General features: G+C 43.3%; 3 protein-coding genes and 1 long non-coding RNA gene across 12 annotated transcripts; all 4 read left to right on the forward strand.

Annotated features, from left to right (window-relative positions):
* Positions 1–16,065: 16,065 nt before the first annotated feature.
* Positions 16,066–20,741, forward strand: LOC141054087 (uncharacterized). Its single transcript, XM_073551249.1, has 8 exons — positions 16,066–16,114; positions 17,656–17,723; positions 18,036–18,138; positions 18,648–18,715; positions 19,023–19,125; positions 19,636–19,703; positions 20,011–20,113; positions 20,623–20,741. The coding sequence occupies exons 1-8, from the start codon at positions 16,066–16,068 to the stop codon at positions 20,739–20,741; spliced, it is 681 nt and encodes a 226-aa protein (XP_073407350.1).
* Positions 20,742–21,002: 261 nt separating this feature from the next.
* On the forward strand, positions 21,003–22,099 carry LOC141054084 (uncharacterized). The gene is made up of 3 exons (XR_012221355.1): positions 21,003–21,105; positions 21,616–21,683; positions 21,997–22,099. It is a non-coding gene; the product is annotated as an uncharacterized lncRNA (long non-coding RNA).
* A 470-nt stretch (positions 22,100–22,569) lies between these two features.
* Positions 22,570–34,283, forward strand: LOC141054088 (microtubule-associated serine/threonine-protein kinase 3-like). The gene is made up of 14 exons (XM_073551250.1): positions 22,570–22,677; positions 25,103–25,188; positions 26,653–26,861; positions 28,196–28,334; positions 28,420–28,552; positions 28,744–28,909; positions 29,027–29,125; positions 29,349–29,525; positions 30,985–31,085; positions 31,183–31,274; positions 31,640–31,713; positions 33,238–33,330; positions 33,601–33,693; positions 33,920–34,283. Exons 1-14 carry the CDS (start codon positions 22,570–22,572, stop codon positions 34,015–34,017), a joined length of 1,668 nt encoding a protein of 555 aa, XP_073407351.1. The 3' UTR covers positions 34,018–34,283.
* A 96,637-nt stretch (positions 34,284–130,920) lies between these two features.
* PCLO (piccolo presynaptic cytomatrix protein) lies at positions 130,921–730,058 on the forward strand. Of its 9 annotated transcripts, none has more exons than XM_073551309.1 (27): positions 130,922–131,297; positions 219,416–220,661; positions 298,177–300,402; positions 493,529–494,098; positions 558,996–563,739; positions 564,109–566,108; positions 590,074–592,243; positions 598,829–598,846; positions 603,310–603,443; positions 604,686–604,767; positions 606,805–606,930; positions 625,624–625,732; positions 627,818–627,885; positions 628,215–628,426; positions 635,140–635,190; positions 639,769–639,899; positions 650,471–650,497; positions 661,923–662,016; positions 671,273–671,344; positions 673,914–674,094; positions 674,609–674,803; positions 676,806–676,985; positions 684,693–684,831; positions 688,552–688,610; positions 712,642–712,776; positions 718,688–718,833; positions 726,868–730,058. In XM_073551309.1, exons 1-27 carry the CDS (start codon positions 131,104–131,106, stop codon positions 727,006–727,008), a joined length of 15,450 nt encoding a protein of 5,149 aa, XP_073407410.1. In that variant the 5' UTR covers positions 130,922–131,103; the 3' UTR covers positions 727,009–730,058. The 9 variants fall into 9 exon arrangements, with proteins under 9 accessions (XP_073407416.1, XP_073407410.1, XP_073407414.1 ...); XM_073551313.1 differs by having other exon boundaries at positions 676,914–676,985; XM_073551310.1 differs by having other exon boundaries at positions 219,419–220,661.
* The last annotated feature ends 366,105 nt before the right edge of the window (positions 730,059–1,096,163 follow it).

The following is a 1,096,163-nucleotide window of genomic DNA, read 5'->3' on the forward strand; positions in this document are numbered from 1 at the left end:
GTGATGGACGACCCAGTTCTGGACCCGGATTGGCATCCATTGGGGGAGGAGGGTGGCGCTGGCAATAGTTCAGATAAGGAGAAGGATCCACAGCAGGCATTGACATCGCAGCAGTGGTTATCTAGCAGGCCCGTAGCTGTCCTAAAAGGTGGAACAAAAACTAAAAGAGTTGCAGGACAGCTTGACCAGACGGTCAACTTAGCACAGCGTGCAAGGCCAGAAAATGTTTACCACAGTAGGAAGAGTGCAGTGTGGCACTTCTTTGTCCAAAATCCTACTGATGAGGCAAAGGTTACCTGGAAGAAGTGCGGAAGGACCTTTAGCCGAGGTAAACAACTCAGAAATTTGAATACCAGTTGCATGCTTAGACATTTAATCAACATGCACTTGCAAGCGTGGACGGACTACAAAATCTCAGGTAGCACATGTGCACTTGCTCCGACTGAAGGTAGCCAACAATGCTCCATCGCTACCTCCACTGTAAGACAACCGCCACCATTAAGCACACCAACAGCACTAAATGTGGAGGTGTCGTCACAAGGCCAAAGCACTCAGGGAATCACAATGGTTTTGCAACACAACACTGAATTTAGGCCATCACCACCAATACCATCACCAACCCCCTCTCACTCCATCCGGTCCACCGCTACTTCCCCCATATGCAGCTCTCCAGTCCAGCTCACCCTACCAGACACTCTGAGTAGGACAAGAAAGTACTCATCCTCTCATCCGCGTAAACTGTTTTTGAATGGCTACATTGCCAAACTAATCTCATTTGAGATGATGCCCTACCGTTTGGTTGAAAGCGAAGCTTTACGCAAGCTCATGGCCTATGCTGTCCCACGCTATGACCTACCCAGTCAGCACTTCTTTTCTCAAAAAGCCATCCCTGCCCTCCACCGGCATGTGAAAAACTGCATTGTCCATGCACTAAAACAGTCAGTGAGTGGAAAGGTGCACCTCACAACAGATGCAAGGACCAGTAGGCATGGCCAGGGCTGTTACGTGTCCATCACTCTGATCTGGGTTAATGTGGTGGATGCAGGCTCCACTGGGGACAGCGGCGGTGGAACAGTGCTGCTTAGCCCATGGTATAGGAAACAGTTGGCTGTAGGCTTTCGCTCCTCCTCCTCCTAGTCTATCAGCGAAAGCTCGTCCACAGAGTGCAGTCGCACGAGCACTACATCCGCAGCTGGCAGTGTTGCACACGAGGTGTCCCACTATCGAACAGCTAGTGGTAAGCGTCAGCAGGCTGTGTCAAAGATGATGTCTTTGGGCGACAACAGACACACCGCAGAGGTACTGGCCGACTACTTGCAGTGACAAACAGAGTCATGGCTGGGCAGTCTACATCTTGAGGCAGGCAAGGTAGTCAGTGATAATGGCCGTAATTTTGTGGCAGCCATAGCCTGTGCAAAACTCACACACATACCTTGCTTGGCTCACACTTTGAACCTGGTGATGCAGTGCTTCCTTAATAATTATCCGGAGTCAACATCCCTGCTCCATAAGGTGCAAAGTCTGTGCTCGCACATCCGTTGCTTGGCCGTACACTCCAGTCGTATGCACAAGCTGCAGCGATTGCTCCACCTCCCCAAGCACCGCCTAATCATAGACATTGCCACAAGGTGGAACTCCACCCTGCACATGGTTGAGAGGCTGTGCAAACAGAGGCAGGCTGTAATGCATTTGTGGGAGGATACACGGGCAGGCAGTTTGAGGGAAGACATGGAATTGTCGGGTGTGCAGTGGTCAAAGCTGAAAGACCTCTGTAAAGTCCTTCAGTGTTTTGAGGAATGCACATGGCTGGTAAGCGCAGATGACGCCATCATATGCATGAGCATCCCACTTAAGAGTCTGCTCATGCAAAGTTTGACGCACATTAAGGATCAGGCGTCTGCAGCGGAGGAGGAGGAGGGAATTGCCTTGATGACAGTCAGCCATTGTCTGGTCAGGGAACTGTCCTGGACGAGGTGGAGGAGGAAGAGGAGGAGGATGAGGGGGATGATTATTTTGGGCAGGAGGATGTTTCTCAGGGGCAAGAGAAAATGTTGGCATTCCAAGGTCAGGTACAGTGTTTGTGCGTGACTGTAGGGATGTGGATTTGCCAGAAACTGCTCCTCCACCCACCACGGGCAGTGCATCATTGACACCTGGAACACTGGCCCACATGTGCGATTATGCCTTGCGGATACTAAAATGGGACCCCCGCATTGCCAAAATGATGAGGGATGATGACTACTGGCTGGCCAGCATCCTCGATCCACGCTACAAAGGCAAATTACACAACATCATGCCAAAGGAGAACCTAGAGATAATATTGGCAAACAAACAAGCAACTCTGGTAAACCGTTTGTTTGAGGCTTTCCCAGCACACAGCAGCGGTGCTGGTTCTCCCACGAGCCGTAGTGGTCACAATGGAAGAGGTGTTCATGGTGCACATAGCAGAAGTGGCGTTGGAGACAGGGGTTTAATGACCATATTGTGGAATGATTGCTCAAGTACCGCTCACACGACTGCTAATACTGCATCGATTAAAAGTGACAGGAGGCAGCAGTTGTCAACTATGGTTACAAGCTACTTTTCCTCCCATATCGATGTTCTCCCTCACAGGTCATTCCCCTTTGACTATTGGGCCTCTAAATTGGATGCCTAGCCTGAATTGGCACAATATGCCTTACAGGAGCTCGCTTGCCCTGCTGCTAGTGTGTTATCTGAAAGAGTCTTCAGTGCTGCTGGATCAATCCTGACAGAAAAAAGGACCCATCTGTCGACCCAAAATGTTGATGATCTAACCTTCATTAAAATGAACCATGCATGGGTTTCAAAGGGTTTTGTCCCACCTTCCCCTGATGACACATAGGTTACCAGAAAAGTGCCTTGTTTTTTCCTCCTCTTCCTCGGACTTGCCCAATTACACCCTTTGCAGCAGCTGAATGTCCAGCCAACACATCAACATATGTCAATTTTTAAACCAAGCTAACTGGGCTGCCCACACCTCCCCCAACGGCTGGGGTCAAGACCTGGCGCACCAGGGCAAGTGCCGTTGCTCTGAACAGGTGGATGGGCCCACTGATGGCCGACGGCAATGGCACAGGGCCCCTCATAGTACAATACAGTGTCTCAGACGGTGGGAGGGCCCACTCACTGTCAGACACACCAGCGTACTATGAGGGGCCCTGTGCCAGTACCGTCGATCACAATTGTGCCCCCCTGCTTGATCATGGCCACAGCACTTGCAAGTTGCAATACTTACCTCTCCCTGCTCCACCGCTGTGTAGTCTGGGCAGTTAAATCCTTCACAGGGACGGCCACTAAAACCTTGGTGTATTGATCAATGTTGGTTAAGATGTAGCTATGGCCTGTCCTTCTGGCCTCTACCTTCAGATGATCAATGGCTACCATTTGAAATGGACGTCAACTTACAAGCAGATGCAGTGGTGGTTTATGATCACATTTCACAGTTGTGATAGTCACAAACGTGTGACATTCCTGCCACCATTTTTCAATGTTTCCTCTCATGCCAATCCAATAAAATCACCTACGGCCTGTGGCTTCTGTCTTTTGCAATCCAAAATGACCAGACACACCATGCTAGGCAGTGAGGACCATGGGTACATCTCTCCCTGTGATCACAATTTGATGGAGACAAGTAACAGTGATGTGATCCACGCTACTGCGATAAAACAATCCTTTCTTCACAAAGAACCTTTTTCGCTTTCTCCACAGACTCAGTAATTGAGGGTCTGCATCGCCTCTGCAACATATACCGGGAGGTTTTCCCGTGATGAGTAATTCCAGAATTTCTGCTAACACTCGACTTTGCATCTATACTTGTATCCATGTAGTTTCCAGTAGCGGAGAATCAGGACTGGCTTACTGAGATTGAAATATATATGAAGATTTAAAAGTACCACAACACTGTATACTGGTGTACGCTATGAATACCTTTCCCCTTTTCTTCTTTTTTAATTCTGGTGTAATGCATAGTAAGCCTGTGAGTGTCTGTGTCTGACTCCGGAAGTATAGACGGACATTTAACCCTTGACTTGACACACCTGGTATGTGCTGATACAGTACCTTGTTTCAAAAATTTGTGTTAAGGTATCATCTGTAGGAAAACCAACTGTGGGGGGGACCCTCTTCTTGCCGCAGACATACACGAGACTGAGACAGAGTTTGTATTGAACAGGTCCATTTTTAGTGCCCAACCTTCTGTCGACAACAGCAATTCACCACAGCCGTTTCACATTTCTCTGTACTCAGGCCCCGGTACCTTCACTTCCTTTGTAACTATAATCATGGCGTCCTCTGTGGCTCTTCCACTGTGGCTGGCCTAGGCCCAACCACAACAGCGCTGCACCAGTCTGAGCACACCGTCCGTATGATAGCCCCAGGCCGTCTTCGCCTGTGGCTACCGTCCTCTGGCCCACCCCCATGACAGGCTCAACTGTCAGTCCTCTCTGGAGCCTTTCCACTGTCTCTATTTCCTCAGCAGAACTTCCTCTTTACTGTGCTCCCTTAGCTGACTGACTCTTCCAAAACCTTCCCTCAGCCATTTATACTTCCAGTTCTGGTAACTCCGCCCACCATCACCTAACGGTTTCTCTGACCAATGGCAGTTATTCAGTCCCACTCCTTGCCCTCCAATGGGCAAGCTAAAACACTGCACCCTTTCTCTTTATCTTACCGATTTCACACCTACACTGCGCTACACCTCTGCTTCTCACTACAGGCTGGTTTGTCTGTCAGTCCACTTTCCCTACATCATCCATAGTGAGTGAGCGTGTGTGGGTTACGCCTTCTATATATACGGTGAATCGGAGAAACAAATTTTTACACAATACTCGATACTGTTTGTATCTTGTTATACAGTACCTTTGTTCAACATTTAGCATTACGGTCAAATCCATACTGTGTAAGCATCTGAGAGCGACTGCGGGACTATTTATACGGAGATTTCAATTGTACCCTAAAAAATATATACAGTGGGGCAAAAAAGTATTTAGTCAGTCAGCAATAGTGCAAGTTCCACCACTTAAAAAGATGAGAGGCGTCTGTAATTTACATCATAGGTAGACCTCAACTATGAGACACAAACTGAGGAAAAAAAATCCAGAAAATCACATTGTCTGTTTTTTTTTCATTTTATTTGCATATTATGGTGGAAAATAAGTATTTGGTCAGAAACAAAATTTCATCTCAATACTTTGTGATATATCCTTTGTTGGCAATGACAGAGGTCAAACGTTTTCTGTAAGTCTTCACAAGGTTGCCACACACTGTTGTTGGTATGTTGGCCCATTCCTCCATGCAGATCTCCTCTAGAGCAGTGATGTTTTTGGCTTTTCACTTGGCAACACGGACTTTCAACTCCCTCCAAAGGTTTTCTATAGGGTTGAGATCTGGAGACTGGCTAGGCCACTCCAGGACCTTGAAATGCTTCTTACGAAGCCACTCCTTCGTTGCCCTGGCGGTGTGCTTTGGATCATTGTCATGTTGAAAGACCCAGCCACATTTCATCTTCAATGCCCTTGCTGATGGTAGGAGGTTTGCACTCAAAATCTCACGATACATGGCCCCATTCATTCTTTCATGTACCCGGATCAGTCGTCCTGGCCCCTTTGCAGAGAAACAGCCCCAAAGCATGATGTTTCCACCACCATGCTTTACAGTAGGTATGGTGTTTGATGGATGCAACTCAGTATTCTTTTTCCTCCAAACACGACAAGTTGTGTTTCTACCAAACAGTTCCAGTTTGGTTTCATCAGACCATAGGACATTCTCTCAAAACTCCTCTGGATCATCCAAATGCTCTCTAGGAAACTTCAGACGGGCCCGGACATGTACAGGCTTAAGCAGTGGGACACGTCTGGCACTGCAGGATCTGAGTCCATGGTGGCGTAGTGTGTTACTTATGGTAGGCCTTGTTACATTGGTCCCAGCTCTCTGCAGTTCATTCACTAGGTCCCCCCCCGCGTGGTTCTGGGATTTTTGCTCACCGTTCTTGTGATCATTCTGACCCCACGGGGTGGGATTTTGCGTGGAGCACCAGATCGAGGGAGATTATCAGTGGTCTTGTATGTCTTCCATTTTCTAATTATTGCTCCCACAGTTGATTTCTTCACTCCAATCTGGTTGGCTATTGCAGATTCAGTCTTCCCAGCCTGGTGCAGGGCTACAATTTTGTTTCTGGTGTCCTTTGACAGCTCTTTGGTCTTCACCATAGTGGAGTTTGGAGTCAGACTGTTTGAGGGTGTGCACAGGTGTCTTTTTATACTGATAACAAGTTTAAACAGGTGCCATTACTACAGGTAATGAGTGGAGGAAAGAGGAGACTCTTAAAGAAGAAGTTACAGGTCTGTGAGAGCCAGAAATCTTGATTGCTTGTTTCTGAACAAATACTTATTTTCCACCATAATATGCAAATAAAATGAAAAAAAAAACAGACAATGTGATTTTCTGGATTTTTTTTTCTCAGTTTGTCTCCCATAGTTGAGGTCTACCTATGATGTAAATTACAGACGCCTCTCATCTTTTTAAGTGGTGGAACTTGCACTATTGCTGACTGACTAAATACTTTTTTGCCCCACTGTACTTGCTATCTTGTTATCCAGGATCTTTTTTACAACATTTTTTATTATGGTCAAAACCAAACTGAGTGAGCATCTGAGGGTGACTACGGAAATATATACCGATATTTTCAATTTGGCCAACACTGTATACAGCAGAACGCTTCTGATACAGTAACCTATTTAGCTATTTAGATTCTGGTGTAATCCATAATGGGCCTGTAAACGTCTGTCTGTTATTCCGGCAATATATTTGGAACTTTAAGATTACCCCAACACTGTATACAGCTGTACGCTTGTGTTACATAACGCATTTAGAGCTTTTCATATTCTTGTGTAATCCATACTGGGCCTGAGAGCATTTGTGTCTGCCTCTTGAAATGTATACGGAGAATCAGAATGTTTACACTACACTATATATACCTTGTGTCTGGTGATACTGTACCCTTTTTCAACTTGTTATTTTATTGGGTAATCCATACTGAGCCTGTGAGCCTCTGTGTATGCCTCATGAAATATATACAGAGATTTACTGTTATCCATAGACTGTATAGAGCTGTACGCTTCTGATACAGTACCATATATCTGCTGGTATTTTGGGTCCATTTTCCAAAACATGAGGAAGTATGGTGGAAGAGGATGTGGATGTTGGCATGGAGGGCCACCTGGTACTGATGGTGGTGGTGGTGCATCTGCTGGTAGTGCCAAAAACACAATAGCAGCTAAGGCAGGAGGTGTTGAGCCAGTGTCATGGTGTAGCTCTGGAAGGCCTGTAAGGCTCCCTTTTCTGGGAATATATAGACTGGTTTTAAAGCCGGAATATCAGGAACTGTTTGTGGCTTACATTGCTGAAACAGCCTCCAGCTCTATCGCCTCCTCTTCTGAAGTTGTAAAAAATGCAAGCACTGAGTCGTAACTGCAGGCTTCTGGTCAGGAGCAACCCCTTTCCGTGTGTCCTTCACCCACACCAAAAGTGAAGGATGTGGAAGCACACACCTCAAATTACTCCATGGAGCTCTTTTCACATACCATGCCTGGGTTATTTAAAAATAAGGCTCATCATGTACTGGAGCAATGTAAATGAGGCAGATCAGACACTGGAGCAGCATCTAAGGGGCCCATTATACACTGGAGCATTACAAATGGGGTCCATTATATATGGAGCATTATTAGGGCCCATGATACACTGGAGCATCATCCATGAGGCCCAACATGTACTGGAGCATTGTAAATGGGGCAGATCAGACACTGGAACAGCGTTTAAGGGGCACATTAAACACTGGAGCATTACAAATGTGGCCCATTATATATGGAGCATTATTGGAGCCCATCATACACTGGAGCGTCATCCATGAGACCCATCATGTACTGGAGCAATGTAAATGGGGCAGATCAGACACTGGAGCAGCATCTAAGGGGCACATTACACACTGGAGCATTACAAATGAGGCCCATTATATATGGAGCATTATTAGAGCCCATCATATACTGGAGCATCACCCATGAGGCCCATCATGTACTAGAGCAATGTAAATGGGGCAGATCAGACACTAGAGCAGCATCTAAAGGGCACATTATACACTGGAGCATTACAAATGAGGCCCATTATATATGGAGCATTATTATAGCCATGATACACTGGAGGATCATCCATGAGGCCCATCATGTACTGGAACAATGTAAATGGGGCAGGTCAGACACTGGAGCAGCATCTAAGGGGCCCATTATACACTGGAGCATTGCAAATGGGGCCCATTATATATGGAGCATTATTAGGGCCCATGATACACTGGAGCATCATCCATGAGGCCCATCATGTACTGGAGCAATGTAAATGGGGCAGATCAGACACTGGAGCAGCATCTAAGGGGCACATTATACATTAGAGCATTACAAATGTGGCCCATTATATATGGAGCATTATTAGGGCCGATGATACACTGGAGCATCATCCATGAGGCTCATCATGTACTGGAACAATGTAAATGGGGCAGATCAAACACTGGAGCAGCATCTAAGGGGCACATTATACACTGGAGCATTACAAATGTGGCCCATATTATATGGAGCATTATTAGAGCCCATGATACACTGGAGCATCATCCATGAGGCCCATCATGTACTGGAGCAATGTAAATGGGGCAGATCAGACACTGGAGCAGTATCTAAGGCGCACATTATACACTGGAGCATTACAAATGGGGCCCATTATATATGGTGCCTTATTAGGGCCCATCTTAGACTGGAGCATCATCCATGAGGCTCATCATGTACTGGAGCAATGTAAATGGGGCAGATCAGACACTGGAGCAGTAGCTAAGGCGCACATTCTATACTGGAGCATTACAAATGGGGCCCATTATATATGGAGCATTATTAGGGCCCATCTTAGACTGGACCATCATCCATGAGGCCCATCATGTACTGGAGCATTGTAAATGGGGCAGATCAGACACTGGAGCAGCATCTAAGGGGTCCATTATACACTGGAGCATTACAAATGTGGCCCATTGTATATGGAGCATTATGAGAGCCCATCATACACTGGAGCATCATCCATGAGGCCCATCATGTACTGGAGCATTGTAAATGGGGCAGGTCAGACACTGGAGCAGCATCTAAGGGGCACATTATACACTGGAGCATTACAAATGGGGCTCATTATATATGGAGCATTATTAGGGCCCATCATACACTGGAGCATCATCCATGAGGCCCGTCATGTACTGGAGCATTGTAAATGGGGCAGATCAGACACTGGAGCACCATCTAAGGGGCCCATTATACACTGGTGCATTACAAATGGGGCCCATTATATATGGAGCATTATGTGGAGCTCATCATATACTGTATGGAACACTATATGTGACTAATTATTTGGCATGGAGAAATATATGGGGCTCATTATTCTGTGTGGCGCACAATGTGGTGGCCATAACACTATATGGAGTAATATACTGTCCTGTTTTTGAGCTATTGTACAATTTAAAATAGATCAGTCATATCATGTAAGCAGTGAAGTATGTGTCATTGTACTATACCTATATTTCTGTGGCGTATCGGAGCATCATGAGTTGTGGTATGTGTTAAAGGGGCGCACTGACACTCTTTGGCTCAGGGCACACAAAAACCTGGAGCCAGCCCAACCCCCCCACAACTTTAGCCAAATAACCCCCAGTTTTCAATGCGTAACTATTATTAGGAAGTAAATTAAGGTTGACAAGCTTCAGTTATAAGAATTGATGTTTTTGGCATTGAAATGGGCACTGTAGGTGTGTTTACTGTCTTCCACTCCCTGCCGACTTTGCTTCCCCATTGACTTGTATTGGGTTTCGTGTTTCAGTCGGCCTCCGACTTTTCCCTATAGTCGGCCAATTTCGTTCGACTCGACTTTTGCGACAGTCGGGTTTCATGAAACCCGACTCGACCTCAAGAAAAGGCAAAGTCGCTCATCTCTAGAAACCAGATAAAAAATGGAAAAGTTGACTCAATCTTCTTGTATTGTGTGTCTGTTTCTGCTACATTAAGCATGGAGAACTGAAAGAGATGAAGAGAATTGTTTGAGGACTTGTAAACCAAAATTATTGAATAATATCAACAATCTCAAGGTTATAAGTTCATATCCAGATAACCTGATATAACTTTGTCCACAATGTGTAACATAATAAAGAAGCTTACAACCCTTAGCACTGTAACTAATCTCCCTGGATGTGGACAGCAGAGAAAAATTTATGACGCAGGATAGCTACAGTGCTGTGCAAATTAATTGGGACAAAGCATTTTTTGAAGTAAAATCGTAAGTTCGTTACCAGTCAGTGATGCAAACCAGTTTTAACTGCTTTGAACAGGTGTGAGTGCCTGTTCAAAGCAGTTAAAACTGGTTTGAATCACTGACTGGTAACCAACTTACAATTTTACTTAAAAAATTGCTTTGTCCCAATTAATTTGCACAACACTGTAGGATAGTGGATAAGCTTCCCCAATCAAGTCCCAAAGAAATTCAAGATGTCCTGCAGTATAAGGGTTCATCAGTTTCATCAGAAACTATCTAATGGCATTTGAATGAAATGAAATGCTATGGCAGGAGACCCAGGAGTAGAGATGAGTGAATATTTCAATGTTCAGTTTGGATTACAATTGCCAAATTTGCAATATTCGCCGATTAATTTGTCGAATATTTGCCGAACATAACCGAACGCCATTCAGGTCAATGGGAAGCAAAAACAAACGCATGCACAACATCTTATAACAGCCTCAGTTGCTGCCAAAACACATCAAATGAGGGACAGACACCAGTAAAGTGGCCTCAATTCAACAACAATACAAATTTTAGCATGGCACCTGTCATGATGTCACTGACCTTGCGTGACGTGACCCAACGATCGGTCGGTCACCAAACAACAAGACAAAACAAGGGGACACAATTACGATGGTGGGCCCTGCATTAGGGAACAGGGAAAGGGACACCTCCTGCACTCTCCTAAGGCTGTGTCCTGGACTATCCTGACGTCCCTATATGGCTTCTTTCAAACCATTGCCGACCAGGATACCTCAGCCCTCACTTGCCCTCCACCTATCCCTCACTAAGGAATTGGCTAGTGCGAACACTGGTCCCATCGCTGCACTAATACAAGACCAAGGAAAATATCAGACAGGGAAAAACAAACAACATTTAGTTTTCTCTGCAGTCATGCACAGGACAGCAGAGTAAGGCACCTGAACTCAGGTTTCAGCAGAAACACCACTGCTCCAGAAAGCTCCTCTCTTCCTCAAAGGACCTGAATTACCAACGGTCAGCTGGTGCACCAGGTGACCTTATATACGAAGTTGGGAGTGGTCCCCACCAGCACCAGCAGAGTAACTAAACATGTAGTAACAAAAGCGGCCACCGGGAGGAAAAACTGACATTAGCCCCAGATGGCCAGAGAGGAAAAAAGTTTATATCACAGAAGCCCAAACTGACACAGATCCAAAAATGGATCGTGACAGTTCTCCCCTTACAATGAGTGGCCTCTGGACCCTCAACACCGCACCTCCGGCTAATGAAGACACACATTAGCGCTTATAGAGGAAATACAGGATTTGAGCTATTTTTCTTGCTCTCATGTGTCTACAATTAAAAATGAGATAAAAGGTGATTATTAATATCCTACCAACTTATGTATACAGCTCCTATGCAGACTTATTTGTCTCCATTATAACTGACTAGAAACAGACCTAGTGTACTCTGATCTTTTGGTTGTGATACCTTCTTGTATCTGTGAAGAAGGCAATATACCAGTGGTATAACGAGGAGCTTGTGGGACCCCAGCTATCACAGGTCATTAATAGCATTGGTCTTCTCTTGTATGGACCAAAGAGACTTTTTGGGTCCCCATTCATTCCAGGACCTGAGAGTGACTGCAATCCCTGTACAGACTGTTCATTTTGCCCCTGTAATGTATGTACAATATTACACTATACAGGATTTATGTAATCTGTACCCATGGAGAGACCAAAGCCTGCATAGGCTGTGAAACATGTGAAACCGCTTTTCAGTATATTGGGTCATCTCTAAAATACCTGCACCCCGTAATAAATAGGCAAAACCATATGAATAGCAATGTAACTTATTTTACTGGCCTGGGACAGGGAAGCCACAGAATTTTAGACCATTCATGATGTACGGCACCTTGAAAAAGTATTCATACCCCGTGAACTTTTCCACATTACACTTACAAACTTAAAGGGGTGGTCTGACACACGAAGTAAATTTCCTCATAAATCCCTATCTATTTAATGCCATAATCTAATCTACTTTCAATATGCTTTAATTAAAATGTCCCCGTCCTTCCCTAACGACACGATCTAATTGCCTTCCTTTTTCTTCCCCACTTCCTTTTTGATGATGCTTCGTTTCAGAATCTCAGTGCATCCTGAGATTCTAATAGAGAGGTAATGGGGATTCATATTGTAGAAAGAGAAGATATGTGGGGATCACACTGTACAGAGAGACGACATGGGGGTTCATACTGTGTATTGTACTTCATAATAGTGGTAAAATATGTTCAATATTACTTGCGTTTATTTGTGAAAATATCGGGATGCGGCACTGACACCATGCTAGTTATAAGTATGCCAGCCTGCACTTTTATTTGCATAAATGCCATCTGCAGTAATAGAATCCTAAATAGGATCCTTTTGGAGTCTTATTGTCCTTTACAATAAGGGAATCCCATTATAGCTTAAGGCATGTGGGTGTTCCATATATGATGCTGGACCTAGGCAGCCATTTTCCTACCTCAGCACAGGCACTTTAATGACGTTCTAATCCTACTTCAGGGAGATTATTTATCGGCGGCTGTACCCCTCTTCTTTCACATTTGAGATGCAGTGCCTTGCGAAAGTATTCGGCCCCCTGGAACTTTTCAACCTTTCCCCACATATCATTCTTCAAACATAAAGATACCAAATGTAAATTTTTGGTGAAGAATCAACAACAAGTGGGACACAATTGTGAAGTTGAATGAAATTTATTGGTTATTTTAAATTTTTGTGGTAATACAAAGACTGAAAAGTGGAGCGTGCAATATTATTCGGCCCCTGTAACTTAATACTTTGCTGCGCCACCTTTTGCTGCGATTACAGCTGCAAGTCGCTTGGGGTATGTCTCGTTCAGTTTTGTACATCGAGAGACTGAAATTCTTGCCTATTGTTCTTTGAGATTGTTTGTGAACAGCAGTTTTCAGCTCTTTCCACAGATTCTCGATTGGATTCCTGTCTGGACTTTGACTTGGCCATTCTAACACCTGGATATGTTTATTTGTGAACCATTCCATTGTAGATTTTGCTTTATGTTTGGGATCATTGTCTTGTTGGAAGACAAATCTCCATCTCAGTCTCAGGTCTTTTGCAGACTCCAATAGGTTTTCTACAAGAATGGTCCTGTATTTGGCTCCATCCATCTTCCTATCAATTTTAACCATCTTCCCTGTCCCTGTTGAAGAAAAGCCGGCTCATACCATGTGCTTCAAACAGAGCCCTGAGACTATCACAGAGCAGGTGCATTTATATGGAGACTTGATGACACACAGGTGGATTATATTTGTCATCATTAGTCATTTAGGACAATATTGGATCATTCAGAGATCCACAATGAACTTCTGGAGTGAGTTTGCTGCACTGAAAGTAAAGGGGCCGAATAATATTGCACGCCCCACTTTTCAGTTTTTGCATTTCCACAAAAAAATTAAAGTAACCAATAAATTTTGCTCAACTTCACAATTGTGTCCCACTTGTTGTTGATTCTTCACCAAAAATTTACATTTGGTATCTTTAAGTTTGAAGCATGATATGTGGGAAAAGGTTGAAAAGTTCCAGGGGGCCAAATACTTTCACAAGGCATTGTATTTGTATATCTTCAATTTCAGTATATTAATGCTGGCAAAGTGTGTGTAGAGGTGTCTCTAGCCATTAGCGTCCCTCACATCTGAGGCATTTATTTTGTTGTTGTTTTTTTGTTATCATTACTTGTTTAATTACTATTGTTGTAGATTTAATAAAAATTGCAATGTATTTCATTTTGAAAAAATTTCTACTTTGTGCTTTTTCTGTTCACTTTTCTCACGCAGCTGAGAAACTGGTGAAACGGACGCGATTTATATATTGTGTTTTGCACAAGATATTTTTTGGATCATAATTTTGATATACGGTAACTTTTTTTTCCTTCTGCAAAAAAACCTTGCATTTTACAGTGCCAGCTTAGAGAATGAGATTTCTAAACTCTCAGTCACACGTTGCATTTCTTTTTCTCCATTTTTTTTTATCTGAAGCTTGTCAATTCTTTCAGTTTTGCAATGTTTTTCACCCATTCAAATCAATAAACGAAAAAAACAAACAACTAAAAACGCGGCAAAAACACGAGTATTGTACACAGTGATTTTCCTGCTACCACTCTGGTGTTAGGGGTAGAATAAAATGCTGCAAAAATGCAACATGTGAACGTAGCCTTATCCTGGTTGTGTTCTAGTTGGAAATATAATAGAACGGCAGTAATAACATGGAGACATAATTCATTCTATGGTTTTGCACTTTCAGAATTGCTAGGCAGCATCTATTCTCCCATGAAGATTCTATCCCAAGATTCCATGATGAGTCAGCTATTATGACATCACTCATGATGTTGGCTATTATGACATCACTCATGATGTTGGCTATTATGACATCACTCATGATGTTGGCTATTATGACATCACGGAACACATTCTCTACTTATACAATGCACACAGTGTCACAGGTGCCATTTTATGGTTCTTTAGCTAGTGGACTGTGCGCACTTGCACTTACTCGCTATGGCTGACTATCTTCTAGATAAATCTCAGGTAGACGCACTACGGGGGATTATTTTCAACAATATCCCCAACACTGCGCTTCTACCACCCGATGGAGTCCTCAGCTTCACTCACCGGCTGGTGATACGGCTGGTAAAGGACTGCCTGAACAAACACTACCAAGGTCACCTAACCTCAGAGTATCTGAGCGATTTACCTCAGAACATCAGGATGTTACTACAGCAGGTAAGTGGCAGACGCTCCGCACAAAACTTCTCCATAATAATAGATAATAATGGCGGATGGAAGCTTCTTCATTCCTCCAATATAAAACACGACGAATCCCCAGATATGGAGTCATTGTATCTGCAGACAGAGGAGCAAATGTCACATAAAATGGCCGCATCCATTGTGACCTCTCTCATCTCAGGATTTTCATTTTTATTTTTTTTATTTTTTATAGACTGAAACAAGATTTCAACATGGCGATTTGTCTTTTGTTAAGGAACTCGCCCAAAAAGTCCTGTCTGTACTGGAACGTCTGGCCCGCTCATCGGAACGCCTGGTAAGGAGCCGTCTTCTCTATCGCACATCCTTATTTTCTGACCTTCTCCAGATCACCAGTCAGATATCAGAAGATCTGGTGTTAGATCTTACAGGCCTCCCTGTCAGCTCCTGGCAGGCACAGCATATTTATGGCCTTTAGTCTCTGCTGCTCCCACGCCTATGATGGCAGTCTGGATTCTGCTAATGTAGTCACAGCTCAGTGGCGGGACGTCTGTATTTCCGCCTGGGATCACAGTGCAGAGAAGTCAAAGTTTACACTGAACGTTTGATTTTTGAATCTTAATTTATCTTAATCCTCCTAAATGAGAGAATGAGAAAAGTTATCAACATGGCGCGCTATCAGTATAGTTACAATTGCTGCATCTGTAAATGCAGGTTTAGTGCTTTCCGACATAAGGATTTTATGATTTAGTGAAATCTTCCACATATTAAATCTATATATTATTACTATTAGGAAACAGCAGAAGGCAACACCGAAGATGAGCAAAATCTACTCCCGGGAATGATGCCTGACCCTAATACGAGTCAGCAGGAACTGACCAGCGATCTGATCACAGGTAAGCCGATCACCCAGCCTTCTAGAAGGAATCTCCAGATATTATAGAGAACAGGGGATAATGGTGGAATTACTGTACTCTGTGTACAAAGAACCTGTCAGCACGTTACGTGTGAAGTCCTGGTCCGACTGTCCAGGCCATTACCCTCTCATGAAAGGAAACCATTTGTTTTTAGAAATCCAATATCTCAGTCAGGAGAAATCTAACATAGAAGCCACACACAAACCTGGATGGAAGTGCACTGGGGGCGTGGAAGAAAACGTCTGAGTGCAGTGACCCGCCCCTAGTGCACTTACAAGCTAATTTGCATATGACTTCTCTGCTTGAGCTCTCTCTTCCCATCACTCGCATGTACAGTGAGGGCGATGACTTTGTCATATTTAGAATCCCCATATAATTAGTAATAATCCCATTTTCAGACATCCTGTCATTTCTCCGTTATATTGCTGTACTAACTGAAGAGCCTGGCGCTGCCTGGGCACAGTAACTAACTGTGGTTAGTTATAGCAAATTATAATTATCCTCCATCCCATAGTCCTGTGCCCATATACCCATCATACATATCCATGATCCCATAGGCCCGTGCCCATATACCCATCATACATATCCTCCATCCCATAGTCGAGTGCCCATATACCCATCACACATCCTCCATCCCATAGTCCCATGCCCATATACCCATCATACACATCCTCCATCTCATAGTCCCGTGCCCATATACCCATCATACATATCCATGATCCCATAGGCCCGTGCCCATATACCCATCATACATATCCTCCATCCCATAGTCCCGTGCCCATATACCCATCATACATATCCATGATCCCATAGGCCCGTGCCCATATACCCATCATACATATCCTCCATCCCATAGTCCCGTGCCCATATACCCATCATACATATCCATGATCCCATAGGCCCGTGCCCATATACCCATCAAACATATCCTCCATCCCATAGTCGAGTGCCCATATACCCATCACACATCCTCCATCCCATAGTCCCGTGCCCATATACCCATCACACATCCTCCATCCCATAGTCCCATGCCCATATACCCATCATACATATTCGCCATCACATAGTCGAGTGCCCATATACCCATCACACATCCTTCATCTCAAAGTCCCATGCCCATGTACACATCATACATATCCTCCACCCCATAGTCCCGTGCACATATACCCATCATACATATCCACCATCCCATAGTCCCGTGCCCATATACCCGTCATACATATCCTCCATCCCATAGTCCAGTGCCCATATACCCATCACACATCCTCCATCCCATAGTCAACTGCTATGACATCATAATGAGCGATGGGGCTTGCAACCTATGATGACATCAGTGTTGCCATGGCAACGATTATGACATCATAATGAGGGGCGGGGCTTGATACACACACTTTTTCCCCATTATGTAGATAGGGGCAAAATTTCACCTCACAACATAGCCTAGGACATTCTTGGGGTCCAGACGTGTGACTGTGCCAAATTTTGTGGCTGTAGCTGCGACGGTGCGGATGCAAATCCCAGACATACACACATACATACATACACACACACAATTGAGCTTTATATATTAGATTGTGTATGTAGGATTGATGTTGTCTAATACATTTTATTTCTTCATCATTATTTTAGATCCAACTGTGCTGGCGATCCCTGAGAGTGGAATCTATGAGATCCCGGAGATCCAAGAACCTGTCGCTGTGAGTATCGTAGAGGGGGATGTTTGTATATCACCAGATCATGGGGTGTGAATGACGCATCCAGTATTATCCCGTATATACAGTAACCATGGGACATCTCTAATCTCTATTCTAAATGTAGATGATCCTATTGTGTTAGATAATAGCACTTACACTACACGGAATCTGGCACCAGGATTCTGCTACCCACCTGAGAGCAAAATATATAGTAATGACACACATGAATATGCCCAGGAATAACAGAGTAGGAACTAATTAAGGTAGTACAAAATCATCACTAATCATATTAAATCTATATATTATTACTATTAGGAAACAGCAGAAGGCGACACCGAAGATGAGCAAAATCTACACCCGGGAATGATCCCTGACCCTAATACGAGTCAGAGGGAACTGACCAGCGATCTGATCACAGGTAAGCCGATCATCCGACCTTCCAGAAGGAATCTCCAGATATTATAGAGAACAGGGGACAATGGTGGATTTACTGTACTCTGTGTACAGGGAAGCTGTCAGCACATGTTACATGTGAAGTCCTGGTCCGACTGTCCAGGCCATTACCCTCGAATGACAGGAACCTTTTTGTTTTTAGAAATCCAATATCTCAGTCAGGAGAAATCTAATGTAGAAGTCATACACCAACCTGGATGGAAGTGCACTGGGGGCGTGGTAGAAAACATCTGAGTGCAGTGACCCGGCCCTAGTGCACTTTCAAGCTAATTTGCATATGGCTTCTCTGCTTGAGGTCTCTCTCCCATCACTCACATGTACAGTGAGGGCGATGACTCCCTCATATTTAGAATCCCCATATAATTAGTAATAATCCCATTTACAGACGTTCCGCTATTTCTCCGTTATATTGCTGGGTTGTGTATGTAGGATTGATGTCGTCTAATTCATTTTATATCTTCATCACTATTTTAGATCCAACTGTGCTGGCGATCCCTGAGAGTGGAATCTATGAGATCCCGGATATCCAAGAACCTGTCGCTGTGAGTATCGTAGAGGGGGATGTTTGTATATCACCAGATCATGAGGTGTGAATGACGCTTCCAGTATTATCCCCTATATAACCATGGGACATCTCTAATCTCTATTCTAAATGTAGATGATCCTATTGTGTTAGATAATAGCACTTACACTACACGGAATCTGGCACCAGGATTCTGCTACCCACCTGAGAGCAAAATATATAGTAATGACACACATGAATATGCCCAGGAATAATAGAGTAGGAACCAATTAAGGTAGTACAAAATCGTCAATAATCATATTAAATCTAAATATTATTACTATTAGGAAACAGCAAAAGGCGACACCGAAGATGAGCAAAATCTACTCCCGGGAATGATCCCTGACCCTAATACGAGTCAGAGGGAACTGACCAGCGATCTGATCACAGGTAAGCCGATCATCCGACCTTCTAGAGGGAGTCTCCAGATATTATAGAGAACAGGGGACAATGGTGGATTTACTGTACTCTGTGTACAGGGAAGCTGTCAGCACATGTTACATGTGAAGTCCTGGTCTGACTGTCCAGGCCATTACCCTCGAATGACAGGAACATTTTGGTTTTTAGAAATCCAATATCTCAGTCAGGAGAAATCTAATGTAGAAGTCATACACCACCCTGGATGGAAGTGCACTGGGGGAGTGGAAGAAAATGTCTGAGTGCAGTGACACGCCTCTAGTGCACTTACAAGTTAATTTGCATATGGCTTCTCTGCTTGAGCTCTCTCTTCCCATCACTCACATGTACAGTGAGGGCAATATGCTCCTCATATTTAGAATCCCCATATAATTAGTAATAATCCCATTTTCAGACATCCCGCCATTTCTCCGTTATATTGCTGTATTGTGTATGTAGGACTGATGTCATCTAATACATTTTATTTCTTCATCATTATTTTAGATCCAGCTGTGCTGGCGATCCCTGAGAGTGGAATCTATGAGATCCCTGAGATCCAAGAACCTGTCGCTGTGAGTATCATAGAGGAGGATGTTTGTATATCACCAGATCATGAGGTGTGAATGACACATCCAGTATTATCCCCTATATAACCATGGGACATCTCTAATCTCTATTCTAAGTGTAGATGATCCTATTGTGTTAGATAATAGCACTTACACTACACGGAATCTGGCACCAGGATTCTGCTACCCACCTGAGAGCAAAATATATAGTAATGACACACATGAATATGCCCAGGAATAACAGAGTAGGAACTAATTAAGGTAGTACAAAATCATCACTAATCATATTAAATCTATATATTATTACTATTAGGAAACAGCAGAAGGCGACACCGAAGATGAGCAAAATCTACACCCGGGAATGATCCCTGACCCTAATACGAGTCAGAGGGAACTGACCAGCGATCTGATCACAGGTAAGCCGATCATCCGACCTTCTAAAAGGAATCTCCAGATATTATAGAGAACAGGGGACAATGGTGGATTTACTGTACTCTGTGTACAGGGAAGCTGTCAGCACATGTTACATGTGAAGTCCTGGTCTGACTGTCCAGGCCATTACCCTCGAATGACAGGAACCTTTTTGTTTTTAGAAATCCAATATCTCAGTCAGGAGAAATCTAATGTAGAAGTCATACACCACCCTGGATGGAAGTGCACTGGGGGTGTGGAAGAAAACATCTGAGTGCAGTGACCCGCCTCTAGTGCACTTTCAAGCTAATTTGCATATGGCTTCTCTGCTTGAGGTCTCTCTCCCATCACTCACATGTACAGTGAGGGCGATGACTCCCTCATATTTAGAATCCCCATATAATTAGTAATAATCCCATTTACAGACGTTCCGCTATTTCTCCGTTATATTGCTGGGTTGTGTATGTAGGATTGATGTCGTCTAATTCATTTTATATCTTCATCACTATTTTAGATCCAACTGTGCTGGCGATCCCTGAGAGTGGAATCTATGAGATCCCGGATATCCAAGAACCTGTCGCTGTGAGTATCGTAGAGGAGGATGTTTGTATATCACCAGATCATGGGGTGTGAATGACGCATCCAGTATTATCCCCCATATACAGTAACCATGGGACATCTCTAATCTCTATTCTAAATGTAGATGATCCTATTGTGTTAGATAATAGCACTTACACTACACGGAATCTGGCACCAGGATTCTGCTACCCACCTGAGAGCAAAATATATAGTAATGACACACATGAATATGCCCAGGAATAATAGAGTAGGAATCAATTAAGGTAGTACAAAATCGTCAATAATCATATTAAATCTATATATTATTACTATTAGGAAACAGCAGAAGGCGACACCGAAGATGAGCAAAATCTACACTCGGGAATGATCCCTGACCCTAATACGAGTCAGCGGGAACTGACCAGCGATCTGATCACAGGTAAGCCGATCATCCGACCTTCTAGAGGGAGTCTCCAGATATTATAGAGAACAGGGGACAATGGTGGATTTACTGTACTCTGTGTACAGGGAAGCTGTCAGCACATGTTACATGTGAAGTCCTGGTCTGACTGTCCAGGCCATTACCCTCGAATGACAGGAACCTTTTTGTTTTTAGAAATCCAATATCTCAGTCAGGAGAAATCTAATGTAGAAGTCATACACCAACCTGGATGGAAGTGCACTGGGGGCGTGGAAGAAAACGTCTGAGTGCAGTGACACGCCTCTAGTGCACTTACAAGTTAATTTGCATATGGCTTCTCTGCTTGAGCTCTCTCTTCCCATCACTCACATGTACAGTGAGGGCGATGACTTCCTCATATTTAGAATCCCCATATAATTAGTAATAATCCCATTTTCAGACATCCTGCCATTTCTCCGTTATATTGCTGTATTGTGTATGTAGGACTGATGTCATCTAATACATTTTATTTCTTCATCATTATTTTAGATCCAACTGTGCTGGTGATCCCTGAGAGTGGAATCTATGAGATCCCTGAGATCCAAGAACCTGTCGCTGTGAGTATCATAGAGGAGGATGTTTGTATATCACCAGATCATGGGGTGTGAATGACGCGTCCAGTATTATCCCCTATATAACCATGGGACATCTCTAATCTCTATTCTAAGTGTAGATGATCCTATTGTGTTAGATAATAGCACTTATACTACTCGGAATCTGGCACCAGGATTCTGCTACCCACCTGAGAGAAAATATATAGTAATGACACACATGAATATGCCCAGGAATAATAGAGTAGTAACCAATAAAAGTAGTACAAAATCGCCAATAGTCACTAATCATATTAAATCTATATATTATTACTATTAGGAAACAGCAGAAGGCGACACCGAAAATGAGCAAAATCTACACCCGGGAATGATGCCTGACCCTAATACGAGTCAGCGGGAACTGACCAGCCATCTGATCACAGGTAAGCCGATCATCCGACCTTCTAAAAGGAATCTCCAGATATTATAGAGAGCAGGGGATAATGGTGGATTTACTGTACTCTGTGCATAGGGAACCTGTCAGCACATGTTACATGTGAAGTCCTGATCTGACTGTCCAGGCCATTACCCTCTAAAGAAATGAACCCTTTTGTTTTTAGAAATCCAATATCTCAGTCAGGAGAAATCTAACGTAGAAGTCATACACCAACCTGGATGGAAGTGCACTGGGGATGTGGAAGAAAACGTCTGAGTGCAGTGACCCGCCCCTATTGCACTTACAAGTTAATTTGCATATGGCTTCTCTGCTTGAGCTCTCTCTTCCCATCACTCACATGTACAGTGAGGGCGATGACTTCCTCATATTTAGAATCCCCATATAATTAGTAATAATCCCATTTACAGATGTCCCGCCATTTCTCCGCTATATTGCTGTGTTGTGTATGTAGGATTGATGTCGTCTAATACATTTTATTTCTTCATCACTATTTTAGATCCTTCTGTGCTGGCGATCCCTGAGAGTGGAATCTATGAGATCCCAGAGATCCAAGAACCTGTCGCTGTGAGTATCGTAGAGGGAGATGTTTGTATATCACCAGATCATGGGGTGTGAATGACACATCACGTATTATCCCCTATATAACCTTGGGAAATCTCTATTCTAAATGTAGATGATCCTATTGTGTTAGATAATAGCACTTACACTACACGGAATCTGGCACCAGGATTCTGCTACCCACCTGAGAGCAAAATATATAGTAATGACACACATGAATATGCCCAGGAATAATAGAGTAGTACCTAATATATGGGACTAAATAGGACAGATTGCATTGTAGCTAAGACATAAGGGGGGAGGACAAGCCAAAAGAAATTTACAATCATACAGTCCATCGATGCAAAACAAATACAGTTTTATTGGTCAGAGTTATACAAATACAGGTGGGCAAGATAAAATGTGGGGCGAAAACCACCATACAACGTGGAGGGCAGGTGCGACCAGTGAAAACATCTATTTAGAGATCAAAACATGGTCATCTTAACATCACATATATTATAGAAAAAGTATTAAATACTCTGACTTGCCAGACCCTAAAAATAGTAGAGTATTATACAATAGTATATATTTAACATACCATAGATCATTAGTACTATTAGGCATTATATAATAAATATGGTACATTGCTTCTTTAAATATCACCATACGAAGTTACTGCACTAACCACACATGGTAATTACCTGGCAACGAGTAGGGATGAAAGCATCTGGTTGGCCCGCGCCCCAACGCGCGTTTCGGATAAAACACTCCTTCCTCAGGGGGCATGAAGTGTTGTCTGTGAGTGGGTTTAAAAAGGCACAAGTCCGGAAATCAATGAAGGCCGTAAGCAAGTGGCGGGCATGTCATCATGGCAACCACGGCGTCCGTCCGCCAGCGCACTGTCTGGCAGCCAATGTCAGAAACGTGTGTGGCCCCACATGATCCGACGTCAGGTGCACAGCAGATACAAGGTATCGCAGCGAAATGGCAGCGCATGCGCATTCAATTAAGATGGAACATCGGCCATAAAGTATATTGGCAATACCAGCAGTATATTTTATAGATGCGTGGTAAGAGGAAAAGTGTATCACTAATCTATTGGTACATATAAAGACTATCAATTAGCCATCAGATGTTCATAAATAGTATATAAAGAAAAAAACAAAATAAGACAAAAGAACACAGGGCTGCCAATCAGCCATCAGATAAGTAAATTAACATATTACAATAATCAATATAGGAGGAAACAATATAGTATATAATTAATGATAGGAGGACCACTACACATGTATTTTGCCCCCATGTGACCAAATAATACCATGGATGATATCTATATATATATACATACATATACATTAAAGAATGAAAGAATAATGTATATCAGGTATCAGCAATATATGGAAAGTTGAACAATCATCCATGTATATGGAGTCTATAAATATTACATTCAAATATATTTAGTATAATAAGGAGATCAAGCGGAATTGCCATAGTGTAATATAGCAACATCTAAATATTAGATAATATGCATTTAATCCATAAGAATGAATGATAATAGCTAGTGCAATCATAATAATGGTCCATAATTATGAACTGGATCATATGCATAAACACCAAATAAATAGATTTTAATAAACATCTCATAGAATGTAACAATATGAAAATATATAAAAATCATATATAGTTTTCGATCAGGTGATTTTCTAGAATGAGACATTGTTTAGTCTTGTGATTACTTATGTATTGTTAGGAACCAACTGTGATCTGTTTGGCTAGAGGCATCATTATTATTGAAGTTTTTAACACTGTAATGATTTTTGGGATATTAATAAAATATATATTTTAAACCATACATTCTTTTGCCTGTCCATTTTAGTGGGAGGCTTTTTTCATGCTCTGTATTACAATGGGTTTTGTTAAATGTTAATGGTCTAAAATGTATATCTTTAAATAAAAAAGAACCTAGACATGTTTGGTGTCTATGAACTCGTAATGACCTGGAGAATCATAATGGCAGGTCACTTTTAGCATATAAGCATTTAGTGATCGTGGTAAAAAAAAAATTGTGGAATTGCACTTTTCTGCAATTTCACTGCACTTAGAATTTGTATCCCGTTTTTCAGTTCAGGTTATGGTAAAACCAATGGTGTCTTTCAAAAGTACAAATTGTCCCGCAAAAAACAAGCCCTCACATGGCCATGCTGACTGAAAAATAGCAAAGTTATGGCTCTGGGAAGAGGGGAACAATAAACGGAAACGCAAGAACGGAAATACCCCTGGTCATTAAGGGGTTAAATGACATCTGTATCTGCGGAGTTTTCTGCCTGTATCGTCCCCTACATTCAGTCGCTGTAAATCAGCTGGACATAATATTGAAGGAAGACGTTTTTGTATCTGGAGCTTTTTTCTTGCAGCTTTATCCGAATATCATTTCTTATTTTTTTCATAGGGAGCGATCGAATCATTGATCCCAGCGAGAAAGCCGCATGTAAGCGACTTTAAAACATCCAAACTGATCGGCGCTGGAACTTTTGGGTGAGATTTCTGTTGGTATAGTCCCCATTTCTCAGGGTTCCCTATGACAACACTTCTGCCTCTGTGCTCTGCTATTCAGCGTTATCATAGGGAAATGATCGGAGTCCACATCACTGTCCACATCTAATTCTCACTATTCAGCTCATTTATATACAGTGGAGCATACTGACCTATAACAGGTTACACTGGAAGGACCTGTGCACACATTGCAGACTTGTCGCTTTTTTTGTGTTTTTTCTGCTCAGATTTGTTACAAAACCTGAGGGATTTCATGATGCCAGAAAAGTGAATGAGATTCCTGAAGTCTCATGCACACAATGGTTACCTTTCCATTTAAATCTGCAGCATGTCAATTCTTTCAGCACTTTTTCTGCAGATTTCACATATAATAATGAGTGGGGGAAAATCTGCGACAAAAACACAGGTAAAAACATATCAAAAAACGTCAAAAATGTGCCTATTTTGCGCATCGTTTTTCCTGCTTAGAAATGCAGATATGGGGTAAAAATTTCTGCTGCAAATACTTAATATGGGCACATACCCTTAAGGAAAGGGATTAAATAATAATAATAATAATAATAATAATAAATAATCTTTATTTTTATATAGCGCTAACATATTCCGCAGCGCTTTACAGCTTGCACACATTATCATCACTGTCCCCGATGGGGCTCACAATCTAAATTCCCTATTAGTATGTCTTTAGAATGTGGGAGGAAACCGGCGTACCCGTAGGAAACCCACGCAAACACGGGGAGTACATACAAACTCCTTGCAGATTAAAATAACATATTACACTGACTTGTCTTAGACCCCATCTGTTGTTATGTTGCCGCCTCCACCAGAGCTTCCTCCTCAGTCGACTTTGGTTTTTTGGGGGCGCCATTATGGAACTGATAAGAGTAATTGGCTATACATGGTCACGTGAGGACTGACACAATATTGATGTCAATGACCATGTGAGTCCAATCAATGGCCTCAGCACCAGAAAGGGGCGCCAGAACAACCAAAGACTGGCACAGAGGATAGAGACCTGCAGTGATGGACAGATGGGAGCCTCAGACAGGTGGATAGAATGTGTTCCATTAATTTTTTACTACTTCCATCCCCTCCATTTATTATGCCTTAGGGTGTTGGAGGAGCAGAATAAACTTCTTACAGCAATTGGAGGAATTTCAATTTGGACTAACTTTTACATGGACAGAATCGTATCGTCTGGTCAATTATAGAGAATCTGCCCAAGAAGATTCTCCTCTAATGTGACTTGTGTGAGGGCTCCAACAGACATGGCATTGTGCAGAGCTCCATATCTGATCTATGTAGTGCTATTTTATTAATTTCTAAATATGTATTTCCAGTGATGGATGAACTTCAAGAAAATAGTACAGAAGATCATATAATGACTTCTATAGATAGACTGTTAATAAGGATTGATTATTAACCATGGATTGTCTTTTTCTCCAGTTCTGTCCACTTAGTACACCATAAAGACTTGCCCCAGGTCTTTGCAATGAAGACAATGAACAAGCGGAAACTGCATACTCCAAAAAGGCTGGAATTGGCTTTTCTGGAGAGGGACATCTTAACATTCGTTGATTGTCCATTTGTGGTCTCCATGCTCTGCTCCTTTCCAACTAAATCTCACCTCTGTATGGTCATGGAGTATGTAGAAGGTAGGACATGTGCATTATATTATAGTCAATCCATATCTGTTTAGATCTTATCATATAATTAGGAATTTTCCAGGTGGTCGGTTCTATCACTACAGAGCATTTACGATAGGTTATATATTACATAGATGCCCAGAAATCCATTGATCAGTGAGCAGGGGTACTATGGAGCGCATGAGTCGTAGGATGCCTGGCGCCACTTGGCATTGGGCCACATCACTCCTCCTATCATCACAATTTCAGAGTAGCCGTATCCTCATAATGAGAATACTGATGAACAGAATGGTGCATCAGGAAGCCAAAATCTCTCCGATCCACCATTCAGCCTGTGGTTGTGAGACTGTGGTCTGAGACTCTGTACACTGGAGGTACAAAGTAGTCACAGCATCACGCCTGTAAGGTGGAGTCTCAGTACTCACACTGTACTGACCAGAGCAGCATGCCGTGGGAACGGGGCGAGGTGAATAGTGCTTTTTTAATGTCAGCATTTGTAGGGGTCATAATACTGAATGGGTGGCTGTGGGGGACATAGTACTGTGTGAGAGGCTGTGGGACCCTGCTAATTCCAAGATATTGATTTGCTGGCCGTGAATGCCCCTATACTGGGTGCGGCCTTCATACTGAGTGGTGTGCGGCCTTCATACTGAGTAGTGTGCTGTGGGGGTCCTTATTTTGTGTGGGGGTCCTCATTCTGTGTTAGGGTCCATATTATGTGTGAGGGGCTGTGAGGGGCCATTATACTGAGTGGAGACGTGGGGACCATTATATTGTGTGAGTGTCTATGTGGGATGTTATACTGAGTATAGGCACTGTGGGCACCATTATACTAAGTGGGGGCATAATGCTGACACACTATATGTGGGGTGATACTGTAGGCAGGAGGATTCACTGTGGGGATACCATACGCAGTGTTTTTGGGTGGGGGTATGCTTGAGGGCATCATACTTTTAAATGGCCATAAAAAGTGTATTGCTGGTGAGAACACTAAGTGGCTTCGATAGGTAGATAGATATTATTTTTAGGGGCCTAATTAGAACTTTTTTTTATGGGGCCCTGTGATTTTTATGTATGCCACTGTCTATGTGATCTCCCCTGTATGTCCACACTACGCATGCCAGTATCTCCAGTGTCTTCAGCTGTAGACAAGATGTGATAACACTTTATGCTATTAGTTACATGGAACACATTTCACCACTACTGTAGTCTAATATTATGTGCACTATTCATTATATCTGTATATATTCTTTACTGCCAAATATCTCTGCTCACTTTTCATTATGCATCACTGTGATCTGCTTTATAAACCCCTCACCGGTCATATTTCCTTTTTTCTACAGGTGGAAACTGTCACACCCTATTAAAAACCATGGGTCGTTTACCTGTCCCATTGGCCCGCTTGTACTTTGCAGAAGTGATAGTTGCTGTAGAATACTTGCACAGCTATGGGGTGGTGCACAGAGACCTGAAGCCAGAGAAGTAAGTGCCCCCTGTAGTATAATAATGGAAGTTATCATTTATTATCATATAGTCTCCAAGGTTAAAACCATATTTTCTTTCACAGCCTCCTGATAACATCTTCTGGACACATTAAAGTTGCTGATTTTGGGGTTTCAAAAGTTGGAGTCATGATACCAAAAAACAACATCTACAAGCAATCAGCAGAGGACATCAGCAGAGAGTTCCGGGACCATGAGGTTGGCACCACTTACAGAAATGCAGCTTGTTCTTTATTAATCTCATCACACTGTTGTTTCTTATCTGCATTCTTCATTTCTAGAGAACATTTCCACTCATATTTTATCTTCTGTCATTGTGTTTTTATGGTGAGAACTTGTCATAATAATGGTATCATCAATTATCATCTCCTTCTTCTGTTGGTTTCCAGGTCGCTGGCACCCCATATTATATAGCCCCAGAGGTCATCCTGAAACAACACTATGGAAGACCTGCTGACTGGTGGTCAATGGGGATCATACTATATCAATTTCTTGTGGGACATGTACCATTTAATGGAATATCCCAAAAAGCGATTTATAAAAATATTGTCGATGGTAAGTGGAATAATCCGATCATTTGCTTTGATTGGTTACATTGTTTTACTTATTTCCTTTGCTTTATCTTACAGTCCAATAATGATGTTTTATTTTCTGTATTTTTCTCTATAAAAGGAGACGTACATTGGAATCGTAATCCCGTTCTTCCCTTTGATGCTCAGTGCCTCATCACAGAACTGCTCAGAAAAGATCCTGAACAAAGACTTGGGACAGGTAACTATTTGCTTATTACACATAGGACATACAGTATCTCTCATGTCCTTGAGAATCAGCACTTCTCTATCAGTTCCTCCATTTCTAATTCTTCATATTATGACTTTCAGTAATTTTCTTTCATATTTGCTCACAAATGTCATTAGTTCAGATTAAATTAAACAGTTCAGATATGGAACAGTCTCTGACAATATCCGCAATACTTTTGTTTTGTCTTTTCCAGCAGGAGCATTTGAGATCAAGGGTCATCCATTCCTGAAAGACTTAGACTTTAACAACCTTCTAAGTCAGAAGCCGGTGTATGTTCCTCAGCTTGCGTCAAACGTGGGCACAGAAGATCGCTTTGTATTTCTACAATTTCTTGCTTTTCTTGGAAGTTGCTGTGGAATCCTTAAGACGGGTAATGATATTAATTGAAGGTTTTGGTCTGATTTCGGGATTGAAGTCGTGTGTTTTGCCGATTGATGCAGATGATGATTGTACTGGGGAGGTGGAGGCAGGTACTAAATTAAAGGTAGTTCAGCAATTTAAGTACTTGGGGATCCATATGGTGCTTCCTCTGACGATGTTTGAGGAACTCAACTTGAGCCCGTTACTGCAAAGAATACGTACCAAAGTCTCAGTGTGGAATAAGCTACATCTATCGGTGGTGGGCAGAGTAAACCTCTTCAAGATGATTGTTATGCCACAGTTATTGTATGTGTTACATAATTCCCCAGTCTGGCTTCCAATATGCAAGTTTCTTAGGATAAAATCATTATTTGGTGATCTGGTGTGGGGTGAGAAGAGTCTGAGACTGAAACAGGAAATATTGCAGAGGCCGAAGGAAGAATGGGGGCTTGCATTACCCAATCCCTGGATATATTTTCTATCTGCACAATGCCAGCACCTTAAATGATGGAGGGAGGTGTTAGGGAAGGGTCAGGTACCTGGAAGTTTGAGGTGCCTAAATAATACCTTGCCGTTACGTATGGGTCTGGAGGAGGGACTTTTAAAAAAATTGGGATTTCGGTGCCAGACTATTAGTGTTATCCATAAGGTATGGCAAAAAAACAAACAGATTAGGGGGGTCACTGGGATTACTAGGTTTCTTGGATAACAGTTATTTCTGGGAGTTCAGCAATATTAAGGGATTTGGGGAGAGGAAAGAGGTAGGCATTAGTTTGATAGATCATTTGATTTACCAGGGGAAACTTAAATCATTCGAAGTGCTACGAGAGGAATTTCAGTTCTCAGGGTTAAATCTATATCAGTATAGAGGCGTTCAACACGCGTTTCAGTCTCAGTGAAGGGGAGGGCCCATAGTGATTCAAACAGATCTCACGTTAGATTTTATACTTAAAAATAGTGGAACAAAGCAGGCAATATCGGAAGTATATAGAGACCTTTTACCTGCGGTCTTGGGAGATCACCCTATTAAAGCTAAATGGAAATGGGAGATAGTTGGGAATCTATTCTGGAGTACGTACCTAATATATCTATAAGTGATCCAATTGTGCGTGAACCATAGGGTATATAGAACCCCTGATAGTTTATTCAAGGCTGGGTTGAAGTCTAACCCTGACTGCCCGAGGTGCTCACAATCTCAGGCAGGTATACTGCATATGCTCTGCCACTGTCCTAGACTGTCAGCCTTTTGGATTGTTGTGCTGAACTCTATTGGAGTGGTGTATTGGTGTGCAGTCCCTAGGGACCCACTGATATGTATACTAGGGTATGTGGAGGAGTTAGTAGACTAAGCAGCTGATTGTCTCGTCTACCATAGTTTGAGACAATTGGTTGTCATTAATATTACAGGTAAATGGTTACTGTGTTTTATTGACAGCCTATAAAAATATTTCATTACCTATGTCTTGTAGATCAATCTGATATAAACGAACATCTGGATTCAGAGGATGAGGAGGACAATGAGAGCTTTAACTGCCCAAATTTTACATCTTCTTCTGAATGGCTTTCTAAAGTAAGTATAAGAACAATAGATACAAAAAATGTGAAAAAAAGTCTAAAAGTAAAAAAGTACTTCATATCTTCTTGATCTTCTTGTTGTCTGCATTTAGCTCTGTACCAACGCTACCAGGAGGATGAACAAGGAGGATCCCAAGTCCCCTCCAGAGTTTATCCCAGGATCCAGCACAGACATCTCAGAAATGTGAGTAGATTATAGGGTCATTACTTGGAGCTCCAGGCTGATATATGATATAGGACATAAATACCATAATATCAAATACAGCATCCATCGCCCCATGATTAGTAGTCATTGTGCTTTTGGCTTCAGAAACTGATGATGGTAACATCCCATAATTGCAGCCAGTCATTCACTTTTAGTGCTGCCCACACTGTAGGAGAGATGTACTGCTACATGCCAGCCATTCTTTGTAGCTTTTTTCCGCTCTATTTTCTGCACCATAATTCTCATATGTCCTAATAGGTCTTATAGTTGGTGTTAATCTAGTGAGACAGCCCCTTTTATACTGCATTTACTTGTGATTTACATGCTTTTCTTCTTCCAAACAGGCAGAATGAATCTTTTCCTGCATCTATTAGAGACGATGCTCTTACCGGTTTGCCATCCTCGTCCCCATTGTCAGGTATGTACATGTCTACAGCACAACAAATGAGAAGTCTCCAATATTTCCACATGGTTTTTCTGTATTTGTATCCTATGTTGTCCATGTTTCATGGATCCCAATTATGTTGCCCATAGGCCCGTACATTTGGCTAGTTTTGTATAGTTTACCCTGATTACCAGATCATTCATGTGGAGCAGATGTTATCTGTCAGTGATGGGATCGTCACATGTATGATGGCTGACAATCATCACTGACTTCTGTATGATAAAATTCCTTTGCCATTCGCACACAGTAGTATCATGTAATAAGGCGTCCCGTTATTTACATTGCACTGGTAAACAGTGATTTTGGTGCCAACAATGTCTGATCGGTTTTATATTAAGTTTATGGTGCTGATGAAAAATATTACTTTTGTTTTGCCGGATTGGCTCTAGTTTCGGAAATATTTAATAGTCAATTAATCACAATAGAATTCTGGCCTCAAAAAGTCACTTTTATAGCATTGTAAGCCTACAAACTGAAATACAAAATAATTATATAGGATATTTCATTACCTAAGACGCTGTTAAAGAGTCAAAAGACTGACCATAAGACCAAAAGCTATTGCATTTGTTATCACACACAAGTCGCATTGGGGGAAATCATTATTTTCATGGATGAAACTAATTTCATTTAATATGGGATAAACAAACACATAGGTTAAATGGAAGATTTACGATTCAAAATAAGTAGTGATCTTCTAACCCCCGATATCTCAGGAGGACGTGACACACTTGTGACAATTCCCTCAAAAACTGGAACCAATTCAGCAAAAGTAATGGTGATCAATGGACCTTCAGGACGGGAACACATGGCATTACCCTATTTGCTATATATCCCCGTCCTGAAGGGGTTAAATGGTGGGAAGAAAATCTTTCCCTCTGTTTTTGCCATGGTACATACTCACAAGTGCTTTGCAAGTGGTTGGCTAGCAAACCTGGCCAGTCAGGGGATCGTATCAGGGGATGGATAGGTTTCCTTCCCTGTGAACGGTCCCTGATTGGTGTATGCATTAGTAAATAAAGAAGGAGACGGGAATAAAAAAGGGTGGTGAAAAGCGTTTGTGTCTGACCTCTGGCGTTTTCCTACCAGAAGTGCTGCCCCACCCTTCATTTTGTCTCAGCCTCAGAGTTAGTCATTCAGGTATCTGAATGGACAGGAAGTTGGGATAAGTGGCCTTGAGCCTTTTAGCCAAGCTGCGAGGATTGGTTAAAGTTTTTGAGTATAATAAGTTACAGAATTCAATGGTGACCAATTTTTAACCACTAAGTCAATGCGTCATAGCTGTATTATTTTATGCGCCGTGTAGGGATTGGGAGTAAGTTATATTGTGTAATGCCATGAGATTTATGAATTCAGCACCCTCGAAATGCCATAAACCTATTAAAAAAACCTTGGCACCTGACAGAAACATTTTTTTGTAGACTTGTGTTACAAGCAGATATAAAGCAGATCCTAAATGAATATTCTGTTACTAAGGGTTTTTCTTAACTTTCTGAATAGAAAATCAAACTCACGAGGAAAGAAAATCTTCAATATATTTGAGTAAAGAGCAACAAAACTCAGAAAATGAAGAAAGGGAGGAAAAGAGACAAGGTAGGTGTGAGGATCAGCTCCATGTCGTGTGATGTCGGGCAAGTAGAATAATTCATGCGGAGCAGATGACATCTGTTAGTGATAGGATTGTCACATGTATGATGGCTGACAATGATCCCTGACCTCTGTATAAGATTCCTCTGATGTCCGGCCACTGTGACCGCACAGTAGTATCATGTAACATGGAGTCCCATCACTTACATTATAGATACAAAGCAGATCCTATAAGAATACATTGTTACTAAGGGGTTCTTTTTACTTTCTGATCAGAAACTCCAGCTCAAGAGGAAAAAAAGTCTGAAAAAAATCTGAGTGTAGATCAACAAAACTCAAATGATGAAGAAAAGAAGGGAAAGAGACGACGTAAGTGTGAGAATCAGCTCCATGTTGTCAGTCAGTCAGTGGGAATAATTCATGTGGAGCAGATGCCATCTGTCAGTGACGGGATTGTCACATGCATGATGGCTGACAGTGATCCCTGTCCTCTATATGATAAGATTCATCTGCCATTTGGCCAGAGTGACAGCACAGTAGTATCATGTAATACGGAATGCCATCACTTCCATTATATTTACTTCTCTTTTCATAGGTTCCCGCCTCCGCCGGATCTTATCATCTTGCCGGCGTGGATTATCCAGGGTTGCTCGCACATTTGCTTGTTGTTACTGTTGCCCTAGCACCAACTAAAAGACTGGAAACCTCCACATCTAGCGCCCTGAAGTACAGCAGACCCACCATCACTGCTGGACCGGTATAGAAGGACCTTCACCATCTACCTATGGCCTTCTGATGGTTACATCTTTACCTGGACATGTTTTGCCTCTGTCACCAGGCTCTGCGGTATTAATACTACTTGCCTGACTTGGCTTCTACTGATCAGCTGGTATCTGACCCCGGCTTTCTTCCTAACAATGATTTTGTCTATTGATAATGTTCCTGGTTTTGTTCATCCCTTAACCTTCTATCTTATTATTAATAAAAAAAATTAACTAAAAGCCGTTACTGTTGCTTGGATTTCATTTAATCTTGAACTCACAACTAATTGTAAGTCACTGATTGCTCTTCTTGTCACTAAATGCACACAACAGCCAAATCATCCTTAATCATTGCAGAAAAACTTCACTATAAGCTCCCACAATGAGTATTTGGTTAGTTTTTGATGTGGGGAAGATGCCTGTGCACAGCGTCGGACTAGAGCACCTTGGGCCCACCAGGGGCGCACTATGTAGCTACATAAAAATAAATACAAGATCACCAATTGTGCGGTAAAACATGCTAATATCAAGTATTACACGTCTTAATGATAAAGCAGAGGTTGGGGTAGCCCACCTCATAGAATATAAGGTAGTCCCCTCATAGAATATAATGCTGCCTCACATAGTATAATGTAGCCTCCTCATAGAATATAATGTAGCCCCCTCTTAGAATATAATGAAGCCCTCATATAGTATAATTCAGCCTGCTAATAGAATATAATGTAGCCCCCTTATAGGGTATAATGCAGCCCACTCATAAGGTATAATGCAGCCCCCCATAGAATATAATGTAGTCCCCTCATACGGTATAATGCAATCCTCTTAATATAGTATAAAGCAGTCCCCCCATAGAATAAGATTGTCTCAGCACAGAAATATTGTTTTTTAGGACATTCAATTGTGGAACTTATTTTTATTCCAAGATCTAGTAATTTGAAATAAAGTTTTTTTGTGAGAGAACTCCTTTAATAAGAAACGCTACCCCTTTTCATGTTCCTCAAAGGCCTCTCATCCTGCCAATTTTTTGGCACTGATGAGGGGCAAAAAACAAATCTGCTCCTTACAAATGTAGATTCTGGTTTAGCTTTCTATCCCAAGCTAGTCCCGTAGGAAAGCTCTTTTGAAGGGTTGATAATGATTTGTGCCAGCTGTTGGAAGTAGCAATAATGTAGGCGACTATACTCTCTTCCTCTATGAAAAGGATTTTTGCTTATGGAAAGGATATCTAATGACACAAAACTGCCCCACATGGAATCTACACCAAGTGATAACCTACTGTGCCTCATGTATGATCACCACCTTAACATTGACTTGGTCTTGTTAATTGATCTAAAATATTTGTTAACTTAGTTGAGAGTATAAGATGATGGATGTCTGCCACATGGAACCAATTTGGACAAAGTCTGTGTAATTTCTGAACACCATAGTACCACATTAGCATAGGGGTCAGAGTGACTTGTACAAAGGTACCCAAAGAAAAGCAGACTCCAGTTCTGGGACAACTTTCCAACAGTTGTAATCTTTGAGGGAACCTGGTATTTAATCTCCTTACAGCACACTCACGGAGGAAAGGGAATAATAGATAGTTTCTACTGAAATCAAAGAGTTGTCTGTATAATGCAAGTATGGGCTGGGTCAATGGGGATTGAACTATCCTTTTGGCCCTGCATTTCCCAATAGAGTATTTGAAAAAGTGGTTTCTAAACCAGGCCGTCTTTTCAAATTGAGTCTCACCTGTTAGAAAACCCTGCAATGTCTATTATTCACAATGGAAGGGGGTAATCGCCTTAGTGGTATTAAAAATTAAGTGAGACAGTACCCTTTATATAAATCACGTGAGATTTTTGGTTGTTGAGTAGTCCTCGCTTTATTGAAATGTAATATCAAGCCGAAGTCCAAGAATTCAGCTCTGCTACCACATTTCAGGTATTGATCATGTAGTTGTGTAAATCAGTTGCACACAAAGGTTCAGCAGATAAACTAAACCCCTGTTCAGGAATGGTTTCTCCAGAGAATTAATATACATCCCCAGCCTTGACTCTTTGTTACCATACAACTGGGTGCAGTGCCCACCAATACAGAACCTGTAAGAATTTCATGTTCCCATAAACTGTCAGTGATGGAACCAGTGAGGACGTCAGTCTGTCACCACCTTTGAGGCCTCTTTCACACTTCAGTCTTTTGACGTCAGTCGAAATCCACCCTTTTTTGAAAAAATAACTGATCTGGTTTTTTTTGGCAAACTCCGTTTTTTTTTTCATAGACTTACATTAGCGGCGGATTGTGACGGATGGTCGTCCGTTGCATCTGTTTTTTGACGGATCCGTTTGCATTTAAGCGTCAGCCGTTTAGAGTAGACTGACAAACTAACGTTTTTTTCAGCAGCGGAATCTCTCTCTCTCTTTCCAGAGTTCTGTTCCTTTAAATACACTGGCAGCTGCGGAGGATCCGTCCACAAAACGGATCCGGTGCATCCGTTTTTTGCAAATCTGCAACGGATCCGTTTTTTCACACTTTGATGGTTTGGAACTGACATCAAAAGACTGAAGTGTGAAAAAGGCCTTAGATACATGGATCCCAAATTCACTCTTCCAAATTTAAACAAAGTTGCGTGAATGCAGCTGCCCTCCCTGGCCCCTAAGAATTCATAAATCAGCAATCTAAGAACGATGATGGGGAAGTTTGTTTTAGGAAATGGTTTAACACCTTTTCATCTTTTTATTATATAGGTGCTATTATATAGGTGCATCCCTGAGAACACATGTTCTTTACTCCCCTTTAGCTTCTAGTACTCCAGGTTATTTATGCAAGTTGTGCATCTGACTTTGGAGCCTCGGTGCATTAGAGATTATTTATGACCTACATACGGCATCCAGATGGATAGGCTGTACCAAACATTGTAAAGTGATCATTTCATTGTACTTAGAAGTTAGTAAAGTATGAACATGTGCGATGTATAATCTCACTGATGTCCAGCGTACACTGTGTGTCTGCATTAGTCCATCTGTATTTGGTTGGGGTACCATCAGTGTACCCCATTGTTGATTACAGCACGTGGGCAGCACGGTGGCTCAGTGGATAGCACTGGAGCCTTGCAGCGCTGGAGTCCTGGGTTCAAATCCCACCAAGGACAACATCTGCAAGGAGTTTGTATGTTTTCCCTGTGTTTGTGTGGGTTTCCACCAGGTACAAAGGTTTCCTCCCACATTCCAAAGAAATACTGAGAAGGAATTTAGATTGTGAGCCCCATCTGGGACAGTGATGATAATGTGTGGAAACTGTAAAGCACTGCAGAATATGTTAGCGATATATAAAAATAAACATTATTATTAATACAATGCAGCCCCCTTGTATTGCCAAGTTTTTAACACTAAGGTTCGGATACGGCTTTAAAGAAGGCTACTGCTTGCGATATAACGCAATTTTATTTCAAAGTACAAAATTAAAGGAATGGTATGATTGAATAGTATGATTGCGTACACTTTTGGGTATTTTAAGATGCAAAGGTTAAGTACATATAAAGATTAAATATATATAATGATTAAGTATATATAAAGATTAACTACATACAGTATACTCACATCATCACCAAGAGGCTTTTAAACATTATCCGTTTGGAATATCAGAGAAGCAACACCAAGACAGAGAACCGCTGGGAAATTCACAACACTGTACGGGCATCTCCAATTATGCAGGTATCAATACTGTACACGTACAGGTATCCAAGTTTTTGCTTCTGTCTTAGTCATGTTTCTCTGGTCTTATATAGTAATTCACACTATGTGTAACTCTAGTTTCACCCTGCCCTTGAAGTGGCCAGCTTTCAAGGTCGGATGAAACTGAGATACCATGGAGTCATCAGACAAGGGGCCATAAACCCTTAGAATATAAAAGCCATAAGGATATAGATAAAACCACCACAGACAGAGGTTAAGTAAACCTTAATGTTTTACAATGACAAACAACAAACATATAGAAACTTAGAACTATTTGTGAAGTGAATAAACAAACAGTTCTAAAGACTGTGTCACTGTGTGCATGGTCTGTCTAATTGTAAATGTTTGACCAGAAATGCAGCTATGTAATGGTCTGAATGCATTCTGTATATTTCAATATGGACTCAAAAAGCCATTTTCATATTCGCACTACTCCCCCATAGAGTATAAGGCAGCCACCCTCATAAAATATAATGTAGTCCATTAATAGGGTATACTGTAGCCCCCTCATAGGGTATAATGCAGACCCCCGTAAGGGGGTACACAGACTGTGGAAGACCCCATCCTCGTCACGGTTAATGTCTTAATAAATATATATATATACATATATACATATTATAATGTACGTAATGCTGCTTTGTAAGTACATTGTAAAGATAGGGAAAGTGCATTTATAAGATTAGACACTAGATGGGGCATTGTAGAATAAGAACTTAGTATTACAACTAGTTAAATTAGGAGGGGGCTACTGTGGGTAAGACAGGAGTATCTCCTGAATGTAGTTAGTTGAGCCAAGGAGCCCAAACAGGTCAGACGGGCCTGGGGGCCCAGGCAGAACAGTGGGCCACATAATGTTCTTAAGTATAAGCCCAGACGTCCAGGGCCTTGGGGACAGCAGCTACAGCAGTGGAGGAATGCAGAGCAGCATCAGCATGTGGCAGCTATGTGGACAGATGCCTGTTAGAATTGAGTCACCATAGGAGGCAAAAACAAAAAATGCTAGCTAAGTCCAGAAAACCAGAGAAGTTGGCAGCTATCGGATTGCAGACCCCTGAACCTATCAACACAACTAGCAGTAGCCGTGGGGGGTTCCTACGATGCCCTAGACCCCTCGATCACAGCCGGAGAATTAAATAGGCCTAAAGAAAGAAAGGGGAAATCTAAACTGCCCCAGAGCAGACCCCAAAGCAATAGGCAGCCCCCCACATATAATGACGGTGAAGCAAGATGAAAACACTAACACAGACAGAAAGATAGACTGAGCAAAGACGGGGCCCAAGCTAACTACATAGGAAAGGACAGGAAGGCTGCTGTCTGCAATCCGTGAAAAACCCTATGAAAATAAGAGCCAACAGACTGACAGAGAAAAAGGCCCTGAAGACGCTAGGCTTCAAAAAGCTATGTCAGTACTCAGGAATATTCTGAAGACAGAGCTACAGGCAAAAGGAGATTCAACTCACCCCAGCAGGGAATGGCAGGATACAGAAAAGCAAGGAAAACAAAAACAAAACACAAATGCAACAGGCAAAGCAAAAAACTTAGCTTTAGGGGAGCAGGAATCAGACTGGTGTCCTAGGAGTCCACAGAGAAATCACCCGCAGGGCAGAAGGGCGTCGGCAGCCTTATATCCAGTCCGTGACTCCACTCAGCCAGTCATCCTCATTAGACTCAGGTGCCTGATAATCTGGCTCCTTACTTTCCTTTACCAGAATAGGGAGTTCACCAGACCTCAGTGACGAAGGGGAAAATGAACTCTCAACACAATGCGTCCCTGATTCTCCCACAGGAAGAGTAACTCTTTCTGGGTAGCAGCAGTAGTACCGGCGGAGTCCATGGCCTGATCATACTGTTAGCATGGCTGGTCTGGAGCCGGAATCTGCAGGAGTGGACCCTCTGGGCCGTGGCACCGAGGGGCCCCGGGCGAGCTGCCAGGTGGAACCGACCCCTATACAGGGACCGTCAGGAGCAAGCCCAGGGGTTCGAGTACCACGGTAGCTGGTACCGAGAGGGGCGGCTCAGGATGGACTGGAGTAGGACTGCGGGACTGAAGTGTAGATGACAGGACAGAGCTGGAACACAGGAGACAGGAATGGAGTAAGACTGTAGACTGGAACGTGGAGGGATGGCTGGAGTAGGAACACAGGAGACAGGATTAGAGGGGGATAGAGGAGTACGGAAGGACTGGAGCAGGATGGAACTGGAACACCGGAGGCAGGACTGGAGTAAGACAGAAGGACTGGAGCAGGATGGAATAGGAACACTGGAGGCAGGACTGGAGTAGGATGGCAGGACTGGAGCAGGATGGAACAGGAACACCGGAGGCAGGACTGGAGTAGGACGGCAGGACTGGAGCAGGATGGAACAGGAACACGGGAGGCAGGACTGGAGTAGGATGGCAGGACTGGAGAAGGATGGAACAGGAACACCGGAGGCAGGACTGGAGTAGGACGGCAGGACTGGGGCAGGATGGAACAGGAACACCAGAGGCAGGACTGGAGTAGGACGGCAGGACTGGAGCAGTATGGAACAGGAACACCGGAGGCAGGACTGGAGTACAGCAGGGGACACGGATAGCCAGACTGCGAGGCTGCTGCAGGGAGCACACGAGAACGGGACTGTGAGACTGCAGAGAGCGCACGAAGAAGCGAGGCCCAGTGTGCTAGGAAACACAACGATCAGGCGCCTCCCTCAGGGGGAAGCAGCCTGATATGCCCCTGTCTGGTCTGCCATTTGTCAGGGGGTGCTTCCAGGTCAGGGCATAGCCGGAGCACAAGAAGCAGAAGGGAGGTGCGGTCACGGCCTATGGTGCATGCGCATTGCATGCAAAGACGCCGTCGGCCGCGCGCCTGTCAGAGGTGACCGCCATGGCTGTTGGGCGGCAAGGGGCTGCGGCATGGGAGCAATGGCCGGGTGAGTATTTAGAGACGGCGTGACAGTGCAGAGGACTGTGCGGGGGTATACAGGGGGTATGCGGGTCTGTGCAGGGGGTCTGTGCAGGGGTATTTGGGGCTGTGCGGGGGTCTGTGCAGGGGTCTGTGCGGGGCTCTGTGCAGGGGTCTGTGCGGGGCCCTGTGGGGCTGTGTGGGACTGTGCAGGGGTCTGCGAGGCTGTGCGGGACATGCGGGGGTATGTGGGGCTGTGCAGAGTCTGTGCGGGGCTGTGAGTGTGCGTGTGTGTTTTTGTGCATGCAGGCATCATCCAATGGGACTGCAATGGGGCTTTACTGGATGCAGTAAAGCGAGAGGCTTATCTGCTGGAGGGTTATCTCCGGTCAGTGTGTCATCGGAGGCCTGTAGAGAGGTCACATCTACTGATGTGACAACTCTATAGGGGAGATCATCTTGGGACAATCGTTATTAATGGGATTACTTCGGACAGGGAGTATATTGTTGGTTTGTTGTTTTATTTTTTTTTGCAGGTGATCGATGGCTTCGACTGGATAGGCATGTAATAAAAATTTTGAAAAAATGTGTCATGTTTTATTTCATTAAAATACTTTATTCTTATGTGTTTGTTTGTTTTTAACCCTTTATTAATATAAGATTAATAATGGATAGGTGTCTTATTGATGCCTCTCCATTATTAACTGGGCTTAATGTCACCTTCCAATAGCAAGGTGACATTAACCCTTTATTACCCCATATGCCACCGCTACACGGCAGTGGGAGGAAAGGGTAATTTATACCAATACGTTTCAAACCAGACAGGCCCAAATGCATCTGCACTAATCCAGGGTGCAGCGGACCCAAGTAAAATGGCAGCTGCACAGGTCCATAAATACCAAATGAAACAGCCAGCCTACAATCAGGGATTGGCCGTGTGGTACACCAGTGCAGAAAAAATAATCCGCATGTGGCAGTGTTCACACAGGGAATGCAGGGCTTCTGGCTAACAACCTCTTAGTAACACCATATGCGGATTATTTTTTCTGCACTGCATTTTGGCCTGTCTGGTTTGTAACTGAATTTTTTGGAGGATTTTTTTTTCCTCTTTTTGAGGTTTTCATATTAGAGTAAGGACTGACAAGTGTAAGGAACTTTGACGCAGTTTGTCAGCTTCCGTATTAAGGCCTTAATATCAACCAATACCTTACATATATTGATATGTTTTTTGTGCACTTTTTATATTTTTTCCAGGGTGCAGTTGGGCCCAAATGGTTCTGCAAACTTGTGGCCTCTGTTCACGCGGGATGCATTCTAGTTGGCACTGGGCAGCCCCCCTATATGGTGTTGCTAAGAGGTTGTGAACGAGAAGCCCTGCATTCCCTGTGTGAACACTGCCACATGCGGATTATTTCTTCTGCACTGGTGTACCACACGGCCAATCCCTGATTGTAGGCTGGCTGTTTCATTTGGTATTTATGCACCTGTGCAGCTGCCATTTTACTTGGGTCCGCTGCACCCTGGATTAGTGCAGATGCATTTGGGCCTGTCTGGTTTGTAACTGAATTTTTTGGAGGATTTTTTTTCCTCTTTTTGAGGTTTTCATAATTTATACCATTACGCCCACGTAGGCATCACTGGTCATAATGGCGCAGGTTTTCATGACGCTAATGTAGGCGTCATTGGTTGGGAAGGGGTTAAGCCCGGTTAATAATGGAGAGGCGTCAATATTAATCTTATATTAATAAAGAGTTAAAAAACCACACACATAAGACTAAAGTATTGTAATGAAATTAAACACACTTTTTTAAAAATTTTTCATACACACCTGTTCAGTCGAAGCCATCGATCGTCTGCAAAAAAAATAAAAAAACAAACCAATATACTCCCTATCCGACGTAATCCCATTAATAACGATTGTCCCACGACAATCTCCCCTATTGAGCTGTCACATAAGCAGATGTGACCTCTCTATAGGCCTCCAATGACACACAGACCGGAGATAACCCTCCAGCAGTGTGTCATTGGAGATAAGCCTCTCGCTTTACTGTACTACAGCGTGAGAAAATTCTCCTGCTGTAGTGCCGCAAAGTGACAGATGAACTCAGATTATGTCGGCGGTGGAGTGATACAATGCGGAGGATTATCTCCATAAGGCCGGGGTCACACTAGTGAGAAATACGGACGAGTGTGAGGCGCTAAAAGCACGCTTTAGACACGGACCAATGATTCTCTATGGGGTACCTCGCACCAGCCGTATATTTCTCATCCGTATTCTACGGTCCGTGCCAATCGAAGCATGCTGGGATTGTCAGCGTACTACGGCCGTAGTACGCCAATGCAAGTCTATGGGTGCGCAAAAAATATGGACTACACACGGACCACACGTGTGACCTGCGAGAAATACGAAGGTCTTTTGGCTGGTGACAGGAAATGGGCCAATCCATCATCAGGAAGCCTAGACATGCAAATGAGCTCAAAAAGCGCTCCAGACATCCTGGAAGTACGCCTCCACGGAGTACAGCAGCATCATGGCGTCCACTTACCTTAATGTGGAAATATTAATAGTCCTGGTGCAGGAGCGTCCCGAACTATGGGACCAACGTGATGCCCATTATGCCAACCGGGCAAGAAAGGATGCGTCATGGAGGCGTACATGTAGGCAGATGTTCCATGACTTTGGTGATCGGCCACGTGAGGAGCAGCAGAAAATTAGTAAGTACAAGCCAAAAAATGAGTAAAATTACCGCACAACAAAAAATGAATATAGAATCAGCACCCCCCTTCCTGTGCTTGTACTTTTTTCCTCATGAGGCCGTTAGATTTTGATGTGACACGTGGTTTCACACAGCCATAATTTGGGTTAGGCCACAAGCTCCTCATCCTCCTAGACAAACAAATTATTAAGTGTAGCTACTTGATACATCAACTAAAGAGACCCTGTGTATCTGCCCTGTATGCCCCAATTAGATATGCCACCATGGGAAGAAAGCACACCCTAGAAGGCCCCATGCCTAGACTACTGGTAGCAAATGTGACCTATCAAATATGTGAATTTGACAATATTTCCTGTCACATTGCAGTGGATGATGTGATGAGACGATGGCTAGGCATCCGGGACCAATACCACCAGGAACGCCAGCAGCGGTCCAGGAGTGGGGATGCGGGATACGTAAAAAGAAAATATGTATATTATGACCGCCTCTCCTTCCTCGCCCCAATTCTTGATCTCAGACCGTAAGTAGATACCTCACACCACATTACACAGATACTTTAAAGGGCCAAAAATAGGTATTTATTTTTGGCTCTGTTCTATTTCTTCACAGAACTCAGTCCAACCTGATGGACAGAGGCACTGGCTCGGAAACCGACCCCATCATTGATCCTGGGTCTGCAGGGGAAGAGGTGGCTGGCCCATCTTCTCCCCCTACTAGGAGCAGGGGTGAGGAATCAAGTCAGGATGTTCCATTGCCTGCGCCCCAAAGCCCACCACCAGGACCATCTGGTGCTGCTGCTGCATCAGCAACAGCAGAGGATCAGGGCAATATCAGCAGCAGCCCAACTGGCCACATCCGGGGCTCCCCTCAGCCTGCTGCCACATCCCGGCGAGGAAGAAGCCGAAGATGGCAAATACCTGCCCCTGATACCCGCACTAATGTGGACACTGGGGTCCTCAATTATTTAGCCAGAGTAAACACTGATGATGGGGAGGAGGCATACTCTCGCAGCCTGGCCAATTATCTCCGTTCCCTTTCCCGTGAGGTCAGGCTCCGTATTAGAGGATGCTTTCAGATCCTGCTTGATGCCTGCACATACCCCAATACGCCCTACGAATTATTTGACTATATTGAGAGGTGGCAGCTTTCACCAAGAAATCTAATGTGCCTTAGGCACCCGCACAAATGCAAGCTCAAGCAGGATCTGAGGATCCTCAAATATGTGGGCCTACACCTCACTCCCTTCCTCCCACTACCCAACCTTCAATTCAGCAGCCACAAATGTCAGCCTCTAGCCAACCCCACCAATATGGCCACTTGTTCCCACCCAGTGTTGGAGGCTGGTCCCAACCTGGTTGGGGACGATATGGCTATCTTGGTGGTATGAGCCACGTGCCTACCACAGCCAACAAGATGCCCCTCCCCATTATTACTCTGGCCAGTACCCCCAACATTCCCAGGAGGCAGGACAATTCCCACATCATGGGCATCAGTATGGCTCCACACAGGGCGATGTTAGGTACAGTATCCAGCAGCAACCACAGGCTGCTCTTCCACGTTCTCCTTCCCCAACATATGAGAATTTATAAGTATGTGGCCACAATCAGTCTGATGGCCGGAGATGTCCAGTGCGGTTTAACTGGTGCTCCAAATACAAATCCTAAGGAAAAAACAGGTGGTCTCCATCACCAAACTTTGTTTAACAATTGAACATTCACATTTTTGCCCAATGTTTTCCAATCATATTAATAATCCATCATGACAGGCAAGGCTACCTCACGCCTTTCAGACAGATATTACATGTCTGTACAAAAGAGAAAATGTAACCGCACTATACTGTAAAGTCAAAGGATGAAAATACACTACTCCCTTGCTAATGCCTAGGAAAGGCGTGCTGGCCTTAGTGAAATAGTCACCTTTTTTGCAAGCTATCTATAGTAACAAATCAAGGCGACCAGCCTTCATAATATCATGCTCTCTCTATGTCTTAACAAGTGAGTATTGTATTTTCATCCTTTCACTTGACCAGTATAGCATGGTTAAATTTTCTCTGTTCTACAGACATCTAATTTCTGTCTGAAAGGCGTGAGGTAGCCTTGCTGGTCATGGTGGAATATTAATATGATTGGAAAACATTCAGAAGAAATGTGTCATCTTTTAGCAATAATTTTGGTGCTGGAGACCACATCTTTTTTCCTTTGTATCGAAATATTCTCATGCAGCAATGTTGTTATTGCCTCATGTTTTTTTGTGTTATGTTTGATAATGTTACTTTGCAAAAAAGTATTATTATGCAAAAAGGGCAATTTGGCCCATTGCCAAACGTTTCATATCGCAATATTATGTTTGCCTTTAAGAAAAAAAAAGCAAAAAGGCAAAACTAAAAATTTGTCTACTACAGTTAACGTCTCTGTGTGATTTCCCAAAAACCCTGTCAACATACTAACATACGCTAACCAATGCAATGAAACAGTCATAGAATTAGAAGGGGTAGAGATATATATATTTAGACACACTTAAAAAAAAACAATTATAACATAGACGCAGCATGCTCTTGCCAAGAAGTTTCCCCCTCAGGTGAGATAAAGTAATTAGTGAAAATATCACGCACTTTGAGGCCAGAGAGCGGTCTACACTGAGGGTTGATAGGTGGTCTCACCCTGCGCACATTGTCCGGCCTACGCACAACACCAGCAGAGGAGGAACAATCATGTATCCTGGTGAAGTTATGAAGAACCACACAGGCTTTCAGAACTTCATTCACATTTTGTTCACTCAACTGAATGGCAGACTGGAGTACCCACCATTTGGTACAAAGAATGCCAAAGGAACACTCCACCAGTCGCCAAGCACGTGATAGGCGCAAGTTAAAAATTCTGCGCCTGTGGTCAAGGTTGTGTCGGGGATATGGCCTCATGACATTGCGCGATAACTGAAACGCCTCATCTGCCACAAGGACATAAGGGACTGATTCTTCAGTGGAGCCTGGTAGCTGGCGTGGTGGTGGTAGATCCAACTGGTTGGTGCGTAGCCGCTGAGCCATTATGGAAGTATTGAAGACTCTAGAGTCTCCCGTCCTTCCATAGGCCCCAATGTCAACAATTATAAACTTGTATTGAGGGTCTGCCAGAGCCAACAATACAACAGAAAAGTATTGTTTATAATTGAAGAATTGGGAGCCAGAGTTCGGCGGCTTACACACCCGGATATGTTTGCCATCCAGGGCCCCAATACAATTAGGAAACTGGCATTCCTCCTCAAAGTCCCTTGATATCCTCAACCAGTCTTCCATTCTGGGCTCGGGCATGATGACTTGATGGAGTCTTGTCCAGATTTCACTACATGTTGACCTCACTATGCCAGAAATGGTAGATCTTCCAATGAGAAACTCATGGTGGAGGGCGGCATAAGACAGGCCAGTGGACAGGAAGCTGAAGAACAACAGAAATGGATAATTTTAGAATGCAGAAAGTCCAAAAACATCAGTTACATGCCGACCAAACTTGGTAGGAATTGAGATAGAATAACACACACATATTTGGTTGCACAATGACTAAGTGATATGCAGTACATATTAGACCTAACATTCTGGTGTGTAAGTTGAACCATATTTGGACTAAGATGAGGGCATTAAACTTAGTCCAAGAAGGCAAAAAATCATACTTTAGCCCACACATTATGAACATAGAGAATGTGGTTGTGTAGTACATACCGTATTGTGAGTAGAAGTCGCTCCTCTGCAGATATAGCTTTGCGCATCCTTGTGTCCTGAAAGGTTATCCCAGGGCGCACTGTCTACAAGAGTCGATCAAATGTGGAAATGCTCATGCGACAGTATTGGAAAAATTTCACTGGATGCTCCCGCAGAGAAGAATAAAGGCGGTGAAAATGACCTCATGTGAGTCGTTGCCTCAAAAGTGGATGTACCCACATTCGTCTCCTCCTCCGCGGATCCACTATCACTGGGTATGGTTGCCCAAAGCGCCGTGACAACAGCCAGTTGAAGAGAACTTGCTCAGTTGTATTGAAACTCAGACCCTCTGCCATGTTGCACATACAACACCAACACATCTAGTGAAGGCAAGGTCACAAATGGACAGAATTGAGGCAGCCACCTGTTCCTGAGCCAATAAATAGGGTGCAGGCTAATGATTTAAATAGTTTGCAGGCCTCAAAACCGTTAAATGTCCATTTTGCAAGGCTGCGAGAAAATCTGGAGCCCCTGGAGAGTGGTCGCATCAGCTGATGCAACAGCTCTCCACGGAGATCGTTGTTGGACAATCATATTAATTGGATTTCAGCGGACAGGGAGTATAGTGTTTGTTTATTATTTTAAGTTTTTTTCACGTGATCGATGGCTTTGGGGATTAGGTTTATGAGGTAGGTGTATGTACCTCAGCCACAACCACATTCATTCGCCAAAAACGCAGCCAAATAGGAGCAAGGGGACTCAGAGGATGTCGCCCGACAAGGTACATGGCTGCCGGCTTTGGACACTGTTTGTGAAGGTTAAATGATTACAATCAGTAATATAAGTTATAAGCTGCAGTTACAACTGTTTGTGAAGGTGCTAGGCAGAAGGGCGAAAACCAGTGCAGTGAGATGGCCAGGAGGGAAACACACAGAAGGGAGTCCTGGAAGGGTGTATCCCAAACTATCTGGGAGTTTGCTGGACTCCTCACCTGGAGGACACGGCGCTAAGCGGGCATCTGTGCACAAGTGAACTGTTAGTAAAGCATTGGAAACTGAACTCTGCTGTGTCATCTGAGTCATTCGTGTCTCACTTGCCCTGCATTACACTCACCACAACAGCCACATTCATCTCTTTCAACATCCTAACTGCCCTGGGACACAGCTCTACCCGTGGAGAACTTAACCATCTTTGCTGCCGTAACACCATCCCAGAGGATCTGCATTGCAGCGTCGGCTACCCTTGCCGAATACCACGGGTGGCGTCACAAACTATTTCCCCTACAAACTACCCCATCATCATCATCATTTATTAATTTCACTGTATGCCCAGGGCCTTGGACCCGACAACTCATTAAAATCTGTGACACACAATGCAATAAAGTCTCTAGCACACAGTACCTGGCTATACTGGGCTCTGGATCTGTTCTTGACACCAGTTGGAGCGCCGTGGGGTACTCAGTACCGGGCCAGTCGATTCTTAAAGGGGGATATCACGGCGACAGTGAACTGGCCCATGGCCCTGGGTGTCCAGTAAAATTAATGGAAATGGGAAATAATAGTTTATAAGGGATAATTTGTGACGCCACGTGTGGTATTTGGCAAATAAAGTGTTAGCCGACGCTGCAGATTCAGTCCTCTAGGGCAGCTGTTTGATGCAGCAGGGTTAGCTCAGCTCTCCACAGGCAGAGCTATTCCCCAGGACAGTATTAGAGCTAAAGATGAAGATGATGGTAGTTGTAGTGCAAGGCAGATGGGAAGGAAGGTGAATTTTGAAGTAGGCACCTCAGCTGAAATGCGCGCTGGGGTGGAGGCACTGCAGGTCTCAGGTAATATACTACCATCTATATGATTCATATGCCTCACTTTACCATCAAGTATAGTAGTATTACACGAGTCAGTGATCACTGGTTGGTTTCTTTTCACTTTTGATGTATTAGGTACTTATTGCATTATATATGTGAACTATTAATTTTTTACCCAGCATATTGAACTTACCTTATGCTCTTTTGACTTGCGGTTCCATCTTTTCTGGTAGTTGTTATTAGAGTTGAGCGAAACGGGTCGAAAAAATTCAAAAGTCACCGACTTTTGGCAAAGTCGGGTTTCATGAAACGAAACCCGACCCTAGGATGAGGTCGGCCACGAGGTCGGCGACTTACGCGCCAAAGTCGCGTTTCAAAACTTTGTTTTGCGCTCTTTTTCAGCCAATCAGGATCCACGGACACTGTGGGCAACGTGATGACATAGGCACGGGTCACCACCATCTTTCAGAAGGGCATGCAAGTGATTGGCTTGCTTTGGTGGGCGTCACAGGGGGTATAAAAGGGCGTGCACGCCGACCGCCATCTTACTTCTGCCGATCTTAGTATAGGGAGAGGTTGCTGCTGATTCTGTAGGGAGAGCGTTAGGCAGGGAAGAAGACAAAAAAACTGCTTCTGCTGCTAGCGATTTGGCCTGCACAACACACAAGTCACTGTGTGTGCAGTGCAAGGGGAGGCTATATTGTGGTGTATCAGTGGTGTTGGTTCTTGGGCTGCCTTTTAAGGCTTCCTGACACACTGGCATTGCTGTTTACCCACTGCTCCGCAAACTGCTTTTTTAAAAGCAATCCAATCTCCCTTATCCTCTCGTCACTTTGGTCACAGGCAGCTGTGCCATCGAGCGTGTCACATAGCGCTCAGATATCAGTGGGCCACACACAATCCACAAGTGTACACTGTCCACAAGTGTACGCAGAGATTCAAAATCTCCATTATCCTCTCGTCACTTTGGTCACAGGCAGCTGTGCCATCGAGCGTGTCACATAGCGCTCAGATATCAGTGGGCCGCACACAATCCACAAGTGTCCAGTGTCCAAAAGTGTACGCAGAGATTCAAAATCTCCATTATCCTCTCGTCACTTTGGTCACAGGCAGCTGTGCCATCGAGCGTGTCACATAGCGCTCAGATATCAGTGGGCCGCACACAATCCACAAGTGTCCAGTGTCCAAAAGTGTACGCAGAGATTCAAAATCTCCATTATCCTCTCGTCACTTTGGTCACAGGCAGCTGTGCCATCGAGCGTGTCACATAGCGCTCAGATATCAGTGGGCCGCACACAATCCACAAGTGTCCACTGTCCACAAGTGTACGCAGAGATTCAAAATCTCCATTATCCTCTCGTCACTTTGGTCACAGGCAGCTGTGCCATCGAGCGTGTCACATAGCGCTCAGATATCAGTGGGCCGCACACAATCCACAAGTGTCCACTGTCCAAAAGTGTACGCAGAGATTCAAAATCTCCATTATCCTCTCGTCACTTTGGTCACAGGCAGCTGTGCCATCGAGCGTGTCACATAGCGCTCAGATATCAGTGGGCCGCACACAATCCACAAGTGTCCAGTGTCCAAAAGTGTACGCAGAGATTCAAAATCTCCATTATCCTCTCGTCACTTTGGTCACAGGCAGCTGTGCCATCGAGCGTGTCACATAGCGCTCAGATATCAGTGGGCCGCACACAATCCACAAGTGTCCAGTGTCCAAAAGTGTACGCAGAGATTCAAAATCTCCATTATCCTCTAGTCACTTTGGTCACAGGCAGCTGTGCCATCGAGCGTGTCACATAGCGCTCAGATATCAGTGGGCCGCACACAATCCACAAGTGTCCACTGTCCACAAGTGTACGCAGAGATTCAAAATCTCCATTATCCTCTCGTCACTTTGGTCACAGGCAGCTGTGCCATCGAGCGTGTCACATAGCGCTCAGATATCAGTGGGCCGCACACAATCCACAAGTGTCCACTGTCCAAAAGTGTACGCAGAGATTCAAAATCTCCATTATCCTCTCGTCACTTTGGTCACAGGCAGCTGTGCCATCGAGCGTGTCACATAGCGCTCAGATATCAGTGGGCCGCACACAATCCACAAGTGTCCAGTGTCCAAAAGTGTACGCAGAGATTCAAAATCTCCATTATCCTCTCGTCACTTTGGTCACAGGCAGCTGTGCCATCGAGCGTGTCACATAGCGCTCAGATATCAGTGGGCCGCACACAATCCAAAAGTGTCCACTGTCCACAAGTGTACGCAGAGATTCAAAATCTCCATTATCCTCTCGTCACTTTGGTCACAGGCAGCTGTGCCATCGAGCGTGTCACATAGCGCTCAGATATCAGTGGGCCGCACACAATCCACAAGTGTCCACTGTCCACAAGTGTGTGCAGAAATTCTAAAACTCCCCTGTCCTATAGACACCTTGTACCTTGTTTTACATTACTATATAGTTTGTTGGATTTTGTCTACATTTCTACCAAAAATGAGGAAGGCTGGTGGAAGAGGCCGTGGAATTGGGCGGGGGTTGGCATCTGGTAATGATGGTGTTGGTGGTGGATCTGATGGTAGTGGCAAGAGCAAAATAGGACCGAATGCAGGAGGTGCTGACCCTGCGTCATCGTCTGGCTACATAAGGCCTCGAACGCTTAGTTTTCTAGGAGTTGGCAAACCGCTTTTAAAGGCAGAGCATCAGGAAAAAGTTTTGTCTTACATTGCTGACTCAGCCTCCAGCTCTATCGCCTCCTCTTCTTCAGCTGTAAAAAGTAAAAGCACTGAGTCGTCATTGGAGGCTCATGTTCATGAACCACACCTTTCCTTGTGTCCTTCACCCCAACCAAGATTGAAGGATGACGCAGGCCATACTACTGATTACTCCATGGAGCTGTTTTCACATACCATGCCTGGATTATCAAGTCAAATGGTGAATTACCCAGGCCAAGATGAATCTGACATGGAGTGCACTGATGCACAGCCGCTGATGGATGATTCTGCTGGTACATTCACTCAGAGCACTACATTGTCCTCGCAGTGTACAGAGCCAGATTTTGACCCTGATGAGACTCAGGTGCCCCTTCCCGCACACTATACCACCATACACGGTGACACAGAGAAAGGTGCACATGACATAGAAGAGGAGGTGATGGATGACCCAGTTGTTGACCCAGATTGGCATCCATTGGGGGAAGAGGGTGCTGCTTCCAATAGCTCAGATGAGGAGCATCCACAGCAGACATCGACATCGCAACAGCTGTTATCTGGCAGGCCCGGAGCACTCCAAAGACAGGTTCCAAACATCAAAAGAGTTGCTGGACAGCTTGTCCAGAGGGTCAAAAGATCACAGCGTGCTAGGCCGCAAAATGTCTGCCAAAGTAGGAAGAGTGCAGTGTGGCACTTTTTTGAACAAAATCCTCATGATCAGGCCAAGGTTATCTGTAAGAAGTGCGCAAAGACCTTTAGCCGAGGGAAAAATCTGAAAAATTTGAATACCAGTTGCATGCTTAGACATTTAACCAGCATGCACTTGCAAGCGTGGACACAACACCAAACCTCAAGTGCCACATGTGCAACTGATCACAACGAAGGTAGTCAGCAACGCTACATTGTTTCCCCCACTGTAAGCCCACCGGTTAGCACAGCAGCAAATGTTGAGGTGTCGTTGCAAGGCCACAGCAGTCAGGGAATCCCACTGTTATATCAACGAAAGACTGATTCTAGGCCATCAGAAAGAACACCAACTCCATCACCATCATCAACCCTCTCTCAGTCCGCCCTGTCCACCGCTACTTCCACCATATGCAGCTCTCAAGTCCAGCTCACCCTCCCAGACACTATGAGTAGGTCAAGAAAGTACTCAGTCTCTCATCCGCGTACACTGGGTTTGAACGCCCACATTGCCAAACTAATCTCGTTTGAGATGATGCCCTTTCGGTTGGTGGAAAGCACAGCTTTCCGCGAACTCATGGCCTATGCAGTACCACGCTATGACCTACCCAGTCGCCACTTCTTCTCTCGCAAAGCCATCCCAGCCCTCCACCATCATGTGAAAGACCGCATTGTCCATGCACTCAAGCAGTCAGTGAGCGGAAAGGTGCACCTCACAACTGATGCATGGTCCAGTCGGCATGGCCAGGGCCGTTACGTGTCCATCACTGCGCACTGGGTTAATGTGGTGGATGCAGGGCCACAGGGGACAGCGGTGGTGGGACAGTGCTTCCTAGCCCACGGTATAGGAAACAGTTGGCTGTAGGCGTTCGACCCTCCTCCTCCTCCTCCTCCTCCAGAAGCGACAGCTCGTCCACAGAGCGCAGTCGTACGAGCACCCCATCTGCAGCTGCCACTGTTGCACACGATGTGTCCCCCTATCGAGCAGCTAGTGGAAAGCGTCAGCAGGCTGTGTTGCAGATGATGTGTTTGGGCGACAGACACACCGCCGAGGTGCTGGCCGAGTACTTGAAGCGACAAACTGAGTCATGGCTGGGCAGTGTACATCTTGAGGCAGGCAAGGTAGTTAGTGATAACGGCCGTAATTTTGTGGCAGCCATAGCCCTTTCAAAACTCAGCCACATACCTTGCTTGGCTCACACCTTGAACCTGGTGGTGCAGTGCTTCCTCAAAAATTATCCGGAGTTAACAGCCCTGCTCCAGAAGGTGCGAAGACTGTGCGCGCACATCCGCCGGTCGCCTGTACACTCCGTTCGTATGCAGAAGCTGCAGCGATTGCTCCACCTTCCAAACCACCGCCTCATTATCGACATTGCAACAAGGTGGAACTCCACCCTGCACATGGTGGAGCGGCTGTGCGAGCAGAGGCAGGCCATAATGCATTTGTGGGAGGATACACGGCCAGGCACTTTGAGAGCAGACATGGAGTTGACAGGCGTGCAGTGGTCGAAGCTGAAAGACCTTTGTAAAGTCCTTCAGTGTTTTGAGGAATGCACACGGCTGGTAAGCGCAGACGACGCCATCCTAAGCATGAGCATCCCACTTATGCGTCTGCTCATGCAAACTTTGACGCACCTTAAGGAGCAGGCGTCTGCAGCCAATGTTGATGAGGAGGAAGAGGAGGAGGGAATCCTTGATGACATTCAGCCATTGTCTGCTCAGGGACCTCTCCTGGACGAGGTGGAGGAAGAAGAGGAGGAGGAGGAGGAGGATGATGGGGATGATTACTTAGGGGAGGAGGATGCATCTCGTGGGGCAAGTGAAAATGTTGGCGTGGCAAGGTCTGGTACAGGGTTTGTGCGTGACTGGAGGGATGTGGATTTGCCAGAAAGTGCTCCTCCACCCAGCACTCGCAGTGTATCATTGACACCGGGAACATTGGCCCACATGTCAGATTATGCCTTGCGGATCCTAAAAAGGGACCCCCGCATTGCCAAAATGATGAACGATGACGACTACTGGTTGGCCAGCATCCTGGATCCACGCTATAAAGGCAAATTACAAAACATCATGCCACAGGAGAACCTTGACCTAATATTGGCTAATAAACAAGTAACTCTGGTAAATCGGTTGCTTGAGGCATTCCCAGCACACAGCAGCGGTGATGGTTCTCACACGAGCCGTACGGGCCGGGGGCAGCTTGGCAGAGGTGTTCGTGGTGCACACAGCAGAAGTGGCATTGGAGACAGGGGTTTCATGACAATGTTGTGGACTGATTTTTCAAATACCGCTCACACAACTGGTAATACTGCATCGATGGAAAGTGACAGGAGACAGCAGTTGTCAACTATGGTTACAAACTACTTTTCCGGGGATACGGTACCCTTTCTAACCTTTGTGCAATGACGTGCAATCCATACTGGGCCTAACACCGTCTGAGCCTGCCTCATGCTGTATAGACATATATTTTGAATGTGTACGCTATCCATACATGTTATCCAGGGATACGGTACCCCTTCTAACCTTTGTGCAATGACGTGCAATCCATACTGGGCCTAACACCGTCTGAGCCTGCCTCATGCTGTATAGACATATATTTTGAATGTGTACGCTATCCATACATGTTATCCGGGGATACGGTACCCTTTCTAACCTTTGTGCAATGACGTGCAATCCATACTGGGCCTAACACTGTCTGAGCCTGCCTCATGCTGTATAGACATATATTTTGAATGTGTACGCTATCCATACATGTTATCCGGGGATACGGTACCCTTTCTAAACTTTGTGCAATGACGTGCAATCCATACTGGGCCTAACACGGTCTGAGCCTGCCTCATGCTGTATAGACATATATTTTTAATGTGTACGCTATCCATACATGTTATCCGGGGATACGGTACCCCTTCTAACCTTTGTGCAATGACGTGCAATCCATACTGGGCCTAACATCGTCAGAGCCTGCCTCATGCTGTATAGACATATACAGTGGGGCAAAAAAGTATTTAGTCAGTCAGCAATAGTGCAAGTTCCACCACTTAAAAAGATGAGAGGCGTCTGTAATTTACATCATAGGTAGACCTCAACTATGGGAGACAAACTGAGAAAAAAAAATCCAGAAAATCACATTGTCTGTTTTTTTTTCATTTTATTTGCATATTATGGTGGAAAATAAGTATTTGGTCAGAAACAAGCAATCAAGATTTCTGGCTCTCACAGACCTGTAACTTCTTCTTTAAGAGTCTCCTCTTTCCTCCACTCATTACCTGTAGTAATGGCACCTGTTTAAACTTGTTATCAGTATAAAAAGACACCTGTGCACACCCTCAAACAGTCTGACTCCAAACTCCACTATGGTGAAGACCAAAGAGCTGTCAAAGGACACCAGAAACAAAAGTGTAGCCCTGCACCGGGCTGGGAAGACTGAATCTGCAATAGCCAACAAGCTTGGAGTGAAGAAATCAACTGTGGGAGCAATAATTAGAAAATGGAAGACATACAAGACCACTGATAATCTCCCTCGATCTGGTGCTCCACGCAAAATCCCACCCTGTGGGGTCAGAATGATCACAAGAACGGTGAGCAAAAATCCCAGAACCACGCGGGGGGACCTAGTGAATGAACTGCAGAGAGCTGGGACCAATGTAACAAGGCCTACCATAAGTAACACACTACGCCACCATGGACTCAGATCCTGCAGTGCCAGACGTGTCCCACTGCTTAAGCCTGTACATGTCCGGGCCCGTCTGAAGTTTGCTAGAGAGCATTTGGATGATCCAGAGGAGTTTTGGGAGAATGTCCTATGGTCTGATGAAACCAAACTGGAACTGTTTGGTAGAAACACAACTTGTCGTGTTTGGAGGAAAAAGAATACTGAGTTGCATCCATCAAACACCATACCTACTGTAAAGCATGGTGGTGGAAACATCATGCTTTGGGGCTGTTTCTCTGCAAAGGGGCCAGGACGACTGATCCGGGTACATGAAAGAATGAATGGGGCCATGTATCGTGAGATTTTGAGTGCAAACCTCCTTCCATCAGCAAGGGCATTGAATATGAAACGTGGCTGGGTCTTTCAACATGACAATGATCCAAAGCACACCGCCAGGGCAACGAAGGAGTGGCTTCGTAAGAAGCATTTCAAGGTCCTGGAGTGGCCTAGCCAGTCTCCAGATCTCAACCCTATAGAAAACCTTTGGAGGGAGTTGAAAGTCCGTGTTGCCAAGCGAAAAGCCAAAAACATCACTGCTCTAGAGGAGATCTGCATGGAGGAATGGGCCAACATACCAACAACAGTGTGTGGCAACCTTGTGAAAACTTACAGAAAACGTTTGACCTCTGTCATTGCCAACAAAGGATATATCACAAAGTATTGAGATGAAATTTTGTTTCTGACCAAATACTTATTTTCCACCATAATATGCAAATAAAATGAAAAAAAAACAGACAATGTGATTTTCTGGATTTTTTTTTCTCAGTTTGTCTCCCATAGTTGAGGTCTACCTATGATGTAAATTACAGACGCCTCTCATCTTTTTAAGTGGTGGAACTTGCACTATTGCTGACTGACTAAATACTTTTTTGCCCCACTGTATTTTGAATGCGTACGCTATCCATACATGTTATCCGGGGATACGGTACCCCTTCTAACCTTTGTGCAATGACGTGCAATCCATACTGGGCCTAACACTGTCTGAGCCTGCCTCATGCTGTATAGACATATATTTTGAATGTGTACGCTATCCATACATGTTATCCGGGGATACGGTACCCTTTCTAACCTTTGTGCAATGACGTGCAATCCATACTGGGCCTAACACCGTCTGAGCCTGCCTCATGCTGTATAGACATATATTTTGAATGTGTACGCTATCCATACATGTTATCCGGGGATACGGTACCCCTTCTAACCTTTGTGCAATGACGTGCAATCCATACTGGGCCTAACACCGTCTGAGCCTGCCTCATGCTGTATAGACATATATTTTGAATGTGTACGCTATCCATACATGTTATCCGGGGATACGGTACCCCTTCTAACCTTTGTGCAATGACGTGCAATCCATACTGGGCCTAACACCGTCTGAGCCTGCCTCATGCTGTATAGACATATATTTTGAATGTGTACGCTATCCATACATGTTATCCAGGGATACGGTACCCTTTCTAACCTTTGTGCAATGACGTGCAATCCATACTGGGCCTAACACCGTCTGAGCCTGTCTCATGCTGTATAGACATATATTTTGAATGTGTACGCTATCCATACATGTTATCCGGGGATACGGTACCCCTTCTAACCTTTGTGCAATGACGTGCAATCCATACTGGGCCTAACACCGTCTGAGCCTGCCTCATGCTGTATAGACATATATTTTGAATGTGTACGCTATCCATACATGTTATCCGGGGATACGGTACCCCTTCTAACCTTTGTGCAATGACGTGCAATCCATACTGGGCCTAACACCGTCTGAGCCTGCCTCATGCTGTATAGACATATATTTTGAATGTGTACGCTATCCATACATGTTATCCGGGGATACGGTACCCCTTCTAACCTTTGTGCAATGACGTGCAATCCATACTGGGCCTAACACCGTCTGAGCCTGCCTCATGCTGTATAGACATATATTTTGAATGTGTACGCTATCCATACATGTTATCCGGGGATACGGTACCCCTTCTAACCTTTGTGCAATGACGTGCAATCCATACTGGGCCTAACACCGTCTGAGCCTGCCTCATGCTGTATAGACATATATTTTGAATGTGTACGCTATCCATACATGTTATCCAGGGATACGGTACCCTTTCTAACCTTTGTGCAATGACGTGCAATCCATACTGGGCCTAACACCGTCTGAGCCTGTCTCATGCTGTATAGACATATATTTTGAATGTGTACGCTATCCATACATGTTATCCGGGGATACGGTACCCCTTCTAACCTTTGTGCAATGACGTGCAATCCATACTGGGCCTAACACCGTCTGAGCCTGCCTCATGCTGTATAGACATATATTTTGAATGTGTACGCTATCCATACATGTTATCCGGGGATACGGTACCCCTTCTAACCTTTGTGCAATGACGTGCAATCCATACTGGGCCTAACACCGTCTGAGCCTGCCTCATGCTGTATAGACATATATTTTGAATGTGTACGCTATCCATACATGTTATCCGGGGATACGGTACCCCTTCTAACCTTTGTGCAATGATGTGCAATCCATACTGGGCCTAACACCGTCTGAGCCTGCCTCATGCTGTATAGACATATATTTTGAATGTGAACGCTATCCATACATGTTATCCGGGGATACTGTACCCCTTCTAACCTTTGTGCAATGACGTGCAATCCATACTGGGCCTAACACCGTCTGAGCCTGCCTCATGCTGTATAGACATATATTTTGAATGTGTACGCTATCCATACATGTTATCCGGGGATACGGTACCCCTTCTAACCTTTGTGCAATGACGTGCAATCCATACTGGGCCTAACACCGTCTGAGCCTGCCTCATGCTGTATAGACATATATTTTGAATGTGTACGCTATCCATACATGTTATCCGGGGATACGGTACCCCTTCTAACCTTTGTGCAATGACGTGCAATCCATACTGGGCCTAACACAGTCTGAGCCTGCCTCATGCTGTATAGACATATATTTTGAATGTGTACGCTATCCATACATGTTATCCGGGGATACGGTACCCCTTCTAACCTTTGTGCAATGACGTGCAATCCATACTGGGCCTAACACCGTCTGAGCCTGCCTCATGCTGTATAGACATATATTTTGAATGTGTACGCTATCCATACATGTTATCCAGGGATACGGTACCCTTTCTAACCTTTGTGCAATGACGTGCAATCCATACTGGGCCTAACACCGTCTGAGCCTGCCTCATGCTGTATAGACATATATTTTGAATGTGTACACTATCCATACATGTTATCCGGGGATACGGTACCCCTTCTAACCTTTGTGCAATGACGTGCAATCCATACTGGGCCTAACACCGTCTGAGCCTGCCTCATGCTGTATAGACATATATTTTGAATGTGTACGCTATCCATACATGTTATCCGGGGATACGGTACCCCTTCTAACCTTTGTGCAATGATGTGCAATCCATACTGGGCCTAACACCGTCTGAGCCTGCCTCATGCTGTATAGACATATATTTTGAATGTGTACGCTATCCATACATGTTATCCAGGGATACGGTACCCTTTGTAAACTTTGTGCAATGACGTGCAATCCATACTGGGCCTAACACCGTCTGAGCCTGCCTCATGCTGTATAGACATATATTTTGAATGTGTACGCTATCCATACATGTTATCCGGGGATACGGTACCCCTTCTAACCTTTGTGCAATGACGTGCAATCCATACTGGGCCTAACACCGTCTGAGCCTGCCTCATGCTGTATAGACATATATTTTGAATGTGTACGCTATTCATACATGTTATCCGGGGATACGGTACCCCTTCTAACCTTTGTGCAATGACGTGCAATCCATACTGGGCCTAACACTGCCTGAGCCTGCCTCATGCTGTATAGACATATATTTTGAATGTGTACGCTATCCATACATGTTATCCGGGGATACGGTACCCCTTCTAACCTTTGTGCAATGACGTGCAATCCATACTGGGCCTAACACCGTCTGAGCCTGCCTCATGCTGTATAGACATATATTTTGAATGTGTACGCTATCCATACATGTTATCCGGGGATACGGTACCCCTTCTAACCTTTGTGCAATGACGTGCAATCCATACTGGGCCTAACACCGTCTGAGCCTGCCTCATGCTGTATAGACATATATTTTGAATGTGTACGCTATCCATACATGTTATCCAGGGATACGGTACCCTTTCTAACCTTTGTGCAATGACGTGCAATCCATACTCGGCCTAACACCGTCTGAGCCTGCCTCATGCTGTATAGACATATATTTTGAATGTGTACACTATCCATACATGTTATCCGGGGATACGGTACCCCTTCTAACCTTTGTGCAATGACGTGCAATCCATACTGGGCCTAACACCGTCTGAGCCTGCATGCTGTATAGACATATATTTTGAATGTGTACGCTATCCATACATGTTATCCGGGGATACGGTACCCCTTCTAACCTTTGTGCAATGACGTGCAATCCATACTGGGCCTAACACCGTCTGAGCCTGCCTCATGCTGTATAGACATATATTTTGAATGTGTACGCTATCCATACATGTTATCCAGGGATACGGTACCCTTTCTAACCTTTGTGCAATCACGTGCAATCCATACTGGGCGTGAGAACGGCTGGCGAGCTGTTAAGCAAGCTACAGCACCTGTCCAGACAAGTACAGGGATTCCCTAGCGAGGAGACTTATTTGATTGTTTTCTATGTTGGGACAGCAATTTTTGGGGAGCACTATACTCTGGAGAATGATAGATGGGGCCCACCATACACTGGAACATTCCAAAGGTGGACATCAGACACTGGAGCAGCATTTACAGGGCCCATTATACACTAGAGCAGTAGAAATGGGGCCCATTATGTTTGGAGCATTATTTGGGCCCATAAGACAGTGGAGCTTCATCCATGGGGACCAACATATACTGTAGCATTATGTGGAGCTCATCATATACTGTTTCAAACATTATATGGGACCAATGATTTTGTATGGAGAAATAGATGGGCCTCGTCATGAGATGTAAAAAGTGAGGTGTTTTTCATTGTACTATACCGCTATTTCTCTGCCGTATCGGAGCATGATGAGTTGTGGTATGTGTTAAAGGGGCGCTCTTTCGCCCAGGGCACATGAAAACCTGCAGCCAGCCCTCCCCCCCCACAAATTTAGCCAAATAACCCCCATTTTTCAGTGCGTAACTTGTATTATGAAGTTAATTAAGGTTGACAAGCTTAAGTAAGAAGAATTGATGCTTTTGGCATTCAAATGGGCACTGTAGGTGTGTTTCCTGTCCTTCTCTCACTGCCGACTTTTATTCCCCATTGACTTACATTGGGTTTCGTGTTTCGGGACGACCCCGACTTTTCCCTATAATCGGACAATCTTGCTCGACCCGACTTTTGGAAAAGTCGGGTTTCACGAAACGAAACGCGACCCTAAAAAAGCAAAAGTCGCTCAACTCTAGTTGTTATTGTTCAACACCCTATAAGCTTAGTACAATTTTTCAGTAATCTAAATATGTGTTATTTTTTATTATTACACAATGGTTCCTCTTGTTGCTTTGTTTCTCCATATGCTTCCATATATATATTGCGTCCTCCTGACATATTTTGTTTTCTGTTCTTGCACATATTCACTTGAAATTGAAATTGTTATGTTGTTTTTGGTAATGGTTAAATAATTGGAGATGAAAAGATTGTGAAAAGTTAATTGTAGTGTTGCAGAAAATGTATGGAAAATAAAGAGTGGTAATGGAGATGGAAAGGGTTGTAAAAAAGAAAAAAAAGGAAAAAAATCCCAAATCAATGGTAAGAATGTGGGTGCTGCTAGCAGCAGCCTAAGCACCAAGACTTCCACTAGCACCAGCCATTCAGGAAGTAGCACTTCCAAACTCAGGTCAGAACTGGTGTCCTTTGCATCTGGCAAGTTCATTAGTGAGGAGGAAGTGGAGAAAATTACCATATATACCATTTTTTAAATAAAAAAAGCCATGAAAAGTCTGCACGGTGCTATTAATTGGGCTATTGGTTACTACCAGGTTACCATTCGTTTCTAGGCTGAAGTCACTATGACATTAGCTTGACAAAGGTTGGTTACCATCCTAGTATCCATCAGAGTATTATGCATGTTTTTTCACAGCAATTAAAGACTTTGCAGTATTGAATCAATTAGCTGCAAATAGAATTTTTGAGAAAAATTAATCAATCCTGGAAAATTCGAATTTCAAAGGATTCGATCATCTCTAACGTTAACTATTACAGAAGATAGATTGGTGGATTCAAACGGGCCATTGATGGGCTGAATTAATATATACTGTATGACGGAATACGCTGCAAGCAATTAAAAAATGTTCTTTTTTAAACATTTAGTAAAACGAAAAAAGTGGTTTGGTACCGTGTTAGCCAGTAGAAAAAAATATATAAAGTGCTCTCAGTGAGAGAAACAAAATATAGGAATCTTGTGGGTATGATAACTTTTAATGGCTAACAAATAATAGTGAATGTTGCTACAAAGCAAGCTTTCGGGACTGCTTACATCCCTTCATATCAGCCTGATGAAGCGACGTAAGCAGTCCCGAAAGCTTGCTTTGTCGCAACATTCACTATTATTTGTTAGCCATTAAAAGGTATCATACCCACAAGATTCCTAGTTTGTTTCTCTCACTGAGAGCACTTTATATATTTTTTTTAAACATTTGTTCTTCTACACATACTGCCTCTAATAGATTCATGTATAGACATTTAAGTTGTTGAATTTGGGCTCAAAAACACATTATATCTCTGTGCAAATGAGCATCTAATATTTGACTAGCAATAAATCTCTCATCATCCAACCATTCATCAAGTCCAGGTCTACAACGATTGGGAATCATGCTAAGGAAGATGAGAAAATACTACCGCTACGAAATAGCAGCGCTCCAGATTTGTTATTCCATACTTTTTTTTAAATATAATTTAGAAAAATAATAGAACGCAGAAAGACAGAAAAATGCAGACGTGAAATACCTTGCATTCATCTGCGATTTTGTTAAAGAAATAATAACAATCATGCTGCAACATTCAGAACCTGTCAATTCCATTCTGTAAAATGGTGAAGTTGATAAAGTCAAAAATTGTTTCTTAAAGTGCTGTAGTATTTGTTTTAGAGACCATTCAGTAACGAACTGTCTGAATTGAAAACTGTTGTACAACATGTTTTCTTTCCCATGAGGTTTCTAGCTTTCTATGAACCACGGTCAAAGAACTAAATATTGTGACATCGCTCCAGTGCGTTTTTTTGAAGGAGTATAAGCGGATAGGAAAAACTATTAGACCACTTGTAACAAGATTTCGCGAACATTACCATTCTATTAGTACAGGCAAAGGGTCTTTGCGCTTGATACTACATATGCAAGGAAAACATAACTCCAACCCTGAATTATTACGCTTTGCTGGTTTAGAAATTGTGAAATTTACACCACGAGGTGGTAATCATAATAAAGTCTTGATGAGACATGAATGAAGCCAGATGGATAATTAAATCAAAAGCGCAGGGTCCAATAGGACTGAATGATAGGTTGGATTTTTCTATCTTCTTGTAAGTAATTTTTTACTTATTTTTTTACTCCATTGTAAAAAGATTTTTTTGAAAAGAAAAAGAAAAAAATTTGTTTTGATTCTTTCATTGTTTGTTCAGTCAGCATCAAGATGTAATTATGTTATTTGTTTTTACATTGAAAATGTTGTTCATGATTTTAACTGTTCACTTGATGTTAGTCATATACCTATTTAAGGAAATGACATCACGTAATTACACACCTGGACCTGTTGAAGCGTCTTTGTACGCGAAACGGCTGTCGTCCGTTCATTCTCCCCGCATGCCTCATGTTTTCTGCCTGTCCTATGCTGTATGACCTTTAATGGTTGAATAAAGTAATATCGCACTGCAAATTGGGTGAGTGCAGCATCTTTTTCTCTTTTTCATGCTTCATTGATGTTTTTTCTGATACAGAGCACCTCAGTTATCCCATGCAGAGTGCTGCACATAGTGTGCCTGTGATTGATCCTGGATTGCTTGTTGGTGGATTAGTACCTTGGTGCCGTTCACCTGTGTTTTCTCTGGATTGGATAAGCGGATACAATGTTTAACCCCTTCACTACCAAGGGTGGTTTGCACGTTAACTCACGGGCCAATTTTTACAATTCTGACCATTGTCCCTTTATGAGGTAATAACTCTGAAATGCTTCCATGGATCCCGGTGATTCTGACAATGTTTTCTCATGACATATTGTACTTCATGCTAGTGGTAAAATTTCATTCAAATAACTTGCGTTTATTTGTGAAAAAAACAGAAATTTGGCGAAAATTTTTAAAATTTCGCAATTTTCCAATTTTGAATTTTTATGCCCTTAAATCACAGAGATACAGCACACAAAAAACTTAATAAATAACATTTCACACATGTTTACTTTACATCAGCACAATTTTGGAACCAACATTTTTTGTTAGGAAGTTATAAGGGTTAAAAGTTGACCAGCGATTTCTCATTTTTGCAACACCATTTTATTTTTACGGACCACATCACATTTGAAGTCACTTGAGGGGTCTATGTGATAGAAAATACCCAAAAGTGACACCATTCTAAAAACTGCACCCCTTAAGGTGCTCAAAACCACATTCAAAAAGTTTATTAACCCTTCAGGTGCGTCACAGGAATTATTTTGAATATTTAAAAAAAAAATGAACATTTAACTTTTTTTCACAAAAAAATACTTCAGGTTCAATTTTTTTATTTTACCAAGGGTAACAGGAGAAACTGGACTGCAAAAGTTATTGTGCAGTTTGTCCTGAGTACGCTGTTACCTGATATGTGGGGGGGAACCAATGTTTCGGTGCATGGCAGAGCTCAGAAGGGAAGGAGCGCCGTTTGACTATTTCAATGCAAAATTGGCTGGATTTCAGAACGGACGCCATGTCACGTTTGGAGAGCCCCTGATGTACCTAAACAGTGGAAACCCCCCACAAGTGACCCCATTTTGGAAACTAGACCCGCCAAGGAACTTATCTAGATGTGTGGTGAGAACTTTGAACCCACAAGGGCTTCATAGAAGTTTATAACGTACAGCCGTACAATTAAAAAATCATATTTTTTCCACAAAAATTATCTTTTCACCCTCAATTCTTATTTTTCCAAGGATAACAGGACCCTAAAAGTTATTGTGCAATTTTTCCTGAGTACGCTGATACCCCACATGTGGGGGTAAGCAACTATTTGGGCGCATGGCAGAGCTCGGAAGGGAAGCAGCGCCATTTGACGTTTTTGACTGGAATTGAGATCGGACACCATGTCGCGTTTGGAAAGCCCCTGATGTACCAAAACAGCGAAAACCCCCCACAAATGACACCATTTTGGAAACTAGACCCCGCAAGGAACTTATCTAGATGTGTGGTGAGCACTTTGAAATCCCCAGTGCTTCACAGAAGTTTATAACGACTGGGTGTGAAAATAAAAAAATCGTATTTTTTCAACAAACATGATCTTTTAGTCCCCATTTTTTATTTTCCAAAGGGTAACAGGAGAAATTGGACCCCAAAAGTTGTTGTCCAATTTGTCCTGAGTACGCTGATACCCCATATGTGGGAGAAAACCACTGTATGGGCACACGTCGAGGCTCGGAAGGGAAGTAGTGACGTTTTGGAATGCAGACTTTGATGGAATGGTCTGCGGGAGTCATGTTGCCTTTGGAGAGCCCCTGATGTACCTAAACAGTGGAAACCCCCCACAAGTGACCCCATTTTGGAAACTAGACCCCGCAAGGAACTTATCTAGATGTGTGGTGAGCACTTTGAAATCCCCAGTGCTTCACAAAAGTTTATAATGCCCGGGCGTGAAAATAACAAAAATCGTATTTTTTCCACAAACATGATCTTCTAATCACCAATTTTTTTATTTTCCCAAGGGTACCAGGAGAAATTGGACCCCAAAAGTTGTTGTCCAATTTGTCCTGAGTATGCTGATACCCCATATGTGGGAGAAAACTACTGTATGGGCACACGTCAGGGCTCGGAAGGGAAGTAGTGACGTTTTGGAATGCAGACTTTGATGGAATGGTCTGCGGGTGTCATGTTGCTTTTGGAGAGCCCCTGATGTACCTAAACAGTGGAAACACCCCACAAGTGACCCCATTTTGGAAACTAGACCCGCTAAGGAACTTATATAGATGTGTGGTGAGCACTTTGAACCCCCCCAGTGCTTCACAGAAGTTTATAACGACTGGGTGTGAAAATAAAAAAATCGTATTTTTTCAACAAACATGAACTTTTAGTCCCCATTTTTTATTTTCCAAAGGGTAACAGGAGAAATTGGACCCCAAAAGTTGTTGTCCAATTTGTCCTGAGTACGCTGATACCCCATATGTGGGAGAAAAATACTGTATGGGCACACGTCGGGGCTCAGGAGGGAAGTAGTGACGTTTTGGAATGCAGACTTTGATGGAATGGTCTGCGGGTGTCATGTTGCCTTTGGAGAGCCCCTAATGTACCTAAACAGTGGAAACCCCCCACAAATGACCCCATTTTGGAAACTAGACCCCCTAAGGAACTTATCTAGATGTGTGGTGAGCACTTTGAACCCCCAAGGGCTTCACAGAAGTTTATAATGCCCGGGCATGAAAATAAAAGAACCCGTATTTTTTCCACTAACATGATCATTTAGTCCCCAATTTTTTTATTTTCCCAAGGGTAACAGGAGAAATTGGACAACAAAAGTTGTTGTCCAATTTGTCCTGAGTACGCTGATACCTCATATGTGGGAGAAAAATACTGTATGGGCACACGTCGGGGCTCAGGAGGGAAGTAGTGACGTTTTGGAATGCAGACTTTGATGGAATGGTCTGCGGGTGTCATGTGCCTTTGGAGAGCCCCTGATGTACCTAAACTATTGAAACTCCCCACAGGTGACCCCATTTTGAAAACTAGACCCCCCACGGAACTTATCTAGATGTGTGGTGAGCACTTTGAACCCCCAAGTGCTTCACAGAAGTTTATAATGCCCGGGCGTGAAAATAAAAAATCATTTTTTTCCACAAAAATGATATTTTTGCCCTCAATTTTTTATTTTCCTAAGGGTAACAGGAGAAATTGGACCCCAAAAGTTGCTTTGCTATTTGTCCTGAGTAGGTTGGTACCCCATATGTGGGGGTAAACCACTGTTTGGGCGCATGGCAGAGGTTGGAAGGGAAGGAGCACCATTTGACTTTTTCAATGCAGAATTGGCTGGAAATGAGATCAGACGCCATGTTGCATTTGGAGAGCATCTGATGTGCCCAAACAGTGGAAACCCCCCCAATTATAACTCCAACCCTAACCCCAACACACCCCTAACCCTAATCTCAGCCCTAACCCTAGCCCTAGCCCTAATCCTAGCCCTAGCCCTAACCCTAGCCCTAGCCCTAGCCCTAGCCCTAATGGGAAAATGGAAATAAATACATTTTCTTTTAATAATATTACTATTCCCTAACTAAGGGGGTGATAACAGGGGGGGGGGTTTGATTTACTATTTATGGCGGTTTTTATGTTTGGCAGCTGTCACATGCTAAACGATGCTTTTTATTGTAAAAATAGTTTTTGCATCACCACATATTGAGAGCTATAATTTTTTCATATTATGACCCACCGAGTCATGTGAGGTCTTATTTTTGCGGGACGATTTGACGTTTCTATTGGTATCAATTTTGGGCATGTGACATCTTTTGATCGCTTTTTATTCCAATTTTTGGAACGCAGAATGAACAAAAACCAGCGTTTCATGGGGGGGTGCATTTGCACCGTTCCGCCTGCAGTAAAATTGATAAAGCACTTTTATTTTTTGGGTCAGTACGGTTACAGCGATACCTCATTTAGGTCTTTTTTAATGTTTTGGCGCTTTTATGCAATGAAAACAATTTTATATAAAAAATAATTATTTTTGCATCGCTTTATTCTGTGAGCTATAACTTTATTTTTTTGCTGATGATGCTGTATGGCTTCTCATTTTTTGCGGGACAAGATGTCGTTTTCAGCGGTACCATGGATATTTATATGCGTCTTTTTGATCGCGCGTTATTGCACTTTTTGTTCGGCGGTATGATAATAAATCATTATTTTTTGCTTTGTTTTTTTATTTTTATTTTTAAGGGGTTCGCTAAAGGGGTTAACTAATGGGACAGTTTTATAGGGCAGGTCATTACGGATGCGGCGATACCAAATATGTGTACTTTTATTGTTTTTTTTTTTATTTCCAAAAAATGAATTTATTTGGGAATATATTTTTTTTTTATTTATTTAGCGATTTTTAAAAAATTATTTTTACACTTTTTTTTTTTAAATTTTATTATATTGTCCCAGGGGGGACATAACTGTCATGTGACAGATCGTTGATCTGTCACATCACAGATCACTGTGACAGATCAGCGATCTGTCACAGGCACTGCACTTGGCTTCCTCGTGCCTGCGCTTTGCAGGCACTGAGGAAGCCAGCTCCCTGCAGGCCCCCGAAGGTCTCCGTCGCCATCTTGGATTCAGGGACCTGCGGGGATGGAGCCCCCCGCAGCAGCGCTGCACATTGCGCTTCTGTGGGGAGCTCAGGGAAGCACGGAGGGAGCCCCCTCCCTGCAGATGCTTCCCTTTAACCCCCGGTACACCGCGATCGTGTTTGATTGTGGTGTGCAAGGGATTAAAGTGTCAGGGGTGGTCCGTGACCGCCCCTGACACATTGTGCCGGGTGTCAGCTGTGATAATCAGCTGACACCCGGCCGCAATCAGCGGCGCTCACCACGTGGGCACCGCTGATCGCTATGACGTAATATTCCATCCATGGGAATTAGGTCCATGGTCTCATGGACGGAATATTACGTCCATTGTAGGTAAGGGGTTAAAGAAATGTTTTTTGTCACCTTCATACATTGGTCTTAGTGCAAGATATGGCAATGGCACATGATGTTAAGAATCCTATTAGTAATCTTATGCAGAACTGGAAAATAATTTATGTTTTTGCCACTTATCTCTTAAGGTGTGCCTTCCAGGTTCAGCATCAGGGTGAATTCTTGTTTCCAGAGCAACAATTTCTCCAGAGATTTCTTTATTTTCATCCTCGATAGGGCACAGAACAGTGATAATTTTGCTGATGTACTCTCCCCTCAACCCACTTGTCAGGTAGATGATTGTGCACATAGACAGATGACTGCAAATGACTCTTATACATAACCATAATAAAGTTACAGTCAGAAGGGGAAAAATGCAGCAAACTAGGAATGCTTTCAAAACTAAAAGTGTTAATTGTTTATTTTAGCATTAAAATGTAAAGTAAATGAACAAGAGAAAAATCTAAAATCAAATCAATGTTTAGTGTAACCACCCGTTTTACTCTTTGCATTCAAAACAGCATAAATTCTTACTGGTGCACTTGCATACAATTTTTGAAGGAACAAGGCAGGGAAGTTGTTTCAAACATCTTGAAGAACTAACCACAGATTTGTGGATATAGGCCTGTACAAATCCTTTTGTCTCTTTATGTAACCTCAGATCGACTAAACGATGCTAAGATCTCTAGTCTGTGGGGTCATATTACTTCCAGGACACTTTGCTCTTTCACAAAAAATAGTACAATACTATGGCAGAATAAAGTTTCTTCTTTTTTTATTACTACACCTGGATGGAGTTCTGTTCCTTTATTTTTCATGGTTTGGATTTTCCAAGAGGGTTCCTTGGATCTGAAATGGGCGCCCCAATACTGTGAGTGCTGTCAGCTACTTTTTACATTTAGACTTTGTTCTTTCACATCACAAGTCATAAACCATGGCAAGAATGAGCACAGAAACAAGACACAAGAACACTGCATCAGCAACGTTTCTCATGGCCAAAGAATTCAAACCAGATTCGGGTTTCAAGATGTACTGTTCAAATTCCTTTGAAGATGCACAAGGAAATAACCGTCATTGAGGCTTATATGTGCAGTGGTCCATCAAGAGATTTTGTACAGAATAAAAATGATTAATTCCCCTTAAAAGCAAAAGATGTCAAGAATAGAGATGAGCGAACTTGTTTAGAAAGGGATAGCCAATCTCAAATTCAGCATGAACATAGCACATTCGGATTCGTGTTCGGTTTCCCGAGCATTTTTCCTCAAAGTTGACAAAATTTGGTCATAGATCGGTAAATGATCGCATTTCCACTAATGCTTTTGTTTTGACTGTCTAGGATAGTGGTGTTGTACAATGAGCCGATGGGATGTGTTTTATAAGGGCAGGGAGTGTGTCTAGGTCAGAGGAGTGGCGAAGTGTAAAATTTTTTCTTTTTTTTCTGTAATAACTTAATGTATGTACATTCCGGCAGCCAACCAGGGCACAAAAACCATTCACAACCTCATGACACAAGGTCTTCCGTGATTGGCTGCAGAAGTCACATATCCCTGTCCATATAAAAAGCAGACATCTTGCTTTGTTGACGCCATTTTCTCAGTGTAACAGCATAGAGACGATGCTCCTGCTGCTACTACAAGTGAACTTGTCAGTTAGCTAGGATCCTGTCAATCTTCTAGCATCTAACTATATTATGCTAAAACTGTGCTGCTGTCAGGAGGCCCCATTTGCTAATCCAAATTGTTTGGGTAAAAACTGTTGCAATGAGGAATCAGGAGGCCCCATTTGTTCATCAAAATCATTAGGCCTAACATAGGGGTTCAGCTAGGAGGCCCGATTTGCTAATACAAATCATTTGAGATAAAACTGTTGCAGTGAGGAATCAGGAGGCCCCATTTGCTCTAAAAAATCATTATGCCTAATATAGGGGTTCAGCCAGGAGTCTTTATTTGCTAATTCAAATCGTTTGTGATAAACCTGTGTTCCCGGGAAGAATCAGGAGGCCCCATTTGCTTTTAAAAATTGGTAGTCCTAATATTGGGGTTCAGTCAGGAGGCCCTATTTGTTAATACAAATCGTTTGGGATAAGACTGTGGAGTTGTAGTGAGGAATCAGGAGGCCCCGTTTGCAACTCAATATTGCTAGTGCTAATATAGGGGTTCAGCCAGGAGGCCGTATTTGCTAATACAAATTGTTTGGAATAAAACTGTGTTGCAGAGAGGAATCAGGAGGCCCCATTTGCTCTTAAATACTGTTAGTCCCGATATTGGGTTCAGCCAGAGGTCCTATTTATTAATCTAAAATTATTTGGGATAAAACCATGTTGCAGTGAGGAACCAGGAGGCCCCATTTGCTCATCAAAATCGTTAGGTCTAAGAGTGTTGTTCAGACACACTATCTAAGAAATTAAATAGTGATTGTTCATTTAATGACAGGTGAATGACAGGTGTGGGCCTAAAGTTGTGAAACAGCAGGTTAAGATAGGGGAAGAGTACATACAAAATGAGTGGGAAAATGAGAGTTTGTGGTGGAAGGGGGAATAGGCTTGGTGTTCGACATCCACGTGGTTAGATGCTAATGTTAATGAAAGTTCAAATGAACAAACACCTTCTCTTCCTATCGAAAGACCACTGTCAACATCTGTTACTGGATGGGCTACTCGACTCTCTTTGTTTTGCAGCCGCACAGAGGTACATCTTGTTGATTAGGGTCAGAAAGAGCATGTGCTCCAGAGGATGGCAAGCGCTGCATCAAATGGCATCTCCTCTTCTTCCACCTTAACATCACACACAGTACAATCCTCCAAGGTGGCACTAAAAATCACCCTTGTTTCCCTCCATGTGACAAATTTTCAAATGCCCAACTGACTTTGGGGAACCACAGATGGGCCAATCTGCAAAGCTGTTCACACATTGTATTCCATGGGCATCAGAAGTCCACTCCAAAGATTCACAGAATCCAGAGGAGGAAAGCATATGCACCAATGCCCAAAAATGGACAAAGTAGTGTCATAGCAAAATCCAGACCCTCATCACCAGATGTTAACCACTGGGGATGGACGTGATCTTGATGAGACTCAGATACCAGAGGTGTACGCAGACTGTACTGTGGTGTCAGAGCATGAAGAGGAGGCTGAATCTCAAGACAACGAGTGTGAGATGATAGGGTGATGATGAAGTTGTAAATCCCACTTGGTGTTAACCCAGAGGCACCCAGCTGAGTAGCTTAGAAGAGGAGGGGGAAAACGAGGAGATTACATTGCGGAATGCCACACAGACATGGAGTGATGCAACCATGACAAACATTGCATCCTCAGACAAAACTGTGGTTGTTGCCAGCACTGGTCACAAGTGTGCAGTTTGCAGAGGTGGCAAGGGTTGCTTACCCTGGGCCTTTTTTGAGACCGCAAAGCTTGACCCAACTGATGTTATTTGACAAATTTACAAAAAAGACTCAGTAAGGGCAAAAATTGCAATAATTTGACTACAACATGCATGAAAAGGCACATGCTGTAGACTGGGAATCTCACTGAGCTAAAATGCCAAATAGCGGGCATCTCCAATCACATTATTGTCCCATCAATTGCATCTGCTGCTTCTTCCTCATCTAACAATGTGCCAAGTGTTCTCACACAGGTCTCTGAAACTCCACTTGTTTACCTGTTTGTGAATGAGAGCCTGTCAGCTGTTACATAAGCGGACATGCCTGTGTAATACTATTGTAGGAACTCGAGGATTCTGGTAGCGTTGGGCAATGAACAGACAGAGACAGGTTACTTTGTGCAAACAGTGTATTTTTACACAGTGATAACACCCCAAACGATATACTGATAACACGCAATGAGAACAGTCCTCAACCTATATAGTAAGTCAGCAGAGTTCCCAAAACAGAGTCCTCACAAAAAACTTGATCAAAAGGTGAGTGTGACACTCTGGAGATGAGGCACAGTTCACACTAATGGTGCAGAGAGAGTCAAATCCAGATATGTAGAAAGCGCAGGGAAGTCCAGAACAAGTTCACAAGTTGATCCCAAATGCAGCAAAACACAAGAAGGTCCAAAAGCTGATTCACCAGTTGGTCCCAGAAGCGACGTGAACACAAATGAGTCCAGAAACAAGTTCACATCAAAGTATCAGGTCGATGATAGTTCCCACAGCTATTACCGGGGAGAGTGAAGGATTGAGGCAACACACAGTTCTGAAACACAGTTATTATGAGGGTTAAGTTCCAAAGTCAACAGACTAATGATAGCACGATGAGTGCAGCTTTCCAAAGCAGAGAACAGAGAATGTCCCGAGCACAGTAGAAACACCCTGAGGAAGCAAACAGCACAGCTGATGGAAGCAGAAGTAAAATACTCCAGCAAGGAAGGCAGCACCTGGATTGGGTTTTATACAAATGAACAGGAAGGAGGGCACAGAGAAACAGCAACCTCCATCTTGACAAAGGGCAAAGTCATTTAGAAAAAAACAGGAATACTGACAGCCTGCTGTTTTTACTTCACCAAGCACATCTTTCTCAATCCACCATAATATCTCCACCTGTCCCTCACTCACAGTTCAGCAATTTGTCCTGTTTGCCCTACTTCACCCTCTCTCAGCACAGTAGCAAGCTCTCAGTCTCGTAGTTGTGGTCACGTAAAAGAATGTTTCCTCCTACACATGCCAAAGCTAAGAGCTTGAAATCCACCATCTTCAATCTGTTGGCCACAGAAATGCTGCCTTTCCATCTGGTAGATACAGACTGTTGCCAAAAGTTGATGGTCATTACAGTCCCCAATAACCAGTTGTCCAATCGCCATTACTTCTCTAAGAAAGCTGTGGCTGCACTTCACGAGCATGTCACAGACAATATCACCCGTTCCCTGAAAAAATCTATGTCTGCCAAGGTGCATTTTTCCACTGACACCTGGACAAAAAAACATGGGTAGGGGAATTACATCTTGCTGACTGGTCACTGTGTTATTCTGGTGGTTGAGGGGGCAGGCGGTCAAGGAGTTGTTCCACAAGTCTTGGAATACCCAAAGCTTGCGGGGCAAATCTCTGTATCTAACACTTCCTCAACTGCTTCTGGCTCCTCTGCCTCCTCTGGAATCTGCACCTGTGCCCTAAACCTCTCCCTTACTGAGACACATGTTCCAACAGTGCAGAGCGAATCCCTCCATATCTGTACTGCGCAACAAGGGCTCATCTCAATCAGGCAATGTCTCAAATAATATGCTTTGGAGATCGCAGTCACAGCTCAAAAGTTGTGGACAGGTATCCTGGCTGAGTTAAAGCAATGGCTGTCTCCACTGAAACTAGAGCCAGTGAAGGCCGTGTGTGATAATGGTGCAAACCTGGTCGCAGCCATACACAAGGGCAACATCACACATGTGCCTAGCATAATGTCACGGAGTGACTGACCCAGTGTGACACGACCCAAAGGTTAGTCGGTCACCAAACGGCACAACAAACAAGGGAACACTAGGGAAACTATAACAGTGGGCCCTGCCGGTAGGGGATGGGGGAATGGACACCTCCTGCACTTACCTGAGGATGTGCCCTGATCTCACTATCATCACTATTCGGGTTCTTTCACCTCACTTGCCTTGCTCTTATCCCTAAGCAGGGAACTGGCAGGTGAGAGAACTGGTCCCACCCCACCACTGCACTAATACAACAAAAGGAATGCAAAGACAGACACCAAAAGGGACAATGTAACAAAAATGCAACACTTAGCTTTCTCTACTGCAAAGGACCACACAGCAGAATAAATACACCAGATCCAACATTTAAAGCTGAAGCACTACTGCACCCAGGAAGCTCCTGACTCCAGCCCAGTCACTGCAGATTCCTCTAACACCAACAGTCAGCTGATGTATCAGGTGACATTTTGAAGGATGGTGGGAGTGGTCACCACCCACAACAGCAGACCCAGCAGCAATGCAATTACATCAGTAGGCCAGAGAGGTAAAAACTGACATTAACCCCAGATGTCCTGAAAGAAAAAAAGTTTTAATCTGAGAAGCCAGATCTGCCACAGATCCAAAAATGGATCGGGTCATATGACTCACGTCCTCAACCTGGTGGTACAGCAATTTCTCCGCCACTATCCTGGCCTGTATGTGCTGCTGCAGAAAGCACAGTCGCTGTGTGCTCGTTTATGATGATTGCACTCCACATGTCATCGACTTGCTTTGCTAGAGAGATCTTTCTGCCTACCGATTATCAATTTGATTTGTAATGTTTTGACAATGTGGAATTCCACTCTGCACATGTTGCAGCGACTGTGTCTGTTGTCCGTTGTTGGCAGGAGGGTATAAAGGAAGCAACTTTGTGTGCTACCTTGCCAGCAACACACCACGGACTTGGACCAGATGGAAGTGCCGACACATGAGCACCTTCTTGCTGCATTATCTTCAACATGATGATAGTATTCTTAGGGTTAGAAATAGTGCTGACTAGTGGGCTGCCACTCTGTTAGATCCATGGTACAAGAGTAAATTTTGCCAGATACCTCCCCCCGGAAAGAGATGCCGGCATGCTGGAGTATCAAACAACACTTGTCGACAACCTCCAGAGTGGTTTTCCACAAGAGAGCAGTGAGGCAGACAGTGTGCATCCCAGTTCTAGACTGTGGTGTCAGAGCATGAAGAGGAGGCTGAATCTCAAGACAACGAGTGTGAGATGATAGGGTGATGATGAAGTTGTAAATCCCACTTGGTGTTAACCCAGAGGCACCCAGCAGAGTAGCTTAGAAGAGGAGGGGGAAAACGAGGAGATTACATTGCGGAATGCCACACAGACATGGAGTGATGCAACCATGACAAACATTGCATCCTCAGACAAAACTGTGGTTGTTGCCAGCACTGGTCACAAGTGTGCAGTTTGCAGAGGTGGCAAGGGTTGCTTACCCTGGGCCTTTTTTGAGACCGCAAAGCTTGACCCAACTGATGTTATTTGACAAATTTACAAAAAAGACTCAGTAAAGGCAAAAATTGCAATAATTTGACTACAACATGCATGAAAAGGCACATGCTGTAGTCTGGGAATCTCACTGAGCTAAAATGCCAAATAGCGGGCATCTCCAATCACATTATTGTCCTATCAATTGCATCTGCTGCTTCTTCCTCATCTAACAATGTGCCAAGTGTTCTCACACAGGTCTCTGAAACTCCACTTGTTTACCTGTTTGTGAATGAGAGCCTGTCAGCTGTTACATAAGCGGACATGCCTGTGTAATACTATTGTAGGAACTCGAGGATTCTGGTAGCGTTGGGCAATGAACAGACAGAGACAGGTTACTTTGTGCAAACAGTGTATTTTTACACAGTGATAACACCCCAAACGATATACTGATAACACGCAATGAGAACAGTCCTCAACCTATATAGTAAGTCGGCAGAGTTCCCAAAACAGAGTCCTCACAAAAAACTTGATCAAAAGGTGAGTGTGATACTCTGGAGATGAGGCACAGTTCACACTAATGGTGCAGAGAGAGTCAAATCCAGATATGTAGAAAGCGCAGGGAAGTCCAGAACAAGTTCACAAGTTGATCCCAAACGCAGCAAAACACAAGAAGGTCCAAAAGCTGATTCACCAGTTGGTCCCAGAAGCGACGTGAACACAAATGAGTCCAGAAACAAGTTCACATCAAAGTATCAGGTCGATGATAGTTCCCACAGCTATTACCGGGGAGAGTGAAGGATTGAGGCAACACACAGTTCTGAAACACAGTTATTATGAGGGTTAAGTTCCAAAGTCAACAGACTAATGATAGCACGATGAGTGCAGCTTTCCAAAGCAGAGAACAGAGAATGTCCCGAGCACAGTAGAAACACCCTGAGGAAGCAAACAGCACAGCTGATGGAAGCAGAAGTAAAATACTCCAGCAAGGAAGGCAGCACCTGGATTGGGTTTTATACAAATGAACAGGAAGTAGGGCACAGAGAAACAGCAACCTCCATCTTGACAAAGGGCAAAGTCATTTAGAAAAAAACAGGAATACTGACAGCCTGCTGTTTTTATTTCACCAAGCACATCTTTCTCAATCCACCATAATATCTCCACCTGTCCCTCACTCACAGTTCAGCAATTTGTCCTGTTTGCCCTACTTCACCCTCTCTCAGCACAGTAGCAAGCTCTCAGTCTCGTAGTTGTGGTCACGTAAAAGAATGTTTCCTCCTACACATGCCAAAGCTAAGAGCTTGAAATCCACCATCTTCAATCTGTTGGCCACAGAAATGCTGCCTTTCCATCTGGTAGATACAGACTGTTGCCAAAAGTTGATGGTCATCACAGTCCCCAATAACCAGTTGTCCAATCGCCATTACTTCTCTAAGAAAGCTGTGGCTGCACTTCACGAGCATGTCACAGACAATATCACCCATTCCCTGAAAAAATCTATGTCTGCCAAGGTGCATTTTTCCACTGACACCTGGACAAAAAAACATGGGTAGGGGAATTACATCTTGCTGACTGGTCACTGTGTTATTCTGGTGGTTGAGGGGGCAGGCAGTCAAGGAGTTGTTCCACAAGTCTTGGAATACCCAAAGCTTGCGGGGCAAATCTCTGTATCTAACACTTCCTCAACTGCTTCTGGCTCCTCTGCCTCCTCTGGAATCTGCACCTGTGCCCTAAACCTCTCCCTTACTGAGACACATGTTCCAACAGTGCAGAGCGAATCCCTCCATATCTGTACTGCGCAACAAGGGCTCATCTCAATCAGGCAATGTTTCAATTAATATGCTTTGGAGATCGCAGTCACAGCTCAAAAGTTGTGGACAGGTATCCTGGCTGAGTTAAAGCAATGGCTGTCTCCACTGAAACTAGAGCCAGTGAAGGCCGTGTGTGATAATGGTGCAAACCTGGTCGCAGCCATACACAAGGGCAACATCACACATGTGCCTAGCATAATGTCACGGAGTGACTGACCCAGTGTGACACGACCCAAAGGTTAGTCGGTCACCAAACGGCACAACAAACAAGGGAACACTAGGGAAACTATAACAACAGTGGGCCCTGCCGGTAGGGGATGGGGGAATGGACACCTCCTGCACTCACCTGAGGATGTGCCCTGATCTCACTATCATCACTATTCGGGTTCTTTCACCTCACTTGCCTTGCTCTTATCCCTAAGCAGGGAACTGGCAGGTGAGAGAACTGGTCCCACCCCACCACTGCACTAATACAACAAAAGGAATGCAAAGACAGACACCAAAAGGGACAATGTAACAAAAATGCAACACTTAGCTTTCTCTACTGCAAAGGACCACACAGCAGAATAAATACACCAGATCCAACATTTAAAGCTGAAGCACTACTGCACCCAGGAAGCTCCTGACTCCAGCCCAGTCACTGCAGATTCCTCTAACACCAACAGTCAGCTGATGTATCAGGTGACATTTTGAAGGATGGTGGGAGTGGTCACCACCCACAACAGCAGACCCAGCAGCAATGCAATTACATCAGTAGGCCAGAGAGGTAAAAACTGACATTAACCCCAGATGTCCTGAAAGAAAAAAAGTTTTAATCTGAGAAGCCAGATCTGCCACAGATCCAAAAATGGATCGGGTCATATGACTCACGTCCTCAACCTGGTGGTACAGCAATTTCTCCGCCACTATCTTGGCCTGTATGTGCTGCTGCAGAAAGCACAGTCGCTGTGTGCTCGTTTATGATGATTGCACTCCACATGTCATCGACTTGCTTTGCTAGAGAGATCTTTCTGCCTACCGATTATCAATTTGATTTGTAATGTTTTGACAATGTGGAATTCCACTCTGCACATGTTGCAGCGACTGTGTCTGTTGTCCGTTGTTGGCAGGAGGGTATAAAGGAAGCAACTTTGTGTGCTACCTTGCCAGCAACACACCACGGACTTGGACCAGATGGAAGTGCCGACACATGAGCACCTTCTTGCTGCATTATCTTCAACATGATGATAGTATTCTTAGGGTTAGAAATAGTGCTGACTAGTGGGCTGCCACTCTGTTAGATCCATGGTACAAGAGTAAATTTTGCCAGATACCTCCCCCCGGAAAGAGATGCCGGCATGCTGGAGTATCAAACAACACTTGTCGACAACCTCAAGAGTGGTTTTCCACAAGAGAGCAGTGAGGCACACAGTGTGCATCCCAGTTCTAGACTTCTAATCCTGGGAAGGCATTACCGCAAAAACATTAGCAGCAGCAGTGTAAGTGGCATAAGCAATTTCTGTGAGTCATTTCACACATTTTTTAAACCAGTCTGTGCAGTAGCAGTACAGAGTACAAGTCTGACACGTTATGAATGACTTGAGAGTATGGTGCAGAAGTATGTTGATCTCAATATCAATATCACGGCACGATGGCTCAGTGGATAGCACTGCAGCGCTGGGGTCCTGGGTTCGAATCCCACCAAGGACAACATCTGCCAGGAGTTTGTATGTTCTCCCCGTGTTTGCGTGGGTTTCCTCCGGGTACTCTGGTTTCCTCCCACACTCCAAGAAGATACTGATAGGGAATCTAGATTCTGAGCCCCATCGGGGACAGTGAAGATAATGTGTGAAAATTGTGAAGCGCTGCGGAATATGTTAGCGCTATATAAAAAAAATAGATTATTCAAAACAAAGATTATTATTATTATTTTGGTCTTTGAAAATGGAAGAGCTCACCTGTCACACCTTGGAGTTTTGTCATGCACGGCAGCCAGCATTCTCTCAGAACATGTGTTCAGTGCTGCTGGTGGTGTCCTGACAGATAAGTGCATCTGGATGTCCCCTGAAAGTGTAGACCACCTAACTTTCATCAAAATGAACAAGTCATGGATCTCCAATGACTTTTGCACCCCAGTCGCAGACTGGGCAAGCTAGGCGATGGTGTCATTTGTCATTTGTCAAATGTTCTTCTGTGGGTCAATTGATCAGTCAACTATCTATGTTAATTTCCTTACATTTTTCTACCAATAGTAGCCTATGAAACTTATGTTTGTGCCAGCTGAGTATGGCTGGGAAAAAAAATTGAGCTGTTGCATGAGGTATCACGGCTCCCAGCAAAGAAGGCTTACAGAGCTCCCTTTACCACCAGGTCTTAGTTGAAACTTCAATGTAATGCTATAAGTGCTGGTCCAGACCCTGATACCTCATGCATGGCCCATGGCTGACTGCTTCTGTTCCATTATAAAATGTTCTACTGTGGGTCAATTGATTAGTCAACTACCTGTGTTACTTTCCTTGCATTTTTCTACCAATAGTACTCAATGAAACTGATGTTTGTGTGACCTTAGTGTGGCTGGGGGAAAAATTGAGCTGTTGCATGAGGTATCAGGGCTCTCAGTAAAGAAGGCTTACACTGCTCCCTTAATCACCAGGCATTAATTGAAGCTTCAAATCAAAGCACTAAATGCTGGCCCAGATTCTGATACCTCATGCATGGCCAATGGCTGATTGCTGCTGTGCCATTACCAAATTTCTCCCGTCGGTCAATCAATGCCACTTTTTATTGTGTCTGCCCGTAATTTTAGCTGTTTGGGAAGCTTTTCGTCACCCCTTAAGGTGTTGTGTATACATTTGGTTTTGCCTCGCATTGAATTTAATAGGGCTCAGATACTTTTTTGAACTGTTCAGCGAATCGAAACTAACCTTAAAAGGTTTGCACATCTCTAGTTTAAAGTGTCATCAACTAGAACTTGCAAATGTTGATCAACTAGAACTGGCAGCATTCAGTGGGACCCAGCTACACTCATATACTGTTCAGATAAATCTGTCCAGAAATGGTCTCTATAGAAGAATTATGTTCAAAAAGCATACTTTTGGCATAGAAACAAAACAAAAGTTAAAGTGACTCAACTATGCACAAAAACGTAAGAATTAGGGGGCAGAAGATTGACAGCAGGTGGTCTGGACCAATCAGTTAAAACAGTGGTCCCCAAACTTTTTTGCACCAGGGACCGGTTTCAAGCAAGACCATTCTTCCATGGCCTGGCAGGGCGGGGATGGAGGTGTGGCAGGGGCGGGGCTTTGGTCATAAGGGGGCGGGGCTATGGACACGGTTGTAGTGTAGCAGTGCATACTTATAATTAAATAACATTTATAATGTGACTCAACTCACCATAGGTTTTGAATAAGTGCTCCATCACCCCCTTCTCCCCATCATTGCCTTCACCCCATCAATCCCTTCTCCCCATCATTGCCTTCACCCCATCACTCCCCTCTCCCCATCATTGCCTTCACCCCATCACTCCCTTCTCCCCATCATTGCCTTCACCCCATCACTGCCATCTCTCCATCATTGCCTTCACCCCATCACTCCCTTCTCCCCATCATTGCCTTCACCCCATCACTCCCTTCTCCCCATCATTGCCTTCACCCCATCACTCCCCTCTCCCCATCATTGCCTTCACCCCATCACTCCCTTCTCCCCATCATTGCCTTCACCCCATCACTCCCTTCTCCCCATCATTGCCTTCACCCCATCACTCCCCTCTCCCCATCATTGCCTTCACCCCATCACTCCCTTCTCCCCATCATTGCCTTCACCCCATCACTGCCATCTCTCCATCATTGTCTTCACCCCATCACTCCCTTCTCCCCATCATTGCCTTCACCCCATCACTCCCTTCTCCCCATCATTGCCTTCACCCCATCACTCCCCTCTCCCCATCATTGCCTTCACCCCATCACTCCCTTCTCCCCATCATTGCCTTCACCCCATCACTGCCGTCCCTCCATCATTGCCTTCACCCCATCACTCCCCTCTCCCCATCATTGCCTTCACCCCATCACTCCCTTCTCCCCATCATTGCCTTCACCCCATCACTGCCATCTCTCCATCATTGCCTTCACCCCATCACTCCCTTCTCCCCATCATTGCCTTCACCCCATCACTGCCTTCTCTCCATCATTGCCTTCACCCCATCACTCCCCTCTCCCCATCATTGCCTTCACCCCATCACTCCCTTCTCCCCATCATTGCCTTCACCCCATCACTGCCATCTCTCCATCATTGCCTTCACCCCATCACTCCCTTCTTCCCATCATTGCCTTCACCCCATCACTGCCTTCTCTCCATCACTGCCTTCACCCCATCACTGCTGTCTCCCCATCATTGCCTTCACCCCATCACTCCCTTCTCCCCATCATTGCCTTCACCTCATCACTCCCCTCTCCCCATCATTGCCTTCACCCCATCACTGCCTTCTCTCCATCATTGCCTTCACCCCATCACTGCTGTCTCCCCATCATTGCCTTCACCCCATCACTCCCTTCTCCCCATCATTGCCTTCACCCCATCACTCCCCTCTCCCCATCATTGCCTTCACCCCATCACTCCCCTCTCCCCATCATTGCCTTCACCCCATCACTCCCCTCTCCCCATCATTGCCTTCACCCCATCACTCCCTTCTCTCCATCATTGCCTTCACCCCATCACTCCCTTCTCCCTATCATTGCCTTCACCCCATCACTCCCCTCTCCCCATCATTGCCTTCACCCCATCACTCCCTTCTCCCCATCATTGCCTTCACCCCATCACTCCCCTCTCCCCATCATTGCCTTCACCCCATCACTCCCCTCTCCCCATCATTGCCTTCACCCCATCACTCCCCTCTCCCCATCATTGCCTTCACCCCATCACTGCCTTCTCTCCATCATTGCCTTCACCCCATCACTCCCCTCTCCCCATCATTGCCTTCAACCCATCACTCCCTTCTCCCCATCATTGCCTTCACCCCATCACTGCCATCTCTCCATCATTGCCTTCACCCCATCACTCCCTTCTCCCCATCATTGCCTTCACCCCATCACTGCCTTCTCTCCATCACTGCCTTCACCCCATCACTGCTGTCTCCCCATCATTGCCTTCACCCCATCACTCCCTTCTCCCCATCATTGCCTTCATCCCATCACTCCCCTCTCCCCATCATTGCCTTCACCCCATCACTCCCCTCTCCCCATCATTGCCTTCACCCCATCACTCCCTTCTCCCCATCATTGCCTTCACCCCATCACTGCCCTCTCTCCATCACTCCCCTCATGGCCTTCTCCTCATGTCCCCATCTCCTCCAGGGCCAGGCTACACAAACACAGACCAACACACACACACATTATACATACACACACCTCTCTCCTCTCACCTGTCCGCAGCATCGCCCGCGCTTCCTCGCTCTGACACAGCAGCGGCGCGCTCCTCTCTGTGTCAGTCAGACAGGAAGCGCGGGTGGCGGGCAGGAAGCTGGACGGGTCCTTGCAGCTCCGCTCCTGCTATTCCCTCTTGCAGGCAGCGGACTGCTTGGATCGCTCCCTGGCTGCCACTAAGAACTGTTGCGCGTCGCTCCAGCCCCCGCTACGCCACTGACCGCCCCTGGCTCCCCTTGTGTCCGTGGACCGGCAAGGGCACTGCAGCGGCCCGGTGCTGGGCCGCGGACCGGCGGTTGGGGACCCCTGAGTTAAAAGGCAGTTTGATCATCAAAGGCTGGAGAGTGGCACAATAATGAGTATTTGCAGGAGGAGCATGGTGAAGGTTCCTTGCATTTCCACCAATGGAGTTGAGCATTTGGTCCAGATTAATGGTGTTCTTAATGCTGAGAAAAAAGGCAGATACTTATTTATCATGCAATATGCTCATGGTGGTGTCTGACTCCAATTGTAATCTGCTACAGGAGAAGATCCTAGTTTTTAAGATGTGCACTCTACTGTCCTTTGTGCTTGGAAATCGGATGCCATATTTATAAAGATGATGCTCAGGTTCAGAACATTATTGCCTCGCTTCAGGGTCTGAAGGCACAGTGTGTAAACCACCTGTCCCTTCTCAGCAGCACATTTTTCCTGAAGAAATACCACGCCAGGGAATTCTTTTGAGCTGTCCTTGGGGTGTTTATAGCAGCAGTGTGGTGGGCAGTAGCAGCCAATGTACTGGCTAGGGCCTGCCTGCTGTGCCTTTGCACCCTGATCCCTCTTTTCTGTGCTGCTGTGGCAGCAAGGCCACCTCCTCTTCCTCCAAATTGTGCACAACACTAGCATGGCCTCTGCTTTATGTGGGGTCTAGAATCTCATCATCCTCATCATCATCTTCCTCCGACTCCTTTGCCATGCCCTACTTGCCAGTCTGCATAAAGATGCTGCAGTTGGCAACTGAGTTTCGTCATCATCTGACATGTGCTACAGTGATCCATTGACCATGTGTGCTAACACAAGCACCATGTCCCCTATTTTATGCTCTCCTCATTTTTCGGCACACTATTTTCCCAGAGATAGCAGCAGAGAAGAATTAGTTTTTAGGCACACTACTTGTATAGACACAGCGGTAGAGTAAAATTATTTGCTTGACCTACAAATGGCAAAGAGACAGTTATAGAGTAGATTTATTTTTTAGGCACAATACTTGTATAGACACAGCGGTACTGTAAGTAGATTTGTTTGGTCTACAAATAGCAAATGGACAGCTGCAGTGAGGAATGATTTTCTGGACCAAAAATAGCAAAGACATGGCTACAGAGTAGTTTTATTTTTAAGCACACTACTCGTATAGTCACAGTGGTTCAGTAAAATTATTTGTTTGGCCTAAAAATGGCAAAAAGATGGTTGCAGAGTAGAATTACTTTTTTGGACCAAAAATGGCAAAAACATGGTTGCAGAGCAGAATTATTTTTTGCCATACTTCTCATATTGAAACAGCGGTACATTAAAATTATTTGTTTGACCTATAAATGGCAAAGAGACAGCTGCAGAATAGAATTAGATTTTTGCCACACTACTCGTATAGACACAGCAGTACAGTAAAATTATTTGTTAGCCTACAAATGGCAAAGAGACGGCGGCAGAGTAGAATAAATTTTTTGGACCAAAAATACCACAGCAGATATAATAATCTCTTTATTTATATAGCGCCAACATATTCCGCAGCACTTTACACAAATTATCATCACTGTCCCCGATGGGGCTCGCAATCTAAATTCCCTCTCAGTATGTCTTTGGAGTGTGGGAGGAAACTGGAGGAAACGCACGCAAACACGGGGAGAACATACAAACTCTTGGCAGATGTTGTCCTTGATGGGATTTGAACCCAGGACTCCAGCTAACCACTGAGCGACCACGCTGCCCAGATTCATTTTTTAGGCAAACTACTCATATAAACAGTGGCACAGTAAAATTATTTGTTTGGCCTTCAAATGGCAAAGAAACAACTGAAGAATAAAATTACTTTATTGCCACACTGCTCTTATAGACAAAGTGGTACACGGTAAAATTATATGTTTGGCCTTCAAATGACAAAGAGACAGCTGCAGAATAGAATTACTTTTTTGGACCAAAAATGGCAAAAACACAGCTGCACAGCAGATACATTTTTTTAGGCAAACTACTTGTATAAACAGCGGTAGAGTAAAATTATTTGTTCGGCATACAAAACGCAAAGAGACAGCTGCAGAGTAGAATTACTTTTTGAACCAAAAATGGCAAAAACATGACTTCAGAGTACATTTATTATTTTGCCATGCTATTCACCTAGACACAGCAGTACTGTAAATATTTGTTTGGCCTACAAATGGCAAAGAGACAGCTGCAGAGTCGAATTACTTTTTTGAACCGAAAATGGCAAAAACATGACTTGTATAGATGTAACGAGGTGGCACGGGGTGGTAGTCGCGGGTGAGTCTACTACAGCAGAGTAAGTCCTCACCCCGGCCCTTTGCACATAAAATACAGACAGGACCGATGCAACCCCAAAGGATTTAGTTTTTCTCCTCAGTTGCAGCAGTCCAGACAATCAGGATTCAGAAACACAGTTATTATAATCCAACATGGAAATTATTTCTTTTTTAGGATAAATGAGCTAGAAAAAGGTAAAAAAGATGGCTGCAGTAAATATGGTAAGACTTCCTAGTCTTTCCCTATTCTCTCCACTGCAGTGTCAGCAGCAGTAAAACTTTAGTTGCTTCAGTGGCCAGTATCTGGACGTTTATAGACCCTTTGGCAAAGCACTCACAAAGTCATATTGCCCTCTTCACTGCCCATGGGTCCGGGGCAGCACTCCTCTCCCCTCCAGGGGCGCCTTTCACTCCTGACACGGCTGAACACCTGCCCAGAGCCAAGGTGTCCAGGCGACAGACTTGAAGCAGGAGCTTCTTGCCATCTTTTCTGGCTGCTAGTCCAGCCCACATTTTAACCCTTCCTGTCCCTGCCTCTAACATGTACAGGGCAACACAATACAGTTCAACAGTGATACATTACAGAATAAAAGAGACATCACACGTCCCATCAACACACATGGGAAACATTGCAAACACAGCACACTAGAATACATGTTAATAACAGTGCATAAATGGTACATAACATACAGGTACCACATAAAGTGCAAAGGACCAGCACACGGGAGAGGCAGATGAGGGTACCTGCCACCTCCTTACATAGACACAGCAGTACAGTAAATGTATTTGTTTGGTCTTCAATTGGCAAAGAGACAGCTGCAGTGTAGATTAACTTTTTTGGTCCAAAAATGGCAAAAACAAAGATGAACAATACATACCGTATATACTCGTATATAAGCCGACTCGAGTATAAGCCGACCCCCCTAATTTTGCCAGAAAAAATGGGAAAACGTATTAGCTCGCGTATAAGTCTAGGGTGGAAAATGCAGCAGCTACTGGTAAATTTCAAAAATAAAAATAGATACTAATAAAAGTAAAAGTAATTGAGACATCAGTAGGTTAAATGTTTTTGAATATCCATATTGAATCAGGAGCCCCATATAATGCTCCATACAGTTCATGATGTGCCCTATAAGATGCTCCATCCAAAATACGCCCCGTATAATGCTCCATAAAGTTCATGATGGGCCCCATAAGATTCTCCATAGAATAATATGCCCTATATGCTGCTCCATAACGGTTATGGCCCCATATGATGCTCCATAGAATAATATGCCCCATATGCTGCCCCATAAAATGCTCCATAGATTATGCCTCATAAGATGCCCCATAAGATGCTCCATAGATTATGCCCCCATACGAGGCTCCATACATTATGCCCCCATATGCTGGCCCATAAGATGCTCCATAGATTATGCCCCATAAGATGCTCCATAGATTATGCCCCATAAGCTGCCCCATGAACTGCTCTATACATTATGCCCCCATAAGATGCTCCATACATTAAGCCCTCATAAGATGCTCCATACATTATGCCCCCATATGCTGGCCCATAAGATGCTCCATAAATTATGCCCCATAAGATGCTCCATAGATTATGCCTCATAAGATGCTCCATAGATTATGCCCAGATAAGATGCCCCATAAGATGCTCCATAGTTTATGCCCCCATATGCTGCCCCTTAAGATGCTCCATAGAAAAGGCCCCATATGCTGCAAATAAAAAAAATGACATACTCACCTCTCGTCACTGGCGCGCTATGGGGGACAGGTGCCGGTGTCACCACTGGCTCAGGACCCTGACACTGGCGATATCCACCTGCCCCCGGTCCATCGCTGAGCGGCGCTGTCTTCGAGGTCCCTCTGTCAGTGACATTCAGGCAGCAGAGGGCATGACGCGCACTTACTACATCACCGCACCCTCTGACCTGAACATCACAGCCAGAGGACGTGGAGGACAAAGCGGCTGCGGCAGAGGATGGGGGACAGGTGAACATCGCATATACTTACCCTCTCCTGGCGCATTCTCTGCTGCCCCCCAGCTTCTCCCATGGTCTCAGGCAGCTCCTCCTTCTTTCAGCAGTCACGTGGTACCGCTCTTTAAAGTCTTGAATATGCGCATATTCATGACTTTAATGAGCGGTACCGCGTGACCGCTGAAGGAGGGTGCCTGAGACTGTGGGAGAAGCAGGGGGACTGCAGAGACACTCCAGGGTGGTCAATATGGGCTGAAAATCTTGGCTTATACTCGAGTATATACGGCATAGTTTTAGGCACACTACTCGTATAAACAGCGGTACAGTAAAATTATTTGTTCGACCTACAAATGGTAAAGAGATGGCTGCAGAGTAGAATTACTTTTTTGAACCGAAAATGGCAAAAACATGACTTCAGAATAGGATTATTATTTTGCCATACTACTCGCATAGTGACAGTGGTACAGTAAACACGGCTGCACCGTAGATTTACTTTTTTAGGCACACTACTCATACAGACACAGCGGCTTTTGGCACAGTACTCCCCCAGGCATGGCTACAATGTACACAAGGGCTTTTTGGCACAGGACTCACACTGAGACTCGTGAAAAGTACATGCAGCGTCTTTTTTGAAGAGTGCGCAGTCTAATTCTGTCACTCACTCCAGATGCATCCTATCCCTACACTAATCAGCAGGCTTGGATTGGCAATCTGCCAAGGCGGGCAGATGCCCTGTGGGCCAGCGGCTCTGAACTATAAAATGGGATGCTGGCCCTTTAAAACCTCTGACTAGGCCTTATGTGCATGCTCTCATTGCACGTGCTGACAAGGGCCGCGGCAGCCTGTGTCAGTGCGGCCCCTCATTCCTGATTGCGCACATCAGTGCAGGCAAGGAGGAGAACGCATGCACACAGGACCTAGTCAGAAGTTTGAAAAGGCCGCCGTGGCATGCACAGGACTCCTGCCTCTCTCTGTCTGACGCTGGCAAATACCAGCATCAGAGAACAGTGGTGCAAGGATTCCAGACTTTTCTTTGTGCCTGTTTGCCCTCATCCAAGATGGAGTCTTGTATCTCGCCCTGCCATGGAACTTCCTGTCTGTCCTGATTATTTAAGTCCAGGTCGTGTGCTCCTCTTTGCCTGAGTATTTTGCTGCTGTTGGCTCCTGAGCTCCTGTTGTTCTGCTGGTGGACTCCCTGCTGCTGCTGCTCATTACTCGGTGCTCTGCATCTCCACATTCTGTTGCCTACAGTCCTCTGGGCATCTCCCTGATGCTCTCTGTGCTTAACTACTGTCTGGACTTCTAGTTGGAGCTATTCGCCCATGAAACTGCTGTGGCCTGTAAGGAATCCTGACATCATCTTCTCCTCTAGATTTGTGTTTGTGTGGTCTGCTGTACGGGACTTGAGCGGGACTTACAGCCCAAAAGGTACACATAGTGACCTTCTCTTATTAATGCCACTCCTGTATAAAGCTGGACTTCCACGTTTAAGTGCTAAATGCATTCCCCCCTTTATTCTTGCTGGACTTCTACACTTTATTGCTGTGTGCTTGCTCATTCTTAATATCACTGGACTGCCTCATAATGTGATGGTTCACTCACATTCTTTCTGCTGGACTCCTACGTTTAGTTCCTTGTATACACCTGCGTAAATATTACTGTTGGACTGGTTATATTAGAGGTTGCGTTCCAGTTACTCTGGATATTTCTATATTGTGCTGTATTTTCGTTACAATTGCAGGAAGTGCTCTGTTAGTTTTGCTTTACTTGCACCATTCTATATTGTGCTGTTAGTTTGCTTAAACTTGTTAAATATACTTATTTGCATCAACTTTGGTCTCAGTGTCATATTATCCCACGCAATCAGATTTCGTAGTACCCATATAATTGCTACAAGTGGAGAGAGCCAGCAACACTTAAGATGAAAGGTCAGCATACCTGCCTGTGTGTGCGCATTTCCAGGGAGAGATAAGGAAGCAGCTCCACAGCAGAGAAGGAAAGACTGGCGGAGGTGCCAGAAAAGAGATGCTGTGTGCACGAGAAGCTCAAGAGCTGCACATCAACATCAGCATCCCCTGCACCATAGAGGAGAGTGTGTGATTTGTGTATGAGGTATCTGTTGTGTGTGTTTGATACTTGGGTGTGAGATGTGTGTGTGTGTGGGGGGGTATCTGTATTGTATGAAGCATGATATCTGTAGTGTTTGTATAATACTTGTGCGAGTGTGTGGTTTCTGTAGTGTGTGAGTTATGATATCTGTAGTTTGTGAGGGTGTAATACATGTGTGTGGTATCTGTAGTGTGTGAGTGCGTAATATGTGTGTGTTGTATCTAGTGTGTGAGTGCATAATATGTGTGTGTGGTATATGTAGTGTGTTTGTGTAATGCGAGATGTATTACATTACACATTACATCGTACGTGTGTGTGGTATCTGAAGTGTGTGAGTGTGTAATATTTGTGTGTGAGTGTGTAATAATTGTGTATGTGGGATCTGTAGTGTGTGAGTGTGCAATACGTGTGTGGTATCTGTAGTGTGTGTGTAATACTTGTGTGTGCAGTACCTGTAGTGTGTTTGTGTGTGTGTACGTATAATACTTGTGTGCAATATCTGTAGTGTGTTAGTGTGTAATACATGTGTGTGCGATAGCTGTAGTGTGTGTGTGATACTTGGCCAGCATGCATGTGCTGTGTATGTATACCTACTGAGCATTTTGTTATACAGCATGTGTCTTAAGTACTTGTATGATGTGCATGTAATGTGCCTGTGTTGTCCACATGTGTGCTGTGTACATGCATGATATGTGTGCCTGTGTGACTATATCAGGTGTATGTATTGAGCCTGTGTTGTCTAACATGTGTGCTGCGTACTTGTATATATTGAGTCTGTGTGACATTATGATGTGTATGTAATGAGCCTGTGTTGTCCAGCATGAGTGCTGTGTACATGTATGATGTGTGTGCCTGTGTGACTATATCAGATGTATGTAATGAGCCTGTTGTGTACAGCATGTGTGCTGTGTACATGTATGTAATGTGTGCCTGTGTGAATATATCAGGTGTATGTAATGAGCCTGTATTGTCCAGCATGTGCTGTGTACATGTACAGTATGTAATGTGTGCCGTGTGCCTGTGTGACTATATGAGGTGTCTGTAATGAGCCTGTGTTGTCCAGCATGTGTGTTGTGTACTTGTACATAATGTGTGTAAATTTCTATATTTATACATTACTAGCTGAAGAGCCCAGCATTGACCGAGCATAGTAATTAACTGTGGCTAGTTATAACAAATTATAATGATTATCCCACAGTCTAGTGCCCATATACCCATCACACATCCTCCATCCAATAGTCCCGTGCCCATATACCCATCATACATATCCTCCATCCCATAGTTCCGTGTCCATATACCCATCATACATATCCTCCATCCCATAGTTCCGTGCCCATATACCCATCACACATCCTCCATCCAATAGTCCCGTGCCCATATACCCATCATACATATCCTCCATGCCATAGTCCAGTGCCCATATACCCATCATACATATCCTCCATCCCATAGTTCCGTGCCCATATACCCATTGTGACATCGTCACCAAGGCAACCATTATGACATAACCGTCACCATTGCAACCTATTATGAAATCGTCGCCACGGCAACCATTACGACATCATCTTTGCCATCATAATGAGGAGCTGGGCTTGATTGTCGATACACACATACACTCAGCTTTATATATATATATATATATATATATAGATGTGGTATTGTAAATTGTATGTAATGTAGTGGTGTAGCATATGGCGATGTTCGGGTATAGAGAGACGCATAGGTCCAAATGAATCTGCCTAAAACTGTTTGATAGGTTGAAAAACTTTAAGACGCAGCAGGATTCAATAAGAGGCATAAAGAATCCAGCACTATTTGGACAACCCCTTCTGAATACCTACGTTTCCCCCAGTACAATAATATCACCTATATGTAGTCACCTCCAGTGCCGGTGCCATTCCACCAGTGTCGGCACTGGATCTCCTGGGTATCATGTAACATTATGTCATGCGATCCCTGCAGACAATTAGAGCTGACGTTGCTTTCCTCTCCCATGGACACAATTGACATCTGGAGGAAGTGAAAGGTCAGCCACAGCTCTCACTTCCTCTGGATGTCTGATTTGTCCGCTGGAGAGTAGAGCACAGCCAGCATTGATTGTCCGCAGGGATTATGTGACATATGTAACAATATCACGTGACACCAGGGAGATCCAGTGCCGACACCACTGGAACAGTGAAGCATTGGAGGTGACAATAGGTGATATTATTTATTATATTGGGTGAAACATAGGGATTCAGAAGGGGTTAAACCTTTAAAGGGAATTTGTCATGTCAAAAATGCTATTAACCTGCAGATATGGGCGTAATCTACAGGTTAATAGCATGGTAAAGGTATCCTGCTGCCTGGAGGAAATTAACTTTATTTCTCCCATTTTCAATAACAGAGATGCGCCTTCAGTCACCGCTCAGTACATGGTGAGCAGCAGCTGTAACCGTGTATCATCACTGACTGATAGCTGGCTCAGTACATAGTGAGCAGCGGCTGTAACTGTACACCATCACTGACTGATAGCCGGCTCTGTACTGAAGCACTGCTGAGCCGGCTGTTAGTCAGTTCTGAGGCCTATGTATTGACTGGGGGCTATGTACCGAGTGGTGACTGAAGCCACACTGGCTGCTCCTGTACAACTGAAAACTGGAGGCATCTGGGACGAATAAAGTTCAAATTAACCCCATATCTGTAGGATTAATAGCATTTTGGGATGTGACCGGTTTGCTTTAAAGTGTTTGTGCCCCCAATGTGTTGACTACAATACAAGCGTACCTACTTCAGGATCAACGCATTTGTCATGACATTGTTTATGGCACAAAAGCAGCACGTTATCATCAAGCCATAATACGAAGGCTGCAGATCATCAATATCTTCTGATAGTCTGCAGCATTTATGTCACATAAACAATGAGAGTGCTGGGGGACACAGGACTCAGAGCGGAGGAGTCATCAGTCCAGCTCGTTACAATGTATTTTTTATTTTATTGTGCAAACTAGGAGCATTCAAAATGGGTTGTCTTCTAGTGAACAATCCCTTTACTGTGGATACAAAACGTTTGGTCTGATCAGTGCTGTATTTTTTAGTATAGTCTGCAGTTTGATAATAGTCTGCAGGTCGTCTGTATCAAACTGTTGTCTATTCACGATATGGTCACTTCATGTTTCAAGTTGATTGGTGTAACAAGTAAAGCAAAAGTTGGCACAACCTGCCAGTGTTCTACCATTTGAGTGAGGACATTCATTGTAAATGAGCTGGTGAAGTTTTTTTTGTGCAGTGCTGCTTTTTGGTTCCAGTCCGGCCCTGCTAATCAGAGCATAATGGAGGCGGCAGTCATGATCCAGCATTTATACAGGCCGGGTCACATGGTGCGCCAGCCAATCACAGCCATGCCAATACTTGGCATGGCTGTGATGGCTACGGAAATACCCACAGCCTAATAGCTTGTTGATTGGCTGCACTTCAAACTTTATTAGGCATTCAATCCTGAACAGAAAAACAGACATTCTGTTAAAAGTCTGTGTTCCGGGTTTGGTACCGGACATTAAGAGTCCGGTATGAACCCTGAACTTTACAATTCGGGTTCGCTCATCCCTAGTTATCAGTGGTGAACCTGTCAATTCTGATGTTCACTGCCAGTTAAGCTGCATAGTGCTGGTCTGTGAGCATAGGTATAACTACAGTACAGCAGGTCAAGCCTTGATGCCAAGCTCTTGAAGTTGATTTCTGATAATATGGCCTGACACTTGCATAGCAGTAGCCCACTAGCACTCCTGCTGTTCCTCCTCACAGAATGATGCATATACCAGTTCTGCTATTGAGTTGATGCCCTTCTATTCATAGAGAACACAAGAACATTCAGCCAAATGAGCGCACATGGGTGGGGTTTCAGTTGAGATGACAGCCACCTAATGGGTATGGTGGGCTTTACACACATTACACTAAAATAAGGCAATACACATTAGGAAGGGTTTGCACTTTTTTTGTTACTTTGAGGAAATATGAAAGTGGGGATAAGTGATTAAGAACTAAAGATAAGGTGAGCCTAATAACAAGAAAATATAATCTGAACCATATCTGTGAAAAGATTATAAATAATTTTAGAAACCAAAAAATATTGCATACCTGCTCAAAAATTCTGATTTTCACAAGTTAGATTTCCTACTCCTTATGTCGTATTTTTGCTTCTGACACTTGCATACTGTCTGCTGACGCATAGCTTAAAGGGATTGTCTGGTCCAAATCAATAACTCTAAGTCACTCTGTGAGTTATGAATCTCCACAGCACACACACTGTGCTCTGTGGAGATCTGCCGGTTTTTGAGCCAGGATCGTAGGGTATGTGTCACGATCCAGACTGAGTTTTGAGTCCTGTCTGCCCTTTTTCTCGGTCTGGTCATGTCAGGGGTTAACTTTGCCTTACCTCATTTTGGTTTCAGGTTGGCTATTTCTCCCCGCTACATCCTGCAGGCGATGTCAGTTATATTTTCTGCCTATGGCGTGAGTATCTGATTCTTGTAGTACCCTGACTTGTCCTGCTGTGCTTACTGACTTTGCCCCTGTCTTTTCCTTCCCCTCTGCCCATCCCGTCTTAGTGTTTCCCTTTGTTTTTGGATTTCCCGGTGTTTGTCTCAGCTTTGACTCTGACCTGACTTTGTCACTTGCTTCTGGTACTTCTGCTTTGGACTGGTATTGACCCTCTGGTACTCCACTGACTTTGCGTTTGTTTTTTCCCTTTGTACTGTATGATGGTCTAGGTTTTGACTTGGCTTGTTTGACTACTCTGCTACCACCTGGTGGCAGCCTCACTGCAGTGCTGCAGGTCTGCTCTTGCAGACATGCTGTCCTCCTTCCACTCTATTGCCATCTAGTGGAGCTTGCAGCTACCTGAATAGCTGCAGCGTGACAGTATGTATGACTTATACATACTCCCGGCCAGGGCTCGTCTAGTGGGCATGGTCTCACACTTGTATTAAGCAGACTAGAGTGTGTGGCCCTGCTCAATACAAGTGTATGGAAGTGAGGCCACATCCACTAGCCCGGAGTATGTACAACGCATACATATCCTCCGATCCCAGCTCAGAAACCTGTGATTCCCTACAGCGCAAACTGAGAGCTCTGGGGGGATTCACAAGTCTGTAGTCACATCACCATGTAATCACCCGGGGAAGTCTAATGAAAGTAACGTATCTCTCTATAATGTGTCTACTCTATTGATTTTAATGTGATATCACTTTGGTAACTAACCTAGCAAGACATTTACAAGATTATTCTATACTAAACAAAATACAGATTAGCAGAAACAGCTAATTGCACACCAACAGATTATTAATTTGCATTTAAAGTGTTATGATTATTAATGTTTTATAAGGGTCAGTCCTAATGATAATTACTGCACATCAGTATAGGTAGATATTATAAAGCCAAAGCAGCTCAGTTGTTTCAGCCTTTGTCTTATTTTCACATGTATTAGTTGTTCACATTGGATAGTTGCCTGGATGTTCCTTTCACCTAATCTGGGACGACGTGGTCATTTTGGCTGTGATACCGTACTTAATATCACTCCATGATGTTTTCAAATCGCAGAGTAATACAAGTAAATGGGGTTACAATGTGACCCAAAATGTACTGCGACAAGCAGAGCTGGATGGGTCAAGCAGTGGCTTATTCCCTGTATCAAAATCAATAAGCATGAATGCTCAGTAATTTGATTTCTTCTAGCTAGCAGTGCAGACCGAATGCTCACTAAAGCACCAAAAGAAATCATAAATTAGCAATTCGTATACAGTCATGGCCAAAAGTATTGACACCCCTGCAATTCTGTCAGATAATACTCAGTTTCTTCCTGAAAATGATTGCAAACACAAATTCTTTGGTATTATTATCTTCATTTAATTTGTCTTAAATGAAAAAACACAAAAATAATTGTCCTAAAGCCAAATTGGATATAATTCCACACCAAACTTAAAAAAGAGGGTGGACAAAAGTATTGGCACTGTTCGAAAAATCATGTGATGCTTCTCTAATTTGTGTAATTAACAGCACCTGTAACTTACCTGTGGCACCTAACAGGTGTTGGCAATAACTAAATCACACTTGCAGCCAGTTAACATGGATTAAAGTTGACTCAACCTCTGTCCTGTGTCCTTGTGTGTACCACATTGAGCATGGAGAAAAGAAAGAAGACCAAAGAACTGTCTGAGGACTTGAGAAACCAAATTGTGAGGAAGCATGAGCAATCTCAAGGCTACAAGTCCATCTCCAAAGACCTGAATGTTCCTGTGTCTACCGTGCGCAGTGTCATCAAGAAGTTTAAAGCCCATGGCACTGTGGCTAACCTTCCTAGATGTGGCCGGAAAAGAAAAATTGACAAGAGATTTCAACGCAAGATGGTGCGGATGTTGGATAAAGAACCTCGACTAACATCCAAACAAGTTCAAGCTGCCCTGCAGTCCGAGGGTACAACAGTGTCAACCCGTACTATCCGTCGGCGTCTGAATGAAAAGGGACTGTATGGTAGGAGACCCAGGAAGACTCCACTTCTTACCCCGAGACATAAAAAAGCCAGGCTGGAGTTTGCCAAAACTTACCTGAAAAAGCCTAAAACATTTTGGAAGAATGTTCTCTGGTCAGATGAGACAAAAGTAGAGCTTTTAGGGCAAAAGCATCAACATAGAGTTTACAGGAGATAAAAGAGGCATTCAAAGAAAAGTACACGGTCCCTACAGTCAAACATGGCGGAGGTTCCCTGATGTTTTGGGGTTGCTTTGCTGCCTCTGGCACTGGACTGCTTGACCGTGTGCATGGCTTTATGAAGTCAGAAGACTACCAACAAATTTTGCAGCATAATATAGGGCCCAGTGTGAGAAAGCTGGGTCTACCTGAGAGGTCATGGGTCTTCCAGCAGGACAATAACCCAAAACACACTTCAAAAAGCACTAGAAAATGGTTTGAGAGAAAGCACTGGAGACTTCTAAGGTGGCCAGCAATGAGTCCAGACCTGAATCCCATAGAACACCTGTGGAGAGATCTAAAAATGGCAGTTTGGAGAAGGCACCCTTCAAATATCAGGGACCTGGAGTAGTTTGCCAAAGAAGAATGGTCTAAAATTCCAGCAGAGCATTGTAAGAAACTCATTGATGGTTACCGGAAGCGGTTGGTCGCAGTTATTTCGGCTAAAGGTTGTGCAATCAAGTATTAGGCTGAGGGTGCCAATACTTTTGTCCGGCCCATTTTTGGAGTTTTGTGTGAAATGATCAATGTTTTGCTTTTTGCTTCATTCTATTTTGTGTTTTTTCATTTAAGACAAATTAAATGAAGATAATAATACCAAAGAATTTGTGTTTGTAATCATTTTCAGGAAGAAACTGAATATTATCTGACAGAATTGCAGGGGTGTCAATACTTTTGGCCATGACTGTATGTCTTCATGTTGGGAGTGATGGAACATGGCTGAATCCCTGATATATCGGACAATGGCTTTTATTCTCCTTACAGCTGGTTGTACCTAATTAGTTAATGGGTTCCTTCGATTTAGCATATACTGTATTAACATATCATAGAATAAAAACTATAAATAACTAAAATGATAAATAATAAATCAATAAAAAAATGGGGAGCTTTATCACTGCACTTTGATTGAACAAATTATATTGATGTGCAGCAGAGGTTACTGCCACTTTGTAGGTGCAGGTGGCATCACTGCAGCACTTTTATTTGCATAGTTAGTTTAGTGGTGTAACTGGATATAAAAAATTTTTGGAAAGCAAACAGATAATAAGGAAATAATTTTTCAACCACTTAAACATATCTCAAATATAATCTTTATTTATTACCCAAATGTAATATGCTAATAACTAAATTTAAATTATGTAGAGGTTGGTAGATTTATTTTTTTTTTATTTATTCCAGTTTTGCAGAAGTTGCAATTTTTCACTCTTCTGATCATGTTGTGAGAAAAGTGGCATGGCTTTATTCGGAATGGTCATGTCTCTCATGTCTAAAAATGTACCAACAAATATATTAGGTATAAAGCCACAAAATGGCACTCATAATACAAGTAGTTTTGCTTTCTTGGCCCTAGGACAGCCCAATATAAAGAATTATAGGGGGTTTCCCCAATAACAAAGTAAATATAAATTATTACCGTGTTTCCCTGAAAATAAGACTTACTCCACAAAAAAGTATGGTTTGTTAGGATTTTTGACGTATGCTTGAAATGTAAGCACTACTCCAAAAAATAAGCCACAGTTACAATTCAATAAAAAAGTGTCCAAGCAGCGACCGTATACATGTAAAAAAGTGAATAGAATACAGCAGGACCCTTTTTCAAGAATAGCAGACACCTCCAAAAGAATTACACTCAAAAGACCCCACAGTAAGGTAATAAGGGATGGGCTGTCATATATAGATAGGGTAATACTGCTGGCATCACTCTGCTCTTGAGTCCGAGCATCGTGGCTGCTTCCGGTCACCAGGGGCAGTCATCCGCTACACTTGGCTGCAGTGGAACACAGTTGGAACTCAAAGAACCTGACAGTGACGCAGATCTGTGTGTGAGAGCCCACCCACCATGGGAGCTAATCATACCAGGATAAGGAGGGAACCATGCATACCACGACTGGGATGGGGGCTAAATCATACCAGGATAAGGATGGGACCATGTATACCAGGACCGGGATACTAGGGGATACTATTCTATAATGCTGTAGATAAGCCCCCAGTTCGACTTGAAAGATAAGAAAAATAAGTTTTATTATACTCATCCGGGGGGCTGTCTGATACAGTCAAGCCCAATGGGTGTCGCAGGTCCTGGTCCGGCACCTCCCATCTACTTGCGATGCCACCCTCCTGCTTGCTTCCTCTCTCCCAACATCTCACTTCTGTGCAGGCGTACTTCTCTGCCCTGTTAAGGGCAGAGCAAAGTACTGCAGTGCGCAGGCACCAGGAAAGGTCAGAGAGGCCCAGCGCCTGCGCACTGCAGCACTTTGCTCTGCCTTCAACAGAGCAGAGAAGTACGCCTGCGCAGAAGTTGGATGCTGGGAGCAATGAAGCAAGGAGGAGGACAGCATTGCAAGAAGATGGAACCCAGACTTGCGACACCCATAGGACCAGACCAAACCGGACTGCCCCCCCCCCCGGGTGAGTATAATAAAACTTATTTTTCTTATCTTGCAGGTCGGACCGGAGGCTTATCTACAGCATTATAGAATGCTGTAGATAAGCCCTGAAAGGCAGCGGCCGCATCTTATAGCAGCCAAAACAGGTGACAGTTGCACTTTAAACCCTGCCTAGATGCCTGCTCTATAAATAAGCTCACCCTCCTATAACAACTCTCCCTCAACTGACTTCAGTGGACAGTGTGCCAATCATAGTAATTCCAGTAACCAACAGAACTATGGCCTGTCTATGTCAGGCAATCCCCGCATGTTTATTGACTGCTTAACAGGTGCCAAACATGTGGGGCAGGGACTCGAACATGGCTATCAAGTGCCTGCAAGACTCGATTGAGTAACAAGCGTGCCTGAGCATCCTGATGCTCGATTAAGTATCGAGCAATTTCACTCATCACTGGTGTTCATGTGTGTCATTCGTGATCCATCCAGGCACGCCATCCGTATTACACAAACTGGAATAGAATGCAGAATAAAAAAGACTACATCGTATTCAGTGGTTTATGATGGACCTGAGAGGGATTTTTCTTTTTCAATAAATTGGTGAATTAGTGATAGTGTGGGAGAGTTTTTATTCAAATTGTTTTTTGTGTGTTTTTTTCCATTGATAGATTAGTAATGGAGGTGTCTGATAAACACCTCTCCATTACTAATCAAAGGACTTAATGTCAGATGTGATTTTTGACAAATCACGGCTGACATCAACCCCAATACCATTATCCCGACTGCCAAACCACTAGGGCAACCGGGAAAAGCCGGGAAAATAGATGCAACCATTCTGGATGGCTGCAGAATGGTATTTTTTGGCTGGGAAGGGCCAACTAATATGGACCTTCCCAGCCTGACAATATCAGCTTTCAGCTGTCTGCTTTACTTTTGCTGGCTATCAAACTTAGGGGCGACTCTAAGTCATTTTTTTTTTCATTTATTTATAAGCTTAATACAATGTAAGGTAGCGCTGTCATTCGGGTAGGGGATACTCGCTTGGCAGCCAATAAATCACATCCGGCACAGGTTTCTCCATAAAACATCATCAGTTCATGCGGTCTATTAGGCATCATAAACCAGGAACAGCAACATAAAGTTCATATCAACAGCATAGCGTCCATGACAGAGCTTCACTCTGTAAACCCTGTGGTTAAACCGGTTGTGCAATGTCCAGCACACAGGCTCTCTTAGCCTCACAGTTATATCCCCTCTCCGGGTTTACCTCATGGCTGCTTCTCCACGCTGCAGACGTCCATTCCCTCCAGGGAACTATCAGGCACGTGCAGCCATTAAATAATAATAATAATAATAATAATAATCTTTATTTATATAGCGCCAACATATTCTGCAGCGCTTTACAGTTTAACAGTTTCAAAACACAAGCCATAAGTAACAACGTTAACTTAAATTACGTTAATTAAACGATACGTTAATTAAACACAGCATTCACTTGCTGTCAGGAAGACAGCCCCATCTCTCTCAGACGGGATCTTCCAAAATGGACCAACTGGATCCCTGCATTCACTCCATGTGACCTACCTTGGCCACCTTATATGGTCCGTAGCCACGCCCACCGGGTCACATGGCTATGACCTCATCACAGGTCCTTCAACCACTCATACACACTTTACAATAGCGTTCTTAAACACACACCCTGGGTGGGTTTGTAGGTAACTGGTTCCGCCCGTCTCACCAGCTACCTGGAGACTTCTCCCTGACACATTGGAACGAAAGATCAGCTCTGCTGATCAGCACATAAGCAAGCCTCCATCCCAAGGCCACCCACCTTGAGATACATAACGATCCTTTAGCACCCTGCTCCTGTTACCACTCTTGACAAGGCTATCCTTTCGTCCTGGGACACCCACACAGCACCCCCTAGCGGACACAGTGGTCACTACACCACAACAAGCACAGTAAACTACACACGCACACCACTAATTATATATCTTACGGATATTTATCTATCTCTACACATCTTTTACACCTAAACATTTGTCATTTCTATTCAGCAGTCTATTCCAGTATGTGTCACAGACAGTACAGGGATGTAACGTTTTAAGTTATCCATGTGTGCGCAAAATGTATTAACATCCGTGTTACCGGAAAAACGGGCATGTCTACATGTGGGTCACATAGACACACTGTCTATGTGAACACATGGACATGTGCACAGTCCAATAGATTATTATGGGTGTACATGTGTAAGTGTCTCCAGTATGTGTGAAAACTGTCACCACACATACTGGAAACAGTGACCTGTGAATGGGATCTAAGGTGGTTGCACAACGGAATGAAGATTAAACTGCATGTGCCCCACATACCATGAATAAAACCTGTTTAGCACGTATTACTGATGATTTACTTCAGGATGAATTCTTTAATAGCTTTTGTTATGAAAAACATAAGTTAAGTGTTACTTTTTGCTGATGACACACTGGTGCATAACAGACTTTCTAGATGTCTGCGGCAAAGAGTTTGTTGAACGTGATTAAAAAAATGGAAAAATCCATTCAGCTACATAAAAAAAATCTTGCAAACAAAAAGTCTTGTGCCCAGTATTAAGGATACGGCGAAGGTCTGTGGTGGAGGACTTGCTAATTTCAGGTTTGAAAAAAAAAAAATGGCACACAAGTACTCCTGTCAGAATAAGAGGAAACAAATGAAGGTTTGTTTGAACAGTACAAAGCTTTTCAACTGAGAGTACAGTGACCTACAAAGATGTCCTCATACAATAGCCAAAATACAAAGAAATGAAGCCAGAAAAGTACATCATGAAAAGTGCATCTATTATTACCAACTGTGAAGTTTAACCCCTTCGCGCGGGGACCAATTTTTGTTTTCTGTTTTCATATTTTCCTCCTCTTCTTCCAACAGCGATAACATTTTTATTTTCCCATAATATAGCCATATGAAGACTTATTTATTTGTGAGACAAGATAGAAATTTTAATAACTTTCATTTTTACATTCACTGGCCTGGAAAACAGGAAAAAAAATCCAAATGCGGTGGCGTGGTGAAAAACTGTAATTTTTACAGTCTTCATTGTTGCAGTAAAGATTAACTCGCAGCATGATTTTTTAGGTTAGTACGGTAATGGCAATACCAAACCTGATGGCACCTGGCCTCCCGATGCTCATGTGACAGCTGTTTTTCAGACGAAATTGACATTTAGAGAAAGTCACGGAGCAAATCTGTGTATTTTTTATTGTTTTATTTTGAATGGAGCAAAAGAGGGGGTGATTTGAGCTTTTATTTTTTTTTAAACTTTTTTTTTACTTTTTCCTTGCTTCAACTAGTCTCCTTTAAGCTGTGATCGTCTAATCGCATGTGCTACACACAGCAGTGCTTCAGCCCTGCTATGTGATCACGATACAGGGGGTACAATGGTTGTGTCTTATGACACGCTTCCATCTTGAATGAGTTAAATGCTGCTGTCAGAGGTTGACAGCAGCATTTAACATGTTACAACGTGGGTGGATCACAGCTGTTAATGGCATATGAAAGCTGATCAGATCAGGTCATGTGCAGGGAAAGATGCGGACTCAGGGCCGGAGCCCGCATCAAATTCAAGGAGACGACGTTGGGCATACCTATATGTTCAAGGTCATAAAGAGGTTAATGTTTTTCTCTTTTGTTGTGGTCAAATGTTACTTTAACCCCTTAAGGACCAAGCTACTTTGTAGGTTAATTATCAGGCCTTAATTTTGAAATCGGACGACTGTCACTTTATGTTGTTATAACTCTGGAACGCTTCAACGGATCCCGCTGATTCTGAGATTCTTTTTTGTGACATATTGTACTTCATGTTAGTGGTAAAATTTCTTTTAAATAACTTGCGTTTGTGAAAAAATTGGAAATTTTGCGAAAATTTTGAAAATGTTGCAGTTTCAAAATTTTAAGTTTTGCACCCTTAAATCAGAGAGTGATTTCAGCCACAATAGTTAATAAATAACATTTCCCACATGTCTACTTTACATCAGCACAATTTTGGAAACATATTTTTTTTGTTAGGAAGTTATAAGGGTTAAAAATTGACCAGCGATTTCTCATTCTTCCAACAAAATTTACAAAACCATTTTTTTAGGGACCACCTCATATTTGAAATGAGTTTGGGGGGTCAATGTAACAGAAAATACCCAAAAGTGACACCATTCTAAAAACTGCACCCCTCAAGGTGTTCAAAACCACATTCAAGAAGTTTATTAACCCTTCGAGTACTTCACAAGAATTGAAGCAATGTGGAAGGAAAAAATGAACATTTAACTTTTTTTCCCCAAATTTTTCTTCGAACACAATTTTATTTATTTTGTCAAGGGTATCAAGAGAAAATGAACCACAATATTTGTTGTGCAATTTCTCCTGAGTACACTGATACCCCATGTGTAGAGGAAGACCAATCTTTAGGTGCACGGCAGTGCTCAGAAGGGAAGGAGCATCATTTGAGATTTTGAATGTCAAATTGGCTGGAATCGAGAGCGGAAGCCATGTCGCGTTTGGAGAGTCCCAGATGCACCTAAACAGTGGAAATCCCCCCATAAGTGACCCCATTTTGGAATCTAGACCCCCCCAAAGAACTTATCTAAATGTGTGTTGAGCACTTTGAACCCCCAAGGGCTTCACAGGTTATGCCGTAAAATTAAAAAATCATATTTTTTCCAAAAAATGACCTTTTCACCCCCAATTTTTATTTTCCCAAGGGTAGCAGAACCCCAAAAGATATTGTGCAATTTGTCCTGAGTATGCTGATACCCCATATGTGAGGGTAAACCACTGTGTGAGTGTATGGCAGTGCTTGGAAGGGAAGGAGCACCGTTTTGGAATGCAGACTTTGATGGAATGGTCTGCGGGCGTCATGTTACATTTGAAAAGCCCCTGATGTGCCTAAACAGTAGAAACCCCCCACAAGTGACCCAATTTTGGAAACTAGACCCCCCCATGGAACTTATCTAGATGTGTGGTGAGTACTTTGAAAATAAAAAAATCATATTAATTTTTTTGACACCAAATTTTTACTTTCACAAGGGTAACAGGAGAAAGTAGACCACCAAAAGTTGTTGTGCAATTTGTCCTGAGTATGCTGATACCCCATATGTGGGGGTAAACCACTGTGATCGCCTTAGTGCGATCTTTGGGAGGCAGAATGAACAAATCCATAAAAGGTGAAGAATTGGTTTTATTTTTTACGCTGTTCCTCGTGCAGTATTAGTGATTAGGTGACTTTATTCTTTGGGTCGGTACTGAGTTACCAGATTTATATCCTTTTTTCATGTTTAGTTTCTGTCACACACTAAAAGACGTTTTTTGTAAGAAATTTTTGCATTGCCGTATTTTGATAGCTATAATTTTTTCATATTTCAACCGAGTCATGTGTGGGCTTGTTTTTTGTGGGACGAGCTGACGTTTTTATTGGTACCATTTTCGGGCACCTGACGTTATTTGATCACTTTCTATTCCAATTTTTGCGAAGGCGTAATGAACAAAAACCAGCAATTCAGGATTTTTTTTTTTCCTCCGTTCCGCATGTGGTAAAATTAGTATGGCAGCTTTATTCATCGGGTCAGTACGATTACAGCGATACCTCATTTATATCGTTTTTTATGTTTTGCCGTTTTTTACACAATAAAAACTTGTATAGAAAAAATAATTATTTTTGCATCACTTTATTCTGAGAGCTAAAACTTTTTATTTTTCCGCTGATGGAGCTGTATGGCGGCTTGTTTTTTGCGAGAAAGGATGGCGCTTTCAGTGATACTATTGTTATTACCATTCGTTTTTTTATCGCGTTTTATTCCACTTTTTCCAAGCAATATGATAAAGGCCACTTGGAAAGAGTATAATTTGCTAGGGTGACACTTCTATAGATGGGATTTTTATGGACACGGAGATACCAAACATGTGTATTTTGTTTGTTTATTTTTTTTTTACATAAAAATGTGTATTTTTTTAATTTTTTTGACAGCTGTCGGCGCTGAACTACCACTGCATGTTTGCACGCAGTGGTAGTTCAAAGGCATGACGGGCATAGCCTGTGATGGTGCGGGCAATTACATCCTGCAATGACAGGCTATGCCCGTCAAAAGATGTTAAAGGGTTAAGGGCTATGGCAAATTATTAAAAAGTCTACAGACACAGTATTTTAGTGGTTTATGGTGTTTAATTTTTATGCATGTTACTCTGGTTGGCTGTGTTTGGAAGCTATATCCAGGAAAATGCAGGTTTTGATAGTCACCAAAATGTAAAAAAATTGCTATGAAAATATTAGCATTTCATGGGCCACAACTGATCATTTGTGTTGTTTTTTTAAGTCACTTTTCTTTTTACCATATGGTATTCGTTGCTGTTTTTCTTCAAAATAGCCCACAAGGTTGATGACTTTTGTGCCAAAAGTCTTTAACCTTTCTTTCTGCAACAAATTTTGACAAATTCTCTGTTAAATGTCACCTGCTTAACCCAGCAGGAAGTACGGCGGCGTCCTTTTGGAAGTGCATTGAGCAGCAAGGTGGTGTGCTGGTGAAAGGGGGAAAAAAAACAAAACCTCTTTTAAATCTTCTACCTGAGCAAGTGTGAATGAGCTGAGTGTGACCTGAGCGTAAGTGCGAACTGTGGTAAGTGTGTGACTTGAGATTCTGTGACTTTGGATTCAGGGAGTTTCCAAGGGAGGTCTTACTGAATTGCTGTTATATTATATTAATACTTTTTTTTTTTTTTTAATTTATTTTTGCTTATCTTATTGTCTGGTGCAATCCCCATTAGGATGTGCTCCACTATTGCCAATGCCATCCAGTGCACGTCATGCCGCATGTATGAAATCCTTGAACAGCCGGTTGAGGGTGCATACTGCTGTGCAAGATGTGAGCACGTTGTGCATTTGGAAGCCCAGATACTGGATCTAAATGTGCAGCTGGCAACACTGAGATCCATAGACAATATGGAAAGGAGTCTTCTGCTCACTGAGCAGACGCTCAATGGGATAGATGAGGGGGGGATGCTAGGTTGGAGCTGCAGGACAATGAAGCAGCTAGCTGGGTGACAGTTAGAAGGCAGGGTAGAGGGAAGAGCACCAGGGAGGCTAGTCCTGATCTGGCACACCCCAATAAGTTTGCTAAGTTGGCAGATGAGGGGAGTGTTAGTGCAGGAGTAGCACTGCTGCAGCAAGGCATGTCCTCTGAAAGCCGGAGGAGTGTCTGCTCCAGTAAGGGGGGAAATAGGAGAGCAGGGCAGGCCAGACAGGTTCTGGTAGTGGGAGACTCAATTATTAGGGGAACAGATAGGGCAATCTGTCACAAAGACAGGGATCGTCGAACGGTGTGCTGCCTACCTGGCGCTCGAGTCCGACACATCGCTGATCGGGTTGACAGATTACTGGGAGGGGCTGGTGAGGATCCAGCGGTCATGGTGCACATTGGCACAAATGACAAAGTTAGAGGTAGGTGGAAGGTCCTTAAAGATGATTTCAGGGAATTAGGCTGTAAGCTTAAAGCAAGGACCTCCAAGGTGGTATTTTCAGAAATACTTCCTGTACCACGTGCCACGCCAGAGAGGCAACAGGAGATTAGGGAGGTTAATAAGTGGCTCAGGAATTGGTGTAGGAAGGAGGGGTTTGGGTCCCTGCAGAACTGGGCCGACTTCTCAGTTGGCTACAGGTTCTACGCTAGGGACGGGCTGCACCTCAATGGGGAGGGTGCAGCTGTGCTGGGGGAGAAAATGGCTAGAAGGTTGGAGGAGTGTTTAAACTAGGGACGGGGGGAGGGTATTCCTTTTATAGGAGGGGAAGACAGTGCAGCTAGAGACCTGGGCACAAATAATGACATTGGGGGTGGGGGTGGCATGGGGGGTGGGGTTAGAACAGTTAATAATTTAAGAAAGAATAGAGGTACAGAGAGATACATAAAGTGCATGTATACTAATGCCAGAAGCCTTGCCAACAAAATGGAGGAATTGGAGTTAATGTTGTTGGAACATAATGATGACATGGTGGGGATATCTGAGACATGGCTGGATGAGAGCCATGACTGGGCAGTAAATTTACAGGGCTATAGTCTGTTCAGAAATGACCGAACAAATAAGCGAGGGGGAGGCATGTGTTTATATGTAAAATCATCCTTAAAACCTATCCTTCGTGATTATATATATGAATCTAATGAAAATGTAGAGTCCCTGTGGGTAGAGATAAGGGGAGGGGGGAAAAATAATAAATTACTGATAGGGGTTTGTTATAAGTCTCCAAAAATAATGGAAGCAACAGAGAATATCCTCATAAAGCAAATAGACGAAGCTGCGACTCAAGGAGAAGTCATTATTATGGGGGACTTCAACTACCCTGAAATACATTGGGGAACAGAAACCTGCAGTTCCAGCAAAGGTAATAGGTTTTTGACTACTATGAGAGACAATTACCTTTCACAACTGGTTCAGGACCCAACAAGAGGGGGGGCACTGCTAGACCTAATATTAACCAACAGGCCAGACCGCATATCAAATGTAAGGGTTGGGGGTCACTTGGGTAACAGTGATCACAAATTAATAAGTTTTCATGTATCCTTTAATAAGATGTGTAGTAGAGGGGTTACAAGGACACTAAACTTCAGGAAAGCAAATTTCCAACGGATGAGAGATGATCTTGGTGCAATTAACTAGGACGATATCCTGAGACATAAAAATACACAAAGAAAATGGGAGACGTTTATTAGCATCCTGAATAGGACCTTTGCACAATATATACCGTATGGGAATAAACATGCGAGAAATAGGAAGAAACCACTATGGCTAAATAGAGCTGTAAGGGGCGCAATAAGGGACAAAAATAAAACATTTAGCGAATTAAAGCAAATAGGTAGGGATGAGGCATTAACTAAATACAGAAGATTAAATAAATTCTGTAAAAAGCAAATCAAGACAGCAAAGATTGAGACAGAGAGACTCATTGCCAGAGGAAGTAAAAATAATCCCAAAATATTCTTTAACTACATAAATAGTAAGAAACTAAAAAATGATAGTGTTGGCCCCCTTAAAAATAGTCTGGGTGAAATGGTGGATGAGGATGAGGAAAAAGCCAATATGCTAAATGACTTTTTTTCAACAGTGTTTACACAAGAAAATCCCATGACGGATAACATGATCAGGGATAAAAATTCTCTGTTAAATGTCACCTGCTTAACCCAGCAGGAAGTACGGCGGCGTCTAAAAATCACTAAAATTGACAAATCCCCGGGCCCGGATGGGATACACCCCCGAGTACTGCAGGAATTAAGCACAGTCATAGATAGACCATTATTTTTAATCTTTAAAGATTCCATAATAACAGGGTCTGTACCACAGGACTGGCGTATAGCAAATGTGGTGCCAATATTCAAAAAGGGGACAAAAACTGAACTTGGAAATTATAGGCCAGTAAGTTTAACCTCAACTGTGGGTAAAATCCTGGAGGGTTTTCTAAAAGATACTATACTGGAGTATCTGGAGAAGAATAACCTCATGACCCAATATCAACATGGGTTTACAAGGGACCGTTCCTGTCAGACTAATCTGATAAGCTTTTATGAAGAGGTAAGTTCCGGACTGGACCAAGGGAATGCAGTGGATGTGGTGTACATGGACTTTTCAAAAGCTTTTGATACGGTGCCACACAAAAGGTTGATACATAAAATGAGAACAATGGGGATAGGGGAAAATATGTGTAGGTGGGTTAAGAGCTGGCTCAGGGATAGGAAACAAAGGGTGGTTATTAATGGAGCACACTCAGACTGGGTCACGGTTAGCAGTGGGGTACCACAGGGGTCAGTTTTGGGCCCGCTTCTTTTTAACATATTTATTAATGACCTTGTAGGGGGCATAGAGAGTAGAATTTCAATATTTGCAGATGACACTAAACTCTGCAGGGTAATCAATACAGAGGAGGACAATTTTATATTACAGGAGGATTTATGTAAACTAGAAGCTTGGGCTGATAAATGGCAAATGAGCTTTAATGGGGATAAATGTAAGGTCATGCACTTGGGTAGAACAAACAAGATGTATAATTATGTGCTTAATTGTAAAACACTGGGCAAAACAGTCTCTGAAAAAGACCTGGGTGTATGGGTGGACGACAAACTCACATTTAGCGGCCAGTGTCAGGCAGCTGCTGCAAAGGCAAATAAAATAATGGGATGCATTAAAAGAGGCATAGATGCTCATGAGGAGAACATAATTTTACCTCTATATAAGTCACTAGTGCGACCACACTTAGAATACTGTGTACAGTTCTGGTCTCCGGTGTATAAGAAAGACATAGCTGAACTGGAGCGGGTGCAGAGAAGAGCGACCAAGGTTATTAGGGAACTAGGGGGTCTGCAATACCAAGACAGGTTATTACATTTGGGGTTATTTAGTTTGGAGAATCGAAGGCTTAGGGGTGATCTTATTATAATGTATAAATATATGCGGGGACAATACCAAGAGCTTTCTAATGATCTTTTTACTCTTAGACCTGTGACGGGGACAAGGGGGCATCCTATACGTCTGGAGGAAAGAAGGTTTAAGCATACTCACAGACGCGGATTCTTTACTGTAAGAGCAGTGAGACTATGGAACTCTCTGCCATATGATGATGTAATGAGCGATTCCCTACTAAAATTTAAGAATGGACTGGATTCCTTTCTTGAAAAGTATAATATTACAGGGTATATACACTAGTTTCCTTAATATTGCGTTGATCCAGGGAGCAAGTCTGATTGCCGTATGTGGAGTCAGGAAGGAATTTTTTTCCCCAATGTGAAGCTTACTTGTTGCCACATGGGTTTTTTTTGCCTTCCTCTGGATCAACATGTTAGGGCAAGATAGGATAGGATATGGGTTGAACTAGATGGACTTAAAGTCTCCCTTCAACCTTAATAACTATGTTACTATGTTACTATGTTACTTTTCGAAAAGACACATGACGAATCAGGCAAAGATGTCTGGAAACGCCAAACTAAAAAAATAAAAATAGGCAAATATAAATATAAAAAAGACTGCAAAAAAGATATGGAAAGATAAATACGGGGCAAAAAAAAGGCACAAAATGCTAAAAACTCAACAAAAACAGAAATGAAATAAAGAATCTGGCACAAAATGTTTTTTAACAAGACTTCGAAAAATGCACAAAGGGTTTGCACCAAGCATGGATTCTACTGCCTATCTATGGAATAGTCAATAGCTTCCTGATTGACTGGGGTCCGTCTGTACGTGCCCGCGGCTATGCTGGTGGTTTGGAATGTGTTTGTTTTTCAAAATGACGTACCTCAGGGTCACCAACAGACGTTCCTCCGCAGGAATTGCTCAACATAGTTGTGTGTCCTGCCAGGTGATGGATCTTCGGACACATTGCAGCAAACCATCGAAGCTCTGTTCCAACATCCTCGTGTACTTGAAAAACTTCTCCGTATTTTCATGCAGCTCAGTGTACAAGGAGTGGTAGGTTCCATGGCTATCTCGGACTTCTAAGATGGGGTGTTGCCAATAGCAACGACGATGTCTTCTCCGTCCTTCTCTTCTTCTTTCTTCTTCACAAGCCACAGCAAATGCAAAAGTCAATTTTAATGACAAATCAAGATTAATAATGAAGCTCTTCACGCTAAGATCCATCTTGCAGCTGGATACAGCAGCCAAAGATGAGGATTTCATCTGTGCAGTGTCTCTATATATAGAAATCCCATGAGACATGCCCATTGGGTGTCTGGTGTCAAGGAAACTCTACTGCAAAAGCACTGGAAATATCGAAAGCATGCGCAGAAACAACGCAAACGCAATCAAAAACGCATGCACATGCAGCGTTTTTTGCCTTCATGCGTAAGATGATGCGGATTAAAAACACTGCGTAAACATGCGCTTGCAGGCGTTTGCGCATGCAGGTGATACGCTGCGCACAGAAACGCTAATGTGATCCTAGCCTAAAACTTTGGATCACAGATTATATCAATATATCATTATATTCAGCTTCTTTTGACCTACCTACATGACCATATAGACGGTTTAGGAGGGCTGATCTTACTGACAGATTCCTTTTAATAAGGACATAAAATAACAGGTGATGAGTTGCAATAATTTTATATCATTTTGTCTTCAGGAATGGCACATCTGTCACAAATAGGTGGTCAACAACCCCCTTCTAGGTTTCTAGTACAAGCAGGAAAACTTACAAATTGTTAGACAAATATTGCATATGCCAAAATTTTTCCTTTTTTTTTTTTACAACACTGGCACAATTAACGACACCCCTTGTGTTTCGATTATCTACACTTTTTTAGATTTTTGCTTTCACTCATTGAATAGGAAGTGTCAATGTTTTTTCCTGTTGAGAACTACTTGTTTCTTCCCTAGTCACGTGTTGCCCACAAGGGTGTCCAGTGTAAGGTATTACTTGTAACGCAACACTGATATATTTTTGTTGAAAATCCTCAGCATGCCTCACCGAAAATGGGATACACCATAAAATATAAGCTTTACTGATATATAAAAATGACCAAACACATAAATGACTACTACATAAAGTGCACTCAAGTGTTACAAATGCTGGTAAATATTGGTGATAAACACACAAACATACATTAGACAAACCCTACAGTTGCTCTAAATATTACGGTTCACGCACTTTAGACTTCATAATTATAGCATAATGCAGGGATGAGCAATTAATTTTCTCGAGGGGCCACATGAGAGTCCGTGACTGCTGTGGAGGGCCGAACCAATAGGCTGAAATTAATTCTGCTCAATATTAAAATCAATATAGTATAATTATTTTATTATTGATTATTATATTAATATTCATTGTATCACTTAATATTGAGTAGAATTAAACATGCTGACATCCCCCTATATATCATTTGAACCTGAGTACAGCGCCTTCTGTATATCGTACGAGCTGAAATTTTCTGCGGTTTTGCCTGCGTGTTTCCCCTGCGGTTTAACACCTGCCATGGAGCAGGTGCCAAACTGCAGCGGAATCCACACAAAGAATTGACATGCTGCGGTTTTGAAACTGCAGCAAATCCGCACGAAAAATTCCGCACAGTGTGCACTGCGGATTTGTATTTCCATTGACTATAATGAAAAAACACAAAAATTGAGCTTGGTTTGAGTTAGTACACATGCAGCATATAAATGCATGTTCACATGGCCAAAAACAGCATACAAAACCTACAAAAGACAAAATGAAAAAAACCCTGCTATAATTACATAAGTAAAAAGCAAATGTGCATTTAAATCATACAGAGTTCTTAGTAATACTGTATTTGATCAAATATAGCATAAAAGACGTCCCACCATCGACAAGGTGACTCTGTGGTCGGGGCGGTCCTACACTGTCTAATATTAGTAACTAGAGTTGAGCGAAACGAGTCGAAAAAATTCAAAAGTCGCCGACTTTTGGCAAAGTCGGGTTTCATGAAACGAAACCCGACCCTAGGATGAGGTCGGCCACGAGGTCGGCGACTTACGCGCCAAAGTCGCGTTTCAAAAGTTTGTTCTGCGCTCTTTTTCAGCCAATCAGGATCCACGGACACTGTGGGCAACGTGATGACATAGGCACGGGTCACCACCATCTTTCAGAAGGGCATGCAAGTGATTGGCTTGCTTTGGGGGGCGTCACAGGGGGTATAAAAGGGCGTGCACGCCGACCGCCATCTTACTTCTGCCGATCTTAGTATAGGGAGAGGTTGCTGCTAATTCTGTAGGGAGAGCGTTAGGCAGGGAAGAAGACAAAAAAACTGCTTCTGCTGCTAGCGATTTGGCCTGCACAACACACCAGTCACTGTGTGTGCAGTGCAAGGGGAGGCTATATAGTGGTGTATCAGTGGTGTTGGTTGTTGGGCTGCCTTCTAAGGCTTCCTGACATTCCTGCATTGCTGTTTACCCACTGCTCCGCAAACTGCTTTTTTAAAAGCAATCCCAATTTTTTTTTTTTGTCCTGCTGAGAAGACAAAAAAACTGCTTCTGCTGCTAGTAATTTGGCCTGCACAACACACCAGTCACTGTGTGTGCAGTGCAAGGGGAGGCTATATAGTGGTGTATCAGTGGTGTTGGTTGTTGGGCTGCCTTCTAAGGCTTCCTGACATTCCTGCATTGCTGTTTACCCACTGCTCCGCAAACTGCTTTTTTAAAAGCAATCCAATCTCCCTTATCCTCTAGTCACTTTTGTCACAGCTGTGCCATCGAGCCTGTCACATAGCGCTCAGATATTCATTGGGCCTCATACAATCCAAAAGTGTCCAGTGTCCAAAAGTGTGTGCAGAGATTAAAAATCTCCCTTATCCTCTAGTCACTTTGGTCACAGCTGTGCCATCGAGCCTGTCACATAGCGCTCAGATATCAGTGGGCCTCACACAATCCAAAAGTGTCCATCCAGTGTCCAAAAGTGTGTGCAGAGATTCAAAATCTCCCTTATCCTCTAGTCACTTTTGTCACAGCTGTGCCATCGAGCCTGTCACATAGCGCTCAGATATTCATTGGGCCTCACACAATCCAAAAGTGTCCAGTGTCCAAAAGTGTGTGCAGAGATTCAAAATCTCCCTTATCCTCTAGTCACTTTGGTCACAGCTGTGCCATCGAGCCTGTCACATAGCGCTCAGATATCAGTGGGCCTCACACAATCCAAAAGTGTCCATCCAGTGTCCAAAAGTGTGTGCAGAGATTCAAAATCTCCCTTATCCTCTAGTCACTTTTGTCACAGCTGTGCCATCGAGCCTGTCACATAGCGCTCAGATATTCATTGGGCCTCACACAATCCAAAAGTGTCCAGTGTCCAAAAGTGTGTGCAGAGATTCAAAATCTCCCTTATCCTCTAGTCACTTTGGTCACAGCTGTGCCATCGAGCCTGTCACATAGCGCTCAGATATCAGTGGGCCTCACACAATCCAAAAGTGTCCATCCAGTGTCCAAAAGTGTGTGCAGAGATTCAAAATCTCCCTTATCCTCTAGTCAGTTTTGTCACAGCTGTGCCATCGAGCCTGTCACATAGCGCTCAGATATTCATTGGGCCTCACACAATCCAAAAGTGTCCAGTGTCCAAAAGTGTGTGCAGAGATTCAAAATCTCCCTTATCCTCTAGTCACTTTGGTCACAGCTGTGCCATCGAGCCTGTCACATAGCGCTCAGATATCAGTGGGCCTCACACAATCCAAAAGTGTCCATCCAGTGTCCAAAAGTGTGTGCAGAGATTCAAAATTTCCCTTATCCTCTAGTCACTTTTGTCACAGCTGTGCCATCGAGCCTGTCACATAGCGCTCAGATATTCATTGGGCCTCACACAATCCAAAAGTGTCCAGTGTCCAAAAGTGTGTGCAGAGATTCAAAATCTCCCTTATCCTTTAGTCACTTTGGTCACAGCTGTGCCATCGAGCCTGTCACATAGCGCTCAGATATCAGTGGGCCTCACACAATCCAAAAGTGTCCATCCAGTGTCCAAAAGTGTGTGCAGAGATTCAAAATCTCCCTTATCCTCTAGTCACTTTGGTCACAGCTGTGCCATCGAGCCTGTCACATAGCGCTCAGATATTCATTGGGCCTCACACAATCCAAAAGTGTCCAGTGTCCAAAAGTGTGTGCAGAGATTCAAAATCTCCCTTATCCTCTAGTCACTTTCGTCACAGCTGTGCCATCGAGCCTGTCACATAGCGCTCAGATATCAGTGGGCCTCACACAATCCAAAAGTGTCCATCCAGTGTCCAAAAGTGTGTGCAGAGATTCAAAATCTCCCTTATCCTCTAGTCACTTTTGTCACAGCTGTGCCATCGAGCCTGTCACATAGCGCTCAGATATTCATTGGGCCTCACACAATCCAAAAGTGTCCAGTGTCCAAAAGTGTGTGCAGAGATTCAAAATCTCCCTTATCCTCTAGTCACTTTGGTCACAGCTGTGCCATCGAGCCTGTCACATAGCGCTCAGATATCAGTGGGCCTCACACAATCCAAAAGTGTCCATCCAGTGTCCAAAAGTGTGTGCAGAGATTCAAAATCTCCCTTATCCTCTAGTCAGTTTTGTCACAGCTGTGCCATCGAGCCTGTCACATAGCGCTCAGATATTCATTGGGCCTCACACAATCCAAAAGTGTCCAGTGTCCAAAAGTGTGTGCAGAGATTCAAAATCTCCCTTATCCTCTAGTCACTTTGGTCACAGCTGTGCCATCGAGCCTGTCACATAGCGCTCAGATATCAGTGGGCCTCACACAATCCAAAAGTGTCCATCCAGTGTCCAAAAGTGTGTGCAGAGATTCAAAATTTCCCTTATCCTCTAGTCACTTTTGTCACAGCTGTGCCATCGAGCCTGTCACATAGCGCTCAGATATTCATTGGGCCTCACACAATCCAAAAGTGTCCAGTGTCCAAAAGTGTGTGCAGAGATTCAAAATCTCCCTTATCCTTTAGTCACTTTGGTCACAGCTGTGCCATCGAGCCTGTCACATAGCGCTCAGATATCAGTGGGCCTCACACAATCCAAAAGTGTCCATCCAGTGTCCAAAAGTGTGTGCAGAGATTCAAAATCTCCCTTATCCTCTAGTCACTTTGGTCACAGCTGTGCCATCGAGCCTGTCACATAGCGCTCAGATATTCATTGGGCCTCACACAATCCAAAAGTGTCCAGTGTCCAAAAGTGTGTGCAGAGATTCAAAATCTCCCTTATCCTCTAGTCACTTTGGTCACAGCTGTGCCATCGAGCCTGTCACATAGCGCTCAGATATCAGTGGGCCTCACACAATCCAAAAGTGTCCATCCAGTGTCCAAATGTGTGTGCAGAGATTCAATATCTCCCTTATCCTCTAGTCACTTTGGTCACAGCTGTGCCATCGAGCCTGTCACATAGCGCTCAGATATCAGTGGGCCTCACACAATCCAAAAGTGTCCATCCAGTGTCCAAAAGTGTGTGCAGAGATTCAAAATCTCCCTTATCCTCTAGTCACTTTGGTCACAGCTGTGCCATCGAGCCTGTCACATAGCGCTCAGATATTCATTGGGCCTCACACAATCCAAAAGTGTCCAGTGTCCAAAAGTGTGTGCAGAGATTCAAAATCTCCCTTATCCTCTAGTCACTGGTCACAGCTGTGCCATCGAGCCTGTCACATAGCGCTCAGATATCAGTGGGCCTCACACAATCCAAAAGTGTCCATCCAGTGTCCAAATGTGTGTGCAGAGATTCAATATCTCCCTTATCCTCTAGTCACTTTGGTCACAGCTGTGCCATCGAGCCTGTCACATAGCGCTCAGATATCAGTGGGCCTCACACAATCCAAAAGTGTCCAGTGTCCAAAAGTGTGTGCAGAAATTCAAAATCTCCCTTATCCTCTAGTCACTTTGGTCACAGCTGTGCCATCGAGCCTGTCACATAACGCTCAGATATCAGTGGGCCTCACACATTCCAAAAGTGTCCATCCAGTGTCCAAAAGTGTGTGCAGAGATTCAAAATCTCCCTTATCCTCTAGTCACTTTTGTCACAGCTGTGCCATCGAGCCTGTCACATAGCGCTCAGATATCAGTGGGCCTCACACAATCCAAAAGTGTCCATCCAGTGTCCAAAAGTGTGTGCAGAGATTCAAAATCTCCCTTATCCTCTAGTCAGTTTTGTCACAGCTGTGCCATCGAGCCTGTCACATAGCGCTCAGATATTCATTGGGCCTCACACAATCCAAAAGTGTCCAGTGTCCAAAAGTGTGTGCAGAGATTCAAAATCTCCCTTATCCTCTAGTCACTTTGGTCACAGCTGTGCCATCGAGCCTGTCACATAGCGCTCAGATATCAGTGGGCCTCACACAATCCAAAAGTGTCCAGTGTCCACAAGTGTCTGCAGAAATTCAAAATCTCCCCTGTCCTATAGACACCTTGTACCTTGTTTTACATTACTATATAGTTTGTTGGATTTTGTCTACATTTCTACCAAAAATGAGGAAGGCTGGTGGAAGAGGCCGTGGAATTGGGCGGGGGTTGGCAGCTGGTAATGATTGTGTTGGTGGTGGATCTGATGGTAGTGGCAAGAGCAAAATAGGACCGAATGCAGGAGGTGCTGACCCTGCGTCATCGTCTGGCTACATAAGGCCTCGAATGCTTAGTTTTCTAGGAGTTGGCAAACCGCTTTTAAAGCCAGAGCATCAGGAAAAAGATTTGTCTTACATTGCTGACTCAGCCTCCAGCTCTATCGCCTCCTCTTCTTCAGTTGTAAAAAGTAAAAGCACTGAGTCATCATTGGAGGCTCATGTTCATGAACCACACCTTTCCTTGTGTCCTTCACCCCAACCAAGATTGAAGGATGACGCAGGCCATACTACTGATTACTCCATGGAGCTGTTTTCACATACCATGCCTGGATTATCAAGTGAAATGGTGAATTACCCAGGCCAAGATGAATCTGACATGGAGTGCACTGATGCACAGCCGCTGATGGATGATTCTGCTGGTACATTCACTCAGAGCACTACATTGTCCTCGCAGTGTACAGAGCCAGATTCTGACCCTGATGAGACTCAGGTGCCCCTTCCCGCACACTATACCACCATACACGGTGACACAGAGGAAGGTGCACATGACATAGAAGAGGAGGTGATGGATGACCCAGTTGTTGACCCAGATTGGCATCCATTGGGGGAAGAGGGTGCTGCTTCCAATAGCTCAGATGAGGAGCATCCACAGCAGACATCGACATCGCAACAGCTGTTATCTGGCAGGCCCGGAGCACTCCAAAGACAGGTTCCAAACATCAAAAGAGTTGCTGGACAGCTTGTCCAGAGGGTCAAAAGATCACAGCGTGCTAGGCCGCAAAATGTCTGCCAAAGTAGGAAGAGTGCAGTGTGGCACTTTTTTGAACAAAATCCTCATGATCAGGCCAAGGTTATCTGTAAGAAGTGCGCAAAGACCTTTAGCCGAGGGAAAAATCTGAATACCAGTTGCATGCTTAGACATTTAACCAGCATGCACTTGCAAGCGTGGACACAACACCAAACCTCAAGTGCCACATGTGCAACTGATCACAACGAAGGTAGTCAGCAACGCTACATTGTTTCCCCCACTGTAAGCCCACCGGTTAGCACAGCAGCAAATGTTGAGGTGTCGTTGCAAGACCACAGCAGTCAAGGAATCCCACTGTTATATCAACGAAAGACTGATTCTAGGCCATCAGAAACAACACCAACTCCATCACCATCATCAACCCTCTCTCAGTCCGCCCTGTCCACCGCTACTTCCACCATATGCAGCTCTCAAGTCCAGCTCACCCTCCCAGACACTATGAGTAGGTCAAGAAAGTACTCAGTCTCTCATCCGCGTACACTGGGTTTGAACGCCCACATTGCCAAACTAATCTCGTTTGAGATGATGCCCTTTCGGTTGGTGGAAAGCACAGCTTTCCGCGAACTCATGGCCTATGCGGTACCACGCTATGACCTACCCAGTCGCCACTTCTTCTCTCGCAAAGCCATCCCAGCCCTCCACCATCATGTGAAAGACCGCATTGTCCATGCACTCAAGCAGTCAGTGAGCGGAAAGGTGCACCTCACAACTGATGCATGGTCCAGTCGGCATGGCCAGGGCCGTTACGTGTCCATCACTGCGCACTGGGTTAATGTGGTGGATGCAGGGTCCACAGGGGACAGCGGTGGTGGGACAGTGCTGCCTAGCCCACAGTATAGGAAACAGTTGGCTGTAGGCGTTCGACCCTCCTCCTCCTCCTCCTCCTCCAGAAGCGAAAGCTCGTCCACAGAGCGCAGTCGTACGAGCACTCCATCTGCAGCTGCCACTGTTGCACACGATGTGTCCCCCTATCGAGCAGCTAGTGGAAAGCGTCAGCAGGCTGTGTTGCAGATGATGTGTTTGGGCGACAGACACACTGCCGAGGTGCTGGCCGAGTAGTTGAAGCGACAAACTGAGTCATGGCTGGGCAGTGTACATCTTGAGGCAGGCAAGGTAGTTAGTGATAACGGCCGTAATTTTGTGGCAGCCATAGCCCTTTCAAAACTCAGCCACATACCTTGCTTGGCTCACACCTTGAACCTGGTGGTGCAGTGCTTCCTCAAAAACTATCCGGAGTTAACAGCCCTGCTCCAGAAGGTGCGAAGACTGTGCGCGCACATCCGCCGGTCGCCTGTACACTCCGTTCGTATGCAGAAGCTGCAGCGATTGCTCCACCTTCCCAACCACCGCCTCATTATCGACATTGCAACAAGGTGGAACTCCACCCTGCACATGGTGGAGCGGCTGTGCGAGCAGAGGCAGGCCATAATGCATTTGTGGGAGGATACACGGCCAGGCACTTTGAGAGCAGACATGGAGTTGACAGGTGTGCAGTGGTCGAAGCTGAAAGACCTTTGTAAAGTCCTTCAGTGTTTTGAGGAATGCACATGGCTGGTAAGCGCAGACGACGCCATCCTAAGCATGAGCATCCCACTTATGCGTCTGCTCATGCAAACTTTGACGCACCTTAAGGAGCAGGCGTCTGCAGCCAATGTTGATGAGGAGGAAGAGGAGGAGGGAATCCTTGATGACATTCAGCCATTGTCTGCTCAGGGACCTCTCCTGGACGAGGTGGAGGAAGAAGAGGAGGAGGAGGATGATGATGGGGATGATTAGTTAGGGGAGGAGGATGCATCTCGTGGGGCAAGTGAAAATGTTGGCATGGCAAGGTCTGGTACAGGGTTTGTGCGTGACTGGAGGGGTGTGGATTTGCCAGAAAGTGCTCCTCCACCCAGCACTCGCAGTGCATCATTGACACCGGGAACATTGGCCCACATGTCAGATTATGCCTTGCGGATCCTAAAAAGGGACCCCCGCATTGCCAAAATGATGAACGATGACGACTACTGGTTGGCCAGCATCCTGGATCCACGCTATAAAGGCAAATTACAAAACATCATGCCACAGGAGAACCTTGACCTAATATTGGCTAATAAACAAGCAACTCTGGTAAATCGGTTGCTTGAGGCATTCCCAGCACACAGCAGCGGTGATGGTTCTCACACGAGCCGTACGGGCCGGGGGCAGCTTGGCAGAGGTGTTCGTGGTGCACACAGAAGTGGCGTTGGAGACAGGGGTTTCATGACAATGTTGTGGACTGATTTTTCAAATACCGCTCACGAAACTGGTAATACTGCATCGATGGAAAGTGACAGGAGACAGCAGTTGTCAACTATGGTTACAAACTACTTTTCCTCCCATATCGATGTTCTCCCACACAGGTCATTCCCCTTTGACTATTGGGCCGCTAAACTGGACACCTGGCCTGAATTGGCCCAATATGCCTTACAGGAGCTCGCTTGACCAGCTGCAAGTGTGCTATCGGAAAGAGTCTTCAGTGCAGCTGGATCAATCCTGACAGAAAAAAGGACCCGTCTGTCAACCCAAAATGTGGATGATCTAACCTTCATTAAAATGAACCACGCATGGGTTTCCAAGGATTTTGTCCCACCTTCCCCTGATGACACATAGGGTGACAGAAAAATGGCTTGCTTTGGTCCACCTCTTCCTGGTACTTCACCTTTTTCGCCTTTTGCATCAGCTGAATGTCCAACATCAACATATGCCACTTTCTAAAACTCCCTAACTGTGCTGCCTCCCCCCCCATGGCCAGGGTCACCACCTAGCGCATGACACCGTGCGAGTGCCGTTGCCCTGGACAGGTGGGTAGGCCGACTCTTGGGCGCGGGCACTGGCACAGGGTCCCTCATAGTGCAATCAAGTGTCTCTGACGGTGGTGGTGCACACCTGCCGTCAGACACACCGCTGTACTATGAGGGGCCCAGTGCCAGTACCGACGCCCACGAGTGGGCCCCCCTTGCTTGGGCAGGGCCCCAGCATTTGCAATCTTTACCTCTCCCTGCTCCTCCGCTGTGTAATCTGGGCCGTCAAATCCATACTGTGCCTGACACCGTCTGAGCCTGCCTCTTGATGTATAGACATATATTTTGAATGTGTACGCTATCCATACATGTTATCCGAGGATACGGTACCCTTTCTAACCTTTGTGCAATCACGTGCAATCCATACTGGGCCTAACACCGTCTGAGCCTGCCTCCTGAGACATATATTTTGAATGTGTACGCTATCCATACATGTTATCTGGGGATACGGTACCCTTTCTAACCTTTGTGCAATCACGTGCAATCCATACTGGGCCTAACACCGTCTGAGCCTGCCTCCTGAGACATATATTTTGAATGTGTACGCTATCCATACATGTTATCTGGGGATACGGTACCCTTTCTAACCTTTGTGCAATCACGTGCAATCCATACTGGGCCTAACACCGTCTGAGCCTGCCTCCTGAGACATATATTTTGAATGTGTACGCTATCCATACATGTTATCTGGGGATACGGTACCCTTTCTAACCTTTGTGCAATCACGTGCAATCCATACTGGGCCTAACACCGTCTGAGCCTGCCTCCTGAGACATATATTTTGAATGTGTACGCTATCCATACATGTTATCTGGGGATACGGTACCCTTTCTAACCTTTGTGCAATCACGTGCAATCCATACTGGGCCTAACACCGTCTGAGCCTGCCTCCTGAGACATATATTTTGAATGTGTACGCTATCCATACATGTTATCTGGGAATACGGTACCCTTTCTAACCTTTGTGCAATCATGTGCAATCCATACTGGGCCTAACACCGTCTGAGCCTGCCTCCTGAGACATATATTTTGAATGTGTACGCTATCCATACATGTTATCTGGGGATACGGTACCCTTTCTAACCTTTGTGCAATCATGTGCAATCCATACTGGGCCTAACACCGTCTGAGCCTGCCTCCTGAGACATATATTTTGAATGTGTACGCTATCCATACATGTTATCTGGGGATACGGTACCCTTTCTAACCTTTGTGCAATCATGTGCAATCCATACTGGGCCTAACACCGTCTGAGCCTGCCTCCTGAGACATATATTTTGAATGTGTACGCTATCCATACATGTTATCTGGGGATACGGTACCCTTTCTAACCTTTGTGCAATCACGTGCAATCCATACTGGGCCTAACACCGTCTGAGCCTGCCTCCTGAGACATATATTTTGAATGTGTACGCTATCCATACATGTTATCTGGGGATACGGTACCCTTTCTAACCTTTGTGCAATCATGTGCAATCCATACTGGGCCTAACACCATCTGAGCCTGCCTCCTGAGACATATATTTTGAATGTGTACGCTATCCATACATGTTATCTGGGGATACGGTACCCTTTCTAACCTTTGTGCAATCACGTGCAATCCATACTGGGCCTAACACCGTCTGAGCCTGCCTCCTGAGACATATATTTTGAATGTGTACACTATCCATACATGTTATCTGGGGATACGGTACCCTTTCTAACCTTTGTGCAATCACGTGCAATCCATACTGGGCCTAACACCGTCTGAGCCTGCCTCCTGAGACATATATTTTGAATGTGTATGCTATCCATACATGTTATCCGGGGATACGGTACCCTTTCTAACCTTTGTGCAATCACGTGCAATCCATACTGGGCCTAACACCGTCTGAGCCTGCCTCCTGAGACATATATTTTGAATGTGTACGCTATCCATACATGTTATCTGGGGATACGGTACCCTTTCTAACCTTTGTGCAATCACGTGCAATCCATACTGGGCCTAACACCGTCTGAGAATGATAGATGGGGCCCACCATACACTGGAACATTCCAAAGGTGGACATCAGACACTGGAGCAGCATTTACAGGGCCCATTATACACTAGAGCATTAGAAATGGGGCCCATTATGTTTGGAGCATTATTTGGGCCCATAAGACAGTAGAGCTTCATCCATGGGGACCAACATATACTGTAGCATTATGTGGAGCTCATCATATACTGTTTCAAACATTATATGGGACCAATGATTCTGTATGGAGAAATAGATGGGCCTCGTCATGAGATGTAAAAAGTGAGGTATTTTTCATTGTACTATACCGCTATTTCTCTGCCGTATCGGAGCATGATGAGTTGTGGTATGTGTTAAAGGGGCGCTCTTTCGCCCAGGGCACATGAAAACCTGGAGCCAGCCCTCCCCCCCACAGTCTGTAGCCAAATAACCCCCATTTTTCAGTGCGTAACTTGTATTATGAAGTTAATTAAGGTTGACAAGCTTCAGTAAGAAGAATTGATGCTTTTGGCATTCAAATGGGCACTGTTGGTGTGTTTCCTGTCCTCCTCTCACTGCCGACTTTTATTCCCCATTGACTTACATTGGGTTTCGTGTTTCGGGACGACCCCGACTTTTCCCTATAATCGGACGATCTTGCTCGACCCGACTTTTGGAAAAGTCGGATTTCACGAAACGAAACGCGACCCTAAAAAACCAAAAGTCGCTCAACTCTATTAGTAACCTTATCATGTGTCAAAGTTGACGTCTGTGTGAATAAGGGCAGCCAAGGACCGGGTCCCAACCAGTGGACACCCATCAGGGGAAGCTTCTAAATAAAATTTCCAGCTCAGGAGAGGGAGGCCACACCCCAGCTTGCACAGAATGCAAAAATACAAAGAAAAAACACAAAAATTGAGCTTGGTTTGAGTTGGTACACATGCAGCATATAAATGCATGTTCACATGGCCAAAAACAGCATACAAAACCTACAAAAGACAAAATGAAAAAACCCTGCTATAATTAAATAAGTAAAAAGCAAAAGTGAGATGAAAGTCCGTCCCTCTAAACTTTCATCTCAAACAAGGAGAAGACTGATCAGAGATGCAGCCAAGAGGCCCATGAGCACTCTGGATGAACTGCAGAGATCTACAGCTGAGGTGGGACAGTCTGTCCATAGGACAACAATCAGTCATACACTGCACAAATCTGGCCTTTCATAGAATCATAGAATCGTAGAGTTGGAAGGGACCTCCTGGACCATCTGGTCCAACCCCCTGCTCAAAGCAGGATTCGCTAAATCATCCCAGTCAGATGTCTGTCCAGCCTCTGTTTGACGACTTTTATTGAAGGAGAACTCACCACCTCTCGTGGCAGCCTGTTACACTCATTGATCACTCTGTCAAAAAGTTTTTTTAAATATTAATCTAATCTGTGTCTCCTCCCATTCAGTTTCATCCCATTGCTTCTAGTCTTTCCTTGCGCAAATGGGAATAAAGATGATCCTGCTACAATGTGACAGCCCATGAGATATTTGTAGACAGCTATTAAGTCTCCTCTCAGTCTTCTCTTCTGCAAGCTGAACATTCCCAAATCCTGCAACCTTTCCTCATAAGACAGGGTTTGCAGACCGGTCACCATTCTGGTCGCTCTTTTCTGAACTTGTTCCAGTTTGCTGATGTCTTTTTTAAAATGTGGTGCCCAAAACTGGACACAGTATTCCAGATGAGGTCTGACCAAAGAGAAGTAGAGGTCAATAATGACTTCACGTGATCTAGACTGTATGCTCCTGTTAATACATCCTAGAATTGCATTTGCCTTTTTTGCTGCTGCATCACACTGTTGACTCATATTCAGTCTGTGATCTATTAGTATACTGTTATGAATGAGTCACCATAGGAGGCAAAAACAGAAATACTAGCTAAGTCCAGAAAACCAGAGAAGTTGGCAGCTATCGGATTACAGACCCCTGAACCTATCAACAACAACTAGCAGTAGCTGTGGGGGGTTCCTACGGTGCCCTAGACCCCTCGATCACAGCCGGAGAACTACATAGCCTAAAGACAGAAAGGGAAATCTAAACTGCCCCAGAGCAGACCCCAAAGCAATAGGCAGCCCCCAACATAAAATGACGGTGAAGCAAGATGAAAAAACACTCACACAGATAGAAAGATAGGCTGAGCAAATGATGGGGCCCAAGCTGACTACAAAGGACAGGATAGAAAAGCTGCTGTCTGTAATCCGCCGAAACCCTATCAAAAGAGCCAACAGCTGATAGGGAAAAAAGCCCTGAAGACGCTAGGCTTCAAAAAGACTATATCAGTACTCAGGTATTTTCTGAAGACAGAGCAAAAAGGAATTCAGCACACCCAGCAGGGAATGGCAGAAATCCAGAAAAACAAGGAAAAACAAAACCAAAACACAAATGCAAACAACAGAGCAAAGAACTTAGCTTTTGAGGAGCAGGAATCAGACTGGTCTCCTAGAATCCCTCATAGAGATCACCAGCAAGGCAGAAGGGCGTCGGCTGCCATATATCCACTCAGAAATTCCCGTCACCCAGTCATCATCATCCAGCTCAGGTGCTTGGTGATCAGCCTCACTACCTTCCTTCACCAGAAGAGAGAGTTCATCAGACCTCAATGGTGAAGGGGAAAATGAACTTACAACAGTATACCCTTCTTTTTCACATGCGCTGTTGCTTAGCCCTATTCCTCCCATTCTGTATATGCTTTTTTCATTTTTATTGCCCAGATGTAGTACTTTGCATTTTTTCCTGTTAAAAAACATTCTGTTAGTTGCTGCCCACTGCTCCAGTTTATTTATATCTTTTTGAATCCTCTCTCTCTCTTCTCTAGTATTAGCTATCCCTCCTAGCTTTGTGTCATCAGCAAACCTCAATTCCTTCATCTAAATCATTGATAAAGATGTTGAACAATACAGGGCCCAGGACAGAGCCCTGTGGTACCCCACTTGAGACATTCTTCCAATTGGATGTGCAGCCATTTACGACCACTCTTTGGGTCCGATCACTAAGCCAGTTATGAATCCACCTAACAGTTGCCTTGTCCATTTCATACTTCCATTTTTTTCAATAAGGATTGTGTGAGATACTTTGTCAAATGCTTTGCTGAAGTCAAGATATAATATATCTACAGCATTTCCCTGATCCACCCAATCAGTGATTCTGTCATAGAAGGAAATTAAGTTAGTCTGACATGATTTATTAGTTACTAACCCAAGCTGACTCTGTTTAATCACTTCATTCTTGTCCAGGTACTTAGATACATTTTGTTTAATAATTTGTTCAAAGATCTTTCCTGGTATAGAAGTCAGACTCACCGGCCTATAGTTGCCTGGGTCCACCTTCTTCCCCTTTTTGAAGATAGGAACAACATTTGCTCTTCTCCAGTTTTCTGGGACTTATCTTGTTCTCCAAGAATTTTCAAAGATTATGGAGAGGGGTTCAAAAATTTCTTCTGCTATCTCCTTCAGTACTCTGGGGTGTAATTCATCTAGACCTGGAGACTTGAATTCATTTAGGTTAGCTAAGTGTTTCCTCACTATCTTTCTGTTTATAGATATCCTGGATTCTTCTATTCTCTTAATAGGACAGTGAAGAACAGTTGATGTTACATTTCCTTTCTGAGAGAAAACAGATGCAAAATAGGAATTTAAAGATTCGGCCTTCTCAACATCCTGTCTTACCATTTCATCATTTTCATCCTGTAAAATTCCTATAGCATCTTTGACTTTTCTTTTACTTTTGAGATATCTCCAAAATCCTTTATTATTGCTTTTGACATCTCTTGCAAGCCTCAATTCATTGTCAGCTTTAGTAATCTGATTTGTGCCCTGCAAGTTCTGCAGACAGCATTATATTCTTCTTTAGATATGCCTCCCTCTTTCCATTTTATAAATAATTCTTTCTTCCTTTTTAGCATGTGCTTAAGTTCTGTGTTCATCCATCCTGGTTTCCTTAAATGCTTCCTATTCTTCCTTCTTTTTGGAATTGTTAACAATTGTGCTTTGAGAATTTCATTTTTCAAGATTTCCCATCCTTCCTGGACATTTTTGTGCTTAAGGATATCCAGCCATTGGATTCCTCCAATTCTCTTTCTGAATCCCATAAAATCTGCCTTTCTGAAATCTAACCTTGACGTCTGAGTCTTCACAGGTCTTCCTCCTCTAGTTATCCAAAATTCTAAAATAGCATGGTCTCTACCTCCTAGGGTCCCAGTCACTTTTACCTCCTCAACCATTTCCTCCCTGTTTATAAGGATTAGATCCAAGGTAGCAGTTCCCCTTGTTTTCTCCCCTACCTTTTGGAAGATAAAGTTGTCAGCAAGAGAGGATAAGAATTTCCTTGACCCGTTAGTTTTGCCTGAGATTCCCAACAAATATCAGGATAGTTGAAATCTCCCATGACAACTATGTCATATTTTTTGGAGAACTTGGCCATTTGATGCATAAAGAGTTGATCCATAACTTCAGCTTGCACAGGCGGTCTGTAGTAAATGCCTACAATGGTGTCCTTTCCATTGTTCTGTCCTTGTATTCTTACCCAGTTTCCACAGAACTCCCAGTCTCTAAAGCTTCAATCTCTGTGCAGACATACGCGTTTCTAACATACAATGAGACACCTCCTCCTCATTTATCAAGTCTGTTTCTTGCAAATAAGTTGTATCCTTCTAGCCTTGCATTCCAATCATGTGTATTGTCCCACCAAGTTTGTGATACCAATGACATCATATTTCTTTTCCTGCATTAATAGTTCCAATTCTCCTTATTTGTTTGCCCATGCTTTGTGCATTAGTATAGAAACATTTTAGTTTGTGATTGGTTTCCCTTTCTCCAATATTTTTATTATTTAGATTCTTTTGTCTTTGTTCTTCCTTTCCACTTCTAATAGCAGAGTTCTCATTAGCATTTATCAGGTGTATGGCGTTTTCTGGCCTTTTGGAAGAGTGGCAAGAAGAAAGCCATTTCTCAAAAATATCCATAAAAAGTGTCGTTTAAAGTTTGCAACAAGCCACCTGGGAGACACACCAAACATGTGGAAGAAGGTGCTCAGGTCAGACAAAACAAAAATCGAACTTTTTGGCAACAATGCCAAACGATATGTTTGGTGTAAAGGCAACACAACTCATCACCCTGAACACACCATCCCCACTGTTAAACATGGTGGTGGCAGCTTCATGGTTTGGGCCTGCTTTTCTTCAGCAGGGACAGGGAAGATGGTTAAAATTGATGGGAAGATTGATGGAGCCAAATACAGGACCATTCTTGAAGAAAACCTGTTGGAGTCTGCCAAAGACCTGAGCCTGGGACGGAGATTTGTCTTCCAACAAGACAATGATCCCAAATATAAAGCAAAATCTACAATGGAATGGTTCACAAATAAATGTATCCAGGTGTTAGAATGGCCAAGTCAAAGTCCAGACCTGAATCCAATCGATAATCTGTGAAAAGAGCTGAAAACTGCTGTGCACAAACGATCTCCTTCAAACTTCACTGAGCTCTAGCTGTTTGCCAAGGAAGAACGGGCAAGAATTTCAGTCTCTCGATGTACAAAACTGACAGACATACCACAAGCGACTTGCAGCTGTAATCGCAGCAAAAGGTGGATCGACAAAGTATTAAGTTAAAGGGGCCGAATAATATTGCACGCTCCACTTTTCAGTTTTTGAATTTCCACAAAAATTTAAAATAATCAATAAATTTCGTTCAACTTCACAATTGTGTCCCACTTGTTGTTGATTCTTCACCAAGAATTTGGTATCTTTATGTTTGAAGCATGATATGTGGGAAAAGGTTTAAAAGTTCCAGGGGGCTGAATACTTTTGCAAGGCACTGTATATACAGCATGAGCCACACACAGCCTCCCAATATGCAGCATGAGCCCCACACAGCCTCTCTATATACAGCATGAGCCACACACAGCCTCCCAATATGCAGCATGAGCCACACACAGCCTCCCCATATGCAACATGAGACCAACACAGTCTCCCTATATACGGCATGAGCCACACACAGCCTCCAAATATGCAGCATGAGCCACACACAGCCTCCCCATATGCAACATGAGACCCACACAGCCTCCCTATATACGGCATGAGCCACACACAGCCTCCCAATATGCAGCATGAGCCACACACAGCCTCCCTATATATGGCATGAGCCACACACAGCCTCCCCATATGCAGCATGAGCCACACACAGCCTCCCCATATGCAGCATGAGCCACACACAGCCTCCCCATATGCAGCATGAGGCCCACATAGCCTCCCCCATATGCAGCACGAGACCCACACAGCCTCCCCCATATGCAGCATGAGCCCTACACAGCCTCCCCATATACAGAATGAGACCCACACAGCCTCCCCCATATGTAGCATGAACCCAACACAGCCTCCCCCATATGCAACATGAGCCCCATACAGCCTCCCCCATATGTAGCATGAGCCCCACATAACCTTCCTATAAACAGAATGAGCCCCACACAGCCTCCCCCATATGCAGCATGAGCCCCACAGCCTCCCTCATATGCAGCATGAGCCCCACACAGCCTCCCCCATATGCAACATGAGCCCCACACAGCCTCACTATATACAGCATGAGCCCCACAGCCTCCCTCATATGCAGCATGAGCCCCACAGCCTCCCTCATATGCAGCATGAGCCCCACACAGCTTCCCCCATATGCAACGAGCCTCACACAGCCTCCCCCATATGTAGCATGATCCCCACACAGCCTCCCCCATATGTAGCATGAGCCCCACACAGCCTCCCCCATATGCAGCATGTGCCCCACAAAGGCTCCTCCATATATTGAGCCCCTCCACAGCTTCCTCAGGTCCAGGATGAGGCTCCCATATTTTCCCCATGTCCTGGATGAGATACCCACAGCCTCCCCATGTCCTGGATGAGCTCCCCACAGCTTCCCCATGTCCAGGATGGGGCCCCCATAGCCTCCCCATGTACAGAATGAGGATCCCATTGCCTCCTCAGGTCCACCCAAACATCCCATGCACATGAAAAAAGAACACCACATACTCACCTTGGTCCCGTTCCCCCAGCACTCTGCTTCTGATCCTGTCTCCGATGCGCTGACTCTCTGCAGTTCAAAGCTGACACAATGAAATGACATCATCGCCTCAGCTGTTTTACACACTGATTGGTGGAGAAAGTGGCCGGAGGCCCCTCCTCCACCAATGAAGTTAGCGTAGATGGAGACAGTGTGCGTCCAGGCACGGTACGGCCCATGGACCTCTGCTTTCCAGCCCCTCAACTCTCTCACCCAGACTGAGACAGCCAGAGGACAAAACGTGGCCAGCAGGCCACACTTTGCCCGCGTCTGGCATAATGCTATCCTCAGCATGTTATCATTTACGTGTTACTTTTCACCTTGAACAAACCCTTTAAATAATTTTTTCAAGATACTATTCAAAAGCATGACACACTGATTTAAGTGGAAATATTTATAGGTGATGGGACAAAATAAGGACCATAAATAAAAAGATCATGTCACTGTCAACTTAAAAACCTGTGGCATAGAGTGGGAGAGGGATGTATTACAGATCCCACCCTGTGGCCATACTGGGGGTCATCAATCACTCTTCTGTGTACTGTGGGTGCCTGCGGCCATGCTGGGGGTCTGCACATCTCTCACCCTGTTGTGTAATGTGGGTGTCCGCAGCCATGCTGGGGGTCGGCTCATCACTCACCTGCTGTGTACTGTGGGAGCCTACGGCCATGCTAGGGGTCATCAATCACTCTTCTGTGTACTGTGGGTGCCTGCGGCCATGCTGGGGGTCAGGTCATCACTCACCCTGCTGTGTACTGTGGGTGCCTGTGGCCATGCTGGGGGTCGGGTGATGACTCACCTGCTGTGTTCTGTGGGTGCCGTGGACATGCTGGGGGTCGGGTGATCACTCACCTGCTGTGTACTGTGGGTGCCCACGGCCATACTGGGGGTCGGGTGATGACTCACCTGCTGTGGGTGCCGTGGACATGCTGGGGGTCGGGTGATCACTCACCTGCTGTGTACTGTGGATGCCCACGGCCATACTGGGGGTCGGGTGATGACTCACCTGCTGTGTTCTGTGGGTGCCGTGGACATGCTGGGGGTCGGGTGATCACTCACCTGCTGTGTACTGTGGGTGCCCACGGCCATACTGGGGGTCGGGTGATCACTCACCTGCTGTGTACTGTGGGTGCCCACGGCCATACTGGGGGTCGGCTCATCACTCACCTGCTGTGTACTGTGGGTGCCCACGGCCATGCTGGGGGTCGGCTCATCACTCACCTGCTGTGTACTGTGGGTGCCGTGGACATGCTGGGGTCGGGCGATCACTCACCTGCTGTGGATGCCCACGGCCATACTGGGGGTCGGGTGATCACTCACCTGCTGTGTACTGTGGATGCCCACGGCCATACTGGGGGTCGGGTGATGACTCACCTGCTGTGTACTGTGGGTGCCGTGGACATGCTGGGGGTCGGCTCATCACTCACCTGCTGTGTACTGTGGGTGCCCACGGCCATACTGGGGGTCGGCTCATCACTAACCGTGCCCCTTTAAGCCATGGATGGCAGTGGTGATGATGCGCTGATCACCTGCCGGAGCCGAGCATGCTCCCTGCCCAGGAGAGGAGGAGACTTGCAGCCGTAGCCGCTGTAGCCGGGCAGCCCGGATCACTAGCGCCGGAGCCCGTCACTATGGAGGAAGCCGCGCAGGATTAGCCGGTGGCAGGGAGCGGCGCGGACACCGAGCAGGGCAGTGCTAGTCGTACACACCGGGCAGCAGGCGGCTCATCATGGGCAACGAGGGCAGCATAGAAGGCGGAGAGGGGCTGGCTGGCCATCCAGAGGGCGATGGAAGAGGGGGCTTCGCCCAGATCCCAGCTGGAATGGAGGCTGATCTGAGCCGGCTCAGCGAGGAGGAGAGGAAGCAGATCGCAGCTGTCATGTCAAGGGCGCAGGAGCAGCGGACGGATCGCTCAGCGATGAGGCATGTACCGGGTGATCCTCGTCCACCTCCCGTCACAATGTGTCTGAGCACCGGGAGCCCGATCTCCTGCTCCAGCTGGAGGTGTCTCTGCCCATCAGCCCTGTGTGTGTGAGGATGGGACGTGTCCATGTTCTGCATGGCTGAGTGTGCTCTCAGAGGGCCCTTTAAAGATCCCCCTCCCCAGATCAGTGCTGAGAGGAATCAGGATTAATAATGGATGAGATTTCGGATTCTGGATATTATATTCTGCTGGCTCTCTGCGGGGCACCGCTGTGGGTGATGCCATGATCCCAGGCTGATGCCATGCCCAGAGGATTATGACCCCCAGATTAGCCCTGGCCATGGTGCTGAAGTTCTGCAGCCTCCATGTCCAGCCATGCTCAGTGAGATGGGATCTACCTAATAATAGCTGCCTCCGATCACCACTATTATGGCAGCTCTGCTCCATCCCATACCCCAGGCTGTGGCCACAGCTCATCACCAGATCTGCTGCTCCACACATTTACTCTGCTGCCATTAATGACAGCTTAGCACAGCCTGGGCAGGGGCTGTATACTGATATATATGTATCTATCACCACCAGAATACATATTGATTGCCTGATGCCCTGGCCTTTTCTGCCTGCTCATTTCTTCTACTGTGCAGTCTGGGAACCATTGCAAATGGCAATCTGCATGTGTCACTAAGCTAAATGAAAGCCATCATTAGATGCCTCTTGTGTCAGTGCCTGCCTTGCCTTGCTGCAGGGATATGGCGGCAAATAAGATGTGAAGTTCTGCCAGGAGGCTAAATCTTATTACACTCATTAAATGTTTAAGAAGTCAATGTAGGCTTTACAGCAGTATCTTGCTTTACTGGTATTGATAGATAGATTACTTGTTAGTCGAATCAGTTCATTACAAAATCACGGTTTCTTGTGGAGGCATTTGGGACTGATAGTGTTAAAGCATAAACTTGCTGAAGAAAACAGTGTGTAGGACTGCACATTACAGCAGATTTCCATGGCAGCCCTCTAAAGTCCATTTCTCATTAGCCTGAGCTGGCAACTGTTTTATATCTAAAGTAATCAGTCTAAGGAAAAAATACGCAAGGCAGGTGATATACACTTGTTTATGTATAAGTGGTGGACACAGATCTCAAAATATTCTCTTTTCCTTGCTTTACAATACTTACTTGACTTTTAATTGAATTAAGTTAACTGCCAGTTAATTGAAATGGCAAGAAAATAGAACCTGCAATTACCATAACATAGATCAGACTTTTAGGCCGTGTATCACACGTTTCCCACATGGCAAGCTCAAAAGCAAATAGTTTTCAATAAACAGCATTCTTGTGAATCTGTTATCTATCTATCTATTTATCCCATATCTATCTATCTATTTATCACATATCTATCTATGTAACTAACTATGGCTTGACAAAGACGGGTCACCGTTGAAACGTTGCCACCTGAGGAATTTAATTTGAGTGCTGCCTATTTTTTTTCCTTTTATCTATGTAACTATCTATCCATCCCATATCTATCTATCTATCTATCTATTTATCTTTCCATCTATCTATCTATCTATCTATCCCATATCTATCTATCTATCTATCCCATATCTATCTATCCCATATCTATCTATCTATCCCATATCTATCTATCTATCTATCTATCCATCTAACTATCTATCCATCTATCTATCCATCTATCCCATATCTATATATCTATCTATCTATCTATCTATCTATCCCATATCTATCTATCTATCTATCTATCTATCCCATATCTATCTATCCCATATCTATCTATCTATCTATCCCATATCTATCTATTCCATATCTATCTATCTATCTATCTATCCATCCCATATCTATCTATGTAACTATCTATCTATCTATCTAGAAAAAAAAAAGAAAAAGGATTGCCCTATCCGAAACATTGCCACGCCACTAGGCTATTAAACAGTTCACACCACTATTATTTTGGTGCTGCTTTTTTTTTCTATTATCTAAGGACATAAAGGTGTCTGGAGAAGCGTGCACTGCTCTAAGGTATTTTGTGCTGTTCCTATTTTTTACACCTATCTATCTATACCATATCTATCTATCTCTCTATCCCATATCTATCTATCTATATCTATCGCTCTATCCCATATCTATCTATCTATCTATCTATCTATCTATCTATCTATCTATCTTTATCTATCTATACCATATCTATCTATCTATCTATCTCTCTATCCCATATCTATCTATCTATCTATATCGCTCTATCCCATATCTATCTATCTATCTATCTATCCTTCCTATCTTTCCTTCCATCTATCTATTTATCTGTCTATCTATTATCTATCTAGCTTTTCATCTATCTAGTATCTATCTATCCATCCCATATCTATCTATCTAGCTATCCATCTAGCTATCTATCTATCTATCTTTCCATCTATCTATTATCTATCTATCTATACCATATCTATCTATCTATCTATCTATCACTCTGATATCTATCTACCTATCCCATATCTATCTATCTATCTATCGCTCTGATATCTATCTACCTATCCCATATCTATCTATCTATCTATCTATCTATCTATCTATCTATCTATCTATCTATCTATCTATCGCTCTGATATCTATCTACCATGGCATTTCAGCATGGAAATATGGCAGCTCATATTTGAAGTAAATATGTCACCACCAGTCTCAGTACTATACCTTGCTTTCAGATTTCGGTGACATTGGAATTTTGGGAGAGAAGTCATCCTATCCACTCTGCACGTCAGCAGCCTTTATTGGGCTCAAGATGTAGCTGATTTGCTGAGAGACAAATGCCCCCTCCCTCTGTTGCATCTTTAAAAATTGGTTGAGTCAGGTCACGTCCATTATATTTTTGTTCCTTATTTCCAATTTCTGTTTTAGAACCACTAGCAAAATGATTGGAATATGAAACTGGTATACAGCAAGACATTCTGACCTGCCTCAGTTTTTGGTGAAGTTGTTTTTACGACAGACTTTTTGGGTTCGGAAGGAACGTGGGTTTGGCATTGGGTTGTCTAGATTTTCATCAGTCCTTTTGACTGTACATAGACTATACTCCTGCTTCTTGTTCTCATGCTTATTGCTCAGGGTTCCCCATACTTCTGGCTGAATATGCTAAAATAGGATTGACATGGGTCCCCTGTATTCTTTAGATTAGTCTAGTGATGCGAAATGGTATCTTGTTTTGTACCATAAGTTTTTGGATTCAGGAAGGCCGACAGTGTTGCACCTTCGACAAATTACTTATCCTATTAAGGGAAGATGCATGGCTGCTTGTGTAATAGTTCACATCTGCCAGAACAGGCGCCGTTCAGACTCAGTGGCTCTCTGTCCTACCTCTAAGGCCGGGATCACACATGCGAGGAATACGGCCGAGTCTCACATATTAATACCTGGCACTCAGGAGCGGAGTGTGCGGCTCCATGTATCGCCACCGCACGCTCCACTCCGGCGGCAGTGCCTGGTATTAACATGTGAGTCTCGGCCATATTCCTCACATGTGTGATCCCGGCCGGGCATATGGTCACAGCTCATGGGTTGTTTCCATGATGTCTCCACGATATACATGGTGTTCTGGTGTACTGATGACAGTCTGATAATATTGTGGTTCTCCATTGTTGGATACCGTGTTGTAATATGTGTCGTGTTCAGGCAATCTGGTGCCTGGGAATGGGATCAAGTGTCTTTTGCGCACATTGCTGAAATGAGATATAACAATATGGGCCCAGCAGCACCTTCTGTGATTACAGAGAGCATTATGCTGACAAACTAGATAATTTGAAGGCAACAAAGCTGATCAAACACACAAGCTGAGTGCTGATCAACGGGATCGCTGTGGGTAAATGGGTATGTAATGGTCAAATATGGCTGGAAAAATTGCCAGATAGTTTGATTGCAACATGAAACAAATCGGTCAGCACAGTCCAACCACCGAAACTAGTTATATGGTCCTAATATAAGATACTGTTATCCTACACCTTTATGTATGAAATCTGTTGCTACCTGACTGAAATATTGCTATTCATATGCAAACAAGGCTTAAGTACTCTGGGCATGCCAAAGTATAGTGAGTGAAATAAATATTGAGCACATCACCAATCTTTTAAGTAAATATATTTCTAAAGGTGCTGTTGACATGAAAATCTCACCAGATGTCAGTAACAACACATCCAATCCACACAGGCAAAGAACTCAAACCATAGATGTCCATAAATTAGGTTATGTGTAATAATGAGAAATGTCATAGGAAAAATTATTGAACACGCTTACTGAAATTTTATTAATACTTTGTACAAAAGTCTTTGTTGGTGATGACAGCTTCAAGATGCCTCCTGCATGGAGAAACTAGTTGCATGCATTGCTCAGGAGTGATTTTGGCCCATTCTTCTACACAAACACTCCTGAAATCCTGAAGGTTCTGTGGGCTCCTTCTATGAACTCTGAGCTTTAGTTCCTTCCCACATTTTCTATTGGATTCAGGTCAGGTTATTGGCTGGGCCATTTATGCAGTTATATTTTCTTTCTCTGAAACCAGTTGAGAGTTTCCTTGTTTGTGTGTTTGGGATCATTGTTTTGCTGACTTGTCCATCCTCATTTCATATTCATCATTTTTGTAGATGACAGCAGATTTTTATCAAAAATATCTCGGTACATTTGTCCGTTCATACTTCATTAAATTATATAAAGTTCCCACCTCCAAACTTCACTGTTGGCATGATGTTTTTGGGGTGATATGCAGTGGTTTTTGGCTTTTAAACATGGTATATATTATAGCACCCAAAGTGTTCGATTTTGGTCTAATCTGACCAGACTATATTCTCTCAGCATTTCATGGGCATGGCTTAATGTTGTTGAGCAAACTTTAAATGCACTTGAACATATTTTTTGTTCAGCAATGGAGTATTGTGTGGTGAGCATGCATATAGATCAGTGATGGCAAACCTTTCTGAGACCGAGTGCCCAACTGCAGCCTAAAACCCAATTATTTATAATGAAGTGCCAACACATGCCAAATGCCCCATCATGATCCCCTTCATGTAGAAATATGCCCCATCATTATCCCCTTCATGCAGAAACATGCCCCATCATGATCCCCTTCATGTAAAAATGTAGAAATTGCCCATTCCACCACTTCCATCATTTCCTCCTCCCTATCACCCCATCATTGCCCTCTCCCCCACCACCATCATTGCCCTCTCCCCATCACTCCCATCATTGGCCCTCTCCCCATCACTCCCATCATTGGACCTCTCCCCATCACTCCCATCATTGGCCCTCTGCCCATCACTCCCATCATTGGCCCTCTCCCCATCACTCCCATCATTGGCCTTCTCTCCGTCACTGCCATCATTGGCCCTCTTCCCATCACGCCCATCTTTGGCCATCTCCCCATCACTCCCTTCTTTGGCCATCTCCCCATCACTCCCATCATTTGCCTTCTCCCCATCACCCCCATCTTTGGCCCTCTCCCCATCACTCCCATCATTGTCCCACTCCCTATCACTCCCATCATTAGCCCTCTCCCCATCATTGGCCCTCTCCCCTTCACCACCATCATTGGCCCTGTCCCCATCACTCCCATCATTGGCCCTCGCCCCATCATTGACACACACACACACGCACACACACCACAGCAGCTTCACTGACACAGCGGCCTCACTCACCTCTCCGTGCGCAGGCAGCTTCCTTCCTCTCACTGGCACAGGGGCTGCGGAGCTAAATGATGATGTCATCCAGCCGCGGCCGTGCCGCTCAATCTGTGAGGCAGGAAGCTGCAGCTCGGAGCTCCGGAACAAGGATGAGGCGATGCTGTGTGCCAGTTTAGAGTGCTCTGCGTGCCCTCTCTGGGACGTGTGCCATAGGTTCGCCATCACTGATATAGACCATGGAGGTTGAATGCATTACTTATAGTTTTCTTTGAAACAATTCTACCTGCTGATTCTAGGTGTTTTTGTAGCTCTCCACAGGTGGTTCTTGGCTCCTGGACAACTCTTCTGACAATTTTTTTCACTCCTTTGAAATCTTGCAGGGATCACCTGGTTGTGGCTGGTTTGTGGTGAAATGATGTTATTTCCAATTCCAGACTACAGACTCAACAGTGCTCACTGGAAACTTCAGTAGTTTAATAATTCTGTAACCAATTCTATCAGTATGTTTTGCAAAAATAAGGTTGCAAAGGTCTTGAGACAACTCATTGATTTTACTCAGCATGAGATTTTTGTTGTGTGACACCTTGGTAATGAGACACCTTTTTATAGGCCATCAATTAAACCAGCTGATGTTTTTCACTAAGTGGCAGAATTGATATCTAATTACTGATAGATTTCAGCTGGTGTTATAACTTTCCATGGCTTTTTGCACCTCTGTTTCTTCATGTGTTCAATACTTTTCTCTATGTCATTTCTTATTATTACTCATAACTTTATTTATGAAAATCTATGTTTTTATTTCTTTGCCTGTGTTGATTGGATGATTTGTTACCGACATCTTGTGATAATTTTATGTCAACTGCAGCTTTAGAAATATATTTAGTTAGAAAATTGGGGACATGCTCAATTCTTATTTCACCCGCTGTATGTCTCAAGTCTCTGCCTTCTCAGTTTTATTTCCCACTCAGTCTCATCTTCCTATACTTGACTTACAGCTCCTTTGCTGTTTAGTCAGTGTGCTTTCATTCAAGTAGAGAAGGTGAGGCTGGGCAGGAATTAGAGGAGGGAAGGCAAATTTTGGAACATGCTTTGGCATGCCCAGAGCACTTAAGACTTATTTACATATAAGTCAAAAAGTGATTTTCACTGAGGGAGCAGCAGATTGCATATATCAATGGGATACTTAGTAGTTTGGCATATATTCCTAAGAGGGTTCAGTACTTTAACATTACAGCAGCAAACCAACAATCAATGGGTGGGTCGCAGAAGGTCTCTTTCAGTTCTGCTCTCACACATCTGCCTCTGAGGCACTTCTCTGCCTTCATCCCAAGCTTCTTCCAGCTGTACTACCTTTTTGCCACTATAGTTATTGATGTTTACAATCCACTTGCCTTAAATGGCCACCTATCACTTGTGAATGATCACCTAGCACATACAAATGGTCATCTAGCACATGCAAATGGTCAACTAGCACTTGTGAATGGTCACCAAGCACATGTGAATGGTCACCTAGCACATACGAATGGTCACCTAGCATTTGTGAATGGTCACCAAGCACAAGTGAATGGTCACCTAGCACATGTGAATGGTCACTTAGCACTTGTGAATGGTCACTTAGCACTTGTGAATGGTCACTTAGCACTTGTGAATGGTCACCTAGCACATGTGAATGGTCACCTAGAACATGTGTATGGTCACCTAGAACATGTGTATGGTCACCTAGCACTTGTGAATGGTCACCTAGCACATGTGAATAGTCACCTAGCACATGTGAATGGTCACGTAGCACTTGTGAATGGTCACCTAGTACATGTGAATGGTCACCTAGCACATGTGAATGGTCACCTAGTACATGTGAATGGTCACCTAGCACTTGTGAATGGTCACCTAGCACATGTGAATAGTCACCTAGCACATGTGAATGGTCACGTAGCACTTGTGAATGGTCACCTAGCACTTGTGAATGGTCACTTAGCACTTGTGAATGGTCACCTAGCACATGTGAATGGTCACTTAGCACTTGTGAATGGTCACCTAGCACATGTGAATGGTCACCTAGTACATGTGAATGGTCACCTAGCACTTGTGAATGGTCACCTAGTACATGTGAATGGTCACCTAGTACATGCAAATCTACCACATCTGAATTTCAGTATTTTGGATCCACACCTTAATTTTGGAACCCTGTCACCACCATCCCTGCCGCTGGCTGCAGCTTAGAACTAGAACAGTCCATTTAAGCACAACACGTATTTAATTATTTTACTCCTTTATATGCCACCATTAATTGCACAGCACTTTACTAATCTCATGTCTCTCCCTATTGGGGCTCGTAATCTACATTCCGTATCAGTATGTCTTTGAAATGTGGGTGGAAACCAGAGAACTCAATGGAAATTCACGTTATCGTAGGGGGAACCCTTGGTGCGGTTTGAACCCTGGACCCCAGCATTGCATGACTCCTAAGAATCTTACCTCTTTAATATGGCAATATCTGGGCACTGAATGGTCACTCCTGGAGTCTGACTCTCTCTTTCTTAACTTCATATCTAAACTTTCTCCTTTCCCACATGTTCTAGCCCTGCACTAACAAGGCCATACCTCATGTCTTAATGACGACTGGGGCCCATTCTGCTTATTGTCACTCCAGGTTAATGGAAGCCTAAATCTGCTGGTTAGAAAGTCAACCACCACCATCATGTACATTTATCGTATTGCCAGTTACATGGGCTTTGGGTGTGGAAAAGTGGTTAACCCAATGTAACTTGCGGAATATAGGCGATATGCAATGGCGGTAGAGGCAGCATTAAATATGATATCCACCATGCAACTCTGATGTGGGCCATTTGTGCTAGCAAAAATATTTTATTCCTTTATATCGCTGAACTTTGAGGTCATGTGCAAGTGCATGCATATACACAGTCACAGCAGCTAGTATCATAGATACCAAACAGTATATAAATGTACTAACCCAAGTTAAGATAAAGGTGGGACAAAAAGAGCAAAAGTCACCAAAAAACAGTTCCATCTCGTGCACATACATAGCATCTAGAAATTCGTCATTCATGCTCCATAAAGAAATATTTTTTAGGTAGAGCCATATAAATACCACAAGAAAGAATATAAAAAGAATATGACTGTATGGTTAGAGAACATGAACATTTCCCAACTTTATAACAGTATTGATCAGTAACAAATAACAAAAAGGACATAAATTCAAGTAGTGACCCAGCCTTTCTAACAAGCTCGTAGAATCCACAGCTGTATTGCTACATGTTAAAATGGGTCTTTAAATCAGTAAATTAAAAACAAACTTGTGTCACGTTTGTTCCCTCTTGATAATATTTCTGCTTATAACATTAATCAAAAATAATTTTTAAGTTTGATTAGCCAAATGACAGTGGAATTTAGTCAGAAATGGAAAATATTACAAAATAATGATGCACTGCAAATATACTGTATCTTATATTACCATGTGTAGTGTCGGTGGTGGGGTGCCGAGCTGGGGGATGATAGGGGGTGGTCCCACTTCTTACCGCGCAGAGATGATAACAGAGACACGATGAGGCAGATTCTGGGTGCAACAGGTCCAAGTTTATTGCTCACCGTCCGACTGACGGTCCTCGCGGTACACCGCGATATCTCTCTCTCTGCCCTCCGTGTCCAGGGCCGCTTCAACACCGTACGTTACACTAGGGACGTATTTATACGTACGTCCCGTCTCACATTGTGACAATCCTGACAGCTCGGTTACTGTGGCCGCCTTAGGCCCGTACACCATCAGCACTTTACTGGTCAGTTTCGTCGTTACACATACGGTGTCTTCCACCCAGAGCCTTGTCTCTGCTGCGGTCCTTTCCTGTCAGGACCACCCCCCTGACGTTTCCTCTCCTCAGTCCCCTTGGTCGGATTCTCCTCAGGGAACACAGACTGGCGTAGTCCTCCTGTCACCTGGGCTCCCCCTGGGGACTGGAACCTTCTGGAACCCTCCCTCAGTCTTTATTACTCTCCCGGTTCCTCGAAACAGTCACTCTAACTGTCACCACGCCCCCCATGACCAACGGTTTCTAAAGCCCTAAGCTGCTGTAAAGTCCTTTGCTCACACTCCACCCTGCCATCTAATGGTCATCCCAAGGTACTGCACGTCCACTACACTTTCCTAGTTGTTTCCCCACTGTAATCACTGACTCCTACCTACACTGTGCAAACCTATCTTTCTTCACTCTGACTAGTCCGTCCGTCCATCAGGTCACCTTCCCTACACTCCCCCTTCCTTTGTCCATTGTCGTCCTCGACAATCGTCATCCCTGCCTTCGTCATTCTGAATCTACACCTACATTCTGTTGTCGGACCAGAAGTTGAGCCAAACCCACTATCTGCGGGGGCCGAACCATTCTGGGAGCACTATGCTCTGAGCAGCCTACTGCTACTCACCAGCGTGTACGCCACATGACAACGTCTTTCAAATTGGGCAAGGTACACCCGTATTCTCTCTACGGCGTGTATCTTTCCCCTACTCTCCCCTACTGTTACCTTTCACTATCCGGTACGCCATGATCGAGGCCACTCACCTACCAGATCATTGCCGGCGCCCGCCTTTCCTTCTTCAGGGGTGTCCGTGGTGTTGGGGACCTGACCTAGGACGGCTGTCTTTCTCACGTCTTCCCACTCATTTTCCTTCTTTCAATTACATGTCATGGTCGGCGTCCCGGTCTCCCAGACCTCAACTCTTAGATCCCTACCGGATCTCACACTTTCCTTTGGTCCCGCAGACCTTCCCTTAACCCGGACCTGTTGCATTTTACTTTGCATATTATACATCATACAACTTTATAATAGCACAAGTACCCCATTTTTATAATTTTTTTTTTCATTTTCTTTTGCTTTAAAACTCAACGTTCAACAATAAACATCGCCAGTACTCCTTTTCCCTCCCCCTTCCTTGGACATGAACACTCCCTCTTGTCTTCGTATCCCCGTTCTGTCAAGTTTCCAAATCAGTAAAATAACATCCTGTAAGAGGAACATTCTAAAAAAAAACAGCTTAATCACATAAAACATTTAAAAAAAAAAAAAAAAAAAAAACTAGAACTGTTCTTTCAAACTCTGACAGTCCAGGCCATCTCCTAATGGCCGTAGCAAGGGGCCCACAGCCGTGGAACTCCTGGGGTGAAGGGAGTGTCCAATACAGTCCTCTTTACGGGGGTTCGCGTTCCTCAGGTACCGCCAGTACCGCCACCGCATAATACCCGCGGGAGCAGTATTCTTTATAATAAGAGACAAAGTCCCCTATTTCCAGGGCACGGCCGTGGCGTATGGAGGCTACGTTCACGTATACCTTCTGACCAGTCTGATCACGTATGAAGCCATACCCCCGGGCCACATTGGTGTACACCAGCCGCCCCCGGGATCTTTCCACAGCCATGCCAGCCTCTCCTTGAGTGTGGAGCAGGTTCCACACTTCCTGCTCCCGGGCCTTCTTCCTGATCACCTCCGCTACCCACACGGAGGGAACAGCACGGGCCCTGGAGTCCGGTGGGCGGGACTCCGCTGAAAAAGACCGCAAGACAGAAACGGCCGAAGATTTCTGTGGCCCAGCAGCCGCTGGGGTCAGGTGGCAAATGGGGACAACCGGGTCCTCGGGGGCTGGAATCACAGGGCCCGCTAAGTTGGCCGCAGCCGACTCCAGCAGCGGCATAACCGCGGCCTCAGGACAGGCCGCATCCACTACTTCCAACGGAGCTGGAGTAACGGCCGATTTCAACAATGCAGCTGCTATTAGCAGGGAAAGCGCAGCAGCGTCTTCTTTGGGTGAGCTCTGCACTGGTGACTCCGGGCGGGGTAGTTCGGGGACATGAGCGGGGGCCTCGCTCAGCTCTGCATACACCACGGGGCCCGTGGTAACTAGGCCTTCCGGTGCGCAGGGGGCCGCGTGCTGCAGCAGAATGGTGGGGGCCGCTTGCGGAGGCACTGGTAGGGCCGGGGGTACTCTCACCTTCCCCGGCGCTGCGGCCTCCGTTCCATCATCACGCAGTTTCCCCCGCAGCCTCCGTTCCTTGCTCCACTGTCCTGCGGGCCTTCCCTCCGGACTCGGGGGCTCCGCTGAGAAGTCCTCTGCTGGTATTGGTGGCAGCCGTTCTCGCTGACTCCCTTCAGGCTCCGCTCCCCGGCTCAGCATCCCGCTGCCTGCCCGTAAATCTGAAGATGACTTCTGGTGCAGCTCCATCTCTCGCCGCCATTGCCACTCTAGGCGGCCGATGCCCCGACACCCGCAGCATCTCATACCGTCCGTTGGGCAGCACTCGAATGGCGTCAGACAGCCGCAGCCAAGTTTTTCTTCTGTGCCACTCCTCCTGCTGGGTGGGGCGTTGGCAGACCTTTCCATCCATCTGCCAGGGTCCAATATATGGAAACGTCGGTCTCCGGGCATATATTGCTTCCTTTTGGGGTACGTTGGAGGGGGTCCCAGTCCATTCTGAACAACTGCAAACACCCGGACCTCTCCTCTGCGCTGAAGTAATACCGCCATCTTGGGCAGAATCAGCTACTGCCTTGGATCCTCTGCAAGCTACACAGATCCGACACAGCGTCCCAATTTGTAATCCACAGGTCAGTAATTGGTAGTCCACAGGTATTTATAATCCGAAATAGAGCAGTCCAAGTTTTCCTCAGTCCTTCAGTTGCAGGCCTGCCGCAGAAGATAGCGTATTAGCGGCGGCGATCCTGCCGACTACGCCAAATGTAGTGTCGGTGGTGGGGTGCCGAGCTGGGGGATGATAGGGGGTGGTCCCACTTCTTACCGCGCAGAGATGATAACAGAGACACGATGAGGCAGATTCTGGGTGCAACAGGTCCAAGTTTATTGCTCACCGTCCGACTGACGGTCCTCGCGGTACACCGCGATATCTCTCTCTCTGCCCTCCGTGTCCAGGGCCGCTTCAACACCGTACGTTACACTAGGGACGTATTTATACGTACGTCCCGTCTCACATTGTGACAATCCTGACAGCTCGGTTACTGTGGCCGCCTTAGGCCCGTACACCATCAGCACTTTACTGGTCAGTTTCGTCGTTACACATACGGTGTCTTCCACCCAGAGCCTTGTCTCTGCTGCGGTCCTTTCCTGTCAGGACCACCCCCCTGACGTTTCCTCTCCTCAGTCCCCTTGGTCGGATTCTCCTCAGGGAACACAGACTGGCGTGGTCCTCCTGTCACCTGGGCTCCCCCTGGGGACTGAAACCTTCTGGAACCCTCCCTCAGTCTTTATAACTCTCCCGGTTCCTCGAAACAGTCACTCTAACTGTCACCACGCCCCCCATGACCAACGGTTTCTAAAACCCTAAGCTGCTGTAAAGTCCTTTGCTCACACTCCACCCTGCCATCTAATGGTCATCCCAAGGTACTGCACGTCCACTACACTTTCCTAGTTGTTTCCCCACTGTAATCACTGACTCCTACCTACACTGTGCAAACCTATCTTTCTTCACTCTGACTAGTCCGTCCGTCCGTCAGGTCACCTTCCCTACACATGTATAGTCATACAGATGCCATCAATATTCTTATAATTGCGAGGCAACAAATAAGAAATCAATGTTGTGGTGTGCACTGTCAAGGTAAGGGTGAGAAGGTGTGGAATATTCACTAAGACAGAAACGCGTTTCAAAACCCGTCTGATTTCTTCCTCAAGAAGATCTGAAGAAATCAGATGGATTTTGAAACATGTTTCTCTGTTTTAATAAATATCTTCTATTTTGTCTTCTAACGTATATCCTTATTTCACACATATCATCCTACTCTGTTGTGATAGGTCTCGATTGGAGGGGAACAGCATCTTGTGCACTTAGTGATGAAGGACATTGTGTGAAAATGAAACGACTATTGTCCTGGTGACTTGGTGACAAGCTTAATATTCTTTGACCGAAACAAGCTCACACAGATCATGTCATCACAAAGAAGGAGCGTTTCAGAGAATACAATCTCTTAGTCTGCAATGATTCCATTTAATACACTGCACATCAATGTAGAAAATTTCTATCTGTTGGTCGAATGTACTTATAGGCAAGGTTAAAGAAATTACTGTTGACTTTAGAAGACCACTCCAAGACCCAGGAATAGTTTTTTATAGCCACCATGTAATTAAATTGCATAAAAACCTATGGAAAACAACCAGAAAGGTCAGTTCCAGCAGAATTTTTAGGCTACTTGGATTTTAAGGTTCATCCAATGTAAATCAGATTCTTCTTACTTGTGCGGTTTTTATTAACAGTCACGTACTATTGTTAAATTATGAAGCAACATTTGGGAAATTAGCAATGTGACACATAAGGCTTGTGGTCACATCTGTGCTGGAAGCACCATTGCTGATTCTAAAAAAAGGCCAATGTGCTGCATATTGTGCCATTCTGTCTGGTAGAATGATGGACATTTTGGAAATGAACAGCTCAGATGTGAACATAGCCTAAGTTGTTGGTGTCTTGTCTCCTTTCACTATTCTTAAATCTGGGATTCAATCCTTCTGCTATTTTTGTATTTGTCTACCCAATTGCTGGATAATCTGTAATTCACTCCCTTGGTCCAACTGTATAGGTGTATGGTTTCTAAAGCTAACCATACATATAAGGTAACTCTTTGGACTATGAGCTCTCAAGATTCCCCCATAAACAAGAATGAGGAATAACAGAAATGTTCTCACAATTATCAACAGTATCCATCAGCACTTAACTCCTGTGAATGACCAGCTTAAGTCTAGTCTGGGGAGATAAAAAAAATATTCTAATGGCCATACCCTTATGAGTTTCCCGTCCTGACAGTAACTGCAATTTAGTGTGACGCTGGAGCTGCTCCTTGGTGCTTCCCCTCCCTTCTGGGACGTTACATCACACATTAGCCCCTGCAATGCCCCTTGTTCTTGAACTTTAGGCCGGGGTCACACTGGCGAAGAATACGGCCGAGTGAGAGGTGTTAAAAGCACGCATTAGACACAGACCAATGATTTTCTATGGGGTCCCTCGCACCAGCCGTATATTTCTCATCCGTATTCTACGCTCCGTGCCAATCGCAGCACGCTGCGATTGTCAGCGTACTACGGCCGTAGTACGCCAATGCAAGTCTATGTGTGCGCCAAAAATACGGATTACACACGGACCACACATGTGACTTGTGAGAAATACGCACCCGGTGTCCTTTACAAAAGCCAGCAATTCAGTGCGCTATACAGTAAACTCACACTGACAGTTTTAAGAAAGAAACGAAAGAATAGATATAGACACATAGAATACATATATATATATATATGCATTATATGTGTCTATATCTATTCTTTGGTTTCTGATATAAAACCTGTCATAGGGCTCCATTATATGTCCATTTTGCAAGCCTGCGAGAAATTCTCACCATACGGATGCCATACGGATTACATACGGATGCTTACATGCGCAAAATACGTGACCACACCTTGCTTACGGATGACATATGGAGCACTATTTAGGGGTCATTCTTCCGTATTACGCATGTAAAATACTGACCGTATTTTGCGTTGGTTAGTGTGACCCCGGCCTAATAGAAGCAGATAGTATCAGAGGACTGGCAGCTACTGGAAGCCAGGAGTAGGCCACGATCCTTGATATGCGATATAACATCTCAGAAAAGAAGGGAGGCACTAAGGAGCAGCCCCATGAAACTCTGACAAAATTTTCATGGTAAAACTGACTCACTGGCCAAACTCTGATCACACTATGGTCAAAAATACTGATGAAACTCAGACAGTTTTTTTTCTTTTTTACATTCAAGAAAAATCACATCTTGTTTGAGCCCTTAGTGTGGAGGGAGATCTAATATATTCTGTGTATTCATGGTTGTATTCAGTGTCCATTTGTATAACATTATGGGCACAGGCTGGAAAAACTCAGAATTCCCCCTCTACCACACAGTATGTGAAAGACGAGAGGTAAATGACATGGTTTAGGTTTTGTTTGTCACTTTATGACCTATCGGTCCTGTAGAGTGTTCACTGCGTTTTAAGTCCTTTTACAATTCCTAAAATCCAAAAAACTGTCACTCACAACTCTATATCAAGAGATAGAGTTGACAGAAAAAACACAAGAACTAAAATTATAGATAAACTGTAATTTTATTAGAAATATCATTTTTTTTTAATATCACATAAAATTTATTATTAAGCAATTGTCTACATATATAAAAGGAACAATAAGGCTAAGACATCATTAAACACAGTATACAAATAAAAAATAAAAAAATAATTTCTGCTAATTTGCAAAAAAACTTCCACCTTGTGAGATAATAAATATTATTATAAAAAATTATCTTTTAATCCCTTCCAAAATAATTAGCTGCAATTTTATCTGTCACATAAAGCACTATATAAAATATGCCAAAAAAGCATGTAATTATGACGGTGCTTTTTTTTAAAAAAAAAACCCACGACAACAGCCTTTCATCTAGGAATAACCCACAGGTGAATAAAAAAAGAAAAGACTCGTGCATCAATTTCACTCAGCATACAAGAGCTGCGTTGATTCAACCATTCTAATCATCTGCCAAGTGCAGAGAACCATAAAAAAGCGCTGCTAATACAATACAAGTTGCAGTGAAACAATTTTAAACAAACTTACATGTGCGATGTCAAAAGCTGTGCTCCTCAAAACCCCGACGCGTGTTTCGTTAGCAACTTCCTCAATGCCCCCTGAAGAAGATCCATATACTGTGGTGTTAACTGCTTGTGATTATATACTGCTTTCCATTTCTATCTATATACAGTAGTTTTAGGCTGCTTCACTTAACCCAGCAAAGCTTTAATCTCGACAATCCTTTATTGGTTTGACTTGAAATTCCATTGCAGGAATTATGTCCTGAACACCGACTGAGAAGCTGTAATATTTTTTATTAAATTTTAAACCACCGTATTCTGGAGATAATAAGAATGTAATTGTTAAAGTTTTACATAAATATCAGACTGGATCATCAAGCCTTTATGAATGTGTATAAAATGTATTTCTTTAGTGTCACATACAGTTGTAGGTAGGTTTCTAGTCTGTAGATTTAGTAAAGGATGATTGCAGTATTTTTTATGGTTATGTTTTTTTTATCTAAAACAAACAAAAGGAGAAACGAGCTGAAAAATTCTTGTTTAGAAGTCACTTTTCCTTTTGAAGAGGAGCTTATTTTAAGAATTGCTTGAAAGTCCCTTTAACGTTGTAGTCAATACCGATTTTCTTAGGGATGATTCCTTGCGTAAAGGACAAAAGTCAAGAAACTGGAAATCATCAATGCTCATGAAGCAGTCACTTTGTCAATGTGTTTTTGAGTTTTTCATGAATAATGCTAAAACTTGACTTGTGCCCACTGTACATTGGAATTAAATGATAATGTGGTCATCAGCACTACTTACTACATGCTACTACTCTTCACCAAGCGCACCTAATAGTATGTGAGACTTGTAGACTCCACACATTACTGGAAATCCCGGCCTAAAATGATTGGTTTTAATTAAGTAGATTGACAAAAAGTAATATGGCAATGACTAAGTGTCTATTACAGATGTAGTGTGCTTCAATGGAAACACATTGATTTCTACTGTGAAAACAGAGCGCTACCTGATAGCCCAAGGCTGGCTCCTTGCCAGCAAACATCGCAGGTGACAGCTGGGAACGTGACGTCTGCTACTTTTCTATGTGCATAGCTGATCAGTTAGGGTCATTAGCAGAAAGGAGCTCGGGATATAAACTCTGATCCAATACAAAGACTAGATTGCTTCTGTCCTATGAGCAGAATCCACAAAACCTCAAAGTCCCCATGGTAGATTCAGCATCTAAAAATGAACATAATAATGGCACATCTAGGTTGCTAGGCTGCAGAGGAAATTCCACTTCCCTGTGGTTTTCATTTGCTATCCATCATAATATGATTTTTTTTTTATTCGTAGCACCAAAAAAAAAATGTAATCGCCCAACATGTTTTGTTAAAGCTAAAAAAAAAAGTAATGCAAAAAAATCAAACAACAAATTCTGATGACCTAACAATGGAAAATGCTTTACGGGATATGGTCAATGAGAATTGGAGTTTGGGTCTCTCTTTCCAGGCAGAAAAACAGTAATTATATATTGCTGTTAATTATGGGCAAGGATATATAACTAGGACACCAATGCAGTGGCCAAGATGGTCTTACTGGGCATGATTTGTAACACGTTGACTACAAATACAGTAAAGGCTATGGAGGTTCTCACATCCGAATGTTATATTTAAATAGACCAGTATCGTATTTTAACATATGGATTCTTTGTTGTATCATCAGTCCATATTACAGATCAGTGGAGCAGCAGTAGATTAAAAATGGGCAAGTCTTCCAATCCCAGTAACAAACTGGTGAAGTTAAGAGAAATCCACTGTGCTACAATGCAGTACATTCACAGGGAAGAGAAAGTAGAGTGCGGCCCACTCACCACCACCTTATGATTTCGGGAAACCAAACATGCTGTAGAAATTCTGGCAGATTGTTCTGTGTTGCTATTGGCGATTTTCATGAAGAAATTTTCAGGTGTCTATACAAATAGATTTGGATCCGATTAAATCTTGGATCAGGCAAGCAGCAAACATCTAGTTGATGAAAAAAAATCAAAGTGTAAATCCACCAAATAGTGGAGTATCAACTATTTATTTGGCGACGGTATACTCATGAACATATACAAAAAAGCGCTTAGATAAAAAGTTGGAAACACGATGTGCATATGGAGCCGTTTTATGGCAAAGCTGATCTATAAGTCCGACCCAGAGTTTCCCCCCACAATTTCGGCTTTTTTACCATACCTTGCAAGAAGCTGAAATTGTGGTCAAAACCTTGGGTTGAGTTTATCAATCTGAGTTGCCACAAGGTGACTCCATACAGAACATTGTTTTTCCAAGTTTTATTTAAGTGTTTTTTTTTGTCTGTGTTTGTGAGTATAACTAAATACATAGTGGTTACTCTATTATTCAGTGGCTTCACATGATTTTTTTCATCAACCAGATGTTCGCTGCTTATTTGACACAAGAATACGTCATCAGCGCTAGTCATTACTCATGGATAAGTGGCGAGTCTGGGTAGTCAAGTGGTACAAGGTCAAAAGCCAAGAAAGTATGTCTTAGACAGAGGGGTGATAGAAGGGCATAGTCAGGAAACAGTATGAGAGCAGAATTCCAGGAAGATAGCAGGTTGCAACAAAAGGACAAGGCAAACAGACGGTCAAGACAAATCCAAAGTTGAACAGCAAAGATCAAAATACCAGACGGAGGAGCACAGAGCAAAAACACACACCTCATGATCAAAGCTACAATTGGCAGCAATCAAAGGCAGAGTGCTGGTTAAATAGGCAGATAATTACTCTGGACAAGAGACACATGAATGAAGCCTTGGCACACCCTGGTCCTGATTGGACGGCTAGGCTGTCACTCCAGACACTGACAGCTCAACAGGCCCCATTCCTAGATTGGATGGCAGAACTGTCATTCACTGTCCAGACACTCTGATAGGAGGAATCATGGCGTATCACTAATAGCGACATAGAGCAACCTGCTGGGAATTCTACATCAAGTTTTTTTCCCTAAATCATAACGTGGTGGTGAGTGGGCCGCACTCCAGCTTCTTTTCCTCACTGAATATACGGCATTGAGTCACAGTGGTTTTCTCTTAACTTCATTAAAAAAAAAAAGCAAAACACAAAAAAACAAAATCACTATCGTATTTTTATCTTGTACATTCTTTCAATAGGTGCATGTAGTTATAACAGTAAAATATCAGTGTTAATATGTTGCAATAGTAAACACACAATATCAAAGCCTAACCTCTGGAGATCTAGAGCACCAGCTTAGAATCCAACATATTTCCCATCAGTGTATGTATCAATATTCCTGGCAGCTTCCCTGCTTTGTGTTTGAAGAGCTCCTGCTCGCAGGACAAGCACTTATTAATGTTATATCATGGAATTCAACACAACGTTACTGTGGTTTCCTAGTGTTTAAGCAAAGGTACGATATTTTGTGAATTTTAAGACTCCTCCGAATATGAGATGCACCTCAAATTTTGGGATGGAAAATAGGAAAAAAAACATTTTTAAATAAAATGGTGGTGCGGTTTATAATCCGTTTTAATGATAACTTACCTTGGGAGCAGCGGCAGTAGAGCAAGGTCACAGGAGCCAGAATCCCTGCTTCAGGAGGTAGTTGCAGGAGTGACATGGTTCTACGGGCCCTTTCCTCTCAGAAGGGTCACTGATTCAGGAGGTCGGTGGCAGCAGCAGGATTGGGGTGATACTGCGGGCTCCGTCCTCTCAGAAGGGTCACTGATTCAGGAGGTCGGTGGCAGCAGCAGGATTGGGGTGATACTGCGGGCTCCGTCCTCTCAGAAGGGTCACTGATTCAGGAGGTCGGTGGCAGCAGCAGGATTGGGGTGATACTGCGGGCTCCGTCCTCTCAGAAGGGTCACTGATTCAGGAGGTCGGAGGGAAACACAGTTTTGGGACGATGCTGCAGGCTCCATCCTCTCAGAAGGGTCACTGATTCAGGAGGGCGGCGGCGGTGGCAGGATGAGTGGGGCGATACTGCGGGCCCTGTCCTCTCAGAAGATGCCAGCGCCAGTGAGCGGAAGTCCCCCATCTCGTACATATTCGCCAACCGCAGATTGAGATCTCAGGAGACGTGTGACGAGCAGCATCGCCCCACTCTTCCTGCTGCTGTCGACCTCCTGAATCAGTGACCCTGGCTCCTGTAATCCCACTCCACCACTGCCACCTCCCAGGTAAGATAACTTTAAATTATAAACTGCATCCTCTTTTTCCTCCCAATTTTAGTTGGAAAAAAGTGCGTCTTATAATTAAAAAAACACGGTAGTTTAGAAAGAAAAAACATGGGGAGCTAGATATACGATTGAGGCTAAGACACAATAGTGAAATATTTTGTAAGTAGGATATGCAGAGATATGCATGGGAAAACCGAAGAGTAGAATGGATGACAAATGAGAATGGGCAAGAATAAAAGCCATGGACTGTAACCAGGCTCGGACTGGCCCACAGGGTAACAGGGGAATCCCCCGGTGGGCCCCTGTGCAGATCTGGGCCCCCAACCCTACTGTATGGATAGTATTTGGCATAATTCATTTGATTTACTCCGTACAGGAAAAAAGCAGCATCTCATCATTTATTAATCAAACTACAGTACCTAGCTTATTATTTAGAGATGTAGGTACATTTGTGAATGAGGGGAGTGTAATATTTGTATGCAGGTGAAAAGTGGGCCTCTCAAAGTCAATGTTACTGGTGGGCCCTTGGCACCCCAGTCCAACACTGACTGTAACATGCTATAAGTAGTGTTGAGCATTCCGATACCGCAAGTATCGGGTATCGGCCGATATTAGCGGTATCGGAATTCCGATACTTAATTCCGATACTTTTTTCATATCGGATTCCGGGATCGGAATCGGAATAGGAAGTTCCCATCATGCTATGAGCCTGCTTGCTTTGATTAAGCCAATGGGAATCCTCCGAAGTGTGGGCACATCCTGTTAGGCATGTAGGCATGTTAACTATTGGCATGGCTGTGATTGGCTGCCGAAATGATGTCATGATGCACTATAAAAGCCACCGCAGCCGCCATTTCTGGTCACTCTGCTGTGAATTCAGTTAGGGACAGGCTGCTGTAGAAGACTGTGAGGGACAGTTAGAAATAGCGATTCTAAAAACAATATTGTGCTTTATCCAGGCTACATAAACCACCACTGTAGCTTGCTTTTCCCTAGCAGCGCTGTTTTCACAGCTGTCTGCAAGGGCTGTGTGAGTGCAGCTCACGCTGTGGAGTGGGTCCTGCAGCCACGTCAGGCTGTAGGCCACCCAGTGTGATCACTGCTGCCTCATACATCTTTTATTTTTTGAGCTGCATTTTTTAAATAATTTCAATCTAGTGTGCTTCCATCCGTATCCATATACGTTGGTTGCAAACACTAGTAGTAGACAGCGGAGCCTTTCTGCAGCCTTTCAGTGCTAGTGTCCACTTTGCTGCACTGTTCACGGCTGTCTGAGAGGTCTCTGACTGTGTGTGAGTGCAGCTCACGCTGAGTAGTGTGTCCTGCAGCTACGTCTGGCTGTAGGACGCTCAGCGTGCGTCACTGCCTCACACATATTTTTATTTGAGTGCAGCTCATTTTTTCTTCTATTAGTGTGCATCCATCCGTCTCCATCTACGGTGGTTGCAAACACTATATAGGAGTACACAGCGGAGCCTTTCTGCAGCCTGTCAGTGCCAGTGCCCACTTAGCTGCACTGTTGACGGCTGTCTGAGAGGTCTCTGACTGTGTGTGAGTGCAGCTCACGCTGAGTAGCGTGTCCTGCAGCTACGTCTGGTTGTAGGACGCTCAACGTGCGTCACTGCCTCACACATATTTGTCTCTGAGTGCAGCTCATTTTTTCTTCTCCTATTAGTGTGCATCCATCCGTATCCATCAACATTGGTTGGTTGCAAACACTATATAGGAGTAGATAGAGGAGCCTTTTTTTCTGGCTTGTGCCCTGCCGGCGCAGCCAGATTAGTATTACCCAATTTTTTTGGAGCCTCATCTTTTGCATTGTAGGTTACCTGCCTGCATTGTAATAGCTCCAAAAAGTTGGTGATACTATCAGTTTCAATTCTTTGTTCTCATACTTTGAGTTTGTTTCAAACAAAGAAACCACATAAAAAGTTCACCAAACACTACATTTTGAACTTGTGTAGGCCACATCAGCTCCTATTAAAGTCTAGTCCACACACACACACTTCATAAAATTAGTGTTTCTTGTACCTGTAACCAGCTGTTCAGGAATAAGCACACTAAGGCCCCCCTTTGTCCTTTTTTGCCTATCTTAAGCAGTCTTGCAAGATGAAGAAGGCAGGGAGTAAGGCGCGGGGGCGTGGGCGTGGGCGTGGAGTTTCAGCAGGGAGAGGACGTGGGGATTCTGCAGGGAGAGGACATGGGGATTCTACAGGTAGAGGACGTGGGGATTCTGGGCCTGCTGCGGGCACCAGTGGATCAGCATCCCCCAGTTTTAGCAGGCAACAGTCCTTTATGCGCAGCTTTGTAGGACCTCAACGTACCCCACTGCTGCGGGAGGAACAAATTGAAGCCGTTGTCGGATGGATGGCAGCTAACGCATCGACTTCAATTACTTCCGCATCCTCTCAGGGTCAGAGCACCGAAGAGCAACCATCTGTCTCTTCACCACCTGCCAAAGTGCCCAGGCAGTCAGAGAGACATGTACAGGAGCCATCACAATCTCTACTTCTGTTCTCGGAATCTGTTGGCTTGGAAAGAGGGGGCCAGCCAAGCAGCATTCCTGAATGTGAAGAAGAGGGAGTATGCAGTGATGCGCAACTTCTTTGTCCCTCTGAATCTGAAGAGGCGAGTGGGCCAGTGCCTATGGTCAGCACACCTCAGTACGCATCAGATGATGACGAGACTCAGTTGCCACTTTCTGGTGCGTACGGTGCTGGCGAGACAACCCCGGAGAAGCAGCTGTTTGAAGAGGGGAGGGAAGATGATGAGGTCCTTGACCCATCATGGCGTGAGCAACAGGAAGGTGGTGGGAGCAGCTCGGAGGAAGAGATTCCCCTACCGGCCAAAACAGGAGGCAGAGGGAGGGGGAAGACTTGGTTGCCTGTACCCTCCACTTCGGCACCCGTTAGGAGCATTCCTCCTTCCAAAGGCAAACCGGGCGCTCACAAGAGTTGCAGTGCGTGGTCCTTTTTTGACACAGTTGCAGATGACATTTGCTTTGTCAAATGCAAGCTGTGTCATCAGAGAGTCAAAAGAGGGAGAAATGTCAGCAACCTCAATACCACAAATATGTGGAAACATGTGCGCACCAAGCACGAGTTGGAGTTGCAGAGACACCCTCAAGACGTAGGCCAACGTACAGCACCACCTACCACCTCTTCAGTTCGTGTTGGGCCCTCTTCCTCCAGCTCACACACTGCTGGTTCGGCTTCCTCACAGGATCGCCAAGGAAGAACCTCTGCCACTGTTGTCCGGAGACCCTGTCAGATTCCACCCATAACAGCACGTTCCCATCCATCACAGCCATCGGTAGCACAGGCATGGGATAAAAGGCGCCCTTACTCGGCAAACCATCCCCGAGCACAGTCTCTGAATGCTGGCATTGCCAAACTTCTGGCAGTTGAAATGCTGTCATTCAGGCTGGTGGACACTGACACCTTCCGGGACTTAATGGCATTGGCAGTCCCCCAATACAACGTGCCCAGCCGCTTTTATTTCAGCAGGCGAGCCGTCCCTGCCCTGCAGAAACATGTTGAGGGCAAAATAAAACATGCGCTACTAAACGCCGTTAGTAGCAAGGTCCACCTGACCACCGATGCGTGGACCAGTAACCATGGACAGGGACGATACCTTTCCCTCACTGCCCACTGGGTCAATGTTGTGGAGCCGGGTACGGATCTGGAGAGTGGCGCTGTACGTGTTCTTCCAACGCCACGGATTGCAGGACTCCAGTCTGTACACATAGACTCCTCCTCCTACTCAAGTTCCTCAGAAACAGCAGAGCAGGAGCCTGTTACGACCGATATGAGCACAGCCGTGGCCAAACGTCAACAGGCTGTACTCAAATTAATTTCTTTGGGGAATCGAAGCCACACAGCGCAGGAGCTCTGGAATGCTATCAAGCTGGAGAGCGATGTGTGGTTTGGGCCAGCGAATCTCCAGCCGGGCTTGGTAGTGTGTGACAATGGCCGAAATCTGGTGGCAGCTCTTGGCCTAGGCAACCTCACACACATCCCATGTCTGGCACATGTTCTTAACTTGGTCGTGCAGAGCTTTCTGAGGGACTATCCGGATCTTGATGCACTGTTGCACAAGGTCCGCATAGAGTGCGCTCACTTGCGACGTTCCAGCACGGCAAGATCGCGCCTCGCTGCTCTGCAGCGACGATTTGGCCTTCCAGAACATCGCATCATATGTGACCTACCCACCCGGTGGAATTCAACGTTACATATGTTGGAGCGGTTGTGTGAGCAGCAGGCAGCAGTCATGGAGTACCAGCTGCATCAGGCGCAAACAAGTCGCACTGTGCGCCGTTCACACTTCAGCACCATTGAGTGGGCCTCTATGAAGGACATCTGCCTCGTTTTGCGTGCCTTCGATGAATCCACGCGGATGGCGAGTGCAGATGATGCACTAGTCAGCATGACTGTCCCCCTTATCTGCCTGCTTCAACAAACACTGCAAGCACTAAGGGATGAGGTTTCAGAAGAGGTGGAGGATGAGGAGTCCCAAATGCCATCTGCTTCTGGACAGTCTGCGCTACGTGTTTCCTCACAAAGGCCTAGGCAGGGGACACTTTGTGAGGAGGATGAGGAGGAGTCGATGGAGGAGGAAGACATCTCTCCAGAGGAGGGAGGTACACAAACCTCTACTCAGTATGTACAGCGAGGGTGGGGTGATGCAGAGCAGGTCGAGGTCACGCCTCAAACAGGGGACAGCGGTTCTTTGGCAGTTGGGAGTCTGCAGCACATGGTTGATTTCATGCTGCAGTGCCTGAGAAACGACCGCCGCATCGCCCACATTCTCGTCTCGGCTGATTATTGGGTGTACACCCTCCTAGATCCTCGCTACCGGGACAGCGTACAAAGGCTCATACCAACGTTGAACCGGGAGCGTAAAATGCGGGAGTACGAAGAGTCACTGGTGCAGTCCATAATGTTTTCCATTCCACCCGACAGCATTGTTGCAAGTGCTTTACAAAGCAGCTCTGTGCGTCGAGGCAGTGGAGGAAACTCTGCACAAAGAGGGAGCAGAGGCAGTGCCGCAGCACAAGGCAAGACCACTATGGCCCAAATGTGGCAAAGTTTTGTGTGTCCACCACAATTGTCTACACCATCAGCGACGCCTCGAGTCAGCAGGAGGCAACGCTTCCGTCAGATGGTGTCAGACTACATGTCTTGCCCTGTCGCTGTACTCCCAGATGGCTCTTCCCCCTTCAAGTTTTGGGTCTCTAAGCTGGATACATGGCCAGAGCTTAGCCAGTATGCATTGGAGGTGCTGGCTTGCCCTGCTGCCAGTGTATTATCGGAACGTGTCTTTAGTGCCGCAGGTGGTGTACTAACAGACCGTCGCACGCGACTATCTTCCGATAATGTTGACCGGCTGACTTTTCTGAAAATGAACAAGGCCTGGATCTCCAAAGACTTTGCCATTCCTCTTACAGACTAAATTAGTGGTTGGCAACTGTATCCAGGTCTGCTGGTGTGTTCATTTTTCTACCACCTGAACTATAATCCCTGTGCTTCAACACAGCCAGTTGTCGCTCAGATGTGTCGTCTGCACAGAGAAACACACTAGCTCCTGTGTTACTGGGGTTCAGTAATGCCAGCTGATCCCCTGCTGTGTGGACGGCAGAGTCACCAGCTCAATCAACATTCAAACCACTACTGATTTTTAACCGTGCCCAACTTAGGTCTCTGGCTCCACTGTCTCTACTATTTCCCCTGACCTCCAACCCCGCCATCTACATCTCTGAAGTGGCGTCAGCACAATCTACACTTGTTCCTGTGTTCCTGTGGCTCAGTCCCATCAGTTTATCCCCTGATGTGTGTCCGACAAGGTCTCCTGCTCTGTCCACATTCCCATAACCAGTAGTGGGAATGAGGACAGAGCTGGCGAACTTGCCGGACAAACATCAGGGGATCAACTGATGGGACTGAGCACCAGTAACACAGGAACAAGTGTAGAATGTGCTGACGCCACTTCAGAGATGTAGCTGGCGGGGTTGGAGGCCAGGGTAAATAGTAGAGACAGTGGAGCCAGAGGCCTAAGTGGAGCATGGTTAGAATCAGTAGTAGTCCACAACCTCCATAAAAACCGCTGCCCATTGGCCTCTGCATGCGGCATGCGTAATCCTGGGCACCAACAGCGTCAGTTGGTGTTCAGAAGTGTCGTCTCCACAGAGCCAAACACATTCGTTCAAGTGTTAGTGGGGTTCAGCACTGCCAGCTGTTCCCCTGCTGTGGAGATGGCAAGTCTCCTGCTGCCTTCACCTGCCAAAATCCAGTAGGCCCCAGCCTGCTCCTCGCCTAATCCTGGGCTCCAACAGCGTCAGTTGGTGTTCAGAAGTGTCGTCTCCACAGAGCCAAACACATTCGTTCAAGTGTTAGTGGGGTTCAGCACTGCCAGCTGTTCCCCTGCTGTGGAGATGGCAAGTCTCCTGCTGCATTCACCTGCCAAAATCCAGTAGGCCCCAGCCTGCTCCTCGCCTAATCCTGGGCTCCAACAGCGTCAGTTGGTGTTCAGAAGTGTCGTCTCCACAGAGCCAAACACATTCGTTCAAGTGTTAGTGGGGTTCAGCACTGCCAGCTGTTCCCCTGCTGTGGAGATGGCAAGTCTCCTGCTGCCTTCACCTGCCAAAATCCAGTAGGCCCCAGCCTGCTCCTCGCCTAATCCTGGGCTCCAACAGCGTCAGTTGGTGTTCAGAATTGTCGTCTCCACAGAGCCAAACACATTCGTTCAAGTGTTAGTGGGGTTCAGCACTGCCAGCTGTTCCCCTGCTGTGGAGATGGCAAGTCTCCTGCTGCCTTCACCTGCCAAAATCCAGTAGGCCCCAGCCTGCTCCTCGCCTAATCCTGGGCTCCAACAGCGTCAGTTGGTGTTCAGAAGTGTCGTCTCCACAGAGCCAAACACATTCGTTCAAGTGTTAGTGGGGTTCAGCACTGCCAGCTGTTCCCCTGCTGTGGAGATGGCAAGTCTCCTGCTGCCTTCACCTGCCAAAATCCAGTAGGCCCCAGCCTGCTCCTCGCCTAATCCTGGGCTCCAACAGCGTCAGTTGGTGTTCAGAAGTGTCGTCTCCACAGAACCAAACACATTCGTTCAAGTGTTAGTGGGGTTCAGCACTGCCAGCTGTTCCCCTGCTGTGGAGATGGCAAGTCTCCTGCTGCCTTCACCTGCCAAAATCCAGTAGGCCCCAGCCTGCTCCTCGCCTAATCCTGGGCTCCAACAGCGTCAGTTGGTGTTTAGAAGTGTCGTCTCCACAGAGCCAAACACATTCGTTCAAGTGTTAGTGGGGTTCAGCACTGCCAGCTGTTCCCCTGCTGTGGAGATGGCAAGTCTCCTGCTGCCTTCACCTGCCAAAATCCAGTAGGCCCCAGCCTGCTCCTCGCCTAATCCTGGGCTCCAACAGCGTCAGTTGGTGTTCAGAAGTGTCGTCTCCACAGAGCCAAACACATTCGTTCAAGTGTTAGTGGGGTTCAGCACTGCCAGCTGTTCCCCTGCTGTGGAGATGGCAAGTCTCCTGCTGCCTTCACCTGCCAAAATCCAGTAGGCCCCAGCCTGCTCCTCGCCTAATCCTGGGCTCCAACAGCGTCAGTTGGTGTTCAGAAGTGTCGTCTCCACAGAACCAAACACATTCGTTCAAGTGTTAGTGGGGTTCAGCACTGCCAGCTGTTCCCCTGCTGTGGAGATGGCAAGTCTCCTGCTGCCTTCACCTGCCAAAATCCAGTAGGCCCCAGCCTGCTCCTCGCCTAATCCTGGGCTCCAACAGCGTCAGTTGGTGTTCAGAAGTGTCGTCTCCACAGAGCCAAACACATTCGTTCAAGTGTTAGTGGGGTTCAGCACTGCCAGCTGTTCCCCTGCTGTGGAGATGGCAGTCTCTCCTGCTGTCTCCGCATTACAAAGACAGTAGGCCTCTGCCTACACCCTCCTATTTCCTGGGCTTCAACACAGCCAGTTGTAGTTCGGAAGTGCCGTCCACACGGAAAGAGATACTTGCTCCCGTGTCTCAGTGGGGTTCAGTAACGTCAGCTGATCCCCTGCTGTGTGGATGGCAGTCTCTCCTGCTGTAAACTCATTCAAAATACAGTAGGCCTCTGCCTACACCCTCCTATTTCCTGGGCTTCAACACAGCCAGTTGTAGTTCGGAAGTGCCGTCCACACGGAAAGAGACACTTGCTCCCGTGTCTCAGTGGGGTTCAGTAACGTCAGCTGATCCCCTGCTGTGTGGATGGCAGTCTCTCCTGCTGTAAACTCATTCAAAATACAGTAGGCCTCTGCCTACACCCTCCTATTTCCTGGGCTTCAACACAGCCAGTTGTAGTTCGGAAGTGCCGTCCACACGGAAAGAGACACTTGCTCCCGTGTCTCAGTGGGGTTCAGTAACGTCAGCTGATCCCCTGCTGTGTGGATGGCAGTCTCTCCTGCTGTAAACTCATTCAAAATACAGTAGGCCTCTGCCTACACCCTCCTATTTCCTGGGCTTCAACACAGCCAGTTGTAGTTCGGAAGTGCCGTCCACACGGAAAGAGATACTTGCTCCCGTGTCTCAGTGGGGTTCAGTAACGTCAGCTGATCCCCTGCTGTGTGGATGGCAGTCTCTCCTGCTGTAAACTCATTCAAAATACAGTAGGCCTCTGCCTACACCCTCCTATTTCCTGGGCTTCAACACAGCCAGTTGTAGTTCGGAAGTGCCGTCCACACGGAAAGAGATACTTGCTCCCGTGTCTCAGTGGGGTTCAGTAACGTCAGCTGATCCCCTGCTGTGTGGATGGCAGTCTCTCCTGCTGTAAACTCATTCAAAATACAGTAGGCCTCTGCCTACACCCTCCTATTTCCTGGGCTTCAACACAGCCAGTTGTAGTTCGGAAGTGCCGTCCACACGGAAAGAGATACTTGCTCCCGTGTCTCAGTGGGGTTCAGTAACGTCAGCTGATCCCCTGCTGTGTGGATGGCAGTCTCTCCTGCTGTAAACTCATTCAAAATACAGTAGGCCTCTGCCTACACCCTCCTATTTCCTGGGCTTCAACACAGCCAGTTGTAGTTCGGAAGTGCCGTCCACACGGAAAGAGATACTTGCTCCCGTGTCTCAGTGGGGTTCAGTAACGTCAGCTGATCCCCTGCTGTGTGGATGGCAGTCTCTCCTGCTGTAAACTCATTCAAAATACAGTAGGCCTCTGCCTACACCCTCCTATTTCCTGGGCTTCAACACAGCCAGTTGTAGTTCGGAAGTGCCGTCCACACGGAAAGAGACACTTGCTCCCGTGTCTCAGTGGGGTTCAGTAACGTCAGCTGATCCCCTGCTGTGTGGATGGCAGTCTCTCCTGCTGTAAACTCATTCAAAATACAGTAGGCCTCTGCCTACACCCTCCTATTTCCTGGGCTTCAACACAGCCAGTTGTAGTTCGGAAGTGCCGTCCACACGGAAAGAGACACTTGCTCCCGTGTCTCAGTGGGGTTCAGTAACGTCAGCTGATCCCCTGCTGTGTGGATGGCAGTCTCTCCTGCTGTAAACTCATTCAAAATACAGTAGGCCTCTGCCTACACCCTCCTATTTCCTGGGCTTCAACACAGCCAGTTGTAGTTCGGAAGTGCCGTCCACACGGAAAGAGATACTTGCTCCCGTGTCTCAGTGGGGTTCAGTAACGTCAGCTGATCCCCTGCTGTGTGGATGGCAGTCTCTCCTGCTGTAAACTCATTCAAAATACAGTAGGCCTCTGCCTACACCCTCCTATTTCCTGGGCTTCAACACAGCCAGTTGTAGTTCGGAAGTGCCGTCCACACGGAAAGAGATACTTGCTCCCGTGTCTCAGTGGGGTTCAGTAACGTCAGCTGATCCCCTGCTGTGTGGATGGCAGTCTCTCCTGCTGTAAACTCATTCAAAATACAGTAGGCCTCTGCCTACACCCTCCTATTTCCTGGGCTTCAACACAGCCAGTTGTAGTTCGGAAGTGCCGTCCACACGGAAAGAGATACTTGCTCCCGTGTCTCAGTGGGGTTCAGTAACGTCAGCTGATCCCCTGCTGTGTGGATGGCAGTCTCTCCTGCTGTAAACTCATTCAAAATACAGTAGGCCTCTGCCTACACCCTCCTATTTCCTGGGCTTCAACACAGCCAGTTGTAGTTCGGAAGTGCCGTCCACACGGAAAGAGATACTTGCTCCCGTGTCTCAGTGGGGTTCAGTAACGTCAGCTGATCCCCTGCTGTGTGGATGGCAGTCTCTCCTGCTGTAAACTCATTCAAAATACAGTAGGCCTCTGCCTACACCCTCCTATTTCCTGGGCTTCAACACAGCCAGTTGTAGTTCGGAAGTGCCGTCCACACGGAAAGAGACACTTGCTCCCGTGTCTCAGTGGGGTTCAGTAACGTCAGCTGATCCCCTGCTGTGTGGATGGCAGTCTCTCCTGCTGTAAACTCATTCAAAATACAGTAGGCCTCTGCCTACACCCTCCTATTTCCTGGGCTTCAACACAGCCAGTTGTAGTTCGGAAGTGCCGTCCACACGGAAAGAGACACTTGCTCCCGTGTCTCAGTGGGGTTCAGTAACGTCAGCTGATCCCCTGCTGTGTGGATGGCAGTCTCTCCTGCTGTAAACTCATTCAAAATACAGTAGGCCTCTGCCTACACCCTCCTATTTCCTGGGCTTCAACACAGCCAGTTGTAGTTCGGAAGTGCCGTCCACACGGAAAGAGATACTTGCTCCCGTGTCTCAGTGGGGTTCAGTAACGTCAGCTGATCCCCTGCTGTGTGGATGGCAGTCTCTCCTGCTGTAAACTCATTCAAAATACAGTAGGCCTCTGCCTACACCCTCCTATTTCCTGGGCTTCAACACAGCCAGTTGTAGTTCGGAAGTGCCGTCCACACGGAAAGAGATACTTGCTCCCGTGTCTCAGTGGGGTTCAGTAATGTCAGCTGATCCCCTGCTGTGTGGATGGCAGTCTCTCCTGCTGTAAACTCATTCAAAATACAGTAGGCCTCTGCCTACACCCTCCTATTTCCTGGGCTTCAACACAGCCAGTTGTAGTTCGGAAGTGCCGTCCACACGGAAAGAGATACTTGCTCCCGTGTCTCAGTGGGGTTCAGTAACGTCAGCTGATCCCCTGCTGTGTGGATGGCAGTCTCTCCTGCTGTAAACTCATTCAAAATACAGTAGGCCTCTGCCTACACCCTCCTATTTCCTGGGCTTCAACACAGCCAGTTGTAGTTCGGAAGTGCCGTCCACACGGAAAGAGATACTTGCTCCCGTGTCTCAGTGGGGTTCAGTAACGTCAGCTGATCCCCTGCTGTGTGGATGGCAGTCTCTCCTGCTGTAAACTCATTCAAAATACAGTAGGCCTCTGCCTACACCCTCCTATTTCCTGGGCTTCAACACAGCCAGTTGTAGTTCGGAAGTGCCGTCCACACGGAAAGAGACACTTGCTCCCGTGTCTCAGTGGGGTTCAGTAACGTCAGCTGATCCCCTGCTGTGTGGATGGCAGTCTCTCCTGCTGTAAACTCATTCAAAATACAGTAGGCCTCTGCCTACACCCTCCTATTTCCTGGGCTTCAACACAGCCAGTTGTAGTTCGGAAGTGCCGTCCACACGGAAAGAGACACTTGCTCCCGTGTCTCAGTGGGGTTCAGTAACGTCAGCTGATCCCCTGCTGTGTGGATGGCAGTCTCTCCTGCTGTAAACTCATTCAAAATACAGTAGGCCTCTGCCTACACCCTCCTATTTCCTGGGCTTCAACACAGCCAGTTGTAGTTCGGAAGTGCCGTCCACACGGAAAGAGATACTTGCTCCCGTGTCTCAGTGGGGTTCAGTAACGTCAGCTGATCCCCTGCTGTGTGGATGGCAGTCTCTCCTGCTGTAAACTCATTCAAAATACAGTAGGCCTCTGCCTACACCCTCCTATTTCCTGGGCTTCAACACAGCCAGTTGTAGTTCGGAAGTGCCGTCCACACGGAAAGAGATACTTGCTCCCGTGTCTCAGTGGGGTTCAGTAACGTCAGCTGATCCCCTGCTGTGTGGATGGCAGTCTCTCCTGCTGTAAACTCATTCAAAATACAGTAGGCCTCTGCCTACACCCTCCTATTTCCTGGGCTTCAACACAGCCAGTTGTAGTTCGGAAGTGCCGTCCACACGGAAAGAGATACTTGCTCCCGTGTCTCAGTGGGGTTCAGTAACGTCAGCTGATCCCCTGCTGTGTGGATGGCAGTCTCTCCTGCTGTAAACTCATTCAAAATACAGTAGGCCTCTGCCTACACCCTCCTATTTCCTGGGCTTCAACACAGCCAGTTGTAGTTCGGAAGTGCCGTCCACACGGAAAGAGATACTTGCTCCCGTGTCTCAGTGGGGTTCAGTAACGTCAGCTGATCCCCTGCTGTGTGGATGGCAGTCTCTCCTGCTGTAAACTCATTCAAAATACAGTAGGCCTCTGCCTACACCCTCCTATTTCCTGGGCTTCAACACAGCCAGTTGTAGTTCGGAAGTGCCGTCCACACGGAAAGAGACACTTGCTCCCGTGTCTCAGTGGGGTTCAGTAACGTCAGCTGATCCCCTGCTGTGTGGATGGCAGTCTCTCCTGCTGTAAACTCATTCAAAATACAGTAGGCCTCTGCCTACACCCTCCTATTTCCTGGGCTTCAACACAGCCAGTTGTAGTTCGGAAGTGCCGTCCACACGGAAAGAGACACTTGCTCCCGTGTCTCAGTGGGGTTCAGTAACGTCAGCTGATCCCCTGCTGTGTGGATGGCAGTCTCTCCTGCTGTAAACTCATTCAAAATACAGTAGGCCTCTGCCTACACCCTCCTATTTCCTGGGCTTCAACACAGCCAGTTGTAGTTCGGAAGTGCCGTCCACACGGAAAGAGATACTTGCTCCCGTGTCTCAGTGGGGTTCAGTAACGTCAGCTGATCCCCTGCTGTGTGGATGGCAGTCTCTCCTGCTGTAAACTCATTCAAAATACAGTAGGCCTCTGCCTACACCCTCCTATTTCCTGGGCTTCAACACAGCCAGTTGTAGTTCGGAAGTGCCGTCCACACGGAAAGAGATACTTGCTCCCGTGTCTCAGTGGGGTTCAGTAACGTCAGCTGATCCCCTGCTGTGTGGATGGCAGTCTCTCCTGCTGTAAACTCATTCAAAATACAGTAGGCCTCTGCCTACACCCTCCTATTTCCTGGGCTTCAACACAGCCAGTTGTAGTTCGGAAGTGCCGTCCACACGGAAAGAGATACTTGCTCCCGTGTCTCAGTGGGGTTCAGTAACGTCAGCTGATCCCCTGCTGTGTGGATGGCAGTCTCTCCTGCTGTCACCTCATTCAAAATTCAGTAGGCCTCTGCCTACACCCTCCTATTTCCTGGGCTTCAACACAGCCAGTTGTAGTTCGGAAGTGCCGTCCACACGGAAAGAGATACTTGCTCCCGTGTCTCAGTGGGGTTCAGTAACGTCAGCTGATCCCCTGCTGTGTGGATGGCAGTCTCTCCTGCTGTCACCTCATTCAAAATTCAGTAGGCCTCTGCCTACACCCTCCTATTTCCTGGGCTTCAACACAGCCAGTTGTAGTTCGGAAGTGCCGTCCACACGGAAAGAGATACTTGCTCCCGTGTCTCAGTGGGGTTCAGTAATGTCAGCTGATCCCCTGCTGTGTGGATGGCAAAGTCTCCTGCTGCCTACACAGTCGTACCACTACTGATTTTTAACCGTGCTCCAATTAGGCCTGTGGCTCCACTGTCTCTCGTATTTCCCCTGTCCTCCAACCCTGCCAGTTACAGCTCCGAAGTGGCGTCTGCACAATCCACACTTGTTCCTGTGTTACAGGTGTTCAGTCCGATCAGTTAATCCCCTGATGTGTGTCCGGCAATGTCGCCTGCTCTGTCCACATTCCCATTATCGGAATGTGGACAGAGCAGGCGACATTGCCGGACACACATCAGGGGATTAACTGACCGGACTGAACACCTGTAACACAGGAACAAGTGTGGATTGTGCAGACGCCACTTCGGAGCTGTAACTGGCGGGGTTGGAGGACAGGGGAAATACGAAAATCAGTGAATCCACAGGCCTAAGTGGAGCTTGGTTCAAATTAGTAGTCTACAACCGATCTTAAAATTTCTTCAATGCAGCCTAAGCCTGCTCCGTGCTTGTCCCTGGGCTTCAACACAGCCAGTTGTTGCTCGGAAGTGCCGTCTTCACAGAGTAAAACACTAGCTCCTGTGTTTGTGGGGTTCAGTAACGTCAGCTGTTCCCCTGCTGTTTTGATGGCAATCTGTCCTGCTGCCTCCCAATTGACAGCACATCAGGCCTCAGCCTGCTAAGTGCTTGTCCTGGGCTCCAACATCGCCAGTTGCTGCTCATAACTGACTTTGGCACGGGTACTCCCTCCTGCCCAGCTTGGTTCCAGCCCTGCCTGCTGTTTCCGGGAAGTGTCAATGTCAGTTTGCCACCCCAAGTTGCCATGTCGTGTTGCGGTTGGGTTAGCCGAGGCTAGGGTGCCAGCAGTTTAGGTGCTTCCTATGTGGACTGCGGGTTCTGGTAAGAAAGGTTTGTTCCATAGTGCCAGTAGGACAAGCACCCCCTGTAGGACTGTGTGATTCGGTAACTGCGGCCAGCTTGCGGCATGCCAACTTTGCTTTTCAGGGGTAACTTCTGATACCCCTCCGGGTTCCAGCACCGTCAGCTGGTTCTCATCAGAGCCTTTGGCCTAGGTGCCTCCATCTCGGTATCCGAGTTCCAGCAACGTCTGCTGGTCCTTGGTAGTGCTTTGTAGCACAGGTACCTCCTGCTTAGTAACCGGGTTCCAGCACCGTCAGCTGGTCCTCGGTTGTGCCATTGGCTCTTATTCCTTCTGCTGCCCCTCCGGGTGCCAGCACTGTCAGCTGGTCCTCGCTATTTCCATTTGCTCTTGCAGCTTATGCTACCCCTCCGGGTTCCAGCACCGTCAGCTGGTTCTCGTCAGAGCCTTTGGCCTAGGTGCCTCCATCTCGGTATCCGAGTTCCGGCAACGTCTGCTGGTCCTTGGTAGTGCTTTGTAGCACAGGTACCTCCTGCTTAGTAACCGGGTTCCAGCACCGTCAGCTGGTCCTCGGTTGTGCCATTGGCTCTTATTCCTTCTGCTGCCCCTCCGGGTGCCAGCACTGTCAGCTGGTCCTCGCTATTTCCATTTGCTCTTGCAGCTTATGCTACCCCTCCGGGTTCCAGCACCGTCAGCTGGTTCTCGTCAGAGCCTTTGGCCTAGGTGCCTCCATCTCGGTATCCGAGTTCCGGCAACGTCTGCTGGTCCTTGGTAGTGCTTTGTAGCACAGGTACCTCCTGCTTAGTAACCGGGTTCCAGCACCGTCAGCTGGTCCTCGGTTGTGCCATTGGCTCTTATTCCTTCTGCTGCCCCTCCGGGTGCCAGCACTGTCAGCTGGTCCTCGCTATTTCCATTTGCTCTTGCAGCTTATGCTACCCCTCCGGGTTCCAGCACCGTCAGCTGGTTCTCGTCAGAGCCTTTGGCCTAGGTGCCTCCATCTCGGTATCCGAGTTCCGGCAACGTCTGCTGGTCCTTGGTAGTGCTTTGTAGCACAGGTACCTCCTGCTTAGTAACCGGGTTCCAGCACCGTCAGCTGGTCCTCGGTAGTGCCATTGGCTCTTGTTCCTTCTGCTGCCCCTCCGGGTGCCAGTACCGTCAGCTGGTTCAAGAGGACAAAGAACAGGAAGACAACCACCAAGATGCAGAACAACAAGAGAGAGAAGACAAAGAAGCATAAAAAAAACAAAGCAGAAGAACATTAAGCATAAGACTAATACTCTGAGCAAATGATATTATCTTATTTATAAGCAGAAGAAGACTAAGCAGTGTATGGGGGTGAGTCCGTTCCTCCTCGTGGTGCCCCTGGAAAAGGCCTGCTTCTGCAGGCCAAACTGAACGCGGACAAATCCTGTTGTAAATCTTTTGTGACAGGCAGAACGGAAGGTGTAAACTTCTAACTTTTCTAGATAACAACTACAGGAATGCCTGACACAAACAAGAATATGATGAAGAAGAATAGGAAGAAGATGAAGAAGCTGAATATGTAGAATAATAATTGTTGAATAAGAAGAATATGAAGAATGTAAGAAAAGGAAGAAGAAGAAGAAGAAGAAGAAGAAGAAGAAGAAGAAGAAGAAGAAGAAGAAGAATGTAAAAAAAGGAAGTAGAAGAAGAAGAAGAAGAATGTAAAAAAAGGAATAAGAAGAAGAATGTAAAAAAAGGAAGTAGTAGAAGAAGAAGAAGAATGTAAAAAAAGGAAGTAGAAGAAGAAGAAGAAGAATGTAAAAAAAGGAAGTAGAAGAAGAAGACATACATGTCTGGCAAAATATAAATGAGGCTAACATAGTCAATATCTTTGTAACTCCTAACATCTTTAAAAATAAAAGTTTAATTCCTGCTATTCCATTTGATTGGGCTAAACCTCTATGGTTTTAATGTCTCCTCCACCTCCCACAATACATTCTACATTATTCTTAGTTGTTTTTCTTCATGTAGAATTAACCTACAAGGAAAGAAAGGGTTTTTTTTAATTCCGATATTTTGGCCCCATTGACTTGCATTGGTTCCCGGTATCGGAATCGGCGATACCGATACTTTTTTTTAAGATCGGCCGATCCATTCCGATCCGATATTTTCAAGTATCGGCTGGTATCGCTCAACTCTAGCTATAAGCTAATCAGTGGACCTAAAGTATTTGGTTTACTTCTATTTCAAATTCCATTAAAATAAATCTTGCACTTTTCCTCCACAAATCATGTGAGAAAAAACTGAATCATAAAACAGTAATTTAGAGTATAACATGCATGATTTTTCCATTCTGTAATTTGATGTGTGGCATACTGCTGGTGATATATGGCACATGGGCATACACCCTATTTCATGGGTCCCCAACCTGTGGCTCGCGGCTGCCTGCCAGCTTGGTGCATTAGCACCAGGTCTAGCAAACAGCTATGAAGAGCAGGCCTCCAGATAGTAGATGTGCCTACTGTTAACCTGAATCCTTCAACTAAAGGACTAATTGGGGCTTTCTCGGCGGGTATCCAGTTACCAATAATACCGAACATTGTGTTCAGTTATGGTATCCCTTTCTTTGCTTTTTGATAGGGGCGTGGGACCTTGATCCTGTATTGTTAGGTTGTTAGGTTCTTATTCTGCTTTATTTTTTGCAAAAGTTTTAGTTTTAATTGTTATTTAGGTAAAAGTTGCAGCCATCGGCAGTCCTGTTATCTATGTGATGTCTCTAAATTTTGCTCGAGCACTAACACGCACCATATCCAGATAAGCAAAAATGGGTTCTGAATTAATATGCATGACCTGGAATGTGAGGGGTATTAAAACCCCCCAGAAGAAATTTAAGGTGTTCTCACAGATTAGGCAATATCGCCCTCACATTGTGGCCTTGGTTGAGACACACCTGACCAGAGACACAGCTTGGTGTGTGCAAAAACCGTGGGTACAATGGTTTATTCATGCATTTCATACCAGCTATTCAAGGGGGGGTTTCACTACTGATGCATAAGGACATTAGGTGGGAGGCCAGGGAGGCCCGGAGGGATCCTGAGGGGCGTTTCGTATTTGTGCATGCACTAATTAACTCTAGGAAATATGTTATTTTGTGTTTTTATAACCCCCCAGCTAATATGTCAATTCTCCAGGAGGCGTTGAGTTTTGCACTGAACTATCCAGATGCAGACGTCATCTGCATGGGGGATTTCAATCTGGTCCTGAATAATTGTCTTGATAAACTGAGATTGGGTGATGGGATACAGGTAGTGATGGGATACAGGGAGGGACCCCGCCCAGGAGGGACCCCGCCCCCCCCCCCCCCGCCGATTACATCCCAACTGTCACAGTTCATGGAAGGTAGTGGATGGCTGGATCTATGGAGAACGCGCCACCCCGAGATGAGGGAGTATACTTGCCATTCATCCACTAAGTGTTCCTTGTCGCGCATAGATTATATATTTGGATCCAGCAGTCTGGCAATGTGGGTGGATAATATAGAACATGGCAGTAGGGGGATTTCAGATCATAGTCAGGTCATTCTTAAACTTAAATACGGACTGCTAAATAACAGTATGGTATGGAAATTGAACCCTATCTGGCTGAAGTTGGTGGAATCGCCCGATAGAACGATTGATCAGTTGCACTGCTTCATCTTGTCCCACCCTGAACCCCTGAACTTATTTTGGGATGCCCTTAAGGCATATCTGAGGGGTTGCTTATCCTCTACGATTTCTTACATCAAACGGGTGACATCAAGGGAGGATGATGAGATGGAGCAACATTTGAATGATTCGGAGGCTGCTTACGTATCTGATCAGACTAGTGGCAATAGGGTGGAGTGGTTGAAAGCTCAAAGGTTATATACTCAACACATAGACACTAAATCCAAGCGTAATCTATTTTTTGCCCGTCAATCCTATTTCGAGCTGGGGAATCAGGGAAGTAAGTTCTTGGCCTATTTGGTGCGTCAACATAATGCAACTAATACAATATTACAGATTTGCAACTTAGATGGTACTTTGGTGTCCTCAACTAAAGAAATACTGAGCTGTTTTCATGATTATTATAAATCATTGTACAACTCTAAAAATGATGTTGATAGCCAGGGGTGTTTAGACTACCTGTCAGATATAACATTTCCCACATTAAGCCCTTCCCAGCAGGCCTTTTTGGACGCTGAATTCACTTTGGAGGTGATAGAGAACGCCATAAAGGACATGGCCTCTGGGAAGGCCCCTGGACCGGATGGGTTTCCCATCGAATTGTACAGGAAATACCGGGAGATATTAGTGCCACTTTTATTGATGGTTTTTCGGGGGATTTGGGAGAGGGGTTTATGCCGGAGTCCTTCTATGAGGCTAATATAATAATGCTTGACAGGTTTCTAAAATGGGTTAATATATTATATATGAAGCACAAAGCCCATGTCATTGTAAATAGTTCCATATCTGAGTCCTTTTCACTACACAGGGGAATTCGTCAGGGTTGTCCCCTTTCCCCGACCCTTTTTGCTCTTGCGATCGAGACATTGGCAATTCGCATAAGGTCTTCTCATAATATTGTGGGCATAGAAATAGCGGATCGGATTGACACCATAGGCTTAAATGCTGACGATATGGTGATACTTATGGATAGAGTGGAGGAAACACTGACAAGAGTGATTACCACTATAAATAAATTCAGACACTGGCTTGTATATAAATTGGGAGAAATCTGCCCTGATGCCTCTCTCCCATGCCCCTATGCCACGACTTGAGACTCTCTCCTCATTGCCCATTGTACCCAGTTTTAAATATCTGGGTGTTCATATTTCTCAAAGTAGCACGTTTGATTTGCAGCTTAACATACACCCATTGCTAGAGATGGTTAAAGTTAAATTCACAATTTGGAGTAAACTCCCGCTGTCTGTAGCCGGACGCATTAACTTAATCAAAATGATATTACTCCCTAAGCTCAGCTATTCTCTTCAACACAGTTGTGGTGGTGCCCAGGTCCTTCTTTGCGAATTTGAACTCTCAAATTACGTCTTTTATATGGGGGAAAACTAGGCCCAAACTCAAGCTGTCCACCCTGCAAAGACCTAAAGGGGGGGGGCAGCGTTACCAGACCTTTTTTTGTATTATCTGGCTGGACAGGCCAAGATATAAGTAAGTGGATGCCCGGTAATTATCTCCCTAACTCTGAAAATCACCTGCTTCATGCCGCACGTGCTAATTGCCCACTGGGCTTTCTGGAATTGGGAAAAATAAATGTCCCCCGTTTGTTGCCCCTGCTTCATCTGGCACTATCGGTGAAATGCCCTTAAGGAAAAATGGTTATCTTTTGGTACTACTTGAACACCCATCTGCCGAATTCTGGACTCAACACAATGTCTCCTCGATAGGAGATTTGCATGATCATGGAACCCTATTGTCTTTTGAACAATTACAGGTTAGATGCGATGTCCCGAGATCCCAATTCTTTTGTTATTTGCAATCAGCAAAGCTCAGCCTTTCAGTCACACATGAGATGTGTGGGTGTAAATAATGCTATTTCGTCTCTACCCTTGATAGGAATCCTTAAATCACAGTGTCCCCAGGGTCTCATCTCCTCTCTTTAAACATACATGCTGTCAGTAGGGACAGAATCCACCATAAACTTGGTTAAAGGGAAATGGGAAAGGCTCATCCCTGATATACAGGGAGAGGAGTGGGAAGAAATTCTGGAGTCTCCGATTTGGGTGTCTCCATCTATTAATAACAGAATGATACAGCTATATATCATAAACCAATCATATCTGACTCCGACACGACTCTTTAAGATGGGCCGATTCCAATCATTGGAATGTTTGAGATGTCATTCATTAGATGCAGGCTTCATTCACATGATCTGGCAGTGTCCTATTATCGCACAATATTGGAAGGAGGTACAAGTTCCCGTGCCCCTTGAGCCACTGGTTTGTTTGTTTGGGGTATGGGATGAGGAGACATGGGGTCACTATGCTGGGATTTTTTTGCGAGAGACGCTATTTATGGCACGAAAGGTACTGGCACTGCGGTGGATGGGAGGCTCATGTCCTTCCCTTAGGATCTGGATTGATTTGGTGAACTCGATTATCCCATATGAGCGCATGCTGTATCAAAACAGAGGATGCCCAGGTAAATTTGGGAAGATCTGGGAGAGGTGGAATTCCTCTCATCACTCTGTAGAGTGGAGACATCACATGATAAATAGCTGATTGTGTGGAATCAGGCTGTGAAATAGTAGTTTTGTAGTTATGGTTTAGAAGTTAAATAGGTTTCATCACTTGAGCAATAATATGAAGACTAGTGTAATTTAATTGACATTATGTTTTATTCCGTATGTAAACCGGTATGCACATTTTACTTTGCATTTAATGCTATGTGAAATATATATACTCTATACAGTGTTTATCACCATGTGCAAGTACTGTGTGTATGCTGTATAGAAAAAGGAAAGTCCAGCTCAAGGAGTAAAATCCAGAATTTTCTTTATTTATTTCATTAAAATACAAGCATGGCTGCTATAGTCATCATTGCGGTTTTTACCTTGACATGGGATAGCCGCACAGAGAGTGCCCAGGAGGTTCTGTACGTGTTTCGAGCGGTATACACTCTTAGACTCAGAATAACCCCAAAGAGCTAACACAGCAGAATATCAAGAAAGTGCACAGGTGCACATAATTGATTATTTAAAGTAGACACAGAGAGAAAAAAAAACAACAACAGTGTATGCTGTATACCCTGTTTGTGGTTTAATAAACAAATTAAAAAAAAAAAATGAATTTGTTGAAATTTCATTGAATCCATTCTTTCCTCTACCTGTGAAATGTTCCTGTGCCATTGGCTGCAACACAACCCCAAAGCATCATTAATCCACTCCCATGTTTAATGGTTGGCGAGATTTTCTTTTGCTGAAATTCTGTGCCCTTTTTGGTGAGGACGCAGGAGAGGATTTCTTCTGATGACTCTTCCATAAAGGCCTTATTTGTGCAGTTGTCTCTGAACAGTAGAACAATGTACCACAACTCTAGACTGCTAAGTTTTTCTGCTCTTTTGCAGTCAGGCAGGGGTTTTGATTTGCCTCTATAGCAATCCTGCGAGTAGCTCTCACTGAAATTTTACTTGGTCTTCCAGACCTTATCTTGACCTACAATGTTCCTGTTAATTGCCGTTTCTAAATTACATTTTGTACTGAGGAAAGGGCAACTTGAAAATGCTTTGCTATCTTTTTATAGTCTTCTCTTGTTTTGTGGGCCTCCGCCATTTTCATTTTCAGAGTGCTAGTCAGTTGCTTAGAAGAACTCATGGCTACTATTTTTTGGCACATGATTAGAGGGGGCTGGATTTTTAAAAGCTGGGAAATTTGCCTCACCTGGCCTTTCTTAATGATGATAGTGAAAAAGCCATAGCCTTATAGGTTAATTAATGTATTAAATCTTGGTCAAATTTATCTGAATACACAAATCTCCAAGGGTGCTCAAGCGTTTGCATCTGCCCATTTTCCTTTTTGTAATTTTTAAAATTTAAAAAATGTCCATATTTATATTTTTTTACCTAAAATACACAGGAAATGTGTCATCTCTAACTTTAGGCCTTTTAGAGATCATTTCATCTTCAACTTGCTTAACTGTTCACAAAAGCATTCATTTTGACCAGGGGGGCCCAATCTTTTAAATGCCTTTGTATGGAAAACTAAGAACATGATGTTCATAGAAGGTGCTTGAAGCTGGATGCAACAGTGTGATGAGAGTGATTGATGCAAGAATACAGAATGGGGGTATTGTGGGTACTTCTGGATCTTGGTACACTGCCTTGATGTGATTTTTGTGAAAAAGCTTTGGCTGTCATTAATTCAGTAATGGGGGCTCTATGTGTAGCTACTGTGAGGGGTGCTATATTCACCACTCACTGCACCACTCACTTTAAACTGAGCAATGATTATAACCACTCAATGGAATGTAACTGTCACAGGTGTGTCAGGTGTGACAGACAGTCATTCTGGATCCGGCTGTAGAAGGTCATTGCAATTAGCACTACAAGCACCTTCTTGATTTTTGCATCTCTGTTATGGAGTTATCTTGTTCTCCCTCTAGGACCCAACAGCATTGATTACATTACTGCTCGGCGATAGGCGCGGAACCTATTTAGGGATGTTTAGAGCAGACAGAGTGTTGTTAGATCTACCTAGGGGTCTCCACTCCCCCCTTCTCTAGTGTTTGGGCTTCCCCTCTCTCACCCTGTTGTTGTGCACCTTGCTTCTCCCTCACCCAGCTTGACAGTGATGGACAGCTCATTCTACACAGTTACATTGCAGAGCAAGCTGTCCTTCAAAATAGGGCATGTTTACAGTGTGACTGTAGCCGCTCTCAGTATGCCTCTATGACTGAAAGCCGGCGGCTCCCAGGAGGCATAAATATAATTTTCTTGCTGTCAGCATGTGACCGGAAAGTACTGTATTGCTATTAACCTGCAGATTAACCCTATTTCTACACATAAGTAGAGTTTGGGAACATGACATGGGCGGACACCTGGATGTTCAGATCCGGTGGGTTCAGCCGAATGGTAACAACAAGTTCGGGTACCAGAACAGTACCCAAACCCGGACCCCATTCACTTGAATGGGGGGCCTGATCATCTAGTGTTTGCTGTGCTGTCATAAGAGCTGCGGTTCCCACACTGTCAAAAGACAGTGGGAGCGCTCCACTGTGATTGAAGGTATAAAGTTTACCTCCGGTCACTGGTGTTAGCTGATGCGACAACTGCTCCCATCATCCGACATCTGCTACCACTAATTTCAGTGAGAGCAGGAGCAGCGGATGGGAGTATTCATCAGCCGCTCCTGCACTGTAAATAAATAATAAAAAAAAAGTGTGTGTTTCCATGTATTTTTGCTAACCAGCCAGGCAAAACTCACAGCTGGGGGCTGCAACCCTCATCTATCAGCTTCAACAAGGCTAGCTATCAAGAAAAAGAGGGGTCCTGGTCCCCACGCTGTTTTTTTTAATTATTTTAAACAATAATTTAAAAAAATGGAGTGGGATCCCCCTCATTTTTGACAACCAACCTTGTCAAAGCACACAGCTAGGGGATGGTATTCTCAGGCTGGTAAGGGGACATGGATATTGCCCCCCCAGCCTTAAAAATAGCAGCCCGCAGCTGCCCAGAAAAGGCACATCTATTAAATGCACCAATTCTGGCGCTTTGCCCGGCTTTTTCCACTTGCCCTGTAGCGGTGGCAAGTGGGGTTCATATGTGTGGGGTTTATGTCACCTTTGTATTGTCAGGTGACATCAAGCCCCGAGGTTAGTAATGGAAAGGTGTCTTTAAGACACCTATCCTTTACTAATCCTATAGTTACATGGTAAACAAAGACAAAGCCAGAATAAAGTCCTTTATTTGAAATAAGACTAAACACAGTTTTCCATTTTAATTTAAACGTCTAATTCCAGTGAAGCCCTCGTTCTCCTGTAATAAAACTAAAATAAAAAAGCAACAATATACCATACATGTCCGTCATTCTGTCCCATGCTGTAATCCATGTCTGGGGGATAAACAGTTTTCAACCTGGATGTAACTGGAGATTCTTTGTATCTCCTATCACAGCTGCGGGCTCGCGTTGTTTTTTGACAGTGTGGGAACCGCAGCTCTCTGACTGGTTGGGATGATTTCACCGCCAATCAGAAGCAGTGTTTGCCACGCTGTCATGCCCGAACACGAACAGTAACACCAGGAAGTCCGTGTTGGGTGTCTGTGCCCAAACAATAGGTGTTCAGTACGGACGCCGAACTTTACTGTACGGGGTCGCCCATGTCTAAACATGACAGGTTCCCTTTAATAATGTGGAGGTCATGGTTTTGATCAATATATAAAAAGTGATACCACTGATATTGTGATAGTATTTACAAAGTTTTAATATGTCGAAATCACTGCAGCATTTAATTGTAATACATAACAGCAGAAGCAATTTTCACTTGGAGGAAATGAAAATGGAATCAGCAGGAGCAGAATGAATTTGCCATTTCAGAACAATTATTTGAACATTCTGGCGGACCCTAGTCATTATGAAATGTGCAATAAAAACGCAAACAATTCAAAATGATGTACTTGCGTGTTAGAGGGATTGTCTTCCACTGGATAACACCTTACCAGTGGACCCAGGGTGCTTGACAAAGTAAAAAACAATCTATACTTACCTTCCAGACTGGTGCCACTGCTCTACTTTCTCCCCTATTCTGGTGCAATTCTGCTGACATGCACAATGTCTAGTGAATAATGTGACCAATCAGTACTTTTGCACTCGTATTAATAAGGGCCATAATGTTTTATAACCCACCTCTGCTCTTCATTAAGTCAGCAACCTTTAGCACTCATCTTCCCTTATTACATTTTCATAAACTGCGTTTTCACTGAAATATTACCAAGAGTGAGCATTCTTAAAGGAGTTCTCCAAGAATGAGGCCTTCAACATAATTCAGATTGCAGACGTCCTAGTCACATGCTGCATCCAGTATGTAAATTTCATTGCCATGCCCCATTAGATCTGTGCCTCAGATCCCGTTGTACACGTGCCTTGATAACTCATAGAATCATAGAATGTTATCGCTGGAAGTGACCTCCAGGGTCATCATGTCCAACCCACTGCTCAGTGCTGGATTCACATGTTCTGTGTACCTCATGGCTAGCCTCAAATATTCATCATGATCCCAACTAGTCACCCTTTCCTAAGCTAGCCGCCTTTTGAGAAAACTGTCAGTCCAGTATAGGAATTATAGTGAAAGAGAATCACTTAATGTTTCCATGATGCCTACTGCCACCCTGCCAGGGACTAACAGACTACAGACAGAGCAGACACAGCATCTAGAGCAAAAAAAAAAACATAAAAAGGGCCAGGAAATCTATAGTAATAAATAAATGTACGGGTGCATCGTTAGGCTGTGGCCAATATACAAACACATACATGGTGCGTCAGCACACTGCGATTAAAGAAGCACTCCCATTAAAGGAGTATTCCCATCTCCAATATCCTATCCCAATATGTAGTAGGTGTAATAATAATATTAGCAAATACTTTTAATTAGAAATGTCGAATAGTTTTTTTTTCTGATTTGTTGTCTCTTTCCTCATAAACAGGTATTGCAGGACCTTAGGTATCCATGGTTACGAACACTAGCAACTAGCTAACTAAGTGTCAGTATATCAGTGGTCATAACCATGGATACCTAAGGTCCTGCAATGCCTGCACATGAGGAAAGAGGCATAGCGAATCAGAAAAACTATACTACATTTATAATTGGATGTATTTGCTATTATTATTATTATACCTACTATATGTTGGGATAGGATCATGGAGATGAGAAGACCCCTTTACATTTTTCAATATTTAAATGTGTGTATGTAATGTAGTGTGAGTATCTTATATGCTCACCTACCGCTGCCTTCTACAGGCTCCGGCGCCGTTCTGCTTGTCTTATCGGTGACGTTCCCTCTATTCAGATTATCCTTGTTTTTATGCTCTATAAGTGAGCCGGAAGTCTATTTTACAATGGAAGGCTATGGTTGGTAACTGATTCCGGCACTCCATGTGCTTACACCACTTACATGGTGAGAACAAGTAACATATTTTGCATGTATTTAAAGAAAAATAAGACTGTAAAGCACTGAATGTACTCTTCTGCAAAATATCTTACTTGAGTAAAAGTAATTTATATTTAATGGAGACTTACCAGGAGGAGTGTATAAGAGGCACTTTAGTGCCCATTAAAGATGTGAAACCTTTTTATGCATACAATTTTTCTAGGATGTGTAAGCCAACAGCAGAAGGAGAAGTACTGCAGGGATTGTATATAGCATCCAGATCGCGCTGAATTAGATGGAAAAGTACAAGAAAGCCAGGTTTGCCTAGTGAAATAATTTTATAGAATCTTTAATAAGTGTTTCATAGAATCATAGAATCGTACAGTTGGAAGGGACCTCCTGGGCCATCTGGTCCAACCTCCTGCTCAAAGCAGGATTCGCTAAATCATCCCAGACAGATGTCTGTCCAGCCTCTGTTTGAAGACTTCTATTGAAGGAGAACTCACCACCTCTCGTGGCAGTCTGTTCCACTCATTGATCACTCTAACGGTCAAAAAGTTTTTTCTAATATCTAATCTGTCTTCTCCCATTCAGTTTCATCCCATTGCTTCTAGTCTTTCCTTATGCAAATGAGAATCAAGATGATCCTCCTACAATGTGACAGCCCTTGAGATATTTGTAGACAGCTATTAAGTCTCCTCTCAGTCTTCTCTTCTGCAAGCTAAACATTCCCAAATCCTGCAACCTTTCCTCATAAGACAGGGTTTGCAGACCGGTCACCATTCTGGTTGCTCTTTTCTGAACTTGCTCCAGTTTGTTGATGTCTTTTTTTAAAATGTGGCGCCCAAAACTGGACACAATATTCCAGATGAGGTCTGACCAAAGAGGAGTAGAGGGCAGTAATGACTTCACATGATCTAGACTGTATGCTTCTGTTTATACATCCTAGAATTGCATTTGCCTTTTTTGCTGCTGCATCACACTGTTGACTCATATTCAGTCTGTGATCAATTAGTATACCCAAGTCTTTTTCACATGTGCTGTTGCTTAGCCCTATTCCTCCCATTTTGTATTTGCTTTTTTCATTTTTATTGCCTGTTAAAAACCATTCTGTTAGTTGCTGCCCACTGCTCCAGTTTATTTATATCTTTTTGAATCCTCTCTCTCTCTTCTCTAGTATTAGCTATCCCTCCTAGCTTTGTGTTATCAGCAAATTTAATCAGTGTACCCTCAATTCCGTCATCTAAATCGTTGATAAAGATGTTGAACAATACAGGGCCCAGGACAGAGCCCTGTGGTACCCCACTTGAGACATTCTTCCAACTGGATGTGCAGCCATTTACGACCACTCTTTGGGTCCAATCACTAAGCCAGTTATGAATCCACCTAACAGTTGCCTTGTCCATTCCATACTTAGCCATTTTTTCAAAAAGGATTGTGTGAGATACTTTGTCAAATGCTTTGCTGAAGTCAAGATATACTATATCTACAGCATTTCCCTGATCCACCCAATCAGTGATTCTGTCATAGAAGGAAATTAAATTAAAAATTTTAATTAAATTTTTTTGTGGGTCTAAATTTTTAAAGGGATAGTAAACTGCTAGACTACTTAGTAGACTTTGTAGAGCTTATACTCCAACTGGTCAGAGTCAGAAAGCAAGGTACAGAAGTTATGTGGAATTGCGGGAGAAGTCTGACCCATTCAGTGCTACAATGTGTCAGCAAAAGGGAGAACACACGGAGTTAATTCTTAAATTGGAATCTTTATTGAATTCTATAGATTATCCAAGTGAAAAATATAGAAAACAATTTAAAACAGAGAGAAGATAGTATAATAAGGTGGATTATGTCCAATGACAAATATTAATCTTGTACAGATACAGTATATACAGTTACAACGAGTAATAATATATATTGCAATCTCAAACACTGCACATAAAAAGCACCAATGGGACTTAATCCTGTCCTCTAACTGACATACATAGCTTCTATGGAGAGTATTATGTTTAAAGTGCTAATAGTGCTTCAGCTTCCAGAGGTGCAACGGGCAGACCACACATGTGCAGGAGTGGGGAGGCGTCACCATGGCTCTCATGCATGCGCTGATTCCGTTAGAGAACATTAATAATGAAGAGTCTTTATACATTTCTTTTCAATCCAACTATGCATATAATATAATATTTTGATATGATGCAGATGTCTGTACCAAAAACATTGATTGCATTTTGTTTGAAGAATATCCTTAACAGAGGGAAAAGGTTATAATAACTGCTCAGATATCACTGCTCAAATATAAAAATATGTACATTTAACCAAAGGCCATGCTGGAAATGGAATGCCTACAGAAGGATGATAAACGAAAGGTCCTGTCACATTTAGCAATGCACCTGCGATCCTGACAACGATACGACCCAGTCAGGTTCTCTGGTACATCGCTAAATGGTCGCTAGTGAGCTGCCAAACAGGCAGATCTCACCAGCGATGCAGCAGCGGTCAGCAGTCATTACTTACCGGTCAGACAGCAGCTCTGATGACTACTTCCTCCCGCGTCCATGGAGTCGCTCGTCGGTGCCGACGACGAAAAATGGACCAGGACGATCTCGCCCGATCAACGATATCTAGCGAGGGGGCCGGTTGGAGGTAAATGTCACATACAGCGATATCGCTACCGATATTGCTGTTGCGTCACAAAATCGGTGACGCGCTAGCGATATCGCTAGCGATATCGCTATGTGTAAGAGGCACATAAGTGTCTCATTTAGCCCCAATGGGGCCATAGTGCCCAAAGTAATGATCCACCTAGTCTCATACCGAGTCAATAATTTTTTAAAATTACCGCCTCTACTACCCCGTGGATAAAAAACTTTTTTGTGGTACTGTATATATATTACTACTAGATAGTGGCTCGATTCTAATGCATAGGGTATTCTAGAATATGTATGTAATTTATTTAAAGGGAATCTGTCACCCCATTCTGTAATGCTGTAGATAAGCCCCCGATGAAACCTGAAAAATAAGAAAAACATGTTAGATTATACTTACCGGGGGGCGGGGGCAGGTGCGGTGGGTGTCGCAATCCGGTCCGGCGCCTCCCATCTTCATATGATGATGTCATCCTCCTTGCTTCTCCCTCGGCTCCTGCGCACGTGTACTTTATCTGCCCTGTTGAGGGCAGAGTAAAGTACTGCAGTGCGCATGCCCCGTGAAAGGTCAGAGAGGTCCGGCGCCTGCGCACTGCATTACTTCATCGGGGGCTTATCTACAGCATTACAGAATGCTGTAGATAAGCCCCTGATGGCAGTGGCTCCAGCTTATGGGGCAAAAATGGGGTGACATATGAAATGGGAGGCGCCGGATGGGACGGCGTCACCCATCGGACCGGACCGAACACTGGGGTGAGTGTAATCTAACTCTTTTTTCTTATCTTTCAGGTTTCATTGGGGGTTTATCTACAGTATTACAGAATGCTGTAGATAAGCCCCTGATGGCGGTGGCTGCAGCTGATAGGCCAAAAATGGGGTGACAGATCCCCTTTAAATTCCTCGCCAATATCGCTGATTGCGACAAATCCGTGTGGCAGGAGATGACCCGCGGCAACCGTCAGGAGATCAGTGGCTAATGCCGCAGATCTCCCAATGGTAGCAGTGGCATGCGTCATTTGAATTCCGCAACAATTGGCAGCCAGACTGCGTCTGTCGCTGATTGGTCGCGGCCGGCTGGCGGAAGGTGAGAATAACCTTTTTTTTAAATTTTTTTTTTTATTCCCACCTTCTGACGGCTCCCGATCTCCTCTCCACGCTCCCTGCATCTTCCGGTCTCAGTAATGCTTAGTGCGAAGGATCGGAGACGACGTCACTCTCGCGTGGGCGTGAAATAATCAGCGGTCTTTCTCGCAAAGCATTACTGGGACCGGAAGATGCCGGGCGCGTGGTGAGAGGAGGAAAGAGTCCGGGGGCCATTGGAAGGTGAGTATATCACTATTTTTTGTTTTATTTCTATTTTTTGCAAGTTTAAGGTACCCAGGGCCTGGAGGAGAGTCTCCTCTCCTCCGGTCCCTGGGTACCATCCACACATTGAGCGCTGCGCCGGTCATCTCCCGGCTGCATCGCCGCTGACCTCCGTGCGGCAGGAGATGACCCGCCGGTAGCGGTGGCGTGCGTCGTTCGAATGCCGCGCCAATTCGAGATTGGACTGTGCCTGTCAGTGATGTAGGATTTCCATTATAGACTGACAGACAGAATTAGACGATTATATATTACTATGTTACTATCATCAATTAAAACTTTGACAACATTGAAATTGTTATGCATAAATTTCTATTCAAAAAGCACCTTCATTAATATCTACATCCTATCTGACTTGAATAATATAACATATATGTTCTCGTTTAATTTAGTAGTAGACCTGCATTAAATGTGATTAATTGTTTAAATTACCAGTTTATTAATAACTAATATAATATATTAAATTACCCTAAAGGTATTATCCAATATGTACCGTAATTGTAAGATGCACTTTTGGGGGGGGGATGAGGTGCATATTATAATCCAAGAGCAGCTTGCCTAGGTGAGATAGCGGCTGTGGTAGAGCAGGATCCTAGGAGGCAAGGTCGCTGCTGCATGAAGCTGTCAGTGGTGGCATGAGTGTGGTGAGAGGCTGGGAGGAGGGTGTGAGAGGCTGTGCGAGGCTGCAGTGGGCCACAGGCTTTCACAAAATGTCGGCAAAGTCCCCGCACTTCCCATCCTTTTCACTACGATGAGTTTCGGGAAAATTGCCGCCAGAGGCAGCACATGCTCAGATTGACATCTCGGCTCCTGACAATAAGACGCACCACCATTTTATTAATAAAACATTTTCCTACCCAAAATTTGAGGTGCGTCTTATGGTCCGGTGCGTCTTATAGTTCGCAAATTAAAAAATAGCATCCAATATTTGTGTTAGACAAGGACTTATAGGGGATATCAGGAACTTTGTAAAAAAATGTTCCTAAGAACTAATAGGCAGGTAATTGCAGCTTACCTGACTGTTGTGCACGGCGCCGTTCTTCCCCGACACAGAGCGGTCACAGAACAGAAGAATTGACTGTTTAATTGAGCGGTGTATGGTATTATTGATTTAAGCATTATATTGCTCTTCTACTTAGACACCGAACAGTATATTATTTTTGTAGTGTGTGATCATGGCGCTGTATAACTTTGTTCTTTAGTCAACAGTATGGAAGTGTTTTGGTCAACATTGCATACTTTTATGTAGGCAACACAGTATAGTATATTTGGTATGGTTCTTTACAGGGTATCCAGCAGACCGTATCAAACAGGGGAGCAGTTTTTATAGGACCGCCATAGCAGCTCTCGGGATTAGTGCAGGTCCCAATGGTTAGATCCCCAACAATCAAGAAGTTATCCCTTAGACACTAGATAGAGGATGACTTCTAAACTTGAGTCTGCCGTTAAAGTGTTATTCCCATTTCAGGCTTTCATGGCTGAAACAGGAATAATCCGTCTAGCCTCTACCACTTGAGGTCGTGCTATGTAGACAAATCACAGTGGCTGAGCTACACAGCCATGGAAAAATGAGATGGTTATAACCCCTTCCAGTAAACCAATGTACTATATTGACTTTACAGCCAAGCCACAGATAACATTCTTATTTCAATTTGAAGATGTTAAGCTCATACGCACTGAAAATTTCTCTCTGCTGAGATCTCGCTACAATTGTGTCCAGTCACAGTAAGGCCTCTTTCACACTTCCGTTTTTTACAATCAGTCACAATCCGCCAGGTTTTGAAAAAAACGGATCCTCAATTTTCTTTTGAGGATCCGTTTTTTTCCCCCATTGACTTCCATTATTGGCGGATTGTGACGGATTGCTGTCCGTTGCATCCGTTTTTTTTGCGGATCCGCCAAAAGTTGCTGTCCGTCACCATCCTCAAAGAATTCAAAACGGAGCTTGCAACGTTTTTTTCTCTGGCGGATCCTCCAGACACTGATTTAACCCAAATTTCTTTCTGGGTGCCGGACAAAACAAGAAAAAAAAAAAATTCTCTCTCTCTCTCTCTCTCTCTCTCTTTCCCAGCCAGCGTTTCCTTTAAAGTTCCTCATTTTCAGGATCCGTCTGAAAACGGATCCTGTGTCATCCGTTCACATCAGTTGAGAACGGATCCGCTTGTCCGCCTTTTTGGCAGATTATAGCTGATGCAAAAAACTGAAGTGTGAAAGAGGCCTAAGCTAGCAGAAATATATAGGGGCAGTTTCTTAAAACAAGCCACACTTTACTCCCTGGGCTCAGTGCTGAATCTCTGCGGCTGTCCCTGTGTTGGTGGTGGTATGGACGTCTTGTCAGCAGCCAACAGTGAGCTCAGTCGCTTTACCATGTACTCGGTGCACACTGCTCGAAGTCGCTGCACTCACTGATTGGCTGAGAGTAACATGCATTTTGTTTCTTACAACAATCTGTGCCCTGGGGGCCAAAATTTTCTAAAAGTGGACAGCCTCTTTAAGTTTTTTTAGTCCACAAGCTGCTTTATTTGCATTTCATTTTCCACCTGTATGCCGCAATTGCCGATTATTTGCAGCCTAATTTAGGAGTGAGGGCTTCCGCATAATTGCATTTACTTTCTGAATCAATAAAATCATATATGGCTGAAGGCATAAAATGATAAATTGATTTTGAGTTTTCATGTGTAATTCTGGGAATGTCAGTCCTGAAATATTGTAACAGTAAAAAAACGAAGATTTGCTTTTTTTCTGGTTTGAAATATTGAAGAGAAAACTTAAAGCCCCCATACACATTCCAGAAAAGTCGATTGGACTGGCTGACCGTATCATGTGTATTGGGGCTTACTGTCTCTCATCTGACAGATCATGTCAGCGGAGATAAGGACTGGGGATTTATAACCTAAAGGGCTTCACCTCCTGAACCAGTTCTTTTTTTGTAAGCATAAAGTGGACAACCGCAGACAGACAATTTTATAGATATTATTATTTTGAAAATATACCTGTAAGAATCCATAATGCCAACCTAAAGGACCCGACTTTGTAGGAAAAGTCAGGTCCTCACTTTTAGGTTCTGGGATCCTTTCTTGCAAAGAGGGATCCATTAACCCTCCATGTCGCCCTCACTAGCAAAGCAGATATCTTACACTTTTAACTAAAACATTAGTGCTACATTCTGTACACAGAAGTTACCGATCAATAACAGCTATCATGCCGCTACTGAGCGGTAACTGCTGTGTACACAATGCAAAAGCTCTGTTTTAGTTATCAGCATCAGGTCTTGAGTTTATCATGAGATCTCACATTTTTAACTAAAACTGCCAGTGAGGTGGGCTGTGGATGTTTGTGGGATCCTGCTTTCATTATTGGGATACCTGATTTGTGGGGGGGAACGACTGCTTTGGCGCATGGCAGAGCTCAGAATGGAAGGAGCGCCGTTTGACTTTTTCAATGCAAAATTGGCTGGAATGCAGATCGGACGCCATGTCACATTTGGAGAGTCCCTGATGTACCTAAACAGTGGAAACCCCCTACAAGTGACCCCATTTTGGAAACTAGACCCCCCAAGGAACTTATCTAGATATGTGGTGTGAACTTTGAACCCATAAGGGCTTTACAGAAGTTTATAACGTACAGCGGTACAATTAAAAAATCATATTTTTTCCACAAAAATGATCTTTTCACCCCAATATTTATTTTCCCAAGGGTAACAGGACCCTAAAAGTTATTGTGCAATTTGTCCTGAGTATGCTGATACCCCACATGTGGGGGTAAACCACTATTTGGGCGCATGGCAGAGCTCGGAAGGGAAGCAGCGCCATTTGACGTTTTTGGCTGGAATTGAGATCGGACATCATGTCGCGATTGGAAAACCCCTGATGTACCAAAACAGTGGAAACCCCCCACAAATGACACCATTTTGGAAACTAGACCCCCTAAGGAACTTATCTAGATGTGTGGTGAGAACTTTGAACCCCCAAGGGCTTCACAGAAGTTTATAACATAAAGCCGTACAATTAAAAAAATCATATTTTTTCCACAAAAATGATCTTTTCACCCTCAATTCTTGTTTTTCCAAGGGTAACCGCACCCTAAAAGTTATTGTGCAATTTGTCCTGAGTACGCTGATACCCCACATGTGGGGGTAAACCACTATTTGGGCGCATGGCAGAGCTCGGAAGGGAAGCAGCGCCATTTGACGTTTTTGGCTGGAATTGAGATCGGACACCATGTCGCGATTGGAAAACCCCTGATGTACCTAAACAGTGGAAACCCCCCACAAATGACACCATTTTGTAAACTAGACCCCCCAAGGAACTTATCTAGATGTGTGGTGAGCACTTTGAACCCCCCAGTGCTTCACAGAAGTTTATAACGCCCGGGCATGAAAATAAAAAAATCGTATTTTTTCCACAAACATGATCAATTAGTCCCCAATTTTTTCATTTTCCCAAGGGTAACAGGAGAAATTGGACCACAAAAGTTGTTTTCCAATTTGTCATGAGTACGCTGACACCCCATATGTGGGAGAAAACTACTGTATGGACACACGTCGGGGCTCGGAAGGGAAGCAGTGCCATTTTGGAATGCAGACTTTGATGGAATGGTCTGCGGGTGTCATGTGCGTTTGGAGAGCCCCTGATGTACCTATTGAAACTCCCAACAAGTGACCCCATTTTGGACACTAGACCACCCCACGGAACTTATCTAGATGTGTGGTGAGCACTTTGAACCCCCAAGTGCTTCACAGAAGTTTATAACGCTCGTACGTGAAAATAAAAAAATCATTTTTTTCCACAAAAATGATATTTTTGCCCCCAATTTTTTATTTTCCTAAGGGCAACAGGAGAAATTGGACCCCAAAAATTGTTTTGCAATTTGTCCTGAGTAGGCTGATACCCTACATGTGGGGGTAAAACACTGTTTGGGCGCATGGCAGAGCTTGGAAGGGAAGGAGCACCATATGACTTTTTCAACTCAGAATTGGCTGGAATTGAGATCAGACGCAATGTTGCATTTGGAGAGCGCCTGATGTGCCCAAACAGTGGAAACCCCCAATTCTAACTCCAACCCGAACCCCAACACACCCCTAACCCTAATCTCAGCCCTAACCCTAACCCAAGCCCTAACCCTAACCCTAGCCCTAACCCTAACCCTAGCCCTAACGGAAAAATGGAAATAAATACATTTTTTAAATTTTATTATTTTTCCCTAACTAAGGGGGTGATAACGGGGGGTTTGATTTACTATTTATGGCGGTTTTTATTTTTGGCAGCTGTCGCACGCTAAAAGACGCTTTTTATTGTAAAAATAGTTTTTGCATCACCACATATTGAGAGCTATAATTTTTCCGTATTTTGACCCACCGAGTCATGTGAGGTCTTATTTTTTGCGGGACGAGTTGACGTTTTTATTGGTACCATTTTGGGGCACGTGACATTTTTTGATCGCTTTTTATTCCGATTTTTGGGACGCAGAATTAACAAAAACCAGCGTTTCATGAATTTCTTTTGGGGGAGTGCGTTTACACCGTTCCGCGTGCGGTAAAATTGATAAAGCGGTTTTATTCTTCGGGTCAGTACGGTTACAGCGATACCTTATTTAGGTCGTTTTTTTATGTTTTGTCGGTTTTATGCAATGAAAACTATTTTATATAAAAAATAATTATTTTTGCATCGCTTTATTCTGCGAGCTATAACTTTTTTATTTTTTTGCTGATGATGCTGTGTGGCAGCTTGTTTTTTGCGGGACAAGATGACGTTTTCAGCGGTACCATGGATATTTATATGCGTCTTTTTGATCGCGCGTTATTACACTTTTTGTTTGGCGGTATGATAATAAATCATTATTTTTTGCTTCGTTTTTTATTTTTATTTTTTAAGGGGTTCGCTAAAGGGGTTAACTAATGGAACAGTTTTATAGGGTGGGTCGTTACGGACGCGGCGATACCTAATATGTGTACTTTTATTGTTTTGGGTTTTTTTATTTTCAAAAAATGAATTTATTGGGGAATATTTTTTTTTTTTTTACTAATTTATTTGGCGATTTTTTTAAAATTATTTTTCCACTTTTTTTTATTTTTTTTTTACTTTATTACATAGTCCCAGGTGGGACATCACTGTCCTGTGACAGATCGCTGATCTGTCACATCACAGATCACTGTGACAGATCAGCAATCTGTCACAGGCATTGAAGAAGACTTCCTCTTGCCTGCGCTTTGCAGGCACTGAGGAAGCCAGCTTCCTCCAGGCCCCCGAAGGCCCCCGTCGCCATCTTGGATTCGGGGGCCTGGAGGAAAGGAGTCCCCCGCAGCAGCGCTGCACATTGCGCTGCCGTGGGGGGCTCAGGGAAGCACGGAGGGAACCCCCTCCCTGCCAATTCTTCCCTTTAACTCCCGGTACACCGCGATCATGTTTGATCGCGGTGTGCAAGGGGTTAACGTGTCGGGGGCGGTCCGTGACCACCCCTGACACATAGTGCCGGGTGTCAGCTGTGATAATCAGCTGACACCCGGCCGCAATCAGCGGCGCTCACCACGTGGGCGCCGCTGATCGCGGTAGACGTACTATCCCGTCCATGGACATAGGGGCCCGGGTCCCATGGACGGGATAGTACGTCGGATGTCAGGAAGGGGTTAAAACCTAATGCCACTTAAAGGTGGAGGAATGGTAAACAGTACAAAAATGAAAAGAAAAATGTGAATACAACAGAGAGATGAGGTATACTATATAAGTCAGGGGCTGACATACCATTGGTGCAATCTGTGCAGCTCCACAAGCATCTAAGAGTTATGTGGCCTGCTGCTACCTCCAAAGCAGTATAAATACTAAGTACCCATCAATAATAAAGATTAGCCAACGCAGATAAATGTTGAACCAAAAAAGAAAGAGTGAAACAATCCAAGGAGAATTAGCTAAATAGCATCTTTATTTCAATTCATTTAAAATGTAAACATGGTATAGGCAAAAGATTGCATGCCAACAGAGGCTGTCAAGCAATGCTGCAGGGATCATGAGGCAAAAATAGGACAATGCTAGATTGCTATGTAAAGTGTGTTTCAATAGTAAGGATAGAGTACTGTAGGTAAGCTACTCCTAAAGTTACCCAAAAGCGCACTAATAGATAAGTAAATAAATGAGTAACACTTACAAGTAAGTCAGTAAGGCTAATCCCTGCCGCCCCAACGCACGTTTCATGGCAACTTCTTCAGGTGGACGTGTGCATTATGATGAGCAAGTGGACTGCAAAGAGCTCATATATTGTTCTTGCACATAGGCACTCTTCTGTCCGTGTCCGCCAGTGGTATAGATGTTTCCAACATGTGGGATAGACACATCAGGACAGGCACAACACTTGTGAAATGATATTGGTAGACCTTGTGGGATGGCACAATTACTTTTTGTAATGTTTTGATTCAAAGTTCTTCCATCATCATAAGGCAAACTCATTCGCAAACTGATGATCAGTCCACATCTTTTTGGAACCTTTGGAACGATATCAATTATTGAGCCATTGCTTACTATTCCATGTAGAAAATCTACTACCAATATTAATTTGCTCAATTCAGAGAGTCACCACCTAATTCCCATGAAGTTTGCTATTGGTATCATTAAAAAATAATCCTGTGTTTATATGGGTTTCACTTTTTGTATTGAAGAACTGAAATAAATTAACTTTTTGATGATATTCTAATTTTGTGAGAAGCACCTGTATGTCATTTTTTATCTATGTCAGGGAAAAAAGGGATAGGGTAGCTTCATACCCCTTTCTTCTCGTTGCGAACACATGCACGTTTGACTGAATGGTTGCTTATTAATTTATTAGTGATGAGCGAATGTGCTCGGATAACGTGTTATCCGAGCACTCTTGGGTGCTAACCGAGTGACTTCTGTGTACTCAAATAATATGTTTGAGTCCCCGCGCCTCCATGCCTCTCGGCTGTTAGAGAGCTGCAACACATGCAGGGAACGCCTAACAAACAAGCAAACCCTGCATGTGTGTGTTGTGGCTTTTGAACAGCTGTGAGGAGACATGCCATATGGGGACTCAAATATATTTTTCAAGCACGCCGAAGTCACTCAGTTAGCAGCTGAGCAAGCTGGGATAACACTTTATCCTAGCATTTTGTCCCATCACCATTTCTTATGTTAAGAGGGTCTAAGCTGGTGGGACTGAGGAAGTGAGACCAAGAGATTGGATACACCAGAGGGAATTAAATAACCACCAGGGCATGCCATAGAAAGTAGATATCATCAATATCTAGACTTTTTTTTAAATAACTCCATTTGAAAGTTTGTTGTGCTTTGCATGATATAACTAAACTACTAAACTAATAGATATTAATTGGACCTTTGTTGCTAAACATGTGTTAACTCACCATCACAGGGATCAAACAGGCGTAAAATGTAATGGTGCTAAAAGATTTTTGAAGCCTTTGGGACCTCTATGATTACATTTACTTTGTGCCACTAATTTAATGATGATGAGAAATTCTTTTCTCATTTCTCTTTCTCTTTGTTACTCTCTTTCTTTCTCTCTTAGCCGAGAGCTGCTACTGTGCATGCACCAGCGGCGTCATCTTGTAGGAGGATTTTTTTTTTCTACTCCAGCAAGATGGCGCCGCCGGTGCATGCGCAGTAGTAGCTATCGGATCTGCTCTATATACACTGATAGCTGCTACTGCGCAGGTGTGGCGGACGCCATTTTAAAATAGATTTTTTTTCTATCTGAAAAACATCAACCACATTTATTATTGGGACATTAAACATGCGATTATACTGCAGAGCAGTTGCTACGGCTGGCACCTGCCTGCAGAAGGGTTTTTTTTCTTCAGTATGTACAGGTATTCATTATGCAAACTAGGGGTCAGGTCAGTGAGGGATCAGTGACCTGTCTGCAATCTGCATTATGAATACCTAACCAGAGCACCACATGAAGACCCCCTCACAGACCGCCCCAGAGCACGAGCATGTCATTAACTCAAAACTGAAAATAAAGATTATACAAAAACCACAAGACAGATTTCATCAACCAAGGTATCATTTTATTCAGTATAACGGCGCAGCCCTGACACTGTGTGTAGGTTACTGTGTACAATCCTGCTGACAGGTTCCCTTTAAGTCATCACTTGATCTAAGCTCAATATTTGATTTTGCTAGTACATTGTCTTCTTCAAAAGCATAGGGATATACTTTTTAGAGATTGGGTTTTTAATTTTATGCTATGTCTTTATATACTTGCTGGTTGTGGCTCTCCATAGGGTACTCTGCTATATGTGTAATTTATTGATGTTGAAATATATATATTTTTTAATAAAGTAAATAATTACGGTAGTTTAACTTTATAGCACAGTTTTTTCTGGTGGTATATATAGTTGATTAGTGCGTTGCTGTGTTTATTGATCTACATGTGCTCAGTTTTTTGCTGGCATTTATTTCATGTAATTCTAGCTAGACTTGATGATGTTGATTTCAGGCCTCCGTGAGGCCATATCATCACTTACAGGACTGCTTGTTTTTTTGCCTCAGCATTAATAACATCCATAATCTTGATCAAGTTCCCAATACCTTAAGCTGAAATGCAGCTCCAATCCTGCAAGGATCCTCCACCATGCTTAACTGATGCCTACCATGGTAGGTCTCTCTAGCCCCTCATGAGCAAACTGCTGTCTTTACAGCTAAATATTTCATATTATGACTCATCAGTCCGGAGCACCAATTGCCATTTTTCTGCACCCCAGTTCATTTGTATTTGTGCACACTTAAGTCACTTGTCCTTCTTTCCATGTCAGCAATCCTTTCATGAAGACCACTTCTGGCTGGACCTCTCCAAACAGTAGTTGGGTGTAGTTGGGTCCCATTGATTGCTGCCTAGTTCTAAGGTAATTTCAATGCTGGACATCTTCTGATTTCAAAAGGAATTAAGCATGATATGTCTTTCCTCTACTACACTAAGTTTCCTTGGCCGACCACTACATGTACGGTACTCAATGCTGACTATTTTTTTGTGTCTTCAATGCTGATATAATACAAATTGAGCATGCAATACCATCAGGGAGTTGTCAGGCTCCACATTTATACTGCGGCAGGACAACAACTCCAAACCTACAGATATTGTCATTAACAACTATCTACAGTATAAAGAAGGGCAAAGATTCCTGAAAGTGATTATGTAGCCTACACAGAGCCCTGATCTCAACATCATAAAGTCTGTATGGAATTACATATAAAACTGGATTTGCACAAGCCTTCATCCACAGAAGATCTGTTAAATCTCCAAGATGTGTGGAACAACCTCCCAGCTGAGTTCCTTTAAAAACTATGTGAAATTGTCCCTAGAAGAATTGCTATGCTGCTGTAATGAAGCAAAGGGTTATAACACCAAATATTGACATGATTCAGATTTCTTTGCTTTGTTAATTCACTGTACATTGTGTCAGTTTCTTACATTGCAACATTTGCATATATACTGTATATACATTGTAGGGGGTTCTGTCTTGTAGATGCTTTGATATTCACAGGAACCAATTAAAAACCCCTTAGAGCTGGGACTCTTGCTGGGACTTTCTCTCTGAGTTTCGCATTACCGAGGCACCCTTGAAATTGTTCCAGAAAATGAAGCATTTCTCCCAAAATATTATTGTAATTACATGTTTTGTTATACATGTTTATTTTCTTTGTCTGTATTGCAACAAAAAAAACTCTGATAAACAAAAGGAAATTTGGGCATCATTTCAAAATGGGCCAGACAAAATTGTTGGCACCCTCAAACTAATATTTGGTTGCACACCCTTTGGAATAAATAACTGCAATCAATTGCTACCTATTTTAATTTTGGATAACTCTTCTTTTGCAAACTGCTCCAGGTCTCTCCTATTTGAAGAGTGCCTTCTCCAAACAGCAATTTTATGATCTCTCCACAGGTGGTCAATGGGACTTAGATCTGGATTCATTTCTGGCCAACTCAGAACTCTCTAGCGCTTTATTTCCATCGATTTCTGGGTACTTCTTGAAGTATGTGTGGTGTCATTGTTCAGCTAGAAGACCCATGACCTAGGATGAAAACCCAGCTTTCTAAAACTGGACATTACATTGTGACCCATAATTTTTTGATAATCTTCAGATTTCATGATGCCTTGAGCACAGTCAGAAAAGTAAAAAAAAAACAAGGCACTCAACAAAAATGATTTGTGGATGGTGCTCAAGTAGGGTATCCAACCCGTAATCTAAGCAAAAAAAAACTTGCCACACAGTCATTGTACCGCTTGCCAGAGGCAGCAAAACAACTCCAAAACATATTTGAACCTCAACTGTATTTGACTGTAGGTACTTTGCTCTTTTCTTTGTAGGCCTCATTCCATTTTCAGTAAACATTAGAATGATATGCTTTATCAAAAAGCTCTATCTTGATCTCATCTGTCCACAAGACACTTTCCCAGAAGGATTTTGGCTTACTCACCTACATTTTGGCAAACTGTAGTCTATCTTTTTTATGTCTCTCTGTCAGCATTGGGGCCCTCCTTGGTCTCCTGCCATAGCATTTCATTTAATCCAAATGTTGATTGATCGTTCATTAACACTGATGCACCCTGAGCCTTCAGGACAGCTTTAATTTCTTTGGAACTTGATTGGGGCTGTTTATTCACCAACCGGACTATCCTGCATTGCAACCTTTCATCATTTTTTCTCTGCTGTCCATTTACAGGGAGATTAGCTACCGTGCTATGGGTTGTAAACTTCTTGATTATGTATCCCTGGAGATGGAGTTGTAACTTTGAGATTGTTGATATTTATCAACAATTTTGCTTCTCAAGTCCTCAGAATTCTCTTTTCCTCATTCTGTTCTCCATGCTTATTGTGAGGCACACAGATACACAAAGACTTCAGAGTCAACTTATCCCATTTTTATCTTATCTCAGGTGTGCTTTTCATATTGCCCACATCTGTTACTTGCCATAGGAATATATATATTTTTCGTTTCCTCACCTGCCTACGAAATGTACATGCAGAGCATGCGCCTGCAATGTCAGAATCAGCCATTACCCAGTGGTAAATTTATAAATTTATTTCCACACAGGAATATTTTTTTAACACAGCCAATTGTGGAACTTATTTTTACTCCATTTACTCAAAGCTCTATTAATTAAAATCTACTTTCTTTGTGGAAAAAACTCAATAACAAGTGCATTTTATTGAAACTAATGCTTCATGTTTTCTTATCCTAGATAAAATATGCACTGTAAGAAAGCTTCTCTATAATTGGAGAAAATTACGTAAAACATCTTTTTTTAATGCAGAAAGCCCCAATTTTGCCCCAAGCCTTATATTCCAACTTTTTTTTGACTACTCAGCTATTTCTAAAAAACTTACATCTACTTTGCAAATAGTATTGATAAAAATATTCAATAGTTTTGTCTACAGCTCTACAGCAATCCTATGTTTTTCCATCGATACAGCATAAAATAATGTGTAGTCTAACCAATGTGCTAATTTCTTCCATACACCTCCACTCCTTCATAAACCACAGTCAGTGAAAGAAAGGAGTTACACATGATTACCAAATGATTTTAAGTTATTTTAATGTCTTCAGTCCCTTCTTCAATAGGACGTTAATTAACTTAAGGCCTAAGCTGGAGTCACACATAGCGACTCACCAGCGATCCCGACAACGATATCAACGTGTCAGGATTGCTGGTAAGTCGCTATGTGATCGCTGGTGAGCTGTCAAACAAACAGCTTCACCAGCGATCAGCACAGCGACGCCGAGCACGCGGTGTCGCTGTGTACATTAGTTACCAGCTCGCTGATGCAGGGAGCTGGTAACTAAGGTACACATCGGGTATCTATGGGACGTGCGTCACTTAGATACCCGATGTGTACCTTAGTTACCAGGTCCCTGCATCAGCGCGCTGGTAGCTAACGTACACATCTGGTATCTAAGGGACGCATGTTCCTTAGATACCCGGTGTGTACGTTAGTTACCAGCTGATCGCTGGTCTCCTGCCTGTCACACGCTGCGATGCGTGCTGGCCAGCGGGAGACCAGCGACCAAAAAAATGTCCAGGGCTTTCCTACAGCAATCAGCGATACCGGCAGGGGGGGGGGGCGGTCGCTGATCGCTGTCACACACAGCGATCTCGCTGGTGAGATCGCTGTTGTGTCACAAAACTTGTAACAGGGCCCTTTGTAACCGTACACCCTCCACATGCTGATGTTGGCTATATTGCATAGCTGGCATCTGTCTCAAACAGCTGCGGCTAGTGCAGGGCTCTGGACACAGCTGTTATCTATTTTGATTCCTCTGTCATTTCCTGACAGGGGAATTTAAATGAAAGCACACCAGTGCTCACATAAATCGGGTCCCATCAGCCCTCACATTGGACCAATGTGTTATTATTGCAATCCGGGGGCCTGCAAAAGGCCCCCTGTCACTGCTATCTTGGTGCTAATATAATTCTCATCCATAGGATGGCAAATATGGAAGCTGGAACATTTAAGAGGGTTGCACTTAGGGAATGAAGAGCCTTGGGATTCCAAAATGTTTTTTATTAATACCAATGCGTTTCTGCGCCGGTCCAGAGTCTTTCTCAAGGTATAAAAACCAAGTAAGCAGGGTGTAACTACTGGAGACTTTAAATAGGAAAAATGACTCCAGCAAAAGCATGAGAAATGCCCCGAAAGGGGAGAGGGAGAAAGTAAAAAAAAGAAAAAGATGTTGACACAGTGGTGAAGGAGAGGGCAGCAGGGAAGAAAGTTAAAACATGATCAAGCAGATTGATATGTAAGATGTAGAAAAGTGCAATAGAAAGATGTGAATGTTATATATGTAAAAAGTAATTAGAAAAATATTAAAAAAATAGAAGAAAAATGGAAGGTGAGACATGCAAGATTAGAACTTGTCTCAAAGTTGGATTGATTTAACCAGTCAGGAGATTCATATGGGTGACTTTATGAGAATCCAATGTGAAGTGAAGAAGGGAAAAAAAGAGAAAAAAACAAATGGAGAGATTTTAAATAGCTTGTGTAAAATTAAGCAATCACTTTTTGTGTCTAAAGGTGAGTATCGAAAACAACCACAATGAGAACCGTGACAATAGAAGATGGATGCAGATCAATGTAAAAGACTTGCAAAAAGTGGGGGGAGAGACAAATTGAACTCTAAGAGAGTAAAGAAACAGCAATTTATAGAGTAAATCCTGAAACTGTGGTTTGTGAGGGATATAGCATTTAAAAAAAGTGGTGAAAAATGAAGAACCACAAGTGTTTTTTGTTAAATTAAAAGACAAAGTTAAGATTATTTTTTTCTGAAGACAAAAAGAAACAAAGTTAGATAGTGTACAAGTCATAGAGTAAAGCCAAAAAAGTAATGGTCTGGATTAAATTTTACGGACAAAAGAAATGGTCCAGACAGAATTCTTGGCCGTTTTACAACATTGCAGGTAAACAACTTTCTTTCAAGCATGCGATCCTCTTTCAAACTCACCTGTGGCAAGTAACAGGTGTGGGCAATATGAAATCACACCTGAAACCAGATAAAAAAAGAAGTTGACTTAATATTTGTAATGTGCATCTGTGTGTAGCACACTAAGCATGGAGAACAGAATTGTTGAAAATATCAACAGTCTCAAAGTTACAAGTCCATCTCCAGAGATCTTGATGTTCCTTTGTCCATGATGTGCACATAATAAAGAAGTTTACAACCCATGGCACAGTAGCTAATCTCCCTTGATATGAACAACAGAGAAAAATTGATGAAGAGTTGCAACTCAGGATTGTTCGGATTGTGGATAAACAGCCCCAATCAAGTTCCAAAGAAATTCAAACTGTCCTTCAGGCTCAGGGTGCATCAGTGTCAGTGCAAACTATCCGTCGACATTTGAGTGAAATGAAATGCTATGGCAAGAGACTCAGGAGGATCCCACTGCCAACACAGAAATAAAAATGCTAGACTGCAGTTTGCCAAAATGTATGTGAGCATTCCCAGTCCTTCTGGGAAAGCGTCTTGTGGACAGATGACAAAAAAATAGAGCTTTTTAGTAAAGCACAGCATTTTTCTGTTTACCAAAAATTGAATGAGGCCTACGCAATAAAGAACACAGTACCTACAGTCAAATATGGTGGAAGTTCAAAGATAGAAAAAGGTGGGGGAAGAAACCTCCAGCGATGAAATCAAGAAGGAAAATTATCTTTTTTGAAAAGAAATGAAAAAACTTTTATTCGGTACAGTACTGAATAAAAGTTTTTGAATTTTTTTACAAAAAAATAACTTTTCTTCTTGATTTCATCGCTGGAGGTTTCTTCCCCCACCTTTTTATTTTTTGCCGACGTCCAAGACTGAGACAGCTCCAGGCGATGCTACTTCATCCGGTAAGGTGCTGCAGCAGATGGTGAGTTGACGTTTTTCCCCACTATTTTCCCTTTATTTTCTCGAGGTTCAAAGATGTTATAGGGTTGTTCTTTACTGTCTCTGGCACTAGGTGATTTGGCTGTGGAGAAGGCATCATGAAATCTGAACTTTACCAAAGGGTTTTGGGTTGCAATGTAGTGCCTGGTGTCAGAAAGCTGGGTTTGCTTCCTAGGTCATGGGTCTTCCAGCAGGACAATGACAACAAATATACTTCAAGAAGCATCTATAAGTGGATGGAAAGAAAGCACTGGAGAGTTCTCAAGTGGCCAGAAAGGAATCAGGATCTAAATCTCATTAAACAGCTGTTGGAGAGATCTTAAAATGGCTGTAGAGAAAAAGCACCCTTTAAATATGAGAAAAAGAAGGGTGGTCCAAAATTCCAGTTGAGAGGTCTAAGAAGCTTGTTGATAGTAATGGGAAGCAATTAACTGCAGTTATTTATTCCAAAAGGAGTGCAACCAAATATTAAGTTGAGGGTGTCAACAATATTGGCCGGACCATTATTGGATATTTTGTATGAAATCATGCCCAATTTCCCTTTTTTCATGTTGTTTCAATACAGACAAAGGAAATAAACGTGTATAACACAACATGTGTAATTGCTATTCTTTTCTAGAAGAAATACTTCTTTTCTTGGAAAAATTTCAAGGGTGTGAACATTTTCAGCCATAACTGTATGTAGTAAAATTGTGACAAGAGCTCAATATCAAAAACGTATAGAAGAAGTAATGTAGAAAATAACAAGATATATAAAAATAATGCCACTTTATATCAGAAAGAGATTTGTGTGAATCAAAAAACCTTCTGTGATGGGTTTTATACCCTCATAAAACAAGAGAAATTGCACTGGTCAGTATAAATAAAAATAAAATGAACAAATAGATTATAAAACATACCGTATTTTTCAGACCATAAGACGCACTTTTTTCCCAAAAAATTTTTGGGGAAAGTGGGGGGTGCGTCTTTTGGTCGCAATATACTTACATCCGTCCATGGCTGGTGTGGGTGCCGCGGGGCTCTGTGGTGCTGTGGTGGCAGCGGGCTGTGCTCCGGTGCAGGGGTAGCGGCTCTCTGTGCTCTGTGGGGGGCTCCGCCGGCATTTCCTTGAAGCATGGAGGCCCCCGCACATCCTTTGCTGGCTGCTGCCATGTTGCGGTGGCCTCCGGGAACATGGACGCCGGGAAGATGGCCGCCGGTCCGGGGACGGCATTTGCGCAGGTTCAGATCTCGTCCCGAGATCTCGGGAGACGAGATTCAAATCTCGGCAATGAGATCTCATCCCCTGAGATCTCGAGATCTGAACCTGAACATCTGAACCTGCGCATGCGCCGTCCCCGGACCGGCGGCCATCTTCCCGGCGTCCATGTTCCTGCAGGCCACCGCAACATGGCAGCAGCCAGCAACGGATGTGCGGGGGCCTCCAGGCTTCGAGGAAATGCCGGCGGAGCCGCTGCCCCTGCATCGGAGCACAGCCCGTCGCCACCCTCACCCCACAGAGCCCACCTGACCCAGCCCAGCCCACCTGCCCCAGCCCAGCACAGCCCACCTTCCCCAGCCCAACACAGCCCACCTGCCCCAGCACAACTGCCCCAGCCCAGCACAGCCCACCTGCTCCAGCACAGCTGCCCCAGCACAGCCCAGATGCCCCAGCACAACCAACCTGCCCCAGCACAGCCCACTTGCCCCAGCACAGAGCCGCAGCCACCGCACCAGCCTGGACCACTGAATGACCCCTGTGACCACTCCTCCATCTGTGCCGGATCCCTTCCCAGGTAAGCTGAATTCGGACTGTAAGACGGACCCCCATTTGACACATTATTATTTTTTTCCCTATTTTCCTTCTGAAAATTGGGGTGCGTCTTATGGTCAGGTGCGTCTTATAGTCCGAAAAATATGGTAATAATTAAATATGAGATTTTACATATATAGAAGGCTCTAGTAAAAATAATCCATAGACTTGCTAAACTCATATAAAATTTTCTGTGATCTCATTAAGTTTATGAGGCTTTAGGTTATTGAATCTATAGCTCCATTAGATCTCCTTTTTGAGGATCTCCATCCGGTTGTTTGTTTCAGGGGGATAAATTCAATTAGTACAATAGAAATACGTACAGTGTCTTTGCCATGTTCTTTGGTACAATGTCTGGAGAGACATAGGCCTATGGCTTTATTAGCTCAATGTGAATTGAATTGTAATGTTTGCTTTATCCTACCAACGTACTGAAGCCTACATTCACGCTAAGTAAGGTAGATTACGAATTGGGTCTGGCAGGTCATATAAATTTTTAAAATGAAAATCACTTGGCACTCAACTTCTAGTATTCATGAGATATGAGAAGAATTTTATTTAGGCAGTCTGCAAAAACGTTTCGGCCAACAACCTGGCCTTCGTCAGTCCGACTGATTAAGATAATTAGGTAAGGCGGTAATAGGACCTGCTGTATTGACAGACCCATGTAAAAGAAAGTGATCATTGCTATAACAAGCCAGCTGTACTACTTTCTACACTCTTGCATATAACAGGATTTTGGCTTTCCATGGGCATATCATACAGGCAACTCCATTATAAGTAAAGTGAATTGGGTATTTCTTTATATGAGACTATTACATAGAACCTCACCTTAATAGTGAGCTGGATGGCTCACCATCACAGTCCTCACAAAAGGAATTGACACATCCTTTACTACACTACCGCCTTACCTAATTATCTTAAGCAGTCGGACTGACGAAGGCCAGGTTGTTGGCTGAAACGTTTTTGCAGACTGCCTAAATAAAATTCTTCTCCAATCTCATGAATACTAGAAGTTGAGTGCCAAGTTATTTTCATTATCACTTCTTGATTTGGGTAACCTACCTGTGCACCCTGCAGCAGTGCCACGCTATACTTCACAAATATAAATTTTTAAAGAGAATATTTCCCCTGTTTTAATTGACCTGAGAAATTGTGCATAGTGTAAGATACATTTACAGTAAAGTATGTTCAAGGTTTGCTGTTTCGGGTTACTTCTAAAGGACTTCAGGCGACTTGGAGCTAGTATGTTTCTCAAAGTGGATGACCATCTGAAAGTGCCTCACAGTTGATCAATAATGAGGGGGCAAAGTATGGGGTCTTTTTGTAAAATGTGCCAATGCTTTTCTAGCACTTTCCTTAAATAGAAATGAGCTTAATTGAAAGTAGTTATAGAGATACCTGCAAACTCATTTGTGTCCTTATTGTGCTGGGATCTGGATTCCAAATATTGTTGCTGTGTGAGCCCCCTATCCTTTCATAAGCATGCTTGACTAAGATTTTAGAGTAGCTTTGGTTAGTAAATTGCTCCCTAAGAGTATCAGCTTGTTGTTCAAAATCGCATAAATTTCTGGAATTGTGCCTAATCAGCCGATATTGGTTGTAAATAATGTTTGTCAGCCATTAGTGATGAGCGAATGTGCTTGGAGCATGTATGCTTGCCTGAAGAAACCTCGCTCTTCCGCATGTTCTGGATCCTGTGAGGCATCCAGCGGGTGGAGCAGTAGCCCTATTGATTCACACATTTACCACAGGGTTGTGCCCATGTTTTTGTACATTATATGACAAAAATTACTATTGTCATTTAAAACTACAGCTGGTTCCCAAAAACAAGCCCTCATATGTCTATGCCTACGGAAAAATTAAAAAATTATGACTCTTGGGAGAAGGGGAGGAAAAAATGAAAGCATAAAAATGAAAAATTCTCTGATTCTCAAATGGGGTGTCTACTGACAACCCCTTCTATAGTGCCATATTCCCCCAAATAAAATAAAAGTATCCTATACTAACTTTTGGTGTCGTTTCTGTGACGTTGATGCCTGGCTTTCCGGGACTTGCTTGACATTATTATGCTACTTGAGCCCTGCAGCTAAGTGTCCACTTCACTCTAGCTTCATTTGGACATATCTGACATCCTGGCGAACGTGAGAGAGCAACAGCAACTTTCACTTCTTCCAGGTTTTTTCCACGAAAGTGAGTTGCAAGTCTCATGTGTAAGGTTCAGCCAGGACCGTAGTCGTGGATGAGGACTCCAGGGCAATGGAGTCCTGGCCTCCCCTCACATAGACATGACAGTTTTCTGTCAGCATACCTGTCACTTTCTCCAGCTCCCCCTCAGGGCTTTCTGTTATGCGCTGCACATTCTCCTCAGATGATGTGGAACAAACAGAGTCACAGTCCTGTTCAATACTTGAACAATCAACTTTACTGTTTCCTTTACACAGCGCATACATATTCACTACAGCATCAGGGTTGGCAACAGACATTTTCTCCTCTGTCCCTGTCTTTCCCTCTCTCCCACTAAGCTTGCTTCTGGGATGGACCGCGCTCTCCGGTCTTTCAGCATCAACTCTGCTCAGTCTTACTCCAGTAGGGGACCCTCTTAACCGTTTGCCCCAGTCTCAAAAATATCCACAGATGAAATAAGCCGCCACATTCTGAGTGACCTGCCCGTACTGCTTAGTCTTTTCTGGCAACTGCAGACCCACTAATTTTGCACTTTCGGCACTTCTTCTGGTGTTACTCCCCGATGAGATACTGGCCCAAATTCTGTATGACTGGGCTCTTGACTTGAACGTTACAGAGCCAACAGCCCTGTCAGGGCGCTCCCGCCCAACTGATTCAAATTCCAGATGCTCCCTGGCTTAACAGCTTTTAGCCCCTCCCACTTTAACTATTTACAAGCTGAGCACCTCTAACCCCATCCAGTGGGCAAACTAGGGTACTACACTGTCCCCATCTATATAACAGTGTCCAATGTTAAATACATATAATAGATACTATAAATAGACATTTACATGGCATGTACAATAAATATGAATAACTAGAGTTGAGCGAAACGGGTCGAAAAAATTCAAAAGTCGCCGACTTTTGGCAAAGTCGGGTTTCATGAAACGAAACCCGACCCTAGGATGAGGTCGGCCACGAGGTCGGCGACTTACGCGCCAAAGTCGCGTTTCAAAAGTTTGTTTTGCGCTCTTTTTCAGCCAATCAGGATCCACGGACACTGTGGGCAACGTGATGACATAGGCAAGGGTCACCATCATCTTTCAGAAGGGCATGCAAGTGATTGGCTTGCTTTGGTGGGCGTCACAGGGGGTATAAAAGGGCGTGCACGCCGACCGCCATCTTACTTCTGCCAATCTTCGTATAGGGAGAGGTTGCTGCTGATTCTGTAGGGAGAGCGTTAGGCAGGGAAGAAGACAAAAAAACTGCTTCTGCTGCTAGCGATTTGGCCTGCACAACACACCAGTCACTGTGTGTGCAGTGCAAGGGGAGGCTATATAGTGGTGTATCAGTGGTTTTGGTTGTTGGGCTGCCTTTTAAGGCTTCCTGACAGGCTGGCATTGCTGTTTACCCACTGCTCCGCAAACTGCTTTTTTAAAAGCAATCCAATCTCCCTTATCCTCTAGTCACTTTTGTCACAGCTGTGCCATCGAGCCTGTCACATAGCGCTAAGATATTCATTGGGCCTCACACAATCCAAAAGTGTCCAGTGTCCAAAAGTGTGTGCAGAGATTCAAAATCTCACTTATCCTCTAGTCACTTTTGTCACAGCTGTGCCATCGAGCCTGTCACATAGCGCTCAGATATCAGTGGGCCTCACACAATCCAAAAGTGTCCAGTGTCCAAAAGTGTGTGCAGATATTCAAAATCTCCCTTATCCTCTAGTCACTTTTGTCACAGCAGTGCCATCGAGCCTGTCACATAGCGCTCAGATATCAGTGGGCCTCACACAATCCAAAAGTGTCCACTGTCCTCAAGTGTGTGCAGATATTCAAAATCTCCCTTATCCTCTAGTCACTTTTGTCACAGCAGTGCCATCGAGCCTGTCACATAGCGCTCAGATATCAGTGGGCCTCACACAATCCAAAAGTGTCCAGTGTCCAAAAGTGTGTGCAGAAATTCAAAATCTCCCCTGTCCTATAGACACATTGTACCTTGTTTTACATTACTATATAGTTTGTTGGATTTTGTCTACATTTCTACCAAAAATGAGGAAGGCTGGTGGAAGAGGCCGTGGAATTGGGCGGGGGTTGGCAGCTGGTAATGATGGTGTTGGTGGTGGATCTGATGGTAGTGGCAAGAGCAAAATAGGACCGAATGCAGGAGGTGCTGACCCTGCGTCATCATCTTGCTACATAAGGCCTCGAACGCTTAGTTTTCTAGGAGTTGGCAAACCGCTTTTAAAGCCAGAGCATCAGGAAAAAGTTTTGTCTTACATTGCTGACTCAGCCTCCAGCTCTATCGCCTCCTCTTCTTCAGTTGTAAAAAGTAAAAGCACTGAGTCGTCATTGGAGGCTCATGTTCATGAACCACACCTTTCCTTGTGTCCTTCACCCCAACCAAGATTGAAGGATGACGCAGGCCATACTACTGATTACTCCATGGAGCTGTTTTCACATACCATGCCTGGATTATCAAGTCAAATGGTGAATTACCCAGGCCAAGATGAATCTGACATGGAGTGCACTGATGCACAGCCGCTGATGGATGATTCTGCTGGTACATTCACTCAGAGCACTACATTGTCCTCGCAGTGTACAGAGCCAGATTCTGACCCTGACGAGACTCAGGTGCCCCTTCCCGCACACTATACCACCATACACGGTGACACAGAGGAAGGTGCACATGACATAGAAGAGGAGGTGATGGATGACCCAGTTGTTGACCCAGATTGGCATCCATTGGGGGAAGAGGGTGCTGCTTCCAATAGCTCAGATGAGGAGCATCCACAGCAGACATCGACATCGCAACAGCTGTTATCTGGCAGGCCCGGAGCACTCCAAAGACAGGTTCCAAACATCAAAAGAGTTGCTGGACAGCTTGTCCAGAGGATCAAAAGATCACAGCGTGCTAGGCCGCAAAATGTCTGCCAAAGTAGGAAGAGTGCAGTGTGGCAGTTTTTTGAACAAAATCCTCATGATCAGGCCAAGGTTATCTGTAAGAAGTGCGCAAAGACCTTTAGCCGAGGGAAAAATCTGAAAAATTTGAATACCAGTTGCATGCTTAGATATTTAACCAGCATGCACTTGCAAGCGTGGACACAACACCAAACCTCAAGTGCCACATGTGCAACTGATCACAACGAAGGTAGTCAGCAACGCTACATTGTTTCCCCCACTGTAAGCCCACCGGTTAGCACAGCAGCAAATGTTGAGGTGTCGTTGCAAGACCACAGCAGTCAGGGAATCCCACTGTTATATCAACGAAAGACTGATTCTAGGCCATCAGAAAGAACACCAACTCCATCACCATCATCAACCCTCTCTCAGTCCACCCTGTCCACCGCTACTTCCACCATATGCAGCTCTCAAGTCCAGCTCACCCTCCCAGACACTATGAGTAGGTCAAGAAAGTACTCAGTCTCTCATCCGCGTACACTGGGTTTGAACGCCCACATTGCCAAACTAATCTCGTTTGAGATGATGCCCTTTCGGTTGGTGGAAAGCACAGCTTTCCGCGAACTCATGGCCTATGCAGTACCACGCTATGACCTACCCAGTCGCCACTTCTCTCGCAAAGCCATGCCAGCCCTCCACCATCATGTGAAAGACCGCATTGTCCATGCACTCAAGCAGTCAGTGAGCGGAAAGGTGCACCTCACAACTGATGCATGGTCCAGTCGGCATAGCCAGGGCCGTTACGTGTCCATCACTGCGCACTGGGTTAATGTGGTGGATGCAGGGTCCACAGGGGACAGCAGTGGTGGGACAGTGCTGCCTAGCCCACGGTATAGGAAACAGTTGGCTGTAGGCGTTCGACCCTCCTCCTCCTCCTCCAGAAGCGAAAGCTCGTCCACAGAGCGCAGTCGTACGAGCACTCCATCTGCAGCTGCCACTGTTGCACACGATGTGTCCCCCTATCGAGCAGCTAGTGGAAAGCGTCAGCACGCTGTGTTGCAGATGATGTGTTTGGGCGACAGACACACCGCCGAGGTGCTGGCCGAGTACTTGAAGCGACAAACTGAGTCATGGCTGGGCAGTGTACATCTTGAGGCAGGCAAGGTAGTTAGTGATAACGGCCGTAATTTTGTGGCAGCCATAGCCATTTCAAAACTCAGCCACATACCTTGCTTGGCTCACACCTTGAACCTGGTGGTGCAGTGCTTCCTCAAAAATTATCCGGAGTTAACAGCCCTGCTCCAGAAGGTGCGAAGACTGTGCGCGCACATCCGCCGGTCGCCTGTACACTCCGTTCGTATGCAGAAGCTGCAGCGATTGCTCCACCTTCCCAACCACCGCCTCATTATCGACATTGCAACAAGGTGGAACTCCACCCTGCACATGGTGGAGCGGCTGTGCGAGCAGAGGCAGGCCATAATGCATTTGTGGGAGGATACACGGCCAGGCACTTTGAGAGCAGACATGGAGTTGACAGGCGTGCAGTGGTCGAAGCTGAAAGACCTTTGTAAAGTCCTTCAGTGTTTTGAGGAATGCACACGGCTGGTAAGCGCAGACAACGCCATCCTAAGCATGAGCATCCCACTTATGCGTCTGCTCATGCAAACTTTGACGCACCTTAAGGAGCAGGCGTCTGCAGCCAATGTTGATGAGGAGGAAGAGGAGGAGGGAATCCTTGATGACATTCAGCCATTGTCTGCTCAGGGACCTCTCCTGGACGAGGTGGAGGAAGAAGAGGAGGAGGAGGATGATGATGGGGATGATTACTTAGGGGAGGAGGATGCATCTCGTGGGGCAAGTGAAAATGTTGGCGTGGCAAGGTCTGGTACAGGGTTTGTGCGTGACTGGAGGGATGTGGATTTGCCAGAAAGTGCTCCTCCACCCAGCACTCGCAGTGCATCATTGACACCGGGAACATTGGCCCACATGTCAGATTATGCCTTGCGAATCCTAAAAAGGGACCCCCGCATTGCCAAAATGATGAACGATGATGACTACTGTTTGGCCAGCATCCTGGATCCACGCTATAAAGGCAAATTACAAAACATCATGCCACAGGAGAACCTTGACCTAATATTGGCTAATAAACAAGCAACTCTGGTAAATCGGTTGCTTGAGGCATTCCCAGCACACAGCAGCGGTGATGGTTCTCACACGAGCCGTACGAGCCGGGGGCAGCTTGGCAGAGGTGTTCGTGGTGCACACAGCAGAAGTGGCGTTGGAGACAGGGGTTTCATGACAATGTTGTGGACTGATTTTTCAAATACCGCTCACACAACTGGTAATACTGCATCGATGGAAAGTGACAGGAGACAGCAGTTGTCAACTATGGTTACAAACTACTTTTCCTCCCATATCGATGTTCTCCCACACAGGTCATTCCCCTTTGACTATTGGGCCGCTAAACTGGACACCTGGCCTGAATTGGCCCAATATGCCTTACAGGAGCTCGCTTGCCCAGCTGCAAGTGTGCTATCGGAAAGAGTCTTCAGTGCAGCTGGATCAATCCTGACAGAAAAAAGGACCCGTCTGTCAACCCAAAATGTGGATGATCTAACCTTCATTAAAATGAACCATGCATGGGTTTCCAAGGATTTTGTCCCACCTTCCCCTGATGACACATAGGGTGACAGAAAAATGGCTTGCTTTGGTCCACCTCTTCCTGGGACTTCACCTATTTCGCCTTTTGCATCAGCTGAATGTCCAACATCAACATATGCCACTTTCTAAAACTCCCTAACTGTGCTGCCTCCCCACCCATGGCCGGGGTCACCACCTAGCGCACGACACCGTGCGAGTGCCGTTGCCCTGGACAGGTGGGTAGGCCGACTCTTGGGCGCGGGCACTGGCACAGGGTCCCTCATAGTGCAATCAAGTGTCTCTGACGGTGGTGGTGCACACCCGCCGTCAGACACACCGCTGTACTATGAGGGGCCCAGTGCCAGTACCGACGCCCACGAGTGGGCCCCCCTTGCTTGGGCAGGGCCCCAGCATTTGCAATCTTTACCTCTCCCTGCTCCTCCGCTGTGTAATCTGGGCCGTCAAATCCATACTGTGCCTGACACCGTCTGAGCCTGCCTCCTGATGTATAGACATATATTTTGAATGTGTACGCTATCCATACATGTTATCCGGGGATACGGTACCCTTTCTAACCTTTGTGCAATCACGTGCAATCCATACTGGGCCTAACACCGTCTGAGCCTGCCTCCTGAGACATATATTTTGAATGTGTACGCTATCCATACATGTTATCCGGGGATACGGTACCCTTTCTAACCTTTGTGCAATCACGTGCAATCCATACTGGGCCTAACACCGTCTGAGCCTGCCTCATGCTGTATAGACATATATTTTGAATGTGTACGCTATCCATACATGTTATCCGGGGATACGGTACCCTTTCTAACCTTTGTGCAATCACATGCAATCCATACTGGGCCTAACACCGTCTGAGCCTGCCTCATGCTGTATAGACATATATTTTGAATGTGTACGCTATCCATACATGTTATCCAGGGATACGGTACCCTTTCTAACCTTTGTGCAATCACGTGCAATCCATACTGGGCCTAACACCGTCTGAGCCTGCCTCATGCTGTATAGACATATATTTTGAATGTGTACGCTATCCATACATGTTATCCAGGGATACGGTACCCTTCAAAACTTTGTGCAATCACGTGCAATCCATACTGGGCCTAACACCGTCTGAGCCTGCCTCCTGAGACATATATTTTGAATGTGTACGCTATCCATACATGTTATCCGGGGATACGGTACCCTTTCTAACCTTTGTGCAATCACCTGTAGTCCATACTGGGCGTGAGAACGGCTGGCAAGCTGTTAAGCAAGCTACAGCACCTGTCCAGACAAGTACAGGGATTCCCTAGCGAGGAGACTTATTTGATTGTTTTCAATGTTGGGACAGCAATTTTTGGGGAGCACTATACTCTGGAGAATGATAGATGGGGCCCACCATACACTGGAACATTCCAAAGGTGGACATCAGACACTGGAGCAGCATTTACAGGGCCCATTATACACTAGAGCATTAGAAATGGGGCCCATTATGTTTGGAGCATTATTTGGGCCTATAAGACAGTGGAGCTTCATCCATGGGGACCAACATATACTGTAGCATTATGTGGAGCTCATCATATACTGTTTCAAACATTATATGGGACCAATGATTCTGTATGGAGAAATAGATGGGCCTCGTCATGAGATGTAAAAAGTGAGGTATTTTTCATTGTACTATACCGCTATTTCTCTGCCGTATCGGAGCATGATGAGTTGTGGTATGTGTTAAAGGGGCGCTCTTTCGCCCAGGGCACATGAAAACCTGGAGCCAGCCCTCCCCCCCCACAGTTTGTAGCCAAATAACCCCCATTTTTCAGTGCGTAACTTGTATTATGAAGTTAATTAAGGTTGACAAGCTTAAGAAAGAAGAATTGATGCTTTTCGCATTCAAATGGGCACTGTAGGTGTGTTTCCTGTCCTCCTCTCACTGCCGACTTTTATTCCCCATTGACTTACATTGGGTTTCGTGTTTCGGGACGACCCCGACTTTTCCCTATAATCGGACGATCTTGCTCGACCCGACTTTTGGAAAAGTCGGGTTTCACGAAACGAAACGCGACCCTAAAAACCAAAAGTCGCTCAACTCTATGAATAACGTTAAAGGGAAAGGGTACATAACATCCAACATTATATATATATATATATATATATATATATATATATACACACGTATATATCTGTACGCTTACGGACACTCCTTTGTGTCCCTTAGACATGTGACATAACAACGTCACGTGAGCCCAATGAGACCAGGCGCCGATGTAGCAGGAACAGTATGGTCATCAGAGGTGGGTAGTGTCCATGTAATGGACCATTGATTTAAAGGATTAGTCAAGGAGACACATACAGTGCATCTGCATCAGAGCTGTATATTCCCCATGGTGGAGAATTTGACATTTTCTTTTTTGTATTTTAGATTCGGTAGCAATTAAGAAGGTTTCTAAAAATGGACTTTTAGAATAACATTCATTTAGTCCAAAGTATTAGTTATTATAACATTTTCCATATATTAGTGCCTATTCCCGCACCACTGGGCTTTTCATTTTTTAGACTGTGTACAAATATTCACAAGGTCAATGCATGATAACAAATCAACACCCCCTGAAATGACTTCACTATTAATGACAGGTCACCATGGATGGAGGTGATTGATTGCTGTGTGTATGTGATCTATCATGCCTTGCAAGACGAGAAGAGCTGGTGGGATATATGGGAGAATAAATAGTTCTACCTGATTTTGAATGTTTTACACATAACGGGAAATAGACAAAAGTGTAAACGGTTTGCTTTTTTGTCTTGTTGAGTTAGGAGTTTACAGGCTGGATTAAATGATTATTTAATGCAAATCGTTTAGACTTTGACTGGGCCGGACATGTGCTTGTTGCTGATAAAGAAATCGCTATTGCTGTTTGTGACGACGAGGCGCAGCAAATGAAGTCTTTTTAGAAACGTCGGCAATATGTTGAATGTTTCAAGATTAATTGAATTCATTGGTGTTTCCGGTAGATAGCTATGTGTTGCAGTTTTAGTCAGTGATGCCTTTAATTTACCATTAGTTCAATAAACTAAAACATGGAGTAAATAACCGAGTCTAAACATAAATGTTTCTGTAATGGCACATGGTATACATTCAATAAATCATCCCAAGAACTAATGGTTGATTGGTTAAAAATGTTTTACAATTATAAAAATTAGACACATCTCATTAATAAGAAAATAGGGGGGAAGCCAGCACTGCTTAAGGTTAGAACGCATAAATTGGAGTGCATATGCACATAATGTCTAGCTGTATTCAAAAATGAGATATTTAGCAAAAAAATTGATCAATTCAATTGAGCCACCCCGCAGCGCCAATCTCATATGGGGGGTCCTACTCTATATATTTTTAATAAATGCTGTGCCATTACGGCCTCCTAAATGCTGGTCAGGCAATGTGTGGAGGCCATTCCTGATATGTCTGTGTTCAGACCTGGTTGGCCTTCATCTGCACTTGCTTCATCTGGCTTCATGGGAGCGATCCAGTAATGTTCAGGTACAGATTGCACTTGATGTGGTCATGCTCTAAATGTATTTAGGAGGCCGTAATGGCACAGCATTTATTAAAAATATATAGAGTAGGACCCCCCATATGAGATTGCCTTGGCGCGGCGGGGTGGCTCAATTGAATTGATCAATTTTTTTTGCTAAATATCTCATTTTTGAATACAGCTAGACATTATGTGCATATGCACTCCAATTTATGCGTTCTAACCTTAAGCAGTGCTGGCTTCCCCCCTATTTTCTTGTTGTTTTGTGGCTCACCACCACTGTTGCCGTGCATGCTTGGTTATGTCCGCCATAATTTTTCTGTGTTCATTGTGATGGATTAGGCTGCTGTGCACACACGGCAGCCCCACCCTGCCCCAAGCTTTATTTAATTGTGCACCTGTGTCTGGACCAACATCGCCCTTCATCTATGTTTGCTGGTCAGGCAATGTGTGGAGGCCATTCCTGATATGTCTGTGTTCAGACCTGGTTGGCCTTCATCTGCACTTGCTTCATGGGAGCGATCCAGTAATGTTCAGGTACAGATTGCACTTGATGTGGTCATGCTCTAAATGTATTTAGGAGGCCGTAATGGCACAGCATTTATTAAAAATATATAGAGTAGGACCCCCCATATGAGATTGCCTTGGCGGGGTGGCTCAATTGAATTGATCAATTTTTTTGCTAAATATCTCATTTTTGAATACAGCTAGACATTATGTGCATATGCACTCCAATTTATGCGTCCTAACCTTAAGCAGTGCTGGCTCCCCCCCCTAACATCTCATTAATACAGTTATTATCAAATAGGTTCTTGCATCAAAAATGGTTGTTTCTTATAAAAGATAACTGATTAGCCGTCAATGGCAGTGCCACCATTTTTGGCTTTTGTTCTGGGTGCCCCAATGTCGATCAATAGAAAAATCCCATCCACTTCCACTAATCAGAATGAGATGTACACTTTAGACTTGGTCCCTTATTAATAAACTGTTTGGACCCTGGGGATCAGCCATGATATGTGGATGACTGAAGCATTATACGAATTGACATTAATAGGCTGTCTGCATAATGCACGGTCATTTCAGGTCTTGTGGAGTCTGAGATACTCTTTGTAAACTCTCTGATATATGAGATCAAGACAAGTGGGAAACTTTACCTTATGGTTTGCACCAGAACTTTTCTGCATTTTGTGATATTTATAGTTTTCAGACACATGTATAAAAATTGTGTGCCATTTTGAAAGCCTTCTGTGGAGGGTCCATCATTACATTTTAGATCTTTACAGGAAGTGGGTCTCTGGCATTAATATAGCTTCAGCCGTGTCGATGACAAGTGATTTTTTTATTATTAAATAGTGCACAGCAATGTGCAAAATCATGTCAATATAAGGGTGAAGTAAAAGGTGGAAAATCAGTTCTAAAATAAAGACTTACATTTAAAAATGCAAAAAATGTATCAAACATTGTGCAAAACTTTGAAAAAATGCAGTCTGTCTCCCCCAGGAGTTTAAAAGTTAGTCTGTTAAGCTAGTGTGAAACTAGCCTATTTTCCACGCAGCGCTCGGCGTCGCTAAGCCCCGCTCCCTGCCCGCCCCATCAGGTCATCACCGCCTACTATCGCACACGGCTGCATGCGATCTGCGCACCCTATCTTTAGCATAGGGTGCGCAGACCATGCGCTGGCCGTGCGCTAGTAGGATGTTAGCATGCGCTGTGCACTTTGAAGGTGCGCCGAGCGCGCCAAAATGCAACATGGTGTGTTCGGCGCACACCGGCGCATCATCAAAAGTGCGCAGCGCATGCTAAAATCCTACTAGCATACGGTCTGCGCATGGTCTGCACACAGTCTGAGCACCCTATGCTAAAGATAGGGTGCGCAGATCGCATGCAGCCGTGTGCGATAGTAGGCGGCGATGACCGGATGGGGTGGGCAGGGAGCCGGCAGGGGGCGGGGCTTAGCGGCACCGAGCGCTGCGTGGAAAATAAGCTAGTGTGAAACTAGCCTTACCCCCAAAATGCATACTAAACTAGGTAGGTGGTGATATAGAGGACATAGCTCCTGTAAAAATATTACTAGGATTGTACATTTTTAATTTAAATGTAAATAATGAGGCTTTGTGGCATTTTGTGGACTTACGCCACCAAGAGCAAACACTGCTTGAACTTAGTCTGCATGTCTGCACATGTGCAATGGCAATGCCATATGTATATATTATATACATATATATATATATATGTACACTCCTCACATTTTTGTAAATATTTCATTATATCTTTTCATGGGACAATACTGAAGATTTGATACTTTGATACAATGTAAAGTAGTCAGTGTACAGTTTGTATAACAGTGTAAATTTGGTGTGCCCTTTACTAAGCACGCATCCATAAATGTCTAAACCACTGGCAACAAAAGCGAGTGCACCCCTAAGTGAAAATGGCCAAATTGTGCAAAATTAATTTTCCCTCCCCTGTGTCATGTGACTCATTGGTGTTACAGATGTGAATGAGGAGCAGGTGTGTTAAATTTGGTGTTATTGCTCTCACACTCTCTCACACTGCTCACTGGAGTTCAGCATGGCACGTCAAGGCAAATAACTCTGATGATCTCAAAAAAAGAATTTTTACTCTAGTTAAAGATGGCCTAGGCTATAAGAAGATTGCCAACACTCTGACACTGAGCTGCAGCATGGTGGTCAAGACCACACAGCAATTTAACAAGACAGGTTCCACTCAGAGCTGGCCTTGCCATGGTCGACCAAAGAAGTTGAGTGCATGTGTTCAGCTTCATTTCCAGAGGTTGTCTTTTCACAATAGACATACTGTATGAGTGCTGCTAGCATCGCTGCAGAGGGTAAAGAGGTGGTGGGTCAGGCCGTCAGTGCTCAGACCATACGCTGCACACTGCATCAAATGGATCTGCATGGCTGTCATCCCAGAAGGAAGCCTCTTTCTAAAGATGATGCACAACTAAGCCCGCAAACACTTTGCTGAAGACAAGCATACTAAGGACATGGATTACTGGAACCATGTCATGTGGTCTGATGGGACCAAGATAAACTTATTTGGTTCAGATGGTGTCAAGCATGTGTGGCGGCAACTAGGTGAACAGTACAAAGACAAGTGTGTCTTGCCTACAGTCAAGTATGGTGGTGAGAGTGTCATGGTTTGGGGCTGCATGAACGCTAACGGCTCTGAGGAGCCATAGTTCATTGAGGGAACCAGGAATGCCTACATGTACTGTGACATACTGAAGAAGAGCATGATCCTCTACCTTCAGAAACTGGGCCACAGGGCAGTATTCCAACATAATAATGACCGCAAACACCTCCAAGACAACCTCTTCCTTGCTAAAGAAACTGAGGGTAATGGTGTTGGACTGACCAAGCATGTCTCCAGACCTAAACCCTATTGAGCATCTGTGGGGCATGCACAAATGGAAGGTGGAAGAGTGCAAGGTCTCCAACATCTACCAGCTCCGTCATGTTTATGGCAATCTGTGAAGCTCTAGTGAACTCCATTCCCCAGAGTTAATGCAGTGCTTGAAAATAATAAGGAGCACACAAAATATTGAAACTTTGGGAACTATTTGGCCATTTTCATTTAGGGGTTTACTCACTTGTTGCCAGTGGTTGAGATATTAATGGCTGTGGGTTGAGTTATTTAAAGGGCACAACAAATTTACACTGTTATTCAAGCTGTCTGTCACGTCGGCGGCGGGGCCTGCCGCCACCTATACTTACCGGCGCTCGCCTCCCCGCTCTGTGCCCGCCTCCTCCTCCTTCTCCTCTGTCCGGCGCATGCCTGCTTCCTGCGGGCGCCTTAGGCCGCGGGCGCGCGCTCTCCAGGCCGCGGGCGCGCGCTTTCCAGGTTTCTTAACCCTGGAGTGCCCGCCTAGAAGCCTAGGCGCCCAATCAGCTGGCAGCACAGGGTATATCAGGTGTCTCCAACATGGTGGAGACGCCTGATTATCGTGTGCCTTTCTACGGTATCCTGGCCAAGTGTTTAGGGGTTTCCCCTTCACACTCTGTCTCCATCCTATACTCCGTGTCTCCGTCCTGTACTCCAGTGCCCAGTCCTGTACTCCGTGTCTCCGTCCTGTACTCCAGTGCCCCGTCCTGTACTCCGTGTCTCCGTCCTGTACTCCAGTGCCCAGTCCAGTACTCCGTGTCTCTGTCCCGTATTCCCCTCTCGGTGCCTGGTCCTATACTCCTTGTTTCCGCCCTGCTCCCACTCCGTACTTTCTACTCCCTTCTGCATTCCGTGCCTCAGTCCTGCACCCCTCACTCAGTCTTGTGAGCCGCCCCTCTTGGGTCTAGCAGTCGCGGCATCTGTCTTCTGAGGGCCTGCCCCTAACGGCCCCTGTATAGGGGTCGGCACCACCTGGCCCGCTCGCCCCTGGAAGCTCCAGTGCCGCGATCCAGAGGGTCCACTCTCGGACGTAACCTATCCGTGGTCAGTATACGTCACACTGTCTAATTTACATTGTATTAAAGTGTCATATCTTCAGTGTTGTCCCATGAAAAGATATAACAAAATATTTACAAAAATGTGAGGGGTGTACTCCCTTTTTTTATATACTGTGTGTATGTATATGTATATATGTATATATATATACACTCACTGGCCACTTTATTAGGTACACCATGCTAGTAACGGGTTGGACCCCCTTTTGCCTTCAGAACTGCCTCAATTCTTCGTGGCAGAGATTCAACAAGGTGCTGGAAGCATTCCTCAGAGATTTTGGACCATATTGACATGATGGCATCACACAGTTGGCTCAGATTTGTCGGCTGCACATAGAATCATAGAATCATAGAATCGTAGAGTTGGAAGGGACCTCCTGGGCCATCTGGTCCAACCCCCTGCTCAAAGCAGGATTCGCTAAATCATCCCAGTCAGATGTCTGTCCAGCCTCTGTTTGAAGACTTCCATTGAAGGAGAACTCACCACTTCTCGTGGCAGCCTGTTCCACTCATTAATCACTCTAACTGTCAAAAAGTTTTTTCTAATATCTAATCTGTGTCTCCTCCCATTCAGTTTCATCCCATTGCTTCTAGTCTTTCCTTGTGCAAATGAGAATAAAGTTGATCCTTCTACAATGTGACAGCCCTTTAGATATTTGTAGACAGCTATTAAGTCTCCTCTCAGTCTTCTCTTTTGCAAACTAAACATTCCCAAATCCTGCAACCTTTCCTCATAAGACAGGGTTTGCAGACCGGTCACCATTCTGGTCGCTCTTTTCTGAACTTGCTCCAGTTTGTTGATGTCTTTTTTAAAATGTGGTGCCCAAAACTGGACACAATATTCCAGATGAGGTCTGACCAAAGAGGAGTAGAGGGAAATAATGACTTCACGTGATCTAGACTGTATGCTTCTGTTAATACATCCTAGAATTGCATTTGCCTTTTTTGCTGCTGCATCACACTGTTGACTCATATTCAGTCTGTGATCTATTAGTATACCCAAGTCTTTTTCACATGTGCTGTCACTTAGCCCTATTCCTCCCATTCTATATATGCTTTTTCCATTTTTATTGCCCAGATGTAGTACTTTGCATTTCTCCCTGTTAAAAACCATTCTGTTTGTTGCTGCCCACTTCTCCAGTTTATTTAAATCTTTTTGAATCCTCTCTCTCTCTTCTCTAGTATTAGCTATCCCTCCTAGCTTTGTGTCATCAGCAAATTTAATCAGTTTACCCTCAATGCCTTCATCTAAATCGTTGATAAAGATGTTGAACAATACAGGGCCCAGGACAGAGCCCTGTGGTACCCCACTTGAGACATTCTTCCAACTGGATGTGCAGCCATTTACGACCACTCTTTGGGTCCGATCACTAAGCCAGTTATGAATCCACCTAACAGTTGCCTTGTCCATACCATACTTAATCATTTTTTCAATAAGGATTGTATGAGAGACTTTGTCAAATGCTTTGCTGAAGTCAAGATATACTATATCTACAGCATTTCCTTGATCCACCCAATCAGTGATACCGTCATAGAAGGAAATTAAGTTAGTCTGACATGACTTATTAGTTACAAACCCATGCTGACTCTGTTTAATCACTTCATTCTTATCCAGGTATTGACATACATGTTGTTTAATAATTTGTTCAAAGATCTTTCCTGGTATAGAAGTCAGACTCACCGGCCTATAGTTACCTGGGTCCACCTTCTTCCCCTTTTTGAAGATAGGAACAACATTTGCTCTTCTCCAGTCTTCTGGCACTTCTCCTGTTCAACAAGAATTTTCAAAGATTATAGAGAGGGGTTCAAAAATTTCTTCTGCTATCTCCTTCAGTACTCTGGGGTGTAATTCATCTGGACCTGGAGACTTGAATTCATTTAGGCTAGCTAAGTGTTTCCTCACTATCTTTCTGTTTATAGATATCCTGGATTCTTCTATTCCCTTAATAGGACAGTGAATAACAGTTGATGTTACATTTCCTTTCTGAGAGAAAACAGATGCAAAATAGGAATTTAAAAGTTCAGCCTTCTCAACATCCTGTCTTACCATTTCATCATTTTCATCCTGTAAAAATCCTATAGCATCTTTGACTTTTCTTTTACTTTTGACATATCCCCAAAATCCTTTATTATTGCTTTTGACATCTCTTGCAAGCCTCAATTCATTTTCAGCTTTAGCTAATCTGATTTGTGCCCTGCAGGTTCTGCAGACAGCATTATATTCTTCTTTAGATATGCCTCCCTCTTTCCATTTTCTAAACATTTTTTTCTTCCTTTTTAGCATGTGCTTAAGTTCTGTGTTCATCCATCCTGGTTTCCTTAACTGCTTCCTATTCTTCCCTCTTTTCGGAATTGTTAACAACTGTGCTTTGAGAATTTCATTTTTCAAGATTTCCCATCCTTCCTGGACATTTTTGTCTTTAAGGATATCCAGCCATTGGATCCCTCCAATTCTCTTTCTGAATCCCTTAAAATCTGCCTTTCTGAAATCTAACCTTGACGTCTGAGTCAAGGTTAGATGCGAATCTCCCGTTCCACCACATCCCAAAGATGCTCTATTGGATTGAGATCTGGTGACTGAGGAGGCCATTTGAGTACAGTGAACTCATTGTCATGTTCAAGAAACCAATCTGAGATGATTCGAGCTTTATGACATGGCGCATTATCCTGCTGAAAGTAGCCATCAGATGTTGGGTACATTGTGGTCATAAAGGGATGGACATGGTCAGCAACAATACTCAGGTAGGCTGTGGCGTTGCAACGATGCTCAATTGGTACCAAGGGGCCCAAAGAGTGCCAAGAAAAAATTCCCCACACCATGACACCACCACCACCAGCCTGAACCGTTGATACAAGGCAGGATGGATCCATGCTTTCATGTTGTTTACGCCAAATTCTGACCCTACCATCCGAATGTCGCAGCAGAAATCGAGACTCATCAGACCAGGCAACGTTTTTCCAATCTTCTACTGTCCAATTTCGATGAGCTTGTGCAAATTGTAGCCTCAGTTTCCTGTTCTTAGCTGAGAGGAGTGGTACCCAGTGTGGTCTTCTGCTGCTGTAGCCCATCTGCCTCAAAGTTCGACGCACTGTGCGTTCAGAGATGCTCTTCTGCCTACCTTGGTTGTAACGGGTGGCAATTTGAGTCACTGTTGCCTTTCTATCAGCTCGAACCAGTCTGCCCATTCTCCTCTGACCTCTGGCATCAACAAGGCATTTCCGGCCACAGAACTGCCGCTCACTGGATTTTTTTTCTTTTTCGGACCATTCTCTGTAAACCCTAGAGATGGTTGTGCGTGAAAATCCCAGTAGATCAGCAGTTTCTGAAATACTCAGACCAGCCCTTCTGGCACCAACAATCATGCCACGTTCAAAGGCACTCAAATCACCTTTCTTCCCCATACTGATGCTCGGTTTGAACTGCAGGAGATTGTCTTGACCATGTCTACATGCCTAAATGCACTGAGTTGCCGCCATGTGATTGGCTGATTAGAAATTAAGTCTTAACACACAGTTGGACAGGTGTACCTAATAAAGTGGCCAGTGAGTGTATATATATATATATACACACATATATATATATATCGTATATATTTATAAGGTATATATGGTACTGTGCAAAAGTTTTTGGCAGGTGTGAAAAAAATTGTTGCAGAGCAAGAATTAAGATTCCCCCGAAACACGTTGACAAATAAGACCACATCCATACTGTATCTGGTCTCTCATTGTATATTGGATCTTTGGCAGCGCAGATTTATATCCACTTTATCTCGAAGTTTTGCAAAAATAATTGATTAACGGTTCTATTTTTGAAGGCATTCTTATTTTGCCACATTTTTATTTCCACACCTCTAAAACATTTGCACAGTACTGTATTAATGGAGTATTTATGGATAAATTGTAACCAATATGCTGCAAAAACTATCTCAAAACATATTAAATATTGATGAGAGGAATACTATTTGAAGCATTATTTGAGCATTAAAAGCATACAGTGTATTTGGTAATTGAAAACTCAAAGCTGAGCATACAACAAAAGTAAATTATACATGCAAAATGAGTAATGGAAAAATTTGCTTTATGCCTGAAATGAATGTTTTGTAGTCTACTCAGAAGCAATGACAAGAGAAATTAATGACAAAAAAAGAGAGTCTGTTATATGTGCATATTAAATATTGCTAATTATTGTTTGGGCATCAGAGGGTTCCTCCCAACTGGACAATCTGTATCCATATTGCGTTTGGTTGCAATTGGATGCCATTGACAGGGGCGCCTATCTCAGGTTCATTCATAGCTACAGTAGAAAGCATCTTTAAAGACTAGTTTTTTCTTATGAGGAGTCTAAGTAACAATTTATTACATGGTTGCTAGAAATGAGCAAATAAATTGACAGTACCCTGGTCCAGCTTCCAGGTCAATATTCCATGGCCGCTTGAAGGGAGCCCTGCCAGAATTCTGTGAGTCAATTCGATCATCTCTAATGGCTGCCCAATTTTCTGCCATTGAAGGAGAAAAGCCAGGTCACCTACATGTTCCCTAGGCAATAAGAGCTGATTGCTGTCGATATATACAAACATTCTCTATGTGTTTTGTGTTTTTATTGTAGCCATGTTCAACGATGTATAGGGAAACCATTCAATGAAGATTACTTGTGAAATTTTTCTTCTCAATATTTATACATCTTTTTTATTTTTTTGCACAGCAGAAATCCAACCAATGATCTGTCTCAATCTCCAAGACATCAAAGTAAACCTCCTGATCCAGGGCCAGCTGGTCTAAGTAAAAGTCGAACAGTAGATGCATTCAAAACAGAAACAAAACCACCTGGAAGAAGTCCTTCAGCTATGAGTTTAAGAGAACCTAAATCTAAACCTGACATTAAAGAAGACCAAAAAACTGGAATAATGAGTGGTTTTCTTGCAGAAAGTAATCCGATGAATATGGTCTCCTCTGTTGTTAACAAATTTAATCCTTTTGATGCAAAAAGCGAATCTAAAGAAGATCTATTAAAGCAACAAATGGAAAAAGAGCAAGAAAATGAAGAAGATCCTAAAAGCATTAATAGAGTTTCACCTCAAATACAACATCAACAAGGAAATGCTAAAGCCCCTATACCAACTCAACACCCACATATGAAATCTACGCCACAGCAGTCTGAGATTCAGCCAGCATCCATACAACAGAGCCCTGCAAGGACCTCATTGCAACCATCACCTGCCACAAAATCACTTCCCCACACCCCTAACCCCAAAGAACCATTGCCTGGATCTGCAAACTCCACAAAACCCTTAGTTCAAGAGCCAAAACATACTACCTCATTACCCCATAGGCAAGGATCTAAAAAGGAACCAATGAAACAAGATATATCTGCTAAACCAATACCATCTGCTATTGATAAGCAGATCTTGCCACCTCCAGGATCTTCAATACCAACCAAAATATCTGAACGAGAAATAACATCCACACAACCCCCAGTTACTGCCAAACAACCTTACCAAGAACAAGCTAGTTCTAAAATGCCACAGCAAACTGGGACTGTTAAAGGTCCTCTGCAGCAATCATCACCTATAAAACAACAATTACAGCAGTCAAGTCCTTCAAAAACTCAACACCCGCAGCAGGCTATGCCCACAAGTACAAAACAAGTAACGCAGAGGCCAGAAGCTACACCATTTGTTGGTACTAAACAGCCTGTGCCGGTTCCAGGAAAATCGGTGCTTGCTTCACAGCCACAGCCTTTAAAAGACCAGAGGACAGAATCTATTAAAACACAGCAAGATACTTCACAAACAGTATCCAAAGCCGGCACAAAGAATATGTGTCCTCTGTGTAAAACAACGGAACTGATGTTGGATGGCAATAAAAAGCCTAATTATAATACATGCACCCAGTGTAAAATTACTGTATGCAGCCTGTGTGGCTTTAATCCTAACCCACATATAACTAAGGTAAGTGTTCATTATTCTGTGTATTGTTATGTGTAATTTGGCTCTGGCTTTAGTTATATGAACCAAAACTGCGCTGTGTGAACAAAGACCACAGCTGAAAAACTTTTTCTTTCCCCAACATCAGCTGTCTAAGATATCTGGGAAGTCCCCATACAGTTAGGGTAATCAGCAGGTTAAGTTCAGCCTCCTTTAATCTAATGCCATGCTTCTCAAACTGTGAGGCAACCCTCGCTGGTCAAGAGCAGCTAGGAGATTAGTTTACACTGAAGAGATCATATGTTGTAAAGTCCTTTATAAAGTTAAAGCAATCTGTGGTTTGCAAACATACCGTATATGGCTCCTTCTTTTAATATTGTTCTCGGTTCAGGAGACCAATTTTAAGATTGATTGGGATGATTGTTTGAAATGGTGACATGGGGTACAACCAACAATGAGGCCCAGACATCACCATAATATTCTGCTGGGTGAGGACCCAGTAAAAATGAAGGTCTTCAGTATGAGGATGACAATTCTCTACAGGAAACTACAATATTGTATATATGAAGCTTAGTTACTTATATTAGGATTTTTGTGCTCTTTTTGGAGCTTAATTACTACTTATTTTTTCTGCTATTGTATATTAGGTTCACCAGCAGAGTTTTCTCTATATATTATAGACAGATAAAGGATTTTGCATAACCTCCATGTGAATGATGTAATAATATATTTACATACTATGTGATTATATCCCATTAAAAGAATGAAGCAAAACTCACTGCAGAGCGTTATGCAGTATATTTAGAAGCTTAGAATGGAGGTCCTAAACCCTGGTGCAAGAACTGTGCTTTTCACCTAACCAACACCGTATTCACAAACCACAATATCCCACTATTAACTGATCCTTAGAATGTCTACACTTTATCAGGTGGAAGACATAACTCTGCTTCCCCTTGTGATTTCATAGACAATGGATGTCCTAGAGACAATGGCTTGGATGTCTTTGCTATCACTACATTTTCTAAAATAAGGTACACCACCAATTTTGGTACAAAAGCTTCTCATATTTGACTACCTAAAGTATGGGGCATGAAGGTTTCAACTTCTACTGTGCCCCAGAGCAGGGATGGGCAATTAATTTTCCCGCGGTGCCACATGAGAGACGGTGACTGTTGTGGAGGGCTGAACCAATAGTCTGAAATTAATTCTGCTTTATATTAATGTTAACAAATTAATGATAATTATATTATTAATATTATTTATATCACTTAATATTGAACAGAATTACATTTACTGGCATTCCCCTATATACCGTATGAGCCTAGACACAGCCCCTCTATATCTAATATATAAAGCTCAAGTATGTATGTATGTCCGGGATTGGCATCCGCACCGTCGCAGCTACAGCCACAAAATTTGACACAGTCACACGTCTGGACCCCGAGAGCATCCTAAGCTATGTTGTGAGGCGAAATTTTAACCCTGCACCCTCCAATTCACCAAACAATTTTGCCCCTGTCTACATAATGGGGAAAAAGTGTGCGTGCATCAAGCCCCGCCCCTCATTATGATGTCATAATGCCCCTATCTACATAATGGGGAAACAGTGTGTGTGTATCAAGCCCCGCCCCTCATTATGATGTCATAATGGTTGCCATGGCGATGCTGATGTCATCATAGGTTGCAAGCCCCGCTGCACATTATGATGTCATAATGGTTGACTATGGGATGGAGGATGTGTGATGGGTATATGGGCACTGGACTATGGGATAGCGGATATGTGTGATGGGTATATGGGCATGGGACTACGGGATGGAGGATGTGTGATGGGTATATGGGCACTGGACTATGGGATGGAGGATATGTATGATGGGTATATGGGCATGGGACTATGGGATGGAGGATATGTGATGGGTATATGGGCACTCGACTATGGGATGGCGAATATGTGTGATGGGTATATGGGCATGGGACTATGGGATGGAGGATGTGTGATGGGTATATGGGCACTGGACTATGGGATAGCGGATATGTGTGATGGGTATATGGGCATGGGACTACGGGATGGAGGATGTGTGATGGGTATATGGGCACTGGACTATGGGATGGAGGATATGTATGATGGGTATATGGGCATGGGACTATGGGATGGAGGATATGTGATGGGTATATGGGCACTCGACTATGGGATGGCGAATATGTGTGATGGGTATATGGGCATGGGACTATGGGATGGAGGATGTGTGATGGGTATATGGGCACTGGACTATGGGATGGAGGATATGTATGATGGGTATATGGGCATGGGACTATGGGATGGAGGATGTGTGATGGGTATATGGGCACTGGACTATGGGATGGAGGATGTGTGATGGGCATATGGGCACTGGACTATGATATGTATGATGGGTATATGGGCACGGGATTATGGGATGGTGGATATGTATGATTGGTATATGGGCACAGGACTATGGGATGGAGGATATGTATGATGGGTATATGGGCATGGGACTATGAGATGAAGCATGTGTGATGGGTATATGGGCACTCGACTATGGGATGGCGAATATGTGTGATGGGTATATGGGCATGGGACTATGGGATGGAGGATGTGTGATGGGTATATGGGCACTGGACTATGGGATGGAGGATATGTATGATGGGTATATGGGCATGGGACTATGGGATGGAGGATATGTGATGGGTATATGGGCACTCGACTATGGGATGGCGAATATGTGTGATGGGTATATGGGCATGGGACTATGGGATGGAGGATGTGTGATGGGTATATGGGCACTGGACTATGGGATGGAGGATATGTATGATGGGTATATGGGCATGGGACTATGGGATGGAGGATGTGTGATGGGTATATGGGCACTGGACTATGGGATGGAGGATGTGTGATGGGCATATGGGCACTGGACTATGATATGTATGATGGGTATATGGGCACGGGATTATGGGATGGCGGATATGTATGATTGGTATATGGGCACAGGACTATGGGATGGAGGATATGTATGATGGGTATATGGGCATGGGACTATGAGATGAAGCATGTGTGATGGGTATATGGGCACTCGACTATGGGATGGCGAATATGTGTGATGGGTATATGGGCATGGGACTATGGGATGGAGGATGTGTGATGGGTATATGGGCACTCGACTATGGGATGGAGGATATGTATGATGGGTATATGGGCACGGGCCTATGGGATTGAGGAGGTGTGATGGTATATGGGCACGGGCCTATGGGATGGAGGATATGTATGATGGGTATATGGAAACGGGCCTATGGGATGGTGGATATGTATGATGGGTATATGGGCACGGGACTATGGGATGGAGGATATTTATAATTTGTTATAACTAACTACAGTTAGTTACTATGCCCGGGCAGCGCCGGGCTCTTCAGCTAGTCTAATATATAAAACTCAAGTGTGTGTATGTATGTATGTATGTATGTGTGTGTGTATGTCCGGGATTGGCATCCGCACCGTCGCAGCTACAGCCACAAAATTTGGCACAGTCACACGTCTGGACCCTGAGAGTGTCCTAAGCTATGTTGTGAGGTGAAATTTTAACCCCGTGCGTTCCAATTCACCAAACAATTTTTCCCCTATCTACATAATGGGGAAAAAGTGTGTGTATCAAGCCCCGCCCCTCATTATGATGTCATAATGGTTGCCATGGCGACGCTGATGTCATCATAGGTTGCAAGCCCCGACGCTCATTATGATGTCATAATGGTTGACTATGGGATGGAGGATGTGTGATGGGTATATGGGCACTGGACTATGGGATGGAGGATATGTATGACGGGTATATGGGGACAGGACTATGGGATGGAGGATGTGTGATGGATATATGGGCATTGGACTATGGGATGGAGGATATGTATGACGGGTATATGGGCACGGGACTATGGGATGGCGGATATGTATGATGGGTATATGGGCACAGGACTATGGGATGGAGGATATGCATGATGGGTATATGGACATGGAACTATGGGATGGAGGATATGTATGATGGGTATATGGGCATGGTACTATGAGATGAAGGATGTGTGATGGGTATATGGGCACTCGACTATGGGATGGCAAATATGTATGATGGGTATATGGGCATGGGACTATGGGATGGAGAATATGTATGATGGGTATATGGGCATGGGACAGGGATGGAGGATGTGTGATGGGTATATGGGCACTCGACTATGGGATGGAGGATATGCATGATGGGAATATGAGCACGGGGCTATGAGATTGTGGATATGTATGATGGGTATATGGGCACGGGACTATGGGATGGAGGATAATTATAACTTACTATAACTAACCACAGTTAGTTACTATGCCCGGACAGCGCCGGGCTCTTCAGCTAGTCTAATATATAAAGCTCAAGTGTGTGTATGTATGTATGTATGAATGTATGTATTGTGGTGTAGTTACCACTATGTCAGCTAGGGGGCGCTGTGTGGGTGTCCCAGGACGGGTGTACAGGCACATTCAGTGTGGTAACAGGAGCAGGGTCCTAAATGACCATTTTGGGTCTCAAGGTGGGTGGCCTTGGGATGCAGGCTCCAGGGTGTATTGATCAGCAGAGGTACTGCTGATCTTTCTGTTACACTGTGTCAGGGAAGCCTGTGTGTGTCTATACAACCTTTAGTGATGTCATAGCCATGTGATCACCTGTGGGTGTGGTTACAGGGCTATGTAATTGAGGTGTTTGGCACATGTGAGAGAGTGTGAGAGTCTGTCTGAGTGTGGACAGACTTCCATGTGTCCAGGCGGGACACTACAGAGGTTGTATATGGGGAGGACTACAGCTCCCAGCATGTTCTGAGACTCTCAGTCCGAGTCTGAAGCCACGGACATTTCTGTTCCTTTGCCTGAAGTGAAGGTTACATTTCAGTGTTATGCTGTCTATGGTTTATGGAGTAATAAACCTGGTGAAATTTTAAAGGAACGTGCCTCATGTTTGTCTCCCGCTGCACCTAAGCGAGTCAAATCCCTACAATTGGTGACAGACTGCGGGCAGCGATTCCCAGAAGCACGTGTGGCAGCGCTGGCGGTTCTGAGCCAGGAGAGCAGACGCTCTGACAACCGTGAGTAATACTGACTGAGGTCAGAGAAAGTGACTATTAATATTTGTGGGATACCTCTGAGGAGAAGAGGCGTCCGGGAAACTGTGTGGCCGACACAGGTAACAGACAGGAGTCTGTGTTGCACTGACCAGGGTCAGTGAGAGACTGTGTCCCTGGAGGGTTCAGTGAGCAAGGTCCTGGAGGGTCAGTGTTGGGAGGTTCTGGGAGAGGAATCGGATCCCTGGAACACGTGATATGACCTTGGACCTGGTGAGGCGTGTGTTGGGCAGTCTCAGGTGGAGACGGATGTCCTGAAGAGCACCCGCTGAGCCCCTGGACCTGGTGAGGCTGGTGTGTTGGGAGACCCTGGGAGGAGGGTCGGCTCCCTGAATAGCACCCGGTGTGCGCCTGTGTGTTGGACGGTCTCAGGCGGAGACGGTACGTCCTGAGTGGCACACGAACAGGACACGTGAGAGACTGTGCATGTTTTTGTTTTTTTTTTTCTTTTCCTCTGCAAAACCTGAAGGTGCTTGCTGTGGCTCAGTGGGGTCACGAAGGTCTCGCAGCACAGGGCCCTGGTGTTTTTCCTGGGAGCATTGGTAGCAGACGCTGTCTGTCTACACCATCCTGCTGCAGCTTTATTGCATATGACTAAGCGGATACAGTAGTTGTGGCTTTACACAACTATTAAGGGTGAGTACCCTGTATTATTGCTGCATAACCCATTATACCTGCACTGGTAAGGCCCTATGGGCGCACTTTTGTGGCTTTTTTATCTTTGAGGGTGACAAGCGGCTTCCAGTAACCCGGCGGGGTTACGAAGGTGACAAGCGGCTTCCGGTGGATCGGCGGGTCCACGAAGATGGCGCAGCAGGAGCTGCAGTGACACCAGCCGCTGTGTATGTGTGTGAACAGCAGCCGGAGGTGCCGGTGATCAGTGACAGCAGGAGCTGTGGTGGTGCCAGCAAAGACTTGTGTGGTATCGTTAAAAGACAAACTGTACTGTGTGAACTGTGGCCTAAGAGGTTCTGCAGGACGGACATGGGAAAATCCCAAAAGGGGGCGGTGACCCAAAAGGGGGCGGTGACCCAAAAGGGGGCGGTGACCCAAAAAGGGGTGGAGTCCCAAAAGGGGGCGGTGACCCAAATTGGAGTGGTAACCCAAAAAGGGGTGGAGTCCCAAAAGGGGGCGGTGACCCAAATTGGAGTGGCAACCCAAAGTGGGGTGGTGGTCCAGAAAGTGGCCAAGTGTGAAGAAGTGACAGCACTGGGTGACTCAGTAGGTATGTCTGGAGTACCTCAGTGTATGTGCAGGTCTTTTTCAGAATGTGGAATATCCTTTCCGGGTAGTAATGACGGGCCACAGATGTGTACAGTGATGCTGCACCGGGAAGGAGCCTTTGGTCGGCTGGACTCAGAGAGTCAGGTGACTCTGACAGGAATTCCTCTCATTTTCTCTCTGACCGAGAAAAACGTCAGGGTTCGCTGTAAACACGGGGTCATGGTGAACTACGCAGTAGACACAGTAGTGTTTGAGGGGACCAAAGGTGGTGAGTGCCAAGGTAGCGGGATACCACAGGACTTAGTCTATGCCTGGGAGAGGGGCCGGGACTTTCTTTTGTTTGATGATGTTTGGTCTGACGATGGAGATGCTTCGACTGTGGGGCAAGCGGACACTGAGACAGTGACGGCTCCTGACATGGACAGGTCAGAGGTAGAACTGACCAGAGGAAGAAGTACATCTGCCTAACTGACGGACCTGACGTCTCGTGATAAGACAGATGGTGGGCTGGGAGATGAGACTACTGGACTAGACACATTGGTGCTGGACGGTAACTGGAGGGATCACTTGACTGGGGTGACTGACCCAGTGGTACCCTTTAACGATATAATTAAAGAGGTAGTGGTGCGACACGTGATGGACAAAAGAGAGCAGGATCGTGAGATACAGCTGATAAAGGAGACTGTAACAGAACATGTCGAACGGGAAAGAGTCCTAAGGCAAGCAGCTGAGCACCGAGTGGATGAGCTGGAGAAGGAAGTCTCTGAGCTCAGAGGTCACCTGTCCACTTGTAAAACCATGAACAAGACCCTGTTGAAAGATATGGAGGTGCTCAGAGAGGCCCAAGAGAAGCATCAACAGGAGATTCTCAGGAGAGAGGATGAGCGTCGCTACCTGGCAGAGAAGTGAGATAAAGTTCTGCAAGAACTCAGTGGAGTAGTAAAAGGTCTTCTGCAGGAGAAGGGGATGGGCGAAGACGTACAGCGGCCTTGCCCGACTGATAGCAAGGCAGAACTGCCAAAGCCCATCTTGGAAAAGGGTCCTGAAGACTGTAAATCTCAGGAAGATGGTGAGCCAAGAGCTGCACAAGACAGTCACCCGGTCTTGGCAGATACCTTGAGGGAAGTGTCCGTGGGGAACCCAGAGCCATCTGTCCAGGATGAGAGCAAGTCCATGACCTTCAAGTGCGTGATGGAGGTACCCGAAGACGTGCGAGAAGCGTGTGCCAGCGAAGGTGTGCATGAGACCTTTAAAAAGGCAGTAAAGGCCTATAGTGTGAGCTGGGCACCAGAAGCAGACCAGTTGGTGATACTGGCAGAAACGGACGACACAGAGAGAAGGGTGGCTGTCCTGAAGGAGATGCACCTACAATGTCTCCGCACGAAACAGATGCTCGTGAAGCGTAATTGGAAAGCCGCTCGACGTCTGGAGCTTGCAAGGGAAGCACAAAGTCGGCTGGGCTTTGTGGAAGACGTAATTCCGGTACCCAGAAATCTGGTGGGGAAAGTCGTTGGCAGACTTGGAAAGGTGATGCAGGAGATGGTGAATCGATCCAGTGTGAAGAAAGTGAGGATCCCACCTGCTGGTGAAATCCAAGTCGTTATTGAAGATGACATGGTTCCTGTCATTGTGGTTGGTTCGGTGGAAAGCATTGGGAAGCTTCGCATGCTCCTGGAATATCGGGTAGCGTACCTGAAGGAGATTGAGCAGCTAAGACAGGATCGACTGCAGATGAATGAGCAGATAGAGAACGTCAGGTGGCGTCCACCTCCAACCCAAGGTGTAAGGACCCGAAGGGATCCTCCAAGGAATGAAAGGACAGGTAGTCGAAGGCAAGAACGTCGAGAGTCCGCAAGTGGCCGTTCTAATCGTAGTAACATAGGCACGAGACCCGGTGGTGGACATAGTGACAGAGGGTCAGACTCAGACCAGCCAGTTGGCCCAGCTGGACGTGGGACTCATGACCGTGCGAACTGGGAGAGCCAGCCAGTGAGAGGTTGCGTGATGAAGCACACTGCAGACAGGTGGAGACTAAAGAGTGTCTGGTCACACTGACGGACGTTGATGGGAAGGCCAAAGCCCAAGGCCGAGATACTGACCGCTGGGGGCAGGGGAGGCCTAACGTAAATATGCAGTATGACTACCGAAACAGACGGAGATGGTCCTCCCGACTGGTAGGGCAAGGTGACATGGGTGCCAGGTCTCAAGATCCCTGGGTGATGTCATGTGTTCAACCCCACAAGTTTGAACAGAGGGGGGAGGTATGTGGTGTAGTTACCACTATGTCAGCTAGGGGGCGCTGTGTGGGTGTCCCAGGACGGGTGTACAGGCACATTCAGTGTGGTAACAGGAGCAGGGTCTTAAATGACCATTTTGGGTCTCAAGGTGGGTGGCCTTGGGATGCAGGCTCCAGGGTGTATTGATCAGCAGAGGTACTGCTGATCTTTCTGTTACACTGTGTCAGGGAAGCCTGTGTGTGTCTATACAACCTTTAGTGATGTCATAGCCATGTGATCACCTGTGGGTGTGGTTACAGGGCTATGTAATTGAGGTGTTTGGCACATGTGAGAGAGTGTGAGAGTGAGTCTGTCTGAGTGTGGACAGACTTCCATGTGTCCAGGCGGGACACTACAGAGGTTGTATATGGGGAGGACTACAGCTCCCAGCATGTTCTGAGACTCTCAGTCCGAGTCTGAAGCCACGGACATTTCTGTTCCTTTGCCTGAAGTGAAGGTTACATTTCAGTGTTATGCTGTCTATGGTTTATGGAGTAATAAACCTGGTGAAATTTTAAAGGAACGTGCCTCATGTTTGTCTCCCGCTGCACCTAAGCGAGTCAAATCCCTACAGTATGTATGTATGTGTGTGTGTGTGTGTATGTCTGGGATTGGCATCCGCACCGTCGCAGCTACAGCCACAAAATTTGGCACAGTCACACGTCTGGACCCCGAGAGCATCCTAAGCATCCTGGCGATGCTGATGTCATCATAGGTTGCAAGCCCCGCCGCTCATTATGATGTCATAATGGTTGACTATGGGATGGAGGATGTGTGATGGGTATATGGGCACTGGACTATGGGATGGAGGATATGTATGATGGGTATATGGGCACGGGACTTTGGGATGGAGGATGTGTGATGGGTATATGGGCACTGGACTATGGGATGGAGGATATGTATGATGGGTATATGGGCACGGGACTTTGGGATGGAGGATGTGTGATGGGTATATGGGCACTCGACTATGGGATAGAGGATATGTATGATGGGTATATGGGCACAGGCCTATGGGATGGTGGATATGTGTGATGGGTATATGGCACGGGACTATGGGATGGAAGATATATATGATGGGTATATGGGCATGGGACTATGAGATGAAGGACGTGTGATGGGTATATGGGCACTCGACTATGGGATGGCGAATATGTATGATGGGTATATGGGCATGGGACTATGGGATGGAGAATATGTATGATGGGTATATGGGCATGGGACCATGGGATGGAGGATGTGTGATGGTATATGGGCACGCGACTATGGGATGGAGGATAGATATTTTGGGTATATGGGCACGGGACTATGGGATGGTGGATAATTATAATTTGCTATAACTATCCACAGATAGTTACTATGCCCGGCGCTGCCCGGGATATGTATGATGGGTATATGGGCACGGGACTATGGAATGGAGGATAATTATAATTTGCTAGAACTAACCACAGTTAGTTACTATGCCCGGGCAGCACCGGGCTCTTCAGCTAGTATACAATATAAGCCTACACAGAGCCCCATGTACAGAGTGTGAGCCCTCATGTAGCCACTCTAAATACAATATGAGCCTCAAATATCCTCACTATATACAGTATGATACTAAATATAGTCTATTAAATACAGTATGAGCCCCCACATTGCCCCTATATATAGTATGAGCCCCACATAGCCCTATATGTATCGTATGAGCCCCAACATAGCCTGTCTTTAAAAAGTATAAGCCCTCTTCTTTATTTAGCCTAAGCCCTCATATAGTCCCCTAAATACATTGTGAGCCTCCACATAGCCTCCTATATACATGCAAAAATCCCATACACTTGAAAAAAAAACAGCACAGCGGACGCGATTAAGTGATATCATCACGCTTGCTGGCTCAACCGCACTGCTGATTGGTGGAAAAAGGAGCTGGCGGCGCCATCCTCCACTAATGTATTTGCTGCTCTCTGCATCCCGAGGATATGGATAGCAGTGATTGCAGGGGACAGTCAATGGATGGCGGGCAAGGGCGCAGTGCAGCCTGTGGGCCATTGTTTCATCCCTTCCGCTGCCTCATTCCATATCTAACCCTCTAATTAATCTAGTCCAGCCCAGCTCTACCCTATTGTATAGAAAGTGACCATCTGACATACAGTATAAGATAAAAGCAAAGAAAACTGCTTAGCATGGCATGCATATTACTTGTCTATGATTATATGCAGTTGTGCTCAAAATTGTCCATACCCCTTAACATCCCAATGACCCTGATTAAAAGTTCACATACCCCATTTCTTAATACCGTGTATTGCCCCCTCTAACATCAATGACAGCTTGAAGTCTTTTGTGATAGTTGTCGATGAGGTTCTTTATTTTCTCAGATGGTGAAGCTGCCCACTCTTCTTGACAAAAAGCCTCCAGTTACTGTAAATTCCTGGGCTGTGTAGCATGAACTGCGCGCTTGAGATCTCCACAGAGTGACTCAATGATATTGAGGTTAGGATACTGAGATGGCCACTTCAGAACCTTCTCTTTGTTCTGCTGTAGCCAATGACAGGTTGACTTAGCCTTGTGTTTTGGATCGTTGTCACGCTGGAACGTCCAAGTAGGTCTCATGCGCAGCGTCCGGGCTGATGATTGCAAATTTGTCTCCAGTATTTGCTGACAACGTGCTGCATTCATCTTTCCTTCAACTTTGACCAAGTTTCCTGTGCCTTTGTAGCTCACACACCCCCAAAACATCAGCGATACACCTCCGTGCTTTACAGTAGTAATGGTGTTCCTTTCATCATAGGCTTTGTTGACCTCTCTCCAAATGTAACATTTATGGTTGTGGACAAAAAGTTCAATTTTGTTCTCATCACTCCAAATTACCTTGTTTCAGAAGTTTTGAGGCCTGTCTCTGTGCTGTTTTGCTTATTGTAGGTGAGATACTTTGTGGCATTTGCAATCATCCGCCCGGAAGCTGCACATGGAACATTCTTGGACGTTTCAACGTGACAACGATCCAAAACACAAGGCCAAGTCAACCTGTTATTGGCTATAGCAGAAAAAAGCAAAGGTTCTGGAGTGGCCATCTCAGTTTCCTGATCTCAATATCATTGAGCCACTCTGGGGAGATCTCAAGCGCGCAGTTCATGCTAAACAGCCCAGGAATTTACAGGAATTGGAGGCTTTTTGCCAAGAAGAGTGGGCAGCTTTACCATCTGAGAAAATAAATAACCTCATCCACAACTACCACAAAAGTCTTCAAGCTTTCGTTAATGATAGAGGGTGAAATACACGGTATTAAGAAATGGGGTATGTGTACTTTTGATCAGGGTCATTTGGATGTTTTGGGTTGTCATTATGATTTAAAAAGAGAAAACACAGTAGTTTGACAATAAATGGCTTCACCCAACCACGAACCATGAGTAGAGAGAAAGAGAAAAGTTTTGGTGTTATCATTCATATTCTCTGAAAAAAAGGCCAAGAAAGCAAAAATTCTGCCGGGATATGTAAACTTTTGAGCACAACTGTAGAAGATATAGCTTCGATATTCTGCTGTCAACTCTAAAAAGACTAATAATTTTAATAAATGCAGTCTAGAAATATATTACTTCCTCACATTACATTAATTACACAGGTCAACGAAAAAAAATTTTTTTTCTGGTGTCCAAAATATTTTAATGAATTTGGGGTATTTTTGGGGTGCTGATTCTGAATATGTCATCAGTTTTGCCAGATTGGCTCAAGTTTTTGAGATTTTTGGTATCTTATTTATAGCACTTGTTGGTAAATGCGACGCATCATCTCATTAATTTCTTTGGATTAGTACTTGAACTGAGCAGTTCTCAATATAGTTTTGTGTTAATTAGTGTTCTAAAAGTTTGTTCATAGCTTGATTTTTGCACTAACTTTATGTTGTTGTCTGTTTTCCAGTGAAAAGCATGAACTCATCATGAAGAAGTTGTCTTAACGATCCAGACTCATTCTGTTACATTTGTGGTGAATATACACTGCCAAAACATAGAAGAAACATAACACACTTCGTAAAAAAAGTGTATTTTGCCTATTTTGGGGTTATGCTTGGGGACCAAGACAAGTTTTGGGCACCACACATAGTGTGCAAAGCATGTATCGAATTATTACGAAAATGGAGCAAAGGACAAAGAAAAAGCTTCAAATTTGGTGTTCCAATGGTGTGGAGAGAGCCAAAAAATCATCATGATGACTGTTATTTCTGTGCAGTGCAAGTGCAAGGATTCAATAAGCATAAGAAACGAAAATGGGAGTAACATGGAATCTGCAAGAAGGCCTGTCCCTCATTGTGAAGATGTGCCTGTACCTGTGTTTACCATAAATAACAGTCATCATGATGATTTTTTGGCTCTCTCCACACCATTGGAACACCAAATTTGAAGCTTTTTCTTTGTCCTTTGCTCCATTTTCGTAATAATTCGATACATGCTTTGCACACTATGTGTGGTGCCCAAAACTTGTCTTGGTCCCCAAGCATAACCCCAAAATAGGCAAAATACACTTTTTTTACGAAGTCTGTTATGTTTCTTCTATGTTTTGGCAGTGTATATTCACCACAAATGTAACAGAATGAGTCTGGATCGTTAAGACAACTTCTTCATGATGAGTTCATGCTTTTCACTGGAAAACAGACAACAACATAAAGTTAGTGCAAAAATCAAGCTATGAACAAACTTTTAGAACACTAATCAACACAAAACTATATTGAGAACTGCTCAGTTCAAGTACTAATCCAAAGAAATTAATGAGATGATGCGTCGCATTTACCAACAAGTGCTATAAATAAGATACCAAAAATCTCAAAAACTTGAGCCAATCTGGCAAAACTGATGACATATTCAGAATCAGCACCCCAAAAATACCCTAAATTCGATGAAATATCTTTGGCACCAAAAATGCTGTTGACCAGTGTTATCTAAAGTAATGGTATACAAAATTTATATTTCATGTCTACAAAACACTGCTAAATGCCCATAATGAAGGATATAGGTTAGCCAAAATGCCGTGGCTAGAATAGTTCCTTTCGGTAGTAATGTAAAACTATCCATCCATCTGACTAGATACAGTTCAATTTCACATAGCTGTTGTAATTGGAAACAGTGTAATTGAGACGCCATGGAGAGCTGTAGAAAGTTGGATAGTGGAGAGCAGCTTAGAAAGGTCTTGTCTTTTCCAGCATCGAGAGTTTAATTAGACCACCAAAGATAAGATTATCTTTATAAAACTGTGTTGTCGCCGTAAAGCTGCCGTTCTTTTTTTTTTACTTTTAGTTATATGTGTGTTTGTTGTGCTTTTTTTCTGCGGACATTATGTGCAGCCTGATGAGCAGATTTTGGCAAACACTTGTGTCATAAATAATTGAGATGTTTGGGTGTCATGTGTGTAATTGTGGATCCTTTCTTTTTAGAGTAGATTCACACTAACTTTTTGCTTTAACAAAATAAATAAAATAAACTAATACTTTACTGCTGTAAATCATGCCGATGACCATGGTATGGTCGGACGTTTGTTTTTTGCAGCAGAAAAATGCTCGAGTTTTGTCGGTAAAAATCTCTATGCGCATTTTTGCCACATTTTTACGTGCTTATTTTATGCATGTTAATGGCAAATTCTTTCCCATCCATTTAAAAATGCTGGAAGAGTTGACAGGCTACAGATTTGAAAAAAACTTTAAAGATTTAAATCTAGAAGGGAGAAGAAAAGCAGCAAGTGCATGAACTTTCACAATGAGAACGAGCCTGTGCCGCAAGGTGTACAGCTCAATAGGTTTATGGGTCCACTCACCACTCTGTGTGTGGTCAAGGTGGGACTCTCAGATCTAAACCCCCCTCATTGATCAACATTGCCAAACTTGGGTTACAAAATACCAAAAATGAAAGAAATGTTTAGCTACCATTTACATAGTTTACACTGTTTCAGCCCTCCCAGACCTGTTTAGTTGCTCGAAATGTCAGACTGGAGAACACATCGCCCACCAGAGAACATCATTCTTGGGGTCCACCATCCATTTACTATAGAAGTAACAAAGGTTAGATTCTGCAACAAAAAGGAGGATGGCGTTGTTCAAAACTAGAGAATGCTGTCAGATTTCCTATCACTACATGGACTACATTAGATTTGATGGACTACAACTGATCAAAATGGGATCTAATTGGTTAATAAAATGATCAACAGGGGATACTGTAGGGTAGTTTTTTGTAACACTTTATTATAGCTTTAGTAATGGAGGTATCTGACAACCACCTTTAAATTGTTCTCGCTGGTGCTAAGTGTCAATCTGCGTTCCAGAAACAAGACGCGGATGGCTGGGGCACAGAGCCAGAGGGTCCAGGGACATTAGAGGTACCGGGGAGGCTCGGGGGACCCCATTTTTCTCTCCTCTGGTATGCTAGATTATATCAGAGGAGAGAGAAATGAAAGGGAAATCAGACTTTTTTTGTGAACGCCGTTATTCGGTAAATAACGGTGATCACAAGACAGAGGATGGTAAAAACCGACCCGAATCACGTTTTCCAGGGTCTTGGCTACCCCCAGTAGCTGAGGCCCTGGAGATTTTCCAATGCTGGGGGGCGCTATAACCTTATTTCTCAGCACCATTAAAAAGCAGTGCGCAGGAATAAATACCCTTAACTGCCGCCATTAAAAGGTGCATCGGCGGTGATTAAGGGGTTAATTCACTGCCTAATGCAGCAGGGGAATTAGAAAGCAGTTGATTACCCCTCCCAGAAACAGACCATCCTATGACTGGGACATCTGCAAGCCATTATTTCTTGGATTAGGAAGTAATGAGAATCTAAGGACTTTCCCATCCTGTGAGGATCAGTTTGCTGCTGTTGGTTTTGCATTGACTGGTTATGAAAATATGCAGAGACACATAAAAAATGAGTAAATAATTTCAATTTTTTGGAGCTGAAAGTCCCCCTCTCGGCTTATACGTGAGTCATATAGCGGGAGTGGGTGGGGGAGGGGGAGCAGGGGTGTCAGAGACCATACTCACCCCTCCTGGCACGTCTCTGCAGTCCCTGCTTCTCCCTCGGTTGTCTGCTTCCTACATTCAGCGGTCAAGTGGTACCGCTCATTAAACTTATAAATATGCATATTTATGTGTTTAATGAGCGGTACGACATGACTGCTGAATGCAGGAAGCAGACAACCGATGAAGAAGCAGGTGATGCAGAGAAGACCGTGTGCCAGGAGGGGGTGAGTATGACGGGGGCAGAGCAATATTAACCTGTCCCCATTCCATCGCCGTGCACCACTGTGTCTCCAGGTCCTCCTGCTGTGACATTCAGGTCAGAGGGCGCGGTGACGTAGTCAGTGCTCGTCCTCTGATGAATGAACGTCACTCCAAAGACCCGGGAGATACAGCGGTGGACGGCGATGGAACAGGGACTGGTAAATTTCGCCGGTGCCAGGCGCTCAGGACACCGGTACATGGCCCCCAGGAACGGAAAGGTTAGTGTTAGGAGTCAGATTTCTGCTTCTCCCTTGCTGAAATCTAGATCCTCACATGCTGCAGTCTCCTGCGCATTTCCTGCTGTAAAGGAGATTGCAGAGGAGATTGCCCTGCGGCAACTCTCTCCAGAGGCTAAGTCCTTTGTTCCCTCATCTGAGCATGCTCATGGGATGAACTCCCATTGGAGTTCAGGAGTCAGGTGCTCAGGTCCTGTGTTGAATCCTATTGGCTCTTCCTGGAGCCTTGGAGATTTCTGGAAGGTCCCGTTCGCTATAAAAAGCGCCCATGGCTGTTCTGCCATGCGCTAGAACATATAATTATACTGCTGCTGTATGTTTGTTGATGGATGCATGGATTGGTGAATGACTCATTGGAAACCCCTACCCTCTGATACTACGTTTGTGAGAGTGTTTGAGTTAGTGCCAGTATACAGCGCCAAGCGCCAGCGCGCTATGCTCCTATACTACAGCAGCTAAGCGTCAGCATTGTGCCTGCTAATTAGTGGTGTTTTCTCAGGGGCTCTGTCCTCGCCGCGCTGCAGTTGCAGCTCTGTTGGTGTTCGCGGTCGCGAACGCTCTGCACCCGATTCCTCCGGTAGGTCTAGACGGAGTAAGTACCACCATATAGTGCTATTCCTGTGACCGTTTACTGCGGGTGTAGCGCTGACGTTCTGTGCTCTTAACAGACTCAGCATTTTTGTATTTTGGTGTTTTGTGTTCTTTGACTCTGTGAGTTTAACAGAGTCTGTGCTGTGCACTTTGGGTGCAGTTAAGCCCAGTGCACATTACCGCCTGATACCTCTGTCATCACCAAGCTGCGGTTTTTCCATCCTGCGCACGGTGGACCCCGAGTGGCGAAGGCACTTTATTTATATTTTTTATTTAGTGCCTTCCGCCACTCCTAACAGGTGAGTATGTCATTTTTTTTTAAGCAGCAGCAGCAAATAAGGAGTATTTATGGAGCATCTTATGGGGCAGCATTAACCCTTGTGCAGCAGCATATTATGAGGGATATTTATGGAGCATCTTATGGGGCAGCATTAACCCTTGTGCAGCAGCATATTATGGGGGGTATTTATGGAGCATCTTATGGAGCAGCATTAACCCTTGTGCAGCAGCATATGGTGGGTATTTATGGAGCATCTTACAGAGCAGCATTAACCCTTGTGCAGCAGCATTTTATGGGGGGTATTTATGGAGCATCTTATGGGGCAGCATTAACCCTTGTGCAGCAGCATATGGGGGTATTTATGGAGCATCTTCTTGGGCCAGCATTAACCCTTGTGCAGCAGCATATGGAGGTGTTTTATCTATGGAGCATCTTCTTGGACTACCATTAACCCTAGGCTTATACGCGAGTCAATAAGTTTTTCCAATTTTTTGTGGCAATATTAGGGGGGTTGGCTTATACACGGGTCGGCTTATACATGATTGTACACGGTAAATTAGGTTGATCACATGTCAATATTTTATCCTGTGTTTGCTTTAACCCCTTAAGGACCAGAGGTATTTCTGTTTTCGTGTTTTCATTTTTCCTAGAGCCATAATTTTGTTATTTTTCTGTCAATATAGCAATGGGGGAGCTTGTTTTTTGCAGGACGAGTTGTACTTTTGAACCGCACCATTGATTTTACCATATCTTGTACTGGAAAATTGGAAAAAAAATTCAAAGTGCGATGAAATTGCTGAAAAAAAATGCAATTCCACACTTATTTATTTATTTAATTTTTTTTACCATGTTCCCTAAATCCTAAAAATGACCTGCCGCTATTATTCTCCAAGTCATTACGAGTTCACAGACACCAAACATGTATAAGTTCTTTTTTATTTAAGAGAGGGAAAAAAATCCAAAGTTTGTTTAAAAAAAAAAGTTGCCATTTTCCAAGAACCGTAGTGTCTCCATTTTTCCTGGCGCTGCATGAGGGCTTATTGATACCAATTTGTGGTACATACAATCTTTTGATTGCCCATTATTGCAATTTATTGCAATGTTGCAGCAACCAAAAAACTTAATTCTGGCGTTATTATTTTTTTCTCGTTACACTGTTTAATAATTTAATTACCGTATATACTTGTGTATAAGCCGACCTGAGTATAAGCCGACACCCCTAATTTTGCCACAAAAAAACTGGGAAAACTTATTGACTTGCGTATAAGCCTAGGGTGGAAAATGCAGCAGCTACTGGTAAATTGCAAAAATAAAAATAGTTACCAATAAAAGTAAAATTAATTGAGACATCAGTAGGTTAAATGTTTTGGAATATCCATACTGAAACAGGAGCCCCATATAATGCTTCATACAGTTCAGATGGCCCCATAAGATGCTCCATAAAAAATACACCCCATATAATGCTGCACAAAGGTTAATAATGGTCCCATAAGATGCTCCATATAATAATATGCCCCATTTGCTGCTCCATAAAGGTTATGGCCCCATAAGATGCTCCATAGATTATGCCCCATATGCTGCCCCATAAGATGCTCCATAGATTATGCCCCATATGCTGCCCCATAAGATGCTCCATAGATTATGCCCCATAAGATGCTCCATAGATTATGCTCCATATGCTGCCCCATAAAATGCTCCATACATTATGCCCCCATAAGATGCTCCATAGACTATGCCCCATAAGATGCTCCATAGATTATGCCCCCATAAGATGCCCCATAAAATGCTCCATAGATTATACCCCATAAAATGCTCCATAGATTATGCCCCATATGATGCTCCATAGATTATACCCCCATAAAATGCTCCATAGATTATGCCCCATAAAATGCTCTATAGATTATGCCACCATAAGATGCTCCATAGATTATGCCCCCATAAGATGCTCCATAGAATAGGCCCCATATGCTGCCACTGCTGCAAATAAGAAAAAAATTAAATACTCACCTCTCGTTGCTGGGGGCCAGGTGCCAGTGTCCTGGGCAGGTGGGGACACCGGCGCGCTATGGGAGACAGGTGCCGGTGTCACTGCTGGCTCAGGGCCCTGACACCTGCGATATTCACCTGTCCCTGGTCCATCGCAGGTTGCCGCTCTGTCTTCCGGGTCCCTCTGTCACTGACTGTTCAGGCAGATTGCACGGTGCGCACTAACTACATCACCGCACCCTCTGACCTGAACGTCACAGACAGAGGAAGCAGAGGACAGAGCAGCGCGCAGCGGTGGACTGGGGACTGGTGAATTTCGCAAATACTTACCCCCTCCTGGCATGGTCTCTGCAACCCCGCTTCTCCGGTCTCTGGCAGATATTCCTTCCTTCAGCAGTCATGTGGTACCGCTCATTAAAGTCATGAATATGCACATATTCATGACTTTAATGAGCAGTACCACGTGACCGCTACAGGAAGGAGCCTGAGGCCGTTGGAGAAGCAGGGGGCTGCAGAGACAGCGCCAGGGAGGGCAAGTATGACCCGACACCCCCACTCCCCCTCCCCCGCCAACCCCCTGGCGTATATGACTCGTATAAGCCAAGAGGGGGACTTTCAGCCCAAAAAATTGGGCTGAAAATCTCAGCTTATACGCGAGTATGTACGGTAACTCTTTTTATATTGAATGATTGAGCGATTCTGAATGCGGCAATATCAAATATGTCTACTTTTTATTTTTTGTAATTGTTTTATTTTGAATGGGTCAAATGGGGAGTGATATGAACTTTTTTTTATATTTTGAAAAACTTTTCTTTTACTTTTTACTTGCTTAAATAGTCTCCATGGGGGACTAGAAGCTGCGTTCATCCGATCTCTTGTGCTACATAGAGCAGGGCTGCAGCCCTGCTCTATGTAGCAGAAATGCTCACTTGCTATGAGCTATCACCCCGCAATGACAACCACAGATATCTTCAGCAAACCCGTGGTTGTCATGCCAACACATTGGCAACCCATGGTCATATGACATGGGTACTGATGTGCAGAGATTGACAGCAGAATTTAGCATGTTAACAGCTGCCGGTGGATCACAGTTCCACCCGTGGCTGTCATGTGCCAGAAAAGGTGTGGGCTTATTGCCGAAGCCCACACCAAATAGGGGGAGGTGTCCAATGCCAGATATATCTGTCATTGGACGTTAAGGGGTTAAATGGTAACTAGGGGTTCAAGCCGGCCAAAATGACTGCTTCCAGCAGTTCAAGTGCTAGATTTCCACCTCTTGCAACGTTTCTAGTAAGTACAGTGCAGTGTCGAAATTCCACTTCTCGTCAATTCCTTGTGGTGAGTTTCACTGTGGATTTAACCCTTTTCATTGCATGGGGTAAAATGTGCTGCAAAATCTGCATGCAATAAGTCCAGTTATGAGCAATAAAGATCAAATTAGGATATGTTTCAGGGTTTCTTTGTTTTTAAAAAAGACCGGTGAAAAAGCATATTCACTTTAATGAGTCTGTGATCTATCTGCAAAAAGAATGAATAGCACACTTACAAAAAAAACTCATGTGTGAAAGGGCCCCTTATTGATGGAGATGGGGGATGAGAAGTGGCCCTTGACCAGTTATGGCTTTATTACTATAGAAAGAAAACTTTCCCTAGCTCTCCGCCATTGTAGACTATTTGTGAAAAGTTCTGTTTCTATGTCATCTGTATCTATAGGCCCATAGCTCAACCCACACAGCTGTCATTAAGTGTGAGTGTATACAGTACATGTTTATACAGAGTATGAATGTTTATACTCATGTACAATGTGTGTATAGATGTCAGTGTGAATGTGGGGCCTTCATTCAGTAAGGGGTGATAGGGGTGTTGTGAAATAAGGGCCCCAGTCACTCATAATTGATTGATCTCTCCATCCACTACCACCCATATCACCTTTACTGAATGAGGGCCCCTCTCACTCACACTAATAGCTATACACACATAATACACAAGTATTCACACACAGTGTACACAATAAACACATTCCCAATGCAAACTTACTTTACAACTGAGTGCAGGTAAAAAGCCTCCACTCCTTGTAGCTTTAGCCTGCAGACCACCTCACTCTCTTGGCCCATACAGCAACGAAGACAAAAGTTTGTGTGTGAGGGGGAAGGAAGGAAGTGTCAAGGTTCCATGGGGAGATTTATTAAGGTAGTACATCATAACTCAATGTAGATGCCAGTACTACCTTAAGTGTTGCTACAGACTACAGAAGCAAGGGGAGGGCCCACAAGCTCCATTGAGCCAGTCTGGCACTGGTTGCTCGTATCTCACAATCTAAGCAATGAGCAAAATTAGAATCTGGCAGATTTTCTCGAATTTGGCTTTGAAACTCTATCCTTATTGAATTTATTCAATGTGAATCAAATATACTCCAAGTCCAATTTCAGTTAAAATGAAGGCATATACAGCGCCCGGAAAAAGTATTCTTACCACGTGAACTTTTCTACAATCTTTCACGTTACACCCACAAACTTAAATGTATTTTATTTGGATTTTATGTGATGTACCAACACTAAGTAGCCAGCATTTGTGATGTGTAAAGGAAATGATACATGATTTTCTAATTATTTTAAAAATTTATATCTGATATGCAAATTCCTGATACTTGACATTTCTCCTGGGATGTTTTCCTGTTATTTTAGGATTCTGGCATAAGTTAGTCATTTTTTAGCACCAAAACTAATGGATATATGCACCTCACTAGACCATTTTTAAAAAGTGCCTAGAAAAGGAGACATGAATTTAAATATTTTTCTGGAGCTTATGAAAACCAATGACTACACAGAAAAAAGCTCATCATTGAGAAGATTAACAGAGCTGCAGCTGATAGAATGGCGTTTTATCAAAAATACTGCAAGAATCCTAGTAAATGACACACAATGGAATCAAGATCCTTATACCTACATTATTCTATTTTCAGATGGTGTAGGAAAAGCCTGGTGCTGGATTATTTTTAACCACTTAAAGGCATTTTGCCAATTTTGCAAGTTATCCTCCATCCACAGGATAGAGAAAGACTTTTCAAATGCTGGGGTGTCTGACCGCAGGGACCCCAGCAGATCCCAAGAACCCTGTTTTCATGTTCAGTGGGGGTCACAGTAATCAGAACCTAAGTAACCGGAAAGTTATCTCCTGTACTATGGATAGGAAAAAACTTCCAAATTTGGCACAACCTCTGTAATCTCTTGGCATCAGTGCCAATTTCGACATCTATGACAACCTTTTTTTAGCATATTATTATTGTGGCACTCCAGGAGTGATAGTTTTTTTTTTTTGGGGGGGACAATATAATTACGGTATATGAATGTTTGATTGCTTCGGAATGAGTTTTGTTTGTCAGTGGCATCATTTTTGAAAACATGTAACCTATTAACACACTTTTATTAAGTCTTTATGAGAAGGTATATAAGCAAAACAGCAATTCTGCCACTCTTTTTTTTACAATTTCTTTTTTAAACTTTGCACTATTCTCAGAGTTGCACAAATACAGACTCCGATTCATCATTGCCTTTGTGCTTTTTTGTCTAGTTTCATATGTTTGACACGTTTTTCTTGTTTGCACCCAACTGAGTATTCTTTTTTTCTACTTTGTGGATGGAATCTTACACCTTATTCATCAATTGAGCAAAATTTGGAGCAAATCCACTCCTGCCCCCATCCACCTCCGTTATATTTTCAAGTATGCCTGTATTTTGATGCAAATCTTGTACCATTTTGTAAAACATACCATCACGTTGCAAAAATATTTCAAGATAGAAAAAAAGGCTATTTTTGATGTGCCAAATCCGTGAATCGCATGCATCAATTTTATTTTTCGCATGAAAAGTTCTAATTTTGTTAAAGATCAATTTGGTATACATGAGTTTTTGATAACTTTTCTGTTTAAGTGTTTTTGAGTCGAGATTAACAAGAACAGCAATTATGGCATAGTTTTTCAGTGTATTGTTATTTCACAAGGTAACTTGACCAAGCGATGCTTTGATCTGATTATTAATAATAATAATAATAATATAATAATAATACACTGTACTTTACTACTTAAATTATTCACTTCATTATCTAACCTGTCAGTGATTCACTTAGGCTGGGTCACACGAGGGTTGTTTATCTCAGGCGAGAGAATCTGATCAATTATGCTATCGACACTACAATCAAACTCCGATCCAAATTTGATCCAAATGTCAGCTTATTGTGACTTGACTCTTTTGCATGAGAGAATTGTATCACAGGTGTGGAGAAGACAGAGAAGTTAATTTCTCCATTTTCACCATTGTATGAGTCTGCGGATGTCGGACTTCTCTCGAATGACATTCGAGTGCTGTCTGAAGTTTTACACGCCCCCATAGATTTGAATGGATGCGTGTCATTTGGTTTGCGTAGCGATTTTTTTTTTTTTTTTTTTTTTTTTACACAGATTTGGTCTGTGAAAAACAGATCTGTACTGCCCCATTATATAACATTGGTCATAGTGCTATCTGAGAAAACATCAGATAACACTTGTCCAAGATATACGCTTATGTGAGGGAGCCCTAACAGCTTATCAGGTCTCATCCCTGCCAGGATTTGATACGCTGAAAGATGCAGCAGACACCGAGGCAATTTTCAGGCTTCTGGTTGCCATATCAACCCATTGACACCAAGTGATTGGAATGCGGTGGTGCTCCCTAAGGCCGCTTTCACACATCCCTGTCTCCAGTATGTGTGGTGACAGTTTTCACACGTACCGGAGACACGCACACAGGTAGACCCATTCAAATGAACATGTCCGTTTCCACGGACTGTGTGTCCATGGTAAAAAACGGACATGTCAGCGTGTTTTATCTGTCAGCATGGATGGAAAAACGTCATGCACAAGGAGAACACACATTGATGTCCTCCGTGTTACATGCATCGGCACCGGGGAAGAAGCGCTACAGTAAGCGCTGTTCCCGGCGGCAGGTGCTGAAGACGGCTCTCATCATTCTCCCATGCTCTGCTGGCGATCGGCACAAGCAGAGGAGAATGATGAGAGTTATATTAAAGTCACAATGATGACAGCAGGAGGGGGCTTTTGGGACAATTACGCCCATCATCCGACACTTGCTGCCGCTAATAACAGTGACGTCAGGAGCGGATAATTGGGGTTTTCCTCAGCCGCCTGTGATCTAATGAAATAAATGAATGAAAAACCTGACGTGGGTTCCCCCTATTTTCTTCAACCAACTTGGCAAAACTCACAACTGGGGGCTGCCACCCTCAGCTGTCAGCTTCAGCAAGGTTGATTATCAAGAATGGAGGGGTCCCCACGCTGTTTTTTAAATTATCTAATAAATCTATATGCACTTGACCTCTTTATTTGCATTCACATTTTTTTCCATTTTGTGTGTAGATTACATTCACTACACTTACAGTGGCATGTAAAAGTTTGGGCACCCCTGGTCAAAATTACTGTTATTGTGAACAAATAATAAAATACTGACTGGCACTTCCTAAATCAGGAAACTGGTGTGCACAGGTGCGAGCTAAGAGTAGCCATCTCTATACATAACAATTAAATAAAGTTGCACTCTGTAGTGCTAAACATGTAAATATGAAATATATGAAATATGAATAGCATTACTGCTCTATATCATAAGAAAAATGGAAATAGTTAGCACATAATTTGGTCATTTCATGCATGCCCAGCAGCAGGCGATCTCCGGTTTAGCTGGGAACCTATCTAGTGTGAATGGGTAGGTATGATCCTGCTGCAATTAAGACCACCATAGGCTGGTGGGTGGAGTAATTGGTCAAAAAGCTAATAGACAAATAAAAAAGACTGACACACTGTTATAGGAGAGGAACTGCTGCCGACACTGCTATAGGAGTAATATCCCCCATTGTGGTATATATATGCCCCCCATCCTGATATATATGTCCCCATCCAGGTATTCATGACTCCCCATTCAGGTATATAATGCCCCCCTTCCTGGTATTCATGGCTCCTCATCCTGGTATAAACGGTCCCCCATCCTGGTATACAGGGTCCCCATCCCCATCCTGGTACACATGGCCACCATCCCCACCCTGGTATACATGGCCACCATCCCCATTCTGGTATGCATGGCTAATATCCCCATCCTGGTACACATGGCCACCATCCGTATCCTGGTATTTATGACCACCACCCCATTCTGCTATATATGTCCAGTGTCCACCATCCGCATCCTGCTATACATGACCATCATCCCCATCCTGGTATACATGGCCACCATCCACCATCCTGGTATACATGGCCATCATTTCCATCTTGGTATACATGACCCCCCCATACTGGCATACATGGCCCCCATCCCCATCCTGCTATATATGGCCACAATCCTCATCCTGGGCAAAATCCTGCTGACAGGTTCACTTTTACTGCTTACAAAACAGTAATTTTGACCAGGGGTGCGCAAACTCTTACAAGCCACTGTATATTAAACCCTTCACACTCGCACCTTGTACATTGGCTTTTTGACCCTGTCACACTGTATATTAGTTTTTTTTAATTTTTGCATTGGCTTTACCTATCTCTATATACAGTTTTGCATTTTATTGCATATAGTGTCTTTTCAACCAAATTTCTATGGCCCTTTTCATTGTTAACCCCCGGACTTAATGTTAGCATACATTACACAGCTGACAGCAACACCCAAAAAAAACCCTGATTGCCAATGCACAAGGGCAATCGGAAAGTGCTGAGGATAATCTCCACAACTGGCGAATATAACGGATGTGCCATTCCTGGGGCGGCTAAGGGCTGGTCTTTTTATTCTGGGAAAGGGAAGCTGTCTGCTTAGCCTTTTCTGGTTATTAAAAATAAAGGTGACCCCACGTACATTTTTTATGGGTCCACCCATTTTAATAACCAGTAAAGGCTAAGCAGACTGCTAAGAGCTGATATTAATAGGCTGGGATACTCCATGGTTATTGGTCCCTTCCCACACTAATAAGACCAGCCTAAAGCTGTCTGCTTTACTTTATCTGGTCATTAAAAATAAGGGGCACCCCACACCATTGTCTGCTTTCCCTTGGCTGGTTATTAAAAATAGGAAGACCACATGCTATTTTTTATATTAATTTCTTTATTTATCACCTAAATACAAGTAGAAAATACTATACACGAAAACACAGATTTCTTCGTGCACTTATTGATTTGCATTGATGAATGCAATCCAATTCTCACAGATAATCATAGCATGCTCCTATTTTTTTCTCAGTTCGGTCCAAGCTGAGAAAAAAACTCACAGGAGAGCACTGACTCATTTATTTACATGCAATGTTTTTCCACATTGCAGTTGTTCAATTTATACGCCAGTGTGAGCAAGCCCTCAATTTCATATTTTTGTGATGCAGGATCAACTTAAATAGCAATTCTGGCATTGTTTTTCATTTACTATTTTATTTGCAGCATTCACTGTGATGGATAAATAATGATATTGTGTTATAGTACAGATTATCACAGATCCGGAGATTGCAAATATGTCTCTTTTGGACGTGTTTGTTTTTCCCAGATTAAACAATTTTTCTTGAAAAATTGGAATTTTAGGGAGGGTTATTTTTTTTTAAATTAATTTTTTTTTTTTAATTTTTACAATACTTATTAGGGGAGATGACCATGCAATCAGGCTCGGACTGACCCACAGGGGAACAGGTATATCCTCCGGTAGGCCCCTGGGAAGGAGTGATATTACACTTGATTCACAATTTGAAAGATGTATCACCTAATCATTCATTAAACAAGCTTGCCAAATTAATATTACATTGAAGCAAAATTTAATTTGTTTACCAGGCTCAAGTTATTTTTGTATGTATCAGTGGACCCCAGAATCAATGTTACTGGTGGGCCTTTGCCAACATGGTCTGACACTGCATGCTATCCTATGATCTCATTGGTAATATATTGCATTGCAATATTCTGTAATACAGTGCTTTACCTCAGTAAGTGAAGAGCTAGATTCACACTTGTATATTACCATCCAATTTTTACCATCTGAGAGAAATGGACTGATTTTTTTCTCAGATGCCATCTTACTTGCTTCCTAGTTGCATTTTAGTTGCATCAGTTTTTTTCTCATTCCATTTTTTTTTCACCGAAGCAAGAACTTTTTTTATCCATTGACTTTTGGCAATGTGTCACTTAAAACAGATTAAAACAGGATGGCGCACGGAAGTACAAAGTATGTAGAAAGCCTATCGGACTCCACCTCCAGCAGGATCCCGTAGGTTGAAGTGCACGGCAGACTGGGAGGACATTATTAGATGTCCACCTGCCAAGTCAGTACAAATCAAGCACCATGGTTCTGATGAACAAACAAATGCAGAGCTCTTCATCTTCCAATCCCTGCATTCATAGTTGCTATTTATAATACACATTATAATAGGCCCTATTGTACCATGTATTCTTATCAGTAGCAGCTAATCAAAACAATATAATTTACTACTTTTTATAAAGTTTCTAAAGCGTACTGCTCCTGGTTTTCAGCCTTTGTAAGTGGATCATCAACTTCTTCAAACAGAATGATTTTCCTTTAACACCACCAACAAACTGTCATGATTGTGGACGGGATCTCCTTTTCCGTCCTCGCAGGGTTAATTTTGTGTGTCCTCCCTTTGATTCCGGGAGGGCTATAAGAAACCGCCCCTCCTAGGGGTTCCTTGTTAGTGATACATTCATTCCTGGCTGAGTAGCTGACCCCTGGTGTGCTTACATACTGCTTTGTCTGTTTCTGCCTTCAAGTGTTTGACCCGATCCGTCCTCCCATTCTGAATATTGCCTTGTGATTCTGTGCTGATTGCCTGTTTCTGGTTCTGACCCGGCTTTATATTCTGACCTTCCTCGTGTCTGACCCACTGGTACTTCTCTGATATCTTCGGTTTCCTGACTTCTGGCTACGTCCTGACAACTTTGTGTCTCATCCTTTGGCAGTACTCCGACCTCCTGGCTTGACTTCGGCACGTCCTGACTAATCTCTGGCTTCACTGGTCACCGTCGCTACTCAGTGTCTGGCCCCGGCCAGTCCCCCAGTGGTCACGTGCTTTAGGTCCTTCACACCGACAGGTACGCCTTCTGTCTCTCTCCCCACACGCTTTAGGACCTTCTGGTTTCCCTGGAACATGTGTGCAGACTTCTGTTTAAAGTCTGTAACAGTGTTCATTATACAAACAGTGTGATGTCACTAAAACGCTCCCTTCTACACAAACAGTATGATACCCCCACAGCCCTTAAAAGAGTATTAACATCTTCCCAATACACAGTACAATGTCCTCAAACACAAGACGGTCCAATACACAGTAGATGCCCCCACAGTCTCCCAACCAAGTTTGATGGCCCCTTGGCCTCTACATATACAGTATGATGGAACCCACTGCTCTCTTCCACAGAGCATGATATCTTCACAGTTTTCAACACAGTATGATGCTCCCATAGCTTCTTACACAATATGATGACACCCACAGCTGCCAACACACTTTTTGAAGGGCACCATAGTTCTACCACACAGTATGATGGTACCCACAGCTCACTGACTCAGTATGATTCCTCCACAGCTCTCCAGGATCGGCATAATGTCCCCACAATCACTCACTCAGTATGATGCCCACACAGACTAACAGCCCCTCAAACAGTATGATGTTACCTCAGTCCTCCCCACACACAGTATGATGAACATTACAGCTGCTCCTCACACATTATGATATACTCACAGCCCCCTACGCTCAGTATGATGTACCCACAGCTCTCCACACATAACATGATAGCACCACAGCCCCCAAATACAGTATGATACCCCTACAGCTCCAAAATTAGTAGGATGGCCTCCACAAACCCCAGTTAATGTATTATGCCACTACAGCCTCCTTTTAATCAGTTTAATTCCCCCCCAGTTCATTCCACACACAATATGATTCGTCCACAGCCCCCTAAACACAATATGGATGCCCTAACATGGTATGTTGTTCTCACATATATCCCCCACAAGTGAGTGATGACAAAAAAATAAACACTATTCACTTCACCCTCGTTTCCTTGATGCGCTGCTCTCATCTGTGCTGTGTGTAGAGTAAGGCCGGGGTCACACTGGCGAGGAATACGGGAGAGTGAGAGGCGCAAAAAGCACGCATTAGAAACGGACCAATGATTCTCTATGGGGTCCCTCGCACCAGCCGTATATCTCTCATCCGTACTCTACGGTCCGTGCCAATCGCAGCATGCTGCGATTGTCAGCGTACTACACCCGTAATACGCCAATGCAAGTCTATGGGTGCGCAAAAAATACGGATTACACACGGACCACACATGTGACGTGCGAGAAATACGCACCAGGTGTCTTTTAGCAAAGCCAGCAATTCAGTGCGCTATACAGTAAACTCACACTGACAGGTTTAATAAAGAAACGAAAGAATAGATATAGACACATAGAATGTGTGTGTGTATGTATATATATATATATATATATGCATTCTATATCTATTCTTTGGTTTCTGTTATAAACTCTGTCATAGGGCTCCATTATATGTCCATTTTGCAAGCCTGCGAGAAAATCTCGCCATACGGATGCCATACGGATTGCATATGGATGCTGACATGCGCAAAATACGCGACCACACCTTGATTACGGATGACATATGGAGCACTATTTAGGGGTCATTCATCCGTATTACGCATGTAAAATACTGACCGTATTTTGCGCAGGTTAGTGTGACCCCGGCCTTACTCTCCATCTAATGATGAAATCGCACCTGCTTTGCAGAGTCTCAGACATACAGTCTGAATGGTGGAAAGCCGATGGCTACCTCCTCCACCATTGTAGTCTCCAGTCAATATCTGCACCCCAATGGTGTGGATTACTAGTGAAATCGAGATAGTGGCAATTGAAATCATTTACAAGTTATTTTCAAATAATTTTAAAGCTAATCAATATGTTCCTACAGACAGCAAAACAAGAAAATAAAACTACAAGAAATATGGTATTTTTTAAAAAAATGCAACAAGTAGAATTACTGCTCACAAAGTGAAATTTATTTGTTTAGTTATAGTTGTCATAACTAGTGTTGAGCATTCCGATACTGCAAATATCGGGTATCGGCCGATATTCGCTGTATCAGAATTCCGATACCGAGTTCCGATATTTTTTCAATATCGGATACCGGAATCAGAAGTCCCCATAATGCAATGAGCCACTGTTGTGGCTGTGATTGGCTGCTGAAATGATGTCATCATGATGCGCAGTCTGTGCGCATCATGATGCGTGGTCTGTGCCGACTGCGGGGGGTCAGTACGGGCCAGCCAGGGGCCTGTGCTGGCTGCCGAGGGTCTGTACGGGCCTGCCGGGGGCCTGTTCCGGCTGCCGGGGGTCTGTACGGGCCTGCCGGGGGCCTGTGCCGGCTGCCGGGGGTCTGTACGGGCCTGCCGGGGGCCTGTGCCGGCTGCCGGTGGTCTGTATGGGCCTGCCGGGGGCCTGTGCCGGGGGTCTGTACGGGCCTGCCGGGGGCCTGTGCCGGCTGTCGGGGGTCTGTACGTGCCTGCCGGAGGTCTGTGCGGGCTGCCGGGGGTCTGTGCGGGCCTGCCGGGGCCCTGTGCCGGCTGCCGGGGGTCTATGCGGGCCTGCCGGGGGTCTTGTGTGTGTGCAGGCATCGTCCGATGGGACTATAAGACCCATCGGGTGATGCCTGCTACAATAACAGTGATTGACACATTAGCCAATGATGGGACAGTAGTAGTCCCATCATCCGGCTAAGGCCTGTTTCACACTTCAGTTTTTTCTGTCAGTTAAAATCCGCCAAAATAGCAAAAAATGGATCCGCAGGCGGACTGATGGAAACTGGGGTCAGCGGATCGGCGGATGTACGGATCCACCGAAGGTAAAAATTTAAAGGAATCGCGCCTGGGGAAAAGGAGAGAGAGATAGAGAGAGAGAATTTTCTTCCAGCAGCCAGACAAGATTCATGGTTAAAAAGGGAAAATGCGGGGCAAAAAAACGTTGCAGGCTCCGTTCGATGATCTCAGCGGATGGCAAAAATTTGGCGGATCCACAAAAAAACGGATCCAACGGATTGCCATCCGTCAAGATCCGCCGGTAATACAACTCAATGGGGAAAAAACGGATCCGCCAAGCAAAATGGCGGATCCGTTTTTTTTGCAAAACGGCGGATTTTGATTGATGGTGACAAACGGAAGTGTGAAACACGCCTAATGTGTTGAATGTAAAAAAAAAAACAAAAAACATACTACATATATACAACATTCATACAACATACATACATACATACATACTACATACATATTTCATATATACTACATTCATACTACATTCATACTACATTCATACTACATTCATACAACATACATACATACTACATGCATACTACATATATACTACATTCATACAACATACATACATACTACATACTTACTACATACATACAACATGCTACAGACATACAACATACATACAACATACATACTACATACATACTGCATACAATACATTCATACAATACATACGTACTACATATATACTACATTCATACAACATACATACATAGTACATACTACATACATACTACATACATACAACATGATGCAGACATACAACATACATACTACATACATATTACATACATACTACATACAACATACAGTACATACTACTTACAATACATTCATACATTCATACAATACATGCATACTGCATATACAGTGGGGAAAAAAAGTATTTAGTCAGTCAGCAATAGTGCAAGTTCCACCACTTAAAAAGATGAGAGGCGTCTGTAATTTACATCATAGGTAGACCTCAACTATGAGAGACAAACTGAGAAAAAAAAATCCAGAAAATCACATTGTCTGTTTTTTTTTCATTTTATTTGCATATTATGGTGGAAAATAAGTATTTGGTCAGAAACAAAATTTCATCTCAATACTTTGTGATATATCCTTTGTTGGCAATGACAGAGGTCAAACGTTTTCTGTAAGTCTTCACAAGGTTGCCACACACTGTTGTTGGTATGTTGGCCCATTCCTCCATGCAGATCTCCTCTAGAGCAGTGATGTTTTTGGCTTTTCGCTTGGCAACACGGACTTTCAACTCCCTCCAAAGGTTTTCTATAGGGTTGAGATCTGGAGACTGGCTAGGCCACTCCAGGACCTTGAAATGCTTCTTACGAAGCCACTCCTTCGTTGCCCTGGCGGTGTGCTTTGGATCATTGTCATGTTGAAAGACCCAGCCACGTTTCATCTTCAATGCCCTTGCTGATGGAAGGAGGTTTGCACTCAAAATCTCACGATACATGGCCCCATTCATTCTTTCATGTACCCGGATCAGTCGTCCTGGCCCCTTTGCAGAGAGACAGCCCCAAAGCATGATGTTTCCACCACCATGCTTTACAGTAGGTATGGTGTTTGATGGATGCAACTCAGTATTCTTTTTCCTCCGAACACGACAAGTTGTGTTTCTACCAAACAGTTCCAGTTTGGTTTCATCAGACCATAGGACATTCTCCCAAAACTCCTCTGGATCATCCAAATGCTCTCTAGCAAACTTCAGACGGGCCCGGACATGTACAGGCTTAAGCAGTGGGACACGTCTGGCACTGCAGGATCTGAGTCCATGGTGGTGTAGTGTGTTACTTATGGTAGGCCTTGTTACATTGGTCCCAGCTCTCTGCAGTTCATTCACTAGGTCCCCCCCGCGTGGTTCTGGGATTTTTGCTCACCGTTCTTGTGATCATTCTGACCCCACGGGGTGGGATTTTGCGTGGAGCACCAGATCGAGGGAGATTATCAGTGGTCTTGTATGTCTTCCATTTTCTAATTATTGCTCCCACAGTTGATTTCTTCACTCCAAGCTGGTTGGCTATTGCAGATTCAGTCTTCCCAGCCTGGTGCAGGGCTACAATTTTGTTTCTGGTGTCCTTTGACAGCTCTGTGGTCTTCACCATAGTGGAGTTTGGAGTCAGACTGTTTGAGGGTGTGCACAGGTGTCTTTTTATACTGATAACAAGTTTAAACAGGTGCCATTACTACAGGTAATGAGTGGAGGAAAGAGGAGACTCTTAAAGAAGAAGTTACAGGTCTGTGAGAGCCAGAAATCTTGATTGCTTGTTTCTGACCAAATACTTATTTTCCACCATAATATGCAAATAAAATGAAAAAAAAACAGACAATGTGATTTTCTGGATTTTTTTTTCTCAGTTTGTCTCCCATAGTTGAGGTCTACCTATGATGTAAATTACAGACGCCTCTCATCTTTTTAAGTGGTGGAACTTGCACTATTGCTGACTGACTAAATACTTTTTTTCCCCACTGTATACTACATTCATACAACATACATACATAGTACATATTACATACATACTAATTACATACAACATGCTACAGACATACATACAACATACATACTACATACATACTGTATACATACTACATACAATACATTCCTACATTCATACGATACAGACATATAGACATAAAGTACATATAGCATAGAGTACATACTCACCATCACTTTTCACTTTGATCCCCGAAGCCAGTGTCATCTATGAAAAAAATTAGAAAATAACAAACAACCGATATACTCCCTGATCCGCAGAAATCTACGAGTCTCCAACGACGATCTGCTCCACTGCATCACTGAGAGATTACTATCGTTCACTGGTCTCACTTTATGGCAAAAGCTGCATGGGAACTTTCTTACACAGCAATGCCAAAAGTGAGACTAGGGACTATTTTTTTACAGTGGCGGAGGAATACAGGGCGGAAGGATACCTACCTCCCGTCATTGTATTTCTGGAGCCCCCTAGTGAGCGGTTGCATCAGCTGATGCTGCTGTTCTCCACGGGAGATCGGCGTGGGACCCTTGTGGATTTCTGTGGATCAGGGAGTTTATCAGTTGTTTGTTATTTTCATATTTTTTCACAGATGACACTGGCTTCGGGGAACAAAGTGACAAGTGATGGTGAGTATGTACTCTATGTTATACGTACTGTATGTCTATATGTATGTATTGTATGAATGTATTGTATGTATGTAGTATGTTTGTAGTATGTAGTATGCATGAATGTAGTATATATGAAGTATGTATGTAGTATGTATGTTGTATGAATGTAGTATATATGAAGTATGTAGTATGTATGTATGTTGTATGAATTATGTATATATGTAGTATGTATGTAGTATGTATGCATGTTGTATATATGTAGTATGTATGTAGTATGTTTGCTGTATGAATGTAGTATGTATGTAGTATGTATGCTGTATGAATGTAGTATATATGTAGTATGTATGTTGTATGAATGTAGTATATATGAAGCATGTATGTAGTATGTATGTATGTTGTATGAAGGTTGAATATATGTAGTATGTATGTATGTGGTATGAATGTAGTATATATGAAGTATGTAGTATGTATGAATGTAGTATATATGTAGTATGTATGTATGTTGTATGAATGTAGTATATATCAACTAGGTAGTATGTATGTATGTTGTATGAATGTTGTATATATGTAGTATGTATGTAGTATGTATGTTTTTTTTGTTACATTCAACACATTAGCCAGATGATGGGACTACTACTGTCCCATCATTGGCTAATGTGTCAATCACTGTCATTGTAGCAGGCATCGCCCGATGGGACTTGTAGTCCCATCGGACGATGCCTGCACACACACAAGACCCCCGGCAGGCCCATACAGACCCCCGGCAGCCGGCACAGGCCCCCGGTAGGCCCGTACAGTCAACTGATAACCATTCTTGTAGTACTCCACAATGCTATTACTGAGAAATCCATCATTGAAGTTAGATGCAAATTAGCTGGAAGTGCATTGGGATGTATTAATACACTTCTAGGTCTTCGCTCCACTCATTGATTACATTTGTGTGAGTTTTCGGCCACATAGGCAGTGTCCTGGGCTTGTTGGGGTTAACTCTGTATGACCTTCCTTTGGTTTGGGGAGGGCTATTTTAACCCGCTCTTGTGCTGGACTCTTTGTCATTGATACTTCCGTTCTCAGCTGAGCAGCTGACCTAAGTGATACTTGTGTATACCGCTTGTTCCTCTGTGTGCTAGTTCTGTGTATGATTCGACTTGTCCCTCATTTTGTGATTCTGTACCTACCTCTTAGGCTGTGTGCACACGCTGCAGATTAGGTGCGGATTCATCCGCGCGGATTTTGTAAAATCCGCAGGTGAAACCGCAGGTCTGACTTCCCCCTTGTCTGTACCCCTGGTTACTGCGTCCCTGTCTGGCCTCTGACTTCGGCTTGTATTGCATCATTTCTCTGTCTCATCCCTAGGACACTACGTTACCCTCCGGTTACTGAACTCGGCTAGTCTGACCTCGCTCCCGGCGCCACCTGCTCCCGCTTTCATTTTCTCTCTCACATGGGGTTAACTCCACCTCCAGCCACTCCCATGGTGGTCAGGTGTCTAAGGTCGTGCTGTCGTGCGGCTTGCACTCAGCAGCGGTTTGACACTCCTACTCGAGACTGCTGCCCCCCTCCACACTTCCCCTGGTGTGTATACTATAAAAAAAGAAAAGAGCCAGCACTGCCAGTGGTCAGAATGCATAACATGAGGTGCATATGCACATATCTTACTGCATTCAAAATGAGACATTTAGCAAAATATTGATCAATATATTGAGCCACCCCGCCACGCCAAGGCAATCTCATATGGGGGGTCCTACTCTACATTTTTATTTATTCACTGTGCCATTGCGGCCTCCTAAATGTTTTAAAAGCAAGACCATATCAAATGCAATCCATACCTGAAGCATATCTGCATCACTCCCGTGCAGCCAGATGGAGCAGGTGCAGATGAAGGCCAACCAGGTCTGAACACAGACATCTCAGGTTTGACCTCCACACACTGCCCAACCAGCAGACACAGATGAAGGGCAATGCAGGCTCAGACATGGATGCAAAAATAAATAAAGCCTGGGGCAGGGCGGGGCTGCCGTGAGTGTGCACAGCAGCCTAGATCAATCACAATAAACACAGAAAAGATGGCGAACATGACCCAGCGTGCACGGCAACAGTGGTGGTCAGCCACAAAACCAATTTGCAATAAAAAAAGAGAAGAGCCAGCACTGCCAGTGGTCAGAACGCATAACATGAGGTGCATATGCACATATCTTACTGCATTCAAAATGAGACATTTAGCAAAATATTGATCAATATATTGAGCCACCCCGCCACGCCAAGGCAATCTCATATGGGGGGTCCTACTCTACATTTTTATTTATTCACTGTGCCATTGCGGCCTCCTAAATGTTTTAAAAGCAAGACCATATCAAATGCAATCCATACCTGAAGCATATCTGCATCACTCCCGTGCAGCCAGATGGAGCAGGTGCAGATGAAGGCCAACCAGGTCTGAACACAGACATCTCAGGTTTGACCTCCACACACTGCCCAACCAGCAGACACAGATGAAGGGCAATGCAGGCTCAGACATGAGCACCAATTTATGCGTTCTAACCTTAAGCAGTGCTGGCTTCCCCCTCTATTTTCTTGTTGTTGGTTTGTGGCTCACCACCACTGTTGCCGTGCACGCTTGGTTATGTCCGCCATAATTTTTCTGTGTTCATTGTGATGGATTAGGCTGCTGTGCACACACACGGCAGCCCCACCCTGCCCCAAGCTTTATTTAATTGTGCACCTGTGTCTGGACCAACATCGCCCTTCATCTATGTTTGCTGGTCAGGCAATGTGTGGAGGCCATTCCTGATATGTCTGTGTTCAGACCTGGTTGGCCTTCATCTGCACTTGCTTCATGGGAGCGATCCAGCAATGTTCAGGTACAGATTGCACTTGATGTGGTCATGCTCTAAATGTATTTAAGAGGCCGTAATGGCACAGCATTTATTAAAAATATATAGAGTAGGACCCCCCATATGAGATTGCCTTGGCGGGGTGGCTCAATTGAATTGATCAATTTTTTTGCTAAATATCTCATTTTTGAATACAGCTAGACATTATGTGCATATGCACTCCAATTTATGCGTTCTAACCTTAAGCAGTGCTGGCTTCCCCCTCTATTTTCTTGTGTATACTATAGACACACAATCATTGTCTATTACAGGCAGATGATAATGGCCTAGCCATTATGAGGAGGTCGCAGGGAAATGAATAAGGGATGAGGGGCAAAGAACTTGACTATCCCATATGCATTTCCAGCAAATTTTCATATAACAAATGCAAGATTTGGCAGTAAGGTTTGCGCAGATTTCTGCAGAAAAGATATCAATGTGCTTAGGTTACAGTTCTGGAACAGTCATACCAATCTCATCTAGAAACTCCTTTTTTGTGCATGAACTCTAATAGTATAATATACAGATTCTATTTTTTAAACTTTTGTTTGTCCTGTTCTAATGTATAGTCATATCCTTCGCCATGTCTGTAACCCTTACAATACGTTCTTAAACTCTCATTTATTTATTTGGAAGTATGTTTTCCTTCCTTTTTAATAGTTCAGACCATTGTAGTGCCCCTTAGTTGTTGGTGAAGCGCAGAATAAGCACCAAGGGAGTACAACAATTATGACAGCAAAGATGAGAGGGGCCACATGCTCCCTATAATAGATGGCAAAAAAGAGTCTAATATATTCAAATTAAAGGGCTACCTCCATCAATTTTGGGCAAATAATTTTTGTAGGTCAACAGGAATCATACGTGTTTGAAAAGTGGTATGAGCCTACATGCCCATCACTACAAATCTTACACCAGTCCACGACTGGAGTAAGATTTGTAACATAAGGCATTCCACACCTCCTGATGAAATAGATGAGCTGTATCATCAGCAATCCAGATCTGCTGATTTTTTAGTAGCTGGGTGAAACTGCCTTGAAAACAGACAAAATCACAAAGTTTTTGTGCAACTCCTTGTTGCGCAAAAAATTTGTGACTTTTCAAAGTGACTTGCGTCACATTTCTGACATAATAGCTTTGATGAATTGGTGACTTAATCTGACCAGGGACTTTCACTACAGCTGGTGAGTCCTAGACAGCACTAAGGCAATCTGGAGATCCCAATAGAACGACTATGTGAAGTCCTGCCTTAGAAAACTGACATACAATCAGATTAGGCCTGTTTCACACTTCCGTTTTTTGACATCAGTCAAAATCCACCAATTTTCGAAAAAAACTCATCCGCCAAAAAAGGGGCGGATTCGTTTTTTCCCCCCATAGATTTACATTAGCGGTGGATCTTGACTGACGGTTGTCTGTCCCACCCGTTTTTTGACCGATCCGTCAAACTTTTAGTGTCTCCCGGGCAGATGAGACGGACTCTGCAACGTTTTTTCCGAGCGACGGTCCGCTAATTTATATTGCGCATGCCTGGCAGATTTGCTGGAGCAGGGCTTTTAACCCTTGAGTAGAGTTCCGGAACAGCCGTGCAAACAAACAAAATTCTCTCTCTCTCTCTTTCTCTCTCTGTCTCCTTTTTTCCCCAGACTCGTTTTCCTTTAAATTTCGGTCACTACGTGCTAAAGCGGATCCGTCCAAAAATGGATCTGGTGGCATCTGTTTGTGTCCCAACGCTGACGGATCCGTTTTTTTCACAACCTGGTGGATTTGGACTGACGTAACTGAAATGTGATACAGGCCTTAATTGTAATTATTTTCCAAATTTTTAGACTGTTTTATACTCTTTTTGTAAATATTTGAGCTAAAAACGTAACCCATTATGTTATGTTGTGTCTTGTTTGGTGCAAATTGAGACAAACTAATTTATTTTGTCATCTCACAAAATAAACAAAACCTAAGATAAAAACAAAATGAGCAAATAACCTGTGGCAAATAAATAAACAGCAATAATGCATGAAAATAGCATAACCAGAGTTATACACTGAACAAAGCAATCGTATATACTGAAAGATAGAGAATGGATGTGGTGTCACATATTAGTATATACTAGAGTTGAGCGACTTTTGGTTTTTTAGGGTCGCGTTTCGTTTCGTGAAACCCGACTTTTCCAAAAGTCGGGTCGAGCAAGGTCGTCCGATTATAGGGAAAAGTCGGGGTCGTCCCGAAACACGAAACCAAATGTAAGTCAATGGGGAATAAAAGTCGGCAGTGAGAGGAGGACAGGAAACACACCTACAGTGCCCATTTGAATGCCAAAAGTATCAATTCTTTTTTCTTAAGCTTGTCAACCTTAATTAACTTCATAATACAAGTTACGCACTGAAAAATGGGGGTTATTTGGATAAAGTTGTGGGGGGGAGGACTGGCTGCAGGTTTTCATGTGCCCTGGGCGAAAGAGCGCCCCTTTAACACATACCACAACTCATCATGCTCCGATACGGCAGAGAAATAGCGGTATAGTACAATGAAAAATACCTCACTTTTTACATCTCATGACGAGGCCCATCTATTTCTCCATACAGAATCATTGGTCCCATATAATGTTTGAAACAGTATATGATGAGCTCCACATAATGCTACAGTATATGTTGGTCCCCATGGATGAAGCTCCACTGTCTTATGGGCCCAAATAATGCTCCAAACATAATGGGCCCCATTTCTAATGCTCTAGTGTATAATGGGCCCTGTAAATGCTGCTCCAGTGTCTGATGTCCACCTTTGGAATGTTCCAGTGTATGGTGGGCCCCATCTATCATTCTCCAGAGTATAGTGCTCCCCAAAGATTGCTGTCCCAACATTGAAAACAATCAAATAAGTCTCGCTAGGGAATCCCTGTACTTGTCTGGACAGGTGCTGTAGCTTGCTTAACAGCTTGCCAGCCGTTCTCACGCCCAGTATGGATTACACGTGATTGCACAAAGGTGAGAAAGGGTACCGTATCCCCAGATAACATGTATGGATAGCGTACACATTCAAAATATATGTCTCAGGAGGCAGGCTCAGACGGTGTTAGGCCCAGTATGGATTGCACGTGATTGCACAAAGGTTAGAAAGGGTACCGTATCCCTGGATAACATGTATGGATAGCGTACACATTCAAAATATATGTCTATACAGCATGAGGCAGGCTCAGACGGTGTTAGGCCCAGTATGGATTGCACGTGATTGCACAAAGGTTAGAAAGGGTACCGTATCCCTGGATAACATGTATGGATAGCGTACACATTCAAAATATATGTCTATACAGCATGAGGCAGGCTCAGACGGTGTTAGGCCCAGTATGGATTGCACGTGATTGCACAAAGGTTAGAAAGGGTACCGTATCCCTGGATAACATGTATGGATAGCGTACACATTCAAAATATATGTCTATACAGCATGAGGCAGGCTCAGACGGTGTTAGGCCCAGTATGGATTGCACGTGATTGCACAAAGGTTAGAAAGGGTACCGTATCCCTGGATAACATGTATGGATAGCGTACACATTCAAAATATATGTCTATACAGCAGGAGGCAGGCTCAGACGGTGTCAGGCACAGTATGGATTTGACGGCCCAGATTACACAGCGGAGGAGCAGGGAGAGGTAAAGATTTCAAATGCTGGGGCCCTGCCCAAGCAAGGGGGGCCCACTCGTGGGCGTCGGTACTGGCACTGGGCCCCTCATAGTACAGCGGTGTGTCTGACGGCGGGTGTGCACCACCACCGTCAGAGACACTTGATTGCACTATGAGGGACCCTGTGCCAGTGCCCGCGCCCAAGAGTCGGCCTACCCACCTGTCCAGGGCAGCGGCACTCGCACGGTGTCGTGCGGTAGGTGGTGACCCCGGCCATGGGGGGGGAGGCAGCACAGTTAGGGAGTTTTAGAAAGTGGCATATGTTGATGTTGGACATTCAGCTGATGCAAAAGGCGAAATAGGTGAAGTACCAGGAAGAGGTGGACCAAAGCAGGCCATTTTTCTGTCACCCTATGTGTCATCAGGGGAAGGTGGGACAAAATCCTTGGAAACCCATGCGTGGTTCATTTTAATGAAGGTTAGATCATCCACATTTTGGGTTGACAGACGGGTCCTTTTTTCTGTCAGGATTGATCCAGCTGCACTGAAGACTCTTTCCGATAGCACACTTGCAGCTGGGCAAGCGAGCTCCTGTAAGGCATATTGGGCCAATTCAGGCCAGGTGTCCAGTTTAGCGGCCCAATAGTCAAAGGGGAATGACCTGTGTGGGAGAACATCGATATGGGAGGAAAAGTAGTTTGTAACCATAGTTGACAACTGCTGTCTCCTGTCACTTTCCATCGATGCAGTATTACCAGTTGTGTGAGCGGTATTTGAAAAATCAGTCCACAACATTGTCATGAAACCCCTGTCTCCAACGCCACTTCTGCTGTGTGCACCACGAACACCTCTGCCAAGCTGCCCCCGGCCCGTACGGCTCGTGTGAGAACCATCACCGCTGCTGTGTGCTGGGAATGCCTCAAGCAACCGATTTACCAGAGTTGCTTGTTTATTAGCCAATATTAGGTCAAGGTTCTCCTGTGGCATGATGTTTTGTAATTTGCCTTTATAGCATGGATCCAGGATGCTGGCCAACCAGTAGTCGTCATCGTTCATCATTTTGGCAATGCGGGGGTCCCTTTTTAGGATCCGCAAGGCATAATCTGACATGTGGGCCAATGTTCCCGGTGTCAATGATGCACTGCGAGTGCTGGGTGGAGGAGCACTTTCTGGCAAATCCACATCCCTCCAGTCACGCACAAACCCTGTACCAGACCTTGCCACGCCAACATTTTCACTTGCCCCACGAGATGCATCCTCCTCCCCTAAGTAATCATCCCCATCATCATCCTCCTCCTCCTCTTCTTCCTCCACCTTGTCCAGGAGAGGTCCCTGAGCAGACAATGGCTGAATGTCATCAAGGATTCCCTCCTCCTCTTCCTCCTCATCAACATTGGCTGCAGACGCCTGCTCCTTAAGGTGCGTCAAAGTTTGCATGAGCAGACGCATAAGTGGGATGCTCATGCTTAGGATGGCGTCGTCTGCGCTTACCAGCCGTGTGCATTCCTCAAAACACTGAAGGACTTTACAAAGGTCTTTCAGCTTCGACCACTGCACACCTGTCAACTCCATGTCTGCTCTCAAAGTGCCTGGCCGTGTATCCTCCCTCAAATGCATTATGGCCTGCCTCTGCTCGCACAGCCGCTCCACCATGTGCAGGGTGGAGTTCCACCTTGTTGCAATGTCGATAATGAGGCGGTGGTTGGGAAGGTGGAGCAATCACTGCAGCTTCTGCATACGAACGGAGTGTACAGGCGACCGACGGATGTGCGCGCACAGTCTTCGCACCTTCTGGAGCAGGGCTGTTAACTCCGGTAATTTTTGAGGAAGCACTGCACCACCAGGTTCAAGGTGTGAGCCAAGCAAGGTATGTGGCTGAGTTTTGAAAGGGCTATGGCTGCCACAAAATTACGGCCGTTATCACTAACTACCTTGCCTGCCTCAAGATGTACACTGCCCAGCCATGACTCAGTTTGTCGCTTCAAGTACTCGGCCAGCACCTCGGCGGTGTGTCTGTCGCCCAAACACATCATCTGCAACACAGCCTGCTGACGCTTTCCACTAGCTGCTCGATAGGGGGACACATCGTGTGCAACAGTGGCAGCTGCAGATGGAGTGCTCGTACGACTGCGCTCTGTGGACGAGCTTTCGCTTCTGGAGGAGGAGGAGGAGGGTCGAACGCCTACAGCCAACTGTTTCGAAATACCGTGGGCTAGGCAGCACTGTCCCACCACCGCTGTCCCCTGTGGACCCTGCATCCACCACATTAACCCAGTGCGCAGTGATGGACACGTAACGGCCCTGGCCATGCCGACTGGACCATGCATCAGTTGTGAGGTGCACCTTTCCGCTCACTGACTGCTTGAGTGCATGGACAATGCGGTCTTTCACATGATGGTGGAGGGCTGGGATGGCTTTGCGAGAGAAGAAGTGGCGACTGGGTAGGTCATAGCGTGGTACTGCATAGGCCATGAGTTCGCGGAAAGCTGTGCTTTCCACCAACCGAAAGGGCATCATCTCAAACGAGATTAGTTTGGCAATGTGGGCGTTCAAACCCAGTGTACGCGGATGAGAGACTGAGTACTTTCTTGACCTACTCATAGTGTCTGGGAGGGTGAGCTGGACTTGAGAGCTGCATATGGTGGAAGTAGCGGTGGACAGGGCGGACTGAGAGAGGGTTGATGATGGTGATGGAGTTGGTGTTCTTTCTGATGGCCTAGAATCAGTCTTTCGTTGATATAACAGTGGGATTCCCTGACTGCTGTGGTCTTGCACCGACACCTCAACATTTGCTGCTGTGCTAACCGGTGGGCTTACAGTGGGGGAAACAATGTAGCGTTGCTGACTACCTTCGTTGTGATCAGTTGCACATGTGGCACTTGAGGTTTGGTGTTGTGTCCACGCTTGCAAGTGCATGCTGGTTAAATGTCTAAGCATGCAACTGGTATTCAAATTTTTCAGATTTTTCCCTCGGCTAAAGGTCTTTGCGCACTTCTTACAGATAACCTTGGCATGATCATGAGGATTTTGGTCAAAAAAGTGCCACACTGCACTCTTCCTACTTTGGCAGACATTTTGCGGCCTAGCACGCTGTGATCTTTTGACCCTCTGGACAAGCTGTCCAGCAACTCTTTTGATGTTTGGAACCTGTCTTTGGAGTGCTCCGGGCCTGCCAGATAACAGCTGTTGCGATGTCGATGTCTGCTGTGGATGCTCCTCATCTGAGCTATTGGAAGCAGCACCCTCTTCCCCCAATGGATGCCAATCTGGGTCAACAACTGGGTCATCCATCACCTCCTCTTCTATGTCATGTGCACCTTCCTCTGTGTCACCGTGTATGGTGGTATAGTGTGCGGGAAGGGGCACCTGAGTCTCATCAGGGTCAGAATCTGGCTCTGTACACTGCGAGGACAATGTAGTGCTCTGAGTGAATGTACCAGCAGAAACATCCATCAGCGGCTGTGCATCAGTGCACTCCATGTCAGATTCATCTTGGCCTGGGTAATTCACCATTTGACTTGATAATCCAGGCATGGTATGTGAAAACAGCTCCATGGAGTAATCAGTAGTATGGCCTGCGTCATCCTTCAATCTTGGTTAGGGTGAAGGACACAAGGAAAGGTGTGGTTCATGAACATGAGCCTCCAATGACGACTCAGTGCTTTTACTTTTTACAACTGAAGAAGAGGAGGCGATAGCCTCCAGCTCTGAGTCAGCAATGTAAGACAAAACTTTTTCCTGATGCTCTGGCTTTAAAAGCGGTTTGCCAACTCCTAGAAAACTAAGCGTTCGAGGCCTTATGTAGCCAGACGATGACGCAGGCTCAACACCTCCTGCATTCGGTCCTATTTTGCTCTTGCCACTACCATCAGATCCACCACCAACACCATCATTACCAGCTGCCAACCCCCGCCCAATTCCACGGCCTCTTCCACCAGCCTTCCTCATTTTTGGTAGAAATGTAGACAAAAATCCAACAAACTATATAGTAATGTAAAACAAGGTACAAGGTGTCTATAGGACAGGGGAGATTTTGAATTTCTGCAGACACTTGTGGACACTGGACACTTTTGGATTGTGTGAGGCCCACTGATATCTGAGCGCTATGTGACAGGCTCGATGGCACTGCTGTGACAAAAGTGACTAGAGGATAAGGGAGATTTTGAATCTCTGCACACACTTTTGGACACTGGACACTTTTGGATTGTGTGAGGCCCACTGATATCTGAGCGCTATGTGACAGGCTCGATGGCACAGCTGTGACAAAAGTGACTAGAGGATAAGGGAGATTTTGAATCTCTTCACACACTTTTTTGGACACTGGACACTTTTGGATTGTGTGAGGCCCAATGAATATCTGAGCGCTATGTGACAGGCTCGATGGCACAGCTGTGACAAAAGTGACTAGAGGATAAGGGAGATTTTGAATCTCTGCACACACTTTTGGACACTGGACACTTTTGGATTGTGTGAGGCCCACTGATATCTGAGCGCTATGTGACAGGCTCGATGGCACAGCTGTGACAAAAGTGACTAGAGGATAAGGGAGATTTTGAATCTCTGCACACACTTGTGGACAGTGGACACTTTTGGATTGTGTGAGGCCCACTGATATCTGAGCGCTATGTGACAGGCTCGATGGCACAGCTGTGACAAAAGTGACTAGAGGATAAGGGAGATTTTGAATCTCTGCACACACTTTTGGACACTGGACACTTTTGGATTGTGTGAGGCCCACTGATATCTGAGCGCTATGTGACAGGCTCGATGGCACAGCTGTGACAAAAGTGACTAGAGGATAAGGGAGATTTTGAATCTCTGCACACACTTGTGGACAGTGGACACTTTTGGATTGTGTGAGGCCCACTGATATCTGAGCGCTATGTGACAGGCTCGATGGCACAGCTGTGACAAAAGTGACTAGAGGATAAGGGAGATTTTGAATCTCTGCACACACTTGTGGACAGTGGACACTTTTGGATTGTGTGAGGCCCACTGATATCTGAGCGCTATGTGACAGGCTCGATGGCACAGCTGTGACAAAAGTGACAAGAGGATAAGGGAGATTGGATTGCTTTTAAAAAGCAGTTTGCGTGGGTAAACAGCAATGCAGGAATGTCAGGAAGCCTTAGAAGGCAGCCCAACAACCAACACCACTGATACACCACTATATAGCCTCCCCTTGCACTGCACACACAGTGACTGGTGTGTTGTGCAGGCCAAATTGCTAGCAGCAGAAGCAGTTTTTTTTTCTTCTCAGCAGGACAAAAAAAAAAAATTGGGATTGCTTTTAAAAAAGCAGTTTGCGGAGCAGTGGGTAAACAGCAATGCAGGAATGTCAGGAAGCCTTAGAAGGCAGCCCAACAACCAACACCACTGATAACACCACTATATAGCCTCCCCTTGCACTGCACACACAGTGACTGGTGTGTTGTGCAGGCCAAATCGCTAGCAGCAGAAGCAGTTTTTTTGTCTTCTTCCCTGCCTAACGCTCTCCCTACAGAATCAGCAGCAACCTCTCCCTATACTAAGATCGGCAGAAGTAAAATGGCGGTCGGCGTGCACGCCCTTTTATACCCCCTGTGACGCCCACCAAAGCAAGCCAATCACTTGCATGCCCTTCTGAAAGATGGTGGTGACCCGTGCCTATGTCATCACGTTGCCCACAGTGTCCGTGGATCCTGATTGGCTGAAAAAGAGCGCAAAACAAACTTTTGAAACGCGACTTTGGCGCGTAAGTCGCCGACCTCGTGGCCGACCTCATCCTAGGGTCGGGTTTCGTTTCATGAAACCCGACTTTGCCAAAAGTCGGCGACTTTTGAATTTTTTCGACCCGTTTCGCTCAACTCTAGTATATACTTATATAGGTAAATGGCAGACCCTTCGGAAATATGACATATCACTCTAGACAAAAATCGAACTGAAAGGTCATAAAAATGATAGGACAAATAATAAGAAATATAAAATATAAAGTTTTTTTGAGAAAAAGGATAAAAGTGGGCAGAAAATGGCACCAACAACATTTAAAATGTGCCTTCAAACACAGGTAACACAACATAGTAACATAGTTATGAAGGCTGAAGGAAGACCTTATGTCCATCTAGTTCAGCCTATTTTTAGTGCAGCTGTTCTGCATTGTTGATCCTGGGGAACGCAAAAAACCCACAGAGTAGAAGCCAGTTTTCTCCATAGGGAAAAAAATTCCTTCCCCTAAGCTGGGTCAACCATCTACCTATAATATTCTGTAATTCGTAACCTTCTATACTGTTACTCACAAGAAAAGCATCCATGTCTTTCTTAAATTCATTCAGTGAGTTGGCCATCACCACTTCCTCAGGAAGAGAATTCTAGAGCCTCACTGCTCTTACCGTGAGGAACCCTCTTCTAAGCTGGTGAAGAAATTGTCTTTCCTCCAAACGAAGAGAATGCCCCCTTGTTCTTGTCACAGTCCTTGGTACAAACAGTTCATTGTGTGACCTCTTATACAATAATTAGTTTTAGCATGAACCAAGTAGGTAGCACAATAGACCATGTGGTGGAATGTTAGGTATAAGGATTGATGATGTCAAAAAGAGTCCACAATTGGGTCTGTCAAAGAGATAAAGTGCAATTGACAATGCAAATATGTATAATAAATTAGACCTAAAAAATAATAAATATTCATGCAAACAAAAGGATTAATGAGGCATATACAAAGTGCATAGTGCGTAGTAGGTAACCAAAAGCTGAGTGTATGTATGTGTTTGTGTGTATGTATCAAGCTACGCCCACTCCACATAGCCTCGCCCACTGGTGGCTGGAGAGTGGGGTTGCAGAGGGAAAGTGCAGAACATGAGTGGAGAGCGGATCTGCAAGGGGGATAGAGCGGGGCTGTGGAGGGATAGAGTGGGGCTGTTGAGGGAGAGCGGGACACGAATGGAGAGCGGGGCTGCAGAGGGATAGAATGGGATGGCAGGTGGAGAGCGATGCTGTGGAAAGAGAGAGTGTGATGGCGGGTGGAGAGCAGGGCTGTTAAGGGAGAGAGCGAGACCCACAGTTAGTTACTTTGCCCGGGCAACACCAGGTTCTTCAGCTAGTAGTCAATAAAGATGCCCCGGGCCATATGTTGAACATAGCACTGTAATAGGTACTGGATGTAATGGGTGCAAAACATATATAAGCCCGTAATAGGTGTAGGGAAAATGGTATATAATCATTCCATAATGCACAATGTAAGTAAATAGAAAAGTCAAATCATATGGAATGGATATGTACCGTACCCACAGCACAAAAAGGGTAAGGCTGGAGTGTGAGGGAATGACAAGCACAGATGTAAATGAGTAGACAGAGAAAGGCTGGGTATAGTGGTTACCTGTATAGGCACAAGTGTGGATGCATTCATACATTATTACTCCCCACTTCCCTCGGGGGAGGGGGGCAGATATAGGGCTGATTCAGAAGTTCAGCAAGATATGTGGCTTTGGCATCTTCTCCATCAGAAGTAATCTGGGGAGCAGTGATATCTATGGATAGCTAGCTTGCAAATCGGATTCCTCTCCTATTTAGTTTACATTCCTTTTCTCCTCGGTGTTCCCCCTGTTGTTTGTGAGTGCATGATTGGTATATTTCCTTTATTTCTGTATGTGTCACAATTCATTATGGGATTCGTGGCGCTCTGGATCTGCTGAAATTTAAATGTTGTTTTTTTCTTTTTTGTCCAGCAAGAGTTACTGTCTGTCCCTTGCTGGCTGATTTTTTAGGTTGGTCAGCTGATGATGGTAATCACTCCCACCTTCCTTTAAATAGTCACATGACACATTAGATGATCATCAGTAATAGAGTTCTTCTATGCAGACAAGCTAGGGATGAGGAGCTCTCCTGTGTCAGTGGTGTTGCTGCTGTGGGAGTTCAGATTCCTGGTGCCATTTTCTATGCTGTTGCGGACCTTAGCAGCAGAGCCTGAAGCTGAGTATTTATCCCCTGTTCTTTGCCTTTCCCATGTTTGCCTTTTCCTCTGTGTGTTACCATCTGCAGTGGTCAGGCTAGCATCCTTGCCAGCAAGTGCACTAGCCAGGGTTCATTGAGGTGGCAATCAGGGACTAGGCAGATGACGACGGTGGGGAACTGTGTAGGGCATTAGAGGAGCTTAGTGACAGACACATGTTGGTGTCAGGAGATGTCCCATCCCTTGCTCCCTACCGCTAAGGCCTTCCTCTCAGATTTCCATCCCATCCTATTTGTATGCTGTTTCGTCCATAGGACTTACCCGTGTCCGAGCGTGACAGTACGTCCATCCTTGTTTGTCTAATTTGTGTATATTGATACATAATTACTCCCCACTTACCTTGGTGGGGGAGAGGTAAAGATATAAGGCTGATTCAGGAGTTCAGCAAGGTATGCAGCCCTGGTGTCTTCACCATCAGAAGTAATCCAGGGATCAAGGATAGCTAGGCCCTGAGTAATTTGACAACAGTCACGACAGAGGAGATATTTTGGAGAAGGGCAGGGTATAGGTATTTTATGGAGGAGCAGGGTGGGGGAGAATCTACTGACAGTGGTTCTGGCACTACAATCAAGTATATATGGTGTTTCTGGTGCTGTATTCATGTACTGATGGTGTTTCTAGCGCTGCATTCATGTACTGACAATGGTTTTGATGTTGCATTGATATATTGACAGTGGTTCTTGCACTGCATTCATGTACTGATGGTGGTTCTGTTGCTGCATTCATGTACTGCTGGTGTTTCTGGTGCTGGATTCATGTACTGTTGGTGGTTCTTGTGCTACAATCTTGTAAAGATGGTGGTACTTGCGCTGTATTCATGTACTGGCGTTGTTTCTGCTGCTGAGTTCATGCACTGACGGTGTTTCTAACTCTGCATTTATGTACTTATGGTGTTTCTGGTGTTGCATTCATATACTGATGATGTTTTTGACAGTGTACTGATGGTGTTTCTGGTGCTGATTCATGTACTGATGGTGGTTCTGGTGCTACATTCATGTAATGATGGTGGATCTTGCATTGCACTCATGTACTGGCAGTGGTTCTGGAGCTGAATTCATGCACTGACGGTGTTTCTGATGATACATTCATGTACTGACAGTGTTTTTGACTCTTCATTTATGTACTGATGGTGGTTCTGATGCTGCATTTATGTACTGATGGTGGTTCTGGTGCTGCACTTATGTGCTGACACTCGTTCTGATCTTGAACACATGTAGCAATCCATAACGTGTTTCATGGCTATGTTTAAACTTAAAAAGTGGCAAAATCTAGAGATTTGAGATTATAAGGAGGATTTGACGAGTTTCTGCTCCAAGAAAATCAGTTTAAGGGTACCGTTACACATAACGATGTCCCAGCGATCCCACCAACGATCCGACGTGGATGGGATTGCTGGGACATTGTTAGCTGATCGCTGGTGAGCTGTCACATAGACAGCCCCTCCAGCGATCAGGATCAGCGTGCACGCTGGTTACCAACGTAAACATCCGGTTTCTAAGGGCTGCGGGGCCCTTAGAAACCCGATGTTTACCCTAGATACCAGCGTGCACTGCAGGCAGGGCGGGAGGTGAAGGCAGAGCGGCGCAGACAGACCGGCGTAGTTCTGCTATCTGCTACTCTGGTCTGACAGGGGTCACGTGCTCAGGTCCTTCTCCTGATCTGATTGGCCCATCCCAGAGGTCTGGAAGGTCCCGAAAGCGCATGGCTATAAAAGGCCCGCATGGCCGCTCGGCTATGCGCTAGTATAGACTATACTTGCTTTGTGTGAATGGTGACGGATGTATGATTCTGGTGACTGACTCATTTGAAACTCCTTCCCTCTGATATTACGTATGTGGTTAGGGAATTAGAGTTATAGTCAGCGCCAGTCAGTGGCAAGCCATACGCCACAGTGCATGCCGCACCGCTACACTAGCATCTGATAGTGTTATGCCTCACGGCACTGTCGTACAGCGGCAGTAGTTACCGCCGCGCTGCAGTTAGCAGCACTTACCGGCGTCCGTGGTAGCGACGCCGCATGCACGGTAGGTCAAGACGGACACCGACCTCTGCCTTGGGTCGTGTCCTGTGACCATATACCGTGTGTGCACGCCAGCTGAGACCCGTGAAGCTAACAGGCTCGGCGTTTCTGCTTTATTTATACTAAAGCGCCTCTGTGAGTTTAACAGAGTCCGCTCTGCGCACCTTGGGTGACGTTTAACCCGAGCGCAGTATACCGCCATATAGCGAGTCTGCCATTACTCAGCAGCGGTTGTTACACCTACTGCGCGGTGGACCCCGAGCGGCGAACGCACTTCCTATTATTTATATTTAGTGCGTTCCGACGTCCCTAAAAAAATGCACTGGTGGTGGTTTTGGTGATATATTCATGTAACTATCACTTAAAAAATTGCTTCCCTTGGGATTTTACATAATCCAACATATCAATGAACATAGTACTTTTTCTATCTAGAAAAAAGAACGTTCAAAATGGCTAAATAGGGAGGCAACTCCTTTAGAAGTATATGAACCTATATAGAAATGGAGTATAACGCCAAAAAATTCAACTAATTATATTATAGTATCAAAATTATTTGCTCTTTATTAGTACAGGTGCAAAACAAGTACATTAAAAAGTACAATCAATATGATCAGGGAACAGAGATGACATAGAGGAATGGAATCGCCGCACTGGTGAGTACAATGGTAAAAGGATAAATAATCCCAAATCTACATGAAAACCCATGCCCATGCTGCAAAGTCTCACATGTGGCCATCTATTAAGGTTACTGCCAAAGGGCAAAAGCTTCCATAAAATGCTGTGTGCAAAAAAGTATGGAAGGAAAAATAGTTAGCCACCAAGCTTACCCATGAAGGAGATAAGTGTGCGGAGTATCCAGTCCCCAGAGCCCCTACGCACGTTTCGTGCTGGGCTTCATCGGGGGGCATATGTGGTGCTGTTGAATGTGCGGGGGATAAAATATGTATAACATATGTATTCCCTTGGGATTGGTTCAGTATGGCATTGTGACCCTTGAACTGAAAAATGTTGTGCATCTCTGCAATACACCCATTCAAGTGCATGGAACAACTACTGTTCCTTCATTGCCACATACCTTATTTTCACATACTGTAGATATACTTCAAAAGCATTGTTTCTGGAGAAAAATCAGCTAACCGATGGCCATGACTCTTTACTAGAGAAGCTTAGGCTACTTTCACACTTGCGTTTTTTTGCGCTGCGCACCGAGCGCAGTGCAAACGCACGTAAAAAACGCATCATGCGTTTGTTTGCACTTTTTTGCGGATTTGAGCATTTTTTTTAAAAAAACGCATGGTTTTTTTGTGCTGACGTGCACATTACCATACGCACGTCAGCGCACCCATAGACTATGATGGGTGTTTGGGTGAAAAAAACGCATTGCGTGCGCATGCGTTTTTTTGGGACAAGTCGGACGCACAAAAAATGCAACAAGATGCATTTTGTGCGCCCGAGCGCACACTACAAAAAACCGTATGCGCATACAAACGCGTACAAACACATGTGTATGCGGACCCATGTAATGTATAGGAAAAAAAATGCATGTGTTTTTTTGCGCAAAAAACAAGCGCAAAAAAACGCAAGTGTGAAACCAGCCTTACTTTCAAAGCTTTTTTTCTCCATTTTCTGCTGTATTCATCTGAAACATTGCTAGCTGTTTCCACCTTTACTAGAGTGTGAACATTCTGCCATTCTTTCTTCATTAATTAGGCATGGTTCAATCAACAATTTATTGTGTGCACTTTATTATGTGGCACTTTAGATTGGACAGTCATTGATAAAACGAAATCATTTTTTATTGATAAATCCTTTAGTCGTATATTACTGTACTGTTGACTACCAAACTATATTTACTTCCATTTATATTAATAATTTCCATTACCAAGTGTCTTTAAAGGGAGTTTGTCATTAAGTCACCCCCTTAAACTGCATGTATAGGGGCTTGCAGGTCTTTGAAAGCTAAATCTATGGACACCTTTATGCAAATGAGGTGTTAAGTTCTGGGCGTGACAGAGCACTTCCCAAGACTCTGCCTCCTACAGTCGTTTACCTGCCCTGCACCAGCCCTTTTATCTTTATTCACTGTCTGATTTTCTTGCCTGTTGCCTGACGTCACACAGACAGTGAACTATCCATCAAGCAGAGGAGGCTGGTTCTGATCAGCGAAACAACCTCTAGAGGAAGAGGTACAGGAAGTGCTCTGTGACACCCACAGCACTTAGCACCTAATTTGCATATGAAGTAAACACTTGATGTCTGAAGAATGCAGCAACAGATAGAAAATATAAGGGCGTCAATTGATTTAGTTTTCAAACATTTGCATATGTGCAGTTTCCAGTTTCCTATAAAATGTATTTCGATTTCAGGCAATTGATCTCAAAGCTGACGTACAAAATCTGTGTTTAGCAAGCAAACATGAGCAAACATATTTTTTCAGCATAGGTACATATATATATATATATATATATATATATATATATATGTATGTATGTATGTACAAATATTTTAATGCATGCCATCTAATGAACTAAGCATCTTAAATACCTAGTGTTCTGTATGACTGTCTCTCTGTTTCTATCTCTTATCCCATTTATTCTTCTAGCTTAACGTACAACGTGGCTGTTGATTGCACAGCAATATTGAGAATTTACTCTTGTAGATTAAGGAGGGTTTTTGTGATTTATTAACAGTGGAGTAAATAAAACATTGATCTGCATAGCTAAAGAGGTCAACCACAGTGAGCCATCTGCACCTTTGTGTTGTCTCCTGGCAACTGTAATTCACTCCTCTAATGTGCCATGTGAGCGTCCGCGCCGCACTCCGGGTACAGCCGGCACAGGAAGTGCATTTGGCTCTTTGTTTAAACAGACAAGATAATCTGTATTTTCAAATACTGTTAATATTATGTTACTTGCTGCTGCGGCACACAGTAATTATATATGCTTCCCCTTCCTCGAGAAAAGCGGAGGATCAGTTAGAAAACTAGTAAGGTATCATACTGCACAAATATATGTAATATTCTCTCTAAAATGAGTTATTGCCGTAATAGTACACTACACAGTGTGCACAATTATTGGGACATTTGTATTTTTGATGATTAATTGTGTGGTTAAACAACTACAGGGCTGTCAATCAATCCAGAAGGTTAATAAACCCAACCCCTAAATATTTCAGAAAGTAAAAGTGAGGTTTTGTCTTTCTTAGAAGAATATCTATGGGTGCAGAATTATTTGGTGCAGAATTATCAAGTAGCTTAATGAAAAAATGAAAATGTTCCCATGTCAATTGTTTGTTTTCATTTGTAAAGTGAGAATAATATCCAAACAACTCGAAATGTGCAAAATACATTTTTGACATTGCAAAGAAAATATCAGTTACTACTAGAGCCTTCTTTTCTATAACAGTCATAAGCCTTCATTCAAGGAGTCTGTGTTAGGCGTCGGGTTTCTGCGTCTGCTCTGCAGGAATCCAGAGCCTCACATTCTGAGGTCTCCTGCTATCTCCTGCAGAGAAGATTACTTTGCAGCAGACCGCTCCAGAGACTAAGTTCCTCTGTGCTCCTAATGGGCATGCTCACGAGGCGATCTCCCATTGGAGATCGGGAGTCATATGCTCAGATCCTGTTCCTGATCTCATTGGTCCATCTCGGAGATCTGGAAGGTCCCGGACGGCTATAAAAAGTGCGCATGACCGTTCGGCCATGCGCTAGTATAGGCTATACTTGCTATGTGTGAATGGTGACGGATGTATGATTCTGGTGACTGACTCATTTGAAACCCCTTCCCTCTGATATTACGCATGTGGATAGGGAATTAGTTCAGCAGTCAGCGCCAGTTAGTGGCATGCCTTAGGCCACTGTGCACACCGCACCTCTACGCTAGCATCCGACATTGCACTTGCTTTCTAGCTTTGTCGTCTAGCGGCAGTGTCCTATGCCACGCTGCAGTTGCAGTCCTTCTTGGCGCTCGTAGCGACGCCGCACACAGTAGGTCTAGACGGACGCAGCTCCTCTGTCTTAGGTCCTGCTCCTGTGACCAGATACTCTGTGTGCACTTACCTGAGGACTGTGACACTAAGAGGCTCAGCGTTTTTGTATGTTTATGTTGTGGGGGCTCTGTGTGTGAACAGAGCCCGCTCTGCGCACTTCGGGTGAAGTTAAACCCGTGCGCATTAAACCGCCATATTGCTCGTCTATCATTACCTAGCAGCGGTGTAACACCTACTGCACGGTGGACCCAGAGCGGCGAATGCACTTTATTTTTATTTAGTGCGTTTCGCCGTTCCTAACACTATACTAGCGCCAGGGTCTGGCTAGTAATGGCAGGTCAGCAGCAACTCCTACAGTGCATTCGCCAGCTAGAGGGCCAGTTGGCTACTCTTGAGAGCGTTATCTCAGCGGCGAAGTCTTCGGAAGCTGCTGTACAGGCGATCGCAGAGGTGGTTTCACGTATGTCCTTGGTCCTCCCCTGCGCCGACAGTTACCCGCCTCCCGTTGCCCGATAAATTTTCTGGCGATGGCGCCTCCTGCAGGGGTTTCATGAGCCAGTGCTCTATCCAGCTGGAGTTGCTGGCTGTGCGATTCCCTACAGAACGGGCTAAGGTGGGGTTTATTGTTTCCCTTCTGTCCGGCAGGGCGTTGGAGTGGGCCATGCCACTATGGGAGCGTGGTGACCCTGAGGTTCAGACCACTTGCGGTAACCACTGTCAGCACTCTGTTCCCCAGGATAACGGGGCCCCGCAATGGCCAAACTCTGTGCCGCCGGGCAAGACCTTTGTCCCCCCTCACCTTCAGCCGAAGGTTCTTGCGTGGGCACATGCGTCCAGGTTGGGTGGTCACTGTGGCTACATGCAGACCACAAAACTCCTGGCAGGGTCTTATTGGTGGCCGCACAGGGCTCGGGACATTAAAAAATATATTCAGGCATGCGCCTCATGTGCTCGGGTTAGCCTCCTTAAACAGAGTGGAGATGTCCGCCGACACACCGCGGCGTTCCGCTTCAACTTATGCTCCGGGCGGTTTTGCCGCGCCTGTTGTCTCCTCCATGTCCCTTCTCATACCTGGCGATCTTGCCGCCTCTGACACCTTCCACGTGTCCTGGTTTTCCGTGTCACCTACCGGGACATCAGAAGACTTGCCTTCGGACGAGTCTGAGACCTATGCCTCTGATGGGCACAAGGTGGTGGATTGGAAGGCTAAGAGGGGAGGGGGCCCTAGGAGGGGAGGTAATGTTAGGGGTCAGGTTTCTGCGTCTGCTCTGCAGGAATCCAGAGCCTCACATTCTGCGGTCTCCTGCTGTCTATCTACTGCAGAGATTACTTTGCAGCAGACCGCTCCAGAGACTAAGTCCCTCTGTGCTTCTACTGGGCATGCTCACGAGATGATCTCCCATTGGAGATTGGGAGTCATATGCTCAGGTCCTGTTCCTGATCTCATTGGTGCATCTCAGAGATCTGGAAGGTCCCGCACGGCTATAAAAAGCGCACATGACCGTTCGGTCATGCGCTAGTATATGCTATACTTGCTAGATGTGTGAATGGTGACGGATGTATGATTCTGGTGACTGACTCATTTGAAACCCCTTCCCTCTGATTTTGCGCATGTGGATAGGGAACTAGTTCAGCAGTCAGCGCCAGTCAGTGGCAAGCCTTAGGCCACTGTGCACACCGCACCTCTATGCTAGCATCCGACATTGCGCTTGCTTTCTAGTTTTGTCGTCTAGCGGCAGTGTCCTGCGCCGCGCTGCAGTTGCAGTCCTTCTTGGCGCTCGCAGTAGCGACGCCACACACACGGTAGGTCTAGATGAACGCAGCTTCTCTGTCTTAGGTCCTGCTCCTGTGACCAGATACTGTGTGTGCATTTACCTGAGGCCTGTGACACTAATAGGCTCACTGTTTTTGTATGTTTATGTTGTGGTGCCTCTGTGTGTGAACAGAGCCCGCTTTGCGCAGTTCGGGTGAAGTTAAACCCGTGCGCATTATACGGCCATATTGCTCGTCTGTCATTACATAGCAGCCGTGTAACACCTACTGCACAGTGTACCCCGAGCGGCGAATGCACTTTATTTATTTTTATTTAGTGCGTTTCGCCGTTCCTAACAGTCTGTCAGGTTCTGAATCTGTTTATGATCAACTGATTGGGCAGCAGCAATCACAGCCTCCCTGACACTGGAGGAGAGGTATACTGTTTCCCTTCACCATAAATCTCCCATTTAAGAAGGGCCCAGGAGTTCTCAATAGGGTTTAGGTCAGGCCTTTACTGCCTAATCAAGCAGTGGAGACTTTGATGCATGTGAGCATAAAAATCATGCATTTTTTGAAAAATGCAGACTTTTTCCTCTACCACTGCCTATAAAAGTGGTGGTGATTCATAAAGATTGGTGATTCTCTCTCTAGTCTTGATGAGGATGTATTTTGGAGCAGACGCTCGTGCCTCTTAATGAATAAGGCAAGGTACGTAGTGTTGTGTGTCGCTATATCCGCCTTGTCACAAGTCTTACTTCAGCCCTTCTTACAGAAAGATTTGTGGAGTAGCTGCCACTCGTCATGAAATTGAGGAGCAAACCATAACCCCACTCCCATTCTGCCCCAGTTTCCCCCACTTTGTCACACTTTCTTGCATTCACACAAAAATATGATACTTTTCAAAGCTTTTTTCGCCAGAAATCTGAAAAAAAAATTGATGAATCAATCCGGGTGTCTCCTAAAAATAGGCAGAAGCTTTGGGAGTTGATTTTGAATCTACCTTCAATCTGAAAAGGTCCATCTAGCTCATTCTTAATATTAATGTCCATAGCAGTACCCAACCTCCACCTTCGCATTGGAGGTCTGTGCCCATTACTGATCCAACTGATCTGTTCCATTTCACATATTACCGACTCTTGTTGCCATACCCTGCGTTATTAATTATTTTGCAATTTTTAATGTTTTTCATGATGATTATCCATTGGCTTACCATGTTGGTATGCACTGAACATGCGCAAGGTGTTTTTGATACAGTTAGGTCCAGAAATATTTGGACAGTGACAGAATCTTCATGATTTGGGCTCTGCATGCCACTATTTTAGTTTTAAAGTGAAACCACTGACATGCAATTGAATTGAAGACTTCAGGTTTAACTAAATGGGTTAAAAAAAATTATCTTGTATGTTTTGGAATTGCAACCATTTTTCTAAAAAGCCTCCTCATTTCAGGGGCTTGAAAGTAATTAGACAAATTATCTTTGCCATAAATAAAATGTTCATTTTTAATACTTTTTAGAAAATCCCATGCAGGCAATGATAGCCTGAAGTCTGGAAGCCATGGACATCGCCAAACTCTGGGTTTCCTCCTCTATGATGTTTGCCAGGCCTTTACTGCAGATGACTTCAGTTGTTGGTTGTTTGTGGGTCTTTCTGCCTTAAGCTTTGTTTTAAGAATGTGAAATACATTCTCCATGGGGTTGAGATCTGATGATTGACTCAGCCATTGCAGAATATTCCACTCCCTTGCATTAAACAACTCATGTGTTGCGTTCACAGTATGTTTTGGGTCATTGTACATCTGTACTGTGAAGTGCTGATCAATCAATCTTGCTTCCTTTGGTTGAACCTGAGCAGAAAGTATAGCCCTGTACACTACACAAAACATCCAGCTGCTTCTCTTTTCAGCCACATCCTCAACACTAGTGACGCAGTAACATTGCAAGCCATGCATTCCCATGCCATCACGCTGCCTCCACTATTGGTGAGCTTTGAATCATGAGCCATTCCAAGCCTTTTTCATACATTCTTCTTCGGATCATTCCGGTACACATTGATCTTAGTGTCATCCGTCCAAAGAATGCTTTTACAGAACTGGGCTGGCTTCCTTAGATGTTCTTTGACAAAGTCTAATTTAGCCTTTCAATTTTTAAAGCTGATTAATGGTTTGCACTTTGTGGTGAATCTTCTGTATTTGCTCTCATGACGTCTACTCTTTATAGTCGACTTAGATACTTGAACCTACTTTCTGGAGAGTGTTTTTCAGTTGAGTGGATGTTGTGACGTGGTTTTTCTTTACCATGAAAAGGATCCTGTGATCATCCACCACTGTTGTCTTCCGTAGACATCCAAGCCTTTTTAAGTTCATGAGCTCACCAGTGAGCTTTTTTCTTTCTTTTTGTTTTGGATACTCGTATCTTGTCTGATATCATTTTGGTGGAATTCTTCTTTTTTCAGCCTAATGATGTCTGTTTCTCTTCTATTGAGAGCTCGTTTGACTACATAAAAATGCCATACCTGGAATCAGCTCCAGACCTTTTACCTGCTTAATTGGTGATGGATTAACAAGTAAATAGACCTTGTAGCCCATTAAAGAGCTTTGAGATAATTGTCCATATACTTTTGATCCCTTAAGTAAGAGGCAGCAACATATTAAAGAGCTATAATTCCTAAACCCTTACTCGAATTAGGATGTGTATGCTCTCAAATTAAAGCTAAGAGGCTACACTTTAAGGGTCCCGTTACACTAAGCGATCCCGACAACGATACGACCTGGTATGGATCGCTAGTACGTCGCTACATGATCACTAGTAAGTTGTCAAACAGGCAGATCTCTTCAATGACGCAGCAACGATACGGTGATCCGTATAACGACCTCGGCGGTCGTTGGGACCTTGTCACATAGCAGCTATTCTGACGACTCACGCCTGCGTCCCTGAGTTCTGCGTGACCAATGAGGTCGCTCATCGGCGTCAAACACACAAACACAGCAATGCATGCTAGCCAGTGGGACGCCAACGAGCAAAAAATGGCCTAGGACATTCGAGCACGATCAGCGATATCCAGCGGGGGGGGCCAGTTGCCGCTATGTGCCACACGTAGCAAGATTGCTGTTGCGTCACAAAATCGGTGACATTCCAGCGATCTCACTAACGATCTCGATAAGTGAGATGGGGCTTTTAGCCCAGGTTGATTACATAACTTTATCTTGAAATTGTTATGGTAAGCAGCTAAAATGCCAAAACTTATGTCACTGTCCAAATATTTCTGGACCTCACTTTATATATAAAGACTATTTAGGGGAGTCCCTGTCTTTAGCCTCACTTATGCTGTGTCTTAAGGTTACCATGTAATTTGGATGTCAGATTGAATTAATAAAGTGATTTATTTTTTCTATTGGCTTGCATATTTTTTATTACATTGGTGTTTTAAATAAAGTCATGACACATCGCTAGGGTATATTGCATTACTTAATGATTGGTTGGAGTCTCCTTTTTGGTTTGATATACACTGCAGCACTCCTGCCTACCTGGTTTGAGCAGGGAGTTGCAGCAAAGCCTCATTCACTCAAACGACCGGGTGATTGGGAACACTGCTGTGCAGTTGAAAATTATTGAAGAGGATACAGTCCTTCATTCTCAGGATCTGGTGACAGTACCAAAGTTCAAACATCCCCCAATCATATGCTAACGGCATATATGCCATAAAAGCTTCGAATACTTTTGTCAGAAAAGCACCACATTTTTCATCTAGTCTGACCTAACTATATATTATCATTTCCATTTTATTTTTATCCTTAGATAGATGTATTTTTCTTCCAGTCGTGTATCTGTATATAGATGCTATTCATTTTGGAGCTGTGAGTGTTATCATAGAGAATGTAGACACCCAGTACAAATGACTTTAGTCACTGACATTTCATATAATATTTAAAGAAAGAAAATAATTTGCTGTATGTCATACTGTACATTACTGTGCAAATTTATGAAAGCTGAAATGGTTAAGAAATATTTACAAATATGTAAATACATGATGAATATTGTATGTAATCACAAGATATAAGCACTTATCATCAAGGCTTCATTTCATTTGCTGAGTTCTTGATTCTCTATTCTGTTTTGCATACCAGATTTTTTTTTTTTGACTTGTAAAAATCTGAAGTTGCAAAAAGTTCAGAAATATATGAGTTAGTACAACTGCTTTTAAACATGCACACAAGAAAGTTTGCCCCGTCACCTATTAGGTTATGTTTCCACTTTCAGTATTGGCAGCCCTTTTTGACACAGCTACGTCCAAAGCGCTGCCGGCTTTTTTATGCGCAGTGATTCCGCATGTATTCATTGAACCATGTGGAATCACCGCATCCTATACATTGGACAGTGATATTTATCTTGCGGAGACAGAGCGTCTCCGCAAGATAAATAGACATGCTGCGGTCTAGAAAGACTAATCGCTTGTCCGGTTACGCAGGGAAGCCGCGGGTGTCGCTGCACGCATAGTGGAGACGGGATTTCATAAAATCTCCTCTACTATGCTGTAACATCTGGTTGTTGCGGAATGAATGCGGTGGCTGTACTCAGCATTGAGTCCGCAGCGTTTACTGGTACGGACTTCACCAGGAAGTCCGTGTTACTGTTCGGGTTCGGCTGCCCGAACACCGGGTGTTTGTCATGCTGTCATATGTATGACAGCTCAGCAAACACCGCTTCTGATTGGCAGTGAAATCATCCCCGCCGGTTAGAGAGCAGTGGTTCCCATGTGAGCGCTCAGCTGTGATCAGAGGTATAAAGTTTACCTCCGGTCACTGGTGTCAGCTGATGGGACTACCGCTCCCATCATCCAACACCTGCAGCCGATAACAGTGAGAGCAGGAGCGGCGGATAGGTGTATTCATTAACCAGGCCCTGTGCTGTAAATAAATAATTTAAAAAAGGCATGGGTTCCCCTGTATTTTTGATAACCAGCCAGGCAAAACTCACAGCTGGGGGCTGCAACCCTCAGCTTTCAGCTTCAGCAAGGCTGGTTATTAAGAATAGAGTGGTCACTACGCAGTGTTTTTTAATTGTTTAAATAAATAATTTAAAAAAATCAAAGTCGGGTATGCCACGATTTTTTGACAACCAGCCTTGCTAAAGCAGACAGCTGGGGGCTAGGAATTCTCAGGCTACAATTGGGGCCATGTAGAGAGAGAAGAGAAGAGTGCCAAGGACTGAGCCCTGAGGTTCCCCACCTGTGAGAGGAAAAGGAGATGAAGTGGAGCCAGCGAACAGAATACTGAAGGAGCGGGCCAAAAAATAGGAAGATAACTAGGAGAGAAAAGTGTCCTTAATGCCTAGTAAGTAGGAGATGGTGGTCAACAGTGTCAAAAGCTGCAGAAAGGTCGATAAGAATGAGCAGAGAGTGGTCACCATTACATTTTGCTGTCAGAAGGTCGGCCACTTTGATGAGTGCAGTTTCTGTCGAATGTAGGGGGCGGAAGCCAGACTGTGAAGGGTCTAGGAGGGAGTTAGTGGAGAGGTAATGGGTAAGGCGGGAGTAGATCAGGCACTCCAAGAGTTTAGAGATGAAGGGGAGATTGGAGACTGGTCTGTAGTTGTTTGTGCAGGATGGGTCGAGAGCAGGTTCCTTTAATAATGGAGTAATGATAGAGTGTTTGAAGGAGGAGGGGAAAATGCCCGAGGAGAGGGAGAGATTAAAGATTGTTAGGTGAGTTGTGGTAACTGGAGAGAGAGAGACTGGAGGAGATGTGAGGGAATGAGGTCAGAAGTGCATGTAGTCGGACGTGAAGAAGAAAGCTAGCCTGGAGCCCCCAGCTGTGAGTTTTGCCTGGCTGGTTATCAAAAATACAGGGGAACCCTTGCCGTTTTTTTTAATTATCTATTTACAGCGCAGGAGCGGCTGATGAATACTCCCATCCGCCACTCCTGCTCTCACTGTTTTTTAGTGGCTGCAGGTGTCGGATGATGGGAGCAGTAGTCTCATCAGCTGACACCAGTGAACGGAGGTAAATTTTATACCACCGATCACAGCTGAGTGCTAACGCTGTCTTTTGACATCGTGGGAACCGCGGCTCTCTGACCAGTAGGGATGATTTCACCACTGATCATAAGCGGTGTTTGTCGTGCTGTCATGCACATGACAGCATGGCAAACACTGGATGTACGGGCCCCCCATTCAAGTGAATGGGGTTCGGGTTAGGGTCTGGTACCCGAACCCAACCTTTCTGTAACTGCTCGGCCAAACCCACCGGACCCGAACATCCAGGTGTCCGCCCATCTCTAATCTGTGGTCCTTTTCCCTACTTTGATCAGTTTGTGTGAGCCTATCTGCAAGTAACATGGCATTCTCTGTAAGATGGAGATCTATACTAATAGACTTACGGTGCCTTGAAAAAAGTATTTATACCCTGTGACCTTTTCTACATGTTTTCAGGTTATACCCACAAACTTTTTTATTTGGATTTTATGTGATATACCAACACAAAGTTGCAAGTATATGTGAAGTTTAAAGAAATGATACATAGTTTTCTAATTATTTTAAAATATAATTGTGATGTGCATTTGCAATTACCCCCAAGTTAATACTTTGTAGGACCACTTTTGCTGAAGTTATTGCTGCAAGTCTTTTAGGGTATGTCTCTGCCTTCTTTGCATATCTAGAAGCTGACATTTTTCTCCATTCTTCTTTGCAAACTAGTTTTAGCTCAGTTTAATTAGATGGATAACGACTGTGAACAGCAATTTAAAAATGTACAAATATACTTTGATCTAAACCATTCCAATGTATCTCTGGCAGTATGGATAGAGTCATTGTCCTGCTAGAAGGTGAACCTATGCACCAGTCTCAAATCTTTTGCAGCCTCTACCAGGTTTTCCTCCAGGATTGCCCTGTACTTAGCACCATATATCTTCCTATCAATTGTGAGCAGCTGTCCCTGCTGAAGAAAAATAACCCCACAGCATGATTCTGCCACCACCATGTTTGAAGGTGGGGATGGTGTTTTCACGGTGATGTGCATTGATAGTTTTCTGTAACACATAGCGTTTTGTATTTAGGCCAAAAATGTTTACTTTGGTCTCATGTGACCAGAGCACCTTCTTCCTTCTTGCAAACTGCAGATGGGATTTCTTATGGATTGCTTTCAAAAATGGTTTTCTTCTTGCCACTCTTTCATAAATGCCAGATTTGTAGAGTATACAACTAATGGTTTTCTTGTGGACAGATTCTCCCACCTGAGCTGTGTATCTGTTAATCTCGTCCAGAGTGATCATTTGCCTCTTGGCTGCTTCTCTAATCATTTATCTCCTTTCCTTGAAGATCATTTTAGGTGGATGGCCACGTGTTGGTAGGTTTGCAGTTGTGTACGCTTTCCATTTTTGGATGATGGATTGAACAGTGCTTTGTGAGGTGTTCAGACTTTGGCCTATTCTTTTATAACCTAATCCTGCTTACTCTTCTCCACAACTTTATACCTGACTGTTCTGGTGTATATCTTGGGTTTCATGATGTTGTTCGATTCCTAATGTTCTCAAACTCAAGTTACTAATTGTGTGACTTCTGGAGGTAAATGGTCACTCAGGATTTTATTTAGGGGTATCTGTCTACAGGAGGCTGAGAACAAATGCACTTCACAATTTTCAGATTTATATTTGTTCTAATATTTAGAAAAGCATTCATCAATTCCTTTACACTTCACAAATACATGCTATTTTGTGTTAGGGTTGGCGGATTGCACTAAATAAAATATAAATAAAGTGCAATCACAACCCGGGGTCCACCGTGCAGAGATGTTACCTGCTGCTAGTGTGAACAATGACGGAACAAAACAACAGACAGATCTCATCAGCGATGCAGCAGCGGTCTGCGGTCGTAACTTACCTGTCAGATGCGGCGATGAAGACGTCCTCCCGCCCGTGTCCACGTGTCGCTCGTCGGCGCCAGCAGGAAGTGGCCAACGAGAAACGGCCCAGGACGCCGGTCGGAGGTAAGTATCACACATAGCGAAATTGCTAGCAATATCGCTACTGCATCACAAAATCAGTGACGCTTAAGGGGGTCAGGTTTTGGACGAAACTCCAACTTTTTTTGCCCTAGTCGGACCAATTTCATCTGAAACAAATTTTGTTTCATGAAACCCCATCCAACCAAAGTCGCTCAACTCTAGTCCTGACGCTACTGAACTTGTGCCTGACCGGCACCCTAAGCATGTAGCAGGCTAGAGACTCAGGCGTTGAGCCATGGTTACAAAACTGCATAGGTGTGCTACCTGCCTGCCAATGTGTACATCCTTAGAGCATAAACCTTCTCAAATAAAGTGAATAACCCCAGACAAAGAAATCCAAATGAATGGAAAATATGAAAATACTTTATTAAGCTCATTTGTTAAAAACAGGGAGAAAAAAATCCAGCAAACAGTAGTCATATATAGTACCATAAGAAATAGCGTTAACATAATGGATATAAGGGCCAACATTTGTGAAAATCAATTACACATAATCCTCATAATATTTAACATAAGGTGCAATAGCAGTAAACAGATAAATCTGAAATAAAGTGCATAGCAAATGTAAACAGGATTATCAATACCAGTGCTGAAGGGCCCAATGAATCTCCAGCTCCAACGCATGTTTCGCCTGTTGTGGCTTTCTCAAGGAGTGAAGTAACAATGAATTTGGGGAAGTATTTATATGTTACCCGGACCAATGAAAATAATGGTTCCTATATGCTTAATTAATTAATCTAGTCATCCAGAATAATAATAGGATCCCAGATTTAACATACCATGGCCTACTAAAGAGTAACACAATCAAACCAGAGAGAAAATATATATATTAAATAACAAATGGCACATCAATTCATGTAGCATGCCTCCCACAGTGGAAAGCACGCCGCTGCCGATATCGCCGGACCTGGAAGCAGCATCATATGCTACAACGTGAAGCACAGGCCGGATCGATATAACCGGAACCGGAAATGACGTTTCTCCATCCATGCGCTTCAAAGTGAAACGCAAGCTGCAGACGGCTCCCCCGAAACCATAACAACATCTCAACTTAGTATACAAGCTAATGAATTTAATAATAAGGCTAGATAGAATATGCCGCAACGATACCAGTGAGGAAAGATTAAGGAACATAAAAGTAGTACAAAATAGGGGAAGATAACATAGCAGCAGACAGGGACCGGAAATGACATATCACAACTAGAGTTGAGCGATACCGTCCGATACTTCAAAGTATCGTATCGGATGGTATCGGCCGATCTTTAAAAAAAGTATCGGTATCGCCGATTCCGATACCGGAAGTCCCATTCAAGTCTATGGGACTTCCGGTATCGGAATAAGAAAAACCCTTTCCTGCCCTTGTACAGCCTCTCTGGGGTCTGTACGGGCCTTTCGGGGGGCTGTGCCGGCCTGCCAGGGGGTCTGTGCAGGCTCCGGTGGTCTGTGCCGGCCTGCCGGGGGGCTGTGCCGGCCTGCCGGGGGGCTGTGCCGGCCTGCCGGGGGGCTGTGCCGGCCTGCCGGGGGGCTGTGCAGGCTCCGGGGGGCTGTGCCGGCCTGCCGGGGGGCTGTGCCGGCCTGCCGGTGGTCTGTGCAGGCTTCGGGGGTCTGTGCAGGCATCGTCCGATGGGACTACAAGTCCCATCGGGCGATGCCTGCTACCATGACAGTGATTGACACATTAGCCAATGATGGGACAGTAGTAGTCCCATCATCCGGCTAATGTGTTGAATGTAAAAAAAAAATAAAAATTACATGCTACATACATACAACATGCATACTACATACATGCTACATTCATACTACATACTACATACATGCTACATTCATACTACATACTACATACATGCTACATTCATACTACATATATACTACATGCAACATACATACTACATATATACTACATACATACTACATATATACTACATGCATGCTACATACATACTACATATATACTACATGCATGCTACATACATACTGCATGCTACATACATACTACATGCTACATACTACATATATACTACATGCATGCTACATACATACTACATGCTACATACATACTACATATATACTACATGCATGCTACATACATACTACATATATACTACATGCATGCTACATACATACTACATACATACTACATATATACTACATGCATGCTACATACATACTACATGCTACATACATACCACATACATACTACATACATGCTACATGCTACATATATACTACATATATACTACATGCATGCTACATACATACTACATGCTACATACATACTACATATATACTACATACATACTACATACATACTACATGCATGCTACATACATACCACATACATACTACATGCTACATACATACTACATACATACTACATGCTACATACATTCATACATATATACTACATGCATGCTACATACATACTACATACATACCACATATATACTACATACATACCACATATATACTACATACATACTACATACAATACATTCATACAATACATACATAGACATACAGTACATATAACATAGAGTAACATACTTACCAATACTTGTCACATTGTTCCCCGAAGCCATTGTCTTTTCCGGAATAAATATTAACATAACAAACCACAAAAATACTTACCCACGATCCGAAGCAGTCCACGAGTGTGTCCCACGACGATCTTGGGTAGAGAACGGCAGCATCAGCTGATGCTGCCGTTCTCTACGGGCTGCAGGAATCCAATGACGGAAGGTAGGTATCCTTCCGCACTGTATTCCTCCGCCACTTAAAAAAAAAAAAAGTCCCTAGTCTCACTTTATGCCATTGCTGTGTGGGAAATTCCCACACAGCAATGGCATAAAGTGAGACTAGGGACTTTTTTTTTTTAAGTGGCGGAGGAATACAGTGCGGAAGGATACCTACCTTCCGTCATTGGATTCCTGCAGCCCGTAGAGAACGGCAGCATCAGCTGATGCTGCCGTTCTCTACCCAAGATCGTCGTGGGACACACTCGTGGACTGCTTCGGATAGTGGGTGAGTATTTTTGTGGTTTGTTATGTTAATATTTATTCCGGAAAAGACAATGGCTTCGGGGAACAATGTGACAAGTATTGGTAAGTATGTTACTCTATGTTATATGTACTGTATGTCTATGTATGTATTGTATGAATGTATTGTATGTAGTATGTATGTAGTATATATGTGGTATGTATGTAGTATGTATGTAGTATATATGTGGTATGTATGTAGTATGTATGTAGCATGCATGTAGCATGCAGTATGTATGTAGCATGCATGTAGTATATATGTAGTATGTATGTAGCATGCATGTAGTATATATGTAGTATGTATGTAGCATGCATGTAGTATATATGTAGTATGTATGTAGCATGTAGTATGTATGTAGCATGCATGTAGTATATATGTAGTATGTATGTAGTATGTATGTGGTATGTATGTAGCATGTAGTATGTATGTAGCATGCATGTAGTATGTATGTAGCATGCATGTAGTATGTATATAGCATGCATGTAGTATGTATGTAGCATGCATGTAGTATGTATGTAGCATGCATGTATGTATGTAGTATGTAGTATATATGTAGTATGTATGTAGCATGTAGCATGTATGTAGTATGTATGTGGTATGTATGTAGCATGTAGTATGTATGTAGCATGCATGTAGTATATATGTAGTATGTATGTAGTATGTATGTGGTATGTATGTAGCATGTAGTATGTATGTAGCATGCATGTAGTATGTATGTAGCATGCATGTAGCATGCATGTAGCATGCATGTAGCATGCATGTAGTATGTATGTAGCATGCATGTAGTATGTATGTAGTATTTTTTTTTTTTTTTTTTTAACATTTAACACATTAGCCGGATGATGGGACTACTACTGTCCCATCATTGGCTAATGTGTCAATCACTGTCATGGTAGCAGGCATCGCCAGATGGGACTTGTAGTCCCATCGGACGATGCTTGCACAGACCCCCGGACATCAGCACAGCCCCCCGGCAGGCCGGCACAGCCCCCCGGCAGGCCGGTACAGACCCCCACAGGGTGCACAGACCACCGGCAGGCCGGCACAGCCCCCCGGCAGGCCGGTACAGACCCCCACAGGGTGCACAGACCACCGGCAGGCCGGCACAGCCCCCCGGCAGGCCGGTACAGACCCCGGGCAGTCCACACAGCCCCCCGGCAGGCCGGCACAGCCCCCCGGCAGGCCGGCAGAGACCCCCGGATGGCCCGAAATGACGGCGCATCATGATGCGCACACACCGCGCATCATGATGACGTCAGGCTGTCAATCAACTGAACTTCCGATTCCGATGCCGAATTCCGATATTGAAAAAATATCGGAAGTCGGTATCGGAATTCCGATACAGCAAGTATCGGCCGATACCCGATACTTGCGGTATCGGAATGCTCAACACTAATCACAACCTATGCATATACAAATAAGTACACAGATGAGCGGTGCCTGAAAAACAGGAATTTATATATAAGGCGTCCTACCCTAAGAACACAAATAAATAAGTACAGTACTACAGCCGGAAATAACATATCCTGGCAGATAATTAACATAAGTGCCTGTGTACACAGACTAAAAAACGCATAATTAACCCATATAATAGCTTCACAAAATTGCATAACAGTGGTATTACGCCGCTGGCCTGCAAATCGGAAGCAAAAGAGACCAGGTCGAGACTCATGAAATATAATATACAATTAAATATATACAATATATACAGGGCAAGGAATACATAAGAAATAGAATACATCAATGTGAATATATATAGACACATAATGTAAGTGAAATAATTAATACAATTATATAAATATATACACTAAAAACAAACAATAATATAGTAAATGTGAATAGTGTAGTGCAACACACGTGCGCTCGAGTGAACATTAGTGAATATAAGTAGTGATATTATAATTCATAAATAAAATATCATATAAAGAATAAAGTGCATAAGTGAAGTGACATGGAAGATGTATTCTTTTTCAAAAAATTATTTTTCAAAGAAATCCAAGGACCGGGTACAAGCTAAAAGCAAAAGAAAAAAGAAAGAAGAAAAACAAAATAAAAAAATATTAAAACAGATATTATAAAAATGCATTAAAAGATAATTGTTCATTGAGACCCTTAGGTGCAATCGTATCCAGTCTGAATATCCATTTGGCTTCTATTTGTGCAAGGCGTTTCTTGATATCCCCCCCTCTAGTGTTTAATGTGATGTGATCAATCCCCCTCACTTTTAGCAGAGAATCATTGCATTGATGAAATAATTTAAAATGCTTTGGCAATGTTTTGAGAGAATCAATGTCAGAGGCATCTTGTGCTGCTCTGATATCCAAGACATGTTCCCTTACTCTACGTCTGAATTCCCTTGACGTAAGACTGACATACTTCAAATTACAGGGGCAACTGGCACAATAAATAACTGCCGTAGTGGTACATGTTATATGGTAGAGTATTTTGAATGTTTGACTCTCATCAGCATTTGAGAAATCGTCACATCTCTCTATATTAGGGCATGCTATACATGATCCACACGGTCGACAACCCCATTTTGGGCCCCGTGATCCAAACACATTATCCTTTTTCTTTTTGTAGTGACTAAGTACTAAGATGTCACGAATGTTTTTTGATCTCCTATATGTGATAGCAAGCCTAGGCGGTAGATATTGTGACAAAATAGGGTCTATCTGTAGGATCTTCCAATGTTTGGTCAAAATCGTGCTAATTTCACGCCATTTACAATTAAAATTTTGAATGTAGCATACCTTATCAGAGGATTGTGCATCAGATCTACGTTTGTTTAGTGCCTTCAAACGGTCTGTTTTTTTCGCACGCCAATATCCACGTTTTATACATAAAGATGGATATCCACGTTCTTGGAATCTAACACTCAAGTCTCTACTCTGTTTTTCAAATAATTCCTCTTTTGAGCAAATGTGTCGCATCCGTAAAAATTGTCCCACAGGTATGCCATGAATAAGACTTCGCTGATGGGATGATGAAAAATGTAATAGACTGTTTGTCGAATTTGGCTTATGGAAAACATCAGTATATACAAAACCAGCATCATCAACTTGAAGCAAGACATACAGGAATTCAATATTTGATCTCCCCGCCTTATATGTCAAACGTAGATTAAGCTCGTTCTCATTCAGATGGCTCATAAAGGTGTGAAGCTCGTCCATGGAACCCTGCCAAATACACATAATATCATCAATGTATCACCCCCAGTATTGCACTCTATCAACTAATGGTGTGGAATCAGTCGTAAAAATATTTCTCTCCCACAGCCCCAGGAACAGATTTGCATATGAGGGCGCAAAGGCCAACCCCATAGCTGTACCCTGGAGCTGTAGGAAAAACTTATCTGAAAACATAAAAAAATTATGAGTGAGTACAAACTGGAGGAGATCCACAATGAACTCACAAAACTCACCATCTTCTTTGGACATCATCAAAAAATGCTTGACAGCAAAGAGGCCATCCTCATGTCTTACAGGGATGAAGAACATAATCAATCAACCTACAGATGGGTTCACTAAAACTGTTATTACCCGCCGCAATGGGGCGGCTTGGTGGACAAGATACATTCTTGTGTACCTTTGGGAGTATGTAAAAAGTCACAATGGTAGGACAATCCACAGTTAAATATTCCATCTGTTTTTGGCTAATAATCAAAGACTCAACAGCTCCTGTCAGTATAGTCTTCAACTGTGAACAAAAAGAGGTTAAGGGGTTAAAAGTAAGCCTCCTGTAACACTTGGTATCTTTTAATAATTTATACACCTCTTTCTCGTACATAGTACAAGGCCAAATCACTGTATTACCCCCCTTATTGGACGGTTTTATAACCACATCTGTTCTAGCAGAGAGTTCTTTAATGGCTCTTGTTTGGGCCAAGGTTAGATTATAGTCACTAGTACCAATAGGTATGTTCTTGAAATCAGAACTAACCAATTTCACAAACAAATCAATATTGGGATTCAAAACCAGAGGTGGAAATTTTTTTGATTTTGAAACCAATGACTAAAGCCCCCATCACACAAAGCGATCTCGCTGCTGAGTCACAAGTTTTGACACCAGCAAGATCGCTGTGTATGACACTGACCAGCGACCGGCCCCCCTGCCGGTTATCGCTGATCGTCCTGGAATGGCCAGGACATTTTTTTGATCGCTGGTCTCCCACTGGCCAGCACGCATCGCTGCATGTGGCAGGCGGGAGATCAGCGATCAGCGTGCTTGTAACTAAGGTAAACATCGTATTTCTATGCGGTGCGCAGCGCTTAGAAACCCGATGTGTACCTTAGTTACCAGCGCGCTGGTGCAGGGAGCTGGTAACCAAGGTACACATCGGGTTTCTAAGTGCCGCGCGCTGCTTAGAAACCCAATGTGTACCTTGGTACCAGCTCCCTGCACCAGCGCACTGGTAACTAAGGTACACAGTGGGTAACTAAGCGACGTGCGTCACTTGTTACCCTCATGTCGCTGATGCTGATCACTGGTGAAGCTGCCTGTTTGGCAGCTCTCCAGCGATCATGTAGCGACACACCAGCGATCCTGACAAGGTAATATCGTCGTCGGGATCGCTGGTGCGTCGCTATGTGTGACAGGGCCCTTAGGAAACTTACTTCTAGCTGATGGTCCTAGTTCCAAAAGTAACTCATTCAAGGTTTCCAATGCTTCCAATTCTTCTTCCGTATCAAAATTGTTGTCCACCTTATTATTTGACTTATGATGTAATTTTTTAAGAAGGAGTTTGCATGCAAAAAGATGAAAATCTTTCAGGGCTGAAAATAAGTCAAATTTAGCAGTTGGTGAAAAATTGAGTCCCAGTTCAAGGACCTCCCTTTGCTGAGATGTCAGATCGACATCTGATAAATTAATTACCTTATTGGATGGTAGGTCACTGGGGCCCGGAGCATCCTTCTTTCTCCTAGGAGATGTCTGTCCTGGAATGTTCTTACGTTTTCGTGTCCAATGTTATATGTTCTCCTAAAGCCAGAACTAGAAGATTCCATGGATGTAGATGAGGTCATAGATGCACTTCTCATCCTATTTTGTCATGGAGGGAGTTTCCATTTATACATCCTGTTATTCTCCATGTCAGATAAATCCCTAGTGTATTTTCTTGTTTTAACCTCCTTAATTTGTTTTTCCCAGGATAAATGTAGATTCTCCAGTTCCTTTTTAAAATTTTCCATCTCCCCTGGTGTAATCAATTTACTGAGATCTTTATTGAGTTCCTCGATCTCTTTTTCAAGTACAGCGAGAGACTGGTAATTATACTCAATAATCAAAGAAATAAATGAACGGGAGCAGGTGTTACAAATGTTCTCCCATGCTGATGAGAATTTCACATCATCTCTACCATATGAAGGAAATAATTGCAGCTGGAGCTGGAGATTCATTGGGCCCTTCATTACTGGTATCTATAATCCTGTTTACATTTGCTATGCACTTTATTTCAGATTTATCTGTTTACTGCTATTGCACCTTATGTTAAATATTATGAGGATTATGTGTAATTGATTTTCACAAATGATGGCCCTTATATCCATTATGTTAATGCTATTTCTTATGGTACTATATATGTCTACTGTTTGCTGGATTTTTTTCTCCCTGTTATTAACAAATAAGCTAAATAAAGTATTTTAATATTTTCCATTCATTTGGATTTCTTTGTCTGGGGTTATTCACTTTATTTGAGAAGGTTTAACAATTTGTATGGTGAATATCCAAATATGATATAGACTATTGAGTGGGTTGATCCCACTAAGTTGTTGGTATACATAGCCTTAGAGCAGGGGTGGGGAACCTCAGGCCCCAGGGCCATTTACGGCCCTCGATGACCTTTTATCAGGTCCCCGAGCAGATTCTCAGGGACCGCATTCTTGGGCAGGGAGCTGTATTTTGAATGCCACAATCTCATTAATTTCTTCTTGCTCTGTAGGGCATGCAATGAAAGATTAAGTAAAGAAACCAGTGCCAGAGTCAGCATGTACTTTGTGGGTGGAGTTTGTACGGCCCCCGAAGGATGGTATAAATATCCAAATGGCCCTTGGCAGAAAAAAGAATCCCCACCCCTGCCTTAGAGCATAGACAGACACACACAAACTTGCAGACAGAGTGGTAGAGTATCCTCCCACACACACCAAACATGAATGACACTAGCAACCCCACATGTGCCACTGAGAGCCTTTTATATGCTAGGCTCCACTTCAAACACTCATGCCCAGTCGGTCGAGGTGTCGCCCGTGGGCAAATCCAGAGCTGCCATCTCACCAGCGTCGCTGACGTCCGACCACAAATAGGAAGATGCCACATCATAGACATGCTCAGTAAAGTGATTTCTGAACTTAGACTCCAAAGCGCAAGGCTGCATCTGTATATCACTGGTTACCATATACTTGGCTGGAGAGCCAGCAGTAACCTTATGTATACCACGAGCCTGAGCAAGACGCTGGGACCGACGTCTTTGCTGAGCAGCCATCGCAGCGGGCGGACTTGAATGGGAGACCGCAGGAGCAGATAATGCTTGGGATCTATCCCGTGCAGCGGAAAAATAACAACTCCTAACAATTTGTGTTGGTATAACACATAAAATTCAAATTGAAAAAAACATTTATATTTGTGGGTGTAATGATAAAAAATGTGGAAAAGTTTACGGGGTGTAAGGCACTATATCTCTTATAGACCTAAGCCTAAGAGAGACTGGTATTTCAGCAGATTTGTTATAATACAATCATATAGGGATCGATCTACCCCTAAATATACAGTGCAAAAAATGAAACTCACAAGCACATTCTATCAAAGGGAAGTAAGTGTACAAGTTGAAGTTGCTGTGACTACATTGCTATAGTATACAAACAAATAAATACAACCGCAATCTATACGCTCTAATAAATATTAATATGACTTTTGAATGACATTGCTGCTATATAGCCAACTAACACTAAAAAGACCCTCCTTCTATTTACGACATATTTATTGAAACTTTATGTTAATTGTGAATAAATATGTTGCAAATAGTAGGAGGGCAACAACTAACAAGTATAATGTAAACAAGAGTTACCTATAACCGACTAACTGAAAAAAACCCTATTAAAATATAACTTTTATTAAGTACAAAAATAACAATCTAAAATTGCACAGATGTCCCCTATTATAAAGCCTAGTAAAAAACGGGCTATTGTATTGCTGGAAAGAGATAAGGTATAGCAGTCAAACTAAATCTACCCAGCTGAATCTGCCAATCCAATCATGTGGTCAGAAAAACCTGAATCATAGCAGTTAAAAACTGCACAATACTATTATAGCCCAAAAACCTCAAAAACGGAAAAAAGGGGAAATGGACATAAAGAAGATGTATAAAAATTGATAATACGTGCTATCACCTGATAACAATTGCACTCAGTTGATGTGAAGAAAATAGTAGGAGGGTCTTTTTTAGTGTTAGTTGGCAATTTTTGGGACCTTTTGTTCATCTGATTTAGTATTCTCATTACTACGATATAGACAATATTATGTTACAATATACATTTTAGTTCAAATCATGTTAGTCCATGAGGCAGTAACAAAGTGACATCTTTTTTTTCAGATGAACCTCCACTTAAGGTACCTTTTCTGTCAGGCAATCACATCTGAACACCGTTTTTCATAGCCTATTAAGCTATTGGGTTCAGCTAAAAAGACGGACACTTCCAGAATGGTCATTTTCATATTTTAGACTATATTTGCCTCCTTGAAGTCAATGGTGAAAATCTGAATTCCAATGTACAGGTATATAGACAGTGATAAAATCTGAGTAGCATGAATTCAGCCTAAATTGAGTTGTCTGCACTGGATCTTCTCTGTAAGGCTGGCGTCACATTAGAGAGAAGTACAGATGAGTGAGAGGCGTAAAAACATCACATTGCACTCGGATCAATGTTTCTCTATGGTGCAGCTCCCATCAGTCATATATTTCTCAGCCGTATTTAACGGGCTGAGAAAATTGCAGCATGCTGCCATTGTCAGCGTATTCCTCCAACAAAACGCCAATGCAAGTTTATGGGGGCATGAAAAATACAGATTACACACGGACCAGACGTGTGACTTGCGAGAAATACGCACCGGTGTCCTTTAACAAAAGCCGGCAATTAATTTTGCGATACAGTAAAATCACACTGACATGTTTAATAAAGAATAGAAAGAATAGATATATACACATAGAATATATATATATATATATATATATATATATATATATACATGTCATTGAGACACATATATATATTTACATTTCGTAGAGTTCTACGTAGCAGAATAGCCGCTAAATCAATTGAGGTTTCTGTAAAATTAATACAAAACTTGACATGAAATGATACATGGTTTACATACAGTAAACCATTTCATTTCATTTATTTTTATATGTCTATGACTAATAATTAGATTAGGGTTTGTGTGTAAAATTTGGGACATGTAGGTGTTAAATAAAGGGGTTAATTCGTTGAAAAAAAATTGTGTGGGCTCCCGCGATAATTTCACAACCAGAGAGGGAAAGCCAGAGAGTGAGGGCAGATATTAATAGCCTTAAGAGGGTCCATTGTTTTTGACCTCCCCCTGGCTGCAAAATTCTGCCCCCAGACACCCCAGAAATGGCGCATATATAGGCACATCTTTAAGATGCGCTTTTTCTGGCACTAAGCCTCTCTATTCCCATTAAACTGCAGTGGTGGATAATTGGTTAATAATAATGGGTTAATTTCAGCCTCACTGACTACCGCCGACATCAGTGAGGCTGCGCGGAGACCCCTGGCTGACCTGAAGTGAACTGATGAGCATGGGAAAAAGTTCAGAAACTTTCCCACGGTCATTAGTTCATCTCCGGTCAGCCGGGGAGGCTGTGCAGAGATGAAGTAATTAATTCTGCAGTAGTTTACAGTGGGGCCGGTCGCATTAGCACCGCTCCCCATTGTAAAACAGTTAACCCCTTCTGATGGATTGCAGCGGGGGACCTGACTGAGCAGCGGAGAGGTATGTATACAGTATTGTTGCTTTTTTATATTATTTTTTTTTACAGATCCATGGTTATTTTTTGGATTAGCAGATGAATAAATTTGGTCAAAAACTTAGTGTGTTTATTTCATTAAAAGAATTTTTAATTATTGTCTGTGTGCTCCATTATATATAAATTTTGCAAACCGGAGAGAAAATCTCGGCATACGGATATCATATGGATGTTTACATGCGCAAAAAACACAGCCATGCCTTGACAACGGATGACATACGGATCACTGTTCAGTGAACATTTCTGCGTAGTACGACTGTAAAATACTGTCTGAATTTTTATACGTTGTGTCTGACTCCAGCCTTAGATGCAAAGAGTGCTATATCACAAATGTAAATTGAAGGCCAGTAATGACCATAATGAGTCGAGGATTGTCAAATACCCTGAGCGTAGAAAATGAACTTTATTGGAAACCGCTTTAAAATAATTAGTCTACTGTTTAACATCATTTTTACAACTTTAATTTGTTTTTTTTCATTAATCTAACAAGCTGAGTAACAGCCCACGTCTAATCATATTTATGAGTAATGTCATGGTTTCTAGTCTTTACCTTAAACGTGAAAGAAAAAATTCTGTTTTTTTAATTGGAATCTTTCTACCTGTAATTTGATCATTCCTACATGGAAATTAAGTTATGCAATCTTATCTTTATGCTTCCTGCAGTCATTTAGGTTCCTACATTGTTAGCATGGACTGAAAATTAGCAGAATTCTGATTTTTAGCTTTATATGTTAAAGACCTCATGTCCCTGTATAATATAGGTACATTGAATATTTCATTTACGGTACATATAAAATAAAGTGAATGGTCTAAAATGTTGCTCCATAGGTTTTGGATGTAAAAGATGACTTTTGTCTGTAAGATTTCACATGTTTTACACAACGTTTCAAATACTGTTAGTTCTAAAATCTATAGTACTAAAATGGAACAATACAATATAAATTTTATATTGTGCTTGCTCTGTTGAAATGTTTATTTTTCCTTTTTCTGTACAATTAATTTGGACTATTGGATTAACATAGAATAAAGTAAAGGGCAAACATAAAAAAATAAATAAATAAAAAAGCGTAGGGTCAATCCTGACTTTGAAAGTGTAAAAATGACTATTAGGTAATTAAATTGCATTTGCTGGCATAGATGAGATTATTTTATATATCAGTAGTAATAATAAATGAGAAACATGTTTCTGATAGTTTCTAAATTAAAAAAACTATTTTAGAACCATTATATAACAATTTATACAATGATGTCAATGTGTTCAATTTTGTTTTCTTTTGTTAACAGATGCAAGAATGGCTTTGTTTGAACTGTCAGATGCAGAGAGCCCTTGGTATGGATATGGCTGGTCCACCTATGCCACAGCCAGGCAAGCAAAAACCTGCAGCACCTTCAGCAGGAGTATCAGTTTCTTCTCCAAAGAAAGAGTCCAATGTAGTGCCAGATAAATTAATGAAACAAGGTCTGAAAGCATCACCTATGGTTCAAAACCAGATATCTGCGCAGGACTCACCATCCAAGTCTAATCAGTCAGCAACAGAAAGCAGAACAGGTAAACCCACAATATTAGATAAATCGAAACCAATAGTACCTGAAAAGAAGCAGACAGTTGAACCGTCTCATACTGTATCTTTTCAACCTCAGACTAAACCTGATTATGCTCCAGAAACCAAAATAACTGATTCTTTAAAATCAGTGTTTCAACAATCTGCTAAAGAATTTAAACAGTTTGCATTACCTGGTCAGCATCAAATAATTGCTCAAGAAGTAGAGACATCACAGCTGAAAGAAGATTATTCAAAAAGTCCAAAAAAGATAATGCCAGCTAACCAGTTAGCTCAAAAGGAGGTGCTTCTGCCAATAAGTCCCAAGCCTAGTCCTTTGGACAAACCTGTCACTCAACAAGCATCACAACCTCCAGAACTTGTTAGCTCAAAGCCTAGCCTCTTTGAAAAACCTGGCACTTCACAGTCTTCTATCCCAGGGAGTCCAAAATCTAGCCCTGCTCATAAACCTGCAACTCCACAAGCAACACAGCTTTCTGGACCAGGGAGTCCAAAATCTAGCCCTGGCCATAAACCTGTACCTCCACAATCAACCCAACCTTCTGGACCAGGAAGTCCAAAACCTAGCCCTGCTCATAAACCTGTAGCTCCACAAGCAACACAGTCTTCTGGACCAGGAAGTCCCAAATCTAGCCCTGTCCATAAACCAGTAGCTCCACAATCAACACAATCTTCTGGATCAGGAAGTCCCAAATCTAGTCCTACTCATAAACCTGTAGCTCCACAAGCAGCACAGTCTTCTGGACCAGGAAGTCCAAAATCTAGCCCTGTCCATAAACCAGTAGCTCCACAATCAACCCAACCTTCTGGACCAGGAATTCCAAAACCTACCCCTGCTCATAAGCCTACTGGTTCACAATCAACACAGCTTTCTGGGACAGGAAGTCCAAAACCTAGTCCTGCTCATAAACCTGTAGCTCCACAATCAACGCAGTCTCCTGGCCCAGGCAGTCCAAAATTTAGCCCTTTTCATAAGTCGGCAGTTCCACAATCAACACAGCCTTTTGATCCAGGAAGTCCAAAATCTAGTCCTTCTCATAAACCTGTAGTTCCCCAATCAACACAGTCTTCTGGTCCAGGCAGTCCAAAATCTAGTCCTCTTCATAAACCTACAGGTCCACAAACCACACAGTCTTCTGCACCAGGAAGTCCAAAACCTAGTCCTCCTCACAAGCCGGTAGTTCCACCTCCCAATGCACCAGGAAGTCCAAAACCTAGTCCTCCTCAAAAGCCTGTCATTTCACAAACAACATCACAGCCTACTGTATCCACAAAGCCAAGTCCTCTTCCTAAACCTGGCAGTCCACAGTTAGCAGCACAACCTATTGCACAGCCTCCTAAATCACAAGAGCAGGCAAGACGTTTCAGTTTAAATCTGGGAAGTGTTACTGAAGCTCCAAAGATACAACCTACAACGCCACAAGAGACAGTGACTGGAAAGCTATTTGGGTTTGGTGCATCAATATTTAGCCAAGCCTCCAGTTTTATATCAACTGCAGCGCAACCAGGTACTCAAACACAAAGCACACAAGAAACAGCATCCAAGCAACCTGTACCTGCACCTGCACAAAAATTAGCTGATAATCAAAAGCCTACAAAAGAGCCTATGGTCCCACATTCACCCAAACTACCTGTGATAAACAAAGAAACACAGCCTGTACCTTCAAAAGTATCAGAGAAGCCAAAACTGAGTCCTTTGCGAAAAGATGTTGATGACAAAAAAATGCCAGAGAAAGCAACAAAGAAAGACATTCCAGAGTTAAACAAGACTGCAAAGATAGAGCCAGAAATTACTGAAAAAATCAAAGAAGCAAAAACACTATGTCCTCTTTGTAAAGCAGAACTAAACATTGGTTCAAAGGACCTTCCTAATTTTAATACATGCACAGAATGCAAGAATATGGTGTGCAATTTATGTGGATTTAACCCAACTCCACATCTGACTGAGGTAAGAAAGTAAACATTTTTTTTAGATATTGAGATTTTTTGGGTTTAGATAAGTTGGTGACTTTTTCTGAATCAGAATAAACCTTCCTAACTACAAATTATATATTTGATAGTACAACCACCACTGAAAAGTAATATTTAATATATCACCTATATTGCACTCAGTGCCACTTACTACTATTTAATTGCTGCTGCTTAATAACACATGAACAGTTGTAGCTCGGTTTTATATTTTTTTTCTTGTGCATGATGTTTTTACACTGATGTGATAGAAAACAAACAAGACATAACTATCACATGGATGCTCTAAGGACTGATATCAACCATACTGAGTGAATAGGACTAAGTGGAAACATGTTCCACCAACATGTTTCGACACATCACAGTAAATGTGGTAAAATTCTGATCTGCTGCATCAACTCCACTGTTCCTTCAACAATGATGTCCCTCACCATTCATGCCATATTGTACATGACAGAGTGACAGCAGCGGTCATGTGAAAAATGAGCGGGACATCATTGCAACAGGATCTGTGAGGTCCATTAATCTAATTGGAGGGGGATTGCATAGGACATTAATACTTATTTTAAGATTTTAACAAATTGCTGCTTTTTTGTGTTGTTTCTATCTAATTTATAATATCTGTTGTAAAAGGAGGAAAAAAAATATTCTTGGATACTTTGTTTTAATAAGTTTTAATAATATTGTGTGTATGCTTGCAACAGGTTCCAGATTTTACTCCTGCAGTGCCAGTTTGTTCATGCTCTCTGTGCAAGCTGATGAGATATACTGTATACTGTACATTGTTTTCTCCGCCACATTTATTCCGCAGACATCCGCTAGTACTACTTGTGCAGTTAGAATATTAGAATAGCAAGCAGATGTGGATAGCTGAGGCATGTAGCAACCGAAAACAAGAAGTTCTTTACAATGTAGCAATACACACTCTACATTTTCGGTGTTTTCAATAATTCCTTTTTATTAAGCAAAGCCAAATAAATTGCATTTATTTAAATGTGAACGATTCAAACTATTCCTCTGCATAACTGCAAAAATGTATTCAAATGTGGCACGTTTGCAGCAGATTTTTCCACGTGCTTTTGCATGCAGAGAATCTTCAGTTTTTAAGAGTACTGGATTAGAAGATTAAGCTTCAACAATTTAAACATTGGAGGAAATTTCTGTCATGAATTTTGCACTATAATTTATTTATTTTTTAAGTCACTGTGGATGTAAGCCTATGAAATTTGACTGGTGAAATTTGCAGCAAATCCACAACCAAATTTTCATGTACTCCATGCTGACTTCGCTGTAGATAAGCTTCATATATGCTGTGGAAAATCTACAAGTCTTCGATATCTGAAAGTACCCTTAAAGGGAACCTGCCACCAGCAAAAACGCTATTAATCTGCCGATATGGGCTTAATTTGCACGTTAATAGTGTTACTCACCTGCCGTAGCCAAAAACCACTTGAAGAAAATTAACTTTATTCTTCCCAACAGCATTCAGTTTCAGTCATGGGGGCAACACCGGCGCTGGTTTAGTCACCACTGAGTATATACAGAAAGGCAGTTGTAACCCCTTCCCTCGCATTAGTCAGGGCCGTGGTTACAGCTTCCATTTTGTATGCTCATAGCAGTGACTGAACTGGCACCACCCCCGTGACTGAAACCGAATGCTGTTGGGGAGAATAAATTTCATGATAGAGAGCTGAAATTTACATACAGTCATGACCAGAAGTGTTGGCACCCTTGAAGTTGTCCCAGAAAATGAAGTATGTCTCCCAGAAAATTATTGCAATTGCACATGTTTTGTTATATGCATGTTTACTTCCTTTGTGTGTATTGCAGCAACACAAAAAAAAAGAAATCAGAAAAAAGGCAGATTGGACATAATTTCACGTAAGATAATAAGACACTAAAAATGGTCCGGACAAAATTGTTGGCACCTTTTCAAAATTGTGAACAACTATGTTTCAGGAATGTGATGCTCATTCAAACTCACCCATGGCAAGAAGCAGGTGTGGACAATAAGAAAATCACACCTGAAACCAGATAAAAAGGGGAGACGTTGACTCAATCTTTGCATTGTGTGTCTGAGTGTATCACACTAGGCATGGAGACCAGAAAGAAGAGGAGAGAATTGTCTGAGGACTTGAGAACCAAAATTGTTGAAAAATATCTACAATCTCAAGGATACAAGTACATCTCCAGAGATCTTGAGTCCAGATCTAAAGCCCATTGAACACCTGTGTAGAGATCTTACATTTGCTATTAGGAGAAGGCATGCTTCAAATATGAGAGACCTGGAGTAGTTTACAAAAGAAGAGTGGTCCAAAATTCCAGTTAAGATGTGTAAGAAGTTTGTATTGATGGTTATAGGAAGCGATTGATTGCAGTTATTTATTCCAAAGGGTGTGCAACCAAATATTAACTTGAGGGTGCCAACAATTTTGTCTGGCCCCTTGGGGTTTCGTGTGAAATTATGTCCAGTTTGCCTTTTTCCCCTCAGTTTTTTTGTGCTGTTCTAATACACACAAAAGAAATAAACTTGTGTGATTGCAATAATTGTTTGGGAGAAATACATCATTTTCTGGAACAATTTCAATGGTGCAAACTTTCGACCATGACTGTATGTCTGCAGTATGCAGGGTAGTTTCATCATCTAGAACCTTGGTTTGAGATAATCATAATACAGTTTTACATGGTTTTGTTTGGGGAAGATTTTTTAGTGTAAGGGTACTGTCACAATTAGCGGTGCACCAGCGATCCCGACCAGCGATATGACGTGGTCAGGATCGCTGGTGCATTGCTAAGTGGTCGCTAGTGAGCTGCCACACAGGCAGATCTCACCAGCGACATAGCAGTGGTCGGGGGTCGTTAATTACCTGTCAGACGAGGCGATCCTGACGTCCTCCCGCCCGCATCCACGTGTCCCTCGTCGGCGCCACAGGAAGCCCAGCAGGAAGCTGACGAGGAGAAACGGTCCAGGACGTTCTCGCGCGATCAGTGATAACCAACGGGGGAGCGGTCGGAGGTAAGTATCACACATAGCGATATCGCTAGCAATATCGCTGCTACGTCACAAAAAACAGTGACATTATAGCGATATTGCTAGTGATATCGCTTAGTGTGACAGGCTCTTTATCCTGGCTATATGTCATCCTGTGCATTACCATCTGATTGCAGCCTGCAGGATTGCTGACAGGTTCACAAAGAAGCTATGGGACATTTGATTTCTTTATAGAGCTTCAATGCTCTGTAATCAGAAATGTATAACTATAATCAGAATTCACATTCTATGAATAAAGCGATGTGTCATTAGAGAGGAAGGTCATTTCTTCAAACTTGCAAGCTATCAATTATCTGATATAATTGGGCCAATAGAAGAGGACTTAACACCTAATTGTTTATACTGTAGAGGGTGCTGTTGTTAGGAGTCAGGTTCCTGCGTCTGCTCTGCTGGAATCCAGACCCTTACATTCTGCGGTCTCTTGCTCTTTATCTACCGCAGAGGAGATTGCCTTGCTGCAAATCTCTCCAGGGGCTAAGTCCCTCTGTCCTCCTACTGAGCATGCTTATGAGACGGTTTCCCATAGGAGATCGGGAGTCATGTGCTCAGGTCCTGCTCCAGATCTCATTGGTTCATCTCGGAGATCTGGAAGCTTTCGGAAGGTCCCGGCAGCTATAAAAAGCGTGCATGGCCGTTCCGCCATGAGCTAGTATAGACTATACTGCTATGTGTGAATGGTGATGGATGTATGATTCTGGTGACTGACTTATTATGAAACCCCTTCCCTCTGATATTACGCATGTGGTTAGGGAATTAGTTCAGTAGTCTGCGCCAGTTTGTGGCAAGCCTTAGGCCACTGTGCACACCGCACCTCTGCGCTAGAGTCCGATATAGCGCCTGCTTTGTAGCTGTGTCATCCAGTGGCCGCGCTGCAGTTGCAGCCCTTCTTGGCATTCGCAGTAGCGAAGCCGCACACACGGTAGGTCTAGACGGACACAGCCCCTCTGTCTTAGTTCCTGCTCCTGTGACCTTATACCGTGTGTGCATTTACCTGAGGCCTGTGACCCTAACAGGCTCAGCCTTTTTGTATGTTTTTGTTGCGGCACCTCTGTGTGTGAACAGAGCCCGATCTGCGCACTTTGGGTGAAGTTGAACCCGTGCGCATTATATCGCCATATTGCTCGTCTGCCAATACTCAGCAGCGGTTGTAACACCTACTGCACGGTGGACCCCGAGCGGTGAACGCGCTTTATTATTATTTTTATTTAGTGCGTTCCGACGTTCCTAACAGCTGTGGCCCGCACTTACCAGCTGGGGTGGTGATGGTTGAAGAACGAAGCAGCACCACCTGATTACCAGTGTAGCAGACAGCGGCTCCTGCTACAATCACAGTCAGCGCCCACATTGAACCTATATACAGCATCATGTACGCGGTGTAAAGCGGGGCTGGGAAGGGGAAGCAGTCACACTGAGCAGTGTATCGAATAATGGCTCCCGCTACAATAACCTGTGCAATTGGCTATAACTAGAGTGACGATGGCTACAAGTGGCTATTTGAAAAAACTGACTTATGCAATAATATTATTATCTATCCCCTCCCTTTATGCAATGATATTATAATTGCATTTTCCGTTCGATAGCCTAGATTTTCTAAGGGAACAGGTATTGGTTTTAGGAGCAAGAAATAACTAACAGGATCCAAATCAATGCAGATGTTGTCCATTAGCAACCTGATGATCACCAATATTAAAAACTTGAAGTCTGTCATCTGTAGCATTTGTTTATACACTAGATGCAGACACTATGGCAAGTATCCAGTTTAGGATGGATCTTTATTAAAGTGTTAGGCCTACTGTATGTATTTCATTGCCAGCTAAATCCACTAATGGGGTAGAAATGGAGTTTTAGCATGACTGATGACCATCATCACTTTCCATTGACATATTGTATATATGGATTACAGTACATATTACATAAAGTACGAAATATGATAGGGTCATTTTCTTATCAGTAGAAAGTAAAGTCTATAGATACAAAAAATTCTGTTTAAATCAATTACATTGCATTAGTTACTCTTATTTGAAACTGAGCCCAGTCATTGTACATTTATATAAATGCTCACTATAATTTAAGTAAACTTTGACTAAATCAAGAGTATAAGGAAATATAAAAAAAGTTGTAATATATCTTATCAGAGAACTCTACTTCTTACTCCACTTATTAGCCACTTCTTTTTCTCTACCTCCTGAACTCATTGTTCACACAGAAATACTGCTAAATCCCAATTGGTCAAGAATGACTTCCAGCCAGTGAAGTACAGCCAATAGTGGGCCACTATGGGGCTTGTGACTTGTAGGGGGCCTACATGGCCCCTCCCGCCCAACACTCCACTTTGATCTGAATTGGCATCCTGGACGCCGATATAATTGAAAACAATGATGGGACAGGGAGCCTTCAGGTTCTTTATCTATCATTCTCCCCCTGCATCTGAGCTGTGGCATGTCAGCGCAGCAGGTCTGTGCAGAGCTGTAGAACACACAATATTGAAGCCAGAACAGTGTGGAAATGAGCAGAGATGAGGTCTTCTTTTAATCAATGAGTACCTTGTGGGGGCCTGTTATATTATTTGTAGGGCTAAATGTGTATGTGTTTGTGGAGTGTGTTATTCTATATGGGAGCAATGTGGGGTGGGGCCCATTATATTATATAGAGAGCTATGTGGGGGCCATTATAATATTTGGAGGACTATGTGGGGCTGATAATACTATAAGAAGGCTATTTTGGGGTCATCATAATATTTGGAGGGCTATGTGTGGGGGTTTAGAATATTTGGATGCTTATGTGAAGGCCATAATAATATTTGGAGGGATATTTAAGGCCATTATACTATTTGCAGGGTTATATCTGGTCCATTTTATTGTTTGGTGGGCTGTATGTGGGCCATTATATTGTTTGGAGGGCTATGTGGAGGCCATCTGACTGTTAGCTTGGATATGGCTTCACTAGGAGGAAAATACTTTGTAGGGGCTGCATTGTTGTGCGATATGCTCTTCTGTGACCCTGTTTTTTTGTGAGGGGACCAATTAGGACTTCTGCTATGGGGCCCCAAAATTCCTATTTATTCTTCTGCTGCCAGCTCACAGACAGGTTGGAATACTGATGCCAATTGATGTCTATTGAAAGTGTAGTAAAAAAGAGAAATGAAAAGCAAAGTGAAAGAAAGAGGCTCAGACATGCACAAACGCAATCTGCTGTTGCCTTCTAATAAATTATTTAGCTCTCTGTTCTAGATGGTACAGTGCTCAGTACTGCTGCTTCTGATGGTGTGCAGTAATGCCTCTTGTCTATGTGTGCAGTGTATGGGAAGCTTAGCCTCGACAATCTAGCTCACAGGCAACTGAAAATTAGAGAGAGACCTGCAAAGGGGAAAACTGCAGAAGAATGCAATATAGAAATCATGGAATGGCCATAAATGTTAATTAAGAAATAAATAATTATAAATTCCTCATGAAGTCTTTTGGGTATCATCTCTCCTTGTAGAGAGTGCCATGTTGGCAGAAAAAGACTCAGAGGCCGTGCAATTTTTCTCTGCTTATTTAACCCCTTTACTCCCAAGGGTGGTTTGCACGTTCATGACCGGGCCAATTTAACAATTCTGACCACTTTCCCTTTATGAGGTAAAAATTCGGGAACACTTCCATGGATCCTGGTGATTCTGACATTGCTTTTCTCATGACATATGGTAATTCATGATAGTGGTTAAATCTCTTTGCTATGTCTTGCGTTTATTTGTGAAAAAACAGAAATTTGGCGAAAATTTTGAAAATTTTGCAATTTTCCAACTTTGAATATTTATGCCCTTAAATCACAGAGATATGGCACATAAAATAGTTAATAAGTAACATTTCCCACATGTCTACTTTACATCAGCACAATTTTGGAACCAAATTTTTTTTTGTTAGGAAGTTATAAGGGTTAAAAGTTGACCAGCAATTTATCATTTTTATAACACCATTTTTTTAAGGACCACATCACATTTGAAGTCACTTTGAGGGGTCTATATGATAGAAAATACCCAAAATTGACACCGTTCTAAAAACTGCACCCCTCAAGGTGCTCAAAACCAGATTCAAGAAGTTTATTAACCCTTCAGGTGCTTCACAAGAATATTTGAAATGTTTAAAAATAAAAATGAACATTTAACATTTTTTCACAAAAAATTTACTTCAGATCCAATTTGTTTTATTTTACCAAGGGTAACAGGAGAAATTGGAACCCAAACGTTGCACAATTTGTCCTGAGTACGCCGATACCCCATTTATGCAGGTAAACCACTGTTTGGACACATTGCAAAGCATGGAAGGGAAGGAGCACCATTTGACTTTTCAGTGCAGAATTGGCTGGAATTGAGATTGGATGCCATGTCGCATTTGGAGAGCCCCTGATGTGCCTAAACAGTGGAAACCCCCCACAAGTGACACCATTTTGCAAAGTAGACCCCCTAAGGAACTTATCTAGATGTGTCGTGAGCACTTTGAACCCCCAAGTGCTTCACAGAAGTTTATAATGTAGAGCGGTAAAAATAAAAAATCATATTTTTCACAAAAATGATCTTTTCGCCCCCAATTTTTTATTTTGCCAAGGGTAACAGGAGAAATTGGACCCCAAAAGTTGTTGTGCAATTTGTCCTGAGTTTGCTGATACCCCTATACCCCTATATATGAGGGTAAACTACTGTTTAGGTGCATGGCAGAGCTCAGAAGGGAAGGAGCGTCGTTTGACTTTTCAATGCAAAATTGACTTGAATTGAGATGAGAAGCCATGTCGCGTTTGGAGAGCCCCTGATGTGCCAAAACAGTGGAAACCCCCAATTCTAACTCCAACCCTAACCCCAACACACCCCTAACCCTAATCCCAACCATAACCATAACCCTAACACAAACCTAACCCTAACACAAGCCTAACCCTTATCCCAACCCTATCCCTAATCCCAACCCTAGCCCTAATCCCAACCGTAAATGTAATCCTAACTTTAGCCCCAACCTTAACTTTAGCCCCAACCCTAACCCTAACTTTAGCCCCAACCCTCACCCTAACTTTATCCCTAACCCTAACTCTAACCCTAATGGGAAAATGGAAATAAATACATTTTTTTATTTTATTATTTTTCTCTCACTAAGGGGATGATAAAGGGGGGTTTGATTTACTATTTATAGTGGGTTTTTATAGTGGGTTTTTATGTTTGTCAGCTGTCACACACTAAAAGACTCTTTTTGTCGCAAAAAAATAGTTTTTGCATCACCACATTTTGAGACCTATAATTTTTCCATATTTTTACCCACAGAGTCATTTGAGGTCTTGTTTTTTTGCGGGACGAGTTGAGGTTTTTATTATTGCCATTTTCGGGTGCATGACATTTTTTGATCGCTTTTTATTCCAATTTTTGGGAGGCAGAATGAACAAAAACCAGCATTTCATGAATTTCTTTTGAGGGGGGTTTATACCGTTCGCCTTTGGTAAAATTGATGAAGCTGCTTTATTTTTCTGGTCAATATGATGACAGTGATACCACATTTATATAATTTTTTATGTTTTGTCACTTTTATACAATAAAAACTATTTCATATAAAAAATATTTATTTTTGCATCACTTTATTCTGAGAGCTATAACTTTTTTAATTTTCTGGTGATGGAGCTATAAGGTGGCTTGTTTTTTGCAGGACAAGATGACATTTTCAGCGGTAACATTTATTTATATCCATCGTTTTGATCGCGTGTTATTCCACTTTTTGTTCGGCGGTATGATAATAAAGCATTGGTTTTTTGCCTTTTTTTAATGGTGTTCACTAAAGGGGTTAACTAGTGGGACCGTTTTATAGGTCGGGTCATTACGGACGATGCTAAATATGTGTACTTTTATTGCTTAGATTTTTTTATTTAAATATTTATTTATTGATGGAATAAGTATTTTTTTTATTATTTTTTAAAAATATTTTTACAATTATTTAAACTTTTTTTATTTAATTCTTACTTTTCCACTGTGTCCCACTATGGGTCACTCATTTCATGCAGGTTGATCGCTTCTATAACATGCAGATCTGCATGATATAGAAGCTGTCAGCGCTGCATGCATTTTACGCTGACCTGAGAGACTTTCTGGTCATCACTGCGCATGACAGGAGGTCTCTCAGGTCTGGAGACACGGATGTCATCATGACGACATGTGGTCTCTATGGCAGTTATCAGGACCCCGCGTCATGACCATGTCCATGACCGCTCCGGGCACTTAGTGCTTGGTGTCAGCAATGACAATCAGCTGACACCCAGCCGCAATCAGCCTAGCTCCCCCCGAGAGCGCGGCTGATTGCATATGACGTTCTATCCCGTCCATGGGCAGTAAGTCCCAGGGCACACACATGGATGGGATAGTACGTCTAATGTCAAAAAGGGCTTAAAGCGAACCTGTAATGTCAAAAAACCTGCACTAACCTGCAGATATGGTGTTAATCTGTAGGCTAATAGTGTTATAACACCATATGGCCTCCACACTGAAAGCACAGCTGTCAGGAAAAAATGAACTTTTTCCTCCTGGCAGCCATTGTCTTTCAGTCATACCTGCACATCGAAGCTTCAAGCACTGACTGACAACTGGATCACTGCTGAGCCAGCGATCAATCAGTGCTGGGGCATCTCTACAGTCTCTACTGAGTCGTAATTGAAGCCTCTATGACTGAATCTGTCAGAAGAAATAAAGTTAGTTTCCTCCCGACAGCCGGACTTTTCCCATTTTCAGGCTCACTGTTGTCATGTGGCAGCCCATTATACTCTATAAAGAGCAAGCAGGAGGAAAGAGGAGCACAGTGAGGCAGAAGGAGGCATAGTAATATTGAGCTGAGCACTCTAACAAGTTTTTTTACCTCATCTCAGAGGTTGATTCACATGTAGACAGTTCAGTACTGCCATATAATTTCCTCCATGTTGCTGCCTGTCCACATGTGCTAAAAAAAGAATGAAGAGCGGGAATTGCTCTCTGAGTGCTGTGCTGTCTATAGCAGAGATTATAGCAGCTAGTGTCCTCCTACCAGCTCAGAGTGAATTTTAATTAAGAAATAGAGCTTGCAGAGGTAAAAAATGATGAAAATCCAGGATACGAGTCATGTAATAACTAGAGATAGAGTTATTTGTCATGTATGGACACGGCACAGTTTATTCTGAAAAGTTACTTGACAGTATGGTTACCCTTTAAAAATGTCCAATTCTTTTGAAAAAATGAAATAAGGTTATTGGAAGTCATAAAATAATCAAAATTTGTGTTATTCCTAATTTGACCACTTTACTTTTAGAATTACATGAAATGACAGGTGCAATTAAACCTCCTTTGGATGGCCATACTTTGCCTGAGCAGCAAAGTTCTATAGCTACTGTGTATTTGTAAAGGTGATGTTCTGTAGTTTGTTTTTTTTTTGCATAAATTCAGTTTGCATTCAGTCCCTACTGTTATTAATTGCTACCTACCATGACCTATATGTGTGCTTGTATATTACTTGAACTCGGCCAGGCATGACCTAGGATTTCTACATACTGTACATTCATGTTACTTATTGATTTTGCATGATTTGTAAGCTGCTGTGGACTTGGGGTAGCTCTTAGTTCATACTGTTATGAGATGTTATTTAAAACAAATCTTTATATTCCGTCTCCAGAGTAATCATCAATAGAATAGAAGAACAGCATCCAAACTTGAGTGAAGTAACAAATCTTCTTTTTATTCTACCAAATACAGTGCAATGTTTTGACAGTGCCAGTCATTATCAAGCTTGATAAAGACTGGTATTGTCGAAACGTTGCACTGTATTTGGCAGAGTAAAAAGATTTGTTACTTCACTCAAGTTTGGATGCTGTTCTTTTATTCTGTTGATGATCAATTTATCTAAGTGAGCTACTTGGATGTTTGGCGTTGCATCTGTATGTTTATGAGGACCTGGTTCCTGGAATTCTTTATAGAGTGGTGCCGTTAACTTTCTACTTTTTATCTCCAGATTAGTCCTAATCCAAAACTACCAATGACAAGCCTAGAGTTCTGTCCATGCTAATTCACGCCAGATACATTACCAAATATTTTACTTATTATAGTGCCCTGCAGGTTTTTCCACTGACTTCCGAAATCCATGACTATAAGTGGTAGTGCCAAGAATTCCTTGTGTAGTTGTGATAAGTACTGTATGTTGCTTTATTGAAAGAAGTTGACCTTATTTTGGAAATCATCCACTATTCATTATGTAGGGAATAACTTCCCAGTTGCTGAATCATTAATCGCGTGGGCTCTTAATGATCTTAAGGGGTATTTCACCCCATGTGAATGGAGTGGTGGTCAATAATACGCACACCTACACCATTCATTCTTAATAGAAGCGCTGTTGCGATCTCTAGTGGTTTCAATAAATGAATCGAGCAGATGTGTACATGATAACTTCCAAACTTGAGACAACCCTTTTAAATGTGAATGAGGTAAACTGATGTCCATTCACCTTCATTTCCAGGAGTAGATCTAAGACTTTCTAATGTTACTATCTAATGACATGTTACCATTGTGAATGCTACATTATACTGAAACAGAGTCAAATAAATTCTCAGAATTTGCAGTCTTGGCTTAAGTAAAAGTGATTGTTAGTAGCACAGTAATGGGATACTCTTAGCCTTTAGGGATGATCTTCTGTCATATATTGTTGGTCGTTCCCCAAGACATTTCCAGTTCCTACTGTACCGTCCTCTATTTTTGTCATAATAGAAAAGCATCATAAAGATGAAAGGAATTATTCTCGGTGGCAAGTAAGGTTAGCTCATATACCACTAAGGAATTCTTTTTCCTTAATTAGTCAACTATATCCCCGATGAGTTGATAGCTGACGGAGATCCGTAACCTCCTGGAATAAATATGAATCATAATATTGAAAATAATGAATCACTGCAAATAATTAAGCCCGAGCTGCACAGTCAGTAAGGAGATAGCATTAAATCTAGTTTAATGGAGAGGAAGTTAATGCTATATCAAATGCTATGAGTGATTTCAGAATAGATACAACCTCCAGGACAGAAGGGAGCAGGAAACCACAGATAATTATTACATGGCACTCAGCTCTATTACAGCTGTGCACTGAATCATGCAGACACGCATCGGATCTACACTAAGTGCAAGTCCTCTCGGATCTGTATTTCAACCCTAGATTTAATTACCTCAAGATTTGAGAAATATAAACATCTCAAAACCCTAAATGTACATTTAAGTAGAGTTTACTTGTGCTTTGAACAAATCAACATTTGCTGCTTATTTATGCTTCATATTGTGATTTATGACAACCATATTATTCTCCATTAAAAATGTATTAGAATATGCTATACCTCTAATGAACGCTAGCTGCATTCATAGACATAGAGTTTTTTCTCTGTGATTCATATAGACTCTTAACAGACCCAAAATCAAGACATGTTTCTTTATAGGCCATATTACTGCATTATTTTCCCCTATTAGAATCCTTTTAGGAACCTATCATGGAACTTAGCAAAAACATGCTGCACTGTTGTAACTTAGTTTCGACTTTGCTGTGTGCATGAGTCCTTCAAAATTAATACCCGTGAGTTGCTTTACTCATAAATTTTTACTGCAATCCTGTTCATATTAGACACTGTTCACATGTTCAAGTTTTTAATACATTAGATAGGGACTGCTTCAGTAGGGGTTACCTTAACGTGGTGGAGCAGCTTGGTGTACATTTTTTTGTGCAAAAAAAGTATGGACTAAATACCCTGTATTTGTTATCCAGCACTTGCTGATTACTGCCATTTTTTATTGCAGAGTATTTTTGCAAATCTGTCATTCTGTGTTTTCTTGTTGTGTCTGCATAAACTAATTGCAAGGGTAATGTTGACAAGAATTTACTCCCTAGTGGGCTGTTGAGCACTGCATTTGGCTTTTTCTGGCAGCTGCATAGTGAATGAATGGAGGTTGGAGGTCCAACCTGAAACACCATGTTGTAATGGTGAATAAAAGTTTCTTATCAGGAATAAAAATCCCCCAATCTGCTGATCAATACATGTTCCAGCAGTTGGAACCCAACTTATCATCTTACCTGTAGAAAGGTGGTAACTAGGGATGAGCGAACTTGAATGGTAAAGTTCAGGGTTCATACCGGACACCTAGTGGACGGTGCTGAATCCCGAACACAGACTTCTAAACAGACATCCATGTTACTGTTTGGGTTCGGCACCTGAATAAAGCTTGTTGAAAGGCTGCAGCACAGCCAGTCATCAAGCATTCAGGCTGTGGGCACTTCCGTCCCCATCACAGCCATGCCTAGTATTGGCATGGCTGTGATTGGTCAGCACACCACGTGGCTGAGACCGTCGGTGACGTCGGTAAGGTTACCGCCCGTCAAAGCAGCTGTTTTCCATGCTGACACACTGCAGCTCTGACTGGCGGTAAGTGGTAACGGCGGGTCAGAAACAGTGCCCGGTGTCGCAAACACTAGGAGTCCGGTACAAACCTTGAACTTAACCGAAAGATTTGCTCATCTGTAATGATAACTAGTTTTAAGTTGACAACCCTTTTAACTTCCATCAGCCTGTAGTTCCCCCTCAGACCCAAATATACTGGTTATATACAGGACAGCATTTCTGGCAGCACCACATCATTGGGTTAATAAATGTTTCTGTATTCTGTATTATGGCTCAGAGTCACAACAGGAACTTCCATAAAAGTTGGGATCTACCATAAAAGGAACACCTATAAAAGATACATGACAGTATGGATTTCATTAATATACACAGGGTTTTTGTGGATTTTGTAAAAATCTGGCAAGACAAATTATGTGTGAGCTCCTTATCCCAGTACTCATGCTGGAGAGAGCCTTGAAGCCAGTACAGTGTTATACCAATCCACACATCAGGAACCCCAGTCCACTGCCATAAGGCTCCTTCCCAGGGTGCATGAGCCATAATGCTCATTTATAGCTACCTAAAGATATGTAGTGGCAGCGAAAAAAAATCATTTTAGACCATTTTAAAATTTTTATTGGAAAATAATCTTTGAAGGTTTTCTGCAGTGATTTTACATATCATTTATGGCTTTAGGTTTAATGAGACTTTTGTACTTATTTGGAAATCTTGATCCAATGCAGCTTATAGCAAAATGCTTCACAATGTGCTCCGTAAAACACGTTGTCAATGTACTGTCAAATATTCCTTTTACAATTTCATAATTTATTCTTATAATAGTAGTTTGTGTTTGCCTAAGGTTGTCATTTTGTATGGAAAGGTTAAAGCAATTAGATAATCAGTACCTGCAGCATCTTTCCATCTTGCCAGTTGTTTGGTGTAGCATTTCAATGAGGCAGCATTAATAGTATTGCCAGATATTTCATAATGTTCAGATTGCTTGGGTTCTACTTTTGCTGTTGGCTCCTTATTCTGGGGTCTGGCGTGCCTGGCAGTCTGAATTTCCTCCCATGAGGAAGTGATCCTGGCGAAACACCATGTTTTCCGAGAGTGGTAAAAACACTTTAAGGCATAGATGCTGCACATTATGTATAGAACTTTAGGTGTATTGCTCCCTTGACAAAGAAGAGCAATCTATTAATAACCTCCTTGTCTGGGTGGAATTAAAGATTTCCAATAGTGCATACAAGCATTATCTGAATATAGGATACTATTATCGAATCACTCCCATTTGTAAATGTATGAAATTCCCTGAAGTCATATTGGCTATTATGCATGAGCAGCTAAGCAGCCTCCAAATAAGTTTTTATGACCTCAAGTGACTCAGACATTTTGGCTCCGATTTATCAAGGCTGGTGTGAGCACTGTTGGTCTTGATGAGAGGGTGTTTTGAAGTCATACGCCCCTGATTCATTGAGAGACACAGGCCTCTGAATGAATTTGGCACATCTGAAAAGTTGGCTGTGCCTCCACAAATCTTACCTCAGAGACTGGTGTAAGGAACACTGCAGCATGTCATGAATTAGATGACCTGTGGCATCCCGCCCTTGTCTTCTCATTTTGGTAGAGCCAGACAATCTGACATGAAAACACCAAAAGTTGCAAAACTTTTGCACAACCTCAGGTTGCACAAAAAAATTAGTGACTTATCAAAATGTTTTAACTCCAGATATCTGGTAAACAGACATTGATGAATTGGGACCATCTTCTTTCATTTAAAATTGATTACATTGCATAGTTTAAAAGGAACTTTTCAGCAAAGTTTTGGTCCAGAAACCATCAACAGGAGACTATTGGGTTCATAAATAAATACATACAGTTGTGCTCAAAAGTTTACATACCCCGGCAGAATTTTGGCTTTCTTGGCCTTTTTTCAGAGAATATGAATGATAACACCAAAACTTTTTTTATTGTCAAACTACTGTGTTTTCTTTTTTTAAATCATAATGATAACCCAAAACATCCAAATGACCCTAATCAAAAGTTCACATACCCCATGTTTTAATATCATGCATTGTGCCCTCTAACATCAATGACAGCTTGAAGTCTTTTGTGGTAGTTGTGGATGAAGTTCTTTATTTTCTCAGATGGTAAAGCTGCCCACTCTTCTTGGCAAAATGCCTCCAGTTCCTGTAAATTCCTGGGCTGTCTCACATGAACTGCACGCTTGAGATCTCCCCAGAGTGTCTGAATGATATTGAGGTCAGCAACTGGCCACTCCAGAACCTTCACTTTGTCCTGCTGTAGCCAATGACAGGTCAACTTGACCTTGTGTTCTGGATCCTTGTCATGTTGGAACATCCAAGTATGTCCCATGCACAGCTTCCGGGCTGCAAATTAGTCTCCAGTATTAGCTGATAATGTGCTGCATTTATCTTTCCTTCAACCTTGATCAAGTTTCCAGTGCCTTTGTAGCTCATACATCCTCAAAACATCAGCGATCCAGCTCCGTGCCTTACAGTAGGAATGATGTTCCTTTCATCATAGGCCTTGTTGACCTCTCTCCAAATGTAACGTGTTTGGTTATGGCCAAAAAGTTCAATTTTGATCTCATCACTTCTAATTACCTTGTTCCACAAGTTTTGAGGCTTTTCTCTGTGCCGTTTTGCTTATTGTAGGCAAGATACTTTGTGGCATTTGCTCTGTAATGGCTTTCTTCTGACGACTCGATCATGCAGCCCATTCTTCTTCAGTGCCCCCTTATTGTGCATCTTGAAGCAGCCACACCACTTGTTTTCAGAGAGTCCAGTATTTCAGCTGAAGTTATTTTGCTATTTGTGGGTTTTTCTTTGCATCCCAAACAATTTTCCTGGCAGTTGTGGACAAAATTTTTGTTGGTCAACATGACCGTTGTTTTGTTTTTGCAGAGCCCTTGATTTTCCATTTGTTAATCACAGTTTGAACACTCCTGACTGGCATTATCAATTCCTTGGATATCTTTTTATAGCCCTTTCCTGTTTTATACAGTTCAACTACCTTTTCCCGTAGATCCGTTGACAATTCTTTTACTTCCCCATGACTCAGAATCCAGAAACATCAGTGCCTGGAAGAAAGATGCAAGAGTCTGTCTGTATCCCAGAAATTCACTCAGCTTTCATGCACACACACTGATTACAAACAAACAGGTCACAGGTGAGGATGTTACCTTTAGTAGCCAGCCAAACCCATTTGTGTCAACTTCTGTGCATGTTATCAGGCAAAATCACCAGGGTATGTGAACTTTTGATCAGGGTCGTTTGGAGGTTTTGGGTTGTCATTATGATTTAAAAAGAAAAAACACAGTAGTTTGACAATAAAAGGTTTCACTCAACCACTAACCATGAGTGAAGAAAAAGTTTTTATGTTATCATTCATATTCTTTGAAAAATGGCCAAGAAAGCAAAAATTCTGCCTGGGTATGTAAACTTTTGAGCACAACTGTACCATGGTAGACATCCCCTCTTTGTTAGGATGGAGAAATTAAAGGGATTGTCCCATTATTTTATGTTGACGACCCATTCTTAGAATTGGTAATCAAAATAAGATTGATTGGGGTCCAAAACCTGTACTGATCAGCTGTTGTCATTTCAGACTGTGATGGCGAGATGTGAACAACGCACGGAGCTCGACACCACAGCTTTGTACACTGTCTAGTGGCGGCTACTGGATACTGCCGGTGTGCACCTATTGAAGAAAATAGGAGCTGATTTGCAGTAACTAGCAGCAACCACTAAACAGTATGCTTCTCTAAGAAAGTATTAATAATGGAAAATAATATTACTATAGTAAGCAATTAACACATTCGAGCTCCATCATTCTTATGAATATCACACACAATGAGAGTGACTCTTATTTCTGTAATTCACTGACAAGTGGTGAAAAACCAAATGTTTTCTTTAATGGAAGTCTTTATTGTAATAGTTTCACCATTTAAGGTGGCCCAAGCACATTCGTCATATATATATATATATATATATATATATATATTATGAATCTTCTGGGCATCACTTTGGAGTGTGTCCTACATGGTCAACAGCTTTCATTTTAGAAGTGTGGTTTGATTTGGTGCCCCATTGTACCTAATGTATTTAAATGATGCATTTTATTTAAATGAACTAAATTTGCATTTGAAAAGGATGTCATATATACTATTCTTTTGGTTTATAAGTGTGCCAATATGTGTCTAAACATATTGATGCATGTGAAAAATTTCACGATTCTTTAATGTTTATTTGTGAAAAGTGTTTGAAATGTTATTTAAAAGAACAGCTTTACTAAAATGCATTCGAGATCTCTTCAGGTCATCAAATGGTGTGCACTTTGGCTTGGAAGGTAATTTAATGTAACCAAATTGGAATTTGTGTTCCAAACATTGCTCAATTGCTTTTTTCAGCCTCCGAGAAAAGGTCTTTTCAACTGAAGATAAAAGTTGTGTGATATATTTTTGGAAATTGCAATCATTTAATGTAATACTAGTACAGTACAATGAGATGATGGGATTCCAAGCTTTCTGAACTGTAGAAAATCTGAGCAATACAATTCTGATTCTCTTTAGTGCATTTACATAATTGACCTACACTAATCCCCCTGATGTAACTAAACAGTCCAGCCGACAAGACATTGTTCAGATTAGGGTTGGTCAAGGCGAGCGTATTATCGGTCCGTGGTTGTCCCTGTGCTCCATGTTCTAAACACATAGACCCATTATAGCTTGTGTGTCAGTACACTTGGCCAATTTTCCATATGGACTGATGTTCTGCATGAAACTAAATTGAAGCCCACACTACTTTGGTCCGTTTTACAACCAGAATAATGCATTCATTGAAAGGCAGCTCTGGTACCAGTTTGCAATTTGGATGAGAACACGTTGCTAGCCATGTTTACAATTTGCAGTCACAACTGACCAGATTTTTAATACAGCCATCTGAACCAAGCCTTATTCTAATACAAATCCATGCATTGCTATGTACTGTACAGATGCTTTTCACAAAGTTAGAATATCATCAAAATGTTAATTTATTTCAGTTCTTCAATACAAAAAGTGAAACTCATATATTATATAGTCATTACAATCAGAGTGATCTATTTCAAGTGTTTATTTCTGTTAATGTTGATGATTATGTCTTAGGCTACTTTCATACTTGCGTTTTTTTGCGCTGCGCACCGTGCGCAGTGCAAACGCACATAAAAGATGCATCATGCGTTTTTGTGCATTTTTTGCGCTGACGTGCGCATGGCAATGCGCACGTCAGTGCACCCATTGACTATAATGGGTGGTTGGGTGAAAAAAACGCAACGCATTGCATGCGTTTTTGGGACAAGTCGGACGCACAAAAAATGCAACAGAATGCATTTTGTGCGCCCGATCGCACACTACAAAAAAACGCATGCGCATACAAACGCATGTGTATGCGCACCCATGTTAAGTATAGGAAAAAAAGCATGCATTTTTTTGAGCAAAAAAACACAAGTGTGAAACCAGCCTTACAGCCAATAAAAACTCAAGAGTCATTATCTCAGTAAATTAGAATACTTTATGACTCGTGATGAGCGAGTATACTCGTTGCTCGGGTTTTCCCGATCATGCTCGGGTGGTCTCCGAGTATTTTGTCGTGCTCGGAGATTTAGATTTTGTCATCTCAGCTGCATGATTTGCGACTTTTAGACAACTTGAATACATGTGTGGAATGCCTGTTTGTTAGGGAATTTCCACATGTGTTCAGCCTGTCTACAAGTCGCAAATCATGCAGCTGAGACGACGAAATCTAAATCTCCGAGCATGCCAAAATACTCGGAGACCACCCGAGCATGCTCGGGAAAACCCGAGAGACGAGTATACTCGCTCATCACTATTTATAACACAACCTTAAATAATGATTTTAAAATCCGAAATGTTGGCCTACTGAAATGTATGTTCAGGAAATGCACTCAATACTTGGTCAAGGCTCCTTTTGCATCAATTACTGCATTTTTGTGGTATAACTCTCTCAGTTAAGGGCATAAAAATGTAAAGTTTGAAAATTTCTAATTTTTTGTAAAATTTTTGATATTTTAATAAATATACACAACTCATATCGGCCAAAATTTACCACTAACATGAAGTACAATATGTCACAAAAAACAATTTCAGAATCAGCGGGCTCTGTTGAAGTGTTCCAGAGTCATTATCACATAAAGTGACACTGGTCAAATTTTAAAAATTTGTGTAAAAGCACCAAAACATAAAAAAACTATATAAATGGAGTTCGCTGTAATCATACTGAACCACAGTAACTCTGCTGTTTCATTACGGAGAATGGATCCCTCGGGGGTTTCATCTAAATTGCATCACTCACCCCTCAAAAGAACTACAGCAAATTCTGAGCTCCTAAACCCAAATGACCCCTCCTCCCTTCTGAGCCTCACAGTATACCTTAACCACATATAGAGCCCACATGTTTGGCATTTCTGAAGTGATGAGAGGCCGCCTAACTTACGGGTGCATAACGTACTGGTCATTATAAGGTACTGGTCACTACAACGTACTGGTCATTACAGCATACTGGTAACTACAATGGCAGTTTGCAATTTTCACTCGGCAACATTCATTGCTGCTTGTTTCTGGAAAACACCCATAGAGTCAACATCTTCACTATACCTGTAGATAAATTCCCAAAGTGGTATAATTTCCAAAATGGGGCCACTTGAGGGAGGGATTCTGCACTTCTAGCACTTAAGGGCTCTGTATACGGAGCCCACAAACTATTCTAGGAAAATCTGCGCTCCAGGAGGCAAATAGTGCGCCATCCCTCCTGAGTCTTCATAAGACTAAGCAGTACTGTATAGCCACATGTGGGGTATTGACACCTTCATTAGAAATTGTGAGACAAATTATGATGCCATTTTTACCCACTTCTTTTGTGAAAATGTAAAATCTGGATCTGAAACAAAATTTTGGTGGTAAAAATGTAATTATTTTTTCTTCATTGCCCAATGGTATAAAATTAAGAGGCGCACTCGTGGTGTCAGTAAGGATCACTTCACCCCTAGATGAATTTGTTGAGAGGTGTTGTTTTTAAAATGGGGTCACTAGTGGTGGTTTCTGCTGTTCTGGCAACTCATGGGTTCTCCCAGTGGGTCATGGCACCCGCAAACCATAACAGTAAAATTTCAACTATCTCGTATATTGCTCCTTCCCTTCTGAGCTTTTCACTGTGCCTGAAAAATATTTCCTGATTACATGTAGGGTATTGGCATGCTCAGGAGAAAAAATTCCTATCAGCGCTTAGAAAAATTGAAAACTTAGGGCTAAAACAACATTTTAGTGGCAAAAATTTAATTTTTTCTTTTTTTACCGCTCAATCGTATAAAATTCTGTGAGTTACAAGTGGTGTCAATATGATCACTGCACCCCTAGATGAATTTATTGGGGAGTGTAGTTTGTAAAATGAGTTCACATATGGGGGGTTTCTGTTGATCTGGCAACTCAGGGACTCTAAAAATGTGACATAGCACACACACTCAAACCATTCCAGCAAAATCTGAACTCCAATATGGCGCTTCTTCCCTTCTGAGCATTGCACTGTGCCTCAAAAGTGATATTCTCTGACATATGGGTAAGAACATGCTCAGAAGAAAGTGCACAACAAATTGCATGGTGCAATTTCTCCTGTTTCCCTTGTGAAAATGGAAAAATTGGTTCAAAAATAATATTTTTGTGGGAAAAATTTGATTTTTTTATTTTCATGGCTCAACATTATAAACTTTTGTGAAGCAACTGGGGGGTTTAGAGTTCTCACTGCAAATCTAAATACATTCATTGAGGGGCCTAGTTTCCAAAATGTCAGTTGTGGGGGGTTTCCATTGTTTAGGCATGTCAGGGGCTCTCCAGATGGGGCATGATGTCTGCTAATGATTCCAGCAAATTTTACATTCAAAAAGTCAAAGGATGTTTCTTTCCCTTCTGAGCTCTGCCATGCGCCAAAACAGTAGTTTTCTCCCACATATGAGGTATTGGGAGTTTTACTGTTTAGACACATCAGGGGCACTCCAAACATGATATGGCATCTGTTAATTGTTACAGTAAATTTTGCATTCAAGTCAAATTACACTCCTTCCCTTCCGAGCCTTGCCGTGTGTCCAAACTGTAGTGTTCCACCATATATGGGGTATTGGTGTATTCTGTAGAAATTGCCCAACAAATTGTATGATGCAACTTCTCCTGTTACCCTTATGAAAATGCTACATTTTGTGCTAAAACCATTTTTTGTGGAAAATGTGATTTTTTTTTTTTTTTTTTTTTTTTATTTTCCTGACTCAACGTTATAAACTTCTGTGAAGCACCTGGGGGTTCAGTGTGCTCACCATACATCTAGATAAGGACCCTGAGGGGTATAGTTTCCAAAATGTTGTTGCTTGTGGGGGATTTTTACTGTTTAGGCACATCAGGGACTCTCCAAACGTGACATGGTGTCCACTAATTGTTTTAGCAAATTTGCATTCAAAAACTCAAGTGGTGCTTCTTCACTTACGAGCTCTCTGCTGTGCACCGAAACAGTGGTTTTACCCCACATATGAGAATATCAGCAAGCTCTGGAGACGTTGCACAACAAAATTTGGGCACCATTGTTTGTGTTACCCTTATGAAGATTTAAAAAAATGGATCTAAATTAAATTTTTTTGTGAAAAAAAGTTAAATGTTAATTTTTTTCCCCCACATTCCAAAAGTTCCTATGAAGCACCTGAAGGGTTAATAAACTTCTTGAATGTGGTTTTGATCACCTTGAGGGGTTCCGTTTTTGAAATGGTGTCACTTTTGAGTGTTTTCTATCATATAAGCCCCTCAAAATCACTTAAAATGTGAGGTCTTGTAAATTTTGTTGGAAAAAAGAGAAATCACTGGACAACTTTTAACCCTTATAACTTCCTAAGAAAAATCAAATTGTGTCAAAAATTGTGCTGATGTAAAGTAGACATGTGGGAAATATTATTTATTAACTATTTTGTGTGACTTATCTCTCTGATTAAAGGGCATAAGAATTCAAAGTTTTAAAATTGCTAAATTTTCACTAAATTTCCATTTTTTCACTAATAAATTCAAGTCATATTGAAGAAATGTTACCACTATCATGAAGTACAATATATCACGAAAAAACAGTCCCAAAATCAGTGGGATCCACTGAAGCATAAATTGACACTCGTGAGAATTGTAAAAATTGGTCTGGTCATTAATGTGTAAACCACCTTGGGGGTAAAGGGGTTAACCCCTTTACCCCCAAGGGTGGTTTGCATGTTAATGACCAGGAAAATTTTTACATTTCTGACCACTGTCCCTTTATGAGGTAATAACTCTCGAACACTTCCATAGATCCTGGTGATTCTGAAATTGTTTTCTTGTGACATATTGTACTTCGTGATAGTGGTAAAATGTCTTTCATATGACTTGCATTTATTTGTGAATAAAAGCGGAAATTTGTTGAAAATTTTGAAAATGTTGCAATTTTCCAACTTTGATTTTTCATGCCCTTAAATCACAGATATATGTCACACAAAATACTTAATAAGTAACATTTCCCACATGACTACTTTACATCAGCACAATTTTGGAACCACATTTTAGAAGTTTATTAACCCTTCAGGTGCTTCACAGGAATTTTTGAAATGTTTAAAAATATGAACATTTAACTTTTATTCACAAAAAATTACTTCAGATCCAATTTGTTTTATTTTACCGTGGGTAACAGGAGAAATTGGACCCAAAAGTTGCTGTACAATTTGTCCTGAGTATGCCGATACCCTATAAATGCAGGTAAACCACTGTTTGGGTGCATGGCAGAGCTCGGAAGGGAAGGAGCGCCGTTTGACTTTTCAATGCAAAATTGGCTGGAATTGAGATCAGACACCATGTCACGTTTGGAGAGCCCCCGGTGTGCCTAAACAGTGGAATCCCCCCAATTCTAACTCCAACCCTAACCTCAACACACCCATAACCCTGATCCCAACCCTAATCATAACCACAAACCTAACCCTAACACATGCCTAACCCTAGTCCCAACCCTAAACCTAATCCCAACTGTAGCCCTAATCTTAAATTTAGCCCCAATCCTCAACTCGTCCCACAAAAAACAACTCGCCACTATTAACCGGCTTAATGTCACCTTTCAATAGCAAGGTAACATTAACCCATTATTATTAACTAGGGATGAGCGATATTGTCCAATATCGTATCGGAATTCCGATTTCCGATATTGGAATTTCCGATTTCCGATATCAATGCAAGTCAATGGGAGAAAAAATTCGGAATTACAAAATGACCACTACAGTGCTATATAATGGATAAAATGGAGGGGAAACACCTCAGTATAATGGGGGAAGGAGTTTGCAGAGGCAGAGGAGCAAAAAAAAAATAGCTAGAAAAATGCACAGAGCGAAAGCTGTAGCAGGAAAACTGGTCGCCGTCTTTTTAACAGCGGTGTTTTTTCTTTGGGTTAGGATTAGTTGGGGTAGGGTTACGGTTTATGGTTAGTAGGGTAAGGGTTAGGGTAAGAGTTAGGGGTTAGTGTTAGTAGGGTTAGTGGTTAGGGTTAGTTAGGGTTATGGTTAGGGTTAAAAGGGTTAGGGTAAGGGTTAGGGTTAGTTAGGGTTAGGGCTATGCTTATGGTTAGTAGGGTTAGGGGTTAGGGTTATTAGGGTTAGGGGTTATGGTTAGTAGGGTTAGGGGTTAGGGTTAGTAGGGTTAGGGTTAGGGGTTAGGATTAGTAGGGTTATGGTTAGGGGTTAGGATTAGTGGTTAGGGTTAGTTAGGGTTAGTGGTAAGGGTTAAGGGTTAGGGATAGTTAGGGTTAGGGTTAGAGGCTCAGAGGCTGAAGGATTATGGGATTTCCGATTTCCGTTGTGAAAAAATATCGGAATCGGTAATCGGAATTCCGATATCGCAAATATTGGGCCAATTTCCGATATTTCAATATCAGAAAGCTCATCCCTATTATTAACCCATGAGCCACCGCTAAAGGCAATGGGAATAGAGAGGCTAAGTGCCAGAAAAGGCGCATCTTATAGATGCGCCTTTTCTGGGGTGGCTGGGGGCAGATTTTTTTAGCCAGTGGGGGGTCAATAACAATGGTCCCTCTTTAGGCTATTAATATCTGCCCTCACTCATTGGCTTTCCCTTTGGCGGGGAAATTATCGCGGGAGCCCATGCAATTTTTTTCAACAAATTTACCCATTAATTTAACACCTACATGTCCAAAATTTTACACACATACCCTAATCTAATCATTAGTCAAAGACATATAAAAAACTAAATGAAATGAAATGGTTTACTGTAAGTAAACCATGTGTCATTTCATGTCGGGTTTTGTAATGATTTTACAGAAACCGGCAATTGATTTAGCGACTATTATGCTATGCAGAACTCTATGAAATATAAATCTATATACACTGCTCAAAAAAATAAAGGGAACACTCAAATAACACATTATAGATCTGAATGAATGAAATATTCTCATTGAATACTTTGTTATGTGCAAAGTTGAGTGTGCTGACAACAAAATCACACAAGAGTCTTCAATGGAAATCAAATTTATTAACCAATGGAGGCCTGGATTTGGAGTCACACACAAAATTGAAGTGGAATGTAATGTCCTTAAAACAAGTAAAAATGATGCTCAGTATTGTGTGTGGCCTCCACATTCCTGTATGACCTCCCTACTGTACAACGCCTGGGCATGCTCCTGATGAGGCGGCCGATGGTCTCCTGAGGGATCTCCTCCCAGACCTGGACTAAAGCATCCACAAACTCCTGGACAGTCTGTGTTGCAACTTGACATTGGTGGATGGAGCAAGACATGATGTCCCAGATGGGCTCAATCGCATTCAGGTCTGGGCAATGGGCGGACCAGTCCATACCTTCAATGAATTCATCTTGCAGGAACTGCTGACACTCCAGCCACATGAGGTCTGGCATTGTCCTGCATTAGGAGGAACCTAGGGCCAACCGCACCAGCATATGGTCTTACAATGGGTCTGAGGATCTCTTCTCGGTACCTAATGGTAGTCAAGCTACCTCTGGCGAGCACATGTAGGGCAGTGTGGCCCTCCAAAGAAATGTCACCCCACACCATTACTGACCCACTGCCAAACCGGTCATGCAGAAGAATGTTGCAGGCAGCAGATCGCTCTCCACCTCCATGGCATCTCCAGACTCTTTCACGTCTGTCACATGTGCTCAGTATTGTTGGGCTTTGAGCACAACCCCCATCTGTGGATGTCGGGCCCTCAGACCATCGTCATGGAGACAGGTTCTGTTTGTGCAGACCCATGCACATGTGTGGTGTGCTGGAGGTAATTTTGCATGGCTCTGGCAGTGCTCCTCCTGTTCCTCCTTGCACAACGGTGGAGGTAGAGGTCCTGCTTCTGGGTTGTTGCCCTCCTATGGCCCCCTCCCCTTCCTGGTGTACTGTCCTGTCTCCTGGTAGTGCCTCCAGCCTCTGGACACTACGCTGACAGACACAGCAAAACTTCTTGCCACAGCTCGCATTGCTGTGCCATCCTGGATGAGCTGCACCACCTGAGCCACTTGTGTGGGTTGTAGAGTCTGTCTCATGCTACCACGAGTGTGAAAGCACAACCAACAAGCAAAAATGACCAAAACATCAGCCAGAAAGCATTGGTACTGAGATGTGGTCTGTGGTCCCCACCTGCAGAACCACTCCTTTATTGAGGGTGTCTTAATAATTGCCAATAATTTCCATCTGTTGTCTATTCCATTTTCACAACAGCATGTGAAATTGATTGTCAATCAGTGTTGCTTCCTAAGGGTACCGTTACACTAAGCGATGCACCAGCGATCCCGACAATGATATGGATCGCTGGTGCATCGCTAAGTGGTCACTAGTGAGCTGCCACACAGGCAGATCTCACCAGCGACATAGCAGCGGTCGGGGGTGGCTACTTACCTGTCAGACGCTGCGATCCTGACGTCCTCCCGCCCGCGTCCACGCGTCGCTCGTCGGCGCCACAGGAAGCCCAGCAGGAAGCGCCCGACGAGAAATGGTCCAGGACGTTCTCGCGCGATCAGCGAAAACCAGCGGGGTAGCCGGTCATAGGTAAGTATCAGACATAGCGATATCGCTAGCGATATCGCTGCTGCGTCACAAAACCAGTGACGTTTCAGCGATATTGTTAGCGATCTCGCTGTGTGTAACGGGGGCTTAAGTGGACAGTTTGATTTCACAGAAACTTGATTTACTTGGAGTTATATTCTGTTGTTTAAGTGTTCCCTTTTATTTTTTTTAGCAGTGTGTATATATATAATGAAAGAAGAAGCGATCCAGCTGAGTGCTCTGGTGATTTATTGAATGCTGTTCAAACAACAGAACGTTGTTTACGCGTTTCTGGCTAGACGCCCTTAATCATAATGGTTATGATTAAGGGCATCTAGCCAGAAACGCGTAAACAACGTTCTGTTGTTTGAACAGCATTCAATAAATCACCAGAGCACTCAGCTGGATCGCTTCTTCTTTCATTATTGCTGTGCGGCCAGGGCAGGGCCGGATCCGAGTCTGAGGTGCGGTGAGGTCAGACGTGGGTGAGCTGGACTTCTATACAAGTGTATATATATGTGTCTCAATGACGTGTGTGTGTGTGTGTGTGTGTGTGTACTGTGTATATATATATATATATATATATATATATATACATATATATATATATATATATACAGTCATATGTAAAAGTTTGGGCACCCCTATTAATGTTAACCTTTTTTCTTTATAACAATTTTGGTTTTTGCAACAGGTATTTCAGTTTCATATATCTAATAACTGATGGACTCAGTTATATTTCTGGATTCAAATGAGGTTTATTGTACTAACAGAAAATGTGCAATCTGCATTTAAACAAAATTTGACAGGTGCAAAAGTATGGGCACCCTTATCATTTTCTTGATTTGAACACTCCTAACTACTTTTTACTGACTTTCTGAAGCACTAAATTAGTTTTGTAACCTCATTGAGCTTTGAACTTCATAGCCAGGTGTATCAAATCATGAGAAAAGGTATTTAAAGTGGCCACTTGCAAGTAGTTCTCCTATTTGATTCTCCTATGAAGAGTGGCATCATGGGCTCCTCAAAACAACTCTCAAATGATCTGAAAACCAAGATTATTCAACATAGCTTTTCAGGGGAAGGATACAAAAAGTTGTCTCAGAGATTTAACCTGTCAGTTTCCACTGTGAGGAATATAGTAAGGAAATGGAAGAACACAGGTACAGTTCTTGTAAAGCCCAGAAGTGGCAGGTCAAGAAAAATTTCAGAAAGGCAGAGAAGAAGAATGGTGAGAACAGTCAAGGACAATCCACAGACCACCTCCAAAGACCTGCAGCATCATCTTGCTGCAGATGGTGTCACTGTGCATCGGTCAACAAAACAGCGCACTTTGCACAAGGAGAAGCTGTATGGGAGAGTGATGCAAAAGAAGCTGTTTCTGCAAGCACGCCACAAACAGAGTCGCCTGAGGTATGCAAAAGCACATTTGGACAAGCCAGTTACATTTTGGAAGAAGGTCCTGTGGACTGATGAAACAAAGATTGAGTTGTTTGGTCATACAAAAAGGCGTAATGCATGCGCTGTATTGTTGACCGAAGCACAGTGACACCATCTGCAGCAAGATGATGCTGCAGGTCTTTGGAGGTGGTCTGTGGCTTGTCCTTGACTGTTCTCACCATTCTTCTTCTCTGCCTTTCTGATATTTTTCTTGGCCTGCCACTTCTGGGCTTAACAAGAACTGTACCTGTGTTCTTCCATTTCCTTACTATGTTCCTCACAGTGGAAACTGACTGGTTAAATCTCTGAGACAACTTTTTGTATCCTTCCCCTGAAAAGCTATGTTGAATAATCTTTGTTTTCAGATCATTTGAGAGTTGTTTTGAGGAGCCCATGATGCCACTCTTCATAGGAGAATCAAATAGGAGAACTACTTGCAAGTGGCCACTTTAAATACCTTTTCTCATGATTTGATACACCTGGCTATGAAGTTCAAAGCTCAATGAGGTTACAAAACCAATTTAGTGCTTCAGGAAGTCAGTAAAAAGTAGTTAGGAGTAGAGTTGAGCGAAACGGGTCGAACAATTTCAAAAGTCGCCGACTTTTGGCAAAGTCGGGTTTCATGAAACGAAACCCGACCCTAGGATGAGGTCGGCCACGAGGTCGGCGACTTACGCGCCAAAGTCGCGTTTCAAAAGTTTGTTTTGCGCTCTTTTTCAGCCAATCAGGATCCACGGACACTGTGAGCAACGTGATGACATAGGCAGGGGTCACCACCATCTTTCAGAAGGGCATGCAAGTGATTGGCTTGCTTTGGTGGGCGTCACAGGGGGTATAAAAGGGCGTGCACGCCGACCGCCATCTTACTTCTGCCGATCTCAGTATAGGGAGAGGTTGCTGATTCTGTAGGGAGAGCGTTAGGCAGGGAAGAAGACAAAAAAACTGCTTCTGCTGCTAGCGATTTGGCCTGCACAACACACCAGTCACTGTGTGTGCAGTGCAAGGGGAGGCTATATAGTGGTGTATCAGTGGTGTTGGTTGTTGGGCTGCCTTCTAAGGCTTCCTGACATTCCTGCATTGCTGTTTACCCACTGCTCCGCAAACTGCTTTTTTAAAAGCAATCCAATCTCCCTTATCCTCTAGTCACTTTTGTCACAGCTGTGCCATCGAGCCTGTCACATAGCGCTCAGATATTCATTGGGCCTCACACAATCCAAAAGTGTCCAGTGTCCAAAAGTGTGTGCAGAGATTCAAAATCTCCCTTATCCTCTAGTCACTTTGGTCACAGCTGTGCCATCGAGCCTGTCACATAGCGCTCAGATATTCATTGGGCCTCACACAATCCAAAAGTGTCCAGTGTCCAAAAGTGTGTGCAGAGATTCAAAATCTCCCTTATCCTCTAGTCACTTTGGTCACAGCTGTGCCATCGAGCCTGTGACATAGCGCTCAGATATCAGTGGGCCTCACACAATCCAAAAGTGTCCAGTGTCCAAAAGTGTGTGCAGAGATTCAAAATCTCCCTTATCCTCTAGTCACTTTGGTCACAGCTGTGCCATCGAGCCTGTCACATAGCGCTCAGATATCAGTGGGCCTCACACAATCCAAAAGTGTCCAGTGTCCACAAGTGTCTGCAGAAATTCAAAATCTCCCCTGTCCTATAGACACCTTGTACCTTGTTTTACATTACTATATAGTTTGTTGGATTTTGTCTACATTTCTACCAAAAATGAGGAAGGCTGGTGGAAGAGGCCGTGGAATTGGGCGGGGGTTGGCAGCTGGTAATGATGGTGTTGGTGGTGGATCTGATGGTAGTGGCAAGAGCAAAATAGGACCGAATGCAGGAGGTGTTGAGCCTGCGTCATCGTCTGGCTACATAAGGCCTCGAACGCTTAGTTTTCTAGGAGTTGGCAAACCGCTTTTAAAGCCAGAGCATCAGGAAAAAGTTTTGTCTTACATTGCTGACTCAGCCTCCAGCTCTATCGCCTCCTCTTCTTCAGTTGTAAAAAGTAAAAGCACTGAGTCGTCATTGGAGGCTCATGTTCATGAACCACACCTTTCCTTGTGTCCTTCACCCCAACCAAGATTGAAGGATGACGCAGGCCATACTACTGATTACTCCATGGAGCTGTTTTCACATACCATGCCTGGATTATCAAGTCAAATGGTGAATTACCCAGGCCAAGATGAATCTGACATGGAGTGCACTGATGCACAGCTGCTGATGGATGGTTCTGCTGGTACATTCACTCAGAGCACTACATTGTCTTCGCAGTGTACAGAGCCAGATTCTGACCCTGATGAGACTCAGGTGCCCCTTCCCGCACACTATACCACCATACACGGTGACACAGAGGAAGGTGCACATGACATAGAAGAGGAGGTGATGGATGACCCAGTTGTTGACCCAGATTGGCATCCATTGGGGGAAGAGGGTGCTGCTTCCAATAGCTCAGATGAGGAGCATCCACAGCAGACATCGACATCGCAACAGCTGTTATCTGGCAGGCCCGGAGCACTCCAAAGACAGGTTCCAAACATCAAAAGAGTTGCTGGACAGCTTGTCCAGAGGGTCAAAAGATCACAGCGTGCTAGGCCGCAAAATGTCTGCCAAAGTAGGAAGAGTGCAGTGTGGCACTTTTTTGACCAAAATCCTCATGATCATGCCAAGGTTATCTGTAAGAAGTGCGCAAAGACCTTTAGCCGAGGGAAAAATCTGAAAAATTTGAATACCAGTTGCATGCTTAGACATTTAACCAGCATGCACTTGCAAGCGTGGACACAACACCAAACCTCAAGTGCCACATGTGCAACTGATCACAACGAAGGTAGTCATCAACGCTACATTGTTTCCCCCACTGTAAGCCCACCGGTTAGCACAGCAGCAAATGTTGAGGTGTCATTGCAAGGCCACAGCAGTCAGGGAATCCCACTGTTATATCAACGAAAGACTGATTCTAGGCCATCAGAAAGAACACCAACTCCATCACCATCATCAACCCTCTCTCAGTCCGTCCTGTCCACCGCTACTTCCACCATATGCAGCTCTCAAGTCCAGCTCACCCTCCCAGACACTATGAGTAGGTCAAGAAAGTACTCAGTCTCTCATCCGCGTACACTGGGTTTGAACGCCCACATTGCCAAACTAATCTCGTTTGAGATGATGCCCTTTCGGTTGGTGGAAAGCACAGCTTTCCGCGAACTCATGGCCTATGCAGTACCACGCTATGACATACCCAGTTGCCACTTCTTCTCTTGCAATGCCATCCCAGCCCTCCACCATCATGTGAAAGACCGCATTGTCCATGCACTCAAGCAGTCAGTGAGCGGAAAGGTGCACCTCACAACTGATGCATGGTCCAGTCGGCATGGCCAGGGCCGTTACGTGTCCATCACTGCGCACTGGGTTAATGTGGTGGATGCAGGGTCCACAGGGGACAGCGGTGGTGGGACAGTGCTGCCTAGCCCACGGTATAGGAAACAGTTGGTTGTAGGCGTTCGACCCTCCTCCTCCTCCTCCAGAAGCGAAAGCTCGTCCACAGAGCGCAGTCGTACGAGCACTCCATCTGCAGCTGCCACTGTTGCACACGATGTGTCCCCCTATCGAGCAGCTAGTGGAAAGCGTCAGCAGGCTGTGTTGCAGATGATGTGTTTGGGCAACAGACACACCGCCGAGGTGCTGGCCGAGTACTTGAAGCGACAAACTGAGTCATGGCTGGGCAGTGTACATCTTGAGGCAGGCAAGGTAGTTAGTGATAACGGCTGTAATTTTGTGGCAGCCATAGCCCTTTCAAAACTCAGCCACATACCTTGCTTGGCTCATACCTTGAACCTGGTGGTGCAGTGCTTCCTCAAAAATTATCCGGAGTTAACAGCCCTGCTCCAGAAGGTGCGAAGACTGTGCGCGCACATCCGCCGGTCGCCTGTACACTCCGTTCGTATGCAGAAGCTGCAGCGATTGCTCCACCTTCCCAACCACCGCCTCATTATCGACATTGCAACAAGGTGGAACTCCACCCTGCACATGGTGGAGCGGCTGTGCGAGCAGAGGCAGGCCATAATGCATTTGTGGGAGGATACACGGCCAGGCACTTTGAGAGCAGACATGGAGTTGACAGGTGTGCAGTGGTCGAAGCTGAAAGACCTCTGTAAAGTCCTTCAGTGTTTTGAGGAATGCACACGGCTGGTAAGCGCAGACGACGCCATCCTAAGCATGAGCATCCCACTTATGCGTCTGCTCATGCAAACTTTGACGCACCTTAAGGAGCAGGCTTTCTGCAGCCAATGTTGATGAGGAGGAAGAGGAGGAGGGAATCCTTGATGACATTCAGCCATTGTCTGCTCAGGGACCTCTCCTGGACGAGGTGGAGGAAGAAGAGGAGGAGGAGGATGATGATGGGGATGATTACTTAGGGGAGGAGGATGCATCTCGTGGGGCAAGTGAAAATGTTGGCGTGGCAAGGTCTGGTACAGGGTTTGTGCGTGACTAGAGGGATGTGGATTTGCCAGAAAGTGCTCCTCCACCCAGCACTCGCAGTGCATCATTGACACCGGGAACATTGGCCCACATATCAGATTATGCCTTGCAGATCCTAAAAAGGGACCCCCGCATTGCCAAAATGATGAACGATGACGACTACTGGTTGGCCAGCATCCTGGATCCACGCTATAAAGGCAAATTACAAAACATCATGCCACAGGAGAACCTTGACCTAATATTGGCTAATAAACAAGCAACTCTGGTAAATCGGTTGCTTGAGGCATTCCCAGCACACAGCAGCGGTGATGGTTCTCACACGAGCCGTACGGGCCGGGGGCAGCTTGGCAGAGGTGTTCGTGGTGCACACAGCAGAAGTGGCGTTGGAGACAGGGGTTTCATGACAATGTTGTGGACTGATTTTTCAAATACCGCCCATACAACTGGTAATACTGCATCGATGGAAAGTGACAGGAGACAGCAGTTGTCAACTATGGTTACAAACTACTTTTCCTCCCATATCGATGTTCTCCCACACAGGTCATTCCCCTTTGACTATTGGGCCGCTAAACTGGACACCTGGCCTGAATTGGCCCAATATGCCTTACAGGAGCTTGCTTGCCCAGCTGCAAGTGTGCTATCGGAAAGAGTCTTCAGTGCAGCTGGATCAATCCTGACAGAAAAAAGGACCCGTCTGTCAACCCAAAATGTGGATGATCTAACCTTCATTAAAATGAACCATGCATGGGTTTCCAAGGATTTTGTCCCACCTTCCCCTGATGACACATAGGGTGACAGAAAAATGGCTTGCTTTGGTCCACCTCTTCCTGGGACTTCACCTATTTCGCCTTTTGCATCAGCTGAATGTCCAACATCAACATATGCCACTTTCTAAAACTCCCTAACTGTGCTGCCTCCCCCCCCATGGCCGGGGTCACCACCTAGCTCACGACACCGTGCGAGTGCCGTTGCCCTGGACAGGTGGGTAGGCCGACTCTTGGGCGCGGGCACTGGCACAGGGTCCCTCATAGTGCAATCAAGTGTCTCTGACGGTGGTGGTGCACACCCGCCGTCAGACACACCGCTGTACTATGAGGGGCCCAGTGCCAGTACCGACGCCCAAGAGTGGGCCCCCCTTGCTTGGGCAGTGCCCCAGCATTTGCAATCTTTACCTCTCCCTGCTCCTCCGCTGTGTAATCTGGGCCGTCAAATCCATACTGTGCCTGACACCGTCTGAGCCTGCCTCCTGATGTATAGACATATATTTTGAATGTGTACGCTATCCATACATGTTATCCGGGGATACGGTACCCTTTCTAACCTTTGTGCAATCACGTGCAATCCATACTGGGCCTAACACCGTCTGAGCCTGCCTCCTGAGACATATATTTTGAATGTGTACGCTATCCATACATGTTATCCGGGGATACGGTACCCTTTCTAACCTTTGTGCAATCACGTGCAATCCATACTGGGCCTAACACCGTCTGAGCCTGCCTCCTGAGACATATATTTTGAATGTGTACGCTATCCATACATGTTATCCGGGGATACAGTACCCTTTCTAACCTTTGTGCAATCACGTGCAGTCCATACTGGGCCTAACACCGTCTGAGCCTGCCTCCTGAGACATATATTTTGAATGTGTATGCTATCCATACATGTTATCCGGGGAAACGGTACCCTTTCTAACCTTTGTGCAATCACGTGCAATCCATACTGGGCCTAACACCGTCTGAGCCTGCCTCCTGATGTATAGACATATATTTTGAATGTGTACGCTATCCATACATGTTATCTGGGGATACGGTACCCTTTCTAACCTTTGTGCAATCCATACTGGGCCTAACACCGTCTGAGCCTGCCTCCTGAGACATATATTTTGAATGTGTACGCTATCCATACATGTTATCTGGGGATACGGTACCCTTTCTAACCTTTGTGCAATCACGTGCAATCCATACTGGGCCTAACACCGTCTGAGCCTTCCTCCTGAGACATATATTTTGAATGTGTATGCTATCCATACATGTTATCTGGGGATACGGTACCCTTTCTAACCTTTGTGCAATCATGTGCAATCCATACTGGGCCTAACACCGTCTGAGCCTGCCTCCTGAGACATATATTTTGAATGTGTACGCTATCCATACATGTTATCCGGGGATACGGTACCCTTTCTAACCTTTGTGCAATCACGTGCAATCCATACTGGGCCTAACACCGTCTGAGCCTGCCTCCTGATGTATAGACATATATTTTGAATGTGTACGCTATCCATACATGTTATCCGGGGATACGGTACCCTTTCTAACCTTTGTGCAATCACGTGCAATCCATACTGGGCCTAACACCGTCTGAGCCTGCCTCCTGAGACATATATTTTGAATGTGTACGCTATCCATACATGTTATCTGGGGATACGGTACCCTTTCTAAACTTTGTGCAATCACGTGCAATCCATACTGGGCCTAACACCGTCTGAGCCTGCCTCCTGAGACATGTATTTTGAATGTGTACGCTATCCATACATGTTATCCGGGGATACGGTACCCTTTCTAACCTTTGTGCAATCACGTGCAATCCATACTGGGCCTAACACCGTCTGAGCCTGCCTCCTGAGACATATATTTTGAATGTGTACGCTATCCATACATGTTATCCGGGGAAATGGTACCCTTTCTAACCTTTGTGCAATCCATACTGGGCCTAACACCGTCTGAGCCTGCCTCCTGATGTATAGACATATATTTTGAATGTGTACGCTATCCATACATGTTATCTGGGGATACGGTACCCTTTCTAACCTTTGTGCAATCACGTGCAATCCATACTGGGCCTAACACCGTCTGAGCCTGCCTCCTGAGACATATATTTTGAATGTGTACGCTATCCATACATGTTATCTGGGGATACGGTACCCTTTCTAACCTTTGTGCAATCACGTGCAATCCATACTGGGCCTAACACCATCTGAGCCTGCCTCCTGAGACATATATTTTGAATGTGTACGCTATCCATACATGTTATCTGGGGATACGGTACCCTTTCTAACCTTTGTGCAATCACGTGCAATCCATACTGGGCCTAACACCGTCTGAGCCTGCCTCCTGAGACATATATTTTGAATGTGTATGCTATCCATACATGTTATCTGGGGATACGGTACCCTTTCTAACCTTTGTGCAATCACGTGCAATCCATACTGGGCCTAACACCGTCTGAGCCTGCCTCCTGAGACATATATTTTGAATGTGTACGCTATCCATACATGTTATCCGGGGATACGGTACCCTTTCTAACCTTTGTGCAATCACGTGCAATCCATACTGGGCCTAACACCGTCTGAGCCTGCCTCCTGATGTATAGACATATATTTTGAATGTGTACGCTATCCATACATGTTATCCGGGGATACGGTACCCTTTCTAACCTTTGTGCAATCACGTGCAATCCATACTGGGCCTAACACCGTCTGAGCCTGCCTCCTGAGACATATATTTTGAATGTGTACGCTATCCATACATGTTATCTGGGGATACGGTACCCTTTCTAACCTTTGTGCAATCACGTGCAATCCATACTGGGCCTAACACCGTCTGAGCCTGCCTCCTGAGACATATATTTTGAATGTGTACGCTATCCATACATGTTATCTGGGGATACGGTACCCTTTCTAACCTTTGTGCAATCACGTGCAATCCATACTGGGCCTAACACCGTCTGAGCCTGCCTCCTGAGACATGTATTTTGAATGTGTACGCTACCCATACATGTTATCCGGGGATACGGTACCCTTTCTAACCTTTGTGCAATCACGTGCAATCCATACTGGGCCTAACACCGTCTGAGCCTGCCTCCTGAGACATATATTTTGAATGTGTACGCTATCCATACATGTTATCCGGGGAAACGGTACCCTTTCTAACCTTTGTGCAATCACGTGCAATCCATACTGGGCCTAACACCGTCTGAGCCTGCCTCCTGATGTATAGACATATATTTTGAATGTGTACGCTATCCATACATGTTATCTGGGGATACGGTACCCTTTCTAACCTTTGTGCAATCACGTGCAATCCATACTGGGCCTAACACCGTCTGAGCCTGCCTCCTGAGACATATATTTTGAATGTGTACGCTATCCATACATGTTATCCGGGGATACGGTACCCTTTCTAACCTTTGTGCAATCACGTGCAATCCATACTGGGCCTAACACCGTCTGAGCCTGCCTCCTGAGACATATATTTTGAATGTGTACGCTATCCATACATGTTATCTGGGGATACGGTACCCTTTCTAACCTTTGTGCAATCACGTGCAATCCATACTGGGCCTAACACCGTCTGAGCCTGCCTCCTGAGACATATATTTTGAATGTGTACGCTATCCATACATGTTATCCGGGGATACGGTACCCTTTCTAACCTTTGTGCAATCACGTGCAATCCATACTGGGCCTAACACCGTCTGAGCCTGCCTCCTGATGTATAGACATATATTTTGAATGTGTACGCTATCCATACATGTTATCCGGGGATACGGTACCCTTTCTAACCTTTGTGCAATCACGTGCAATCCATACTGGGCCTAACACCGTCTGAGCCTGCCTCCTGAGACATATATTTTGAATGTGTACGCTATCCATACATGTTATCCGGGGATACGGTACCCTTTCTCACCTTTGTGCAATCATGTGTAATCCATACTGGGCGTGAGAACGGCTGGCGAGCTGTTAAGCAAGCTACAGCACCTGTGGTTTGCACACGTAAGTTTTTCATTTTTTCAGGAATGACGGTTAGGCCTAATTCCGGAACTGCGGTTGACCTGCACTTACTGGGAAATCATTGTTCGCGGGTAATAATTGTAATCAGTGATCCCCATCACTAACGTTGTTCAGCGGGTTATCTGCACCTGTAAGCGACAAACGCTGGCCTTTTCAGTGTAGCGCACATGCAGCCATGGACATGTAAGGTCATGACACACCAGTTATTGGCCAATCTCATGTGCCAGAGCCTCACGTGTCCCTCTAGTAAGCCGGACTCGGACCGCGGGGCATGACGGAGTCTCGTTCGTTAACGGAATTAAGCTTGAAATGTGTGCATCTGTTCTGTAGCTGGCATGGTTGAGGTTTCCCAGGTGGAGTCGAATTTAACCGTAGGCTCCACTCCTGGTGGTGCCCTTCTGGACATTCCTTTAAGGTTCAGCTTTGCAACCATACTGCCCACATAAAACAAACACTTTGCCTTCATGAACGCTGTTTGGAGGGTCATGACTCGTGGGAATAACGGCTCCCAATCAGTTAACCTGCCAGAGAGATCCTTCGTTGCTCCCAAGCATGACATCACACTCCCTAGGAAGAAGGTAATGCCACTGTGGCGACCGTACTCCTGGGGGCGACACAAGTGCACTGATGCCCAGCCACTGCTCGATGAATCTGCTGGTACATTGACCCAGACCACTACATTCCCCTCGCACGCTACCCGGCCTGAATCTGACCCTGATGAAACTCAGGTTACCCTTCCCATATACAGTTCCATCTTACACGGTGACAAAGAGGAAGCTGCAGATGAAAGTGCAGATTCGGCCCACCCGCCATCAGACACACCACCGTACTATCAGGGGCCCTGTGCCAGTGCCGTCGCTGACGAGTGGGCCCCCCCTGCTTGCCCAGGATCACAGCACTTGCAAAGTTGAAATACTGTGCAGTGAGATGGAAGATGGGGACGACGAGGAGTCTAGACTAGTACAGGGATTCCCTAGCGAGGAGACTTATTTGATTGTTTTCAATGTTGGGACAGCAATTTTTGGGGAGCACTATACTCTGGAGAATGATAGATGGGGCCCACCATACACTGGAACATTCCAAAGGTGGACATCAGACACTGAAGCAGCATTTACAGGGCCCATTATACACTAGAGCATTAGAAATGGGGCCCATTATGTTTGGAGCATTATTTGGGCCCATAAGACAGTGGAGCTTCATCCATGGGGACCAACATATACTGTAGCATTATGTGGAGCTCATCATATACTGTTTCAAACATTATATGGGACCAATGATTCTGTATGGAGAAATAGATGGGCCTCGTCATGAGATGTAAAAAGTGAGGTATTTTTCATTGTACTATACCGCTATTTCTCTGCCGTATCGGAGCATGATGAGTTGTGGTATGTGTTAAAGGGGCGCTCTTTCGCCCAGGGCACATGAAAACCTGCAGCCAGCCCTCCCCCCCACAACTTTAGCCAAATAACCCCCATTTTTCAGTGCGTAACTTGTATTATGAAGTTAATTAAGGTTGACAAGCTTAAGTAAGAAGAATTGATGCTTTTGGCATTCAAATGGGCACTGTAGGTGTGTTTCCTGTCCTCCTCTCACTGCCGATTTTTATTCCCCATTCACTTACATTGGGTTTCGTGTTTCGGGACGACCCCGACTTTTCCCTATAATCGGACGATCTTGCTCGACCCGACTTTTGGAAAAGTCAGGTTTCACGAAACGAAACGCGACCCTAAAAAACCAAAAGTCGCTCAACTCTAGTTAGGAGTGTTCAAATCAAGAAAATGATAAGGGTGCCCATACTTTTGCACCGGTCAAATTTTGTTTAAATGCAGATTGCACATTTTCTGTTAGTACAATAAACCTCATTTGAATCAAGAAATATAACTGAGTCCATCAGTTATTAGATATATGAAACTGAAATACCTGTTGCAAAAACCAAAATTGTTATAAAGAAAAAAGCTTAACATTAATAGGGGTGCCCAAACTTTTACATATGACAGAATATATATATATATATATATATATATACAATGTGCCTATATCTATTCTTTCGTTTGTGTTTTAACCTGTCATTGGTATCCATTATATGTCCATTTTGCAAGCCGTCGAGAAAATGCAGTACGGATGTCATACAGATGCTTACATGCGCAAAAAACACATCCTAGCCTTGCCAGCAGATGACATATGGATCACTGTTCAGAGAACATTTCTGTGTATTACGATCGTAAAATATGGACCATATTTTTATATGTTGTGTCTGACTCCAGCCTAAGTGGTGGTATTTGCTCAAATACGAAACAACTCGTGACAGGTTCATTTTAAGTGCAGAATCAAAGCTTTTCTGTACTATGAAAAGTATTTTAAAATGATGGTTGAAATCTGCACCAAAAATGCATTTTATCAGAGGAAAAATGTATTAAAAAAATCATAAAAATGGCAATAACCAAAGAAGATTGCTATTGGAAGGTTTCGCGCAGACAGACACCTGCAAACAAAAACATGCAGTAATAGGAAGCAGAAAAAATACAGCATTTACACAGCCTTATATTTGTCAAAATGCCACTTACAAAAAACTCTAAAGCTAGTTTCACAAAGAACGCTAGAGCTCATATAATGAAGCTTATGTAAAAAAGATTTTTGAATGAATGAACAAAAAACTATCCATAGTTCCTAACCATTCTGATTATAGTGGGTCAGTCGCTTCCTGCCAGGGTAGAAAGAAAAGGTAAATGGGTGTGACTAGAGGATGTGGGTATGGCCAAACAGTTTCTGTGTTGGAGCTTTCTCTTCTGTAAAAGTTGGGCGGTATGTTGCAGCAAACAACTATAAGTCTATATCTTGTTGCTTCAGAAATAAAGAAGGATTGCACGTCAGAAAATATGTGCGGGAAACTCCATTAAAAGTGAATGTGATGTCAAGCACAAAACTATGAGTAATTGTGACTCACAAAGCATCTGCAGTCAGAACTACCACAATGACGTGTAATGTAAGAGCATTGTACTCGCCTTCGTAACATCGAAGCGTAAGCAGATATATAATTCATCAAGTTATACATAGTGTTGAGCATTCCGATACCGCAAGTATCGGGTATCGGCCGATACTTGCTGTATCGGAATTCCGATACCGACTTCCGATATTTTTTCAATATCGGAAGTCGGCATCGGAATCGGAAGTTCAAAGTTGATTGACAGCCTGACGTCATCATGATGCGCGGTGTGTGCGCATCATGATGCGCCGTCATTTCGGGCCTTCCGGGGGTCTCTGCCGGCCTGCCGGGGGGCTGTGTGGACTGCCCGGGGTCTGTACCGGCCTGCCGGGGGGCTGTGCCGGCCTGCCGGGGGGCTGTGTGGACTGCCCGGGGTCTGTACCGGCCTGCCGGGGGGCTGTGCCGGCCTGCCGGTGGTCTGTGCACCCTGTGGGGGTCTGTACCGGCCTGCCGGGGGACTGTGCCGGCCTGCCGGGGGGCTGTGCTGATGTCCGGGGGTTTGTGCAAGCATCGTCCGATGGGACTATAAGTCCCATCTGGCGATGCCTGCTACCATGACAGTGATTGACACATTAGCCAATGATGGGACAGTAGAAGTCCCATCATCCGGCTAATGTGTTAAATGTTAAAAAAAAAAAAAAAAAAAAAAAAATACTACATACATACTACATACATACTACATGCATGCTACATACATACTACATGCTACATACATACTACATATATACTACATGCATGCTACACACATACTACATGCTACATACATACTACAAATATACTACATGCATGCTACATACATACTACATGCTACATACATACTACATATATACTACATACATACTACATGCATGCTACATACATACTACATGCTACATACATACCACATACATACTACATACATACTACATGCATGCTACATACATACTACATGCTACATACATACTACATATATACTACATGCATGCTACATACATACTACATGCTACATACATACTACATATATACTACATGCATGCTACATACATACTGCATGCTACATGCATGCTACATACATACCACATATATACTACATACATACTACATACAATACATTCATACAATACATACATAGACATACAGTACATATAACATAGAGTAACATACTTACCAATACTTGTCACATTGTTCCCCTAAGCCATTGTCTTTTAAAGGAATAAATATTAACATAACAAACCACAAAAATACTCACCCACGATCCGAAGCAGTCCACGAGTGTGTCCCACGACGATCTTGGGTAGAGAACTGCAGCATCAGCTGATGCCGCCGTTCTCTACGGGCTGCAGGAATCCAATGATGGAAGGTAGGTATCCTTCCGCACTGTATTCCTCCGCCACTTAAAAAAAAAAAAAAAAAAGTCCCTAGTCTCACTTTATGCCATTGCTGCGTGGGAAATTCCCACACAGCAATGGCATAAAGTGAGACTAGGGACTTTTTTTTTTTTTAAGTGGCGGAGGAATACAGTGCGGAAGGATACCTACCTTCCGTCATTGGATTCCTGCAGCCCGTAGAGAACGGCGGCATCAGCTGATGCTGCAGTTCTCTACCCAAGATCGTCGTGGGACACACTCGTGGACTGCTTCGGATCGTGGGTGAGTATTTCTGTGGTTTGTTATGTTAATATTTATTCCTTTAAAAGACAATGGCTTCGGGGAACAATGTGACAAGTATTGGTAAGTATGTTACTCTATGTTATATGTACTGTATGTCTATGTATGTATTGTATGAATGTATTGTATGTAGTATGTATGTAGTGTATATGTGGTATGTATGTAGCATGTAGTATGTATGTAGCATGCATGTAGCATGCAGTATGTATGTAGCATGCATGTAGTATATATGTAGCATGTAGTATGTATGTAGCATGCATGTAGTATGTATGTAGCATGTATGTAGCATGCATGTAGTATGTATGTAGCATGTAGTATATATGTAGCATGTAGTATATATGTAGCATGTAGTATATATGTAGCATGTAGTATATATGTAGCATGCATGTAGTATGTATGTAGTATGTATGTATGTGGTATGTATGTAGCATGCATGTAGTATGTATGTAGTATATATGTGGTATGTATGTAGCATGTAGTATGTATGTAGCATGCAGTATGTATGTAGCATGCAGTATGTATGTAGCATGCATGTAGTATATATGTAGCATATATGTAGTATGTATGTAGCATGTAGTATATATGTGGTATGCATGTTGCATGCATGTAGTATATATGTAGTATGTATGTTGCATGTAGTATATATGTAGTATGCATGTTGCATGCATGTAGTATATATGTAGTATGTATGTTGCATGTAGTATATATGTAGTATGAATGTAGCATGTATGTAGTATGTAGTATGAATGTAGCATGTATGTAGCATGTAATTTTTATTTTTTTTTTTACATTCAACACATTAGCCGGATGATGGGACTACTACTGTCCCATCATTGGCTAATGTGTCAATCACTGTCATGGTAGCAGGCATCGCCCGATGGGACTTGTAGTCCCATCGCACGATGCCTGCACAGACCCCCGAAGCCTGCACAGCCCCCCGGCAGGCCGGCACAGCCCCCCGGCAGGCCGGCACAGCCCACCGGAGCCTGCACAGACCACCGGCAGGCCGGCACAGCCCCCCGGCAGGCCGGCACAGCCCACCGGAGCCTGCACAGCCCCCCGGCAGGCCGGCACAGCCCACCGGAGCCTGCACAGCCCCCCCGGCAGGCCGGCACAGCCCCCCCGGCAGGCCGGCACAGCCCCCCCGGCAGGCCGGCACAGCCCCCCGGCAGGCCGGCACAGACCACCGGAGCCTGCACAGACCCCCTGGCAGGCCGGCACAGCCCCCCGAAAGGCCCGTACAGACCCCAGAGAGACTGTACAAGGCAAAAACAGGGTTTTTCTTATTCCGATACCGGAAGTCCTATAGACTTGAATGGGACTTTCGGTATCGGAATCGGCGATACCGATACTTTTTTTTTTAAGATCGGCCGATCCATTCCGATCCGATACTTTGAAGTATCGGACGGTATCGCTCAACTCTAGTTATACAACGTAGTATGTGTCAGCACAACAGGCTGAAAACGGGGAGCTGACGTGAATAATAATAATAATAATAAATTTACATTTCAGAGGGGATTTGTACAGACAATAGACATTACAGCATAACAATAATCACATAGATTATAACAAATACCAAGAGGAATGAGGGCCCTGCTCGCAAACTTACAGTCTATGAGGAAACAGGTAGACACAAAACATGGGTGGTAACAGTTGCCCTGATTGTATGGACCAGCCATAATGTTAAGTGTGTAACAGTAGAGACACAGAGGGCTGATAGATGCATAATGCATATGGGAACATGATGCGGGGAACCTGGTTATGGTAAAACTTTTGGCTGTGCCACACAGGGATAGATTAGGTTAATGTGTTGAGGCGATAGGCCAGTCTGAATAAATGCGTTTTCAGGGCACGCTTAAAATTGTGGGGATTGGGAACTAATAGTATTGACCTGGGAAGTGCATTCCAAAGAATTGGCACAGCATGTGTAAAGTCTTGGAGACGGGAGTGGGAGGTTCTGATTATTGAGGATGCTAACCTCAGGTCTTCAGCAGAACAGAGGGCGCGGATAGGGTGGTATACTGAAACAAGGGAGGAGATGTAGGGTGGTGCTGAGCCATGGAGGGCTTTGTGGGTGAGGGTAATAAGTTTATACTGAATTCTGGAGTGGATGGGTAGCCAGTGTAATGACTGGCACAAGGTAGAGGCATCGGTGTAACGATTGGTGAGGAATATGATCCTGGCTGCAGCATTCAAGACAGATTGGAGAGGGGAGAGTTTGGTAAGAGGGAGACCGATTAGAAGAGAGTTACAATAGTCGAGACAAGAATGAATAAGAGAAACAGTAAGAGTTTTTGCTGAGTTAAATGTAAGAAAAGGTCGAATTCTAGAAATGTTTTTGAGGTGCAGATGACAAGAGTGAACCAGTGACTGAATGTGGGGGGCAAAGGAAAGCTTGGAGTCAAGTATGACCCCAAGACAGCGGGCATGTTGCTGGTGAGTAATAGTGGAACCACACACAGAAATGGCAATGTCGGGTATAGGTACATTAGTAGAGGGAGAAAACACAAAGAGTTCAGTCTTTGACAGGTTCAGTTTCAGATATAGTGAGGACATGATGGAAGACACAGCATTTAGACAATAGCCGGTGTTTTCTAGAAAGGCTAACGTGATGTCAGGAGAAGAAGCGTATAATTGGGTGTCATCAGCATAGAGATGGTACTGGAAACCAAATCTACTGATTGCTTGACCAATAGGGGCAGTGTACAAGGAGAAGAGGAGGGAGCCTGGAACCGATCCTTGAGGAACCCGAACAGTAAGGGGAAGGTGAGAGGAGGAGGAACCGGCAAAAGATACCGTAAAGGAGCGGTCAGAGAGATAGGAGGAGAACCAGGAGAGAATGGTGTCCTTGAGGCCAATGGAACGGAGCATAGTGAGGAGGAGCTGATGATCCACAGTGTTGAATGCTGCAGAGAGATCCAAGAGAATTAGCATGGAATAATGACCATTTGATTTAGCTGTTAGTAGATCATTAGAGACTTTAGTGAGGGCAGTTTGTTATGAATGAGTCACCGGAGGAGGAAAAAACAAAAATGCAAGCTAAGTCCAGAAAACCGGAGAGGTTGGTAGCTAGTGGATTGCAAACCCCTGATCCTATTCACAACAACTAACAGTAGCCGTGGAGCGTTCCTACGGTGGTCCTAGATGCCTCTTCACAGCCGGAGAACTAAATAAGCCAAAAGACAGAAAGTGGAAATCTAAACTGCCCCAGAGCAGACCCCAAAGCAATAGACAGCCCCCAACATGTATTGTCAGTGAAAACAGATGAAAACACAAACACAGACAGAAAGACAGGCAAAGCAAACGATGGGGCCCAACTAACTAGATAGGAAAGGACAGAAAAGATGCTGGCTGCAATCCGCAAAAACCCTACCAAAAATGTCCCAACACGTCTGATAGGAAAAACGGCCCTGAAGTCACTAGACTTCAAAATCCCTATATCAGCACTCCGATATATTCTGAAGACAGAGCAAAAGAGATTTAACCGATCAGGGACAAAAATGGAAATTCAGCAGAGCCCCAGCCGGGGCTGGCAGAACACAAAACTAAGCAAATCAGACAAAATCTCATGGAACAATAACAGAGCAAAACTTAGCTTTAGAAGACAGGAACTGAACTGGAGGCCAGAGCTCAGAGCAGAGAAATCACCAGCAACCCTACAGGGAGTTGGCCGCCTTATATCCACTCAGAGATTCCGGATGTCCAATCGCAATCTACCTGTTCAGGTGACAGGTTTCTCCCATCCAAATCAGTTTCACCACCTCCTTTCACCAGCAGAGGGAGTTCATCGGACATCAAAGGTGAACGAGAAAATGAGCTCACAACAGCAGTTTCAGTAGAGTGTAAAGAGCGGAAACCGGAATGGAGAGGGTCGAGAAGAGAGTTATCAAAGAGATAGCGGATAAGACGGGAGTGGACCAGGCGTTCCAGGAGTTTAGAGATGAAGGGAAGATTAGAGACAGGTCTATAGTTAGCGGCACAGTTTTGGTCGAGGGATGGTTTTTTAAGTAGTGGATGTATGATGGCATGCTTAAATGAGGAGGGAAAGATTCCAGAAGAGAGAGAGAGGTTAAATATTTTAGTTAGGTGAGGGGTGACAGCAGGGGAAAGGGACTGAAGGAGATGTGACGGAAATGGGTCACTGGTGCAAGTGGTTGGGTGAGAAGATGCAAGGAGCCTGCTTACTTCTTCTTCTGTGACTGGATCAAATCAGAGAGTGAGCTAGATGCAGTGGGGGAGGGAGGACAGTGCATGGTATGAGGTGATTGGGAGATAATTTCCTGTCGAATCTGGTCAATTTTTTCTTTGAAGTAATTGGCCAGATCGTCAGCACGGAGCTCCGTGGTTGGGGCCTGTACTCTTGGGTTGAGTAGAGAATGAAAAGTGTCAAAGAGACGTTTCGGGTTATTGGACAGTGAGGTGATGAGGGTGTTGAAAAAGGTTTGTTTGGAGAGGTGAAGGGCAGTGTTGTATGTTCTAAGCATAAACTTATAATGGATGAAATCTTCGTATGGATTGGATTTTCTCCACAGATGTTCGGCGCACCTGAATCAATGCAAAGTACTGTAGATGGGCGATATAGAGGGATCCTGAGAGCATGATCTCTGAATCGATAGTATGGAGTAAATGCAAATACCCTGAAAATAAGGTGGAACATTTTTTTACTATTTTTTCTAAATAAGTAAGCTCAATGAAATTGGATGGCAGAGAATTGTAATCAATTGGCCAATGTGGGAATTTATCATTGACACCATCTGGAAATATATTACTTTGAGGAAGATGTTATAAATGTTATTTATGAAAGTAGTTAATCACTTTGATTTCATGTGCTATTTCATCTAAGCTTATATACAGTATAGTTCAGGAAATTAATGTAGATACTAAGCCAAAGCAGAAGACAGATATACAATTGTGTACATTACAGAATCACCTCATATACTGTATTGCATATGTACAGTATTGTATATGTACAAATAGAAAAGCCTTCAAAATCTAAAGCAAATCACAAATCATTTTATTTTTATTATCACACGCCCAACTCACATTCAGTTTATGCCTCTAAATCTACTGTAAGATTTCTGTTAATGTCAGATACCAAATGTAATTGAAAGAGTACAGCTTGTTTCATGGAGGCAATCTGTAATCACGCATCAGGCCAGGCAAAGTGGTGGGCAAAAGAGGCAGCCACCTACTGTAGGTGGCAACTGCATTCCCCGATTAGGCCAGAGAGGCACATCACACATCACACTGCGCACAACCTTGACCTTTACTACTGCTTATCAAGCAAAAGTATTAGAAAAACAGTGCTGACTGTTGTTACTTTTCTGCATTTATTATCATTAGGAAACAAGTAAGTGAATTCTGAGGTTGTACGTCATTGGTGCATATGGGATTGGGGTAAAGGGGTTAAGCTTAGCACTTATTACAGTATTGTCGTTTGTCTGGGTTCGAACACTTGAGCTTGTGCTTTGTGGTCAGCTTCTCTGCTGAGCTACAGCAAATACACCTTATTCCCAGGTGTTTCATTTCTGTTATCCTTGCTTCAGTCTTTAGGGTAGCAGATGTTTCATTTGCTTATTTGTCTGCCCTATCACCATTTGGATGCAGCTTTATATACTTTCCCCCTGAGGGTATTTCCTGCTGATGATAGTCTCATTTGGATGTCTAGCCATACTGCTATAGTTTAAGCCAGTCAATGACAGACTAACTAAGGTTTATCTTTCTGCAGTTTATGTTCTTTACCCTCTACTTATCTTTTGTTTCTTTTTAGAACGTAGGCAGCTTATTCTCTAACAGTTCATACTTTATCCTTTATTTTGAATTTTGTGGTTTGTTTTGCTCAATCTAGGATCGCTTTGTATTGCAGAACACTTTCCTTCTGTAGGTAGTTTACTCTCTGCTCTGCCTTCCGGTTCTTCAGGAGAAATGTGAAGCACTCAATGACCTTTCAGGAAGCATAGGTCTGAATTGCCATTGTCTAGTCTGTGGTTATGGCTATCTTAGCTCACTTAGCTCACACATGAACCATTAAGCATTGAGTGGTCAGGATTTCGAGTCTGTACAGGACCTGGCAGAATCAGTTGGAATTTTAGGGTGTTACCGAGTGAGTTACTATACTATCATAACAGGTCTTTTGACTCCGTAACATGGCATTCTTGGGGATTGCTTTTCATTGGCTAGCCTTCTTTGTAAAACTGTGGCATGATGTTTTTATTGTGCACTTTGTCGTGGCAGTGGTTCTATTGTAGCAGTGAGACTTGGGAATGCTGAGCTGAGTCTTGTCGTTCCTGCTATGGTGAAACAACTAACTCTATTAGAGGCCACTGTATTTGGAACTAATATAGAATCAATGTATCCGACTTTTAGGGAGGCAACATTTGTAGGAATGTTATCGGGCACTTCAGTTGAAACATTGATCATCGTGTCATTGTCACTCTGACAGTCTTATCATGGCACACACACTTTTGTTGGCACTGTTAATGAAATTTATAGTGGCACTGTGGCTGTGGCAATTTTGGTGGGAATTATGGCTGCCAATTTTATAAATGCACTAGCTGAAGAGCCCGGCGTTGCCTGGGCATAGTAACCAACTGTGGTTAGTTATAACAAATTATAATAATTATTTTGCACATAAAAACCATGCATCTAATCCTATCCAGTGTGATACTGACTGCTGAGCCATGTATCTAATCCTATTCTGTGTGATACTGTCTGCTGAGCCGTGTATCTAATACTATTCTGTGTGATACTGTGTGCTGAGCTGCGTATCTAATCCTATCCTGTGTGATACTGTCTGCTGAGCCGTGTATCTATTCCTATCCTGTGTGATACTGACTGTTGAGCTGTGTATCTAATCCAATCCTATGTGATACTGACTGCTGAGCTGTGTATCTAATCCTATCCTGTGTGATACTGACTGCTGAGCCGCATATCTAATCCTATCCTGTGTGATACTGTCTGTTGAGCCGTGTATCTATTCCTATCCTGTGTGATACTGACTGCTGAGCTGTGTATCTAATCCTATCCTGTATGATACTGACTGCTGAGCCGTGTATCTAATCCTATCCTGTGTGATACTGGGCTCCCCCTGCAGTCTGTGTCAGAGGGTGGTCTGTGTTTGCACGGTAATCAATTGTGTTATTTCCAGCTTTACAGAAGGACGATAACACCATAGAAATGATAAGAATAATAGGCCTCAGTTACCACGACTGTCTACAAAGAAAACTGTTGCTGATAGCAACCAATCACAGCTCATTGTTCATCTTTTAAACAGCTCTGGGACAGTGTGGCGAGTTTTGAGTGGCGACTTTTGTGTTTTGACTTTTATGTGGCGAGGTTGGTGTATGTGTGGTGAAATGTGTGCTGAGGGTGGTATATGTGTTGAAGCACGTGGTAGTGTGTGGCAAATTTTGTGTGTGTTCATATCCCTGTGTGTGGTGAGTATCCCATGTCAGGGCCCCACCTTAGCAACTGTATGGTATATACTCTTTGGCGCCATAACTCTCATTCTTTAAGTCCCCCTTCTTCACATCTGGCAGCTGTCAATTTGCCTCCAACACTTTTCCTTTCACTTTTTCCCCATTATGTAGATAGGGGCAAAATTGTTTGGTGAATTGGAATGCGCAGGGTTAAAATTTCACCTCACAACATAGCCTATGACGCTCTCGGGGTCCAGATGTGTGATCGTGCCAAATTTTGTGGCTGTAGCTACAACTGTGCAGATGCCAATACATACATACACTTTTTCCCATTATGTAGATAAGGGCAAAATTGTTTGGTGAATTGGAACGTGCGGGGTTAAAATTTCACCTCACAACATAGCCTATGACGCTCTCGTGGTCCAGACGTGTGACTGTGCAAAATTTTGTGGCTGTAGCTTTGACGGTGCAGATGCCAATTACATACATACACTTTTTCCCCATTATGTACCTAGGGGCAAAATTGTTTGGTGAATTGGAACATGTGTTGTTAAAATTTCGCCTCACAACATAGCCTATGACGCTCTCGGGGTCCAGATGTGTGATCGTGCCAAATTTTGTGGCTGTAGCTACAACTGTGCAGATGCCAATACATACATACACTTTTTCCCATTATGTAGATAGGGGCAAAATTGTTTGGTGAATTGGAACGTGCGGGGTTAAAATTTCACCTCACAACATAGCCTATGACGCTCTCGTGGTCCAGACGTGTGACTGTGCAAAATTTTGTGGTTGTAGCTACGACGGTGCAGATGCCAATACATACATACACTTTTTCCCCCATTATGTACCTAGGGGCAAAATTGTTTGGTGAATTGGAACGCGTGCAGTGGTTTGGTCAATCCGTGGTTACTGCAGGTTGTAGGCTAGTCAGAAGAAGTAGGTCTTCAGGTTCTTTTTGAAGGTTTCCATGGTAGGCAAGAGTCTGATATGTTGTGGTAGAGAGTTTCTGAGTAGGGGTGATGCACAGGAGAAATCTTGTATGCCATTGTGGGAAGAGGAGATAAGAGGGGAGTTGAGAAGGAGATCTTGTGAGGATTGGAGGTTGCATGCAGGTAAGTACCGGGAGACGAGGTCACAGATGTATGGAGGACACAGGTTGTGGATGGCTTTGTATGCCATGGTTAGGGTTTTTAATTGAGTCTTTGTGTAATTGGAAGCCAGTGCAGGGATTGACAGAGGGGAGAGGCTGAGGAATAGAGGGGAGACAGGTGGATTAGTCGTACAGCAGAGTTTAGAATAGATTGGAGGGGTACAAGAGTGTTAGAGGGGAGGCCACAGAGCAGGAGGTTGCAGTAGTTGAAGCGGGAGATGATGAGGGCATGGACTAGGATTTTTGCAGAATCTTGGTTGAGAAATGTACGAATCCGGAAAATGTTTTTGAGTTGAAGTCGGCAGGAAGTGGAAAGGGCTTGGATATGTGGCTTGAAGGAGAGATCAGTGTCAAGGATTTCCCCCGAGGCAGCGACCTTGTGACACTGGGGAGAGTGGACAGCCATTTATTTAGTGCTTACTTATCACTGAGATCTCTTCTCCCGAGATCTCGTGCCGAGATCTCCATCTGCACATGCGCCGCTCCTAGCAGCCATTTTCCCGGAGTCCACCGCATTGGAAACCATGGAACTGTGGGGGCTGTGGCCTTTCACAAAATGTCAGCAGAGCCCCACAGCACAGGATACCACCCACAGCAGCGGACACCCGCAGCGGCGCACTGCACATCTGAACCTCCCCTTATCTCAGCCTGCGGCCTACAGCAACGCTCTACCCTTGCCTCCTCCAGCAGCGACCCTGGGACCCCACTTCACCGCAGCCACCACCTCCGGTAAGCAATAAGACGCATGGATTATAAGAAGCACCACTAATTTATTAAAACAAGTTTTTTTTCTATTTTTCTTCTCAAAATTTGGGGTGCATCTTATAATCAGGAGCGTCTTATAATCCGAAAAATACGGATATGTTTTTGTTTGCCTAAAATACAAAGGAAATATGTCATCTTTAACTTTAGGCCCTTTAGAGATCATTTCATCTTCAACGTGCCTAACTGTTCACAATGACAGTAATTTTGACCATGGGTGCCCAAATTTTTACTTGCCACTGTATTTCTAAAGGTGCTACTGTTATGAAATTTTCACATGATGTTGGTAACAACCCATCCAATCCACACAGGTAAAGAAATCAAACAATAGATATCCTTAAATCCATATCCATAAATAAGTTATGTGTAATTATGAGAAGTGATGCAGGGAAAAAGTACTGAACAAGTGAAGAAAGAGAGGTGCAAAAAGCCACGGAAAGTCATGAAACCAGCTGAAATCGTTTAGTAAATAGAAAGCAATCCTGCCACTTAGTGAAAAATAATCAGCTGGTTCAACTTATGAGCTATAAAACGGTGTCTCCTTACCAAGGTGCCACAAAAGAAACATCACATTATGCGTAAAACCTGTGAGCTGTCTCAAGACCTTCCCAGTTTTATTTTGATGGCATTGGATAGAGAAGAATTTAAACATTCCTGAAGGTTCCAGTGAGCACTGTTTGGGCCATAATCCGGAAGAGGAGAGAACGTCTTTTCACCATAAACCGGCCACGACCAAGATTTCAGACAGAGGAGTGAAAGGAATTATCAGAAGAAGAGTACAAAAGCCAAGGGGAACATGTGGAGAGCTACAGAAAGACCTGGAATCAGCAGGTACAATGGTTTCAAAGAAAACAATAAGAAATACACTTATTTGCAAGATTCCATTGCTGAACAAAAAGCATGTTCAAGCGCTTTTAAAGTTTGCTCAACAACATTTAGACCCGCAATATACTGAGAATATATAGGGAGAATATACCGTAATCTGTTCAGATGAGACCAAAATTTAACTCTTTGAATGCCATAATACACACCGTGTTTGGGGGCCAAAAGGCAATGCATACCACACCAAAAACACTATACCAACAGTGACCTTTTATACTTGGGAATATCATGATGTGGGGCTGTTTTTCCGCACAGATCACTAGCAAACTTCATATAATTGAAGGAAGGATGAATGGACAAATGTACCGAAACATACTTGAGAAAACTCTGCTGCCATCTACCAGGATGATGAAGATCAATCGAGTGGATATTTCAGCAAGACAATGACCCCAAACACACAGCCAAGGAAACTCTCAATTGTGTCAGAGAAAGGAAACAAAGTTGCTAGAAAAGCTCAGCCAATCACCTGACCTGAATCCAATAGAAAATTTATGGAAGGAACTAAAGCTCAGAGTTCATAGCGGGAGCTCATGCAATTTTCAGGGTTTGAAGAGTGTTTGTGTGGAAAATGGGCCAAGATCACACCTGAGCAATGCATGGGACTAGTTTCTCCATACAGGATGCATTTTGAAACTGTCATTACCAACAAAGGCTTTTGTATGAAATCTTAAATGAATTTCAGTAAGCGTGTTCAATACTTTTCTCTGTGTCATTTCCCATTATTACAATGAACTTAATTTATAGATATATATGGTTTGATTTCTTTACCTGTGTGGATTGGATGGGTTGTTACTGACATCTGTTGAGAATTTCATGTCAATAGTAATATATTTACTTCGGAAATTGGTGACGTGCTCAATACTTATTTCATCCACTGTACATACAACCTGCAAGATTTCAAAATTAGATTTAAATTTTTTCGCTTGTGTATTAATACACAAAATGATCTAGCCTTTGCCTTAATTACTACTTCTACATGGTTTCATGCTTTATTTCCCATATCTGAATTGCTTCTCTCCCATATGCTACAGCAGAACTGAGAATAATTTTTTAATGCTTATAAAAGTCCATTATTCGGCATTGCTTTGAATTTTTGTAGTATTCAGCTTTTCAGATTATAGCTGTTCTGACATACACTAATTCTAAGATAAGCGTACTGAAATGTTAATCTTTTCTATAATTATTCTTTTCTTATGCTCTCCACGGTAGTTAATGCTACAAATCCCAATGTATTTATAGGGTGTATTAGAGCTGCATATATTTCACAGTTGGTACATGCTCTGTCTTATATATGAAATACATGTAAACAAATATATATATACATATATATATATATGTATGTATATCTACATATGGTCACTACCGGTTATTGCAGTGTTTCCTAAACTCCAGTCCTCGCGGCCCCCTACCTCATCTGGATATCTTTAGTGTTTACAACCTTGTGATACTAAGGAAATCCTGAAAGCATTACTTGCTGGGGCCATGAGGACTGGAGTTTGGGAAACAATGATCTATAGCCCTTTGAAGGGTACATCACACAAAACATTGCTAAACTTCACTGCACACTTATTTCCAAGTGGTGTAACGTATGGCTATGAGATAAGTCAAATGAAAAGCACCTAGAGGTGTCTTGCAAGGTTCCTCCAAGCACTTACTAAATATTATTTATTTAACGTGAGTGCTGTCGCCTATCAGCATCCGTGTATTAGGCTTTGTGATTCTTCCCCTGCACGGGATGGATCCCAGGCGTTGTCTGCCTCTGCAGTCTCCCATTCTGGTACGGCCGCTGCAATGGCTGCTTGGCACTGACATCAGTCCCAGCATCTTGCTCAGACCTGTGCTATGCGGTTGGTTACTGCTGGCTTTCCAGCAAAGTCCTTAGTAACCAGTAATATTCAGGTGCAGCCTGACACTCTGGAGTCTAAGTCCAGAGATCACCGTACTAGGCATGTCTGTGATGTGGCGTCTTCCTGTTGGTGGTTGGACGTCAGCTGTCCTGGTGAGGTGGCGGCTCCGGATTGGTCCGTGGGCGATGTCAGCATGAGTGTTTGGGGGGGAGCTTGGGGTGTAAAAGGCTTCCAGCGACGCCCGCGGACGCGCTAGTATCATTCACATTATGTGTGTGTATGGGACATTGCATCAGTATGGTCTTTGCCAGCATGTGCTCAGGGTCGGTGGTAAGCCATTAGAATTCCGGTACCTCCAGAGAGGAGATTGTGTGGATTCAGGGCTGCCATCTAGCCATTATAATTCCGGCACCTCCGGTTGAGTGCATTTGCTGATTGTATGACCGCTGTTTGCCTTTCACCCCGTGAGCGGGCTACGTTTCCCTGTGAGGTTAATAGGGGTCGTATACCTCTTTACTTTGCACCTTGCTGTACCGTTCGGTGTAGGGGCAGCTCTATTTCTGTGTTCACCTCTCTGAGTAGGCATCATAGTTTTTTAATTAGCATTCAGTTCACATAGGGTGACTTTTAACCCCGTGTGTTCTTCAAGATCACTCGCCGCATGGTTCCACCATTACTCTCTTGCAGCAGGCATACATCTCTGCATGGTGGACTCCGGGTTGTGATCGCACTTTATTAGTTATTTTTATTTAGTGCGATCCGCCAACTCTAACACCGTGCTTCTGTCAGGATGGTCACCTGATCTGACAGAATTGGGAAGGCTGCAGCCAATCAGCGGGTGCTGCTGGGCTGCAGCGCTCCCATGACATAAATGTCACAAGATTACTAGGGGACCTAGGATGTTTGGTATGTGCTTTTTTAAATTTTATTTATCACATTGAAGACAATTGGCTATTTTCATACTTCGTTTTTACATAATATACTATGTTGTAACATAAACCAGTTACATCAGAAATTCCCTCCAGTTTATGTTGGTGGTAATATTGCAGGAGAAGGACACTGCTATAGACCCTGACAATATGCAGTATTGATGTCACTTTTCTTGATTGTATCCAATACATATCTATAAATTGCTGTATTTATGTTTATTTCTATCACATTGCAGCCTACATGATTCTTGTTTGTATCGTTGTCAATATGTGTTGCTTACTTAATAAATGAAGCCTAAAGGGAATCTGCCAGTAGGATCAACCCTCCTGAGTCGTCTATATGGACATGCAGGTTATAGGAAGCGGAATAAAATGAGATCTTGATATCTGCTATGTGGTGTCTTGTTCCAGAGAAATCCGCGTTTCTCTTAGTATGTAAGTGAGCTGTTAGGAACTATGGGCCAGACATAGATTTCCCTGAGAATCTGCCTCCAGAGATGTATTTATAAGGGGTCCAAATGATCATTTTCTAAAAAAACTTGCTCCTTAGACATTACCAAGATACATCACTGCATTTTTGCTCAGTAAATCCTCTACAGAAGGAAGCCTATATTTTATTCTTTTTTCATGAACCACAGTTTATAGAAGAAAATCTTCCGCTGTCCATAGCTTAGTAACAAATATAGTGTATTGTCTTGACTTTACTACTTATTATCTATGAAAAGTGTTCTCTACCAGCTGCACTCACTATGAAAGATTCTACGACATACTTGTCATCCATTATTCCCCATGGCAGCGGTTCGGCTGAATATACCATTTTGTGGGTAGTGATGGAGCTGAAAGCAGTCATCAATTCTATTATTTATTGTACTGGATACTGAATATGCTAGCCACCACAGCACAGATATACAGTGCATAAATGTAGCCATAGAGTGCTTTGAACACGTGTTCTGAGCTTTTTCTTGGCTTCTAAGCCCATCACAGGTTACAGCAGTTTACCCATCGAGCAACTGTTGATTCTGCCGCACTAGGGTGTGGCCCGTCTTAATTGTCTGTGGCCAAATTGGATCTTTGGTAGAGATTTTACGTGCACGGAGAAAAGAATACACAAGACAAGGTGTATCATGTCAGTATGATTCTTCTCTGTCTTTAATCCAAAGTGAGCAGCTTTTATACAGATATTGTGTTATCTCATTGTGTTACATCAACAGTGCATTTCCAAGGTACTGTTTACTGTTCCCATGTCGGTACACAATCACTATGTACATCTCTAAGATACCGTTTACTGCTCCCATGTGTTACACAATCACCGTGTACATTAGTATTGTTCTTTAGCCCGATCCACCCTAGTCCACCCAGTATTGTGGTTTTACATGAAGCCTAGGTGGGTCATACACAGAAATAATTCAGCAGAAAATCAGAAGTACCTTAAAGCAACATGATCCTAATATTCAGCAAAGCGTTTATATAGTGTTACAATTTTGATTCTTGTATATATTCATGTGCCATATATTCTCCCCTTAACAGTCCCTCCTTTGGAGATATGCAAAATCAAAATCCTAATCTCGTCGAACCTATCGATCTGTCCTCCCGGCCTACCTATCTCAACAATGCTGGAACCTAGCTAACTAATCTTCACCGTATATACGAGACGACCCATCTCTAGTAGATGGACCCCCTCCTAACGGACTTTGCACAGGAGGAAGTCAGATCCTGGACTTTCCCTCGTTGGTTTGCTTCAAGCAGGCATATTCCGGAGGTGGTGCTTGCATGTTTTCATTGGGACATCTTTCATACAGGGGATCTTCAAAATCGGCATGCATGGTCATCACTGTGGTTTCCATAGTTTTCATCATCATTTTCTTAAGGCATGGAACTATGCAGCATAGAATTAAAGAAAATATGATCAAAGGACATAAAATAACTTTTGCAAACTTAATAGGTCAATAATTGCCTATGACATCCCCAGTATATTTTATAAACCGTTGTTGATTATTGTATAAATAGTTTATCCGCTTTGCATTCTTATTTACGGGGATGGTGGGTTTAAACACAACTATTGTCTCGTTCTCGACTTTGAATTTGTCAGGTGCTCCCTGTGTGCCCCCACTGGTATCTATGCTTCTTAGCCAAAATTTACCTTTTGTGTCACCATTTTCCCTCCCAAGTTTAGTACTTGAGCCTAGTACATATAACCCTTGCTCATACTCTGAAGGGTTGTCAATAGTAAGGTACAGAACTATGCATCCCTCCTTGGGGCAGTGAGTGGCAGTGACAGGGAGTATTGAATCTGGAAGGCCACTCTGACCCTTAAAATGGGCTTTGGACAGGGTCATGCGACTTAATAGGCTTATTCCCCATTTGTCCCTTCGCTGTAGGGCCTGGGCTGGTTGATGTCTCTAGTCACTTTCACCAGTGTGCCACCCAACAAGAGACTAATCCTCCCAGTTTGAACCTTCCCCTATTTCAGCAGTAGTGACACAGATGAATTGTGTATTAAACCTTATATGAAACTGTGCCATGGGGCCTGGACATTCTTATTGTGAGACAGTAGTCAAATTGATATGTTACTCTTGGGGTGGAGACATTATACCAGAAAGTCTGTATGCCCTTCTCATGAGTGACTACCCCTTGGTGACTGACTACCCCTTGAGCTAGGAAAAGGATAAGTGCCAGATGGATGAAGAGTGGCACCCGCTACTGGACTCTGGATCCGGCATCTCCTTGCAGTGGGAAGCGAGGACCCATGGACTGCTGCAATAGTTGACAGGACTTGGAACAGGCTGTCATCTCTAGGTTCAAGGGTACGTCTGTTGAACCTCTTGGTGATGAGGACTCAGTCACCGGGCAGGATCTGGTGGGCTCCTATGTCCTCAGGATCTGGGATGGATGAAAAGACTCGAAAATGCATTTTATTATTATTATTATTATTATTATTTATTGTTATAGCGCCATTTATTCCATGGCGCTTTACATGTGAGGGGGTATACATAAAAAAAAGTACAATAATCTTAAACAATACAAGTCATAACTGGTACAGGAGGAGAGAGGACCCTGCCCGCGAGGGCTCACAATCTTCAAGGGATGGGTGATAATACAGTAGGCGAGGGTAGAGCTGGTCGTGCAGCGGTTTGGTCGATCGGTGGTTACTGCAGGTTATAGGCTTGTCGGAAGAGGTGGGTCTTCAGGCTCTTTTTGAAGGTTTCGATGGTAGGTGAGAGTCTGATATGTTGTGGTAGAGAGTTCCAGAGTAGGGGTGATGCGCGAGAGAAATCTTGTATGCGATTGTGGGAAGAGGAGATAAGAGGGGAGTAGAGAAGGAGATCTTGTGAGGATCGGAGGTTGCGTGCAGGAAAGTACCGGGAGACGAGGTCACAGATGTATGGAGGAGACAGGTTGTGGATGGCTTTGTATGTCATGGTTAGGGTTTTGTAATGGAGTCTCTGGGCAATTGGGAGCCAGTGAAGGGATTGACAGAGGGGAGAAGCTGGGGAATAGCGGGGGGACAGGTGGATTAGTCGGGCAGCAGAGTTTAGAATAGATTGGAGGGGTGCGAGAGTGTTTGAGGGGAGGCCGCAGAGCATGAGGTTGCAGTAGTCAAGGCGAGAGATGATGAGGGCATGGACTAGGGTTTTTGCAGATTCTTGGGTGAGGAATGAACGGATGCGTGAAATATTTTTGAGTTGAAGTCGGCAGGAAGTGGAAAGGGTTTGGATATGTGGTTTGAAGGAGAGATCAGCATCAAGGATTACTCCGAGGCAGCGAGCTTGTGGGACTGGGGAGAGTGGGCAGTCATTTACTGTAATTGATAGGTTCGTAGGGGGGGTCACGTGAGATGGGGGAAAGATGATGAATTCTGTTTTGTCCATGTTGAGTTTCAGATATCTAGTGGAGAAGAAGGGTGAAATAGTGGACAGACATTGAGGGATTTTAGTCACATGTTTTTAAACTTAGTCTACATATAGGCAATTATACTTGTGCGTGTATGTGACCCAAGGGAAAGACTAAACTCTTATGCTATGACTTCCCTGTTTCCTGTATAGCATCAAGTATGTAGAGTTTTGTTCGAGGCCTTAAATTTTCCTTGTTCATCCTTAGGCGTATTTCATCCTGTATAACTTCATCTTAGGTCCATTTCTTCTTTTCTTCCTTGGATACTTGTTTCTGGAGTGTTATTCCTTTTCCTCTGTTTCCGTGTCAACCGGTATTACTGCTGCTTCTTTTGCTGTTACTTCAGCTAGCCTGTTGCCCACTGCTTCCCTTGAAGTGTCTCCAGTGTGTGCATTTACTTTTACCACCGCAACTCTTCCTGGCATCAACAAGGACTCCATTAATTCTTGTATGGCTTTGTGGTGTCTGACCGGCGTTCTGTTAGCCGTGATGAAGTCTCTTTCCCTCCAGATTGATCTTGATAGCTTCATGTTGAGTGGACCTCTCGTATGCTTCTGTCAAGGCCCGCAGTCCTGCCTTTGGATGTAGGCAGTGGTTTTGCTGGCAGCAAGTTACTTCTGTGGCTACTGCTATACCAGTGTGCGAACGGCCTTCTTGGTCTGCATACCTTGGTCTATCCACAAAGAGCATCAGGTCAGGAAATCCAGGTGTTCTCTTGCCTCATGACAGCAAGACAATCGCGTTCAGCCATTTCAGAGTCGACTACCTCTTCCACTAATGTGTCAGAGATGTGGTTTTCATCCTCCATCTTCCTCCCCCCTTTGGCAGAGGTAGAAGAGTAGCTGGATTATGGACAGCACATCTGGAGATGGTGACGTTGTCCGGGAGCAGAGTAGGGCATTGCAGACAGGTGCTTTGGGCCAGGACCTTCAACTGGTGACCCATAAAAATATCAGAAGCTTTGTCCAGCACAGGTGGGTTGCAAACACGGTTCTCATGCAGGTTTGGACTTCACGAGTCACTTAGTCAAGTCTTGGAGAGTAGAAGCCAGGAGGCCATTGTCTTCCTCCGTGAAGCTGTGTTAGGACTCCATTTACATGGTCAGGCTTCTTCATGACAAACAGACAAAATAGTTCAGTATAGCCTGGCAGTCCTAGTGCTGTGAAAATGTGATTGCAATTTAGCATATAAAACGCATTGATGCCTTCTTGGAAAGTCTTGAAATAATTATAAAAAGGTTGCATGTGTAGAAGAGCAGTATTGGCTTCGCTGTCTTCAGTCAGGGGAAGAGGTCATCCATTTATATTGTAAAACGAAGTGGCTGTGGGATGTATCCTCTTCCAGGGCTCCAGGACCGTGGTCATGGCTCGGGTGAACATAGAGAGGCTATACTGTGCCCCTTGAGGCATCATAGTCCAAATATATTGCTGGCCCTCGTGTGAAAACAAACAGGTACTGGCTTGCAGCATGTAGAAATAAACTGAAGAAAGCATTGGCCAGGTCAATCACTGTGAACCATAGAAAAATAAATAGAATTGATTAAAAAAAAACATAGTGTGTGGGTTTGGTACCATAGATGTGTTCAGTACTATAACTTCATTGACAGCACACAAATCATGTATTATTCATAACTTCATAGAAATAATTGCAAATTATGAAATGGAGGGTGAATATTACAATTTCCTTGGTAGCAGGGCTACTGGCTTCGGCCCCACATTTACAAACTGGATTTTCAGCCTGCCAATATTGAGTCTGGGATCAGTGCCATTAGTTCAACGCCCACATGATCTACAGATGTGTCCGGTAAAAAAAGAAAAGACTACATACTTCTTCAGCAAGTAGATCAATATCCCTGATTACTCTTCTGATTGCATCAGGACCCACCAGGAATTTGAGAGGAGTATCCTCAACCTCTGTCTGGGTGAGAGATGTTGTTTCTCTACTGTATTTTTGTGTGTGGGGGGGGCGAGCTGTAAGAGAATACGTACTTTCATGGGTTGTGGACTCAGTATGCCAATACCCTATTAAAATCTGGAGCTCGGTATTGGTGGGTGTCAAGCTTCTTCCAACTTGGAACTAATTTGCATTTCAAATCTGAGATCCAGAAACTTTTTGTTACATCGGTGGAAGAAATTATCCACAGGTTCTCCTTTTCCCTGCATGATATCCTGGAGAATGGGGGTCTGGCAAGCTGTTTACTAGAGTATCTGTCTCCTGGTATTTCCAGGAGTCCTTGTGTGGAGTAGATTGTGTACAAAAGAATGAGCTTTGAGGCTTAAAAGATGATGATAATTATGTCCCCTCAACATATAACGATAAATACTGTAGATTATCAGTCTGAGCTATTTATTTCCTGTCTCCTCCTGTTCTGTTTAATTATATACCTCCATGTCATATTCATCTTTTTCTTCATTATTCTTTTCATAAACTACATTAATTAATAAAACTATAATGGATGCTGGACAGGATGTAGCACAAGACGTGCCGTCTATATAAATAGTTGGACAGAGGATAAGACTACTTGGATTGGTCATCTGACAGTAAGAACAAGTCTCACGATATTCTGCATTCTGCGTTTGACAGCTGGCACACGTCCAGTCATCGGGAATGTATATAGAAGTATAAATGAATGTAATGCAGATATTGCAACTGACATTTTCCTGTGTAAATATTTGTTTTGCACAAAATTCAGCAATCTTGTTATATTCCTCTCCTCATGCCCTTTTTTTTTTTTTTTTTTCCTAACTTCCTCTGCCATCTTATAAAATGCTTCAGGGTCCTGTAACACCTCATAATACCTGAGGCTGGGACGCTGCTCTCCACTCATTAACACATTCTTCTATCCCTTCTTATCTAATGCTCCTCCCCTCGTGATCGGAGGGTTTCTTAACGTACATTTTCTTTCTCATTCCACTATGGGTCATATCTGTCTTATAGATATTGACTGACTGCTCCCACCCATTCTATCATCTGAATTCTGAGTATATCTGAAAAACATATGTATGTGTGCGTCTTGAAACAAATTCTCACGGGGTTATGAACAGTTGGATATGTGACTGTAAAAGCTGTATGTACTCCTTATGTCTGAGTAAAGGGGTCTTCAGTGAACATAGTGATGTCTAGCTATCTTGAACACAGTAATATAGGGAATTAACCAACAACTAACACCAGAGTATTTCACAAATCTTGTGTATCCAGAAACTGCGTAGTATAAAAATACCTTATAAATTGTTAAAATTTCTGTTTCCTCAAAACTTTCGCTCTAAAACATTGCAAAGAAAACATCTCACAGAGAAATGTAGTGACATTAGTAAAACAATAACTAAAAAGTAACAATAGACCTCGGATCTCACAGAGATATCTGTACAAATCAAGCAATTACCATTCAAGTAATTCTCTTTCTACCTGAACAAATTTTTTAACAACTAACCTTATAATTATAGTATGCAGAACAAAACTAGTTTATCCAATTCTCTAATTTCACAACATATATATATGTATTCAAAATTTTTTAACCACATGCTAGTACGCCTCCTGCCGGCAAATCATACACACTACAAAAGACAAAAGACAATGAATTTAAAACTGGTACTGACATCAAATACTGTGAATCCTTGACACCAAAACAATTCACAATTTACCTATCCATATGCCAGCCTGATTTGTAGAGGTGAAAAATCTACACCTGGGCAAACCATACTTTTCAGGGAGAGAGCAATCACTCAGTCACATCAACACGGTAATTGAAATTACCCTTCCACCCATATAACTTATGAACCTATGCTGCAGCTAAAACACCATCACCTTAGCCAGATGATGTCCGGTGGGAAACCCGCAAGAAGTCACCAACCACTTAGAGGTTGGAAAATCACTCAGAGTAATCAAGCCCCTACTCCCACTTGCCAACTGGGAGAGACACAGTTCAGACTTCTGCGATCATCGGTCAAGCCGAGAGCAGGACCGGAACCAGAGTGACAGTGAATTTGCTCAGTACGTCTCCCTATCTATATATTTTTTTTTTTCCTTTTCAGGCTGGCTGAGGTAACAATCACGTATGCAAACAACCAAAACAGCAAAGCAGAGAGGCAAAGCAGATAAGGCAGACAATTAAACTTTTAGATTACCGTAATTATAAATATACTTGAAGGGTTACTGTGTGTATACTATAAAACAACTTATTACACTCTATATTTTATATCCTCAGGACTGAATACAGATAATGTAGCGTGATTGTTAAACACTTTGGATTCAGGAAATGCAGCTGAAATAGCAGTCTAACCAGTATGGCAGTATATTCAATATGAGAGCTGCGGACAGGTGTGTCTCAACAATGCATCAATCCTTCAAAACATAAAAACTATTATGAATGTATTCCTTATCCCTTTCACTGTTCTTTTGTTACCAAGGCAACTAGGGCTGGGCTTTTTGTCACTTTAGGTATAGTAAATAGTGGTAATCACCTATAAATAGGTGGTTGATTTTTCAGCAGAGGGGGGAAAAATTAGTAATCACCTCTTTCCTTAAAAATGTATATGCCATGTCATTCACGTCACCGGGCCCAGTTTATACTGTGGGCGTATGGCCGGACGTGATCACCTATATGTGTATATATATATACCTATAACTTCTTCGACCGTCTAAGGTCGGAACCAGGGTGATAACCCAGTGTGAACACCCCCTTTGTACTCTGCTCTGTTTTGTTTCTAGTAGCCCTAGTGCAGTATGAAATAGTTTTTATCAGATACTAGATGGATTCTAGATGCACCCTCTGAATTGGTTAGACCGGATAATACACACAGACAATTAAGGAATTATATACCTGACCGGGTCCGTAGGCTCAGGACTTTCAAACGTGGTCAGTTTAAGGGTTCAGAGAAGACAGCCAACTATCTCCTCCCAGCCGGATGTGAATACAGAAGGGTGGGAAGATGATATATTTTCTCACAAGGTCTCGAGCTGCAGCCTCGTCCTGCTGGAAAGACGTCCGTCCTGGGGGAGATTTTGTTGCGGCTGTGATCGTCTGGTATCGTCCTGAGCCCCACTGTTTGAGCGCCAACTGTTGATTCTGCTGCACTAGGGTGTGGCCCGTCTTAATTGTCTGTGGCCAAATTGGATCTTTGGTAGAGATTTTACGTGCACGGAGAAAAGAATACACAAGACAAGGTGTATCATGTCAGTATGATTCTTCTCTGTCTTTAATCCAAAGTGAGCAGCTTTTATACAGATATTGTGTTATCTCATTGTGTTACATCAACAGTGCATTTCCAAGGTACTGTTTACTGTTCCCATGTCGGTACACAATCACTATGTACATCTCTAAGTTACCGTTTACTGTTCCCATGTGTTACACAATCACCGTGTACATTAGTATTGTTCTTTAGCCCGATCCACCCTAGTCCACCCAGTATTGCGGTTTTACATGAAGCCTAGGTGGGTCATACACAGGAATAATTCAGCAGAAAATCAGAAGTATCTTAAAGCAACATGATCCTAATATTCAGCAAAGCGTTTATATAGTGTTACAATTTTGATTCTTGTATATATTCATGTGCCATATATTCTCCCCTTAACACAACAACTGTCCACATGACCAGTTAAAGAGATTCTGTCACCAGTTTTTTATTACACCATCTAAAAGCAGCATGATGTAAAATGGGGTTATCCGGATTCCAGTGATGTGTCGCTTATTGGGCTGCTTGCTACACTTTTGATAAAATCACCATTTTATCTGCTGCAGATGAACCGGTTCTAGAACTCTGCCCACACTACTGATTGACAGGTTTATGAGTACACTGTGTATAGGCATAAAGCTTCCAATCAATAGTGGAGGTGGGGTTATACAGAGCTCATGAATATGGAGGACTACATGCCTGCCTATTTACTAGGCCTCTAGTGATAATCTGCTGATAAAAAATGTGATTTTATCAAATCTACAGCAATCAGCCCAGTACGAGACACATCACTGGAATCTGGGTTTATATCTATGTATGTATGTACATTATGCTGCTCTCATTTCCCTTAAGCTCTCGACAACTTATAGTTTAACATGGCTGCTCTTTTTATTTGAATGAGTGCTAATACTTCTTTTCCAGTGCAAAACATGGGGTCATTGGCAATCTCTCATAAATTAATCACAGGGGATTATAGCAGTCAGACCTAAGTCCACATCCTTACAGGCCGAGAACCTGACGGAAAGAAAAGAAATAGTGATGTGCGAAAAGATATTGTATCGGAAAGTCAAAATGATCTTTGGGCATGCCATTGCTTAATCTTTTCTAGTGATGAGCGAGTATACTCGTTGCTTGTCCTCCGAGTATTTTGGCGTGCTCGGAGATTTATTTTTCGTTGCCGTAGCTGCATGATTTGTGGCTGCTAGACAGCCTGAATACATGTGAGGAATGCCTGTTTGTTAGGGAATCGCACGTATATTCAGGCTGTCCAGCAGCCATAAATCATGCAGCTGAGGCGACAGAAACTAAATCTCCGAGCACATCCAAATACTTGGAGGACACCTGAGCATGCTTGCGGAAACCCGAGCAACGAGTATACTCTCTCATCACTAATCTTTTCTGATTTTGTGATTTCTGGAGTATGCCGTGCCTCTGCTGCGTGTGTGTTGATCATTTGCTCTAAAGAGGATATCCAGGCTGCATAAAAAAATACATCATTAATAATTAATATATAGTATTCGAAGAAAAAACATACTCCTAATTGAATTAATTGCTCTAAAGACACCATTGCTGGCAACTGCATCCGGTGATTTTCTGGAGTGGTCAGTTGTCAATATTGCACATACGCGCATCAACTAATTTGCAGCGGGGGAGTTTAAACTGTGAGTACAGCAGTTTATTCATTAATTTCTTCCATGTGCAGATCAAATGATTTTTAAATGTCTGAATAACTGCTTTAAAGTACATTTTTACCACTTCTATATGAATATCTGGCTAATTAATTCAGCTTGCTTTTTTCAAAAGTTTAACATATTAGTAAAAAAGAATGCGATGTGTACCATCAACATTTATCCTGGATGTAGTGTATAAAAACAAGTTTTCATATGTCATTACTGCATTAATTGCCAGAATATGACACAATACTAGTATTGATCATTGGAGCCTCGTTATTTACACCCCAGGAAAAAGCCCTTCACTCTGTGTCCCAGTTACTGAAGCTGTAGGTAGACATGCCAAGGAAAGTATTCAAGATTCTAAAAACTCTAGTGCCTTTATTTGAGGTAGAAGGAGCTCAGTCCCGGTGAATAATAACCACATCCTGACAGTGTACATTAGAGTCAGATATAATATCTATTGGCAACCAGGGATGGACTGGGACTAAAATTCAGCCCTGGCATTTGAATGCACACAGGCCCATGCTGTACTCATCCCTGAGCCCCAGATGAGGATATCTATTACTAATATTATCCTGCCTCGAGAATATCAAGATGTACTGCAAGACCAATATTTCTAATAATACCAATAATACATCTATATGAGATAGAATAATAATAATACCGCAATAATAATGTTGCAATATAGCATTATGTATGGTCCAGCCCACCGCCACCTATATAGTATGATTGTCCACCACAGGCCCCATAAATAAAAATACTTATACTACCCTAATCCAGACTCCTCATCTTCCACAGCCTCTCTCTAGTCTTCAATCCTGTGTCATAGTGCAAACAGTGTCTCTGGCAGGCCGCAGATGGAAGCTTCCAGAGTAAGTGACAGAGCTGGTGGCTCTGTGATCCATGACGACTGTTAGTATCGGTGTCCTTACTGCCGATACTTCTCTGCAAGAGAAATTGACATATTGCGGTCTGGAGAGACGTGCCTCATGTCCGTTTTCACGGGTGAGTCTCTGGATGCTTAGTGGGCATGGGATTTTTTGAAATCCCATCCACTATATTGTAACGCCTGGACACTGCAGGTTGGACGGTGCACAAGTACGCAGAGTCCAACCGGCAGCATTTACTGATCGTGTGCACATACCCTTGTGTAGCAAATATAACAATTGTGACATTATTATCATTTCTTTGTGGTTACCCCGACCGGTAACGGAAATCTACACCATGCATTTATTTTAGTTCTAAAACTGTCTAAAAAGGGGTTAATGTTTAGCATTATATAATCTTTTATATGTAATCCAATCACTATTCCAAGGTATTTAAACTTTTATACCACTTGAATTTGTGTATCTGATATATTTATGTGGGAGAGGATCAACCAGTAACAAAGATGATTTTCTCCAGTTAATTGTCAAGCATGACCGGAGACCAAACTCCTTTATTTCCAACATTATTGGGCCTAGGGACGTTTCTATATTTCCCACATGCAGCAACATATTGTCATCACACAAACTTACTTTTTCCTCTATATTATTTCACCTGAAGCCAACAAAGTTCCATAAGTCCCCTAGTCGGCATTTCAACAGCTCTATTTGCAGAGCAAATAGGAAGGGCGACGGCAGGCAGCCCTGTTGTGTTCCCCTACCTAATGTGAATGGATTTGACAGGTGTCCATTATCTCGCAGCCTTGCCATTGGTGACCCGTACAGTACAGTGCTGTGCAAATTAATTGGGACAAAGCATTTTTTAAGTAAAATCGTAAGTTGGTTGCCAGTCAGTGATTCAAACCAGTTTTAACTGCTTTGAACAGGAACTCCCACCTGTTCAAACAGTTAAAATTGGTTTGAATCACTGACTGGTGACCAACTTACGATTTTACTTAAATAATGTTTTGTCCCAATTAATTTGCACAGCACAGTAATTTGACCCAACTCATAAACCTCTGGCCCAGCCCCATTTTACTCAAGACCTCCCATAAATAATTCCACTTGATGCTGTTGAATGCTTTTGCAGCATCAAGTGACATTATTGCTGTGCTCCCTGTTTCTACACTACACATTTGCAAGTGAAAGTATGTGTCTAATACTAATGGCCGTGGACCTATTGAGAGTAAATCCTGTGTTTAGTCATCATGTATTAATTCCAAAATCACTTTATTAAGACTCATTGATAGTACTTTAGCAAATAATTTTACATCTACCGGAAGAAGATATATGGTCTACAAGAATCAGGGCATTCAGGATTTTTCCCATGTTTTAATAGCAAGACAATAATAGCTTCATTCATTGAGGCAGGCAAGCTTCCAACTGTTACTGCTCCCTCCAGCACCTTTAGTAGTTTAGGAAGCAGAATCTCCCTGTATTCCTTATAAAATTCTCCCGGTAGACCATCAGACCCTGAGGGCTTTTCATTCTGGACTTTACCCAGAGGCTCCTCCAACTCTTCCACCATCAGCGGTTGATCTAGACTCTCACTAGCTTCTGCTGATAATTTAGGAAGCTTAGTCCCCTCCAAATATGTTATTATATCCTCCTCTCATCCCACAGATCTAGTGGTGTATACATCTCCATAATATTGACTTAACACTGATAAAATATCTGAGCGGCTAATAGCAGTGTAAATTTCTCTGAGAGCTCCCTCCTGTATCAAACCCACATCTGCAAGCTTGCGATCTGGCTCTCTCTCCCTCAGCTGCCTCTGAGGAAGATACACTATTACATCCTGTTGCATCTGCGTCATGTCTTCCTCACCATCCGAACCCTTTGTTTCCTGAACTGCTGTGTAAGGTGAGCGGGGAAGACGACCACCAACCCGCAAATCTCCCAAGTTTAGCCACCGCGTTCTCCCCCATCTGGACTCCGTTGTGAGGAGGCGCCATCTTGGATACCGCGCTATTGCTGTCCTTCTCTTTTTGAGCCTCACTGCACGTCAGCCCCGCCGCCAGTCTTCACCGGACTTTACTCCTTCTGCATCAGACAACTTCCCACTGGTCTGGGGTCAGCTTTGCATGCTGTATTCTGGGCTGATAGTGGTATATTGCCAGGATGATGGATGGGAGACCAGCTCTACAGGTCCATCTCTCATGTCTGTCAGCACACACCCTCATCAAAAACTTTTAAGAACAGTTTGTCATCAATAAATGACTGTACAAACCAAGAAACCTGTAGGGGACATAGCCCTAATAAAAATCATATTTTTAGCGTCCAAATCTATTTCCAGAAATCATCCTTTATTGCTATATGCTAATGAGGGTACCCAGTGCACCCTTGGTGTTGCAGGCAGTTCTCTGTACCTTCCAATCTATTTGTTTTCCATCTATCTCCAATTTCCTAAAGTCCCTATAAAGCCAAAATCATCAATCAAAGAAGAGATTTGCAGAAATAGATGGAAAATAAGCCCATGCACTGACCTGCTCGGCCACACCAAGGGTACACAGGGTATCTCAGAATATTTGATTAATGACTGATTTCTGGCAAATGAGGCGAGTGTTGGACACTATAGTTATGGTTTTCTTTAATGCTTAGTCACCTGCAAGCTCCTGTGCTTTGTTTGAACAGTCATTTTGTGCTGAAAGACTCCCCTAACTCTTACATGATAGTGAAGCGTTCACACTGAGCATGAGCCACTTTTCTGTCTTTTATTGAAATAAAACAGTCACAAGTTTTGGCTATTTATAGGTTGGACATATGTTACCCGATAACTTGTTTTGTTAGGTGTGCATTATGTATGTGCCAATTATTCGCAGCTACTTGGAGGTATCATTCAGTTTTTACATCTTGTTCTTAGTCTGCCATATTAATGATGGGCTGAGTAAGGTTTTCATGTGTAAAAAAAATGATTGCAGTATTGTGACACAACGTGTGACACATCCCCAGATTGCTTGGGTTTTAGAGAGAATTTATTTTTATGGCAAGTAATTAGTGACTGGGAGAAAGGAGAGGTGTATTCAGCAAGCATTCACAGATGAGACCTGACAGCTAACACTTATTACACCTAGGTGTCAAGCTGATTAGTGTTCTGTACTTCCTGGCATTCTCAGAAGGCTCAAATCTTTCACAAACATTAATTGCATTCAGACTGAGCCACTCGCTTTTTTGTATCCAACAATATCAAGTTTTGTAGAAAATGTTCTTGGTTATAGAAAATGTTCTGTTTTAAATTTGGGGTCCAAAATATTGACAAACCCAAGACTGTTGGAAGGATTGTACAAAAACTCCTCCATGTCAGGTCTTCAGTTTTACATTGTATAGTACACATTCGTACAATGCCCAGTGCCACCTTATTCATTGCATGTAAATACGATGACAAAGTCTCTGGCAAAGTACTAGAGGAGAGATATGTTTCACAGAGGCTATTAGCTTCAGTGATTTGAAACCCATAAGTTTGCTCCAGCACACTAAATTTTGAGAGGGGTTAATCAGCCATTTTAAGGGCTTGAATTTTTTGGACAACCATAAAGCAGGTGGGAAGTTGTCCACCTTATCGCAACCCCAGAGTGTGGTCTGGAGTTTAAATAGTCAGCCTTCTTAGCCATTGGGTGCTCAGTGTGTCTGGAGAGGCTATTTCCAGAGAAGTGTTCATGTTGGTCCTAAACTGAACCATGTGTTTTTGCTAACCCTGAGCGGGCAGATCCCCACATACGTATGGACTGTGATAAACCATTTTTTTGTTTACCTGTTCTGCCCAAAGAGCCATGTTTATTTTTACTTCACCATGGTTTATGCCTCATGTACATAATAAACCAGTGAATAACTTAAAGAGATAGTGTTTTAGTGTCTACACTACCGTTCAAAAGTTTGGGGTCACCCAGACAATATTGTGTTTACCATGAAAACTCATGCTTTTATTAATCAAATGAGTTGCCAAATGAATTTATAATCTAGTCCAGATATTGACAAGGTTCAAAAAAAGATTTTTATTTGAAATAATAATTTTCTCCTTCAAACTTTGCTTTCGTCAAAGAATGTTCCCTTTGCACCTTTGCAGCAATTACAGCATTGCAGATCTTTGGCATTCTAGCAGTTAATTTGCTGAGGTAATCTGGAGAAATTTTACCCCATGCTTCCAGAAGCCCCTCCCACAAGTTGGTTTGGATTGATGGGCACTTTTTGCATACCATACGGTCAAGCTGCTCCCACAACAGCTCAATGGGGTTGATATCTGGTGACTGCGCTGGCCACTCCATTACAGATAGAATACCAGCTCCCTTCTTCCCTAAATCAATAAAGTGTATCGTATCATAAATGCATAATTTGGAGGTGTGCTTTGGGTCATTGTCCTGTTGTAGGATGAAATTGGCTTCAATCAAGCGCTGTCCACAGGGTATGGCATGGCGTTGCAAAATGGAATTATTCAGAAATAATTTTACTTTTTACAAATCTCCCACTTTACCAGCGCCAAAACTACCCCAGACCATCACATTACCTCCACCATGCTTGACAGATGGAGTCATGCACTCTTCTAGCATCTTTTCAGTTGTTCTGCATCTCACAAATGTTTTTCTCTGTGATCCAAACACCTCAAACTTGGATTCGTCTCTCCATAACACTTTTTTCCAATCTTCCTCTGTCCAATGTCTGTGTTCTTTTGCCCATATTAATCTATTCCTTTTATTAGCCAGTCTCAGATATGGCTTTTTCTTTGCCACTCTGCCCTGAAGGCCAGCATCCCGGAGTCGCCTCTTCATTGTAGATGTTGACACTGTCGTTTTGTGTGTACTATTTAATGAAGCTGCCAGTTGAGGATCTGTGAGGCATCGATTTCTCAAGCTACAGACTCTAATGTGCTTGTCTTGTTGCTCAGTTGTGCAGTGGGGCCTCTCACTTCTCTTTCTACTCTGGTTAGAGCCCGTTTGTGTTCTCCTCTGAAGGGAGTAGTACACACCGTTGTAGGAAATCTTCAGTTTCTTGACAATTTCTCACATGGAATAGCCTTCATATCTAAGAACAAGAACAGACTGTCCAGTTTCACATGAAAGTTTTTTTTTTCTGGCCATTTTGAGAATTTAATGGAACCAACAAATTTAATGCTTGAGATTCTCAACTAGCTCAAAGGAAGGTCAGGTGTCATGAACTCATTTTCTGCTCCACCAGTTGAGAGTTCCCCTTCCGTTCTTCCTCTGGTGGTGACAGGAGGTAGTGCGGTTGGTTTAAGTGGTAGTGATCTGCCACCTGATGAGGAAGATAACGATTGGATCTCTGGAATATCAGACTAGATATAAGACAGCCGATGCCCTATCCTGGTGCTGGTGATTCAGTCTGCTTCTCAGGTCCTGGACTTCAGCTCTCTTCCAGTCTTCTCAAGTTAAGTTTGTTTTTTGCTAATGTTCACACTTGCGCTTGTTGGTCAATTCAGTTTGTTGTGTAATCAGCCTGCCCCTGCTGGGGCTATGCTGAAATGCCACTCCTATTAATCAGTATTTACCAATCTGCTTTTTGTCCCTTATTAGATTGGCCTCTTTTTTGCTCTGTCTCAGAATATTTCAGAGTACTGATATAGGTTTAGAAGTCTAGTGACTTCAGGGTTAATTTTGCTATCAGAAGTGTTGGACAATATTTTTGTAGGTTGTTTTTGGCAGATTGCAGACAGTGTCTTTCCTTTTCTGTCCTTTTTAGTTAGCCGGGCCCCATCGTTTGCTCAGCCTATTTTCCTGCCTTTGTTTGTATTTTCATCTTGTTTCACCATCAATACATGTGGGGGGCTGTCATTCCTTTGGGGTCTGCTCTGGGGCAGTTAGTTTTCCTCTTTTCCTGCTTTAGGCTTATGTAGTTCTCCGGTTGTGACGAGGCGTCTAGGAGCAACGTAGGAACGCTCCACGACTGCTGCTAGTTGTGCGGTTAAGATCAGGGATCTGCAATCTGCATAGTTACCAACTTCTCTGGTTTTCTGAGACTTAGCTTGTTGTCTTGTTTTTCCTCCTCGGTTTCCCATTCATAACAGAATCACCAGCCATACCGCAGATTCTAAGGTACTCAAAAGCAGGAAAGAATTGTTAAAGAAAGAAAAAAAAAAAGTGTCAGAATTTTTTTTTTTTTTAATGTATTTTTTCCTCTTTTTCTCTGGGGACGTAGGAGGATTTTTTTCCTAATGGAGATTGAGCAACTGTCTGATCGTGTGAAGCAGTTTTCTGCTGAAGTACAGGGAATTTCCACCTACCTTAGTCAGTCACATGCTGCTGAACCCAAGATTCCTACTCCTGATGTGTTTTCTGGGGATCGGTCTAAATTTCAGAATTTTAAGGATAATTGTAAATTATTTCTTGCGTTGAAGCCTAACTCATCGGGGAGCTCTGTGCAGCAGGTTAAAATTGTCATCTCCTTGCTGCGCAGCGATCCCCAAGATTGGGCTTTTTCTCTGACACCTGAAAATCCTATTCTGACTAATGTGGATGCATTTTTTCAGGCCTTGGGGTTGTTGTATGATGAACCTAATACCGTTGATCAAGCTGAGAGAACCCTGTTGGCATTAAACCAGGGTCAGGATCCTGCAGAGTTGTACTGTCAAAAATTCCAAAAGTGGGCGGTCCTTACTACATGGAATGATAGTGCATTGGCAGCTCTCTTTCGGAAAGGTTTGTCAGAGACCGTAAAAGATGTTATGGTGGGATTTCCTGTTCCCTCTGGTCTGGATGGCTCTATGTCATTAGCCATTCAAGTTGATCGGTGTTTACGTGAACGAAAAACTACACGGGAGGCGCTGCAACATTTTGAACAAATGTCTGAACCTATGCAATGTGATGGGGTTTTGTCTAGGGCGCAACGTCGGGAGTTTAGAACGCGTAATAAGCTGTGTTTTTTCTGTGGAGACGCCTCTCATACTATTTCTGTCTGCCCTAAACGAGAGAAACGTTTTGCACACACATTTGCTGTGGGCAGTATACAACCTAAGTTCCTTTTGGCAATTACTCTGATCTGCTCCTTGTCTACATTTTCCACTAAGGCTTTTGTGGATTCAGGAGCAGCTCTGAATCTGATGGATTTGGACTTTGCTAAACGTTGTGGTTTGTCCATGATGCCTCTGCAGACGCCCATTCCTTTGAGGGGTATTGATGCCACTCCTTTGGCGGACAATAAACCTCAGTTTTGGACCCAGGTGATAATGCGAGTTGCCCAGACCACCAAGAAAATTGTAAATTTTTGGTGCTGCATAATTTGCATGATACTATTGTTCTGGGGTTCCCCTGGTTGCAAACTCATAACCCAGTTTTGGATTGGAAATCTGTGTCTGTGGTGAGTTGGGGTTGTCAGTGTGTTCTTAGGGACTCTCCTGTTTTCTCCACCTCTCCTCAGTCTCATGATATTCCTGATTATCTGGCTGATTTCTCTGATGTTTTTAGTGAGAGTAAGTCTGCGTCTTTGCCTCCTCATAGGAGTTATGACTGTGCAATTGAGTTGATGCCTGGGTGTAAATTTCCCAAGGGTCGGCGTTTCAACTTATCTATACCCGAACATGATGCTATGCGATCCTATATTAAGGAGTCGCTGGAGAAGGGTCATATTAGACCATCCTCGTCACCATTAGGCGCTGGTTTTTTTTGTGGCCAAGAAAGATGGTTCATTAAGACCGTGTATTGATTATCGATCCCTTAACAAGATGACGGTTAAATATCAGTACCCGTTACCTCTGATGTCTGATTTATTCTCCAGAGTTAAGAGTGCCTGCTGGTTTACTAAGCTTGACCTCAGGGGGCGTATAATCTTATTCGCATCAAGTACGGGGATGAATGGAAGACGGCGTTTAATACTCCGGAGGGACATTTTGAGTTCCTGGTGATGCCTTTTGGGCTCTCTAATGCCCCTTCTGTCTTCCAGTCCTTTATGAATGATATTTTCCGAGACTTTGTGGATAGGTTTTTGATCATCTATCTGGATGATATTTTGATCTTTTCTAGTGATTGGGATTCCCATGTGGAACATGTCCGGACTGTGTTCCGGATTTTGAGGGAGAATTCCCTGTCTGTTAAGGATCGAAGTGCCTCTTTGGTGTACAGAGGATTTCATTTTTGGGATTTACCTTGTTTCCATCGACAATTGAAATGGACCCGGCCAAGCTACAGGCCATTTATGATTGGGTTCAGCCTACTTCTTTGAAGGCTCTCCAGAAGTTTTTGGGTTTTTCTAATTTCTATCGTAAATTTTTAGGTAATTTTTCTAGTATTGTCAAACCACTGACTGATCTGACCAAGAAGGGAGCTGATGTGCTGAATTGGTCTCCTGAGGCTGTCTCAGCATTTCAGGAGCTTAAGCGGAGATTTACTTCAGTTCCAGTTTTGCGGCAACCTGATGTCTCACTTCCATTTCAAGTGGAGGTGGACGCTTCTGAGATTGGTGCAGGAGCTGTGTTGTCCCAAAAAGACCCTGTGACTTCTAAGATGAATCCCTGTGCCTTCTTTTCTCGTAAGTTTTCCCCATCTGAACGCAACTATGATGTGGGGAATCGGGAATTGTTGGCCATGAAATGGGCATTTGAGGAGTGGAGACATTGGTTGGAGGGAGCTAGACATCAATTTGTGGTCCTCACCGATCACAAGAATCTGATTTATCTGGAGTCGGCCAAACGCTTGAATCCTTGACAGGCTGGATGGACCTTGTTTTTCACACGTTTTAATTTTGTGGTCTCTTTTCTTTCGGGCGCTGAGAATGTTAAGGCAGACGCCCTTTCTAGGAGTTTCTTTGCTGATTCTCTTAATGTGACCGAGCCTACTACTATCCTAGGTGAGGGGGTAGTTCTTTCTGCCATTTCGCCCGATTTGAGACGCGCCCTGGAGGAATTTCAGGAGGATAAACCTGAGCGTTGCCCTATGGGAAGATTGCATGTTCCTGACCAGTGGAGAAAGAGAGTGATATCTGAAGTCCATTGCTCCGCATTGGCTGGTCATCCGGAAATTCTTGGTACCAGAGATTTGGTGAATCGGTCGTTTTGGTGGCCTGCCTTATCTCGTGATGTCAGGAATTTTGTACAGTCCTGTGGGACTTGTTCTCGGTCTAAACCCTGTTCTCGTTCTAGTGGGTTGCTGATGCCCCTGCCGGTGCCCAAGAGGCCATGGACCCATATCGCAATGGATTTTATTTCTGATCTTCCTGTCTCTCAGAGAATGACTGTTATCTGGGTGATTTGTGATAGATTTTCGAAGATGGTCCATCTTGTACCACTCCCAAAGTTGTCATCTTCCGCTGAGTTGGTGCCCTTGTTTTTACAACAGGTGGTTCGGTTACACAGGATTCCTGAGAACATTGTGTCCGATAGAGGGGTCCAGTTTGTTTCCAGATTCTGGAAAGCCTTTTGTTCCAATCTGGTAATTCAGTTATCCTTCTCAGCGATTCATCCCCAGACCAATGGGCAGACTGAGAGAACAAACCAGACCCTGGAGTCTTATTTAAGATGTTTTATATCTGCTCATCAAGATGATTGGGTCTCATTTTTGCCCTTGGCCGAATTTGTGCTGAACAATAGAGCTAGTTCTGCCACTCTGATGTCACCCTTTTTCTGTAATTTTGGGTTTCATCCTCAATTCTCTTCAGGGCAAGTGGAATCTTCATCCTGCCCAGGTGTGGACACTGTGGTTGTGAGAATGCAGCAGATATGGGACCAAGTGGTGGATAAGTTGTCACTCTCTCAGGAAAAGGCCCAGTGTTTTTCCAAACGGCATAGGACCATTGGTCCCCGGTTTAAAGTGGGTGATATGGTTTGGCTGTCGTCTAAGAATATTTCTATGAAGGTTGCATCTCCTAAATTTAAGCCAAGATTTATTGGACCTTATAAGATTTTGGAGATTCTTAATCCTGTTTCTTTTCGATTGGCTCTTCCAGTTACGTTCAAAATCCATAACGTATTTCACAAGTCACTGTTGAAGAGGTTTGTTGAGCCAGTAGTTCCTGTGGCGGCACCTCTTCATCCTGTATTGGTTAAAGGCAATGTGGAATATGAGGTAGAGAAAATATTGAATTCTCATTTGGTTAGACGGAGACTCCAGTATTTGGTCAAATGGAAGGGTTATGGCCAGGAGGATAATTCTTGGGTCTCTGCCTCTGATATTCATGCCAATAAATTGGTTCGTGCTTTTCACCGGGCCCATCCTGATCGGCCTGGTGGCATGGATGAGGGTCCGGTGACCCTTCCTCAAGGTGGGGTACTGTCATGAAATCATTTTATGCTCCACCAGGTGAGAGTTCCCCTTCCGTTCTCCCTCTGGTGGTGACAGGAGGTAGTGCGGTTGGTTTAAGTGGTAGTGATCTGCCACCTGATGAGGAAGACAATGATTGGATTTCTGGAATATCAGACTGGATCTAAGACAGCCGACGCCCTATCCGGGTGCTGGTGATTCAGTCTGCTTCTCAGGTCCTGGACTTCAGCTCTCTTCCAGTCTTCTCAAGTTAAGTTTGTTTTTTTGCTAATGTTCACACTTGCGCTTGTTGGTCAATTCAGTTTGTTGTGTAATCAGCCTGCCCCTGCTGGGGGTATGCTGAAATTCCACTCCTATTAATCAGTATTTGCCAATCTGCTTTTTGTCCCTTATTAGATTGGCCTCTTTTTTGCTCTGTCTCAGAATATTTCAGAGTGCTGATATAGGTTTAGAAGTCTAGTGACTTCAGGGTTAATTTTGCTATCAGAAGTGTTGGACAATATTTTTGTAGGTTGTTTTTGGCAGATTGCAGACAGTGTCTTTCCTTTTCTGTCCTTTTTAGTTAGCCGGGTCCCATCGTTTGCTCAGCCTATTTTCCTGCCTTTGTTTGTATTTTCATCTTGTTTCACCGTCAATACATGTGGGGGGCTGTCATTCCTTTGGGGTCTGCTCTGGGGCAGTTAGTTTTCCTCTTTTCCTGCTTTAGGCTTATGTAGTTCTCTGGTTGTGACGAGGCATCTAGGACCAACTTAGGAATGCTCCACGACTGCTGCTAGTTGTGCAGTTAAGATCAGGGATCTGCAATCTGCATAGTTACCAACTTTTCTGGTTTTCTGAGACTTAGCTTGTTGTCTTGTTTTACCTCCTCGGTTTCCCATTCATAACAGTCAGGTTTATAGCTTCTCTAATCAGCCAAACTGTTTTTAGCTGTACTAACATACTTGCTCAAGGGTTTTCAAGGGTTTTATAACCATCCATTAGCCTTCTTACACAGTTAGCAAACACAAAGTACCATAAAAACACTGGAGTGATGGTTGCTGGAAATGGGCCTCTATACACCTATGAAGATATTGCATTACAAACCAGACGTTTTCAGGTAAAATAGTCAATTACCACATTAACAATGTATAGAGTGCATTTCTGAATAATAAGAAAGAAATTTTGGCGAGTCCCAAAAATAGATAAAATCCTCAAATTTATTTCAAATATTTTAAAAGATCATATAGGTTGGGGATACATTTCAACGCGTTTCTGGCAAGAGCCCTTATTCACTGAAATACAGATTGCTTATGATACATGGTATAAAAGCAAATGGTAACCAACCGCTGATCAATGAACACACAAGTTAGCAATCAATCACATTTTGAGAATAATTTGCATAATCAGCAAGCTGGATCCCAAGAGAAAAAAAAAAAAACCTGCATAATCATAATCAAACCACCGGAATTTAATATAGATAAAAAGTGTCATTTCTATAATTCATACCATTGGGACATTTTGTGTCGAGTTTGATGATCCAAAATAGTTCTCTTAGGAGATGTTTTTCTTCCACTCACTGCCTCTAATAGGATTATTCACTCTTTCTATCCCATAGAATGAAAAATTAGTTAATTCCCCCTTATGTCTCTCTACAAAGTGTTTACATGCTCCTCAAGAGCATATATTTTTATTTTTGATGTTAGTAACATGTTCTGCCATCCTTTTCTTTAATTTACGTATTGTGCAGCCAATGTAATTCATTTTACATTCTTTGCAAAATATGCAATATACAACATGGTTTGTGTTACAATTAATGAATCTTTTGATATCATTGGCTGCAACAATCTTTTGCGTTTGCAGTGTATATTGACACATAGTGCATTTGGAAGATGATGGTATAAATGGTACTCCATATAGTTGCCAATTTCAGGAAATAAAAAATATTGTACATAGATATGTCCCTATATTATTCCAAGATCGGGACTTATATAAAATCCTGGAAAATGGATTAGTGTGTGTGCCGAGAAAAGGGAGATCAATAGGTGCTACTCTTTCTCCAAGTCTATACATGCCTCCAAAAAGTGATAAAAAAAAAACTTGGCTAAGCTGCAAAGGTTTTTTTAAATGTGCATGTCCCAAATGCACTATGTGTCAATATACACATTTCTCATGGGATCTAGCTTGCTGATTATGCAAATTATTCTCAAAATGTGATTGATTGCTAACTTGTGTGTTCATTGATCAACAGTTGTTTACCATTTGTTTTTTTACCATGTATCATAAGGAATCTGTATCTCAGTGAATAAGGGCTTTTGCCAGAAACGCGTTGAGATGTATCCCCATCCTATATGATCTTTTAAAATATTTGAAATAAATTTGAGGATTTTATCTATTTTTGGGACTCGCCAAAATTTTTTTCTTATGATATGTCGCAAGTCACGACTATTGGCTGGAGACCCACTACATTGCAAGACGAACTGAATCATAATATAGGACACGGTGAGGCTATTTTTTTGTTTGCATTTCTGAATCATTTAATGTTAGTTTCATTGAAAAAACTGTGCTTTTCTTTTAAAAATAATAAAATTTCTAAGTTACCCTAAACTTTTGAATGGTAGTGTACCTCCATGTGCAGCTGAGTGAGCCGATCTACCGCCATACCTAACATAATCATTGAGTATTCAACATAATAATCCGACCCCATGAAACCTTTTAAAGTCAACTACTCCAGAATTCTTCTAGAGGGGTGAGCCTCTGAATAAGAAAATAAGTATACCAAGGAAATAATAGAATTTAAAACATATCACCAATAATTTGGAGACTAGATCAGGATGGTTATATCAAAGAGATGGTCTTTTTGAGAGATGTGGCAAGACTATTGGTAAATTGTGTTTTCTAGAGTGATAGGAGTATAGGGTGTTTGTATACAACATGATAGCCACTAGCATAGCATATGATGAATGTAAAAATCTGTCACATGGAATCTGGTCTAGACAGGAGAAGGTAAAGGTATTCTCAAAGATGGGTTTTGGAGTAGTTTAAAAAATGTTGTCTATCACACAATAGAGAGAGCAAATTTCTCTGAATTTCAGCCTAACACCTTTCTTATATAAATATTGTAAAGTGACAATTGTGAATACAGTTAACCAGTACATTTAGATTTTACCTTGTGAATTATTGTGGCTCAATGAAGAAGAAAGTAAAATTCCCATTTTTATTGTATTCAGTTTTTTAAAAGTAATATGCCAGCAAATGTATAATGTGCTTGCAGTATTCTAGCTACATAATTTGTTGCATTCCAGATCAGTTGAATCCACACAATTTCAAATTTTTCAATATAGACAGTGATACTGAAATGGGTACAGGTGTTTATTATTTTGCTTTATTTGGCATTTTTTTCTATCACTTTTAGTGATAGAAAACTTTTTGTTTGATTTGTTTGATTTTAGTAAAGAGTCTTTTCCTAATAAACCAATAAAAGTGATTTATAAAGGGATTTAAAAGGTTGTCCAGGTACAACATATTGATGACCTGTCTGTGGGATAGGCAATCAGTATCAGATGGGTGGGCAGAACACCTCCTATATAGTGGTAGTGGTCACTACACATTGAATTGAAATGCACTTTGCAATGTTTTTTGACATTTAGTAGCCACAAGTTATTAATGAGGGTGCCATATGTTTTACTTCCACTGATCTGATATTGATGACGTATCACTGGATAGGTAATCATTATATTGTGCCCAAACAACCCCTTTAAACTCCCACAAAGACAATCTTTGTGACGTTTGATAAAATTACAGATAAAATATATTTGGGAAGTTTCAGGCCAGGCAAATGTCCTGGCTCAAGTTACTAAATCCTAGCCAATGCACCCATGGTGATTGATGATTTTAGTGTACCGCTATATCATCATTTATGGCAAGTTGGAGCCACCAACCAGCACCAAACAGGAAGCCTTCTTAAGGGATGGGTACCTGGCTTGGAAACACCTACAATGCATTTGCAAGCTAACGTGAATACACATTAAAATATTATTTTCTCTGTAATTTACTCTGTATCTACAATGGTACAGTTGTAGTCGAAAGTGATGACACCCTTGAAATAACTGTAGTTTTGAATGAAAAATAGAAAAAAAATTGAAGTGTGCTGAAATGGTGAAAAAAATGCAATAATGCTGTTGTTTTTTGGCTTTTGATATTGAGTGGTAAAAATAACCTGGCAAAATGATTGGCCAGATCAGTGTGAATACTATTTAATGGTTAAAAAAGTCAGAATTTTGTAACAATTTTTTGGGGCTTTGTCTCGCCATTTTGTGAGACCCATAACATTTTTTTTATTTTGGTTGATAAAGTATGAGCTTGTATTTTGCTTGCTGAGACGCTTTTATTGATATCAGTTTGAGACACATAAGATGTTTTGATCACTTTTCAATGCATTTATATGTTTTTCTTTTAAAGGCATTTACTATGTGTCTTTGAATGTTCTCTTTTGATAGTTGTGACTTTTATGGATGTGGTGATGCCAAAAACTATTTTTTTTCCTTTCCCTATTTACAACAGGGCAAAAAGGGATGGTTAGAGTTATTTTTTTCTTTTATATTTTGTGAAACTTTTTTTATTTTTTACATTAATTTTTTAGTCCCCTTTATGGATGTGAACCCGATTGTACTATATACTGCTATACAACAGTATTGTTCTATATCGAAAAAATCATGGTCTCTTATGGAGTTCAGCCTGCGGCTGAAACTCAGAGAAGTACCTAGATGGCAGTACCCTTCAGTAGGCCCCCAGAAGCCATGATAACCCATCGGTGCCACATTGTCATGTGGGCTGATGGATGCCCTCACGCTGGCAATCATTCCTATTAAATGTCATTGTTAGACATAGATGAAGGTTCTGTAATATACAGCTCTGGCAAAAATTAAGAGACCACTGCACAGTTTTATAAAAATCAGCTTCTCTACATGTCTGACAGCTATTCCTTTCGAGTGTCAGTTGAATTCCAACCAGAGGACATCTCATCCTACTTAATGTCCTTCTGAATAGGTAATCACCTGAACCGAATCTTATTTAACTAAGGAAAGTATAAAAAACCTTGCTGTGGTGTTCACAATCCTCTTGCAAAAGGATAAGATGGATGGCAAAACAAGTGATACTAATATCCCAAAAGTAATAGAAATGAAAAAATAACTTTTAACCATGGCAAAGTAGTTGAAAACAAAAGTCTTGAGTGAGGAAAAGAAGGGCTCAATTCTGGCTTTACTAGCAGAGGGATACAGTGAGCGTCATGTTGCCTCCATCCTTAAAATTTCTAAGATGTTAGTCCATTACAACAAGGTCAAGCAGCAGACATTGGGGAGAACATAGATACAGACTGGCAGAGGGTAAAAACGACTCTCCACTGACTGGGATGACCGTCATCTTATTCGAAAGTCACTCAGCAACCTACAAAAGGCAAATGACAGCTGGGGTGAAGTGCAAGACAAGAACAGTTCAAAACAGGCTCCTAGAGGCAGGGCTCCAGTCATGCAAAGGTAGAAAAAAGCCTTTCATCAATGAGATGCAAAGGACAGCCAGACTGAAGCTTGCCAAAGACCATAAGGATTGGACCATAGAGGACTGGAGTAAAGTAATCTTCTCTGATGAGTCTAATTTTCAGCTTTGCCCAACACCTGGTCTTCTAATGGTTAGACAGAGACCTGTAGAGGTGTACAAGGCACAGTGTTTTGCACCCTCTGTGAAATTTGGTGGAGGATCGATGATCTGGGGATTCTTCAGCAAGGCTGGAATTGGGCAGGTTAATCTTTGCGAAGGACGTATGAATCAAGCCGCATACAAAAGGTTTGCAAGCACTGATTTGTTATTTTGACCATTTCTCATTTTCTGAAAATAAATACAAAATTTAGTGCTTGGAAATTCGAAGACATGTTGTCAGTAGTTTATAGAATAAAAGAGCAATTTTCATTTTACTCAAAAATATACCTATAAAGAGAAAAATCTTACAAACTGAAAATTTGGCAGTGGTCTCTTAATTTTTGCCAGAGCTGTTTATTATCCTGATGTGTGTGTAGGGAAGGTGACCTGACGGATGGACGGACTTGTCAGAATAGAGAAAGGAAGGTTTGCACAGTTTAGACAGGTGTCAGTTATTACAGTGGGGAAACAGCTAGGAAAGTGTAGTGGATGTTCAGTACCTTGGGTTGACCATTAGAGGGCAGGGAGGAGTGTGAGCATAGGACTTGACATCAGCTTAGGGCTCAAGAAACCGTTGGTCATGGGGGCGGAGTCAGAGGGAACCAGAAAAGTTATAAATTTGACAGGAGGGTTCCAGAAAGTTCCAGTCCCCAGTGGGAGCTCAAGTAACAGGAAGACTGCGACAGTTTTTTGCACTGTGAGGAAAACCAAACCAGGAGGACTGAGAAGAGAGGAAGTCAGGGGGGTGGTCCTGACACAAGGTACCGCAATATAGACAAGGCACAGAGGTGAAGCACACCGTATTAAGGAAGACGACTGACCAGTAAAATTGCTGTTGGTTTACGGGCCTAAGGCGGCCACAGTGACGGACCTGTCAGGAGCGTCAATAAGTGAAGAAGGGACGGTGCGTACATGTACATCCCTGGTGTGATAGTATGGTGTGCATAACGGGCCCTAGAAACGGAGAGCGGTGAAGAGAAGTGAAGTGCGGTGTACTTCTGAGGCTGTCAGGCGGATGGAGAGTGAATAAACTTGGACCTGTTGTACCCGACACTTGCCTCCATCGTGTCTCTGTTACGTCTCTGCATGGTAAGAGAGGGACCACCACCCAGTCCGGCCCACCAACCCTACATGTTCATACAAAGTTTTGTTGAGGGGCAACTCAAAATGATGAATTTACATCTAGAAAAGTATCAGCTAAATCAATGGAATATTATGTAAAGCTTATTCGACATGTAGGCTACATTAACAGTTATAAATCAATGATAATTTCTGCTTTTCTGCAGTTTGTGTTATATACACATTTCATTCTGATGTGTACTAAGCAGGTTTTTTTTTTAGCTTTTTATCACTACAGTCAATGCCACTAAGTGTGGATTATCTGCTCCAATTTTGGAAGTGTGATATCTTTGTAATTACACTACCCTTATACTCTATATGTTTAATAAGACTCGGCCTATGTTCCGCCACATCCCTGTTTGTATTTCTTAACTATTTTTTCTTCATTTTTAAAACTCACATTTACGGGGTGCAGAGGCGAAGTACCTGACAAGCTATATATATATATATATATATATATATATATATATATATATATCTGAGTGTATGTATGTGTGTGTTTATGTATCAAGCCTCGGCCACTCCACCTAGCTCAGCCCACTCCAGATAGCCACACTCACTCCACACGCAAAGCCCATCCACATAACCCACGTTGTTAGTGCACATGGGCGGAGACACATTCACCTCGAAAGCCACCCTGCAAAACTCTCCGCCTGCGATGTCCCAGCCGCTTCAAGCTACAATCAGGGCCGCCGCCTTCAGAGTATCAGTGCGCGGCATGCACAGGCCACATATAGATTCGTAGTGTCTAGAATGGAGTTGCTCCTGTGAGGCATGACGTCAAGGGAAAGGGAGGAGTCTCATGGATTACACTGCTATGCTCAAAATAGGAAGTTGCTGTGTGGTGCTGCAGAAGAAGTAGGCGGTGTATACAATACGCTTTATTGCAATTAGTGCAATTTCTCTTGGGATCAAGTGTTTCCAATTGTATATGGAAGAGGAGTGTGAGGTGTTGCCATAGGAGGAAGCTATAAAGGAGAAAAGCTGTTCTGCAGAAAAATGCTGTGTATAGAGGAGGAGCGTGAGGTGCAGTAGGAGGCTGTGTAAAAAGAAGGAGCATGAGGTGCAGAAGCAATAAGGCCCCTTAACTGCCACCATTTAAAAGTTGTATCGGCAGAATTTAAGGGACTAATATTGTGTTCAAAAAAAATTTTGCATCAACAAAATGGCTCTGGTTGTGTTCCATGTACCAGTGCGGGAGCGTTGCTATGCTCAACAGCAACAATTTTTTTTTTCTTGTGCACGTTCCCATACTGGTCCTCAGAACATAGTGGGCAGCACGTGGCAGATTGAGAGCATTGCTTGCCGATAGATGCTATTGCACATGCGCCAGCACCATTTCGTTGAAGCAAAATTATTTTTAGTGCAATTTCTCTTAGGATCAAATGTTTTTATGTGCAATATAATCATTATAATTTGTTATAACTAACCACAGTTAGTTACTATGTGTCTGGGCAACCCTGGGCTCTTCACCTAGTAAACTATAAAATTAACAATCCCTCCATTCTTGAGGACAGAGAGGATTTTAATGAGGTAAATAGCAAAGATGCTTGTTTCTACAAGCTCTTTGCAATTTATTTATTTTAATAAGATGAGACAACTCCTTTAATACAAAAAAATCACATTTTGGCATAATTTACAGTAATGACATTTATCAGTTACATCATGCTCAATATTTTTGAGTCAGAAGCAACGTAAAGGATTAGAAATGATATTCAAACAGTTGCAAAAATTCATGATTTGCTATAACGCTTATTATCCATTTACTCCCACAGCAGATCTCCAGTATCACAGGAAATGATTATGCCATCGGAGCAGCAGCACCACCTGTCAGGCACAACAACTGATGCTCCAGATATGTGGGAATAATCTCAGTGTAAACAATGGGATGTGTTTCTTTGCCAGTTTCCATGCAGTACTTTTTAAAAAGCCAGATGAAAGCAACAATGCATTCTCGGCCATATATGAAACTAGTCTTAAAATGTTCTAACTTTATAGTAGACATTGGAAAAGTTTTGCTTTCTATGATTCAACAAACATGGGTTAAAGCAGACAATACCCATAAACATTTACAATTATGATTTAATTGGTGGACATGAGGCAAAGGAATAAGTAATCCATTGCGCCCGTGTTGTATAGATGCAGGTATATTTGCCATTTTAACACATTTCCTTATCATATATTTATTATATGTTTGCTCATTACCAAACATATAAAAACACACATTGCAGAAAAGGAAAAATAATAAAAGAGAACATGTTAAAACATATTAGACTAGATAAAGCATCATAATAGTATGTCACATAGGAAAACCTAGTATATAGTCATGACCAAAGGTTTTGAGACAGATACAAATTTAGTTTTTACAAAGTTTGCTACCTAAATTTTATAGTGATAGTTTGCATTATTTCTACATTGTTATGAAGCGTGAGCAGGTAAATTATAAACGTATATCAACATTTATCAGATCACTAAGAACTGAAAAGATGGAAGTTCAATTGCTATGAAGAAGCCTTAAGGCCTCCCAAAAGAGTCCAGCAAGTGCCAGGATTCAGCTATGGTATCTGTTCAATATAAGTGCAGAGCTTGCTCAGAAATGGCAGCAGGCAGGTGTCAGTGCATCTGCCCATACAGTAAGTCAAAGGCTTTTGAGCCCAGTGTCATGCCAACAGTAAAGATTTTTCATGTGTGGGGTTACTTTTTATCAGAGTGGGCTCACTCACAATTTTTTCTAAGAACACTGCCATGAATAAAGAATTAGATCTAGACATCCTCCAAGAGCAATTTCTCTCAACCATAACAGGAGTAATTTGGTGATGAACAATGCCTTTTCCAGCATGATGGAGCACCATGTTACAAAGCAAATATGATAACTAAGTGAACAAAGCATTGAAACTATGGTCAGTAAAAAGCACAAATCTCAATACCCTGTAAATATTGAGACTTTATATAAACTTGCTGTATTTGTCAATGAAAAGTTTAAAAACTATGGAAACACTTAGAATTGTACTTCAGCAGTCATAGAAACACCTGACTAAAGGATCTAAAGCAACTGAAACAGAAAACTTCGTGCAAACCAGTATTTGTGTCAGTCTCAAAAATTTTGGCCACATGTGTATACTGCTATAATTCTAAACAGATGTAAATCTATTGCCCTGCCATAGCGAGGGTTTCCAGCAAAGTGACACATACCAAAGATGCAGCCCATGCAGCTGTTATGGGACACTTAAAAATAGAGGAGGAGCAGCCCTGATTGGCCTTTTATAGGGACCTGCGCTATCTCCCCACTGCAGACTAATGGCCCTTTTACATTTAGCGATGCACCAGCGATCCGACCCGGTCAGGATCGCTGGTGCATCGCTAAATGATCGCTAGTGAGCTTTCATACAGAAAGATCTCACAGCGATGCAGCAGCGATGCAGCGCACGATACTTACCATTCACACACAGCGATCCTGCGTCCTCCCGCCCGTCGTCACAGCAGGAAGCGCCCGACGAGAAATGGAGCCGGACATTCTCGCGCGATCAGCGATGGACAGCGGGGGAGCCGGTCGCTGGTAAGTATCACACATAGCGATATCACTAGCAATATCGCTATAACGTCACAAAACCAGTGACGTTTTAGCGATATTGCTAGCGATATCGCTTAGTGTAAAACCCCCTTAACTCCATTATTAGTTACATTGTTAATAAGAAATGGAAAGATCATGCAAAGAGCATGTAGGGGAAAACAAAAAAGCCACTGTCATTTTTGTCTAAAATGAGGGACTCACTTTGTTCTCACCTTCGATATTTTACCGTTATATATGTCATAGTGCTGAGTTACAGTATATGGTTCCTACTTATTTAGGGATAATATAAATATATTGACATCTTCATCAAAATTGTAGCAACTGAGCAGGAAGAACATCAAATATTTACTTTTTGAACATATGCAGGACAGCACTTGTAAATCATTAAACTACGCTTGTTTTTCATTTTTATTACATTACTTTACAATTTTGTAAAAATTATTCTCCTTCCTAGCAGCCGGCATATGTCTTCCTCATATCATCAAGTTATATCATTCTCACACAAGTCTGTCATTCCCTTTCTGATACCAAAGCACAGCTTGTTAAATTGTACAAGTATATCAATATACGGTAGATTGGTGGCTGATATTTCTGTAAGAATCATTGCAGACGACTTCTTTATTATTTCCTAGGCTCCGTGAGTTCGGATCAATAGAAGAAGATCCTAGTCGCGGGTGTTAATGGAAAATTTTCTCAAGCGGGTTTTAAAGTTACTTTTTACCGATTTTAAATATGTTAAGGAACAAGAAGCATCTTCATTGAACTATTCATTTTACAGTTCTTCTGTGCTTTGTCGCCTTTGATTTGCAGCTATATCCTTCTACTAAAAGCTGATGTCAGTGCTTTATAATCCATCATCCAATCCACATCATCGCACTTATGTATTTGTTACAGTGGACAAATTATTCTCCTAAATCATCTAAATCATACAGTATGCTGACCTAGTTTGCTATGCCATTGTTTAAGAAATGTTAATTATTTTTATGTCACATAATAATAAATTATAATAATCCTCCCAGTGTAATATTGGCAGGGGTTTGCAAGTGAGACATAATTAATCTAAAAAAAACTTGTATCAGCTTACCATTAGTAGGAGAAATGCAACGTATTAATGATGTGAGCGATGCACCGAAACACCAGGTATCCTCACGCAACAATGGAAATTGAGGGTCCGTAATCCATCACTACAAAAATAATCAAGAAGATGATCTTTAATAAACAATTGGATTTGGTATGTCTATGACCAAGGATTCATAGTGCTCCGAAATGCGTTAGCTTACATATAATATTTTGGGCACTAGATCTTTTATTCTACTGTATTTTCTGGAGAGAATTTTTTTTATTAAAGATCGTCTTTTTAACTATTTTTGTTGTGCTGGATTACATTCCTTCTATCTCCATAACTAATATAACACTGTAATGGTGTGCACCATAAAATATACAACGTTTGGGTTGTGCTGTTGATTTTAGAGATAAATATATACATATAGGTGTAGTATAAAGATAAATGTAGGTATTCTTCAACAGCAAAGTATGATGAAAATGAAGAGCTATCACATGAATCCAAATGCACGTGAAGCCACAACGTTATTGTCCTCAGTTATCTGCTGAATCCTCCATTCTTGCGGAGATCTTTGCACATCAGGTGCCGGCATTTTAAAAAAATAAAAACTAAGTCATCTATCCTTTTTTTTTTTGCTTTCCTAGAAAATGGAGGCAATAGTCATGTACAACCAAAAATGTTACGGACGGATTGAGTAACCAATGTGGACCAAGTTTAACCTTAAAGCTTAAAAGTAATATATGTCTGAAAAGGTACAAATACAGTATGTCATTAAAGTCAAGGTGCACTTTTGACCAATCACTGGACAGCAATAAAAGAAGAAAGAAATGTGAAATGTGCGCCAAATAAAAGAAAATGACTCCCATTTTCATACCAATTCAGTGCAGTTCGATGCGGGCTTCATTTGTTGCCCTACACACATCCAAATGATAGTGAAGTTCTTGCCACACACGGGTAAGGATGTCTGGTGTAACAGAGTGAATAACGTCTGTGATTCTGTGTTTTAAGTGATTAATGTTGTTAATACGTTCAATGTACACATATTGCTTCACATAACCCCTAAAGTAAAAGTCTATGGGCGTCAGATCCGGGGATCATGGTGGCCATGGCTTGACAGAACCCCTTCCTATCCACCGCCAAGGGAATGTTCTATCCAGTAAACTCACGAACAATGGTGGCGTAGTGTGGAGGAGCGCCGTCCTGTTGAAAGATGACACCTTATGGAAATTGTGGCACTGCATACAATTCCAACATGTCAAGATACGTGTTTACCGTCACAGACGGCTCCATGAAAAAAAATGGGCCTATCACCTTATCATGCATCAGGCCACACCACACGTTCACTTTAGGAGTGTTATGTTCGTACTCAACATAGGTATGAGGATGTTCAGCAGCCCATATTCAGACTTTATGGCGATGAACATGTCCACAGATATGGAAGGTCACCTCATTGCTAAACACAATCTTCTGCAAAAATCTTGTATCATTGTCGATCTCATGAAACATACTGTAGCAAACATGCATCATTTGGGTCTATCTGCCGGTTTGATAGTGTGCAACAGCCGCAATTTGTACCCCGTAAAACAGAGATGTTTCTTTAGCACCTTATGAACTGTAGTCTTGCTCAGGTGTAATTGTCGAGCACACGCACGCACGCACAGATTTTTTAGGGCTCCTTAGGTAGCTATCCCATATAGCCTCTACAGACTCGTCACTGACTGATGGCCTACCAGAACGGGGTTTCTCCACCAAACTGCCGGTTTCCTTCAACTGCTTATCTCACCGAGTAATGTTATTCTTATGTGGTGGCGCTTCGCTATAAATGCGCCGATATTCACGTAGCACTTTGGTCACAGATTCAAATTTAGCGAGCCACAGAACACACTAAACTTTCCTCTTTACCATCCACATCTCGACTGACATGGAAAACCACACTGCTGGCATAAGCTTGTGGTTGCATGATGTCACAGACCTGGCAGTGTATTAATCAGAGTTCAGTTTATCAGGGGTTAATCTGACTGGGGGCTCAGCAACAGCTTAAATGAGTTTGTGCTGTTTGATTGGTTCTTGTTCCCACCCGCCCTCCCTGACTTTCATGGACTTTGTTATTGTATACTGTATACTTTCCTGTGACTGGTCAAAAGTGCACCATGACTTTACGGACACACTGCATATGGAAATCATGGGGCTCCATATTAAAAGTCTAATTTGTCCCTCCCAGTGAGTCACACCATGTAAGAGCAGTCACGCAATAGATTGGCCAGAAACGTTAGAAGACTTTGCTGTCCAGATCTTCTCTTTGCCTGCAGCTGAATCTGCTGATGTTTCTGGCCCAAAGAAATGCTGAGGCACAGGTGTCGGGACCAGACTTACGGAAATCAGTGGACGTGGGATGGGACCATTCAGTATCTGGAACACTAGCAGCTTCTTAATCTGCCTCCTTTGGAGGTACGCCACTGGAAAATGGGCACAGTAGAAATATTTAGACTTAGATTAAAGTGTTGATATATTCATCTATTTTTATATCATAGAGATTGACCAAAAACATTTATAAACTGATGGTTATGGATGGGTGGCATATAGTGATGAGCGAACCTGCTCGGATGAAGTGTTATCTCAGTATGCTCAGTGATAACGAGTGTCTTCGGTGTGCTCAAATAATATATTTGAGTCCCCGCGCCTGCAGGTTATCCGTGCTTGTCTCACACTGTTGAACAGTAACGAGACATGCAGGTGTGGAGACTCACATATTTTTCGAGCACACTTGGCAAGCACTTCAGAATCCTCAGATAACACTTTATCTGAGCACGGTCACTCATCACTGGATGCCATTCATCCATAAAGGATATAAATTATCAAATCCTTGATACTAACTTAATCCGTTTTCTGGAACTTTTAGCTGCCCTAAAATCAATCTTACTAAATCTTCCTATTGGCTTTGTGCACACAAAGTATTTTTCATGCAGATTCTACTGTGGAAACTACCTCATCCGATAGAAAAAAGTACTCAAAAAAACAATTTTAAAAATTAAGACATATAAACTTTATTTAGAGACATGCATAAAAACAGTTTAAAAGACAGAGTCTTAAAAAAGTGGGAAACCACAAAAGTGGCACCATTACCCACAATCATAGCCATAAGGAGGCTGCACACAATATAAACTTCCAGCAAACTTCCCCACTTTTCAGTTTTTGAATTTCCACAAAAATTTAAAATAACCAATAAATTTCGTTCAGCTTCACAATTGTGTCCCACTTGTTGTTGATTCTTCACCAAAAATTTACATTTGGTATCTTTATGTTTGATGCATGATATGTGGGAAAAGGTTGAAAAGTTCCAGGGGGCCGAATACTTTCGCAATGCACTGTTTATAGATATACATATCTATATCTTTCTATATATATATATATAGCTATCTATCTATCTAGTAAGGTTGCAGCTGGACAGGTCATGAACAGGAGATATGTGTCAATGAGGTGGTTGGCCTTGGTGAAACCTGGAAGAAAAGGAAAAGAAGGCACTGACGCCAATATTGCTGAAAGTGTTTCATTCTAAAGGGCCTGTATCTTGGGTCCGGGTTTAGGAACGGCCAGAAGAGTTGGGTGGGGATCTTTGTTCCCATATCTCCATTGCATTTCTTGAACAGCTATTTAAGGCAGCAAGGTGGAGAGACCTATAGTTTGCTGAACATTGTACTGACAGTAAGGCTAAGTGCACACGTAGCAGAAAATTTCTGGTGAAAAACCTGACTCCCTTCCCAGAAACTGCGTGTTTTTTTCTGCGCGTTTTCCGCTCGTTTTCTGTGCGGTTTTTGTGCAAAAAATGTGCGTTTTTTATGCGTTTTTTTCCCACGCGTTTTCAAGACGCATAGAAAAAGCCAGAAACGCGGAAAAATCCACGAAATTAATGAGCATGCTGCGTTTTTTACCGCAAAGCGTTTTTTTCACGGTAAAAAACACATCAGTATGCACAAAAAGTGCAAAATGCATAGAAATGAACGGCAAGCTTATTTTTAGCGGTTTTATTGGAAAATCCGCTAAAAATACCGCTAAAAAAACGCTGTGTGTGAACACAGCCTAAGACTGTTTTTGTTTCTTTGCTAACTTTGATAAAGGCTGTTTTCTGTTCATTTGCTGGAGGTTTATATACTTCCGGTTTGACATAAAGACTTTGTGCCTGTGTGTATCACCGCCAGAAAGTGAGGATCCCTACAATATCTGTACAGATAGTTCCTCTCACACTACTATCATCTCATGGTTCATTCATAAAAAAAGCCCAGAGCGCAAAGCTCGATCCGTTTTAAAAGTTTTGACTGCTTTGTCTTTCTGTCAGACAACACTGACGTTTTTAGCTCAGTTATTTACTAATCGCTAGTTTTATACATGAATTATATATCTTAAACTGCTGTAACATATAAATTGGCAACATGTTTTATTTTCTATAAAATAAGCGTGTCATTTTTACCCTTAAAATTATGATAATTTGCAGGAATGTCCTACATTTTATTTAGACTCCAGGGAGTTATTTCCACAGTTCAAAGTAGATGAATATTACATAAATACAGCGCATGAATCCAGAATCAGGTTGTTACTAACTGTGTAATGGCCCCAAGGACGTCTTCACTAGGGTACATATAATGAATTAATAATCAGCTGACACACATCAATAAGAATTGGCAGAGTGGATTACACTTTTATGTGTAGTTATGTAACATCCCTCTGACTTTAATAGATTATGTTTGTAGTTATTAAATAAAAGTTTTATGTAAAACTGTAAAAAAAAATTAGACATTTTTTTTAAAGCATAGTTCAAGACTTATGATAATGGTTCCAATTTTTTTGCTGGGATAGCAAGAAAAATGCTTTAGAATATTGAGGGAAAAAATAGCAATTGATAAATATAGGAATGAACTAATACAATGAGGTATAAAGTGATTTGCTCCTTAAACCTACAGTAGCAATACATATTGTAGTATAGCTTTGAGCACTGCAGGTAGTTGGGTGGAAGTTTGGACATCGCTAGTGGTGAGTTCTTTCCTGACATTATCCTAACTTATCACCAATATGAGCATTGAAGTTTAGTGTGAGGTGCACTGGTTAATGGTAAGCCACTTTTTAAGGGAATTTATCACCAAAATTCCAGTGATGTGTCATTTACTGAGCTGGATGCTGTAATTTTGATAAAATCACTGATTTATCTCTTGAATGCTGAGCTCTGTGTAACCCCACCCACATCCCTGATTGGCAGCTCTCTGTGTACACTGTGCGTAAGTGGAAAGCTGCCAATCAGTGGTGTAGGTGGGATTATACAGAGATCATGAATATGGAGGTCTACAAGGCACCACGTTTAGTAATCCTCTATTGACAATCTCTTGCTGAAAAAACAGTGATTTTACAAAACTATGCAAGCAGCTGAGTAAGTGACACATCGCTGGAATCAAGGTCTCTGTCTCTACATCTTTTTCCTCTCACGCTATGTGGCAAAAACCTGGTGACAGACTGTTAAGCGCCGGGATTCTTCCACTGCGTGGGATAGATCCCAAGAACTGTCTGGTGCTTTGGTCTCCCATTCAGGCCCAGCTGCTGGGATTGTTGCACTGCTTCGTAGTGTCCATGTGGTTGCTGCTGGCTCTCCAGCTAAGTCTACGGTAACCAGTAGTCCAGAGATCACCTTACTGAGCATGTCCGTGATGTGGCGCCTTCTCATTGGTGCTTGGACTCTGACTGCTCTGGTGATGTGGAAGCTCCAGATTGGCCCATGTTCGGCACCCTGTCCGACTGGTCGTGAGTGTTTGGGGTGGAGCCTAGCGCATAAAAGGCTTCCAGCGGTGCATGTGGGTGGGCTAGCATCATTTGTGTTTTGGTGGATACGCTACCGCTCTGTCTGTTTTCTTTTGTGTGGTTAGCACTGGTTAGCTTCAGATAGTTAGTGTAGATTTTGCCTTTTCGCTTGACTTAGCACCTGTCTCGGCCACGTGTGCAGTTAGCACAGGTCAGTTGCAAACTCAACCCTCGTGCTTATTCCCTGCAGGTTTAACAGGGTATTACATGTTTGTTATTTTTCAGTTTTGCTCAGTGGTTAGCTGAATTTGGTACTTATATTTGTTAGTGCCACTCGGTAGTTAGCTGAGCTTGGTGTTATAGAATCATAGAATCATAGAATCGTAGAGTTGGAAGGGACCTCCTGGGCCATCTGGTCCAACCCCCTGCTCAAAGCAGGATTCGCTAAATCATCCCAGTCAGATGTCTGTCCAGCCTCTGTTTGAAGACTTCCATTGAAGGAGAACTCACCACTTCTCGTGGCAGCCTGTTCCACTCATTGATCACTCTAACTGTCAAAAAGTTTTTTCTAATATCTAATCTGTGTCTCCTCCCATTCAGTTTCATCCCATTGCTTCTAGTCTTTCCTTGTGCAAATGAGAATAAAGTTGATCCTTCTACAATGTGACAGCCCTTTAGATATTTGTAGACAGCTATTAAGTCTCCTCTCAGTCTTCTCTTTTGCAAACTAAACATTCCCAAATCCTGCAACCTTTCCTCATAAGACAGGGTTTGCAGACCGGTCACCATTCTGGTCGCTCTTTTCTGAACTTGCTCCAGTTTGTTGATGTCTTTTTTAAAATGTGGTGCCCAAAACTGGACACAATATTCCAGATGAGGTCTGACCAAAGAGGAGTAGAGGGAAATAATGACTTCACGTGATCTAGACTGTATGCTTCTGTTAATACATCCTAGAATTGCATTTGCCTTTTTTGCTGCTGCATCACACTGTTGACTCATATTCAGTCTGTGATCTATTAGTATACCCAAGTCTTTTTCACATGTGCTGTCACTTAGCCCTATTCCTCCCATTCTATATATGCTTTTTCCATTTTTATTGCCCAGATGTAGTACTTTGCATTTCTCCCTGTTAAAAACCATTCTGTTAGTTGCTGCCCACTTCTCCAGTTTATTTAAATCTTTTTGAATCCTCTCTCTCTCTTCTCTAGTATTAGCTATCCCTCCTAGCTTTGTGTCATCAGCAAATTTAATCAGTTTACCCTCAATTCCTTCATCTAAATCGTTGATAAAGATGTTGAACAATACAGGGCCCAGGACAGAGCCCTGTGGTACCCCACTTGAGACATTCTTCCAACTGGATGTGCAGCCATTTACGACCACTCTTTGGGTCCGATCACTAAGCCAGTTATGAATCCACCTAACAGTTGCCTTGTCCATTCCATACTTAATCATTTTTTCAATAAGGATTGTATGAGAGACTTTGTCAAATGCTTTGCTGAAGTCAAGATATACTATATCTACAGCATTTCCTTGATCCACCCAATCAGTGATACCGTCATAGAAGGAAATTAAGTTAGTCTGACATGACTTATTAGTTACAAACCCATGCTGACTCTGTTTAATCACTTCATTCTTATCCAGGTATTGACATACATGTTGTTTAATAATTTGTTCAAAGATCTTTCCTGGTATAGAAGTCAGACTCACTGGCCTATAGTTACCTGGGTCCACCTTCTTCCCCTTTTTTAAGATAGGAACAACATTTGCTCTTCTCCAGTCTTCTGGCACTTCTCCTGTTCTCCAAGAATTTTCAAAGATTATAGAGAGGGGTTCAAAAATTTCTTCTGCTATCTCCTTCAGCACTCTGGGGTGTAATTCATCTGGACCTGGAGACTTGAATTCATTTAGGCTAGCTAAGTGTTTCCTCACTATCTTTCTGTTTATAGATATCCTGGATTCTTCTATTCCCTTAATAGGACAGTGAATAACAGTTGATGTTACATTTCCTTTCTGAGAGAAAACAGATGCAAAATAGGAATTTAAAAGTTCAGCCTTCTCAACATCCTGTCTTACCATTTCATCATTTTCATCCTGTAAAAATCCTATAGCATCTTTGACTTTTCTTTTACTTTTGACATATCCCCAAAATCCTTTATTATTGCTTTTGACATCTCTTGCAAGCCTCAATTCATTTTCAGCTTTAGCTAATCTGATTTGTGCCCTGCAGGTTCTGCAGACAGCATTATATTCTTCTTTAGATATGCCTCCCTCTTTCCATTTTATAAACATTTTTTTCTTCCTTTTTAGCATGTGCTTAAGTTCTGTGTTCATCCATCCTGGTTTCCTTAACTGCTTCCTATTCTTCCCTCTTTTCGGAATTGTTAACAACTGTGCTTTGAGAATTTCATTTTTCAAGATTTCCCATCCTTCCTGGACATTTTTGTCTTTAAGGATATCCAGCCATTGGATCCCTCCAATTCTCTTTCTGAATCCCTTAAAATCTGCCTTTCTGAAATCTAACCTTGACGTCTGAGTCTTCACAGGTCTTCCGCCTCTAGTTATCCAAAATTCTAAAATAGCATAGCATGGTCGCTACCTCCTAGGGTCCCAGCCACTTTTACCTCCTCAACCATTTCCTCCCTGTTTATAAGGATTAGATTCATATTTTCTGTGCCTCTTGGTGGTTAGCTGAGTTTGGTACTTATATTTTTTGAGCTGCTCGGTGATTAGTGGAGCTTGGTACTTATATTTTCTTTGCATCTCATTGGTTAGCTGAGTTTTGTACTTATATTTTCTGTGCCTCTCGGTGGTTAGGTGAGCTTGGTACTTATATTTTCTGTGCCTATCGGTGGTTAGCTGAGTTTGGTACTTATATTTTCTGAGCCGCTCGATGATTAGTGGAGCTTGGTACTTATATTTTCTGTGCCTCTCGGTGGTTAGCTGAGTTTGGTACTTATATTTTCTGAGCCGCTCGATGATTAGTGGAGCTTGGTACTTATATTTTCTGTGCCTCTCGGTGGTTAGCTGAGCTTGGTACTTATATTTTCTGTATCTCTCGGTGGTTATCTGAGCTTGGTACTTATATTTTTTGTGCCTCTTGGTGGTTAGCTGAGCTTGGTGTTTATATTTTTTGGTGCCACTCGGTGGTTAGCTGAGCTTGGTACTTACATGTTCTGTGCCTCTCGGTAGTTAGCTGAGCTTGGTATTTATATTTTCGGTGCCTCTTGGTGGTTAGCAGAGTTTGGTGTTTACATTTTTTGGTGCCACTCGGTGGTTGGCCGAGCTTGGTACTTATATTTTCTGTGCCTCTCATTGGTTAGCTGAGCTTGGTATTTATATTTTCTGTGCCTCTCGGTAGTTAGCTGAGTTTGGTACTTATATTTTCTGAGCCGCTCGATGATTAGTGGAGTTTGGTACTTATATTTTCTGTGCCTCTTGGTGGTTATCTGAGTTTGATTCTTATATTTTTTGTGCCTCTTGGTGGTTAGCTGAGCTTGGTGTTTATATTTTTTGGTGCCACTCGGTGGTTAGCTGAGTTTGGTGTTTATATTTTTTGGCGCCACTCGGTGGTTAGCTGAACTTGGTACTTACATGTTCTGTGCCTCTCGGTGGTTAGCTGAGCTTGGTATTTATATTTTCTATGCCTCTTGGTGGTTAGCTGAGCTTGGTGTTTATATTTTTTGTTGCCAATCGGTGGTTAGCTGAGTTTGGTGTTTATATTTTTTTGGTGCCACTCGGTGGTTGGCCAAGCTTGGTACTTATATTTTCTTTGCCTCTCATTGGTTAGCTGGGCTTGGTATTTATCTTTTATGTGCCTCTCGGTAGTTAGCTGAGTATGGTACTTATATTTTTTAGTGCCGCTCGGTGGTTAGTTGAGCTTGGTATTTATATTTTCTTTGCCTCTCATTGGTTAGCTGAGCTTGGTACTCTGTGTCCCGTTCGCTCTGTGTGGTTTTAGCGCAGTTTGTTCGCTATTTTTTTTTATCTGTCATTTGTTCACACTAGCAGCAGTTATACATCTCTGCATGGTGGACCCCAGGTTGCGATTGCACTTTATAATTTATTTTAACTTAGTGCAGTCTGCCAACCCTAACACAGACTTCCTTTAACAGGGGTGAAGGAAGTATGATCTAGACAAATCACATTATGCTACTTCTCTAGCATTGTTTTTTTTTTAAAGTTTTTTTCTAAAAATGTCTTACGGTATTTATTTTCTTAAAATCAGATATAATCCTCCCTGTCTTCTAGTGTAGACTTTTATTTACGTAGAAATGAACACCACACAATACCTACTGCACAATGAAAAATTGAAGAATTCAGTGGAGCAAAGTAATAGAAATTACATGTCAAATGTTTCACAAAACAAATGAATGTGCTTACTATACAGTACACCCTACACCTCACCCTACATGACCCTTGACACACCCACATTTAATTTTCTGGAAAAATAAGAAAAAAACATTCTGCAAAATCTGTCTATACTGTGCTGTATAGTATCACATTTGTCATACAATTTATTTTTGCAAAAATAAAATAATACAGGAATAAGCCTGTGAAAAGGCAAAAACAAATTCAGCCTCACAGCTAAATATTAACTGCTGTTTCTCTTTCTATATACTATTTATTATACATTGAATTGTGTAGCAGATTTGCATGCAAGGTTATTAACAGTAAGAACAATGTAGCTGATTAGTTACTTGCGTTTGCAAATGAATAATGCTGTAATTCCGTACTAAAATATGGGCCATTTACCATACATTCATTCACTTCTCATAGGCTGTGCTAACAGGATGTTAACAATTTTCAAATCTGAGATATTTTCTTCAAATGTTTTAATTTTCACGTGCAAAAATTTTATGCAGGTGAGAAAAAATTCTACAAATTAAGAATGTTTTGAAAAATAGTGTTATTTTAATTATTATTTTACTTTATTTTATCAAGTAAGAAAAGGCAAAGTGAATGAACAAGAGAAATCTAAATCAAATCAATATTCGGTGTGACCACACTTTGCCTTCAAAACAGCTTTATTCTGTGTGCCCACGTAGCGATTTTTAAGCGTTTTTGCCCCGATTTTCGGTGCGAAAACGCAGCGAAAACGTTTAAAAATCGTGTACAGAACGCCCCCCATGCATTCCTATGGCATTCCGCACATGCTGTGCTAATGCTGCGCTTTTTTCCGTGGCGGAATTGCATCGCGGAAAAAATCGCAGCATGCTCATTCTTTTGTGCGGAATCGCAAAGAATTGCCACGATTCCGCACCCATAGGAATGCATGAGAATCACTTACTTCCCGCATGTGGCTATACCCACCATGCGGGAAGATAAGCGTCTCATGTGCGGTTGGTACCCACGGTGTAGAGGAGAGGAGACTGTCCTCCAGGCCCTGGGTACAATACCCCTGTAAAAAAAGAATAAAAAATTAAAAATCGGGGTATATTTACCTTCCGGCGTCCCGTGCTGCATTCCCGGCCTAAGCGTTCCCAGTAATGCCTTGCGGCACGGTCCAGTGATGACGTAGTCTCGCGTGACTCTAGCGGTCTCGCGAGATCGCTATAGCAATGCGAGACTACGTCATCACAGGTCTCGCAAGGCATTACTGGGAACGCTGTGGCCCGGGAATGCAGCGCGGGACGCCGGAAGGTAAATATACACCGATTTTTTTATTTTTTTTTAGCATTTTAACATTCTATCTTTTACTATTGATGCCGCATAGGCGGCCTCAATAGTAAAAACCTGGTCACACTTGTCAAACACTATGTTTGATGAGTGTGACCAACCTGTCAATCACTTTCCAAGCGATGCTTCAAATCGCTTGGAAAGTGCTTGAATATTGCACACGAAAATCGCGGCAAAATCGCGATCATAATCGCGGTAAAAACGCGCAAATTCTGAGAAGGAGTCTGGTGTTTGGTGTGCGTTTTAACACGCACCGTGGGCACATAGCCTTAATTCTTCTAGGTACACTTGCACAAGATCGGGGATATTGTAGATTGTAGTCAGACTTATGAGGAACCACTTTTGCAAAACAGGTGATAGTAATCATCATTTTCATATGTAGGGTTCCACATTGTCATTATATGAAACTGAAACAACTGTGTAGGAGGAGTAAAGCCAAGCTCTTCTTCAAACGTTAGAAGATAGTTTAATACCATAGGTCATACAACATGACAAGACTGAGTGCACCAACAAGACAGAAGGTACGACGGGCATTCTTTAACCCCTTTCTGACATCGGGCGTAATAGTACACCAATGTTGGACTCCCCCTGTTTGATGTGGGCTCCGACGCTAAGCCCGCACCTTCGTGGACAACTGACAGCAGATATATACAGCTGGCATGTGGCTATAACAGCTATGGGTGGAATCATGATCCACTTGCGGGTGTTATCTAGTTAAATGCCGCTGTCAATCTCTGACAGCAGCATTTAACTCACGCTTCCGGCAAGCGTGCCAGAAATCCCGACCATCGGTGACTCCCGTCACATGATCGTGGGTCACCGATGGGTTGGCATGACAACCAGAGGTCCCCAGCAGACCTCTATGGTTGTCATAGCCAGATTGCTATGAGCGCCAATCAGTGCTCTCAGTGATCTGTTCATCGACTGTATGAAGCAGAGCCGATCAAACAACTGCAGCTTCTAGTCTCCCATGGAGACTATTGAAGTATGCAAAGAGTAAAAGAAAGTTTTTAAAATTATAAAAAAATATGTAAAAGTTCAAATCACCCCATTCAAAATAACACAATAAAAAAACAAATATACATATATTTGATATCGCCACATGCAGAATTGCTTGATCTATCAATATATAAAAGAATTAACGCGATCGCTAACTGGCGTACCGAGAAAAAAGTCAATACGCCAGAATTGTTTTTCTTGGTCACCACAATATTGCATTAAAATGCAATAACAGGCGATCAAAAGATTGTATCTGTACCAAAATCATTAAAAATCTCAGCTCGGCACGCAAAAAATCGCCCTCACGCAACCCGAGATCATGAAAAATGGAGATGCTACGAGTATCAGAAAATGGCGCTTTTTTAACAAACTTTAGAATTGTTTTAACTATTTAAATAAAAAAGAACCTAGACATGTTTGGTGTCTGTGAACTGATAATGACCTGAAGAATCATAATAACAGGTCAGTTTTAGCATTTAGATAGCATGGTAAAAAAAGACCCTCAAAAAAACAACTGTGGGATTGCACTTTTTTTGCAATTTCATTGCACTTGGAATTTTTTTCTAACTTTCCAGTACACAATATGTTAAAACTAATGGAGTCGTAGAAAAGTACAACTCGTTCCGCAGAAAATAATCCCTCACATGGCCATTTTGACCAAAAAATAAAAAAGTTATGGCTTTTTGAAGAAGGGAAGCAAAAAACTAAAATGCATAAACGGAAAAGAGCCAGGGAGTTAAGGGATTAAAGGGAACCCGTCAGCAGGTCACCACAGTTCAGCCCAACTGGGAACGGAGCCTCAGTGACCTGACATAACCTCTATGTTGTTACCACTGGTCTCTGAGGCTGCGCTCACAGCAGTTCAGTCACTAGTGGTTATCAGCCTGGACGGTCGCATCTTGACACCGTTCAGGTTCAAAACTGTTTATCCCCCAGACATGGATTACGGCATAGGACAGAACAATGGACAGTTATGGTATATTGTTCTTTTTTCATTTTACTTTTATTACAGGAGATTGAGGGCATTGCTGGATTTAGTCATTTTAAATAAAAATGTAAAACTGTGTTTAGTCTTATTTCAAATAAAGGACTTTATTCTGGCTGTCTTTATTTACCATACAACTATAAGATTAGTAATGGATAGGTGTATTATAGACGATTCTCCATTAATAAGCCCTGGGCTTGATGTGACCTGACAATACAAAGGGGATATCAACCCCCCCAACTATCACCCCACTTGCCACCGCTACAGGGCAAGTGGGAAGAGCAGGGCAAAGCGCCAGAATTTGCACATCTAATAGATGCGCCTTTTCTGGGCAGCTGGGGGCTGCTATTGTTAGGCTAGATGGCAATATCTATGACCCCTTACCAGCCTGAGAATACCAGCCCCCCGCTGTCTGCTTTAGCAAGATTGGTTGTCAAAAATGGGGGGGACCCTATGCCATTTTTGTAATTATTTAATTAAAAAAACAGCGTGGGGACCCCTCTATTCTTGATAACTAGCCTTGCTGAAGCTGACAGCTGAGGGTTGCAGCCTCCAGCTGTGAATTTTGTCTGACTGGTTATCAAAACTACAGGTGAACCCACGCTGTTTTGTTTTTTTATTTACAGCGCAGGAGTGGCTAATGAATACTCCCATCCACTGCTCCTGCTCTCACTGTAATTAGTGATAGCAGGTATCACATGATGGGATCATTAGTCCCATCAGCGGACACCAGTAACCTGAGGTAAGCTTTATACCTCCGATCAAAGTTGCCCTCTCATACTGTCTTTTGACAGCGTGGGAACCGTGGCTTTCTGACAGGCACGGATGATTTCACCACCATCTAAAAAAATGAATACTCTATCTTGGCAAAATACAGTATATTTTAAAAGACATTGGTGTATGTATAAAACAACAAGATGATATGTTAATTCATTGTGTGGCTTGTCCAGAGGGTCACAAGAAAAAACACCCTTATATTGGGCGCACGGAGTCAATTAGGAGATTTTTTGCACAATCACCCCTGTATAACTGCCTACTACAGCGAAACATTTGCGTAGTTGTTTTACATGTAGTATTACATAGTACCATCCAAATAAATGGTTGTCCATTTAAGACATGGATGGCTTGAGCTTAACTGGAGCTGAAAAACAGGGTACTCCATCTATGATACTCATAAAAAGAGGACATAAAGTTAGAGGTTTAAGCACTTAGATTTGGTTTGTTTCAGGATTTGACTTTCAATTATTTTGGACAACTTATCCAAAAATTACAAAGTTTTTACAGATACATTGGAATAGCATGATGATTCATTAGGATTATAAGTGGTAGATTTCTACAGCCAAGATTACTGATATCACAACAACGGTTGTATTATTTACGTGAAATGTAAAAAAAAAATCAGACACATTCATTTTTATTTTGTGTGAGAGGGAAAAAGTGCCCTATTTTTAAGGATTAAAGACAATCATTTGGAGACAATTTGGTAGATTAAAGACAATTTTGGAACGTCTGACAACCATGCATGCTTCTTTATTATATAGGTGTGTAAGCACAGCTTTTTACTTACGCCCTTTTACTATGGTTTGTGCAAGTTTTAACTCAACAAACCGTCTAGTCCTTGTTTAAAAGCATAAATGTTTATTTAATAGCTTATTCCATTATATGCTGTTACATAAGATGCAGATTAGCGGAATCTCTAGCTCCGGGAGGATATAAAATTCAATGTGGTTGTCACTGGAGCCTGTAAATAAACTACCAGTATATACCATCATATGCAGTTATGTACAGATTGAACACAGACATATTGTCTGCAGGGAGCCCTCGGGGAATCTGTTTTCTGACCTCCTCTATTTAAAAGTAGTTTTTTAATTGTATCAGAATGTAACTGTATTAAAATGATCCCTTGGTTTTAAATAAAAATTGAACATTAACTGGGGAATGTATGGTTCTGATTCCCTTATTTTCATTAATGCCGTTATGGGAGATCAGGTCCTTGTGCTATACATTCCTCAGATAATGTTACATTTTTATGTAAAGCCAAAGGCTCGAAACATGTATAAAGCAATTTCCAAATACATGAGCTCATAGTTTTCTTAAATCAGAGGTAAACTTTTAATAAATTATGGTTAGTATTGTAATTTGATAGTTTGATAAGATTCATTTAGAGCGTCACATGTCACCACACCACATCCACAGTGGTGATAGAGCTTCACATGTCCCCACATCACACCCAAAGTGGTGATAGAGCATCACATGTATCTGCATTACTTCTGACATAGGAAAACTGTGAGGTATAGTGATGGGCAGTCCGGCTCACCCCCCCAATCCTGGTATGCGTGGTCACCTCACCCCCAATCCTGGTATGCATGCTCACCTCACCCCCTCAATCATGGTATTCATGGTCCCCTCACCCCCCAATCCTGGTATGCATGGTCCCCCCTCATCCCTATCATAGGATATATGGTCCCCTCATCCCCAATCCTTGTATACATGGCACCCCTTACCTACCAATTCTGGTATGCATGGTACCCCTCACCCCCTATGCTGGTATGCATGGTCCTCTCACCCCTAATCCTGGTATGCATGGTCCTCTAACCACCCTATCCAGGTATGCATGGCGCCACAACCCGCCCTCTACTGACTTCACGGTGAATACCCAATGGTTAATCTTTTGTGCCGTGATGTGAGAAGAGGGTGGGTTGTTGGGCCGGAATTGGCATATTCCTCTCTGGCGCCATTTTCTTGAAGACACACTGCAGTGTGTCTTCCACAGAATGGCGCCGGAAAGCGCAGACTGCGCATGCACCGATTCCGGCCCAACAACCCCCCCTCTCCTGTCATCACCGCCAGACGCAAGACCCCGTGGCAACACCGAATCGTTAAGGTGCTGGAGATCGTGGTATACGTTCAGTGCTTATGCATACCGCAATCTCCTGGGGGAGTGCATCTTCCGCGATCTCGTGGGGGTTGCATAACTCTGTCTGGAGCCAGACTGCACAGGTACATAGCACTTGCGCAGTCTATAAAGGCTTTGGACAGAGTGATGCTTAGAGTGTTATATTATACATATACCCCGGACCTGTCCACAGAGTTTCTCTGCCTCGGATTTATATTATTACTTTCCCACTGTAGAGCAGCAGGAACTACAGAAAATAATGAGAGGGATAAGATGGCTGTCAGTACCTGACCTCAGTGCCTCTGCTCTGCTCATAATGCAGCTGCCGGACATCCACTGTTATGTCATACAGTGACAGTTTGTGTGACTGCACATTGCGATCTGTCACAGATCATGTGTGCACTCACTACACTGAGCAGCCAATCACAGTACAGCTATGTGGTCATGTGGGAGGAGCCCAGTCGCAAGTCAAAGCCTTGCCAGTCACTCCCCACTTGTACTCACTGCTCTAAGTCTCCTCCTCAGCTCCTCCCAACCCCCAGCCAGGCAGGAAGAAGCAACACAAACAGCAGGGGGAAAAAAAAAATTTGGCTCAGCTCCCAGTGGTGAGCCGACTCCCATCGGTCACATGAAAGAGCCAGCTCTTTGTCTCAGTTCATTCACGAACGACACATCACTAGTGAGGTAAAGAGTAGCGATGAGGGGCGTGGCTATGTAGGCGAGGAGAGAGGATGCATGCTGAGGGAGCTCCTGTATATCCTGCCTTATCCTGCACCAGATCTTCTTACTGTGACATCTCTGGCGATATCTGGGACCCCCTGGACATCGGGACCCCCCTGGGCCCCTGCAGAAGGACATAGAGTGGCTCTTGTGTGCTGGTCGCCGGAGGGACTGGAGTGAGCGGTGGGGCCTGCACGAGGCGGCGGCCATCTTAGACGCGAGCTCTATCAGTGAGAGCTGCGGCGTCCAGCCTTCACCGCTGCAGCGCTGCCGGGCAGTGGCCTATATCCAGAAAACTTAGGGGATATGAGGTGAGTGCCCTGGAAAATTGGGCCCCTCATTCCCCCCTTTCACTAATCAATCCACTTGCCTGTTGGCGCCATTACTGTGGGGACTTCTGCTCCCCTCACCGCTGCTGTCCTTGTGGGGCTGCCTGCTTCTACTCTTCCCTGGTCACAAGTGGCTTCATCAATACTGCAACACATACTGTGTCTATTGATCTGTGTGATCCCCCCTCCAGCGCGGGGGCTGCTCTTGGGACATAATTATTTAACATTGCCCTGCAGTGCTTACAACTGGAGGGGAAATCCTCCGGGGCATATATCTCTGGTTATCCTGCTGTGCCACATCAATAATGGCCATGAATCGGTCTAAAGGATCAGCAGCGGCAGAAAAGCTAAAATAGTTTGTCAGATCCGACCCCTCTGAAAGTGCACGGTCTCTTAGAAATAATCCTCCACAAGCTCAGTGCAAAAATCGTCCCCCTGGGGGTGAGAAAGAGAGTGAGCATGAGGAACTGACTCTCAAACAGGCATCTGAACAACTGATGCAGGCCATTTCCCTGACCAAAATATCCCTGACTGATAAAATAGAGGATGTTTACAATGAGGTGGGGCGACTTCGGCAAGACTTGCAAGCCATGAGAGGATGCATTACTGAAGTAGAGACAAGAGTGTCCCAGGTGGAAGACACCATTACGCCTATGGAGGCCAAATTAATCAAGGTGGCAGGCTCTGTGAACGCCTGGAGGCAGAAGGCAGATGATCTGGAGAACAGAATGTGCCGGAATAATATCTATATCATTGGTCTGCCGGAACGCTTGGAAGGTCAGCACCCTGAGCAATTTCTGGAGGGCTGGCTCAAAACCTCTTTGGGAGATGAATTCTCTCCAGTATTCGCCGTCGAGAGAGCTCACAGGGTTCCTACAAAACCCTTTCCTCTGGGAGCCCCACCCAGACCCTTCCTGGCACGTCTCCTCAACTGTAAGGATAGAGACACCATTCTGCGCCTCGCACGGCAAAAAAGTCCCATCAAGTTCGACAATGCTATGATCTCGATTTTCCCGGATTTCTCCATGGAACTCCAGAAACAGCGGGCACAATTCATCGAAATCAAGAAGCGGCTCAGAGAGAGGAACATCATGTATTCGATGATCTATCCGGCCCGACTTCGAGTTGTCCACGGGGGCTCCTCTGTGTTTTTCACGGATCCGGCGGAGGCGACTGAGCGGCTGCGGTCCCATAAGGGATCCCCTGTGAAGGAATCCTAATGTATTTACTGCTAACTCATATCCTTCTATTGAAGATCTAATTGGAGCCTTCCTGGCGGGTGAACAGTTACCAACAAAACCGGACACTGAGCTCAGTGATGGTATCCCCTTGTTTAGTTTTTGATGGGAGCATGGGAATTTGCTCTTATACTGTTAGTTTTTTATTCTGTTTTCATTTTTCCTTATTTGTTTTTTATTTGTCAAAAGTGTTAGCTCTTGTTGTTACCTAGGTAGCAATCGCGGCCAGTGCCAGTTCTATTATCTGTGTGATATCTCTGAATCTTCCTTGAACACTATCCTGCATTATATCCAAATGGGTGAGAATGGGGTCTGAATTAATATGTATGACCTGGAATCTGAGAGGTATAAGGACCCCTCGGAAGAAAATTAAGGTGTTCTCACAAAATAGGCAATACCGCCCTCACATTGTGACTTTGGTTGAGACACACCTGACTAGAGATACAGTTTGGTGTGTTCAAAAGCCGTGGGTACAATGGTCTATTCATACATTTCATACCAGTTATTCAAGGGTAGTTTCACTATTAATACATAAGGATGTTAGGTGGGAAACTAGGGAGGGCCAAAAAGATCATGAGTGGCGTTTTGTGTTTATATATGCACTAATCAACTCTAGGAAATATGTAGTGATATGTATTTATAACCCCACTCCGGCCAATGTGTTAATTCTCCAAAAGGCATTGAGTTTCGCCCTGAATTATCCAGATGCAGATGTCATTTGCATGGGTGATTTTAACTTGGTCATGAATAACCATCCAGACAAATTAAGACTGGGTGATGGTATACAGAGTGGGGCTTCACTGCCGGCTACATCCCAATTGTCACAATTTATGGAAGGTAGTGAGTGGCTGGATCTTTGGAGACTGCGTCATCCTGAGATGAGAGAATATACTTGCCATTCATCCACTAAGCGTTCCTTGTCTCGCATAGATTATATCTTTGGATCCAGCAGTCTGGCAATGTGGGTGGATAGTATTGTAGAAAAAATAAAGACGCGCACTCGTGCTGTCGGAGGAGGTGCTGACTGAACGTGGATATACCACAGGTAAAGGTCAACGGGTAGACAGTCGCACTCAAAATTGAATGTCACTCGCAACACCGCAGATCCCTGCCGCTCTCTTGCCACAGCCCTTACTTTGGGACTCTGAAAAATTGTCCTCTTTCCATATACCTTGACACTCCTATTGAGTATGGTTTGAGAAAGACCTAGGTATAGGTCGAAACGTAACCGTGTAATACTCATGTTTGGAATCTGATCTCTGTTTGCGGTGTTTTTTCACTTTTCTTGATTTATTGAAAAAAATAAATAAATAAATAAATAAAAATCATAATAATTCCTTTAATGACTCTGATGCAAGTGACATTCAATTTTGAGTGCGACTGTCTACCCGTTGACCTTTACCGGTGGATAGTATTGAGCATGGCAGTAGGGGGATTTCGGATCATAGTCCGGTTATTCTTAAGCTTAAATATGGATAGTTGAATAGCAGGATAACATGGAAATTGAACCCTTTCTGGTTAAAACTGGTGAAAGCGCCCGACAGAACGATCAGTCAGTTGCATTGCTTCATCTCGTCCCACCCTGAACCCTGGAATATTAATTTATTATGGGATACCCTTAAGGCATATCTCAGGAGATCTCTGTCCGCTACGATCTATTATATTAAGCGAGTGACGTCAAAAGAGGATGATGAGGTGGAGCAACGTTTAAAAGATACAGAGGCTGCTTACATATCTGATCAGACTAGGGTAATAGGGTGGAATGGTTGACCGCTCAAAGGTTATACACACAGCACATTGACACCAAATCCAAGCGTAAATTATTCTTTGCCCTACAATCCTACTTTGAGCTGGGAAATTAGGCGAGTAAATTTCTAGCCTATTTGGTACATCAGCATAATGCGACAAATACAATATTACAGATCCGTCACTCGGATGGCACTTTAGTATCCTCAACTGAAGAAATATTGGGCTGTTTGCATGATTATTATAATTCATTGTATAACCAAGACTGATTTTTATAGCCGGGGGTGTCTAGACTACCTGTCTGATATAGCGTTCCCCATACTAAATTCTTCACAGTGGGCCTTTATGGATGCTGAGTTCACCTTAGAGGAGATAGAAGATGCTATGAAGGATATGGCCTCTGGGAAGGCCCCTGGACCGGATGGGTTTCCTATTGAGCTGTACAGGAAATACCAAGAGATATTAGGGCCACTTTTACTGTCAGTGATTCGTGGGATTTGGGAGGGGGGATCTATGCCAGAATTCCTTTTATGAAGCTAATATAATAGCGCTTAAAAAGGAGGGGAAGGACCCTTTAGACTGCGGATCTTATCGACCCATATCGTTATTAAACGTGGACTATAAGATCTTTACAAAGATCTTGGCTACCAGGTTGAATTCAATTATATTAGAACTTATACACCTTGACCAAACTGGCTTTATGCCCGGCAAGAGCACGTCCATTAATATTAGAAGAGTTCAGTCGGTGGTCCAATATAGTTCCCTTGGGCCAGACAACAAATGGGCATTGGCATCGTTGGATGCAGCTAAGGCTTTTGACTCCCTTGAATGGCCCTTCCTTCATGCATGTTTACAGACATATGGATTCAGGGATAGATTTTTAAAATGGATTAGTAAACTTTATATGAAGCCCAGAGCCCGGGTCATTGTAAATAGTTCCATATCTGAGCCCTTTTCACTACACAGGGGAACCCGCCAGGGGTGTCCCCTGTCCCCGGCACATTTTGCTCTTGCAATCGAAGCACTGGCAATACGCATAAGATCCTCCCCTAGTATTGTGGGCATAGAAATAGCGGATAGGATAGATACCATAGGTTTATATGCTGATGACATGGTGATATTTATGGACAGAGCGGAAGAAACACTGACAAGAGTGATCACCACTATAAATAAATTCAGTAAATATTCTAGCTTGTATATAAATTGGGAGAGGTCTGCTCTGATGCCTCTCTCCTTTGCCCCAATGACACAACTTGAGACCCTCTCCTCATTGCCAATCGTATCCAATTTTAAGTATCTAGATGTCCATATTTCTAAAGGCAGTACACTTGACTTGCAACTTAACATACACCCACTACTGGAGATGATCAAGGTCAAGTTTACTATTTGGAGTAAACTCCGGCTGTCAGTGGCCGGGCGTATTAACTTATTTAAAATGATACTACTTCCTAAACTCAGTTACTCTCTTCAACATAGTGCCGTGGTGGTGCCCAGATCCTTTTTTGCGAACTTGAATTCCCAAATTACATCCTTTATATGGGGGAAGACCAGACCCAAAACTCAGGCTGTCCACTCTGCAGAGACCTAAAAAGGGGGGGGGGGCAGCATTACCAGACCTTTTTTCTGTATTATCTGGCTGGGCAGGCCAGAGCTATAAGTGTGTGGATGCCAGGAGGTCACCTACCTAATTCTGAACATCATTTGCTTCATGCCGCTGGGATTTTTGGAACTGGAGAAAATAAATGTTCCTCGTATGTTACCCTTACTTCGCCTGGCACGAACAGTATGGAAACAGATTAAAAGGATGATTGGATTTAGAGATATCATAGCTGAGATGCCTCTGTGGAATAATGGTTATCTTCCGGCATTACTTGAACACCCATCTACCGAATTCTGGATTCAATATAATGTTTATACGATAGGTGATCTACATGACCACGGAACTCTGATACCTTTTGAACAACTACAGGTTGCATGCAATGTCCCGAGATCCAAGTTCTTTCGTTATCTACAGTTAAGGTCAGCCTTTCAGTCACACATGAGATCAGTAGGTATAGGCAATGCTATCTGGTCTCTGCCCTTGATAGGAATTCTTAAGTCACAGGGCCCCCAGGGTCTTATCTCCTCTCTGTATACATACATGCTATCAGTGTTGTCAGAGTCTGCCATAGATTTGGTTAAGGGGAAATGGGAAAGGCTCATCCCTAATGTACAGGGAGAGGAGTGGGAGGAAATCTTGGAGTCTCCGATCAAGGTATCTCAGTCTGTTAATAATTGGATGATACAATTATATATTATTAATCAATCATATTTGACTCCAACTCGGCTCTTTAAGATGGGCCAATACCAATCTTCGGAATGTTTAAGATGCCATTCTTTGGATGCAGACTTTATCCACATGATCTGGCAGTGTCCTATTATTGCACAATATTGGAAGGAGGTGACATCATTATTAACATCCCTGGTGCAAGTCCCCGTTCCCCTTGAGCCACTTGTTTGTTTATTTGGGGTATGGGATGAGGAGACATGGGATCAATATACTGGGATCTTCTTGCAGGAGATGCTGTTTATGGCACGAAAGGTACTGGCACTGCAGTGGATGGGAGGTTAATTTCCCTCTCTTGGGTACTGGATCAATTTAGTGAACTCTATCATCTCGTATGTATCAAAATAGAGGATGCCCGGGTAAATTTGAGATTTGGGAGAGATAGAACTCCTCTCACCTCACCTTGTAGATTGGAGGTATCGCATAATAGATGGTTAAATATGGGTACTAGGCTGCAAAATAGTTGTTTTTTGTAGATATAGGTTTAGTTTAAAAGTTAGTTTTTACCACTTGAGCAATAACATAAAGACCAGTATGCTATAACTGACATTGCTTTATTCTGTAATACGACTGGTATGCATAGTGTGTTTTGTATTTTATGTCATATGGAACATGTATATTCTGTACAATATTTTATATACCATGTACAAGTCTGGTCATTGCATACCCTGTTTGTGGCTTAATAAACGAATTTAAAAAAAAAAGAGTAGAGATGGGCAGACATCTAGATGTTTGGGTCCAGCGGCTTCGGACAACCAGTTAAAAAAAGTTTACGTTCGGGTACCAGAACAGTACCTGGACCCCAGTCAAGCTTGGGCCCAGATGGGCCCAGTGAAGCTTATTATTGAGGATCACACCAAGGTACTTATAGGTGTCGACTATCTCAATGTCATTTCCCTGAATGTTCACCACTACTGGTGGATTTTTTCCCTTGCGAAAGTCCACCACCAATTCCTTGGTCTTCCCGGAATTAATCCTAAGGTGGTTCCTCTGACACCACTCCACAAAAGTTTGGTTAGTATCTCTGTACTCTCTTTCATCTCCTCCTGTGATGAGGCCTACTATTGCAGAGTCATCAGAATACTTCTGCAAGTAGCAGCTAGATGAGTTGCACTTAAAATCCGCAGTGTACAGTGTGAAGAGAAAAGGGGCAAGAACTGTACCTTGAGGTGCCCCTGTATTGCAGATCACCGTGTCTGACACACTGTCCCGAACCTTTACAAACTGAGGTCAGTTCGTGAGGTAGTTAAGGATCCAGGTGGAGAGTTGGAGGTCCACGCCAACAAGGCCCAGCTTATCTCTCAGTAGACTTGGCTGTATGGTATTAAAAACACTAGAGAAATCGAAGAACATTATTCTCACAGTGTTCCCAGGTTTCTCCAGGTGAGAGAGAGTCCTATCTAGAAGGTGGATTATGGCATCATCCACACCAATGCCCGGCCTGTAGGCAAACTGGAGAGGGTCCATATCCGAGCTCACTAGAGAATGGAGACGTGTGAGAACCAATCTCTCTAGTACCTTCATCAGGTGTGATGTCAATGCTACAGGTCTATAGTCATTAAGGTCTTTCGGATAAACCAGTTAGAACGCTGTTTGTCACTGTGGACTACACTAAACCAGGCAGCATCCAGTTTGTTGCTGCGGGCTACAGTAAACTAGGCAGCACCCTGTTTATCACTGTGGGGTACACTTAACCAGGCAGCACCCTGGTTGAGGCTGTGGCCTACACTAAACTGGGCAGCACCCTGTTTGAGGCTGTGGCTTACACTATACTAGGCAGCACCCTGGCAGTTTGTCACTGTGGGCCACACTAAACCAGTTAGCACGCTGTTTGTCGCTGTGGGCTACACTAAAATAGGCAGCACCCTGTTTGTCACTGTGGGCTACACTAAAATAGGCAGCACCCTGTTTGTCGCTGTGGGGTACACTAAACTAGGCAGAGCCTTATTTGTCGCTCTAGCTTCTGTCATCAGTGTGAGAGTAAGCGCTGTAAAACCAATGACTGAAGATGGATACGAGACAACAGGACAAGGATACTGCGCCTGAAGCACAGACTTTGGCTGGTCTGTACTTTGGGTTATAAGCAAACACATGTTACAGAGTGATTTAGAAAAATTACTATTCTGCACCATAATTGTTTTCTTGTGAAAGTGGAGGTACAATTTAACTCCATTACTGTGCGAAAGATAGCTGGGGATTTCATACCCTATTAAGAACAAAAACAACAAAATGATAAGTAGATGTTAATATTTGCCAGCTAGGTGCTCAGTTTACACTTAGCTCATCGTATTCATTTTTAATTTGTATTTATCTTAGTTTTCAGTATTTTTCCATATTTTTTATGCCATAGATTTTATTTATATTTCTATATTTGAATAGTGCTACTTTGAACTGTGCACGTCTTGCATTTTGTCTTTTCATATTATTCTATACTGTTTATTGTGACCGAACTACAAATAGCTTTATGAGCAAAAAGTAAACACAAGAAAGCTGCTAAGAATTCTACTGAATGATGTGAAATCCATTTACATTCTCATTTTGCTTGAGCCAGCCATTCTAAACAATTCCCATGCATACCGTAATTATCAACTCATCATATATACATTTCTGCAGGTTTCTAAAAGAAAAGACTTTGCATAATGGATGGCACAGGGAGGCTAGTTAGTAATCTCTTCAGTTCATCCCCTTCAATATTGTATTCCTTTTCTATGAATAAATGGTTTTCACATTACAGATGATAGCTTTTGTATACATTGCCAAGTGATGCTATCCCTCCAAATACTTTCAGCCTATGCAATTACACGGTATTGTCTTATTTTAAAGCTGGCGGAGTTTGTTACTATGTGAATATTAGGAGCATGAAAAAGATATGCTTTGGCTCTCAAAACCAACTTACCAGCTGCATTCTCCATGGGTGTACTGTTGTGACCATATTGAGCTTGCTTTCAGTGAGTGCAGCAAAACTTCTTGGCACGAACTTGCATATAATTTTCCAAATGATCAAGTTAAAAAATATTTTATATACATATTAACAGATGCAGTAGCTGTTGCTGAATGCCCATGAATACATATAGTATTTTAAACACTTTTTAGTTAAGTGTAATTACATAGTAGACCAGGATTTGGAGACAGTACTGAAAGGGAACCTGTCAAGTTGAAGCTAGTATCCAACCTCCAGGCAGTATGTTATATGGCAGGAGAATCCATGTAGCTCGAAGTAGATTCAGTATAAGTTTTCGTTGAGTTCTCTAAACAAGGGGTCCCCAACCTGTTGATCGTAAGCTACATGTGGCTCGTGGGCCTATAATTTGTGTCTTGCGGCTGTCTGCGAACTTGATGCAGTAGTACCTGGTCTAAAAAACAGCTATGAAGAGCAGGACTCCAGATAGTTAATTATGTGAGTAGTATAGCACAGAAGAGCAGAGCAGATCTGGATGCATATATACTGGCCTTGAGGGTTTATAAATAATTTAACTATGGTACGCTGGAGACAGGATGATACTACTTGTCCGGGAAGGTGCTATTGATGGTTGGAGCTTGCGGATGTCAGTTTTACCATGCTGGCTATCAAAAAAAGAACAGAACCAGCATAATTTTTTAAAAATGTATTTATATCCCAGGCACCGGCTGATGAATACTCCCATCAGCGGCACCTACTTTCGCTGTTATCAGCGACAGCAGGTATAGACTGATGGGAGTAGTACTCCCATCATCCGACGCCTCTGTGACCATCGGTATACTTTTTAATGCCAGTCACAGCTGCTGGCTCACACTGTCATCTGACAGCGTTGGAACCACAGCTCTCTAACTGAAGGTAATGATCTTACCTCTGATTAGAGGTAGTGTTTGTTGTGCTGTTATGCAGATGACAGTGTAGCAAACTACGGATGTTTGGACCCTCATTTATCTGAATGGGGTTTGTGTACTGTTCTGGTACCCAAACCAAACATCCAGTGGTTTGTCCATCACTAGTAATGGGGGCTCTGGTTGAAACTTCTGTGAGGGGACAGGAGCTGGTTGTGGATTACAAACGTCTCTTAGAGCTGAATGTTGCTCACAATTTCAGAAAGGTGGGGACCTATAATTGGGCGGATCTATTTACAGGATGTCCCGTCCAGCATCCAGTCTACTGACCTGGCCGATGGACCATAGTACCACTAGTCAATTAAGTAAAATAAATTATTAATATTTCTTTTTTTATAACATTCTCACTTTGTGGCATTTTTTCCATACCTGCAGAAAGAAGCTTGCCATCGTCATCATATCACTTGCCAACCTGATTGTCAGTCACACTTTGGCTTTCCTTTGTGTATATTATACTTAATTACCTGCAGTCTAGTCTACTTTGTGCTTCTAATAAAACATTTGTGTTTGTGTATGACAAAAGGCACTCATGAATTATCACTGTTCAAATTAATTGTACACCACTACATGAATTACCGAGTCAAAATTCTCCACCCTCACATTTAGAATTGCTGTCATATATTCCTTCATTCAGACGTCATTAACTCTATATAGTAAGTGTAGGTGTGACAGCGGTGAGACCTGCTTCCAGTTGAGGGCGATCAGACACCTAGCCACCGTGAGAATGTGTAATAGCAATGTAGCTGACTTTTTCCCCATCCCTTTAGGAGTAAGATTTAACAGGTATATGGTCAGATCCAGCCCCACTTCAGCAAAAAGAACCTTAGAAATCAACAAACTCACTCCTCTAAAAACTCTCAATCCCTGGATACGACCAGAAGATATGATACAGCATGCCCATTTCGGAGCCGCAACGCCAACACACGTTTGATATTGATGGGTTCAGTCTGTGAAGGAGATCAGGAGTGTGATACCAGAACATTAATATCTTATACTGGTTTTCTTTGTAAAGGGTGCAAATACAGGGTGGGCCATTTATATGGATACACCTAAATAAAATGGGAATGGTTGGTGATATCAACTTCCTGTTTGTGGCACATTAGTATATGGGAGGGGGGAAACTTTTCAAGATGGGTGGTGACCATGGCAACCATTTTGAAGTTTGCCATTTTAGATCCAACTTTATTTTTTTCAATGGGAAGAAGGTCATGTGACACATCAAACTTATTGAGAATTTCACAAGAAAAACAATTGTGTGCTTGTTTTAGTGTATCTTTATTATTTCAAGAGTTATTTACAAGTTTATGACTACTTATAAAATGTGTTCAAAGTGCTGCCCATTGTGTTGGATTGTCAATGCAACCCTCTTCTCCCACTCTTGACACACTGATAGCAACACCACAGAATAAATTCCAACACAGGCTTTCAGTATCCATTGTTTCAGATGCTGCACATCATGTATCTTCACAGCATAGACAATTGCCTTCAGATAACCCCAAAGATAAAAGTCTAAGGGGGTCAGATTGGGAGACCTTGGTGGCCATTCAGCTGGCCCACGATGACCAATCCACTTTCCAGGAAACTGATCATGTAGGAATGCTGAGACCTGACACCCATAATTGATGATATGGTGTTGTATATGAGGTACAAAGATAGTGGGGTCATTCTTGATCAATGGAAACCTCAATGCCACTGGATATCTGAAATTGCTACATGATGATGTGTTGCCCTCTTTATGCACTGAAGATGGCACATTCCTTGAGTTTTTCCAGCAAGATGGTGCACCACCACATTATGGGTGTCAGGTCTGAGCATTCCTACAAGGAATCTGACCCTCTTACACAAGCATTTCTTCTGCAGTGTCACTATCATTGTGTCAAGAGTGGGAGAGGAGGGTTGCATTGACAATCCAACACAATGGGCAGCACTTTGAACACATTTTATAGGTGGTCATAAACTTGCAAATAACTCATGAAAAAATAAAGCTACATTAAAACCAAGCACACCATTGTTTTTCTTGTGAAATTCTCAAAAAGTATGATATGTCACATGACACTCTTCCCATTGGAAAAAATAAAGTTGGATCCAAAATGGCCAACTTCAAAATGGCTGCCATGGTCACCACCCATCTTGAAAAGTTTACCCCCTCCCATATGCTAATGTGCCATTAACAGGAGTTGATATCATCAACCATTCCTATTTTATTTGAGTGTATCCATATAAATGGCCCACCCTGTAGATGACTTAGCTGCATTTTCCCAGATGATTTGCCAGGTTTGGGGTGAGAGTTCTTTTCCAGAATAGACTCCCATTTTTACATGTAGGAGTGTATTAGTTGACAACCATCTTGGGGAGAACACAGGATTTTATATATTTCTGATATTAAACCTTTGGTCGACGACCTTCTCTTGCATATCCTCTCAAAATCCGACAGTGGAGACTTCCGAAGAGCCATAAAAGGAAAAGGCAAATGTTTAATCTGCAAGTACTGATAGAATTCTTTATTAGTAATAGAAAACTTAGACTTGACATCATCGAATGTAAGAAGGTCCAGCGTATCCCTGTCTACCATATCTGCAAATCTAAACAAGCCTGCAGAGAACCAAGGATGAGCCATTGCGTGATCAAGACTGCTTGGGAGCAGGGGTTGTAATATGAATGAGATCATAGGCGAATTAGAAGAGGCTAAACCAAACCTCCTTATACAGGAGAACCAGATCTCCATCTTGAATCAAATGGGACCCAATTGGGGCTCCGGAGTTGCTGGAGGACGGGTGGTGTGCGGCTGATCGCGGCCGAGTGCCAGCTGATTCTCACAGCTGACACCTGGCACTAAGTGCCGGGAGCGGTCACAGACTGTTCCCAGCACTTTAACCACCAATCGCAGCATTCCAGGAGCAGGCAGAGGGCTGACAGCGTGACACGGGGTCCTGATCGCTGCCGTGGAAACCTGACGTCGTCATGACGACATCCGGGTTACCAGAGCTAAGAAACTTCCGGTCATGCGCAGTGCATGATCAGGAAGTCTCTCAGGTCAGTGTGCAGTAAGTGCAGCGCTGACCGCTTCTATAGCATGCAGATGCTGCTTCATCTGCATGCTATAGAAGTGATCAGCCTGCAAAAAATGACTGTAAAAGTGTAAAAGTTAATATAAAGTAAAAAAAAGTTTTTAAATAATTGTAAAATGATAAAAAATACATACTAATAATAAAAAATCAATATTTATTCTATCACTAAATAAATATTTGAATGAAAATAAAATGTAAAACTGTCCCACTAGTTAACCCCTTTAGTGAACACCATAAAAAAACAAGGCAAAAAACAATGCTTTATCATCATACCACCGAACAAAACGTGGAATGACGCAATCAAAAAGACGGATATAAATAAACATGGTACCACTAAAAATGTCATCTTGTCCCACAAAGACAAGCCTCCATACAGCTCCATCACCGGAAAAATAAGTTATAGCTCTCAGAATAAAGCGATGCAAAAATAATTATTTTTTATATAAAATATTTTTTATTGTATAAAAGCGCTAAAACATAAAAAAATATAAATGAGGTATTGCTGTAATCGTACTAAATGAAGAACCAAAACTACCGTGTGATGTACACGAACCACAGATAAATAATTGTGTAAATATAAATGAAGAAAATCCAAGGAATATATTGAAGAGAATAATGTTTATTATTATAAATTCAAGCACAATACACAACAATATAAAAAACAAAATAAAATGATTAAAAGATGTGGCACAAAAAACACCTCAATATATTGGTAATAGCATACTTGGATGTATTTACCACTGCAGAAAAGGATTTTTTAATGATAAGGGACAAAATTATGTGATGATCCCCAATGGAACAGCAGAGAAAATATATATATGTATATATATATATATATATATATATATATATATCAGTATATGTGTATAAAAATAAATAAAAAAATAAAGTGAAAAAAAAAAAATGTTAATGTGAAGAAATTACACAATAAAAAATGTCAAGTGTGAAACACTGAGTGACAATTGTGATAATATATATGCTTTTAATATGTGTAAAGGAAAATAATATAATAAAATTGTGAAAAATATATGTAATATAATAAACTGCTGAAATAGTTGGGTAAACAAATTTTGTTTATGTATATTTTCTCTGCTGTTCCATTGGGGATCATCACATAATTTTGTCCCTTATCATTAAAAAATCCTTTTCTGCAGTGGTAAATACATCCAAGTATGCTATTACCAATATATTGAGGTGTTTTTTGTGCCACATCTTTTAATCATTTTATTTTGTTTTTTATATTGTTGTGTATTGTGCTTGAATTTATAATAATAAACATTATTCTCTTCAATATATTCCTTGGATTTTCTTCATTTATATTTACACAATTATTTATCTGTGGTTCGTGTACATCACACGGTAGTTTTGGTTCTTCATTTAGTACGATTACAGCAATACCTCATTTATATTTTTTTATGTTTTAGCGCTTTTATACAATAAAAAATATTTTATATAAAAAATAATTATTTTTGCATCGCTTTATTCTGAGAGCTATAACTTATTTTTCCGGTGATGGAGCTGTATGGAGGCTTGTCTTTGTGGGAACACATTGCTAATTTATTATAGATTTTTATAGTTTCGATTTTTATTATATATTGCTGGTGTGTTCCTTTACGTCTTCTGTAATCGTACTAACCTGAAGAATAAAACTGCTTTATCAATTTTACCCCATGCGGAATGATATTAATGCCCCCTCCCCCCAAAAAGAAATTCATGAATTGCTGGTTTTTGTTTATTTTGCCTCCCAAAAATCTGAATAAAAAGCAATCTAAAAATGTCATGTGTCCGAAAATGGTACCAATAAAAATGTCAACTTGTCCCTCAAAAAACAAGACCTCTCAAGACTCTGTGGGCCAAAATATGGACAAATGAAAGCTCTCAAAATGTGGTGATGCAAAAATTATTTTTACAACAAAAAGCGTCTTTTAGTGTGTGATAGCAGAAAAACACAAAATCCCGCTATAACGCCTCTTTCACACGTCCTGATATTTCCGGTACTTGAGATGTCAGTGTCCTTGTGTGTAATACTTGTGGCACACTTGTGGCATGCGTGTTCTGCATCAGTACCACAAGGGCGGGTGACAGCATTACAGTAAGCGCTGTTCTCCGGCGCCGGGTGCTGAACACGGGTCTCATCATTCTCCCCTGCTCTGCTGGTGATTGGCACAAGCAGGGGAGAATGATGAGAGCCGGCGACGGGGAACAGCGGTTACTATAACGCCTCATCCCCGACGCCAATGCATGTCACATCGATGACATCCATGTGTGTTATGTGTATGCACATGTGCTGGATGTTTTGTGGCCCGTGCTGACATGGTAAAATGGACATGGCAGCGTGTCCTTGGAAACACACTGACATGTGCATAGACCCATTCACTTAAATAGGCAAATGGTGCTCCGTTCCTCCAGGGTCTCCACACATGGCTAAAAAGCACTGTACAGGCATATATGAGGTATTGCCACGCTCAGTAGAAATTGGGGGACAAATTTTGTTGCCATTTTTACCCACTTCTTGTGTGAAAATGTGTAATCTTTGACTTAAACAAAATTTTGGTGGTAAAAATGTAGTATTTTTCACTTTATAAGACGCTCCGGATTGTAAGACGCACCCCAACATTTGAGGATAAAAATAGGAAAAAAATCTTTTTTTTAATAAAATGGTGGTGTTTCTTATAATCCATGCATTTTATTGCTTACCAGGGATCGTGGCTGCGGTGAATCGGGGTCCCAGGGTAGCTTCTGAAGGAGGCAGGAGTGGGGTGATGCTGCAGGCTGCAAGCTGGGATGACGGGGTGTCTGATGTGCAGTGAGCTGTGGGTGTCCCCAGCTCTGTTGCCCGGGGTGTGCGGCTCAGATGCCTGGGGTGTGCGGCTCTGCTGCCCGGGATATGCGACTCTGCTACCCGGGGTGTGCGGTGCTGCTTCCCGGGGTGTGCGTCGCTGCTGCCTGGGGTGTCCCTGGCGATGCTGTGGGTGTCCCCGGCGATGCTGCCTGGGATGTGTGGCTCTGCTCGAGGTGTCCGGTGCTGCGGGGGGCTCTGCCGACATTTTTTGAAAGTCCTTAGCCCCGTACAGTTCTTCCAGTGTTTCCTCTGTGCGGTGGACTCTGGGAATATGGTCGCTGGGGGGGGCAGCGCATGCGCAGATGGAGATCTTGGCATCAAGATCTCGGGAGATGACATCTCAGTACTGAAATCTCATCTCTCGAGATCTTGGTCCCGAGATCACCATCTGCACATGCGCCACCCCCGGCGGCGGGCATATTCCCAGAATCCATCGCTCAGGGAAAAGTGGAAGTGCCAGGGCTCTGGCCTGTGGCAAAATGTTGGCAGAGCCCCGCGCAAGCACCAGACACACACACAGAACCGCTGGGCACCAAAGGGTCCTGCAGCACCAGCCAGCAACAGCCGGGCACCCAAAGACACCCGGATACCCCCTCATCCCAGCCTGCAGCCTAGACCAATGGTACCGGTAAGTCATGTGCGCTTTGTAAGATGCATAACCATTTTCCCCCCAAATTATGGGGGAAAACAATGCGTCTTGCAAAGCGAAAAATACGGTATTTTGTCTTCACTGCTCAATGGTATAAAATTCTGTGACACATCTATGGTGTCAATATGATCGCTGCACCCTTAGATGAATTCATTGAGAGGTGTAGTTCATAAAATGGGGTCAATTATGGGGGGTTGTGCTGTTTTGGCACCTCATGGGCTCTCCCAGTGGGTCATGGCACCTGCAAACTATAGCAGTAAAATCTGGCGCTCCTTCCCTTCTGAGCTCTGCCGTGTGCCCAAACAGTGGTTTAACCCCACATATGGGGTATCAGGAAAAATTGCACAGTAACTCTTGGGGTCCAATTTCTTCTGTTACCCTTGAGAAAATAAAAAATTGGGGGTAAAAAGATCATTTTGTGGAAAAAATATTTTTTATTTTTACCTCTCTACGTTATAAACTTCTGTGAAGCACTTGGGGGTTCAAAGTGCTCACTACACATCTAGGTAAGTTCCATAGGGGGTCTAGTTTCCAAAATGGTGTCACTTGGGGGGTTTCCACTGTTTAAGCACACTAGGGGCTCTCCAAACGCGACATAGCGTCCGATCATAATTCCAGCCAATTTTGCGTTGAAAAAGTCAAATGGTGCTCCTTCCCTTCCAAGCTCTGCCTTGCACCCAAACAGTGGTTTACCCCCACATATGGGATATCAGCATACTCAGAGCAAATTGCACAACAACTTTTGTGGTCCAATTTCTCCTCTTACTCTTGGAAAAATGAAAAATTGGGGGCGAAAAGATCATTCTTATGGAAAAAATATTATTTTTTATTTTTACGGCTCTACGTTGTAAACTTCTGTGAAGCACTTGGGGGCTCAAAGTGCTCACCACACATCTAGATAAGTTCATTAGGGGGTCTACTTTTCAAAATGGTGTCACATGTGGGGAGTTTCCACTGTTTAGACACATCAGGTGCTCTCCAAACGCGATATGGCGTCCGATCTCAAGTCCAGACAATTTTGCATTGAAAAGTAAAAGGGCGCTCCTTCTCTTCCGAGCTCTGCGCCCAAATAGTGGTTCAACTGTATTTATGGGGTATCAGCGAACTCAGGAGAAATTGAACAATTTATGTGGTCCAATTTCTCCTGTTACCCTTGGTAAAATAAAAAGATTGGATCTGAAGTAAATTTTTTGTGAAAAAAAGTTAAATGTTCATTTTTTTTAAACATTCCAAAAATTCCTGTGAAGCACCTGAAGGGTTAATAAACTTCTTGAATGTGGTTTTGAGCACCTTCAGGGGTGTAGTTTTTAGAATGGTGTCACTTTTGTGTATTTTCTATCATATAGACTCCTCAAAGTGACTTCAAATGTGATGTGGTCCCTAAAAAAATGGTGTTGTAAAAAGGAGAAATCGCTGTTTAATTTTTAATCCTTATAACTTCCTAACAAAAAAAATTTGGTTCCAAAATTGTGCTGATGTAAAGTAGACATATGGGAAATGTTACTTATTAAGTGTTTGATGTGACATATCTCTGTGATTTAAGGGCATAAAAATTCAAAGTTGGAAAATTGCAAAATTTTCAAAATTTTTGGCAAATATCTATTTTTTTCCACAAATAAACACAAGTAATATCAAAGAAATGTTACCACTATCATGAAGTACAATATGTCACAAGAAAACTTTGTTAGAATCACCGGAATCTATTTAAGCATCCCAGAGTTATTGCCACATAAAGGGACAGTCGTCAGAATTGTAAAAATTGGCCTGGACATTAACATGCAAACCACCCTTGGGGGTAAAGGGGTTAAACAATGCACAGTTTTGACTTTTTAATTCAGGAGAAATAAAAGTTACATTTGATACTCACATTTCTTTTCCTTTTCGAATTGGACTTCTGATCAGACAGCATTTTCAACTTTACATTAAAACCTACTTTCTCCCACTGTGTGAGTTATGCTGTGAATCCTATCCTACCTTAAGGTACTGTCACACTTAGCGATGTAGCAGCGATCCCGACCAGCGATATGACGCGGTCAGGATTGCTGGTACATCGCTAAGTGGTCGCTAGTGAGCTGCCACACAGGCAGATCTCACTAGCGACATCGCTGGGGACGGGGATCGCTACTTACCTGTCACACCAGGCGATCCTGCGTCCTCCCGCCCGGCTCCACGCGTCGCTCGACGTCACAGCAGGAAACGCCACAGGAAGCTGATGACGAGAAACAGTCCTGAACGTTCTCGTGCGATCAGCGATAACCAGCGGGGGAGCCGGTCGCTGGTAAGTATCAGACACAGAGATATCGCTAGCAATATCGCTATAACGTCACTAGTTATAGTGATATTGCTAGCGATATCTCTTAGTGTGACATGCCCTTTAGTGCAGCATTACACAGGCTGAGTAATTATAGGATTGACAACATTGACTCAAGTTGAGAAAGTGTGTCACCAAATTCTGATTCCCACTATTGCAATACAGCTGCCTCTGTAATATTTAGTGATAGAAATAGCAACAAAAAGAAGTAAGAGGCTGACACACAGAATTTATTGCTGGAGCAGTTGACAAACCTTACTTTTGGTTAGCGTTTGTTTCTATCCACCAATTTGATCAATTTAAAGCACCACTCCAGCGTTTTTTTATTGCATTGCTGGAGTGGTGCTTTAATTATAAGCCCCCTGTCTCATACTCACCTGCCACCGCCGCCTTCATCATTTTCCATCTTCGGTTTCCGGCGAATCCAGCATCTCCAGTATTTCATGGAGCTACGGGGAGGTCACTTTTCAATACAAGTCTATGAAAGTCTTGTTATGGTTTTCATAGACTTACCTTCAGCTTTTTTTTACCTAACTTCTGACTTTCATACAGTCAGACGTTATGGACACAAGATGGAGCGACGGGACTGAAGTCAGTAAAAGGTGAAGCCACCGGAAGGTGAGTATAAGAAAGGAGGCAGGGGGCTTACATTTAATTAAAGAGCCACTCCAGCACTGAAAAAGAATGCTGGCGTGGTGCTTTAAAGCCAGCATATACCTAAAAATTAAAGTAAGCAGATTGATGTCAATCACACTGAAGGATCTGTCTGTACTCATCTTCACAGTGGTGGGTGCAGCAGTAGATATTGATTCCTATTACAGTACAACTGATATCCTCTTATAAAGTCCTCTAGTTACTAAGACTATATGTTGGTGGCATTTTTATCAACAAAAATCCTTTATCGCTATCACCTCTTTTCCACCATATTAAACAGACTTCCAGCATGAGCCAGACTGATGCTCCTATCTGTTCCAACTGTCACGGTCACGTGTGTCTGGACGCAGCGAGTACCGCAAGGCGAACCCATGACACGCGTGACACTGGATACACCGCCTCCAGTGGGGCGAATTTAAATAATAAAATGTGCAGCTGGATACATCGCCTCCAACTGGCGAATTTAGATATTACACGTATATATAAAGTAGTCTGGAAACCCCGCCTCCAGTAAGGTGAATTTAAATAATAAAGGGGAACCTGGGTAACATTAACAATGGTGGGCCCTACACTAGGGAATAGGGAAGTGGAGACCTCCTGAACTGCCCTGAGCCAGTGTCCCTGCACTCCTAACGTTCCCTATGCCGGTTCCGCACCGGGCGACGCACAGGAACCTAAAAACCCTAGCTCGCCCTGAACCTAAACCCTCACTAGGGAATTGGTCGGTGCGGAAACTAATCCCACCACTGCACTAAACACACATGAGGGAAAATGACAATACAGGGGAAACACAACTTAGCTTTGCTCTGTTGCGTACGCTCCTAGCAACAGAGCCCACCACCTGTGTGCATCTTCTCCTCCACCCGGATCCATCACCATAACTGGATCCTTCACGATAGTGCAGCCTTGGAGCAGAGTCCACCGCCAATTGCAGAAGTCCAGTAACAGAGTCCCAAAGATGAGTTCAGCTCCTGCCCAAAAAGTCAAGCATGCTTGAGTCCAGCTCTCAGCAACCAAGTCCCGCATGCTGAGTGCAACTCTCTCCATAGTCGCCACTCCACCAAGCCATGCAAGCACTTCCTGCCGACACCATAAACTGTGACTCCACCATGCCATGCCAGCCCTTCTTGCAGACCACATAGATGCCACTCGTCCCCTCTGGCTGGGCTGTGCAGGACTCATGTTCAGCGCCTTCATCACCCAGGCTTGCTTCCCAAATGGCGAACACCCAATATCACCAACAGTCATCAAACACACCTTAACTCTTTTATAGAGCCTCACATCTGATTTATAATTATGTGCACTAAACCAAAGAAACTAAAGTGCACTACCACTCCCCACCACCGGGGCAACTTAGAATGAACGACACCACGTGTAATAATTCTAATGGCCACCGGGGGCAATCACATCACTTTGGCACCTAGCCAAAAGAAAAGAAGTTCACTTATCCATTTAATCTGTCAGATCCACCTTGGATCATGACTAGTGTTGAGCATTCCGATACCGCAAGTATCGGGTATCGGCCGATACTTGCTGTATCGGAATTCCGATACCGACTTCCGATATTTTTTCAATATCGGAATTCGGCATCGGAATCGGAAGTTCAGTTGATTGACGGCCTGACGTCATCATGATGCGCGGTGTGTGCGCATCATGATGCGCCGTCATTTCGGGCCTTCCGGGGGTCTCTGCCGGCCTGCCGGGGGGCTGTGCCGGCCTGCCGGGGGGCTGTGTGGACTGCCCGGGGTCTCTGCCGGCCTGCCGGGGGGCTGTGCCGGCCTGCCGGTGGTCTGTGCACCCTGTGGGGGTCTGTACCGGCCTGCCGGGGGGCTGTGCCGGCCTGCCGGGGGGCTGTGCTGATGTCCGGGGGTCTGTGCAAGCATCGTCCGATGGGACTACAAGTCCCATCGGGCGATGCCTGCTACCATGACAGTGATTGACACATTAGCCAATGATGGGACAGTAGTAGTCCCATCATCCGGCTAATGTGTTAAATGTTAAAAAAAAAAAAAAAAAAAAATACTACATACATACTACATGCATGCTACATACATACTACATGCTACATACATACTACATATATACTACATACATACTACATACATGCTACATACATACTACATGCATGCTACATACATACTACATGCTACATACATACTACATGCATGCTACATACATACTACATATATACTACATACATACTACATACATGCTACATACATACTGCATGCTACATACATACTACATACATACTACATGCATGCTACATACATACTACATATATACTACATGCATGCTACATACATACTACATGCTACATACATACTACATATATACTACATACATACTACATACATGCTACATACATACTGCATGCTACATACATACTACATACATACTACATACATACTACATGCATGCTACATACATACTACATGCATGCTACATACATACTACATGCATACTACATGCATGCTACATACATACTACATGCTACATACATACCACATACATACTACATACATACTACATACTACATATATACTACATGCATGCTACATACATACTACATGCTACATACATACCACATACATACTACATACATACTACATACTACATATATACTACATGCATGCTACATACATACTACATGCTACATACATACCACATACATACTACATACATACTACATGCTACATACATACTACATATATACTACATGCATGCTACATACATACTACATGCTACATACATACCACATACATACTACATACATGCTACATATATACTACATGCATGCTACATACATACTACATATATACTACATGCATGCTACATACATACTACATGCTACATGCATGCTACATACATACTACATACATACTACATGCTACATACATACCACATATATACTACATACATACAATACATTCATACAATACATACATAGACATACAGTACATATAACATAGAGTAACATACTTACCAATACTTGTCACATTGTTCCCCGAAGCCATTGTCTTTCCGGAATAAATATTAACATAACAAACCACAAAAATACTCACCCACGATCCGAAGCAGTCCACGAGTGTGTCCCACGACGATCTTGGGTAGAGAACTGCAGCATCAGATGATGCTGCCGTTCTCTACGGGCTGCAGGAATCCAATGACGGAAGGTAGGTATCCTTCCGCACTGTATTCCTCCGCCACTTAAAAAAAAAAAAAGTCCCTAGTCTCACTTTATGCCATTGCTGCGTGGGAATTTCCCACACAGCAATGGCATAAAGTGAGACTAGGGACTTTTTTTTTTTTTAAGTGGCGGAGGAATACAGTGCGGAAGGATACCTACCTTCCGTCATTGGATTCCTGCAGCCCGTAGAGAACGGCAGCATCATCTGATGCTGCCGTTCTCTACCCAAGATCGTCGTGGGACACACTCGTGGACTGCTTCGGATCGTGGGTGAGTATTTTTGTGGTTTGTTATGTTAATATTTATTCCGGAAAGACAATGGCTTCGGGGAACAATGTGACAAGTATTGGTAAGTATGTTACTCTATGTTATATGTACTGTATGTCTATGTATGTATTGTATGAATGTATTGTATGTATGTAGTATATATGTAGTATGTATGTAGCATGTAGTATGTATGTAGTATGTATGTAGCATGCATGTAGCATGCAGTATGTATGTAGCATGCATGTAGTATATATGTAGTATGTATGTAGCATGCATGTAGTATATATGTGTTATGTATGTAGCATGTAGCATGCATGTAGCATGCATGTAGTATGTATGTAGTATATATGTGGTATGTATGTAGCATGCAGTATGTATGTAGCATGCATGTAGTATATATGTAGTATGTATGTTGCATGTAGTATGAATGTAGCATGTATGTAGTATGTAGTATGAATGTAGCATGTATGTAGTATGCATGTTGTATGTATGTAGCATGTAATTTTTTTTTTTTTTTTTTTTTTTTACATTTAACACATTAGCCGGATGATGGGACTACTACTGTCCCATCATTGGCTAATGTGTCAATCACTGTCATGGTAGCAGGCATCGCCCGATGGGACTTGTAGTCCCATCGGACGATGCCTGCACAGACCCCCGGAGCCTGCACAGACCACCGGCAGGCCGGCACAGCCCCCCGGCAGGCCGGCACAGCCCCCCGGCAGGCCGGCACAGCCCCCCGGAGCCTGCACAGCCCCCCGGCAGGCCGGCACAGCCCCCCGGCAGGCCGGCACAGCCCCCCGGAGCCTGCACAGACCACCGGCAGGCCGGCACAGACCACCGGAGCCTGCACAGACCCCCTGGCAGGCCGGCACAGCCCCCCGAAAGGCCCGTACAGACCCCAGAGAGGCTGTACAAGGGCAGGAAAGGGTTTTTCTTATTCCGATACCGGAAGTCCCATAGACTTGAATGGGACTTCCGGTATCGGAATCGGCGATACCGATACTTTTTTTAAAGATCGGCCGATACCATCCGATACGATACTTTGAAGTATCGGACGGTATCGCTCAACTCTAATCATGACACCAACATGCAAGAACTTGGGTTTTGAGTTCTGTGCAATGCATAACAGTAACCTAGCAGGGCACAACAATGTCATAGCCAAAGTAACCATAATTATCAAATCCAAAGTATGCATAACACAGAACACGAAAAGAATAACTCAGGATGTAGCATGGAATCTAACAGACAAGAAGTAATAAGAAACCATGTCAACAAATTTTCACTGAATTTCTAAAATTGCAAATTAAAGTGAAGACTCATTGTCAGAGCAATTCCATCATGAGCACGCCAAGTTAGAAATGGCAGAATAGGATGGGCCTGAAGACGAATATACATTTTTCCTGAATTAAGTAGTCAGGTAGGTTTTTGTTAGTTGCCAAACGAACGAGAAGAACTTCCATATACATCAACAGAATAGAAATCGAAAAGTTAGAGAGACAAAAGCAGTACATTTACGGCTTATTTGCTGTCTCTATTGACTCCCTGTTAGTTGCCTATTCTTAGCCTAACAATAGAATTTCTTCTAGCTATCCACTGCTCTATACATCAGTTTTGAAGGGATTTTTCCAATCAACGTGTTGACGTGTCAGGAAACAGTGATTGTGCCGTAGACCTGGTTAGTTTCAATAGGCTTACTGTTGAAATGAATGGCAATTTGGGAAGTAAAAGGGAAATGCACATGTAGACAATTCACCATCATTCTGTCTTGAATAATTTTTCACCTCGCAAAATATACTTGTCATTGCACATTATTAGTGTCCATGACTTCTTCCTGGAACTTTTATTTTTTAATATGGACCTAAAAACTTACAGGCAGGTAGTTTCAAAAAGAGGCAATGACCTGACTGTTCAACCAGGTGCAGTCACCAACTGCTTCTGCAAGCGATTCAGCTACTCCACATCAACAGAGCAGAGAGGATGAGAAGCCGCTGCTCTGCCGACATGACATCAGCGGAAGCTGCTATATCACTGTCAGCAGTGGTTGGTGACTGCTCTATGCTTACAGAAACCGTCGCCGGGCAAAGCAGGCAGGTAGTTAGCAACCTCCTGCCTATTAGTTCTTCCGATAATAGTCCTGGATAACCTCTTTAACTAGTAAAGCTTTCTTATCAAATGGTACATCTATGCTTGGTGCAAATGAAGTCCATTTGTTTAAAGAGTGACCGCTTGTTTAATTTTTTTTTCATAAAATAAGAAACTTTCTAATCCAAATTATTATCTAGATTTGCTTCTCCTATTGAACTAATTATTCATTCTCAAAATATTTATTCTCAAAATTCTCAATTCACAGGTAAAATCTGACTGCTGTGAATACAGATTTCCCATTACTGAGATAAGAGATGACCGTTAGTGCTCAGAACGTTCTATGGAAATCTCCAACTGACATTTCAGGGGAACTTCTAGCACCAGCGCTATTAAAAAGTTGCTGAACTTCATATGTAATATTAATTTATACAATACAAATTTAATCAACTATTACTCTTTAACCTCTTACTGCCATCGGACGGTATATTATGTCCGATGGCAGTATCCCCCGCTTTGAAGTGGGCTCTGGCTATGAGCCCACCTCAAAGCCGGGACATGTCAGCTATTTTCAACAGCTGACATGTTCCCGCAATAGCTGCGGGTGGAATCACAATCCGCCCTTGGCTATTAACTAGCTAAATGCCACTGTCAAACACAGACAGCGGCATTTAACAAGTGCTTCTGGCCATTTGGCCAGAAATACGCTCGCCGGTGACTCACGTCTTGGGATCGCGGGTCACCGGTGTGTCGGCATGACAACCAAAGTTCTCATTGAGACCTCTATGGTTGTTGATGACGGATTGCTATGAATGCCACCCGGTGGTCGGCGCTCATAGCAAGTCTGTATTTCTGCTGCATAGAGGCGATCTGAGCATCTCCTCTATGTAGCAGAGCCGATTGGGCTATGGCAGCTTCTAACCTCCCATGGAGGCTATTAATGAATGCCAAAAGTTAATGAAAAATAGTTTTTACAAATATAAAAAAATATAAAAGTTCAAATCACCCCCCTTTCGCCCCATTCAAAATAAAAAAAAAAAAAAAATCACACATACACATATTTGGTATCACTGCTTACAGAATCGCCCAATCTATCAATAAAAAAAGGATTAACCTGATCACTAAACGGCATAGCGGGAAAAAACATCAAAACGCCAGAATTAAGTTTTTTTGGTCGCCGCAACATTGCATTAAAATGCAATAACGGGCTATCAAAAGATTGTATCTGCAACAAAATGGTATCAATAAAAAAAGGTCGGCATGCAAAAAATAAGTCCTCACCCAACCCAAGATCATGAAAATCGGAGATGCTACGGGTCTCGGAAAATAACACAATTTTTTTTAACTACTCTTGGAATTTTTTTTCACCACTTAAATAAAAAAGAAACTAGACATATTTGGTGTCTATGAACACATAATGACCTGGAGAATAATAATGGCAGGTCAGTTTTAGCATTTAGTAAACCTAGCAAAAAAGCCAAACAAAAAACAAGTGTGGGATTGCACTTTTTTGTAATTTCATCACACTTGGAATTTTTTTCTGTTTTCTAGACAAAAACATGGTAAAACTAATGATGTCATTCAAAAGTACAACTTGTCCTTCAAAAGATAAGCCCTCACATGGACATATTGATGGAAAAATAAAAAAGTTATGGCTCTGGGAAGAAGGGGAGTGAAAAACAAAAATGCAAAACCGAAAAAAGCTCCGGTCATGAAGGGGCTAAATATCCATTTTTTAACAGTATTCTTAGTTATTGATTTTATTGATGCTTGTATTATTTGCATTATTTATTTCAAATATGATAACATCAAAGCTTATGTAATGAGAACATTAAACAAGGAGCGCAAAATGTGTGAAACCTAGTGATTAAGTGGATTATCAAACAGGGGTCAAGTGGCCACTCACTCAGTTCACGCTTGAAGGGATGATCCCTGAGGACCATTGGAGACTGCCGTGCACCGCCGCTGCTCGCCAGCACTTCCGGGTTCTGGTCACGTGATTAGGGAACAGGATATGCATCACCGCAGATCCTTAAGCTGGGAAGTGTGGATCCAGCATTGCCCGGACACCGCAGGTCCTTAAGCTTCTCAATGGGATTGACTATGCTCGTAGCTGCTCCTGCCGCAAACCCTCAGGAGGAGGGATATGGAATGATGAAGGAGAAAAAGTTGTAGTGGTCTGCGGAGCGCTGAAATAAAGGGCATGTCACACTAAGCGATATCGCTAGCAATATCGCTATAACTTGTGACATTATAGCGATATTGCTAGCGATATCGCTGTGTGTGATACTTACCTACGACCCGCTCCCCCGCTGGTTATCACTGATCACGCGAGAACGTCCTGGACTGTTTCTCGTCGTCAGCTTCCTGTGGCGCTTCCTGCTGTGACGACGAGCGACGCGTGGAGCCGGGCCGGAGGACGCAGGATCGCCTGGTGTGACGGGTAAGTAGCGACCCCCGTCCCCAGCGATGTCGCTAGTGAGATCTGCCTGTGTGGCAGCTCACTAGCGACCACTTAGCGATGTACCAGCGATCCTGACAGCATCATATCGCTGGTCGGGATCGCTGGTACATCGCTAAGTGTGACAGTACCTTAGGGATAGGGACAGCAATCTGGTTAACAAACCTTTATTAACCCTTCAATCTCCACATCGCGTTTCAATAGCATAACACTATCTTCATCAGGTGGTACAATGGTTTGTACTACCTGATGAAGATAGTGTTATGTTATCGAAAAAACAACTTTTTCTCCTTCAACATCAAAGCTTAAACATTCACACTTTTTACTATTACAATCAGCATGTAGTAGATAGAAGGAAGGGTCCCAGAATGCTTGTCAAAGATTGACCTGCCTTAACTTGAGATTAGCTGTGCAAGCTGTTTAGGTGGCGTGCTTTAGAAGTTAGGTAAGCAAAGACTGACAGATCAAAAGCTTAACTGTTTTACATTCTGCAAATAATACATCTGATATGTTGCTTCTTGTATTTTTATAACAATGCATATAAAAAGACAAAGTATATACGTACAATGTAAACTTTTATCCAAATCTATGCTCTGATCTGCATAATTACTGTTTCTGTAGGTATTTATGGTGTTCATTTAAATGAATAAAAAAGCATAATGATTTATTTGGGTTTCCATCTGGCTTTCCACTAAGAATAGCTTACTGATGGATCCCTTTAATGTGTTTCTCCAAGAACACAAAAAAAAGTAAATCACTAAAGCAAAAGTAATTATAAATAAACTCCAAAATACTTTTAATTAACAAATCACACTTTTGCCTAGAGAAGTAAAATCACTATGAAAATAAAATTGTTGCAGACATTTTACAGAAATCTGTGTTACTAGGACAAGTAACTTTGAGTATGTGAAGTAGGAAGCTCCACTGTTGTGAAATGGAGACAACCTTTATCATGTTCTGTGAAGTTATCTATAGTTCACGGCAGCCACTCAGCATTCAGAAAGACAGTATGAATAGCACTGGTCTCTTTTTACTTCAGCACCACTACTATCAGCAGCCTCTTCTTACCTCACTGACCCTGGTATATCAAGTGTTAGATCAGAAAGATATAGTGGACAGCAGTATGAGCAGCCTCTTTTACCTCACTGACCTTGGTATATCAAGTATTAGATCAGAAAGATATGGTAGACAGCAGTGTGAGCAGGCTCTTCTTACCTCAGCACCCCAGTATCTCCAGTATTAAATCTGAAAGACAGGGTGGACACCAATGGGAGTAGTCTCTTTTTACTGCAGAACCACTGTTAGCTCAAATATTATATCAGAAAGACATGGTGGCCAGCAGTGTGAGTAGCCTCTTCTTACCTTACTACCCTCAGTTTCTCCAGTATTAGATCAATTTGACAGGTTGGACAGCAGTGTGAGCAGCCCTTTCTTACATCAGCATCCCTAGCATTTCATTTATTATCTCAGTCAGCAGTGTGAGCAGCTTTTTCATACCCCAGCACTTCTGGCATCTCCAGTCTTAGATCAGACATGTGGACAACAGTGTGAGCAACCTCTTCTTACTTCAGTATTTCTAGTATCTCCAGTACTAGATTAGATATGTGGTGGACAGCCTTTTAGCTCAGCACTGCTTGTATTTCTAGCATTAGATCATACAGATATGGTTTGAAGCAGTGTGAGTAGCTTATTCTTACACCAGCTTCCCTAGCATCTCCAGTATTACATCAGATAAAAATGATGGACAGCAGTGTGAGCAGCCTCTTCTTACTTCAGACCCTGGTATCTACAGAATTAGATCAGACAGACATGATGGACAACAGCGTGAGCAGCCTTTTCTTATCTCAGCACATCTGCTATCTCCAGTATTAGATCAGACAGACATGATGGACAGAAGTGTGAGCAGCCTCTTCTTACCTCAGACCCCTGGTATCTCCATAATTATATCAAACAGATGTGGACTGCAGTGTGAGCGGTAATGTCTTAGCTCAGCAGCCCTGGTATTTCCAGTATTACATATTCAATAAGATTTTATTATCCTCTGCATCAACTGAGGAGACGGAGCTTTCTACTGCATGTACTCACAGGTACCTAGGATAGGTTTCTGTTAGTGTAACAACATGGCCACCATTTTAATTCTATAATGAGTACATCCCTGGACAAAACAAGTGTGCTTTGCTAATTAAAATGATTTAGGAGTTTATTGAAAATTATGTTTCCATGCCTTTTAATGGCTAAGAAGTTGAATATAATCCTTACATGATGCAGTAGTGTAAAACACAAAATCTTTGGACTCTAGAGTAGTGAAAATACTGTGTGTTTTCTGAATAATTCTGGGTTTGGTGAATGCCAGAATAACTTTAGCTACTTTACTGGATTATACTAACTGTAAAGGTAGGTGGAAATTAGAGAACACTACAATACTATGGGGTTGTTTTACAAGGGTTGGCTTAAGCTCCCTAAATTTTACGGTTTAGAAAAGCCCCTTTTCTATTCCAGCAAGTTTGTGTCTAAGTGCATAAAGGAAGATCCATAAATGCAAGGTTGGGAGAGTTTTGTGAATCAGACCCTCTCATCCAAGATCAGTATCTAACTTCACCAATGCTGACCTGGATAAATGGGCAAAAATCCCAACAGAAATACCAAAAAATGACAAAATCTTGTAGACAACTGTCACAGGCAAGTGGAAACTATTATAATGCGATGTGGGAACCAACTCTTTATTAATTTCTATGTATTTAGAATTGGATGTCAGATTTTTCTGTAGGAATAATATTTAAGTGTCCCAGTGTCTACATAGTGTATATTGAATAAGTTGCCAATATTATACTGTATGTTTGATTCGCTTCTTGTAAGTTATAAAGGTACATAATATAAAGAGAAATGATTCCAAACATACATTGATATATTTATTGAAAGGTGTGTAGAAATTCCCTATTAGATAGAAGCATGAATTAATGAATTCAGTGAGTGAGTCTAAGAAGTTATAAAAATAGAATTTTTTGATAGACGCCCATTCAGAGAACAGCATGGCCGACATCTGTTGCGTGACTGCTAACTAACAAAAATACCCTGCATATAAAATCTGAAATATCACTGTAGCTCTTGACAGTTGTCCTATTTCCATCAAAGCAAATGCCTTAAAAATTTGTAGATATCAGTTACAAACGGCATGATAGGATGCATTTTGTGCATTACTACTTACTTCATTTACTGTATTTCCCCCTAAATATTAAGAGCAAAAAAATGTATCTCCACATATAATTTGTTTTATTCTGTGCAGCCTTTTTAACAATGAGATCGGAATTAGATCGACATGACTTCTTAGGATACTTGATCCTTCCTTCCTGAGACTTCATCTGTTGGAGAGCGTCATGAGAGCCTTATACACTTAAAATGGTCAGACGGTCCTGTCGTAATTGGCAAGTCCTCATTATATTGCTAAATGTGTATGTAAGGCTAGTTTCACACTAGCGTTTCTGCCGTCTGCGCACGGCTGCCGATAAGCCCCGCCCCCTGCCGCGTCCCCTCCTGACATCACCGCCTATTATCGCACATGGCCGCATGCGATCTGCGCACCCTAGCTTTAATATTGGGTGCGCAGACTGTGCGCTGCCCTGCGCTAGTAGGATTTTTGAGTGCGCTGCGCACTTTTGTAGGTGCGCCGGTGTGCGCCGAACGTAGCATGTTGCATTTTGGTGCACTCGGCGCACCTTCAAAAGTGCGCAGCGCACTCAAAAATCCTACTAGCGCATGGTCAGCTCATGGTCTGCGCACCCTATATTAAAGCTAGGGTGCGCAGATCGCATGCGGCCATGTGCGATAATAGGCGGTGATGTCAGGAGGGGGTGCGGCAGGGGGGAGGGCTTATCGGCGGCCGTGCGCAGACGGCAGAAACGCTAGTGTGAAACTAGCCTAAGCCTTAGCATTGTTCATGTAATGTATATTTAAGGAATTTTGATTATTGACGTCTTTGATGTCACGTAGCAACTGGGAGACTAGGGTTCTCTATTTGGCCCTGCACTAGATATAGCATGGTGTATAATTTTAAAGGTTAATTCACAACATTCCCACAGGATAGGTGATATCTTTTTGATTGGTGATGGACTGACTGCTGGAACCCCCGGACCTCTACTGAAAGCAGGGCCCTGAAAAGCCCCATCAGAATGTTTGTTTATTCTCTGTGGAGCTACTGAGGAAACTCCAGTAGAGCACTCCATTTTTTCCAACAGTCTCATAGAGAATGAATGGAACAATGATGAGCATGGCAGACCACTATTCCATTCCAGTGGGGCTTATCAAAACTCAGTTCTCGGGATTAGCTAAGGGTCAACTAGGCATGAAGTTTTCATGGATTTGCTCTCTCTAATAAGAGTGTCAGGGCAGGTTATGCTGCAAGATCCCACATTAACTGAAATATGTCACGTGATTTTGCTGTCTTTTCTCTTCAGACAGCTACCGAAAAGCACAAAGCCAAATGTACATAGTATCATTGGCAGGGGAAATGCAATAGAAGGCTGAAAACATGATGATGATGATGATGTGCTGTCCCACATTGTGTATCTAAGAAAAGTAGACAAGCAGGACCATATGATATCTGTTCATTAGACACCAGGGTCGTAACTACCACGGTCGCAGCAGTCGCCACTGCGACCGGGCCCGGGGGGGGGAGTCAGGGGCCCAGCAGGTCAGATCATATGTCCCAACCATCCTGATTCTCGTGGGACAGTCCTGTTTTTGACCCCCCACCCACATCTCGCCCGAGAGTCTATTTTTCCTGCACTGCACTGAGCCACAATCATCACCCTCCTGCAGAGACCCAACACAGCCCCCCACAGCCTGCAATGACATTGCTAGGCAGTTCTCTAATGTGCGCACAGGACCTGTGATGAGGTCACAGGAGGGGAGGAGTCAGGGGTCACATGATCAGGGGCCTCTGTCCGAGGCCCCTGATCATGTGACCCCTGACTCCTCCCCTCCTGTGACCTCATCACAGGTCCGGTGCACACAGCCCTCGGTGTATGCAGGACTCTGCTGTGCTGGTTGTCATGGTGCTGGATGAGGGTAGGGTAAGTTTATGTGTGGGGTCAGGAGGGGTATACAGTGTGGATGCAGCAGAGCTGTGTGTACAATTGTGGACAGAGCGGAGCTGTGTGTGTACAATTTTTGATGGAGCGGAGCCGTGTGTGTACGAGGTGTACAGAGTGGAGCCGTGTGTGTACGGGGTGTGCGGAGTCGAGCCGTTTGTGTATGAGGTGTGCGGAGCTGAGCCGTTTCTGTACGAGATGTACGAAGCTGAGCCGTGTGTGTACGAGGTGTGCAGAGCCGAGCCGCGTGTGTACGATGTGTGCGGAGTGGAGCCGCATGTGTATGAGGTGTACGGAGCATAGCCGCATGTGTACAAGGTGTGCGGAGCCGAGCCACGTGTGTATGAGGTGTACGGAGCGGAGCCACATGTGTACGAGGTGTATGGAGCGTAGCCACGTGTGGACGAGGTGGGTGGAGCGGAGCCGCGTGTGTACGAGGTGGACGGAGCGGAGGTGTGCATGTATTTTTGTGCATGTATATTGGCATGGGGGCCCCACTTGAAAGTTCGCATCGGAGCCCAAAACTTTGTAGTTACGCCACTGTTAGACACTACATGTATACAGAGGAACCACACGCTTGAATGGTATATTTAATATAGACCCCTGTTTGCATAATTAGTGTTGATTTATATGGACACTATAGTGTTAACCAGTAACACTTTTTACAGAGTTCTACCTGTCAGCACAATGCACTTGCACTTTTCTAAGCAGACTTTAATTGTAAATTTACATGTGTTCTGACTGTTTGTCCTTTTTGTGGCTGTGTCTCTAATTTAGTCGAGTTCACCACTACCATCCTTGTCTTTTTACAGCTTCTTATTTTGAATCACATTATTATTTCAATAAAATTTAGTATCTTTATGGATTTGTATGAGCTGTGCTTTTTTTCTCATTGGATTTTTCATGCTTGTACGTTGGCTCTCTTAGCTATCTGTGCACCCCTGTTTACTTTTTATCTGTGGGTGCTGGTCTGGTACATTGGTTTACAGCTCCAGCCTTAGTGGTGCCAGGTACATGCTGCTGAGACAACATTTGTTAATGGTTCCCTCTGGCCGGCAATGAGCTATATGTGGTATGTTGGCTGTGCATTAAATGAATCAAAGTGGCTTGCATTGGATGATAGTTTGATAAATGTATTGCATCTTTAGGTACTTTTGTTTATGTTATGCCTATCTGAGGCCACAGACTCAAAAAGGCTACCCAGACAGACTTGGCACAAGCCACTCCATCTGGCAGATTGCAGAGAAACCTGGACACCCTTTAACCCCTATACAAGATCTGGTCTTCCAATGGGGTTCATTAGATTGCTGCCATGGAAGGACTGCCATCTGGCAGTGCGAACCAGAGGCAGGAATGGGCATCAAGCAGTGTCAAAGTCGTGTCAAGAGCAAATCAGAAGGCAAGTGGGTAGTTAGAACATGGGAAAAACAAAACAGATCACAAGAGGCAAGTCAGAGCTAACTCAGAGAGCCTATGTTCCTAGCTGAATCCAAACTAATAATTGGCAGCTTGAGTTAGCTGGGGTTGATATAGAAGGGAGCTCCACCCATTGCTCCCAGCAGAGAGCTAATTACCTACCAGCTCACTTTAGCAAAACACAAGTGAATAACATAGGGAAAACTAGTCTTAGCAATCTGAAATGTAAACACCCACACACTACCGGCATCCTGTAGTAACTATAGTGTTACTACTGTGCTGCCTAGCAGCCAGGGCAGGGTTTACAATCACGTGTTCAGACATGGATATGATAGTTTAACTTTATTACACCTCTTAAGGGGGTTTTACACTAAGCAATATCGCTAGCAATATCGCTAAAACGTCACTGGTTTTGTGACGTTATAGCGATATTGCTAGCGATATCGCTATGTGTGATACTTACCTAGAATCATAGAATCATAGAATCGTAGAGTTGGAAGGGACCTCCTGGGCCATCTGGTCCAACCCCCTGCTCAAAGCAGGATTCGCTAAATCATCCCAGTCAGATGTCTGTCCAGCCTCTGTTTGAAGACTTCCATTGAAGGAGAACTCACCACTTCTCGTGGCAGCCTGTTCCACTCATTGATCACTCTAACTGTCAAAAAGTTTTTTCTAATATCTAATCTGTGTCTCTTCCCATTCAGTTTCATCCCATTGCTTCTAGTCTTTCCTTGTGCAAATGAGAATAAAGTTGATCCTTCTACAATGTGACAGCCCTTTAGATATTTGTATTAAGCTATTAAGTCTCCTCTCAGTCTTCTCTTTTGCAAACTAAACATTCCCAAATCCTGCAACCTTTCCTCATAAGACAGGGTTTGCAGACCGGTCACCATTCTGGTCACTCTTTTCTGAGCTTGCTCCAGTTTGTTGATGTCTTTTTTAAAATGTGGTGCCCAAAACTGGACACAATATTCCAGATGAGGTCTGACCAAAGAGGAGTAGAGAGAAATAATGACTTCACGTGATCTAGACTGTATGCTTCTGTTAATACGTCCTAGAATTGCATTTGCCTTTTTTGCTGCTGCATCACACTGTTGACTCATATTCAGTCTGTGATCTATTAGTATACCCAAGTCTTTTTCACATGTGCTGTCACTTAGCCCTATTCCTCCCATTCTATATATGCTTTTTTCATTTTTATTGCCTCCGACCTCCGACCGGCTCCCCCCGCTGTCCATCGCTGATCGCGCGAGAATGTCCGGCTCCATTTCTCGTCGTCTGCTTCCTGCTGGGCTTCCTGCTGTGTGAGACGAGCGACGCTGGACGCGGGCGGAAGGACGCAGGATCGCTGTGTGTGAATGGTAAGTATCGTGCGCTGCGTCGCTGCTGCATCGCTGTGAGATCTTTCTGTATGAAAGCTCACTAGCGATCATTTAGCGATGCACCAGCGATCCTGACCGGGTCGGATCGCTGGTTGGATTGCTGGTGCATCGCTAAATGTAAAAGGGCCTTTAGTTAGCTTGCTGCTTTCTTAAGGTACTGTCACACTTAGCGATGTACCAGCGATATGACGCGGTCAGGATCGCTGGTACATCGCTAAGTGGTCGCTAGTGAGCTGCCACACAGGCATATCTCACCAGCGACATCGCTGGCGACGGGGGACGCTACTTACCTGTCACACTAGGCGATCCTGACGTCCTCCTGCCCGGCTCCACGCTCGTCGCTCGTCTCTCCACAGGAAGTGCCGCAGGAAGCTGAAGATGAGAAACAGTCCAGGATGTTCTCGCGCGATCAGCGATAACCAGCAGGGGAGCCGGTCGGAGGTAAGTATCAGACACAGCGATATCGCTAGCAATATCGCTATAACGTCACAAGTTATAGCGATATTGCTAGCGATATCGCTTAGTGTGACAGGCCCTTTAAGCATTCCCCTTCAAGAATAAACTGCAAAAAGTGTCTAAAGTAACTAATAGATTTACCACACAACATGCATGATGGCTCAGAGTGATGGCTCAATTTAAACAGAACCTGAAATCACAAAATTGCCTTTTAAGCTAATCCCAAACTCTTGCAGGCAATTACATGATAATTACTATTATGTTTGCAGCTAAACTATATGTGTATGGGTTTTTGCTCTACTTTTTAAATAAAAAACTTGCCATCTATCAGTGAAAAACCAATACACAGAGTCATTGGGTGGTAAAATATACTGGCCGAGTCACCGAGTCATGATTTGAAAAAACATCCTTTCCCTCAGAATGCCTATGGCGTAGAGAGCTTGGTGAGGCTGAGATGTATACTGCTTGACTCGTTGTGCATGACGGAGCTTTCTGATGCCGGCCTGTGCTCTGGATTTTTGGCGCCAGCGCTGAAATCACCTGACTGGAGCTATGAAAAGAAAAAACTTTTTTCAAACCATGACTTGGTGATTCGGCCAGTATACTGTACTAGCCCAGTAACGGTTTTCCACTTACAGAAATAAGTTTTTACTTTATAATTATAGCAAAACGGCTACTCACACAGTGTTGCTACAAACAGCATTGTAATTACCTGCAGTTGCTTGGGATTAGTTTTATGCGCAATTTTCTGATGTCAAGTTCCCTTTAACTCAAAATTCTGGTGTATTTTGAATGATAATCTTGCCCCCATACTTTTTCTTATTGAATTATTTTGCGATAATAATAGCAGATAGCAGAAGAAACGCTATCCAAATTTTTATCAACAGATTTCGATCATTTGAAAGTTAAGCAGCAGAATTTGCTGGTGATAGTATGGGTTAAGCATTTCTGTGTAAATTTAAATATATATGTATTATTCATGGCAGGTCTACCATGCTATTGTTAGGAATATTGTGTGATGCTCCTGCAACAATTTGTTCCTAGCAAATAGGTTGTCTGGTTTTGCATTTTATGACCTGGAAAATTGAAGTAGACAGCACAATGAAAAATAGAGTTGGATGTGCTTTTGCAACTGCAAAAATTGTTACATCAACTGTGTCAACAATAGTGTACTTCTGCTGGAAAACTCTAAAGAAAATCATTATTTACATTATTATTACCATCACATTCTTATTAAATAACGTTATATTTATTTCTCGTGATAATGTCAAATGAATCACTACTCACATCTCATGACTTGTTTCTGTAAATAAAGAAAAAAAACTAAAAATAGGTAAAAAAATGTCATTGCATAGTTTGACCAAGTGTTTTCAGATATTCCTAATCCTATATGTATTTCACTTTTACTCACATGACTTTAGTGGTATAAAACTGTGATAAGTTAATCATGTACTATAATTTGAAGATTTCCTTACAGCCCTTTAACACCCTCACATATGCACAAAATTTGTGTTTAAATTTTCTATACCTGGAGAAAAAAAACAATGAAAACCATGTTTTCTCATACATTATGGAAAAGAATGGATCATTGGTGTTCAGTGAGGCTCCACACAGAAAAGTACGTGAAATCCAAATGTAGAATAGCACTTGAGCAATCGGTATTTTAATTGACAGCTCATCCATCCAATTGGAAAATGGGAGGTGCTGAGCTTCCTTCAGGTGTTCCCTTTTCCATGTGATTACCCAGCTGCTTAGCAAAGCTGTCTGTCCCAGATCTCTTTGAGATGTTGCCTTTTCTCTGTGGTTTGCCTTGTATTCCTATGCTCTGTTTGTTAATCTATTGCTGCCTTATCTTGGACCTCATTCTTATGATCTGTTTGCCTAGCCCCTTTCTTCTGATCTGCTATCTTCCTGGTGTTCTGACCTCGGACCATGACCTATCTCTGCATTTGTCTTTCCCCTTTAGTTTACTATGTGCTCTCTTGGTATGTGACCATGGGACGTTTGATTACCCTGCCTCATGGTCTGTCCCTGAGTAGTGACTAGCAAAATATTCATACCGTGCATTTCGGCTCTCAATACATAAGCCGTTCAACACATTGTGCATTTTTTTCTATTGAATGTGGAGCTACAAGTGGTCTATCATTTTCCATTGCGTTTTGCTTAGACTAGGGGGCAAGTTGAGATGGACAATTCTGTTCAGACTATAGTGGCTTGAAGCATTAGGAATCTGTACAGTCAAATTGGTATTTCACCTACAATGGTGTTCTCCTCACTGATTGCACAATGCAAAATAGTTGTGCAGCACGCCTTGCTACCTACATGTCCACCTCTTGGTGGTAGATATTACACTTAGATAGCCCTTTCTCTCCTGCACTCTTGTTGCATTTTCACATATATCTAACCTAATCGCATTTTCTCATACAGAAGGCATTTTGCTGCACTATCATTAGGAGCAGACAAATGTCTCACCAACATTTAGCACTGGTGAGAAATTAGTCTGTGTTTGAGACCAAAATAAATGTCAACAATGTAGGCTGTTCATCCAAAAACAAGATTAAAATGACACTTGGGTTATGTTGAACACTTTCATGCGTATACTTTGAGTTTCTTAATAAATTAATGTTTGTCATTATATAACTGTCATATCCCGCTGCGTGGTCCATATTTAGTGATACATTATATATAAATTTTGCCCCCGCCATTTGCTGGTATGAATGTACGAGGCGGAGGCGTGAAGGACTTTTGCTTCTTCAAGTTTTATATGCTTTTGTGAGAGTTGTGCTTTCTCCACTTCTGAACAAGATGAATAGTTATATAACTAGATTATGGCCCGATGCTATCGCATCGGGAGGATGCGACAGCATCACACCTCTTGCCATGTTAACCCTCAACACACACACTCCTCAACACACACTCCTCTCACCTTTCACCATCTCCACTCACTCTTTCACTCCACATACGACCCCTTCTCTCACTCCGTCTCTCATACTCACGCCGTCATCGCCGCTGCTTCACGATCCCCGACATCTTCTTCCGCCGGCTCCATCCTGGATCCAGACGTTGTCCACGCCGGCGACATGTTCTTGCGGCGACGCCATCTTGAGTATCGTGAAATCCCGCGATAGTCAAGATAGCGTAGCCAGAAGAACATGTCGCCGGCGTGGACGACTTCGGGATCCAAAATGGCGTCGGCGAAATCTCGCGAGTTTTCGCCGACGCCATTTTGGATCCCGACGTCGTCCTCGCCGGCGACATGTTCTTGCGGCGACGCCATCTTGACTATCGCGGGATTTCGCCGATCCAAAATGGCGTCGCCGCAAGAACATGTCGCCGGCGTGGACGACATCGGGATCCAAAATGGCGTCGGCGTAATCTCGCGAGATTTCGCCGACGCCATCTTTTTGGATCCCGAGTCGTCCACGCCAGCGACATGTTCTTGCAGCGACGCCATCTTGAATCTCGTGGGATTTCACGAAATCCAAGATGGCGTCGCCGCAAGAACATGTCGGCGGCCTGGAGAACGTCTGGATCCAGGATCGCGGCGGCGGAGGAAGATGTCGGGGCAGCGACGATGACGGTGTGAGTATGAGAAACGGAGTGAGAGAAAGGAACGTATGTGGAGTGAAAGAGTGAGTGGACGTGAGTGGAGGTGAAAGGTGAGAGGAGTGTGTGTTGAGGCGGTGTGGTGTGTTGAGGGTTAACATGTGCGTGTGTGTGGTGACGTCACCGGTTACAACTGGACGGAAGTTGTTACAACCGGAAGCTGCTTAGGGCATTTATTATTATAGATGATGAGGAAGAAGCCGTCTGTTGTTGGCGGTGATGGCATGTAGAGGCTTCTTCAGCCAATGTAATAGATTTAGAGTTAGGGGATTCGTGTGTGAGACGACGGCGTTTATAAGCCTTAATCTTGTCAAGTCGATGCTGTTTTTCCTCAGGAGTCTCATTAGCACGGCTTTGTTTTTGTCGTAGTGCTAAAGCTGCTTTCCTTTCACTGGCATTGGCATACTGTGCATCGGTATTGAATGGTGGTATTGATAGGGCAGAAACAGATTGCTGATTAGTTATGTCAGTGAACGGCATATGGGTTGAAGTGTAGCAGTAAATTGTTCCACATGCTGATGTGGAAGCATCCTGTTGTGAGTCTAATAATAATCATGAGGAAGAGGCCGTCTGTTGTCGGCGGTGACGGCGTGCAGAGGCTTCTTCAGCCAATCTTATGGATTTAGAGTTAGGGAAATCGTGTGTGAGGCGACGGCGTTTATAAGCCTTAATCTTGTCAAGGCGATGGTGTTTTTCCTCAGGAGTCTCATTAGCACGGCGTTGTTTTTGTCGTAGTGCTAAAGCTGCTTTCCTTTCACTGGCATTGGCATACTTTTTGTTATGACTCATGTTGGCACAGGTAAAGGAGTCTATTTGGCAGTTATCTGGCAGTGAAGAAGGCGTCCTGGAGTATTGTAGAGTAAACAGATACTAATTGACCCTGTAATTGCCCAGCAGTAGTTATGAAGTGGTAGTGGCAAATTGGCCCTGTAGTTAGACACCGGCAGAGGAGCAAGGCAGCAGTAGTTATGGCGGTAGAGGCAAATTGGCCCTGTAATTAGACACCGGCAGAGGAGCAAGGCAGCAGTAGTTATGGCGGTAGAGGCAAATTGGCCCTGTAATTAGACACCGGCAGAGGAGCAAGGCAGCAGTAGTTATGGCGGTATTGGCAAATTGGCCCTGTAATTAGACACCAGCAGAGGAGCAATGCAGCAGTAGTTATGGCGGTAGAGGCAAATTGGCCCTGTAATTAGACACCGGCAGAGGAGCAAGGCAGCAGTAGTTATGGCGGTAGAGGCAAATTGGCCCTGTAATTAGACACCGGCAGAGGAGCAAGGCAGCAGTAGTTATGGCGATAGAGGCAAATTGGCCCTATAATTAGACACTGGCAGAGGACAAAGGCAGCAGTAGTTATGGCGGTATAGGCAAATTGGTCCTGTAATTAGACACCGGCAGAGGAGCAAGGCAGCAGTAGTTATGGCGGTACAGGCAAATTGGCCCTGTAATTAGACACCGGCAGTAAACAGGCATCGGACCATGGCAGCAGTAGTTATGGTGGTACAGGCAATGCCAAGCGTCCGCACAGCAAGTCGGCGTGAGGTAAATGACGCAATTTCACGAATGCAAGATGGCGTCGGCGAAATCTCGCGAGATTTCGCCGACGTCGTTAACACCTCTTGCCATGTTAACCCTCAATACACCACACCGCCTCAACACACACTCCTCTCACCTTTCACCTCCACTCATGTCCACTCACTCTTTCACTCCACATATGTTCCTTTCTCTCACTCCGTTTCTCATACTCACACCGTCATCGTCGCTGCCCCGACATCTTCCTCCGCCGCCGCGATCCAGGATCCAGACGTTCTCCAGGCCGCCGACATGTTCTTGCGGGACCCCATCTGGGGTTTCGTGAAATCCCGCGATATTCAAGATAGCGTCGCCGCAACAACATGTCGCTGGCGTGGACGACATCGGGATCCAAAAAGATGGCGTCGGCGAAATCTCGCGAGATTACGCCGACGCCATTTTGGATCCCGATGTCGCCCACGCCAGCGACATATTCTTGCGGGACGCCATCTTGGATGTCATGAAGTCCCGCGATATTCAAGATGGCGTCGCCACAACAACATGTCGCTGGCATGGGCGACATCGGGATCCAAAATGGCGTCGGCGTAATCTCGCGAGATTTCGCCGACGCCATCTTTTTGGATCCTGATGTCGTCCATGCCAGCGACATATTGTTGCGGCGACGCCATCTTGAATCTCGCGGGACTTCACGACATCCAAGATGGCGTCCCGCAAGAACATGTCGGCAGCCTGGAGAACGTCTGGATCCTGGATCGCGGCGGCGGAGGAAGATGTCGGGGCAGCGACGATGACGGTGTGAGTATGAGAAACGGAGTGAGAGAAAGGAACGTATGTGGAGTGAAAGAGTGAGTGGACATGAGTGGAGGTGAAAGGTGAGAGGAGTGTGTGTTGAGGCGGTGTGGTGTGTTGAGTGTTAACATGTGCGTGTGTGTGGTGACGTCACCGGTTACAACTGGACGGAAGTTGTTACAACCGGAAGCTGGTTAGGGCATTTATTATTATAGATAATTTGGCTGACAGCCAAAGAATAATAGTATAAGAACACATACTTCTGTATGAGGAGCTATTGTCTTGCTTTCTCTCTCCCATACTACTTATACATTAGCCTTTGTTCGACCAGCTGCATGAAATCCTAAAGTTAGGTGTAAGGGCCCCGTCACACATAGCGACTCACCAGCGATCCCGACAACGATATCAACGTGTCCGGATCGCTGGTGATTCGCTACATGATCGCTGGTTAGCTGTCAATCAGACAGCTTCACCAGCGATCAGCACCAGCGACGTCGAGCGCGCGGCATCGCTGTGTATTTTAGTTACCAGCGCGCTGATGCAGGGAGCTGGTAACTAAGGTACACATCGGTTTTCTAAGGGGCATGCGTCACTTAGAAACCCGATGTGTACCTTGGTTACCAGCTCCCTGAATCAGCGTGCTGGTAACTAAGGTACACATCAGGTTTCTAAGCACCGCCCAGTGATTAACCCTGCATTTACCGCCATACTCATCCGGCCTCCGCTCCCACGCCGCAGCCTCCACCCGACGGCCGCGGCGGTCACCTGAGATGGGCTCACGGCCGATGCCCTCCCTGCATGATATGCGCATGCGCCATAGGCCGCGGCCGCGCCTCCTTCCTGATTCTTATGCTCCGGTTGTGCCCTGACCCGGAATACCTTTGGACCAATGGCTGACCAGACGAGGCTATATCAGGCCACTTCACCCTGAGGGAGGCGCCTCATCCATGTGTTTCCTAGCACTCTGGCCTCGCTTCATCGTGTGCTCTCTGCTTCTGCTGTTCCGTTCTCGGTTGCTCTCTGCAGCAGCCTCTCAGTCCTGCTACCCGTGTTCCTTGTTCTCTTCCGCAGTTCTGCCTCCTGGTTTCCTGTCATCCTACTCCAGTCCTGCCTTCAGCGTTCCTGCCGTCCTACTCCAGTCCTGTCTCCTGTGTTCCTGCCATTCTACTCCAGTCCTGTCTCCAGTGTTCCTGCCGTCCTACTCCAGTCCTGTTTCCAGTGTTCCTACTCCTGTCATTCCTTCTCGTTCCAGTCTTCTGTCTCACTTCTTTCCGGCCTCCTGGTTCCAGTTTTGTTCTGTCATTCTTTACTCCAGTCTCACAGTCTTACTCCGGTCCATCTGAGCCGCCCCTCTCGGTACCGGCTACCGTGGTACTCGAACCCCTGGGCCTGCTCCTAACGGTCCCTGTATAGGGGTTGGCTCCACCTGGCAGCTCGCCCGAGGCCCCTCAGTGCCACGGTCCAGAGGGTCCACTCCCGGGGTTTCCTGCTCCAGACCACCCACGCTAACAGTACGATCAGGCCATGGACTCCACCGGTACTAGGGCTGCTACCCAGAAAGAATTGCTATTCCTATGGGAGAATCAGGGTCGCATTATGTCAGTCAAGAAGTTAATGGACACCCGTTTGTAGCCTTAGACATGGCCGATCCTGGAAATGCCACTCAGCTGGCCAGTCTCCAACAGGAGCTGGGTCTGCAGCAAGATACTCAAGCCCACATTTTGTCCTACATGGCCTCCTTTGACAGTCGCCTGTCGGCCCTCCAGGCAGCCACTGCAGTGCCGACTCCTCCTCCCGCGTCTACCGCTCTCCCGACGCCCCACCTCGGCAAACCGCCTTGTTTCACTGGGGATCCCAAGCTCTGTAGGGGGTTCTTAAATCAGTGTAGCCTCCACTTTGAATGGCTGCCGCAGCAATATCCCTTGGATCGGGCCAAAGTGGCCTTCATCATGTCCCATCTGGAGGGAGAGGCCCTGTCTTGGGTAAACCCGCTCTGGGAACGTGACGACCCGGTCGTCTCGAGTGTTCCAGTTTACCTGGATACGTTTCGTAAGGTTTTCGATGAGCCGGGTCGGTTAGCTTCTCTCACTGAGTCACTCTTTAACTTACACCAGGGCTCTCTCACAGTCTGACAGTACGCTATTCGCTTTCGCACTATCTCCTCCGAGCTCAGCTGGAATTTGGTGGGGGCATTCTGGCACGGTCTTTCTAGTAGAATAAAGGATGAACTCGCAGGTCAAGATACCCCGTTCACCTTAGAGGACCTTATCTTGCTGGCTACCCGAATTGACCTGCGCTTCCTGGAGCGTGCTCAGGAGTCAGCGAGAGACAGGCGGTCCACCAGGTCAGTTTCTCCTTTCACCCGATCTGCCAGCTCCCGTGCGGCCGGTTCCTCTTCCCTCTCTTCGGGTGAGCCCATGCAGATAGACCGTCTCAGGTTGGCCGAGTTGCGTCAGAGAGAGACAGGCACAAGGTCTGTGCCTCTATTGCGATGATCCGTCACACTATCTCCGCACCTGTCCTAAGAGACAGGGAAACGACGCCACCTAGGTCAGGTAAGAGAGGCCTCCCTAGGTAATGATGATTCCTCTCAACCCCTTACAATTTCTGTGCTTTTGGTTTCAGGAGGGAGACGTGGTTCCGAGGTGGCCTACGTGGATTCGGGCTCAGCGGGAAACTTCATTCGGCCAGAAGAAGTGGACAAATACCAAATTCCTGTAGTCACTCTATCTAACCCAATTCAGATTTCCACCGTGGATGGCAAACCGCTACAGGTGACCGTCACCTTGGTCACGGAAGAGGTGGAGTTGCAAGTCGGAGCCTTACATCGAGAGAAGATAGCCTTTTACGTTTTGCCTAAGCTCTCTCACGCCATTCTACTTGGTCTCCCATGGTTAAGGACTCATCAGCCTGTTCTCGACTGGTCTTCTGGGGAGATACTCCACAGGGGGCACCCATGCCAAGCTCGCTATCTGACTCCTGTCTGTCTGGCGGTCGCTCCTCGGTCTCCTCCAGACCTTTCGGGTCTCCCTCCAGCCTACAGCTCTTTCGCCGATGTGTTTGATAAGAAGGAGGCAGAGGTCCTTCCTCCTCACTGGCCGTTCGACTGCCCAATTGAGCTCCCTCCCAGGGGCAGAATTTACCCTCTGTCTCCCGCAGAGACTACCGCCATGTCTGAGTATGTCCGAGAGAACCTCGCCAAAGGCTTTATACGGAAGTCCTCCTTGCCCGCAGGAGCTGGGTTCTTCGTCAAAAAGAAGGACGGAGCTTTCCGGCCGTACATTGACTATAGGAGCTTGAATGAAATTACCATCAAGAACAGGTACGCTCTTCCACTCATTCCGGAGTTGTTTGACCATCTCCATCCAAGCTGGACCTCAGAGGAGCCTATAATCTGGTCTGTATCCATGCAGGTGATGAGTGGAAGACCGCTTTCAACACTCGAGATGGTCATTACGAGTACCTCGTCATGCCCTTTGGTCTCTGCAATGCTCTTGCGGTGTTTCAGGAGTTCGTCAATGAGATCTTCCGGGATCTCTTGTACTCCTGTGTGGTCGTGTACTTAGATGACATCCTCGTCTTCTCGCCGGACCTCCCGTCCCACAGAAAGAGTGTCCGCCTGGTGCTTCAGCGTCTTCGGGAGAACCGCCTGTATGCGAAGATGGAGAAATGTCTCTTCGAACAGACCTCTCTGCCGTTTCTGGGTTACATTATCTCCGACACTGGTCTAAGGATGGATCCCGAGAAGTTGTCTGCCATCCTCAAATGGCCTTGCCCCGTCGGATTAAAGGCAATACAACGACTCCTCGGATTCGCCAACTATTACCGGCAATTTGTCTCCCACTTCTCCACGATCACAAGACCCATTTCTGCGCTCACCCATAAAGGGTCTACTCTCAAGGATTGGTCTCCTGAGGCAGAAGAGGCCTTTCTGACCCTAAAACGGGCTTTCTCCATAGCTCCAGTCCTGCATCGCCCTAGGAGCGATCGACCTTTTGTGCTCGAGGTGGACGCTTCCTCGACGGGGGCCGGGGCGATACTGTCCCAGAGAACCGCCTCCGGTCACCTGCACCCTTGTGGCTTCTTCTCGAAGGCCATTTCTCCATCTGAGCGTAACTACTCGATCAGTGACCGGGAACTTTTGGCCATCAAGTTGGCCTTGGAGGAATGGAGCCACCTCCTGGAAGGAGCTGTCCATCCTTTTGTCATCTTCTCGGACCACAAGAATCTGGCCTATCTCCAGTCTGCCCAAAGACTAAACCCTTGCCAGGCCAGATGGTCCTTGTTTTTCGCTCGATTTGATTTCGAGCTCCGTTTCCGTCCTAGCAACAAGAATTCCAAAGCCAACGCCCTGTCCAGGGTCTTCCAGCCACACGAATCCATGGATGAACCTTCACATATCATTAATCCCACTAGGTTCATCACCATGGCTCCAATGAACTGGCTTACTCCCCCACCTGGCAAGACGCTTGTGCCAGAGAATCTCAAGCGAAAGTTCCTTCTATGGGGGCACTCCTCCAAACTGGCCGGCCATGCTGGAACTAAGAAGACCCTTGACCTTATCACGTGTCACTACTGGTGGCCCACGCTTTGCCAAGATGTACTTGACTTTGTGGCTTCTTGTCCATCCTGTGCTAAAAACAAAGTGCCATGGAGACCCCCGTCCAGCTTGTTGCTTCCGTTGCCCGTCCCTACGGTTCCTTGGGAAAACATCGCCATGGATTTCATCACCGACCTACCCTGCTCTTTGGGCTGCACAGTCATCCTGGTGGTAGTGGATCGTTTTTCCAAGATGGCTCACTTCGTCCCTCTGCCCGGTCTTCCCTTAGCGCCGGAGCTGGCCAAAATCTTCATTCATCAAATCTTCCGACTTCACGGACTACCTCGACGCATTGTGTCTGACCGAGGGGTTCAGTTTGCCTCCAAGTTCTGGCGTTCGCTTTGTATGCTCATGAACATTAACCTCGAATTCTCCTCGGCCTATCATCCTCAGTCCAACGGACAGGTAGAGCGTACCAACCAGACGCTTACGGGGTACTTACGTCACTTCTCCAACACCCACCAGAACGATTGGGTCAACTTGCTCCCCTGGGCAGAGTTCGCTTATAACAACCATGCTTGTGAGAGTCTTCGGCCAAGTCTCCATTTTTCATTGTTTTTGGCAGACATCCTGGTGTTCCTTTTCCGGTAACTCCTGCCTCCGAGGTACCCGCGGCCAACGCCATGTCCTCTGAATTTTCTAAGATTTGGGCTGAGACCAACACATTACTCAAGAGATCCGCTGATCAGATGAAGAATTATGCAGACAAAAAGAGGTTGTATCCTCCACCGTATCGTGTTGGGGACAAGGCCTGGCTCTCCTCCAAATTCATCCGATTGAAACGGCCCTCGTACAAATTGGGCCGATGCTACATCGGTCCGTTTGAAGTTCTGGGACGTATTAACGAAGTCGCCTACAAATTGAGGTTGCCTGCTTCACTCCGGATCCCGAACACCTTTCACGTCTCTCTTCTGAAGCCTTTGGTGCTGAATCGTTTCCATTCCTCGCTTGATCCTGGTCCTCAGCCGGTGGGTGCCGATGATGTTTTTGAAGTGCAGGACATTCTCGCTGTGAAGAGGGTTAGAGGTAGGACTTTCTTTCTTGATGATTGGAAGAGCTTTGGTCCTGAGGAGAGATCCTGGGAGCCTCGGGAGAATATCAATGCTCCCCGTATCCTCAAGAGGTTTCTTTCTAACCTCCGGGGGGGCGGCTTGGGGGGGTACTGTTACACCGCTCCGCCATACTCACCCGGCCTCCGCTCCCACGCCGCAGCCTCTCTCCACCCGACGGCCGCGTCGGTCACCTGAGACGGGCTCACGACTGATGCCCTCCCTGCATGCTAGGCGCATGCGCCATAGGCCGCGGCAGCGCCTCCTTCCTGCTTCTTATGCTCCGGTTGTGCCCTGACCCGGAAGTACCTTTGGACCAATGGCTGACCAGACGGGGCCATATCAGGCCGCTTGCCCCTGAGGGAGGTGCCTGATCGTTGTGTTTCCTAGCACTCTGGCCTCACTTCATTGTGTGCTCTCTGCTTCTGCAGTTCCGTTCTCGGCAGCCTCTCAGTCCTGCTACCCGTGTTCCTTGTTTTCTTCCGCAGATCTGCCTCCTGTGTTCCTGTCGTCCTGCTCCAGTCCTGTCTCCAGTGTTCCTGCCGTCCTACTCCAGTCCTGTCTCCAGTGTTCCTGCTGTCCTACTCCAGTCCTGCCTTCAGCGTTCCTGCCGTCCTACTCCAGTCCTGTCTCCAATGTTCCTGCCGTCCTACTCCAGTCCTGCCTTCAGCGTTCCTGCCGTCCTACTCCAGTCCTGTCTCCAGTGTTCCTACTCCTGTCATTCCTTCTCGTTCCAGTCTTCTGTCTCACTTCTTTCCGGCCTCCTGGCACCAGTCTTGTTCTGTCATTCTTTACTCCAGTCTCAGTCTTCCTCCGGTCCATCCTGAACCCCTGCTCCTAACGGTCCCTGTATGGGGGTTGGTTCCACCTGGCAGCTCGCCCGGGGCCCCTCGGTGCCACAGTCCAGAGGTTCCACTCCCGGGGTTTCCTGCTCCAGACCACCCACGCTAACAGCTGGTCTCCCGCCTGTCACACGCAGCAATGCGTGCTGGCCAGTGGGAGACCAGCGACCAAAAAAATGTCCAGGGCTTTCCATCAACGATCAGTGATAACGGCAGGGGGGTCGGTCGCTGATAGGTGTCACACCCAGCGATCTCGCTGGTGAGATCGCTGTTGCGTCACAAAACTTGTGACTCAGCAGCGATCTTGCTACCGAGATCGCTATGTGTGACGGGGCCTTAACTTTCATGCCAACCTCAGATACATACACCCAGAATAGTGACCTATATGGAGTTGTTTGAAACGTTTTTATACTGGAAAGCTAGAGTCAGTGATTTTTTTTTCTAACTGTACTGTATGTTTTCAGGCTTAATTATTTTTGTACACTGTAAATCGGCCATACAGCATTCAATAATGTGTTTGTTTCTGCATACAGATTCACCAAAGGACATTGTACATTCTCATATATATATTTATTCGCATTTATAATGTCACAGCCTGAATTATATGCTGTAAAACTGAAACTTGTCATCTGGATATTAGACCCCGAACTAAGGGGATATGTATAGAGGCCATTTCACGTTTATTAAAAGGAACCTGTCACCATAAAAATCGCTATCAACCTGTACTGTTAATAGCGTTATTGACCTGCCCGGTGCCCGCAATTACCCGAAAGCTACAGGTAGAAAGTGAACCTTATTCTCCCAGCAGCTTTCCAGACTCAGTCACGGGGGCGGCACCGGGGTGGGTTCAGTCATCGTTCTGGGAAAGCAGAGAGGCGGCTGTATTCGCACCCCCAGTCCTGGCTGACAGCCGGTCACAATTTACCTCAATATTCGGCTAAGTGCGGGCATCGGGCAGGTTAATATCACTATTAACATGCAGAGTAACCCCATATCTGCAGGTTAATAGCGTTTTGTATTTAATTCAGAAATTGAAAAGAAATCCTGCCTTGAATTTTGAATCACAAGTGCAGAGGTCGGACACTGCACGGCCATCTCTCTTTTCTCCCTTCCTATTCCCCCATCCACCACCGGCCTCCTGTTTCTGACGGACAGGTCACTCTTTTCTCAGTGATATGCCTTCCTTGCCTGAGATTCTGCGCAAGAGCCATGATTGCCCGTGTTCTCACTTTATGTGCAGTAAGTTCCTGATAATGTCATGAAAGCCAGACTCTCGTTTGGCAGGTGCTCCACCCCCTGTAATGAGAAAAACATTGGCAATGTCAGCATTTACACAGAACCTTGGGCAGGAGATAACATGTTGCCAGAATTGTTACTCCAGTCAGTGACTGGAGTAAGATTTGTGGCATAAAGCACAACACAGCTCGTGGTGAATTAGAATAGTGGATGTAGTCATCTCCTATCCTGCCCTACCTTTCTGGTGAAACTGACTGAAACTGTTAAAAAATTGGCAAAAGTCACAAAAGCGTATTATACCAGATTTGTGGAGTAAACACTTTGATGAATTGGAGCTTTAGTGCGTGCTTTGTTGTTACTTATAATTCTAGATACTGCTAAATTTGATAGTTATTAGGCATTATGTAGATAGCTTTATTCTACAGAGTGAACATCCCAGTGATAGTGGTCTAAGGGAGTACAGTCAAGTGACAAATTCCCTTTAGGGTCACAGAGAATTGACTAGATTGCATGCAATTGTAGCAAACACTCAGCTGTGTGGTACGTTCAGACAGGTTTCTGGCCTCTGGATGTACACAGCAATTGTCCTAGAACTCGAAAATAGCGAGGCAATAAAACATTATATTGTATGCTTATTATTAGGCCTTATTTGCATTGGATAATGTGCAATATTCCCTGATAATGCAGAGGTCAGCAGATATGCTAGGGTTAATCTACATACATGCTTGGTTAACATTATCACTAAAAGTGTTACAGACAACCATCATCCACATTATTAAAATTGTAAGTGAAGGATGGGTCTTTCCAGCACATGGCGCATTGCCCAGAATACTGTAACAAAACATTTAACAATATTAAACGTGACAGAACTCTCCGCCAGTTACCATAGAAACCACAACCAGAAGACAGAGCCGCACCAAGTGCGCGATGTACGGACCGGAAATCATAAACTGCTAATTGAATCAAGCAAATCACTACACTAACACACATTTCCAATATTTGCTCATTTAGGGGCTGAGTGCGGAGAGTTATAGATTTAATTAGCTAATACACAACTAAGAAATATAAAAGATTAATAAAAACACCATAGACAGGAAAATGATTCATGTGTTTTCAAGACAATTAAAGTGTAATGCCTAAAAAAAATACATTTATAGCATAAAGGATAATGTGCTGATTTCTGGGAGTCCAATCGCTGAGACCCCAGTGATCCCAAGACTGCAGCCATATTCTGAATGGGCTTGGCCTCCGCTTCATTCATTGTTTATGAGGCAATAACTAAGCTTTTTTTGTAGTCACATAGACAATGAATTGAGAAGAGTTTAAAGGGGTGTTCCGAAGTCCATAGTGATTTTCATCCTAAATCCCTATCTATACAGTGCCATAATCTAAATTATTTTCTAATAATCTTGAATTAAAAATTCCCTACGCTTCCCTAACTTCACTATCTAACTGTTTTTCTAATTTTTTCCCTTTTTGATGACACTTGAGACTTAAACTAAGTGTCATCAGTAGGTAGAGGCTGTGGTCACTACCACAACCTCTGCCTCCTCCTTGAAACAAAGCAGCATCAGTGATTCTCGTTTCGGGCACTGGGCTAGTCCCTGCACGCTATACACTGTGCGATGTGTGCCGACTCAGATTAGCAGTAATGAACCAGCAACAGTGCACATTGCCAGAGTAGCTGGCATGCAGAGACCAGCTCCACTCCTTCAAATGAAGTCACTGGTCTTTGCACATCAGGTGTTGTAACAACGTACTCCGGTGCCAGCTCATTACTGCTGATCTGAGTCAACAACAGAGTGCGCGCTGTCATTGTGCACATCACACAGTGCACATTGAGCAGGGACTAGCTTAGTCCCTGAAACAAGCATATTTGATGCTTTGATTGAAGGAGGTGGCAGTGGATGCGCAAGTGACCATTGGCTCTGCCCACTGATCACTCTTTCTTTGATTATCCCAGCATTCACTGGGATTCTCAAATGAAGAGTCATCAAAAAGGAAGTGAAAAGTAAAATAGAAAAGCAGTTACATAGAGTAGTTAGGGAAGGAGAGCAAACTTTTAATTCAAGTATGTTAGAAAATAGTTTAGATTATGGCTCTAAACAGTTAGGGATTTAGAATGAAAATGACTTTGGACTTCGGCCAACCCCTTTAAAGGGTTTGTCCGATCCAAAATGATAAGACTGCAGTCACTCTGTGTGACTGAAGAATTGTGAATCCCCTCAGTGTGTGCACTATACGCTGCAGAGATTCGCCGGTTTCTGAGCCGGGACCAGAGGGTAAGTGATGCATCCATCCAGTGGGCATGGCCATCCAGTGAGTGCAGCCTTGCTCAGTAAAAGTGTATGGGGCAAGGCTGCTCTCATGAGTAAGGCTATAGCCAGGGGTATGTATAACTCAATCATACCCTCCGATCCCGATTCAGAAACTGGCAAAATCCCTGCAGCGCACACTGTGTGCAATGGGAGGATTCATAAGTCTGCAGTCACACAGAGACACTGCAGCATTATCATTTTGAACTGGACAATCCCTTTAAACATGCTCTGTTCTGAATGGGGCTACAGAACCTTGATCTGGGGGCTTCAGAGTTGGGATTTTGGATTGTTAGAGATCCCAGTAGACATACCTCCAGCAAAAATGTATCACCTATCCCATGTATATGGGATAACTTGATCTTTTATTCTCCTCTTGAGACAGCATTCTGTTTAATTGGATTATTGTTAAAGGGAACCTATCAGGTAATTAATGCTGCCCATACTGTTGCAGCCTTAAGAGACCTCGTTCACATAGAGATAGAGACCTGTCAGTCACCTAGAGCAGCGCTGGGATTAGCTAGCTGTGTTTGAAGCCAGACTTCTCTGTTCTCTGGCTATAGGCCCTGGCTGGATCCTCAAAGTATATTTTATATGTGTCACCAAAGCTGTTCTAGGAATAATATACTTGTCGCTGCCAGTTTCCCTTTAAGGCAGTCAAAGTGCTGGGGTGAGGTTGTTCACAGTGCTGTGAATGGTGACTTTGGCCATGCCGGCACGCCTTTGTACCAGTAAGTACCGTATTTTTCAGACTGTAAGACGCACTTTTCCCCAAAAAAATTGGGAGGAAAATGGGGGGTGCAAGTCCTAACGCAGGCTTACCGGGGGGTTGTGGCAGTGGTGCAGCAGCATCCCTTCCTCAGGGAACCAGCGGCGGCAGAAGTGTGGCGAAGCTGAAGCTCAGTGTCGGCGGTGAGCAGTGCGGAGTGCATCATTGGTTTCCCTGTGGCCATCTTCCTGAAGCCGTGAGCCGCCGGAAGCCATGCATGCGCAGACTGAGATCTCGGCTGACCTCTCTCGCTCAATTTTCCTGAGCCTATGGGCTTCAGAAAAATGGCCACCGGAAGCCGTGTGTGCGCAGATTGAGATCTCTGCAGCCCTCAGCTTCAGGAAATCTTATAATCCGAAAAATACAATAGGTGACACCCAGGAGGAATGAAGTTCATTTTCTCTTGAGTGCCACATTTTCAGTAGGGCGCATGGGCTCCTTTCTAATGCTTTTCACCTGCAGATTAACCCTACATCTGCAAGATAATACCATTATCCGGCATGAAAGGTTCCCTTTAATACCGTAGAAACACCAATAAGGCTACTTTCACACATCAGTTTTTTGCCGTCAGGCAGGATCCGGCTATTTTTAGAAAAAACGGATCCGGCATAAATTTTGGAGAACTGTAGAAACGGATCCGTTTTTTGCTGGATCCGTCTAGCAGGTTATATCTGTTCCTGGGGGCTGGCCAATTGGATCTGAGCATGCGCAGACTTAAAAAAACCGGATCCGGTGGCTGGATCCGTCTTTTTCTGGATCCGGCGCATTCCGGCGCCCATAGACTTTCATTGTAGCAAAAAGCTGGAAGCGCCGGATCCGGCGCTTCCGGCTTTTTCGCCGGAGACAAAAAAACGTTACAGTAGCCGTTTTTTCCAGACGCCGGAATGAGACAAGTTGCCGGATCCGGCAAAAAACGGATGAAACGCAATGCCATCCGGCACGATCCGGCGCTAATGCAAGTCAATGGGGAAAAACTGGATCCGGCATTGCATTTTGCCGGATCCGGTTTTACAAAAAAAAGCCGGATCGCGCCTGAAGGCAAAAAACTGATGTGTGAAAGAGGCCTAAGAAGCACCACAAACATCAGTCCTATTTTTATTGGATACTTGGTGTGAACAGATACAGGACAAATAAATAGCATAACATTCTAACTATATACTAAGTATAAAAATAATAATACCAATAAAAAGGAGACAAATATGTAGTCGGAGAAAAGAAAATACATAAAAACTGGAGGACAGCAAATTATAAAATATTTATCCAATATGTAAAATTCTTTAACGCCTTATGGATAAATAATCACCTAGTAAGGGTGAGCCACTGCAGTAACCTACCTAACTGCAAAGTAAGGGCTCGTTCAGACGTCCGATTTTTGGGTACAAGTGAATGCGTGATTTTCATGGATAGCACTAGCACCTATGGTGGTCTATGGGGCGATTCACATCCATAATTTTTCGTAGATCGACAGATCCTAGGAAAATTGTAGAGAAATGTCCAATTTTGATCTGGGGGTAAAAATCAGAATTATTAGAATAATCGGTCCGTTTTTATCATATATGGAAAAATCGGATGTCTGAATGAGCCCTAATACTGATAGTATATGAAAAAAATATATCAAGAGATAAGCAGATGTAGATAGTTAATTATTACCACAGTTGTTTAAAAAGTGCATGACCAGTTAAAGAGTTCTAGTAGGAAATGGCTGAGAACCAGAAGCAACAGACACCCAACATGTTTAGAAAGACAGGATTCATCCAGAGAAAACCCTGACAAATGTCATTCCAAAAAAATGTTTGCTGTAGGCATCTCAAGGCATTGGTCTTGAAAAAAATTACAATTTATTTTCTAACCAAAATTTGCAGCAGTGAAATCAGTTGCACGTTAAAAGTTATTGGGCCTCTTCATCATCAAAAACTTCTGAAAAATGTAAAATGAATCAACATTTTTTAAAGGGAATCTGTCACCAGGTTTTTGCTACCCCATCTGAGAGCAGAAATCCTGATTCCAGTGATGTATCATTTACTGGGCTGCTTGCTGCAGTTTTCTCTGATGAGCTCTGTATAACCCAAGCCACACCACTGTACACTGTGCATAGGAAAAAGCTGCCAATCATTGGAGGGGCGGGTTACAGAGTTCATGAATATGGCAGACTGCATGGCCGCTGATAAAACAGTGATTTTAAGAAAACTAAACCAATCAGACCAGCAAGTGACACATCACTGGATTCAGGGTCTCTGCCCTAACATTATGCTGCTCTCAGATTAGGTAGCAGATTCACTTTAAGTATAATGCAGCTACATGGAAGTGTTAATGTATTTCGTAGTGATGAGAAAGCTAAAAATAACTGTATATTCTACATTAAGTCTTCCAGCATACATTTCCTTGCACACATAGAGCTGTATGGTTATTTTCTCAATGCATTGTGTAACAGGAGAATCGTTTACATCAAAAATACAAAAGATTCATCCCTAAATGCCATCTTTTATTTCTGCCATTTCCTTTGAAGAAGTTAAGAACTGTCTGAAATGTTTAGACTGATTTGCTTTTCATTTGCTTCCACTTCAAAGTGGCTCCTTCAATAGTTGGGTTTTCTGTGATTCTATTTATCTGGCAGCAAATTTCTGTTGTTAAGTGCTATAAAATAAAAAGTACAAATGTATTTTTCTTCCAAGGTTTAATAACTTGTCTGTATTTGTTTGCATTATTTTGGTGATCCTTTGGAAGCGTTCAGCTTGGTGAAACATTCAGGCTTCAGATTTTACAGTAATTCCTTTTTATAGTAATCGGATTACAGACTAAACTACCGTATTTATTCTCATGAAAAAATGAGTTCATTAGGGCCAAACTCTGTTTGCTAATTAGTGATGATCGAGCACTGAAATGTTCGAGTGCTTGGTAGTTGAATCGTGCAGGTTAGATGTTCGGACCCACTTGATTCGAGTACCAAGTAAAATGGAAGTAAATTGGAATCTCAGGCATATTTCTAGCAGACACTTCCCGTAGGACTGGGGGGCCTGGAAAGTCACTGAAATGGATGGAAACAGTGCTCAGCTATGTTACCCAGTCAATCAGATGTAAATTAATGTGAATAATCACTGCTCCCCACGCCCTCCTCTTGGCGCCTGTTAAGTTTTTTACTATTGCTGACCAGGCGCCGAGAGGTGGGCATGGGGAGCACTGATTATTCATTTTAAATTAACATCTGATTAACTGGGCAGCGTATGTCTCTCACTTCTCCAGTGCTAGCAAAAGAAATAAAGAAGAAATAGTGTACCCCCCGCTCCTATTTTGAATATTCAGCTAAGTGGAACAGACTGCTTGGGCTAATATTATTAGGCTGGAATTGGCCAGTTAACCATGGACCTTCCCCAGCCTGATCATATCAGCTCACAGCTGTCTGCTTTGCCTTTGCTGGTTGTAAAAAATGGGGGGTCCTAAAAAATTATGCGGGTCCCTCCCTATTTTTGATAACTAGCAAAGACATAGCAGACAGCTCTGAGCTGAGCTGATATTACTAGGCTGGGAAAGTCCATAGATATCTAGCCCTTCTCAGCCTATTAATATCTTCCCAGCATATGAATATTTCCTCAGGTAGTTATTAAAAATGGGGAGAACCCCACATTGTTTTTTTAATTGATTTATTTCTTCTGTCAGCATGTGAAACGCACGCTGTTCAGTTAATCAGATGTAAATTAAAAATGAATATTCACTGCTCCCCATGCCCACCTCTGCACCAGGTCAGTGATAGTATAAATGTGAATGTGTTTGTTTATAGCCGTAAATTATATGTTGACCTAAATGCAGCAGTTGCCACTGCACATTTAGTATGATATACAGCAGGTTATAGCAGCCTACATTTGTCAGATATGTGTAATGCTAAGAGGCAGCGACTGATCTCAAAGCTTTGATCAGTGCAGCTTTAGGTTACTCATCGACACGCCATACAATCCCAACCAACGAGTACAGAGCTCCAGGATCACACTTACGAAATTACTGCTAGATAGCTGTGATAGTGCTGCCTACATATCTAAATCTAGACTTTCTGGAGTCCTCTTTATATTGGATGAACCTTTGCACATTGGCAAACTTACATATTGAACAGGGGATCTACATTCAGAGATGCAACTGTACGCAGTGGCTAGTACTAAAGCTGTTGCAACTCAGGTCGGCCTTTGCGCTAAACTCTCCTTAATGGAGTAGGAAGGACCTGGATGCGCTAACCTTCACTTGTCATCTTCGTTCTCTACCGCTGTTAACTCACCACCAAATTATTACGTGTGCGAGCATACTTTCTGAAAAACAGCAGTAGCTTACCGGGCAGGTGGGAACCCTATTCCCTGTGCAGCTGAACCTCCTATTAATGCTAATGGCTACCTACTGTAAAAAATAAGTAATTAAAGGGGTTGTCCAGTCTAAAATGAAAAGTCTGCTATCACTCAAAACCAGGACTGGGTGATAAATACAGAAGTGGTGTTGTGTTTCTATTATACTGTTCCTCTGATTGTTCCACTCCTGGTTTTGGCTTACAAATACTGATGTAAAATACTGACCGTATAATGAATGTGTGAGCGTGGCCTTAGACTGGCATACACAGTATATTGTAGCTTGATACTATTACAAGTTGTGGAATCTCAGTGAAGGGAGTTCCGACATCACATGCAGATTGCCGTTTAGGAAGGGATTTCCCTAGGCAAAAGCTGAGATTCTGAATTTATCACATCATATAACATTTTGAATAAAAAGATGCACATCAATAATAACTGACCTATATTAGGCATACGAAATATCACAAATGTTCGTTGTATAGGAATCTTCTCTTTACAATGCTGGCAACAGTCTAATAATAGGAAACCTGATGACGTTTTCCCTTTAAAGGGACTCTATCACTTCCAAAACTGGATTGCGTGTGCACGCTCTCCTAGCCTCCTGCAGTGTCTGTGCAGATTTGCTAGGCCAAGGATGCAATTCTGCCCCAGCTCGGTCTGGGCAAGTAATCACTAGGAATCAACATAATGGGAAGAGCAGCATGGCGAAAGAGGGGTATACAATTTTTGAATAAAATGAAAACACCTTTTTACAAAAAGCTAAGCAACTAAAAGCAACCCTACATGGATGATTTTAACAGAGGCTAAATCCCCTATATGACTATATAAGTAGTTTAAAAAGGAACTGTACTTTCAACAAACTTTACATGAATGAAAAGTACATATATATATATAATATATTAGCTAAAATATATATTATATAGAATATATATTTATTATAATATACAGGTGCTTCTCACAAAATAAGAATATCATCCAAAAGTTTCTTTATTTCAGTTCTTCAATACAAAAATGAAACTCATATATTATATAGAGTCAGTACAAACAGAGTGATCTATTTCAAGTGTTTATTTCTGTTAATGTTGATGATTATGGCTTACAGCCAATGAAAACCCAAAAGATTATCTCAGTAAATTAGAATACTTTATAATGCCAGCTTGAAAAATGATTTTAAAATCCGAAATGTTGGCCCACTGAAATGTATGTTCAGTAAATGCACTCAATACTTGGTCGGGGCTCCTTTTGCATCAATTACTGCATCAATGCGGTGTGGCATGGAGGTGATCAGCCTGTGGCACTGCTGAGGTGTTATGGAAGCCCAGGTTGCTTTAATAGCAGCCTTCAGCTCGTCTGCATTGTTGGGTCTGATGTGTCTCAACTTCCTCTTGACAATAACCCATAGATTCTCTATGAGGTTAAGATCAGGTGAGTTTGCTGGCCAATCACGCACAGTGATACTTTTGTTTTTATACCAGGAATTGGTACTTTTTCATTCTCCATCCTGGAGAATGAAATTTCCATCGCCAAAAAGCTTGTCGGCAGAGGGAAGCATAAAGTAAGTGCTCTAAAATTTCCTTGTAGATGTCTGCGCTGACTTTGGTCTTGATAAAGCACCGTAGACCTACACCAGCAGATGACATGGCTCCCCAAACCATCACTGATTGTGGAAACTTCACACTAGATCTCAAGCAGCTTGGATTGTGTGCCTCTCTACACTTCCGCCAGACTCTGGGACCTTGATTTCCAAATGAAATACAAAATGTACTTTCATTTGAAAACAACAATTTGGACCACAGAGCAACAGTCCAGTTTTTTTTCTCCTTGACCCAGGGAAGATGCTTTTTGCATTGATTAGTCATGAGTGGCTTGATACAAGGAATGTGACACTTGTAGCCCATGCCCTGGATACGTCTGTGTGTGGTGGCTCTTGAAGCAATGAATCCAGCAGCAGTCCACTCCTGGTGAATCTCACCCAAATTTTTGAATGGCCTTTTCTAATCAATCTTTTCAAGGCTGCAGTTATCCCAGTTGCTTGTGCACCTTTTTCTACCACAAATTTTCCTTTCACTGGACTTTCCATTAATATGCTTGGATAAAGCACTCTGTGAAGAGCCAGCTTTTGTTGCAATGACCTTTTGTGGCTTACGCTCCTTGTGGATTGTGTCAATGACTGCCTTCTGGACATCTGTCAAGTCAACAGTCTTCCCCATGATGGTGGAGCCTACTGAAACAGACTAAGGGACCTGTTTAAATGCTTAGGAAGCCTTAGCAGGTGTTTTTTGTTAATTACTGTATATACTTGAGTATAAGCCGAGATTTTCAGCCCATTTTTTAAGGCTGAAAGTGCTTCTCTCGGCTTATACTCGAGTCATATACGCCAAGGGTGGGCAGGGGAGGGGATCGCGGCTGTCACATATACTCACCCCCCCCCCGGCACGGTCTTTTTTGTTAATTATTCTAATTTACTGAGATAATGCCAGTTGAGTTTCATTGGCTGTGAGCCATAATCATCAACACTAACAGAAATAAACACTTGAAATAGATCACTCTGTTTGTAATGACTATATGACATGTAATGACAATACTTTTTTACTTTTTGTATTGAAGACCTGAAATAAATTAACTTTTTGATGATATTCTAATTTTGTGAGAAGTACCTGTCTATTATATGATTATATATCTATAAATGTGTGTATTAACTGTTACAGTTACTTATATAGTATAGACAAATATAATTAAAATTACTTTAAATAACAGGTAAAAAATAATAGCAAAATAAGTTTTTGTTTTTTTTTCTAAATACATTGTTTGATGACCAACTTTAAAAAGGTATTCCCATCTACAAGGTCCTATCTCAATATGTAGTAGGTGTCATAATAATAATATTAGCAAATATCTCCAGTTAGAAATGTACAGTAGTATAGTTCTTCTGATTCACTATGTTGATTACCCAATGGGCACGACATTGTTGTAGCTTAGGTATTCATGTCTATGACTAGAGAAGAGCAAATTTGTTCGGCTTTTGTCTCCAAATCAGATTTTGATATATTCCGGCCATATTCGGATGCTATTCATGCCGAATGTTTGTCTTATGATCGGTTCCAAACATATTCGCTAATTTTTACTCCCATTGACTCTAATGACGTTCGGCTGTGTTCGACGAATATTGCAAAAACAATATTCGAGTCCGATCTTATTCGGAACCGAATCCGAACAAATTTGCTCATCTCTAGCTAAGACCACTCATATAGTGACAATTATTTAGCTGTTAGTGGTTTTAACTTGAGTTGAGCGAATTTTTCAAAATTTGGTTCCGTTTTCGATTGGTGGCGAATATTATTTTTGCAATATTCACCGAACACAGCTGAATGTCATTGGTGGCAATGGGAGTAGAATTACCAAATATGTTTGGAACCAATAATTAAACATAAATTTGGCACGAATAGGGAACCAATATGGTACAAATATGGCAAATTCAGATTTGGTGTCTGATTCCGAACATATTCGCTCAACTCTAGTCGTAACCATAGTTAATGTACCTAAGCTACTGCAATGCCCTGCAGGGACATAGAGAATCAGAAGAACTATACTACATTTCTGATTGGAGTTATTTGCTAATATTATTATTATTACATCTACTACATATTGGGATAGGATCTTGGAGATGGGAATTCCTCTTTAACATTTGATCATCTATGATATTGTCATAGTTAAAAATTGTCAATTATGAATATTATTATATATCAAAAATACCTAGATGCTTTAAGTATATTCATTATTGGGGCTATTTTTAATTCTATACACTGCATATACTACATAAATTTAAAACAAATTCTGCTTGCTCAACTGGAAAAATACATTTTCCTCTGTAGGCATGGATGGTTGACAGATTTTTGTAGTCGTATGTTTTGCTTTTCATTGGACATATGCTATGCACCCAGGGGCATAAAGGCTTAGATTAGATAAAGCAATACAAAATCATCCTTAGATCAAGTTGATGGTTTGTATTTGTATGGTAATGTGCACTCTGCTGATTGTGTTATATTCTCATAAAATGTATTTGCAGAGCTTTTAGAAAACCTTGTAATACGTTACCTAAAATTATCATGTTGTAATACTTAATGGTTTACCGCCATTTGGTTATAATGTCTCACTGTAATTATTTCATGAGAAGGAATCTAATATTGGAAAGAAAATAAAAACAAAAATAATGTTGAAAAAATAGTAAATCACCATTGTAAAAAAGAGAGACAATCTGGACTGTTATGTTTGCTATCTGTGAATTCATCATTTTTATATCACATAATTGCTATCGCCAGTGACATTATCTACTCAAGTTATTTGATTGTATCAGATTCAAGTTTGTTCACTTGCGCAAGACTTTGAGAAAAGCTCATGGCCCTGATTCATAAGTTTTCTCCATAAACTGGGAGCATAAGTGGCGGTCAGCTGGGAAGGGGCATGAGTGAGTGTGGTTAACAATTTCGCAAAAAATGATGCCACAAAAGCGGCCTGAATTATTTATGACAGAAATTTTCTCCAGACTGGAGTACATAACGTGTGGTGGTGCTTGGCCACTGAAAGACGTGCCAAATTTATTTAGAGGCTCGCGGCTAGAATTTGCCGCATCTTACACACGCACACTCTTGAGTGTGGGCTCATGTTCAGAAAGTTTCTATTTTCAGGATGTGATATTTTGCTTTTTTTACTTGACTGAAGTAAAGGAGTCTTAACCCCTTTACACAATATCATGTACATACGTGATTGCTGGGGGGATCACATGTGGCGAGAGCTCAGGAACAGTACTCCCTGCACACGTAGAAGATACCGGCTATTTGGGCATCTGTCTTTTACAGATGTGGTCGAAGGTGAACTCCGATCACAACTGTTAGCAATTTAAATGCTACGGTCATTGTCTGAAAGTAGCAGTTAAATGGAAGGCGTGTCTCTGCTAGCTATAACTGGATCCAGTCGGTGCCCTGTAACACAATCATAGTGCTCCGATAGGTTACCATTACATTGTCTGGTATGGTGAAGGTCTACTTCTCCACCATCTTGGTACTCCTCTGAAGTTTAACTACATGCAGAACTTCAAAGGAGAAGGTACCGTTACGCTAAGCAAAGCACTAGCGATCCCGACAACAATACGACATGGTAAGGATCGCTGGTGCGTCACTAAATGGTCGCTAGTAAGCTGTCAAACAGACAGATCTACTCAGTGATGCAGCAACAATCCGGTAATCCTATAGCGACCTCGGCAGTCGTTGATACCTTGTCACACAGCAGCTATTCTGACGACTCCCGCCTGCGTCCTTGAGTCCTGCGTCGCCAACATGTTCGCTCGTCGGCGTCAAACACAGCGATGCATGCTGGCCAGTGAGACGCCAATGATCAGAAAATGGCCTGGGACATTCAAGCACGATCAGCATTATGCAGCGGGGGGGCGGTCACCGCTATGTGTCACATGTAGCGAGATCGCGGCGAGATCGCTGTTGCGTCACAAAATCGGTGACGCACCAGCAATCTCACTAATGATCTCGTTATGTGAGACGGGGCCTAGACTCGGATTTTGTGCAATCATATGTGATCATATGATTGCAGGTTTAAGGCCCCTAAGGGGATAAAAAATAAATTAAAATTAAATAAATGAATTAAAAAAATATAAAACTTAAAATCTCCCACCTTTTCCACCTATTGAAAATAAATAAATTTAAAATATCATTAAATCATAAACATCTGGTATTTCTGCTTTCATAAAAGTTCGATTTATCAAAATATAAACTTACTATGATCAGTAAATGGGGTAACAAGAAATAAAAAATCAAAGCAGCAGAATAAGAAGATAAATCAAAATGTCAAATAGTCCCCAAAATGGTATTAATAAATACATCAGCTCCCCCTGCAATAAAACAAGCACTCATATAGCTAAATTGATGGGAAAATAATAATGTACGGGTCTCATAAAATAGCAACACATATCAAATTTTTTTTACAAATATCAGCATTTTTTTCTTCATTTAAATTAAAAAAATCTATACAAGTTTGCTATTGTCATAATCGTTCTGACATAAATAATCATTATTCAGAATAATTTTTATGACAAAATGTAGCAGAAAAAACAAAACCCCCAAACCCAGGACAGAATTACATTTTTTCCCACAATTTAACGGTACATCATTTTTTTTTTCAAATTTTTCAATACATTTTATTTTAAACAAATACTGTTGGTCAAAGCTACAACTCATCCTGCAAAAAATCCAGCCTTTATATGGCTGGCATGGTTAGTGGCAGAGAATGAAGCAATAACATGTGTATATGAAGAAACAATTGCTCTATTGCATCACATGCATAAAGAGACTCGTTTGCATTAGAATCCTATGTGGATGGTTTCTCTAGCTGTGAATTTACAAACAGATTTTTGACTAATCAGACACATTTCAATATCTGAAAGATTATTTTTATCCCTCTCTAACAGTGGCATGTACAAGTTTGGGCACCCCATGTCAAAATTACTGTTATTGTGTACAGTTAAAGGGAACCTGTCAGCAGAATTTTGCTAAGTAAACTACAGGCATTGTCAGGTTGACAGTATTAAACTGATTAAAATGATACCTGTGGGAAGATCTTTCCTTGGTTTCTCTGGCTTAGAGCAGGAAGATAAGACTCTGCATGCAGTCCCGCCCCGGAGCATGAGCATCTCATTAATTGAAAACTTCTAACACTGATTACACAAGAACCACAAGGTGGATTTCTTCATCCCAGATATCATTTAATCAGTTTAACACTGCCAACCTGACAATGCCTGTAGTTTACTTAGCAAAATCCTTATGACAAGTTCGCTTTAAACAAGTGAAAGATGAAATTATCTCTGAAAGGTCTTTAGTTAAAGATGACACATTTGCTATGTATTTTAGGCAAAAAATAATAATATTTATATTTTTTTCATCTCTTAAAAATTACAAAGAGGAAAATGGGTCAATTCAAAAGTTTGAGCTCCCTTGGAGATTTGTGTACTCAGATAACTTTGACCAACTACATGGTGAGACACAGCCATTACACAGTACACAGCAGGGACACATTTATAAGATTATCTCAGCACCGGAACATTTTATTATTCCAAGATCTGTTGATTAAAGTATACTTTTGGGAAAAAGTAGGAAAACCCCTTAAAAGCTGGCCATAGACATTAGATGGCTGTCAACCAAAGTATTGTTTGGCCGATATCCATCTCAGCCAGCCCTTTCATGCACAGGTGTGATCGTTTGACTGAGCACTCCTGTGTTCTCCATGAGAATGCCGTCAGTTGACATGCCAGCTGTCAGTTTAATTATGTTAACCCTTTTCTGACATGGCTGTTTTCTGTTTTTGCTTTTTTGTTTTTTCTTCTTCCAAGAACCATAACTTTTTTATTTTTCTGTCGATACCCATATGAGACCTTGTTTTTTGAGGGGTGAGTTGTACTTTTGAATGACACCATTCATTTTAACATGTGATTCTAATGGTCAGTATGATTACGAAGATACCAAACATTTCGCTTGTCTCACCATTTTCCAAGACCCGTAACTTTTCAATATTTGGTCTATGGGGCTGTGTAAGAGCATGTTTTTATTTGTGTTTTGATCTGGTGCTCTTATTGATACCATTTTTGGGTAGATACAATGCTCTTATTGCATTTTTTTACATTGTTGCTACAGCTGAAAACTGCAATTCTGGTATTTAGAGTTTTATTCTCATTACGCCTTTTATAAATCAGATTAATTAATTTTATATTTTGATAGATCAGATTTTTACTGATGTAACAATGACCCACATATATTTTTTATTTCTTTATTTTTAATGGTTGAAAAGAGAGGTGATTAGTACTTTTACATTTATTTTTTAAGATTTTTAAAAACATTGTTACTTGTTAGTTCTTTTAGGGAACTTGGACCTGCAATCATCTAATTGCTTGTGCTATATAAAGCAATACCACAGTATTGCTGTATACAGAAAGCATAATGGTTTCCTTTAAACATTAGCAAGGAGCTTTCAGCATGCTTGGCAGCACTACCAAGTCTTCCATATGGTCCAGTCTCACCAGTCAACAGTTTAGATCAGTATTCCCCAACTCCAGTCATCAAGAGCCTCCAACAGGTCATGTTTTCAGGATTTCATTAGTATTGCCCAGGTGATGGAATTATTACCTGTGCAGGTACTGCAATTATCACCTGGGCCATACTAAGAAAATCCTGAAAATGTAAACCATTGGTGGCTCTTGAGGACTGGAGTTGAGAAACACTGGTCTAGATTAATTCTCACCCTGATCCTCCTTCCTCCCACCATATGAGTCCCAGGAGACTAGGGATCCACACTAAGACACTCCAAGGCGCTCTTTACAACATAATTTCTTGATTGAGGTCCTTTACCCTGCATGTTCCAAAAGGGACAAGAGCATATGCTGTTTAGTGATGCACAAAACTTAGAACAGCCATGGCCACAAGAAGATGACAGTTGGGAACGGCAAATTTTGCTTAAGGAGGAAGATAATGATTGCCAGTTGCCGATAAGTCTGCTTGTCAAGTCACCAGGAGGACCAGGGTGCGACAGTGGAAGATGAGGTGGCCAACCTGGGAATCTGGCATGCCAAGCAAGGCCAGCAGTTGTGATAGGGGGGTATTGGCAGCACCCAAAAAGACAGGAAAAGGCGCTGGTGTGACCAGGGGGACAAGGCGGGCAACTGTTCCATAGAGCACCAACACTCCTGAATTCATCTGTCAAAGAGTTAGGTGTTCCCAAGTCTGGTAATTTTTAAAGAGAGTTCTGTGACAAATAAATAGTCATTTGCAACCTGTGCCATGACAAGATCAGCAGGGGCCTGACCACCAAGAACCGAACCACCAGCAGCATGATCAGGTATATGTTATCTAAGTACCCACATCGCTGGTCCGAACCAATTGTGGTGGTGCCATATGGTGATACCACTGCCTCTTCACCTGTTTTAGGTGCTTCCCAATCCCATGTCCATAACACTAGCACAGATGCCTCCCGTCCTGCACCTATTGTTGCACATTCTGACTTACCATTATCAGGTAATTTCAAATCCTTGTCTGAGCACAGCATTCAGCTATCAGCCCTAGCTATCCCTTGCTGTACTCCTGAATCTGCCCTTATCTGTCCCCTCCCACTCCCAGAGAAGAGGGAAGAAATAGTGTATGTATATACACAAACCAAACAAGCAAGGAAGGACATACATGGATAACTGAATACAGTATAGCAATCATACAAATATGCACTCACAGACAACAAAGGGTAGCACCAGGTAGAAAAGGTAGGGAAACTAAATAGGAGAGGACAGGGGATTGCACACAACTGAAACACCTAGCAATAGTCACAGAAAACTCTCCAAAAACGCCTCTACTGAACACCAAATCCTCCACTCCTTCACCAGGCAGTTCAAGACTTAACACTGGCAATCCAGATTGCCAGAGTTGAGAAAATATAAGAGAGAAGTGGCTGATACTGCACAACTGAGCCACACAGGAAGCTACATATAATGCAAGCTGAACAGTTTAACCCCTGCACTGCTGAAAGAACCTGCACTACTTAATAAGAAGGAGAAGTGCTTCTATTCAGGAAGAACTCAGCTGCTGTAGTCTTCTGGCTTCTCTCTGTCACAGCAAACTTGTGACACAAATGCTAAACAGACACACATTTCCAGGCTGCTTGTTGCTTTTTTAGCTTGTTGAGGATTTCCGCTGAGTCATGGTGGCAGCTGTCCTTTGGTACTTTGTCCCCAACTGCCACTTTTTCTCCCAGTTTTGCATCCCTGACTTGTACCAGCACATGTCAGTAACATCACCCGTGTCCTTACCAACGCGGTTACTGGGATTTTCCACTTAACGACTGACACATGAACAAGCGCTTTTGGCCAAGGATGCTACATGCCCTCCAGTTGTTGCCTTCAAGTGTGTATGAGTGACCCTTCTTACAATGTTTTCCTAACTTTTCACTTTGTGAAAAGCCTTTATGAATGTAGGTGTACAGCAAGTACACTTTAAAAATATTTGACTGAGTCCTACCAGTTGTTGCCTTTCAGGGGTTTATGGTTGACCCTCCTTATATTTTTTTCCTGGCTTTTCACTTTCTGCAAAGCCTTTATGAGTGTAGAAGTATATAAATTACACTTTCAAAATATTTACATTCCAAATTTATTTCTGGATTCAATTACCGTATTTTTCGCTTTATAAGACGCTCCGGATTATAAGACGCACCCCAAATTTTGAGGAGAAAAATGGGAAAAAAACTTTATTTTTAATAAAATGGTGGTGCATCTTATAATCCATGCGTCTTATTGCTTTCCAGGGGTGGTGATGGAGGAGGCCGGAGTGGAACATTGCTGCTGGGATGAGGGGGTGTTTTGATGTGCAGCGTGCCGCTGCCGGTGTCTGTTACTGCCGCCGCCCTCTGTCCCCTGATGCTTGCCACCACCGCCACGCTCTGTCCCCCGGTGCCTGCTTGCCACCACCGCCGCACTCTGTCCCCCAGTGCTTGCCACCACCGCCACGCTGTCCCCCGGTGCCTGCTTGCCACCACCGCCGCGCTCTCCCCCGGTTCTTACCGCCACCACCGCGCTCTGTCCCCCCGGTGTTTGCCGCCATCGCCGCGCTCTGTCCCGTTCTGAGGGTACTTGCCGCGGCACTCTGTGCCCTGATGCTGCCGCTGCGCTGTCCGCCACCGCCGCGCTCCTGTCCCCCGGTGGTTTCTTCCGCCCCACCGCCGCCGCCGCGCTCTGTCCCATTCAGCATGGGGGGGTCTCTGTCGCTCCATGCCTGCTTTCTTCCTGGAAAATGGCCGCCGCGCATGCGCAGACGGACATCTCGGCACTGAAATCTCGGGAGATGCACGGGTGAGCACCCAAGTTTCCCTGAGCAGGTACATTTTGATGCCAAAAATAACCCCTGTGCATTACGTACTACAAATGCACAGCTGTGCCGATCCTATTCCTCTTAACTAGTGTTTCCCATGGACAGATTTTGGTTGACTCATAGGCATGTCTCCATGAAAATCAGACGACTGAATGAGACCTTGTATAGTTTGAATATTTTTCCATTATTGTGCAGTCATCCTCTGTGATCATGTTGCAGGATAATCTTTAAGGATATTCTTTATTTTTTCATCCGAAATAAGAAAAATGGTATTCCTGAAAGATTCTGTCTTGAATTCTGTGCATGTCTTTTTTGCTGTACTGTGCAGAGGGAGTTTTTTGCTAGAATGAATCTTCATCTTTTAGTGCACGAAAAAGAACAACTATAGCTGAAGGCTTAGAAACAGACAGCATAAAGTAGTTGCTGGCAGAGTTGCTTAATTTCACATTAAGAAGTTTTGAGTGTAAAATGAGCTGAATTAAACACCATAATTTACATCTCAGAAAATGTGTAAAAATATTTAATGAAAATATCTATGATTCATTACATCTGAATTGTACTAATAATATAATGATATTGTCCCAAAAAGTGTGTAATGACCCTCACTGCACTCTCGGGGAAACTGTTGTGTGTGAACAAAGTTATCTTCAAATCCTTCATTAAAACATTGAATAAAAACATTTTCTGCATTGTGTGTTTTGCAGTTTTTTTTTATATTTTTTATATCCATATTCCAATATAAAAGTACCCAAAAGTTAAATAAAATATCCCCCCTGATTAGGAAACCATCACTGAGTCCTGAGGCATCTGAGGAAGGGGTGTGTCTCCGAAAAGTTGCATCGAGATGGCGTGTTGTGCTACCTCCATCTCCATTTTTCTCCAATACCATGTTTGGAAGGGATGAAAATCTTCTATAGGACTCAGTCATTGTTGCCTAATCACAGTGAAATTTTGTTTTCTGTTTCTTGACTTCACAATATGTTTTTTATTGTCATATGGCTATAAAAGATATTGAGGAAAAATGTTTTCCACCTTGTGTGTTTTTGCTGTTTTTGAAGGTTTAATGATAATGGACATAGAAAATAATAATATTCTTGTATTTCATTTTAAATAAAATATAGCCAGCATTGAATACAGATTTCATCTAATATTTAGCTAGAAGCAATAGCAACTCAGTAATAGTGTACTTATCCATATTTTAATTTATTCCACATCTCTGTACAGCTCATCAGTGTACTGGATCACCATAGACTATAATGGGCATATGACCTATCTGTGAAAAACATGCCTAAAAATCATATGTGAAAAAGAGACAATTTAATGGGGCCTTATATTCATATTAGCTTATTCTGTGTCTGTTTTGTGTTATGTTTTGACAGTTTATTTAGCTATAAATATATTTAAAAGTTGTTGCTGTTTTTTAAATTTGTTGGCTTTTATTTTGCTAAATATGTAGTTCATTAGTTCATCTGGTTTGGTTGTAGTTTATATTTTCCTTTATGCCACCCAATTAATGATTAATAGACGCAACTTTTTTGCTAATTTTTATCAGCTGCATTTCATAAATGTGGCAAAAAATACCTCTTCCATTCATTTGGCCTACATGAATCATATTCACACTTCAGTACGTGATGTGAACAGTCATTTTTTTAATTTTAAATACTTAAAAATCAACCAGTTTATATCATTATTTTCTTTAATAACTGTGAAAAAACATTAAATATATGTTTAAATGTCATATACAAGATTAAGACCTTACTCCACTTTGGTCATGGTGTTTTAAAATTTGTAACCCATTTTCTTCAAATCTTGTGAGTACAATCCCTGGTTATCGTATATATTCTTTCTTACCTTCGGTCTTCACCGAATAGAAAAGGAGAGAAAAAAAATAATTTTGTGATCCTCTTTTGGGAGTTGTTCATGCTGTATGTGTCTATATGTGACTATTCAGTAGTTGTGATGTGATCTACAGAAATCACCAATCACCATTTTGGCTCATAATCGTATTTCTTATGAGACGAATGTGTCAATTAACTCAGTTTAAATATAGTCTTGTTTACTGTAGAAATATGATAACATATGAGTATTAATTTAATTGATGTTGAAGTATTTCTTTGAATTTTTATATTAGTCTTAATTTTTTTTATCTCTATAGGGTCATATTATTATACAATACTGACATTCATCCTCCAAATGTGAAAAAACAGAACATACTTTACCTTAACCCCTTAACACCCAGAAGTATTTTCATTTTTGCTTTTTTGTTTTTTGCTCCCCTTCCTTCCAGAGCCACAACTTTTTTTCTTTGGCAATATGGCTATGTGAGGGCTTGTTTTTTGTGGGACGAGTTGTACTTTTGAACGCCACCATTAGTTTTAACATATTGTATACTGGAAAATGGGAAAAAAAATTCCAAGTGCAGTGAAATTGCAAAAAAGTGCAATCCCACAGTTGTTGTTTTTTTTTCCATGTTCAATAAATGCTAAAAGTGACCTGCCATTATGATTCTCCAGGTCATTACGAGTTCATAGACCCCAAACATGACTAGGTTCTTTTTATCTAAGTGGTAAAAAAAAATTCCAAAGTTTGTTTAAAAAAAAATTCCGCTTTGTTCTTATACCTATAGCGTCTCCATTTTTCGTTATCTTGGGTTGGGTGAGCACTTATTTTCTGAGCGCTGAGCAAACCTTCTTAAAGATACCTTTGTGATGCAGTTAAAATCTTTTGATCCCCCATTATTGCATTTTAATGCAATGTTGTGGCGACCAAACAACGTAATTCTGGAGTTTAAACTTTTTTTTCTCACTATGACGTTTAGCAATCGGGTTAATTATTTTTTTATATTGATAGATCGCGCAATTCTGAATGCAGCAATACCAAATATGTGTTTTTTTATTGTTTTTTTAATGGGGCAAAAGGAGCATGATTTGAACTTTTATATTTTTTTATTTTTTAATATTTTTGAAAACATTTTTTTTACTTTTGATATGCTTCAATAGTCTCCATGAGAGACTAAAAGCTGCCAGAACCCGATCACCTCTGCTACATACAGCCGATGAGCAGATCGACTGTATGTAGCAGAATTGCTGACTTGTTATGAGCGCCGACCACTGGGTGGAGCTTATGGCAATCCGGCAGTGACAACCATAGAGGTCTGTTGGAGACCTCCGGTTGTCATGCCAACCCATCGGCGACTCGCGGTCATGTGACACGGGCGCCGATGGGCAGGTGTGCTTGCCGGAAGCGTGTGTTAAATGCCGCTGTCAAAGTTTGATAGCGGCATTTATCTAGTTAACAAAGACATACATAACAAAGACAGTTGCAAAGACATACTGATAGGGAATGTAGATTGTGAGCCCCATCGGGGACAGTGATGATAATGTGTGCAAACTGTAAAGCGCTGCAGAATATGTTAGCGCTATATAAAAATAAAAGATTATTATTAGTTAACAGCCATGGGTGGATCACGATTCCAGGCACATTTTAGCTGTCCAAAATATGTAGGCTTACTATCTTGGAAAAGGGTTAAATGAAACATAAAAATGAATATAGTTTTGTGGGAAAAACATTTTAAAGGCAGAGCAAAGTGGCTGGAGCTCCCAAAGAGAGCTATACTCTCTTTGTTCTGTTCTGGATAGGCCATCAAAGTAACATAGTAAGGCCGAAAAAAGACATTAGTCCATCCAGTTCAGCCTATAAAATTCTGTCAGAATAAATCCCCAGATCTACGTCCTTCTAAAGAACCTAGCAATAACTGTAAGATACAATATTGTTACGCTCCAGGAAGACATCCTGGCCTCTGTTGAACCCTTCGACTGAGTTCGCCATCACCACCTCCTCAGGCAGGGAATTCCAGATTCTCACTGCCCTAACAGTAAAGAATCCTCTTCTATGTTGTTGGAAAAACCTTTTCTCCTCCAGATGCATAGAATGCCCCCTTGTGACCATCACCTTCCTTGGTATAAACAGATCCTCAGAGAGATATTTGTATTATCCCCTTATATACTTATACATGGTTATTAGATCGCCCCTCAGTCATCTTTTTTCTAGACTAAATAATCCTAATTTTGCTAATCTCTCTGGGTATTGTAGTTCCCCCATCCCCTTTATTAATTTTGTTGCCCTCCTTTGTACCCGCTCTAGTTCCATTATATCCTTCCTGAGCACCGGTGCCCAAAACTGTACACAGTACTCCATGTGCAGTCTAACCAGGGATTTGTGCAGAGGCAGTATAATGCTCTCATCATGTGTATCCAGACCTCTTTTAATGCACCCCATGATCCTGTTTGCCTTGGCAGCCGCTGCCTGGCACTGGCTGCTCCAGGTAAGTTTATCATTAACTAGGATCCCCAAGTCCTTCTCCATGTCAGATTTACCCAGTGGTTTACCGTTCAGTGTGTAATGGTGATATTGATTCCTTCTTCCCATGTGTATAACCTTACATTTATCATTGTTAAACTGCATCTGCCACGTTTCGGCCTAAGTTCCCAACTTATCCAGATCCATCTGTAGCAGAATACAATCTTCTCTTGTATTGACTGCTTTACATAGTTTTGTATCATCTGCAAATATCGATATTTTACTGCGCAAACCTTCTACCAGATCGTTAATAAATATGTTGAAGAGAATAGGTCCCAACACCGACCCCTGCGGTACCCCACAGGTCACAGCAACCCAGTTAGAGAATATACCATTTATAACCACCCTCTGCTTTTTATCACTAAGCCAGTTACTTACCCATTCACACACATTTTCCCCCAGACCCAGCATTCTCGTTTTATGTACCAACCTCTTGTGTGGCACGGTATCAAACGCTTTGGAAAAATCAAGATATACCACATCCAATGACTCACCTTGGTCCAGTCTATAGCTTACCTCTTCATAAAAACTGATTAGATTGGTTTGACAGGAGCGATTCCTCATAAACCCATGCTGATATGGCGTATTCTTGGAAAACCTATAAACAGTTTTTCTAAAAAGAGATTAAAATAGATCTTACACAGGACTTAATGGGTTATCAGAGACTTATTGATGGCTTTTTCCTAGGAGAGGCCAGCAATATTAAATTCTGCGCCTGCCCCAATAGTCTTTACCAGGCGCAGCGCCATACTTTTAATATCAGCTGTGTCTGACATTACTGATTAGCCTCATTCATTTGCTGTAGTGAATTGTACTTCCAGTCACAGATGCTACTAAAAGTATAGTACTGTTCCTTGGAACCAATGGGGAAGATGCACCTCTCACCATGCGTCTAAAGTACCCTGCCGAACAAATATTGCTGACTCATCCTAAGAATCCAAAGTCATCAATTTTAAAGTCCCAACTAACCTCTTTAAGGCCGCAGTCAGACAGCTGTATAACATGGATGATGATCACATCACAATGCTTGGACTGGCCAGTGGCTTTCCTGATCTGAGAGGGACATGTAAAGTATTTATATGCAGCTATCATGCTTGGGTCAGGAGAGCCGCTGGCCAGTCCGTACACTGCAATGCACTGCGCACAATCTCACTGCGCCGTAACAAAAAGAAATGGGTTAGTTAAAGCAACCAAAAGCTATAAAAAATGCCATTCTTTTTAAAAAAATTAGATTAATACAGTGTATAATTATTTGTACTATTATTGTAGAACCATTTATAAACCACAGGTGTTTTATTGTTCATGGTCTAAAATTGTAAAACCTATCCATAGCATTGAATATGAAAGTTCACTGGAAGAATAATTGAAAAAATACTGACCTTTAAAATATGAAATAATGTTGCAATTATCCATGTTATTAATACCAAGAAGCCTTTCAACCTGAACAGTTCCGGAACAAAGTGTAGCATAAATTAGCTTTTACATTGAATTTTTGTTGTCGGAAAAGTACATTTATGCCCTCAGAGTTGATGCTATTACTGATGCTCTATTTAAATAGAACATACTTGGTACTGTATACTATTATTTTTTCACTTCTATTTCACTTATCACTTTTAACTAATATATTTATCATAAAAATATAGTGATTTAAAAGCACACATTATATGGATTTTTTTTTGCTGCCACCAATCAATGTCAAAGTTCAGCACAGAAACAGTTTGAAAAAGGGTCAATCCTCTAATTCCAGCAAGAAAATGACAAAAGAAAGCCACTGCCACAATGCCATATATTCACAAACAGGAAAAGGATGGAGTATATCTTCCACTCACCACCATTTTAGGCTACACTGCACTGACTGGCCCGGCACCTCTCCTGACCTGAGCATGACAGAATGATGGATTACTATGCAGCTGTCAAGCTCAGGTCAGGAGAGCAGACAGCCAGGACAAGGTTTACGATGCGATTCTCGCAATACGGTAGTGTGTCTTTGCCCTAAGCCTAAACAATCTAACGATAGAGCAAATTTATCAACAGCATGAGCAACAAAATCAGTGAATTTTAAGACTGTTTAGTTTAAGCTTGGACCACCATGCCGCCTGATTAGGAGTAGTCTTGAAAGCTTGCTATTTGTTATCTCCCTTTAGTGTTCAGTTGCACTATTTTTTATCCATTGGATTTCTTTTTTTACATACTTGAAATAAACTTGTAGACTTTACTTTCACTGTTGGTCTGCATCACACAAGAGATCACACATGAGATCAATATTGTATGCAGATAGACAATTTATGAGTGATACAGTCTATAGAGACTATATTCCTAATGAATATTAACCCCTTTACCACCCAAACCTGTTTTCAACTACATGACCAAGCCAAATTTTACAATTCTGCCCACTGTTTCTTTATGTGGTAATAACTCTGGTACATTTCAATGGATCCCACTGATACCGAGACTGTTTTTTTGTGATATCTTGTACTTCTCAAAATAGAAGAAAGAACCAGGCATATAAAGCGCACACCCAGGCAATAAGAATATATGTACAAATATATATAAGTTTTATTGGAAGACAAGAAAAACTCACAATAAAACCGATTAAAAGGCAAAATACACACCCCTATTTGTCCCAAATACGCCTCACAACAAATATATCCCAAAAATACATAGATTAACTTGTATGTACATAATACTGTATAAGAGAGTGACCCGCTGAACCCCAGATCTGGGAGTCCCCAGAAAACCAATTACGCACAGACATTCACTCCACTCATTTGCTGTGAGGTGTATTTGGTATTTGGGACAAATAGGGGTGTGTATTTAGCCTTTTAAATGTTTTATTGTGAGTTTTTCTTGTCTTCCAATAAAATCTATATATATTTGTACATATATTCTTATTGCCTGGGTGTGCGCCTTACATGCCTGGTTCTTTCCTCTTTTTTGATTATTACCTTCTACTGTGCATTGTGCAGCACCCCTTACTCATTGTTGAATTGGTTACTCCTATGCCCGTCAGTGGTGCTCCCTACTTCCTTTTTTCCAGATATATTGTACTTCATGACAATGGTAAAATTTCTTTGGTATGACTTATTTGTGGGAAAAAGGGAAATTTGTGGAAAATGTTGCAATTTTCAAATTTTTAATTTTTGTGCCCTTAAATAATAAAGTTACGGTATGTCACAAAACAGTTAATAAATAACATTTCCCACATGACTGCTTTACATCAGCACAAATTTTGTTACGGCAATACACCATATGTGGTCGAAAACAACTTTTAAGGCACAGTGGAAAACTTAGTAGGGAATAAGCGCCATATTGGAGTTCAGATTTTGATGCACAGGTTTGAAGGTGCCATGTCATATTGGCAGAGTCCCTGAGGTCCAAGAACAGCAGAAACCCCCATAGGAGACCCCATTTTACAAACTACACATTTCAATGAATTCATGTAGGGGTGCAGTGATCATATTGACACCACAGGTGGGTCACATAATTTTATACAATTGGGCAGTGAAGAAAAAAATTACATTTTTACCTCCAAAATTTTGTTTTAGCCCAGATTTTACATTTTCACACTGTGAAATAGGTAAAAATGCTACCAAAATTTGTCTCACAGTTTTTGCTGAGTGTATAAATACTTCATATGTGGCTGTACAGTACTGCTTAGCCTTACGGCAAAACTCGGGAGGGACAGAGCACTATCTGCCCACTGGAGCACAGATTTTCCTAGAATAGTTTGCGGACTCCATATACAGAGCCCCTAAGTGCTAGAAGAGCAGAATCCCCCTTTAATTGACTCAATTTTGGAATTTGGAATTTGTCTATAGGTGTAGTGATGATTTTGACTCCATGTGTATTTTCCAGAAACAAATAGCAGTGGATGTTGCTGAGTGAAAATTGCAAACTGCTGTTGTAGTGACGAGAACATTGTAATGACCAGTACTTTGTAGTGACCAGTACTTTGTTGTGCCTGTACATTGTGCCTAGCTCATGCTTCTGGAGACACACTTGTAAATTAGGAGGCTGTCATCACTACAGAAATGCCAAACATGTGGATGCTAAATATGCTTTAGGCACACTGGAGCTAAGAAGGGAATGGGCATTTGGAATTGGGAGCATAGAATTAGCTGAATTTATTTTTTGGGGGTGAGGAGCCATTTCACTTTTCCAAAGCCTGTGTGCTACCAGTAACGTGGAAGCCCCCTATATTTCCATTGACAGCTGATGGACCTGAGTGGGGACTTGCTTTTTTTGGGGATTGATTTGAAGCTTTTGTTAGGAACATTTTACATAACATTTGGGATCACATTTATCCGGCGCTCTATGCTGAGCACTTATATCAGGGTTTCCATCTAAGTCTCTAAGTGATGTAATTCAAATAAGACCCCTGAGGGATCCATTCACTATAATGAGGCAGCAGAGTTTCTCTGGACTCCGTTTGGCCTCTGTTCAGCGGTGTCTTTCTTTTCAGAAGTGCAAAAAACTGTGGCAGACCGCTTTTTTGCATAAAAAGACAGACCATGCTGGATCACAGGTCCTATGGCATCCACAGTGCCTCCATCTGCCTCATTATAAGAAATCTTCCTTCGGGTGATCCATCTGAATCACATATTTCTGTGATTTACATTGAAGTTTCGGTATAAGCATTCAGTGCAGATAAATATGGGCTGAGCCTTATTGGGATCTTTCGGAGGTAGAATGAAAAAATCAACAGCAGGTGAAGAATTGGTTTTATTTATTTTTTACACTGTTTTTTGTGATAAATATAAATGATTAGACAACTTTATTCTTCAGGTCGCTGCAATTAAAGCAATACCAGATTTATAGCTTTTTTTATGTTTGGCTGCTGTTACACACTAAGAGACACTTTTTTTGCAAAAAAAACTATTTTTGCATCGCCATAATTTGAGAGCTTTAATAGTCATGTGATGCCTTATTTTTTTCGCGTTAAGTTGACGTTTTTATTGGTACTATTTTCGTGCAAATTTCTTTTTTCTCGCTTTCTATTTCGATTATTGGAAGGCAAAGTGAACAAAATCCAACAATTCAAGAATTATTATTTTTTTTAATTTTTTTTTTAATGCTGTTCCGCATGTGGTAAAATTGATAAGGCAGATTTATTCTTCGGGTCTGTATAATTACAGCGATACCTCATTTCTACAGATTTTTTTGTGTTTTGGTGCTTTTATGCAGTAAAAACTTTTTTTATAGAAAAATAATTATTTTTGCATTACTTTATTCTGAGAGCTATAAGTTATATTTTTCTGCTGATAGAGCTGTGTGGTGAGTTGTTTTTTTGTGGGACAATATGACTTTGTCAGCTGTCAGAATTAGCTGACAAGCGGCGGCAATTGCGCGCACATAGCACTAAATCGCCAGGATGTATCCATACATATCCAAGATCAGTAAGTACGTACCGACCTGGATGTATGGATACGTCCAAGGTCATAAATGGGTTAAAGTGGCAGAGAAAAATAATAGTAAAAAATGAAAGCAACACAATTCAAAATATGACAATAACTCTTGTGTTTTCTTTTTCCAAAACAACGATAGCAGGTCAATTGTGTTACAAAAATAATTGGTGCTTGAGCATATAGTGATCTGTATCATTATTGTAGGAATTTTAAATAGAAAATGACATGATTCTGAATAATCAGATGTGCATATCCTTATTAAAGTTTTGGCATTGTTTCCATAATAGAAGACAAACCCGAATTCATATTCTACATGCATCTGTACTGCAAAATAAGGAATAAAAAGAACAAAGAAATACAAGGTCAGGTTCTTAAATTAACCTGGTCAGAAATAGCCATTTTTCTCAGTTGTACGTACATAAAAAATATTTCAGTCAGCTCATGTTCACATATCTTGACAGACGCATCCAAGGGTGATGCCATGGTATCAATAGGTCATATAACTCAGTGCCTGTCAGAGTACAGAAAAATTGTGAGTAGATCTAGGGTTAGTATTCAATTATTTAAGAATAAAATGTTATATATTCTGTTTTTGAAAGAAAGAAATATATAAAACCAATAATGAAAATGTTAATTAAATATTTGTTATTATAGTTTGGTATATCAGTCTTCCCTTTCTTAGACATTGCCTCTTAATTTCTTGGCTGCTACTATTTTTTTTTACTTTAAATATTTTTATTTTATACATTGATATGGAAACAGAAAATTCAAATTCCATTCCATAATAACAATAAAAAGGTTGACGGTTGTTAAAGGGAACTTGTCAGAAGTTTTGGACGATATAAGAAATGGCCAGGGCTTATCTACAGCATTTTATATTGCTGTAGATAAGCTCCTGATCTGACCTGAAAGATAAGAAAAATAAGTTTTATTATACTCACCTGGAGGGCAGTCCGGTCCGATGGGTGTAGCAGGTCTCCCATCTTCTCATGACCGCCACCCTCCTGCTTTCTTCATGGCTCCCCGGCATCTCACTCCTGCGCAGGCGTATTTATCTGCCCTGTTGCAGGCAGACCAAAGTACTGCAGTGCGCAAGTGCCGGGAAAGGTCAGAGAGGCCCAGCGCCTGCGCACTGCAGTACTTTGCCCTGCCCTCAACAGGGCAGATAAGAACACCTGCGCAGGAGCGTGATGCCAGTGAGCCTGTGAGACAAGCAGGAAGGCTGCATCGCAAGAAGATGGGAGGCGCCGAACCTGGACCTGTGACACCCACCGGACTGGACCGCCCCCCGGCTGAGTATAATAAAAGTTATTTTTCTTCTCTTGCAGGTCAGATTGGGGGCTTATCTACAGCATTATAGAATGCTGTAGTTCAGACCTGAATGGCTGCGGCCGCATCCTATATCGAACAAACCTGGTGACATGTTCCCTTTTAATATAAAGTTATCAAAAAAATTTCTTTAAACCAGATTGATGATGTATTAATATAAGCTTTAACATGAACCAAATAATTATGTGTGTGCTAGAGGAAAGTAAGGAAGAAAGGTGTGCAGAAAGACAAAGAATTGGGAGGAAAATGAGGTGGGGGTGGAGTAAAAATACAAACAAAACCACAACTTATTAAAACCAGTACTTCAGAGGAGAGACCTCTTCTATCACAGTATCGTATTTTAAGTATTATTTTTTGACAACTAGATGCCAAGTCATTCCTCTCACTGAATAATATCCAACTTGTCCATTGGTAATGAAAAGCTTTGGGTGTTTGTTTTCATGTTCAATCACGTTTTTCGTTATATTGGTAATCTCTTCCACCCATTCGCCCAAAGTAGGAGTTTTTGTGGATTTCCAGTGGTAGGAATAATTGACTTAACATCTGTTAGAACATGCCTAAAGATTTCTTTCTTTGCCTTTGAGATTGAATCCGGAGTAATGGAAAGTAGGCCTATTTGGATGTGACTGCTACCAGTGAGGTTATTGTACAGGGAGCAAATTAAATTCCATAACCCATAAACCAATGCGCACTCCCATCATATGTGTAGACGATCCAATGTAGGATAAAGGGACAATTGTACCATCTAGATAGAATTTTATAGTTTTTCTCCTGAGCACGGCAAGTAATAAGTAATTTGTGGGAGTATATAAATGCTTTTTGTCACTCCTCCTCTAAAACTTGACTGCCTAATTCCCTCTTCCAAGCCCCAGTAAAGGGTAGAAGGTCATTGCAGGTGTCCTTTGTGTTGCTTTGTATATACATGATAGAAGTTTATTACATGGACCTACTTGAATGATTAAGGCTTCAAACAGCATGATTTCATCCTTAAGGGTACCGTTACACTTAGCGATGCACCAGCGATCCCAACAATGATATGGATTGCTGGTGCATCGCTAAGTCATCGTTAGTGAGCTGCCACACAGGCAGATCTCACCAGCGACATAGCAGGGGTCGGGGGTCGCTACTTACCTGTCAGACGCGGCGATCCTGACATCCTCCCGCCCGCATCCACGCGTCGCTCGTTGGCGCCACAGGAAGCCCAGCAGGAAGCGCCCGTTGAGAAATGGTCCAGGACATTCTCGCACGATCAGCAATGAGCAGCGGGGGAGCCGGTCGGAGGTAAGTATCAGACATAGCGATATCGCTAGCAATATCGCTGCTACGTCACAAAATCGGTGACGTTACAGCGATATTGCTAGAGATATCGCTATGTGTAACGGGGGCTTTATTCAAGTCTGACCTTAGCTGGAAATATGCCAGCCAAGATAGATGTCTATCTCAACAAGCATCACCAAGTTTTGTACAGTAAGGAAGAGACCGATCCAATGAGAAGGTGTCTCAATCTAACCCCAGCAGATCTGTCGCAGATAAGAAATGATTCCTCTCTTGAAGCAGGGGGTAAATTTTGGTTGTCAAAACAATGGCATTAATGGACCCAACCTACGTGATATAGATTATGAGATTAAGACTTGTTCCCATGTTTGCAAAAAGTGTTGAGTGAGCATTGGTAATTGTTTAGTTTGTTCATGTATTTTGTCAATCTAAGGTAGAGTTGTGAGTGTCCATGGAGAGAAGTCCCATCCATTTTCAGCCATTGCTTATGCTCCACAGACCTGAACCAGTTCACTGCTCTCAAAAGAATCACAGACTGATGGTAATTTTTTTTAGATTGGCAGACTATTATCCCCTATATTCTTGGGATGACTTAATATTTTAAAACATAAACCTCAGCATTCCCCATACAAACTTGCTAACAGCCTTCTTGAGACAGGAAAAAAAGGTATGAAGAATGCAGACAGGAACCATCTTGAAAATAGATAAAGAAGTTTTGGCAAAATGTCTATTTTGATCACATTAATATGACCAAACCAAGACAAGTGTTTCAGGATGCTGCTAATAAAGGAAGTTTCTGTTTGGTCCTTAATGGTAGCATTCTGGCTGGGGAAACTGTGAAGAATTTCCATACTTACTCCTATTTTCATATACTGTATTAGCATGGTAGCTTGTGTGATTATGGCATATACAGTTAGGTCCATATATATTTGGACAGAGACAACATTTGTCTAATTTTGGTTCTAGACATTACCACAATGATTTTTAAACAAAACAATTCAGATGCAGTTGAAGTTCAGACTTTCAGCTTTCATTTGAGGGTTTCCACATTAAAATTGGATGAAGGGTTTAGGAGTTTCAGCTCCTTAACATGTGCCATGCTGTTTTTAAAGGGACCAAAAGTAATTGGACAGATTAAATAATTGTAAATAAAATGTTCATTTCTAGTACTTGGTTGAAAACCCTTTGCTGGCAATGACTGCCTGAAGTCTTGAACTCATGGACATCACCAGACACTGTGTTTCCTCCTTTTTGATGCTCTAACAGGCCTTCACTGCGGTGGTTTTCATTTGCTGTTTGTTTGTGGGCCTTTCTGTCTGAAGTTTAGTCTTTAACAGGTTTCTTTCTCAGGATGTACCAAACTGTAGATTTTGCCACTCCTAATGTTGTAGCAATTTCTCGGATGGGTTTTTTCTGTTTTTGCAGCTTAAGGATGGCTTGTTTCACCTGCATGGAGAGCTCCTTTGACCGCAAGTTTCCTTCACAGCAAAACCTTCCAAATGCAAGCACCACACCTCAAATCAACTCCAAGCCTTTTATCTGCTTAATTGAGAATGACATAACGAAGGGATTGCCCACACCTGTCCATGAAATAGCCTTGGAGTCAATTGTCCAATTACTTGTGGTTCCTTTCAAAACAGGGTGGCACAGGTTAAGGAGCTGAAACTCCTAAACCCTTCATCCAATTTTAATGTGGATACCCTCAAATGAAAGCTGAAAGTCTGAACTTCAACTGCATTTGAATTGTTTTGTTTAACCCCTTAACCCCCAAGGGTGGTTTGCATGTTCATGACCAGGCCAATTTTTACAATTCTGACCACTGTCCCTTTATGAGGTAATAACTCTGAAACGCTTGCATGGATGCTGGTGATTCTGACACTGTTTTCTCGTGACATATTGTACTTCATGTTAGTGGTAAAATTTCATTCAAATAATGTGCTTATTTGTGAATAAAATGGAAATTTGGTGAAAATTTTGAAAATTTCACAATTTTCCAACTTTGAATTTTTATGCCCTTAAATCACAAAGCTATGGCACACAAAAAAATTAATAAATAACATTTCCCACATGTTTACTTTACATCAGGATAATTGTGGAACTAAAATTTTTTTTGTTAGGAATTTAAAAGGGTTCAAATTTGACCAGCGATTTCTCATTTTTGCAACACCATTTTATTTTTAGGGACCACATCACAGTTGAAGTCACTTTGAGGGGTCTATGTGATAGAAAATACCCAAAAGTGACACCATTCTAAAAACTGCACCACTCAAGGTGCTCAAAACCACATTCAAGAAGCTTATTAACCCTTCAGGTGCTTCACAGGAATTTTTTGAATGTTTAAAATGAACATTTAACTTTTTTTCACAAAAAAATTATTTCAGGTCCAATTTTTTTATTTTACCAAGAGTAACAAGAGAAATTGGAGTGCTAAAGTTATTGTGCAATTTCTCCTGAGTACGCTGATACCTGATATGTGGGGGAAACCACTGTTTCGGTGCATGGCAGATCTCAGAAGGGAAGGAGCGCCGTTTGAGTTTTTCAATGCAAAATTGGCTGGAATTCAGATCGGACGCCATGTCACGTTTGGCGAGCCCCTGATGTACCTAAACAGTGGAAACCCCGCACAAGTAACCCCATTTTGGAAACTAGACCCCCCAAGGAACTTATCTAGATATGTGGTGAGAACTTTGAACCCACAAGGGCTTCACAGAAGTTTATAACGTACAGCCATACAATTAAAAAATCATACTTTCTCCACAAAAATGATCTTTTCACCCCCAATTTTTATTTTCCCAAGGGTAACAGAACCCTAAAAGTTATTATGCAATTTGTCCTGAGTATGCTGATACCCCATATGTGGGTGTAAATGACTATTTGGGAGCATGGCAGAGCTCGGAAGGGAAGCAGCGCCATTTGACTTTTTTGGCTGGAATTGAGATCGGACACCATGATGCGTTTGGAAAGCCCCTGAAGTGCCAAAACAGTGGAAACCCCCCCACAAATGACACCATATTGGAAATTATACCCCCCAAGGAACTTATCTAGTTGTGTGGTGAGAACATTAAAGCCCCAAGGGCTTCACAGAAGTTTATAACGTACAGCCGTACAATTAAAAAATCATACTTTTTCCACAAAAATGATCTTTTCACCCTATATTTTTATTTTTCCAAAGATAACAGGACCCCAAAAGTTATTGTGCAATTTGTCATGAGTATGCTGATACCCCATATATAGGGGTAAACCACTATTTGGGTGCATGGCAGACCTCGGAAGGGAAGCAGTGCCATTTGACTTTTTTGGCTGGAATTGGGATTGGACGCCATGCTGCGTTTAGAAAGCCCCTGATGTGCCTAAACAGTGGAAACCCCCCACAAATGACACCATTTTGGAAACTAGACCCCCCAAGGAACTTATCTAGATGTGTGGTGAGCACTTTGAACCCCCAAGGGCTTCACAGAAGTTTATAATGCCCGGACATGAAAATAAAAAAATCATATTTTTTTCCACAAACTTGATCAATTAGTCCCCAATTTTTTTATTTTCCCAATGGTAGCAGGAGTAATTGGATCCCAAAATTTGATGTCCAATTTGTCCTGAGTACACTGATACCCCATATGTGGGAGAAAACTACTGTATGGGCACACGTCAGGGCTTGGAAGGGAAGTAGAGGCGTTTTGGAAAGCAGATTTTGATGGAATGGTCTGCGGGTGTCATATTGCCTTTGGAGAGCCCCTGATTTACCTAAACAGTGTAAACCCCCACAAGTAACCCCTTTTTGGAAACTAGACCCCCTAAGGAACTTATCTAGATGTGTGGTGAGCACTTTGAACCCCCCAGTGCTTCACAGAAGTTTATAATGCCCACAAACATGATCTTTTAGTCTGCAATTTTTTTATTTTCCCAAGGGTAACAGGAGAAATTGGACCCCAAAAGTTGTTGTCCAATTTGTCCTGAGTACGCTGATACCCCATATGTGGCAGAAAACTACTGTATGGCACGCGTCGGGGCTCGGAAGGGAAGTAGTGATGTTTTGGAATACAGACTTTGATGGAATGGTCTGCGGGTGTCATGTCACGATTGGAGAGCCTCTGATGTGCCTAAACTGTTTTCAACTCCCCACAAGTGACCCCATTTTGGAAGCTAGACCCCCCACGGAACTTATCTAGATGTGTGGTGAGCACTTTGAATCCCCAAGTGCTTCACAGAAGTTTATAACGCCCAGGCGTGAAAATAAAAAAATCATATTTTTTTCCACAAAAATTATATTTTTGTCCCTAATTTTTTATTTTCATAAGGCTAACAGGAGACATTGGACCCCAAAAGTTGTTTTGCAATTTGTCCTGAGTAGGCTGATACCCCATATGTGGGGGTAAAACACTGTTTGGGCGCATGGCAGAGCTTGGAAGTGAAGGAGCACCATTTGACTTTTTCAACTCAGAATTGGCTCGAATTGAGATCAGATGCCATGTTGCATTTGGAGAGCACCTGATGTGCCCAAACAGTGGAAACCCCCAATTCTAACTCCAACCCTAACCCCAACACACCCCTAACCCTAATCTCAGCCCTAACCCTAGCCCTAACCCTAATGGGAAAATGGAAATAAATAAATTTTTTTAATGTTATTATTTTTCCCTAACTAAGTGGGTGATAAAGGGGGGTTTGATTTACTATATATGGCGGGTTTTTATGTTTGGCAGCTGTCATACGCTAAAAGACGCTTTTTATTGTAAAAATAGTTTTTGCATCACCACATTTTGAGAGCTATAATTTTTCCGTATTTTGATCCACCGAGTCATTTGAGGTCTTATTTTTTGCGGGACGAGTTGACGTTTTTATTGGTACCATTTTCGGGCACGTGACATTTTTTAATCGCTTTTATTCCGATTTTTTTGGACACAGAATGAACAAAAACCAGCATTTCAAGAATTTCTTTTGGGGGGTGCGTTTACACCGTTCCGTGTATTGTAAAATTGATAAGGCGGTTTTATTCCGCGGGTCAGTACGGTTATAGCGATACCTCATTTATGTCTTTTTTTATGTTTTGGCCCTTTTATGCAATGAAAACAATTTTATATAAAAAATAATTATTTTGCATCGCTTTATTCTGCGAGCTATAACTTTTTTATTTTTTTCGCTGATGACGCTGTATGGTGGCTCATTTTTTGCGGGACAAGATGACATTTTCATCGGTACCATGGTTATTTATATCCGTCTTTTTGATCGCGCGTTATTGCACTTTTTGTTCGGCGGTATAATGATAAAGCTTTATTTTTTGCTACGTTTTTTATTTTTATTTTTCAGGGGTTCAATAAAGGGGTTAACTAATGGGACAGTTTTATAGGGTGGCTCGTTACGGATGCGGCGATACTATATATGTTTACTTTTATTGTTTTGCTTTTTTTATTTCCAAAAAATGAATTTATTAGGGAATATTTTTTAATTTCAATTTATTTAGCGATTTTTTATAAATTATTTTTACACTTTTTTTTAACTTTATTACAATGTCCCAGTGGGGACATAACTGTCATGTGACAGAATGCTGATCTGTCACATCACAAATCACTGTGACAGATCAGCGATCTGTCACAGGCACTGCAGAAGGCTTCCTTGTGCCTGCACTTTGCAGGCACAGAGGAAGCCAGCTCCCTGCAGGCCCCCGAAGGTCCCCGCCACCATTTTGGATCCGGGGACCTGCAGGGAAGGAGACCCCCACAGCAGCGCTGCACATTGAGCTGCTGAGGGGGTCGCAGGGAAGCACGGAGGGCGCCCCTCACTCCCGATGCTTCCCTAAACCCCCGCTACACTGCGATTGTGTTTGATTGCAGTGTGCCAGGGGTTAACGTGTCGGGGGCGGTCCGTGACCGACCCTGACACATAGTGCCGGCTGTCAGCTGTGATAATCAGCTGACACCCGGCCGCGATCAGCAGCACTCTCTAAGTGAGCAACGCTGATCGCTATGACGTACTATCCCGTCCATGGGCATAGGGGCCCGGGTCCCATGGACGGCATAGTATGTCAGATGGCAGAGAGGGGTTAAAATTCATTGTGGTAATGTCTAGAACCAAAATTAGAAAAATGTCTCTGTCCAAATATATATGGACCTAACTGTATGGTCTACCTTTATGTACTTCCACTGTAGAGATATCAGGGTAAGTACATTTGAATAAGATTCCCACTATCTTTCCACACTTTACACTACATCACTTCATGAATGATGGTTTGAAAGCTAGAGCTACATAATTTCAAATGACCCTGGACCCATATGTCACATCTCATGCTGTTGTGCCACCTGACACATAGTAATGTACAGTCATGGCCAAAAGTATTGACACCCCTGCAATTCTGTCAGATAATATTCAGTTTCTTCCTGAAAATGATTGCAAACACAAATTCTTTGGTATTATTATCTTCATTTAATTTGTCTTAAATGAAAAAACACAAAAGAGAATGAAGCAAAAAGCAAAACATTGATCATTTCACACAAAACTCCAAAAATGGGCCAGACAAAAGTATTGGCACCCTCAGCCTAATACTTGGTTGCACAACCTTTAGCCAAAATAACTGCGTCCAACCGCTTCCGGTAACCATCAATGAGTTTCTTACAATGCTCTGCTGGAATTTTAGACCATTCTTCTTTGGCAAACTACTCCAGGTCCCTGATATTTGAAGTGTGCCTTCTCCAAACTGCCATTTTTAGATCTCTCCACAGGTGTTCTATGGGATTCAGGTCTGGACTCATTGCTGGCCACCTTAGAAGTCTCCAGTGCTTTCTCTCAAACCATTTTCTAGTGCTTTTTGAAGTGTGTTTTGGGTTATTGTCCTGCTGGAACACCCATGACCTCTGAGGTAGACCCAGCTTTCTCACACTGAGCCCTAAATTATGCTGCAAAATTTGTTGGTAGTCTCCTGTCTTCATAATGCCATGCACACGGTCAAGCAGTCCAGTGCCAGAGGCAGCAAAGCAACCCCAAAACATCAGGGAACCTCCGCCATGTTTGACTGTAGGGACCATGTACTTTTCTTTGAATGCCTCTTTTTTCTCCTGTAAACTCTATGTTGATGCTTTTGCCCTAAAAGCTCTACTTTTGTCTCATCTGACCAGAGAACATTCTTCCAAAATGTTTTAGGCTTTTTCAGGTAAGTTTTGGCAAACTCCAGCCTGGCTTTTTTATGTCTCGGGGTAAGAAGTGGGGTCTTCCTGGGTCTCCTACCATACAGTCCCTTTTAATTCAGATGCCGACGGATAGTACGGGTTGACACTGTTGTACCCTCGGACTGCAGGGCAGCTTGAACTTGTTTGGATGTTAGTGGAGGTTCTTTATCCAACATCTGCACAATCTTGCGTTGAAATCTCTTGTCAATTTTTCTTTTCCGGCCACATCTAGGGAGGTTAGCCACAGTGCCATGGGCTTTAAACTTCTTGATGACACTGTGCACGGTAGACACAGGAACATTCAGGTCTTTGGAGATGGACTTGTAGCCTTGAGATTGCTCATGCTTCCTCACAATTTGGTTTCTCAAATCCTCAGACAGTTCTTTGGTCTTCTTTCTTTTCTCCATGCTCAATGTGGTACACACAAGGACACAGGACAGAGGTTGAATCAACTTTAATCTATGTCAACTGGCTGCAAGTGTGATTTAGTTATTGCCAACACCTGTTAGGTGCCACAGGTAAGTTATAGGTGCTGTTAATTACACAAATTAGAGAAGCATCACATGATTTTTCGAACAGTGCCAATACTTTTGTCCACCCTCTTTTTTATGTTCGGTGTGGAATAATATCCAATTTGGCTTTAGGACAATTCTTTTTGTGTTTTTTCATTTAAGACAAATTAAATGAAGATAATAATAGCAAAGAATTTGTGTTTGCAATCATTTTCAGGAAGAAACTGAGTATTATCTGACAGAATTGCAGGGGTGTCAATACTTTTGGCCATGACTGTAATCACTGTAACGGTAGAAACTAAAGTAGTATGGCAAAGTGATAGGCAAATATGTTCTAGTATATGAGTTCAGGAGACTAGGCATGAAGGAAAAAGCATTTTCTGGAAGACACTGGGGAAGACTTATCAATAGCATTGTGTAGCAAACTATAATAGAATTAAAATCATAATATAATGCACAAAAACATAATATTATTGCCTAAATATTAATATTGATAATTCCATCATAAATATTTTTTTTTTATCTACAGGCTGCAGTATGGCTATGCTTAAATTGCCAAACACAAAGAGCCTTCTTGGGAAGTCTTGGGGATTTAGACAAGATGCCACAACCATTAGGACTATCTCCTAAGTCTTCACCAAAACATCATATTCTTGCAGACCAACCACAAAAACCATCAACTGACTCAATACCTAGTGTAAAATTAAATGAAAAACCAATGGATCAAGTATTAAAAAAAGAAATGGCTAAACATCCAGAAGGAAAACTTGGACAGGTTGAAAATGTTGTTGATGAAGAAAAGAAAGATATCAAGCCAATAGACATTAAGCCACTAGTGATGAAAGAAGATACAGTGTTAGTGACCCCTGTAATAGCACAGGTACTGCCCATTAAAGAACATAAGCAAGATGCTGTACAGGACACTGCACTAGTAACTGCAGAATATTTACAGTCTGAAGGAAAAATGATGCCAAAGCACGATTTGATGATTGACCTTTCAGCTACTGCTTTGAGGGATATTGATGGCGAAACATGTGATGAGAGAATTAAACCTGAAGCAAGCCAACTCATAGATCATGAAACTGGAAAAGAAAAGACTGTAAGTAGTAATTGCTATATAAATCAACTACCATTGTGTTAAAATCAATTGACAGAAATACTGGTCACCTACTATATTGTCGAGTACTTATCACCAATCTGGGGCTGCCCTTTTTATTTAATAAAAGACTTAGCAGACTCAGATAGAAGGTATTTAGAAATATCACCAATTAACAAAACCTCTCTGAAAGATCAGAAAGATCCCTAATGTCCCATTGAAAGCTTTTCGTAAAACATTCCAAACTTTTGGGTGGTGGGATCACAGCATGCAGAACAGGATCTCACAACTTTCCTGGTCTATCCTAAAATGATAGAGAGAGATCTTGTGAGACCTTGATCTTTGCTCTAACCAAGCATAGTTTACTAAGCAGATACCGACTGGTAACATCATTAAGGCCCTGTCACACTAAGCGAGATCGCAAGCGATATCGCTTAAGCGTCACCGATTTTGTGACGCAGCAGTGATATTGCTAGCGATATCGCTACATGTGATACTTACCTCCGACCGGCTCCCCCGCTGTCTATCGCTGATCGCGCAAAATCATCCAGGGCCGTTTCTCGTCAGCCACTTCCTGCTGGGCTTCCTGCTGGCGCCGACGAGCGACGCGTGGACGCAGGCTGGAAGACGTCTTCATCGCTGCGTCTGACAGGTAAGTAACAACCGCCGACCGCTGCTGCGTCGCTGTGACATCTGCCTGTTTGGCAGCTCACTAGCGACCATTTAGCGATGCACCAGCGATCCTGACCGGGTCGTATCATGGTCGGGATCGCTGGTGCATCGCTAAATGTGACGGTACCTTTAGAACAGCTATCAGTAACAAGTTAGTAAAGTACACAGCAGCACTCGGTAAGTGCAGAAAGAGGGATCTCATGAGTTCTCCCTCTTTCACTATGAGAGCAGCCTTGGAGGGTCATTGGATCCCGCTCTGCATGCCGAGTTCCCACAACCTGGAAATTCAGGCCTAACTTTTGCTGAATAGTCAGGCCCTTTTGTGGGACATTAGGGGCCCTTCTCAATACTTTTTTTAATTGGTGATATTTCTGGGGCTGCCCACTCTTTTATTAAATAAAAAGTGTTGCCCCAGATTGATGTTCCGTAATCTTTAAGACTGCTTATCATTTCTGTTCACATCTGAAATAATTTTAATACTTACTGCAAGTAATTTATTGTCTATATACTGCATATACTAGATCCATTAATACCCCTGAAGAAGCTATGTATAGTGGTGAAATATGTTGAGAGGATTTTGTGCCAGTTTGTTGTAATTAATGTGCAGCTTATTATGTGATTTTCTTACACTCTGTCCAGGAAGAGTAATAAGAAATTTTTGGAACTGCTAATAAAAATCAGTGTAATATAGATGAAAAAAAAACTAATATTAATAATAGTAGTCAAAGATAGTATTGCCTAAAAGAATTACCGTACACACCAACTACAAGTGAAAAAAATATAGATATGTCACAGGAAAAAAAAAGCACTAAGAAGCCATATTTATGGAGCTTAATGGATAGTAAAATTTAGCTGAGGGCAGAAATAATGTACTCATGGCTCAATGTTTCAATAATGTGCTAAAATGCAACAAAAAATAATACAGCAAAGTACATTTTATCACGCAAATAATTAACTGTGTGGCCCCAATTCATCAAGACAAGCTATTTTCTTGCCGATCTTGATGATAGGGCAGCGTGGAGTCAGATGCCCATGATTCATGAAGAGGTGCATGCCTCTATATGAATAAGGAGCATCTGACAATTGGCGTGCTCATCTGTGTGCCACGCCAGAAATATTACTCCAGTCCACTGGAGTGAGATTTCTGGCATAGAGAACACCACAGCTCATCATGAATTAGACAATCAGTAGTGTCAGGCCCCCACCATACCCATTCCCACCCCAGCTCAACCTATTTTGGTAGAGTTGGAAGAACTTGAAGTAAAAACATTAAAAGTCAAAACATTTGGGCACAACTCCAGCTGACGACAAAAGATAGAAATGAGAATTTGCACAATATTAATGTTTGCGCGCTCTCATCTCCCTCTCCTGGGGTGTGGATAAGAGGAGCATATACACTGACATTGTGCATGTTCTCATTTAGTTGTTAACTAATACCCCCTAGGGGAATAGGGGCTCTACTTTAGGGATTTAAAAAAACAGACTTTTATTGTTAATAATTTAACAATTATTATACTATTTAGATATAAGTATTAAACCCTAACTAGCTAGAAACTATTTCTTATTGTGTAATGTTCACTTTGGGTGTAAATCTCCCTAGTTGTAACATGGCAAAGCCATTATAAAGTTCACTGTTTGGTGTGACGGCTCATTATAGCCTCAATTCCTGGATGACGTCTATCTTGGTGAAACATGTTTGGAATGCTATGAACTACCTTTTATGAACTACCTTTTAATTGCCTATGCGGCTATATATTTAGGAGAATACAGTGCCTTGCGAAAGTATTTGGCTCCCTGGAACTTTTCAACCTTTTCCCACATATCATGCTTCAAACATGATGATACCAAATGTAAATTTTTGGTGAAGAATCAACAACAAGTGGGACACAATTGTGAAGTTGAACGAAATTTATTGGTTATTTTAAATTTTTGTGGAAATTCAAAAACTGAAAAGTGGAGTGTGCAATATTATTCGGCCCCTTTAACTTAATACTTTGTTGCGCCACCTTTTGCTGCGATTACAGCTGCAAGTTGCTTGGGGTATGTCTCCATAAGTTGTGTACATCGAGAGACTGAAATTCTTGCCCATTCTTCCTTGGCAAACAGCTCGAGCTCAGTGAGGTTGGATGGAGATAGTTTGTGAACAGCAGTTTTCAGCTCTTTCCACAGATTCTCGATTGGATTCAGGTCTGGACTTTGACTTGGTCATCCTAACACCTGGATACGTTTATTTGTGAACCATTCCACTGTAGATTTTGCTTTATGTTTTGGATCATTGTCTTGTTGGAAGACAAATCTCCGTCCCAGTCTCAGATCTTTTGCAGACTCCAATAGGTTTTCTTCAAGAATGGTCCTGTATTTGGCTCCATCCATCTTCCCATCAATTTTAACCATCTTCACTGTTCCTGCTGAAGAAAAGCAGGCCCAAACCATGATGCTGCTACCACCATGTTTGACAGTGGTGTGTTCAGGGTGATGAGCTCTGTTGCTTTTATGTCAAACATATCGTTTGGCATTGTTGCCAAAATGTTCGATTTTGGTTTCATCTGACCAGAGCACCTTCTTCCACATGTTTGGTTTGTCTCCCGGGTGGCTTGTTGCAAACTTTAAACAATACTTTTTATGGATATCTTTGAGACATGGCTTTCTTCTTGCCACTGTTCCATAAAGGCCAGACTTGTACAGTGTACGACTGATTGTTGTCCTATGGACAGACTGTCCCACCTCAGCTGTAAATCTCTGCAGTTCATCCAGAGTGATTATGGGCCTCTTGGCTGCATCACTAATCAGATCAGTCTTCTCCTTGTTTGAGATGAAAGTTTAGAGGGACGGCTGCGTCTTGGTAGATTTGCAGTGGTATGATACTCCTTCCATTTCAATATGATCGCTTGCACAGTGCTCCTTGGGATGTTTAAAGTTTTGGAAATCATTTTGTATCCAAATCTGGCTTTAAACTTCTCCACAGCAGTATCACGGACATGCCTGTTGTGTTCCTTGGTCTTCATGATGCTCTCTGTGTATCAAACAGAATCCTGAGTCTATCATAAAGCAGGTGCATTTATATGAAGACTTGATTACACACAGGTGGATTATATTTATCATCATTAATCATTTAGGACAACATTGGATCATTCAGAGATCCACAATGAACTTCTGGAGTGAGTTTGCTGCACTGAAAGTAAAGGGGCCGAATAATATTGCACGCCCCACTTTTCAGTTCCACAAAAATTTAAAATAACCAATAAATTTCATTCAGCTTCACAATTGTGTCCCACTTGTTGTTGACTCTTCACCAAAAATTTACATTTGGTATCTTTATGTTTGAAGCACGATATATGGGAAAAGGTTGAAAAGTTCTAGGGGGCCGAATACTTTCTCAAGGCACTGTATACTTAGCTCAGTACCTTGTACTACTAGTTCATGGACTGCAGCCATGTTAAAGCTATGGAGATTTATACCTATTGTGAATATTACACAATAAGAAATAGTTTCTAACTAGTAAGGGTTTAGTACTTAGCGGCACTAAAAGAAAACGCACTTGCAAGAAGACTTCACTGCTCTCAAAAAAGCAACTCTCACATTCATGTTGGCCCTCTCCTTTGCTAAACAAGACTACTTCAACACCCTCGTATCCCCTTTATCCCAAAGCCCCAAACAGCTATTCAACACCATTACTTCCTCTCCCACCCACCGCCGCATATTTCAAAAATAAGATTGACCAAACAAGACAAGTCTTTACTGCACAACTACCACAACCCCTATATATAACAGACCACTGCCCCTTCCCTATAACCTTCCTCCCTACCATCACTGAAGGAGAATTTTCTCATCTCCTCTCCAATTTCCACTTTACCACTTGTGCATTTTACCCCATGCCATCCCATCCCTAACCCATCTCTTCAACTTATTGTTAACTTCTGGTACTTTTCCTTCTGTTTTCAAAGATACCACAATTACACCTATCCTAAAGAAACCATCCCTGACCTGATCTCTACATCCAGCCTTTGTCCATAATCACTGCACCTGTTCACCTCCAAACCTCTTGGACAGTATGTTAATGAAATTTCCTCTCACATTGCATCTAACTCACTCTTTGACGACCTACAGTCTGGCTTCCATCCTCACCACTCCACCAAAACTGCCCTGACCAAAATTACTAATGAGTTACCATCAAAGCTAACAGACCATTCTCTATACTTCCCCTTCCTCCTTCTAGACCTGTTCTCTGCCTTCAACACAGTTGGCCACTCCCTCCTACTACAAATTCTCTTTTCCCTTGACATCAAGGACGTTGCCTGCTCCTGTATCTCCTCATCACTTTCTAACTGCACATTTAGTGTCTCCTATGCCAAAACTACCTCCTCTAACTGTTGGTGTCCCTCAAGGCTCTGTTCTGGTACCCCTAATTTTCTCAAATCTATACCTTTGGCCTAGGACTCCTCATAGAATCATAGAATCATAGAATTGTAGAGTTGGAAGGGACCTCCTGGGCCATCTGGTCCAACCCCCTGCTCAAAGCAGGATTCGCTAAATCATCCCAGTCAGATGTCTGTCCAGCCTCTGTTTGAAGACTTCCATTGAAGGAGAACTCACCACTTCTCGTGGCAGCCTGTTCCACTCATTGATCACTCTAACTGTCAAAAAGTTTTTTCTAATATCTAATCTGTGTCTCCTCCCAATCAGTTTCATCCCATTGCTTCTAGTCTTTCCTTGTGCAAATGAGAATAAAGTTGATCCTTCTACAATGTGACAGCCCTTTAGATATTTGTAGACAGCTATTAAGTCTCCTCTAAGTCTTCTCTTTTGCAAACTAAACATTCCCAAATCCTGCAACCTTTCCTCATAAGACAGGGTTTGCAGACCGGTCACCATTCTGGTCGCTCTTTTCTGAACTTGCTCCAGTTTGTTGATGTCTTTTTTAAAATGTGATGCCCAAAACTGGACACAATATTCCAGATGAGGTCTGACCAAAGAGGAGTACAGGGAAATAATGACTTCACGTGATCTAGACTGTATGCTTCTGTTAATACATTCTAGAATTGCATTTGCCTTTTTTGCTGCTGCATCACACTGTTGACGCATATTCAGTCTGTGATCTATTAGTATACCCAAGTCTTTTTCACATGTGCTGTCACTTAGCCCTATTCCTCCCATTCTGTATATGCTTTTTTCATTTTTATTGCCCAGATGTAGTACTTTGCATTTCTCCCTGTTAAAAACCATTCTGTTAGTTGCTGCCCACTTCTCCAGTTTATTTATATCTTTTTGAATCCTCTCTCTCTCTTCTCTAGTATTAGCTATCCCTCCTAGCTTTGTGTCATCAGCAAATTTAATCAGTTTACCCTCAATTCCTTCATCTAAATCGTTGATAAAGATGTTGAACAATACAGGGCCCAGTACAGAGCCCTGTGGTACCCCACTTGAGACATTCTTCCAACTGGATGTGCAGCCATTTATGACCACTCTTTTGGTCCGATCACTAAGCCAGTTATGAATCAACCTAACAGTTGCCTTGTCCATTCCATACTTAGTCATTTTTTCAATAAGGATTGTATGAGAGACTTTGTCAAATGCTTTGCTGAAGTCAAGATATACTATATCTACAGCATTTCCTTGATCCACCCAATCAGTGATTCCGTCATAGAAGGAAATTAAGTTAGTCTGACATGACTTATTAGTTACAAACCCATGCTGACTCTGTTTAATCACTTCATTCTTATCCAGGTACTGACATACATGTTGTTTAATAATTTGTTCAAAGATCCCATGGCTTCCCTTCTCACTGATATACTGATGACATTCAGATCTACCTCTCTGGCCCAGATGTCACCTCTCTGCTGTCCAGAATCCAGAGTGTCTACCAGCCATATCCTCCTTCTTCTTCTCTTGCCTCCAAAAACTCAATGTAGACACCCCCCACACAATATATTTATCACAATTAACTACACCACCCTTTCTGCAGTACCAGAGATCTGCTGCCTCGGAGTTGACCTCAACTCTGCCCTGTTCTCTTGCCACCATCTGCCGCCTCCAACTTAAAAATATTTCCAAAATCCATTATTTTCTTAACCCTGAATCTTCTAAAATGTTAATACATGCCCTCATCATGTCCTGCCTCAGCTACTGCAATATCCTACTCTGTGGCCTCCCTGCTAACACTCTTGTACCTCTCCAGTCCTTCATTAACTCTACTGCCCAATTAATCCACCTCCCTCCATGCTACTCCTCTGCTTCCCCCTTTGCAAATCCCTTTAATGGCTCCCAATTCCCCAACATATCCAATTCAAACTGCTAACACTGACCTAAAAAGCCATCCATAAATCTATCTCCTCCTTAAATCTCCAAAGTAATCTCCTGATATCTTTCAACACACAACCTCCGATCCTGCCAAGACCGCCTTCTTTCCTCCACATTCATAGGTTCCTCACCCTATTGCCTCCAAGACTTCTCCTGAGTGACCCACATCCTCTGGAATCCTGTATTTCAGCACACTTGACTATCTGCCACAATCGGAACCTTCAGGGGGAACTTGAAAACCCACCTCTTCAGGAATACTTTCACTTTTCAACCTTCAATGACCCTTCTGTCACCTCACCACCACCAAAGCTGCCGCATCCCTCTGCCATACTGTCTATATTTCTATAGAACACATAAGGTAAAATCTACAGTACCAGTATGATTTTTACAGTTAAGTTTTCTGTATGACGATCTAAATAGTTCAATTTAATATTTGGAGGATGACAGACTCCCTTTAATGATATGCAAATGATAAAAAATGAAAGCAAAATTTTCAATGCTTCTTGATTTATTTATTATGGCGTATGAGTGCTAGTGCGCAGCAATACACCCACGCACTCACTTTGCCATTATATCAAATAAGTTATTTTATGTTTGGCTGAGGTATTGCCTGCCAGGGTGAATAAACTTTATCATGCAAGTCACCAAGAAGACCTCTTCACAAAATTTCCAATGTGGTCACCAGATCAACCTCTGACTATCATTGCATCCAAGGCAAAATTTGGACTAATCAGTAAAGAGAGTAGACCTGCATTCCAGCCTCCATTGCTGTCTTCCTGTGTACCATCTTTGAGAGATGTAGCACAAAGTCAATTAAGCACCTGTAGCTGGATGTCTGACAATGTAACCCAATGTCATACAAACTCCTTCTGATGGTTTGTGTAAAGACTGTCTAATTAATTGGGATTGGTATGTGACACTCAATATCACTTTTAGTGCAGAATGGATCATTGCACACCATTCTTCTAATTAGATGACAAATCCATATAGAGGTTTGCCTTTGTGCACGTCTTGCTTTTATTCCAGTTCATCATTGTTCTCCCAACCATTGGGACATGCCACATTAAACAGTGATGACGTCTCAGCCTACAAGCTTTGCAATCTGCTGGAGTAATAAACAAATGTCTCTAAATTCAAGGTTTCCGCCCCTCTCTGTTTTTTTACAAGTAACAATTACTAGCACGTTAATGAACACAAAGCATAGCAGAATCATCTCACAAGACTTGATCTTAATTTTGAGATTTTATTTGGACAAACAAGTTTGCTTTCAAATTTGATAATTTGCAGATATTAGAGACAACTGCTACTTCCTCAATTTGCGTAACCTTATGACTTGTCATTCTTGATGTCGCAATTTCAATGTTTCAATTGTGCTTTGCCACAATTCTGTCTCTGACCTCCTTGGCCAGTTCCTTTGACCTCATGATTCTCATTTGGTCTAACATTCAATGAGCTGTGAGGTCTTAAGGTACTGTCACACTTAGCGATGTACCAGCGATCCCGACCAGCGATATGACGCAGTCAGAATCGTTGGTACATTGCTAAATGGTCGCTAGTGAGCTGCCACACAGGCAGATGTCACCAGCGACATAGCTGGGGACGGGGGTTGCTACTTACTTGTCACACTAGGCGATCCTGCGTCCTCCCACCCGGCTCCAAGTTCATCGCTCGTTTCTCCACAGGAGGCGCCGAAGGAAGCTGACGACGAGAAACAGTCCTGGACGTTCTCGCATGATCAGCGATTACCAGCGGGGGAGCGGGTCGTAGGTAAGTATCACACACAGCGATATTGCTAGCAATATCGCTATAACGTCACAAGTTATAGCGATATTGCTAGCGATATCGCTTAGTGTGACAGTACCTTTATATAGACAGGTGTGTGCCTTTCCAAATCAAGTCCTATCAGTTTAATTAAACACACCTGGACTCCAATGGAGGCGGAGAACATACAAACTCCTTGCAGATTTTATCAGCAAATACTATAGGCAAATATGCAATCATCAGATTGGAAGCTGCGCATGGGATGTACTTAGATGTTCCAACATGACAATGATCCAAAACACAAGCCAAGTCGACGTGTCATTGGCTATAGAAGAACAAAGTGAAGGATCTGGAGTGGCCATCTAGTCTCCTGAGCTCAAGCACGCAGTTCATGCTAAACAGCCCAAGAATTTACAGTAACTGGAGGCTTTTTACCAAGACGAGTGGGCAGCTTTAGCATCTGAGAAAATAAAGAACCTCATCCACAACTACCACAAAAGACTTAAAGCTGTCATTGATGTTGGGGGGCAATACAAGGTATTAAGAAATGGGATATGCAAACTTTTGATCAGGGTCATTTGGCTTTCTTCTGGCGACTCAACCATGCAGCTCATTTTTCTTCAAGTGCCTCCTTATTGTGCATCTTGAAACAGCCACACTGCTACTTTTCAGAGAGTCCAGTTTTTCAGCTGATGTTATTTGTGGGTTTTTATTTGCATCCCAAACAATTTTCCTGGCATTTGTCACAGGTCACAGGTGAGGATATTACCTTTAGTAGCCATTCAAACCCATTTGTGTCAACTTCTGTGCATGTTATCAGGCCAAAATCACCAGGGTATGCAAACTATCGGGTCATTTGGATGTTTTGGGTTGTAATTATGATTTAAATCAAGAAAACACAGTAGTTTGACAGTAAATGGCTTCACCCAACCACTAACCATGATTGGAGAAAAAGTTTTAGTGTTATCATTCATATTCTCTGGAAAAAAGGCGAAGACAGCAAAAATTCTGACAGGGTATGTAAACTTTTGAGCACAACTTTATAAGAAACAGGCTTAACAAAGATTGCATTGTATGTTAGGAAAGCATATAATTCCACAGAGATCCAAGCTTCAGAGCATGGTAGCTCTGTAGAAACTGTTTGGGTACAAAATACAATGAGATAAGAACAGAAAAGGCACTATTGTAGGGGTTTACTATAGACCACCTTGACAGACAGAAGATATGGATGAACTCTTTTTACATCAGATGTCTTCTCAAAAAAGTACTACATAGTGATCATGGGAGATTTTAACTAATGAGATTTATGCTGGAAATCTTTCTCAGGCAAAAGTAATGGGTTCAGAAAATTGTTATCTTCTCCCGCTGACAACGTTATCTTTCAAAAGGTAGAATAGAGAACAAAAAGATCTGCCATTCTGTTCCTAATTCTTAGCAACATGGAGGAAATGGTTGAGGAACTAAAGGTGGCAGGAAATTTAGGATGCAGCATTCATGCTATCCTTAAATTTTGGATTACAAGAGGAGGAAGACATGTGATGACTTTAAGGGTGTGTGCACACGTTGTGGATTCTGCTGCGGAATTTTCAGCACAGATTTGTCTAAATCCGCAGGTCAAATAACCTGCCGTTAACCTGCAGATTTTCTGCGGATTTGCCTGCGGTTTGACTCCTGTCATGGAACAGGTGCCAAACCGCTGCAGAATCTGCACAAAGAAGTGACATGCTGCAGATTTAAAACCGCAGCAAATCCGCACGGAAAATTCCGCACTGCGGATTTCATTTTACATTGCTTTTAATGGTACTGTACACCGCAGGACCAAATTCCCTGCGGAACCGCAGCAGAATCCGCAGCGTGTGCGCACACCCTAAGGTTGAACTTCAGAAAGCAGATTTTAATGGACTTGGAAAGAGGGTAGGAAAGGTCAAATGGCTGGATGTTCTAAAAGACAGAAGTGTCCAAGATGGATGGAAGATTTTGCAAAATGAAATTCTCACTTGACTATCGTTAACAATCGATGGATGAACAAAGAACTTAAACACTTGCTAAAAAGGAAAAAAATAGATTTACATAAGATGGAAAGAGGGGGGCATATTTAAAGAAGAATATAATGCTGTCTGCAGGGAATGCAGGGCAAACGTTAGAAGACCTAAAACCAGTAAAGAAGTAAGGTTTGAAAGGGAGACCAATAGCATTAAGATAGGTCTTTGGGGGCATATCAAAAGCAAAATAAAAGTCAAAGATGATACAGGAATTTTACAGGATGAAAAGGGTGAAATGGTAAAAAATGATGTTGAGAAGGCCGAACTTTTAAATTCCTATTTTGCATCTGTATTCTCTAAGAGAGCAAATGTAACATCAGCTGATCTACACTGTGTTAATGAAGGAATAAAATAATCAAGACTATCTATAAACTGAGAGATGGTGAGGGAACACTTAGCTAATTTCTATGAATTTAAGTATCCTGGTCCAGATGAATTACATCCTATGATACTAAAAGAGATAGCAGAGGAAATTGCAGAAACACTAGCCAGATTCTTTGAAAATTTCTGGAGATCAGAAGTCCCAGAAGATTGAAAAAGGGCAAATGTTGTTACTATCTTCAAAAAAGGATAGAAGAGAGAACCAGGAAATTACAGGTTACTGAGCCTTACTTCTATACCAGGAAAGATCTTTGAACAAATTAGTAAACAGTATGTATGTAAGTACTTGGATAAGAACACAGTAAAGGTGCTGTCACACTAAGCGATATCGCTAGCAATATCACTATAACTTGTGACGTTATAGCGATATTGCTAGCGATATCGCTGTGTCTGATACTTACCTACGACTGGCTCCCCCGCTGGTTATCACTGATCGCGCGAGAACGTTCAGGACTGTTTCTCGTCGTCAGCTTCCTGCGGCGCTTCCTGCTGTGACGACGAGCGACGCATGGAGCCGGGCGGGAGGACGCAGGATCGCATGGTGTGACAGGTAAGTAGCAACCCCCGTCCCCAGCGATGTCGCTGGTGAGATCTGCCTGTGTGGCAGCTCAGTAGCGACCACTTAGCGATGCACCAGCAATCCTGACCGCGTCATATCGCTGGTCGGGATCGCTGGTACATCGCTAAGTGTGACAGTACCTTAATTAGCCAGAGCCAGTATGGGTTTGTAGCAGACAAGTCATGCCAGTCTAACTGAATTTCCTTCTATGATGGAATCACTGACTGGGTGAGTCAAGGAAATGTGGTAGATATAGTATATCCCCACTTCAGCAAAGCATTTGATAAAGTGTCTTATACTATCCTTATTGAAAAAATGACCAAGTATGGGATTGACAAAGTGGGTTCATAACTGGCTCAGTGATCATACTCAAAGAGTGGTAATAAATAGTTGCACATCCAATTGTAAGAGCGTTTCAAGTGGAGTACCACAAGGTTCTGTCTTGGCCTCAGTCTTGTTCAACATTTTTGTAAATGATATAGATAAGAGAACTGAATGTAAACTAATCAAATTTGCAGATAATGCAAAGCTAGGAGGATAGCTGAAACCAGAGAAGACAGATTTGGTCCCAGAGTTATTTTTATGCACCACTGTTAGGTCCGTGCTGACTCGGTTAGAACCTCCACAAGGTCCAAAGCCATAGAAAATCCAAAATTCCGAGGCACCAGAGAAAATAGGGATAAAACACAACCTTTATTCCATCCTTAAAAATCACATTGTGAAATACAATTGAGGTAGACAAGTAAAGCAACATTTTGGCCCCAAAGGGCCTTTTTTTAAGCCAGAAGTGCAATTGAAAATTATAGCCATATATTGCAGAGTACTCGACTGTGTTTTTTTTTATACATCAGAGGAGATGGGCTCCACCTCTTTCTCCTATTCCAAGCCTCTCCATGCTGTCATGACAACCATCTACTCACAAAAACAAACAAAGCATTGAAACAATTTAAAAACAAGTCCACTCACAAAATACATAATTGCTGTCTTGAAAAAAATGGAAGTATGTTAATACCAACGTGCCAATACTTTGGAAAGCAAGCTCTCATAATAATAACACATAAATACATGATATAAGTCACATTTAATTACATCCACTGCATTGAACAGGAGTTAGACACAATAACCCTGGAAGTCTCTTCCAACTCTAACATTATATAATCTGTTTTAAGGCCAGGTTCACATAGCGTTAATGCAGTCCATTCAACACATGCATTAAACCGACTGCGTTAATGCTACTCTCATATTCTGATCGCGTTCAGCGATTGCGCTAGCGCAGATACTCCATCTGCTCTAGCAGTACCAAACCCTCAAACGCTGCTGACCGCATCCGAGGGTCCGTCACAGAATGACGGCACATCGCTAACGCATGCTGCTTATGACATGCCTAAGCGATGCGCTCTGTAATGGAAGTGTATGGCAGCGTTAATGGATGCGTTACATCGCGTTAATGCCGCGGTGTAACGCAATCCGTTAAATGGACTGCCAAAACGCTATGTGAACCTGGCCTAACATTGCTCTGTGGCATGTGTACAGTAAATTCAAAACATCCTTGAAATAGCTGGGTAAATAACTATGTAGAAGTTGGTAACCTATGACAACCATGATGGAGAGCATGTGAGAGTTTGTTACATTTGATGTAATTTGCAACAAACTTACATTTTTTTCAGTGGTATCGCTTTGAAGTAGTGATAGTTATATGTTTGAGTAAGTGAATTGATGTCTGCTTGGGTCCCAATGTTGGAGTAAAATTACATATTACACTGAGGAGCAAAAGAGTAACAATATTTTAAAGTTTTGACTTTCAGGCTATATAGCTCACCATCCACTACTGCTTCAACCGTGAGACTACCTTTATTTATAGCCAATCATCTTGGCTATCACCTACATAAATTTGACTTGCAACTATTTAGCATATGATTAGTTATGCAGATTATTGTCATGTCACTGCATTATTACAGTTTTTCTCATGCTGGAAAAATCTTTTTTCTTTCTGTATACTACAAATTACAACCTGTTCCCATATTACCTAAGAAGTCAATGTGTGATTAGGTTGACTCTCAAACGAAACATCACTGGTTCAAATCAAGGAGCAGCAATAGAGACTTCCCAAGAAAAGAGAAACAGCATCATCCAGCTCATCGATATCGGTCTCTGAGCCAAGAATATTTCCCAAACTGCATTATGAGTGCCATGACAGTTGGAAAAATACAAAATGAGGTCCATCAATCCATTTAAAAGCGAATCGTCACAAGTCTCATCACAAGGTTTATCAGTACTGGCGTGACAAACTTGGCAGTGGAGATGTTTCTTATGCTTTGCAATAGTGAGATCACAGACGTCCATTCAAACACCATGCAATGCACATTACACAAATCTGAAATGGTAGCCTGAAAAAAGGTCACAAAGCCTCGACTTCAATATCATCATAAGAAGTATAGGCTCGAGTTTGCAAAAAAGTAGGAAAACTGAACATTAGAATACTGAAAACATATGATTTGTAGAGATGAGATGAAAGTCAATTGACTACGCTCTAGTGGGTGCAAATGAATCTGAAAGAACCAAGGGAAAAAGGGGCTAATGGATTGAGAAAATGAAGAAACTTTCAAGTTCGGTGGAGGGAGCCTCATGATATAGTTTTGTTTCCCAGCCAAAGGCGTTGGATACTTGACCAGGATTGACGGTGGTGTCAGAGTTGAGCTGTATGTGAGTATCCTACAAGAATAGTTACTTCGCACATTCGAGTACTATGGGTATGAAAGGACAACATATTGTTCCAGCAGGACAACGACCCGATGCGTGCATTGAGATTGACAAAGAAATGTTTCAATGACAATGAAGTAGAGGTGCTGAATTCCCAACTTTGGGAACATGTAAAAGAAAAGGGAATCAGATTTCAGTCGAGACATGCTTGAATCTGATCAAGAGCATGCCCAGAAAAATTCAGGAATGTTGAAAGTCAAAGGTGGATTTACAAAATATTAACAAAATAATGCAAATTAAAACTTATGTTTTTAGGAGCAAAACAGTAACAATGAAATGACATAATAAAAATCTGCATTAGTATGTATACATTAGATAAGAAGGTTGTCTATAAAATGATGATATTCTCACATCATGAAGAGAGATATTGAAAAGAACCCTTTAAGTTTAAAGTAGAAAGATGATTAATATTCTTATATTTCCAATTGTCTGAACTGTTGGGTCCCTTATTTTGAAGATCAGTGGAAAGCTTTACTGATCAGATATGCTGAGGCTATATTCCAAGTCATGCCTCTTGTGGCGCTTCTGCATGCAGAACTTGTGGCTGCACAGATGGTAGTTGAGAGGAAGAACATATTGATTTGTTTATGCTTCACTGCCTTGTGTGTATTTAGATAAGCTGTATTTATGGTGCATTATAATGTTCTGATAATTTCTATGAGCAGCAAGTGACATTTAGTTTATGAGCAAGTACATGTAATCATATTATAGTGATTCCAGCATCTAGGATGAGTCGTCTTTTTCTAGCATCTACAATATACTATGTAGTTGAATACGACTTGTATCAACTTTATATTTGCTCACATTTTGGTGTAGGTAAAGTGTATCAGTCTGGGATGTGTGCTGCTAATAGAACAGCATCGTCTAGACTTGATACAATTAGAGTAATGCGTTACCTGTGGTTATCTCTATCTTTAGCCTTTTGATATCACCAAGATTAAACAATATGTACAGTAGTATAATTTTTATTCAATTAAACGGACCACAAAACTGCATTGATGAGGAATATTTTCTGCATTCTTATACTCTTCCACATTTTTACTAATTATTGTTAACTCACTGTGCCAAAGGTATGTACCAAAAAGCATAGGACGGAAAAGTCAGTTGGCACTAATTGTCTAGATCCTAACCTTGGCAATATCTCTGAGCACTGAACATCATGTACTTCTGGGCATTCCAGGGAGGTTGCAGTTCTGAAATATGACTACACTGGAGGATAATGGGCTCCTGGGCACTTCATGTTTAAAGGCAACCTGTCAGCAGGATTGTGCATAGTAACCTACATCTACAGGTTGGCGCCATTATACTGTATAAAATAATACCTTGGTTGATGAAATCCATCTATACTAATGTATGTATTTGAAATAAAGCATGTCACTTAATCAAAATGGCGTCACCTGGGGCACCTGTTCACTCTCTCTTATTGGTTAGTGCCTATTATCTTCCTGTGTTTCAAAGAAAAAAAATCACCATCAATATGGCGCCATCGGGTGTGCCTGCACATTAGCATCTATCGCATCCCAATAGATGCTACTGCACAAGTGCCGCATCCGGATCCTTGTTGCTGCAGCTAAAAAAATGTGTACTACAACAAAATTTCGCCGACGGTGGCGCTTGTGCAGTGGCATCTCTCGGTACGATATAGATGCTACTGCACAAATCCCTCCACCGACTCGTTTTTGCTGCAGTCAAAAAAAAAAATTTACACTACAACAAAATGGTGCCAGAGGCGGCACATGCGCAGTATTAGCTGTCGCGTACCAAGAGATGCTACTGCGCAAGCACCGCCGCTGGCACTATTTTATTGTAGAGTACATTTTTTTGGCTGTAGCAGCAAGGAGACAGTGGCGGCGCTTGCGTAGTAGCATCTATCAGAACACTCTAGATGCTAATTTGCAGGCGAACCCAACAGCACCAAATTGATGATGATTTTTTTTCTTTGAAACACAGGAAGATAATAGGCACTAACTGATAAGAGAAAGTGAGCAGGTGCCGCTATTTTGATTAAGTGACATGCTTTTTTTCAAATATATACATTGGTATATTCATTTTGCAAACTGGGGGCAGGTCACTGAGGGAGCAGTGACCTGTCAGCAGTCTGCATTATGAATACCTAGTCAAAGCACCACGAGAATCTCATTAACACAAAACTGAAAATAAACATTAAGAAACAACAACAAGACGGATTTCATGAACCAAGGAATCATTTTAATCAGTATAACGGCACCGACCTGACACTGTGTGTAGGTAACTGCACAATCCTGCTGACTGGTTCCCTTTAACAATTAGCAATTAATGTGCATCCTTTTTTTCTCAACACATTTTTTGCAACCCTATTGACTTTTTTTCAGCAAAAACTTTTGATCTTAGCAATTTCAAGTGTGCTTTATTTGTCTGTAAGAATTATTGTTCTCAGTGGGACAAACAAAATAATAATCTTGTAGTTATAATACCTTTTAATGGCTAACAAAAGTAAAATAAGTGATGTTGCAAAGCAAGCTTAGGAGACTACTTAGGTCTCTTCCTCAGGTATAGTATAACAAAGAATCTGAAGAAATCCAAATATATACACAAAAAGAGCAGAGGCATTGCATAATAAATGGTCATTAAGACAATGAACAAACTGAGCTCAGAAAGTGAATCCTTAATTAGCTTACACAAGTGGTGTGAAAGTTTTATTGTCCCAATATCCATGTCAGATCAGAGACCTAATTAGCAATTAATGTGCATCCTTTTTTTCTCAAAACATTTTTTGCAACCCTATTGACTTTTTTTCAGCAAAAACTTTTGATCTTAGCAATTTCAAGTGTGCTTTATTTGTCTGTAAGAATTATTGTTCTCAGTGGGACAAACAAAATAATAATCTTGTAGTTATAATTAGAGTTGAGCGACTTTTGTTTTTTTAGGGTCGCATTTCGTTTCGTGAAACCCGACTTTTCCAAAAGTCGGGTCGAGCAAGATCGTCCGATTATAGGGAAAAGTCGGGGTCGTCCCGAAACACGAAACCCAATGTAAGTCAATGGGGAATAAAAGTCGGCAGTGAGAGGAGGACAGGAAACACACCTACAGTGCCCATTTGAATGCCAAAAGCATCAATTCTTCTTTCTTAAGCTTGTCAACCTTAATTAACTTCATAATACAAGTTACGCACTGAAAAATGGGGGTTATTTGGCTACAAACTGTGGGGGGGAGGGCTGGCTCCAGGTTTTCATGTGCCCTGGGCGAAAGAGCGCCCCTTTAACACATACCACAACTCATCATGCTCCGATACGGCAGAGAAATAGTGGTATAGTCCAATGAAAAATACCTCACTTTTTACATCTCATGACGAGGCCCATCTATTTCTCCATACAGAATCATTGGTCCCATATAATGTTTGAAACAGTATATGATGAGCTCCACATAATACTACAGTATATGTTGGTCCCCATGGATGAAGCTCCACTGTCTTATGGGCCCAAATAATGCTCCAAACATAATGGGCCCCATTTCTAATGCTCTAGTGTATAATGGGCCCTGTAAATGCTGCTCCAGTGTCTGATGTCCACCTTTGGAATGTTCCAGTGTATGGTGGGCCCCATCTATCATTCTCCAGAGTATAGTGCTCCCCAAAAATTGCTGTCCCAACATTGAAAACAATCAAATAAGTCTCCTCGCTAGGGAATCCCTGTACTTGTCTGGACAGGTGCTGTAGCTTGCTTAACAGCTCGCCAGCCGTTCTCACGCCCAGTATGGATTACACGTGATTGCACAAAGGTGAGAGAGGGTACCGTATCCCCAGATAACATGTATGGATAGCGTACACATTCAAAATATATGTCTCAGGAGGCAGGCTCAGACGGTGTTAGGCCCAGTATGGATTGCACGTGATTGCACAAAGGTTAGAAAGGGTACCGTATCACCGGATAACATGTATGGATAGCGTACACATTCAAAATATATGTCTATACAGCATGAGGCAGGCTCAGACGGTGTTAGGCCCAGTATGGATTGCACGTGATTGCACAAAGGTTAGAAAGGGTACCGTATCCCCAGATAACATGTATGGATAGCGTACACATTCAAAATATATGTCTCAGGAGGCAGGCTCAGACGGTGTTAGGCCAGTATGGATTGCACGTGATTGCACAAAGGTTAGAAAGGGTACCGTATCCCCCGGATAACATGTATGGATAGCGTACACATTCAAAATATATGTCTATACAGTATGAGGCAGGCTCAGACAGTGTTAGGCCCAGTATGGATTGCACGTGATTGCACAAAGGTTAGAAAGGGTACCGTATCACCGGATAACATGTATGGATAGCGGACACATTCAAAATATATGTCTATACAGCATGAGGCAGGCTCAGACGGTGTTAGGCCCAGTATGGATTGCACGTGATTGCACAAAGGTTAGAAAGGGTACCGTATCACCGGATAACATGTATGGATAGCGTACACATTCAAAATATATGTCTATACAGCATGAGGCAGGCTCAGACGGTGTTAGGCCCAGTATGGATTGCACGTGATTGCACAAAGGTTAGAAAGGGTACCGTATCACCGGATAACATGTATGGATAGCGTACACATTCAAAATATATGTCTATACAGCATGAGGCAGGCTCAGACGGTGTTAGGCCCAGTATGGATTGCACGTGATTGCACAAAGGTTAGAAAGGGTACCGTATCCCCGGATAACATGTTTGGATAGTGTACACATTCAAAATATATGTCTATACATCAGGAGGCAGGCTCAGACGGTGTCAGGCACAGTATGGATTTGACAGCCCAGATTACACAGCAGAAGAGCAGGGAGAGGTAAAGATTGCAAATGCTGGGGCCCTGCCCAAGCAAGGGGGGCCCACTCGTGGGCGTCGGTACTGGCACTGGGCCCCTCATAGTACAGCGGTGTGTCTGGCGGCGGGTGTGCACCACCACTGTCAGAGACACTTGATTGCACTATGAGGGACCCAGTGCCAGTGCCCGCGCCCAAGAGTCGGCCTACCCACCTGTCCAGGGCAACGGCACTCGCACGGTGTCGTGCGCTAGGTGGTGACCCCGGCCATGGGTGGGGAGGCAGCACAGTTAGGGAGTTTTAGAAAGTGGCATATGTTGATGTTGGACATTCAGCTGATGCAAAAGGCGAAATAGGTGAAGTATCAGGAAGAGGTGGACCAAAGCAAGCCATTTTTCTGTCACCCTATGTGTCATTAGGGGAAGGTGGGACAAAATCCTTGGAAACCCATGCATGGTTCATTTTAATGAAGGTTAGATCATCCACATTTTGGGTTGACAGACGGGTCCTTTTTTCTGTCAGGATTGATCCAGCTGCACTGAAGACTCTTTCCGATAGCACACTTGCAGCTGGGCAAGCGAGCTCCTGTAAGGCATATTGGGCCAATTCAGGCCAGGTGTCCAGTTTAGTGGCCCAATAGTCAAAGGGGAATGACCTGTGTGGGAGAACATCGATATGGGAGGAAAAGTAGTTTGTAACCATAGTTGACAACTGCTGTCTCCTGTCACTTTCCATCGATGCAGTATTACCAGTTGTGTGAGCGGTATTTGAAAAATCAGTCCACAACATTGTCATGAAACCCCTGTCTCCAACGCCACTTCTGCTGTGTGCACCACGAACACCTCTGCCAAGCTGCCCCCGGCCCGTACGGCTCGTGTGAGAACCATCACTGCTGCTGTGTGCTGGGAATGCCTCAAGCAACCGATTTACCAGAGTTGCTTGTTTATTAGCCAATATTAGGTCAAGGTTCTCCTGTGGCATGATGTTTTGTAATTTGCCTTTATAGCGTGGATCCAGGATGCTGGCCAACCAGTAGTCGTCATCGTTCATCATTTTGGCAATGCGGGGGTCCCTTTTTAGGATCCGCAAGGCATAATCTGACATGTGGGCCAATGTTCCCAGTGTCAATGATGCACTGCGAGTGCTGGGTGGAGGAGCACTTTCTGGCAAATCCACATCCCTCCAGTCACGCACAAACCCTGTACCAGACCTTGCCACGCCAACATTTTCACTTGCCCCACGAGATGCATCCTCCTCCCCTAAGTAATCATCCCCATCATCATCCTCCTCCTCCTCTTCTTCCTCCACCTCGTCCAGGAGAGGTCCCTGAGCAGACAATGGCTGAATGTCATCAAGGATTCCCTCCTCCTCTTCCTCCTCATCAACATTGGCTGCAGACGCCTGCTCCTTAAGGTGCGTCAAAGTTTGCATGAGCAGACGCATAAGTGGGATGCTCATGCTTAGGATGGCGTCGTCTGCGCTTACCAGCCGTGTGCATTCCTCAAAACACTGAAGGACTTTACAAAGGTCTTTCAGCTTCGACCACTGCACACCTGTCAACTCCATGTCTGCTCTCAAAGTGCCTGGCCGTGTATCCTCCCACAAATGCATTATGGCCTGCCTCTGCTCGCACAGCCGCTCCACCATGTGCAGGGTGGAGTTCCACCTTGTTGCAATGTCGTTAATGAGGCGGTGGTTGGGAAGGTGGAGCAATCGCTGCAGCTTCTGCATACGAACGGAGTGTACAGGCGACCGGCGGATGTGCGCGCACAGTCCTCGCACCTTATGGAGCAGGGCTGTTAACTCCGGATAATTTTTGAGGAAGCACTGCACCACCAGGTTCAAGGTGTGAGCCAAGCAAGGTATGTGGCTGAGTTTTGAAAGGGCTATGGCTGCCACAAAATTACGGCCGTTATCACTAACTACCTTGCCTGCCTCAAGATGTACACTGCCCAGCCATGACTCAGTTTGTCGCTTCAAGTACTCGGCCAGCACCTCGGCGGTGTGTCTGTCGCCCAAACACATCATCTGCAACACAGCCTGCTGACGCTTTCCACTAGCTGCTCGATAGGGGGGACACTTCGTGTGCAACAGTGGCAGCTGCAGATGGAGTGCTCGTACGACTGCGCTCTGTGGACGAGCTTTCGCTTCTGGAGGAGGAGGAGGAGGAGGAGGAGGGTCGAACGCCTACAGCCAACTGTTTCCTATACCGTGGGCTAGGCAGCACTGTCCCACCACCGCTGTCCCCTGTGGACCCTGCATCCACCACATTAACCCAGTGCGCAGTGATGGACACGTAACGGCCCTGGCCATGCCGACTGGACCATGCATCAGTTGTGAGGTGCACCTTTCCGCTCACTGACTGCTTGAGTGCATGGACAATGCGGTTTTTCACATGATGGTGGAGGGCTGGGATGGCTTTGCGAGAGAAGAAGTGGTGACTGGGTAGGTCATAGCGTGGTACTGCATAGGCCATGAGTTCGCGGAAAGCTGTGCTTTCCACCAACCGAAAGGGCATCATCTCAAACGAGATTAGTTTGGCAATGTGGGCGTTCAAACCCAGTGTACGCGGATGAGAGACTGAGTACTTTCTTGACCTACTCATAGTGTCTGGGAGGGTGAGCTGGACTTGAGAGCTGCATATGGTGGAAGTAGCGGTGGACAGGGCGGACTGAGAGAGGGTTGATGATGGTGATGGAGTTGGTGTTCTTTCTGATGGCCTAGAATCAGTCTTTCGTTGATATAACAGTGGGATTCCCTGACTGCTGTGGTCTTGCAATGACACCTCAACATTTGCTGCTGTGCTAACCGGTGGGCTTACAGTGGGGGAAACAATGTAGCGTTGCTGACTACCTTCGTTGTGATCAGTTGCACATGTGGCACTTGAGGTTTGGTGTTGTGTCCACGCTTGCAAGTGCATGCTGGTTAAATGTCTAAGCATGCAACTGGTATTCAAATTTTTCAGATTTTTCCCTCGGCTAAAGGTCTTTGCGCACTTCTTACAGATAACCTTGGCCTGATCATGAGGATTTTGTTCAAAAAAGTGCCACACTGCACTCTTCCTACTTTGGCAGACATTTTGCGGCCTAGCACGCTGTGATCTTTTGACCCTCTGGACAAGCTGTCCAGCAACTCTTTTGATGTTTGGAACCTGTCTTTGGAGTGCTCCGGGCCTGCCAGATAACAGCTGTTGCGATGTCGATGTCTGCTGTGGATGCTCCTCATCTGAGCTATTGGAAGCAGCACCCTCTTCCCCCAATGGATGCCAATCTGGGTCAACAACTGGGTCATCCATCACCTCCTCTTCTATGTCATGTGCACCTTCCTCTGTGTCACCGTGTATGGTGGTATAGTGTGCGGGAAGGGGCACCTGAGTCTCATCAGGGTCAGAATCTGTCTCTGTACACTGCGAGGACAATGTAGTGCTCTGAGTGAATGTACCAGCAGAATCATCCATCAGCGGCTGTGCATCAGTGCACTCCATGTCAGATTCATCTTGGCCTGGGTAATTCACCATTTGACTTGATAATCCAGGCATGGTATGTGAAAACAGCTCCATGGAGTAATCAGTAGTATGGCCTGCGTCATCCTTCAATCTTGGTTGTGGTGAAGGACACAAGGAAAGGTGTGGTTCATGAACATGAGCCTCCAATGACGACTCAGTGCTTTTACTTTTTACAACTGAAGAAGAGGAGGCGATAGAGCTGGAGGCTGAGTCAGCAATGTAAGACAAAACTTTTTCCTGATGCTCTGGCTTTAAAAGCGGTTTGCCAACTCCTAGAAAACTAAGCGTTCGAGGCCTTATGTAGCCAGACGATGACGCAGGGTCAGCACCTCCTGCATTCGGTCCTATTTTGCTCTTGCCACTACCATCAGATCCTCCACCAACACCATCATTACCAGCTGCCAACCCCCGCCCAATTCCACGGCCTCTTCCACCAGCCTTCCTCATTTTTGGTAGAAATGTAGACAAAATCCAACAAACTATATAGTAATGTAAAACAAGGTACAAGGTGTCTATAGGACAGGGGAGATTTTGAATATCTGCACACACTTTTGGACACTGGACACTTTTGGATTGTGTGAGGCCCACTGATATCTGAGCGCTATGTGACAGGCTCGATGGCACTGCTGTGACAAAAGTGACTAGAGGATAAGGGAGATTTTGAATATCTGCACACACTTTTGGACACTGGACACTTTTGGATTGTGTGAGGCCCACTGATATCTCAGCGCTATGTGACAGGCTCGATGGCACTGCTGTGACAAAAGTGACTAGAGGATAAGGGAGATTTTGAATATCTGCACACACTTTTGGACACTGGACACTTTTGGATTGTGTGAGGCCCACTGATATCTCAGCGCTATGTGACAGGCTCGATGGCACTGCTGTGACCTAAGTGACTAGAGGATAAGGGAGATTTTGAATATCTGCACACACTTTTGGACACTGGACACTTTTGGATTGTGTGAGGCCCACTGATATCTCAGCGCTATGTGACAGGCTCGATGGCACTGCTGTGACAAAAGTGACTAGAGGATAAGGGAGATTTTGAATATCTGCACACACTTTTGGACACTGGACACTTTTGGATTGTGTGAGGCCCACTGATATCTCAGCGCTATGTGACAGGCTCGATGGCACTGCTGTGACAAAAGTGACTAGAGGATAAGGGAGATTTTGAATATCTGCACACACTTTTGGACACTGGACACTTTTGGATTGTGTGAGGCCCACTGTTATCTCAGCGCTATGTGACAGGCTCGATGGCACTGCTGTGACCTAAGTGACTAGAGGATAAGGGAGATTTTGAATATCTGCACACACTTTTGGACACTGGACACTTTTGGATTGTGTGAGGCCCACTGTTATCTCAGCGCTATGTGACAGGCTCGATGGCACTGCTGTGACAAAAGTGACTAGAGGATAAGGGAGATTTTGAATATCTGCACACACTTTTGGACACTGGACACTTTTGGATTGTGTGAGGCCCAATGAATATCTGAGCGCTATGTGACAGGCTCGATGGCACAGCTGTGACCAAAGTGACTAGAGGATAAGGGAGATTGGATTGCTTTTAAAAAAGCAGTTTGCGGAGCAGTGGGTAAACAGCAATGCCAGCCTGTCAGGAAGCCTTAAAAGGCAGCCCAACAACCAACACCACTGATACTCCACTATATAGCCTCCCCTTGCACTGCACACACAGTGACTGGTGTGTTGTGCAGGCCAAATTGCTATCAGCAGCAGAAGCAGTTTTTTTTTCTTCTCAGCAGGACAAAAAAAAAAAATTGGGATTGCTTAAGCAGTTTGAGGCCCAATGAATATCTGAGCGCTATGTGACAGGCTCGATGGCGCACCTGTGACCAAAGTGACTAGAGGATAAGGGAGATTGGATTGCTTTTAAAAAAGCAGTTTGCGGAGCAGTGGGTAAACAGCAATGCCAGCCTGTCAGGAAGCCTTAGAAGGCAGCCCAACAACCAACACCACTGATACACCACTATATAGCCTCCCCTTGCACTGCACACACAGTGACTGGTGTGTTGTGCAGGCCAAATCGCTAGCAGCAGAAGCAGTTTTTTTGTCTTCTTCCCTGCCTAACGCTCTCCCTACAGAATCAGCAGCAACCTCTCCCTATGCTAAGATCGGCAAAAGTAAGATGGCGGTCGGCGTGCACGCCCTTTTATACCCCCTGTGACGCCCACCAAATCAAGCCAATCACTTGCATGCCCTTCTGAAAGATGGTGGTGACCCGTGCCTATGTCATCACGTTGCCCACAGTGTCCGTGGATCCTGATTGGCTGAAAAAGAGCGCAAAACAAACTTTTGAAACGCGACTTTGGCGCGTAAGTCGCCGACCTCGTGGCCGACCTCATCCTAGGGTCGGGTTTCGTTTCATGAAACCCGACTTTGCCAAAAGTCGGCGACTTTTGAATTTTTTCGACCCGTTTCGCTCAACTCTAGTTATAATACCTTTCAATGGCTAACAAAAGTAAAATAAGTGATGTTGCAAAGCAAGCTTTCGAGACTACTTAGGTCTCTTCCTCAGGTATAGTATAACAAAGAATCTGAAGAAATCCAAATATATACACAAAAAGATCAGAGACATTGCATAATCAATGGTCATTAAAACAATGAACAAACTGAGCTCAGAAAGTGAATCCTTAATTAGCTTACATAAGTGGTGTGAAAGTTTTATTGTCCCAACATCCATGTCAGATCAGAGAGCTAATGCCCTCACTATCTCTTTAGCAGATTTCTCACATTTTGGACCATTTTGGACAAACATATTGACTCATTTAAACATTTGGTGCATTGCACAATACTGGATAAACAGAGAAAGGAAACATCTAATATCAGTGTGCAGAAGAGAAGGGCAATTCATAGCTTGAGGAACAACAAACAGCTCACCATTAAGCCTGTGAATAAAGGTGGTACCATTTTCCTCCTGAGTACAATGAACTACGTTAAAGAAGCACATAGACAGCTGACATATATACAGTTCCACAGCAAATTGGATGACCCAACTCCAAAATTTCTGAGCAAGTTGAAAAGAGTCATCTGTTATGAATGAGTCACCGAGGAGGAAAAACAAAAACAAGCTAAGCCACAGAAAACCAGAGAGGTTGGTAACTAAGCGGATTGCAGACCCCTGATCCTATCCACACAACTAGCAGTAGCCGTGGAGCGTACCTACGATGATCCTAAACGCCTCGTCACAGCCGGAGAACTAAATAAGCGTAAAGCAAGAAAAGGGGAAATCTAAACTGCCCCAGAGCAGACCCCCAAAGCAATAGACAGCCCCCAAACATGTATTGTCGGTGAGACAAGATGAAAACACAAACACAGATAGAAAAATAGGCTGAGCAAATGATGGGGCCCAAACTAACTAGAAAGGACAGGAAAGGAAAGATGCTGTCTGCAATCACACAAAAAGCCCTGCCAAAAAATGTCCAACATTTTCTCATAACAAAAACCCTGAAGTCGCTAGACTTCAATTCCCTATATCAGCTCTCTGGTATATTCTGAAGACAGAGCAAAAATAGACCAATCTGATCAGGGACAAAAAGCAAACTGGCATAAACAGAGACATAAGAATGGAAATTCAGCACAGCCCCAGCAGGGGCTGGCTGACCACAAAAACTGAGTAAACCAGACCAAATCTCATGTGAAAAAATAGCAGAGCACACTTAGCTTGAGAATGCAGGAACAGAACTGGAAACCAGAACCTCAGAGCAGGAAAATCACCAGCACAAAATTAGGGAGTCGGCTGTCTTTAATCCAGTCAGAGACTCCTGATGTCCACTCACAGTCCTCCTCCTCAGGTGGCAGGTCTCTGCCATTTAGATCAGCTTCATTACCTACTGTCACCACTAGAGGGAGCTCGGATTGAGAACTCACGACTCCTCTGTCAACATAGCCAGCTCCACCACCCTCACCAGAAGCCAGAGGTAAACCAGAAAATGAGTTCACAACAGTCATCAGAGGCCTGTGTACAGGTTCCATAAATCTTCTGTGCTTTATAACTAAGAATCCAAGGATACAAAATTTCTATATTCTTCCGAAGACATAAGCCAGGCAACCCAAGGAGACCAATCATCTCAGGGGTAAGAACACTCACTAAATAAATCTCAGAATGGGTAGAGAATGTGCTTAAACTGAATCTAAGAAAAACATCTAGCTTTCTACAGAGTGTCCTTAAACTGCTGGTAAGAAAATCAATTGGCTATCTACAGAACACTACGGATATATAAAAAGAAACTATCTACAATGGGTCCACTACACAAGGGTGCCATCTATCTGTCTGCCAAATGTTTCGGAATCCTACTGGAATCCCATCTGAGTCTGTATCAAAACTCACCAAATTTATCCTTATGCATAACTTTTTCTGTTTCAGTGAGGAGATATATCTACAATGCACCGAAACTGCTATGGGCAACAAAATGGCACCCTAATATGCCAACCTTTTCATGGATAAAACCTGCAAAAGACAAAGTGAGCAAAAACCCTGCTGTAACTAAATAAGTAAAAGCAAAAGTATGCACTTTTGCTTTTACTTATTTAGTTACAGCAGGGTTTTTGCTTACTTTGTCTTTTGCAGGTTTTATGTTTTATGGCCATTGTCAACATGCATTTATATGCTGCATGTGTATCAACTCAAACCACGCTCAATTTTTGGTGTTTTTTCTTTTCATTGATAAGCTGGGAAATGACTTTTTAGCCTCCTGCTTTATCAAATTCTTGGCCTAATACCGTTACATCGATGATATCTTATTAATCTGGAGTTAGTCTGAAAAAGAATTTATAAAATTCCATGAAAAATTCCATACCTTTTATCCCACTATAAAGTTTTCATTACACCACTCAAATACAGAAATCAATTTTCTGAATTCCACCATAAAAATTTTAAATTATTCAATCTTGACATAGGGGTATCAGAAACCAATTGACCAGCCCACATAGCTTAGATGGGACAGCTTCCATGAACATTTAAACCCATTTTAAAAATATATTTTTAAGCCAAGACTACCATCCCACCACTATTGATGATCATATCATTAGAGCCATAAAGATCCCTAGAAGTGAACTACTTCAATATGGATAAAAAAGGAAAATAACTTAACCTTTGGTGGTGACCTACAACCCATGGCTTGAATTGCGTGAGAAAAACTGCAAAAAATCTTCACCATATCTTACAAAAAGATAACCGGCTAAAAATAATATTCAAAGACCCTCCTGTTATGATTGAGTCACCGTAGGAGGCAGACACAAAAATAGAAGCTACGTCCAGAAAACCAGAGAAGTTGGCAACTATCAGATTGCAGACCCCTGAACCTATCAACACAACTAGCAGTAGCCGTGGGGGGTTCCTACGATGCCCTAGACCCCTTGATCACAGCCGGAGCGCTAAATACCCTAAAGACAGAAAAGGAAATCTAAACTGCCCCAGAGCAGACCCCAAAGTAAAAGGCAGCCCCCAACATATAATGACGGTGAAGCAAGATGAAAAAACACTCACACAGATAGAAAGATAGGCTGAGCAAACGATGGGGCCCAAGCTAGCTAAACAGAACAGGAAAGGAAGGTTGCTGTCTGCAATCTGCCAAAACCCTATCAAAGACATAAGCCAACAAGCTGATATGAAAAAGACCCTGAAGCAGCTAGGCTTCAAAAACTAAATCAGCACTCAGGTATTTTCAGAAGACAGAGCTAAAGGAATTCAGCACACCCCAGCAGGGAATGGCAGAAATCCAGAAAAACAAAGCAAAACAAAGTCTAAGCACAAATGCAAGAAGCCGAGCAGAAAACTTAGCTTTAGAGGAGCAGGAATTCAGACTGGTCTCCAAGGATCCCACAGAGAAATCACCCACAGGGCAGAAGGGCGTCAGCAGCCTTATATCCAGTCAGTAACTCCACTCAGCCAGTCATCATCATCAGACTCAGGTGTTTGATAATCAGGCTCACTACCTTTCTTTACCAGAAGAGGGAGTTCCTCGGGCCTCAGTAGTGAAGGGGAAAATGAACTCACAACACCCTCCCTTGCTATGCTGCAGAAAACCTCCAAATTTAAAATATATTTCAATCAGAAGCTCAATGCCCTCTAATACTCCAAGAGGAACTTATCCATGCAATGTGAAGAGTTGCAAAGCTTGCACTCATGTAATAACCACAGACCAGATGTATGTATCTGCAATGCACAGCAGGGCTACAAGATTCCTGGGGCATTGATATGTTCCACTTCCAATGTGGTGTACTTAATTCTGTGCTTTATTTGTCCTACTGAGGGTCTCTATATTGGAGAAACAAGACAGAAACTGAGATAAAGTATGAGATCTCATTGCCACACAATTACTAATGAAAAGTAAATCTATCCTTGGCCATTCATTTCTGTGTTCCAGGACTCAACATAAACAATATGAAAGTTGTTATATTAACCCCTTCGGGCCAGAGCCCATTTTCCTTTTTGCGTTTCTGTTTTTAGCTACACTTCTTCCCAGATCCATAATTTTTTTTCCCATCAATATGGCCATGTGAGGGCTTGTTATTTGCGGAATGAGTTGTACTTTTGAGCGACGCTATTGGTTTTACCATAGTTTGTACTCAAATACGGGAAAAAAATTCCAAGTGCGGTGAAATTGCAAAAAAGTGCAATCCCACACTTGTTTTTTGTTTTATTTTTGTTTTGTTTTGTTTCATAATGTTCACTGAATGCTAAAACTGACCTGCCATTATGATTATTCAGGTCATTATGAGTTCATAGACACCAAACATGTCTAGATTCCTTTTTATTTATGTGGTGAAAAAAAAATTCCAAACTTTGTTAAAAAAAATTGCACCATTTTTCCATACCTGCAGCATCTCCATTTTTCGTGATCTCGGATCGGGTGAGGGATTATTTTTTGTGTGCCAAGCTAATATTTTGAATGATACTTTTTTGGTGCAGAAATGACCTTTTGATCGCCAGTTATTGCATTTTAATGCAATGTTGCGGCGACCAAAAAAATGTAATTTTGGCATTTTGACGTTTTTCTCGCTACGCCGTGTAGCTTTTAGGTTAATCTTTTTTAATTGATAGATGGGTCAATTCTAAACACAGTGATGCCAAATATGTCTATGTTTGATTTTCTTTTTTTGAATGTTGCGAAAGGGGGTTATATGAGCTTATGTTTTTTTATTTTTTTAATATTATTAAAAACTCTTTTTTTACTTTTAGCATGCTTCAATAGTCTCCATGGGAGACTAGAAGCTGCCATAACCCAATCGCCTCTGCCACATATAGGCGATGATCAGCCACCATTGGGTTGCGCTCCCAGCAAGCCAGCAGTGACAGCCATAGAGGTCTCCAGGAGACCTCCGGTTGTCATGCCAACCCTAGAGGTGACCCCCGATCATGGGGGTCACTGGTGGGTGGATTACCGGCCCGATCGCCAGAAGCGCAAGTTAAATGCTGCTGTCAGAGTTTGACAGTGGCATTTGATGGTTAATAGCTGCTGGTGGATCGCAATTTCTCTCGCGGCTATTCTGGGCAATGTCAGCTGTTCAAAACAGCTAACATGTCAATGGAAAGATGTGGGCTCACTGCTGGAGCCCACATCAAAGGAAGAGAAGCGACATGTGCCATACTAGTACGGCGCATGTTGCAAAAGGGTTAAAAGGCAACTTCAAATCACAAAAATACTGAAGGATCTGAGAATAAAAATTTGATTTTGCTTTGGTATCCTCCATACTGGACTTAATCTGGCACAAGGATTTATGATTTACTACAAAATCTGAGAAATCTGCTCCAGAGACAGTGAGGGCATCAGGTCTCTGATTTTACATAGATATTGGGAGAATAAACTTTCACACCACTTATCTAAGGCTAGGTTCTCATTTGCGTATGGAGGAGCTGCAGCCGTCTGCGGATTTCTTCCGTGAAGCTCCGCCCATGGCTGCACCTCCTCCGGTCAGCTCCGCCTGTGGCTGCATACTTCTGCATGCAGCCTGCGTACCCTATCTTTAACATTGGGTATTCAGGTCGTGCGGATGTATGCTGATGCCTCCGTATGCATCGTTTTGACTATGCGGTGCCCGCATAAAATTCCAACATGATGCATTCTACGTGGGTCACCGCACCGTCAAAACGATGCAAGCGGCGGCATCTGCATTCTGCGGCCAGGCCTGTTTACCCACTGTTAAAGATAGGGTATGCAGGCTGCATAAAGCCGCATGCAGAAATAGGTGGTGTGACCGGAGGAGGCGCGGCAGGGGGCGGGGCTTCATGGAGGAAGTCCGCAGCCCTCCATCCGCAAATATGAAACCAGCCTTAGCCATGCATTTGTCATTTTCACAAGAGGTAATAGGAGAAAAGGAACACCATAATTTATTACTTAGCTTCTCCTGGACTTTGCAATATCCTGTGTGTAGACAAATATTTCTGTATGGGCATACAGCAGGGCTTAGAATAGAAGAAGAGCTATTTATGAAGTACAAATTTGTCTGAAATAGATTACAAATGTTATGTTGTACTTGAAGAGCCCCTCGGGTGTTAAAACAGGAAACACTCACTACATGTGATCCCACTTTGGAAACTAGACCCCTCAAGGAATACATTTATAGGTGCCGTGAACATTTGGAATCAACAGGTGCTTCCTAGAATTTTATAACGTTGGACTGTGAAAGCAAAAACATTACGTATTTTTTTCCAGTAAAATGTTGCCGTAGTCTGAAGTTTTTTTAACAAGGAGTAGTAGGAGAAAATGAACATCACAGTTTGCTAAGCAATTTCTCTCGAATGCGGTGATATCCCATATGTTCTCGAAAACTAATGTATGGGGACACAGCAGAGCTTTGAAGAGAAGGTACACTATTTGATTTTCACAACATAGGCTGGAATAGATTATGGACACCACATTACATTTGCTGAGACCCTGAAGTGCCAAAAAAACTCCCAAAATTAATCACATTTTGGAAATAAAACCCCTCAAGGAATTGATCTAGGGATGTAGTAAGTATTTTTAACCCACAGGTGCTTCACAGAATTTTATTAGATTGAGCCATAGACTGAAAGTTATTTTTTCCCACTAAAATGCGGCAATATAAATATAAATTTGTTATGCAATTTCTACTGAACATGGCTATACTACACATGTGATTTTACGCTACTGTTTAAGAAGAAGGCCTGTTTTAAGTGAAACCTCGCCATTTAACATTTGGAATGCAGATCTTGTTTGAATAGATTTTGTGTGCCATTAGCAGAGCCCTTCAGATACCAGATTAGCAAAAATTCATGTGACCCAATCTTGGAAACTACACAGCTCCATCCTGGAGTGTAGTAAATATTTTGAGCCCACAGGTGCCTCATAGAGGGTTATAACATTAGGCTGTGAAACTAAAACAAAATTACCAGTAACATTTTATATTAGCTGCAACTTTTTCATTTTCTCAAGGGATAATTGGAGAACATGGACCCCACAATTGCAAATCAAATTGTACTATATTGTATTTGGGTGGGAACCATGCCACTTTTCCACAGCCTTTGAGCTATCTGTGGTGTGAAAAATCCCTATTTTTCTGTTGACAGATGATGGACGTTAGTGGGGGTTTAATTGTTTTTAGGAACAGTTGGGAGATTTTTATTGGTAGTATTTTGGTGTACATAACATTTTTTGATCACTTTAAGGCCAGGTTCACATTTATTCTATACTTTATGCTGACCACTTACATCTATACTCTATGCTGACCACTTACCATTTACAACACCAAGAAGGACAAGTTGTAACGTTTTGCAAATTTCTTGAAGTAGCAGGTGTCGCAGTATCTTCAAGTGATCAAATTTTCAAGCACCTAACTTCAAAATATACCATAGGAGAAGGGCATAAAAACTGAGATTGGAAACATATTTTATTCAGATCAAGTCTTGTGGAAGATTGTGTCATATTTTCCGCTCGTCAATATGTCAGCTGTTAACACCTGTCGCAAACTGAGAACAGAATTCTTGAACTTTGCCTCATTGGTTTATCACACCAGCAGATCGCTAGGCACAGAGGCCAAAATAGTGTTGTTCAGTATTGCGTGTCCCAGTGGTTGGAAGAACGACATCAAGCTGGAATGACAGCAAGACATGCAGAGGCGGACCTCCGCATGATTTGATTATCAGATTAGAAGATTAGGTGTGGTGATCCATTGTATACTACTAGTGAAATTGAATATCACATATCATGGAGTCAAACAGTGTCTACACAAACCATCAAAAAGCATTTGCCCTACATTAATCTACAGTCCTGACATACATTTACAGGTGTCCCATTGATCTCACACCACCACTTTCAAATGCAATCATGGTGCAGAACAATGTGGCAATTGAGGCTGGAAAAAAGGTCTATCCTCTTGAACGATGAGACAGCCTGTTGTCTGGGATGCAATGATAGTTGAAAATTGGTCTGGAGAGCACATTGGCAATACCATGAAGAGTGCTTCACGAGGGAATGTCACACCAGTCCTACTCATAGTACTTTCGTATAGGGGTTGAAATGTATAGGGGGTGGAATGTACAGTAAATGGAATTCTTTAGTCTTTATTCCAGGTTCACTAGCAACTAGCAATTCAGTGGTACTAAGCCATTGCTCTAAAGTGTCCCAGGAGCTGTTTTCCAAATTGATAACGCCAGGTTGCGTGTCATTTATGTTACTGTGAGCAGCCTGCATGACCACCACATATTACTATGGCTTGCAGTGGACTCTGGGCTTGGCTACCATCATACACATCTGGAACATCATTGGTGGGCAATTACAAAAGGAGCTGCCAGCAGAAGGTCTGTATGATTTCTTTGGCCAAGGGTATTCAACATCGCAGAAAGCTCCTCAGATGGCAATTAAAAACTTCATTACAGCATGCCAATCTGTGTAAGTGCCTGTATGGTTTTACTCAATTCTAAATAAATCAAGAAGTTTTGATAATTTTAGTTTCCATTTTTGAATCATTTTTATATACAGTGCCTTGCAAAAGTATTCGCCCCCCCCTGGAACTTTTCAACTTTTCCCCACATATCATGCTTCAAACATAAAGATACCAAATGTAAATTTTTGGTGAAGAATCGACAACAAGTGGGACACAATTATGAAGTTGATTGAAATTTATTGCTTATTTAAAATTTTTTTTGGAATTTCAAAAACTGAAAAGTGGGGCGTGCAATATTATTTGGCCCCTTTACTTTCAGTGCAGCAAACTCACTCCAGAAGTTCATTGTGGATCTCTAAATGATCCAATGTTGTCCTAAATTACTAATGATGATAAATATAATCCACCTGTGTGTAATCAAGTCTCCGTATAAATGCACCTGCTCAGTGATAGTCTCAGGGTTCTGTTTGGTGCACAGAGAGCATCATGAAGACCAAGGAACACAACAGGCAGGTCCGTGACACTGTTGTGGAGAAGTTTAAAACCGGATTTGGATACAAAATGATTTCCAAAACTTTAAACATCCCAAGGAGCACTGTGCAAGCGATCATATTGAAATGGAAGGTGTATCATACCACTGCAAATCTACCAAGACCTGGCTGTCCCGCTAAACTTTCATCTCAAACAAGGAGAAGACTGATCAGAGATGCATCCAAGAGGCCCATGATCACTCTGGATGAACTGCAGAGATCTACAGCTGAGGTGGGACAGTCTGTCTATAGGACAACAATCAGTCATACACTGCACAAATCTGGCCTTTATGGAAGAGTGGCAAGAAGAAAGCCATTTCTCAAAGATATCCATAAAAAGTGTCATTTAAAGTTTGCAACAAGCCACCTGGGAGACACACCAAACATGTGGAAGAAGGTGCTCTGGTCAGATGAAGCCAAAATCGAACTTTTTGGCAACAATGCCAAACGATATGTTTGGCGTAAAGGCAACACAGCTCATCACACCATCCCCACTTTCAAACATGGTGGTGGCAGCATCATGGTTTGGGCTTGCTTTTCTTCAGCAGGGACAGGGAAGATGGTTAAAATTGATGGGAAGATGGATGGAGCCAAAGACAGGACCATTCTTGAAGAAAACCTGTTGGAGTCTGCAAAATACCTGAGACTGGGACGGAGATTTGTCTTCTAACAAGACAATGATCCCACACATAAAGCAAAATTTACAATGGAATGGTTCACAAATAAACATATCCAGGTGGTAGCATGGCCAAGTCAAAGTCCAGACCTGAATCCAATCGATAATCTGTGAAAAGAGCTAAAAACTGCTGTTCACAAACAATCTCCATCAAACCTCACTGAGCTCGAGCTGTTTGCCAAGGAAGAATGGGCAAGAATTTCAGTCTCTTGATGTACAAAACAGATAGAGACATACCCCAAGCGACTTGGAGCTGTGATTGCAGAAAAGGGTGGCGCAACAAAGTATTATGTTAAAGGGGCCGAATAATATTGCACGCCCCACTTTTCAGTTTTTGAATTTCCACAAAAATTTAAAATAACCAATAAATTTCGTTTAACTTCACAATTGTGTCCCACTTGTTGTTGTTTCTTCACCAAAAATTTACATTTGGTATCTTTATGTTTGAAGCATGATATGTGGGAAAAGGTTGAAAAGTTCCAGGGGGCCGAATACTTTCGCAAGGCACTCTAATTAATATGTCTATTGATAATGTTATTTCAATAATTCGTTAATCTTTCTTTCTTGGTGTTGCAACTTCAATATTAAAAGAACCTGACAGCAGCTTCGGCATGCCCCAAGCAGTGACCATTCATTTATTGCTCTCTTTACACCCTTTCTAACAAATCCAGCAACACATTGAAAACAGGTCAGTACTAGGTATCGATTAGGTTTATGAACCATACGTACATTCCAGCTTCAAATGGGAGCAGAATAAAATAGTTTATATTGGTGCTGTTCAAATCCCTGGAAAGAGAAATACAGTATATACAAATCTGTGCTGGATGAAAAAGAAGTTTTACGAAAACTATTACTGAAAAATGGCAAAAATTTTTGTTTCATCAATGAGAACTGTCCCTAACTTGCTTCATTTGACTGAAGCCTTTTTCATTGTCATATTGCTGCATATGCCAAAAAACCATTTTATGCTAATTAGTGGATGACTAGTCGCAGCTGACATTGTTTTCCGTAAACTAGTCAGCCCACTAACCATGTTATCATGACCCTGTTGGAGTGAAAAGCATGGTTTACAAGAATGATGGCTCTTAGTAAATATCTGCCTCCATGACAATGTGCAATTAGCCAGTTGTATGCATCTCAGCTTCATTTGACCACTGCGCATGTCCAAGGAGGCAGCAGTGACGTGGGACACAGCCAGCTGTGAGATTCACAGAGCCAGAGATAACAATAAAAAAGCTTGCTAGAAACGGTATTAAGATAGCTATAAAAACATGGTGGTTGTTTGAGGGGCCTAAGGAAGTATTTAGGTTCTTATTAAGGAGTGTATAAGCTAAAAGTAGCCAAAATTGGGCAATTTTGTCTATATTGCATAACCTTCATTTGAAAATCTTACATCATCATTCACAGTGATTGATTCTGTCAAAAATATAATCTTCCCGGGGGCGTGGCTAACCGCCGAAGGAGCAGGACATGTGGATTAGAGCTCCTCTCACCCTATCTATAATTTGGCTAATCCTCAGCCCCTTATATCCCATCCACTTTTATCTGAGGCTGCGGTAGCCTGAAGGAGACCCGCGGGGTGATTCCTGTCCTTTGCAGCAGCACTTGGACCCATGAAACGAGGCGGGCGCCTGCGGCCTGCCTGTGAGCCTGAGACCCGCTGGAGGTGCACTGGGCCAGACACTGACTTCAGAGCCTGGGGACTCCCCTCCCGTGCCAGGAGTGCTGGGGCGGAGGACAACGGACATCTGCCCCACTTCGCCCGCTGGCTGGACTACGGGGGGACTTTGTGTGGAGCCGCTTGGTGAGACCGGGAGGAAGCACGGCGGTGCCCGCAGCCTGCACTTCTGGTGAGACAATGGCCTGGGAAGGACGGCTAGACGATAGCGCTGACAGCAAGAGGCGTGACCATAAACCTGAGAAGGTAACAAAAGAGGGGGCACCAGAGATCCCGGTACCCGGGGGCGGACATCTCATTGGGGGACAAGGGAGCACATGGGAATATTCTGGACTGGGAGCACACTGCAGGAGACATACCACGGCTCCCTGACAGGACCTATTTCGTTGTAACAGTGGTCGTGTGGAACTGCTATATCACGAACTCTGACTAACTCCCAGGATTAGGGGACTACTCCTTGATTTATTTTCAGCTGACCAGAGGAAGTAAAAACCTATGTGCCAGGGTGCTATACTCATTGCTTCCTCATGGTTCTTATAAAGGAGTGGGACTCCACCTGCTGACCATTAGGTGCTACTGCACGAACTTTGTGCCCTCAGCTCCCTGTATAGCAGAAACCAAATATATCTAATACCCAAGTGGTGACCACGGCTCCATGGTATATATATATATATATATATATATATATATATACGAGCATAAATACAGAGCTGTACAAGTCCAAATCAGAGGCAAACAGATGCATAGTTGTGGACATCACAATTTATCCCATAACCTGAATTAATTTAACATGGAGGGCATGGGCGGCCCTGATGGACTATGATTGTGGTGCACTAGGTCCGCCGCCACGGGCACAAACACGCACTCAAATGAATAATTAACCTCCATGATTTGAAACGCAGCACATGGGAGGTTTATAGGCGATGCGTCCCAAAAAATCCACTGCATCAGAAGTCAATACTCCATCGATCACACACTTATTGTCCCAGAGGGCTGAATCGACAAGCCAAGCCATGTCGGCACCACAATCGACTTCATCAAGTTCTAGAAGTCCCTCTCAGAAGTCCCAACATATTGACCTGATCTGCTCTACAAACATGATTCCTATGACAATGGAGGACCTACTGACCACCATTCAGAAGACGTTCAGCGCTGAACTCTCAACTGCGGTAGATAATTTTACCCAACAAATCCAAGATATTGCCCAAAGAACCAATGATCTAGAGAAAACAATGGATGATACTGCTGACGCCATTGAATCCAACAGAGAACAACTAAAGGAGCAAGACGCTAGAGTTGAATTCCTAGAGCTTAACTGTGAAGACTTGGAAAACCGCTCGCGAAGGGCTAATATTAGAATTAAGGGACTACCAGAAAGCAATACTAACTTAATGAAGGTTGCCTTGGGTCTCTTTGGTGCTCTCCTGCCTCAGGCAGACCCTGCTACCTTACGAATAACCAGACTTCATAGAGCATTGAGGGGACCCAAACCGGACGCCTCGCCTAGGGACATTATCCTTAAAAATGCATTACGAAGAATCTAGGGATCTGATCTTGGCTGCAGCTCGTAAAATGCAAAAACTACCAGGGGTCCCAGATACTGTTTCCTTGTTTCCAGACATATGCCCAGCAACCTTGCTGAGGAGAAGAGCTATGAAAGATGTGACAATGGCTCTAATCAAGGAGAATATTAAATATAGAAGAGGATTCCCACATGCATTAACCCCTTCCCGACCAATGACGCCACATAGGCGTCTTGAAAACTTGTGCCAATCTGACCAGTGACGCCTATGTGGCGTCATGACTTTAAAGCCCCCATGCGGGTCGGGTGACCTAGATCACTGAAAGGTCACCCTACCCGCAGATACAGGGGGATTTGTTCTTCACCATAGGGGGCGTGGCTTCGCCCGCACATGACTACGATCACTCTGATTGGCTGTTAAAAGTGAAACAGCCAATCAGAGCGATAGTAATATTTTATCAATGAAAATTGATGAAATATTACAATCCAGCCAAGTCCGACGCTGCTGTAGCATTGGACATGGCTGGTGACAGCGATCTGACCCCCCACACCCATTAACGGGGGCGATCTGCCCCCCGCCACTGTCATCACCTCCCCCCGCCTTCCCTCCGCTCCCCCGGCTTCCGATGGCCCCTCCTCCCACCCCCCGGTACTCACCGAGTGCCGTTATGGCTCCCAGTGTCCCGCGGTCCTGGACCATGGGCGTCGCCATATTGGAAAATGGCGGGAGCATGCGCAGTGCGCCCGCCGGCTCCAATTTCCATTCATTCATTTTGATCACTGTGATAAACTCTCACAGTGATCAAAATAGAATGAAATGTAAATAAACCCCCCCGTTTGTCACCCCCATAGGCAGGATCAACTAATAAAATAAAGAAATTATTTTTATTTTTCCATTAGGGTTAGGGTTAAGGTTGGAAAGAGGGTTAGGGTAAGGGTTGGAAAGAGGGTTAGGGTTGGTAAGAGGGTTAGGGTTAGGGTTGGAAAGAGGGTTAGAGTTGGAAAGAGGGTTAGGGTTGAAAAGAGGGTTAGGGTTGGAATTAGGGTTAGGGTTGGAGTTAGGGTTAGAATTAGGGTTAGGGTTGGAATTAGGGTTAGGGTTGGAATTAGGGTTAGGCTTGTGGTTAGGGTTATGGTTAAGGTTGGGATTAGGGTTAGGGGTGTGTTTGGGTTAGGGTTATGGTTAAGGTTGGGATTAGGGTTAGGGCTGTGGTTAGGGGTGTGTTGGGGTTAGGGTTGAAGTTAGAATTGTGGGGTTGTTAGGGTTGAAGTTAAAATTGAGGGGTTTCCACTGTATAGGCACATCAGGGGGTCTCCAAACGTGACATGGTGCAACCATTGATTCCAGCCAATTTTGCGTTCAAAAAGTTAAATGGTGCTCACTCCCTTCCAAGCCCCGACGTGTGCCCAAACAGTGGTTTACCCCAGCATATGGGGTATCCGCGTACTCAGGAAAAATTGCTCAACAACTTTGGGGGTCTAATTTCTCCTGGTACCCTTGGGAAAATAAAAAATTGGGGGCTAAAAAAATATTTTTGTGGAAAAATTTTTTTTTTTTTAAATTTTCACGTGTTTTCACGTTAAATTTTCACACGTTATAAACTTCTGTGAAGCACTTGGGGGTTCAAAGTGCTCTCCAGGCATCTAGATAAGTTCCTTGGGAGGTCTAGTTTCCAAAATGGGGTCATGTTATGAGCTCATTTTCTGCTCCACCAGCTGGGAGTTCTCCTTCCACTCTCCCTCTGGTAGTGACAGGAGATAGTGAGGTTAGTTTAATTGGTAATGGTCTGCCACCTGACGAGGAGGATATTGATTGGATCTCTGGAGGATCAGAATGGATATAAGACAGCTGATGCCCTATCCTAGTCCTGGTGATTCAGTCTGTTTCTCAGGTCTTGGGCTTCAGCTCTGCTCCAGTCATCTCAAGTTAAGTTTCTTTTTTGCTAATGTTCACACTTGCTCTTGTTGGTCAACTCAGTTTTTGTGTGGTCAGCCAGCCCGGCTGGGCTGTGCTGAATTTCCACTCTTATTTATCTGTATTTGCCAATTTGCCTTTTTGTCCTTTATTAGATTGGCCTCTTTTTGCTCTGTCTCAGAATATTCCAGAGTGCTGATATAGTGGGAGAAGTCTAGTGACTTCAGGGTTAATTATGTTATCAGAAGCATTGGACATTATTTTTGGTAGGGTTTTTTGGCAGATTGCAGACAGTATCTTTCCTTTCCGGTCCTTTCAAGTTAGTTTGGCTCCATCATTTGCTCAGCCTATTTTTCTGCCTTTGTTTGTGTTTTCATCTTGCTTCACCGTCAATACATGTGGGGGGCTGTCTTTCCTTTGGGGTCTGCTTTGGGGAGTTAGTTTTCCTCTTTTCTTTCTTTAGGCTTATTTAGCTCTCCGGTTGTGACGAGGCGTCCAGGACCACCGTAGGCACACTCCATGCTTCTAGTTGTGTGTTAAGATCAGGGCTCTGCAGTCTGCATAGTTACCAACCTCTCTGGTTTTCTGAGACTTAGCATTGTGTTGCTTTTTTCCTCCTCGGTGACCCATTCATAACAGGGTCACTTGTGGGGGGTTTCTATTGTTTAGGCACATCAGGGGCTCTGCAAACGTAACGACGACCGCATACCATTCCATCAAAGTCTGCATTTCAAAATGTCACTACTTCCATTCCGAGCCCTTACGTGTGCCCAAACAATGGTTCCCCCCATATATGGGGCACCAGCGTACTCAGGACAAACTGTACAACAACTTTTGGGGTCCAATTTATCCTGCTACCCTTGTGAAAATAAAAAATTGCTGGCTGAAAATCATTTTTTTGAGGAAAAAAAATTATTTTTTATTTTCACGACTCTGCGTTATAAACTTCTGTGATGCGCTTGGGGGTTCAAGGTGCTCACCACACATCTAGATAAGTTCCTTGGGGCGCCTAGTTTCCAAAAAGGGGTCACTTGTGGGGGAGTTCCACAGTTTAGGTACATCAGGGGCTCTTCAAATGTAACATGATGCCCGCAGACCATTCCATCAAAGTCAGCATTTCATAATGTCATTACTTCCCTTCCGAGCCCCGACGTGTACCCAAACAGTGGTCCCCACCCACATATGGGGTACCAGCGTACTCAGGACAAACTGGAAAACAACTTTTGGGGTCTAATTTATCCTGGTACCCTTGTGAAAATAAAAATTTGCGCACTAAATATAATTTTTTGAGGAAAAAAAATAATTTTTAATTTCACGACTCTGCGTTATAAACTTTTGAGAAGCACTTGGGGGTTCACAGTGCTCACTATGCATCTAGATAAGTTCCTTAGGGGGTCTAGTTTCCAAAATGGGGTCATTTGTGGGGGAGCTCCATTGTTTAGGCACACAGGGGCTCTCCAAACACGACATGGTGTCCGCTAACGATTAGAAGTAATTTGCATTTCAAAAAGTCAAATGGCGCTCCTTCCCTTCTGAGCCCTGCCATGTGCCCAAACAGTGGTTCCCCCCACATATGGGGTACCAGCGTACTCAGGACAAACTGGACAACAAAATTTGTGGTCCAATTTCTCCTGTTAGCCTTGTGAAAATTAAAAATAGCAGGCTAAAAATCATTTTTGAGGAAAAAAAAATATTTTTTATTTTCACTGCTCTGTGTTATAAACTTTTGTGAAGCACTTGGGGGTTCAAAGTGCTCACTACACATCTAGATAAGTTCCTTAGGGGGTCTAGTTTTCAAAATGGGGTCACTTGTGGGGGAGCTCCAATCTTTAGGTGCACAGAGGCTCTCCAAACGCGACATGGTGTCCGATAACGATTGGAGCTAATTTTCCATTCAAAAAGTCAAATAGTGCTCCTTCCCTTCCGGACCCTGCCGTGCGCTCAATCAGTGGTTTATGACCACATATGAGGTATTGGTGTACTCAGGAGAAATTGCTAAACAAATTTTAGGATCCATTTTATCCTGTTGCACATGTGAAAATGAAAAAACTGAGGCTAAAAGAAAATTTTTGTAAAAAAAGTACTTTTTTTTATTACAGATCAATTTGTGAAGCACCTGGGGGTTCAAAGTGATCACTATGCATCTAGATAAGTTCCTTGGGGGGTCTAGTTTCCAAAATGGGGTCACTTGTGGAGGAGCTCCAATGTTTATGCACACAGGGCTCTACAAACGCGACATGGCAACCGCTAAATATTCCAGCATATTTTCCATTCAAAATGTCAAATGGCGCTCCTTCCCTTCTAAGCCCTGCCGTGCACCCAAACAGTGGTTTACGACCACATATGAGGTATCGGTGTATTCAGGAGAAATTGCCCAACAAATTTTAGGATCCATTTTATCCTGTTGCCCATGTGAAAATGAAAAAATTGATGCTAAAAGAAAATTTTTGTTGGAAAAATTAAAATGTCCATTTTTTCTTTCCATGTTGCTTTAGTTTCTGTGAAACACCTGAAGTGTTAATAATCTTATTGACTGTAGTTTTGAGTAGCATGAGGGGTGCAGTTTTTAGAATGGTGTCGCTTTTGGGTATTTTCTGCCATATAGACCCCTCAAAGTGACTTCAAATGTGAGGTGGTCCCTAAAAAAAAAGGTTTTGTAAATTTTATTGTAAAAATGAGAAATCGCTGGTCAAATTTAACCCTTATAACTTCCTAACAAAAAAATATTTTGTTTCCAAAATTGTGCTGATGTAAAGTAGACATGTGGGAAATGTTATTTAGTAACTATTTTGTGTCGCATAACTCTCTGGTTTAACAGAATAAAAATTCTGATTTTTTCACAAATAAACACAAAAATAATCGACCTAAATTTACCACTAACATGAAGCCCAATATGTCACAAAAAACAATCTCGGAATCGCTAGGATGTGTTGAAGCGTTCCAGAGTTATTACCTCATAAAGGGGCACTGGTCAGAATTGCAAAAAATGGGCTGGTCATTAAGGTCAAAATAGGCTTGGTCATGAAGGGGTTAATCTTCTCACACGGTAACACCGTCTACTCACCAAAAATTAATAAGAAGGCAAAAGGGCGCTAGAAAAAGTGGGAATCCCCATGCTGGACCCGGGAGCAGCACCGCAGATACAAGGACCCCGTAGAGACTGGACTGAAGTCTGCTGTGCAAGGCCCAACAGGCTACAGAATAATACTTGGTTCGCCACCCGAGGCCTTTGTCGAAGCTTGTGTTGCGTTTCATCCAAAGATCAGTTAAAGACGCTGTTCAGATGTTGCTCCCACTTTCCATTCTCTTTAGAGAGTCCTAAGATATGTAGTTTTCTCTTTGTATTGGAGTGCTGTGCCCTTGGAGTAATCATGCCACTCCACCTCGGGATATTGCTGTCCCAGGTCCTACTAATATTGGACCGACACGCTTTACCCCACATACTGGTTATTGGTTGTAACCGTTTCCTACTTTGTTGTATTTTCCCTTTTACCCTTGCTGTTTTCCCTTACCCTGTAAGGCTGGTTTCACATTTGCGTTATTTTTTCGCGGTATTTTAGCGCTAAATAGCGCATGCGTTTTTTTTTCCTATACTTTGCATGGGATGCGCTTATGTGCGCATACACATGCGTTTGTACGCGTTTTACCGCGCATGCGTTTTTTTGCGGTATGCGCTCGGGTGCACAAAATGCAACCTGTTGCATTTTTTGAGCATCCGACTTGCCTCAAAAAAACGCATGCGCGCGCAATGCATTTTTTTACAGCAAGACACCCATTATAATTCTATGGTGAGCATATGTGCGCATTGGCATGCTTATGTATGCGTTTTTTTGCACATGCGTTTTTTTTTTTACCATTAGTTTAGACAATGGAATTTAGGGGTTTGGGTTAGAGTTAGGGTTAGTTAAGGGGGTTTAGGGTTTGGGTTAGGGTTAAGTATGGTTTGGTTAAGGGTTAGGGTCAGGGTTAGGGTTAGGGTTAGGGTTAGGGTCAGGGTTAGGGTTAGGGTTAGGGTTAGGATCAGGGTATGGTTTGGTTAAGGGTTAGGGTTAGGGTCAGGGTCAGGGTTAGGGTTAGGGTTAGGGTCAGGGTTAGGGTCAGGGTCAGGGTTAGGGTTAGGATCAGGGTATGGTTTGGTTAAGGGTTAGGGTCACGGTTAGGGTTAGGGTTAGGGTCAGGGTTAGGGTTAGGGTTAGGGTCAGGGTTAGGTTTAGGGTTAGTTAGGGTTTAGGGTTTGGGTTAGGGTTAAGTATGGTTTGGTTAAGGGTTAGGGTCAGGGTTAGGGTTAGGGTTAGGGTCAGGGTTAGGGTTAGCAAAGTCATGGTTTGGGTTAGTGTGAGTGGCCACCTAATGTTGGAAAAAACCGCAAACGCGGTAAAAACGCACTAAAAATGCATACAAACGCATAAAAACGCTGCGTTTTTTTCATGCATGCTCATAAAAATGCTTGAAAAAAACGCAGCAGTTGTATGCTTTTGTATGCGTTTTTTCAATGCGTTTTTTTGTGGGAAAAACGCGCTGCAAAAAAAAAGCAAGTGTGAAACTAGCCTAACAGTGCTGAAGAGATTTGAAGGTTTAGACGATTTGATAGGTGATGCAGAACAACACACTGCACATTTTGTCACTATGGGGGATTTAATCATATGTGTATCAGAACTTCCCCACACAATTTAAATGTTTAAAACACTATCACACAATGTTAGGGGATTCAACTCCCTGATAAAAAGGAAGCGTGCGTTTATTCATTATCAAAAACATTCCCCTGATGTGATATTTTTACAGGAGACTCAGTTTTCTAACACTTCATCCTCCAGATTCTTCCATAGGCTCTATTCAAGATTCTTTTTAGCTTCACAGGATAAAAAAAACAGAGGAGTCGCCATTCTTTTTCACAATTCTTTTCCGTTTATACAGGAGGGCATAATTAGAGACACAGAAGGCAGATATATAATTCTCTGGGGCAAGGTGCAGGAAAAATGAGTCTGCCTAGTCAGCTGTTACGCACCCCAACCTTACAAATGAAGACCATTAAATCAATTGCAATAACACTAAACCCCATCCAATATGATAATATTATTTGGGGGAGCGAGAGACTTGATAGCTCCAATAATAAGAGATCTGACATGCCACAGATGGAAAAAACTGTGCTTAAAGATATTTTCCAGGCCCACCATTTAGTGGATTCATGGAGGGAAAATCACCGACAAACAAGAGGTTATACCTACTTCTCTAGAGTCCACCGATAGTATTCCAGAATAGATTGGATTCTTACTAACTCAGAGAATATACCTTCACTGCTGTACTCCAGACACATCCCCTCTTCATTGTCCGACCATGATGGTTTGCTTTCTGTGTTTAAATTTGAAATTGTAACCTCGAGATTATATAAATGGAGGCTGAATAAATTCTTACTATCGGACCCCCAGACGAGATCACTAGATTAATGTGAACTTAAAACCTTTTTTCTTTCAAACACCACCCCTGACGTCTTTGTTGGTAACGTTTGGATGGCCCACAAAAAATACATCACAGGCATTCTAATTAGGCTCGCCTCCCAAAAAATGAGAGACCGTCTCCGAGAACAAGTATCACTCGAATATGAGCTTCTTAATCGCCAACCAATCATGCCCCTCACTATACCTAACTAAACGAATATGCGATGTAAAACTGCAACTGAACACCTTATTAACTACCTGTACTGAAAGGGCAATACGGTGGACACAAGCGACATTTTACAAGTTTTCCAATAAAATGGATCGAATGCTTGCAAGAAAATTGAAACAAACAGAGAGATTAAACTCAGTCTTTGCTATAAAAGACGATCAGTCCCATACTACGTTTAACCCGAACAGAATCTACAAGACATTCCAAAATTATTATCAAAAGTTATACACTGACAATGGGAACTTCTCATTGCCCAAACTAGATGACTTCCTATCCAACATACCCCTACCTTCTTTAACTTCGACTTGCGCTGCGTCACTGCACTCTCCTATTTCAGAGGAAGAAATAACTTCCACTATCAAACACCTAAAAGCCGGAAAGGCTCCAGGCCGTGATGGGTTAACTGCGCTATACTATAAATAATTTTCTGCAGTACTGTCTAAACATATCCAAGCATACTGTATAGCATGTTAAGAGGCCAACCAATGCCATCAGAATTCTATACTGCACATATTACAGTTATTCCAAAGCAGCAGAGGGACCCTCTACTTACCAAGAATGATAGACCTATCTCTCTATTAAATCTAGACCTTAAAATATTCTCGGCCATCATTGCAAATAGGATCAATAAATGTTTACCCAGTCTTATTCACAAAGACCAGGTCGGATTTATCCCAACTAGACAGGCCCTGGACAATATTCGTAGAAATTTAAATCGTATCCATAACGCTAATAAACAAAAATCCCCCCTGATTCTGTTAGCCCTAGATATACAGTAGAAAAGGCTTTTGATACCGTAATATGTTCCACATACTGTATAAAATGGGGTTTTCACAGCAATTAATAAACTCACTTAAGCTCTTCTATAATAACCCGATGGCTTATTTGAAACTACCTTCGACTACCCCCGAACCAATAATTATTAGCAGAGGAACCAGACAGGGGTGCCGTCTGTCCCCGGCCCTGTTTGCTATGGTGATGGAGCCATTGGCTCAAAAGATCCGTTTACATCCCGACATAGTGGGCCAAAGATGGGCAAACAAGAATTCAAGGTCAATCTCTTCGCCGACGACCTCCTCCTAACCTTAAAAAACCCTCATGTATCGCTACCCAATCTTAAATGAACACTTAACCATTTTGAGGAGATATCTGGACTCAAGGTTAACATGAATAAATCAGAGATTATGTTTTTGAATACCCCACCAACGGAGCAAGCATCTATATTAAATAATTTTCATTTCCGTCATGCAAAACAACATATCACCTACTTAGGGATTAAACTTTCAATGTCTAAATCCACCCTATTTAAGTATAACTACGCTCCTCTCCTTCATAAGTTACCACAAACTCTTACTCCACCCCATCCCTTAACTTTTTGGGAAGGATTCATTCAGTGAATCCGGTTATACTACCTCAATTTCTATATTTATTCCGATCCCTTCCTATCCCGATACCTTAAATGACATTTAAAATGATAAATTCATATATGCTGCGGTTTATTTGGAATAATAAAAAACCTTGCATTTCTCAGAATACCTTGTTTAGACACAAAAGACATGGCGGACTCTCGCTACCGAATTTTGCTCTTTATTATAAGGCGGCCCAAATCGCCCAACTGGCAGCGGTGAATGCTGAACAACAGGCACCCACCTGGCTATCAATAGAAAACTCGCACATAGCACCTTACTCTTTAGAAAGCTTGATGTGGGCTACAGGTCCTCTGCCAAAAGATTTAGATATGACCTCGCCATACACCTCCCATTCGCTACGGGTATGGAGAACCAACAGATTCCAATTTGCATTGCTGTCCCAACCTTCCCCTCTTTTGAATTTGTTCAACAACCCCATGTTTGCACCGGGAGTAGCGTCAAGAAATCACACATGGTGGAAACAAAACAATTTAACCAGGCTACAAAATCTATCAACCCACTTTAAGCTAATGTCAAAACATAATTTCATTACAAAGTATCAGGTACCAGGGTCTGAATTTTTTAGATTAGAACAAATTTTTCATTTTCTACAAAAATTAACTGTAAACTTATTGGACCCTAAACCTACATCCTACGAATTAAAATGCTTATATGACCCATTGGGAAATGGTCTTATATCACATCTCTACTCTGTATTTCAACAACCTGGGGAATGTCTGAAAATGAAGGTCATGGAACAATGGGAGCAAGACTTACAAATCTCCCTTACACCTCAAAGATGGTACAAATGTTATGAAAATATAGTAAAAGGTAGTAACCAAGTATCACTCACTGAAACGTCCCTTAACCCCTTCACCCCCAAGGGTGGTTTGCACGTTCATGAGCGGGCCAATTTTTACAATTCTGACCACTGTCCCTTTATGAGGTCATAACTCTGGAACGCTTCCATGGATCCCGGTGATTCTGACAATGTTTTCTCATGACATGTTGTACTTCATAAAAGTGGTAAAATTTCATTCAAATAACTTGCGTTTATTTGTGAAAAAAATGCAAATTTGGCGAAAGTTTTGAAAATTTCGCAATTTTCCAAATTTGAATTTTTATGCCCTTAAATCACAGAGATACGGCACACAAAAAACTTGATAAGTAACATTTCCCACATGTTTACTTTACATCAGCAGAATTTTGGAACCAAAATTTTTTTTTGTTAGGAAGTTATAAGGGTTAAAAATTGACCATTTTTGCGACACCATTTTATTTTTACGGACCACATCACATTTGAAGCCACTTTGAGGGGTCTATATGATAGAAAATACCCAAAAGTGACACCATTCTAAAAACTGCACCCCTTAAGGTGCTCAAAACCACATTCAAGAATTTTTTTAACCCTCTAGGTGCGTCACAGGAATTTTTTGAATATTTAAAAAAAAAATGAACATCTAACTTTTTTTCACAAAAAAATACTTCAGGTTCAATTTTTTTTATTTTACCAAGGGTAACAGGAGAAATTGGACTGCAAAAGTTATTGTGCAATTTGTCCTGAGTACACTGATACCTGATATGTGGGGGGGAACCACTGTTTTGACGCATGGCAGAGCTCAGAAGGGAAGTAGCGCCGTTTGACTTTTTCAATGCAAAATTGGCTGGAATTCAGATCAGACGCCATGTCACGTTTGGAGAGCCCCTGATGTACCTAAACAGTGGAAACCCCCCACAAGTGACCCCATTTTGGAAACTAGACCCCCCCAAGGAACTTATCTAGATATGTGGTAAGAACTTTGAACCCACAAGGGCTTCACAGAAGTTTATAACGTACATCGGTACAATTAAAAAATCATATTTTTTCCACAAAAATGCTCTTTTCACCTGCAATTTTTATTTTCCCAAGGGTAACAGGACCCTAAACGATATTGTGCAATTTGTCCTGAGTACACTGATATCCCACATGTGGGGGTACACCACTATTTGAGCGCATGGCAGAGCTCGGAAGGGAAGCAGCACCATTTGACGTTTTTGGCTGGAATTGAGATCGGACGCCATGTCGCAATTGGAAAACCCCTGATGTACCAAAACAGTGGAAACCCCCCACAAATGACACCATTTTGGAAATTAGACCCCATAAGGAACTTATCTAGATATGTGGTGAGAACTTTGAACCCATAAGGGCTTCACAGAAGTTTATAACGTACAGCGGTACAATTAAAAAATCATATTGTTTCCACAAAAATGATCTTTTCACCCCCCAATTTTTATTTTCCCAAGGGTAACAGGACCCTAAAAGTTATTGTGCAATTTGTCCTGAGTACGCTGATACCCCACATGTGGGGGTAAACCACTATTTGGGCACATGGCAGAGCTCGGAAGGGAAGCAGCGCCATTTGACGTTTTTGGCTGGAATTGAGATCGGACACCATGTCACGATTGGAAAACCCCTGATGTACCAAAACAGTGGAAACCCCCCACAATTACACCATTTTGGAAACTAGACCCCCCAAGGAACTTATATAGATGTGTGGTGAGAACTTTGAACCCCCAAGGGCTTCACAGAAGTTTATAACATACAGCCGTACAATTAAAAAATCATATTTTTTCAACAAAAATGATCTTTTCACCCTCAATTCTTATTTTTCCAAGGATAACTGGACCCTAAAAGTTATTGTGCAATTTGTCCTGAGTATGCTGATACCCCACATGTGGGGGTAAACAACTATTTGGGTGCATGGCAGAGCTCGGAAGAGAAGCAGCGTCATTTGACGTTTTTTATTTTCCCAAGGGTAACAGGAGAAATTGAACCCCAAAAGTTGTTGTCCAATTTGTCCTGAGTTCGCTGACACCCCATATGTGGGAGACAAATACTGTATGGGCACACGTCGGGGCTCGGAAGGGAAGTAGTGACGTTTTGGAATGCAGACTTTGATGGAATGGTCTGCGGGTGTCATGTTGCCTTTGGAGAGCCCCTAATGTACCTAAACAGTGGAAACCCCCCACAAATGACCCCATTTTGGAAACTAGACCCCCTAAGGAACTTATCTAGATGTGTGGTGAGCACTTTGAACCCCCAAGGGTTTCACAGAAGTTTATAATGCCTGGGCATGAAAATAAAAAAATCGTATTGTTTCCACAAACATGATCAATTAGTCCCCAATTTTTTTATTTTCCCAAGGGTAACAGGAGAAATTGAACCCCAAAAGTTGTTGTCCAATTTGTCCTGAGTACGCTGACACCCCATATGTGGGAGAAAACTACTGTATGGACACACGTCGGGGCTCGGAAGGGAAGTAGTGATGTTTTGGAATGCAGACTTTGATGGAATGGTCTGCGGGTGTCATGTCGCGTTTGGAGAGCCCCTGATGTACCTAAACTATTGAAACTCCCCACAAGTGTCCCCATTTTGGACACTAGACCCCCCACGGAACTTATCTAGATGTGTGGTGAGCACTTTGAACCCCCAAGTGCTTCACAGAAGTTTATAACGCCCGGGGGTGAAAATAAAAAAATCGTTTTTTCCACAAAAATGATATTTTTGCCCCCAATTTTTCATTTTCCTAAGGGTAACAGGAGAAATTTGACCCCAAAAGTTGTTTTGCAATTTGTCCTGAGTAGGCTGATACCCTACATGTGGGGGTAAAACACTGTTTGGGCGCATGGCAGAGCTTGGAAGGGAAGGAGCACCATTTGACTTTTTCAACTCAGAATTGGCTCGAATTGAGATCAGACGCCATGTTGCATTTGGAGAGCACCTGATGTGCCCAAACAGTGGAAACCCCCAATTCTAACTCCAACCCTAACCCCAACACACCCCTAACCCTAATCTCAGGCCTAACCCTAGCCCTAACCCTAACCCTAGCCCTAACCCTAGCCCTAACCTTAACCCTAGCCCTGGCCCTAACCCTAGCCCTAACCCTAATGGGAAAATGGAAACAAATACATTTTCTTTTGATTTTAATATTTTTCCCTAACTAAGGGGGTGATAACGGGGGGGTTTGATTTACTATTTATAGCGGGTTTTTATGTTTGGCAGCTGTCATACGCTAAAAGACGCTTTTTATTGTAAAAATAGTTTTTGCATCACCACATATTGAGAGCTATAATTTTTCCGTATTTTGATTCACCGAGTCATGTGAGGTCTTATTTTTTGCGGGACGAGTTGACGTTTTTACTGGTACCATTTTCGGGCACGTGACTTTTTTGATCGTTTTTTATTCCGATTTTTGGGACGCAGAATGAACAAAAACTAGCGTTTCATGAATTTCTCTTGGGGGGTGCGTTCATACCATTCCGCGTGCGGTAAAATTGATAAAGCGGTTTTATTCTTCGGGTCAGTACGGTTACAACGATACTTCATTTAGGTCTTTTTTTATGTTTTGTCGGTTTTATGCAATGAAAACTATTTTATATATAAAAGAATTATTTTTGCATCGCTTTATTCTGCAAGCTATAACTTTTTTATTTTTTTGCTGATGACACTGTGTTGCAGCTTGTTTTTTGCGGGACAAGATGACGTTTTCAGGAGTACCATGGATATTTATATGCATCTTTTTGATCGCACGTTATTGCACTTTTTGTTTGTTGGTATGATAATAAATCATTATTTTTTGCTTCGTTTTTATTTTTATTTTTTAAGGGGTTCGCTAAAGGGGTTAACTAATGGGACAGTTTTATAGGGCAGGTCGTTATGGACGCGGCGATACCTAATATGTGTACTTTTATTGTTTTTTTTTTTATTTCCAAAAAATGGATTTTTGGGGGGAAATTTTTATTTTTTTTTTCAAATTTGTTTGCCGATTTTTTAAAAATTATTTTAACACTTTTTTTTTTTAACTTTATTACATAGTCCCAGGTGGGACATCACTGTCCTGGACAGATCGCTGATCTGTCACATCACAGATCACAGTGACAGATCAGCGATCTGTCACAGGCACTGCTGCAGACTTCCTCATGCCTGTGCTTTGCAGGCACTGAGGAATTCAGCTCCCTGCAGGTCCCCGAAGGCCCCCGTCGCCATCTTGGATTTGGGGGCCTGCAGGGAAGGAGCCCCCCGCAGCAGCGCTGCACATTGCGCTGCCGTGGGGGACTCAGGGAAGCATGGAGGGAGCCCCCTCCCTGCCGATGCTTCCCTTTAACCCCCGGTACACCACGATCATGTTTGATCACGGTGTGCAGGGGGTTAATGTGACACATTGTCCCTTGTGTCAGCTGTGATAATCAGCTGACACCCGGCCGCGATCAGCGGCGCTAACCTCATGGGCGCCGCTGATCGCACTAGACGTACTATCCCGTCCATGGGCATAGGGGCCCGGGTCCCATGGACGGGATAGTACGTCTGATGTCAGAAAGGGGTTAAATTGTTTCATAGAATACATTATGTCTCTAGTTTCCTACATAATGTTTACCACACGGTTCCCGGCAACTGTTTTAGGGGTTGCGCTGTCAGTGGGGATACACTCCACACATGGTGGACATGCCCCATAGTGAAATCCCTCTGGAAAGACATCATAAAACTTATCAATGCTACCCTAAATAAGAAGCTAACGCCGACAATATTACTCCTAGGGGATAGACCAATTCATGCCAATAACAAAACGTGCCGTCTTATTGATTTTATCACCATGGCAGCTAGGAACCACATAGCCAGTAAATGGAAAACTAGCACATTGTCAATATTACAGTTGAAGAAATGAGTTGACCTAATGATGCTGTATGAAAAAATAGAAGCCATCAGACTCTTTCGAAGCCTTTAGGGATATCTGGCAACCCTGGATTCAAGCACAAAATAGCGATTATCTCCCTAGAGTGATATCCTTATCTGTGTAATATATAAAAATAGTTACCGCCACTGATAAACATAAAGCCTGAATAAAACTTCCATTAATCCGCATTGACTCAGTTCCCAATAACAGCACTCACTGTTTACTCCCCCCTCCTCTCCCCTCCCCTCCAACCCTAATTTAGTAGTGTTAAGAATGTTGTTCTACAGTTTTATTAAGGTTAGAATATGACAAGGAAGATACTGTATACTTTTCCATTTATTCTTTCACACACACCCCTGCGAGGGGATTTCTATGCTTTGATATTAATGTCTTTCATGTTAAAAGATACTTATGTTTTTCAATAAAATCGTTGAAACTAAAAATATAATCTTCCCGGATAAGACTTTGGCTGTGGCTATGGTACTTTTTTTTACTGACTCTTTTATCAGATTTATCTTTTATATTGCTGGATGCGATCTTTTAAACAATATATCCCATGGACATTGTATCAGCTTGGTAATTATCATACATATTGCAAGGGGGCTGTTAAACACTTAGTGGATGGGAGATAAACCTGGAGTAATGATTTAGTACATATAGGACTAAAAGGGTTTATTTGGCCATGACAGGTTGATTATGAGCAGCTGAAGAGTTGGGAGAGAGGACTGCTCTCCAAGTCTCCACCCATGGGTGTGGTTCACTTTGTAAATTAAGACCTATTTGTTTCACAGATGGCTGTGTGTATGGAGGTGTGCAGAAATAAATAGTAGTGGTTCCTGTGATATGTGAGATCCTTCCCAAGTAAGTTATATTGTTACATTTGGTGTTGGAAGCGCAGATAGCAGCCCCAGGGAAGATGTATGGCTGCTACAAAAGAACTGCTGTCTTGGGTGAAGGCAGAAATAAGCCAGGGAGCATGGAGTACCTGACTACATACCTTGTGCAAGCCCAGCAGCAACAGCTACAGCAGCACCAGCAACATCTGCAGCAGCAACATTAACTCCTGGCACAGCTAGAGACAAATAAGCTGTTTATGCCACAGCCCCAGCAACAGAACCGACAACAGCAGCATATTGAATTACTCACTGAGGCAGTTCATGGCACAGCGGTAGCTCAGACTCCAATGTCAGCTGATGATTTTTCTATCTGGATGGTGTTGAAGAGAACTTTGCAGAAAATGATCCCGGGTATATGATATAGAGGCCTTTTTAACTGTTTTTGAAAGGGGCTCTGAAAGGGAGAAGCTCCAAACAGACCTGTTGGTGGAAGTTCTGGCACCATACTTAACTGGAAAGCCACAAAAGGTCGACTATGATTTAGCCTTACAGGACAAGGAAGAATATGAAAATTGAAAATGGAAATTTTGGCGAGTTTGGGTGTGACAATGTCTGTCAGGGCACAGCAGCTCTACCGCTGGGCACATCACCTTGACAAACCTCACTCCCAAATGTTTTATCTGCACCTCATCCAAAAGTGATTGCAGCCAGACTTCCCTACTCTGGTTCAGATGATAGAGCGAGTTGTAATGGACTGGTTCATGCACTCCCTTATGAGCCCAATGCAGACTTGGGTTGTCCATGGAGATTCCTGGAACCCTGATGACTTGGTATGACTAGTCGACAGGTATTAGGGGGTCGATGGTTCCTTGGGGAGGCAGCCCACGGCATACTGTGAGTCCCATATGGGGGCAGAAAAAAGGGGTTGGGGTGTCCAAAGTCCAAGGGGACAGTGGAGGTCATGCCAAGGGTGTCATCAGGAGACAGGAGACATAGTCTGTTGGAGATGTCATGGCCCAGGTCCCATAGCTGCCCCTTGGCCAGTGTTCATTCTACACATAACCGACCTGCAATGTGGAATATCCACCCGGAGAGGGACCCCAGGCTTGTCCTGTAAAAGTTAATGATCTGCAAATGAATGGACTACTAGATTCAGGGAGTTTCGTGACCCTCGTGAAGGCCAGACTACCTCTCCACTTGATCCCTGAGAAGAAGGTGGGTGTCAGCTGCAATTACAGGGATGCTGAAGACTATCCGGTCGCCAGTGTGGTCCTTGAGATGACCCGAGGAACTGAGTCCCATGAGATCGATGTGGTCCAGGATTTTTTATACTCAACTATCATAAGCCGGGACTTTGTGTTGTTTGGGGTCTTGTGGGAGAGGGCGGAGACCTTGACGGCACAGATAAGAGATGGGTTGTGTCATGATCTGAAGTGATCTGACAGTTTTAAATCACTGGGTGAACTTTTTTTACTTTGGAAAGTTCCAAGGTGTCTTGACTGTCCCCGGTGGTGGTTTTGATATTGCACTTTAGGTTTTGTGCACTTAATCATGTATCAGGTGTTACACCCTATAAAGGTGTGCTAGAGGTGTGCAATCACTGCCTGTGATATTGTGAGTTTGTGTTCACTCTGTTTTTGGAGAGCCTGGATGAAGGATGGAGCTGGTGAGGAGTCCTGCGCAGCTTAGCCAGGGGGGATGTGTTTCAGCTATGGTGTCTGGACGAAGGGCTGGCATGGCGTGGTGGAGTCGCAGTGATGGTGTCAGCGGGAAGTGTCTGCATGGGCTGGTGGAGTGGCGACTATGGAGAGTGGCACTCACCATGTGGGACTTGGCCGCTGAGCTGGACTCAAGCATGCTCGACTTCGTGTCAGCAGCTGAACTCATCCTTGGGACTCTGGTTCTAAGCAGCTGCAACTGGTGTTGGACTCTGCTCCAAGGTTGCACTAAGGTGAAGGATCCTGTTATGGTGATGGATCCGGGTGGAGGAGAAGATGCACTCAGGTGGAGGGCTCTGTTGCTGGGAGCGCACGCAACAGAGCAAAGCTAAGTGGTGTTTCCCCTGTATTGTCTCTTTCCTCATGTGTTATTAGTGCAGTGGTGGGATTAGTCTCCGCACCGACCCATTCCCTAGTGAGGGTTTAGGTTCAGGGTGAGCAAGGGCGTTGAGGTACGCGTGCGGCGCCCGGTGCGAAACCGGCATAGGGAACGTTAGGAGTGCAGGGACACTTCTCAGGGGAGCTCAGGAGGTCTCCAATTCCCTTTTCCCTATTGCAGGGCCCACCATTGTTAAAGTTTCCCAGGTTCCCCCTTTATTATTTAAATGCGCCTTACTGGAGGCGGGGTTTCCAGATTTATTGTATAATGTGTAATACCTAAATTCGCCAGGTGGAGGCGGCGTATCCACCTGCACGTTTTTATTATTTAAATGCGCCCCACTGGAGGCGGTGTATCCAGGGTCACGTGTGTTATGGGTTCGCCTTGCGGCATCATCTGTGTCCTGACACACGTGATCATGACAGGTTGGCCCTAAAAAAGTCTCACCACCATTAGAGTCTTGATAGCTTTCTATTCTGTGTACTGAAGAGAGATGAAGGGGTAGTATTTCATAAGGCCGAGTCTGACATTTCTGAGATAAGGGTTACCAGAAAAATTTTTGGGTTCATCCAAAATAGGGACCTAACTCTAAAAGACGCATTCAATAATGTAACTGTTATTAAATGGCATAGCACAGGAGCCGGGGGCTGACACCAGATTTCCTTATTTTATGATGAATGGAGTCTTATTGTTCTGCGTTAATAAGGTCTGTAAAAAAATAGTGGAGTAATGGTTGTACCAGGACCCTATAGATGGAGGGTGTTCGACATGGCCCATTCACATGTCTTGGGTGACCATCTGGGAGTCGACAAAACCCAATAATGGGTCAGATGGAGGTTTTATTCACCCAGGTTTCACTGAGAAATCCTAAGGTATTGCAAGTCCTGTCTCACCTGCCAGTTAACCACTCCCTTTTCTCACTTCCAAAATCCCCTCATGCCACTACCCATCAAGGCATGGCAAGAAAGGGACCTGTTGAAACCCCATGTTTACAAGGGATGAACATTGAAGATGTCACAATAGCCAAGGTGCTTTCAAAAGTCCCAAAACAGCAATGTCGAGAATTGCTGCAGCAGAACTGGAACCTGTTCTAAAATTTGCTGGAGTGTATAGATGTTATGGAACCAAATTCCAGAGGCCCACCGAGTACTTATCTCCAAGGAAGAGAAGCATATCCTGAATATCGGAGTCATTGAGGAATCTAAGAGCAGGTGGTCCAACCTGATTGTCCTTGTTCAAAACCCGATGAAGAATGAAAATTCTGTACTAATTATTGGAAGCTGAACGATGTCTCCAAGTTCAACACATATCCATTGCCCCATGTTAAAGAACTGGTCGAGATGCTTGAGCTGGCAAAGTACATAACCACTTTGGATCCAACAAAGGGATATTGGCAAATCCCCATATCACAAGATGCCAAGGAGAAAATGGCTTTCTCTATGCACAACAGTTGCTTCCAATATGTGGATGCCGTTTGGACTGCAGAGAGCTCCGGTCACCTTCCAGCGGTCCATACACCGGATCCTCGCACCCCGTAATAATTACGCTGTGGTATGCCTAGATAATATCATATTCTTCAGTCCAGATTGGGTAAGTCATCTGGAAAAAGTCCAGGTGATATTTGATGCTCTCAGAAAGATGAGGTTCTCTATAAATCCAAACAAATGTGCCATGGGGAAAGAGGAGGCCAGGTACCTTGGATAGGTAATAGGTAGAGGTGAAATCAAATCAAACCCCAGATCAATATAGTGGATGCAATCCAGAACTGGGCAAAACCACTCTCAATAAAGCAAGTTAGGGCCTTTCTGGGAATCGTAGGGTACTACTTGCCATGGTGTTCGCACCCCTGACCGACCTCCTTAAGGGGACAAATCAGTCATGGCCAAATGGACATCAGAGGTGGAGACACCCTTTCAAGAATTGAAAGTAGCTCTGTGTAAGCAGCCAGTCCTGATTGCCCCCAACTTTAAGAAGAAATTTGTACTCCAAACGGACGCCTCTGAAGTTGGATTAGGAGTGGTCTTTTCTCAGGAGATACATGGAGAGGAGCATCATGTTCTTTACCTGAGTAGGAAACTGTTGCCATGTAAGAAAAATTATTCCACTGTAGAAGAGGAATGCCTGGCCATAAAATGAGCAGTGCCAAATTGCACTACTATCTCTTAGGATAAGAATTTATTTTTACCTATGCTTTTATGAGGTCATTTTGCAGCAAGTTACATGATGTATTAACCCCTTTCTGCCATATGACGTGCTATCCCGTCCATGTGCCCTGGGGCTTAATTCCCAGGGACGGGATAGTACGTCATAGCGATCAGAGGCGCTCACGTGGTGAGCGTCGCTGATCGCTGCCGGGTGTCAGCTGATTATCACAGCTGACATCCGGCACTATGTGTCAGGGGCGGTAACAGACCACCCCTGACACGTTAACCCCTGGCACACTGCGATCAAACACGGTCGCAGTGTACCAGGGATATAGGGAAGCATCGGCGGGGAGGGGGTTCCCTCCGTGCTTCCCTGAGACCCCCACAGCAGCGCAATGAGCAGCGCTGCTGCAGGGGTCTCCTTCGCTGCAGGTCCCCGGATCCAAAATGGTGGCGGGGACCTTCGAGGGCCTGCAGGGAGCTGGCTTCCACATGCCTGCAAAGCGCCGGCATGAGGAAGCCTTCTGCGATCTGTCACATGACAGTTATGTCCCCTGAGACATTGTAATAAAGTTAAAAAAAGTGTAAAAATAATTTATAAAAAATTGCTAAATAAATAAAAAAAAAATATTCCCTAATAAATTCATTTTTTGGAAATAAAAAAAAAATAAATAAAAGTACACATATTTGGTATCACCGCGTCCGTAACAACCCACCCTATAACACTGTCACACTGGTTAACCCCTTTATTGAACCCCTTAAAAAATAAAAATAAAAAACGAAGCAAAACATAAAGCTTTATCATCATACCGCCGAACAAAAAGTGCAATAACGCGCGATCAACAAGACGGATACAAATAACCATGGTAGCGCTGAAAATGTCATCTTGTCCCTCAAAATACGAGCTGTCACACAGTGTCATTAGCGAAAAAATAAAAAAGTTATAGTTCGCAGAATAAAGCGGTGCAAAAATAATTATTTTTTATATAAAATTGTTTTCATTGAAGAAAAGTGCCAAAACATAAAAAAATAACATAAATGAGGTATTGCTGTAACCGTACTGACCCAAAGAATAAAACCACCTTATCAATTTTACCGCACGAGGAATGGTGTAAACGCACCCCCCAAAAGAAATTCTTGAAATGCTGGTTTTTGTTCATTCTGCGTCCAAAAAATCGGAATAAAAAGCGATCAAAAAAGTCACGTGCCCGAATATGGTACCATTAAAAACGTCAACTCGTCCCGCAAGAAATAAGACCTCACATGACTCGGTGGGTCAAAATACGGAAAAATTATAGCTCTCAAAATGTGGTGATGCAAAAACTATTTTTACAATAAAAAGTGTCTTTTAGCGTATGACAACTGTCAAAAATAAAAACCCGCCATAAATAGTAAATCAAACCCCCCTCTATCACCCCCTTAGTTAGGGAAAAATAATAAAATTAAAGAAATGTATTTATTTCCATTTTCCCAATAGAGTTAGGGTTATGGGTGGGTTGGGGTTAGGGTTGGAGTTAGAATGGGGGGTTTCCACATCAGGTGCTCTCCAAATGCAACATGGCGTCTGATCTCAATTCCAGCCAATTCTGCATTGAAAAAGTCAAATGGTGCTCCTCCCCTTCCAAGCTCTGCCATGTGCCCAAACAGTGTTTTACCCCCACATATGGGGTATCAGCCTACTCAGGACAAATTGCGAAACAACTTTTGGGGTCCAATGTCTCCAGTTACCCTTATGAAAATAAAAAATTGGGGACAAAAATATCATTTTTGTGGAAAAAAATATGATTTTTTTATTTTCACGCCTGGGCATTATAAACTTCTGTGAAGCACTGGGGGGTTCAAAGTGGTCACCACACATCTAGATAAGTTCCTTAAGGGGTCTAGTTTCCAAAATGGGGTCACTTGTGGGGGGTTTCCACTGTTTAGGCACATCAGAGGCTCTCCAAAGGCAACATGACACCCGCAGACCATTCCATCAAAGTCTGCATTCCAAAACATCACTACTTCGCTTCCGAGCCCCGACGTGTGCCCATACAGTAGTTTTCTCCCACATATGGGGTATCAGCGTACTCAGGACAAATTGGACAACAACTTTTGGGGTCCAATTTCTCCTGTTACCCTTGGGAAAATAAAAAAATAGGGACCAAAAGATCATGTTTGTGGAGAAAATATGATTTTTTTATTTTCACGCCCGGGCATTATAAACTTCTGTGAAGCACTTGGGGGTTCAAAGTGCTCACCACACATCTAGATAAATTCCTTTGGGGTGTAGTTTCCAAAATGGTGTCAATTGTGGGGGTTTCCACTGTTTAGGCACATCAGGGGCTTTCCAAACGCGGCATGGCGTCCAATCCCTATTCCAGCCAAAAAAGTCAAATGGCGCTGCTTCCCTTCTGAGCTCTGCCATGCGCCCAAATAGTGGTTTACCCCCACATCTGGGGTATCAGCGTACTCAGGACAAATTGCACAATAACTTTTGGGGTCTTGATACCCTTGGAAAAATAAAAATTGAGGGTGAAAAGATCATTTTTGTGAAAATATATGATTTTTTAATTGTACGGCTGCATGTTATAGACTTCTGTGAAGCCCTTGGGGGTTCAAAGTTCTCACCACACATCTAGATAAGTCCCTTAGGGGTCTAGTTTCCAAAATGGTGTCATTTGTGGGGGGTTTCCACTGTTTTGGTACATCAGGGGATTTCCAAACGCGACATGGTGTCCGATCTCAATTCCAGCCAAAAAAGTCAAATGGCGCTGCTTCCCTTCCGAGCTCTGCCTTGCGCCCAAATAGTTGTTTACACCCACATATGTGGTATCAGCATACTCAGGAGGCTATAGGAGGAGGGGCTATAGCTTCCTCAAAAGAGCGTGGTGTTGGATGTGGGCTTCTTTTCCATGGGCCACTTGCAAGTGGGAATCTGCATTAAGCTTTAATTGCATACATAAGGATTAGGTACACTTTTTAAAAGTGTCAATAGCAGCATAAAATAGCAAAAAGTAGCAAGTTCATGCATCAAGGTTTGATACTTATCTAAAGTGAATCTGTCAGCAGGTTTTTGCTATGTAATCTGAGAGCACCATAATGTAGGAGCAGAGATGCTGATTACAGTAATGTGTTTCTTACTGGGCTGTGTCTTGCTGTTCATATACAATCAGTGTTTTATCACCAGGAGATTATCAACTGGCCTGGTGCATCTTAGTCCAACCCCATCCTCTGCACTGATTAGGAGCTCTCTGTCATTATACAATGCACACAGAAAGCAGAGGTGTCAATGGGATTATACACAGATTAGCAACTGAGCTCTGCTAGATCTGCATAAGAGAAAACTGTGACTACTACCCAGTAAACAAAGTAAATCAGAGTCTATGTCCCTACCTCAGTCTTCTGTCAGATTACATAATAAAAACCTGGTGACAGATTCCCTTTAAGATAATAAACTGGTACAATGATAATTTCAATGTTCAGTACTGATAATGGTGTTTTCATCCTCCCAATAACAAAAAGTGCAGAATATAAACCTGTAAAGGTTGTGAGAGGTGTCTGATCTTGTGTTTATAATTTTATAAGGCAGAATAATATGACTCTGCACCCTCAATATTCTGCATATGCCTGCCTCTCTTCGTCAAAGAATGGTTGTCAAAAATCCCCTTATTAGCGTGACCTCAGGTTTTCGCCCTGAAATTTCATAGAAATTTCATTGCATTGAACCATGAAATCAATGTAAATACTTATGTCCCAAAAAAATGAGAAAGGTATTCAAGGACTGATACCGTTATTGGCTAAACAGAGAAATTATATTTGCAAGCTTTCAGGGCTCAGGCCGCCCCTTCATCAGGCTACATTACAAGTGAATTGCAGCCTGATGAAGGGGCCGCCTGAGCCCTGAAAGCTTGCAAATATAATTTCTCTCGTTAGTCAAAAAAGGTATCACTCCTTGAATACCGTTCTCATTTTTTTGGGACATAAGTATTTACATCAATTTTTCTGGCTAACTCGGTACCACAATATTATATTGTATTGTACAACCATGAAATCAAAAACTTTTTCATCTTTTTACTATACACTTCACTTCTGGAAGGAACAAATTAAGCTCTATGCACAGATTTCTTCATTGAGTCAATTTTTTAGCTCTCATACAAGTAGAATCCAGAATTTAAACTTCCAGTTAATTTGCAAACTATCACTTGGTACTGGTAATCTCATTAGACTTTTCTGGAGATGGTTTTGACGTTCAGGTGCGGAGAAGCAGGTGTGTTGTTTAGGAGTTATAGTAATATACAGCGGCAACCAAAAGTTTAGCATTTTTTTAAAGTGTGATTACTTCTGTCTGGTTGTTGTGATGCCATTATCCTGGTAATGAATTGAAAGTGCATGAAGTTGTTATCATGCAAGACCTTAATTTGAAGCAAAATGCTTTAGAATATATGGTATGGTCATGTAATTAAAGAACACTGACTGCCAAAAGTTTTGCATATATTATTTATTGATCACAGCATAGGGAGTAGTTCATTGTTTACAATGCCATAACTTAGTATTTTGTAGCTTAACGTTGTGCTTTAATTACTGCACCACACCAACAGGGAATTGAAGACTCTAGGATATTCAAGACATTCTGAGGGATCTTGCTCTATTCCATTTGCAAATCTGAAAACAATTCATCTTCATTGCTATGAGTACGGGCCCCAACTCATCACCCTAACTCATCCCAAAGGTACTCTATAGGGTTTAAATCAGGTGATTGGCTTGGCTGCTGCAACAGGTGAACATTTTTCTTTGCTAACCAATTTTTTACTAAATTGGATGTGTGCTTAGGATAATTTTCTTGCTGGAATTTCCAGCCCCTGCCTACTTTAGTTTTACCATGTGGCAGCATTACATTCTTCAGTATTTCTTAGTACATGGTAGCATTCAATTTTCCATCAATTCTATGCAGAGGACCAATGGCAGATGCAGAAAAGCAGCCTCAAACCATGACATTGCCACCACCATGTTTTACTGTAGGTGTTTTCTACCTTACATCATTCTGTTTTCCAATTGAGCGGTATATGTAGTGCTTGCCATCACTACTATACATATTGAACTTGGATTCATCCAACCGCAACACCTTACACCAATCTGTCTCTTTCCACTGGCTGTGTTTTTTGGCAAACTCAAGTCGGATCTTCCGGTTCTTTGCAGAGATGAAAGGCTTCTTGACTGGAGCTCCTGCATTCAACTCTACTGCTCTAAGCTCTCGCACCACAGTTTGGTTACTCACTTTGACCCCATATTCTTCATTCATTTCGTGTGAAATCTGTACAGCACTTTTATGAACATCAGATACTGACTTTTTCTTAATAATGTGATCAACATTGACATTTTCCTTGATTGTCCACATCTAAGTTGAGAGCAGTTGAATTCCAGAGCTACCTCTTTTTGGCTTTTGCCTGACTTCACTCTCAGAATAATAAGCTTCCTGACATCTGGTGATAAATTTGGCTTTGTCTTTGCCATGTTTTACCCAGAAAACACACAACCAAAAAAATATAAAAATTTTAGGCAAATTTAACTACTGATGACAAAATATGTGAAACATTTGGCCTAGCAAATGTTGAAAACTAACACATAAAGGGATAAAACAATGTCAAACACAATTTTCATCCTTATAGCTGACAACTATTTGCTTCCGGTTTACTAAAATCTCCAGGAAAATCACATCACAACAACCAAACAGAAGTAATCACTTTTGAAAAAAATGCAAAACTTTTGGTTTCTACTGTATTACATTATATTAGATGTAAGTAGGTCAATAGATTGCAGAAACAGAACAAGTTAACATTTTGAAAGATTTAAGATAGAGAAAGGATATATATGATTAACTTTATCCATTTAAGTATGTCACTTAATATATGTCAATTCTGATGCTAGTTTCCAAGATGAATTTGTGAAGTTACATCAGTTATCTCAGTATGGCTGTGTCTCTTACTATTTTCAGATATGATGATAAGTATAAGAGGTAGAGTAAATCCCACCATAGATATTAGATCGCCATACGATTAGAACACCAATCATTTGGTTAGGCGACAGCCATCTCAGCTAGTTCTCCCATACAAGTAATGCTCAGTTTACCGAACGTTTCTGTGTTCTCTATGAGAGATCCACCATCTGGCACCGACCTATCTTTGGTGAGCAGAGGGATCAGGAGTCTGATAATTTTATATTGTTCGAAACATCTAAAATTCTTGTTTTCTATATGTTTCTATTTTTTTTTTGTTTACTATAAGCAACACAAGTATGCAATTAAAAACTTGTTTATTTTTTAGAAGATACATAGCCTTCCATGATCTTTTTTCAAGTGTTGCACATTGCATAGCAATCATTTTCAAATGATGTCTTATCACCTTAAGACAGTATGACACACATGTTTGTCATGGAATGCCTTAAATTAAGGAACCATGTTTTAACTAATGGCATTCCATGACAGCCATGCTCACTATGTAACCCTTTAGATGGTGCAGACAATGGCAAGCACATCATTTAAGTGGTTGATTGCTTTGTTGAACAGAGGCTTACTAGGTCCTGCCAAAAGCTTCGTCTAATAGACTACCTGTCACTAGTATTATAATAGGAAGTTGTGTTGCACTGTACAACACTGATAAATATTTATTTTTTAAAGTATTATAACAGGTAGCTATGCTCCACTATTCAACATAAGTACTATAATAGCACATTAGTTATTTAAATAAAAAACTAAAAAATAATTTTTAAAGTGATTTTATTGTGTAATACTACTAAAACACAAAATACGCTAAATTGGGCATGAAAGTACTGACCAACATACTAACATTAACTGTCCCCTATGATAAATGTCAAAGAAAAAAACTGTCCTAAAATTTTTATTGTTTTTATCCTGCTTCCCCAAAAATAGAATGCAAAGTAATAAAATAAATTATCATATACCCATAAGTTGTTATCTAGGAATAATATGGCCTTTAGATTGCCTTTTGTGCTTTCGGTTATCTATTGTTCTAAGAGAAAATAAGTAATATGTTTTTTGCCTTTTACAAATGTTTCTTAGTTCAAGAACAATTTTTTTCTTTTGTTTTGTAGGAGAAGGAAGATGACAAATCTGATACTTCAAATTCTCAGCAGCAAAAAAGCCCACAAGGGCTAAGTGATACAGGCTATTCATCAGATGGTATATCTGGTTCTCTTGGAGAAATTCCAAGTCTAATACCAAGTGATGAAAAAGATTTGATTAAGGAAGCAACAAAAAAAGACTCTCTTTCACAGGAAATCAGTCCTTCTAGTCCTTCAGATTTAGCAAAGTTAGAAAGTACAGTTTTATCAATCTTAGAAGCCCAAACAAGTGTTCTCGCTGATGAAAAGTTAAGGAAAGGTAATGATTTGTATGGGAAATATGCTGGACAGACTCAAGATAGAAGTAGGACTAAGATATTGCCAATTACACCAGAATCATACAGTTCAGAGGAAGAACTTGAAGATATTCAGGAAGAGGAAGAAGAGACACTAGAGAATGGGAAAAAGGGGTTACCATCCAGAAAATTTCAAAAGGAGGGTATAAGCAAAGCAAAAGATGTAACTGTACGCAAAAGACAAGATTCAATAGATGACAGTAGTGAAAGTGAAAATTCACCAATTCCACAAAGAAAAAGGAGAACTAGCAATGGGTCATCAAGCAGTGATGATTTTAAACATGATGATAGTCAGGGATCAGGAGATGATGAAGATTTTATCCGTAAACAGATTATTGAAATGAGTGCAGATGAGGATGCATCTGGCTCTGAAGATGAAGAGTTTATTAGAACAAAATTAAAGGAAATAAGTGCTAGTGAAAGTAAGAAAAGAGAAACTAAAACAAAACCAATACAAACAAAGTGCAAGAGATTAACTAAAAAAAGTAGTGCAAGCTACGATGATGATGGAATTAGACGTCACTCATGGCATGATGATGATGAAGAGGATGAAGATGAGGAAACATTTGATGAAAGCCCAGAGCCAAAATTTAGAGAAACTAAAAGTCAAGAAAATGAAGAGCTTTCATTAAGTGCTGGTGGAGGTCTCAGAAGATTTAAAACTATTGAACTAAATAGCACAATGTCTAATACTTACACTGAAGAGACTAGCAAACCTTCAACCAAATTATATTATGATGAGGAACCAGAGTTGGAGATGGAAAGCTTAACAGATTCTCCAGAAGACAGGTCACGTGAAGAAAGATCATCAAGTCTCCATGCTTCTAGTTTTACCCCAGGTACCTCGCCAACTTCCGTTTCCTCCTTGGATGAAGATAGTGACAGCAGCCCAAGTCACAAAAAGATATCAGGAGAAAGCAAACAGCAAAGGAAAGCAAGGCATCGATCTCATGGGCCAGTTCTTCCCACGATTGAAGACTCTTCTGAAGAGGAAGAATTGAGAGAAGAAGAAGAACTTTTGAAAGAGCAGGAAAAGCAAAGAGAATTGGAGCAGCAACAGCAACAAAGAAAAAGTTCTAGTAAAAAATCGAAAAAAGACAAAGATGAACTTCGAGCACAGAGAAGGAGAGAGAGACCAAAGACACCTCCAAGCAATTTATCTCCTATTGAAGATGCTTCTCCAACAGAGGAATTGCGTCAAGCAGCTGAAATGGAAGAACTTCATAGATCTTCATGTTCAGAGTATTCACCTAGTATTGAGTCAGAACCAGAAGGGTTTGAAATTAATCCTGAAAAAATATTAGAAGTTCAAAAGGTTTATAAGTTACCTACATCAGTATCATTATATTCTCCTACCGAGGTGACTACTAATGTTGCTTTAGCAGAGAACACAAATGGACAGCAAACTCTAAAGAGTGCAGAGGAAGCTTATGAAGATATTTTATGTAAAGCAAAATTATATCACAGTGACAAGGAAAAAGAAGAAGTTTTCGAAAAAGAACCTTTATATGGAGGGATGTTAATTGAAGATTATATCTATGAATCCTTAGTTGAAGAGAATTATGATGAAGGTTTGGATGCCAATATAATAGGTAGCCAGCATCACATATTTGACCAACTACAAGAAGTAAAAAACAATTCAGCTGGTGACATTAACACTAATACTGCTCCGACTATTGCTAGTGCAGACAGACAGAGCTTCAAAACTGAAACATTTCATTCTATGCTGCCTCAAGAAGACATTGTTTCAAGTTCTTACATTGTTCCAGAAAGCCATGAAATAATTATTTTAGATAACACAGATGACAGGCAATGCCATGAAGATGCTACTGGTTTTTATGAAATTATCACTAGTCAGGACATGCAGCTAACACCAGGGTCCAGTCCCACTCAACATAGAAATGAGTTTAACATAAAAACTGAGCTTACATCTTCTATGAATGTAAATTTATATAAAACTGAAAATATGATACTAACTGCTTCAGTGGACTCATCCTCTCTTAATTCAATGTCTATTCCTGACGTTAAAATAACTCAGCACTTCACTGCAGAAGAACCTGAAGACGACGTGGTTGCTGATTATAATGTAGAAAAAGCCTCTGATTATTGTATTTCCGAAAACACTGAAGTTTCCATGGATGGCCAATATAGTGCAAATGCATCTTGTAATGACGATGGTGATTTAAAATCTGGTTATTCTATATCACAAAGCGACACACAGCTTAGTCAGATGTCAGCACCCAGTACCACCACTGATATATGCAGTACAGATCATGTAATAATTTCAGTACCGGATGTTGCACAATCTACAAGTGCTCAAACTGGACCACTTTCTTTTGTGTGTGCAATGGCAACAGAAAGTACTGGTAATGTACCATCAGAAGATAAAACTAAAGAACATCCAAAGGATGTATCAAGTGTTGTTACTGGGTTTCTCATTAATCATGAGCAACCAATGACCACTGTATGCATAGTATCAACAAAACCCACTGTGACTTCTACAGCAGTTACACATGCAACAACTGCTGCCCTAAATTTGCAATCAGTCATATCACCAGCTCCATCAGTCACATCCAAGGTAATGTCATTCTTTAAAACTTCTGATTCCACTGATCCTGTAATAGTTCAAACTTCTGTTTCTCCTCGACTCCCTCCTCCACCACCACCACCACCACCACCACCATTACCTCCAGCAGCAACCCCAAAACCAGGATTGAGCTCAAAAAAGAGGCCAGCACCTAAAATTCCAACAGCAAAAGCAAAGCCTACCCCAGTAGAATACAAAAGTGGAGGAGTTCAAGAAGGTTCACCATTAAAAACCAGTTCAACGCCTACAACCAGACCTCATGCACCACCTCCACCTGTCCCTCCAAAGCCATCTTCTATTCCAGCTGGATTGATATTCAGTCATAGGACAATTGAAAGCTCAAAACCTCAGAAAGAAACAAAACCTGTGGCTTGTGAATCCGCAGTAGCTATGCAAAAAAGAATAGACGCACAACACAAACCTCAAGCACATTCTATAGCTACTAGTATGACTTTAAACTTGGTTTCATCTGCAGATCACCAATTACCTTCTCCATCATCACCTCTTTCTCCACATTCTAATAAATCATCACCAAGATTAGCCAAACTATCTCAAGAAACATATGTTGTCATAACTTTGCCATCAGAGCCTGGTACCCCAACTGAAAGTGATTCAATTTACACTACAACATGTTGGCCTTTACAGACAACTGTGCATGAGCAAGTTCCACAAATAACACAAACAGTGTTTTCCAACACACCTCTCAGTATAAGTAAAAAAGTGACAGCAAACCAAGCGTCAGATAATCTGCACAGTTTATCACAAATAACAGTGGAAGAGGCCAAAACTACTGTTTCTTTACCTCAAAGCACCGACTCTGAATTCACTTGCATTCCAAATGTATTTCCAACTGAAAGAACAGTATCAGCTCAATCTCAGTTAAAGCTAGTTGGGAAACCTACTGAATCTAATGATATAATAGACTTACGCACCTTGAACAAGATGGATTATAAAGTTAAGGATTTTGAAGTTGACAGTTGCATGGATCTCTCTTCCACAACAGAAGTAAAACGACTGTCTTCTGCATTTAGTTCTATGAATCGACCAATAAGTGCTGTCCAACCTGCTATAGTAAACCTTAGTACTGCATCTCCAGTAGTTTCTTCTATGTTACTAGTCACTGAATCCATTACAGTAATGACATGCTCAACAACTGTAAGTTATGCATCAAGTTTGGAGAGTCTCGTTGACTTAGGAAATTCAATGAAGGAACCACTAAAACTGACAACTTCCAAACAATATGAAGACGAAAATTCAACATATGCGGTGGATGTAGAAGTGCCAATTAACTTATCTCTGGGTATCCCAGCACACTTAATAGCTGCATCAACAACAAAACCTTTCCAAGTTACCTCTGGTAGTCTAACAAATGGATCTACTGATATCTCTACCTCTCAGGAATCAGTAGACAGTGGAGTGGTGGATCTTAGCACAACAAAATTTCTTAGAACAATGGTAACCGTGGATGATGCAGCATCCACACTTGTCACTGCAATAATAGAAGATGATAAGCCCGTGGACTTAACTGCAGGTAGGAGAGCTGTCTGTTGTGATGTGGTATACAAATTGCCATTTGGAAGAAGTTGCATTTCACAACAACCATCCACTACTTTACCTGAAGATCGTTTTGGATATAGAGATGACCATTATCAATATGACCGATCAGGCATTTCAGGTTTTAGGGGTATTGGTGGTATGAAACCTTCTATGTCTGATACAAATTTAGCTGAAGCAGGACTCTTTTTGTACAAAAGCAAAAATACTTTTGATTACCCAGTTGGAATAGCTGATGGCATTGCTGTAGACCTGACATCTGGGAAAATAACTACAGGTCAGTATGACGTGCCAGCAAATCTTTCTTTAAAATGTGATTATGGTGTTCCTCATCTCATTTCTGGGTAACATTTTTTAATTTATTTTAATTTATTTTTATCATTTTTGGCACATTGTGGCAAAGTATTTTGGAGTACTGGATGTATTTTCATTTCTTTTTTAATTATTATTTGTATGTTTTGCTCACGGGTTCATGCATGTGCCTGCATGTTCCAAATTTAATTTTGCTTCATGTTCAAATAATTATTAAACTGGAGATTTGCATGCAATTTTACCCATGTATTTCATCAAGATTGGATGGGTCACAAAGCCACCAAACATCATTGTTTTTAGGAAATGGACTATAACTGTACCCCTATAATTTCAGGTGAGGCTTTGGATTACCAAACCAAGACTACAGGTTCTTACCCAGAAACACGACAAGTCATTTCCGGCCTTGGTATAAGTGCTCCCCAATATTCGCAAGCCCGTATGACTGCTTCTATAGTTCCACCATATGGTATGGGAAGTGTCCTAAGGTCATCTAATGGAGTTGTTTATTCATCAGTTACCAGTCCAATTCCATCAACGTTTGCAATCACTACACAACCTGGTTCTATCTTTAGTACAACTGCAAAAGATTTATCGACTTTCACTACTACTAACACTGTTACTTCACTTTCAAGTTTAAACCAGACTCAACCAATACCAAGAACATATAGCATTATAACATCTGCAATGGAAGATGTAACCGATGTAATGTCTGTGATTGACACTAGTTTGCAATCCTTTCCTTTGGATGTTGCAGGAAGTACACAAGGTGACCTAGATTCCATTTTGACATTAGAATCAGAAACTTTCTCTGAAATGACTGAAGATGAATCATCTTTTATTATACCAGCTGATGATGGTAAGCAACAGAACCTACATTTGCAGCGGGAGCTTCTAGAGCTGGAAAAGCTCAAACAGCAGAGATTAGCTGAAGAGCTTGAATGGGAACGTCAGGAAATTCAAAGATTCAGAGAACAAGAAACTTTAATGGTTCAGAAAAAGCTTGAAGAATTACAGTCAATGAAACAACATTTGCTGTATCAACAGGAAGAAGAAAGACAAGCTCAGTTCATGATGAGGCAGGAAACGATGGCTCAACAACAGCTACATCTTGAGCAAATCCAGCAACTTCAACAGCAGCTTCATCAGCAGCTAGAGGAACAAAAAATACGACAAATGTACCAGTATGGTTATGACTCTGAAAATGTGCCACCTCAAACATCTTCGGAACAAGTGATTATAGAAGGCCAATATTCTGCACCAGAGGATGGACAATTCTGGACTGGTGATCATACTGCCACTTCATCATCAGCGGTTGCAGGCATTGACATAGCACCAGGTGATGCATGGTATGCTGTACAGTCAGATGGTGTTACCCAATATATTTCTAGACCAGGGATATTAAATTCAGTTTCAGAATTGTCTCTAAAAGACATGGATCTTAATGATGAACGGCAGCTTAAAAAAAGAAGCTCCATGCCTCGATTATGTGGTATGTATGATGAAATAGATGGAAGTATGCAAGATGACCCCAGATCATACAAACTAATTGTTGACAGTGGAGTCCAAACTGATGATGAGGATGGAAATGATAATAGATTTACTGGCAGAAGAAGAAGATCTAAAAAAGGTGTGGATACAAGTGTTCAGACGGATGATGAAGATCAAGATGAGTGGGATATTCCCACAAGATCGAGAAGAAGGTCACGTGCAGGAAAATATAGTGATGGAAGCAGTGATGCTGATAAATCTAGACAATTTTCCAAAGTATCTAATATGGCTGTGCAAACTGTAGCGGAAATTTCAGTACAAACTGAACCACTGGGAACAATAAGGACACCTTCAATACGAGCAAAAGTTGATTCAAAAGTTGAAATAATTAAACATATTTCTGCCCCAGAAAAGAGTTACAAAGGAGAAAGCTTGGGTTGTCAAACAGAAACTGATTCTGATGTACAAAGTCCACCATATCTAAATGATCTATCACAAAAGGATAAACGACGTCCAACACCTTTAGAAATAGGTTATTCATCTCATCTACGGGCTGAATCATCACTGCAGGTTGCACCTTCTCCTCCTAAGTCTCCTAAAGTTCTTTATTCTCCAATTTCACCAGTTTCCCCTGGCAAAGTGATAGAATCTGCTTTTGTTCCATATGATAAGACAGTGGTAGATGACATTGGCACTCACAAAAGTCATGCTGATATTGTACAGATTCCTCCATCAAGTCCAAAATCTCCAAAGGTCATGCAACGCTCAATGTCAGATCCTAAACCCTTAAGTCCAACAGCAGAAGACATGGCTAGAACACAGTTCCAGTACTCGGATGGATATTCAGTAAGAACTCATTCATATTTTCTAATTTTGTTTGCATGTATTTGATTAATATAGCTTGTTGTATATCATGTTGTACATATAATGACTGAATACCTGATGACGAGTAAACTGTTGCACTATTTTGCACATGCTACTCTTCCAGACCTCTTCATCTATTGCATAAGATTAACATCCTACCTCACAGTCTGCATCTCATTGAAAATCATAACTTCTGTTTAGAATATCAGCACTCCTCCTTTTATAGAACAGCCAGCTCTGCTGTACTTCCCTTCCCTCCACACTGTGTCCTGTGCTCAAATTGTAATTGGTTTGTAGTGAGTTCACACTGTCAGTGTGTTTCACATATATGAATTTCAAAAAAGGCGGGTTTCTTTTGTATGAGACATAATGACAACACTGATCTCACTGCAGAGCAATTACAAGTTGCTTGAACACAGAAGACTTAAGTGTGATTACTGACTCATCTCTGGACATGCATTGTGGTGGTAGGGCAGTACATCAGAAGTGACTACTATGAAAGGAGTAGAACTGATAGAACGGTTTGTGATGTGACCTAGCTAGTACTCACCTGTGTTGCTCCCTCCCCACAATGACTCATGCAGGAGGTTAGACCAGGAAATTAGGGTGGTCTGACATTATACATCTCACAGATTGAGAAACCTGCTCAACAGCTATTGTGGGGGTGTTATTCTTTCCTTTGAGGGTTCCTGTCTACTTATGATTGCTCAGCATCATACAGAGGGAAGAAGTGTACACCATAATTGCCAACCTCTGTAAATTTACAGACTGTCCGTAAAAACCCGGTGTGTTAGGCTACTTTCACACATCAGGTTTTCGGCGTCAGGCGCGATCCGGCGTCGTGCCGGAACGCCGGATCCGGCAAATGTTTAGTAATACCGGATGTGACGGATCCGGTTTTCTGCCGGATCCGTCTTTTTCTTGACAGACAAAACCGGATCCGTTTCATCCGGTTCATCCGTTTTTCTATCCGTTTTTCGACGGATTACGCCGGATCCGGTTTTTAAAATTGACCCTTGTGGCCTTCCGAACGGGATTGGCTACTGGAAAACTATATATAGAGTGTTCCTACAGCCCTTCTTTGACAGGTTGTCGAGGAGAAAGTGCAGGTTGGAGAGAAGAGCAAGTTACTGGCGAAGATGGATGTTGTCATTGGAAATATTTTGAAGAATTTGGCTGATTTTATAGCGGAGGCGAATCGTTTGAGGGTGATTGTTCTGGAGAAGGAGAGAGCGAGACAGCAGCGCATCAGGCATCGTAGACGACGTTTGTGGATCCACCCCATCACAGCCAAGAGAATGACGCGTGGGGTCTATTCTACACTCTGCATGGACCTTCGACGAAACCCGGATAAATTTTTTGGATATGTTAGGATGAAAATGGAGAATTTTGATTACTTGGTGGAGCGCATTGCACACCTCATAAGAAAAGCGGACACCTATTGCCGCTTCTCTGTTTCACCCGCAGAGCGTCTGATGGTGACTTTAAGGTAAGCCACATTTATTGGATGTGATCGCATCAGAGCACACTTTCACTGCAATCTTGTTGGTGGTAGTTTGTATCTCCAAGTGTTATAGCTCAGTTTTGGTATGTAATGCTGTGATTTAAAACTAATTTATTGTTTTTTAATTCCCCACAGATTTCTTGCAACTGGAGAATCCCTTTCGTCACTGCATTTCCAGTACAGACTCGGGATTTCCACCATATCTGGAATTGTGACGTACACATGCCGTGCACTGTGGGACTCCTTAGCTGAAGAGTTTTTACCAGAGCCCACAACAGAGAGGTGGATTGAAATTGCTGACAAGTTTCAACAGATATGTCAGTTTCCCAACTGCTTGGACGCTGTGGACGGGAAACATATCCGCATTGTAAAGCCAGCTGGATCGGGATCGGAATATTTCAATTACAAGAAATATTTTTCAATTGTCCTCATGGCCATCGCTGACGCGGAATACAAATTTATTGCGGTTGATATTGGGGCCTATGGCTGCTCCAATGACTCTCAAGTTTTCAAACTGTCTGCCATGGGGCGTAAACTGTATGGAAACACCTTCCAGTTCCCACCACCTAGACCGCTGCCGCAAACATCTGGTCCACCTATGCCATTTGTCTGTGTAGGGGATGAAGCCTTCCAGCTGTCAGAACACCTTTTGAAACCGTACTCTAGCAGAAGATTGACAAGACCAAAACGCATTTTTAATTACCGCCTCACAAGAGCAAGAAGAATGGTTGAATGTACCTTTGGTATTCTGACAGCCAAATGGCGGGTCCTATTGACTGCGATCAACCTCAAGACAGAAAATGTGGACGAGGTGATCAAAGCGTGCGTGGTACTCCACAATTTTGTTATCTGCAAGGAACCCATTTCCATTGAGGACACCTCTGAAGAAACCACCTTGCAAGATTACCATGACATTACCACTAGAAGTTCTGTGACGGTTTCAGTAATGAGGGACAATTTTGCACTATACTTTATGTCACCTCAAGGCAGAGTACACTGGCAGGATGACAGAGTGTGAAAGATTTGTGCCCTAACCAAACTTGTGTACCTTCTGTACCAACAGTATATACCTTTGCCAACCAAAGTTGGCTATCTTGTCATGGTCTCTATTTTTAGCTTTAGGCCACAGGTGTGTACCTGGTTGTGTTTTATGCAAAGTATTTCACCTTTTAACAAAAGTTGTGTACATTGTTAGGAAATCACCAACAATAAACACAACTTTTTAGGTGAAATACTTTGCTTCAAACACAACCAGGAACACAACTGTGGCAAAAAGCTAAAATTTACCCACAGTTATATACCTAGTTTTGAATACCATTTCACCTTTTAAATACCCTGTATTTAACCTTTTTCGCCGCATAAAGAAATGACAGACAACCAGTGTAAAATAATTTAACTTTTATTGAAAAATGTTTTTTTTAGTAAACTTTTTTAAAATTTTAGTAAACTTGTTTAATAAAGCTTTGAAACCATAAAACTGGTCATTTTTATTTAAATACACACATTATAAATCTGTGTAGTGTGTGGTGGAAATACTGCTGGAGGGGCTGCGGGACACTTCGACACTGGGAGTGTGGAGAGAGGACTGGGATCGTGGTGGGGAAGGAACAGTTAGAGGTGAAGGTGTGGAAAAAACTACAGAATGGGTGGACATGTGGGAAGCAGAAGAGGTGGTGGGTGGTGGAGTGGAGGGTTGGGCAGGGACTGTAGGAGCAGATGATGTTGATGGCAAGTTGTATGGGGAAGGAGTTTGGTACGGGGCAGGTTGCTGGAAGTGGGGAGATGTCTGGTATGGGGCAGGTTGTTGGAAGTGGGGAGATGTCTGGTACGGGGCAGGTTGCTCGAAGTGGGGAGATGTCTGGTACGGGGCAGGTTGCTGGAAGTGGGGAGATGTCTGGTACTGGGGAGGTTGCTGGTACTGGGGAGTTTGCAGGTACTGGGGAGGTTGCTGGTACTGGGGAGGTTGCTGGTACTGGGGAGGTTGCTGGTACTGGGGAGGTTGCTGGTGCTGGGGAGGTTGCTGGTGCTGGGGAGGTTGCTGGTGCTGGGGAGGTGGATGGTATGTAATAGGAGGGGGAGGATGGAAAGTGGCTGGAGGGGGTGTAGATGTAATAGGAGGGGGAGGATGGAAAGTGGCTGGAGGGGGTGTAGATGTAATAGGAGGGGGAGGATGGAAAGTGGCTGGAGGGGGTGCAGGTGGAGGAACTACTGTGGTGGGAGGAGGAGGTTGGGAGGTAACTTGCTGGAGAGCAGCGTGGCATGAATGCATTACATGCATCTGCTGGGCAGGAGAGAGCGTTTCCATGCGCTCCACAACAGACCTGAAAAAGGTGTGGTTTGGCGAAGATCTTGCTTCTGAATGCATGGTTTGCAGAAGTGTCTTCACCTCCAGAATGCTGGAGTTGATCTGCTGATAGCCTGCGGAGATTTGCTCTGACAAGACTTTTAGACAGTTCTGGAAAGATGCATTCAGATGCAAGAACTCTGGCGCATAAGTCTTTTCCTGACCCCTCTGCCGCTGCCGCCCAGTACCCGCAGGTGTACTAGAGGTGGCAGGGGCAGAAGGGTGGGGTAAAGGGAAAGCGATCTCCTCACCAGCAGCTTCATGTAATGTAGGCGGCCACGATGCTCCTGTGCTGGTGGATGGGACAGATGGGTCGAATGTGTGGGAAGGCTGGGAAGGTGCAGATGTACCGGGGAGGTCGAAGTGTCCCTCGGTTCCGGTCTCCTCAGGGATCGCCTCAGAAGGGTCCAATCGTGCAGACTCCCGAGTGCTGCTCACCGTGCTGTGCAATAAAGAGAAAAAAAAACAATTAAAATAGTGACATGGTATGGCCCTGGCTGAAAAAAAAAAGTTACATCTAAACATTTTTTTGTCACATGTGGTGTGTAATATTTACCTTCTGGTGAGCATTGTCTCCCGGAGGAACGACAGGGCTCGTGCGTACTTGTACTTGCTCCTGCGTCCTCCAGATCCACTCGTGGCCCGCATCTCTTTATTGAACTCCTTCTTGAAACGATCCCTCACAGACCGCCACCGCTTCACAATTCTCTCCCCTGAAACGAGAAAGGACAAAGTGGTTAGTATACAACATCAGTGTTTCCCAAACTCCAGTCCTCATGGTCCCCAGGGGTCATGTTTTCAGGATTTCCAAAGTAAATAGAAATCCTGAACACATGATCCGTGGGGACCACGAGGACTGGAGTTCGGGAAACACTGGTTTAAATCAAGCAACCGGTACTGTATATACTTACGCTCTTTAATCTGGGCCCGAGCTTCGAGGTCCTCCCAGCGGTCCACAAGGAGCGAGCAGATTTCCTCCCAGAGTCGTCGGGTAACGATCAGGTCAGCGTGGCGGCGGTCAGCCATATTCCAGAGCGGCTCCCTTTCTCTGATGAGATCGATGAGGCAGTCCACATCAATCCCTCCATCCTCACCGTCAGAGTCGGGAGCACGCTGTGAAGGCTGTTAAAGAAAAAGACAAAAATAACATAATTAGCCTCCACAAAAGAAATGAAATAAAAAGTGCAAAAAAAAACAAAGCAAAAATATTTATACTTACACGCTGGTGACCGCCGGGTTGCTGTCGCCGACGACCCTGGGAGGCACTGCGAGGACCTCTTGGCCGAGCACCAGATTGGGAAGACTAGAGAAGAAAACAAAAAATGTTATGTCTTTGGATGTAGGCATTTGTTTGCTGTGTGTGGTCTGCAGAACATTGTTTTCTATGTGTTGTGTGTAGTGTGATGTTGTGTTTCTGCGTTTGATGCAAAAAACTTACCAATTGTGAGCCCACTCCAAGTGTCTGTCCACCCCTTCCTTCTTCTTCTGGGAGCTCCTCTTCATCTTGTGATTCCTGTTTTGAAATAAAAGGCAATGAATACACATATATTACAGAGATGATGGATTTTGGAAATAAAAACTTACCGTCAAACGCTGACGATGCGAGGGAGGGCTCCCAGAAGATGATGTGCTGTCTTCCTGGTGGCCACACTCCATGCCTGTGGGTGGTGTTCCAGCTGCTGCCATTGCTGCTGCTGCTGCATCTATTGGGTGGCTGTTGAATAAAGAGAAACAAAGGGCCAATGAATATCTTGATATTCAATAGCCCTAGTTTGGAGGAATGGGGGATTTGATAATTACCGTCTCTCATCTGCTGCTGGCCTCCCCTCCTCAGCATGTTCCATTTGCTGCTCCATTTGGGGTGGTGGTGGTGCTGATGGTGCTGCAGTGGTCTCCTGGATCTGACACGGAACCTGTCATCGTCATGTGCTATATAAGGCTACCTTCCCCTATGGGAGGGGCCTGATTATTGTTATTGTCGTGCTTCCTGGCTGGGACGTCTGTGTCTCTGCCAGGCTGTTCGCTGTACTCAGGTCCTCTGTTCTGCCTTGTGTTCTTGGTGCTCCAGGGCACCTTTTCTGAACTTCCATTTCGCACTGTCTTTGCTCAGTCATGCCCTCTGGCATCCACTCGGATCTTGTGCTCTGTCTCTTGCTCCGCTGTGCCTCCGGGCACTCTCTCTGTTCCTAAACTCTAATACTCCTCCTGGCACGACTGCCACTCTAACAATTCTGTACTCTGTCGTGCTCCTTGCACGCGTCTTGCTTGGTATACTTCCGGACGTGTTACTTGCCATACGTGCTCACGTGTACCTGTCTCGCACTATCCTGTAGTTAGCACACTTCCGTGTACACACCTGGTGTTCCTAGTATCCAGTACCATCCCTCAGTCATACCCACCCGTGTCTCCTGTGAGCCGTCCCTCTCTGTACCGGCTACCGTGATACTCGAACCCCTGGGCCTGCTCCTAACGGTCCCTGTATAGAGGTCGGTTCCATCTGGCAGCTCACCCAGGGCCCTTCGGTGCCACAGCCCAGAGGGTCCACTCCTGGAGTTTCCAGCTCCAGACCATCCACTCTAACAGTATAATCAGGCCATGGACCCCGCTGGTACTACGGCTTCCGTCCAAAAGGAGCTGTCATTCCTCCGGGAAAACCAGACTAGAATTATGTTATTTCTCAAATCCATGGAGTCCTGTTTATCTGCCTTACAGTCCTCTGAGCCTGGGAATGCTGCCCAGTTGGCCAGTCTCCAGCAGGAACTCGCGCAGCAACGCAACTCCCAGGCCCAGATCCTCAACTATATGTCATCGGTAGATAATCAGCTCCTATCTATACAATCCGTTTCTGCCCAGGCCATGGTTCCTCTCTCACTACTGCACTTATGTAAGCCACCTCGGTATGGCGGTGACCCTGTGTTGTGTCGCGGGTTTTTGAATCAGTGTCGTTTGCATTTTGAGTTTTTGCCGCAGCATTACCCCACCGATCGTGCTAAAATAGCATTTATAGTTTCTCACTTAGAGGGGAAGGCCCTTGCATGGGTTAATCCCATTTGGGAGCGGGATGACCCACTCGTCTCTCAGCTTTCCATCTTTTTGGACACCTTCCGTAAGGTGTTCGATGAGCCGGGTCGCCTCGCTTCCACCACCGAGTCACTGTTTAATCTCTGTCAAGGTACTCTAACAGTTGGACAATACGCAATATGTTTTCGCACCTTGTCCTCCGAACTTGGTTGGAATAATGATGCCCTCATTGGGGCCTTTTGGCGTGGTCTGTCCAGCTAGATCGAAGACGAACTGGCGGGCTGAGATACTCCTACCATTTTAGAGGACCTCATGTCTCTCGCGACACACATTGATTTGCGCTACCAGGAGCGCACCCGCGAGTCAGCCAGAGAGAGAGGGGCCTCCCGCCTCTTCTCCTCCACGCACAGTTCTTCCCATCCGTTACCCGAGTTATCTGCAGTAGATACGGTACCTGAGCCTATGCAGGTGGATCGTCTCCAGTTAGCTCAACGGCGTCGTGTGAAGAGGCAGGCACAAGGTCTCTGTTTCTATTGTGGGGATGCCTCCCACTTCCTACGCTCATGTCCCAAGAGGCCGGGGAAGTTTCTCCACCTGGGACTGGTAAGCGAGCTCTCCTCTGGTGTATGTGATTCCTCTTTACCCCTTACTGTGCCTGTGTCCCTGAATTTTGGTTCCGAGAGTTGCACTGTGAAGGCTATTGTGGACTCTGGTGCAGTGGGTAACTTTATTAGTCTTGAGGCAGTTAAGAAGTTTCAGATTCCTGTCAGATCCTTGGAGACTCCTAGGTCGGTAGTTCGGGTCGATGGTAAGCCCTTGCAGGACACCGTTAACCAGGTCACTGAGGAAGTAGAGTTGCAGATTGGCACATGTCAACGGGAGCGAATCTCCTTCCACGTTTTGCCGACTTCGGCTCATACCCTTCTTCTTGGTCTTCCTTGGTTGCGAACTCACGGGCCGACCCTGGACTGGCAATCTGGTGATATACTCTGTTGGGGACCGTCCTGTCAAAAAAGTTGCCTGCTGTCCATTCATCCGAAGAACCCTGCTTGCTCGTCTTTGGCGGTTACAGGTCCGCTGTCCGTTAGCCGGTCTGGGACATGTGACATTGTTGAGAAGGGGGCTGAGAGTCAGTCTCCACATCTGTCAAGCAACCGGTCTGTGATGTGTGACATTGTCGAGAAGGGGGCTGAGAGTCAGTCTCCACATCTGTCAAGCAACCGGTCTGTGACGTGTGACATTGTCGAGAAGGGGGTTGAGAGTCAGTCTCCACATCTATCAAGCAACCGGTCTGTGACGTGTGACATTGTCGAGAAGGGGGCTGAGAGTCAGTCTCCACATCTATCAAGCAACCGGTCTGTGACGTGTGACATTGTCGAGAAGGGGGCTGAGAGTCAGTCTCCACATCTGTCAAGCAACCGGTCTGTGACATGTGACATTGTCGAGAAGGGGGCTGAAAGTCAGTCTCCACATCTATCAAGCAACCGGTCTGTGACGTGTGACATTGTCAAGAAGGGGGCTGAGAGTCAGTCTCCACATCTATCAAGCAACCGGTCTGTGACGTGTGACATTGTCGAGAAGGGGGCTGAGAGTCAGTCTCCACATCTGTCAAGCAACCGGTCTGTGACGTGTGACATTGTCGAGAAGAGGGCTGAGAGTCAGTCTCCACATCTGTCAAGCAACCGGTCTGTGACGTGTGACATTGTCGAGAAGGGGGCTGAGAGTCAGTCTCCACATCTATCAAGCAACCGGTCTGTGTCGTGAGACATTGTCGAGATGGGGGTTGAGAGAGTCTCCACATCTATCAAGCAACTGGTCTGTGATGTGTGACATTGTCGAGAAGGGGGCTGAGAGTTAGTCTCCACATCTATTATGCAACCGGTCTGTGACATGTGACATTGTCGAGAAGGGGGCTGAGAGTCAGTCTCCACATCTATCAAGCAACCGGTCTGTGACGTGTGACATTGTCGAGAAGGGGGCTGAGAGTCAGTCTCCACATCTGTCAAGCAACCGGTCTGTGACGTGTGACATTGTCGAGAAGGGGGCTGAGAGTCAGTCTCCACATCTGTCAAGCAACCGGTCTGTGACGTGTGACATTGTCGAGAAGGGGGCTGAGAGTCAGTCTCCACATCTATCAAGCAACCAGTCTGTGACGTGTGACATTGTCGAGAAGGGGGTTGAGAGTCAGTCTCCACATCTATCAAGCAACCGGTCTGTGACGTGTGACATTGTCGAGAAGGGGGCTGAGAGTCAGTCTCCACATCTATCAAGCAACCGGTCTGTGACATGTGACATTGTCGAGAAGGGGGCTGAGAGTCAGTCTCCACATCTATCAAGCAACCGGTCTGTGACGTGTGACATTGTCGAGAAGGGGGCTGAGAGTCAGTCTCCACATCTATCAAGCAACCGGTCTGTGATGTGTGACATTGTCGAGAAGGGGGCTGAGAGTCAGTCTCCACATCTGTCAAGCAACCGGTCTGTGACGTGTGACATTGTCGAGAAGTGGGAGGAGAGTCAGTCTCCACATCTGGCAAGTAACCGGTCCAAGGTAATTACCGTGGATTCCGTCAATTTGACATCCCAGCGCCCGGGGGAGACCTTTGTGTCTAAAGGTAACTGTAAAGGTGTGTTATCCTGGGGACATTCTTCTCCGGTTGCCGGCCATGTTGGTGTCAAGAGGACACTCTCCCGTTTATCCCACTACTACTGGTGGCTGTCTATTGCTCAGGATGTCAAAGACTTTGTGGCTGCTTGTCCGTCCTGTGCCAAGAAGGAAGTTCCCAAGCAACCATCCTCCGACAGCTTGCCTCTTAGGGCTGATAACCGCACCATCACTTCGCCCCCCAGGCATCTCGGTGTGCCTCTACCGGTTCGACCTGTCTCAGGCTAACCTGCCCCCGACTCTCTGTCCGTGGAGTTCTCCAGGGTATGGCAGTAGACCAAATTTTCTCGTATTGAGACTCTGGATCTGATTGGTCCTCATGCAGTTAGGAAGTGTCTGGATCCCGCTCCTAGTGTCAAGGTGCTATTTTCAAGTTCTGGAAAGAGGGGGCATAAAGGAGGGGGTACTGTTATGCCACGCTCACCAGGAGGCGGGGCTTCGGTACTCCTCGCTAAGGTACCATGCGCTACCATGCATTAGCCCATATACTTCTATGCACAGCAAACGGGTCCGTTCGCTGTGCATTACTGCCAACGCACCCAAAAACGCTGCATGCAGTGTTTGAAGGTGCGTCATGAATCAACGCATACTTGTGCTACATGCTGATTTTGGCATGCGTTAGGATGCGCTACATTCATTGCGGGCAATGGCGGCATAGTCCCGTGCCCATATACCCGTCAAACATATGCTCCATCCCATAGTCCAGTGCCCATATACCCATCACACATCCTCCATCCCATAGTCCCGTGCCCATATACATATCCGCCATCCCATAGTCCTGTGCCCATATACCCATCATACATATCCTCCATCCCATAGTCCACTGTCCATATGCCCATCACACATCCTCCATCCCATAGTCCCATGCCCATATACATATCTGCCATCCCATAGTCCCGTGCCCATATACCCATCATACATATCCTCCATCCCATAGTCCCGTGCCCATATACTCATCACACATCCTCCATTCCATAGTCAACCATTATGACATCATAATGAGTGTCGGCAGGGCTTGCAACCTTTGATGACATCAGCGTCGCCATGGCAACCATTGTGACATCATAATGAGGGGCGGGGCTTGATACACACACACTGCTTCCCCAGTATGCAAATAGGGGCATTTTGACATCACAATGAGGGGCGGGGCTTGACGCGCACACACTTTTTCCCCCAGTATGTAGATAGGGGCAAAAATTTTTGGTGAATTGGAACGCGCTGGGTTAAAATATCGCCTCACAACATAGCTTAGGACGCTCTCGGGGTCCAGACATGTGACTGCCAAATTTTGTGGCTGTAGCTGCGACGGTGCGGATGCCTATCCCGGACATACAAACATACACACACACACACACACACACACACACACATACATACATACATACATACATACACACTTTGAGCTTTATATATTAGATTATATAAAAATGTCACTAAGAGAAATATTGGATTCTGCTGTTTTGTAACTACTTCATTTCTGCAGCACCTACATTTAAGGGATATTTCATGTTATTAAATTGCTTTAGTTTGGTAGACAGCATGAAAATAGGCAAGTTTGCTATTGATTTGCTTTTTCTATCTGCTTCAATTTTTCTGCTATGATAGCTTTTATCTTATAGTGTACAGTTTATTGCCAAACAGATCAATCACCTGAGCTTAGCAGAGTATGCACAGTAGTTGCATTGTAGGCTGAAGAGTTATTTTCTGAGAAACTAGCTACCTGTCTCCAGCCCATTAATTACTAAACAGCAGTTATCTGCTCTCCAGCCTCCCTCTCCCAGTCAGCTCCTGACCTGTCATCAGTCTTGCAAAATCACAATTCACCATCCCTTCACTATTGACAGCTTCCAGAGCAGTTTTCCGAATCACAGATCTCACTTTCTTGATCCGAATACTTGCTCAAAGACCCTGTTATTTCTATATTTAAATAACGTACTCAGAAGAAGCAATGACATACCTGAGTATGTCATATTAGCAGGACGAAGTTATTGACCAGAACTGTCACTCAAGGATGAGTGCCTACCACCCCAGAAACAACAAAGTGAAACTCTGTGCAGCAGTGTGCTGCAGAACACAGTTGAGAGTAACCCTTTAAAGGGGTTTTCCAGGCTTACAATAGGTTTCTGCAGTCACTGCAGTTTCCAAGGTATTTAAAGAACTTGTGAATGCATCAGCTTGGTATTCTTTGCTATGACATTATTCAGACTTGTTTTATGTATTTTTTTAATTCATGGAATAATTATTGAAACTAGTATTTTGTTATGTCCCATGATGAGTTGTTGGAATTTGTAAGGACACATATTTGGAGCTTACTCATTTGAATGCCAGATTATGGAACTATACCGAGGTAGATGGAATACTTTATATCATACAAATAAATTACAGACTTTATGTATGTCAGTTTGTAAACTTGATATCGATCATGATGTCAGAATAATTCATATAAAGTAGGTATCACATAAACAAATTGTTTTGTAAGAGAAACAAACTAATTTGTGTCCATTTTTCTTAATGTACAGTGCCTTGCGGAAGGTTTCGGCTCCCTGGAACTTTTCAACCTTTTCCCACATATCATGCTTCAAACATAAAGATACCAAATGTAAATTTTTGGTGAAGAATCAACAACAAGTGGGACACTATTGAGAAGTTGAATGACATTTATTTTTTTATTTTAAATTTTTGTGGAAATGCTAAAACTGAAAAGTGGGGCGTGCAATATTATTCGACCCTTTTACTTTCAGTGCAGCAAACTCACTCTAGAAGTTCATTGTGGATCTCTGAATGATCCAATGTTGTCCTAAATTACTAATGATGATAAATATAATCCACCTGTGTGTAATCAAGTCTCCATATAAATGCACCTGCTCTGTGATAGTCTCAGGGTTCTGTTTGAAGCACAGAGAGCATCTTGAACACCTAGGAACACAACAAGCAGGTCTGTGATACTGTTGTGGAGAAGTTTAAAGCCAGATTTGGATGCAAAATGATTTCCGAAACTTTAAACATCCCAAGGAGCACTGTGCAAGAGATCATATTGAAATGGAAGAAGTATCATACCACTGCAAATCTACCAAGACCTGGCCGTCCCTCTAAACGTTCATCTCAAACAAGGAGAAGATTGATCAGAGATACAGCCAAGAGGCCCATGATCACTCTGGATGAACTGCAGAGATCTACAGCTGAGGTGGGAAAGTCTGTCCATAGGACAACAATCAGTCGTACACTGCACAAATCTGGCCTTTATGGAAGAGTGGCAAGAAGAAAGCCATTTCTCAAAGATATCCATAAAAAGTGTTGTTTAAAGTTGGCAACAAGCCACTTGGGAGACACACCAAACATGGGGAAGAAGGTGCTCTGGTCAGATGAAGCCAAAATCAAACTTTTTGGCAAGAATGCCAAGCGATATGTTTGGTGCAAAGGCAACACAGCTCATCACCCTGAACACATCATTCCCACTGTCAAACGTGGTGGTGGCAGCGTCATGGTTTTGGCCTGCTTTTCTTCAGCAGGGACAGGGAAGAAGGTTAAAATTGATGGGAAGATGGATGGAGCCAAATACAGGACCATTCTTAAAGAAAACCTGTTTGAGTCTGCAAAAGACCTGAGACTGGGACGGAGATTTGTCTTCCAACAAGACAATGATCCCAAACATAAAGCAAAATCTACAATGGAATGGTTCACAAATAAACGTATCCAGGTGTTAGAATGGCCAAGTCAAAGTCCAGACCTGAATCCAATCGAGAATCTGTGAAAAGAGCTGAAAACTGCTGTTCACAAGCGATCTCCATCAAACCTCACTGAGCTCGAGCTGTTTGCCAAGGAAGAATGGGCAAGAATTTCAGTCTCTCGATGTACAAACTGATTGAGACATACCCCAAGTGACTTGCAGCTGTAATCGCATCAAAAGGTGGCGCAACAAAGTAATAAATTAAAGGGGCCAAATAATATTGCACGCCCCACTTTTCAGTTTTTGCACTTCCATAAAAATTTTAAATAACCAGTACATTTCGTTCAACTTCACAATTGTGTCCCACTTGTTGATTCTTCACCAAAAAATTAAATTTGGTATCTTTATGTTTGAAGCATGATATGTGGGAAAAGTTTGAAAAGTTCCAGGGAGCTGAATACTTTCGCAAGGCACTGTAAATCGATTGTAACCTCTTCCGTTTTAAAATAAATTTCTTGGGATATGTTTACAATCGTACAGTTTTCCAACTAAGCATAGAAAACTGCTGCATTACAGAAAGCTATACTGTCTGTAAAATGCTTTGGCTTTTCAGAGAAGATATAAACTGAAAAATGAGCCGTACATAAAAAAGTGAAGTCTGGGCATAGGGAGAGGAGCCTACATTCCTACTGTCTTTGTCTTCTTCCCTTCTGTTTTGGTTAAATTGACAGGTTTCTCCCCATATGTAATTAGTGATAGAACTGTCAATCAAGCCCAGCTGGAAGGATCTGCTCATTGTACACCTTTCTCTATGCTTGTCTCACTTTACAAGCTTTGTTCTTTCTGAAATCTTAAAGTATTTCATACTAAACATGGTTTTCTGTCATTTGGAAGCCTGTCTGGATTTCTTGCTTCCTACGGTTCAGGCAGCATGAAATGGCTGACAAATTCCTTTTAACATATGTTTGTATTGCTGCTCCTGTAGACTTCTGTACGGGAGGCTTCAGACAAAAATATGACTCTTGGAGTCATACTACAAGTCTACAGCACTAGAAAGGTTTAATCTGACATCGAACACCTGGAAGCATGGGTTGTTTGTTGTTACCAAGACTTTCATATGGTGGTATTGATAAATTACTACTCTTGTTGAGGATTGCTTCCATTTTTCTTCTAAAAGGGCCCAAATATGGTCTTTTTTTTATAAACCACATATAATTCTAATCTTCCATACTGATGTCTGGGTCTCTCTGTGGTCTCTTCTTCTCTAAAGATTGGAATATTGTTTTCGGCTGTTGCCAATGATTGACTGCATGATCACTTGTTGACACAGCTGCTGTAGTGACCAGGGTTGCCAACTTTGTTTAATATTTTTTTCTGGACAGCTTCTCAAAAACTCATGGACATACAACTTTTTTTTAAGGACACATTAGTTACCCATAATAAATCATTAAGATTATAAGTGATACAAGCGATAAATCCTATATGAATACATTACCAGCATTCACTGTGTACTGTAAATGGGTGATAAATACAGTAATTAAAATCTGTTCACATCTCTCCATCCTCAAAAAAGATTGTGTACACGTGAAATTTTTCTTTTATAGACAGTGAATAAAAGTGCCATAGTTTTACGGATGGCCCAGGAATTTCTGGATGGTTGGCAACTCTGGCCGTGATGTCATAACTGCTGGACATGACTTCTGAAGTCAAACCCAGAGCACAATTGCTCCCATGACATCTAAGTGGTCAGACAGAGATGGCTAGTCCCCTCTGACAATCATAGTACTTTTATGTCATTGCCTGTGGGTTGTCATCAGGCTTGGACTGGCCCACAGAAGACCAGGAGAATCCTCCGGTGGACCCCTATGCAGGAGTGGGTCATCACCCTCTTATATGACCAGTGCTTGGCACAATATACTTGAATCACTATGTACAAATAAAGGCACCATCTTTTTCATTTAACAATCTACCCAGTTTGTTGATAAATACATTTGCCATTGAGGATAATTCACATTTGAATGTAGCTAAAAAGTGGGGCCCTGGAGTTGGTTACAGGTGGGCCCTTGGCACCCCAGTCCAATACTGGTTGTCATGTCAGCTTTGGGCCATCTGAAAAACCAGTAACTGACAAGTTTACTTGGCAATATAATAATATACTACACATATAAGTATTCAAAACCTACAAAAGACAAAATGAGAAAAACCTTACTGTAATTAAATAAATGAAAAGCAAAAGTGCATTTAAGTAATACAGAGTTTTTAGTAATACTGTACTTGATCAAATATAGCATAAAAGCTGTCCCACCATCGACAAGGTGACTCTGTGGTCTGGGCAGTCCTACACTGTCTAGTATTTAAAACCTTATGTGTCAAAGTTGACGTCAGTGTGTGAATAAGGACAGACAAGAGGACCGGGTCACAACCAATGGACACCAGTCAGGGGAAGCCTTTAAATACAATTTCCAGCTCATGAGAGGGAGGCCACAACCCGGCTTGCACAGAATGCAAAAATACAAAGTGCAGTGTATTGTACGAGCAATTAAGTGATCTTAAGTCCCCTTAGAGGACTTAAAAAATGTAACATATGTAGATTTATATTTCTGGCATGCAAACTTTGCAGACATATGCCAAATTTATTAGAAGGCATGAACATCTAAACTTAGAACTGTTAGATTTAAGATTGACAAGAGATGTCAGTTTTAATACATTTTCTCCACTGCCTAGTTTATCAACTTTTAAAAGTCCTAATCTGGCCAAAGACACAACTAAGTGAAAATTTAAATGCATACCACTAAACAATGTATGATATTAAATAAAATGAATTTGATAGAGGAACTTGTTTTAAACCCTTTCTGTCTTTCGTCTGCATGCAAACTTTAAGGCGCAGGGAAGCTTTGTTCTCATGGTGATTTTTTGTCTATTTCTTAGTCATCCCCAGCAGGAAAACATTTTTCTTTTTAAAAGGAATCAGTCAGTAGGATCAGCAAAAATAAGATCAAGGAATTAGATTTGGCATTTTCAGTAAAAATGGGCGGTGAGTGTAATGCTACAATAGAAAACTACCACAAATTAAAAACATACTGTCCTGCTCAGCAAAAAAATATATAGAGGCACTCACCATATAAATTCAACATTTGGTTTACAATAATGGTTGCACCTTGCAAGTTACCAATCTGCCTGTATATTTTAACACATTAAAATAAAGCAATCTTTTACTTCAAATGGTGAGTGTCACTATATGTTTTTTACATTCAGATATGTCAGTAGGATCAACTCTTCTAAGCCTTCTATATGGGCATGTAGGACATAGAGAGATAAATAAAATGATACCTTCATATCAGCGATCTGATGTTTTATTCCAGAGAAATCCATGTATTTCTTACATGTTAATGAGCTGCTCCAAGCTATGGGTCGGACATTGATCTGCATGAGTATCTGCCTATGGGGATTATTATAAATAGAAGGGGAGTTACGAATGTGATGTGTAATGGCTGCTCTCTGCTCTCCTGATCTCACTGCAGAGCTGTGTGTGGTTATACCTAACACATCTGCAGGTTCCTCTCTGCTTCCATCTCACAGGCAGACAGGGCTGCAATAGTGTTGTGATTAGTGTTGAGCATTCCGATACTGCAAATATCGGGTATCGGCCGATATTCGCTGTATCGGAATTCCGATACCAAGTACCGATATTTTTTCAATATCGGATATCGGAATCGGAAGTTCCCATAATGCAAAGAGCCACTGCTGTGGCTCTGATTGGCTGCCAAAATGACGTCATCATGATGCGCGGTCTGTGTGCATCATGATGCGCCGTCAGTTCGGGCCTCCCGGGGGGTCTGTGCCGACTGCCCGGGGGTCTGTACCGGCCTGCCGGGGGTCTGTGCCGACTGCCTGGGGGTCTGTGCGGACTGCCGGGGGGCTGTGCCGGCCTGCCAGTGGTCTGTACCGACTGTCCGGGGGTCTGTGCAGGCTGCGGGGGTCTGTACCGGCCTGCCGGGGGGCTGTGCCAGCCTGCCGGTGGTCTGTACTGACTGTCCGGGGGTCTGAGCGGACTGCTGGGGGTCTGTACCGGCCTGCCGGGGGGCTGTGCCGGCCTGCCGGGGGTCTGTGCCGACTGTCCGGGGGGCTGTGCAGGCTGCGGGGGTCTGTGCAGGCATCGTCCGATAGGGCTACAAGTCAGGGCTTGAATGTATGGCAAAAGCTGCATGGGAAATTTCTCACACAGCAATGCCATAAAATGAGACTAGGGACTTTTTTTTTTTTACAGTGGCGGAGGAATACAGGGCGGAAGGATACCTACCTCCCGACATTGGTTTCCTGGAGCCCGTAGAGAACGGTAGCATCAGCTGATGCTGCTGTTCTCCATGCAAGATCATCGTGGGACACTCATGGACTTCAGCGGATCAGGGGTAAGTATATTGGTGGTTTGTTATTTTAATATTTATTCCATAGATGACAATGGCTTCGGGGATCAAAGTGACAAGTGATGGTGAGTATGTACTCTATGTTATATGTACTGTATGTCTATATGTAAGTATTGTATGAATGTATTGTATTTAGTATATATGTATGTTGCATGCATGTAGTATATATGTAGTATATATGTAGTATGCATGTTGCATGCATGTGGTATATATGTAGTATGTATGTTGCATGCATGTGGTTTATATGTAGTATGCATGTAGTATATATGTTGTATATATGTAGTATGCATGGTGCATGCAGGTAGTATATATGTAGTATATATGTATGTTGCATGCATGTAGTATATATGTGGTATATATGTAGTATGCATGTTGCATGCATGTGGTGTATATGTAGTATGTATGTTGCATGCATGTAGTATATGTGTAGTATGCATGTTGCATGTAGTAGATATGTATGTTGCATGTAGTATGCATGTTGCATGCATGTAATATATATGTTGTATGTATGTTGCATGCATGTAGTATATATGTGGTATATATGTAGTATGCATGTTGCATGCATGTAGTATATATGTAGCATGTATGTATGTTGCATGCATGTAGTATATGTGTAGTATGTATGTTGCAAGTAGTATATATGTATGTTGCATGCATATAGTATATATGTGGGATATAAGTAGTATGTATGTTGCATGTAGTATATATGTATGCTGCATGCATGTAGTATATATGTGGTATATATGTAGTATGTATGCTGCATGCATGTAGTATATATGTAGTATGTATGTTGCATGCATGTAGTATATATGTGGTACATATGTAGTATGTATGTTGCATGCATGTAGTATATATGTGGTATGTATGTTGCATGCATGTAGTATATATGTGGTATATATGTAGTATGCATGTTGCATGCATGTGGTATAAATGTAGTATGTATGTATCATGCATGTAGTATATATGTAGTATGCATGTTGCATGTAGTATATATGTATGTTGCCTGCATGTAGTATATATGTAGTATGCATGTTGCATGCATGTAGTATATATGTTGTATGTATGTTGCATGCATGTAGTATATATGTAGTATGTATGTAGCATGTATGTAGTATATATGTAGCATGTAGTATGTATGTAGTATGCATGTAGCATGTATGTAGTATATATGTAGTATGTATGTAGTATGTATTTTTTTTACATTCAACACATAGGCCGGATGATGGGACTACTACTGTTGCATGCATGTGGTATATATGTAGTATGTATGTATGTTGCATGCATGTAGTATATATGCAGTATGCATGTTGCATGTAGTATATATGTAGTATATATGTATGTTGCATGCATGTAGTATATATGTGGTATATATGTAGTATGCATGTTGCATGCATGTAGTATATATGTTGTATACATGTATGTTGCATGCATGTGGTATATATGTAGTATGTATGTAGTATGTATGTTGCATGCATGTAGTATATATGTAGTATGTATGTTGCATGTAGTATATATGTATGTTACATGCATGTAGTATGTATGTTGCATGTAGTATATATGTTGTATATATGCATTTTGTATGTATGCATGTTGCATGCATGAAGTATATATGTAGTATGCATGTTGCATGTAGTATATATGTATGTTGCATGTAGTATATATGTAGTATGCATGTTGCATGCATGTGGTATATATGTAGTATGTATGTTGCATGCATGTGGTATATATGTAGTATGCATGTAGTATATATGTTGTATATATGTAGTATGCATGTTGCATGCATGTAGTATATATGTGGTATATATGTAGTATGCATGTTGCATGCATGTGGTATATATGTAGTATGTATGTATGTTGCATGCATGTAGTATATATGTAGTATGCATGTTGCATGTAGTATATGTGGTATATATGTAGTATGCATGTAGTATATATGTTGTATATATGTATGTTGCATGCATGTAGTATATATGTAGTATGTATGTTGCATGTAGTATATATGTAGTATATATGTATGTTACATGCATGTAGTATATATGTAGTATGTATGTTGCATGTAGTATATATGTCGTATATATGCATGTTGCTTGCATGTAGTATATATGTTGTATGTATGTTGCATGCATGTAGTATATATAGTATGCATGTGGTATATATGTGGTATATATGTAGTATGTATGTTGCATGCATGTAGTATATATGTAGTATGTATGTAGTATGTATGTAGCATGTAGTATGTATGTAGTATATATGTAGTATGTATGCAGTATGTATTTTTTTTTTGTACATTCAACACATTAGCCGGATGATGGGACTACTACTGTCCCATCATTGGCTAATGTGTCAATCACCGTCATGGTAGCAGGCATCGCCCGATGGGACTTGTAGTCTCATCGGACGATCCTGCACAGACCCCTGCAGCCTGCACAGACCCCCGGACATTCGGTAGAGACCACCGGCAGGCCGGCACAGCCCCCCGGCAGGCCGGTACAGACCCCCGCAGCCTGCACAGACCCCCGGACAGTCGGTACAGACCACCGGCAGGCCGGCACAGCCCCCCGGCAGGCTGGTACAGACCCCCGCAGCCTGCACAGACCCCCGGACAGTCGGTACAGACCACCGGCAGGCCGGCACAGCCCCCCGGCAGGCCGGTACAGACCCCCGGCAGTCCGCACAGACCCCCGGGCAGTCGGCACAGACCCCCGGAAGGTCCGTACACCCCCGAGAGGCTGTACATGGACAGAAAAGGGTTTTTCTTATTCCGATACCGGAAGTCCCATAGACTTGAATGGGACTTCCGGTATCGGAATCGGCGATACCCGATACTTTTTTCGTATCGGGCCGATACCATCCGATCCGATATTTTAGGGTATCGGATGGTATCGCTCAACACTAGTTGTGATAGAACAGAGGTTACCATAGTTCAGTTCTACTGTTCTGTGTTAGCTTAATGTCTCACACTGGTAACTCCTTCTTTTATGTAAAATAAACTCTGGAACCAGATTCTCAAGGCGATGAGTGTCCGGCCCATAGCTCTTAACATTCATTTAGTTATAAGAAAAACGTGGATTTCTCTGGAATAAGACATCAGAATCAACATATCAATTTATTATTTCATCCAGCTTTCTCTGATCTTGATGCTGATATAGACGGCTTAGGAGGCATGATCCTACTGACAGATTCCCTTTAAGGTATTTTTTTCAATTATACATATTTGTACTATGAAATAATCCTCCCAAGTGCAGTGGGGCCAAATATGTGCATATTGTGTAACATATAACATTGATATAGTGATTTACGTTTGGGCAGCAAAAACTTAGTGTTGATAGAATCTGTTTAATAAATTGTGAAAATGCTACAGCTGTTCTGGCTTTTTAGTCTACATAAATTTATGACATGGCAACTATTGCTCTCAAACTCAAAAGAAGTTATGCAGGTACTTTACTCTGTAAAAGTAAAACCCCATATTCTTTTACCTGGTACTCACCATAACTGAAGATAATCCATCAATAAAAGATGAAGGATGTTGAGCGAGACATATTTTCAATTTGTGACTAGTGATGAGTGAGTATGCTCGTTACTCGAGATTTCCGAGAATGCTCTGGTGTTCTCCGAGTAGTTTGGGCGTACTCAGAGATATAGTTTGTGTCACCGTAGCTGCATGATTTGCGGCTGCTTGACAGCCTGAATACATGTGGGGATTTCCTAACAAACAGGCAATCCTCACATGCATTCAGGCTGTCTAGCAGCCGCAAATCATGCAGCTGCGGCGACACAAACTAAATCTTCGAGCACGCCCAAACTACTCAGAGAACACCTGAGCATGCTTGGAAATCTCGAGTAATGAGCAACCTCGTTCATCACTATTTGTGACCATTAGTGTGTTTAATAACCTGTAATAAAAAAAGGAAAACAATCTTGGGTGCTAACGCGCATAGACACACATGCTTTAATTTGATGTCTGGAAGTGACCTAGCCTATTTAGCCTGTGTAATACATGTGATCTAAGGATGAGAGGGCATGATGGAGTCAGATGCTCCTAATTCAAGAAGAAGCACGCACCTTTTAATGAATAAGGAATGTACAACAAATGGCGTGCTCCTCCATACATCACACAACACATCTTATTCTATTTCCTGACTGCAGTAAGATTTCTGGTGTAAATAATGCCATAGCTTATCATAAATTAGATGATTCGTGGTTTCATGCTCCACCAACGCAACCCCGTCCCACCCCTTCTCCACTAATTTTAAAGTTGCAAGGAGAAACAGGTACAAAAATGCCAGAAGTCCACAAATTTGTGAGCAACTCAAAGCTGTGCAAAAATATTGTGAATATTTTCAAAGCAATTTACACCACGATTCTGGTGAAATTGCTTTGATGAATCAGCTTAAATGAGTCTACAGTAATTACATAAACAGCATACTGTTTATTAGTCATTGATAAAATCTACTTACTGCAAAATAGAATTATGAATATTGTTTGTTTTTCTTTTGCAATATTTTGAACTAATTTACATTTGTCTTTAATTTTTGGGGATGTAGCAAAGAATTGGCAAAGTAACAAATGATATTGGCTACAATTACTAAGATAAATGTGCCAGAATTGTGGCTCAGTTTGCTCCCAGATAATGTTGTACATGCTTTTATACATATCAAAGCATTTATGTCAGTATTTTGGTGTTACAAGATAAAAATCATAACTTTTGTGCTCAAAAATTTGCAACTATTAGCCATATTACATTGCTCTTAAAGTGAACCTGTCACCCTCCCAGGCGTTTTTAACTAAAAGAGCCACCTTGCGCAGCACTAATGCTGCATTCTGTCAAGGTGGCTCTTATAGTTAGGGTCCCTTCCACCTCTGAAAGAATCTTTTTATAGCTTGTCACTCATACCTCTAGTTTGTCCAGGGGGCAGGTCTTTCCCCCTAGACACAGATGCCTCTCCGCCATCAAACATTTCCTCCATTTTTCTGGGCGCCACCTCCTCAGCGTTCAGTTATTTACCTGGTGCCTGCGCTGTAATCTTGTTTCTTGGGCATGCGCAGTTAGTGCTGCCCGTCCACTGACATCACATGATGGCTGCCTTCTCGTGCCTGCATGGACACGCGGCCCGAGATCCCGCCCCACAGTGTGAATAAATCAGAAGAGACTGCGGGGCGGGATCTCAGACTGGGCGTCCACGCAGGCGTGAGAAGGAAGACATCATGTGATGTCAGTGGACAGGCAGCGTTAACTGCGCATGCCCAAGAAACAAGATTACAGCGCAGGCACTGGGTAAATAACTGAACGCTGAGGAGGTGGCGCTCAGAAGAATGGAGGAAATGATTGATGGCTGAGAGGCGTCTGTGTCCGGGAGGAAAGACCTGCCCCCCGGACAAACTAGAGGTATGAGTGACAAATTATAAAAAAGATTCTTTCAGCGGTGGAAAGGACCCCAACTAAAATAGCCATCTGGACAGAATGCAGCATTAGTGCTGCACAAGGTGGATCTTTTAGTTAAAAATGCCTGGGGGGGTGACAGGTTCCCTTTAAGGGTTTTTGAAAGAATATATTAAACATTGGGGCATATTTATCAAGCTAAATGCATCAAAATTGTAGACTGAGTAAAAAATATGTGCCTTGTGCAACAAGGAGGCGGGGCCACAATGAAAATGGGCGGTGACCTACTGACAAAATGGGATATTGTGGGATAAATTTCTGGCACAAAGTAAGCTAATCAATGGTGGTAAAGGTGGTTTATGGTGAAGGCAAGCATTCGTGAACAAGCATTCTAAAAAATGTTCATTTTATGGTTATCTAGCAGTGTAAATAGGCTGCTGATCAAATGAGGCATGAGAAAAATGCTCATTGACTGGGGGAGAAGATCTTTTGTACAGTGCAAAAAATTATGAAAATAGGCATTTAAACGACTGCCGATTGGTGAAGGTTTACCGATCAGTGCTTCCAATTGATCCACTTAAACAGATCCTAACACTAGACAGTATGAAGATGTGCCAGATTTATCAAACAGTTTGAACTCTAGTCTAAATTGGTACTGTCTAGGAACCTACAGTATTGATAGTACACCACATTAGGAGATACTTTTAATAATATGCAAAAAAAAGGCAGCACAACCACAAACAAAGCTGATTCCCCTTATAATGAATGCTCCATATACTTGTATGGCTCTGTATATCATTAGTTTGTAATCAATAGATTTATTTGCCTTTGTTTTGAGTGTTACCTACAGACACAGAATATATATATATATATGCACAGAATGTATTTATTAAGGATTAAGTTGTATATTTATCTCTTTCCTTTTCACTTATTTTTGCATCATAGACTAAAACTATGCAAAATGGTACTCAAAAGAAGGTTAAAAGAACCCTTCCAAACCCTCCACCAGAAGAAGCTGTCAGTGGTTTACAGTCTACGTATAGCACAGTCGGATCTGTTTCTCGTAGAAGAATTTGTAGGAACACAACAATGGCTAGAGCCAAAATTCTTCAGGATATTGATAGAGAATTAGATCTTGTTGAAAGAGAATCTTCCAAACTGCGTAAAAAACAAGCTGAGTTAGATGAAGAAGAGAAAGAAATTGATGCAAAACTGAGATATCTAGAAATGGGAATCAACAGAAGAAAAGAGGCTTTACTGAAAGAGAGGGAAAAGAGAGAAAGAGCTTATCTACAAGGTGTTGCTGAAGAGCGTGATTATATGTCAGATAGTGAAGTCAGTAATACAAGGCCAACTAGAATTGAAAACGACCTTGGATTAGACAGGCCACAAGCTACTGCACAAACAGAATACAGTCCTTATTTGCCACCACAGACTCAAACAGAAACTCCATTTGCACCACAGACAAGCCCTTACACACAATACCAATATCAAACCCCTACTTTGCTTACTCAAGCTCCAACACAATTTCCTCAACAATCCCTTTATCAACAACCTTTATACCTTCAGCAAGTTTCATCATACCAAACCCAACCAACTTTTCAAGCTGTTCCAACTATGTCTTATACTCCTCAACCACAGTCCACGCAAAGTCAGCAATCTTCTTATCAACACACTTCACAGCTATTATTATTGCAGCAAAAAGCAAGGCAAAGTGCTTTAGATTTAGATGCTAAAATAGCATCACATTACGACGTTATAAGAAACCAACCTCTTATAATTGCTCCTGTTTCCACTGATAGCAGCTACTCTGTTTCTCATCTTGGCAGTAAATATAGCACTTTGGACTTACGACTAGGCTTAGATGAAAAAAGTAGCATGGCAAGTAGTCCAATGTCTAGCATATCTGCAGATTCTTTTTATGCTGATCTAGAACATCATGCTTCTAGAAATTATGTTCTAATTGATGACATTGGGGAACTTACTAAAGGTTCAGGTTCCATGAGCTCTGCATTTGGACTTCATGAAAAAGAGCTTTCCAAAACTGACCGTCTACTTCGAACTGTAGATTCTCGACGAACTCCTGAGGTAACAGATTTTTTATCCCCTATTTCAACTTCTACTAGGCTACATACATATGGGAAAGGAGATGAAGACTCAATGGAAGATCCTTATGAGCTAAAACTTCTCAAGCATCAAATAAAACAAGAATTTCGTAGAGGTACAGAGACTTTGGATCCTCTAGCTAGCTTTTCACCTTATTATCATTCAGATAGTCTGTACAGACACTTTCCTAAAAGTGAAAAATATAGCATTAGCAGACTCACACTAGAAAAACAGGCTGCTAAACAGCTACCACCTGCAATACTGTATCAAAAACAACCTAAGCATAAAAAATCTTTAATAGACCAAAAAATTTCTAAGTTTTCTCCAATTCAGGAAAACAGAGATCTAGAACCTGACTATTCCACCTATCTTTCTTCTAGTACATCGTCAATTCCAAGTATCTCCTCAAAGGTAAGACTACTGCAGGACGATATCACATATGGCTTGCGGAAAAATATCACAGATCAGCAGAAATTTTTGGGTCCTGCTTTAGCACAAAGCCTTGGGACAACTCTTAATACAAATCTCAGAACTGCAATTCAGGATGAAGTCGATAAACCCTATGTTAGTGGGAATCGATCACGGCCTTCATCCAGACCATCATCTGTTTATGGTCTAGATTTGTCTATGAAAAGAGACTTATCTAGTTCATCTTTAAGACAGAAAGCTGAGTCAGAAGCATTAGAAGGGACATTCAGCCACGCAGCACCTTCAGGAAGAACAAAACCATCAAGTCTTCCTATTAGTCAAAGTAGGGGAAGGATTCCAATAGTAGCACAGAATTCGGAAGAAGAAAGTCCATTAAGTCCTGTTGGCCAACCAATGGGAATGGCAAGAGCTGCAGCTGGACCTTTACCACCAATATCTGCAGACACCAGGGATCAGTTTGGATCTAGTCACTCTTTGCCTGAGGTACAACAGCACATGAGGGAAGAATCCAGAACTCGTGGCTATGATCGAGACATTGCATTCATCATGGATGACTTTCATGCCATGTCTGATAGTGAAGGTAACCAGGAAATTAGAATTCTTTACCACTGCCACAACACAAACCTTCATTTCTTTGCATGCTATTAATGTATCGTGTGACTTAAACATTTTCTCTGTTTTGTGGATTCTAAGTGTTCTTTCTTTATGTAATTCTTTTCTACCTGGATTTATTTAAACATATGCTTTTGTTTTGCTTCCATGTTCCTTTTGTTCTCATTGCTTTTGTTCTTCTTTGTAAATGTGCATAAAACATACTCTCATTGTAATGTGTGTACCATAGGAAAAAACAATGCCTCAATTGTTCCCTAATCTTATATACATATCTGCATTTTGAAATAGTTTAAAAATGATTGAGTATTTAAAAAAAGTAAGATTTTTTTTCAAAATTGTCAAAGCATTTAATCAATTTATTTTTGTAAAATTGAATCGAAGTTAAAAACAAAAAAGCTGTTGATTTTCAAGTGTACTACTCTGTTGTTAATATGGTTATACTAACATAATTCCATACAAATCTGTACTAGAATTTATAATCATTATGCATTTTGATATATACTTTATTTAAGGACTATAAGACAACTAACAATGGAATTATAAACTCCTTGCTGCTGTCAGCACCTGCAATAGTCTGCTTTGCAACCTGCTTTAGCAAGCTCTTAGCAGCAGCAAGGAGATATAACGACAGAGCTATTGCGGGTGCTTTGGAATCTGAAATATTTATTTCTTTATTGAATACATAGACTTTTCTTTGTAACGGTTTGTGAAATATGTGCGATGCATTCATTTCTGTGCTTTTTTTTGTGTAATAAATGTATGTGTGCTATTAATTAAATATGTGCATGCATTTCTTTAATTGCTTATGACTATTGAAAAGAAATAGATCGCATGACGTGACTGCATGGAAATGTTGTCAGCAGTATTTTGGTTTATACAATAATATTTTGTTATAAATTTAAAATTTATAAAATATTGCTATACAATGGACTTTATAAGTATGCAAGAAAATGTTATCATGGTCAAACTGAAAAATTGCAATTCAAATTTCAAATTTCAATTTGAGGGTTAGTATAAGTTGGGTAACTGGGTAATTAGACAGAAAAAATAAGTGGACAGTTTAATTGATATAATAGAGGTGTTAAAAATATTAAGAAGAAAACAATGTAAAGTAAAGAACCATTACACATACTGAAGACATGTTTCAAAGATTCAAATCTTACAATTATTGAATTGTTAATTACAGTAAGATTAATATTTTAGACATTTTGACATATGAAGAAATGCCATAACTCTCTGAAAGGCACAGATCCCTGGGATATCCAACATTCACGAAAGTTGTTCTGTGGTAACGGCCAGGTGGAGTGGTAGTTCCCTGTGCATAGCCTAACATTGAAAACTGTGGGAGTTATGAAAAGAGCAGATCAAGTGGGAGTTCTCATTAAATAGAATCTGACAGGAAGTTTTTGCTATATAATCTGAGGGTAGCATAAGGTAGGAGCTGAGCCATTGATTTCAGTGATGTGTCACTTATTAAGCTGTGTGCTGTTATTTTAATACAAGCCTTTTATCTGCAGGAGACTATCCCTGCCCGGACTACTGCCCACATGAAACGTGGTCCAACCACTCCTCCAACACTGATTAGCAGATTGCTATCAGTATACAATGTACACAGAAAGGTGTGCTGTGTTGGATAGCTTTTGGAGCTCTGCTATGTATAAGGCTCTGATTGTATCACAATTGCTGCACCAAGTAAACTAAGTGATGCATCATTGGAATCATGATCTCTTTTCTTACATTATGCTGCTCTCTGATGTGTAATTACTATAAAGAACATACTGTATTTACAAAGCAAAAATATAAAAACATATTTATAAAATATTAAAAAACGTAGCTACAAATGTTTCCATGTTTGAGGTTTAGTGGAAAATACAAAAAAAAACTCAAAAATAATCATTCATTTGAACCAAAATGTGTTTTTATAGCACCTGTATTGACCACTTTGGGTTAAATATCCTATAAGGCTATTGTTATATAATCCCAAAAAGATATTTAGCCTACAGTGTTTAGAATGTTTGCTTTTCCATGGAGAAAATATGTGTTATGAAAATCTAAGAACAATTTTCAAAATAAACTTTTCATATATTTTTTTATTTAGCATATAAATTGTGTTGTAGCTAAACCCTTTGGCTTAGAAAATGTACCGTATACAATTCATGTTTCTAGATTCAAGGTCAAGAACTTATACAGAAGGGCATTTTGTACCCATCTATACCTGTAAGTATGCCAGATGTTAGTGGGGCCCACACAGTTGTACCAAATGCACCTTGAAGCATATGAATATATGGTACTACAATTTTGATTATTTAGATCCATGAAGGTATGTGTTTCTCCTTTAGAACACAATATGTTGAATAAGGATACAATATGCCCATCTGAATGAGCCCTTATATGCAGTTGCAATCCAAAATTTTCAACCCCCATTGCAAATTGGGTTTAATGTCAACATTTGAAAGCTGTTGCTGTTTGCAATAAACCAATGAAACAAGAACAAGTGTGGTCTCAAGTGAGTGGTCGAAAAAGTTATAAGTGGAGATAATTGCCCTGCATAAACAAAGAAAGGATGGCTTCCATCTACAGACCATAATGTCTGGACTAATCACAGGTTTCCTGAAACAAATTAATAGTGTCATAGATCTCATAAACTGTATGAAAGCAATCTAAAGAACCCAAAAAGATAGCAAAGACAAGACATTTTCATAGAGATACAATTCAAAGCATAGTTGTCAAGTTCAACTTAAAGGAAAAGTAGCTACACAGCCTGGCAGAAAAAGGGAAGATGTCACCAGCTGTCATCAGCATCTTGAGGAGGGAGGTAGTGAAAACCATTGAGTGACTGCAAAACATCAGCAGCAACATTTGATGGCAGCAGGCACAGAGGTTTCAGTTTGAACAGTAAGACGTATAATAAATTGTGAAGGTCCCCATGCCTAAAATGCGCATTTATGCTTACGCAAAAGCACAACAAAAGTAATCTCTAATATGCACAAATACATATAATAAAGCCACAGGGGTTTGTTTTGGCATTTTATTCTTTGGTGCAATGAAGTAAAAGTGAAATTTATAAGACCGTAGGTCAACTTTATGTTCTCAGGAAGAAAAATAAGTATACATTGACAAGAACACCATGCTTACAGTGAAGCATAGTGGAGGCTCGGTGATGCTATGCAGCTTCTTTGCTTCCTCTAGCACTGAAAACCTACAGTACGTGGAGTTCAAATTGGATTCAATCAAGCATCAGGAAATCCTAGGAGAAAATATCAAGCTTTCTTTGAGGGAGTTGAAGATTGAGTACAGTTGGACTGTCCAAATGACAATCATCCCTGGCATGCCTCAAGATCCACCAAAGCTTAGTTTCAGAGGACATCCAGAAAGAGAATTTACAGGCCATCAGTCACGCGACTTGAATCCCATAGAAAATCTTTGATGGGATTTCAAGGAGATAGTTGGTGCAAGCAAACCTTAGAATATTTGTGAACTAAGAGGGCATTGCCCATTAAGAATAAATAAGATTTCTCAGGAACACCAGCAAAAACTTGGTCCTGGCTATTCATCACTTTTGCAGTAGATAAAAAAAACAAAGGCTGCTCAACTAAACACTGAATGTATGTGTCATGAAAACACTGCATTTTGAGACTGCAGTAATCAGTAAAATTGCCACTACAACCCCAACTCCCTCCCAAAAAATTAAATTTTATAACTGTGAAGTAAGCAAGAATACAATAATGTGGAAATCTCTGCTTGCCGTATTTTATTCACAGTGGAACATAGAACACAGATCAGAAGTGGAAAGTTACACATTTTCCAATTTCATTAAAAAATGACTTATGGAGAAATCGATGGCAACAATAAATCTAAAAACAGTTGACAGGTCAATGTCTACCATTGTGCTACGTCACTTATTCTTTTTAAACACCTGGAAAGTGAGGAGTGTTGGATTTTTAGGAGAGAAATTTTGTCCCATTTTGTTTGATTAGGATTTCAGTTGATCATGTTGTGATGGATGCAGTGGTTTAGCATTGTCTTGTTGGAATATGCAATGACTTCCCTGAAATAGACGTGGTCTGGATGGGAACATATGTTGTTCTCTATATAATGCTCAGCATTGATTGTGCTTTCATGATGTGTAAGATATCAATACTATAAAGACTAATACAACTCCATACTGTCAAAGATACAGGCTTTAGAATTGTGCACTGGTAATAAGCTGGATAGTCTCTCTTTTTGAGTCCGCAGAACTCGGAGTCTGTGGTTTCCATAATGAATTCCAAATTTTAATCCATCTGACCGCAGGACAGGTTTCCATTTTGCCTCATTCCATTTTTAAATTTGATTTGGCTTATGGAAGACAGCAGTGTATCTGTATTGTGTTGATATATGGCTTCTTCTATACGGCAAACTGTGTTCACAGACCATGATTTCTAGAAGTTGATGACAAGCATTGTTTGGTCTTGTCTGAATCTCTGAATCTTTTGATGATATGTACTGTAGATGGTGGGATATTGAAATTCTTTTAAATTTTACGTTGAGGAACATTTTTCAAAAATTGTTCCTCAATTTTTAGACACAGTTCAGAGATTAGTGAACCTTTGACCATCTTTGCTTTTGAGAAACTCTGCCTCTCTAATGTGCTCATTTTATACACAGTCATGTACCTTAGCTGAAAATTGGCCCTACAGCTGTTTTTCAGTAGTTATTCGCAGTACAAGAAGATATTAACTTTGGAGTACAAAATACAACAAATTGACAGAAAGGGACCCCAATGAACTATATTAAAAAATAACTTGTGATATATAAATAGCAATAGAGTCTTCAGCACGTAGGGTGGATCCCCTCTGGATGTGGTGCATATCATCATAACAAGCTAAGTAGTCTTTTCTAACATGCATATGTACTCCTGATGAACCTCATGCAAGAGGGAAAACACGTTGAGTTTATTCCTTTATATACATGCTCTGTGGGCTTTGTGGATGCATTATTATGAGAGGAGCTCTTCATTGAATTTGTTATGTTTGCATTGGCTCCAATAATGGAGACATGATTTGGGGGAGCTGTGCGGGGATAAACTTGGGGGGTTTTCTCCAGTGTATCATAAACAGCATGTTTGGATATTTGTTAAATATATTTCATCTGTATAGTATCATGAACCACATGCTTTCCACTGATGAGCTCTAGTGATAACGTCCTATACTTAATCCGAATCCAAGGTCCATATGTGCCAATGATGTTACATCTAAGCATTCTAGTACCTTACATGTTATAGAAGTTTATTATAACTATCCTTCCAGGGCCATTCTTTGGGATAGCTGTTGAGGAGTGGGGGCCCCAATCTATCATTTGATCAAATTGGGTGCCAACCTTCGCTGACAGACAGGGTCAGGACAGGGATAACTTGGCCATTAACCCCCTGTGTGCAAGATATTTTACCCCTGTGTCATCCCTCTCCCTGTTTTTGATTGATGATTCTAGTTGTATCTTTATCATTGAATACACTTTTTTTGTCATCAGTTTTTCATCCCCTCCATACATGGTTTTCAAGGGTTAGAAGGGATAGCTGACAGTGAGCGGGGGCGCCAATGGTGCAGAAATAGGGTTCCAACCTCGGCTGGTAGGTAGGGCGCATTTAGCACTAGAGTAGGGCCAGGCAATTCCCTTGGCCTTTTCAATCTAGTATCTTTTTATATTTGGTGATGTTATGGGTTGTTGTGCTCCACTTAGTAATTTTAGATTTATTAATACAAGTAACTTTTGATATAGTTCATTGGGGTCCCTTTCTGTGAATTGTTTTTCATTAGTACCAGCCATTCGTTAACACTGTCTCAACATTTGTAAGATATAAGAGTAAATTTCTTCAAATGAAATGGAAAAATGTCTAACTTTCACCTTGTAATGTGTTCTATGTCCTGTTGTGAATAAAATATCGCTGTAATAGGTTTTAAAATCATTACATTCCTTTTTTCTTTACATTTTGCACAGTGTCCCAACTGTTTGGTAATTGGGGTCGTAGTTGTGTTGAGGCATTTAAATTGTTCTTGTTTGATTGGTTTATTGCAAACAGTAGAAAAGTTTTGGACATTTTTGCTAATAAACATAATTTGCAATCAGGCGTACATAGCTTTAAGTGCAACTGTACTTCTCATTGTAGAGTCACAACTTTTGTTTTATTCAGACCCATGCAACGAGAAGCACATTTAACTACATTTACCATGAAAAGTACTACTCATTGCACAGGTCTGAAAAAGACAAAGTTGTCTTTCTACAATGAGAACAATGAGAAGTATATATATATATATATAATATATACTGTATATCTCAGTATATATATATGTATATATATATATATATATATATATAATGTAGCTTATTGCAGAAATCTTTTCAGCCTCTGTGTATTCCCCTTTTACTGCTTTTGTCTCTCTCAGAGGTCTGTTTGCCCTGTTATAAGATCTCTGGATTCCTACCATTAACGTCTCTAACAATGCAGCTAAAAATGTGATGTGAGATGTCTGTTGGTAAATGAATGTTTTTTCTGTTTGTTTTGGGTAACCTACAGAAAATTCCTTTAATGATGGTAGGAGTCGTCTGTTGCCAGTCTCGTAGAGTTTGTGTACTGTATGTCTTTGTATTGCATGTTGGTTTTGTTCTTTAATAAGAACTTACTGGATTATACTGACTATTGAAATATTGTTTATATTTATAAAGGGAAACTCCACTAATGATAGCTTTGAGTTAATTATTTAAGATAGAATTATGAAGTAAAATACTTTTTTTACCTTTATAAGGAATGAACATTGTTACTGACGTAACCTAATACAGTAGTGATATAAAAAAAAATATATATAAAATGTTATTGGTTTATTTGTAATAATTGTCAAATTCCCTACAGGAATGTTGATCATAAATTAAAATATAAATATAATAAAGCCCCTATTTAAATTTGTATGCATTTGCAAAATATGTACATTTGATAAGGCAGATTAAAATTCCGTATCTTATAGAGGACAAAACTAAAGTGTATGACAATGCAAATGAAATGAATGATGCAACAAAAGTCCCATAACGTACATCATTAGATTGTATTTCACCTCATTTGTTCGTAGTGGTTTGCACTTCAAAGTGATATCCACCAAAAGGTCTGTATTTTCAATGTACATTTTGCTGTGTGAAAAACATGAAATACTGGTCCATTCGTGGTAAGGCATTTTAATCATTAACTAACTCTTAAAATGTCCAAATTAACTTTGTGGTACTGGCATTTCAATTTAGGATATGGTCTCTAAAATAGTTACAGTACTTAGATTTTAATGTATAGAGTCGTGAGATAGTACTTTCTTTATCTTACCAAAACTTTTGTTTGAAGCTTTGAAACACACAAAAAAAGGAAATCTGTATTTTATCCTTTTTTTAAAGTATATTAAAAGCATAAACCATAATATTGAGCATATTCTTATTTTATTGCATGGCAAACTTACAAAATATCATTTTTAAAAGGGTGCTTTTCAGTATAACTGTTTATTATATTAAACGCATACCCATCATTATAAAATTCAGTATATAGTGTAAAGGTTTAGTAGTTTTTACAGTGTGAATCGCGTGACTTCATACTGTGTGTCATGAAGGATAGATACTATATATACTAAATAAAACATTGATTATTAGAAATCATCTGCACACTTCACCATGTACAGAAATAGCAGATGCCAACATGATAGATGCTGTGCTGCTTGGTGTTCTGCATTACTACCAGAATTTTCCACTGTCAGTCCAATATGGATAAAAAAATTGTCCAAACGACAGTAGTAGAGTAGCATATCCTATTGTAACAGATATACTGTTATATTATTCATTCTATCGGTTTTCAAGCTAATGCCACATTACAGTACTATGGGTACTATGCAGCTTAATGAGTCCGGCGCATCTCAATAGGGGTGTGCTCCTCTACTTTCATTTCACCACAAGTCTTATTCCAGTCATGGACTGGAGAAAGATTTGTGCATGAAGAATGCCACTACTTGTCATGAATTTGATAAGCGGGGGTTGCCACACCCCTGATTTACCACTTTCTTGGAGCTTGGCAAAAATAGTAAGAATGCCAAAGTTTGGAACATTTTTCTGCAGCTTCATGTTGTGCCAAAATTTTGTAAGCTTTTTACACCAGAATTCTGGTATAAAAGCTTTGATAAATCGAGCTCTATTGGTTGGGTCTTGTTGGGAATACAACCACTATTATACCATGTCAGAACTCCAATACAAATAAATGTTAATTTTGACCACCTCTCCACTGACAGCAGCACATGCTTAAACCAATCTTGTACACATTTGTGCCATAAATATACAAGATAAACTAAGGGTTGATTCTTTTCTGCAGTTAGGCATTTAGTGTCACAAAGAGTTAACTATGAGTGTAGATTGAGAAAGAAAAGGACTCCAGGAAATGAATCACACAAAGTGATGAACATAGATTAAAAAAAATATATAATGAATCATGGAAGTGACTAAAAGACTGAAACATATGCAACATGCAGTTTTTATTCTAGAGAGTTGCACGACATTGCTGATTAATACAGTGCCTTGAAAAAATATTCATACCATGTGAACTTTTCGACATTTTTCATGTCACACCCATTATCTTAAATGTATTTTGTTGGGATTTTATATGATATATCAACATAAAAGAACAAGTATTTGTGAAGTGTAAAGGAAATGATACATGGTTTTCTAAATATTTTAAAAAAATAAAAATCTGAAAATTATGATTTACATTTGTATTCAGCCCCTGTAGTCTGATACTCTTAAATAATATAATTCTGCACATCACCCTGAAAACACCATTCTCGCTGTCAAACATGGTGTCAGCAACATCATGCTGTGGTGATTCTTATTTTAGCAGGGACAGGGAAGCTGGTCAGAGTTGATGGGAAGATGGATATAAATTAATATAGGACAAGCCTGGAGAAATATATCTTAGAGGCTGCAAAAGACTTCAGCCTGGGGCATAGGTTCACTTTCCAGCAGGACAACAACCCTAAACATACTGTCAGAGCTACAATGAAATGGTTTAGATCAAAGCATATTCATTTGTTTTAATAACCCAGTCAAAGTCCAGACCTAAATCTTATTGAGAGTTTTTTGACAAAACTTAAAAATTGCTGTTTCCAGACTTCCTATGCAATTTCACTGAGCTAGAGCTAGTTTACAAAAATGAATGAACCAAAATGTTAGCCTCTAGATGTGCAAAGCTGGTAGAAACGTACCCAAAAGTCTTGCAGCAGTAATTGCGACAAAAAGTGGTCACGCAAATTATTGACTTGGGGCTGAACACAAACCCAAATCACAATTTTCAGATTTATATGTTTAAAATATTTAGAAAACCATGTATTATTTACCTTACACTTCAGAAACATTTGCTAGTTTGTGTTGGGGTATGACATAAAATCCCAATACACTACATTTAAGTTTGTGGGTGTAATGTGGAAAACATCACTGGGTATGAAAACTTTTTCAAGGCACTTTATATCTTCAGTGTAACTCAATTAGACCTGCTGCTCCTTCAAGTTTCAGGTTATAGGAAGTATTTGCTTCTTTTTTTGTTTTTCTTTTAAACCATGTAATATAATTTATATATAGGCAATGTCATGACTATGTTGTCGTGTGTCCCAGAACCAGGGACTCCTTCCCTGTCCCTAATGCTTGTGGGTGCCCTAGCTCATGCTGCTCCCTGGATTACTTCTGATAGTGGAGATGCCAGAGCCACGTACTTTGCCTTAGCTCCTAAATCCACCCTCAGTCTGTACCCTTCCCCACCCAGGGAAGAGGGGAGTAGAAGTGTACTGTAGAACACCCACCAGACTAACAAGGTAGTACAAACAGGGGTAACAAAAAATACCAAACATTCAAATATCCTCACACATATAACCGAGGAATGCTCCAGGGAGTGGAGGATGGGGGTTAAACCAAAGTAGGATAAGAAAGGGAATTATCACTCACTCAAAACCTAGCAACATTCACAGATAAATCCATCACATGCTTTTCTCCAATAATAACCTCTAACAACCTCCAGCCATGCAGCATAAGCTACTCTGACAATGAGTGCTTGCCAGGGCCTAGTTTATATAGGAGATGGGAGTGGCTAACAGTGCACAGTTGAGAGCCTAAATGGTCCAGGAGCGCTCAACAGAGCAGAAAAACCCCTGCACTGCCAATATAGATTTACAACATTTAATAAGAAGGTGAAGTGCATCTAATCAGTGCTGGAGTAGGAGAAATCATGCGCTGCAGTATTCTGGCTCCTCTCTGTTGCAGGAAACCCATGACAGGTAGTCAGTAGAGAGTATGGTGATAAAACATATTCTAGTGTAAGTAGATAGACACATTTAATATGGAAACATTGATTTTCTCTCAAATGTATTAGTTGAATGTTAATGCTTTGGAATAATCAATTCCTCATTTTCAGTAATTTCTAATAAATATATCAGAAAGGTTTTTTATTATACATTTTATGTCTTCAATTGATATGAACTAGTTATCTAGTAAATAAAATATTTAATTTAAAATGGACTAATATAACTGTACAAGATTTTTATTTATATTAGCTGATTAGAAAACCCTCTACCATAGCATTCTTCCCTGAGATATGAAAACAGTGGTATTTTTTCTTTTATTGATGTTTATGTGCCAGGTGACAATATTTTTGGGAACGTCATATCTACTTCATGTTTAGTTCATTTCAATCTTCACAAATTACTGTCTACATGAGGTCACCTATCACTGCACCCAATAAAAATGATTAGGAAATGTTCAGTTCCATTACACTAATGGCATGGCAATTAGTTTATCAAAATTCAGTGAACTAACTTATTTTTGCTTTGCGATTGAACATTTAGCTGCCGATCTGCTTGCCTTTATGTGTACTTCTGTTCTTGACCTAAGCTGCATGGTTGGCCTTTGCATGACTGCCTCACAGTAGTCTTTTTCTTCTCCCATTTCCCTAAAATGCTTGAAAGAGAAAAATTAATATTACATTGATTTCCAAAGCCTATCATCTTCGGCGTGAAGAAACAGATTGGTTTGACAAGCCTAGAGAATCCCGACTGGAAAATGGACATGGAATTGAGAGAAAACTACCCGATAAATTATCACACACCCGACCAGCTCATCCACAGGAACAAGTAAGATGTTGGAAAAGCTGACAGCTGCTCATTTACACTCTGAATGTTCTCCATACTAGCATAGAGCTATTGGCCAAGATTTTAGATGCCCCAATATATTGACACCTCATAAAACTGTAGTCACAGCTTCTAAAAGATCCTACAAGTTATTATCTACAAGCCATTTTTGCAAGAATTAGCACAGTATATTCTAGGGTGGTAAATAGAGTTGATGCAAAGTTTTTGCGTGTCACATTTCATCAGCCACGACAGTGATCTGTGGCTGCACAACAGGAGAAAGAGTTGTTGAATTTGTTATGTTAATTAACCGGAATGTTGCAAATTCACTTGTGTGTCAAGCTGCAATGAGAAAACTCTTAAAAAGAAGTTTTTCGGTTGACTCCAGGTTTTGGTTATACTCCCTCTCCCATCCATTGACCTCAGACAACTTTCATGTCTGATGAAATAAAACTTGCAAATCGATCCACAGCAACTATAGTGGTTGCAAAAAAAGATGAAATGGAAGTGAAACTTCTTAATTGACCCCTAAAAGCAAGCCACATTAGATGGCTGTTGGCCAATCCATCATTAAGCTCTCAGCCATGTCCCTTGACTGGCACATACACAGAACCACTGGAGCGCTTCGGTGTCAGACACATATGGTAATGGTTAATCTCCGGAGAAAATTAAAGAATTAACCACTAAAGCTCAACAGGCCAGATCCTTCTCTACCCCAATATCATCTGTTGGGAGAGACAGGAGCACCCATACTCATTTGACTGGTTCGGTCCACTTTAGTCTAATAAATAATTTTTTGTATTTATGTCCTATATTTAGTTTTTGTAGAAATAGTCCTGTCAATCCCATGCCTTAAATTCAAGTCTCTGTGTTCCAAATTAACTGGGATTTTGTAAACATGAACTCTAAAGTGCGAGATAAATGGAGTAATAAACAATCTGAGCTTATTAATTTTTCATATATTAGTTTAGTATTCTAAAAATTCTGTTTATTTTTAAGATTTGCTCTAGTACTTTTATAGTGATTATTCTAAGTAGTCATGATATATTAACTGACTGACTACTGTTACCTGAGAACCTTCATGCAAGATGAAATACTTGACCCCAACAGTGTACTGTATGTGATATAGTATCTCACCACCAAGTGACTTGGTACATATATGTACTTACAAAAGCATTGTGTCAATCAGTTATTCAGTTTTCTTTGTTATACTCCCATTTCTTATTTTCACTTTTTACACAATAGATGAATGGAAAGCCTATTCACTATCCGTTTCCTCATACGAGAATTAAACTGCTGAGGGATCCAAAGGATCATACTGTATCAGGTACATTTTAAATAAAAAGTTAAAACAGTAGTAAATAATTACAGCCCTACTTACCTTGCACTGTGTAGACTGTACGGTACCATCACTACTGTCTGTAAAGTCCTTGTAATTTTGTCATTGATGGCGGTTTAATAGTTGGAAAACTAAAATTACGAAAGAGCAATTAACTTCCCTGTATCATTCTGACAATAGGTAAAATCTATGTGTAGGTTTATTTCTGAATACTATTACCACTTTATACTATATAAGACGGTTGTTATTATTCACTAACAAATTTCACCTACAGTAGAATGTGTTTTACATGCTGTGGTCTTTGTACTTATCTCCTATGTTTTGAGTATTGGAGAGATCCAATTAGAATTAATATGTCACATATTCAAAAAACATGGGCCAAATTTTAGGGTCAAAATAGAGTGGTAAACAAATGTCAGCTATGCTGTTGTGCTTAAAAATATAAAAAACGGCCTAATATGTGTAGAGAGATGCAACAAATGTATCATATCTCTTGTGTAATATTTATAAACTTTATGCAACTTGCAGTATTTTTGCTGCTCACCTTTTTCAATATTTTTAAAGGGAGTCTGTCAGCACAAAACCAGTGCAGGCGCTCAGTGCACCATTGGTGTGGCCAAACACTTAAGTGCACCTTCCTACCTACTTGTTTTCCCACTATCGCCACTCCCTCTTCTTTTATTGACAGATCTGGCTTTATAGAGTCATAAAAGGGTGGAGCTGAAAGGAAAACAAGCAGGTGGGAAGGTACACTTAAATGTTTGACCATGCAAAGGGTGCACCGAGCGCCTGTACTTGGTTGGAACTGCCTTTACGTGCTGACAGTCTCCCTTTAAGTAGGTCGCACACTGTTGCGGCACTACTTGTTCCCTGGTTCACCTCTTGTCTCTTGTCTTTGTTTACGCATCTCCAAAAATAAAATATTGTCTTGATACGTGACCTCTCCAGTCAATAACTGGCCACAACAGAGGCTGACCACCAACAACCGTTATTCATATCATTGCACAATTGGTTCTATTATTTGATGCCATATTCTACTATTAAAAGAAAACATATATGAGGCTGGAAATTTCCTTTACGTTATTAGGAGCAATTCTTCTTAACTGTACAGTATTGGATATGTTTTAGGGATATATTTAATGATAAAGTCTGCGTAGTAGTTTGTTAAAGATTTAAATAATACCAATTTATTTAATGCAGGGTTATCTAAGGAAGCATCTTGGTATAATGTACAATCTAGGTTTTGACCTTTATTCTCGGCAGTAATGAACACGTACAAGTTATTTCTTTGACATTTACACGCAGGTCTAAATAGGAAGAAACACCTGGTGATTGTAGGAATATGAATATTTAAAATGTGTTTTGATGTTCTGTTCCCTACCAAGGTATAATCCTTAGTGAATATATTCAGCACCTGTTACTTTGTGACAGCAACATAAATAATTAGTTTGCCCAATTAGTATTATAGCCACAGCACTATGAAGACATGCAATATAATAATTCATATGACAACTGTGTCATATGACAATTTTGATCTTTTGTCATTACATATGAGTGTTTTCCCTTTTCTAAGCTTTAAGAAGAACCTAGGATCACAAATTGAACATCCTTTTTTGCTGACAAGCTAGTGCCCCGCAAAATAAATATCTTTCTAAACGTGATTAATTTAAAATTAAAAAAGTCTTACCACCAATAGAGGACCAGACTCTGCTGAGTTAAGTCTAAGCTTCCAGGTTTGTCCGATACTGGTATGATCAGCGCCTTCCCAAAAATCACCATTGCATCATATGGCGTCAAGACGCAACAAGAATGTTGACTTTAAAATAGATGCGATGATTTTGGGAGGACATGTGGCAATGCATTTGCGGTCACTCCCCACTAAAGTCAATGGGAGATATGAGAATAGTCAAGTGAACTAACTGATAGGGTCAAGGTGACTTAAAAGTTGTTTGTTATTGGACATATATTATGTTTGCCGGCTATGGTGAATTCAGCATAAATTCAGTTTCTTTGTTTAATCAATAGGAAATGGATTTGGAATGCGAATTGTTGGTGGGAAAGAGATTCCTGGAAGTCAAGGAGAGATTGGAGCTTACATTGCCAAGATTTTCCCTGGCGGGAGTGCTGAGCAGACAGGCAGACTCACTGAAGGTAAGAAATATTGGGAGGATAGTGAAATTGATCTATGGTATTATTTTTATTTAACTGTTTTATGATATACTTGGTGATTTTTTTTTAGATCTGCAGAGAGGGTACTGTTGAATACTGTATTTTAGTTTTAGACAGTACCTTTTATGCAGACAAACTCTAATACATGGGATATTATAGTTCTAGACCAGCGGTCTTCAACGTTCCTGACCTTGAGAGCCACATTGGGGTCAAGAGCTAGATCCAGCTCCCACCCCCTCACAGTATTGACACCCCATTAACCAGTACAATGATGGCCAAAGCTTTTCCACAGAAATCACGCTGAGGCTATATACCAAGATCCCAGAGTTCGAACTTTACCCTTCTTCTCACATCAAGCACTCTCACCACACTTTTGACAGGTTGCGTCATCCTGTCTCCAGGTTACCATACTTAGTTAATCTTTCCAACCCCAAGGTCAGTATATGCACATCTAGAACTGCTCTTCTGTGCAGGACTAATTGCAAAAGTCATCTGAAAATCTGTTCTTCAGAGCTGTTTGCTAGATTTGGCGCAAACAACTATGAAGAATAGATCAATTGAAGAACACCAAGGACCCGTGAGCCACATGTGGCCCCGAGCCACTTTCCCGAGTCCCTGTTCTGGACAATACCTTGTAAGCAGCTAATACATTAGTGATCTATAGCTTTTGCTAATACCTTGTCTTGCAGATTTCTATTCTTTTCCTTTATCTATTTTATCCTTAAATACTTTTGTCATTTTAAAGCTATCAACATTGCCTAGTTAATTAATGATGAGAAATAGATTATTGCAATGCAGCCAACTTAAGCAAGTGTCGGCAATATATGGAGATGAAGAACATGTCCATGCAAAACTTGTAATTGATTTTTGAGGGCTATAATTTATCTCGATTTCTATTTTAGGTCACTCTTATGTGTAGAAGAAAATAAGTCTAGGACTCTGCTTCCTCATATGAGCTGTAATGTTTATGTTGTTCTGTTTTGTATAGTGATATAATATCCCAAAAGTCATCCTCCTTTTCTTATACGGCTCTTATGGCAGGCGATATTGAGGAAATGGGCATGTTTGCTCAAATCTATTATTTATTCTCTTTTCTATTTAGCCTTAAAATCTGGATAAATTATTTAAATGGCTTGCTTTTAAATTTTGATTTCTTTTTTTATAGTTTAATGCTCACTTGCAAGAAAGGCTGTAGAATCTGTGATTTGCGTGAATGAAGGAATCGAGTATGACTCATTACCTCCTGACATTTCTACTTGTTTGGTAGCATTCATTGCTCACTTCAAAAATAATAATAGAGCTTGAAATGCATGTCAAGCGTTACTAAAATAATTTAATTAGATCACAGCCTGATTTCATATCCAAGCCTCCTGTGTTCATGTTTGAGGGCTTAGTTTTTGTGTAAGATCTTGTAGTCAATTAATTGGTGTTGCAAAATGGGATAGATTAAAATAACTTCTGTCTAATAATAGACATTATCAGTGTATGAAAAGATAAACTATTTATTAAAAATTGGGAATGTGAGCAGAATTTGATCATTTGCAAGTATATTATGGTCAAGTCCAAGTCTATCTCTGGATCCTTTAGTACAATGTTGCCCATTACACCAAAATTTGTAATTTAGTCATGCAAATTAGGCTCACAAGTTCACTCTTGGTGGTTATATCACTGAATTTGCAGTCCTCAGTTCTCTTTGCTTCTCCTTGCTGGCTCCACACTTTACCTCTTGATTGACAGGGGAAAGCAGAGGTGATGTCACGGAGCAGAGCCTCTGTCTCCGCTATGGCTGCACTGGTAGAAGAAGTAAAGAGCCAAAGGATGGCATATGCACCAATTCATGTGGGGCAAGAGACCAAGATACTGTACATAAATGTCAAGAAGGTATGACTAGCTGAATATGGCATAGTTATATGATGTAGAAGAAATCAACTACAAGGGATGCCATCAGAAAATCATATTTCATTTTATTATGGTCTTAGCATATAGCTCCGATATATATAATGGCCAATGCTTTGGTCATCTGTGGACCTTGGCCATGTTCTGTCTGTGTCAGGAAGCTTACCCTGCAGTACTGACCATAAGAATCTGAGTGGATATACAGTGGGGAAAAAAAGCATTTAGTCAGTCAGCAATAGTGCAAGTTCCACCACTTAAAAAGATGAGAGGCGTCTGTAATTTACATCATAGGTAGACCTCAACTATGGGAGACAAACTGAGAAAAAAAAATCCAGAAAATCACATTGTCTGTTTTTTTTTCATTTTATTTGCATATTATGGTGGAAAATAAGTATTTGGTCAGAAACAAAATTTCATCTCAATACTTTGTGATATATCCTTTGTTGGCAATGACAGAGGTCAAACGTTTTCTGTAAGTCTTCACAAGGTTGCCACACACTGTTGTTGGTATGTTGGCCCATTCCTCCATGCAGATCTCCTCTAGAGCAGTGATGTTTTTGGCTTTTCGCTTGGCAACACGGACTTTCAACTCCCTCCAAAGGTTTTCTATAGGGTTGAGATCTGGAGACTGGCTAGGCCACTCCAGGACCTTGAAATGCTTCTTACGAAGCCACTCCTTCGTTGCCCTGGCGGTGTGCTTTGGATCATTGTCATGTTGAAAGACCCAGCCACGTTTCATCTTCAATGCCCTTGCTGATGGAAGGAGGTTTGCACTCAAAATCTCACGATACATGGCCCCATTCATTCTTTCATGTACCTGGATCAGTCGTCCTGGCCTCTTTGCAGAGAAACAGCCCCAAAGCATGATGTTTCCACCACCATGCTTTACAGTAGGTATGGTGTTTGATGGATGCAACTCAGTATTCTTTTTCCTCCAAACACGACAAGTTGTGTTTCTAACAGTTCCAGTTTGGTTTCATCAGACCATAGGACATTCTCCCAAAACTCCTCTGGATCATCCAAATGCTCTCTAGCAAACTACAGACGGGCCTGGACATGTACAGGCTTAAGCAGTGGGACACGTCTGGCACTGCAGGATCTGAGTCCATGGTGGCGTAGTGTGTTACTTATGGTAGGCCTTGTTACATTGGTCCCAGCTCTCTGCAGTTCATTCACTAGGTCCCCCCGCGTGGTTCTGGGATTTTTGCTCACCGTTCTTGTGATCATTCTGACCCCACGGGGTGGGATTTTGCGTGGAGCACCAGATCGAGGGAGATTATCAGTGGTCTTGTATGTCTTCCATTTTCTAATTATTGCTCCCACAGTTGATTTCTTCACTCCAAGCTGGTTGGCTATTGCAGATTCAGTCTTCCCAGCCTGGTGCAGGGCTACAATTTTGTTTCTGGTGTCCTTTGACAGCTCTTTGGTCTTCACCATAGTGGAGTTTGGAGTCAGACTGTTTGAGGGTGTGCACAGGTGTCTTTTTATACTGATAACAAGTTTAAACAGATTCCATTACTACAGGTAATGAGTGGAGGAAAGAGGAGACTCTTAAAGAAGAAGTTACAGGTCTGTGAGAGCCAGAAATCTTGATTGCTTGTTTCTGACCAAATACTTATTTTCCACCATAATATGCAAATAAAATGAAAAAAAAGCAGACAATGTGATTTTCTGGATTTTTTTTTCTCAGTTTGTCTCCCATAGTTGAGGTCTACCTATGATGTAAATTACAGACGCCTCTCATCTTTTTAAGTGGTGGAACTTGCACTATTGCAGACTGACTAAATACTTTTTTTCCCCACTGTATATCATGTGGCAGACTTATCATAGCCCACCATTGTGTGCTTCATGGCTTACTTATACTCTTTATTGTATAGAGCCTACAACTTGTGGCTTGAGAATATAAATTCACACACTTTAAAGTTACAGAAAAATCTCTAGTTGATGATCAGATCAGAGGATACTGGCGATGTTGGTACTGAGCAGCAGGTATACAAGAGATTCAAACAACTGAGTTCCTTTAAGAGGACTTTTCACAATTTTTGATCTTATGAGCTGCTTATTCCTGAACATAATAACAGGAATGTATATAAAAATGTTTTGTTTTTTTCTCTACTTCATTGTGGAGAAACAGGGCAGCAAAATTACTAGCATCAATTATCTTATTATTCAATTGGGCATTTCATTTCTTTCATCTCTGTGAAAGAAACTTTCAACCCATTATAACATTGTCCAATCATAAAAAGTCATAAGGAGGAAAAGTAAACACCCACAGTTCTGACTGAAATTAAATGCCCACAAAGAAGGTCAGAACTGTGCCAGTGTGGGCTAGTATGTCTGCCATCCTGAACTTCTCCCGCAATGCACCTCACTCTGTTGCTGCTGTCTTCCTCCTCTCCCAGTGCCTAAATAATAGGAAGTGTCGGGAGGGAGGCATTTTCAGCATGATCGCATTGGACTTTATCTGTCTCATTCAATCTTGTGTCATCTTAACTCCTTCCCAGCACTTTCTGATATTAAAGGGCTGGGAAAGGAGGCAGACAGCAGCATCAGAGTTAGGAACATCACTGAGAAGCTGAGGACAGTATATTTACTATGGGCAAGCATTACTGTTAGTGCAGTTAGAGAGACATTGTCAGTGCAGTCAAGTAAGGCAGTAAGTCTCACATGACCACACTAGCACAGTTCTGACCTCCTCTATTTCTCTTTGAGCATTTCATTTCGGTTACAAATGTGGGCATCTACTTTTTCTTCCGTTGACAGTGCGTATTTATGATTGGACAGGGTAATGGTTGGTTGACAGTATACGCCCACAGAGGTGAAAGAAATTATATTCTCAGTTGAAGAATATTGGTGCCAGTAATTTCAATGCCCTGTATTTTTTCAAACCCTTTTAAAAAATGAAAAAGAAAGAAAAAAAAACATTTTTATCCATACTTTCTGCTACAATATGTAAAGTTTATAAGGTTGTGAATGGTCCTCTTTAACACCAACACTATCTTCTAACAGGACAATAGGAGTCATTATCTTCTAATGGAATACAGCTGAGAAAATATTATTTATTTTAGATTCTATTATCTATTATTAGCTTTATGTTAGATGAATATATGACAAAGAAGGACCTTTTCTTCTTTGTTTGTACTGAGCTTCACTTAGTGTTTCCTTCACTTGTGGAAAAGTTAGTGAAGTTGCTATAATTTGGATCGACAGTGACCAAAGTTAGTGGCACTATACCACACACTAAATAGGGGAGCTTTACTGTATACATAAATAATATGCTACACTGTACATACACTGTAAATAATACTGCTATACTTAACACATTAAAAGATCCTTCCATCGTACTGTATACCATTGACATAGGCTCTAAGTGTGGTGTGAACATAACCCAACTCAATATATTCATTATGGTTTCACAAATAAAACATTTTTCAAGGTCATATTGACTTATATTTATAGAACAGCAGCAATAATGAATAATTTCTAACTATTTTTTAGTGGCAAGTTTATTCTATTTTTTTAAGTTACTTAGATTTTATATTTTCAGAGAACATAAAGCAGAGGGTGGATTTGATTAACATTTTCCAACAGCCTTTATTGCTTTCAGCAGCTTGTTTGCTACATACAGATGCTCTTTGTGGCTTGTTTGCATTATGCAAAGTAATTTTATTGAAATAGTCATCACTGGTTGGACATAAACTGAGAATTTTTTATGACTTATTCAACAAACAAGAAATTGTAGACATGATCAATAAGACATAAACAGTTTTATGTCAACTTATATTCTGAGTACAAGTGGCAGAATGCAGGCCCAGTAATAATTAGTCTGGTTTGCTACTGACTTTGCCTGGTGTGATTAAACCCTACAATTTATTATTCCAATTTAAAGGCAGTTACATGAAATTCTAAAAACTTTTACCGGGCCTGGTTTTATACTATTTATCTGGCATCATAATTTTCATTCCTAAAAATGCTGTTCTAAAGTGGTTGTTCTCACTTGTCACCATTGGGAGTGCACCGGTACTCTTCATCCCAGCTTCCTGTTTGCCGGTGCACTTCGAGGCTTGACAGTTCAGATCAGTGCGGTTAGTCTGAACTGTACGCTCTCCGACATTGCAGCAGCATACTAGAAGAGCAGGGACACTGAAGCTGGCATGGATTCTGTGTGACAGCAAGGTATCCACCTGTAAATCAGTGCTTACAGTGCAATGACTGGTAACCTATATAATGATGAGCATTAACATCATTAAGATTAAATATCATTTTGTTCTTGAGAATAGAGAGGATTTTTAAGAGGACTAAAATTGCCCAGTTGAGGCTTGTTTTTACTTGCATTTTGCAATTTTAACCCTTATTGATGTTGAGACAACACCTTTAATAATATTTAATAATTACAACTAAGTGATTATCCATTTCTGCCGTATCTAACTGCCAGCTTTGGGATTCTATTCTTGGCTTGCAGGCACTCTCAGCTTATCTGGTGAGTTTTCATATGGCTGACAAGATGAATTGTTGTCATCACTCAACCCTTGTCTACAAAATGACAATGTCTGCAGGACAAAAGCGTCTTTTACCATAACTGCATTTTGTACATTACACCTTATAGAGACCCCTAACCTCTGCTCATCATTTATTTTCCATCCAACTATATTAATTCAGTAGGTAGTTTAAGTATCACTTTTCCGAGAGGTGATATATAAAATAAGATATTTATTTAACCCCTTAACCACCGATACACCTTTTAATGGCACAAGTTAAGCAGTTTTATTCCTCAGCACCGCTTTTTAACAGCACTGAGAACTAAATGAATAGTGCCCCCCAGCGTCAGAAAATCGATGGGGTTTCAGCTACCGGTGGTAGCTGAGACCCTGGAGAACATGAAAGGGCCGTTTTATCTCATTCCACGATCACGTGATCGCCGTTATTCAAGATCCGAGACCTGACGATCGGCACCTTGCAACAGCAGGAATTATTCCTATTGGTTCCTGACTTTAAATCACTGTGATAGACCCATCACAGTGATCAAAATCCTAATAATTGTCATCCCCCAGTCAGATAATTTTTTTTTCTTTTATAATTTTTCTTTTTTTCCTACTTTTTATTAAAAAAAAATAATAAAAAATTACTACTGTTACATTATTTTTAGTAGTGCTACATTAGGTTATTTTTTTTTTAAATAATATAATGGCCGACAAAATGTTCACCGCAGAGCAGGCATACCACCTGCTTTGCTCCGGAAGTTCTGGGAGTAAAACAAAATCTGCTTATGACGCAGAACAGTTTTCCTCCATGAGTTCCCACAGCCCACTGGTGGTGGTATCATTCATCACTGCTGAATCGTCAAAGGCAGGACCAAGTTCTGCAGTCTCCCTTCCATTGTGGTATCTCCACAATGCATTTTCCCCTCAAATTCCCCCTATTTCAGCAACCCATGGAATAAAATTAGATGTCACCAATTTTACCCCTTTTGAATTTTTTCTAATTTTTGTTACCCCAGAAGTCCTACAATTAATTCCCCACCAAAGCAATATATAGGCCTTACAATACATTACCCAAAAACCTACATCCTTTCATTCCCGTTCATTGATCCCCACAAATGTCCCTGAAATAAAAAAAATCCTTATGGATATAGTTTCCAAAATGGGGTTAATTGTGCGGTATATTGCTGTTTAGGCACCCTAGGTGTCCTGCAAATGCGACATGGTGCCCATCTTCTCTTTCAGACAAATTTGTGTTCCAAAATTAAAATATTGCTCCTTCCGCTCCGATCCATGCCATTTGTCCAAACAGAACTTTTTGAGTACATGTAGGGTATCGCCGCACTCGTTAGAAAGTCGGTAACAAATTATATGGTGATTCCTATAGGTCCAGAACAATCTTTAAATCGTTAGACACTTCATGTACAATATATCAACACTGTCAACCGCGGTTATATAGCTGCCAGATCAGAAGAGATTCCAACTAAAGTAATGTATTGAAATATACATTTATTAATGGCAAGCAATAAAAAATATATATAAAAGAGGGATAAAAGACAGGGCAAAAAACCTCCAAAAAGGGAGAGAGGGAAACACAATAATAGGTAAAGCAAATAATGATTAAATGAATAATTAAATAAATAAGGGACCAAAATGCCAAGATAGTTAGTTAACCCATTAGAGCAAATATATTATGTACCAAAATCAATATGGATAAAGAAAACTATATGTATTATGCTGGTATAGAATATAAGAATAATATCTAGTATACAAAAATTGGATTTTATACCAAACGTACACAATATACAAAAAATGCAAAAGAAAGTGCAATGTGCATATAAAGTGTTGCTAGTGGGAGCATAAAAGCAGTTTCTTAATATGAGGTAAAAGTTGGCAAGAGAATTCTCAACAAAAAGAGTGCTAGGGTTAATTCAATATATTATCCAGGCAAGATGCTTAGGGGATTAAAACCCTCTTTCAAATACCCCTTACCTCAGTGAATAAAAGCAAATATTACCCTAATACTAGAGATGAGTGACTTTGCCTTTTTTAGGGTCGAGTCGGATTTCATGAAACCCGACTTTCTCAAAAGTCGAGTCGAACGAAATCGGCCAACTATCGGGGAAAGTCGAAGGTCCGACTGAAACACGAAACCCAATGCAAGTCAATGGGGAAGCAAAGTCGGCAGGGAGTGGAGGACAGGAAACACATCTACATGCCGGACCGCTTTTTTAAAGTGTGCGAAAACTCTCTTTCTCCCTGGACGCTACACATGTCATCTCGTTGCCCACAGTGTACGTCCTTGCTCAGTGGCTGAAAAAAGTCACGTGCAAGCATTCTGGGAAATCCGACTTTGGTGCTCGTTTTGCTGACCGCATGGCTGACTTCACGCTGTGGTCGGGTTTCGGTCGGCGAAACCCGACTTTGCCATAATTCGGCGACTTATGAATCTGGCCGACCTGTTTCGCTCAACTCTACCTAATACTAGTATACATCTGTTGAATGTGCTGGAAAATGGTGCCATTACCAAAAAAGAAGAAGGTGCAGCAGTCTATCCAGCTGGGTGAAAAAGGTAAGTGCCAGCAAGGTCCAGGTGTTGGTCTGTGCCTCCCCCACGCCCGACGGGCACTGTTTCACTGCTCGCTTCTTCCGGGGGCATGTATGGTACAAATTATATGGTGCACTTTTTGATGTTATCTCTTGCAAAAGTGAAAAAATTGGGGCTATAGCAAGATTTTAGAGGTAAAATTTAAATGTATTTTTTAATTCCACTTTGCTTTAATTACTGTGTAGCACCTGAAAAGTTAAAATATTTCCTGACAACAGTTTTGAAGTATTTGAGGGTTTTGAAAATGATATCACTTTTTCTGAGTTTCCAGTTTATAGGCCCTGCAAAGTCCATTTAAATCTGAGTAGGTCCCTAAAGAAACAGGTTTTGTAATTTTGCTGAAAAAATCATAAATTTTGCTAAACTTTTAACCCCTCTAACATCCTAACAAGAAAACAATTATGTTTAAATAATGATGCAGATGTACAGCAGACATATGGGAAATGTTATTTATTAATTATTTTGTGTGGACTCGATGATACCAAATATGTGTCCTTTTTACCTATTTATGGGTATATTTTTTCACTTTTTTATTATTTTGTGATTTATTTTAAATATTTTCTGATTTCTTTTTCCTTTTTTTATTTACCCTGAGGACCATCGGACCCACCGATTGGGCTGGAGAGGGGATCCCCTCCCTCCTCCAACCTTATAAATATTGCGATAGATATTAATCACATCTTTTAGGGTGTTAAACAGATGGGGTGGTGCTCCTGTGCCACACACGATTGCCATGACAAACTCCTACCTGACCGTGAAGTATAGGTACGTCAAATGTCATGAAGGGGTTAATCACCACTTACAGTTTTCTGCTAATTAGATTTCAGTGCACAGGGGCTGGACTGTGCACTGGGTCTTCTTCTCCCTGTCTCTAAATCCCCAGCCTCTCCATATGCCTTCGATCTTTGAATGACAGGTCACTGCTGAGATTTCAAACAGAGGAGGCAGGTTATTCAAAGATTGGAGGAAGGCGTAGGGGTCAGGGAATCAATAGACAAAGAAGCTTAGGTGAGCACCATGAAAAATAACTCTTATAGAAAAAGTGCACAGCAAAAGGTGTATAAAAGTATCATATGCAAAAAAGGAAAAACAAAAGAGATGCACCCACTTAAAAGTTCTGGCACATCCAAGAATTATATTTTTGTTATACGATCAAAATATTGGACAATAAGGAAAAATCTCACTAAAAAGCATTTAAAATAGCAAAAGAAGATCAAGACAATTCCATTTAAGCATATATTACAGCTAAAACATGGAAATAAGTTTAAAATCCCTAAAGGTGGACTAATAAACAAGTAAATCCCCAAACTCATATAAAACATCCCAAAATACAGGATGATTGATTGGCTACTTTACCCAGAAAAATAGCTGTAAATTCTAAAAGAGATGGTTGATCGCAATGCAATTTGGACTGTACATACTTTTGTTTCTGTGAGGTGAGAGTGCAATGAACCTCAGCAATAGCAACAAGAAGCATCCTTGTTCCCTGTGGTATCTCTGACTTGTTGCCTTGCCTGTTGTCTCCACTACAAGATAAAATGCATGCCTTTCTGCGCGGCGGTACTTGATGTGTGGTGCTTGGATTTCACTCCTGAATTCCTTCTTCATTTTTTAACTATGTACAGTACAGATTTAGTTTGAGGAGTGTTTTTACAGTGTGAAATCTTTTCGGAAAACTTAAAGTCCTTAAAGAGGTGCCAAAGTGAGTTTCTAAAGAAGTTTGGAGGTCGAAATCCACCATCCAATCTGTGCATTCTATCATTGGTGAATAAGCTGGTACCTACAGGAACATTTCTGGATAAGCATGATGGAGGACGTTCAAAAATGACTGAGGAAAGAATTTAAGGTGTGAAACAGCGAGTTCAGGCATCTCCACTTAAGTTGTTGCACAGGCTTTCCCAGTAGAGAGGCTTGTCATATTCACATATCAACGAGCGGTCAAAAAAGGTTGTGTTACAGAGTCACAGTTGTTCTGGAATTGAAAGGGACAAATCAAGAGAAAAGAATTTGTTATTGTCAGATTTTTTTCCTTTGGGGCTGTCTGAATTGTCGGGTCTATAGCAACAAGCAACAAGCCACGAAAATTACAAGCACTCTGAGAGAACATACAGCGAGAAATTCAGGCTATGACCCCAGATGTCCTGCATACTTTCAACAATATGGAACTGCGCATGCTGGCATGCTTGGTTTCGAACAGTGGACATTTTCAGCACCTGCTTTAAAACATCAGTTTCTCATGAACCAATGTATGTACAGTCCAAATTTCAGTTCACTAGATAGTCTCTTTAAGAAGTTACATCAATTTTTCCAAAGTAGTGAGTGAATCACCCAGTATATAGCATGAAATAATCATAAAATATATACAAATGCCTGTGGAATACTGGTAAAGATCATATAAAAGGGGGGACTAAACGAGAGTCCAACATCATATCGCTGGTATTGGCCAGCTTCCTCGGGAGAATCACAGACAGGAAGGAGAAGGCACCGTGCACAGTCCGGCCCTTGTGCACCGAAATATAATTACCAGAAAACTACAAATGGTGATTAAAGAGGAACCACAAAGTGGATTTCTTCACCAAAGGTATCAATTTAATCAACATTACTGCGCCATTACAGCTATGTCTTTACATTACAAAATCATGCCGACAGGTTTTCTTTAAATGGCAGTGAAAACTTTGGGTCAAGACTATTTTATTTGCCAGTTGTACACTACAGCCGAGATATTGGTTTTCCATTTTCAAAATATAGAACAGGTGGAAAAAAGGGTATGGTCAAGCCTGAAAAAGTGTATGTCAGCAGAGTTTTCTCTATGGTCCAAATGTCATGTTGGTACAGTTTGTAGATACCTTTTACATGCCCTGATGTTTGTCAGGGAGAAAATGAACTTCTGTCACCACCCTGTTTCACAGTCTATGAGTCATCTGGGCAGTGCTGCGGCGGTATTCACACCCACTGTTCCTTGATTGATAACCTGCATGACACATTCGCAAATCCGATCAGGACGTGGATCACCGAACAGTGGGTGGGATAATTCAGACATTGATAATGGCCATAAGTCACAGTTTTCTCCAGTATTTCAGGTTTTTGGATATTGCTTGTCTTACGTTTTATGATTTTGTACAACATTTTAACCAAATGTATATGCTTGAACACCCATTTTATTTCTGTTTTAAATGTTTGTGCGGTGAGTGCGACAGGTTCATATAATGATATCAATCTGTTATTTTTGGATTTTGTTATGCCACAGCACAGGATTACCGCAAAACATGTACGAAGATCCATTTTAGTTTTTGTAAGTGATGACTGTACCATTTTGCAGTGGACATTCCTTGTGTGCCGTCCTCCAATATTTCAGCTTGCTGTGTGAAAAATGAGAATGTGAGATTACTTCTTAAAGCAGCGCATAAAACTATTTCAGACTAAAATATTTTTTGGCAAAATTCTACCTATACAAAATGTATTATGGTATTTCTTTACTCAGTAAAGTGAAATATGCCCTTTGTACTTTCCACCCAATAGTATCCATTCACATACATCTTAATTTTAAACAACACCATAATGTTATGTTTGACGCTTCCATTTTTGAGAAATTCATCTTCATTTTACGAGAGAGAACGCTACTTTAAGAATTCACATTCATTGAAATATTCTCCGGATACACTATATCATGGTGCACTATGAAATTTGTGGTTTGTATGATTCTACATTACTAGAATTAAACTAATCCGCGACATGGCATCCACCAAAATGTACACACTTTTCTTTTCCACACTCATGGAAAAATCCCTGCTCTGAGCAGATGGACATAGGCATGACACAAATTGTTTTTGTTTTAATCACTAAATAGAAAAAAAATGTTTTAGTATACTTGTTAAATCAGAATATTTAGAGCATACATTTGGAATAATAAATGATTATTAAGATAAGTGTAATTTGGCTTTTACCCAAAGTTAAAGCCCTGTGCTGTCCCCCAAACTCTCAATTTTTAATACTTCCAAAGCAGGTCTTGACAACACCACTTGGTAGCTATTCATGCTGCGCTGAAGGTTGTCGACAGACCACTCGTGGACTATAGAGTATGTTCACACATTGTGAATTTGCATCATTTTTTAATGCAAATTAAAAGCTGCTTTTTACAGTTTTTGTTTACTAGCAAAAGCTATAAGATTTTTACAGCATTTTTTCACCATAGAAAACAATGAGAAAGTGTAAAAACGCTGAAAATAACCCAACCAATGCGTTTTTTGCTGCTTTTATGGTGAAAGAAACTATGGTAACATTATTAAACATGTACTGTAAATAAATGACACATATAATCTGCATCAGAAAAAAAGCAGCAAAACCTGCTTTTTGTAAGCAGCGTTTTTACTGCCAAGAAAGCAGATTTTGGCTGCAGACAAAAAGCAGCACAAAAGCAACATGTGAGCATAGCCTTAAAGGGAGTCTGTCACCAGGTTTTTGTCACCCAGTCTGAGAGCAGTATAATGTAGAGACAGATAACCTGATTCCAGTGCTGTCACTTATTGGGCTGTCTGCTATAGGCTTGATAAAATCATTGTTTTAGTAGAAAGAGATTATCACTAGAAGACTAGTAAACCTGCAGCTTTCTACCTATGCACAGTATACACAGAAAGCTGCTATCCAGTTGTGTGGGCGTATTTACAGAGCTGGTAGATCTGCATAAGATAAAACAGAGATTTTATCAAAACTGAAGCAAGGAGCCTAGTAAGTGATACATCCCTGGAATCAGGATCTCTGCCCGTACATTATACTGCTCTCATATGTGGTAGTAAAAACCTAGTGATAGATTGCCTTTAAGTAATGCTCTGTTATATCTTCCATTGATAAAGAATACATAAAATATTTTCTGAATCATTTTCATTAGTTTGTATTGTTCCTGATATAGCCTAATTATTCAAGTTAATACAGTGGGGGAAAAAGTATTTAGTCAGCCACCAATTGTGCAAGTTCTCCCACTTAAAACTCAACCCCATAGAAAACCTTTGGAGGGATTGCCCAGCGACGTGCCCAAAACATCACTGCTCTTGAGGAGATCTGCATGGAGGAATGGGCCAACATACCACAAACAGTGTTGCCAACCTTATGAAGACTTACAGAAAATGTTTGACCTCTGTCATTGCAAACAAAGGATATCTAACAAAATATTAAGATAAACTTTTGTTAATGACCAAAATATCATGCTGCTGCAATGCAGGGAGGTGCAGGCTCCACAAGATGGCAGTAGAGTGGGACTGTACCTAAACAGCTGGCCTGCAGTGCAGCAGCAAGACTACCACAGGTGGCAGTAGAATAGTCAAATAAGCCGGGTCAAATCCTAGACTGTAGCGCAGTACAAAAGGAAAAAGCAAACTCATGGTCAGAGACAATCCAGGGAATCAGCAATGGTAGGAAGCAGATAAGACAAAAGACAGAAGCAGATAAGGATGCAAGCCAAGTCAAAACCAGGGAGTCAGCGCACTAAAGGGAAACACTGAGTCAGGACAGGAACAGGGGAAAATAGACACACGGGTTCAGAGAGCAAGCATAGCAGGACCAATCAGAACAATCAGAGTCAACTACATCAGCCATAGGCAAAAACTGTAACTGACAATGCCTGCAGGGAGCAGCGGTGATAAATAGCAAACCTGAACCCAGACTGAAGCTTAGAAAGGTTAACCCCTACATGACCAGACCAGGAAAAAGGAAAAACAGGACTCAAACCCCGGTCTGGGTCATGACAGTAACCTCCTCTCAAGGGGGGCCACCGGACCCCCAGGTTTCCTAGGATACCACGCATGAAATGCCCGAACCAATCGATCGGCATGAACTGATTGTGTTGGGACCCAGGATTGATCCTCAGGACCGTAGCCCCTCCAATGGACCAAATACTGAGGACCATGCGCGAATCCACAAACCATTCCACCTCATACTCCATCTGCCCATCCACAGAAACCAGAGGCGGAGGGGATGAAGACCCATGAGAGGAAGGTACAAATGAATTCAAGAGAGATTTATGGAACACATTAGGGATCCGATGTGACGAAGGTAGACGTAGGTGAAAGGCAACTCGTTGACAACCTCAGCAACCTCATAAGGACCTATAAATCAGGGACCTAGCTTAGCGGAAGGAACTTTCAGCCGAGTGTTCTTGGTAGACAACCATACTTTATCTCCCACCAGGAATATGGGTCCTGTAGATCGTCACTTATCCGCAAACAGTTTATGTTTGCCCTGAGCTTCCCAAATATTCCTCTGGACCTCTCTCCAAACCTTCCTCAGCCACTGAATGACCATATCAGCTCCAGGACACCCCGAGTCCATCCTGTAAAACTCATCAAAATGGGGGTGAAAGCCATAATTACAAAAGAACAGAGAGGTGCCCGTGGACTAATTGATACGATTAGTAAAGGCAAACTCAGCCACTGGCAACAAAGAACACCAATCATCTTGCTGGGACGTGGCAAGACACCGCAAATTTTGTTCAAGAGATTGGTCCTCTCCGTCTGACCATTGGTTTCGGGATGATAGGCCGAAGAGAAGGCCAAAGTAATACCAAACCTTTTTACAAACAGCCCTCCAGATTTTGGACACAAATTGTACCCCCCTATCTGAAACCACATTCAATGGCACACCATGCAATCACACCACATGCTCAACAAATAACCTAGAAAGTGTTTCAGCATTAGGCAGTCCTGCCAAAGATACAAAATGTGCCTGTTTACAGAATCTATCCATCATCACACAGACCACAGTTCTGCCATTGGAAGGAGGGAGATTAGTGATAAAGTCCATGGACAAATGAGTCCAAGGTCTATCCGGAATTGGCAATGGCACCAATTCCCTGGCCGGCCTGTTATGAAAGCTTTTAGCACGGGCACAATTATCACAGCAAGACACAAACATGGCAACATTAGAAGCCATAGAGGACCACCAAAACAGCCTAGCAATAGCTCTACGAGTGGCCGAGATACCAGGATGCCCACTAAGAGCAGAATCATGGAACTCCTTGAGCACCCTCAACCGGTACTGAACAGGGACAAAGAGCTTGTTGTCAGGCAATGACAGAGGAGCAAGAGACTGAACCTCACAAATCTCCTGCTCCAATTCTGAGGAAACCACTGCCATGACCATCCTGTGCTGAAAAATGGAGTAAGGAGGTTCAGGAGTTGATATCGGATCCAAGCTGCGAGACAAGGCATCCGCCTTGACATTCTTGGAAACAGGCCTAAAAATTATTGAAAATTTAGCGTGAAAAACAAAGCAACCACCTAGCCGGTCTGGGAGTCAAACGTTTGGCTGACTCAATATAAGACAGTTTCTTGTGGTCCGTAATCATCGTGATCTGATGAACAGCCCCCTCCAAAAAGTGCCTCCATTCTTCAAAGGCCAACTTAATAGCTAAAAGCTCCCGATTCCCAACATCATATTTCCTCTCAGCAGGATAACTTTTTTTGAGAAGAAGGCACAGGGCCTCAAGTTAGACAAAGTGGCGGGTCCTTGGTACAACACTGCCCCCACTCCTACCTCCGATGCGTCCACCTCTATGATAAACGGTTTAGACGTATCAGGCTGGACCAAAACAGGGGCAGACATAAATCATTTCTTTAATAAAGCAAACGCCTCCACAGCCGGAGCCGACCAGTTTTTGAGATCAGCCCCATTATGAGTCAAATCAGTGAGGGGTTTGACCACCTGTGAAAACAACTTAATGAATTTCCTATAATAGTTTGCAAACCCCAAAAAATGTTGATGACCCTTTAAGTCTCTGGGTTGCATCCAATCCACAATGTCCCGTACCATCCCAGGGTCCATACAAAACCCCTTGTCAGACAGAATGAACCCCAGAAAGGACAATTCTTGGACAAAAAAAGTGCATTTTTCAGGTTTGGCAAAGAGTGAGTTCTCCCGTCACCTCTGGAGGACCGCACGTAGATGATCCATGTGAACTTGTTTGTCAGATAAGAACACGAGGATATCATCTAAATACACCACCATAAAACGCCCATTAAAATCAGAAAATACATGGTTAATAAAATTCTGAAAAACAGCTGGCACATTGGTGAGACAAAAGGGCATAACCAAATTCTCAAATAACCCTTCAGAAGTGAGAAATGCCGTTTTCCACTCATCCCCTTCCCGAATACGGATTAAATTATATGCTCCCCTGAGGTCCAATTACAGGCCTCTCTCATCTTTTTAAGTGGGAGAACTTGCACAATTGGTGGCTGACTAAATACTTTTTTCCCCACTGTATACAATAAGTCCATTTTCGCTGTTTATAGAAAAAAAGGTTCAGATTTTTTTCTCCCCTGTAAAAGCACTTGTTCCGGTATTTTACACTCTCTTTGAAAGCAATTTTCTTTTCTAATCCTAAGCAATGCCTTTGAGTTTGGGAGCGAGATCAGAGGTTTTACACTGGACAAAATGAAAATTTATATCTTTTGTTTAGCGTTACACTTTAAGTAAGAAAATAATAAACAGGTTAGAAAACTATCTCTAATTCATTGTACAATGCAACAATATTGTGGTTATGTAAACATACTTTGATCTTTTAGGGCACGCTGAATAGAGTTAATTTGCATACCAACAAACCGTGTTTTAAGATTCACAGTTTGCAATATGTGCACACTTAAAGGCAATCTCTGGGAATGAAAAAAATAAATAAAAAAAATGTTATAATTTAATCTCTAAATACACTTAATTAACAAATCACACTCATTTTGTTTGGGGAGGTAAAATGACTAGTGACTAGTCAATCGACGAAAACCTGTTTAAGAATATTAAGAAGATGTTCTCGAATTTAAAAGTTATCCTCTATCTAAGTGATAGAGGGTAATTTTCTGATCACTGGAGGGTCAAATGCCGTAGCCCCAGTAAACCCATGAACTCGGACTCTGAAGAGCCCCAACTGAATTGAGCTGAAGTCGATCATGCAGGTACTGCTCCATTCATTCTTATTCAGAGCCCCGAACATTGCCGATTGTAGTGCTTGGCTGATCTTCGGCACTCATTTTAGGAAAAATGGAGAGGCATTGTACATGATCGCCCTCTGAGCAACAGTTCTTGGGATAGATGGTGTCCATGGCTGTCGGACCCCCAGCAATTGGAAAAGTATTTGCTATTCTTTGGTTAGGAGATAACTTTCATACTTGAGAACAGCCCTTTAATAGGACAGGTGCATGTGAGCATGTGCAAAAGAAACCTTCATGCCCCTCTTCATTTCTAAAAAGAATCTGATATAATGCTGGAGATAGCAGGGGCTCTGGAGCTTGAAAGAGGCCACTCACACTTCTCTCTACATTGATATACTTGATTCTTAACCACTGCTGTGTCCTGGATTAAACTTCACAATACGAGATGTAGGATGCCTCCAGGTCTCAGCAGCGGAACTTCACAAGTTCCCAGACACCTGTACTATTATTCTAGTATAGACTTCTGCTAGTGTAACAAGATGACTGTAGTGATTTCTTCCCTAGTCAAAATAAATGGATTTGGAGATTAAGGAAATGTAAGCATTTTTTGATAGTCATTTTTTTATATACTGTATCTATTTTTTTCTATACCTGGAAAACTCCTTAAACCAAATTGATTAGACTTATGGAACATAAGGATAACATGGTAGCATAAGACTGACAACTTTTTTGTGCTGTTAAGTTCTATAAATTATGTAAATTATGTGGATTATCTTTCCAGGAATGCTGGTATTAGAATGGAACGGTTTTCAATTAACAGCAAAGACATATGAAGAAGTTCAGAGTATCATTAGTCAGACAAGTGGAGAAGCAGACATTTGTATAAGACTGTGAGTTTCCCTTACATTCCTATTTTCACTATTTTCTATGTATTACAGTATATTATATTACTAATGATATCTGTGCAAAACTATTCTTTACACAATTATTAGTGAATCTTATCAGGCCAATATGTAGTTACTACATAATCTTCATATTCTATACGGGGTTGGAGAATGTTTTTTCTGCCAAGGGCCATTTGAATATTTATACCATCCTTCGGGGGCTGTACAAATTGCTCTCTAGCTCCACCTACAAGGTATGTCCGGATGCTGGCATTGGTGTTAGGACGTAATCTTTCATTGCACGTGCTTCAGCACTCAGTATTGAACGCTGTGTGTGTATGATCACAGTGCAAGAAGAAATTAATGGGCCAGTGGCCGTCAAAATACAGCTGCCGGCCCAAGCACTGCAGTCTTTGGTAATCTGCCTCGTGACCAGATAAAAGGTCATAAAGGGTGGCCCACGGACCTGAGGTTCCAAACTCCTGCTCTAACATCTTCTTTTGACTCAGAATTACCCAATACTTGTAGGTTGCAAGTCATTTTCAAAACATTACCAAGCATTTACAGGAGTCTGTCTGCACAAAATGACTGTCCAAACCAAGCACATCACCATGTAGGAGAAATAGCCCTAATAAAAATTTTACCTTTAGTGTCCAAATCAATTACTGCATTTGCCTGAAATTACTCTTTGTTCAAATACACTATAGAGGCGCATGGTGCACCCTGGGTATGGCCGAGCAGTTCACAGCATCTTCCTCAACTACTTGTTTCTTATATATTGCTGTCATCCTCTGACTACTGTAAAGTCAGAGCTGTCAATCAATAACGAGGCATGTGGAGATAGATGCAAAGCTATTAGCTGGGAAGGTGCAATGAGCTGCTTAGCCTCGTCAAGGGTGCACTGAGCACCTCATTATCCTATGTGAACAAAGAACCAATTCTGGGGAAATCCGCAACAGATTTGGACACTAATTTTTATTAGGCTATGACACCTACAGGGGCTATCATGGGGTTAAACAGTCCTTTTCACTGATATACTCCGTTTAAGCCACAATTAGTACAGTATATACAGTATTTAAGTAAATATATATATACTTTATATATACTGTATATATATATAAAAGGTGTCTTCAGTTCTTGTGACTTTAAACCTAACGGGAACCAGTGATATATTTTTTATGAGTACTAACCCAAATATAAATTGGTATAAATGCTTTTTACAATGACCTTCTGCATTACATGCCTGCAAAATCACTCCTTCTATAAATCCTGAAGCTAAAATCTATTGTGAAATCATGTTTTTTGAGAAAACAGCTTCAATAACAAAGTGCAGTATGATACTTGCATTCACAAGTGGCAAATTTTTGGTCAGATTTGAGATCGTGCTACAAATTTTAAAATGATATGTATCAGAGTGGCTATTGATTTTGGTCATATATATATATATCATCTGCAAATTTTCAGTAAAATTTATTTAGCTTTCACTGCTGATTTCAGGTATCTTTCATCTGAACTCACAGTATTAACTTCCTTCTTATGTATACATGTGTGTTAGTGTGTTAGATATAAGACACTGAGTTGGTGTGAAGATGGTTTTACACCGCATCTAACATGCACAGTTCAAGTGGTGTCCAGACCGGCATCTGACGTCCTGCCCTATGAGGCTGTAGAGCTTAAGTCAGGGGACACATGGCATGTTTGGACATCATGGTCCCAATACCAACTCTATATTTATGAAACTGACCATATAGTTTGTTTTACCCAAAATGAATTACAATACGGTTCATTTGTGTGCCAATCCATAGCACAAGGGCTCACCGAGAGTCTGTACTTGGTTTGAACAGTCATGCTGTGCTGACAGTCACTTTAAAATTGCACAAGCCGTTGACCAATGTCAAGTCAGTTGCTGAATTCCACTTTTTGTGTGGTGATATCCCGGTGATGTGTTAGCCGAGCCAAGGTAACCTTTGCTAGATCTGTATATTTAAACTACAATGTTTAATTCCAATTGCCACACTTCTTCTATTCCCCATGTTAGATACTTCCACTCTCATTATTTGCCTCTTTTTCTTGTTTTCATTTTCCTTTCAGGGATATTAGCATGTTATCGAATTCTGCAACTCCACAGAATTTAGAGCTGCATGACCCAGGAAAGGCTGGTAAGAAATATAGAGGAAAAACGAATAAAGTAATTGTTCGTTAGTGAAGTTGTTCAGCAAACCACAAATTGAAACATTTATTTAAAACCAAAAGAAAAAAGTCTTCTCCTTCTCTAGGGACAGCTTCACTCTTGTTTATAGTCTGTGTCTGACATTACAGCTCATCCTTATTCGCTTGGACAATGCTTAACTCAAATTTTAAAAAAGCCGGTGGACAAAAGTCTTCGTTTTTGGAAAAGAAGCATATCTTTTCTAGCCTTATCCAATTGCTTCATTTTCATGTGTGCCAATTATTTGAGTGTTCTTTATGCCGTTATGTCTCATTACAGTAGAGAAAACAAAGTCCCCTGGAGTGGATCCTAAACAACTAGCAGCTGAACTCCAGAAGGTTTCCCAGCAGCAGACGCCTTCTGTTGTCTCTTCTGCAATGGAGAAAGGCTCATATATCCATTCAGGAACGACATCGGCAGCCTCCAGTGCAGTGCCCAGTCCTGGACAACCTGGCTCTCCTTCTGTAAGCAAGAAAAGGCACAGCAGCAAGGTAACTCCAAGATGGTGGTTGGATGGATGAGAAATGTTGGATTAGAAGTAGGTGTGAGGACTGCATAGAACATGCTAGCTTGTAGTCCAACTATGGGAAAGAAACGCTATAAAACAAATTGTACAAATCACTGACTGTTCTAAACTTGATTTTATGGCAGGTTTAATTTGGTTGGATGGCAAGATTACTAATTATAAGAATCACTAGATTTGGATTGAATGTGCAGTCAGAATATAGGAAATGGATGGTTTTCTATAATGTAAACTGGAAAAATGTCCAGGCCTGATCTTTAGAATACTTCATTATGCCCAATTATATTTAAGAATATATTTCACATATTTGGAAGTAGTATAGTATATTCTGTAAATGGTTGTCACTGCTTCTTTTTTCAGTACCATCTGCTATTAAATTGGATGTCCAGGCTTATAATATTCATGACTTATTCTTAGGGTCCCTAGGATCATCTATATCAGATCAGGGATAGTCCTCAACGCTGTACCCCAGCAGATCAACTGTTTTCGATCTCAAATTACTGAATCTAGAAATGGAATGTAGCTGTAACTGCACAGCTCTGTTCATTGTGTAGTGGCCGTGGCTGACAACTGCAAGGCACAATAGTATAGTGCCTATTCTTTGTGTAGTTTGGCCTTCATATAAATTTGTATATGAACATTTATCGCATCCATGCAGCATTGCAAGTCACAACATGCAACAATCTTTCATTTTCAAATGTAGTTTATATAGTTAATCTCCTGTACAGTATATGGGTAGTATGGGTAATGAGGCCTTGGATTGCCTGTTATCTGGTATAGTGCTTCACATCTAGAACAGCAGGTATGAACGCAAATATAGGGGTACAAACAGAAACTCTAAGATGGTATTGTAGTATCAAAGGCTGAGAAATTCCTGAATACCATCCACGCCGCTGTACAAATGACAGTCCAGGCAAGTTCAGGATAAAAAATCGGTGGTTTTAATCTACAACTCCACCTGCAGAGCTGCACACTAGGTACAATATGGTTTTGTTATACACATGTTTATTTCCTTTGTGTATATTGGTTCAACACAACAAAACACAGGAAAAAAAGGCAAATTGGACATAATTTCACACAAAACCCAAAAAATTGTATGGACAAAATTGTTGGCACCTTTGTATAATTGTGGGTAAGCAACTTTGTTTCAAGCATGTGATGCTCATTCAGTCTCACCTGTGGCAAGTAAAAGGTGTGGGAAATATGAAAATCACACCTGAAACCAGATAAAAAGGGGAGAAATTGTCTCAATCTCTGCATTGTGTGTCTGTGTGTGCCACACTAAGCATGGAGAACAGAAAGAGGAGAAGAGAACTGTCTGAGGACTTGCGAACCAAAATTGTTAAAAAAATGGACAATTTCAAGATTACAAGTCCATCTCCAGAGATCTTGATGTACCATTGTACAAGGTAAGAAACATAATCAAGAAATTTACAACCCATGTCACTGTAGCTAATTTCCCTGGAAGTGGGAGGGAGAGAAAGAAAAATTGATGAAAGGTTGCAGCGCATGGTAGTCCAGATGGTGGATAAGCATCCTCAATCAAGTTTCAAATAAAATCAAGCTGTCCTGGAGGCTCAGGGTGCATCAGTGTCAGCGTGAACTATCCGTTGACATTTGAATGAAATGAAATGCTATAGTCCAGGAAGACCCCACACATTTTTTTGTGCTGTTCCAATACGCCCAAAGGAAATAAACACTTGTATAACAAAACATATGCAATTGCAATAATTTTCTAGGAGAAATACTTAATTTTCTGGAACATTTTCAAGGGTACCAACACTTTCGGCCATAACTGTATAAATATAAAAGATACATAGTAATCTGCAAAAGTCTTACATAAATGTTGAAAAATGCTGCACAGTGAGGAGTCTTTCAAAAATGGAGTGTAAAAGTTTATATTTATCAACTGACAAGATGGAAAGTGTATCAACAAGAGGTAAATCTAAATCAATATTTTGTTGTACTACACTATGCCTTTAAAACAGCATAAATTTTTCTAGGTACACTTGCACACAGTCTTTGAAGAAACTCGGAAAATATTTTGAAGAACTAACCACAGATTTTCTGTGGGTGTAGGATTGCAAAAATCCTGTTGTCTCCGTCATCCCAGTCAGACTTGATGATATTGAGATAAGGGTTCTGTGGAGGTCCTATCATCATCTTTCAGGACTCCTTGTTCTTCTTTATGCTGAAGACTGTTTTTAATTACATTAGCGGAATGTTTGAAATCATTATTCCGCTGCATAATAATTTTCGGATTTAGTCTGACTCATGGAATTGCATAATGGTTAAAGGGAATCTGTCACCCTTTTTTTGACTATCAGCTGCCGACATTGACATCAGGGGCTTATCTACAGCATTGCATTCTGTAATGCTGTAGATAAGCCCCCAATGTAACCTGAAAGATAAGAAAAACACGTTAGATTATACTCACTGGAGGGGGCCGTCTGGTCCAATGGGTGTCGCGGTCCAGTCCGACGCCTCCTGTTGTGAATTCCCTGGCTCAGACTTCTGAGCCGAAGCTCCCCCTGCGCCTCCAGGGGTTACTGGAGGTAGTGGAGCTGGCCAGATTGACAGAGGTCTGCCACCTGATGATGATGATGATTATGACGATTGGAGATCTGGGGTTACTGACTGGAGTATTTAAGTCTGCAGACTTCCTGCAATCCCTGCTGGTGATTGCTTTACTGTGCATTCTGAGGTCTGATGTCTCCTGCCCTGATCCTGCATTGTTCAGCTAAGTGGTTCATTTGCTAATCCTTTGCATCTGATTTGGTTTTGTCTCTGTCTGCTTGTTGTGTGGATTTAGCTTGCTCCTCTGGGGGCTGTACTGGACCACCACTCCATATGTTACAGCCTGTGTCAGTTTGTTCAGTCCCCTGTTATATTGGTCTCTTTTGTTTTGCTTCCAGTTCATATTGGAGTGCTGATATAGTGGGGGCGAAGTCGTGTGACTTCAGTGTTTTTTTGTACATCAGACGTGTTGGATTTTTCAGGGTTTTTGCATGATTGCAGACAGTGTCTTTTCTTTCCTATCCTGTCTAGTCAGTTTGGGCCCCATCATTTGCTCAGTCTATTTTTCTGCCTGCGTTTGTGTTTCATCTTGTTTCACCGACAATATATGTTTGGGGGCTATCTATTCCTTTTGGGGTCTGCTCCGGGGCAGTTTAGATTTCACCGTTCTTGCTTTAGGCTTAGTTAGCTCTCCGGCTGTGCTGAGGCATCTAGGGCACCGTATGTACGCTCTATGGCTACTGCTAGTTGTGTGGATAGGATCAGGGGTCTGCAATCCGCTTAGTTACCAACCTCTCTGGTTTTCTGGTGGCTTAGCCTGTTCCTGCCATCCTCCTCGGTGACCCATTCATAACAGCCTCCCATCTTCTTCCCTTCCTGTAGTGACTCCGGCGCAGGCACACTGCTCTGCCCTGTTGAGGGCAGAGCAGAGTCCTGCAGTGCGCAGGCATTGGGAGAGATCTGTCACCTGCGCACTGCAGTATTCTGCTCTGCCCTTAACAGGGCAGAGCAGTGCGCCTGCGCCGGAGCCACTACAGGAAGGGAAGAAGAAGATGGCGTCGTATGAAGATGCGAGGCGTCGGACCAGTCTGTGACACCCATTGGACCAGACCACCCCCTCCGGTGAGTATAATCTGACATGTTTTTCTTATCTTTCAGGTTATATCGGTGGCTACAGAATGCTGTAGATAAGCCCCTGATGTCAATGCCAGCAGCTGATAGTCAAAGAAAAGGGTGACAGATTCCCTTTAAGTATCTGCCTGTATGTCTTAGCATTGAGGACACCAATAATATTAATCTTAACTAAATTCTCAATTCCATTTGCTGAAATGCAGCCCCAATCCTGCAAGGAAGCTCCACCATACTTCACTGTTGCCTGCAAAAATTGATTATTGTACTATTCTTTAGCCCTCTGGCGAACAAACTACCCTCTGTTACAGCTAAATATATCCCATTTTGACTCATCTGTCCAGGGCATTTATTGCCATTTTTTGAACTCCAGTTCCTACCCACGTGGTCAAAATTGTTGGTACCCCTCATTTAATGACAGAATAACCCACAACGGTGACAGAAATAACTTGAATCAGACAAAAGTAATAATAAATCAAAAACCTATGAAAATGAACAAATGAAAGTCAGGCATTGATTTTCAACCATTCTTCCACAGATATATATATATATATATATAAAACTCATGACATAGGCCTGGATAGAAATGATGGTACCCTTAACTTAACATTTTGTTGCACAACCTTTTGAGGAGATCACTGCAATCGAATGATTCCTGTAACTGTCAGTGAGACTTCTGCACCTCTCAATATGTACTGTATTATGGCCCACTCCTCAAGAGCAAACTGCTCCAGTTGTCTCGTGTTTGAAGGTTGCCTTTTCCAGATGGTATGTTTCAGCTCTTTCCAAAGATGCTCAATATAATTTAGGTCAGAGTTCATAGGAGGCCACTTCAGAATAGTCCAAAGTTTTCCTCATAGCCATTCTTAGGTGTTTTAGCTGTGTGTTTTGGGTCATTATCCTGTTGCAAGACCCATAACCTGCTACTGAGACCAAGCTTTCTGACACTGGGCAGCACATTTCTCTCTAGAATCCCTTGATAGTCTTGAGATTTCATTGTACCCTGCACAGATTCTAGACACCATGTGCCAGTTTCAGCAAAGCAGCCCCAGGACATAACACAGCCTCCTCCATGTTTCACAGTAGGGACAGTGTTATTTTCTTGATATGCTGCATTTTTCTGACTGTGAACATAGAGCTGATGTGCCTTGCCAAAAAGTTCAATTTTTGTCACATCTGTCCATAGGACATTTTCCCAGAAGCTTTGTGGCTTGTCAACATGTAGTTTGGCAAATTCCAGTCTGGCTTTCATATGAGTTTTTTTTCAACAATGGTGCCCTCCTTGATCATCTCCCATGAAGTCCACTTTGGCTCATACAATGACAGATGGTGCGATCTGACACTGAGGTTCCTTTAGCTTGAAGTTCACCTTTAATCTGTTTAGAAGTTTTTCTAGGCTCTTTTGTTACCATTCGTATTATCCATCCCTTTGATTTGTCATCAATTTTCTTCCTATGGCTACGTCTAGGGAAGTTGGCTACAGTCATGGGACTTAAATTTCTGAATAATATGTGCAACTGTAGTCACAGGAACATCAAGCTGCTTGGAGATAGTCTTATAATGTTTACCTTTAACATGTTTGTTTATAATTTTCTTTCTAATCTCCTGAGACAACTCTTTCCTCCGCTTTTTCTGGTCCATGTTGAGTGTGATACACACCATGTCACTAAACAGCACAGTGAGCATCTGTAGCCCTCCATACAGGCCCACTCACTGATTCCAAGATTGTAGACACCCGTGATGCTAATTAGTGGACACACCTTGATTTAACATGTCCTTTTTGTCACATTATTTTCAGGGATTCTATCTTTTCCGTCTAGGTCTATTTCATGATTTTTATTTTTTTTAAATTCTGTGGCAGCATGGTTGAAAAGCAATGCCCGACTTTCTTTTGTTTATTTTCATAGATTTTTTATTCATTATTACTTTTGTCAGATTCAAGATATTTCTGTGACCATTGTGGGTTTTTCTGTCATTAAATGAGAGGTACCAACAATTTTCACCACATGTGTATGCATTTGTGCATAGTTGAGGCGCTTGGTCTTATTTCCATGTTGAAGAAATGGTTTTTGGCTGCAATTTTACTATGAAGACCACTTTTGGCCAAACTTCTCCAAACAGTAGTTGAGTGTAGTTGGGTCTCACTGGTTGCTGACAGTTCTGAGCTGATATCACTTCTGGACACTTCAAAGTGAATTAAGAATGATGTGTCATTCATCTGCTACACTAAATTTCCTTGGCCAACTAAATTGTACTAAGTTTCCTTGGCCAACCACTGCATCTACTGACCTCAACATTGCCAATTTCTTGGTGTCCTCATGCCGAGAAATACAGGCAATACTCTTAAGGGGGTTTTACACATAGCGATATCGCTATAACATCACTGATTTTGTTAAGTTATAGCGATATAGCTAGCGATATCGCTATGTGTGATACTTACCTCCGACCGGCTCCCCCGCTGTCCATTGCTGATCATGCGAGAATGTCCGGCTCCATTTCTCGTCGTCAGCTTCCTGCTGGGCTTCCTGCTGGGCTTCCTGCTGTGATGACGAGCAATGTGTGAAGGCGGGCGGGAGGACGTCAGGATCGCTGTGTGTGAAAGGTGAGTATCGTGCGCTGCATCGCTGCTGCATCACTGTGAGGTCTGCCTGTGTGACAGCTCACTAGCGATCATTTAGCGATGCACCAGCGATCCTGACCGGGTCGGATCGCCGGTCGGATTGCTGGTAAATTGCTAAATGTAAAGGGGCCTTTAGTCATCATGCAATACCATCAAGGAGGCATTTGGCTGACTAATTCCAAATAAACCTATTATTATGTTTGAAAGGAAAATTATTTTCCTCAGAATAAACCTATGTGAACAATAGGAACGTTTGCAAACTCCATGAAGATGCAGCACTATTACTTGACTGAGCAACTGTTTCTTGTGTGTGAATTGAAATGCAATAACTTCATTTACCAAAACTAAATTTAAAACATCTAAACATCTACATTTCTAGTTGCTTAGCATTTCTTGTTTTTGTTTTTTTATTGTAGTCTGCTGAAGCTGTGAAAGCACCTTCCCATCCAATCACTGGTGAAATCCAGGTACTTATTAAATTTACTCCCATATATAATGCCATTAATTTCCACAACACTTCACAGACATCATCATCAGTGTCCCAATTGGGCATCACAATCTAAATTTCTTTGCATGTGAATGGAGTGTGGGAGGAAACCAGAGTACATGGAGGAAACCCAGTTAAACAATGGGAGAACATGAAGCCTCCTTGCAAATGTCATCCTAGAGAAATTTGAACAAAGGACCCCAGAACTGCAGGGCAACATTAACCATTTCCCTACTTAACCCCTTCACCCCCAAGGGTGGTTTGCACGTTCATGACCGGGCCAATTTTTACAATTCTGACCACTGTACCTTTATGAGGTCATAACTCTGGAACGCTTCTATGGATCCCGGTGATTCTGACATTGTTTTCTCGTGACATATTGTACTTCATGTTAGTGGTAAAATTTCATTCAAATAACTTGCGTTTATTTGTGAAAAAAATGGAAATTTGGCAAAAATTTTGAAAATTTCGCAATTTTCCAACTTTTAATTTTTATGCCCTTAAATCACAGAGATACGGCACACAAAAAAATTGATAACTAACATTTCCCACATGTTTACTTTACATCAGCACAATTTTGGAACCAAAATTTTTTTTTGTTAGGAAGTTATAAGGGTTAAAAGTTGACCAGCGATTTCTCATTTTTACAACACCATTTTATTTTTAGGACCACATCACATTTGAAGCCACTTTGAGGGGTCTATATGATAGAAAATACCCAAAAGTGACACCATTCTAAAAACTGCACCCTTAAGGTGCTCAAAACCACATTCAAGAAGTTTATTAACCCTTTAGGTGCGTCACAGGATTTTTTTTGAATATTTAAAAAAAAATGAACATCTAACTTTTTTTCACAAAAAAAATATTTCATGTTCAATTTTTTTTATTTTACCAAGGGTAACAGGAGAAATTGGACTGCAAAAGTTATTGTGCAATTTGTCCTGAGTACGCTGATACCTGATTTGTGGGGGGGAACAACTGTTTCGGCGCATGGCAGAGCTCAGAATGGAAGGAGTGCCGTTTGACTTTTTCAATGCAAAATTGGCTGGAATTCAGATCGGACGCCATGTCACGTTTGGAGAGTCCATGATGTACCTAAACAGTGGAAACCCCCTACAAGTGACCCCATTTTGGAAACTAGACCCCCCAAGGAACTTATCTAGATATGTGGTGAGAACTTTGAACCCACAAGGGCTTTACAGAAGTTTATAACGTACAGCGGTACAATTAAAAAAATCATATTTTTTACACAAAAATGATCTTTTCACCCCAAGTTTTATTTTCCCAAGGGTAACAGGACCCTAAAAGTTATTGTGCAATTTGTCCTGAGTATGCTGATACCCCACATGTGGGGGTAAACCACAATTTGGGCGCATGGCAGAGCTCGGAAGGGAAGCAGCGCCATTTGACGTTTTTGGCTGGAATTGAGATCGGACATCATGTCGCGATTGGAAAACCCCCGATGTACCAAAACAGTGGAAACCCCCCACAAATGACACCATTTTGGAAACTAGACCCCCTAAGGAACTTATGTAGATGTGTGGTGAGAACTTTGAACCCCCAAGGGCTTCACAGAAGTTTATAACATAAAGCCGTACAATTAAAAAATCATATTTTTTCCACAAAAATGATCTTTTCACCCTCAATTCTTATTTTTCCAAGGGTAACAGCACCCTAAAAGTTATTGTGCAATTTGTCCTGAGTACGCTGATACCCCACATGTGGGGGTAAACCACTATTTGGGCGCATGGCAGAGCTCGGAAGGGAAGCAGCGCCATTTGACGTTTTTGGCTGGAATTGAGATCGAACACCATGTCGCGATTGGAAAACCCCTGATGTACCTAAACAGTGGAAACCCCCCACAAATGACACCATTTTGGAAACTAGACCCCCCAAGGAACTTATCTAGATGTGTGGTGAGCACTTTGAACCCCCAAGGGCTTCACAGAAGTTTATAATGCCCGGGCATGAAAATAAAAAAATCGTATTTTTTCCACAAACATGATCAATTAGTCCCCAATTTTTTCATTTTCCCAAGGGTAACAGCAGAAATTGGACCACAAAAGTTGTTGTCCAATTTGTCCTGAGTACGCTGACACCCCATATGTGGGAGAAAACTACTGTATGGACACACGTCGGGGCTCGGAAGGGAAACAGTGCCATTTTGGAATGCAGACTTTGATGGAATGGTCTGCGGGTGTCATGTGCGTTTGGAGAGCCCCTGATGTACCTAAACTATTGAAACTCCCAACAAGTGACCCCATTTTGGACACTAGACCCCCCCACGGAACTTATCTAGATGTGTGGTGAGCACTTTGAACCCCCAAGTGCTTCACAGAAGTTTATAACGCTCGGACGTGAAAATAAATCATTTTTTTCCACAAAAATGATATTTTTGCCCCCAATTTTTTATTTTCCTAAGGGTAACAGGAGAAATTGGACCCCAAAAATTGTTTTGCAATTTGTCCTGAGTAGGCTGATACCCTACATGTGGGGGTAAAACACTGTTTGGGCGCATGGCAGAGCTTGGAAGGGAAGGAGCACCATATGACTTTTTCAACTCAGAATTGGCTGGAATTGAGATCAGACGCAATGTTGCATTTGGAGAGCCCCTGATGTGCCCAAACAGTGGAAACCCCCAATTCTAACTCCAACTCGAACCCCAACACACCCCTAACCCTAATCTCAGCCCTAACCCAAGCCCTAACCCTAGCCCTAACCCTAACCCTAGCCCTAGCCCTAACCCTAGCCCTAACCCTAGCCCTAACCCTAGCCCTAATGGAAAAATGGAAATAAATACATTTTTTTAATTTTATTATTTTTCCCTAACTAAGGGGGTGATAATGGGGGGTTTGATTTACTATTTATGGCGGTTTTTATTTTTGGCAGCTCTCGCACGCTAAAAGACGCTTTTTATTGTAAAAATAGTTTTTGCATCACCACATATTGAGTGCTATAATTTTTCCGTATTTTGACCCACCGAGTCATGTGAGGTCTTATTTTTTGCGGGACGAGTTGACGTTTTTATTGGTACCATTTTCGGGCACGTGACATTTTTTGATCACTTTTTATTCCGATTTTTGGGACGCAGAATGAACAAAAACCAGCGTTTCATGAATTTCTTTTGGGGGAGTGCGTTTACACCGTTCCGCGTGCGGTAAAATTGATAAAGCGGTTTTATTCTTCGGGTCAGTACGGTTACAGCGATACCTCATTTAGGTCGTTTTTTTATGTTTTGTCGGTTTTATGCAATGAAAACTATTTTATATAAAAAATAATTATTTTTGCATCGCTTTATTCTGCGAGCTATAACTTTTTTATTTTTTCTCTGATGATGCTGTGTCGTGGCTCGTTTTTTGCGGGACAAGATGATGTTTTCAGCGGTACCATGGATATTTATATGCGTCTTTTTGATCGCGCGTTATTACACTTTTTGTTTGGCGGTATGATAATAAATCATTATTTTTTACTTGGTTTTTTATTTTTATTTTTTAAGTGGTTCGCTAAAGGGGTTAACTAATGGGACAGTTTTATAGGGTGGGTCGTTTCGGACGCGGCGATACCTAATATGTGTACATTTATTGTTTTGGGGTTTTTTTATTTTCAAAAAATGAATTTATTGGGGAATATTTTTTTTTTTTTTTACTAATTTATTTGGCGATTTTTTTTTTAATTATTTTTACACTTTTTTAATTTTTTTTTTACTTTATTACATAGTCCCAGGTGGGACATCACTGTCCTGTGACAGATCGCTGATCTGTCACATCACAGATCACTGTGACAGATCAGCAATCTGTCACAGGCAGTGCACAAGGCTTCCTCATGCCTGCGCTTTGCAGGCACTGAGGAAGCCAGCCTCCTCCAGGCCCCCGAAGGCCCCCGTCGCCATCTTGGATCCGGGGGCCTGGAGGAAAGGAGTCCCCCGCAGCAGCGCTGCACATTGCGCTGCCGTGGGGGGCTCATGGAAGCACGGAGGGAGCCCCCTCCCTGCCGATGCTTCCCTTTAACTCCCGGTACACCGCGATCATGTTTGATCGCGGTGTGCAAGGGGCTAACGTGTCGGGGGCGGTCCGTGACTGCCCCTGACACATAGTGCTGGGTGTCAGCTGTGATAATCAGCTGACACCCGGCCGCGATCAGCGGCGCACACCATGTGGGCGCTGCTGATCGGGCTAGACGTACTATCCCGTCCATGGGCATAGGGGCCCGGGTCCCATGGACGGGATAGTACGTCTGATGTCAGGAAGGGGTTAAAAACATTTGTTTATAATTTGTACGAAAATATTACTATTTCTTTTAGACTCATTAAACAACTATGTAGACAATTAAGCTTTTTAAAGCCACAGGCAAAATACAATCCTAATTTGACAATGATAGTACACTCAAAATAAATTATATGCGCCATTTCCCCACTGGTTTCCTTTTCTAATCCATGCCAGAAAATACCAACTCTTGGTCATTGCAATATGCCTTGTTTGATTTGTCATGTAGAGCATTATTTGCCATTTGTAATGCATTTGCATTTAAGTATGGGATCATTGTTTTTTGTGTTTTGTAGCTTCAAGTTAATTATGATAAGCATCTTGGTAATCTCATAATTCACATACTGCAAGCAAGGAATCTTGTTCCTAGAGATAACAACGGTTATTCAGATCCCTTTGTGAAAGTCTATCTTCTTCCTGGAAGAGGGTAAGCTGAATGTAATTTTTAGTTCTGCTGAATAAACATTTCATAGATATAGTGTTTAACTGTGATTATCATTTCAAATTGAGATATCATGCAACACAAGGCTCAATAGTGAGTTATGTGAAAATGTAGTGAAGTTGACCATCTGTTTCTATAATACATATATTACAAAATGTTCTATGAAATGAAATAGTTAGAAAAATAAAAAAATACATTATATAGCTATTTAGAAAACATAATTCCTAGTAAAATATTTAGTATTTAGCCTAAAGGAAATAGCAATCTAAAAGTCAATATCGTTCCTTGAAAAGGACCTTGCCCTTGACTTAGGATAAGAAGTAAAAAGGACTTTCTGGGTTGGATTCTTTTCCTAAGACATGTAGGTCGATATTGACATTTAGGATTGCTAAAAGTTACTATCCTCTTCCTTTCTAAAGAGGCTATTTGTATATTTAAATTCCTGGAGGAGCATTGCATGGCCTATAAGTCTTCTTACACTGACTTGGTGCTCAAAACAAGGGGAAACATTCACCCTAGACTCACTGGTAAAGTTTTATACATTGGACAAATATTAGATGCTACATTTATGTATGTGGCACAATAGTATACTAGGCAGAAATTTGGTAAAAGCATATAATGTTGGCAGAATTTACAACTAACATTTCAATTTTGAAAAACTCAAATTGCAAATTTCCACTTCTAAATAAATACAGTATATATTTGCATTGAACAGTTGCCATCAAAATTCTTAATCCCAACTTGGCAAATCATGTTTATTAGTAAAAATGTACTGACTTTCTGTTGTTTGCAATAAACCAATGAAACAAGAACAATAGTTCAACACAACTAATAAAGCAAGTGTATAATACATACAAAATAGAAAATGCAGCACATTTCCTGCATTAACCCCTTAACCCCCAAGGGTGGTTTGCACGTTAATGACCAGGCCAATTTTTACAATTCTGACCACTGTCCCTTTATGAGGTAATAACTCTGGAAAGCTTCCATGGATCCCAGTGATTCTGACATTGTTTTCTCATGACATATTGTACTTCATGTTAGTGGTAAAATTTCATTGATATAACATGCGTTTATTTTTGAAAAAGAAGGAAATTTGGTGAAAATTTTAAAAATTTTGCAATTTTCCAACTTTGAATTTTTATGCCCTTAAATCACAGAGATATGGCACGCAAAAAACTTAATAAGTAACATTTCCCACATGTTTACTTTACATCTGCACAATTTGGGGACCAAAATTTTTTTGGTTAGGATGTTATAAGGGTTAAAAGTTGACCAGCGATTTCTCATTTTTACACCATTTTATTTTTAGGGACCACATCACATTTGAAGTCGCTTTGAGGGGTCTATATGATGGAAAATACCCAAAAGTGACAACATTCTAAAAACTGCACCATCAAGGTGCTCAAAATCACATACAAGAAGCTTATTAACCCTTCAGGTGCTTCACAGGAATTTTTTGCATGTTTAAAAAAAATGAACATTTAACTTTATTTCACAAAAAAAATTACTTCAGGTCCAATTTTTTTTATTTTACCAAGGGTAACAGGAGAAATTGGACTTCAAAAGTTATTGTGCAATTTGTCCTGAGTACACTGATGCCTGATATGTGGGGGAGGAACCACTGTTTCAGCACATGGCAGAGCTCAGAAGGGAAGGAGCGCCGTTTGACTTTTTCACTGCAAAATTGGCTGGAATTCAGATCGGACGCCATGTCACATTTGGAGAGCCCCTAATGTGCCAAAACAGTGGAAACCCACCACAAATGACACCATTTTGGAAACTAGACCCCCCAAGGAACTTATCTAGATGTGTGGTGAGAACTTTGAACCCCCAAGGGCTTCACAGAAGTTTATAACGTACAGCCTTACAATTAAAAAATCATATTTTTTCCACAAAAATGATCTTTTCACCCCCAATGTTTATTTTCCCAAGGGTAACAGGACCCCAAAAGTCATTGTGCAATTTGTCCTGAGTATGCTGATACCCCACATGTGGGGGTAAACCACAATTTGGGCGCATGGCAGAGCTCGGAAGGGAAGCAGCACCATTTTACTTTTTTGGCTGGAATTGAGATCGGACGCCATGTCGCGTTTGGAAAGCCCCTGATGTGCCAAAACAGTGGAAACCCCCAAAAGTGACACTATTTTGGATACTAGACCTCTCAAGGAACTTATCTAGATGTGTGGTGAGCACTTTGAACTCCCAAGGGCTTCACAGAAGTTTATAACATACAGCCGTACAATTAAAAAATCATATTTTTTTTAAAAAAATGATCTTTTCGCCCCCAATTTTTATTTTTCCAAGGGTAACAGGACCGCAAAAGTTATTGAGAAATTTGTCCTGAGTAGGCTAATACCCCACATGTGGGGGGTAACCCACTATTTGGGCGCATGGCAGAGCTCGGAAGGGAAGCAGCACCATTTTACTTTTTTGGCTGAAATTGAGATCGGACGCCATGTCGCATTTGGAAAGCCCCTGATGTGCCAAAACAGTGGAAACCCCCCTCAAATGACACCATTTTGGAAAGTAGACCCCCCCAAGAAACTTATCTAGATATGTGGTGAGTAGTGTTGAGCATTCCGATACCGCAAGTATCGGGTATCGGCCGATACGTGCTGTATCGGAATTCCGATACCGACTTCCGATATTTTTTCAATATCGGAATTCGGCATCGGAATCGGAAGTTCAGTTGATTGACGGCCTGACGTCATCATGATGCGCGGTGTGTGCGCATCATGATGCGCCGTCATTTCGGGCCTTCCGGGGGTCTCTGCCGGCCTGCCGGGGGGCTGTGCCGGCCTGCCGGGGGGCTGTGTGGACTGCCCGGGGTCTGTACCGGCCTGCCGGGGGGCTGTGCCGGCCTGCCGGTGGTCTGTGCACCCTGTGGGGGTCTGTACCGGCCTGCCGGGGGGCTGTGCCGGCCTGCCGGGGGGCTGTGCTGATGTCCGGGGGTCTGTGCAAGCATCGTCCGATGGGACTACAAGTCCCATCGGGCGATGCCTGCTACCATGACAGTGATTGACACATTAGCCAATGATGGGACAGTAGTAGTCCCATCATCCGGCTAATGTGTTAAATGTTAAAAAAAAAAAAAAAAAAATACTACATACATACTACATGCATACTACATACATGCTACATGCATGCTACATGCATACTACATACATACTACATACATACTACATACATGCTACATACATACTGCATGCTACATACATACTACATACATACTACATGCATGCTACATACATACTACATGCATGCTACATACATACTACATACATACTACATACATACTACATACATACTACATGCATGCTACATACATACTACATATATACTACATGCATGCTACATACATACTACATGCATGCTACATACATACTACATACATACTACATACATACTACATACATACTACATGCATGCTACATACATATTACATATATACTACATGCATGCTACATACATACTACATGCATGCTACATACATACTACATACATACTACATACATACTACATGCATGCTACATACATACTACATACATACTACATGCATGCTACATACATACTACATGCATGCTACATACATACTACATACATACTACATACATACTACATGCATGCTACATACATACTACATATATACTACATGCATGCTACATACATACTACATGCATGCTACATACATACTACATACATACTACATACATACTGCATGCTACATACATACTACATACATACTACATACATACTACATGCATGCTACATACATACTACATATATACTACATGCATGCTACATACATACTACATGCTACATACATACTACATACATACTACATGCATGCTACATACATACTACATGCATGCTACATACATACTACATGCATGCTACATGCATGCTACATACATACTACATGCTACATACATACCACATATATACTACATACATACAATACATTCATACAATACATACATAGACATACAGTACATATAACATAGAGTAACATACTTACCAATACTTGTCACATTGTTCCCCGAAGCCATTGTCTTTTCCGGGATAAATATTAACATAACAAACCACAAAAATACTCACCCACGATCCGAAGCAGTCCACGAGTGTGTCCCACGACGATCTTGGGTAGAGAACTGCAGCATCAGATGATGCTGCCGTTCTCTACGGGCTGCAGGAATCCAATGACGGAAGGTAGGTATCCTTCCGCACTGTATTCCTCCGCCACTTAAAAAAAAAAAGTCCCTAGTCTCACTTTATGCCATTGCTGTGTGGGAATTTCCCACACAGCAATGGCATAAAGTGAGACTAGGGACTTTTTTTTTTTTAAGTGGCGGAGGAATACAGTGCGGAAGGATACCTACCTTCCGTCATTGGATTCCTGCAGCCCGTAGAGAACGGCAGCATCATCTGATGCTGCAGTTCTCTACCCAAGATCGTCGTGGGACACACTCGTGGACTGCTTCGGATCGTGGGTGAGTATTTTTGTGGTTTGTTATGTTAATATTTATCCCGGAAAAGACAATGGCTTCGGGGAACAATGTGACAAGTATTGGTAAGTATGTTACTCTATGTTATATGTACTGTATGTCTATGTATGTATTGTATGAATGTATTGTATGTATGTAGTATATATGTGGTATGTATGTAGCATGTAGTATGTATGTAGCATGCATGTAGTATATATGTAGTATGTATGTAGCATGCATGTAGCATGCATGTAGTATGTATGTAGTATGTATGTAGTATATATGTAGTATGTATGTAGCATGTATGTAGTATGTATGTAGCATGCATGTAGCATGCAGTATGTATGTAGCATGCATGTAGTATATATGTAGTATGTATGTAGTATGTATGTAGTATATATGTAGTATGTATGTAGCATGTATGTAGTATGTATGTAGCATGCATGTAGCATGCAGTATGTATGTAGCATGCATGTAGTATGTATGTAGCATGTAGTATGTAGCATGCATGTAGTATATATGTAGTATGTAGCATGTAGTATGTATGTAGCATGCATGTAGTATATATGTGTTATGTATGTAGCATGTAGCATGCATGTAGCATGCATGTAGTATGTATGTAGTATATATGTGGTATGTATGTAGCATGCAGTATGTATGTAGCATGCATGTAGTATATATGTAGTATGTATGTTGCATGTAGTATTTATGTAGTATGAATGTAGCATGTATGTAGTATGTAGTATGAATGTAGCATGTATGTAGTATGCATGTTGTATGTATGTAGCATGTAATTTTTTTTTTTTTTTTTTTTTTACATTTAACACATTAGCCGGATGATGGGACTACTACTGTCCCATCATTGGCTAATGTGTCAATCACTGTCATGGTAGCAGGCATCGCCCGATGGGACTTGTAGTCCCATCGGACGATGCCTGCACAGACCCCCGGAGCCTGCACAGACCACCGGCAGGCCGGCACAGCCCCCCGGCAGGCCGGCACAGCCCCCCGGCAGGCCGGCACAGCCCCCCGGAGCCTGCACAGCCCCCCGGCAGGCCGGCACAGCCCCCCGGCAGGCCGGCACAGCCCCCCGGAGCCTGCACAGACCACCGGCAGGCCGGCACAGACCACCGGAGCCTGCACAGACCCCCTGGCAGGCCGGCACAGCCCCCCGAAAGGCCCGTACAGACCCCAGAGAGGCTGTACAAGGGCAGGAAAGGGTTTTTCTTATTCCGATACCGGAAGTCCCATAGACTTGAATGGGACTTCCGGTATCGGAATCGGCGATACCGATACTTTTTTTAAAGATCGGCCGATACCATCCGATACGATACTTTGAAGTATCGGACGGTATCGCTCAACTCTAGTGGTGAGCACTTTGAACCCCAAGTGCTTCACAGAAGTTTATAACTCCCGGGCGTGAAAATAAAAAAATCATATTTCTTCCACAAACATGATCTTTTAGTCCCCAATTTTTTTCATTTTCCCAAGGGTAACAGGAGAAATTGGACCCCAAAAGTTGTTGTCCAATTTGTCCTGAGTATGTGGGGGTAAAACGCTGTATGGGCGCATGACAGAGCTTGGAAGGGAAGGAGCACCTTTTGACTTTTTCAACACAGAATTCCCTGGAATTGAAATCAGATGCCATGTTGCATTTGGAGAGCACCTGATGTGCCTAAACAGTGGAAACCCCCCAATCCTAACTCCAACCCTAACCCCAACACACCCCTAACTCTAATCTCAGCCCTTACCCTAGCCCTAACCCTAGCCCTAACCCTAGCACTAACTCTAACCCTAGCCCTAACTCTAACCCTAATGGGAAAATGGAAATAAATACATTTTTTTTAATTTTATTATTTTTCCCTAACTAAGGGGGTGATAAAGGGGGGTTTGATTTACTATTTATGGCGGGTTTTTATGTTTGGTAGCTGTCATACGCTAAAAGACGCTTTTTATTGTAAAAATAGTTTTTGCACCACTACATTTTGAGAGCTATAATTTTTCCATATTTTGACCCACCGAGTCATGTGAGGTCTTCTTTTTTGCGGGACGAGTTGACATTTTTATTGATTCTATTTTTGGGCACATGACATTTTTTGATTGCTTTTTATTCCGATTTTTGGGACGCAGAATGACCAATGACCAGCATTTTATGAATTTCTATTGGAGGCTGCGTTTACACCGTTCCGCGTGTGCTAAAATTGATAAAGCAGTTTTATTCTTTGGGTCAGTACGATTACAGCAATACCTCATTTATGTCTTTTTTATGTTTTGGCGCTTTTATGCAATAAAAACCATTTTATATAAAAAATAATTATTTTTGCATCGCTTTATTCTGCGAGCTATAACTTTTTTATTTTTTCGCTGATGATGCTGTGTGGCAGCTCATTTTTTGTGGGACAAGATGACATTTTGAGCGGTACCATGGGTATTTATATACGTCTTCTTCATTGCGCGTTATTGCACTTTTTGTTCAGCGGTATGATGATAAAGCATTGTTTTTTGCTTAGTTTTTTATTTTTATCTTTTAAGGGGTTCAATAAAGCTATTAACTTGTGGGACAGTTTTATAGGGTGGGTCATTACAGACGCGGCGATACTAAATATGTGTACTTTTATTGTTTTTTTTATTTCCAAAAAATGAATTTATTAGGGATTATTATTTTTATATTTTTTAAATTTATTTAGTGATTTTTTTATAAATTATTTTTACACTTTGTTTACTTTATTACTATCTGACAGGCGCTGCACAGGCTTCCTCAGGAAGCCGCCTCCCTGCAGGCCCCAGAGACCCCCCCGGCCATCTTGGATCTGGCAGGGAAGTAGACCCTCCGTGCAGCGCAGCACATTGCGCTGCTCGGGGGGGCTTAGGGAAGCACAGAGGGAGCTCCCTCCCTGCCGATGCCTCCCTAATCCTCTGGTACACTGCAATTATGTTTGATCGCAGTGTGCCAGGGGTTAACGTGCTGGGAGTGGTCAGTGACTGCCCCTGACATGTAGTGCCTGGTGTCAGCTGTGATAATCAGCTGATACCCGGCCGCGATCAGCGGCGCCTGGTCATAGAGGCCCGGGTACCGTGGACTGGATAGTACGTCAGATGTCAGAAAGGGGTTAAAACTCCAGATTTTTTTTTTGAAAGCAATTCAAACTTCCATATTATGGAAAAAGAAAACTTTAATTTGTTTCAGGCATGATACTTGCTCTTAGTCATAGAGCACACTCAGTGACTAAGGGTACGTGAGGTGCCTGGAAAGTCTGACTAAGATTGTGTGAGACACCAGAATATCAAAGTTAAAAAAGCAGTCTGAAAAGTTAAGACAAGGAATAATGATACAAAAAGATATAATGACATTGGATGATCCTAGAGATACACCAGGATGCATAACTTGTAAATTCAAAGTTAAATCAACATTCGCTACACTAGCTGAAAGTGACAGAATAGGGAAGCTATCACCGGCTGCCACCAGATTCCTGAGGAGGTCGGCAATCAAAAACCCTCAAGTGACTGCAATAGACTTGCAGCAAGATTTGGTGGCAACAGGCACTTATTTTTCAGCTTGTTCAGTAAGGAGCATATTTCATGTCCAAACTCCAAGATGTACACCTCTACTAACCCAAAAGCGCACCAAAAGTCAACTTTAATCATTCCAGGTATACTATCAAAGTTCACCATGGCTTGCTTTCAGAAGTCCTCAAAGAATCTGGAGTGGCCTGAACTTCATAGAAAATCTTTGGTGGGATTTGAGAAGAGATGTTGCAACATGAGACCCAAGAATATTAGTGGACTGGAGACCACTGCCCATGAGGAGTGAATTAAGATTCCTCATGAATCCTGGCAGAAACTGGTGTCTGGCCAGGCATCACTTTTGCAGAATGTCAAAATGACTGTGGTAGTATTAAAAATAGCATTTTTGTTTTGAATATGGAGAAACCACTTTTCATATTAGTTGCACTAAACTATTTAAATGGTTCTTGTTTCATTGCTAATTTTGCTAATAATCATTATTTGCAATCAATTGGGAAATGCAAATAAATATATATATTATGGCATAATAATTGTTTTTCCCAATCATCATATAGTAGTTAAAAATTATTTTGGGGTGAACTCAAAATTTCTAGAGCATTCTGAAATCACTTAAAGGGTATTCAAATCTTGGTTATATATGCAAATCACATGAATATAACACAACATAAACATCTAGAGAGAGTTATAGTAATCATAATATAATTTTTGTCTTTTTTCAGCCTTCTTCAAGATGTCTCTCCCTTAATGTGATAAAGCCCCAGGACTGCAAATCTATTTATATTCTAGATGCATAAATTTAGAGGCTTGTAAATGTATTATTTAACCCCTTCACTCCCGGAGTTTTTTTCGAATTTTCGTTTTCGTTTTTCGGTCCACTTCTTTCCAGAGCCATAACTTTTTTATTTTTCCGTCAATATGGCCATGTGAGGGCTTATTTTTTGCGGGACGAGTTGTTCTTTTAAAGAACACCATTGGTTTTACCATGTCGAGTACTCAAAAATGGTAAAAAAATTCCAAGTGCGGTGAAATTGCAAAAAAAGTGCAATCCCACACTGGTTTTTTGCTTGGCTTTTTTTCTAGATTCACTAGATGACAAATCTAACCTGCCATTATGATTCTCCATGTCATTATGAGTTCATAGACACCAAACATGTCTATGTTCTCTTTTATCTAAGTGGTGAAAAAAAATTCCAAAGTTTGCTAAAAAAAATTGCGCAATTTTCTGAGACCCATAGCGTCTCCATTTTTCATGATCTGGGGTTGGGTGAGGGCTTATTTTTTGCGTGCTGGGCTGGCATTTTCAATGTTGCAAGTTTTGTGCAAATATGCTCTTTCAGTCGCCCGTTATTACATTTTAATGCAATGTCGCGGCGACCAAAAAAACGTAATTCTGGCGTTTTGAATTTTTTTCTCGCTACGCCATTTAGCGATCGGGTTAATGCTTTTTTTGTATTGATAGATCAGGCGATTCTGAACACGGCGATCCCTAATATGTGTATGTGGGATTTTTTGTATTGTTTTATTTTGATTGGGGCGAAAGGGTGGTGATTCGAACTTTTATTTTTTTTAATTTTTTTATTTTTAAACTTTTTTTTACTTTTGGCATGCTTCAATAGCCTCCATAGGAGGCTAGAAGCAAGCACAACCCGATCGGCTCTGCTACATATGGGTGATGAGCAGATCGCCCATATGTAGCAGATTTACTACTGTGCTTTGAGTGCTGACCGCCGGTCGGCGCTCAAAGCCGTCTGCCTGGAACAACCATAGAGGTCTCTATGAGACCTGTGGTTGTCCAGGCAACGTGACGCCGACCCCCGATCACGTGACAATGCCCGATCACCGCCGGATCCCATCTCAACGCCGGGATCCTTACCGATGACGTACTATTCCGTCATCGGTAAGGAAGGGGTTAAAGGCTATCTGAAGTTTTAGAAAATCTCTGGTATGCCATAAAGACAAGGCATCATTAGAATCATTAGTAGGGTACAAGGTTCTTAGACCTGCACTATTTGCTAGAATGAAACTAGCCACAGGACGTGTGACTCTACCCCATAGAGCTAAACCCGCTAATCAACTTGCATTAGTTTTTGGGCCATCTTGGCTCTTCCAAGGAGATATCAGTGGATCAGAGCTGCTATGTGCTTAAGTACCATTGTTTTACAGAAGTTTGGGAGTCTCGGAGCCTGGATCAGAAATAACTATATGACATATTATCATTATGAGCCTTACATCCATATTCAAACAATGCAATGAAAATGTAATCCAATTTGCAGCTCTGAGGTTATATACCAGCATGTTATTTTATTTATTTATTTTTTTATTTTGTCAATGTTTCCTCAATCTTGAGCACAGTATGTTCCCACAGTGTATACCTAGCTATGTCTATGTCATGTTCCTAAACAATACATTTCTGGCCATAACAGGAATGAAAGGAAATATGTTTACCTTTTTATGTGTCTTATGTCTTTCACTTGTATCTTTATCTTTGCTTGCTTCCTATGCTTTCTCATCTTTATGTCATTTCCCTTCACTGGGTCCTTACAGTCAAGTAATGGTTGTCCAGAATGCCAGGTAGAGTTTAACTTTATTTTTTATCGAAAACAGAATTATATTACTTTGCATGAAAAAAACACACATAAAGCAACACTGCTTGACAATTTTCACAAAATGTATTACAAATCTTTATTTGTAGACATTTTAGGATTAAAGGGGTTCTCCATTTTTGGCCATTGAGAACTAAGTGGAATATGTTATCCTATTAGTTTATGATAAAACATTACCCAATGTTTTTTTCTACATTTAACAGGATGACTGTAAGATATGGATTTATGTTTTATGAGTCCCTTCTATGTCATTGAGGAAGTACATCTATAGCAACTTGATTAACCCTTAAGCTGGATTTACATTGGTCTTTTATTGTGGATAGCAATAACTCTCATTTCCTGCTAATCAAGCAGTGTAAACAGGCTGCGGGGCAACTGACAAACGAGAAAAATGCTCACCTATCAGGAGAAATGATTTTTGAGCAATTTAAAAATCATTGTTCTCTGCAGCACATTGTCCTGTGTAAACATGTGCTGCCAAAAGTAATGTCAGTCCATGCGCACAGAACTATGTATAACGTTAGGTGGTGTAAACCTGCCCTGAAGCCCCCATACAGATTAGATAATGTCAGCTGAAATCACAATATTGAAGGATTCACCCAACAGTCTAATTTGTTTGAGAGCTCCAGACAATTTGTTGTCGGGAAAATTATCGATCTAGCATGTCCGATGTCAGACTGCCAATCGTATTGTCGCACAGAAATAAGTCACCTCCTGTCTGACAGCAACGTTTTTATAACACAGAATCGTTCGGCTTAACGATTGGCCAATCCATCTAATATGTATGGCAGGCTTTATACATATAATTATATATCCCAATGTTTGACTTAAGAATATACAAAATCAAATAAATCCAAAGTATTGCTTTTTGTAGTAATTATATAAGTCATAATAAGCACTTTTAGTATTTCCTAAGATGTCATAGAGGTAAGGTTCATCTTTAGGACTTTGGCATGCGCAGTTCACATCAGAAAGGAGAACCTGTCGATATTTTTATTTTGGCCCAGCTCCATGCACTCAGCTCCATTCAATGTCTTTCGGCCAGAACCCGTAAGTTGAAGCTATATTTAGAGCATTGGCTTCCGGATATACAGGTTTTTACTGGTGCACAGAGGAATTTAGTATACATTGGCCCTGACGGTGGATTGGTGGCGATGATCGGATTGTGTCCCATGCACAGTTTATGGGCTGTGACAATGAGTAAAGTCATCCAGCTTTCAGGTGGCAGTCCACAGATTGCACAGAGCACCAGATCTCATCAACATGTGAATCTCACTGCATTCACCATCAATGTGGTGATGCACTGTAATTCTAAACTTTATGCGCACACCCGAAATGGGAGGGAAACAGTGATGCAGCAATTGTAGTACATTTCATTACCATTGCCTTTCTTGGCAAAGTTAAATAGCTGCTCTTGCTAGTGGTAATCATTCATATTTTCTACAATTGAAATAGAGAAATAAACATTAACCATTTTCAGAAATACTTTTTTGGGGAGGCATAGGTGATATTATTATTAATATTTATTATAGCGCCATTTATTCCATGGCGCTTTACATGTGAGGAGAGGTATACATAATACATACAAGTATAGTAATCTTAAACAATGCAAGTCACGACTGATACAGGATGAGAGAGGACCCTGCCCGTGAAGGCTCACAATCTACAAGGAATGGGTGAGGATACAGTAGGCGAGGGTAGAGCTGGTCGTGCAGTAGTTTGGTGAATCGGTGGTTGCTGCAGGTTGTAGGCTTGTCGGAAGAGATAGGTCTTCAGGTTCTTTTTGAAGGTTTCCATGGTAGGCGAGAGTCTGATATGTTGTGGTAGAGAGTTCCAGAGTAGGGGGGATGCGTGGGAGAAGTCTTGTATGCGATTGTGGGAAGAGGAGATAAGAGGGGAGTACAGGAGGAGATCTTGTGAGGATCGGAGGTTTCGTGTAGGTAAGTAACAGGAGACAAGGTCACAGATGTATGGAGGACTCAGGTTGTGGATGGCTTTGTATGTCATGGTTAGGGTTTTGAACTGAAGTCTTTGGGTAATGGGGAGCCAGTGCAGGGATTGACAGAGGGGAGAGGCCAGGGAATAGCGAGGGACAGGTGGATTAGTCGGGAAGCAGAGTTTAGAATAGATTGGAGGGGTGCGAGAGTGTTAGAGGGAAGGCCACAGAGCAGGAGGTTGCAGTAGTGAAGACGGGAGATGATGAGGGCATGGACTAGGGTTTTTGCAGATTCTTGGTTGAGGAATGTACGGATCCGTGAAATATTTTTGAGTTGAAGTCGGCAGGAAGTGGAAAGGCCTTGGATATGTGGTTTGAAAGAGAGACATATTCTCTTTAATTTTTTCATATAATCCATAGACTAGTTAGAGGAATGGCACAATGCAGGGATCAAAGAGAGGGTTTTCCAGGATTAAATAAGGAACGTTAGTGTTTCCTGTCAACATGTTAGGAGAGCTGCCAGCACCTTTTTAAGTGGACCTTCACCCATGCTAAAAGATTTTATATAGATTTTATATCCCTGTCCTATGATACCTTCTAACCTTAATTCAACATTGGTCAACGAACAATTGATTACTACTTTTTCTTGTAAATTAAATCATTTAGTAATGGAAATTATTTGTTCTCAAGAGACCCTGTGAGATCGATAAAGCTGAATCTTATTGCACCCAATTACACACACTTATGGACAACTATCCATTAAACAAACTATATCTATATAATATCTAAACAATATTTACATGGCATTTATTTATAAAAAAAACATTTATTTCGATAAAAATAGAGAACCCCTTTAAATACAGTATATTGCATGGTGGTTTAATAGTAAAACTGGACTCCACAGTTAGCTATAGTATATATTAGGGAAAGTCTTCATCTTTGTTCTTCACTCCATATTTTTATATTGAGTAAACTTTCTTACTAATAAAAAAAATCTGAAGGTAAAAAATAGATATTTCTGTTTTATTTCATAAAGGGTATCCCCCTTTACTCTTATTTGGGGTACAACATACTTTTTCATCATTACCAAAATCATACTAAAAACCTACCCTAGCACAGTCAAAATAACAGAAATCTATGATATGGTACATATTATTAACATATTATTATGCAAAATAGTGAATAGTTGCATGCAAGCAAGACCAATGTGTTTTCATGCTAGAAATTCTTCTGCAATGTACCATGTAATTGAAGCTTTTACTGTATTTTCATTGTTTCAAACTACAGGGCTACAAAAGTAAAAAAAACTATTTAAAGCTAAGCTGTCAGCCGGATTTCTCCCCCAAACAATTGATATATATATATATATATATATATATATATATATATATATATAATTAGCTCTTTCAAAGACAAGTCTAGCAAATACCCTTACATGGCTAATCCGTTTCTCCAATTCTGAGATATCAGCGTTTGAACTGATATGAAAATGTGGTTGTAGATCTAGAGCCTTTGTCACTCCAGCTCTATTCTCTGCAAAGTGCTGCCTCTTCCTGCTTGACTGACAGCCTCTATGCTATGTTACTTCAAACAAAACATTCAAGCAGGAGGCTTTCAAGCTTTCAATGAAGCATTCAAGCTTTGTGCTGGCTGGGGAATAGAGTTGGAGTGCCAGAGGCTTCAGATCTACCATAGGATTTTTTTGTATCAATTCAATCACTGATTTCTCAGTAATGGAGGAATGGACTGGCCATGTAAGGTGAATGCTGGATTTTTATCTGAAAGAGCATCATGCGCATATAAATAGTTCTGGGTGTGAAATCCTTCTGATTAATTCACTTTAAAGCCTTGTGAAAGTATTTATAAAGTTTTATTTTCTTAAAATGATGTGTGTCTAATTTCCCTTTATAAGAATGTTTCTTATATCTTTCCATTATCCTTTTGCCGCTACCAATTACCTTGCTTTTTTACTACTTTTATGTGTTTTCCTTTTTGTCCCCACATGTGCTTATCATTTAACCTTTTCTTTATATATATATATATATAAAGAACGGTCTTACTATGCAAATAGCTTAGATGGTTTAGGCATATTGACAGCTGCAACATGTGTATTTTTAACAAGGCCTTTGCATATTCTCTCCTCTGATTCAAAATGTATATCTGTTCACTCTCAAAGTTGGGCACATTGTTGCGAAAAATCTGGGATCATGTTTCTGAGTTTAGAGAGTTTAGGAAAGTAAAATCAAAGCTTGAGACCGGGTCCTGCTGCAAAATGTGTGCAATTTATTAGCATAATTTTACATATAATTGTGTGATAATCTTTACTTTATAAATTTTTTGGTCAGCAAATATATTTTGTGGATTTTATGCAATATGCTGTGCATTATAAATGTCTGACCTTATTCTGTATGTTGTCATGACGGTATCAAAATTATTACCGTATATTTTTAATGAACTAGTTTTAAATAAATTAAAAAGGGGTATAATCATTTATCTTGGATATAATCATTTACTTTTGCTGATTTATTTATCTTTAGCCTTAATTTTACATTTTTGTGCCCTGTACTACTTGAATCAAGAAAAAAAGTCTTAAAATGAAACTGTCCTTTCTAAGACCTTATGTTTATTCAATTATTAATGTCCTGAAAAGCAACCCTAGAAACACCCTCAATTGCTATCCATCAGGGATAGCACTTCTTCTGACTTTGTTCTTCAAATACCAGAGTTCGGCAAAGTCTGTCTCCAGTGACAGAGTCTCTGAGACTGACAGCAGGAAGTAGTTGGGCATTTCTGTAAGAAGCTGAAGCGTGGTTCCCTCTCTAGCCTGTAGATATTCAAATAGCAGCAATAAACCTGGCACTCAGGAAAATTGGAACGTATAACAGATTTATTTGGCAATCGACAAATTAATGTTTCGGTCTATTTAGACCTTCATCAGAATTGATTGCCGTGTGGGAATGTAAGAGGACAGCGCTGACAAGGGCGATCTGAATCGCTGTAGAAGAGCGCCTTTCTACAGCAATTTGGATCACCCTTGTTAGTGCTGTCCTCTTACATTCCCACACGGCAATCAGTTCTGATGAAGGTCTAAACAGATTGAAACGTTAATTTGTGGATTGCCAAATAAATGAGTTGGAACCCTACTTAGGCACCAGAGTCACTCTACCAGGAATGCCAAATATCCATTTTATACAGTGGGGCAAAAAAGTATTTAGTCAGTCAGCAATAGTGCAAGTTCCACCACTTAAAAAGATGAGAGGCGTCTGTAATTTACATCATAGGTAGACCTCAACTATGGGAGACAAACTGAGAAAAAAAAATCCAGAAAATCACATTGTCTGTTTTTTTTCATTTTATTTGCATATTATGGTGGAAAATAAGTATTTGGTCAGAAAAAAAATTTCATCTCAATACTTTGTGATATATCCTTTGTTGGCAATGACAGAGGTCAAACGTTTTCTGTAAGTCTTCACAAGGTTGCCACACACTGTTGTTGGTATGTTGGCCCATTCCTCCATGCAGATCTCCTCTAGAGCAGTGATGTTTTTGGCTTTTCGCTTGGCAACACGGACTTTCAACTCCCTCCAAAGGTTTTCTATAGGGTTGAGATCTGGAGACTGGCTAGGCCACTCCAGGACCTTGAAATGCTTCTTACGAAGCCACTCCGTTGCCCTGGCGGTGTGCTTTGGATCATTGTCATGTTGAAAGACCCAGCCACGTTTCATCTTCAATGCCCTTGCTGATGGAAGGAGGTTTGCACTCAAAATCTCACGATACATGGCCCCATTCATTCTTTCATGTACCCGGATCAGTCGTCCTGGCCCCTTTGCAGAGAAACAGCCCCAAAGCATGATGTTTCCACCACCATGCTTTACAGTAGGTATGGTGTTTGATGGATGCAACTCAGTATTCTTTTTCCTCCAAACACGACAAGTTGTGTTTCTACCAAACAGTTCCAGTTTGGTTTCATCAGACCATAGGACATTCTCCCAAAACTCCTCTGGATCATCCAAATGCTCTCTAGCAAACTTCAGACGGGCCCGGACATGTACAGGCTTAAGCAGTGGGACACGTCTGGCACTGCAGGATCTGAGATCATGGTGGCGTAGTGTGTTACTTATGGTAGGCCTTGTTACATTGGTCCCAGCTCTCTGCAGTTCATTCACTAGGTCCCCCCGCGTGGTTCTGGGATTTTTGCTCACCGTTCTTGTGATCATTCTGACCCCACGGGGTGGGATTTTGCGTGGAGCACCAGATCGAGGGAGATTACCAGTGGTCTTGTATGTCTTCCATTTTCTAATTATTGCTCCCACAGTTGATTTCTTCACTCCAATCTGGTTGGCTATTGCAGATTCAGTCTTCCCAGCCTGGTGCAGGGCTACAATTTTGTTTCTGGTGTCCTTTGACAGCTCTTTGGTCTTCACCATAGTGGAGTTTGGAGTCAGACTGTTTGAGGGTGTGCACAGGTGTCTTTTTATACTGATAACAAGTTTAAACAGGTGCCATTACTACAGGTAATGAGTGGAGGAAAGAGGAGACTCTTAAAGAAGAAGTTACAGGTCTGTGAGAGCCAGAAATCTTGATTGCTTGTTTCTGACCAAATACTTATTTTCCACCATAATATGCAAATAAAATGAAAAAAAAACAGACAATGTGATTTTCTGTATTTTTTTTTCTCAGTTTGTCTCCCATAGTTGAGGTCTACCTATGATGTAAATTACAGACGCCTCTCATCTTTTTAAGTGGTGGAACTTGCACTATTGCTGACTGACTAAATACTTTTTTGCCCCACTGTACATATTGACATAGCAGTGATCAAGCCACAGCAGCCACGGGGAGCACACTCCTTTGTATCAGGAGAATACAGAGTGGAGACACCTCCTGGAGGGAGCTCGGCATCCCTTAAAGGTCTTCACGGACCACAAAAACCTCCTTTAGCTGCAGACAGCCCAACGGCTGAATTCTCCCCAGGTCATGTGGTCCTTATTCTTCTCTTGGTTTAATTTCACCGTCCATTTTCTGTCCGGGGAGAAGAATTTATGTGCCAATGCCCTATCCTGTTCAGTTGTCTCGTCCGAGGATGAGGACGAGCCACGTCTTATAGTCCCTTCGGAGAGTCTTCGAATGGTGGCTCCTGTGTCGCTAGAGCAGATACCTCCAGGCAAATCCTATGTTCCATCTGATCTGCAGCTGGAGGTTCTCTCGTGGGCACACACTTCTTAACTGGGGGGTCATTTCGGCATCAAGAGGCTCACTGAGCTTCTGGCAAGGTTTAATTGGTGGCCTCGGATGGCGCGAGACATGAAGGATTACATGCAAGCCTGTGTCTCGTGTGCCAGGAATCGGCTTTCCAGGCAGAGACTCGCGGGCTTGCCCTATCCCTTGACGGTGGCAGATAAGCCTTGGGAGATGGTCAGGATGGATTTTATAGTGGACCTCCCTAAGTTCCATAAAAATAGAGTTATTTGGGTCATCACCGACCATTTTTCCAAAATGGTGCATCTGGTTCCTCTTCTGCGCATACCATCTGCACGGGCTTTGGCGGTATTATTCATCAAGCACATTTTCTGTCACCATGGGATACCTGACAAGATAGTCAGTGACCGGTGTCCCCAGTTCGCATCTCATTTCTGGAGTGAGCTTTGTCACCTGCTCAGTATTGAACTCAATCTGTCCTCTGCGTACCATCCTGAGATGAATGGATTGGTGTAAAGGACCAATCAGACTCTGGTTATGCATCTTAGTCATTTTGTGTCCACCAGGCATGACAACTGGGCGTCCCTGCTGCCTTGGGCAGAGTTTGAATTAAATAACGCCATTTCTGATTCTACTGGACAGACCCCTTTTCTCCTTACTATGGTCAGCACCCACGTGTTCCTGTACCAATGCCCGTCTCATCTTCTGACCCGAGGGTGGTGTACTGGGCAGTGTAGGCTCGTGACATCTGGGATCGCACGCAGAATGCAATTAAGGTTTCTAAGGAGAGAATGAGGGCTTCTGCTGACACATCATCGTCCCGCTCAGTCTTTGCCCCTGGTGATTTAGTGTGGCTGTCAGCTCGTAACATCAGGCTGTGTGTAGAGTCCACTAAATTTGCTCCCCGCTACTTAAGTCCCTTCAAGGTCATTGAGCAGGTAAATCCTGTAGTCTATCGCCTCTGCCTTCCACCGCATTTGAGCATCACCGACACTTTTCATGCGTCTCTGTTAAAACCTGTGTTTATGACTTGGTCTTCTGGGACTCCTGCGCGGAGTTCAGATACGTCCTCGGACGATTTTGAGGTCAACTATATTGTTGGGTCCAAGGTGGTGCATGGCAAAAAAAATCTTTCTTGGTTGACTAGAAGAGTCATGGACCAGAGGATAGAACCTGGGTACCTATTTAGCACATTCATGCCCCCCAGCTTATTGTGGCCTTCGAGCGTGGTGAACGTCACCAGGGAGAAGTCAGTGAGAGGGTAATTTTAGGCGTCGGGATTCTCGACGTCTGGGATAGATCCAAGCATTGCATGGTGCTGAGGTCTCCCATTCTGGCCCGGCCACTGTGAGTGCTGCTCAGCACAGATGTTGGTCCCAGCATCTTGCTCAGGCTCATGATATTCGTTTGGTTACTGCTGGCTCTACAGCCAACTCTATGGTAACCAGCGAGATGCAGTTGCAGCCTGAGGCTTGGGAGTCCAGTTCACCTGATTGAGCATGTCTGTGATGTGGCATCTGCTCATTGGTGGTCGGACATTTGCTGCTCTGGTGATGTTGCAGTTTCAGTTTGGCCCGCAAGCGAAGTCTCGGCCAACTAGGCGTGAGTGTTTGGGGTGGAACCTAGTATATAAAAGGCTCCCAGCAGCGCGCTAGTATCACTTTTTTGTGGTGTATGTGAGTGGATACTCTACCACTCTGTTTGCACGTGTCACACTATACACTGAGACTACTGACCTAGGCAGGTAGGATAAGGACTGGGTAACTTCCCCTTTGCTTAGCATTTGTATCCTTCTTGTGTGCGGTTAGCACAGTTGAGTTACAGAGCAAGACCAACCCTCAGGCTATACGTCAGAGAAAAGCGACAGGGTCTTTCACCTAATGTCACATGAGTTCTTTTCTTTGGCTTAGCATCTGTATCCTTCTTGTGTGCGGTTAGCACAGTTGAGTCACAGAGCAAGTCTAGAGGGCCTGCAACACTAAGCGATATCGCTAGCAATATCGCTATAACGTCACTGGTTTTAGTGACGTTATAGCGATATTGCTAGCGATATCGCTGTGTGATACTTACCTCCGACCACTCCCCCACTTGTTATCGCTGATCACGCGAGAATGTCCTGGACCGTTTCTCGTTGTCAGCTTCCTGCTGGGCTTCCTGCTGTGAAGACGAGTGACGCATGGACGCGGGTGGGAGGACGTCAGGATTGCCTCGTCTGACAGGTAAGTAGCGACCCTCGACCCCTGCGATGTCGCTGGTGAGATCTGCCTGTGTGGCAGCTCACTAGCGACCACTTAGCGATGCACCAGCGATCCTGACCGCGTCATATTGCTGGTCGGGATCGCTGGTGCATCACTAAGTGTGACAGTACCTTAACCCATGTTCAACTTCCCTTGTGATGTTTAGCAGGGTTTAGTACCTTGCTTTCTTTTTGCAGTTCTACTCTGTGTAGTAACTGAGCTGGGAACTCTAAATTCTGTTCATACTGTGTGGCATTTAGTACAGTGCATTTAAAGTGATTGCTTACTGTATAGTTCCGCCATTGTACACTCGCAGCAGTTATACATCTCTGCATGGTGGACCCCGGGTTGTGATTGCACTTTATTATTTATTTTTATTCAGTGCAATCTGCCTAATCCTAACAACAGGTGAATTCAAATTGTGCTTGTTCTGCTCATCTCTACATGACACCTCTGCTATCTGCCTTCTTAACTAGCCTCACAGGGGGTTAGACATTACATGGAGATTAGCTTCCAGGTGATTGGAGGAACATAGTGCACTCTCCTGAAGATAACACAAGGTGTTATGGGAAGTGAGGGAAAGGAGCTTTTGTCAGAATATCTGACCAGGTTTCCATGCCCCTCACAGTGAAGAGGATTGTAAATTGTGGAGCAGAGGCACCAGATGGTAAAGTGGAGGAAATAAGGCCTTGGCTGCCGAGATATCGCTATGTGTGATACTTACCTCCGACCGGCTCCTCCGCTGTCTGTCACTGATCGCGCGAGATCGTGCAGCTCCTTTTCTCGTTGGGCACTTCCTGCTGGGCTTCCTGCTGGCGCCGACGCGGGCGGGAGGACGTCTGGATCGCCGTGTCTCAAAGGTAAGTAATGACCGCTGCTGCGTCGCTACATCGCTGTGAGATCTGCCTGTGTGACAGCTCACTAGCGACCATTTAGCGATGCACCAGCGATCCTGACCAGGTCGTATCGTTGTCGGGGTCGCTGGTACATCGCTAAATGTAAAGGGGCCTTTAGTTATCCTTTAAGGACAAAAGTTATCAATCCTTTGCCAAAGGGTGCGTGGTGAAATTTTAGTCCTTAGGACTCATTTATTTTTTATTCTTGGTTATACTATATCATCTTTAGTACCAATTTATATTTTATCTTATGCATTTTAACTAGGTACTTAAAGCGTTGGTCTTGCTTTATCCCTTTCATAATCCTTTGTCATATAAAGAAGTGTTGCCATTGTCAGTATATAGCAGATAGTTAAAACTCCCTGGTGATTCATTATGGCTCATCCAGGGGCATTTGATAGACACCATGCTGCCATGTTAGCCCATTAGTATTCCTTCATTAAATTACAGACCACTGATACCAGAGGGGTCTAGGGGATTCTTCTTGTTAATCAAATGATTTAAATGTCACAGTTGCTATTTACCTTGGCATAAAAGGGGCTTAACTGCCAGGATCAGAGCTTTGCAATCACTATGGTGTCCCTGAAATTGCCATAATGCCTTAACACACAGTATATAGTAGGGTATAAGTTTGTGCTCAACTGTTAGCAATTTCTGGTGCTCTAAAGTAAGATGTACATCTTAACTATATCCAAAAAATACTTTGGCATACAAAAATAGCAAGTCAAATAATACATACAGTATATTCAAAAGAGACTCATGTGTTAAAAAAAAAACAAGCCAATGTTTAGGACATTCAGGCCTTTATCAAGGTAAATATATTAATCGGGAAGTCAAGGATCCATGTGAGAGACTTGACTTGCTATTTTTGTGTGCTGAAGTATTTTTTGAATGTAGTTAACACAAGGTATACCATTACATGTATATCATAATGCTCTTTGGTTAATGGTTCTCTTCAGAACAGGAATAGAAATTATATTAAATAAGGCTACATTATTAAATAAAATTTTAAATTTAATATAAAATTGGAAAAGTCACACAAAGCAGAGACATCACATCATCATATTTGTCAGAATGTTAAGAGAGTTCATAAGTGAAATTCTATGACGTTACTATTTTTTGCCCTAGTGCTGAATACAAGAGAAGAACAAAATATGTGCAAAAAAGCCTAAACCCAGAATGGAATCAAACAGTGATTTACAAGAGTATCTCAATGGAGCAGGTTTGTGGAGTTACATATAATATTGTTTGTTCTACAGTACAGTTTGTATCTTTGTTACATACAGACTTTTTAGGCATATCTTTAGGTATATCTTAATTGACAGATACAGTGAATAGGAAATAATCACAAATCAAAGCTTTCATTATCATCTATCTAATATTTGTGGCTTTTAAACATTTAGATTATATACATAGATTGGCATTTCTGAAAACTATTCCCTATGTTACAATGCATCCTCTTTCAGAACATATCCTTTTTTATTATTTTGATAATTTTTTTTTTTCTTATTTCTTTTCAAAGGGATAATGGTCAATGAGCTATTAAATAAAACCTGTCAATTGAACCAGTAAACAGACCACTAATCTTAGGTGTCCCTCAGATGTTCGTTTTCACTTACAGTACATGTTGTACCTGTGTTTTTCATGGATGTAGCACATACCCATTATAGTCTGTAGGTCTGTTCGCTTGTCTGTGTTTTTTTCAGACTGAATGTCCTCACGTCAATTTATGATCCGAGCCATGGGTCACTGACAATCTTGGACACACTGATGACACCCTAAGTGCAGCCTATACACTAAAAGGAGAGAAAGCTACTGACCAAAAAAACTGGGATCACCACAATAAATAAACACAAAATTAATTTTATTAAATTTCAGACAGACCTAAACATCGTTAAAACATTAAAAAGTCACTCCATAACAGTTAGCGTGAACCAATGAGGTTAGTAATATAGCCCTCTAGAACTCCCCTAATGATTTTGTGTAATATGGATAAAGGTAAACACCTGGTCAAAATATTGATGGAAAAACATGACAAAATGATAATGTATCTAAAATACCATATCCATACATGAGAATACAACCCAAATGGACCAGAGTGTGTGTAATACCATAAAGGAGAGAGAGATGCACTAGTCACCAAAAATTCCCCCCTCGTCAGAGAAAGGACATAATAAGGAGGCAAAGAAACAGAGAAATTGCCTCTGAACCCTGATTCAATGGTTCAAACCCAGGTAGCCAATAGCGCATATAATGAGCGCTGTGTGCATAGCTCTCATACCATACCACAAATAAGGGGAGCCTGTGGAAGATGCCCGACAGGTGTCGCTACTGCAAAGTAGCGTCGTTAGGGGCTGGAGATAAGGTCTGCATGAAGTCATATAAATATATGTTCAATAAATTAAATAATAGATAGCAGCTGTAGTGAGTATCTGAGCGGTCGCGTTCTGCGAGGCGGAACCACATCCGGAGTCTCGGCTCAGGAGCGCTCTCGAATGTCACTTCCTACGGTAGAAGGTCATTGCAGTGGCCAGAATCGGCTAATGCGCCTGCGCTGGGAAGTCACCATTGTGCATCCACAATCCCTGCCCCAGGCGGAAGGAGGTCACCCATTACGATTAGAACATTGCCACACTAATGCGCATGCGTCCTCACATAACCAGGATTGTACATTGATTACTCAGATGTAATTTATGCCGATTATCAAAGGCTGTGGGTGGCACCCTTATAAAATGTTTATGTGCAAAAACACTATTAGTTCCGCAAATGTTATAAATAGATACATACGACAATTGCATAATAGATAAAGTGATGTAATCTATGCCAAATAGCAAGTAAAGCAAACATATTTTATTATTCTAATGCAGAATTGTGACAATCACTAATAAGTATAAAGGTATTATGAAGCTGTATAACGAGCACAGATTGTCACAGACTGCAACTGAGGCTGAAAGAGATATATCATATAAAACATATCATTTTGATAGAAACAGCAAAGAAACGTTAAACCCGAGATAAGGGTCCAAATGCATGTAAGGTTCAAAAAACGGTACTACACGATTGTGCATGCATCTCCACATAGCCAAAATAATGGCTGTTCAGGTATAGTTTACGCCCGTTACCTAGGGGCTAATAAATATCACCGTTATATGTCTCTATATACAAGGTCACCACTAATTAAACAAGAGACACATACGACAGTATTAAAGGATAAATATCATAGCATAATGTATGCCAATTACCAAGTAAACCCCACACATATGTACTAAAGACACACAATTGTCATATTGGTCAGAATATGTATAAAATCATACTAAAAGACCATAGGTAAACACGGAATACTGTGGTAAGTATGCATTGCCAGAGTTGTTGCTTAGCATGCATAGAACAATTATTATGATATGGCTTGCGCCCAATATCACAGACCATGAATGGAGTAATAGTTGTTAAGAACACAATAATTGTGTCAAATTAGACTCACATACAAAGAAGACCTAAATAAAGGTCAGGATAAAAATATATTCCAAAAGGTCAAATTAACGCACAGTATACAACCCACGACCTTCATTGCCATCATGCACTTATATTCATATGAGTAGTCAGTTAGATGTAACAGTATTTTTATTATTAAGAAGGATCATATTAAATTACATCAAAAATTGGTATAAGCATCGTCCCCATAATATCATCACCAAAAGGTGGTTCAATCAACGCATTATATTTGAAGAATCAGGAGTAGGCACATATAATATATTATTGCACATAATCCCTATATCACCATACAACAATATAATTCCATGTCAGTCTCAAAAGAGGCCTACGCAAAACTAGTATTATTGTAATTGATCGACCAGTATCACACCTTGCAAGGGTGCACATCATCAAGAAAGGTTTTGAATAAAGAGAATCAACCTAGTCCCCTGATGAATCAGAGGACAAAAAATATATGGACATAGAAAGAATTCTCACTGCATCCCAAAAAATGGGGAGGAATGCCCAAAGTACTCATGAGACTCCATCAAAAGTTGCTAGCGGCAACATTCTCATGATATGTATATAGTAATTTCATCCCTGAAAAAGTGGTTCCATAGACACATCATACTTAAGAAATCAGATATTAACAAATGAGGTATATTATTGAACCTAATCAACCTATCAACATGTAGGGCTTAAATCAATGTCAATCATCTTTAAAAAGGCCTCAAGGGCACTAATGTGATTGTAGTTGATTAGCCAATGGAAAGGCTTAAATACACCCCAAATTTGGGGAAGAAGCCAAAAATAGTCTCGAACCAATACAAGGTTACACATAATCAACGACAGACTCCACCCTAGATGGTATAGGGATATGATGTAGAAAAGATATATATTATTGACCATTAAGAGTCACACAATGGAAGGGACATAGAATACTAAACCAAAAACAATGATGTATAACAGCTTAGAACCATATAGGAAACCATAAGTTCAGTTGATACCGACACATTCCTAAACATGTTAAAAACTAATTAAGTATGTCACATCCGTAGAATGGTTCTTAATCTCTATTGGCCTGTTCCCATGTGTGTTGTAAAGATATTAAATGGGTGTGTAAATACCCAAAATGTGAAAACGCTTTTTACAACCAAAAAATGAGAAACCAAGGTGGTCCCAAGATATGAAAACCCTCTCTACAACCAAACATACAATTGAGAAACCAGCCTAGTGCTGCACATTTTTCACTGACTGATAGCAGAACCTTGAGAAATCTCTATCATTTTTTGCATAATAAAAAAAAAAAATATTGAAAAACTATTGTTAAAAACTAACACACGGAGTAATCTAACACAGCACACTGATATAAATCCATCATGTTTTTTTTACCTTTACAAAAAAAAAATCTGAATGAGGCCTAAGTATAGATTCACATGATGTGGCAGAAAAATACAAAATTTGGAAAAAAAATAAAAAAATCTCCCAGTGTAAATTATTAATTTTCTGTATGATAAACTTGAATACATGTTGCACATTTCATTATGAAATTTTGAAGAACACGAAAGAAAAGTGGCATTTTGAAATCTACTGCAAGCAAAGATGAATAATTTACTCTGTGAAACAATGTGTTCACTAAAAGGTGCCCCAAGTTTCATTTGCAGATATTTTCCCAAGGTTAAATATCATAGAGTAATGTATTGCAAACTAAACTTTATGCAACAAAATTATGCAGTGATATGCCATATGTAAAATCACTCTCAAGAGTAGGATCACACTTAATGCAGCGTTTAATGTACAAGTGGATCCAACAGGATGGAATCAAGTAAGTCCTTTCTTTATATTATTCCTTTTTGTATCAATATTTGTATAGGCTGTATAGCAAAGGGGAGAGAAGCATCTAAAAATATTTTAATTCCCTCTTGTTTTATTCCTCTCAAAGTGGTACATCACTCACTAACTCTAGCTCTGCCTAACACTTAAGTGAAAAGTTAATGAAAATCATAAAAAAATTATAAATAGACCGGTATATGTAATGTTTTTTTTTTTAATACAGTATACTTCATCTTTATAATGTTTCTATTTCACTTTCTATTTCATTTTCAGAGTGGTTTTGATGTGTGAAGGCGTCAGCTAATTATGTGATAAGAACCAACACTTTCATCTCTTAACATTTAACAATTTGAATTTACTATTTTAAGAAATTGATTTCATATAATAGACAAATATAACTACATAAAAGCTTTGGGGGAAAAAAATCTATCTATAGATACTAAAATGCGCAGTGCAGACGTATGCCTCATCATACTCAAAAGAAGTAAACCAGAAAGTGTGCTAAATATATTGTATTTTTTCAGCATATCAATTAGTTATGGCTGCTGCCTCCATTCTAGTGTAATAAGATGATCACTGTATCACAACCTTATTTAAAAGGGAACCTGTCACCATGGAAATGCAGACCAATCTGCAGACAGTATGGTATATTTTAGAAGCAGTTGAGCAGATTGATCTATAGGTTTGTGGGAAATATTCAGTATACAGTAACTTAATGGGAACCTGTCACATGTTTTGGCCGCTATAAGATGTGGCCACTGCCTTTCAGGGCTTATCTATAGCATTATAGAATGCTGTAGATAACCCCCAGCGCGACCTGAAAGATAAGATAAATAAGTTTTATTATACTCACCCGGGGGGGCGGTCCGGTTTGATGGGTGTTGCAGGTCTTGGTCCGGCGCCTCTCATCTTCTTGCGATGCCACCCTCCTGTTGCTTCATCGCTCCCCGGCATCGTGCTCCTGCACAGGTGTACTTATCTGCCCTGTTGGGGGCAGATTAAAGTACTGCAGTGCGCAGGCACTGGGCCTCTCTGACCTTCCCCAGCTACACAATTATCCTGCTACAAGATATAAAGTGAACGCAATGTTGTACAACACATAGTCTAATATTCAATACAAATGCGACATATGTAATAAATATGTCACACAAACAGTGTGCACACCAAACTTTGTATTGAATATTAGATTGTGTATTGTATAGCATTGCATTCACTTTATATTTTGTAGCGGCATAACTGTGTAGCACCTTTAATTGATCTTTTTAGGTTGCTTTTAACATATACTCCAGACTTTTATTGGCAGAATTTCACTCTCATAATACCATGGCTTATTCTTTATTGGTTCCTTATGTGCCATCTTGCAGATGAGTGCTTTAGACTTCCACACTAAAGTGTTGTGGTCCGTCACACTATTATGACCATTTGTGGTTTTTAATTGTTTTTAATATGTCTTTGTTTTGGCTTGTGTGTCATTTAATAAATATACACTCACTGGCCACTTTATTAGGTACACCTGTCCAACTGTGTGTTAAGACTTAATTTCTAATCAGCCAATCACATGGCGGCAACTCAGTGCATTTAGGCATGTAGACATGGTCAAGACAATCTCTTGCAGTTCAAACCGAGCATCAGTATGGGGAAGAAAGGTGATTTGAGTGCCTTTGAACGTGGCATGATTGTTGGTGCCAGAAGGGCTGGTCTGAGAATTTCAGAAACTGCTGATCTACTGGGATTTTCACGCACAACCATCTCTAGGGTTTACAGAGAATGGTCCGAAAAAGAAAAAAAATCCAGTGAGCGGCAGTTCTGTGGCCGGAAATGCCATGTTGATGCCAGAGGTCAGAGGAGAATGGGCAGACTGGTTCGAGCTGATAGAAAGGCAACAGTGACTCAAATTGCCACCCGTTACAACCAAGGTAGGCAAAAGAGCATCTCTGAACGCACAGTGCGTCGAACTTTGAGGCAGATGGGCTACAGCAGCAGAAGACCACACTGGGTACCACTCCTCTCAGCTAAGAACAGGAAACTGAGGCTACAATTTGCACAAGCTCATCGAAATTGGACAGTAGAAGATTGGAAAAACGTTGCCTGGTCTGATGAGTCTCGATTTCTGCTGCGACATTCGGATGGTAGGGTCAGAATTTGGCGTAAACAACATGAAAGCATGGATCCATCCTGCCTTGTATCAACGGTTCAGGCTGGTGGTGCTGGTGTCATGGTGTGGGGAATTTTTTCTGGGCACTCTTTGGGCCCCTTGGTACCAATTGAGCATCGTTGCAACGCCACAGCCTACCTGAGTATTGTTGCTGACCATGTCCATCCCTTTATGACCACAATGTACCCAACATCTGATGGCTACTTTCAGCAGGATAATGCGCCATGTCATAAAGCTCGAATCATCTCAGATTGGTTTCTTGAACATGACAATGAGTTTACTGTACTCAAATGGCCTCCTCAGTCACCAGATCTCAATCCAATAGAGCATCTTTGGGATGTGGTGGAACGGGAGATTCGCATCAGGGATGTGCAGCCGACAAATCTGCGCCAACTGTGTGATGCCATCATGTCAATATGGTCCAAAATCTCTGAGGAATGCTTCCAGCACCTTGTTGAATCTCTGCCACGAAGAATTGAGGCAGTTCTGAAGGCAAAAGGGGTCCAACCCCTTACTAGCATGGTGTACCTAATAAAGTGGCCAGTGAGTGTATATATATATATATATATATATATATACACACCCAAAGATTGTATACCAACAGAAAGGAGGGTGGTCAGGGCTTGATAAGCATCCAAGCCACCATCACGGATAAAACGAATACATCAGTAAAAATGGCACCAAAAGCTGAGAGAAAGCCTAAGGCAGCAACAACAGATCTGGAAGGAAGAACAGGAACATGAAGTGCAGTGGCAAGACAAGCCGCTGCATGGGATGTTCTATCAACAGATAATGGAGGTGGCAGACATGGAGAAATCCTATCAATGGCTGGAGAGAGCTTGACTCCGAGACAGCAAAGAGGCACCAATCATAGCAGCACAAGAGCATGCAATAAGTACCAGATACACAGAAGCAGGAATATACCACACAAGACAAGACCCAATGTGCAGACTATGCAAAGAAACCTCAGGAACAGTCCCTCACATAGTGTCAGGATGCAAAATGCAAGCAGGAGCAGCCTATAATGAACGCCACAACCAAGTAGAAGGAATTGTATACAGGAACATCTGCACAGCATAATGTGCTAAATCCTCTTACGTCCAGGTGGGAGACCCCAGAAAAAGTGGTGGAAAATGAAAGACTTCAAGATCCAGATGGATAAGCAGGTGTTGGCTAACCAACCAGGCATTGTGATAGTAGGCAAGGAGCAGAAGACAGCAAGGATAATACAGTAGATATGGCAGTGCCAAGTGACAGCAACATCAGAAAGAAGGAATATGAGAAGCTGGAGAAATACCAGGGCCTCAATGGAGAACTGGAGGAAATGTGGAAGGTGAAGATGACAGTGATTCCAGTGATGATAGGAACACTTGGAGCAGTGATCCCTAAGTTGGAAAAATGGCTACAACAGATCCCAGGAGCAACATATGAGCTCTCTGTCCAGAAAGGCACAATGCTGGGAACAACTAAGACCCTGCGCAGAACCCTCAAACTCCCAGGCCTCTGGTAGAGGACCCAAGAATGAGGAAGGACAAAAAGACCACCCCAATTGACGGGTGAGAAGGAGGTTTATATATATATATATATATATATATATATATACACTCACTGGCCACTTTATTAGGTACACCATGCTAGTAAGGGGTTGGACCCCCTTTTGCCTTCAGAACTGCCTCAATTCTTCGTGGCAGAGATTCAACAAGGTGCTGGAAGCATTCCTCAGAGATTTTGGACCATATTGACATGATGGCATCACACAGTTGGCGCAGATTTGTCGGCTGCACATCCCTGATGCGAATCTCCCGTTCCACCACATCCCAAAGATGCTCTATTGGATTGAGATCTGGTGACTGAGGAGGCCATTTGAGTACAGTAAACTCATTGTCATGTTCAAGAAACCAATCTGAGATGATTCGAGCTTTATGACATGGCGCATTATCCTGCTGAAAGTAGCCATCAGATGTTGGGTACATTGTGGTCATAAAGGGATGGACATGGTCAGCAACAATACTCAGGTAGGCTGTGGCGTTGCAACGATGCTCAATTGGTACCAAGGGGCCCAAAGAGTGCCCAGAAAAAATTCCCCACACCATGACACCACCACCACCAGCCTGAACCGTTGATACAAGGCAGGATGGATCCATGCTTTCATGTTGTTTACGCCAAATTCTGACCCTACCATCCGAATGTCGCAGCAGAAATCGAGACTCATCAGACCAGGCAACGTTTTTCCAATCTTCTACTGTCCAATTTCGATGAGCTTGTGCAAATTGTAGCCTCAGTTTCCTGTTCTTAGCTGAGAGGAGTGGTACCCAGTGTGGTCTTCTGCTGCTGTAGCCCATCTGCCTCAAAGTTCGACGCACTGTGCGTTCAGAGATGCTCTTCTGCCTACCTTGGTTGTAACGGGTGGCAATTTGAGTCACTGTTGCCTTTCTATCAGCTCGAACCAGTCTGCCCATTCTCCTCTGACCTCTGGCATCAACATGGCATTTCCGGCCACAGAACTGCCGCTCACTGGATTTTTTTTCTTTTTCGGACCATTCTCTGTAAACCCTAGAGATGGTTGTGCGTGAAAATCCCAGTAGATCAGCAGTTTCTGAAATTCTCAGACCAGCCCTTCTGGCACCAACAATCATGCCACGTTCAAAGGCACTCAAATCACCTTTCTTCCCCATACTGATGCTCGGTTTGAACTGCAGGAGATTGTCTTGACCATGTCTACATGCCTAAATGCACTGAGTTGCCGCCATGTGATTGGCTGATTAGAAATTAAGTCTTAACACACAGTTGGACAGGTGTACCTAATAAAGTGGCCAGTGAGTGTATATATATATATGTGTGTGTATATATTAGTCAGGCGAGCCTTGTCTTTGCATACCGTCTTTTTCCTGGCTTTTTCAAGGGTATAAAATAAGCACTCAAAGTTTCTGTAGATTGCTAAAAATCGGCCTGTGAAAATGTTTTCTTACTTGCGACCATGTGTAAAATTATACTAATTGTGTTTTCATTTATGATATAGCTGAAGAAAAAAACATTGGAAGTCACTGTGTGGGATTACGATAGATTCTCTTCCAATGACTTTCTTGGTGAGGTAAGACAACCGATCTTCATCCGATTGACGTTTACCCCGATCACATAAATATTCTTGGTCGCACTGGAAATGGGGATGACTGCACACAGTTTTTACTTAATTCAAAAGCAATATCTGATGGTTAATATTCTCATCAACAAGCAGACACATCTCCTACATAAATTTGACAGCAACAGCAAGAAATGGAGCTTTAGATAGGATGATACTGTTTTCAAACCAACCATACAATGCTCAAAATCACTACTGCAGAGCTTTCCAGGATTGGCTTTGGGTGCAGGAGGTTTGGCTGGATTTTTCCTGACTGATGATGCATCTACTTCTGGTGCTTGAAGTCTTAACAGAAGACATAACATAACTGTAGAAAAGGTCATGGACAGCACATCCAAAACAAGGTAGCTCAGTGGTTAGTACTGCAGCCTTGCAGCACTGGGGTCCTGGATTCAAATCCCCACAAGGACAACATCTGCAAGGAGTTTTTATGTTCTTACCATGTTTTTGTTTGTTTCTTCCGGATACTCTGGCTTCCTCCCACATTCCAAAGACATACTAATAGGGAATTTAGATTCTGAGCCCCATCGGGACAGTGCCGGTAATGTCTGTAAAGCACTGTGAAATTAATGGCGCTATATAAATGAGTAAAATAAATAAATAGCTCTATTACAGCTAAGCAAAAATTGACAAAATTTAACAAGGATTTTAGTTAACACTCAGACTATATGAAGCCCACTGTGGGTCCCTGACTTTAGAGTGGGTCCCAGACCGTAGAGGTGCAGCACCCTACGTAAACATCTTCCATTTCTGTTCTGCACCACCAGGGGGAGTGACTGTGTTGTCCCATTTTCATGGCAGTGGAAATGAGGATTACTGCACTGAGTGTTTACTTAGTTAAAAAGTAATGTCTGATGGATGATATGCTCATCAACTAACATATGCATCTGTTACATAAATGTGCAAGCAACAGCTAGATATTAAGCTTTAGATAAGATGATACTGCTTCCAAGCAACCATAGAATTCTCAAAACCACTTCTGCAGAGCTTTGCATGATTAGCTTAGGCTATGTGCACATGCTGCAGAATGCTCTGCAGATTTGTCCACGCAGATTAAGTGAAATCCGCAGGTAAAACCTGCGGGTTTGCCCTGCGGTTTATCATCTCTACAATGGAGCAGATGGCAAACTGCAGCAGAATCCACAGAAAGAATTGGCACGTCAATTCTTTCTGTGGTTTTGAATAGAAAATAAAGGTACTGTACAACGCAGCAGAAACTGCTGCGGATCCGCAGGGCCAGATCCGCAGCAGAATCCGCAGCGTGCGCACTAGGGTGACCGCAAAAAATCGATGTCGGAATTTTGTCCGTCTGGACCCCACAAAACGATTCCCCTTTCCAGATATTGAGAGAGCCAAAATTTGAGCTCGATCAAACGACGTTAACCCATGCCGCTCGTCGCTCAAAGTTTGAAAAAATCCAAATTGAGGTATTTTAAGATTTAGGTATTTTGCATAGTCTGTTAGACTATAAAGAATGTGACAACAACATTGCAGAAATAGCCCTGACCAAATTTTCGAACCATTTGTGGTATTTGAATGCAGAGTTGGTGGGATTATCGTTTTTTGATCCCACCATTACAGACAATGAAAAGTTGTTAATGGCTAATAAATTGCTCAGTAGCACAGATGAACCATCAGAGCACGCTAGGGTTGTAAATCCAAAAGTTAGGAAAGAAAAATTAAAAGAGGTAGGAAGTAACCGACTTTAACGACCTTCTGACAAAAGATGAAGAACAAAAGCAATATGTCCTGCAAGTTGTAAGCAAATGCCGAGCATTATATTCTGACGTTTCAAAAACTACTTTAACAAAAGCTCTAGAATAGATTAGATAACTATGTAAAATTATCAACTCATGTAGGTTAGCGTGCTCTGATGGTTCATCTGTGCTACTGAGCAATTTATTAGCCATTAACAACTTTTCATTGTCTGTAATGGTGGGATCAAAAAACGATAATCCCACCAACTCTGCATTCAAATACCACAAATGGTTTGAAAATTTGGTCAGGGCTATTTCTGCAATGTTGTTGTCACATTCTTTATAGTCTAACAGACTATGCAAAATACCTAAATCTTAAAATACCTCAATTTGGATTTTTTCAAACTTTGAGCGACGAGCGGCACGGGTTAACGTCGTTTGATCGAGCTCAAATTTTGGCTCTCTCAATATCTGGAAAGGGGAATCGTTTTGTGGGGTCCAGACGAACAAGATTCTGACATTTTTTCCCCCCCATATGAGATCCGGTCACCCTAGTGCGCACACACCCTAAAGGTACCATAGGGTTGACTATAGAGTTATCTCGACTTTCCTAACTTTTGATTAATCTATTTCTTGTGCTTGCAAGCCTTAAAAAAGGCTTTTGTGCTTCTTGTGAGATTATCATTTTAGGTACATATTATAAGATTCACATATGGAGTATACATACAAAAAGAATGTGTATTCACATAATAGAAATAACCATTCCTATAATATTTTCAGAAAGTAAAATGTAACTAAGTATATGACACATTGTTTTGTTATAGGTATTAATAGATTTATCAAATGCCTCCTATCTTGATAACATGCCACGTTGGTACCCATTGAAGGAGCAAAGTGAAAGTATTGACCATGCCAAGTCTCACCCCAGTCACAGCAGTCAACAAGTACCAAAACCATCAGTCATTAAGAGCAGAAGTCATGGAATCTTTCCAGATCCATCAAAAGGTAATAGAAAAGTGTATGCATTCATTAAATAATGTTCTATTTTTGCATTTATATATTTTGTGAATGATGTCTTTATAGTAACCGCCCACTTAATAACTTTCATAGCATAATACTTTTAATGTACACACTTTAGACAATTTACAATATACTTTGATTTCTAGAGGACAATTTGAACATATCCTTAGTCAATCAAAATTGACACCAATCTACCATTTTTTTATTGCTCCTGCTCAATCAAAACCACAAATATCGCTTTTGTTAATTGAGGAAATGTTTGAATAAATAAAAAAGCAAAGGGCATATTTCTTCATGTTGTTAGATGTTCTACTATACAACTTTTTTTAGGTTTAATACTGGTTTTGTGAAAATAAATAAGAATTTAATCTAAAAATATTATTATATTATATTTGCTCAGGTCAAGAATATCTCCAGACCTGAGAATAAAAATTCTCAAAAATGGTAATATTTTTTCCTCCTTAGTGTGGAAACTAACTTTCTACCTGTGTACTTTTAGATATGCAGGTTCCAACTATAGAGAAATCTCATAGCAGCCCTGGTAGCTCAAAATCTTCTTCTGAGGGACACCTTCGTTCACATGGACCATCACGTAGCCAAAGTAAAAGCAGTGTCACTCAGACCCATCTTGAAGATGCTGGAGTAGCCATCGCTGCTGCTGAAGCAGCTGTCCAACAGCTTCGTCTTCAACCAAGTAAAAGACGCAAATAAATTCCTCAGCATGGCAGCTTAATGTTCATCTGTTGCCTTTTCCTGCTGTTTCCCCTTGTTGACCATTATTTGTTGTCACTACTTGTTCACCTTTGTTAACTGTCCTTTATTGTGAAAATTTTGTCCACATCTAATATATGTTACCCGATTTTTGTTTACTGAGATTTAATGAAACTGGCTGTTTCCTCATTGGTTCATTCTTTCATCCAAGTGTCTTCATTTCGTATAATGTCTGGTATGCCCCATAATGTTGATTACATGTATGACTTTCGTAGGTCCAATCTCGGTGTCATTTCTTCGTCCTCAAATTTATTTTAGTCACGACAGGACCAGAATTCACTATTTTATTCTTCATACATGCCAAGTGTGTGAGCATTGTGTACATTTAGCCATGCTTTATTTCCAAGAGATAACATTACAAAGTTCATGCATAATCACAATAGTGAAAACCATAGCCATTATTAAGACTAATAAATGTTGAACCTCCACCAGTCACACCTTTGTAAAACACATTTGCTCATATCATTTTCAGTGACTGCTTAACATCACTGCACGCCCATGCCCACATTCTTCATATATGAAATATTAAAGTGTATTTTTTTATGGAATGTAGATTTAATCTAATGATTGGACTATTCCTAGTTTTATTTCATTTAGATTTTCTTTGTTCTAGACTGTCAGTAGACCTCAAGTTAGACACACATACTACTTTTGCATGATGATCAGCTATGAAAACCATAAGACTTTTTCAGTCAAAACCTTTGTCTATTGATATGGTATGTTTAGGACATTGATACTTATTCTATACAATCTAAAACCATAAAATGAGCTTTAAAAGAAAAAAACATACATAAATATGAATGATTCTTCTGCCCGATTGCACACAAGTAAATATAAATTCTTCTGCCCGATAGCACAGTATATTCTTCTTATTTATAACTAAACTGTATATACGTAAAATATATTTTTGAAAACAGAAGTCATAATAGCAAACAATATATCTATCCAATTAAAATATGATATCAGTCATGGTCAAATATACAGTAAATACAAAAAATGTAATACATCTGAGCAGAGTATGTGGTCAGTATTGGGACTATGGTGATGTTCAGTTACCTCCACTTACCATACTGGACACAGATCACTAAAAAAGTTACAAACAAGCAACAGAAGTATTTATCAACACTAGAAATTATGCAGGGTGACCCCTTCTTATAAAAAATAGGCAAAAACATAAACTTTTCGGAACTTCAGAGTATGTCTTTTGTACGTTGTATTTTTTGCCATTGTGAGTTTATGGAAACCATAATCAAGGTCAAGGCATAATATAATGGCCAATCTAATTCTAGATTATCTAAGCAAACACTTTTGGAAACACTAAAATGCTAATGTGTTCAGTGTTGCAATATATGATAGATTTTTTTTTCTTATCTGTTACTTTTTCAGCTGTGTAAATAAATGACATATACACAGTACCATGAAACGATGGCTCCACATGGTATATCATCGCTAAGCACTTTTAATGTAAATAATACCATTTGTTTTCCAAGTGTGCGGATCCCAGATGTTTATATTGATACATAATATTTTGGAACGAGTAACGGACCTCCTAAGTGATGCTACTGTAAACTATCTTGAATTCACATTACTATTTCTTATTGCAGTCAACACCCTAGAGCATATCGTTTATGAAAAATGAAAACCTTCCAAGAGAGATAAATGTATTTGTTGCGGAAATTTGTTCTTGCATGTACTCTCACAGGAGTAAAGCCATGGTGGGAAAAAAACAACATTATTTTAAACCAATAAAAAGAAACAGCCAGTTTTAAAGCCCCTTAATGCTGTGCATGTGGTGTCTCTTTGGTGTTAAAAACACTACCTATCTGAATACAGAAAACAACACTTCTGTTTGCATGAATAACATTTAAGCTGCTTCCATCTGAGGATACATACTATGGGTTTCCATTTCACCCACACTACCACAGCAGCACATAAAAATGGTCAGTCTAATTATGCCAGGAAGCAGCATAGACACAGCATAGCAGGAGTACTCCCAATTCAAAGAACTCAGTCTGACAATCTGCCTTCACCAGCAACTGACAGCAAAGACCAAAGCCAGCTAGCACTCAAGAAGACGATGTCCGATGGATCCGTCAAAGCAGAAGGTGAGTCAAATATTGTTTTAGCATTGTTTCTTTCTTAAGGACCATGTTCATACGTATGAAATGGCTAACTAATTTAGAATAACATATTAGCATCTTCCTGCAATCTTTGTTTGTGACAGGTCTTTTTTGAAAGAACTTTAAATCTAAGCATACTGAAACAAAGTGTGAGTTTATTTTATCCATAAATGCAAAATGTAATGTAGGTATATTTTTTACATGGTGCACGGCACATACATGGTCACCAGAAGTGATGTATGCGGGATAAATGCATTATAAGTTCCCAGGTAAAATATAGCAAGCAAAAGGATAACAACAGGCTATGGCATGGCGTTTCTGGCCAAAAACAGCATGTAGGAAAGTAACTTGAAATAGGAATGGGTGATGAAAAAACTCCTTCTAAATAGATTCCAAAGTTTCCACAAAATCAAGTTAGCCTGCTGCCTCCACTCTCCGACACCACAAAAAACTAGATGTTGTATGGATAACTAGGCAAAGAGAAACCAAGGAGTGACAACCAACTGAATGGAAAGTGAAGGCAAAACTGACAAGTGCTCTACTATCCTTTCATTTCCCAGCCTATTCTCAACAAGCCCCTCAACCATAGATGGTGATGGCACTTTTCGAATGAAATTGGTGGTTTATTTAATAACTTGTGCAATAAACACTAAATACAATAACCATTATTACAATATCTGCAATATCTATCCGTACCAGGGTTCCACTTTGTCAGGACAAAACATGAATAGTCATACCACGTACTTATAGGCCCATCATATCACTCCAGTGGGGACATCCAGTATATTTTATGGTGGGCATTCTAGCATATAACATAATGACATTGCACTACCACAATTTCACAGCTACTTGATGTAAAATATCTCTGGCAGATTTGTTGCTCCTATATGTTTTTTGGTTATGGGAAGCGATGCTACACAACTTAGCATAGCCACATTTATATGCCCCTATAAGGTGTATTCAATTATCACATATTCAACCATTACCTTTATCCCTTAACTTTGGATCCAAAGGTTTCATAGTTTTTTTAGGTTGAAGGTAGACATAAGTTCAGCAAGTTTAACTAATAGCCTAACATAACATGTTGACCCAAGGGAAGTGTAAAAAACCCACGCTAATAGCCCCATATTAGGGGAAGCATTCCTTCTAACTCAACAAGCAAACTAGTTCGCTAGATCAACATCCCATCCAAAAATATAGTATACATAACCTGTAATATTACATTTTTCAGGAAAGTCATCCAGGCATCCATGTATTTTTGCAGTGAATCAACCATTACAACATCATGCGGCAGAGAGTTCCAGACTCTTATTGCTCTTAAAGAAAAGAATCTGCATCTGTGATTATGATTAAACGTTCTATCCTTTAGATACCTCCTATGCACTGGAAACCAACATCATAATCAGTACTCTATGTGTGGCCGCGTTAGTGACTTAAATAGAGGCAAAGCTATGGTCTCATCATGAGCATCTCTGCCTCATTTAATGCTTCCCATTATTTTATTAGCCTTGGCAGCAGCTGCCTGACACTGGTCACTAAAGTTGAGGTTTCTTCCATCCATACACCCAAGTTTTTTCAGTGAGAATTTTGCCCAGAGTTTTACAATTTAGTACGTAATTATACATCTTATTTCCTGTGCCCAAGTGCATGATCTTACATTTATCTACATCAAATTTGAATTGCCATTTCTCAGCCCAAGCCTGGAGCTTATATAAATCCCTCTGTGACTTGCAAGATGACTGCACAAAATAAATAGAGCTTACTGCAACCGGTGAGTTAATGAGAGGTGGCAAGCAGAGGCTTATTGGGTAAAACTGAGGGTCTGGAGGGATCAGGAGAGTTGCAAGATGACCACACAGTATGAATTGATGGAGGAGGTCACCAAGCAAACTGAATGCTTGAGTCTCAATACTGAGGGTGTGTCTCTATTTTGGCTTTTAGAGGCCTAGGAAATGATGCCACAGAGACATGCTGACATTTAAAAAAAAAACCTGACAATGAGCACAGCAACGAGCAGTAGCCAAAGAGAAGGTAGCCAAACTTGATTTAATGGTTTGTTATCCAATATGTTACTCAGATATGGGTCATTCCCCAAAATATCCCATTACTTCTGTAAAATATTATGGATCTGAACCCATCTATTACATTAAAAGTCTCATACACTTATGTTCATCATTGCCATCTATGGTTGAGGATTTGTTAAGAGAAGGCAATAAGAGAAATGAGAGGACTAAGATCAGGTACCCCCCATGACAAGTAAGTGAAGGTCTTTCTTATACAAGGCCCACTTCAGTTTTAACTTCACTTTCCATTCAGTTGGCTAGTGCTCCTATGTTTGTTTTTTTTATTTTCCAGTTGCAATGGAGATTACAATATTGACCAGAAATGAGACATTTACTGATTATTTACTCGTCCTCTTCAGAGCTACAGTTTCACCACTTTAAATAATGGCAGCTTAAAGTTGTGGGTTTTTTCATCTCACCTGACTTCTATTGTTTTCAACATCAAAGCTAGCCAATTTTCCGATTTTTTTTTTCTATATATATATATATATATATATATATATATATATATATATATATATATATATATATATATATATACACACATACACACACACACACACACACACACACACACACACAGTCATGGCTGAAAGTTTTGGCACTCTTGAAATTGTTCCAGAAGATGATTGCAATTACATGTTTTGTTGTACACATGTTTATCTCCTTGGTGTGTATTGGAGCAACACAAAAAAAACTGAAAAAAAAATGCAAATTGGACATAATTTCACACGAAACCCCAACAATGATCTGGGCAAAATTGCTGGCACCCTCAGCTTATTATTTAGTTGCTCACCTTTTGGAATAAATAACAATATCAATCGCTTCCTATAACCATCAACAAGCTTCTAACACCTCTCAACTGGAATTATGGACCACTGTTCTCTTGCAAACTGCTCCAGGTCTCTCATATAGGAAGGGCACCTTCTCCTAACAGAAATTTTAAGATTTCTGCACAGGTGTTCAATGGGATTTAGACTCAGACTCAGTGCTGTCCATGTCAGAAGTCTTGAAGTATATTTTGGGTCATTGTCCTGCTGGAAGACCCATGACCTAGGACGTAAACCCAGGTTTCTGACACTGGGCACTACATTGAGACCCAAAATGCTTGGCTGATCTTCAGATTTCATTATGACTTGCACACAGTCAAGGCACCAAGTTCCAGAGGCAACAAAACAACCTCTAAACATCTTTGAGTCACCACCATATTTGACTGTAGGTGTTGTGATCTTTTCTTTGCAGACCTCATTCTGTTTTCATTAAACAGGAGAATAATGTGCTTTATCAAAAAAGTTCTCTCTTGGTCTCATCTGTCCACAAGACACTTTACCAGAAGGGTTTTGGCTTACTTACATTTTGGCAACATGCATCTAGCCTTATTACATCTCTGTCAGCAGTGGGGTCCTCCTGGGTCTCCTTTTACATTTAATTCAAATGTCAATGGATAGTTCACATTGACACTGAAGCACCCTGAGCCTGCAGGGCAGCTTGAACTTATTCGAACGTGATTGGAGCTGCTTATTCACCATCCAGACTATTCTGTGCTGCAACCTTTTATAATTTTTTCTCTGTCGTCCACATCCAGGAAGATTAGCTACGATGTCATTGTTGTAAACTTCTTGATTATGTTGCGCACCGTGGAGAAAGGAACATCACGATCTCTGGAGATGGACTTGTAACCTTGAGATTGTTGATATTTTTCAACAATTTTAGTTCTCAAGTCCTCAGACAGTTCTCTTCTCTTTCTGTTGTTTATGTTTACTGTGGCACACACAATGCAAAGACTGAGTCAACTTCTCTTTTTATCTGGTTTCAGGTGTGATTTTCATTTTGCCCACACCTGTTACTTGCCACACTTGAGTTTGAATGAGCATCACATGCTTGGAACATATACAAAAAATTCACCAGCAATAAATTTTGATCAAATACCCATTTCAAATGGCGACTCAAAAACAATAATCTAAGCAAGGAGAAACAATGAGTAAATGTTGCCACAATAGTATGAAAAAATATTTATCATTTATTAACAGAATGTTATACAGAAGTCATGATCCAATACAGATCACAACAAATTACATGGGTTTTTCAACATATAGCGTGACTAAATCCATAGGCATGAATGACCAATGGATACAAGACGGGATAAAATTTTCTGGAATTGGCAAATATTGGCAAATATTACCATTAAATATAGATTGTGTGTATCTCCATAGTGGAAACATATGCCAACAGATATAGTGAAAAAACGGAAAAAACTTCTCATTTCAGTGACTATCACATGTCCACTAAACACTAAACCGCTCCATACAAACAGTGTTACAGCGTGATAGAAAAGGTTAACAAGTTAATAAATAGTTACCCATGATTATCAAAAAGTCCCGTCTTGACCCAGGTCACGTACCCCGATGAGCGTTTTGCATACACAGAATATCGCTTCCTCAGGAAGCAACACGTGTAATTACAATAATTTGCTGAGAGAAATACTTCATTTTCTGGATTAATTTAAAGGACGCTAACACTTTCGGCCATGACTGTATATATACAGCGAGGAAAATAAGTATTTGATACACTGCTGATTTTGCAAGTTTTCCCACCTACTAAGAATGGAGAGGTCTGTAATTTCTATTGTAGGTAGACTTCAACTGCGAGTAGCAAAATCTTTTTAAAAAATCCAGAAAATCACATTGTATGATTTTTACATAATTAATTTGCATTTTATTGCATGTATTTTCTTGCACATATATTCTTTGTAGTTGGAAAACTTGCAAAATATAATCGGCAGTGTATCAAATACTAATATATATATATATATATATATATATATATATATATATATATATATATAAAACATGCATTTTACCATTACTATCGCACTACTAATAAGAGCTGTTGACTAGTCTTGGTACGCAGGATGCATGCAGAAGTAGGCGGGCCTAAATGGAAGAAGTGTATAAGTGGGTGGAGCTTCAGGGAGGAAATACGCAGAGCCCTGGTTCGTAAGTGTGAACTTAGCCTTAGCCATGCTTCCGTGGTTAACTTTAATCACACAGGAACGCCTCTATTGCTGGATTATCTCATTACCAATAGACTTGTACAGGACTCTTTGTGGGCAAGTCCAAGCTCACAAGTTCCCCCACAGCTGACCGAATTGCATGAGACATGGAAATTGGTGTTTGTGTGTGGGGAGCTGAGGGTAAGGGGTACCAGGTGTCACTAATCCAATATTTATCTTTTTAATAATTAGGTGATAAATGCTCTTTTAAAACCTCCTTTACAATATATTATCTCTAAGCTATGTGGTCTGGATGTTTTAATCGTATAAATATCAAAAGCCAGTATACACAGGTCCAGGTTTATTTTCCAACATTAGAGTGTTGTTTTTTTATCTGTTTTATGGTCAGTTTACAGCTTAGACAGAGCACAAGCAATAATGATTATATTAATAGTAAGGTTGTATTTGTATTCTAATGTATGGCAATCACAAAGAGAATCTGATAAACTGTTTTGAGTAATAGAGTCTGTAGCAATGCCATCAAGGTTTACTTCAATTGGGCAGAAAGAATAGCGCTGTATGCTGTCAAAATTGATGGAACAAGCAATGTAGCCAATGAAGGACACTCTGAAGACCAATGTGAAAAAAAACTTATAATAATGAGAATAATAATGTTCTCCCGAAAACTTGTTGCCTAAAACTACAGCCACGGTTTATGCTGTTACTTTATTGTAGTAGTGTTCTTTTCAGTCACTTGCTCGTCGTCCATAAACATTAATGACATATTGACACCTCCATATACTGCCATGCATGTGCCATAAACTTAGTAGCAAAATACACCTCTATTAAAAACTATTGAGGAATTCATTAAGATTGTTCTACATCATTCAATCAAAAAATATCCCCCAGAGTAAGAGGCCCCAAATTCATTAAGATGCACATGTAGCTTAATGAATTTGGCACCAGAATCAGAAATGTATTATATTTATGAGTTGGTGATTTCGGCTAAAATTTACACCACTTCCTGGTGTACATTACAGTATTTCTGGCAGCCAAGTTTGACCATGCCCCTTTGCTAGCCTCCACACCAATGCCATCAACATTTCTGATGCAGACTGTAATTTTCGGCTTCAAAAAATGGATTCCTTAGAAATTATTGAATTACCATGCAAAAATAAAGGTAGAGACAACTAAATACAAATGTTACAATCCACTGCACATGGTAAGAACTGTAAAAAGGTATGTAGGAAAGACAATTCAGACATCAATACAGGAAAAGGATCTTTGTAGTTTGGAGGACATTATAATTATAATAAAGGGTTGTTAGGGACTTTAACATTGACGGTCTATCCTTAGGATAGTTCATCAATGTCTGATTGATGGGGGTATGCCACTCAACACCCCCACCAATCAGCTGTTCCCATTGTCGGCCGTCACTTCTCAGTTGAGGAGCTGCGTCGACAGTATAATGGCTGCTGCCAAGGGTATTTCACATCTTCCCCCTATTCAAATAGATAAGGGGTCGATGTGCAGTACCCGGCCGTGATCACTATTCCATTGACAGAGCTGTGTTGTGCAGCTCCATAACTGAGCAGTTACGGCCAACAGTGGGAACAGCTGAACGGCAGAGTGCCAGGTGTCACACACCCATCAATCACACAGTGATGACTTACCCTAAAGACAGGCCATCATTGTTAAAGTCCCAGACTATCCCTTTATAAAAGAGCTAAAGAAAGGTAGATCTTAATGGACATGTGTATATTTTAACTTAGCTAAGTATACATGTAACTGCCTTAATTCAATTCTAAATATATTTGGTAGTGAAAAGTGATTCCATATGTGTGTTTAGTTCTAGGGAACCTTGAATATGCATCTTTTGTGAAAATTGCCTATAGTAGTCCTTAGATACATCTGGATCGATAGCAACATCATTTTCTAGGTCCATGGTAACTTGTTGATTTTTGTTACAGTAACTCACTGTCTCTGGTTACAAATGGTAATATTAATAGCCCTCATTCACGTCATATTCAGATTAGATTTTTATTGATAGAATACTTCAGTGACAAAGTAATGTGCCAATACTAAGAAGGTCAAATAAATCAGAAATGTTTTGACTATGACATATACCCTTCATCAGGATCACTGGAAGTATGGGATGCCAAGATATCTGTGGAGCAGCCTTGTTTTCAGAACATGTTTCCTGTTTATTATGGGTTTATACACTGTGCATACTATCATGATGTGTTGTAGTTTTCCAGTTTTGAGCATAGAAAGTGAAGAATTAACATTTTAGATATGATTAAACTTAAGCAGGGGTGTTTCATTTCCAAATAATGGGGAGTTTCTTTGAGCAGCTGGTGATTAGAAAACAATTTTTTGTTGGTAGGGAACTGTACCTAGTAATAATACAGAGAACAGGTCAACAAAATTTACACAAACTTTCAGTAGAACATTTAGTTCTATATCATATTTTTACTATTTTAACTTTTTTTTTATCAGTATAACGTTTTTGTTGCATTTTATACTAATGCTAAGTTGTCGCACTTTATGCAGTGTTGTTTTCTTATTGCCTATGCCATAGATTGATCGCTTGTTTGGTGACACGTTAAAATGAAATGTTTACTTTTCTTCATACAGCGAGACCGGCAACGCACAGGACTACTGAGTCTACAGTTTCCACAACTTCATCAGTCAGTAGTTTTGGCAGTGGGTACAGTATGGACAGTGATAGTAACACCACCCAGGGAGATAGCAATCTGTTTCAAGTTCCAAGAATGTAAGTAACAATCTTTTCTGTCCATTTCAAGATAAATATGTGTATCCATATATTTGTACCCATTATCTTCTCCCACATACATACAAGTGCATTGTATCACTTTTTCTTATAGAAGAGAATTTTCATTCAGATACTAACTTAAGCTGCAGTGATGAAAATAATTGCAATTCAAGCAGCACTATTTCTTCTATTAAAGCACTGGAGACATTAGTGGAAACCTACAGTCCCGATTATAAGTCATTCGGGTCCATTAGCTCCTTTAGAATCACTCATCACAGATTTAGCACTGTATTCAGGTTTCCATTATGAGTGGATTCAGTTACCAACTCTATACAGCATAGTTCTTCCACCCAGGCACACAATTTCTATGAGTTGTAGATTCTAAATATATGTAGTCTAATTAGCTTTTATAGGTCTTGCCTAGATCACCGACAAACTCATATTACGTTATATCAGTTGAAAATTAATATTCCATCACAGGACTTGTGAGGCAATCCAGATGTAAGGGTAATTAAATTTACTTATCTATCTAGAAAAAAAAACATGTTTCTTAGAATAGGTTAGCAAGTAGCCACAAAAGAAAATCTAAAATTTAAGAAAAATAAAATATTTTTTTTTAGCTTCATTGGTTATCCTTACAATGGTTTAGGATAAGGCTTTTCTAATAAATTCTCTATAATTTGATCTAATAACACTGTTTGTTTAAGCCATATATTGGTTTCAATTACTTTGGGGTATCCTGAGTTTGAAGATATGTCTAATTCGTAAAATGTGTCTTTTTATATTATTTTATACATATTTTTAATTGCAGTGTATTCAGTTTTTTCATTTGAATATTTAGATTTTTCATGTATGAAAGAAATATGTATAGACTACTTGTCATTAGAAATGTCATAGTGACATGATTGGTTGGTGTTTAGATGCTAAAATCAGCGCCCCCCTGAGAGCAGAGTGAATAGTTTACAAATCTATGAATTTGTAAACCTTTTGCTCTGCTTTCTGACGAGAGCTGAGTACAAGCAATTTTTTATTATTATTATTATCATACATTTATATAGCGCAATTTATTCCATGGCGCTTTACATATGAAAAGGGGAAATATAGACAAGTACAATAAACATGTGTAAGACAAGAGATACACAAGTACAGAAGGAGAGAGGACCCTGAGGATCATTGCAGGCTGTAGGCTTGTCGGAACAGGTGGGTCTTCAGGTTCTTCTTGAAGGTTTCCGTTGTTGGTGAGAGTCTGATGTGTTGCGGCAGAGAGTTCCAGAGTATGGAGGAAGCACGGGAGAAGGCTTGTATGCAGTTGTCAGAAGAAGAGATAAGGGGGGAGTAGAGAAGGAGATCTTGAGAGGATCAAAGGTTGCGTGTGGGTAGGTACCGGGAGACCATGTCACAGATGTATGGAGGAGATAGGTTGTGGATGGCTTTGTATGTCATGGTTAGGGTTTTTGAACTGGAGCCTCTGGGCAATAGGAAGCCAGTGAAGGGCCTGGCATGGGGGAGGCTGGGGAATAGCGGGGAGACAGGTGGATTAGTCGGGCAGCAGAGTGTAGGTTGGACTGGAGTGGTGCCAGAGTGCTAGAAGGGACGCCATAGAGTAGGATGTTGCAGTAGTCGAGGCGGGAGATGATAAGGGTGTGCACTAGTGTTTTTGTGGTTTCATGGTTGAGGAATGCGCGGATCTGGGAAATATCAGAAAGCAATCAGAAATAAAGGGGCAAGCCATCCTCTTTGGTGGAAGATTCAGAACCTGGACCCCTATTCTTCAACATTTCTGATATATTACTGTTACTGGCATCACAGTTCTGCAGTGGTAAGAATGATGCCAGTAATATGGCATGTGACTGCTATGATCATTGATTGGCTGCATCGGTCACCTACTGGTTACTGACAAACAAAGACAGGAGATTATGTGCTGATCTCATAAGGAACAGGAGAGGAAAATTTGGACTACTTTGATATTTTATCAAACCTGCTGCTATTTTTATTTGTTTTCTAGAGCTAAATATCACTGTAATTGCAATACCACCCAGCGCAACATGTCTAAAGTTACATGATCTTTCTAAAATATAAGAATATTGTGATAGGGGCTTAAAACATGAAAATCTTTTTTGTGTTATTGTCACCTATTTTATTTGCTTTTGTTCTTGCACACTAGCTCCCTCACAGTCCTAGTTCCTTTGCTTCCAAGCTGATGTTGAGACGTTCATGGAACACCATGTGACCAATTCTACTAACCTCATAAGATGTCACATTATGACATCATTTTTTTCAAACTCAGTAATCTACAATTCTATGACTTTTTCACAACTGAAGCCCATTTCTTTGGAAACCTACATGATTTGGTGTAAAAGGAGCCACTGCTATTTACCTATTCAATACCAAAGACTAATAAAATGGTTTATACATTATATATATCACATTGGAGGGAGCTTATTAAAGGGAACCTGCCATCAGAATTTACCCTTAAAAGTTATTATTAGTGCTTTATAAGCCTTCTGTGACACTCTTTAAAGATTTTGTTCACTACTTGGACAACTTCTTATCATACCCATTGTTTGGCCCCCGATAAAATAACAAAGGTTATACTCACTTCCCGTGCTGGTGCCTTTTCTGCGTTGTCAAAATTTGCTGTTGCGGGTCACCCGTGCTGTTGTTGTGACATGTGATACTGGCGCTCAATCAGCTCTGACATCACTGTCTCCGGCTTCAGAAAAATCGAGCATGAAGAGGAAGTCCAAGATCAGCTTCCTCTTCATGATTTATTTGTCTGAAGGACAGCGAAGCCACCACTGATTGGGCATCAATGTTACGTTTCACAACACCGCACGAGGGCCACTGGGAGAGCAAGTGCTGATACCTCGGGAATAGCGCCTGCACGGTGGGTGAGCATAAACTTTATTTTATGGGGGCCAAACATTTTGAACAAGAAGGGGCTGTCCAAGTAGTGGATCCCCTTTAACAATGCCTGTATAAAGCCATATATGCTAAATATAAGTGTTTAAAAACTAAGATTAATTTCCCCTGCTCTCCCTGCAGGTACAGCACCGCTGTCAATCAGTTCCCACAACAGTGTAAAGGATATTACTTTATGTGAAGGAAGTGCAGGGAGGAGGAGAAGACAGCTTCTTCTCTGCCTCCATGCTCTCCCTGAACGTGCCCAGTTGTCAGTTGCACTGCTGTGTGCATGCTCCCAAAGTGCAGTGTAATTTATTTGTACCAGTCCCAAACTAGCAGGGACAAATATACTTAGTTTTTATACATATACACTTTGGGTCCAATTCATCTTTTGCGACTTATTGAAGTCACTTTTTTTGTCTTGTGGTAATTCCAGAACGCAGACCTTGTTTTTGTGGTGTGCAGTCAATAAACAAACTCCACCATCTATAGGCTTAGATTCCTGTGCAGAAGTTAAAAACTTCAAATGTTTCAGTCACTAACGTCATTGATCAGGTTAATTGTCCAATTGATTCTGAGGGATCAACAATAAAATATTAATTATTGCTATTTCTGTCTCCATTTCTATAGGCTCTCAGCCTGTCTTTTGTAAGTGGTAAAAGTCTCAAATTATTTAATGGGTCACTTAGCTATAAGTAGTGCACTATATGGAATGGTACAATGCGTTCACTTCGACTCACTTAAGATACCGTAATTGGCAAATTGATTTCATAAGTAAATCCGACTGGTTGATAATAATGTGCTTGTTTTTAACAGTGGCAAAATGAATCAAAATGGACAGGACCAGACTGGATTGGGTTTGACTGAAACAGAAGGTATTATCTACAGTGGCATCTCCATTGATATTTTTATATTTGAATAATGTATATATAATTTGCGCTCAGATACCCCTAAAAGTATAATCACAAATTATATATACATTATTCAATTTTTTATAATTGACATTGTGGTGATGATTGTCTTTTAATTGTGCTGCTGGATCCCCTCTGCATCTTAGCGCCACTATGATTGTTTTATTACTATATTTCTATATTTGCTACATTGCTAGTACTATTTTCTGGCATTTTTTATATAAAACAGTTTTTATTGTATAAAAGCGCCCAAACATAAAAAAATTATAAATGAGGTATTGCTGTCATCATACTGACGAAGAACAATAAAACTGCTTCATCAATTTTACCACACGTGGAATGGTATAAACCCTCCCCAAAGAAATTCATGAATTGCTGATTTTTGTTCATTCTGCCTCCCAAAAATCGGAATAAAAAGCGATCAAAAAATGTAATGTGCCCAGAAATGGTACCAATAAAATCGTCAAAAAACAAGACCTCACATGACTATGTGGGCCAAAATATGAAAAATTATTGCTCTCAAAATGTGGTGATGCAAAAACTATTTTTTGCAATAAAAAGCGTCTTTTACTGTGTGACAAACATAAAAACAGGCTATAAATAGTAAACCAAACCCCCCATTGTTACCCCCCTTAGTTAGGGAAAAATATTAAAATAAAACAAAAATGTATTTATTTCTTTTTTCCCATTAGGGTTAGGGTGGGGGCTAAAGTTAGGATTATAGGGTTGGGGCTAAAGTTAGGGTTAGGGTTGAGGATTAGGATTAGGGGTGGGAGTAGGGTTAGGGGTTTTAGGAATAGCAGAACACACTAAATAAAAATAATAAAGTGCGTTCGCCACTCGGGGTCCACGTGGGTTAAACATCACCCAGGTGCGCAGAGCAATCTCTGTTAAGTCACAGAGGTGCCAACAAAGACAAATACAATAAGGCTGAGCCTGTTGGAGTCACAGTACTCTGAGTAAATGCACACATGGTATCTGGTCACAGGAGCAGAGCCAAAGACAGCGGAACTGCGTCTGTCTAGACCTACCGTGCGTGCGACATCGCAACTGCGGACGCCAAGGAGGGCTGCAACTGCAGTGCGGCGTAGGACACTGCCTCTAGATTACAAAGCTAGCACGCAAGTGCAATGTCGGATGCTAGCAACTGTGGATGATGTAGTAGTGGTGCGCTGGCGCTGACTCTAAGCTTAGTCCCTGTCCACATACATAATATCAGAGGGAAGGGGTTTCAAATGAGTCATTAACCAGAGTCATAAATTCATCATCATTCACACAGTAGCAACTAGAGACTATACTAATGGCCATGCGCGCTTTTTATAGCAGCCGGGACCTTCCAAAAGCTTCCAGATCTCCGAGATGTACCAATGAAATCTGGAGCAGGACCTGAGCACATGACCCCCGATCTCCAATGGGAAATTGTCTCATGAGCATGCTCAGTAGGAGGACAAAGGAACTTAGCCCCTGGAGAGATTTGCTGCAAGGCAATCTCCTCTGCGGTAGATAAACAGCAAGAGACCACAGAATGTAAGGGTCTGGATTCCTGCAGAGCAGACGCAGAAACCTGATGCCTAACAAGGGGTGTATTAGGGCTAGGTTTGTGGCTAGGGTTATGGTTAGGGTTGTGATAATAGTAATAATACATTTTATTTTTATAGCGCCGACATATTCCGCAGCACTTTACATTTCAAAGGGGATTTGTACAGACAATAGACATTACAGCAAAACAATAATCACATACAGTAGATTATAACAAATACCAAGTGGAAAGAGGGCCCTGCTCGCAAGCTTACAGTCTATGAGGAAAGAGGTAGACACGAAAGGTGGGTGGTAACAGTTGCCCTGACTGTATGGACCAGCCATAATGTTAAGTGTGTAACAGTACAGACACAGAGGGCTAATGGATGCATAAAGCATGTGGGAACATGATGTGGGAAATCTGGTTATGGTAAAACTTTTGGCTGTGCCACACAGGGATAGATTAGGTTAATGTGTTGAGGCGATAGGCCAGTCTGAATAAATGCATTTTCAGGGCACACTTAAAATTTTGGGGATTGGGGACTAATTGTATTGACCTAGGAAGTACATTCCAAAGAATTGGTGAGGCACGTGTAAAGTCTTGGAGACGGGAGTGGGAGGTTCTGACTATTGAGGATGCTAACCTCAGGTCATCAACAGAACAGAGGGCGCGGGTAGGGTGGTATACTGAAACAAGGGAGGAGATGTAGGGTGGTGCTGAGCCATGGAGGGCTTTGTGGGTGAGGGTAATAAGTTTATACTGAATTCTGGAGTGGATGGGTAGCCAGTGTAATGACTGGCACAAGGTAGAAGCATCGGTGTAACGATTGGTGAGGAATATGATCCTGGCTGCAGCATTCAAGACAGATTGGAGAGGGGAGAGTTTGGTAAGAGGAAGACCGATTAGAAGAGAGTTACAATAGTCCAGATGAGAATGAATAAGAGAAACAGTAAGAGTTTTTGCAGAGTCAAAAGTAAGAAAAGGTCGAATTCTAGAAATGTTTTTGAGGTGCAGATGACAAGAGCGAGCCACTGATCGAATGTGGGGGGCAAAGGAAAGCTCGGAATCAAGTATGACCCCAAGACAGCGGGCCTGTTGCTGGGGAGTAATAGTGGAACCACACACAGAAATAGCAATGTCGGGTATAGGTACATTAGTAGAGGGAGGAAACACCAGGAGTTCAGTCTTTGACAGGTTCAGTTTCAGATATAGTGAGGACATGATGTTAGACACAGCGTTTAGACAATCGCCGGTGTTTTCTAGAAAGGCTGGCGTGATGTCAGGAGAAGAAGCATATAATTGGGTGTCATCAGCATAGAGATGGTACTGGAAACCAAATCTACTGATTGTTTGACCAATAGGGGCAGTGTACAAGGAGAAGAGGAGGGGGCCTAGAACCGATCCTTGGGGGACCCAACAATAAGGGGAAGGTGAGAGGGGGAGGAACCGGCAAAAGATACAGTAAAGGAGCGGTCGGAGAGATAGGAGGAGAACCAGGAGAGAACAGTGTCCTTGAGGCCAATGGAACGAAGCATAGTGAGGAGGAGCTGATGATCCACAGTGTCGAATGCTGCAGAGAGATTAGGGTTAGGGGTGTGTTGGGGTTCGGGTTGGAGTTAGAATTGGGGGGTTTCCACTGTTTAGGCACATCAGGGGCTCTCCAAACGCGACATGACGCCTGATTTCAATTCCAGCCAATTTTGCATTGAAAAGTCAAACGGCGCTCCTTCCCTTTCCACGCTCTGCCATGCACCCAAACAGTGGTTTACCTGCATATATGGTGTATCAGCATACTCAGGACAAATTGTACAACTTTTGGGGTCCAATTTCTCCTGTTACCCTTGGTAAAATAAAACAAATTGGATCTGAAGTAACTTTTTTGTGAAAAAGTTAAATGTTCATTACTTTGTCAGAAATCATTCTTTATTCTGATATTCTACTGAGCTCCTCAGTGTTCACTTGGCATAGGAGAGCAATTTAGTACTCCTTCTCAGTTACTTTTTTTCCGCACAAGATGTCGTTCTTGGTTTGAATAGTAATTTTGTGCTGTTAGACTCCTATTAATAATAACATTTAAATTGTATAAACATCTATTGATTTTAGTGAATGAAAATCCAATATCGATGGCTTTGGCCAATGGTCTAATGTTTATTGGGGTGCCCGCTAATTTGTGGTTCAGAGAGATACATATGTCCAATTTCAGAGTTGGCTGAACCTGCTAATATTGATGGCTTTGACCAACAGTCTAATGATTATTAGGATGCCTGCTAATTTGTGTTTCGGAGAGATACGATCACACAGGTCCCATTTCATAGTTACAATTACCATGTTGTGATTAAGATTGCTAAAGTCGAAATGCGTCCACACCAGAACACTGTCCTGTTTGTGACCTGATTTTAATGAGAATGTAAAGCTGCCAAGATTTTACTGGAGACGTTGTGCTTTTTGTTATATTAGACCAATTTCAGAGTGCCGATCGCATTGGTCTCCCTGAAATAATCTACCAGCCAATGTGCCAGACAGTGGCTCTCTAGTAGAGAACACAGGAGCCCTCCGCAAAATGATCGACAGAAGCATTATACAGCTGTCTAAAGTGTATGGCCAGCCTTAGGCTAACTGGATCCAATAGTATATCTTTGCTACAAATGTATCCAGTCTAGGTTCTATTGTAAGCTATATACATTAATGAGCAAAAAGGTAACAAAGTTTTGAACCTTTGACTTTCAGGTTTCATATCTCACCATGCACTACTGCTTTGAACGGGAGACTAAAAGCATTTTATAGACAATCATCTTGGCTATCACATACATAAATTTGACTTGCAACAATTTAGCTTTCGATTAGTTATGCCAATTTTTGTCATGTCACTGCATTGTTACTGTTTTGCTCCTGGTGATGGAAAAATCTTTTCCTGTATATTGCTCAATGCAACCTGTTCTCACATTCCCTAATTGCTCAGTGTGCTATTAGGTTGATCCCTAGTGAAACGTTAATGGTTCAAATCGAGGAGCAGCCATGAAGATTTCCCAAGAAAAGAGAAACAGTATCATCCAGGTCATCGATAGTGGTCTCTCGGACAAGAAAATTGCTAAACTGCATCATATTTGTGCCATGACAGTTGGCAGAATACAAAATGAAGTGCTTCCATCCTTTCAAAAGCCAAGTGGTGGACGTCCAGCAAAATATCGGAGTCAACAAGTCATCACATCACAATGTCTATCAGTTCTGGTGCGACAAGCAAGGCAGTGGAGGTAGCTCATATGCTTTGTAACAGTGAGATCACAGATGTCCATGTAAGCATCGTGCGACGCAATGGTGGCCCAAAGAAAGGTGAAGAGTAGACATCTCAACTAGAGATGAGTGACTTTGCCTTTTATAGGGTCGAGTCGGGTTTCATGAAACCCGAATTTCACAAAAGTCAGGTCGAACGAAGTCGGCCGACTATAGCGAAAAGTCGGAGGCCGACTGAAACACGAAACCCAATGCAAGTCAATGGGGAAGCAAAGTCAGCAGGGAGTGGAGGACAGTAAACACACCTACAGTGCCCATTTCAATGACAAAAACATGAATTCTTATTACTGAAGCTTGTCAACCTTAATTTACTTAATAATAATAGTTACGCATTGAAAACTGGGGGTTATTTGGCTAAAGTTGTGGGGGGTAGGGCTGGCTCCAGGTTTTCATGTGCCCTGGGCCAAAGAGTGTCAGTGCGCCCCTTTAACACATACCACAACTCATGATGCTCCGATACGGCACAGAAATATAGGTATAGTACAATGACTAATACTTCACTGCGTACATGACATGACTGATCTATTTTAAATTGTACAATAGCTCATAAAAAGGACAGTATATTACTCCATACAGTATTATGGCCACCACATTGTGCGCCATACAGAATAATGAGCCCCATATATTTCTCCATACAGACTAATTGGTCACATATAATGTTCCATACAGTATATGATGAGCTCCACATAATGCTACAGTATATGATGGTCCCCATGGAAGATGCTCCAGTGTATGATGGGCCCTAATAATGCTTCATATATAATGGGCCCCATTTCTAATGCTCCAGTATATAATGTGCCCCATAGATGCTGCTCCAGAGTCTGATCTGCCCAATTTAGAATGTTCCAGTATATGATGGGCCCCATGGATGATGCTCCAGTGTCTTATGGGCCCAAATAATGCTCCATATATAATGGGCCTCATTTCTAATGCTCCAGTGTATAATGTGCCCCATAGATGCTGCTCCAGTGTCTGATCTGCCCCATTTAGAATGTTCCAGTATATGATGGGCCCCATGGATGATGCTCCAGTGTCTTATGGGCCCAAATAATGCTCCATATATAATGGGCCCCATTTGTAATGCTCCAGTGTATAATGTGCCCCATAGATGCTGCTCCAGTGTCTGATCTGCCCCATTTAGAATGCTCCAGTATAAGATGGGCCCCATGGATGATGGTTCGGTGTATGATGGGCCCTAATAATGCTCCATATATAATGGGCTCCATTTCTAATGCTCCAGTGTATAATGAGCCCCGTAAATGCTGCTCCAGTGTCTGATGTCCCCCATTTGGAATGCTCCAGTATATGATGGGCCCCATTTTTAATTAACCCAGGCATGGTATATGAAAAGAGCTCCATGGAGTAATCTGAAGTGTGTGCTGCCGCATCCTTCACTTTTGGTGTGGGTGAAGGACACAAGGAAAGGGGTTGCTCCTGACCAGAAGCCTGCACTGACAACTCAGTGCTTGCATTTTTTTAAACTTCAGAAGAGGAGGCGAAGATACTTTGATTAAAAATTCCCTTTTGTTTTGTTCCCTCAGATTTCTATCTATGATATATATGTTTTTACCTACTTCCTGTCTGACGACGTTTTGTTTAAGAACCCCAATGCATGCTGAGATACTCAATTGAAACATCATCAGGAGGTAGAGGCTATGATCCTTGTCGCAGCCTCTGCCCCCACCCTGAAACGGTGTCATCAGTAATATCCTTTTCGGGGACTGGGCTAGTCCTTGCTTTGCTGGAGGCTGTTTCAGCAATGTAAGTCAAAAACAGTGCCTGATGCTCTGGCTTTAAAAGCAGTCTACCTACTGTCATGATCCAGGTTGGATTATGACCGATAAATGCACTAGTAACCTTTTTTTTCCGTAAGCTGTGTGCTTAAAGATAGTTTTGCCCCCGGTGGCCATTAGGGTCATTGCACTGTGGTGGTTTCAGTTCTAGTTTTGCCCCCCGATGGCCGTTAGGGTCATTGCACTTGTTACTTTAGTTTAGTGCACGTGATTATAAAGCAGGTGTGATTGCTCTGGCTCTGCTATAAAAGAGTGTCAGGTGTTGCAATCACTGTTGGTGATATTGCTCATTTCCAACCAAGTCTGGTGGAGGCAGGAACTACAGAGAGAAGTTCCTTGCAGCTCAGGAGAGCTCTGGTGTAAAGTCTGGTGAAGGAAGGGATTACAGAGAGGTGTTCCTTGCAGCTCTGACAAAGCTTGGAGAAGTAGCAGCGATTCTGGAGGAAAGCTGCATTCTGGTGGTGGACTCTGTTGCTGAGAGCAAGAACCACAGAGCAAAGCTAAGTGGTGTTATCCCTGTTTGTGACTTCCCTTATGCATGTTTCAGTACAGTGGTGGGATTAGTTTCTGCACCGTCCATTTCATTAGAAAGGGCTAGGTGCAGGGCGAGCTAGGGTTATTAGGTTCCAGCTCGGCGACAGGTGCGGAGTCTGTATAGGGACTGTTAGGAGTGTAGAGACTGGCTCAGGGGAGTGCAGGAGGTCTCCGCGTCCCCATTCCCTATCGCAGGGCCCTCCATTGTATTGGTTTCCCTGGTGTTTCCCCTTATTATTTAAAATCGCCCTGCTGGAGGCGTTGTATCCAGTTTCACGTGTAATACTGAAGTTCGCCTGCTGGAGGCGGTGTATCCGGCTGCACGTTATATTATTTAAATTCGCCCTACTGGAGGCGGTGTATCCAGGGTCGCGTGTGTCATAGAAATTAGCCCTGCTGGAGGAGGTGTGTCCAGTCACACATTGACCATCACACCTACTCCCAGAAAAGGGAGCCTTACAGGCCTTCCAGAGCTACACCATGATGCAGGCTCAACACCTCCTGCCTTAGCTACTATTGTGTTTTTGGCACTAAAACATGGCGAGGGCGGCTGCCTGGTATGTTAATGCACAATAAAAAACTTGCATGCAGCGCTGTTCACACTATGGACATGCACAGCATCCAGGCCAGTCTAGTAGTGACACCCTTCTATTAGCTCAGGTGGGCTGGCCCAGCGCTATCAAAATGCATGCCTTGTGAACAGACACCGCAGTTTACAAGACCAAATAGGCCCAACTGCACCCTGAATAAAAAGTGCAAAAAACACATTAAAAAATGTGGAGTATTAGCTGATATTTTGGCCAAAATACGTGAGCTCGTAACCTGCACCAAAGGTCTCCATGTTTACAGGTACCTAACACTAAATCCTAACACTGAAATAGCACAGAAAGAGGACTTAAAAATCCTCCAGTAAGAGAAAACAGCAAAAGAGCAAAAAGGTTTACCCGTCCAGGCCTCCAGACAAATGCAGGATGCAGTGGACCCATATAATTAAGATGGCAACACAGGTGCAAGAATACAGATGAAACAACCGCTCACAGCCTACCTACACGTCCGCGTCCTCTTCCACCATACTTCCTCATGTTTTGGAAAATGGACACAAAATACCAGCAGATATATGGTACTGTATCAGAAGCGTACAGCTCTATACAGTCTAGGGATAACAGTAAATCTCCGTATATATTTCATGAGTCATACACAGATGCTCACAGGCTCAGTATGGAGTACACAATAAAATAAAAAGTTGAAAAAGGGTACAGTATCACCAGATACAAGGTATATATAGTATACTGTAAACATTAGGAATCTCCGTACATATTTCAGGAGGCAGACACAAACACTCTCAGGCCCAGTATGGATTACACAAGAATATGAAGAGCTGTAAATGGGTAATGTAACACAAGCATACAGCTGTATATAGTGTTGGGGTAATCTTAAATCTCCAAATATATTTCCGGAGTAACACAGAGATGTTCACAGGCTCATTATGGATTACACCAGAATCTAAATAGCAAAAAAGGTTACTGTATCAGAAGCGTATAGCTGTATACAGTGTTGGCCAAATTTGAAATCGCGGTATATATTTCCGGAGAAACCCTCAGACGCTCACTCAATCTGGGTTTGACCATGATAAAAAATGTTGTAAAAAAGGTGCTGGATAACAAGATGGCAAGTATATATATTATAGGGTACAATTGAAGTCTCCGTATACATAGTCCCGTAGTCACTCTAAGACGCTTACTCAGTATGGATTTGACCGTAATACTAAATGTCGAACAAAGGTACTGTATAACAAGATACAAGCTGTATCGAGTATAAGGTAAAAATTGGTATCTCCGATTCACCGTATATATAGAAGGCGTAAACCACACATGCTCACTCCCAATGGATTATACCGTAATAACAAATTTTTAACAAAGGTACTGTATCAGCACATGCCAGGTGTATCCAGTCTAGGGGTAATTGTAAATTTCCGTCTATACTTCCAGAGTCAGACACAGACACTCACAGGCTCAGTATGTATTACACCAGAATTTAAAAAGTAGAAAAAGGGAAAGGTATTCAAAGCGCACAACACTATACAGTGTTGTGGTACTTTTAAATCTTCGTTTATATTTCAATCTCAGTAAGCCAGTCCAGACTCTCCGCTACTAGACACTACATGGATACAAGTACAGACAGAAAGTTGAGTGTTAGCAGAAATTTGGGAATTACTCATCGCAGGAAAACTTCCCGATAGATGTTGCAGAGGCGATGCAGACCCTCAATTACTGTGTCTGTGGAGACAGCGAAAACGGTTCTTTGTGAAGAAAGGATTGCTTTATTGCAGTAGCGTGGATTACATCACCGTTACTCATCTCCATCAAATTGTGATCATAGGGAGAGATGTAGACATGGTCCTCACTGCTTATCATGATGTGTCTGGTCATTTTGGAGTGCAAAAGACAGAAGCCACAGGCCGTAGGCGATTCTACTAGATTGGCATGAGAGGAGACATTGAAAAATGCTGGCAGGAATGTCACACGTCTGTGACTATCACAACTTTGAAAGGTGATCATAAAGCACCACTGCATCCGCTTGTAAGTTGACGTCCATTACAAATGGTAGCCATTGATAATCTGAAGGTAGAAGCCAGCAGGACAGGCCATAGCTACATCTTAACCATCATTGATCAATACACCAAATTTCTAGTGGCTGTTCCTGTGAAGGATTTAACTGCCCAGACTACACAGCGGTGTAGCAGGGAGAGGTAAGTATTGCAACTTGCAAGTGCTGTGGCCATGACCAAGCAGGGGGGGGCACACTCGTGGTCGACGGTACTAGCACAGGGCCCCTCATAGTTCGCTGGTGTGTCTGATGGCGAGTGGGCCCCCCACCGTCAGAGACACTGTATTGTACTATGAGGGGCCCTGTGCCATTGTCGTCGGCCATGAGTGGGCCCATCCACCTGTTCAAAGCAACGGCACTTGCCCGGGTGTGCCAGGTCTTGACCCCAGCCCTTGGGGGGGGGGTGGGCAGCCCAGTTAGGGAGGTTTAAAAAATGGCATATGTTGATGTGTAGGCTGGACATTCAGCTGCTGCAAATGGCGGAATTGGGCAACTCTGAGGAAGAGGAGGACAAAAGCGAGGCAGTTTTCTGACAAACTATGTGTCATCAGGGGAAGGTGGGACAAAGTCCTTTGAAACCCATGCATGGCTTATTTTAATGAAGGTTAGATCATCAACATTTTGGGTCGATAGATGGGTCCTTTTTTCTGTCAGGATTGATCCAGCAGCACTGAAGACTCTTTCAGATAAAACACTCGCAGTAGGGCAAGCGAGCTCCTGTAAGGCATAGTGTGCCAATTCAGGCCAGGTGTCCAGTTTAGAGGCCCAATAGTCAAAGGGGAATGACCTGTGAGGGAGAACATTGATATGGGAGGAGAAGTAGTTTGTAACCATAGTTGACAACTGCTGTCTCCTGTCACTTTTAATCGATGCAGTATTAGCAGTCGTGTGAGCGGTACTTGAGAAATCATTCCACAACATGGTCATTAAACCCCTATCTCCAATGCCACTTCGGCTGTGTGCACCATGAACACCTCTTCCATTGTGCCCACTATGGCTCATGGGAGAACCAGCACTGCTGCTGTGTGCTGGGAAAGCCTCAAACAAACGGTTTACCTGAGTTGCTTGTTTGTTAGCCAATATTATCTCTAGGTTCTCCTGTGGCATAATGTTGTGTAATTTGCCTTTGTAGCGTGGATCGAGGATGCTGGCCAGCCAGTAGCCATCATCCTTCATCATTTTGGCAATGCGGGGGTCCCTTATTAGGATCCGCAAGGCATAATCACACATGTGGGCCAGTGTTCCAGGTGTCAATAATGTACTGCCACTGCTGGGTGGAGGAGCACTTTCTGGCAAATCCACATCCCTACAGTCACGCACAAACACTGTACCTGACCTTGTAATGCCAACATTTTCTCTTGCCCCCTGAGAAGCATCCTCCTGCTCAATATAATCATCCCCATCCTCCTCCTCTTCCTCTTCTTCCTCCACCTCGTCCAGGAGAGTTCCTTGAGCAGACAATGGCTGACTCATCAAGACTTCCCTCCTCCTCTTCCTCTTCCTCCTCGGCTGCAGATGCCTGCTCCTTAATGTGCATCAAAGTTTGTATGAGCAGACGCATAAGTGGGATGCTCATGCTTATGATGGCATCGTCTGTGCTTACCAGCTGTGTGCATTCCTCAAAACACTGAAGGACTTTACAGAGGTCTTTCAGCTTTGACCACTGCACACCCAACAATTCCATGTCTTCCCTCAAACTGCCTGCCCGTGTATCCTCCCACAAATGCATTACAGCCTGCCTCTGTTCGCACAGCCTCTCAACCATGTGCAGGGTGGAGTTCCACCTTGTTGCAACGTCTATGATTAGGCAGTGCTTGGGGAGGTGGAGCAATCGCTGCAGATTCTGCATATGACTGGAGTGTACGGCCGAGTGGCGGATGTGCGAGCACAGTCTTCGCACCTTAAGGAGCAGTGATGTTAACTCCGGACAATTATTAAGGAAGCACTGCACCACCAGGTTGAAAGTGTGAGCCAGGCAAGGTATGTGTGTGAGTTTTGCATCGGCTATGGCTGCCACAAAATTACGGCCATTATCACTGACTACCTTGCCTGGATCAAGATGTAGACTGCCCAGCCATGACTCAGTTTGTTACTGAAAGTAGTTGGCCAGTACCTCCGCGGTTTGTCTGTTGTCGCCCAAAGACATCATCTTTAACACAGCCTGCTGACACTTACCACTAGCTGTGGGACACCTAGTGTGCAACACTGGCAGCTGCGGATGGAGTGCTCGTGCGACTGCGCTCTGTGGACGAGCTTTTGCTTATGGAGGAGGAGGAGGGTCAAAAGCCTACAGCCAACTGTTTCCTATACCGTGGGCTAGGCAGCACTGTTCCACCGCCACTGTTCCCTGTGGAGCCTGCATCCACCACATTAACCCAGTGCGCAGTGATGGACAAGTAACGGCCCTGGCCATGCCTACTGGTCCATGCCTCTGTTGTGAGGTGCACCTTTCCACTCACTGACTGTTTGAGTGGATGGACAATGCGGTCATTCACACGCCAGTGGAGGGCAGGGATGGCTTTTCGAGAAAATAAGTGCCGACTAGGTAGGTCATAGCATTGAACAGCATAGGCCATGAGCTTGCAGAAAGCTTCGCTTTCAACCAAACGGTAGGGCATCATCTCTAATGAGATTAGTTTGGCAATGTAGGCGTTCAAACACAGTGTAAGCGGATGAGAGGATGAGTACTTTCTTGTCCTACTCAGAGTGTCTGGTAGGGTGAGCTGGACTGGAGAGCTGCATATGGGGGAAGTAGCGGTGGACCGGATGGAGTGAGAGGGGGTTGGTGATGGTATTGGTGGTGATAGCCTAGATTCAGTGTTGTGTTGCAAAACCATTGTGATTCCCTGAGTGCTTTGACCTTGCGACGACACCTCCACATTTAGTGCTGGTGGTGTGCTTAACGGTGGCGGTGGTCTTACAGTGGGGGAAGCGATGGAGCATTGCTGGTTACCTTCAGTCGCAGCAGGTGCACATGTGATACCTGAGGTTTTGTAGTTCGTCCATGCTTGCAAGTGCATGTTGATTAAATGTCTAAGCATGCAACTGGTATTCAAATTTCTCAGATTTTTGCCTCAGCTAAAGGTCTTTGCGCACTTCTTACAGATAACCTTTACCTGATCATTAGGATTTTGTTCAAAAAAGTGCCACTCTGCACTCAGATTCATCTTGGACTGGGGACTTCACGATTTAACTTGATAACCCAGGCATGGTATGAGAAAAGAGCTCCATGGAGTAATCTGTAATGTGGCCTGCCGCATCCTTCACTTTTGGTAGGGGTGAAGAACACAAGGAAAGGTGTTGTTCCTGACCAGGAGCCTCCACTGATGACTCAGTGCTTTTATTTTTTGAAACTTCAGAAGAGGAGGCGATAGAGCTGGAGGCTGTGTCAGCAATGTAATCCAAAACTTGTTCCTGAAGCTCCGGCTTTAAAAGCGGTTTACCTACTCCCAGAAAAGGGAGCCTTCGAGGCCTTGTGGAGCCAGACGATGATGCAGGCTCAACACCTCCTGCCTTACAGTGAGGGAAGCGATGGAGCGTTGCTAGCTACCTTCAGTCGCAGCAGGTGCACATGTGGTACCTGAGGTTTTGTAGCCCGTCCACGCTTGCAAGTGCATGTTGATTAAATGTCTAACCATGCAACTGGTATTCAAATTTCTGAGTTGTTTTCCTCGGATAAAGGTCCTTCCGCACTTCTTACAGGTAACCTTTGCCTCATCAGTAGGAGTTTGGACAAAGAAGTGCAACACTGCACTCTTCCTACTATGGTATACATTTTCTGGCCTTGCACGCTGTGCTAAGTTGACCGTCTGGCCAAGCTGTCCTGCAACTCTTTTAGCTTTTGGTCCACATTTTTGGACAGCTACGGGCTTGCCAGATAACCGCTGCTGCGATGTCAATGCCTGCTGCGGATCCTTCTCCTTATCTGAACTATTGCCAGCGCCACCCTCCTCCCCCAAATGGATGCCAATCCGGGTCAAGAACTTGGTCATCCATCACCTCCTCTTCAAAGTCATCTGCACCTTCCTCTTTACCTTCCTCTGTGTCACCATGTAAGGTGGTATAGTATGCGGGAAGGGGCACCTGAGTTTCATCAGGGTCAGATTCTGGCTCAGTTGACTGCGAGGGAAATGTAGTGCTCTGGGTCAATGTACCAGCAGAATCATCTAGCAGTGGCTGTGCATCAGTGCACTCCATGTCATATTCATCTTGGACTGGGGAATTCAGGATTTGACTGGATAACCCAGGCATGGTATGTGAAAAGAGCTCCATAGAGTAATTTTAAGTGTGGGCTGCCACATCCTTAACTTTTAGTGGGGGTGAAGGACACAAGGAAAGGTGTTTTTCCTGACCAGAACCCTGCACTGACGACTCCGTGCTTGCAGGTTTCGAACGTTCAGAAGAGGAGGCAATAGAGCTGGTGGCTGTTTCGGCAATGTACACCAAAACCTGTTCCTGATGCTCCGGCTTTAAAAGCGGTTTTCCTACTCCAAGAAAAGGGAACATTACAGGCCTTCTTGGGCCAGACGATGACGCAGGCTCAACACCTCCTGCCTTAGCTGCTATTGTGCTTTTGCCAGAACCAGTCGATGCACCACCACCATCAGTACGAGCTGCGCCCCCCTGCCTACATCTGCGGACTATTCCACCATACTTCCTCATGTTTGGGAAAATGTACCAAAAATGCCAGCAGAGAGATGGTACTGTATGAGGAGCGTCCAGCTGTGTAAGGTGTATTAAAAAAATTAAATCTACGTATATATTTTGTTAGTCACAGATGCTCTCCCAGTAAGTATTTGACCGTAATCCAACAAGCAGATATACGGAACTGTATCAGAAGTGTACAGCTGTATGCTTTTTTTGTGTAACTAACAATCTCCGTATATGTATTTACGGAGTGTGACACACATGCTGACTCTGTATAGATGTGACTGTAATGTGAACGGTAGATAAACAATACTGTTTGAGAATCGGACAGCTCTATACGGTGTCTGTATGGAAAATTGTCAATCTCCATCTATTTGTATATGGAGTGACACACGCTGTCTCTGTCTAGTTTTGACCTTAATCAAGCAGCAGATATACGAAACTGTTTGAAAACCGGACAGCTCTCTAAGGTGTAGGTCGGTAAAAATGGAAAATCTCCTCGACTTGTTTTTCCAGAGTCACACACAGATAGCTTCTATTTGTCCGTGATACAAGGAGGTACACGGTAGTGTGTGAGGAGTGTACACCGCTATACGGTGTCTGTATGGAAATTTATCAATCTCCGTCTATTTGTATACGGACTGACTCACGCTGTCTCTGTCTATTTTTGACCGTAATCAAACAGCAGATATACGAAACTGCTTGAAAAGCAGACAGCTCTGTAAGGTGTAGGTCTGTAAAAATGGAAAATCTCCTCGGCTTGTTTTTCCAGAGTCACACCCAGATAGCTTCTATTTGTCCATGATACCAGCCAGTACACGGTAGTGTGTGAGGAGCGTACACCGCTATATGGTCTCTGTATGGAAATTTGTCAATCTCCGTCTATTTGTATACGGACTGACACACGCTGTCTCTGTCTAGTTTTGACCGTGATCAAACAGCAGATATATGAAACTGTTTGAAAAGCGGACAGCTCTATAAGGTGTAGGTCTGGAAAAATGGAAAATCTCCTCGGCTTGTTCTTCCAGAGTCACACCCAGATAGCTTCTATTTGTCCGTGATACCAGCCGGTACACGGTAGTGTGTGAGGAGCGTACACCGCTATACGGTGTCTGTATGGAAATTTGTCAATCTCCGTCTATTTGTATACGGACTGACACATGCCGTCTGTCTAGTTTTGACCATAATCAAACAGCAGATATCCGAAACTGTTTGAAAAGCGGACAGCTCTCTAAGGTGTAGGTCTGGAAAAATGGAAAATCTCCTCGGCTTGTTTTTCCAGAGTCACACCCAGATAGCTTCTATTTGTCCGTGATACCAGCCGGTACACGGTAGTGTGTGAGGAGCGTACACCGCTATACGGTGTGCGGAAAAAAAGAACGCTCGGTAACTCACCAGAACAAAATAATAAAAGTTGGAGTGCTTTGAAAAAAGCAGTTTGAACAGCAGTGTGCACACAGCAATGCAGCTATCAGGTAGCCTTAAAAGGCAGCCTAATCACCACTGCTGCACACAACAAAAATCCTACCCTTTCACTGTACACTAACTGTACAGTGAAAAGCGCTATCAGCAGAAGCAATTTTTTTTCTTATTCCCTGCCTAATGCTCTCCCTACTCAGAATCAGCAGCACCCCCTTATTCTAAGATCGGCAGAAGTAAGACGGTGGTTGGCGGTCATGGCCTTTTATACCCACTGTGACGCCACACAAAGCCAGCCAATCACTTCAATGCCCTTTTCTAAGATGGTGGTGGCCGCTGCCCATGTCATCTCGTTGCCCACAGTGTGCATCCAACTTCATTGGCTGAGAAAAAGCGCTGGAAGCATTATTTGAAATGCGACTTTGGCGCTCGGCTCTGCGACCTCATGGCTGACCTCACACTATGGTCGGGTTTCGATCGGCAAAACCTGACTTTAGCTAAAGTCGGCGTTTTTTTAATTTGACCGACCCGTTTCGCTCAACTCTAGTCTTAACTGCAATATCTTCATAAGACCCGTCGGCTCGAGTTTGCAAAAAAGTACAAAAAGTGGACAGTAGAAGATTACAAAAGGGTGATTTGGAGCAATGGGATGAAAGTTAATATACTAGGCTCTGATGGGTGCAAATGGGTCTGGAATAAACAAGGGAAAAAAGGGCTAGCGGATCAAGAAATTGAAGGAACTGTCATGTTTGGTGGAGGAAGCTTGATGATATGGGGTTGTTTCACTACCAGTGATGTTGGATTCTTGACCTGGATTGATGGTGGTCTCAATACTAAACTATATTTGAGTATCCTACAAGATTAGTTACTTCATACACTTGAGTTCTATAGGTATGAGAAGGACCCGAAGCATTCGTCGAGATTGGCAAAGAAGTGATTCAGTGACAATGAAGTAGAAGTGCTGGATTGGCCCCTACTGTCTGCAGACCTCAACCCAATCAAACACTTGAAGTGAAAAGAGTTGAAGAAAAACTGTATACATACCCAAGTGAATCGGCTGGTATGCACCAACTTAGGGAAGGTGTAGAAGAGATCAGATTTTGGTCGACACATGCTTGAATCTGATTGAGAGCATGCCCAGAAGGATTCAGGCAGTGTTGAATGCCAAAGGTGGATTTATAAAATATTAACAAAATAATACAAATTTAAATTTAGATTTGTAGGAGCAAAACAGTAACAATGAAATGACATGACAATAATCTGTATAACTAATCATATGCTAAAGAGTTGCAAGACAAATTTATATATGAAATAGCCAAGATGATTGTTTATAAAATGATGATAGTCTCATGTTTGAAGCAGAATTGGATGTTGAGATATGGAGCCTGAAAGTCAAAAGTTCAAAACATTCTTACCTTTTTACTTGTCAGTGTACAGATTGAGCCAACTTTAACTTAACAAATAACACAAGATGGGGATATCAGGGCAATAAAACAAATGAGATACCAGAGCACTGTGGGCATGGCCATACAGCCTGGAGCACCTTTCCTCCAGAGCTCCATTCCCTGCTGAATTGATTGACAGCACTAAGCTAGCCAACAAAACTTTCCAATAAAAGCTGCTCTGGACAATATAGCACTATCTATAGTTATAAGAACCTCCTTAGTTTAATACAGGCTTCAGCACTATCAGACTTCCTATAAAAATAACAATGGAGCATTTATTAGGGCATGTTTAGCCATGAACATTTTTTAGAATTTCATGTGATCTTATTAATTTAGATAATGCATTTGATTGACCATACACATGGGGAAACAGTTAAGACATACATGGAAAAGGGGTCAAACAGTAGCTGTGGTCTTTACTTCAGATGTAGCCAAAATTTGCATGGATGTTTTCCCTGTGAATGCATAGGTTTCCTTCAATTATTCTGCAATACTCTTACACTCCAAAAATCATACGGGTAAGTTAATTGGCATCCTAACAAATCAATGTGGATTTGGTTGAGCTATACTATTAGTCAACAGACAGAGACTAAAGTGGGCAAAGGCAATATCTGTACAAATTTGTGAAACATTTTGGTGATAGATAAACAACATAAAGAAATAAATAATAAACACATGAAAGAACTAACAGGGTTTTTTAAAAAAAAGAATCCTGGATAACTGAAGCTTAATGACTTGCTATTAAGTGACCACCTGTATCTGAGAAACATGAAAACTTGCCTTCATTAAGTTTCATTTATTGGATTTTCCTATTAGCACAAATGCCCTTAATATAGTGACTTTTTAAAAATAAAACCATTTTATGAAGTACTTAAATAAAACAATTATTTTGATAGATGCATAAATAACTTTAGCCCAAAGAAAATTTCAGGAAGTGCATTAAAAAACAGGACACTGTCTTATTCCTGGGCAGTGTAGTGGTGTGGATAATCTATAGAACCACTCTGCTAAGAGCAGACAAGTGTAGAGAAAAAAGTGATTGACTGAGCTTTTTAATGCTGCATAGCTTTAATGGAACATTACACAACTGCCAGACTATATAGAAGGAACAACTCATAGATATCTGATAACACAAAAAGCTCAGAGAATAAATCCAATAAAAAATTGATCTTTATTCAATTCGAATGATAAAAACAGCTTCTCATGCATAGAGCAATCCAGCTTGTAATGCATACACTAATAGTTTCTATATCAATAGCACAATTTGTACTGATGTAAATGTATTGGAGTCAAAATTTATAAGATATTGAAGGGATAAAGAGTCAACACGCTTCCTGAGGAATACAAAACGTGCGTTAAGGCGAGGGGGAGCCTTGGTGACTGTATAATTTAGTAAGTACTACTCTTTATCCCTTCAATATCTTGTAAATTTTGACTCCAATACATTTACATCAGTACAAATTGTGCTCCTGATATAGAAACTATTAGTGTATGCATTACAAGCTGGATTGCTCTATGCATAAGAAGCACATATATTTAATAGTGAATTGTGGAGGTTTTTATGAGTAAATATTAGTATGTCACCAGGCTTCCCTATTGAATCTTTTTTGCTTGTGTAGTCTCAGCTGTTTTTATCATTGGAATTGAAATAAGATCAATTTTTTATTGGATTTATACTCTGAGCTTTTTGCGTTATCAGATAGCTTTCATGGACAAGCCATAGCTAAAACCATTCAGGAAAAATAGTAGCATCAAACAGAGCACAGTCTCTGAGAAAAATTAAAGAACCATGTGCAACTTTAAATGGAAAAGCAGTCACTCCCATTCCCATCTAAATTTTGGCTTTACCAAAAGTCAGTATTCCAGGTTCATCTCACACCAAGGTTTTCTTTGGTATCTAAAGCATTAATGTCTGAATTCCAGTCTATAATTATCAGGTGCATAGTCTTATATTCCATTTCCAGCTGTACAAGTACCTTCAGCCTTTGTCAAGTTGTCTACGGTACTTTACCTTATTCAAGATATGCCAAGAAAATCGACATGGAGATTGTTCCAAGCATCTTGGACAACTAACCACAGATCTGTGAATGTATGATTCCACAAATCATTCTGTTCTTCATGTAATGCCACAAAGACGATGATGTCAAGATTGTCAACCAATTTCATTAAGTACTAACTTCAACGTAAAGAAGGACAAGGAGTCTTGGAAGTAATGATATAAACTTCACAGAGCCAGCATCTCAACATAATTGAGTCTGCCTTGGAATACATGAAGAGACGGAAGAATTTGCACAAGCTTGCATCCACAGAAGATCTGGGGAAAGTTCTCTATGATATTTGAAGCAAACTCCCTGTCGAGTTCCTGCAAAAATTTCTGCACGCGTACCTAGAAGAATTTATGCTTTGAAGGTAAAGGATGGTCACACCAAATATTGATTTGATTTTGATTATTCTGTTCATTCACTTTGCATTTTGTTAACTGATAAAAAATAAACTATCAATATTACTATTTTTGACAGCATTCTTACTTTGTAGCATTTTTTCCACACCTGCCTAAGGGTTCCGTTACACTAAGCGACACTCCAGCGATCCCGACAATGATACGACCTGTAAGGATCGCTGGTACGTCATTACATGGTCGCTAGTAAGCTGTCAAACAGGCAGAACTATACAATGACGCAGCAACGATTCGTATAACGACATCAGTGGTCGTTGGGACCTTGTCACACAGCAGCTATTCTGAAGACTCATGCCTTCGTCCCTGAGTTCGGCGTTGCCAACGAGGTCATTCATCGGCGTCAAACACAGCGATGCATGCTGGCCAGCAGGACGCCAACGATCAAAAAATGGCCTAGGACATTCGAGCATGATCAGCAATATCCATCTGGGGGGCCGGTCGCTGCTATGTGTCACAGGTCACTGTTGTGTCACAAAATCTGAGACATTTCAGAGATCTCGCTAACGATCTCGTTATGTGAGACGGGGCCTTAAATTTTGCACAGTATTGTATCTTTAAGAAAGGCCATCAATATCAGATTTGTGAAGGCCTGACTGTACTAACCACAAAAATTAGCTGATTGATCAGTGGGACTCCACAATATTGTGTCTCTTACAGTATTCGCCATACATTTTGTAGTGGCGGTGCATGTCATTGCAGATCAGTCCCATTATTTACTTCAATGAGATTACCTCCAGAATACCACAGTACTAAGCACAGGATACCACAAAATTTACAGAATAAAATTGTAAGCTGAGATCAGTGGAGCTCTTGGACTTATTTTATGAACTATTGTGTAGATGTCTGAAGTTAAACCCCCATCAAACGGATATTGATAGGTTATCATGATGATAGGCCTTCAATATCAAACTAGAAAAACCCTGTTTAAATTATTTAAAAAGAGTGAAAAATATAATGACTACTTTCTTAGTTAAAGCACTTGGCCGTGTTATGGCTGCGGTTAACAGATGTGTTATGCAAGAAGAAAATATATAGCTCTTGCTGAAGTTGTACTTTGTCCTATTTTTTGTCCCAATATCTGCTAAAAAGAATCAAGAAACGATCCAGCAGGAATGGAGGCTTTTTTTTTTCAAAGTAAAACTTAGCCTTTATTCAATTGTATAAAAACTCCCAAAATACAGGTGTGGAGACACAGGGGGGTTAACGGGTGCCCTGGTTCACTAGCCAAGACCGCATGGACCAGAGATATTCCCACCGAACACCCGCTCTCCTTGTACCGTGGGCTTCATGCTACTCAGACAACACAGGGTGAGGTTAAAACAGTGTTGCAAAACTTTATTGTATCACAAAACAGGCAAATAACACATAAAAGAGGCACAGCAAAATATCCAAGATGGTGTAGATTACAGAGTCTCACCCTTCCGCTGACTCGCTGGGATAAGAGCAGCTATTGCTACAGAGCTTCCAGGGCTGACTACCCCACCTGTGGTGTGCACAGCAGGAAGGTAACAATAAGCTTAGGAAGATGACTGTCCATTCAGGTACAAGGCCAGTTGACCGTAGAGTCACAACCTGGCTTCTCTGAACATCTCCATGGAGCCAGGCGACTGGTGGGTTTTATCCCTGGCTTTCACAAACATATCCATGGTTCTGCAATAGTCAATGGAGCAGATCTGTATTCTTCCAGATGGGGGTCAACATCCCATAAGCTGGCATTATGAAGAATGACTAATCGGTGTCCCTTGTGATGGAGCCATGATGTCTTGGTTGCTGGTTGCTATCTTGTAAAGAGTCTCTGGTCCTTTGGATGTTTGGATGTCTTGGCTGTATATCTGTCTCCCTATATCTGGAGGTATCTTCCCATTTTATAGCTAACAAATGTCCTTCAAACCAGCCTTCTCAGGTAAAGAGGAAGAATGTTGATATATTTGCATAGTGTTTCCTCCTCTGTTCTACAAGTCAGTGAACTAGAGAGGGATGCCTAATTCTTTTTTCAGAATACCTTTACGGTCCACATACTGGATCTTGCAGATGGTACATTCGATCAAATATATCTGCTGAATGAGCATTTGATAAAACTCATTGCTTGATTTCCTCTACTGCTCCTAGTCTAGTTCCTTGTAGTGGCCTTAATTCACCAAAGCTTAAACTCCCCAAAAGTGGCATAAAAACTTTGAAAAGTCACAAAATTTTAGCACACCCCGGAGTTTCACCAAATTTTGGATGGCGGAGACGTGATGCCACAGCTCATCTAATTCATAACAAGTTGTGGCATTTCCTACCCCAGAAATATTATTTCAGTCTCCATAGTTGAAATTGTATGCTGTAATACGTTTTTTTTGTGAACTTTCTTTGTTGCATAGCTCCCCACCATTTTAATATTGTTAATCTAAAAGTACTGATAAAATTATACCTTTTTATTAAAAGTTCTATTGGTTTCATGGTTATTCACTTCAATGGTAGGTTATATCAAGTTAAATTCAGTTACATACTGTAACTGGTGCATACTTAATGGCCCAGGTACAGGGAATAACAGCTCCTTGTGGTGGCACCTGGTGATCATGTGATCTCCAGCTTCTGTTTAGCACTGTCCAAGACAAGCAGTAAGACTATGCTCATGCTTCTGTTCAGGGATTCGGATGACATTCCTGCCAGATATGACAGCAGAAACAGTAAAGCAAGTATATGTTTTCTGGATGGCTAAATTATAAAAACATCAACCAAACCCTAACATATGCCACTAAAAGTCAATGGGATTGCTGCACACCATTTGATTTTGTTGTACAATTCATCCCGCACAGCTTGGGGTATAAAGGGATGCCTTGTGTCTTTTGTTCAAGGTATCTGTCTCTGACCACAAGGCACCTAGCCTTCTACTGCTCAGCTGCCTACTGTACATTTATGATGGTGCTGGTGTATTTGTGGCTCCTGGTCCTGAACAGGTTTTCAGAAAATTTAGTTTGGCCAGTTGCTCGAAACATCTAAACCCAAACTATTACAAATGTCTACAAAATATTTTTTTTTTCACATGCCGAAAGTTTATTGAATGGATTTATGGTATTTTGAGGGTGCTGAATTCAGAAAGTCCATTACTTTTGCTGAATTGGTTCTAGTTTTTGAGATGATTCGTCCATGATAACAATGCATTTCCCCAATTCAACTTGTGTATGATAACAAATGCAATAGTTTTTCGTCTTTTGATCTGTCTTTTGACTCTTTAACAGTGTCTTAGGTAATGAAATATCCTATATAATTATTTTTTCTTTTAATTTGTAGGCTTACAGTGCTATAAGAGCAACTTTTTGAAGCCAAAATTCTACTGAAATTAACTATTAAATATCTCAGAAACTAGAGCCAATGTGGCACCATAAACTTAATGTAAAACCGTTCAGAAATTATCACCAAAATCACTGTATACCAGTGTAATATTAGTTTATTTATAGATGTTGATTCCTATGGGTTTATGGAAGGAGTTACAAACTTAATGCACATGTGGTCAACAGTCAGCCACTACAATAGAACCCTTGCTCCTTAACTAACATCATATAATATTATATCTAGGTTGATATAAGCACTGTACCCAGTTGTAATGGGTGACATATATTAGCCAGTTTGCTTTTGGTGACAGACGTGTGCATTGTTATGCAGATATAATGCTTCACTACATTATATTGTTTTGTTAAATGTCATGTACAACAGTATTACTATGTAATGATGGGAGGGTGGGGTGAAGGCTTTTCTTTGTGTCGTAAGATGCAATTATAACAAAACCAATATAAAAAACAATGCAAACCATGACTTTAGACATGTTTTACTTTGTGTTTCTTTTCATATCTAAATAGTATAGCTTCTTTAAACTGGGTTTTAAAAAAAATTGCATATGTATTCAAGAATATATTTTGTCCTTTTATCACAGTATGAGGAATATTATCACTTATGTAGTTTACTGCTTTTGGTGGCAGTAAATAGAAAATGTCTCACCGTGGAAACATTAATTCATTCAATCTTGTTGAAGATTTGAACAGCTTGATTTACTTTTTCAAGCTGTAGCTCAGAGCAATGTTTCTTAGTTATTGTTCAATTTCTCATCAAGATAGACCGTAAACAAATCATTTACCGTACTTTCTTCACAAAGCTTCAAGCCAAGCTTTTTCGAATCTTATATATTGTAGAAAGTTGCCGAAAATTATAGGTCACAGTTTAGTAGCACACTTGATTATGGTTCCAACAACACATGAAAAGTATTAAAACATATTTTCATTGTTATTTTATTCCTTTCTAGGTAAAACCCAGGTCATGGGTGAAATCAAAATTGCCCTGAAAAAAGAAATGAAGACAGATGGAGAGCAGCTGATCGTGGAGATTCTACAATGCAGGAATATTACATATAAATTTAAGTCTCCAGATCATCTGCCAGGTAAAGTAAAGAAATATTAAAAGGGCTGCTCCCGTTTTTGGTTGCAGTGACTACAGAAAAATAAGCATTACTCTACGGGTGCAGCACTAAACTCTCAGTCGCTGCCACGGTCCATATTGTTTGTCTGAAGCTCTGAAATCGAAAGTGATGCATCCAGTCAGTGAGCTCAGCAGCTTGTGCTGTTTACAAAGCCGCCGGGTTCACTGATTGACTGATAGCCAAACAACCGAGACAAGGACGGAGGCAAAAGAGTCGGTGCTGGGCCCAGGAAAGTAAGTGATATTCATGTTTTTTATAGTTAACACAGTCTGTAATTGAAAGATTTGAGACAAGAGATAGCCCTTAGGTGTTCAGTATTTGGTCAGTATTTTATATCAGTCAAAACCAGGAGAACAACCAGAGGAAAAGTATAGTAGAAACACGTCACCACTTCTGTATTTATCACCCACTGCTGGTTTTGGCTTACAAATGCTGATATAAAATACGGACCAAATCTTTGAGTGTATCTTTGTTGTTCTACACTAAATAATAAATACCTATCAGAAAAATGCAATTGTGATAGCAGAATTTTCCTAGACATTCAGAATGTCATTGGCAAATCAGATGATTATCACTCAGTATAACAGTGACACAAATTTTACTTTAATTTTAGTTGAGTGTGCTCAAAATCTGGTTAGATTCTTTTCTCTGAGAGGCACCTACTCTCTAGGAGGGAACAGCTTCTAAGCAGCATCTGAATGGTTAATGGATCCTCCTGCAAGATTCAGAGTGTACTCTTAAATTTCCTAGTTTCATCTTTTTGTCAGGCTTTTGATAGATAGAATATCAAAGAAGTCATCCCAGCTCTATAGAATATCCTATAGGGGGAGACATAACAAGGTCAACACTCATAAGAAAAACAGACAATGGTCAAATACACAGCCATCTTTCTCCTTGCTTCTTCATTTACTAATTGGGCCAAAATCATTGGTTTGTAGAAAAATCTGAAAATAGGCTGAGATCTAAAACAGAAGTAGCCAGAAGAGTATTAGGTGTGGATAAGATAAAGAATACTTATAAGGCCTTGTGTACATGACAAAACATCGGATCATACTCGGACCAGTGTTATTCTATGAGGTATGTGCACATGTCCTGCTTGGTCTGTAGAAAAAAATCACATGCTTGAGTTGGATCTGATTATCAGATTGCGCTTGGCCATGCAAGTCAAGGAGTCCGTGGGAAACATTGGACTGTGCTTGGATGACATCTGCATACAGTCTGAAATTCACAGACTGACGGAATGGAGAAAATGGAGAAATTTGTTTTTCCATATTCTCATCTGAGAAAATTGGATAAAACTATAATCACACTGTAGTCAGATTTTGAGAGTTTGATTATAGTGTGATTACCATAATTGGCCATATTCTTTCAGACGAGAGAAAATACACTGGTGTGCAGTAGCCTTAACTGCCAGTGATTGTCAGAGATTCAAGAGTTTAATTACAGGACAGCCCCACCCATAGATCTGAGCACGGACTAATTCTACACTAGCGAGGAATTAACGCAATAGCTCCATTTTTGGGCGGCACTACAAGTCTCAGAAATAAACCAGGCTTCTGTGTTATTGCCCTGCATCTCCTGCAACAAAGGAAACAAAAACAGAGGGGACAGGTACAATTATTATTATTTATTATTATAGTGCCATTTATTCCACGGAGCTTTACATGTGATACGGGGTATACATAATAAAAAACAAGTACATTAATCTTAAACAATGCAAGTCACCAACTGGTACAGGAAGAGAGCAGACCCTACCTGCGAGGGCTCACTGTCTACAAGTGATGGGTGAGGATACAGTAGGTGAGGGTAGAGCTGTTCGTGGAGAGGTATGGTGAAACAGGGTTACTGCAGGTTGTAGGCTTGTCGGAAGAGGTAGGTCTTCAGGTTCAGTTACTATCAAAAGATGCTGCAAGTCCCTGGAGATTAAAAACATTTTGTTGATGAAGGGCCTTGCCTCTGTATCCATCACTGGGTTTCATTGTTTTGAGTATATAAAATCAGGGAAGGGGGAGAGGGAGTCAGCTCACCATTATCCACTGGTCCTTGCTTGGATGAAAGTCTCAGCCCAGAACCGTCCTAGTCTGGACATTTCAAGAATTATATGAAAAAGAAAGGGATTCTCCAGCATAGAGTAAATGTTTAAAGCTTCACTCTTATTTTGTCTTCATAAAAATGGACATTCTGGCATACCACTGTATGACCACCAATCGGACCAACGCGTTTCTACTTATGCAGTCTAAATAATGGTCTAAGACTGCATGATTTAGACTGCATAATTCAAAACGCATTGGAATGGTTGGTGGGTAAACAGCAGAGATGAGTAGATCTGGCAAAATTGGAAGTTCGCGTTCGGCCGAACTTTAGTCCAAAGTTGGGTTTGTGTACCAAGACTTGACCCTGAACATGAACCCCTTGTAGGTCATTGGGGACCCGAACTTTGGTTCTGTAAAATGTCCATGAGTGACCTATGCAGCCTCTAGGAAAGGGCTCCACAGGTCACTGCTGGTCATGTCTCACTGGCGATTATGTTACTGATGTCATCGCTCGTGAGACATGTCCGAGAGTAACTTATGGAGGAGCGTCATTCTCAGAACAATGCTCTAAAGGTTGCAGGAGAGAATTGCTGGACGTCTTGGGAACCCACAATGGATTACCTCGGACCTGCTGAGATTTTGCTTTTAATTAATAAATTGGTGAACCAGAGAATGTCTGGGGTAGTCTTTATTCAAATAAACTTTTTTCCTGTGTGTGTGTCTTTTTATTTTTTAATACGGGGTTAGTATTGGGGGTGTAAAATAGACACCGCTCTATTACTATCCCCTGAGCTTGATGCCAACTGACATTACATAGCTGATATCAACCCAAAAAACAATTACCTTGATTGCCACTACACCAGAGTAATCCAGAAGAGCAGAGGCAAAGCACCAGAATTGGCGCAACTAATGGATGCATAATTTCTGGGGCGGCAGAGGGCTGGTTTTACTAGGCTGGGAAGGGGCAAATTTCCTTGGACCTTCCCAGCCTATTAATATCAACCCCCAGCTGTCTGCTTTGCCTTAGTTGGTTGCTAAAAAATAGAGGGGACCCCACATAATTTTTTTGAAGTCCCCCCCTATTTTCAATAACCAGCAAAGGAAAAGCAAAAAGCTGGGTTCTGATACTAATAGGCTGAGAAGGTCCATGGATATTGGTCCTTTCACAGCATAATAAGACCAGCTCACAGCTGTCTGCTGTCTCTTGGCAGGTTATTAAAAAATACAGTGATCCCACGTCATTTTTTAAAATTATTTATTATAGCTATCCCTATGCTAGCAGAGCACAATGGCAACACCACCCGTGATCCAACGGTTATACAGGACGGGTCATGAGTAGCACCAACCAAAGATGGCTGTGGAAGTGCCAAGAGCCTAAAAGCTTTTGATTGGCTGTTCTTCAGCCTTTCACGGACTGCTCAAGGACTTCTGGGAGAAGTCCGCGTTCAGAGTTCAGCACCAGACACTAGGTGTCCGGTATGAAGTCCGAACTTTACAGTTCATGTTCGCTCATCCCTATTCAGCGCAATGGCTAATAACACCAAGCAAGCGGAGCAATAACCACTATAATAACAGAATATCCAAAAATATTAAAGAAGTCTTTAATGTAATAGTATCAGAATATAAAATTCACATAGATGAGTAGTACAGCATGTAACAGGAAACAGACAGTTGTTAACACATGAGCCAGGGAAAAGCCGGATGAAAAAGCAGTCCTGCGTCCAGACATGGACATAACTGGGCTAAGAAACAAGAGGTATTAGTTCCTTAATTAGGATCATATCCCTTAGTCTGTAGTATAATGCCATCAGAGAATAAATCCCAGTCACCATATAATACTCTTGCATGTAGTAGATCCCTGTACACATGTAACCATGGCTAGTAAATGGATCCAGGTATATGGGACAAAAACATGCATCACAGAGACAGAGTAATCAGGGATTAATCTTACCCATGTCTTTGTCTAGTGTGCAGGAACGTGCCCCTACGCACATTTCGCAGTTGCTTCCTCCTTGTTTCTTAGCCCATTTATGTCCATGTCTGGACGCAGGACTGCTTTTTCATCATTTTTTTCCCGGCTCATGTGTTAACAACTGTTTTGTGTTACATGCTGTGCTACTCATCTATGTGAATTTTATATTTTGATACTATTACATTAAAAACTTCTTTAATATTTTTGGATATTCTGTTATTATGGTGGTTATTGCTCCGCTTGCTTGGTGTTATTATATATCAGGAGCTCCATAGGGGATTTGTCTCCAAAAAGTCACTGAGGGTGACTCAAGAAGGATTACTATTATGTACTCTGTACTTGGGATCTTGTTATTTTCAGCACAATGGTTAGCATCATTTACAGGTGTAATAGATCATCTAGTGTTCTGTTTTCATTTAAATTAAATTCATTGATATATGCATGAGGTCATGTACTCCAATGCTTGCATGGTAGTTTCTTGGCATGCTTATGTGTCATTTGCTCTTGTGTTGCACACATTATTCTCTTTATGTAAATCCAAAAAAGTAGCAAACGGTTAAGTCACTTATCAAAGACCAAATCTTCATTAAAATTAACAGTATAAATCAGCAAAAACCCAATGAAGTTAAGCAGATCGCATGAGCCAGCTACTGCCATTTCACACTTATGCATCTATGGGCCTGTGTTTTTCTAGAGTGTAGAAGCGTAATTAAATGCAAAATGGCCATAGTTGGGTCATACTATCTCCTTATGAGCCCCCTGGCCTTCTGCTGATTTTATACTAGTAATTTCATAAAGATTATGGATTATATTCTTTGGTGAGTACGTTTGCTCTTCGCTACCTATATGGATTTGCTTGTATGCTTATTTGCAAGTAAGTTCCAGGAGAATGCTGTATGATTGCAGTGGTTTTATTCTACGCGTTTCAGGGGTCTCATGCCCCCTTCATCAGGAAATACCAATAGGTGGTATTTCCTGATGAAGGGGGCATGAGACCCCTGAAATGCGTAGAATAAAACCACTGCAATCATACAGCATTCTCCTGGAATTTGTCTAAAGTGGCAGCGCGGAATATAGCTACGAACTCCCTTTGGATTTATCATTTCTTCTGGTCACTGAAGACCTGTGGATCTGTAGCAGCCGCTACCTACACACTCCTATCTCATCCTAACCAGGTGAGCATATTTCAAGATATACTGTCCTTTGTAACATGGATAAGACCCTATTGCACTTTTGTCTCCCCCCTTTTTTTTTTTTTTTTGCAATATTTGCAAGTAAGAGCACTTCCTTTCCTTCAAAACGCTTGTCAGTGTTGTACTTCATTTACTATGGAAAGTCAACTATAGCATCAGTTTTTGCAGAAAATGCCAAGTCGCGTGTATTCTTTTTATGCCTTTGATATTCTTTATGAGCTTACACATTGGGTGTTATCGCACTTTTTTTAAAAAATTTTTACCACCTTAGGAAATGTTTGAGTAAATGAACTCTAACCATCTTACATTTTATAGTAATGAGACAGAGTTGTTCTTAATTATTCTGATTGACACTTTAACACTTCTTTTGTCACATTTTATTTTAGGCTGCTATTTTATCCAAAACCACAGATAAGGTGACAGGATACACAGATGGTATTCTTTCATTATGAATGCAAGCATTTATGTGCACATATTTGGAATTTGAAATTAAAATCCATCCAAAATGTAAAAAACAGATAGCATTTTCCAACTCTCATAGGTTTTTGAAAATATGAAGGAATTCTAGGAAAACACAATACATTATTTACTGTAGATACAATTATTTTAATAGGACCATTTAAGTTATAATTTCGTCCAATTCGGAAAATAAATTCTTGTAAACTATTTTACAGATCTCTATGTGAAGCTGTACGTCATTAATATAGCAACACAGAAACGAATAATAAAGAAGAAGACAAGGGTTTGTAGACATGATCGGGAACCCTCATTCAATGAGACATTTCGATTTAGTATGAGTCCTGCTGGACACTCTTTGCAAGTAAGCTTATTTTAAATTCAATAATAACTATAAAATAGACTTAATTCCCATTGATTTCATCTCCTTATAGTATTTTCTTCACTAGACCCTTTGAAAAAAGGTAAAAGCTGGGATTTTGCCCTGAGGTTAGGCAAATACCTCATCCCCCAATGTGCATATTGCCTGTTTCCTTCTATTCAGTAGATCCGTGGGGACAGTTATTCTAATTTAGCTTTTTCTTAAGTTTTCTGGCAAGCAATTGTCATTAATAACCATATTTTGTGGTACTTGAAGTAATAAGTATGACAAGTGATAGGAGTCTTTAATTAAATGCCTTTTGTTATAAAAAATATCAAATTTATAACATTAATATCTCAATTTTTTGTAGGTAATAAAATGTTAATTATCCCAATCATTTTCCACTTTTAGTTCCATACAGTGTGGATAAGCCTGTTTAATCTCTTTCCATTGATTGAACAATCTTAAAGGGGCTTTCCGGGCTTTTCACATAATCTCAGTGCATATCTGGGCTGCAGAATGCTGACAATAAATAATTTACCTTCTGTGGCCAGTTTGCAGGGTTTCCAAGATATCATCTCTTGCTTGTAAGAAAAACGTCCAGGGGGGGTGTGTTCTGGCATTGAAATGAGAACTGGTCTTTTCCTCCTCACTAGTTTCACTTTCCATAGATCACTGTTCAGTGTGTGTCTGGGGGAGGAGCAGCTGGGTGGTTTTGCTCTCTGCACTGAGGCTGCTAGAGGGGGAGGATTTGTTACTGTGTGATGAAGGCTGCTTCATGTGGTCGGGGAGGGCCTGTAGCTATGGAGGGTGGGGTTGTTGCTATAGAGGGCATGTTTTTAGTAGAGTAGGAGGAAACTACCAGTTCTCATTTCAATGCCAGAAAACACCCCCCCTGGACGTTTTTCTTACAAGCAAGAGATGATATCTTGGAAACCCTGCAAACTTGCCACAGAAGGTAAATTACTTATTGTCAGCATTCTGCAGCCCAGATATGCACTGAGATTATGTGAAAAGCCCGGACAACCCCTTTAAGTCAAGGCCTTTCAAAGCTTAAGGACTGTTTACATGGACTGATTGGCACCACTATATGACCGCTGATTGGTAAACTTGTACTTCTGGGTGGACCTTTGAATGCATGTTTAAACAGGTAGATCAAAGTAAATAATGTCCACTGAGCCATCAATACGAGATTTCTCAGTGTGGTCTTGACAGTGCAAGTCTTGTTTACTCAGGACAATGCACCACCAAGAAGGATGATCTTTTATGCTGCACAAGAGATCAAATCACCAGATGGATGAGCATTTTGCTTATTCATCAGGTGATCAGCAGCCAGTTTACACTGCCAGATAATCGTGAAACAAACATTTTAACATAACTCATTCATGACTATCTTGCAGTGTAAATCCCCCTTTATTTGGCAACATAAATAGTTGAATTGCCAGACAAAAAAAGTCCAGACTATGTGGACAGAAATGTGGCATTGTGCAAATAAGATCTCCATATTTTGTTTTAGAATTTCAAGGAGTCCGACCTTTCTATTTTCCATAGATGAGATGAATATGGATTGAGAGATAGCTAGATAGATAGGTCGTGTGCCAGTCTTTTGTATTGACCACACATGTATTTATTTATATATTTACATTAGATTGTCTCCGAGGCATCTTTCTTCTAAGATGAATCCAACTGTTCCAACCTCTCATCATAGGTTAAATCTTCCATCCCATGTAATAATCTAGTTTACTGCTTTTGAACTAACTAAGGCTACTTTCACACATCAGGTTTTCGGCGTCAGGCGCGATCCGGCGTCGTGCCGGAACGCCGGATCCGGCAAATGTTTCGTAAAACCGGATGTGACGGATCCGGTTTTCTGCCGGATCCGTCTTTTTCTTGACAGACAAAACCGGATCCGTCTCATCTGGTTCATCCGTTTTTCTATCCGTTTTTCGACGGATTACGCCGGATCCGGTTTTTAAAATTGACCCTTGTGGCCTTCCGAACGGGATTGGCTACTGGAAAACTATATATAGCATGTTCCTACAGCCCTTCTTTGACAGGTTGTAGAGGAGAAAGTGCAGGTTGGAGAGAAGAGCAAGTTACTGGCGAAGATGGATGTTGTCATTGGAAATATTTTGAAGAATTTGGCGGATTTTATAGCGGAGGCGAATCGTTTGAGGGTGATTGTTCTGGAGAAGGAGAGAGCGAGACAGCAGCGCATCAGGCATCGTAGACGACGTTTGTGGATCCACCCCATCACAGCCAAGAGAATGACGCGTGGGGTCTATTCTACACTCTGCATGGACCTTCGACGAAACCCGGATAAATTTTTTGGATATGTTAGGATGAAAATGGAGAATTTTGATTACTTGGTGGAGCGCATTGCACACCTCATAAGAAAAGCGGACACCTATTGCCGCTTCTCAGTTTCACCCGCAGAGCGTCTGATGGTGACTTTAAGGTAAGCCACATTTATTGGATATGCTCGCATCAGAGCACACTTTCACTGCAATCTTGTTGGTGGTAGTTTGTATCTCCAAGTGTTATAGGTCAGTTTTGGTATGTAATGCTGTGATTTAAAACTAATTTCTTGTTTTTTAATTCCCCACAGATTTCTTGCAACTGGAGAATCCCTTTCGTCACTGCATTTCCAGTACAGACTCGGGATTTCCACCATATCTGGAATTGTGAAGTACACATGCCGTGCACTGTGGGACTCCTTAGCTGAAGAGTTTTTACCAGAGCCCACAACAGAGAGGTGGATTGAAATTGCTGACAAGTTTCAACAGATATGTCAGTTTCCAAACTGCTTGGGCGCTGTGGACGGGAAACATATCCGCATTGTAAAGCCAGCTGGATCGGGATCGGAATATTTCAATTACAAGAAATATTTTTCAATTGTCCTCATGGCCATCGCTGACGCGGAATACAAATTTATTGCGGTTGATATTGGGGCCTATGGCCGCTCCAATGACTCTCAAGTTTTCAAACTGTCTGCCAAGGGGCGTAAACTGTATGGAAACACCTTCCAGTTCCCACCACCTAGACCGCTGCCGCAAACATCTGGTCCAACTATGCCATTTGTCTGTGTAGGGGATGAAGCCTTCCAGCTGTCAGAACACCTTTTGAAACCGTACTCTAGCAGAGGATTGACAAGACCAAAACGCATTTTTAATTACCACCTCACAAGAGCAAGAAGAATGGTTGAATGTACTTTTGGTATTCTGACAGCCAAATGGCGGGTCCTATTGACTGCGATCAACCTCAAGACAGAAACTGTGGACGAGGTGATCAAAGCGTGCGTGGTACTCCACAATTTTGTTATCTGCAAGGAACCCATTTCCATTGAGGACACCTCTGAAGAAACCACCTTGCAAGATTACCATGACATTACCACTAGAAGTTCTGTGACGGTTTCAGTAATGAGGGACAATTTTGCAATATACTTTATGTCACCTCAAGGCAGAGTACACTGGCAGGATGACAGAGTGTGAAAGATTTGTGCCCTAACCAAACTTGTGTACCTTCTGGACCAACAGTATATACCTTTGCCAACCAAAGTTGTCTATCTTGTCATGGTCTTACTATTTTTAGCTTTAGGCCACAGGTGTGTACCTGGTTGTGTTTTATGCAAAGTATTTCACCTTTTAACAAAAGTTGTGTACATTGTTAGGAAATCACCAACAATAAACACAACTTTTTAGGTGAAATACTTTGCTTCAAACACAACCAGGAACACAACTGTGGCAAAAAGCTAAAATTTACCCACAGTTATATACCTAGTTTTGAATACCATTTCACCTTTTAAATAACCTGTATTTAACCTTTTTCGCCGCAGAAAGAAATGACAGACAACCAGTGTAAAATAATTTAACTTTTATTGAAAAATGTTTTTTTTAGTAAACTTTTTTAAAATTTTAATAAACTTGTTTAATAAAGCTTTGAAACCATAAAACTGGTCATTTTTATTTAAATACACACATTATAAATCTGTGTAGTGTGTGGTGGAAATACTGCTGGAGGGGCTGCGGGACACTTCGACACTGGGAGTGTGGAGAGAGGACTGGGATCGTGGTGGGGAAGGAACAGTTAGAGGTGAAGGTGTGGAAAAAACTACAGAATGGGTGGACATGTGGGAAGCAGAAGAGGTGGTGGGTGGTGGAGTGGAGGGTTGGGCAGGGACTGTAGGAGCAGATGATGTTGATGGCAAGTTGTATGGGGAAGGAGTTTGGTACGGGGCAGGTTGCTGGAAGTGGGGAGATGTCTGGTACGGGGCAGGTTGCTGGAAGTGGGGAGATGTCTGGTACGGGGCAGGTTGCTGGAAGTGGGGAGATGTCTGGTACGGGGCAGGTTGCTGGAAGTGGGGAGATGTCTGGTACTGGGGAGGTTGCTGGTACTGGGGAGTTTGCAGGTACTGGGGAGGTTGCTGGTACTGGGGAGGTTGCTGGTACTGGGGAGGTTGCTGGTACTGGGGAGGTTGCTGGTGCTGGGGAGGTTGCTGGTGCTGGGGAGGTTGCTGGTGCTGGGGAGGTTGCTGGTGCTGGGGAGGTTGCTGGTGCTGGGGAGGTGGATGGTATGTAATAGGAGGGGGAGGATGGAAAGTGGCTGGAGGGGGTGTAGATGTAATAGGAGGGGGAGGATGGAAAGTGGCTGGAGGGGGTGTAGATGTAATAGGAGGGGAGGATGGAAAGTGGCTGGAGGGGGTGCAGGTGGAGGAACTACTGTGGTGGGAGGAGGAGGTTGGGAGGTAGCTTGCTGGAGAGCAGCGTGGCATGAATGCATTACATGCATCTGCTGGGCAGGAGAGAGCGTTTCCATGCGCTCCACAACAGACTTGAAAAAGGTGTGGTTTGGCGAAGATCTTGCTTCTGAATGCATGGTTTGCAGAAGTGTCTTCACCTCCAGAATGCTGGAGTTGATCTGCTGATAGCCTGCGGAGATTTGCTCTGACAAGACTTTTAGACAGTTCTGGAAAGATGCATTCAGATGCAAGAACTCTGGCGCATAAGTCTTTTCCTGACCCCTCTGCCGCTGCCGCCCAGTACCCGCAGGTGTACTAGAGGTGGCAGGGGCAGAAGGGTGGGGTAAAGGGAAAGCGATCTCCTCACCAGCAGCTTCATGTAATGTAGGCGGCCACGATGCTCCTGTGCTGGTGGATGGGACAGATGGGTCGAATGTGTGGGAAGGCTGGGAAGGTGCAGATGTACCGGGGCGGTCGAAGTGTCCCTCGGTGCCGGTCTCCTCAGGGATCGCCTCAGAAGGGTCCAATCGTGCAGGCTCCCGAGTGCTGCTCACCATGCTGTGGAATAAAGAGAAAAAAAAACAATTAAAATACTGACATGGTATGGCCCTGGCTGAAAAAAAAAATTTACATCTAACATTTTTTTTCACATGTGGTGTGTAATATTTACCTTCTAGTGACCATTGTTTCCCGGAGGAACGACAGGGCTTCTGCGTACTTGTACTTGCTCCTGCGTCCTCCAGATCCACTCGGGGCCCGCATCTCTTTATTGAACTCCTTCTTGAAACGATCCCTCACAGACCGCCACCGATTCACAATTCTGTTCCCTGAAACGAGAAAGGACAAAGTGGTTAGTATACAACATCAGTGTTTCCCAAACTCCAGTCCTCATGGTCCCCAGGGGTCATGTTTTCAGGATTTCCATAGTAAATAGAAATCCTGAACACATGATCCGTGGGGACCACGAGGACTGGAGTTCGGGAAACACTGGTTTACATCAAGCAACCGGTACTGTATATACTTACGCTCTTTTATCTGGGCCCGAACATCGAGGTCCTCCCAGCGGCCCACAAGGAGCGAACAGATTTCCTCCCAGAGTCGTCGGGTAACGATAAGGTCAGCGTGGCGGCGGTCAGCCATATTCCAGAGCGGCTCCCTTTCTCTGACGAGATCGATGAGGTGGTCCACATCGAGTCCTCCATCCTCACCGTCAGAGTCGGGAGCATGCTGTGAAGGCTGTTAAAGAAAAAGACAAAAATAACATAATTAGGCTGGTTTCACATTCGCGCTTTTTAAGCGCACGCACGGCCGGGGGTAGCTCCGCCCCCGAGCCGGCTCTCTGCCCGGCATGCCCGCCCCTTCCTTGTAGCGCCGCCTCCTAGCGCACAGCGGCGCCTGCGATCGGCGCACCCTATCTTTAGCATAGGGTGCGCAGATCGTGCGCAGGCCGTGCGCTAGTTGCACTTTGACCTGCGCTGCGCACTTTTGACGGTGCGCCGTGCGCACCAAAATCAAACTTTTCGGATTTTGGCGCGCACGGCGCACCGTCAAAAGTGCGCAGCGCAGGTCAAAGCGCAACTAGCGCACGGCCTGCGCACGATCTGCACACCCTATGCTAAAAATAGGGTGCGCCGATCGCAGGCGCCGCTGTGCGCTAGGAGGCGGCGCTACAAGGAAGGGGCGGGCACGCTGGGCAGAGAGCCGGCTCGGGGGCGGAGCTACCCCCGGCCGTGCGTGCGCTTAAAAAGCGCGAATGTGAAACCAGCCTTAGCCTCCACAAAAGAAATGAAATAAAAAGTGCAAAAAAACAAAGCAAAAATATTTATACTTACACGCTGGTGACCGCCGCGTTGCTGTCGCCGACAACCCTGGGAGGCACTGCGAGGACCTCTTGGCCGAGCACCAGATTGGGAAGACTAGAGAAGAAAACAAAAAATGTTATGTCTTTGGATGTAGGCATTTGTTTGCTGTGTGTGGTCTGCGGAACATTGTTTTCTATGTGTTTCTGCGTTTGATGCAAAAAACTTACCAATTGTGAGCCCACTCCAAGTGTCTGTCCACTCCTTCCTTCTTCTTCTGGGAGCTCCTCTTCATCTTGTGAATCCTGTTTTGAAATAAAAGGCAATGAATAGACATATATTACAGAGATGATGGATTTTGGAAATAAAAACTTACCGTCAAACGCTGACGATGCGAGGGAGGGCTCCCAGAAGATGATGTGCTGTCTTCCTGGTGGCCACACTCCATGCCTGTGGGTGGTGTTCCACCTGCTGCCATTGCTGCTGCTGCTGCTGCATCTATTGGGTGGCTGTTGAATAAAGAGAAACAAAGGGCCAATGAATATCTTGATATTCAATAGCCCTAGTTTGGAGGAATGGGGGATTTGATAATTACCGTCTCTCATCTGCTGCTGGCCTCCCCTCCTCAGCATGTTCCATTTGCTACTCCATTTGGGGTGGTGGTGGTGCTGATGGTGCTGCAGTGGTCTCCTGCCTTCTCCTGCTGCGCTTGGTTGCTTTCTTGGGTGGCATGTTGGGTGTGGCTGTGGGTCCCACTGTCTTGCTTTTATATATGTCTTGTGGGCAGAGCTACTGAGCATGCTCAGACCAAAAAAACCGGATCCGGCGCATTGCGGCGCTCATAGGCTTTCATTGTGTGAAAAAGCCGGACGCGCCGGATCCGGCGTGTCCGGCTTTTACGCCGGAGACAAAAAACGTTACAGTAGCCGTTTTTTCCAGATGCCGGATCGCGACACATTGCCGGATCCGGCGAAAACCGGATGAAACGCATGGCCATCCGGCGCGATCCTGCGCAAATGCAAGTCAATGGGGGGGAAACCGGATCCGGCATTGCATTTCGCCGGATCCGGTTTCTGTCAAAAGCGCCGGATTGCGCCTGACGGCGAAAACCTGATGTGTGAAAGAGGCCTAACTTTTTTATAGCCATTGTAAAATGTGGAGCCCAAAACTGGATCCTATATTTGAGATGTGGCCTTACGAGTGTAGGTGTGAAATGTTGCATTTCTGGACTATATAATATCCTCGGTAGATTTTTGTATTGTTGCCTTTTTTGTTACTCTTCTTGACGGGGATTGTACATATGGATTGGTAACGAAGAGGCTTGCATCCACATCTTTACATAAATGTCTCACCTTTTCTTTAGATAGTTGACACATGCTGCATTCTGTGTAGATGAAATGAAATGTTTTGAATGATGCACACTATTGCATATGCATTACTTGATTTTTTACTTAGGTAATATCTTTTTAATACTATTAATTTATATTGTATTCATCCTAGATTCTACTTGCCTCAAATGGAGGAAAATTTATGAAGAAAACTCTGATTGGTGAAGCTTACATCTGGCTGGACAAAGTGGACCTTAGAAAACGGATAGTAAATTGGCACAAACTTTTAGCCAGCTCTACTCAGACTCATTGATGAACAGTCTTTGCTGGAGGCATAATGTCAGGATAGAGTTTAAATTAAGGTCGTGCAGGAAGCAGAATATGTTTCAGAATACACCGGGAAGAATTTCTTGACATGTTTTGCAGGTGATTGGAGAACAAGGAGTCTGCTAAAATGCATTCCAGAGGCTAACGAGAACATGGCCTCTAGTGTCTAGAAGAATGTTAGTGATTCCAGTTTAGCATCTAGAAGTGTCTTTTCTTGATGTTTTATTTCATGGAGCAATCTTAGAAGCATTATAAACTAAGGCAATATCAGGCACCACAGTTCACAGCAAGAAAAGAGTATATTAGTATCACATCCTAGTAAATATTCAATCTAGTGTGCACCTTTGATGTTTCTCAGCTATAGCTACTATAAAATGGCAGTTTGGTACTGTTTGTCTATTGGATTATGGAATATTTACGACAGTACTGTATATTTGATTCCTATCAGCTGCAGCTGATCTCACTACGACACATGTACAGTATCGGTACAGTAAACGTGTAGTGCCTATCTCTTCTTCTGTAATACAAATAGCAAAATGCTGGTGACGAGTTAATAGTTCCTAAAGAAGTGCTTCGGTTATGACATCTGGCAAATGCTGGTGTATGCGTTGACTAAATATCATTTTAGGTACATGTAAGAGTTTAAACATCAGTGCTACAATACAGACTGAGGCTTTCAGTAACTTGGTGATTTACAAAAGATACGAAAGTGAAGGTATGGGCTTGCCTGTCATGCCAACCTAGAATTAGGAAAGGCATTTGAAGAGCAATGATTGAGATGCCGTTCTGCATCTTCTCTTAGAAACTCAGGTGAATGGCTGAGATTGTGGGTATGCTGAAAACGTATTGTCACTGATAAAAGCTACAATCTCTATGGACTATCACAGGATGAAGTAAGTGGTTTCTAGCAAAATCAAGCAAATTTAATGTCAATTAAAGTGGATAGAAATTTGTGTCGGTTTTCTGCATTTATTTTTTTCTAAAAGGTTCCTTCACAAGCTAGACGAGTGAAAAGTGTGCATTTCTTCTTTAAACTGTAATTATTTTATGCTGCGACTTACTGTACAAGACTGCAAAGCATGCGAATGGTTGCTATAGAAATGTCAAGTCAGAATGATAGCACAAATACGATTTTTGCTTGGAAACCTCTAATCAGCACCAAATTAGCAGGGCTAACATTGGTTTGCCTTTATTCTCGCAATACATTCCACTGATAGAAATGCATTATCGTTCCAAAAAAAACATAAAATATCTTCTTTCTGTCATTCGGGGTCATAAATTGTATATATAGAAGCTGCAAGTAGTCATCAATCTGTTTCCTTAGTGCAGACATTCCTAGAATTAGTACCTCTTGATCAAATGAAATCTTACAGATGCATTCTTCATCTGTCGTATAGAGTGAGTGACATCTTTTTTGGTGCATCTTTTGACTTATTAATTAGTGCACTATTTGCTTCCGAATTGTGCCAACAATGTGTTAAACCAAATTCTTGAGTTACTATGGAAGTATTCTATGCAACATTGATGTCTCAATGCTTTTTCTGTAAGTGAGAAATAATTAAAAAATAAAAAAAAAGTTGTAAAACAAAAACACTGGAAAAAAAAGGATGTAAGAAGCAAGTATCAGTATTTTTCGTCGCGCATATACTTAAAACACAATAATGGTGTTTATGGCTTTTTGCTTCTCCTAGAAGTATCTACATTAAATCTTTATATGTGTTAAATCCTTATTCATTTTATGTATAGAGAGCCAAGATAAAATCATAGATATTTATGATTATTTATATGCAAATTAAGCAAATTTTACAATTCAATTGAGTCCACGGGAATTGGAAAAGATTATGTAAAAAGCACAGTGTGGGTGTTTACATGAGAGTGAGACTTATATTGCTTTTATTACTTTAGGTTCTCAAGTCTGGAAATGATGACTTGTAGATATTAAGCTTGAGCTGGCGTAACATTCAATGTCTGCAGATTGAGGAGGCGGTATCCATTTTTTTATCTTTTAAGGTTGGCAATTCTTGAAACATAGTTTTTGTTAAGCACACATAACAAAAAAAATGTAGAGAGCTATGTTCTAGAAGCTAACACCATGGTACAGCACAACACAACATATACATTGCATGTGCCCTCAAAACCAAACTCTTCCCAGTCCTTAATGTTGCAGACATTACTAGTGCCTGATGTTTTGTTAACTTCTCAGATAGGTTTAAGTTGCATAGTTTCAGGTATTTTGAATACAATTGTTTTTTTTTTTCATTTAGAAAGGATAAAACAGATTTTATTTAACTTCGTACATTGCAGGAAAAACACCCTGCTATCATGAAACATGAAGAAAGACTGGCCATAAAAAGTCAATATTCTGTCTTTAGCTATATATCATAATTACCGTTCTATGCTCTGCTAGTCTACTAAATTCAGAATGCAAAGGTTGTAAGGAGCAAGTTCCTTTATTTTGTTATTGTGTAAATAAGTATACATTTTGTAGATGACATGAATCGACGGGTTCTACTTCCCTTAAGCATTCAGCATGTAAATGTGAGCATTCTGTTCAATTGTAACTCTAGAAGTGTTCTGTGATGTGGTCAGATGATAAACCAGCGGTGGCCGATCCGTGTGTTTGTCGACAACCATTGAGAATCTGTACAGAGAGTCCGATATATAAGAGATATAAAGAAAAGTGTAAAAAAAATATATAATGGAATTACGTAAATTCTGTATTGTCCTACACTAAACATTTTCATATTGAATGTTGCATGCATTGATGGAGGTCTGTGTATTTTTTTTAATTATTATTTTGTTGTTTTAAATCCCTTTATGATTATTTTGTTTAAGAAAATAAAGATGTAAAAAAAAAAAAGTTAAAACGAGCTGTATAGAATATGCCTGTAAATCTGTTAACGTCTTCATTTTATGTAAAAATCCATGTCATAGTTTTTTTGTGGTTGTACACGGGATGTAATTTGAGAATTTATGCAAATTGTGATGTACAAAAAGGTTGTAATCCAGTCAAAATTAATAAATATTTATAACATCCCTTTCTCTGTCAGTTTAATACATGCAGGTTTGTCATTTTTATATATATTTTCTAAATCTGATTAATATAGGTGGCCTGTTCTCACTATGTGCAACCAGTGCATGACAAATTACCGGTCCTGGGCAGGGCTGGTTTTAGACAAAGTGTGACTTTGGGCAAAAATAAAAATAGGGTCACAAATTGCACCATAATAAAGAAATATTTAGGATGCATCTACATGAGCCAATTTCAGACCTTTTAATGAGTGTCTATTGACTTTATTCAAGTCTTTCAGTATTTATTTACCAATCTCTTTACTCATGCTGACAATAAATGATGGGGATAGAATGCTCATTAATAGACTGTTCTGTTCCTACATATACAGTTAGGTCCATATATATTTGGACAGAGACAACATTTTTCTAATTTTGGTTCTAGACATTACCACAATGAATTTTAAACAAAACAATTCAGATGAAGTTGAAGTTCAGACTTTCAGCTTTCATTTGAGGGTATCCACATTAAATTTGGATGAAGGGTTTAGGCGTTTCACCTCCTTAACATGTGCCCCTCTGTTTTTAAAGGGACCAAAAGTAATTGGACAATTGACTCCAAGGCTATTTCATGGACAGGTGTTGGCAATCCCTTCATTATGTCATTCTCAATTAAGCAGATAAAAGGCCTGGAGTTGATTTGAGGTGTGGTGCTTGTATTTGGAAGGTTTTGCTGTGAAGGAAAGATGCGGTCAAAGGAGCTCTCCATGCAGGTCAAACAAGCCATCCTTAAGCTGCAAAAACAGAAAAAACCCATCCGAGAAATTGCTACATCATTAGGAGTGGCAAAATCTACAGTTTGGTACATCCTGAGAAAGAAAGAAAGCACTGGTGAACTCATCAATGCAAAAAGACCTGGGCACCCACGGAAGACAACAGATTTGTTGATCGCAGAATAATCTCCATGGTGAAGAGAAACCCATTCACAACAGCCAACCAAGTGAACAACACTCTCCAGGAGGTAGGCGTATCAATATCTAAATCTACCATAAAGAGAAGACTGCATGAAAGTAAATACAGAGGGTTCACTGCACGGTGCAAGCCACTCATAAGCCTCAAGAATAAAAAGACTAGACTGAACTTTGCTAAAAAAAATCTAAAAAAGCCAGCACAGTTCTGGAAGAACATTCTTTGGACAGATGAAACCAAGATCAACCTCTACCAGAATGATGGAAAGAGAAAAGTATGGCGAAGGCGTGGTACAGCTCATGATCCAAAGCATACCACATCATCTGTAAAACACAGCGGAGGCAGTGTGATGGCTTGGGCATGCATGGCTGCCAGTGGCACTGGGTCACTAGTGTTTATTGATGATGTGACACAGGACAGAAGCAGCCGAATGAATTCTGAGTTATTCAGAGCCATACTGTGCGCTCAGTTCCAGCCAAATGCAGCCAAACTGATTGGTCGTCGTTTCATACTACAGATGGACAATGACCAAAAACATAAAGCCAAAGCAACCCAGGCGTTTATTAAAGCAAAAAAGTGGAATATTCTTGAATGGCCAAGTCAGTCACCTGATCTCAACCCAATTGAGCATGCATTTCACTTGTTAAAGACTAAACTTCAGACAGAAAGGCCCACAAACAAACAGCAACTGAACACCACCACAGTGAAGGCCTGGCAGAGCATCAAATAGGAGGAAACACAGCGTCTGGTGATGTCCATGAGTTCAAGACTTCAAGCAGTCATTGCCAACAAAGGGTTTTCAACCAAGTACTAGAAATGAACATTTTATTTACAATTATTTAATCTGTCCAATTACTTTTGGTCCCTTTAAAAACAGGGTGGCACATGTTAAGGAGCTGAAACTCCTAAACCCTTCATCCAATTTTAATGTGGATACCCTCAAATGAAAGCTGAAAGTCTGAACTTCAACTGCATCTGAATTGTTTCGTTTAAAATTCATTGTGATAATGTCTAGAACCAAAATTAGAAAAATGTTGTCTCTGTCCAAATATATATGGACCTAACTGTATATCATATTAATGGCAGCACATCACCTGTTTGTACAGGCGATGTGCTGCCAAAATAAAAGATTTTTGTTCCAGTATAAGCTGTCCAATAAATGAGCCAAATTTACTAGTTAATTTGGTGGTTGCTGTCAGACGATTGTATACAGTGCCAGTATTTATAAGTGCAGATGCTACACATATAATGTTGCATACTCACACACTCATAGAAGTGCATACAGTGGCATGTAAAAGTTTGGGCACCATTGGTCAAAATTACTAATCTGCTGTTTTTTCATCCCATCCTGGTATTCATGGCACTCTCATCCCTATACTAATATGCATGGCCTCCTCATGCCTATACTAGCATGCATGCCCCCCTCATGCCTATAATGGTATGCATGGCCCCCTCATCCCTATCCTAGTATGCATGGCTCCCACATCCCCATCCTGGTATGCATGGACCCCTCATCCCTATACTGGTATGCATGTCCTTCTCATCCCCATCCTGGAATGCCTGGCCCCCTCATCCCTATTCTGGTATGCATGGCTCCCTCATCCCCATCCTGATATGCATGGCCCCCTCATCCCTATCCTGGTATGCATGGCCTCCTCATCCCCATCGTTGTAAGCATGGCCCTGTCATCCCTATACTGGTATGCATGGCCTCCTCATCCCTATCCTGGTATGCATGGCCCCCTCATCCCTATACTGGTATGCATGGCTCCCTCTTCCCCATCCTGGTATGAATGACCCCTTCATCCCCATCCTGGTATACATGGCCTCCTCATCCCCATCCTGGTATGCATGGTCCCCTCATCCCTACCCATGGAATGCATGGCCTCCTCATCCTGCTATGCATGGCCCCTATACTGGTATGCATGGCGTCCTCATCACTTTACTGGTATGCAGGGTCTTCCATTCCCATCATGGTATGTATGGCTCCCTCATCCCTATCCTAGTATGCAGGGCACACTCATCCTCATTCCCATCCTGGTATGTATGGCCCCCATCAGAAAAACATTGAAAAAAAACCATAAACCATCCTACTTATTTTTCCTGTGCTCCCTCGTGGCCTTGTGTTCTGATGTTAGTAGCTGATTTATGCTTGGAAGCAGCAAATGGCAGTGATGTCATGTGCTGCTTACAAGCGGAGGGCAGCTGTCGGAATGCTCACTGCTCTCCATGCTAGGACTATGCGTGAAGTGAATATTCATCCGCTATTAAAGAGAAATGAATATTCACTGCTCTCCACTACCATGGGCGTGGCGTGAAATAGTGAGATTTTACATGCTATTGTGAGATCACACACTAAACTAAATGAGCTCTGAGACATTCTTTACTAAATGGTTACTGAACTGCAACTTCCCTAGAATGGGTACTGATTGGTAATTGCTTAGTAAAGGATGTAGCATCATTTGTTTAGTTCAGAGCATGACTTGTGATAACATGCAAGATCTAGTGCTTTCATGGTTGTGGAGGTTTATGGGATCCCAGAATGTGGAGCGTGATCTTACAAAATGGAAATTTGGAAACAAACTTTGCTAGAAATTCTAAACCTTTGAGGCAGTGTTTCTCAACTCAAGTCCTCAAGACCTACCAACAGGTCATGTTTTCCGGATTTCCTTAATATAGCATAGGTGATGGAATGAATGCTTGAGCAGGTGATGAAATTATCACCTGTGCAATACTAAGGATATCCTGAAAACTTGACCTGTTGATGGGTCTTGAGGACTGGAGTGAGAGGACCATGCATACCAGGATTGGCGGGTGAGAGGACCATGCATACCAGGATGGGGGGGTGAGAGGGCCATGCATACCAGGATAGGGGGGTGAGGGGACCATGCATATCAGGATTGGTGGGTGAGGCAACCATACATCCAGGAAAGGGGGGTGAGGGGACCATGCATACCAGGATTGGGGGGTGAGGAGACCATGCATACCAGGATTGGGGGGTGAGGGGACCATTCATACCAGGATAGGGGGGTGAGGGGACCATGCATACCAGGATAGGGGGTGAGAGGACCATGCATACCAGGATTGGGGGGTGAGGGGACCATGCATACCAGGATTGGGGGGTGAGAGGACCATGCATACCAGGAGAGGGGGTGAGGGGACCATGCATACCAGGCAGGAGAGGGGGGTGAGGGGACCATGCATACCAGGATTGGGGGGTGAGGAGACCATGCATACCAGGATAGGGGGGTGAGGGGACCATTCATACCAGGATAGGGGGGTGAGAGGACCATGCATACCAGGATAGGGTGGTGATAGGACCATGCATACCAGGATACGGGGGTGAGAGGACCATGCATACCAGGATTGGGGGGTGAGAGGACAATGCATACCAGGATAGGGGGGTGAGAGGACCATGCATACCAGGATTGGGGAGTGAGGGCACCATGCATACCACGATAGGGATGAGGGGGTACCATGCATACCACGATAGCGATGAGGGGGTGCCATGCATACCAGGATGGGGGGGTGAGGGTACCATACATACCAGGATAGGGATGATGGGTGCAGCACATACCAGGATGGGAGACCATATACCAATAAAAATGCCCGCCACCCGGGCGTAGAATGGTTTGATAGCTAGTCTGTGTATAACACTGTCCACACCACAGCTTTCTCTGTACATTATATAATGACAGAGCTGCTAATCAGTGGTAGGGAATGGTTGGACTGTCAAATTGTCCTGTAATGATAATTTTCTGCTGATAAAACCCTGGTTGTATTGAAACCACATGGTGCTCTCAGATTACATAGCAAAAACTTACTAACAAATTCCCTTTAAGGACACATGTCAGAATTTTTTAATAACTAAAACCATCAATTAATTCCTCAAATCATCAATTTACAGCTATCTATTGTTCTCCTAAATAAAAGTGACAGCCACACATTGGTTATAGGTACTCTATCAGAGTAAGTTCGCAAAAGGGTAAAACTTGGGACAAGAATTTGCAATGCTTCTTAGTGACTGACAACCAGCTCTGTATTAATACCAAGAATTCTGTCAATTCTTGAGCACTACTGAACTTTGGACTAAGAGTAAAGTTGGAATATAATAAACTAAATAAAGATATTGGGTAACTCAAATTATCAATATTAAAAAAAAATAATCATTTTTAAAAGGTATAGTTCTAACATTAACCCTTTAAAAGATAACCTGTCATCAAGGCTTTATACCCCAAACTAACTATGTAAATAAAAGCAGGTCACTCAGTCAGAAACAGGAGGCCGAGAGTGGGGAAAAGGCAGAGAGATGGAAGAGATGTATGTGCAGGGACCACCTACCAGGGCCCCCCACCCACTTACAACTAATTAGCATACAGTTTCAACAGTAAACACACCTACAGTGCCCATTTCAATGCCAAAAACATCAATTCTTAAAGTTGTGTGGGGGTAGGGCTGGATCCAGGTTTTCGTGTGCCCTGGGCCAAAGAGTGTCAGTGTGCCCCTTTAACACATACCACAACTCATGATGCTCCGATACGGCACAGAAATATAGGTATAGTACAATGACAAATACTTCACTCCTTACATGACATGACTGATCTATTGTAAATTGTACAATAACTCAAAAAAGGACAGTATATTACTCCATACAGTATGGCCACCAAATTGTGCACCATACAGAATAATGAGCCCCATATATTTCTCCATACAGAATAATTGGTCACATATAATGTTCCATACAATATATGATGAGCTCCACATAATGCAACAGTATGATGGTCTCCATGGACGATGCTCCTGTGTATGATGGGCCCTAATAATGCTCCATATATAATGGGCTCCATTTCTAATGATCCAGTGTATAATGGGCCCCAGAAATGCTGCTCCAGTGTCTGATGTCCCCCATTTGGAATGCTCCAGTATATGATGGGCCTCATGGATGATGCTCCAGTGTATGATGGGCCCTAATAATGCTCCATATATAATGGGCCCCATTTCTAATGATCCAGTGTATAATGGGCCCCGTAAATGCTGCTCTAGTTCCTGATGTCCCCCATTTTGAATGCTCCAGTATATGTTGGTCCCCATGGACGATGCTCCAGTGTATGATGGGCCCTAATAATGCTCCATATATAATGGGCTCCATTTCTAATGCTCCAGTGTATTATTGGCCCTGTAAATGCTGCTCCAGTGTCTGATGTCCCCCATTTGGAATGCTCCAGTATATGATGGGTCTCATGGAAGATGCTCCAGTGTCTTATGGGCCCTAATAATGCTCCATATATAATGGGCCCCATTTCTAATGCTCTAGTGTATAATCTGCCCCACAGATGCTGCCCCAGTGTCTGATCTGCCCCATTTAGAATGCTCCAGTATATGATGGGCCCCATGGATGATGCTCCAGTGTCTTATGGGCCCAAATAATGCTCCATGTATAATGGGCTCCATTTCTAATGGTCCAGTGTATAATGGGCCCCAAAAATGCTACTCCAGTGTCTGATGTCCCCCATTTGAAATGCTCCAATATATGTTGGTCCCCATTGACGATGCTCCAGTGTATGATGGGCCCTAATAATGCTTCATATATAACGGGCTGCATTTCTAATGCTCCAGTGTATAATGGGCCCCATAAATGCTGCTTCAGTGTCTGATGTCCCCCATTTGGCATGCTCCAGTATATGATGGGCCCCATTTTTAATGAACCCAGGCATGGTATGTGAAAAAGAGCTCCATGGAGTAATCTGAAGTATGTGCTGCCGCATCCTTCACTTTTGGGGTGGGTGAAGGACACAAGGAAAGGGGTTGCTCCTGACCAGAAGTCTGCACTGACAACTCAGTGCTTGCATTTTTTGAAACTTCAGAAGAGGAGGCGATAGAGCTGGAGGTTGCTTCAGCAATGTAAGCCAAAAAGAGTTCCTGATGTTCCGGCTTTAAAAGCAGTCTTCCTACTCCCAGAAAAGGGATCCTTACAGGCCTTCCGGAGCTACACCATGCCGCAGGCTCAACACCTCCTGCATTAGCTGCTATTGTGTTTTTGGCACTACCACCAGATGCACCACCACCATCAGTACCAGGTGGCCCCCCATGCCCACGTCCGCATCCTCTTCCACCATACTTCCTCATGTTTTGGAAAATGGACCCAAAATACCAGCAGATATATGGTACTGTATCAGAAGTGTACAGCTCTATACAGCCTAGGGATAACAGTAAATCTCCGTATATATTTCATGAGTCATACACAGACACTCACAGGCTTAGTATTGATTACACAATAAAATAAAAAGTTGAAAAAGGGTACAGTATCACCAGATACAAGGTATATATAGTATAGTGTAAACATTAGGAATCTCCGTATATATTTCAGGAGGCAGACACAAACGCTCTCAGGCTCAGTATGGATTACCCAAGAATCTGAAAAGCTGTAAATGGGTAATGTAACACAAGCGTACAGCTGTATATAGTGTTGGGGTAATCTTAAATCTCCAAATATATTTCTGGAGTAACAGAGAGACGTTCACAGGCTCATTATGGATTACACCAGAATCTAAATATCAAAAAAGGTTACTGTATCAAAAGTGTACAGCTGTGTACAGTGTTGGCCAAATTTGAAATCTCGGTATATATTTCCGGAGTAACCCTCAGACGCTCACTCAGTCAGGCTTTGACCATAATAAAAAATGTTGTAAAAAAGGTACTGGATATCAAGATAGCAAGTATATATATTATAGGGTACAATTGAAATCTCCGTATACATAGTCCCGTAGTCACTCTAAGATGCTTACTCAATATGGATTTGACCGTAATACTACATGTCAAACAAAGGTACTGTATAACAAGATACAAGCTGTATCGGGTATAGGGTAAAAATTGGTATCTCCGATTCACCGTATATATAGAAGGCGTAAACCACACATGCTCACTCACTATGGATGATACCGTAATAAAAAATTTTGAACAAAGGTATTGTATCAGCACATACCCGGTGTATCCAGTCTAGGGGTAATTGTAAATTTCCATCTATACTTCCGGAGTCAGACACAGACACTCACAGGCTCAGTATGTATTACACCAGAATTTAAAAAGTAGAAAAAGGGAAAGGTATTCGAAGCGTACAACAGTATACAGTGTTGTGGTACTTTAAATCTTTTTAAAAAAACAGACAATGTGATTTTCTGGATTTTTTTTTCTCAGTTTGTCTCCCATAGTTGAGGTCTACCTATGATGTAAATTACAGACGCCTCTCATCTTTTTAAGTGGTGGAACTTGCACTATTGCTGACTGACTAAATACTTTTTTGCCCCACTGTATTTCAATCTCAGTAAGCCAATCCAGACTCTCTGCTACTGGAAACTACATGGATACAAGTACAGATGGAAAGTCGAGTGTTAACAGAAATTTGAGAATTACTCATCGTGGGAAAACCTCCCATTAGATGTTGCAGAGGCGATGCAGCCCCTCAGTTACTGAGTCTGTGGAGACAGCGAAAACAGTTCTTTGTGAAGAAAGGATTGCTTTATCGCGGTAGCGTGGATCACATCACCGTTACTTGTCTCCATCAAATTTTGATCCCAGGGAGAGATGTAGACATGGTCCTCACTGCCTATCATGATGTGTCTGGTCATTTTGGAGTGCAAAAGACAAAAGCCAGAGGCTGTAGGCGATTATACTGGATTGGCAAGAGAGGAGACATTGAAAAATGGTGGCAGGAATGTCGTACGTCTGTGACACAACTGTGAAAGATGATCATAAAGTACCACTGCATCCGCTTGTAAGTTGATGTCCATTACAAATGGTAGCCATTGATCTTCTGAATGTAGAGGCCAGCAGGACAGGCCATAGCTACATCTTAACCATCATCGATCAATACACCAAATTTCTAGTTGCAGTCCCTGTTAAGGATTTAACTGCCCAGACTAAACAACGGTGGAGCAGGGAGAGGTAAGTATTGCATCTTGCAAGTGCTGCTGCCATGAACAAGAAGGGGGGGCATACTCGTGGGTGATGGTACTGCTCAGGGCCCCTCATAGTACACTGGTGTGTCTGACGGTGAGTGGGCCCCCCCACCGTCAGAGACACTGTATTGTACTATGAGGGGCCCTGTGCCAGTGCCGTCGGCCATCTGTGGGCCCATCCACCTTTCCAGAGCAACGGCACTTGCCCGGGTGCGCCAGGTGTTGACCCCAGCCCTGGGGCTGGGAAGCACAGTTAGGGAGGTTTAAAAAATGGCATATGTTGATTTGTAGGCTGGACATTCAGCTGCTGCAAATGGCGGAATTGGGCAAATCCGAGGAAGAGGAGGACAAAAGCGATGCAGTTTTCTGGCAAACTATGTGTCATCAGGGGAAGGTGGGACAAAACCCTTTGCAACCAATGCATGGTTCATTTTAATGAAGGTTAGATCATCAACATTTTGGGTCGACAGATGGGTCCTTTTTTCTGTCAGGATTGATCCAGCAGCACTGAAGACTCTTTCAGATAACACACTAGCAGCAGGGCAAGCGAGCTCCTGTAAGGCATATTGTGCCAATTCAGGCCAGGTGTCCAGTTTAGAGGCCCAATAGTCAAAGGGGAATGACCTGTGAGGGAGAAAATCAAAATGGGAGAAGTAGTTTGTAACCATAGTTGACAACTGCTGTCTTCTGTCACTTGTAATCGATGCAGTATTAGCAGTCGTGTGAGCGGTACTTGAGAAATCAGTCCACAACATGGTCATGGAACCCATGTCTCCAACGCCACTTCGGCTGTGTGCACCACAAAAACGTCTTCCATTGTGCCCGATACGGCTCGTGGGAGAACCAGCACCACTGCTGTGTGCTGGGAAAGCCTCAAACAAACGGTTTACCAGAGTTGCTTGTTTGTTAGCCAATATTATCTCTAGGTTCTCCTGTGGCATGATGTTGTGTAATTTGCCTTTTTTAGCATGGATCGAGGATGCTGGCCAGCCAGTAGTCATCATCCTTCATCATCTTGGCAATGCAGGGTCCTTTTTAGGATCCGCATGGCATAATCGCACATGTGGGCCAATGTTCCAGGTGTCAATAATGCACTGCCACTGCTGGTTGAAGGAGCACCTTCTAGCAAATCCACATCCCTACAGTCACGCACAAACCCTGTACCTGACCTTGGAACGCAAGCATATTCTCTTGCCCCCTGAGAAGCATCCTCCTGCCCAAAATAATCATCCCCTTCATCATCCTCCTCCTCCTCTTCCTATTCTTCCTCCACCTCGTCCAGGACAGTTCCCTGACCAGACAATGGCTGACTGTCAGCAATGCTTCCCTTCCTCCTCCTCCTGTTCCTCCTCCGCTGCAGATGCCAGATCCTTATTGTGCGTTAAACTTTGCATGAGCAGATGCATAAGTGGGATGCTCATGCTTATGATGGCGTTGTCTGCGCTTACCAGCCGTATGCATTCCTCAAAACACTGAAGGACTTTACAGAGGTCTTTCTGCTTTGACCACTGCACACCCGACAATTCCATGTCTTCCCTCAAACAGCCTGCCCGTGTATCCTCCCACAAATGCATTACAGCCTGCCTCTGTTCGCACAGCCTCTCAACCATGTGCAGGGTGGAGTTCCACCTTGTTGCAATGTCAATGATCAGGCGGTGCTTGTGGAGGTGGAGCAATCGCTGCAGCTTCTGAATGCTACTGGAGTTTACGGGCGAGCGACGGATGTGCAAGCACAGTCTTCGCACCTTATGGAGAAGGGATGTTAACTCTGGATAACTATTAAGGAAGCACTGCACCACCAGGTTCAAAGTGTGAGCCAGGCAAGGTATGTGTGGGCATTTTGCAAGGGCTATGGCTGCCACAAATTTACAGCCGTTATCACTGACTACCTTGCCTGGCTTAAGATGTAGACTGCCCAGCCATGACTCATTTTGTCGCTGCAAGTAATCAGCCAGTACCTCCGCGGTGTGTCTGTTGTCGCCCAAGGACATCATCTTTAACACAGCCTGCTGACTCCTTACAACTAGCTGTTCGATAGTGGGACACCTTGTGTGCAACACTGCCAGCTGCGGATGGAGTGCTCGTGCGACTGCTCTCTGTGGACGAGCTTTCACTTATGGAGGAGGAGGAGAGTCGATAGCCTACAGCCAACCGTTTCCTATACCGTGGGCTAGGCAGCACTGTTCCACCGCCACTGTTCCCTGTGGAGCCTGCATCCACCACATTAACCCAGTGCGCAGTGATGGACACGTAACGGCCCTGGCCATGCCTACTAGACCATGCATCTGTTGTGAGGTGCACCTTTCCACTCACTGATTGCTTGAGTGCATGGACAATGCGATCTTTTACATGCAGGTGGAGGGCTGGGATGGCTTTTCGAGAAAAGAAGTGCCGACTGAGTAGGTCATAGCGTGGGACTGCATAGGCCATGAGCTCGTGGAAAGCTTCGCTTTCAACCAAACGGTAGGGCATCATCTCTAATGAGATTAGTTTGGCAATGTAGGTGTTCAAACACAGTGTACACGGATGAGAGGATGAGTACTTTCTTTTCCTACTCATAGTCTCTGGTAGGGTGAGCTGGACTGGAGAGCTGCATATGGGGGAAGTAGCGGTGGACTGGACGGAGTGAGAGGGAGGTGGTGATGGTATTGGTGGTGATGGCCTAGATTCAGTGTTGTGTTGCAAAACCATTGTGATTCCCTGAGTGCTTTGGCCTTGCGACGACACCTCAACATTTAGTGCTGGTGGTGTGCTTAATGGTGGCAGTGGTCTTACAGTGGGGGAAGCGATGGAGCGTTGCTGGCTACCTTCAGTCAGAGCAGGTGCACGTGTGCTACCTGGGGTTTTGTAATCTGTCCACGCTTGCAAGTGCATGTTGATGAAATGTCTAAGCAACTGGTATTCAAATTTCTGAGTTGCTTACAGGTAACCTTTGCCTCATCAGTAGGATATTGGACAAAGAAGTGCCACACTGCACTCTTCCTACTATAGTATACATTTTCTGGCCTTGCACGCTGTGCTAAGTTGACCATCTGGCCAAGCTGTCCTGCAACTATTTTAGTTTTCGGTCCACGTTTTTGGACCCCTATGGGCCTGTCAGATAACTGCTCCTGCGATGTCAATGCCTGCTGCGGATCCTTCTCCTTATCTGAACTATTGCCAGTGCCACCCTCCTCCCCCAATGGATGCCAATCCGGGTCAAGAACTGGGTCATCCATCACCTCCTCTTCAAAGTCATCTGCACCTTCCTCTTTACCTTCCTCTGTGTCACCGTGTAAGGTGGTATAGTATGCGGGAAGGGGCACCTGAGTTTCATCAGGGTCAGATTCTGGCTCAGTAGACTACGAGGGCAATGTAGTGCTCTGGGTCAATGTACCAGCAGAATCATCTAGCAGTGGCTGTGCATCAGTGCACTCCATGTCAGATTCATCTTGGTCTGGGGAATTCACGATTTAACTTGATAACCCAGGCATGGTATGTGAAAGGAGCTACATAGAGTAATATGTAGTGTGGCCTGCCGCATCCTTCACTTTTGGTAGGGGTGAAGGACACAAGGAAAGGTGTTGTTCCTGACCAGGAGCCTCCACTGGCAACGCAGTGCTTTTATTTTTTGAAACTTCAGAAGAGGAGGCGATAGAGCGGGAGGCTGTGTCAGTAATGTAAGCCAAAACTTGTTCCTGAAGCTCTGGCTTTAAAAGCGGTTTACCTAATCCCAGAAAAGGGAGCCTTTGAGGCCTTGTGGAGCCAGACAATGACACAGGCTCAACACCTCCTGCCTTAGGTGCTATTGTTCTTTTGCACTACCAGCAGATGCACTACCACCACCATCAGTGTCAGCTGGCAACCGCCGCCCACTTCCACTGCCTCTTCCACCATATTCCTCATTTTTGGAAAAATGTACCCAAAATACCACCAACTATATGGTACTGTAAAACAAGGTACAAGGTGTATATAGAATTGGGGAGAATTGGAAGCTCCCTAGAGATTTTAGGAGGCTGAACTATTATCTCAGGCCCACTATAGATTACACCTCAATTTAACAGGCTGAAATAGGCAGGTGTATGACAAGGTACAAGGTGTATATAGTATTGGGGAGAATTGGAAGCTCCCTAGAGATTTTAGGAGGCCGAACTATTATCTCAGGCCCACTACAGATTACACCTCAATTTAACAGGCTGAAATAGGCAGGTGTATGACCAGGTACAAGGTGTATATAGTATTGGGGAGAATTGGAAGCTCCCTAGAGATTTTAGGAGGCTGACAATGATGCTCTCAGTCCAAGTATGGCCGCAGGCAGCCTAATAAGCAGGACTGCTGCACACAAAAGTATGGAAACATGAACGCTTGGTAATTGTGCAGAAAAGAGGAAGAAAAGTATTTTTGCGTTTAAAAAAGCAGTTTGCACAGCAGTGTGCAAACAGCAATGCAGCTATCAGGGAGCCTTATAAGGCAGCCTAATAAGCAACAGAGCTGATGCACAAAAATATATCCTCCCCTGTCACTGCACACAAACTGTTGTGTTGTACAGTAGAAATCGCTAACAGCAGAAGCAGTTTTTTGGTTCTTCTTCCCTGCCTAACGCACTCCCTTATTCAGAATCAGCAGCTGCAACCTCTCCCTAATGCTAAGATCAGCAGAAATAAGATGGCGCTCAGGGTGCACGCCCTTTAATAGCCCCTGTGACGCCACACAAGGCAAGCCAATCACTTGCATGCCCTTCTCAAAGATGGTGTTGACCGATGCCCATGTCATCGCGTTGCCCACAGTGTGTATCCTCCATCACTGGCTGAAAAAGGGTGCTGGAAGCATAATTTGAAACACGACTTTGGCGCTCTGGTTGCCGACCTCGTGGCCGACCTCACGCTATGGTCGGGTTTCGCTTCATGAAACCCGATTTCAGCGAAAGTCGGCGACTTATGAATTTGATCGACCCGTTTCGCTCAACTCTACTCAGCTGTAAAAAAATTCCAAAAATAAACAGCAAGTGCTAGTAAAAAGATCATAACAAAACAGGGTATTTAATTATCAACTAAATACCCTGTTTTGTTATCATCTTTTAACTAGCACTTGCTGTTTATTGTTGGAATTTTTTTACAGCAGAGTATTTTTTTCACGTTTGTTGTACTGTGTTTCTCTGTGTTCCTGCCTTCACTGGTTTACATACTTCCAACAAACCAACCGAGCTATCAATAAAATATAAAAGAAAACAAGCTTCATCAGGTGGACCATCTTTATATTTTGCTCCATGGTCCTGTTCTTATGTTCATGTGCCCATTATAGATGATTTTGGTGATGGATTGAGATGAGCAAACGTGTTTGGAAAACGTTTGCCAATCTCAAATTCAGCACAAACGCAGCACTTTTACTCAAAGTCGGCAAAATCAGTCACAGTTCAGTAAATCATTGTGTTTCCACTAATGCTTTTCTTATTACTTTGGCTAGGATAATGGTGCTGTATGATAAGTGGAGGCATGTGTTTGACCAGTGGAGGGGTTGTGCAGAGGTTAGAAGAGTGTGTAAAGAGATTACAGGAGCGGCACTTTGTGTTTTTGCAACCAATTAGGGTGCAGAAATTAACTACAACTGGCATGTAAAAGTAATTGGAGATCCAACTTTCTCATCCTGATGAAAGTTAGATGGTCTACACTTTCAGGGGACAGGTGGATGCACTCACCTGCAATGCTGAAGACACGTTCTGAGAGAACACTGTCTGCCGGGCATGACAAAACCTTCAAGGCATGACAGGCAAGCTAAGGCCACTATTGCATTTTTGACGACCAATATAAAAAGGGTCCATACCCCTCCTGATAGCATTGATATTGAGTTTGAAATAGTCCTGCACCATGTTCTTCAGTCATTCATTACGTGTTAGACTTGTACTCTGTTATGCTGGAAAACTGTCTGGTCTAAAAATATGTGAAACAACTCACAGAAATTGCTTGTTTTAATTTTTAGTTATTTTACTCACTTATATAGTGCTATTAATTACACGGCGCTTCACATACATTTTTGGCACTGTTCCCATTGGGGCTCAAAATCTAAATTTACTATTAGTATATTTTAACCCCTTAACGACCAAGCCATTTTGTAGGTTAATGACCAGGCCTTAATTTTCAAATCGGACCACTGTCACTTTATGTGCTTATAACTCCGGAATGCTTCAACAGATCCCACTGATTCTGACATTGTTTTTTCGTGACATATTGTACTTCATGTTAGTGGTAAAATTTCTTCAATATGACTTGCGTTTATTTATGAAAAAAAGTGGAAATATGGCAAAAATTTTGCAATTTTCAAACTTTTAATTTTTATGCCCTTAAATAAGAGAGATATGTCACAAAAATAGCTAATAAACAACATTTCCCACATGTCTACTTTACATCAGCACAATTTTGGAACCAAAATTTTTTTTGTTAGGAAGTTATAAGGGTTAAAAGTTGACTAGCGATTTCTCATTTTTACAACAAAATTTACAAAGCCATTTTTTTAGGGATCACCTCACATTTAGAGTCAATATGACAGAAAATACCCAAAAGTGACACCATTCTAAAAACTGCACCCCTCAAGGTGTTCAAAACCACATTAAAGAAGTTTATAACCCTTTAAGTACTTCACAAGAATTGAATGTTGAAGGAAAAAATTAACATTTAACTTTTTTTCCCCAAAATTTTTCTTTGGACACAATTTTTTTTATTTTGTCAAGGGTTTCAGGAGAAAATGAATCACAATATATGTTGCGCAATTTCTCCTGAGTACACCGATACCCTATTTGTGGAGGAAGGCCAATCTTTAGGTGCACGGCAATACTCAGAAGGGAAGGAGCATCATTTGAGATTTTGAATGTCAACTTGGCTGGAATTGAGATTGGACATCATGTCACGTTTGGAGAGACCCTGATGTGCCTAAATAGTGGAAACCCCCCACAAGTGACACTATTTTGGAAACTAGACCCCCAAGGAGCTCATCTAGATGTGGGGTGAGCACTTTGAACTCCCATGTGTTTCACAGAAGTTTATAACGTAGAGCCGTGAAAATAGAATAATCATTTTTTTCACAAAAAATGATCTTTTTGCCCCCAAATTTTTATTTTCACAAGGGTAACAGGAGAAATAAGACCCAAAAAGTTGTTGTGCAATTTGTCCTGAGTATGCTGATACCCCATATGTGGGGTGGAACCACTGTTTGGGTGCATGGCAGAGCTCAGAAGGGAAGGAGCACTGTTTTGGAATGCAGACTTTGATGGAATGGTCTGTGGGTGTCATGTTGCGTTTGCAGAGCCCCTGATGTGCCTAAACAGTGGAAACCCCCAAAAGTGACACCATTTTGGAAACTAGACCCCCCAAGGAGCTTATCTAGATGTGTGTTGAGCACATGGAACCCCCAAGTGCTTCACAGAAGTTTATGATGTAGAGTTGTGAAAATAAAAAAAATCATATTTTCTTCCACAAAAATGATCTTTTTGCCCCCAAATTTTTATTTTCACAAGGGTAACAGGAGAAATTGGACCCCAAAAGTTGTTGTGCAATTTGTCCTGAGTATGCTGATACCCCATATGTGGGGGTAAACCACTGTGATCGCCTTACTGCGATCCTTAGGAGGCAGAATGCACAAATCCACAAAAGGTGAAGAATTGGTTTTATTTTTTACGCCGTTCCTCGTGCGGTATTAGTGATTAGGCGACTTTATTCTTCGGGTCGGTGCGATTACAGAGTTACCAGATTTATATACTTTTTTCGTGTTTAGCTTCTGTCACACACTAAAAGACGCCTTTTTTTGGAAGAATTTTTTGTAAGAAATTTTTGCATCACCATATTTTGAGAGCTATAATTTTTCCGTATTCCGGCCGACAGAGTCATGTGCAGGCTTGTTTTTTGTGGGATGAACTGATATTTTTATTGGTACCATTTTCCAGCACAAAACATTTTTTGATCGGTTTCTATTCCAATTTTTGTGGAGGCAGAATGAACAAAAACTAGCAATTCAGGAATTGCTTTTTTTTTCTCCGTTCCGCGTGTGGTAAAATTAGTATGGCAGCTTTATTCTTCGGGTCACTACAATTACAGCAATACCTCATTTATATCTTTTTTTAGGTTTTGGTGTTTTTTACACAATTAAAAACTTTTATAGAAAAAATAATTATTTTTGCTTCACTTTGTTCTGCGAGCTATAACTTTTATATTTTTCCGGTGATGATGCTGTATGGCAGCTCGTATTTTGCGGGACAAGATGACGTTTTCAAGCGGTACCATGTTTATTTATATCTGTCTTTTTGATCGCATGTTATTGTATTTTTTCCAAGCGGTATGATGATAAGTCTGTTTAGTTGAGCCCCCCTTGATTGCTATAATCTACCCTCCCCTGGCACCCACCTGTGCGATGACAGTCCAGAATTTATAGATATTATCACTTCCGAATCCTCTTCTGCTTTTTCCTCTTCCTCTGCCACCACCTCATCTTGGAGACTATTCAAAGTATCCTCCAGCATATAGATGACTGGAATAGTGATGCTGATGAAGGTGAACCATCCTAGTAGCCATTTGGAAACTGTGCAAAAGGGTTCATTGGTCCTTCATCTGTGCCCACTCTGCAAGTGTGATTTGTGACACGTTAGTACTGAGTATGCAAAATGTCATACTTTACCAAGGGTCATTGCTGCTGCCACAGTAGCTGCAACATGTGCACAGTGTAATTCCATGGTTTCGGCACAGTGCATATCAACCGGTTAACCAGTAGCCCGAAAGATCTCTGTAGCAATCTAAGTCAATGACCAAGAGTGGTGTAGACACCAGAAATAAGCACATAGCGGCTGTGCTTTCTGCAGCAGCGCATGCAGGCTGGGATAGCGGTTACTGTAAGGTCTACTTGACTCCCTTTTTTTGTAGCAGCTCAGCATTATTATTATTTATCGTTATAGTGCCATTTATGTGAAAAGGGTATATATAATAAAAACAAGTACAATAATCTTAAATAATATAAGTCACTGACTGCTACTGGAGGAGAGAAGACCCTGCCTGTGAGGGATCACAGTCTAAAAAAGGATGGGTGAGGACACAATAGGTGAGGGTATAGTTGGTTGCGCAGCAGTATGGTGGAACTATAATGTAGGTATTTTTTCAGGTTCCTTTTGAAGGTTCCCATGGTAGGCGAGAGTTTGACATGTTAAAGGACACAGTTCTAGAGTAGAGGGGATCTAGGGGAATAATCTAGTATGCGATTGTGGGAAGAGGAGATAAAATGGGAGTAGAGAAGTAGATCTTGTGATGATGGGAGATTGCGTGCAGGTAAGTACCAGGAGACTAGGTCACAGATGTATGGAGGAGACAGGTTTTGGATCACTTTGTATACCAAACTTTGGGTTCAGAACCGGAGTCTCTTGGCAATGGGGAGCCAGTGCAGGGATTGACAGAGGGGAGAAGCCAGGGAATAGGTGAATTTGTCGAGCAGCGGAGTTTAGGATAGATTGGATAGTTGTGATAGTGATAGAAGGGAGGCCACAGAGCAGGAGGTTGCAGTAGTCGAGGCAGAAGATGATGAGGACATGCACTAGTATTTTTACAGATTCATGGAGATGTTTTTGAGTTGGAGTCATCAGGAAGGGGAAAGGGCTTGGATCTTAGATTTTAAGGAAAGATCATAGTCAAGCCATTGATATCACCTGATATCATCCTCTGAGGAAGAAGTGATTTGTACTTCGAAATGCATTGAAAATATGGGAATATGAGTAAAACATTGATCTGTTAATGCACGAGTAATTATGTGTCATGTTAAGCAGCACACTAAATCCATAAAAAAAAGTTCCATTAAACTATATATTTCGGCGGTCACTGATCTGACCTGTGGATGTGCGGCAGCTGACTGATAATTTCATGCGCTATACCTCTCCTATATCAGGTGAGTAGAATTTTAATACCTTTCGTACCCTGTTTATCGGATAAGACCCTTTTTGCGCTTCTCTCCATTCCTATAGTGTGAATCAGTAAATTTTAGAAACCTGGCAGAGAAGAAAGATGAAATAGAGGACTGACTTTGTGGGATTCTGGTAAGTATGGAGGTGATATAGGTCCAGAAAGATAGATCTGTGTGTCATCAGCATAGAGGTGATACTAAAAGCTGTGAGACTCAATGAGCTGTCTCAGGCCGAAGGTGTAGATGTAGTAGAGCAGGGGTCCTAAAATGTAACCGTCGTGGGCACTGACAGATAGGGGTAAGATGAGGAGGTGGTGTGTGAATGGGAGACACTGAATGTCCTATCTGCTAGGTATGGAGAGATCCAAGATAGGGACAAGTCTGTGATGCCAAGAGATGAGAGTCTGTAGTAATGGGGAATGGTCCACTGTGTTGAAGACAGATGACAGGTCTAGGAGGAGGAGGACAATGTAGTGAAGATTGGATTTGGCAGTTAGTAGGTTGTTGTTGACTTTAGTCAGGGCAGTTTCAGTGAAATGATGTGGTGGGAAGCCAGATTGTAAGTGGTCAAAGAGGGAGCAGGAGGGCACATTTGAGGACAGTTTAAAATGGACTTGTGTTCCACTAGTTTTGAGACATAGAGCAAAAGTGATTTAGGGCGATAGCTTATCACAATGGATGGGTCAAGTTAGGACTTTTTGAGGATGCATGTGATGGAGGTATGTCTGAAGCATGAAGGGAAGACTATAGTTGTTAGTGGCAGGTTGCAGTGGTTGGTTAATTTTGGGATGAAGACTGTTGTAAGGTTTGAAATGAGGTGAGACGGGATTAGGTCAAGTTCACAGGTGGTGAGATGTGATTTGGAGAGTAAAGAGGTAAGTTGATCTTCAGTGATTTTTAACTTGGTTTTGGAGGAGGAGAGGTGAGTAGTTATGAGGAGGGGGCTGAGGGGACTTTAGGCAAAAGCTTTGCCTTTTGTTGTATATCATCTGCGTAAAGAATGAGGCAAAGTCTTCAGCTGAGATGAGTGGATAGGGAAGCGGAGCTGAGGGACGAGGAGAGAATTGAAAGTAATGAATAGCTATTTAGTGTTGTGGGACAGGTATGATATAAGGGATGAGAAGTAGGTTTGTTTTTCTGCAGTGACAAATTGCATAGCATTTTGACAACTTTTGTTACTGGATGAACTTCTCAACTCCCTTTGTTTGGCAGCCGCACATGGGTATGCCTTGTAGATGAGGGACAGAATGTGCTCCAGTGGATGGCAAGCTCTGCATCAACTATCGTCCTCTTTCTCCACCTTAATATCACACACAGTACAGTCCGGATAAGGGGCACCCCAATTACCCTTGTTTCCCACCGCACAGCTGAATGTGGGGAACCACAGATGAACGAGACCTCAGAGCTATTTGCACATTCTATTCCATGGGCATCACAGGTCTGCCCCAAATATTCACAGACTCAAAAGGATGAAAGCATCTGCACAGATGGGCCAAATTTTTTGCAGTTGGATACGGGGCTGGACGAAGTAGGGTCTGAGCACAATCCAGACCCTCATCGCCAGATGTTAAACCACGGGGGTGTAGGTAATCCTGATGCGACTCAGATACCTGAGGTGCACGTGGATTGTACTGTGCTATCAGGGCAGGAAGAGGAGTATGGTGATTCTCAGGGAGAGGAATGGGTGAACATAGAGGATGATGATTGGGTTGCAAATCCCACTTTGTGTGAACCCAGAGGCATACAGTTGAGTAGCTAATCAGAGGAGACAGAGGAAGAGGAAGTTGATAGGTTACATTGCGGCTTCTCACACAGACAGTGAGTGATGCAACCACAACAAGAATTGCATCCTCAGTTACAACTCTGGCTGTGGTATACACCCGCCACAGGTCTGAACGTCGCAGGGGCGGCAAAGATTGGGTAGCCTGGCCCTTTTTTGAGACCACAAAGGAGGACTCAACTCAAGTTATCTGCCAATTTTATAAAAAAACTATTTAGTAGAGGATAAAAATCCAATAATTTGCCTATTAAATGCATGAACTGGAACATGCGTGATCAACACGAGTCAGTCTGGGAATCTCATAGCCCTAAAATGCGGACTAGCGGGTTTCGCCAACCCCCACTGTTTCTTTCTCCTCCGTCAAAGTGGCAAGTGTTCTTGCTCAGTTCCCTGTCAACAGAACCTCCACTTGTTTACCCACTATAGTCAAGGTGAGTGCGAGCTCATCAGCTGTTACGGAAATGGACATGCCTGCTGTTTTAAACCGATCTCTAACAACAAGCACATCACATCTTAGTCAATCCACTATAACATCCGCGCCTACAACTCACTCACAGTCTAGCAGTTTGTCGTGTTCATCCTACTCCCCCCTCTGTCAGCACAACAGCCAGCCCTCGTTTGTTCAGTTGTGGTCACATAAAAGATTGTTTCCTTCTACACATGGCAAAGCTAAAAGATTGAACTTCTCCATCTTCAATCTACTACTACTAATAATAATTTATTTATATAGAGCAAACATATTCAGCAGAGCTTTACAAGTCAGCAGTTCATATAAGACATTCATAAGTTACAAAGTTAATGATAATCCAACAATTAAAGCAAAAATAATGATGACCCTGCTTGTAAGAACTTACAATCTACAATGAGGTGGGGGTGACACAAAGTACAGGTGCTTATTTATAATAATGGTTCAGCTATCTTGAGGAAATGGGGAGTAGATATAGGCTGCATGGGTATCACCAGACAATAGTTGTAGTGCTTTTGGGTGCAGTTGAGTTTGATGGCGAATTATGTTCAGAGAAGTAGAAAATAGGCTATATATAAAATATGTAAAAAGGACTATTATAAGGGAACGTGATAGGCAGTAGAGATGAGCCAATATTTCAATGTTTGACTCGGATTACGATCACCGAATTTGGAATATTTGCAAATTAATTTGTTGAATATTCGTCGAACATAACCAAACGCCATTCAGTTCAATGGGAGGCAAAAGCATACACAACACCTTATAACAGCCCCAATTGCAGCCAAAACACATCAAATGAGGGACAGGCACCATAAAAGTGGCCTCAATTCACCCACAGTACAAACTGTAGCATGGCACTGCAGCAATCAGGTATGAGGTATCAGGGTCTGGGACAGCATTTACAGCTTTCAATTGAATGTCACAGTAAGATGAGGTGGGTGAGGGATGGGTGTAGGCCTGCTATGCTGTGAGCCCTGATACCAACATGCAACAACACTACCTGATTTCATAATGAGCCACACTCATGTGGCACAAATATCAGTTTCGTAGACTAATATTGTCTGGAAAATTTGAGGATAGAAACATGGATAGTTGAGTCCAAGGAAGTGGAGGCCTGATGGTCTCAGAGGCCTACTGCTCCAGGCAACACGCATAAAAGGAGACCCAACCAGGAGTCTATACATTTACAAAAATTAGTGGCAGAAGCCAACATAGTGGCATCAATTTCAAAACAGTAGAAATAGTATAATAGGGACTGACAGGTCTTCCATTACGCCCAATCCAGCAGATGGACACCCAACCAGGATTGGCAGAAAATACAAAAGTGGCATCAATTTAACCACAGTAGAAATAGTATAATAGGGACAGACAGGTCTTCCACTAAGCTCAATCTAGCAGATGGACACCCAACCAGGAGTGTTCTCATTTAAACAAATGAGGGCCTTACACCACAGTAGTGGCATAAATTTCACGAGAGTAGAAATAGTATAATGTGGACTAACAGGTCTTCCACTAAACCCAATCCAGCAGATGGACACTCAACCAGGATTTTTAAATTTCTAAAAGTTATTGGCAGAAAAAAACAAAGTGGCATCAATTTCACCACAGTAGAAATATAATAATAGGGACTGACAGGTCTTCCATTACACCCAATCCAGCAGATGGACACCCAATCAGGAGTGTTCACATTTCCAAAAATTATTGACAGACAATACCAAAGTGGCATCAATTTCACCATAGTAGAAATTATATAATGGGGACCGACAGGTCTTCCACTACACCCAATCCAGCAGATGGACACCAAACCAGGAGTGTTCACATTTTAAAAAATGAGGGCCTGCCACCACCGAAGTGGAATAAATGTCACAAGAATAGAAATAGTATAATTGGGATCAACACATATTCCACTACAGCTAACCCAGCAGATGTAGACCAACCATGACAGTTCACATTTCCACAATTTTGTGTTAACACCAGCAGCAGCAGCCACAGCAGGCACAGAAGCCACACTAATGATATCACAGAGTGCAGTTACGTGACATTAATGCGGTGCAAAAGTCCTTGGAGATCCATGACTTGTTCATCTTGGTGAAAGTTAGACAGTCTGCACTTTCAGTTGACAGTCAGCTGCGCTTATCAGTCAGGACACCATCAGCAGCACAGAAGGCACAGTTCTGAGAGAATGCTGGCTGCCAGGTACGATAAAACCTCCAAGGTGTGAGGTGAACTCATGCCACTCATCCATTTTGGAAGACCAAAATGTGAAAGAGACCAAACCCTCCCTGATGGTACTGATATTCAGTTCTAGATATTCCTGCACCATTCTCTCCATCTGGTCACCACATTTAAGACTTGGACTTTGTTGCGCTGGTGCATGAGCTGGTCTAAAAACAGTGTCAAAGGACTCACAGAAATTGCTTCTTCCACTTCCACTACTGCTGCTGCAAATGTTTTGGGATGGACGAATTGACGTAGAGGAGGTTGGAAGTCTAGAGCTGCGATGTGAACTGTGTGCTACACTGTTGTCTTTTGGAAAAGCTCTTAAGGTTGTGTAAAAGCGTGTTTCGATACTCTATTATTCGCGGGTCCCTTTCCATGGCAGGAAGCATCTGGCAAAATTTGGGTTTATGATGTGGATCTAACAGAGTGGCATCCCAGTATTCAGCAGCATTCCTAAACATAACTATACAGGGATAAAGTTGCAGATAGTGCGGCAAGAAGGCACTCATATGTAGGGTTCTACCATGAGGTCCAAGCCCATGCTGTGTTGGTGGCTGGGTAACAATGATGTTTGTTTCCTGCGTCTCCTTCAACCAACCACGAACAACAGAGAGGGGAGGATTATCTTCTTCATCTGAGACTTGCTCGCCCATCACCTCTTACTCCTCCATTTTGTTCCTTGGATCTTGCACCTTCGATAACAGTTTGTTTGTTATCACCAGCCCCCCTCGATTGCAGTAATCCGCTCTCCCTTGGCACCTGCCTTTGTGATGACTGTCTGGAACTTAGAGACAATGTTATCTCTTCCGCATCCTCCTCTGCTTTCTCCTCTTCTTCTGAGACCACCATCTCCTCCCGCAGGCTATTCAAAGTCTGCTCCAGCATATAGATGACTGGAATAGTGATGCCGATGATGGCGTCAATAGCGCGAACCATCTTAGTAGCCATTTTGAAACTGTGCAGAAAGGTGCAGAGGTCCTTAATCTGTGCCCACTCTGTAAACGTGATATGCACCACGCCCATTCTGTGTTGGCCCTGGCTATACGACATGGTATATTGTGTCAGGACTCGTTGCTGCTGCCACAGTCGCTGCAACATGTGCAGAGTGGAATTCCACCATGTTGGCACATCGCATATCAACCTGTTAACTGGCATGGACAGACCTCTGTATCAATGCAAGTCAATGACATGAAGGGTGCGAATGGCGGAAATGAGCACATACAGTGCCTTGCGAAAGTATTCGGCTCCCTGGAACTTTTCAACCTTTTCCCACATATCATGCTTCTATCATAAAGATACCAAATGTAAATTTTTGGTGACGAATCAACAACAAGTGGAACACAAATGTGAAGTTGAATGAAATGTATTGGTTATTTTAAATTTTTGTGGAAATTCAAAATCTAAAAAGTGGGGCTTTCCATATTATTCAGCTCCTTTACTTTCAGTGCCGCAAACTCACTCCAGAAATTCATTGTGATCCAATGTTATCCTAAATGACTAATGATGATAAATATAATCCACCTGTGTGTAATCAAGTCTCCGTATAAATGCACCTGCTCTGTGATAGTCTCAGGGTTCTGTTTGAAGCACAGAGAGCATCATGAAGACCAAGGAACATAACAGGCAGGTCCGTGATACTGTTGTGGAGAAGTTTAAAGTTGGATTTGGATACAAAATGATTTCCAAAACTTTAACCCCTTAATGACAGCCAATGCGTCTTTTAACTGACCTGAGATATAAAAGAATAGCATCCCCATACAGATGACAATCAAGCAGCTGTTTACTGTACACTATAGCTGACAACTTGCTGTATCAGCCACAGTCATTGTTGGCATCGGCCATATCTGTTTAACCCCTTAGATGCTGCTGTCAATAATGACTATATCATATAAATGGTTAAAAGAGTGTGGGGGCTTCGTCTTTATCACCATCAGCACCCTGAGATCATGATTGTGTAGTTCTGATGTTTGCCATGGTAGTTCATGGCCAAATAATGGCCTTAGAGTCTCACAGCTACTGCGGCCTGTTCAGAAGTTACTGACATTTAGGTGGTAAAAATACACTTTTTCTTTTCTATCATGCTACTTTGTATTAATTACTGAAAAGCACCAGAAGGGCTAATAAACTACCTGACAGCAGTTTTCAGAATGTCAGGGGGTGTTGTTTTTAAAATGGTATCACTTTTGGGGTTTCCAATATGTAGGACCCTCAAAGTCACCGCAAACCTGGATAAGTCCCTAAAAAAAATAATTTTGTAAATTTCCATGCAAAAATGAAAAATTGCTGCTACATTTTTAAACCGCCTAAAATGCAAACAAAATAAGCTAATATTTTACAACTGGTGCTGATGTAAAGTAGACATGTGATAAATGTTATCTACTAATGTTTTGCTATGGTATGACTATCTGAATTAAAGGGATAATCATTCAAAGTTTGAAAATTGCTAATTTTTTTTACATTTTTGTCAAATTTCTGATATTTTTATAAACAAACACAAAACATATCAATCTAAATTTACTATTATCATAAAGTATAATGTGTCATAAAGAAATCTCAAAATCACTGGAATTTGTTGAAGCATTCCAGAGTTATTACCACATAAAGTGACACTGGTCAGATTTTTAAAATTTGGCTCTGTTACTAAGGGGTTAAACATCCCAAGTAGCACTGTGCAAATGATCATATTGAAATGGAAGGAATATCATACCACTGCAAATCTACCAAGACCCGGCCGTCCCTCTAAACTTTCATCTCAAACAAGAAGACTGATCAGAGATGCAGCCAAGAGACCCATGAACACTCTGGATGAACTGCAGAGATCTACAGCTGAGGTGGGACAGTCTGTCCATAGGACAACAATCAGTCGTACACTGCACACATTTGGCCTTTATGGAAGAGTGGCAAGAAGAAAGACATCTCTCAAAGATAGCCATAAAAAGTGTCATTTAAAGTTTGCAACAAGCCACCTGGGAGACACACCAAACATGTGGAAGAAGGTGCTCTGGTCAGATGAAACCAAAATCGAACTTTTTGGCAACAATGCCAAATGATATGTTTGGCGTAAAGGCAACACAGCTCATGACCCTGAACACACCATCCCCACTGTCAAACATGGTGGTGGCAGCATCATGGTTTGGGCCTGCTTTTCTTCAGCAGCGAAAGGGAAGATGGTTAAAATTGATGGGAAGATGGATGGAGCCAAATACAGGACCATTCTTGAAGAAAACCTGTTGGAGTCTGCAAAAGACCTGAGACTGGGACGGAGATTTGTCTTCCAACAAGACAATGACCCCAAACATAAAGCAAAATCTACAATGGAATGGTTCACAAATAAACATATCCAGGTGCTAGAATGGCCAAGTCAAAGTCCAGACCTGAATCCAATCGAGAATCTGTGGAAAGAGCTGAAAACTGCTGTTCACAAACGATCTCCATCAAACCTCACTGAGCTCGAGCTGTTTGTCAAGGAAGAATGGGCAAGAATTTCAGTCTCTCGATGTACAAAACTGATAGAGACATACCCCAAGTGACTTGCAGCTGTAATCGCAACAAAAGGTGGCGCAACAAAGTATTAAGTTAAAGGAACCGAATAATATTGCACACCCCACTTTTCAGTTATTGAATTTCCGCAAAAATTTAAAATAACCAATAAATTTTGTTCAACTTCACAATTGTGTCCCACTTGTTGTTGATTCTTCAGCAAAAATTTTCATTTGGTATTTTTATGTTTGAAGCATGATATGTGGGAAAAGGTTGAAAAGTTCCAGGGGGTCGAATACTTTCGCAAGGCACTGTATATGCCGTACGCTCACTGTTTGTTTTCCAAAAACTAATTTTTAGGAACAGCCTGCGGCTTCCTCGTTTCATCGTCACTGAATCATGTAATTGTCTGGACAATAGGGGCCAGCTGACAGCTCTTCGCTCTAAAGATCAAAGCGAGTGGTTCTCCGTGACTCCCGAGCTGTAATCTTTATGATAATTGTAAGGTCAATCTAATCTGTTGGCAACGGAAATGCAGCCTTTCTGCCTTGCGGATACAGATGGTTTCCAAAAGCTGATGGCAGTCACAGTCCCCTAGTACCAGTTGCCCAGTCCCCATTACTTCCCTAGGAAAGATGTGCTTGCTCTACACAAGCATGTCGCAGACAACATCACCCGTTTTTTCTTGAAAAAAATTGATGTGTGACAGACTGCATTTCAACAGTGTCTCCTGGATGAGCAAACATGGACAGGGGCGTTACATCTCACTGACTGGGCACTGGGTGACTCTGGTGGCTGTGGGGGCAGGCGGGGAAGTGGTTGCTCCACAAGTCTTGGAATCGCCAAGGTTTGCAGGGCACTTGGGGATGGAGAGCTAACATATAAAAGCATAAAGCCAGCTCACTACTTCCAAACGGAGCATGGAACACCATCCTGTAGTGGTTTAATCCAATGAAGAAAATAGAAGAAATCCAGCTCCAGGAGAAAATATAATTTCCAAATTTTATTCCAACATGGATATAAAATATTTCAGCTCCAGGACTGCATCAGCTCAGACAGGAGAGACATAAGCGACGCGTTTCGATCGCTACATGCGAGCTTTGATAAAGATCGCATGTAGCGATCAAAATGCGTCACTTATGTCTCTCCTGTCTGAGCTGATGCAGTCCTGGAGCTGAAATATTTTATATCCATGTTGGAATAAAATTTGGAAATTATATTTTCTCGTGGAGCTGGATTTCTTCTATTTCCTTCTTCGGATGGAGAACTAAACCACTACACACCATAAGGATAACTAAACTGCTAGACAACAGGGTTTGGTGAAATAAACTACTAAACACCTAACTTTGGATAACTAAAACAATACATACCATAAGAAGGAGAACTAAACTACTAGACAACAGGGATTGGAGAACTAAACTACTAAGCAATTACTTTTGGAGAACTAAACCACTACACACCAAGTGATGGTAATCTAAAACAATAGACACCAAGGTGTCACTAGACAGCAAATCTTGGAATACTCAAGGCTTGTGGGACAAACCTATGTATGTAACCCTTACTCCACTGCTTCTGGTTCCTTCACCTCCTGTAGGAACTCCACTTGTGCCCTCAATTTCTCAGTTAATTAGACACATTTTCCAACAGTGCAGAGAATATTCATATACCACTGTACTGTGCAGCCAGGGAAAACCGCAAGCAGTGTTTAAATTCATATGCCTTGGAGAAGGCAGTCAAACAGCTCAAGCATTGTAGACAGCTATTCAGTCTGAGTTAGAGCAATGGCTGTCTCTACTGAACTTGGAGTCAGTGAATGCCGTTTGCAATAACAGTGCAAACCTGGTGGCAGACCTACGCAGGGCAACCTCACACACATGCCTTGCATGGTTCACGTCCTCAACCTGGTGGTACAGCAATTTCTACATCACTATCACAGCCTGGATCTGCTGCTGCAGAAAGCCCGCTGTGTCCTCATTCCTGGCGTCTACACCACTCGTGGTCATGGAATTGCATTGCTAAAGAGATCTTTAAGGCTACTGGTTAACAGGTTGATATTCACTTTGTTGACACCATGGAATTACACTGTGTACATGTTGCAGTGACTGTGGCAGCAGCAATGAGCCTTGGTGTAATATAACATTTTGCATAGTCTATTTCAACACAGTACAGACGTGTAACAAATCATTCTTGTGGAGTGGGCACAGATGAAGGACCTCTGCACCCTTTTGCACAGTTTCAAAATGGCTACGAAGATAGTTAGCGCTGATGTTGCCAAAATCAGCATGACTATTCCAGTCATCTACATGCTGAAGCATCATTTGAATAGTCTGCAGGAAGAGGTGGTGGTTGCAGAAGAAGTAGAGGGAGCAGAGGAAGATGCGGAAGTGTTGACAATATCTCTAACTTTGAGACTGTCATCACACAGGCTGGTACCATGGAAGGGTGGATCATAGTGATCGAGGGGGGCTCAAGGTATCAGATAAAATGTTAGTAAAGGAGCCGAGGAACAAATGTAGGACAAGGAGTAAAAGGTGATGAGCAAGCAACAGTCAGGTGATGAATAGGATAATGAATACCTCTCTGTTGTCTGTGGTTGACAGGGGAGGACAAACAATGCAAGCTTAAGTCTTTCCCCACCACCAACACACCATATACTTGGACCTAATGGAAGCGGCCAACACATGAGCACCTTCTTGTTGCACATGATTTTTGGTTTTATTGCTAGGATTTGAAATCGTGCTGATTACTGGATTGAGACTCTGTTAGATCCGCAATACAACAGTAAATTTAGATAGATGCTTCACCCCATGATGGAGTTTCAAAACACTCTTGTAGGCAATCTTAAGAGTGATTTTTCACAAGACAGCAATGAGGCACACAGCGTTCATCGCAGTTATATACTTCTAATCACAGTAATGATGAGTCGTCAACACAAGCAGAAGCAGTGTAAGTGGCAGAGGCAGCAAGGTGGCTAAATGGTTAGCACTGCAGACTTGCAGCACTGGGATCCTGGGTTAAAACCCCAAGGACAACATCTACAAGGAGTTTGTATGTTCTCCTCATGCTTGTGTGGGTTTCTTCCGGTTACTCTGGTTTTCTCTCACACTCCAAAAATATACTGATAGGAAATTTAGATTGTAAACCCCAATGGAAACAATGCTGAAAATGTCTGTGAAGCACCATGTAATTAATGGTGCTATATAAGTGAGTAAAATAACTAAAATTAAGCAGTTTCTGTGAGTCCTTTCACACATTTTTAGACCAGCCAGTGCTCCAGCAGAGCAGAGTACAAGTCTGACACGTAATGAATGACTGGAGAAGATGGTGCAGGAGTATTTTGAACTCAATATCAATGCTATCAGGGGAGCGACCTCTCTGCACAGTGATACCAATGGCACAGTGATACTCAGAAAAATCAGATGTCCACTTTTTATATGGCCAGGGACAAGTGACATCAGCAGCCAATCACAGAAGAACTTGTGTCATGACTCTGTGGATGGTTTCTGAGCCCTGATTGACTGCCGGAATCAACACACAAAGTTAAGGAAAAGGGAAAAAAAGAGCACACCTCTCCTCTTACCTCTCCACACCCCTTCACCTCATCAAACACGTTTCCCCATCCTCTAGCTCATCACACAGCACCACTGTCCTAGCCAAAGTAATAAGAAAAGCAAATAGAGTCCGTGGAACCTCATTTAAGAGTCTCAAACACGGGACTAGCCAGAGCTTCCTCCAGGGAAGGACCCAGCCAAGAAGTGGCTCCTTTCAGAAACCACCAATACCACCATATTAAGTGGCCCTTTAAGTCAATATCCAGCTCTTTACGAGTTTACAGATATGACAAGGGAAATACCAAGGCCAGGTATCCATCCACAGACAGCTGTTTCTTTTTTTTTAAACCATTCTGGTTAGTTATAAACAACTCAATATAAGCTCATCAACTTAAACGTCATTGTTTCAACTCTCATCATCATGGTTCATATTTATTTTAGTATAACAAACCAAGGGTATACACAAAAGACATCCTGAACATCAATAAACATCACTAAAATTCACTGATATTTGATCAGGTGCTGCCATTTTTTAAATTTCCAGACACCCTCTGCATCAGAACCACCACTGCCTTCGCTGTCTAATTTATAAATCAAGTATAATCTAGAAAGGATCAGCCCGACACACTTATTCACAGATACATTCTTCTCTTTGAAAATTCCTAAATTCCTCACATCCCACAAACTCTGCATCACACAAGTCATAATTAACCATAGGATTCTATTTTTCACACGACCACATGCACCAACTCCAAACATCGCAACTCGCCAGTCAATAAAACTCACACCCGCTAACTCCTTACACAACCCACCTACACACTTCCACACACTGCACGCATAATCACAGTCCCACATAGTATGCCACACAGTCTCACATGCACCACATCCTTCCCTCGGGCACACATCAGTTCTGGTCAGACCTCGTCTCTTCTGAACCTGTTGCACAGGCAAAATATTGTGCAAGGACATCCATACAATATCCTTTTGTCTATTAGACATCCCGTGCTTTCCCATACTCTTCCATGCAACCGAAACTTCACTCCCTCTCAACCCCACAATATTACATTCCACATCATTCTTACGTATAATTTTCATCACATTCTTAGCCATTCTAAAATCATTCATCGGTACACTCAGTAAATCATGCTTCCTCACAAACTTCTCAATCACCTCATACCAGACTGGACACTTGAAAGCAACAGGCACTCTAGCATCCCTCTTTCTCCAACATAAGCCATATAACATCCAACCAGCAGAATAACTTGCCATATACGCTCCCTCATTTCCTTTATTCAGCAAAATAACAACAGTTTTGATATACTGAAGCCCCAGAAAAATCTCAGTGTTTGGAAAGGCCATGCCACCATGGTGACACGCCTTGACAAGACTCTCTCTCTTAAGTTTCTCTATTTTACTGCTCCAGAAAAAAGTAAAAACTAACTTTTCCACTCTTTTTATATTCCTACATGAGGGTGGAAAAACTGTTGCAATAAAAAGCAAAATCAGAAGAATCACCGCTTTTATGACCAAAATCTTACCACTCAAGGTCAAGTCTCTCAGTCGCTAAAAATTTAACTTAAGCTCTATGCGCAATCAACACTCCTCCCAGCTCTCCTTACCTTCCAAGTCCTTATTAAATAATACTCCCAGCACTTTGATAGCACCCTCCTCACACTTTACCCCCTCCATTTTAAACCTGTCATCCCCAAAACATTTAAAACTACATTTATTCCAATTCACTCTAAAGCCAGATGCACCACAGAAAAACTCCAGAAGCAACTTAACCCTACTCATAGATGCAACACTTTCACTCACAGCCACAACATCATCCATATATCCAAGAACTTTCACATGCTTCCCACCACTTCCAGGCACCAACAAACCTCGCATGATTTTATCACGTCTCACCAAGCACAACTGAGGTTCAATCACACATACAAACAAGACAGAGGACATGGGACACCCCTGCCTTACACCAGACTTAATATTTACTTTCTCACTCAACCACCCATTAACAAGAAACTCACTTGACACACAATCATACGAAGACTTTATCCCATTCACAAATTTTTGAGTAAATCCCATTCTCTCCAGAACTTTAAACAAAAACACATGCGAGACCCTATCAAACGCTTTCTCAAAATCAATTGACAGAACCATACACTTCCGTTTCCTTCCCATGCAGTCTCCAATCAAATCCCTTAATAACAGTAAGTTATCACTCATACTTCTTCCAGGCACAGCACACACTTGATCCTCATCCACAATACTACCAATCACCTCATGCATACGATTCGCCAACAATTTGCTATAGATTTTGTAATCTGCGTTCAGCAATGTTATAGGTCTCCAATTCTCTAAACACTTTCTCTCACCTTTCTTATGCACAAGCACAACCACCCCCGCTTTCATTGATTCACACAACTTACCACTCTCCCACATATACTTACATATCTCAGTCAAATCAGCACCCAGAAAATCCCATGCCTTCACATAGAATTCTACCGGCAATCCGTCTTTACCTGGTGTCTTATTCTTTTTAGCACTCTTCATCACATTTTCTACTTCTTCCATAATTACGTCCTCATTCAAAATATCACATTCTCCACTATCCAACTTGTTCTCTAACCCATTCAGAACTTCTGAAACAAGACCAGAATTAATCCATTTTTTATCATATAACTTGCTATAGAACCTATTCACCTCCTTTATCACATTCTCACCTGACACACGCAAACCATTCCTATCCAGGATTTTATCCATATCAACCTTTCTCCCATTCATTTTCTTAAAAAAGAACCTCGTGCACTTTTCATCTTTCTCAAGATGTTCTATTTTAGTGCGATAGATGATTTCTTTCCCTTTTTCATCAACACTTTTTAATTAACTCTTTGTCTCAGCCAGCAGATCAGACACATCCATGCCAGTTTCTCCACACTTCCTTAACCAGTCTAAACGCCTGTTTAAATCATTAAATCTACTCCGATAAATAGCAGCTTTTTTATAGCCCCACTTTTTGAAGAATTCTTTGCAACACACCTTAACCCAGTCCTACCATTCCAGTACACACGCAAAATCCCTCTTACATACTCTCCACTCTTTATACTTTATTTTTAATTCATTCATCACATCCTCATCTTCTAACAATCTTACATTCAGCTTCCAAACCCCACCCCCATACACAATCGCACTAAACACACCTCTCAAACACTCATGATCAGAAAAAGGTACATCATTTTGTTCAAAATTCATACACAACATATTTTTGGAAAACAACATTTTATCTATCCTGGATGCAATACCCTATCAGCATAGTACGTTGGCGGTGGTGGGATGCCAAATTTCAGAGCAGCAGCATCTAGAAGGGAAAAATCAGAAATAAGATTGGATAACTTTTTACCAGTTATGTCACAATTCCCTTCTGTGGTGCAATTAAAGTCTCCAACTAAAACTGTAGGCATTTTGCCCGGAAGAAACAAACTTAATTTTTCCAAAAGAACCAGACGCTCCTTTTTCCTGTCGTGTCCTGATGGACAGTACACATTAATAATTCCAGCCCGCCACCCCCTACAGCTAACATGTGCAATTATACATCTACCCACTTCTACCACCATGTAGCTATCTAAACTAATCTCCCTGTTACCCATTAATATCCCTACACCATCATTCCTATTAACACATGAGCCAGACCATACATGCTGTCCGTAAGGCCAGTCCTATCGCTTGGAGCTTCCACAATCCCACATTCCTGAAGACAAAAGATGTGAGCTTTCATCTGTTTAATATAACCTAGAACGATTGCCCTCCTGAATTTGGATCTAATTTGCCTGACATTCAGGGAAACAATGCCCCAACCAGCTTGGGGAGCCATAACATGACTGTATTATTTACATGACAACAAACATGCCACTTCCTCTTCAGCCATTTTCGTCTTCCATCTTTAACGGCAACTCCTCGAATTTGTTTACATCTGCAGGAATGCCTAAAAAAGCATCGGTGTCAGGAGAGAAGACATTCTGAGGGTAACTACGTTCACTCACCGGACTTAAACCAACTTCACCGGGGTCTGCCCAATCCGTTCTGGGCTTCTTACAGGAAGTTCCGGGCTCCTCATCCTCAGAGGACCTCGCAAGAGTGAAGTCACCTTGATCTCCACAACTGGCCAACTCCTCCTTAGTAGCAAACCAAGATACACTGGGGGTATTGCCAAGAGTACCCTCCAACTCCCCCTCCCCACAGACATCTGACTGATGAGGGAGCTCACATTCATCATCAGTAACTTCCAAAACTGCAACCTCTGGGCTGGGAAACTCCGTTTGGGGCAGGGCCTCCTCATGCACATCCATGATTTCAGGTTCCTCAATAAGATCTGGGTCTGAAACCTGTGGAATGTCAACAACAGCAGCAGGGGGTGCAGCTGCCCCACCTGAGACCTCAGCGTAAGACCTAGGACTGATCCTGGCCTTACAGTCCCGATACTTATTGCCCTCCTCACCACAAGCATTACACATAACAGGATTTGTGTAGTCTTTTGCCATATGGCCAGAAGCATTACAATTCCTGCAAGTTGGCATCTCCTTGCAACTATCCTGGGTATGCCCGAATTTTTTACACCTCCTGCAATACATCGGGGCATCTGGAAAGAACACAAAAACACTATTTTTCCCAATTGAAAAATTAAGAGGGGGGTAATGGATGCCTCCTGGGCCTTGGGGATCCATCCCAAATCTCACAAAAAATGTGTACTTCCCGGTCCAGAGCCCTTCTCCATTCAGGACCCTGTGGGAGTACTGAACATAAATGCAATGTCTTTTCAAAAATAAAGCAATATCCTCCAGGGAAACAAAAAGATTGTGCATGAAAACTACAAGTGGGATATCTCCCTTAGAGTACAGCACAGTGAAGGTAAGACCTTCCAGCAAAGGATTTGCCAATCCATTTTTCAGGGCAGTAAACAAATTCTGGCAAGCCGCCATAGAAGATAGCACCAGTACATACCTGCCTTCTCTCCTAAACTCCTGCAGGCATATTATATCGGATTTCCGAATCTTCAGGATGTCATAAAACACCATGTTGACCAAATATCCCAGGGAAAAATGCAACTTCTAATCTTCCACAATGTCAATCCTGAATCCATTTTTGACCCGGCTATCACCGGTCCCAGAGAATTGAAGTCGGATTCCCATCGTCCACAACTCTAAGGATCTCCTCCCTGAAACCTCCTGGCTATCTCCCAAAAGCAGCGACCGGCTTAAGCCACCGAAGTGGCGATGCCGGAAGGCCAAGAGACATGAAACTTTGCCCCTCATCAGTGTGGAGTAGGATTCTGGCTAGGTGGGAGCAATGCCTAGTAGACCAACATCACGAAACAATCACTGACCTCAGGGTGACCAGTCAAAGAAAACACTGCGGCAGCCGGCAAAGGCGCTCAATCAGTGAAATCCTAGGTGCATTGCTCCCTGGGAAATACGAATATGCAAATAAAGTCCGTGAGAGCCTCATTCCACGGAGGAAGATCTGGCTAGTCCCATGTTTGAGACTCTTAAATGAGGCTCCACGGACTTTATTTGCATATTCATATTTCCCAGGGAGCAATGCACCTAGGATTTCACTGATTGAGCGCCTTTGCGGGCTGCCGCAGTGTTTTCATTGATTGGTCTCCCTGAGGTCAGTGATTGTTTCGTGATGTTGGTCTACTAGGCATTGCTCCCACCTAGCCAGAATCCTACTCCACACTGATGAGGGGAAACACCCTGAAACAGCTGTATGTGGATGGATACCTGGCCTTGGTATTTCCCTTGTCATATCTGTAAACTCGTAAAGAGCTGGATATTGACTTAAAGGGCCACTTAATATGGTGGTATTGGTGGTTTCCGAAAGGAGCCACTCATTGGCTGGGTCCTTCCCTGGAGGAAGATCTGGCTAGTCCCGTGTTTGAGACTCTTAAATGAGGCTACACGGGCTTATTTGCATATTCGTATTTCCCAGGGAGCAATGCACTTAGGATTTCACTGATTGAGTGCCTTTGCCGTCTGCCGCAGTGTTTTCTTTGACTGGTCTCCCTGAGGTCAGTGATTGTTTTGTGATGTTGGTCGACTAGGCATTGCTCCCACCTAGCCAGAATCCTACTCTACACTAATGAGGGGCAACACCCCGAAACAGCTGTCTGTGGATGGATACCTGGCCTTGGTATTTCCCTTGTCATATCTGCAAACTCGTAAAGAGCTGGATATTGACTTAAAGGGCCACTTAATATGGTGGTATTTGTGGTTTCCGAAAGGAGCCACTCCTTGGCTGGGTCCTTCCCTGGAGGAAGATATGGCTAGTCCCCTGTTTGAGACTCTTAAATGAGGCTCCACAGACTTTATTTGCCTATTCATATTTCCCAGGGAGCAATGCACCTAGGATTTCACTGATTGAGTGCCTTTGCCGGCTGCTGCAGTGTTTTCTTTGACTGGTCTCCCTGAGGTCAGTGATTGTTTCGTAATAAGAAAAGCATTAGTGGAAACGCGATGATTTGCCAAACTGGGACCGAATTTTGCCGACTTTGAGTAAAAATGGTCGTGAAACTGAACACGAATCTGAATGTGTTATGTTCGTACCGAATTTGAGATTGGTGAACGTTTTCCAAACAAGTTTTCTCATCTCTTATCTGATATTAATTTGCAGAATAACTGTTTAACCACTTCATATTGAGTATGCTTATCATAAGCAGGCAGTAGCTGCATTATCATGTCCATAATTTCCAGACTTATAGCACTGACAAAACAAGTGTTGCATTGAGGAGTCAGGAATCAGCTGTAAAAGACAACCACAGTCAGGTTATGTCGAAATTTAGAAGAATCACTGATCTCCATCTTTTAACCTTTGTTATATCTAGTATGGGAGATAATTGATTGATTGAAGAACAGCATACTGACTGTTGGATTTTCTCAGTTATTAACAGCCGACTACTTACTACTACTACACAATTTGGTGTACTGGCATATAGATTCATGCCGGTGCAATATTGTGTGGGTGCAAAAATAAAAGTAAAAATAAAAATGTATGACATACATACACAGTATAACATACAAGAGCAACCTGTTTTATAAATTAATAGTATCGCTTCAGTATGTGTCATTTATGATGTATGACAATTAATGCTAGCATTTACAGCAAACTTCATGTCAAAAGCGCAAAATATAAATGGAAAGTACAAAAGACAACCAAATAAAGAGTTGCAATTTACCTTATTTGTTATAACTACTTTCGTCCACGAGATGGCACTGTTACCCTTTTTATTTGACTACTAACAATGCTATGAATATGTTCATGCATTTATATTTATTAGGCTTTTATGGGTCCCACTCACTTATACAGAACCAAATTCATCAGTTTGTATCGGTTTATTAAAAATGCAAAAAATATCTCACATCTGTGGAAAAACCGCAGAAACAGAACAACTGAAACTGACACAATAATATTTATCAGATTAATTGCACAAAAATACAGAAAGAAAACATGGATTAAGAAGGAAATAGTGTAAACTCGCTTATACTTTGACCTAGTAATTAAAGTGGTTTTAAAATTTCTGTACACACATAAGAATGAACTCATTAAGGCCTCTTTCACACATCAGGTTTTCGCCTTCAGGCGCGATCCGGCGCTTTTGACAGAAACCGGATCCGGCGAAATGCAATGCCGGATCCGGTTTCCCCCCCATTGACTTGCATTTGCGCCGGATCGCGCCGGATGGCCATGCGTTTCATCCGGTTTTTGCCGGATCCGGCAATGTGTCCAGATCCGGCGACTGGAAAAAACGTCTACTGTAACGTTTTTTGTCTCCGGCGAAAAAGCCGGACACGCCGGATCCGGCGCGTCCGGCTTTTTCACACAATGGAAGCCTATGAGCACCGCAATGCGCCGGATCCGGCGAAAGCCGGATCCGGTGGCCGGATCCGTTTTTTTTGGTCTGAGCATGCTCAGTAGCCACAAGGGTCAATTTTAAAAACCGGATCCGGCGTAATCCGTCGAAAAACGGATAGAAAAACGGATGAACCGGATGAGACGGATCCGGTTTTGTCTGTCAAGAAAAAGACGGATCCGGCAGAAAACCGGATCCGTCACATCCGGTTTTACAAAACATTTGCCGGATCCGGCGTTCCGGCACGACGTCGGATCGCGCCTGACGCCGAAAACCTGATGTGTGAAAGTAGCCTAAGCCTTTAGTGACATTTTTTTGATGTATAAAGCCACATGTTTTTGAAAAAAGTAAACCCTTATCTAACAAATGGATTATTCTGTCACCTATGCTTGTCACCTTTAAATTTATATACTGTATATATATACAGTATATATATATATGTATATATATATATATATATATATATATTAACCCAGGGGTCCCCAACCTTTTTTGCACCAGGGACCGGCTTCCAGAAAGACCATTCTTCCATGGCCTAGGGGGGGAGAGGTGGGGTGGGGGGGCTTATATATATATATATATATATATATATATACAAACAGTATATATATACACACACACACACAAATACACACACACAGACACACAAACACACACATAGACACACAAACACAAATACACACACAGACACACAAATACACACCCATAGACACACAAATACACACACACATAGATACACAGATAAACACACATACATACATACACACACACACAGATACACATAGATACACATATAGATACACACATACATACACATATGCATGCACAGATACAGATAAACACACATACACACACATACACAGATACAAACATACACACACATACATACACACATACACATACAGTATACACACACAGACAGATACACACATACATACATACACATACATGCACAGATAAACACACATACACAGATACAAACATACCCACACATACATACACACAGATACACACACATATGGATGCACACACACATATACATATATACAAAAAAAAAACCTCGCTTCCTCTCGTCATTCCCTGCTGCTTCAGTCGGGCCACGGCTGCAGTGTTACTATGGCCACGGGTGGGAAAGCAGAGGGCTTGTTCCCTGCCCACAGACAGCACTGACACATAACAATGTCAGCGTGTTCCCGCCTGCAGCCACACGTGCGTTGCAGTGTTCACATGTGATGAGCGCTGCATGCCTCTACGCGCGACTCGCCCCGGTGATAATGAACAACCAGGGCAGGCATCTGCAGTGTGCTTTGAGCCGCCGCAGAGCACACTGTCAGTGTTTACTGCTAGTCTGCGGCAGCTCCGCGGACCGGCAAAAGAATCCCAACGGCCCGGTCCTGGGCCGCGGACCGGTGGTTGGGGACCCCTGTATTAACCTATTATAGTGCATGAGCCCCAAGTCCATCTGCAGTCACGTGATTGCTTTTATCTGTGACATCAAGTCCATTGCTTACAAGGCACTGCTCCAATATATCCAACAGGTTCACTCCTACTCCATACTTAGGACAGGCTATGTTTTAGAGCTAGTAAACTTGCAGGAGGGAAAGTTGCACATAGGGAGCAATGACAACTGCCCCAAGCTGCCTCTTCAGCATTTCTACAGGTGATTGACATGTCTCTCCCTTAACAGCAGATCTGTCAGTCATCTCCAGCAGTACTGGGAAAAGGCAGAACCAGACTAGTCTCGTCTCCAGCTATGGTTCCTGCTGAATCTTTAAACTATGATTTTTTTCTCTGAAACACCGGGGCATTTCAGAGAAGAACATACCTGTGTGAAATCATGCAGACAGGATTTGATTTATACTGCCCGTGATCTGGGCATCTGACTGATTCTCTTTAAAATAATTGTTTAAATATTTTTTTCACGTTAAGTCAAATGTACATGTCATCATCTTAAACTGTATAAAATGCCTCAATCTCATCATGCCTCTTATTTGTACACTGAAAAAAAATGATAAACAACTTTTTAAAAAAATGCTTGTTTCACGATGATTTTTCAACTAAGTGAAGAGCCTGGCGCTGCCTGGGCATAGTACCTAACTGTGGTTAGTTATAACAAATTATAATGATTATAACTATATACTGTATATAAAGCATTTAGCTCCACCCACTTCACATATCCACACTCACGCTATTATCCCACATCATCCTGTCAGCCAGAGCCACTGGACTACTACCCCTAATATCCCACATCATCCTGTCAGAGCCACCGGACTACTACCCCTAATATCCCACATCATCCCATCAGCCAGAGCCACAGAACTACTACCCCAAATATCCCACATCATCCCGTCAGCCAGAGCCACCGGACAACTACCCCTAATATCCCATATCATCCTGTGAGCCAGAGCCACCGGACTACTACCCCTAATATCCCACATCATCCCGTTAGTCAGAGCCACCAGACTACTGCCACTAATATCCTACATCATCCCGTCAGAGCCACCGGACTACTACCCCTAATATCCCACATCATCCCGTCAGAGCCACCAGAATACTACCCCAAAATCCCACTTCATCCAGTCAGCCACAGCCAACAGACTACTACCACTAATATCGCACATCATCCCATCAGTCAGAGCCACCGGACTATTACCCCCAATATCCCACATCATCCCGTCAGCCAGAGCCACCAGACTACTACCCCTAATATCCCACATCACCCCGTCAGAGCCACCAGAAAACTACCCCAATATCCCATATCATCCAGTCAGCCACAGTCACCAGACTACAACCACTAATATCCCACATCATCCCATCAATCAGAGCCACCGGAGTATTACCCCCAATATCCCATATAATCCCGTCAGCCAGAGCCACCGGACTACTATCCCCAATATCCCACATCATCCCGTCAGAACCAACATTGTCATGTTGGCACTGTTACACCGATTAAAATGATACCTGGGTAGGAGAAGTCCATCTTGTGTTTCTTTTTTTAATCTGTGTTTGGATTTTTAAGTTAATGAGGATGCTTCATGCCAGACAAAGAGAAGTTCCTGATTCTGGGCTCTCCCTGTAATCTGTGTCAGAGGGTGGTCTGTGTTGGCATGGTAATAAATTGTGTTATTTCCAGCTTTGCAGAAAGGCGATAACACCATAGAAATGATAAGAATACTAGGCCTCAGTTACCATAACTGTGTACAAGGAAAACTGTTGCTCATAGCTACCAATCACAGCTCAGGTTTCATCTTTTAAACAGCTCTGGGTTCAATAAAAGATGCTTAATGATTGGTTGAAACGGTCAACACAGGTAATGTAACCTGTTGTGGTCAAGAAGATGTGCCTATGAAATATATATTAGATATTTAATATATATATACATATATACAGCTCTGGCAAAAATTAAGAGGCCACTTTCAAATGTTCAGTTTTGTCTGATTTTACTCTTTATAGGTATATTTTTGAGTAAAATGTAAATTGTTCTTTTAGTCTAAACTTCTGACAACATGTCTCTGAATTTCCAAGAAATAAATTTTGTATTTTTTTCTGACAAAGAAAAATGGTCAAAAATTAAAAAAAAAACATTGCTTTCAGACCTCAACTAATGCAAAGAAAACAAGTTCATAATCATTTAGAAACAACAATACTAATGTTTTAAATCAGGAAGAGTTCAGAAATCAATATTTTGTGGAATAAGCATGACTATTAAAAACAGTTTTCATGCGTCTTGGCATGCTTGCCACTAGTCTTTCACACTGCTTCTGGCGCAAAAATTTAAGCAGTTCTTCTTTGTTTGATGGCTTGTGACTATCCATCATCCTCTTGATTACATTCCAGAGGTTTTCAATGGTGTTCACGTCTGGAGAATGGACTGCCCATGACAGGGTTTTGATGTGGTGTTCTCTTAATTTTTGATAGAGCTGTATATATATTAGATTTGATATTTATTATATATATATTATGTACTTATTATATGGGGCTTTGCGCGTGAAGTAAGTGTGGCTATGCGGAGTGGGCGGGGCTATGTGGAGTGGGCATAGCTTGATACACACATACATACATACATGCACTCAGTTTTATATATATAGATGTATGCAGGCTGCCAATCAGCTGCTGAGCTGTTGAAATTAATCTTTTGAACAGTACAAAAAAATCATAGTTTTCAGCAGTGCATTGTCCTGTGTAAACAAGACTTGCATTGCTGAGAACAATGGCAGCCTATCTGTACTGAACCATCTATCATAGACTGGTCTCAGTGGGCATTGTTTAGCCCTGTAGTGACTGAGCCAATTTTGACCTTAATGTCCAAGCCAAATTTTAGAGGTCTGACCAGTGGCAATTTCTGTGGTAATAACTCTGGAATTCTTCAATGGATCCCACTGATTCTAAAGATGTTTTTTCATGACATATTGTATTTCATGATAGTAGTAAATATTGGATGATATTATTTGAGTATAGCTTTGAAAATATTAAAAAAAGTAAAAAAAATTCTAATTTTTTCAAGTTACAAAACCTATTTCTTTAGGGACCTAATCAGATTTAAATGCATTTGAGGGGCCTATGTATTGGAAACTTTAAAAATGATGTCATTTTAAAAATTGCACCCCACAAATACTTCAAAATTGTTGTTGGGAAATTTCTTTACCCTTCAGGTGCTACACAGGAATTAATGGAAAGTGGAATGAAAAAAAAAATTATTTTACCTCTAAAATCTTGCTTTAGCCCAAATTTTTTCACTTTTGCAAGAGGTAACAGCGAAGATTACCCCACAGTTTGTTACCGATTTTCTTACAAACACAGCAATACACCACATGTAGTCAAAAATTTCTCACTTAGCAGAGGTGCCGTAAGATCACTGGGGCTTATCAGCTGATGAATTCCGGTGAATTTTCTCACTGCAGCTCAGCGCTACACACTGCGATTACCTCCTGTGTCAGTGTTTGTGACTGCTCTCAAAGTCATCAGGATGGTCAATGGACATTTTGGATTATCTCTTAACTTCTTACAGGTGAGTATTATGGATGTTTATTATTTTATTTTATTTACAGGGGACATTGGCTTCAGTGGACTGGGAAATGACATGAGTATGGTTTAGTGTAGAGTCAATAAAGGAGTCGGTCATTATTTCAAATGAAGGACTTTATTCTGGGTGTGTGTTTGTTTATACAATATCACTATGAGGTTAGTAATATGGGTGTCTTAAATAGATGCCTCTCCTTTACTAACCTCTGAGCTTGATGTCACCGGACAATACAAAGGTGACATCAACCCCACAAATATGAACCTCAATTGCTACCACAACAGTAGAGAAAACAGGCAGAGGTATAAAACAGCATTCTATATCCTAGATGCTGAAAATTTAGGATAATCATAGGATCAGTCGTACATAATATATAGCAAGGGGATGTGAGGAGCACATAAATTATGACCAATAGATCCAAATATCAAAAAATATTACATACTTTATTCAGGAAATTACACAGAACGGGGAATGGGGAACATGTGTACAGAAAGAACAAAGTGCTGCAGTGCAAAAGGACACGTGGCCTAGCCCTGGCCATATATATCTCTATATACACATTAGACTATGAGCAAAAATGGCATCATTACCAACTCCACTATAGGCAAAAAATGAACTAACAGCCTCAGAATCTGCAAGGAAATTGTATTATATGCAAGATCTCTTAATATTAGTGTATGCCCATTAGCTAATAAACAAGCAATTATTTATGATTTGTATATTCTATAATTAAGTCACAAATTTGACTAGTTATGCATACATAGCCAGTATGGTCTGCCAGGGGCTGTAATGGAATGTCCGCTCCTACAAATGGCAATTAAACCACCCACCCACATAGGAGTGAGTAGTACCAGGGCAGAGCATACCTTAGAGTGGAGAAAGCAGGGGGCTGGGCGGTCCACGCATCACCCCGACGCGCGTTTTGGTGGAATTCTCCTTCGTCTGGGGGCGTGTAAAGTGATGTACCGATGTGATTAAATACCGCCGGACCGGAAGTGCCCGTGTCACGGACCGGAAGTGACACAGGCGTAGTCATGGGAGCCGGGAACGCTGGACGGCCACGGCATCATGGGGCGGGGAGGGAGGTCATTTTTTGCCCATAATGGAGTTGGTAATGATGCCATTTTTGTTCATAGTCTAATGTGTATACAGAGATATATAGCCAGGGCTAGGCCACGTGTCCTTTTGCACTGCAGCACTTTGTTCTTTCTGTACACATGTTCCCCATTCCCCGTTCTGTGCAATTTCCTGAATAAAGTATGTAATATTTTTTGATATTTGGATCTATTGGTCGTAATTTATGTGCTCCTCACATCCCCTTGATATATATTATGCACGACTGATCCTATGATTATCCTAAATTTTCGGCATCTAGGATATAGAATGCTGTTTTATACCTCTGCCTGTTTTCTCTACTGTTATTGTTCTGTGTTTTGCACAGGTTTCGGCACAGGTCAAATGGATTACAAGGCCAGGGAAAAATCCTGGCTTGGACAAATTGATGATGTTTTTGGTCAGGACGGGACCAGTGGTATACAGCCTGGTGATCTTAAGAATGATGTATTGTTTGATTCCATAAAGAAAATGCTAATAAAGCGTACGAAGATATGGTGGAATAGAATTTTCTTAGAGAAATACATTACAAAAAACATGATACCAAGGGGTCTTCGTGTCCGTGTCTTGCCCACCTTTCCCATTGATGATGCAGAATTTGTGGCTGGATGGGAGGATGCAAGTGGGACTTGCTCACTTACCCTTATGAAATTATTGGTGGGACATAACACCAAATCTATTAATGATCTGGATAAAGAGATCGATCAGGCGTTGATTGACCTCCGCACCACCTGCTCAGTTGAACAGTTGAAAATATATGAAGAGACTCTCGATAAAGCCCTTGACATAAGTGTTAAGAAAATTAATGAGACACAGATTTCAAAATTTAATAGGGATCAAAAGGATTATCAAAATAAATCAGTATATCAATGGAAGAAATTTACTTCACACCTATCTTCCATGCATCGCAGTACATCTAACACCTCGGTGTCATCATATAGTACACAGTCTGATGCCTCGGCCTCTTCAATAGTCACCCGATCTGGAATCAGTCATGGGAGGATAAGGAGTCACAACTTCCACCCATATAAAAGAAATAAGAATCGGTCACCTGGAGGCTATAACAGGGGCAATAAGGTAATTAACCTTAGTACTTACACTCTTACTCGAGCAGACTGTACACTTTTATATAAAGGCCTGTCTTTCTCACCTGTAGCAGGTTTTGATAAGTTTACGGCCATCAAAGATTTACACATTTTTGCTAGGTCCCTTTTATTTAAACGTTTTTTCTTTGATGATAATTTGCATAAACTATTTCCTACAGAGGAAGAACGATTAGCCCTGAGGATATTAGAGGACTTATCTGATGAGCATTTAACACCAGTGGGAGGTAAGGTACCTCCGTCAATCAGACCACACTCAAAAAGGTTTCCCCCTCTTTCGAGTTGTAATGCTATAGATCTCTTTGTAAAGGTGGTGAGCAAAGAGTTTTTGAAGGTACCCCAATATATTCAGAGAGATAATTTAGCCATGGAGGAAAGGAGACGTCTGACTTATCTGAAGAATCTCCCTGGGGTTGTGATCAAACCGGCGGACAAGGGGGGAATATTGTCGTATGGCCAAAACAGCTTTACGAGAAAGAAGCCATGCGTCAATTGTCAGACAACACCTGCTATAAGAAGCTAACATACAACCCCCTGTCCGCTTTTTGTGGACAACTCAGGGAGATTCTGACGAGGGCCATGAAAACCGAAACTCTAAGGTATTCTCTGCCTTGGTACCACTCACTCCTATGTGGGTGGGTGGTTTAATTGCCATTTGTACGAGCGGACATTCCATTACAGCCCCTGGCAGACCATACTGCCTATGTATGCATAACTAGTCAAATTTGTGACTTAATTATAGAATATACAAATCATAAATAATTGCTTGTTTATTAGCTAATGGGCATACACTAATATTAAGGGATCTTGCATATAATACAATTTCCTTGCAGATTCTGAGGCTGTTAGTTCATTTTTTGCCTATAGTGGAGTTGGTAATGATGCCATTTTTGTTCATAGTCTAATGTGTATACAGAGATATATATGGCCTGGGCTAGGCCACATGTCCTTTTGCACTGCAGCACTTTGTTCTTTCTGTACACATGTTCCCCACTCCCCGCTCTGTGTAATTTCCTGAATAAAGTATGTAATATTTTTTTATATTTGGATCTATTGGTCGTAATTTATGTGCTCCTCACATCCCCTTGCTACCACAACAAGGCAAGTGGGAAGAGCCAGACAAAGCACCAGAATTGTTGCATCTAATAGATGCGTCTTTTCTGGGGCAGCTGCAGTCTGCTATTTTTAGGATGGAGGTGGCCAATATACATGGCCCCTTAAAAGCCTAAGAATACCAGCCCCTAGCTGTTAGCTTTAGCTTGACTGGTTGTGAAAATGGGGATACACCACGCAGTTTAAAATTAATTTAAATAATTAAAAAAACACAGTGGGGACAGCTGAGGGTTGCAGCCTGCAGCTGTCATTTTTGCCTGGCTATCAAAAACACAGGGGAACCTACGTCAATTTTTTTTAAATTATTTATTTATAGCTTAATTGATGCCCCTTTTCCTGGTGTCTGGCCTTAATTTGAGCTGTTTCAGCAGCTTTTGGGATAGAGCACTCTGCACTGCGGATTTGAGACAATTCCGCGTGTCCAAAAGCGCGTCCAAAAGTTGCATTAAAATTCGCAACGTTTGCACATACCCTAAAAGTTTCGCTCATATCTACCTACAACCATTCATATAGTTACAGTTAGTTAGCTGTTTGTTGTCATAGCCATGGATATCTAAGCTGCTGCAATTCTCTGCTTTGGGGTAAGCATCATAGCAAATCAGAAGAACAATACTACATTTCTAATTGGAGGTATTTGCTAATGTTATTACTATTACATCTACTTCATATTGAAACAGGATCTTGGAGTTCCTTTAATGATGATTTTTTTGTATCCCTGATTTTGTCACGTGATTTTCTTATGTAAATACTATAGAGGAGAAGACGTATAATAGAATAGCCATTCCATCATCCTCTTCCAACATTTCTCCTAAATTATTTTTGTGGGGTCCAACACTATCATTTTTGAGTTTCTTACTGTTTACCTTAATTGAAGAATATTTTTGTTTTATTTTTACTTTCTTTGGCAATAAACCTCTCTGTCTCAATCATGCTGCCTTAGTTTATTTTTTTTATTCCACAATTTACATTTTTCTCTTTAATTATTTAATGTAGTTTAATTTAATTGTAGTTTATTGCTCCAACTTATCTATAAAGAATACTTGAATTATTTTGTGATCAATCATTATTACCTAAGTGACCACGAGCCCGAACATTTGATGCTTTGTTTGGCCTATTGATGAAAATTAGGTTAAAAGGGCACTCCTCTTCTTAGGTCTAGCACAAGTTGTGAAAAGTAATTGTGCTTTATTATGGACAAAATCCTGATTTCTTTGCTGGACCTGCAGGCTTCTGTTACCTTAATTATATAATTGATTTTGTACTGATTCCATTATACCGGGTGAGTCATAAAGGACGGACGTTTTTAAACTAATCATAAAATCGTTAAATATTTATTAAATATAAATGTATTCACAGATTTGGTTACGTATACTGACAAATATTTGACAAATTCAAGTGTGGAAAACAACATCTGCCATGTGGTGGCCATTATCAGTGATGCATTTCCAAAGGCGTTCTTGGAAGTTGGCATCAACACGTTCCAACACAACTCTGTCGATTTGGGCAACTTCCACTCGAATAGCTTCCTTCAGTTCTTGTAATGATCGAGGCTTAAGCTTGTATACACGTGATTTGAGGTGACCCCATAAGTAATAATCGCACATGGACAGGTCTGGGGACCTAGGAGGCCAATTAATATCGCCAAACCTGGAAATGATGCGACCAGGGAAGAGAGGGCGAAGAACGTTCATTGTTGCTCTGGCTGTGTGGGCCGTTGCCCCATCTTGTTGAAACCACACACTAGAGATGGGGATATGTTGCCGTCGTAACTCAGGAACAAAGAAGTTATTTATCATGGCGATATAACGTTGTGAGTTCACGGTAACAGTATTGCCATTATCGCCTTCGAAAAAGTACGGACCGATCACGCCATATTTGCCCATAGCGCACCACACCGTTACCTTAGGGCTGTGCAGCGGTCGTTCATGTAATTCTTTCGGATTTTCATAGGCCCAATAACGGCAGTTCTGCTGATTAACCATGCCATTGACATGGAAATGAGCTTCATCACTCATGAATAAAATAAGGTTGTCGTTTTGCTCAATAATTGCTTCCATCTCATGTGCGAACTTCAGTCGCGCTGCGTAATCCCAGCGCTCCAACTGTTGCACAATGGCCAATTTATAGGGGTGGAAATGCAGGTCTAAATGCAAAATACGCCTTACTGTACGATTACTGAGGGCAAGTTCTAAAGAATGTTTCCGAGCAGATCGACTCGGACTACGCAGCATGGCTTGCCTGACGCGTTCCACATTTTCAGGGGTACGTGCCGTTCGTGGAGCCCCCGGTGGTCGTTTGTTCATTAGTGTACCTCGTGTACGGAGTGCTTCAACCCAACGTAGGATAGTGTTACGAGCGGGAACAGCTTGATTTCTGTGAATATTGAAATGACGCCGAAACTCACGCTGAACGGCTGTGATACACTCATTATTCTTGACAAAACTGTCGTACGCAAAAACGCGATGTTCTATCGTCCACGGCACCATAGCTTAAACTGAAACTAAAATAAAAACAATGCTTTCACCTCACAAACATAACCCCGCCTCCCGCACATCTCTACCTCCACCTGGTGGTGAGTTATAGCCACTTCAAATACATCCGTCCTTTATGACTCACCCGGTATTTGTAGACTTATAACAAACCCCTATCATTATTTTATTTTTATTTCCACCGTCGCCCAATTTTGCCTCATATATATTATCATGTAGGGTAGGTTTTAGGGAAAATTTAATTGTAACAACCCTGCTGGCATCACTGCATGGCCTTCCATTCCCTGCACACCAACTTACCTTCTGCTTCAAGCCATGCTGTGAACTCTGTCTGTTGCCAGCCCTGAGCTCCAGGTGCTATGCCTCTTGTTTTCCTGCTTGCTCTCCATGTTTCCTGACTGTGTGTATAGGGGGGCGGCGCCTGAACTCTCTGGTTCTTATGCAGTCAGGGTGCACCAGTGTAATGTGTCCCTTACCAATTACCTAGAGCCCTTGACTATTTAGTTTCGCCACACCCACTGACCTTTGCCTGAGCAATATCTAAACTCAGTTAGCTCCTTGCTGCTGAGCCAGCCAGGCCCTGTCCTATGTCTTGCCTTCTCTGAAGGCTCTTACTGCGTATTCCTGTGTTTTGGTACGTTGCCTAGCATTTCTCTGTCCGCCTGCCAGGAGGCAGAATATCCTGGTCTTTGTCCCTGTGCCTCTGTCTGAACTCAGTCTTACCTCTGTCTGTCAGTCTCTTTGTCTGTGGTTCCTTCTCTACCGTGTCTTTCCTTGTGTCCTCCCTATCTGTGCGTCGGCTCCCTAGCCACTCTGTCTGCACAGCTGCCTAGCCGCTCTGTCTACACATCTCCATAGCCGCTCTGACTGCACGGCTCCCTAGCCGCTCTGTCTGCACGGCTCCCTAGCCGCTCTGTCTGCACGGCTCCCTAGCCGCTCTGCCTGCTCGGCTCCCTAGCCGCTCTGCCTGCTCGGCTTCCTAGCCGCTCTGCCTGCTCGGCTCCCTAGCCGCTCTGCCTGCACGGCTCCCTAGCCGCTCTGCCTGCTCGGCTCCCTAGCCGCTCTGCCTGCTCAGCTCCCTAGCCGCTCTGCCTGCTCGGCTCCTTAGCCGCTCTGCCTGCTCGGCTCCTTAGCCCCTCTGCCTGCTCGGCTCCTTAGCTCCTCTGCCTGCTCTTCTCCTTAGCCGCTCTGCCTGCTCGGCTCCCTAGCCGCTCTGCCTGCTCGGCTCCTTAGCCGCTCTGCCTGCTCGGCTCCCTAGCCGCTCTGCCTGCTCGGCTCCCTTGCCGCTCTGCCTGCCCGGCTCCCTTGCCGCCCAGCCTACACCGCACTCCTGCGGCTCAGCCTACTCCACACTCCTGCCTATATCCATACCTGCACCTCCTGTGTGAACAGGTCCAAATCCTGTTCCAGCATACACCACTCCCTCCTGCCTACACCTGCTGTGTGAACAGGTCCCTACCTGCTCCTTCTCATACCACGCCAATCTGTCCTGTGTCTCCAAGCCATGCCCGCCTGTCCTGTGTCTCCAAACCGTGCCCGCCTGTCCTGTGTCTCCAAGCCGTGCCCGCCTGTCCTGTGTCTCCAAGCCGTGCCCGCCTGTCCTGTGTCTCCTAGCCACGCCTGCTTGTCCAGTGTCTCAGCCGTGCCTGTCATGTCTACCTGCCTGTCTATAGCTTCTGTCAAAGTGACTTGTCCCCGAGTGGGACCAGCAGCCACAGCCAGACACCACCCTGGAGTGGCACCCGGCAGCTATCTGCCGCACAAGCCTGACCTCACCATCAGAGGCTCCAGTGAAGACCGAGGTAGCTGTCGTAGTCGCGCCCCTTCCAGGGTAGTCTGGTTTGTGGCACAGTGGGGCCACAAATCCCCGGCTCGCGCCATTCAGCCAAGGCGCGAGCATGACAGTTTGCTCAGGCCCTGGTCCCCGCTGAGTCCCATGTCCTTCTGCTTGCAGAGCATGAGGGACTTTCTCTCTGCCAGTATGAGCATCTGGAAGAATTTGTTCCGCCCTGTGTGGTTCCGATTGTTGAGACTTCTGAACCCATCATTGTCTCCAATGCCATCTACAACCAGCTCCTGGCTTATGAGAGGCTTGACCCTGAAGATCCTCCAAGGTTCTATGGAGATCCTAAGGAGTGCCAAGGGTTCCTGGAGTAGTGCCTGCGGTACATTGAGTGGAATTCAGCCTGTTTCCCCTCTGATTGGGTCAAAGTGGGATATATAATGTCCTACTTAGCAGGAGAGGCTTTGATGTGGATCTGTCCCCTCTGGGAAGCAGGGGATCCTATCATCATGGACCTAGAGGCCTTCCTAGTGGCCTTCCGTAAAGCCTTCGAAGTACCCAGTCCAGCTACGTCTGCCAAGTCTTCCCTTTCCAGATCTGAGAGGCGCGCCAGATGGGCAAAACCAGTGAAGAAACCGCCTCATCAGACCCCGACCGCCGTTCGAAACCATCTAGTTCCTCCACCTGTTAAAGCAGCTACTCGAGTTGAACCCAAGAAGACTGTTAAGAGTGGGCTGGCAAAGCAGCAGCCTGAAACCAGTCGTAAGATGGGCATACAGTATTGCTGCAGTTGTGTGGATCACCCGCACGGCTTCTGTCCGAAGGAGCACAAGCTCCAAAACCTTGGGTCAGTGGGAGAGGCTGCCCTTGGTAAGAGTCCCTCCTCCTCACTAAGATCGGTGACTGTTTGTGTGCCTTGTGGGAGCTTCGGCCCTGCAGATGTGTTAAAGCTGAAAGCCAGACGGAGTCTGTGTAGGGTTCCTGTTCCACAGCTCCAGAATCCGGTGACAGTGTTTGGTGATGGTCGTGCCCTACTTATGAACAGTCGAGTGTCGAAGGGACAACTACAGCTCCAAATCGGAGCATTATATTTGGAGAAGTTCATTTTACACTTGATGACCAGTTTGCCCATCGGTCCTTCTGAGCCGGATACTCTACTGCCTGTTCCGGTCCGAAGACCCAGCGTGGTGCCGCACTTGGAGCTACCTAGTCACCAAAGGTATCTAGTTCCAATGTTACAAGGTCAGGCTACAGTGTTACCTTCCCCATCTGTTCTGCTGGCTATTGGGTCATGGTGTGCTGATGTCACTGAAGAAAAGGAAGCAGTGGCGCCCTCTCCACACACCTCCAGTGACCAGTTCCCAGAAGCATCACTGTCGCTTGAAAATTTTTCTTCAGGCCATGGGCAGAAGATGGATCCTGTACGGATGCCTTCAGATTCCATGTGGCAGATGGATGAAGAAGTTGGAGCAGAAGCTCTTGTACGTCTGCTTTTTACCAACCCAGAGGAACAGGTCCAGTTCTCTTCTGATAATGGGCAAAGGATGGATCCAGTGTGGGTACCCTCAACTTCTAGTTGGCCGGCTAATGAAGATACTAAGGAGAAGGCCCAATTTACTTGGAATATCAGGCTGAAGTTGGTCTCAGTGAAGGTCTCTTCTGTTTCCAGCTGGCCAGCTGATGTAGGGATCAAGTCTGACGCTTCCAGATCCCTATTTTCAGACAATCAGGAGGAAGAAGTCTTTGTACCCTCTGTGTGGGAAGCTGTTGGGCACCAAGAAACTTGGCACTCGGTGATTCCGGATGGCACACCTACTTCATCTTAGCAGAAGGATGCCCTGTCAGCCTGGACTGTGTGTGGTCCCGTACTCCTTCTGCAGGTCATTCTGGCAGGCTTGAGGAAGAGGGGCCATAAAGGGGGGGTACTGTAACAACCCTGCTGGCATCACTGCATGGCCTTCCATTCCCCGCACACCAGCTTACCTTCTGCTTCAAGCCATGCTGTGAACTCTGTCTGTTGCCTGCCCTGAGCTCCAGGTGCTATGACTCTTGTTTTCCTGCTTGCTCTCCATGTTTCCTGACTGTGTGTATAGGGGGCGGTGCCTGAACTCTCTGGGGCCACAAATCCCCGGCTCGCGCCATTCAGCCAAGGCGCGAGCGTGACAGTAATATATATGCAAACCCCTCCCATTAGCTTACTTATACAGTCATTCCTGGACAGACTTTGCTGTTGTAATTTATCAGCCCAGTTATAGCTCTCGTCCAGCCATATCTGCATTATCCCCACTATATCTTAATTTTTTTCCAACATTTTTCATTCTTAGTCAGTTTTGTTGGTGAGGCTTCTTGCATTAGTATACATGAATTTTCCATATTATTCTGTACCTCTAATTGCCCTCTCTTCAAATTACTCCTCCATTCCTCCCTCAGTTTCATTGCTTAAGCCCAGTGTTATGACTACTAAAGCACATTCACATGGGTAGCGTACAAACCTGGAGGACAATTACCTGAACCTGTTCAGACTAGGAAAAAGTCCTCCTCTGACCCTGGTCTGTCCCTGCCTAACTGCGGAGGCTGGCACCATAAAATAATGCAATGGGGCCCTGACTCAACAGCAGCTTACCTTGAATGTCCTTAGCAGCTCCTAAAATCGCTACAGCAGCAATTCCAAAAGGTATAAAGGAATCACATATGAAAGAACTGCAAACAACGTAAACAACATCAAAGTGAGTGAATACAACAAACATTATTACCAGGTGGAAACACCAGAAGGGGGAGATATATAAAGCTGCACTAAAAAAGTGATAATGCAGACAAATATAGTAAATTAAAAATACCTGTTACTAGAGATGAGCGACTTTGCCTTTTTTCGGGTTGAGTCGGGTTTCATGAAACCCGACTTTCGCAAAAGTCGGGTTGAACGAAATCAGCCGATTATCATGAAAAGTCGAAGGCCGACTGAAACACGAAACCGAATGCAAGTCAATGGTGAAGAAAAGTCGGCAGTAAGTGGAGGACAGGAAACACACCTACAGAGCCCATTTTAATGCCAAAAACATCAATTCTTATTACTTAAGCTTGTCAACCTTAATTTACTTTAAAATAGTAGTTAGGCATTGAAAACTGGGGGTTATTTGGCTAAAGTTGTGGGGGGGTAGGGCTGGCTCCAGATTTTCATGGGCCCAGGGCCAAAGAGTGTCAATGGGTGCCTTTAACACATGCCACAATTCATGATCCTCTGATACAGCAGAGAAATAGCGGTATAGTACAATGAAAAATACTTCACTTCTTACATCACATGACTGATATCCATTTTAAATTCTCCAATAGCTCCAAAAACGGACAGTATATTACTTCATACAGTATTATGGCCACCGCATAGGGCGCTATACAGAGTAATGAGGCCCATATATTTCTCCATACAGAATCATTGGTCCCATATAATGTTCCACACAGTATATGATGAGCTCCACATAATGCTACAGTATATGTTGGTCCCCATGGATGAAGTTCCACTGTCTTATGGGCCCAAATAATGCTCCATATATAATGGGTCCCATTTCTAATGCTCCAGTGTATAATGGGCCTTGTAAATGCTGCTCCAGTGTCTGATGTCCACCTTTGGAATGCTCCAGTGTATGGTGGGCCCCATATATCATTCCCCAGAGTATAGTGCTCCCCAAAAATTGCTCCCAACCTTTAAAACAATTAATTAAGTCTCCTCGCTAGGGAATCCCTTTACTAGTCTGGACTCCTCGTTGTCCCCAACATCCATCTCTCTGCACTTGGACTGTTTAGGCAGAGGGCAAACAGATGTGATGTCATTGCGCTCTATGACCAGAATGTCACTGTCAGGAAACACGGAAGACCTCACGGCGGTGGAGCAGGGAGAGGTAAGCATTTCAACTTTGCAAGTGCTGTGATCCTGAGCAAGCAGGGCCCACTCATTGGCGATGGCACTGGCACAGGGCCCCTCATAGTATGGCGGTGTGTCTGACGGCGAGTGGGACCTTCCACCGGCAGAGACACTTTTGTGTACTATGAGGGGCCCTGTGCCAGTGCCGTCACCCATGAGTATGCCCCCCACCTGCTCAAGGAACCTGCACTTTCATCTGCATCTTCCTCTTTGTCACCGTGTAAGGTGGTATAGTATGCAGAAAGGGGAACCTGAATTTCATCAGGGTCAGATTCTTGCTGTGTAGAGTGCGAGGGGAATGTAGTGGTCTGGGTCAATGTACCAGCAGAATCATCTAGCAGTGGCTGGGCATCAGTGCACTTGTGGCGCCCCCAGGAGTATGGTCACCACAGTGGCATTACCTTCCTCCTAGGGAGTGTGATGTCATGCATGGGAGCAACGAAGGATCTCTCTAGCAGTTAAACCAACACACAACACAGTTCCCATTCCAGGTCAGCAGGGAGAGCTCTGAACCTGACTGCTGAGGAGCTGCTCTCTGTGGTCGGGAGGAGGGAAGTTAGGGCAGTCTGTGAAGGGAAGGGGAAGTGTGTGGATGTGAGAAGGGGAGTTGGAGGATGAGCAGAGTTAAGGCTCACTCCTAGCTGGAGCGCATGGTCCGGATTCCGGTCTCCGAGTTTGTAGGGACACTGACGGTCCTGCAGCAGAAACCGGAGGAAGTAGCAGCTGTAAATGCTCTGTTCCCAACTAAGGCTCGGTGGCCCCAGCAGCGACTTGTGTGAGCCAGAAGGAAAAGGCTACGGCTGCCTGCCATACGAGAAACTTTCAAAAGAGAGTCAACAGGGGGAACTTCAGTGAACTCAGTACGGCGAGTTCCTCAGATAATCGCTAGAACGGAGGCCACACTACCTATCTGCAGAGACAGAATTCCTAATTTGCTTCCAGGCTGACCAACTCCTTCTCCATCTGAACGCTGGGTCCTGGATGGCACTTACCAAGTACAGGTAAAGGAACTGCATGACTGTGTCTGTCATCTTTCTCCTGCGCCTGGTGCACGGCTCTGCTACATCCTGCACTGCACACCATCTACCAACTCTTTCATCTGCCCTGCGACTACGGCCCTACCTGTGCAGGACTTCTACATCTTAGCTGCACCACAACATCTGTCCCAGAGAAGCGACACTGCAGCGCTGGTCAATCTGATCAGAAATCACAAGTGGCATCACGTATCATTCACCTATAAACGTTATTCACCCCTTTGCATGGACGCCCATGCCCACGGACCGGGTCACCACCACAGTGACACATCCCTCTGAGACACTGGCCCGGTACCGATTAACCCCACTGCCTTAGCTGGCCACTCACACTCGATGTCAGATTCATCTTGGACTGGGGAATTCACAATTTGACTTGATAACCCAGGCATGGTATGTGGGAAAGAGCTACATGGACTAATGTGAAGTGTGGCCTGCTGCATCATTCACTTTTGGTGGGGGTGAAGGACACAAGGAAAGGGGTTCTTCCTGACCAGGAGCCAGCACTTGACGACTCAGTGCTTGCATTTTTTGAAACTTCAGAAGAGGAGGGCATATTTGCTGGAGTCTGTTTCGGCAATGTAAGCCAAAACCAGTTCCTGATGCTCCGGCTTTAAAAGCGGTTAACCTTCTCCCAGAAAAGGTAGCCTCCCAGGCATGCCGGAGCCAGACTATGCCGCAGGCTCAGCACCTCCTGCCTTAGCTGCTATTGTGCTTTTGCCACTACCAGCAGATGCACCACCACCATCAGTACCAGCTGGCCCCCCCACGCCACTTCCCGGCCTCTTCCACCATACTTCCAAATTTTGGAGAAAATGTACCCAAAATAACATCAGATATATGGCACTGTATCAGAAGCGTACAGCTCTATACAGTCAAAGGATAATTGTCAATCTCCCTATATATTTCATGAGTCACACAGAGATGCTCACAGGCTCAGTATGGATTAGACAAGAATATAAAAAGTAGAAAAAGGGTACAGTATCATCAGATGCCAGGTATATATAGTATAGTTTAAACATTCTAAATCTCTGTATATATTTCAGGAGGCAGACACAGACACTCTCAGACTCAGTATGGATTACAACACAATATAAAAAGCCATAAAACAGTAATGGATCTGAAGCGTTCAGCTGTACACAGTGTAGGGGTCATTGTCAATCTCAGTATTAATTTCCACAGTCAGAAACAGACTCTCACTTGGTCAGTTTGGATTAGACCAGAATATAAAAAGCAGTAAATGGGTAATGTATCACAAGCGTATAGCTGTATACAGTGTTGGGGTAATTTTTAAATCTACATATAAATTGCAGGAGTAACCCACAGACTCTCACACTCTCAGGATGGATCACACCACAATATAAAAAGAAGATCCGCAAGAAATAATCACACATGTGGGCCAATGTTCCAGGTGTCAATGATACACTTAGAGTGGTGGGTGGAGGAGGACTTCCTGGCAGAACGGGTACTGTATCCCCAGATACCAGGTATATATAGCATAGTTTAAACATTAAAAATTTACGTCTATATATCAGGAGTAGTGTTGAGCCACCCCGCTAGAGTTCGGTTCGACGAACAGGAGGCAAGTTCGTCGAATGTTCGTCGAACGTTCGACGAACACCGTCGAGCCCCATTGAAAACACAAACACATACAAACACATAGAAAACAATTACAAAACACCTTAAAAGGTGTCCCAAAGCAGACACAATGCTCAGAAGACAAAAATAACTTATGGAAAAGGGCAACTAAATAAAGAAAAGAGGTGGAGGAGTAAAAGGAGGAGGAGGAGACACAGATATAGGCATGACATGCCCTTATAAAGTCAAGAAAGGATGGACTAAAAATCTAAAATTAAAAAAATCTAAAATTCTAAAATTGAAGACGATCATATACCGTTGGACTTCCCACCATAAATTATGCCAACTACTGATCAGGTGGCGTTATTCCCATGACCCTCCGAACAGCGTCCATGAAAGCAAAGTGTTGGGTTTCCAGGGGCAGTATGGTTGCAAAGCTGAACCTTAAAGGAATATCCAGAAGTGCACCACCAGGAGTGGAGCCTGCGGCTTAATTGGACTCCAGCCTCAACCATGCCAGCCACGTAAAAGATGGACAGATTGCACGCTTTGTCGATTCTGTGGGTGGTAGTGCATGGCCGTTTTTAGTTGTGCTAGCGATTTGTCAGCTTAATTCCGTTAATGAACGAGACTCCGGCATGACCCCGCGGTTCGCGTCCAGCTTACTAGAGGGACACGCGAGACTTTGGCATGCGAGATCAAGCAATAACAGGTCTGTCATGTCCTTACATGTCCGGGGCTGCATGCGCGCTACACTGAAAGGACCAGCGTGTATCGCTTACAGGTGCAGATAACCCACTGAACCCTGTTAGTGATGGTGATCTGGGATTCCAATTCTTCTCCGTGAACGAGGATTTACCATTAAGTGCAGGTCAACCAGAATTCCGGAATTAGGCCTAACCGCCATTCCAGAAAGAATGTGAAAAAATTAATTGTCCAAACCACAGGTGCTGTAGCTTGCTTAACAGCTGGGCTCCTCTGCTGAGTAGCATGCAGTTCTGACATAAACAGGTGGCATAGCTTGGTTCATGGGTGGGCAACTCTGCTGAGTAGCAGACAGTGCTTACATAAAAAGGCGGCATATCTAGGTTCACGGGTGGGCTCCTCTGCTGAGCAGTAGACACAGGTACTAGGCCCAAAGTATTGACTGGGCTAAATGGAGTTAAAAAATGGTTCTTACTAGAGTTGAGCGAAACGGGTCGAAAAAATTCAAAAGTCGCCGACTTTTGGCAAAGTCGGGTTTCATGAAAAGAAACCCGACCCTAGGATGAGGTCGGCCACGAGGTCGGCGACTTACGCGCCAAAGTCGCGTTTCAAAAGTTTCTTTTGCGCTCTTTTTCAGCCAATCAGGATCCACGGACACTCTGGGCAACGTGATGACATAGGCACGGGTCACCACCATCTTTCAGAAGGGCATGCAAGTGATTGGCTTGCTTTGGTGGGCGTCACAGGGGGTAAAAAAAGGGCGTGCACGCCGACCGCCATCTTACTTCTGCCGATCTTAGTATAGGGAGAGGTTGCTGCTGATTCTGTAGGGAGAGCGTTAGGCAGGGAAGAAGACAAAAACACTGCTTCTGCTGCTAGCGATTTGGCCTGCACAACACACCAGTCACTGTGTGTGCAGTGCAAGGGGAGGTTATATAGTGGTGTATCAGTGGTGTTGGTTGTTGGGCTGCCTTCTAAGGCTTCCTGACATTCCTGCATTGCTGTTTACCCACTGCTCCGCAAACTGCTTTTTTAAAAGCAATCCAATCTCCCTTATCCTCTAGTCACTTTTGTCACAGCTGTGCCATCGAGCCTGTCACATAGCGCTCAGATATCAGTGGGCCTCACACAATCCAAAAGTGTCCACTGTCCACAAGTGTGTGCAGAAATTCAAAATCTCCCTTATCCTCTAGTCACTTTTGTCACAGCTGTGCCATCGAGCCTGTCACATAGCGCTCAGATATTCATTGGGCCTCACACAATCCAAAAGTGTCCAGTGTCCAAAAGTGTGTGCAGAGATGCAAAATCTCCCTTATCCTCTAGTCACTTTTGTCACAGCTGTGCCATCGAGCCTGTCACATAGCGCTCAGATATCAGTGGGCCTCACACAATCCAAAAGTGTCCACTGTCCACAAGTGTGTGCAGAAATTCAAAATCTCCCTTATCCTCTAGTCACTTTTGTCACAGCTGTGCCATCGAGCCTGTCACATAGCGCTCAGATATTCATTGGGCCTCACACAATCCAAAAGTGTCCAGTGTCCAAAAGTGTGTGCAGAGATTCAAAATCTCCCTTATCCTCTAGTCACTTTTGTCACAGCTGTTCCATCGAACCTGTCACATAGCGCTCAGATATCAGTGGGCCTCACACAATCCAAAAGTGTCCACTGTCCACAAGTGTGTGCAGAAATTCAAAATCTCCCTTATCCTCTAGTCACTTTTGTCACAGCTGTGCCATCGAGCCTGTCACATAGCGCTCAGATATTCATTGGGCCTCACACAATCCAAAAGTGTCCAGTGTCCAAAAGTGTGTGCAGAGATTCAAAATCTCCCTTATCCTCTAGTCACTTTTGTCACAGCTGTGCCATCGAGCCTGTCACATAGCGCTCAGATATCAGTGGGCCTCACACAATCCAAAAGTGTCCAGTGTCCAAAAGTGTGTGCAGAGATTCAAAATCTCCCTTATCCTCTAGTCACTTTTGTCACAGCTGTGCCATCGAGCCTGTCACATAGCGCTCAGATATTCATTGGGCCTCACACAATCCAAAAGTGTCCAGTGTCCAAAAGTGTGTGCAGAGATTCAAAATCTCCCTTATCCTCTAGTCACTTTTGTCACAGCTGTGCCATCGAGCCTGTCACATAGTGCTCAGATATTCATTGGGCCTCACACAATCCAAAAGTGTCCAGTGTCCAAAAGTGTGTGCAGAGATTCAAAATCTCCCTTATCCTCTAGTCACTTTTGTCACAGCTGTGCCATCGAGCCTGTCACATAGCGCTCAGATATCAGTGGGTCTCACACAATCCAAAAGTGTCCAGTGTCCAAAAGTGTGTGCAGAGATTCAAAATCTCCCTTATCCTCTAGTCACTTTTGTCACAGCTGTGCCATCGAGCCTGTCACATAGCGCTCAGATATTCATTGGGCCTCACACAATCCAAAAGTGTCCAGTGTCCAAAAGTGTGTGCAGAGATTCAAAATCTCCCTTATCCTCTAGTCACTTTTGTCACAGCTGTGCCATCGAGCCTGTCACATAGCACTCAGATATCAGTGGGCCTCACACAATCTAAAAGTGTCCAGTGTCCAAAAGTGTGTGCAGAGATTCAAAATCTCCCTTATCCTCTAGTCACTTTTGTCACAGCTGTGCCATCGAGCCTGTCACATAGCGCTCAGATATTCATTGGGCCTCACACAATCCAAAAGTGTCCAGTGTCCAAAAGTGTATGCAGAGATTCAAAATCTCCCTTATCCTCTAGTCACTTTTGTCACAGCTGTGCCATCGAGCCTGTCACATAGCGCTCAGATATTCATTGGGCCTCACACAATCCAAAAGTGTCCAGTGTCCAAAAGTGTGTGCAGAGATTCAAAATCTCCCTTATCCTCTAGTCACTTTTGTCACAGCTGTGCCATCGAGCCTGTCACATAGCGTTCAGATATCAGTGGGCCTCACACAATCCAAAAGTGTCCACTGTCCACAAGTGTGTGCAGAAATTCAAAATCTCCCTTATCCTCTAGTCACTTTTGTCACAGCTGTGCCATCGAGCCTGTCACATAGCGCTCAGATATTCATTGGGCCTCACACAATCCAAGAGTGTCCAGTGTCCAAAAGTGTGTGCAGAGATTCAAAATCTCCCTTATCCTCTAGTCACTTTTGTCACAGCTGTGCCATCGAGCCTGTCACATAGCGCTCAGATATCAGTGGGCCTCACACAATCCAAAAGTGTCCACTGTCCACAAGTGTGTGCAGAAATTCAAAATCTCCCTTATCCTCTAGTCACTTTTGTCACAGCTGTGCCATCGAGCCTGTCACATAGCGCTCAGATATTCATTGGGCCTCACACAATCCAAAAGTGTCCAGTGTCCAAAAGTGTGTGCAGAGATTCAAAATCTCCCTTATCCTCTAGTCACTTTTGTCACAGCTGTGCCATCGAGCCTGTCACATAGCGCTCAGATATCAGTGGACCTCACACAATCCAAAAGTGTCCAGTGTCCAAAAGTGTGTGCAGAGATTCAAAATCTCCCTTATCCTCTAGTCACTTTTGTCACAGCTGTGCCATCAAGCCTGTCACATAGCGCTCAGATATTCATTGGGCCTCACACAATCCAAAAGTGTCCAGTGTCCAAAAGTGTGTGCAGAGATTCAAAATCTCCCTTATCCTCTAGTCACTTTTGTCACAGCTGTGCCATCGAGCCTGTCACATAGCGCTCAGATATCAGTGGGCCTCACACAATCCAAAAGTGTCCAGTGTCCAAAAGTGTGTGCAGAGATTCAAAATCTCCCTTATCCTCTAGTCACTTTTGTCACCGCTGTGCCATCGAGCCTGTCACATAGCGCTCAGATATCAGTGGGCCTAACACAATTCAAAAGTGTCCAGTGTCCAAAAGTGTGTGCAGAGATTCAAAATCTCCCTTATCCCCTAGTCACTTTTGTCACCGCTGTGCCATCGAGCCTGTCACATAGCGCTCAGATATCAGTGGGCCTAACACAATTCAAAAGTGTCCAGTGTCCAAAAGTGTGTGCAGAGATTCAAAATCTCCCTTATCCTCTAGTCACTTTTGTCACAGCTGTGCCATCGAGCCTGTCACATAGCGCTCAGATATCAGTGGGCCTCACACAATCCAAAAGTGTCCAGTGTCCAAAAGTGTGTGCAGAGATTCAAAATCTCCCTTATCCTCTAGTCACTTTTGTCAGAGCTGTGCCATCGAGCCTGTCACATAGCGCTCAGATATTCATTGGGCCTCACACAATCCAAAAGTGTCCAGTGTCCAAAAGTGTGTGCAGGGATTCAAAATCTCCCTTATCCTCTAGTCACTTTTGTCACAGCTGTGCCATCGAGCCTGTCACATAGCGCTCAGATATCAGTGGGCCTCACACAATCCAAAAGTGTCCACTGTCCACAAGTGTGTGCAGAAATTCAAAATCTCCCTTATCCTCTAGTCACTTTTGTCACAGCTGTGCCATCGAGCCTGTCACATAGCGCTCAGATATTCATTGGGCCTCACACAATCCAAAAGTGTCCAGTGTCCAAAAGTGTGTGCAGAGATTCAAAATCTCCCTTATCCTCTAGTCACTTTTGACACAGCTGTGCCATCGAGCCTGTCACATAGCGCTCAGATATCAGTGGGCCTCACACAATCCAAAAGTGTCCAGTGTCCAAAAGTGTGTGCAGAAATTCAAAATCTCCGCTGTCCTATAGACACCTTGTACCTTGTTTTACATCACTATATAGTTTGTTGGATTTTGTCTACATTTCTACCAAAAATGAGGAAGGCTGGTGGAAGAGGCCGTGGAATTGGGCGGGGGTTGGCAGCTGGTAATGATGGTGTTGGTGGTGGATCTGATGGTAGTGGCAAGAGCAAAATAGGACCGAATGCAGGAGGTGCTGACCCTGCGTCATCGTCTGGCTACATAAGGCCTCGAACGCTTAGTTTTCTAGGAGTTGGCAAACCGCTTTTCAAGCCAGACCATCAGGAAAAAGTTTTGTCTTACATTGCTGACTCAGCCTCCAGCTCTATCGCCTCCTCTTCTTCAGTTGTAAAAAGTAAAAGCACTGAGTCGTCATTGGAGGCTCATGTTCATGAACCACACCTTTCCTTGTGTCCTTCACCCCAACCAAGATTGAAGGATGACGCAGGCCATACTACTGATTACTCCATGGAGCTGTTTTCACATACCATGCCTGGATTATCAAGTGAAATGGTGAATTACCCAGGCCAAGATGAATCTGACGTGGAGTGCACTGATGCACAGCCGCTGATGGATGATTCTGCTGGTACATTCACTCAGAGCACTACATTGTCCTCGCAGTGTACAGAGCCAGATTCTGACCCTGATGAGACTCAGGTGTCCCTTCCCGCACACTATACCACCATACACAGTGACACAGAGGAAGGTGCACATGACATAGAAGAGGAGGTGATGGATGACCCAGTTGTTGACCCAGATTGGCATCCATTGGGGGAAGAGGGTGCTGCTTCCAATAGCTCAGATGAGGAGCATCCACAGCAGACATCGACATCGCAACAGCTGTTATCTGGCAGGCCCGGAGCACTCCAAAGACAGGTTCCAAACATCAAAAGAGTTGCTGGACAGCTTGTCCAGAGGGTCAAAAGATCACAGCATGCTAGGCCGCAAAATGTCTGCCAAAGTAGGAAGAGTGCAGTGTGGCACTTTTTTGAACAAAATCCTCATGATCAGGCCAAGGTTATCTGTAAGAAGTGCGCAAAGACCTTTAGCCGAGGGAAAAATCTGAAAAATTTGAAAACCAGTTGCATGCTTAGACATTTAACCAGCATGCACTTGCAAGCGTGGACACAACACCAAACCTCAAGTGCCACATGTGCAACTGATCACAACGAAGGTAGTCAGCAACGCTACATTGTTTCCCCCACTGTAAGCCCACCGGTTAGCACAGCAGCAAATGTTGAGGTGTCGTTGCAAGACCACAGCAGTCAGGGAATCCCACTGTTATATCAACGAAAGACTCATTCTAGGCCATCAGAAAGAACACCAACTCCATCACCATCATCAACCCTCTCTCAGTCCGCCCTGTCCACCGCTACTTCCACCATATGCAGCTCTCAAGTCCAGCTCACCCTCCCAGACACTATGAGTAGGTCAAGAAAGTACTCAGTCTCTCATCCGCGTACACTGGGTTTGAACGCCCACATTGCCAAACTAATCTCGTTTGAGATGATGCCCTTTCGGTTGGTGGAAAGCACAGCTTTCCGCGAACTCATGGCCTATGCAGTACCATGCTATGACCTACCCAGTCGCCACTTCTTCTCTCGCAAAGCCATCCCAGCACTCCACCATCATGTGAAAGACCGCATTGTCCATGCACTCAAGCAGTCAGTGAGCGGAAAGGTGCACCTCACAACTGATGCATGGTCCAGTCGGCATGGCCAGGGCCGTTACGTGTCCATCACTGCGCACTGGGTTAATGTGGTGGATGCAGGGTCCACAGGGGACAGCGGTGGTGGGACAGTGCTGCCTAGCCCATGGTATAGGAAACAGTTGGCTGTAGGCGTTCGACCCTCCTCCTCCTCCAGAAGTGAAAGCTCGTCCACAGAGCGCAGTCGTACGAGCACTCCATCTGCAGCTGCCACTGTTGCACACGATGTGTCCCCCTATCGAGCAGCTAGTGGAAAGCGTCAGCAGGCTGTGTTGCAGATGATGTGTTTGGGCGACAGACACACCGCCGAGGTGCTGGCCGAGTACTTGAAGCGACAAACTGAGTCATGGCTGGGCAGTGTACATCTTGAGGCAGGCAAGGTAGTTAGTGATAACGGCCGTAATTTTGTGGCAGCCAAAGCCCTTTCAAAACTCAGCCACATACCTTGCTTGGCTCACACCTTGAACCTGGTGGTGCAGTGCTTCCTCAAAAATTATCCGGAGTTAACAGCCCTGCTCCAGAAGGTGCGAAGACTGTGCGCGCACATCCGCCGGTCGCCTGTACACTCCGTTCGTATGCAGAAGCTGCAGCGATTGCTCCACCTTCCCAACCACCGCCTCATTATCGACATTGCAACAAGGTGGAACTCCACCCTGCACATGGTGGAGTGGCTGTGCGAGCAGAGGCAGGCCATAATGCATTTGAGGGAGGATACACGGCCAGGCACTTTGAGAGCAGACATGGAGTTGACAGGTGTGCAGTGGTCGAAGCTGAAAGACCTTTGTAAAGTCCTTCAGTGTTTTGAGGAATGCACACGGCTGGTAAGCGCAGACGACGCCATCCTAAGCATGAGCATCCCACTTATGCGTCTGCTCATGCAAACTTTGACGCACCTTAAGAAGCAGGCGTCTGCAGCCAATGTTGATGAGGAGAAAGAGGAGGAGGGAATCCTTGATGACATTCAGCCATTGTCTGCTCAGGGACCTCTCCTGGACGAGTTGGAGGAAGAAGAGGAGGAGGAGGAGGATGATGGGGATGATTACTTAGGGGTAGAGTTGAGCGACTTTTGGTTTTTTAGGGTCGCGTTTCGTTTTGTGAAACCCGACTTTTCCAAAAGTCGGGTCGAGCAAGATCGTCCGATTATAGGGAAAAGTCGGGGTCGTCCCGAAACACGAAACCCAATGTAAGTCAATGGGGAATAAAAGTCGGCAGTGAGAGGAGGACAGGAAACACACCTACAGTGCCCATTTGAATGCCAAAAGCATCAATTCTTCTTACTTAAGCTTGTCAACCTTAATTAACTTCATAATACAAGTTACGCACTGAAAAATGGGGTTTATTTGGCTAAAGTTGTGGGGGGGGAGGGCTGGCTGCAGGTTTTCATGTGCCCTGGGCGAAAGAGCGCCCCTTTAACACATACCACAACTCATCATGCTCCGATACGGCAGATAAATAGCGGTATAGTACAATGAAAAATACCTCACTTTTTACATCTCATGACGAGGCCCATCTATTTCTCCATACAGAATCATTGGTCCCATATAATGTTTGAAACAGTATATGATGAGCTCCACATAATGCTACAGTATATGTTGGTCCCCATGGATGAAGCTCCACTGTCTTATGGGCCCAAATAATGCTCCAAACATAATGGGCCCCATTTCTAATGCTCTAGTGTATAATGGGCCCTGTAAATGCTGCTCCAGTGTCTGATGTCCACCTTTGGAATGTTACAGTGTATGGTGGGCCCCATCTATCATTCTCCAGAGTATAGTGCTCCCCAAAAATTGCTGTCCCAACATTGAAAACAATCAAATAAGTCTCCTCGCTAGGGAATCCCTGTACTTGTCTGGACAGGTGCTGTAGCTTGCTTAACAGCTCACCAGCCGTTCTCACGCCCAGTATGGATTGCATGTGATTGCACAAAGGTTAGAAAGGGTAAAGTATCCCTGGATAACATGTATGGATAGCGTACACATTCAAAATATATGTCTCAGGAGGCAGGCTCAGACGGTGTCAGGCCCAGTATGGATTGCACGTGATTGCACAAAGGTTAGAAAGGGTACCGTATCCCTGGATAACATGTATGGATAGTGTACACATTCAAAATATATGTCTCAGGAGGCAGGCTCAGACGGTGTCAGGCCCAGTATGGATTGCACGTGATTGCACAAAGGTGAGAAAGGGTACCGTATCCCCGGATAACATGTATGGATAGCGTACACATTCAAAATATATGTCTCAGGAGGCAGGCTCAGACGGTGTCAGGCCCAGTATGGATTGCACGTGATTGCACAAAGGTTAGAAAGGGTACCGTATCCCTGGATAACATGTATGGATAGCGTACACATTCAAAATATATGTCTCAGGAGGCAGGCTCAGACGATGTTAGGCCCAGTATGGATTGCACGTGATTGCACAAAGGTTAGAAAGGGTACCATATCCCCGGATAACATGTATGGATAGCGTACACATTCAAAATATATGTCTCAGGAGGCAGGCTCAGACGGTGTCAGGCCCAGTATGGATTGCACGTGATTGCACAAAGGTTAGAAAGGGTACCGTATCCCTGGATAACATGTATGGATAGCGGACACATTCAAAATATATGTCTCAGGAGGCAGGCTCAGATGGTGTTAGGCCCAGTATGGATTGCACGTGATTGCACAAAGGTTAGAAAGGGTACCGTATCCCTGGATAACATGTATGGATAGCATACACATTCAAAATATATGTCTCAGGAGGCAGGCTCAGACGGTGTTAGGCCCAGTATGGATTGCACGTGATTGCACAAAGGTTAGAAAGGGTACCGTATCCCTGGATAACATGTATGGATAGCGTACACATTCAAAATATATGTCTCAGGAGGCAGGCTCAGACGGTGTTAGGCCCAGTATGGATTGCACGTGATTGCACAAAGGTTAGAAAGGGTACCGTATCCCCGGATAACATGTATGGATAGCGTACACATTCAAAATATATGTCTCAGGAGGCAGGCTCAGACGGTGTCAGGCCCAGTATGGATTGCACGTGATTGCACAAAGGTTAGAAAGGGTACCGTATCCCTGGATAACATTTATGGATAGCGTACACATTCAAAATATATGTCTCAGGAGGCAGGCTCAGACGGTGTTAGGCCCAGTATGGATTGCACGTGATTGCACAAAGGTTAGAAAGGGTACCGTATCCCCGGATAACATGTATGGATAGCATACACATTCAAAATATATGTCTCAGGAGGCAGGCTCAGACGGTGTCAGGCCCAGTATGGATTGCACGTGATTGCACAAAGGTTAGAAAGGGTACCGTATCCCTGGATAACATGTATGGATAGCGTACACATTCAAAATATATGTCTCAGGAGGCAGGCTCAGACGGTGTTAGGCCCAGTATGGATTGTACGTGATTGCACAAAGGTTAGAAAGGGTACTGTATCCCCGGATAACATGTATGGATAGCGAACACATTCAAAATATATGTCTCAGGAGGCAGGCTCAGACGGTGTCAGGCCCAGTATGGATTGCACGTGATTGCACAAAGGTTAGAAAGGGTACCGTATCCCTGGATAACATGTATGGATAGCGTACACATTCAAAATATATGTTTCAGGAGGCAGGCTCAGACGGTGTTAGGCCCAGTATGGATTGCACGTGATTGCACAAAGGTTAGAAAGGGTCATGTATCCCCGGATAACATGTATGGATAGCGTACACATTCAAAATATATGTCTCAGGAGGCAGGCTCAGACGGTGTCAGGCCCAGTATGGATTGCACGTGATTGCACAAAGGTTAGAAAGGGTACCGAATCCCTGGATAACATGTATGGATAGCGTACACATTCAAAATATATGTCTCAGGAGGCAGGCTCAGACGGTGTCAGGCACAGTATGGATTGCACGTGATTGCACAAAGGTTAGAAAGGGTACCGTATCCCTGGATAACATGTATGGATAGCGTACACATTCAAAATATATGTCTTAGGAGGCAGGCTCAGACGGTGATAGGCCCAGTATGGATTGCACGTGATTGCACAAAGGTTAGAAAGGGTCATGTATCCCCGGATAACATGTATGGATAGCGTACACATTCAAAATATATGTCTCAGGAGGCAGGCTCAGACGGTGTCAGGCCCAGTATGGATTACACGTGATTGCACAAAGGTTAGAAAGGGTACCGTATCCCTGGATAACATGTATGGATAGCGTACACATTCAAAATATATGTCTCAGGAGGCAGGCTCAGACGGTGTTAGGCCCAGTATGGATTGCACGTGATTGCACAAAGGTTAGAAAGGGTACCGTATCCCCGGATAACATGTATGGATAGCGTACACATTCAAAATATATGTCTCAGGAGGCAGGCTCAGACGGTGTCAGGCCCAGTATGGATTGCACGTGATTGAACAAAGGTTAGAAAGGGTACCGTATCCCCGGATAACATGTATGGATAGCGTACACATTCAAAATATATGTCTAAGGAGGCAGGCTCAGACAGTGTCAGGCCCAGTATGGATTGCAAGTGATTGCACAAAGGTTAGAAAGGGTACCGTATCCCTGGATAACATGTATGGATAGCGTACACATTCAAAATATATGTCTCAGGAGGCAGGCTCAGACGGTGTTAGGCCCAATATGGATTGCACGTGATTGCACAAAGGTTAGAAAGGGTACCGTATCCCCGTATAACATGTATGGATAGCGTACACATTCAAAATATATGTCTCAGGAGGCAGGCTCAGACGGTGTCAGGCCCAGTATGGATTGCACGTGATTGCACAAAGGTTAGAAAGGGTACCGTATCCCTTGATAACATGTATGGATAGCGTACACATTCAAAATATATGTCTCAGGAGGCAGGCTCAGATGGTGTCAGGCACAGTATGGATTGCACGTGATTGCACAAAGGTTAGAAAGGGTACCGTATCCCTGGATAAAATGTATGGATAGCTTACACATTCAAAATATATGTCTCAGGAGGCAGGCTCAGACGGTGTTAGGCCCAGTATGGATTGTACGTGATTGCACAAAGGTTAGAAAGGGTACCGTATCCCCGGATAACATGTATGGATAGCGTACACATTCAAAATATATGTCTCAGGAGGCAGGCTCAGACGGTGTCAGGCCCAGTATGGATTGCACGTGATTGCACAAAGGTTAGAAAGGGTACCGTATCCCTGGATAACATGTATGGATAGCGTACACATTCAAAATATATGTCTCAGGAGGCAGGCTCAGACGGTGTTAGGCCCAGTATGGATTGCACGTGATTGCACAAAGGTTAGAAAGGGTACCGTATCCCCAGATAACATGTATGGATAGCGTACACATTCAAAATATATGTCTCAGGAGGCAGGCTCAGACAGTGTCAGGCCCAGTATGGATTGCACGTGATTGCACAAAGGTTAGAAAGGGTACCGTATCCCTGGATAACATGTATGGATAGCGTACACATTCAAAATATATGTCTCAGGAGGCAAGCTCAGACTGTGTCAGGCACAGTATGGATTGCACGTGATTGCACAAAGGTTAGAAAGGGTACCGTATCACTGGATAACATGTATGGATAGCGTACACATTCAAAATATATGTCTCAGGAGGCAGGCTCAGACGGTGTTAGGCCCAGTATGGATTGCACGTGATTGCACAAAGGTTAGAAAGGGTACCTATCCCCGGATAACATGTATGGATAGCGTACACATTCAAAATATATGTCTCAGGAGGCAGGCTCAGACGGTGTCAGGCCCAGTATGGATTGCACGTGATTGCACAAAGGTTAGAAAGGGTACCGTATCCCTGAATAACATGTATGGATAGCGTACACATTCAAAATATATGTCTCAGGAGGCAGGCTCAGACGGTGTCAGGCACAGTATGGATTGCACGTGATTGCACAAAGGTTAGAAAGGGTAACGTTTCCCTGGATAACATGTATGGATAGCGTACACATTCAAAATATATGTCTCAGGAGGCAGGCTCAGACGGTGTTAGGCCCAGTATGGATTGCACGTGATTGCACAAAGGTTAGAAAGGGTACCGTATCCCCGGATAACATGTATGGATAGCGTACACATTCAAAATATATGTCTCAGGAGGCAGGCTCAGACGGTGTCAGGCCCAGTATGGATTGCACGTGATTGCACAAAGGTTAGAAAGGGTACCGTATCCCTGGATAACATGTATGGATAGCGTACACATTCAAAATATATGTCTCAGGAGGCAGGCTCAGACGGTGTCAGGCCCAGTATGGATTGCACGTGATTGCACAAAGGTTAGAAAGGGTACCGTATCCCTGGATAACATGTATGGATAGCATACACATTCAAAATATATGTCTCAGGAGGCAGGCTCAGACGGTGTTAGGCCTAGTATGGATTGCACGTGATTGCACAAAGGTTAGAAAGGGTACCGTATCCCCGGATAACATGTATGGATAGCGTACACATTCAAAATATGTGTCTCAGGAGGCAGGCTCAGACGGTGTCAGGCCCAGTATGGATTGCACGTGATTGCACAAAGGTTAGAAAGGGTACCGTATCCCTGGATAACATGTATGGATAGCGTACACATTCAAAATATATGTCTCAGGAGGCAGGCTCAGACGGTGTTAGGCCCAGTATGGATTGCACGTGATTGCACAAAGGTTAGAAAGGGTACCGTATCCCTGGATAACATGTATGGATAGCGTACACATTCAAAATATATGTCTCAGGAGGCAGGCTCAGACGGTGTTAGGCCCAGTATGGATTGCACGTGATTGCACAAAGGTTAGAAAGGGTACCGTATCCCCGGATAACATGTATGGATAGCGTACACAATCAAAATATATGTCTCAGGAGGCAGGCTCAGACGGTGTCAGGCCCAGTATGGATTGCACGCGATTGCACAAAGGTTAGAAAGGGTACCGTATCCCTGGATAACATGTATGGATAGCGTACACATTCAAAATATATGTCTCAGGAGGCAGGCTCAGACGGTGTTAGGCCCAGTATGGTTTGCACGTGATTGCACAAAGGTTAGAAAGGGTACCGTATCCCCGGATAACATGTATGGATAGCGTACACATTCAAAATATATGTCTCAGGAGGCAGGCTCAGACGGTGTCAGGCCCAGTATGGATTGCACGTGATTGCACAAAGGTTAGAAAGGGTACCGAATCCCTGGATAACATGTATGGATAGCGTACACATTCAAAATATATGTCTCAGGAGGCAGGCTCAGACGGTGTCAGGCACAGTATGGATTGCACGTGATTGCACAAAGGTTAGAAAGGGTACCGTATCCCTGGATAACATGTATGGAAAGCGTACACATTCAAAATATATGTCTTAGGAGGCAGGCTCAGACGGTGTTAGGCCCAGTATGGATTGCACGTGATTGCACAAAGGTTAGAAAGGGTCATGTATCCCCGGATAACATGTATGGATAGCGTACACATTCAAAATATATGTCTCAGGAGGCAGGCTCAGACGGTGTCAGGCCCAGTATGGATTGCACGTGATTGCACAAAGGTTAGAAAGGGTACCGTATCCCTGGATAACATGTATGGATAGCGTACACATTCAAAATATATGTCTCAGGAGGCAGGCTCAGACGGTGTTAGGCCCAGTATGGATTGCACGTGATTGCACAAAGGTTAGAAAGGGTACCGTATCCCCGGATAACATGTATGGATAGCGTACACATTCAAAATATATGTCTCAGGAGGCAGGCTCAGACGGTGTCAGGCCCAGTATGGATTGCACGTGATTGAACAAAGGTTAGAAAGGGTACCGTATCCCCGGATAACATGTATGGATAGCGTACACATTCAAAATATATGTCTCAGGAGGCAGGCTCAGACAGTGTCAGGCCCAGTATGGATTGCAAGTGATTGCACAAAGGTTAGAAAGGGTACCGTATCCCTGGATAACATGTATGGATAGCGTACACATTCAAAATATATGTCTCAGGAGGCAGGCTCAGACGGTGTTAGGCCCAGTATGGATTGCACGTGATTGCACAAAGGTTAGAAAGGGTACCGTATCCCCGGATAACATGTATGGATAGCGTACACATTCAAAATATATGTCTCAGGAGGCAGGCTCAGACGGTGTCAGGCCCAGTATGGATTGCACGTGATTGCACAAAGGTTAGAAAGGGTACCGTATCCCTGGATAACATGTATGGATAGCGTACACATTCAAAATATATGTCTCAGGAGGCAGGCTCAGATGGTGTCAGGCACAGTATGGATTGCACTTGATTGCACAAAGGTTAGAAAGGGTACCGTATCCCTGGATAAAATGTATGGATAGCTTACACATTCAAAATATATGTCTCAGGAGGCAGGCTCAGACGGTGTTGGGCCCAGTATGGATTGCACGTGATTGCACAAAGGTTAGAAAGGGTACCGTATCCCCGGATAACATGTATGGATAGCGTACACATTCAAAATATATGTCTCAGGAGGCAGGCTCAGACGGTGTCAGGCCCAGTATGGATTGCACGTGATTGCACAAAGGTTAGAAAGGGTACCGTATCCCTGGATAACATGTATGGATAGCGTACACATTCAAAATATATGTCTCAGGAGGCAGGCTCAGACGGTGTTAGGCCCAGTATGGATTGCACGTGATTGCACAAAGGTTAGAAAGGGTACCGTATCCCCAGATAACATGTATGGATAGTGTACACATTCAAAATATATGTCTCAGGAGGCAGGCTCAGACGGCGTCAGGCCCAGTATGGATTGCACGTGATTGCACAAAGGTTAGAAAGGGTACCGTATCCCTGGATAACATGTATGGATAGCATACACATTCAAAATATATGTCTCAGGAGGCAGGCTCAGACGGTGTTAGGCCCAGTATGGATTGCACGTGATTGCACAAAGGTTAGAAAGGGTACCGTATCCCTGGATAACATGTATGGATAGCGTACACATTCAAAATATATGTCTCAGGAGGCAGGCTCAGACGGTGTTAGGCCCAGTATGGATTGCACGTGATTGCACAAAGGTTAGAAAGGGTACCGTATCCCCGGATAACATGTATGGATAGCATACACATTCAAAATATATGTCTCAGGAGGCAGGCTCAGACGGTGTCAGGCCCAGTATGGATTGCACGTGATTGCACAAAGGTTAGAAAGGGTACCGTATCCCTGGATAACATTTATGGATAGCGTACACATTCAAAATATATGTCTCAGGAGGCAGGCTCAGACGGTGTTAGGCCCAGTATGGATTGCACGTGATTGCACAAAGGTTAGAAAGGGTACCGTATCCCCGGATAACATGTATGGATAGCATACACATTCAAAATATATGTCTCAGGAGGCAGGCTCAGACGGTGTCAGGCCCAGTATGGATTGCACGTGATTGCACAAAGGTTAGAAAGGGTACCGTATCCCTGGATAACATGTATGGATAGCGTACACATTCAAAATATATGTCTCAGGAGGCAGGCTCAGACGGTGTTAGGCCCAGTATGGATTGTACGTGATTGCACAAAGGTTAGAAAGGGTACTGTATCCCCGGATAACATGTATGGATAGCGAACACATTCAAAATATATGTCTCAGGAGGCAGGCTCAGACGGTGTCAGGCCCAGTATGGATTGCACGTGATTGCACAAAGGTTAGAAAGGGTACCGTATCCCTGGATAACATGTATGGATAGCGTACACATTCAAAATATATGTCTCAGGAGGCAGGCTCAGACGGTGTTAGGCCCAGTATGGATTGCACGTGATTGCACAAAGGTTAGAAAGGGTCATGTATCCCCGGATAACATGTATGGATAGCATACACATTCAAAATATATGTCTCAGGAGGCAGGCTCAGACGGTGTCAGGCCCAGTATGGATTGCACGTGATTGCACAAAGGTTAGAAAGGGTACCGAATCCCTGGATAACATGTATGGATAGCGTACACATTCAAAATATATGTCTCAGGAGGCAGGCTCAGACGGTGTCAGGCACAGTATGGATTGCACGTGATTGCACAAAGGTTAGAAAGGGTACCGTATCCCTGGATAACATGTATGGATAGCGTACACATTCAAAATATATGTCTTAGGAGGCAGGCTCAGACGGTGTTAGGCCCAGTATGGATTGCACGTGATTGCACAAAGGTTAGAAAGGGTCATGTATCCCCGGATAACATGTATGGATAGCGTACACATTCAAAATATATGTCTCAGGAGGCAGGCTCAGACGGTGTCAGGCCCAGTATGGATTACACGTGATTGCACAAAGGTTAGAAAGGGTACCGTATCCCTGGATAACATGTATGGATAGCGTACACATTCAAAATATATGTCTCAGGAGGCAGGCTCAGACGGTGTTAGGCCCAGTATGGATTGCACGTGATTGCACAAAGGTTAGAAAGGGTACCGTATCCCCGGATAACATGTATGGATAGCGTACACATTCAAAATATATGTCTCAGGAGGCAGGCTCAGACGGTGTCAGGCCCAGTATGGATTGCACGTGATTGAACAAAGGTTAGAAAGGGTACCGTATCCCCGGATAACATGTATGGATAGCGTACACATTCAAAATATATGTCTAAGGAGGCAGGCTCAGACAGTGTCAGGCCCAGTATGGATTGCAAGTGATTGCACAAAGGTTAGAAAGGGTACCGTATCCCTGGATAACATGTATGGATAGCGTACACATTCAAAATATATGTCTCAGGAGGCAGGCTCAGACGGTGTTAGGCCCAATATGGATTGCACGTGATTGCACAAAGGTTAGAAAGGGTACCGTATCCCCGTATAACATGTATGGATAGCGTACACATTCAAAATATATGTCTCAGGAGGCAGGCTCAGACGGTGTCAGGCCCAGTATGGATTGCACGTGATTGCACAAAGGTTAGAAAGGGTACCGTATCCCTTGATAACATGTATGGATAGCGTACACATTCAAAATATATGTCTCAGGAGGCAGGCTCAGATGGTGTCAGGCACAGTATGGATTGCACGTGATTGCACAAAGGTTAGAAAGGGTACCGTATCCCTGGATAAAATGTATGGATAGCTTACACATTCAAAATATATGTCTCAGGAGGCAGGCTCAGACGGTGTTAGGCCCAGTATGGATTGTACGTGATTGCACAAAGGTTAGAAAGGGTACCGTATCCCCGGATAACATGTATGGATAGCGTACACATTCAAAATATATGTCTCAGGAGGCAGGCTCAGACGGTGTCAGGCCCAGTATGGATTGCACGTGATTGCACAAAGGTTAGAAAGGGTACCGTATCCCTGGATAACATGTATGGATAGCGTACACATTCAAAATATATGTCTCAGGAGGCTGGCTCAGACGGTGTTAGGCCCAGTATGGATTGCACGTGATTGCACAAAGGTTAGAAAGGGTACCGTATCCCCAGATAACATGTATGGATAGCGTACACATTCAAAATATATGTCTCAGGAGGCAGGCTCAGACAGTGTCAGGCCCAGTATGGATTGCACGTGATTGCACAAAGGTTAGAAAGGGTACCGTATCCCTGGATAACATGTATGGATAGCGTACACATTCAAAATATATGTCTCAGGAGGCAAGCTCAGACTGTGTCAGGCACAGTATGGATTGCACGTGATTGCACAAAGGTTAGAAAGGGTACCGTATCACTGGATAACATGTATGGATTGCGTACACATTCAAAATATATGTCTCAGGAGGCAGGCTCAGACGGTGTTAGGCCCAGTATGGATTGCACGTGATTGCACAAAGGTTAGAAAGGGTACCTATCCCCGGATAACATGTATGGATAGCGTACACATTCAAAATATATGTCTCAGGAGGCAGGCTCAGACGGTGTCAGGCCCAGTATGGATTGCACGTGATTGCACAAAGGTTAGAAAGGGTACCGTATCCCTGAATAACATGTATGGATAGCGTACACATTCAAAATATATGTCTCAGGAGGCAGGCTCAGACGGTGTCAGGCACAGTATGGATTGCACGTGATTGCACAAAGGTTAGAAAGGGTAACGTTTCCCTGGATAACATGTATGGATAGCGTACACATTCAAAATATATGTCTCAGGAGGCAGGCTCAGACGGTGTTAGGCCCAGTATGGATTGCACGTGATTGCTCAAAGGTTAGAAAGGGTACCGTATCCCCGGATAACATGTATGGATAGCGTACACATTCAAAATATATGTCTCAGGAGGCAGGCTCAGACGGTGTCAGGCCCAGTATGGATTGCACGTGATTGCACAAAGGTTAGAAAGGGTACCGTATCCCTGGATAACATGTATGGATAGCGTACACATTCAAAATATATGTCTCAGGAGGCAGGCTCAGACGGTGTCAGGCCCAGTATGGATTGCACGTGATTGCACAAAGGTTAGAAAGGGTACCGTATCCCTGGATAACATGTATGGATAGCATACACATTCAAAATATATGTCTCAGGAGGCAGGCTCAGACGGTGTTAGGCCTAGTATGGATTGCACGTGATTGCACAAAGGTTAGAAAGGGTACCGTATCCCCGGATAACATGTATGGATAGCGTACACATTCAAAATATGTGTCTCAGGAGGCAGGCTCAGACGGTGTCAGGCCCAGTATGGATTGCACGTGATTGCACAAAGGTTAGAAAGGGTACCGTATCCCTGGATAACATGTATGGATAGCGTACACATTCAAAATATATGTCTCAGGAGGCAGGCTCAGACGGTGTTAGGCCCAGTATGGATTGCACGTGATTGCACAAAGGTTAGAAAGGGTACCGTATCCCTGGATAACATGTATGGATAGCGTACACAATCAAAATATATGTCTCAGGAGGCAGGCTCAGACGGTGTTAGGCCCAGTATGGATTGCACGTGATTGCACAAAGGTTAGAAAGGGTACCGTATCCCCGGATAACATGTATGGATAGCGTACACATTCAAAATATATGTCTCAGGAGGCAGGCTCAGACGGTGTCAGGCCCAGTATGGATTGCACGCGATTGCACAAAGGTTAGAAAGGGTACCGTATCCCTGGATAACATGTATGGATAGCGTACACATTCAAAATATATGTCTCAGGAGGCAGGCTCAGACGGTGTTAGGCCCAGTATGGTTTGCACGTGATTGCACAAAGGTTAGAAAGGGTACCGTATCCCCGGATAACATGTATGGATAGCGTACACATTCAAAATATATGTCTCAGGAGGCAGGCTCAGACGGTGTCAGGCCCAGTATGGATTGCACGTGATTGCACAAAGGTTAGAAAGGGTACCGAATCCCTGGATAACATGTATGGATAGCGTACACATTCAAAATATATGTCTCAGGAGGCAGGCTCAGACGGTGTCAGGCACAGTATGGATTGCACGTGATTGCACAAAGGTTAGAAAGGGTACCGTATCCCTGGATAACATGTATGGATAGCGTACACATTCAAAATATATGTCTTAGGAGGCAGGCTCAGACGGTGTTAGGCCCAGTATGGATTGCACGTGATTGCACAAAGGTTAGAAAGGGTCATGTATCCCCGGATAGCATGTATGGATAGCGTACACATTCAAAATATATGTCTCAGGAGGCAGGCTCAGACGGTGTCAGGCCCAGTATGGATTGCACGTGATTGCACAAAGGTTAGAAAGGGTACCGTATCCCTGGATAACATGTATGGATAGCGTACACATTCAAAATATATGTCTCAGGAGGCAGGCTCAGACGGTGTTAGGCCCAGTATGGATTGCACGTGATTGCACAAAGGTTAGAAAGGGTACCGTATCCCCGGATAACATGTATGGATAGCGTACACATTCAAAATATATGTCTCAGGAGGCAGGCTCAGACGGTGTCAGGCCCAGTATGGATTGCACGTGATTGAACAAAGGTTAGAAAGGGTACCGTATCCCCGGATAACATGTATGGATAGCGTACACATTCAAAATATATGTCTCAGCAGGCAGGCTCAGACAGTGTCAGGCCCAGTATGGATTGCAAGTGATTGCACAAAGGTTAGAAAGGGTACCGTATCCCTGGATAACATGTATGGATAGCGTACACATTCAAAATATATGTCTCAGGAGGCAAGCTCAGACTGTGTCAGGCACAGTATGGATTGCACGTGATTGCACAAAGGTTAGAAAGGGTACCGTATCCCTGGATAACATGTATGGATAGCGTACACATTCAAAATATATGTCTCAGGAGGCAGGCTCAGACGGTGTTAGGCCCAGTATGGATTGCACGTGATTGCACAAAGGTTAGAAAGGGTACCTATCCCCGGATAACATGTATGGATAGCGTACACATTCAAAATATATGTCTCATGAGGCAGGCTCAGACGGTGTCAGGCCCAGTATGGATTGCACGTGATTGCACAAAGGTTAGAAAGGGTACCGTATCCCTGAATAACATGTATGGATAGCGTACACATTCAAAATATATGTCTCAGGAGGCAGGCTCAGACGGTGTCAGGCACAGTATGGATTGCACGTGATTGCACAAAGGTTAGAAAGGGTAACGTTTCCCTGGATAACATGTATGGATAGCGTACACATTCAAAATATATGTCTCAGGAGGCAGGCTCAGACGGTGTTAGGCCCAGTATGGATTGCACGTGATTGCACAAAGGTTAGAAAGGGTACCGTATCCCCGGATAACATGTATGGATAGCGTACACATTCAAAATATATGTCTCAGGAGGCAGGCTCAGACGGTGTCAGGCCCAGTATGGATTGCACGTGATTGCACAAAGGTTAGAAAGGGTACCGTATCCCTGGATAACATGTATGGATAGCGTACACATTCAAAATATATGTCTCAGGAGGCAGGCTCAGACGGTGTCAGGCCCAGTATGGATTGCACGTGATTGCACAAAGGTTAGAAAGGGTACCGTATCCCTGGATAACATGTATGGATAGCATACACATTCAAAATATATGTCTCAGGAGGCAGGCTCAGACGGTGTTAGGCCTAATATGGATTGCACGTGATTGCACAAAGGTTAGAAAGGGTACCGTATCCCCGGATAACATGTATGGATAGCGTACACATTCAAAATATATGTCTCAGGAGGCAGGCTCAGACGGTGTCAGGCCCAGTATGGATTGCACGTGATTGCACAAAGGTTAGAAAGGGTACCGTATCCCTGGATAACATGTATGGATAGCGTACACATTCAAAATATATGTCTCAGGAGGCAGGCTCAGGCGGTGTCAGGCACAGTATGGATTGCACGTGATTGCACAAAGGTTAGAAAGGGTACCGTATCCCTGGATAACATGTATGTATAGCGTACACATTCAAAATATATGTCTCAGGAGGCAGGCTCAGACGGTGTTAGGCCCAGTATGGATTGCACGTGATTGCACAAAGGTTAGAAAGGGTACCGTATCCCCGGATAAAATGTATGGATAGCGTACACACTCAAAATATATGTCTCAGGAGGCAGGCTCAGACGGTGTCAGGCCCAGTATGGATTGCACGTGATTGCACAAAGGTTAGAAAGGGTACCGTATCCCTGGATAACATGTATGGATAGCGTACACATTCAAAATATATGTCTCAGGAGTCAGGCTCAGACGGTGTCAGGCACAGTATGGATTGCACGTGATTGCACAAAGGTTAGAAAGGGTACCGTATCCCTGGATATCATGTATGGATAGCGTACACATTCAAAATATATGTCTCAGGAGGCAGGCTCAGACGGTGTTAGGCCCAGTATGGATTGCACGTGATTGCACAAAGGTTAGAAAGGGTACCGTATCCCTGGATAACATGTATGGATAGCGTACACATTCAAAATATATGTCTATACAGCATGAGGCAGGCTCAGACGGTGTTAGGCCCAGTATGGATTGCACGTGATTGCACAAAGGTTAGAAAGGGTACCGTGTCCCCGGATAACATGTATGGATAGCGTACACATTCAAAATATATGTCTCAGGAGGCAGGCTCAGACGGTGTCAGGCACAGTATGGATTTGACGGCCCAGATTACACAGCGGAGGAGAAGGGAGAGGTAAAGATTGCAAATGCTGGGGCCCTGCCCAAGCAAGGGGGGCCCGCTCGTGGGCGTCGGTACTGGCACTGGGCCCCTCATAGTACAGCGGTGTGTCTGACGGCGGGTGTGCACCACCACCGTCAGAGACACTTGATTGCACTATGAGGGACCCTGTGCCAGTGCCCGCGCCCAAGAGTCGGCCTACCCACCTGTCCAGGGCAACGGCACTCGCACGGTGTCGTGCGGTAGGTGGTGACCCCGGCCATGGGGGGGGAGGCAGCACAGTTAGGGAGTTTTAGAAAGTGGCATATATTGATGTTGGACATTCAGCTGATGCAAAAGGCGAAATAGGTGAAGTACCAGGAAGAGGTGGACCAAAGCAAGCCATTTTTCTGTCACCCTATGTGTCATCAGGGGAAGGTGGAACAAAATCCTTGGAAACCCATGCGTGGTTCATTTTAATGAAGGTTAGATCATCCACATTTTGGGTTGACAGACGGGTCCTTTTTTCTGTCAGGATTGATCCAGCTGCACTGAAGACTCTTTCCGATAGCACACTTGCAGCTGGGCAAGCGAGCTCCTGTAAGGCATATTGGGCCAATTCAGGCCAGGTGTCCAGTTTAGCGGCCCAATAGTCAAAGGGGAATGACCTGTGTGGGAGAACATCGATATGGGAGGAAAAGTAGTTTGTAACCATAGTTGACAACTGCAGTCTCCTGTCACTTTCCATCGATGCAGTATTACCAGTTGTGTGAGCGGTATTTGAAAAATCAGTCCACAACATTGTCATGAAACCCCTGTCTCCAACGCCACTTCTGCTGTGTGTACCACGAACACCTCTGCCAAGCTGCCCCCGGCCCGTACGGCTCGTGTGAGAACCATCACCGCTGCTGTGTGCTGGGAATGCCTCAAGCAACCGATTTACCAGAGTTGCTTGTTTATTAGCCAATATTAGGTCAAGGTTCTCCTGTGGCATGATGTTTTGTAATTTGCCTTTATAGCGTGGATCCAGGATGCTGGCCAACCAGTAGTCGTCATCGTTCATCATTTTGGCAATGCGGGGGTCCCTTTTTAGGATCCGCAAGGCATAATCTGACATGTGGGCCAATGTTCCCGGTGTCAATGATGCACAGCGAGTGCTGGGTGGAGGAGCACTTTCTGGCAAATCCACATCCCTCCAGTCACGCACAAACCCTGTACCAGACCTTGCCACGCCAACATTTTCACTTGCCCCACGAGATGCATCCTCCTCCCCTAAGTAATCATCCCCATCATCCTCCTCCTCCTCCTCCTCTTCTTCCTCCACCTCGTCCAGGAGAGGTCCCTGAGCAGACAATGGCTGAATGTCATCAAGGATTCCCTCCTCCTCTTCCTCCTCATCAACATTGGCTGCAGACGCCTGCTCCTTAAGGTGCGTCAAAGTTTGCATGAGCAGACGCATAAGTGGGATGCTCATGCTTAGGATGGCGTCGTCTGCGCTTACCAGCCGTGTGCATTCCTCAAAACACTGAAGGACTTTACAAAGGTCTTTCAGCTTCGACCACTGCACGCCTGTCATCTCCATGTCTGCTCTCAAAGTGCCTGGCCGTGTATCCTCCCACAAATGCATTATGGCCTGCCTCTGCTCGCACAGCCGCTCCACCATGTGCAGGGTGGAGTTCCACCTTGTTGCAATGTCGATAATGAGGCGGTGGTTGGGAAGGTGGAGCAATCGCTGCAGCTTCTACATACGAACGGAGTGTACAGGCGACCGGCGGATGTGCGCGCACAGTCTTCGCACCTTCTGGAGCAGGGCTGTTAACTCTGGATAATTTTTGAGGAAGCACTGCACCACCAGGTTCAAGGTGTGAGCCAAGCAAGGTATGTGGCTGAGTTTTGAAAGGGCTATGGCTGCCACAAAATTACGGCCGTTATCACTAACTACCTTGCCTGCCTCAAGATGTACACTGCCCAGCCATGACTCAGATTGTCGCTTCAAGTACTCGGCCAGCACCTCGGCGGTGTGTCTGTCGCCCAAACACATCATCTGCAACACAGCCTGCTGATGCTTTCCACTAGCTGCTCGATAGGGGGACACATCGTGTGCAACAGTGGCAGCTGCAGATGGAGTGCTCGTACGACTGCGCTCTGTGGACGAGCTTTCGCTTCTGGAGGAGGAGGAGGAGGAGGAGGGTCGAACGCCTACAGTCAACTGTTTCCAATACCGTGGGCTAGGCAGCACTGTCCCACCACCGCTGTCCCCTGTGGACCCTGCATCCACCACATTAACCCAGTGCGCAGTGATGGACATGTAATGGCCCTGGCCATGCCGACTGGACCATGCATCAGTTGTGAGGTGCACCTTTCCGCTCTCTGACTGCTTGAGTGCATGGACAATGCGGTCTTTCACATGATGGTGGAGGGCTGGGATGGCTTTGCGAGAGAAGAATTGGTGACTGGATAGGTCATAGCGTGGTACTGCATAGGCCATGAGTTCACGGAAAGCTGTGCTTTCCACCAACCGAAAGGGCATCATCTCAAACGAGATTAGTTTGGCAATGTGGGCGTTCAAACCCAGTGTACGCGGATGAGAGACTGAGTACTTTCTTGACCTACTCATAGTGTCTGGGAGGGTGAGCTGGACTTGAGAGCTGCATATGGTGGAAGTAGCGGTGGACAGGGCGGACTGAGAGAGGGTTGATGATGGTGATGGAGTTGGTGTTCTTTCTGATGGCCTAGAATGAGTCTTTCGTTGATATAACAGTGGGATTCCCTGACTGCTGTGGTCTTGCAACGACACCTCAACATTTGCTGCTGTGCTAACCGGTGGGCTTACAGTGGGGGAAACAATGTAGCGTTGCTGACTACCTTCGTTGTGATCAGTTGCACATGTGGCACTTGAGGTTTGGTGTTGTGTCCACGCTTGCAAGTGCATGCTGGTTAAATGTCTAAGCATGCAAATGGTATTCAAATTTTTCAGATTTTTCCCTCGGCTAAAGGTCTTTGCGCACTTCTTACAGATAACCTTGGCCTGATCATGAGGATTTTGTTCAAAAAAGTGCCACACTGCACTCTTCCTACTTTGGCAGACATTTTGCAGCCTAGCACGCTGTGATCTTTTGACCCTCTGGACAAGCTGTCCAGCAACTCTTTTGATGTTTGGAACCTGTCTTTGGAGTGCTCCGGGCCTGCCAGATAACAACTGTTGCGATGTCGATGTCTGCTGTGGATGCTCCTCATTTGAGCTATTGGAAGCAGCACCCTCTTCCCCCAATGGATGCCAATCTGGGTCAACAACTGGGTCATCAATCACCTCCTCTTCTATGTCATGTGCACCTTTCTCTGTGTCACCGTGTATGGTGGTATAGTGTGCTGGAAGGGGCACCTGAGTCTCATCAGGGTCAAAATCTGGCTCTGTACACTGCGAGGACAATGTAGTGCTCTGAGTAAATGTACCAGCAGAATCATCCATCAGCGGCTGTGCATCAGTGCACTCCATGTCAGATTCATCTTGGCCTGGGTAATTCACCATTTCACTTGACAATCCAGGCATGGTATGTGAAAACAGCTCAATGGAGTAATCAGTAGTATGGCCTGCGTCATCCTTCAATCTTGGTTGGGGTGAAGGACACAAGGAAAGGTGTGGTTCATGAACATGAGCCTCCAATGACGACTCAGTGCTTTTACTTTTTACAACTGAAGAAGAGGAGGCGATAGAGCTGGAGGCTGAGTCAGCAATGTAAGACAAAACTTTTTCCTGATGCTCTGCCTTTAAAAGCGGTTTGCCAACTCCTAGAAAACTAAGCGTTCGAGGCCTTATGTAGCCAGACGATGATGCAGGGTCAGCACCTCCTGCATTCGGTCCTATTTTGCTCTTGCCACTACCATCAGATCCACCACCAACACCATCATTACCAGCTGCCAACCCCCGCCCAATTCCACGGCCTCTTCCACCAGCCTTCCTCATTTTTGGTAGAAATGTAGACAAAATCCAACAAACTATATAGTAATGTAAAACAAGCTACAAGGTGTCTATAGGACAGGGGAGATTTAGAATTTCTGCACACACTTGTGGACAGTGGACACTTTTGGATTGTGTGAGGCCCACTGATATCTGAGCGCTATGTGACACGCTCGATGGCACAGCTGCCTGTGACCAAAGTGACGAGAGGATAATGGAGATTTTGAATCTCTGCGCACACTTTTGGACACTGGACACTTGTGGATTGTGTGAGGCCCACTGATATCTGATTGCTATGTGACACGCTCGATGGCACAGCTGCCTGTGACCAAAGTCATGAGAGGATAATGGAGATTTTGAATCTCTGCGCACACTTTTGGACACTGGACACTTGTGGATTGTGTGAGGCCCACTGATATCTGAGCGCTATGTGACACGCTCGATGGCACAGCTGCCTGTGACCAAAGTGACGAGAGGATAATGGAGATTTTGAATCTCTGCGCACACTTTTGGACACTGGTCACTTGTGGATTGTGTGAGGCCCACTGATATCTGAGCGCTATGTGACACGCTCGATGGCACAGCTGCCTGTGACCAAAGTGACGAGAGGATAATGGAGATTTTGAATCTCTGCGCACACTTTTGGACACTGGACACTTGTGGATTGTGTGAGGCCCACTGATATCTGAGCGCTATGTGACACGCTCGATGGCACAGCTGCCTATGACCAAAGTGATGAGAGGATAATGGAGATTTTGAATCTCTGCGCACACTTTTGGACAATGGACACTTGTGGATTGTGTGAGGCCCACTGATATCTGAGCGCTATGTGACACGCTCGATGGCACAGCTGCCTGTGACCAAAGTGACGAGAGGATAATGGAGATTTTGAATCTCTGCGCACACTTTTGGACACTGGACACTTGTGGATTGTGTGAGGCCCACTGATATCTGAGCGCTATGTGACACGCTCGATGGCACAGCTGCCTGTGACCAAAGTGACGAGAGGATAATGGAGATTTTGAATCTCTGCGCACACTTTTGGACACTGGACACTTGTGGATTGTGTGAGGCCCACTGATATCTGAGCGCTATGTGACACGCTCGATGGCACAGCTACCTGTGACCAAAGTGACGAGAGGATAATGGAGAATTTGAATCTCTGCGCACACTTTTGGACACTGGACACTTGTGGATTGTGTGAGGCCCACTGATATCTGAGCGCTATGTGACACGCTCGATGGCACAGCTGCCTGTGACCAAAGTGACGAGAGGATAATGGAGATTTTGAATCTCTGCGCACACTTTTGGACACTGGACACTTGTGGATTGTGTGAGGCCCACTGATATCTGAGCGCTATGTGACACGCTCGATGGCACAGCTGCCTGTGACCAAAGTGACGAGAGGATAATGGAGATTTTGAATCTCTGCGCACACTTTTGGACACTGGACACTTGTGGATTGTGTGAGGCCCACTGATATCTGAGCGCTATGTGACACGCTCGATGGCACAGCTGCCTGTGACAAAAGTGACGAGAGGATAATGGAGATTTTGAATCTCTGCGCACACTTTTGGACACTGGACACTTGTGGATTGTGTGAGGCCCACTGATATCTGAGCGCTATGTGACAGGCTCGATGGCACAGCTGTGACCAAAGTGACGAGAGGATAATGGAGATTTTGAATCTCTGCGCACACTTTTGGACACTGGACACTTGTGGATTGTGTGAGGCCCACTGATATCTGAGTGCTATGTGACACGCTCGATGGCACAGCTGCCTGTGACCAAAGTGACGAGAGGATAATGGAGATTTTGAATCTCTGCGCACACTTTTGGACACTGGACACTTGTGGATTGTGTGAGGCCCACTGATATCTGAGCGCTATGTGACAGGCTCGATGGCACAGCTGCCTGTGACAAACGTGACGAGAGGATAATGGAGATTTTGAATCTCTGCGCACACTTTTGGACACTGGACACTTGTGGATTGTGTGAGGCCCACTGATATCTGAGCGCTATGTGACAGGCTCGATGGCACAGCTGTGACAAAAGTGACTAGAGGATAAGGGAGATTGGATTGCTTTTAAAAAAGCAGTTTGCTGAGCAGTGGGTAAACAGCAATGCCAGCGTGTCAGGAAGCCTTAAAAGGCAGCCCAACAACCAACACCACTGATACACCACAATATAGCCTCCCCTTGCACTGCACACACAGTGACTTGTGTGTTGTGCAGGCCAAATCGCTAGCAGCAGAAGCAGTTTTTTTGTCATCTTCCCTGCCTAACGCTCTCCCTACAGAATCAGCAGCAACCTCTCCCTATACTAAGATCGGCAGAAGTAAGATGGCGGTCGGCGTGCACACCCTTTTATACCCCCTGTGACGCCCACCAAAGCAAGCCAATCACTTGCATGCCCTTCTGAAAGATGGTGGTGACCCGTGCCTAGGTCATCATGTTGCCCACAGTGTCCGTGGATCCTGATTGGCTGAAAAAGAGCGCAAAACAAACTTTTGAAACGCAACTTTGGCGCGTAAGTTGCCGACCTCGTGGCCGACCTCATCCTAGGGTCGGGTTTCGTTTCATGAAACCAGACTTTGCCAAAAGTCGGCGACTTTTGAATTTTTTCGACCCGTTTCGCTCAACTCTACTTAGGGGAGGAGGATGCATCTCGTGGGGCAAGTGAAAATGTTGGCGTGGCAAGGTCTGGTACAGGGTTTGTGCGTGACTGGAGGGATGTGGATTTGCCAGAAAGTGCTCCTCCAACCAGCACTCGCAGTGCATCATTGACACCGGGAACATTGGCCCACATGTCAGATTATGCCTTGCGGATCCTAAAAAGGGACCCCCGCATTGCCAAAATGATGAACGATGACGACTACTGGTTGGCCAGCATCCTGGATCCACGCTATAAAGGCAAATTACAAAACATCATGCCACAGGAGAACCTTGACCTAATATTGGCTAATAAACAAGCAACTCTGGTAAATCGGTTGCTTGATGCATTCCCAGCACACAGCAGCGGTGATGGTTCTCACACGAGCCGTACGGGCCGGGGGCAGCTTGGCAGAGGTGTTCGTGGTGCACACAGCAGAAGTGGCGTTGGAGACAGGGGTTTCATGACAATGTTGTGGACTGATTTTTCAAATACCGCTCACACAACTGGTAATACTGCATCGATGGAAAGTGACAGGAGACAGCAGTTGTCAACTATGGTTAACAACTACTTTTCCTCCCATATCGATGTTCTTCCGCACAGGTCATTCCCCTTTGACTATTGGGCCGCTAAACTGGACACCTGGCCTGAATTGGCCCAATATGCCTTACAGGAGCTCGCTTGCCCAGCTGCAAGTGTGCTATCGGAAAGAGTCTTCAGTGCAGCTGGATCAATCCTGACAGAAAAAAGGACCCGTCTGTCAACCCAAAATGTGGATGATCTAACCTTCATTAAAATGAACCACGCATGGGTTTCCAAGGATTTTGTCCCACCTTCCCCTGATGACACATAGGGTGACAGAAAAATGGCTTGCTTTGGTCCACCTCTTCCTGGTACTTCACCTATTTCGCCTTTTGCATCAGCTGAATGTCCAACATCAACATATGCCACTTTCTAAAACTCCCTAACTGTGCTGCCTCCCCCCCCATGGCCGGGGTCACCACCTACCGCACGACACCGTGCGAGTGCCGTTGCCCTGGACAGGTGGGTAGGCCGACTCTTGGGCGCGGGCACTGGCACAGGGTCCCTCATAGTGCCATCAAGTGTCTCTGACGGTGGTGGTGCACACCCGCCGTCAGACACACCGCTGTACTATGAGGGGCCCAGTGCCAGTACTGACGCCCACGAGTGGGCCCCCCTTGCTTGGGCAGGGCCCCAGCATTTGCAATCTTTACCTCTCCCTGCTCCTCCGCTGTGTAATCTGGGCCGTCAAATCCATACTGTGCCTGACACCGTCTGAGCCTGCCTCCTGAGACATATATTTTGAATGTGTACGCTATCCATACATGTTATCCGGGGATACGGTACCCTTTCTAACCTTTGTGCAATCACGTGCAATCCATACTGGGTCTAACACCGTCTGAGCCTGCCTCATGCTGTATAGACATATATTTTGAATGTGTACGCTATCCATACATGTTATCCAGGGATACGGTACCCTTTCTAACCTTTGTGCAATCACGTGCAATCCATACTGGGCCTAACACCGTCTGAGCCTGCCTCCTGAGACATATATTTTGAATGTGTACGCTATCCATACATGTTATCCAGGGATACGGTACCCTTTCTAACCTTTGTGCAATCACGTGCAATCCATACTGGGCCTAACACCGTCTGAGCCTGCCTCATGCTGTATAGACATATATTTTGAATGTGTACGCTATCCATACATGTTATCCAGGGATACGGTACCCTTTCTAACCTTTGTGCAATCACGTGCAATCCATACTGGGCCTAACACCGTCTGAGCCTGCCTCATGCTGTATAGACATATATTTTGAATGTGTACGCTATCCATACATGTTATCCAGGGATACGGTACCCTTTCTAACCTTTGTGCAATCACGTGCAATCCATACTGGGCCTAACACCGTCTGAGCCTGCCTCCTGAGACATATATTTTGAATGTGTACGCTATCCATACATGTTATCCAGGGATACGGTACCCTTTCTAACCTTTGTGCAATCACGTGCAATCCATACTGGGCCTAACACCGTCTGAGCCTGCCTCCTGAGACATATATTTTGAATGTGTACGCTATCCATACATGTTATCCGGGGATACGGTACCCTTTCTAACCTTTGTGCAATCACGTGCAATCCATACTGGGCCTAACACCGTCTGAGCCTGCCTCATGCTGTATAGACATATATTTTGAATGTGTACGCTATCCATACATGTTATCCAGGGATACCGTACCCTTTCTAACCTTTGTGCAATCACGTGCAATCCATACTGGGCCTAACACCATCTGAGCCTGCCTCCTGAGACATATATTTTGAATGTGTACGCTATCCATACATGTTATCCAGGGATACGGTACCCTTTCTAACCTTTGTGCAATCACGTGCAATCCATACTGGGCCTAACACCGTCTGAGCCTGCCTCCTGAGACATATATTTTGAATGTGTACGCTATCCATACATGTTATCCGGGGATACGGTACCCTTTCTAACCTTTGTGCAATCACGTGCAATCCATACTGGGCCTAACACCGTCTGAGCCTGCCTCATGCTGTATAGACATATATTTTGAATGTGTACGCTATCCATACATGTTATCCAGGGATACGGTACCCTTTCTAACCTTTGTGCAATCACGTGCAATCCATACTGGGCCTAACACCGTCTGAGCCTGCCTCATGCTGTATAGACATATATTTTGAATGTGTACGCTATCCATACATGTTATCCAGGGATACGGTACCCTTTCTAACCTTTGTGCAATCACGTGCAATCCATACTGGGCCTAACACCGTCTGAGCCTGCCTCCTGAGACATATATTTTGAATCTGTACGCTATCCATACATGTTATCCAGGGGTACGGTACCCTTTCTAACCTTTGTGCAATCACGTGCAATCCATACTGGGCCTAACACCGTCTGAGCCTGCCTCCTGAGACATATATTTTGAATGTGTACGCTATCCATACATGTTATCTGGGGATACGGTACCCTTTCTTACCTTTGTGCAATCACGTGTAATCCATACTGGGCGTGAGAACGGCTGGCGAGCTGTTAAGCAAGCTACAGCACCTGTCCAGACAAGTACAGGGATTCCCTAGCGAGGAGACTTATTTGATTGTTTTCAATGTTGGGACAGCAATTTTTGGGGAGCACTATACTCTGGAGAATGATAGATGGGGCCCACCATACACTGGAACATTCCAAAGGTGGACATCAGACACTGGATCAGCATTTACAGGGCCCATTATACACTAGAGCATTAGAAATGGGGCCCATTATGTTTGGAGCATTATTTGGGCCCATAAGACAGTGGAGCTTCATCCATGGGGACCAACATATACTGTAGCATTATGTGGAGCTCATCATATACTGTTTCAAACATTATATGGGACCAATGATTCTGTATGGAGAAATAGATGGGCCTCGTCATGAGATGTAAAAAGTGAAGTATTTTTCATTGTACTATACCGCTATTTCTCTGCCGTATCGGAGCATGATGAGTTGTGGTATGTGTTAAAGGGGCGCTCTTTCGCCCAGGGCACATGAAAACCTGGAGCCAGCCCTCCCCCCCACAACTTTAGCCAAATAACCCCCATTTTTCAGTGCGTAACTTGTATTATGAAGTTAATTAAGGTTGACAAGCTTAAGAAAGAAGAATTGATGCTTTTGGCATTCAAATGGGCACTGTAGGTGTGTTTCCTGTCCTCCTCTCACTGCCGACTTTTATTCCCCATTGACTTACATTGGGTTTCGTGTTTCGGGACGACCCCGACTTTTCCCTATAATCGGACGATCTTGCTCGACCCAACTTTTGGAAAAGTCGGGTTTCACGAAACGAAACGCGACCCTAAAAAACCAAAAGTCGCTCAACTCTAGTTCTTGCATAAACAGGCGGCACAGCTTGGTTCACGGGTGGGCTCCTCTGCTGAGTAGCAGACACAGTTACTAGGCCCAAAATATTAACTGGGCGAAATGCAGTTAAAAACTGGTTCTTTCATAAATAGGCAGCATAGCTAGTTTCAAGGGTGGGCTCCTCTGCTGAGTAGCAGACAGTGCTACAAGGCCCAAAAGGATTTTCTGGACAAGATGTGGTAAAAAATTATTAGAAACACACACGGTGAGCTCCTTGACAGGTGCACTACACCGCTGGCTACCAGACACCGCTACTATGCCATGAAACTGTCTATTAACATTTAAAACCATTATTAATGTGAAAATAAAGTTACGCTTTTGGTGAACGAACCGTTCTCGAATGGAACCTCGAACAGCCAAATTTTAAGCTAAGTGTTCGGGTTATTTTTATAGCGCCGACATATTCCGCAGCACTTTACATTTCAGAGGGGATTTGTACAGACAATAGACATTACAGCATAACAATAATCACATACAGTAGATTATAACAAATACCAAGAGGAAAGAGGGCCCTGCTCGCAAGCTTACAGTCTTTGAGGAAAGAGGTAGACACGAAAGGTGGGTGGTAACAGTTGCCCTGATTGTATGGACCAGCCATAATGTTAGGTGTGTGACAGTACGGACACAGAGGGCTAATGGATGCATAAAGCATGTGGGAGAATGGTGCGGGGAACCTGGTTATGGTAAAACTTTTGGCTCTGCCACACAGGGATAGATTAGGTTAATGTGTTGAGGCGGTAGGCCAGTCTGAATAAATGCGTTTTCAGGACACGCTTAAAATTGTGGGGATTGGGGACTAATCGTATTGACCTGGGAAGTGCATTCCAAAGAATTGGCGCGGCACATGTAAAGTCTTGGAGATGGGAGTGGGAGGTTCTGACTATTGAGGATGCTAACCTCAGGTCATCAGCAGAACGGAGGGCGCGGGTAGGGTGGTATACTGAAACAAGGGAGGAGATGTAGGGTGGTGCTGAGCCATGGAGGGCTTTGTGAGTGAGGGTAATAAGTTTATACTGAATTCTGGAGTGGATGGGTAGCCAGTGTAATGACTGGCACAAGGCAGAGGCATCGGTGTAACGATTGGTGAGGAATATGATCCTGTATGGATTCGACAAGATTGTAGAAAGTTGAGAAAGGGTACAGTATCACTGGATACCAGATATATATAGCATAGTTTAAACATTAAAAATCTCAGTGTATATTTCCGTAGTCCGACAAAGACACTCACACCCTCAGTATGGATTAGACAAGAATCTAAAAAGTAGAAAAAGGGTAATGTATTCCAAGCGTACACCAGTATACACTGTTGGGGTATTTTTCAATCTTCATATATATTTCAGTCTCAGTAAGACAGTCCAGACTCTCTGCAAGAGGAAACGAGATGGATACAAGTACAGACGGAAAGTCGAGTGATTGCAGAAATTTGGGAATTGCTAATCACGGGAAAAACTCCCAGGAGAATTCTCAGAGGCGATGCTGACCCTCAATTACTTTGTCTGTGGAGACAGCGAAAACAGTTCTTGTGAAGAAAGGTTTGCTGTATCGCAGTACCGTGGATCCCATCACCGTTACTCATCTCCATCAAATTGTGATCACAGGGAGAGATGTAGACATTGTCCTCACTGCCTATCATGATCTGTCAGGTAACTTTGGAGTGCAAAAGACAGAAGCCACAGGCCGTAGGCGATTCTATTGGATTGGCATGAGAGGACACATTTAAAAATGTGGGCAGGAATGTCACATGTCTGAGAGTAGGAAAACCGAGAAAGCTGATGATAAACCACCACTGCATCTCATTGTGAGTCGACGTCCATAACAAATGGAAGCCATTGAACATCTGAAGATAGAGCCCAGCAGGACAGGGCATAGCTACGTCTTAACCATCATCTATCAGTTCACCAAATTTGTATTGGCAGTCCCAGTGAAGGATTTAACAGCCCAGACTACACAGTGGTAGAGCAGGGTGAGGCAAGTATTGCAAGTGCTGGGGCCCTGAGCAAGCAGGGGGGCCCACTCGTGGGCGGCGGTACTGGCACAGGGCCCCTCATAGTATGCCGGTGTGTCTGACGGCGGGTGTGCACCCCCACCGTCATAGACACTTGATTGTACTATGAGGGACCCTGTGCCAGTGCCGTCGCCCAAGAGTGGGCCCACCCACCTGTCCAGGGCAACGGCACTCGCACGGGTGCGTGCGCCAGGTGGTGACCCCGGCCCTGGGGGGGAGGCAGCCCAGTTAGGGAGGTTGAAAAAATGGCATATGTTGATGTTGGACATTCAGCAGCTGAAAATGGAGGAATTGGAAAAGTCCAAGGAAGAGGAGGACAAAAGAGAGCCATTTTTCTGGCAACCTACGTGTCAGCAGGGCAAGGTGGGACAAAATCCTTTGAAACCCATGCATGGTTCATTTTAATGAAGGTTAGATCAGCAACATTTTGGGTCAACAGACGGGTCCTTTTTTCTGTCAGGATTGATCCAGCAGCACTGAAGACTCTTTAGGATAGCACACTAGCATCAGGGCAAGCGAGCTCCTGTAAGGCATATTGTGCCAATTCAGGCCAGGTGTCCAGTTTACAGGCCCAATAGTCAAAGGGGAATGACCTGTGAGGGAGAACATCGATATGGGAGAAGTAGTTTGTAACCATAGTTGACAACTGCTGTCTCCTATCACTTTCAATCGATGCAGTATTACCAGTCGTGTGAGCGGTACTTGAAAAATCAGTCCACAACATGGTCATGAAACCACTGTGTCCAACGCCACTTCAGCTGTGTGCACCACGAACACCTCTTCCATTTTGCCCCCTACGGCTCGTGGGAGAACCATCACTGCCGCTGTGTGTTGGGAAAGCCTCAAACAAACGGTTTACCAGAGTTGCTTGTTTGTTAGCCAATATTAGCTCTATGTTCTCCTGTGGCATGATGTTTTGGAATTTACCGTTATAGCGTGGATCAAGGATGCTGGTCAACCAGAAGTCGCCATCGTTCATCATTTTGGCATCCCTTTTTAGGATCTGCAAGGCATAATCACACATGTGGGCCAATGTTCCAGGTGTCAATGATGCACTGCGAATGCTGGGTGGAGGAGCACTTTCTGGCAAATCAACATCCCTCCAGTCACGCACAAACCCTGTTCCTGACCGTGACACGCCAACATTTTCTCTTGCCCCCTGAGAAGCATCGTCCTCCCCTAAATAATCATCTCCATCATCCTCCTCTTCCTCTTCTTCCTCCAACTGGTCCAGGAGAGTTCCCTGAGCAGACAATGGCTGACTGTCATCAAGGCTTCCCTCCTCCTCTTCTTCCTCGGCTGCAGACGCCTGCTCCTTAATATGTGTCAAAGTTTGCATGAGCAGACGCATAAGTGGGATGCTCATGCTTATGATGGCGTCGTCTGCGCTTACCAGCCGTGTGCATTCCTCAAAACACTGAAGGACTTACAGAGGTCTTTCAGCTTCGACCACTGCACACCAGACAACTCCATGTCTGCCCTCAAACTGCTTGCCCGTGAATCCTTCCACAAATGCATTACAGCCTGTCTCTGTTCGCACAGCCTCTGAACCATGTGCAGGGTGGAGTTCCACCTTGTTTCAACGTCAATAATTAGGCGGTGCTTGGGAAGGTGGAGCAATTGCTACAGCTTCTGCATACGACTGGAGGGTATGGGCGACCGGCGGATGTGCAAGCACAGTCTTCGCACCTTATGGAGCAGGGCTGTTAACTCCAGATAATTATTGAGGAAGCACTGCACCACCAGGTTCAAGGTGTGACCAGGCAAGGTATGGGTCTGAGTTTTGAAAGGGCTATGGCTGCCACAAAATTCCAGCCGTTATCGCTAACAACCTTGCCTGCCTCAAGAGGTAGACTGCCCAGCCATGACTCAGTTTGTTGCTGCAAGAAGTCGGCCAGTACCTCAGCGTTGTGTCTGTTGTCGCCCAAACACATCATCTTCAACACAGCCTGCTGACGCTTACCACTAGCTGTTCGATAGTGGGTCACCTCGTGTGCAACTCTGGCAGCTGCGGATGGAGTGCTCGTGCGACTGCGCTCTGTGGACGAGCTTTCGCTTCTGGAGGAGGAGGGTCGAACGCCTACAGCCAACTGTTTCCTATACCGTGGCCTAGGCAGCACTGTCCCACCGCCGCAGTCCCCTGTGGACCCTGCATTCACAACATTAACCCAGTGCACAGTGATGGACATGTAACGGCCCTGGCCATGCCTACTGGACCATGCATCTGTTGTGAGGTGCACCTTTCCACTCACTGATTGCTTGAATGCATGGACAATGCGGCCTTTCACATGCAGGTGGAGGGCTGGGAGGGCTTTTCGAGAAAAGAAGTGCCGACTGGTTAGGTCATAGCATGGGACTGCATAGGCCATGAGCTCGTGGAAAGCTTCACTATCAACCAACCGGTAGGGCATCATCTCTAAAGAGATTAGTTTGGCAATGTGGGCATTCAAATACTGTGTACGCGGATGAGAGGATGAGTACTTTCTTGTCCTACTGAGAGTCTCTGGTAGGGTGAGCTGGACTTGAGAGCTGCATATGGTGGAACTAGCGGTGGACATGGCGGACTGAAAGAGGCTTGGTGATGGTGATGGTGTTGGTGGTCTTGCTGATGGCCTAGATTCAGTCTTTTGTAGCAATAACATTGTGATTCCCTGACTGTTTTGGCATTGTGACTACACCTCAACATTTGCTGCTGGTGATGTGCTAACCTGTGGGCTTACAGTGGGGGAAGCGATGTAGCGTTGCTGACCACCTTCATTCGTAGCAGGTGCACATGTGGTACGTGAGGTTTGGTAGTCAGTCCACGCTTGCAAGTGCATGGTGGTTAAATGTCTAAGCATGCAACTGGTATTGAAATTTCTCAGATTTTTGCCTCAGCTAAAGGTCTTTGCGCACTTCTTACAGATAACCTTTGCCTGATCATTAGGATTTTGTTCAAAAAAGTGCCACACTGCACTCTTCCTACTATGGAAGACATTTTGAGGCCTTGCATGCTGTGCTAATTTGACCGTCTGGCCAAGCTGTCCTGCAACTCTTTGGGTTTTTGTAAACCGTTTTTGGACTGCTACGGGCCTGCCAGATAACAGCTGTTGTGATGTCGATGCCTGCTGCGGTTCGCCCTCCTCATCTTCTGAGCTATTGTCAGCACCCTCTTCCCCCAATGGATGCCAATCTGGGTCAACAACTGGGTCATCCATCACCTCCTCTTCAATTTCATGTGCACCTTCCTCTGTGTCACTGTGTAAGGTGGTATAGTATGTGGGAAGGGGTACCCGAGTTTCATCTGGGTCAGATTCTGGCTCAATACACTGCAAGGACAATGTAGTGCTCTGAGTGAATGTACCAGCAGAAAAATCTAGCAGTGGCTGTGCATCAGTGCACGCCATGTCAGATTCATCTTGGACTGGGGAATTCACGATTTGACTTGATAACCGAGGCATGGTATGTGAAAAGAGCTCCATGGAGTAATCTGTAGTGTGGCCTGCCGCATCCTTCACTTTTGGTAGGTGTGAAGGACACAAGGAAAGGTGTTGTTCCTGACCAGGAGCCTCCACTGAAGACTCAGTGCTTTTATTTTTTGAAACTTCAGAAGAGGAGGCGATAGAGCTGGAGGCTGTGTCAGCAATATAAACCAAAACTTGTTCCTGAAGCTCCGGCTTTAAAAGCGATTTACCTACTCCCAGAAAAGGGAGCCTTTGAGACCTTGTGGAGCCAGATGATGATGCAGGCTCAACACCTCCTGCATTTGGTGCTATAAATTGGCTGGTGTATGACAAAGTACAAGGTGTGTATATAGTATTGGGGAGAATTGGAAGCTCCCTAGAGATTTTAGGAGGCTGAACTATTATCTCAGGCCCACTATAGATTACACCTCAATTTAACAGGCTGAAATTGGCTGGTGTATGACAAAGTACAAGGTGTGTATATTGTATTGGGGAGAATTGGAAGCTCCCTAGAGATTTTAGGAGGCTGAACTATTATCTCAGGCCCACTATAGATTACACCTCAATTTAACAGGCTGAAATTGGCTGGTGTATGACAAAGTACAAGGTGTGTATATAGTATTGGGGAGAATTGGAAGCTCCCTAGAGATTTTAGGAGGCTGACAATGATGCTCTCAGTCCAAGTATGGCAGCAGGCAGCCTAATAATCAGGACTGCTGCACACAAAAGTGTGGAAAAATGTACATTTGGTAACTGTGCAGAAAAGAGGAAGAAAAGTATTTTTGCTTTTAAAAAAAAGCAGTTTACACAGCAGTGTGCAAACAGCAATGCAGCTATCAGGGGCCTTATAAGGCAGCCTAATAACCAACAGAGCTGATGCACAAAAAATATAGCATCCCCTGTCACTGCACACAAACTGTTGTGTTGTACAATGGAAATCGCTAACAGCAGAAGCAGTTTTTTTGTTCTTCTTCCCTGCCTAGCGCTTTCCCTTTTTCAGAATCAGCAGCTGCAACCTCTCTCTAATGCTAAGATCGGCAGAAGTAAGATGGCGGTCGGCGTGCACGCCCTTTTATAGCCCCTGTGATGCCACACAAAGCCAGCCAATCACTTACATGCCCTTCTCAAAGATGGTGGTGACCGATGTCCATGTCATCGCGTTGCCCACAGTGTGCATCCTCCATCATTGGCTGAAAAAGGGCGCTGGAAGCATCATTTGAAACGCGACTTTGGCACTCTGGTTGCTGACCTCATGGCTGACCTCACGCTATGATCGGGTTTCGCTTCATGAAACCCGACTTCAGCGAAAGTCATCGACTTATGAATTTGACCGACCTGACCCATTTCGCTCAACTCTACCTGTTACCAAAAACTGACAGAAACAAAGATAACAGAACTAAAGCATCCAAATAAAAGGTGTATCAGTTGGGGCCCAGTGGAAAAAGACACCAATCACAGAACACAGGACGAAGGGTTCAAATCCAGATGGATGACACTCAGATGATTATCTATAGTACCTACCTCTCCGTTTCATTATCTCCCACCAGTCCCTAGTTTAAACACTCCCCCAACATTCTAGACATTTTTTCTCTCATCACAAGTACCCCTTCCACATGAAGATGAAACCCTACCATAGAGCCTGTAGAGAAAGAACTCAGCTAAGCTTAGTTGTCAAGGAACTCCAAACCAACCTCCCTGAACCAATTCCTGAGCCACATATTCACAATCCTAATCTACTGCTGCCTCTCTGGTATGACGTGTGGTGCATGTAGTATTTCTGAGAATAATACCTTTTAGGTCTTTGCCCTGGGTACTTAGTTTACCAAATGTTCAACATACACACTCCTATCACAGCAGTATGCATGTATGATGTGCATGTATCATACACACATGGTCAAAATTGTTGGTACCCCAAGTTTAACGACAGAAAAACCCACAATGGTCACAGAAATATCTTGAATCTGACAAAAGTAATAAATACAAAATCTATGAAAATGAACAAATGAAAGTCAGACATTGCTTTTCAACCATACTTCCATAGAATTAAAAAAAAAGTAAAACTCATGAAATAGGTCTGGACAGAAATGATGGTACCCCTGAAAATAATGTGACAAAAGGAACATATTAAATCAATGTGTGTCCATTAATTAGCATCACTGATGTCTACAATCTTGGAATCAGTGAGTGTGACGGTATAGAGGGCTACAGATACTCACTGTGCTGTTTGGTGACATGGTGTGTATCACACTCAACATGGATCAGAGGAAGCGAAGGAAAGAGCTGTCTCATGAGATTAGAAAGAAAATTATAGACAAACATGCTGAAGGTAAAAGTTGTAAGACCATCTCCAAGCAGCTTGATGTTCCTGTGACTACAGTTGCACATATTATTCAGAAATTGAAGCTCCATGGGACTGTAGCCAACCTCCCTTGATGTGGCTGCAGGAGGAAAATTGATGACAAATCAAAGAGATGGATAATAAAAATGGTAACAAAAGAGCCCAGAAAAACTTCTAAACAGATTAACCCCTTTCTGCCATCTGACGTACTATCCCGTCCATGTGACCTGGAACTTAATTCCCATGGATGGTATAGTACGTCAAAGCGATCAGCGGCGCCCCCGGAGGGAGCGCTGCTGATCGTGGCCGGGTGTCAGCTGATTATCACAGATGACACCCAGCACTATGTGTCAGGGGTGGTCACGGACCACCCCCGGCACATTAACACCTGGCACACTGCGATCAAACATGATCGCAGTGTACCGGGGGATTAGGGAAGCATCGGGAAGGGAAGGGGCTCCCTGCGTGCTTCCCTGAGACCCTCAGACCAGCGCGATGTGCTACGCTGCTCCGAGGTCTCCTTCCCTGTAGGCCCCTGGATCCAAGATGGCCACGGGGGCCTTCGGGGGCCTGCAGGGAGGCATCTTTCTCAGTGCCTGCTGAAACCAGGCTCTGAGAAAGCCAGCAGCAGCGCCTGTCAGATCGCTGATCTGACAGAGTGCTGTGCAAACTGTCAGATTGCTGATCTGACGCTAGATAGTGATGTCCCCCCAGGACAATAAAATAAAGTAAAAAATAAAAAAAAGTGTAAAAATAAATTATAAAAAAAATCCCTAAATAAATAAAAAATAAAAAAATCCCTAATAAATTCATTTTTTGGAAAAAAAACAACAAAATAATAAAAGTACACATATTTAGTATTGCCGCATCCGTAATGACCCGCCCTAAGAAAATCTCCTACTAGTTGACCCCTTTTGTGAACCTCTTAAAAAATAAAATTAAAAAAACAAAGCAAAAAACAATGCTTTATCATCCTACCGCCGAACAAAAAGTGCAAGAACACGCGATCAAAAATACAGATATGAATAATCATGGTACTGCTGAAAATGACATCTTGTCCCGCAAAAAATGAACTGCCACACAGCGTCATCAGTGAAAAAATAAAAAAGTTATAGCTCGCAGAATAAAGCGATGCAATAATAATTATTTTTTATATAAAATTGTTTTCATTGCATAAAAGCGCCAAAACATAAAAAAATACATAAATGAGATATCGCTGTAATCATACTGACCCAAAGAATAAAACTGCTTTATTAATTTTACCACATGCGGAATGGTGTAAACGCACCACCCAAAAGAAATTCATGAATTGCTGGTTTTTGTTCATTCTGCATCTCAAAAATAGGAATAAAAAGCGATCAAAAAATGACACATGCCTGAAAATGGTACCAATAAAAACATCAACTCATCCCGCAAAAAATAAGACCTCACAACTCTGTGGGTCAAAATATGGAAAAATTATAGCTCTCAAAATGTGGTGATGCAAAAGCTATTTTTACAATAAAAAGCATCTTTTAGCATATGACAGCTGCCAAACATAAAACCCTGCTAAAACTAGTAAATCAAACCTTCCTTTTTCACCCCCTTAGTTAGGGAAAAATAATAAAATAAAAAAATGTATTTATTTCCATTTTCCCGCTAGGGTTAGGGTTAGGGCTACGGTTAGGATTAGGGCTAGGGTTAGGGCTAGGGTTAGGGCTAGGGCTAGGGTTAGGGCTGAGATTAGGGTTGTGTTGGGGTTAGGGTTGGAGTTAGAATTGGTTGTTTCCACTGTTTAAGTACATCAGGGGCTATCCAAATGCAACATGGCATCTGATCTCAATTCCAGCCAATTCTGCATTGAAAAAGTCAAAAGGTGCTCCTTCTCTTCCAAGCTCTGCCATGCACCCAAACAGTGGTTTACCCCCACATATGGGGTATCAGCCTACTGAGGACAAATTGCACAACAACTTTTGTGGTCCAATTTCTTCTCTTACCCTTGGGAAAATAAAATATTGGGGGCAAAAATATCATTTTTGTGAAAAAAATATGATTTTTTTATTTTTATGGCTCTACGTTATAAACTTTTGTGAAGCACATGGGGGTTCAAAGTGCTCACCACACATCTAGAAAAGTTCCTTTGGGTCTAGTTTCCAAAATGGGGTCACTTGTGGGGGGTTTCTACTGTTTAGGCCATTAGGGGCTCTCCAAACGTGACATGGCGCCCAATCTCAATTCCAGCCAATTTTGCGCTGAAAAAATCAAACAGTGCTCCTTCTCTTCTGAGCTCTGCCATGCGCCGAAACAGTGGTCCCCCCAATGTCAGGTATCAGCGTACTCATGACAAATTGCACAATAACTTTTGCAGTCCAAATTCTCCTGTTACCCTTGGTAAAATAAAAAAAATTGGACCTGAAGTAATTTTTTTGTGAAAAAAGTTAAATGTTCTTTTTTTTTAAACATTCAAAAAATTCCTGTGAAGCACCTGAAGGGTTAATAACTTCTTGAATGTGGTTTTGAGAACCTTGAGGGGTGCAGTTTTTAGAATGACATCACTTTTGGGCATTTTCTATCATATAACCCCTCAAAGTGACTTCAAATGTGATGTGGTCCCGAAAAAAATGGTGTAAAAATGAGAAATTGCTGGTCAACTTTTAACCTTTTAACCCTTATAATGTCTTAAAAAAATTTTGGTTCCAAAATTGTGCTGATGTAAAGTAAACATGTGGGAAATGTTACTTATTAAGCTTTTTGTGTGCCATATCTCTGTGATTTAAGGGCATAAAAATTCAAAGTTAGAAAATTGCTAAATTGTCAACATTTTCGCCAAATTTCCTTTTTTTATAAATAACCGCAAGTTATATGAATTAAATTTTACCAACAACATGAAGTACAATATGTCACGAGAAAACAGTGTCAGAATCACCGGGATCCATGGAAGAATTCCAGAGTTATTACCTCATAACAGACAGTGGTCAGAATTGTAAAAATTGGCCCTTTCATTGACGTGCAAACCACCCTTGGGGGTAAAGGGTTAACACTAGAACTACCGGAGGGGTCATTTTGACCCTTTTGCTATTTCTTTTTCCTATAATTTCTAAAATTTTAACAAATGAGTTCTGACTTTTTGTGACTTTTATTTATTCATGGTAGTGTATATTTTAGGACACAAAAATGAATTGTAACTTTTTCAGGGGCCCGGATTTTACAATTCATACCTATAGGTACTGAAGGGGTCAATTTGACCCCATACATAAAAGTAGTAGTAGGCAAGTCACCTAATATTACAGAGTACAGAAAATCACAGTGCTTCTCCCTAGTTGTAGAGTGTAATTGTATCTTTGCATATCAGGGTTGATTCAGCATTTTGTTTTGTCTAAACTTGTCTGAACATGTTTGATCCATGTCTCTTGTAGCGATTTCTGTCTGCACTTCAGTAGCAAACATTACAGTTGAAGCTACAACTCTGCATGTTTGTACAGTGTTGTTTTATTACTTCTGCGATCTTACAAGTCCCTTTTTGCGACGTATATTTGAAGCATGAGTAAGCAGAGGGGTCTGACAAGTGATGAAATTTTGAAATGTCTTCAGAATTTATCTGAAAATGAGTCAGAAAAAGTGGCCCATCATCCGCAATGTCTGAACCACAAAGAAAAGGACAAGAAATCCGCAATCATCGAAAATGTGGAGTTGGAAGATGCAACGAAAACAAAACAGCTAAAACTTGCGCGAGCTGTTACAAACCAGTTTGTGGAAAATGCACTGGGAAAGTGGAAGAAAGTACTGTTTGTGTTAACTGTTGGACACCGCATGCTATGACCATGTAAAAGGAAAATGCGTGCTGTACTTGATCTTAACACTGTTCCTACTAAGTTAAAATAAATGTTCTTTAATTTGTTGGCAACAAAAAAGTTATTTTAACTCCATAGTCAGTACTTTTGAAGGGGGGTCAAAATGACCCCTAATGGTAGTTATAGGTATTTTGAAACATGCGGTAGTTCTAGTGTTAAAGGTGAACTTCAAGCTGAAGGAACATCAGTGTCAGATCGCACCATTCGTCATTGTATGAGCCAAAGTGGACTTCATGGGAGACGATCAAGGAGGACACCATTGTTGAAAAAAAAATCATAAAAAAGCCAGACTGGAATTTGCCAAACTAAATGTTGACAAGCCACAAAGCTTCTGGGAGAATGTCCTATGGACAGATGAGACAAAAATAGAACTTTTTGGCAAGGCATATCAGCTCTATGTTGACAGAAAGAAAAATGAAACACATCAAGAAAAGAACACTGTCCCCAAGCATGGATGAGGCTCTGTTATGTTCTGAGGCTGGTTTGCTGAATTTGGCACAGTGTGTCAACAATATGTGCAGGGTACAATGAAATCTCAAGACTATCAAGAGATTCTAGAGAGACATGAGATGCTCAGTGTCAGAAAGCTTGGTCTCAGTCACAGGTCTTGGGTCTTGAAACAGGATAATGACCCAAAACACACAGCTAAAAACACCCAAAAAAAGCTAAAAGGAAAACACTGGATTATTCTGAAGTGGCCTTCTATGAGCCCTGACCTAAATCCTATTGAGCATCTTTGAAAAGAGCTGAAACATACCGTCTGGAAAAGGCAACCTTCAAACACGAGACAACTGGAGCAGTTTGCTCTTGAGGAGTGGGCCAAAATACCCGTCTAGAGGTGCCGAAGTCTTATTAACAGTCACAGGAATCGTTTGATTGCAGTAATTGCCTCCAAATGTTGTGCAACAAAATATTAAGTTAAGGGTACCATCATTTCTGTCCAGACCTATTTCATGAGTTTTATTTTTTTAAAATTCTGTGGAAGCATGGTTGAAAAGCAATGTCTGACTTTCACTTGGTCATTTTCATAGATTTTTGATTTATTATTACTTTTGTCAGATTCAAGTTATTTCTGTGACCATTGTGGGTTTTTCTGTCGTTAAACGAGGGGTACGAACAATTTTGACCACGTGTGTATGTTGGCTGTCTGATCTCATCCAAGTATGCTTGACTCTGAAGCACTGACCATACAGTGAGAGACCTGTCACTACAAGGCAGCAGACAGACAAAAGCCACTGGAGACCTACATGACACTGGTGGCTCGGCAGCATTTAAAGTATGTATTTTTCCACCACAGTGTTTCAGAGTCAGCCATACCTGATGAGTGAGTTCCTACACTAAGATCAAAAACAAAATATAGCAGAAAAAAGGCAGCCATAGTTACCAATGCCAGGCCAAAAAACTGTTGCACTTCAGGATGCTATATTTTTTGTGAGCATGCAACTTGAACTCTTTCTTTAGACCATTGTTTTGTAAGTTTTTGCTGCAAAGATATTCCACCAAAAAATATACACTGTATTTATTTACATTATGCATTTTTTATTGTTTTCAAAAGAGAGCTTTAATTGTACCCTGAGAAAAAGTATATCTAATCTGGTTTGATGCAGGAACATATGAGTACCAGTGCTATTATTAGAAAATTAAATAAAATATCTATCAGATCACCAGAAGAGCTCGGTTTGTCAAGGTACATCTGTTTTCTGTAGCCTGTTCGTGCTGTTGTGAGGAAACTGTGTTTGTTGCTAAGAAACTGAGAGAAAGCCAAATCCCCAAGTGAGGTCAATGCATAGGCACACCTGCCTAAACACCGGCTATATACTTATTACTGATATATCTTGCATATATTGCTTGGTGATTGAACATCAACGGTATTTAATTATATTTTATTAAAATAGCTCTATATTGTAAGCATGAGAGAGTGTAGCAATATATGTGGCAGATAAAATTCTTTACAGAACTGAAAATAAGCAAACTCTAAAAGTGGAATCATTTGCATAAAATAAAGTTTACATAAATTTGAGAGGCTTCAAATTTTAAATGGATTCTGAAATACTGTATTTATATGTTTTGCCAACCAAAGCTAGTTCTGAGGGACTACTGTGGGGAAGGTGACTTGACGGACGGACTTGACTGAAGGAAGAAGGGACGGTTTGTGCACTGTAGATGGATATTGGCAAATGACAGAAGGGAAACAGCTGGGGAAGATGGAAAAGAAGTGCAGTACCTTAGTTGACCACAAGATGGCAGGGAGGAGCATGAGAACAGGACTTTACAGCAGCTTAGGGCTGTGAAAATGCTTAGTCATGGGGAGCGGGGAGAAAGGAACTCAGGAGGGAAATTCCAGAGGAAGGGGATAAATAGGACAGGACAGGGTTCCAGGCTAAGCTAGTCCCGGGAGGAGCTCAGGAGGAGAAGACTCAGTACAGAGGACTGACAACGGTGGAGAGCTCGACCAGGGGACTGATAGGAAGAGACAGTCAAGGCGGTGGCCCTGACACAAAGAACCGCAGGACAGACGAGGCCCCGGGGTACCAATTGGACGACGACCTCGGACTGGTGAAGCGCTGGCGGTAGATAGGCCTAGGGCAGCCCCAGTGAAACATCAGCGAGGAACGTCACTATGACTGAAGGAAGGTGAAGGTACCCGGGCCTGAATATGGAGAACTGTAAAGGAGCTGCGGTGTATGGCTATGGTCGTCAGGAGGACGGCCAATAAACTCGGACCTGTTGTACCTGAAAATCTGCCTCCGTCTCGTCTCTGTGTCATCTGTGCGCGGTAAGCAGTGGACCACCACCCAACCCATGCCATTACCACATTTGGTGTAGTCGGCAGGATCGCCACCCCCAATACTTCAACTTCAGCGGCAAGCCTGCATCAGAAGAGCCAAAAGGAATTGAGTTGCTTTATTTGTGGATTACAAATTTGAGACTTTGTTCCGGATCATTGGCTGTCATCAGAGGATCCGGGGCGGAACAAAAACTGGACTGTGGATCGCTGGCTTTTCTCGAGCAGATCCGGAAAAGGAAAATTTTGCAAGATGGTGCCCGAGTGGAATACAAATTGGGACTGTGGCTGGACCCATCCAAAGAAAACCCAAAAGAGACTTTGTGCCTCCCCAGTGCTAGTGACCTCTGGTCAGGAGGAGGTTGGTGCTAACGTGGACTACCAGGAGCAGCTGTTGGAGGAACTGTGGCCGATCATCCCTGCGGAGCCATCAGGCCTGGAGGCCGGTCCTGCCAAAGGGCGGGATGAAGAGCAGCGGCGGGCGCCAGATGATGGGAGCGGGAGCTGCGGAGGAGCAGCGGAGGCCAGCTACACCCCGGACCGACTTCTGGGAGAGCGGAGGAGCAATCTGCAGAAAGCCGTGGTGCCGGGAGAGGCAAGAGTACCTCCGGCACAGCCGGTGGCGCCGCAGGCAGGTCCCGCCCCCACATCCCAAGCACAAGGGAGGTCCCAGGGCCCCAACACCAGCCCTAAACCTCCCCGCTTGGCCTCCCGCTCTCTAGCGACCCCGACTCCGGATGACTCCGCGGCCCCAGCCTGGCCGACCGATACCTCGGCCAACGATCACGAGCCACCCCGCTCGGCGGCACCACGTCCCGCGACGCTGGCGCTGAACCAGCCCGTGGCCACTCCTGCCACGCTCCATCTTCCAGCGGCGGTCTATCCATTGAGACCTGCCATCACTTTGACCTCGTTCCGGAATGTCATGGCGGCTGGGCTGCCAGGTTCCGCGGCCTACCCTTCAACCCCCACAGCCACTGCTACTTCATCCCCGGCTGCGGCCGCCTCTGGTTTACTCGCGGCGCTGGCCGCGGCCTACCCAGCAGCACCCGCGGCTGCCCCTGCCTCGCTCACGGTTCCAGCTGCAGCCTGCTCACCGATACCCATGGCCGCCTCATCAAGGTCCGCGGCCGCTCCGGATCGTGGCTTCAGCTAGGTCGCCAGGCTCGCTGCCTCTGTGGAGCCGTCTGCCATCCACTTTGGCAGGCCCCAGCCTCCTAGCTCCGTTTCTCACCGGTCAACAACCCTGGTCCCTCGCCTGCGGTTGGAACTGCAGGAGCTTGGGGCCTGATGGAGCAAAGCCATCGCTTCACCGGAGATGAGAGCGCCTACGCCACCACCGGTGGTGGACTGCTGGGCCCCTGCGCTGTCCCCTGGTGGGAACATGAGACCTAAGGCCTCTGTCACTGGACATCCACGCTGGGCAGCATCCCCAGGGGTCACTGGGACCTGTGGAGAAGGTGCCAATCCCTGCGCAGGGACGATTGAGACTTGCCCTGCCCCAGAGACTTTTCTGCCATTTAACAATGCTGTGATGGCGGAGTCCCCTTCGGCCCATGCCAGGGCCTGGTCCCCAAGTAGAGAAATGGTGCGGAATGCACGCCGTGGGACCACCTTCGGCCCCTTCTACCCCTTTTGACTCATCTCTCAGGAGGGAGATGACCCCTGAGCCCTGGGCAAAAAGAACAGTTGGGGCTCAGGAACAGTCGAGACATCCTGTGAGCTCCACGGCTGTGGGGTTCCCTGCTGAATTGGCAGAACATTGGCCGTCAGGAGATGGCCCGGACTACCGGGATTTCGATGCACCGTTGTGCAGCCTAAAGGACAGGTTTATGTCCAGTTAAGGAAAATGTTTTGTTGTTTGTTGTTTTCTCCTGACACAGCGGGGATACAGGGGAGGAAGTGCTCATGTTAAAGGATGGGGAATACGTACATCTGTTTTTGGAATGTTGTGTTTAAAGAAGGAGTTGAAGTTAAAGAAAAAAAGAAAAGGAAAAAAAAGAAAAAGGGTTACTCCTGTTGAGTTACCCTTATTGTTATTAAAGCAGAGGTAACCATATGTACGGTATACCAAAAGTTGATTTAATCTGTAGTATGTATGAGAATGTGCAACAGGTCCTGGGTACAGGGTAGGATAAAAACGCCGGCCATAACTCTTTTTAAAAATTGAAGGACGATAAGACAGAAGAGAATGAACCAGACAGTGGTCCGTCAGTCAGGTCCCCGACACCACGGACACCCCAAAAGGATAGGCAGGCGCTAACGATGACCTGGTAGGCGAAAGGCCTCGGTCATGGCGTTCTGGACAGTTGAGGGTAACAGAAGGGGAGAGTAGTGGGAGGTACACACTGTAGAGTAGTCCGGGTGGACCTAGCCAACCTGAAAGAAGTTGTCACATGGCGTGCGCGCCGGCGAGTATCAGTAGGCTGCTCGGAGCATGGTGCTCCCGGTTTGGTTCGGCCCCCCGCGTGTGGCGGGTTTGGCCCAACAACCGATCTGACAGCAGACAGTGGGCAAGCTTTAGGACAACGAAGGTAGGGAGTACGATTGTCAGGGATGACAATAGACAAAGGAAGGGGGAATGTGGGGAAGGTGACTTGATGGACGGACTTGATTGAAGGAAGAAGGGACGGTTTGCGCACTGTAGATGGATATTGGCAAATGACAGAAGGGAGACAGCTGGGGAAGATGGAAAAGGAGTGCAGCACCTTAGTTTGACCACAAGATGGCAGGGGGGAGCGTGAGAACAGGACTTTACAGCAGCTTAGGGCTACGAAAACGCTTAGTCATGGGGAGCGGGGAGATAGGAACCCAGGAGGGAAATTCCCGAGGAAGGGGATAAATAGGACAGGACAGGGTTCCAGGCTAAGCTAGTCCCGGGAGGAGCTCAGGAGGAGAAGACTCAGTATGGAGGACTGACAACAGTGGAGAGCTCGACCAAGGGACTGATAGGAAGAGACAGTCGGGGGGGTGGCTCTGACACAAAGAACCGCAGGACAGACGAGGCCCCAGGGGTACCGATTGGACGACGACCTCGGACTGGTGAAGCGCTGGCAGTAGATAGGCCTAGGGCAGCCACAGCGAAAGATCCACGAGGAACGTCACTACGACTGAAGGAAGGTGAAGGTACCCGGGCCTGAATACGGAGAGCTGTAAAGGAGCTGTGGTGTATGGCTACGATCGTCAGGAGGACGGCCAATAAACTCGGACCTGTTGTACCTGAAAATCTGCCTCTGTCTCGTCTCTGTGTCATCTGTGCGCGGTAAGCAGTGGACCATCCCCCAACTCGGGCCATTACCACACTACAATAAGTCTAGAGTTTAACATATGCATATAAGAAGGTAGAAATATGGCTGACTGTTGTGAACTATCTCGATTTGACTTCTGAGTCCGGGCTCTCTCTGGTCGTTACTGTGGGTAGTGGAGCTGGCCGAAGTCTGCCACCTGACGATGATGATTGGAGATCAGGGGTTACTGACTGGCTGCTGGTGAGTAGTTTTCTTCCTGTGCTTTCTGAGGTCTGCTGTCTCCTGCCTGATCCTGCATTTTTCAGTTAAGTTGTTAATTTGCTAATCCTTTGCATCTGATTTGTTTTTGCCTCTTTCTGCTTTGCTGTGAGGGTTCAGCGTGCTCCCTGCTGGGGCAGTGCTGGACCTCGCTCCATATGTTACAGCTTGTGTCAGTTTGTTCTGTCCCCTGTTATATTAGTCTCTTTTGCTTTGCTGCCAGTTCATACTAGAATGCTGATATAGGGTGAGAGAGGTCATGAGACCTCAGAGTTTTGTTGTACACAAGACATGTTGGATTTTTAGGGTTTTTGCATGATTTGCAGACAGTGTCTTTTCTTTCCTATCCTATCTAGTCAGTTTTGGTCCCCATCATTTGCTCAGTCTATTTTCTGCCTGTGTTTCTGTCTCATCTTGTCTCACCGACAATATATGTTTGGGGGCTATCTATTGCTTTGTGGTTCTACTCCGGGGCAGTTTAGATTTCACCCTTCATGCTTTAGGCTTAGTTAGCTCTCAGGCTGTGCCGAGGTGTCTAGGGCATCATAGGCATGCCCCACGGCTACTGCTAGTTGTGTTGTTAGGATTAGGGGTCTGCAATCCGCTAAGTTACCAACCTTTCTGGTTTCCTGGTGGCCTAGCCTATTCCTACTATCCTCCTTGGTGTCCAGTTCATAACAGCTGACACTGCCTTAATCACATGTAAATGCATGTTGGTGTACTCAATCACTGTTATCCATGTTGGTGTGCTCAACAATAGAATAGATACTCTGTAATATCCACTCCAAGCGAGAAAAAAGGATGCAGTACAGGGGTAGTCCTTAATGCAAGCAAAAAATAATATTTTCAATTTTTTTATCAGGTTCCTTCTGAAATGATTCATTTGGGTAAAAAAACTAAATCAACTACAAACATTTTAAAAATCTTTTAAATTTTACAGGTCCCTACCAATTGAGATATGTAGTCGTTTGAACATATTTAGGTAAAAATTAACCACTGTGATCAGCAATTTCAAATCATATTTATTTCTCAACAAAAACAGTTATTTTTGTTGCCTGACAGTTAAATATTTGTTTGACAGTGTCACTTATTATTTGCAGTCCATTACTGTCTTTTCGCTTTCTCCATATCATTCTAGATACTTCTTGACTACCAGCAGCAGAAATAGTTGCTGTTCCTCATTTGTTGTGTGCAAAATATTATATTCTTCCATAAGTGCTACTCCTGGTTCTGCAGTATCATTAGTCAGTTTTGAACAACTGTTTTCTTGACAACCTAGCAGCTGTTATCTGCAGACCATAGATCTACTTCTTTGGACAGGAACGCCAATGACATGCTGGTGATGCTGAAGAACATGTAGGTTTTCTGAGTGACAAAGTCTTCCAGGCTCTTTGTCACAGCTGATGCTGAATCGACATTTATCTTCTTGGGAGGATGTTCTGCATCTGGTGTTTGTAGGGCTATCACCATCAGACATTTTGTGCCATTTGAAACAGCATCATCAAATAAAAATAGAGCATCAGTTCCTTGGACAAGTACCATAAGTGTCTTTTCATCTTATTCATCACAAATTCTGACACTGAGTTGTTCTGTTCCTTGCACAGATAGATGTTCTTGAGCAGCTGGAGATCAATGCGTGGAGCTGATGGTGCCAGGAACCACACCATCACATAAATCAAAACAGTAAACTGATAGATGTCTGTGATAGCCTCTTCTTCCTCATTTGTCAACAAAAACTGACTCCTGAATATCCACATTTTAGCACATACAGCAGATAGCATTTGCCATTCATCTAGCTCGGTGCAATTCAGCTGGAGCTCTGAATGAAATTCCTCTAGATGGAACACCATCAAGGAAAATGATTGTTAACTCCAATAATTCTTGGTAGTCCTCACGGAGTTGGTACTGAAGCAATTGCATCTCCACAAAGGCTATGATTTCAGCTGCAATGTGGGAAATGCTGTTGACATGATCTGGTCTGATAATGCTGTCTGAAAAGTAGTCAAGTCAATGATCTGCCAGTTGTTCTTCAACCTGCTGAAGATAATTTTTTCTGGACGGACCAAAGCAATGAACAGCCACTGCTTTCAGCATTGTTTCTAGAATATTATGGTGGCATGCAAACCACAGAATGTCCTTGCCAAGCTACAATTCTAGATATTTGCAGATGCCGTTCCTGAAACCTGGGTTGACAGATGTGGTATCAAAACACATGCACTTCACATTGTCAGTAACATTCCAGGTAACTGCTGCAACATAAACAGCATCAGTCCAAGCTTCAAGTGTTCCTTTGGCAAGTTTTGGAACTCCAAGCAACTGATGAATGCCAACTCCTGATACCAGAAGGGGAAGATGGTGTACAGTTTTCCTACTGCTGATGTCTTCTAATAGCTTTCCCTTCCAGTGAATTGTTGGTACAGTTGGCAGAAACTAGTATTTCAGCTTTAGAGCCATTGTTTGACGGCATTTTATTCTTTCTTTTCGAACTGATAAGTTATTTACATTGAAATCTGCAGGATCATGGCCAAGGTTCTGAATGGTTTGTGTGAGAATTAATGCTGAATTTCTGTCACTAACTTTGGTAATATCAAGGCTTGCTGACAGATTACCATCTGCAACACCGACTCTTCCTGTTTTGGCTCATTTTCCTATCGGCAGTACCTCTGATGTTTCATATGATTTATTGTCTTCTGTATCGGTATTTACTTCATCAGATAACAACTGCAACACCATCTTTTCCTCTCTAGCACTTCTTTCTTATCTCTCTTACTCGATTCTTTTCTTGTAATTTGCCCCCCTCTTTCTTTCACATTTCTTTGTTTTTTTTCAAACTCTTTGACAATGCCTCCTATTTTTCCATTGCATTCAGTATGTCTTTGAGCTAGCAAAAATTCTTTGTCTTCCGGTATTCTTGTCATATCCATAGCCCTAGCATGCACAATATCAAACAAGTTGTCTAAACCTGCATCCCACTCTTCCTCTTTTTTCCTCAGACTATGAGAACGTTTAGTATTTTTTTATTTTTCTTCACCTTGTCATTTTCTTTGAAGAGACCTCCCACTTTTTCAACCACATATTTTTTCAGCATTGTGGGGATGCCTGCCTTTGCCCTGACATCAAGAACATCATTAGATATTAAACGAGCTGCATCACAAACTGTCTGTTTAATCATTTTCTTGTAGTAGTAGAACATTGATATACAGTAGTGTTCAAAATAATAGCAGTCCAACATGACTAACCAGCCAAATTACTGTTTGTGTATAAATTATATTACCACATGTCAAGCAATTTGCCAGTTGGTGCAGTAGATTCTAAGAAACCCAACAGACTCCACATTCATGATCTGCATGTTTTTAAGTCTGTGTATTAGAATAATTAATTGAAAGGGGTGTGTTCAAAATAATAGCAGTGTGGAGTTAAATTAGTGAGGTTAATCATTCTATGAAGAAACAGGTATGAATCAGGTGGCCCTTACTTAAGGGTGAAGCCAGGACATGTTGTACATGCATTTCTCCTTGAAATCCTGAAAAATATGGGTCATTCGAGACATTGTTCAGAAGAAGGACCCCCACTCCACAAACTTGTTCACCCTCTCAGAAATCTCAAACACCTCAATTTACAATCACTCTCTGAGTCCCTTCTCCCTCTCACAGGCATAGCTTCCCTTCATGACACAGATGCTGCTGCCACCTTTTATAACACCACAATAACAGCAACACTTGATTCGGCCACTCCCTCACACAGAGCAAAACTCGTACAATCAACAGGCAGCCCTGGCTGACCAGCCTGACCAAAGAACTGAGATGGGTTTCCAGGGCTGCTGAGCAGAGACACATTCTTCCGAGCACTTCAACGCATACAAGCTGTCCCTTGCCAGCTTCAAGTACACACTCTCTGCTGCAAAACAAACTTACTTTGCATCCCTCATATCCTCACTGTCTCACAACCCTAAACAGCTTTTCAACACTTTCAGTTCTCTACTCCGTCCCACAGCACCTCCTCTCCTCTCATTTCTGCTGAAGACTTTGCCTCTGTCATGCCCTCAGCTGCAGGCCCGGTCTCTGCTGCTCAGGGAGATCGGTGCCTGTCTCACAGCTCCACTGGTACTACTCACCCTGTCTGTGGCTCCAGACAATCAGCGGCCCCTTTCTCTGCTAAGAACCTGCATGCTCTTGGTAGGTCTCCTGGTAATGCTTTTAGGAGACACGCCCCGCTTCCTGAACATACTTAAAACAGCAGGGCACCTGTTCTCTATTAGGGCTATGATGCTCTGTGCATAAAAGGCATCCTCCCTTTGAGGGAGGTGCCTGAACAACATGTTCATTCTTTGGTATCTCTGCCTTCCACTCAGGCCACACTCTGTTTTGCTCTGCATACTGAAGGCTGTCTCCTCAGAATCCTCTGCTGGCAGTACCCTCTCCTGGATCCTTCTGGACACTTCGATTTCTACCCCAGACGGACCAAGGCTCTCATCTTGGAATCAGCCAGTTACCATTGCCGGCTAGAAGTTCACAAAGACCTTCCAGGTTTCCTGCCACCTCCTCTATTCGGTCTGTATGGGTCGTCCCTCTGGTCCAGGTATCGTGGCATTAAGGTCACCTGGTGTTGTGACGGGGGAGCCACTGTATAGGGGTACACCTTGCCCGGTGCTCCACTACGTGGTTCTGTGTTGTGGTCCAGAGGTTTCTTCCCTCAGGCATCTTTTCCATTTGTTTGCTTCATTTAATAAACATCCTTGGTTTTTGGAAGCTCATTCTCCTGTCTCTTGTGTATCGGGTATACAGCTACCACTGCACCATCAGTGGTCCAGTGAGTCCACTATACACCTTCACGCCCTGTGGGCTTAACAGTTTGTTCAGGCCATGGACTCCGCTGATATACAGCCCAGAGAGAGCTGGCTGCTCTTCGACAGAGTCAGGATCAGCTAGTGGCCTTTACGCAAACCTTGGATACCCACCTGACTACTCTACAGGCTGCCGAGCCCACCAACATGACCCAGCTAGCAGAGCTCCATCTGGAATTCACTCACCAACTGGAGATGCAGACTCGCTTGTTGGACTATATGACCTCTGTGGAGGACCAGTTAACTATGGTACCGCATCCTATTGTTGGGCCCACTACAGGACCCAGTCCTCGTCTCTGCAAGCCTCCTCATTATACAATGGTGACCCCAAGTTGTGCAGAGGATTTCTCAACCAATGCTTATTGCATTTTTGTTTTTTGCCTCAGCATTATCCGACTGACATGGCCAAGGTGGCTTTCCTTGCCTCTCACCTGGAGGGAGAGGCTTTAGCCTGGTTCAACCCCCTAATGGAGCGGAATGATCCCATCATGTCAGATCTGCAGGTATTCCTGGACACCTTCCGCAAGATATTCGATTAGCCTGGTCATGCTACATCTGCCATGGAGTCTCTCTTCAATTTGCAACAGGGCTCTCTCTCTGTCGGTCAGTATACCATCCATTTCCGTACCCTGGCTTCGGAGCTCCAGTGGACCAATGAGCCTTTGGTCGGAGCCTTCCGGTGAGGATTATCCAGAAGAATCAAAGATGAATTGGCAGTCAGGGACCTATCTGAGACCCAGGAGGATCTCATATCCCTTGCCATTCGAATTGACCTGCGTCTCCAGGAACGCTCCAGAGAGAGGATTCTCGAGAAGCGATTTCCTCATCCTGCATCTTCTTCACCGAAATCTCGGTTTCTGCCTTGTTCCGCTTCGATCTCTAAGAAAGAACTCATGGGGCTTGATCGCATTAAGGTGGAGAGGAATAGGCAGGAGAAAAGGTCCGCTAGGAATCCGCATCATTATGGTGGACGCCCTGCTCCCAGTCTATGCAGTGGCACAGAGAGGCCTCCCTAGGTGAGAATGATTCCGCCCCTCCACTAACTATATCCATACAGGTGATCTTCGGAAAGGTGCGGTTCTTGGAGACGGCCTATCTGGACTCCGGGTCTGGTGGAAACTTCATCCAGCAAGCAGCGGCCAGGCGGTTCGGGATTCCTATCACTCCTCTGCAGCAGTCCTGGCACATCATCTCCGTAGATGAAAGATCCCATTCTTGGTATCACCGAAGAGGTGGAGCTTCAAATCGGAGCGCTCCACAAGGAGAGAATTGCCTTCTTTGTGTTACCGAATCTTTCTCCACCGTTTCTACTAGGTCTTCCGTGGCTGTGCCATCATGAACACGTCCTGGATTGGCAGTCGGGAGATGTCCTTCGATGGGGTCAGTCCTGTCTTGATCACTGTCTCATACTCGTACGGCCTGGTTCAACCGCGCGTCCTCCTGCAGCCTTAAGTCTTACCCGGATTACCCGCTTCCTACTGGTCCTTCACAGACGTATTTGACAAGAAGGATGCCGAAACTCTTCCCCCTCACAGGCCTTACGATTGTCTCATCGACCTAATCCCCGGATCCACTCCGCCTCAAGGTAGGATCTACCCTCTTTCTCCCACTGAAACTCAAGCCATGTCTGATTACATCAAGGAGAATTTGGCTCGAGGGTTTATCCAGAAGTCCTCCTCTCCGGCTGGAGCTGGATTCTTCTTTGTCAAGAAGAAAGATGGATCTCTTCGTCCGTGTATAGACTACAGTGGTCTCAATCTAATAACTGTAAAGAACAGATGCCCTCTTCCTTTAATTCCAGAGCTTTTTGATCGTCTTCGAGGTTCCAGAATTTTTACCAAGTTGGATCTCCGTGGGGCTTATAACCTCATCAGGATACGATCTGGGGATGAGTGGAAAACCACCTTCAACACGCGAGATGGTCACTACGAATACCGGGTGATGCCCTTCGGATTAAGTAATGCGCCTGCTGTCTTCCAGGAGTTTGTCAATGACGTATTCTGTGACCTGCTCTATGTTTGTGTGGTAGTGTATCTGGATGACATCCTGGTATTTTCTCCCAACTTACCATCTCACAGGAGGAATGTTCGTCTCGTTCTCCAACGATTGAGAGAGAATCGCCTCTATGCAAAGTTTGAGAAATGTCTGTTTGAACAGAGATCTTTACCCTTTCTTGGCTTTATCATTTCTGATACAGGTCTCGAGATGGATCCAGAGAAGGTTTCCGCCGTGCTTAAGTGGCCCCGACCTGAGGGAATCAAGGCCATACAGCGGTTCCTGGGATTCGCCAATTACTAGCGGCAATTTATCCCTCACTTCTCCTCCCTGGTAAGACCACTCACCGCTTTGACTTGTAAAGGTGCCAAACCAAGGGATTGGACTCCTGAGGCCGAGTCAGCTTTTGCTTCCCTTAAACAAGCTTTCTCTACTGCCCCGGTTCTTCACAGACCAATGATCAACAAGCAGTTTTTCTTGGAAGTGGACACTTCGTCATCTGGAGCCGGAGCGGTCCTCACACAGAAACTGTCTACCGGTAAGATGGTGACCTGTGGATTCTTTTCCAAGGCATTCTCGCCCTGCGAACGTAACTACTCAATTGGGGATAGAGAGTTACTGGCAATTAAGTTAGCCTTAGAAAAGTGGCGATATTTGCTTGAAGTCGCAGTTCATCCAGTCATCATTTACACAGATCATAAAAACCTGTCCTACCTCCAGTCAGCTCAAAGACTAAACCCTCGTCAGGCTTGTTGGTCTTTATTTTTTGCTTGTTTCAATTTCTCTCTCCATTTCTGTCCTGCAGAGAAGAATATCAAAGCTGATGCACTTTCCAGGTCATTCCTGTCAGACGACCTTGAAGAGGAGCCTCAGCATATCATTGAACCATCCAAGATGATCACGGTGGCTCCAGTCAGTCTGTCGCAGATCCCGCCCAGTAAGACTCTCGTAACTGAAAGAGACAAGAGGAGAGTTCTACGCTGGGGTCATTCTTCTAAGCTGACTGGACACGCCGGTCAAAAGAAGACGTTACAACTAATATCTCTACACTATTGGTGGTCCACCTTGTGCCAAGATGTTCTCGACTTCGTTGCAGGCTGTCCCGCCTGTGCTCATAATAAAACACCCAAGAAACTGCCAGCTGATCACCTCCTTCCGCTCCCGATTCTGTCTGCTCCCTGGCAACACATTGCCATGGACTTCATCATGGATCTGCCAGCATCATCCGGTTGTAGAGTAATCTGGGTTGTTGTTGACCGGTTCTCCAAGATGGGACACTTCACTCCGCACTCCGGTCTTCCTTCTGCTCCTAAACTCGCAAAGCTCTTCATTCAGCATGTCCTTCGGCTTCACGGACTTCCACTCCACATTGTCTCTGACAGGGGAGTTCAGTTCATTTCCCGCTTCTGGCGGTCCCTCTGTAAGTTGTTGGATGTCACCCTGGACTTCTCCTCAGCCTATCACCCACAATCTAACGGCCAAGTGGAGAGAGTGAATCAAGTCCTCACAAACTATCTGCGACACTTTATGAATGGTCACCACAGCAACTGGGCCAACCTGCTGCAGTGGGTGGAGTTTTCATACAACAATCATGTCGGTGAGTCCTCCTCTAACTCCCCGTGTTTCATTGTTTATGGACAGCATCCTAGGATCCCGACTCCACTGCCTCTTGCTTCCAGCAATCCTGCAGCTGAGTCCCTGGCAAAGGACTTCTCAAAGGTCTGGACAGAGACCAAGACCTTACTGGAGCAGGCATCGATTTGAACCAAGGAGCATGCAGATAAGAGACGTATGGATCCGCCACCTTACCAACCCGGAGATAAGGTATGGCTGTCTTCCAAGCACATCTGTCTTAAGGTCCCTTCTTATAAACTGGCTCCTCGTTTCATCGGTCCCTTTGAAGTGCTCCACCGGATCAACGATGTGTGCTATCGTTTGAAGTTGCCAGCCTCCTTACGGATCTATAACTCCTTCCATGTCTCCCTGCTGAAGCCAGTTATTCTCAGTCGCTTCACCCAGGATCCAGGTAAATTTCCTTCTCTTGTCAGTTCCGAGGATGTCTATGAAGTGAAGGACATCCTGGCCATGAAGAGAAGAGGGGGCAGGTCGCTCTTTCTGGTTGACTGGAAAGGATACGGTCCTGAGGAAGGATCCTGGGAGCCTGAGGAGAACCTTAATGCCCCGGTTCTTCTTAGAAAGTTCCTGGCAGGTTTGAAGAAGGGGGGGCATAAGGGGGAGGGTACTGTCATGCCCTCAGCTGCAGGCCCGGTCTCTGCTGCTCAGGGAGATCAGCGCCTATCTCACAACTCCACTGGTACTACTCACCCTGTCCGTGGCTCCAGACAATCAGCGGCCCCTTTCTCTGCTTAGAACCTGCATGCTCTTGGTAGGTCTCCTGGTAATGCTCTTAGGAGACGCGCCCCGCTTCCTGCACATACTTAAAACAGCAGGGCACCTGTTCTCTATTAGGGCTATGATGCTCTGTGCATAAAAGGAATCCTCCCTTTGAGGGAGGTGCCTGAACAACGTGTTCATTCTGCGGGATCTCTGCCTTCCACTCAGGCCACACTCTGTTTTGCTTTGCATACTGAAGGCTGCTGAAGGCTGTTGCCAAATACTAATCTCTCTGTCTCCTCAGAATCCTCTGCTGACAGTACCCTCTCCTGGATCCTTCTGGACACTTCGGTTTCTACCCCAGACTGACCAAGGCTCTCATCTTGGTATCAGCCAGTTACCATTGCCGGCTAGAAGTTCACACAGACCTTCCAGGTTTCCTGCCACCTCCTCTATTTGGTCTGTATGGGTCGTCCCTCTGGTCTGGGTATCGTGGCATTAAGATCACCTGGTGTTGCGACGGGGGAGCCCCTATATAGGGGTACACCTTGCCCGGTGCTCCACTACGTGGTTCTGTGTTGTGGTCCAGAGGGTTCTTCCCTCAGGCACCTTTTCCATTTGTTTGCTTTATTTAATAAACATCCTTGGTTTTTGGAAGCTCATTCTCCTGTCTCTTGTGTATCGGGTATACAGCTACCACTGCACCATCAGTGGTCCAGTGAGTCCACTATACACCTTCACGCCCTGTGGGCGTAACAGCCTCCTTCTTTAAGCCGAAGATCGATATGATCAGAGAAAGCTTTGGCCCGCAGCCCCCAATGCCCCTCTTAGCTGATCAGCCCTGTTTTTCCAAAACCAGGTTCTCCACCATGACAGAAGATCAGCTCTCCACCCTCCTGTCAAGATCACAACTCACCACTTGTGTGCTTGACCCGCTCCCGTCCCACCTCATCCCTAACTTTGCCACAGTCTTCATCCCAACTCTAACACACCTCTTCAACATTTCACTTACAAATGGTGTCTTTCCTTCATCCTTCAAACATGCCTCAATCATACCCATCCTCAAAAAGCCCTCCCTCGACCTATCCTCTGTGTCTAACTATTGCCTGATATCTCTTCTCTCTTATGCCTCAAAACTACTGGAACAGCAGGTATATCTTGAACTGTCCTCCCACCTCTCCTCCTGTTCCCTCTTTGACCGGTTACAATCTGGCTTCCGACTGCATCACTCAACTTAAACTGCCCTAACTAAAGTCACTAATGACCTACTAACCGCCAAGAGCAAGCAACACTACTCTGCCCTCCTTCTCCTGGACCTGTCTTCTGCCTTCGACACCGTGGACCATTCCTTCCTGCTACAGATTCTCTCATCTCTTGGCATCACAAACTTGGCCCTATCCTGGATCTCATCATACCTAGAAAACTGAACATTTAGTGTCTCCCTCTCACACACCACCTCCTCACCTCGCCCCCTGTCTGTCGGTGTTCCTCAAGGCTCAGTCCTAGGACCCCTACTCTTCTCCATCTACACCTTCGGCCTGGGACAGCTCATAGAATCCCATGGCTTGCAGTATCACCTCTACATCGATGACACGCAGATCTACCTATCTGGACCTGACCTCACCTCCATACTGACCAAAATCCCACAATGTCTGTCTTCTATTTCAGCCTTCTTTTCTGCTCACTTTCTCAAACTGAACATGGACAAAACAGAATTCATCATCTTTCCCCATCTCACTCTACCCCTCCACCAGACCTATCCATCAATGTCAATGGCTGCTCGCTTTCCCCAGTCCCGCACGCTCGGTGCCTTGGGGTGATTTTCGACTCCGCCCTCTCTTTCAAACCATATATCCAAGCCCTTGCCTTCTCCTGCCGCCTCAAACTCAAAAATATTTCCCAGATCCGCGCATTCCTCAACCATGAAACCACAAAAACACTAGTGCACGCCCTTATCATCTCCCGCCTCGACTACTACAACCTCCTACTGTTTGGCCTCCCCTCCAGCACTCTGGCACAACTACAGTCCATCCTACACTCTGCTGCCCGACTAATCCACCTGTCTCCCCGCTATTCCCCAGCCCCCCCCCCATGCCAGGCCCTTCACTGGCTTCCTATTGCTCAGAATCTCCAGTTCAAAACCCTAACCATGACATACAAAGCCATCCACAACCTGTCTCCTCCATACATCTGTGACATGGTCTCCTTGTACCTACCCGCACACAACCTTCGAACCTCTCAAGATCTCCTTCTCTACTCCCCCCTCATCTCTTCTTCCCACAACCTCATACAAGACTTCTCCCATGCTTACCCCATACTCTGGAACTCTCTGCCATGACACATCAGCCTCTCACCAACAATGGAAACCTTCAAGAAGAACCTGAAGGCCCACTTGTTCCGACAAGCCTACAGCTTGCAATGATCCTCGGTCTACTGAACCACCGCACAACCAGCTCTACCCTCTCCTAGTGTGTCCTCATCCATCCCTGTAGACTGTGAGCCCTCGTGGGCAGGGTCCTCTCTCCTTCTGTACTTGTGTGTCCCTTGTCTTGGACATGTTTATTGTACTTGTCTATACTTCCCCTTTTCACATGTAAAGCGCCATGGAATAAATGGCGCTATATAAATGTATAATAATAAATTATAATAATATGTATACACTGTATATGTATATAGATAAAGTGAGAGACTGTATATACAAGAATAAATGAATAAATATGATCAAATAAGTAGATAAATCAATATATAAAAAAGTGATGACACGGACATGTCATAGTTATTGCAAATATAAATCATAAACATCTTAAAATACTAGAAGTATCTGTTATGTCAGGAACAATAGAAGCGCCTTCTACCTATCAAAGACCAGTAAAACAAATTACTGAGCACCACTAAGTCTGTCTCAGCAGCAAAAGAAATGTTTGAAGTGCTAAGTGATCCTTTGACTATCTGTCAGATTCGCTTACAATAAACATTGCAGATTTGAGAAAGAAGAAGAGGTGTGGATGGACCGATGAGGATGATCTGTAATAGAAAATGTTTCAAAGAAGAGTTGTGGTAGAAACAAAATTCACATCCCCTTTCTCTTTGCGATTAAGCCAATGGCTAATATATTGTTTCATAATTCATTATTATTTACTGGCCTTTGCATAGTCCTATTGTTATATTAGACAAAAATAAGCTGATTCTGCCTTCATGTACTCTGCTCAATGTCAGCCCTCCACTAAAGTAATAAGAAATATTACGATGAGTCAGTGCCACTATTGCATTATACTCCAATGCATCAATGGACAGGGATGTCCTTCCTAATGTCATCAAATTAAACAGAAGCATTTAAGAAACAGCTCATAGGGCTATCTTCCATTTATCAGTTTCTGTTTTTCATTTCCTTTTTCCAAGAGCCATAATTTTTTTATTTTTCTTTTAACGTCATCCGATCTCTTGAACTATATACAGCAATACCATAGTAATGCTGCATATAGGAAAAATCACAGTCTGCTATGAAAATCAATCACATGAGTACTGTTATGACAGTCATAGGGGGCTGTACAAAGGCGGGATGTTCCCACAGCAGCTGTACAGGACCGGACGCCTAATGGCCACTCACAAAAAACTGACCGCAGCCGTGTCTGCTGTACTGTAATGCGGCTGGCAGCAGACACGGCAACATGGATCACAGTCTGTCTCATAAGCTGCAGACCGCAGAGACCTCAGCGTGCTCATTCAGGCTGTGCGATGATGTCATTGTCTCGCACCATTCTGCAGGTCGGAAGAGAAGACGGAAGCTGCGGTCTCGGGAATCAGATTGAGTTGAGTGTAAACTTCATTATTTTTTATAAGAACAGGCTGTGTGGCCATCACACTATCTGTTGGGCAGCTGGGGCTATCACTCTTATATGTCGGCGGAACTGGGGCCTTCATACCATATATATTGGGAGAACTGGGGCCCTCATACCATATATATTGGGAGAACTGGGGCCCTCATACCATATATATATATATGGGGTAATGGAGACCATCATACTATAAATATGGTGCAGTGGGGACCATCATACTATATAATCATCTAATTCTGTCTGTCTGTCTGTTTGTAAGGGAAATCCTGCGTCGCTGATTGGTCACACCCGGCCGGCCGTGACCAATCAGCGACAGGTGCAGTCCAGCCGTGAATTGGCGAGGAATTCGAATGACGCACTCAACCCCTACAGTCAGGAGATCTGCAGCGCTAGCCGCCGCTGATCTCCCAACGGTTTCCGCAGATCATCTCCTGCCGCACGGAGTTCAGCGGCGTCGCAGCCGGGAGATGACCGGCACTTGCCTCGGTATTTGAACCACGCTTTTCTGATTGGTCACGCCTGGTGACCAATCAGCGATATTGGCGCGAAATTTAACCCTCACTCACAGCGCGACGTAGTTCACTCATCTTTACTGAGCAAGTTCTGTCTTAAATCTTCATAAATAAACTACATACATATTCTAGAATACCCGATGCGTTATAATTGGGTCACCATCTAGTACTATTTATAAGTGGCAGTGGGGACCATCACACTATATATGAGGAAGTGTAGGAACATGACACTAGATATATATATATATATATATATATATTGCGCCAGTTAATATTTATATTGACTCTGGTTACCCCTATTTCTTTGATTGGCACTTGCCTGATCATTATACTTAGACATTAAGCACTTTATTATTCATTTCAGGGGTAAGCATGCGCTTGATTATTTGCACTTTTTGCTGGCACTGGACTCTGGGATTGGTTCCTCATTTTTGCTCTCTCCTTTTTTGTATTTTGTACTGTCTAAATGTATATTATTACTGTTATGACTTTTTGATATGAGACTAATTAAATTTGCCATTTTATATATATGCTCCTTTTCTTCTCCCATCATTATATATTCTATGGAGCTTGAGCTTGATCCAGTTTTTGGAACATTTTGTTGCTAATTGCACTTTTTTGCCTCTGAGTAAATCATGCTACCTGGTGTTTGTCATGATACAAGTGCTGGGTGACCGGCACTGCTGGGGTTAATGTTCTGACCTCAGTGCAGACTCTCACCTACACATCTGGTACCTATTATGGTGGCCTCTCATTGGTTCTGGGGAGGCTTCTTATAGCCTCAGGAAGCTTCCATCCCCCATCAGTTATACTTTCGCCCTTGGCATTGTGTGGTGATGCCTGAGTGTGTTAGTGCTGTGTTCTGGTTGCATGATTCTCTGTGTATGACTCAGTCTGTTCTCTGGATTTTGCTTTGGATTCTGCCTGGTACCTTCTACGTCTGTTTGGTTTTGATCTCTGCTTGGCCCTGACTATCCGTTCTGTCTCGTCCCTGGTACTTTACTGATATCTTGTGTATGACCTTTGGCTTTGTCTGACCTCCCGTCTGTTTATCCCTCCTGTACCTCGCTTGCCTGTACTGTGCATGACCCCCGCTTTGCCCGACTTTGAGTTTTCTACCTTCTTTGAAAGCAGGACGCTAAGCCCCGCCCCCTTGCAGTCACATGACCGTAGGTCCCGTGCCGGCTTGCTAAGCATCTACATTCAGGTCCTGTGCATCTTTATTTTCCGGCTGTTCTTGTCCGCAGGGGTCCCTATGGTGCGGGTGAGTCCCTGCTTAGCGGAGGCTGTACGCCGGCGCTGTCAGGACCCTGACATTATAACTGACCATTAAGTTTTTTGGGGGTTTTTTATGCAGAGAGTTATGGATCCCATACAGTCTCTAGCTGACCAGATGAAAAGTCTGAGTCAGATGTTTCAGGGTTTATCTCTGGAGCAGCAAGCTCTGGCTCGTTCTCAGCAGCAGGTTTCTGAGACAGTGCGGGGAGCTCTAGCTGCTGGTCTCTGGGGGCTGGGGCGAGTGATGTTGTTTTGGTGTCCCCAGAACCACCTGTTAAACTGCCTGACTTTTTTTCTGGAAACAAAAAGGAGTTCAGGGTCTTCATGGAGGGGTGCAAACTATTTTTTAGTTTGAGACCACGTTTCTCTGGGGACGAAAGTCAGAAGGTTGGGGTCATTATGTCTCTGTTAAGAGGATCTCCACAAGCTTGGGCTTTCTCCCTTGCTCCCACTGCCCCTGAGAGAGTGTCTGTGAATGCATTCTTTGAGGCCCTCTGGCACATTTATGATGAGCCTGACCGAGTGCGATTGGCAGAGGACATGGTGATTAGCGTCTGTCAGGGGAAACACTCAGCTGAGTGGTTTTGTACTGAATTCCGCCCCTGGGCCGCAGAGGTCTCTTGGAACAACGCTGCACTCCGAGGACTCTTTCACAGAGGCTTGTCTGAGCGGCTGCAGGATGCCTTGGCGTTACATCCCGCACCTAACTCTCTCGAGGACTCCATGACCCAGGCCGTCCGGATGGACCACAGGCTGCAGGCCAGAGGGGTGATGTAGGTGGAAAATCCATTGTTCCCCAGTGGAAAAGAGACTGCCCCTGAGCTTATGGATGTAGGCGCCCTCTCCCTGAAGGATACGGAGAGAAAACGCCGGAAGGACAAGCAGTTATGCTTTTACTGCGGTAAAACGGGACATTGGAAAAGGGAGTGTCCTGATTGCTCGTCTTCAACCTGGTCGGCGGGAAACGACTAGGTCTGGATAGTCAACGGGGAGACTACTCAGACCCTCAGGTACCCTTTTCCTTATTTTCTAAAGTGTTACTGCATGTGGAACTGTTTGTGGACGGTAGTTCTTTTTCCTCCACAGCCTTTGTGGACTGCGGATCATCGATTAACCTCATTGACTCCCAATTGGTCACACGCTGTAAGATAGGGACAGTTAGGCTCAAGGTTCCGATCAAGGTGATGGCAATTGACTCCTCTCCCCTCACTAAGGAGGGAATTCTCTTTATGTCTGACTTGTTTTCGCTCAGAGTGGGCGCTACTCATGTGGAAAACCTAAGTTGTTTTGTTCTGGACAATCTACCTGCAGGGTTGGTGTTGGGCATGCCCTGGTTACAACGTCATAACCCAGTTATTAACTGGAAAACAGGGGAGATTGTTCAATGGGGGTTTAATGATTTTAAGTTATGTGATAAATCCGCACTGCTGGTTGAACCTGTTAAATCTGTGTCTGTATCATCTGTCGAGCTGGAAGGTATTCCGGAATGCCTGAAGGACTTCGAAGATGTATTCTCCGAAAGCGAGGCTGAGACGTTACCACCACATAGACCCTTTGACTGCGCCATTGAGCTGGTCCCGGGGGCTAAATTACCTAAAGCCCGCCTGTTTAATTTGTCCAGTCCTGAGCACTTGGCTATGAAGGAGTACATTGCTGAAAGTCTGAGCAAAGGACACATACGTCCTTCAGTCTCACCTGTGGCAGTAGGTTTCTTTTTTGTAAAGAAAAAAGATGGCGGGTTACGTCCCTGTCTCGATTTTCGGGAGCTTAATCAGATTATGGTATGGAATACATACCCCCTTCCGTTGATTTGTGTAACCAACTATCAGGGGCAAAGTGGTTTTCTAAACTGGTTCTTCGGGGGGCATATAATTTGATCAGGGTCCGAGAGGGGGATGAATGGAAAACCGCGTTCCTCACAACCGAGGGACTTTTTGAAAATTTAGTCATGCCGTTTGGTCTTACAAACACCCCCGCCATATTTCAGAATTTCATCAACGTGGTATTCTCGGATCTCATTGGTCGTTTTGTCGTTATCTACTTAGATGATATTTTGATATACTCCTCCGTCAAGCATTTTCATTTGGAACATGTACGAACTGTTCTCCAAAGACTGAGAGAAAATCATCTGTCTGCCAAATTGGAGAAATGTGTATTCTGTGTGCAAGAATTGTCTTTTTTGGGATTAATTGTATCCGGTGAGGGTTTTCGCATGGACCCCAAGAAGGTGCAGGCCATTGCGGATTGGGTGCAACCCCGAGATCTTAAGGGTCTTCAGCGCTTCTTGGGGTTCGCCAATTATTAGCGCAAATTTATCCGGGGGTTTTCGCAAGTGGTCAAACCTCTCACGGATCTAACATGCAAAGGTGCGGATGTGAGAAATTGGTCCTCACTCGCAAAAGAGGCCTTTGCGACGCTGAAAAAATGTTTTATGTCTGCTCCTGTCTTGGTACATCCAGATCCTTCCAAACCATTTGTGGTGGAGGTGGATGCCTCCGAGGTAGGGGTGGGGGCAGTGTTATCCCAAGGGTCTGCCATTCTAACCAACCTCAGGCCATGTGCTTTCTTTTCCAGGAAGTTCTCTGCTGCTGAAAGAAACTATGATGTAGGCAATAGAGAGCTTCTTGCGGTCAAGTTGGCATTTGAGGAATGGAGGCACTTTTTGGAGGGGGCCAGTCACCCGGTTACTGTGATCACTGATCACAAAAATTTGTCACACATTGAGTCTGCTAAAAGATTAACGCCCAGACAGGCCCGTTGGTCACTTTTTTTTTTTCTCATTTTACTATTACATTCCGTCCAGGGTCAAAAAATGTCAAGGCTGACGCCTTATCTCGTAGTTTTCACCCTGTGTCTGCCCCTGAGCCACCGTCCTCCATCCTGCACCCTGGGGTGGTGTTAGCAGGGATCTCGTCTGAATTGGAACGGGAAATTGAGGGGGCCCAGTCGCTGGCTCCTGCAACCAAGCCAGGGGGCAAGTTGTTTGTCCCAGAGCAACTTCGCCTTAAACACTTGCAAGTGTTCCACGAATCCAAGTTGTGTGTTCACCCTGGTATATCAGCCAATGTGACTGGCGGTGGCTAGGATCTTCTGGTGGCCTACTCTTGGTTCTGATATAAAGAAATTCATTTCTGGTTGTGGGGTCTGCGCTTATTCTAAAAGCTCCCATAGCCGGCCGGCGGGGGAGCTGATGCCCTTGGAAGTTCCCGAAAGACCGTGGACCTATCTGTCCATGGATTTTATTACCAATCTTCCCTCTTCCAGGGGTAATACGGAGGTATGGGTAGTGGTGGACAGATTTTCAAAGCAGGCTCATTTTGTACCCCTGTCCGCATTACCTTCTGCTGAGACCTTATCCAGATTGTTTGTGCAGCATGTGGTCCACTTGCATGGGGTACCCCTGAATGTGGTGTCTGATGGTGGTGTGCAGTTTGTGGCTAAGTTTTGGTGTGCTTTCTGCAAAAAATTAGGGATATCTCTGTCCTTTTCATCTGCATACCATCCTGAGAATAATGGTCAGACGGAACGCACTAATCAGTCTCTGGAACAGATCCTCAGATGTCTGACTTCTACTAGACAGAATGACTGGTGTGATACACTGCCGTTGGCTGAATTTGCCTTCAATAGCCGGGTAAGTCAATCCACTGGTATGTCCCCTTTCTTGATCATCTATGGGTTCAGTCCTCATTTTGGTGAGTTTTCTCATCTGGATTCGGGGTGCCCCGGGGCTGAGGACTCTTTTCAGTGGTTAAAAGATACATGGGCAGAAGTCCAGCGGCGCATATCAAGGTCTCAAGGCAGGTATAAGTTTTTCGTGGACAGGAAACGAACACCTGGTCCCATGTTTCAGGTTGGAGAGAAAGTTTGGCTCTCCACGTGAAAAATTAAGTTAAAGATTCCGTCAGCCAAGTTGGGCCCCAAATTCATTGGCCCGTACAAGATTGTGGAAAAAATCAACCCAGTAGCATACAGGCTGTGCCTTCCACCCTCTTTCAAGATCCCTAACGTCTTCCATAGATCTCTATTGAAACCATTTGAAGCAGTGCGGGGAGAATCTGAGTCCGCTGCTCCTCCGGTTTCGGTTGAGGGACATGTGGAATATGAGATTGGTCACATCGTAGATTCTAGGTTGGTACGGCGGTCAGTACAGTACCTAGTTTATTGGAAGGGGTATGGGCCGGAGGACAGGTCCTGGGTGCCGGCCTGGTTGAAGCATGCGGATCGTCTGGTTCAGGCTTTCCATGCTAGATACCCAGGCAAGCCCTGGGGTCCAGAGGCCCCCTGTTGAGAGGGGGGTACTGTCATGATACCAGTGCTGGGTGACCCGCACTGCTGGGGTTAATGTTCTGACCTCAGTGCAGACTCTCACCTGCACACCTGGGACCTATTATGGTGGCCTCTCATTGGTTCTGGGGAGGCTTCTTATAGCCTCAGGAAGCTCCCATCCCCTGTCAGTTATACTTTCGCCCTTGGCATTGTGTGGTGACCCCTGAGTGTGTTAGTGCTGTGTTCTGGTTGCATGATTCTCTATGTATGACTCGGTCTGTTCTCTGGATTTTGCTTTGGATTCAGCCTGGTACCTTCTATGTCTGTTTGGTTTTGATCTCTGCTTGGCCCTGACTATCCGTTCTGTCTCGTCCCTGGTACTTTACTGATATCTTGTGCATGACCTTTGGCTTTGTCTGACCTCCTGTCTGTTTATCCCTCCTGTACCTCGCTTGCCTGTACTGTGCATGACCCCTGCTTTGCCCGACTTTGAGTTTTCTACCTTCTTTGAAAGCAGGATGCTAAGCCCCGCCCCCTTGCAGTCACATGACCATAGGTCCCGTGCCGGCTTGCTAAGCTTCTACATTCAGGTCCTGTGCATCTTTATTTTCTGGCTACGGTGCGGGTGAGTCCCTGCTTAGCGGAGGCTGTACGCCGGCGCTGTCAGGACCCTGACAGTGTTGCTATCTATATATAGGAAGCTGTACAGCCTCATACTATATATATGGAGGGGCAGTGAGGACCTTCATACTATGTATAGGGGGAAATGGGGTCCTTCATACTATATATAGGGGCAGTGGGGACATCATATTGTATATAGGATACTATGTAGCAAATTTACTATATTTAGGGAACTCTGGGGTCCTCAAAGTATAGTAAAGGACTTTGGGGACCTTCATATTGTGCATTGCGGCTCTAGGACCATCATTCTGTATATACAGAGCTGTGTGGACACTCAGAACACATTATTTGTTATGAACGGGTACATTATTAGTTTTGATAGGGGCACTTGGATTCCATCATTTTTTGGGGAAGACATGGTTACCTTTAAGTGGACACTCAAGGGTATTTGTTGCTGAAACGGGGCACTTGGAATATTATATTCTTCAAAGGAGCATATAGGGCCTTTGCACAGTAGGGGCATTAATACTTTCTATGGGGCACTTACATTTTTTGGGAAAGGGAGTAATCATAGTAATGACATAATTTTTAAAATATTGGGGTCAGTGTTTAACTCCACAGGTGCACACAGATTGGGAAAGTTTTTGTAGGATGGGAATAGATGGAGACGTCACTGAAAATGTGAGAAGTCAAATATGTTTTTGTTGTAATCTGTACAGACGAGTTGTGGCTTGAGAAGTTATGTCGATCTGGGCCAGTTGGAAAAGACGAGAAAAGTGAATGACCCAAATCAGAAAGAATGTCAGCTGTAAGTTACTATTTATTACTGTGCTGTAATCACGTGTATGTTCTCTGGTACTGGTATCTACCAATATACGGTAACTGTAAGGTGGGAATATTGCTCTTTTTAGTAGTGTTTTCTTTTTTTTATTTAATGTGTTTCAGTCATGATGTAGTAGAAGGTATATGGTGGTATCATTGATCTTTGTATAGAATGTTTTGTTATGTAGAGGTAATGGTGATATTATAATATTATGGATTTGCTGTCTAGTGGTTATGGTAGTGGACATTGTGTAGCCGTATTGCTTTGGCTTTTTGATCTTTGCGTTGTGTGTTTTGGTTAGCATTGCAACAGTGGTATATTGTAATTGTTTATGTATAGATGCTATTTTGAATGGCTATAGGGGGGTCGTATGGGAAGACATGCACTTTGGGGCTTGGGCCCCTGATCTTATGGGACGCTAGCAACGCCCCTGCCATAATATGTGTTTACATGTCCGTATTTCTGGAGTTGGACGTATGCTCGTTAGCAAGCTTAGTTATGGTACCATATCTAAGCAGTAAGCTTGGTTCTGGTACTGTATCGATGTAGTAATATAGATTCTGGTACCATATGTATGCAGTAAGTTTGATTCTGTTCCCATATCTATGTAGGAGGCTTGGTTCTTTTCCCGTATCTATGTAGAAAGCTTGGTTCTGTTGCTGTATCTATGTAGTAGATTTAGTAAGCTCTGTTCTGCTCCGTTATCTCTGTAGTAAGTTCGGTTATGCTCCCTTGTCTCTGTAGTAAGCTCAGTTCTTCTTCCTTATTTCGGTAGTAAGATAGGTTATGCTCCTTTATCTCTGTAGTAAGCTTGGATCTGCTCCCATATTTCTTTAGTAAGCTGCTTTCAGTTCCCATAACTACATAGCAATCTTGATCCTGTTCTCATGGCTATGTAGTCAGCCTACTTCTGTTGCAGTATCTACCTAGGCAGTAAGCTTGCTTTTGCTCACATATCTATGCAGCTCTCTTTGTTCTGTTTTCATATCTATGTACCAGCCTATTTTTAAGCCTTGTATCTCTGTTGCTCTAATGCAGCGGCCAGAGATATGCAAGGCAAAGGTGGGCCACCGCCACTCGAGGGCCACTGCCTTGTGATTGCTCTCCAGGCTGAAAAGTATCAGCCAGCCCCTGGGTCTGTAGCATATCCCCGATCAACATCAGGCCGGTGTGCTGTAAATTCCAGACTATAGAATAACGGAAGATTTCTCAGTTGGATAAATAATGTTTTCTTATCATTATGCGGATGCCTGGGTATATATGCGTCATTTATGTGAGGAAGAAAGCACTTTCATGACTAATATTAAAAAGAAACCCCCAAAGAATGTGTCATGAGTAGTGTTGAGTGGGCACTGTAATGATGAGGTGTTTGTTACGCGAATCGGTCAATTTTGACTGCTCAGGTGCTTGATTCGAGTAACAGGTATGATGGAAGTCAATGGGAAACTAATGCATTTTTCTGGCAGACCCTCCCAGGAGATTTGAGGGGCATTAAAATTGCTAAAATAGATGGATAAAGTGCTCAAATAAAATGGGAACATCATGGAAAAGATGCCTAGATGCATCTGTCTACTGTCCTCCCTAAAGCTGACATCTTCATCTCCGTTTGTGGCACCATAATAATGCCTAGGCAGCAGGCTCTCTGTTTAGGTGTTATGTTTGCCGCCAATCTTTCCTTCACCTCCTATGTACAATCTCTTGACAGCTCTTGTCCCCTGCACCTAAAGAACATCTCTAGAATCCTCCCCTTTCTCACCATGAAAATTACAAAAACCCTCACTGCTGCCTGATTGACTCCTGCCTTAACTACTGTAATTCTCACTCGACTTTCCCCTCTCCAGTCCATCCTTAACCTCTTCATGACCAAGCCTATTTTAATCTTAATGACCAGGCCATTTTTTGCAATTCTGACCAGTGTCCCTTTATGAGGTAATAACTCAGGAACGCTTCAACGGATCCTAGCGATTCTGAGGTAAATTTAGGTCGATAATTTTTGCGTTTATTTGTGAAAAAATCAGAAATTTGGTGAAAATTTAGAAAATGTCGCAATTTTCAAATTTTGAATTTTTTTTCTGTTAAACCAGAGAGTTATGTGACACAAAATAGTTACTAAATAACATTTCCCACATGTCTACTTTACATCAACACAATTTTGGAAGCAAAATATTTTTTTGTTAGGAAGTTATAAGGGTGAAAAGTTGACCAGCGATTTCTCACTTTTACAATAAAATTTACAAAACCATTTTTTTTAGGGACCACCTCACATTTGAAGTCACTTTGAGGGGTGTATATGGCAGAAAATACCCAAAAGTGACAACATTCTAAAAACTGCACCCCTCAAGCTACTCAAAACTACATTCAAGAAGATTATTAACCCTTCAGGTGTTTCACAGGAACTAAAGCAATGTGGAAAGAAAAAATGGACATTTTAATTTTTCCATCGAAAAATTTCTTTTAGCATCAATTTTTTCATTTTCACATGGGCAACAGGATAAAGTGGATCCTAAAATTTGTTGGGCAATTTCTCCTGAGTACACCGATACCTCATATGTGGTCATAAACCACTGTTTGGGCGCACGGCAGGGCTCGGAAGGGAAGGAGCACCATTTGACTTTTTGAATGGAAAATATGCTGGAATATTTAGCGGTTGCCATGTCACGTTTGAAGAGCCCCTGTGTGCATAAACATTGGAGCTCCTCCACAAGTGACCCCATTTTCGAAACTAGACCCCCCAAGGAACTTGTCTAGATGCATAGTGATCACTTTGAACCCCCAGGTACTTCACAAATTGAGCTGTAAAAAAAAAAGTACTTTTTTTCACAAAAATTTTCTTTTAGCCTCAGTTTTTTCATTTTCACATGGGCAACAGGATAAAATGGATCCTAAAATTTGTTAAAAAATTCCTCCTGAGTACACCGATACCTCATATGTGGTCATAAACCACTGTTTGAGCGCACGGCAGGGTCCGGAAGGGAAGGAGCACCATTTGACTTTTTGAATGGAAAATTAGCTCCAATCGTTATCGGACACCATGTCGCATTTGCAGAGCCCCTGTGTACCTAAACATTGGAGCTCCCCCACAAATGACCCCATTTTGGAAACTAGACCCCCTAAGGAACTTATCTAGATGTGCAGTGAGCACTTTGAACCCAAAAGAGCTTCACAAAAGTTTATAACACAGAACAGTGAAAATAAAAAATATTTTTTTTTCCTCAAAAATGATTTTTAGCACACTATTTTTAATTTTCACAAGGCAAACAGAAGAAATTGGACCACAAAAGTTGTTGTCCAGTTTGTCCTGAGTACGCTGGTACCCCATTTGTGGGGGGGAACCACTGTTTGGGCACACGGCATGGCTCAGAAGGGAAGGAGCGCCATTTGACTGTTTGAAATGCAAATTACTTCTAATCGTTAGCGGTCACCATATCGTGTTTGGAGAGCCCCTGTGTGCCTAAACATTGGAGCTCCCCCACAAATGACCCCATTTTGGAAACTAGACCCCCTAAGGAACTTATCTAGAAGCATAGTGAGCACTTTGAAGCCCCAAGTGCTTCACAAAAGTTTATAACGCAGAGCAAAATATTTTTTTTCCTCAAAAAATTATTTTTTAGTGCGCAATTTTTTATTTTTACAAGGGTACGAGGATAAATTAGACCCCAAAAGTTGTTGTCCAGTTTGTCCTGAGTACGCTGGTACCCCATATGTGGGGGGGACCACTGTTTGGGTACACGTCGGGGCTCGGAAGGGAAGTAGTGACATTATGAAATGTTGACTTTGATGGAATGGTCTGCGGGCATCATGTAACATTTGCAGAGCCCCTGATGTACCTAAACTGTGGAACCCCCCACAAGTGACCCCATTTTGGAAACTAGACCCCCCCAAGGAACTTATCTAGATGTGTTGGTGAGCACCTTGATCCCCCAAGCGCATCACAGAAGTTTATAACGCAGAGCCGTGAAAATAAAAAATAATTTTTTTTTCCTCAAAAAAAAGATTTTCAGCCAGCAATTTTTTATTTTCACAAGGGTAGCAAGATAAATTGGACCCCAAAAGTTGTTGTACAGTTTGTCCTGAGTACGCTGGTACCCCATATGTGGGGGGAACCATTGTTTGGGCACACATAAGGGCTAGGAATGGAAGTAGTGACGTTTTGAAATGCAGACTTTGATGGAATGGTCTGCGGTCATCGTTACGTTTGCAGAGCCCCTGATGTGCCTAAACAATAGAAACCCCCCACAAGTGACCCAATTTTGGAAACTAGACCTCCCAAGGAACTTATCTAGATGCCTGGTGAGCACTTTGAACCCCCTAGTGCTTCACAGAAGTTTATAATGCAGAGACGTGAAAATAAAAAAATAAAAAATTTCCACAAAAATATTTTTTTAGCTCCCAATTTTTTATTTTCCCAAGGGTACCAGGAGAAATCAGACCCCCAAAGTTGTTGTGTAATTTTTCCTGAGTACGCATTTACCCCATATGTTGGGGTAAACCATTGTTTGGGCACACGTCGGGGCTTGGAAGGGAGGGAGCACCGTTTAACTTTTTGAACGCAAAATTGGTTGGAATCAATGGTTGCACCATGTCGCGTTTGGAGACCCCCTGATGTGCCTAAACAGTGGAAACCCCTCAATTCTAACTCCAACCCTAACCCCAACACACCCCTAACCACAGCCCTAACCCCAACACATCCCTAACCCTAATCCCAACCCTAACCCCAACACACCCCTAATACTAATCCCAACCCTAACCATAACCCCAACCACAAGCCTAACTCTAATTCCAACCCTAACCCTAATTCCAACCCTAACCCTAATTCTAACCCTAATTCCAACCCTAACCCTAATTACAACCCTAACCCTAACCCTCTTTCCAACCCTAACCCTAACCCTATTTCCAACCCTAGCCCTCTTTCCAACCCTAACCCTAATTCCAAGCCTAACCCTAACCCTCTTTCCAACCCTAACCCTCTTTCCAACCCTAACCCTAACCCTATTTCCAACCCTAACCCTCTTTCCAACCCTAACCCTAATTCCAACCCTAACCCTCTTTCCAACCCTAACCCTAACCCTAATGGAAAAATAAAAATAATTTCTTTATTTTATTAGTTGATCCTGCCTATGGAGGTGATAAATGGGGGGGATTTACATTTCATTCTATTTTGATCACTATGAAAATGATCAAAATGAATGAATGGAAATTGGAGTACCAGGGGGTAGGAGGGGGGCGATTGGAAGCCGGGGGGAGCAGAGGGAAGGCGGGGGGAGATGATGACAGCGGCGGCACATCGCCACTGTCATTCAGTGGCGGGGGGGCAGATCGCCCCCGTAAGGCTACTTTCACACATCAGGTTTTCGGCGTCAGGCGCGATCCGGCGTCGTGCCGGAGCGCCGGATCCGGCAAATATTTCGTAAAACCGGATGTGACGGATCCGTTTTTCTGCCGGATCCATCTTGTTCTTGACAGACAAAACCGGATCCGTCTCATCCGGTTCATCCAGTTTTTGTTCCGTTTTTCGACGGATTACGCCGGTTCCGGTTTTTAAAATCGCCCCTTGTGGCCTTCCGAACGGGATTGGCTACTAAAAAACTATATATAGCGTGTTCCTACAGCCCTTCTTAGACAGGTTGTAGAGGAGAAAGTGCAGGTTGGAGAGAAGAGCAAGTTACTGGCGAAGATGGATGTTGTGATTGGAAATATATTAAAGAATTTGGCGGATTTTACAGTGGAGGCGAATCGTTTGAGGGTGATTGTTCTGGAGAAGGAGAGAGCGAAACAGCAGCACATCAGGCATCGTAGACGACGTTTGTGGATCCACCCCATCACAGCCAAGAGAATGACGCGTGGGGTCTATTCTACACTCTGCATGGACCTTAGACGAAACCCGGATAAATTTTTTGGATATGTTCGGATGAAAATGGAGAATTTTGATTACTTGGTGGAGCGCATTGCACACCTCATAAGAAAAGCGGACACCTATTGCCGCTTCTCTGTTTCACCCGCAGAGCATCTGATGGTGACTTTTTAAGGTAAGCCACATTTATTGGATGTGCTCGCATCAGAGCACACTTTCACTGCAATCTTGTTGGTGGTAGTTTGTATCTCCAAGTGTTATAGCTGAGTTTTGGTACATAATGCTGTGATTTTAAACTAATTGATTGTTTTTTAATTCCCCACAGATTTCTTGCAACTGGAGAATCCCTTTCGTCACTGCATTTCCAGTACAGACTCGGGATTTCCACCATATCTGGAATAGTGAAGTACACATGCCGTGCACTGTGGGACTCTTTAGCTGAAGAGTTTTTACCAGAGCCCACAACAGAGAGGTGGATTGAAATTTCAGAAAAGTTTCAACAGATATGTCAGTTTCCGAACTGCTTGGGCGCTGTGGACGGGAAACATCCGCATTGTAAAGCCAGCCGGATCGGGATCGGAATATTTCAATTACAAGAAATATTTTTCAATTGTCCTCATGGCCATCGCTGACGCGGAATACAAATTTATTGCTGTTGATATTGGGGCCTATGGCCGCTCCAATGACTCTCAAGTTTTCAAACTGTCTGCCATGGGGCGTAAACTGTATGGAAACACCTTCCAGTTCCCACCCCCTAGACCACTGCCGCAAACATCTGGTCCACCTATGCCATTTGTCTGTGTAGGGGATGAAGCCTTCCAGCTGTCAGAACACCTTTTGTCAGATTTCCTCCAAGAGTTGTCAGGTAACGATCAGGTCAGCATGGCGGCGGTCAGCCATATTCCATAGCGGCTCCCTTTCTCTGACGAGATCGATGAGGTGGTCCACATCAATCCCTCCATCCTCACCGTCAGAGTCGGGAGCACGCTGTGAAGGCTGTTAAAGAAAAAGACAAAAATAACATAATTAGCCTCCACAAAAGAAATGAAATAAAAAGTGCAAAAAAACAAAGCAAAAATATTATACTTACACGCTGGTGACCGCCGCATCGCTGTCGCCGACGACCCTGGGAGGCACTGCGAGGACCTCTTGGCCGAGCACCAGATTGGGAAGACTAGAGAAGAAAAGAAAAAATTTTATGTCTTTGGATGTAGGCATTTGTTTGCTGTGTGTGGTCTGCAGAACATTGTTTTCTATGTGTTGTGTGTAGTGTGATGTTGTGTTTCTGCGTTTGATGCAAAAAACTTACCAATTGTGAGCCCACTCCAGGTGTCTGTCCACCCCTTCCTTCTTCTTTTGGGAGCTCCTCTTCAGCTTGTGATTCCTGTTTTGAAATAAAAGGCAATGAATAGACATATATTACAGAGATGAAGGATTTAGGAAATAAAAACTTACCGTCAAACGCTGACGATGCGAGGGAGGGCTCCCAGAAGAAGATGTGCTGTCTTCCTGCTGGCCAGACTCCATGCCTGTGGGTGGTGTTACTGCTGCTGCCAGTGCTGCCAGTGCTGCCACTGTTGCTGCTGCTGCATCTCTTGGGCGGCTGTTGAATAAAGAGAAACAAAGGGCCAATGAATATCTTGATATTCCATGGCCCTAATTTGGAGGAATGGGGGATTTGATAATTGCCATCTCTCATCTGCTGCTGGACTCCCCTCCCGTTGTTCAGCATGCTGCTCCATTTGGGGTGGTGGTGGTGCTGATGGTGCTGCTGCAGTGGTCTCCTGCCTTCTCCTGCGCCTGGTTCCTGTCTTGGGTGGCATGTTGGGTGTGGCTGAGGGTCCCACTGTCATGCTTTTATATATGTGTCTTGTGGGCAGAGCTACTGAGCATGCTCAGACCAAAAAAACGGGATCCGGCGCATTGCGGCGCTCATAGGCTTTCATTGTGTGAAAAAGCCGGACACGGCGGATCCGGCGTGTCCGGCTTTTTCGCCGGAGACAAAAAACGTTACAGTAGCCGTTTTTTCCAGACGCCGGATCGCGACACATTGCCGGATTCGGCGAAAACCAGATGAAACGCATGGCCATCCGGCTCGATCCGGCTGTAATGCAAGTCAATGGGGGGGAAACCGGATCCGGCATTGCATTTCGCCGGATCCGGTTTTTGTCAAAAGTGCCGGATCGCGCCTGACGGCGAAAACCTGATGTGTGAAAGAGGCATTAACGGGTGGGGGGGTCAGATCGCTGTCGCAGCCATGTCCGATGCTACAGCAGCGTCGGACATGGCTGGATTGTAATATTTCATCAATTTTCATTGATGAAATATTACTATCGCTCTGATTGGCTGTTTCCCTTTTAACAGCCAATCAGAACGATCGTAGTCACGTGGGGGCGAAGCCACGCCCCCTATGCTGAAGAACAAAGCCCCTTGTATCTGCGTGTCGGGTGACCTTTCAGTGACCTAGGTCACCTGACCCGCAGGGGGGCTTTAAAGTTAAGACGCCACATAGGCGTCACTGGTCAGATTTGCACCAGTTTTCATGACGCCTATGTGACGTCATTTGTCGTGAAGGGGTTAATTCAGCAGCCAAGGTCATCTATCTGGCTAATCTGTACTCGAACGTGTCTGCTCTTTGTCAGTCATTGCACTGGCTGCCCGTACATTATACGATCCAATTTAAACTGCTTGTTCTCACCCACTAAGTTCTCCACAGTGTGGCACCCCCATAAATCTCCTTCATTTCTGTTTATCGGCCTACTCGCTCATTACACTCCGCAAGCAACTTTCGACTAACATCTGCATTAATCCGTACCTCCCACTTCTGGCTCCAAGACTTCTCCCGAGTTGCACCAATACTCTGGAATACTCTACCCCAATAAATTAGGACTAATCGCAACTTATACAGTTTTAAGCACTCACTAAAAACACATCTATTTAGAGCAGCCTATCACGTTCCCTAATCAAAGTTTTTTTATATATAGCCCATTCACTATTTCTCTGAACAATATTTAGAATTGAGAGTCCACAGTGGTTGATACCTTTTCATGACTAACTGAAAACATTTTATCAAATTGAAAGCTTTCAAGACTACTCAGGTCTCTTCATCAATCATAGAATAATACAAAATCTGAAGAATCACATACTTATACACAACAGGGCACAGAACTAATTCAATAGATAAGACAAGCGACGTCAAGCAGAACTATCATTGTCTTTATATGTGTTTTCTGTATTTCTCTGAACATAACTCTCCATCAAACTCCACCGCACCCAAAAGCAGTACAAATGTTGGCTGGTGACTAACTCATGCAATCTTTATCACTCATTTCCTCTAGATGGCTGGACCATCATTGTAAATAAGCACCAGCACTTTGTGTCTCCCCACCTCATTCTTATGAGCGGAGAGTCGTTATCTCTGCTTTAATTATTGTATTATCTTTAACGTTGCCACTTATGACTTGTATATGAACTGTTGAATTGTAAAATGCTGCAAAATATGTTGGTGCTATATAAAAAAAGAGATTATTATTATTATGAGAGGGGGAGAGAGATTAATTCAGAGTGTAGTCATAGTGCGAGACCAGTAGGTTACCCAAATTAGGGACTTTGAATAGGGGATGAAGAATAGTGAATTACCCATGTAAAGTGACTCTATACTGTTAAATACTAATTTCTGGAGTATCTGTGAAAGCTATTCACTATGCAAAAAGTAGATGGCAGCAGTACACAACACTGGTGTAGCCTTGTTTTGTGTTTCATTGTGAGTAAGATTAAGTAATATGCTAAACTAATTAAAAGCCAAATGTAAAATTAATCACTGGATATTATTAATAGCAACCCATATTGATTTACAAAGAAATGTGCTACCACAGAAGAGTATTAATCACTTGTTCAGAAAGTTAACTTTCTGGTGAGTACTTTCAGGTTTGACAAGGACACAATGTATGAGTAATACAATGAACAGAAAGTAGATAAGTATTCATTAAATAATTCTAAGCCAAGTTTAGACTGTGATCATAGGGCTCTGGTGGTGACAAGTATACAAAAAAGGAGCTCATGACTATAGACTATGAGCTGTACCCATCAGATTTATCCTTATGCTGTAAAGTCACCCATCTATCCTTCTTTATCATCCATGGCTCTCATACTGTGAGAAAATTTTGTAACGTGCTTTCCTGAATAATATATTACGTTCACAATAATACTGTAGGTTCACAGATGAGTCAGTAAACATGAAACAATGATTTTTACATCACTTGATATTAATAAACTTTCCCAAGTACAAATGTAACAGCTTTGACTAAAAGTATTCCTGCAAAATACATTGCAAAATTTGCAGCAGAACATCCCACCTATTATGTTCCATTAATACAGACTCTGATGTCTTCGTCTTTGAGTTTGGACCACATTAGGCATGAAAACACCATTCCTTCTATGAATGTCTGCAGTTAGGAGGGTCAAATTATGAAGGACCCCCACTCCTTCAAGAGCCCCAGCATCTATAGAAGAAACTACATGAATATTAGCAGTTCTGGATTACCAGTGTAGTATGGAAAATGCTTCTGGACCTTGTGACAGGGTCACTGGCACTGTGTGTGAGGGGAGATATGTGTCATGGAGATTGCTTTCCTCTGTGATCTAGAAACTCAGAAGTTTCTATTCAGCATGATATGTGCTGAAGGAGTTAAGCAGCCATGTTATGGGTGGGATTTTAGTTGAGTAGGTAAATGATGGGCGAGACAACTACTCACCACATCTCCACCTAAAGGGTGTGGCTGGGCAAATTAATTTCCATTTTTTTGCTATCTGTGTGTGTGTGGAGGTAGGAAACCTCCTGACTTCTAGTTCCTTTCGAGAGCTGCCATATGTCTTGTCCCAGAGGAACCTTGACAGGACTGTATATGAACTTTTTATTTTCATTTGAGCCATACAGGCTATTCTTCTGTTACCAGTTGAACCTTTTTTCAACACATTAGTCCTTTTATCTCCTTGTGAAGTAAATAGTAGAGCTAGAATAATCTGTTTGTATGTACTTACAACTAATTGCAATTTCTCTTGGATGAAAAATACCTTTAAGGAATAATCGGTCCATAGGAAATATCACAGAGCAAAAATAATTTGGTACAAAAGGTTATCTAAACAAACCTAAAACTTCATGGGCAATTTGTGAAAGTTTCCATAGTTCCGGAAAGTCTAGTAGCCAGCATCCCTTGTTTCCGTGACAACTAAATAAGAACATCTAAAAAGGTTTTACCAATATCTAAATATAGAAGTGTAGTTAATCAATGAACTGCAAACTGTAAGTAACATAACTCTGTACTGTGAATTTTAAAAAGCAAAGAAGTTTAATTTGCCATTTCATCATAGCTTAACTTCATATGATGTGTCACATTGTTTTCCATATTACTAAGGAAAACATTGCATTTCCCTTCCATATGATGAACACATGGTATTTTCATATTATGTGATGATACTATTGAAATAAGCTGTACACCCTTGTGTCCATCAGATGACCAGGACATATTTTATCCAATCTGTCCAGTAAAGAATGAATGTGAAATTACAGCAAGTAAAGATCCTTAAAAAACATAATGATTGTGATTTCTAATAAATGACAGAAAGTAGAGAGCTGAAAAACCACAAGGAATGTCTTTGTACATACGGGCCAGATTACTTTGCTCTCTTCATTCTCAGGAGGTGGACTTGATCTGCTCATCAGATGATTGTTTATGTCAATTTTCCTATTACGAAATTGGATGTGTTTCAGGTTTTCAATTCACCATTTTATCCTAAATTGAATTATGACAAGGCAACATGACATCAGAAATAAGCAAAAGTTGCTAAGGCCAAATAGTCTTCTAAGAAAAAATGGTATTTCTCAGTGTCAAATCACGGCAAGGCTGAAAGTCTCAAAGAAAAATCTACACAGTTCTTGAAAAGGTTGAAACTAAGTCAAATCATCTATAGCACAGTTCAACATCAGAGAAAATAACTACAGGAAATACATGGATTGGACTGCAGAGGAGTTGGATAAAGATAATTTCTGTTATAAAGCATCAATCAAACTATGACATCTGGAAGAATGATTGAAGAAGAAATGTTGAGTGCTACCATAAGTCCTGTATCATGCAGTATAGCATCCGGAGACCAATAATGTATAAAATTGCTGAATTAAGAATGAGATCTAAGTATCATTCTAAATCAACATCTCCCAATAATCCAGGAGTAACTTGGTGATGACCAATGCTTTTTCCAGAATGATAGAGACCATGTCACAATACAAAAGTAATAACTAAGTGTCTAGGCGAACAATACATTTATATTTTGGGCCCATTGCCAAGAAACTCCTGAGATCCAAAGCCCAATGAAAACCTTTGGTCAATTTTCAAAAAGCGGGTGGACAAACAAAAATACAGAAATTGTAATAAATTCAAATCACTGATTCGGAAGAATGAGTTTCTGTAAGTTAGGACTTGGCTCCAAAGTTTATAATCAAGAGGGTATTGCAGAATTCTTGAAAAATAAAAGTCAACACTGTAAATATTGAGTCTTTGCATAAACTTGATGTATTTGTCTTTAACGTTGAAAAACTTATGATTCCCTTAGAATTGCACTTCAATAGCCATACAAATATCTGACTAAAAGATCAAAAAACGCCATGGCAAAATAAGCCCTCATACAGCTCCACCAACTGAATGATGAAAAAAAATACAGGTCTCAGAAAATAGTGTCAATCAAAAAATATACATATATGTTTACAAAGTTCTTATTTTTTCACCACTAAAATAGTAAAAAACTGAACAAGTTTGGTATTCCCATAATGATTTCCATTCTCCCAATGAGGAGAATCAAATTGCCCAACATAAATCAACAATGAGATGAAAATAAAACATGTTACCTCTTCCGTCACACTTTACATCTGTGGGTCACAATGTGACAACTTTGATTTCAGGTTCTGGAATCAATACCTTTGACCAGACGAGGCTGCAATAGGTCCTCAAATTGAAGGGCAGAGAAGCCATCTGGATTTATAGGTTACAAACAGAACTCCATGGGCTCAATAGAGAATATGAGATATTCTATTGATAATATTACATTTGTCTAAGACATGTTTGGTCTCCATTGTACCTGTTATTACTTCCTTTTTCCAGGTATTCATACAATTTTTCTTGTTACAGGTCACCTTTGGGATCTACCAGGTATCGAGCATTCTAAATTGAATGATCCTTGCTCTTGTATTCTTATTTCCCTTCTATTCTCCTTTTCGCTCTTTCTCCATTTTTCTTCTCTATCTTTCCTTTTGACTCCCCCCTTCCCCCCCTTTTTTTCCTTTGGTTTTCCCCTCCCTGTATTTCTCTATTTTGACCCCCTCCTTGAACTTTCATTTTTCCCTTTTCCTTTCTTGCTCTCTTAGTGGCATTCTTGTTCCCCTTCAGACTTCCCTGTGATTCTTGCTACTCTCTCTTTCTTTCTTTCCATGTATTTCTAACCTGTCTGCTCTTTATGCATTTCTAATGCGTTCTACTGTGCATGTCAGATTTTTTTTCTGCCCTTTTTGGTTTTCTCCACTCAGTATTCTCACACATGTGCACCAGGTCTGCTACTTAACAATCTCTAATCCGCTTTACTACGCATGTCACATATTCTCACAGCCCCTTTTGGTTTTGCCCAGCTGTCAGTACCCTTGCACGTGAGCACTGGGTGATGCGCATGTCACCATTGTACAGTAGATAACGATGGAGGATGCTTTGATTCTCTGCCTCTTCCTCTTTTTATTTTTGCCTTTTAGCCTCTTGAGACACAGGCTGCTGTGGTATGACACGCTGTTCAAACACTGATGACTGACAGAACTGGTAATCACTGTGGTTCTTCAACTATCAAGGACAACATCTTCAAGGAGTTTGTATGTTCTCCCCGTGTTTGCGTGGGTTTCCTCCGGGTACTCCGGTTTCCTCCCACATTCTAAAGACATAATAATAGGGAATTTAGATTGTGAGCCCCATTGGGGACAGTGATGATAATGTGTGCAAACTGTAAAGCGCTGCGGAATATGTTAGCGCTACATAAAAATAAAGATTATTATTATTAACTATCTACTGACTTTGTGACTTTTCTTATTTCTTGAATACATTGCTATATCTTTTAAATCGTAGTGGTGTCTTTTATGTTTCAACTAATCAAAGACATATGCTCTTTTTGATACCAGTGATCCACCTGATTTTAGCTGTTTATATGTTATTTGACTTGCTAGGTTCACATTTGCGTTTGTGTGCGCAGCATATCATCTGCATGTCCAAACGCATGCAAAAACTCATGCAAATGCATGTTACTGCAGTGCTTTTTCTGCATCATCTTATGCATAACGGCCAAAAAATGTTGCGTGTGCATGCATTTGTATGCATTTTTGCATGCGTTTGAGTTGTTTATGCGCATGCGTTTGATATGACACCTGACACCCAATGGGCGTGTCTCATGGGATTTTTATATATACACTCTCCACAGATGCAATCCTCATCATTTGTATCCAGCTTCAAGATGGTTCTTAGTGTGGAGAGCTTCATGATTATTCTTGATTTGTCATTCAAATTGCCTCTTGCCTTTGCTATGGTTGTGAAGAAGAAAGAAGATGAGAAAGACGGAGAAGACGTTGTCATTGCTTTTGGGAACATCCCATCGTTGAAGTCCGAGAGAGCCGTGGAGCCTACCACTCGTTGTGCACAGAGCTGCATGAATACCCGGAGAAGTTTTTTGAGTACACGAGAATGTCGCAAACAGAGCTTCCATGACTTGCTGCAACGTGTCCAAGGATCCATCATCAGGCAGGACACACAGCTACGTCGAGCAATTCCTGCTGAGGAACGTCTGTTGGTGACCCTGAGGTACGTAAGTTTGAAGAATAAACACCTGTTAATAATATGATTGTTGTTTATCCATTTTTTTCTTAAAGTCATATAGTGATTTTTTTTTACATTTTCTGTTCTGCAGATTCCTGGGTACTAGAGAGACCTTAACATCTCTTCATTTCCAGTTACAGATTGGAGTGCCCACGCTTTCTGGGATTGTTGCAGACACCTGCCGTGCTTTAAGTGACGTTCTGTGTGCAGAATTCCCCCCCAACCCACAACTGAACTCTGGCTGGAAAATGCTGCCAAATTCATGGACATTTGTAATTTTCCCAACTGTTTGGGGGCTGTAGACAGCAAACACATTCGGATTATGAAACCTGCTGGAAGTGGGTCTGAGTATTTCAATTATAAAAAATACTTTTCCATAGTTCTCACGGCGATTGCAGATGCTGAGTGTCGATTTGTCGCCGTGCACGTTGGCTCATTTGAATGAGGAAATGACTCACAGACTTTCAAAAACTCTAACATGGGCCAACATTTGTATGGTAATAATTTTAATATTCCACAGCCACGACCTCTTCCCAACACTGAAGGACCGCCAATGCCGTTTGTTGTGGTTGGGGCTGAGGCGTTCTATATGTGTGCCAAACTCATAAAACCATACTCAAGTAGGGACTTGAATCACACAAAAAGGGTTTACAACTACTAACTGACAAGGGCACAAAGAACAGTGGAGTGTGCCTTTGAATTGCTGGTATCAAAATAGCGCATTTTGGGAACAGCAATCAATCTAAAAATTTGAGACAATTGATGAGGTTGTGAAAGCTTGTGATGTTCTGCACAAGTACATCCTGGTGAAAGAGTGACAACACTTAGAAATTGAGGAAACTGTTAATACCACATTGCGTGATTACCAAGATCACCCGCTGAGGAGTTCAGTGGAAGTAGCCCAAATGAGGGATAAATTTGCTGCCTACTTTGTTTCGGATATTGGACGTGTGGTATGGCAAGACAAGATGATTTAAGCCTCTTGTAAATATACCTGTATTGTTTGCTACTTGTACCTCTTTTGTTTTCTACTTGTATCTGTATTGTTAGTTAAGTTTAATAATAATAAAACCTCCACTGTAACACCCGTTATAACATACACACATGTTTGCGTTTTCAAACAAAGAGATAAGCACAGTTATTTTGAAAACAAAATTTTTTTTATTAACCAAAAAACAATAAATAAAAAGTGGGTTTAGGTTTGGCGGCGGGTTGAAGGTGTGACATTGTGCACTACGGGTGTGTCAGGCTGGGATAATTCTCTAGGTGTGGCTGAGGAAGTTGTTACTGGGGAAATATCACTAAATTGGAGGATTGGACCAGATATATTGGCAGGAGATGTAACGTTGGGGGAAGAGGACACATTAGTTGTGTAAAGCTAATTGGAAGGGATTGACACATTGGATGTGATAGAACCAAGGGAAGATGGGGAGATACTTGGAAATGGAGACACATTCAGAGGTGAGGGTGGAGGGAGTGTGAAATGTTTCACCGCTACTTTTCTGTTTCTGGCCTTTGTTTTGCTGATTCCTTGGCATCTTTTTCACTGTTCCTGTGGTGCTGAACTCAGCTGCATGGTGGAAGTGGAAGCCTGGGCTGCTGCACTCGGCTACGTGGTGGAAGTGGAAGGCTGGGCTGCTGCACTTGGCTGCGTGGTGGAAGTGGAAGGCTGGGCTGCTTCAGTCGGCTACATGGTGTAGCTTGGTACTGTTGGAACAGACCTAATGTCCAGTGGTAGTTGTGGTGCTGGATAGGTCACTTGGTGAGCAGACTGGTATCCAAGTCCTTGTGATGCTGGGAAAGGTGCTGGTGGATTCTGCCACTGATACTCTGCTGGAGCTTGTTGACCTATATGGAAAGAACTTTGTGCCTGCTGCTGATATTGGGACTGCTGCAATGCCTGGCTGTAAGCAGCCTGGCAGGCTTGCATCACGTTCAGCTGAAGGTCAGGCATTAGATTGTCCATCACGCACTGCTCTATTGAGGAAAATAAATGTCACGCCAGTCTATTAAGGTCGGCTTCAAGGCGGACAAGGCGTCTGTGGAAATCCTGGAAAAGTGTGTTCACCTGAGTGAACCTACGGTCCATTCTTTCAAAAACCACTTTCATTCCATCCTGGATAGTCGAGCTTAAGTGAATAAACTCGGGCATGAGTGTCCTCTCCAGGTTCCTCTGCCGCAGGTGAGCAGACCCAAGTAAAGTAGTGGCAGAGGACTGGGAGAGAGGAAAACCTGCTGGCTCGGCTGCATGATCCCCAGCCTGTGAAGCCTGCCTGGTTGCTCCATCACCGGTGAATGTTGGGGATTGTGCTGGTTTGTTGGCTATTCGATGTACTAAATCATAGTAACAACACAAAAGATATTCACGTTCGCTGAGCAAGCGCAACCTTCAGAAAAGAAAACTGATGATGGTACTTATATTTTCTCATTTTTAGCGCTGCACCACTTCGAACCCAACTCCCCTCTCTCATGTCCTTTTTGAAGTAATCCTTCATCGAGCGCCAACAAACTTTTATTCTCTTCACTGTGAAGAAGGAAAAAAGGAAAAAATTAATTGTAAAACAGAGCACCTACAGGTTCACTGACGCGTCACACCACATTGCAATACTTACAAAAATCCTTTCTGGCATGTGGCGTGGCATGGCACGGTGCCAATCATCCAGCAGCAATGTTGCCACTTCTTCCCAGAGTCATCTGATCAAGGTTGAGTCGGAATTATTTCAATCACGGGGGTCCCACAAGGCTGCTCGCTCTTGCACACTTTGAATAAGTAGGTCATTATCTATGTCACACTGTCCTTCCTCACATTGTGGAGCCTATAGATGAAATACAAAAAAATAATTTGTAAGTAAAATGGAAAAAAATTCAATTACAACTCTGATAAAGGATACTTACACCCCGTTTTCCTCCTCAGCAACTTGTGGCCGATGACTCTGGGAAGATTAATTTCCACTTGACTGATCCTGCTCTTCCCCACTGGAAGGTTCCTGTAAAGGAAATACATAATTCACCACATGTATAGTAATGCCAGTCAAAGAGGAAATCAAATGTGATTACATAATCACTGTCATGCCCAGTTTCGGAAGCTTCAGTGAAGGACATGTTGGAATAGCAGGCAGCTGTCAAGTGAAACACTAGAGAAAAGAAAAGTTAAGAAAAATGAAACTTGGCAAGATCCAAACAGAATGTAGCCCCCCCCCAAAAAAAAAATTGGACGACAATACTTACATTACAGGCAGTAGTCCAACAGCACAGCAGTTAGACAGCACAGGACAGCAGCACAGCAGCAGGACAGCAGAAACAGGACAGCAGCACCAGGAAGGCAGCACCAGGATGGCAGCTCCAGGACAGCAGCTCCAAGAAGGCAGCTCCAGGATGGCAGCACCAGGACGGCAGCTCCAGGAAGGCAGCTCAGGACCGGATCAGCAAACAGTCTACAAGGAACAGAAAGAAAAATTAGTACAGAGTAGAGAATGCAAAGACAGACAGACATTTTCAAAGCTTCTATATTTGCATCCAGTGTATTGTGCTCGGATCCAGAGTCTGGAGAGTAATGGCCTTCAATGTCCACACTTCCTTGTATACAGCTGTCTATTAGCTGGTGGTGAATCACTTTCTGGAGCTGCTCATTCTGTATCAAACGCAGGCGTACTCATGTCCTTGCATTCCAATGCGTTCCCATAGACAGTAATGCATTGTTTTAATGCACTCATCCGAATGCACATGCCTGCGCATATTTGACAGATTTGTGACACCTCAAAAAATGCAACATATTGCGTTCACAGGACACCGCCGCACACCGCGAAACAACACATGCGTACACAAATGCATGCGAACTGATGCAAACGCATGTCCCTGCATACACCATGTTAAATATATGTATGCATGATGCATGCGGATCTATGCGGATCAAACACTATCATAGAATCATAGAATCATAGAATCGTAGAGTTGGAAGGGACCTCCTGGACCATCTGGTCCAACCCCCTGCTCAAAGCAGGATTCGCTAAATCATCCCAGTCAGATGTCTGTCCAGCCTCTGTTTGAAGACTTCCATTGAAGGAGAACTCACCACTTCTCGTGGCAGCCTGTTCCACTCATTGATCACTCTAACTGTCAAAAAGTTTTTTCTAATATCTAATCTGTGCCTTCTCCCATTCAGTTTCATCCCATTGCTTCTAGTCTTTCCTTCTGCAAATGAGAATAAAGTTGATCCTTCTACAATGTGACAGCCCTTGAGATATTTGTAGACAGCTATTAAGTCTCCTCTCAGTCTTCTCTTTTGCAAACTAAACATTCCCAAATCCTGCAACCTTTCCTCATAAGACAGGGTTTGCAGACCGGTCACCATTCTGGTCGCTCTTTTCTGAACTTGCTCCAGTTTGTTGATGTCTTTTTTAAAATGTGGTGCCCAAAACTGGACACAATATTCCAGATGAGGTCTGACCAAAGAGGAGTAGAGGGAAATAATGACTTCACGTGATCTAGACTGTATGCTTCTGTTAATACATCCTAGAACTGCATTTGCCATTTTTGCTGCTGCATCACACTGTTGACTCATATTCAGTCTGTGATCTATTAGTATACCCGTCTTTTTCACATGTGCTGTTGATTAGCCCTATTCCTCCCATTCTATAAATGCTTTTTTCATTTTTATTGCCCAGATGTAGTACTTTGCATTTCTCCCTGTTAAAAACCATTCTGTTAGTTACTGCCCACTTCTCCAGTTTATTTAAATCTTTTTGAATCCTCTCTCTCTTCTCTAGTATTAGGTATCCCTCCTAGCTTTGTGTCATCAGCAAATTTAATCAGTTTACCCTCAATTCCTTCATCTAAATCGTTGATAAAGATGTTGAACAATACAGGGCCCAGGACAGAGCCCTGTGGTACCCCACTTGAGACATTCTTCCAACTGGATGTGCAGCCATCTACGACCACTCTTTGGGTCCGATCACTAAGCCAGTTATGAATCCACCTAACAGTTGCCTTGTCCATTCCATACTTAATCATTTTTTCAATAAGGATTGTATGAGAGACTTTGTCAAATGCTTTGCTGAAGTCAAGATATACTATATCTACAGCATTTCCTTGGTCCACCCAATCAGTGATACCGTCATAGAAGGAAATTAAGTTAGTCTGACATGACTTATTAGTTACAAACCCATGCTGGCTCTGTTTAATCACTTCATTCTTATCCAGGTATTGACATACATGTTGTTTAATAATTTGTTCAAAGATCTTTCCTGGTATAGAAGTCAGACTCACCGGCCTATAGTTGCCTGGGTCTACCTTCTTCCCCTTTTTGAAGATAGGAACAACATTTGCTCTTCTCCAGTCTTCTGGCACTTCTCCTGTTCTCCAAGAATTTTCAAAGATTATGGAGAGGGGTTCAAAAATTTCTTCTGCTATCTCCTTCAGTACTCTGGGGTGTAATTCATCTGGACCTGGAGACTTGAATTCATTTAGGTTAGCTAAGTGTTTCCTCACTATCTTTCTGTTTATAGATATCCTGGATTCTTCTATTCCCTTAATAGGACAGTGAATAACAGTTGATGTTACATTTCCTTTCTTAGAGAAAACAGATGCAAAATAGGAATTTAAAAGTTCAGCCTTCTCAACATCCTGTCTTACCATTTCATCATTTTCATCCTGTAAAAATCCTACAGCATCTTTGACTTTTCTTTTACTTTTGACATATCCCCAAAATCCTTTATTATTGCTTTTGACATCTCTTGCAAGCCTCAATTCATTTTCAGCTTTAACTAATCTGATTTGTGCCCTGCAGGTTCTGCAGACAGCATTATATTATTCTTTAGATATGCCTCCCTCTTTCCATTTTATAAACATTTTTTTCTTCCTTTTTAGCATGTGCTTAAGTTCTGTGTTCATCCATCCTGGTTTCCTTAAATGCTTCCTATTCTTCCCTCTTTTCGGAATTGTTAACAACTGTGCTTTGAGAATTTCATTTTTCAAGATTTCCCATCCTTCCTGGACATTTTTGTCTTTAAGGATATCCAGCCATTGGATCCCTCCAATTCTCTTTCTGAATCCCTTAAAATCTGCCTTTCTGAAATCTAACCTTGACGTCTGAGTCTTCACAGGTCTTCCGCCTCTAGTTATCCAAAATTCCAAAATAGCATGGTCGCTACCTCCTAAGGTCCCAGCCACTTTTACCTCCTCAACCATTTCCTCCCTGTTTATAAGGATTAGATCCAAGGTAGCAGTTCCCCTTGTTTTCTCCCTTACCTTTTGGAAGATAAAGTTGTCAGCAAGAGAGGATAAGAATTTCCTTGACCTGTTAGTTTTGCCTGAGAGAGATTCCCAACAAATGTCTGGATAGTTGAAATCTCCCATGACAACTATGTCATATTTTTTTGGAGAACTTGGCCATTTGATGCATAAAGAGTTCATCCATATCTTCAGCTTGCACAGGCGGCCTGTAGTAAATGCCTACAATGGTGTTCTTTCCATTGTTCTGTCCTTGTATTCTTACCCAAACAGTTTCCACAGAACTCCCAGTCTCTGAAGTTTCAATCTCTGTGCAGATATACGCGTTTCTAACATACAATGCGACACCTCCTCCTCGTTTATCAAGTCTGTTTCTTGCAAATAAGTTGTATCCTTCTAGTCTTGTATTCCAATCATGTGTATTGTCCCACCAAGTTTCAGTGATTCCAATGACATCATATTTCTTTTCCTGTGTTAGTAGTTCCAATTCTCCTTGTTTGTTGCCCATGCTTTGTGCATTAGTATAGAAACATTTTAGTTTGTGATTGGTTTCTCTTTCTCCAATATTTTTATTAATTAGATTCTTTCGTCTTTGTTCTTCCTTTCCACTTCTAATAGCAGAGTTCTCAATAGCATTTGTCAGGTGTATGGCTTTTTCTGGTCTTTTGCTTCCCTTCCCATGTTGTTCTAGTTTAAAGCTCTCCTTACAAGTGTAGCAAGGCGACTTCCAAATACATGCTTTCCAGTCTTCATAAGGTGCACCCCATCTCTAGCAAGTAGTCCATCGTATAAGTAGTTCACTCCGTGATCCAGAAATCCAAATCATTGCTGACGGCACCATCGACGTAGCCAGTTGTTCACCTGCAGAATCTTATTCCATCTCCTTGTTCCATGGCCATCCACTGGGAGGATGGAAGAGAAGACCACCTGCGCTCCCAGTTCTTTCACTTTCTTGCCTAAGTCTTCAAAGTCTCTGCAGATGGTTTCCAGGTCGTTTCTTGCGGTGTCATTTGTCCCCACATGTAGTAGCAGGAATGGGTAGTCATCTGTAGGTCTGAAGAGTCCTGATATCCTGTCAGACACATCTTTAATTTTTGCACCTGGAAGACAGCACATTTCTCTTGAAGTTATATCCGGTCTGCAGATAGCGGCCTCTGTTCCTCTCAACAGGGAATTCCCCATGACCACCACTCTCCGTTTCTTCTTCATAACATTTTTCTTTCTCCTTCCAGGAGGACTCTGAAGGCGTACAAGGTTGCTGTTTGTTGGCAAAGTCTTATCCTGATGTATTTCTTCATCGTTTTCCTGCGTGAGAGCCTGGTACTGGTTCCTGAGAAGTATGGGTGCTGACTGCCTCCTGATCTTCCTGCTTCTCTGGGTCACATGTCTCCATTCCTCTGTTTCTTCAGGTGCACTTCGAATTTCTTCTCTTTCTGTAACATGAAGAGATAATTCTGCTCTGTCCAAGAACTCTTCACCTTCCTTAATGATCTTCAACGTAGCTAACCTCTCTTCGAGATTTTGCAACTTTTCCTCCAACAGGGACACAAGCTTGCATTTGTGGCATGTGAAGTTTGGCTTTTCCACTGGTAAATCTGTGAACATGTAGCAAGAAATGCAGCTCACCAAATGGCTCCTGGCCTCTTCCATCTTGAGATTTCTTAAAAACGATGAAAGATGAGCCAAAACTGCGCACACAAACACTAATGTGAAACCAGTCTTACTGAGTTTGTTACTCCAAGTATTGTTTTTCTTATATAACAGGAAGTATTTACGGTATATAAAATTAAAGTCCTATTTCTTGAAAATTGTCTTGAACTTTCTATGAAGAAGAAGCAGCGTTTATTGTGTTGAAATGTTATATATTTGCATGCTATTTAGTTTTCTGTACCCATTTTACCCTTGTCTACATTTACTATATTTCATTTTCATTATTGTGTTATATGTTTTCATATTTTGTACAGATAAGCTTGATAAAGTCCAGAAGGGCCCAAACACTGGCATATAATCTGTCTTGTATGGATTGGCTCAATAAACACAGAAATAACGCAATAGATAAGACAAGTGAAGGTTTTATTGCCCTCTGATGGGGTCATCACAACACAGAACTAGACCCCATCAGAGGGCAATAAAACCTTCAGGCTCCTTATCTATCAACTGCTCCAATATTTATGTTTAACCCTCTCCCATAATGATAGATCTGCTTCACATCACTTGTCTTATCTATTGCGTTAGTTCTGTGCTGTCTGGTGTATAAATATGTGATTCTTCAGATGTTGTATTAGTCCAGCCTGATGACCTGAGTAGTCTCGAAAGCTTGCAATTTGTTACCATCTTTTCAGTTAGCCATTAAAAGGTATCAACCACTGAGGACTCTCCATTCTAAATATTCTTCTATCTACCGGCTAACACTAAACAAAGATATACATCTTTCCTGTATTAAAGGTGGAGACATTTCTGAAAAGATTGGTATGATTTTTTTACGACAAATACATGGCATTTTAACAACTTTTTTGTATGCACTATATACCGCTACATTTTTTAAATAATGCACTATATATATTTGGGTTTATGAAAAGCTAATGTAAAAGATTCATAGTGCACACACACATACATACTTTTCTTTTTAGTAGGACTATTACTCTCCAAGCTATGTTCTTTGCAATTAGTTAGTAGAGTTGAGCGACTTTTGGTTTTTTAGGGTCGCGTTTCGTTTCGTGAAACCCGACTTTTCCAAAAGTCGGGTCGAGCAAGATCGTCCGATTATAGGGAAAAGTCGGGGTCGTCCCGAAACACGAAACCCAATGTAAGTCAATGGGGAATAAAAGTCGGCAGTGAGAGGAGGACAGGAAACACACCTACAGTGCCCATTTGAATGCCAAAAGCATCAGTTCTTCTTACTTAAGCTTGTCAACCTTAATTAACTTCATAATACAAGTTACGCACTGAAAAATGGGGGTTATTTGGCTAAAGTTGTGGGGGGGAGGGCTGGCTCCAGGTTTTCATGTGCCCTGGGCGAAAGAGCGCCCCTTTAACACATACCACAACTCATCATGCTCCGATACGGCAGAGAAATAGCGGTATAGTACAATGAAAAATACTTCACTTTTTACATCTCATGACGAGGCCCATCTATTTCTCCATACAGAATCATTGGTCCCATATAATGTTTGAAACAGTATATGATGAGCTCCACATAATGATACAGTATATGTTGGTCCCCATGGATGAAGCTCCACTGTCTTATGGGCCCAAATAATGCTCCAAACATAATGGGCCCCATTTCTAATGCTCTAGTGTATAATGGGCCCTGTAAATGCTGCTCCAGTGTCTGATGTCCACCTTTGGAATATTCCAGTGTATGGTGGGCCCCATCTATCATTCTCCAGAGTAATGTGCTCCCCAAAAATTGCTGTCCCAACATTGAAATCAATCAAATAAGTCTCCTCGCTAGGGAATCCCTGTACTAGTCTGGACTCCTCGTCGTCCCCATCTTCCATCTCACTGCACAGTATTTCAACCTTGCAAGTGCTGTGATCCTAAGCAAGCAGGGGGGGCCCACTCATTGGCGACGGCACTGGCACAGGGCCCCTGATAGTACGGTGGTGTGTCTGATGGTGGGTGGGCCGAACCTGCACTTTCATCTGCAGCTTCCTCTTTGTCACCGTGTAAGATGGAACTGTATATGGGAAGGGTAACCTGAGTTTCATCAGGGTCAGATTCAGGCCGTGTAGCGTGCGAGGGGAATGTAGTGGTCTGTGTCAATGTACCAGCAGATTCATCGAGCAGTGGCTGGGCATCAGTGCACTTGTGTCGCCCCCAGGAGTACGGTCGCCACAGTGGCATTACCTTCCTCCTAGGGAGTGTGATGTCATGCTTGGGAGCAACGAAGGATCTCTCTAGCAGGTTAACTGATTGGGCGGCGTTATTCCCACGAGTCATGACCCTCCAAACAGCGTTCATGAAGGCAAAGTGTTTGTTTTACGTGGGCAGTATGGTTGCAAAGCTGAACCTTAAAGGAATGTCCAGAAGGGCACCACCAGGAGTGGAGCCTACGGTTAAATTCGACTCCACCTGGGAAACCTCAACCATGCCAGCTACAGAACAGATGCACACATTGCAAGCTTAATTCCGTTAACGAACGAGACTCCGTCATGCCCCGCGGTCCGAGTCCGGCTTACTAGAGGGACACGTGAGGCTCTGGAACATGAGATTGGCCAATAACTGGTGTGTCATGCCCTTACATGTCCGTGGCTGCATGTGCGCTACACTGAAAAGGCCAGCGTTTGTCGCTTACAGGTGCAGATAACCCGCTGAACAACGTTAGTGATGGGGATCACTGATTACAATTATTACCCACGAACAATGATTTCCCAGTAAGTGCAGGTCAACTGCAGTTCCGGAATTAGGCCTAACCGTCATTCCTGAAAAAATGAAAAACTTACGTGTGCAAACCACAGGTGCTGTAGCTTGCTTAACAGCTCGCCAGCCGTTCTCACGCCCAGTATGGATTACACGTGATTGCACAAAGGTTAGAAAGGGTACCGTATCCCCAGATAACATGTATGGATAGCGTTCACATTCAAAATATATGTCTCAGGAGGCAGGCTCAGACGGTGTTAGGCCCAGTATGGATTGCACGTGATTGCACAAAGGTTAGAAAGGGTACCGTATCCCCGGATAACATGTATTGATAGGGTACACATTCAAAATATATGTCTCAGGAGGCAGGCTCAGACGGTGTTAGGCCCAGTATGGATTGCACGTGATTGCACAAAGGTTAGAAAGGGTACCGTATCCCCGGATAACATGTATGGATAGCGTACACATTCAAAATATATGTCTCAGGAGGCAGGCTCAGATGGTGTTAGGCCCAGTATGGATTGCACGTGATTGCACAAAGGTTAGAAAGGGTACCGTATCCCCGGATAACATGTATGGATAGCGTACACATTCAAAATATATGTCTCAGGAGGCAGGCTCAGACAGTGTTAGGCCCAGTATGGATTGCAAGTGATTGCACAAAGGTTAGAAAGGGTACCGTATCCCCGGATAACATGTATGGATAGCGTACACATTCAAAATATATGGCTCAGGAGGCAGGCTCAGACGGTGTTAGGCCCAGTATGGATTGCACGTGATTGCACAAAGGTTAGAAAGGGTACCGTATCCCCGGATAACATGTATGGATAGCGTACACATTCAAAATATATGTCTCAGGAGGCAGGCTCAGACGGTGTTAGGCCCAGTATGGATTGCACGTGATTGCACAAAGGTTAGAAAGGGTACCGTATCCCCGGATAACATGTATGGATAGCGTACACATTCAAAATATATGTCTCAGGAGGCAGGCTCAGATGGTGTTAGGCCCAGTATGGATTGCACGTGATTGCACAAAGGTTAGAAAGGGTACCGTATCCCCGGATAACATGTATGGATAGCGTACACATTCAAAATATATGTCTCAGGAGGCAGGCTCAGATGGTGTTAGGCCCAGTATGGATTGCACGTGATTGCACAAAGGTTAGAAAGGGTACCGTATCCCCGGATAACATGTATGGATAGCGTACACATTCAAAATATATGTCTCAGGAGGCAGGCTCAGACGGTGTTAGGCCCAGTATGGATTGCACGTGATTGCACAAAGGTTAGAAAGGGTACCGTATCCCCGGATAACATGTATGGATAGCGTACACATTCAAAATATATGTCTCAGGAGGCAGGCTCAGACGGTGTTAGGCCCAGTATGGATTGCACGTGATTGCACAAAGGTTAGAAAGGGTACCGTATCCCCGGATAACATGTATGGATAGCGTACACATTCAAAATATATGTCTCAGGAGGCAGGCTCAGACGGTGTCAGGCACAGTATGGATTTGATGGCCCAGATTACACAGCGGAGGAGCAGGGAGAGGTAAAGATTGCAAATGCTGGGGCCCTGCCCAAGCAAGGGGGGCCCACTCGTGGGCGTCGGTACTGGCACTGGGCCCCTCATAGTACAGCGGTGTGCCTGACGGCGGGTGTGCACCACCACCGTCAGAGACACTTGATTGCACTATGAGGGACCCTGTGCCAGTGCCCGCGCCCAAGAGTCGGCCTACCCACCTGTCCAGGGCAATGGCAATCGCACGGTGTCGTGCGCTAGGTGGTGACCCCGGCCATGGGGGGGAGGCAGCACAGTTAGGGAGTTTTAGAAAGTGGCATATGTTGATGTTGGACATTCAGCTGATGCAAAAGGCGAAATAGGTCAAGTCCCAGGAAGAGGTGGACCAAAGCAAGCCATTTTTCTGTCACCCTATGTGTCATCAGGGGAAGGTGGGACAAAATCCTTGGAAACCCATGCATGGTTCATTTTAATGAAGGTTAGATCATCCACATTTTGGGTTGACAGACGGGTCCTTTTTTCTGTCAGGATTGATCCAGCTGCACTGTAGACTCTTTCCGATAGCACACTTGCAGCTGGGCAAGCGAGCTCCTGTAAGACATATTGTGCCAATTCAGGCCAGGTGTCCAGTTTAGCGGCCCAATAGTCAAAGGGGAATGACCTGTGTGGGAGAACATCGATATGGGAGGAAAAGTAGTTTGTAACCATGGTTGACAACTGCTGTCTCCTGTCACTTTCCATCGATGCAGTATTACCAGTTGTGTGAGCAGTATTTGAAAAATCAGTCCACAACATTGTCAAGAAACCCCTGTCTCCAACGCCACTTCTGCTGTGTGCACCACGAACACCTCTGCCAAGCTGCCCCCGGCCCGTACGGCTCGTGTGAGAACCATCACCGTTGCTGTGTGCTGGGAATGCCTCAAGCAACCGATTTACCAGAGTTGCTTGTTTATTAGCCAATATTAGGTCAAGGTTCTCCTGTGGCATGATGTTTTGTAATTTGCCTTTATAGCGTGGATCCAGGATGCTGGCCAACCAGTAGTCGTCATCGTTCATCATTTTGGCAATGCGGGGGTCCCTTTTTAGGATCCGCAAGGCATAATCTGACATGTGGGCCAATGTTCCCGGTGTCAATGATGCACTGCGAGTGCTGGTTGGAGGAGCACTTTCTGGCAAATCCACATCCCTCCAGTCACGCACAAACCCTGTACCAGACCTTGCCACGCCAACATTTTCACTTGCCCCACGAGATGCATCCTCCTCCCCTAAGTAATCATCTCCATCATCATCCTCCTCCTCCTCTTCTTCCTCCACCTCGTCCAGGAGAGGTCCCTGAGCAGACAATGGCTGAATGTCATCAAGGATTCCCTCCTCCTCTTCCTCCTCATCAACATTGGCTGCAGACGCCTGCTCCTTAAGGTGCGTCAAAGTTTGCATGAGCAGACGCATAAGTGAGATGCTCATGCTTAGGATGGCGTCATCTGCGCTTACCAGCCGTGTGCATTCCTCAAAACACTGAAGGACTTTACAGAGGTCTTTCAGCTTCGACCACTGCACACCTGTCAACTCCATATCCGCTCTCAAAGTGCCTGGCCGTGTATCCTCCCACAAATGCATTATGGCCTGCCTCTGCTCGCACAGCCGCTCCACCATGTGCAGGGTAGAGTTCCACCTTGTTGCAATGTCGATAATGAGGCGGTGGTTGGGAAGGTGGAGCAATCGCTGCAGCTTCTGCATACGAACGGAGTGTACAGGCGACCGGCGGATGTGCGCGCACAGTCTTCGCACCTTCTGGAGCAGGGCTGTTAACTCCGGATAATTTTTGAGGAAGCACTGCACCACCAGGTTCAAGGTGTGAGCCAAGCAAGGTATGTGGCTGAGTTTTGAAAGGGCTATGGCTGCCACAAAATTACGGCCGTTATCACTAACTACCTTGCCTGCCTCAAGATGTACACTGCCCAGCCATGACTCAGTTTGTCGCTTCAAGTACTCGGCCAGCACCTCGGCGGTATGTCTGTCGCCCAAACACATCATCTGCAACACAGCCTGCTGACGCTTTCCACTAGCTGCTTGATAGGGGGACACATCGTGTGCAACAGTGGCAGCTGCAGATGGAGTGCTCGTACGACTGCGCTCTGTGGATGAGCTTTCGCTTCTGGAGGAGGAGGAGGAGGAGGGTGGAACGCCTACAGCCAACTGTTTCCTATACCGTGGGCTAGGCAGCACTGTTCCACCACCGCTGTCCCCTGTGGACCCTGCATCCACCACATTAACCCAGTGCGCAGTGATGGACACGTAACGGCCCTGGCCATGCCGACTGGACCATGCATCAGTTGTGAGGTGCACCTTTCCGCTCACTGACTGCTTGCGTGCATGGACAATGCGGTCTTTCACATGATGGTGGATGGCTGGGATGGCTTTGCGAGAGAAGAAGTGGCGACTGGGTAGGTCAAAGCGTGGTACTGCATAGGCCATGAGTTCGTGGAAAGCTGTGCTTTCCACCAACCGAAAGGGCATCATCTCAAACGAGATTAGTTTGGCAATGTGGGCGTTCAAACCCAGTGTACGCGGATGAGAGACTGAGTACTTTCTTGACCTACTCATAGTGTCTGGGAGGGTGAGCTGGACTTGAGAGCTGCATATGGTGGAAGTAGCGGTGGACAGGGCGGACTGAGAGAGGGTTGATGATGGTGATGGAGTTGGTGTTCTTTCTGATGGCCTAGAATCAGTCTTTCGTTGATATAACAGTGGGATTCCCTGACTGCTGTGGCCTTGCAACGACACCTCAACATTTGCTGCTGTGCTAACCGGTGGGCTTACAGTGGGGGAAACAATGTAGCGTTGGTGACTACCTTCGTTGTGATCTGTTGCACATGTGGCACTTGAGGTTTGGTGTTGTGTGCACGCTTGCAAGTGCATGCTGGTTAAATGTCTAAGCATGCAACTGGTATTCAAATTTTTCAGATTTTTCCCTCGGCTAAAGGTCTTTGCGCACTTCTTACAGATAACCTTGGCCTGATCATGAGGATTTTGTTCAAAAAAGTGCCACACTGCACTCTTCCTACTTTGGCAGACATTTTGCGGCCTAGCACGCTGTGATCTTTTGACCCTCTGGACAAGCTGTCCAGCAACTCTTTTGATGTTTGGAACCTGTCTTTGGAGTGCTCCGGGCATGCCAGATAACAGCTGTTGCGATGTCGATGTCTGCTGTGGATGCTCCTCATCTGAGCTATTGGAAGCAGCACCCTCTTCCCCCAATGGATGCCAATCTGGGTCAACAACTGGGTCATCCATCACCTCCTCTTCTATGTCATGTGCACCTTCCTCTGTGTCACCGTGTATGGTGGTATAGTGTGCGGGAAGGGGCACCTGAGTCTCATCAGGGTCAGAATCTGGCTCTGTACACTGCGAGGACAATGTAGTGCTCTGAGTGAATGTACCAGCAGAATCATCCATCAGCGGCTGTGCATCAGTGCACTCCATGTCAGATTCATCTTGGCCTGGGTAATTCACCATTTGACTTGATAATCCAGGCATGGTATGTGAAAACAACTCCATGGAGTAATCAGTAGTATGGCCTGCGTCATCCTTCAATCTTGGTTGGGGTGAAGGACACAAGGAAAGGTGTGGTTCATGAACATGAGCCTCCAATGACGACTCAGTGCTTTTACTTTTTACAACTGAAGAAGAGGAGGCGATAGAGCTGGAGGCTGAGTCAGCAATGTAAGACAAAACTTTTTCCTGATGCTCTGGCTTTAAAAGCGGTTTGCCAACTCCTAGAAAACTAAGCGTTCGAGGCCTTATGTAGCCAGACGATGACGCAGGCTCAACACCTCCTGCATTCGGTCCTATTTTGCTCTTGCCACTACCATCAGATCCACCACCAACACCATCATTACCAGCTGCCAACCCCCGCCCAATTCCACGGCCTCTTCCACCAGCCTTCCTCATTTTTGGTAGAAATGTAGACAAAATCCAACAAACTATATAGTATGTAAAACAAGGTAAAAGGTGTCTATAGGACAGGGGAGATTTTGAATTTCTGCACACACTTTTGGACACTGGACACTTTTGGATTGTGTGAGGCCCAATGAATATCTGAGCGCTATGTGACAGGCTCGATGGCACAGCTGTGACCTAAGTGACTAGAGGATAAGTGAGATTTTGAATCTCTGCACACACTTTTGGACACTGGACACTTTTGGATTGTGTGAGGCCCACTGATATCTGAGCGCTATGTGACAGGCACTGTCATGTCCGCCATGTTTGTCATGTCTGCCATGTCTGTTTTGTCTCAAGAACTCCTGGAGCGATGTGCATATCTTGTCTGCTGTCCTGCATGTTCACTAGAGCAGTGTGCACACTCACCTCATGTCTGAGCTGCAGGATGCCTGCGTTTCTGCTCTGCCTTCTGTGATCTTCTCATCATGTCTAGGAGTCCCTGATCATGTGTCCCTGCCTGGATCCTGCACTGTCTGGTTCTGCAATCATCTCGTCATGTCTGGAACGCTTATCATGTGACGTTTCCTAAAGATCCTGCACTGTCTGGTTCGGTAATCATCTCGTCATGTCTGGAACTATGATCATGTGACCTGTCTAGGTTTCAGCACTGGATCTGCAGTCGTCTCGTCGTGTCTGGAACTCTGATCATGTGACTGTGCTCTGTTATCCTGTGGATCTGAACCCGGAAGTGCTCCCCTGGTCCTGACCTGGAAGAGGAGGTGCTATGCCCTATATCAGGCCGCCCCTTCCTTTGCTCAGGGCCTGAGTATTGTGTAGTGTCCCTGCATGGCTGCTTGGTCTGTGGGGCGCTCCCTCTATTCTGTGCCCTTGCACTCTGCCCTGTCGTGCATCTCTGCACACGCTCCGTGCTCGTACTCCATCTCTTGTCCCGTGCCTTGTCTTATGTTTGTCCGTTGTGCCATGTTCGTCCTTGTCCTGCTTGGACTTGTAGTCCTTCTGTTATTCTCTGCCTTGCCTTTGCTATGCTCTGCCTTGTTCCTCCCTATGGTCTCTGCCTTTGCTTGCTCTGCCTCTCTCTCTCTCTCTCTCTCTCTCCTATGGTGCTCTGTAGTGCTCCCTGGCACACGCACCATTCCTTCTCTCTTTCCTCTTGTGCTCTTTTCCATGTCTAGTCCCAAGGCTCTCCCTTGGCCCGGCTCTGGGCTTCGGCCTACGCTCCGCTGCTAGACTCTTTCCTATTATGCTCTCTTGCACGTTTCTAGGCTAGTCCCAAGGTTCTCCCTTGGCCCGGCTCTGGGCTTCGGCCTACGCTCCGCTGCTAGCTCTGTTCTTGCTCTGATCTGATTCCGTGTTTCTGCCTATGCTTCCGTTCCTGGTTCTTTACTCTGCATAAGCTCTGCCTTGTTTCTCGTCTTGTCTTCCCTTGCTCTTTCTTTGTATGCTCTTGCATGCTCCTGGCCTTCCTAGCCTCCTATCTGTGCCTCAGCCGTGCCCGCCCTAGCCGTGCCCGCCTGCTTGTGCCTCAGCCGTGCTCGTCGGTCAGTGACAGCTGTGTCGCCTGCCATGCCTCAGCCGGGTTCGCTGGAGTCTTGCCCGTCTGTCAGTGCCGCAGCCCGATCAGCTAGCCAGTGCCCCAGCCGTGCTCTCTGTGCTCTCTTGCACCTCACGCTGTTTCCGCACTGTGCTCTGCTTGCTCTCTAAAGCACGCGCAGGCCCTTGCCTGCTCATGGCATACCTCCCCGTGCTTCTATTATAGTAAGCGCAGGTTTGGCCATGTACCCTGTCGTGCCCTCTTGCACGCACAGGTCCTAACCTGGTCCTTGAACGCTGTCCCTGGCGTGCCTCTCTGCACGCGCAGGCCTCTGTCTCGCCTGGACCCTGGTGTGCCCCTTTGCACGCTCAGGACTCTATCTCGTACCTTGTGCCTTGGCGTGTCTCTACACACGCACCCTGTCTCGTGCCTTGGCGTGTCTCTACACGCACCCTGTCTTGTGCCTTGGCGTGTCCCCTACACACGCACCTTTGTCTCGCACCTAGCCTTGGACCTCGGCATGTTCCCTAACATGCACCAAGCCTGGAGATCTGTCTTGCCTCCTTGCCTGAAACCTGGTTTGCCTGCCGGATTCCCGTAACCTGCCGACCGTTGCCAGAGGTCCGGAACCAGATGACTGTGGCCTGATGTCCAGAGCTGATGTCCGCAGCCTGATGCCTGGACCCTGTCGGTCGTTGCCAGTAGTCCGGAGTCCGATGCCATCGCACCCCGTCTTGGATCCTGGCGTGTCCTAGCATGCATTCCTTCTAGGAACTCTTGTGTGATCCCTATCACGTATCCTGTCCTGGACCCTGGTATGTTTTCATGCACGTGTTATGCCTGGAACATTTGGCGTGCCCTTGCACGTATCCTGCCGTGATTCACTGTTTGTGCCCTGCACCTGATTGCCTGTTATGCCTTGCACCTGAATAAAGTGTGAATCCACGTTTGAGGAAGAAACTGTGTGACTTCACTTTATGTTTGGTATCCAGTCCGTCTTGTTGACAGACACTCAATAGTGTCTCTTTGAGCCGGCCGTCTGGTCCAGCAGTCGTGGTGGCTCACCCCCTTGGTCTTGCCCCTGACACTCCCTGTACAGGGGGTGGATTCTCACAAGGTAAGCTCGCCCTCGGCGGGTGGGTGCCATGACCCAGAGGGTCCACTCAAAAAATGGGCTCAGCAGGAGCTGAGTCCGTCACAGGCTCGATGGCACAGCTGTGACCTAAGTGACTAGAGGATAAGTGAGATTTTGAATCTCTGCACACACTTTTGGACACTGGACACTTTTGGATTGTGTGAGGTCCAATGAATATCTGAGCGCTATGTGACAGGCTCGATGGCACAGCTGTGACCTAAGTGACAAGAGGATAAGTGAGATTTTGAATCTCTGCACACACTTTTGGACACTGGACACTTTTGGATTGTGTGAGGCCCAATGAATATCTGAGCGCTATATGACAGGCTCGATGGTACAGCTGTGACCTAAGTGACTAGAGGATAAGTGAGATTTTGAATCTCTGCACACACTTTTGGACACTGGACACTTTTGGATTGTGTGAGGCCCAATGAATATCTGAGCGCTATGTGACAGGCTCGATGGCACAGCTGTGACCTAAGTGACTAGAGGATAAGTGAGATTTTGAATCTCTGCACACACTTTTGGACACTGGACACTTTTGGATTGTGGGAGGCCCAATGAATATCTGAGCGCTATGTGACAGGCTCGATGGCACAGCTGTGACCTAAGTGACTAGAGGATAAGTGAGATTTTGAATCTCTGCACACACTTTTGGACACTGGACACTTTTGGATTGTGTGAGGCCCAATGAATATCTGAGCGCTATGTGACAGGCTCGATGGCACAGCTGTGACCTAAGTGACTAGAGGATAAGTGAGATTTTGAATCTCTGCACACACTTTTGGACACTGGACACTTTTGGATTGTGTGAGGCCCAATGAATATCTGAGCGCTATGTGACAGGCTCGATGGCACAGCTGTGACCTAAGTGACTAGAGGATAAGTGAGATTTTGAATCTCTGCACACACTTTTGGACACTGGACACTTTTGGATTGTGTGAGGCCCAATGAATATCTGAGCGCTATGTGACAGGCTCGATGGCACAGCTGTGTCCTAAGTGACTAGAGGATAAGTGAGATTTTGAATCTCTGCACACACTTTTGGACACTGGACACTTTTGGATTGTGTGAAGCCCACTGATATCTGAGCGCTATGTGACAGGCTCGATGGCACAGCTGTGACCTAAGTGACTAGAGGATAAGGGAGATTGGATTGCTTTTAAAAAAGCAGTTTGCGGAGCAGTGGGTAAACAGCAATGCCAGCCTGTCAGGAAGCCTTAAAAGGCAGCCCAACAACCAACACCACTGGTACTCCACATTATAGCCTCCCCTTGCACTGCACACACAGTGACTGGTGTGTTGTGCAGGCCAAATTGCTATCAGCAGCAGAAGCAGTTTTTTTTTCTTCTCAGCAGGACAAAAAAAAAATTGGGATTGCTTTTAAAAAAGCAGTTTGAGGCCCAATGAATATCTGAGCGCTATGTGACAGGCTCGATGGCACAGCTGTGACCAAAGTGACTAGAGGATAAGGGAGATTGGATTGCTTTTATAAAAGCAGTTTGCGGAGCAGTGGGTAAACAGCAATGCCAGCCTGTCAGGAAGCCTTAGAAGGCAGCCCAACAACCAACACCACTGATACACCACTATATAGCCTCCCTTTGCACTGCACACACAGTGACTGGTGTGTTGTGCAGGCCAAATCGCTAGCAGCAGAAGCAGTTTTTTGGTCTTCTTCCCTGCCTAACGCTCTCCCTACAGAATCAGCAGCAACCTCTCCCTATACTGAGATCGGCAGAAGTAAGATGGCGGTCGGCGTGCACGCCCTTTTATACCCCCTGTGACGCCCACCAAAGCAAGCCAATCACTTGCATGCCCTTCTGAAAGATGGTGGTGAACCGTGCCTATGTCATCACGTTGCCCACAGTGTCCGTGGATCCTGATTGGCTGAAAAAGAGCGCAAAACAAACTTTTGAAACGCGACTTTGGCGCGTAAGTCGCCGACCTCGTGGCCGACCTCATCCTAGGGTCGGGTTTCGTTTCATGAAACCCGACTTTGCCAAAAGTCGGCGACTTTTGAATTTTTTCGACCCGTTTCGCTCAACTCTATTAGTTAGCATACTGTTATACTACATCCAGTATTGTTCCTTTTAGTCCTTCTAAAATGTAGTGTTAAAACCTAAAACAAGTCCCCAAATCATCAAATCTGTGAGAAATCCCAGCAAAGAGCAAACAGATGAAAGGCATACTAGGGCACACAAATCACCACATTAACAGTCAGAGCTATTTATCTGAAGTATTGCGATATATATTTCAGTCAAAAAACGGAGGTGCTTGCATGAAAAAACATAAATATTTCAATGTGAAGCGAAAAAAGGAGAAATATGCAGCACTCACCAGGTGGACCCGTAGAAGCGAGTAATCGCAAAACGGCTGTTGTCCGGCACCTCCCTCCCCTAGCATTCCTCTAACGTCCTGCATGTCCACATATCTATTGATGGAATTTATGTGAAATAAAGACACACAGTTTTTCAGCTATATCGGTGAGTGCTGCATATTTCTCCTTTTTTCGCTTCACATTGAAATCTATGAGAAATAATGAACTTAATATTCTTTAACATTGGCACCTCCATTTGCTGACTCTAAAGCAGTACTGGTAAGTTAGAATAATGTTAATTTATAGACAGTGAAAACAGTTTTCTAAACTGGAAATGATAGCAGATTTTGAGTTTCCAAACTGCAGTTTTGCAAAGTTTCTAACCTAGATACAACCATAAATTCTTTATTTTAAGACAAGCTTAATTCATTGTTTTAATAGTTTGAAGTTCTAGAATAGCATGCACATAAAGTATCCTTTTTGTTACACAAAACTTCTTAAAAAAAGTAATTTTCTCTTTAAACCTCAACTCAAAAAAAACAGAGCAGCACATTTACAAAATAGAAAACAAAATGAGTTTTCTGACATGAAAATGTTTAGTTGAAGAATTACGTTAGTGCACTTATACATACTGAAGTTTTGCAGCATTTTGGTGCTGCTGATATTTTCTGCCAGATGTTCTATATAAATTAAATTTTATAGAAATATTTTTACACAGGGGAAAACCTTGAGTATGCTTCTGAATTTAATAAATTAACAATCAACAAGGCACACCACAAATGTAACTTTTACTTATTTTATTAGAAAGTGATTTTCCATTGCCAGAGATCTAAGCACATTTTTTATTTGTAAGCCATATAGCCATTGTACACATTTAGGTGCATGTTGCTTTTGCCTTAGATCTTTGGGTTCCTTAATGGCTGGACTTGCTGTCATCATTACTGCTGTGTATGCAAGTACTCTTTAATGGGAATTGCTCTTTTAACTTGATTTCATTTAAAAAAAATCACTTTATTTTAAAATCACACAATGGTGACAAAAAAGCTTTTTATAAAAAAAAATTTTTTATTGTGTAATCACAGCAAAATCTAAAAAAGCTATATGCTATATAAACCTATATGTAATCGCACCAACCCAAAGAATAAACCCACCTGACCCCTTACACCACATGGTGAACAGCGCAAAAATAAAAATAAGAACTATTCTTGTAATGCTGTCTATTAGTTCATTCTACCTCCCAAAAATCATAATAAGGTTTGGTTCACATTTATCCTGCGCTCTCCGCTGGATAAAACCACGATTCAGACAAAACCCTGATGAAACCACTAATTTATGAGACAGATGACGTAATGTTGGACTGGTCTGTGTTCCAGTGATGTCCCATCATTTTAGGTGTCTTTTTAGTGCACAAGTGTGCGCCCACAGATCTGTTCACGCCTAAAAGATGGAGACTGTCAGAGTAGACGCCAAACGGAGTACAGAGTGTCTTCATCTGCCTCATGGTGGGTGGTTTCCTCAGTGGTTTCTATTATGAATGGGAAACCGAGGAGGAAAAACAAGACAACAAGCTAAGTCTCAGAAAACCAGAGAAGTTGGTAACTATGCAGATTGCAGATCCCTGATCTTAACCGCACAACTAGCAGCAGTCGTGGAGCGTTCCTACGATGGTCCTAGACGCCTCATCGCAACCGGAGAACTACATAAGCCTAAAGCAGGAAAAGAGGAAAACTAACTGCCCCAGAGCAGACCCCAAAGGAAAGACAGCCCCCCACATGTATTGACGGTGAAACAAGATGAAAACACAAGCAAAGGCAGGAAAATAGGCTGAGCAAATGATGGGGCCCGGCTAACTAAAAAGGACAGAAAAGGAAAGACACTGTCTGCAATCTGCCAAAAGCAACCTACAAAAATATTGTCCAACACTTCTGATAGCAAAATTAACCCTGAAGTCTCTAGACTTCTAAACCTATATCAGCACTCTGAAATATTCTGAGACAGAGCAAAAAAGAGGCCAATCTAATAAGGACAAAAAGCAGATTGACAAATACTGATTAATAAGAGTGGAATTTCAGCATAGCCCCAGCAGGGGCGGGCTGATTACACAAAGAACTGAATTGACCAACAAGCGCTAGGGATGGGCGAATCCTAAATTACTCGGAATCGCTAGACTCTAACGAGTCCGAGTGCAGGACTCGCTACTCGTTGCGAGTCTAGCGAGTCCAATGTTAATTAATGGGGAAGCGAGTTTGCAGCGATTCCTCTGCTGCTGGACCCGGATTGACTGTCAAAAATGATCCTACAGTGATAGCGAGTTAGCAAAACTCTGAATGCTCTCGGATTTAAACTCTGAAAGCAAAACTCTGATTTAAACTCTGAAAGCAAAACTCTGATTTAAACTCTGAAAGCAAAACTCGGATTTAAACTCTGAAAGCAAAACTCTGATTTAAACTTTGAAAGCAAAACTCGGATTTAAACTCTGAAAGCAGAAAGCATTGATCTGAGAATCTGAGTAGAATACAAAACGGACCAAAACTAGGATTGCCATTGATTTATTTGGACTCGTTACTGTGCGAGTAATCGCTTGGAAACTCGCAGAGTACCGAGTCCTGCGAGTCCCCTACTACTCGCAGAGTAACGAGTCCTAACGAGTAGATTCGCCCATCCCTAACAAGCGCAAGTGGGAACATTAGCAAAAAACAAACTTAACTTGAGAAGACTGGAAGAGAGCTTAAGTCCAGGACCTGAGAAGCAGACTGAATCACCAGCACCCGGATAGGGCGTCGGTTGTCTTATATCCAGTCTGATACTCCAGAGATCCAATCGTTATCTTTCTCATCAAGTGGCAGATCACTACCACTTAAACCAACCACACTACCTCCTGTCACCACCAAAGGGAGAACGGAAGGGGAACTCTCAACTGGTGGAGCAAAAAATGAGTTCATGACAAGGTTTCATCAAAATTTCATTTTTGTGGGATTTACATGGAAACCCCAAAGTTATTGCTCAGCATAGAACACAAGAATGTGATCCCAGCCTTATTCTGGAAGTGATTGGATAATATCATGTACCCCAAAATGTTCACATAAAACCCCTAGTTTGTCCTGCACAAAACCAGTCCCCACTCAGGTCCATCATCTGTCACTGGAACTATATGGGGTTCCCACATTACTGGTAGAACAAAGACTCTGGAAAAGCGACATGGCTTCCACCCCCTCAAAAAAAAATCCAGTGAATTCTGCACTCCCAAATCAAAATACCCCCCTCCTGAGTCCCACTGTGCCTAAACCACAGTAAGAGGCCACATGTTTGGCATTTAATTTACGGGTGTGTATCGCTTGGTGCACAAGCTGGGCACAATGTGGTGCTACACTGTATGAGGGCACAATGTATGAGTAATCGACTGAAAGATTTGTAATTCTCCAGAATAAAGCATGACGTGGATGTTACAAAATGGTCATTGCAGCCATAGATGAATTCATTGAGAGGTTCAGTTTCTACAATGCTGTCACTTTTGGGGGATTTCTGCTGTACTGGCACCTTCGGGTCTCCGCAAATGTTGCCCGCAAACTATTCTAGCAAAATTTTTGCTTCAAAAAGCCAAATAGCATGCCTTCCACCTCAACCATGACGTGTGGCCTAACAGTAATTTCTGACAACATGAGGGGCAGCACCACATTCAGGAGAAATTGCGCAAGAAATTGAGGAGTCTAGTTTCACCTATTAACCCTTGTGTACCTAACAAATTTGCAGCAAATACAAAAATTACATTTTACCACTAAAATCTCATATTTCCATGTCTCAATATCATAAAATTCTGTGAGGCACCTATGGGTTCAAAAAACTCACTATTCACCTAACTGATTTTCATTTTCAAAATGGGGTCACTTGTGGGGGTTTATGCTGTTTTCACATGTCAGGGGTTCTTCAAATGCGACATAGAATTCACAATCTATCTCAGGCAAATAGCGCCTTTTCCTTTCTAAGGCTAATTTCACACTTGCTTTTTTTTGCAGCGCGTTTTTAGCGCAAAAAAACGCATAGAAAAAATGCATACAAATGCATACAAACGTTGCGTTTTTTTCAAGCATTTTTATGCGCATGCAGGAAAAAACCGCAGCGTTTTTATGCGTTTGTATGCGTTTTTAGTGCGTTTGCGTTTTTTTACAGATTTTTGGACAACCCCCAAAAAAGAAAAAAAAACCCATTCAACAACACACAAGACCAATGGGACGTCAATGTCGGTGTGGTATGTTAATATATAGACCCTGTCTACAGTATTCTTCAGATTTGCTTGATTCTTCTCGTGTCAACATGGATCTGCCCTGGAAGAGTTTTCACTTCAACTTGGATTTGGACATCGCGATGGCTCAGGCGTATGCAGTAGCTTGCCATGACCAAAGGAAGAGAGAGAGGCAGCAAAGACGGCAGCGGCGGCGTATGTGGATACATCCGATTGTTGAACTCCGGGAGAGCCGTGGGGCATACCACACCCTCTACAGTGAGCTACAGGCAAACCTGGAGAAATTTACAGATTATATCCGGATGTCCCAAGAAAGCTTCAGGGATTTGCTTGCTCGTGTCCAACAATCCATCCGGAGACAGGACACACAGCTCCGTCGTGCGATTCCTCCTGAGGAACGGCTACTGGTGACATTACGGTATGTAATATTTAAAAACCAAGGGGTGCGGTCTGATGTTTTTTTTTTAAATTTAGTATTCAAAACCTTGGGTAATTAGTTTTCGTGAATGTACTAATATTTTATTTTATAGTTTTTTAAAATAATATACATAAATATTAATTTTACTTCTTTGTCTGTTCACAGATTCCTGGCGACTGGAGAAACCCTATCTTCACTACACTTCCAGTACCGTATTGGAATCTCTACCTTGTCTGGAATTGTTGCTGACACCTGCCGGGCTCTCTGGAATGTTCTTTGTCCAGAATTTATGCCCCTGCCCACTGCAGAAAAGTGGATGGAAATTGCTGACAAATTCTGGACAGTATGCAATTTTCCCAACTGTTTGGGAGCTGTTGATGGTAAACACATACGGATCACCAAAAGAACAGGATCTGAGTACTATAATTACAAAAAGTACTTTTCAATAGTACTCATGGCCATTGCGGATGCCGGATGTATGTTTGTAGCAGTGGACATTGGAGCATTTGGCCGTGGTAATGACTCACAGGCTTTTAAAAACTCAGACATGGGCCGGAGGTTGTATGGCAACCAATTTAATTTCCCTATGCCACGGCCTCTTCCTCACACCGAAGCTCCGCCACTGCCCTTTGTAATGGTTGGGGATGAGGCTTTTCAAATGTGCGCAAACTTACTGAAACCCTACTCCAGCCGGGACTTGGACCACACCAAAAAAATATTTAATTACAGGCTGACCAGGGCCAGAAGAACTGTCGAGTGTGCTTTTGGGATTCTTGTCTCCAGGTGGCGAATTCTCGGCACGGCCATTAATCTTAAACTTGAAACAGTCAATGAGGTGGTGAAGGCCTGTGTGGTTCTACATAATTTTGTGATGGCTAAAGAGCACCCGACCTTTGAGCTGGACGATGATGCTCCTAACCCATTGCCTGAATTCACTCAGCACCCTCTCAGGTCATCCGTTGAAGTTGGCCAAATGAGGGACCAAATTGCGGCCTTCTTTATTTCTGATGTAGGACGGGTGCACTGGCAAGATGAAATGTAATGTTTTCGTTTTGTTTATGGTAATAAAAAACCTTATTTGATACTATTACTGAGTGCACTATATTTTTTACACTCCAATTAAATAAAAAACTTTACATATGTTCAATACTTAGGCCTAGTCTAGTCATATGACTAGATTGGCCTTTGTATTTAACATATGTTCAGTACAAAGGCGTAGTCTAGTCATATGACTGGACTAGACCTTAGTATTTAGCATATGTTCAATACAAAGGCCTAGTATAGTCATATGACTATACTAGGCCTATGTATTGAACATATGTTAAATACAAAGGCGTAGTCTAGTCATATGACTAGACTTGGCGTTTGGATTTAGCATATGTTCAATACAAATGCCTAGTATAGTCATATGACTGGACTACGCCTTTGTATTGAACATATGTTCAATACAAAGGCCTAGTCTAGTCATATGACTAGACTAGGCCTTTGTATTGAACATATGTTCAATACATAGGCCTAGTATAGTCATATAACTAGACTAGGCCTTTGTATTGAACATATGCTAAATACAAAGGCCTAGTCCAGTCATATGACTAGACTACGCCTTTGTATTGAACATATGTTAAATACAAAGGCCTAGTCTAGTCATATGACTAGACTAGGCCTTTGTATTGAACATATGTTCAATACATAGGCCTAGTATAGTCATATGACTATACTAGGCCTTTGTATTGAACATATGCTAAATACAAAGGCCTAGTCCAGTCATATGACTAGACTATGCCTTTGTATATGTTAAATACAAAGGCCTAGTCTAGTCATATGACTATACTAGGCCTATGTATTGAACATATGCTAAATCCAAAGGCCTAGTCTAGTCATATGACTAGACTAGGCCTTTGGATTTAGCATATGTTCAATACAAAAGCCTAGTATAGTCATATGACTAGACTACACCTTTGTATTGAACATATGTTCAATACATAGGCCTAGTATAGTCATATGACTATACTAGACCTTTGTATTGAACATATGCTAAATACAAAGGCCTAGTCCAGTCATATGACTAGACTAGGCCATTGGATTTAGCATATGTTCAATACAAAAGCCTAGTATAGTCATATGACTAGACTACGCCTTTGTATTGAACATATGTTCAATACATAGGCCTAGTATAGTCATATGACTATACTAGGCCTTTGTATTGAACATATGTTAAATACAAAGGCCTAGTCTAGTCATATGACTATACTAGGTCTATGTATTGAACATATGTTAAATACAAAGGCGTAGTCTAGTCATATGACTATGCCTTGGTTTTTAACATATACGTGTATTTACCCATCAGTGTGTGTGAGCGGCGCCAAAACCATTAATCAAACTTTGTAATGGTGAACCACAAATGTAAATTTATTTTTAACCACAAAAATATAAACAACTTTATTTTTTTCGGTGTTTGGGGGCAGATGGTTGCAATTTGGGGGTGTGCAGGGAAGATGCAACACTTGCAGTTGAAGACGGTGTTTGAGGGGAAGGGGCAACAAAACTTGTGGGGGAAGGTAGTCCAGTTAAGGGAATTAAACTAGGAACACTTGGAGGAGAGGAAATGGGATCAGGAACATTTCTTCGAAGTGCATGTCGCCATAGGCTTGTCTGCCTGGACCTACTTTGCCCCAATGCCCGCCTTGATAGATTTTGCCTAGAACTTGGGGCAAATATGGAATGGAGGTCCCCTGTCTGCTGCTGTGGCTGATGCTGCTGTGGCTGCTGCTGAGGTGACTGCTGCTGCTGCTGTGGCTGCTGCTGTGGCTGCTGCTGCGGTGGCTGTTGCTGCTGTGGCTGCTGCTGATGCTGCTGATGCTCCTGATGCTCTTGGTTGGCAGTGCTCATCCTTGCAGGAGGACTGGTGGTGGCAGTGATGGTCCAAGTTTGCGGAGTGGTGGTGGCAGGGCTACTACATGTTGTTGTAGCGGCAGGGCTGTTCCATGTTTGCCTAGTGGTGTCTGAGCTCCACGCATGCATGGGGGTGGCAGTGGTGCTCCAGACAGGAGCAGCGCTTGCCATGGTGGTGTTGGTGAAGTGACCAGCTGCACTGAGACTTGTGGTGGTGTAACGGTGGGTGTCCTGGCTTTGAATTGAGGTGTCCGTGCAGTGGTATGCAGCACAAGTTGGTAGTGAGGTGAAGCGAGTCAATGGTGGCACAGGTGGAAATGACACCACTGACTGCTGCCCGTACCAATTATGCTGCATAGCCTGCAAGAAAGCATTGTTGCAGGCCTGCAGCACATTCAGCTGTTGCTCAGGACTAAGGTGTTCCGCCATGCCCTTTTCAATCTTACTAAAAAAAATGGTGCGCTGGTCTGTTGAGGTCAGCCTCCTGAAGGTCAAGGCGCTGTTCGACAGAATTGAAGCGGTGTTCAAAGTGGTTAAAACCACGTTCCATTAGTGCAAAACCGCTTTCAACTCTGTCGGACAGCGACTTGAGGCTAGCATTAAAGGCCTCGCTCAAGTGCATAAACTCGGGCAAGACATTCCTGTCCAAGGCCCTCTGCCGCTGGCGGGTAGTGCCCGCATAACCAGTGGCAGAGACCTGGGACAGGGGAACACCTGATGGCCCAGCTTCCTGGTCACCAGCTGTGTGTGTGGCTGACCTGCAAGGTGCTTCCTGGCTGTCGGATGGCTGGGACGGGTCAGAGGACGTCCGAGGAAGGACCGCTCCAGGGCCAGGTTGCAGGGTGCTGCTCCAGGTGCTGTGGAAGAAAGGAAACATTACTACCAAGCCTTTACAAGAAGCATCAGCTGTGGATTAGAAAAACACAGATTAATAAAAATAAAAACCCAAAATTTTGAATACTTACGATCTCGTGGCAAGGACCGGTCTTAGGAACTGCAACGCGTGATAGTGACGGTATCTAGTTCTGGTCCTTGACGCAGATCCACTGCGAACCAGGCCCTCAGCACGAAGATCACTGTTGAAGTGGTCCTTGATCGAACGCCAACGTGTTCGGACTTTGTCCACTGTTGGAAAAAAATAAACAGTGCCATCAAGGACAACAGTCACTGCGGCACAATACAGCAATACAATACTCAAAGCAGTCACTGTAGAGCCCGATGACACTGTTGGGTTTCCTGCTAGAATATATCTAGCAGGAAACCCAACAGTGCCATCAAGGACAACAGTCACTGCGGCACAATACAGCAATACAATACTCAAAGCAGTCACTGTAGAGCCCGATGACACCGTTGGGTTTCCTGCTAGAATATATCTAGCAGGAAACCCAACAGTGCCATCAAGGACAACAGTCACTGCGGCACAATACAGCAATACAATACTCAAAGCAGTCACTGTAGAGCCCGATGACACCGTTGGGTTTCCTGCTAGAATATATCTAGCAGGAAACTCAACAGTGCCATCAAGGACAACAGTCACTGCGGCACAATACAGCAATACAATACTCAAAGCAGTCACTGTAGAGCCCGATGACAACGTTGGGTTTCCTGTTAGAATATATCTAGCACGAAACCCAACAGTGCCATCAAGGACAACAGTCACTGCAGCACAATACAGAGCAGGGAAATACTTACTAAACGCCTTTTTGGAGGATGCTGTGGCGCTGTCCCAGCCATCCATCAACGCTGCAGCCACCTCATTCCATAGCCGCCGTGTCACCACATTGTCCTTGTACAGCCTGTCACGGCTGTCCCACAACGGGGCACGCTCCTGGACCAGGCTGATGAGCTGCTCATTATCCAGGTAGACGTCTTCATCCCGTTGTGGAACCTAGACAAAACACATTCATTAGAATAATCAAATTTAAATTGAATAAAAAGTTTAAAAAAAAATACAGAAAAGATGAAAAATAGAAGATAAAAAATAAAGAACATTACAAATCATTTCATACATACATTCCGTATCACCACCGGGACTTGGCTTCGCTGCTCCTGCTCTTCGCCCTCAGTAGTCCTGTCCACTGAAGATGATGATGATGTCTTAAAAAAAAACAAACAAACGTAAGAGATTTGGAGTAGCAGCAGATATACTTACCAGATGCACGAAAATAATCACCTCACGGTCTGCTTGCGCCAATTCCTGCCGCAATGGGGAATATTCTGATTCCGAAGACATGCTGCATGTAAAAATAATAAAATCATTAGTACATACACAATTGAAAAGGACAGGCATACGATGTAATAATACTCACATTCTTGACGCTGATAGAAGCTGGGTTTGTTGGTGAATGTCTGCTCTCCAATCTGTCACTGTAGTTGTGGTACAGTGTTGGCAGACACCTCCTTATATTTTATAACTTGTCTAAAAAGTGGACACCACCAAAAAAACGCAGCGCTAAAAAAACGCATACATGCGCATGCCAGTGTGCATTATTGCGCATCCATAGGCCATAATGGCCTTTTTTTAGCGCAAAACGTGCGTATACGTGCGCATGCACTTTTTTGAAGTGGTTGGGCGGACAAAAAAATGCAACATGCAGTGTCTGGAAAATAAAATCGCACACCACAAAAAAACGCAGCGCACGAAAAACGCAGCTAATGGTTTGTCACTCAAAATCTTTAAAGGTTCACATAGGCTTTGCGAGTTTCAGATTTCCTCCTTTATAACTTAACCAGAATGTGTGTTACCATGTCACACAACCACATGCCAAGATAAGGTAATAAAATGTTAAAATTACATTTGTCGGTAGCTACCAATGGGTGTAGTTTTATTTACCCCTCTACTATGTTATCTACTGTAGTCATAGGCGATGAGAAAATATGGTGAGAGATGGCCTGGCTATTAAGGGGTGGAGGAGGCAGGTTTTTTTTTTCTTTTTAATTTTGCCTCAAATAGAAGTCATTGTGGAGGAAAGAATATTTCCTAACCTCTTTTCCTGTAAAATCTATTTTATCTTCCGTTTTGCATGTTTTATTGTCAGTCCATAAAAGGTGCATAATACTTTGACAACATTGTTCCCAGCAGCGACCTGAGAGTAAGGCCTCTTTCACACATCAGGTTTTCGGCTTCAGGCGCGATTCGGCGCTTTTGACTAAAACCGGATCCGTCGAAATGCAATGCCGGATCCGGTTTCCCCCCCATTGACTTGCATTAGAGCCGGATCGAGCCGGATGGCCATGCGTTTCATCCGATTTTCGCCGGATCCGGCGATGTGACGCGATCCGGCGTCTGGAAAAAACGGAGACTGTAACGTTTTTTGTATCCGTCGAAAAAGCCGGACACGCCGGATCCGGCGTGTCCGGCTTTTTCATACAATGAAAGCCTATGAGCGCCGCAATGCGCCGGATCCGGTTTCTTTGGTCTGAGCATGCTCAGTAGCTCTGCCCACAGGACATATATAAAAGCAAGACAATGGGACCCTCAGCCACACCCAACATGCCACCCAAGCCAAGAACCAGGAGCAGGAGAAGGCAGCAGACATCTGCAGCAGCAGCACCATCAGCACCACCCCAAATGGAGCAGCATGCTGAACAACGGGAGGGGAGTCCAGCAGCAGATGAGAGACGGTAATTATCAAATCCCCCATTCCTCCAAACTAGGGCTATGGAATATCAAGATATTCATTGGCCCTTTGTTTCTCTTTATTCAACAGCCGCCCAATAGATGCAGCAGCAGCAGCAGCAATGGCAGCAGCAGAAACACCACCCACAGCCATGGAGTCTGGCCATGAGGAAGACAGCACATCTTCGGGGAGCCCTCCCTCGCATCGTCAGCGTTTGACGGTAAGTTTTTATTTCCAAAATCCATCATCTCTGTAATATATGTGTATTCATTGCCTTTTATTTCAAAACAGGAATCACAAGATGAAGAGGAGCTCCCAGAAGAAGAAGGAAGGGGTGGACAGACACTTGGAGTGGGCTCACAATTGGTAAGTTTTTTGCATCAAACGCAGAAACACAACATCACACTACACACAACACATAGAAAACAATGTTCTGCAGACCACACACAGCAAACAAATGCCTACATCCAAAGACATAACATTTTTTGTTTTCTTCTCTAGTCTTCCCAATCTGGTGCTTGGCCAAGAGGTCCTCGCAGTGCCTCCCAGGGTCGTCGGCGACAGCAACGCGGCGGTCACCAGCGTGTAAGTATAAATATTTTTGCTTTGTTTTTTTTGCACTTTTTATTTCATTTCTTTTGTGGAGGCTAATTATGTTATTTTTGTCTTTTTCTTTAACAGCCTTCACAGCGTGCTCCCGACTCTGACGGTGAGGATGGAGGGATTGATGTGGACCGCCTCATCGATCTCGTCAGAGAAAGGGAGCCGCTCTGGAATATGGCTGACCGACGCCACGCTGACCTGATCGTTACCCGACGACTCTGGGAGGAAATCTGTTCGCTCCTTGTGGACCGCTGGGAGGACCTCGAAGCTCGGGCCCAGATTAAAGAGTGTAAGTATATACAGTACCGGTTGCTTGATTTAAACCAGTGTTTCCCGAACTCCAGTCCTCGTGGTCCCCACGGATCATGTGTTCAGGATTTCTATTTACTTTGGAAATCCTGAAAACATGACCCCTGGGGACCATGAGGACTGGAGTTTGGGAAACACTGATGTTGTATACTAACCACTTTGTCCTTTCTCGTTTCAGGGGAGAGAATTGTGAAGCGGTGGCGGTCTGTGAGGGATCGTTTCAAGAAGGAGTTCAATAAAGAGATGCGGGCCCCGAGTGGATCTGGAGGACGCAGGAGCAAGTACAAGTACACACGAGCCCTGTCGTTCCTCCGGGAGACAATGCTCACCAGAAGGTAAATATTACACACCACATGTGACAAAAAAATGTTTAGATGTAACTTTTTTTTTTCAGCCAGGGCCATACCATGTCACTATTTTAATTGTTTTTTTTTCTCTTTATTCCACAGCACGGTGAGCAGCACTCAGGAGCCTGCACGATTGGACCCTTCTGAGGCGATCCCTGAGGAGACCGGCACCGAGGGACACTTCGACCGCCCCGGTACATCTGCACCTTCCCAGCCTTCCCACACATTCGACCCATCTGTCCCATCCACCAGCACAGGAGCATCGTGGCCGCCTACATTACATGAAGCTGCTGGTGAGGAGATCGCTTTCCCTTTACCCCACCCTTCTGCCCCTGCCACCTCTAGTACACCTGCGGGTACTGGGCGGCAGCGGCAGAGGGGTAAGGAAAAGACTTATGCGCCAGAGTTCTTGCATCTGAATGCATCTTTCCAGAACTGTCTAAAAGTCTTGTCAGAGCAAATCTCCGCAGGCTATCAGCAGATCAACTCCAGCATTCTGGAGGTGAAGACACTTCTGCAAACCATGCATTCAGAAGCAAGATCTTCGCCAAACCACACCTTTTTCAGGTCTGTTGTGGAGCGCATGGAAACGCTCTCTCCTGCCCAGCAGATGCATGTAATGCATTCATGCCACGCTGCTCTCCAGCAAGTTACCTCCCAACCTCCTCCTCCCACCACAGTAGTTCCTCCACCTGCACCCCCTCCAGCCACTTTCCATCCTCCCCCTCCTATTACATCTACACCCCCTCCAGCCACTTTCCATCCTCCCCCTCCTATTACATACCATCCACCTCCCCAGCACCATCCACCTCCCCAGCACCATCCACCTCCCCAGCACCATCCACCTCCCCAGCACCAGCAACCTCCCCAGTACCAGCAACCTCCCCAGTACCAGCAACCTCCCCAGTACCAGCAACCTCCCCAGTACCAGCAACCTCACCAGTACCTGCAAACTCCCCAGTACCAGCAACCTCCCCAGTACCAGACATCTCCCCACTTCCAGCAACCTGCCCCGTACCAGACATCTCCCCACTTCCAGCAACCTGCCCCGTACCAGACATCTCCCCACTTCCAGCAACCTGCCCCGTACCAGACATCTCCCCACTTCCAGCAACCTGCCCCGTACCAAACTCCTTCCCCATACAACTTGCCATCAACATCATCTGCTCCTACAGTCCCTGCCCAACCCTCCACTCCACCACCCACCACCTCTTCTGCTTCCCACATGTCCACCCATTCTGTAGTTTTTTCCACACCTTCACCTCTAACTGTTCCTTCCCCACCACGATCCCAGTCCTCTCTCCACACTCCCAGTGTCGAAGTGTCCCGCAGCCCCTCCAGCAGTATTTCCACCACACACTACACAGATTTATAATGTGTGTATTTAAATAAAAATGACCAGTTTTATGGTTTCAAAGCTTTATTAAACAAGTTTATTAAAATTTTAAAAAAGTTTACTAAAAAAAACATTTTTCAATAAAAGTTAAATTATTTTACACTGGTTGTCTGTCATTTCTTTCTGCGGCGAAAAAGGTTAAATACAGGGTATTTAAAAGGTGAAATGGTATTCAAAACTAGGTATATAACTGTGGGTAAATTTTAGCTTTTTGCCACAGTTGTGTTCCTGGTTGTGTTTGAAGCAAAGTATTTCACCTAAAAAGTTGTGTTTATTGTTGGTGATTTCATAACAATGTACACAACTTTTGTTAAAAGGTGAAATACTTTGCATAAAACACAACCAGGTACACACCTGTGGCCTAAAGCTAAAAATAGAGACCATGACAAGATAGCCAACTTTGGTTGGCAAAGGTATATACTGTTGGTACAGAAGGTACACAAGTTTGGTTGGGCACAAATCTTTCACACTCTGTCATCCTGCCAGTGTACTCTGCCTTGAGGTGACATAAAGTATAGTGCAAAATTGTCCCTCATTACTGAAACCGTCACAGAACTTCTAGTGGTAATGTCATGGTAATCTTGCAAGGTGGTTTCTTCAGAGGTGTCCTCAATGGAAATGGGTTCCTTGCAGATAACAAAATTGTGGAGTACCACGCACGCTTTGATCACCTCGTCCACAGTTTCTATCTTGAGGTTGATCGCAGTCAATAGGACCCGCCATTTGGCTGTCAGAATACCAAAGGTACATTCAACCATTCTTCTTGCTCTTGTGAGGCGGTAATTAAAAATGCGTTTTGGTCTTGTCAATCCTCTGCTAGAGTACGGTTTCAAAAGGTGTTCTGACAGCTGGAAGGCTTCATCCCCTACACAGACAAATGGCATAGGTGGACCAGATGTTTGCGGCAGCGGTCTAGGTGGTGGGAACTGGAAGGTGTTTCCATACAGTTTACGCCCCATGGCAGACAGTTTGAAAACTTGAGAGTCATTGGAGCGGCCATAGGCCCCAATATCAACCGCAATAAATTTGTATTCCGCGTCAGCGATGGCCATGAGGACAATTGAAAAATATTTCTTGTAATTGAAATATTCCGATCCCGATCCAGCTGGCTTTACAATGCGGATATGTTTCCCGTCCACAGCGCCCAAGCAGTTGGGAAACTGACATATCTGTTGAAACTTGTCAGCAATTTCAATCCACCTCTCTGTTGTGGGCTCTGGTAAAAACTCTTCAGCTAAGGAGTCCCACAGTGCACGGCATGTGTACTTCACTATTCCAGATATGGTGGAAATCCCGAGTCTGTACTGGAAATGCAGTGACGAAAGGGATTCTCCAGTTGCAAGAAATCTGTGGGGAATTAAAAAACAATAAATTAGTTTTAAATCACAGCATTACATACCAAAACTGAGCTATAACACTTGGAGATACAAACTACCACCAACAAGATTGCAGTGAAAGTGTGCTCTGATGCGATCACATCCAATAAATGTGGCTTACCTTAAAGTCACCATCAGACGCTCTGCGGGTGAAACAGAGAAGCGGCAATAGGTGTCCGCTTTTCTTATGAGGTGTGCAATGAGCTCCACCAAGTAATCAAAATTCTCCATTTTCATCCGAACATATCCAAAAAATTTATCCGGGTTTCGTCGAAGGTCCATGCAGAGTGTAGAATAGACCCCACGCGTCATTCTCTTGGCTGTGATGGGGTGGATCCACAAACGTCGTCTACGATGCCTGATGCGCTGCTGTCTCGCTCTCTCCTTCTCCAGAACAATCACCCTCAAACGATTCGCCTCCGCTATAAAATCCGCCAAATTCTTCAAAATATTTCCAATGACAACATCCATCTTCGCCAGTAACTTGCTCTTCTCTCCAACCTGCACTTTCTCCTCTACAACCTGTCAAAGAAGGGCTGTAGGAACATGCTATATATAGTTTTCCAGTAGCCAATCCCGTTCGGAAGGCCACAAGGGTCAATTTTAAAAACCGGATCCGTCACATCCGGTTTTACTAAACATTTGCCGATCCGGCGTTCCGGCACGACGCCGGATCGCGCCTGACGCCGAAAACCTGAAGTGTGAAAGTAGCCTTAAGATGCGTCCAGGTGTCTTTCCTTTTCTGTTCCCATTCCATTTGAGTGCCATTTCCATACATTTCAGTGATTTTTCTGAACCCCCAAGCCTTCCAGTTAGGGTCTTCCACAAAAATGCTTGAGTTTGCCATTGACTTCCATTATACTTGTTATTCGAGTCGAACATGTCTGATCGTCCGACGTGCTCGATTCGTGTACCGAGCACTTGAGCATTTTTGGGCTCGATCATCACTAATACACAGACATCTGACGAATGGGCAAAAAGCTATTTGTAACTACATTGGACATTTTCTCATTGATTCAGGGTAGACTAATATACTGATTACTGAAATGTTCTGGAAAACCCATTAAAACAATGGATGCTATAAGACAAATCTTTATATTATGCATCTCACACTAGTCTTTGATTTACAATTTAGATGCAACATTCACTGTAAGGTACTTAGAATATGTTGCCACAAGTCATACATTTTTCAGAATTTATCTCTGGATTGTAAACATTGATCGTTTTTTAGAATCTAAATATTTAAAAAAAAGCTTTCATAGTTTCTTACTCATGAATTGCAAAGTGCTGTGTTGTCAGCAGAGGGAGTCCTTTGCACAGTGAAAATCCTACAGCGGTTTGAACATGCTTCTGGATACTGTATTGTAAGCAAGGATTAATGATATTTGGTATTAAGTCTCAGAACATAAAGTAAATTTAAGATATTTTCAAGTTGTTCTTAGCCTATTACTACACAACTTAGGTAGGTTGAATTAAAGTAATATAATACAGTGGGGAAAAAAAGTATTTAGTCAGTCAGCAATAGTGCAAGTTCCACCACTTAAAAAGATGAGAGGCGTCTGTAATTTACGTCATAGGTAGACCTCAACTATGGGAGACAAACTGAAAAAAAAAATCCAGAAAATCACATTGTCTGTTTTTTTTTCATTTTATTTGCATATTATGGTGGAAAATAAGTATTTGGTCAGAAACAAGCAATCAAGATTTCTGGCTCTCACAGACCTGTAACTTCTTCTTTAAGAGTCTCCTCTTTCCTCCACTCATTACCTGTAGTAATGGCACCTGTTTAAACTTGTTATCAGTATAAAAAGACACCTGTGCACACCCTCAAACAGTCTGACTCCAAACTTCACTATGGTGAAGACGAAAGAGCTGTCAAAGGACACCAGAAACAAAATTGTAGCCCTGCACCAGGCTGGGAAGACTGAATCTGCAATAGCCAACCAGCTTGGAGTGAAGAAATCAACTGTGGGAGCAATAATTAGAAAATGGAAGACATACAAGACCACTGATAATCTCCCTCGATCTGGTGCTCCACGCAAAATCCCACCCCGTGGGGTCAGAATGATCACAAGAACGGTGAGCAAAAATCCCAGAACCACGCGAGGGGACCTAGTGAATGAACTGCAGAGAGCTGGGACCAATGTAACAAGGCCTACCATAAGTAACACACTACGCCACCATGGACTCAGATCCTGCAGTGCCAGACGTGTCCCACTGCTTAAGCCTGTACATGTCCGGGCCCGTCTGAAGTTTGCTAGAGAGCATTTGGATGATCCAGAGGAGTTTTGGGAGAATGTCCTATGGTCTGATAAAACCAAAATGGAACTGTTTGGTAGAAACACAACTTGTCGTGTTTGGAGGAAAAAGAATACTGAGTTGCATCCATCAAACACCATACCTACTGTAAAGCATGGTGGTGGAAACATCATGCTTTGGGGCTGTTTCTCTGCAAAGGGGCCAGGACGACTGATCCGGGTACATGAAAGAATGAATGGGGCCATGTATCGTGAGATTTTGAGTGCAAACCTCCTTACATCAGCAAGGGCATTGAAGATGAAACGTGGCTGGGTCTTTCAACATGACAATGATCCAAAGCACACCGCCAGGGCAACGAAGGAGTGGCTTCGTAAGAAGCATTTCAAGGTCCTGGAGTGGCCTAGCCAGTCTCCAGATCTCAACCCTATAGAAAACCTTTCGAGGGAGTTGAAAGTCCGTGTTGCCAAGCGAAAAGTCACAAACATCACTGCTCTAGAGGAGATCTGCATGGAGGAATGGGCCAACATACCAACAACAGTGTGTGGCAACCTTGTGAAGACTTACAGAAAACGTTTGACCTCTGTCATTGCCAACAAAGGATATATCACAAAGTATTGAGATGAAATTTTGTTTCTGACCAAATACTTATTTTCCACCATAATATGCAAATAAAATGAAAAAAAAACAGACAATGTGATTTTCTGGATTTTTTTTCTCAGTTTGTCTCTCATAGTTGAGGTCTACCTACGATGTAAATTACAGATGCCTCTCATCTTTTTAAGTGGTGGAACTTGCACTATTGCTGACTGACTAAATACTTTTTTTCCCCACTGTAATGCCAGTGACTATTTATTATTAGTTTTGCATTTAAACAATAAGCTTACCATCTGCAGTAATGCTCTTTCCTCCATACTGCTGCACGACCTGCTCTACCCTCACCTACTGTATCCTCACCCATCCTTTGTAAACTGTCAACCCTCGCGGGCAGGGTCCCCTCTCCTCCTCAACCACTCGGTGACTTGTTTTGTTCAAGATTATTGTACTTTTTTATTATTATGTATATGCCTTTTCACATGTAAAGAGTGCCATGGAATAAATGGTGCTACTGTATAATATATATATATCTAATATATAAAGCTCAAAGTGTGTATGTATGTGTGTGTGTGTGTGTGTATGTCCGGGATTGGCATCCGCACCGTCGCAGCTACAGCTACAAAATTTGGCACAGTCACATGTCTGGACCCCGAGAGCGTCCTAGGCTATGTTGTGAGGTGAAATTTTAACCCCGCATGTTCCAATTCACCAAACAATTTTGCCCCATCTACGTACTGGGGAAAAAGTGTATGCGTGTCAAGCCCCGCCCCTCATTATGATGTCATAATGCCCCTATCTACATACTGGGGAAAAAGTGTGTGCACGTCAAGCCCCGCCCCTCATTATGATGTCACAATGGTTGCCATGGCGATGCTGATGTCATCATAGGTTGCAAGCCCCGCCGCTCATTATGATGTCATAATGGTTGACTATGGAATGGAGGATGTGTGATGGGTATATGGGCACTGGACTGTGGGATGGAGGATATGTATGATGGGTATATGGGCACTGGACTATGGGATGGAGGATATGTATGATGGGTATATGGGCACGGGACTATGGGAGGGTGGATATGTATGATGGGTATATATGGGCACGGGACTATGGGATGGAGGATGTGTGATGGGTATATGGGCACTCTACTACAGGATGGAGGATATGTATGATGGGTATATATGGGCACGGGACTATGGGATGGAGGATGTGTATGATGGGTATATGGGCACGGGCCTATGGGATGGAGGATGTGTGATGGGTATATGGGCACTCGACTATGGGATGGAAGATATGTATGATGGGTATATGGGCACTCGACTATGGGATGGAGGATGTGTATGATGGGTATATGGGCACGGGACTATGGGATGGAGGATGTGTGATGGGTATATGGGCACTGGACTATGGGATGGAGGATATGAGATGGGTATATGGGCATGGGACTATGGGATGGAGGATGTGTGATGGGTATATGGGCACTCCACTATGGGATGGAGGATATGTATGATGGGTATATGGGCATGGGCCTATGGGATGGAGGATATGTATGATGGGTATATGGGCACGGGACTACGGGATGGAGGATAATTATAATTTGCTATAACTAATATGTATGATGGGTATATGGGCATGGGACTATGGGATAGAGGATATGTATGATGGGTATATGGGCACGGGACTATGGGATGGAGGATGTGTGATGGGTATATGGGCATGGGACTATGGTATGGAGGATATGTATGATGGGTAGTGTTGAGTTTTCCGTTACCGCAAGTATCGGGCATCGGCCGATATTAGCTGTATCGGAATTCCGATACTGACTTCCGATACTTTTTTCGTATCGGATACCGGAATCGGAAGTTCCCATAAAGCTATCAGCCAGCTCGATTTGATTCAGCCAATGGGAATCCTCAGAAGTGTGGGCACATCCTGTTAGGCATGTTAACTATTGGCATGGCTGTGATTGGCTGCTGAAATGATGTCATCATGATGCGCGGTCTGTGCGCATCATGATGCGCGGTCTGTGCCGACTGCGGGGGGTCTGTGCCGATTGTCGTGGGTCTGTACGGGCCTGCCGGGTGCCTGTGCCGGCTGCCGGTGGTCTGTGCGGGCCTCTCGGGGGTCTGTGCCGACTGCCGGGTGCCTGTGCCGGCTGCCGGTGGTCTGTGCGGGCCTGCCAGGGGTCTTGTGTGTGTTCAGGCATCGTCCGATGGGACTACAAATCCCATCGGGCGATGCCTGCTACACTGACAGTGATTGACACATTAGCCAATGATGGGACAGTAGTAGTCCCATTATCCGGCTAATGTGTTGAATGTAAAAAAAAAAAAACATACTACATACATACTATATACATACATACTACATACATACAACATAATATATACTACATACATACAACATACATGCTACATATATGCTACATATATACATGCTTTAGAATCATAGAATCGTAGAGTTGGAAGGGACCTCCTGGGCCATCTGGTCCAACCCCCTGCTCAAAGCAGGATTCACTAAATCATCCCAGTCAGATGTCTGTCCAGCCTCTGTTTGAAGACTTCCATTGAAGGAGAACTCACCACTTCTCGTGGCAGCTTGTTCCACTCATTGATCACTCTAACTGTCAAAAAGTTTTTTCTAATATCTAATCTGTGTCTCCTCCCATTCAGTTTCATCCCATTGCTTCTAGTCTTTCCTTGTGCAAATGAGAATAAAGTTGATCCTTCTACAATGTGACAGCCCTTTAGATATTTGTAGACAGCTATTAAGTCTCCTCTCAGTCTTCTCTTTTGCAAACTAAACATTCCCAAATCCTGCAACCTTTCCTCATAAGACAGGGTTTGCAGACCGGTCACCATTCTGGTCGCTCTTTTCTGAACTTGCTCCAGTTTGTTGATGTCTTTTTTAAAATGTGGCGCCCAAAACTGGACACAATATTCCAGATGAGGTCTGACCAAAGAGGAGTAGAGGGAAATAATGACTTCACGTGATCTAGACTGTATGCTTCTGTTAATACATCCTAGAATTGCATTTGCCTTTTTTGCTGCTGCATCACACTGTTGACTCATATTCAGTCTGTGATCTATTAGTATACCCAAGTCTTTTTCACATGTGCTGTCACTTAGCCCTATTCCTCCCATTCTATATATGCTTTTTCCATTTTTATTGCCCAGATGTAGTACTTTGCATTTCTCCCTGTTAAAAACCATTCTGTTTGTTGCTGCCCACTTCTCCAGTTTATTTAAATCTTTTTGAATCCTCTCTCTCTCTTCTCTAGTATTAGCTATCCCTCCTAGCTTTGTGTCATCAGCAAATTTAATCAGTTTACCCTCAATTCCTTCATCTAAATCGTTGATAAAGATGTTGAACAATACAGGGCCCAGGACAGAGCCCTGTGGTACCCCACTTGAGACATTCTTCCAACTGGATGTGCAGCCATTTACAACCACTCTTTGGGTCCGATCACTAAGCCAGTTATGAATCCACCTAACAGTTGCCTTGTCCATTCCATACTTAGACATTTTTTCAATAAGGATTGTATGAGATACTTTGTCAAATGCTTTGCTGAAGTCAAGATATACTATATCTACAGCATTTCCTTGATCCACCCAATCAGTGATTCCATCATAGAAGGAAATTAAGTTAGTCTGACATGACTTATTAGTTACAAACCCATGCTGACTCTTTTTAATCACTTCATTCTTATCCAGGTGCTGACATACATGTTGTTTAATAATTTGTTCAAAGATCTTTCCTGGTATAGAAGTCAGACTCACCGGCCTATAGTTGCCTGGGTCCACCTTCTTCCCCATACATGCTACATACATACTACATACATACTACATACATACTACATATATACTACATTCATGCAACATACATATATACTACATACATACTACATACATGCTACATACATACTACATATATACATACTACATACATACTATATACATACTACATACATACTACATACAACATACATATATACTACATACATGCTACATATATACATACTACATACATACTACATATATACTACATTCATACAACATACATATATACTACATACACACTACATACATGCTACATATATACATACTACATATATACTATATACATACTACATACATACTACATACATACTTCATACATACTACATATATACTACATTCATACAACATACATATATACTACATACATACAACATACATGCTACATATATACATACTACATACATACTACATACATACTACATACATACTTCATGCATACTACATATATACAACATTCATACAGCATACATACATGCCACATATATACAACATACATATATACTACATGCTACATACATGCTACATATATACTACATTCATACAACATACATATATACTACATACTACATATATACTACATACAACATACATACATACTACATACTACATATATACTACATACAACATGCATACATACTACATACTACATACATGCTTCATATATACTACATTCATACAACATACATATATACTACATACTACATACATGCTTCATATATACTGCATTCATACAACATACATATATACTACATACTACATACATGCTTCATATATACTACATTCATACAACATACATACTGCATACAACATACATACATAGTACATACATACTACATACATACATGCTGCATATATACTACATTCATACAATATACATACATACATACTACATACATGCTACATATATACTACATTCATACATACATACTACATACATGCTACATATATACTACATTCATGCAACATACATACATACTACATACATGCTACATATATACTACATTCATACAACATACATATATACTACATACATGCTACATACATACTACATACATACAACATGCTACAGACATACAACATACATACATACTGCATACATACAACATACATACATTCATACAATACATACATACTGCATACTGCATACAATACATTCATACACTCATACAATACATACATACTACATACAATACATTCATACAATACATACATAGACATACAGTACATATAACACAGAGTACATACTCACCAATACTTGTCACATTGTTCCCCGAAGCCAGTGTCATCTAAGGAAAAATATGAAAATAACAAACAAGCCATATACTCCCTGATCCGCAGAAATCCACGCGTGTCCCACGCCGATCTCCCGTGGAGAGCAGCAGCATTAGCTGATCCGACCGCTCTCCAGGGGCTCAAGGAATCCAGTGTCGGGAGGTAGGTATCCTTCCGCATTGTATTCCTCCGCCACTGTAACAAAATAGTCCCTAGTCTTGTAGTCCCATCGGACGATGCCTGCACAGACCCCCGCAGCCTGCACAGACCCCCGGACAATCGGCACAGCCCCCCCGGCAGGCCGGCACAGCCCCCCGGCAGGCCGGTACAGACCCCCGGCAGTCCGCACAGACCCCTGGGCAGTTGGCACAGACCCCCAGCAGGCCGGCACAGACCCCCGGAAGGTCCGTACACACCCCCAAGAGGCTGAACAAGGACAGAAAAGGGTTTTTCTTATTCCGATACCGGAAGTCCCATAGACTTGAATGGGACTTCCGGTATCGGAATCGGCGATACCCGATACTTTTTTTAGATCGGCCGATCCATTCCCATATGATGTTTTTCAGTATCGGCTGGTATCGCTCAACACTAATGATGGGTATATGGGCATGGGACTATGGGATGGAGGATATGTATGATGGGTATATGGGCATGGGACTATGGGATGGAGAATATGTATGATGTGTATATGGGCAATCTACTATGGGATGGAGGATGTGTGATGGGTATGGTATATGGGCACTCTTTTATGGGATGGAGGATATGTATGATGGGTATATATGGGCACGGGACTATGGGATGGAGGATGTGTATGATGGGTATATGGGCACTCTACTATGGGAAGGAGGATATGTATGATGGGAATATATGGGCACGGGACTATGGGATGGAGGATGTGTGATGGGTATATGGGCACTCGACTATGGGATGGAGGATATGTATGATGGGTATATGGGCACGGGCCTGTGGGATGGTGGCTATGTATGATGGGTATATGGGCACGGAACTATGGGATGGAGGATGTGTGATGGGTATATGGGCACTGGACTATGGGATGGAGGCTATGTATAATGGGTATATTGGCACGGGACTATGGGATGGCGGATATGTATGATGGGTATATGGGCACAGGACTATGGGATGAAGGATATGTATGATGGGTATATGGGCATGCGACTATGAGATGAAGGATGTGTGATGGGTATATAGGCACTCAACTATGGGAAGGCAAATATGTATGATGGGTATATGGGCATGGGACTATGGGAGGGAAAATATGTATGATGGGTATATGGGCATAGGACTATGGGATGGAGGATGTGTATGATGGGTATATGGTCACGGGACTATGGGATGGAGGATGTGTGATAGGTATATGGGCTCTGGACTATGGGATGGAGGATGTGTGATGGGTATATGGACACAGGACTATGGGATGGAGGATGTGTGATGGGTATATGGGCACAAGACTATGAGATGGAGGATATGTATGATGGGCACTGGACTATTGGATCGAAGATGTGTGATGGTTATATGCGCACTGGACTATGGGATGGAGGATAATCATTATAATTTGTTATAACAAACCACAGTTAATACTATGCCCGGGCAACGCCAGGCTCTTCAGCTAGTGATAAAAAAATAATAATAATAATTGTGACAACATGCTCCTCAGTGCTGTACATTATTTAATGAAAAAAGATAAAGTAATACTGACTAAATACCCTTAATTTCTGTTGTACACCAAGGTTATTGTTAATCATAGCTGAAATAATATTCTACAGGTCTGTGAATACTATCTTACATTTCATCTTTGCTATATTGCATGCAGTCAGTGAAATTAAAATGGAACAAACAAAGGAAAAATGTCAATACCTACATCCATAATGGATACACTGTTCTGTAGGGTATCTTGTATTGCATGACCATCACATTGCATTAATAAAACCATTACATTTTCACATAGATTTGAACAGATTGCCAAAAAGAAATGAATGTATTAATTTACTTGAATTACATGTCTATAGAATAATATAAGTGACCTGGTTTGCTTTTTATTCTCTTGCATTCACTTAAAGCAAATCTTAAACCTGATCTGTCCATGCAACTCAATCCCTTTAATGACAGGAAGATGGTAGAACAAATCATTTGCAACTTGAGCGTAAATTGGGTAATACGTTTCACTGATCTCTAGTAGACATGAACGAATATCGTTGGCTCCCTCCTTATTCGGCAAGCTATAGCACTTAACGAAGAAGCTGCAGTGGGAACACAGATACCTGGAGCGTTCCCGATAATCAAGTGTCCGGCACCACATCTGCATCTGTCACGGCTGTGTGACAGTCACAACACATGCATGAAGCCTGTGTATTGTGACTGTCACACAGCCGCGACACATGCAGCTGTGGCGCCAGAAACCTGTTTATCGGGAGCGCTCCTGGTATCCAACTTCCCGCTGCAGCTTCTTTGGTAAGTGATATAGCTTGCCGAATAAAGAGGGAGCCGACAATGTTCGCTCATCTCTAATCTCTAGTGTGGTCCCTATTTATTAAAGCAATTTTGCCAGAATTCTGGGGTAAATTGCTTTGAAAAGTTGCAAAATTGTGGCGCAACTCAAAGTTGCACAAAAATTTGTCAAGGCTCAAGCCAATTGTCAGATGCACCTCTTTGTGAAAAAGGTTCATCTGACTCCACCATACCCCCTCATTAAGACCGGCAAGAAAAACGGTCTTGAAAAATCTGGGCCTAATTACACCTTTAGAAAACTTTTGACATTTCTTACAAACATGTCTGAAGTTTTGATTTTTGTGGGTCCTCGTGCAGAAGGGTTCTGCAGATCACTACTCCTCCCCATGAAAAACAGACTTAATAAAGAAAGTATGGAGTGTTTCTTCTGTTTCAGAGGAGTACTTGACTAAGTGCTTCTGCTCCTCTTTTTTTATAATCGGAGGGAGTGTCTCAGCACCCACAGCCCGCCGATGAAAACTTCTGACATACTCCTTATCTCCACAATAACCTATGATGTTCTATTTCATCATAAGTCCATAAGGGATGTATTAAGCAGTCTCAGGACCTGCTTCATACCAGGCAGATGCTTGCTCTTTTAAGTAGCCGTCATCTGTCTGTAACTATAGCTACTGGAGCAAGCTCTTAACGCTGTTGTTTAACCACCTAAATGCAACCATCATTATCAACAGCAGCATTGAAATGTATTTCTATGCAGCTGAACGCTCTGATCTGAGTGCCGGGTATTGACGTGTGAGACGCGTCGGAGTTTCTCGCATGTGAGTATGAGCCCTTACTCTCACTATGTCTCCAAAACATCAGGAAATAGTCTTGTTTCTTGTTTCTTGTCATTTCTGAGGGTATGGATGAGGTACTCCTGGGGATACCTTGGCTGCACCTCCATTCTCCCCAGATTGTTTGGGCGACGGGGAGAATACAGGAATGGGGCAGTTTCTGTGAGAGCCTATGTCTTGAGGCCCAGGTGCCTCCAGGTGGTATTAAAAGGACCACTGAGTAGTTGCAGCAAAGGAGAGCTTCGGCCGACTAGCAAGAGCACATCCATGCATCCCAGCTTCTGGCGACTTCCAAGCATTGCAAATGTCACCGTGGGATGTTAAGTGGGTTATGTTAGGCGTTGGGATCTTCCTGCTGCACAGGATTGATTCCAAGCCTTGTCTGGATTGGCGATCTCCCATTCGGGTCCAGCCGCTGAAATTGTTGCTCAGCATGGACCTTGGTCCCGGTGTCTTGCTCAGGCTCATGGTATGCACTTGGCTACTGTTGCCTCTCCAGTTAAGTCTATGGTAAGCAGTGATATGTAGGTGCAGTCTTGTCTTCTGGAGTCTAAGTCCAGAAATCACCTTACTGAGCAAGTCCATGATGTGGTGTCTGTTGTGAATTCTCTCTCTGGCTTCCCTCTGGTGATTACTGAAGGTAGTGGAGCTGGTCAGATTGACAGAGGGGTTGTGAGTTCTCTTTCTGGACTCCCTCTGGTGGATACTGGAGGTAGTGGAGCTGATCTGATTGACAGAGGCTTGCCACCTGATAATGAGGAAGATGATTGGAGATCTGTGGTTTCTGATTGGGATTTAAGACAGCTGACTCCCTCTATCCCTGCTGGTAATTTTCTTCCTGTTCCTTCTGAGGGCTGATGTCTCCTGCTCTTTCCCTGCTTGTTCAGCTAAGTGGTCCATTTGTTATTCTGTTTGCATTTGATCTGGTTTTGCTTATCTCTGCTTTGTGCAGGTCAGCCAGCTCCGGCTGGGGCTGTGCTGAATCACCGCCCATATGCTACTGCATGTGCCAGTTTGTTTTGTCCCCTGTTATATTGGTCTCTTTTTGCTTTGCTTTCAGAATATACCAGAGTGCTGATATAGTGGGGGCGAAGTCGTGCGACTTCAGTGTTTTTGTGCATCAGACGAGTTGGAATTTTTGCAGGGTTTTTTGCGTGATTGCCGACAGTGTCTTTCCTTTCCTGTCCTGTCTAGTCAGTGTGGGCCCCATCCTTTGCTCAGTCTATTTTTCTTCCTGCATTTGTGTTTTCATCTTGTCTCACCGACAATATATGTTTGGGGGCTATCTATTCCTTTGGCGTCTGCTCCGGGGCAGTTTAGATTTCCCCTTTCTTGCTTTAGGCTTAGATAGCTCTCCGGCTGTGCCGAGGTGTCTAGGATCATCGTAGGCACGCTCCACGGCTACTGCTAGTTGTATGGACAGGATCAGGGGTTTGCATCTGCTTAGTTACCAACCTCTCTGGTTTTCTGTGGCTTAGCTTGGGCCTGCTATCCTCCTCAGTGCCCATTCATAAAAGGCGTCCTCTCATTGGTGGTCGGACATGAGCTGCTCTGGTAGTGTGGCAGCTCCGGACTGGCCTGCAGGCGATGGCACGGCCGGTTGGGCGTGAGTGTTTGTGGAGGAGCCTGGTGCAGAAAAGGCTCCTAGAGGTGCCTGCGGGCATGCTAGTATCATTTGAGATTGTGTGTGTGAGTGGATACGCTACCACTCTGTTTGCACGTGTGTGTGCCGCTCTTTTACCAGAGACTGTGTGTCTAGGCAGGTAGTGTAGCATGGGAAACCCCCACTTGGCTTAGCATCTGTTTCCATCTTGTGTGCGGTTAGCACAGCTGAGTTACAGAGCAAGACCAACCCTTAGCCTAGACTTCCTTGGGAGAGCGATAGGGTTTCACACCTAGCGTCATATTTGCTACTTTCCTTGTGACATTTAACAGGGTTTACTATCTTGCTTTCTTTCTGCAGTTCCACTCTGTGGACCAACAGAGCTTGGAACTCAGTGCCCTGTTCATGCTCAGTGTTGTTAACTCTGTTTGTACAAGCAATTGCTCGCTGTGTGTTCCGTCAGTGCACACTAGCAGCAGTTTTACATCTCTGCACGGTGGACCCCGGGTTTCCATTGCACTTTATTATTAAATTTTATTTAGTGCAATCCGCCAACCCTAACACATGTACCCCTAAAATAGTATCAATAAAAATGTTAGCTAAAAAAACTAGCCCTCACATAGTTTCATGAATGTAAACATAACAAAGTTGTTTTTCTTTTTTTTATAACTTTCAAATATTTTTAACCACTAAAAGAACAAAATAAATAAACAAGTTTGGTATTGTTGTACTGACCTGAACAATCATGTAGTTGGGTAATTTTTATCAGATAATGGACGTCATAAAAACGAAACCTCAAATCAATGGCAGAATTGCATTTTTTTCTTGCAAATTTCAATGCACTTGGAATTTTTCTTACCATTTTCCAGCAATTTATATGGTAAAATGAATGGCCTCAATCAAAACTACAACTCATTCTTTATTAAAAAACAAATCCTCTATGTAGATGGAAATCGGGCAGCATGGTGGCTCAGTGGATAGCCTTGCAACTCTGCAGTCCTGGGTTCAAATCCCACCAAGGACAACATCTGCAAGAAGTTTGTATGTTCTCCCTGTGTTTGCATGGGTTTCCTCTGGGTACTCTGGTTTCTTCCCACATTCCAAAGACATACTGATAGGGACTTTAGATTGTAAGCCCCATCGGGGCTGCAGAATACATTAGTGCTATATAAAAATAAATATTGTATTATTATTAAATATAAAAAAACTCATGGAACAAGGAGGGGAAAAAAAGAAAATCTGAACATAAAATTCTGGGGTTGTTAAGGGGTTAACTTATTATGTTTTGTCCTATTTACTTGTCATACAGCATAATATATTTTATGATTAGGTAGGGATAGCACCATAAAAAGAATGATTCTCTAAACAGTGATGCTGACCTATATTGAGGACTTCTTCCTTATAGCCACTTGCATAGAAACATTTTGGAAATGTAGGGAAGGTGACCTGACGGACGGACGGACTAGTCAGAGTGAAGAAAGATAGGTTTGCACAGTGTAGGTAGGAGACAGTGATTACAGTGGGGAAACAACTAGAAAAGTGTAGTGGACGTGCAGTACCTTGGGATGACCATTAGATGGCAGGGTGGAGTGTGAGCAAAGGACTTTACAGCAGCTTAGGGCTTTAGAAACCGTTGGTCATGGGGGGCGTGGTGACAGTTAGTGACAGTTTCAAGGAACCGGGGAAGTTATAAATTCTGAGGGAGGGTTCCAGAAGATTCCAGTCCCCAGGGGGAGCCCAGGTGACAGGAGGACTTCGCCAGTCTGTGTGCCCTGAGGAGAATCCGACCAAGGGGACTGAGGAGAGGAAACGTCAGGGGGGTGGTCCTGACAGGGAAGGACCGCAGCAGAGACAAGGCTCTGGGTGGAAGACACCGTATGTGTTACGACGAAACTGACCAGTAAAGTGCTGTTGGTGTACGGGCCTAAGGCGGCCACAGTAACCGAGCTGTCAGGATTGTCACAGTGTGAGACGGGACGTGACGTATAAATACGTCCCTAGTGTAACATACGGTGTTGGAGCGGCCCTGAACACGGAGGGCAGAGAGAGATATCGCGGTGTACCGCGAGGACCGTCAGTCGGACGGTGAGCAATAAACTTGGACCTGTTGCACCCAGAATCTGCCTCATCGTGTCTCTGTTGTCATCTCTGCGCGGTATAAAAGTAGGACCACCCCCCCAGCTCGGCACCCCACCACCGACCCTACAGAAACACCTTATTAATTAACGTTAATTAGTTAAACAGATACTAGAGAGTGGGGAAATATAAATGATATAAATAATCATAAAGCCATTATTATGTGTTAGCTTACTGCCATATTAATTAAATCTACATTAAAGGCATAATAAACACATTCAGGCTATGTGCGCACATTGCGTATTTGCTTGCAGAAATTTCTGCAAGGTTTCAACATCTCTTGGCAGAAAAACGCAGTGGAAAAGTTGCGCATTTTTAATGCGTTTTTGCATGCATTTTTGTAAATCCATAGAAATAATAAAGAAATATTATTAAAAAAAAGAATAGTGATCTAATTTCCTTGTTCAACTTTTTCTTTTTCATTCTCCATTGAAGACCATAATATCATTACATACCATGTTCACATTTATAATGTTTACACAAATAAAACAAATATAAGTGAAATAGTGACCATCAAATGCGGCATATACTAGGGTGATGCACTGTCCCCATTGCTGTTCTGCATAGGCTTGAACCCCCTCAGTCAGATAATTACAGAGTCTGGCTATGGATACAAATTCAAAGCATCAGCCACCTCCTCTACATAGATGACATAAAGCTGTATGCGATAAATGAATGAGACATCGATTCACTGATTCACCTGACAAGGATTTACAGTGAAGACATCGGAATGTCCTTCTGACTGGAGAAGTGCGGCCTGTTGGTAATAAAGAGAGGCAAGGTAGTCAAGACTAGTGTTGAGCATTCCGATACCGCAAGTATCGGGTATCGGCCGATATTAGCGGTATCGGAATTCCGATACTTAATTCCGATACTTTTTTCATATCGGATTCCGGGATCGGAATCGGAATAGGAAGTTCCCATCATGCTATGAGCCTGCTTGCTTTGATTAAGCCAATGGGAATCCTCCGAAGTGTGGGCACATCCTGTTAGGCATGTAGGCATGTTAACTATTGGCATGGCTGTGATTGGCTGCCGAAATGATGTCATGATGCACTATAAAAGCCACCGCAGCCGCCATTTCTGGTCACTCTGCTGTGAATTCAGTTAGGGACAGGCTGCTGTAGAAGACTGTGAGGGACAGTTAGAAATAGCGATTCCACCAAACATCTAGTGCTTTACCCAGGCTACATAAACCACCACTGTAGCCTTCTTTGCCCTAGCAGCAGTGTTCACAGCTGTCTGCAAGGGCTGTGTGAGTGCAGCTCACGCTGTGGAGTGGGTCCTGCAGCCACGTCAGGCTGTAGGCCACCCAGTGTGATCACTGCTGCCTCATACATCTTTTATTTTTTGAGCTGCATTTTTTAAATAATTTCAATCTAGTGTGCTTCCATCCGTATCCATATACGTTGGTTGCAAACACTAGTAGTAGACAGCGGAGCCTTTCTGCAGCCTTTCAGTGCTAGTGTCCACTTTGCTGCACTGTTCACGGCTGTCTGAGAGGTCTCTGACTGTGTGTGAGTGCAGCTCACGCTGAGTAGTGTGTCCTGCAGCTACGTCTGGCTGTAGGACGCTCAGCGTGCGTCACTGCCTCACACATATTTTTATTTGAGTGCAGCTCATTTTTTCTTCTATTAGTGTGCATCCATCCGTCTCCATCTACGGTGGTTGCAAACACTATATAGGAGTACACAGCGGAGCCTTTCTGCAGCCTGTCAGTGCCAGTGCCCACTTAGCTGCACTGTTGACGGCTGTCTGAGAGGTCTCTGACTGTGTGTGAGTGCAGCTCACGCTGAGTAGAGTGTCCTGCAGCTACGTCTGGTTGTAGGATGCTCAACGTGCGTCACTGCCTCACACATATTTGTCTCTGAGTGCAGCTCATTTTTTCTTCTCCTATTAGTGTGCATCCATCCGTATCCATCAACATTGGTTGGTTGCAAACACTATATAGGAGTAGATAGAGGAGCCTTTTTTTCTGGCTTGTGCCCTGCCGGCGCAGCCAGATTAGTATTACCCAATTTTTTTGGAGCCTCATCTTTTGCATTGTAGGTTACCTGCCTGCATTGTAATAGCTCCAAAAAGTTGGTGATACTATCAGTTTCAATTCTTTGTTCTCATACTTTGAGTTTGTTTCAAACAAAGAAACCACATAAAAAGTTCACCAAACACTACATTTTGAACTTGTGTAGGCCACATCAGCTCCTATTAAAGTCTAGTCCACACACACACACTTCATAAAATTAGTGTTTCTTGTACCTGTAACCAGCTGTTCAGGAATAAGCACACTAAGGCCCCCCTTTGTACTTTTTTGCCTATCTTAAGCAGTCTTGCAAGATGAAGAAGGCAGGGAGTAAGGCGCGGGGGCGTGGGCGTGGGCGTGGAGTTTCAGCAGGGAGAGGACGTGGGGATTCTGCAGGGAGAGGACGTGGGGATTCTACAGGTAGAGGACGTGGGGATTCTGGGCCTGCTGCGGGCACCAGTGGATCAGCATCCCCCAGTTTTAGCAGGCAACAGTCCTTTATGCGCAGCTTTGTAGGACCTCAACGTACCCCACTGCTGCGGGAGGAACAAATTGAAGCCGTTGTCGGATGGATGGCAGCTAACGCATCGACTTCAATTACTTCCGCATCCTCTCAGGGTCAGAGCACCAAAGAGCAACCATCTGTCTCTTCACCACCTGCCAAAGTGCCCAGGCAGTCAGAGAGACATGGACAGGAGCCATCACAGTCTCTACTTCTGTTCTCGGAATCTGTTGGCTTGGAAAGAGGGGGCCAGCCAAGCAGCATTCCTGAATGTGAAGAAGAGGGAGTATGCAGTGATGCGCAACTTCTTTGTCCCTCTGAATCTGAAGAGGCGAGTGGGCCAGTGCCTATGGTCAGCACACCTCAGTACGCATCAGATGATGACGAGACTCAGTTGCCACTTTCTGGTGCGTACGGTGCTGGCGAGACAACCCCGGAGAAGCAGCTGTTTGAAGAGGGGAGGGAAGATGATGAGGTCCTTGACCCATCATGGCGTGAGCAACAGGAAGGTGGTGGGAGCAGCTCGGAGGAAGAGATTCCCCTACCGGCCAAAACAGGAGGCAGAGGGAGGGGGAAGACTTGGTTGCCTGTACCCTCCACTTCGGCACCCGTTAGGAGCATTCCTCCTTCCAAAGGCAAACCGGGCGCTCACAAGAGTTGCAGTGCGTGGTCCTTTTTTGACACAGTTGCAGATGACATTTGCTTTGTCAAATGCAAGCTGTGTCATCAGAGAGTCAAAAGAGGGAGAAATGTCAGCAACCTCAATACCACAAATATGTGGAAACATGTGCGCACCAAGCACGAGTTGGAGTTGCAGAGACACCCTGAAGACGTAGGCCAACGTACAGCACCACCTACCACCTCTTCAGTTCGTGTTGGGCCCTCTTCCTCTAGCTCACACACTGCTGGTTCGGCTTCCTCACAGGATCGCCAAGGAAGAACCTCTGCCACTGTTGTCCGGAGACCCTGTCAGATTCCACCCATAACAGCACGTTCCCATCCATCACAGCCATCGGTAGCACAGGCATGGGATAAAAGGCGCCCTTACTCGGCAAACCATCCCCGAGCACAGTCTCTGAATGCTGGCATTGCCAAACTTCTGGCAGTTGAAATGCTGTCATTCAGGCTGGTGGACACTGACACCTTCCGGGACTTAATGGCATTGGCAGTCCCCCAATACAACGTGCCCAGCCGCTTTTATTTCAGCAGGCGAGCCGTCCCTGCCCTGCAGAAACATGTTGAGGGCAAAATAAAACATGCGCTACTAAACGCCGTTAGTAGCAAGGTCCACCTGACCACCGATGCGTGGACCAGTAACCATGGACAGGGACGATACCTTTCCCTCACTGCCCACTGGGTCAATGTTGTGGAGCCGGGTACGGATCTGGAGAGTGGCGCTGTACGTGTTCTTCCAACGCCACGGATTGCAGGACTCCAGTCTGTACACATAGACTCCTCCTCCTACTCAAGTTCCTCAGAAACAGCAGAGCAGGAGCCTGTTACGACCGATATGAGCACAGCCGTGGCCAAACGTCAACAGGCTGTACTCAAATTAATTTCTTTGGGGAATCGAAGCCACACAGCGCAGGAGCTCTGGAATGCTATCAAGCTGGAGAGCGATGTGTGGTTTGGGCCAGCGAATCTCCAGCCGGGCTTGGTAGTGTGTGACAATGGCCGAAATCTGGTGGCAGCTCTTGGCCTAGGCAACCTCACACACATCCCATGTCTGGCACATGTTCTTAACTTGGTCGTGCAGAGCTTTCTGAGGGACTATCCGGATCTTGATGCACTGTTGCACAAGGTCCGCATAGAGTGCGCTCACTTGCGACGTTCCAGCACGGCAAGATCGCGCCTCGCTGCTCTGCAGCGACGATTTGGCCTTCCGGAACATCGCATCATATGTGACCTACCCACCCGGTGGAATTCAACGTTACATATGTTGGAGCGGTTGTGTGAGCAGCAGGCAGCAGTCATGGAGTACCAGCTGCATCAGGCGCAAACAAGTCGCACTGTGCGCCGTTCACACTTCAGCACCATTGAGTGGGCCTCTATGAAGGACATCTGCCTCGTTTTGCGTGCCTTCGATGAATCCACGCGGATGGCGAGTGCAGATGATGCACTAGTCAGCATGACTGTCCCCCTTATCTGCCTGCTTCAACAAACACTGCAAGCACTAAGGGATGAGGTTTCAGAAGAGGTGGAGGATGAGGAGTCTCAAATGCCATCTGCTTCTGGACAGTCTGCGCTACGTGTTTCCTCACAAAGGCCTAGGCAGGGGACACTTTGTGAGGAGGATGAGGAGGAGTCGATGGAGGAGGAAGACATCTCTCCAGAGGAGGGAGGTACACAAACCTCTACTCAGTATGTACAGCGAGGGTGGGGTGATGCAGAGCAGGTCGAGGTCACGCCTCAAACAGGGGACAGCGGTTCTTTGGCAGTTGGGAGTCTGCAGCACATGGTTGATTTCATGCTGCAGTGCCTGAGAAACGACCGCCGCATCGCCCACATTCTCGTCTCGGCTGATTATTGGGTGTACACCCTCCTAGATCCTCGCTACCGGGACAGCGTACAAAGGCTCATACCAACGTTGAACCGGGAGCGTAAAATGCGGGAGTACGAAGAGTCACTGGTGCAGTCCATAATGTTTTCCATTCCACCCGACAGCATTGTTGCTAGTGCTTTACAAAGCAGCTCTGTGCGTTGAGGCAGTGGAGGAAACTCTGCACAAAGAGGGAGCAGAGGCAGCGCCGCAGCACAAGGCAAGACCACTATGGCCCAAATGTGGCAAAGTTTTGTGTGTCCACCACAATTGTCTACACCATCAGCGACGCCTCGAGTCAGCAGGAGGCAACGCTTCCGTCAGATGGTGTCAGACTACATGTCTTGCCCTGTCGCTGTACTCCCAGATGGCTCTTCCCCCTTCAAGTTTTGGGTCTCTAAGCTGGATACATGGCCAGAGCTTAGCCAGTATGCATTGGAGGTGCTGGCTTGCCCTGCTGCCAGTGTATTATCGGAACGTGTCTTTAGTGCCGCAGGTGGTGTACTAACAGACCGTCGCACGCGACTATCTTCCGATAATGTTGACCGGCTGACTTTTCTGAAAATGAACAAGGCCTGGATCTCCAAAGACTTTGCCATTCCTCTTACAGACTAAATTAGTGGTTGGCAACTGTATCCAGGTCTGCTGGTGTGTTCATTTTTCTACCACCTGAACTATAATCCCTGTGCTTCAACACAGCCAGTTGTCGCTCAGATGTGTCGTCTGCACAGAGAAACACACTAGCTCCTGTGTTACTGGGGTTCAGTAATGCCAGCTGATCCCCTGCTGTGTGGACGGCAGAGTCACCAGCTCCATCAACATTCAAACCACTACTGATTTTTAACCGTGCCCAACTTAGGTCTCTGGCTCCACTGTCTCTACTATTTCCCCTGACCTCCAACCCCGCCATCTACATCTCTGAAGTGGCGTCAGCACAATCTACACTTGTTCCTGTGTTCCTGTGGCTCAGTCCCATCAGTTTATCCCCTGATGTGTGTCCGGCAAGGTCTCCTGCTCTGTCCACATTCCCATAACCAGTAGTGGGAATGAGGACAGAGCTGGCTAACTTGCCGGACAAACATCAGGGGATCAACTGATGGGACTGAGCACCAGTAACACAGGAACCAGTGTAGATTGTGCTGACGCCACTTCAGAGATGTAGCTGGCGGGGTTGGAGGCCAGGGTAAATAGTAGAGACAGTGGAGCCAGAGGCCTAAGTGGAGCATGGTTAGAATCAGTAGTAGTCCACAACCTCCATAAAAACCGATGCCCATTGGCCTCTGCATGCGGCATGCGTAATCCTGGGCTCCAACAGCGTCAGTTGGTGTTCAGAAGTGTCGTCTCCACAGAGCCAAACACATTCGTTCAAGTGTTAGTGGGGTTCAGCACTGTCAGCTGTTCCCCTGCTGTGGAGATGGCAAGTCTCCTGCTGCCTTCACCTGCCAAAATCCAGTAGGCCCCAGCCTGCTCCTCGCCTAATCCTGGGCTCCAACAGCGTCAGTTGGTGTTCAGAAGTGTCGTCTCCACAGAGCCAAACACATTCGTTCAAGTGTTAGTGGGGTTTAGCACTGCCAGCTGTTCCCCTGCTGTGGAGATGGCAAGTCTCCTGCTGCCTTCACCTGCCAAAATCCAGTAGGCCCCAGCCTGCTCCTCGCCTAATCCTGGGCTCCAACAGCGTCAGTTGGTGTTCAGAAGTGTCGTCTCCACAGAGCCAAACACATTCGTTCAAGTGTTAGTGGGGTTCAGCACTGCCAGCTGTTCCCCTGCTGTGGAGATGGCAAGTCTCCTGCTGCATTCACCTGCCAAAATCCAGTAGGCCCCAGCCTGCTCCTCGCCTAATCCTGGGCTCCAACAGCGTCAGTTGGTGTTCAGAAGTGTCGTCTCCACAGAGCCAAACACATTCGTTCAAGTGTTAGTGGGGTTCAGCACTGCCAGCTGTTCCCCTGCTGTGGAGATGGCAAGTCTCCTGCTGCCTTCACCTGCCAAAATCCAGTAGGCCCCAGCCTGCTCCTCGCCTAATCCTGGGCTCCAACAGCGTCAGTTGGTGTTCAGAAGTGTCGTCTCCACAGAGCCAAACACATTCGTTCAAGTGTTAGTGGGGTTCAGCACTGTCAGCTGTTCCCCTGCTGTGGAGATGGCAAGTCTCCTGCTGCATTCACCTGCCAAAATCCAGTAGGCCCCAGCCTGCTCCTCGCCTAATCCTGGGCTCCAACAGCGTCAGTTGGTGTTCAGAAGTGTCGTCTCCACAGAGCCAAACACATTCGTTCAAGTGTTAGTGGGGTTCAGCACTGCCAGCTGTTCCCCTGCTGTGGAGATGGCAAGTCTCCTGCTGCCTTCACCTGCCAAAATCCAGTAGGCCCCAGCCTGCTCCTCGCCTAATCCTGGGCTCCAACAGCGTCAGTTGGTGTTCAGAAGTGTCGTCTCCACAGAGCCAAACACATTCGTTCAAGTGTTAGTGGGGTTCAGCACTGTCAGCTGTTCCCCTGCTGTGGAGATGGCAAGTCTCCTGCTGCATTCACCTGCCAAAATCCAGTAGGCCCCAGCCTGCTCCTCGCCTAATCCTGGGCTCCAACAGCGTCAGTTGGTGTTCAGAAGTGTCGTCTCCACAGAGCCAAACACATTTGTTCAAGTGTTAGTGGGGTTCAGCACTGCCAGCTGTTCCCCTGCTGTGGAGATGGCAAGTCTCCTGCTGCCTTCACCTGCCAAAATCCAGTAGGCCCCAGCCTGCTCCTCGCCTAATCCTGGGCTCCAACAACGTCAGTTGGTGTTCAGAAGTGTCGTCTCCACAGAGCCAAACACATTCGTTCAAGTGTTAGTGGGGTTCAGCACTGCCAGCTGTTCCCCTGCTGTGGAGATGGCAAGTCTCCTGCTGCATTCACCTGCCAAAATCCAGTAGGCCCCAGCCTGCTCCTCGCCTAATCCTGGGCTCCAACAGCGTCAGTTGGTGTTCAGAAGTGTCGTCTCCACAGAGCCAAACACATTCGTTCAAGTGTTAGTGGGGTTCAGCACTGCCAGCTGTTCCCCTGCTGTGGAGATGGCAGTCTCTCCTGCTGTCTCCGCATTACAAAGACAGTAGGCCTCTGCCTACACCCTCCTATTTCCTGGGCTTCAACACAGCCAGTTGTAGCTCGGAAGTGCCGTCCACACGGAAAGAGACACTTGCTCCCGTGTCTCAGTGGGGTTCAGTAACGTCAGCTGATCCCCTGCTGTGTGGATGGCAGTCTCTCCTGCTGTCACCTCTTTCAAAATACAGTAGGCCTCTGCCTACACCCTCCTATTTCCTGGGCTTCAACACAGCCAGTTGTAGCTCGGAAGTGCCGTCCACACGGAAAGAGACACTTGCTCCCGTGTCTCAGTGGGGTTCAGTAACGTCAGCTGATCCCCTGCTGTGTGGATGGCAGTCTCTCCTGCTGTCACCTCATTCAAAATACAGTAGGCCTCTGCCTACACCCTCCTATTTCCTGGGCTTCAACACAGCCAGTTGTAGTTCGGAAGTGCCGTCCACACGGAAAGAGACACTTGCTCCCGTGTCTCAGTGGGGTTCAGTAACGTCAGCTGATCCCCTGCTTTGTGGATGGCAGTCTCTCCTGCTGTCACCTCTTTCAAAATACAGTAGGCCTCTGCCTACACCCTCCTATTTCCTGGGCTTCAACACAGCCAGTTGTAGCTCGGAAGTGCCGTCCACACGGAAAGAGACACTTGCTCCCGTGTCTCAGTGGGGTTCAGTAACGTCAGCTGATCCCCTGCTTTGTGGATGGCAGTCTCTCCTGCTGTCACCTCTTTCAAAATACAGTAGGCCTCTGCCTACACCCTCCTATTTCCTGGGCTTCAACACAGCCAGTTGTAGTTCGGAAGTGCCGTCCACACGGAAAGAGACACTTGCTCCCGTGTCTCAGTGGGGTTCAGTAACGTCAGCTGATCCCCTGCTTTGTGGATGGCAGTCTCTCCTGCTGTCACCTCTTTCAAAATACAGTAGGCCTCTGCCTACACCCTCCTATTTCCTGGGCTTCAACACAGCCAGTTGTAGCTCGGAAGTGCCGTCCACACGGAAAGAGACACTTGCTCCCGTGTCTCAGTGGGGTTCAGTAACGTCAGCTGATCCCCTGCTTTGTGGATGGCAGTCTCTCCTGCTGTCACCTCTTTCAAAATACAGTAGGCCTCTGCCTACACCCTCCTATTTCCTGGGCTTCAACACAGCCAGTTGTAGTTCGGAAGTGCCGTCCACACGGAAAGAGACACTTGCTCCCGTGTCTCAGTGGGGTTCAGTAACGTCAGCTGATCCCCTGCTGTGTGGATGGCAGTATCTCCTGCTGTCACCTTATTCAAAATACAGTAGGCCTCTGCCTACACCCTCCTATTTCCTGGGCTTCAACACAGCCAGTTGTAGTTCGGAAGTGCCGTCCACACGGAAAGAGACACTTGCTCCCGTGTCTCAGTGGGGTTCAGTAACGTCAGCTGATCCCCTGCTGTGTGGATGGCAGTCTCTCCTGCTGTCACCTTATTCAAAATACAGTAGGCCTCTGCCTACACCCTCCTATTTCCTGGGCTTCAACACAGCCAGTTGTAGTTCGGAAGTGCCGTCCACACGGAAAGAGACACTTGCTCCCGTGTCTCAGTGGGGTTCAGTAACGTCAGCTGATCCCCTGCTTTGTGGATGGCAGTCTCTCCTGCTGTCACCTCTTTCAAAATACAGTAGGCCTCTGCCTACACCCTCCTATTTCCTGGGCTTCAACACAGCCAGTTGTAGTTCGGAAGTGCCGTCCACACGGAAAGAGACACTTGCTCCCGTGTCTCAGTGGGGTTCAGTAACGTCAGCTGATCCCCTGCTTTGTGGATGGCAGTCTCTCCTGCTGTCACCTCTTTCAAAATACAGTAGGCCTCTGCCTACACCCTCCTATTTCCTGGGCTTCAACACAGCCAGTTGTAGCTCGGAAGTGCCGTCCACACGGAAAGAGACACTTGCTCCCGTGTCTCAGTGGGGTTCAGTAACGTCAGCTGATCCCCTGCTTTGTGGATGGCAGTCTCTCCTGCTGTCACCTCTTTCAAAATACAGTAGGCCTCTGCCTACACCCTCCTATTTCCTGGGCTTCAACACAGCCAGTTGTAGTTCGGAAGTGCCGTCCACACGGAAAGAGACACTTGCTCCCGTGTCTCAGTGGGGTTCAGTAACGTCAGCTGATCCCCTGCTGTGTGGATGGCAGTCTCTCCTGCTGTCACCTTATTCAAAATACAGTAGGCCTCTGCCTACACCCTCCTATTTCCTGGGCTTCAACACAGCCAGTTGTAGTTCGGAAGTGCCGTCCACACGGAAAGAGACACTTGCTCCCGTGTCTCAGTGGGGTTCAGTAACGTCAGCTGATCCCCTGCTGTGTGGATGGCAGTCTCTCCTGCTGTCACCTTATTCAAAATACAGTAGGCCTCTGCCTACACCCTCCTATTTCCTGGGCTTCAACACAACCAGTTGTAGTTCGGAAGTGCCGTCCACACAGAAAGAGACACTTGCTCCCGTGTCTCAGTGGGGTTCAGTAACGTCAGCTGATCCCCTGCTGTGTGGATGGCAGTCTCTCCTGCTGTCACCTTATTCAAAATACAGTAGGCCTCTGCCTACACCCTCCTATTTCCTGGGCTTCAACACAGCCAGTTGTAGTTCGGAAGTGCCGTCCACACGGAAAGAGACACTTGCTCCCGTGTCTCAGTGGGGTTCAGTAACGTCAGCTGATCCCCTGCTGTGTGGATGGCAGTCTCTCCTGCTGTCACCTCTTTCAAAATACAGTAGGCCTCTGCCTACACCCTCCTATTTCCTGGGCTTCAACACAGCCAGTTGTAGTTCGGAAGTGCCGTCCACACGGAAAGAGATACTTGCTCCCGTGTCTCAGTGGGGTTCAGTAACGTCAGCTGATCCCCTGCTGTGTGGATGGCAGTCTCTCCTGCTGTCACCTCATTCAAAATACAGTAGGCCTCTGCCTACACCCTCCTATTTCCTGGGCTTCAACACAGCCAGTTGTAGTTCGGAAGTGCCGTCCACACGGAAAGAGACACTTGCTCCCGTGTCTCAGTGGGGTTCAGTAACGTCAGCTGATCCCCTGCTGTGTAGATGGCAAAGTCTCCTGCTGCCTACACAGTCATACCACTACTGATTTTTAACCGTGCTCCAATTAGGCCTGTGGCTCCACTGTCTCTCGTATTTCCCCTGTCCTCCAACCCCGCCAGTTACAGCTCCGAAGTGGCGTCTGCACAATCCACACTTGTTCCTGTGTTACAGGTGTTCAGTCCGGTCAGTTAATCCCCTGATGTGTGTCCGGCAATGTCGCCTGCTGTGTCCACATTCCCATTATGAACAAGTGTGGATTGTGCAGACGCCACTTCGGAGCTGTAACTGGCGGGGTTGGAGGACAGGGGAAATACGAAAATCAGTGAAGCCACAGGCCTAAGTGGAGCTTGGTTCAAATTAGTAGTCTACAACCGATCTTAAAATTTCTTCAATGCAGCCTCAGCCTGCTCCGTGCTTGTCCCTGGGCTTCAACACAGCCAGTTGTTGCTCGGAAGTGCCGTCTTCACAGAGTAAAACACTAGCTCCTGTGTTTGTGGGGTTCAGTAACGTCAGCTGTTCCCCTGCTGTTTTGATGGCAATCTGTCCTGCTGCCTCCCAATTGACAGCACATCAGGCCTCAGCCTGCTAAGTGCTTGTCCTGGGCTCCAACATCGCCAGTTGCTGCTCATAACTGACTTTGGCACGGGTACTCCCTCCTGCCCAGCTTGGTTCCAGCCCTGCCTGCTGTTTCCGGGAAGTGTCAATGTCAGTTTGCCACCCCAAGTTGCCATGTCGTGTTGCGGTTGGGTTAGCCGAGGCTAGGGTGCCAGCAGTTTAGGTGCTTCCTATGTGGACTGCGGGTTCTGGTAAGAAAGGCTTGTTCCATAGTGCCAGTAGGACAAGCACCCCCTGTAGGACTGTGTGATTCGGTAACTGCGGCCAGCTTGCGGCATGCCAACTTTGCTTTTCAGGGGTAACTTCTGATACCCCTCCGTGTTCCAGCACCGTCAGCTGGTTCTCGTCAGAGCCTTTGGCCTAGGTGCCTCCATCTCGGTATCCGAGTTCCGGCAACGTCTGCTGGTCCTTGGTAGTGCTTTGTAGCACAGGTACCTCCTGCTTAGTAACCGTGTTCCAGCACCGTCAGCTGGTCCTCGGTTGTGCCATTGGCTCTTATTCCTTCTGCTGCCCCTCCGGGTGCCAGCACTGTCAGCTGGTCCTCGCTATTTCCATTTGCTCTTGCAGCTTATGCTACCCCTCCGGGTTCCTGCACCGTCAGCTGGTTCTCGGCAGAGCCTTTGGCCTAGGTGCCTCCATCTCGGTATCCGAGTTCCGGCAACGTCTGCTGGTCCTTGGTAGTGCTTTGTAGCACAGGTACCTCCTGCTTAGTAACCGGGTTCCAGCACCGTCAGCTGGTCCTTGGTTGTGCCATTGGCTCTTATTCCTTCTGCTGCCCCTCCGGGTGCCAGCACTGTCAGCTGGTCCTCGCTATTTCCATTTGCTCTTGCAGCTTATGCTACCCCTCCGGGTTCCTGCACCGTCAGCTGGTTCTCGTCAGAGCCTTTGGCCTAGGTGCCTCCATCTCGGTATCCGAGTTCCGGCAACGTCTGCTGGTCCTTGGTAGTGCTTTGTAGCACAGGTACATCCTGCTTAGTAACCGGGTTCCAGCACCGTCAGCTGGTCCTTGGTTGTGCCATTGGCTCTTATTCCTTCTGCTGCCCCTCCGGGTGCCAGCACTGTCAGCTGGTCCTCGCTATTTCCATTTGCTCTTGCAGCTTATGCTACCCCTCCGGGTTCCTGCACCGTCAGCTGGTTCTCGGCAGAGCCTTTGGCCTAGGTGCCTCCATCTCGGTATCCGAGTTCCGGCAACGTCTGCTGGTCCTTGGTAGTGCTTTGTAGCACAGGTACCTCCTGCTTAGTAACCGGGTTCCAGCACCGTCAGCTGGTCCTCGGTTGTGCCATTGGCTCTTATTCCTTCTGCTGCCCCTCCGGGTGCCAGCACTGTCAGCTGGTCCTCGCTATTTCCATTTGCTCTTGCAGCTTATGCTACCCCTCCGGGTTCCAGCACCGTCAGCTGGTTCTCGTCAGAGCCTTTGGCCTAGGTGCCTCCATCTCGGTATCCGAGTTCCGGCAACGTCTGCTGGTCCTTGGTAGTGCTTTGTAGCACAGGTACCTCCTGCTTAGTAACCGGGTTCCAGCACCGTCAGCTGGTCCTCGGTAGTGCCATTGGCTCTTGTACCTTCTGCTGCCCCTCCTGGTGCCAGTACCGTCAGCTGGTTCAAGAGGACAAAGAACAGGAAGACAACCACCAAGATGCAGAACAACAAGAGAGAGAAGACCAAGAAGCATAAAAAAAACAAAGCAGAAGAACATTAAGCATAAGACTAATACTCTGAGCAAATGATATTATCTTATTTATAAGCAGAAGAAGACTAAGCAGTGTATGGGGGTGAGTCCGTTCCTCCTCGTGGTGCCCCTGGAAAAGGCCTGCTGCTGCAGGCCAAACTGAACGCGGACAAATCCTGTTGTAAATCTTTTGTGACAGGCAGAACGGAAGGTGTAAACTTCTAACTTTTCCAGATAACAACTACAGGAATGCCTGACACAAACAAGAATATGATGAAGAAGAATAGGAAGAAGATGAAGAAGTTGAATATGTAGAATAATAATTGTTGAATAAGAAGAATATGAAGAATGTAAGAAAAGGAAGAAGAAGAAGAAGAATGTAAAAAAAGGAAGTAGAAGAATTTAAAAAAGGAAGAAGAAGAAGAATGTAAAAAAAGGAATAAGAAGAAGAATGTAAAAAAAGGAAGAAGAAGAATGTAAAAAAAGGAAGTAGAAGAATGTAAAAAAAGGAGGAAGAAGAAGAAGAAGAATGTAAAAAAAGGAATAAGAAGAAGAAGAAGGTAAAAAAAGGAAGAAGAATAAGAAAGAAGAAGAAAGAAGAAGAAGACATACATGTCTGGCAAAATATAAATGAGGCTAACATAGTCAATATCTTTGTAACTCCTAACATCTTTAAAAAAAAAGTTTAATTCCTGCTATTCCATTTGATTGGGCTAAACCTCTATGGCTTTAATGTCTCCTCCACCTCCCACAATACATTCTACATTATTCTTAGTTGTTTTTCTTCATGTAGAATTAACCTACAAGGAAAGAAAGGGTTTTTTTTAATTCCGATATTTTGGCCCCATTGACTTGCATTGGTTCCCGGTATCGGAATCGGCGATACCGATACTTTTTTTAAAGATCGGCCGATCCATTCCGATCCGATATTTTCAAGTATCGGCTGGTATCGCTCAACTCTAGTCAAAACTGATGGAGTGGAATTACCAGCAGGGCACGTAGCAGATGTTCAGACATGCTGCAAGTATCTCGGCGTTCCACAGGGATACGGTAGCCATAATGAGGAGGCAAGGAAAGCAGCAACTTCCAAATACCATCAAAGGGTAAGACAGGTTCTGAAGAGCCAGCTCAATGGGAAAAATAAAATCCATGCCATTAATACATATGCCCTGCCAGTCATCAGATACCCTGCTGGCATAGTGTGCTGGCCAGAAGATGAGATGGAAGCTGCAGATATGAAGACACGAAAGCTCCTCACAATGAATGTAAGTCTCCACCCTAAGTTTAGCACCCAAAGATTGTATACCACCAGAAAGGAGGGTGGTCGAGGCTTGATAAGCATCCAAGCCACCATCACAGATGAAGCAAGGAGTATCCAGGAATACACCAGAAGAATGGCAACAAAAGATGAGATGCTGAGGTAAAGTCTAAGGCAGCAACAACAACAGATCTGGGAGGAAGAACTGGAACATGGCCATGGCAAGACAAGTCGCTGCATGGGATGTACCATCAAAAGATGATGGAGGTGGCTGACATGGAGAAATCCTACCAATGGCTGGAGAAAGCGAGACTCAGAGACAGCACAGAGTCACTAATCTTAGTGGCACAAGAGCAAGCACCATATCCATAGAAGCAGGAATATACCACATAAGACAAGACCCAAGGTGCAGACTATGCAAATAAACCTCAGAAACCGTCCAACATATAGTGTCATGATGAAAAATGCAAGCTGTAAAACAAAGACCACCCCCAGTGGGGGTGAGAAGGAAGTTTTTTTTTTTTTAAATATATGATACCAAGCCAAGGTTTAGTACTGAACAGGTGTCAGCCAGATAACCTCATTAATAAAATGGTATATAAAGAGTTAGATAAAAACATACACACATGGGGGAGTGGTTATGTAGTGGTGAGGGAAGGACACACGCTGCGAGAGCTCCTGCTTATCCTTCACACATCCTGTACATACCGCCTGTATACAGCTCTGGACTTGGCGGCGCTTGGTGTCCGCTGGTGTTGGGACCCCCTGGGAGCTCCGAGGAGGGACGCAGGATGGCTCTGGTGAGCGAGAGACTTGGAAGGCCGGGGTGGACGACAGGACCCACGGGGAGTGGTGGCCATCTTGGATGCGTGCTCTATCAGAGGAAGCGCGGCGTCCAGTTTCCAACGCTGCAGTATCGCAGGGACAGCGACTTATATCCTACAGGATCTGAGGGGAGTGCGGTGAGTGCCCTGGAAGACGGGCCCTGCATGATGATTCCCTCCCTCTAAACTGAATCGCTGACCTGCTGGTACCATTACTGTGGGGGAACCTGCTCCCCCTCCCATTGCTGCTGTCTCTGAGAGCGGATGTCCCTCCCCCTCCCCCCTGCCATAGGAGCCTTGGTGATCTTCTGTCTCCGTCTACACAGACTCTGCTCCCAGGCTCTAATTAATAAACGTGGTCACTGCTGTTTATATATATAATTGCAACTGGAAGATTTCTGGACTGTATAATTTCAGCTACACCGGGGTATTTCACGGCTCTTAGTCATGAATCAATCTAAAGGATCGACGGCAGCAGAAAAATTGAAGAAATTTGTCAGACCTGACCCTTCTGAGAGTGCACGTTCTCTACGGAATGCCCCCTCACAATCTCAATGTAAAAATCGTCCCTCAGGTGGTGGAGAGGAGACCGAACAGGAAGAAATGTCCCTTAAGCAGGCATCTGAGCAGCTGATGCAGGCTATCTCCCTCACTAGGACATCTCTGACGGAGAAAATAGAGGATGTCTACACTGAGGTGGGGAGACTCCATCATGATATGCAGGCCATGAGGGGGTGCATCACAGAGGTGGAGACAAGAGTGTCCCAGGTGGAAGACACCATTACGCCTATGGAGGCTAAGTTAACCAAGGTAGCGGGATCTATCAACGCCTGGAGTCAAAAGGCAGATGACTTAGAAAGCAGAATGTGTCGGAATAACATCCGTGTCATCGGTCTGCCTGAACGCTCTGAAGGTCAGCACCCTGAGCAATTCCTAGAAGGCTGGCTTAAGACCTTTCTGGGAGATGAATTCTCCTCGGTGTTCGCTGCTGAAAGAGCCCACAGGATTCCCACCAAGCCTTTGCCTCCGGGAGCCCCACCTAGACCCTTCCTGGCACGTCTCCTCAACTGTAAAGATAGAGACACCGTTCTAAGCCTCGCACGACAAAAGAGTCCCATCAAGTTCAACAACACCGTGATCTCAATCTTCCCGGATTTCTCCATGGAACTCCAGAAGCAACGTGCACAATTCATCGACATCAAAAAGCAGCTCAGGGAAAAGAACATTGTATACTCCATGATCTATCCGGCTCGGCTTCGGGTTGTCCACGGGGGTTCCTCCGCATTTTTCACGGATCCAGCGGAGGCTACCGAGTGGCTGCGGTCCCATAGAGGATCTCCTGCAAAGGAATCCTAGTGTGTCCATTTTCATCTGGATCCCTTAATTGCAGGCTTAAGCTGAGCTCTCCTGGCAGGCACCCAGATATCTACAATACCGGACACTGCGTTCAGTGATTGTATCCCCTTGTTTGTGTTTGATAGGGGCGCGGGACTTTGCTCCTATGTTACTAGGTTTATATCTTGTTTCCTTTTTTTCAAAAGCTTTAGTTTTAGCTTTAAATGTTACTTATGTAGAAGTTGCAGCCAATGGAAGTCCTGTTGTCTATGTGAGTTCTACTTAGGCGCTGATGCACAACATGCCCAGATAAGTGGAGATGGGTTCTAAATGAATATGCATGACATGGAATGTGAGGGGTATGAAAAACACCCTGGAAAAAGGTTAAAGTATTTTCACAAATCAAGCACTATCACCCTCACATTGTGGCTCTGGTCGAGATACACTTGACCAGAGATACAGCTCGGAGTGTGCAAAAACCATGGGTTCAGTGGTCTATACACGCATTTCACACCAGCTACTCCAGGGGAGTCTCATTACTAATACACAAGGACGTTAGATGGGAGGTTCGAGAGGCCCCGAGAGACTCTGAAGGGCGCTTCATATTTGTGTATGCACTGATCAACTCTAGGAAATATGTTATTCTGTGTGTTTATAACCCCCCTCCAGCGGGTACATCAATTCTCCAGAAAGCATTGAGTTTTGCCCTGAATTACCCAGACGCAGATATCATTTGTATGGGAGACTTTAATTTGATTATGAATAATCGCCTTGACAGATTGAAACTGGATGATGGGACGCAAGGTGGGACCCCGGCAGCAGCAACATCCCAATTATCACAGTTTATAGAAGGTAGTGGATGGTTAGACCTATGGAGAACGCGCCACCCAGAGATAAGAGAGTATACTTGCCATTCATCCACTAAGCGTTCCTTATCTCGCATAGATTACATTTTTGGATCTAGTGGTCTGGCAATGTGGGTGGATAGTATTGAGCATGGAAGTAGAGGGATTTCGGATCATAGTCCAATTATTCTTAAACTCAGGTATGGCCCACCAAGTGGTAGAATGACATGGAAATTAATCCCTTTCTGGCTGAAATTGGTCAAGTCACCTAACAGAACAATTGACCAATTACATGTCTTCGTGTCCTCCCATCCCGAACCCCGGAATGTTAATTTATTTTGGGACACCCTTAAGGCGTACTTGAGGGGTTGCCTATCTTCTACAATCTCCTACATCAAACGGGTGATGTCGGGGGAGGATGACGAAATAGAGCAACGATTGAAAGATTCAGAGGCCGCTTACATATCCGATCAAACTAGTGGTAATAGAGTGGAGTGGTTGACTGCCCAAAGATTATACAGTCATATGTAAAAGTTTGGGCACCCCTATTAATGTTAACCTTTTTTCTTTATAACAATTTTGGTTTTTGCAACAGGTATTTCAGTTTCATATATCTAATAACTGATGGACTCAGTTATATTTCTGGATTCAAATGAGGTTTATTGTGCTAACAGAAAATGTGCAATCTGCATTTAAACAAAATTTGACCGGTGCAAAAGTATGGGCACCCTTATCATTTTCTTGATTTGAACACTCCTAACTACTTTTTACTGAGCTCCTTGAAGAACTAAATTGGTTTTGTAACCTCATTGAGCTTTGAACTTCATAGCCAGGTGTATCAAATCATGAGAAAAGGTTTTTAAAGTGGCCACTTGCAAGTAGTTCTCCTATTTGATTCTCCTATGAAGAGTGGCATCATGGGCTCCTCAAAACAACTCTCAAATGATCTGAAAACAAAGATTATTCAACATAGCTTTTCAGGGGAAGGATACAAAAAGTTGTCTCAGAGATTTAACCTGTCAGTTTCCACTGTGAGGAACATAGTAAGGAAATGGAAGAACACAGGTACAGTTCTTGTTAAGCCCAGAAGTGGCAGGCCAAGAAAAATATCCGAAAGGCAGAGAAGAAGAATGGTGAGAACAGTCAAGGACAATCCACAGACCACCTCCAAAGACCTGCAGCATCATCTTGCTGCAGATGGTGTCACTGTGCATCGGTCAACAATACAGCGCATGCATAACGCCTTTTTGTATGACCAAACAACTCAATCTTTGTTTCATCAGTCCACAGGACCTTCTTCCAAAATGTAACTGGCTTGTCCCAATGTGCTTTTGCAGACCTCAGGCGACTCTGTTTGTGGCGTGCTTGCAGAAACGGCTTCTCTCGCATCACTCTCCCATACAGCTTCTCCTTGTGCAAAGTGCGCTGTATTGTTGACCGATGCACAGTGACACCATCTGCAGCAAGATGATGCTGCAGGTCTTTGGAGGTGGTCTGTGGATTGTCCTTGACTGTTCTCACCATTCTTCTTCTCTGCCTTTCTGATATTTTTCTTGGCCTGCCACTTCTGGGCTTAACAAGAACTGTACCTGTGTTCTTCCATTTCCTTACTATGTTCCTCACAGTGGAAACTGACAGGTTAAATCTCTGAGACAACTTTTTGTATCCTTCCCCTGAAAAGCTATGTTGAATAATCTTTGTTTTCAGATCATTTGAGACTTGTTTTGAGGAGCCCATGATGCCACTCTTCATAGGAGAATCAAATAGGAGAACTACTTGCAAGTGGCCACCTTAAATACCTTTTCTCATGATTTGATACACCTGGCTATGAAGTTCAAAGCTCAATGAGGTTACAAAACCAATTTAGTGCTTCAGGAAGTCAGTAAAAAGTAGTTAGGAGTGTTCAAATCAAGAAAATGATAAGGGTGCCCATACTTTTGCACCGGTCAAATTTTGTTTAAATGCAGATTGCACATTTTCTGTTAGTACAATAAACCTCATTTGAATCCAGAAATATAACTGAGTCCATCAGTTATTAGCTATGTGAAACTGAAATAGCTGTTGCAAAAACCAAAATTGTTATAAAGAAAAAAGGTTAACATTAATAGGGGTGCCCAAACTTTTACATATGACTGTATACTCAACACATAGACTCCAAGTCCAAACATAAATTATTTTTTACTCGCCAGTCCTACTTTGAACTAGGGAACCAAACTAGTAAATTTCTGGCCTATTTGGTGCGGCAGCACAATACAACTAACACAATATTACAAATCCGCAGCTCAGATTGTACATTGGTGTCCTCGACCGAAGAAATAATGGGACGTTTCCATGATTATTATAGTTCACTGTACAGCTCAAGAAATGACATTGATAGCCAGGGGAGTCTAGACTATCTATCAGATATAACATTTCCCACATTGAGTACTTCTCAGCAGGCCTTTATGGATGCTGAATTCACTTTGGAAGAGATAGAAGATGCCATGAGAGATATGGCCTCTGGGAGAGCCCCTGGGCCAGATGGGTTTCCTATTGAGCTGTACAGGAAATACCGGGAGATTTTGGCACCACTTTTGTTGTGGTGTTTCGGGGGATCTGTGGTGGGAGGGTCATGCCGGAGTCCTTCTATGAAGCTAATATAATAGTGCTTAAGAAAGAAGGGAAGGACCCTCTAGATTGTGGATCTTATCGCCCCATATCTTTAGTAAATGTGGATTACAACATTTTTACGAAAATCTTGGCTACTAGGTTGAACTCAATTATTTTGGAACTTATACACCCTGACCAGACTGGCTTTATGCCCGGTAAAAGCACCTCCATTAATATTAGACGGGTTCAATTGGTGGTCCAATACAGCTCCCTGATGCCGGACAATAAGTGGGCATTGGCATCGTTGGATGCAGCCAAGGCCTTCGATTCCCTTGAGTGGCCTTTCCTCCACGCAGGCTTGCAGAAATATGGTTTTGGGGATAGGTTCCTAAAATGGGTTAGTACAATGTATATGAAACCTAAGGCCCGTGTCATTGTAAATGGCTCCATTTCTGAGTCCTTTTATCTACACAGGGGGACTCGTCAAGGGTGTACCCTTTCCCCGGCCCTCTTTGCTCTTGCAATAGAGGCTCTGGCAATTCGCATGAGAACTTCCCCTAATATTATGGGTATAGAGATAGCAGATCGGGTGGATACCATAGGCCTATATGCTGATGACATGGTAATATTTATGGATAAGGCGGAGGCGACACTGGCGGGGGTGATTGCTACTATAAATGAATTCGGCAAATATTCGGCCTGTATATAAATTGGGAGAAGTCTGCTCTGATTCCTTTTTCTCATACCCCGATGCCGCGACTTGAGACTCTCTCCTTGCTGCCTATTGTACCACATTTTAAATATCTGTGTGTTCATATTTCTCAATCCAGCACGCTTGATCTGCAACTTAATATATATCCATTACTGGAGATGGTTAAAGTCAAATTTGCGATCTGGAGCAAACTCCCGCTGTCTGTAGCTGGGCGCATTAATTTAAATAAAATGATACTACTCCCTAAGCTCAGCTATTTTCTCTAACATAGTGCTGTGGTGGTGCCTAAGTCTTTCTTCAACAATTTGAATTCCCAGATTACGTCTTTTATATAGGGGAAAGCCAGGCCAAAGCTCAAGCTGTCCACCCTACAAAGGCCAAAAAAGGAGGGGGGGCAGCACTGCCGGATATTTTTCTGTATTATCTGGCGGAACAGGCCAGAGCTATAAATAAATGGATGCCCGGTGATCATCTCCCTAACTCTGAGAGCCATCTGCTTCATGCCGCACGTGCTGATTGCCCACTGGGGTTTTTGGAATTGGAGAAAGTAAATGTCCCACGTCTGTTACCCTGCTTCGTCTGCCAAGATTAGTGTGGAGACAGATTAAGAGGGTGGTTGGATTTAGTGATATCATAGCTGAAATGCCCTTATGGAATAATAGTTATTTTCCGACACTGCTTGTCACCCATCTGCCGAATTCTGGCCTCAGGATAATGTCTCTATGATAGGTGATATATATGATTGTGGTACACTATTATCTTTTGAACAATTACAAGCTAAATGTGATGTCCCGAGGTCGCAGTTCTTCCGATATTTGCAATTAAGATCAGCCTTTCAATCGCACATGAGATATGTTGGTGTGAATAATGCTATTTCATCTCTACCCTTGATAGGCGTTCTTAAATCATAGGGTCCCCAGGGTCTCATCTCCTCTCTGTATACACATATGCTATCGGTGGGGACGGAATCTGCCATATGCTTGGTTAGGGGGAAATGGGAAAGGCTCATCCCTGATACGCATGGAGAGGAGTGGGAGGAAATTCTGGAGTCACCAACTAAGGAGTCTCCGTCAATTAACAATAGAATGATACAACTTTATATTATAAACCAATCATACTTGACTCCGACTCGACTTTTTAAGATGAGCCGTTTCCAATCTTCGGAGTGTCTGAGATGTCATACATCAGATGCAGATTTTATTCACATGATTTGGCAATGTCCAATTATAGCACACTATTGGAAAGAGGTGACATCATTATTAACCTCCCTGGCACAAATTCCTATTCCCCTTGAGCCACTGGTTTGTCTGTTTGGGGTGTGGGATGATGAGACATGGGGACATTATACAGGCATTGTTTATGGCACGGAAGGTACTGGCACTGCGGTGGATGGGGGGTTCGGATCCCTCCCTTAGGGCCTGGATTGAATTGGTGAACTCGATTATACCGTACGAACGTACGCTGTACCAAAACAGAGGGTGCCCGGGTAAATTTGAGAAGATATGGGAGAGGTGGAATTCCTCTCATCTCACGTTGTAGGACGGAGATATCGCATGATAAAGAGCTAATTATGTGGACACAGGCTGCAAATAGTTGTTGTTTTGTAGTAGTAGTAATGGTTTACAAACTTTATTATTTGAATAATAATACACAGACTAATGTAAGGCAATTGACAGTATGTTTTATTCTATACACAACTGGTATACATACACTGTTTGACATTAATGCTCTGTGGAACGTATATGTGTTATATGGTATTTTCATCATTGTCGGTTTGTATATTGTATACCCTGTCTATGGTTCAATAAACTAATTAAAAAAAAAAAACATACACACATGCACTTACCAGCCTATGTAAGAGCATTAACATAATTAACCTACACATGCTGTAAAAAAACAGCAACTGTCAGAAATCTGCGTGAAATGCAATATGTTTATTTTTCAAAAAAAAATTTAAAAAAATTGCGTGGGCTCCCACATAATTTTCATAACCAGCAGAGGGAAAGCCGACAGCTGAGAGCTGATGTTATTCTATTCTAGGAAGGAGCCAATAGTCATAAAGGTTCCCAGGCTGTTAATATCAGCTCACAGCTGGTTGCTTAGCCTTCACTGGCTAGTTTACAGGGGAACCCCAGAAAAAAATTGACATGGGGTCCCTGCTATGAACTGGTCACCGAGGAAGATGGCAGGAATAGGCTAGGCCACCCGGAAACCAGAAATGTTGGTATCTTAGCAGATTGCAGACCCCTGATCCTAACAACACAACTAGCAGTAGCCGTGGGGTGTACTTGCGATGCCCTAGACACCTCGGCACAGCTGGAGAGCTAACTAAGTCTAAAGCAAGAAAGGTGAAATCTAACCTGCCCCGGAGTAGAACCCCAAAAGAATAGATAGCCCCCAAACATATATTGTCGGTAAGACAAGATGAGACACAATCGCAGGCAGAAAATAGACTGAGCAAATGATGGGGCCCAAACTGACTAGATAGGATAGGAAAGGAAAGACACTGTCTGCAATCAAGCAAAAACCCCAAAATGCAACACGTCTGATGTTCAAAAAAGCACTGAGGTCTCATGACCTCTCCCCCACTATATCAGCATTCTGGTATGGACTGGCAGCAAAGCAAAAGAGACTAATATAACAGGGGACTGAACAAACTGATACAAGCTGTAACATATGGAGCGGGGTCCAGCACTGCCCCAGCAGGGAGCACGCTGAACACTCACAGCAAAGCAGAAAGAAGCAAAAACAGATCAGATGCAAAGGAAAAGCAAATGAACAACTTAACTGAAAAATGCAGGATCAGGCAGGAGACAGCAGACCTCAGAATGCACAGGAAGAAAACTAATCACCAGCAGCCACTGAAGGAAGCCTGCTCTCTTAAATACTCCAGTCAGTAACCCCTGATTTCTCTAGCAACCGTCCAGGACAGCATAGGAGGTTGTCTCCATGCCCTAATGGGAGACAGGAAGCACAAGAGGTTAAAAGGTCCCTCCCCCTCCCTCTCACCAGTGTCTTTCCTGTCCCCCATGAGGCATGGAGAGGTTACAGGTTTGCTGTGTGGCCGGCTGCTGCAGCGTACCTGATGAATCCTATAGCTGGGCAGTGGTGGTCGGCGGTTTCCGCCTTCCCTCCTCCATACTGCTCCGTCTTCTCTTGAATTTGGGACCTTCCTGGCCCACCTGCACTCCCTCAGGGGGTAAAGCGGGCCAGTGATCCCCGACCAGGTCTATGATGACTTCCGGCCATGGCGGCCACCACTCAGCCAACAGTGCGTGGAGCACGCCAGCGGTGCTGTGCCTGCCCCAGACCCCAGGAGGAGGAGGGGGAAAAACAGAATAAACATTGAGGGCAGAGTTAACCCCTTATTAACCCGCCAGAAGAAGCCGACATGTAAGACATAAAATCCCCTGTAAGCATGGACGGTTCTTCCTGCCCTGCATCTGCAGAGCCCAGCGCTGCCCCAGCCACAGTGAGTGTTATCTGGGGTGGGTCCTAGTGGTGTGATCTGGGTGTAGAGGTCCTCAAAATACTTCTCTCCTCTTTTATAGGGAGAAAAGTCTACCCACAAAAACACCAATACCACCAGCAAGCCGGCTAAATGTGCCATATGTAGCGCAAAACTTTTCCTCAAATTGGAGGAAAAAATTGTGTCAGGCATGCACGGACTAAGTAGTCAGGTCTGAGCACCCGTCATTGATTGATGAAATCCGCAGCCTGGTCACGCAACAGGTTCAGACCTCCCTAGCCACCCTTTCTCCCCCTCCACCTCCTCCACTTCCTCCAATTGTGAGCTCACCTCCCCCCAAAGAAGCGGAAAATTCAAATAGAGTCAGAACATTCCTACAATTCAGGTTCTGAAAAATGGAAGGAACCAGGAACCTCTAAATTGGCTGGAGCTAGGAGATACATCTTTTCCGCAGAATATGTGGAGGAGCTGGTCGGTGCGGTGCGTGCCGCAATGGGACTAGAGGATGAGCCAGTCCCTCAGTCAGCACAGAACACAATGTTCGGGGGGGTTTGAAGGGCCCAAACAAACAGGTTTCCCAGTACATAGGAGCATAGTGGATATGATCTCCCAAGAATGGGAGTACCCAGAAAAGCGCTATTTGACTCCATCGGAACTCAGGCATAGATTCCCCCTGGAGGGAGATGCGTTTAAATGGGAAATCCTTAAAGTTGATGTCCAAGTGGCAAGAGTAGTGAAAAAGACAGTCCTTCCATTTGACGGTGTCCCAGCTTAGGGACCCGATGGACCGTAAGGCAGAGAACCTCCTAAGAAAGGCCTGGGAAACCTCTGTCTCTGCCTTAAAATCAGGAATTACTTCCATATGCATTTCTAGATCTCTCTTCCAGTGGATAGAGGAGCTAGAGAATCATATTTCTCGAGGGACCTCAAGGGCCAACCTCCTTAACTCCCTTCCCATACTACAGAGGGCTACAAGCGTCTTGGCAGATGCGTCTATGGAGAAAATCTGTACCTCTGCCAGGTCTATGGTACAGTCTAATTCTGCCAGACGAGCCCTCTGGCTTAAAAACAATGACTCGGCCCCGGTGGGGGGAAGGCTTTCGAATTTTCTTCACTCTTGGCAGTTGATTTCCAACAGCCCCTGGGTCCTCAGTGTGATCAAGGAGGGCCTTCTTCTAGAATTCAAATCCTCCCACCCACGGGGTATAAGAGTCACCTCCCTACCACCCTGGGAGGCTTTAATACTAGAATCAAGCATTCAGCTCCTTCTCCAATCATGCGCCATTTCTCAGGTCCCTGTGGGAGAGCAGGGAAAGGGGCATTATTCCAGGCTGTTTCTAGTAAGGAAGCCCACAGGAGAGGCAAGGATAATAATAAACTTGAAAGGCCTCAACCGACATATCTCATACCGCAGATTCAAAATGGAGTCGGTAAAGACCGCCATTCCCTTGATAGGGCCGTCTTACTTCATGGCAACCATAGACCTGAAGGATGCCTATTTCCACATTCCCATACATCCTTCTCACAGGAAGTATCTTAGGTTTGTGATCCGTCAGGGTCCAGAGATCAAGCACTATCAGTACAACATACTTCCCTTTGGGATATCCTCTGCCCCTCGAGTATTTTCCAAAATTATGGCGAAAGCTGTGTCCCACATCAGAAGCCAGGGTATATGCACTGTACCCTACCTGGACGACCTATTAATAATAGGAACCTCCTACCAGACCCTGGAAAACCAGTTGACTCAAACTCTGGGCATTCTCCGATCTCTGGGGTGGAGCCCGAATGTAAAAAAATCACAGAGCCAACCCTCTCAGAAAATAAAATTCTTAGGAGTCCTCTTAGACTCAAGAGAACAGATGTCCTTTCTTCCGGAGGAACATCAGAGGTCCATAATATCAAAGATCTCGAGTTTCAGGAAACAGAGGTCCCCGACCCTCAGATCAGCTATGTCCGTACTAGGGTCAATGACCTCCTGCATCCAGTCAGTGCCTTGGGCGCAGGCCCATTCCAGAATTCTCCAGTATCATATCTTAGGAAATTGGAACAGAGACCACACCTGCCTGAACAAAAGAGTCCAGACCCCAGGGAAAGTGAAAGCTTCACTAGCATGGTGGATGGACCACAAAAATCTGCGCAGAGGAGTCAGCTGGTCCCAGATCCCCTTGGTCACGGTAACATCAGATGCCAGCAAGAAAGGCTGGGAAGCTGTAGTGTCCCGGCAGTCATTCCAGGGGTTGTGGAATTGGGAGGTGAGTGCAAGATCTTCAAACTTCAGAGAGCTGAAAGCAGTGGAAGAAGCTCTCCTGGCTGCGAGACATCTAGTCCAAGGCCATCATATCAAGGTCTACTCCGACAATGTGACAACAGTGGCTCACCTCAGGCACCTGGGTGGCACAAGATCCAGCAGCCTAGAGGGCCTCTCAGGCCGAATATTTTCCTGGGCCGAAAGGCACCTTCTTTCACTAACAGCAGTCCACCTAAAGAGGACCTCCAATCTTCAGGCAGACTTCCTGAGCAGAAGATGTATCCAGCCTGGCGAGTGGAGTCTGAATGGAAGAATCTTGCAGAGGCTGGTAAACAGGTGGGGTCTTCCGGAGGTGGATCTACAAGCATTGAGCAAAAATGCTCAAGTAGGAAACTACTTCTCCCTGAACCCCAGGGACAGATCCATGGGGGTAGATGCTTTTGCCCACAAGTGGGGGTTTCATCTGGCATACGCCTTTCCGCCAGTTCCAATCCTTGCCGCAACCCTGAGGAAGATCCGAGAAGATCGAACCCAAACCTGACTGGTAGCTCCGCTATGGCCGAAGAGGAGCTGGTATTCTTTAATTACAGAACTCCACGTAGAGCCGCTCCTCCTACCCCTGGAAGATGACCGTCTCCTGCAGGGTCCCGTACGTCATCCAAACCTTCGGGGAATGAAGTCAGCGGCCTGGCTACTGAGACCCAGATCTCGAGGGCCAAGGGTCTATCAGAGGCAGTAGTCAAAACTAGAGTTGAGCGACTTTTGTTTTTTTAGGGTCGCGTTTCGTTTCGTGAAACCCGACTTTTCCAAAAGTCGGGTCGAGCAAGATCGTCCGATTATAGGGAAAAGTCGGGGTCGTCCCAAAACACGAAACCCAATGTAAGTCAATGGGGAATAAAAGTCGGCAGTGAGAGGAGGACAGGAAACACACCTACAGTGCCCATTTGAATGCCAAAAGCATCAATTCTTCTTTCTTAAGCTTGTCAACCTTAATTAACTTCATATTACAAGTTACGCACTGAAAAATGGGGGTTATTTGGCTACAAACTGTGGGGGGGGAGGGCTGGCTCCAGGTTTTCATGTGCCCTGGGCGAAAGAGCGCCCTTTTAACACATACCACAACTCATCATGCTCCGATACGGCAGAGAAATAGCGGTATAGTACAATGAAAAATACCTCACTTTTTACATCTCATGACGAGGCCCATCTATTTCTCCATACAGAATCATTGGTCCCATATAATGTTTGAAACAGTATATGATGAGCTCCACATAATGCTACAGTATATGTTGGTCCCCATGGATGAAGCTCCACTGTCTTATGGGCCCAAATAATGCTCCAAACATAATGGGCCCCATTTCTAATGCTCTAGTGTATAATGGGCCCTGTAAATGCTGCTCCAGTGTCTGATGTCCACCTTTGGAATGTTCCAGTGTATGGTGGGCCCCATCTATCATTCTCCAGAGTATAGTGCTCCCCAAAAATTGCTGTCCCAACATTGAAAACAATCAAATAAGTCTCCTCGCTAGGGAATCCCTGTACTTGTCTGGACAGGTGCTGTAGCTTGCTTAACAGCTCGCCAGCCGTTCTCACGCCCAGTATGGATTGCACGTGATTGCACAAAGGTTAGAAAGGGTACCGTATCCCTGGATAACATGTATGGATAGCGTACACATTCAAAATATATGTCTATACAGCATGAGGCAGGCTCAGACGGTGTTAGGCCCAGTATGGATTGCACGTCATTGCACAAAGGTTAGAAAGGGTACCGTATCCCCGGATAACATGTATGGATAGCGTACACATTCAAAATATATGTCTATACAGCATGAGGCAGGCTCAGACGGTGTTAGGCCCAGTATGGATTGCACGTCATTGCACAAAGGTTAGAAAGGGTACCGTATCCCCGGATAACATGTATGGATAGCATACACATTCAAAATATATGTCTATACAGCATGAGGCAGGCTCAGACGGTGTTAGGCCCAGTATGGATTGCACGTCATTGCACAAAGGTTAGAAAGGGTACCGTATCCCCGGATAACATGTATGGATAGCGTACACATTCAAAATATATGTCTATACAGCATGAGGCAGGCTCAGACGGTGTTAGGCCCAGTATGGATTGCACGTCATTGCACAAAGGTTAGAAAGGGTACCGTATCCCCGGATAACATGTATGGATAGCGTACACATTCAAAATATATGTCTATACAGCATGAGGCAGGCTCAGACGGTGTTAGGCCCAGTATGGATTGCACGTCATTGCACAAAGGTTAGAAAGGGTACCGTATCCCCGGATAACATGTATGAATAGCGTGCACATTCAAAATATATGTCTATACAGCATGAGGCAGGCTCAGACGGTGTTAGGCCCAGTATGGATTGCACGTCATTGCACAAAGGTTAGAAAGGGTACCGTATCCCCGGATAACATGTATGGATAGCGTACACATTCAAAATATATGTCTATACAGCATGAGGCAGGCTCAGACGGTGTTAGGCCCAGTATGGATTGCACGTCATTGCACAAAGGTTAGAAAGGGTACGGTATCCCCGGATAACATGTATGGATAGCGTACACATTCAAAATATATGTCTATACAGCATGAGGCAGGCTCAGACGGTGTTAGGCCCAGTATGGATTGCACGTCATTGCACAAACGTTAGAAAGGGTACCGTATCCCCGGATAACATGTATGGATAGCGTACACATTCAAAATATATGTCTATACAGCATGAGGCAGGCTCAGACGGTGTTAGGCCCAGTATGGATTGCACGTCATTGCACAAAGGTTAGAAAGGGTACCGTATCCCCGGATAACATGTATGGATAGCGTACACATTCAAAATATATGTCTATACAGCATGAGGCAGGCTCAGACGGTGTTAGGCCCAGTATGGATTGCACGTCATTGCACAAAGGTTAGAAAGGGTACGGTATCCCCAGATAACATGTATGGATAGCGTACACATTCAAAATATATGTCTATACAGCATGAGGCAGGCTCAGACGGTGTTAGGCCCAGTATGGATTGCACGTCATTGCACAAAGGTTAGAAAGGGTACCGTATCCCCGGATAACATGTATGGATAGCGTACACATTCAAAATATATGTCTATACAGCATGAGGCAGGCTCAGACGGTGTTAGGCCCAGTATGGATTGCACGTCATTGCACAAAGGTTAGAAAGGGTACCGTATCCCCGGATAACATGTATGGATAGCGTACACATTCAAAATATATGTCTCAGGAGGCAGGCTCAGACGGTGTCAGGCACAGTATGGATTTGACGGCCCAGATTACACAGAGGAGGAGCAGGGAGAGGTAAAGACTGCAAATGCTGGGGCCCTGCCCAAGCAAGGGGGGCCCACTCATGGGCGTCGGTACTGGCACTGGGCCCCTCATAGTACAGCGGTGTGTCTGACGGCGCGTGTGCACCACCGCCGTCAGAGACACTTGATTGCACTATGAGGGACCCTGTGCCAGTGCCCGCGCCCAAGAGTCGGCCTACCCACCTGTCCAGGGCAACGGCACTCGCACGGTGTCGTGCGGTAGGTGGTGACCCCGGCCATGGGGGGGAAGGCAGCACAGTTAGGGAGTTTTAGAAAGTGGCATATGTTGATGTTGGACATTCAGCTGATGCAAAAGGCGAAATAGGTGAAGTACCAGGAAGAGGTGGACCAAAGCAAGCCATTTTTCTGTCACCCTATGTGTCATCAGGGGAAGGTGGGACAAAATCCTTGGAAACCCATTCGTGGTGGTTAGATCATCCACATTTTGGGTTGACAGACGGGTCCTTTTTTCTGTAAGGATTGATCCAGCTGCACTGAAGACTCTTTCCGATAGCACACTTGCAGCTGGGCAAGCGAGCTCCTGTAAGGCATATTGGGCCAATTCAGGCCAGGTGTCCAGTTTAGCGGCCCAATAGTCAAAGGGGAATGACCTGTGTGGGAGAACATCGATATGGGAGGAAAAGTAGTTTGTAACCATAGTTGACAACTGCTGTCTCCTGTCACTTTCCATCGATGCAGTATTACCAGTTGTGTGAGCGGTATTTGAAAAATCAGTCCACAACATTGTCATGAAACCCCTGTCTCCAACGCCACTTCTGCTGTGTGCACCACGAACACCTCTGCCAAGCTGCCCCCGGCCCGTACGGCTCGTGTGAGAACCATCACCGCTGCTGTGTGCTGGGAATGCCTCAAGCAACCGATTTACCAGAGTTGCTTGTTTATTAGCCAATATTAGGTCAAGGTTCTCCTGTGGCATGATGTTTTGTAATTTGCCTTTATAGCGTGGATCCAGGATGCTGGCCAACCAGTAGTCGTCATCGTTCATCATTTTGGCAATGCGGGGGTCCCTTTTTAGGATCCGCAAGGCATAATCTGACATGTGGGCCAATGTTCCCGGTGTCAATGATGCACTGTGAGTGCTGGGTGGAGGAGCACTTTCTGGCAAATCCACATCCCTCCAGTCACGCACAAACCCTGTACCAGACCTTGCCACGCCAACATTTTCACTTGCCCCACGAGATGCATCCTCCTCCCCTAAGTAATCATCCCCATCATCCTCCTCCTCCTCCTCTTCTTCCTCCACTTCGTCCAGGAGAGGTCCCTGAGCAGACAATGGCTGAATGTCATCAAGGATTCCCTCCTCCTCTTCCTCCTCATCAACATTGGCTGCAGACGCCTGCTCCTTAAGGTGCGTCAAAGTTTGCATGAGCAGACGCATAAGTGGGATGCTCATGCTTAGGATGCCGTCGTCTGCGCTTACCAGCCGTGTGCATTCCTCAAAACACTGAAGGACTTTACAAAGGTCTTTCAGCTTCGACCACTGCACGCCTGTCAACTCCATGTCTGCTCTCAAAGTGCCTGGCCGTGTATCCTCCCACAAATGCATTATGGCCTGCCTCTGCTCGCACAGCCACTCCACCATGTGCAGGGTGGAGTTCCACCTTGTTGCAATGTCGATAATGAGGCGGTGGTTGGGAAGGTGGAGCAATCGCTGCAGCTTCTGCATACGAACGGAGTGTACAGGCGACCGGCGGATGTGCGCGCACAGTCTTCGCACCTTCTGGAGCAGGGCTGTTAACTCCGGATAATTTTTTAGGAAGCACTGCACCACCAGGTTCAATGTGTGAGCCAAGCAAGGTATGTGGCTGAGTTTTGAAAGGGCTATGGCTGCCACAAAATTACGGCCGTTATCACTAACTACCTTGCCTGCCTCAAGATGTACACTGCCCAGCCATGACTCAGTTTGTCGCTTCAAGTACTCGGCCAGCACCTCGGCGGTGTGTCTGTCGCCCAAACACATCATCTGCAACACAGCCTGCTGACGCTTTCCACTAGCTGCTCGATAGGGGGACACATCGTGTGCAACAGTGGCAGCTGCAGATGGAGTGCTCGTACGACTGTGCTCTGTGGACGAGCTTTCGCTTCTGGAGGAGGAGGAGGAGGAGGAGGAGGGTCGAACGCCTACAGCCAACTGTTTCCTATACCGTGGGCTAGGCAGCACTGTCCCACCACTGCTGTCCCCTGTGGACCCTGCATCCACCACATTAACCCAGTGCGCAGTGATGGACACGCAACGGCCCTGGCCATGCCGACTGGACCATGCATCAGTTGTGAGGTGCACCTTTCCGCTCACTGACTGCTTGAGTGCATGGACAATGCGGTCTTTCACATGATGGTGGAGGGCTGGGATGGCTTTGCGAGAGAAGAAGTGGCGACTGGGTAGGTCATAGCGTGGTACTGCATAGGCCATGAGTTCGCGGAAAGCTGTGCTTTCCACCAACCGAAAGGGCATCATCTCAAACGAGATTAGTTTGGCAATGTGGGCGTTCAAACCCAGTGTACACGGATGAGAGACTGAGTACTTTCTTGACCTACTCATAGTGTCTGGGAGGGTGAGCTGGACTTGAGAGCTGCATATGGTGGAAGTAGCGGTGGACAGGGCGGACTGAGAGAGGGTTGATGATGGTGATGGAGTTGGTGTTCTTTCTGATGGCCTAGAATCAGTCTTTCGTTGATATAACAGTGGGATTCCCTGACTGCTGTGGCCATGCAACGACACCTCAACATTTGCTGCTGTGCTAACCGGTGGGCTTACAGTGGGGGAAACAATGTAGCGTTGCTGACTACCTTCGTTGTGATCAGTTGCACTTGTGGCACTTGAGGTTTGGTGTTGTGTCCACGCTTGCAAGTGCATGCTGGTTAAATGTCTAAGCATGCAACTGGTATTCAAATTTTTCAGATTTTTCCCTCGGCTAAAGGTCTTTGCGCACTTCTTACAGATAACCTTGGCCTGATCATGAGGATTTTGTTCAAAAAAGTGCCACACTGTACTCTTCCTACTTTGGCAGACATTTTGCGGCCTAGCACGCTGTGATCTTTTGACCCTCTGGACAAGCTGTCCAGCAACTCTTTTGATGTTTGGAACCTGTCTTTGGAGTGCTCCGGGCCTGCCAGATAACAGCTGTTGCGATGTCGATGTCTGCTGTGGATGCTCCTCATCTGAGCTATTGGAAGCAGCACCCTCTTCCCCCAATGGATGCCAATCTGGGTCAACAACTGGGTCATCCATCACCTCCTCTTCTATGTCATGTGCACCTTTCTCTGTGTCACCGTGTATGGTGGTATAGTGTGCGGGAAGGGGCACCTGAATCTCATCAGGGTCAAAATCTGGCTCTGTACACTGCGAGGACAATGTAGTGCTCTGAGTGAATGTACCAGCAGAATCATCCATCAGCGGCTGTGCATCAGTGCACTCCATGTCAGATTCATCTTGGCCTGGGTAATTCACCATTTGACTTGATAATCCAGGCATGGTATGTGAAAACAGCTCCATGGAGTAATCAGTAGTATGGCCTGCGTCATCCTTCAATCTTGGTTGGGGTGAAGGACACAAGGAAAGGTGTGGTTCATGAACATGAGCCTCCAATGACGACTCAGTGCTTTTACTTTTTACAACTGAAGAAGAGGAGGCGATAGAGCTGGAGGCTGAGTCAGCAATGTAAGACAAAACTTTTTCCTGATGCTCTGCCTTTAAAAGCGGTTTGCCAACTCCTAGAAAACTAAGCGTTCAAGGCCTTATGTAGCCAGACGATGACGCAGGGTCAGCACCTCCTGCATTCGGTCCTATTTTGCTCTTGCCACTACCATCAGATCCACCACCAACACCATCATTACCAGCTGCCAACCCCCGCCCAATTCCACGGCCTCTTCCACCAGCCTTCCTCATTTTTGGTAGAAATGTAGACAAAATCCAACAAACTATATAGTAATGTAAAACAAGGTAAAAGGTGTCTATAGAACAGGGGAGATTTAGAATTTCTGCACACACTTGTGGACAGTGGACACTTTTGGATTGTGTGAGGCCCACTGATATCTGAGCGCTATGTGACACGCTCGATGGCACAGCTGCCTGTGACCAAAGTGACGAGAGGATAATGGAGATTTTGAATCTCTGCGTACACTTTTGGACACTGGACACTTGTGGATTGTGTGAGGCCCACTGATATCTGAGCGCTATGTGACACGCTCGATGGCACAGCTGCCTGTGACCAAAGTGACGAGAGGATAATGGAGATTTTGAATCTCTGCGTACACTTTTGGACACTGGACACTTGTGGATTGTGTGAGGCCCACTGATATCTGAGCGCTATGTGACACGCTCGATGGCACAGCTGCCTGTGACCAAAGTGACGAGAGGATAATGGAGATTTTGATTCTCTGCGTACACTTTTGGACACTGGACACTTGTAGATTGTGTGAGGCCCACTGATATCTGAGCGCTATGTGACACGCTCGATGGCACAGCTGCCTGTGACCAAAGTGACGAGAGGATAATGGAGATTTTGAATCTCTGCGTACACTTTTGGACACTGGACACTTGTGGATTGTGTGAGGCCCACTGATATCTGAGCGCTATGTGACACGCTCGATGGCACAGCTGCCTGTGACCAAAGTGACGAGAGGATAATGGAGATTTTGAATCTCTGTGTACACTTTTGGACACTGGACACTTGTGGATTGTGTGAGGCCCACTGATATCTGAGCGCTATGTGACACGCTCGATGGCACAGCTGCCTGTGACCAAAGTGACTAGAGGATAATGGAGATTTTGAATCTCTGCGTACACTTTTGGACACTGGACACTTGTAGATTGTGTGAGGCCCACTGATATCTGAGCGCTATGTGACACGCTCGATGGCACAGCTGCCTGTGACCAAAGTGACGAGAGGATAATGGAGATTTTGAATCTCTGCGTACACTTTTGGACACTGGACACTTGTGGATTGTGTGAGGCCCACTGATATCTGAGCGCTATGTGACACGCTCGATGGCACAGCTGCCTGTGACCAAAGTGACGAGAGGATAATGGAGATTTTGAATCTCTCCGTACACTTTTGGACACTGGACACTTGTAGATTGTGTGAGGCCCACTGATATCTGAGCGCTATGTGACACGCTCGATGGCACAGCTGCCTGTGACCAAAGTGACGAGAGGATAATGGAGATTTTGAATCTCTGCGTACACTTTTGGACACTGGACACTTGTAGATTGTGTGAGGCCCACTGATATCTGAGCGCTATGTGACACGCTCGATGGCACAGTTGCCTGTGACCAAAGTGACGAGAGGATAATGGAGATTTTGAATCTCTGCGTACACTTTTGGACACTGGACACTTGTAGATTGTGTGAGGCCCACTGATATCTGAGCGCTATGTGACACGCTCGATGGCACAGCTGCCTGTGACCAAAGTGACGAGAATATAATGGAGATTTTGAATCTTTGCGTACACTTTTGGACACTGGACACTTGTGGATTGTGTGAGGCCCACTGATATCTGAGCGCTATGTGACACGCTCGATGGCACAGCTGTGACCAAAGTGACTAGAGGATAAGGGAGATTGGATTGCTTTTAAAAAAGCAGTTTGCGGAGCAGTGGGTAAACAGCAATGCCAGCGTGTCAGGAAGCCTTACAAGGCAGCCCAACAACCAACACCACTGATACACCACAATATAGCCTCCCCTTGCACTGCACACACAGTGACTTGTGTGTTGTGCAGGCCAAATCGCTAGCAGCAGAAGCAGTTCTTTTGTCTTCTTTCCTGCCTAACGCTCTCCCTACAGAATCAGCAGCAACCTCTCCCTATACTAAGATCGGCAGAAGTAAGATGGCGGTCGGCGTGCACGCCCTTTTATACCCCCTGTGACGCCCACCAAAGCAAGCCAATCACTTGCATGCCCTTCTGAAAGATGGTGGTGACACGTGCCTAGGTCATCACGTTGCCCACAGTGTCCGTGGATCCTGATTGGCTGAAAAAGAGCGCAAAACAAACTTTTGAAACGCGACTTTGGCGCGTAAGTCGCCGACCTCGTGGCCGACCTCATCCTAGGGTCGGGTTTCGTTTCATGAAACCCGACTTTGCCAAAAGTCGGCGACTTTTGAATTTTTTCGACCCGTTTCGCTCAACTCTAGTCAAAACCCTTCAGAAATCTCGAAAACTGGGCACCAATGCCATAGACAACAAAATATGGAAAAAAATTTCCTCATGGTGTCTGCCAAATTTGCCTGACCCAGAAAACCCTAACATCTCCTGTATCCTGGATTTCTTACAGAGGGGGCTTGAGTTAGGCCTAAAGCCTAGCACACTGAAGGTACAGGTCTCAGTCTTAAGCTCTATGTTCGACTGCAACTTGGCCAGCCACAGGTGGATAAGAAGATTCATGACATCAGCCACTAGGCTACATCCAAAAAAACAAGTTGTCATTCCACCATGGGACTTGAATGTGGTGCTTAAAGGGCTCACTCAACCACCTTTGAGCCCCTATCATATTGTACTTCTCAGCTCCTCTCCTGTAAAGTGACGTTCCTTGTAGCAATAACCTCAGCAAGGTGTATAGTAGAGCTCCAGGCTCTTTCAATTAGAGAGCCCTACCTAACCATTAGAGACCATTCCATAGTTTTCTCCCTTGATCCATCCTTTCTACCAAAGGTTGTGTCTGACTTCCATAGGTCACAGAATATAATTCTTCCTCCATTTTGTCAAAACCCACCGAACCCTACAGAGGAGGTGTTTCATACGCTGGATGTAAGACGCATAGTTCTTCACTACTTAGATTATACTAAACCCTACAGAATCGACCACAATCTGTTTATCTGTGTGTCGGGTCCAAACAAAGGAAAGAAGGTGGCAAAGAACACCATTGCCAATTGGATAAAAAATGCCATCTCTGAAGCATTTCTAGCGCAGAACATCACACCCCCTATGGGGATCAAGGCTCATTCAACACGATCTACCTCTGCATCATGGGCTGAGAGGGCAGGCCCATCCTCAGAGTAGATCTGTAGGGCAGCAACTTGGTCTTCGTTACATACTTTCACTAAACACTATAGGTTGGACCTTGTGTCCAACAGGGATTTAGTCTTTGGCCGAAAAGTTCTTCAGGCCATTGTCCCCCCTAGTGCAGTATAGGTTGTTATGCCTCCTATGCTGTCGTGGAAGGTTGCTAGAGAAAATAGAATTAGACTTACCAGTAATTCGGTTTCTAGAAACCTTCCATGACAACACTATTTCCCTTCCTGTATTCTTGGACAAATTCTGAGAATCTAAATGTAACCGGTGCTACGGTGTTCATGTTATAAGTCACTGGTGAGAGGGAGGTGGGAGGGACCTTTTATCCTCTTGTGCTTCCTGTCCCCCATTAGGGCGTGGAGACAACCTCCTAAGCTGTCGTGGAAGGTTTCTAGAAACCGAATTACCGGTAAGTCTAATTCTATTTTCCAATCATCGTCATCAGGTGGCAGACTTCGGCCAGCTCCACTACCCACAGTAACCACCAGAGGGACCCCAGACTCAGAAGTCAAATCGAGATAGTTCACAACAGGTCCACCTATAATAATGAACCAGCAAAGGCTAGGCAGACAGCTGTGGGCTGATATTAATAGCCTGGGAAGGGGCTATGGATACTGGCACCCCCAAGGCTAAAAGCATCAGCTCTCAGCTGTCCGGGAAATGGCGCATCTTATAGATGCGTGTTATGAATGGGAAACCGAGCAGGAAAAAAAGACAACAAGCTAAGTCTCAGAAAACCAGAGAAGTTGGTAACTATGCAGATTGTAGATCCCTGATCTTAACCGCACAACTAGCAGCAGTCATGGAGCGTTCCTACGTTGGTCCTAGATGCCTCGTCACAACCGGAGAACTACATAAACCTAAAGCAGCAAAAGAGGAAAACTAACTGCCTCAGAGCAGACCCCTAAGGAAAGACAGCCCCCCACATGAATCAACGGTGAAACAAGATGAAAATACAAACAAAGGCAGGAAAATAGGCTGAGCATACGATGGGGCCCGGCTAACTAAAAAGGACAGAAAAGGAAAGACACTGTCTGCAATCTGCCAAAAAAACCCTACAAAAATATTGTCCAACACTTCTGATAGCAAAATTAACCCTGAAGTCACTAGACTTCTAAACCTATATCAGCACTCTGAAATATTCTGAGACAGAGCAAAAAAAAGGCCAATCTAATAAGGGACAAAAAGCAGATTGGCAAATACTGATTAATAGGAGTGGAATTTCAGCATAGCCCCAGCAGGGGCAGGCTGATTACACAAAAAACTAAATTGACCAACAGGCGCAAGTGTGAACATTAGCAAAAAACAAACTTAACTTGAGAAGACTGGAAGACAGCTGAAGTCCAGGACCTGAGAAGCAGACTGAATCACCAGCACCCGGATAGGGCGTCGGCTGTCTTATATCCAGTCTGACACTCCAGAGATCCAATCGTTATCTTCCTCATCAGGTGGCAGATCACTACCACTTAAACCAACCGCACTACCTCCTGTCACCACCAGAGGGAGAACGGAAGGGGAACTCTCAACTGGTGGAGCAGAAAATGAGTTCATGACAGAAGCGCCAATTCTGGCACTTACCCTTCCTCTTCCCACTTGCCTTTGTATTATCAGGTGACATCAAGCCCACAGGTTAGTAATGGAGATGTGTCTATAAGACATCTATCCATTACTAATCCTATGATTACATAGTAAATAAAGACACAGTCAGAATAAGGTCCTTTTCTGGAAATAATCACATAGACTCCTTTATTGAATCTTAATTTACCAAACTTACTGAATGCCTAATCCCCAATGTCGTTGTCTCCTGCAAACAATCAAAAAGTAATAAATAAACATATAATACTATTCTGTCCGCCGTAGTTCATTTAACATAGAGTGTCCCACGGCGATCTGACGAGTAGAACAGTCACATCAAGAGATGTGAATGCTCTACCCAGCCTCTGGTGATACATTGACAGGAGGTAACCGCTCCCACAGTGTATCACTGTGCTGACTTGAGAGTTCACCAGAGTTCATCATCACCGGTGCTCTCACTCACAGCACCGAACGTGAACCAGAGCTGAATGGACTACAGTGGACAGGGAGTATATGTTGGTTTATTATTTTTGATTGCTTGAAGGAGATGCGGGCGTCGGGGATTAGGTGTTTGGTGAGTATGTATTTTGTATGTGAATATGTGTGTAATTATGTAAATGTTTTGAATTTTTTTAACAATTGTACATAGGCGCTGGTTGATGAGACTATTCTCCCATCATCGGCTTATGCTGTCTTTGTTATATGTGACAGCAGGCATAGCTGGATGGGAGTAGTAGTCCCATGAGATGACACCTAAGTACAATCACTATGGGCTGTTCGTGGCATGGGTACACACAGACAGACACCGGTAGACAGATGCAGACACCCGCAGACAGCTGCCGACAAACACAGACAGACACAGACACATGCAGACAGATTAAAAACATTAGATTAAAAACACATGTGACATGCACAAAAGTGAACAGGTCAGTTGGACCGTGTTCACACCACCCAAAGACTGAAACACAAAGAAAAAACACAGCATGACAAACGTGCAAAAATACTCTGTTGTAAAAAGTATTACAGTAGACAGCGAGGGCTGGTAAAAAATGCTAACAAAAACAGGGTATTTAGTTGATACGTTTTTTGCAAAAAATGTATGCTAAGCCACTCCACCAACGTCATGGTATACCCATCTCGGAGCAGTCCTATCTAATGTATTTAAAAACTGATCACGTGAACAGTACCTATATGAGCAGGATTCAGAAAGTCGCTTCCTTATGTGGGCATGCTGTGTAAGATGGCTCCTTATGTGCATGTCACACAAGAGAGGGGTGGGGATCTCCCAAACCTTGCATAAGCAAGAAGCTAATAGATTATAGATTGGGAGCTGACATGCAGACAGATGCAGACACAGACACAGACAGATGCAGACACATGCAGACAGACACAGACACACACAGACACCGGCAGACAGACACAGAGACACGCACATATTTTCTGCTCACACATATTCTCCACTAACACACATAGTCTCCGCCCACACACTCTTCATTCTTCTGACATCATTTCCTTTGACAATTGTGCTGCGTTTATGGCAGAAAATACAGAGCAAATACACAAACCTTTTTACACCTGCATTTTTGCTGCAGATTTGACTGACTCAATTGAAGCCAATAAGTCAAAAACGATGCAGAAACGCAAAAAGAATGGACATGCTGCAGAAAATAAAACGCTGCAAATAGGGACGGAAATTTACTGATCATGTGCACAATATTTCAGGATTGTCATTGCATTACTTTGCTTTAGTATTCCATTGCGTTTTTGGAGCATTTATGCGCGTAAAACATTGCCACGAAAATGCATAAAGAATGCATCGTGTGCACATAGCCTTAAAAGGATATTTCATAGGAAAAAGACACTGGAACATTGGACATCTAGTGGTAGATCTTAATGATATGACGTATACTGTATGTGAAATAAGAACTTATTAAAATTGTCATTCTGTACTTAGGTTTTAATACAATTCCCACTGGAATAAACAGTGCCTAAATTATTAATAAAGTAGGCGCATCACAGGTCAACCATGTGTTATGACTGGTGTAGATTTGCAATGTAATTTACACCACTTTCTAACAGTGTCCAATGGGGTGATCTGTAATTGTGAAAAGAAGTTTAATTCTTTCCCATACTACAATTTTTAATCCGAAAATACGTCTTAGTCAATACCTAGGTCATCCAAAGATAGAGTATAGCAAAAAGTGTAAGAGGACCCTGGTTGATTGGCCATGTCTGTAGTTCATGGACGCCAGACCACAGCCATGTGAACCTGTTGCCATCTTTGGGGCTTCTTCTGCTAAGAAAAAGAAAAGAAGGGTTAATGAAAGAGAATCGTAAGACCCTGGCGCTATTCTCAATAGCTATAAAAGGTTCAGCCTTGTCTGTTATAGTTTTTATTTTCAACTTTATATGCAGAAGGTCCTTTACACAATGAAAGTGCTTGGTGCAAGAGTCATTGACAGAGATTCTCTCAATGTTTTCCATTAGATCTTTAAATGGAGGACTACATAGTTTTTTGGTTACTGTACTGGTAGCCTGATGTTTCAATATAAAAGTTAAAATTAGCCTGTTGTCTTACATTTGTTTTGCCTTGGGCATATGGTCTAGAAGCATAACATTTCAAAGACTTGTAGAAGAATATTAAATTGTGCTCAGTAGCAATGGTAATGAGATATAGAGCTGTAAATGCTCACAGCTATTCTCTCACATTGTAGTCAGTAAAAGGACTATAAAAGTGATTCTCACTTCTATTATATTGCGATAAGACAAACAAAATCAGTAAATCTTTAAAGGAAATCAAGTAAATGTAATAATCTAAATTTAAATCTAATGTAATCTAAATCAAATTAAAGTGACTTACATGTTTGAGCAAAAGCAATCCGAAGCTGCAGAGTGTAGAAGGGCGAGTTGAGTACCTTTGTGTATGATGGTGCAAGAATTCTTCCCTAATAACTGATGTTGAAGAAAAGAAGGGTGGATATGTTGGATTTTAACATAACCAATTGCATTCCTTAAGCAAAAAAGATACTGCCAATGGCAGTGGCTAAACTTCAACCAGATTTGCGTGAACAATTTTGAAAGGTTGGGGGCTGGGTTTAATTTTAGAATTTTGTAACCCTCTACTAACCCAGAAGAAAAAAAATCCATTTTGATCAAAAGTGTTGATCAGACTGGATGATAATTCAAACTAAAATTATAAACATTCACATAATAGTTTCATATTTTGACCCATATATATCAATGTTTGTATTTGCACCTTGTTTGGTGCTTTTTTAGGACAAAACAATGTCTAATACTCTCTATGGCATATATAGTAGCCATCTGTGCCGAATATAGAGAATGCATCAAGTTTCAAAACTAGAGTGAAAAACAAGGGAAAGTTACTATTTTGCCAAAAAAAAATTTCCCTTTTCAGTATTTTATCTATTTATTCATTAATAAGTTGACTCATAATTTTTGGTCTTATCTAGCACAGTCATAAGAATTTTGCTTCATATACAGGATTCATATTTGAGCTCAATTAGATATTTTTCTGGTTCCTTACTGTATAGCAAGAAGTATTCTATATTTCTTCACAGATTTTTGTTGGCCACACTCATTTTGTACTCCGCACGTCCTGGTGCCCGCTATTCTTTTAATTCACTATGCTGTTGTTCTTAATTGTGCACATGTTTGGTTCGCGGCCTTTGATGACGTCAGATCCAGTGCACTATGAGAGACATGCTTTCCACGCGTGAGTTCCAAGCGCTGAGACTGGAAGTCACTATTCCACCAACGAGAGGCCAGCAAGAGCTTCATGCGCCGCCTACCTCCAGAGCAACTTTGTTTCACTCCACATGTGGCAATTGCACATTGGCGACAACCACATATTTCAGGAGCCCTCGCTTCCCTTTTTTTGTTATCGCCCCTTGGAAAAAGCATTTGTGAAACAGCATCATCAGGGTACAGCTAGACACAACATGTGGACATAAGTCTATGATTGATTGTAAGTAAGTGTGGTACCTGGAAGTGTTGATACAGGTATTCTACAGACTGCACTTAGCATTTGTTGGTCTGCTCTTGCACTTTACTTGATATTGGATTTGAATACTCTGGATATAGGTATTTCCAGCCAGGCATACTGCTATAGATGCACTGTCCCACATTTTTCTGTGGTAGCCCAGGATTTTTCCTGCTTTTTTATGGCATTTTTAATATATTTTCAATAAAAATCATATTTTTTAACATATTATGATGTATAGCATATGTCTCTTCTTAACCCTTGGAACAGGTCCATGGGTATGTAAGGCCATGTGCAGACACTGCAGGATTTTTAACTGTGGAAAAGCTGCGGTTTTGAATCCGCAAAAAGAAATGACATGTCACTTCTTTTCTGCGAATTCTGCTGCGGTTTACCATCTCCTCCATTGTAGAAGTGATAAACCGCAGGGAAAACCGCAGGCCAATCTGCAGGTAAAACCACAGGTCATTTTACCTGTGGAAAAAATCTGCAGACCAATCCGCAGCCTTAGCCTTAGGGTATGTTTGCACAGTCAGCATTGGCAGCACATTGGACGCAGCTCCGTCCAAAGCGCTGCCGGTTTTTGTACGTGCAGTGATTCCACATGTATTCGATGAAGTCTTTTGGTTGTCCCAAACTTCTTCCATTTATAGATTATGGAGGCCACTTTTCTCTTTGGAACCTTGAGTACTGCAGAAATTCTTGCCACAATTCTGTCTCTGAGCTCCTTGGCCAGTTCCTTTGATCTCATGATTCTCATTTGGACTGACATGCACTGTGAGCTGTGAAGTCCTATATAGACAGGTGTGTGTCTTTACAAATCAAGTCCTATCAGTTTAAATAAACACAGCTGGACTCCAATGAAGGAGTAGAACCATATCAAGGAGGATCACAAGGAAATGGACAGCATGTGACTTAAATATGAGTGTCTGAGCAAAGGGTCTGAAAACTTATGACCATGTGATATTTCAGTTTTTCTTTTTTAATAAATTAGCAAAAATGTCTACATATCTGTTTTTATCAGTCATGATGGGGTGTAGATTACACTAATGAGAGAAAAAAAGAACTTATTTGAATTTACCAAATGGCTGCAATGAAACAAAGAGTGAAAAATTTAAAGGGGTCTGAATACTTTCCGTACCCACTGTAGATAGCTGAAACCATACAGTCAACACCTGATACAGGTGCTTCTCACAAAATTAGAATATCAGCAAAAAGTTAATTTATTTCAGTTCTTCAATGCAAAAAGTGAAACTCATATATTATATAGAGACATAACAAACAGAGTGAACTATTTAAAGTGTTTATTTCTGTTAATGTTGATGATCATGGCTTATAGTCAATGAAAACCCCAAAGTCATTATCTCAGTAAGTTAGAATAATTAACAAAAAATACCTCCAGAGGCTTCCTAAGTAGTGTAAGCAGCTTGGATTGTGTGTCTCTCCACTCATCCTACAGACTCTGGGACCTTGATTTCCAAATGAAATGCAAAATTTACTTTCATCTGAAAACAACACCTTGAACCACTGAGCAACAGTCCAGGTCTTTTTCTCCTTGGCCCAGGTAATATGCTTCTGGCATTGTCTATTGGTCAGTAGTGGCTTGACACATGGAATGCGACACTTATAGCCGATGTCCTGGATACGTCTGTGTGTGGTGGCTCTTGAAGCAATGACTCCAGCAGCAGTATACTCCTTGTGAATCTCCCGCAAATTTTTGAATGACCTTTTCTTAACAATCCTTTCAAGGCAACGGTTATCCTGGTTGCTTGTGCACATTTTACTCCCACACTTTCTCCTTCCACTCAACTTTCCATTAACCCCTTAACCCCCAAGAGTGGTTTGCACGTTCATGACCCGGCCAATTTTTGCAATTCTGACCACTGTCCCTTTATGAGGTAATAACTCTGAATCGCTTCCATGGATCCTGGTGATTCTGACATGTTTACTCGTGACATATCATGTTAGTGGTAAAATTTCATTCAATAAACTTGCGTTTATTTGTGAAAAAAATGGAAATTTGGCAAAAATTTTTAAAATTTCGCAATTTTCCAACTTTGAATTTTTATGCCCTTAAATCACAGAGATACGGCACAGAAAAAACTTAATAAGTAACATTTCCCACATGTTTACTTTACATCAGCACAATTTTGGAACCAAAACTTTTTTTTCTTAGGAAGTTATAAGGGTTAAAAATTGACCAGCAATTTCTCATTTTTGCAACACCATTTTATTTTTATGGACCACATCACATTTGAAGCCACTTTGAGGGGTCTATATGATAGAAAATACCCAAAAGTGAAACCATTCTAAAAACTGCACCCCTTAAGGTGCTCAAAACCATATTCAAGAAGTTTATTAACCCTTCAGGTGCTTCACATGAATTTTTTGAATATTTAAAAAAAAAAATTAACATTTAACTTTTTTCACAAAAGAAATACTTCAGGCTCAATTTTTTTTATTTTACCAAGGGTAACAGGAGAAATTGGACTGCAAAAGCTATTGTGCAATTTGTCCTGAGTATGCTGATACCTGATATGTGGGGGGGACCACTGTTTCGGCGCATGGCAGTGCTCAGAAGGGAAGGAGCGCCGTTTGACTTTTTTTCAATGCAAAATTGGCTGGAATTCAGATCGGACACCATGTCACATTTGGAGAGCCCCTGTTGTACCTAAACAGTGGAAACCCCCACAAGTGACCCCATTTTGGAAACTAGACCCCCCAAGGAACTTATCTAGATAGTGGTGAGAACTTTGAACCCACAAGGGCTTCACAGAAGTTTATAACGTACAGCGGTACAATTAAAAAATCATATTTTTCCAGAAAAATGATCTTTTCACCCTCAATTCTTATTTTTCCAAGGGTAACAGGACCCTAGAAGTTATTGTGCAATTTGTCCTGAGTACGCTGATACCCCACATGTGGGGGTAAACCACTATTTGGGCGCATGGCAGAGCTCAGAAGGAAAGCAGCGCAATTTGACGTTTTTGGCTGGAATTGAGATCGGACACCATGTCGCGTTTGGAAAGCCCCTGATGTACCAAAACAGTGAAAACCCCCCACAATGATACCATTTTGGAAACTAGACCCCCCAAGGAACTTATCTAGATGTGTGGTGAGCACTTTGAACCCCCCAGTGCTTCACAGAAGTTTATAATGCCCGGGCGTGAAAATAAAAAAATTGTATTTTTTCAACAAACGTGATCTTTTAGTCACCAATTTTTTTATTTTCCCAAGGGTACCAGTAGAAATTGGACCCCAAAAGTCATTGTCCAATTTGTCCTGAGTATGCTGATACCCCATATGTGGGAGAAAACTACTGTATGTGCACACGTCAGGACTCGGAAGGGAAGTAGCGAAGCTTTGGAATGCAGACTTTGATGGAATGCTCTGCGGGTGTCATGTTGCCTTTGGAGAGCCCCTAATGTACCTAAACAGTGGAAACCCCCCACAAATGACACCATTTTGGAAACTAAAACCCTTAAGGAACTTATTTAGATGTGTGGTGAGCACTTTGAACCCCCAAGGGCTTCACAGAAGTTTATAATGCCCGGGCATGAAAATAAAAAAAATTGTTTTTTTTTCCACAAACATGATCATTTAGTCCCCAATTTTTTTATTTTCCCAAGGGTATCAGGAGAAAATGGACCCCAAAAGTTGCTGTCCAATTTGTCCTGAGTACGCTGATACCTCAAATGTGGGAGAAAACTACTGTATGGGCACACGTCGGGGCTCAGAAGGGAAGTAGTGACGTTTTGGAATGCAGACTTTGATGGAATGGTCTGCGGGTGTCATGTGCGTTTGGAGAGCCCCTGATGTACCTAAACTATTGAAACTCCCCACAAGTGACCCCATTTTGGAAACTAGACCCCCCTCGGAACTTATCTAGATGTGTGGTGAGCACTTTGAACCCCCAAGTGCTTCACAGAAGTTTATAACGCCCGGGCTTGAAAATAAAAAAATCATTTTTTTCCACAAAAATGATATTATTGCCCCCAATTTTTTATTTTCCTGAGGGTAACAGGAGAAATCAGACCCCAAAAGTTTTTTTTGCAATTTGTCCTGAGTAAGCTGATACCCTATATGTGGGGGTAAAACACTGTTTGGGCGCATGGCAGAGCTTGGAAGGGAAGGAGCACCATTTAACTTTTTCAACGCAGAATTGGCTGGAATTGAGATCAGACGCCATGTTGCATTTGGAGAGCACCTGATGTGCTCAAACAGTGGAAACCCCCAAATTATAACTCCAACCCTAACCTCAACACACCCCTAACCCTAATCTCAGCCCTAACTCTAGCCCTAACTCTAGCCTTAACCCTAGCCCTAACCCTAGCCCTAACCCTAGCCCTAGCCCTAACCCTAGCCCTAACCCTAGCCCTAATGGGAAAATGGAAATAAATACATTTTCTTTTAATTTTATTATTTTTCTCTAACTAAGGGGGTGATAACGGGGGGTTGATTTACTATTTATGGCGGTTTTTATATTTGGCAGCTGTCGCACGCTATAAGACACTTTTTATTGTAAAAATAGTTTTTGCATCACCACATATTGAGAGCTATAATTTTTCCATATTTTGATCCACCGAGTCATGTGAGGTCTTATTTTTTGCGAGACAAGTTGACGTTTTTATTGGTGTAATTTTTGGGCACATGACATCTTTTGATCACTTTTTATTCCGATTTTTGGGACGCAGAATGAACAAAAACCAGAGTTTCATGAATTTCTTTTGGGGGGTGCGTTTACACCATTCCGCGTGCGGTGAAATTGATAAGATGGTTATATTCTTCGGGTCGGTACGGTTACAGCGATACTTCATTTAGGTTTTTTTTATGTTTTGGCGCTTTTATGCAATGAAAACAATTTTATATAAAAAATAATTATTTTTGCATCGCTTTATTCTGCGAGCTATAGCTTTTTTATTTTTTTGCTGATGATGCTGTATGGTGACTTGTTTCTTGCAGGACAAGATGATATTTTCAGTGGTACCATGGACATGCGTCTTTTTGATTGCGCATTATTGCACTTTTTGTTCGACAGTATGATAATAAATCATTATTTTTTGCTTCGTTTTTTATTTTTATTTTTAAGGGGTTTGCTAAAGTGGTTAACTAATGGTACAGTTTTATAAGGCGGGTCGTTACGGCGCCGCAATACCAAATATGTGTACTTTTATTGTTTTTTTTCCAAAAAATGAATTTATTAGGGAATATTTTTTTTTTATTTATTTAGCTATTTTTTTTTAATTATTTTTACACTTTTCTTTTTTTTTTAACTTTATTACATTGTCCCAGGGGGGACATCACTGTCATGTGACAGATCGCTGATCTGTCACATCACAGATCACTGTGACAGATCAGCAATCTGTCACAGGCAGTGCACTTGGCTTCCTCGTGCCTGCACTTTGCAGGCACTGAGGAAGCCAGCGCTCTGCAGGCCCCCGAAGGTCCCCGCCGCCATCTTGGATTCGGGGACCTGCAGGGATGGAGCCCCGCGCAGCAGCGCTGCACATTGCGCTGCTGCGGGGGGCTCAAGGAAGCACGGATGGAGCCCCCTCCCTGCCGATGCTTCCCTTTAACCTCCGGTACACCGCGATCATGTTTGATCACGGTGTGCAAGGGGTTAACGTGTTGGGGTGGTCCGTGACTGCCCCTGACACATTGTGCCAGGTGGCAGCTGTGATAATCAGCTGACACCCGGCCGCGATCAGCGGCGCTCACCACGTGGGTGCTGCTGATCGCTGTGATGTACTATCCCGTCCCTGGGAATTAAGTACCAGGGCACATGGATGGGAGAGTATGTCACATGGCAGAAAGGGGTTAGTGTGCTTGGATACTGCACTCTGTGAACAGCCAGCTTCTTTAGCAATGACCTTTTGAGGCTTACCCTACTTGTGGATTGTATCAATGACTGCTTTCTGGACATCTGTCAAGTCAGCAGTCTTCCCCATGATTGTGGATCCTACAGAAACAGACTAACAGACCTTTTTAAACACTTAGGAAGCCTTTGCAGATGTTTTTTGTTAATTATTCTGATTAGCTGAGATAATGATTTGGGTTTTCATTGGCTGTAAGCCATAATCATCAGCATTAGCAGAAATAAACACTTGAAATAGATCACTCTGTTTGTAACAACTCTATATAATATATGAGTTTCACTTTTGGTATTGAAGAACTGAAATAAATTAACTTTTTGATGATATTCTAATTTTGTGAGAAGCACCTGTATTTCCTGCAAGCAGCATACAAATTCCAGCATACATCAGCAGTCAGATTCCCTTTAAACCTTTCTCATGAATTCTTATATGTTCATTTATCCTTTTCTTCAATTGTCTCCCTGTCCTGCCGACATACTAATAACCACTAGGGATGAGCTAAAATGCTTGGATGCTTGTTACTCAAACTAAGCAATTCCTAATACATAGATTCTAGTTTCAAGTAACGAGTATAAGGGAAGACAATGGGAAATCAGTTAATTTTTCTGCCAGTCCCTACAAGGAGGTCTGGGGGGCAGTAAAAATGTTGAATTGAATGGAAAAAGTGCTGAATGGTAGGACATTAGCATGAGGAAGATTCCTGGTAGCATCTCTGACACCCAGATCGCTGCTGATGGTGTCACATCAAAACATTCAAAATCGACAAAAAATTGGAGTTTACAGGAAACAAAGTGTTTAGAACCATGCTTTCCGGTATACTGCAAACAATTTTAAAACAATTATTAGGTAAACCAAAGATGAATTTTTTATTAATTAATTTGTATTTTTTATTATTAAAAATTTTGAAATTTCTGTGTCATTTATGAAGGAAGCGAGAAAAGCCAAAATTTAGATGGGAGAGGGACTCAGATACACCTTATATTAGACATAGAGGAGGGCCTCATGCACATTATGTTCACATTGTCATGCAGTGGTACTCCTAGACTCATAAAGGCTATGCACTAAGTGCAAAGCCTACCAAACATTACAAGCAGGGTCATCTGGAGCGCCCCGCGGGGCCTGGGGGTACTCGGTACCGGGCCCAATGACTTCAATGGGGGACGGTGTCACGGCGGCGGCGACCCAGTCCGTAGCCCAAAGGCGTCCAGTAATAAAATAGGGGGAAGTTATGTGGTATTTATGTGGTAAAAATTAAGATAAAGTTTATAGATGGTTAAATACGTGACACCACCTGTGGTATTCTGGTCAGAGGTGACCAGCGCTGCGGTGTTGTTCCCCTAAGACTGTTGATGCGTCGCAGCTGAGGTGAAAATAGCTTTTCACAGGTAAAGCAATAGTCCCAGGGCAAAGATGTTAAATTAATAGTCAAAATGGCTGTGAACGTTGGGGTGCAGAGAAATGAGAGAAGGACACAGAGAGGTGCAGTTTCTTTACCTTTTACTGGTAATTGGTTGCAATCCGGAGTACCACATACAGGTAATGGAATGAGTCCGGCTCGCCTGGAGGCATTCAGGGAATCCACCTTGCCAGGTGGGGATTTAGGACCTTCCTTCTGCGCTTTGTGTGTAGGTCTCCGCTGTTTATAACTATGCTGCGACCCTCAATTGCGTGATGATTTCACTAACCTGTACGGCTGTCAGTATGAGCCTATTCCACGGGTACTGTCCTTTTCACCATCGGCCCCGGGCTCCTTATCTGCTGTCGTGCCCTCTGGTGTGCAATGTCGCACAGGAATTTACAATTCCCTGTACTTTCCGATTTGGCAGCAGGACATACAGCTCCTGTCCGCCCAGGACTTTGATGTCCCTTTTCTCCTTATTAGCGCTTAGCTCATTGGTCTGCTATATGCAGTATTTTAGCTTTCCCAGAGCCTCTTCGTCTCTGCTCATGTCCTTTTCCTTCTTCACAGATCAGCTGCCCCTCACCAGCTGCTTACAGATCAGCTCCCTGTCTTCAACTGACAGGATCTTCCAGAAAGATCTTTTTACCTCACGTTTTTAACTGCCCTGTCATTTGCTCACAGCTGCCCTCGTTTCCATGACAACTCCCTCAGCTGACTTCTAGCTGACTCACCAACCCCCTCTGCTGGCCAGAATTTATAAGGCATTTCCCTTTTCTGACTTGCAGCAGGAATAGTGATTTAATCTATTACCTGGCATGGAGGTCCCCCTCCTGCCTCCAAGCATGACTTCACCTCTTAGAGGGAGGCGATGTGACTGTGACAACCGGACTCTAGGGTGTCACACATCCATACACCCTAGAAGGCACGAACTGTAGTGCCTCATTCAAATATTATTAACAAAGTGTAGTTCTGGTACTCTTAAGGCCCCGTCACACACAGCGAGATCGATGATTTTGTGATGCAACAGCGATCTCGCCAGCGATCTTGCTGTGTGTGACACACATCAGCGACCGCCCCCCCCCCCCGCCGGGTATCGCTGATCATGTTTGAACGTCCTGGGCCATTTTTTGATCATTAGTCTCCCGCTAGCCAGCGCACATCGCTGCATGTGGCAGCGGGAGACCGACGATCAGCGAGCTCCCAGCGCTGTAAGCAGATGCTAGGAGCTGGTATCTAAGTTAAATATCAGGTAACTAAGCGTGCCCGTCACTTAGTTTCCTACTGTGTAGCTTAGATACCTGCGTGCTCGTGCTAGGATGCTGGTATGCAAGTTAAACAGTGGGTAACTAAGTGCCGCACGCACTTAATTACCCAATATTTACCTTAGATACCAGCGTCCTAGCTGGTCCTGATTGCTGGTGAAGCTGCCTGTTTGGCCGCTCACCAGCGATCATGTAGCGAGGCACCAGCAAACCTAACAAGGACGTATCGTTGTTGGGATCGCTGGTGCATTGTTTAGTGTGACGGGGCCTTTACACTCATAAAAGTTCTGCACACAGTGCAAAGCCTGCCAAAAATTACAAGCAGGGTCATCAATACACCCTTGAAGGCTCCAAATCTAGTATCTTATTTAAATACAGTGAAGAAAGTGTTGTTGTGGTGGTACTACTACCCTCATAAAAGCTCTGCACACAGTGCAAAGCCAGAAAAAAATAAGACAGGATTTCCATATACCGTTGAAGACACCAAATTGAGTGCATCATAAAAGATAAGAAAGTGAAGTTGTCTTCTACACATTTGTACAAAGCCAGAAAAAAATTATAAGGAGGGTCAGCTAGTCATGTATAGACTCTTGAAGGTAACAACTTGTGAGACTCATTAAAATATTTGGAAAGTTTAGTTGATGTACTCCCACACTCATAAAGGCTTTGCACAAAGTGCAAAGCCATGAGAAAATGATAAGAAATGAAATACAGTAATACTCTTCAGGTGTCAGCAATTTCTTCATCTTCCTTGGGAGGCTAGAGGGACTATTTAACTGTTCCTGGAGCCCAATTCCGATGTGCCTGGGCTGTAAGTTACATAATTTCGGGTAATGCTGGAGCCCCCTACATGTATAAATGGGCAACAGCCTCCTATGTCACCTGCACCATTGCCTGCACCTGCATAGGAGGTGGGGAACCCCAACGACAGTCTGATCTCTCAAGGGGTGGTAGCTGATCTCAAGCAGCCTTGAGTAGCCTCTCTCAGGCCTGTTCATTTCATAAGAAGGGTTCACCCTGCTTCTCGGATCACACCCACCGAATACCTTCGAAGTTTCGCCTAAATATTGAGGACCCTTGTTCCAGCCATCAGATCTTGCAGCCTTTGAGTCAAGAGTTTGGTCTCTACTGCCTGCTGGTTGAACAAGATGTGATGACGGGTCCCAAACTATTCTAGAAGAAAAATGAGGATGAATGAACTCATGGAGATCAACATCCAACACTGCAGAGACACCATCACATGTTTCTCAACGCAGTGATTCTAGAGCAAAGCCCCCATCCCATATGGGAAATATGTAAAATATGCAAAACACAAGCCGCAGAGACACCATCACATGTTTCTCAACGCAAGCAATGACTAGCCAGGTCTTTCCCCGGGAAGGAACAACCACGGGTAGGGCAGTCTCCAATGAAGGAAACCACCTATGCCAAAACATGGTATCCATCCACAGACAGCTGTTTCGGGGTATTGCCCCTCATCAGTGTGGAGTAAGAAACTGGCCAGTAGGAGCAATGCCTAGTAGAAGACTGTGAAAAGTGAGGATGAATGAACTCATGGAGATCAACTTCCAGCACTGGGGAGACACCATCACATGTTTCTCAACGCAGTGATTCTAGAGCAAAGCCCCATCCATTATGGGAAATATGTAAAATATGCAAAACACAAGCCGCGGAGACACCATCACATGTTTCTCAACGCAAGCAATGACTAGCCAGGTCTTTCCCCGGGAAGGAACAACCACGGGAAGGGCAGTCTCCAATGAAGGAAACCACCGATGCCAAAACATGGTATCCATCCACAGACAGCTGTTTCCGGGTATTGCCCCTCATCAGTGTGGAGTAGGAAACTGGCCAGTAGGAGCAATGCCTAGTAGAAGACTGTGAAAAGTGAGGATGAATGAACTCATGGAGATCAACATCCAGCACTGGGGAGACACCATCACATGTTTCTCAACGCAGTGATTCTAGAGCAAAGCCCCCATCCCTTATGGGAAATATGTAAAATATGTAAAACACAAGCCGCGGAGACACCATCACATGTTTCTCAACGTAAGCAATGACTAGCCAGGTCTTTCCCCAGGAAAGAACAACCATGGGAAGGGCAGTCTCCAATGAAGGAAACCACCTATGCCAAAACATGGTATCCATCCACAGACAGCTGTTTCGGGGTTGGGGGCTTTGAATTACTGCGTTGAGAAACATGTGATGGTGTCTCCGCAGTGTTGGATGTTGATCTCCATGCAATCCATGACAGAGGGGTGAGGGGACCATGCATTCCAGGATTGGGTGGTGAGAGGACCATGCATACCAGGATAGGGGGGTGAAAGGACATGCATACCAGGATTGGTATGTGATGCTCTGATTAGCTATTCATAATGAAGACTGCTGACAGGTAACTTATCTCTCAGTGACCTGCCCCCTAGTTTACATAATGAATATTATTTATATCTTGGAAAAAAAACCTTCTGCAGGCAGGTGCTTGTGGTGGCTGTTTTATATATATATAATATTCATTATGTAAACTAGATGGCAGGTCACTGAGGTATCAGTGACCTGTCAGAAGCCATACAGATGAATACCTAATCAGACCACCTCATGAAAAACCCCCACAGGCCACCCTGGAGCACGTTCATATTATTAAATCAAAACTGAAAATAAAGATTTAACAACAACCACAAGACGGATGTCATCAACCAAGGTATCATTTTATTCAGTAGAACAGCACCAACCTGACACTGTCTGTAGGTTACTGTGCACAATCTTGCTGACAGGTTACCTTTAATAGCACCAAATAGCATGCACATAGCAGCATGCAAGTATACTGTGTCCAAAATGCTGCCATTCCTGATCATGGGCATGTACCCTAAGACATGATGTAATGGCAAAATAGTGGCTACAATTATGGAGTTGACAAAATGTTAGTACAAGATATAATAAAGAGAAGCGAATGCTATTCTGGTTGTGACTGGACTGTGCACAATCTTGCTGACAGGTTACCTTTAATAGCACCAAATAGCATGCACATAGCAGCACGCAAGTATACTGTGTCCAAAATACTGCCATTCCTGATCATGGGTATGTACCCTAAGACATGATGTAATGGCAAAATAGTGGCTACAATTATGGAGTTTACAAAATATTAGTACATGATATAATAAAGAGAAGCGAATGCTATTCTGGTTGTGACTGGAGGTTAAGAAATGCTATAACAGAAGAATAATGACTTCAGCTCCATTCCATTCTCTTTCAGCCCACCTAAGTCCTGGCCTGTCTTTCTGGCTCTGGATGCTACAGTGTTTTGTACTGCGTATGTCAGTGCATGCACAGTATAAAGTTTCATAAAAGCAAAAAAAGGTCACAGACGATGCATTATTCTTCTGGACTCTGTTGAGGGCATTAAAAAAGCACATATTTTTTGCTGACTGCCTGTAAATTTAAGGATGATTGGCAGCCCATATAAACCATACCCAAATATGTACCAGGAGCATGGGCGGACATACCGCCTATGCAGCCTGTGCGGCTGCACCAGGGCCCGGAGGTGGAGGGGGGCCCTGTAGGGTGGTTAATAATGAGGACAATCTGGCCTGTTTCTCCGGACCCGGGGCTCCAGGGGGCCCCTGGCCAGATTGCCCTCATGTGCGGCGGGCAGGGAGTGATCCCAGCAGCTCCGCTGCCTACAAGAGAAAATAGCAGTGGAGCAGAGCTGCAGGGATCCGTCCTGCTTCCTGCCCGGCACCCGCGCTTCCTGTCTCTGATGCAGACAGCAGCGCCGCTGATGACGTCACTGGATGATGTCATCATTCAGTGGCCGGCTGTGCCAGAGAGAGGAAGCAGCCAGAGGTGGTGATGCTGCGGTTGTGGGAGATCGTTCGGACAGGTGAGAGGTGCTGTGTGTGTATGTGTGTGCTTGCGTGCATGCGTAGCGCTGCAGGGGAATGTGCAGAGAGGTGAATGGTGCTGTGTGTCTGTGTGTGTGGGTGGAGGAGAGGGCAATGATGGGGTGATGGGGAGGAGTCAATGATGGGGGTGATGGGGAGAAGGCAATGATGGGGGTGATGGAGAGAAGGCAATGATGGGGGTGATGGGGAGAAGGCAATGATGGAGATGTTGGTGGAGGAGGAAATGATGGAAGTGGTGGAATGGGCAAGGATGGGGATGTGGTGGAGGAGGAAATGATGGAGGTGGTGGAAAGGGCAATGACGGGGGTGGAGGAGAAGGCAATGATGGAAATGAGGGAGAAGGGAATGATGGTGGTAGTGGAAAAGAAAATGATGGGAGTGGTGGGGAAGGAGGCAATGATGGGGTGGTGGAGGAGAATGCAATGATGTAGGTGGTGGACAGGGCAATGAGGGGTGGTGATGGAGAGGGCAATGGTGGGGTGGTAGGGGAGAAGGTAATGATGGAGGTGGTGGAAAGGGAAATGATAGAGTGGTGGGGGAAAATGCAATGATGAAAGGGGTGTTGGGAGAGAATGCAATGATGGTGGTGGTGGAAAGGGCAATAATTGGGGTGGTGGGGGAAAAGGAAATGATGGAGGTGGTGGCATTGGCAATGATGGAGTGGCAGGGGAGAAAGCAATGATAGTGGTGGGGAGAAAGCAATGATGGAGGTGGTGAAGAGGGAAATGATGGGGTGGGGGAGAGGACAATATTAGGATGCTGGGGGAGGAGGACAATGAGGGGTGTGGGGGATTGGGATGGACTTAGGAACAGGGGGAGGTGGAGCAAGACATTATTATCGCTTATTATGTCTAACACCGTGCGTTAGTATATAGTGTACATACTTATTATGTATAACACACTCCCTTAGTATATAGTGTACTCACTAATTCTGTATAACACCATCCTTAGTTACATAGTTTTTTACTATGTATAACACCGTCCTTATTACGTACCATCCTCTCTAGTTATATATGGTTCCGTCCCTTATTATATAGCTTCCTCTGCTGTTATATACAGTGCTTTCTCTTACATAGAGTATTCTTGTTAATTTTGTTTATCACAGCGCCCTCTTTTATTACATAGTCCCTTCTCTTTTTAGATATAATATGACTGCTGATGGAGCAGCCGGGTGACCAGACTACCAGTCCATCAGCTCCCTCATTAGAAAGGAAGCTTTCCCATGCTCCTTCGGCGGCTGCATCGGGGCCCGGAGGTGGAGGGGGGCCCCTGTGGGGTGGCTAATAATGAGGACAATCGGGCCTGTTTCTCCAGACCTGAGGCTCTGGGGGGCCCCTGGCCAGATTGCTCTCATGTGCGGCGGGCAGGGGGCGATCCCAGCAGCTCCCCTGCCTACAAGAGAAAATAGCAGTGGAGCAGAGCTGCAGGGATCCGTCCTGCTTCCTGCCCGGCGCCCGCGCTTCCTGTCTCTGACACAGACAGCAGCGCTGCTGGATGACGTCATCATTCAGTGGCCGGCTGTGCCAGAGAGAGGAAGCAGCCGGAGGTGGTGATGCTCGGCTGTGTGTTAGGCGTCGGGTTCCAGTCGCTGCACAGCGGGAATCTAGAGCCTTACTTCTGGCGGTCTCCCATTCCTCTCCAGCCACAGAGGAAGTTGTGCAGCAAACCCATTGGTCTCAGCGCTCTGCCCAGACCAGCTCCGTGGGTTTGCTTGCTGCTGCCACCTCTGGCAGAGCTATGGCAATACATGCTGTACAGCAGCGAGATTCTCCAGGGACTAATTCCTCATGTCGGGCCACTGAGCATGCCCGTGGAGTGATCTCCCATTGGAGATCGAAGGTCACATGCTCAGGTCATGCTCCTGTTCAGATTGGCCCATCCGAGAAGCCAGGAAGGTCCCAGACGCTCGCGGCTATAAAAGGTTCGCATGGCCGCTCGGCCATGCGCTAGGATAGACTGTATTTTCAGACTATAAGGAGTGAGTGATGAATGCACGTATGAATGTGTCTGGTGACTAGCTCACTATGAAACCCCTACCCTTGGTATGCATGTGTTGTGCAGCCTAGCCTGCTAGCGCCCAGGCTTAGGCGTAGGTAGGTCTGAGTCTGAGTCAGGCATTAGCCATCATCAGTGACTCGGCACGCCTCAGTGCAAGTGCTCCATACTCCATAGCCAGCGTCTATAGCGGCGTTCGTGGCAGCAATGCCGCGCACCCAGTGGGCCTAGAGGGACTCTAATCCCGTGCCCTTGGGGTAGAGTTCTGTGGCCGTTTGCTGTGCACCTCTTGGGCCAGGCTCTGTGATCTAAACAGTCTCCGGCATCCACGTTCAGCAGCTGTGCGGTTCTGTGAATTAACAGTGTCCGCTCCTGTTTACACTGGGTGACGTAACCCACGTGTGACTGTTTTCACGCCGCTCTATTCTTCCGCCATTGTCTAGCAGCAGTGTACCACCTCTGCACGGTGGACCCCGGGCTGCGAACGCACCTACTACTACTTTATAATCTGGCGCGTTCCGCCAGCCTTAACAATATCCTAGCGCCAGGGTCTGGCTAGTAATGGCCGACGAACATCGACTGCATAGGTACATCCAGCAGCTGGAAGGTAGGTTGGCAGCGCTAGAGCATTCCACCTCAGCTGCGGATGATACTTTGGTCGCCGTCCAAGCAGCTACAGAGGCTGTCGCCCATGTCTCGACGACCAGTCCTGCCCCGACCTTGTCCCGCCTCCCGCTGCCCGAGAAGTTCTCGCGTGATAGTGCTTCATACAGGGGTTTCGTGAGTCAGAGCTCCATTCACCTGGAGTTGCTGGCCACACGATTTCCCTCTGAGCGGACCAAGGTGGGGTTTATCATCTACCTCCTGTCGGGCAGGGCCCTGGAGTGGGCTACCCCGCTGTGGGAGCGCAGGGATCTCCTGGTTCAGAATGCCACCCATTTCCTGGTCACTCTGAAACAGGTGTTCCTGGGTCCTCAGGTCACGCACGATACCGCACTTCAGTTGCTAGCTCTAACCCAGGGAGCGTCTCTGGTCAGCCAGTATGCCTCGGAGTTGGAGGCATCATTCAGAACTCTGGCCTCGGAGTTGGAGTGGCCAGATAAGGTTCTCATACCTATATTCTGGAGAGGCCTGGCTGATCATGTCAGACGCCCTGGCCACCATGGAGGTGCCCACCACTTTAGAGGATCTCATTACGGTCACTACCCGAATTGACATTCCCTTCACGGAGTGAGGGATGGAGCGCTCCAGGTCCCGCCAACGATAAAAGTTGGCTCCAAATTTTACTAGACCACTGGAACCTCCCGGTCAGCCTCCCTAGTCTCCAGAGGCCATGGAGGTGTCCCGCACGGGTCCAGAACCCGGTCCGCGCGGGTACCTCCGGTCCGCTTCCGCTGTCGGCAGACTGGGCATCTTGCTAACCAGTGCCCACAGCGCTCGGGAAACGCTCCCGTCTAGTGGTTATCGGAGGGGGCCTACTAGACGCCGCGTCTTTCTTCTCCTAGCTCCTGTTTAAAGGTATGTTAGAGTTTAATTCCTCCACTCTGATGGTGGAGGTTTGCGTGGACTCTGGAGCGGAGGGCAATTTCATGTCTTCTGCCTTCGCTCAACAACACGCAGTCCCCCTTGTCTTACTACCTCAACTAGTCACCATCAGAGTGGTGAATGGGGCGACACTCCCATCCTAAATCACCCACCAGACGGCTCCACTGAGACTCTCTTTGTCTCCTTCTCATCAAGAGATGCTGTCTCTCCTTGTTATGCCTGAAGGGATCGACCAGGTCCTCCTAGGGGTTCCCTGGTTGCGATCTCACTCTCCACACATAGAGTGGTCTTCGGGAAAAATCCTCGGTTGGAGCAAGGCCTGCGAGGGTAGTTGTCAGAGGGACTGCGTACAGGTCGCTACTTCTGAGGTTCCTGCAGATCTCTCCTCGCTTCCCAAGCCATATCGACAGTATGCAGACGTGTTCTCCAAGAAGGCGGCAGAGACCCTTCCACCGCACCGCCCGTACGACTGTCCTATTGACCTCTTGCCCGGTGCTGAGCCTCTCCGGGGTTGAGTATATCCCCTATCGCTCCCAAAGACAGAGGCCATGTCTCAGTATATCAGGGAGAATCTGGCAAGAGGATTCATTAGGAAGTCGGTGTCTCCGGTGGGAGCGGGATTCTTCTTTGTCCAAAAGAAGAATGGAGAATTACGCCCATGCATCGATTACAGAGGTCTTAATGCCATAACCATTAAGAACAAGTATCCTTTGCCCCTGATATCGGAACTGTTTGATAGGCTACGGGGAGCGAGAGTGTTTACTAAGCTCGATCTGCGGGGAGTCTATAACCTGATTAGCATCCGTGAGGGAGACGAATGGAAGACTGCTTTTAACACCAGGGACGGGCACTATGAGTACCTGGTGATGCCCTTCGGGCTATGTAATGCTCCAGCCGTCTTCCAAGACTTTGTGAATGACATCTTCCGGGATATGCTTACCACCTCGGTAGTAGTCTATCTGGACGATATTCGTATTTACTCTCCAGATATTGACTCCCACCGGAGAGATGTTCGCAAAGTTTTCGATCTTCTGCGGGCCAACTCTCTTTATGCCAAATTGGAGAAATGTGTGTTTGAGCAGGAGTCCTTGCCTTTCCTGGGCTACATCATCTCAGCCCAGGGTTTGGCCATGGATCCTGCCAAGCTACAGGCGGTGATGGATTGACAGGAACCCCATTCTCTCAAAGGGGTGCAGCGCTTTATGGGGTTCATAAACTATTATCGCCAATTCATTCCCCATTTCTCGACTTTGGTAGCGCCCTTGGTAGCCCTCACCAAGAAGGGTGCGAATCCCAAACTGTGGTCAGAGACTATCTCCAAGGCCTTCGCCTCCATTAAGTCCCACTTCGCTAGCGCTCCCATTCTACATTGCCCTGATGTTGATAAGCCCTTCTTCCTGGAGGTGGAGCGGTCCTTTCTCAGAAGGACTCGCAAGGTAGGAAGAACCCATGCTTCTTCTTCTCTAAGACCTTCACACCGGCGGACAGGAATTATTCCATCGGGGATAGGGAGTTGCTAGCAATGAAGTTGGGATTCTCAGAGTGGAGACACCTCCTGGAGGCGGCTCGCCACCCATTCCAGGTGTTCACCGATCACAAAAATTTGGTCTATTTACAGACAGCCCAGCGGCTGAATTCTCGCCAGGCCAGATGGTCCTTGTTATTCTCCCGATACCATTTCACACTGCATTTTCTCTCTGGGGAGAAGAACGTCCGGGCCGATGCTCTTTCTCGCTCCATGGTGTCATCGGAGGAGCCTCGGCAGATAGTCCCATCAGAGAGCCTGAGGACCGTGGTTCCGGTTGCTCTCGAGTCTGTACCTCCGGGCAAGACCTTGGTCCCTGCCCATCTGCGACTGGAGGTCCTCACTTGGGCTCATTCATCCAGGGTGAGTGACCATTTCGGGATCAAACGGACCTCTGAACTCCTGGCGAGGACGTACTGGTGGCCGCATATGGCCCATGACATCAGGGACTACATTCGGGCGTGTGTCTCTCGTGCCCAGAATTGGCCCTCTTGGCAGAGGCCCGCGGGGTTACTCTATCCTCTCCCAGTTGCGGACAGGCCCTGGGAGATGGTCGGCATGGACTTTGTGGTGGGTCTGCCCAAGTCCAGCGGCAGCACTGTCATTTGGGTGGTCACCGACCATTTCTCCAAGATGGTGCATCTGGTACCTCTCTCTCGGCTACCTTCGGCACAGGGCTTGCAGCATTGTTTATTAAACATGTTTTCTGCCTACACGGCATACCGGATAAGATTGTCAGCGACCGGGGTCCTCAGTTTGTGTCTCGGTTCTGGAGAGAGCTCTGTTCTCTGCTTAGCATTGAGCTAAATCTCTCCTCGGCCTATCATCCCGAGACGAACGGGTTGGTTGAGAGAGCCAATCAGACCCTGGTGACATATCTGCGACATTTTGTCTCGGGTAGGCAGAATGATTGGGCCCCTTGCTGCCGTGGGGGGAGTTCGCCTTAAACAACGCTGTGGCCGACTCCACTGGTCAGACACCTTTCCTCTTAAATTACAGCCAGCATCCGCGCGTCCCCGTGCCCATGCCCATGTCGTCCACCGACTCTAGGGTGGCAGACTGGGCGGTGGAGGCACGTGACATTTGGGATCGCACACAGGATGCTATACGGGCCTCCAAGGAGAGAATGAGGTCCTCCTCTGACACTCGCCAGCGTCCGGCTTTGACCTTCGCCCCTGGCAACTTGGTGTGGCTGTCCGCTCGAAACATCAGGCTGCGGGTAGAATACGCTAAGTTCGCACCATGCTATGTTGGTCCATTCAAGGTTCTCAAGCAGATTAACCCTGTGGTCTATCGCCTGGCTCTTCCACCACACTTGGCCATCTCGGACACGTTTCATGTGTCTCTCCTTAAGCCGGTTCACATGTCCCGGTTTTCTGAGCCATCTGCCGGGACATCAGACCTGTCGTCAGACGAGTTTGAGGTCAATGCCATCGTGGGATGCAAGCTGATGCGGGGCAAAAAAATTTATTTGGTGGATTGGAATGGTCATGGTTCAGAGGCTGGGACCTGGTGGAGAACATCCACACTCCTCTTCTCATTGCGGAATTTGAGCGGAGCGAGGCTCAGAGAGGAGGGGGCCCTAGGAGAGGGGTAATGTTAGGCATCAGGTTCCGGTCGCTGCACAGCGGGAATCTCGAGCCTTACTTCCAGTGGTCCTCCATTCCTCTCCAGCCGCAGAGGAGGTTGCTCAGCAAACACGTTGGTCTCAGCTCCGTGGGTTTGCTCCAGGGACTAAGTCCTCATGTCGGGCCACTGAGCATGCCCGTGGAGAGTTATCTCCCATTGGAGATCGAAGGTCACATGCTCAGGTCCTGCTCCTGTTCGGATTGGCCCATCCGAGAAGCCAGGAAGGTCCCGGACGCTCGCGGCTATAAAAGGTTTGCATGGCCGCTCGGCCATGTGCTAGGATTGACTGTATTTTCAGACTATAAGGAGTGAGTGATGAATGCACGTATGAATGTCTCTGGTGACTGACTCATTATGAAACCCCTACCCTTAGTACGCATGTGTTGTGCAGCCTAGCCTGCTAGCGCCCAGGCTTAGGCGTAGGTAGGTCTGAGTCTGAGTCAGGCATTAGCCATCATCAGTGACTCGGCATGCCTCGTGCAAGTGCTCCATACTCTATAGCCAGCGTCTATAGCGGCGTTCGTGGCAGCGATGCCGCGTGCCCAGTGCGCCTAGAGGGACTCTAACCTCGTGCCGTTGGGATAGAGTTCTGTGGCCGTTTGCTGTGCACCTCTTGGGCCAGGCTCTGTGAGCTAAACAGTCTCCGGCATCCACGTTCAGCAGCTGTGCGGTTCTGTGAATTAACAGTGTCCGCTCCTGCTCACACTGGGTGACGTAACCCACGTGTGACTGTTTTCACGCCTCTCTATTCTTCCGCCATTGTCTAGCAGCAGTGTACCACCTCTGCACAGTGGACCCCGGGCTGCGAACGCACCTACTACTACTTTATAATCTGGTGCGTTAAGCCAGCCTTAACTCTGTGGGAGAGTATTCAGACAGGTGTTGGGTGCAGTGTGTGTGTGTTTTTGTATGTACTTGTGTTGTGTGTGTGTAGAGATGAGTGGTTGTGTGTGTGCGTGCGAGCATGTGCAGCGCTGCGGGGGAATGTGCAGAGAGGTAAATGGTGCTGTGTGTGTGTAGGTTATATTATACAGCTAACAAGACAGGACGGTATGTAATAAAAAACAGGGCTCTATGAAATCCAATATGTAAGGAACAGTACTGAACATAACAAGAGAGGGCGCTGTATAAGGGAGAGCAATATACATAATAAAGGAGACAATGTAATATATATATATACATATATATATACATGCATGTGTGTGTGGCTATATATATACGTAGCTTTGTCGCCATAAAAGGAAGGGGGCCCAGACACATTTCTTGCACAGGAGCCCCAAGCTGTCAGTGTCTGCCCCTGACCAGAAGTGTATGTACAACACAAATAAATGTACATAAATTTATATCAGCAGAAGAAACTGTAGACATAATTACAAGCCAGATTCTAGCTTTCCTGCTGCTATAGGCAAAAGCTGAAATGGTGACGTTACCTGCAAAGCCATATAAACCTATTGTGAATAAACCTAATTGTATCATTGCTTTTTTGGCTTTTACAATATTCTTCGTGAGGTAAACATTACCTGCGAATTTGACTCTTTAAGTCATTGATTTTTATGCCATTTATTGATGCCAAAAACAATTTTATTTTTCCTTCCATGAGAACTCCATGAGGGTTTGTTTTTTGCCTGGTGAAATGAATTGATACGAATTTGGGAGATATACAGTTTGATAAGCTACAAATAGTGTTGAGCATTCCGATACTGCAAATATCGGGTATCGGCCGATATTCGCTGTATCGGAATTCCGATACCGAGTACCGATATTTTTTCTATATCGGATACCGGAATCGGAAGTTCCCATAATGCAATGAGCCCGCTCGATTTGATTCAGCCAATGGGAATCCTCAGAAGTGTGGGCACATCCTGTTAGGCATGTAGGCATGTTACCTATTGGCATGGCTGTGATTGGCTGCTGAAATGATGTCATCATGATGTGCGGTCTGTGCGCATCATGATGCATGGTCAGTGCAGGCCTGCCGGTGGTCTGTACGGGCCTCTCGGGGGCCTGTGTTGGCTGTCGGTGGTCTGTGCCGGCTGCCGGGGGTCTGTGCCTGCTGCCAGTGGTCTGTACGGGCCTCTCGGGGGCCTGTGCGGGCTGTCGGTGGTCTGTGCCAGCTGCCGAGGGCCTGTGCCGGCTGCCGGTGGTCTGTGCGGGCCTGCCGGTGGTCTTGTGTGTGTGTGCAGGCATCGTCCGATGGGACTACAAGTCCCATCGGGCGATGCCTGCTACAATGACAGTGATTGACACATTAGCCAATGATGGGACAGTAGTAGTCCCATCATCCGGCTAATGTGTTGAATGTAAAAATATATATATATATATACATACTACATACATACTTCATATATGCTACATTCATACAACATACATACAACATACATACTACAAATATACTACATTCATACAACATACATACATACTGCATACATACTACATATATACTACATTCATACAACATACATACATACTACATACAACATACATGCTACATACTACAGACATACTACATACACTCACTGGCCACTTTATTAGGTACACCTGTCCAACTGTGTGTTAAGACTTAATTTCTAATCAGCCAATCACATGGCGGCAACTCAGTGCATTTAGGCATGTAGACATGGTCAAGACAATCTCCTGCAGTTCAAACCGAGCATCAGTATGGGGAAGAAAGGTGATTTGAGTGCCTTTGAACGTGGCATGATTGTTGGTGCCAGAAGGGCTGGTCTGAGTATTTCAGAAACTGCTGATCTACTGGGATTTTCACGCACAACCATCTCTAGGGTTTACAGAGAATGGTCCGAAAAAGAAAAAAAATCCAGTGAGCGGCAGTTCTGTGGCCGGAAATGCCTTGTTGATGCCAGAGGTCAGAGGAGAATGGGCAGACTGGTTCGAGCTGATAGAAAGGCAACAGTGACTCAAATTGCCACCCGTTACAACCAAGGTAGGCAGAAGAGCATCTCTGAACGCACAGTGCGTCGAACTTTGAGGCAGATGGGCTACAGCAGCAGAAGACCACACTGGGTACCACTCCTCTCAGCTAAGAACAGGAAACTGAGGCTACAATTTGCACAAGCTCATCGAAATTGGACAGTAGAAGATTGGAAAAACGTTGCCTGGTCTGATGAGTCTCGATTTCTGCTGCGACATTCGGATGGTAGGGTCAGAATTTGGCGTAAACAACATGAAAGCATGGATCCATCCTGCCTTGTATCAACGGTTCAGGCTGGTGGTGGTGGTGTCATGGTGTGGGGAATTTTTTCTTGGCACTCTTTGGGCCCCTTGGTACCAATTGAGCATCGTTGCAACGCCACAGCCTACCTGAGTATTGTTGCTGACCATGTCCATCCCTTTATGACCACAATGTACCCAACATCTGATGGCTACTTTCAGCAGGATAATGCGCCATGTCATAAAGCTCGAATCATCTCAGATTGGTTTCTTGAACATGACAATGAGTTCACTGTACTCAAATGGCCTCCTCAGTCACCAGATCTCAATCCAATAGAGCATCTTTGGGATGTGGTGGAACGGGAGATTCGCATCAGGGATGTGCAGCCGACAAATCTGCGCCAACTGTGTGATGCCATCATGTCAATATGGTCCAAAATCTCTGAGGAATGCTTCCAGCACCTTGTTGAATCTCTGCCACGAAGAATTGAGGCAGTTCTGAAGGCAAAAGGGGGTCCAACCCGTTACTAGCATGGTGTACCTAATAAAGTGGCCAGTGAGTGTATATACTACATTCATACAATATACAACATACATGCTACATATATACTACATTCATACTACATACATACTACAGTCATGGCCAAAAGTATTGACACCCCTGCAATTCTGTCAGATAATACTCAGTTTCTTCCTGAAAATGATTGCAAACACAAATTCTTTGGTATTATTATCTTCATATAATTTGTCTTAAATGAAAAAACACAAAAAGAATTGTCCTAAAGCCAAATTGGATATAATTCCACACCAAACATAACAAAGAGGGTGGACAAAAGTATTGGCACTGTTCGAAAAATCATGTGATGCTTCTCTAATTTGTGTAATTAACAGCACCTATAACTTACCTGTGGCACCTAACAGGTGTTGGCAATAACTAAATCACACTTGCAGCCAGTTGACATGGATTAAAGTTGACTCAACCTCTGTCCTGTGTCCTTGTGTGTACCACATTGAGCATGGAGAAAAGAAAGAAGACCAAAGAACTGTCTGAGGACTTGAGAAACCAAATTGTGAGGAAGCATGAGCAATCTCAAGGCTGCAAGTCAATCTCCAAAGACCTGAATGTTCCTGTGTCTACCGTGTGCAGTGTCATCAAGAAGTTTAAAGCCCATGGCACTGTGGCTAACCTCCCTAGATGTGGCCGGAAAAGAAAAATTGACAAGAGATTTCAACGCAAGATTGTGCGGATGTTGGATAAAGAACCTCCACTAACATCCAAACAAGTTCAAGCTGCCCTGCAGTCTGAGGGTACAACAGTGTCAACCCGTACTATCCGTCGGCATCTGAATGAAAAGGGACTATATGGTAGGAGACTCAGGAAGACTCCACTTCTTACCCCGAGACATAAAAAAGCCAGGCTGGAGTTTGCCAAAACTTACCTGAAAAAGCCTAAAACATTTTGGAAGAATGTTCTTTGGTCAGATGAGACAAAAGTAGAGCTTTTAGGGCAAAAGCATCAACATAGAGTTTACAGGAGAAAAAAGAGGCATTCAAAGAAAAGTACATGGTCCCTACAGTCAAACATGGCGGAGGTTCCCTGATGTTTTGGGGTTGCTTTGCTGCCTCTGGCACTGGACTGCTTGACCGTGTGCATGGCATTATGAAGTCAGAAGACTACCAACAAATTTTGCAGCATAATTTAGGGCCCAGTGTGAGAAAGCTGGGTCTACCTCAGAGGTCATGGGTCTTCCAGCAGGACAATAACCCAAAACACACTTCAAAAAGCACTAGAAAATGGTTTGAGAGAAAGCACTGGAGACTTCTAAGGTGGCCAGCAATGAGTCCAGACCTGAATCCCATAGAACACCTGTGGAGAGATCTAAAAATGGCAGTTTGGAGAAGGCACCCTTCAAATATCAGGGACCTGGAGTAGTTTGCCAAAGAAGAATGGTCTAAAATTCCAGCAGAGCATTGTAAGAAACTCATTGATGGTTACCGGAAGCGGTTGATCGCAGTTATTTTGGCTAAAGGTTGTGCAACCAAGTATTAGGCTGAGGGTGCCAATACTTTTGTCCGGCCCATTTTTGGAGTTTTGTGTGAAATGATCAATGTTTTGCTTTTTGCTTCATTCTCTTTTGCGTTTTTTCATTTAAGACAAATTAAATGAAGATAATAATACCAAAGAATTTGTGTTTGCAATCATTTTCAGGAAGAAACTGAATATTATCTGACAGAATTGCAGGGGTGTCAATACTTTTGGCCATGACTGTATGTATGTTGTATGAATGTAGTATATATGTATGTAGTATGTAGTATATATGTATGTTGTATGAATGTAATATATATGTAGCATGCATGTTGTATGTAGTATGTATGTATGTTGTATGAATGTGGTATGTAGCATGTATGTTGTATGTAGCATGTATGTATGTTGTATGAATGTAGTATATAGTATGTGGCTTCTTTCGCATCACTCTCCCATACAGCTTCTCCTTGTGCAAAGTGCGCTGTATTGTTGACCGATGCACAGTGACACCATCTGCAGCAAGATGATGCTGCAGGTCTTTGGAGGTGGTCTGTGGATTGTCCTTGACTGTTCTCACCATTCTTCTTCTCTGCCTTTCGGATATTTTTCTTGGCCTGACACTTCTGAGCTTAACAAGAACTGTACCTGTGTTCTTCCATTTCCTTACTATATTCCTCACAGTGGAAACTGACAGGTTAAATCTCTGAGACAACTTTTTGTATCCTTCCACTGAAAAGCTATGTTGAATAATCTTTGTTTTCAGATCATTTGAGAGTTGTTTTGAGGAGCCCATGATGCCACTCTTCATAGGAGAATCAAATAGGAGAACTACTTGCAAGTGGCCACCTTAAATACCTTTTCTCATGATTTGATACACCTGGCTATGAAGTTCAAAGCTCAATGAGGTTACAAAACCAATTTAGTGCTTCAGGAAGTCAGTAAAAAGTAGTTAGGAGTGTTCAAATCAAGAAAATGATAAGGGTGCCCATACTTTTGCACCGGTCAAATTTTGTTTAAATGCAGATTGCACATTTTCTGTTAGTACAATAAACCTTATTTGAATCCAGAAATATAACTGAGTCCATCAGTTATTAGATATATGAAACTGAAATAGCTGTTGCAAAAACCAAAATTGTTATAAAGAAAAAAGGTTAACATTAATAGGGGTGCCCAAACTTTTACATATGACTGTATGTATGTTGTATGAATGTAGTATATATGTAGTATGTATGTAGTATGTATGTTGTATGAATGTAGTATATATGTAGTATGTAGTATATATGTGTTGTATGAATGTAGTATATATGTAGCATGTATGTTGTATGTAGTATGTATGTATGTTGTATGAATGTAGTATGTAGCATGTATGTTGTATGAATGTAGTATATATGTAGCATGTATGTAGTATATATGTATGTTGTATGAATGTAGTATGTATGCTGTATGAATGTAGTATATATGTTGTATGAATGTAGTATGTATGTAGTATGTATGTATGTTGTATGAATGTAGTATATATGTAGTATGTATGTTGTATGTAGTATGTATGTATGTTGTATGAATGCAGTATGTATGTTGTATGAATGTAGTATATATGTTGTATGAATGTAGTATGTATGTATGTTGTATGAATGTAGTATGTATCATGTATGTTGTATGTAGTATGTATGTATGTTGTATGAATGTAGTATATATGTAGCATGTATGTAGTATGTAGTATGTATGTATGTTGTATGAATGTAGTATGTAGCATGTATGTTTAATGTAGTATGTATGTATGTTGTATGAATGTAGTATATATGTAGCATGTATGTAGTATGTAGTATATATGTATGTTGTATGAATGTAGTATATATGTAGTATGTATGTAGTATGTATGTTGTATGAATGTAGTATATATGTAGTATGTATGTAGTATGTATGTATGTTGTATGAATGTAGTATGTAGCATGTATGTTGTATGTAGTATGTATGTATGTTGTATGAATGTAGTATATATGTAGCATGTATGTAGTATGTAGTATATATGTATGTTGTATGAATGTAGTATATATGTAGTATGTATGTAGTATGTATGTTGTATGAATGTAGTATATATGTAGTATGTATGTAGTATGTATTTTTTTTTTTTTTAACATTCAACACATTAGCCGGATGATGGGACTACTACTGTCCCATCATTGGCTAATGTGTCAATCACTGTCAGTGTAGCAGGCATCACCCGATGGGACTTGTAGTCCCATCGGACGATGCCTGCTCAGACACAAGACCCCTGGCAGGCCCGCACAGACCACCGGCAGCCGGCACAGGCCCCCGGCAGCCGGCACAGACCACCGACAGCCGGCACAGTCCCCCGAGAGGCCCGTACAGACCACCGGCAGCTGGCACAGGCCCCCGGCAGCCGGCACAGACCACCGACAGCTGGCACAGGCCCCTAAGAGGCCCGTACAGACCACCGGCAGCCGGCACAGACCCCCGAGAGGGCCGTACAGACCACCGGCAGCCAGCACAGGCCCCCGGCAGCCGGCACAGACCACCGACAGCCGGCACAGGCCCCCGAGAGGCCCGTACAGACTACCGACAGCCCACACAGGCCCCACCCGCACACACAGACACGCACAGTGTCCGCCCACGCACCGCCCACACTCTTCCCCCCTCCCGAAAGGGTTTTTTTTAATTCCGATATTTCTGTCCTTTTGACTTTAATGGGACTTCCGGGATCGGAATCGGCGATACACGGTACTTTTTTTTAGATCGGCCGATCCATTCCAATCCGATATTTTTCAATATCGGGTGGTATCGCTCAACACTAGTTACAAATGTTAGGGAAATGAGGTACCAAAAAACTTGCAACTTGGGGATTTCAATAATTATTCTCTTTATCTTATGGGTTAATTAATTTTAGATTTTGATATTTTTGATAGACAAGATTTTTACAGTTGTGGTAATTCCAAATATGATTTTTTATATGAAAAGAAATACACCACGCTATACTGGGAACTGAAAAAATAATATAACTGAGTACTTACTTGCTGGTGTGTGAAAAAATCACGTGATGGTGGATGTATAGCAGTATTCTGAGACTATTCACCTTGTCATAGATGTGGAGACCGCCGCTGCCTCGCGTGCTCCGGCCGACAACCCTGATGAAGAGAGTAGCAATCTCTCGAAACATGTCGGTATTGTGCTGCCTTTGAGCCACCGTCTTACCCCCAGTGTGACGTCACGCTAGCCCTGCCCCATCACACGCCGAGTCCCTCAGCGTTGCTCTCGGCCAGAGCACGCGAGGTAGCGGCGGTCTCCACGTCCATACGGATTAGCAGCAGCAGCCCCAGCCCCCACACTGAGCACCCAAGCCTGCCTCACTGAGCACTGGCCCTGCAAGAACTGTGCCATCATTTGTTTTGCACAGGATTAATCATTCTGACCTCGCCTGTTGAAATTGGCATGCAGTAAGTTTTGGCATCCAAATGCAAGGCAATATACATCTATGACAAGGTGAATAGTCTCAGAATACTGCTATACATCCACCATCACGTGATTTTTTCACACACCAGCAAGTAAGTACTCAGTTATATTATTTTTTCAGTTCCCAGTATAGCGCGGTGTATTTCTTTTCTTATCAGCTTTAGCTCTTTTAAACAGGCACCAGCACAGAGCCTGTTATTCACCAGCTGCATCTGAGAATAGTGGACCTTCCTTCTCTGTCCAAGTGGACTGGCACCAGTGTGTTAATCTTAAACTAATGATTTTTTATATATATTCTTTAAAAACAATTTAGGGAGGGAAGGTAATTTAAATTAAAAAAAAAACATTTCTTTAACTTTTTACTGCATTTTTTGAACTTGTGATCATCTGAATGATTATACAATACACTGCAATACCACAACATTGCAATGTATAGGACAAATCAGTTCAGCTTTTGGCATATGAGAGTCTAAAATTTCATGTTCCTACCATACATACAGATATAATAATCCTTAACTTGTCAGATGGCATGCTAATGTATTAACATAGCCATGTGGCACATTATCTGACAAGTAATACATTTCTACCTGTGTACATGATCAGAACCAATAACAGTACAGGAATACATAACTATAACCACTATCAGTACATGATTAGATCATCAAAACCATCAAATGTATATGAATACCACTCCAGAACCACCATCAGTACATAAATTCAGAATTAGGACCATCAGTGCATGAATGCAGCACTAGACTGCATGAATACAGCACCACAACCACCATCCATACATAACGCCATCAACAGAACCATGAACAGTACATAAATACAGTACCAGAACCACCATCATTACATGAGTACATCACCAGAACCACCATCAGAACAAGTATGTATCACCTCTTACCACTTAGTATACTTACTTGTACAGTGATCAACTGCAATGCCTAGTTAGACCCTGTCTTAGAAACTTGTAATCCATGACCCTACAACTCCAAATATGTTTTTAACAAAGGTAAGGAGGTCCTTGGAGTCGTTACCAGTCATCATCAGAATGCAGACCACACTGGAATCATAGCACTAATTAGAAGCAGTCAGTATCACAAATAAATGTTTACATCCAGGTATCTTAAAAGGTGACATCTTCTTTGATTAGAGTTGTTCTCATCCCTTTCATCTCCATCGGTTCAAAATGCCATGATGACTTTATACATCTATAGCTCATCTCTGCAAACTTCTCTCTTCTTTGGCCTTCTGCAGCACATCCCAAGACAGTGCCCATAAAAATAACAATGTCATGAAATCTGCCCTTGCTGTGCCCTCTCTTTGTGCCATGCACAAAACATGTCCCCCACACTGTCCTTCTTATCAAACTTTTCCTCCAGTCTTTCATCTCCTGTATTACCTCAAATCTATACCCCTTATAAACTATAACTACCACTATCCATATTTCTTAATATGACCATTAAAATGTCTCCAATCCCCCTTAAGAACAATAGCCAACACCATCTCTTTTACGTAGTATAACTACTAAGATTTCTGCCATCTCCTTTATGAACTATAACCCCACTATCCCTATTATGTACTATAACTGACACAATGTTCTTTCCTATAAAATTTTGCCTCCACTCTTTTGATCTTTAACCCCTTACCTACAATTGACGTAATATTCCGTCCATGTGTCCATGGATCTAATTACCATGGACGGAATATTACGTCATCGCGATCAGCGGCGCCCACGTGGTGAGCGCCGCTGATCGCGGCCGAGTGTCAGCTAATTATCATAGCTGACACCCGGCACAATGTGTCAGGGGCGGTCACGGATCGCCCCCGACACGTTAACCCCTTGCACACCGCGATCAAACGCGATCGCGGTGTACCGGGGGTTAAAGGGAAGCATCGGCAGGGAGGGGGCTCCCTCCGTGCTTCCCTGAGCCCCCCACGGCAGCGCAATGTGCAGCGCTGCTGCGGGGGGCTCTTTCCCTACAGGCCCCCGGATCCAAGATGGCGACGGGGGCCTGCAGGGAGCTGACTTCCTCACTGCCTGCAAAGCGCAGGCATGAGGAAGTCTGCAGCAGTGCCTGTGACAGATCGCTGATCTGTCACAGTGATCTGTGATGTGACAGATCAGCGATCTGTCACAGGACAGTGATGTCCCACCTGGGACAAGGTAATAAAGTAAAAAAAAAAAAAAAAAAAGTGTTAAAAATAATTTAAAAAAAATCGCTAAATAAATCAGTAAAAAAAAAAAAAATATTCCCCAATAAATCCATTTTTTCAAAATAAAAAAAAACAAAAACAATAAAAGTACACATATTTGGTATCGCCGCATCCGTAATGACCTGCCCTATAAAACTGTCCCATTAGTTAACCCCTTTAGCGAACCTCTTAAAAAATAAAAATAAAAAACGAAGCAAAAAATAATGATTTATTATCATACCACCGAACAAAAAGTGCAATAACGCGCGATCAAAAAGACGCATATAAATATGCATGGTACCGCTGAAAACGTCATCTTGTCCCGCAAAAAACGATCCACCATACAGCATCATCCGCAAAAAAATAAAAAAGTTATAGCTCGCAGAATAAAGCGATACAAAAATAATTATTTTTTATATAAAATAGTTTTCATTGCAAAAAACCGACAAAACATAAAAAAACGACCTAAATGAGGTATCGCTGTAACCGTACTGACCCGAAGAATAAAACCGCTTTATCAATTTTACCGCACGCGGAACGGTGTAAACGCACCCCCCCAAAAGAAATTCATGAAACGCTGGTTTTTGTTCATTCTGCGTCCCAAAAATCGGAATAAAAAGCGATCAAAAAATGTCACGTGCCCGAAAATGGTACCAATAAAAACGTCAACTCGTCCCGCAAAAAATAAGACCTCACATGACTCGGTGGGTCAAAATACGGAAAAATTATAGCTCACAATATGTGGTGATGCAAAAACTATTTTTACAATAAAAAGCGTCTTTTAGCGTGCGACAGCCGCCAAACATAAAAACCGCCATAAATCGTAAATCAAACCCCCCGTTATCACCCCCTTAGTTAGGGAAAAATAATAAAACTAAAAGAAAATGTATTTATTTCCATTTTCCCGGTAGGGTTAGGGCTAGGGTTAGGGTTAGGGCTAGGGTTAGGGCTAGGGTTAGGGTTAGGGTTAGGGTTAGGGTTAGGGCTAGGGTTAGGGCTAGGGTTAGGGCTAGGGCTCAGATTAGGGTTAGGGGTGTGTTGAGGTTCGGGTTGGAGTTATAATTGGGGGTTTCCACTGTTTGGGCACATCAGGTGCTCTCCAAAGGCAACATGGCGTCTGATCTCAATTCCAGCCAATTCTGCGTTGAAAAAGTCAAATGGTGCTCCTTCCCTTCCAAGCTCTGCCATGTGCCCAAACAGTGTTTTACCCCCACATGTAGGGTATCAGCCTACTCAGGACAAATTACAAAACAACTTTTGGGGTCCAATTTCTCCTGTTACCCTTAGGAAAATAAAAAATTGGGGGCAAAAATATAATTTTGCGGAAAAAAATGTTTTTTTTATTTTCACGCCCAGGCGTTATAAACTTCTGTGAAGCACTTGGGGGTTCAAAGTGCTCTCCACACATCTAGATAAGCTCGGTGGGGGGTCTAGTTTCCAAAATGGGGTCACTTGTGGGGAGTTTCAATAGTTTAGGTACATTAGGGGCTCTCCAAACGCAACATGACACCCGCAGACCATTCCATCAAAGTCTGCATTCCAAAACGTCACTACTTCCCTTCCGAGCCCCGACGTGTGCCCATACAGTAGTTTTCTCCCACATATGAGGTATCAGCGTACTCAGGACAAATTGGACAACAACTTTTGGGGTCCAATTTCTCCTGTTACCCTTGGGAAAATAAAAAAAATGGGGACTAAAAGATGATGTTTGTTGAAAAAATACGATATTTTTATTTTCACGCCCGGTCGTTATAAACTTCTGTGAAGCACTGGGGGGTTCAAAGTGCTCACCACACATCTAGATAAGTTCATTAGGGGGTCTAGTTTCCAAAATGGGGTCACTTGTGGGGGGTTTCCACTGTTTAGGTACATCAGGGGCTCTCCAAACGCAACATGACACCCGCAGACCATTCCATCAAAGTCTGCATTCCAAAACGTCACTACTTCCCTTCCGAGCCCCGACGTGTGCCCATACAGTAGTTTTCTCCCACATATGAGGTATCAGCGTACTCAGGACAAATTGGACAACAACTTTTGGGGTCCAATTTCTCCTGTTACCCTTGGGAAAATAAAAAATGGGGACTAAAAGATGATGTTTGTTGAAAAAATACGATATTTTTATTTTCACGCCCGGTCGTTATAAACTTCTGTGAAGCACTGGGGGGTTCAAAGTGCTCACCACACATCTAGATAAGTTCATTAGGGGGTCTAGTTTCCAAAATGGGGTCACTTGTGGGGGGTTTCCACTATTTAGGTACATCAGGGGCTCTCCAAACGCAACATGACACCCGCAGACCATTCCATCAAAGTCTGCATTCCAAAACGTCACTACTTCCCTTCCGAGCCCCGACGTGTGCCCATACAGTAGTTTTCTCCCACATATGAGGTATCAGCGTACTCAGGACAAATTGGACAACAACTTTTGGGGTCCATTTTCTCCTGTTACCCTTGGGAAAATAAAAAAATGGGGACTAAAAATCATGTTTGTGGAAAAAATACGATTTTTTTATTTTCACGCCCGGACGTTATAAACTTCAGTGAAGCACTGGGGGGTTCAAAGTGCTCACCACACATCTAGATAAGTTCCTTGGGGGGTCTAGTTTCCAAAATGGTGTCATTTGTGGGGGGTTTCTACTGTTTTGGTACATCAGCGGCTTTCCTAACGCGACATGGTGTCCGATCTCAATTCCAGCCAAAAACGTCAAATGGCGCTGCTTCCCTTCCGAGCTCTGCCATACGCCCAAATAGTGGTTTACCCCCACATGTGGGGTATCAGCGTACTCAGTATAAATTGCACAATATCTTTTAGGGTCCTGTTACTTTTGGAAAAATAAGAATTGAGGGTGAAAAGATCATTTTTGTGGAAAAAATATGATTTTTTAATTGTACTGCTGTACGTTATAAACTTCTGTGAAGCCCTTGGGGGTTCAAAGTTCTCACCACACATCTAGATAAGTTCCTTGGGGGGTCTAGATTCCAAAATGGTGTCATTTGTGGGGGGTTTCCACTGTTTTGGTACATCAGGGGTTTTCCAATCGCGACATGGTGTCCGATCTCAATTCTAGCCAAAAACGTCAAATGGCGCTGCTTCCCTTCCGAGCTCTGCTATGCGCCCAAATAGTCATTTACACCCACATATGGGGAATCAGCGTACTCAGGACAAATTGCACAATAACTTTTAGGGTCCTGTTACCCTTGGAAAAATAAAAATTGGGGGTGAAAAGATCATTTTTGTGGAAAAAATATGATTTTTTAATTGTACCGCTGTACGTTATAAACTTCTGTGAAGCCCTTGTGGGTTCAAAGTTCTCACCACATATCTAGATAAGATCCTTGGGGGGTCTAGTTTCCAAAATGGGGTCACTTGGGGGGGTTTCCACTGTTTAGGTACATCAGGGGCTCGCCAAACGTGACATGGCATCCGATCTGAATTCCAGCCAATTTTGCATTGAAAAAGTCAAACGGCGCTCCTTCCATTCTGAGCTCTGCCATGCGCCGAAACAGTGGTTCCCCCCCACATATCAGGTATCAGCGTACTCAGGACAAATTGCACAATAAGTCTTGCAGTCCAATTTCTCCTGTTACCCTTGGTAAAATAAAGAAAATTGAACCTGAAGTATTTTTTTTGTGAAAAAAAGTTAAATGTTCATTTTTTTTTTAATATTCAAAAAATTCCTGTGACGCACCTAAAGGGTTAATAAACTTCTTGAATGTGGTTTTAAGCACCTTAAGGGGTGCAGTTTTTAGAATGGTGTCACTTTTGGGTATTTTCTATCATATAGACCCCTCAAAGTGGCTTCAAATGTGAAGTGGTCCCTAAAAATAAAATGGTGTTGCAAAAATGAGAAATCGCTGGTCAATTTTTAACCCTTATAACTTCCTAACAAAAAAAAATTTTGGTTCCAAAACTGTGCTGATGTAAAGTTAACATGTGGGAAATGTTATGTATTAAGTTTTTTGTGTGCCGTATCGCTGTGATTTAAGGGCATAAAAATTCAAAGTTGGAAAATTGCGAAATTTTCAAAATTTTCGCCAAATTTCCATTTTTTTCACTAATAAACGCAAGTTATTTGAATGCAATTTTACCACTAACATGAAGTACAATATGTCATGAGAAAACAATGTCAGAATCACCGGGATCCATAGAAGCGTTCCAGAGTTATGACCTCATAAAGGTACAGTGGTCAGAATTGTAAAAATTGGCCCGGTAGTTAACGTGCAAACCACCCTTGGTAGTGAAGGGGTTAAGAACTAAAACCTCCACATTGTCCCACCTTATGAATTATATCCCCCACTCTGTCATCTATTATGAACCATATCCTACATATCTACACTGTAACTTATTATGAGCTATAAATATCATACTGTGTATCCTTATGAACTATAACCACCATTCTCTTTGCCCACATATGCTATAACCACCATACTATCTGTTCTTATAAGGTTTAACCAGCACACTGTTCTCCCTTATGAACTGTAACCACCACCCTTTCATCCATTATGAACTATGGCCTTCACACCATCCCTACTTCACTCTATCCCTATGTCTACATTACTCCCCACTCTGCCCCTCTTCTCTCTGAGCTCCAGGGTCATTGTGTCCAACCCCTTGCTCAATGCAGGATTCACTAAACCATCTCAGACAGATATTAGTCCAGCCTCTGTTTGAAGACCTCCATTGAAGGACAACTCCCCACCTCTCGTGGCAGCCTGTTCCACTCATTGATCACCCTAACTGTCAAAAAGTTTTTTCTAATATCCAATCTGTATCTACTCCCTTTCAGTTTAATTCCATTGTTTACAGTGTTTCCACGTAAAAAGGAGAATAAATGTGATCCTTCTACTCTGTGACATCCCTACAGATATTTGTAAAAAGCTATTACTGTAAGTGTCCTCTTAATCTTTTTTTGCAAGCTAAACATTCATAGATAAATTAATCATTCCTCGTAGGACATACTTTGTAGTTCGCTCACTATCCTGGTAACGCTTCTCTGAACTTGTTCCAGTTTTTCTATGTCTTTTTTATAATATGGTGCACAAAACTGGACACAGTATTCCAGATGAGGTCTGACAAAGGAGGAGTAGAAGGGGATAATTATTTCACATGATCTAGACTCTATGCTTCACTTAATACGTCCCAGAACTGTGTTTGCCTTTTTTGCTGTTAAATCACACTGTTGACAGATGTGCAGTCTTTGATCTATTAGTATACCCAAGTCTTTTTCCCACATGCTGTTGCTTAGTTTAATTCCTCCCATTCTGTGGATGTAAATTTCGTTTTTATTGACCAGATGTAAAATCTTGAATGTTTCCCTGTTAAATACTATTCTATTATTCGCTGCCCATTGTTCAAGCTTATTTACATGCTTCTGAATCCTTTCTCTGTCTTCTCTAATGTTAGCTACTGTATGCCTCCTCGCTTAGCATCATTTGCAAATTTGATTAGTTTAACTTCAGTTGCCTTATCTAGATAATTTATAAAGATGTTAATCAATGCAGGGGCAAGAACATAGTTTTGAAGTACCCCACTTGAAACACTCTTCCAATTGTATGTGTAACTATTACCACTATTTGAGTATGATCACTGAGCCAGTTGTGAATCCACCTAACCGTAGCCTTGTTAACCCCATACTTGGTCATTTTTTCAATAAGGAAGATGATTTATCAGATGCTTTGCTGAAGTCGAGATATACTATACAGTGGGGGAAATAAGTATTTTATCCCTTGCTGATTTTGTAAGTTTGCCCACTAACAAAGACATGAACAGTCTATATTGACCATATTAGGCCTGTTTCACACTTCCGTTTTTTCAAATCCGTCAAAATCCGTTGGTTTCCGTAAAAAAACGGATCCGCCATTTTTTTGCAGGATCCGTTTTTTTGTCCCATAGACTTACATTAGTGGTTACCGTGGATCCGTCAAAAAAACGGATCCGTTTTTTTAAAAACGGATCCGTCTGCATCAGTTTCCGTCAAAAAAACGGAAACGGATCCGTTTGGCGGACACAAAAACGGAAGTGTGAAACAGGCCTTACCCTAATCCAACCAGTCAGTAATTCCATAATAGAAGGAAATTAGATTAGTCTGGCATGACTTGTTTGCTACAAGTAGGCTCCGGTTTAATTCCTGTATTTTTATCCAAGTACTTACAAATATGCAGTTTAATAGCTTGTTCAAAAATCTTTCCTGGTATTGAAGTAAGGCTCACAGACCTGTAATTTCCTTGCTATGCCTTTACTGTTTAGAAAAAAGGGACAACATTTGCCCTCCTTCAATTTTCTGGGATTTCTCCTGTTCTCCAGAAATTTTCAAAGATTCTGACTAGTAGTTCTGTAATTTCCCTTGTTTTCTCTTTCTGTACCCCAATATATAATTAATTTGGTACAGGAGATTTAAGTTCATTTAAATTAGTTATTTATTCCCTCACCATCTCTCTGTTTATATATGGTGTAGATTATTTTATTGGTTCAATAGCACAGTGAAGATCAGTTGATGTTACATTTGTTTTCTTACAGAACAAATAAGGAATTTAAAAGTTCAGTCTCCTCATCATCATTTTTGACCATGTCACTCTTTTCTTATCCTGAAAAAATCCTATAGCATCTTTTATTTTGCTTTTGACATACCTCCAAAATCCTTTTTCAGTGCGTTTGGTGACCCTTGCAAACCTCACTTTAATATTGGCTTTAGCTATTCTAACGCTTGCCATAGCATTATATTCTTCTTTAGATATTCCCCCTCTTTCCATTTGATAAACTCTTGCTAAAAAGGAAAAAAAAAATATATAAGTTCTATGTTCCTCCATCCTGGTCTCTTTCAATACCTCCAATTTTTCCTTCTTTTCAGGATGGCTACTGATTGTGCAGTGAGAATTTCAATTAGCAAAATCTCCCATCGTTCTTATTTATTTATTTTTCTTGGCCTTTTCAGTCATTTAGAATATCCAGGTATTGTAACTTTCCTACCCTCTTTCTGAGTCCATTAAAATCTGCCTTTGAAGTCTGAGTCTTCACAGGTCTTCCTCCTCTTGTAATCCAAAATTTGAGGATAGCATGATTGCCGCCTCTGAAATTCCCAGCCACCTTTACTTCCTCAACTATTTCATTCTAGTTGGTAAGATGGTAGATCATTTAGTTCTCTCTTGTCAGCCAGAGAAAATAAGAATTTTCTAGATCCATTACTTTTGCCTAAGAGAGATTTCCAACAAATATCTGGATAGTTAAAATTTCCCATGATAACTATGTCGTACTTTTTGAGAACACAGACATCTTATGTAAAAAGAGTTCATCCATATCTCCAGAATGGCCAAGTCAGTCACCTGATCTCAACCCATTTGAGCATGCATTTCACTTGTTAAAGACTAAACTTCAGACAGAAAGGCCCACAAACAAGCAGCAACTGAAAACCACCGCAGTGAAGGCCTGGCAGAGCATCAAAAAGGAGGAAACACAGCGTCTGGTGATGTCCATGAGTTCAAGACTTCAGGCAGTCATTGCCAACAAAGGGTTTTCAACCAAGTACTAGAAATGAACATTTTATTTACAATTATTTAATCTGTCCAATTACTTTTGGTCCCTTTAAAAACAGGGTGGCACCTGTTAAGGAGCTGAAACTCCTAAACCCTTCAGCCAATTTTAATGTGGATACCCTCAAATGAAAGCTGAAAGTCAGAACTTCACCTGCATCTGAATTGTTTTGTTTAAAATTCTGTGTGGTTATGTCTAGAACCAAAATTAGAAAAATGTTGTCTCTGTCCAAATATATATGGACCTAACTGTAATTTCCACTTTTAATAGCAAGGTTCTCCAAAGAATTCATTAGCTGCAAACCTTTTCCCGGCTGTATATTTCCTATCTCATATTGAGAGTTGTAGCTCTCTTCTTGAGTGTATCAAAGAGTCTACCAAATATGCGTTTTCCTGTTTTCACAAGTTGCAACTCATCTTTAGCAACTAGTCTATCCTAAAAGCGAGTTAAGAAACTCAAAATGTTGTTGACGGCACTTTTGACGTAGCCAATTGTTCACCTGTAGAATTGTTTTCAATCTCCGTGTTCCATGTCCATGCCCTGTGAGGATAGTTGAGAAGATGACCTGTGCTCCCAGTTCCTTCACTTTCCAGCTTAGGTCTTTAAAGTCTCTGCCTATAGTTTGCAGGTTATTTTTTGCTGTGTCATTTGCTGAGTAATTTTTCAATTGTACTCATATCTGAAAACGCAAATACAATTGAATGCAGACAGCAGAGGATTGGTCTTCTACAGGTTCTCCAAACTGGCTGTCAATTTAGCAATCAATTCAGAAACACTACTAGGGGCAGAAATATGCCTACCACTAGGCAAAATGTTCATCTCACCTCATAGCAAAAACAGCCTTGCATAAGTATAAGCAAGCATCCAGCAATAAATGGAACGTTCAAATAAATATACATCAGCCATGAAAAAATCATGTAGATGAGTATGTAACAAAAACCAAGAGAAAAATGGACCATTAAAAATAACTTTTAATAGAGAGTTTTAAAAACTTGCATATATATTATCAGGCGGACATGAAAACGAAGTAGTAGGGGGAGGCTGACATGAAGATGGTAGGGAGGGATGAGAAGGCTGCAGGGGGGAGGATGAGACGACGAATAAGGGGATAGGGGGCTAAGAGAGGAAATGACATAGGGAGGTGGGGTTAAGTAAGGACAAAAGGACAGGACAAGGGGCGATTAATCTTCTTTGTCCTCAGATGACCTGCAAGGAGGAAGCCACAGACATTCAAAGGACCCCCGGGCCCAGGCGCTACTCCCCTTCTTACCAGTATGGAGGCGCTGATGGAGCAGCTCCAGGCAGCGGCCAGCCTGCATCCTCCGGGCTGGCTAGAGGAAACCATCAGAAGTATTATCGGGGGTAGCGGTGGAAGCCGCAGCAAGTCCCCGCGGTCATCTGGGAGGCAGTCTGGAGCAGGGCAAAGTAGGAGGTGGGTGGCGGTGACGCCAATTTCAAACGCTGCCTCAGAGCGGCGGGGGGAACCTGGGGAGAATTCAGCATTGGATGCTGCAGGCTCCGGCATGCAGAGAGAGGGAGGTGGACAAAGCAGTGATCCCCCCGTATAGCAACCGGCCCAGCCGCCATATTACTTCCGGGGTCCTTTACTGAGGACCCCGGAAAGCAGGTCGTCCAGCACGGCACCTGCTAGAAAAATACAAAGGAAGGGGCCATCCTATGAACTGCCTGTTCTGAATGATATGGCAGGCAGACATAAAAGGAGTACAAGGCCCCCAGAAAGGCTGTCTATGGACTTGCCTGTTCAGGGGCAGCATCATGCCAGAAGCCACTCCAGAGATACCCTGGACAATTATAGGGAAGGTTACAACAGGACACGGCCAGGGAGGGATCCCATTAGGATGTTGGGCGGCACGGTGGCTCAGTGGTTAGCGCTGCAGCCTTGCAGTGCTGAGGTCCTGGGTTCGAATCCCACCAAGGACAACATCTGCAAGGAGTTTGTATGTTCTCCCCGTGTTTGCGTGGGTTTCCTCCGGGTACTCCGGTTTCCTCCCACATTCTAAAGACATACTGATAGGGAATTTAGATTGTGAGCCCCATCGGGGACAGTGATGATAATATGTGCAAACTGTAAAGCGCTGCGGAATATGTTAGCGCTATATAAAAATAAAGATTATTATTATTAAGAGCTTGTGCACCCATGGATGCCCGGGGTAGGCATTTTATTCCGGGGGGGGAATGGAAGTTACATCATCGGAGAGGGGTTTTCAGCGGAATGTCCTTACTGAATGACATTGTACAGGGGAGGGGGGATAGACAGGGACCCCCCAGGCGACGGCAGTAGTGCACAACACCACTATATCCCCCACTGACTCACCCGGCAGACAGTTGATAGCCCTACTAACAAGTATTAAGGATGGGCTGGAGCGCTTTGAAGGGTCTGGGCCAAGTCATTTAGCGGCCTGGACTACTCCAAACGCTGTTGAAGGGGGGAACACAGGCGGAAGTGAAAGGGTTGTGCCTGAAACATTAATAGTGGTGGAGCTAGAGAATGGTCATTTAGACGATAGGGCACAGGGGGAAGTATACATTTGTTTTTCTGGCCCCCTTGGCGCTCACCTTAAACAGGAGGTTAAAGAAAAAATTTGGAAAGATGACTACATTGATATCTTTTCATTGTTACCAATGGAAAAGACGGGCTTTGATAGATTTGGAAGAGGGGGTGGAAAAAAGGATGACAAAGAATGGCATCAAGCTCAGGCAGTACCACAAACGTTTTCAAACTGGTGGCAAGATTTTGTGATACTGGCTAGTGTCATAGGGGAAAAGGCACCGCAAGACTGCTTGCAATTTTTCTGCTATATGGACTCCATTGGGGAAGCCTATAGAACAGCGGGTGGACAAGTGTGGTTACAATATGATGCAGGAAAGATATATTTATTTGTACCGTGTTAGCCAGTAGATAGAAGAATATTTAGAATTGAGAGTCCTCAGTGGTTGATACCTTTTAATGGCTAACTGAAAAGATGGTAACAAAATCTGAATAACATATTTATACACAAAACAGCACATAAATAACTCAATAGATATCTATTGAGTTATTTATGTGCTGTCTTGTGTATAAATATGTTATTCTTCAGATTTTTTATTAGTCTAACTTGATGAAGAGACCTGCATAGTCTCGAAAGCTTGCAATTTGTTACCATCTTTTCAGTTAGCCATTAAAAGGTATCAACCACTGAGGACTCTCAATTCTAAATATTCTACGATATGATGAGCAGTTTAAACAATGTAAGGCTCTTCGCCCGTCCATGAGATGGCATCAAAAGGATATTGGGCTCTGGTTAAAGTTTATGGGCCCGAATAATAACAGACATTTTAACCCCTTTCACGGTTGGGCCGGTAACGCCGGCCAGACAGGAAACAGTTCAGGAAATCAGGCACTTGGGAGTGGACAAAAATGGGGAGTGTGTTGGCCATTTAACCCCTTCACCCCCAAGGGTGGTTTGCACGTTCATGACCGGGCCAATTTTTACAATTCTGACCACTGTACCTTTATGAGGTCATAACTCTGGAACGCTTCCATGGATCCCGGTGATTCTGACATTGTTTTCTCGTGACATATTGTACTTCATGATAATGGTAAAATTTCATTCAAATAACTTGCGTTTATTTGTGAGAAAAATGGAAATTTGGCGAAAATTTTGAAAATTTCGCAATTTTCCAACTTTGAATTTTTATGCCCTTAAATCACAGAGATACGGCACACAAAAAACTTGATAACTAACATTTCCCACATGTTTACTTTACATCAGCACAATTTTGGAACCAAAATTTTTTTTTGTTAGGAAGTTATAAGGGTTAAAAGTTGACCAGCGATTTCTCATTTTTACAACACCATTTTATTTTTAGGACCACATCACATTTGAAGCCACTTTGAGGGGTCTATATGATAGAAAATACCCAAAAGTGACACCATTCTAAAAACTGCACCCCTTAAGGTGCTCAAAACCACATTCAAGAAGTTTATTAACCCTTTAGGTGCATCACAGGAATTTTTTTTGAATATTTAAAAAAAAATGAACATATAACTTTTTTTCATAAAAAAAATAATTCAGGTTCAATTTTTTTTATTTTACCAAGGGTAACAGGAGAAATTGGACTGCAAAAGTTATTGTGCAATTTGTCCTGAGTACGCAGATACCTGATATGTGGGGGGGAATGACTGTTTCGGCGCATGGCAGAGCTCAGAATGGAAGGAGCGCCGTTTGACTTTTTCAATGCAAAATTGGCTGGAATTCAGATCGGACGCCATGTCACGTTTGGAGAGTCCCTGATGTACCTAAACAGTGGAAACCCCCTACAAGTGACCCCATTTTGGAAACTAGACCCCCTAAGGAACTTATCTAGATATGTGGTGAGAACTTTGAACCCACAAGGGCTTTACAAAAGTTTATAACGTACAGCGGTACAATTAAAAAATCATATTTTTTCCACAAAAATTATCTTTTCACCCCAATTTTTATTTTCCCAAGGGTAACAGGACCCTAAAAGTTATTGTGCAATTTGTCCTGAGTACGCTGATACCCCACATGTGGGGGTAAACCACTATTTGGGCGCATGGCAGAGCTCGGAAGGGAAGCAGCGCCATTTGACGTTTTTGGCTGGAATTGAGATCGGACACCATGTCGCGTTTGGAAAACCCCTGATGTACCAAAACAGTGGAAACCCCCCACAAATGACACCATTTTGGAAACTAGACCCCTAAGGAACTTATCTAGATGTGTGGTGAGAACTTTGAACCCCCATGGGCTTCACAGAAGTTTATAACATAAAGCCATACAATTAAAAAATCATATTTTTTCCACAAAAATGATCTTTTCACCCTCAATTCTTATTTTTCCAAGGGTAACAGGACCCTAGAAGTTATTGTGCAATTTGTCCTGAGTACGCTGATACCCCACATGTGGGGGTAAACCACTATTTGGGCGCATGGCAGAGCTCGGAAGGGAAGCAGCGCCATTTGACGTTTTTGGCTGGAATTGAGATCGGACACCATGTCGCGTTTGGAAAACCCCTGATGTACCAAAACAGTGGAAACCCCCCACAAATGACACCATTTTGGAAACTAGACCCCCTAAGGAACTTATCTAGATGTGTGGTGAGCACTTTGACCCCCCCAGTGCTTCACAGAAGTTTATAACGCCCGGGCGTGAAAATAAAAAATTCGTATTTTTTCCACAAACATGATCTTTTAGTCACCATTTTTTTATTTTCCCAAGGGTACCAGGAGAAATTGGACCCCAAAAGTTGTTGTCCAATTTGTCCTGAGTATGCTGATATCCCATATGTGGGAGAAAACTACTGTATGGGCACACGTCGGGGCTCGGAACGGAAGTAGTGACGTTTTGGAATGCAGACTTTGATGGAATGGTCTGCGGGTGTCATGTTGCCTTTGGAGAGCCCCTAATGTACCTAAACAGTGGAAACCCCCCACAAATGACACCATTTTGTAAACTAGACCCCCCAAGGAACTTATCTAGATGTGTGGTGAGCACTTTGAACCCCCCAGTGCTTCACAGAAGTTTATAATGCCCGGGCGTGAAAATAAAAAATTCGTATTTTTTCCACAAACATGATCTTTTAGTCACCATTTTTTTATTTTCCAAAGGGTACCAGGAGAAATTGGACCTTAAAAGTTGTTGTCCAATTTGTCCTGAGTATGCTGATACCCCATATGTGGGAGAAAACTACTGTATGGGCACACGTCGGGGCTCGGAAGGGAAGTAGTGACGTTTTGGAATGCAGACTTTGATGGAATGGTCTGAGGGTGTCATGTTGCCTTTGGAGAGCCCCTAATGTACCTAAACAGTGGAAACCCCCACAAATGACACCATTTTGTAAACTAGACCCCCCAAGGAACTTATCTAGATGTGTGGTGAGCACTTTGAACCCCCCAGTGCTTCACAGAAGTTTATAACGCCCGGGCGTGAAAATAAAAAATTCGTATTTTTTCCACAAACATGATCTTTTAGTCACCATTTTTTTATTTTCTCAAGGGTACCAGGAGAAATTGGACGTTAAAAGTTGTTGTCCAATTTGTCCTGAGTATGCTGATACCCCATATGTGGGAGAAAACTACTGTATGGGCACACGTCGGGGCTCGGAAGGGAAGTAGTGACGTTTTGGAATGCAGACTTTGATGGAATGGTCTGCGGGTGTCATGTTCGTTTGGAGAGCCCCTGATGTACCTAAACTATTGAAACTCCCCACAAGTGACCCCATTTTGGACACTAGACCCCCCACGGAACTTATTTAGATGTGTGGTGAGCACTTTGAACCCCCAAGTGCTTCACAGAAGTTTATAACACTCGGACGTGAAAATAAAAAAATCATTTTTTTCCACAAAAATGATATTTTTGCCCCCAATTTTTTATTTTCCTAAGGGTAACAGGAGAAATTGGACCCCAAAAATTGTTTTGCAATTTGTCCTGAGTAGGCTGATACCCTACATGTGGGGGTAAAACACTGTTTGGGCGCATGGCAGAGCTTGGAAGGGAAGGAACACCATTTGACTTTTTCAACTCAGAATTGGCTGGAATTGAGATCAGACGCCATGTTGCATTTGGAGAGCCCCTGATGTGCCCAAACAGTGGAAACCCCCAATTCTAACTCCAACCCGAACCCCAACATGCCCCTAGCCCTAACCCTAACCCTAGCCCTAACCCTAGCCCTAACCCTAACCCTAACCCTAACCCTAGCCCTAACCCTACCCCAACACACCCCTAGCCCTAACCCTAATGAAAAAATGGAAATAAATACATTTTTTTTATTTTATTATTTTTCCCTAACTAAGGGGGTGATAACGGGGGGTTTGATTTACTATTTATGGCGGTTTTTATTTGTGGCAGCTGTCGCACGCTAAAAGACGCTTTTTATTGTAAAAATAGTTTTTGCATCACCACATATTGAGAGCTATAATTTTTCCGTATTTTGACCCACCGGGTCATGTGAGGTCTTATTTTTTGCGGGACGAGTTGACGTTTTTATTGGTACCATTTTTGGGCACGTGAAATTTTTTGATCGCTTTTTATTCCGATGTTTGGGACGCAGAATGAAGAAAAACCAGCGTTTCATGAATTTCTTTTGGGGGGGTGCGTTTACACCGTTCCGCGTGCGGTAAAATTGATAAAGCGGTTTTATTCTTCGGGTCAGTACGGTTACAGCGATACCTCATTTAGGTCATTTTTTTTATGTTTTTGTCGGTTTTATGCAATGAAAACTATTTTATATAAAAAATAATTATTTTTGCATCGCTTTATTCTGCGAGCTATAACTTTTTTATTTTTTTGCTGATGATGCTGTGTGGCAGCTCGTTTTTTGTGGGATAAGATGACGTTTTCAGCGGTACCATGGATATTTATATGCGTCTTTTTGATCGCGCGTTATTACACTTTTTGTTTGGCAGTATGATAATAAATCATTATTTTTTGCTTCGTTTTTTATTTTTATTTTTTAAGGGGTTCGCTAAAGGGGTTAACTAATGGGATAGTTTTATAGGGCGGGTTGTTACGGACGCGGCGATACCTAATATGTGTACTTTTATTGTTTTTTTTTTTATTATTTCCAAAAAATGGATTTATTGGGGGAATATTTTTTTTTTTTTCTAATTTATTTGGCGATTTTTTTTTAATTATTTTTACACTTTTTTTTATTTTTTTTTTACTTTATTAAATAGTCCCAGGTGGGACATCACTGTCCTGTGACAGATCGCTGATCTGTCACATCACAGATCACTGTGACAGATCAGCAATCTGTCACAGGCATTGAAGAAGACTTCCTCTTGCCTGCGCTTTGCAGGCACTGAGGAAGCCAGCTTCCTCAGGCCCCCGAAGGCCCCCGTCGCCATCTTGGATTCGGGGGCCTGGAGGAAAGGAGTCCCCCGCAGCAGCGCTGCACATTGCGCTGCCGTGGGGGGCTCAGGGAAGCACGGAGGGAGCCCCCTCCCTGCCGATGCTTCCCTTTAACTCCCGGTACACCGCGATCATGTTTGATCGCGGTGTGCAAGGGGTTAACGTGTCGGGGGCGGTCCGTGACTGCCCCTGACACATTGTGCCGGGTGTCAGCTGTGATAATCAGCTGACACCCGGCCGCGATCAGCGGCGCTCACCACGTGGGCGCCGCTGATCGCGCCCGACGTACTATCCCGTCCATGGGCATAGGGGCCCAGGTCCCATGGACGGGATATACCGTCGGATGTCGGGAAGGGGTTAATGATAGCCAATGCAGATTCACCCCCAACAATTGCAAATTTAGACACGTTTGCTCATTATGCAGCAGTGCCACACACGGGGCAAACAAATGTTTCCCAAAGGAATATTGGCAAGTCAGGAGGAAACGGGTTTGGTCAAGAAGCTAACACCAATCAATCTACACGTGATGCTCCGTTACCTAAATAAATATCCCGATAAAAGCAGGGCTAACTTACTAATCCTTGGCTTCAGAGACGGTTTTATAATTCCTTCCCCTGCATTTCATGTACAACGTGGTGTAAAAAATTTATGTTCGGCTTACCAGCACCCCGAGGTGGTGAAGGAGAAATTAAGTAAAGAGGTGCTGCTAGGCCGAATGGCAGGTTCGCTTAATTCTCCGCCCGTTCCAAATTTGCTGGTCTCACCGCTGGGTATTGTACCAAAAAAGGAACCGAATAAGTTTCGTATGATTCACCACCTCTCTTACCCAAGCGGCGAATCTGTGAACGACGGCATCGATCCTGGCTTGTGCTCGGTACTATATGCATCCTTTGACGACGCATTGAAGTGGGTGAGGAGATGTGGTAAAGGGGCTTTAATGGCAAAAATGGATGTGGAATCAGCTTTTCGGCTGCTGCCGGTTCATCCGGCTAGTCAAAGGCTGCTCGGCTGCTATTGGGAGGGGAAATACTTTGTTGACAAGTGTTTGCCCATGGGTTGTTCCTTGTCTTGTGCGGTGTTTGAAAATTTTAGCACCTTTGTGGAGTGGGTTGTTAAAAGGGTATACCAGTGGGATTCATTGATCCATTACTTGGATGATTTCTGGTGTATAGGCCCGCCCGGGATACAAGTGTGTGAAACCATTTTGAGGAGCCTGGAGTGGGTAGCAAAGGAATTTGGAGTCCCATTAGCCCCTGAAAAGACAGTTTGTGTGTATTTCCTTTTTAGGTATTGTAATCAATACAGTTAAATGGGAATGTTGGCTGCCAGAAGAGAAGGTAACAGCGCTTAGGGCTGAGATAAATAGGGCGGTGAAACTTAAAAAATTGAGGCTAAGGGAGGTTCAGTCCTTGCTAGGCAGTCTAAACTTTGCATGTTGGGTATTGCCCATGGGTAGAATTTTTTCAAGAAGGTTAGCCAGGGCAACGGCAGGAGTTCAATCGCCACATCATTAGATCCAGTTATCAGCCGAAAACAGAGCGGATCTATGGGTCTGGAAAAATTTTTCGGAGAGGTACAATGGTCGTTCCTTGGTGATGGATGACTTATGTTGCAATGCTGATATTGATCTGTACACAGACGCTGCGGGCAGCTCGGTTTTTGGGGCATATTTCCGGGGACAATGGTGTGCGAAAAAATGGCCTGAGAATTGGGTCCGCGAGGGGTTGGTAAAGAACATAGTGCTATTGGAAATTTTCCATATCTTAGTTGCGGTGTCATTGTGGAAGAAAGGGCTACAGAACAGTAGGGTTCGTTTTAAGTGTGATAACATGGGAGTAGTAATGGCAATTAATAATATTACCGCTTCTTCCCCTCCAGTCATCAGAGTTTTACGCCAGTTGGTGTTGGAATACCTATCCATCAAGGCTTGTTTTACCGCATCACATGTACCAGGCGAATATAACTCAATTGCTGATGCACTTTCTTGTTTTCAGTGGGATCGGTTCCGGGCACTGGCCCCGGAGGCAGAAGAAAAGGGGTCACCCTGTCCTCCCGAACTCTGGAATGTGGTCTCAGGGCTGTCGAACCTCTAATCAGGTCATCATTAGCAGGTAGCACCTGGGCAGTCTATCAATGAGCCTGGCTGCTCTGGGAAAAATGGTTAGGGTGTGAGAGGGAACACTTAACGGAGGAGGAGCAGATAGGGGTATTACTAATGGGAATTAGACAAGCAACCGATAATAAATGGTCATCAGCAAAAATAAATCAGCTAGGGTCCCGTGGAAGTGCTACAACAGCGCGAAACGGCCGTTGTCAGCTTGTGAACACTCTTGCCACTCCACTCTGACCTGACATGTAAATATGTGTCAATAAAGGAGCTATATTTTATCCTGCTGAGTGCGACCTTTTCTACATATGGATTCAATAATTTGATCACTGTGAGGTCAAGCACCCAGGAGCATTGGATGACACCATCAGCTGATATATGGTAATAGTGGTGCCATCCGCAGTTTCTACTTTTTCACTACATGGATAATTAGCTGATTACAATTCAGAATATTTACAGCTGACAATGCAATTGTTGTATTATCGTAGTTCATTACCAACCTTCTTATTAGCTTGAAAGAAATCAAAAATGTTTTCTTTCACAATTGAAAAGTTATATGTGTAATCATTAAGAATTTATCGGAAGAGAAATACCACAAGTGTTTAAAATGGAAATTCATCTTTAAGAGTCAAGAAGATATTGCAATGCTACAGGACAGTTCTGTAGTTTTCTGCTTCAAAATCCAATAGTGTTACGCGAATGTTCATTTCTGAGAGCTGGGTCTCACAGATAATTCTGGATTGGACAAGTGTAAATGCTTAAGTACAGAAGGATTTTTAAGGCAAACAGAGCGATCCTCTGTTCCCTCTGTATAGCAACACTTCAGAAATTCATTCAAGATCTTATCAATGCAGGGGTTGATGTGATAAAGAACAGATAGGGGTAAAGCAAAGAGTATCACAAGATTAAACAATTTTGAATATCTGAAGGTCCCGTTACATTTAGCGATGCACCAGCGATCCTGACAACGATACGACACGGTCAGGATCGCTGGTGCATCACTAAATGGTCGCTAGTCAGCTGCCAAACAGGCAGATCTCACCAGTGATGCAGCAGCTGTCAGCGGTTGTCACTTACCTGTCACATGCAGCGAGGGTGACGTCTTCGGCCTGCATCCATGGAGTCGCTCGTCGGCGCCAGCAGGAAGCCGACGACGAGAGATGGACCAGGATGATCTTGCGCGATCAGCGATATCCAGCGGGGAGCTGGGTCGGAGGTAAGTGTCACATGTAGCGAGATCGCTAGCGATATCGCTGTTGCGTCACAAAATTGGTGACGCTCTAGCGATATCGCTAGCGATCTCGCTTTGTGTGAAGGGGACTTTAAACAAGTAACATCTTAGCAACTCTTACATGTTGGAAATGTTAAATGGTTATCAATTCCAAACTCTTCATCAAGCCTACAAGCAATGTCTATTATCATATCTATGTGCTAAAATCTTAGTCACATTATTAATATAAACTTTGTTCTCATTAAGACTAATTTACTTGTAAGCTCCTGCAAGCAGTGTCTTCTCTGTCTCTCATTGTCTCAGTGTCTCTTGTATTATGGTCAAATCTTTATGCATAAGACCTGCTCAATGGCCAGTCTACAAAAACTGCTTCTTCTTCTACAACACTGCTAAATAAATTAAACAGTGACCATCAATTTAATTTTTATTTCATAAATCAATAATATACATGAAAATAAGTAACTTTGTAATATATCTGATCAGAGAAATTTGCTTCTATCTCAAACCGATTAGCCGTTATCAAAATTCTCAATTCTAAGGTGAAATCTTTATTAGGTGAAGACAGACTTTCACATTACTGAGATAGGAGATGGCAGCTGCTTCTAATGAGATTCTATCTAGATAGGAGGAGGGAAAGGGAGGAGCTCTGCCGCTAGCTCCTCCCTCCTCCTGTCTACAAAGTTGCTTATTTTCATGTGTACTATTGATTTATGGAATACAAATTAAAAGGGAGGTTACTCTTTAAAGGAGTGTGTCAGAGGCTGCAGACCATCACTCTGTATCTGACTGCAGAAAGTCTCAGCAGTTTGCTTTGCAGACTTCTTACTGGGCCTTCTGACTTTAGGACCCAGTTGCAACCTCCTCTGGCTCTAGTTGACACACATAGACCAGGGTGTATATAACTCCCAGTTTGCTGCTGGAAGTTGCAGTTGATATTTCTATTTCCAGTTGCCTGTTGTGGCTTGGAGCTATAGCAGTCAGCTGTCTTCCTCTCTTGTGATTGGAGGACATCCGTGTTTATCTCTGAGTCTACTCAAGCTAAGTGTTTCCCTTGCTTGTTTTTCCCCACCTGTCTTTAGTGGTAGTGGGGATTGACTAGCACTCTTCCTGTGCTTCCCAGTGCAGGGTCAGGCAGGGATTAGGTATCTAGCTCGGCAATAGGTGCGGAACCTATATAGGGATGATAGGGCAGACAGGGTGACATTAGATCTGCCTAGGGGTCTCCACTCCCCCCTTCTCTAGTGTTTAGTTCCCTGTCCCTTATCCCTTCATGTTGCATTTAGCCTTTCCTACACTGTGCATGACTTTATCAACTGCTGATTACGTTTGCAAAACAAAAAAACAAAAAAAACTGTCACTTTTTCTTTTTTGTGAGAAAATAAATCGTAGGCGCTCCACTCTGGTGGAATGAATCCCCAAACAGATGTCAGATGTGAACCACTCCTTCAGGCGATGTCCAGAATGGTGAACACACTTTGTATTTGTCAAATTAAATTTATTTAAAAAACACGAGTAATACAGATTTTTTCATGTCTGCTATAATTAAAAAAGCATGAAAACTTTAAATAGGTATTAAAATCACATCGCATTTCTGCTGTAGAAGAGCCTTCCTCAGTTGTATAAAGCAAAACGACTTGTAGGGAGTTTAATATACACCCATATCCAATGTGGGTGCAGTTACAAATGTGAAAACTTCTGTGTGTTTCCACTTACCTGCAGCAAAATCATGTGTGTCCAAAATGGACCCATACGTTCTGACCAGAGCTTCTAAAAAGGATATTTAGTAAACTCTTTTTCTAAAAGGTATGTAATTTCACCTTAATAAGGGAAAAAAAAATAATAGTACGGTAATAATAATAGTAATTAATAAATATCCTATCATTGCCACTTTTTTCCTTATATAACCCTACAGAATTGTTTTGTCCCATATTCAGTTTGCATAATCCTCTCCTTCTGAACATATGTGTTATATGTGGTTTCCCAAGCATTTGGGGATTCAATTACCGCACCAAACTGTGTACAAGAGAGAGAGGAAAGGGATTCTAAAGCCAGATGTCTATTGGTGTACCCCCAGACAATAGTCTCTGTGTGCTGCAGAGCCTCCACCATCCCAATGAGGCACTCTGCAATAGGAGTGGTCCTGATCAAATAGCTTATCCGAATAGCTATAGCGCTTCCCGAATAACTAGACCATGTACCTATGCTACATCAGGCGTTAAACTGGTTTATTCCTAGGATTGGTTTAACCCCTTTCCTATGTTGGGTGTAATAGTACGCCTATGTCGGACTCCCCCATTTGGTGTGGGATCTGGTGCCCAGCCTGCACGTTCCTGGGCACTAGACAGCTGATCAGTACAGCTGACATGTGCCCGCAACAGCTGTGGCTGGAATCGCCATCCACCCACAGCTGTTAACCAGTTGAATGCTGCTGTCAATCTCTGACAGTAGCATTTAACTCGCACTTACTGGAAGCATGTTGCTAATCCCACCCATCGGTAACCCCGTCACATGATCACGCGTCACCGATGAGTCGGTATGACAACCAGAGGACTGCAGCAGACCTCTATGATTGTCAGATCTGATCATCGCATGAGTGTAGCAGAGACGATCAAAGTACTGCAGCTTCTAGTCTCCCATATAGACTATTGAAGCATGAAAAAAGTAGAAACAAAGTTTTTAAAAATATAAAAAAAAATATAAAAGTTCAAATCACCCCCTTGCTCCCCATTCAAAATAAAACCTAACATAAAAAAACAAATATACAAATATTTGGTATTGCCACGTTAAGAACCGCCTGATCTATCAATACAAAAAAAAAAATTAACCCGATCAATAAATGGTGTAACGAGAAAAAAATTCAAAACACAAGAATTACGTTTCTTTGGTCGCCGCTACATTGCAATAAAATGCAATAACAAGCGATAAACAGATCGTATCTACTTCAAAATGGTTTCAATAAAAACATCAGCTCAGAGTGCAAAAAATAAGCCTTCACCCAGCCCCAGATCATGAAAAATAGAGACGCTATAGGTCATGGGGAATTTTTTCTGAAATAAAATTTTGGATTTTTTTTTAACACTTAAATAAAAAAGAACCTATACATGTTTAGTGTCTGTGAACTTGTAATGATGACCTGGAGAATCATAATGGCAGGTTAATTTTAGCATTTAGTGAACATGGTTTTTTAAAAAAACTGTGGAATTGCACTTTTTTTTGCAATTTCACCACACTTGGATTTTTTTCCCATTTTCCAGTATATGATATGTTAAAATCAATGGTGTTGTTCAAAAGTACATCTTGTCCCGCAAAAAAAAAAGCCATCACATGTCCATATTGACAGAAAAATGAAAAATTTATGGCTCTGAGAAGAAGGGAAGCAAAAAACAGAAATTCAAAAACTGAAATACCCCTGGTTGTTAAGGCAATAATGTAACTGTAGATTAATGTGATTTGCTATTAGACACGTCAGAGACTACCAGGGACAGCTAACGTTGAGAGGTGGCACCACTATCATGACCTTTAGGTGCCAACCTTCGCGTAGGTAGGTGTTATATTTGGGGAAAGACCCTATATATTTAAAAGACATTATAAAAATACATATCTAAAAAAATTCTATTTTATTATTTTAATATTTTAATCCCTTTGACAAATATTGAAATGGTGACCATCTTTTTGATCTAATTCCTTTGTTTGATTCCTTTGTTTGATTCTAATTTTAATGTGTGCAAAACTGTAAAGCGCTGAGGAATATGTTAGCACTATAAAGAAATAAAGATTATTATTAGTGATGAGCGAGTATAGCCATTACTCAGGCTTTCCTGAGCATACTCGGGTGATCTCCGAGTATTTGGATGTGCTCGGAGATTTAGTTTCTGTTGCCATAGCTGCATGATTTGCGGCTGCTAGACAGCCTGAATACATGTGGGAATTCCCTAACAAACAGGCAATCCTCACATGTATTCAGGCTGTCCAGCAGCCATAAATCATGCAGCTACAGAAACTAAATCTCCGAGCACGCTAAAATACTCGGAGGCCACCCGAGCATGCTTGGGGAAATCCGAGCAGCGAGTATACTCGCTCATCATTAATTATTATAAATGCTATTATTATTATTAACAGTCTATAATTTTAACGGTAGGTTAATTTTAACATTTAGCGATAGAATATCAAAAATAAAATCCAGAAAATCACATTGTATAAATTATATAAATGTATTTGCATTTTGCAGTGAGAAATACGTATTTGATCCTCTACCAACCATTATGAGTTCTGGCTCCTACAGACCAGTTAGATGCTCCTAATCAACTCATTACCTGCATTAAAAATAGCTGTCTAAGGCTGGTTTCAGACTTGCGTTAAGGAGGGCTGCGGATGGCAGTCTACTTCCTCCTTTCTTCCTCCCTGAAGCTCTGCCTATGCTCCGCCCACTTCTGTATGCATCCAGCGTACCTATCTTTAACATTGGGTACGCAGGGACATGCGTTGTATGCGGATGCATCTGCATGCGGCGATTAGAAATGTGCGGCTACCGCACAGAAGCGCAAAATTTAGCAGTTGCAAAAAGTTAGACAACCCGCTTTGTCACACTTTGTCATTTGGCTGGGTTGAAATTAAGCTGAAGAGGCCTGATCCATAGGCCACAAAAATGTTTCTGTTCCTAGTGTCATGCAGTAGGAGACCTGACTTTAAAATAGTTTTTAGCATCTAGTGTGTTATAGAGGCCTGATCCAGAGGCCACAAAAAATCTTCTGTTCTTAACATCATACAGTAAGGGACCTGACTTTCAAATTGTTTGTAGCATAACTGCTTTGTCTTACAGGCCTCATTCAAACTCATACAATTCTTTTTTCTGTGACTAACACGATACTGCATGCCATATTTCAACTTGGAATTTACTGTCGCTGAAATTCAGCTGTTTACAGAGGTGGTGAAGAGTTTAAAATCAAATTTTTTGTTGCTAATACTGTGCTCCTACGACACTATCTGAGCAACATGACTTGGAAAAAGTGAGGCCATGGTGGAAGGGGAATTAGGCTTGGTGTTCAAGGTGTACGTGGGGTAGGGGGTAATGTTTGTGAAAGCACTAGTGAAGCAACGTCACGTTCTATGCAAAGACAACTGACAACTTATGTTACTGGACAGGCTACACCACTATCTTTCTTGGAAGATGCACAGTGGCACGCCTTGTTGATAATGCCCAGAAAATGCCTCTCCTCCTCTTACTCCACCTCAACATCACACCCAGAGCAGTCCACAGAGGTGGCACCCAAATTCCCCTTGCTTATCCCCGCACATTCTATGCCATGTTCATCAGAAATGTACTCAAATGCTTCACAGAGTCAAGAGGAGGAAATCTGCACAGATAACCAAAAACTTTTTAACTTGGATCCGGGGCAGGACAAAGTACGGTCTGAACAGCATCCTGACCCTCGTCATCAGACGATAACCCCTGGGAGGAGGTGATCTTGATGAGACTCAGATATCTGAGGCTCACACGGACTGTACTGTGCTGTCAGGGCAAGAAGAGGAGGAGGGTGATTCCAATGGAGAGGAATGTGATAACAAAGAGGATGATGATTATGAGGTGTTAGATCCCAAATGGCGTTAACATAGAGGCACACAGCTGAGTAAGTCATCTGGGGAGGTTACGTTACGCTGTACATCGCAGGCACGTAGTGATGCAGCCATGATGAGCAATGCATCCTCACTGCAAAGGATGAGCCAGCTCATGTAATCTGCTAACTTTGAAAAAAAAGGTAAAAAGTGCAATAAATTGACTACTACATTTATGAACCTTCACATGCGCAATCAACATGCTTTACTATGGGAATCCCACTGCACAAAAATGCGGACCAGCGGACCTCAACAACCACCAGTCGCCCCATCAATTGCATCTGCTGCTCTTTCCTCCTCCTCTGTTACCATGTCAACAATTGAGACGCAGGTCTTTGACTGCATAACTTCGGGTTCTTAACCGGCTACAGTCACTCTGACTGAGAGCCAGCCTTCAGCTGTAGCGGAAGCCGACATGCCAGCTGTTTTTGACCGATCTCAGTGAACAAGCACACCATAAGTTTCTCAATCCACCGTAACATCTCTACCTGCACCTTTCTCACGGTCCAGCAGTTTATCTGGTTCACCGTATTGAGCCTTCTCTCAGCACTGCAGCCAACCCACAGTTCCACAGTTGTGGTAACGTAAAAGATTGTTTCCTCTTACACATGACAAATCCAAGAGGTTGAACTCCACCATCTCCAATCTGTTGGCCACTGAAATTTTACTTTTCCACCTGGTAGATACAGATGGTTTCTGAAAGTTGATGGCCGTCTCTGTCCTCCAGTACCAATTATCCAGTCGCTATTACTTTTCTAAGAAAGCTGCGCCTGCGCTACACCAGCATGCCGCAGACAACATCACCCGTTCCTTAACAAAATCTCTGTCTGCTAGGGTGCATTTCACCACAGACACTTGGACGAGTAAGCATGGCCAAAGGCGTTACATCTCACTGACTGGGCACTGGGTGACTCTGGTGGCTGTGGGGCCAGGTGCTGCTCAACAAGTCTTGGAATCCCCAAGGCTTGCAGGACAAACCTCTACATTTAACACTTCCTCCACTGATTCTGCCTACTCTATCTCCTCTAGGGCCTCCACCTGCGCCCTCAACCTCTGCCTTAACGAAACACATGTTCCAACAATGCAGAGTGAACCCCCACTACCTCTGTACTGCACAGCCAGGGCTCACGGCAACCAGGCAGTCTTAAAATTGATATGCCTTGGAGATCGCATTCATACAGCTGAAGAGTTGTGGACAGATCTCCAGGCTAAGTTTGATCAATAGCTGTCTCCACTTATCCTGCATCCAAGGAAGGCCATGTCCGATAATGGTGCAAATCTGGTGACCACCCTATGGCGAGGCAAGCACACACACGTACCTTGCATGGCTGAGGTCCTAAACCTGGTGGTACAGCTTTTTCACAGCCATTATCCTGGCCTGGCTGAGCTGCTCCAGAAAGCACGTAAGGCTAGTTTCACATTTGCGCTTGGAGGTACAGCAGATGCTCGCCGTGAAGCTCTGCCCCCTGCCGCGCCTCCTCCGGTCAGCTCCGCCTATGGGCGCATGCCACTGCATGCGGCCTGCATACCCTATCTTTAGCACACGTTGCATTTGGCGCAGGTCTCCGCACCGTCAAAAGGACGCATGCGGCAGCAAAAGCATACCTACGCACGGCCTGCACACCCAATGCTAAAGATTGGGTATGCAGGCTGCATGCAGCATCATGTGCCCATAGGCGGAGCTAACTGAAGGAGGCATGGCAGGGGCGGAGCTTCACGGCGAGCATGCACTGCGCCTCCAAACGCAAATGTGAAAATAGCCTAAGTTATGTGCTCATTTCCACCATTTGCACCCCTCTGGTCATTGACTTGCATCGCTACAGAGGTCTTTGTCCATGCCAGTTAAAAGGTTGATATGCGATATGCCGACACTGTGGAATTGATATTGCGGTTTTTAGAGTGATGCATTAATGTCACTTAACTTCACTCTGTGATATCTTTAGTGTGACTTCTGTGCCTGCTGTGGCTGCTAATGCTGCTGCTGATATTAACAAAAATTTGTAGAAATGTGAACTGTCATGGTTGGTCTACATCTGCTGGGTTAGGTGTAGTGGAAGACGTCTCGATCCCAATTATACTATTTCTATTCTCGTGACAGTTATTTCACTTTGGTGGTGTCAGACCCTCATTTTTTAAAATGTGAACACTCCTGGTTAGGTGTCCATATGCTGGATTGGGTGTAGTGGAAGAATTGTAGGTCCCTATTATACTATTTCTACTGTCTTGAAATTGATGCCACTTCTGTGGTGTAAGGCCCTCATTTGTTTAAATGTGAACACTCCTGTTTGGGTGTCCATCTGCTGGATTGGGCGTAGTGGAAGACCTGTCAGTCCCTATTATACAGTACTATTTCTACTGTGGCAAAATTGTTGCCACTTTTGTGGTGTCTGGCAGTAATCTTTGGAAATGCGAACACTCCTGGTTGGGTGTCTATCTGCTGGATGGGTTGTAATGGAAGACCTATCGGTCCCTATTATGCTATTTCTACTGTGGTGAAATTGATGCCTCTTCGATGGTGTCTGCCAATAATTTTTGGAAATGTGAACACTCGTGGTTGGGTGTCGCTCTGTTGGATTGGGTATAGTGGAAGACCTATCGGACCCTATTATACTATTTATACTCTCATGAAATTGTTGCCACTTCTGTGTTTTAAGACCCACATTTGTTTAAATGTGAACACTCCTTGTTTAGTGTCCATCTGCTGGATAGGGTGTAGTGGAAGACCTTTTGGTCCCTATTATACTATTTCTACTGTGGTGAAATTGATTACACTTTGGTGGTGTCTGACAGGAATTTTTGGAAATGTGTACACTCCTAGTTTGGTGTCCATATGCTGGATAGGGTGTAGTGGAAGCCCTATTGGTCCCTATTATACTATTTCTACTGTGGTGAAATTGATTCCACTTTGGCGGTGTCTGCCAGGAATTTTTGGAAATGTGAACACTCCTGGTTGGGTGTCCATCTGCTGGATTGGGTGTAGTGAAAGGCCTGTCGGTCCCTATTATCCTATTTCTACTGTCGTGAAATTGATGCCACTTCTGTGGTGTAAGGCCCTCATTTGTTTAAATGTGAACACTCCTGTTTGGGTGTCCATCTGCTGGATTGGGTGTAGTGGAAGTTCTGTCAGTCCCTATTATACTATTTCTACTGTGATGAAATTGATATCACTTTTGTGGTGTCTGCCAGTAATTTTTGGAAATCTGAACACTCCTGGTCATGTGTGCATCTGCTGGATTGGGTGTAGTGGAACACCTGTCGGCCCCTAATAATAATAATAATAATAATTTTATTTCTCTAGCGCCTACATATTCCGCAGCACTTTACATTCCGAGGAGACTTTTACAGATGATAGGCATTACAGCATAACAATAATCACATAGATCATAACAGACACCAAGAGGAATGAGGGCCCTGCTCGCAAGTTTACACTATATTATTACTTCTCTCGTGAAATTGATGCCACTTCTGTGGTGTAAGGTCCTCATTTGCTAAAATGTGAATACTCCTGGTTGGGTGTCCATCTGCTGGATTGGGTGCAGTGGAAGTTCTGTCGGTCCCTATTATACTATTTCTACTGTGGTGAAATTGATACCACTTTTGTTGTGTCTGCCAGTAATATTTGGAAATGTGAACACTCCTGGTTGGGTCTCTTTCATGCGTGTTGCCTGTAGTAGTAGGCCTCCGAGACTGTCAGGCCTCCACTTCCTTGGACTCAACAACCCGTGTTACTATCCTTAAATTTTCTGACAATGGTAGTCTACAAAACTGATATTTGTGCCACCTGAGTGTGGCTCAGCATGAAAGCAAGTAGAGGTGTTGCTTGTGGTATCACGGCTCCCAGCTAAGGGTGCCTACACCAATCCCTCACCCACCTCCTCTTACTGTGATGTTCAATTGAAAGCTGTAAATGCTGTCCCAGACCCCGATAATTTCATGCCTGGCTGATTGCTGCAGTTCCATGCTAAAATTTGTACTGTGGGTGATTTGATGCCACTTTCCTGGTGTCTGTCCCTCATGTGATGTGTTTTGGCAGAATTTGGGGCCATTATAAGGTGTTGTGCATGCGTTTGTTTTTGCCTCCCATTGAACTGAATGGCATTTGGTTATGTTCAATGAATATTCGACGAATTAATTGGGAATATTACAAATTCAGCTCTAGTAATCCAAACCGAACATTGAAATATTCGCTCATTTCTAGTCAAGAGATCCCATTCACCAGCATCACATTACGATATAGAAGCGGCAAAGGACACCTTATGACCTTGCAACTTGTGTCACGGCCAACATCGCCCTGTAGCGTTAGCCTTTGTAGTCCACTGTATCCTAATATTAGATATTATCAGATTACAGCTTTATGTTTGAACAACATTATCACCAGCTTCTTACTGAGTACTCTAACAAATGATTTGCCTGTGTTTGCTATTGTTTCATTTATAGAATAATTACATATATTTCCTGTATGTACTGTATATATAGCTTCTGATACTTAATTCTACAAACAATCTTTCTCCTACAACTTTCCTCTCAAAGCAGTATGAACACTAGATAATGAGGTATTTGTGCTGTGCCCTTACATTTTAAAGTACTGCTGACCAAACTAACAAGACGAGAATGGCTATGTGACTTTAACTATTGCTTTCTTTCTTGTTTAGGAGTTTGTTTTACTCACAGTATAAAAGAGTATCACACATTAGTCTTTCTTTCTGTTTGGTGTTTTGTAAATGTACCAACTATCTAGCACTTGGCAAACTTAAATCTTCATTATGCTTAAATGGATCCTGTGATCAGTTTCATGCTGCTCAAAACAGTGGCAAGATGCATGTGAGTCATATTGTTTATCTGTAGTAGTGAATGCTTTATTCCGAACCGCTGCGGTGTTACAGAGGTATCATACCTTTAGGTTGGGTTCACACGTAGCGGAACTCTCGCGGAAATTACCGCGAGAGTTCCGGAATTCCATTCTGTGGGAAAATTGCATTTTAAATTCCTGCGATTTTCCCGCGGAAAAACTAGCATTTTGCAAGCATAATTAGCTTGCAAAATGCTAGCACTTTCCAAGCGATCTGTTGCATCACTTGGAGAACTGATTGACAGGTTGGTCACACTCGTCAAACATAGTGTTTGACAAGTGTGACCAACTTTTTACTACTGAGGCTGCCTATGCAGCCTCAGTAGTAAAAGATAAAATGTAAAAAATAATTAAAAAAAAGAAAAAATGGTGTTATTCTTACCTTCTGACGTCCTGCGCAGCCTTCCCGCCTCTCTCCACGCTCTCGTTCCCAGTACTACTTTGCGAAAATGCCCGCGATGACGTACTTTCTCACGGGATTGCGACATCTCGCGGTAATTCGCGATGACGTCGTGCGAATGAACAGATGTCATCGCGGGCATTTTTGCAAAGGAGTACTGGGACCGGGAGCGTGGAGAGAGGTGGGAAGGCTGCGCGGGACATCGGAAGGTAAGAATAACACCATATTTTATTTTAAATTCTATTTTTTACAGGGATATGGTACCCAAAGCCCGGAGGACAGTCTCTTCTCCTCCGGACTGTGGGTACCATCCGCAATTGTTCTGCTTACTTTTCGCATGGTGTGCACAGCCACATGCGGAAAGTAAGCAGAACAATGCATTCCTATGGGTGCGGGATCGCTGCTTATTCCGCAAAATTAATGAGCATGATGTGTTTTTTACCGCAAAGCGATTCCGCCGCGGTAAAAACCGCAGCATTAGCCCAGCATTGCGGAATCCCATAGGAATGCATGGGATGCTTATTTTTCATGGCAAAATCGCACGGTTAAAACCGCCGCGGAAACGCGAAAAAAACGCCACGTGTGAACTCAGCCTTAAAGGCCAAGGGATACGTGTCTCGGCAGACTAGTCTGAGGTTGATTTCCCCCCACCTGGTTCCAGTTGACAAATAGATCTCTCCATAAGTATATAATATTGAGAGACCTCTCAGACAAAGTGATTGGGGCAGGGAGATGTTAAACGGGAAAGTTATTTTCGGACTAGTCAGTAAAGTCACAAAGTCTATGGCTGGCCAATATGACTTTCTGCTGTTCACAAATGATCTCCATCAAACCTCACTGAGCTTGAGCTGTTTGCCAAGGAAGAATGGGCAAGAATTTCAGTCTCTTGATGTACAAAACTGATAGAGACATACCCCAAGTGACTTGCAGCTGTAATCGCAGCAAAAGGTAGTGCAACACAGTATTACGCTAAAGGGCCCGAATAATATTGCACGCCCCACTTTTCAGTTATTGAATTTCCACAAAAATTTAAAATAACCAATAAATTTCGTTCAACTTCACAATTGTGTCCCACTTGTTATTGATTCTTCGCCGAAAATTTACATTTGATATCTTTATGTTTGAAGCATGATATGTGGGAAAAGGTTGAAAAGTTCCAGGGGGCCGAATACTTTTGCAAGGCACTGTAGGTGGCACTAGAGTTCTAGTCCTCTTCCTCTCTGAAGAGACTATTTGCATAATCTTACATAGAAAGTCATTATTCTTGTCACTTTTAGAAGAAATATAGTAAATATGTCAAAACGCATAATAGATGAGTTTGTTTAGAAGTGAAATTCTTATTTTTGTTTGATCTGACTTGCTTTAAAGGTGGCATTGCTGGAATTAGCACAATTTATACATAATGAATATTCAATCTAATGATTTTTAGGCTGTAATACATGACATTTCATTCCCTTTATGAGATAAGTGGCTGTGGAGCAAGAAAATACTGTGTCAAGTTCATTTGCCTACTGCAGTGACAGTTCAAGTAATCAGCCAATTTGCAGTTGAAATGTGGCATACCTTTAATTGGCTCTTGCCACTTAGAGAAATCTTTTATTTTAGATGGTAACCATTTCAGAATATCTGAGGCATTCTGCTATACTGCCGTTGATACTCTGAATGTCTTTGAAGCCAGCAAATGGGCTTCTGTCCAAGGTTATGTTGCGGTGTTATAGTGAAACATCCATGCCAAAGGAACATGAATCCTCTATTTTAGTAAGCTACAGTGGCATCAGGTCTCAAAGAAAGCAGGTTACACAATGTTCAGCCTTAGATTTATACTATTGTGAAAAATTTTTTGCACGTGCATCATATAGTGTTTGTGCCTTTTTGATTTTCAGAATTTTTTGTGTTTACATATAGTAATTTATATAAAATTCTCTTATTATGTAAAGGTAGGGAGAAAAGAAAGCCCCAAGTAATATTTTATTACAAAACATGGTGTTGCAACTTTTTTTTTATTCTCTACTGAATATGTAATTAAGTTTTATAATACAATGCAAAACAATATAATAAATACTACAGGGGTGGACACTGACAGCTTGGGGCCCCTGTTCAAGAAATGTGTCTGTGCCCCCCTCCTTTTATGGCAACAAAGCTATATAAATATATATATATATATATATATATATATATATATATATATATATATATATATATATATAAACTGTACTGGTGGTAGTTCACCTGCTAGTTTATTATGGACAGCACAAATATAAGCAAGGTTCAGGGAAAAAAAAAACAAAGACTTTCTGGCATAACGATAAAACAAAACAAAAGGTAACATTTAACAGAGTCCTTGCCCTGCAGGCAATATGTACAGCGTCCTTAGCTCCTCTGGGAGATGCGTGGGAGTTCCACCTCTCCCAGCACACCACACCCACTGACTCTCATGGCCAGGTATTTAACACCCCACCGCCTCGACTACTGCAACATCCTTTTCTGTGGTCTCCCTGCTAACACCCTCGCACCTCTCCAGTCCATCCTTAACTCTGCCGCCCGACTAATTCATCTCTCTCCTCGCTACTCCTCCGCTTTTCCCCTCTGCAAGTCTCTTCACTGGCTCCCATTCCCTCAGCGTATCCAGTTCAAATTACTAATACTGACCTACAAGGTCATCTATAACCTGTCTCCCCCATATGTCTCTGAACTAATCTCCCGATACCTTCCCTCACGTAATCTCCGGTCCTCCCAAGACCTCCTTCTCTACTCCACACTTATTTGCTCCTCACCCAACCGCCTCCAAGAATTATCCCGAATAGCCCCTATTCTCTGGAATTCTTTGCCCCAACAAGTCCGACTATCAACCACATTTAGATCCTTCAGATGGAACCTGAAAACCCACCTCTTCAAGAAAGCCTACAGCCTGCAATGACCCCGCTACGTCCTTCTCTCTCACCACTACCGGTGATATCACCTCAACCAACCCTGGAACTGCTGCAACCCACCAACCTACTGTCTCCTTCCCCACCATCCTGTAGCATGTAAGCCCGAAAGGGCAGGGTCCTCTCTCCCCTCTGTATCAGTCTGTCATTGTTAGTTTGTTTACTGTAAGTGATATCTGTAATTTGTATGTAACACCTTCTCATGTACAGCACCAAGGAATCAATGGTGCTATATAAATAAATAATAATAATGATCACATGACCTTGACATCACACAGGTCCTGTCAGGACTCTGTAGGTGGATATATGGTGGACCTCCTCCAACCCTCTCTATGAAGGTCCACTGAAACCAGCACATAGCATAACTTAACCTTATCAACATGTATCGTGCTGGAGGAAAACTATTCTGGTTTTACATTATTGACGCTAATATTCACAGTGACACATAACTACCTTCATACACTGTACCAGTGACCCTGTCACAATATATATATATATATATATATATATATATATATATATATATACTAGCTGCTGGTCTGGTTCTAAAGCATTGGGTACTCTAGAATATGGCCAGCGGGAGATTAATATAAAAAAGTGATATACTCACCATCCGATGGCCCCCGGACTGTGTCCCTCCTCTCCACGCTTCTGGCATCTTCTGTGCCCAGTAATGCTTTGCACCAAAGACCGCTGCTGATGTCACTCTCACGAGAGCGCGACGTCATCAGCGGTCTTTGGCACAAAGTCTTACTGGGAACGGAAGATGCTGGGAGCGTGGAGAGGAGAGAAATAGTCCGGAGGCTGTCGGAAGGTGAGTATATCATTCTTTTTTACTTTAATTCTATTTTTTTACATGTTTATGGTACCCAGGGTACGGAGGAGTCTCCTCTCCTCTGGACCCTGGGTACCGCTAGCCGGTCATCTCCCGGCTGCGTCGCCGCTGACGCCCGTGCGCCCGGAGAAGACCTGCGACAACCATCGGGAAATCAGCAGCTAGCGCCGCTGATCTCCCGATGGTAGCGGTGGTGTGCGTCCTTCTAATTGAGGACTGCGCACCCCCGCAGCACCACCGGACACCCCAGCAGCATCACCAGACACCCCAGCAGCACCGCCGGGCACCCCCTCATCCCAGCGTGCAGCAATGGTACCGGTAAGGTATATATGCATTATAAGACCGTACCTCCAATCCCCCCCAAATTTGGGGGAAAAAAGTGCATCTTATAATCTGTAAAATATGGTAAATGTATTTTACGCAACTTTCTTCCTGCCAACACATTAGGACATGCAGCAGAATTTTCTCCTGCAAATCCTGAACGTGTGCATATAGCCTCAGTCCCTGTCCTGTGTCCCCATCATTCATTACAAATACTTGATAGCTGCATCATAATGAATTTGGAAGTGGGAGAAGATGCTATCAGGTACTGAGCATCCTACGTCACCTCCCAATTCATTACAAGTCCCTGACAGAGTCTTCTCCCACCTTTCAATTCATTATAAATGGTCCTATGCACCTTGTTGCCTCTTGTCCATGTAGTGACATGGGGACAGTGTTACCGGGGGGTTAAGCCTGGGGGCGTTAACAGGGGACATGCACCAATATACAGGGTGTGCAGAGACAGAGGAGCATAGAGCGCACAGGACCTGAGCTTAGCCAGTCACGTGATCACATGGGGTGGAACTAGCCAGTCATGTGACTACAGGGGTCGGTGCTACCCTGCGCAAGGACAGGGAGCTGGCCGAGGGCACAGAATACAAAGGACAAAACCAATAACATAGTCAGAGAGCAAAGCAGAGGGTCAGAGGCCAAACGGGAACGAGGTAACCAGGGACAAGACAGACGAGCAACCAGAGGCAAGCCAAGGGGTCAGATTACCAGGAGGGACGAATCAGTACCAAGCAGAAAGACAGAAACAATAGTCAGGGGCCAAACCGGGCCATACACAGCAAACAAACACACACAGAGGAAAAATGTTACAGAGAGTAACCTGAGTCAGCGACCTCAAACCAAGTAGACGGATGTATCACCGACAATGGAAACAGGAACTACCAACATTAAATAGCCACCCCAGAACCAAAGAGAAGCAGACAGACTTAATCCTGACCTGACCAGGATGGAGCCAGAACCACCCCATCCTGAGTCATGACAGTATCCTTCTCTCAATGGGAGGCCACCAGACCCCCAGGTTTCCCAGGAAATTGAGCATGACAAGACCACACCATTTGATCGACGTGAACCGATCGGGCAGGAACCCAAGATCGGTCTTCTGGATCGAACCTCTTCTAATGCACAAGATACTGAAGGGAACAATGGACCATCCGGGATTCCACGATGCACTCCACCTCAGGAGTTCCTGCCCATCTACCAAACCATGTGGTGAAGGATTCAATGATCCTTCCTCAACAGCACCCAATGGTTTCAACAGGGACCTATGAAACACATTGGGGATCTTAAAAGATGAAGGAAAACCAACCAAAATGCCACCGGGTTAACCACTTTTGTGATTTCATAAGGGCCGATAAACTTAGGCCCCAAGTTTGCAGCGGGAACCTTAAGCTTAACGTTCCTAGTTGACAGCCAAACTTTATCCCCAACCCGGAGCGTAGGTCCCACAGCCTGTTTCCTGTCCGCAAAAACCTTGATCTTCCTCTGAGCTTCCCCAATATTCCTCTGGACCTCCCGCCACAATTCCCCCAACCGCTGTACAGCTACATCAGCCCCAGGACAACCAGAGTCCAAACGGGAGAACTCCCCGAAGTGTGGATTGAACCCGTAATTACAGAAGAACGGAGAAAAGCCTGTGGAGTGATTAAGAAGACGGTTATTGAAGGCAAACTCCGCTAAAGGTAATGCATCACACCAATCAACCTGTCTGGAGGTGGAGAGACAGTGCAAAATTGGCTCCAACGACTGGTTGGTCCGCTCAGTCTGGCCATTTGTCTCCGGATGAAATGCAGACAAAAAGAACAACTCAACACCCAGACTTTTGCAAAACTCTCTCCAAAACCTGGATAGAAACTGCACTCTACGATCAGACACCACATTCAAGGGCACACCTTGCAAATGAACCCCATGCTGTACAAACAACCTGGACAAAGTTTCCACAGAAGGCAAAGCCACTAAGGGTATGAAGTGTGCTTGTTTAGAAAATCTGTCCACAACTACCCATATGACGGTATTGCCCTTTGGAAGGGGGAAGATTGGTGATAAAGTCTATGGACAAGTGTGTCCAAGGTCTATCAGGAACTGGCAAAGGCACCAATTCCCAGGCCGGCAGGTTATGAGAGCTCTTAGCGAGGGCACAAATTTCACAAGCAGACACAAACTTCTTAACATCAGACAAAAGCGAGGACCACCAAAACACCCTTGCGATGGCCCCCTGTGTAGCCAAGATCCCAGGATAACCACTTAGAACCGAATCATGGAATTCTTGAAGAGCGCTGAGGAGAAACTGAATTGGAACAAACAGTTTATCAACCGGTTTGGATGAGGGAGTTTGTAACTGAGCTTCTTGAACCTTGCATTCCAACCCGGACAAGACATCAGCCACCACCACCCCTGGTTGAAGAATGGAGGATGGAGGTTAAGAAGGAGAAACCGGATCTAGACTCCGCGACAAGGCATCGGCCTTCACATTCTTGGATCCTGGACGAAAAGTGATAAAAAGCTGGAACCGGGAAAAAAAAATGTTGTTGTAAAATCAGAATTAGTTGCGTCGGGTAAATTTTATATGGAGGGCATTAGTGTAGTGAATGTCTGTATTTTTTTATACGAAATTATTTTTTTGCATCTGATTTTTCTTTTCATTTTTTTCTTGTTTCTTCTTCATTTTTTTCTCTCTACTTTTTTTCTCTCTGTTTTGTTACAATAAATAGTACCCTATACACAAGCCCCACACATTATGCATGTAAAAGCATCACTTACACACACATCCCTAGGGTATGGAAAGATAAAAAAAATGGCCCATTTGTCAAGATGTTATTCACCATAGGAGGCTTACCTCTTCCTTGCGTTGGACACGGAGTCAGGCAGTGAGGAGGATCCCACATTCCTCTATTCCTCTTAATCATCCTCCTCATCTAATGAAGAAGGACCGCCAGCAAGGTGCCCTAGGACCCAGGAAATTCCTGCAGCAAGTGATCCCATATGGATTTCACCCGCTGAAAATTATCAGTCTGTCATTACGGATTTCAGCAGCAGCTCAGGAATCCAGTTTGACCCCAATGGCCTCACTGACTTGACTTCTTCAAATTCTTTTTCAGTGAGGAAATTATAAATTTTATGGTGTCTCAGACAAACCTGTATGCCAATCAATTTTTCACCCAAAATACCACGTCATCATACGCAAGATGGACCCCTGTAAATGCAGCAGAGATTATGACATTTTGGGGAATTTTGCTGCATATGGGCATAGTCCGAAAACTAAAGCTTCGGCAATACTGGAATACTGATATTCCCTACAGTACACCGGTATTCAGCATGGCCATGAAAAGGACATGATTTGAAGTGATCCAAAAATGTTTCCATTATAGTGATAATGCGCTGTGTCCTCCCCGAGACGATCCAATCTTTGATCGTCTATATAACATTTGTCCAGTGGTTGACCAGTTCAGCAGAAAATTTGCTGAGGTGTACACACCCCAGAGGGACATTGCTATTTATGAATCACTGGTTCATTTCAAAGGGAGGCTAAAATTCCGACACTACCTGCCCAGTAAGAGGTCCAGGTATGGAATAAAACTGTACAAACTGTGCGAGAGTACCTCAGGGTACACCCACAGATTTAAGGCCTACGAGGGTAAAGACACCCAGATTAACCCCCCTGAATACTCCTTCCTTCTTGGGGTGAGTGTGAAAATTGTGTGGGAATTGCTGCACCCACTGCTGTATAAGGGTTGATAACTTTTACACCGTCATCCCGCTCTTGAAGACCCTCTCTGCCAGAGGTACAGTTGCATGTGGCACCATGTGAAAAAATCAACGATGGCTCTCTAGAAAAATATTCAGAATTGAGAGTCCTCAGTGGTTGATACCTTTTAATGGCTAACTGAAAAGATGGTAACACATTGCAAGCTTTCGAGGCTACTCAGGTCTCTTCTTCAGGCTAGACTAATACAAAATCTGAAGAGTCACATATTTATGCACAATACAACACAGAAAAAATGCAATGGATAAGACAAGTGACGTGAAGCAGAACTATCAATATGGGAGAGGGAGAAACATAAATATTGGACCAGTGCATAGATAAGGAGTCCAGATGTTTTATAGTCCTCTGATTCGGGTCTCGTAATGTGTTGTGATGCCCCCACCAGGTCTTGAAAGCAAATTCCTTAATTGATGTAAAAAGACATAAATCCATGCGACACATTCATTCCAGCACTGAGAGTGTCAAAGGTCGTCATAAATTTATACTCCCAAACACGTCTCTCACTCTGAGATGTGAAGTTACCTTTCAATACCAGTAATTTCATATCCATGGTGTTGTGGTCCATCATACAAAAATGTTTTGCCACAGGTAGATCCATTCTTTTTTCTCTTATTGTGTGATGATGAGCATTCATCCTTGTTCTAAGCTTTTGCCCTGTCTCCCCCACATACAGACCCCCAGTTGGACATTTAGTACATATAATTAAGTACACGACATTAGATGTAATGCAGCTGAAAGTACCTGGAATCTTGTAGTCCTGATGTGAGTTGGGGATCTTTATCTTGTCCGTGGTCATTATAAATGGACAAGTTTTACATTTTTTCTGGTTGCAAGGAAAGGTTCCTGCAGCTGTTGGAGAGGACAGGGAGCTTCTGACAATGATGCTTCTTAAATTTGGGGACTGCTTAAAACACAGCAGTGGGGGGTCTGGAAAAATGGATTGTAGTCGGGCATCTTTTTGTAGTAAAGGTTGTAATTTCCATGCAGCTCCCCTTAGCACTTCCAGATTTGGGTTGTAGGTGACTACTAGAGGCACCCGGTTATTTTCTTCTTTAGCTTTGTAATGTAGCAGGTGATTCCTTGACATTCTGGTGGCTCTTGTAATTTGGTTTTCAATTGTTCTTGGATGGTAGCCCTGATTTAAAAAGGTCTTTTTGAGGCGACCAAGGTGTTTGTCTCTATCCATGGGGTTGAAACATATACGATTGTATCTGATGGCTTGGCTATAGATAATAGAGTTCTTTATGTGTTTTGGATGGAAACTGTGCCATTTAAGGTATGTTGGATGGTCGATTGGCTTTTGATACAGGGATGTCTCTATTTCATTGTTTTTCAGCTTAATGATGGTGTCCAAAAAGTTAATCTCAGTGCTGGAGTACTTGAGTGTTAAATTGATGGTGGGATGAAATTGATTAAACTGTTCATGGAACGTCTTTAGCTGTTGCTCAGACTCCTTCCAGATGATTAAAATATCATCAATGAAGTGGTAGTAGGCCAGGGGCCTGATGGGGCATGAGGACAAAAAGTCGCTTTCAAGCTTGGCCATGAAAAGATTTGCATACTATGGAGCCATTTTACTTCCCATAGCTGTGCCAGTCTCTTGTAGATAGATCTTGTTGTCAAATTCAAAGTAATTGTGGGTGAGGATGATTTTTATAAGTTTCACCACAGCATCAGCATCAGTCCCTGTGTTTTCCATGAAGAATTTGCAGGCATTTAATCCATCTTGGTGGGGGATATTAGAGTACAAAGATTCCACATCCATGGTGGCCAGGATGTTTCCTTCTGGTAGAGGACCTATTGCTGCTAGTTTATTCAATAGATCAGTTGTGTCCTGAATGTAGCTAGTTGTATCCTTCACCAGTGGTTTAAGAATACCCTCTACCCATCCAGATACCTGCTCAGTAAGGGTGCCCACACACAAAATAATTGGTCTTCCTGGATTTCCAGACTTGTGGATTTTGGGAAGCATGTAGAATGTCCCTATTCTTGGAGTCTCTGGTATCAGGTCATCACCGGCTCTTATGGACTGGTCAGGCAGACAAGATACCAACTTGTTTAGTTCCTTGTAATAGTCCTGTGTAGGATCCGACTCCAATTTTCTATAGTAGCGTGTGTCCATAAGTTGCCTGTTTGCCTCCTTCATGTAGTTTGACGTATTCATCATGACTATTGCACCTTCCTTGTCAGCAGGTTTAATGATGATTTCTTTGTTGTTTTTTAAAGACTGTATGGCCTTTCTCTCCTGGGCACTGATGTTGGATGCTTGTCTCCTGTTAGTGTCTATGATTGTGGATTTTATCAAATGTCTGAAGGAGTCTATATATTTATCCAAATGAGGGTTGCGTCCAGGTGGAGGTGTCCAGTCTGACCTTTTCCTAGTTGTTAGGATCCCTTTTCTTTCGGTCCTTCCTTAATTGATGTAAAAAGACATAAATCCGTGCAACACATTCATTCCAGCATTGAGAGTGTCAAAGGTTGTCATAAATATATACTCACAGACTCTTCTCGCTCTCTGAGATGTGAAGTTACCTTTCAATACCAGTAATTTCATATCCATGTTGCTGTGATCAGGCGTACAAAAATGTTTTGCCACAGGTAGATCCAGTCTTTTTTCTCTTATTGTGTGACGATGAGCATTCATCCTTGTTCTAAGCTTTTGCCCTGTCTCCCCCACATACAGACCCCCTGTTGGACATTTAGTACAAATAATTAAGTACACCACATTAGATGTAATGTAGCTGCAAGTACCTGGGATCTTGTAGTCCTGATGTGAATTGGGGATCTTTATCTTGTCCGTGGTCATTATAGATGGACAGGTTTTACATTTTTTCTGGTTGCAAGGAAAGGTTCCTCCAGCTGTTGGAGAGGACAGGGAGCTTCTGACAATGATGCTTCTTAGATTTGGGGGCTGCCTAAAGTACAGTAGTGGGAGGTCTGGAAAAATGGATTGAAATGGGGCATCTTTTTGTAGTAAAGTCGTCATTTCCGTGCAGTTCCCCTTAGCACTTCCAGATTTGGGTTGTAAGTGACTACTAGAGGCACCCGGTTATTTTCTTCTTTAGCTTTGTAATGTAGCAGGTGATTCCTTGACATTCTGGTGGCTCTTGTAATTTGGTTTACCCACGATGGCTCTCTAAGCTGGGCAATCGCTGAGAAAAGGTGAAAGCAGAGCCCAATGCAGGGACAACATGCTGGTGGTCAAGAAAAGGGATGTCCATATCTTGACCACCATACACCATGGCAACAGCTTCCTTGTCACTGTTCGTGGGACCACAATGCAAATCCCAAAGCCAGACTGTGTCTTGGATTACAATCGGTACATGGGGGGTGTAGATCTTTCAGATCAGGTCCTCCATCCATCCAGTGCCATGCAAATAGCTAAAGTATGGTACAAAAAATTGGCCATGCACATTGTTCATATGGCACTGTACTATGCTTTTGTGCTGTTCCAATCTGCAGGGAATACAGGGAACTTCCTTCAGTTTCAGGAGGAAGTTATCAAGGCCCTAATGTTTGGCTCTCAAGGAGGTGAGGGTCCCAATACTTCTGAACCTGATAGGGCCTGTATTGTCCCAGGTCAAGATTTCCCAGGACAGGTTCCCCAAACAGCGAGGACAGGAGGATCACAAAAATGATGCAGAGTATGCTCCAAGAGGGGAATCCGAAAGGACACAACTTACCATTGTGAAACTTGCCCTGAGAAATGTGGCATTTGCATTAAGGATTGTTTCAAAGCATACCACACATCCACAAATTAATAAAATTAGTTTATACCCTGTTGACACAACACAATTTTATAATCTGATGTACCCCGCACATCTTACACATAACACCACATTATAAATTCATACACCAGTTAGAACAAAAGCATTATAATCATTACTATAAGACTATTCATCTAGATAAATTCTTTCAGGGGTGCAGTTTCCAAAATGGGGTTACTTGTAGAGGATTTCCACTGTTTAGGTGTGAGCAGGTTGTGGAATGCAGTGACGCACGAGAGGCAGACCAAGGGTTAACAGTATAATTTAACAGAGGGATACTTCACACAAGGAGGCAAACAGTTAAATGAGGAAATAAACAGTTAAATTGTTAGGGATATGCAGCGTTAATGAACAATGAACGAGGTAATCGCAGTTCTTTCAAATACTTGTCGGGTCAGATGTTCCTCAACCTGTAGAGGATTCTTGGGAGTCAGCAGCTCCAACAACTGCATGGTGCTTGTCCAATAAGGTTCTGCAGGCAACAGAAGTCCATCTTCTGGCGGCAGTGGTCGGTGTCTGGTACCTTCCGCTGAGCCCCTAGTCCATAATTGGATGTGGTCAACATAAACAAAGCTGCAGTACTGACATGGTCCTGGTCTAGTGGCGTGGCAATGTCCAGCAACGATAGCAGCGGCATATAGTCCTGCACCCTGCTCTGACCCTCAGGCTTATGTGCGGTGCTCAGCTGCCAAGGGCTTTCGGCTCTCTCCCTGTTACTGCGGTGGGTCCCGGTAGTGTCCTGATGTCGGGTTGGCCATGTTTCGGTACAGCCCTGCTGCGCACACCGCGGAGCACGCTGCGCATGCACCTTGCCTCTGTCACTGCTTGCGAAAAACTGGCTGACCCTGCACATGATTTCACTTTTAACCATGCTCTCGGCTTCCGGGTCAGGGAACCTGTCTGGGCCTTTTTGCCTTCCCCCCGGACAACATGGAACGTAGCCTCAACAGTTCCGGACCCAGTTTAGTACAGCTACCCGCTGTCCGGTCTTCCCCCTTGCATAAGCACATCAGGAGTTCTGCAAACGCAACATGACACCTGCAGACCATTCCATCAAAGTCTGCAATCCAAAACGTCACTCCTTCCATTCTGAGCCCTGCTGTGCTCCCAAACAATGGTTTTCCCCGATATATAACGTATCGGTGTACTCAGGAGAAATTGTGGAACAACTTTTTCAGTCTGTTTTCTCCTATTACCCTTGGGAAAATAAAAAGATCAGGGCGAAAAGATCATTTTTGTGGAAAAAATGTGTTTTTTTCACGACTCAAGGTTATAATTTTCTGTGAGACACTTGGAGGTTCACAGTGCACACCATATATCTAAATACATTTCTTGGGGGGCCTAGGTTCCAAAATGAGGTCACTTGAGGGAGATTTCGACTGTTTAGGCACATCAAGAGCTCTGCAAACCATTTCATCAAAGTCTGCAATCCAAAGCGTTACTACTTTCATTCCGAGCTCTGTGTGCATCCAAACAGTAGTTTTCGCCCACATATGGGGTATGAGCGTACTTAAGAGAAAATGTCCAACAACTTTTTTAGTCTATTTTCTCCTGTTACTCTTGGGAAAATAAAAACATCGGGGTTAAACGATCATTTTTGTGGAAATAATGTGATTTTTCCTTTTCACTGCTCTACGTTCTAAACTTCTATGAAGTACCTGAAGGTTCGAAGTGCTCACTACACAGCTAGGTAAGTTCCTTGAAGGGTCTAGTTTCCAAAATGGGGTCAATTGTGGTCATTTTCCAATGTTTAGGCAACATGATGTCCAATCTCAATTTCAGCCAATTTTGCGTTCAAAAACTCAAAAGGTGCTTCTTCCCTTCAGAGCCCTGCCATGCACCCAATCATTGGTTTTCCTCCACATATGGGGTATCGGCATACTCAGGAGATATTGCACAACAACTTTAGCAGTCCTTTTTCTCCTTTTACACTTGTGAAAATAAAAAAAAAATCCTTGCTAAAAGATCATTTCTGGGGAAAAAGTGTGGTTTTCATTTTTCACAGCTCTACTTTATAAATTTCCGTGAAGCAGCTGGGGGTTCAAAGTGCGCGCCACACAGCTAGATAAGTTCCTTGAAGGGTCTAGTTTCCAAAACTGGGTTACTTGTGGGTTTTTTCCAATGTTTAAGAACATCAGGGGATCTTCAAACGCGAGATTATGTCCGATCTCAATTCCAGCCAATTTTGCGTTCAAGAAGTCAAAAGGTGCTCGTTCCCTTCCGAGCGCAAAAACAGTGGTTTTCCCCCACATATGGGGTATCGGCATACTCAGGAGAAATTGCACAATAATGTTTATGGTCCATTGTGTCCTTTTACCCTTGTGGAAATAAAAAAAATTGTTGCTAGAAATCATGTTTGTGACTAAAAAGTTAAATGTTCATTTTTTCCTTCCACGTTGCTTCTGCTCCTGTGAAACACCTGAAGGGCTAATAAACTTCTTGAATGTGATTTTGAGCACCTTGAGGGGTGCAGTTTTTAGAATGGTGTCGCTTTTGGGTATTTTATTTCATATAGATCCCTCAAAGTGACTTCAAATGTCATGTGATCCCTAAAAAAACAGCTTTGTAAAAATGAGAAATCATTAGTCAACTTTTAACCCTTATAACTTCCTAACAAAAAAATTTTGGTTCCAAAATTGTGCTGATGTAAAGCAGACATGTGGGAAATTTTATTTATTAACTATTTTGTGCGATATAACTCTGTGATTTAAGGGCATAGAAATTAAAAAATTTTCAAAATTTTTGCCAAATTTCCGTTTTTTTCACAAATAAACGCAAGTCATATTGACGAAATTTTACTGCTATCATAAAGTGCAATATGTCATGTGAAAACGTTCTCCAAATCACTGGGATTCTTTGAAGCGTTTCAGTTATTACATCATAAAGTGACAGTGGTCAGAATTGTAAAAATTATCCCAGACATTATTAAAAACAGGGTTCGTCTCAAAGGGGTTAAAATGGGGGACCTCCAAAAAATTACGCAGGGTCCTCCTATAATTAATAACCAGCAAAGGCTATGCAGGCAGCTGCAGGCTGATATTAATAGCCTATGAAGGGGCCATAGATACTTGCCCCCCAGGAAATAAACATCAACTCTCAGCCACCTCAGAAAAGGTGAATCTATAAGATGTGCCATTGTCACATAGCTTCGCTCTTCTCACTTGCCCTGTAACTGTTTCAGGTGGGGTGATAGTGGGGGGTTGATATCACCTTTGCATTGACAGGTGACATCAAGCCCCAAGGTTAGTAATGGAGAGACGTCAATAAGACTAACCCCATAGTCACAATGTAAAAAAAATTCAGACACCCAGAAAAAGTCCTTTAATTGAAAGAATGACACAGACTGCTTTAATAACCTTAATTAAGCCATACCTACAACCTCAACTAACTCCACGGAAACCCTTGTTCTCCTGTAATAAACCAAAAATAAAAAACAACAATATCCCTCACCTATCCATCGTTCTGTTCCAAGCCGTAATCCATGTCTGGGGGATAAATAGTTTTCAATCTGGACAGTGACAAGATGCAACCGACCAGGCTGAGAACCACTGGTGACTGAACTGCTGCTAGCGCAGCATCAGTGAGTAGCGGTAACATCACTGAGGTTGGTTCCCAGCCAGGCTGAACTGCAGTGACCTTAGTGAGATCCCAGCTAGCACTGTGAGAAAGTTGCACAGTGCTGAGGCAAGTTCTCTGCAGTTTAAATTCACTGAAGTGACATTTTCCTGATGAACTCACCTCTGCACTGTGCAACTTTCTCACAGTGCTAGAGGGGATCTCACCAAGGCCACCATAGTTCAGCCCGGCAGAGAATGGAGCCTCAGTGACCGGAGGTAACTTCCATGACGTCACTGCCGGTCACTGACGCTGCGCTCCCAGCAGCTCATTCACCAGTGGTTCTCAGCAGGGCCGGACTGGGACTAAAATTCAGCCCTGGCATTTGAAGTTACACAGGCCCACTAGTCACATGGTGACTATATAATATCTTTGTACACTTGTAGTTTACAAGAAGTGAGAGGAGATTAACACGACTATATAACATGTAGTCACAGCTGTGCCCAGTATTTCAGCTCAGTCCTATTTATTGCTTTTAGGTACAGTACTCCTCCCAAATCTCTATCCCCTTTTGTATGCATGATTACAGAATTCCTGGCAGAACTGCTCTCTATTGGGCAACCAGACCCCCTGGTCATAGCTGCCCCTATCATACATCCCAACTTTTGAAGAAGGGAAAGATGGAGAAAGACTGCGGCGCACGCAGCGCGGCGCTGCAAATTTTGGCCACGCCCAGCCACACCCATTTCACAACTAGTCACACCCATGTCCACACCTAATCGCACCCATTTAGCACTGCTGATCACACTGACTGGTACTGAGGGCACAGTGGCTGGCATTATGGGCACACTGACTGGCACTAAGGAAGAGAGAAAACAGAGAGAGAGAGAAAAAAGAAAACAGAGAGAGCGAGAAAGAAAGGGGAAAGAAAGAAAGAACAGTGAGAGACAAAGAAAGAACAGTGAGAGACAGAGAAAGAACAGAGAGAAAAAGAAAGAGGGGAAAGAAAGAAAGAACAGAGAGAGACAGAGAAAGAACAGAGAGAGAAAGAAAGAAGTAAAGAAAAGAAAGAAAGAACAGAGAGAAAGAGAGGAAAGAAAAAGAAAGAAAGAGGGGAAGAAAGAACAGAGAGAGAAAAAAGAAAGATTAGAGAGAGAAAGAAAGAATAGAGAGAGAAAGAAAGAACAGAGAGAAAGAAAATGAGGGAAAGACAGAACAGAAAATGAAAGAACAGAGAAAGAAAGAAAAAGAGAGAAAGAAATAAAGAAAGATTCTACAAAGATACTATAGCAGCCCGGCTCCCATTGTAGTGCCCACCTGAGCCTCCCGATGCAGGACATATCATGAACTGCTCACATGGCCGGCATCCCCGATTCCAAGGCGATCCTGCTGTCTGCGCTGTCGGAGGAGGACACGGTGATGGATCTGAAGCATTCCTGGTTCCGTCACAATCTCCTCAAGAAATTATCTCATTTCCGGTCAGCTTTCAGCACATCACTTCAGGTGGAATGTCATGTGTGTTTTAAAATGCTCCTCGGGGCTCCGCCGTGTACTCCTGTGTCCGTGGGAAAAGCCCGCTTTGTATGCTTTGTACATACTTGGCTCCGCTCCGTACATCCCGTACACATATGGCTCCACTCCATACACACACGGCTCCACTCCGTCCACCTCGTACACGCGTGGCTCCTCTCCGTACACCTCGTACACGCGCGGCTCCGCTCCGTACACCTCGTACAAACAGCTCCGCTCCGTACACCTCATACACACACGGCTCCGCTCCGTACACCTCATACACACACGGCTCCTCTCCGTACACCTTGTACAAACGGCTCCGCTCCGTACACCTCATACACACACGGCTCCGTTCCGTACACCTCGTACACCCACGGCTCCGCTCTCGTACACCTCGTACACACGGCTCCGCTCCGTACACCTCATACACGCGGCTCTGTTCCGTACACCTCGTACACCCACGGCTCCGCTCAGTACACCTCATACACACGGCTCCGCTCCGTTCACCTTGTACACGCGGCTCTGTTCCATACACCTCGTACACCCACGGCTCCGCTCCATACACCTCGCACACACGGCTCCGCTCTGTACACCTCGTACACACGGCTCCGCTCCGTACACCTTGTACACACACGGCTCCGCTCCTTACACCTCGTACACACACGGCTCTGCTACATCCACACTGTAAATCCTGACCCCACACATACTTACCTCAACCAGCACCATGACAACAGCAAAGCAGAGTCTTGCAGATGGTAGAGGCAAGGCTGAGCGCACAGGACCTGTGATGAGGTCACAGGAGGGGCGGAGTCAGGGGTGACATGATCGGGGGTCTGGACAAAGGCTCCTGATCATGTGACCCCCCAGACTCCTCCCCTCCTGTGACCTCATCACAGGTCCTGCGAACAGAGCGAGCAGGCAAGCGAGTGCGATGTTGTGAGTGGCTGCGGGGGGCATGCTAAGGCGAGGATGGGGTGCGTGCGTGGCGGCTTATCTCCCTGCAGTGCGAGAGGAACTTGAAACTATCCCCGCCGTGCCCGCAGAGGGCCGGCGGCAGGAGCAACAGTGGCCGCAGCCGCTGGCAAGCGGCCAGATGATCAGGCGCTGCCGCCCGCGGCCCACGTGACAGCGGCCCAGCGGGAAAATGCCCGGTTGGTTATATTGCCAATCCGGGCCTGGTTCTCAGCCTGAACAGTCGCATCTTGGCAAAATCCAGGTTGAAAACTTTTAATCCCCCAGACATGGATTATGGCGTGGGACAGGACAACGGATAGGTGAGGGATATTGTTTTTTTATTTTTGGTTTATTACAGGTGAACGAGGGCTTCGGTGGAATAGGCGCTAGATGAGTTAACTGTGTTTGTTATTTTTAAATAAAAATGGAAATCTGTGTTTACTGTTTAGTCTTATTTCTAATAAAAAGACTATTCTGGCTGTGTCTTTATCATACAACTATAGGATAAGTAATGGATAAGTGTTTTATAGACACCTCTCCATTACTAAGCTGTGGGCTTGATGTCACTTGACAATAGAAAGGTGGCATCAACCCCACAAATATGAGCCCCACTTGCCACCACTACAGGGCAAGTGGGAAGAGCCGAGCAAAGTGCCAGAATTGGCGCATCTAATAGATGTGCCTTTTCTGAGAAGCTGCAGGCTGCTATTTTTAGGTTGGAGGGGCAATATCCATGGCCACTTACCAGCCTGAAAATACCAGCCCCCAGCTGTCTGCTTTAGCAAAGCTGGTTGTCAAAAATGGGGGGGACCCAAAGCTGTTTATTAAAATTAATTAAATAATTTAAAAAACAGTGTGGGGACCCCTCTATTCTTGATACCTAGCCTTGCTGAAGCTGACAGCTGAGGCCCCCAGCTGTCAGCTTTGCCTGACTTGTTATCAAAAATAAGGGAGAACTCAAGCAGGTTTTTTTTAATTATTTATTTACAGCGCAGGATCGGCTGATGAATACTCTCATCATCCGCTCCTGCTCTCACATTTCTTAGCGGCAGCAGGTGTCGAATGATGGGAGCAGCAGTCCCATCAGCTGGCACCAGTGACCAGAGGTAAACTGTATACCTCCGATCACAGCTGAGTGCTCACGCTGTCATTTGACAGTGAGAACCGAGGCTCTATTACCAGCGGGGATGATTTTACCACTGATCAGAAGAAGTGTTTTTCACGCTGTCATGCATATGACACTATGTTAAACACTGTATTGTCAGACCTCCCATGGGGTTCGGGTCCGCTCTGCTGGATGACAGGCTCTATGGACGCATCATGCAGCCTGCCATGTAGATGTAGCGTAGCTGACTGTGAGGTCACATCCTACTGTCCTTGACTTTTCCGCAGCAAATACACTGCAGAAAAAGTCAATCTGAGTATCTGCGTTTTTTCACCATCCATTCATGTCAATGGGTGAAAAATGCTGCAAAAACGTTGAAAGAAGTGACATGTTCTATGTCAAAAAAAATAAACAAAAAAAGCACAAGATCCTGAAGACAAAAAAAAACATTGTGTGTGCATGATATTTCTGAAATCTCTTAGGCTTTGCTAGTACTGTAAAAAGCAGCAGAAAAAAAGCATAAAAATGCATCAAAAACGCCCAGTGTGAACTTACCATTATAGGTATTTTATTACTCACCCATAGACTATTCTGCCATCTGGAGTACGTGACATAACCCTCAAAATTGCATATCCTTTATGTGTCTATGAGTAGTGATGAGCGAATTTGTTTGGAAAACGATTGCCAAACATAAATTTAGCACGAATATGTCATATTCGGATTCGTGATCCGAAACCTGAACAAAATTTTACAAAATTGAAAAAAAATCATGAACATTTGGTTAAAGTGTGGGAAAATATTTGCGTTGCCACAAAAATATTTACAAAAATTTAGCAATGATAATGATGGTGTATCATAAACATTTGGAACGTGTTTGATGAGAGGAGGTTTGCAGAGCTCAGAAACGCAGCATTCTTGTATAAGCAGTCATTTTTACCCCCTAACTTTATGTGTGCACATTGCGGTTAGTCAATCAGGGCACAGGAAACACCCACAATGTCCTGACACAATGGCTTGTGTCCCTGGCTGCTGAAACCCCATGTCCCTCTCCATATAAATAGCGGATATCTTGTTTTAGCGCCATTTTGACACTGTAAGGCTACTTTCAGATTAGCGTACTGAGAAGCGCAGGGCCGACGCTAAGCCCCGCAACCTGGCCGCGCCTCCTCCGGTCAGCTCCTCCTATGATCACATGACGCTGCATGCGATCAGCGTACGCTATAATTAGCAATGGGTATGCTGGCCGTGTGCTGGTATGATTTTGCAGGCACTTGTGCCCTTTTGGCGCTGTGCCGAGCGCACAAAAATGCAACAGCCCTGCGCTGCGCCTCAGTAAGCTAGTCTGAAAGTAGCCTAACAGCACAGTGAGGCTGCTCTTGACACTGGCATTGTTAACCGCAAGATTTTAGCTAGTTAGGCGGTTATATGTCAGTCAGAAAGTGTAGCAAACTACTGTCCAGTGTGGCTGTTAAATTTACCTTCCAGCATTTTTTTTCCTTTTTAGACAATACTGAGGTCCACAAAGAAAGCCAGCAGGGCACGTGTTGTGTACTGCTTCTATTGTGCTCCATGCACAAGTATAGCATTCTAATTCACATGTAGCTAGTGAAAAAGTAAACAGCCTACTGTATCCCAGCTTGTCATTTAGTGCTGTGTTGATATAAAACTGTCTGGAGACCTAAGGCACATAAAAAAAATTATATTTTTTTCTATTGCTAAATGTGAAACAGCCTACTGTATCCTACATTGCCATTTTGTGGCGGTGATATGAACCTGACTGCAGACCTAAGGCACATTAAAAAAAATTATTATTTTTCAGTTGCAGAAATGTTAGACAGCCTGCCATATCACACTTTGTTATTTGGTTGTGTTGAAATTAAGCTGTAGAGGCCTGATCCATAAGCCACAAAAAATTCTTCTGTTATTAACGTCATATAGTAAAGGACTAGAGTTGAGCGACTTTTGGTTTTTTAGGGTCTCGTTTCGTTTCGTGAAACCCGACTTTTCCAAAAGTCGGGTCGAGCAAGATCGTCCGATTATAGGGAAAAGTCGGGGTCGTCCAGAAACACGAAACCCAATGTAAGTCAATGGGGAATAAAAGTCGGCAGTGAGAGGAGGACAGGAAATACACCTACAGTGCCCATTTGAATGCCAAAAGCATCAATTCTTCTTACTTAAGCTTGTCAACCTTAATTAACTTCATAATACAAGTTACGCACTGAAAAATGGGGGTTATTTGGCTAAATTTGTGGGGGGGGGGACTGGCTGCAGGTTTTCATGTGCCCTGGGCGAAAGAGCGCCCCTTTAACACATACCACAACTCATCATGCTCCGATACGGCAGAGAAATAGCGGTATAGTACAATGAAAAATACCTCACTTTTTACATCTCATGACGAGGCCCATCTATTTCTCCATACAAAATCATTGGTCCCATATAATGTTTGAAACAGTATATGATGAGCTCCACATAATGCTACAGTATATGTTGGTCCCCATGGATGAAGCTCCACTGTCTTATGGGCCCAAATAATGCTCCAAACATAATGGGCCCCATTTCTAATGCTCTAGTGTATAATGGGCCCTGTAAATGCTGCTCAAGTGTCTGATGTCCACCTTTGGAATGTTCCAGTGTATGGTGGGCCCCATCTATCATTCTCCAGAGTATAGTGCTCCCCAAAAATTGCTGTCCCAACATTGAAAACAATCAAATAAGTCTCCTCGCTAGGGAATCCCTGTACTTGTCTGGACAGGTGCTGTAGCTTGCTTAACAGCTCGCCAGCCGTTCTCACGCCCAGTATGGATTGCACGTGATTGCACAAAGGTTAGAAAGGGTACCGTATCCCTGGATAACATGTATGGATAGCGTACACATTCAAAATATATGTCTATACAGCATGAGGCAGGCTCAGACGGTGTTAGGCCCAGTATGGATTGCACGTCATTGCACAAAGGTTAGAAAGGGTACCGTATCCCCGGATAACATGTATGGATAGCGTACACATTCAAAATATATGTCTATACAGCATGAGGCAGGCTCAGACGGTGTTAGGCCCAGTATGGATTGCACGTCATTGCACAAAGGTTAGAAAGGGTACCGTATCCCCGGATAACATGTATGGATAGCGTACACATTCAAAATATATGTCTATACAGCATGAGGCAGGCTCAGACGGTGTTAGGCCCAGTATGGATTGCACGTCATTGCACAAAGGTTAGAAAGGGTACCGTATCCCCGGATAACATGTATGGATAGCGTACACATTCAAAATATATGTCTATACAGCATGAGGCAGGCTCAGACGGTGTTAGGCCCAGTATGGATTGCACGTCATTGCACAAAGGTTAGAAGGGGTACCGTATCCCCGGATAACATGTATGGATAGCGTACACATTCAAAATATATGTCTATACAGCATGAGGCAGGCTCAGACGGTGTTAGGCCCAGTATGGATTGCACGTCATTGCACAAAGGTTAGAAAGGGTACCGTATCCCCGGATAACATGTATGGATAGCGTACACATTCAAAATATATGTCTATACAGCATGAGGCAGGCTCAGACGGTGTTAGGCCCAGTATGGATTGCACGTCATTGCACAAAGGTTAGAAAGGGTACCGTATCCCCGGATAACATGTATGGATAGCGTACACATTCAAAATATATGTCTATACAGCATGAGGCAGGCTCAGACGGTGTTAGGCCCAGTATGGATTGCACGTCATTGCACAAAGGTTAGAAAGAGTACCGTATCCCCGGATAACATGTATGGATAGCGTACACATTCAAAATATATGTCTATACAGCATGAGGCAGGCTCAGACGGTGTTAGGCCCAGTATGGATTGCACGTCATTGCACAAAGGTTAGAAAGGGTACCGTATCCCCGGATAACATGTATGGATAGCGTACACATTCAAAATATATGTCTATACAGCATGAGGCAGGCTCAGACGGTGTTAGGCCCAGTATGGATTGCACGTCATTGCACAAAGGTTAGAAGGGGTACCGTATCCCCGGATAACATGTATGGATAGCGTACACATTCAAAATATATGTCTATACAGCATGAGGCAGGCTCAGACGGTGTTAGGCCCAGTATGGATTGCACGTCATTGCACAAAGGTTAGAAAGGGTACCGTATCCCCGGATAACATGTATGGATAGCGTACACATTAAAAATATATGTCTATACAGCATGAGGCAGGCTCAGACGGTGTTAGGCCCAGTATGGATTGCACGTCATTGCACAAAGGTTAGAAGGGGTACCGTATCCCCGGATAACATGTATGGATAGCGTACACATTCAAAATATATGTCTATACAGCATGAGGCAGGCTCAGACGGTGTTAGGCCCAGTATGGATTGCACGTCATTGCACAAAGGTTAGAAGGGGTACCGTATCCCCGGATAACATGTATGGATAGCATACACATTCAAAATATATGTCTATACAGCATGAGGCAGGCTCAGACGGTGTTAGGCCCAGTATGGATTGCACGTCTTTGCACAAAGGTTAGAAAGGGTACCGTATCCCCGGATAACATGTATGGATAGCGTACACATTCAAAATATATGTCTATACAGCATGAGGCAGGCTCAGACGGTGTTAGGCCCAGTATGGATTGCACGTCATTGCACAAAGGTTAGAAGGGGTACCGTATCCCCGGATAACATGTATGGATAGCGTACACATTCAAAATATATGTCTATACAGCATGAGGCAGGCTCAGACGGTGTTAGGCCCAGTATGGATTGCACGTCATTGCACAAAGGTTAGAAAGGGTACCGTATCCCTGGATAACATGTATGGATAGCGTACACATTCAAAATATATGTCTCAGGAGGCAGGCTCAGACGGTGTCAGGCACAGTATGGATTTGACGGCCCAGATTACACAGCGGAGTAATCAGTGTCATACAGTAGGGGACCTGATTTTAAAATTGTTTGTAGCATAACTTCTTTCTCATACAGGCCTCATTCCCACTCAAACAATTATTTTTTTATGTGACTAACATGATACAGCATGCCATATTTCAACTTTGAATTTACTGTCCCTGAAATTCAGCTTTTTTCAGAGGTGGTGAAGAGTTTAAAATCTAATTTTTTGTTGCTAATACTGTGCTCCTACCACAGTATCTGAGCAACATGACTGGGAAAAAGCGAGGCCGTGGTGGAAGGGAAATTAGGTTTAGTGTTCAAGGTGTACGTGTGGTAGGAGGTAATGTTTGTGAAAGCACTAGTGAACCAACGTCACCTTCTATGCAAAGACAACTGACAACTTATATTACTAGACAGGCTACACCACTACCTTTCTTTGGCAGACACACAGCGGTACGCTTTGTCAATGATGCCCAGAAAGTGCATATACTTGAGTGCATGGCAATTGTAGCTTCAAGTGGCCTCTCCTCCTCTTCCTCCACCTCAACATCACACCCAGAACAGTCCACAGAGGTGGCACCCAAATTACCCTTGCTTTCCCCCATGTCCCAACTATGCAACCATTCAATTGACTGTACAGAACCACAGATGGGTGAGCCTGAAGAGCTGTTCACACATTGTATGCCATGTTCATCAGAAATGTATTCAAAACCTTTGCAGAGTCAAGAGGAGGAAATCTATACCGATGCCCAAAATTTTTAGCTTGGATCCGGGTAAGACGGAGTAAGGTCCAAACAGCATCCTGACCCTTGTCATCAGACGGTAACCCCTGGGGGGAGGTGATCCTGATGAGACTCAGATATCTGAGGCTCAGGTGGACTGTACTGTGCTGTCAGGGCAAGAAGAGGAGGAGGGTGACTCCAATGACGAGGAATGTGATAACACAGAGGATGATGATGATGACTGAGGTGTTAGATCTCAGTTGGTGTGAACTGTAGCGATACTAATGGCCGTATAGTTAATGGGAGGTATGTATCACAGGGATGGCAGCTCCCTGTGATATTGCCCTGAGTGTTTTTTCTTAAGTGTATGTAAGTTCTAAGTAATTTTTGTTCACATTTGGATCCAGGCTATTGGTAGCTCTGAGAGTTGGAAGGGTCGTGCTACCCATTTACCTCACTCCATGGTGCAGTGGTGAATCGATCCGGTGTGAAGAGACTGAGGATTCCGGCTGATGACGAGGTCCAGGTCATGGGTGAAGATGGAATGGTTCCATTCCTTGTTGTCTGGTCCATCGAGGGTCTTGGAAATATCAGGATGTTCCTCGGGTATTACGTGGCATACCTAAAAGAAATTGAGCAGCTAAGACGTGAGAGGAAGCAGATCAATAAAGAGCTGCAGAAAATGGGAAGAAGATGGCCGCCACCTTCAACTCGTGGTATGGAGAGACAAAGAGGTTTTCTAAAGACTGGAATTTCTCAAGCTGAAGCTAGCAGAGGACATAGAGACAAATGAAACAACTGCTTTCTGGGAAATATGGACCATGGGAGAAATGGCCAGCAGAGAGATAACAGAAGGAGGCCTGATGGAAGATGTAGAAGTGGTGACGCCTCAGTTAGCTCAGGGCTGAGTGACCTAGGTGGGAGACACGGTAGAAGACGTGGTGACAAAGAGTCAGACCAGTCAAGAGGTATAGGTGCAAGGGAATTGCAACACCGTATTGACCCCTGGGGATGCGGGTGGTCTAACAAGGGGTCATCTCGATCAAAGGACGTGACAGAGACGGATGACGAATATCTACAAAAGGGTTCAGTAGTAGGGCCTAACTTAGGCAGATCAGTTAACTGTCATGGATGACAGAGAAGGGTCTCTGATAAGGTAAGAGAAAATGCCCCATGGCTTTAGGCAGAGGGGGGAGGTATGTAGCAATACTAATGGCTGTATAGTTAATGGGAGGTATGTATCACAGGGGTTAAAGCTCCCTGTGATGTAGCCTGGAGTGTTTTTTCTTAATTGTACATAAGTTCTAAGTAGTTTTTGTTCACATTTGGGTCCGGGCTATGGGTAGCTCTGAGTGTTGGAAGGGTCATGCTACCCATTTACCTTGCTCTGTGATGAGTGGGGGCTCACTGTACCCCATTTTGCCTGAAGGTATGTGTGTGGTTATGAATTTTGAGGCCCTGTGATGAGGTCATGATCATGTGACTAGCCATGTGATACGTAACTGGGAGTGATTACAGCTAAGGAAAGTGTGTTGCACATGTGAGAGTGTGTGTTGGGAGTCTGTCAGCCTGGACAGAGCCTGGACATGTTTCCAGGCTGGACGTTGCATAGCCTGAGGAAGCATTGCTGGCGAGTCTGAGCCAGAGGCATAGATGGTCTTGAAAACCGTGAGTTATGCTGTCCGGGGTCAGTGAGAGAGATTTATGGGATACCTCTGCGGATAAGAGGGATCCAAGAACCTGCATGGTAATAGAAAGGAGTCCGTGTTATGGTGACCAGGGTCTGTGAGAGACTGTGTTCATTTTGGTAAAGCTTAATGTGTAACAGACAGTGTAAAGGCTGCTGCATACTGGTGAATAATAAACTGAATGGACTTATTTTTACCCTAAGTGTGCCAGAGTTTACCTCCAAGACCTGCAAAGTGAGTAATCCCCATCCACAGGCAGTGTGGAACAGTACAGAACACAGAGGCACACAGCTGAGTAGATCATCTGAAGAGGAAGACAAGGAGTCTCCGCTGAACCTGCATCCAGGGAATTTCATGTCCAATAATGGTGCAAACCTGGTGGCGGACCTAGCACATAAGCTGTGTGCTCATTTCCACAGTTCGCACCCCTCTGGTCATCTGCTTGCATTGATCTAGAGGTCTTTGTTCATGCCAGTTAACAGGTTGATATGCGATGTGCCAACAGAGTGGAATTACCCTCTAAACATGTTGCAGCCACTGTGGCAGCAGCAACGAGCCCTGATGCAGTATGGTGCATATTACGTTTACAGAGTGGGCACAGATTAAGGATCTCTGCACCCTTCTGCACAGTTTGGAAATGGCTACTAAGATGGTTAGTGATAATGACACCATCATCAGCATCACTATTCCAGTCATCTATATACTGGAGCAGACTTTGAATTGCCTGCAGAGGAGATGGTGGTCCCAGAAGAAGAGGAGGAAGCAGAGGAGGATGTCTTTAAGTTCAAAACTGTCGTCACACCATCGGGTGCCAAGGGACGGTGGAATACTGCAATCAAGGGAGGCTGGTGATAACAGACAAACTTATGGAAGGTGCAAGATCCGAAAAACAAATGGAGGAGGAAGAGGTGATGGGCGAGCAACTGTCAGTTGAAGAGAATAATCCTCCCTTCTCTGTTTTTCATGGTTGGTGGGAGGGGACGGAAGAATCAAGCCTCATTGTTACCCAGCCACCAACACAGCATGGGCTTGGACCTCATGATAGAGCCCGAAATATGAGTGCCTTCTTGCTGCACTATCTGCAACATGATCCCCGAATAGTTATGATTAGGAATAATGCTGACTAATGGATTGTCACTTTGTTAGATCCACATTATAAAACCAAATTTTGCCAGATGATTCCTGCCCGAAAAAGGGACCCACAAATTCTGGAGTATCAAAACACACTTTTACATAACCTTAAGAGATCTTTTCCTAAGACAGTATTGAAGCACACAGTTTGCATCGCAGCTGTAGACTTCCAACATCCGGCATGTCATTTTGTCAATGCCAAAACATTAGCCGCAGCAGAAGTGGTGGAAGTGGAAGAAGCAATTTCTGTGAGTCCTTTGACACTTTTTTTTAGACCAACTCGTGCACCAGCACAAGAGAGTTCAAGTCTTACACGTGGTGAACGAATGGGGAGGATGGTGCAAGAGTATCTAGAACTAAATACCAATACCATCAGGGAGGATTTGAACCCTTTCACATTTTGGTCTTCCAAAATTGATGAGTGGCCTGAGTTTGCCTCACACGCCTTGGAGGTTTTATCGTGCTCGGCAGCCAGTGTTCTCTCAGAACGTGTCTTCAGCACTTCTGGTGGTGTCCTGACGGATAAGCGCAGACATCTGTCCAATGAAAGTGTAGACCGCCTAACTTTCATTAAGATGAACAAGCCATGGATCTCCAAGGACTTTTGCACCCGAATCGCAGACTGTACAGACTAGGTGATATTGCATTTTTTAGTGTGCTGCATTAATGTTAAGTAACTGCAATCTATGATATCTTTAGTGTGGCTTCTGTGCCTGCTGTGGCGGCTGCTGCTGCTGCTGATGTTAACACAAATTTGTAGAAATGTGAACAGCATGGTTGGTCTACATCTGCTGGGTTAGATGTAGTGGAAGACGTCTCGGTCCCAATTATATTATTTCTATTCTCGTGACAGTTATTCCACTTTGGTGGTGTCAGGCACTGAGTTTTAAAAATATGAACACTTCTGGTTGGGTGTCCATCTACTGGATTGGGTCCCTATTAAACTATTTCTACTGTGGTGAAATTGATGCCAGTTCTGTGGTGTAAGGCCCTCATTTCTTTAAATGTGAACACTCCTGGTTGGGTGTCCATCTGCTGTTGGGTGTAGTGGAAGAACTGCCAATCCCTATTATACTGTTTCTACTGTGGTGAAATTGATGCCACTTCTGTGGTGTCTGCCAGTAATTTTTGGAAATGTGAACACCCCTGGTTGGGTCTCCATCATGCATGTTGCCTGTAGCAGTAGGCCTCCGAGACCGTCAGGCCTTCACTTCCTTGCACTCAACTACTCATGTTACTATCCTTAAATTTTTCTGACAATGGTACTCTAGAAAACTGATATTTATGCCACCGGAGTGTGGTTCAGCATGAAAGCAGGCAGAGGTGTTGCATGTGGTATCAGGGCTCCCAGCAAAGGGGCCCTACACCTATCCTTCACCCAACTCGTCTTATGATGACGTTCAATTGAAGGCTGTACATGCTGTCCCAAACCCTGATACCTCATGCCTAGCTGATTGCTGCAGTTCCATGCTGCAATTTGTACTGTGGGTAAATTGAGGCCACATTGAAATATTCGCTCATCTCTATCGAGGAATATCAATACATGACAACTTGAACAGAATGTGTATGAGACCCTCCTTTTGTGTCTAACACAGGGTGTATCTCAGTCCCTTGTTTTAGGGATTTCTTGCTTCCTTCATAAATAAAACTGAAATTTGCTATTTTTTAATAAAAAATCAATTTAGGTTTACTTAAATTATAATTTTTTAAAAAATTATTTTTAAATTTTGTCATATAAACAAGTCAATATACAGGAAAAAATGTTTCTTAACTTTATTTTTAACTGTAAAATGCTATTTCTCGTTGGTTTGGAATGTTTGTCAGTCCTTACAGTGGAGTTAAAAATGTGACACCATTGTTCTCTGCAGTGATGTTGGAGTCAGAGATGCTTAGAGGGGTCATTCCCATGCTATTTTCCTTCCATTCAGCACTTTTCCATTATACTCAAAAGGGGCATTTTAGTGCTCGCTCATCTCTAATGATCACCATGATTTACATATAATATAATAATATATATATAAACATTTTATTCATGATAAGTACAGCCAAATTTTCTGTTCCAAGATGATGATATGTAAAAACTTTCTGTTCCAAGATAGTAAGTACAATATAATGGCACTTTGGCAGAGTCTCAAGATACCATACTTAGACAAATAAGGCTTATGTTGTGACAACATATAAACATTTCTGACAGCTCCCTTTAAATTATGCCAGACTTGCTGTAGGATGTATTTTTCAAACATGCAACTGATTTAGAGCATGGATCTGGCTGTAAGTCAGGATTCAGCTGGACTTTGTCAAGGACACTTGAAAGAAAAGTATTTAGCATTTTATAGCTTGCTTCACTATTACTTCTTAACTGTCTCTAAAGTTGAAGTAAATTAGGCATTGCCAATATTTTTGTTGTATGTGCCAAAATGAATACTCAAACAGGTGGTCCAGAATTTCAGAGCTCCATACAGTCAAAAACCCTGGTCCCATGTCCAATCCATCACACCTGTTTAAGCTGTCAAATTTGATATACAATAAAAATGATACTGTGGCACAATGTTAGGCTGAGTGCCAGCGATGAGTTTTCGGTGAGTTTTTGACATTGCTTATTTTCTCTGCACCAAAAATGCAGTGTTTTACAGTTCCAGCACAGTGGATAGGATTTAAAGAAATCTCATGCCCTCTGTGTTTCATTAGGCCGGTTTCACACGTCCATTTATTTCCAGTACCAGAAAAAACGGTACCAGAGATATCCATGTCGGTGTATGTAATACTTGCAGGCGGCACACGGAGGGCTGCGGGTTAGAAGCACTACAATAAGCTCTGATCCCCGATGGAGGGTGCTGAAGATGGCTCTCATCATTCTCCCTGCTCTGCTAGTGATTGGCACGAGCAGAAGAGAGTGATGAGAGTTATAATAAAGTCAGAATGATGACAGCAGATGGGAGCTTTTGGTACTATTACTCCCATCATCCGAGACCTGCTGCCGCTAATAACAGTGACAGAAGGAGTGGATGATCGGGGTATTCCACACCCGCTGCCAGTGCTATAGCTAAATAAATGAATGAAAAACCTGACATGGGTTCCCCTCTTATTTTCTTTAACCAACCAGGCAAAACTCTCAGCTGGGGGCTGCAACCCTCAGCTGTCAGCTTCAGCAAGGTTGGTTATCAAGAATTGAGGAATCTCCACGCTGTTTTTTTTAATTATTAAAATAATTTAAAAAAACAGCATTAGGTCCTCCCCATTTTTGACCACCAGCCTGGCTAAAGCTGACAGCTGGGGGCTGAAATTCTCAGGCTGGTAAGGGCCATTGATATAGGCCCCTCAGCCTAAAAATAGCAGCCTACAGCTGCCCAGAAAAGGCTCTTCCCACTTGCCCTGTAGCGGTTGCAAGTGGGGTAATAGTTGGGAGGGTTGATGACACCTTTGTATGGTCAGGTGACATCAAGCCCCAAGGCTAGTAATGGAAAGGCATCAATAAGACTAACCCCATAGTCACAATGTAAGAAACCACAGATACCCATAATAAAGTCCTTTAATTGAAAAATAATACACTCCTTTACTAATCTCAATTAAACCATACTTACAACCTCGCCTAATTCCACCGAAGCCCTCGATCTCCTGTAATAAAAATAGAATAAAAAAATAATAATATACCATACCTGTTGGTCGTTCTGTCCCACGCCATAATCCAAGTCTGGGGGCTAAATAGTTTTCAACCTCGACGGTGCCAAGAAGCGACCATCCCGGCTGAAAACCACTGGTGAATGAGATGCTGCAAGGGCAGCCTCAGTGACGTCACTGAAGCTGCATTCCCAGCCAGTCTGAACTGCAGTGACCTCAGGACCATGGGAAAATGCCAGTGATGAGGTCACCGCAGTTCAAGGTCAGTGTTTTCACAGCAGATCACCGTGAAAAATTCTCACGGTGATCTGCTGTGAAGACACTGACCTTGAATTGTGGTGACCTCATCACTGACATTTTCCCATGGTCTTGAGGTCACCGCAGTTCAGGTCGGCTGGGAACCTCGATGATATCACCGCTGGTTAATGATGCTGCAATCTCCCTTGCTCTGCTGAGAATGTTGAGAGCCGTCTTCCACACATGCCACCTGGGATCAGCACTTACGGTGCCGATGCATGTCACACGGATGACATCAATGTGTGTTCTCCGTGTGCGGGACATTTTGCCACCCGTGCTGACAGTAAAAATGGACATGTCTACGTGTGGGGCACATGGACACACGGTCCGTGGAAACACACTGACATGCACAGACCCATTTATATGTGTCAGTGTCTTCGGTACGTGTGAAAACTGTCACCACATGTACCGGAGACATGGTTGTGTGAAAGAGGCCTTATACTCAGCGTAAACAGAATTGTGGTGCGTGTTCAAAATCCACAGGAGAAAATGAACAATAGAATTTGCTTTGCAATTTTTACTAAACGTGGCAACTTCCGATATGTAGTTGAATACTACTGTTCGAGCACATAGTAAGGCTCAGAAGGGAAGGAGTGATGGTTTTAGAATACAGCTTTTGTTTGAATAGATTGTGGGTGGCACTAGCAGAGCCCCTGAGGTGCTAGAAGAACAGCATAAACGCAAGTAACCACTTTTTTGATACCTCATTCCTCAAGGAATGCAAGTATTTGAAACCAACAGGTGCATCACATAATTTTATATTATTGGAAATAATAAATTCCATTACTGCTGCAATTTTTTTATTTTCACAAGGGCAAAAAGTGGTGATACCTCTTATGTTGTCAGAAACTACTGTTTGATCGCATGACAGATCTTACAATGAAGGAGTGTTATTTGTCATTTGGAGCACAGATTTTATTGGAATAGTTTGCCGGTACCATTTACAGAGCACCTAATGTGTCAGAATATCCGAAAACTTCCAAAAGACCTAATTTTGGCTATTACACCTCTGAATTCATCTATGGCTACAAAAACTATTTTGGCCAATAGGTGTTTAATAATGATGAGTGAATATGCTGGTAACTACTCATTACTCGCTCGAGCATCAGTGTGCTCATTATTCGGAAAGTAGATTATTCAAAATCTACTTTCCGAATAATGAGATCGAGAGCTCCAGTCCATGCCTAGCATGTTTGGTGCTTTTTTAGACAGCCAATAAACATGTGGGAATTGCCTGCCAATCACTATAATGCCATAGCCATCTTGGTTGCATAGCGCCATCAGGTCTATAAAAGACCCATGATGCTATGCTTGTCACACTGTACTTCAGAAACAAGCAGAGCGGGAATGTGTGCTGGTGAAAGAGGGACAGAATTGTAGCTGCATATTAGGCAGGGATTCAACCACATTTATAGTTCTTTTAACTACAAAAACAGCCCTTCATGGGGCTAGTGATAATCAATAGTAATACTTCTGTTAGCAGCACTTAGGGAGAGATTGTGCTGAAGGGATCGTGTAGGACAGGATAGGGTGTATTGCACATCTTTTATGCTGCAGACTGCAACTCATACCAAAATCCCTCTTCAGGGCTAATATACTTTTTACTCTTAATCCTGCAAATTGTTCTGAGTAGGGAAATATTCTTCACCATTTTTACTGCGGCAGTTGTGCATCAAAAGCATACAGCAAGACTTGGTTGGATCTCAATAGCATTGATAAATTGATACTGCAGTGTAAGAAGTCCATAAATTTTTTTCAGGAGTGAAATTTAATACAGCATTTATCATGCACCAGTTGAAAAAAAAAAAAACTTTGTTGGTTAGAAAAAACATCTCTATATTTATACTGCAGTGTAAGATGTCCAGCTGAGGTGGGCCAGTTTTCCTGCGATAGTAATACTGCAATATTTCTCAACACAGATATATGATATGTAATTTAAAATGGGCAATGTGCGTGCTAAGGGATGCCAATTCCCTGACATGATGTAGGCAAACTTGCCTACCACCCTGCACCTGCTGTTGCACACTTGCAACCACCGTCAGTAACCACATCCACGTCCTTGTCCAAGTGCAGCATTCAGTTGTCCCAAACCCAGTCCTTGGAAGGCAAGTGTAAATACTCAGCCACCCACCCACAGGCCACAGACGGAGGCTTTCCACAACCTCATAGTGATGGCCCTTCCCTTGGTAGTCGATTCCCAGCCACCACTATTTCTACAGGTGTGCAGTCACCGCCTTATGCAAGCATGTTTCCCATAACACCAGCCATGCCCTAAACAATGCTGTTACTGGGAAGGTCCACTTAACCACGGACACCTGGACATGTGCTTGTGGCCAGGGATGCTACATTCCACTGACAGCACACTCGGTGAGCATTGTTGAAGCAGGGACCAGGCGGACTCTGGGACAGAACATGTGCTACCAGGATTGTGGGCCCTGTTTCAAATAGGGTTGCTCCCACCTTCTACAGCAGTTCCTACACCTCCTCTTCCTCACCCTCCATCTCATCTCACAAAAGTCAACATCAGTCACAAGCTGGAAGCACAACATGCGGCATCATGCTCTGCTGAAGCTTATCTGCTTAGGTGACAAAATGCACACTGCCGTGGAGTTGTTGAAAGGTCCAACAGACCATACTGATATGTAACTCTCGCCCCTGAACCTACAAACTTGCATGGTTGTGTGTGACAATGGCCTTAACTTGGTGACAGCTCTGAAGCTTGGCAACCTCACACAAATTCTATGCCTGGCCCACATACTCAACTTCATGGTACAGTGGTTTTTCAAAACCTACCCAGATCTGCCTGAGTTATTTGTGAAAGTATGTCACGTGTGTGCCCATTTCCTGAAGTCACCTACAACTGTCGCCAGCCTGGCAGTGCTGCAGCAATGTTTGCAACTTCCAGCTCACCGACTGGTGTGCGATGTTCAAAAATATTTCGGTAGTAATTTACTCCTCCATACACTATTATGTGCTCTGAGGTACAGAGCACAGGTACATAAATGGTATATAACTCTCCAAAAAAGCATTGAAAAATGTGTCTGTATTCAATTAGTCATCAATACAGTTTAACGCAGTTATTGTTAAATTATGGTGCTATCTAAAATAATTTTTTTTCTGAATTTAATTAGTCATCCACAAAGTTTAACGTGCTTTGTGCGAAATCACAGTGGGTTAAAAAATTTTAAAAATGCTTGGCCCGGTACAGTTCACAAAATATTTTTGTTCCAAATATCAACTATTGTCATATATACTGAACAACCCGTTCATGTGAAATTTTGGTCCCTCAGTACTCGGTCCCCAGCCATCACTATTTCTCCCATTGTGGCAACATAACCCATACCCTAGATTACTGGGATTGCCTTCTTGGAGGAGGAGGAGCGCCGAGGAGATGGCTGCTCTGGCATGAGGCTCCTGAGTTTTTTAGTTTTTTATCCCGTTTAATTGTTAATTCTCCCTTTGGAGCACTCACCATTGCGTAGCTACAGGATTCGGCAGAGCTGGGAGTAGTGTGGAGACTGCGATCAGCTGGGACCGGTGTCTTTCTGTCCTCGTGGAGCTCCGTGCCTGGATTCAGCTGGGAGAGAGTGAAGCTGCTGGCTTCCTGCCAACTTTCCTACAACTTGTACCCATTTCCAGCAAGCAGATGATCCCAGGATAGGAAACCTGGTGGAGTGTGCGGTGCTGGAGTTGTTCTGGAGATCTTGTCGTCCACGTGGAGCTGTAGGGCTACAGGATTCGGCAGAGCTGGGAGTAGTGTGGAGACTGCGACCAGCTGGGACCGGTGTCTTTCTGTCCTCGTGGAGCTCCGTGCCTGGTTTCAGCTGGGAGAGAGTGAAACTGCTGGCTGCCTGCCAACTTTCCTACAACTTGTACCCATTTCCAGCATGCAGATGATCCCGGGATAGGAAAGCTGGTGGAGTGTGCGGTGCTGGAGATGTTCTGGAGATCTTGTGGTCCAGGTGGAGCTGAAGGGGTGAGCTGGGCAGGTTTGGACTGACTGTTGGCGTGTCCCCTGATGTCCCTGTCTTGTTGCACCCATGCCCTCCCCCCCAGCAGTGCTGGGAGCACCCTTTATGGAAAGTTGTACATTTATCTCTGCTAAGCTAAGACTGTTCAGTCTTTATAGCTACAAGCTGAGTGTAATCATGTCCACTGCACTCTGTAAACCTACTCTTATGATTTCAAGGGACGATTTATTATTCTGGAATCATCCGCAATTTCTCATGGACTCCCCTTCTTGGAGCATGATTGCTAATTCAACAATTGAGTACATACAATCCATTACTTCTGTGAAACCTGTAGAGGTGTACTGCAAGAGAGGTAGGAGAGGAGGCGTCCTGGCACGCCTTCGGAGGAGAGGGTTCAGAACAGCTCTTCCTTCACTCCACTTGGCTAATGTCCGTTCCTTATCTAACAAAATGGAGGATCTGAGCTTACTTTGTAACATGAGATCTGATATGGCCAATTCAGCTGCTCTTTGTTTTACTGAGACCTGGTTGAATGAGACCATCCCTGATTGTAGTCTGGATCTACCTGGTTTTGTTATCTACAGAGCTGACCGTGATTGTGTAGCTTCAGGTAAACAAAGGGGGGGTGGGGTATGTCTCTACATCAACACTAGCTGGTGCTGTGATGTTAACATACTGGGAAAAGGTTGCTCTCCAGATCTAGAGTACCTTGCACTCATTTGTAGACCATTTTACTCTCCAAGAGAGTTTTCATCTATGGTTCTGGTTGCAGTATATATTCCCCCTCAAGCATCTGTTAAAGCTGCTATTGGTGAATTAGCTTGCAAAATATCAGAATGGGAGAAAGGATCTCCAGAAGCATTTGTGATCATAATGGGGGACTTTAACAAAGGAAAACTCAACCTGGATCTCCCCAAATTTACTCAACATATAAACTGCTTCACGAGAGAGAACAATACGCTTGATCACTGCTATACAGTCATAAAAGGGGCCTACAGGGCAGTGAGGAGAGCAGCAGTGGGCTTTTCAGATCATTGTCTAATTCATTTAATTCCAGCCTACAGGCAAAGGTTGAAAACATCCAAACCTACAGTTTATACAAAGAAGACATGGTCTGAGGAGGCAAAATTGCAACTACAAGCATGCTTTGAATGCACGGACTGGGAGGTATTCCAGGAAACATGCTCGGGTCTGGATGAATGGGTTGATGCAGTGTCCTCATATATCCGTTTTCGTGAAGACACGTTTATTCCATCCAAATCTGTCCACTTTCGGGGAAACAACAAGCCGTGGTTTACAAATAAAGTCAGGTTGATCCGTAAGAGAAAAGAGGAGGCTTATAAAGCAGGCGATATTACTGAATTCAAGAAACTTAGGAATTCGCTATCTAAAGAGATCAAGTTAGCCAAACACGAGTATGCAAAGATTCTGGAGGAAAGGTTCTCATCAAAAGATACTAGATCTGCATGGAGAGGATTAAGAGAGGTCACCAATTATAAAAGCCACCCCACTATAGTGAACCCCAGCAGAAGTCTGGCAGCAGAGTTAAATGAATTCTACTGCAGATTTGAGGCAAGCTCTACACACAGTGGCTATTCATCTCTAAGCTCCTCAGTCTGTTCATATAAAGATCATTCATTGTGCAACACCCAAGTAGTGATCTCCGAGGCAGAGGTGATACGCATCCTAAAGGGACTTAAGGTCAAAAAGGCACCTGGCCCTCATGGTGTATCTCCAATGTGTCTGAAAGTATGTGCTACCCAGCTTGCCCCTATACTGACAAATATATACAATGTGTCACTGAAAGAGTGCGTTGTACCTCAGTGTTGGAAAAATTCCACAATTATCCCTGTCCCCAAGAAAGTGGGATCCTCTGAGTTGAACGACTATAGACCAGTAGCACTCACATCTGTAGCTATGAAAGTCTTCGAAAGAATTATGATGTCCCACCTGATAAAATTGACGCAGAAGCTATGGGACCCGCTTCAGTTTGCCTATAAGGAGAATCGTTCGGCAAACGACACTGTCAATCTGGCACTGAAGTACATTTTGGATCATACAGATGAACGGCACTCATATGTCCGGATTCTTTTCATGGACTTTAGCTCAGCGTTCAATACCATTGATCCGAATTTACTTCATAAGAAAATGGTAGCTCTTGGAGGCCCTCTCAACTTATGCTTGTGGATTTATAACTTCCTGACAGCCAGGATACAGAGTGTAAAAGTTGGGCCATTCACTTGGTCACAAACATCGGGGCACCTCAGGGGTGTGTTTTGTCCCCGTTACTGTTTTCTCTCTATACGAATGATTGCATCTCTTCAGCAGACTCAGTAAAAATCTTGAAATTTGCCGATGATTAGAGTTGAGCGATACCGTCCGATACTTCAAAGTATCGGATCGGAATGGATCGGCCGATCTTAAAAAAAAGTATCGGTATCGCCGATTCCGATACCGGAAGTCCCATTCAAGTCTATGGGACTTCCGGTATCGGAATAAGAAAAACCCTGTTTTTGCCTTGTACAGCCTCTCTGGGGTCTGTACGGGCCTTTCGGGGGGCTGTGCCGGCCTGCCAGGGAGTCTGTGCAGGCTCCAGTGGTCTGTGTCGGCCTGCCGGGGGGCTGTGCCGGCCTGCCGGTGGTCTGTGCAGGCTCCGGTGGGCTGTGCCGGCCTGCCGGGGGGCTGTGCCGGCCTGCCGGTGGTCTGTGCAGGCTCCGGTGGGCTGTGCCGGCCTGCCGGGGGGCTGTGCCGGCCTCCCGGTGGTCTGTGCAGGCTTCGGGGGTATGTGCAGGCATCGTCCGATGGGACTACAAGTCCCATCGGGCGATGCCTGCTACCATGACAGTGATTGACACATTAGCCAATGATGGGACAGTAGTAGTCCCATCATCCGGCTAATGTGTTGAATGTAAAAAAAAAAAAAAATAAAAAAAAAAAATTACATGCTACATACATGCTACATACATACAACATGCATACTACATACATGCTACATTCATACTACATACTACATACATGCTACATTCATACTACATATATACTACATGCAACATACATACTACATATATACTACATGCATGCAACATGCATACTACATATATACTACATGCAACATACATACTACATATATACTACATGCATGCAACATGCATACTACATATATACTACATGCTACATACATACTACATATATGCTACATACATACTACATATATACTACATGCATGCTACATACATACTGCATGCTACATACATACTACATGCTACATACATACTACATATATGCTACATACATACTACATATATACTACATGCATGCTACATACATACTGCATGCTACATACATACTACATGCTACATACATACCACATACATACTACATACATACTACATGCATGCTACATGCTACATACATACCACATACATACTACATACATACTACATACATACTACATGCATGCTACATGCATGCTACATGCTACATACATAACACATATATACTACATGCATGCTACATACATACTACATGCTACATACATACCACATACATACTATATACATACTACATACATACTACATGCATGCTACATACATACTACATGCTACATACATACTACATATATACTACATGCATGCTACATACATACTACATGCTACATACATACTACATATATACTACATGCATGCTACATACATACTGCATGCTACATGCATGCTACATACATACTACATACATACTACATGCTACATACATACCACATATATACTACATACATACTACATACAATACATTCATACAATACATACATAGACATACAGTACATATAACATAGAGTAACATACTTACCAATACTTGTCACATTGTTCCCCGAAGCCATTGTCTTTTACGGAATAAATATTAACATAACAAACCACAAAAATACTCACCCACAATCCGAAGCAGTCCACGAGTGTGTCCCACGACGATCTTGGGTAGAGAACTGCAGCATCAGCTGATGCTGCCGTTCTCTACGGGCTGCAGGAATCCAATGACGGAAGGTAGGTATCCTTCCGCACTGTATTCCTCCGCCACTTAAAAAAAAAAAGTCCCTAGTCTCACTTTATGCCATTGCTGCGTGGGAAATTCCCACACAGCAATGGCATAAAGTGAGACTAGGGACTTTTTTTTTTAAGTGGCGGAGGAATACAGTGCGGAAGGATACCTACCTTCCGTCATTGGATTCCTGCAGCCCGTAGAGAACGGCAGCATCAGCTGATGCTGCAGTTCTCTACCCAAGATCGTCGTGGGACACACTCGTGGACTGCTTCGGATCGTGGGTGAGTATTTTTGTGGTTTGTTATGTTAATATTTATTCCGTAAAAGACAATGGCTTCGGGGAACAATGTGACAAGTATTGGTAAGTATGTTACTCTATGTTATATGTACTGTATGTCTATGTATGTATTGTATGAATGTATTGTATGTAGTATGTATGTAGTATATATGTGGTATGTATGTAGCATGTAGTATGTATGTAGTATGTATGTAGCATGTAGTATGTATGTAGTATGTATGTAGCATGCATGTAGCATGCAGTATGTATGTAGCATGCATGTAGTATATATGTAGTATGTATGTAGCATGTAGTATGTATGTAGTATTTATGTGGTATGTATGTAGCATGTAGTATGTATGTAGCATGCATGTAGTATATATGTAGTATGTATGTAGCATGTAGTATGTATGTAGTATTTATGTGGTATGTATGTAGCATGTAGTATGTATGTAGCATGCATGTAGTATGTATGTAGTATGTATGTAGTATATATGTAGTATGTATGTAGCATGTAGTATGTATGTAGCATGCATGTAGTATATATGTAGTATGTATGTAGCATGTAGTATGTATGTAGCATGCATGTAGTATGTATGTAGTATGTATGTAGTATATATGTAGTATGTATGTAGCATGTAGTATGTATGTAGCATGCATGTAGTATATATGTAGTATGTATGTAGCATGTAGTATGTATGTAGCATGCATGTAGTATGTATGTAGTATGTATGTAGTATGTATGTAGCATGTAGTATGTATGTAGCATGCATGTAGTATATATGTAGTATGTATGTAGCATGTAGCATGCATGTAGTATGTATGTAGTATGTATGCAGTATGTATGTAGTATGTATGTAGCATGTAGTATGTATGTAGCATGCATGTAGTATATATGTGTTATGTATGTAGTATGTATGTAGTATGTATGTAGTATGTATGTAGTATGTATGTAGCATGCATGTAGTATGTATGTAGTATATATGTGGTATGTATGTAGTATGTATGTAGCTTGCATGTAGTATGTATGTAGTATATATGTGGTATGTATGTAGTATGTATGTAGTATGTATGTAGCATGCAGTATGTATGTAGCATGCATGTAGTATATATGTAGTATGTATGTAGCATGTAGTATGTATGTAGCATGCATGTAGTATATATGTAGTATGTATGTAGCATGTAGTATGTATGTAGCATGCATGTAGTATGTATGTAGTATGTATGTAGTATTTTTTTTTTTTTATTTAACATTTAACACATTAGCCGGATGATGGGACTACTACTGTCCCATCATTGGCTAATGTGTCAATCACTGTCATGGTAGCAGGCATCGCCAGATGGGACTTATAGTCCCATCGGACGATGCTTGCACAGACCCCCGGACATCAGCACAGCCCCCCGGCAGGCCGGCACAGCACCCCGGCAGGCCGGTACAGACCCCCAAAGGGTGCACAGACCACCGGCAGGCCAGCACAGCCCCCCGGCAGGCCGGTACAGACCCCCACAGGGTGCACAAACCACCGGCAGGCCGTCACAGCCCCCCGGCAGGCCGGTACAGACCCCGGGCAGTCCACACAGCCCCCCAGCAGGCCGGCAGAGACCCCCGGAAGGCCCGAAATGACGGCGCATCATGATGCGCACACACCATGCATCATGATGACGTCATTTCGGCTGTCAATCAACTTTGAACTTCCGATTCCGATGCCGACTTCCGATATTGAAAAAATATCAGAAGTCGGTATCGGAATTCCGATACAGCAAGTATCGGCCGATACCCGATACTTGCGGTATCGGAATGCTCAACACTACCGATGATATGACACTGATTGGTCTCATCAGGGGAAATGCTGAAGACTTGTATCCGAATGAGGTGGAAAGAATATGTGACTGGTGTAAAGCCAATAATCTTGTACTCAACACTAAAAAAACTGCTGAGATGGTTGTGGATTTTAAGAAAGATCAACATGAGATACTTCCAATCTACATCCATGACGAAGTGGTTCTTAGGGTCACAGAGACCAAATTCCTTGGTGTTATCATCTCTCATGATCTTAAATGGGGGAAAAATGTGGATGCTGTTATAAGAAAAGCACAACAGAGGATGTTCTTCCTGTGTCAGCTGAAAAGATATGGTTTGTCTAAGAATCTGCTGATCTTATTCTTTAATGTTGTCATCAGATCTGTGATTTGTTCCTCTCTGATAGTCTGGTATGGGGGAGCCACTGCGCATGACAAATTCCGCTTACAAAGGACTTTCAGAACAGCAGAGAGAATTATAGGTTCCCCCCTGCCTAAAATCCAGGATCTTTATGATAAGAGTATTCGATCCCACGCATTGAAAATTTCATCCGATCCCTCTCACCCGGGACACTCCTCATTCCAACTACTCCCTTCAGGACGTCGCTTCAGAGTCCCCAAATGCAGCACCAACCGCCATATGAACAGCTTCTATCCACTCTCTGTTCAACAATTAAATCGTCATGTGTAGACTATATACTGTATCTGTCTTGTTAGATGTTTCTTGTTGTATCTGTTGTTATATATTATGTTGCCTCTTTGCCGCAAAGAATTCCTTGTATATATGTAATATGTACTTGGCGATAATAAATTTGATTTGATTTGATTTTGATTTAACAACTGACAGGTGGACAAACACTTGAGGCCAGAGACACAACATTTCCTTGATGGTACACTGGGTGAACATTGTGGAGGCTGGTGCCGAGTCCCACTCTGGCATGGTACACGTGCTACAGAAGCTGAGAATTGATGCTTTTCTTCTATCAGGGTTTCCTCCACTGCCTACACCAGTTCCTGCACCCCTCCTGCTCATCCTCATTCTCCATCTCCAATGTGCTATCTCCCAGCATGTCGTCTGCATCAGCTGGAAGCACTGCCTCAGCGAAGCTGCAACAGGCTCTGTTGAAGCCAATTTGTCTATGAGACAAACCCACACCGCGGCCGAGTTATTAAAAGAATTACAGACTAGACAAATTGGTGGCGCTTGCACCTGAACCTACAACCAGGCATGTTTGTCTGTGATAATGGGCACAACCTGGTGGCGGAAGTGAAGCTTGGCAAGTTCACACACATCATGCTTGGTCCACATGCTGAACTTTATAGTTCAGAGGTTTCTGAAAAAACAAAATAGCTTACTCCCTACTTCCTCGACGAGCTTTAACTATTGGGTCTCAAAGCTGCATATCTCGCATGAGCTGTCTCTCTTTGCCTTGGAGGTGTTGTGCTGAGCTACCGCTAGCCTCTTCTCTGAGTAGATATTTAATGTCACCGAGAGAGGAGAGGTACATAACAGACAGGAGCTTTTGACTGTCAACAGAAAGAGCTGACAGGCTCACTCGGATAAAAATTCAGAGTCTGGATTAGACTCGACTTTTCCACACCACCACATGACAGCAGCACATACACATGTGGTCAAAATTGTTGGTACCCCTCATTTAATGACACAAAAACCTACAATGGTGACAGAAATAACTTGAATCTGACAAAAGTAATAAAAAATTAAAAATCTATGAAAATGAACAAATGAAAGTCAGACATTGCTTTTCAACCATGCTTCCACAGAATTTAAAAAAAAATAAAACTCATGAAATAAGCCTGAACAAAAATGATTGTACCCTTAGCTTAATATTTTGTTACACAACTTTTTAAGGCAATTACTGCAATAAAACTATTCCAGTAACTGTCACTGAGACTTCTGCACCTCTCGACAGGTATTTTGAACCACTCCTCAAGAGGAAACTATTTTCCTAGAATAGTTTGCAGACGCCATATACAGAGCTTCTAAGTGTTAGAAGAGCAGGATCCCCATTCAGGTGACCCCATTTTAGAATTTATACCCCTTTGGGAATTTATATACAGGTGTAGTGATGACTTTGACTCCATGGGTGTTTTCCAGAAACAAGCAGCAGTGGATTTTGCTGAGTGATAATTGCAAACTGCCGTTGTAGTGACCAGTATGTTGTAGTACATTATGCCCAGCTTATGCTTTTGGAGACACACACCCGCAAATTAGACCATTTTCGGAGACTTACATGGAAACCCTGGTGTAAGTGCTCAGCGTAATGCGCAGGATAAATGTGCACCAAATCTTACTGCAATCTATGGGAGGCAAAATTAACCCCTTAACCCCCAAGGGTGGTTTGCACGTTCATGACTGGGCCAATTTTTACAATTCTGACCACTGTCTTTTATGAGGTAATAACTCTGGAACGCTTCCATGGATTCCAATGATTCTGACTTTGTTTTCTCGTGACATATTGTATTTCATGTTAGTGGTAAAATTTCATTGATATAACTTGCGTTTATTTCTGGAAAAAAAAACAGAAATTTGGTGAAAATTTTGAAAATTTTGCAATTTTCCAACTTTGAATTTTTATGCCCTTAAATCACAGAGATATGGCACACAAAAAAATTAATAAGTAACATTTCCCACATGTTCACTTTACATCAGCACAATTTGTGAAACAAAATTTTTTTTTTTTTTAGGAAGTTATAAGGGTTAAAAGTTGACCAGTGATTTCTCATTTTTACAACACCATTTTATTTTTAGGAACCACATCACATTTGATGTCGCTTTGAGGGGTCTATATGATAGAAAATACCAAAAAGTGACAACATTCTAAAAACTGCACCCCTCAAGGTGCTCAAAACCAGATTTAAGAAGTTTATTAACCCTTCAGGTGCTTCACAGGAATTTTTTGAATGTTTAAAAAAATTAACATTTAACTTTTTTTCACAAAAAAATTACTTCAGGTCCAATTTTTTTTTATTTTACCAAGGGTAACAGGAGAAATTGGACTGTAGAAGCTATTGCGCAACTTATCCTGAGTACGCTGATACCTGATATGTGGGGGGAACCACTGTTTCGGCGCATGGCAGCGCTCAGAAGGGAAGGAGCGCCGTTTTACTTTTTCACTGCAAAATTGGCTGAAATTGAGATCGGACAACATGTCGCGTTTGGAAAGCCCGTGATGTGCCAAAACAGTGGAAGCCCCCCACAAATGACACCATTTTGGAAACTAGACCCCCCCAAGGAACTTATCTAGATGTGTGGTGAGAACTTTGATCCCCCAAGGGCTTCACAGAAGTTTATAATGTACAGCCATAAAATTAAAAATCATATTTTTCCAAAAAAATGATCTTTTCACACCCAATTTTTATTTTCCTAAGGGTAACAGGACCCCAAATGTTATTGTGCAATTTGTCCTGAGTACGCTGATACCCCACATGTGGGGGTAAATCACTATTTGGGCTCAAAGCAGAGCTTGGAATGGAAGCAGCGCCATTTGACTTTTTTGGTTGGAATTGAGATCAGACGACATGCCGCGTTTGGAAAGCCCCTGATGTGCAAAAACAGTGAAAACCCCCCAAAAATGACACCATTTTGGAAACTAGATCCCCCAAGGAACTTATCTAGATGTGTGGTGAGCACTTTGAACCCCCAAATGCTTCACAGAAGTTTATAACGCCCGGGTGTGAAAATAAAAAAATCATATTTTTTCCACAAACATGATCTTTTAGTCCCCAATTTTTTATTTTCCCAAGGGTAAGAGGAGAAATTGGACCCCAAAAGTTGTTGTCCAATTTGTCCTGAGTACGCTCATTTCCCATATGTTGGAGAAAACTACTGTATGGGCACACATCGGGGCTCGGAAGCGAAGTAGTGACGTTTTGGAATGGAGACTTTGATGGAATGGTCTGCCGGTGTCATGTTGCCTTTGGAGAGCCCCTGATGTGCCTAAACTGTGGAAACCCCCCACAAGTGACCCCATTTTGGAAACTAGGCACCCCAAGGAACAAATCTAGATGTGTGGTGAGCACTTTGAACCCCCAAGTGCTTCACAGAAGTTTATAACGTAAAGCCGTAAAAATAAAAAAAATCATATTTTTTTCCTCAATAATGATATTTTTGCCCCAATTTTTTATTTTCCCAAGAGTAACAGGACAAATTGGACCCCAAAAGTTGTTGTGCAATTTGTCCTGGGTAGGCTGATACCCCATATGTGGGGGTAAACTACTGTTTGGGCGCATGGCAGAGTTTGGAAGGGAATGAGCACCGTGTGTCTTTTTCAACGCAGAATTGGCTGGAATTGAGATCAGATGCCATGTTGCGTTTGGAGAACACCTGATGTGCCTAAACAGTGGAAACCCCCCAATTCTAACTCCAACCCTTACCCCAACACACCCCTAACCCTAATCTCAGCCCTAACCCTAGACCTAGCCATAATGGGAAAATGGAAATAAATACATAAGGGGGTGATAATGGGGGGTTTAATTTACTATTTTTAGCGGGTTTTTATGTTTGGCAGCTGCTATATGCTAAAAGACGCTTTTTATTGTAAAAATAGTTTTTGCATCACCACATTTTGAGAGCTATAATTTTTCCATATTTTGACCCACCAAGTCATGTGAGGTGTTATTTTTTGCAGAGAGTTGACGTTTTAATTGGTACCATTTTCAGTCACGTGACATTGTTTGATCGCTTTTTATTCTGAATTTTGGAACGCAGAATGAACAAAAACCAGCATTTCATGAATTTCTTTTGGAAGGGTACATTTTCACCATTCTGCATGTGGTAAAATTGATAAAGCAGTTTTCAGGTCAGTTTGAATAGAGCGATACCTCATTTATGGGTTTTTTATGTTTTGGTGCTTTTATGCAATGAAAACAATTTTATATAAAAAATAATTATTTTAGCATCACTTTATTCTGCAAGCTATAACTTTTTTTATTTTTCGCTGATGACGCTGTGTGGCAGCTCGTTTTTTGCGGGACAAGATGACGTTTTCAGCGGTACCATGGTTATTTATATCCGTCTTTTTGATTGCGTGTTATTGCACTTTTTGTTCGGTGGTATGAGGATAAAGCAATAATTTATGCTTTGTTTTTTATTTTTATTTTGTAAGGGGTACACTAAAGGGGTTAACTAGTGGGAAAGTTTTATAGGGCGCGTCGTTATGGACGCAACGATACTAAATATGTATACTTTCATTGTTTTGTTTTTTTATTTCTAAAAAATGAATTTATTAGAGATTATATCTTTTTTTAAATTTATTTAGTGATTTTTTATAAATATTTTTACACTTTTTTTTCCTTTTTTTTACTTTATTACTTTGTCCTTGGGGGACATTACTGTGAAGTGTCAGATCGCTGATCTGACACTTCACACAGCGCTTCACACAGGCATTGAGGAAGCCGCCTCCCTGCAGGCCCCCCATGGCCATCTTGGATCCGGGAGGGAAGGAGACCGTCAGAGCAGCGCAGCACATTGCGCTGCTCTGGTGGTCTCAGGGAAGCACGGAGGGAGCCCCCCTGCCGATGCTTCTCTAATCCCCTGGTACACTGTGATCATGTTTGATGCAGTGTGCCAAGAGTTAACGTTCCGGGGGCGGTCCATGACTGCCCCTGACACAGTGCTGGGTGTCAGCTGTGATAATCATAGGGGCCGGGTACCTGGACAGGATAGTACGTCAGATGTCTGAAAGGGGTTAACAAATCAAAAGGAGATGAAGAATTAATTTTATTTTATTTTTACACCTTTCCTCATGCGGTATAACTGATTAGCCAACTTTCTTCTTTGTTTCTGTGCGATTAGAGATATAAATTTGTTGTTTTTTTGGGCTGCTGACACATACTAAAAGATGCTTTTTATCGCAGAAACTAGCATTTGCATCGCTGTATTTTGAAAGTTATAATTTTTCCATATTTAAGAATTAAATTTAAAACATGGTGTGGGTGTCACGCTGCAGCTCTGCAAGTAAATGCACACTAGATGGCAGCAGAGTGAAGTGATGGCTGCGATACAGCACAGAGCAGAGCACTGCAGCTTGGCTATCACCAGGTGGCATCAGAATAGTCAAACAAGCCGGGACAATATCAGAGAGTAACTGAGTACCAAGGGAAGTAACAAACACTGAGTCAGAGCCGTGCCGGAGGGTCAATGCCAGTCAGAATTTGAAGTACCAGAAGCAAGAGACAGAATCAGGTCAGAGCACATGCCGAATCAAATACCGGGAAATCCAAACACTAAGGGAAACACTGAGTCAGGGTGGGAGGAGAGGAAGGAACAGACACAGGCAAAGACAGCTAAACACAGCAGGACAAATCAGGGTATCACCAGAGCCAGCTTCTCATGCCGTAGGCAAAAAATATAACTGACACCACCTGCAGGATGCAGTGTAGAAAAATAGCAGACCTGAAACCAGAACGAGGCAGAGAAAAGTTAACCCCTGACATGACCAGACCGGGAAAGAGGGAGACAGGATTCAAAACCCAGCGTGGATCATGACAGTGGGTAACAATCTAGAGGTTACCACCGGTCACTGAAGCTCTGGGGTTCCCACACTCAATTCACTGTGAAATGCCCTTTGAATCGCGATGAACACAAAGAGATCACTACTAGCACTGTAATAAACTTCTCACGGTGCTAGCCGTAACGTCATGAAGGATACCCCAGTTCTTAGGCTGCTCACAGTGAAATGAGCATGGGAACCTCATCTTTAGTGACCGGCGGTAACCTCTATGATGTTACCCACACCATTTTTTTTTTATTTATTTCTTAATTTTAAACAGGATGTACACAAAGGATGCTGAATATAACTCCCATCATGGTCACCCGGCTGCGTTGATCTCGGGGAAACCAGGCAACAATGATGAGAACTGCCTTCAGCGCCATGGATCAATGCGAGGTTTACCACTTTTTCCCTGGCGCCGATACATGTCACGCGGATGACACATGGATGTTATTGGTGTGTCATCCACATGCACATGTGCCACACATTTTGTATGTGCTGCTAAAAAGGACATGTCTGCGGGTATTTATTATTATTATTATTATTTATATAGCACCATTGATTCCATGGTGCTACACAAGAGAAGGGGGGTTACATACAAATTACAGGTATCACTTACAGTAAACAAACTAATAAAAATAGACTGATTCAGTGGGGAGAGGAATCTCATATGAAAATCTTGACATGTGTGCACCACCATTAAATACAATGGGTGCATTTTTGTCCATATTTGCGGTACTTAAAAAACTGACCGCATAGGGACACAAAAAACGGACGTGTGAAGGGAGCCTTAGACCTCCACAGGACTATTAACTAATACAGTCAGTAAGTATCAAAAATGTTCAAAGACTCCTATTACTTTAAAAATTATAGATGACTATGTAGACTGAGTGGTAATTGGGCTTCAAAGACCTGGATGATATTTTGGAGATACATTTGATTATTGCAGCGGCCCTCTTTAACCTGCATGCTTCCACAGTCTTCATTTCTAGTCATGCAGAACAGCTTCAGTGCTGTAATCCTAGCATCAAGAGAAAGTTCACACCATCATTATTCTACTGACACTCCTGTCACCATAATTAGTACATTCTCTGTTCATCATAAAGGTGTCATTGAGCCTAAGGGATGACTGAGCAACCTCTCTCTTCATATAAAAATTAACTAAAAAAAGTAATCCTAGTGTTCTGCACAATGAAAGGCTTGTTTTCCTGTTCTCTTTCTTCCTGCTACAGTTGGATTCAAACAATTCAAAAATTATGCGGTCAAACAGAAAGCAGGGTTGTTGTGTTTATAACATTTCTTTGTAAGTAATTTCAGGGTATAGACAAGTGCTATCAACTGCATTTGTAAGTATGCTGAATAGGCCATGTATTAAAGGGAATTTGTCAGTATGATCCATGGGAATAAGTCGTCTATATGGATATGTAGGTCACAGGAAGTTAAAAAAAAGTGATACCTTAATAGGAGATCTGATGTCTTATTCTGGAAAAATCCATGTTTTTCTTATATGTAAATGAGTTGTTCAGGTTATGGGTTGGACATTGATCAACATGAGAATCTGCCTTCAGAGATTATTTGTGATGTGTAACGGCCGCTGTCTGCTCTCCTTATCTTACTGCAGAGCTGTGTGTGAATATAACTGACATATCTGCAGGTTCCTGTCAGCTTCAATGTCACAGGCAGTCAGTGTTACAATAGAACAGCGTTGTGAGAGCTGCAGCAAATGTGTTTGTAAAAGGAGACAAAGTTCTGTTCTTTGTCGTGTGTTAGTTACATGTTAAACACTGGTAACTCCCCCTCCTATAAAATAAGCTCTGGAGGCAGACTCTCAAGCAGATCAGTGTCCAGTCCATAGCCTGGAACAGGTCAGTTACATATATGAAAAACATGAACTTCTCCGGAATAAGATATTGGATCATAGATATCAAATTATCATGTTACTCAGCTTTCTCTGACCTACATGCCTATATAGACGGCTTATGAAGGTTGCTCCTACTGACAGATACCCTTTTATTAAAATACCGTACTCCTGAGAATCTTTCAATCATCTATAACTTAAAAAACACAAAATCAAATTGATAAAATATATACGTATCAATATATGCATTGTCAGGTGTCCTGGAAAAAGAGGGAGTGGAAACCACTCAATCAGATACAGAAGGAAAAGTGCCCCAAAACATAGGATCAAAGTAATATTGGACCACAAAGATTTTCAAATAAAAGTGCCTTTATTTGTACAAAGTGGCAATCAAGCAGTACTATACAGTTGTGGCCAAAAGTATTGACACTCCTGCAATCCTGTCAGATAATACTCAGTTTCTTCCTGAAAATGATTGCAAACACAAATTCTTTGGTATTATTATCTTCATTTAATTTGTCTTAAATGAAAAAACACAAAAGAGAATGAAGCAAAAAGCAAAACATTGATAATTTTACATAAAACTCCAAAAACGGGCCAGACAAAAAGTATTGGCACCCTCAGCCTAATACTTGGATGCACAACCTTTAGCCAACGACCAACCGCTTCCGGTAACCATCAATGAGTTTCTTACAATGCTCTGCTGGAATTTTAGACCATTCTTCTTTGGCAAACTGCTCCAGGTCCCTGATATTTGAAGAGTGCCTTCTCCAAACTGCCATTTTTAGATCTCTCCACAGGTGTTCTATGGGATTCAGGTCTGGACTCATTGCCGGCCACCTTAGAAGTCTCCAGTGCTTGCTCTCAAACCATTTTCTAGTGCTTTTTGAAGTGTGTTTTGGGTTATTGTCCTGCTGGAAGACCCATGACCTCTGAGGGAGACCCAGCTTTCTCACACTGGGCCCTACATTATGCTGCAAAATTTGTTGGTAGTCTTCAGACTTCATAATGCCATGCACACGGTCAAGCAGTCCAGTGCCAGAGGCAGCAAAGCAACCCCAAAACTTCAGGGAACCTCCGCCATGTTTGACTGTAGGGACCGTGTTCTTTTCTTTGAATGCCTCTTTTTTCTCCTGTAAACTATGTTTGGCCTTTGCCCAAAAACTCAAATTTTGTCTCATCTGACCAGAGAACATTCTTCCAAAACGTTTTAGGCTTTTTCAGGTAAGTTTGGGCAAACTCCAGCCTGGCTTTTTTATGTCTCGGGGTAAGAAGTGGGGTTTTCCTGGGTCTCCTACGATACAGTCCCTTTTTATTCAGATGCCAACGGATAGTACGGGTCGACACTGTTGTAACCTCAAACTGCAGGGCAGCTTGAACTTATTTGGATGTTAGTCGAGGTTCTTTATCCAACATCCACACAATCTTGCGTTGAAATATGTCAATTTTTCTTTTCCGTCCACATCTAGGGAGGTTAGCCACAGTGCCATGGGCTTTAAACTTCTTGATGACACTGCGCACAGTAAACACAGGAACATTCAGGTCTTTGGAGATGGACTTGTAGCCTTGAGATTGCTCATGCTTCCTCACAATTTGGTTTCTCAAGTCCTCAGACAGTTCTTTGGTCTTCTTTCTTTTCTCCATGCTCAATGTGGTACACACAAGGACACAGGACAGAGGTTGAGTCAACTTTAATCCATGTCAACTGGCTGCAAGTGTGTCAAAACTAAAGGAACAAAAAAGCGCAATAGGGTCTTATCCGGGTAAATGCTGGAGAAGTAGATTAGATTATACTCACCCTTTTTAGGAGAGGTTCAAGCATGTAGGATCAGTAATCTGCTTGCTGCACGTCCAAAGGTCAGCTCCGCAACCGCTTACAAATCAGATTTTGGAATAAATTCTTGGACTTTTGTGCGCTACCAGATAAATTCACCAATCCAATATTTAAGAGAAAGATTAATCCATTTATTTCCCAACGCGTTTCGAAATGTGTACCATTTCTTCTTCAGGGGATGTCATCCCCTGAAGAAGAAATGGTACACATTTCGAAACGCGTTGGGAAATAAATGGATTAATCTTTCTCTTAAATATTGGATTGGTGAATTTATCTGGTAGCGCACAAAAGTCCAAGAATTTATTCCAAAATCTGAACTGGCTGCAAGTGTGATTTAGTTATTGCCAACACCTGTTAGGTGCCACAGGTAAGTTACAGGTGCTGTTAATTACACAAATTAGAGAAGCATCACATGATTTTTTCAAACAGTGCCAATACTTTTGTCCACCCTCTTTTTTATGTTTGGTGTGGAATTAAATCCAATTTGGCTTTAGGACAATTCTTTTTGTGTTTTTTCATTTAAGACAAATTAAATGAAGATAATAATACCAAAGAATTTGTGTTTGCAATAATTTTCAAGAAGAAACTGAGTATTATCTGACAGAATTGCAGGGGTGTCAATACTTTTGGCCACAACTGTACATTAAAAACAGGTGCCTGTGTTCAGATCCAGCAAGTGAATAAAATATGATAATCAATGTATTATTAAATTATGTCAATGGCAGACCCAAAAAAATAAAACTGAATGGATAATAATTGATCAACCAATTATATTATACTAGCTGAAGAGCCCGGCACTGCCCGGGCATAGTAACTAACTACGGTTAGTTATAACAAATTATAGTGTTTATATCTATATACATAAAGCTGAGTGTAGAGCCCCGCCCACTCCGCATAGCCACATTCACTATAATATCCCACATCATCCCGTCAGCCAGAGCTACTGGACTACTACCTATAATATCCCACATCATCCCGTCAGCCAGAGCCACTAGACTACTACCCCTAATGTCCCACATCATCCCATCATCCAGAGCCACCGGACAACTACCACTAATATCCCACATCATCCCATCAGCCAGAGCTACCGGACTACTACCCATAATATCCCACATCGTCCCATCAGCCAGAGCCACCGGACTACTACCAGTAAAATCCCACATCATTCTGTCAGTCAGAGCTACCGGACTACTACCCATAATATCCCACATCATCCCGTCAGCCAGAGACACCAGACTACTACCACTAATATCCCACATCATCCCATTAGCCAGAGCTACCGGACTACTACCCATAATATCCCACATCATCCCGTCAGCCAGAGCCACTGGACTACTACTCCTAATATCCCACATCATCCCATCAACCAGAGCCACCAGACAACTACCACTAATATCCCACATCATCCCATCAGCCTGGAGTCAGAACCAGAGAGCTGAGTGGAACAGTCCTAACTTCCATACTGGGGATCCCTTTAAGAGAGGCCTGGCATCAGAACCAGAGTGCTGAGTGGATTTGCCCTGACTTCCATACCAATGATCCCTTTAATAGAAGCCTGAGGTGAGAATCAGAGCGCTGAGGGATTTACCCTAACTTCCATACAGGAGATCCCTTCAAGAGAGGCCTGGGGTCAGTACCAAAGTGCAGAGTGGATTTTCCCTCACTTCCGTACCGAGGATCCCTTTAAGAAGGGACTTGGGTCAGAACCAGAGCGCTGAGTGGATTTGCCCTGACTTGCATACCAATGATCCCTTTAATGGAACCCTGGGGTCAGAATCAGAGCACTGAGGGATTTACCCTAACTTCCATACAGGAGATCCCTTTAAGAGAGCCTGGGGTCAGTAACAGAGCATTTGAAGGCAATTGCCCTGACTTCCATACCAGGGATCCCTTTAAGAGAGGCCTGGGGTCAGAAGTAAAGCGCTGGATGGATTTACCCTGACTTCCATACCGGAGATCCCTTTAAGAAAGGCCTGGGGTCAGTACCAAAGCGCAGAGTGGATTTACCCTAAATTCCATACCAATGATCCCTTTAAGAGACCCTGGGGTCAGAATCACAGAGCTGAGTGGAACGGTCCTAACTTCCATACTGGGGATCCCTTTAAGAGAGGCCTGGTCAAAACCAAAGCGCTGGATGGATTTGCTCTGACTTCCATACAAATTATCCCTTTAAGAGGGAAGATGTGCCTACGGGATGGAGGATGTGTGATGGGGATATAGGCACGGGAGGGGGGATTCATTTCTGTCATGTGATCTCTGCTCCTTTCAAGGGGGCAGACAATGGCTGGGAGCTTATGTTTCCAGGGATGCTATATTTCTCCCACCATGTCAGTGTCTGCTGAAGGTGCTGTCAAGTGGGAAAACTGTTGGTCATAGCAACCAATCACAGCTCAGCTACTTTTAACCAGCTCTGGTGAAATGAGAGATGCTTATTGATTGTTTGCAAGGAAAACTGTTGCTCATAGCAACCAATCACAGCTCAGCTTCTTTTGAACAGCTCTGGTGAAATGAAAGATGCTTCGTGATTGGTTGGTGATACACACATTCATTTTTATATATAGAGATGACCCATGTAAAAAGACCAAACTAGATTAAAAAAATAAAAAAATATTAAATCCAATAATTAATCTTGACAAAAAGTGACAACAAATAATAATAGTTAATATATGTACTGGTGCACATGGTGGGCTTCAACAAGTAGCAGGAAGATAAATCAAGGTGTCATAGTGCAATAGAGTCAATAGAGTGAATATAAGCAAATGACAAAAAAATAGTGCATGGTGCAAAAGTGCAAGATTAGGATCAGTACCAGAGGCATATGTACCTTTAAGGGTCCATCAATGTGCTGGCACATCGCACTCCCTGACGTGCATTTTGGAATTACTTCCTTCGTCCTTTAAGTGGCGTGTCCTGTGTAACTTGTAAGCTTAAATATCTGTAGTTCCAGCTTAACAACTATTTATATCTATCAATATTTCTGTTTGATTTTTTTTTTAAGCTTTTTCGATCTTGACCATAGCTTACCTACAGTGCTTTCAGGAAAATATATGATAGGTCTGAGAGAAATTAAATTTAAACTTTGATCTGGGAATCAGACCAAAAATGCCTGGACATATTATCAGCCCCACATACTTCAATAGGTGCAAAATCACAGATAGGATTGTGAAAAAATGACTTCTGAATGAGCTTTAAGTGCAGACTGCTGCTCTCCCTCCACTGAAAGCTCTGCCTCCTCATTAAAAGTCTATCTGTAATGACACATCTGTGTGTCACTGGGGATAAGCCTAGGGGGTGATATGAGTGTCGCAGACGTGCACGCAGAGAGTGAAGAGTCTGAGGCGTGCAGTAAGCACAGGACCTGAACCTAGCTGGTCACGTGATCATAGGGGGCAGAGCTACGACATGTGAGGACAGAGAGCCAGCTGAGATATGCAGGATACAGGGCACTAAACAGTAATGTAGACAAAAGGTGAGCCTAGGGCCAGAAGCCAATCGGGAGCGAGGTATCCAGGGGCAAGACAAAAGAATAATCAGAGTCAAGCCAAGGGGTCAGAATATCAGGAAGGACAGAGCGGTACCGAGCAGAAAACAGGCAGTAGTCAGGGGACAAACTGGGTCATACACAGCAAAGCTCACATGCACAATGATACAGACGAGTTACCTGGGTCAGCTACCTCTAACCGAGTAAACGGAAGTATCACTGACAGTGGACCCTGGAACTACCAGCATTAAATAGCCACCCCAGAACCAAAGACAGGCGAACTATCTTAACCCTGAGCTGACGAGGACAGAGCCACAGCCATCCCTTCCTGAGTCATGACGCTATCAACCAAGAATGTCTGTGGATGGAGGGCTAATGTGTGTTACATCAAGGATGTCTCGTATATACTCAAGTATAAGCCAACCTGAATATAAGCCAAGGCACCTAATTTTATCACAAAAAAAGGGAAAACTTATTGACTTGAGTATAAGCCTGGTATGCATTGTCCTCTCATCCCCATCCAAGTATGCACAGGCTCCTCATCCCTATCCTGGTATGCATCACTCCTCATCCCTATCCTTTTATGCATGGCCCCCTCATCCTTATATTGGTACGCATTGTCCCCTCATCCTTATCCTGGTATGCATGACTCCTCATCCCTATCCTTGTATGCATGGCTCCATCACTATCCTTGTCTCCATCCCTCTTCTGGTATGCATAGCTCCATACCTATCCTTGTATGCATGGCTCCATCCCTATCCTTGTATGCATGACTCCATCACTATCCTTGTATGCATGTCTCCATCCCTATTCAGGTATGCATGGCTCCATCCCTATCCTTGAATGCATGGCTCCATCCCTATCCTTGTATGCATGGCTTCATCCTTATCCTTGCATGCATGGCCCCATCCCTATCCTTGTATGCACGGCTCTATCCCTATTTGTGTACAAATGAAAGACCCCATTCTGGTCCTGGTATGATTGGCTCCATCAAAAAACATAAAATAACCATTACACTTACCTTCCTGCACTCCCTCACAGCATCTTGTTCCAGTGCCAGCAGCTGCTTTATGCTTGTAGGCAGCACATGGCAGGGACATAATGCACTGCTCACAAGCAGATCACAGCTGCCGGAATACACACTGCTCCCCACACCGGAACTATGTGCATTGAGGGCAGAAAGTATTCATTGATATTAAGTAGCGCACACAGTGTCTACTGCCGGGCGGTCACGTGTGCCGCTACTCAAGAGAAATTAATATTCCTCAGCGCAGTGAATATTCATATATCTTTAGCAGCGGGCACAGGGTTTAGCCACACCAGTCGGATCCTATCTTATGTGATAAGCTGCTCCACTCCACCTCCATCTTCTGGACACCTCACTCGAGTATAAGCTGAGGGGGGCGTTTTCAGCACAAAAAGTGCTGAAAAACTCTGCTTATAGGCTAGTTTCACACCAGCGTTAGGACGCTACATGCGACCGGTGTACCCTATATTTAGCGTTGGGTACGCTGGCCGTGCGCTTGTATGTTTTTGCCGGTGCATGCGACCTTTTTGCACTGTGACAAGCGCACAAAAATGCAACACAGTGCATTTGGCGCATGTCGGCGCAGCGCAAAAAGGGCGCATGCGCCGACAAAAACATACAAGCGCATGGCCAGCGTACCCAACGCTAAATATAGGGTACGCTGGTCGCATGCAGTGTCATGCGCCCATAGGAGGAGCTGACCGGAGGAGGTGTGGCTGGGGGTGGAGCTTAGCGGCAGCCCTGCGCTGTGCCTCCTAATGCTAGTATGAAACTAGCCTCACTCAAGTATATACAGTAATTTAGTAACTCATTCACACTGCCTCGTGTCATTGAAAGAGGGTGAAGAGGAAGAAGAGCCAGAAAGGAGTTATCTCTCCTGCTCCATGTTCGGAACCACATAGCCAGGCAGCAGGGTTGCCGGGGGGAAGACTTTCTGACCTGGACCGACTGAACCATGTGACTGTAAGGGGCAGTGAGGGAAGAGAAAGGGAGGTGGACCTGAAGCTGTGCAGGCTCAGGGTGCGAAAACAAAGCATGCCAGAGACAGAGCAGCATGCATCAGGTAGAAAGCAGGCTGCAGCACTGCACTCCAGGAGAGAGAGAACTCCCCATCAGAGGACTGGGACTGAAGGACAAGATATAGAAAGCACTGTCTGTGAGTACGTGGACTCGGTAGCCTCTGTGACCAGAGGAGGCTTTCGCCCTGATGATGCAGACAGTGACCCGAGCGCACAGCCCCAGTACCTGCGGTGACAGGCCAGAGCCCCTGAGTGTGGCAGAAAGATTTCCGAGTTTGCGCAGCTTCGCGCCTGTGGAAAGACAGATGGTGTGTTTTACAGAGACTCAGACTAGGGGAGACTCAGGTCCGCAGCGCCAAACTGCTCCATCCTTTAACTCCTGAGGTTCCAGCTTCATCCAGAGGACAGACCACAGAGACTGCAAGCGCCGCTGTTGTCAGTGCCAACATGGGAGAATGAGACCCTGCAATCAAGCTTTCACCGGACTGATAAGTTACAAGAATTCCAGTTTAACCATTTCAACTCAGCATAACTAGCTTTCCCTAACCTTTTTACTGTTTTACCGTTTACTCTGTCACTTTTAACCCCCAATGCTTCTCCCTGCGTGGAGAGTAAAGTTCCTGTAAATAAACCCTTAACTCTTGGTCTGTCTTGGTTCCGTAGTGACATTCTCAGCACCTGTGGTGTATTACATCATTATGCCCTATCCATCTCTTGTGGCATAAAAAATACTATCCATATATTTTAAATATTCTCTATTCTTCTATGATAAGTAAGCTATACATTAATGTGACCGCGATCCACCCGTGGCTGTTAACCTGTTAAATGCTGCTGTCAATCTCTGACAGCGGCATTTAATGTGATCACGTCGAAAGCGCGTCACTAATACTGTCCATCAGAGCCCGTGTCACATGACCGCGGGTCCCCGATGGGTTGGCATGACAAACCGGGGTCTGCAGCTGACCCTGTGGTTGTCATTACCGAAGTCTAATGAGCACAGCCCAGTGGTCGGCGGTCACAGCAAGTGAGCATTTCTGCTATATAGAGCAAGGCTGCAGCTTTGGATGATCACACCTTCTTGTCTTCCATGAAGACTATTGAAGCCAGTGTAAAGTGAAAAAAAACTATCTTTAAAAATATGAAAAAATGAAAAATATATAAAGTTCAAATCACAACCCCATTCACCCCATTCAAAATAAAACAATGTAAAAAAATGCATATTTGGTATCGTTGTGTTCAGAATCGCCAAATCTATCAAGCCATAAGAAAAATTAATCCGATTGGTAAACGGCACAGCAAAAAAAAAGTAAAAATGGCAGAATTACGTTTTTTTTGTCACCCCCAACATTGCATTAAAATGCAATAACGGGCTTTCAAAAGATCCTATCCACACCAAAAACATATTAATAAAAATATCAGCTTGGCACACAAAAAATATGCCCTCCCAGCTTCAGATCCCTAAAAATTGAGACGTTACGGGTCTCGGAAAATGGCGCATTTTTTTTAAAACAAACTTTGGATTTTTTTTCAACACAAATAAAAAACAACCTAGACATGTTTGGTGTCTATGAACTTTTAATGACCTGGAGAATTATAATGGTAGGTCATTTTTACTATTTAGTGAACAGGGTAAAAACAACAAAACAGAAACTGTTGTGGAATTGCACTTTTTGTTTCCAATTTCACCGCACTTTTAATTTTTTCCCCATTTTCTAGTACACAAAATGGTAAAACTAATGGTGTCGTTCAAAGTAAAAATCAGCCCGCAAAAAACAAGCCTTCACATGGCCATATTGACAAAAAAATTAAAAAGTTAAGGATTTGAGATGGAGGGGAGCAAAAAATAGAAATGCAAAAACGAAAATGGGCTGCAGCATGAAGGAGTTAATTGTCTAAAAGGGTCAAAACATTAAAAACATAAATGTGGTATCACTGTAATTATATTGACCCAAAGAATAAAGCTGCCTTATCAATTTTACCACACGTGGAACAACATAATATGAAGATTTCTGATGTCACGCATTCTAGGGATAAATAAAACAGCAAAAGCAATTCCTGAATTGCTAGTTTTTGTTCATTCTGCCTCTCAAAAATCAAAATAGCAAGAGATCAAAAAATCTCATGTGTCCGAAAATGGCACCAATAAAAATGCCAACTCGTCATACAAAAACAAGCCGTCACGTGACTGTTGGCCGAAATATGGGAAAATTATATGGAGATACAAAAACTAGTTTTTGCAAAAAAAAGCGTCTTTTAGTGTGTGACAACAACCAAACAGAAAATCCAATATATATCTGGTATCCCTGTAATTGCACAAACCTGAAGAATAAATTTGTCTAATCCCTTACACCACACGGAAAATGGCGTAAAAAAAGAATACAACAAATTCTGCACTTGCAGTTAATTTCTTTATTCTGCCTCCCAAAGATTGCAGTAAGGTTCGGTGCAAATTTGTCTTACACTTTGTGCAGAGCCCTTGCACTGGGGTTTCCATGGAAATCTCTGAAATATGTGATTCAGTCGGAACCCCTGGAGGAAGATTTACTACAATGAGGCAGATGGAGGCACTGTGATCCAGCGGTGTCAGTCTTTTTAGGTGTGCATAAAAATGAAGTCTGCCACAGTTTTGTGCACTTGTGATAAAAAAGGACATAACTGAAGAGAGGTAACTCTGCTGCCTCATTATATTGAACGGATCCTTCAGGGGTTTCATCTGAATCATGTCACTTGGAGATTTAGATGGAAACCTCAATGCAAGTGCTCAGCGCAGAGCACAGGATAAATGTCATCCTAAATGTTATGTAAAATGTTCCCAATAAAAGCATCAATTCAGTACACAAAAAAGTGCCCACTCAGGTCGGTCATCTTTCAATGGAAATATAGGGGCTTCCATGTTACTGCTAGCACAAAGGCTCTGGAAAAGCAAAACGGCTCCTGGCCCCCTCAAAAGAAATTCATCAAATTCTGTGGACCCAAATTCAAATGCCCTTTTGAGCCCCAGTGTGCCTAAGCCATAATTAGCATTCATATGCTTGGCATTTCTGTAGCGTTGAGAGCCCACATAATTTATGGGTGCATGTCTCCAGAAACTTAGCTGGGCACAACGTACTGGTCACTACAATGTATTGGTCACTCTAACGGCAGTTTGCAATTTTCACTCATTGCATCATGTTTCTGTTAAACACCCATCAAAATCGTCACTACACCTGAAGATACATTCCCAAAGGGGTATAATTTCCCAAATGGGGTCACTTAAGGGGGATTCTGCTCTTCTAGCACTTAGGGGCTCTGTGTTTGGCATCCACAAAGTAATCTAGGAAAATATGCGCTCTAGGAGGCAAATGGAGCTCCATCCCTCCAGAATCCCGCCATATGGCTAAGCAGTACTCTTCAGCACTATATAGGGTATTTCTACATTCTGCAGAAATTGTGTAACAAATTTTGTTGCCATTTTTACCTATTTCTCAGTGTGAAAATGTAAAATCTGGGGCTAAAACAACATTTTGATGGTAAAAATATATTTATTTTTTTCAATGGTATAAAATTGTATGACCCACCTGTGGTGTCAATATGACCACTGCACCCATAGATTAATTCACTGAGATGTGTAGTTTACAAAATGGTGTCTCTTATGGAGGTTTCTGCTGTTCTGGCACTTCAGGGGCTCAACAAATGTGACATGGCACCTTCAAAGCAGTCCAACAAAATTTGAACTCCAATATGTTGCTTCTTCCCTTGTGAGCTTTGCACTGTCCCTCAAAAGTAGTTTTTGACCACATATGGGGTATCAGCATACTCAAGAGTAATTGTACAACAAATTTGGGGTCCATTTTCTCCTGTTAGCCTTGTGAAAACAAGAAAAATGGGGCTAATTTTTGTGTGGGAAAAATGACAGTTTTTTTTCTTTTTTTAACTTTCATGGCTGAATGTTATAAACTTATGTGAAGCACCTGGGGGTTCAAGATGCACACCACACATTTTGATAAGCTCCCTGAGGGGTCTAGGTGTCACTTGTGGGGGATTTCCGCTGTTTATGCACATAAGGGGCTCTCCAAATGCGACATGTTGTTCACTAATTATTCCAGCAAATTTTGCATTCAAAAACTCAAATAGTGCGTCGTCGCTTCCAAGCCCTACCATGTGCTTTCCCCCAAATATGGTGTATCAGCATGCTTAGGAGAAATTTCACAACTAATTTTGGGATTCATTTTTTCCTGTTACCCTTGTGAAAATAAAAAAAATGGGGTTTAAAGTAACATTTTTGTGAAAAAAGTTAAATGTTTATTTTTTTCCTTCCACATTCTAAAAATTCCTGTGAAGCACCTGAAGGGTTAAACTTCTTGAATGTGGCTTTGAGCACCTTGAGGGGTGCAGTTTTTAAAATGGTGCAACTTTTGGGTATTTTCTGCTATATACACCCCTCAATGTCACTTCAAATGTAGTGTGGTCCCCCCACCAAAAAAAAATGTAAATTTTGTAAATTTTGTTGAAAAGATGAGAAATCACTGGTTAACTTTTACCCCTTATAACTTCCTAATAAAGAAAAAAATAGTTTAAAAATTGTGCTGATGTAAAGTACGCATGTGGGAAATGTTATTTATTAACTATTTTATGCGACATAATTGTGTGACATAATTCTGATTTAAGGGTTTGAAAAGTAAAAGTTTGAAAATTGCCAAATTTTCAACATTTTCACCAAATTTCCATTTTTTACAAAGAAAATGCAAGTCATATAAAATAAATGTTACCACTATCATGAAGTATAATATGGTATAAAAAAAATTCTCAGAATCAGTGGGGTCAATTGAAGTGTTTCAGAGCTATTACCTCATAAAATGACAGTGTTCAGAACTATAAAATTTGTCCTGGTCATGAAGATGAAGCAGGCTTGCGGGATGAAGGGGTTAAAAATAATAAATATCATAAATTAGCAAATGACACAAACATATTTGGTCTCTTTGTAATTGTAATAGCCCACATATCACAGTGATCAAATTATTTATGGGGATCGGTAAATGGCGTACAAAAAAAATTGTTTTTTTAAATTCTCCATTGAAGTGGTGACATGTTTCTACTATACTTTTCTTCTGATTGTTCCACTACTGATTTTAACTTCAAAATATTGAACATGTGAACATGGCGCTAAAACTACATTACTACATTTTTTTTTTTTTAGTAATTTTATGGGAAGAAAAAAATCTAAATTATACTTTTCTTCTAAAATACAGGTACATAGCAGTGCATTTCTATGTATTGATGCTCAAGATCAACCAGATTTCTGAATACTGAGCTCTGAATAGCCCCATCAGTGATTGCAGTGGTGACTAGCAGTATGGTGTTCTTCTGAGTAAAGCTACAGGTAATTTTAGACTCAGTGATAAGCGAGAATAAAGCTTAAGGCTATGTGCACACGATGCGTTTTTGATGCGTTTTCGCTGTGTTTTTTTAACGCGCGTAAATGGTCCAAAAACGCATTGAAATACTTAAGGTAAATTCACACTGGGCGTTTTTGCTGCGTGTTTTTCAGCAGCAAAACCTGATTTCTTGGCGTGAAAGAAGCTGCGGCAAAAACGCATGTTTAGGTGCGTTTTTGTTGCGGATTTGGTAAGTTTTTTCATGCGTTTTTGGGGCTAACTTGTGTCTCTTTGTGCATGCTGAAAAAGTAGAGTGCCCACTGCCCACCAGAGAAGAAAAAAATACTTCCTGCAGAACCATACCACTAGATCCTTTGAAAAAACGGCATTTCATATGAGGTGTACAGTAAAATCAAACTGACAGGTTAGAATAGAATAGATATATACACATAGAATACATAGATATATAAAAGTCAGTGTATATATATTACACAGATAGAAGAAAAGCCGACGATTCATGTGCCACATAGTGTAAAATCACTGCAGGAACCGACAGGATAGAAAAGATAAAAAACTGGAGTCTGAACTGAGAAAGTAAATTAATGTATATGCACAATGTAAGTGCAAATTAACACATGACTAGTGTTGAGCATTCCGATACCGCAAGTATCGGGTATCGGCCGATATTAGCGGTATCGGAATTCCGATACTGACTTCCGATACTTTTGTCATATCGGATTCCGGAATTGGAAGTTCCCATCATGCTATGAGCCTGCTTGCTTTGATTAAGCCAATGGGAATCCTCCGAAGTGTTGGCACATCCTGTTAGGCATGTAGGCATGTTAACTATTGGCATGGCTGTGATTGGCTGCCGAAATGATGTCATGATGCACTATAAAAGCCACCGCAGCCGCCATTTCTGGTTCACTCTGCTGTGAATTCAGTTAGGGACAGGCTGCTGTAGAAGACTGTGAGGGACAGTTAGAAATAGCGATTCCACCAAACCTCTAGTGCTTTACCCAGGCTACATAAACCACCACTGTAGCCTTCTTTGCCCTAGCAGCAGTGTTCACAGCTGTCTGCAAGGGCTGTGTGAGTGCAGCTCACGCTGTGGAGTGGGTCCTGCAGCCACGTCAGGCTGTAGGCCACCCAGTGTGATCACTGCTGCCTCATACATCTTTTAATTTTTGAGCTGCATTTTTTACATAATTTCAATCTAGTATGCTTCCATCCGTATCCATATATGTTGGTTGCAAACACTAGTAGTAGACAGCGGAGCCTTTCTGCAGCCTTTCAGTGCTAGTGTCCACTTTGCTGCACTGTTCACGGCTGTCTGAGAGGTCTCTGACTGTGTGTGAGTGCAGCTCACGCTGAGTAGTGTGTCCTGCAGCTACGTCTGGTTGTAGGACGCTCAGCGTGTCACTGCCTCACACATTTTTCTTTTATTGCAGCTCATTTTTTCTTCTATTAGTGTGCATCCATCCGTCTCCATCTACGGTGGTTGCAAACACTATATAGGAGTACACAGCGGAGCCTTTCTGCAGCCTGTCAGTGCCAGTGCCCACTTAGCTGCACTGTTCACGGCTGTCTGAGAGGTCTCTGACTGTGTGTGAGTGCAGCTCACGCAGAGTAGAGTGTCCTGCAGCTACGTCTGGTTGTAGGACGCTCAACGTGCGTCACTGCCTCACACATATTTGTCTTTGAGTGCAGCTCATTTTTTCTTCTCCTATTAGTGTGCATCCATCCGTATCCATCAACATTGGTTGGTTGCAAACACTATATAGGAGTAGATAGAGGAGCCTTTTTTTCTGGCTTGTGCCCTGCCGGCGCAGCCAGATTAGTATTACCCAATTTTTTTGGAGCCTCATCTTTTGCATTGTAGGTTACCTGCCTGCATTGTAATAGCTCCAAAAAGTTGGTGATACTATCAGTTTCAATTCTTTGTTCACATACTTTGAGTTTGTTTCCAACAAAGAAACCACAAAAAAAGTTCACCAAACACTACATTTGGAACTTGTGTAGGCCACATCAGCTCCTATTAAAGTCTAGTCCACACACACACACTTCATAAAATTAGTGTTTCTTGTACCTGTAACCAGCTGTTCAGGAATAAGCACACTAAGGCCCCCCTTTGTACTTTTCTGCCTATCTTAAGCAGTCTGGCAAGATGAAGAAGGCAGGGAGTAAGGCGCGTGGGCGTGGAGTTTCAGCAGGGAGAGGACGTGGGGATTCTGCAGGGAGAGGACGTGGGGATTCTGCAGGTAGAGGACGTGGGGATTCTGGGGCTGCTGCGGGCACCAGTGGATCAGCATCCCCCAGTTTTAGCAGGCAACAGTCCTTTATGCGCAGCTTTGTAGGACCTCAACGTACCCCACTGCTGCGGGAGGAACAAATTGAAGCCGTTGTCGGATGGATGGCAGCTAACGCATCAACTTCAATTACTTCCACATCCTCTCAGGGCCAGAGCACCGAAGAGCAACCATCTGTCTCTTCACCACCAGCCAAAGTGCCCAGGCCGTCAGAGAGACATGGACAGGAGCCATCACAGTCTCTACTTCTGTTCTCGGAATCTGTTGGCTTGGAAAGAGGGGGCCAGCCAAGCAGCATTCCTGAACGTGAAGAAGAGGGAGTATGCAGTGATGCGCAACTTCTTTGTCCCTCTGAATCTGAAGAGGCGAGTGGGCCAGTGCCTATGGTCAGCACACCTCAGTACGCATCAGATGATGACGAGACTCAGTTGCCACTTTCTGGTGCGTACGGTGCTGGCGAGACAACCCCAGAGAAGCAGCTGTTTGAAGAGGGGAGGGAAGATGATGAGGTCCTTGACCCATCATGGCGTGAGGAACAGGAAGGTGGTGGGAGCAGCTCGGAGGAAGAGATTCCCCTACCGGCCAAAACAGGAGGCAGAGGGAGGGGGAAGACTTGGTTGCCTGTACCCTCCACTTCGGCACCCGTTAGGAGCATTCCTCATTCCAAAGGCAAAACGGGCGCTCCCAAGAGTTGCAGTGCGTGGTCCTTTTTTGACACAGTTGCAGATGACATTTGCTTTGTCAAATGCAAGCTGTGTCATCAGATAGTCAAAAGAGGGAGAAATGTCAGCAACCTCAATGCCACAAATATGTGGAAACATGTGCGCACCAAGCACGAGTTGGAGTTGCAGAGACACCCTGAAGATGTAGGCCAACGTACAGCACCACCTACCACCTCTTCAGTTCGTGTTGGGGCCTCTTCCTCCAGCTCACACACTGCTGGTTCGGCTTCCTCACAGGATCGCCAAGGAAGAACCTCTGCCACTGTTGTCCGGAGACCCTGTCAGATTCCACCCATAGCAGCACGTTCCCATCCATCACAGCCATCGGTAGCACAGGCATGGGATAAAAGGCGCCCTTACTCGGCAAACCATCCCCGAGCACAGTCTCTGAATGCTGGCATTGCCAAACTTCTGGCAGTTGAAATACTGTCATTCAGGCTGGTGGACACTGACACCTTCCGGGACTTAATGGCATTGGCAGTCCCCCAATACAACGTGCCCAGCCGCTTTTATTTCAGCAGGCGAGCCGTCCCTGCCCTGCAGAAACATGTTGAGGGCAAAATAAAACATGCGCTACTAAACACCGTTAGTAGCAAGGTCCACCTGACCACCGATGCGTGGACCAGTAACCATGGACAGGGACGATACCTTTCCCTCACTGCCCACTGGGTCAATGTTGTGGAGCCGGGTACAGATGTGGAGAGTGGCGCTGTACGTGTTCTTCCAACGCCACGGATTGCAGGACTCCAGTCTGTACACATAGACTCCTCCTCCTACTCAAGTTCCTCAGAAACAGCAGAGCAGCAGCCTGTTACGACCGATATGAGCACAGCCGTGGCCAAACGTCAACAGGCTGTACTCAAATTAATTTCTTTGGGGAATCGAAGCCACACAGCGCAGGAGCTCTGGAATGCTATCAAGCTGGAGAGCGATGTGTGGTTTGGGACAGCGAATCTCCAGCCGGGCTTGGTAGTGTGTGACAATGGCCGAAATCTGGTGGCAGCTCTTGGCCTAGGCAACCTCACACACATCCCATGTCTGGCACATGTGCTTAACTTGGTCGTGCAGAGCTTTCTGAGGGACTATCCGGATCTTGATGCACTGTTGCACAAGGTCCGCATAGAGTGCACTCACTTGCGGCGTTCCAGCACGGCAAGATCGCGCCTCGCTGCTCTTCAGCGACGATTTGGCCTTCCGGAACATCGCATCATATGTGACCTACCCACCCGGTGGAATTCAACGTTACATATGTTGGAGCGGTTGTGTGAGCAGCAGGCAGCAGTCATGGAGTACCAGCTGCATCAGGCGCAAACAAGTCGCACTGTGCGCCGTTCACACTTCAGCACCATTGAGTGGGCCTCTATGAAGGACATCTGCCTCGTTTTGCGTGCCTTCGATGAATCCACGTGGATGGCGAGTGCAGATGATGCACTAGTCAGCATGACTGTCCCCCTTATCTGCCTGCTTCAACAAACACTGCAAGCACTAAGGGATGAGGTTTCGGAAGAGGTGGAGGATGAGGAGTCCCAAATGCCATCTGCTTCTGGACAGTCTGCGCTACGTGTTTCCTCACAAAGGCCTAGGCAGGGGACACTTTGTGAGGAGGATGAGGAGGAGTCGATGGAGGAGGAAGACATCTCTCCAGAGGAGGGAGGTACACAAACCTCTACTCAGTATGTACAGCGAGGGTGGGGTGATGCAGAGCAGGCCGAGGTCACGCCTCAAACAGGGGACAGCGGTTCTTTGGCAGTTGGGAGTCTGCAGCACATGGTTGATTTCATGCTGCAGTGCCTGAGAAACGACCGCCGCATCGCCCACATTCTCGTCTCGGCTGATTATTGGGTGTACACCCTCCTAGATCCTCGCTACCAGGACAGCGTACAAAGGCTCATACCAACGTTGAACCGGGAGCGTAAACTGCGAGAGTACGAAGAGTCACTGGTGCAGTCCATAATGTTTTCCATTCCACCCGACAGCATTGTTGCTACTGCTTTACAAAGCAGCTCTGTGCGTCGAGGCAGTGGAGGAATCATAGAATCGTAGAGTTGGAAGGGACCTCCTGGGCCATCTGGTCCAACCCCCTGCTCAAAGCAGGATTCGCTAAATCATCCCAGTCAGATGTCTCTCCAGCCTCTGTTTGAAGACTTCCATTGAAGGAGAACTCACCACTTCTCGTGGCAGCCTGTTCCACTCATTGATCACTCTAACTGTCAAAAAGTTTTTTCTAATATCTAATCTGTGTCTCTTCCCATTCAGTTTCATCCCATTGCTTCTAGTCTTTCCTTGTGCAAATGAGAATAAAGTTGATCCTTCTACAATGTGACAGCCCTTTAGATATTTGTAGACAGCTATTAAGTCTCCTCTCAGTCTTCTCTTTTGCAAACTAAACATTCCCAAATCCTGCAACCTTTCCTCATAAGACAGGGAAACTCTGCACAAAGAGGGAGCAGAGGCAGCGCCGCAGCACAAGGCAAGACCACTATGGCCCAAATGTGGCAAAGTTTTGTGTGTCCACCACAATTGTCTACACCATCAGCGACGCCTCGAGTCAGCAGGAGGCAACGCTTCCGTCAGATGGTGTCAGACTACATGTCTTGCCCTGTCACTGTACTCTCAAATGGCTCTTCCCCCTTCAAGTTTTGGGTCTCTAAGCTGGATACATGGCCAGAGCTTAGCCAGTATGCATTGGAGGTGCTGGCTTGCCCTGCTGCCAGTGTATTATCGGAACGTGTCTTTAGTGCCGCAGGTGGTGTACTAACAGACCGTCGCACGCGACTATCTTCCGATAATGTTAACCTGCTGACTTTTCTGAAAATGAACAAGGCCTGGATCTCCAAAGACTTTGCCATTCCTCTTACAGACTAAATTAGTGGTTGGCAACTGTATCCAGGTCTGCTGGTGTGTTTATTTTTCTACCACTTGAACTATAATCCCTGTGCTTCAACACAGCCAGTTGTCGCTCAGATGTGTCGTCTGCACAGAGAAACACACTAGCTCCTGTGTTAGTGGGGTTCAGTAACGCCAGCTGATCCCCTGCTGTGTGGACGGCAAAGTCACCAGCTCCATCAACATTCAAACCACTACTGATTTTTAACCGTGCCCAACTTAGGTCTCTGGCTCCACTGTCTCTACTATTTCCCCTGACCTCCAACCCCGCCATCTACATCTCTGAAGTGGCGTCAGCACAATCTACACTTGTTCCTGTGTTCCTGTGGCTCAGTCCCATCAGTTTATCCCCTGATGTGT

This window comes from Dendrobates tinctorius, unplaced genomic scaffold (genome assembly GCF_039654945.1).
Source record: "Dendrobates tinctorius isolate UK_male_01 unplaced genomic scaffold, ASM3965494v1 ptg000174l, whole genome shotgun sequence".
NCBI lineage: Eukaryota > Metazoa > Chordata > Amphibia > Anura > Dendrobatidae > Dendrobates > Dendrobates tinctorius.

Coding starts and splice junctions, on each gene's coding strand:
- PCLO (XM_073551309.1), top strand. CDS start 131,104: ATGGGCAACGAGGGCAGCATAGAAGGCGGAGAGGGGCTGGCTGGCCAT. Junction 639,900..650,470: donor TATCTTCTTCCTGGAAGAGG/GTAAGCTGAATG, acceptor GGGTCCTTACAG/TCAAGTAATGGTTGTCCAGA. Junction 674,804..676,805: donor ACAGCTTCGTCTTCAACCAA/GTAAAAGACGCA, acceptor ACACTACCACAG/CAGCACATAAAAATGGTCAG.
- LOC141054088 (XM_073551250.1), top strand. CDS start 22,570: ATGTCGTCTAATACATTTTATTTCTTCATCACTATTTTAGATCCTTCT. Junction 22,678..25,102: donor AGATCCAAGAACCTGTCGCT/GTGAGTATCGTA, acceptor TTTTTTTCATAG/GGAGCGATCGAATCATTGAT. Junction 28,910..29,026: donor TTATAAAAATATTGTCGATG/GTAAGTGGAATA, acceptor TCTCTATAAAAG/GAGACGTACATTGGAATCGT.
- LOC141054087 (XM_073551249.1), top strand. CDS start 16,066: ATGGTGGAATTACTGTACTCTGTGTACAAAGAACCTGTCAGCACGTTA. Junction 19,704..20,010: donor AGATCCAAGAACCTGTCGCT/GTGAGTATCATA, acceptor TATTACTATTAG/GAAACAGCAGAAGGCGACAC. Junction 20,114..20,622: donor GACCAGCGATCTGATCACAG/GTAAGCCGATCA, acceptor TCACTATTTTAG/ATCCAACTGTGCTGGCGATC.